Source organism: Schistocerca serialis, chromosome 5 (assembly GCF_023864345.2).
Source record: "Schistocerca serialis cubense isolate TAMUIC-IGC-003099 chromosome 5, iqSchSeri2.2, whole genome shotgun sequence".
Taxonomy (NCBI): domain Eukaryota; kingdom Metazoa; phylum Arthropoda; class Insecta; order Orthoptera; family Acrididae; genus Schistocerca; species Schistocerca serialis.
In genome coordinates this window covers 193,153,930-194,307,362 of record NC_064642.1, presented here as the reverse complement: position 1 = coordinate 194,307,362, position 1,153,433 = coordinate 193,153,930, and the positions used below count along the sequence as shown (strand labels likewise).

Genomic DNA, 1,153,433 nt, shown 5'->3' with positions numbered 1-1,153,433 from the left:
TAAAATGAAAGGTAAGGAAAATATATATGTAAGTTATCAGGTTCACTGCATAGACAACCAGTACTAAGGGCCACCGAGTAAGCTTATGTGTTCACGTTGAAATAATCTTCTTTTGATCAGTCACATTAATATTCTTAGCAATAAAGGCACAAGGCGTACAACATTGTACACGCTAAAGACTGGCAGATCAGACACACAGTCAAAAGCGAGTCCAGACAGGAAAGCTGCAAGGCACAAATAGCTCAATTCCCTTTCTTTCTTCCACTAGACGGAAAGTAAGTTAAATTATTTTATTCTACGCGGGAAGGTTATCTTCCAAACACATTAAGTTAAATAATTTCTTTTATTTATTCGACGGGGAGGTTTCAACATACAGAAAAATTGGAGCAAGTCAATAAGCGTTGGTCCACCTCCGGCACTTATGCAAGCAGAGGTTTGACATCGACTGGCACAGTTGTTCGATGTCCTCCTGAAGGATATAATGCCACTTTCTGTCCAACTGATGCGTTAGATCGTCAGAATCCCTAAATGGTTGGAGGGCCCTCCCCATAACGCCACAAATATTCCGAATTGGGGAGAGACCCACCGACCTTGCTGGCCACGATAGGGTTTGGAAAGCACGAAACAAGCAATTGAAACTCTCGCCGTACGCAGACGGGCATTATCTTCTTGTAATGCAAGCCCAGGATGGCTTGCCATAAAAGGCAACAAAAGGGGGTGCAGAATAGAATCGACATACCGTTGTGCTGTGAGATTATCGCAGATGACCAACGAAGAAGTGTCTGGAGACTCCTCAGACAGCAGTGGGTTACAAATCTGACAGTCGCCAGCCATACTGCCCAACAACCACGGTGATGGTCTGGGCTGCCATTTGCTTTTTATAGCTGTGAAAGGTGGCAAGAACTATGCCCCTTATATGAAGTCATTAAAGATCACCGAACTCACATTGAGCTAACAGTAGGGCTGAACAAAAAGGACTGACAAGGCACAATGCATCTTGTAGTGGATATAGTATGGACGTATTGGAATAATTACTGGTTTTAAAGTAACTCACGCGACATGAAAACTTTGTGGAAATGCGTCGATATACTGGACGCTAGTTTATCCCAGGGAAGCATTCAGAGTTGACTGGGGCCCTGATCTCGCACGGCTGGGGAGCGGCGAACGGAAGTGACAATAGGCAGCTTGGGGCGCAGCCTCCAGCTGCCTTAAGATGAGTGACAGTGAGGGAGTGGATGACCCCATGCTGGTGTACCGGGAAGCAGGCGGAGAACTTGTACGCCTGTTGATAAATGTCCGTCGTCCCGTTTTCAATTAAACATGTGAGAAAGCTGCGCAAAGCTACGGTGGAGCGGTCAACAGAGGCCGAAATGTGCGTGTTCCTGACTACAGCAACTTCACCCTGAATTCATGGTCCTCAGAGTCTGAAGTAAATCAGGTGAAGAGCAACTGAATGAAATTGCTGGGAACATAGGACCAAGGAATTTGAAGTACTCTCGTGGGAGTCAGAATATCGGAAAAATTGGTATTTTATGCAGATGCTAACCTTGATGGGTGGCCTAGGAGGAGCTAAATGGCAGAAGTTGAGAGGAAGGGAAATTTTGTGGGAATTTGTTCACTTCCCAGAGCAGGCATTAGTTGCCACTGGGAAGCGATGCATAATTAACGCGACTTGCGCTGCAATTGGAGTAAGTGATTTTGCTGGAGGGGAAACAGAGGCAAAGAGCAGACTGGCAGAAGTCTCCGTAGAGTTTTGTCTTCCGTTCCCAGCTTGCCTAGAGTGCGGACATGGCATTCTTAGCTTGCCTGAGAGAGAGTAAGCATCTCTGCTTAGCAAAAAAATTGGTTCACATGCCTCTGAGTACTATGGACTTAACTTCTGAGGTCATCAGTCCCATAGAACTTAGAACTACTTAAACCTAACTAACCTAAGAACATCACACACATCCATGCCCGGGGCAGGATTCGAACCTGCGACCATAGCGGTCGCGCGGTTCCAGACTGAAGCGCCTAGAACCACTCGGCCACTCCGGCCGGCTTATGACTTAGCAAACGGAACGATTGAGCTTGGAGAGAGAAAGTTTTCATTCAACTATGTACTAAGCAAGATAGCTAGGAGTGAATAGACGAGCGCAGCCTTGCAGCACCACGAGGTCGGCCGACGACCGCACAACGTCGCCGCCCTCGACGCTAAATTTGGTGACATTGCGCCTGCTCCGGCTTGAGTTAGGCCACTGATTAATTTGTTGGATCATGCCGGCAAAGTTTCCACGAGGGTTTGATAGACCGTGTATTGTAGAATTCTTCTCACACTTCGCATTACGCCTGGGTGAGTCGATAGGAATTAATTTTGATTTATCCCGTTTTACTCCACGTAAACGCGATTTATTCCCACTGCCTGTTAGGAGAGTCATGTAATGTGATGACTGAAGGTCGTGAGTTCAAATAAATTTGCGCTAATCGACTGCATCTGTTTTCAATCAAGTAGTTGGAATCCCAAGTCATTTTCTCAATTAATTTTATCTCAACATTTGCATCTGGTGTTCAATAGCTGAATATAACATCAATGTGCACCCCTTTTTAATTAGAAGGGATCAATTCTGAATCAATTAATGGCAGCACTGCCACCACAGTTCAATCAGGAGTCACAGGGCCTTATTACTTTCTTTGCATTATCCGATATTGCAGCAGTTTTGCACTCTCTGTTGATCTGTTAGTCAATTAGCTGGGGAGAACACACGCCAAAACCAGACAAGTGACGGGTGGGGTGTTACAGCTGGATCCCTCTGGTTGCCTTCTGAGGCACCTTCACACCACAGCGGGACGTCGATGTTATACTACACCCCGCTTAGTTGCCCTTCACAGCACACCATTTCAGCAAGATAACGCCCGCCCACACACGGCGACAGTTTTTATAGTGCTTGTCCGCGTGCTTGAAAAGCCCTGCCTTGGCAGTTAAGTCGCCGGATATGTCCCTAGGTGAGAGTGTTATTGGCGCAGACATAGAGCCGACTCAGGATTTTGACGATCTGTCGCACCAATTGGACACAATTTGGCACGATATCGCTCAGGAGGACATCCAGCAACAGTTTCACTCATTGCCGAGCCGAATAACTGCGTGCGTAAGGGCCAGATGTGGGCTAGTGCATGACTGACTTGATCAGTCTATGAATATCTTTTTCTTGAATAAGTCATCCAATTTTTCTGAAATCTACCTATTTCAGTCCTGTTCGGTTTAATATCTTCGTGGCCAGTCAGTCTGAATCTAACGTTGTGGCTTAAACACCGGCAAGTCTGAGTCTCATTCCAGAATCCATTGTATTTAACGTGAAGATGGGCCTCGGCTGCTAAGATGAAACGAATGCGTATTTCTGCTATGCCCTACTTTGTACGAGATACGTACAGAGTCATCTACGGTTGTTACAAATGGAAATATATTCTGACTTATAGTGTATCAGAAAGAGCGTAGAAAATTATGTGAAACGCACTCATATCTTAGAGTGCAGTTTTTGTCGAAACTGGTAAAAAGCCGAAAGTATGAATACAAAGGCTGAGTCTGGCCTCGAGAGTCTCACTTGGCGGCTCCAGACGATTCAGACCGCCTTGTCTTTCAGTTCTAGCACAGTTCTCACAAATTTTGTCAAACGCTTCAATGCCAGGACTAATGTGGGTATGTAACACTGTACTCGTGTTTTCAAGAGCGTTCGAATGGCGGTAAAACTCTAAAACACTTAATTTAAAAACTTGTTTCAACATCTCGGATGAAAAGAGCGTTAAGGGTATCATCAACAAAACAAAATTACTGCCTCCTGTGCCTACTATCATTTGCCAAAAAGGGAAGGGAGAGCTTTTCCCCTCCTGGTATATTGATAGAGGCTTTTTGTTTAATACAGTACAGTATTTTCTTGAATTTCTAGCTATGATTGCTTGCTACCCCTGTTAAACTGCAGATTGCAGAAACGTTCTCTTCTCTCTATGAACCGAGACCTACCCGAACTTCATTGGCTGCAGCCGAGTCCCACAAGTAGTCCAGCGGATTTTGCAGTCCAGATGGCACGGCTTCACGGTAATGTGGCCAACTTCAGACGAAGACTGTTGAAGGTCAGGTCTACCGGCCCATTTGAGGGTGATTTTGAGAGATTTCCCTGGGTAATCTAGTCACATACTGGTCTAACGCCGGATTTTACCTCATCAACTCGAATACTATAGCTTCCTAAATAAATTTTCTTGAACTTTAACTTCGGCAGATTATTTTTTTAAAAATGGAAAGCATGAAAGATGTGAAATAAATCGATTAACGTGATCAAATGAGAAATTTGTATGCAAACAAAGTGTAGCAGATGCCACAGAAGTTGAATAAGCTTTTTATATATGAGCTGTGGAGCCATTGATTTAGTAGACTGCTCTGTCTGTCGCCACTGGCTCAGGTGTAGTACTGACTATCCCTCTTGCAGCTCCATTGCCAATATCTATGAGGAAGAGTTGGTATCCGTGGGTTGGTCCTTAGAAGGTCTTTGCTTGCCGATATACATATAGGGTTCGCTGGCCTGAGAAAGTCCATACTTACCCGACGCTTCCACCAGCATCTCTGCCAGCACCGCCTCCTTCCCGCTACCCAGTGTGGCTTTCGACCATCCTTCTCTGCCGATGACCTTCTCCTTCACCTCACTCACCTCCTCTCCAAACAGCTCAACTCCCGTCGCTCCGCCATCTTCCTCTCCATCGACCTTGAACGTGCTTACGACCGTGTATGGCATTCTGGTCTCCTTCTTTTTTTTTTTTTTTTTTAATATAGTTGGAGCCCCTCCACGCCCACACCGGCATGATGGCCAACATAAAAGGTCTACTGCGATCTCTGCATAAGGGTTAGTATTCATTAAAGTGAGGTGTCTCAGGATCTGGGTACTGCGATGTTTGCGTACGTGTGATTAGGGTTAACCATTAATACGCGCTCTTCTGGAGATAGATTGGTCGAAATCGGACGAAGGGTAGTGGTTTGAAGGGCAGAGGAAAAAAAGTGCCAAGACAAGAGCCAAGGGAAAAAAACCTCTGCGATAGTTAGGTCGGGTGGTAAGAGCAGTAGCGGCTGTCTTGCTGCCTGCGATAGGTCGTGCAAGGATAGGCTTTGTTAGTAGTGGGTATCATGCGTGTCGATACCTTGACGTTGTGCGTTTGTGCTGCTCGGCGGCTGGCGCTGGGTGCTGGTACAGAGTCCCCGTTCAGCGTCAGCAACCTGCAACAGTTAGGTTTGTTATCGATCTTGTGTCCGATAGGTCATATACCGGAAGCACAGTGTGGGGGAATGTTGGCAGCTTGTTTGTGCGTCTGTGGGCGAGCTCGTCGGTGTCCCTGCTGTGGCCTGTTGGTCGGTTCCAATAGCAGCTGGTAGTTGCCAGTTGGTGTTGCTGATATGCAGGGGCTTACCGACGTTTGTCGCTGCTTGCGTATGTTAGTTTACCATAGGTGGCTATGCCCTAGGTAGCAGTGTCTTTGCCCGCTTGTGCTTCCAGCTGTGGTTGTGATCGTAGTTTCCCAGAGTGAGGATGAAAGGATTGTTCGAGTGTCTCGAGTTCCTGTGTAGTCGAGTGGCGTGTTTTTTGAATACTTCCTTGAGGGTATCAAGGCGGTATTCTGGTGAAGATCCACGGTGCGTGTGTAGCGTGGAGCGTTGCTAATGATTCGTAGCACCTTGTTCTGTATGATCTGCAGGCGGCGCAGTCGTGTAGGAGCTGCATATCCCCAGACGGGAGCTGCGTACGTCATCAGACGTCTAATCAGTGTCATGTATATGGACCTCGACACCCTCCTATTCAGTGTGCTTTCCCTGTTGAGCATTAGGTAGAGCTGTTTGAGCCTCGCGTGCGCTCGGTTGGCAACGTATCGATGTGGTCCCCCCATGTAAGTTTCCGGGCCAGCCAGACACCAAGGTATCTGACTTTCTCTCGGAAACGTATTGGGCGTGTATGTAGTGTTATTGGTCTACAGTGTTGATGTTTGTGCAGTAGTTTCGGTCTGCGTGTGAACAGAACTGCTTCGCATTGTCGACGTTTACTTTAATACGCCATCGCTCCAACCAAGGCTCAGCTGTTCCGAGTGCTGTCTGTATTCGTGAATTGATGTTCGACGGTTTCCAATCTTGCGCAAGGATGGCGGTGTCATCCGCGTAGACGGCTAACGTCGTGTTTTGTGTTGCTGGGAAGTCATTAATGCACAGGTTAAACAAGATGGGCCCTAGGATGCTTCCTTGGGGTACTCCAGCTTGGATACCGTGTTGTGTTGATTGTTTATCCTGCACGTTAGTGTTGAAACATCTGTTCGTGAGATATGAGTGTATGAGACGTACGAGTCCGTCCGGGAAACCAGCTTCGCTTAGTTTGCGTATGAGTCCGTTGTGCCAGAGATGGTCGAAAGCCTTTTCGATGTCCAGGAACACGGCCCCTGTGGCTTTGTTCATGTTGTAGCCGTGTGTTATATGTTCGACTACGCGGAGGAGTTGTTGTGTTGTCGAGTGGTGATTCCTAAAGCCGAATTGCTCCGGTCTTAGGGTGTCGCTGGCGATGCAATGCCTATTGATACGTTTTAGTATTACCTTCTCAACAATCTTGCTGAGCGAACACAGCAGACTGATGGGTCGGTAATTTTGTGGGAGGGAGTGGTCTTTCCCTGGCTTCCTGAACATCAGGACCTTGGCCGCCTTCCAAAAGTCAGGGAAGTGTTGGTGTGTCAGGATGGCATTCGTTAAGTGTGTGAGGTATTCTACCGCTTTATCCGTGAACTCCTGGAGGACACGGTTTTGAATGCCATCAGGCCCAGGGGCTTTTCTAGCGTTGGTGTGCTTGATAGCCCATGTGATTTCATTTGTGCTAGTACGTCTAATTTCGTTGCGCGAGAGCTGGGCTACAAGTCGTGTAACCTCCTGGTCCCTTTCAAGTGTGAATACTGGGTCTGAAGGAACCAGATTCGCATGAAAGACGCTGCAAGTGTTGTGGCCATAAGCTCTGCCTTCTCCGTCGCGGAGTAGGCTGGGCCGTCTGGTCCTTGTAACGTGGGAACGTAATGTTTCTCCCTGGTGAAGTGTCTGGCCAGCTGCCACACGCCAGGACGTGTGGTATCCAGCCCAGCGAGTTTCTGTCCCCATTGCTCGTTTCTGGATGTTTGTATTTTATCCCGTGTTATGCCCTGGAGTCTGTTGACGTGCAGTTTATAGAACGGGCGCCTGGTACGCTGCCAGTATCTCCTGAGGCGATTCCTCATTGCGATAAGGCCCAGGATCTCCTGGGGCAGGGCCGTTGAGTGTTGTCTTGGAGTTGTAAATGGAATGGCGTCAGTCATTGCGTCTTGGACGGCAGTTGTGAGAGCCTCCACACCCTCGTCGATTTGCTGTGTGTTGTTAATTTCGTGGGTGTCAGGAATGCGACTGTCAAGCGTTTCCTTGAACAGTGTCCAATTCGCGCGCTTGTAGCTAAGCATCCTGCGTGGTTCGATGTCCTGCAGTGTTTCTTCCATGTGCAGTATTACAGGCATGTGGTCTGAGGCCAGATCGTTTTCAACCGTAAGGTTGAGTGTGCATGTGATGCCCCTTATGAGGGCTTTGTCTAACACGTCTGGCCTGTATCGAGCCTGTGTAGGCACGAACGTGGGAACGTCCGGCCCAAGTATAATGTAGTTTCGGCCTAGTGCGTGTTCGTACAGTTTCTTGACGTTGGAGGTTCGTATTCGTGAGTTCCAATCAGGGTGTTTTGCGTTTAGGTCTCCAGCGGCGATTACCCGCGGTGCTATGTTGAGTACTGTGCTGATATCGCGTGTTACTATGTTTTTAGGAGGATTGTATATCGATACCAGTGTGGTGTTGTGGTGTTGGCTCCGTTTAACTTGACCCTGACGGCCGTGGCCTCTAGTCTTTCAATCGCTGGGAGCTCGATGTTCGTGTGTTCTATGTCTCTGTGTATGATGATTGCCGTGCCACCTCCCCTCCTGCCATCCGCTCGGTCGGTACGATAGACACAATACCCTGGGATGTTTAGTTGTTTGCGAGGCGTAAGCAGTGTTTCGTTCACAAGAGCGATTCGGATACCCTTTCGCTCCATGAACGCAGCCATTTCAGCTTTTTTGCTTGCGATCCCGTTGGCATTCCAAAACAGGATCTGTGAGTTTGTGTTATCGTTTGCGTTTCGGGGCTGGTGTGGTGTATTATCCATGTAGTAGTGTAAAAAGTGGTGTGATAGTGGCTTGGAAGCTAGTCCAGTTGAGCGTGCTCGACATGAACTGCATGAAGAGTTGTGAGACACACCCCATAATCTTCGTGACTATTTCGGTGGTCGTGCGTCCGGGGAATAATGTTTCCATTATTCTCTGGAATGTTGTCATAATTTTGGTCATGTCGGCCTGCGTGTTGTTGGTCGTGTTAGCGGCCGCTTGTTCCTGTGTTGGCGTCTGGTGAGGGCTGGCCTGTGTGTCGGCTGTTCGTGTGACAGTTGTGGGGGCCTGTGTAATCTCTGTGGTGAGTGGGTGTGTTATGTGGGTTGTTGAGTTGGTGTCCGGGTTGTGTTCGTGAGTGTGGGTGTTCTGTTGTCTGTGTACTTGTTGAAGTGCGGCCGTGTACCTCCTGCTGTGGCTGTTTCTCCTTCTCCTCCTCTGGCGCTGTGTTCGTCCCTGTGTTGGTGCGTTTTCTGTAGCCTGTGGTGGGCTGAAGTCCGCGATCTCAGGGGGTAAGTGTGGTGTTGTTGCTGGTGTCGTGTGGTGTGCCCGGTGCGGGTGTTGTGTCAGGTGTTGTGTTTGTCAGTAGTGTGTCTGTTGCTGGGGGTGTTTTTTGTGCGTGTCCTGAGCTCTGGGGCTCCTCTGACCGTCCCGCGCTGCTGGGGCTGCCAGCGACCACTCCAGCGAAGGATACTCCACTTCTTACTGGGTACGGGGGCGGTTTCGGAACTGTGATGGCGGTAGGTTTAGCGTGTTTGGCTATTTTGCATCTCAGAGCTGCTTTGTAAGCAATGCACTCTCTGTAGTTTGCCAGATGGGCAGCACCACAGTTGGCGCACTGGCAAGGTGCTGTATGCGGGAGTTTGCAGCTTTGGGTCGTGTGACCGCCAGCGCAAATGCGGCAGCGGGGTGCGAGACCGCACCTGATACCCGCGTGCGCAAAGCGCTGGCAGTTATGGCATTGTTCAGGGGGTTCCAAACCATCGCCCTTCCTATCGACTACGTCCGTCTGATCGGGTCTCTTCTTTCCCAACGTCCTTACTATGTCACCATCCGTAACACGGATTCCTACACCTTCTACCCCTCCACCTGTGTGCCTCAAGGCTCCGTCCTCTCCCCTCTTCCCTACCTTCTGTATACAGCAGACATGCCGCAGCCTTCACCCCCGTCCACCTTCTCCACTACCACCTTCCTTGCCCTCGCCCCCACCCTGCAACGCTCCCAACACCTTCTCCAATCCCATCTCGACCGGTTCACCACTTGGTGTAACCAGTGCTTGCTTAAGGTCAATCCTTTCAAGACCCAAGCGATCATTGTAGGCAAAACCACCCCTTCCTTCCGTCTCCTCGGCTTCTATATCACCATTTATGGCTGTCCTATCACCCTCACCCCCACCCTTAAGTACCTTGGCATCACCCTTGATCGTCGCCTCTCCTGGACCCGATCCCCCCCCTCCCCCCATCTCCGGAAAATCCAAGCCAAGGTGCACTCCCGATCCATTTCCTCAAGCTCCTTTCTGGCTGCACATAGGGTCTGGACCCCTCCACCATCCTCCAAACTTATAAATCCCTCATCCACCCTATCCTCTGCTACGCCCACCCCACCTGGTTCTCCGCCCTCCCACCTTCTACAAATCCCTTCATATCCCAGAATGCCATGCGCTTCGCCTTGCCTCTTGCATCCGCCTCACCCTCCCCCACGCGGATGCTGTATGACCTCATTCATATCCCGCACCTCCTCCTTTTCCTCGAACAGATACGAATGCTCTACACCTTCCATAAACTTGATCCCCCCTACCCGCTTGTGTCTCCTGTTCTCTCCCACCCCCATCCACTGCTGCGCCTATATTCCCATGTCCCACCTGCTCTCCATCTCTCCACTCTCCATACCCTCGCCCAAGGTGACTTCTGGCAACTCCCCCTCCCTGATGATGTCCTCATCCCCTCTAACTACCCCTCCTACCAAGTTTGATCCCTTCCACCTCTTTGTCTTTTCCCAAGGGCACCCTCTTTCCCTTCTCTCCCACCTCCCTTCCTCCCTCCCTCATCTCCGCTGGGCTTCCCCTACCCTCTACCTTCTTTCCTCCCCCTCTCATCTCCTCTGCCACTGGCATCTACACCCTCCCCTCTCCCTCCTCCCCTACCTTTTTCCCTTTGGCAGGTCCTCAGACTCGTACACGTACAGTGAACATTCGCGCGTCGGAGATCATCGCCAGTGTTTGTGTGTGCTGTCGTGTTAGTGATTCAGTGTTTCGTCGTTTCTGCTCCATCATCCACGTGTGTCATTTCCATCGTCTCTGTTAGTGTCCGAGTGTTGAAGGTTTTTTATTTTTGGACACTGAACCTGTGAATGGCTTCATGTATTTTAATTTTGTGTGTCTACTGTTGTTTATCGGCTGTGTTTGTTTCGTTTTTTGATGTCTTCTCTTGTACTGAATGTATTATCTATGGCCGAAGAGCGGCGTAGTTTTGCCGCTGCCGGCCTACCTTGTATGAGGCGTCAAAATGACAATAAAGAAAAAAAACAGCCCCAGAGAGGGGTTACGAAGTTTGGGGGTAGGCGGTAGTATCGCGACAAGACGTGGTCACGAGGTCCGAGCTTCCGAAACCACAAGATGCGCAAGAAGGGCCTGCGCAGAGCGAAGATACCGGGGTCAGCGTCGATTCCAAGCAGCAGGTCGACATCCCGTCGGTTAGTTGACCACAGTCGTGTCGGACGACCGACAGTGACTTGGCTGCCCTCTTCTACCTGGCTTTCATTGGCAACACTGAGTAACCGCTGCGACGCACCGTCGCTCAATGGAACTGCTTGCTGTAATCCTCGTGGTGATTTGGTTCATTGCCTACCTGTCCTCCTTATTGTTTTCTGGTTTGTATCCGGCACTCAGAGTTTTACTCGGTCGGCTCTTTGGTCATAAATATAGGCAGTGGTATTTTACTATGACAGTAGTTGTCGTTTGAAAATACGTCCCTCTATTATATTGCCTTTCCTTTGTGGTTTGTACCCGATCATTAATGTTCTAATTAATCAGCAATTGTACTAAGGCACAGGTTGCCGTTAAAAAAAAGAGGGACCTTGTGGTTAGATTTAGTTGTTAACCGGTTCAATCCTTTGATTGTAATTACATTTGTCAGCCATCAGTTATAATCTGAACAACCTGTTGTACTAAGCCGATCGTTCTGTGTTTGAAAGACCGAGTATTTCAGCTGAATCTTGTGGTTCCGCCGAGGAGTCCTCTTGTAACAGGTGTTCACAAGTAATATTTTAAGACGTTCCTTCAGAGCAGTGTTAATAACTGACAATCAGTTTAACCTTGAAAATATTAACAGCCAATTGTCACCAAAGCTTTAGTCAAAATAAAATTGTCAGAAGAGACGGGTTGGAATCCAGTCAAACCTTGGTTGCTGATTGAAATTAAGAGGTTGGTTGCTTTGAAGGAAGCCTTATCATTGTCATATTCTTTTGCTGATCTGTTTACCCTTTAAGCACAGTTGCGTATCTTAACCTCGAACTTTTCGATATACAGCTTTCACATTAAAGGACATCTGTTTTATTGAATCACTCTTGTCATCAATGGTGCTTAAATAGTTTTCATATGTTGCAGAAAGGCATTTAGTAAGACAGACTGTGTCCAGCGTGGTAGTAAACACCGTTGTTTCACCCTATAAAGAGCGGGTTGCAGGTCAAAAGAATTTAGCAGATTTGTTCATTTTGTTAAAGAAAATTGTATGGTTCAATGCTGCGATTATCTGGAACCCACAGTTAATTTTTGTTAAATAAATAGGTTGTGTGGAAAAAAGTTATATTGGTGGGTCCTCCCTTCCACGTTTTCCTTAATTTCAGTAAGTACCACTTGTCAATATAGTTTATGCTCTGTTTCTCCACTTCGAGGAATATTAGTTTGCTATTTTTTGTTGGTTACTTTTGTTGATATCGAACAGATTTTCCGCAAAAGTTCCGACTTTGTTTCGCTGTAGCAGATTTTTAATTTTCAATTTCCGCGTTATATTATAGAAACTTTAATAATTTTTTGTAGTTGTTTACTAGTTTTATTTCATAGCTCGTTGGATTTATCCCGGGCATAATCATATGACGATGTACTTTCAGACGGTTGGATCAAAAAGGTGACATCCATATTCATACAAGTAATGTAAAAACCTGTAATTTGTAAATACTATTTAACTATGCTTAATCTCTAGGCTTCAAAGCAATTTGCCTTACAATACTCAGTGAACAACTATGAGTCGTTTGAAGTAATAGAAAGTTTTGTTTACTTCCTGTCAAATTTTGTTACTGGAGCCTGACACGTTTACAAACACAGCAACTCATTATATTAAAATAGGCAATTTCAGAATTTTCCCACCTCTTGGAAAAATTTCTGCGGATGCTCATGTCCTGAACCGTTCACGAAATGAAATGATGGCAAGATTTAGACAATTTAACATGAATATTTGCTTCGAAAAACGGCAACGCTAACAAACTTGTTAACAGATTTAACCTGCATAACACTGTCATGAACCACATGCACCACACTGTATAGTCCATAGATGTATAAACTTGTGAACAGCTTATCTCAATATGAATTACCTGTATCAAATGGTTCAAATGTCTCTGAGCACTATGGGACTTAACATCTGAGGTCATCAGTCTCCTGGAACTTAGAACTACGTAAACCTAACTAACCTAAGGACATCACACACATCCATGCCCGAAGCAGGATTCGAACCTGCGACCGTAGCGGTCGCGCGGTTCCAGACTGTAGCGCCTAGAACCACTCGACCACTTCGGCCGGCAATTACCTGTATCCATGTTGTTATATCTAACATACTTACTCGACTGAGAGAGAAATTTATTGCATTGGTAGAAGGGTAAATAAGGAAAGTAAATAAACTGACACCACAGATATACAAGTGAGAAGTAACATTCGCCTCCTAGAAGTATTCCGTTGCTAAAGAATTACATTTGCACACCGCTGTAACAATAGTTTATCATAGGACCAGTTTTAGTCATTAACAGACCATCCTTATTTGTCTACAACAACGAAAAACCAGAAAAGGCGCAATGAGACAATACAAAAAACGATTGTTACATCGTATTCAGCATTTATAACTTAATGGGCATTTACGTTGTGGAATCGTAATCAGATGTGGGAAAACTTAATCACTATTCACCATCATGGCACAAGCCAAACTTGTCGTTTAACTATAAATCAGAAGCTAAATAACGTTCACGCCACATAATTCTATTGCGAAACACTTCACAAAACCGACGAACATGTGATCCTTAGTGATGAATACATCGTCAAAAATGTTAGACTTTCTAGGAACAAATGCTAAACAGAACCACAGAGTGCTCTTTAATTTTAAACCACAAGTTCTACTCGATCTAAGGTACAGTAATAATTCGACTCAATAACTACACTCCTGGAAATTGAAATAAGAACACCGTGAATTCATTGTCCCAGGAAGGGGAAACTTTATTGACACATTCCTGGGGTCAGATACATCACATGATCACACTGACAGAACCACAGGCACATAGACACAGGCAACAGAGCATGCACAATGTTGGCACTAGTACAGTGTATATCCACCTTTCGCAGCAATGCAGGCTGCTATTCTCCCATGGAGACGATCGTAGAGATGCTGGATGTAGTCCTGTGGAACGGCTTGCCATGCCATTTCCACCTGGCGCCTCAGTTGGACCAGCGTTCGTGCTGGACGTGCAGACCGCGTGAGACGACGCTTCATCCAGTCCCAAACATGCTCAATGGGGGACAGATCCGGAGATCTTGCTGGCCAGGGTAGTTGACTTACACCTTCTAGAGCACGTTGGGTGGCACGGAATACATGCGGACGTGCATTGTCCTGTTGGAACAGCAAGTTCCCTTGCCGGTCTAGGAGTGGTAGAACGATGGGTTCGATGACGGTTTGGATGTACCGTGCACTATTCAGTGTCCCCTCGACGATCACCAGTGGTGTACGGCCAGTGTAGGAGATCGCTCCCCACACCATGACGCCGGGTGTTTGCCCTGTGTGCCTCGGTCGTATGCAGTCCTGATGTGGCGCTCACCTGCACGGCGCCAAACACGCATACGACCATCATTGGCACCAAGGCAGAAGCGACTCTCATCGCTGAAGACGACACGTCTCCATTCGTCCCTCCATTCACGCCTGTCGCGACACCACTGGAGGCGGGCTGCACGATGTTGGGGCGTGAGCGGAAGACGGCCTAACGGTGTGCGGGACCGTAGCCCAGCTTCATGGAGACGGTTGCGAATGGTCCTCGCCGATACCCCAGGAGCAACAGTGTCCCTAATTTGCTGGGAAGTGGCGGTGCGGTCCCCTACGGCACTGCGTAGGATCCTACGGTCTTGGCGTGCATCCGTGCGTCGCTGCGGTCCGGTCCCAGGTCGACGGGCACGTGCACCTTCCGCCGACCACTGGCGACAACATCGATGTACTGTGGAGACCTCACGCCCCACGTGTTGAGCAATTCGGCGGTACGTCCACCCGGCCTCCCGCATGCCCACTATACGCCCTCGCTCAAAGTCCGTCAACTGCACATACGGTTCACGTCCACGCTGTCGCGGCATGCTACCAGTGTTAAAGACTGCGATGGAGCTCCGTATGCCACGGCAAACTGGCTGACACTGACGGCGGCGGTGCACAAATGCTGCGCAGCTAGCGCCATTCGACGGCCAACACCGCGGTTCCTGGTGTGTCCGCTGTGCCGTGCGTGTGATCATTGCTTGTACAGCCCTCTCGCAGTGTCCGGAGCAAGTATGGTGGGTCTGACACACCGGTGTCAATGTGTTCTTTTTTCCATTTCCAGGAGTGTAAATACATAGCAGACATGAAAAACATGAAGACATAGACTGTTCTTCATATGACCACAAGTCTTAGTAGATTACGACATTGCATAACATGAAAAATGAACACACCTTAAAGACAACGAACTAACAAAATTTTTGCAAATTTACAAAGCCGCATGGTATCGTTCGTTGTCATACATACATATTTAGAAAAGGGGTAAAGGGAAAGAGGAAGATTTCATTATATCAACATAATGGTTCAATATTCCCATTCAATTGAAAATACATCCTCTGTTGTTTGCCACTTGCTGTGGAATCAAACGTGTAGCCAACTCGTTGACACACCTCCTTGCAAATTTACAAAGCCGCATGGTATCGTTCGTTGTCATACATACATATTTAGAAAAGGGGTAAAGGGAAACAAGAAGATTTCATTATATCAACATAATGGTTCAATATTCACATTCAGTTGAAAATACATCCTCTGTTGTTTGCCACTTGCTGTGGAATTAAACGTGTAGCCAACTCGTTGACACACCTCCTTCAAATAGCGTAATGGCGGGGGAATCGGAGCGCTGGCTAGATTTTCATCGCTTCGCCAAGCCTGACTTAAAACACGCCGACTATTCCGTAAGTGGAATTTATCTTCTTCTGTAACGACACATGAAGCGTTTCGTTCAGTGGAAAACTGTATGGTGAGAGACTAAACGAGAAGAAACTTGAAATTTATGGACTGGGTATTGGAACTTGGAATGGGGGAACGATGAATGAGAAAGGTAAACTAGAAACTGTGTGGAAGGAAATGAAGATACATAACATCAGCGTTTTAGGACTCTATGAAACGCGTTGGACAAAAGAAGGATAGATGGTTTCTGGAGTGTATAAATTGATTTACAAGGGAGGAGACAGCACAGAATGTGGAGTAGGCTAACTTTACAAGAAGAATCTGGACAAGAACATAGGCAAGACAATTCCTGTGAGTGACAGTGATATTGAGTGACCCTGTACATACCTTATTTGCCAGCCGTGGTGGCCACGCGGTTAAAAGCGCTACAGTCTGGAACCGCGCGGCCGCTACGGTCGCAGGTTCGAATCCTGCCTCGGGCATGGATGTGTGTGATGTCCTTAGGTTTGTTAGGTTTAATTAGTTCTAAGTTCTAGGCGACTAATGACCTTAGAAGTTAAGTCGCATAGTGCTCAGAGCCATTTGAACATACCTTATTTGGTCAAGTGTAATGCCTACATCGGAAGCAAATAAAGAAGAAATGGACCAGATATATGAACAAGTAGAAGAAATGATTAAAGAAAATAGGAAAGGTCAAATAAGAAGAGTGACGATGGGAGATTGGAACACCGTGGTGGGGAGAACCAACGATGGAAACGTTGCTGGACATTATGGACTAGGACAACAGAATGAAAGAGGAGATAAACTGAAAGGGTTTTGTGAGAGTTTTGTTTTTTGGATTGTAAACACATGATTAAGACTTCATAAACGTAGAGTGTACACATTGAAAAAGGCCTGATGATAAGGCCCTGTGTCAGACAGTTTGCATTTTATCAAATCAAAGATTTAAAAACAGCATCAGGATGTCTAAAGCTTTCCCTGGAGTAGAAGCAAATACTGAGCACAGCTTTCTTGCTGGAACATATTAAAAATAAAGAAATTGTACAGAACCTGTCAGAACTGAAAAATGAAGATATGAATTCTTTACAAACACACTACTGGCCATTACAATTGCTACACCAAGAACAAATGCAGATGATAAACGGGTATTCATTGAACAAATATACTATACTAGAACTGACATGTGATTACATTTTCACGCAGTTTGGGTGCATTGATCCTGAGAAATCAGTACCCAGAACAACCACCTCTGGCCGTAATAACGGCCTTGATACGCCTGGGCATTGAGTCAAACAGAGCTTGGATGGCGTGTAAAGACACAGCTGCCCATGCAGCTTCAACACGATACCACAGTTCATCAAGAGTAGTGACTGGCGTATTGTGACGAACTAGTTGCTCGGCCACCAATTACCAGACGTTTTCAATTGGTGAGAGATCTGGAGAATGTGCTGGTCAGAGCAGCAGTCGAACATTTTCTGTATCCAGAAACGCCCGTAGAAGGCCTGCAACATGCGGTCGTGCATTATCCTACTGAAATGTAGGGTTTCGCAGGGATCGAATGAAGGGTAGAGCCACGGGTCGTAACACATCTGAAATGGAACGTCCACTGTTCCAAGTGCCGTCAATGCGAACAAGACGTGTAACCAATGGCGCCCCATACCGTTACGCTGGGTGATACGCCAGTATGGCGATGACGAATACATGCTTCCAATGTGCGTTCACCGCGATGTCGCCAAACACGGATGCGACCATCATGATGCTGTAAGCAGAAGCTCGATTCATCAGAAAAAATCACGTTTTGCCATTCGTGCACCCAAGTTCGTCGTTGAGTACACCATCGCAGGCGCTCCTGTCTGTGATGCAGCTTCAAGGGTAACCGCAGCCATGTTCTCCGAGCTGATAGTCCATGCTGCTGCAAACGTAGTCGAACTGTTCAAGCAGATGTTTGTTGTCTTGCAAACGTCCCCATCTGTTGACTCAGTGATCGAGACATGGCTGCACGATCCGTTACAGCCATGCGGACAAGATGTCTGTCATCTCGACTGCTAGTGATACGAGGCCGTTGGGATCCAGCACGGCGTTCCATATTACCCATCTGAACCCACCGATTCCATATTCTGCTAACAGTTATTGGATCTCGACCAACGCGAGCAGCAATGTCGCGATACGATAAACCGCATTCGCGATAGGCTACAATCCGACCTTTATCAAAGTCGGGAACGTGATGGTACGCATTTCTCGTCCTTACACGGGGCGACACAACAACGTTTCACCAGGCAACGCCGGTCAGCTGCTGTTTGTGCTTGAGAAATCAGTTGGAAACTTTCCTCATGTCAGCACGTTGTAGGTGCCGCCACTGGTGCCAACCTTGTGTGAATCCGCTGAAAAGCTAATCATTTGCATATCACAGAATCTTCTTCCTGTCAGTTAAATTTCACGTCTGTAGCACGTCATCTTCGTGGTGTAGCAATATTAACGGCCAGTAGTGTAGTGTGGTAGAAGACTTGGGAAAGAAGAGTCTGATTTAGGATATATCAGAATAACGGGTTAGCATCAGAGATCAGTACCAGAAGATTTGGAAAAAGAAGTCGGAAAAGTGGAAAAAAGAAAGAGGAAATAGGAATGTATTACCCAAAATTTGTTACATAAAATGGATGAGCGACGAAAATAGAGATATGACTCTAGAAGAAAGAAAAATGAACAAAGCATTAAGGAGGAGGATTACTGACAAAGAAGATTCCATGAAAAAGTAAAGTGATAAAATAGAAATGTCAGAGAGACAGAGAAAAACTGATGAAATATAGAGAGGTACAGAGGTGCAAAGTGTATAACAACGAAAGAACCGCGAAAAATTAGCGGGCAAGGAACACTAAACAGGGAGAGAAAAGTAACAACGAGTACTGAAGGAAACAAAGATTTATGGAAGGCATACACAGAAGAGCTGTATGATGGAACGCCGGAGCATGAATGCCTAGTCTTAGAGGATGAACAAGAATCACGAAATAACCAATAACAGAAAAATGGGGAATGGAGTAAGCGATCGAGGATCATAAGGAAATGAAAGCGATAGGCTGTGATCAAATACTGTATGAGGCACTTAAAGCCTTAGGGAATGATACTATAACTAGAATTTGAATGTGATCAACAGAATATATGAGACATGTGTCTGGCCTGAAGATCTCCTTAAGATTGTAATGATTTCCTTACCAAACAAATATAATGCTAGCCACGGTAAGGTCTGTACGTCAGCTAGTTTTATATGCCGTGTTACCAAGGCTGTGAGCATAATAGTGCTGAGAAAAACAGAGGAGAAGGTCATTTCGAATATACAAAAGGAAGAGGGACCAGAGATGGATTTGTGTGTCAGAGGAGGATGGCCGAAAGTTTTTGTCTAGTGGAAATAAACATTTGACGGAACTGACTGATCTATTCTGTTGAAGATTCTGTAAGATATTGGTACAGATTGGAAGGATATAAGGTTAATAAAGTAAGTCTATGTGGGACAGAAAGTGATAGTTCGAGTAGAAGACAATGAAACTGAAGAGGTGGGCACTGGCAGAGGTGTGAGACATGGTTGCTAGCCGAAACGGAGGAGTTCCAGGTATTGGTAGAGAATATTGTAAGCTTGAGTAAAGAGATTGGAATCAAACTGAACATTGGCAAAAGAATCGTAAAAGAAGACGATACGATTAATATATCACTAGAGAACAGAATAAAAGGAATTGTCTGCTAGACAGATTCATGGAACTGGCCGGGGTGGCCGAGCGGTTCTAGGCGCTACAGTCTGGAACCGCGTGACCGCTGCGGTCGCAGGTTCGAATCCTGCCTCAGGCATGGATGCGTGTGATTTCCTTAGGTTAGTTAGGTTTAAGTAGTTCTAAGTTCTAGGAGACTGATGGCCTCAGCAATTAAGTCCCATAGTGCTCAGAGCCATTTGAACCATTTGAACCAGAATCATGGAGGAAAAAGTAGAAGGAAAAAGAGGGAGCGGAAGAAGATGGTTTGAAATGCTAACAGATGTGGGGAGAGGGAGAAATTACAAGCAAATGAAGGTGGGGACTCAGAACACAGAGATACGGAGAACGTCCAGTTGATACCTGTCTGAGGACAGATTTACCGAAAAAAGAAGAAGACAATGACACAATAAGTTCCACATGATGTACCGACTTCTAACGGCAAATTCTGATCAGGAAATGGAAATCTGAGGAGTGGCACACGCCGGCGAGGATATGCGGACCTGCGATATACATCTGTCTGCACGTAGGACGTGCAGGCACAGATGGGGTGTCCGACAAATGACACGATGCGAGCGGGCCCACGGAATTATTCAAATGAGAGGCGCCGGCGGAAGGCCCGCGGTTACGCACGATCTATGAATATTATAATTTTATTTCGGTTCGTAAAGTATTGGACTGACGTCTGGGAAATTATATTCATTTGCGGTGACAGGTATTTAAGCAGCGCGGCAGTCGACGCCCGGCCATTATGCAGCGAGAGCGGCCGTATAAATAACAGCGGCCGTTAGCTGGTGGCGCGTCCGTCCTCGGGCCTAAATCAGCCAGGGCGTGCCGCAGCTCGGCCCCGTGGCCGTCGCCACCCGTCGCCTTGCCGCCGGGACGACTCGCTCACCAGCAGCCACCGGGCTCACAGCCATCCAGGCTGAGTCTGAGGACTCGCACCACTTCATTGTTTCGCCTCTGAGAGACACACTTCTACTGTCAAAGAGCTCAGTTTTACACTCGTGCTCATAAATTAAGGATAATGCTGATACTTGGTGAAACAACGCTCTTGTGGGAGATTTGCTGCTTTAAATTACCTCGGGGTATGTCCATGCGGTGCATTTGACATGCGGACGTCGCACGGTGGCACTGGCAGCAGTCGACATACGCAGAAGTGTTGAAAGTGGCTCTGAGCACTGTGGGACTTAACATCTATGGTCATCGGTCCCCTAGAACTTAGAACTACTTAAACCTAACTAACCTAAGGACATCACACAACACGCAGAGGTATGTTGGTGCATGTCAGAGTACCGTGCAGCGAGTAAATGTGCAGACGTTTTCAGACGTGCTGATGGTGACTGCGTGTTGAAAATGGCTGAAAGAACACATACTGATGACGTTATGAGGGGTAGAATAGTAGGGCGACTGGAGGCTGGTCAAACACAGCAGGTCGACGCACGGACTCAACGTGCGCCACAAAGTGTGATCTCAAGATTGTGGCAACGATTCCAGAAAACGGGAAACGTGTGCATGCGCTACAGTACGGGACGTCTAACGTGTACACCACCGCAGGAAGACCGATATCTCACCATCATTGCCCGCAGACGGTCATAGAGTACTGCAGGTAGCCTTGCTCGGGACCTTGCCGCAGCCACTGGAACAGTTGTCTCCAGACACACAGTCGACAGACGACTGAACAAACATGGTTTATTCGCCCGGAGACCTGCAAAGTTCATTTCACTGACCCCTGGTCACAGGAGAGCCCGTGAAGGCTGGTGTCAAGAACACAGTACATGTTCATTGCAACAGTGGTCCCAGGTTATGTTCACGGACGAGTCCAGGTATAGTCTGACAGTGATTCTGGCCGGGTTTTCACCTGGTGTGAACCAGAAACCAATGCCAACCCCTTAATGTCCTTGATAGGGACCTGTATGGAGGTCCTGGTTGGATGGTGTGGGTTGGGATTATGATTGGTGCAAGTACAACCTTGCATGTCTTTGACAGAGGAACTGTAACAGGTCAGGTGTATCGGGACATCATTTTGCACCAGTATGTCCGCCTTTTCAGGGGTGCAGTGGGTTCCACCTTCCTCATGATGGATGACAATGCACGGCCCCACTGAGCTGCCATCGTGGAAGAGTACCTTGTAACAGAAGATATTAGGCGAATGGAGTGGCCTGCCTGTTCTCCAGACCTAAAGCCCACCGAGCACGTCTGGGATGCTCTCGGTCGACGTATAGCTGCACGTCTTCACACCTCTAGGACACTTCAGGAGCTCCGACAGGCACTGGCGCAGGAGTGGGAGGCTATACCCCAGCAGCTGCTCGACCACCTGATCCAGAGTATGCCAACCCGTTGTGCGGCCCGTGTACGTGTGCGTGGTGATCATACACTCCTGGAAATGGAAAAAAGAACACATTGACACCGGTGTGTCAGACCCACCATACTTGCTCCGGACACTGCGAGAGGGCTGTACAAGCAATGATCACACGCACGGCACAGCGGACACACCAGGAACCGCGGTGTTGACCGTCGAATGGCGCTAGCTGTGCAGCATTTGTGCACCGCCGCCGTCAGTGTCAGCCAGTTTGCCGTGGCATACGGAGCTCCATCGCAGTCTTTAACACTGGTAGCATGCCGCGACAGCGTGGACGTGAACCGTATGTGCAGTTGACGGACTTTGAGCGAGGGCGTATAGTGGGCATGCGGGAGGCCGGGTGGACGTACCGCCGAATTGCTCAACACGTGGGGCGTGAGATCTCCACAGTACATCGATGTTGTCGCCAGTGGTCGGCGGAAGGTGCACGTGCCCGTCGATCTGGGACCGGACCGCAGCGACGCACGGATGCACGCCAAGACCGTAGGATCCTACGCAGTGCCGTAGGGGACCGCACCGCCACTTCCCAGCAAATTAGGGACACTGTTGCTCCTGGGGTATCGGCGAGGACCATTCGCAACCGTCTCCATGAAGCTGGGCTACGGTCCCGCACACCGTTAGGCCGTCTTCCGCTCACGCCCCAACATCGTGCAGCCCGCCTCCAGTGGTGTCGCGACAGGCGTGAATGGAGGGACGAATGGAGACGTGTCGTCTTCAGCGATGAGAGTCGCTTCTGCCTTGGTGCCAATGATGGTCGTATGCGTGTTTGGCGCCGTGCAGGTGAGCGCCACAATCAGGACTGCATACGACCGAGGCACACAGGGCCAACACCCGGCATCATGGTGTGGGGAGCGATCTCCTACACTGGCCGTACACCACTGGTGATCGTCGAGGGGACACTGAATAGTGCACGGTACATCCAAACCGTCATCGAACCCATCGTTCTACCATTCCTAGACCGGAAAGGGAACTTGCTGTTCCAACAGGACAATGCACGTCCGCATGTATCCCGTGCCACCCAACGTGCTCTAGAAGGTGTAAGTCAACTACCCTGGCCAGCAAGATCTCCGGATCTGTCCCCCATTGAGCATGTTTGGGACTGGATGAAGCGTCGTCTCACGCGGTCTGCACGTCCAGCACGAACGCTGGTCCAACTGAGGCGCCAGGTGGAAATGGCATGGCAAGCCGTTCCACAGGACTACATCCAGCATCTCTACGATCGTCTCCATGGGAGAATAGCAGCCTGCATTGCTGCGAAAGGTGGATATACACTGTACTAGTGCCGACATTGTGCATGCTCTGTTGCCTGTGTCTATGTGCCTGTGGTTCTGTCAGTATGATCATGTGATGTATCTGACCCCAGGAATGTGTCAATAAAGTTTCCCCTTCCTGGGACAATGAATTCACGGTGTTCTTATTTCAATTTCCAGGAGTGTATTCCGTATTGATGTCGGGGTACATGCGCGGGAAACAGTGGCGTTTTATAGCACATGTGTTTCGGGGCGGTTTTCTCAACTTATCACCAATACCGTGGACTTACAGGTCTTTGTTGTGTGTGTTCCCTATGTGCCTGTGCTATTAGCGCTAGTTTTGAGTACTGCCACGTTGTGTGACACCACATTCTGCAATTATCCTTAATTTATGAGCATGAGTGTATTTAACAGTCCTCCTTCCATTCAGATAAATTTTATTAAGAGTTTGATATTATGCATATTTTAGGGCTCTTTACCTCGTTATCGGTAACTGACAATCAGAACTGAATAGAATCAACAATGGCATAACAAGGTTAACTTTATTTGGAAACATCCGATGGACTTGTTAGTGGAGGCTTCGTTCTGAGCATGTTAGTGGCTTTCGGCCGCGGTGGCTGGTGGCGGCCGGACTCTCACCTCTCACACTGTAGATGTTTGTGCTCTGCGGTCCTGTTGTAAAACCCGGAGAAGCAGGAAGTGCAGACGGCTTTCGAAGAATTCTGGGCTCTAGGGTGACTGTGGACACTTTTTTTTTTTTTTTTTTTTTTTTTTTTTTTCACTAGCTGCTTATATTTTATGACCCACCGTCTAATTTCTTATGGTGGGTCGTATGTTGCCACTTAGCCGCTGTGACTGGGTCCGGGGTCCGCAGTGACTTAAAGTAACACCACACCGGCTCCCGTCCCCACTCACACCGTTGCCCGTGTCCCGCCACGTGGAGGCGGCCTCTGTTTAGATCCATTTGTTATCTTTTTTTTTTTTTTTGTGCAGCATTAGAAAAACTTATAACTAATACAAAATCAAGTAAGATATTAATAAACAAAACGAAATTAAATATTTAGAAAGAAGGAAGGAAGAGAACTGAATAGAGAAGTTATAGGTATAATATGGCCCGTCACCTGGTTGTGGGCGGCGGCTGTGACTGTGACGGCGGCGGTGACTGTGGACAGTAGCCGAGGCACGGATTCGCCAGGTATGGCGTCTAGCAGACGCAGCAGAGGCCGGCCAACTTCAAATGTACCCTCTGGTCTCGAGCCATATCCTGGAACCCACTTGCTAAATAGCGGCCGGTGTAGCTGTGGGAACAATAGTGGTAGAAGCTTTTGATGTTGACTCTGCGGCGCTCAGTGCACACGAGTATTCTCCAACTTTTATTTTTGTCAGGTGAGGCTTCGGGCTAGTTTTGGTGGAGTTTACACTTGGACGGACGCCTTGTGACGTCAGAGTACATTTCCCGACCCTGGAACGGACGGCGATGCTATTGGCTCGGGCGGATTACAGACATGTTGGTAGGAGCTTGCGTCATGAGGCGAATTTTGTCACTGGTGCCGCCTTAGCCGCCCTTTTTTTAGGATTGGATACATTTTGTTTCTGTCGTGAAGACAGAAGTATCGTGGGCGGAGAGAGGCACTCACCGCTCTGAGCAGGACATTCGGGCGGCGACCACTATAGAGAGAAGTTTGATTCAGGCAGCGATATCAGAAGTTCGAGGTTCTAGTTCCGGACAGCACGCGCCGTTCCGGTAGTTAGATTCAGGCGGTGTCCTCCGCAGTGAGAGGTTCGACTTGGTGGATTGGGCAGAGGGCCGTCTTGCTGTGTGGCAGCCGGGCCTGCCATTGCAGATTCGTCTCGCGGTGCTCACACACCATCTCGACCCAACAGTGGTCCTGTTGCCTGCCAGCTCCAGACTACAGTTTTTGGTGAGGTAACTTGGCGCTTTTGTGGTTAGGAAATCGGGAGTAGTAACTCGCTGCAGATTTTCTGTAGGATTCCGTTTCATCCAGATTGCTCAGTTTAGCACAATGTTGCGTTTGTCTAAGATGGTGTTTAACCTTGAGTGATAGAAGTCAGATTTATTTTTCTTGATATGTGTTCGTAGTTTTGAGGGGTGCATTAGGCATTTCTTGTCCTTTTTCCTTGACTCGGTAACTTTATATACGGAGAGGCTGTTCAGTTTCAACTGTATCGTGGAATATGATCACCAGAGCCGTAAGACATATAGGTAATAGAATAAAATGTTAGTCTTCAAATGAACGTACTGGTGCTTCGGAGCGCTGAAGATAGTATAGAACTTGTACTGGGCGCTCATATGGTGCTACACCACTGGCTTAAGTCATGGAGATGAAGGGGTGTGTAGGTGCCAGAAAGTTGAATGGCATCAGTGCAGTAAAATGATTCGATGTGCAGACGTAACAGGATGGTAGAAAGGAACTATAGTGTTTGTAACTGCACGTGACCACACCTGAAAGAATTTGCCAGATTTGTTGGTGTTCCAAAGCGAACTATACAACGCGTCTACAACGAATTCACAGCCACGTACCACGGCGTAAGAAGAGTGATCGTAAAAACACCGGAGTCAAATTTCACGCTTAGTCAGTGACAGTCGGTTTCTAACCGTCTGAAACTTCTGCTGGCAATGAATGCAAGCTCAAATCAACAAGCTTCATGGAGGAAATTGTGCCAGGAACTGAATGCAATGGACGTTTGGCTCAAAATGGTTCAAATGGCTCTGAGCACTATTGGACTTAACATCTGAGGTCATCAGTCCCCTAGAACTTAGAACTACTTAAACCTAACTAACCTAAGGACATCACACACACCCATGCCCGAGGCAGGATTCGAACCTGCGAGCGTAGTGGTCGCGCGGTTCCAGACTGAAGCCCCTAGAACCGCTCGGCCACACCAGCCGGCGGACGTTTGGTGTCCAGTATGTAGTAAAAGGACATTTTCAAAGTGGAACGTAAAACTTCACGTCTCGAATGGACCGAACAACACTAAAACTGCACAGCAGATGGCTGGAACATGTAGTGTGGTCCAACGATTAGCGAGTTTGCGTTTTTTCAAATGATGCAGGCCCTAGTCTCCATCGGCGATTTGGAGATGTTTTTCGTACCATGGTTTTGCAAGCATACGTTCCTTGTTTGACGAACACGCAGACACCCTATGGTATATCGTCTGGCCCGCTAAACTATCCAATCTGCAACATCAAGAGGTTGACTTCAGCTGAAAACGTTATACCGTTGTCAGTTAACCCTAGATCTAGCGCTGAGAGTGCTGACGCCTCTCTCTCACCATATTTTCAAGGCAGTAGTTCATTCTTCTATCTCCTTGTAATCATCAGATCTGCTAGTCTCTATACCTATACCACCTTGATGAGCTAGGCTGAAACTGCAACATACGGAATAACAGTAGTTAAAATCTCAGACTTTCCACAGACAGTTCAGTTACCTATAAAGAAACTCAGCAGAAAAAATTCCAGCTATGTCCATTTAGATTTCGAGACAAATACCAATCTATTAATGTACAAAAATGTGAAGTTGTGCTTCGCGACACGTTAAAGCGGGTAACCTTTGTCAGGCTGTTTGATGAGTCACGACTAGAGATAGCCATGTCACACAAATACCTGAGAGTAAAAATGTGTAGAGAGATGAAGAGGAACTACGGCACAGACACAGATGTTGGTACAGAAAATGAGTTCACAGAAGACAATGCACGCAAACCACTTGTACAGTCCATGACAGAATACTGCTCCGGTGGTCGGAACACATTTCAGGACAGCTAACAGGAGACAGCGTGCGCATGCAAATATCGGGAATGCGAAACGTCACGTGTTTTCAGAATGAGGTTTTCACTCTGCAGCGGAGTGTGCGCTGATATGAAATTTCCTGGCAGTTCGCAGGAGAGCTTCTGTAAAGTTTGGAAGGTAGGAGACGAGATACCGGCAGAAGTAAAGCTGTGAGGACGGGGCGTCAGTCGCACTTGGGTAGCTCAGATGGTAGAGCACTTGCCCGCGAAAGGCATAGGTCCAGAAATCGAGTCTCGGTCCGACACACAGTTTTAATCTGCCAGGAAGTTTCGTCACGTGTTTCTTTGAAATTTAAGGTACTATCTTACAGAGAAGAAACTAAGAATACTTTTCCACCCCTTGTGTACACGTCTCGTAGAAATCGATTGGAAAAAGTAGACAAACAGGCGTTGCATCGCTCTGTACAACCCGTCATTCTTCCACTGCCCCATCTGTGAGTGGCATCGAAAAAAACATCCTTACCGTGTGGCACAATGCAAGTACTCTCCGTCACTCACTTCGTACTTATACGCAAAGTGTAGATGTACGTATTAGATTGTGGGTTAATTAAATGTTCCGTAGATCGCTTTGCCCAATACACGGTATTGTCGTGAAATGAGTCAGTCTGAAAAGTATTAACTTAATTAGTACCTAAATATGGGAGCATGTTGACCATTTACAGATAGATTCACGTAACAGAAAACAACATTTTGTTTGATAACACAACTAAATGTGGAGCACGTTTACGTTGAATAAGCTACAAGAATCAAAAAAAGCTTCTTCTGTGGAACAGGAGGAGTTACCCAGGAGGAACATTTTAAGCTTTTTTCTGAGCTTAGGTTAATTTTAATGAAGAAAAATGAAGTAATTATTTTCTTCTCGTATTACAACTGCAGGTAGCGTTATCCCTTTCGAACTTTAAATGGATTATTTACAAACAATTTCACCAAAGGAAACACGTTGTGTGTTGCTCAAATATGATTGAGAATTACAGATTGTTGAGGGTAAACACCACATATTATTGTTATGAAACAATTTTCTGAAGTGTACTTTCTCTCTTAAAAATGAATCACCTCAGAACACGACGCCATATGCCATAACTAATTTAAAGTAAGAAAATATGTTACCCCCTTCAATGTTTGCAATTACATTAATGGATTATACCTCAAATTTATCACTGATTTTGTATCATTTGTTGTGCAGAATAGCACATGTTCCATTTTCTGAAAATCAGTCAAGTATTCTTCCAAATATTTTATTTAGTATTTCCTCTCTTGCTATATGCCTATTGAAACCGATTGTAATGGTTACGTCATTTGCAAAAACAACTGATTCTAGTTAATGTGAACTGAGTGGAAGATAAGTAACATACATGGAAAACAACAGAGGGCCCAAAACTTCGTCAAATTCCATTAATGATGTCCTCCACAGCCAGAAAAATTTCTCCTGTCTATAGTGGATGAATTACAAAATACGAATTTCTGCATTTTTTCGTTAAGCGTAATGATAATCGTCTGTTAACTATGCCACTAATTCCATAAAGTCCCGAATTTCGTAAATAAATGTTGTGATCTTCACACTCAGATGCTGTGCAGAGGTGTCACAGGTTAGAGAGACTTTTGCTGTTTTGTTATACAGCCAGTGTAAAAGTTCTGTCGTGACTATTTAACATACGTTGTACAGATACTATTATCAGTTGAAAAACGCTTCAGAAATACAGATTGTGATTTTCAAGGTATACTTTTGTAACCAAGATGGGACACTATTCTAAAATACCCTCGTATCAGTTATTCAGACATTTTAGGAGATGACATTAGCAGCGAAACAGGTCAGCAATTATTAACACCACAGAAATTACCTCTCTTGTAAATAGATTAAATAATTGCATACTTTAATATCTGTTGACAAATAAATTGCCTTAGTGATACGTAACACATCTGAGAGAGGATGATATTTATTCTGTACATTAACTCTGAACAAGCTTTTATTTTTAAGAGTGTTTGTGTCTTTCTTAATTTCAGATGGGTAAGTGTGTCAGAGTACTATATCACTTAATTTTGTGGGATTTGCTTTGTCGATATGCTTCCCTGACTTTACTGTTGAGTTCCTTGATCGTATTGTCTCTACTACACACGTGAAATGGTTATTAAAAATACTTGCTACCTGTGTTTTATAACTTACAACCTTTCTGTCCAGACCAATAAATATGTCTGACTGTTCTGCACCATGTTTCAGTACGTTCCTTAGAGATTTAATTTTGTTACTCGAATTATTAATTTCAGACATAATGTGCATATTTCTAGACTTTTTAATAACTTTTTTAAAACATGGAGTAATTATTGTAGCACTAAACTACGAAATGTTCTTTAATCGTTCTTCTTCCATTTCTCTTGTCCGTTTTAAAAGTACTCCAAAACTGTTAATGAAGTACGGACGTCCCCGGTGCATTTTAATGTCCTGAAATAGCGTATTGCATAACAGGCGGATCTTATATCGAGTACTTCCATGTTTTGCTTGCACCAGGATCAATAATCAGCACAAAATGTCCTGATGACATCATTATATCGATGTTGTTGTTGTTGTGGTCTTCAGTCCACAGACTGGTTTGATGCAGCTCTCCATGCTACTATATCCTGTGCAAGCTTCTTCATCTCCCAGTACCTACTGCAACCTACATCCTTCTGAATCTGTTTAATGTTTGATTTTGTATTTATAACCCTGTATTCACCTGACCAGAAGTATTATTCCTCCTGCCACCGAACTTCACTAATTCCCACTATATCTAACTTTAACCTATCCATTTCCCCTCTTAAATTTTCTAACCTACCTGCGCGATTGAGGGATCTGCGGAATATTTTACCCAAGACGACGCCATCATCATTTAACCATACAGTAAAGCTGCATGCCCTAGGGAAAAATTATGGCTGTGGTTTCCCCTTGCTTTCAGCCGTTCGCAGTACCAGCACAGCAAGGCCGTTTTGGTTAGTGTTACAAGGCCAGATCAGTCAATCATCCAGACTGTTGCCCCTGCAACTGCTGAAAAGGCTGCTTCCCCTCTTCAGGAACCACACGTTTTTCTGGCCTCTCAACAGATACCCCTCCATTGTCGTTGCACCTACCGTACGGCTATCTGTATCGCTGGGGCACGCAAGCCTCCCCACCAACGGCAAGGTCCATGGTTCGTGGGGGGATTATATCGATGGCATCATTATATCGCAATGGTTGTGATCTGAATTGAAACCACGCTATTGTTTGTGATAGCCAGAAATGTTGCCAACCTTGTACAGTTGCACTTCAGGTTAGGCAGTTTGACGAGTTGTTATAATTTTGATCCACGTATGGCCATTTTGAATGATGGTACTTCCGGAAAAAATTAAAAATGTTTTTGCAACTGGAAATGAACAGTTTGTTGATTGGTTGATTTGGGAGAGGGGACCAAGGAAAGATGAGGAAGGAAGTCGGCAGTGCCGTTTCAAAGGAACCATACCTGCGTTTGCCTGAAGCGATTTAGGGAAATCACGGAAAACCTAAATCAGGATGGCCGGAAGCGGGTTTGAACTATCGTCCTCCCGAATACCAGTCCAGTGTGCTAAACATTGCGCCACCTCGCTCGGTGAAATGAACAGTAATTGAAACAGTGTGGAGAAATTGATACCATTCAAACAACGTTTGTAAATCCTTAGCATATAGCCATAGCAACATATGAATGTGTAATACGAATGTAAAATGACTGTGAGACCTGAGTTTTTCCTGGCGTATACAACTTTCAAATAATTTCCGGGAATTCAGCCAGGTAACACATACAGCGACCGCCGATATTTCGGTGGGAGAACACCCCGCCATTTTCAAGACAAACTGCAACGGACTGGCGACGTACATGCAAATTTAAAACCTCGGTTCTCGGACAGCAGCAGGAAAGATAACACACACTAAATACTAGTGCCACCAAAGATGACCAAAGTCAGAGCTAGCGATAGTGAGACTATGAATTCGCAGTGAGGTAGCATTGACTCTGTCCCTCTGTTTTTTGACAAGGGAGAGAGCCGGATTGCAAACAGAGTTTAAACAGAAACGAGGTTGCTCGCTAATTTAATCTCAACTGCCTCCTTAATAACACTGTCCCAATATCTGGACGTGCATGCCAATATCTCGGTGTTATTATATAACTAGGGGTGACAAGTATCTAAGCAATGTTCGGCAATAGCAGATCTACTTGGCTGCTGTAATCGTGTGTGCCGTTTATACACAGTACATCGGTCCCCCAAAGTCCTGATGGTTTGACCAATATATGCCAAGCCGCACGTACGAGGAATACGATATACACCCGCCTTACGCAGACCGAGATCATCCTTAACAGAACTCAAAAGCGCTCTAATTTTAGATGGAGGTCGGAAAACACATTTCACATCGTATTTCCGTAAAATACGACCGATCTTGTTGGAAGTGTTTCCTACGTAAGGCAAGAAGGCAGTAGACTTAGGTGTCGACTCAGAATTGCCATCAATCACCCGATGTACAGTTGGTCGATAGCGCAACGCACGTTCTACCTGTCTATCAATATAACCATTTTGACGAAATGTAACTTCAAGATGGGACAGCTCAGCTGGCAAAGTCTCAGCGTCAGAATCGACGTGTGCCCTGTGTACCAAGGTACGAAGTACCCCTTCACGCTGAGCCCGATGGTGACAACTATTTGCCTGTAAGTACAAGTCGGTGTGAGTACGTTTCCTGTAGACTGCATGTCCCAATGATCCGTCATTGTCGCCTGTCCGTTGCAGTTTGCCTTGAAAATGGCGGAAAGTTCTCCCACGGAAATATCGGCGGTCGCTGAAAGTGTTACCTGGCTGAATTCCCGGAAGTTATTTGTAAAATGACTGGTCAAGCAGTTTTACAGGTAATGGTAGTAATAATCCATGGAACTTAAAAAGACCTACGTAACTTAAAACTGAATGAAAGTCTGAAGCCTATTAAAATTATTTGGGGAGCCATCTGACCGGTGCTGTCCTCTCTGGACGGCCGAGAAAAGCGACCGGCAGCACAAAGTAACACTGAAACTTAGTCGGGCATTCTTCCTCGACAAGTACTGGCAACCGCTGGCTAACGAAGCTGTGCTCCGCTGTGAGGCGGAAGTTGGTTTGTAGCGGCGCGCAGCCACCTCACCGCGAATCCCGCCTCGTTGTGGACAGCGCGGAGAAGTATGGCGGGCCAGCAAGTTTCCAGCGTCTCCGCCGTATTACAGGATTAAAAGCCCGGAGCGAAAAGTCAAACACTTAAACTTAATTTGAGGAGCCGGAGGCGCGGCGGCGGCCACGGGGGGCGAGAACAGCGAGTGAGGAAGGGTCGGAAGGAGGGAAGGAGGGAGGGAGGTGCAGGAGATGAGAGGTGAGGGAAGACAGGGGGCGACGCCTGCCCCGGCCTCGATATCGATTCTCGCCGGCTCCGAGCCGCCGTGTGCGGCCTGGCGGTCGTTTAGCGGCGGCGGCTGCGCAGCCGGCCAGGAAATGTTGCCGCATTGCACGCAATGGCCCGGAAAACCACTTTAGAAGATCAACAACGGCGCGAGGGCCGACACGCGCTCCTGCCGGGCAGCGCGCGGTGCGGGCACCGCTAAGTGTGCGGCCGCCGCATTAAGTCACTGGGCAAGGTGCCCCACAAAGGCAGCGTATCTGATTACAAGATTGCTGCTGAACATCTTGAGCACGTCACATCGCACAAGTAACGGCAAGGGATAGTACTAGGACGCGATATGAAATGGAATCATTACGTAATACCAGTAGCACGGAAGGCGAATAAGCCGGCCGGGGTAGCCGAGCGGTTCTAGGCGCTACAGTCTGGAACCGCGCGACCGCTACGGAGCAGGTTCGAATCCTGCCTCGGGCATGGATGTGTGTGATGTCCTTAGGTTAGTTAGGTTTAAGTAGTTCTAAGTTCTAGGGGACTGATTACCTCAGAAGTTAAGTCCCATAGTGCTCAGAGCCATATGAACCATTTAGAAGCCGAATAGAAGTTTTAGGTTCGTTGGAAGGGCACTGGAAAACTGCAATGTACGGGGGTGGGAAGGATATAGAAAAACGGGAATCACACAACACCACCGTGCCTAATACGATGTAGGCAAATTGTTGGTATTCAAAACAGCTTCCACACGTCTCGGAATGGGTAAATGCAGGGCCTGTTCAGTTTTCAAGGGAATTTTATACCATTCTCCCTGCAAAATAGGGTAATTTCAGGTGAAGATGATGGTTGTGGACAGCGATCACAAAGGTTCAGTAATATTATCTGGTGACGGAGGTGGCCAGGGGAGATGAAATTGGTCCCGGCGGAGGTTCGAGTCCTCCCTCGGGCATGGGCGTGTGTGTTTGTCCTTACGATAATTTAGGTTAAGTCATGCGTAAGCTTAGGGACTGATGACCTTAGCAGTTAAGTCCCATAAGATTCCACACATATTTGAACATTTTTGGAGATGAAATCACCCTCGTGCTCACAAAATCAGCCCTGCACGATGCGAGCTCTGTGAACTGGGCCGAGCGGGTAGCCGTGCGGTCTATGGCGCCTTGCCACGGTACGCGCGGCTACCCCGTCAGAGTTTCGAGTCTTCCCTCAGGCATGGGTGTGTATGTTGTCCTTAGCCTAAGTTAGTTTAAGTTACTACTTAAGTGTGTAACCCTAGGGACCGATGACCTTAGCAAAAATTCAAATGGCTCTGAGCACTATGGGACTTAACATCTGAGGTCATTAGTCCCCTAGAACTTAGAACTACTTAATCCTAACTAACCTAAGGACATCACACACATCCATGCCCGCGGCAGGATTCGAATCTGCGAGCGTAGCAGTCGCGCGGTTCCAGACTGAAGCGCCTAGAACCGCTCGGCCACATCGGCCGGCTGACCTTAGCAGTTTGGTCCCACAGCAACTTACCACAAATTTCCAATTTTCTGTGAACTAGGCCTTGTCGTCTTCGATTAGGCAATCAACTTTGTACCATGGGATGGACTTGATCAACCAAAATGATCACATAATCCTTGGCTGTAATGCGAAGTTGCAGAGTGAATGTTGGGAAGGTCCATGGCATATATGACAGGCCAAACCATCACCGAACACCCGCCAGGTTTCAGTCTTGGCCGCAAGCGGTCTGCATCGTAGGCTTAGGACGCCGTACGTCTAAATGACCTCCTTTCATTGTTCCCTTGTCCAGGCTTTCTTCGCTTCGGCACCATGTTTTCCTTTTACGGACACTTGCATCACTGATGTGTGGCATTGCAATTCCAGCTCGCCCTGCAGTTCTTTGCTTCTGGAGATTAGTTCGTGTGGTTTTGCCGCTGACACGGTTCACGAGTGCGACAGTTACACTACTGGCCATTACAATTGCTACACCAAGAACAAATGCAGATGATAAACGGGTATTCATTGGACAAATATATTATACTGGAACTGACAAGTGATTACATTTTCACGCAATTTGGGTGCATAGATCCTGAGAAATCAGTACCCAGAACAACCACCTCTGCCCGTAATAACGGCCTTGATACGCCTGGGCATTGAGTCAGACAGAGCTTGGATGGCGTGCACAGGTAGAGCTGCCCATGCAGCTTCAACACGATACCACAGTTCATCAAGGGTAGTGACTGGCGTATTGTGACGAGCCAGTTGCTCGGCCACCATTGACCAGACGCTTTCAATTGGTGAGAGATGTGGAGAATGTGCTGGCCAGAGCAGCAGTCGAATATTTTCTGTATCCAAAAGGTCCGTAAAGAACCTGCAACATTCGGTCGTGCATTATCCTGCTGAAATGTAGGGTTTCGCAGGGATCGAATGAAGGGTAGAGCCACGGGTCTAACACATCTGAAATGTAACGTCCACTGTTCAAAGTGCCGTCAATGCGAACAAGAGGTGACCGAGACGTGTAACCAATGGCAACCCATACCATCACGCCGGGTGACACGCCAAACACGGATGCGACCATTATGATGCTGTAAACCGAACCTCGATTCAGCCGAAAAAATGACGTTTTGCCATTCGTGCACCCAGGTTCGTCGGTGAGCACACCATCGCAGGCGCTCCTGTCTGTAATGCAGCGTCAAGGGTAACCGAAGCCATGGTCTCCGAGCTGCTCGTCCATGCTGCTGTAAACGTCGTCGAACTGTTCGTGCAGATGTTTGTTGTCTTGCAAACGCCCCCATCTGTTGACCCAGGGATCGAGTCGTGGCTGCACGATCCGTTACAGCCATGCGGATAAGATGCCTGTCATCTCGACTGCTAATGATACGAGGCCGTTGGGATCCAGCACGGCGTTCCGTATTACCCTTCTGAACCCACCGATTCCATATTCTGCTAACAGTCATTGGATCTCGACCAACGCGAGCAGCAATGTCGCGAGACGATAAACCGAAATCGCGATAGGCTACAATCCGACCTTTATCAAAGTCGGAAACGTGACGGTACGCATTTCTCCTCCTTACACGAGGCTTTACAACAACGTTTCACCAGGCAACGTCGGCCAATTGCTGTTTGTGTATGAAAAATCGATTGGAAGCTTTCCTCATGTCAGCACGTTGCAGGTGTCGCCGCCGGAGCCAACCTTGTGTGAATGCTCTGAAAAGCTAAGCATCTTCTTCCTGTCGGTTAAATTTCGCGTCTGTAGCACGTCATTTTCGTGGTGTAGCAATTTTAATGGCCAGTAGTGTAGTTCTGCAGTGACTTCTGCAGCTGTCGTCCTCTTAGTTTTCGTCACAATCCTCTTCAATAACCGGCTCTCACGATCACTAATACACACTTTCGTCCCCGTTGTGACTTAGCTGACGATGTTGTCCGCTTTTCCTGCATGTGATATGAATTTTCTGTAGGTGCCTCTTGAAACACCAAACACTTCGGCTACCTTGAATACGGAAGCACCCATCATAAGAGCAACAACACTCTGCTCACATTCGAATTTACTTAGCTCCGATATAATACACTCACAACTACACAGAACACTGTCCTGATCACGACTGACATCTACAAAGTATTGAGGGCAAAACACAGATGCTGTTCGTGGTCAAATACAGCAGTGCCACCTGCAGGCGTAGCTAGTATCCGCATTTCTCGAGGTCTTTCCATATTTTTTCCAGTCACTGTGTCCATAAACGAAACACACGAAAACGCGTATTGAAAGAATTAGGAGACGCACCTCTAAGAAAATAAACGCGTTGGTGTAGCCCACACGCAAGTTCAATAGAAATACTCAGGGAAATTAAACGGGTTTCTTTGGAATAAAGGCGACAGAGTTTCCTCCAAATCATGTTGGCCAAATTTAGAGGTCCGTTATCGATCTCCGTAAACCACTGTGAAACACCGGCACATTGGCCTTCCAATTGCAGCACGTGTCCGGCTTTCAATTGTTCAATTTGTAAGTAGGCTGTTTAGGTTTTTATGTTGGTAACGCCACGTAGCGCTGTGTATGAAAATCACTGACTGTACTGTGTGCAATCTGTGGCTGGTTTGCATTGTTGGAATATTTGCTATTGTAGTGTTGGGCAGTTGGATGTGAACAGCAAGTAGTGTTGCGCAGTTGGAGGTGAGCCGCCAGCAGTGGCGGATGTGGGGGAGAGAGATGGCAGAGTTTTGAGAGGGGACGATCTGGACGTGTGCCCGTCAGAAAAAGGAAATTTGTAAGACTGGATGTCATGAACTGCTACATATATTACGCCTTTTGAACACTATTAAGGTAAATACATTGCTTGTTCTCTACCAAATCTTTCATTTGATAAGTATGCCTATCAGTAGTTAGTGCCTTCAGTAGTTAGAATCTGTTATTTAGCTGGCAGTATTGGCGCTCGCTGCATTGCAGTAGTTCGAGTAACGAAGATTTTTGTACAGTACGTGATTCATGAAAGGTATGGGCTACTGTTAGTCAAGGGGATTATTGAAAGTCAGATTACGTTGCGCTAAAAATATTATGTGTCAGTTTAGTGATGATCATAATAAGTAAAGAGAGAAATGTCTGAGTACGTTCAGTTTTGCTCAGCTGTTTGAAAATCAAATAACATAACAGGTTTTCCAACACTGTCATTCATAAATTCCTAAGGAACCATACTGCTGAGGTCATCGGCCCCTAGACTTACACACTACTTAAACTAACACTAACTACTTAAACTAACATATGCTAAGAACAACACACACACCCACGCCCGAGGCAGGACTCGAACCGTGGGCGGGAGACGCCGCGCAATCCGTGACATGGCGACTCCAAGCGCGCGGCCACTGCGCGCGGCCATGTTTAGCTTTCTTCCCGATCTATTCGCTGTTGGATCTCGCGATGATTGATTGTTTAAACACCTCTGTGCGTGCTGTAATCAATGCAGTCTTGATATCTGGAGCGAAGCGGAAGGGTTGTCGTATATTCCTAGATTCACAATTTAAAACTAGTTCTTGAAATTCTTTGAGAAGACTTTCCCGGGACTGTTTCCTTCCATCTTCCAAGCATCTGTCAGTTCAGTTTCTTCAGCATCTCCGTGACACTCTCTATGGATCAAGCAAACATATTTCTTTATATACGTTCAAGATAGGATCTGTATGGAGTATGTGTAAGGGCTTCCCAGTGAAAATTCTGCTCTGTAGCCGGAAAGACCTTGGCAACACTTGGATGGTCCCACGTTTAGAACAAGAGGGTTCTGCTGCTATGCAGCAGGAATGGGCGCGGTGGAAGCACACAGTCGCAGGGGACTTCAGGCAAGGTGCACCATGTCACCAGTGTTTTTAAACTAGGTGCTGGTCTCAGTGAGGTGAGAAAAGACTCAGGGGATTTGTGTAAGGATGAGGGAGTGATAGAAGGAGTGGTGGCTGCGAATAGTCTCGGTATGGACTGGGCCTTTCGTGGACAGCGTTGATACTCAAACTCGAACAATTAATATTAACTGCGTGCAGCTACTCCGGCGTTACAATCAACCCCATTTTCATAGTGCTGTGCGGCGAGCTAATGTGGGATTTGAGAGTACGATGATGGTTGCTCAGAAGGCCCACATTTCAGTGGTGCCACTACGCACAGCTACACCTGAATAGGATTAGTAATGCGTGGTTGGTGAGGATTATAATAGTGACAGTATTATAAGTGGATCTGGGCTTACTCAAGGGCAAATTCCGGCAATAATGTATGGAGGGACCAGACTCCTTTTAGGATGAAGTCAGATGAGAGGTATCCCTGCTTGAGAAAAGTTCCTTTAACGTGCGAAGTCACTTCAATAAAGCATATTTATCGGAATATTAGGTAAATTAAGAAGAAAGTAAATGAACTGCCATTACATATTGACACTGATATTATTTGTATCCCACAGCTTCTTTTACATGGCGATGAAAGGATACCTGTGGAAGGTTACATGTTATCTCATTCCTACGCTAGAAGTTGGTTGCGTAACGGAGGAGTGGCCATGTATGACAACTGTAATGCCTCATTCAGAAGAACTGATATTTCAGATCATTGTAACGACCAAATCTTTGAAGGTTATGGAGGAGAGTTCGAATTTTCAATGGAAAAACTTGTTATTATGGGCCGATCCGGATTTCTCAGTTCAAACTGCAGTGTTTCTCTCTAGATCTGACGCTGGGCTAGGATCGGTTCTTAAGAAACACATGACAGTGGTTTTGCGTGGAGGTTTCAATGCAAACTTCCTGACTCAGTCTGCTGAGAAAAGACTGTTGAAAGATTTACCTGAATCTTACAACCTGGTGCAGCGTTATACATACCAAATAGAGATCACGGAAACAGTAACACGATCATAGACAATATCTTCCTAGATACTTCTCTAGTTGATGATTAGGGGCACATTGTGAGTAAAGTTGGTAACAGACTGTTGGACCATTATGTAAAGACAGTAATACTGAAAGGAATCAAGAGTCATAATCCAAAGTGATACACAAAAAAATTTAGGGGCAGAGTCCACTTGCAGTATATACATTTAAAACCAATCTCGATGGACTAACTCTTCTCTAATGACCTGAATGTCGATAGGGCACTATCTCCCGAGCCAGGTGAGCCTTGGTTTTTTGCGAAGTTGTTGCTCCTCCCCCTACTTATTCCTGATCACTTACATGATCAAAATGGCTCTGAGCACAATGGGACTTAACTTCTAAGGTCATAAGTCCCCTAGAACTTAGAACTAATTAAACCTAACTAACCTAAGGACATCACACACATCCATGCCCGAGGCAGGATTCGAACCTGCGACCGCAGCGGTCTCGCGGTTCCAGACTGTAGCGCCTAGAACCACTCGGTAACCCCTACCGGCACTTGCATGATAATTCCCTAGGCTTGGGTCAGGCGTAGCGAAGACGTCTGTCCTTCACATTACGATACAGCTCACGTTTCTTCCTACATGATATTTTAATCTAATTAATTATCCAGACTGGTTGCTTGTTGATACTGCATATTTGACTTAAGTTTTAAGCTAAAGGTCTTAAGGTCTGACGAAATCTATTATACTTGTTCTTCAACCCGTCTGTATTGCAGAATTCTTGTCAAATTAGCTCTTCGAAGAAAGAGAGAGAATGTTCAAAAATAATTTAAAGAAGTACACACCACCAAGATTACAGTTTATAGATCCAAAACACAAAACACTGTATATAATAACACAGAGAACTGCAGAATACTTGTGGACTACTTCATAAATCTACACAGCTGTGAGCCACCAAAAGAAGACTTTCATTTTGATAATGGAATCCAAATACAACCAGACTCAAAGCCAGCAACAGTAGAGGAAATCAGATAAATCATCAAACAACTTAAAAATAAGAAAGCATCAGGGGAGGACACTATAGTTGGAATCACTCTAGTGACAACGTTATTCTATGTCTAAGAGAAGCCATTAACGAACTTTGGACAACAGACAGCTTACTATCAAATGGACATATGCATTAATACAGCGACCATACAAAAAGGGGAAGAAAATTAATCCCAACAATTACAGCGTGATTTCCCTTTTGCCAGTGACAAATAAGATCTTGTCTATGCCACTTTTAAAGAGAGCTGAAGGAATACTCGACGCGCAACTAGGAGAGTATCAAGCAGGATTTAGGAAGGTCTTGTGCACAGCAAATATTAAATCTAAAGAACATCACAGATATGAGGAAAACCAGTAACTTGATTTATAACTGTAATAGATTTTAAAAAGGCATATGACTCAATTGATACAAATGCACTAACCAACATTTTAAAGGAATCTGGACTTCACATTAAAATAACAGAAATAATTAAAGAAACTTCAACAAACACGACATCAAAAGTAAAATTTATGGGAAACCTGGCAAAATCTTATAAAATCAGGAGAAAGACGGATATGGTTTACCACGCTTACTTTTTAACTGCGCATTAGAGAAGGCAGTGAGAGAAAGGAGAAAATCCATCAATACTAAGGTTGTTCAACCCTGTAGAAACCCAGATACAATCACCATAGAATGTCTAGGTTTTGCAGAAGACATGGTATTAATTACCGACTTGCTAGATAGTGCTGAAGAGCAAGTCACACAACTACAGAAATAAGCAAACAAGCAGACGAAAAATAACATTTGAAAAACAACATTTCATGACAATTAAAATAATGGCCATTGAAATATTAAAATTCATAACAACACTATACGTAAACAAACTGTTTTAAATATCTAGTATAATGAACAACAAGCAACACAAAAGAAAAGATAGCCATAGGAAAGAGACTACATGAAATAGAAAGGGCATCCCAAACAACAACATATAACAAAAAACTTTGTCCTGGAACATAAAAATATGACACTATCAATCATGGTAAGGCCTGAAACTGCATTATATGCAGTAGAAAGATTTTAACTAACAAGATTTGGGAATCTCGAAGAACTGGAAAAAGTTGAAAGAAGTATTATAAGGAAATTTCTGGAACGTAGAAGTAATAATAATGTTGAATACAAATTAAGATCAATCAGAGAGCTCTGTCTGAAAATGGAAACGCTAACTTACGTAATGAGGAAAAGATGGCTACAGTTTTATAGCCACACATATCGAATGGGTAATAACAGACTAACCAAGTGGATATTCAACTTAACAAACAGCTACAAGTCCAAACCACCATGCTTCACCATAACTGACGAAGATAGAAAAAGAAACAGAAATTAGAATTGACATAATACTCGTAGATAACAGAATACCTTTTAGCGAAGCAACAGAAAAGGCAGAATTTCAAGAAAGAAAGAGCTGTGCAAGGGAAGAAAGTGGACACGGGGACAAAAGGAACGACTCTATCAGAGGATGAAAGAAGTATCCGAGCAACGAAAGTTAAATACAAAGGGGCAGAACCAAAGTTGCTTTATTGTACCCTACAAAAGGGTCATTGGAATAAGTAAATAAATAAATAAAGGACTCTCAAGAATGGCAACAGTATTTTGCTACAGCGAAGTGCTGAGGAATGTCATCGAACAGGCAAAAACAATGATTTAGACAAAGACAAAGAAAACTCCCAGAACAAATTAAAACTATATTGTCAGTTAAGAGGTATCAAGATGTTGAATATATTACACCTCTCTTAGGTGAGAATTAAATTGTTAGTGCTCCGCCAGAGTTGTGCAGAATATTTAATAATGAATCACATCTTTCAACAGTGAGCAAGTTAAATAAAAATTTTAATAGTATAGGTAAACATGTATAACTCTTGAAAGCTGATGTCCCGAGACAATTGCATCACATGCAGCAGCTGCAGGAAACAAGCAAAGATGAAATGGGTATTGTCTAAGAATGATTGCCTATCGAAGTCGCAGAGGACCACACGATACATATCGAACGTGCGATTGTAAATCGATCATGCGACTGGCGGCGGGCGTTATGATTAGTTTTTTTTTTTTTATTTTTTTTTTTTTGTTTTTTTTTTTAAATGTCGTGTGGCTAGGGCCTCCCGTCGGGTAGACCGTTCGCCTGGTGCAGGTCTTTCGATTTGACGCCAATTCGGCGACCTGCGCGTCGATGGTGATGAAATGATGATGATTAGGACAACACAACACCCAGTCCCTGAGCGGAGAAAATCTCCGACCCAGCCGGGAATCGAACCCGGGCCCTTAGGAGTGACAGTCTGTCACGCTGACCACTCAGCTACCGGGGGCGGACTGTTATGATTAATTATCTGTGATCGTCATTTTCATCTGTTTTCCGTCGTTCCCTTAGTTGCTCTAAGTTACATACCTCCACGAATTATTTGCGAATCGCTAGGGAAACCCAGACGATTTATGTCATTAGTGAGGGGGATGTCTGGTGTTCTTGACGTTTCTTAGGTGGATTGCCTCACATGGAAAAATCTAATTCCACGCTTATTCAGCGTAGAGAATTGTTTCACATTTTATCGCAAATATGGTGTACTACCGGACGAGGAAAGGAGGGACCGCGTAGACTTTGGTGGTTCGAAGTATGTAAAACTTTGTAAGAAAAGAAGAGTTTGTTGAAGTGGACGAATCTCACATAGCAAGAAGGAAGAAGCGGAGAGGACGACCTTCAAAGAATGAAATCGATCATATTTGGGTATTCAGTGGAATACAACGAGAGTCCCGGAAGTGTTTCGTTGTCAGAGTATAGTCCAGAGACAAGGTCACTTTAGTGCGTCCACCGAGCGAGGTGACGCAGTGGCTAGCACACTGGACTCGCATTTGGGAGGACGGCGGTTCAATCCCGCGTCCGGCCATTCTGATTTAGGTTTTCCGTGATTTCCCTAAATCGTTCCAGGCAAATGCCGGGATGGTTCCTTTGAAAGGGCACGGCCGACTTCCTTCCCCGTCTCTCCTTAATCAGATGAGACCGATGACCTCGCTGTCTGGTCTCCTCCCCAAAGAATCCAATCCAATAAATTCTTAGTGCGTCTGATAATGCACTTCATATTCCCTGGTAGTAAAGTCACTACAGACGGGTTTCAGCCTGCAAGACACTCATAGCTGAAGGATTCGACCACGAGTTCGTCAACCACTCTGTAGCGTTCGTGTCTTCAGATGACCGCAGTGTGCACACGCAGAACATCGAGCGGCTATGGAAGTCTGTGAAGTCTTCCATTAAAAGGGAAGGGCGTCCAGGACAGAGAGACGAACTACACTTGTTTCAGAACTTCTATTTCCACAAGTTGCTTTTGCAGGGAAAAGTTAATGCAATTGACACTTTACCCATATTTTTGCGTGATATTAGCAGAGATTATCCAGGCTACGGCAAAAAGGGAATTGTTTCCGTAGCGTACACATCACATTGACTTTCACATGACGACAACACAGACGTCGAGTAAGGTAAGTCGTCTTCTTTATAATTACAAGTATTTTTTAACGCTCTTCTTTTGTCGTTGCTGTAGTGACCACCGCAAACATACTCATAACGGCCGCTACCAGAGTCGCATGATCGATTTATACTCGCGCGTTCGATATGCATCGTTTGGACCCCTGTGACTTCGATAGGCAATCATTCTTGGAAATTACTGATGAACTGAATCAATTATTATATCATTGAAGAGTAGGAACTTCCATGGGTGTGATTACACTTCGAGTTGGATTATGAAGCGCAGTCCACCATACATTAGTTTTGTATTCAGTCAGCTGTGCAGTACGTCTTTCAGATTTGGTCAATTTCCTGGCGGACTAAATCACTAATTACTGAAATAAAGTGTGAAAGATATATTAAATGCAATCACCGGCCAATTTTTTGCCAGTAATGTTTTTAAAACGTTTTTATAAAGCAGTGTCTATGAGAGTCGTGGCACGCGTCGGTACATACAGTTTGCTGTCAGACTCTGCATTTGGGTTGAAGAAAGGAATATACAAGCAAATTGCCCTTTATTCTTTCATATGTGAAGCACTAGCAAGTCTAGACGATAGATCGAGGAATGTAAGTGTTTTATTTGGTTGTACAAAAGCATTTAATTGTGTGGACCACGCAATAATTTTGCGTAAGTGGACCATTATCGACAATGATTTACTTATGTATGGAAAGTGGGAAGCATAAGTTTGGCCCCCAGTGTCAAAAAACAGAGGAGAGGTCTGAATGTGACTAGGATCACGCAAAGTGGGGAGTGTCACACGGCTCTTTTCTGTGTCAGTTGCATTTCTTGATACACAACCAGTGATCTGTCACTAAACATGATTCCTGTACACTCCATCCGAACAGGTCTCGGAAGACCAAGCTGTACGGACCGACCGTCGTGTCATCCACGGCTTATAGGAGTCACTGGATGCGGATATGGAGGAGCGTGATGTCAACACACCGCTCTCTCGCCGTTGTCAGTTTTAGCGATCGGAGCCGCGCTTACCAGCTGCGCTCGGCAGATCGGGCGGTCACCCACCCATGTGTTAGCCAAGCCCAACAGTGCTTAACGTCAGTGATCTGACGGGAATCGGTGGTACCACTGCGGCAAGGTCGTTAGCACTAAACGTGACAGGTGACACAAGATTTTTTCTTACAGACGGGACGACGCTATTGCGAAAGAGGTGCAAATTGGGTAATCAATAACATCAACACGTGACTTTAAGAAAACACCCCAACGTTGAACTGCAACGAAACTTAGTGCATACAGTTTATAGTTTCTGACATGGAACGCCAGTGAATGTGGAATTTTATTACCTGAATCTGGTCAAACAGGCAGTGAAGCCGATCAGTTCCAATTCTTAGGCCACAGGGTAGATGGAAGGCTTTCTTGCAGGTATCACGTTCAAGATTTCGTGCAGCAACTGAATGATTTGCCTTCACCATAAGAATGATTTCCACTATGTCTCACATTGAGACATCAAGACTTCTTTACTTCGCTTACAATCGCTCAATTATTTTGCATGGTGCTGTATTTTGGAGTATTCTGTGCACTCACCAAGAATATTCTTAGCCCTGAAAAGGGCGGTCCGACTGTTCTGTGGTGTCATTTCGGGGACTTTGTGTGGGCTGCTGTTCAGAATCTCGGATCTTTAAATCTTGGGATTTGTTGTTGACAATTTCCACTTATTCAGAAGCAACTGCAATGAACACCAGACAGAAAAACGATTTGTAGTAGTGTAACACTTACTGAAGTATTGTACACAAGTACACTAAGTGATCAAACGTATCCGGACACTCCCACAAACATATTTTTCATATTAGGCGCATTGTCCTGCCACCTACTGCCAGTTACTCCATATCAGCGACCTCAGTAGTCATTAGACATCGTGAGAGAGCAGAATGGGGGCGCTCCGCGGACTTTGAACGTGGTCAGGTGATTGGATGGCAGTTGTGTCATACGTCTGTACGCGAGATTCACATACTTCTAAACATCCCTAGGTCCACTGTTTCCGATGTGACAGTGAAGTGGAAACGTGAAGGGACACGTACAGCGCAAAAGCGTACAGGCCGACCTCGACTGTTAACTGACAGAGAGCGAAGACAATTGGAGAGGGTCGTAATGTGTAATAGGCAGACATCTATCCAGACCATCACACAAGAATTCCAAACTGCGTCAGGATCCACTGCAAGTACTATGACAGTTAGGAGAGAGATGAGAAAACTTGGATTTCATGGTGGAGCGGCCGCTCAAAGTCCACATCACGCCGGTAAATGCCAAACGGCGCCTCGCTTGGTGTAAGTAGCGTAAACATTGTACTATTGAACAGCGGAAAAACGTTGTGTGGACTGATGATTCACGGTACACAATGTGGCGATCCGATGGCAGTGTGCGGGTATGGCGAATGCCCGGTGAACGTCATCTGCCAGCGTATGTAGTGCCAACAGCAAAAATTGGAGGCGGTGGTGTTATGGTGTGGTCGTGTTTCTCATGGAGAGGGCTTGCACCCCTTGTTGTTTTGCGTGGCACTATCACAGCACAGGCGTACATTGATGTTTTAAGCACCTTCTTGCTTCCCACTGTTGAAGAGCTATTCGGGGATGGCGACCGCATCTTTCAACACGATCGAGCACCTGTTCATAATGTACGGCTTGTGGTGGAGTGGTTACACGATAATAACGTTCTGTAATGGACTGGCCTGCACAGAATCCTGACCTGAATCCTACAGAACACCTCTGGGATGTTTTGGAACGCCAAATTCGTGCCAGGACTCACCGACCAACATCGATACCTCTCCTCCGTGCAGCCCTCCGTGAAGAAAGGGCTGCCATTCCCCAAGAAACCTTCCAGCACCTGATTGAATGTATGCCTGTGAGAGCAGAGGCTGTCATCAAGGCTGAGGGTGGGCCAACACCATATTGAAATCCAGCACTACCGATGGAGGGCGCCACACACTTGTAAGTCATTTTCAGCCAGGTGTCCGGATACTTTTGATCACACTCAGTAGGTTCATTTTCAGTAGGCTTTCAGAAGAACGGAAAGCACTGAGTGATAAACACCTAGTCTTCAAACCTAAGCTGAAAGGGTTTCCTTGTGGCCCACTCCTATTCTCTGCAAGAATTCCTCACAGGATTTGAGAATTTTTCTATATTGTGGCATTAAAAGCATATAGCTCGCAAAAGTTCTGGTAATGTTTGAAAGGGGCCTGTTTCAGCCCCCGTTCACATAAATACCTTTTATCATAATTTGTTTCCTTTGTAATCAGCTTAACAACTTAAATTTCCGCTATGCTTCATTTGCAGGAGTTACTCGCAGGATCTGAGAATTTTTCTTTATAGTGTTGAGACATTAAGAGCACCTAGGTCGCCAAAATTCTGGTAGTGCTAGAAAGGAGTTTATTTCAACCACCGTTGATATTAATATCGTTTCTTATACTTTGTTTCCTTTGTAATCAGATTAGCAGCTTAGTTTTCTTTATGTTTTATTACGTTTGGGACAGAATTCATAGAGACAGTTTTCGTTTCATTCGTGTCTCACATCTGCGACCTTTTAGACTACCTTAATCCACAACATGAGTACTCTCTGTAGTGTATGGATGTGTGAGTAATTGAGCATTCATATGAGCTAGTAGAACAGCAGATTCTTCCTTTCCCGTGCAAAGCAGTGGAAATTTTCGTTGATACGTGTACAAATATGTCCCGTAACCTGACCTTGTGTAGAGCCATCAGCCTCCTGCTTTTTTTAACAATTTAGATTGGTCCAGCACTTCTCCACCCGATAAAGGCAGAACCTGGAGCTCACGGCCGACTGTTCATTTTCTGTTCGCCCTCACCCTGGGGATGCCGTCGAGAGTATTCGCGCTACTCAGAGCATACTTCATCCTCAATTTCAAATTACTCCTGACTAGTTAAATGTTAGTTTATGACGTACATAACTATCGCGCTTTACTCGAATTAACTGTAAAAAGTTTTATTCAGGAAGGACTTCATTTTTATTGTAAAAGTTTCTCATAATAATGTGGATTTCGGTGTTAGTGCTTTGTTCTATCTCTGATGCTGAACACGTACTTTCAGCACGTCCGGTACTTAAACTCAGAACTTCCTTCTGTGTTTATTAATTAACTGGCACCCACTTGTGTTGCGAAAAGAAAAAAAAGAGTAAATCTTCCATCTTTTCGTGAACCATGGTTGCGGCCTCCGTTCTGGTTTACGATTGCGTTAATTTCTAAGTCCTTCAATTTATTGATTCCTTTCAGCGAATTATCTGTGACTTCTACTTACAATTTTAATTATTCTAATCGTGATTCAGATTAGCTAGTGAGCGTTCAGGTTGAACTTGTATTTTTTCCGATAACAAGCACCACCTGAGTTTGAGTAGCAGACTCACACTAGAAGACGGGTTAATGGAATAGTTCTAAATTCACTGGGTAGAATCAATAAATATACAGGGTGTTACAAAAAGGTACGGCCAAACTTTCAGGAAACATTCCTCACACACAAATAAAGAAAAGATATTATGTGGACATGTGTCCGGAAACGCTTAATTTCCATGTTAGAGCTCATTTTAGTTTCGTCAGTATGTACTGTACTTCCTCGATTCACAGCCAGTTGGCCCAATCGAAGGAAGGTAATGTTAACTTCGGTGCTTGTGTTGACATGCGACTCATTCCTCTACAGTACTACCATCAAGCACATCAGTATGTAGCATCAACAGGTTACTGTTCATCACGAACGTGGTTTTGCAGTCAGTGCAATGTTTACAAATGCGTAGTTGGCAGATGCCTATTTGATGCATGGATTAGCACGGGGCAATAGCCGTGGCGCGGTACGTTTGTATCGAGACAGATTCCCAGAACGAAGGTGTCCCGACAGGAAGACGTTCGAAGCAATTGATCGGCGTCTTAGGGAGCACGGAACATTCCAGCCTAGAACGACGAGGACAGCTGCCATGGACGCAATCCTTCGTTCAGTTGACGATAACCCTAATGTCAGCGTCAGAGAAGTTGCTGCTGTACAAGGTAACGTTGACCACGTCACTGTTGGAGAGCGCTACGGGACAACCAGTTCTTTCCGTACCATGTACAGCGTGTGCAGGCACTATCAGGAGCTGATTGGCCTCCACGGGTACACTTCTGCGAATGGTTCATCCAACAATGTGTCAATCCTCGTTTCAGTGCAAATGTTCTCTTTACGGATGAGGCTTCATTGCAACGTGATCAAATTGTAAATTTTCACAATCAACATGTGTGGGCTGACGAGAATCCGCACGCAATTGTGCAATCACGTCATCAACACAGATTTTCTGTGAACGTTTGGGCAGGCATTGTTGGTGATGTCTTGATTGGGCCCCATGTTCTTCCACCTACGCTCAATGGAGCACGTTATCATGATTTCATACGGGATACTCTACCTGTACTGCTAGAGCATGTGCCTTTACAAGTACGACACAACATGTGGTTCATGCACGATGGAGCTCCTGCACACTTCAGTCGAAGTATTCGTACGCAAGACCGCTACGGTCGCAGGTTCGAATCCTGCCTCGGGCATGGATGTTTGTGATGTCCTTAGGTTAGTTAGGTTTAACTAGTTCTAAGTTCTAGGGGACTAATGACCTCAACAGTTGAGTCCCATAGTGCTCAGAGCCATTTGAGCCATATTCGTACGCTTCTCAACAACAGATTCGGTGACCGATGGATTGGTAGAGGCGGACCAATTCCATGGCCTCCACGCTCTCCTGACCTCAACCCTCTTGACTTTCATTTATGGGGGCATTTGAAAGCTCTTGTCTACGCAACCCCGGTACCAAATGTAGAGACTCTTCGTGCTTGTATTGTGGACGGCTGTGATACAATACGCCATTCTCCAGGGCTGCATCAACGCATCAGGGATTCCATGCGACGGAGGGTGGATGTATGTATCCTCGCTAACGGAGGACATTTTGAACATTTCCTGTAACAAAGTGTTTGAAGTCACACTGGTACGTTCTCTTGCTGTGTGTTTCCAATCCATGATTAATGTGATTTGAAGAGAAGTAATAAAATGAGCTCTAATATGGAAAGGAAGCGTTTCCGGACACATGTCCACATAACATATTTTCTTTCTTTGTGTGTGAGGAATGTTTCCTGAAAGTTTGGCCGTACCTTTTTGTAACACCCTGTATACATATATGTGTACTCAAATTTGTCTGCGATGGACTTTACCGTTTGTACTGCAGCCTGGGCTGAATCTACTGTCCAACCACAGCAAGGCCACCTAATTACATCGCCCTCAACTCCTCGAGGAGAATAACTACCTTTACGGCTGCGACTGTTACAACAGACTGGGACTGATTAAAATTATTGAGTTTTATCAAATATAGTGGACTTGGCTTTCTGTCCTTTGAAACCTCTTTCTGTGATCATAGTGCCTGCTGATATCAATACATCGTGTAATGTCTACAGTAGTTTTCTGTTGCATGGATGTACGTGTGTTGCTAGACTCAGATTTTGTAGTTCCTAATGTGTACACACTCCCTATCTCTTCCCGCCAGGTTCACATGCTAATGTTAAAAACAAAGATCGTTGATATTAAATCATGATGCTTCATAATAAACAAAGTTAAATAACCATTTTTCTTGGTGCACGATGTGTGCTGAGAGAGTGAAGGTGTAAGTTATCAAATTTTTTCGTTACAATTTCACTTTTCGATGCGCTTTTTTTTCTATGAATGGAAGTTCGTAATTAAGTGTATTAATGTTTGTATGATGTTTTCTCAGAGTAAAGTTAAATAAATGTTAATTGTAACCTAGTTATGAATAGAAACGCTGGCTTAGACAGGGCGATGTGATATTGTCAGAGAGTATAGTGAACTGGCAGTTGCATTATTGTTGGGCACGCAGGAGCGCCAGCGGTTGAGGACACCGCAGAGCAGAAAGTAGGAGAAAGACAGCCGAGCTGAGTCGCGCAACGACTGTTTGGTTGAGAAATGCTTGTCAAGCAGTGGTGCTAAAATATGTAATGGCTTGGCGTACATTTGGCGTGAACGGGCGGTGTCTATGACAGTAAGTGGGCACAGTATAAATGCCGCAAGAGGATGCAGATCTACTTGAAGAGAGTTATGGGAGCAATTTCACTTGCCACGGAGCACAAGCAGAAGATCCTGTGCCACACACTGCCTTACACTGCCCCGACGAAATCTCAACCTGAAGTAAGATCCAACTAATCACTTGGTGAGACTAGCCAGCATAGTAGTTGATTTTGTGTCTGAATAATACCGAGTTGTACCAAAGTGATTACCTTCATTTTTACCTAGGGCAAAGTATCTAGAAAGACCCATCCAGTCCATTATTGATGATCCGAGACAGTCCTGATGACTGAGAAACTGTTACAGTGTTTGTATTAAAGAAGTAATAGCAATTAAGTGCTTCAGTCTGGTGAACAGTAATTTGAAAGACAGTGCTTAACAAAGCAAAATCCAGAAAAGATATTTTTTGTTTTACTTTTTCATTGATAAATAAGATTTCATTTTACTCAACTGCAATGAGTAATAAGTGTGTGCTAACGTCTTGATCCAATGATAGAAGTAATTGCATAAAGTGATTAGCGGTAGTTGTTAATGAATATTAATAACAAATGAAATTACAAGACACCAATGAGTCTGTAAAATCATATCGCTAAATTTGTCCTTCTTTTACAATCGAAATTTTGACTTTGCAAATTACATAACTGTAACTCACAGGAAGGTGATTACTGAAAGACATTACATCGTTACGATAAATTTTAAGCTAACTGACAGCATTCAGTAATGAATAAACATAAATAACTGTTTGAGTAAAGTTAAAGACATTAAGCATTACAGTGAGAGGCCTCACGAACTTCTGCAGTTACATTACTGCCTACTAGTGATGAGATTTCGTTGTTCATTTATTATTATTAATTCACGTCCATGAGCTGCTATCTAACTGAAAGGTATTCGTTCACTGTGATATACCCATTTGAAAGGACGCTAGAGCAATATTTACCAATTTCTTGTTGTTTCCGCCTCGCAACAAAACCAAGCATCCTTACAAGAGCTTTTCATCATTAATACTCAGTGATAATAAAGAAAGTAATTTTGTCCACGTACTGAGCTGGTGACCGCTAATTTTCTTTAATTCGTTATGTAAACCTAAAACATTTTCCAAATATAACTAACTACTGTTATTTCCTCCAGATAGTCTTATATTCGTTTAATTTTAACCGAGTTTTTACTTCTTGTCGTCATTATTTCGAGTACAGAGCATTGGGGATTCGGTTATAACTGAACCTACAATTCACGGATTTCATTTATTTCTTGGAGTAGATACCTTTCCCAAGCAACAAGGAGCTTTAGGTACACGGTCCATTTAATTCCTAATTGGTCAGAAGTGTAGTGGATGGTTAGAAAGGGATTTCTCTGTAATAAGTGTCCAGTTTGTAGAATAAGAGCCACTTTTGCTCTCCACACAACTCGTGATCCGCCGCTTCCCTGCAGCCTTGTAAAGTCAATAACAGAAGCAACACACAATTAGGAAATGTTTGGAATAAGTATAAAGAACCATAGTCCCTGCATCACCGTGTCGAAACCGTAGCAGTAGTGCCCCTGTGCATTAAATGATCTACAGGGTCATAAAGCAAATTTTTGTGGGGCTTCGCATCATTCCACACAGATTGGGACTGAAGCAATGTCACTTCCCTCAAATTCCAGGAGTCATAAATCTCTTCTAGTTCATGATATGTGGCGAAAGAGGCGTTCCGGGCAGTAAAAAAGGGGACGTCTTTCACAATGAGTATTTAATTGTGCGGCTGGCTGATGCTAACCTGAGAGTGGACAAGTGCAAACTACGGGGAACTGAGTGTGAACGGTCAGTGGGAAAATTCCGAGTCAGGGAATAAGACAAAGTGCTTGCCAAGTACGGAAAAATAGTGGCTCCAGTTGCTTAAAATATGAAGATTTCATGAAATATTTATAGCAAATGTGAAAAGTTCCTTACAAAAAGGCTATGAGAAAGCTAAATACAGCACCTGCACCGTGGCAATGAGAGGAGCACATTGCGCATCAGCCACTGTTTGTAAGCACATTACTTAAAAAGTTACTTATATGTATAATTATTGCAGCTTATTGGTATTAAAAATTATAACAACTGAAACTATCATACAGTTTGCAATTAATGCGTCATATGTGCAAGCTTCCTTCTTTCTTTTGTAATTAGGACTTTAATAAAAATGACAAGGTAATGTTAATCAGAACACAGGGAGGAGTTGTGATCTAAAAAACAATATATTTATTCGGTCTTAACATCACAAGACAATTAAAATGGCTAAAGAAACTTCACACAAACGTTTTTATTTGACAATCGCTTTCACTAATATGGGATCTATGGTGGACAAAGTAATCACCTGGGGATCGACACACGACACTAACCAGAACACTAATCGCTTTATCTGACTTCATAAACGTAAATCAGGGGTATGGCACAAAAACTACACCTCCATCAAGCAGCTATACTCTACTATTCCAAAAAGAAAAATATAGTTTGAAAGAACAGTTGAAACACGTATGTAACGCAGCAGCGATGGCGAGGCATTGTAGCATCTGTGACCAGAGTGTATGCGCTTGACCGCGCGAGTGTTGCGAGCGGTTCTCAGTCAGTAGTAGTCTTTGCGAGTTAGTTGTCGCTATGCAGAGTAGCAGTCAGTCTGTCGTTGCGAGTCGGTCAGTTCAGTCGTTGCGAGTCTGTAGCTCTGTCTAGTTGAGAGCAGTACTCAGTCTGTAGTCGTCATGCAGAGCGGTCGGTCAGTAGTAGCAGCCCAGTGCGGTTGTGTGATGTAGGCGGTCGGCAACAATGGTCAAGATGAGGAATAAGGTATACTGTTAATTAATATAATCATTAGATAATGAAAAATTTTATTTATTGTAATTATTCTCCAACAAGTCTCCCAATAATAATTTTTTATTTCAAAAGCATTTTCTCAAAAGTTTAATTTTTTTTTGAACTAAAGATCTCGTTGCACTTCCCATTCCATTCCACTTCTTTTTGAAGAAAAAATTTCACTAGAATTACAAAAAAAAAAAAGAGAATATTATTATTTGCAATGCAGTTCCTCCAAGCGGTGCGCAACAACAAGAGCAGATATGTGACATCCATTTATTCTGAGGTAAGACTTTAATTCTGATTGTTTTTACACAGGGCCAAAGACCGATATTTCGGTTCAATTGTAATTTCTTGTCACTGAACGGACTTTACATTTTGTGAAGAATTTATATTTGAGTCAGATTGCGTATTTTCACATTTTTGTTGCCATTGTCAGTACATTTGATTGTAGGCAGGTTACGCATAGAGCCATGTCCATCAGCATTTCTAATTAGTATCGTTATTTTCTTTTAAAATTTTTGTAGGGAGGTTACACTTGGCTCCACATTTCTATTAAGTATTGCTATATTTTCTTTTAAAAAATTGCGGTGGGGAGGTTACACTTGGCGACACCCAGTCCAGGATCGTATTTCGTTGAGAGTCTTTTGAGCGACAGTCAGATATCTGCTCTTGTTTGCTTAGATATAATTAGGATTTAGCGCAACGCTTTTAATAATATTGTGACTTTCTCTCTACAGGTCAACGGCAATTTGTTGCTTTGTTGTATTTGTGTGTTGCTTTTGCATTGTGTTGATTTGTTTTGTGAAAAATTTTGACTATTGTAAAAATGCCGCGAAAGACTGTGAATAGTGTATCGCGAGGTATTACGAACGAAACTACCGATTTAAACAATTTTACCGATAGGACATGTGACACGCAGTGTAATCATGACATTCCTGCGTTCACTAACAATCAATGCATTACAACCACTAATGATGACTTTTACCTTGATAATGAACAAACGAACTCAATTGTCTCGTCTGTTAACTTGACGACAATTGATGACGCGGGACGCTCTATTGTAATGAGCGCTGTCGAGCTTAACACACCCGATTCAGAAAATCCAAGTAATGTACAGACAAATTTGTCTAATGAAAATGAACAGGATACACAAAGTACGACGGATTTATTTAATTCCGAAATAATGTCTGACCGTGTACATCCGACTGACAAACCTTTTTCTAAATTACAGAATGACCAAATGGTCACGGAAAGCGAGAGAGTTCTAGATCCACCACTAAACAGCACAGAGAATATAAACGCTAATTTTGACTTGGTACGAATTATGACAAGTTTGATACAACAGCAAAGTGAGAAAATGGAGAACAATTTCAAACAACAGAACGAAAAACAAGACAAACTTAGTGAACAGGTCAGACAACAGAGTGAAGATTTTAAACAACTTAGGGAACAGAACAAACAAGATAACGAAAATCTTAAACAACAACTCAATGAACAGGTTAAACAACTTAGGGAAGATAACAAACACTTAAATGAAAAACTTGACAATAATGACGAAAATTTCAAACAACTTAGTGAACAAATTACAGCCGTTGCCGCGCAGTGCCATGACACTAAGGAACAATTGCGCGTGGAAATTGAGGCTTGTTCTCAAAAAAATAGCGAAGAAATTAAGTCTGTTGCGCAAGAATTAAGAGAAATGCAAACAGCCGCAACAGAAACACTCAGAGACGAAATTAGCGGAGTCGCTAAACAATGCTCTGAAAAAGCTGCACAATTACGGGACGAGTTTAAAGCAATGACGGTAGAACTTTCGCGCACTATGGACGCAAGGATAGACGCGAAATTCGAACAGCAGAACACTCAGATTAACGAGCGCTTTAGTCAGCACATACAGAACAGTGATACGCGTTTCCGCAGATTTATTCAAGATCAAAACAAAGTAAAACGACAAGTCATGGAAACAATTACTGCACAGAGACAAGAGGACAAACGTAAAATATTCGCGAAAGCGAAGACGTATGTAGACAATAATATTACTACAGTGTCCGACAAAATTAATACCATAGAACAATTGAACGCGGAATTACGGGATGAAATTTCTGATCTTAAAGCAAAAACAGATACACACACAGTAAATATTCAAACAGTGACAGATAGATTCGAACAACTAGATCTAACACAAGGTTGCGATGTCATCAAAGCTGATGTTAAAAAACTGAGCGAAACTACGCGCAAGTTGCAAAAACAGATTAATGCGTCTGATTCTAAAACCGATGATCAGGTTAAAATACTGACTGAAAAATGTGATGAATTGGCCAGTCGTATTGATGTTATCGAAAATACTAATGACAGTAAATCAGACGATACTGCACCGGTTTCATTTATCCAAACGCCTGAATTTCAAAATTTACAGCAGACAATTAATGAGATCGATTCATCTAACAACACGTTACGTCGGAAGTTATCAAATTTACAACAAGAAGTAACAGAGATGAAAAACACGTCAGTTAATAACATACCACAACAGACGCCACTTTATGAACATGTGTCAGAGTCACGCAGCGTGTATAATGTGAGCAATTTACAGCAACTACGCGACTTAAAATCCGAAAAGCCACGCGACTTAAAATCTGAAAAGCTACGCAACTTGAAATCCGAAATGACACAGACGAACAGATTCACACACAAACCTGAACGTGTTATCAAACTGAGTGACGAGAACGTAGATTTCGAGCAATTTGCATTTGTAAGCAAATGTAAAGAATTTAATAATGACAGCGTACAGGTACACGCTTTGCACTGTATACGACAATTTATCTTTGTACATTCACCGCTATTACCTGTAATGCAGAAGCTAGCTTTGAACCAGATGCGACAATTTATTTTTGTATTTACAACAGCATTGCCTGTAATGAAGAAATATGAATTAGCACGAATACAACAATTTGCCTTTGAAATTTTACCGCCATTGCCTATAACACAAAAGCTGAAATTTATTCTCAGTGCGTAATTGACCTCAGGGGATTCATTACGCTTTAATGAATATGTGCCGTAGCGAGCATAGGGCCCCGAGCTGTAGTAGTGCTATTTCATCTTTAGTTTTCTGCACTGCTGCCTTTTCTTCTACTATCCTTTATATCTATCAAAACTGCTCTTTAACTATTGCTCTACCTAGTATTAAGAAACATGTAATGAAAACCGGATATGACAAATCTTTTACCGAATGTGACAATTTTCAGTAGGCACTCCCGTAATGACAACTACCGCCGTAATTTTAATTACAGATAAAAATCGTAATCATCAGTATGTGTAAAATTAACAGCAAACGCATTTTTTGGTAACAATAGACGTTTTCCACCACAATAGCATGAAAGTCAACCGCTTAGCATACCTAACCAACAATGAAGTCTACAAGGTCAACCAGGCTTTAATGTTTCGCCGCGTGCACGTATAGTCCCCGCTCCAACAAATAGTAACGCATGGCAGCAAAGAAATGACTACGTACAGACAACACACTATTTCAATTCCTATCGCAATGCAACGTATAGAAATGACTATCATGACCAACGTAAAAATGATGAGCACAATTTTCAGCGTAGATTTAATAACAGTCGATCTTTTCAGCAGTAAGAACATCAGCAACAACACATTATCATGAATGATCCAGACAATAGGTGTCATCGATAGCGTAATACGTCAGTAAGAAATAAAAGAACAGTTCATATAGTGGATATGCCACAACATTCTCCCGTAAATAATAACACGTACGATAGATTTTAACCAGATACAGCACAGATTGCATATTACAGAAACGCAAACATTACTTTTGACACGCAGAATTTTGTTCACGAGAATGTTATTTGAAACATGCTTTGTTGAATGCACCACTATTATCGCACCCAGATCTTACTAGAAATTTTTCCATTGCCACCGACAGTTCCAACACCGCTTTAGGCGTACACATTTTCCAGGAAATAGAAGAAGATGGTTCAATAGTAATTAAAAACATCGCATTTGCAAGCCGCATTTTGTCACCTGCTGATTGAAATTACTCCGTTACAGAATTGGAAACATTATGTGTTGTATGGGCTTTCACGAGATTTAGGCACTTTCTTTATGGCAGACACACCACCGTCTACACAGACCACAGAGCGATACAATTTTTGCTTTCAGCTAAATTTACTCACGATAGATTAAGCAGATGGAAACTTTATTTGCAAGAATTTAATTTTACGATTGTTCACATTCCCGGCACGCAAAATGTTATAGCAGACGCACTATCGCGTTCTCTCAGTAACAATCAGCAAGACGTAGCAACCAACTTCTGCAAAGCAAATTTCAGTGTCATGTACATTCAGCAGGTTGCATTTGAAAATTTTATTTCATCGTCATTACAGGACATAGCACAAGAACAAAATAAGGACAATGTGTGGAAAGAAATTAAACACCTTTGGCAAGATAGGAAAAATGTTACGATTAGGAACCACTACACTGTACGCAATGACATTCTGTTTCGCCGCTCTCATCCTGACAGCAACATTTGGTTATTATGCATTCCTGACGAACTGGTTAACAAACTAATTTGGTACACTCATTTAAGTTACGCACATTACGGAGCACGAAAATGTTTTCTTATACTGAGACAGAACTGTTATTTTACCAACATGGAAAAACGTATACGACGAGTTTTAGCGTCTTGTAAAATTTGCCAGAAAGCTAAATCAGACACCACTTCACATATTCCTCCTTTATATCCCATTATACCTGTGAAATTAAGACACATGGCCGCAGTAGATATTTTTGGTCCGATTCCGAGAACTAACAGAGGTTTTTGCTACATTTTTGTCGCTGTTGAGCTCACTTCAAAATTTGTTACTTTCACTCCGTTACGCAAAGCTACTGCTAAAACTGTTTCGAAAGCATTTGTAAAACATTTTCTATTTCATGTAGGGCATGTAATGAAAGTAATTTCTGATAATGGATCTCAATTTCGTAGTAGTGTATGGACACGCATGTTACGAGCTAGAAACATTTCTCCGATCTATATATCCAAGTACCACGCTTCTTCGAACCCTTGTGAAAGATTAATGAAGGAAATTGGTAAGCTGTGCAGAATATACTGCCACAAAAGACATATTGATTGGGATACACACATACTCTCATTCCAAGATGTAATTAATTCCATTCCAAATGAATCCACTATGCTATCTCCGACTGTTATACTGAAAAACGTTGAACCACCGAACAAAATTAAAGAATTAATAGAATTCCCCAAAAATCGTCGCCTACGACACCACGAAATAATTGACATTGCGCTGAACAACATCAAACGTGCCGCAGAGCGCCGGAGAAGACAGCAAAAACAGGTTTGTACACGCCGCGACTTTCACGTTGGACAGAAGATATTAGTACGTACACACTATTTATCCAGCAAATTAAAAGGTAAGTGCAGTAAATTTGAACTTCTATACGCAGGTCCGTATCGGATTCGCAGCGTCCCTCACCCCAATGTTGTACACGTCGAAACTTTGAGAACCAGAAAATCGAAAGGCAATCACCATATCTCAAACATTAAACCGTTTATTGAGTGAAACCACTGTATGATTCAACACACTATGATGCCATTTACCAATGCAATTAATTCACCTGACTAATTATTGATGATTATCGTATTTTTTTTTTGGCAAGTGCCCGGCAAGGTAAGGTTAGCAGGTCGCTTTTCTTGTCGTTACACATCAGACCGTGCACATTTTCCATTTTTTTGTGTATATGACTGTACTCCAGTTTTGTTTGTATGCACTATGAAATAGTTAAGATATAACACACACCAGTCGACTTTGACATTTTTTTTTTGCCTTATGACATCTCAACATCGTGACTGTTTCACATTTTTTTTGCTACTGCATTGTATTATTCTGTGTACATTTTTTCGCATCCGAACACTGTCAATGTCTTGGACATATTACGTTTTCTGTCATGTTATGCTGTATGGTTAATTGTGTCACCATAAACCAGTCATTATTTAGTGGGTATAGGATTTAAATGCAAGACATTAATCTTTGTTCATCAATTTCAGAAAGGAATGATGATTCTAAGAAATAAATTTAACATAAATGGGAATTTCACCTACGGAATAAACGAAAGGAGATGCAATAACTTTATGAGGAAGAGTAAATGGATCAGGATTAACAAACATTAACAAGAATATACTATACTCATCGAAGAATAGCAGTCTTAACTAATTTTTTCTTTCAGAATACAAGGTGATTGATGCAGGCTGTCAGAGAGAACTACACATCTTAGTTTTAGTGATGAAATATGCTAGAGATAAGGAATAGTTATGTAATGAGTAATGAAGTGATTTTTTGCAGATGATAGTGAATACTGATGAATAATGATGAAGGAAATGGTATTATGAATAATGAAGTTTTTCTTTACAGGTGATGATAATGGTGAAGTTATGATGATATGGATAATGAAGTTTTTTTTTCTTTACAGATGAGGATAATGTTGAAGTAATGTATTTATGCTACGTAGTTATTTAAGTATTTGTTGCAGTTTGCTTTGACAGCAGGTGTTACATTGCATAGTAGGATGACGGAAAGTTTTGGAAAGGACAGCTATGGAACACATTTTATACACATTTTACTACTTGTTAATTCGAAGTTCACTACTTTTCAGCGTAGTGTGCGTTTCTTCTTTCAGGTCAATAATCCGTTTTTGTATTTTTTCCAGGAGAAGTTTTTCATGACACTTACTAAACCTGTTACTTATTATACCTGTTCTAGTACTTGCATTTTTATATTTTTTACCCATTTGTGTTTATCATTTATAAATGTGATCACATGTACTGCCTTGTTACATAATCTTGCTACAGCTGACTCATGACGAATGACGTTACCTATCCTCATTTGCAGCAATAGGTCAAAAGCAAAAAGTATTATGCCTCAGCAATTAATTATCGATCCCAACGCAATGCATTGCTACCAAAAAAATGTATTACCAGTCCCACATAATGTCACTAGTTTATGATAATTCTGAATAATACTGATCAACTCTGAATAGCATGTCACTCGAGTAATGACCTCTTAATGAGACTATATTCAAAATAATGCTTTGTCACTAGCTAATAACTGCCACTGTTTATTGTAATGCCTGTGATTACTAATGATTTGACTGTAATTAACTGATTTTTAATAATGACTTTGTAATGATCTGAATAATACTGAATGATGAACTATGTTTTATTCTATTCAATACTTGATGGCCACTGAGTGCCAATAATTAATGTCAATCAACGAAATTGTTATTAATTATGCCATTAATTAACTCTTGTTTTCAATGTTGATACTTTGTTGTTGGAAATGAATGTGACTGTTTCATAATGCTTTGTAATTAGGAAAAGACTAATGATTCTTAATAGATTGGAATGACACATAATTAATTAACTATGGTACTGTTTAATAATGCTTTGTAATTAATTAAGGCTAATAATTCTTAGTATATTGAAATGACAAATGATTAATTAATTAACTGTAATTAGACAAATGATTAATTAACGACAAATGGTTAATTAACTGTAATTATACAAATGATTAATTAACTGTAATTAGACAAATGATTAATTAATGACAAATGATTAATTAACTGTAATTAGGAGAAGGTTAATGATTCTCAATTATACTCTGTAACTGAAAAGAATGCGATTATTTCATAATATTTTGTAACCAGGAAAAGAAGGCTACTGATTCTATGTAAAACAATTAATGAACATTTTTCTGTAATACTACATACTTGGTACAGAAATGTTCAATAACTGGGCTATGAATGCCACGAACTATCAATGAAGACTGTAATTGTCAATATTATGTGACTTGATGTCCTTCACCTCATAAGCTGACTACCCTGAATTACTGCAATGTCCATTTGTCCTGTTTATCCCAGTGATCATGGAGCACTATATTTGGTTTTGCACTAATTCTACGTTGGTGTGCCTTGTAAGAGTGTGGTGTTGACACGACATGCTGTCCACCACCATGAGCGATGAAGACATTATTATGGTCCCACTGTTTGGTGTACCTAATGTACTGCCAAAATGAAAACATGGAACATTACTACGACAGTTCAGTGTCTTGGCTACACTGATAAATTCTGATGGGAAAAGAACTTCAAGTTGTGTCACTTGGTGTTGTACTACTGTGGAAAGATATGGACTTTCAGAGCAGCTGTGTGCAATCTAAAGTGCTACAACCATGATGCAATCCTTCCCTTTCCTATCCTGATTCTTGTCACATAAAGAAAAAATTTTTTTGGTAACATCATTTATGTTCATAGGTTATACATTTTTCGATTCGCTAAACTCCAGTGTGAGTACACTTATGTCACTGGTCGACATGATGTTTGCCATTATGTTTATTTGTTGTGAAAATACTAAAGACATTTTTCAGTGCATGTGCACTTTGGACATGAATTTTTTTTTTTGCCATTATGTTTATTTGTTGTGAAAATGCTAAAGACATTTTTCAGTGCATGTACACTTGTCAACATAATATTTTTTGCCAGTCTGTTTATTTGTTCTGAATATGCTAAAGAATTTTTTCAGTGCCTGTGCACTTTGTTATCTGTCAAATAATTTGTATATACTTTTCTGATTTGCTACTATGTTTTGTACTCACATTTTGTCTTTGTCTGATATATTTTGTACTTAGTGCGTGTGCACAACATTTACTTTATGTACTACATCTAATTATTCTTGCCAGTCTGTTTATTTGTTCTGAATATGCTAAAGAATTTTTTCAGTGCCTGTGCACTTTATCTGTCAAAAAGTTTGTATATCCTTTTTTCTGATTTGCTACTATGTTTAGTATTCACATTTTGTCCTTGTCTGATATATTTTGTACTTAGTGCGTGTGCACAACATTTAAATATTCTGTAAGTTGTAGGATTTTGTTTATTAAAGAAAAATTTTGCCGCGCTTGGCAAGTCCAAATGACTCACCATCGCTGCCAAATTTTTGCCCCCCGAGTGGAGGGTTATGAAACACGTATGTAACGCAGCAGCGATGGCGAGGCATTGTAGCATCTGTGACCAGAGTGTATGCACTTGACCGCGCGAGTGTTGCGAGCGGTTCTCAGTCAGTAGTAGTCTTTGCGAGTTAGTTGTCGCTATGCAGAGTAGCAGTCAGTCTGTCGTTGCGAGTCGGTCAGTTCAGTCGTTGCGAGTCTGTAGCTCTGTCTAGTTGAGAGCAGTACTCAGTCTGTAGTCGTCATGCAGAGCGGTCGGTCAGTAGTAGCAGCCCAGTGCGGTTGTGTGATGTAGGCGGTCGGCAACAATGGTCAAGATGAGGAATAAGGTATACTGTTAATTAATATAATCATTAGATAATGAAAAATTTTATTTATTGTAATTATTCTCCAACAAGTCTCCCAATAATAATTTTTTATTTCAAAAGCATTTTCTCAAAAGTTTAATTTTTTTTGAACTAAAGATCTCGTTGCACTTCCCATTCCATTCCACTTCTTTTTGAAGAAAAAATTTCACTAGAATTACAAAAAAAAAAAGAGAATATTATTATTTGCAATGCAGTTCCTCCAAGCGGTGCGCAACAACAAGAGCAGATATGTGACATCCATTTATTCTGAGGTAAGACTTTAATTCTGATTGTTTTTACACAGGGCCAAAGACCGATATTTCGGTTCAATTGTAATTTCTTGTCACTGAACGGACTTTACATTTTGTGAAGAATTTATATTTGAGTCAGATTGCGTATTTTCACATTTTTGTTGCCATTGTCAGTACATTTGATTGTAGGCAGGTTACGCATAGAGCCATGTCCATCAGCATTTCTAATTAGTATCGTTATTTTCTTTTAAAATTTTTGTAGGGAGGTTACACTTGGCTCCACATTTCTATTAAGTATTGCTATATTTTCTTTTAAAAAATTGCGGTGGGGAGGTTACACAGTGCGCTGAGAAACATATATTGAAGCCCTACGCCGAAGCAGCGAATACTTTACCCTTCCCCTGGTCAGGGCAGTCTGTTACTAATGGCGCGCGCCCAAAAAATGCAAGTACACGGTCTCGCATTTGGCTAATTCGGAACACAGGTACTTCCCTAACAGCCTCTGAAACCCTGGTGGATTCCAGTGTGCAGGTGGACCCGTTTGCTGGTCTGCCAAACCAATCTGACTCTGTCCCACGACTGTGCGTGACAGAATACGTCAGATGTTTAGACGGCCGACTCAAGATAAATAAATACACCCACGCATCACTCGTTGTGTGCGTGATGCTAGAAGAAGTACCTCTGACGGTTCAGGAGGTGACTGGCACAGGCTCTAAGTGGCACACTAGCAAAAGACACAAGTCTCACCGCTTAGGTGAAGACCTGCCGCTCTTCACTAGCGAAGCGCCAGAAAAAGAGTGTCCACATCTCTTTTTCTCCGTTTTCCTCGCCAGCTCAGTAGCAAAGCACATTTACATCTTAGACTACTTCCACTTTAGCATAAGCCAATCACGAGCTGGAGTACCATATTCGAAGATGGGAGACTGCCCCTTGCCTTGGATACATAGATTTGACCAATCAGAGACTTTTAAGGTAATTGGAAGAAAAGGAAAAAAAAGATTCAGCTTTGCGGCCTCTTTCCCACATGTTTCCGCCATTTCGTTTGCTAACAACATGGCCAGGATGGAACCACAGCCCTTCGTAAAAAGATTGTTATCTCCCCTGTTCTGTCCACTTAGAACTTTCCAAAGAACAGCCATAAACTAGCTAAAAGCCTCTTGCCTTCACAAATTTATTTTGTGACAGAGTCTGGACATCTGGTCGCCAGTGACCTGTTCTACAGAAATTCGCAGAAAGCTCGCAGTTGCCTCGTCGGCTTCCTGCCTAACAAGGGCCCATCCTCCGCTTTATTGCCGGTCTTCAATGCTCTGCCCATTGCAACGGCGTCTCCTCAGCGCTAATCAGCCTACCTGGATGAGACCTGCGACCGAACAGCGCCATCCAACATGTCTGCACAATGAGACTGCAGAACTCGGCAGTCCGCAAATTTTTTCACCCAGGTTCCTCAGAAAAAACGCTCCCCTCGTCCCTCGGTAGCCGTATGCTTTTACTGCAGTCATTTAAATCAGCAACCTATTCCTTTTAACGCACGTAAAGCTTACCGTTATTCCTTCACTAGCACACACAAGCAAGAGCGTTAACTACTGCCCACCACTTCATCCTGATGTCTGAAGTCAGATCGTAATAAAGACCATCTTCCCTAAGAACATTAAGTGGCATGACACCAGATCGGAAGTGAGAGTACCCTGCATCTCTCACAACCTCCCCGTTCCTCTCAAATTTATTCTTGGGGGGTGTCACACTTTAAAAGGTTAGTGTGGCTGGGCACAGAATAAATTGTGACACTTCAGTTGTGTCATTATCAAAGAAATAAACATGAATCAATCTTTGTTCACCATAAACCCCAGCACAATGTTATACCCTACCTTTACCACATTCAACCAGGGGTCATCCACACACTCTCTGCTGCATGCCTACAAAATTAAAGTGGGAAATAAAAATGTGATGGGCATACCATTTGGACATAGTCTTGGAAGCCCACACTTAACTGACAATTACTAAATGCTTACAGGGTCATGCAGACATTTATCTACTCATTCATCTAGAAATTTGGGGCCAGAGAAGGTTATTCACTAATCAGGATATAATATTGCTGTCTTGAGGAGTCTCTGCCCGTCGAAAAGTACTACCCCTGCTCCATTATACACATGGCTGCATTTATTCCTTGATGGACAATCGATCATAAATGCTCTCACATTCACCCAATATAAAAGATTCCTTGTTTTCACTTTGCATGTGTCATATGTTCTGCTTACTGCCCTAAAATGTGTCAGTCTGTTTCTTAAGTACAAAGATATAAGTGTCAACACAATAAAAGAACATGTGATTGACGTAAAACAAGTGATATCTTCACACAAAACGACAAAAATAATACATGAGTTCATTAGGTGAAAATAAAACTTGATGAGAAAACACGGAAAATACATGTGATCCTGTAAAAATGAAAACAGACAGGCGTATATAAAACATGTGTAAAACAAACAGACATAAAACAAATTAATGACAACAACAAATCTACAGCTCCCTTCTCAAAGGTCTTTAGGGAGTCCGATTTTTACATTTACAATTGTCACACGAATAAACACCGCACTACACATGTCATGTAACAGGTCAGATGTGACAGCTATGTGGGATGAGTTTGCCAAGATAGATTACACCTTTTTCTCAGCATGTACAGTACATGCAGCACCCTCAGGGTGGCAGGACCTTGTCTGCCAGCAGCAAACACTGGCATCTTGATTGCTGACCATCTTGGATGATGTGGTAGTCGGCAATGCATTGCCCCTCTCGAAGACGATCATGCGATGACCCGGGCAGCATATGGACACAGGAGGTGTCTATGGATTCATTGCAGATGGTACAGACAAGGCGTCGTGTGAATTACTTTTGAACACATTCTCCGAAAACTGTCTTGAGAAGCTAAATCGACAGCCAACGTGTAATGAAAATATTTTAGATCTGGTAGCCCCGAACAGACCAGACCTCATCGACGGTGTCAATGTTGAGACAGGGATTAGTGATCATGACGTTGTCATTACGACTATGGTTAGGAAAGTTAAAAAGTCGGTCAAGAAGGCTAGGAGAGTATTCTTACTAGAAAGAGCAGATAAGCAGTTGTTAGCATCCCACTTAGTAAATGAATCGATTTCATTTACTTCCAGTACGATGGACGTGGAAGAACTATCGGCAAATTTTAAACACATTGTAAATCACGCATTGGACAAGTGTGTGCCGAAAAAGTGGGTTACGGACGGAAAAGACCCACCATGGTTTAACAGCGCAATTCAGAGAATGCTCAGGAAGCAAAGGCAGTTGCACTCGCGGTACAAGAAAGATCGGGAGAATGGGGACAGGCAAAAGTTAGTAGAGATTCGTGCTGCTGTAAAAAGAGCGATGCGCGAAGCATTCAATCACTACCACTGTCATACCTTAGCAAAAGATCTTGCTGAAAACCCAAGGAAATTCTGGTCTTACGTAAAATCGGTAAGCGGGTCGAAGACTTCCATCCAGTCATTCACTGATCAGTCTGGCCTGGCAACGGAAGACAGCAAAACGAGAGCTGAAATTTTAAATTTAGCATTTGAGAAATCTTTCACGCAGGAGGATCGTACAAACATACCGCCGTTTGAGTCTCGTACAGATTCCCGTATGGAGGACATAGTGATAGACATCCCTGGGGTTGTGAAGCAGCTGAATGGGTTGAAAATAAATAAATCGCCGGGTCCTGATGGGATTCCAATTCGGGTTTACAGAGAGTACTCTACTGCATTGGCTCCTTACTTAGCTTGCATTTATCGGGAATCTCTTGTCCAACGTAAAGTCCCGAGCGACTGGAAAAAAACGCAGGTGACGCCTGTATATAAGAAGGGTGGAAGGACGGATCCTCAAAATTACAGACCAATATCCTTAATATCGGTTTTTTGCAGGATTCTCGAACATATTCTCAGTTCGAATATAATGAATTTCCTTGAGACAGAGAAGTTGCTGTCCATGCATCAGCACGGCTTTAGAAAGCATCGCTCCTGCGAAACGCAACTCGCCCTTTTTTCACATGATATCTTGCGAACCATGGATGAAGGGTATCAGACGGATGCCATATTCCTTGACTTCCGGAATGCGTTTGACTCGGTGCCCCACTGCAGACTCCTAACGATGATACGAGTATATAGGATTGGTTCCCAAGTATGTGAGTGGCTCGAAGACTTCTTAAGTGATAGAACCCAGTACGTTGTCCTCGATGGTGAGTGTTCATCGGAGGTGAGGGTATCATCTGGAGTGCCCCAGGGAAGTGTGGTAGGTCCGCTGTTGTTTTCTATCTACATAAATGATCTTTTGGATAGGGTGGATAGCAATGTGAGGCTGTTTGCTGATGATTCTGTGGTGTACGGGAAGGTGTCGTCGTTGAGTGACTGTAGGAGGATACAAGATGACTTGGACAGGGTTTGTGATTGGTGTAAAGAGTGGCAGCTAACTCTAAATATAGATAAATGTAAATTAATGCAGAAAAAGAATCCTGTAATGTTTGAATACTCCATTAGTAGTGTAGCGCTTGACACAGTCACGTCGATTAAATATTTGGGCGTAACATTGCAGAGCGATATGAAGTGGGACAAGCATGTAATGGCAGTTATGGGGAAGGCGGATAGGCGTCTTCGGTTCATTCGTAGAATTTTGGGAAGATGTGGTTCATCTGTAACGGAGACCGCTTACAAAACACTAATACGACCTATTCTTGAGTACTGCTCGAGCGTTTGGGATCCCTATCAGGTCGGATTGAGGGAGGACATAGAAGCAATTCAGAGGCTTGCTACTAGATTTGTTACTGGTAGTTTTGATCATCACGCGAGTGTTACGGAAATGCATCTGGAACTTTGGTGGGAGTCTCTGGAGGAAACGAGGCGTTCTTTTCGTGGATCGCTACTCAGGAAGTTTAGAGACCAGCATTTGAGGCCGACTGCAGTACAATTTTACTGCCGCCAACTTACATTTCGCGGAAAGACCACAAAGATAAGATAAGAGAGATTAGGGCTCGTACAGAGGCATATAGGCAGTCATTCTTCCCTCGTTCTGTTTAGGAGTGGAACAGAGAGAGAAGATGCTAGTTGTGGTACAAGGTACCCTCCGCCACGCAACGTATGGTGGATTGCGCAGTATGTATGTAGATGTAGATGTAAGTCGGAATTGAGCAGAAGACGGAGAGAGTATATCCACCATCTTCTGAACCCTGTGCAGAAACAGAGTGACCTGAGTCAGTGCGGCAGAACCACGTTTTGACCATTTGGTGGAATTGGGAACGTGCAGTAGCTCCGCCAACAAGGTGACCTTTTCGATCATTACATGATCATCTTCAGACCAAGCTGTAATATAATACAGGATATATATGACAGGGATCCTTTAAAATAACATAAAATTAGCTAAAAATTTACGAAACGTATATTGAGCAGGAACCTCGAAATGACGGTAGTCAGCTGTTGGAGAGAGCAGTACAGCTATTTCTTAATACTGCAGGCTCCGCCTACAGCACAGAGTATGACGTCAGCGTTAGCCAGTCAGATGTAAGTCGAGATAGTTATGTACAGAAAGACGTATTTATTAGTAGATAAAACCCTCATAATTACGTAGAATAATTTTATAATAATGAAGATACAACTTGTTAACACAGCTACTGTAAAATAAATATACTAAAAGCTTTCAAAAGGAATCAAACAAATATCGCGTTCGCTGGCCATAGATTGTTCTCTAGGGGCACTTTGCAAAATAATAACGAAGTTGTTGGTTTATGTGGAAATGATCGACGCCGTGGCGTCTGGGCGATTTCCAAAGAGATGGCTGTGAATATCGATAGGTGATGTCCAGCAGACGGCCTTCTATAGATGTACGAAGCAGTTGGTTACTGTGGAGATGGAAAACGCTGGTCTTCGGCGGTTTCCATTCAGGCAGCCACAAACATCTGTAAATGAAGTAGATAACGCTCCATACTCCATACATGCAACCTCAGAGTATAAATAAGCAGTTTCCACTAACTTACGTATCAATCTACAGTAACTGCTGTAAATCGTAATATTCCAGTAAGCAGTAACAAATTGGTATGAGAGACTAGCAGTGTTAAAGGGAAATACCTAGCTATCTTTCTAAAACAAACCGGTAAAATTAAGTAATGTTGAACATAAATAAAGACTGACATAAAATAAACTTACGGATAACAAGGCCTTTGTCAAAAATAGGCGACACACACACACACACACACACAGAGACACTCCCGCAAACGCAATTCACACACATACATGACCACAGTATCTGGCTGCTGAAGCCAACTGGCTGCTAAAGCCAGACTACCTGGCTTCGGCTGCCAGAAACTGTGGTCATGTATGTACGAGTCGCGTTTGCATGAGTGTGTCTGTGTGTCTGCCCCCTATTTTGGACAAAGCTCATTTTATGGCAGTCTTTTTGTTGTATCTACCGACGACTCAATATCTCCGCTATATGGTGAGTAGCAAATACCCTTTTCATAATATTGTTGGCCTCCATTCCGGATTTTCCATTGTTAGACATAAATTGAAATGATATCATGAAACATAAGTATAAATTAAATATGTAGTGCTGTGGCTGACCTAGAATGTCAGTTACACTACTGGCCATGAAAATTGCTACACCACGACGATGACGTGCTACAGACGTGAAATTTAACCGACAGGAAGAAGATGCTGTGATATGCAAATGATTAGATTTTCAGAGCATTCACACAAGGTTGGTGCCGGTGGCGACACCCACAACGTGCTGACATGAGGAAAGTTTCCAACCGATTTCTCACACACAAACAGAAGTTGACCGGCGTTGCCTGGTGAAAAGTTGTTGTGATGCCTCGTGTAAGGAGGAGAAGCGCGTACCATCACGTTTCCGACTTTGATAAAGGTCGGATTGTAGCCTATCGCGATTGCGGTTTATCGTATCGCGACATTGCTGCTCGCGTTGGTCGAGATCCAATGACTGTTAGCAGAATATGGAATCGGTGGGTTCAGGAGGGTAATACGGAACGCAGTGCTGGATCCCAACGGCCTCGTTTCACTAGCAGTCGAGATGACAGGCATCTTATCCGAATGGCTGTACCGGATCGTGCAGCGACGTCTAGATCCCTGAGTCAACAGATGGGGACGTTTGCAAGACAACAACCATCTGCACGAACAGTTCGACGATGTTTGCAGCAGCATGGACGAGCACTCGGAGACCATGGCTGCGGTTACCCTTGACGCTGCATCAAGACGGGAACGCTTGCGATGGTGTACTCAACGACGAACCTGGGTGCACGAATGGCAAAACGTCATTTTTTTGGATGAATCGACGTTCAGTTTACAGCATCATGATGGTCGCATCCGTGTTTGGCGACATTGCGGTGAACGCACGTTGGAAGCGTATATTCGTCATCGCCATACTGGCGTATCACCCGGCGTGATGGTGTGGGGTGCCATTAGTTACACGTCTCGGTCACCTCTTGTTCGCACTGACGGCGCTTTGAACAGTGGACGTTACATTTCAGATGTGTTACAACCCGTGGTTCTACCCTTCATTCGATCCCTGCGAAACCCTACATTTCAGCAGGGTAATGCACGACCGCATGTTGCAGGTCCTGTGCGGGCCTTTCTGGATACAGAAAATCTTCGACTGCTGCCCTGGCTAGCACATTCTCCAGATCTCTCCCCAATTGAAAACGTGTGGTCAATGGTGGCCAAGCAACTGGCTCGTCGCAATATGCCAGTCACTGCTCTTGATGAACTGTGGTATCGTGTTGGGTCTGCATGGGCATCTGTACCTATACACGCCTTCCAAGCTCTGTCTGACTCAATGCCCAGGCGTATCAAGGCCGTTATGAAGGCCAGAGGTGGTTGTTCTGGGTACTGATTTCTCAGGATCTATGCACCCAAATTGCGTGAAAATGTAATCACGTGCTGGGTGTTGTGTGCTGTCCTTAGGTTAGTTAGGTTTAATTAGTTCTAAGTTCTAGGCGACTAATGATCTCAGCAGTTGAGTCGCATAGTGCTCAGAGCCATTTGAACCATTTTTTTGTAATCACATATCAGTTCTAGTATAATATATTTGTCCAATGAATACCCGTTGATGATCTGCATTTCGTCTTGGTGTAGCAGTTTTAATGGCCAGTAGTGTATTTGTAAAAGTAAGAACATTGTGCAAGGATGTAAGACAACAATTTGAAATAGCAAAGAACCACAATAATATGGACCGGCCAGTGTGGCCGAGCGGTTGTAGGCGCTCCAGTCTGAAACCGCGCGACCACTACGATCGCTGGTTCGAATCCTGCCTCGGGAATGGATGCGTGTGATGTCCTTAGGTTAGCTAGGTTTAAGTAGTTCTAAGTTTTATGGGACTGATGACGCCAGATGTTAAGTCCCATAGTGCTCAGAGCCATTTGAACAATAATATGGGTCACAAAAAGAGTATGGAGAAGAGTGTAAAATATATTTTTACAATTCTAAAATCAGTATAAAATCAAACCTATTCACAGATTATAGTTGGATCGCCAAGACCTCCAATAATGTTTTCGAAAATAATTATCGTGAGATGTTATGGTTTCTGTTCCCATTTAATAAAGGACTAAAGCTCATCATTCGCCTTGGAACTCAGTGGTTTAGCTGTTGCAAAATTTGTTACTGAACAGGACGTTCCAGGGTGGATAGCCGGTGGCCGCGTCCAATTTGTTCGAAGCGGAATTGTCTGGATAGGGATCCACTCAGTTTCATAAGGCCTGACCAAACGAGCAGTGAAATTGACCTGCAAGCAGTCGAAATTGCGCCACATTGAATCGGCTGTGGGTCTTGTGTTATATTAACGCTCTTTCTATTTCGTCACAGACTTTTAAAATTTGGAAACAGCGTGCTAAAGGACTGCGGACGCTCAGTGTCCCACATGACGGATGCATGTTTAATAGCTTATTTTTCCGGCTTTCGTGCCGCCCAGAGGGACAGAGCTTCACAATAAAATTCCGATAATTGCGTATAGAATTCGCCATAAAACATCTAATATCAATTACGTCCGCCGTAATACGCACAAACGCCGGCGAACAATGCGTAATGCCGTGCTCTGCCGGCGCGGCCGCCCGTTCCATCTAAAACAATAATTCCAGTTAATTACAAAACACTGGAATAAAAACGTTTCCGCAGCTAATTTATTACACTCGAATCACTGGAGCGATCAAACTCTATTAACGCTTTTTCCATTTTGCCACTTTTTATAATTTTCGCGCCATTGAAGCTGCCCGCAATCTAGATAGTTAGAGTTCACATAATTAATTCCCATTCGCGTTCGGCATTATCTGTACCCGATGCGCCAGCCGCGTGAAATATTGATACGAACCTAATATGCGCGTGACAATCTGCGCCGAATACATTACTCCGAGCGGCCGTGTTAAAAAGGCTCCAATCAATGCTCGTCCGTTTGCGTCCCACCATCCTTTGCCACCACGTCATAAAGCTAGATTAACAATAAAAGGGTGGATATTGCGCGAACAGCGGACATCAAACCGAACAGCCTTCCAAAAATCGGACAAATTAACAGCGCCGCTTATTGTCCCAATTCTGGACCGGTTGTTGCGTCCGCAGGTTATTGTTTACGTTACCGGCGAACAGCGTTTATCGCTTAGGCCGCTTTCGAATGGATAGTATCAACCCGCTAAACACCTTCTGCTCTGCAGTCGTTTCCGGCAGCCGATAAAGATACACAAGATTTTTAATAAAGGGCAATAAATTAATTTCTAGTGCTCGGCCACTGTGAAGAAATTTAGACAGCTTCTGCTATTAATCAAACATAAAAAACTATTCAAATGTTTTATAATCACTTAATTAAGCTTACGGCGTGCGAACCCTAGTGGTTGTCAGCTGCAGTGTTAAATTTTCATAGCTGTGGGGCTAAATTAGTCTGCCCCTAAGTGTATATGTTCGTCAAAGGGCAGCGTTTGTGAATTTTTAGTCATGTAATTCAATGTTCCAGAAGTAACGATAACCGACCTTAAAAAATTATTTCATTTCTTTAAATTAGAAAAGTACGGTATTCTTTGTTCTTCTGTTAGAAACTCAAAAAAGTGTACACTGTAACACTAAGAGGTTCTTGAACAATGGGTTCTACGCAAGATTATTGCTTGGACCTTACTAGTGCCATATTGCAAGACAAAACATTCAGAAGTGTACATTTATAGGTTTCCACAATGCAGCTTTCAGATCCCTGGTTTTACAGCAGACAGAGGAAGAACATGACGCGGCTCTAGATTGTCGTTCATAATTACGTAAGCAATATTATTCATAACAAGTCAAAAATTAGCTACAGATATTGTTGTGAAATTGTAGTATCCGCGTTGTAACCACAGACTCAAACTACGACATAAGCCTTTAACGCCGTTAAATGATGTAAAATGAAATGGCAAAGGGCATGCAGTAATGCTCGAATACTTATCGTATTTGCAGGTACGGTATGGTATGGAATCGGTATTCTGAGCGTTAACACAATTTAAAACAATATCGTGCTCGCTACACAGGCGATCGCACACACAAAACTATTAAAAACATTTCGCGTTGAGCATCGGGCCACTCTGGGCCGGTAGCAGTATTGATCACTCTGTTCATATAGGTTACCCAGGTACATGTCCAAATACAGATTCGTTATTCGTCATACCTCACCACTTAAAATATTTGTCCATTTCTTGCTGACAACAAAATGGTTCAAATGGCTCTGAGCACTATGGGACTTAACATCTATGGTCATTAGTCCCCTAGAAGTTAGAACTACTTAAACCTAACTAACCTAAGGACATCACACAACACCTTTTTTTTAACGTATATAAACTTTTATTTACAATTTTTAACAATTACAAATCTTTACATTAAATGGTGTACTCGATTATTGAACGGTGATATTCATTGTCTAGGTTTCTGTTCTGATTGTTTTTTTGGTAGTTCTTGGTCGAGTTACAACACGTTTATTCACTGAGTGTCCTTCAGATAGATTTTCCTGTCTGATTTTTTTTATGTCTTTTAATTACAAAACTTGCGTTACTTCGACATTTTTTCTTAATTTAAATGAGAAGGGAAAAAAATACAAATGTGCCTCTATGCTATTTGAAATGCACCTATTTTGGCATGTTTGCTATATGTTTCCCAAAGGCGAAATGGGGAATATAGAGCAGAAACATCTATGTGATTAAATTCGTAAATGCCGGGGAATGTTTGTCGCAGAGAGGCATGCTACGTTTGGCACATGATGGGCCGAAATTTACAACACAACAAAAACAGTAAACAAAACACACAAAAAAATCAAATCAAAAAGCAAAAGAACTAATAACATAAGAGAAAGGAAAAACGTACCTTGAGTGGAGAGAGCGTGAGTGAGTGAGAGAACACATTAATTACATGCAATACACTGTTTGACATTTTGTTGTCTTTCTTGGAGCACTTGGTATCCTTTTCACTAAATTTATATCTCAACATTTCCTTTGCCTGCTTTTATTTGGCTATTGGACACTGTATCACTACAATTGGCACACGTCACTCTCACTTTCCCACTGCTACACATATAAACTTTCGCTTTGTGCACATTTTCGTAAAACGCTTTCCTCCCCCAGTCATCACGAGGCAGAGAAAATCCCTGACCCCGCCGGGAATCGAACCCGGGAACCCGGGCGCGGGAAGCGATAACGCTACCGCGCGACCACGAGCTGCGGACTGTTGACAACAGTTTAGTCTCTGTTTGGTATAGAGAAACAATCTAAAATTTGTACCAATCGGTTCTCGAACCGAGATTTTTTCCTTATCGCGATTAGTCGCCGTACCCACTTCTTTCTTCTTTTACTGTAGTCTATGGCACCACTGGCGACGGAATCTCTTCGCGGTGTTCTCTGTGGGTGCCGAAATGAAAGTACTCTTCTGCAAAATCTCCAGTAAAACAACGCTCGTAATAGTACGTTGACTCCTATTAAGAACTTGTCCACCTTTCGGAAGTGAAATGTCCGTTGCACACCTACTGCTGCTGGAGTTACTCGGCTGTCTTTCAGTCTGACATCATATTTAAATGGAGCTACTTATAATACAAAAGTCACACATTCTCTTCTGTTGTTCGTGGAAGAGGACAGTGGATTCGGGGAAGCAGACCAGGATGGGAGGCATGTTTGGCGGCGCCGCCGTCTGTTACGAGGAGAGCCTGAAAACTAATGGTGGCCAAGCCAGAGAGCGATGGAGAACATACTGACCATCGTTTCCAATCCGCAAGTCCACATTCTTGTCCAGTCAGCTGAAAGAAATATTTCTACTCTCTATTTACTCAGCGGGATGATGGTGATTATAACTGAAGATTTAGAGATCTAATTAAAAGATATATTTCACAAATTTTCACACGCACAACATCGTAATATTCATTATGTTCATACTTATAACAAATATGTCTAATCTAAACAGCACGATGAGCAGTTCAGAGGGGACCTCGAAGGTAAGTTCCCATTAAATGGTCTTTCGCCCTGACTTCTGATCATCAAAATAATTGCTCGCCACAAAAGTGGAAAATAATTGTCACCACTTGCCACGCGGATTTGTTAACATTACGGGCGGCACAGTAACAGTTACTTCCGCGAAATCTAAGCGATCCAGGACGGTGTACAGTCCTCGCGAGTTCACATTCTACTATCACTAAAAACATGAGTTTAGTTGCAGTCTGGCTGTGACGTTATCTGAGGCAGCACGTACTCCGGCGTTTGACTAACGTGGACCATACAGTCACTGGGTGCGAAGTGAAGTGATTACTGCCTCTCCGGCCGTATTTATATACATACATATGGCCGACAGAAACACCTTCCGTCATTCGCTCTGAACACAAGTAGCGGCAACCAAATGGCCGCTTTCTGGGACACACAATATTTTATAACAATGTCATGAATCAATTTAGAATCTTCGTAATTTCTGTATGAATGTAGCTGAGTTGGTTAAAATCACTGAAACAGTTTTAGCTCGCCTAAATATCAACTTTGCCGCCTAAAATTTTTAGAACGGAACGACAGTAGAACATGACTTCTGACCTACAAGTTTAAGAGACCTTGTATTGGTTGTTATTAACATCAAGATCTTGAAACTTCCAGAATGAGATTTTCACCCTGCGGCGGAGTGTGGGCTGATATGAAGCTTCCTGGCAGATTAAAACTGTGTGCCGGACCGAGACTTGAACTCGGGACCTTTGCCTTTCGCGGGCAAGTGCTTGGGTAGCTCAGTTGGTAGAGCACTTGCCCGCTAAAGGCAAATGTCCCGAGTTCGAGTCTCGGTCCGGCACACAGTTTTAATCTGCCAGGAAGTTTCATCTTGAAACTTGTTATAGCTCTATTATTTAATAGGTTTCATCACGTGCTGTATTCAGAATTTTCCAGCATTAATATAACAGATAATCTACCACAAATAAGGACGTTGTTGTTCCAAATTTAGTTTTCAGTAAATTACTCGGAAACTATTTGATGTAGCTTAATGGGGTCACGTAGTTACTATTTTTATGTTGAACTGAAGCTTCATACAAATTTTTGGCTTTCTAGCTTTATTATTTAGCGCCAATTATTTTTCGTAAAAATGCGGATTCTGACTAAAACTTTGTTCCGATCAAGTTGAACCAGTAAGCAGTTAAGTTTGGCATACATCTACACATTATGACCGATTTTTGGCTTCCTAGCTTTGTTATTTAGCGCGACTTGTTTTTTTCTTAAAACCATGTATTTATTGAAAGATATTAATCTAATCAGTCTGAGATTTGACAGTTTAAACATCAATATACTAAAGCACATGCTGACAACTTTTGGAAAGGCAACTTTAACTTTTAATTTCATTCTTAAATTACTGTGCAGTACTCCTGTGCTACGCACAGACGCGTTATGGTGACGTGGTGCTAGTAGCAGTGAACTGGGTTAAGTCCGACACTCTCTGTAGCCTCTGTGTCACTCAAATGATATATCGCTTGTTTCGCCACATCACCCTATTTAGTCTTATGAAAAATTTATTGTTAAACAAAATTAAATATTGGAAACAAGGGATGTTATTATAGCGGACCTCCTTTGAATCAAACAGATTTTTAGCAAATTACCTTAATGCTACACTTACAACATAACCGTACATATATACAGAGAAAAAAATGACATAATGGACTTTTACAAACTATGTACACAAATTACATAGAAACATGAAATAAAACTTCTGATTATTGGAAAATTATTTTTTTATTAAATGCTTTTTTTAGTCTTTACCTGAAAAAGGAAAACACGAAGTTTTTCACTTTTCAGTACTCACATATTTAAGCACAATCGTAGGCACCAATGTGAGAGTCCGTACGACACTTTCACTAAATCATTAGAAGTAGGGGGTGGGATTTTCTTTCTTCATTGTATTTTATTACAAGAAGGAAATATCGCGTTGTTCTCACTTCCTTCTCCACTACAGCTTGTAGGGTGCCTTTCATGGAGATGTCCCTGAGAAACAGATAACATAGCCTAAGCTTCTGTTCTCAATTTACGTCAAAGGTAAGACAAACACATTTTATATTCAACTATTCTTTAATAGTTCCAACAGCTGAGGAGTTACCAGAAAGAATTTCTTTTCCCTTCTGTTTTTATTTAGAAAATTGTTATTAACTTTTAAAAAATGATAACTAGCGGTAGATTACATCATAAAATCGTAATATTTCTAAGCAGCGTGCGTCTCGCGTTGAGCCGTTCATGTCCCTAGTTTGAGTTGCCATCCTGTTAGGTGAGTATAACTCTTGGCTGCCTGTGTCATCTTACCTTATGTTTGAGCTACCTACCCAGGCCAACCCTTGGAACACTTGCTGAAAACCGCTAGTCCTGATTCCTTAGATTGTGATGTTTGTTTTAAGGATATCTTCTGGTAAACCTTCCGGGATGTAAGGTCGTGGTCCATAAAACTCTTCAGCTCCTAACGTTTCGTCCAGAGCTGCGCTGGACATCTTCAGAGACCCTGTTTCTCCTCCGGTGAGTCTTGCTGGTGACTCACCGGAGGAGAAACACCCCTCTGAAGATGTCCAGCGCAGCTCTGGACGAAACGTTAGAAGCTGAAGAGTTTCATGGACCACGACCTTACATCCCGGAAGGTTTACCAGAAGATATGTCATCCGGTCGTGAAAGCCTTCATACTATGTTTTAAGGATATTTGTAATTTTCTAATTATTGTTGGAGTGGCCTTCAACTGAGCAATAATTTCACTTCCTTGGTGATAAGGCTTTCAGCCGTGTTACAGTAAGTTTTTTATGCAAACGTGTTTTAAAAGCAAGAGATTTATCTTAAAAGTACTATTTGGAATGTTTTCCTGACTTCTAATTCAGGCCTTCAACCGCTTGTTATTTGAAATTGTTTGTGGCCTTCAGCCGAGTAATAATTTCACTTCTTTTATATGTAATGCACTCCGTCTTCAGGCCACGAGTGGCCTACCGGGACCATCCGACCGCCGTGTCATCCTCGGTGGAGAATGCAGATAGGAGGGGTGTGGGGTCAGCACACCGCTCTCCCGGTCGTAATATGGTATTCTTGACCGAAGCCGCTACTATTCGGTCGAGTAGCTCCTCAATTGTCATCACGAGGCTGAGTGCACCCCGAAAAATGGCAACAGCGCATGGCGGCCTTGATGGTCACCCATCCAAGTGCCGACCACGCCCGACAGCGCTTAGCTTCGATGATCTCACGGGAACCGGTGCATCCACTGCGGCAAGGCCGTTGCCCTATCTTAAAATGTGCTATTTGGAATTGTTCTTCAGACTTCTATTTCAGACCTTCAGCCGTTTTTTGATTGAGGTTATTGTTGGTGGCCTTCGGCTCTAAAATTGTGGATTTTTTTTTCTGTGGTAAGGCCTTCAGCCATCATACAGTCAATTGTGTTTTTGTAAGAGATCGTTTTAAAATTTTAATTTCTTTAAATAAAGTTTACATATTTGTTGTGCAACTGAGAGTAACTGATTACGGCCCCATCCACAATCGTAGCCTTATCCTGCCCCATCCTGAGAATACAGCTCTCAATTTCACTGCATTATTAAGCCTGAATCACAAACTTTGCAGTTCTCTTTTCTTTTATACATGAACCGTACCTATTTTGTACTGAAGTTAAATTTATGTTCTTAAATAGTGACATTTTGGTCTAATTTTCAATTTATTTTATTACTTTAGATGTTGCTTTACTTAGAAAACTGAGTAACCTTTGTGTGTTTTTCCTTCCTTTGGCTCAATTATTGTATGGATTAGTATGCTAAAGAAATCATTTGTTGGGCAGCAGTTACTTTGCTTTCTGACACAGATAATTCGAAAGCTGTTTTTATGGTACCATATCCATACTTTACGATCTGCATTTATTAACACTTTCGTTTATTTGTAATTTGTTGTCTACATTTATCTGTTAACTGACCATCTGCCTTAGGCAAGATTAAATGTTTCTCAAACATTTTTACGAGACATGTGGGAATTACTCATCAACTTTTCACCTTTTCACCATATATGTTAGCCTACCGACTTCATTTCTCTGTTTTACCCCATTTTTCAATTATACATATTTTTCGACGCTTCTTTCTCGGTTTTCTCTTCGTCAGCCTATTGACCTCGTTATTATCTATACATTTGATGTGATCCTCACACCAACACATCTCCTTCAATTAATATTAAAACGCTTTGCCTTGCCTCTAATGGCACAACATTATTACTCTCTTTCACCTTCAGACAACCTTACTCCCAACTAAAAATTATTAATTAATGCAGAGTCTATTGGTTCAGATTTTAGGAAATTCCAGCTTTAATAACTTCTCTTGATGCAAAGTGTTCCGTGTTTCATAGTTACTAACAGTTTTACGTATCTTATTAATTACTTATTTACTTTACCCGTGCTTTTCCTCTTATTGGTGCTCAAAAGTTACCCATTCTTATTTTAACCTTTATAATTTACTCCTGCAAACTACCTGTCACATTCTTTTGTGAGTCATCATTTGGATATAGTCATGTATGGGAATAATTCTTATTCACTAGGAGGACATTACGAGCTAATAGCATATATACAGCATGAAGACATATATTTCTTACTTACTATGATAGGACAGAAGAAGGGAATGAAACTTGAAAGGGAAATAAAGTTTCATTCAGCTGGGACCGTACACTATGCCAAACCATGTATCCCCCAAACAGTGGCAGACTCCCTACAGAAACTAGTTGCTGTCCTTTTTAAAACGCTTTGTTATCATCATGTAGTTTTGACTAAGACCAGTTTACAAATGCTAAAACTAGTGAGGAAAGCTTTTGCACTATGCCTTCTATTTCTGTTCAGAACCCTTTTATCACAAATCTGATTTTTTGGGCGTACCTTAGGATCTGTCTCTTTTAGTATATAGTTGTCTTGGGCATTAGCATCTTACACCTTATTACTGAATTCAGCATCTTCCTGTACGTATCCTTTATTCCTGATCACCCTAATAGACAGTTCCTAGGTTTCATTATTACTACCTATATAACTTCCTATAAAAGGCTCTTTTACTGCCTGAGAGTCAGATAAGGTTAAAGCTAAGTTGTTCTGTTCAAAATCAAACGCGTTAATAAATCTGGCCTATTAATATCTCAACACTTAAACCGAACACATTAAACGAGGATGATCCATTATCACGTCACCTATACCAGTTGGTATCAAAGCTTCGTGCTGTACTGGTCTAGAAACTTTTCCAGCAGTACCTATTGTTTTCAAACCACTTAATTTCATGACGGCTAATTCACTCTTATTAGGAGCAGAATCAAAAAATGCTTGCGACAAAGTCATTGCTTCACTGCCACTGTCAAGAAGACAACGCACTGTTACTCCTGAGATGGTAGTTTTTGTACTAGGGTGAGTTATTTTACACTGAACAGGCTTCTCATAAACGTCTTCTAATAAGTCCTTCTCAATTTGTTTCCAGCTAAAGTAGTTTTGTTCAGTTGCAAGTACATTCACAGTTAGATTCAGGGTTCATCAATCTCTACGTTTTTAGCTGCCTTTTCCAACCTATCCACCAATTTTAAAGCATTTGACGACGCCCTCTACTTCTGTTTGCTGCACATCAGCTTAACTATTCCCTGCCTCTGACAAGGGAACCTCCCCATCGCACCCCCCTCAGATTTAGTTATAAGTTGCCACAGTGGATAGACCCTGAAAAACTGAACACAGATCAATCGAGAAAACAGGAAGAAGTTGTGTGGAACTATGAAAAAATAAGCAAAAAATACAAACTGATTAGTCCATGTGCAAGATATGCTCCATCAAGGAGAGACAGAACTCAGGAGCGCCGTGGTCCCGTGGTTAGCGTGAGCAGCTATAGAACGGGAGGTCCTTGGTTCAAGGCTTCCTTCGAGCGAAAATTTTAATTTTTTATTTTCAGACAATTATCAAAGTTCAGGCACTCACACATAAATCAACTTCGCTCTCCAAAATTCCAGGGCATGTTCAGATTTGCTTGGACATATGCAGGATTTGGCGGTCTACACACGGAAAAATTTGAGAAAGTTAAAAAGATATGTTTTGACAGAGCACAGGGAAAAGTGTGCGACTGTGAGACTTTTGGATTCATTTGTTGCAGTTTATGTGACAAACTCTGATGTTTTCATCACTTTTTGGGAGTAATTATCACCTCCACAAGAAACCCTAAATCGGGCAACGTAGATGAATCTTTTTACCCATTCGCCAAGTGTACAAGTTAGGTGGGTCGACAACATATTCCTATCATGTGACGCACATGCCGTCACCAGTGTCGTATAGAATATATCAGACGTGTTTTCCTGTCGAGGAATCGGTTGACCTATGACATTGCGATCAAATGTTTTCGGTTCCCATTGGAGAGGCGCGTCCTTTCGTCTACTAATCGCACGGTTTTGCGGTGCAGTCGCAAAACACATACACTAAACTTATTACAGTGAACAGAGACGTCAATGAACGAACGGACAGATCACAACTTTGCAAAGAAAAATTTTTCGCTCGAGGGGAGACTTGGACCAAGGACCTCTCGTTCCGTCGCTGCTCACGCTAACCACGGGACCACGGTGTTCCTCAATCGCGTCCCTCCTTGATGGAGTATATCTTGCACGTGGACTACTCAGTTTGTATATTTTGCTTATTTTTTCATAGTTCCACACAACTTTTTCCTGTTTTCTCGATTGATCTGTGTTCAGTTTTTCAAGGCCTATCCACTGTGCCAACTTATAACTAAATCCGAGTGGGGTGCGATGGGGAGGTTCCCTTGTGAGCAACTGCGTGCCTGCGCAACACTGCTGTTCACAACACTATCGTCGGCTGTTACAGTTAGTGGCAAGTCAATACAGTTAACAGCTTCCTTGACATCATTATTACTGCTACCCCTTCATCCATCAAATCCTCCTCTTTAAAACCTGGCAAAACTGACTCTACTTCCTTACCCTTCAGATTGCCATTACTGTCGAAGATGTAAGCCTTTACCTCATCTTTGTCCATATCGGATTCAAACCAGTTAATTTCTTCCTCCCTATTATCTATAACGTTTTCCTGCTCTTCTTTGACCCATTTTTCGAAAGTATCCAAAATGCTGTCAAGTATATTATGAGAGCGGTTTAAGTCAACATTGGTACAGTCTGTTCCTTTTTCATCATCCCTGTTTTCTGTTCGCATGTGCTGACTGACTGTGGTCTGTGTTTTTGTTACTGGCTGTGTTACTTTTTCCGCCCTGTGAGCGCCAGTTTCCTCGTAGACGGGATCTAGTTTCCCACATGCGGCCTGTTGGGATCATTTGATACATAATCAGATAGGGCAGTATTTTGCTCACCGTCTTGTCTCACCGGCACATTATTTACATTTCCGCTTTCATTATGGCTGTCTACCCCCTCTTCCTCCACCTCGTCCTTGACTACGATAATTAGATATTGTATTTCCCACTAGCATTATCTCTGTTGTTCACGTGATTGTGAGAACACCTGTTATTATTTTTCATCTGCTCTTCAGCAGCAGCTACTCTTTCTGCTCGCTCTCAATATTCAGTGAACCTATCGACATTTTCCGTAAGTGTGGACATGATTCTCTTCTGCCAGACCAAGGCAGCTTACCTTCTAGTTCCACGATGATCATTACCGGTTTCATCTTTTCTGTCAGATGCAACAGCCGTGAAACCCACTGTCGAGAAAATTCTTTTACGGACTCAGGGCCTGGAGCAAATTTTTTCTCACTTCAAAACTTTCTTAAAACATCGTTTTGTTTGCTGTGTGAGCAGTATTCGTTGGGAAATACATTTTTACATTCAGAAAGAGTTTTGCATCTTGTCATTACGTCAGCTGACCACCGCAAAGCATCTCCTGGCAAATGACTTCTTATGAAAGAAATTTTTCTCCCTCTGACCATGCATCAGGCCAAAATCATTCCAGAACTCTAATGGATGAATTTTTTTGTCTGGAACAAAACATAAAAACTGACGACATCCGATGAAAGCGGCGTCAACTGAAGCCACATGCTGTACAATAGTATTACTAGAACTACCAGAGGTTACCCTATTTTCTATGTTAGTATTATTAGTATTTAGTTCTTCAACTTGTAATTCTACTGCTTCCACCACAAGGTATGTTTGGTCGTGGGCCAAGGTGTGAATATCAAAACACGAATGAAACTTCGAAACGGAGCTTCATTGGACACCAGTGATGACTTGCAGGGTGAGCAGTGTAGTTTCACTGTGAGGGTTGTACCGTTCGTAAGTCATTGTACACGAAGAGCCCAATAGACGAAACCTAATTGCGTTTTTTGGTGTTCAGCAGAAAAATAAACTGCAGTTGGAAACCCGTGTCCGAAACAGTCGTCCACCGAGACCACAGAGCATCGGATTAATAGGAGACAAGGCCTTTCTACGCATCAGCTAACTCCATCTACTCGTGGAAATCAGTTGAGATCACTGAATAACAAACAATGTTGCGATACGTTCCACCTAAGGTCCGTCAACGTACAGTCACGTTTGCTGCGAAGGAGTCGTCCAGTGGTAGCTGCCGGTGCTTATAACTTCGGCGCTCTGTAACGTCAGTGGACGATGCGGATTCGTATTCTCGATTCGTTCCTCAAGACACCCACTACAACCGCTTGAACTTTTTCGCAATGTTTCTACTCCACGGGGCGTTTGTTTAAACTTAATACAACTAAATATCTCGAAAACGACGCAGCGTGAGAAAACAATCTTCTAGGTGAAAAATTAATACTAGTGAAGGGAGTAAAAGGGACACCTGTTGCGAGGTGCCGAGGTGAAGAAGAGTATTTACCTTTTTAATTCTGACGAATTTTGCATGAGAACGAGACGTTCACTCGACCCCCTCCTTACCTACCACATAACCACATAATTAATTTTTCGCACGACGGTAACGGAGGGAAATGATGGTGGACCCTACTAGTTGGTAAAATAAGGAGCGCACACTCACAATAATTTAATAAAAATCGTAATCTACTCACGGAAAAAAGGAGAGTTTTATCACAATAAACAACAGGAAATGGGATTCTGCATATATCTAAGAAATTATATGCGGCTTAAATATTACAGTGAGATATATTATACATCAGAACATAAAGGCACATGATTATCGACACAAGCAGTAGGCTAAAGGATAGGCTATTCTAAACTATTATGCGAATAAGAGTTGGCTCGAGAACAAGGGCTCCTACTCTCTGTGATGCAATAGCTTGACTATAATGACTGGAGGTCCTAATCAATCAAATATTAAACTTCCTTGACTATAATGACTGGAGATCCTAATCAATCAAATATTAAACTTCCTGGCAGATTAAAACTGTGTGCCGGACCGAGACTCGAACTCGGGATCTTTGCCTTTCGCGGGCAAGTGCTCTACCAACAGAGCTACCCGAGCCCGACTCACGCCCCGGCCTCACAGATTTACTTCTGCCAGTACCTCGTCTCCTACCTACGAGGTACTGCAAGAAGTAAAGCTGTGAGGCTGGGGCGTGAGTCGTGCTCGGGTAGCTCAGTTGGTAGAGCACTTGCCCGCGAAAGGCAAAGGTCCCGAGTTCGAGTCTCGGTCCGGCACACAGTTTTAATCTGCCAGGAAGTTTCATATCAGCGCACACTCCGCTGCAGAGTGAAAATCTCATTCTGGAATCAAATACCACTCTCTCGACTATACTGCAGTGTCGCGATTAGTAGTGGGAGCTTACATGGAATCACATGGAGAAACAAGCAAGGTGAACTTGTGGCAAAGCGAGCGCACGTGCTGCTGAGGACTTCAGTATAGAATTGATGGGTCCTACATTGCCGGAGCCGCAAAATACTTCGCACCAATCCTGAAATTTGTTGCAGGTAGTCGGTAGGCAGCTTTCTGATGATGTACGCGCCGACTTCAGGTGTGCAGCAACTCTGTTTCAACACCTGGCCTTGAAGGCTGTCCGAGAATTCTAAGTTCTGCCGAAAAAAGGTGCGACTAAGTCGTAAGACCGTCCGACTCCGACAAAGATCAGTTCCCGAATCCCTGCACCCACAGAATACAAAAGCGAAGCCAACATTGCTCAACTGCTTACTACCCTCGAAAAACCGCGATCAGCATTCAGTTCTGATTCCAAAATTCCCCCCACTGTCTCAGAACATCATTCACGCCAATAGCGACCGTTCTCTCCAATTTCGAGCACGGTTTCATGACGTCAATTATCCTCAGTGTAAGTTGACCAATCATGCCTCTGCTATTCAGCTGAGGGCACTGAACTTGCCGTTTGACCTGCTATGAAAACAACATGCTTAGACCACCGGCCATCCGATGCTAGACAGTTGCACCCAGCAGGGCACGGTCCACTAATATTCTGAGCATCAAGAGGACAATGCAGTCAGTCAGTGCCAGGAGTCCTCGTTCCGGACGCGCCAGAATGGTAAACACATAAACTGCGGCGACACTCAGACGTCTCGCAGGTCGTTTCACCCTGCATACAATAGGCCAAACTCGACCGACGTCAGTCGTCCCGCCAGGCGCTTAAGCCTACTGTACGAAACCCTCAGAATTCGGGGAGATGCAGCCCCCAACCGTAAATGCAGTGTGCCGCGTCCTCTGATGCTCGCCTCACTCAGGCCACCCACGGAAGTAACCAAACATGCATAGGAATCAAGTGAAAAGTATTTTTGAGCTCTCAGTACAAATACTCTCATTACAGTACCCTTATTCAGTCTGTTACCACCGTGCAACGACATAGAACATTAATAAAATTAATGAAAATGAGAGGTGACATGCAAAAGAGGGGATGGAACCTCTCACTGTCTGTGCTACAACTGGCCACCTAACCACCCCTCATGGGTGGGCGGGGCTAGCTTTGAATTTTCAAATGGGAAACCCTCATCTTTATTGTATATTCGGTTTATAGACCAAAAGTAGGTTCGGTTTAGTCAAGCCATTATTTTCCATTCCCGGTATATGGCACTGTAATGGACAGATATAAAGTGTGTTGTTTTTGCAATTTAGAAACCGAGGAATTTGATTATTACATTTAATTTACGATGTAAATGTAAACCTTTGTGTTCTAACGATTGATATTGATGTTCAAACGTCACTCGAGTGTTGCAACTGTGCTTCTATAGTACAAATACCGCCATGTTTGAAAAAAAAGCAGAACACCGTGAACGACTACAGATAGGACATTCATATTTACAGGACAAGTACATTACTATGTTCTGTAGAAATTATTAGCGTTTGAACCATGTCGGCCCGCGGGTTCACGGTCAACACTGATACCGGTGAACACCACCTACCGGTAAAATGTTCCTGCGGCACTCACGGTCGCTATAAACCGAAGATAATGGATCAGTGTGGCTTAGCAGACGTGCGGGATGCCCCGCATTCGAACGCGCGAACCGTACCGTGAAAATAGTGAGTGTTCATTATTGGCATGACAGAACGTGATGCATTCGTCCAGGAAATTGCTGCTCGTATGAGAAGAAGTGTTTCGGCAATGCAAGGTGTCTGTGCAGATTGGTTCATGGAAGGCCTTAGGAAACAACGAGACCATTCCCCCCCTCCCTGAGAAGATCGACACATCATCCGAATGGCATTGCAGGACATATATGCATCCACCTCGGCTCAGGGGCAACAGTTGAACAATGTAACACATAGTGCACTATCCCGGGTGACAGTCGGTCGCCGTTTATTACAGCTTGAGCTACGTGCGCGTTGTCCACTTCTCTGCCATCCTTTGACGAATCTGCAAAAACATGCTAGATGGCAGTGGCGTATGGTATGACATCACTGGAGACTTAAATAACAACAGGCAGTGTTTTTGAACGAATCCAGGTTGTGTTTATGTGAAAATGATGACCAGATTTTGGTTCGCCGCAGACAGGGGTAGCGGCATTCGCACAGGACATACAGTACCAACCCAAGGCGTTATGGTGTAGGGTGCTATTGGATACAACCACAAATCACAGTTGGTGCGTGTCCTGGGCACTGTGAACAGTGATGACCACGTGTTGGCTTGAAGGAAGCCGGTCGACGGCCTGTAACCAACATGTCTGTGTGCTAGACACCCTGGTCCTATAATTGGTTCGAATCCTGCCTCGGGCATGGATGTGTCTGATGTCCTTAGGCTAGTTAGGTTTAAGTAGTTGTAAGTTCTAGGGGACTGATGACCTCAGATGTTAAGTCCCATAGTGCTTAGAGCAATTTGAACCTATAATTGGAGTTACCGTCTGAGATGTGATTTCCTATGACAACATCCTGGCTGCAAATTTGTACGTTAATCTGGTGATTCGACCTGTTGTTCTGCCATTCATGAAGAACATTGCAGGTGTATCCCAACAAGATAACCCTCGCCCACATAACGCTGCTGTAAGCCAACATGCTCTGCAAAGCATAAACAAATTTGCATTGGAAAAAGCTGGAGTGTATAGGATCCCATGCAGCTGTGATGATGTTTATGTGGGTACCACTAAAAGAACTGTTTCTAAACGTTTGGAAGAGCACAAGGGAAATTGTAGAAGAGGAGAAACGGAACGATTAGCTGTTGCGGAGCACGCGTTCCAGCCAGGGAACCACAATATTCGTTTCTAGGAGACGCAAGTACTAGCAGCCACAAGCGGATATTAAGAAAGGCTCTACAGGGAGACAATCGAAATCGCTAAACACCCAAATAATTTCAACCGAAAGGAGGAGGGCGTGAAATTAAACGGTATATGGATGCCGGTGCTAAAGAAGATGTGTACCACCCGTCCACTACTGGGTGATGGCAACGGCGATCGACGGCGACGGACAGCGGCCAATTGCACTGACGTTTTCAAAACACGTAACGTCACGCCGCGGCGTGGGAGCGCGCGGACACGGAATTTAGCGGCAGTCAGTAGCGAGCCAGCGGGTGTGTTGGACCTTCCATCGAGCTACGGACCCCCCTGAAGATGTCTCCCGCAGTCGGAGACGAAACGTTGGGAATCGACACAGAATTCTTCAACCGACCACGGCATAACAGCCCGGATAATTATAATGGACACGATAGACGGTTAGTCAGTGGAATCAGTCTCAATCTTCAAGTACCTACCGGTTTCTGTCCATATCGATTTCAAATAGAACGGCCACAGAAATTTAGTTGTACGTAAGGCACATACCAAATAGAGCGGAAGTTTACTGGAAGAATCCTGAGCAAGTGTTATTTACGCACAAAAGAGGCTGCTTACAATAGCTTCGTTGTAAAAAATTCTTGAATATTGTTCGTCAGTCTGGGACCCTTACCAACCTGTATTAACAGAAGAGATTGAAAGAAGACCTGAACGACTCACCATGTGTCTGTTTTGTAAGGATTAGTCTCCGAACTGCTCTGTAAAATGCAGAGGGGGATATTACAAGAAAGACGATGAGCTTACTAACGAGATTCTGATCACCCAATTAATGATCATTAATTGGGTGATCAGATAAATTGTTGGCGATACGGAGGGTTACCGACGGACCTAATACCGTCAAGCCATTTGTGAATGAGTGTGGGGAATGAGACTTGTACGCGACGTTCTCTCTTGCCCTTTGGTTTGTGCATTACGGGTGCAATCGAGTCCCCTTCAGTAGTTTCTTAAATCCACAGCTACCGTGGATTAGCCTGTTGTTTGTCCAGGATTGTAGATCTGCTGTTTCGTATGATATCTGAGAAGATCTTATACGTTTGAATAACAAACATATACTTTAGGTAATGGTTATTCATTTATTATTATTATTATTCACGTTTGGGCCCTACTGGACCACGCGAAGTACAATCACGGGGCATTCAGTTATTTTCTTTTAGACTTTCTCTCTGCCCAAATTGTTTTCATTCTATCGGAATGAGCTCTTTTCCTTTCATCAGACCATGTGGTTCCAGTTTTCTTTGGTTTTTCAGTTTGACCAACTACCCAGTCATGAATTTTTTGCCTAAATAATTTTCTGTCTTGAATTTCATCTTGTTTTATATCTGCCTCTTTCATGTCCTCTTTTATAGCAGCAATCCATTTTATTGTCTCAAATTTAGCTTTACTTCGATTTTCGTAGAATTCCACTACTTGTTTAGTTAGTCTGGTAGCATCCATTCTTTTAATATGCCCATAAAATTTTAATCTGCGTTTTTTCATATCCGAATATATGCTGGTGTATTGTTGAATTTCACTATTTGCTCTTAGCCTGTATGTTCCTTCTTCAGTATATTTTGGACCTAGAATTTTTCTGATTACTTTTCTTTCTCTTTTTTGGATTTCTTGAATGTCCTTTTTTCTGTTTAAAATTAGCGTTTCAGCCCCATAAAGGCACTCTGGTTTTATGACCGTGTTGTAATGTCTCAATTTAGAGTACCTCGAGAGACATTTTTTGTTGTAGATGTCTTTTGTAAGTCTAAAAGCTGTCTCCATCTTTTGACAACGAATTTCATTTCCAATTTTTTCTAGACCAGTCTCTGAGATTGTTTCACCTAAATATTTGAATTGCGAAACTCTTTTGATTTTTCCATACTTAGTTTCCAAAAGTTTGGGTGCCAGTTTGTTGCTAGTCATATACTGTGTTTTTTCAAATGAGATTTGGAGACCTACTCTTTCTGCTGTTTCTTTAAGAATTTCTATTTGTTTCTGAGCAATTTGGATGTCCTGCGTTAGAATAACCAAGTCGTCTGCAAAGGCCAAACAGTCTATTCGAATATTTGTTCGTCCTAATTTCACTGGTTGGTCAATTTTGAACTCCAATTTTCGTTCGCGCCACTCTTGTATTACTTTTTCTAGAACGCAGTTAAATAGCAACGGAGAGAGTCCATCACCTTGCCTCACGCCTGTTTTTATTTAAAAGGATTCTGAAATTTCTCCTCTGAACTTTACTTTTGATTTTGTACCAGTTAGCGTGTCTCTGATAATTGCCGTGGTTTTAGGATCCAGGCCTTGTTCTTTCACAATTTGGAAAAGAGATTCACGATCCACTGAGTCATAAGCCTTTCTAAAATCTACAAAGGTACAAACTAGTTTTTTATTGTAAATTTTTTGATGTCTGAGAATTAGTTTGAGGACTAAAATCTGTTCTGGGCAAGATCTATTTGGCCTGAAACCTGCTTGATATTCGCCAATTTTCTATTCAAGTTGTTGTTGTGCTCGGTTCAGAAGACATTGAGAGAGGATTTTGTATGTGGCTGGAAGAAGAGAAATTCCTCTGTAATTATTAACATCAGTTTTGTCTCCCTTCTTATGAAGTGGGTTATTATTATTTATTATTATTATTATTGTTATTTTTATTAATATTAGCCTCCAGAAGAAACGAAAACAAGTATTCGGTTTTTTTCTGTAGGACTGCAGTCTGTGTTTCCACCATACTATTATTCATAAACGAGAATACAGTTCCACCTGAACCTGTGAGAACGAACCATCCTATGCGGCGCCCGTCACTCTGCTAGCAATAGCCTCCCTTAGCTGAGGCATCTATTTTTATTAATTAAAGATGTTACAACATTCTTATAGCGTGAACCATGTCATAAAGCAGAAATTATCAGGTTTTTTTAAAAATCAAATCTACATTTATGCAATTTCAAATAACGCTGAAAACCAGTTGCATGCAAGATTAAAGGATCCAAAGAGAGTTCGAAGAGCCTCCAGAGAGTTCTCGTTCTGTTTGCACTCTCATTGCGCTTATGATAGACAGAGTGTAACAGGAGGAATGGTCAGTACCTAAGAACATGGCAGTAACAGCCATTCGAAGCACAAAAGTCTAGTAAACATGGGCTCTAAAATGCATATCTTAAGAGCTATGAGCACTAGTTCAGTAGAAGAGATGTGTTTTAGCGTAGCGAAGATGAACAAATGCTCATAGCTCTTAATGTATGGACTTTACAGCTCATGTTTACTGGACATTTTTTTCTGCTTTTGGTGCATACTACCACCTGTCGAGAAATGAAAAGCAAACAAATTGCAGTAGAAGAGATATGTTACATTGTGTGGAAGATGATGAAGTGTTCATTGCTCTGAAGGTACGCATTTTAGAGACCATGTTTATAAGACTGTTTTGCTTAGAATGATCGTTCCTGCATGTCGCCAAATATTGACCATTGCTCTTGGGACACACTGTACTGACTGAACTGGGTTGGCATGGGGATCGAAGGGCTAAAAAATGCACAAAAACGAAAAGCAACAAAAGAATGCCAAAGTAAAAACTGAACTGTTTAAAAAGTAATGTTGGTATGTACATAAAAACTGTATATGACTAGTAGATAACAAATCTACAATCGGATATTCTCAATGAAAATTATCTTGAATGTTATGGAATCATTTTATAGATATTGCAGCATCACCATCATTTAAGACAGAGAAAAGTCAGATTCAGTGCAATATTTCTGAGAGCACAAGTTACAGCCAGGCGAGGGCCTGTTGACAGTAACTTACGCTGACCATCAGTTGCGAAGTGGAATGGAGGTGACATGGCCGTGGAACTGCTCAAAAGAGTAAACGCAGCAGTTTGCATGGCGCAAGTTACATGCAGAAGGGGCCACTTGCCCAACTTAGGTGTTACGAGTACATGACTCAGAGTTAGCAAAACAGTGGTACACAGCCGAGTATAAATAGGTGCCGGTTTTCTAACGAAGGGGATTCAAGCGTGGCAGCTCTCCTGGACGGCGGAGCATGTCACACCACCGGCTGCATGCAGCAGCAGATGGGGCGCCAGCATTCCAGTCCATGGCGGGTCGCTGGTTCGACCCTCTAAGTCCAACACGGGGTCCGTAGCCAGCCAGTGGTGGGCCATTCGACGGTTCGCTACTGCAGGCAGTCTTGCTGGCTCCCAACACACGCCAGAGGCATCCCAAGGCGAGGGCCTTAGATTCGGCTGTCGGATCGCAGGCACCTGTTGTCACCCGCGATCTTAACCACGACGGCGAAGAAGCACGCAGCGGGCCGCCGTGCAGCCCCCAGCGAACGGCGCTGAAGCAACGGGAACCAAGGCCATTGAGTCGGCTGCCAGCGCATCCTGACGCCGTCGAAACACCGCAGCTGTACACGGTACGCTGCAGTACGTTGCAGGGGTCGCTGAGGTAGCCAATCCGCACCTAGTTGTTTTGCAGACAGCTAAGTGGTGTCCTCGGCATCGCGGGACCCTGTGACGTAGACAGAGAGGAATGCGGCACTGTAGCTGGGAATAATAAAACACTTGAAGATCATAGTTTTTTAAGGGGCTCCGAAAAGGCTCAAAATCATGAAAAGTTCAATTTTTACTTTTTTGCGTTTTCTGAATCTGCAGACTATTACCTTTTAATAGATATATAATTTATTCAATTCCGAAGACTACAACTATTTTTAAATTTTTTTTGAAATGTGTTCTACATGGGCGTGACCCACTGTGGCGCTGTTAAACTGCTGTCAAATGGTGTTATTATTAACGTCCATGTTCATCAGGTACATTTTAGTGATGTGAGATAAAGTATGTGTTGTGGCTAACCTGTGATGGTTCAATATATATCGCTGGTGTCATTGTCGATTGTTTCATGTTTATTTACTCTGTCGTTATCTCGAAAATATTCGTAATTAATTCTGTTTCTTGAGTCTCTGTTTTGTTGAAGTATAATAATGAGTAAAAGTAAAGTTATTAGAAATCCTCTGAAGGCTTTTAAGAAAAGGAGAAATGTTGGAAAGCCAAAGGTATGTGTTATTACTGTAAACAATAAAGACGATAACCAAGTGAGTGAACCTAACCTCTCAAGTACACCTGCCCATAGCAGTCAAAGTGGGAAAGAAAATACTTCACAGAAGAAGCTTGGTTCAATGAGTGAAAACTATGAATGTTTTATGGGCGAATCGGATGTGAATGAAATATTTGATATGTCGGTTCTCAAAGGAATTTTTTCAAACTGTGTAAGATGTATTCATTGTAGAGAAGTTGGTCTGGAACTCTCCATAATAAAGCACGTAGGACTTGCTAGTGAAATACAACTGAAATGTGATAAGTGTTCATACATGACCACCTTTTGGAACAGTGTTGCAGTAACTGCAACTGAAGAAAATCTACGAACACAACATTAGATTTGTTTATTCCTTGCGTTCAGTTGGTAAGGGTGCTACTGCAGGTGCAATTTTCTGTGGCATCATGAATCTTCCAAATCCCCCAACCAAGTTTACGACCTATAATAAATTAATAGGGTCTAAAGTAGAAGATGTCTGTATAGAATCTATGAAGAACGCTGTGGAAGAGGCAGTAATGGAAAATAATCGTAACAGAGATTTGACTGCAGCGTTCGATGGTACCTGGCATAAACGGGGACACACATCTCTTCATGCTGTAGTATCTGCCACCAGTATGTATACAGGGAAAGTTTTGGATGTAGCAGTAATATCAAAGTATTGTAGATGTCCACAAAAATATAAAGGTACACATGAAAATAATTGCAAAGCTATCTATAGTGGCAGTAGTGGAGGAATGGAAGTGGCTGGTGTTGCCAGTATATTCCAGCGTTCTGAGGCGTGTGGTAAAGTGCGATATGTTAATTACCTTGGTGACGGTGATTCTAAAAGTTTCAAACATGTTCAAGGACTGAAGCCCTATGGTGATGATGTTGTAGTGCAGAAATTTGAGTGTATTGGACACGTACAGAAGCGAATGGGAACAAGACTTCGGCGACTGAAAGCTTCGTACAAAAAACAAAAACTCAGTGATGGTAAAGGGTTGGATGGGAAGGGAAGGTTAACACAGTGTAATTGACAAAATACAGAACTATTACGGAATGGCTATTAGGCAAAATACACAAAGTGTCGACGAAATGAAGAAGGCTGTTTGGGCTCTTTTTTCTTTCATACTTCTTCAACCGATGAAAATCCCCAACATAGCTTGTGTCCCAAAGAAGAAGACAGTTGGTGTAAATATAACAAAGGATTGCTAACTGGTGAAGTGTACACTCATAAGCATAGTCTGCCTCATGCAATAATGGAGGTGATACAACCTATTTTCAGAGACTTAGCAGCACCTGAACTGTTGAAAAAGTGTGTTCACGGAAAAACTCAAAACCCCAATGAAAGTGTAAATAGTGTTATATGGTCGAGAATCCCCAAGACTGTATTTGTTGGAATAGAAACACTTCACTTTGGTGTGTATGATGCTGTTGCGACTTTCAATGATGGCAACATTATAAGGTGCAAGGTATTTAGAAATATGGGAATGAAGATAGGTTCTAACATGGTACGAGCGATGCTTGCTTTAGACAAGGAACGCCTTCGGGCTGCAGACAGGGCTGTAAAGAGTCTAGAAATACAAGCAAGAGTAAACAGGAGGAGGAACAAGAGGAAGCTGGAGGAGGAGTTTGCAGAGGATGAAGATAATCCATCCTACGGACCTGGAATGCACTAAAAAGTTGATCCAATCTTTGTCGCTCGATTCCCAAAACTTTTATTTTCTCATACTAATTACATGTTTTCTAAGGATCTTCCAAACATATTTGTTTCAAACTTTCAGTAAATGTTACACAGTACCTTCTGCATAATTTAACACAGCCTTTTTCCAAAAAACTGTATATTTTTGAATATATAAATAAAAAATTGCAAAAAAAGTTGTGAATTTTCATTACAATTGAAAAAAAAGCATCTTTAATAACTGAATTAAAATTTTGTAAAATCCCTGTGTTAAGTTGTAGCCCATATTCCAATAAATAATCTGTAAAAAGTTCAACTTCCTACCTCAAATACTTTGTGAGGAAAGATGTAATTTATAAGCGTTATTTTAACATTGCAAGTATAGGGCGTTCCGGAGCCCCTTAATACGGCGCATCCTGACAGTTTCCATCCACGTCCTACATTCCTCCACCGCAGGCCAACATCTACATTTGGCAGCGACAGCTACAATATTTTAATAATTACTTGTAAATAAACATCTTCTTTGAGATGAAGTATTTAGCTGCCTAGACGTCTTCTGATATCGTCCTTCAACTGATATATCTGAAATGCTCCAAAATTCTTTTTAAAGAAGAGTTAAAAAATAAATTTTTAGTGCCCTCGTGTCAACATCGGTAAGGCTACTTCATGGAAACCATCCCCAGCAAAACATGATACACGACTGCGAATAAGCATGGTTCTCACTTTTGAAACATGTTTGTTGTGTTGGGCATCATTTCTAATAAGGAACCCAGTAGCCAAAACTTGAATCACATGGCGAGAGTTGATAAACTAAATATAAGTGAAAAGGCCAACGCGAAAACAGAGAAAAAATTTCAAGCGGTTTTACAGTGTACCCGAAAAAGTCTGTAACGTTACGTCAGAATCGACTTATTTTGTTACACACTGTAGACATAAGGCTTCCGTCTGATGCACTCGATTATATGCAGATCGAGTGCTTAAAACAGATCTCGTATTGACTAAAAAAGCGGAGAATTGAACAGAATTAGTCATAGCATGTAGATGCACAACTGAAAGTTGCACTGCATAGAAAAGTCTGGAGGACGCCATTAACTACCTGTCGATGTCAAACGTACTAAATTGGCGACTTCTAAGCAACATACCACCATACGGAATATCTTGGCAAATTCGTGTTTGGCTGGACGAATATTTAATCTTCATTAACTTGCACACCACAGCTGATTCGTGCTATTATTAAGAACAACCACCACAGCTGCAGCAAGGTACATTTAGTGCGTCATAGACGTACTAAATGAAAGTGAAAGTCTCTGAGTTATTAGAGAAGATCAAAAAAAATACTTTTTCTGTGTGACATAAATGTCACGGGGGTACCGTTTCCACTCGCGTTGAAGGATCTGACGCCGGAATTCTTTTAAGCCAAGGTTCAAAGTTGTTTTGATAGCTTCGTACGCAACACTTTGACACTGGAATCTGATTTGCAACACAATTACACCTTACTGCTAGGAAGGGTAAGTTTTCATTACTGCTAGCAGTGGGCGTGTCCCTGGATAAACAATTATTTTATTATTAATCATGTTATTTTGTGTTTACACGTAAACTTGTCTAATGTTTAGAGGTTCTTGCTGTGTCACTAGACTCTGACTAAGTTAGCTGACACGCAAGTTGTTTATGGACAGGCAGAGTGCAACAGTCGAACAGTAAGGCATGTGCATGCAGAGCGATTTCCAGGGAGCATATTGCCAAATCACGTCACTTTTCAAAGACTTGAAGGCCGTCTTCGTGAAACAGGATACTTCAGACCATACCGACGGGAAACTGGTTAACCTCGCAATTCGCGAACTGCTCAGTTTGAGGAAGTTATGTTACAGTGCTCCAGCCCAAGATCCGTGGCCCGAGACAAAACAGCTGCAGCACTAATGTGTGGAACATCCAGCTCGAGACGGCATGCATCCGTTCAAGTGTCAGAAGGGACACGTCTTGTGAACTGATGAATTTCCCCGGTACGTGGAATTATGAAGGTGGTATCTACACTAAATTATAAACATCTCTAACTAACGCATGTGTTTTTCTTTTTTGAAGAGAATGTCTTCTCTAAGGAAGGGGTAATCAATATCCACAATAGCCACGTATGGTAGTTCGAAAATCCCAAGATAACGCGTTTGTTCACCGTCAACAGACATTCACTGCAAACGTGTGGGCTGGTGTTGCCCACAACCACCTGACAGGGCCGTATCTTCTGCCTAATTCGCCATGTGGAGAAAAGTGCAGTATCTTTCTCCGTTAATTACTACCGAAAATATTGTAGAATTCCCACTAGTAGTCAGGCAGCGATTATAGTTTCAGCATAATTGGGTCGCAGAACACTTTGCCATTGATTTCAGTGACCATTTAGACAGTGTTAGTGTTACCGCAAACTGTTGCACTGGATTGGGGGGGAGGGGGGGAGGGGGCAGTACCATGGCAACCACATTCTCCTGACCTCACTCCTACAGATATCTTTTTGTGAGGAGAAATGAATTTTGTTTTGATGTAAGAGACACCGACAGACACTTCAGAATCTCTAGTTGCCTATTTGGCTGAAGCTCTAGCCAATATTCATGAAACAATTGGTTGTTTTGAGTACGTTAGACTATCATTAACACGCAGATACTAGCTGTGCATTAATGTAAATGGACGATATTTTCAGTAACGTGTGTATAAATATATTCGCCACCCGGCAGTTTCAACATTTTTTTTTCTTTATTGTGATTTTGAAACCTGTACAAACAAGAGGTAGGCTGGCAGCAGCATTCTACGCCACTCTTCGGCCTTAGAGTAGACAATGAGAAAAACAGAAAGAATACTCAGAATTGACATAATGGCGGGTAAAAAACAGTAGACATAGAATAGAAAACATGGAGCCATTCACACTTGACGATAATCCACACTACAAATTGTTGACACGACGCACAAACACTGATGATATCGATGACACATGTGAACGATGGAGCGTGACGGTGAACACTAAACACAAAACACGACGGCACACACGAGAAACGGATGGCGATGATCTTCAGCGCGCGAATGTCCAAGTAACGTGTGTGGGTCCGCGGAGCTGCCAAGAGGGGGAGGGACAGGGGAGAGCAAAGACGCCAATGGCAGAGGAGATGGGAGGAGGAGTGGAGGGATGGGCGTAGGGGAAGCCCAGGGAAGGAGTGGGGAGAAAGGAAGGAGGGAGGGAAGGGGGAGAGAAGGGAGAGAGGAACAAACACAGGAAGAGAGAGGGAGGATCAAAGTTGGTAGGAGGGGTAGATGGAGGGGAGGAGGGCATCATTAGGGAGGGGGAGCTGGCGGAAGCCACCTTGGGAGAGGGTGTGAAGAGTGGAGAGATGGAGAGCAGGTGGGACATGGAAGTACAGGCACGGCAGCAGACGGGGGCGGGAGAGGATGGGAGAGACCTGCGGGTGAAGAGGATCGAGTTTGCAGGAGGTATAGAGGATCTGTATCTGTTCAAGGAAAAGGAGGAGGTGGGGGATGGAAATTAGGTTGTACTGGATCCACGTGGGGGAGGGGAGACGGATGCAATAGACGAGGCGAAGAGCATGGCGTTCTAGGATCTGAAGGGATTTGTAGAAGGTAGGGGGAGTGGAGATCCAGACATAGTGAGCGTAGCAAAGTATAGGGCGAATAAGGGATTTATAGGTATGGAGGGTGGTGGAGGGGTCCGGACCCCAAATTCGGCCGGAAAGGAGTTTGAGGAGACAGAGGCAGGAGTGTGCCTTGGCTTGGATCATCCGGAGGTGGGGGGTGGAGGAGAGGTGACGGTCAAGGGTGACACCAAGGTACTTGAGGGTGGGGGTGAGGGCGATAGGATGGCCATAGATGATGATGTAGAAATCAAGGAGGTGGAAGGAAGGGGTGGTTTTGCCTACGATGATCGCCTGGGTTTTGGAAGGATTGAACTTAAGCAACCACTGGTTGCACCAAGTGGTGAACCGGTGAAGATGGGATTGGAGAAGGTGTTGGGAGCGCTGCAGGGTGGGGGCAAGGACAAGGAAGGCAGTGTCATTGGCATACTGGAGAAGGTGAAGGGGGGTGATGGCAGCGGCATGTCCGCCATATACACGAGGTACAGAAGAGGGGAGAGGACGGAACCCTGGGGCACACCGGCTGAGGGAAAGAAGGTGTAGGAATCCTTGTTGTGGAAGGTGATGTAGGAAGGACGTTTGGAAAAAAAGGAGCCGATCAGACGGACACAGTTAATAGGAAAGGCGAAGGTTTGGAGCTTGAAGAGGAGACCGGAATGCCACACGCGGTCATAGGCTCGTGCAGGGTCAAGGGAGATGAAGATAGCGGAACAAAGGAAATTAAGCTGTTTGGAGAGGAGATGAGTGAGATGAAGGAGAAGGTCATCGGAAGAGAAGGACGGCCAAAAGCCACACTGGGAACGAGACGGTGCTGGCGGAGATGCTGGTGGATGCGTCAGGTGAGGATGGATTCCAGGACCTTGTTGAAGACCGAGGTAAGGCTGATGGGGCAGTAGGAGGAGACAGCAGATGGCGGTTTACCGGGTTTAAGGAACATCAGGATACGGGAGGTTTTCCATAGGTGGGGGTAGAAGCCGGTGGACAGGACTACATTGTAGAGCCTGGCCAGGGTGGAGAGGAAAGAGGCAGGAGCTTTGCGGAGGTGGCGATAGGTGACATGATCGTGACAGGAGCGGTGTTGCGTTTCGTGTAGAGTGTAGCGATGAGATCCTGTGTAGTGATAGGGGCATTGAGTTCTGTATGTGCAATGTTGTCCAAGTACTGGAAACCAGGAGCGAGGGGAGGGACAGAGGTGTCAGTTCGATCGAGGACATCTGGGAAGAGGGAGTAATCGAACTGGGGATCATCAGGGATGGTAAAGACATTGGAGAGGGAGGAGGCAAAGTGATTGACCTTACTAAGATTGTCAGGGAAGGGTTGGTTGTCATGAAGGAGAGGATAGTAGGGGGGGTTTAGATCTGGTAAGTCGACGGAAGGCTGACCAGTACTTGGACGAGTTGATAGGAAGGGTAGCGTTTAAACGGGTGCATGTCTGTCGCCAGTCCCGGCGTTTCTTAGCCATGAGCAACTTACGGATGTGTATCTGGAGTTGCCGGTGGCGTCATAGTGTGTCCGGGTCACGTGTGCAGAGGAATGCATGGGAGAGACGGCGGGATTCACGGAGGAGCAGGATGGCCTGTGGGGGTAAGGTAGGATGGTGGGGGTGGAGGGCGACAGAAGGGACGTGGGCCTCCACGGCCTCAGACAAGATCTGCTGGAGTAAGGAGGAAGCATGCGTAATATCATCAGGGTGGCGGTAGGTGAAGGGGTGGCCATTGACCTGGGTGGATAGGGTATCCCGGTAGGCATTCCAGTCGGCATGGGAATAATTATGGACGTACTTCAGGGCAGGGTTATGACAGGGGTTGGGGCGGGGGCGACGACCGTCTGATATGGTGAGGAGGACAGGGACATGGACACTACTAATGGGGTCCAGGACATCCACTGTTATGTGGCCAAGGAGGTTAGGGGAGGATAGGATGACATCAGGAGTGGAGCTGGATTCGTGGCGGGTGTGCTGGGGAATGGAGATGAGGTCGCCTTGGAGGGAGGAAAGGAACCGATGCCACCGCCATAACTGGGTGGCGGAATGACTATGGATGTTGAGGTCGGCGGCGATCACGTAGGAGGAGAAGGTACAGTCAATGTGGGAGAGGAAATCAAAAGGAATAGGGATGTTGGGGTGGACATAGATGGTGGCGCAAGTGATGGTAAAGTCCCAGGTGTTCAGTGGAGTCAGGAAGGAGAGGTTGGAGCCGAACTGGGATCTGGCGGTGGTGACCAATGGCAACGCCGCCACGCGCTATCAGGAAGGGATTGTCGGAGTTGTGAAGGAGGTACGGCGAAGTGTGGAGGGTGTGGTGGGGCTGAAGAAAGGTTTCATTGAGAAGGAAGGCATCCATGCGATGGGTGGCAAGCGTGTGCATGAAGAGGTTCTTGTTGGCAGGAAGGGAACAGATATTGGTGAACAGGATAAGGTGCTGTCGCGCCATGACAGGGATTTAGATGAGTGTGTCGAGACAGGAGATGGTGAAATGGGCCTGGTTGTGGGAGTAGGTGGCATACATTTTTAGGTGGAAGACAGAATGGGCGGCGAGGGATATCCGTTGGAGGGTGTGAGGGCACTGGAAAGGGTGGACATTTTGCAGAACAATGGTGAGGAACCTGATGATGTCCTCAGCAGTGGGGGGGCACAAAGGGAATTGCCAGGAGGGTGGGGGTGTCCAGAGGGTGGACAGGGATGGTGAGTTCAGGAGTGGTCAGAGGGGGTCGGACTTGACATTTTTGGGAGTAGGTGGGATGCGGGAGATTGCAGGTATTACAGGAGGGAGGGGACTGAAGGTTAGGGCACTGCCAGAGGAAGTGCGCTTGCTTACAGTGTGGGCAGGTGGGGGCCTAACGGCACTCAGCTGTTGTGTGTGCATTGTAGCACTGACACCTCTGGCAGCAGAGGGATTGAGGAGGGTAATGGGAGGGGTCGACCTTGTATCTCTGGTTGAAGAGGAGGGCACCCTCCTTCAGGAGGCGGTCAATGGAGGGGGCGTCCTCTGAGAAAACCCGCATAAGGTGGGTGGGGCCAGCAGAGTTAAAAGTATGGCGGACCACCCGCACCTCCAGCGAGGGATGCGCCTTGAGCTCCGCCAACACCTCCTCCTCTGTGATTGTCAGACTAAGCCGAGTGATCACGGCAGTGAGGGTGGGCAGACTATGCGGGGGTTGGGGTTGGCAGGTAGGAGATGAGGAAGGAGCAGGGGTGAGGGAGACGTTCGGGCCAAACCGGGTGATGGGGATACGGGAGAGGATGTCAGTATGGAGGGTGGGGCTGTGGGAGGAGATGAGGACTGAGTCTCTCCTGGGAGTGAAGGGGGAGATGGGTGCTCCAGGAAAGTGTTGGCGGAGAAGGAGTGAGAGGTTCTGGGCCTCGAGGAGGGAAGTATCAGGATGAGAGAGGAGGTATTTGTAGGAAGAGGGGGGAGGAGGAAGAGGAGGTGGAGGGAGGAGGACCAGGCAGGGAGACATCCATGGCATCCTGGGGGGGGGGAAGGAGGATGGGGCGGGGCCTTTTTGGGTGCAGAGGAGGTGGTGGTGCCACTGGGGCATTTAAGGGCAGCTGAAGGGTGAGTGGTGACATGAGGGACAGGAGGTACAGGGAGGTGGCGGGAAGTGGCAGGTCCAGCGTGGATGCAGTAGTTGGCGCCAGAGATGGCGATGGTGAAGGCGACAGTGATGGTGATGACGGTGATGGCGAAAGCGATGGGGACAGCTGGGCATGGGCAGTGGCCCATCTGGCCACCACCCTAGCTGGAGCTGCAGTGACAGGCTGGGGGAGTGGGAGGAAAGGATCAGAGGTGGAGGAGCAGGAGGAAGAAGCTGGGGTGGGGGCGACAAAGAGCGAGGGCGAAGGGAGAGTTAGAAGAGGAGGGATGGAAAGAGGGGGGGCGACTGGGCACACCATGTAATGATCATGGTGGTGGCGGACGGGGAGGTATAAACTATTGCAGTGGTGGGGGTAGTGGTAGTGGTGGTGGGGGCGAATGATGACAAGTGGGAACTAAGACAGTACAGGGCGAAAACGAGAGAGTAAAACCGGGGATGGACGGACGGCGACGGACAAAGACGAGGACCAAAGTCCCACGCTGCTGGCAGGAACGCTGCAGCTGCTGCGCCGCGGACGGAACCAGAGCCACTGCTGCTGCTGCTACTGCTGCTGCTGCTACCGCTGCTGCTGGCTGGACTACTGCTGCTGGTGGGACCGCTGCTGTTGCCTAAAGCGCTGCTGCTGGCTGGCTGTACCGCTGCTGTTGGCTGGCCGGACCACTGCTGCTGGCTGGCTGGCTGGCTGGCTGGCTGGCTGGCTGGACTGCTGCTGCTGGCTGGCTGGACCGCTGCTGTTGGCTGGCCGGACCACTGCTACTGTCTGTCTGTCTGGCTGGCTGGCTGGCTGGCTGGCTGGCTGGCTGGACCGCTGCTGCTGGCTGGCTGGACCACTGCTGTTGGCTGGCCGGACAACTGCTGCTGGCTGGCTGGCTGGCTGGCTGGCTGGCTGGACCACTGCTGCTGGCTGGCTGGACCGCTGCTGTTGGCTGGCCAGACCACTGCTACTGTCTGGCTGGCTGGCTGGCTGGCTGGCTGGCTGGCTGGCTGGCTGGACCGCTGCTGCTGGCTGGTTGGACCGCTGCTGTTGGCTGGCTGGACAACTGCTGCTGGCTGGCTGGCTGCCTGGCTGCCTGGCTGGCTGGGCTGCTGGTGCTGGCTGGCTGGATCGCTGCTGTTAGCTGGCCGGACCTCTGCTGCTGGCTGGCTGGCTGGCTGGCTGGCCGGCTGGCTGGCTGGCTGGCTGGCTGGACCGCTGCTGCCGGCTGGCTGGACCGCTGCTGCTGCTGCTGCTGCTCGGCTGGACCGCTGCTGGCCGGCTGGACTGCTGCTGGCTGGCTGGCTGGCTGGCTGGCACCTGCAACCCTAACACTTCGATTAGTGACAGGCACGAATCGATGGGCGGTACTCATTGCGACGTACCGCCAGAGATGGCAGTTTCAACAGTGAAAGCTCGACATATACCTAGCCTTACTTGATGATTTATGTTGAGAACAGTAGGCATTTGCCTTACTTCCATACATTAATCGCACTAATCCTGTAACTGATTATGTCCTACCTATTCACTGAATGTAAAACCATACTATATAAGTTTATTTATTGACTGTTAGTATGTTGTTTAAATGTTTTCAGTGGGAGACATATCACGTTGTATGTAAAGTCCTCTAATGGTTAAGTTCTTAAGATCGGTGCACGCCTAAATAACATCCTGGCGGCCGACCCAACAGAGGGCGCTGATCATTGATCTGTCCTTTTTTCAGCTGTCATACAGACATTTTATCTCTCATAAGCAATTTATAGCTTGCTACAGGCAATGTAATACGTATATTAATTGTTGACCGTACATTCACCATAAAAAGGATTGCTCGTATTCAACAATGGTTCAAATGGCTCTGAGCACTATGGGACTTAACATCTGAAGTCATCAGTCCCCTAGAACCCAGAACTACTTAAACCTAACTAACCTAAGGACATCACACACATCCATGTCCGAGGCATGATTCGAACCTGCGACCGTAGCGGTCGCGCGGTTCAAGACTGAAGCACCTAGAACCGCTCGGCTACTCCGGCCGGCTCGGTCGTATTCCATTCATATATTTCCTTTTAACAATTTTATATGGGTAACTGTGTTCGTCTGTTAATGTATCACAATCTAGTTTCTACGATAGTTATCAATTTTAAAAGTTTGCGGCATGTATTTTACATAATGTGATTTTACCAGATTGTGTTTTTTGCGTAAATGATGACTACATCCAAGCCGACAGTAGCGACATCTAGGGATGATGTAGGCAAACAAATTTCTGGTAGCTAGTGTACTTCAGTAGCCAGTTGCAATATTGACTGTGTGGACGATGCAGCCTGTTCTACACCTTATTTTAGATCTATATGACGATGCTATGCTGATTATATTTATATGTTTTGACGATGCCATTATGGCCTTATCACTTTAGGTCATCGTGTTAAAAAGGTACGTTTTACCGTATTTTCTTTACATCTCCCTGATCGTATGATGAGAGGCACCCGCATGCCTTGCTCGTACTATCAAGCAGTCCGGCCTGCAAGATGAGTGGTCTGCCAAGCGAGTGGATTTATTCATATTTCTCAATGACTGATTATGAGCTCTAGTACCCATAGTTAAACTACAAATTATTCTCCTGTTTGAATATTACGCAATGGAAACGGATAACGCACATCTGAGTATTAGTAATTTACACAACTCTGATTGTTCACTATGCTCTGGCAATACCACATTTTCTTTCTTACCCAACGGCTTTGACCAACACGTGGCCATCGCACTGAATATAAATGGCACACACATTATAAATTCTGCGTGTCATGACTACATACTAGTCGAAGAACAAGGCCACCAATCTTATTCTTTTCACTATCCTTTTTATTCCGATAAGTTATATTATGATTCAAAGATTAAACACAGCATTACATTTTATACAACAATTACACACGAGAAACTCCGCCCAGTGGGCATGGCTTTACATTGATGATTCTCTATCTTACGGTCTCGTAATTATTTAACGCTACAGTGCACTTTCTGGATAGGATGGTGGATCTTTTGCTATATCTCACACTTCGACTCTCACACCCATCATCACGAAAACTTCCTCCAGACCGAGCGGTACAAAAAGGAACATGCATGACCCACTGCCTCTGAACCTGTCTTGCTACTCTCCCATGCAAACCACACATACTTAAATTACATGAAATACATCATACTGGCAACATAGATCACAAAGAATAGTCACAACGTTAGAATCACTTCACTTTCAGCTCTCCCACTTCAACTAGTATTCATCCCAGTTTCACACGACACTGCCCCACTTCGTAACTTTTCTTTCCTATTACGAACTCTGGAGGATATATGCACGTCTTCAAATGGCTCTGAGCACTATGGGACTCAACATCTTAGGTCATAAGTCCCCTAGAACTTAGAACTACTTAAACCTAACTGACCTAAGGACATCACACACACCCATGCCCGAGGCAGGATTCGAACCTGCGACCGTAGCAGTCCCGCGGTTCCGGACTGCAGCGCCAGAACAGCACGGCCACCGCGGCCGGCGTGCACGTCTTCCTGTGCAATGCAAGCCAAGTGGCGGTGCTGGATAGACGGCTGACCTACCTTGCTTCTCTCTCAGAGTATTAGAGTTTGAATCCAGCGTCACACGGAAACATAACACGCAAAGTAATATTAAGCACATATTCGTCACACTCGCGAGTCCTCAACTGATATCATCCTTTGTCTCGTACACAGATTGAGACTCACACAGTACTCACCACGTGGAAGTACTAGTCTGTAATTTCAAGTCCTGCACACGCCATTTCTTAAATATTTGCAACTTATAGTACACACCCCAATAATTCAGCTTAACTTTAGCATTTTGCACTCGCTAGTATTTCAACTTATTGCTACACGTGGTTTCACTGTGACCGTTGGTCACTTCCACAGATTACTACGATCCCCTTAATATTACCTGCCTGTCATTTAATTCTCACCCCCCCCCCCCCCCAAAAAAAAAAAGTTCCTGAAATAGAGAAATAATTATTCCAAAGTATTTCACATGCATACCATCTTCTCCACTCTTTTGTATTTACGGAGCACACCTAAGACAGGTCTTACCAACACAAGATCCAGCGCCAGAGTGCTGAAACATGGCCGTTCTTCAGGTCAGCTCGCACCGCCGTCGAGGTGGGGCAACACCTTGCTATCGTATTGGTCAGCCACATTTCAGGCGCTCAAAGCTCAGGTAACCGTCTCAAAGATGATCATACACTCCTGGAAATTGAAATAAGAACACCGTGAATTCATTGTCCCAGGAAGGGGAAACTTTATTGACACATTACTGGGGTCAGATACATCACATGATCACACTGACAGAACCACAGGCACATAGACACAGGCAACAGAGCATGCACAATGTCGGCACTAGTACAGTGTATATCCACCTTTCGCAGCAATGCAGGCTGCTATTCTCCCATGGAGACGATCGTAGAGATGCTGGATGTAGTCCTGTGGAACGGCTTGCCATGCCATTTCCACCTGGCGCCTCAGTTGGACCAGCGTTCGTGCTGGACGTGCAGACCGCGTGAGACGACGCTTCATCCAGTCCCAAACATGCTCAATGGGGGACAGATCCGGAGATCTTGCTGGCCAGGGTAGTTGACTTACACCTTCTAGAGCACGTTGGGTGGCACGGGATACATGCGGACGTGCATTGTCCTGTTGGAACAGCAAGTTCCCTTGCCGGTCTAGGAATGGTAGAACGATGGGTTCGATGACGGTTTGGATGTACCGTGCACTATTCAGTGTCCCCTCGACGATCACCAGTGGTGTACGGCCAGTGTACGAGATCGCTCCCCACACCATGATGCCGGGTGTTGGCCCTGTGTGCCTCGGTCGTATGCAGTCCTGATTGTGGCGCTCACCTGCACGGCGCCAAACACGCATACGACCATCATTGGCACCAAGGCAGAAGCGACTCTCATCGCTGAAGGCGACACGTCTCCATTCGTCCCTCCATTCACGCCTGTCGCGACACCACTGGAGGCGGGCTGCACGATGTTGGGGCGTGAGCGGAAGACGGCCTAACGGTGTGCGGGACCGTAGCCCAGCTTCATGGAGACGGTTGCGAATGGTCCTCGCCGATACCCCAGGAGCAACAGTGTCCCTAATTTGCTGGGAAGTGGCGGTGCGGTCCCCTACGGCACTGCGTAGGATCCTACGGTCTTGGCGTGCATCCGTGCGTCGCTGCGGTCCGGTCCCAGGTCGACGGGCACGTGCACCTTCCGCCGACCACTGGCGACAACATCGATGTACTGTGGAGACCTCACGCCCCACGTGTTGAGCAATTCGGCGGTACGTCCACCCGGCCTCCCGCATGCCCACTATACGCCCTCGCTCAAAGTCCGTCAACTGCACATACGGTTCACGTCCACGCTGTCGCGGAATGCTACCAGTGTTAAAGACTGCGATGGAGCTCCGTATGACACGGCAAACTGGCTGACACTGACGGCGGCGGTGCACAAACGCTGCGCAGCTAGCGCCATTCGACGGCCAACACCGCGGTTCCTGGTGTGTCCGCTGTGCCGTGCTTGTGATCATTGCTTGTACAGCCCTCTCGCAGTGTCCGGAGCAAGTATGGTGGGTCTGACACACCGGTGTCAATGTGTTCTTTTTTCCATTTCCAGGAGTGTATATTATACATTCACTATCTCCGGTTAGCAGACGACTATACAGTCGTTCATTTCGCAGATCTCACCAAATTGGATATAGGGATTTATTTTGTGGGAGTGCACATGTGATCAATTAAATAAATAAATTGTCCTTCTTTCCTACACTGGTATCCGGCTTCGGTGTATTAAGTGAAATTGAGTTATTATTACAAAAAATATGTTGTTCTGACAAGAATAACGAAGAATGTTGTACCTATTTTCAATGTCGGGCGGTACTGTACCCTTTCAATGATAGTATATTGTGATATGTATTGCTATATTATGTTGAAAGACACACTGCTCAGTAGGTGTATATATTTCTATATTATAGAGCTGAGGATGGTCATTATGAACTGAAACCGGTCATCGTCTAAAGAATTCATATTGTGATCAAAGACTGGAATAAAAAACATTACACGGTATTGGATCACTGTTTGTATATGTGACCATGTCGCAGTTGGTGAAGATGATTTCGTGTGTTGAGCTTCTAGAACACTTTCGGTAAGGAAACGGTGTTGGTACAGAACGCTACTTGACCCAGTCCCCAGGCAAAAACCGGGGTCGCTGAGTGGCCGTGGGGCGGTGCCAGCAGGTACTGCGGCGCCCACGCGCTGTGTCACGGGCAGGGGCAGCGGCAGCGGCACTTGCCCGGCGTTGCGAAGATTACGGCCCCTGTGGGAGGATGATGCGCCCATTGTGTGTCGCCGCCTCATTGTGTGCGCGCCGTGTGGGAGGAAGGAGCAACGGCACTGACTCAGCCGGACGCCCGTCTGCTGTCTGCCGTTGTTCCGCCTAAACAGACCTCTGTAAACCACCGAACCCGGCCTGCGAGCCCGCTGCTCCACTACCAACCGCTGTGCCACGGCAATAACGCGACGCTCCCTCTACAGGGTGAAAAGTATTTAAACCGACTAACTCTGGGAAGTTGTAGGGGACATCAAAACAAATATTTTTCCCTACTGTCATTTTTTCCTATGAGGAGTATTTAAACCGGTAGAAGAAGATTTCTCTGGCGGCAAATTAATTAAACCAACAAACACTTTTTCATTTTTTTATGACCAAGAGACAACACATCAACACAACCCAACTTGAATTACAGTAGATTTTCAAAAATTCCTCCATTGACACGTAAACAAAGGTCACACCGTCGGATCATGTTCTGTCTGACACGAGCAAAAACCCCAGGAGTATCCTGAATTGTTCCTGCTGCTGCTACTATCCGGGCAATCAGATCCTCTTCTGATGCAACAGGAGTTGCGTAAACAAGGTTGTGCATCTCTCCCCACACAAAAAAAAAGTCAAGAGGGGACATATCTGGGGACCGAGCAGGCCATGGTACAGGACCACCTCTGCTAATCCACGTTTCTGGGAACCGTCGGTCGAGGAATCGACGCACACGACGACTGAAATGTGCCGGCGCCCCGTCATGCTGGAACCACATGCGTTGTCTTGTAGGGAGCGGGACGTCTCCCAGCAATTCTGGCAATGCTCTGGCGATAAAATTGTAATAGTGCCGGCCATTTAATGGCCTAGCTAGTAGATACGGCCCAATTAAACAGTCCCTAACAAAACCGACCCACACATTAACGAAGAACCGCACTTGATGAGCGCTAGTAACTGTGTCATGTGGGTTATCCTCACTCCAAACATGCGAATTGTGCATGTTGAAGACTCCATCACGCCCGAACGTTGCTTCATTGGTGAACAACACAGAGGATGGAAATTTAGGATGCATTTCACACTGTTCCAGGTACCACTGCGAAAACTGTGCTCTGGGTGGATAACCAACTGGAACCAGGTTGTGGACACGCTGTAAGTGAAATGGACGTAACAATTGCTCTCGAAGGACTGTTCTTACATTCGTCTGATTCGTCCCCATGTGACGTGCAATTGCACAAATGCTGATTGGATGATCCCACTCCACATGCTGCAAGACAGCTTCCTCAAATTGTAGCTTTCTTACCGTGCGACGGCATCCCTGTCCAGGAAATCTGCTAAATGACCTGGTCTCACGCAGACGTTCGGACACAGCATCAAAGGTCGTATGATGCGGGATACGGCGATTAGGATATTGTTGTTGACAAACGAGCTGTGCAGCTCGTCGGTTGTGGTGCGCTATTAGTACGCACCAACCATATCAGTGTACTCACTCCGGGTGTATCGCTCCATTAAACAGAGACAATGCACTACTACACTGGTGGACAGCAGTTGCCTACAACTGAAGAGCATAATACGCTCTCTAACTACTGAAGATCGTAATACGGCCTCTATCAACTGAAGAGCGTACGGCCTCCAACGGTTTAAATAATCCTCGTAGGAAAAAATGACAGTAGGGAAAAATATTTGTTTTGATGACCCCTACAACCTCCCAGAGTTTCTCGGTTTAAATACTTTTCACCATGTATATGCATGGGCCGCTTACTTATCACCGAGACTAGTGACCCATTCGAGAGGGCTTTCCTGGTCCACTACGCCAAAGATGTATAATTCTCAAATTACGTGTAGTACTTCCCATTCAAAATACAAGCAGCTCCTTGCTAAATTTCAACCATACATGAAAAGCTGGCGACAGATCGAAATTACTAAAACTAGCTGCAGACCATACCGTACCATCCTATACACGTATTATTTGCGAAACCATTACCACCCGCCAACCCTATTTTTCGATACCGTAGATTAATGAATATTTTTCTACGTAATGTCTCATATTTTTCACTCTATTCAAATTTGGTTACATTTTTATACGTTTGTACGTCGATATATTGAGATGTTGAAATCAATATAATTTCTAGTGTGAATATCTTTGTACTTATTTTTATCTTTGATGCTGGCTTGTGATTTTTGGCGCGGAAGCGTACAGAGCAGTCACGTTTTTGTGTTGAATATGAACAGTCTTGACTGTGTTGGGAATGAAAAGATGAGTCTGAGTTGTGGACAATGGAAAATATTGTGAGTTTTATTAAGAGCAGTAACGGCTGCGAAATTGTATGATGAAGTAATGTTTTGAACATGCGAAACTATAAAAAAGTTTAATAATTGTGAATTTTTGTGAAAAGTGAGTGTCAACAATTATTTTCAAGTGACCATTGTTTAAAAAAGAATGAAGCACATTGCAATGAAAAACATAAATCATCAGATTAATCCTGAAAGATGGTCTTCGTAAGTTCTTCAAGTCGGCGTAATTAGCATCCGAGTGCCTTTCGCACCAACAGCGACAGTCGTGCTACCTAGTCAACATTTTTAATTAAGATCGAAAGCCAGAGCGAGATCGTCGTTGTATTGCAAATACAAGGTAAGTGATAGTATTGTTAATTTTCTTCAGTGACTGTAATCTATTGATGTAGCAATACCTGCCACATTAAAGACCTCTTAGTTGCGCAATAAGAAGTTCATACTTTGAGTGCGCGACGTGATAATTTTTGAACTACTTAACTGTTACTGGAGGTATTGTTATAGTCTCCACTCAACAAACTTTTCCCACTCCAACGCAAGTTGTGAAACAACATCTCTAATGACGACGTCGTCGTCGGGGTGTTACAGCCTAATCCTCTCCTCTTACGTACGCTCCACCAGGCCTTCCATTTCCATTCTTCTTCTCTTACAGACATTCTGTACCAGCCGATGTATTTCCCCCCTCTCTCAAATTTCTCGAACACGTCCAAAAATTCAAAACCCGTCGTCTCCTCTTACCTCCCCACTTCTGCCGCGCCTACACCCTCCGTCCGCCTACCACACATGTTGTCTGCCCATATATAGCGTGTCCCACCTAACAATGCCGCCTCATATATTTCCGAAACGAAACAAAATGAGAAAAGTGCAACTAGCCACGGATGCACCTATGTACAGGGCTCACACAATGGGCAGGAAAGAGAAACAAATATCACTTTCAACACAAAGTTACGCTTTTTTAAATAGCTCATGTATGTTTTTTCTACGGAAATTAAAAATAGAGATACGGTGACTTGTTTCCACTGTTGTAAACCTCGTACCTTCTGAAACACGTATACTTTAAAGGTTAGCGCCGATAGTTTCTGGCGTAATGCACAGAGTGTGGGTTGCCTGTACGGCATTCAGCGTGCTCTAAATTCGGGCGACAGTTTCTGGTGTAATACACAGAGCGTGGGTTGCCTATACGGCATTCAGCCTACTCTAAATTCGGGCGACAGTTTCTGGTGTAATACACAGAGCGTGGGTTGCCTGTACGGCATTCAGCGTGCTCTAAATTCGGGCTACTATATGTGGTATAAATATAATCCACAACATGAATTTGTCCATTTTGGCAATGTGGCTAACGTGAGCCGTTTTCATTCTAGAATGACAAGAACGAAGCCAAAATATATTCCACAGGGAAAAAGGAAGGAATGGAACGAAATAAACATGACCAAGGCTATTCGTGCAGTCAGAAATAAATTTAATAATTCGTATTTCCTAAAGTACCACTACCAAGTCAAAACCTCTCTCATACTTTTAGCTATATTTCACTTACAATAATTTATGGTCTACAGCGTAGTTATCGGTAAGCTATACGCTGTCATGCTTTTCCTGCACGAGATTTGTAAGCCAAATGCACATGCATGACAAAATGCATCATTTCACAATGATGGTCATGAATTGTGAAAAGGTAAATATATTCTTAGAAGCTAAAATTTCACACTATCACACGAGAAAAAACGTTATGGAACTGCAAAATCGCGTAAAATGAAAATTTGCCGTTTCCTTTTGAAAGGGTACAGTACCGCCCGACATTGAAAATAGGTACAACATACTTCATTATTTTTGTCAAAACAACACATTTTTTTTGTAAAACAACTCAATTTCAATTAATACAGCGAAGCCGGATACCAGTGTGGGAAAGAACGACAATTTATTTATTTAATTGATCACATGTGCACTCCCACAAAATAAATCCCTACATCCAGTTTGGTGAGATCTGTGAAATGAATTAAGGTCTGGTCGTCTGCTAACCACAGATAGTGAATGTGAATATATGATCATCTTTGAGACGATCCTTTGGGCACCTTTGGTGGGACCAAAGAGATGAAATTTACCTGAGCTTTGAGCGCCTGAAATGTGGCTGACCAATACGGTAGCATGGTCTTCCCCCACCTCGACAGAGGTGTGAGACGACCTGAAGAACGGCCATGTTTCAGCACTCTGCCGCTGGACCTTGTGCTGTTAAGACCTGTCTTGGGTGTGCTCCGTAAAGACAAAAGAGTGGAGACATGGTATGCATGTGGAATATTTAAGAGTAGTTTGAAATAATAATTTCTCTATTTCAAGAACTTTTGTGGGGAGAATTAAATGTCAGGTAGGTAATGTTAATGGGATCGTAGTAATCTTCGGAAGTGACCAACGGTCACAATGAAACCACGTGTAGCAATAAGTTGAAATACTTCCGTGTGCTTAAGTTAAGCTGAATTTGTAGCGTGAGTACAATAAGCTGAAATATTTAAGAAATAGCGTGTGTACCATAAGCTGAAATATTTAAGAAATGGCGTGTGCAGGACTTGAAATTAGAGATGAGTACTTCCACGTGGTGAGTACTGTGTGAGTCTCAATCTGTGTATGAGGCAAAGGATAAAGAGAAGTACTCGTCCATGGTATCAGTTGAGGTCTTGCGTGTTTGATGAATATGTTCTTATTATTGCTTTGTGTGATATGATTCCGTGTGACGCTGGATTCAAACTCTGAGAGAGAAGCAAGGTGAGTCCGCCGTCTATCCAGCAACGCCACTTGGCTTGCATTGCACAGGAAGACGTGCATATATCTCCAGAGTTCATAGTAGGAAAGTAGAATTACAAAGTGGGGCAGTGTCGTGTGAAACTGCAATAAATACTAATTGAAGTGGGAAAGCTGAAAGTGATAGTGTTGTGACTATTCATTGTATTGTATTCCATGTCGTAGTGTGGTGTATGTCATGTGATTTTGGTATGTGTCGTTTGCATGGGAGTGTAGCAAGGTAGTTTCAAAAGATTAGTGGGTTATGCTTGTTCCTTCGGTACCGCTTGGTCTGGAGGAAAGTTTCGTGATGATGATTGTGAGAGTCGAAGTGTGAGAAATAATAAAAGATCCACCATCCTATCCAGAACGTGCACTGTAGCGTTAAATAATTACGAGACCATAATATAGAGATTCAACAATGTAAAGCCATGCCCACTGGGCGGAATTTCTCAGGTGTTATTGTTGTAGGTTATAGAATTTGTGTGTTTAGGTTACAGAATTTATCGGAATAAATAAGATAGTGAAAAGAAATATATTGGTGGACTTTTCCTTTGAATTGTATGTTGTCATGATGTCCCGAATTTATAATGTGTGCGCCATTCATATTCAGTGTGGTGGCCACGTGTTGACAACAGCCATTAAATAAAAGACAAAAAGAAAATGTGGTATTGCCAGTGCACAGTGAACAGTCAGAGTTCTGTAAATTACTGATAGTCAGAGATGCGTTTCCGTTGCGTATTAATCATACAGGAGGATAATTTGTAACTTAATTGAGAGTACGAGAGTTCATATTACTCGATAAATAAGAATGAATCCACTCGCTTGGCAGACCACTCATCTTGCAGGCCTGACTGCTTGATGCCACAGTATGAGCAAGGCATGTGGGTGCCTCTCATAATTTCGACCCTGCCAGGATATTTTGCTGTTAGGGTTTGCTGTTAAGATTTTTTTTATTTTGATGGAATATATTGTGATAGCGCTAAGAAGTAAAACTTTTTTTGTTTGCAATTTCTTTCTGGATTGGTAAGGATCTTTTATTTCTTATGTAATTAATTGCTATATCGTCCACGGCTGGAAGATCGTTGTATAATTTTTTTTTGCGTAATGTCCACAGTAACTAGGTCGCAGTCGAAAAGTGTAGTCACCATGGAGAATAGCGATTCTGGGGTGAACGTAGCAGTGCAGCAGGAAGTAGGTGTCGACAATGGGCTAATGAGCGGGAACGGCAAACACTCGGAAGGGGCTGAATTGTTCAGTGGACCGCTACTAGGTGATCCTTTGAGCGGCGGGCTTTGTTCACAATCGGGGGCTTTTCCCGACGATGCGGGCGAGCCAGGACTAGGTCAGGTATGCAGTGAAAGTGCAGCTACCCTTAGCAAAGCTACAGTTTCTCAGGCGAACGAGGTGTGCGCACCGAAAGTAGCAAATGACAATGTGCTACTGCAGTTTTTAAAGAAGATGGATAAAGATAATAAGGAAAGATTAGAAGCGATGAATAGAGATAATAAGGAGAGAAATAGGGAGAATAAGGTAAGATGGGAAGCAAATAAGGATACATTGGAAGCGATGGATAGAGATAACAAGGAGAGAGATAGGGAGACTAAGGAAAGATTGGAAGCAAATAAGGAAAGATTGGAGGCAATGGATAAGGGAAATAAAGAGGCAATGAGGAAGCTACGCACAATTATCGATGAGCGTCTGTCCGCAGTTAATAATCGGTTAGATGAGGGGGAGAAGAATCTGGATGCGTTGAAGCAAGTATGTGATGCCGTGAAAGAAAGAGCCAGTAATTTGGAGGTACGAATAAGTGCAGTAGAGAGTGATACTACAGAACGTAGGGACGTGTTGCTGGATGAGAGAATCAAAGAGATAGCGGAGGACTTACTTGCAGATAAACAAGGGGCATTAGACAGCGTGGAAGCTCAAGTCACCCAGCAGGAAGTGGCGCTAAATAAACATAGGGATCAAGTTGCGGAGGTAGTGGTCAGAATGAATACAATTAGCGCAGATGTAGAAAAGATCAGTATAAGAGGCGAAACAGGCTCTGACAGTACGCAGCGAGAGGTTTATGCCGACCAGGAGGAGATACAACCACTATTACAGTTTAAAGAGGCACAATTAGAAACAAATAGGAAACATAGGGAAGAACTAGCACAGTTGCAATTAGCGTGCAGAACCGAAGGTGAAACACCACCAGGTAGATTGCAGAGGGAGAGTGAGATAAATTCAAAAAACAAAAATAGGCAGAATGAGGAAGACGAACTCAGAGAGTTAGAAGAACGGTTGTGTCGGATAAAACAGGTGGCAAACCCAACTGGGTATAGTCCAAGGTCGGAAAACATAAATGCAGAAGAAGAATGTAGGAGGCACTTCGTGTCGGTACAAACGTACACTTGTTTTCCGGATCCTGATAATTACCAACATCCATGCCTGTGGCTGTCTCAATTTCAAGATTCATTACCTTCATCGTGGGGACCGCTCCTCAAAATGAAGTTTGTGTGTAACCATTTGAGGGACGAGGCTAGAGCGAAAATGCAGGAAGTTATTGAAGACTGTAGTAGCTACAAGAATTTTGGTGACAAGTTTTTAAATGAATTCTGGTCAAAAAGTAAGCAGGACCAGGTTAAGCAAAGCATATTGATGATGCCAAATTGTAACGAAGGTGGTATAAGGGATCCAGTGTCGTGCTATCAGGAAATGCTGAGACGAAATAGGTATTTGGATGTGCCATATTGAACTGGGGAGCTCATTAGGATCTGTATAACGAAGTTGCCAGTGAGATTGCGCAGAGATATAGTGATAGCAGGCAGAGGCTTAGACGATTCCGCGTCATTTCAGCACTTGTTACAGGAACTGGGTAATGAGAGCAACATCGTGAACGGAGACGCGACTCATAGTTCAGACAGTGTCGAGGATAGGAACGGCAGAAACTATCAGAATGACAGGAGAGCATGGAATCAGAGGAATGACGCAAATGGAAGATGGCGAGGAAATAGGGGGCAGAATTCATGGGGATATCGACCGGCAAACCGGGAAAATAGAAGATGGGACAGAGATGGAAGAAGAAGGGAAAATGGAAATGATGGGCGAAGAGAGGATAGGCAGTCATTGGGTTCACGACAGGACAATCACTGTCACAATGACGGAGGGACAAGAAGGTGACTACTTGATAGACGGGTACAAACCAGGACTATTAATGATGTAAATATTAGGTATATCGATTACGGAAAACTAAGGGAGAATCTGTTAGAGGAGGTAGGAGATGTGGGGAGTGAAGTCCACCCAATAATTAGCGTAGAAATAAATAATATAATCGTACCTTGTGTCATCGACACAGGCAGTGTAATGAGTGTTTTGAGGGAAGATGTGTTTAAGTGTTGTAGTCTTACAAAACCATGGCCAACGTTGCCATTGCAAAGGACAACAGTGAGAGGGGCAGTTACAGGAAAGGGAATTGAGGTGAAGTTACAAGGGCAGGTAGACTTTGTGTGCCAGGCGAAGAGGTTTAGTACAGTGTTCATGATTGTGTCATCTCTAACTGTTGAAGGGATATTAGGCGTTAATTTTTTGAACCAATATAAAGCAGTCGTTTACATGAGAAATGGTTCGATGGAGTTGAAACGAGATTCGGAGGAAATTACATTAAGATTCGACGATTGCTTATATGCTAAAGATAACGCACACTTAGCATTATGTCTGGCGGTAAAGTCCGGTAGACAGGCACAGAATACGGGGTTCGAACAAGAGAAGAAGGAAATTCATAAATGTTTGGAGGAGGAGATCAGGGAGAAAATCTGGCATTTACGAGGGACCACGGTCTACGGGGAATTGCAGAAAATTTTGTACGACAATAGAAAGGTATTTAAACATGCTGCGGGTACAATAAGAAATTTTGTGTATAGATTCAAGGTCAAGCCTCATAAACAGTTTAGGGCCCAAGTATACCCGATACCTGTTGTGTACAAAGAAAGAGTGGAAGCTGAGATCGAAAGCATGCTACAACAAGGGATTATCGAACCAGCATCCAGTCCGTACAACAGCCCTTTAGTTTGTGTTGAAAAAAAGGATGGGTCAATTAGATTAGTTTTGGACGCAAGAAGGATTAATAAGATAATAGAGCCAGAGACAGATCGGCCGCTGACACTTGACGAATTGCTACAAAAGTTCCACGGGATCAGAGTTCTCAGCTCAGTTGATTTGAGAATGAGTTTCTGGTAGGTGGAGTTAGATAGGGGGTGTAGAAAACACATTGCTTTCTTGTGCTACGGGAAATCGTATCAATTCTGGAAACTACCATTTGGGTTAAATGTATCATCCGCGGCATTTATCAGAGCGCTAAATACTGTCATTCCTAATGAAATAAAAGATAAGGTAACACAGTACGTGGATGATGTCCTGATAGCCGAAAAAAACTGGGAAGACCACAATAGAACGTTAAGCATATTGCTCGGTGCATTGGAGAGACATGGGGTAACCGTGAATTTGGCAAAGTCAGAATTTGGACGAAAAGAAATCGAGTTTCTAGGTCACATTGTGACACCAGAGGGAATAAGACCAAATCCAGACAAACTCGAAGCAATCAGAGATTTCCCCGTGCCAAGAACAAAACATCAGCTATAGGGTTATTTAGGATTAATCAATTTTTACAGGAGGTTCATTAAGATTGGGGGTGCAGCGACACCCAGACTGTGTCAGCTGACTGGAAAGAAAACGGTATGGAATTGGGACCCTGTCGCACAGGAAGAGTATGAGGCGTTAAAGAAGGCACTGCTATCGGCACCTCTTCTCGGACATCCAGACCTAGGGAAAGAGTTTTGTATGGCCACGGACAGTTCCCGTAGTGGACTTGGGGTAACATTTTTCCAAGAGCAAGAGCAAGGAGGAGAAGTAATACAACAACCTATTGCATTAGCGAGCCGAGTGCTTAGCATAGCTGAGAGAAATTACACGGTAACTGAGCTTGAAGCTTTGGCAATAGTATGGGGTTTTAGTAAGTTTAGATACTATTTGTATGGGAGGCATACTAAAATCTATACTGACCACAAGTCACTACAGTTTCTGATGTCGGCCAAACTTAACCATAGACGACTCTCTAGGTGGGCACTCTGTTTACAGGAGTTTCAGTTTTCGGTCATGTATATTCCTGGGCCACAGAATATAGTGGCAGATGCGTTGTCAAGGAACCCAGTAGGTCATGGTCAATGCTTTGATGAGGAGGTAAACGAGAACAGATATGATATATTGTATATACAGGGCGTGCCGTTCGAGAAATACATAGGGGCGGTACTCACAAACATCGCGAAAGAGCAGGATAAAGACGCGTCATGGAGAATGGTGAAGGACAGAGTTAGAGCGAACTTAGATGCCAATATAGCACGCTTTTATACAATTCAGAACGGGGTCCTTTTCTACCGTAGAAAACCGAACACACAGGACTGGGTGTTGTATATACCAAATGAAATAGTCAACAAGCTGATCTGGTACACGCACCTAAGTTACAGGCATTACGGGGCAAGGAAATGCTGTAAGAAGTTAAGGGAATCAGTTTATTTCATTAGTATGGAGACGAGGATCAAGATCGTGCTTGGTAGTTGCAAATTGTGCCAGAAGGCAAAATCGTTAACTATCTCATGCAAAGCACCGCTTTTTCCGAGAGTGCTAGGTAGATTGAGGGAATTCGGAGCAACAGATTTGTTTGGCCCACTACCTAAGTCAGTGCAGGGATATAGATATGTTTTAGTAGCAGTGGAATTGGTGTCAAAGTATGTTACTTTTACCGCATTGAAACGTGCGACGGGAAGGACAGTAGCAGCAGCCATCGTTAAAAACTTTTTGCGAGAAGTAGGAATTGTAGAAAAGTTCGTAGCTGACAATGGACCACAATATAGATCCAGACAATGGCTAACCACACTGAAGAGAAGAAGGATAAAACCGGTGTTCATATCCCGATACCATGCTGCAAGTAACCCCAGTGCAAGAGTGGTAAAAGAACTGGGAAAGTTGTGTAAGATCTATTGCCATAGGCAACATAGAAGTTGGAGTATTTTTCTCAAAGATTTTCAGGACATCCTCAATGAGCTACCACATGGAGCAACTGGCTTATCACCAATTACGATACTAAAGAATGAACCACCACCAGATCGAGTCAGGGAGCTGGTAGATTTTCCGCGATCAGGAAAGCAGAGGCACACAGAAATTGTCAAGGTTGCGATAGAGCGTATTAAGAAAGCAGCTAAGGATAGGCAGGAGAAGCAGAAAGGAAAGATCCGTAAGATCGAATTGGCAGTAGGAGACAAGGTTCTAATTAAAACTCATCGATTATCAAAGAAGCACAGATTCCTAACTAGCAAATTCTTTACGGTGTATAGTGGACCATTCAGAGTGAGGCGGATTGTCCATGAAAATGCTGTACTAATTGAGACGATCAAGGGAAAACAATCTCGTGGGCTTCATCACATTTCTAACATCAATTTATGGAAAAGTTAAGGATAGATCGAAAGTAGGCAATTTATGGTAGATAGTCAGTGTATTTATTTGTGGTGTATAACGTTGTGCAGGGGCAAATCGAACATAAGAATTTTCAGGCGGGATGTCAGGAAGTATGACGGAATAGACTGGGCGAATGAGTCATGAACAGGAGTCGACAGAGTGGTGTATGTACGTATTTTTTGTCATATGAATAAAGATCAAGCAGAAACGACGTGATGATTAATGAGTGGATAAAGATGGTAGATAGAGAAGCGACGTGATAAATAGTAGTGGATAAAGGTGATATTTAAGGAGAGAAGCGACGTGAAGCAGTGTGATTAATAAAGAGAGATTCGACGTGATGAAACAGTGCTAAATAAAGGTGAGTAGGACTAATAATGTGGAGATGTCTTAGAGGTATGTTACAGAGAGGCCTGTGTATGCTGCAATCGAGATTGATGCGAATGGCGAAGGAAGACCAGGAAATGATGGCGTAATCGACGGAGAGCCGAAATACGAATGAAGAGATTGAGGACAACTGCACAACGTGAAAGGACATAAAGGGAGTATGAGAGCCAGATGGTGAACGTTGTGGAATACTGACGTAAGATGTAATGTAAGTGTAAATCTAATTCTTACCATAACGTTTGCTATATGAAAAAAATTATTTTTGTTGTTGCTGTTGTTGAAGCCTGGTACCAGTATAACTAATCAAAACGGTACCAAGAATGTGTACAGTTATTTTGCAGGATGAATAATTTGTGTATTTTTTGTTCTTAGATGAAATGTCGCAACTCTAAGTTTATATTTAGCAGGATGAATAATCGGTAAAGTGAATGCAGAGGTAAGCTGATGGAGAGAGGTGCCAGAGTGAAAGGACGGATTCGGAGACTGCAAAGATATCTCCGAAACAGCTTCATGTGTTATGTGGATGAGTATAAGGGAGCAAAGATATGGTATGTTGTCGTGAGTGTGGTGGTGTTAGGGTTAGCAGACTTCTAGACCTATTCTGTTAGTGTATTAATGGGTTGAATGAGAAGGAAAATGTGATGTCTGGTGAGTGAGAGTCGTAGAGTAGTGTGATCAATGCGCACACTCCTGTAAAGGGGATGCTACCGATCCATAACTAAAACATTATTGTGTTTTATTGTTTGATTGGGATGAACCTCGACGTCAGGTCAGGATCTGACATGTGGATGGTACATATGTGTCCTAGAAATGTTGTTATATATAATAAAATGTAAAATGTATAAAGAGATACTAATTTCAGTCTGTCACAAGCACAAAGGTGCATTGTATGTTGTAGATTTAGAGTCATCAGTTTCTAAAATGTTTATGGTGTTAGGGTGTTAAAGTAGTTTACTATTTAATAACATGTGGTGGGTAATTGTGAGCTGTGTAGATTATTTCTTATTTTTTTGTTAGAAAACTTTATAGGGGTATTAATTTCAGTCTGTCACAAGCACAAAGGTTCACTGTATATTGTAGTTTTAGAATAAACATTTTCTAATATTTTCACTGTGATAGGATGGCAAAGTAGTCTACTATCTGATATTGTAATTATGAGCTGTGTAGATTGTTTCTTATTCCCTTTTTTTTAACACTTTCATGTTTTGTATGAGGGACGACGGGTACAATCAGTAGCACAAGTATGGACTGTATATAGAAAAGGGGTAAATGTTGATGTTGTATGTGTAGAAAACTAGGGTGTATAATATTATTTTGTTTAGAACAAAGATTCTTTTATTACCAATGTATCTAATACACTCCTGGAAATGGAAAAAAGAACACATTGACACCGGTGTGTCAGACCCACCATACTTGCTCCGGACACTGCGAGAGGGCTGTACAAGCAATGATCACACGCACGGCACAGCGGACACACCAGGAACCGCGGTGTTGGCCGTCGAATGGCGCTAGCTGCGCAGCATTTGTGCACCGCCGCCGTCAGTGTCAGCCAGTTTGCCGTGGCATACGGAGCTCCATCGCAGTCTTTAACACTGGTAGCATGCCGCGACAGCGTGGACGTGAACCGTATGTGCAGTTGACGGACTTTGAGCGAGGGCGTATAGTGGGCATGCGGGAGGCCGGGTGGACGTACCGCCGAATTGCTCAACACGTGGGGCGTGAGGTCTCCACAGTACATCGATGTTGTCGCCAGTGGTCGGCGGAAGGTGCACGTGCCCGTCGACCTGGGACCGGACAGCAGCGACGCACGGATGCACGCCAAGACCGTAGGATCCTACACAGTAACGTAGGGGACCGCACCGCCACTTCCCAGCAAATTAGGGACACTGTTGCTCCTGGGGTATCGGCGAGGACCATTCGCAACCGTCTCCATGAAGCTGGGCTACGGTCCCGCACACCGTTAGGCCGTCTTCCGCTCACGCCCCAACATCGTGGAGCCCGCCTCCAGTGGTGTCGCGACAGGCGTGAATGGAGGGACGAATGGAGACGTGTCGTCTTCAGCGATGAGAGTCGCTTCTGCCTTGGTGCCAATGATGGTCGTATGCGTGTTTGGCGCCGTGCAGGTGAGCGCCACAATCAGGACTGCATACGACCGAGGCACACAGGGCCAACACCCGGCATCATGGTGTGGGGAGCGATCTCCTACACTGGCCGTACACCACTGGTGATCGTCGAGGGGACACTGAATAGTGCACGGTACATCCAAACCGTCATCGAACCCATCGTTCTACCATTCCTAGACCGGCAAGGGAACTTGCTGTTCCAACAGGACAATGCACGTCCGCATGTATCCCGTGCCACCCAACGTGCTCTAGAAGGTGTAAGTCAACTACCCTGGCCAGCAAGATCTCCAGATCTGTCCCCCATTGAGCATGTATGGGACTGGATGAAGCGTCGTCTCACACGGTCTGCACGTCCAGCACGAACGCTGGTCCAACTGAGGCGCCAGGTGGAAATGGCACGGCAAGCCGTTCCACAGGACTACATCCAGCATCTCTACGATCGTCTCCATGGGAGAATAGCAGCCTGCATTGCTGCGAAAGGTGGATATACACTTTACTAGTGCCGACATTGTGCATGCTCTGTTGCCTGTGTCTATGTGCCTGTGGTTCTGTCAGTGTGATCATGTGATGTATCTGACCCCAGTAATGTGTCAATAAAGTTTCCCCTTCCTGGGACAATGAATTCACGGTGTTCTTATTTCAATTTCCAGGAGTGTAGATCATACATGTAATCAATGAGTATTTAAATAATGTAAGAATATCCTTTTGTCTGTAATGTTGCGAGATGCACGGAAGGGTCTGACTGATTGGGTGTCGTAGCATTGAGGGGCTACACAGAACACGCCCGTACCACATAAGCCAAGCAGACGTCGGCAACAGAACCGCGGCACTCCCCACTCCACTGCCGGTCGGGGTACACTCCACACGCCCGCTACAGCAGGTCAACAGCCAGTTGCGACACGCACGTACCACTGGCCATTCATAAGTTCCGCCACCCTTACGACTGGGGAAAGTATCCCGCGAAGGCAACAGCGGGTGGTTTCTTCTGCTCAACGGCGCGCGGCGGTACCACGGCAGAATGAACGACGTGCGGCGGAATCTGACGGGCATTTTGTAACAGCAGCTATTAACTAGTAGTGGACTGTGGAGCCGTGAAACAAGATGACTGCTCGTATGTCTCCATAAGATGGAAAGTGAAGGACTGGTGTTTCCGCGTTGTGAGTGGTGAAAAAGATTTTGTCTTTAGCAGACAGGACGATTGTTTTGTTTTGTCTTGACCACTGAACGGTGGGATCCATAAACTTTTGGCAGTGACTTGTTAAGTGTGTGTTGTGAATTGCATGTGGGACGCTTGGTATTCTTGAAAAGGACAGTTGTCGTTTGGGGACTAATTATTGGATGAACGCAAGAAACTAAAGTGGGACATTGACATTTGCATTTGTAATAGGAGACATTTCTTTAATTGGTGCGGGAATAAGTGCTGTTTGTTGGAACTTACGACTTTTAATTACACCATGAACTGAAAGGACAGAACCGTGGGTAATAGTAGTTGTAGGGCCATTTCTGGACGACCAGATTCGTGTGGATGGTACGCTGAGAGTGACGATGACATTTGTGTTTAATGTGAGATACAGTTTACTGTTCAGTGCGTGTTGAAAATGCCGATTTGAGTGACTTAAAGACTTTCGTCCGGGTAACCATGGGAGAGCTTTGACACCGAGACAGTGTTTCTAGGGAACCTGCCAGCAACTTTTTTGACCCCAAGAAAATCACAGAATGAAATGATTCCGTGTGACTCGCAAGATAGGGAATAATGTATTTGTACTTGTAATTGTGTAAATTTTTTTTATATGTTTCATTCCTGAAGGGACAGCAAGTGTAATTGTATTTCATTAACATTTGTGTTTAGAATAGTTAGTGTTTTTGTTTTTGTTTGTTCTGGGTTACCAGTTCACGTAGCATGTTTATTAGAATATTTGGTACAATGATGCTTTAATTATTAGCCAGTGGCGTAATAGTAACGTAGCGGCTCTTGTTGCATTGGTCAATAAGGTTGCCACAGGGGACAAGACTTTGCATTGCACAACAAATATCGGAATTAACTGATGCATTTTGATGTCATGGGCAGTAATGATCTTGTTAGTGTGTTGACTGAATCCACTTATTTTCATTATCACAGTGGAGATATTTCACATTAAAATGTAACGAAGGCTAGTCGAAATGCAAGTTCTTGTCATCTAAATGTGTAACAACAGAGAAATGAGCAGTAGAGTAAGATACGAGAGCTACTGGTGCATTCAAGCACTTATTGCTAAACTATTTACTGCGTGTATTGATCAAAGTTGATGGACTGACTGGCTCAGCAGCAGGTATTTGTACTGGTGGACAAGGATAAGGTTAAACTCACAGTCGAGTAGTGGTGGCAACTGCTTAAGTGATGATAGTTAATGAGGTATGACATGATGTCATTGACTGACTATATTTCGTAACCAGTATGTAACTTGTGGTATACTACATTGTTTTTCTCCTCAGTTTTATTTCTCTGTAGGTTTGATGTATATTTTAGAGTACTGATATGGAGCCTGACTTCTACATGCAACTAGTGTACGCAATTTTTTTCTTTTGTTGATTTTGTTTTGTATTCAGACATTGCCGTGTAAAGATTATTACAACGCAATTTATGAATGTCAGATTACTTGTTCTGTGTTTGGACGGTGAGCTATTTAAAATTTTATGAGTACAATTAGTATTTTTTTTATTTGTCATAGAATTAGTGAAGTTTGGATTACTCATAAAAATAACGAAGATCCCAGTAACGAAGCAAATTTTAATCTCAACATTATTTTTTATTTCTGTGATGTAATGTTTTATTTGACATGTGGATTGTTGTAAATTTGTATGTGTACGTTACTCCGGATTGTGGAGAGTACAATAATGAAACAACTGTGTCAATAATTTGGTAAAGTAACAGCATTTGGTCGTCTATTTGAGGTCACCAGGGGCTAAGGTCTCCTCCTGGTTATTTAGATGACTTGCTACATTTGTTCTAATACAGCTTTCTTAAAAAAAATGTTCAGAACTACCCTCGCATTGCAAGGATAGTACCATGCCATTTTTTTCTGCATGGGTAGCCGGTGTTGAAAGGGTACAGTACCGCCCGACATTGAAAATAGGTACAACATACTTCATTATTTTTGTCAGAACAACACATTTTTTTGTAAAATAACTCAATTTCAATTAATACAGCGAAGCTGGATACCAGTGTGGGAAAGAATGACAATTTATTTATTTAATTGATCACATGTGCACTCCCACAAAATAAATCCCTACATCCAGTTTGGTGAGATCTGTGAAATGAATGAAGGTATGGTCGTCTGCTAACCGCAGATAGTGAATGTGAATATATGATCATCTTTGAGACGATCCTTTGGGCACCTTTGGTGGGACCAAAGAGATGAAATTTACCTGAGCTTTGAGCGCCTGAAATGTGGTTGACCAATACGGTAGCATGGTCTTCCCCCACCTCGACAGAGGTGCGAGATGACCTGAAGAACGGCCACGTTTCAGCGCTCTGCCGCTGGATCTTGTGCTGTTAAGACCCGTCTTGGGTGTGATCCGTAAAGACAAAAGAGTGGAGACATGGTACGCATGTGGAATATTTAAGAGTAGTTTGAAATAATAATTTCTCTATTTCAGGAACTTTTGTGGGGAGAATTAAATGTCAGGCAGGTAATATTAATGGGATCGTAGTAATCTTTGGAAGTGACCAACGGTCACAATGAAACCACGTGTAGCAATAAGTTGAAATACTTCCGTGTGCTTAAGTTAAGCTGAATTTCTAGCGTGTGTACAAGAAGTCGAAATATTTAAGAAATAGCGTGTGTACCATAAGTTGAAATATTTAAGAAATGGCGTGTGCAGGACATGAAATTAGAGATGAGTACTTCCACATGGTGAGTACTGTGTGAGTCTCAATCTGTGTATGAGACAAAGGATAAAGAGAAGTACTCGTCCATGGTATCAGTTGAGGACTCGCGTGTTTGATGAATATGTTCTTAATATTACTTTGCGTGATATGATTCCGTGTGACGCTAGATTCAAACTCTGAGAGAGAAGCAAGGTGAGTCGGCCGTCTATCCAGCAACGCCACTTGGCTTGCATTGCACAGGAAGACGTGCATATATCTCCAGAGTTCATAGTAGGAAAGTAGAATTACAAAGTGGGGCAGTGTCGTGTGAAACTGCGATAAATACTAATTGAAGTGGGAAAGCTGAAAGTGATAGTGTTGTGACTATTCATTGTATTGTATTCCATGTCGTAGTGTGGTGTATGTCATGTGATTTTGGTATGTGTGGTTTGCATGGGAGAGTAGCAAGGTAGTTTCAAAAGATTAGTGGGTTATGCTTGTTCCTTCGGTACCGCTCGGTCTGGAGGAAAGTTTCGTGATGATGATTGTGAGAGTCGAAGTGTGAGAAATAATAAAAGATCCACCATCCTATCCAGAAAGTGCACTGTAGCGTTAAATAATTACGAGACCATAATATAGAGATTCACCAATGTAAAGCCATGCCCACTGGGCGGAATTTCTCAGGTGTTATTGTTGTGGGTTATAGAATTTGTGTGTTTAGGTTATAGAATGTATCGGAATAAATAAGATAGTGAAAAGAAAAATATTGGTGGACTTTTCCTTCGAATTGTATGTTGTCATGATGTCCCGAATTTATAATGTGTGCGCCATTCATATTCAGTGCGGTGGCCACGTGTTGATAACAGCCGTTAAATAAAAGACAAAAAGAAAATGAGGTATTGCCAGTGCGCAGTGAACAGTCAGAGTTCTGTAAATTACTGTCAGATGTGCGTTTCCGTTGCTTATTATTCATACAGGAGGATAATTTGTAACTTAATTGAGAGTACGAGAGTTCATATTACTCGATAAATAAGAATGAATCCACTCGCTTGGCAGACCACTCATCTTGCAGGCCTGACTGCTTGATGCCACAGTATGAGCAAGGCATGTGGGTGCCTCTCTCTTTCTTCATGAGAAACTAAAGCTTTTGATGAAAAAATTAATTGATGAATTATTGTCACATAGTCTCATATATCTTCCAGTGTTATTATAGCATGAAAATCGATGAAGTGTGTTTTACCCCTTTTCCAGAATGAGCAGTCGTGCAATTCGAGCATGGGAAGCTCGAACGAGCGTGAGGGAAGTGGAACGCAGTTGCTCCTTGCGTACAAAGAGACTACAGTGACATCTGCCGGACCTGAAAGGAACTAAGTGCATAGAACATTTCTAGAGAGGTTAAACGCCAGATACAGATCTGTACTCGGCACGCATTGCCTGAAACAGTCAACAAAGCTCTGGCGACATTGCGTCAATTCAAATGACTAACGCGGGCTGCTACTTAAATGTGCAAATACTAAGTTGAGATGACAGTATGCTCATGTTACCTCAGTTTTCTTCGGTTAGAATTTCTCCATAGGCACCTTCATTTTATGTGAGAAGTTTAATATAAGAAATAAATTATCAGCAAAATCGGTAGTGCATAACATTACCAGTAACGATCCTATTGTTGTCTTCTGGGGAATAACAAATATTTCCATCGCTATCAATGTTGCTGCCATAATGGTATTACTTTCGTAAAAAAGAAAATAAACCACCTTCTATTTCAATACACGGTACGCTTCGATAAGCGAGGGTTGGGGTCATTATCAGGTACTTGATTTTAAATTAAGGTTACTACTGGTCTTGTTAGGAGCATTAGGTATATTACAAGGTGGCTCATTGTGACTACAGTTTTTACAAAAATAAGCCAAAACCGGGAAGTTAATTACTGTTTCCAGCAGTGGTTACATAGTTTTCAGCCACAGTATGAGTAGACATATTTACATGCATTGACGCACCATTCATCTCTCAGCACATTTGTTAACAAACTTCCAATCAGTCAAAGAATATCTAACCGTACATATGGTTAGCCATTCATCATTTATCAAAATTGTCGAACCTGAAATGGTCAGTGTGTTCTTTGGGTCGTGTATGGAAAGCTGTTCCTGTTTTTCCAACGTAGAATGCGGAGCAACTGTTACATTGTAATTTATATATTCCGCTGTGTTCTGTTATGCGGGGTTTTATGCTTACTCAGTGAGGCAATTGGTGGCTAGCTTTGTTTTTCTTTGGAGAAAGATGCTTTCATATTGGTGCTTCTAAATAAGCAGCTTTTTTGTGATGTGCGTAAGTAGGGAATGCCTGTGAAGATTTGTGTTGGTTGTGTCACATGTTTTTCTCTGTAGTGTTTCTATTACTAATGATCGGCTCTATGTTTTTGCACAGCTTTTCTAGTAATTTTAGTGACAAGGAACCCCTTGAGTGTGGGGTCGCAAAAGGGCAAGGATGTTTACGGTATTCAACGCTCAGCATACTGTCTAATATGCAACTACAATATTGACTGCTAATAGCAACAGGGGCGAGACTGAATGGATCCGATGGTGAGCACATGAGGCTTCGGAGCGTGGTTGAACTGCTTAGTTGACGAATAACTTACAACATTTCTATAGTGCTGGTGGTATTAATGCAAATCAGAGCAACGGTAACGATAAACAAAGACAACGTTGCATTACATCTACAGCAACAGCTGCTGAAATTGACATTTCGTCAGAAAGGAACTCAGGTAATTTGGCACAGAGAGGAAGAAGTGCCAGATGAAATATTAATGTTTCTGTAATATGAGTCAGTGGAATGTGTGGTGTGCTATACGCTCGACGTGTGTTCAACGTACGTGAGGAGTTCAATGTTGACGATACGTGCTTAACAAGTGAAAGTGATACCGAAGCAGATGACGAGTCGTGTAGTTCATTGTCCATGTCGAACAGGGCGCCACAAATCCCGTTTCCAGTAAAACACAGTAAAGGACAATCGTTGGCCAAGGAGCGGTTACTAAACATACACACACCAAAAAAAGTTTTGCATCATCCCGTTTCCCAGAACTCCTGAAGGTAGACATTGACTGTCGACATTGTGTCAGAGACACAGTCCCTTTGGCTGTTCAGAGACTAAACCCGCCCAAAGATGTAAACAAACATGCATGAACAGCGTCTATCAGACGGAGGGAATCCGACAGCCGATCAGTTCCAGGCATTCTACCAGGAAGGAGGTACACGGCTCGTGTTGTCTATAGTTCAACCATGCCTAGACGGTCAATACCGACGTTTGATAGCGTCATCATTGTTACATCTACATCTACATCTACATCTACATTTATACTCCGCAAGCCACCCAACGGTGTGTGGCGGAGGGCACTTTACGTACCACTGTCATTACCTCCCTTTCCTGTTCCAGTCGCGTATGGTTCGCGGTAAGAACGACTGTCTGAAAGCCTCCGTGCGCGCTCGAATCTCTCTAATTTTACATTCGTGATCTCCTCGGGAGGTATAAGTAGGGGGAAGCAATATATTCGATACCTCATCCAGAAACGCACCCTCTCGAAACCTGGCGAGCAAGCTACACCGCGATGCAGAGCGCCTCTCTTGCAGAGTCTGCCACTTGAGTTTATTAAACATCTCCGTAACGCTATCACGGTTACCAAATAACCCTGTGACAAAACGCGCCGCTCTTCTTTGGATCTTCTCTATCTCCTCCGTCAAACCGATCTGGTACGGATCCCACACTGATGAGTAATACTCAAGTATAGGTCGAACGAGTATTTTGTAAGCCACTTCCTTTGTTGATGGACTACATTTTCTAATCACTCTCCCAATGAATCTCAACCTGGTACCCGCCTTACCAACAATTAATTTTATATGATCATTCCACTTCAAATCGTTCCGCACGCATACTCCCAGATATTTTACAGAAGTAACTGCTACCAGTGTTTGTTCCGCTATCATATAATCATGCAATAAAGGATCCTTTTTTCTATGTATTCGCAATACATTACATTTGTCTATGTTAAGGGTCAGTTGCCACTCCCTGCACCAAGTGCCTATCCGCTGCAGATCTTCCTGCATTTCGCTACAATTTTCTAATGCTGCAACTTCTCTGTATACTACAGCATCACCCGCGAAAAGCCGCATGGAACTTCCGACACTATCTACTAGGTGCCACGAAGGGCTCTCAACAAGGGAAGTGTCCAGGCGTCTCGGAGTGAACCAAAGTGATTTTTTTCGGACATGGAGGAGATAAGAGAGAGAGAGAGACAGGAATTGTCGATGACATGCCTCGCTCAGGCCGCCCAAAGGCTACTACTGCAGTGGATCATCGCTACCTACGGATTATGGCTCGGAGGAACCTCACAGCAACGATACCATGATGCATAATAGTTTTTGTGCAGCCACAGGACTCAAAATGTGCGCAATAGGCAGCATCATGAGCAATTTCACTCCCGACGTCCATGGCGAGATCCATCTTTGCAACCACGACACCGTGCAGTGCGGAACAGATGAGCCGAATGGACCGCTCAGCATTTTCATTACGTTCTCTTCACCGATGAGTGTCGCATACGCCTTCAACCAGACAATCGTGAGACGTGTTTGGAGGCAACCCTGTCAGGCTGAACGCCTTAGACACACTGTCCAGCGAGTGCAGCAAGATGGAGGTTCCCTGCTGTTTTGGGTGGCATTATGTGGGGCCGACTTACGCCACTGGTGGTCATGGAAGGCGCCGTAACGGCTGTACGATACGTGAATGCCATCCTCCGACCGACAGTGCAACCATATCGGTGGAATATTGGCGAGGCATTCGTCTTCATGGACGAAAATTCGCGCCATCATCGTGCACATCTTGTGAACGACTTCTTTCAGGATAACGACATCGCTCGACTAGAGTGGCCAGCATGTTCTCTAGACACTAACCCTATCGAATATGCCTCGGATGGACTGAAATAGGCTGCTTATGGACGACGTGACCCACCACTAAAACTGAGGGATCTACGCTGAATCGCCGTTGAGAAGTGGGACAATCTGGACCAACAGTGCCTTGATGGACTTGTGGATAGTATGCACGACGAAAACAGGGATGCATCAATGCAAGAGGACGTGCAACTGGGTATTAGAGGTACCGGTGTGTAGAGCATTCTGGACCGCCACCTCTGAAGGTCTCGCTGTATCGTGATGCAACATGCAATGTGTGGTTTTCATGAGCAACAAAAAGGATTGAAATGATGCTTATGTTGATCTCCATTCCAGTTTTCTGTACAGGTTCCTTACTCTCGGAACCGAGGTGATGCAGAACTTTTTTCATGTGTGTAATTATACGCATGCAAGATCATCATCAGCAGACTAAAAAACATTTATGAACAGATTTCAAATATGTCCACAGCAATATGACCATGTACTACACAAGAAAAATTACAAATATTTGAGGGAGGACAAAGCGCACTTCTTACAAAGACTGATGTTTGCTCGTTTCAAGGATGTTCGATATAATTTACAGGGTGTGCGTGATAGTGACCTACTACGTGATGCACATCAAACTGCGAGCAACAAAGATTACAGTGATTTCAACCATAACTTCAAACAGTGCTACAGAATTGGAAGACGTAAGATAACGAAATTTCAAAGAAAGCGTTAACTTGACGATGCACAGTGCACTGCGGAATCTCGGTCCGAAAATTTGATTATGAGATAAAGAAACTCATCCCATCGTTCAATTAAGGAATTTCTTCTCAACTACGGCCAATAGGCTTTTGAGAGGGAATTATAGGTCCAAGAGGTTTGTATCTAGATCAACTAACATCAGTGCCTTAACGTATTCGTGTACAATTATGCCGACTGTTAATGTGGATGGTAAATTTGCTCAAAGTTATTAATTGTGCTACGAGACGTTGGAGACGCTCTGCCTCCTACGATTCTTTCTCGTCTGCTGAAGGGCAGTATGTGTCATTTATGTCACAGCAAGTAAGAGTGGGAAAATGGGAGTAAGAGAACTATAACTATGGTATGAGCACTGCTTTTGGCCAATAGCTGGTCAAAATAACTTCCTTTTGCTTGAGTACTAGCATGCGTATAAAAATCATAGTCCAATAAATTAATTCTATATTCGGATCACTGTTCGATTCGCGACCTTGTCGCAGCTTTTGAAATCATAGTCATTTAGAACGAACGAATGCTCCTGAGAAGTGTCTTATATTACAATTACTCATTGCTCTACAGTACTAGCATAAAGCACATCAGCACGTAGCATCAACAGGTTAGTGTTCCTCATGAATGTGATTTTGCAGTCAGTGCAATGTTTACAAATACGGAGTTGGCAGATGCCCATTTGATGTATGGATTAGCACGGGGCAATAGCCGTGGCGCGGTACGTTTGTATCGAGACAGATTTCCAGAACGAAGGTGTCCCGACAGGAAGATGTTCGAAGCAATTGATCGGCGTCTTAGGGAGCACGGAACATTCCAGCCTATGACTCGCGACTGGGGAAGACCTAGAACGACGAGGACACCTGCAATGGAAGTGGCAATTCTTCGTGCAGTTGACGATAACTCTAATGTGAGTGTCAGAGAAGTTGCTGCTGTACAAGGTAACGATGACCACGTCACTGTATGGAGAGTGCTACGGGAGAACCAGTTGTTTCCGTACCATGTATAGCGTGTGCAGGCACTATCAGCAGCTGATTGGCCTCCACGGGTACACTTCTGCGAATGGTTCATCCAACAATGTGTCAATCCTCATTTCAGTGCAAATGTTCTCTTTACGGATGGGGCTTCATTCCAACGTGATCAAATTGTAAATTTTCACAATCAACATGTGTGGGCTGACGAGAATCCGCACGCAATTGTGCAATCACGTCATCAACACAGATTTTCTGTGAACCTTTGGGCAGGCATTGTTGGTGATGTCTTGATTGGGCCCCATGTTCTTCCACCTACGCTCAGTGGAGCACGTTATCATGATTTCATACGGGATACTCTACCTGTGCTGCTAGAACATGTGCCTTTACAAGTACGACACAACATGTGGTTCATGCACGATGGAGCTCCTGCACATTTCAGTCGAAGTATTCGTACGCTTCTCAACAACAGATTCGGTGACCGATGGATTGGTAGAGGCGGACCAATTCCATGGCCTCCACGCTCTCCTGACCTCAACCCTCTTGACTTTCATTTATGGGGGCATTTGAAAACTCTTGTCTACGCAACCCCGGTACCAAATGTAGAGACTCTTCGTGCTCGTATTGTGGACGGCTGTGATACAATACACTATTCTCCAGGGCTGCATCAGCGCATCAGGGATTCCATGCGACGGAGGGTGGATGCATGTATCCTCGCTAACGGAGGACATTTTGAACATTTCTTGTAACAAAGTGTTTGAAGTCACGCTGGTACGTTCTGTTGCTGTGTGTCTCCATTCCATAATTATTGTGATTTAAAGAGAAGTAATAAAATGAACTCTAACACGGAAAGTAAGCGTTTCCGGACACATGTCCACATAATAGATTTTCTTTCTTTGTGTGTGAGGAATGTTTCCTGAAAGTTTGGCCGTACCTTCTTGAAGAGTGGATATGTAGCTGAACGTTTTTCACCGTGTGTAACTCCCATGGAATTCGCCTTCGATTTTGATGGTACGAACCTTTGTCATCACTGTGGCGCGCCATTTTTCATTCGGAGTTCATCGTGGAAGTTAATGTTTTTTTTTAACATTTCTTGAATATCGACGACACCCATTTTGCGAAGTTTGATGAGTACGTACAATATAAGGTTGATCTCTCTATCTCCCGGACTCTCTTTTTCTTTCGCCCTCCTGATAGACATGGTGAGTCATTAGCAGCTAAATTTCTCCTAACTGTTAACAAAACACTTTCAAATGAGCCTTAAGCCCGTCTCACACGGAGCAAGATTCGCTGTAAGTTTCCTTGCTGGCTCGCGCGGCGGCTACCTTGCGGGCTCCGTCGTCTGCTAGCGGGCTACCTTGCTGGGAACCTTGTAAGATTTCCAGGATAGGTCCAGCGCTATTTTTCTTGCAAGGTTCCCTGCGTGCTACCTGCGTTGGCCAATCATGAGACGTTTCGTTTGTGACGTCAGACAAGGAAAGCTTGGGCGGAAAGCCTTTGTTGAAAGTCGCTTTTCTGCTGTTGTGAGGTGCGGTAGGAAGTTCTTATAATTATTAAATAATGGCACCGCGGTGGTCCAAGGAAGCGATTGAAGCATTGATATGTACTTATAAGGAAGAGCAGTGTCTGTACGTCGTGAAAAGCGCAAACTCTTAGAGTAAACACTTGCGTGCAGAAGCACTGGAAAGAGTTGCAAGTGCCGGGTGTCTCGTTCGACCATATACGACGAGCAGGGATGAACGACGTAAGCACAAAACTATGAATTTTGTGTTGAATGTAGAAACCTACCACTTGCAAAAAACGGACACATTTAAGACAATTTCCTAGAAATATCGCACTGAATATTCACCCGATTTTTGAAAGCACATAATCATGAATGGTAATGGATTACGTCATTATTGGTATATTTATAAAGTCAAACAGTAAGGAAATGGTGATACCTTTCAAACAAAAGTAGGTGTTATGCGAACTAACCTCAACTCTTTATGAAGCATGGAGAGCACACCTTTTCCAGCGTTTCTCCTCTTAATCCAGTTTTTCGTCTATTCTTTCTTTCTTCTTCTCTCATTAGCTTGCATTTCTGCATCGTTTAGCACAAAAACAGCTAATAACGCCAGTTTGCTCTGAACATCTGTACCTGAGCAGCCATCTTCGTTCGATACACATGCAGCCGATCACAACACAACTAGCTGCTGATCTTGCAACGTGGGAGAGCTTCGGCATGGAAGATAACCGGCTCCTTTCCCTGCAAGCCGGCAGGCATGCACGCCATTTCGCAAACTTGCGGCGAACTTTGCTCCGTGTGAGACGGGCTTTACTAAAGTCTGCACTGGCGACCTCGCACTCGAGGGGTTCCTTGTGAGTGCTTATTAATCACTGCAATTGCTTCGATGGTATCAATTTCTTGTTTAGTGTTTTCTGTGTTTAAAGGTAACCTTCCATTATGGTTTTTTGCCTTTCAGGTCTGCAGTGTTTGTCAAAGCTTCGGGATATCGGAAGAAGGTGTGATACCCTCGCTGCCCGTAACATACAGTAGCTGCAGGCAGCCAGCCTGCAGGGGCCTCGGGCCGAGACTGAGAGCCGTGGCTGGTGGCTGCGGCCGCCTGCTGGAGGAGCGCGAAATGGCGGAGTTTCCGGCGTGTCGGGTTGCGAGAGCTGCCCACCCCAACCCCACCCCCACCCCCGCCGACACCGGGGCGCTGTTATCTCAGGCGCCGCCGGCTTCCTGTCGCCGCCGATATAATGCACCCCCAGGCCCACAGGGAACCCTGCCTCCTATCTCACTACAAGGTCCCAACTTAAGAAACTGCTTGTTAAGGTGTACTCACGATTTGATCTAGTAGGCGGCAGACTTCGTTCCGTTCGTGGAATACAGTTTACAGAGGAGACTGCTTACAAAATACTAGTGAGGACCATCCTAGGACATTGCTCAAGAATGTGGGATCTGTACTAAGTATGACGAACAAGGGATACTGAACGTATACAAAGAAGGGCAGCACGAATGGTCGCACGTTTGTTTGAGTCACGGCAGGGCGTCACGCAAATCCTGATAACTTGATCTGGCAGATCCTTGAAGACAGAAGTCAACTACTGGACGAAAGACTCCTTACAGAGTTCATAGAACATGTAGTGCGAGGGGCGTTCAATAAGTAATGGAACACATTTTTCTCTCGGCCATTCTAGGCTGAAAAAATGTCGAATTCGCTGAGGGACATCACTTATTACCGCTTCAGCCGCTGCAGTTTCATGAAGTTCCTGGCGGCGCTATACGTAGCCCGCAAAATGGCGTCTACAGCGGGAGTGCGTTCTAAGCAGAGAGCTGCAGGAAAGCCAGAGCATAGCAGGTATTCATAAGTGCTTGCAGTATGTCCTGGGGAACCTGCCGGAGAACAAAAGCACGGGGAGTCGCTGGGCGAGGTGCCTGCTATCATCTTCGCAACCAGGTTGCGCAAACTTCCTGGCAGATTAAAACTGTGTGCCGGAGCGAGACTCGAACTCGGGACCTTTGCCTTTCGCGGGCAAGTGCTCTAAAGCTGTGAGGACGGGCCGTGAGTCGTGCTTGGGTAGCTCAGTTGGTAGAGCACTTGCCTGCGAAAGGCCAAGGTCCCGAGTTCGAGTCTCGGTCCGCCACACAGTTTTAATCTGCCAGGAAGTTTCATATCAGCGCCGCTGCAGAGTGAAAATCTCATTCTGGAAGGTTTCGCAAACCTCATCGGTCTCTCACATGCCGTTTTTTCAGAAGGTGAACTCAGTATTGGACAATGAATTAGGATTTACACAAGCATTATTTTTTTATACTTCGCGCAATTTTTTCATATATAGAAATGGTTTAAGACCGTGGCTGTTATGTAATAATTTGTCGAAGGTGTACAGCAACCAGACACAAATTGGTTTTAGGTTGCTTTATTCAAAAATTACCGTTACCGGTTTCGAATTTTTCACTATTCATCACCAGACTGTTTTTCATGCTTTCATCAATATGGTTTCCTGTGAGATGCCCTAGGATGAACAATAATTTACAAATTACAAACGTGTAACTAAAATGGTTGCGCTACATATTGGTGTTGGTCCGCAGCTCGTGGTCTAGTGGCTAGCGTTGCTTCCTCTGGATCACGGGGTCCCGGGTTCGATTTCCGGCCGGGTTGGGGATTTTCTCTGCATGGGGACTGGGTGTTTGAGTTGTCCTCGTCATTTCATCGTCATAATCATTCGTGGACTGTGATAAGCTTGGACTGCATGAAAATAGGGACTTTGTACGGGTGCTGATGACCTCGCAGTTGAGTGCTCCACAAACCAAACATCATCATCATATTGGTGGTGGAATGCGACTTACGTGAAATGTTCATCTGGCGCATTTTTACTATCAGTTTTCTTAGAATGAAATACATTTTCAAGGATGTTTGTATGCCGGCCGGAGTGGCCGTGCGGTTCTAGGCACTGCAGTCTGGAGCCGAGCGACCGCTACGGTCGGAGATTCGAATCCTGCCTCGGGCATGAATGTGTGTGATGTACTTAGGTTAGTTAGGTTTAATTAGTTCTAAGTTCTAGGCGACTGCCGGCCGAAGTGGCCGTGCGGTTAAAGGCGCTGCAGTCTGGAACCGCAAGACCGCTACGGTCGCAGGTTCGAATCCTGCCTCGGGCATGGATGTTTGTGATGTCCTTAGGTTAGTTAGGTTTAACTAGTTCTAAGTTCTAGGCGACTGATGACCTCAGAAGTTAAGTCGCATAGTGCTCAGAGCCATTTTGATGTTTGTATTTTCACAGTCACAAACGTTGCATTGCATTGTAAACCACTTTCGTTCGTTTTGTGACCGAATCAGTTGTGTGTGCAGAGAAAAACAGCTGTCCTATCACACTTCCCTGTAGCACTCCTGACGATACTTTTGTCTCTGATGAACGCTCCCCATCGAGGACAACATACTGCATTCTATTACTTAAGAAGTCTTCAAGCCACTCACTTATCTTTGAACTTATTCCAGTTCGCAGTATATCATGTGAGAAAAGAGCAAGCTGAGTTTCGCACGAGCGAGGCTTTCTAAAACCATGCTGATTCGTGGACATAAGCTTCTCTAGAAAGTTTATTATATTCGAACCGAAATATATTCAAGGCTTCTGCTGCAAACATAAGTTAGTTTTGTAGGTCCGTTCTTTTATCCTTCTTATATACTGGAGCCTCCTGCGCTTTTTTCCAGCCGCTTGAAACTTTGTGATGGGTGAGAGATTCACGATAAATACAGACTAGGTAAGCGTCTAACCCCGCAGAGTACTCTTTGTAAAACCTAACTGGGATTCCATCCGGACCTGGTAATTTATTTGTTTTCAAATCTATGTCGTCCATACGGCAGTCTGTCCGATGGTCAAATGAAGGTATGCTTGTACGATCTCCTGTGTGAACGATTTCTTGAACTTGAAATTTACAACTTAAGCTTTAGTTTTGCTATATTGATCTGTCACACCATACTGGTCAACAAGGGACAGAATGAAAGCCTTAGACCCGCTTAGAGATTTTACTTAGGACCTATGTAGCCCATAAAGTCGATAAACAAAGCAACCAGAAAGCTGAAAAACCCACAAACATTTCAAAAGTCGCAAATAACATTAGAAGATTAAAACCTTGCCGTCCTTTCTACCAAATATATGGAAAGAGTTTCTATTAGCAGCAGACTTTAATCAGGATAAAATAGCATATTTTTGCGAAAGATACAGTCAACAAATACATTGTGTCGATCTGTAGCAGAGATAATCTCTGCAATTATCACGCAGCACGTTCACCACTTACCAAAATTTAATCTGTTTCATACTGTACCACGGTTTGAAGAATAGAACCTCATCTCTTCATAGAACTGACAATTACACTACAACTGCATGTGGACATGCTTAAAATAAACCCAAACCGTTGCTAGAGTATGGCAGTATGAATCACATCTGTTAATATTATGGCACTATACTCCACTTCCATCTGAACGTTCAGGAATTCTTCAAAATGACAGGGCGAGGCGGATGGATCGGGCGGGTCTGGCACAGTAGTCAGGAATTCCTACCATGACTTCCACGTTCACGCAACTTAATTCCATGCCTTTGTTTTTTATGAGGTTACTTTTTATGATACCTTTACCAGCAGAGGTACCTGGTTCGTAGATTGAGCGATGCACGTATTTAAGGACACGACTTTTGCAGAACCGCTAAGAAGGAGCACACTGAGCACTTCTACCAAAACTCTTACTGATTTTTCTGAATGACTGCAAAGGACCGGAACGTTCTCGAAAAACAAGTGAAAGTAGGAGTGGGGGGGGGGGGGGGGGGAAGGGGGGAGACTACATTAATTAAATCGATTCATACGTTTATAGTAACTAGTACTTCCAGTGGTCGAAATTCATGTATCATAAAATATCATATACCATGTACTGAAAACATTGAATCAAGGCAGTCAAGCAGATTCTGTATTTCTTGATTTCGAAAAGCATTTGTCTTGGTGGTATAAAAACGCTTATTGTCAAAAGTACGATCATACGGGGAATCAAGTGAAATTTGTGATTGGATTGAGGGCTTTTTGTTAGGAAGGACGCAACATTTTATCTTGGATGGAGAATCATCGTCAGATGTAGAAGTAACTTCGACTTTACCCCAGGGAAATGTGATGGGACCCTTTCTGTTCATGTTATATATTAATGACCCAAGAGACAAAATTAATAGTAAAATCAGGCTTTTTGCAGGTGATGCAGTCATCTACAAGGGAGTACTATCTGAAAGAAGCTGTATAAATATTCAGCCAGCTATAAATATTCAGTCAGATCTTGATAATATTTCAAAGTGGTGCGGAGATTGGTAACTTGCTTTAAATATTCAGAAATGTAAAATTTAACACTTCACAAAACGAAAAAGCGTAGTATCCTAAGATTATAATGCCAATAAGTTTAACTACCACAAATACCTATGTGTAACACTTTATAGGGATATGGTCACACAGGTTCAGTCGTAGGTAAAGCAGGTGGAAGATTCGTTTTATTGGTAGAATATTGGAGAAGTGCAGTCGGTCTACAAAGGAGATGCTTATAAGTCACTCTTTCGATCGGGTCTAGAATATTGCTCAAATGTGTGGGGCCCGTTCCAGATAGGACTAACAGGGCTACTAACGTATAGAGAGAAGGGCAGCACGTATGGTCATAGGTTTGTTTAATCCGTGGTAGAGTGTCACAGAGATACTGAAGGAATTGAAGACTCTTGGAGACAGAAGTAAACTACGTTGATTAGCAATTTTTCAAGAACCGATTTTAAATGGTTACTCTAGGAATACACTAGAACCCCCTACGTATCTCTCACGTGGGGATCGTGAGGATAAGATAGAAAAATTACTACACGCACAAACAATCATTCTTCCCGCACACCATACGTGAATGGAACAGGAAGGAACCCTAATAACTGGTACGGTGGGACATATCCTCTGCCATGCACCTTACCGTAGTTTGCAGAGTGTATCTGCAGTTGTAGATCATGTTAAAGTGATACACTCCATGTAAAACTGTGTGAGAAATTCTGGCCGCCGAACTGACCCACGGCAAATACAGTATTGTAGCTACGAGTATTCTTGAAATAATTCTTAGATTTCTCTTTAGTTGTTCGATTATTTGAAGCGAATCCTTGATACAGTTGAAAAATAAGTATGACAACACAACGTCAATGCCGCTGTGTCACGTAAAGTAACCTTAGATGCGAAATGATTTGCATTAGAAATCTGCACTGTAAATTCATCAAACCGCAGTTATAACTCTCAAAATTATTTGGAGTTACGTTCAGTGGAAATTTAAATGTACGTTTCAAAACAACAATAAAATTATCGTTGTCAGCGTCCACATTATTCCTATTACTTTGTCTACGCAAAAAATGTGTCTTTGTCTTTCAGACCATCCCCTTAGCGCAGAAAAGTAAGCGAAATAACGATGCCTGTATACAACGTTATTTACAGACTCCGATACTACGGTATTTTGTTTTCCACTGCTGACAACACTATCGAGCTAGCAGTTGTCGCGTGCTAGCTGCCCGATATTCGTGTGTTGCTGCAAATGAACCATGTGAAAGTGAGCGCCCGTAGAATGTAGTTTCACGGAACGTTGTTACTTTCGTGTGTTATTTCTACCATAGCACCTGATCGGTACGCAGGGCAGAACTTGGCAGCACATCAGTTTTCGGTGTCCACGTATTGGAGATTTTAATGCGTGATAGAGAAGACTTCATCAGAGTTATCCATATGATAGCATCTACTTCTTTTACCACACTTATCGGGGCCTCCTTGTATAAGTAATATTAAACATCGCTACTTCGCAAGACCTTAATCTTACGTTGAGGTGGCACAGTGGCAAAAAAAAAAAAAAAAAAGAAAAAAGAAAAAAAAAGAAAAAACAAAAAACAAAACAAAAAAAGGATTCGCATTCGGGAGGAGGATGGTTCAGCAATCCTGATTTAGGTTTGCCGTTATTAGCAGAATGTAGGAACTGTTCCTTTCAGGACGATTCGCCCGTTTTCCTTTTCCAGTCTTCCCCAATACGAACTTGTGCTGCTTCTCTAACGACGAAGTCCTCGACGGGAAGTTCAATCCTAATCTCCCTTCTCATTTGTGAGACCACATATTCAGTTCGGAACTATGACGCCCTTCATCGCTGTTAACACGTAGACTGGCAGTGCCTTACAGAGTATGGATATGGAATGGAGAGGAGCGGCGGTGATGGCGCTGGGGTCACCCGGCGAGCAGACCGACCCGCCTTAAGCGGTGCTTCGCCGGCGGGGGCGGCCGGGACGGCGGGGGTGGAGGGGGCGGGAGAGAGGGAAGCGGAGGCGGCCGGGCTTAACGGAATTAGCTGCCAACAGCTGCGCCGCGGAAGACGGCCGGCTAATACTGCTGGGGCCGAGGCTCAGTCCTGATTGCCGGCGCTTCCTACGGGCCGTCGCGGAGGAGGGCGAGATGACGTCACACCCAGTCGCTGTCGGATGTGTGACCGGATATGACCGACCTTCTGCGTTCATCTTCCGTACATTTTTTTCCCTCTCGCATGCTATACCGACTGAACAGTCACCCTGTTTCATTAAGTTGGTTAGTTCTATGATACCCATCCGGGTAACTACACATAACTGACTATTAAAACTGTAACAGTAGAAAGTTTAACAAATTATGAAATTGTAATTATTGTATAGAGTATGTCACTATTTCGTACGTGATTTGTGGGTATACAGGTTGGCAAATTCAGCAGCCGGAACCGCCACCTCCGGCAGCAACAATGCTTGTAACTCGGCTGGACATCGACTTGATGGATGACAGAAAGGTCATTCTATTCTGCTTCAAGTCTACGACAGTCGTGGTAGCTGGGGAGTCGAGGCGTGCCAGTCTAAATGGGAAGAAGATCTGGACAAAGTGCTGGCCAGGTCATCCGTTAAACATACTCAATATAAAGGGTACGGACGGCACGAAGTCTTGTTGTTGTTGTTGTTGTTGTTGTGGTATTCAGTCCTGAGACTGGTTTGATGCAGCTCTCCATGCTACTCTATCCTGTGCAAGCTTCTTCATCTCCCAGTACCTACTGCAACCTACATCCTTCTGAATCTGCTTAGTGTATTCATCTTTTGGTCTCCCTCTACGATATTTACCCTCCATGCTACCCTCCAATGCTAAATTTGTGATCACTTGATGCCTCAAAACATGTCCTACCAACCGATCCCTTCTTCTAGTCAAGTTGTGCCACAAACTTCTCTTCTCCCCAATCCTATTCAATACCTCCTCATTAGTTACGTGATCTACACACCTTATGTTCAGCATTCTTCTGTAGCACCACATTTCGAAAGCTTCTATTCTCTTCTTGTCCAAACTAGTTATCGTCCATGTTTCACTTCCATACATGGCTACACTCCATACAAATACTTTCAGAAACGTCTTCCTGACACTTAAATCTATACTCGATGTTAACAAATTTCTCTTCTTCAGAAACGTTTTCCTTGCCATTGCCAGTCTACATTTTATATCCTCTCTACTTCGACCATCATCAGTTATTTTACCTCCTAAATAGCAAAACTCCTTTACTACTTTAAGTGTCTCATTTCCTAATCTAATTCCCTCAGCATCACCCGATTTAATTTGACTTCATTCCATTATCCTCGTTTTGCTTTTGTTGATGTTAATCTTATATCCTCCTTTCAAGACACTGTCCATTCCGTTCAACTGCTCTTCCAAGTCCTTTGCTGTCTCTGACAGAATTACAATGTCATCGGCGAACCTCAAAGTTTTTACTTCTTCTCCATGAATTTTAATACCTAATCCGAATTTTTCTTTTGTTTCCTTTACTGCTTGCTCAATATACAGATTGAATAACATCGGGGAGCGGCTGCAACCCTGTCTCACTCCTTTCCCAACCACTGCTTCCCTTTCATGCCCCTCGACTCTTATAACTGCCATCTGATTCCTGTACAAATTGTAAATAGCCTGTCGCTCCCTGTATTTTATACCTGCCACCTTCAGAATTTGAAAGAGAGTATTCCAGTTAACATTGTCAAAAGCTTTCTCTAAGTCTACAAATGCTAGAAACGTAGGTTTGCCTTTTCTTAATCTTTCTTCTAAGATAAGTCGTAAGGTTAGTATTCCCTCACGTGTTCCAAACTGATCTTCCCCGAGGTCCGTTTTTACCAGTTTTTCCATTCGTCTGTAAAGAATTCGCGTTAGTATTTTGCAGCTGTGACTTATTAAACTGATAGTTCGGTAATTTTCACACCTGTCAACACCTGCTTTCTTTGGGATTGGAATTATTATATTCTTCTTGAAGTCTGAGGGTATTTCGCCTGTCTCATATATCTTGCTCACCAGATGGTAGAGTTTTGTCATGATTGGCTCTCCCAAGGCCATCAGTAGTTCTAATGGAATGTTGTCTACTCCCGGGGCCTTGTTTCGACTCAGGTCTTTCAGTGCTCTGTCAAACTCCTCACGCAGTATCGTATATCCCATTTCGTCTTCATCTACATCCTCTTCCATTTCCATAATATTGTCCTCAAGTACATCGCCCTTGTACAAACCCTCTGTATACTCCTTCCACCTTTCTGCCTTCTCTTCTTTGCTTAGAACTGGGTTGCCATCTGAGCTCTTGATATCCATACAAGTGGTTCTCTTCTCTCCAAATGTCTCTTTAATTTTCCTGTAGGCAGTATCTATCTTACCCCTATTGAGACAAGCCTCTACATCCTTATATTTGTCCTCTAGCCATCCCTGCTTAGCCATTTTGCACTTCCTGTCGATCTCATTTTTGAGACGTTTGTATTCCTTTTTGCCTGCTTCATTTACTGCATTTTTATATTTTCTCCTTTCATCAATTAAATTCAATATTTCTTCTGTTACCCAAGGATTTCTATTAGCCCTCGCCTTTTTACCCACTTGATCGTCTGCTGCCTTCACTACTTCATCTCTCAGAGCTACCCATTCTTTTTCTACTGTATTTCTTTCCCCCATTACTGTCAATTGTTCCCTTATGCTCTCCCTGAAACTCTCTACAACCTCTGGTTCATTCAGTTTATCCAGGTCCCATCTCCTTAGATTCCCCCTTTTTGGAGTTTCTTCAGTTTCAATCTGCAGTTCATAACCAATAGATTGTGGTCAGAATCCACATCTGCCCCTGGAAATGTCTTACAATTTAAAACCTGGTTCCTAAATCTCTGTCTTACCATTATATAATCTATCTGATACCTTTTAGTATCTCCAGGATTCTTCCAGGTATACAACCTTCTTTTATGATTCTTGAACCAAGTGTTAGCTATGATTAAGTTATGCTCTGTGCAAAATTCTACAAAGCGGCTTCCTCTTTCATTTCTTCCCCCAAATCCATATTCACCTACTATGTTTCCTTCTCTCCCTTTTCCTACTGACGAATTCCAGTCACCCATGACTATTAAATTTTCGTCTCCCTTCACTACCTGAATAATTTCTTTTATCTCGTCATACATTTCATCTATTTCTTCATCATCTGCAGAGCTAGTTGGCATATAAACTTGTACTACTGTAGTAGGCATGGGCTTTGTGTCTATCTTGGCCACAATAATGCGTTCACTATGCTGTTTGTAGTAGCTAACCCGCACTCCTATTTTTTTATTCATTATTAAACTACTCCTGCATTACCCCTATTTGATTTTGTATTTATAACCCTGTAACCACCTGACCAAAAGTCTTGTTCCTCCTGCCACCGAACTTCACTAATTTCCACTATATCTAACATTAACCTATCCATTTCCCTTTTTAAATTTTCTAACCTACCTGCCCGATTAAGGGATCTGACATTCCACGCTCCGATCCGTAGAACGCCAGTTTTCTTTCTCCTGATAACGACGTCCTCTTGAGTAGTCCCCGCCCGGAGATCCGAATGGGGGACTATTTTACCTCAGGAATATTTTACCCAAGAGGACGCCATCATCATTTAATCATACAGTAAAGCTGCATGTCCACGGGAAAAATTACGGCTGTAGTTTCCCCTTGCTTTCAGCCGTTCGCAGTACCAGCACAGCAAGGCCGTTTTGGTTAATGTTACAAGGCCAGATCAGTCAATCATCCAGACTGGTGCCCCTGCAACTACTGAAAAGGCTGCTGCCCCTCTTCAGGAACCACATGTTTGTCTGGCCTCTCAACAGATACCCCTCCGTTGTGGTTGCACCTACGGTACGGCCATCTGTATCGCTGAGGCACGCAAGCCTCCCCACCAACGGCAAGGTCCATGGTTCATCGGGGGGCACGAAGTCTTACGATAGGAAAAATAGTAGCTGCTAACGACTCACCATGTACAGCAGGAGGGCGGCGGGCAGTGGGTCTCCGGAAGATGCAGAGATCGACCTTCTATCGGATGTACCGGCTGACCAAAAAGTCAGTATAAACTTGAAAACTTAATAAACCACGGAATAATGTAGATAGAGTGGTAAAAATTGACGCACATGCTTGTTGGAATGACATGGGGTTTTATTAGAACCAAAAAAAAAAAAAAAAACACCCCATATTGCTAGATGCGTGAAAGATCTCTTGCGCGCGTCGTTTGGTGATGATCGTGTCCTCAGCAGCCACTTTCGTCATGCTTGGACTCCCAGGTCCCCAGACCTCAGTCCGTGCGATTATTGGCTTTGGGGTTACCTGAAGTCGCAAGTGTATCGTGATCGACCGACATCTCTACGGATGCTAGACAACATCCGATGCCAATGCCTCACCATAACTCTGGACATGCTTTACAGTGCTGTTCACAACATTATTCCTAGACTACAGCTATTGTTGAGGAATGTGGTGGACATATTGAGCATTTCCTGTAAAGAACATCATCTTTGCTTTGTCTTACTTTGTTATGCTAATTATTGCTATTCTGATCAGATGAAGCGCCTACTGTCGGACATTTTTTGAACGTTTGTATTTTTTTGGTTCTAAAAAAATCCCATGTCATTCCAAGCATGTGTGTCAATGTGTACCTCTCTATCTACATTATTCCGTGATTTATTCAGTTTTCAAATTTATACTGAGTTTTTGATCACCCGGTATGTACTACACTTCACAAAATGGACATTATCGACATTCAAGATAAGTTCAAAAGAAACCAGTAGCTTGCACCATGAAAACCGAATGGGAAATGGTGCGCCACGATGATGACAAAGGTTAGCACCATCAAGACCGAAGACGAACTCCTTGGGAGATACAAACGGTACAGGATGTTCAGCTAGGTATTCATTCTTAAAGAATGCTTATAGAACCATGTTGGTGTAACGGGGTGAAAAGAATTGATGGAATGGTATGGCATGCAATCTAATGCGAAAAAGTCTGTCGTCGAACTTACCGTTAAACTGGCTATCCTTTAAGGCGAAGCTGCAGATAGTGCGATAATATATCATAGGCGCGAAAAAACAAATATCCAGAGATTCAGTTTGTCCATTTGTTCCAGTGACACGAACTGTAATGTCACACACTTTTCATGATGGATACTTTGCTCTAAAGTAGTAGGATTTCTGTACACAGACCCAGGAATCAAGTAAAAGCAAGTTATTTTGACCATCTATTGGCCAAAACCAGCGCTCATACCATATTTATTGTTCTATTACGCGCATTTTCATACCCTTGCTTGCTGTGACGTAGATATTCCTACTGTCCCTGGAAGATCAACATACAAGAAAGAACCTTAGGAAGCAGAGCACCTCCAACTTCTCGCAGCACAAGAAATTAGTTTGAGCCAATTTATCATCCACATTAAATTAGGCATAATTGTATACGACGAACGCGTTAGGGAATTGATGTTAGTTGATCTTGATACACCATTCTCTAATTTCCAGGGTTCCTTTCCCATAAATTTCCTCTTCAAATGCTGACTGGTCGGAGGTGAAAAGAAATTTCTTATTGAACAATGTATATTTATCTCGTCTGCGAATTTTCGGACCGATTCCGCAGTGTGTTGTGCATCGTTAATTTCACGCTTTCTTTGACATTTCGTTATCTTACGTCTTTCAGTTCTGTAGCCTGTCTCAAGTTATGTTTGAAGTCACTGTAATCTGTGTCGCGCGGAAGTTTGATGTGCATAAAGTAGTAGGTCACTATATCGCACACCGTGTAAATTTTATCCAGGATCCTTGAAACGCGCAAGCACCAGTTTTTGTAACAAGTGCGCCTTGTCCTCCATCGAATATCCGTAGTTTCTCTTGTACATTACACGGTCATATTGCTGTGGACGTATTTGAAATCTGTTCATAAATGTTTTTTTACTATGCTGCGGATGATGTTGCATGCACAAAATTATGGTTATTAATCGCTTGTGACTATTCACAGATGGATACGTCCTTCGTTATGCTGTATGCTGAATTAGTAACCGCATAAAAAAGGACGTGGTGCGCCCCTGCGTCTAATCTTGCCGTTGTGTGCACCACTGCCAGCGTTCCTCACCATGGAGCCGCGTCTAGGGAAGCCACGAGAAAGGTGGCCGTGCTGACTGTCCTTGGTGTTCCGTACGTCATCGCATAGTTGGCGTCAATGCCCATTTTGCTGCAGACAAGTTTGTTTCCTGACGCAATGTACGTCACGTGGCTGTACAATGTTGTACAGCTGAACAAGTCGCGCGGGACCGTTTGCATCGAGTATTGCCAACCATAACACATCGATTCGATGCCCGCTTGAGCCGGCCGCAGTGGCCGAGCGGTTCTAGGCGCTACAGTTTGGAACCGCGCGACCGCTACGGTCGCAGGTTCGAATCCTGCCTCGGGCATGGATGTGTGTGATGTCCTTAGGTTAGTTAGGTTTAAGTAGTTCTAAGTTCTAGGGGGATGATGACCTCAGCAGTTAAGTCCCATAGTGCTCAGAGCCATTTGAACCATTTTGCTCGCTTGAAAATTCTCGGATCCCAAACAACACGAGGAGCAACCTCACTGTCGTGTCCGGCCCACTCGTCTACTATTGGGTGCCTAGGAAGCTGTCTTCTCGGATTACTAGACAACAATTCAAGCAAATCATATTAATGGAGTTTATTACAGTAAATTGAATTGACAATACTTAGCGGATTTACAATGAGGTGTCGCAAGCAAATGGCGACATGCAAATAATCAGTGTTCTTCGACATATGCAACTTCCAAGCAAGCAAATAGTATTATTCACAAGTCACAGCTCGCCTTCTTGTGGGGCCGCGGCTAGCGCGGAGCGGCGCTTATATTGTCTTCGCATACGGGCCACTCCTGTCGTGGTGCGGTCCTAGTCAGCGTACTGTTGGCTGAACTTGTTTCACAGCCTTCTCAGCTGTATACGTTTCAGGCCGACGAGCCGGCGCTTGACGTTACGCCGACACACTTAACAACACTCCCCTTGCGTTTGCAAAACCAGCACCAGTCTCTATTTGTGCTAGAGCAACTTTTCACATCGAGGTCATCAATGGAGATATGCAGGCCCGTCACATTCGCGGTTGTTGATCTGAAATCCACTAAAAAGCTTCTTTCAGATGATGTCCCTTTCGATGCTGTGGGAGTGACGGTCGTAGACTCGTCGAATGTGGGGGTACGGAGGTACAGGCGCAAATGGCGAATGGTGAAAGCAATTCTCGGCTACCCGTTTAGTTAGTGAAGAGCCAATTGCAGGTGGTGGCTCATGTCTGCACTAATGATGTTTGTCGCTATGAATCGGAAAAGATTCTCTCTGGTTTCCGGCGGCTATCTGAGTTGGTGAAGACTGCCAGTCTTGCTAGCGAGATGAAGGCAGAGCTCACCATCTGCAGCATCGTCGACAGGACCGATTGCGGAGCCGAGTGGAGGGTCTGAATCAGAGGCCTAGATGGTTCTGCGACCGTGTACGCTGCAGATTCCTCGACTTGCGCCATAGGGTGGTGGGGTTTCGGGTTCCGCTAAATAGGTCGGGTGTCCACTACACACAGGAGGCGGCTACACGGGTAGCTGGGGCTGTGTGGCGTGAACTGGGCGGTTTTTTAGGTTACACAGTTTTGGGAAAGATCAAAAAGGGCTCCAATCTCAAAGGGTACAGGGCAAAGAAACGACGAGAATCGACCAAGCAACAGTCGGTATTGTAGTTGTAAATTGTGGCAGCTACGTTGGAAAAGTACTAGAGCTTCAAGCGCTGATAGGAAGCACTGAAGCTGAAATCGTTATAGGAACAGAACTCTCGATAAAGCCGGAGATAAATTCTGCCGAAATTTTTACAGAGGCGCAAACCGTGTTCAGAAAGGATAGATTAAATAAAGTAGGTGGTGGTGTGTTTGTGTCTGTTGGTAGTAGTTTATCTTGTAGTGAAGTTGAAATGCAAAGTTCCTGCGAATTGCTATGAGTAGAGGTTATACTCAACAGCCGTACAAAAAAATAATAATTGGCTCCTTCGACCGACCCCCGATTCAGATCATATAATAGCTCAACGCTTCAAAGAAAACTTTAATCTCATTACATATAAGTACCCCCCCCCCTCTACATTTATAATTGGTGGAAACTTCAATCTACCCTCGATTTGTTGGCGAAAATACATGTTCAAAGCCGGTGGTAGACAGAAAACATCTTCCAAAATTTTACTAAACGCTTTCTCTGAGAATTACTTTGAACAATTAGTTCATGAGCCCACACGAAATGTAAATGTGTGCAAAAACACACTTGACCTCTTAGGCACAAATAGTCATGATGTAACAGAGAGCGTCACGACGGATACAGGGAGTAGTGAACAACATTGTAGCGAGGCTCAAAGCCATATCAACCAAAACCACTAAAAGTAAAAGCAACATATATCTATTTAAAACAGCAGATTAAAATTCTCTTGATGCCTTCCTAAGAGAGAGTCTCTATTCCTTCCAAGCTAATTATGTAAGTGTAGACCAGATATGGCTCAAATTCAGAGTTACAGTATCGACAGCAATAGATAGATTGATACCGCATAAGTTAATAAGAGACCGAACTGATCCACCATCGTATACAAAACACGTCAGAACACTGTTGCAGAAGCAACGAAAAAACCATGCCAAATTCAGAAGAACGCAATATCTCCAAGACTGGCTAAGTTTCACAGAAGCTCGCCGGCCGCGTTGGCCGTGCGGTTCTAGGCGCTGCAGTCCGGAACCGCGGTACTGATACGGTCGCAGGTTCGCATGCCTCGGGCATGGATGTGTGTAATGTCCTTAGGTTAGTTAGGTTTAAGTTGTTAAGTTCCAGGGGACTGATGACTTAAGATGTTAAGTCCCATAGTGCTCAGAGCCATTTGAACCAGCCACAGAAGCTCGAAATTTAGTGCGGACGTCAAAGCGAGATGCTTTTAATAGTTTCCACAATTAAATATTGTCTCAAAATATGGTAGAAAACCCAAAGAGATTCTGGTCGAATGTAAAGTACACCCGTGGCAATAAATAGTCAATACCGTCACTGCGCGATAGTGATGGAAATGTTACCGATGATGATGCCACTAAAGCGGAGTTATTAAATACAGTTTTCCGTAATTCCTTCACGAAAGAGGACGAATATTCCAGAATTCTAGACCAGAACAGCTGTTAGCATGAGTGACATAAAAGTAGATATCTTAGGTGTTGCGAAACAACTCAAATTACTTAAGAAAGGCAAGTCTTCCAGTCCAGGTGGTATACCAATTAGGTTCCTTTCAGAGTATTCAGTCACAATAGCGCCTTTCTTAGCAATCATATACAACCGCTCACTTGACGAAACCGCTCACTGTTCCTAAAGACTGGAAAGTAGCACAGGTCACACCAATATTGAAGAAAGGAAATAGGAGTAACCCATTGAATTACAGACCCATATCACTGACCTCAATTTGCATTAGGATTTTGGAGCATATACTGTCCTCGAACATGATGAATCACCTTGAAGAAAATGACTTATTGATACATAACCAACACGGATTCAGAAAATATCGTTCTTGTGCAACACAGCTAGCTCTTATTCCCATGAAGTAATGACTGCTGTCGACAAGGGATCTCAGATCGATTCTATATTCCTAGATTTCCAGAAGGCTTTTGATACCGTTCCTCACAAGCGACTGTTAATCAAATTGAAAGCATATGGAGTTTCGTCTCAGTTGTGTCACTGGATTCGTGATTTCCTCTCCGAGAGGTCACAGTTCGTAGTGATAGACGGTAAATCATCGAGTAGAACAGAAGCGATATCTGGCGTTCGACAAGGTACTGTCATAGGCCCTCTGTTGTTCCTGATCTAGGTGATAATCTGAGCAGCTCCCTTAGATTTTTTGCAGATGACGCTGAATTTACCGCCTCGTAAAATCATTAGATGATCAATTCCAATTACAAAATGATCTGCAGAGAATTTCTGTATGGTGCGAAAAGTGGCAATTAGCACTAAACAAAGAAAAGTGCGAGGTTATCCACATGGGTACTAAGAGAAATCCGATAAATTTTGGGTATACGATAAATCGCACAAATCTAAGGGCTGTCAATTCGACTAAATACGAGCAACTGAAATTGGGAAGATCGCATAGATAATACTGTTGGGAAGGCGAAACAAAGACTGCGCTTTGTTGGCAGAACACTTAACAGATGCGACAAACCCACTAAAGAGACAGCCTACATTACACTTGTCCGTCCTATGCTGGAATATTGCTGCGCGGTATGGGATCCTTACCATGTAGGATTGACGGAGGACATCGAAAAGGTGCAAAGAAGGGCAGCTCGTTTCGTGTTATCGCGCAATAGGGGTGAGAGTGTCACTGATATGATACGCGAGTTGGGATGGCGGTCACTGAAACAAAGGCGGTTTTCTTTGAAGCGAGATCTATTTACGAAATTTTAATCACCAACTTTCTCTTCCGAATGCGAAAATATTTTATTGACACCCACCTACGTAGGTTGAAACGATCATCATAATAAAATAAGAGAAATCAGAGCTCGAACGGAAAGATTTAGGTGTTCCTTTTCCCCACGCGCAGTTCGAGAGTGGAATGGTAGAGAAGTAGTATGAAAATGGTTCGATAGATCCTCTGCCAGGCACATAAGTGTGAATTGCAGAGTAACCAAGCAAATGTAGATGTAGAGTGTACACATTTTAAAAATGGATGTCACGTAATTCTATGTATCTTCGTGGTGTCGACAGATGCACTTCATTACACAGTTACACTGACGGAAAAAAATCGCAACGCCAAACATAATTAATGTAGAATAACTATAGGTAACTCGTTTAAGTGATTGGCATTGCGAGAACACCAGTTAATGTAAGTGCGAGCTAAGCAACTGCAAATGTGAAATGCTGTTATATTAATTACCGGTGTAGCTGCCAGAATGTTGAATGCAAGCATACAAACGTGATGCATTGTGCTGTACAGGTGCTATATATCAGTTTGTGGGAATGAGTTTCATGCCTGTTGCACGTGGTCGGTCAATAAAAGGATGGTTAATGCTGATTGTGAATGGCGCTGGAGTTGTCACCAGATAATGTAACATATGTGCTACACTGGAGACAGATCTGGTGATCGAGCATGTTAAGACAACATGCCAACACTCTGTAGAGCATGTTGGGTTACAGAAGCGGTATATGGGTGAGCGTTATCCTGTTGGAAAACATCCCCCAGAATGCTGTTCATGAGCGGTGGCACGACAAGTCAAATCACCAGAATGACGAACAGATTTGCAGTCAGGTGCTTGGGATAACCATGAGGGTGCTCCTGCTGTCGTACGAATTATCACCTCAGACCATAACTCCAGGTGTAGGTCCAATGCGTCTAGCATGCACACAGCTTGGGTGCATGTCCTCAATTGCTCTCCTTCTAATCGAAACATGGCCATCACTGCACCGAGGCCGGCCGGGGTGGCCGAGCAGTTCTAGGCGCTAGAGTCTGGAACCGCACGACCGCTACGGTCGCAAGTTAGAATCCTGCCCCGGGCATGGATGTGTGTGATGTCCTTAGGTTAGTTATATTTAAGTAGTTCTAAGTTCTAGGAGACTGACAACCTCAGACGTTAAGTCCCATAGTGCTCAGAGTCATTTGAACCATTTTGAACTACATCGAGGGGGCAGAAGTAGCTTTCATCAGAAAACACAACAGACCTCTACCCTGCCCTCCAATGAACTCTCGCTTGATACAGCTGAAGTCGCAAATGGTTATGGTTTGGGGTCAGTGGAATGCACGCTACAGGGCTTCTGGCTCGGAGCTGTCCTTTGAGAAGTTACAAGCCTATTCTGGCCTGACCCCTCTAATTTTCCTTAAATTTTTTAATTGATACCTCTGATTTTTATTTTTGATATTTTAACTTGTGTTAGGACATTGCCTGCTGTTCTATACTTCTTGTGTGGATGAGTTGCGGCTGGATGAGGACCGCGCACGGTCAGCGTGGCAGAAAAACGTGAGGACTATTCTGCAACTACGAGAGTGAGTGGACAGTAGCGTGTGTCGGGTGCTGATGGAGGCCGAGCTGCTAAGCTTCCTGACCATTGTATTAGACATGTAGCGACGGCGAGTGCGACTCTGGAGCCAGCGTTAGACATTTTATGGGTGTCTGCCGTCTCGGTTTCTCTTGGCCGATGCCAGGTGTTAGTATTGTTTTTAGTGTTTCTCGGAATTGGAGGTCTGAAGCCACGGGACGCCTAACGCATCGGCACCTAAAGTCCGGGCGATATTTTATTCATTTTTGGCGAGAGTTTTCACGGCTGCTTTTGCGCGTCCCACGAAATGCACAGAGCTGATTAAACAATTCAAGAAGACACGATGTAAGGTCACAGAGCTCTACAGGAAATTGGCGGCAACGACTACGACTAAGATTGGTATAAAAATTTTACTAGCCAGCTTTGTGAGATTATAAGAGTGCGCTGAATACACATTATTGGCGCATCTTCCCGCGGCCTCCTACGATTGGAAACATTTGAGTGTGGTAGGGTCGCGAGGCACAAGTTTTCGGTGCTGATCATGATGATGATGTTTGGTTTGTGGGACCCTCAACTGCACGGTTATCAGCGCTCGTACAAATTCCCAACCTTTGCTCAGCTCAATCTCGCCACCGTCATAAATGATGGGGGACAACACAAATACCCAGTTATCTCGAGGCAGGTGAAAATCTCTGACCCCGCCGAGAATCGAACCCGGGACCCGGTGCTCGGGAAGCGAGAACACTACCGCGAGACCACGAGCTGTGGACTTCGTTGCCGATGCACTGTGCACGAAATGCAGAGAGTCTCCTCTGGACCGCCAGGGAGAATACGTGTACTGATATTGTCTCCTCCTGGAGATACTCTTGCGCAGACTTAGGAGTAAAACTGTCTTGGAGATCTGGACCGAGGTTTAGATTCTTTCAGGAATTTATCTCGTCGTGTTTTGTCCACCGTTATCTTTCATCAGAGAGCCCAACAGTATAGAGGTAGTCGGCTGCACCATCCACCTGCTGTCTGCCTATCTACACGCTGCCCGAGATCTTGGTGGTAAGGTATTCGCAGCATCGGTGTAATAGGGGCCTCATTCTGATGCTATAGTATCCACGATTTTGCATGTGAATTTTTCACGGAGTTCTCATTTCAGATCGGAATTCTGTCGCACAGTCGAGTTTATCATTATGTCTGTTCATTGAGATTAAAGTATTCAATATTTCAGAGTAGGTGCTCGTATAAAAAACCTGCCAACTACTCATTCTCAACACCACTGTTTTGTGCCCTCGTTCTATTAAAACTGTTCGGTGAATCGCTTATTTACATGTGTATTCGATAAAATAAATTCTTTTTGTGATACTTAATTTGGTTATCATGTAGCAGTCAGATGATAAATTTCATTTCCTGCTCATTATTATAGCTACTGAGCATAGAGATTGATTAGTATCTTTATTAAATTAGAGAGTGTATGCAACCCTTCTTACTACTCATCCGTAAAAAACTAAAAACTTCGCCCGAACAGGCCATGAAGGCCCAACGGTACCGACAGGCCGCCGTGTCATCCTCACTCAGTCGACAGGCTTCAATGGAGGCGGATATGGAGGGGCATGTGGTCAGCACATCGCTCTCCCAGTCGTATGTCAGTTTACGAGGCCAGAGCCGCTACTTCTCAATAAATTAGCTGTTCAGTTGGCCGCAAAGGGCTGAGTGCACTCTCCTTGAGAACAGCGCTCAGCAGATCAGATGGTCATCCATCCAAGTGCTAGTCCAGCCCGACAGCGGTTAACTTCTGCGATCTGACGGGAACCGGTGTTACCAGTGCGACAAGGCAGCTGGTACTAGTCATCTATAGGGTTATTTTATTGATTCTCTTAGCTTTCGTTGTAAGTAAGCTGTTTATGTTTTCTCTATGTAAGTAGGCTGTTTATGTTTTCTTATTGGCAACGTTACGTAGCGCTCAATATGAAAATCACTGGCTGTGCTGTGTGCAGTCTGTGGCTGGTTTGCATTGTTGTCTGCCATTGTAGTGTTGGGCAGCGGCAGCTGGATGTGAACAGCGCGTAGCGTTGCGCAGTTGGAGGTGAGCCGCCAGCAGTGGTGGATGTGGGGAGAGAGATGGCGGAGATTTGTAATTTGTCATCAACTGCTATATTTATATATGATGATATCAAGGTAAATACATTGTTTGTTCTCTATTAATATCTTTCATTTGCTAACTATCCCTATCAGTAGTTAGTGCTTTCCATAGTTTGAATCTTTTATTTAGCTGGCAGTAGTGGCGCTCGCTGTATTGCAGTAGCTTGAGCAGCGAAGATTTTTGTGAGGTAAGTGATTTGTGAAAGGTATAGTTTAATGTTAGTCAGGGCCATTCTTTTGTAGGGAATTTTGAAAGTCAGATTGCGTTGCGCTAACAAAATATTGTGTGTCAGGTTAAGCACAGTCTTGTATAATTGTTCAAAGGGGACGTTTCATATGTCGACCCTTAGCCGAGGATACCTCACTGGAATCTTCTGATTTTTTCTTGTAGTTTGTGTAATTAGTGTAGATTTTGTTTATTGCTAGCGCGTAATTATAGAGAGAATTTCCTTTGTAGTTGTAGTTTTTCATTGTTGTACAGTAAAACAGTTGTGGCATGCATGTAGATTTGCAGCAAGTTTTTCGCAGCTGCGCTTGCAATTAACTAAATATTATTTTCAGTGCTATGTTAATGTGTTCTCTTATATTTGCTCTTCAAATTGTGCTTTTCTGCGTTGTCGTGTGAAATATTGTGACAATAATGGCGTGTGAAAAACGTAATACTAGGCTCCAAAGTAAACTGAGAAATGACAGTGAAGACGAAAGCAGTGTGATAGCGCCGCAGAGTAATGAATTAACAGACATTCAAAGTAGTAAATTGGTAACTGTTCATAGGGAAATGGAGCAGGCGGCAAACAATGGCGTGGACAGTGAAACAATTAGTGAAGAGGGACGCATTATCGATCGATCGGTCGGCAACAGCTTGCCTCAGGAATCGGGAATGACAGGACACAATTTTGCGAATACTGTAGACTCAGGTTTTGGGTTCTCGCCGTTTTCTCAAATAAGTCAAGACACATTTTCTGCATGTCGAAATGTCAATGTTGCCGGTGCAAATTCACTGCCGAAAAGCACTGAGGAACATGTTTCAGACACCAGTGCATTGTTATTACAGTTAATGCAACAAATGGGACAAAAGCTACAAAAGTTAGACACAACACTTGAACAAAATCAGAAACAAATGGGACAAAATCTTAAAAAGTTAGACACGGTGGAACAAAATCTTAAAAAGTTAGACACAATGGAACAACACCAGAGACAAACACAGCAACAGTTAGACACAATGGAACAAAATCTTCAAAAGTTAGACACCACACTTGAACAAACACGTGAAGATTTAACTACTGAGTTACATAAAATCGAATCGAAATGTCAAAAAGTCTGTAACGACGTAAAAACACAAATTTGTGAGCATTTTCAACCTATTTTTTCGCGGCATGAAAATGCATTACAGAATCACGAAGCAGCCATAAAAGAACTGCAAATTATTGTTCATGAAAATCATGAGACCTTGCAAGCTAAAATTGACTCAGTTGCATCTACCGATTCGGTTACGCAACTTGCAAAAACTCAGGAAAACTTAAAGGACACATGGAGGAAATTAGTTCATTATCAGAGAAAGTAGTTGAACTTTCGGATCAGCTAAATAATTTATCTACGAAGGTAGATGATAATCTGAATGACACAAAACCGGTAGTCTTTAATAACACAGAAGAGAGCGAACAAATTAGGAAACTGAAACAAAATCTGAATCAAATTGATACGCAACACCAAAGAGAAATCCGGGAAGTACAAGATCAGCTAACACAGGTAGTACAAGAATTACGTATTTCAGAGGACACTCGCGCTCCAATACGGGAAGAGGGACATAGAAATACGGAACAGCCACAAAATAATAACACAGCGCATTTCGGAAGTTATGAAAGAAATCGGCAATGTGCACCGAATTTTGAGTTAGAACCGCCGAAGCGACGTAACAATGACCGACATGCGACTCGCCGACATGATGATTTTGACTATAAGCTGTTCATTACTACACGTAAATTCAAAACATTTAAGAATTCTGGCAACGACATTCACCCACAAGCATGGCTCCATCAATTCTCTCATTGTTTTCCTCCCAACTGGTCGTTGGAACACAGATTAGAATTTATGTGTGGCTACTTAGAGAATGAACCAGCTGTAAGAATGCGATCGGTAATTCACGATTGCCACAGTGAGGGAGAATTTTACCATGCCTTCCTCTCAGCATATTGGTCTCAAGCCACACAAGACCGTGTAAAACATAGCATCATGATGGTGAAACACTTCGAACAATCTGAATTTTCCAGTCTTGTGAAATATTTTGAAGACATGTTGCACAAGAATCAATACCTGTCAAACCCATACAGCCCCTCAGAACTCATCCGCATTTGCTTACTCAAATTGCCTGAACATTTACGACATATTATTTTAGCAGGACGTTGCAAAGATGACATTGAAGCATTTCAGGGTCTGTTACAAGAATTGGAAATTGACACTGACAATCGGGGAACGCGGAAACAGGAGCACAACAATTACAGGTCACATCTGTCACAATTCCACGATGAAAGAAATAATAACTGGACACGACAAGGCTATTCTCACAACACATATCGTGACCAAAACAGACACCACCCGTATGACAACCGTTGGCAGAGTAGTAATAATTACAGGGAAAGATCGCATTTCCGTAGTAATGACTATCACAGAGACAATCAGAGAAACAGACAATATGGGAACCAAAACAAATACTATCAAGGGAGACAGAATAACTTTAGACGCAACGGACCAGCGCGCTGTTACGATTCAGGGAGAAATTCTCCACCACTTAACCGACAAGAAAGAAACTACAGGAACTATCGACATGACGACAGACGATATGATCGTAACGACAGACCTGAGTTGCATCAGAACTGGCGGGATTCAAACAGAGCAGGGCCCTCTCGTCACGGTAAATTCGTAGAAGTTAGGTCTCCAAATCCCAATAACGACGCGCGCCAACAAAGGAACAGACAATGACTCGCACAGCAGGCAGCCGCGTGCGCCCGCTGGCTCCGAGAAAAATAACATAAGACGCTAACCTTGAGAAATATTCCAGTATTCTTTACCGACGTATACCGCACGATAACTGGGTTGATGTTGAAACTCTGAGTACTATGAAGAGTAAAAGATTGTACCACATTTCAAATGTAAAACCGTTTATTGAAAGATAATCTGCTTTTTAACTTTGTCTTTGCCATAAAACGTTTCACTTCACGTTACTAGTATGCTTTAGAAACTGTTACCATGCAACAATGTTTGAAGTTAAATATCCAGCCAAGAACCAAGAGAAATTATTTAAACAGAAATTACGAATGCATTGTTATTGCGAACAGACGACACAGTGTAATTGTGTGTGTACATTCTTGCTTGTTAGTTGCACGAGTAGAACATTTACCAGTACTGCTAATGAGATTTTAATGCAACATTTTGGTTTACTTGAAAATACATTCCGGATTTAAAGTACTTTCTGTGAGATACCAGATGAGACAATAGTTAGTTTATGTGACAGCTACACGATTTTATCACGACGCTACTAATGAGTGACAATTTACAATGTTGATTTTGCGGTGTTTCTGTTTTATATCTGCACAGTTTTTCTGTATTATTCTGGAAAGTAAAACATGTTTTAGTAGTAACTTTTATGGTATAGCTACAAGGAGACAGCCTTTTCTGTAGCACAACAATACGTTACAGCACAGTACTTTCTTCATCACGGCAATAAGTATGATATCTATACGCAAAGCATTTCACTTTGTTTATCATGAGGTCAGTACATTGACTTCTGCAGAACTTAGCTTTGGGGGACGATAACTACGACACTTCCACAGAGATTATCTTACAGCAAGACGCATGTTCAGCGCTACAGGACACGTATTTGAGTGATCAATTCTGTACTAAAAACATTTATTTTCAAAGATATTTGAAATACAATGATACAAAGTTTTTCCGTGATACATTTCATTCCATTGCAATAATCTGTAGCACCTGAGGGTATAATTACATTAATCCTCAGGGGGGTACACGCTTACTTTGTGTACCATGTGTTTGGCAAGCACAAGGAGCCCTAGCTAATATGGTATTTGCTTATACAACTTTACACATCGGTACCATATTTTTCTAACACTCAAATTACACAGCTATCTGATCATGTAACTGAGAGATAAACTTTTTATTACATCAGTGACATATGTTTACGCAATTACAGAGTTGGATTACTTCACACTTACGAAATTGTATTTTGTCTGTACTGTGTGAACTCTTCATATTTTTTCGGAACCATTGTGATACTATGAGAGCTTTGAATGATGTATTTGGTAAAGGGATTATGATTTTTAAAGTACGTTTGAGGCAGATGACACTTTTGACATGAGCAGAGAATTTTTTTAATTATTGGAGGAAGCTACGACGATTTTGAGATTTGACTGAGGTGTTATGATGTTATTTTTACGACGACGATGTGTATTATGCTGCTGAGGTATGTTTACGATTAATAGGCTGAGGCTATATGAGTTATTTGATTATGCTTCATATTTATAATGACGAAATATTGAAGAAGTGTCGACGAATATGTATATGTATAATGAGGTAAGGAATAATGAGTAGTGTTTAGGGACTCTGATTTATGAAAAGGATGTTGGAAACCAAGAAACGTACTTTAAGAGTTATGAAATGTGTGTGTATATTCGTGAATGTATTACAATGCAGACGAAAATTTTTTTGGACACTGTTATATCAATAGCATTTTGTTTCTACAGATTTGTAACGCAAATTCTTGACCTGTGAAATATTTTTATATGCGACTGTCACTGTAGCGGAAACTGCTGTCGTAAATATTTCCGTAAGAAAGTTAACGGACCACCTACACATAATGCGTCGTGGGCACCCAGCTGTGTCAGACGCCTGGAGAAAAAGTCATTAGCGCGTGCCTTTCAGAGCACAGGAAGAAAAAAAAAGGGACGCCATTAACCTCGCTTCTGACATTCCTTTGTAGAAAGCATCGCAAAAACGACACGGTCGAACTTGAAAACATGATTTTTGTAATGCGTTGTGGGCACACAGCTGTGTCAAGCACCTGGAGAACAAGCCATTAGGGTGTGCCTTTCATCGCTAATGCGACACCCTCGTTACTTGAAAACATATGATTACTCGCACTTTGTGCTAATTACTGAAATGCTTATGAATTGGTGGGAAATATTCGTACATCTGCACACCTGATTACGACAAGCGTCTTTCTACGAGAGTTGAGAGAATTTCTACTAACTTATGAAATGTCACATGACTATTGAATGATATTTTTATGCTTTGGTTTGCGTAATTGCTTATTTCATTTGATACCTGTTTTTCAGCTGTGTTGCAGCATTGCTTTTATAAAATGAAATGCATTTGCTAATGTGAACACTTTCTGTCAACAGATCTATTAAATAATTATTTTATGATCCACATTCTTTAAAAAAAGGAGCACTTGGAAAGGAAAGAACAATAAGAAGGAACTAGTAACAGTAACACATAATTTTCTTTTCAAGTACTTGGTAATTTCTTTTGCAGAATAAATTGTGATGCATCACTCTAATGTTAAGATGTGACATAGGTATTAGACATGGCCATTTTAGTGTAATATTTTTTCTGCTTGCGCTATGTCATGTTTAGGTATAAGTTGCTGCTGTTTACCAGGCATAGTGTTATTGAATTTGACTTTTGCTCATTTATGCTGCTAGCTTTGCCAATTTGCATTTTTTGCATTGATGTTTGTGTTGATTTGTTATGTGATGCTGCATTGCCTCGTCCCTTAGTTTAGCATCTGAGCTCAGTAGATTTAAGTTAGCTTAAGAGGGGGTAGCCTCTAAGAGAATGAGTTGCGATGAATTGGAAGAAATGCATTGAGAATCTATACGAAAAAACGTACAGAAAGCAGGTATAGGTAGGATTTTCTTGGAAATAAATGTTGAGGTAAGAAATGTGTGAACATATAAATACAGAAAGCATGCTTAGATAGAATTTTTTTGGTGGAAACAAAGGATGAAATAAGAGGAAAGATATATGAAGTTTTGGGTTGGACTGCAGTACCAAATGTTACACTGAAAACGAACTCTGTCCTTTCCTATTGGTGTTATCCCACTATGAGTTTGTGTACCCTTGTGTATTTGTTTTCTTCCTGTCTCTGTGTAGTTTCATAGAATTTTTTCTTCTTTTAATATTAAGCTACATTCACTATGATGAGGAATACTGTTATCCTCGAATATAATTGGCATTAATAATATGTTATTTACTTTGTAAAGATGTTAGACATTATTAATTCCGTTCTGTTTAATGCTCATGTGTGAAGTTGATGTTTCGAAAGTTATTCTGATCTTTTATGTATGTACTCATGTCATAATTCCTGTAACACTGACGTATATGTCTATTTCTATTCTTTTGTAACGCCTGTTTTACTACAAATGTTATCTGTATTATTATGTTTTTAATGATGTTTTCTGTATCTTTGTAATTGTATTCTCATGTTATAAAATTGTAATTGTCACCATTCATCATATTATTAACTTGTAAGTTACATTTCACTGCACACGTTTCTGTTGGTCATAGTATATGGACAATATGTGAGAAGTAGGGACTGTTAGTGTTTGCACGTGTGTTAATAATTCAGCAAGGGACTGGATAACAGCATTGCTGGTTCTAAGGACAATTCCAAAAACTTTGTGAGTGCACAAGTGGTGGTTTATGGACTTGCTATATTCTCCGCAAGACTCTTCGATGGTGAATGTGCACCTGCACAATCGCAACAGATGGCTGCTGGCTATCTCTACAAGGACTACAGTGGGTCTGCACCTCTGGTGGCCCACCAATACCGTAATCTCTACCAGGACTACAGTGGGTCTGCTCTGTGATGACCTACCAATATTCTTCAAAACGTCGACTGACTCTGCTGTGGGTTTGCTCTGTTGTGGCCCATTACCTGTATGCATGTCAAGAGTCAGCACTGTCTTTCCGTTGGAAGGACAACACTACTTCTTCAAGACTGCATGGAAATCCACTACTTCTGTGTGCATTTTCTTCTACTGCTCAGACTTTGAGAAAAACACTATATTTTACCGTAATGAATGATCAGGACTGTCTTTATGGACTGTGAGAAAATTTAAGCTTTTGACCAACATTGTATCAATAAGTGTGTGCATTTGATTTCTTTGTTATTGTAATTATGAAAAATTTTATCAAATCATTATTGGCCACTGCCCAAAAAAAATTTGTAAAATTTTTTGTGGGGAGCATGGGGGCTATGTAAGTAAGCTGTTTATGTTTTCTCTATGTAAGTAGGCTGTTTATGTTTTCTTATTGGCAACGTTACGTAGCGCTCAATATGAAAATCACTGGCTGTGCTGTGTGCAGTCTGTGGCTGGTTTGCATTGTTGTCTGCCATTGTAGTGTTGGGCAGCGGCAGCTGGATGTGAACAGCGCGTAGCGTTGCGCAGTTGGAGGTGAGCCGCCAGCAGTGGTGGATGTGGGGAGAGAGATGGCGGAGATTTGTAATTTGTCATCAACTGCTATATTTATATATGATGATATCAAGGTAAATACATTGTTTGTTCTCTATTAATATCTTTCATTTGCTAACTATCCCTATCAGTAGTTAGTGCTTTCCATAGTTTGAATCTTTTATTTAGCTGGCAGTAGTGGCGCTCGCTGTATTGCAGTAGCTTGAGCAGCGAAGATTTTTGTGAGGTAAGTGATTTGTGAAAGGTATAGTTTAATGTTAGTCAGGGCCATTCTTTTGTAGGGAATTTTGAAAGTCAGATTGCGTTGCGCTAACAAAATATTGTGTGTCAGGTTAAGCACAGTCTTGTATAATTGTTCAAAGGGGACGTTTCATAACGTTTCATCGTATCTCCAGTGTACGTAAGTCAGAAGGTGGTAATAAAAAGGAGAACGGATTGAGTGTATGCTCACCTTTCATGCAAATTTAATTGAATCCAAGTTATAAACACACTTCTCCAACTTGGCACCTCGCAGAGTACTCAATTTTAAACGGTTCGTTGTGTCACTATGGCGACAATTCCTGCTCTGATTGCTGTTGGAGATGCAGTAAGGTGTGCCAGAGCCATACGCGGAATACAATATCTTCCCTCGGTAGTGCAACATGGCCGTCTGGAGCCCGGCCTTCTTGCTACCGTAGATACTCGAGAGCATCACCGCCAGAAGTCATGTATATTGACTTTATGCCTGCTAAGTCTTTCTACTGTATGGTAGAAGAAACACCCAGCTTCTCGTACCCCTACTATTACAACCTCGGTCAACCTTAGTGAGGTGCTGACCTAGGCGTCTTTGTCGTCTTAAAGGCATTCTTGACTAACATCAGCTCACCACGTCCAATCTCAAAGGTAACTAACCATCACGACCATTGTAGCATGTATTTAAAGCAAAACTGATTTGCGTCCTCAAAGTAGCGTTACTAGTGCGACTCGTATGCGACTGGTGCGAAACTTGAACACACATAATCTTTCAGATGTAGTAATACACCTACCAACTCTCGTTTATGTCGCACAAGTTCTTCTTTGTTTTGTTATTTTTTTTCCATCAGCTTAAATTCAACGTGCAACAGCAGGCAGATTATCCAGAATGCGCCGGTATGATGCACGTACGCGATACCACATTCATGGACCGCGATTATGCAGTGTGAGCAGTAAACTAAATTGTAATCAGTGGAAACTACCTTCAATATGTTGGCTAAGGAGGCCGCTGATGATCATTCTGTCTTCAATTAGAGCTTACAGGATTAACGTAATGAGGGGGAACTCTTCAAAATGGTTCAAATGGCTCTGAGCACTATGGGACTTAACATCTATGGTCATCATAACTTAGAACTACCTAAACCTAACTAACATAAGGACAGCACACAACACCCAGTCATCACGTAGCAGAGAAAATCACTGACCCCGCCGAGAATCGAACCCGGGAACCCGGGCGCGGGAAGCGAGAACGCTACCACACGACCACGAGCTGTGGACAGCGGGAACTCTGCCGACATATGTACACTCACGGTGACCACCCCGTGACTGCCTCTCCAGGTCGCCGCTGCCTTGTGTTTCAGCCAATCAACGACGTGGAAATGTTGTCTGATACCACAACATTACCAGATGTCAAGTTCGTTTTGTTTGCCGATGATACAAACATTGCAATAAATAGCAAATCAAGCGTAGTCTTAGAAAGATCAGCTAATAAAATATTTGTGGATATTAATCACTGGTTCCTAGCCAATTCTTTGTCACTAAACTTTGAAAAAACACACTAAATGCAGTTCAGAACTTGTAAGGGTGTCCCACGAGCATATGTCTAACATACGATGACAAGAAGATAGAAGAAGTGGTCAGCGTTAAATTCTTAGGATTACAGCATGATAATAAATTCAACTGGGAGGAGCACACTACAGAACTGCTGAGGTGTCTTAACAAATCTCTGTTTGCAATGCGAATTTTGTCAGACATAGGGGATATAAAAATGAAAAAGCTGGCATACTATGCTTACTTTCATTCCATAATGTCATATGGGATTATTTTTTGGGGTAATTCATCAAGCCAAGCTAAAGTTTTCCGGGCACAAAAACGTGCAGTAAGAGTTATATGTGGTGTGAACTCAAGAACATCCTGCAGAAGCCTGTTTAGGGAACTAGGGATACTAACTACTGCTTCCCAATATATTTATTCCTTAATGAAATTTTTCATTAAAAATATATCAATTTTTCAAACCAACAGCTCAATTCATCGAATCAGTACTAGAAATAAGAATACTCTTCACAAGGATTTAAAGTCACTTAGTCTTGTACAAAAAGGTGTGCATTATTCAGGAACACACATTTTCAATAACTTGCCAGCAGCCAGAAAAAGCTTAACAACCAATGAAATTCAGTTTAATAGAAGCCTAAAGGATTTATTGGTGGTCAACTCCTTCTACTCCATTGATGGATTTCTCAGTAAAACCAACTGATATATATATATATATATATATATATATATATATATATATATATATATATATAACTTCTGCGCAATTTCAGTGCAGTAATGTCTTCATTGCAAATGTGTGTGTGTGTGTGTGTGTGTGTGTGTGTGTGTGTGTGTGTGTGTGTGTGCGCATATGTCTGTGTGTATGTGTGTGTGTGTGTGTGTGTGTGTGTGTAAGTACAGTCTAACTTCTGCACCATTCCAGTGCAGTAATGTGTTCATTGTAAATAAGTATTATAGTAGTTGTATTACATGTTTATTACCTTATAAATAAATTAAAAATATTTTATTTTAAATTCAGTGCATTAGTATTTGTAAAATGACTTTCATATAGTGTTCATTAAAAAATGACGATCATTCCACTTGGGACCTGTGGAATGGTACATTAGCTTATTTGTTTTAGTTGTAAATATTTGTCATATATCGTTGTTTTTCTGACATGTTCCACATCCTGGAGGACATTCTCACTACGGATCAATTGGAATGAAAGTAAATGTAATCTAATCTAACACATTACAGCCTAGTCCGGCAAATGGCGTTCTCTTATGTGGCTGACGCCAAGCGACATCACCTTGGTGCCGGCGCTGTAAGTTCCAGTCATTGGAAACTGTCTTCCCTTGCTCTCTCACAATAGGCTGGCAACATCATGAAATACTAGGTACCAATTATTTGACATAAATGTTATAAACTGTAGGCCCGACAGGCAGTGATATCTGGGAGTAGGCATTAGGAGTGATTTAAAATGGAATGACCATATAAAATTGATCGTCGGTAAAGCAGATACCAGACTGAGATTCATTGGAAGAATCCTAAGGAAATGGAATCCGAAAACAAAGAAAGAAGGTTATAGTACACTACTTGAATATTGCTCACCAGTGTGGAATCCGTAACAGATAGGGTTGATAGAGGAGAAAGAGAAGATCCAACGGAGAGCAGCGCGCTTCGTTACAGGATCATTTAGTAATCGTGAAAGCGTTACGGAGATGATAGATAAACTCCAGTAGAAGACTTTGCAGGAGAGACGCTCAGTAGCTCGATATGGGATTTTGTTGAAGTTTCGAGAACATACCTTCACTGAGGAGTCAAGCAGTATATTGCTTCCTCCTACGTATATCTCGCGAAGAGACCATGAGGATAAAATCAGAGAGATTAGAGCCCACACAGAGGCATATCGACATTCTTTCTTTCCACGGACAATAGGACAATACGAGACTGGAATAGGAGGGAGAACCGATAGAGCTACTCAAAGTACCCTCCACCACACACCGTCAAGTGGCTTGCGGAGTATGGATGTAGATGTAGATGCTGTCGTACCCGACACTCAGTGTTAAACGATTCTTCTTCTTTTACGAGGAGTATCATAATCTTCTCTGCCAGCCGCTGTGGCCAAGCGGTTCTAGGCGCTTCAATCCGGAACTGCGCTGCTGCTACGGTCGCAGGTTCGAATCCTGCCTCGGGCATGGATGTGTGTGACGTCCTTAGATTAGTTAGGTTTAAGGAGTCCTAAGTCTCGGGGACTGATGACCTCAGATGTACTTAGATCCATTTGAACCATTTTTTTAATCTTCTCGCAAACAACAAATATTCAAATGAGATTCTGAACGAGAAACGCGTTGCGTAACTTTTTCTCAAATACAAAATGTAGACGGCATTACTCCTACTTACTCCGTGTGGTTGCGTTTAAAAGATAATCGTATGCATACCGATGCATGTAATACATTTCATGACTTCATGTTCATTGTATGCGGCCTTCTTGATGCTCCAGATTTAATTCTTATCAGTGTATATACAGTGGCGTGACGAAAGTCATTCGATACCTCCTAATATGATGTCGGATTGCTGATCGCTATCTGAAGTCAAATCCATCTGGTAATTCTCGGTTAAAAGGAAAACAGCTACCAACTCAAAACTACATGTCATGCCTTTAGCCGTGTCACTGATGTGTTCCATGTGTAGTGTAACAGCTACTGAGGAGCACAGATTTATTTACAAAAACACCCAAGAAATATGGAACTGTGGCAGACAAAAAGTCACCTGTATCAGCAGAACGTCAAACGTCCCCAAACGCTGTAAATACGTCCGATTTCCTAAATCCACAGGAGACGCCACTTCCAAACGCAAAAATTAATGCAACTAACTACACGAAAGGACACGCGACTTATTTTATGATGAAAGAGATAAACAAAACCAAAAAAAATTACTGGAATACCTCACTGGGCAATACCGTACGTTGGCGAAGACCGAAAGATGCGAAGGAAAACATGCACATTTCCTAAAGATAACATTCAGGTGAAAAGTTCAGAGATTATGTAGAAAGTGCTGCTCCGAGACACTGAACTTAGGTCACAAGTAATCTGTTACTGTTTTACGGTTTATTATTTTTTTTAATATATTAGTCGACTGCATATTTTTTCTTTATACACTGAGGTGACAAAAGTCATGCGATACATTCTACGTGGCATGGACTCAACAAGAAATATTGAGCCATCCCGCCTCTATAACAGCCCATAATTGCGAAAGTGTTGCCGATGCAGGATATTGTGCACGAACTGACCTCTCAATTATATGCCGTTAATGTTAGATGGCGTTCATTTCTGGCCGTCTGGGTGGCCAAATCATTCGCTAGAATTGTTCAGAATGTTCTTCAAACCAATCGCGAACAATTATGGCCCGGTTACATGGTGCACTGTCATGAAAAAATGTTCAAATGTGTGTCAAATCTTATGGGACTTAACTGCTCGGGTCATCAGTCCCTAAGCGTACACACTACTTAACCTAAATTATCCTAAGGACAAACACACACACCCATGCCCGAGGGATGACTCGAACCTCCGCCGGGACCAGCCGCACTGTCATCCATAAAAATTCCTTCGTAGTTTGGGAGCATGAAGTCTATGAATGGCTGCCTGCAAATGATCACCAAATAGCCGAACATAACCATCTCCAGACAATGATCAGTTCAGTTGGACCAGAGAATCCATCCATTTCATGTGAACACAGCCACACCATTATGGAGCTACCACCAGTCTGCACGGTGCCTTGTTGACAATGTGGGTGCACGGTCTGCGTCATACTCAAACCCTTCCCTCAGCTCGTACCTACTGACATCAGGTCTCATCTGACCAGGTCAAGGTTTTTCAGTCGTCTAGAGTCCAACCCATATGGTCTCGAGCCCAGGAGAGGATCTGCAGACCACGTCGTGCTGTCGTGTAAAGGGAATCGCGTCGGTCGCCTGCTGCCATGCCCCACATACCTCAGTAACGCCAGATTTCACCACACAGTCCTAACGGATACGTTCCTCGCACCTCCCACATTAATTTCTGTGATTATTTCACGCTGGCCTGCTTGTTCTGTTAGCACAGACAGCGCCACTCACACGCCGCTGCTCTCGGTCGTTGAGTGAAGGTCGTCGGCCACTGCGTTGTCTGTGGTGAAAAGTAACGCTCGAAATCGAAATTTGGTACTCTAGGCGCACTCTTGACGACACTGTGGATTTCAATACAATAATTTCCCTAATCATTTCTCTAATGGAGTGTGCTATGTGTCGAGATGGATTTCAATACAATAATTTCCCTAATCATTTCTCGTTCAAAGTCTGTTAACTGCCGTCGTGCGGCCATAATCATGTCGGAAACCTTTTCACATAAATCACCTGAGTTCATGTGACAGACCGGCCAATGAAATGCTCTTATATGCTGTGTACGCAATAGTACCACCATCTGCATATCTGCTTATCATTATCCCATTACTTTTCTCTCCTCAGTGTATGTCACGTAGTGCTTGATTTATTCGCCAAGAAGAAAGGCATTCTCCCATTATCTTTCTTTTAAACTTTTAGCCAGTATAAAAGTAGTCCCTCTCTGTAACTGAGGAGCAGAGCATTTCAATTTATTTTCTGTGATACATTCACTTCCCAGCTAAGTGAAGATTCTCTTTGAATTACTTTACCCTTCTAGTTACGAAGGACCAAAAGGAAGAGCAAATCTCCAAGGTCATGGAACGTGTCAGTACACGAAATTACATCATAAAAGTAATTACACACAAATTAAAATGTTTATGAACCCAAAAAAAGACGAGACAGAAGTTTATGTAAGCTCAATCAAGAATATAACACAAGAATCAGCTTAATTTTTCAAGGAACTCCTAGACGGAATTGAAGGAGTGACCCATGAGAAAACTCTGGAGTTTCGATTTGAAAACGTGTGGATTACTGCTAAGATTTCTGAATTTTGTGGTAGCTTATTAAAAAAGGTTGCAGCAGTATACCGCACACCTTTCCACACCTTTCTGCATAAGAGTCTAGGAAGTCCGATCCAAATGCAGATTGGATTAACTGTATCAAAACTGCTATTTCTTGGGAATAAGTTGATGTTGTGAACACGAAACGACAGCATTATATATTGTGAGGCCAATGTCAGAACACGCAGACTAATGAACAGGGGTCGACAAGAGATTCGCGAACTTACACTACTTATTACCCAAACCGTCTTTGAGAATTGGAAGAATTACCTCAAAATATAATCCCATACGTCAGAAGCGAATGAAAATAAGCAAAGAAGATTACTTTTCTTGTCGAACTATCACTTACTTTAGATACCGTTCGAACTGACAGCATTAAGTCTTTGAACAAGATCCTGAACATGGGATTTTCACGACAGCTTACTGTCTATCTGTGAAATTAAAACTGCGGGTTTTGTTGAACTTTGTCTTAGAAACTATAAAAACTGAGTCTTTTTAGTTTATTTTCTACAAGCCATGAACTGCACTATTTGAAACAGTGCCATTGTTGCACACAACATCCTTTACTACGAAGCCAGTGTCATCAGTAAACAGAAATATTTTAGAATCACCTGTAATACTAGAGGACACATTATTTATATAAAAGAGGAACAGGAGTGGCCTCAGCCCTGATCCCTGTGCCACCCCCCGTTTAACCACGCCCCACTCAGACCCTACATCACAGCCATTCTCAACACTGTGGATAATGACCTTTTGCCGTCTGTTGTTAAAGGTGAACCAATTGTGAGCTACTCCCCTAATCCATAATGGTCCAACTTCTGGAACAATATTTTGTGATCAACACAATCAAACACCTTAGCAAATTCAAAAAAGATGCCTAGCGTTCGAAACCTTTTATTTGATCCATCCAGTACCTCACAGAGAAAAGAGAATATAGCATTTTCAGCTGTTAAACCACTCATTAAAAAAAAAACTGTATATTTTATAGCAAATTATGTGTAATAAAATGATCAATTATTCTTACATACATAGCCTTTTCAATAAATTTAGCAAATACTGACGGCATAGAAATAGTTCTAAAATTGTCTACATTATCCCATTCTCTCTTTTTATAAAATGGCTCTGAGCACTATGGGACTTAACATCCATGGTCATCAGTCCCCTAGAACTTAGAACTACTCAAACCTAACTAACCTAAGGACATCACACAACACCCAGTCATCACGAGGCAGAGAAAATCCCTGACCCCGCCGGGAATCGAACCCGGGAACCCGGGCGCGGGAAGCGAGAACGCTACCGCACGACCACGAGCTGCGGACTCTCTTTTTATAAACCTGCTTTTCTACTGAGTACTTTAATCGTTCAGAAAGTTGACCATTCTTTAAGGAAAAAATGAAAATATGACTAGGTACAGGGCTAACACGTGCAGCACAGTACTTTAATATCCTGCTAGGTTCTCCATCATGAGAGTCCTTAATCTTTAGTGATTTAATTATTGACTCAGTTTCCCCCTTGTCAGCATCACACAGGAGTACTTCAGATGTCAGTCTCGGAAAAGCATTTTCCAAGAGAGTTATATGATTTCCTGCAGAAACTAAGTTTTTGTTTAATTCACCAGCAAAGCTCAGAAAGTGATTGTTAAATACTGTACACATATATGACTTATCAGTAACAGAAATATTTTTACTAAGAACTGATTTTATATGGTCGACCTTGTGCTGATGACCAGACGCTTCCTTTACGACTGACCATATGGTTTTAATTTTATCCTGTGAACTGCTCGTTAGACTGTGGGTCCCCTTTCCCTCGTTGGGCAAATGGGGTAGATTAGGAACACGCAAGTCGCCGAAGTGGCGTCAAAATAAGTCTTGCCTCTGAGCGACACGAAATTATTATTTGATTTCCTTCATGTCTAAACGATGAATTAGTGTTCGAGCACTTTCTCAAAATTTATGTACACACTTGAAGCAGAGCCATTAAGGAAAAGGATAAACAATGCCATTGCAGACATCCTTTCGTCTCACAGACTGCTAATAGAAGGGCCTGTCGAGGTACCCCTGTTTGTTATAATATCGTTTCCGTGGAGAAAGCCGGTTGCAGATGCTGGGCCTAAAGAACAACGTGGGCCGGGCGGCTAACGAGCAGAAACAAACAACGTGCGGGGGCGGGCCGTAATGAAAGCTAGCACTTCTGCCAGATTATGGGGGACATCTTAAAAAGTTTTAATTGCCACCCGGAGAACTTGTCGCCTATCGGCGAATCTTCTCCGAAATAATTAAGAGTAACTGGAAAATAATAATTAAAAGGCGCGAGTTCAGCGGAACTCTGCGTGGCTCGGCTGCCGACTGGGAAATGGGCGCCCGCGGCTAAGGGGATGACGTGGCAGCTCGAGGACGAAGGACCGCCCCAGCGCGCTGGCCTGGTGTGGAGTAGAGCGCCCCCTGTGTCACTATGGTGCTGAGATCGCCAGCCTACATTGGGTAACTGTCTTTGGATCCCAAAGTTTTAAAGGTGGTCAGTCGACTGAGCGGGGTAGCGCAGTGGCTAGCAAATTGCACTCGCATTCACGAGGACAATGGTTCAAACCCGAGTCCGGCCATCTTGCTTTAGGTTTTCAGTAACTTCCCTAAATCACCTAAAGCAAATGCCGGAATGGTTCCTTCGAAAGGGACATGTCACTCTCCTCTCCGCCCCTCCGTAATCCGAGTTTGTGCTCCATCTGCAATGACTTTGTTATCGACGGGACGATAAACACTAATCTCCTCCTCCCTCCCTATCCTTCAGCAGTAACAAACGTTCCTCGTTTGTGCCGCCATATTGTCCGTAGCTGCTTTAAAATGCCTGAGGGTATTTTCTTTCTGGCGTTACAACTAAGCCGGCCGGTGTGGCTGTGCGGTTAAGGCGCTTCAGTCTGGAACCGCGTGACCGCTACGGTCGCAGGTTCGAATCCTGCCTCGGGCATGGATGTGTGTGATGTCCTTAGGTTGGTTAGGTTTAAGTAGTTCTAAGTTCTAGGGGACTGATGACCATAGATGTTAAGTCCCATAGTGCTCAGAGCCATTTGAACCATCGTTACAACTAAAGGAGAAATGCCACAGACCAAACAAAATTGAAAACATATGAACATCTTAAGAATTAGTAAAGACAGACACCTCCTGCCTTTCGCAGAACGTTTCCACTTACACATAGCTTCAGCACAAAATGATCAATTGCTCAATGACCAAATAAATACTGGGAACCAACACTATAGAAAATAACAACCGAAAAAAACGTGCGGAAAAGAAAAGAGCCTTTTCCATCCTTCACCCTCTTCCACCATACACTAACCCACCGTCCGTTTCCTCTCTCCCTCCCCCCCCCCCCTCACATTTCACTTCTTGGTCTTCGCCTTTTCCTTCAACTCACTCTCCGCCACACTACTACGCACTTGTATCCACTCATCGTGCCTTCTCCCTCTTCCAACCAACACACAAAAAAACCACTCGATCACAATTCTTTATTACTCCTACCGATTATGTAAACACACAGAAACTTAATTAAATAGAATATCACACATGTAATTAACTTAAAAAAGTAGGTCAAAGACAAACTTGTGACAATATTGACAAACTACAAAACACATTACACACTCAGAAGTATAAAAATAAAGAGCAAGGAGTGGTGTACGAAAAAGAGTGCTGTGTAATAGGTAACAAATGTACACTCCTGCAAAGTAGCGAAAATTCACTACAACAATCAGTGTCTAAGAAAGAAAGAAACCAAAGACGTGCTAACAGATGGCATTCCTGATGTAGGCGAGAAACCAAGCAGAAACTACCTTAAGTAAAAACCAAAAAATTGTTAACGATCTGTTTTTTGATCTTAAAACCAAATCAGACTGTAAATATCTTCAATTACAAACCACTGATGAGGCTTTAATTCAATAAAGCGGAAGCACCTGCTTAAGAAAACCCTCATTTCCTTGTATCTGTGCCGGCCGGAATGGCCGACCGGTTCTCGGCGCTAGAGTCTGGAACTGCGCGACCGCTACGGTCGCAGGTTCGAATCCTGCCTTTGGAATGGATGTGTGTGATGTCCTTAGGTTAGTTAGGTTTAAGTAGTTCTAAGTACTAGGGGACTGATGACCTCAGCTGTTGAGTCCCATAGTGCTCATAGCCATTTGAACCATTTTGAACCTTGTAATTGTAACGATGGAACGAAAATACCTTCAGGAACAACTAATCGGTATTCCAGTTTAATCATTCTCATTAAATTCTCTGTAGTTTCCCAGAACTTACTCTAGCGACTGACAGAATATAATTCGTTAGTGGAAATGGCTTCAGGATATTTAAAATTATACAGACATCGCATACGCTAAATTTCGTGTTTTCTTCAAACAGGATTAGAAAATTGAGGGTGTATCAAAATGAGCATACGGGTTATAAGGCTCTCAAGCATTAATTACAACTGTAAATAAAAAATCAAATGCAAGAGCAACTAGACAGTTTTCTTTCTGTACGTATGAGCAGAAGGAAGAGCTCTTTCATGCATAGCCCCAAGAATTCACTTCGGAAGGCAATTCGTGAATTAACAGTTCTAGTCTGAATGGAGACTTTTAAGAAAGCGCTTTCAATTACGTTCTTATCGTTTGAAGTTGTTACAAGCTCTAAAGCCTACAAACTGCGGTTTACTTGCCAACTTTGCAAACGTAATGTTGCGGCATGACGACGAAAATTTTCCAGACTGTGTCGTCTTCAGTGATGGTTCGACGTTTCACCTAAGTGGAAATATGGTTCAAAATGGTTCAAATGACTCTGAGCACTATGGGACTTAACATCTGTGGTCATCAGTCCGCTAGAACTTAGAACTACTTAAACCTAACTAACCTAAGGACATCACACACATCCATGCCCGAGGCAGGATTCGAACCTGCGACCGTAGCAGTCGCGCTAAGTGGAAATATGAACACACATAATGTGCGCATATGGGATTCAGCAAATCCTCACGAGAGGGTGCAGCTGCAATGAGACTCCCCTGAACTGAGAGTTTTTTGTGTCGTATCCCGGCGGAAAGTTTATGGGCCTCCCTTTTCCGCTGAAGCAAATGTGTCTGGTGTTTCTTATCTAGACGCGATAGAACTATGGTTCTTTCCTCAATTGGAAGAAGCTGAAGAGCAGAACTTTATTTGGCAGAAAGATGGTGCGTTAAGTCAGTGCACGAGCGTTTAAACGACGTTGTTCCCGACTGCCGGATTGCCGACAAGGGACTGGAGGAAAGAGCTTGTTTCACATGACCTCCACGTTCATACACAATCTGACGCCATGCGATTTTTACCTTTGGAAGTTCGTAAACGATCGTGTATGTGTGCTTCCGCTACCAGCTGATCTACCCGACTTCACAAACAGCATTTTCGCAAAAATTACTCCAGACTTAGTGATCAAGGTTTCAAAAGAACTCACCTCTCGACTCGATGTGTGACGAATGGTGTACACATTGAACACTTGTAAGAAAAACCGTCCGAGCTACTCTTTCGATTTTATGTGTTATTGATAGTTGAAAGTTGAATGTTATAGATGCTATAAAGCCTTAAAACCAGTATATTCATTTTGAAACACCCTTAGGTACATGGGCGCTTCAGACACTAAGTACACATGCCGTCCCACGCAAAAACAGTTGTACTACCAGAGTCGTGCGTTGTCATAATAAAGTGCATAATCCGAGTTTCCCGCAGACACAGTTCTACTGCAGTGCAGATAACAGATACCTTGCAGTGTGCGACTAAAATGGCACGGAAACTAGATACGTACAGCAAAGTTGATGTACGCGACATAAGTTCCAAATTTCTCACAGATTCACGGTGACATTCTGGCAATATGTGGACCAAATGCAATGTCGCCTCCAGCCGTAGCGAAATGGTGCCACGATTTTGACCAAGGTCACACGGACCGGGTGATACCGGTAAGTCCAGATGTTGCAGCGTGCGATTTCCATCTTTTCGGCTAGGTGAAACAACATTTTTGAGAAAGAGATTTTCCAACGATCAGGACCTTCACACAGCGGTTCTCAAATGACTCCGTGTGCAAGGAGTGGATTTCTGTCGTTGAGAAACTAAACGACTGGTAGAACGTAGCGATGTTGTTCACAGAGACTCGTTGTTGACTATGTTGAATATTAATGTAATATATCTCTGTCATTTTGAAGTGCAGTGCAGCATTCAATAAGATATCTGGCCTGCCATAACAATATGTAACTTACTTTTTGAAGTTCTTTCGTATTTGCCATTCAAAATAATCATCACAGATATTAACACACCCGTTACGTTACGCATGAACATACTTGTTACAATGATGTAAAAGGTTCCCGTTATTCCCTCAGGCACCCTGTGGCGCCTTTTGAGTCTCAACTTGGTCTGAGAAATTCCTTCAAAAAAAATGGTTCAAATGGCTCTGAGCACTATGGGACTTAACATCTGTGGTCATCAGTCCCCTAGAACTTAGAACTACTTAAACCTAACTAACCTAAGGACATCACACACATCCATGCCCGAGGCAGGATTCGAACCTGCGGCCGTAGCAGTCGCGCGGTTCCGGACTGAGCGCCTAGAACCGCTAGACCACCGCGGCCGGCAGAAATTCCTTTCAGACGGTTATTTTTTCCATATGTCTGAACCAGCATTGCGACAGTTCCTGTGTGCAAGCATACCAGATGTGAAATAGCAGTCCCACAGTAAACAAAGCTCAAGCGACAGCATTCCTTGTCACTCGCTTTGAATAACCTGAAGCTTTTGTTGTTACATCTCATACCGGACATCAGCAGTGATAGTATGTTCTGGAAGAAAATACGCTTGTCTCTCAATAAAACGATGTTCCGTCCCAAGAACATGATTTGTTCCTGACTTCGAGCCTGTTACTGGCGTTTTAATCATTCTGTAATGGAATACGTTTCTGACAAGATCCCTATCACACACCTACACCCTCCTGATATTAGACATTACGCAATTATCTACAAATGCCTGGGAAAAGTTGTAGACAGTCTTGTCCTACAAGCCCTTGCCAAATTTCTAAATAACGGCGCATTAATAATTTCTGAATAGGAAATCTACCTTTCAGAACACTGTTTAATACAACAAAAAGGTTGGGAGACTGGTAAAGCCTCCTTATGTCAATGAAGTGCTCCGAAACATTTCAGGGGCTCAAATTTGACAATTTCCTGCTTTAATTTGTGGTCGGCTTCCACCCGCATGCGGGGTGACTCAGGCACGTGGATGAATGTAAAAGACTGAACAGCAGATTCTAGCATGGTACGTCACTGAGAGACAATTCCAGACGTGTCGTGAGCGCCTGTAATCATCTCCCACGCCACAATAAATTCACCGGCTTCCAGAACAGTGCGAATATCCCAACCTTGGTGTTCCGTGGCTTTCTGTGAGCAGAAATACGCATGTTTGGTGGTGATTCTGGCTGGTATGGTAACTCACGAGTTACTGTAGTCCAGAATTGAACTGGCGAGTAATTTCCAACACTGTACCCCGTATATCTGCTGTTAAAATCCCCGGTGGTCGATGGCGAATCCTATCAGACACACGCTGTTGCCAACAGTAACTCATTCCGAGGCGACGACGTGTTCAGGACCGAGGTACTCGACTCGGTGGCACTTGAAAAGTCCAGTGTCTGCACTACCTCTGACAAGCAACGAAGGGCCTCCCTCGATACTGCCGCCGTGAAGTGCGCTGGGACACCACCTCTTTCCATGGTGCACTCAGGTGCCACGTCTATTGCAGTGTACATTGTAAAGGTCTGAATACTCAAAACCTGCCCTCCTTTAGTTACCTTTAACCTGAGAGACCATATGAGATTATGATCCCGGTTACATTCTCTGAACTGTTACACCTTCATATTAAATCTACCGCACATGTCAGTAAAACCAGTCTGTCTGTGATGTCTAAAGTTTTGGGATAGCAAGGGCTTTCGCAAAACTCAACACAAGAAAGAGGTGTTAACCGGAGTTAATAAACACGAAAGTGGAATTAGAATTCTCACTGTGAATGTTAATAAATTGTGTGAACACTGTGGAGGTGCAGAGCACGTGTAAAAATATGTAAAATACCAGGGAGGCGAATAATAAATTCCCAACTGAAATGAAATGTAATGTAATTATCAACGTTCATATACAGGATGACATACTTCTTGGAAAACTTCAGTTCCAAAGGTCGTGTGTTTTTACATCCAAACCGTACACGATAGACAAAATAAAACTACAAAATATTATTATTAGCATCTTTAACCTTGTCTTACAAGTGTAAAAACGTTGAGAAAAGTTACTTGAAACTTTGGATGATTAAATTAGAAGTGAATACTATTTACTAAGTATTCTAATGAAGGTGAAAACGCTTGCAAAGACTTTACATTCCCCAAGTCCAATATGACTGTGAAATTCATCGTTTAAAGAAACCTGATTCTCCATTATCTGAAAGGACATGTAATGTACAATCAGGTAAATGCGGCACAAATGTGCAAAACAGCAAGAATCTCACCATAATCCAGAACGAACTTGGTTGAATCGCTTCGCTATCACAAGATAAAGTGCCTATTCTGTGAGGCAAATCGGCAAATCGAGTCGTCAGGGCAGCGAGATAGGAAAAAAGAGGGTCCCTTTGTGCTGTGGGTACGACGCTTCCAAACTTACATTTACCGCCCAACGTTCTGAGTGACCGAAGCCTGTCAGAGATCTCTCGTCCCATCAAGGTATTCCTCGCACTTCGTGCCTAGAGATGCACCGCGCTAGCACACAGATAAGTGGCTGAAGATCTTTGAAGCTGCAAAATGACTGTCGTAGAGTGGATAGGAAGTTTTCTAACAGAGAGCAGTATGTCGACCTGAACAGGGCAACTTCAACAGAAACAAGCGTAACTTCAGGTGTCCCCAGAGCAGCGTAATAGGTCCGCTGCTTTTAACGATTTACATAAACGATCTGGTTGACGGTATTGACAGCGGCATTAGACTGTTTGCCGATGATGCTGTAGTCTACAGGAAAGTAGTATCACACTAAAGTTGTGAACAAATCAATGAGGATTTGCAGAAAATAAATGCGTGGTGTAATGACTGGCAGTTATCTCTCAATATTAGTAAGTGTAACCTACTACGTATACAAGACGAAAATGCCTATTAATCTACGAGTACAAAATAAATGCCCAGTCTTTGGAATCGGTAACATCCGTCAAGTATCTGGGTGTGACTATTCGAAATGATCTCAAATGGAATGATGAGATTACACTAGTAACGGTTAAGGCAAACTCTAGATTGCGCTTTATTGGTAGAATCCTGAAACGATGCAGTCCTTCAACAAAGTAAATAGCTTACAATGCGTTAGTTCGTCCATTCGTAGACTATTGTTCATCTGTATGGAACCCTTACCAGTTGGGTCTGATTCAAGAGATTGAGAAGGTCCAAAGAAGAGCGGCAAGATTCGTGACTGGTACATTTAGCCATCGCGAGAGCGTTACTAATCTCATAGAAAGTTTGAAGTGTGACGCACTTGCAGAGAGACGGCGCGCTAAACGGAAGGGGCTGCTCACTAAATTCCGAAATCCGATCTTCACTTAGGATGTAGAGCATATATTATTACCACCAACTTTCAAATTTCGCAATGATCACCATTCAAAGATAAGGGAAATTAGAGCTCGTGCTGAGGCGTTCAGACAGTCGTTTTTCCCTCGCTTGATCCGCGAATGGGACAGAGGGGGGGGGGGGGGGGGGTACCCTCCGCCACACACTGCTTGGTGCCTAGCAGCGTATATATGTAGATGTATGTGTAGATGTAGATATGTAGATGTAGAAGTAAGCCGCTGGTCCAGGAAGAGCATCAGAGACGAAAGTGTTAGGGGTAGACATGGATTAGAATATTCAAAAGAGATTACCGAATCTTCTGAGAGGTGAAAGATTAGCGAAGGACAGGAAGAGATGGAGCACTATATCGAACCAATCGAGAGATTATTTTAAAACCAAACGTCCTCGAACTCCTAATTGCGACTTGAACCCCTCTCGACTGGATTGCGAGTGACTTCTGCAGAGCGGCACGTCGCTCTTTCCCGAAATGTCTGTTTTTCGATGAGACTAGTTAAGGTAAGCGGAAGACGATTAATTTAGAACCTCACCCCGCCTACTCGCCCGACCGTGATCACACAGCTGAAGACAGCGCTAAATAATCCCACCCACGAAGGCACGGCCGGAAAATCGCTTCCTCCTTTCCGCACGGTAGCAGCGCTCGGAATAGTTACCGCTCGTAAGAAGTAGAAGAGGGCGATAAACGAAGTATTTTCACGGACGTTCTCTCAGATAATCCCTTTCATATTCACGGCCCCGGTGGACGGAGGCGGAGGACGAGAAAAAGCGAGTCGGAGAGGAAAGAGGGCCGAGAGCGGAGCGGCGCGGCGCGGCAAGGCACGACTCGACCCCGCGCTGGAATTTATTATCTCCGGCGGAGAAAACACTTTGCTCCGGGGCGGGCCGTTATTAATATAAAGCGGCCAGCGCTTGTTTCTGGTCCTAATGGCAATTCCAGACGACTGCGAACCCCTCCGCTGCCTCGCCGAATTTGGCTCCGCTCTGTTTAAAAGGAAGCGCTCTTCCGCAAAGAGCTGCGCGTTGCGCAGGTGCACCGATGAAGCCACACGAATGCCAACGTCAGCACTAGACCGGAACGCGTTACCAGCGCCTCGTATCGTATGTGACGGCCAGCAGTAGTATGTAACAAACACTGATAATACACTACTGGTCATTAAGATTGCTACACCACGAAGATGACGTGCTACAGACACGAAATTTAAGGAAGAAGATGCTGTCATATGCAAATGATTAACTTTTCACACAAAGTTGGCGCCGGTGGCGACACCTACAACGTGCTGACATGAGGAGAGTTTCCAGCCGCTTTCTCATACACAAACAGCAGTTGACCGTCGTTGCCTGGTGAAACGTTGTTGTGAGGCCTCGTGTAAGGAGGCGAAATGCATACCATCACGTTTGATAAAAGTCGGATTGTAGCCTATCGCGATCGTGGTTTATCGTATCGCGACATTACTGGTCGAGATCCAACGACTGTTAGCAGAATATGGAATCGGTGGGCTCAGGAGGGTATTACGGAACGCCGTGCTGGATCCCAACGGCCTCGTATCACTAGCAGTCGACAGGCATCTTATCCGCATGGCTGTAACGGATCGTGCAGCCACGTCTCTATCCCTGAGTCAACGGATGGGGAAGTTTGCAAGAAAACAACCATCTGCACGAACAGTTTGACGATGTTTGCAGCAGCATGAACTATCAGTTCGGAGACCATGGCTGTGGTTACCCTTGACGCTGCATCACATACAGGAGCGCCTGCGATGGTGTACTCAACGACGAACCTGGGTGCACGAATGGCAAAACGTCATTTTTTTTCGGATGAATCCAGGTTCTGTTTACAGCATCATGATGGTCGCATCCGTGTTTGGCGACATCGCGATGAACGCACATTGGAAGTGTGTATTTGTCATCGCCAAACTGGCGTATCACCCGGCGTGATGGTATGAGGTGCCATTGGTTAGCCGCCCGGTGTGGCCGAGCGGTTCTAGGCGCTACCGTCTGGAACCGCGTCACCACTACGAATCCTGCCTCGGGCATGGATGTGTCTGATGTGCTTAGGTTAGTTAGGTTTCAGTAGTTCTAAGTTCTAGGTGACTGATGACCTCAAAAATTCAAGTCCCATAGTGCTCAGAGCCATTGGTTACACGTCTCGGTCACCTCTCGTGCGCATTGACGGCACTTTGAACAGTGGACGTTACATTTCAGATGTGCTACGACCCGTGGCTCTACCCTTCATTCGATCCCTGCGAAACCCTACATTTCAGCAGGATAATGCACGACCGCAATTGAAAACTTCTGGTCATTGGTGGCCGAGCAACTGGCTCGTCACAATACGTCAGTCACTACTCTTGATGAACTGTGGTATCGTGTTGAAGCTGCATGGGCAGCTGTACCTGTACACGCCATCCAAGCTCTGTTTGACTCAACGCCCAGGCGTATCAAGGCCGTTATTACGGCCAGAGGTGGTTGTTCTGGGTACTGTTTTCTCAAGATCTATGCACCCAAACTGCGTGAAAATGTAATCACATGTCAGTTCTAGTATAATATATTTGTCCAATGAATACCCGTTTATCATCTGCATTTCTTCTTGGTGGAGCAATTTTAATGGCCAGTAGTTTATGTAATTAAGGTGATGACTGCCAACGATCATTTCAATGGAAATACACACCATGCTCGAACTCTTATGGGAATCTGGGAGACGCCGTGACTAATGAGCTAAATGAGCAGGGGCACAGCACCAGTAGTGTGTTGTGTAAGTCGAGAATTTCGATCTGGCGGGAAGTGTGCTTGGATAGTATGTGGTTCGGTGGTGACTGCTGAGCCTGGATGGTGTCGTCGTCAGCGGAACTGCCTAGTAAGCAGAAGACCTGGGTTCGAATCCCGGTCAGGTACAAATTATCAAATAGCCCTGTTTATATAAATCAGTGCCCACTTGCAGCCACTGTCTTTAATTCCTCTGTGTTTTGAAACAGAGATAAGGCAAAACATTATGATCAACTGCTGTAACGTATATGCCACTAATATGTGTGTAGCTACAACAAATATGGCTCTGTTCGTCAGTGAAAATGGACTCGATAAGTAAGCTGAGCTATCAGTAAAAGGAATCTAACCTGGATAACACCGTGTGCGTGTTGTGTGAGTCTCAGTTTCACTGTCCTTTAAGCCCTCAACAGACCGTTACATGAAAAATTTAATACTAACATTTGGATAAGCTGTCTGACTGCATATTTGAATGTGAAAACTACAGGAACAATGAGTAACTAAGCTATCTGACTGCGTTTTTGAATAAGAATTTACAAGTGACACAGAATCTGATTTTTGCAAGGAGATTTACTGGATTAGAGTACATGACATGTTGTGGTGTCTCAGCGTCTCTGTTTTGGCCCTAAGTTTTGCATTCATGTCTTTAGATAACTGCCTTTTCCCATGCGATTTACAGCTATTCGCAGCAGCATGCAGCAGCAGCTGCTAAAGCTTATTGTTACTAAGAATGAATTTAATAAAAATAAGTTTGTTTTGGTCCTGTTAATCACTAATTAACTTATGAGAAGGGATTCCATAATTAAGTCTATTAAATACTTCAGAAATCATCATGACCAAGTATTGTTGTTGTTGTGGTCTTCAGTCCTGAGACTGGTTTGATGCAGCTCCCCATGCTATTCTATCCTGTGCAAGCCTCTTCATCTCCCAGTACCTACTGCAACCTACATCCTTCTGAATCTCCTTAGTGTGTTAATCTCTTGATCTTCCTCTACGATTTTTAACCTCCATGCTGCCCTCCAATACTAAATTGGTGATCCCTTGATGCCTCAGAACATGTCCTACCAACCGACCCCTTCTTCTAGTCAAGTTGTGCCCCAAACTCTTCTTCTCCCCAATTCTATTCAGTACCTCCTCATTAGTTATGTGATCTAGCCATCTAATCTTCTGTAGCACCACATTTCGAAAGCTTCTATTCTCTTCTTGTCCAAACTATTTATCGTCCATGTTTCACTTTCATACATGGCTACACTACATACAAATACTTTCAGAAACGACTTCCTGACACTCAAATCTATACTCGATGTTAACAAATTTCTCTTCTTCAGAAGCGCTTTCATTGCCATTGCCAGTCTACATTTTATATCCTCTCTACTTCGACCATCATCAGCTATTTTGCTCCCCAAATAGCAAAACTCCCTTTTAAATTTTCTAACCTGCCTGCCCGATTAAGGGATCTGACAATAAATAATGGCGAAATGCCTCACTATGACCGTATAAGTATCAATAATGTCTAAGTGACAGATTAACAAATTTTTTCAATTTCAGAGTTATGTTAACATTTAATAACCACAGCATATATATATTAATTAGATGTGGATAATAATCACTATTATTTGGAGGACAAGGAGGCTTCTTTAGCTGACAAGAAAAACATGTGATTATTGTAAACTCGAACTAACAATCACGAGCCTAACCCTGCAATTGGTTTTGCAAAAAATGGTTCAAATGGCTCTGAGCACTATGGGACTCAACTGCTGTCGTCATCAGTCCCCTAGAACTTAGAACTAATTAAACCTAACTAACCTAAAGACATCACACACATCCATGCCCGAGGCAGGATTCGAACCTGCGACCGTAGCAGCAGCGCGGCTCCGGACGGGAGCGCCTAGAACCGCACGAGCACCGCGGCCGGCTTGGTTTTGCACTATGGTTGCGAATTTTACCTTGAATTTCATCTTCAGGCGTAGTTAATCCAACTAAATGTCACGTGGCTGTATAAATGGAATCGGGCCTTGAGTTTGGTAAGCTCTGCCATCGCCGACGTGAGGGCAGCGTGGCACGTCTTCTGTGTCCGAGCTCTTGACCGACCCTACTACTTCCACTCTCGCTGACAGATCTCTTCTCACAATAACGCTTAGAATCGCGCTCCCATGTTTCGCCCTCAGATTTTTACCATCGATATCTGAGTGGTTACACAATGCAGAGAATAACGTTAAGTTGGCTATTGTTTTCAATGTAATGGAGAGTTCTGCCACACTCCTGATGGCGAGTTGGTCCATCTTTACAACGCAGTACAGCAGCGATACTTCTTGACATGATTTTGACAAGCCCGCTGCAGTTTTCCAGAAGTACATGGCACAAGATGTGGAGGCACAGATCACGTAATTCCGGTAAATTACCGGCTGGTGTTTTGTGGGTGCCGAGCTGGCAACAGGTAGCTTCCCAAATGGGTTCCATATCGTCGAGATCAAGCGAATTTGGTGGCCAAAATATAAACGTAATATATTTGTGTAGGCTTCCGCGGTCAGAGTCAGTCGACATAAAAGTTTTCTAGGTATGGTACCGCGTCATATTGTCTAGACCCAGAACAAAGGCACTGCAACTATGACAATAGTTTTATACAATACGACGCTGTTCCATACCCAGAAATCTTTTATGTCGATATAAACGTAAGTTCACTAGCACGCTCTTCAATCAACTGTTCCAGGTTTCTGCCCTTCTGATACGCACAGTTATCTATGAGCCTGAAGCGAGCGAAACATCCTCTTCACCTTCAGAAACTTCGGATCCGTCGAAGTGTCCCTGCAGCGCAACAGGAAGGTGAGGGTACACAGTTGTTGTGCTTTCTTCTTGCGCATTCCTTCAAATCATCGAACCGATGCTGACATATCCTCCCCATGAAGGTGTTTGATCATACAACGTAAGCTTTCACGACCGGTATTGTCTTCACTTAAAACTTCCGGGCTGATAGGCCGTGGTCGAAGTATAAAACTCACCCCTGACGTTTCGTCTCAGTCTGCGGGAGACATCCTCGGAGGTACAGCGGCGAACTGCGAAGAGAACTCGAGGAAGCGCTGATTATACAGGCAGTACAGAGGGCGCCACTGTCGATCACGTGGCGTCGGCTATGAGATTGTCTCTGGTAATGCCAACATTCTCGATTGAAAGTAATCGATCGTCACGCTAGCGGTGCAACGCTGACATCCAAATTTTATCCAGTTTAACACCTTCGTCTTTCCTATTAAAATTATTACGGGGTTTATGAATCTCGATAGCCTCTCTATACATTCGTGCATAATAATGCGAGGTTTTTGATATGAAGCTCGTCTCACTGAATTTTATTTCATGATCACCTTCCTGGTAAACATGTTCCGCTACAGCCGATTTATCCGTGTAACACAGGCGGCAATTCCTCTTATGTTCAACAACACGGGAGTTCACACTTCTCTTTGTGGTACCGATATCTAGCTGGAAGATGCAGTCGTCGTCAGGTGGTCCGTAACAATCTTCTCGTAGTCCAAAGCTCTTATGGTGCTCCCATTACTACCACAGGTTCCATGGGAGCCCAGGTGAATGTTCTCCACCGCATTATACTGCCCCCACTGGCTTGCGTCCGTGGCCCAGTGTATGTATTGAGCAGCAGGTCGTCTGGATGGCGGAGTATCCGGACACGACCATCGGCCTGGTGTAACAAGAAGCATGATTCATCCGACCACGTGCCACATTTCCACTCGTCCACGGACAAATCTCGATGATCCAATGCTCATTTCAGTCGTAATTGACGACGCCGTGCGTCTGTACGGCGACACGCAGGAATCGTCTGCTGCGAAGCTCAAATAGCTCTGAGCGCTATGGGACTTAACTTCTGAGGTCATCAGTCCCCTAGAACTTAGAACTACTTAAACCTAACAAAACTAAGGACATCAAATACATCCATGCCCGAGGCAGGATCCGAATCTGCGACGTAGCGGTCGCGTGGTTCCAGACTGTAGCGCCTAGAACCGCTCGTCCGCACCGGCCGGCTTTGCTGCGAAGCCCCGCTTTAACAATGTTCACTGAACTGTGTGCTTCGCAATCCTTGTGACTGCGCCTGCATTGTGTTCTGTCGTCAGAGCTGCCGCAGATCGCCGCCTATGCTCCTTTATAGAGCGAATAAGGCTCCGACCTCTAAACTTAGCAGATAGCGACCAGCTGACCAGTTCCCGCGATGTTCGTTCCAGGACCAGCGACAACACTATCTGCCCTATTGTAAAAGTCGTTTTTTTCTTAATAGATTATGCCCATTCTCTGTCAGTATCGTTGCTAGAATGGTACACCATTCGTCTCTGCTCCGCTTATGTTCTTTTCTTACCACAATATGTGCCTGCTTCCCCACCAGATGGTATTCAATATCTTGCGGTGGACAGTGGTCGTAATACATGTCTCACCGGCGTATATATCCTGGGCACTTACTGCACGTCCATCCGTTTTGGGTCATATAGATTCTGATGCAGTAACATCAATGTCAGTCTCTGAAGCGTTTTGCTTGAAAGATGTAAGTAGGCTGTTTAGATTTTTATGTTGGTAATGCCATGTAGCGTTCTATATGAAAATCACTGACTGTGCTGTGTGCAGTCTGTGGCTGGTTTGCATTGTTGGAATTTGCTATTGTAGTGTTGGGCAGTTGGAGGTGAGCCGCCAGGAGTGGTGGATGTGGGGAGAGAAATGGCGGAGTTTTGAGAGCGGATGATCTGGATGTGTGTCCATCAGAGACAGTAAATTTGTAAGACTGGATGTCATAAACTGCTATATATATTATGACTTTTGAACGCTATTAAGGTAAATACATTGTTTGTTCCCTAACAAAATCTTTCATTTGCTAAGTATGCCTATCAGTAGTTAGTGCCTTCAGTAGTTCGAATCTTTTATTTAGCTGGCAGTAGTGGCGCTCGCTGTATTGCAGTAGTTCGAGTAACGAAGATTTTTGTGAGGTAAGTGATTTGTGAAAGGTACAGGTTAATGTTAGTCAGGGCCATTGTTTTGTACGGATTATTGAAAGTCAGATAGCGTTACGCTAAAAATATTGTGTGTCAGTTTAGTGTTTATCAGAATAGGTAAAGAGCGAAATGTCTGAGTACGTTCAGTTCTGCTCAGCTGTTTGAAAATCAAATAATGTAAGAGGTTCATCAGCACAGTAATTCATTAATTTTTCTAAGGGGACGTTTCAAAGAGTACGAGCAGAAATACCACTTTTGACGTACTCATATATCTGTAGCTTCGTCGCCGTCATTATTTGAATTTTTTATTTAATTCATTTTTGTTATTTCATGCCATGCTGTCAGCATTATATCAAATTACTAAGGCATTTGACAACTGCAACAACGTACAGGGTGTCCATAAATTATCTTTACAACTTAAGACTTCAATACCCTTGAATCTACAGGATGGTCCATTGATCGTGACTGGGCCAAATATCTCACGAAATAAACGTCAAACGAAAAAACTACAAAGAACGAAACTTGTCTAACTTCAAGGGGGAAACCAGATGGCGCTATGTTTGGCCCGCTAGATGGCGCTGCCATAGGTCAAACGGACATCAACTGCGTTTTTTAAATAGTAACCCCCATTTTTTATTACATATTCGTGTACTACGTAAAGAAATATGAATGTTTTAATTGGACCACTTTTTTCGCTTTGTGATAGATGGCGCTGTAATAGTCACAAACATATGGCCCACAATTTTAGACGAACAGTTGGTAACAGGTAGGTTTTTTAAATTAAAATACAGAACGTAGGTACGTTCGAACATTTTATTTCGGTTGTTCCAATGTGATACATGTACCTTTGTGAACTTATCATTTCTGAGAACGCATGCTGTTACAGCGTTAGTGGAGGTTCCTATTTTAAAAAACGCAGTTGATATCCGTTCGAGTTATGGCAGCGCCATCTAGCGGGCCAACCATAGCGCCATCTGGTTTCCCCCTTCAAGCTAGACGAGTTTCGTTGTTTGTAGTTTTTTTTCGTTTCATGCTTATTTCGTGAGATATTTCGCCCGGTCACTATCAATGGACCACCCTCTATACTAGACATTGACAATTGGAGTTCAAAGTGTGATAGAATAAGTCATAAAGTGTGTGCACCGTTCGTGGCACGGATTACAGCTAGTCGAAATTCCTTTCTTCTCCTCGTACGACTGAAGATCGCCAAGCAGACATGTTCAAATGCATTGCGAATGCGTGCCTTCGAGCACTGGTTCGCTACATCACAGGAAGAAGCCTTGTGGTGTGAGGTCAGGGGATCGCGTCACCCATGAAACTGGACCATCTCGTCCAATCCAGTTATCCGGAAACTTTTCATCTAGAAACTGAAGAACATTTTTGGGCCGGCCGGAGTGGTCGAGCGGTTCTAGGCGCTACAGTCTGGAACTGCGCTACCGCTACGGTCGCAGGTTCGAATCGTGCCTTGGGCATGGATGTGTGTGATGTCCTTATGTTAGTTAGGTTTAAGTAGTTCTAAGTTCTAGGGGACTGATGACCTTAGAAGTTAAATCCCATAGCGCTCAGAGCCATTTGAACCACTTGAACATTTAGGGACCAGTGGGGTGGTGCCTCATCCTGATGGAATATGACATCAGGTTGCAAGTGTTCCAACTGTGGCACGGAAACTCTTGTAACATGTCCAGGTAAACAACGCAATTGAAGCCAGAATCAATGAAAAACAGTGGACCAATGATGCAAGTGTACATCACGCCACACCAGACATTGACCTTGGGGCTGTCTCTCTATATTTCACGTTTAAGATGAAGATGCTGCGAACCCTGTATACGAGCGTTATGACGATTCAGTTTGCCGGGCACTTAAAATGTTGCATCTTCAGAGAAACAAATCTTCTCCAAAAAGTCATTGTTTGCGTCAATGTTGCCTATCCAGTGAAAATCCAGTGCAGACTGTCAGCGTTGAGGTTTGTTCGTACGCTTTAATGACTTAACAGCTGTACCTCGTAGGCATATAGCACTAACTTTTTACGCAATACATTGTGCACTGTTGATCGTCTCATTTCCAGCTCTTTAGCCGCCGTACGCACCGTTTTTGTCGTACTCCTTGCAAACGCCTGCCCATACCTTGCCCACGTTGGTGCCTGAACAGAAGGGCGACTCCCTCACTGTCTATGGAGAACACTTCCTGTTGCCATAAATGACGTACACCAAGTCCGAATAGTTGGTCGGGAGAGTGGTTGCCTTCCACACTGTGTTTGAAAATTTCGCTGCACAGACGTCGTCTGTACAAACCGGGCCTCACACTGTGCTTTCTCCTGCGGCATCCGCATTTTATCAGGCTTCCGAGTTAAATTAACGTAAAAATCGTCTCACCTGGAAGGTAAAAAGACTTTGAGGTATCACATGTAAAGCCATTTGTTAATGCCTAGCATAGCTTTAAAGTTACTAAAGTCTCACTACTTAACCTAAATTATCCTAAGGACAAACACACACACACCGATGCCCGAGGGAGGACTCGAATCTTCGCCGAGACCAGCCGCACAGTCCATGACTGCAGCGCCCTAGACCGCTCTACTAATCCCGCGCGGCGTGAGTCTGCTATTATCAAGATCTTGTCCATATTAAGTGGTCTTACGAACACAAATGTTTGCATGATATCCACTTCCTCTTCAGTAAATGCTAATGTTTTCTGAGTTAGGCAGTATGCCATTTCACCTAGACAGTCTAGAAAAAAAAAGGCACTTCCCGTATATAGTGATCAGTTATTCTCATCCCGCAAGGGAATAGATTAATCACACCTGGTCACTGCATTTCACAGTTGTGTTGAATATAATGTCAAAGTGAGATGTTTCATTTTAGGAGAGCAGATAGACGTTTCATGAACTGAGGTGACGAGAAAATCCTATTTCGTAAAGCTGATTAGACGGATGAGTTGGACGGTACGGAGGTTTCCCTTTTAATAGTTACTATTCACTAGCAAGCTTTTAGATATAGGAGACAAATAATATTTGGCACCAAGAAGCTACTGTACCATAGCCAGTTTTTGTGCCATGGGCCTCGATGTATTGGATGCTTTGCAACATAAATTTACATCTTGTCAGGGAGATGAGCTTCAATCACGTCCCTTCAGTCGCCAGAATCGATGGATTAATGATACATATCGTATATAGCGAGCTTTCTTTGTTAGGTGCTACTGCCGATGCGATCCATTGGAGAATTTTGAGTTCGACACCGTGACCCCAGGGGCAACACCGCTGTGCCTCTCCAAAACATGGAAAGAATGGTAAGTCGCCGTCATACTCACCGATGGTGGCCATAGCTGGCAGTGGAGAACTGTGATTCATCACTGAACAAAATGCATCGCCTTTCATCAGTAGTCCAGGATACTCAGTAACCGTTTGTGTTGTGGAGTTAACGTCAGCCTGTACACAGGAGGGAAATTCCCCAGTGCGGCTGCTGCGAGTACCCGACCACTGGTGCAAGAAGACACTGAATATGGCAGGGAATCGATTAGCTGTTCTACACTACTGGCCATTAAAATTGCTACACCACGAAGATGACGTGCAACAGACGCGAAATTTAACCGACAGGAAAAAGATGCTGTGATACGCAAATGACTAGCTTTTCAGAGCATTCACACAAGGTTGGCGCCGGTGGCGACACCTACAACGTACTGACACGAGGAAAGTTTCCAACCGATTTCTCCTACACAAACAGCAGTTGACCGGCGTTACCTGGTGAAACGTTGTTGTGATGCCTCGTGTAAGGAGGAAAAATTCGTACCATCATGTTTCCGTCCTTGATAAAGGTCGAATTGTAGCCTATCGCGATTGCGGTTTATCGTATCGCGACATGGCTGCTCGCGTTGGTCGAGATCCAATGACTGTTAGCAGAATATGGAAGCGGTGGGTTCAGGAGGGTAATAAGGAACGCCGTGTTGGACCCCAACGGCCTCGTATAACTAGCAGTCGAGATGACAGACATCTTATCCGCATGGCTTTAACGGATCGTGCAGTCACGTCTCGATCCCTGAGTCAACAGATGGGGACGTTTGCAAGACAACAACCATCTGCACGAACAGTTCGACGACGTTTGCAGCAGCATCGACTATCAGCTCGGAGACCATGGCTGCGGTTACCCTTGACGCTGCATCACAGACAGGAGCGGCTGCAATGGTGTACTCAACGTCGAACATGGGTGCACGAATGGCAAAACGTAATTTTGTCGGATGAATCCAGGTTCTGTCTACAGCATCATGATGGTGGCATCCGTGTTTGGCGACATCGCGGTGAACGCACATTGGAAGCGTGTATTCGTCATCACCATACTGGCGTGTCAGCTGGCGTGATGGTATGTGGTGCCATTGGTTACATGTCTCGGTCAGTTCTTGTTAGCACTGACGGCACTCTGAACAGTGGACGTTACATTTCAGATGTGTTACGACCTGTGGCTCTACCCTTCATTCGATCCCTACGAAACCCTATATTTCAGCAGGATAATGCACGACCGCATGTTGCAGGTCCTGTACGGGCCTTTCTGGATACAGAAAATGTTCGACTGCTGCCCTGGCCAGCACATTCTCCAGATCTCTCACCAAATGAAAACTTCTGGTCAATGTTGGCCGAGCAACTGGCTCGTCACAATACGCCAGTCACTACTCTTGACGAACTGTGGTATCGTGTTGAAGCTACATGGGCATCTGCACCTATACACACCATCCAAGCTCTGTTTGATTCAATGCCCAGGCGTATCAAGGCCGTTATTACGACCAGAGGTGGTTGTTCTGGGTTCTGATTTCTCAGGATCTACGCACGCAAATTGCGTGAAAATGTAATCACATGTCGGTTCCAGTATAATATATTTGTCCAATGAATACCGTTTATCATCTGAATTTCTTCTTGGTGTAGCAATTTTAATGGCCAGTAGTGTAGGATGACAGGCGCGCAGGTGAAGGCGCTTTAGTGTGGTTGGTGCACAGTACTGCGTTCCTCATTAATTGGTCTAGGGGCAAGACGACCACCGGTTCCACTGTGGTCCAGCGTCCGATATCTGGACACTTGCGCGGCGTATTTTGGCCTTTCTTACATGCCAAACCCCCGCTCAGATAGGCATCCACACACTTTTATTCCCGGAGGGGTTTTTTACCTCACCACCAAAATTTACTTTGTGACTTGCCACGCGATCCGTCATCTTTTTAATTCTGGCCGTAAGTCAGAGATATTGTATTGGAATTATCTCAACGAAAGACACTGCGTCCTAACACGCAAGCCACGCTATCAGTAATACTCCTCCAATTTCTGAGGGAGCACCTTTAATGATCCGCCTTGCACCTGGAACGTCCAAGCCTTTAGAAGCTGAAAACTGATCGGAACCTACCCGGATCGAACAGAACCGAAGACGGATTCTACGCCCATTTAACGAGTAGACGCGCTTGGACATGCTGGTCGGTGCAGGACCCGCTGCTCAAGGCGCTTACATACGAAACATAAAAACAAAAAATAAATAAAAATAAGTTAATAAAAAATAAATAACTAAATAAATAAAAATAATATAAAAAAGCCAAAAACGAATTATGTTTATTTTTCATGACTCTCCTGTGGTTTCCTTTCTTTAATACTTTTTGCCCCCTCATAGCTCTAGATTAGTCGTACTGGAAGCAGGCTTAGATAGGGGTCAAAGCCTGTAGTGGTGGTTTGTTTTTTTATTTGGGGCATAAGCGGCGGTGGCATGTTTCCTTCCTTATTTCTGATTCACTTTCTACTCCCCAGGGGCGAAAAAAAGGGGTAGACCATTTGATCAGTAATCAAACGTTCTCAGTCCCGAGTTCGAAACCCGCCATTGCTTAAATTTTGATTAATTACCAGCACTGTTGGCCGAAGGCTCCCAGCATAAGAAGTCACCCTTATTCTGCCAACAGCCTTGCCAAAGAGGGCGGAGGAGCGGACAAAGGTTAAGGGCACTCTCTTGTCCTGGGGATGGGAAACTGCCCCTAAACGCGAAAGCATCAGCAATGATCAATGGCATGAGGATGCAGAAGGCAATGGAAAACACACAATATTTATCCAAAGGACATGTGGCCTATATCTCAAAAAGTTTCATGGTGATCTCTCCATTGGCAAAAGATTCCGGAACAGTGCAACATTCGGATCTCTGGGAGGGGACTGCCAAAGAGGAGGTGACCATGAGAATAACCACCGAATGGATGACGTTCTACGAGTCAGGGGGTGGAATGTCAGAAGCGTGAACGTGGTAGATAAGGCAGAAAATCTGAAAAGGGAAATGCAAAAGCTCAATCTAGATATAGTAGGTGTCAGTGAAATGAAATAGAAAGAGGACAAAGATTTCTGGTCAGATGAGTATAAGGTAATACCAACAGCAGCAGAAAATGTTATAACGGGAGTAGGATTCGTTATGAATAGGAAGGTAGGGCAGAGTGTGTGTTAGGCGAACAGTACAGTATCAGAACTGACAGCAAACCTACATCGACAACGATAGTCCAGGTATGCATGCCGACATCGCAAGCTGAAGATGAAGAGATAGAGAAAGTATATGAGGATATTGAAAGGGAGATGAAAATCTAATGGTCGAGGGGGACTGGAATGCAGTTGTAGGGGCAGCAGTAGAAGAAAAGGTTACAGGAGAAGATGGGTTTGGGACAGAAAATGAGAGAGGAGAAAGACTAACTGAGTTCTGTAATAAATTTCAGCTAATAATAGTGAATAATCTGTTAAAGAATCACAAGTAGACCAGGTATATTAAGAAGACGCCGGCTGATCCAGGATGATTTCAGTAACAATACATCATGATCATGCAGAGATTTCGAAATCAGATACTGAATTGTGAGGCGTACCTAGGAGCAGATATAGCCTCTGATCAAAATGCAGTAGTGATGAAGAGTAGGCTGAAGTTAAGAGATTAGTCAAGAAGAATCAATACACAAAGAAGTGGAATACGCAAGTACTGAGTAATGTCGAGATACGCTTGAAGTTCTCTAAGGCTATAGATACAGCAATCAGAGATAGCTCAGTACGCAGTACAGTTGAAGAGGAATGGGTATCTCTAGAAAGGGCAATCACGGAAGTTGAAAAGAAAAACATAGGTACAAAGAAGGTAGCTGCAAAGAAGACAAGGTTAACGGAAGAAATACTTTAATTGATCGATGGAAAAAGGAAATTCAGGAATACAGTAATACAAATCGCTGAGGAAAGAATAGGAAGTGCAGTGAAGCTTAGACGAAATCTCTGCATGAAAAATGTGCATAAATAGAAAAGGAAATGATTGTCGGAAGGACTGACTCAGTATATAGGAAAGTGAGAATACCCTACGGTGAAATTAAAAGTGAGGGTGGTAACATTAAGAGTGCAACCGTAATTCCACTATTAAATGCAGAGGAGAGACCGGATAGGTGGAAAGTGGACATAGAAGATCTCTATGAGGGGGGAAGATTTGCCTGATGTGATAGAAGAAGAAACAGGAGCCGATTTAAAAGAGATAGGGGATCCAGTATTAGAATTATAATTTAAGAGAGCTTTGGAGGACTTAAGATCAAAGTTGGAGGGAGTAGATAACATTCCACCAAAATTTCTGAACTCATTGCTGGAAGTGGCAACAAAACGACTGTTCACGTTTGTGTGTACAATGTATGAGTCTGGCGACATACCGTCCGACTTTCGGAAAAATATCATCTACACAGTTCCGAAGACTGGAAGAGCTGACAAGTGCGAAAATTATCGCACAATTAGCTTAACATCTCATGCATCCACGTTGCTGAAAAGAGTGATGTACAGAAGAATGGAAAAGTCAATTTAGGATTTGTTAGGTAACGATCAGTTTGGCTTTAGGAATGTTAAAGACTCCAGAGAGGCCATTCTCACGTTGCAGTTGATAATGGAAGCAAGACGATAGAAAAATTAAGACACGTTCATAGGATTTGTTGCCATGGAAAAAGCGTTCGACAGTATAAAATGGTGCAAGATGTCCGAAATTCTGAGAAATGTAAGTGTAGGCTATAGGGAGAACCGGGTAATATACAATATGTACAAGAGCCAAGAGGCAACAAAAAGAGTGGACGTCCAAGAGAGAAGTACTCGTATTGAAAAAGGTGTAAGACGAGGATGTAGTCTTTCGCCCCTACTATTCAATCAGTACATGGAAGATGCAATGATGGAAATTAAAGAATGGTTCGAAAGTGGGATTAAAATTCAAGGTGAAAGGGTATCAATGATACGATTTACTGATGACATTGCTGGTCGTTGTGACCGTGCGGTTCTAGGCGGTTCAGTCTGGAACCGCGTGACCACTACGGTCGCAGGTTCGAATCCTGCCTCGGGCATGGATGTGTGTGATTTCCTTAGGTTAGTTAGGTTTAAGTAGTTCTAAGTTCTAGGGGACTAATGACCACAGATGTTAAGTCCCATAGTGCTCGGAGCCATTTGAACAATGATGACATTGCTATCCGCAGTGAAAGTGAAGCTGAATTACATGATCTGCTGAATGAATTGAACAGTCTAATGAGTACAGAATACGGATCGAGAGAAAATCGAAGAAAGACTAAAGTAATGAGAAGTAGCAGAAATGAGAATAGCAGGAAACTTAACATGAGGATTGATGAAGTTAATGAATTGTAATACCTATGCTACAAAATAACTAATGACGGACGGAGCAAGGAGGACATGGAAGTAGACTAGCACGGGTAAAAAGGCGTTCCTGGCCAAGAGAAGTCTATTAGTATCAAATATAGGACTTACGAGGAAGAAATTTCCGAGAATGTACGTTTGGAGCGTAGAAATGTATGGCCGTAAGACATGGACTGAGAGAAAACAGCAACAGAAGAGATTCGAAGCATTTGAGATACGGTACAATAGACTAATGTTGAAAATTAGGTGAACTGATAAGATAACGATTGAGTAGGTTCTGCGCAGAGTAGGAGAGCAATGTAATATGTGGAAAACACTGACAAGGAGAAGGAGCAGGATGATAGAACGCCTGTTAAGGCATCAGGGAATGACTTCCGTGGTACTATAGGGATCTGTAGAGGGAAAAACTGTTGAGGAAGACAGAGATTGGAACACGTACAGCAAATAACTGAAGGCGTAGTTTTCAAGTGCTACTCTCGGATGAAGAGGAGAGCACAGGAGAGGAATTCGTGGCGGGCCGCATCAAACCAGTCAGAAGACTGATGACTCAAAAAAAAAAAAAAAACTAGACGACGGGTACGCCAGCCATCACGTTCTAATGAAGTCCAGCAGCGGGCTACTGTGACACCCGAACACCTAAAACTGAGGATACTGAACGTTTCGAACAGTCGCCTAGTTGAACACCAACGATGAAGTCCCTTTGACACTCTGCCTTGTGCTCATAATGCTCTCTCAGACGTGCCTTGTGCTCATAACGCTCTCGCAGACGATTACACGGCTTCTTTGTGTCTTTCAGTCATCACTCAACATCCGATACCGTTGTGCCCGTTATAGACCTTACCAAGCCTGGTAACAACACTGAACCCGAAGAACCCTAGTGCACTATGGTGGCCGTCCTCTGTCGCAGAAAATTGTGTGATGTGTACGAAGTTACATTGACCTACGACCATTTCTTCTGGGCATTTAGCTTTTTTGTCATGCAGTGTATCAAAGCTAAGACAAGCATGCTTACGTCATCAGTTAGGTGATTATTCTGAGCCACAGTATTGTAGGAAATGTGCTACGAACTTGGCAGATGAGTTGTGTGCTGTACGGTGTTCCATCTCCTGTGGGACTGAAATACTGGTTTTGGACGATGGGAGCTATTGAAAATTGCGACAGTAGATACAAATGTTGAGAATATCTCTGGTTGATGTGTCACTGTGGAGATGTCATTTTCGCACCTACTCCTTAGTCGACTCACGACATTGTCATACGGCTCGTGGCGCTCCGAAAGACGTGATCCGCAGTCATTGTTACTAACGTCGTAAGTACGGCGCGAGAGATTCTGTTTTCCGCTGACTGTCTTAATGAGAGTACTGTTGACGACTTGCAACTGCCGTAATGTAACGTATATTTGCGTAATGACCACGAAGATAAGAGAACTTAGGACTCATAGTTCAAGTTCAAGAGAACTTAGGAGGCATATTGACAGTCGCTTATTCCTCGTTCTGTTTGCGAGTGGAATAGGAAAGGAAGTGGTTAGTAGTTGTACGGGGTATCCTTCACCACGCACCGTACAGTGGCTTGAGAAGTATGTATGGAAATGAAGATATAGACTAAGACTTGAATGAAGTAGACCTTGTTGCGAACAGATTTTGTGAATTACGCTCAATTCATGGCCCATTCTCCTTTCATAACATGGTGTACAGTATCTGACGTCAGAAGATGTCTTGAAGAAAGACTAACCTATAGATATAGCACTTGTAGATTTAGAAATCTGTTCTGGTAATTTTATTGCTATTCGCCCAGAAATTCTAGTTAAATGGGCTAAAATATAGGGAGCGGAAGATGGTCTGCGGCTTGTACAGAAATTATAGCATGGAGGGAAGCCTCGAAGGCCGTGAAAAGCAGGCAGTAACAGAGATATTAACACAGTCTATAGCGCTGCTAAGATATAAACAGGCTACTTACACAACGGTTACACAGAGGAAGCACCAAAGTAAATCACAGATACGTTTGGAAAATTGATAACGGTTCAGAGAGAGCAAATGCTTGTAAAAACCTTAACTCTTCCCAGTAACATTGTGGTTCTGGCAGAGACGGCAAATAACGCGGAAATGGGTCTGAGCACTATGGGACTTAACATCAGAGGTTATCAGTCCCCTAGAACTTAGAACCACTTAAACCTAACTAACCTAAGGACATCACACACATCCATGCCCGAGGAAGGATTCGAACCCGCGGCCGTAGCGGTCGCCCGGTTCCCGACTGTATTGCCTAGAACCGCTCGGCTAACAGCGGCCGGAAAAAAACATGATAGATCAGCTGAAAAGTATTGATAGCGTCTTGAAAATAGGTTGGGAAATGAGCATCAACAAAAGCAAAACAAAGAGTAATGGAGTGTAGGAGAATTAAATGAGGTGATTATGGTGAAATTACATCCGGTAATGAGACTAAGAGTATGTTATATTAGAGCTTATACTCAGGCCCAAGACGCATACTTTAGATGGCTTCTGACATAAAATTCCACAGTACTGATACAACGGAACACAACGTACCATTTGGAATTATTGTTAAGTGATTGTTTGATAACCCTTCAGTTGCAGTGTGTGAATTTACAACTGTTCCCGCCAATTGAGAGAGCCAGGGAAGTCGCTAACGTTATCACTGTAATCGGGTCGCTGTAAGAAGGTCCTTGACTGCTCCAATGGGCTGTGTACAGGTGCTTCACGTGCCTGCTGCAACCAATCATATTATGCGATATTGTACACGTTTCTATAGCAACGTCTCAATGTTGCCGGAGCTCTATAACGGCTATTGTTTTCACCTGCAGCCGTTTGCACTTCATAGTTGAAAGCTGGTAACAGGGCTGCCACTGTCAGGGATCAACTTACGTCAACTCAAAGAGGGATCGAATTTCAAATGGACTGTAACGATTATTAAATAGCAGCTTAATCAGTATCCTTGCTGAATGTTACAGTTGAAACTAAGTCTTTAATTTTTTATCTTTTAAACACTGACATACAGAAATTTCCCTGACAAAGACAACTCAGGCTTACCCTATTCATTTATTACCCACGATATACAAGCCCAACGCAATCTGACTGCTATACAGTGACAACATGACTTCCAATAATTAACACAAAAAATGGCCCTAAATTGCAAGAAATCTTAACAATAATAAAATTTTAAAAATGAAATTAAAGGAATATGAAACTACATCCAACTCTTCTATTTGCTTAAACTCATTTTAATCACGAATCCCATTTTTTTTTTTTTTTTTTTTTTTTTTTTTTTTTGTAAGTCACATACCTCACAGAAAATCTACATAACACGGACTACAGCAATTACAGAAAGCAACAACTACAGCCAGCTAAATAAAAAGATTCTAACTACTATAGACTCTAACTAATAGGAGGCATACTGTTGCAAAAGAAAGATTTTGTTGAAGAGTAAACAATGTATTTAGAAAATTTTAACTTATTCATGTGACATCCAGTTCTAAAAATTATATAGTGGTCAATAATTCTACTACTCAAACATTACCAAAAACACCCATCCTCATTTTACAACGCATGTCCTACCAAAAAAGAGTCTCCGCTAAGAAAATCATGTCTTCTCTACCCACTCGCTAACTGCTTGTCCGCCCAACAACAGAATCTCTTGCCGAGGACACAGAGTGCTGTCAGCGATATTAACACAGTCTATAGCTCTGCCAGCATACAAACAGGCTACTTACACAACGGTTATTTCAATAGAAACTGAGTTCTTATCCGTGTTCCGAGGACGGATTCACTACTGAGAGACGTCTCGGCTCGTAGAACGGTGCCGGCCCTGTCAGTCCAATCACTTCTCCAGGGAGAACGTTTACTGATACCCGTAATCAGGGTGGCAACGAAACTCAGCGCCCATTCCACTGCTCGAATACTACCAGCATTTACGGTTGTTCCTTTTTTTTTATTGTAACTTTGCTGGCCCTCAGTGTCCCCAAGTTTTGAAGTATGTATCTGAAATAATGACGCCTGCCACTCAGAAATGCATGCATCTACGGTCTTATTAGTTTCCTTCCAACATTCAGACTCCGACAAAAGACAGATCGTCATATCGAACAGCCGTAGGTTCAGAATTTCCGTAAATATTAAAACTGGTGCTCAATGTTAAGTTGAAGAACAGCCAATACTCAAGGGTCGCATTACAACAAGTTGACTATTTTTGTTATTTGGGCAGCAAAAGATGTTGTAAACTGCAGACTGGTCACAGCACGAACAAACTTTCTGAAAAAGATGAAAATGTTACCATCAGATAACAATTTAGACGATAGTAGGTCTTTTGTGGTAGTATATGACGGGAGCTTAGGCTTATATGGAAGTGAAACGTGTGTGTTATACGGTGCACGCAAGAAGAGCATAGAAGCTTCCAAAATCCACTGCTAGAGGAGACTCATGAACATTAGACAGGTAGATCGAATAACTAATGAGTGCCTATTGAATGTACTCAAGTAGAAAACAATGGCCCAACTTGGCTAAAAGAAGGAATTCTTTGAGATGAAATGTCCTGAGGCATCCAGAAATAGTCAGTTTGGTAATGGAGAAATGGAGGGAAGAGTGGATGGTGAAAATTGGTAAAGGACGTAGCCTTCACTTCAGTAATCAGCTTCAAAAGGTTGCAGGTTGCAGTAGTCAGACAGAGATGAAAAGTCTTGCAGAGGTTTGACTAGCGTGGTGAGCTGCCTCAAACCAGTCTTCAGACTGAAAAATACAAAATCAAAGTGCATCTTTCATCTAGAATGACTTCATCGCCGCTGCACTTGGCACATTTAACGGAATGGGTATTGCACGACCGAATGTTTAGAACAAATGGATCGGTTCTCGCATTGCTTGCTGGTGTATCCGAAGCGGAGGCAATGGAAGCACTGTGTCTGCATCGGAGAAATGTGTTATTACGTGGCATCGTACCCAGTGAATAACAACTCGAGTTGGTAGTAGTCGACCACAATATGATTTCAACCGAGGGTGATGGAGCTTCTGTCGGCTTATCATGAGTTTTTATCGTGATATTTCACGAGGACACGGTGAACCACTTGATGATAGACGCAGAACTATCCTGATGCATTTTATCCACAGTACTTTTTTTACTGCAACGCCACCCCATATTTCCCGTAATTGTCATAGGACACCAAGTGCAATAATATCGCGGTCCGGTAGTAAATCTTCAGAACAGAGTATCAGCACGGATGTCTGAAGTTCAGTGATACACAATTAGTTCTGTGGCTTGGTTCTAAAAGGGCCAACCTCAGTATTTGTTAAAACTGTTTTTATTGGTGTACGCCAGATAGTTTCACGTGCTCCTCATAATGTAAAAACGGGCAATGTCTAAGCTACATAGGATGAGAGGTACTAGGGTTTTAAGATGTAAGCCCCAAAGTGTTTTATCAAGTTTCCAATCAGCATAAAAGGGCCAATCTTGAAATTGGCCCTCCCTCTTATTTTACATTTGTTGTAAGAAGTGCCAATGTCGACATTGGCCTTTTTTGCTGGTTTGCTGGTTTGCTGGTTTCAACGATTGAAACAGTGCAGTGACGTTGGACTTAAATCTGGCGGGAATACACAATAATAAGTGTTGTTCCTTTAACAATTCCCCTAACCATTCGGCGTATTGATAGTGAGGAGTCTAGACAGTCTTGGTGGGCGGAAACATCATGTTTCACAGAGGCGATAAGCAAGAGCCTGCGGAATAAGTTGAGCCTGAAATATCACGGCTGAAGTCGTCAGTTTGCCTTGAAGGTACGTTTACTAAAATAAACTGGTATCAGAAGCATTTTTCCCTAATTTTTCCAACACAAGACCATCAATTGACTGGTATCTCTACTAAATGCCAATCTAAAATATTATCAGCCGCCTATTAAATTTATTTCATTTTTATTTTCTTTAAGGTCATCCCAGTATCAGTACAGAAGGAAATGCAGGTTCGTCTTCATTGGCAGTCGTGATTTCAAGTTCTGATGAAGATGTATTTGAAGATTCTGATGAATATGTTCCAAGTGGTGGCGAAAGTAGTGATGAAAGCAATGACAGAGGGAATACAGCTGTACGAAAGACAGTTAAAAGATCTTCAAGGATTGAAGAAATCGATCTAATTCAACAGTAACCTGGCAATGGAACGACGAAGTTCAGTGGAAGGTGGAGAAAGAAATGTGATCCACGGGATTCATCCAGATAAAGAAAGTGAAACGAAAAATTACGGGAGAAAGATCGGAGGCAAGAACTGAAAACTGCAGGAAAGGAATATGTGACGTCGAAAGAAAAAGTTATACCTGCTAAAGTTCTGATATCATCGTGCAAGTGCAGCAAAAATTGCGGAAGAAAAGTGAATGACGATGAGTGAGAGAAAATATTCATAGAATATTAAAAATTGTTCCCAGAAGTTCAAAATCAGTTCACAGCTAACCATGTGTCTGAGGAAAAGAAACATGTGGAGCGTTTAAGGAACAAACCTGAAGGAACTGCAAGCTGGCGAAAATATTCCAGGAAGTACTTTCTTTACAGACCTTACTTGCAGACTAAGATAGAAGTATGTCAGAATATGTTCCTTAGTACATTTTCTTTAACACAAAAGAAGGATAAGAATAATTGCGGAGAAAAGACGGGGCTCTGAAGGAGGAGTGTGTTCTGAAGATGGACGTGGTAAACATTCTAATCATCCGAAAGTTCCATCTGACGACATTGATTTAATAAAGGTACACATTAACATGTTTCCTTCCAACGGAAGCCATTATTCTCGATCTCATTCTTCTAAAAAATATTTATCACCCGACTTAAGTATTTCAGCAATGTACTGGCTCTATGAAGAATTTTTCCAAATTTTGTATGAAGCCAAGAAGTGAAGCATGTTATCGAAGAGTTTCTGTGACCTGTTTCAATCTTAGCTTCCACAAACCGAAGACTGACACTTGTGCAAAATGTGACAAATATGTTACTCAAGAATTGTACTGATGATGCTGAACGGTGTAAGGTTGAAGTGAACCGACAGCAACATTTGGATTTAGCCCAGGCTGCTTACGATCAGACAGACAGTGATAAAAAGAAAGCTGAGCAGAATTACATGTAGTAACCCTGACCTTTGATTTGCAGAAATGTGTACCCACTCCTTTTCTACGCTGTGGTGTGGCATTTTGCAAAAGACAAATTCGGGCCTTCGCTTAACCATCTATGTAAAGAGACATAAAGAATGTTCTCCATTATGTTACATTTGGAATGAAACAGTGGCAGGAAGAAACCTCTTGTCTATATGATTATTTGATGAAACTGGCCGACGAAATTGTTGAGCTACACCTGTACAGTAATTCGTGTACCGGAAAAAATAGAATTTTTTTTATTGCCATCATATTTCTGAGAGTAGCGGAAGAATTCATGACTCAGGGAAGACGCTTGGAAATCAACCACAGGTTTCTTGAAGTTGGACATACTTACTTGGAAGCTGACTCAGTTCACGCAGCCATTGAAAAGACAAAGAAAATAACAACTTTTGAAGTAGAACTGCCAAGAGACTGGGCTAAATTAATACGCATGGTTCCCACCATAACTGCAATAGAGCTGAAACAAAAGGACTCCTACAACTTTAAAGACTTGATGAGAAGTCCTTACCTGCACAAGAAAATTAACGCAGAAGGGAATCCTATTGTTCGGAACAAGATAAAATGAATGAAGTATCACACAGGTATGCCAGGAACTCTCTCCTACAAACACAGTTACTCCTCAGAAGAACCATTCAAGATAATAGATCTGAACAGAAAGAAAACTCGACGCTTGTCTATGCCAAAACTTGCACCTATTTCTTATGCCATCATATCCATTTCAGAAAGGAAATTAAAGGGCTTAAGAGATCTGCATCCGTACGTCAGTGTAAGGTGTCGTCCATTCTACATGCAGTTCATCAATAACCTTAGAGCCAATACACAGTCAGGTGAAAGAGATAAACAGATATCTTACGAAGGGGAGGATAAGGATGGTGATGATGACGGAAACGAGTGATACATTTTTCCTCTCCCCATTCACAGCATCAACCATGTTGTTGTTGTTGTGGTCTTCAGTCCTGAGACTGCTTTGATGCAGCTCTCCATGCTACTCTATCTTGTGCAAGCTTCTTCACCTCCCAATACCTACTGCAACCTACATCCTTCTGAATCTGCTTAGTGTCTTCATCTCGTGGCCTCCCTCTACGAGTTTTACCCTCCACCCTGCCCTCCAATGCTAAATTTGTGATCCCTTGATGCCTCAGAACATGTCCTACCAACCGGTCCCTTCTTCTTGTCAAGTTGTACTACAAACTTCTCTTCTCCCCAATTCTGTTCAATACCTCCTCATTAGTTATGTGATCTACCCATCTAATCTTCACCATTCTTCTGTAGCACCACATTTCGAAAGCTTCTATTCTCTTTTCTAAACTATTTATCGCCCACGTTTCACTTCCATATATGGCTACACTCCATACAAATACTTTCAGAAACGATTTCCTGACACTTAAATCTATACTCGATGTTAACAAATTTCTCTTCTTCAGACACGCTTTCCTTGCCATTGCCAGTCTACATTTTAAATCCTCTCTACTTCGACCATCATTGGTTATTGTGCTCCCCAAATAGCAAAACTCCTTTACTACTTTAAGTGTCTCATTTCCTAATCTAATTCCCTCAGCATCACCCGACTTAATTCGACTTCATTCCATTATCCTTGTTTTGATTTTCTTGATGTTCTCTTATATCCTCATTTCAAGACACTGTCCATCAACATCAACCATAGTGTATGCAAATTATTTGTCTGATATTAAGAAATGTGAATAAATAGCTTCCCCTCTAATTATGTGACTAAACAATGTTTTCATGATTGACAGTGATAAAACGTGATTTTTGGAACATGTAACAGTTGCTATCGTTACTTAAATTCTTGAGGAATGAATAAAGTGATTTAATTAATGAGTACAAGGAAATATTTATCTTAAAATTACCTATTTCCGGTTATTCAGGGTACCTGACCCTGATGTCCAAAGGGCCAATGTCAAATAAATTAAGAGTTCATTATGTTAAAAAGGGCTAATGTTCTCTTAAGTTCTTTACTTTTGAAGTTAAAAATTCTAGAAATTTATTATTTAAAAATAAGCTTTAGTTAAGTTGATTTATTATAATGATAGTAACAAATAGCCCCAAATATATATTGCTCATAGTTGTCAGAAAATGATAGAAAATATTCAGAAGCTTATAACTTTAAACTAAGATTCGTGACATTGGTCCTTTTAGAACCAAGCCACAGAGTTATCTAGCATCACTTACCTGGTAAATATTTTGATTCTGACAGCGAGTGCATGCAAATGCACAACAGATTTCATAAAGCAGTTACAATTTTTGTCGATATTCCTCATCGCTCGCTGCTTGTAAACCAGATGAAGAGAAATACTGTCACTTTGAAACCACGATGAAGTCCAAATCCGAACAGCGTCGTCAATGAAGAACAACACTTTGAACTGAAAGCATATTTAGCACTGGCACCAAAGTACAGCCAGAAAAGAACTAAACTCCTGGACGGAGAGAACAGCTGTTTATACAAATATCGAAGACTCTAGAATGCTGGTATTTGTACAAACACAGAATATTCCAGAATATACGCTATTGGCCATTGAAATTGCTACAACTCGAAGATGACGTGCTACAGACGCGAAATTTAACCGACAGGAAGAAGATGCTGTGATATGCAAATGATTAGCTTTTCAGAGCATTCACACAAGGTTGGTGCCGCCGGCGACACCTACAACGTGCTGACATGAGGAAAGTTCCCAACCGATTTCTCATAAACAAACAGCAGTTGACCGGCGTTGCCCGGTGAAACGTTGTTGTAATGTCTCGTGTACGGAGGAGAAATGCGTACCATCACGTTTCCGACTTGGACAAAAGTCGGATTGTAGCCTATCGCGATTGTGGTTTATCGTATCGGGACATTGCTGCTCGCGTTGGTCGAGATCCAATGACTGTTAGCAGAATATGGAATCGGTGGGTTCAGGAGGGTAATACGGAACGCCGTGCTGGATCCCAACGGCCTCGTATCACTAGCAGTCGAGATGACAGGCATCTTATCCGCGTGGCTGTAACAGTTCGTGCAGCCACGTCTCGATCCCTGAGTCAACAGATGTGGACGTTTGCAAGACAACAACAATCTGCACGAACAGTTCGACGACGTTTGCAGCAGCATGGACTATCACCTCGGAGACCATGGCTGCGGTTACCCTAGACGCTGCATCACAGACAGGAGCGCCTGCGATGGTGTACTCAACGAAGAACCTGGGTGCACGAATGGCAAAACGTAATTTTTCGGATGAATCTAGGTTCTGTTTACAGCATAATGATGGTCACACCCGTGTTTGGCGACTTCGCGGTGAACGCACATTGGAAGCGTGTATTCGTCATTGCCATACTGGCGTATCACCTAACGTGATGGTATGAGGTGCCATTGGTTACACGTCTTGGTCACCTCTTGTTCGCATTACCGGCACTTTGAACAGTGGACGTCACATTTCAGATGTGCTACGACCCGTGGCTCTACCCTTGATTCGATCCTTGCGAAACCCTACATTTCAGCAGGATAAAGCACGACCGCATGTTGCAAGTCCTGTACGGACCTTTCTGGATACAGAAAATGTTCGACTGCTGCCCCGGCCAGCACATTCTCCAGATCTCTCACCAACTGAAAACGTCTGGTCAATGGTGGGAGAGCAACTGGCTCGTCACAATACCCCAGTCACTACTCTTGATGAACTGTGGTATCGTGTTGAAGCTGCATGGGCATCTGCAAATATACGCGCCATCCAAGCTCTGTATGACTCAATGCCCAGGCATATCAAGGCCGTTATTACGGCCAGAGGTGGTTGTTCTGGGTACTGATTTCTCAGGATCTATACACCCAAATTGCGTGAAAATGTAATCACATGTCAGTTCTAGTATAATATATTTGTCCAATGAATACCCATTTATCATCTGCATTTCTTCTCGGTGTAGCAATTTTAATGGCCAGTAGTGTACAAACATTACAAACATAAGATATTTCGTTAATGTGGGAGAAATGATAAATCCCAAATAACAAATAATTGGTGGTGTTCAGGTCTGATCCGGTGACCCTTGTCATTACAGATAGTGACACAAACCACTACATCGGACTGCGTGTGCCATAGCTCGTGCAATGTTCGTTAACATGGCCATTACAGCTAATTTCATTTTTTGTTTAAATACTGTCCTCCCAAGTGTATAATATCTCAATGACATTTCATTCATTTGTTAATAATATTGTCCGTGAACAGCGACTTTCAACTCAAAGTAATCTCTCGATAATTACATGATGAAATTTGCCAACGTTCTCTGTCCTGACTTCTATGGAAAGCTAAAATGGATTTCTGCAAGTGACTCTGCACATGCGCTTCTGGAACCCTTTGACATTATTATCACCTGCTTTGGGTCATGGTTCACTAGCTACCAAGCGTCCTGGTTTTTTCGTAGGGTATTGCTGCAAATAATTCGTGATTCCTTCCTTCCCCCTTAGTTCTTTGATTTCACGCTGCGTTGTTCGCCAACAGTCATCGTTTTGTCGTTTTCGAAGCTGATATTGTGGATCCTGTCGGTCTTCGCGACATCTATGATATCCCAAGGCGTGGCAGTGTTTGGCATTCAGGAGGTGATGCCGACTCCTGTTGCGCTGCTGTGAGCTTGTTAGCTGAGGTTTGCACACCGGCTCAAGTTCTTACCTCTCTCACAGTTCCCGCCAAGCACAGCTGATTAGGAACACAATTAGCCGGCCGGTGTGGCCGTGCGGTTAAAGGCGCTTCAGTCTGGAACCGCGTGACCGCTACGGACGCAGGTTCGAATCCTGCCTCGGGCGTGGATGTGTGTGATGTCCTTAGGTCAGTTACGTTTAAGTAGTTCAAAGTTCTAGGGGACTGATGACCACAGCAGTTAAGTCCCATAGTGCTCAGAGCCCTTTGAACCGTTTTTAGGAACCCAATCCTGCTTATTGAGTGCCAACCACACACTTCCTGAGTCTCGAAATGTGCCGGCTAACGGAACCTGGCCGTGAACGATGCACACTTGAACATTTGTCGTGTTAATCAGAATAAATCGGGGAAATTAGAGCAGCGAACTTACATAGCAACTTCTATAGAGTTTCTGTTGTTAGGAAACTGCTTATTGTTGAGCTATGAATAAAGACGGTGCTATCAGTAATGAAATCAAACTTCAAGAGAACTGGTTGTCGTCTACAAAAGTTTTGTTGCATATGAGCCAGAAGAGTTGATGTGGAGGAAAACATACTAGCGTAAAGGTTCGTACGTCGCGCAGGTGGGGTAAGGAGCAACTGGCTTAACTGTTATATCGGGTATTTAAAGGAAAATTCGTCTTAAGGATACAAAAACATACGAAAATGGCAGAAAAATTCAGTAGCCTAGAAGCAAGATGGACAACGGAAGAATGTCTTTTCAGGAATGAACTGAGGTTGTCGTGGTCTTCAGCTCTAAGACTAGTATGATGCTGCTCTCCACAACAGTAAGTTCTATGCAAACATTTTCATCTCTGCGTGTTATACTGCAACCTACAACCATTTGAACCCGCTTACCGTAGCCAAACTTTGGTCTCCCTGCAACTTCACTAGCTACATCCTGGACGCCGGCCGCGGTGGTCTCGCGGTTCTTAGCGCGCAGACCGAAACCGTGCGACTGCTACGGTCGCTGGTTCGAATCATGCCTCGGGCATGGATGTGTGTGATGTCCTTAGGTCAGTTCGGTTTAAGTAGTTCTAAGTTCTAGGGGACTGATGACCACAGCTGTTAAGTCCTATAGTGCTCAGAGCCATTTTTTACATCCTGTACGAGACCAAATCAACAGCAGCTTCACTGGGACTCGGCAACAATATCGAAAAGTTATTTGGCAATTCAGCATCAATTACTTGCTACCTAACGATCAGAGAGGGACTACTCGGCCTTAGATCTGAACATGGATCATGTGATCAAAAGGGATTCAAGCACGGATCATTCATGAAGCACCTTGAAATCACAATCAGAACAGATATAATTAAAGAAATCAGCATATGGATTGTAATTATCTAGAAGAAACCAAGAAAAATTACTAAAACTGCAGCGAAATCTCGAACAGCTGTATACAAGTCCCTATATAGTAACAAATTCGCCATGGCTGAAACATTCAATAACCGTTAGCAGGACTAGCACTCAGAGTTCCACAACATTTGCAAGTCCGAATCTGGTGATAATCGAAACGGTTCTAAGACCGAATAACTCTTAAACCTAAGAGGTTCTCTGGCCGCACAAAAGCTTACGGAAACTAACCTTAACGACCACAAGGTAAAGACGAAAAGACGCTCAACTCTGCTCGGCGTGCCTGTTTAGAAAGTAGGTCATATGACCCACTACCTTATTCAGTACAGCAACTTACAATTTGACCACCACTATACGGTTAAGACATATTATCACATTTACACATTTTAAACATATATAGAAAATACCCGTGGTTGATGTACCAACTTCATACCACATTATTCAGTTTTAAACATAGCAAAATCACTACAGTTATTCAATTTTATAAGCCACAAATGGAACTTCTACGTTAGTCGAGTGACAATCATACATACATTAAGTTACCGAAATCTTGTTAAATAAACATAAGGACTGATAGGATAGTAGAATAACTCTCATGCTGACGATAATCGTTTGTGTACATGTGGAGAAATCTTAGTTTTGGCATCCTTACGCATATTGATCAATAAACAATTTATATCTGTGTATCTGTTTAACAATGCTATAAACGGGGATATTTCCTAGCTGATATCAAGACATACATAACAGTGTCTCACACATATATATTGTATATATGTATCACTTGTTACTGATTTCATAAATAATTTTAGTGTAAATGTTAATAACCTTGTTAATAATAATTTTATAAACACGGTAATAATTATAGTGAACTCATCTCACTACTCCAAATTCGACACTGTCTTTAAATTTTTCGTAGTTAAATCTGGAACGAGTTTTGTTGTTATCAGTGAATATATTAGATTCCAGTAGTAGCCCAGTTAGCGCGTGGTCACCCTGCCTCGCTTCCTAAAGCACGCGGTGGCACTCTCTCCCTCTACCACTATGGGGTTTCCAAGTCACTGAGCCGCTGTGACCAGCCGACCGATCCCCGCGTTCTCCCGGAGCTCAGTGCAATAGCCCATCCGTTCTGCGCAACGCAGGTCTGATTTACTTGGCTCAGCCAGAAATCACTCAGCTTTTACTCCTACGTACAATTCTTAGAAGACATGCTGCTTGTAACGTCACATCCCTTTACAAATTTTTTACCCAGTGCACTTCTCTCCGTTACAAAATTAATCACCTTTCATCTGTTAAGAAATTACCTATCAACCGATATTTTTTCTCACACAAATTTTGCCGTAATTTTTTTAAATCCCGAGTTGACTAAGAATCACCTCGTTAGTTAACCGAACTACCCATCTAAACTTCAGCATCCTTCTGTCGCACCACATTCCAAAAGCTTTCATTCTGCACGTGTCTGACCTGCTTATCGTTTACATTTCGCTTCCGTCCAAGACTGCACTGAAGACAAAAATTGAAGAAAAACTACCTAATACCTCAACTTACATCAAATCTTTAATATATTTCCTTTTCAGAAATTCATTTCTTGCTCCTGGCAGCCTGCATTTTTCATCTCTACTTATGCCATCTTTAGTTATTTAGTTATCCAAACATCACAACTCTTCTATTACATGTACTTTTAGTGTCTCATTTCCTAAACTGATTGCCTCATCATCATCTGATCTAATTCGACTAAAATTCACTACCCTTGTTTTACTTTTGTTGATGTTCAACTTACAACTTCTTTTCATCACACTGTCATTTTCGTTCAACTACTCTTCGAAGTCCTTAGCCGGCTATGATAGAAGTACAATGCCATTGGCAAACCTCGAAAGCTTTCATTTCCTCTCCCTGAATTTTAATTCAATTTCAAATCTCTCTTTGATTTTCTTTACTGCTTGCGCAGTGTACAGACCAAACAGCATCTGGGATAAGCTGCAACCCTGTCTCTCGTGTGATATGTATTTCAGAAAAAGGTTCAGTTCCGTACTTTAGAGCACATTTAACTAGAACTATGGAAAATCCAGAGGAGAATCAAAAAGCCTCTGCAGTGAAATGCTAAAGAAACCAGGTTACAGACTTAAAGTACTAGTTATAGAGAGAAACAGGATTATGATCAAGACTTGTAGAAATGGTAGTGCTAAGTGCAGTAAAATGTGTAATGAACGAAAAACACGGAAGGTTACGATTTTAAGGTCTCGAGGACGACGAGGCCATTAGCGACGGAATAGGAGCTTCGACTGACTGTGGATGGAGCAGAAAGTCAGTAGGGACAGTCTGAAGCGATTCAGGGAAACGGTGGTAACGTAAACCAGGGCGCTCAGACGTGGACTTTAACTCCGTTCCTCAAAAACTCGATCCAATGTGCGACTCACTGGGCCACCTCTTTCGGTAAAGTGCGGACTGAAGAGGTTTTAAACGGGCAGGCGAGAAAATGTGTTACCGAAATCCCCTACCAGAAGAAACGAATAAATTAGCACCACAGGAGTTCTGGAATTCATAAGCAGTAGCAGGGACAGTGGACTGAAAATGTCGTAAGCGAAGAGAAAGACTGGAATATGCAGTGTGTTAGGAGTATAAGTGCAGATATTATGACCGTTGGTACTTTAATGTGTAGTCACTTCAAAGTGTTAGTTTTTTTTTTTTTTTTTTTTTTTTTTTTTTTTTTTTTTTTTTTTTTTTTCCTCTGCATCTATCTTCCCGTAAACACGTCACATAATTTAATACCTGATGTTTTCTGCACAGTCGTAACTGCACCACAATTTCAGTATAGACGTACCGTTTTATGTCTCTGCGTCCACGCTTGAATAACAGGCCTGTTGATCAGTGGAAAATAAGCATTAACGGCTTGCTCTTGCCACTTGTCCTTGAAGGTACTAACCAATCTAAAAACATACTACTACCAAGAGCTGTAATTATTTATCTGCAAATGAAGTAAGTATTGATGTAATGCTGTCCAGTACACTGTCCTCAGTCATCAGTAAAAGTATCTGCGCTTATACCCTCGAACAACCTGTATAGCGCAAAAGAAGAGGACGCAACAGATGTAAGGAAGAGAGACTGGTGGAGGCATAAATAGTTTGGCTAATGCATAAAAGTAGTCGAAACGTTGTTTATTGTTAAACAGTTGCACTGTACTAATCGCAGCTTTTTAGAAAGAAATAGTTATAAGGTTGAATCGGCATACGAAATTGATACCACTATTGTGTTCGACAACTGTATCTGACCAACTCGAAGGAATAATCAACGGACACGGGTTTGATCTTAGCACCTTCTAGATAGAAATATGGAGCTGCCTATTTTGGCCTGAGATTAAACTCTCTTTCATTTATTAGTGGACAGAGGACTGGAAAGTCATCGTCCTTCTATTCGTTTCATATGCTTCATAATATTACCACTTCCGTAGCTTTTACTTCCGTAACTGATCACCGACTGATATACTTGCACACATTCATTATTTTGTAAATATTAGGAGATACACACAACGAAGAACCCATGTTCTGCTACAAAGTTTACAATTACTATGTACTAGCAGTAAGAATACGTTTGTTACTGTCAAAATTTCTAAGAAACGGAGACTGATGAAAAATAGATCGATCATATTTGTGTCATGTCTTTGCAATCGCGTTTCTAGTTGGCATCAGAACACGAGATGAATTTATTTGGGGTTTTTTTCTCCAACTTTAGTTATCTATTCATTACAACAGAATAGATTAAAAAACTGTTCTTTGAAGAATTTGTGTTAAGACATTTACAAAATGACAAGTAACTCGCAGAGATATTGTGAAAGAAAAGTTTCTCCAGAAAAGAGATTGCATTTCGAACATTTATAAGGTCAATATGTAAATATTGCTTGAGTGTGTGGGATGAACTAGCAAGAAAAGTCTAGCACATGCATAAACTGGTGGAGTGAATGGTCACAGACTGGTCTGACTGTTGACAGATAAATATTGAAAAATCCTAACCTGCAAACACTGAACAATGACGCCTTATAGCTCGCAAGGAACTTCTTAGTAATGTCAACAACTGTCGTTCAGGATATAAACTGAGAATATTTTTAACCTCCCCGCCAACTGGTTCTGTAGTGACTGTGCAGTAAAAATTATTCAAACCTCAGATCACACAAAAATGTACGAGAACTCACTATTGGGAAGCTCCACCTGAGAAGTTAAAAGGTACTATGCAAAATACACTCTATCATACACTTCAAAGTAATTGGGAGAGTATAAACGTAGAACTGTGACGGAAAGAAACGCCATTTGTAACTGACAGTGAGTTCCTTCGTGAAATAAATGACAGGATTTTTTAAAATATGGTAATTCTCTCTATTAGATGGAAGCCTAGAAATAAAGTTGCCATCCAGCTACAGTTTCTGAACGAAAGCGATCTAACAGTCTAATTTAGATATGCATAGTAACAATGCACTGCCATTATTTACATTAAATACACAGTTGCAGTATAGAGGCTCTGAAAATGGGAGTTACATGCTACCTTGATATCGTGACAAAGTGACTTGAAATCCGTCCAATTCATTCCTTTCACCATCAGCATTAATGTTGTACACTTGTACTCTTCATCTCTCTGACTTACATAGCTACCTGTGATGGTCGTGGAAAATCTCTGACCAGCCAGCAGCCCCTGTGACAAGTTTGCCTTTGACCTTTCTGCTAGAACCACACACAGGCGCGCAGGTCTCGGGGCCGTTTCATGATGTAAGTTGTAGAGTGCAGTTTGGCTTACAGTCACCGGTACGGACTTTGAACGCAAGTGTGCTGTGTTCAGTCAGCTATTAGGATGAAACTTCCTGGCAGATTAAAACTGTGTGCCCGACCGAGACTCGAACTCGGGACCTTTGCCTTTCGCGGGCAGAGTGAAAATCTCATTCTGGAAACATCCCCCAGGCTGTGGCTAAGCCATGTCTCCGCAGTATCCTTTCTTTCGGGAATGCTAGTTCTGCAAGGATCGCAGGAGAGCTTCTGTAAAGTTTGGAAGGTGGGAGACGAGATACTGGCAGAAGTAAAGCTGTGAGTACCGGGCGTGAGTTGTGCTTCGGTAGCTCAGTTGGACACAGTCTGCCTTCGGCGGTACTACGGCACGGACGTCTGTTTGCGTCCCTGCCGGAGAAGTTCGCGCTCGCGCAGTTGTTTACCTCTTCGGCGTACTCGTGCGTTTAGACGACTCGATATAGAATGGCACATGCATACCGAAAGTCGACTCTCAAGATTAGTTTTTCGAATGAATATGCGAGACCGAAAGCCTACGAAATAGAAAGGTTCCTACGAGACGAAGTTAAACTTGACTACAACGAACTTATCGGAATCCACCTCTCCATAGTGAGCAGTGTCGCTTACGTCAAGCTGATTAACGATGCAGTATGTGACAGAATGATCCGAGATACTAAACATGGACTCAAATTTCGTCACTCTGATGGACATGTTGGAGACGTAACTATTGATCACGCAGGACTGGGCTTACGAAACATACGTATTTTCGAACTTCCCTTCGAGGTTCCGTCTGACTTGGTCGTTGACGCCTTACGCCCATATGGAAGAGTGCTTAGCCAAGTTGAGGAAAAATGGTCCAAATTCACGACTTACCCCGTTCTCAATGGGGTGCGTCAAATCAGAATAGAACTGACACAACATGTAACCTCGTACTTGTTCATCGGCGGATGCAGAGCTATAGTCATATACGATGGACAACCCAAAACATGCTCAGGCTGCGGGAAAGAGGGCCACGTCCGTTCCGAATGTATGCAGCGGAGGATAGTGCAAGTTCCAAACGGCGAACCCGTACCTCCGTCCACGTTGACGCCGCTGCCACTAACGTATGCGGACGCGTTTCGAACGGATCCCATCCCGAAGAATGACCAGCTACAGAATCCTGACAGTTTACGGCAACCGACTGCGGCAGAGACCGCCTCCAGTAACGAAACGACGCACACCTCTGCCGCTCCGGCGCCGACGACGCACTTAACCGAGCGGAAAGGATCGGTAGGAGAAATGGAAATTGATCCTGCTGTTGTGCCGACAGCTGCTTTCGTCCCTGAGCACCGGGAGTCACTTCCGCACTCGGATACGGAGGCGCACACGCGCAAACAACGATCGCCGAAGCGCCACAAGAAACGACGGCTAGCGCCGTCGGATACCTGCTTACTGCAGTCCACGGCAGACGAACTTGGGTGTAACGTCGATACAGTGCATCCGGATGCGCAACGGGAGGTTCTACCTCCCACACAGCAGTACGACGCGAATCGTGCCACACAGGGGTTAAATACAGACACACCGGACGGAAAGCCGACGGAAGGAGTCCCTCCACCCAATGCAGCAACGCCACAGCCTTCGGTCAGCCCGGCCCGAGAGACACGACGGGAGCTGGACCTCCAGCACAGGAACTGGGCCGACGAATCCGATACTGACCCCCACACCGACGACGCACCCGCCATGGCGAGTGCTGCGTCCACCGGATGTTAACCGCGCGGAAGATGCAGACTGACGCACGGACAGCATGTCACCGGGCAGCAGCACACAAATTAACATAAGCGTTCATGTGCGCTTTACGCACTGAGGAACAGCGGCAGGCATATCGAACAGCCTCTATTAATATTAATACGATCAGAACACCTGTCAAATTGCAATTATTACGAGACATGTTGCATGCATCAGACCTCGACATCGTTCTGCTGCAGGAAGTATGTGTTGAGAGCTTCCCCGACCTCTATGAGTACGATACGTACATTACACCTACTACCGACGGCGGTAGCGGAACAGCGATACTTCTACGTAGCGGCATAGTAGCCGAGGACGTGGTGTACCTGCCGTCAGCGCGAGGACTGGCGCTCACAGTGCTGGGAGTACGGGTAGTTAACATTTACGCACCGTCGGGGTCAGACAGACGGCGCGACCGATCCCGATTTTACGCAGAGGAGATTGCAACACTATTCTTAGGTCGATATGAACATGTCTTATTTGGAGGCGACTTTAACTGCGTGCTCGCACCAAAAGATCAACACCCACGTTATACTTCGTGCCCGGAGCTGCGGCAACTCATACAGGACATGAATCTCATTGATACATGCGAGAAGATACATGGCGACAGACGTGGATACACCTACGTCACGAGTCACTCTGCAAGTCGTCTCGATCGCATTTACGTAACACATCGTCTCGAACCTGCGATCCTCTACATTTACATCTACATCTATACTCCGCGAACCACCTTACGGTGTGTGGCGGAGGGTACTTATTGTACCACTATCTGATCCCCCCTTCCCTGTTCCATTCACGAATTGTGCGTGGGAAGAACGACTGCTTGTAAGTCTCCGTATTTGCTCTAATTTCTCGGATCTTTTCGTTGTGATCATTACGCGAGATATATGTGGGCGGTAGTAATATGTTGCCCATCTCTTCCCGGAATGTGCTCTCTCGTAATTTCGATAATAAACCTCTCCGTATTGCGTAACGCCTTTCTTGAAGTGTCCGCCACTGGAGCTTGTTCAGCATCTCCGTAACGCTCTCGCGCTGACTAAATATCCCCATGACGAATCGCGCTGCTTTTCGCAGGATCATGTCTATCTCTTCTATTAATCCAACCTGGTAAGGGTCCCATACTGATGAGCAATAATCAAGAATCGGACGAACAAGCGTTTTGTAAGCTACTTCTTTCGTCGATGAGTCACATTTTCTTAGAATTCTTCCTATGAATCTCAACCTGGCGCCTGCTTTTCCCACTATTTGTTTTATGTGATCATTCCACTTCAGATCGCTCCGGATAGTAACTCCTAAGTATTTTACGGTCGTTACCGCTTCCAATGATTTACCACCTATGGCATAATCGTACTGGAATGGATTTCTGCCCCTATGTATGCGCATTATATTACATTTATCTACGTTTAGGGAAAGCTGCCAGCCGTCGCACCATGCATTAATCCTCTGCAGGTCCTCCTGGAGTACGTACGAGTCTTTTGATGTTGCTACTTTCTTGTAGACAACCGTGTCATCTGCAAATAGCCTCACGGAGCTACCGATGTTGTCAACTAAGTCATTTATGTATATTGTAAACAATAAAGGTCCTATCACGCTTCCCTGCGGTACTCCCGAAATTACCTCTACATCTGCAGATTTTGAACCGTTAAGAATGACATGTTGTGTTCTTTCTTCTAGGAAATCCTGAATCCAATCACAAACCTGGTCCGATATTCCGTAAGCTCGTATTTTTTTCACTAAACGTAAGTGCGGAACCGTATCAAATGCCTTCCTGAAGTCCAGGAATACGGCATCAATCTGCTCGCCAGTGTCTACGGCACTGTGAATTTCTTGGGCAAATAGGGCGAGCTGAGTTTCACATGACCTCTGTTTGCGGAATCCATGTTGGTTATGATGAAGGAGATTTGTATTATCTAAGAACGTCATAATACGAGAACACAAAACATGTTCCATTATTCTACAACAGATTGACGTAAGCGAAATAGGCCTATAATTATTCGCATCTGATTTATGACCCTTCTTGAAAATGGGAACGACCTGCGCTTTCTTCCAGTCGCTAGGTACTTTACGTTCTTCCAGCGATCTACGATAAATTGCTGATAGAAAGGGGGCAAGTTCTTTAGCATAATCACTGTAGAATCTTAAGGGTATCTCGTCTGGTCCGGATGCTTTTCCGCTACTAAGTGATAGCAGTTGTTTTTCAATTCCGATATCGTTTATTTCAATATTTTCCATTTTGGCGTCCGTGCGACGGCTGAAGTCAGGGACCGTGTTACGATTTTCCGCAGTGAAACAGTTTCGGAACACTGAATTCAGTATTTCTGCCTTTCTTCGGTCGTCCTCTGTTTCGGTGCCATCGTGGTCAACGAGTGACTGAATAGGGGATTTAGATCCGCTTACCGATTTTACATATGACCAAAACTTTTTAGGGTTCTTGTTTAGATTGTTTGCCAATGTTTTATGTTCGAATTCGTTGAATGCTTCTCTCATTGCTCTCTTTACGCTCTTTTTCGCTTCGTTCAGCTTTTCCTTATCAGCTATGATTCGACTACTCTTAAACCTATGATGAAGCTTTCTTTGTTTCCGTAGTACCTTTCGTACATGATTGTTATACCACGGTGGATCCTCCCCCCGCTTTGGACCTTAGTCGGTACGAACTTTTTTCCATTTTTGTTCCACATCCTCTTCCTCAGAAATGAACGTTTGATAGTGGTCACTCAGATATTCTGCGATTTGTGCCATATCACTCTTGTTAAGCAAATATATTTTCCTTCCTTTCTTGGCATTTCTTATTACACTTGTAGTCATTGATGCAACCACTGACTTATGATCACTGATACCCTCTTCTACATTCACGGAGTCGAAAAGTTCTGGTCTTTTTGTTGCTATGAGGTCTAAAACGTTAGCTTCACGAGTTGGTTCTCTAACTATCTGCTCGAAGTAATTCTCGGACAAGGCAGTCAGGATAATGTCACAAGCGTCTCTGTCCCATTCTATACCTGGTAGATTGAAGTCTCCCCCTATTACAATAGTATGATCACGAAACTTCTTCACGACGTTCTGCAGGTTCTCTCTGAGGCGCTCAACTACTACGGTTGCTGATGCAGGTGGTCTATAGAAGCATCCGACTATCATATCTGACCCACCTTTGATACTTAACTTAACCCAGATTATTTCACATTAGCATTCGCTAATAACTTCACTGGATATTATTGAATTCTTTACTGCTATAAATACTCCTCCACCATTGGCGTTTATCCTATCCTTGCGGTATATATTCCATTCTGTGTCTAGGATTTCGTTACTGTTCACTTCCGGTTTTAACCAACTTTCCGTTCCTAATACTATATGCGCACTATTTCCTTCAATAAGAGATACTAATTCAGGAACCTTGCCCTGGATACTCCTGCAGTTTACCAATATTACGTTAACTTTTCCTGTTTTTGGTCTCTGAGGACGGACGTTCTTTATCAACGATGATAATGTCCTCTCTGGTAAGCCGTCAGGTATTTTATCGTTTCGCCCAAGGGGGGGTCCCTCTAACCTAAAAAACCCCCGTGTGCACGCCACACGTACTCTGCTACCCTAGTAGCTGCTTCCGGTGTGTAGTGCACGCCTGACCTGTCTAGGGGGGCCCTACAGTTCTCCACCCAATAACGGAGGTCGATGAATTTGCAACCATTATAGTCGCAGAGTCGTCTGAGCCTCTGGTTTAGACCCTCCACACGGCTCCAAACCAGAGGACCGCGATCGACTCTGGGCACTATGCTGCAGATATTAAGCTCAGCTTGCACTCCGCGTGCGATGCTGGTTGTCTTCACCAAATCAGCCAGCCGCCGGAAGGAACCAAGGATGGCCTCAGAACCCAAGCGGCAGGCGTCATTCGTTCCGACATGTGCTACTATCTGCAGCCGGTCACACCCAGTGCGTTCAATAGCTGCCGGAAGGGCCTCCTCCACATTACGGACGAGACCCCCCGGCAAGCACACCGAGTGCACACTGGCATTCTTCCCCGACCTACCCGCTATTTTCCTGAGGGGCTCCATAACCCGCCTAACGTTGGAGCTCCCTATAACTAATAGGCCCGCCCTCTGTGACTGTCGGGACCTTGCCGGAGAATCGGCCACTGGCCCAACAGGCGAGGCATCCTGTGGTGGCTCGGAAACGATGTCATCACCACTAGGAAGCACCCCGTACCTGTTGGAAAGGGGTAAGGCAGCTGCCACGCGGCCAGATCCCACCTTCGCCTTTCGGCCAGGCACGCGCGAGCCCACCACTGTCCGCCATTCACCCTGGAGTGATGGCTGACCGGTAAGATGCTCACTGCCGGAAGACGCAGCGACATCAAGGGTTCCACGTGATTCCAAGGCCACCGAAGTAGGCATAGGTCTCACCACAGTTGCCCCAACGCCACTACGAGCCGACGCCTGCACCTCGAGCTCGATGAGCCTAACAGACAAAGCCTCCACCTGCCCCCGAAGAGTGGCCAATTCTCCTTGCGTCCGCTCACAACAACCACAGTCCCTACACATGACTATGTTTACCCTACTCTATACGGTGACAAATTCCCAAGATAATCTTCTGATGAGCTACTCTGATAATCAAGAAACACTCACTGAAATACGAGACGCGAAAACTACGCTAGGTTTTCCCAGAAAAACTATTTAAGAGCTAAGCGCAGCAAATAAGTACAAAAACTCCTCCATGCGGAATTGTGGCCTGTCGCCTTTTCAGATCACATAGCATATATATGCACGGTCTCCCTGAGTCGTCAACAAGTGTGGAGGAGTCGCAGTGTTTGGAAACTGAATACAGCACACCTTAGGGAACCTGAGTGCAGACGCTTAGTCGAAGACACTTGGCACGTGTGTGAACGACGCCTCCCGACATATCCGACGACGTTGCAGTGGTGGCTGGAATGCGTTAAGCATGCATTGCGCCGAGCGTTAAATGCATACGGAAGAGAGCAGATGATGTGGAGGCGATACACGACGGAATTTTATTTCACGATGCTTCGCGAACTTTCTGTACAAGCACCTTCACAGGAGCGTCGTGCCGGTATAAAACGAGCACAGGCCCAAATAATTTCCATAACGCGCCGCCGACTGGAGGGTGTCGCAATCCGTGCAAGGGCCTTTGAACGAGTCCGTGGAGAATCCCCGTCGATGTATCACGTTATCAGAGAAAAACAACGTAGCCGCAGAACCTTAATACAGACGGTCGTACAGCCGGATGGTCGCCGCATGACAACGCAAAAAGACATTGCCAACGCTTTCGTGGAACACTACGGACATCTCTATCAAGAAGCGGAACACGATCAGGCAGCCTTTCATGAGGTCCGACGAACGCTCTCCGCGTGTCTCGACGAGTCGGCCAACCTGGAGTTAACAGGTGAAATCACAGTTGACGACGTAATGGAAGCGATTGATAAGGGAGCGTCGCACAAATCGCCGGGGCCCGACGGGTTTCCGTTAGAGTTCTATCGTACATTTAAAGATCTCATGATTCCACGATGGACTGCCATGTACTGCGAATTGATGTCTCCCAACGTGACTCTTCCACCCTCCTTCGTGGAAGGAATGATCATCCCCATCCACAAACCATCTGGCGGCACAGGGATACAGGCCTACCGGCCACTGACCCTTCTTAATTGCGACTACAAGATCTACGCCAGGATACTTGCAGCACGCTTTAAACGCGTGATACGCCAAGTGATTTCACTCGACCAAACCCAGCTAGGAGGAGCTAGGAATATACAAACGGCACTCAGCGACTACCGCGATGTTATCGCACTGGCTTCAACATGTCGTCTCCGGGGTGTATTGGTCTCGATAGACTTCGATCGCGCATTTGACAGGCTGAGTCACGCTTATCTCACGGACGTGATGACGGAAATGAAGTTTCCGGAAAGTTTTGTCACCGTCGTCATGAGACTACTCCACGGAGCCGCATCCAAAGTGCTCATCAATGGACGCTTGGTGGGGCCCACCACCATCTCACGATCGGTCAGACAAGGGTGTCCGCTGTCAACGATATTGTATGCCATCGCTGTCGAGCCGCTGCTTTGCGGGCTCCGGAATCGACTCCAAGGAATGACGATAAGGCACAACACGTTTATATGCCGAACATACGCAGATGAGCTAGTGTTTTTAGCACGGTCAGGTGACGAGGCAAGAGTGGCATTGCATTGGATTAATTTGTATTGTATGGCTACGGGAAGTCGCCTGAACATGGCGAAGTCAGGAGCGATGAACATCGGGAGAGGACTCTCGACAGGAAGTGTAGCACCATTACAGCCGATCAACAAGATGAAATGCCTAGGAATTATCTTCACTACAGACGTTCGACGCACGGCGGCACTGAGTTACAGTCATATTCTGCAAACAATTCGTGCGAGTGTCCGAAGTCACAGGTTAAGGGCACTGGATATGATACAACGGGTCACCTTTGCCAACACTTATCTAGCCTCTCGCATCCCCCACCTGGCACAAGTTCTTCCTATGCCGGTGGTCTTGGCCCGCCGAACCCTGGCGGCACTAGGATATTTTGTGAGCACAGGTCTGCTTTTTAAGGTAGGATACGAAACCCTCACCCTTCCTCGTAGTCGTGGAGGTCTTGGACTAGTCCACGTACGCGACCGAGCAGTGGCTATTTATGTAACCACAATGATAAAGCTGTGGACACGACACCAGACAAGTCTGACGGGCAGCTTGATAGACGAACTCGCTCCACCTACTCTTTCGGCTCCGGTAGCGGTGGCTCACATCTCACCATCGCTTGCCCATATGCGAACCTTATTTGTGGAACACAGTTATGTACATATGGAACTACCGACTACCAGGACGGCGACGGCACGTGATATATATCACATCTTGACTCGACGACGGCCGAATAATGCCGTAGAGTGCCGCCAACCAACAGTTACGTGGTCAGTGGTATGGCGTACAGTGCACCACCCACACCTTGATACGGGAACGCGCGCACTGTGGTATCAGGTGGTAAATGAGAAATACGTGACTCGTTCCAGGTTGCATACAATTCATATGGCGGACGAGCCACTGTGTCCGCAGTGCAATGTTATAGATACTGAGGAGCATCGCCTGATATGCGGTCCTTCGGCGGACGTATGGTGTCTGGTCAAAAAAATGATCGCCTTCCTCCTTCGAGTGGGGCCGCAAACAATAGAACCACGCACACTACTTCTCCTAGATAGGACATATTATCCCCGAACGAAGACAAACGCAGTGACTTGGATTCGAGGTTTGACTGTGCGTTATCTTTTCCGAGACGGCAGTAAGAATGTGCTTGACTTTTGGGCCTTACTACAGGAACATCACTCACAGCTTATGAGACATCCGCGATATCGAACATATTACGCAAATTTTTTAGGGAGTGCCTTGCTTGATCCCCCACCCAGTTGGGGTGTCCCGGGTAGGAGAATGTAATTATTGTCTATAAGTATCAGAACAAGAACGGACCAGGACAGTGGAGAGGATCCACAAACACACGTGAAGACGTACCCGACACCAACGCGAGGTATGACGGGATTAGGGAGGTACGCGCCTAAAAGAGGAACGTAGAACGTTATTGTTTTGTACTGACAGTAGCAGGATATTTTTTTTTCTTTTTTTCACTATTATGTAAAAAAAAAGTCCACTTATTTACGTTTCCCAGAAGAATTTTATTTTATAAAGTCATTGTCTTATATATTTAAAAAAAATGCTAGAAGCAGTTTATGTTTGTTACTGTTACACCGAAAAAAAAAAAAATGGTAGAGCACTTGCCCCCGAAAGGCAAAGGTCCCGAGTTCGAGTCTCAGTTTTAATCTGCCAGGAAGTTTCATATCAGCGCACACTCCACTGCAGAGTGAAAATCTCATTTTGGAGCTATTAGGATGTTTCTTCTTTTTGCGAATTTATTCAGATTCCACCACGCCCTGTACTGTGGCCTGTGGAGTCTGTATATACTCTTAAATTCAAATTCTTAATCGCATATGTATGTGAACCAACTGGTAATATTTGGTATATTTGAGAGTGGGTCTCATTTTTGACACAGCTCAGGATTAAATCTGCTGTGCTTGATAATTTTTTGTGGTGCAGGTTAATTACTATTCGCTTAACTCGTCATACAGCACCCAGCGCGCCTGACCGCCATGTAACTATGGTTTCTGGCCTCGTTCCACGTGAGCTGCAGAAGCGACCGACTGGGCACACCACAGCCCAGGCGGCCAAACACGACCACAGGTACTACAGTTGAGGTAGCGCCCTACATGATCGACTTCCGTGAAGCTGTCGCTCTATGTTACAATGAAAAACGTTGGAAATCAGAATTGATTCAGTCTTGCCTCTATAACACGTTCAACGGTCATTGTGAAGAAAGCTTTCAGCTTGTGCAGTATTGAAATTTTTGTGCGATAGACCTACTTAGTAAGATTTATCGTGGAAAGTCCTACGCGGATATGCCTATAAATGTACCCAATGCAAACTACGCCAACTATGATTAAAATCAACCAGTTATTAAGGAACCCAGAGAAAAGTGCGATGCTAATTAGGTTACTAACAAATTGGATTTTTACATATGCGGTACAACATTTATTTATAGATTAATAAAAGGTGTATACGAATGTGATTAGCTGGCAGCTCCAGTTGCACAAAATGTATTTTTCATTCCACGACTGGTTTCGGCTACGAAGCCAATATCAAATGCTCAGTTGTTATCCGCAACAAGTGTGACGAATAATTTCACTCGTCGAGGTAAACACTTGTTATGAAATTTGATGTACCATTTATGAAACTAATGCCATGAAATGAGTAGAATTAGCTTGCAGCAACGTTCAGCTTCTCTCTGTGTTCGTTTCCTATTGAAAGTTTGTGGTCTTAAAGAAACAAGGCTCTGTAAGCAGTTTATCAGAGTGTAGAGTGCATCGGTAGCTATCGTCACGTACTGGAAGAATTTAAACGGTGGTGTTTCATAGTGAAGGTGCCTTTCTTAGTATATTTCGTGTATAGCGCTCCTCTTCCCTGCGTTTTCCCTAACTAAGACTAATTTCGTCGTTCTATTCTCCAGGAGAAACATTTGTCGGTTTCTCGGTGTCATTAACTGTCAGCTACTGGCTCAAGTCGTAGCAGGAAATTTATGGAAGTTGAGCTCGACTAAAATGTTGACATCGGCTGGATAACAGGTTTATTTGAAATGTACTGTTCAGGAAATGGCGCTTCATACTTATTTTCAGCGGCTTAGTGGCTTAATGTGACGTTTCAGTGCATACAGTTCTAACATTCTGCGTGGTGTCTGTTTGTTCTAAGTCGTGTCTCCCTACCACTTTCGCGCAACGACGATCTGAGCGTGTTTTTTAGGGAATTGACTAGTTTGAACCTGGGACCTGTTGCTGGTAAGGAGATGCCAGACCACACATGACATGTAGAGTTCAGAAGAGTTCAGTGAGACTAGCGATGATATAACCAAATACTTAATGATTTCAGCGTCAGCTCCACTGCACTCCCTGTAAAAGAAACTTAATACTAACTAAATTTAGTGGAAAGGGTTCAAGGCTTTCCTGTTTTTAGTTAGCTGGTAAAATAACGTCGAAAAAGCAGTTAAGTTTACCATTGGAAATTTTATTCTACTCACAAAACATTGATTATAAATTGCACTATTGATAAAAGGAAATATTTTAATAGAGGATGATAAAAACCAACTGCGTTCAACAAAAATATGAACGAATATTCCCTGAGTCGGTTTCCAAGTTCTACAATGGATAGAAGGATGACCTATGCCGTATCACATCTATAATCTAGGTTTAAATTAAGTTTCACAAAAGAGAAAACTATCAAAATGGTCTACAGTCACCCTCAATTATCTTTAATTACTTATCTAACTTGTCGTAAATTACAGTGGCTGATGTGGCTTCTCAGTAATGATATAACAGAAAAATCATCGCGTTTCAGATTTTAACTTACGTAGCAAATGTGAATACCATGAGCTTCAATTGACGATCAACACTAGTATTACGCAAAAAAGGGATGTAACAGATGAGACTTCTGCAGTTCTGAGTGACGCCTTATGTGCTCAAAAATGCGGCATCGCGTGCGTTCATTATCTTGTCGGTGTTCGTCAGGGGGCGGCGGCCGGCGAGCTCCATCCAGCTCGCCGTCTCGGAAGCAACTCCTTTCTAACTTCTCTTTACTACCATTTACCGAAGTTGGTTTAGAAAAAAACTATCTGTCTGTGTTTTCATCTGACCAATCAGGGTCTCAATGTTAATGTTAAGCTCCGCCTACAAAATTCTGTCTATCCAATGAGAAACGTTATACTTTTCATGGTGGGGCAATGTTTTTAAAGTTTACAACGTAACAGAGATGCGACAAAGTCTCACGCTAAAACTTGCAGCTGGTGTAGCCCTTTTTGTGTTATCGTAAGATCTATACTGTTCTTCTGGAGGGCTGTAGCTTTTAACATGGGCTGGGGGTGGTCCTGTTGGTTAGCTGGCGACGTGGGTGTCCATCCCTTATCGTAGAGCCTTCTAGCTTAACACGGTACTGCTCTCGGCTTCTGTTCTCATTTCTCCCCTCGGGACTGCGTCTGTCTCATGGTGGGAAGGTATGACATGCATTTAGGCATTCTTGTGTCAGTCTGTGGTATTCCATTTGCTCACTCATTACTCGTATTGCTTTGGTTAATTTAATGTCACGATTTATTCAGAGCTATGTGACATACTACTGGATTTGCTTATCATGTCATGGTTTTCATGGAAGGTGTTGGATTTGCCTGACACCTTACATATCACCACCCTTCGAACTTAATTTTTGCACTGAAGTTAGGCAATGATTGAATCGTTGTCTAAGTCAGTCAAAAATTATTCCTTTATCTAAATTTTGTTGCCTACTGTTCAGCCACATTATTCTGGTTCTATGCTAGTTTGTATTTCTAATTTATATTTTTATATTCTTCCACATTACTCTCAAAAATATGTTCATATTGACAAGAGAAGAATATTTTTATGCTATTACTATTATTGTTATTTATTTTTAATTATTTTCTTTCTTTATTTAAGTGTGAAGTTTGTTTTTTAAGAAGTTTGTTTTCGAAAGTGAGGAGTCTTTCACATCGATTTTCTTAGAAATATGTTTTTAGAAATGTGTAATTAAGTAAAATCTATTCCTAAGACATTTTCTAAATATCATGTACAAGTAAAATGTTTTTGATTCTGGACACTCATTTCAACATTGTTACGCTAACAAATAAGAATTATTTCCAAGAATTGCTTTGACAAAGAAATATACATACACAAGTTATGAGATATTATCCTAACAAATGATACAAATGTTAAAAAAAGGGAAAACATCAAACAAGATAATTTTTTATTCTTTTTTTTATAAGGAGAAAATAAGAAAAACATAGTTATTCTTTTATTTTTATGAGGAGAAAATAAGTGGCATATAGTTTTAGTGTTTATTATGCCTTACTTTTGTTCTTTATATACTGTCCATTTTAGAACTAATGACTTATTTTTATCGATAGTCTATTTTTTACTTAAGTCCATTGTCAATGACTGTTATTTTGTAGTTTATTAGCTGTCTGGTGTGCTTAACTTATTTAGTTTTTCACATGTTTCTTTTGCACAATTCCTACATCACATAATTTGATTTCACACATTCACACAATCCTATGAATGTTTAAGCATGAGGTTGGCGAATGTTTTTGCATGAAGGTGATGGACTTGAGCGAGATGGATGTGGGCAAGTATTTGATGTACAGCTTCGTTCGTCATTCCTTGTTGGCTTTGCAAGTGTGTGTTGCTGTTGTAGAGGTCCCATAATGGAATGGAGCTGTGAGTGCAGAATCTCGTGGTTTACTGGCTTTGTACGCGTGAAAGTCATCGTTATGTGTCGCTGAAACCGGTGGTTTTTCGTTGTAATACTTCACAGACGACTAGTTTACAATAGGATAGGGATTTGGGAAGGTATGTCGTCTATTCTTCACCCATCTTCTTTCTAGGTCTCAATCTTGCAAATCTTCAACTTCTGTTCTTCCTGCTTTTTCTCTGCTTCTTACTTGCTTCTTGGTTCTTCTCTGGGCAGGATATGGGAATATTTATTGTTAACTAGTCGCTTTGAAGTTCTCCTCTTAGTAACAGTTTGATAAATTGTGTGGACATGTCATTTCTACTTTGTGGACATTTTCTTCAGTTTCGTGCATCAGTGTGCTGTTTAATAGCGGTAGTGTGTCTTATACACGTATTTTTTGCCAGTGATGGCTTGCCCAAGCCGTCTTCTCGTCGGGCCGTTTTTTATTGCTCACTCTGCTGAGTCAGGGCGTCGCAAGACCCTCTTGGCTTTCCGTGTTCTGTTACAGCAGGGTTTCGCTTAGCGGGCAGATTTACTGCCCACTTCCGCTACAAGAGCCCTCTGTTGGTCTCGCTGTCCTTTCCCTTCTCTTGACGCTTCTACCTTGTAGGAATCGTGTCTTACTAATTACATCCTTTTCTTTCTTAATACTTCTCACATTGCAAGTTGTGGGTCGTTGCATCTGGTCTTTGCTGGAGTTTTTACAATGGTTCTTACAAAAAGTTTTACTTGTAATCATCTAACATATGTCTAGTACCTACATTGTTTTACACCTTCTTAAAAAGCTTTACGAATTTTGGCGCCCTGTCCATGTTACAATTCTAAGATATTTTGAGTCTTAATTTCTACAAGAATCCTCAAATTCGTTTTTTTATTTTTTGTGTAGTGTCATGGTGTATAGCATTTTAGTATTTCATGCTGATAGACTATCTATGCTTTATCCCTTCACCTTAATCTATGGTACTATTGGTGTTACTTTTGTTTTTGTTTTTATTGAAACTACTTTCTTTTTCCCACCTTCCTCTCTCTTCATTCTTCCTTCTCCTGACGATCTTGCCTGCAACATAATCTTGAAATGTTGTGCTGATTATTTACCAGTAATAAAAATTAATCCTCAAACTTTTTGATATGGCTCACATGGTGAAGTCCTAAGGTTTTGCCTGTTTTACTTCAAACTTGTACTGAAAGTGTTTAATACTGCCAGTCTTAGGTAAAAATACCTCTGCTTTATCTCGTAAAATACCCTCTAATTCTCTTTTACTGTGTTCCGAAATACCTTGAACTTCTTGCAATTTTTCGTCGATTTCTTTATGGACTTCTAACATGAGTTGAGGCGATTCCCCCTTTTGTATATACCATTCTAATTCTTCATCCTCTCTATCTCGCATCATTCTTAATTGATTGTTTATAACTGGTATTTCTTCTAATTTTAACTTTTGCTCAAAGAGAAGTGTGACATTCCCGAATGTTACGCTTCCTTTCCCCACATCTATTATCGCTTGTCTCTCATTTAAAAAATCTGCACCTATAATCAAATCTACAGTTAGTTTAGGTATAATCACAAAGTTGGCTTTGATCTTTTGACCTTGACACGAAAGAGTTAACCTTGTTTGTCTCATAACTTCCGCAGCATTGTTTCTAATAGGACCTCTTACTTTAATCTTACGTGTTTTCAGAACTGGCAATTCCTCATTGGCATTACACTGCATGAATAAATTTTCTGAGATCGCAGTCAGTTCACTTCCGCTATCAATTAGAATATTGACTGGGATATGCTTTACCATGGCCTTCACAATTGGTTGAATTTGAAAGGGTTGGTTCTGTTCTCCTTCTTCTTCTTGCATCAACGAATCCTCCACTGAATCATACATGAGTCTTTTCAGGAATTTCCCTTGTGAATTCGAACTTTCTGTAGGATAAGCTTCGACTGCTACTTCTCTCTCTTTTATTTCCTCTTCTCTATTTCTTCCTTCATTTATGCTTTCTTCAACATCCTCTACTTTTTCCTCATCCTCGTCTATCTTCTCCTTCTTCGTCGCTACTTCCACATAATCGCATCTAAATGCTCTAATTATCGCTTCATAACTTCCTTCATTATATACGTTGGGTTGTGTGCCCGCTAGAAACTAATTTTCAATTTCTGTTGACTGCGCATTATCCTCGTTGAATTCGCTTTCCCTGGTTTCCATCTCAAATAGCTCTGCAATACTCATTACTTCGTCCTTTCCTCCTAAATTCGTTGTGCATGCCTCTGGTAATTCATCTTCCTCGTCAGTATTCTCCCAATTAATTTCGTCCCAACACGATATTGTTATTTTCCTATCTTCGTTTTCATCTGGTCCCTGCGGATTTGTTTCTTCCTTCTTCTCTTCTCGTGATAAGGTATTTACTTCTCTGTTCAAGGTGCTGCAATTGTCCTGGCTCGGTGCGTCATTCTCTTTGGCATGGGCGCTTAGCTGTCAATTCGAACGTTTATCGGGGTTTGGTGGTCTTACCTCCACCTCTTCTATCTGTATTCTCATTTCTTGCTCCGCTTGTTGATATTGGTTTCTTTGTTGATAATTCGTCGGTCTATTGGCGCTCCAATACCCGTTCCGGTTGTCGTTATTCCCTCTGTAATAGTTGTTGCCGTTCCTGGGTGAATTATAGTTATTGCCATATTCTCTTCTAAATCCATAACCGGTTCTTTGTTGAAATCTATTGTCGTTTCTTGGTGCGAAGTTATCACGTGGTTCGTAATTATTGTTTCTTCGTACTGCGTCTTGTGGATTCCACTGCTTTTTGCTTTCGTTTTCACGTGCGCTTCGTCTTTTTCTTGCACCATCTTCCGAAAATATGAACTCTAGTTCCCTTAGAATACCTTTAAATGCTTCGACGTCATTGCCTCCGTGACCTACTAATGATTGCTGTTATTTCAATGGTAACTTCATTGCGCATAATTTAATCAACTCTCCGTCACTGTATGGTACATCTAAGCATTGATTATTCTTTGCCATTAATTCGAAAAATTTCACGGGACTCTTCTCTCCTGAATTTTCAAAATATGGGTTCTGTAATAATTCGTACTTCACTCTGTTCTGTGCTTCACTGGACCAATATCGTGAGAGAAACTTCTCTCTGAAATCTTCGTACAATCGGCATGTCGCTGCAACATTTTGCATGGCTTCTGCGACTGTTCCTGACATGTGTGCACATATAAAGTCTAATTTGTGTGCTAACATCCAGTGTTCTGGTAATCCTACTCGGAAGTGATCAATAAAAGTTCGTAGATGTAATGAGTTTCCTTCTCGAAAGTGTTGAAATTTTCTGACTGTGAGGAAATGATCTTTGTCGTACTTCGTCATAGTTCCATATGAAATTCGCGATTCTTCGCGACTTTTGTTTCTGATCATTTCTCCCGTCGTTCTTTCCGGTTGTGGTAGATCCATTGGATATTGTCCACTGTAACTTTCGCCCAGCTTTGCGTAGTATCGTTGGAGTGGTACGCAATAATTTTCTTCCACCGGTTGTGAACGTGTAGCTGAATGCATTGCACTGTACTTTTCGCGACCTGGCTTTCCATTGTCAGGTATTGGTTCGGTATCTTGTTCGGCTAACCTTGCCGCTTCATTGCACGATCCAAACTGTCTTGACACATACATTTGTGGTTCCGCATGTGTTTGTGATCCCGTTTGTTCATCAAGAATTTCGAAACGTGTTTGTTGCGGTGCAGGCTGTCTGATTTCACGTGTTATTTTCCGCCTGTGATTGGAATCGAAAACGCGTAATATCTTCGTTAATTGCTTGTTTTTCCGGTGCTGTTACAGATACGGATGTGGTTGCAGACTCTGTGCATGTTCGATCCTCTTCACTACGCTCTTCAATGGTTTGCAACAACTCTGTTCGCAATTTCTGAAATTGTTGCTTCGTTTGCGCTTCTATTTTGACTATGCGGTTATCATATCTTTTCAGCGCTGCTTTTGTGAAACGTTTGCGTAACACACTGTTTTCAACAATTTCACGCTCTGTACCTGCTGCTTGTCTAGTAATTACGTCTATCTGTTTCTCTAGTCTCTTGATTTCTCCCCGGGTGTTGTTACGTAATGTTTTGATCTCGTCCTGAATGTCATTACGCAATGTTTGTACGTCCGCTTGTACCTTGTCAATGTCTGTTCTCAATTGATTGTGACCTGTTACTAAGTTTCCTATCACTTCTCGAGATTCTTTTGCCTCGTCTTCAATATGACTTAGGTGTAACTGAATTTTTTTGTTTTGTTCTTTAATCTCACGCATTTGTCTCGTGGTTTCTGCAATTTGTTTCGTCGTTTTGCATTATGAATTTTAATTTGGTTCGAAATTTCTTTATTTTTTCTTGTCATGGTTTCCGTCATTATTTGTAATAATTCCGCCAGATTGGTGGGTCCTATTGCGTTTTCTTCCGACGTCCTACGCTCTGTGTTTTCACCCAAGTGTTGGTTTGCAAACGATTGCATTGAACTGTGCGGTGACACATTTCTGCTCGAATTCCTTGTACTCTATGGTGAGGGAGCTCTGATTACTTGTACAGGGTTATTACAAATGATTGAAGCGATTTCACAGCTCTACAATAACTTTATTATTTGAGATATTTTCACAATGCTTTGCACACACATACAAAAACTCAAAAAGTTTTTTTAGGCATTCACAAATGTTCGATATGTGCCCCTTTAGTGATTCGGCAGGCATCAAGCCGATAATCAAGTTCCTCCCACACTCGGCGCAGCATGTCCCCATCAATGAGTTCGAAAGCATCGTTGATGCGAGCTCGCAGTTCTGGCACGCTTCTTGGTAGAGGAGGTTTAAACACTGAATCTTTCACATAACCCCACAGAAAGTAATCGCATGGGGTTAAGTCGTGAGAGCGTGGAGGCCATGACATGAATTGCTGATCATGATCTCCACCACGACCGATCCATCGCTTTTTCCAATCTCCTGTTTAAGAACTGCCGAACATCATGATGGAAGTGCGGTGGAGCACCATCCTGTTGAAAGATGAAGTCGGCGCTGTCGGTCTCCAGTTGTGGCATGAGCCAATTTTCCAGCATGTCGAGATACACGTGTCCTGTAACGTTTTTTTCGCAGAAGAAAAAGGGGCCGTAAACTTTAAACCGTGAGATTGCACAAAACACATTAACTTTTGGTGAATTGCGAATTTGCTGCACGAATGTGTGAGGATTCTCTACCACCCAGATTCGCACATTGTGTCTTTTCACTTCACCATTAAGAAAAAATGTTGCTTCATCACTGAAAACAAGTATCGCACTGAACGCATCCTCTTCCATGAGCTGTTGCAATCGCGCCGAAAATTCAAAGCGTTTGACTTTGTCATCGGGTGCCAGGGCTTGTAGCAATTGTAAACGGTAAGGATTCTGCTTTAGCCTTTTCCGTAAGATTTTCCAAACCGTCGGCTGTGGTACGTTTAGCTCCCTGCTTGCTTTATTCGTCGACTTCCGCGAGCTACGCGTGAAACTTGCCCGCACGTGTTCAACCGTTTCTTCGCTCACTGCAGGCCGACCCGTTGATTTCCCCTTACAGAGGCATCCAGAAGCTTTAAACTGCGCATACCATCGCCGAATGGAGTAAGCAGTTGGTGGATCTTTGTTGAACTTCGTCCTGAAGTGTCGTTGCACAGTTATGACTGACTGGTGTGAGTGCATTTCAAGCACAACATACGCTTTCTCGGCTCCTGTCGCCATTTTGTCTCACTGCTCTCTCGAGCGCTCTGACGGCAGAAACCTGAAGTGCGGCTTCAGCCGAACAAAACTTTATGAGTTTTTCTACGTATCTGTAGTGTATCGTGACCATGTGTCAATGAATGGAGCTACAGTGAATTTATGAAATCGCTTCAATCATTTGTAATAGCCCTATACTATGGCTTCTACGTATTCAAGACGCAAGTTATAATCCTCATCTGCTGTCTCTCTACTTTCCTGCTCCTCTGTCGTATGCTGACCTAGGTTTTCTGTGACTTGGCGTACATTATCCTCGTTATGGTGCGTTATCTGTCCTACACTCCTGGAAATTGAAATAAGAACACCGTGAATTCATTGCCCCAGGAAGGGGAAACTTTATTGACACATTCCTGGGGTCAGATACATCACATGATCACACTGACAGAACCACAGGCACATAGACACAGGCAACAGAGCATGCACAATGTCGGCACTAGTACAGTGTATATCCACCTTTCGAAGCAATGCAGGCTGCTATTCTCCCATGGAGACGATCGTAGAGATGCTGGATGTAGTCCTGTGGAACGGCTTGCCATGCCATTTCCACCTGGCGCCTCAGTTGGACCAGCGTTCGTGCTGGACGTGCAGACCGCGTGAGACGACGCTTCATCCAGTCCCAAACATGCTCAATGGGGGACAGATCCGGAGATCTTGCTGGCCAGGGTAGTTGACTTACACCTTCTAGAGCACGTTGGGTGGCACGGGATACATGCGGACGTGCATTGTCCTGTTGGAACAGCAAGTTCCCTTGCCGGTCTAGGAATGGTAGAACGATGGGTTCGATGACGGTTTGGATGTACCGTGCACTATTCAGTGTCCCCTCGACGATCACCAGTGGTGTACGGCCAGTGTAGGAGATCGCTCCCCACACCATGATGCCGGGTGTTGGCCCTGTGTGCCTCGGTCGTATGCAGTCCTGATTGTGGCGCTCACCTGCACGGCGCCAAACACGCATACGACCATCATTGGCACCAAGGCAGAAGCGACTCTCATCGCTGAAGACGACACGTCTCCATTCGTCCCTCCATTCACGCCTGTCGCGACACCACTGGAGGCGGGCTGCACGATGTTGGGGCGTGAGCGGAAGACGGCCTAACGGTGTGCGGGACCGTAGCCCAGCTTCATGGAGACGGTTGCGAATGGTCCTCGCCGATACCCCAGGAGCAACAGTCTCCCTAATTTGCTGGGAAGTGGCGGTGCGGTCCCCTACGGCACTGCGTAGGATCCTACGGTCTTGGCGTGCATCCGTGCGTCGCTGCGGTCCGGTCCCAGGTCGACGGGCACGTGCACCTTCCGCCGACCACTGGCGACAACATCGATGTACTGTGGAGACCTCACGCCCCACGTGTTGAGCAATTCGGCGGTACGTCCACCCGGCCTCCCCCATGCCCACTTTACGCCCTCGCTCAAAGTCCGTCAACTGCACATACGGTTCACGTCCACGCTGTCGCGGCATGCTACCAGTGTTAAAGACTGCGATGGAGCTCCGTATGCCACGGCAAACTGGCTGACACTGACGGCGGCGGTGCACAAATGCTGCGCAGATAGCGCCATTCGACGGCCAACACCGCGGTTCCTGGTGTGTCCGCTGTGCCGTGCGTGTGATCATTGCTTGTACAGCCCTCTCGCAGTGTCCGGAGCAAGTATGGTGGGTCTTACACACCGGTGTCAATGTGTTCTTTTTTCCATTTCCAGGAGTGTATTTCTCGCGATACTGCATCATCTGTTGTACTGTCCTCTATTCTCTGTCCATCTTCATGTTGGGTCTCTACCTCAATTCGGTAAAGATCTCGATCTGCCATTGTTAATCTTTCCGAATCCCTTATTTTCTGTTTTAAAACCAATTAACGCGCCCTACTTCGCGTCAACATACGCTCATACGATCTCACGCGTTTCATAAACTTTTTGCACACACCAGTTGACAATCCATTCACTTACTAGTTGGGTCAGAACCAGCTTGTCAACGATGTATCCGCCACCTGTGCGCTTGCATTGGAGAGAAAATTTAATTCTAACAATATTACAATTCATAACTTAATTATGTGTCTCCCTACCACTTTCGCGCAACGACGCTCTGAGCGTGTTTTTTAGGGAATTGACTAGTTTGAACCTAGGACCTGTTGCTGGTAAGGAGACGCCAAACCACACATGACATGTAGAGTTCAGAAGAGTTCAGTGAGACTAGAGATGATATAACCAAATACTTAATGATTTCAGCGTCAGCTCCACTGCACTCCCTGTAAAAGAATCTTAATACTAACTAAATTTAGTGGAAAGGGTTCAAGGCTTTCCTATTTTTAGTTAGCCGGTAAAATAACGTCGAAAAAGCAGTTAAGTTTACCATTGGAAATTTTATTCTACTCACAAAACATTGTTTATAAATTGCACTATTGATAAAAGGAAATATTTTAATACAGGATGATAAAAACCAACTGCGTTCAACAAAAATATGAACGAATATTCCCTGAGTGGTTTTCAAGTTCTACAATGGATCGAAGGATGACCTATGCCATATCACATCTATAATCTAGGTTTAAATTAAGTTTCACAAAAGAGAAAACTATCAAAATGGTCTACAGTGACCCTCAATTATTTTTAATTACTTATCTAACTTGTCGTAAATTACAGTGGCTGATGTGGCCTCTCAATAATGATATAACAGAAAAATCATCGCGTTTTAGATTTTAACTTACGTAGCAAATGTGAATACCATGAGCTTCAATTGACGATCGACACTAGTGTTACGTAAAAAGGGGATGTAACAGATGAGACTTCTGCAGTTCTGAGTGAAGCCTTATGAGCTCAAAAATGCGGCATCGTGTGCGTTCATTAGCTTGTCGGTGTTCGTCAGGGGGCGGCGGCCGGCGCAGCTCCATCCAGCTCGCCGTCTTGGAAGCAACTCTTTTCTAACTTCTCCTTACTACCATTTACCAAAGTTGGTTTAAAATAAAACTATCTGGCTGTGTTTTCATCTGACCGATCAGGGTCTCAATGTTAACGTTAAACTCCGCCTACAAAAAATTCTGTCTATCCAATGAGAAACGTTATACTTTTCGTGGTGGGGCAATGTTTTTAACGTTTGAAACGTAACAGAGACGAGAAAAAGTCTCACGCTAAAACTTGCAGCTGGTGTGGCCCTTGTTGTGTTATCGTAATATCAATACTGTTCTTCTGGAGGGCTCTAGCTTTTAACATGGGATGGGGGGTGGTCCTAGAGGTTACTTTTCGTGGTGGGGCAATGTTTTTTTAGGTTTGCAACGTAACAGAGACGGGGAAATGTCTCACGCTAAAACTTGCGGCTGGTGTGGCCCTTTTAGTGTTATCGTAAGATCTATACTGTTCTTCTGGAGGGCTCTAGCTTTTAACATGGGCGAGGGGGGGTGGTCTTGGTGGTTAGCTGGCGACGTAGGTGTCCGTCCCTTATCGTAGGGCCTTCTAGCTTAACACGGGTCGGCTCTCGGCTTCTGTTCTCATTTCTCTCCTCGGAACTGCGTCTGTCTCATGGTGGGAAGGTATGACATGCATTTAGGCATTCTTATGTCAGTCTGTGGTATTCCATTTGCTCACTCGTTACTCGTATTACTTTGGTTAATTTAATGTCACGATTTATTCGGAGCTGTGTGACATACTACTGGATTTGCTTATCATGTCAGGGTTTTCATGGAAGGTGCAGGATTTGCCTGACACCTTACACAGTGTACAATGGAACATTTTTTGGTTTCATAGACAGCATGCTTAAGGTCTCGTACCTTAATCGTTTAGACACACAAGCAATTACGAATGTATTAACTACAGTCAGTCTCATGCACGTATACAGGGTGGAGAAAAAATACTTGTTTATATTGTCACAAAAGGGTATGGGGCGTCGAACCAGGCAATACTTTCCACCTAACCACGTGTTGGAAATGCACCTTCGTGGAGCATAAAACGACAGCCAGTCAGCGACGAGCGCGCCCAAGTATGTGCCTTTAAACTTGCTCCAGCTAATATCTGTTATGCTGAAGAGCGCAGATGCTAAGTAAATTAAATGAAGACGTCGGAGAAGTTGGAGGTGAGGACTAGAGTGTGGATAGGAATCTGCCTCTCACACTAGAAAGAGCACACAGAAAAGTAACTATCCTAGACATGAATTAGCTGGGTAGAAGGATCAATAACCTGACCTATTCGGATGATGCAGTTTTAGCAGCACAGAATGACCAAGATCTGGTTCAGATTAAGAGAGAATGAGAGCAGGCTTGATGGATAAGACCAGATATCTCGCAGTCAGCAGAGAGAACGATGACAGGCTTTAGGTGTGGATGGTAAAATCTTTTCAAAGGTAAAAGAGTTCAAAAAACATGGGGCAGCAGCAAGTGAAACGAATTAAGTAGATCAAGAAAAGCTGGAAAAAGGTCAAGAATTGCACTCTCTAAGCTGTCCAGGTCCCGCCTTTTGTCGAGATCCAGAAAAATTAAGATCTACACGTCTGTAATACGACCTGTGGTCCTATACCGATCAGAGACCTGAGCTCTCACCCAAAAGACAGGTTGAAAACTCCTGAGATTAAAGAATTCTGTTATTAGGCAGATTTTGGGGCCCGTGAAGGATGGAGGCGTCTGGACATACAGGAACGGGAAGTTGTACACATCACTGGGCATAGTGGCGTCTTCTAATGAAATTGGGTCCCTATGGATTACCGCCTCAGTTGTATGACTGGATTCGTGATTTCTTGTAAGAAAGGTTACAGCTAGTAGCAAATGACGGAAAGTCATTGAGTAAAACAGAAGTAATATCTGGCGTTCCCCAAGGAAGTATTATAGGTCCCCTGCTGTTTCAGATTTACATGAACGACACAGCAGAAAATCTGAACACTGTTTGCAGATAATGCAGTAATTTACAGTATGTAAAGCCACCAGATGAACAAAACCAATTGCAACATGATTTAGACAAGATATTTGTATAGTGCTAAGAGTGGCGATTCACTCTTAATCATGAAAAGTGTGAAGTAATCCACATGAGTACTAAAAGAAATCCGCTAAATTTCGGTTGCACGATAAATCACACAAATCTAAAGCCTGTAAACTTAACTACATACTTAAACAAAGTCCGTGATGATTTATTTGTGAAACACTCAGATCTACTAAAGAAACTACTTACACTACGCATGTCCGCGCTCATCTGGACCACTGCTGTGCAATTTGGGATCCGTATCAGGTAGGATTGACGGAGGACATCGAAAAAGTTCAAAGAGGGGCAGATCGTTTTGTATTATCGTGAAATAGGGGAGTAAGTGCCACGGACACGTTACATGAACTGGGGCGGCAATCACTAAAACAAATGCGTTTTACCTTACAGCAGGATTTTCTCGTGAAATTTCAAACTTTCTCCTTCGATTGCGAAAATACTTTGTTGGCACCCACCCAGATAGGAAAAAATAATCATCATGATAAAATAAGAGAAATTAGAGATCGCACAGAAAGATTTAAGAGCTCGTATTTCCAGCACGTCTTTCCAGAGTAGAGAGACAGCTTGAAGGTGGTTCATTGAAACCTCTGCGAGGTTGTGATCTGAACAGTAGTCATACAGCTGTGGATGTAGATGACTAGAGAGAGGACACTGAAGTGGTACTGGCATGTAATGCGTCAAGAAGGTTCGATCACCATGCCGGTGGTGGAAGACATCACAAATAACGGGCCAAGAGGAAGACCACGGCTGAGTTGGACTGACGGGATCAGAGAGGACATGAGTACCAAGGGAACAGGTGGAGAAAAATACATGGACTGAAGAAGATGGAGGAGGCCTACTGGTCAGACCAAAGACCGACTGCGGATTCTGTGGACAACCTAGTATGTAAGTAAGCAACAGTGAAATCTAGGCAAACATTAAATACCTATCTATAGCCGGTCACGTTAGACTTGAATTTTCCGTATTTAAGAAGCAAAGCTTGACCATTAAGTCTGCTACTTTAAAAATGCCGTAATGCAGCTAATTTGATAAGATAATAAACGGTATTGCAGAAGCAGCACGGAGGTGAGACTGTAGACATGTGGCACTGTAAGGAGCAATTTTTCTAATAATGCAATATAAAGGCCACAAAGTTCATTTTAATTTTTGCTAGTATACAGAAAGCATTAATGGACTAGTATTTTAAACAAATATGGTAGATCAGTAAGCGTGAAATTAGTCAGTGCTGAAAAAGAAAACAAAATTAAACTGTAGGCACCACTTTTTTCTTAAATCAAATATTTTACGACAAATGCTCGATATTCCTGCCTCCAGCATGGCTACAAAAGTTGATATCGCGGGAAAAATGTTTGGCGCTCCCTGTAGAAAATTCCTGGCGTGTTGCGAACGATTGTCATAGCACCAAAAAATACGTGCTCTTACCAGACAAATTTCGGGTTGCTCGTCATTAATTCGTTCTGGTCTTATGGAAGTAGTTCCGGAACAGTCATTTCGGAAGTGTAGTATCTGTAAAATTTGTCTAGATTCAACGTCCTCTAACCTTATTATCAAGTTGTTTTTTTTTCTATTCGGTGGTATGTGTCTCATATCATTAAAACAACACTTCAAAAAGCTGTGACTCTTATGATGGGCTTGAGGCGCGATACCGTACTGGCATACCAAACTGTAAATAGTCCCTACTATGCAGCTGACGTCGACATTTAAGTCACCATCATGTCGACAGTACGCAGGACAACGAAGTACGGAGTTCGACGCTGCTACTTACAGCCGTAAAGTCGAGGTGGTCACAGACTGTACATCGCTGCTGTATCTCACGCAGGACGTACCTTGCTGAAAAGTTCACGAAACGGAGCCAGCTGCGATCGGGTGGAGCTACTCCTGGCCGTTAGACTGGCCGCGACGCACGCGCAGTTCCTCTACCCGTGGCCTGGGCGCTTTATTGCCCACTTAGAGGCGCTGCCGGGGTCAGGGGCCATACAGCTTATAACGGCACAGATTGCGACGCGGCCGCTAGGTGCGCTGTCGGCGCCGTAATTGCGTCGCGGAAAGTGAAAAAGTCGCAGGGACGACGGTGGTCAGCCCAGCCCCCACTTGTTAAGAGCTATGGCGGCCGCCGATTTACGACACCATTATGTTTATCGCCGTGATGGAAGGGCGGTGGGGTGGGAGCCGCCTAATGGCTTAGTGGTGTAAGCCCCACACTCGCGCCACACGGAATCCGCCTCTCTATGGGGCCATAATGGTGAAGTAACTAAAGCCAAAACGTGCCCTCTACACTCGTAATCTCAACAGCTGCGGCGGAGAATCATGATCTCTAGTGCAGCTCTCCATTCAGCACCATATCTTGGACCGAATGGTGTGCTGCGTAATCAAAAGTCCTTCTATAGTCAGTCAGTAGCAGATGAATCCATCTGCTTACAATTTATTCCTGTTTTTCTTAACTCTTGTCCGTGAAATCTGAGTGTTGTTTGGTACTACTAACTGCCTCGGAGCAGTCACCTGCTTGTAGCTGACGCTCTTCCGTTGCTACTCTCAGCCGTGGGATGGAGGAGTTGCACCCCGCCGTTACAACCAGTTGGAAGTAGTGGACTGAGAGGTTTTAATATATCCATAACTCAAGGCGCAGCCAGCTACTTTCACGTCTTACTGCAGGAAGATTTGTAGAAACAAAGTATCATGATTCACAAAGACACGCCATGGATGCTTACAATTGAAGGTAGGCTACTGGGACAGAAAGCGAAAGTAAATAACGTCGATTGGATTTCATTGGAATATCAAAGGTACGAAACAAGGAAATGGATCAGATATAGACACTGACAGAAAATGTCTTAACTGTAGAGGCAAATACCAATGTGGGTACATTGGAGTAGAGTTTATCGTTAACAAAAAGATACAGATTGCATTCTTGATATTCAAGGCACCTCAACAACAACATTAGGTGTAACATCAAAATTAAATATTCAATGGAAGTAAAACAAATTTTCGCTAGAACGATCTCACACTCTAGTGAGAAAGTTTAAAATCATTCTAAGCAGCTACAAAAGCTGTCCGAGAAAAGTTATTCATATCATTGCGTAATTATCAGCGGCGGTAATGCGAAAGTTACTAAATGACTTCTGTGTGGTACTGTAACATGCACGAGATAAATTTTAGCTACAGTGCGACGACAGGAAATTATGCCTGTAACAGTTATAAACATTATCTATTCGACATATGAAAAAATAGTGAAAACGATGGTAAATATTAATTATTTATATAATATTCTATGATGTAATTGGACATATCGATGTGTATCATACAAAGACAATGATAATTGTAAATTCCTTTTATGATCTGCGTTTGTCTTCCTTTGTTTTTACCTTTCGTTGGTTGGCTTTTGTAGGTTGCGGACACATATCAAATTGAGGTCTGTTAAGTTATTGTAATTATTTGTTAATTATTACTTGAGAAGAATAGAGTTAATTATTACTATAAATATGAGTAAATAATTATTTGTAACTTTAATTCCTCTCTCAGTAAGCATTATCTGTGTTAATTATTTCTTTCCGCTGCAACGAGTGCAGCCATTGATGATAGCGATTTGTATCTCGTTTTTGTCTGTGTTTTCCTTAGAAACAAATCAAATATTTGCGTGATGAAGTCTAAATAGTGCACAATACGAAAGTACAGTTTACAGAGTTTAATAAGTATTTCAAATACTTACTTATTTGGTCTAACAATAGAAAGTCTCTATCAATTTTCTGCCGCCATCTTAACAATTATCTCACTGGCAAATTCAAATTACGAAACTCTGCAGACATAAATGGCGAAGGTAATACAAAAACAGTGCTCATAGCACGATCGTTATAACAAACTTTTCCAGCTGATGTATGGAACCGAAATTAATTACGCACGAGTTGCGAAGAATATTGTTTCAGGTAACATATGTCAGTGTTGTGCGCTGCTTATATTCGGTGGTTTTAATGATCATTTTGCTGAAGATAACTGCTTCAGTCATAATCAATAGTTGTATAGAATCTGTTGTATGAACTGTGATTTAGTGACACTTACACAACTTACAGACAACACTTTAACACGACGTTAACTAGGAGTTCTTTAGCAGCTTGACCAAATCTTTAGCTGGGAGAAAAATTATTTAGTAATTACTCAGTGTAATAAAATAAGATTATTATTTTCATTTACAAATTAGTTAAATACCAAACCACTGAATAGCACAGTGAACGCCACAGTACTTCGTATTCGATATCAGGAATGACACACGAAACGTGCTAGTAGAATTAAGTAATAAGAATGGAACACACACCCTGAACACTCTTTCCAACAAAATCTGAGGCATAAAATGAAAATAATGCTGAAAAAATTTAATTAGGAATGGTATTGAATACATGGTGTCAAACAACAAAGAAACTGAGCTTATGTATTGGTCCAAAGGCAGTTGCGGGTCTCTAGTGACCACATGCTAATAACATCCAGAATAAATCTGGACACTAGCTCAGAAATAATGAAACTCATTAAGGGCAAATATAGTTCATTCATACAAAAAAAATAAAAGATGAAGAATGTCAATTAAAAGTAACAAAAAGTTTACCCCTCCAGGGGATGAAGACACTGTAGACTTAAATAATATCAGAAATGAGAGGTAACAAATACTCTGGAAACAGATACAGATATTGCAAGAGCGAAGAGAACAAGTGAAATTCAAAGGACATAAGACAGCTGATGCAGAGAAAAAAGAAAATGACAATAGAAGTCAGACAGAATTAGCTCAACTGAGGAAATTTCTTAAGAAACATGTACAAGAAAGTATAATAAGCCCTTAAGGGAGACAATCGAAAACTGATGTATGATCAATGTGAATTGGCACTTGTGCTGGATATCACTTCAGTCAGGATGTCAAGTGTGATGGTTACCATGAACCGAAAGATAGTAGCAAATGTTCTATCAATTTTCGGTAGTACAACCAGGATACGATTAACTCTTTAAGCGCTTGAAAAATCTCGCAAGCGACTTACCTTAAAAATAACTGAAAGGTTGTCAGCCGAAATATCGGTAATAGCGTTAATGATATCCCGGATGCATTTCTGGAAAACTATCGAAAATTCGATCCGCCAGAAATACTTAAAGAAGAACATACCAAAAGTGTTTGCAAGGTTTCTTCAAAAACCTGTTCAGGGTACCTAATTTACAGTTAGATAACATATTGTGAGATGAATGCATTCGGCAACCTCTACTACAGGAAACAGCGTCATCATTTCAGGATGCGGAAGAACAGAAACCACTGGGAGTGACGTGATGACACTAGAAACGATGGAAGGAGGGGGAGAAGTGGTGAAAAGTAAAACTTCCACGGCTGTTCACACAAAGTTCACTTGAAAAGATGGTACCATATAGTGAGAATTGTATTATAATTATTATCCGCAAGAAAGGGAGAACAGAAGATATGAAGAACTTCAGGGTTCATTAGTTGTCAATAGTACCGAGCTTTTTATAAGAATCCTTATTGATTACCTAACCAGGGGAAAGGAACAAGCTGGCCATAGCTAGTGGGTTTAGCACCATGTTCGACCTACAGGTTGTGAACAAAGCTACAGAAAGAAGCAATGAATATCAGATACCACATTTGAATCTGCCACAATAAAATCCGTGAACACCAAGGGGCAGAATCTACACTCGTCAGTACGTTGAATAATATTTACATCAAGGCTGCTGTTCATTCGATTACATCAAGAGAGGAAAAGAAAGACAAGGTTCCGACTTCTAGTCCTGGTGCAGCGTACAGTAGTACGGCAGGAAGTCTGGAAACAACCCACACTGTTGCAGACTGAATGTTTCGTTCTAGATAAGCTTGGGGTGCTATCTTAGGATGCAAGTTGTTTGTGTCTAAAATATATTAAATATTCATCTGCAACTATTTACTCTTCAACTAAAATTGTTTATTTTACAATCTTGTACCATGTGTATAATTTTCAGACTAAAGGTTTTGGTAACCCTGTTAAAGCATTTCCCTCATTTACCAGCTAGGGTGACAGTACTTAATCTGCTAACCTCTGTTGACTGTTGCTGTGGTAAGTGAAATGGTGATGATGGTGAGCACACACTCAGGTTTTTTATTGTGTATAGTTTGTTGTTGTCAAAGTTGCTGTATTCTCTGAACTGCAGTTTTCTGGAAGCTATGGGTGAAAGGGTACAGTACCGCCCGACGTTGAAAATAGGTACAACATACTTCATTATTCTTGTCAGAACAACATATTTTTTGTAAAAATTGCTCAGTTTCAATTAATACAGCGAAGCCGGATACCAGTGTGGGAAAGAATGACAATTTATTTATTTAATTGATCACATGTGCACTCCACAAAATAAATCCTTACATCCAGTTTGGTGAGATCCGTGAAATGAATGAATGTATGGTCGTCTGCTAACCGCAGATAGTGAATGTGAATATATGATCATCTTTGAGACGGTACTTGGGTCACCTTTGGTAGAACCAAAGAGATAAAATTTACTGGAGCTTTGAGCGCCTGAAATGTGGCTGACCAATACGGTAGCAAGGTACTCCCCTACTTCGGCAGAGGTGCGAGAGGACCTGAAGAACGGCCATGTTTCAGCACTCTGCCGCTGAATCTAGTATTGGTAAGACCTGTCTTAGGCGTGCTCCGTAAGGACAAAAGAGTGGAGACATGGTATGCATGTGAAATACTTAAGAGTAGTTTAGAATAATAATTTCTCTATTTCAGGAACTTTTGTGGGGAGAATTAAATGTCAGGCAGGTAATATTAATGGGATCGTAGTAATTTTCAGAAGTGACCAACGGTCACAATGAAACCATGTGTAGCAATAAGTTGAAATACTTCCGAGTGCTTAAGTTAAGCTGAATTACTAGCGTGTGTACTATAAGTTGGAAATATTTAAGAAATGGCGTGTGCAGGACTTGAAATTAGAGACGAGTACTTCCACGTGGTGAATACTGTGTGAGTTTCAATCTGTGTATGAGACAAAGGGTAAAGAGGTGTACTCGTCCATGGTATCAATTGAGGACTCGCGTGTGTAATGAATATGTTCTTAATATTACTTTGTGTGTTATGTTTCCGTGTGACGCTTGATTCAAACTATAATACTCTGAGAGAGAAGCAAGGTGAGTCAGCCATCTATCCAGCAACGCCACTTGACTTGCATTGCACAGGAAGACGTGCATGTAACGTCCAGAGTTCGTAGTAGGAAAGAAAAGTTACGAAGTGGGGCAGTGTCGTGTGGAACTGGGATGAATACTAATTGAAATGGGAAAGGTGAAAGTGATGTGATTATAATGTTGTGACTATTCCTTATGTTGTATTCCATGTTGCAGTGTGGTGTATGTCATGTAATTTACGTATGTGTGGTTTGCATGGGAGAGTAGCAAGGTAGTTTCAGAGGTAGTGGGTTATGCATGTTCCTTTTGTACCGCTCGGTCTGGAGGAAAGTTTCGTGATGATGGCTGTGAGAGTCGAAGTGTGAGATATAGTAAAAGATCCACCATCCTATCCAGAAAGTTCACTGTAGCGTTAAAGAATTACGAAACCATAAGATAGAGAATCACCAATGGGCGGAATTTCTCATGTGTTATTGTTGTAGGTTATAGAATTTGTGTGTATAGGTTATAGAATTTATCGGAATAAATAAGATAGTGAAAAGAAAAAGATTGGTGGCCTTTTCCTTCGAATTGTATGTCGCCATGATATCCAGAATTTATAATGTGTGCGCCATTCATATTCAGTGCAACGGCCACATGTTGATCAAAGCCGTTAAATAAAACAGAAAATGTGGTATTGCCAGTGTGTAGTGAACAGTCAGAGTTTTGTAAATTACTAATAGTCAGATGTGCGTTTCCGTTGCGTAATATTCATACAGAAGAATAATTTGTAACTTAATTGTGAGTACTAGAGTTCATGTTACTCGATAAATAAGAATGAATCCACTCGCTTGGCAGACCACTCATCTTGCGGGCCTGGCTGCTTGATGCCACAGTATGAGCAAGGCATGTGGGTGCCTCTCATAATTTCGACCCTGCCAGGATTTTGCTGTTACGGTTTGCTGTTAAGATTTTTTTTTTTGATGGAATATATTGTGATAGTGCTAAGAAGTAAAATTTTTTTGTTTGCAATTTCTTCCTGGATTGGTGAGGATCTTTTATTTTTTTATGTAATTAATTGCTATATCGTCCAAGGCTGGAAGATTGTTGTATAAATTTTTTTTGCGTACTGTCCGTAGTAACTAGGTCGCAGTCGAAAAGTGTAGTTCAATGGAGGACAGTGATTCTGGGGTAAACGTAGCAGTGGAACAGGAAGTAGGTGTCAACCTTGGGTTAATGAGCGATAACGGCAAACACTCGGAAGGGGCTAAATTGGTCAGCGGACCGTGGCTAGGTGATCCTTTACACGACGGGCTTTGTTCACAAACGAGGGCTTTTCCCGACGACGCGGACGAGCCGGGACTAGGTCAGGTATGCAGTGAAAGTGTAGCTACCCTTAGCGAAGCTACTGCTTCTCAGGCGAATGAGGTGAGCACGTCGAAAGTAGCAAATGACAATGTGCTACTGCAGTTTTTACAGAGGATGGATAGAGATAATAAGGAAAGATTGGAAGCCTTGGATAGAGATAATAAGGAAAGATTGGAAGCGATGGATAAAGATAATAAGGGAAGAGATAGGGAGGCTAAGGAAAGATTGGAAGCGATGGATAAAGATAGTAAGGAAAGATTGGAAGCGATGGATAAAGATAATAAGGAAAGATTGGAGGCAATGGATAAGGGAAATAAAGAGGCAATGAGGAAGCTACACACAGTTATCGATGAGCGTCTGTCCACAGCTACTAATCGGTTAGATGAGGGAAAAAAAATCTAGATGCGTTGAAGCAAGTATGTGATGCCATGAAAGAAAAAGCCAATAATTTGGAGGTACGAATAAGTGCAATAGAGAGTGATATTACAGAACGTAGCGATGTGATGCCGGATGAGAGAATCAAAGAGATAGTGGAGGACTTACTTGCAGATAAACAAGGGGCATTAGAAAGCGTGGAAGCTCAAGTCACCCGGCAGGAAGTGGCGCTAAATAAACACAGGGATGAAGTTGTGGAGGTAGTTGTCAGAATGAATACGATTAGCGCAGACGTAGAAAAGATCAGTATAAGAGGTGAAACGGGCTCAGACAGTACGCAGCGAGAGGTTTATGCCGACCAGGAGGAGAAACAATCACTATTACGGTTTAAAGAGGCACAATTAGAAATAAATAGGAAACATAGGGAAGAACTAGCACAGTTGAAATTAGCGTGCAGTAGCGAAGGTGAAACACCACCAGGTAGATTGCAGAGGGAGAGTGAGATAAATTCAAAAAAAGAAAATTGACAGAAAGAGGAAGACGAACTCAGAGAGTTAGAAGAACGGTTGTGTCGGATAAAACAGGTGGCAAACCCAACTGGGTATAGTCCAAGGTCGGAAAACATAAATGCGGAAGAAGAATGTAGGAGGCACTTCGTGTCGGTACAAACATACACTTGTTTTCCGGATTCAGATAACTACCAACATCCATGCCTGTGGCTGTCTCAATTTCAAGATTCATTACCTTCATCGTGGGGACCGCTCCTCAAAATGAAGTTTGTGTGTAACCATTTGAGGGACGAGGCTAGAGCGAAAATGTAGTAGCTACAAGATATTTTGTGACAAGTTTTTAAATGAATTCTGGTCGAAAAGTAGGCAGGACCGGGTTAAGCAAAGCATATTGATGATGCCAAATTGTAACGAAGGTGGTATAAGAGATCCAGTGGCGTGCTATCAGGAAATGCTGAGACGAAATAGGTATTTGGATGTGCCATACGAAACTGGGGAGCTCATTAGGATCTGTATAACGAAGTTGCCAGTGAGATTGCGCAGAGATATAGCGATAGCAGGCAGAGGCTTAGACGATTCCGCGTCATTTCAGCACTTGTTACAGGCACTGGGTAATGAGAGCAACATCGTGAACGGAGACACGACTCGTAGGTCAGACAGAGTCGAGGATAGGGACGGAAGAAACTATCAGAATGACAGGAGAGCATGGAATCCTGGCATTTCTTTCTTGTCGTAATAGATTGATGGATAGGAGAAACTAATGCAACATATCAGCCCTTAGCATGTTGTCCTAAAACACTTGCCGCTGGCACTGAAAATTGTCTATGTAGCAGACATACCCTACTGTTATGTAGGAATGCAAATACCATACTTCTGATCAGAGAATAAAACACCAATAATGGCATCTGTTAGGCTGGTCTCTCAGAGCAAAATTTGCAAATTTTTATTTCGAACACTAAAGTAAAAGGACTGTTTCCTCAAAACAAACCAGTTGCTAAAAATAAAGGTTATGTAATAATGCCAATGAGTTCAGTTTAATTAGTGCGATCTGACTATTGCAGGTACTTAATACGTAATGTAAAAAGTCAACATTGTGATCGAAGTTTTTAAATTAGATGCCATCTGATCTATAGTATGTCATTGTCGTGGTGACAGTTATAATGAAGTGCTGCGTATGGTCGTTCGGAATCTGGTGTTAGGGAAAGAGGCCACTAGCACCAGAGTTTCTAACACTTGTGCTGTACCTTTCTCCCAGCTTGCATATTCTCCGCACACATTTAATTTTCATGTAAGCACAGATTCCTAACTAGCAAATTATTTACTGTATACAGTGAACCATTTAGAGTGAGGCGTATTGTCCATGAAAATGCTGTACTGATTGAGGCGATCAAGGGAAAACAATTGCGTGGGCTTCATCACGTTTCTAACATCAAATTATGGAAAAGTTAAGGATAGATCGAAAGTAGGCAAGTTATGGTAGATAGTCAGCGTATTTATTTGTGGTGTGTAACGTTGTGCAGAGTCAAATCGAACATAAGAATTTTCAGGCGGGGTGTCAGGAGGTATGACGGAATAGTATGGTCGAATGAGTCATGAACAGGAGTCGACGGAGTGGTGTATGTACGTATCTTTTGTCATATGAATAAGGATCAAGCAGTAACGACGCGATGAGTAATGAGGGGATAAAGATGGTAGATAGTGAGAGAAGTGACGTGATAAATAGTAGTTGATAAAGGTGATATTTAAGGAGAGAAGCGACGTGAAGCAGTGTGATTAATAAAGAGAAATTCGACGTGACGAAACAGTGGTAAATAAAGGTGAGTAGAATTGAATAATGTGGAGATGTCTTAGATGTATGTTACAGAGAGGCCTGTGTATGCTGCAATCGAGTGATGCGAATGGCGAAGGAAGACCAGGAAATGATGGAGTAATGGACGGACGGAGAGCCGAAATACGAATGAAGGGATGAGGACAACTGCACAAGGTGAAAGGACATAAAGGGAGTATGAGATCCAGATGGTGAGCGTTGTGGAATACTGACGTAAGATGTAATATAAGTGTGAATCTAATTCTTACCATAACATTTGCAATATGGCAAAAATAATTTTTGTTGTTGTTGTTGAAGCCTGGCACCAGTATAACTAATCAAAACGGTACCAAGAATGTGTACAGTTATTTTGCAGGATGAATAATTTGTGTATTTTTGGTTCTTAGATGAAATGTCGCAATTCTAAGTTGATATTTAGCAGGATGAATAATCGGTAAAGTGAATGCAGAGGTAAGCCGATGGAGAGAGGTGCCAGAGTGAAAGGACGAATTTGGAGACTGGAATGCTATCTCCTAAACAACTTCATGTGTTTTGTGGTTGAGTATAAGAGAGCAAAGGTATGGTATGTTGTCGTGAGTGTGGTGGTGTTAAGGTTAGCTGACTTCTAGACCTATTCTGTTAGTGTATTAATGATTTGAATGAGAAGGAAAATGTGGTGTCTGGTGTGTGAGAGTCGTAGAGTAGTGTGATGAATGTGCACACTCTGGTAAAGGGGATACTACCGATCCATAACTAAAACATTATTGTGCTTTATTGTTTGATTTGGATGAACCTCGATGGCAGGTCAGGACCTGACATCATGTCGATGGTACATACATGTCCTAGAAATGTTGTTATATGTAATAAAAAGGTAAAATATATAAAGAGATACTAATTTCAGTCTGTCACAAGCACAAAGGTGCATTGTATGTTGTAGATTTAGAGTCATCAGTTTCTAAAATATTTATTGTGTTAGGATGTTAGAGTAGTTTACTATTTAACAACATGTGGTAGGTAATTGTGAGCTCTGTAGATTATTTCTTATTTATTTGTTAGAATACTTTTAAGGGGTATTACTTTCAGTCTGTCACAAGCACAAAGGTTCATTGTATATTGTAGTTTTAGAATCAACAGTTTCTAATATTTTTCACTGTGATAGGATGTTAGAGTAGTCTACTATTTGATATTGTAATTATGAGCTGTTCAGATTGTTTCTTATTCCTTTTTTTTTTTTTTGACACTTTCATGTTTTGTATGAGGGACGTCAGGTACAATCAATATGACAAGTGTGGGCTGTATATAGAAAAGAGATAAATGTTGATGTTGTATGTGTAGGAAACTAGAATTTATGATTTTGTGTTTTTTAGAACAAAGATTCTTTTATTACCAATGTATCTAGTAGATCATACATGTAATCAATGAGTATTTAAATGCTGTAAGAATATCCTTTTGTCTGTAATGTTGCGAGATGCACGGAAGGGTCTGACTGATTGGGTGTTGTAGCACTGGGGTGCTACGCAGAACGCGACCATTCCGCTAGCGGGAGGGCAAGCTGACGTCGCCATGGGAGAGGTGACAAAGCAGCTGTGTTCCCCACTCCACGACTGGAGACAGTATCCCGCGGAGGCAACAGCGGGTGGTTTCTTCGGCTCAACAGCTCGTGCAGTGGCGGAGCGACGGCAGAATGAACGACGTGCGGCAGAGTCCGTCTGGCATTTTTTACCAGCAGCTATTAACTAGTACTGGACTATGGAGCCATGAAACAAGAAGACTGCTCGTTATGTCTCCATAAGGTGGAAAGTGAAGGACTGGTCTTTCCACATTGTGACTGGTGGAAAAGATTTTGTCTTTAGCAAACAGGACGATTGTTTTGTTTTGTCTTGACCACTGAACGGTGGGATCCATAAACTTTTGGCAGTGACTTGTAAAGTGTGCTTTGTAAATTGCATGTGGGACACTCGTTATACTTAAAGAGGACAGTTGTCGTATGGTGACTAATTACTGTCTGAACGCAAGAAACTAAAGTGGGACATTGACATTAGCATTTGTAGTAGCAGACATTTCTTAAATTGGTGCGGGAATAAGTGCTGTTTGTTGGAACTTTTAATTACACCATGAACTGAAAGGGCAGGACCGTGGATAATAATAGTTGCAGGGCCATTTCTGGACGACCAGATTCGTGTGGATGGTACTCTGAGATTGACCATGACATTTGTGTTTAATGTGAGATACACTTTACTGTTTAGTGCGTGTTCAAAAGCTGATTTGAGTGACTTAAAGACTTTCGTCTGGGTAACCATGGGAGAGCTTTGACACCGAGACAGTGTTTCTAGGAAAACTATCAGCAACTTTTTGACCCCAAGAAGATCACAGAACGAAATGATTCCGTGTGACTCGCAAGATAGGGAATAATGTATTTGTACTTGTGATTGTGCAATTTTTTTATATGTTTCATTCCTGAAGGGACAGCAATTGTAATTGTATTTCATTAACACTTGTGTTTAGAATAGTTAGTTTTTTTTTTTGTTTGTTCTGGGTTATCAAGTTCACATAGCATGTTTATTAGAATATTTGGTACAAGGGTGCTTTAGTTATTAGCCAGTGTCGTAATACTAACGTAGCAGCTCTTCTTGCATTAGTCAGTAGGGTGTTCACAGGGGACAAGAGTTTGCATTGTACAACAAATATCGGAATTAGCTGATGCATTTTGACGTCATGGACAGTAATGATCTTGTTCGTGTGTTGAATGAAGCCGCTTATTTGCATTATCACCGTGGTGATATTTCACATTAAAGTGTAACGAAGGCTAGTTGAAATGCAAGTTCTTGTCGTCTAAAATGTGTAACAACAGAGAAATGAGCAGTAGAGTGAGATACGAGAGCTACTGGTCGATTCAAGCACTTATTGCTAACTATTTACTGCGTGTATTGATCAAAGTTGATGGACTGACCAGCCCAGCAGCTGGTATTTGTACTGGTGGACAAGGATAGACTCACAGTCGAGTAGTGGTGGCATTTGCTTAAGTCATGATAGTTAATGAGGTATGACATGATGTCTTAGATGAACTATATTACGTAACCAGTATGTAACTTGTGGTATATTTCATTGTTTTTCTTCTCAGTTTTATCTCTCTTAGGTTTGATATATATTTTAGAGTAATGGTATGACATTCTACATGTAACTAGTGTATGCAATGTCTTTCTTTTGTTAACTTTGTTTATTATTTAGGCTTTGCTGTGTAAAGGTTTTTATCCCACAATTTATGAATGTCAGATTACTTGCTCTGTGTTTGGACGGTGAGCTATTTAAAATTTCATGAGTACATTTAGTTTTTTTTTTATTTGTTATAGAATTAGTGAAGTTTGGATTACTCATAAAAATAACGAAGATCCCAGTAACTAAGCAAATTTTTATCTCAACATTATTTTTTATTTGTATGAGGTTATGTTTTATTTGTCATGTGGATTGTTGTAAATTTTTATGTGTTTTTTACTCTGGATTGTGGAGAGTACAATAATGCAACAACTGTGTCAATAATTTGGTAAAGTAACAGCATTTGGTCGTCTATTTGAGGTCACCAGGGGCTAAGGTGTCCTCCTGGTTATTATGATGAATTGCTACGTTTGTTCTAATACACCTTTCTTAAGAAAATGTTCGGTACTACCCCTGCATTGCAAGGATAGTACCGTGCCATTTTTTCTGCATGGGTAGCCGGTGGTGAAAGGGTACAGTACCGCCCGACATTGAAAATTGGTACAACATACTTCATTATTCTTGTCAGAACAACATATTTTTTGTAAAAATAACTCAATTTCAATTAATCCAGCGAAGCCGGATACCAATGTGGGAAAGAATGACAACTTATTTATTTAATTGATAACATGAGCACTCCACAAAATAAATCCCTACATCCAGTTTGGTAAGATCTGTGAAATGAATGAGTGTATGGTCATCTGCTAACCACAGATAGTGAATGTGAATATATGATCATCTTTGAGACGGTACTTGGGTCATCTTTGGTAGAACCAAGGAGATAAAATTTACCGGAGCTTTGAGCGCCTGAAATGTGGCTGACCAATACGGTAGCAAGGTACTCCCCCACTTCGGCAGAGGTGCGAGAGGACCTGAAGAATGGCCATGTTTCAGCACTCTGCCGCTGGATCTAGTGTTGGTAAGACCTGTCTTAGGCGTGCTCCGTAAGGACAAAAGAGTGGAGACATGGTATGCATGTGAAATACTTAAGAGTAGTTTAGAATAATAATTTCTCTATTTCAGGAACTTTTGTGGAGAGAATTAAATGTCAGGCAGGTAACATTAATGGGATCGTAGCAATCTTCGGAAGTGACCAACGGTCACAACGAAACCACGTGCAGCAATAAGTTGAAATACTTCCGAGTGCTTAAGTTAAGCTGAATTACTAGCGTGTGTACTATAAGTTGGAAATATTTAAGAAATGGCGTGTGCAGGACTTGAAATTAGAGACGAGTATTTCCACGTGGTGAATACTGTGTGAGTTTCAATCTGTGTATGAGACAAAGGATAAAGAGAAGTACTCGTCCATGGTATCAGTTGAGGACTCGCGTGTGTGTTGAATATGTTCTAAATATTACTTTGTGTGTTATGTTTCCGTGTGACGCTTGATTCAAACTATAATACTCTGAGAGAGAAGCAAGGTGAGTCAGCCGTCTATCCAGCAACGCCACTTGGCTTGCATTGCACAGGAAGACGTGCATATAACGTCCAGAGATCGTAGTAGGAAAGAAAATTTACGAAGTGGGGCAGTGTCGTGTGGAACTGGGATGAGTATTAATTGAAGTGGGAAAGCTGAAAGTGATGTGATTATAATGTTGTGACTATTCCTTATGTTGTATTCCATGTTGCAGTGTGGTGTATGTCATGTAATTTACGTATGTGTGGTTTGCATGGGAGAGTAGCAAGGTAGTTTCAGAGGTAGTGGGTTATGCATGTTCCTTTTGTACCGCTCAGTCTGGAGGAAAGTTTCGTGATGATGGTTGTGAGAGTCGAAGTGTGAGATATAGCAAAAGATCCACCATCCTATCCAGAAAGTGCACTGTAGCATTAAAGGATTACGAAACCATAAGATAGAGAATCACCAATGGGCGGAATTTCTCATGTGTTATTGTTGTAGGTTATAGAATTTGTGTGTATAGGTTATAGAATTTATCGGAATAAATAAGATAGTGAAAAGAAAAAGATTGGTGGCCTTTTCCTTCGAATTGTATGTCGCCATGATATCCAGAATTTATAATGTGTGCGCCATTCGTATTCAGTGCGATGGCCACGTGTTGATCAAAGCCGTTAAATAAAAAAGAAAATGTGGTATTGCCAGTGCGTAGTGAACAGTCAGAGTTGTGTAAACTACTAATAGTCAGATGTGCGTTTCCGTTGCGTAATATTCATACAGAAGAATAATTTGTAACTTAATTGTGAGTACTAGAGTTCATGTTACTCGATAAATAAGAATGAATCCACTCGCTTGGCAGACCACTCATCTTGCAGGCCTGACTGCTTGATGCCACAGTATGAGCAAGGCATGTGGTGCCTCTCATGGTAGATCGAAGCAGTACGCACAGATTATTTTATAAAAGAAAACATTGTAACCTCCCCACAAAATAAAATAAATAATATCCTCATTTAGTGTAACCTCAAAACAGAAAAATTGCTAAACCTCTCAACGGTAAAAATATAATTATGTCGTTCACATTCAGTGTAACGTCACAACAAAAAATAAATTCAGTAACCTGGTAATAATACAGTGTAACTAAACTCTCAATTAAATTGTCGCTCACTTATAATTTTTCAGTAATTGACTGTGAATTTAATCTGGTAAATTTTGGACATCTGCAGTGCTGCGTCATGGCCCTGAAAGATCATTCTGAATAAAAAAAGAGAAATTCTTACCTCAATGAAGTCGCCGGATAACGCATATATATCTGCTCTTACAATAATTTTTTCTGGCACAGCCCTGTGCAATGCTGACCGATAGATTTGTCATTTATGAAAGGAAACAACTGATTTTTCTTTTGCAATAGTCGGGATGATCATGGATTGGAGAAATTTGTAAATTCTTTAAATTGAAATGAATGGTTGTTAAAAGTTATTTTTTTATGAGAAAGATTATTAGGACATTTTAAATACATTTACATGGGACTTGAGATAACAATACTACTTATGCGCGAGGCTGCTTTTTTACCTTATACAATAATACTCAGGCTCCGGCATCGTTGCACCACGACCGGCCCAGCCAACACGATACACCAGACTAGACTGCTCACTAGTAACAACTTACTGCTGCAGCTACACAGTTCCTACCGCAGTCAACACTGCTCTCTGGTCTGAGATTCTCTTATACCTTACATATCACAGGCAGCACGTGAGCAATACATCGAAATTACATCTGCTCGGACCTCTTACATAACCCTCCACTGGGGGGGCAAAAATTTGGCAGCGATGGTGAGTGAACTGGACTTGCCATGAGCAACAAATTTTTCTAAAATCTATTTAGTTACTAAGTCTACAGTCACAGAGTGTATACATTATTGATAAGTGCAGAACATATTAAGTAATGAAATAGAGTGCACATGCACTGAGTACAGAATATATCAAGAAATGGCAAAAAGTATACACAATGAGTACAAAAGATATTAAGAAATAACAAAGTGCACACACACTGTATATGTCTTTAGCATTTTTACATAACATATCATGAAGTGAAATAAAGTGCACACACACTGAATACAAAATATATTAACAAATGACATAAAGTGCACATGCACTGTATAAGTCTTTAGTATTTCTAGGACAACTGATCTTATTAACAAATGAAAAAAATGCACACGCACTGTAAAACTCTTTAGCATTTTACAAGAACTGACTACCCTAAAAATGAAATAAAGTGCACACGCACTGTAGAAGTCTTTAGCATATTTCAAGTACTAGGAAAGGAATTGGAAGGATTGCATCATGGTTGTAGCACAGTACGTTGCACGTAACTGCACTGAAAGTCCATATCATTCTACAGAAGCACAACACCAAGTGAGACAATCTGAAGTTCTCTTCTCTGAAGTATTTATCAGTGTGGCCAAGACACTGAAATGTTGTATTAATATTCAATGTTATCAATTTGGTAGTACATTTGGTACACCAAACAGTAGGACCATAATAACATCTCCATCGTTCAAGGTGGTGGACAGCATGATGTGTCAACACCACATTCTTGTAGAATCCATACTCTCACATCAACGCAGAATTAGTGCAAAAACCAAATATACTGTTCCATGATCATGAGGATGGACAGGACAAACGGATATTGCAGTAATTTCTGGTAATTAGGTCAGAAGGTGAAGGACATTAAGTCTTATGCTAGTCATTATTGGGAATTACACTAGTCTATCAACCGATTTGAGTAATCATTGGCATTCATTGGCTATTTACACATCATTTAAGTAGTATGTATGGAATATTACAGAACATTATTCATAAGTCATCTCAATATAGTAATTATTGGCACTCATTGGCCAGTTACAAAGCATTATTCAGAAGTCATCATTCAAAATGAGTTAATTATTGGCATAGCATTTATAGAGTATAACAAAAATATTATTTATAGAAATTATTAGCATAGCATTTATGCATTATTACAAAACATCATTCGGTATTGCTCAGAACTCATCATTCAAGTGACATAGCACATATTTAAAATGTAACACACTGTAAGTATTACTCAAGGTTTGTGGTCGACTAATTCATAGACACAATGGAATCAATACATCAGAAAAATTTGTATTATATTTAGGACTAGAAATATATCTTAAACTGGTAGCATTATTTGGTTGTCTACTGGTAATAGCTGGGACTGGTAATAATTTTTTTTTTTTTTTTTTTTTTTTTTTGCTAGCAATGCATTGCGTTGGGATCGATAATTAATTGCTGGGGCATGAAAATATTTGCTTTTGACTTATTGCTGGAAATAAGGATTAATAAAGTCATTCATTATGAGTCAGCTGTAGCAAGGTTATGAAACAAGTAGAGTATATGTGATCACATTCATGAATGATACACACAAATGGGTAAAAAAAATGCAAGTACTAGAACAGGTTTAATGACTAACTGCTTATAGCACATTAATTTCATGAATAACTTCTCCTGGAAAAAATACGAAATGGATTATTGAGCTGAAAGAAGAAATGCATATTATGCTGAAAAGTAGCGAACTTCGAATTAACAGGTAAAGAAACGTGTACTCAATATGTACGTAGTCTAACTATCCTTTCCAAAACATTCAGTCATTATACCATGCGACATCAGACATACTGTCAAAACGAACTGCAACAAATACTTAAATAACTACATAGCATCTCTTAACTAATATAAATATATAAACTTCATCATTATTTTCATCTGTAAAGAAAAACTTCATTATTCATATTACCATAGCTTCATCACTATCATCACCTGCAAAAAAAAACTTCATTATTAATATTGTCATATTCTTCATATAATTATTCATCATCATTTATTATCATCTGCAAAAAAGGACACTTCGTTATTCATTATTCATATTACCATTTACTTCATACAACTATTCATACTACAGAGTTTCTTATTTCTAGCACATTTCATCACTAAAACTAAGATGTGTAGTTCTGTCTGACAGCTTGTTCAATCACCTCATATTCTGAAAGAAAAATAATTAGTCAAGACTGCTATCATATGATGTGTATAGTGTATTCTGGTTAATGCTTGTTAATTCTGATCCATTTGCTCTTCATGACAAGATATTGCATTTTCTTTCGTTCATTTCACAGTCCATTTCACAGTAAACCACTGTGGTTTGTTTAATTTATTTCTTGTACACATTATTGCTTTCTGAAAATGATGAATAAGGATTAATATCTTGCATTTAAATCATATACCCATTAGATAAAAACTTGTTTATAGTGGTATAGTTAAGCATACAGCATAGCATGACAGCAAACGTATTAGGTCAAAAACATAGACACTTTTCAAGTGCAAAAAATGTACACACAGTATCACAACGTAGTGGCAAAAAGTGTAGAATGATCAAGATATTGAGATATCAAAAGAAAAAAATGTCAAAGTCAACTGGTGTTTGTTATATCTTAAAGATTACATAGTGCATAAAGACAAAAATTCTACTTTCGATAGGAAAACAATCATACATACACAAAAAATGGAAATGTGCACGGTCTGATATAATGACAAGAAAAGCGACCGGCTAACCTTATCTTGCCGGGCACTTGCCCAGAAAAAAATATGATAATCATCAGTAAGTAGTCACATAGATAGAATTGCATAAGTGGTCATAAAATATGTAAGTTTATCCAGAAAAATGTGCACGGTCTGATGTGTAACGACAAGAAAAGCGACCTGCTAACCTCACCTTGCCGGGCACTTGCCAGGAAAAAATATGATAATCATCAGTAAGTGTTCATATAAATATCTGCAAATGGCATTACAGTGTGATAAATCATAAAGTATATTCATTCAATAAAGGGTTTAATATTGGAGACATGGTGATTGCCCTTGCTTTTTCTGGTTCTCAAAGTTTCGACGTGTACTACATTGGGGTGAGGAATGCTGCGAATTCGATATGGACCTGCGTATAGAAGCTCAAATTTACTGCACCTATTCTTTCCTCTGTTGGATAAATAGTGTGTATGTACTAATAACTTCTGTCCAACGTGGAAGTCACGGCGTGTACAAACCTGTTTTTGCTGTCGTCTCCGGCGCTCTGCGGCACGTTTGATGTTGTTGAGTGCAATGTCAATTATTTCATGGTGGCGTAGTCGACGAGATGTAGGAAAAGATACTAGTTCTTTAATTTTGTTGGGTGGTTCAACATTTTTCAGTATAACAGTCGGAGGTAGCATAGTAGATTCATTTGGTATGGAGTTAATTACATCCTGGAATGACAGTATGAGTGTATCCCAATCAATACGTTTTTTATGGCAGTATATTCTACATGGTTTACCAATTTCTTTCATCAGTCGTTCACAAGGGTTCGAAGAAGCGTGATACTTGGATATATAGATCGGAGAAATGTTTCGTGTTCGTAACATATGTGTCCATATAGCAGATCGAAATTGTGGTCCATTGTCGGAAATTACTTTCAATACATGTCCTACATGAAATAAAAAATGTTTTACAAATGCATTCGAAATTGATTTAGCAGTAGCTTTGCGTAACGGAGTGACGGTAACAAATTTCGAATTGAGTTCAACAGCGACAAAGATGTACCAAAAACCTCTATTAGTTCTGGGAATCGGACCAAAAATGTCTACAGCGGCCATGTGTCTCAATTTAACAGGTATAATGGGATGTAACGGAGGAATATGTGAAGTCGTGTCTGATTTAGCTTTCTGGCAGATTTTACATGACGTTAAAACTCGTCGAATACGTTTCTCCATGTTCGCAAAGTAACAGTTCTGTCTCAGTATAAGAAAACATTTTCTGGTTCCGTAATGTGCGTAACTTAAATGACTATACCAAATTAATTTGTTAACAAGCTCGTCAGGAATGCATAGTAACCAATTGTTGCTGTCAGGGTGAGAGCGGCGAAACGGAATGTTATTGCGCACAGTGTAATGGTTTCTGATGGTAACATTATTCCTATCTTGCCACAGGTGTTTAATTTCATTCCACACGTTGTCTTTGCTCTGCTCTTGTGCTATGTCTCGTAATGACGACGAAATGAAATTTTCAAATGCGACTTGTTGAATATACATGACGCTAGAATTTGCTTGGCAGAAGTTGGTTGCGATGTCTTGCTGATTGTTGCTGAGAGAACGGGATAGTGCGTCTGCTACAATGTTTTGTGTACCGGGAGTGTGAACAATTGTAAAATTAAATTCCTGTAAATAAAGTTTCCATCTGCTTAACCTGTCATGTGTAAATTTAGCGGGAAGTAAAAACTGTATAGCTCTATGATCTGTGTAAACAGTAGTATGTCTTCCATAAAGAAAATGCCTAAATCTCGTAAATGCCCATACAACACATAATGTTTCAAGTTCTGTAACAGAATAATTGCGTTCAGCAGGTGACAGAATGCGACTCGCAAAGGCGATGTTTTTAATTACTGTAGTACCGTCTTCTTCAATTTCCTGAAAAATGTGTACGCCTAAAGCGGTGTTAGAACCGTCGGAGGCCATGGAAAAATTTCTAGCAAGATCTGAGTGTGATAAAAGTGGTGCATTCAACAAAGCTTGTTTCAAATAACATTTTCGTGAACAAGATTCTGTGTATCAAAAGTATTGCTTACGTTGCCGGAGGTTGCAACCTGTACTGTATCTAGTAAAATCCTTTCTGACGTGCTGTTATTTGCGGGAGAATGCTGTGGCATCTCGACTATTTGTACTGTTCTGTTATTTCGTCCTGACATATCACGTTCGGGATGATATCTACTGTCTGGTTCATTCATGATAATCTGTTGTTGCGGATGATTCTGCTGCTGGTAAGACCGACTGTTACGCTGAAAACTATGCTCATTACATTTACGTCTGTCATAATAATCATTGCTATACAGCGCGTTGCGATAGGAGTTAAAATGATGTGTTTTCTGTACGTAGTTATTTCCTTGTTGCTGTGCGTTACTATTTGGCGGAGCCGACGTTATACGTGTAAGCGGCGAAACATTAAAGCTTGGTTGACCTTGCACATTACATTGTTGGTTTTGTTGCTGTTGTTGGGAAAAACCTCTATTGTTACCAAAATGTGGCTCCTGTTGCTGATTATTTTGACGATACTGATAATTAAAATTTTGTCTGTTATTGAAGTTCTGGTGATTGTCGTTCCTGGAGCGTCTATTACCTTTGCTATTGAAATAGCGTGGCTGATCGTAATTACTGTATGTTGGTTGGCCTTGGTTATGATGAGAAAAATTTTTGTTTATGAACGAATAATCTGATTGCTGAACTTCCAAAAGCTGTAACAGATCTCTGAATGCCGAAATATTTTCTTTCTGCTGACCTGTTAAAAGTGATACTCTTAACGATCGTGGTAATTTAGAAATACATAATTGAATAAGTGCAGATTCACTGTATGGTTCACTTAAGAACTGGTTTTGTTGGACCATGTGTTCAAAAAATTGAGTGACAGTGGAAAAATTTGAGTTCTCATAATTCGGTAAACTAATTAATTGATCCTTGATTCCACGCTATGTCGTCTTCCACCAATACGCTGACAGAAAAGCATTCTGAAATTCTTCTACCGAATAGCTTTGTCTCGCGATCGGTCTCATACGAGTTGCCGGTTCCAAAAAACTGCAAATAAATTCAAGTTTGTGTGTTACGGGCCAAGTTGGTGGAAAAGCAAAGCTAAATTGTTGTATCCAATCCGAGGGGTGAATCTGTGTTCTGTCATTTTTAAATACCTTAAATTTTCTCACGGATATAAAGTGCTTGTAATCAAAATTATCGTCTCTGTATGTCTGAACAGGTTCAGGATTGTATGATAATCTGTTTGTCTGTGACTGTTCGGAATCCAACTCACGTACTCTCTGTAAATTACCTAAATTATATTGGCTGTGTGAGTCTGACAAATGTTCGGAGAGTGCCGTATGCTGTGATGTGTTAAAGGCTGAAATATTTTTCATCTCCGTCACTTCTTGCTGTAAAGATGACAATTTTCTACGTAATGTAGTACTGGCCGAACCTATCTCACTGATCGTCTGCTGTACATTTTGGAATTCGGGTGTTTGATTAAACGAAACTGGTGAAGTATCGTCTGATTTGGTGTCATTATTAATTCCGATAACATCAATACGACTGGCCAATTCATCATATTTTTCAGTCAGTGCTTTTACCTGATCATCGTTTTTAGTATCACAAGCAGTAATTTGTTTTTGTATTTTACGTGTGGTTTTGGTCAATTTCTTAACGTCTGCTTTGATGGCATCGGGATCCTGTATTAGTTCCAACTTTTCAAGTTGGTCATTGTCTGAAAGTCTAACGTGTGTGTGTCTGTTTTTGTTTTAAGATCGGAGATTTCATCATGCAATTCGGTGTTCAATTGTTTGATTTCGTCTGATACTGTAGCAATATTGTTGTCTACGTACGTTTTTGTTTTCGTAAACAATTTACGCTTATCTTCCTGTCTTTGTGCAGTAATTGTTTCCATGACTTGTTGCTTTACTTTATTCTGTTCCTGTATAAATTTACTGTAACGCGTTTCACTGTTTTGTAGGTGGCGATTAAAACGTTCGTCAATTTGGCATCCAGTGTGCGTGAAAGTTCTGCTGACATTAATTTAAACTCGACGTGTAACTGTGTTGCGTTTTCAGAACATTGTTTAGCGACTGCACTAATTTCATCTCTAAGTAATTTAGTTGTGGCTACATGTGTATTACTTAATTCTTGTGCCACAGATCTAATTTCTTCACTACTGTTCCTAGCACAAGTCTTCATTTCCTCACGTAATTGTTCTTTAGTATCATGACATTGCGCGGCAACGGCTGTAATCTGTTCACTAAGTTGTTTGAAATTGTTGTCTTGTTTATCATTCGACTGTTTGGAATTGCTGTCTAGTTTTTCATTAAGTTGTTTGTCCGAGTCATTAAGGTTATCGTATTTTTCATTCAATTGTTTGGAATTGTTGTCTAGTTTTTCATTACGTTGTTGTTTGAGATTTTCATTATTTTCATTAACTTGTTGTTTGAGATTCTGATTAAGTTGTAGCATTAATGCTATAACTCGATCCATGCCAAAATTAGCTGCTGTATTCTCTGTGCTGTGTGATGATGTATCCGTATGTGTCACGTTTTGTATAACCATTTGGTCATTCTGTGATTCTTAAAAAGGTTTGCCAATCGGATGTGCACTGTTGGCCACTACATCGGAATCAAATAAATCTGACGTATTCTGACTACATTATTCATCTTCGTGGCAAAAATTTATCTGTTCACAATGCAAATTTTGCAAACCGGGTGTGTCAAACTGGGCAGCGTTCATTGTATCAGAATGTGCCGCGTCATCAATTGTTACATTTACTGTGGACATAATTGAATTTGTTTGCTCATCATCAGAATTAAAATCATTACTAGTGGTCAGTACGCACTGATTATCAGTAATTAGAGGATTATCGCTATTACACTGAGTGTTGCAAGTATTATCGGTCAAATTATTCGAGTCGGCTATTTCACTCATTGCACATCGCGATGCACTGTTAACAGTTTTTCGCGGCATTTTTCACAAATCAAAATTAAGCACAAAATGGACAAAGACGAAGCAAAAATGGAACAAACACAATTACAACAAAGAGCAATAAATTGCCGGTGATCTGTGAAAGAAAGGGTGACAAATTAGTAAATGCGTTGCGCCAGATGCAAACTACATTTAAGTAAATAAGAGCAGATATATGATTACTTCTCAGAAATTCACAAAGAAAATACGATCTTGGCCGGTTGTCGACAAGTGTAACCTCCCCACAAAATAAAATAAATAATATAAATAATATTCTCATTTAGTGTAACCTCAAAACAGAAAAATTGCTAAACCTCTCAACAGTAAAAATATAATTATGTCGTTCACATTCAGTGTAACGTCCCAACAAAAAATAAATTCAGTAACCTGGTAATAATACAATGTAACTAACCTCTCAATTAAATTGTCGCTCACTTATAATTTTTCAGTAATTGACTGTGAATTTAATCTGGTAAATTTTGGACGTCAGCAGTGCTGCGTCATGGCCCTGAAAGATCATTCTGAATAAAAAAAGAAAAATTCTTACCTCAATGAAGTCGCCGGAAAACGCATATATATCTGCTCTTACAATAATTTTTTCTGGCACAGCCCTGTGCAATGCTGACCGATAGATTTGTCATTTATGAAAGGAAACAACTGATTTTTCTTTTGCAATAATCGGGATGATCATGGATTGGAGAAATTTGTAAATTCTTTAAATTGAAATGAATGGTTGTTAAAAGTTATTTTTTTTTATAAGAAAGATTATTATTAGGACATTTTTAAAACATTTCCATGGGACTTGAGATAACAATACTACTTATGCGCGAGGCTGCTTTTTTACCTTATACAATAATGCTCAGGCTCCGGGATCGCTGCACCACGACCGGCCCAGCCAACACGATACTCCAGACTAGACTGCTCGCTAGCAACAACTTACTGCTACAGCTACACAGTTCCTACTGCAGTCAACACTGCTCTCTGGTCTGAGATTCTCTTTTACCTTACATATCGCAGGCAGTGCATGAGCATTACATCGAAATTACATCTGCTAGGACCTCTTACAACATGGGCCGTTCTACTTTTGCCTCCGTCTAGTTATGTCACACGCAGAATGTGTGTAGTTCTGAAATGCATCATAAATCTCGTCGAAGTGTAAGGATGACAAAATCCTATTCACTTTCATATGTGCCGAGTACAGATTACGATTTACCTTGGCTTTCTGTTCATATTTATCCTGTAGTCCGTATTTGATCTAATGTTTTTCAGTAAAGGTATTCATGCGTATAGCTGGCTTTGATTTGCACTTTATTTTTACATTTACGTGCCTCGGTGTAAGCTTCTTTAGCAGACATTTCGTGCTGAGCCGTGTGGATTCATTCAACTTAAGCATCTTCATCCAAATACATTGGCATCTAATTAAATTATACCATGCTGTACCAGGCAAAGTCATTAACATTTTGATTCTGTGATGATCCACTGTGTCTAAATGGATTATAAAAGAAAATACGGTCCGTCGTAGGCTGCAAGGTAAGTGTTCTTAATTTAAACCATACGATTTGTCATTTTCAAGCGCCTGAAATAAACCAGCGAAGAAGAGCCTCGGATTGTCTGCATACTTCTATATGTATAAATCATAAAAACATAACAGTGCAATAATTCTACTTACGTGCGTGATATCACGTATTACATAGTGTTATTATCAGATTTTTTTACATTACGCGTGCAAAACCAGATGTCATATTCCATAATTACAATAGAACTGAATCCTCAAAAACATCTGGCGACTGTACTCTAAGTACTGCAGCTTAATAAATAAAAACAGTTGTTATGATGTCGAAGATACATTTACATTCAAACACTGCGGCACCATTGATATCTACGTGAAAGGCACATTCCATATAAGGCAGGCGTGCCAAACTTAGTTGATGTTTTGTAGATCAGGTAATCAGCGGCCAAAGACAGCTTAAGGGCATACAAACAAATGTAATTACATATTTTATAGAGTACATTAAAAGTAATATACGAAATAACGACAAATTTCATAAATTATTTACAGAAGGAACACTCTATTGATTGCTGGTGTGCCAGAGTTAACGAATCCATTTACTGTATTTAACATCACCGCCTGTTAACTGGGATTTAATATTTTACTTGCAATTGATATGGAGGGCAATTTCGGGTTGCGAACTATTTTTATATCAAAATGACAAGCAGTGGCGGCAACGTTAAAAGAAATTGGGACTACTTTCATTAAATGACTGACTTAAATTTGAACTTTTACGGAAGTTAATTCAATTTCTTCTAAAAGTAGCAACAGTCCACAGTTTTGGCTTCGAGAGAAAATCTTTTGGTAAAATTTGTTACTGAGCGTGAATTTAAATATATTTCTTATCGAACTTCGTAATATTAAAATGTTTGCAGATCCTACAGATCCACATAAAAAGACTACGGCACATGAAATGGCGCACTTAAACTATAATAACCAAAAGACATGCTTCCGCATTTAAGAAAACACACATAATTATGAATCTGTAAAAGAAGGACAGAGTTGTAAATGAAATATGGTTAAGCTTTAACAGTATATTTTAAAGAAATAGAAGTCAACTTACACTATTCCTCAGAGCAAGCATTTCAAGCATAATACTTAAAAGAAAGGATCTTCTACATGAAACGCGCGATAGTCAAATGCACACACTTGATATTCTGATTTCTAATAACAGTTCCAGTGGCAACATGTGCATTTTCAACTTCCCGCGGCGTAATGAACAGTCCTTTAAATTTTGGCTGCATCCCCGGAATCTAATGGACAATTAAGCAACAGCCCAAGAAATATCTTTTATGACCATTTTATCAAATCCGCAGAATTAACTGCATAACATGAATCAAGCTAACCAAGAGAGACAAGAACAAAGGCAAGAGAGTAAACAGCAAATAGAAAAGAGCAAAAGAGCGGAGCAAAAAGAGTGCGGTGCGCTTGTTTCACTGCTATTTATACTAATTACACATTATGATCTTTATATGATTATCGATATATTATCCAGAGGTGTCTGGCATCGTTACATTACTTTGGGTAAATTTCCTGTAAAAGTTGGAGACTTTTCATGTAGGTCTTCGCTGACTCAAGGCTGCGTATAGACACGCAGAGACCAAACGGTTAACATTTTATGCAGAACAGTAATCCGTAATTTTAAGACTATATTACCCATGACGAAACAGCAAAATCCTCATACAGAGTATAATTTGTTACACACAAATATGTATCTATGTGTCCGCCTTGATTTCACCAAAATGGGTTAGTAGTGACAGTATGCAGCAAAAAGAGAAATACTGCGAATATAATCAACATTCACTGCAGAATACATCACATTAATTGAAGAAAACTGCATGGCAAACAAGTACCCAAGTTAGAAAACAGGGAAAAAATTATTGACTTTGCCTAGTATGGCATGGAATTTTGTAATTAAATACCAAAGCATTTTGATAAAAATTCTGGAGTTGAATGAGTGTACACAGTTCATTAAGGAGTGTTTCCGAAAGAAGTTGATACTATATTGTTACTTTTATTGTATTTTATGGTTTGATAGACAAGATTAGCATATACTCTTGGTTTTAAATGGTGTATTGAAATGTCCATTGAAACAAAACTCGCTTTGCGTGTGTTTTGTCGTGTGGCAATATGTTGGTAAAGAGCTGTGGCAGATTTCTTATTGCGTGCTCTTAAGTCCGTTGAAAGTCGCAGTGTTTACCGTATTTGCAGCTTCGTTCGCCAATCTCTCCAGCGTCTCACCAACCGCATGTCGACTTAGCGTAGCTAAAACTTTCTATAGTAATTAGGATGACTATAAAGAATAATATTTAAGTTCGAATCTCATCTAATTATTAATCAGAGATGAGTACTCGTTTATTTCTTTCTTGAATATAACTTTTACTGAAACTTCCTGGCAGATTAAAACTGTGTGCCGGACCGAAACTCGAACTCGGGACCTTTGCCTTTTGCGGGCAAGTGCTCTACCAACTAAGCTACCCAAGCATGACTCACGCGCCGTCCTAACAGCTTTACTTCTGCCAGTACCTCGTCTCCTACCTTCCAAACCTTACAGAAGCTCTCCTGTAAACCTTGCAGAACCAGCACTCCTGAAAGAAAGGATATTGCGGAGACATGGCTTTGCCACAGCCTCGGGGATGTTTCCAGAATGATAACTTTTATTGTTGAGTTGTAATACGTAATATTCACACTTACAATTTCCCTTCGTCTTTATCAGAGCAATAACAAAGTCGGAGTCATTAACATTACATTCAACAACAGAGATAATTAGAATCAGAGATAATCCAATGATAGTGTTCGCTTTTCTTATGCAAGGAGTAGCGTCTTTGGTTCATACATATAGCACAGTATATGACACAGTTATTTCCGTAATAACATATGATATTAAAATGGCCCCCCAAGGACTACAACACAATGAGTTACGAAGCGATGCTGAACTCGTACAACAAACAGTTCAAAGTTCACATTTGAAACATATTTGTGTGTTATAAATTGTCCTCTGTGAGAGGATTTTTCTGTTTCTTCATGGATCGTATAGTTTTTAAATATTCAAGTAATTTGTACTTTTATGGATTCTGCTTCTGTATGTAGTCTTCAGTCTCCGGTGACCTACAATATAATGCATTCATTAAATCTGTTACGCAAACAATTAATAAAATGTTTCTTCTTTAAATATTTTATGAAATTTTTACTAATTTCATAAATTACTTTTAACGTATTCCATGAAATATTTTATTATGTTTTTTGTCTACACTTTGGTGGTATTCGGTAGCTGATTACCTGATCCACAATGCATCAAGTAAGTCTGGAACATCAGCAATATACGTCATGTGCCTTTTACGTTGCTGTCGAGAGGTCTGCAATGTTTGGGTGTAAGAGTATCTTTGACATTAAAACAGCTGTTGTTAGTTGTCAAGCTGCAGTTAGAGTACAGGTGCCAACTTGTGACATGTGATGTAACGTTTTTTTGTGGATTGAGCCCCAACGTAGTTATGGAATATGACATCTGGTTTTGTATGTCTAAGGAAAAAAATCTGATAATTATACTATGTAATACGTGATATCACGCATGTAAGTGGAATTATGTATACATGGCGATGGACAATGTGATGCTCTTCCACGGTGATTTATTCAGGTACTTGAAAATAACTGATGGTCGAAATTAGCTAACTGCAAGGTTTAAATAAATAACGTTTACGCTACAGCCGACAATAGACCATGTTTTCTTTCATAAAGTACTACCACTCATTTCATTTCTTGTTCCACTTGGAAATAGCCCTAGTTTTTCTTATCGTATTTTCGTGTCCTTTCGCTAAATCTACGATGTTGGCAGTGAAATCGTTCTGCCGGTTTTCTAAATTTTCTCAATAATGTTCCTCGAAAAGAACGTCGCCTTACCTCCAGGGATTTCCATTTGAGTCTCCGAAACATCTCCGCAAAACTTGCGTATTGTTCGAACCTAACGTTAACAAACCTAGCAGCCCGCGTCTGAATTGCTACCATGTCTTCCTTTAACCCGAACTGGTGCAGATCCAAAACACTCCAGCAGTAGTCAAGAATCAGTTGTACTAGTGTCCTGTACGCACTCTCCTTTACAGACGAGCCACACTTTCCTAAAATTTCCCCAATAAATCAGAGTCGACCATTCGTCTCCCTTCTTACATGCTGGTTCCATTTCATATCGCTTCGCAACGTTACTCCAGATTTTTAAACAACATGGCTGTGCCAAGCAGTACACTACCATTGCTGTATTCGAATATTACGGGCCTCTTTTTCCTACTCATCTGCTTTAAGTTACACTTTTGTGCATTTAGAGCTAGGTACTATTTGTTACACCAGTTAGTGATTTTGTCTAAGTCATCTTGTATCCCCGAACAGTCACTCAACGACACCCGTACACAGCATCATCATCATCAAACAGCTGCAGGCTGCTGCTCACCCTGACCGTCAGATCATTTATCCATACATAAAATAACAGCGGTCTTATCACATTTCAGTGGGGCACTCCTTTGTCCCTGATGAACACTGGCCGTCGACGACATTGTACTGGGTGCAGTTACTTAGAGAAGTCTTCTAGCGGCTCGCACATCTGGGAACCTATTTCTTATGCTCGTACGTTTGTTAAGTCTGCAGTGCGGCACAATGTGAAATTATTTCCGAAAATCTAGGATTATGGAATCTGCCTGTTGTCCTTCATCGTAGTTCACAGGATATCATGTGAGGAAACTGCAAGCTGAGTTTCGCACCAGCGATACTTTCTTAAACCGCGCTGATTCGTGGACATGAGTATCTCCGTCTCAAGAAAATTTACTGTATTCGGAGAATATGTTGAAGAATCCTGCAGCAAATCGATTTTAAATATATTTTGCGAGTCTGTTCATTTACCTGCGATTTTTTCCACTTGCTTGGGACTTTGTGTTGGGCGAGGGATTTGCGGTGAATGCAACCTAAGTTGGTGGCCATTGGTGTAGAGTACCGTTAGTAAAATCGAACTGGAATTTCATCCGGAGCAAACGACTTATTTGTTTTCAACTCTTTCAGTTGTTTTTCTACACTTGGGATACATATTACTGTCCTCCACAGGGGAGTCTGTACGATGGTCAAACTACAGTATGTTTTGCGTGGTTGTCCTGCGTCAAAGATTTCTTAAACACGAAAGTTCAAACTTCGGCTTTCCTTTTGTTATCTTCTACTGCCACATCAGACTGGTCAACGATTGACAGGGTAGAAGCCTTAGAACCACTTAGCGATTATACGTAGGGCCAGTATTTTCTCGAGTTCTTCGCGAGGTATTTTGCTAAGGTATGACGCTGCGGTGGTAGTTGTAAGCTTCGTGCATCAATGTTTTCACAGTCTCATAGATTTCTATTAACTTTAGCGTGTTATCATTTGCGCTTCCTGCTTTGAATCGAGAGTACAACAGCCTTTGCGTTTGGGGGACAAATCGGTCATTTCGGTTTACAGTGTGCTATTACTGCAGCACCAAAAGACTGGAGATAAAGTCGGCACTTAACATCTCTCTCCAATGTTATCTACCATTTGACTCGGACTGAATCTGCAGTGGCGCCTCACAGAAGAGACCAAGGTTCTTTCAGGCCGTTCTGCGAACGCGGAGCCTGTGACACGTTAGGAACATGGCCGACTAAGTGGCGTCTTAAGTTTAACGCTTGTAAGTGAGTCGCTTTCACTTGTGTGGTGAGTCGCTTTTACTTGTGTGTGTGTGTTATCGCAAATATAAAGCTGGGAATGTGAACTGATAACCTAAATGTGCTACTGAGCTCAAAGCCATATAACTTACATGAAATTGAAAAGAATCCTGTGTGCGTGGAAACCGATCTCATTCATAAGCAAATAAATAAGCAAACCAATAGTTTCACGCTCAGTAGACTTGGTCAGTATGAACTGTTTGAAAAAAATCGTAATTGTATAAAAAAAATCAAACTCTAATGTCGACCCGTATAAGAATATAACCTGAAAGACACGAAAATTCTTGCACTTGTATATGGCGCCGGTAAAATAGACAAACTGACAGAACCTATAGTGCGCAAAGGAAACGAAACAATCACGTATTACGAACCTCACCTGAAAACTGAAGCACTGGCAAGAAGACCAACACAGCAAGATTCCGCAATAGGTAAAAAAATACTGCTAAAAACTAACAACAACTGTCCCAGGGAAATTGAATTCATAATCTTGACACAGAATGCTAAGAAACGCATGACTCAAACTTTATACGAAAATTCATTTAATCTAATAACTTTCGTGGCACAATAAACTACCTCACAAGATCAATCGGCCGTGACGAGGCTGAAGTGGACCAATAATACAAGTCTGCAAATATAAAAATAAACTTTGTACTTCATCAAATAATACCTTGTTCTTCATTTCAAAACCTTTATTATGTCAGTATGCTATCCAGCCATTGTTCTGAGTCATCATTCCTCCTCATAATACATCTGCCACTCACATACTTCCAAAAGTAAGTCCACGAATAACACTGTACACTCAACGAAACTCGCCTGCAGCACACCACAGCTTTCCACTACAGACTATAGAAGATTCTACGACTCCACATTGCTTCCATTGCAGACACAGACACTGCTGCCTAACAGCTGTTTCTCTGACCACAGTTCTTCACATATATCATTTTCCTTTATTAATATTAACACATCCAATAACATCCCAAAAAATAACGATGTTCCACGCTGGTAAAAGCTATTTGCTGATTACAAAATGGCCTAGAGCGCCTGTGGATCTTAAGCCAGTGTGGACCATGGGTGGCCCCCATCCCATGACTCTGCACAGCAAACTACCTTGTCGTAGTCCTTGATAAGCATCTGACGCGGAAGCCACACAATAAACAGGCCAGAGGGAAATCGCGAGGTCGCCTGAAGGCACCGTATCCTTTTATAAATCCTACATGGGTTCTTTCCTCACACTGCGGCGTAATGCTGTCCAACCACAGCTAGAATATACGACCGTAGTGCTGAGAAAAGTCGCCAACCGTCATATACATCGGTTACAAGGGCTGTAAGGCAGGATCCTCAGACATTACATGCGCCTACCAAGATACTTCCAACGAGCGCGTTGCATGAACGGACGGGAATTCCGTACTTACGCGATCAAATCAAACAGACTGCCCGACTTTTCTATGAAACGTCGAAGCAGTCTGAAAATAGGTCATAGCCTCATTGGGAAACCAGCAACACTGTCGCCGGACCACAAGGTGGCTAGACCTGCTCCGAGAATTAACCTTCCATGAGTTACAGAGGCAGTAGAACAGTACGCAAACATGGACACATGAAAGTACACTACTGGCCATTCAAATTGCTACACCAATAAGAAATGCAGATGATAAACGGGTATTCATTGGACAAATATATTATACTAGAACTGACATATGATTACATTTTCACGCAATTTGGGCGTATAGATCCTGAGAAATCAGTACCCAGAACAACCACCTCTGGCCGTAATAACGGCCTTGTTACGCCTGCGCATTGAGTGAAACAAAGCTTGGATGGGGTGCAAGGGGACAGCTGCCCATGCAGCTTCAACACGATATCACAGTTCATCAAGAACAGTGACTGGCGTATTGTGACGAGTCAGTTGCTCGGCCACCATTGACCAGACGTTCTCAATTGGTGAGAGATCTGGAGAATGTGCTTGCCAGGGCAGCAGTCGAACATTTTCTGTATCCAGGAAGGCCCGTACAGGACCTGCAACATGCGGCCGTACATTATCCTGCTGAAATGTAGGGTTTCACAGGGATCGAATGAAGGGTAGGGCCATGGATCGTAACACATCTGAAATGGAACGTCCACTGTTCAATGTGCCGTCAATGCGAACAAGAGCTGACCGAGACGTGTAACCAATGGCACCGAATACCATCACGCCGGGTGATACGCCAGTATGGCGATGACGAATACACGCTTCCAATGTGCGTTCACTGCGATGTCGCCAGACACGGATGCGACCATCATGACGCTGTAAACAGAACCTGGATTCATCCGAAAAAATGACGTTTTGCCATTCGTGCACCCAGGTTCGTCGTTGAGTACACCACCGCAGGCGCTCCTGTCTGTGACGCAGTGTCAAGGCTAACCGAAGCCATGGTCTCCGAGCTGACAGTCCATGCTGCTGCAAACGTCGTCGAACTGTTCGTGCAGATCGTTGTTGTCTTGCAAACGTCCCCATCTGTTGACTCAGGCATCGAGACGTGGCTGCACGATCCGTTACAGCCATCAGGATAATATGCCTGTCATCCCGACTGCTAGTGATACGAGGCCGTTGGGATCCACCACTGCGTTCCGTATTACACTCCTGAACGCACCGATTTCATGTTCTGCTAACAGTCATTGGATCTCGACCAACGTGAGCAGCAATGTCGCGATACGATAAACCGCAATCGCGATAGGCTACAATCCGACCTTTATCAAAGTCGGAAACGTGATGGTACGCATTTCTCCACCTTAGACGAGGCATCACAACAACTTTTCACCAGCCAATTCCGGTCAACTGTTGTTTGTGTATGAGAAATGGGTTGGAAACTTTCCTCATGTCAGCACGTTGTAGGTGTCACCACTGGCGCCAAACTTGTGTGAATGATCTGAAAAGCTAATCATTTGCATATCACAGAATCTTCTTCCTGTCGGTTAAATTTCGCGTCTGTAGCACGTCAGCTTCGTGGTATATCAATTTTAACGGCCAGTAGTTTAGTAAGGGTACACAAAAATAGAGAGCCAAAGTAAACAACATTAGAGAATGCAGGAACAATGCAAAGAGCTTAATCTGAGGAACAACATGACAGTTAGGGCTGTCAGCTAATTATTTTATTTATCGTATCCAAGACATCGCTTTTCCAAATATTTGAGGTTACAATAAAGATAAAACACAAAACATAAAGCAATACAATACATGGTGAATAGAGAAGTGAAGATTAAATGAAATAAAACAAAGAAAACAATGTTCATTTAAAAGAGCTGGTATGATTCTGTCTGGGATTACAATCTTTATATACCATGACAAGCCCAGTACGTTGGAGTTTGTACGGCCTTGTCATTTGTTGTTAGTAGATCCTGTATCGTGCAAGGTTCGTCCCATTTCCTGCAGACTAATAGGTGTTGTGGGTTTTCCATATTCGCAGAGCTCGTCTGTATTGATATAGCCTCATTTCTTCAGGTTTATTTTGCATCGTGATACACCCTATCTTAATCTGTTCAAGGCTTTCCAGATCGTATATGGAAGTTCGAAGCCGGCTGTAGGTTCTTCCCTGGAGCTATTCCCTGGTCTTCCTGGTTCCGAGTTTCGTCACACTTCTTCTCGTGGTGCTTTAGGCGGTAAAGGGATTGGATCAGTTGTCTGTAGAAAACACTTCCTTGATTTAAGTCTTTTAGTTTGGAGGTAGTGTCCAAACGCTGGTTGCCTGGGATGCCCAGAGGAGTGACTTGTGGCAGTTGGGCGGAGACGGCCTGTTATCATGCGCCCTGTATCATGCGGAGCTATGTTTAGTTGCTTTGCATGGGTGAATTTTTAGCATACAGGTGCCGAGTACTCCGCAGCGGAGGAACATAACGCTAGAGACGACGTACGGAGAACTGTGTGTTGCGTTCCCCACCTACTATTCTTATGCTTGCGGAAGATGTTGTTCCTGGCACTCATTTTCATCTTTGTGTCCAAACAGTGATCCTTGAAGGTGAGAGCGCGGTCGAGACCGATTCCAAGATATTTTGGTGTGTCACAACAAGAGAGGCGTTTTCCCCTCCAGGTTATGTTGAGTTTTCTCCTGGCCTCTGTACTGCGCAGGTGAGAAGCACAAACGTGGGTTTTTGCTGGGTTTGGTTTGAGGTGGTTATCGTCATAGTAGTGAGCTGGATTCTCAACCACTGTTTTCAGTTTTCTTTCCACCTCTTCAAATGTTTTGCGCTGAGCAGCAATGACTGTATCAGCAGCGTAGATGAAGGAGCGAGCATCATTGGTGTAGAATTTGCACATCAGTGGGGCAAGGACGCTACCTTGGAGTAGTCCACTTTTTTGGGTCCGCCATCAGCTCTTCTTTGTCTGCAGCGTAACAAAGTAGCATCTGTTCTGCAGCAGGCACTGGATGAACTGCGCCAGTCGGTAATCCTTCGTGGTGTTATATATTTTTGATATTAACATATTATGGTTAATGGTGTCACACGCGTCTGTAAGGTCGATAAAAGCTGTACCTGTGATTTGTTTTTTTCCGTTCGTAGCCATCTTCTACGTGCGGCGTCAGGCTCAGAAGTTGTACACATCATGACCTCCCAGGGCGGAACCCTGCTTGCTCTTTAATAATATTCTGGCCTACATGTGCGAGATGCGGTTGAGGATCATTCTTCCCATGATTTTATAGAGCCGTCAGAGAAGGGAGATAGGCCGAAAATTTTTGGGATCTGTGAGGCTCTTTCCAGATTTGCCTTCCGCCAGATCTTGGGGATCTTCATTTTAAGGGCACATTTGTTGATCATAGCTAATAACCACTGTCTGGTAGCAGGTCCGAACATTTTTATTTGCTTTGGGCGTAGATCATCTACTCCAGCAGCTTTGCTATTCTTCATTAGAGAGATGGAGTCTTCCAATTCTTCCAGGGTAGATGGTCTTCTTCTTAAGTGAATCTCTGATGCTTCTTTCTTGCATGTTTGTTGTTGGTTTTGCCAGTGAGTAGGAGCTGATATGCTACTTGATTTGGTGTGACCTTATATGAATTTTGAGTGTTATTTGGAGTGTCATTACTGATGTTTTTAAGAAATTGCCAGGCCTTTTGGCTATTCTGTTTCATGTCTAGGCTTGTGATTAGGTTACACCATTTGGCTCGTCTTGAGTCCGGTTGAAATTTGTCATGAACTGCTATATTTATATATGATGATATCAAGGTAAATACATTGTTTGTTCTCTATTAATATCTTTCATTTGCTAACTATCCCTATCAGTAGTTAGTGCCTTCAGTAGTTTGAATCTTTTATTTAGCTGGCAGTAGTGGCGCTCGCTGTATTGCAGTAGCTTGAGCAGCGAAGATTTTTGTGAGGTAAGTGATTTGTGAAAGGTATAGTTTAATGTTAGTCAGGGCCATTCTTTTGTAGGGAATTTTGAAAGTCAGATTGCGTTGCGCTAACAAAATATTGTGTGTCAGGCTAAGCACAGTCATGTATAATTGTTGAAAGGGGACGTTTCACGGTATAGCCTGGAGGAGTTCTTCTCCCATCGCATTTGCTTCTTCTGGAAACGGGTTTCCCTCAAAGAGTTGTTGGTAGTGTTCCAGGAGAACCTTTGAGTTTCCGTTGAGCCCAGATGTTACGTAGATTTACAACCTCAGTGGATGTTTTTGCGTGAAACAGTTCTAATTTAATAAATATGTCATTTTTTTCGGGGCTCGCGTGTAGATTCTGTCCCCCTCTGTCACATTCTTCGATGAATTTGTCCCACTGGGCATGTTTAAAATGAAAGCGTCTTTTGAAGCGTCTGGCTTAACAACTGCTTCTACCAGACATATTACGGCTCGATGTTATGTACGTTTGAGGAGTTCCCCCACACCCTTCCTGGTTTGATGTGTAATATGTTCGCTGACGAAGACGTCACCAGCATTGCATCCAAGGTTCCACCTGCTGCTTTTAAGCGACGATCGACGTTTGGGACAATGTATTAAATTCAGCCCAGTTGAGGATTGCGTCCAAGGCTCCACCTGCTACTTTCAAAGGAGGATAGAAGTTTGGGACCGTGTATTAAATTCAGCCCAGTTGAGTCTGGCCAGGTTTTGAAGTCCTCTCCCAATGTTCAAATGTGTGTGAAATCGTTGGGAATTAACTGCTATGATAATCAGTCCCTTACACACTACTTAACCTAAATTATCCTAAGGACTAACACACACACCCATGCCCAAGGGAGGACTCGAACCTCCGCCGGGACCAGCCCCACAGCCCATGACAGCAGCGGCTAAGACCGCTCGGCTAATCCCGCTCGGCTGAGGTCCTCTCCGCTTTTGTCTCTTCCTGTACTCGCAGGCTGAGCTACGGCATTTGAAATAGCTCATTACTAGTTTCATTGGTCGTAACCCGAAGTTGGATAGTTCACTGAATCTGAATTCGCTGTTCCGTGGCTTCAAGATAGATGTCACTGTACAGGATTGTATCTCTGCAGCCACGATTTCGATGTCGTCTTGAGATGTCAGTTCTGCAGATATAACCTCTAAGTCGTTTTTGGTGAAGACTACACTGCTTGTGTGGTCTTTCGATTACTAATTTCACTGCGTGTATGGCTCTGAGCACTATGGGACTTAACTACTGTGGTCATCAGTCCCCTAGAACTCAGAATTACTTAAACCTAACTAACCTAAGGACATCACACACGTCCATGCCCGAGGCAGGATTCGAACCTGCGACCGTAGCAGTCGCGCGGTTCCGGACTGCGCGCCTAGAACCGCTAGACCACCGCGGCCGGCCATTGCGTGTATCTTTACACTAAGACACCACCAGCCGAGGAGAGTTCAAGTGGCTCAAGTAGATCTATGCACTATGGGACTCAACATCTGAGGTAATCAGTCCCCTAGAACTTGGAACTACATAAACCTAACTAACCTAAGGACATCACACACATCCACGCCCGAGGCAGGATTCGAACCTGCGACCGTAGCGGTCGCACGGTTCCAGACTGAAGCGCCTAGAACGGCTCGGCCACAGCGGCCGGCAGACGAGGAGAAGGAGGAGGAAGAGGAGGAGGAGGGAGCCGGGCAGACGGCGCGAGCGACGCTATTAGAGAGAGAGCAGCTGGCGCTGCAGATGCAGACGGCGCGATTGCCCTAACAGAATAAACACGGCCGGCGCTGGGGGTGTTTTGGCAGGTCGTTCGGCGTCACGGCAGCGATGCTATCTGGCCGGCCATTACGACCCGCGCCCACGGCCGGCCTTCCTCTAACAACCCGGCCGCGCGCCCGGGGCGGTCCGGCGGCCGCGCTCGCGATAAATTCTGACCCCGGCGCTGTGAATAAGGAACAGCCCCAGCTGGGAAACTGCCAGCCGCCCTGCGCTCCTCCATTCCCACGAGCTTCGGCTCTCTGTAAGCCACCGACTGTGCTGCCGCCGACACGACTCCTCGTACTGTGCTTGCACTTTCCTCGTTCGCTGCTCCTCTTCCACAAAACCATTCTCCACCAACGGCAAGTGCTCTGTGTGTGTGTGTGTGTGCGTGTGTGTGTGTGTGTGTGTATACACCGCCGGGTCCAGATTACGGTCCGTCCGTTGCCTCCACCTATGTACATCACTGTCCCATAAAACTGCAGCCAACAACAACAGCAAGAATCACAAAGTTACATATTGTGTACTTTTGTGAAATAAGGACGTGGTTGGAGATCGTGGCTGTTATATAAAATAAATTATTGATGGTGTACAGGAAGGAGCCTCAAATTGGTTTTACGTTACTTTATTCAAAAAGTTCCTTTACCGGTTTCGAATTTTTCACAATTCATCATCAGACGGTTTTACATTCTTTTATCAAAACAAATGATGGTGTTTGTGAGTTGCACTAGCATAAACAATTACTCACAATTACAAACATGTAACCAAAGTGGTTACGCTACAGATTTGTGTTGGAATGCAACTTACATGAAATGGCCATCTGGCGTATCTGTTTTTTGAATGGTCTCCCAATGAAATATATTCTCAAGGATGCTCATATGTTCGCTATTACATACGTTGGTTTGGATTGCAGAACACTTTGGTTTGGTCGCCCCCAGAAAAATGGCATGTCACCTCTCCTGTGTCCAGTGTTGTCCGTGCACCATTGTATGCCCGCTCTCTCTGTTGCCGCATCGAAGAAAGCTGCAACAATGGTAGGCATACTGGCAGTCCGTGGTGCACCAGACGCCGTCACTACTGTCCGTGTGCACACCTTGCTTGATCCAAACAAGCCCATTTCCTGATTCCATCTACGTCGCTGAACGGCCGGGCAGACTGTATCTCTGTCCTCTCAGGCGCTAGACGCATGGGGACGTTGAGATCCTCCGTGGCGTTGAGAAAGGTCTCCTTAATTCATCGCTTCCGTATTCGCATGACAGTCACGTGATCTCAAGAAAAGCAAGCAGCAGTATCGCTGTAAACTACGGTCTCGATGGACCACGATGCTGCCACCTTCGAATTCTGACACGTGATGACACAAGTCTCTCTCTCTCTCTCTCTCTCTCTTTTACACGGAAGATAACACGGACTTCCATGAACAATCAACATTCAAATAAGATTTCTGAATGGGAACCCTCTACGTAAACTTTCGTTATAAAAAGAATAAAGATGGCTTTTCTCATGTGTGCTTGGTGGTTTCGTGCTAAAAAGCTATGCTTGCATATCCAAAGCCGGCCGGTGTGGCCGAGCGGTTCTAGGTGCTTCAGTCTGGAACCGCGCGATCGCTACGGTCTCAGGTTCGAATCCTGCCAAGGGCATGGATGTGTGTGCTGTCCTTAGGTTAGTTAGGTTTAAGTAGTTCTAAGTTCTAGGGGACTGATGACCTCAGATGTTAAGTCCCATAGTGCTCAGAGCCATTTGAACGATTTGAACCATATCCAAGCATGTAACACACCTCATGATAATTTCGCATTTGCTACATGTAGGCTTCATAGTGTGCCAATTTTTTATTGTTCAGGAATGCAGATACCTCTTTGTTGGAATTTGTAATCTCAGGAATGTTGATACGGTACTAAGAATACAAAAGTGTGGACTATTTTACCTACCGAAAAAGGCGGAACTCTCAGTCTTTGAAAAAGTGCTAAAATACTCTAATCGTATCGTAATACAGAAAACGCGAGTTGCAATCTGCTGTTTTTGTATTTTAATTGCGAAGAAGCGGTGGATATGTGTCATTTTTGTGGATCAGTGGACATGCTGGGATTGTCTGGAAAGAGGCCAACCAACTGACAAAGAAGGCAGCAAAGGCGGAAATACGTGGAAAATGAATTCTGGATGTTTATCTAATTGCTGTAACCAATGACACAGTCGGAAGTGGATGTAACAAGGAATGATAAATTGGCGTTCTGTGCAAAGATATGTGGTACAAATGGTTCAAATGGTTCTGAGCACTATGGGACTCAACTGCTGAGGTCATTAGTCCCCGAGAACTTAGAACTAGTTAAACCTAACTAACCTAAGGACATCACAAACATCCATGCCCCAGGCAGGACTCGAACCTGCGACCGTAGCGGTCTTGCGGTTCCAGACTGCAGCGCCTTTAACCGCACGGCCACTTCGGCCGGCTCTATGTGGTACAACCAAATCCTGTTACTTTTATTAAAGGCACAGTAATACCCTGAGAATTGTGGTATGAAATATAACTCCACTGGCAAAGGGTGTAAGAGGCGTTTCAAAATGACCATTACCAGATCGAAACTAGCCACGGTTGCTGCCAATACCTCCATAGAGTTCACGTCATATCATCACCACCTGCGAATGCGGAGAGATCAGGACGTCACTCACATATACTTGCTCTGTACACAAAAATGAATCAGAATGACTACTTACGGTGCTTCTCTCGAAGGTGCTGATACTCTTGCCAACAGCGAATATAAAAATCTGTAAACTACTCGTGTAATTCTTGTTTTATGTTGGTATGAAATTACAATCGACTAGTTTGTGTATAGGAAATGTGAAAATGCAAGGATCTCTTTTACGTACAGTGGCTTTCCCCTGTCCTTTCCTTTTTTGATTATATCAACGTCTTAGCAACAAACCCCTCCAAGCAGGTGTAAAAGACAAACGCCTAGGTGGTCCAGGGACACAATATCAGCAGGTCAGTGACTCACCCAGGGAGAAGGTGTTAGGTCGCCCTTCATTTTCTTAACCTCAGTCGCCACTGACGAGACACTCCGCTACAAGGAAGTGATAAAAACTCCAGTCCCTGCCTGTGGATAGCAGAATTTCAGTTCCTCTCTTTGTCTGCCCTATTTTCACTTTCTTTGTAGGTCCTGCACCCTGCGCGACCTGGAATTTAGCCCAAGTTTCTGAGATGCGACCATTCCCCAAGTTGCTGCCTTTACATTTGTGATATACAGTATTCTGCTTTCTCAAAGGATCTATACAATGCAGTCTACTCTTTTGTTCCCTTGAATATTTTTGTTGTGATGAATGAGAAATAAACCATAAAGAAAGCCCGTATAGCTGAGGCCGGCGAATTTCCGTTTGTAACCAGTCAGGTTTTAACGATTATTATATATACTTTTGTAAGATTTTCTTCCCCTATTCTGATCGTCATCTACGGCCCACAAACAAAAGTCGTTGCCTTTCACTTTGCTGACTCCTAGCAGATAACAAAATGTTTAGAGATATCAGCAAGGAACTTCGGAATCGGTGCAGTGTACAAACAAAAGCAGGTCGAGTCTCTTACCTCTTACAGCCTGGACAAAGTGACGACTTACATTGCAATAGCTTCATCGGGCAAAAACTAGTCACGCTGTTAGAAAGAGTGCAGTGATTCAGAATGAGATTTTCACTCTGCAGCGGAGTGTGCGCTGATATGAAACTTCCTGGCAGATCAAAACTGTGTGCCAGACCGAGACTCGAACTCGTGACCTTTGCCTTTCGCGGGCAAGTGCTCTACCATCTGAGCTACCCAAGCACGACTCACGCCCCATCCCGAGTTCGAGTCTCGGTCCGGCACAAAGTTTTGATCTGCCAGGAAGTTTCAGTGCAGTGATTGCTTCTGAGGGTGCAGGGCTGCTACCAGGCGGACGTGTGTCCCTTCACCAGCACTGAAGCTGTGTGTAGGAGGTACACTCAAATGAAAACGGAACATCCGCCGCAATGGGACCATGGAATGGTCCATTTAAAATTAATCACCAAACGCATTAAGACGTTATCCCGCTCGTAGACAAGACGATCAGTTCCTGTTTCGTAGAACGCGGTCCCCCGTTGACGGATCTAGAACCCCTCCCCCTCTTGCACTACCTCGCCCGACTGAAATCGATGTCCGCACATGTCTTTCTTCAGGTAGCCAAAGATGTGAAAATCGTACAGTGAAAGATTCGGTCTGTACGGAGGCTGTTGCTGTGATCACCAACCAAATCGCCGAAGTGTAGCCTTCGTCCGATTGGCAGTGTGGGAGCGGACGTTATCGTGCTACACGGAGATTCCGTCCGATGACATTTCTGGCTATTTTGACTTTACGGCTTTTCGCAGTTTCTATGAAGTGTCTCCATAGCGCTGCGCATTGATTGTAGTTTCATGCTCGAGGAACTCGTACTAGCAGAGGCAGCATCCTGTTGCACAATAACGCCCATTCCACCCACGAGGAAGTGCAAGAGAGGATGTGGTTGTGGATCCGTCGGCGGCCGACTGCATTCCATGAAACAAGACTTGATCCTTTCGCCTCCCACTGGGACAATTGTCTTAACGCGTGTGGTGATTATTTTTGAATGGAACCATTCCGTGGTTCCGTTGTGACGGGTGTTCGGTTTTCATTTGTCTGTCCTTTATACATGTCACCCGGGTGTATGGAATCAGTCTAGTTACAAGGAGGTATCAATTTTGTACGTGCCGATGACCACAGTGTTAATGAAGTTTCCCAGGTAGTTGACATCGAGTGTCAAACTTGTCTGCAAGGAATACCGTAATACTCGCATCCGTGTAATACGGATAAGAAGTGATGCCTCGCGGGATTAGCCGAGCGGCCTTAGGCGCTGCAGTCATGGACTGTGCGGCTGGTCCCGGCGGAGGTTCGAGTCCTCCCTCAGGCATGGGTGTGTGTTTATCCTTAGGATAATTTAGGTTAAGTAGTGTGTAAGCTTAGGGACTGATGACCTTAGCAGTTAAGTCCCATAAGATTTCACACACATTTGAACATTTGAACAGTGATGGTGTAATGATTCGAACAGACAGCGACCTAATATGAGTGTCACACGTTGCCAGTAGCAGCTGGTTTCAAACTAGGCTGGAACTGCTGCTATCGGTGAGTAATGGTCCACCTGGAACCATTTCTGAGCGAACATTACGAAGAGAAGTGATTGTAGTGGACATTTTGAGTGAATTACCACACAAAAGGTCGTGACTCGAAGAGGCGCATTGAGCTACACGTCTTCGGTGGACCAAAAAATGCAGAAAATGGACAGAGGCTGACAACGATCCCACGAGTCTCTTTCAGAATGATGCAAGGAGTCGAGTGGACTGACGGCCCAGAGAGGCGTTTAATCCGCAGAATATGTAGGGTGCAGTTCAGCCCGAAGGGGATCTGTGACGGTGGTTTTCGTTCCATGGTCTGTGCGCACTGACACATATTACCGTGAACATAAAACAGGGACTTCACATAATAGTTTCGTGCGTATGGTACTGGTCATATTGCACAAAATTATTACTGATGACCCAACATCTCGGCCGCTGTTACAGTGGTCTTATTCTGGATCTGCTACTGTATTCTTTCTGTTCAGAGTCACCTATATTTTTCTGACAAAATAAAACGCCTACAGCCGTCTTTATGATTTATTTATTTTGTTGCAACCGGTTTCGTCGCTTCAGTAAGCCATCTTCAGGGTGTGACTGATGCGGAAGGAGTTGACACGATCGCTATGTATAGCGCATCAATGCCCAGCATAACTAGATACACAGATTATCTGAAAACTTAGATGTTAGCACTCCAGTTATGCTGGCCGCTGATGCGATATATATATATATATATATATATATATATATATATATATATATATATATATATATATATATATATATATATATATATATATATAAGGATTGTGTCAACCCCTTCCGCATCTACTACAGCATGAAGATGGCACCTTGAAGTTCCGAAACTGTTTGCAACAAAATAAATAAAATCGTGAGGAGAGCTGCAGGCGTTTTATTTTCTCACAATAGTAAACGGCCGTCGTCCAAAAGACCTCCTGTCAAAAGGATGGACATACAAAAATCACCTACATTTTGTCATGACTGCTCTACTGAGAACGACATTAATATTTTGAAGAACTTTGATATGGTTGTTCTTTTATGGCGGAAGGAATGGGAAATATTATTGTGATGGAATTCTGTGACGGGTAGATAGCTATGTACTGTTGTCTATTGTTTCTTACAGTGTGTGCCACCACGGCTATTCACCTGAAAATGGGGTGGGGACTATTGTTGTCCTCGTGCTGGACGTACTCGCTGGTAACGTTCGTGTCTCGCGTTGTTGGTGCGGCCTGTTCGGGTCTGATGGCTGGCAAGCCTAAGTCCATCCTGTCTATTCATATTGTTGGAGCATGGCCTCTCTGATCTTGTGTTTCACCATTCCCAGTTGCTTGGCAAGTACGTGATTTCCTTCAATTTAATTCCTTGACTCAGTCTTTCTGGCGTTCGGCCACTGCAGATCTGTTCTTTTGCCCAAGTTGAAAATTTGTTCGTTGCCACTGGCTGCCGGATTCGCCAATGTACACTTCTCCACACGCACATCCACACTGTACACGTCTGCAGTGCGCAGAGTACCTCCCCTTTCGTTGGTGGAGCCGAGCACATCCTCGATCTTGCAGCTGCTGCCAACCATGGCCAAAACGTTGGTTCATAAGGGATAGTTTTTTATAATGTGACGCGGCAGTATATTCAAAAAAGTATTGCCCTCTGACTGTGGCTGAGGAAGCCTACGCTTTTATATGTGAATCAGTAGGTTTCCTTCCACATTCTCGGTGCCCAAGTGCTGCCCTTTCTTCTAGATCTTCATGACGAATAAGCTACGGACATTGAAAATCAAACGACAATAATCATTACTTAAAACACGTTTACTTTTCACAGACCATGGCACAAATAAATAGAAGCACGACTGGGCAATGAAAATAATTGTATTTTGGATAATAGTTGGACATGAATGCCTAGAAGCGGACCGCATATGTACCTAGAATGACTGAAATTCCTACACCAAACTAGCTCTGCCTTACTCACCCTGAGGAATACGTAGTCCGAGGTTGAGATGGGCTTCTGAGCCAAAGAGGAGAGAAGACTTCATCCAACAACCTGGCTATGTTGAAAGAAATTCTTCTTAGTGTGTGCTCTATTACACTGTTCTCGCCATCAGTTACTCCGTGTCCTATTGTTGTTCATTCTTCGAAGAGATCAGAACGAATAAAATGAAGTTAACTGTATTCGTAGGGTTGTACGTGTACATTCCCAGCCTGAAGAGCACTCAGGCACGCTATCGCTTCTCGACTGACCTGCTAAACCACCCGATCTTAAACTCAAAGGAAATGTCTGGGACTATTTGAAACAGCTGCTGAAACACAACAGTCAACATCCCTTCGTTGTAGTAGCTAAGTGGGATATGACCGGCTCTAGGTGGATATGGCATACCCGAAGAACCTTGTAGAACCTCATCCTCGCTGAATTGAGGTCATTATCAACACTATGGGTGGTATTATTAAGTCCGATCTGCTTGTATGTATGAAATGGAAATGAAGAACACACTTCGTTTGTCGTGATTGCAGTGTAGACACTATTATTCAGGCGTGGCTAAGGTATTGGTTCATGAGCCATACCCGGGCTCAAGTGCCAAAGCGCTCGGTCTCGCTTCACCTGTCCACCACCTGTCTGAACACTAGGAGGGGGAGAAGGGAAAGCAGAGAACGCGCCACATTTAAATGGCAGTTCAGTGGTACTACGTATGTCTTTGTTATATACACTGCTGGCCACCGTAAATGCAACACCAAGAAAGACAAGAGGTAGCACAACAAAATTTATTTTGTAGATAACATGTTGACCAAGTATCAAATGATTATGTTTACAGACGTCTGTGACATGTGGTTCCTGCCAGAATCAGTAGCCAGAGTAGCCGCCATTGTTGGAGATCACCGCTGCCGCACGTCTCGGCATTGAGTCAAAGAGACGTTGGATGTGTTCCTGGCGTACAGCAGCCCAAGCAGCTTCCACACGTTGCCAAAGATCATCTGGTGTGGCAGCTGGGTATGTAATCTGGGTCACTCGTTGAGCAACCATGGACCACATGTTTTCTATCGGCGAAAGATCCGGAGAGCGAGCCGGCCAGGGAAGCAATTCAATCTGGTTATTGACGAAGAACCTTTGGACAATGCGTGCCACGTGTGGTCGCGCATTATCCTGTTGAAATGTGGCTGTGGCCGAGCCCTGAAGGTAAGGAAGGACAACTGGCTCCAGCACCTCGGATATGTAGCGCCGGCAATGCGTACTAGAGGCGTCCGAGAGTAATATCGAATACCGCCCCATACCATAATACCCGGTGCAAGACCAGTGTGGCGGTGCGTAATGCAGCTGTCCAGCATCCTCTCTCCACGGTGTCTCCACACTCGAATCCGACCATCGTTGTGCTGCAGACAGAAGCGTGCCTCGTCAGTAAAGACAACGTCATTCCATTCTGCCGTCCACATCCGTCTGTCATCACACCATTGGCGACGGAGACGTCTGTGGTTCTGCGTCAATGGTAGACGAAGCAATGGACGTCTTGCGGACAGACCACTCTGCTGTAAACGGCGTCGAATGGTACGCGCAGACACTGGATGATGCGTTACAGACGCAATGTGCTGTGCTATGGTTCGGGATGTCACTGAGCGATCCGTCACTGCCATGTGCACAATTTGCCTATCAGCACGTGCAGTGGTGCACCGAGGTGAATGCGATCGACCACGTCGGTCCGTCGTACCCTCCTGCATCCAACGGTCACATATCCGCATTACAGTTGTTTGGTTTCGTCCAACACGACTAGCGATTTCTCTGCATGATAATCCACAATCTCGGTAAGCCACTATCCTTCCTCTGTCGAACTCGGATACTTGATCAAACGATGTTCGCTGTTGTCTACGAGGCATAACTGATCGTCTTGTGAAACAACCACAAGGTAAACACATGTGCCGAACGTACACTCGTCGAAATCGCCAAGCCTTAAATGGCGCTATGAGGTGGCGCCACAGGCGCGCGTGATGTGCGTCTGCGCTGAAATTCTAATCAGTTGCATATCTCATCGCTGCAAACCCATGGTGTAAATTTCACTTGATTCGGATGCTTCCTTCAGGGTGTTGCATTTACGGTGGCCAGCAGTGTATTTCACATTTCTCAACAACATAGATCGCAAACAAAACAAGTTTTTGGTATTAATTAATTATTTTTGGCACGCTGAAGACATAATTTTTATCTTGTACAAACTGCCGGCATACGCACAGGCGCAGACAATTGCACAGAGTTTCGCACTCGAGTTGCCACGTATTCGTGACTTATTTAGTTTCATAAACGAAGAAAGGTCTTTCACACAAACATTCGATCGAAATATTGTAGCATTTTTGAGAACTCATTCTGAAGAAATGGAAAGTCTACCTGAGGAAAACAATGTAGACATCCTGCACAGTTTTAACGTGAAAAGCTTTGTAATTAAAACAGGAATTACCTTGCAGTTCAGTCAGTTACATCTGCATATGTACAGGTGCCCTTTCAACTGAAACGGCAAGCGGTCTCGAAAACATCTGGAAAGAAGGTGTAAGGTTTGCAATGTCCTCAAAGCCTTTATAAAACTATCGTTGTAATTGTTGCAAGGCCACAATGAATTCTTCGACTGTCATGCTTTCTGGAATGCCAATGGGTTTATGGAGCTGGATTGTCTTCGTCAGAACGTGTCACTTCTACGAGAAGATTTTCTTTTTAAATGCTTCCTCACCAAATCAGAATGAAGTTACCTTGCAGTGTCTTACTATGGGCAGTGTGAAGTCAAGGCAACTTAAAATGCGACGTCTGCAATTCATTTCGGATGTTCTAATTTTCGTTCCTGCGCTCCTTTTACCTTCATTAATTCAACAATAGCTACACTTAAATCGAAAAATCGCTCCAGACATGCCCCTTGGCTCACATTCCAGTAAAATATGAAGTCTCTAAATTCTTCGTTCATTTCCATTGAAAACTGTTGCAACCGAAAATGGAATAATGGTTGTGATTTCAGAAATTTTACTATTCCTACCACCAATTTCTTCAAGTGCTCCAGGCCTGCAAATTTAGCACAAAGTTCTTCTTCATGTACAGAAAATCTATCCTGTCTGTCGATCGTTGTAACTTTTTCTCTTTCATTGTCATCTAAAAGTTTAAATTCTTTCTGCATAGTACTATAACGTCGTTCTGCAGCAAATAAGCAGTATCCGTAGCTTATGTGAATTCAGGATTCTTATCCCTCTCTTCTGTCATTCCAATTCATTTTAAAGGATTGTGACGATGTATCACAAGACTCACTCTTTCCGTGTAAACAGCCACCGGACCTGTGAACGTTCTTGGCCGAGCGGTTCTAAGCGCTTCAGTCCTGAACCGCGCGACTGCTGCGGTCGCAGGTTCGAATCCTGCCTCGGGCATGGATGTGTGTGCCATCTTTAGGTTAGTTAGGTTTAAGTAGTTCTAAGTTCTAGGGGACTGATGACCTCAGATGTTAAGTCCCATAGTGCTCAGAGCCATTTTTGTGAACGTTCTTCATACCATGAACAAACATCGAAGGTTAAACAGCGCTGACACCACGATTCTGACGAACGCAGAGAGTTGTGCCGACCGCAAAATGAAGCACCGAATGCTAAATCAAATTTAGCGCTATTCCGTGTACATCCTTGAAGGTCCCAACAAAGCCGAATGAGACGCCGTGCCTTAGCCTGCCCGCAGCCCGCACATGCTGCACGCGCGAAAATTTGCACGTCGTTTAACACCCTTCTTTTATTGTTCCAAGATGACTGGTTTCAACAGTCTTACGAGGATTGTGAGAGGAAAATGAAAGACCAAGCCATGAAATCTCTAAATCAGATTGGAGAGCACTGAAAGCCCATGTTGAACTTCAAGAGCAGGAGAACTCCAAGTGGACAGAGAAACCGACTACTTCTATCTCTTCATTTGCTGCTGTTGCAGCTTCGCAAAAACCAAAGCTAAGTACAACAGCTAAGACACAGAAATCGGCAAACATAAAAACCAGTACACTCTTTCTTAGATCCACTGATAAGAAGGACACCAAAGATGTAAAGAAGAAACTTTCTGATTCAATAAATCCGAGGACAGACAAGTTTAGGATCAAATCTATCCGGACAGCCAATAGCGTTGTCCTAGTGGAAACAGAAATGACCGTACGGCATCTATGGTCGGGAGGCCCCGTCCGGGGAAGTTCGGCCGCTTTCAAGGGAGGCGAGCATGTTGCCTCCCAGCTAAGCAGGAGGACAATGGAAACAGAGAAAATGATGACTACATAAAGCTTCAAGAAAATGCACATAAGATACACTGCATCAAATGTGAACCATCGAAAACGAAGAGATCTCTGCTGATTATGTACATTGTGCTCAAGGTAGTGGACGCCAATGAACCTCTCGAAGATATCTAAGAGCTTAACTTGTTTCAGCGTATGCAAAAGGGAGAATCTGAAGAGGAGGTACGACTGAGATTCCAAACCGGACCCTAAGAGAAAACCTACACTACTGGCCATTAAAACAGCTACACCACGAAGATGACATGCAACAGACGCGAAATTTAACCGACAGGAAGAAGATGCTGTGATATGAAAATAATTAGCTTTTCAGAGCATTCACACAAGGTTGGCGCCGGTAACCACACCTACAACGTGTTGACATGAGGAAAGGCTCAAAAATGGTTCAAATGGCTCTGAGCACTATGGGACTTAACATCTGTGGTCATCAGTCCCCTAGAACTTAGAACTACTTAAACCTAACTAACATTAGGACACCACAGACATCCATGCTCGAGGCAGGATTCGAACCTGCGCCCGTAGCGGTCGCGCGGTTCCAAACTGTAGCGCCTAGAACCGCTCGGCCACACCAGCCGGCTGACATGAGGAAAGTTTCCAACCGATTTCTCATACACAAACAGCAGTTGACCGGCGTTGCCTCGTGAAATGTTGTTGTGATGCCTCGTGTAAGGAGGAGAAATGCGTACAATCACGTTTCCGGCTTTGGTAAAGGTCGGATTGTAGCCTATCGCGATTGCGGTTTATCGTTTCGTAACAATGCTGCTCGCGTTGGTCGAGATCCAATGACTGTTAGCAGAATATGGAATCGGTGGGATCAGGAGGGTAATACGGCACGCCGTGCTGGATCCCAACGGCCTCGTATCGCTAGCAGTCGGAATGACAGGCATCTTATCTGCATGGCTGTATCGGATCGTGCAGCCACGTCTCGATCCCTGAGTCAACAGATGGAGACGTTTGCAAGACAACAACCATCTGCACGAACAGTTGGACGACGTTTGCAGCAGCATGGACTATCAGCTCGGAGACCATGGCTGCCTACATTTCAACAGGATAATGCACGACCGCGTGTTGCAGGTCCTGTACGGGCCTTTCTGGATACAGAAAATGTTCGACTGCTGCCCTGGCCAGGACATTCTCCAGATCTCTCACGAATTGAAAACGTCTCGTGGCCGAGCAACTGGTTCGTCATAATACGCCAGTCACAACTCTTGATGAAGTGTGGTATCGTGTTGGAGCTGCATCGGCAGCTGAACCTCTACAAGTCATCTAAGCTCTGTTTGACTCAATGCCCATGCGTATCAAGGCCGTTATTACGGTTAGAGGTGGTTGTTCTGGGTACTGATTTCTCAGGATCTATGCACCCAAATTGCGTGAAAATGTAATCACATGTCAGTTCTAGTATAATATATTTGTCCAATAAATACCCGTTTATCATCTGCATTTCTTCTTGGTGTAGCAATTTTAATGGCCAGTAGTGTATATTAGTCACGTTATAGAAGTCACTCCTTGTGTTCGTAAGCTACTGTGGAAAAAAGAAAAAGTATGTTTCGGTTTCCGTGCTCTAGAAATGAATGATTACGTGGATGTGCCAAAATGTTACGAATATTGTAGCAGGTCACACCAAGATTTGTAAGTTTAATGAGCGGTATATGCTCCCACTGTAAAGCATCGTGCCACCAGAAAAGTGCGTGTACAGTAATCAAAGAGAAACCTGTTTGCATCCATTGTCCCAACAGGAACAAGATATGTGACTCTCCCGGCAAAGACTAGGCAACTTACGCAATGCTGTTAGAACGTGAAATAGCTAGAACAAACTATGTATCCATCTAAACTACAAGCAAACGTAGTGTGGTCAATTCCATACCAAATCTATGAAAGGCGGGTAATAGAAGAAAACAGAAGCACAAGTTGCCATGGACAGTAGCCAGAAACTGGCGTCATGCCATGGCCTGGCGTCAGAAACTTGGGATTATACTGCCATGGAGAGCAGAGCCACTTCATGAGGCAATTCCGGTGCAAATCACTACATAGTTTATTGAGAAGTAGCATATTGGCTTTATGCACTTCATAGATGGCACGATACAACAGTAGAGATTAGAGACAGCAGTTGCAAAGGAACTTAGAAGACAGTCTGTTAAATAGTAATAATGCAGCCAAAGATGTGTTGAATGATAAACGAACTTGAGTTGCAGCAATTTTGTGTAAGTGAAGCTAAACACTCAGGAAGCTTAAACACAGACATTAGGACTCATTACGACCACTCCATAAAACAAGAAAGAATTTTGTCATCACGTGCAAAATCTCATAAGATGAAGTTCATGAGCTTCGTTCAAGGAGAGACTATTTGGGGAACACCTGCATCAGTCCAAACTGTGGAGGCTGCTGTCAGAAGAAATGTTCCTGGTACAGTACCTTCTGCAACGGAAGGCTTTCCGGCTTGTCAGCTGCCCGAGCCAATACCATATCTACAACGATCTCCTGCCAAAAGATATGATAAAGATGGTGATTATCATAATGACATCGACACTGCAGCAGCAGTAAGAGTAGATACCCACGCAGCTTCGAAATCGTCTTCCGATCCTCCTCCTTTTCCTGTTGGAGCATGGCGGCAGTTGGTACTACTGATGAGTATAAGAACTGCAAAAGAGTGAAGTGCAGTGAAAATCAGATCTTTCTCTGAAATAAAAAAAATGAAATATTTTTAATTTTTCGAGCCCTACTAAAAATGATACACATTTGCACACAAACAAAATTTATAATAATTTAGAAGTGAATTTCGAGTTAAGTCATTTGGAGGATACCAGTGTACTGCGGGTTGCTCTTACACATATTGTTGGGCCCCAAAGGGAAACCTTTTATCTATTCTACATCTGGGTCATTTGGCAGGACTTTTTTTAGATTAAATAACTTGCCAACAGAGTTTAAACCACTATGATACCTCCTTCAGCATTCATTCACGAGAAGAAATGAACCATTCGACGCTGAGCATTTATACACGGGTTTTGTAAAAGTATATGGATGCGTTTTCTTTGACCAAGCCCTCCCCTCTCTGAAATGTTTTGTTTACTCTCGAAACACATGAAAGGATGAAGATACTACAGATAAATTCTGCATGAAGTAAACTGGGTGTGATTGAAATACGAAGATTAGCTGACGAGCTGAATGTTGATATAATCCATTTGCAAGAACCATACTGTAGAAACAGTAGGTTTCCACATTTATCAACGGATATGTTGTAAGGGTTTCCTACCATTACAATGTACCCTCAGCTCACAAAAAAGTTTATTATTCAAATGGACAGGATGAATAGGGTACTGAAATGAAATATTGCTCTTTCCAGGGTTAGTTTATTATAAATCCAACACGTGCATTCCCAGAATTAGTATACAGATCAAATTAAAAAAAAAAAAAAAACAAAAGACACGGTGACAGATTATGTTGATGGCTGGCAAAGTTATTAAAGGTGAAGGGAGTCAAGCTAAAACGATGTTTCCCTCTAGGTAACAACAACAACGCTTTCTGACTATATGTGAGGTACTGACCGAGATTGTGAACCGGTAGCTGAACGTTAGTGCGACATCAGTTGATTTAAATACAGAGGTGCAGGTCAGATGGGCTCGCCGCAGTGAAGACTAACTCCTTAGACAAAGATTGTTAATAGGCGCCGGCCGGAGTCGCCGAGCGGTTCTAGGCGCTACAGTCTGGAACCGCGTGACCGCTACGGTCGCAGGTTCGAATCATGCCTCGGGCATGGATGTGTGTGATGTCCTTAGGTTAGTTACGTTTAATTAGTTCTAAGTTCTAGGCGACTGATGACCTCAGAAGTTAAGTCGCATAGTGCTCAGAGCCACACCCGTTGTGGACAATACGCCTCCGGAATGCAGACCGCTGGTCATTGTCCAGCTGCCGGCCGGAGTGGCCGAGTGGTTCTAGGCGCTTCAGTCTGGAACCGCGTGACCGCTACGGTCGCAGGTTCGAATCCTGCCTCGGGCATGGATGTGTGTGATGTCCTTAGGTTAGTCAGGTTTAAGTAGTTCTAAGTTCTAGGGGACTGATGACCTCAGATGTTAAGTCCCATAGTGCTCAGAGCCATTTGAACCAATGTCCAGCTGAAGATAGGGTCGCCCACATTGTGGGCACACTTTATGGCGAAAGGCCACCGTCTACGCTCACAAGCAAAACAGTTACGAATTTGCAGAAGCCCGGATACTTCCTAGAAGAGCCTAAGGTTTCGTTCACTTCTACGCCCTGGTCACGTATCCCTGCCGTTCTCACAGACACAGAAAAAAATCTAGTACCGCAACTACACTGAATCGCCAAAGAAACTGGTATAAGCATGCGTATTCAAATACAGAGATATGTAAACAGGCAGAATACTGAAACGCCTATATAAGACAACAGGTGTCAGGCACAATTGTTAGATCGGTTATTGCTGCTGCAACGGCAGGTTATCACGATTTAAGTGAGTTTGAATGCAGTGTTACAGTCGGCGCACTAGCGATAGAACACAGTATCTCCGAGGTAGCGATGAAGTGGGGATTTTCCCGTGCGACCATACCAGGAGTGTACCGTGAATATCCAGAATCTGGTAGAACATCAAATCTCCGACATCCCTGCAGCCCGAAAAAGATCCTGTAAGAACGTGACCATCGGCTACTGAAGAGAATTCTTCAGTGTGGCAGAAATGCAACCTTCCGCAGATTTCAATGCTGGGACACCAATAAGAGTCAGCGTGCCAACCATTCAACGAAATATAATCGATATAGGCTTTGGGAGCCGAAGATGCACTCATCTATCCTTGATGACTGCTCGACACAAATCTATAAGCCTCGTCTGGATCCGTCAACATCGACATTGAACTGTTGATGACTGGAAACATGTTCCCTAGTCGGACGAATCTCGTTTCAAATTGCATCGGGCGGATGGACGTATACGGGTACGGGGACAAGCTCATGAACCCATGGACCCTGCTTGTCAGCAGGGAACCGTTCAAGCTGGTGGAGGCTCTGTAATGGTGTGGGGCGTGTGTAGTTGGAATGATATGGGACCTCTGGCACATCTAGATACGACTCTGACAAGTGACACCTAGGTAAGCATCCTGTCTGATCACCTGCATCCACTCATGTCCATTGTGCATTTCGGCGGACTTGGCCAATTCCAGCAGGACAATGAGATACTACAGACATACAGAATTGCTACAGAGTGGCTCTTCTAAGTTTAAACATTGCCGCTGGCCATCAGACTCCCCAGGCATGGACATTATTGAGCATATATGGGATACCTTGCAACGTATTGTTCAGAAGAGATCCCCACACCCTCGTACTCTTACGGATTTATGGACAGCCTTGCAGGATGCATGACAGCTCCCTCCAGCACTACTTCAGACATTACTCGAGTCCATGTCACGTCGTGTTGCGGCTCTTCTGTCCGCTCGCGGGGACACTACACGGGAAAAGGCAGGTGTACCAGTTCCTTTGGCTCTTCAGTGTATTGTTGCTGGCAACTAACAAACTCTGTCAGTACCTGTCATACCTGTAATTACTCGTCCCGATGGCTTGCTGCATAGCTAAGATGGCTGAAATGCCTCTGCAGCGACTACGTAATTAACAAGGGGTGAAAGATGACATGCCCAAAGAGTTACCATCTTCCAATGATGAGGCAATTTTTTGTATGTCCGTCCTTTTGACTGGAGGCCATGGGGACTACGGCCTTTCACTATTGTAAGAAAGTGAAACGCTTACAGCCGTCCTCATGATCTTATTTTTTGTGTAGTTACCAGTTCCGGCATTTCAATGCCCATCTTCAGGCCGTAGTTGATGCTGAAGGGGTTATCACGATCATTATACGCTGCATCAGTGGCCGACATCACTGGTTTACGCAGACTATCTGTAAGTGTGGCCAAGTCAGCAACCATCATCTGCCAACTAACTGGAGAAACATTCAAAACATTAATATTCCCCCAGTCAGTTGACAGTTAATGGTTGGAGTACTGGCATCACAGTTACAGATAGTCTGCATAAACAAGTTGCGTTGGCCACTGATGCAGCCTATAATGATCGTGATAATCCCTTCAGCATGAACTAAGGCGTGAAGATGGCGCACTGAAGCGAAGAAACTGGTAGCTAAACAATAAATAATATCGTAAGAACGGGTGTAGGTGTTTCACTTTCTTAGAACGATGCCACTGTTGTTTCAAGTAGGAAATTCACTGTGACTCAAGTGGCTCAGCTGTGTGACAAGTATATGGTCACAGCAGAGGTGAAGGATGCGCAGATAAAGTAGGCTGTAGTAAACATATACATCCAGTATTCTCAACCCATTATGTAGATAACCTCGCGATGGTAGCCCTATATGGACAAAGTGCATGTCTGCTCGTGGCAACAGATGCAAATGTAAAATCCTCTCTGTGGCACAGCAGGGAAACTGACAAACGATGTGAGATACTAGAGGACGCAGTACAAGCCACTAAAATAGATGTCACTTTAGGAAACCACATGACAGCAGCTAAGATTAATAGTCGGTAAGTGATAAAGTAAATAATATCCACTGACCATCGAAGGGAAAAGTGGCAAGAATAGAGTGACACAAGCTAAGGAAAGCATTATTGAGTTAAGACATCGGAAAAGGGATGGGGAGGGCTTAATTGCCTGCACTGCAGCATTTCCAGAGGAATCGCTTCCGATATATCTAGACTTGGGTGCGCAGCTACTAACTGAACTCCTGCAAAGAGCACAGTAAATTTATATCCCTAAGAAAATCATAAGATGCCAGGCTACAGTCCCTTGGAATCCCGAACTTTCCACGCTGAGGCGAAGGGTAAGATCAACAAGAAGAGCTTAACAACGTGCTTTAGAGCAGTTAGAGCGCACTGCGAGGCTCTACGAACACAGAATAATTAAAATTCCCTGAAAAACATTGCTTCAGGAAACTGATGGAATACACTAGGAGAAGTTTCTAAGAAGGAAACTGCAATTTGAAATATGAGGCAGTCATATAAGCTATTGACTGAAACGATTAAGGAACCTATTGTCATGTCCACAATACGTAGAGAGGATGGCTCAGTGACAGCTGGATGGACGGAGTAAGCACACCACCTGCTAGCCATCCTACGTCCGGATAATAACACTAACATAGAAGTGAACTGGATAACGCATACGACAATCAGATGTTGCTGATACCTTTCGCTCAACAATAAGTCGCTATCGCAATTTCCTAGCTCAAAACTGTACAGACACCTGATCTGGATGGCGTCTACCCTAAGGTTGTGCCGATGGTAGTTCCATTAATAGTGCAATATTCGAAAGCATTACTACAGGGTACGATATGGGAAACAGTTAGAGCAGTAGTGGTTGAAAACGCACAGGATAGAGACCCGGAAATCCCGAAAAGCTATAGACCTACTTGCTTATTTAACGTCTTGGCCGAAGTTCAGGAACTGCACGGGCCGCAGACGCACAGGAAGCTCTTGGTTCCAAACCAGTGTCAGTATGGATTCAGAAAAGGGACGTGTATAAACAATGCGGTTTACTGGGCTCTTCATATTGTAGAAAATTCGATAGCCAAGCACGCAATGGTACTCATGATTGACATCGCAGGTCCTTTAGATTGCCGGCGGCTGTGACCGAGCGGTTCTAGGAGTTCAGTCCGAACCGCGTTGCTGCTACGGTCACAGATTCGAATCCTGCCTCGGGCATAGATGCGTGTGATGTCCTTAGATTAGTTAGATTTATGTAATTCTAAGTCTAGGGGACTGATGACCTCAGATGTTAAGTCCCATAGTGCTCAGAGCCATTTTAACAATTTTTTTTTTTTTTTTTTTTTTGCATTCGATTATCTTTGGTGGCCTGACATGTTTGCACCACTCCAATTTCTCGATGTCCCCAAATATCAGTACAACAGCTTTATATATTATTGTAGCGGACGTAGAGTCCAGTGGTTCGCGGGGCAGAGAAAGGTAATCAAGAATGTTACCAAGGGCTGTCCTCATGGCTCCGTAAGTGGTCCACTGTTGTGGGTTCTAAGTATTGAACCCCTGTTACATCTGTTAGAAGGGGTAGATGCTATTGAAGGTGTTGTGCATACGCAGACGATATCCTGGTAGTTGTGTCGACAGACGCCAGGGCGAGGCTTGAGGAAAAGACGAATTGTGTGCTCGCTCAGATGCAGCATTCGTGCAAGGGCAGCAGACTGACTACAGCTATTCGTAAAACAACATACTTAATGCTGAAGGAAAGACTTTCTCTTGCCAGAAATCCCTCACATGACGGAATCGCTGTGAAATGTAGCACTGTATGTAGATCTTCAGGCAATTTTCTAGACGAGAAAAGAAACTTTCTAGAACATGTAAAATTTATTACTCAGAAAGTCGCTAAAATTATACATAAGACTGCCCATGCCGGCAATTACCGTCGCATGTGGTGAGGTCATATCACGAAGCTATCTTCAACCCCATAATGGGCTTCCCTCCCAGCGTCTCGGAACATCACCTTGGACGAGACAGCTACAAAACAAGATTACAGGAACTCATATTACTGATAAAAGACATTTACGAGTCCGGAAGTCAGGTGAACGGCAGTCCGACTGGGACACTAGAAGCACTGCAAGGCGGGTTTACAATACATTCCCAAGCATCAGCAACAGACTCAATCTGTGCGACATCGCCCCTACTCGAGGTGTGGTTCACCTATTAACACGTCACGGTCATTATCCCGAACATTTGCATCGAGTAGGGTGTAGTACCACACCAATCTGTAAATGTCGAGAGGAAGGCTTCGCTGATCATGTCGTTTTCAGTTGTCCCCTTTTTCAGATAGAGAGAGACGACAGACAGTTTGACTGCGATCTGCAAACAATTGTAAGCGACCAAAGCTTGTGAACTACAGTAAATATGATTGCACATGGAATATCAGAAAGGCAGCTGCTTAACTTTCAGTCTGTAAGATAACGTGGACATCAGAACAACGTCAGCAAATCACAAGAAGTGTTTCCTCCATACTAAATAATGATAGGCACATGTAAATTTAATTAAGAAAAACTTTAACATACAGATACACACAAATAAATATGGAATATTTTTAAAAAGGAAGAAAAGAAAGAAAGAATGCTTCGGCACCCACATAGGTCTGCGTAGAATCGAGGATTGCCGAGGCATGAACATACCAGTGTGGGCATATGTGGAATAGTGTAGCAACAACAGGTTTAGTAGGTATAGTTATCGTTTTTCAACAAACCTCCAGTTATTCCGAGGCTGCCTGTAACATATCAGGTATTACAGGCTGGTAATTATTCGCCTGGAACTTGCGTTAATTCCTTTGACTTTTATGTCTTTTTAGTTGATTCTTATTTTAAATTTTATGTTTTATTTCTACAGCAATATTACGAATGGTTGCTTTTAATGTAATTTACTACCATATACAAATATAACGCAGCATATATCACCCTAATTTTTGGATATGTAAGACCTGTTTAGAGATTCCAACAAACAGGTCAAAAATTCGTGGCAATATCATCGTCGTCATCATCATCATCATCATCATCATCATTTAAGACTGATTGTGCCTTTCAGCGTTTAGTCTGGAGCACAGTCCCTCTTATAAAATTCCTCCATGATCCCCTATTCAGTGCTAACATTGGTGCCTCTTCTGATGTTAAGCCTATTACTTCAAAATCATTCTTAACCGAATCCAGGTACCTTCTCCTTGGTCTACTCCGACTTCTACTACCCTCTACTGTTGAACCCATGAGTCTCTTGCGTAACCTTGCTACTCCCATGCGTGTAACATGACCCCACCATCTAAGCCTGTTCGCCCTGACTGTTACATCTATAGAGTTCATTCCTAGTTTTTCTTTGATTTCCTCATTGTGGACACCCTCCTGTCATTGTTCCCATCTACTAGTATCTGCAATCATCCTAGCTACTTTCATATCCGTAACCTCAACCTTATTGATAAGGTAAGCTGAATCCACCCAGCTTTCGCTTTCATACAACAAAGTTGGTCGAAAGATTGAACGGTGCACAGATAACTTATTCTTGGTACTGACTTCCTTCTTGCAGAAGAGAGTAGATCGTAGCTGAGCGCTCACTGCATTAGCGTTGCTACACCTCGCTTCCAGTTCTTTCACTATGTTGCCATCCTGTGAGAATATGCACCCTAAGTACTTGAAACCGTCCACCTGTTCTAGCTTTGTTCCTCCTATTTGGCACTCGATCCGTTTATATCTCTTTTCCACTGGCATTACTTTCGTCTTGGAGATGCTAATCTTCATACCATAGTCCTTACATTTCTGATCTAGTTCTGAAGTATTACTTCGCAAACTTTCAATAGAATCTGCTATCACAACTAAGTCATCCGCATATGCGAGACTGCTTATTTTGTGTTCACATATCTTAATCTCACCCAGCCAGTCTAATGTTTTCAACATATGATCCATAAATAATATGAACAACAGTGGAGACAGGTTGCAGCCTTGTCTTACCCCTCAAACTACTCTGAACCATGAACTCAATTTACCGTCAACTCTAACTGCTGCCTGACTATCTATGTAAAGACCTTTAATTGCTTGCAAAAGTTTGCCTCATATTCCATAATCTCGTAGAACAGACTATAACTTCCTCCTAGGAACCCGACCATATGCCTTTTCTAGATCTATAAAGCATAGACACAATTCCCTGTTCCATTCGTAACACTTCTCCATTATTTACCGTAAGCTAAAGATCTGGTCCTGAAAACCTCTAAGAGGCCTAAAACCACACTGATTTTCATCCAATTTGTCCTCAACTAATACTCGCACTTTCCTTTCAACAATACCTGAGAAGATTTTACGCACAACGCTGATTAAAGAGATACCTCTGTAGTTGTTACAATCTTTTCTGTTTCCATGTTTAAAGATTGGTGTGATTACTGCTTTCGTCCAGTCTGACGGAACCTGTCCCGACTCCCACGCCATTTCAGTTATCCTGTGTAGCCATTTAAGACCTGACATTCCACTGTATTTGTTGAGTTCCGACTTAATTTCATCCACCCCAGCCGCTTTATTGCACTGCAATCTATTGACCATTTTCTCCACTTCCTCAAATGTGATCCTATTTCCATCATCATTCCTATCCCACTGTACATCGAAATCTGAACATTACTGATCGTATTTTCACCTACATTGAGCAACTCTTCAAAATATTCCCTCCATCTGCCCAACTTCCTTCCTTCCAACAGGATTCACTAGCAGTTTTCCTGACCTGTCCAAAATACTTGTCATTTCCTTCTTACCTCCCTTTCGAAGACTGCTAATTACACTCGAGAATGGTTTTCCAGCAGCTTGACCCAAAGTCTCCAACCTGTTTCCAAAGTCTTCCCAAGATTTCTCTTCGTGGCAATAAATTATATTAAAAAAAGGCTTGTGTTGCCATCATCTAATCTTACAGAACTTGTCATAAAGTTGCCGTATTACATGACATGGCAATTGCGAAGCAAGTACCATTAGATCAGATGATGGCAGCGTAAGGCTGTTGGAATCGGTCATCTTGGAGCAATGAAAGTCTGCACTCAATCGCAGCGTACGAAGTCTATTCTCAACTTACAGTCATACTGATCGTCCCACAGCACAGCATTTGCACGATACAATGCATGACATTTTGCTGCAGGTAGAGCATTCCTTGAGGGCGTTTAAGCACTCGTGAGGGAATATGTAACATGCATAAGAGTGTTTCTGGCAACAGCACGCCTGACCGGGAGGGAGGAGAGACGGGTAGTTTTAAACTGCGGCTGACCCGCGCCTGCCAGGGGTGGGTGGGCGGTTTAATTAAAAAGCGAGCCCTCCCACCGCCACATGGCCGGCCGGAACACTGTGCGGGCCCCGGGCCCAGGAACAGGCCGTCTTGTGCAGAAGCAAAATTTATTCTTTCTAACCTCTTCGAAGAACGAACGAGAATAGGGTACAGATTAACGGACGGTGCGAATCGTGTAATGGAACACGCAATGAGAGGAGCGTCTAAGTCTTCAACATCTTCACATTCTTGGATGAAACCCTCTGTCCTCTTCGGCTTGCAAGCCTACCTCCACCTCAGACTACGTATTCCTCAGGGTGAGTAACGTACAGATAGGATTTGTATACGAAGGTAATTCATTCCGGGAACATACTCGTCCATTCCAAGGAATTCATATCCACCTATCATGCAAAACATTATTGTGCTTATTGCCCAAGCATGTTTCTACATACACTACTGGCCATTAAAATTGTTACACCGCGAAGGTGACGTGCTACAGACGCGAAATTTAACCGACAGGAAGAAGATGCTGTGATATGCAAATGATTAGCTTTTCAAAACATTCACACAAGGTTGGCGCCGGTGGTGACACCTACAACGTGCTGACATGAGGATAGTTTCAAACCGATTTCTCATACACAAACAGCAGTTGACCGGCGTTGCCTGGTGAAACGTTGTTGTGAAGCCTCGTGTAACGAGGAGAAATGCGTACCATCACGTTTCCGACTTTGATAAAGGCCGGATTGTAGCCTATCGCGATTGCGGTTTAACATATCGCGACATTGCTGCTCGATATGGTCGAGATCCAATGACTTCTAGCAGAATATGGAATCGGTGGGTTCAGGAGGGTAATACGGAACGCCGTGCTGGATCCCAACGGCCTTGTATCACTAGCAGTCGAGATGACAGGCATCTTATCCGAATGGCTGTAACGGATTGTGCAGCCACATTACGATCCCTGAGTTAACAAAAGGGAACGTTTGCAAGACAACAACCATTTGCACGAACAGTTCGACGACGTTTGCAGCAGCATGGACTATCAGCTCGGAGACCATGGCTGCGGTTACCCTTGACACTTGACAGGAGCGCCTGCGATGGTGTACTCGACGACGAACCTGGGTGCACGAATCGCAAAACGTCATTTAGTCGGATGAATCCAGGTTCTGTTTACAGCATTATGATGGTCGCATCCGTGTTCGGCGACATCGCGGTAAACGCACATTGGAAGCGTGTATTCGTCATCGCCATACTGGCGTATCAACCGGCGTGATGGTACGGGGTGCCATTGGATACAGGTCACGGTCACCTCTTGTTCACATTGACGGCACTTTGAACAGTGGACGTTCCATTTCAGCTGTGTTACGACCCGTGGCTCTACCCTTCATTCGATCCCTGCGAAACCCTACATTTCAGCAGGATAATGCACGGCCGCATGTTGCAGGTCCTGTACGGGCCTTTCTGGATACAGAAAATGTTCGACTGTTGCCCTGGCTAGCACATTCTCCAGATCTCTAAAATGGTTCAAATGGCTCTGAGCACTATGGGACTTAACATCTATGGCCATCAGTCCCCTAGAACTTAGAACTACTTAAACCTAACTAACCTAAGGACATCACACAACACCCAGTCATCACGAGGCAGAGAAAATCCCTGCCCCGCCGGGAATCGAACCCAGGAACCCGGGCGTGGGAAGCGAGAACCCTACCGCACGACCACGAGCTGCGGACTCCAGATCTCTCACCAATTGAAAACGTCTGGTCAATGTTGGCCGAGCAACTGGCTCGTCACAATACGCCAGTCACTACTCCTGATGAACTGTGGTATCGTGTTGAAGCTGCATGGGCAGCTGTACCTGTACACGCCATCTAAGCTCTGTTTGACTCAATGCCCAGGCGTATCAATGCCGTTATTACGGCCCGAGGTGGTTGTTCTGGGTACTGTTTTCTCAGGATCTATGCACCCAGATTGCGTGAAAATTAATCACACGTCAGTTATTGTATAATATATTTGTCTAATGAACACCCGTTTATCATACGCATTTCTTCTTGGTGTAGCAATTTTAATGGCCAGTAGTGTATTTGCGCCTACTTCAATGGGTACTTTTATTCTGTTGCGTGAAATGGAACTTGTTTTCAATTATAATTTTGATTTTGGGCAATAAATTTGCGTAATTTATGCTCAGGCACCGAACTGTAGTGGCCTAAAGTTGATTTTTTTGTTGATAAGCTGTTATTGGATAGTGAATTCATTTGTTTTGTTGATGGCAATTATTCACTTCATCCATTTCGAAACTAATAATTTCATTTTTAGGTGTGCAAGTGGCGGTCCGCTTACCGGAAAATGGACTACATAAAGTGATCCATGACGAAACCAGGTTGCAAAATCGCTAGTACTACTGTAAGCATAAAATACGACAGTTCCTTTGTGCATCAGAAATGAAGCTCATGTGAGTTTAATACCATTAATAAAACGTCTAAATCGATTACCCAGTAACAGTCTACTAGCAAGAATACTTGTTAGCGTAACAGACGGACCTAAATTCCCAAAACTGTGTCTCGGCACACAACTACCATTACAAATTTAAAACCAAAAGATGGATACTGATCTATTTGCTTTGATGTTCACAATTCTTTTACTTATCTAATAGATGTCTGATTATTTTTCAAGTTCTTCGTTTCTTGCATTACCTGTTGTAGAGTAACTTTTTAATGCACGTAGGTATTTTGTTTCAGCTGCTTGAATCTACACTCCTGGAAATGGAAAAAAGAACACATTGACACCGGTGTGTCAGACCCACCATACTTGCTCCGGACACTGCGAGAGGGCTGTACAAGCAATGATCACACGCACGGCACAGCGGACACACCAGGAACCGCGGTGTTGGCCGTCGAATGGCGCTAGCTGCGCAGCATTTGTGCACCGCCGCCGTCAGTGTCAACCAGTTTGCCGTGGCATACGGAGCTCCATCGCAGTCTTTAACACTGGTAGCATGCCGCGACAGCGTAGACGTGAACCGTATGTGCAGTTGACGGACTTTGAGCGAGGGCGTATAGTGGGCATGCGGGAGGCCGGGTGGACGTACCGCCCAATTGCTCAACACGTGGGGCGTGAGGTCTCCACAGTACATCGATGTTGTCGCCAGTGGTCGGCGGAAGGTGCACGTTCCCGTCGACCTGGGACCGGACCGCAGTGACGCACGGATGCACGCCAAGACCGTAGGATCCTACGCAGTGCCGTAGGGGACCGCACCGCCACTTCCCAGCAAATTAGGGACACTGTTGCTCCTGGGGTATCGGCGAGGACCATTCGCAACCGTCTCCATGAAGCTGGGCTACGGTCCCGCACACCGTTAGGCCGTCTTCCGCTCACGCCCCAACATCGTGCAGCCCGCCTCCAGTGGTGTCGCGACAGGCGTGAATGGAGGGACGAATGGAGACGTGTCGTCTTCAGCGGTGAGAGTCGCTTCTGCCTTGGTGCCAATGATGGTCGTATGCGTGTTTGGCGCCGTGCAGGTGAGCGCCACAATCAGGACTGCATACGACCGAGGCACACAGGGCCAACACCTGGCATCATGGTGTGGGGAGCGATCTCCTACACTGGCCGTACACCACTGGTGATCGTCGAGGGGACACTGAATAGTGCACGGTACATCCAAACCGTCATCGAACCCATCGTTCTACCATTCCTAGACTGGCAAGGGAACTTGCTGTTCCAACAGGACAATGCACGTCCGCATGTATCCCGTGCCACCCAACGTGCTCTAGACGGTGTAAGTCAACTACCCTGGCCAGCAAGATCTCCGGATCTGTCCCCCATTGAGCATGTTTGGGACTGGATGAAGCGTCGTCTCACGCGGTCTGCACGTCCAGCACGAACGCTGGTCCAACTGAGGCGCCAGGTGGAAATGGCATGGCAAGCCGTTCCACAGGACTACATCCAGCATCTCTACGATCGTCTCCATGGGAGAATAGCAGCCTGCATTGCTGCGAAAGGTGGATATACACTGTACTAGTGCCGACATTGTGCATGCTCTGTTGCCTGTGTCTATGTGCCTGTGGTTCTGTCAGTGTGATCATGTGATGTATCTGACCCCAGGAATGTGTCAATAAAGTTTCCCCTTCCTGGGACAATGAATTCACGGTGTTCTTATTTCAATTTCCAGGAGTGTATAATCATTTCTGCGCTATTACAACTTATTTTGAAAAAGAAATTTCTGAGAATGAACTTACGGTGTACAACATTGTGTGGAAGTGAATGACTGACTGTGGGGAAACCGGAAAAGAAGAGAGCCGAAGCTTTTCAGGTACTTATGAAGGTAGCGAAAATAAGTTGGGCTGGTAAAGTTAAAAATTAAGTTCTTCGCAGAATCAGCGAGGAAATTAATATGTAGGAAACGAATCTGAAGACAGGATAGGATGATATCACACGAGTGATAGTGTCAAGGAGAAACCGCCATGGTACAGGAGGTGAACGCAAAGGCGAACACTGTAAGGTAAGACAGAGATTGCAATACTGTATATTCAGCAAATAACTGAGGACGATGAGTGTAAGTACTTGTTCACCCAGTCAGAGGACAGATGACACCAAAAAGGGAGGTAGGAACCACTAATACGTTAATCCTCATATGATATTTAATACTGTAAGGGAAACCTCGGTAATCTCGTGATGTGAAATGTAAAACTTTCAAGGTAAGTTGGTCACATAAATACCATTATTGTAAAGTAGGCCTATAAGTGAATTAATGAAGTTTATTGGAGTCAGTAAGCTCATCCTAGTAAGAGCTTCACAAACTGGACGACGCTTAAACTGGTCACGTCTTATCACGCGGGCTAATGAATCATAATAAATGAATCAGTGCGTGGAAAAACGGTCCAACTCCACAATCCTTGTTTTGAGATAAACACAAAAATGTGTTTTAGGTGAAAAGTGTACATTTTACAGCAACCAAGTGAACAGAGAAGTTGTAAGGAGTTGTAAGGAATTACTGCCACTACAAGACATTGCCAAGAAAGTTCCATTAAGTGCATTCTGAGAAGTCGTGCAGCCAGAAACAAAACTTAGATTTAAACCGTTTTTCCAGGCATAAAATTATAAACCCTAACAAAAAGTAACTCATTTTAATAAGAATCCCTTTATTACTGATTTTTTACATGATATGATGGCCTCGAACTGTAATGATTGCATTCTGACTGCTGCTGTCTGTCAAGACGTAAGACGATGGTAAAATTCCAAGAATTAGCCACGCGTATACTTCAAGGCTTCTTTATATCACTGATCTTCTTCGCATTGATTGGTAATCTACAGCTACGTCTAGATAAATACTGCACAAGCCACTGCACGGTGAGTGGTGGAGGGTGCCCTGAACCACTAATTGTCATGATTTCCTGTAGGTTGGTTCGTTTAGAAAAGTTGGAGTGACATTAAGTTCGAGCAGTTTAAAAGTGTTTTAATTTAGTCCTCGGATAACACGACTAGTGGAAATACAACCCGGTGTAGAACAGCCGTAGACTAACTGATTATAGGTTGAAACTGAGAAGGACAGCTGATTTGCAGGTTTTTTTGTAATAGCTTGGCCACCAACTTTTGATGTCTGTTACATCATTATATTTCATTACTGATACAGTAAATGGCTTTGATTTGTGACTGCTTGCAATAGTCTGCTTATAGTCTTTTGGTATATTGGCTGTAGTTACATCTGTATATTTCATTACTGATACTGTAAATGGCTCTAGTTTGTGACTGCTTGCAATTATCTGCTGATAGTCTTTTGGTATATAAATTCGATCATGTCTTCTTATAACTCGTTTGAAATTTCCAAAGGCTCTGTCGCATGGTAGGAAGGAATGTCCACGAAAAGGAAAATTCTAAAAAATTGTACGAAAACGCGTGCTTTGTGCAACATATAAGAGAAATCTCAAAATAGTATGATTACTATTCTGCCCCGAATAACCGTCCAGAAAAATATGAAGTTCCTGTATCTCAGAAGACAGTTTTTATATAATCGTAAATAAATCTACAAGCTTCATTCCACCTTTCAAAGCTTTTCCTTCATGATACGTGGTGAAATGTCCAGTATCACTTTTCAAGTCACGAATCTCGCATCTGTAGAGGCTTAGCTGTCGGCAGTGAAACATTTTCTGAACAGATATCATCAAAAAAAGTGGCGTATTCTGAATGTAATCAGAAACTATAGCACCAACAGCTTCTTGTTCCTGTCATAAAGCTTTAATTTCCTTGAGTTTGTCATAAAACTTATTAGTTCTTCGTTTGTGTACCATAGTTTCTATTGCAACAATTCCCTTCGCATTATCATTGAGACTGTAATCTTTCAGTTTCGTAATGAGTTGTTCACAGTTACTTCAGACATCAAACTGCTTCCTGCCGAACCTCAAAGCAAATTTTTCTTTGAAAAACGTCATATTTAATTTTCTCCCCATGTTCTGGTATTTCTTCGTGATAAGGCGATACATAATCCTCACATTGAGAGAGGCGCCAAGGTAGTATACTCCTTTGGCACTATAATGAGAAACATTTTGGTGAATGACTCTGTGTGAGTTTTTATTTCGGTAATTATGTCAGGCGACAATACATGTGGCCTATTGTCATACTTGCCACGCAAATCTTCGGGATTCTGTTCAAAAATCAATAATTGATTCAGTCGCTGAAGATGTGAATTTGCTTTTTTTGAAAATACATTCAATAATTTGTAACCTTCCCGTATAAATAAAAAAATATATAATAATGATGTGTAACCTTCTCAAACAGAAAATAAAAAATAAAAATAATTAAATTTGGATAATTGTATTCTGACGTATGAAAACTAATAAATCTTAACTCATGAAAAACTAATAAATTTTGAAGTAAGCAGAGCTACGCGATGGCCCTGTGAAATCAATCTGAATCTGTCCGTGAGAAATAAACTGAAAAATTCTTATCTCGTGATGATGTCACCGATAACGCTGTCTTTATATCTGCTCGTAAATGGCACAGCTCAGTGCAATGCTGGCCTGTCTATTAATACTGGATAACATTATTCTGAGATCTGAATTACTAGAAAAACTGACTTTAGGTAGTGACACAGCTGCACAGCTGGTCGTGTACAGAGCACATGACTATGACCTGACAAAATTTCTGGAATATTTTAATTTAGATAAATGACTGGATCGGGACTGGCATTGACTTAAGGGGAAATTATACTTTTGTAGTTGACTGGTAAAAACAATTATATTCTGAAATTTTTTTACATTATTGACAAAGATCTACAGTCTACTACGTGGGAAATTTAAGTATATTAAAAGTCTGGGTCAACTGGTGCGGACAAATCACAAAAGAAAAGATTGAAACAAATTCATATTAACATCTCAGACAAGTGACTTAACTACGTGCATGTCAATAAATATAATAAAATTTACCTTATAGTAGATGGTTGACTTAAATACACTGTTGACTTTTCATTATATTAACAATTATTCATTTTTCATCATCATCTCATTCCATGGTATCATTTAGCTCTGCGGCTGAAATAATAAAATTTTACAATTTGTTCAGTACTGTGACTAACAACTACTAACTATAAACTGCGCTCTACCAGCGACAGACTACAACTACACTGCGGCAGAGACTTCTCTGACCTGCGACTCCATTGCAGGTCTCTTTTGACAGGGGCAAAGATATTACATGTCTCAGGCAGCGCCTATGAATTGTCGTTCTAGCAAGTGAGCAATACATCGAGATTACACTTGCTCCAGCAGGGTGGTGAACCCCTTACAAACTGTTTCATGAAAAGTCTCTCTGTGCCAAAATGTCCTGGCGAGCATGGTCACGCACCCACTCTTCGTGGATTGCCAACACACTGACATGTCAGCACCCAGAAAGAGATTTTCACTCTGCAGCGGAGTGTGCGCTGATATGAAACTTCCTGGCAGATTAAAACTGTGTGCCGGACCTTTGCCTTTCGCGGGCAAGTGCTCTACCAAATGAGCTACCCAATCATGACTCACGCCCCGTCCTCACAGCTTTACTTCTGCCAGTATCTCGTCTCCTACCTTCCAAACTTTACAGAAGCTCTCCTGCGAACCCTGCAGAACTAGCATTCCTGAAATAAAGGATATAGCGGAGACATGGCTTAGCCACAGCCGGGAGGATGGTTCCAGAATGAGCTTTTCACTCTGCAGTGGAGTGTGCGCTGATATGAAATTTCTTGGCAGATTAAAACTGTGTGCCAGACCGAGACTCGAACTCGGGACCTTTGCCTTTCTCGGGCAAGTGCTCTACCAAATGAGCTACCCAAGCACGACTCACGCCCCGTCCTCACAGCTTTACTTCTGCCAGTATCTCGTCTCCTACCTTCCAAACTTTACAGAAGCTCTCCTACGAACCCTGCAGAACTAACACTCCTGAAAGAAAGGATATAGCGGAGACGTGTCTTAGCCACAGCCTGGGGGATGTTTCATTGTGGAAACGCATCGGAGTTTCTGTAGTGGTGAAGAAATGGGGTGAAATCATTCCAATTACTTGCCATGGTTAATGTTAAGGGACTGCTTAGGTTCTTTCGGGAGTGTATTTTAAATTTTCGCACAGTTTATTCGTGACGAGCGGTATCCATCCGCATGGTGAAAAGGAACCTCGTAGGTTGCTCAGTTTTTGGGTAAATGTAAGCTTATTGTAGAAATGTATATTAGTTTTTCAATCAGTGGCGCTGTATATTCAAGGTTATCATACTCTCCTGAACTGTAAAAGAGTCATTACCTTGCTTGAAGTTGTGTACCGAGAACTTAGTCATCCGATTACAGTCTGAAATTCACCTTTGTGTTTATTGCTCCGGTGACCCATGTGGGCTTGCAAATTAACTGTATTCTTTTGTTAACAATATACAGTATCCATATGCTCATCAGATTATTTCTAAATTATTTCCACCACCCAAGTCATTTGCTATGTTACTGGCACGAGATGCAACGGCACGCTGCAACGCCACCATATTGATATTACTTACTGATGCCAGCTACAGCACATAAATATTCTGATACATCAGAGGCAGTCCACTGGGTTAAACATTCAGCTGCAAAACATTAGCAATAAGTACTTTCAATTAGCATGATATCAAGTCGCACCAATAAGACAAAGCATGTCTTTCTCCCAAATCAAGCAGAACTCTAACCAGAACAGGACACAGAATAGAGGACGTACGTTCAATCAAGATACACCTCTTGGCTTGTAACCTCTTTAACCTTCCTACTGACCAAACCGATTTCGAAAATATGCGAAAATGCCTGAGTGGGCATACAAAGAATTGCTCAAACAGTTTACCTCGATCAATCGAAGCTGAGTATTGCATAGACGCGCTAAGTACAGCACAGATGATATCACGATTTATGAATAGCAAAATATTGTGGATGAAATGTAATTGCCAAATTAACAAGCAATTTAAAAGAGATGTTACGTTAGAGAACACGTACTGAGTAATTGCTGGAAAACGTCATTAGGTGAACAGACCACAATAAGCCTTCTATTGTTGACAATAATTACAGTTCAGGAATATTTATTAGAATACGTTTTGTGTAACCGTGACAAATACGGTTGTTTGTTATATGTTAATTAATGTGGGGCATAAAAGTCGGATTACTGGAATAGTATTCAATTTAGCGCCTGTAACAATATATAGAAAGATTATACCTGTGCCTGGATAGTCACTGAAATTGAAAGCGTTCCTGTACCTGATGGGGTTCACGGTATGTAGAAGTCATTTCCGACAAGAGTTCGTGAATAAAAAGACTGCATCAGTAATCTCACTCCACTGGGAGAAAAAGACAATTGACAAGTTGCAATGCGTCAGTCAGTAAAGGCACAGCCATTTCCTTGATGCAATATATTTGTCAGTCAAAAGTGTATAAGATCATGCCCACTATTGAATTGTCAGAGAACACGTTTAGTAAACACGCGAAGAAACCTATCAGAGGCGTGACATAGGAGGGCTAAAAAAGAATAAACACTCTTTCCTGCCTTTAATCACGTTCAGATTTCGTCGAATGGTTTTGACTGGTCCATAGTGGTTCCAGCCTGTATAATACTGTGGTCGCACTGCACTCCAGAAAGATGAGATCTCGGTCAGTGGGGTTCCTGCCCCACGACGTCCTTAGAGAAAGGCTGAATCATCAGGGTCAAAGGTTGTTAAGAATGTCTTCCCGTTGCCTATCACACTGTAAACTGTCGTTATCGACCGCGAAATGTGTGGGTATTGGCCCAAGGAAGGGATGGTTCCATCGACGTTCTTTATGCCAACCCATACGACTTTTTCATGTCGATTCTGAGCGGAGGTATGTCTAAAATGTTATTCTCTGCCACCCATAAGAAAAAAAAGCTGGGCGTCACGACCCTGACCTCCGTGCAGAAGCGCCAAAGGTAGGGGTGTAATATGAGTAACGGTGGCTGTGACGACCTTCCCGTCTGAGATGTCCACGGCAGCAGAACTGTGGTGAAATTTGGTGCCCATAGAACATCACTAATCCACCTTTCACCTCTCTTAATCTTCGGAACTCTGGCTGGCCTTTTTTTCTTTTTATCATCTGTCGACACCTTGTGTCGCCCAGCCCGACGATGTAGTTCAGAAATGGTTCAAATGGCTCTGAGCACTATGGGACTTAATTTCTGAGGTCATCAGTCCCCTAGAACTTACAACTACTTAAACCTAACTAACCTAACGACATCACACACATCCATGCCCGAGCAGGATGCGAACCTGCGACAGTAGCGGTCGCACGGTTCCAGACTGTAACGCCTAGAAACGCTCGGCCACTCCAGCCGGCGACGTTGTAGTGCTCCACGCTTTTGCACCATTACAGAGAAAGGTCGTGAGCACTTTTCATCCAAATTTCAGAAGCATGCGCCGTAGTGGGACACAGTTACAGGGTTTCGAAAAAGTGATTCTATAACTGTGTTGCAAAATAGAAGTTTAACTTCAATAAGTGACGACATAAGGTGTCAGGTTCTTGGAACTCCGCCAAGATGAAAGATATTATCGAACCATAGTGTGTGAGGAACGTAAAAATCTAACAGAAAGTCACCTGAGTGACACGTTGACAGGAATGTATTGTTCCAAAAAGATTCATCCGGTTCACACCCGCTTCCCACGCCCAGGTCCCCGGGTTCGATTCCCGGCAGGGTCAGGGCTATTCTCTGCCTCGTGATGACTGGGTGTTGTGTGCTGTCCTTAGGTTAGTTAGGTTTAAGTAGTTCTAAGTTCTAGGGGACTGATGACCATGGTTGTTAAGTCCCATAGTGCTCAGAGCCATCCGGTTCACAAGACTATACCTTCAACCAGAAAAGGAACATCAGATTTTAGAATTGTATATACCTTTTTCATGCATGCACGAACAACATTCGTTTTCTTTTTTCCAAAGATACATTTCACAAATGTTCCAAGCGTCCTAAACTGCGCGTATCAGAATCAAATGATAATGAAACTAATCGCATACTTTTGCGAATAAATATGAAGTTACTCTTTCTCTGCAGTTGCTGCAAGCCGTCGTAGTTCATTGAAAGTTGTCGGAAGGACAGCAACAATGGCGGGGTCTTTCAGAAGCCCTCACAAAACAAGAACCACATACCGTGACAGCAGGAGACTGCAGGCCAAAACTGCAATTCTAAACCCACATGGCCTTCACGGCAGATCCGTCGTTGAGGCAGCGCTTTATTAAAAAATATTATAATATACAGGTGGCGGTGTAGTGGTGCTTCGTCCTGTTCTGAAATGGTGTTTTCCTCATGGTTTCGCAACAGTAATCAAAGAGCGAGCTGCACCACAAAGAACCTCTATCAGCGACCATACGAACCGACAACATACATCTGCCACAGTCAAACTACACTCCTGGAAATTGAAATAAGAACACCGTGAATTCATTGTCCCAGGAAGGGGAAACTTTATTGACACATTCCTGGGGTCAGATACATCACATGATCACACTGACAGAACCACAGGCACATAGACACAGGCAACAGAGCATGCACAATTTCGGCACTAGTACAGTGTATATCCACCTTTCGCAGCAATGCAGGCTGCTATTCTCCCATGGAGACGATCGTAGAGATGCTGGATGTAGTCCTGTGGAACGGCTTGCCATGCCATTTCCACCTGGCGCCTCAGTTGGACCAGCGTTCGTGCTGGACGTGCAGACCGCGTGAGACGACGCTTCATCCAGTCCCAAACATGCTCAATGGGGGACAGATCCGGAGATCTTGCTGGCCAGGGTAGTTGACGTACACCTTTTAGAGCACGTTGGGTGGCACGGGATACATGCGGACGTGCATTGTCCTGTTGGAACAGCAAGTTCCCTTGCCGGTCTAGGAATGGTAGAACGATGGGTTCGATGACGGTTTGGATGTACCGTGCACTATTCAGTGTCCCCTCGACGATCACCAGTGGTGTACGGCCAGTGTAGGAGATCGCTCCCCACACCATGATGCCGGGTGTTGACCCTGTGTGCCTCGGTCGTATGCAGTCCTGATTGTGGCGCTCACCTGCACGGCGCCAAACACGCATACGACCATCATTGGCACCAAGGCAGAAGCGACTCTCATCGCTGAAGACGACACGTCTCCATTCGTCTCTCCATTCACGCCTGTCGCGACACCACTGGAGGCGGGCTGCACGATGTTGGGGCGTGAGCGGAAGACGGCCTAACGGTGTGCGGGACCGTAGCCCAGCTTCATGGAGACGGTTGCGAATGGTCCTCGCCGATACCCCAGGAGCAACAGTGTCCCTAATTTGCTGGGAAGTGGCGGTGCGGTCCCCTACGGCACTGCGTAGGATCCTACGGTCTTGGCGTGCATCCGTGCGTCGCTGCGGTCCGGTCCCAGGTCGACGGGCACGTGCACCTTCCGCCGACCACTGGCGACAACATCGATGTACTGTGGAGACCTCACGCCCCACGTGTTGAGCAATTCGGCGGTACGTCCGCCCGGTCTCCCGCATGCCCACTATACGCCCTCGCTCAAAGTCCGTCAACTGCACATACGGTTCACGTCCACGCTGTCGCGGCATGCTACCAGTGTTAAAGACTGCGATGGAGCTCCGTATGGCACGTCAAACTGGCTAACACTGACGGCGGCGGTGCACAAATGCTGCGCAGCTAGCGCCATTCGACGGCCAACACCGCGGTTCCTGGTGTGTCCGCTGTGCCGTGCGTGTGATCATTGCTTGTACAGCCCTCTCGCAGTGTCCGGAGCAAGTATGGTGGGTCTGACACACCGGTGTCAATGTGTTCTTTTTTCCATTTCCAGGAGTGTATTAATTTCGCCGCGTAAGTTAAAAATTACCTCATCTTCCTTCCTGAAGAGGATAACAGTTTTGTTAAACAGAATGAATTTTCTCGAAAACCTTACATTTTCGTAACAATATCGCTCCATTTTATTATCAACTATCAGTACCTACAGGATGATGGTACTCACCAAATGTGAGACTGATCAGTGGGACTTAATAACTGCACTTCCTCGGGAAAGCGCAGGAGAATATTTTTCATAAGTGAAAACGACACTGTATTTCGACAATGTACAACCCCCGGAGTCACCAGAAGACACCTGGAAAATATGCCAGGATAGAGGTCGAAACAACGAGTTTGGAGATGTCTAGTCACAGGACATTTATACTTTCAGAAATTAAACTGCTGAACAATGTTTGTTATCCAACATTTTCAAAAGTATCGTGCAGAATTGTATGCATCGGTATATTCCGCTACAATTGGAGTATGTACTTGGCAACGTGGTGGGTGGTGGTGGGATCCGGACGGTGGTAGCGTCCGATGATGACGTGAGGAGGGGACACCGCGGCGCGGCGACATACCTGGCGCTAATTAGGCGGCGGCCCGGCCCGGCCGCTATGCCCGGCATTGTCTCGCGGCCGGCGCTCCTGGCGGCGCCGCCACGCCACGAGGCGCCGTGCAGGCCGCAGGCGCGCCGCCGCCCTCCTGCCTGCCGCTACCGCTGCCGCGTGCTCGGCGGGCAGCCGACCCCGCAGGGGCCGGCCCACACGACTCGCCATGACGCGGAGCCCAAGACTGCATTTCTTAACCGGTTACAGTGCTTGTTTGCAACTAAAACGTACTACATTGAGACAGTTTACTATGCACAGCGTAACGTTGGATTCATGTTCACTTGAACCAGCTTTACAACTGGATTCTGCATCTCTGGCATAGAGCACTTCGTGTATCATTGTCATCCCCCCCCTCCCTCCCCCCCCCCCCCCCCGTTTCCCGTTCCAGTCTTAAAATGGTGCGACAGAAGAAAAACGGTTGTTGGTAAGCCTTCACATACTGATACCGACTGGCAGGCAAGATTCGACGACAACTAGATACTGCGTTCTTAGACAAAAAGGCAGATCTTAGACAATATCGTCAACGTTGTTTCAAGGAAGGCTCGGGTACTGCGTTACCGTTTTGATCAAGACCCGTCCGCTGCACTACAGGTGATCGCGACGGAAGATCGAGCAGCAATGCAGCAAGGATACCTGTGGTTACAGTTGTAGCACACGAACAGCTAGCAGCATATGCACGATGACTGGAAGAGAAGCCGTGGGCCGAGTCTCGCCACCCAAGGAACTGCTACTAGTGTGACGTCGACTGCCATACAGCTGCGTTCTTCGCCGGCAGCAACGATGCCCCCGTGGTACAGGGGAGCCGTTCCTTTCAACCAGGTAGCCAGTAGTCATAGGAAGAGGGCCGGCCGGTGTGGCCGAGCGGTTCTAGGCGCTTCAGTCTGGAACCGCGCCACCGCTACGGTCGCAGGTTCGAATCCTGCCTCGGGCATGGATGTGTGTGGTGTCCTTAGGTTAGTTAGGTTTAAGTAGTTCTAAGCTCTAGGGGACTGATGACCTTAGCTGTTAAGTCCCATAGTGCTCAGAACCATTTGAACCATTTTTGAAGTCATAGGAAGAGGAAGATCTCACGTCCTCCACAGCGGCAAGAAAGCGGCAGAGAGTGATGGAGTTCCTTGTGGAATGTGGCAGAAAAAACTGTTGTCAGAATCTATTTGAATTACATATAGTGTATACACTGATCAGCCAGAACATTATGATCCTCGACCTACTATCCATATAAACCCGTCCAGGCGATAGCCGAGTCACCTGACGAAGAATAACTGCTAGTCAGACACACGCACGGTGCGTGTAGTATCAGTTAGAGTGCTGTCAGTGAGTATAATGGGGAAGGCGCGCTTTATCTCAGTTTGACGAAGGGCAGATTGTGATGGCCCAGAGGTGTGGTCCCGAGCATTTCGCAAACTACATGATTTTTCAGGTGTTCGAGGAGTGCTGTGGTGAGTGTCTCTAACACGTGGCGAAACCAAGGTGAAACCACGCCCAGATGTCGTGGAGTTGAGCGGCCATCTCTCATTACAGATGTCGAACGTTGTAGGCTTCGTAGACTGGTAAAAGAGGTCAGGCGACGAACTGTGGCGGAATTAACATCAGACTTTAATGCTGGGCAGAGTGCAAGTGTGTCTAATATACAGTGCACCGAACACTCCTAACTATGGGCCCCACAGTATGCATGTACCAATGTTAAAAGCACGACAACCAGGACTGAAATGGGCACGTGACCATCGGGATTGCAAATTGGCAGTGGCAGGGCGTTGCATGGTCTGATGAATCCCGATTCCTTCTTCATCATGCAGATGGGAGGGCGCGGATCTGTCGTCTTCCAGGAGAACAGCTCCTTCCCACCTGTACTGCGGGGCGGAGACAAGTAGGCGGCAGCTCGATTTTGTAACTTGGGGAATATTCTCGTGGGCATCCATGGGTCCAGTGGAGCTCGTGCAAGGCACCATGACAGCCAAAGAGTATCGTACAATTGTTGCAGACCACGCACATCCCTTCATGACGATCACGTTCTCGACGGCAGTGGCATTGTTCATCAAGACAATGCGCCATGTCATAAGGCCAGGAATGGAGTGGTTCAAGGCACACAGTGGACAGTTCCAATTGATGTGCTGGTACCCACCTCGACAGATCTGAACCCGATCGAACACATCTGTGATGTGGCTGAACATATCGTCAAAGTTCATCGCCCCACTCCCTCCTCCCCGGAATTTACTTGGGAGTGCAGATGTGGTGCCATTTCCCTCCTGCGATCTACCATGGCCTCATTGCTTCCGTGCCGTGAAGTGTCGCCGCTGTTATCTGTGCCAAAGGTGGACATAATGTTCTGGCTGATCAGTGTACTAGTGACAGAGAGAATCAAACAAAGAGTAGGATAATATTAGTGGTATATATAGTTGCGTATGTCAATAGGTATAGCCTTCATTAACAGTAGAAAGAATTACGGTGCTGGGAAGTATTATTGTGTCACCTTTAAAACTGAACAGTATTTTGTGTCATGAGATGCCGATGTAAAGGAGAAAAAACTGACTCTTGATAGTAATGATTCGAGTATCAATGTATATCTTTTAAACTGTGGGAAACACGCTACAGTTTAATTATAAAATAACTAAAACGCGTCTATGTCAGCTCGAATCTCTACTTTTACCTCCACTACCTTTCCATGGAACTAATGTAAGAGACAGCAGTATACTGGTTTCCTCTGCCAGGAACATACGTTCATGAAATTTGAAGAGCAGACCCCAAAGTGATGAGCATCTCCGTGAGGCTTACTAAATTAACCTTTGACTTGACGTGTCACTCTTTGGATAACCACCACTTAAATGGCTACCCATGAATTCTGATTTCCGCCACACCAGCCATGAATTTGATAAGCTGCTCTAAACTAGCCATCCATAATTACACGGGTAGATTCCTGCCTATCGTGTAAGACTGAAATATTCTCAGAGAAAAAAAGTGATTTCCGTCAAACATGTTATCATTTTCGGACATTTACCCCGATGTTCCACTTGTTTGTCTAACTTCACACTTTTCAGAAAAGGACCAGGGTGCACCATTAGATTGGTAATTTTCGCCTGCATTAGTCTCTTTCTCGTTCCTTATTGTACTGTCAACTGGTAACAATAAGCGCCCCGCCATTCGCGGGCACACCACCTCCTTCCTCAATATACCTACTTTGTTTTTGAGCAAGATGAACACTTCTGTCATTGTAAATTGTACAGATTCGGTGTTGTCTGATACTGATCGGTCCCCGAGTTTCTGTACTCTCTACAAAAGAGATTTTTAACGGCTTCAAAATTTTGCATCCTTTTTAAAAGAAAGGTACTGATTTCCTCTACGTTTTCCATATAAGCTTCGGCCTGTGCCATCCTGGACTCACCGACTTTTGTCGTTTACGAAACTTCTACTTCTCGTCGATCGACTCAGATTTAGAGTTTACCTTTCTTACTGAATCTCCCATTTTTGATCAGAATCGCTTTCTTTCCATCCTCGCTCCTTTCCTATCTTCTTCCACTTTTCTGTTTCTTTTCTCAACTTTTCTTTCTCTTTCCTCAGCTTCTTTACTATCATTTTTTGCATTTTCTCGTATTTTGTTCGACTTTATTCCCATGGTTTTTTTCTGTATTGTTAGGCTTTTTTCCTGTTTTGTTCGGCTTTTTCCTTATGTGTGTGTGTGTGTGTGTGTGTGTGTGTGTGTGTGTATGTGTGTGTGTGGACATACCACTAAGCCATCAGGACACAGTGGTCATTGTAACTGCAGAGACTACCCTAGCACGCCTCCCATCAGACCGAAATTGTTGTCAACATATCCACACACTACTAGTGTAGCGCCCCTTGCCAATTACTTGCGGCATTTCGCCGATTCCCGTGAGAGTTCGATCCTGTTGTGCATCTACACTGAATATACATGCACGCAGTGTCTGTTCTTTTGGACATGTTGCAAGTGACGGACACAAGGCAACTGCAACAATTTTCAGTATTCTTTGAAATAGCACCGACTAGAGACTGTCTATCTCTGTCTCAAAGAATTAAGTTAGACGAATTTCAGAGAACAGCAGGGGATAGGACCCGTGGTTCAGAAATCCGTCCGCTTTTAGCAGCGGTGAGGTGAAGACATCTGCTGCGTCCCACCAGCGGGGCCACACAGGAGTAGTTCATGTATATTTCCTCGTTGTTATTTTGATTTCACGTTCAGCACACTATCCTATAGGCAGGATATGATAAACATCACTTTTCAACTGGCCCACGGCAGACCACCTGCTTACCCACGAGCAGTACCCTTGTGACCAATTCAGACTGCATTCATTACTCACTGGGAGCATACATTTTTCCATCATGGCCAGTATCGTTTATGTAAAGATGATATCTGTGACGCGTGCACTGACATGGCCAATAAGAACGCTGATGCCCCAAAGTTCAAACACTCCAGCGGTCTTATTGGAGCCGTCATGGCGGACCATGCGGGACTTGGCCGAGGACACTGCGAGTATTTGAGCTTTCTTTTGAGGTGCCAGAAGATGTTGTCAAGGCAGTTTTTCGACCGTATGGGTTTGGCAGCCACCGACATGTAATACCTGCCGAATGCAAGGAGCATGCCCATTATGGTCAACGCCGTGCAGCTCGTTAACATCTGAGTCGTGACGACAGAGAGAACGCTCTCGTCTCTACACGGAGGATATGCAACTCTGCCAGGGCAGAATGGATGACCAAACTGCTGCCACGCCATTCACCTTGCACATAACTTGAAACCCTTATATGGAACCTTCATCTAGTAGACACGTGGAAATCAGATTAACTTGGATCCATTCGACAGTACAATATTAATATTACTTTTACAGAAGACGTTGTTTCAAACAAACGATATCTCTTAAAAAATTCATTACAGTATGACTGTAGGTGCTTGATGCTGTCAAACTTGGAACGTTCCTGGAATGGCTTGTATTTACAACGTAACCGAAATGTAGAATCAAATGCATTGGTTGCTAATTGTAAAAAACAAGCACACTTAAAATTTGTCGATTACAGCGCCATCTACCACGAATGGAAAACCATGGCTGTAGTATACCTTTCGTATTTTTTGGCGTAGAATACGAATAAGCAATAAAAATCGAGGTTGATTTCCAATTGGAAACGGAATGTTGATCCCGCCAATGGTAGCAGGGTTGGTTAGGAGGTGGCCAGTTGTAGCACAGACAGATGTCCCCTTTACTAATATTAACTTTTCACCTAGAGCATTTTCTTTTTCTTTTCTTTTTCTTTATTGTACGATGCGTCGGTTACTTGTCTCAAGTAAAAATAGACACCCTGTATATGGGATGAAGCAACATATGAGTCTGCACTTGTAAGTGATTAGTCTGCGGGCGGTGCAGTGTGTGGCTGGTCCCGGCGGAGGTTCGAGTCCTCCCTCGGGCATGGCTGTGTGTGTTTGTCCTTAGGATAATTTAGGTTAAGTACTGTGTAAGCTTAGGGACTGATGACCTTAGCAGTTAAATCCGATAAGAATTCACACACATTTGAACATTTGATTACTCTCCAGGTATGTGAATAATAAACTAAGCCGTGGTGTACAATGCCTCTATTATGGCGTCTGCCACTGGAGTTGGATTAGCATCTCCATGAGGCATTCATCCTTTATAAACGTACCCCGTGTGGAAACGAGCTTCTCTTGTTTGTCAAAATTTTAAACATGGTTGAAGTAGCAACTGTTGAAAATCTTCACGGTAAGTGATTCATCCAAACAGTCCTACCTCGTATGTGTCTCAGACTGAGGTGCTACACTTAAAGACAAAAAATAACGCCCCACGAAGGAGTTTTGCAAATTGTTCACAAACAGATATTCATTCGGGTATCTATGGAAAATGCAAAATTGTAAACTTTGGTGACCGTCGGGAGAATGTGCGACGGTGCAGCGCAGTTTCACCGTGCAGCTGGCGAAAGCAGTATGCAGGGTACTTGTCGATACCACGGCATAAAGTATTGCGAATTTCATTCCGTGCAGACAGGTGCATGAGAAATATAGCAGACGTCAGCATTGAGGAGTATAGTTGGGCTCCAAGAAACCGGTTGGAGTAATTTGAATAGGAGTGATCCCACTATTCGACGATACTGGATGAAATGGGTTCACCATGGCCGACCAGAGCATCAAGAAGCAAGCGGTCGGCGTAGAGAGACGAAAGAACATGAGGACCGTCAGAGAGGTACACAGGGCCCAGATTCGTCGTTACTATTGATGCAACTGGTGCTTCAGTGACCACAACGACCATTAATAGGAGGGATGAGCTAACGGCACCCCTTGCACCGACTAACATAGACGTCTGTACGCCAACAGTCACGTCTGCAGTGGTGTCGGGTACAGTCAGCTTGAATTTCCATTGACTGGAGTAGAATTCTCTTCAATGGTGCGTCCTGCTTGTAACTGAACCCTGATAACGAGTGTAGACGTGTCTGGACATAGCCTGGACAACGGTGGGATACCACCGTGGCGGTCGCCCCCCCCCCCTCCAAATGGCTCTGAGCACTATGGGACTTAACATCTATGGTCATCAGTCTCCTAGAACTTAGTAAACCTAACTAACCTAAGGACAGCACACAACACCCAGTCATCACGAGGCAGAGAAAATCCCTGACCCCGCCGGGAATCGAACCCGGGACCCCGGGTGTGGGAAGCGAGAACGCTACCGCACGACCACGAGCTGCGGACTCCCCCCCCCCCTTCCCCTTAAGGCCCGACAGCCAGGAGTGATGGTCTGGGATGCTACTTTTTTTTTCCACAGCAGAGCCCCTTCGATTGTCATCCGCGGCAGCCTTAGAGCACAGCGGTACGTCAACAATATTCTACGCCCCATTTTGTTCCCTTAAAGGCAAGTCACCCTGGGCTTCCATTTCAGCACGATAATGCCCACCTGCACACGGCGAGAGTTTCTCTGCTTGTCTTCGTGCTTGCCAAACCCTGCCTTGGCCAGCTAGGTCCCAGGATCTCTCCCATCTGAGAGCGTCTGGAGCATTATGGCCAAGGCATTCCAACCACCTCGGGATTTTGACGATCTAACACCCTAACGGGACGGAAATTGGCACGATATTGCTCAGGAGGACATCCAAAACTATTAATCATTGCTAAGTCGAATACCTGCCTCCATAGAGCGAGAGGTGGACCAATGCGTTATTGACTTGCTCAATTTGTGAAGCTCTTTCTCTTGAATAAATCATCCAGTTTTTCTGAAACTGTAGTAATTTATTTGTCTATACATGTACATTTATCGATTTCCCTCCCATTCGGATAATTCATTCGTGATGTGTCTATTTTTGTCTCAGAGCGTATATTCAAATACCAGTCGAACGTCAGCTTTGTAAGCCGCCTTTTTCATGGATGAACTTCACCTCCTGAGAAATTTCCCAATGACTCGCAGTAAGGCAACTGCCTTTCCTACGATTAGGTTCATTTTTAACAAGTTTCTCTGTCTGTTTCTCTTTCCTAGTATTTATCGCGTCGTTCATGGCCCAGTTTTTTTATGATTCGTCAAATTTATTTTTATTTCACCTTTGTTGTGGGTTGCCCTTCCCGTCGTCACAGTCATCAGTCATCAGTCATCAGTTAATCTGTGCAAGAGAACTCACGTGGGCGATCTGTGTCTCTGCACGTAACCGTAGTTTACCTGCCTGTGTACCGTATTTTCAGAGGTGGAGGTCAGGGAGCAGTGTAACCTTTGCGAAACGCCTGAAAGATGCTCAGATTGACCGCTATACCAGAAAAATATCGTTAATCCATCACGTGGGTTCGATTCGGGTCTGGCTCAGCTCATAGTCTCGCAGACTAGTGAACCGCATGTTAAACTATAATAGCGTACATTCATCTTGAGGTTAAAAGATCGCTTTTTGTGTCCCTGTTTGTTTTAAAATAAATATGATTTGAAAAAGAATTTTGCCTTTAACAAGCACGATTTTTTTTACTGACTGTCAGATACATATAAAACGTTCACCCGGCGATTACCACCGGTGACTCACGCTCGATCCTCCGATCGGGGGCGTGCATCGGAAGTGGTTCACGCTGTACTAACTGTGAACGCACTCGATTCTACCAATTATGCTACCAGCAATACACTACCGTATAATGTATTGCCTATTAAGTAGGCATAACAAACACCTGCGAATGCAACTTTGTGTGACCCTACAACGAGACAGCTTTGAACAAATGAAATTTGTGATAAATATGGTGTAAACTTATTTTCTCTAGTTGTCTTAAAAGAATGGACTTATGCCACGTTCAAAATAAAAGGTCAACATGTAAAATAGTGGCCTAGGCCATTCGAATGTGACCACTGCCCCACTGCGAGAAACAAGAAAATCAGTGCCGTCAGACGGAAGAAATGTGAATACGTGCGCAACCCCTCCGTCAGAAGCACAATCCTCAGTGCTTGCGTGAACTTGTTGATTGAAATTTTACTATCACCTATGGTTCCCTTTGTTTTTTAATAGTACATATTGTTGTCATGTAGCTGTCTGTCGTCTTTAGTACATCTGATATTTGGTACTGTCTGGCGAGTTACAACATGCATTTATGGAACAGAACAAACAAAAATGATGATGACAGTAAAGAAGTATAGGAAGGAATCCCGAAGAGAAGACTACATGGAGAGGAAAGAAAACCTGCATCTTCGTCGACATCTACAGAAATACTCCGCGTGCCAACTTACGGAGGTTTTTGTGGTTTCAGGAGTGTCATAACTCTGTGAAACTGTTCCGTAATGTGGGGTGATTTGGAACTACTGGGTTGAATTGGAACACCGTGTCCATTTCAGCCACTCATCTTTTCTGTGGAGGGATACTTTGCTGCAACTAATGGAAACTATCTTCCGCAGTCACCAGATGTATAAGTCGTTACAGTGGTACAGAAACTGTGTGTGTCAGAGATGTGATATTAAAAAATAATATATTTAAGCGTAAAATTTTTCTAAAAACAAACTACTGCACAGCTTCTCTGCTAATAGTAATACAGTTCTCTGGCATTGGAATGTGGAGGACAACTATCAGTCACGATGTATGAGAAGTTAGGATATGTTTGGTTATGTTATTCGTTAGTTACAGACGTAAATATGCAAAATAATATTTTTTCAGGTTGAATTGAAACATGCCGCGAGTGTACAAAAAGAAGCTTGCGCCAGCTGGCTATCATAGATACAGCGAGACTAACTCTCAGAGAGTTGTTACTGATGCCAGGGCACATAAAGTATCTCTTAGCAATGCATCCAAAAGATATGGAACACTTGCTAGTACACTCTCAGGGAAGTTAAACAACAACAATCCTTTACATATAGGTGGACAAATTGTGTTAATGGCAGAAATAAGTGGGTTATTTAAATGTACACAATGCTGTCAACCAATTACTGAGGTTAGGGATACTGCATAGTGCTACTGGGTCCGAAGTGGAGGATTAGAAAAGAAGTTTTAAGACAACAAGCCTGCACATAAGTGGGCGAAAAATCTGCTGTCATGTAACAAGAATCTTTCTGAACAATTCAATAAAAATGTAAAGCTCAAGTGAACACAGAAGTTTTAGCACACTGCTCCAAAAATTGGGAGGAGACTATATAAGTGTTCCACCCAATCACATAGTCACCTACGATGAGACCAACTTCTCCAATGATCTTGGTGCTGTCAGAGTGTTGATCCACACAGGTCCATACACTCATCAAAAACATGTAAGTTTGTGATGAAGGTAAAAGGAGCTGATTTTGTATGAACAAGAGTAATATTTGAAACTGTTGAAAGCAATGACATCTTGTAAACTAATGTGTGGTATTAAGTAATGAATGTTGAGGTGTGTTCTGTGAAACGTCATTGTCTTAATAAGTAAGCTCAGAAGGTGAATATTTAATAAAGCCTGTTGATAATACAAAAAAATAGTAATTGGCTGGATGTAACATAAATGGATTTTTCTTCATAAAATGCAGATGTGTTTAATGTGTTCTAATTCACCTTCTCACGTGTTTTAAATGTAATTATTGTTAAAAATATTCTGTGTTCCAAATCACCCCATGTCTTGTGGTGATATGGAAAACAGTTTAGATTAAAATTCAGTGAAGGGTTCCGGTACAGAATTTTCATCCTTGTGCCAGAGCTAGAGATGCTATATTTAAGATTTCAAAGCTGTAGTGCAATATTCAGATATCACTTTTCGCTAAACACTTCTTTTTCTGTTCCAGTTCAGCCCAAGTTACGGTACTCGAAAACACACACAGTCAGGTAAGTTTGTGCAAGTACAAGAGCAAGGAGGAAGAACATAAAGAGACATGGTATGGAAATATGATGAATAAGAGGGGTATAAGAAGACGAAAAACGTGTACGTAAAGAAGAAGAAGATGATGATGATGATCAAAAGAAAGAGGAAGAATAGGATGATAAAGAGATGCTATATTGAAGGTTTCAAAGTTGTACTGCAATATTTAGACAGAAATTTTCATTAAACACTTCTTTTTCTGTTCCAGTTCACACCAAGGTACGATATTCGAAAACACAAACAATCAGGTCACAATCAATAAAACTGTTCTGGGTTTAAGGCCGCATTGTCGTCTGTAAAATTCCGACGTTTCGGCGACTGTTGCAAGGCGCCTTTCTCAGGATGTATTGCTAACTGCTGAATGAGCACACTAGTTTGGATACTTATATACTGTGGAGGAGTGCTGTCATTGGATGCGAGGGTGAGGAGGAATGGTACTAGGAATTCATTTTATTGGTCTCTGCATTGCGTGTTGTCATTGGCGGAAATGGGCGTTTGCCATTGGAGTTTCCTTTACTGCTTGCCATTGGTGGAACTCGGCGAATAGAAGACTAAGCGGCGACTACAGCGTAGCGTTGTTTACGAACTGCTAACTAGGCCGCGTCAGCGCTGTGTACCCTCCACCGCTGTAGCCTACCGCGCGCCTGTTGCTCTGCGAGATCTGTCCTACTGCAAAGCTGTCACAGCTGGCAGCCAAGACGCTGGAAGTTGGTACCCGTCTTCTCTATTCATACTGTCGAGTCGTTTGGCTGTTTCTATAGCCTCTCTAATCTTCCTCCTCAAACTAAACGGCTGTTTCGGCAGTACGCGGGCCTCTCGAAATTCGACAATTGAGAAGTTTCATGCCACCGTAGTTTACGAAATCAAGTGCGAATGTGGACTGGTGTATGTAGGTGAGACTGGGCGTCCAATAAGCACAAGGTTGACTGAACACGAGAGATATATCCGACTCAAACAATGCAAGAAATCAGCGGTTGCAGAGCATCAGGGATAGTGCAGGATGAAGATCCAATTTCGAGAGGCCCGCGTACTGGCGAAACAGCCGTTTAGTTTGAGGAGGAAGATTAGAGAGGCTATAGAAATAGCCAAGCGACCCGACAATATGAATAGAGAAGACGGGTACCGACTTCAGCGTCTTGGCTGCCAGCTGCGTCAGCTTTGCGGAAGGACATCTCTCGCAGAGCAACAGGCTCACGGTAGGCCACAGCAGTGGAGGGTACACAGAGCGCTGACGCGGCCTAGTCGATACTAGGCAGTTAGTAAACAACACTACGCTGTAGTCGCCGCTCAGTCTCCTATTTGCCGATTTCCACCAATGGCAAGCAGTAAAGGAAACTCCAATGGAAAACGCCCATTTTCGCCAATGACAACACGCAATGCAGAGACCAATAAAATGAATTTCTAATACCATTCCTCCTCACCCTCGCATCCAATGACAGCACTCCAAGCATCCAAACTAGTTCTCATTCAACAGTTAGCAATACGCCCTGAGGAATGCGCCTTGCAACAGTCGCCGAAACGTCGGAATTTTACAGACGACAATGCGGCATCAAACCCAGAAGAATTTTATTGACTGTGACAACGGCCGCGGAAGCCTACGTATACACAGTCAGGTCAGTTTATCCTAGTATAAGAACAAGAAGGAGGAGAGTAAAGAGGTATGGTAGAGGCACATGATAAGGGAGATAGAAGACGAAAAAGATAAGCGAAGGAAGAAGATGATGATGATGATGATGATGATCATGAAGAAGAAGAGGAAGAGGAAGAGGAAGAGGAAGAGGAAGAGGAAGGGGAAGGGAAAGAGGAAGGGGAAGATGATGACGACATTAAGTTTCATTAAACCATTCTTTTTCTTTTACAGATTACCCCAAGTTACGCTACTCGAAAATAAACACTGCCAGGTCAGTTTTTGCGTGTAGAAGAGTAATAAGGAGGAAAGTAAAGAGGCATGATAGGGGAATATGAGTAAGGAAAATAGAAAAAGAGGACGAAAAAGTTACAATTACAATGAAATGAACACCCTTAGCTGCTTACAGACGTTGACATACGTCAACGGGGATAGATGAAAATGTGTGCCATGACCGGGACTCGAACCCTGGATCTCCTGCTTACATGGCAGACGCGCTCTCCATCTTTTTTTAAATTTTTTTAATCGTTGTGTTTGGTCGTTGCGGGCGCCACATGACATCCGTTAAGGTTCGTTTGTCGATCGTTACACTCAGTTTTTTTATTACAGAGACCAACCAGCTCTCTAACCGAACACGCTGAGCTACCGTGCCGGCTGTGCCAGAGATAAATTCCTGCAGTCGCACTATCCTCTGTGTCCTCGGTGGCTCAGATGGATAGAGCGCCTGCCATGTAAGCAAGAGATCCCGGGTTCGAGACATTTTCATCTGTCCCCGTTCACTTATGTCAACGCCTGTAAGCAGCTAAGGGTGTTCATTTCATTGTAATGTCGTTCTAACGAGCTGCATGGTCACCGATGGTATCTGTTATTTCGGACATGTCCGAAAGAACAGATACCATGTTAATATATGAAAAAGTTAAATTACAGAAGACAAAGAAGAAGTGGAAGAGGAAGGTGCTAATGATGTTGAGGAGGACGATGAGCATGGTAAAAGAGATTAAAATCAGGGAAATGAGCATTGTGACAAGCTGGGAGTTAGATACTGAGTCGACATCGACGTTAAGGGAGCACTGGAGTGCGACCGCGGTCCACTCGGCCGGCCCCCCCACTAAGCGGCGCATCGCGCCACTTGGCGGCGCTGTCAGCTGGCCGTTACACGCCATTGCGACAGTAAAAGCGCCGGCGCCGTGTCGGGCACGCCGAACTGCGGCAACTGTAAAATAAAGTAGTGCGTCCCGGCGTTATCTGGGGGCAGTCAAACAGTCGGAAAACGAGTCGCCACCCCGGCGCCATAAATTCGGCGCGCGAGGGCGCGGCGCGCTGTAAAAGTGAGTCCCCCGGCCGCGGCTGGGCGGGGGAGGCCGGCCCTAAATCTTATTTGGGCGTCCCGTTAAATTAGATGAGGCCACCGCGGTGCTTCTCCGCTCGATTGACGTCGCGGCCGCCTCTCGACTCGCCTCCATAAATGCGCGCCGAGTGTTTACGCCGCCAACGTGCATTTTAAAGGGCTGCCGTCTCCTCCGCGAAGGCGAAATATTCACCCGCGCTGAGCCAGGAGCTCGCTACTAAGTGGTCGAATAGCGCTCCTCTGCTACGTGACGCGACAATCGTTCCACACCTCACACTACAGACACATCTCTCGGCAATTGTGTAGTCTTCCTTTCCTTTTTTCCTCCTATTCCTCTATTTTAGGGTGTCCTTTTTTTTTCGAAAATGTCCCACTGTCCCGGAAGTCTTTTTCGGGAAGCTCAAATGTATTTTACTCTCCTAGATGTGTGATTTGCAACGCAATGCTCATTGCGTAAGTGTTTTCGCTAGGAAGCGCCATATATATTTTCGCTAGGAAGCGCCACATGTACAACTTGCTTCACAATTTTTGTTTATTTACAGTTCGTGTTTTGTACAGTTGGTTGTACAGAGTCATGTTCACTGTTTCATCAGGCCAAAACTGAAGGGTAATTTTAACAGAAATATAAAAAGTGATTTTGTTTTTACCACTGGCAGAGGAGAAACTGTAGCATGTACGTTGTGCAGATCAAACTTTGCTATTAGACATAGTGGAGGGTCTGACACTTTGAATCTTGTTAAGATGAAGAAACATCGCATGAGTGTTCAAATGGAAATGCACATTTCAATGAAGTGCGGTGATAGTACAGCTGAATAATTGTAGAACGTCATTTTGGGTCATCCGAGTCAGTAATGCAAAGCTAAATTGCTATACGATATTGCAGTGCCTGTGTTGTTCAGAAGTGCAATGGAATATTCCTTCGAACGTGAGTGCATGTCCGAAAGAACAGGCGCTGCTGCGACTACAGACGTTATGAAATACATGAGATGTACTCGCAGTTCCGAATATGGGTAACCATCAACTATACAGTGCAATGACGACAGTGAAAATTTGTGCCGGACCGGGACTCGACACCGGATTTCACGCTTACAGCGATCGGTCGCCTTAGCATTAGGCTATCCAGCCAGACCCAAACTTCCATAGGTCGTCAACCATGTGTCTACAACCTGCACTCGTACGTTAAAAAAATGACGCCCTGTACGGCAACATATATAATGGATGTACCAGTTGAGACGTGGTAAAAATTGTTGTTTTGAAGAGCTCGCCGCAGCGCGTTGTGTGAAGCAGTCGCCCTCCGTTTCTGGCGGTGACTCCGCTGTGGCAATCGCAGCTTGGTGTCTCCCTCTGGCGGGGAAAGGGGAAGGTTACCTGTTCACGTGCATTTAAGGGGAGCTATAAGCTCGCCGAGTGGTCAGTCTGGGTGAGTCTGGAGTCAGTCTGGGGTCAGTCTCTCGTCAGTCTCTCGTCCCCAGCTTGCTAGTCTGTCTCTCGCCCGAATTTGTGGCGCAGTGAGAGAACTCAACGAGTGGTCGCCCGGTCGGAGGCTTAGTTGCTGCATTTGAGTCTGCGCGTTAGGCCGCCAGTCTGCTCGAGTTGCTCAGGCAACGGTCATTGACGGTTGGATCGATCGGTTGGTCGGTCGCGCACTGAGGCACAAGATGACTTGTCCACCTTGAGCGTCGGCTATGTGAGGTCGCCACGTGAATCCAGTGGGCCGCGCCGTATAGCGAGGGATAGTGGCTTCGCGGCCGACACGAGAGTAACAGGAGTCAACTCACGACATCGGTCTGGCCGGTGCGTGGTGCGACGCCGTGAGACGGGAGATCGGAGCGTGTTCCTGCGTCCGTTGAAGCGGCTGGCAGCAGACGGTTCGGGAGAGCGATTTGGGGGTGCTGCGCCAGGTCTTCGCCAGAAATCGCAGTTTATTAGAAGTTAAGTGATTGGTGATATGTTGTTTCATTTACTTGTTAAATTCTACATGTTTTCTTGGTGAGGTCACCAGCTGCTTTGTTTTGGGGTCGTCCCACCATTCTTCTCTGTTTACCCTCCCGCGGGAAGGTGGTTATTTGTGAATTGGGTGGTCCGTTTTTCCCTTGTGGAGTAGGTTCGGGTTAGAGCAACCTGCGGTTCGGGTCGTTCGGTAACCTCCCTATCAATCTACCGTACGTTAATAGCTGCCTGTGTCATGTTTGTCGGATTCGGTGTGTTAGTAAATTTATTGCTTGAAGTGTAACGGCCTAATTCCTGAAATATGTTCTTATCTTGCCTATCATCTTGAGAGGCGGAATATGTGTACTGTAGAGCATCTTTGGCCAACCTTGTATATTTTTATGTAAGACTGCATTTCATGAGCTTTTATTTAAATGGTCATTTTAGTATATAAAGTTGCCATCCTTCCAACGTAAGACTTTTCTTAGAAGTTAAAATCAAGTTGCACCGTCGGTGACAAGTTAATCTTTCAATTTTAGTGTTTTGTACCATTTCCATCCCTCCTACGCGGTGCATAGTTTGTGTGCTTGTGTGAATTGTTAAAACTCTTACTTAAGGTAATCTGGTGTGTTGCAGATTTGCACCTGAGCAGTCTTTCAGAAGGTGTTGTGAGCGGTCGTGACTACGGCCGTGTCAAAAGGGAGCGGCAAGGTTCTCAGCCCGAAAGCTCATATACTCAAAAATTTGTTTCTTTCTGCCTCTGAATAGATCGTAACTTGATATTTAGACGGTGCTTTCTGCTTATAATTTTAAATCTGTTTCTAAAAAAAAAAAAAAAAAAAAAAAAACTTTTAAGAATAAAACTCAAAACTCCCATTTGTTAAAAGCAATTTCATTTTGATTTCATCAGTTACTCCCTGGAAACTACTTCCACACTCACATAGTGTGATTAAATGTGTTAATGTTCTTGATGAATCGCTAGTAAATAAATTCTTAAGAAAAAATTTTGAAAGTAAATTCACGGTTCACCAGTGCAAGTTGCAGACATGGAAGTGTGAATCTGGCTGTGAGCCGCACTCAGATAGACTAGCGGTAAAGCGACCGCTCGCGGTAAGCGGGAAATCCATGTTCGAGTCCCGATGCGGTACGAATTTTCATTGTCGTCGTTCCATTATATAGCTGATGTCCATATTCGCAACTTCGAGTACGTTTCATTTAACTTCTATGTTCATAAATTTAGTCAACACAATTTGTGTCCCGTTTGTTCCTTTGACAGTCGCAGGCTTTTTTCTAAACTTTTTAAAATGCCCCGTTTCTAATAAAAATTAAATGGATACCCTACTCTAGTTTCCCATTCTCCCTTTACTTCGAAGAAAAAAAAAGAAAGAGAAACCGAACTGGGTCTCCATCTCTTCCCACACCGCCTGAGTGTTCTTGTCTGCGGATCTTCTGTATTGAACACAAACACACACACACACACACACACACACACACAGGAATAGCTTCCCTGTCGCTTACACTGACGCAAAAGCAATGTGCTACACCATGAAGCGCCAGTCCCATATTTATCAAACATAAACTTTTTATTTCTTAAGTAGTTGAACCTTTGACTAGACGTCTCCTTCCACAGCGATCTTCATTATACAACAGGTACTAAATGATTAACCTTCCATCAACCTCAGTATTATATGTGCCCGACGGGCAAGAACAGACATTTGTATCCGTTGTGCCATGGAACCAAATGGCCTACGAATGTCATCTTGAGATATCGTATTTCTTCCCATGCTGTGTCAGCCATCAAGATTGCTGGAGGGTTGACGGTGTGAAAGAATACATCTTTCCACAGCATCCAAGACATACTACACTCCTGGAAATGGAAAAAAGAACACATTGACACCGGTGTGTCAGACCCACCATACTTGCTCCGGACACTGCGAGAGGGCTGTACAAGCAATGATCACACGCACGGCACAGCGGACACACCAGGAACCGCGGTGTTGGCCGTCGAATGGCGCTAGCTGCACAGCATTTGCTCACCGCCGTCGTCAGTGTCAGCCAGTTTGCCGTGGCATACGGAGCTCCATCGCAGTCTTTAACACTGGTAGCATGCCGCGACAGCGTGGACGTGAACCGTATGTCCAGTTGACGGACTTTGAGCGAGGGCGTATAGTGGGCATGCGGGAGGCCGGGTGGACGTACCGCCGAATTGCTCAACACGTGGGGCGTGAGGTCTCCACAGTACATCGATGTTGTCGCCAGTGGTCGGCGGAAGGTGCACGTGCCCGTCGACCTGGGACCGGACCGCAGCGACGCACGGATGCACGCCAAGACCGTAGGACCCTACGCAGTGCCGTAGGGGACCGCACCGCCACTTCCCAGCAAATTAGGGACACTGTTGCTCCTGGGGTATCGGCGAGGACCATTCGCAACCGTCTCCATGAAGCTGGGCTACGGTCCCGCACACCGTTAGGCCGTCTTCCGCTCACGCCCCAACATCGTGCAGCCCGCCTCCAGTGGTGTCGCGACAGGCGTGAATGGAGGGACGAATGGAGACGTGTCGTCTTCAGCGATGAGAGTCGCTTCTGCCTTGGTGCTAATGATGGTCGTATGCGTGTTTGGCGCCGTCCAGGTGAGCGCCACAATCAGGACTGCATACGACCGAGGCACACAGGGCCAACACCCGGCATCACGGTGTGGGGAGCGATCTCCTACACTGGCCGTACACCACTGGTGATCGTCGAGGGGACACTGAATAGTACACGGTACATCCAAACCGTCATCGAACCCATCGTTCTACCATTCCTAGACCGGCAAGGGAACTTGCTGTTCCAACAGGACAATGCACGTCCGCATGTATCCCGTGCCACCCAACGTGCTCTAGAAGGTGTAAGTCAACTACCCTGGCCAGCAAGATCTCCGGATCTGTCCCCCATTGAGCATGTTTGGGACTGGATGAAGCGTCGTCTCACGCGGTCTGCACGTCCAGCACGAACGCTGGTCCAACTGAGGCGCCAGGTGGAAATGGCATGGCAAGCCGTTCCACAGGACTACATCCAGCATCTCTACGATCGTCTCCATGGGAGAATAGCAGCCTGCATTGCTGCGAAAGGTGGATATACACTGTACTAGTGCCGACATTGTGCATGCTCTGTTGCCTGTGTCTATGTGCCTGTGGTTCTGTCAGTGTGATCATGTGATGTATCTTACCCCAGGAATGTGGCAATAAAGTTTCCCCTTCCTGGGACAATGAATTCACGGTGTTCTTATTTCAATTTCCAGGAGTGTATATGGGTGCCAAGTTATCGGGCCGATCAGCAGATTCCTCGAAGTGTTTGTGGGTTGAACCGCCGTATGGCATATTGCATTATTCTGCACCAATATGCCATTTGGTAGCCTCGTCACTTACTGTCGAGCATTCAACCCCATTCAGCAGTTACCGAACCAGTATTATTAGATTAGATTAGATACAAGTCTCGTTCCAATTGATCCATAGCAAGGTCACATACTGTCGAACATTCAGCCCCATTCAACAGTTACCGAATCAGCACTGTAAGATTAGATTAGATCTAGGTCTCGTTCCAGTTGATTCACAGTGAGGAGATCCTCAAGGATGTAGAAATTGTAGTAGAACAAGAATACACAAAAATAGTGATGAAGAAAAATATATTGTAATATTGATGCTTTAATTTGTTCTGATTGCGGTGCTGATATTCAAGATAATAAAAGCGGGTTAAAAGCCGTGAGCTATCTGGGGAAGTTATCTTTGCATTACTGAGAAACTGTTTCACCAGGTATTCAGTCTAGCTTACCAAATTGCCAACCAGACTAACATTAATTATAAACTTTCAATAGTCATCTTAATACAACCGGATATATATATACATAAAAAGAGAATTTAAACAAAAAGAAATAAATCAGTTTAAATTTGGACATTTATTTTAGCTTTGATCGTTGTTCCGTTAAAATTTCAGCATATTAAACTTGATTCATAACTAAACTAGTGCCTTATTTAGGATTGTGGAAATGTGAGTTGGTAAACTTATGGAACACATCAAATATAGAGCCAAAATTGGGAGACTGCATATAACACTGCATTCATAAAATAACACACAAAGAACGTTGAAACATATGCAAGAGGAAATTAACCACAACCAACCGATTCAATTTTCACCCAAAGAAGTTACGTTCGTTGCGCAATCCTGTCCGTCATGAAATTACTACACACTGGTATACTAAATTCACACTAACCCTCTGTGAAATCTTCCCGAAAAGAATAGTTGAGGGCTACTTTGATGATTGCACTACAGGCTTCACGTGGTCAACTTGGTTTGCACAAAGAGTGTAACTCCACAATAATTTTGATAATTCAAATAAATCACATCGAAACACAAATTACAAAAGAAAAACCTCGAACTGGTTACTATCGTCTTACTATTAACCTGATGGGTCAAACAATTGTATAAGCACGTGGTACTGGTCTCACAAAGTACACCCCACGTGGGTTGAACATAAAGAAAAGTTGCTATATTGAAAAATATTGTCAAGACGAGACGTTATAATCTCACGCACATTCGCATTTAAGATTGATGATCTTAGTTAGAGTTACAGATCATCCACATGTGGTTCCACTTTACTCACAAAGTAGTGACAAAGTAACTACTGGAAGATATTCTGAACTTCACACTCGAATTACACTGCGTTCCAGTTTAAGATAACATTAGATATTTTAGATCTAAACCTGAAATAAAGGTGATTAAATTTTCAGTTAGGCTGAACTTAAGAAATCCATTGTCCTACGGACTTAGCAGAGACGCGCTTAGCCGGAGATCTTACCACTTCAGACGCTCGCCACAGACAGACTGATCTGGGCCCCTACCGAGCGTGCTTAACAGATACAAACAGAAGTGACCGGAGAGGCAGCTTCCTATACCAACATGACAAGGGACGGACAGGATCATACTAAGAATAGAAACCTCTCTGCTTTTAGAAAGCGTAGCTACCTGTTCCGATGTTGGTCCTACTGTTCTCTAGCAGACAGGCTTTTCTGCTACCATCAAGCATGCAACTAGAAATACATTTGCTCATTCATCCTCTCACACAGAAGGGAAGGGGGATGACAGTATCTCATCATATACAGCATACAAAAGAAAGCGGATGTAGGTTCCACATGAGACTGTGTGACATGAATTACATATAAACTGTGTTTCAAAGTGTACTAGTGTGACAGATCGTTCTTGTTTATGTGTAAAAGTAACACGTTCCATTGATCAGTCTCCTCCCAGATAGAAACACCACAGTAAATTTAGAAGTGGAATGTATGCCGTAAATGAAAACAGTTTTAAAAAATTAACATGAAAGGAATCCAACAGAGACCTTTCAATATGCTAATGTACCTTCACATATCCTCATTCATGTGTAATAAGTTAAAAAACCTGAAACATATTTCCATATTTTTAAAAGGTGATAACAAATTTTTCATGCAAAACATGCAAATGTACAGTAAATTGATGTGCGTATGATGAATCTTAGGCAATCGTCCAAGAGAAAAATCCCTTTACAACACGAAATTACGTGGATCACATTACATAACAGAAAATGTATAGAAATCATATTTTACTTCACAGTCACATTTTCTGATCATATTATCTGATGTTGTTAATAACGCACACACATCAGTCGGATCAACTAGGAAATTCATCGATAGATTAGAAGGAGTTAGTCGTTGGGTTCTCTTAAACGGAACGTTATTAGTAGTTGAACTTTTTATGCCTTATAGAATGTCACTGAAAATGTGTGTACTTGAATAATGTATACCTTTGTGCTCATTAAATCCTTAGAAAAGTTATTTGTATTTCTAGTGTTGATTACGAAAATAGAGCTGTTCTTTTGAAGAAGAGATATCTTTGACAAATTTAATCAAGGAGTAATAATGTGGTAAAGCCGGCTGGTGTGGCCGTGCGGTTAAAGGCACTTCAGTCTGGAATCGCGTGACCGCTCCGGTCGCAGGTTCGAATCCTGCCTCGGGCATGGATGTGTGTGATGTCCTTAGGTTAGTTAGGTTTAAGTAGTTCTAAGTTCTCGGGGACTGATGACCACAGATGTTAAGTCCCATAGTGCTCAGAGCCATTTGAACCAATAATGTGGTAAGCAGTAGTTAGTATTTCTAGTTCCTTGAAGAGGCCTGTGCCGGACGTCCTCGAATTCAAGTGAGAAGTAGTTCGTATTACACGTATTTAAAATTGGAAAACTTTAGCTTAACCTGAATAGTTACCCCAAACAATTATCCCACATGACATCATGGAATGAAAATAACAGAAGTATGCTAGCTTTCATATTTTTATATCACCTATGCCTGACAACATCCATACTGCAAATAAAAATTTGTTTCATCATTTCAGCAGTTCAGTGGTCTGCTCCACCTAGCTGAATTTATTATAAGTTGTAATCCCAAGAAATTTATTCTGTCAACCTCTATTACCAGGTTGTCATCATATTTTGGCAAATAAACGGGGAGGGGGAGGGCGACAGGGGGACCTCTTACAGGTCCTGAACTACATGTAGTGTATGTTTCTTCATATACTGTATGTTCATATAGTGAATAGTGTATTGCCTGGGATCATTTATTAATTGTCCATGAAAATTTCATCAACTGATCTTTCTATATTTGATTTTCTACTTGTTGCAAATTTTGCATCACCTGCAAGCAGAACAAACTTGTAATTTGGTAATGTTATTGATGAAATGCCATTGACACACACAAGAATATGTGAGGGTGCTAAGATTGAGCCCTATGGGACACCACATGTAATTAGTTCCCAGTTGGATGATACCTCACAGCTGAACAATTCTCTTTCCTATTGATAACCTTCGATTCGTGTTAGAGACACAGGGTTTTGTCCTTCTTCAGCATTTCCTGTTACACTCTAGTTTTCTAATAATCCGAAAATTATTCACTGAAAGGATACTGATTTGTACACAGTGAAATGCATTCGACGGAACATGGAATGATCCAGTAGCCTATAATATTAATTAAGTATATTCTCACTGTGTGTTCTCAGTATCGGAACCACTCAGAAATTCAAACTGGAGCTTCGACGATATATTATTTGAAATCAGATGGTCAAGGAGTCGCTTATATATTACATTTTCTAAAATGTTGAAGAACGCTGTCAAAAGTGAAATTCGATGGAAATTTTACGGTATTTCGTTATCTCGATTCTTTTACAGAGGCTTAACTTCAGCGTATTTCAGCCAATGAGGAAGTGTTCCAGTGATAAGAGACTGGTTACACAAATAATTTAATATACCACTAAACTCAAAAGAACACTCTTTAATTAAATTTGTTGATACAGAGCGTAGCCACTAGAATTTTTTTAATTTAAAGGAATATTGGTGTTTACTACTATGAGACATTTCAGGCTGCAACGATTGTGTCTTTTCACTTTTATTATCGTCCTTCCTTCCTTGATCATAAATAAACTCAGTTTGATTTTCTTTTCTCTGCTTAAGTGATGCTAGATTTTATATTCATATTGGGACACAAATGGTTGCAGGGTCATAACTTCCTTCTGATTACATAGTATCGACTAATCCTGTACTGGTTCCGCATGTTGTACTAGGCATGTAAACTGAGAGTTTTAGCGAGCTTTCGCAGCATCAGGATGTCGTGTTGACCAGAAGGTGCAGCCCAAGAAGATATATAATCAACGTAGAGAGACCATCTATGCGTTAACAGCGCTCTGGGTGGCATTAGTAAGCAACACTGGCGGTCGTATTTTGTAACCTCAACACGCTCAGCATATTTACTAGGAAGATTCAACACAACGCCCTCTGTAAACGTTATATACCTGTTTGATGCAACAGGAGCTTACTTTTGTGATCGTAATCTAGCTTAAAAGTACTTTTCCTGAATCATAATCCGTGCGCAGTGTATATTTAAGATGACAAAAACGGTATTAAGGAATCATCAAACATCACTAATGGAGAATAATTTTTTCTTCAGTTTCTGTCTCGATCCATTCAGAATGTTTGGACATGGATCAAGTTTATTTCCTCGGTCTGATCACCCAATGGATTCCTCTGAATTTGGAGCGAAATGTCTTTAGTGTATTTTGATAAAGCTGTTGTTAAACTGTTACTTCATTTGCAGGATACCTCATTTGTGCAACACTGAATCAATGCACGACACACGAAAACAGATCAGAGAAATGTACAGAAAGTTAATAACGTTTAAAGGGCCTTACTTGTAAACTGGCCTACTTAATGCAGAAACATAGTCTCAGCTAGATTTTAATCTCGAATAACTACGCAGAGCACTATTAATTGTTATGCTTACCAATTACTGCATGCTAAAAATTTATTTCATTTAATTTCTATTTATTCCTATTAGCTTTACAACGGATATATTAAATTATCAGTAGGGATTTTTTTAGTTCAGTGTAGAATGCACAAAAATATGATCCAGTTTTATTTTATCCATTATCAAATGATCCTTGAAAGCCTGCCACTGTAAACTGTAAACGCAATGGTATTGCTTGCTTTTATATAATGACAGCAGCAGGTTAACATCAGGTATATGGTGTCCTGTAGGATGTTGAATCGTGCAGCAAGTTACACAACTGTGTGAATATTCAACATAAAGGCTTTGATCACAGGGGATCTCGTAACTGCTTTGCTCCGAGGAACAAATATCCTAACACAATATGACGTAAAACATGACAGTCGTGGCTTTCATTACAACTGCTCAAAGCCACACAAAAACAACATAAGGCTACAGCAACAAAAAATCCTGCCTACATATGTGTAATTCTCCTCAACAACAACGATGATTAAGCATTCTGAGCACGTTTTTAAATCTTTGTTTACTAATCATTTGCTTTTACTATAAATACCGGTACCAACGATCAGTTGAAAGTACCCTGGTAAATACGCAAGGGAATCCTTCCAAGAGTGAGATGTCATTCGAGTCAGAAGTAGAATAAGCAGTAAACGATTTCGCCTATACCTGTATGGAAAGGCACATCGATAGTTGCAAAAATATGCTTGCTTACACTGTAGTAAAGTCAACAAAACAATGCGGCAGCTCGAAAATCGCAAATATGACGCTTAAGATGACAATGTACGTGACAAATGCACTTCATTACCGGGACCATTTCCTGAAACGCGTCGATTCTGTGACAAAGCAGATGTCGCTGTAAGACAGAAACAAACATATGATCCCGTGCTAGCAGACGATTGTTGTTTCCCAATGTGGCATTGCAAAACATGGCAGCTACGTTTCCAGCTGGCTTCAAATATGGCAGCACCTTGGCCAGTTTATGTTGTTTGTGTAGGTCGTTGGTGCAACCCTCCTGGAGCATTACTTTCACGAGTTGTAAGAGCTTTCCCACTGCAGCGGGCGGCTCCACCACCCACTGCGCCAGGGACAGCAGCCATTCACCGGTCCGCTGAGTCTTGTGTGCAGGCTGCTGCTTTAGCGACGAGGGCAGGCTTTTTTGCAGAAACTGAGAGGCGTCTGAAAGATTGTCCGCACAAAACAGCGCACAGCAGTGTGGAATAAAGGGATTGTCAGAACTTCGGGGGACCTATGGATTTCTTTACGGTCTGTTCTATTCATCCAAATTGCCACCTGTAGGACTTGCTACGCTAGGCATAAAAGAACAGACTCCGAGTGACCGACTCACGGGATAACAACGCCAGGTCCATGGGAGTGTTAAATGTTTACCCTGCTTTGTGAGGAATGCAGCCTCGTCTTTCAGTCGCCAGTACTCAGAGGTTGTTCAATCGTCTCATGTCATACTGAGCGGGAGACTTTGTGATTGGCTGATGTCTAAAAAAGTAGACAGAGTGGGAGGCATGCGCTTTCTGTCCAGGAAACCTAAATGTGGGATTGCGCGCATTGGCCTGAGCTGCAACACTTTTTCAGAGCAGAGGTCTGTGCCATATAATTAATATTTTCTTTAAACATGCGAAATTCAGAGGTTGACTAGCAGATAAATAAACTTTTCGGAGGAGTGATGGGAAGATTTGTTACGCAGTATCCCACTGGGAGGTCGCCTACCAGTGCAGATTGCCAAATAGACAGTTCCTGGTGGCTTCTCCGCTTGGAGCTCTTATGAGCGTCATTCTTGGTTTCATTCTCGTTCTGGTCGCTCTTCTGCAGACTCTTTCTTTGAAACTTCTGCGACACTTCTTCTGAAACACTTCGAGTGCAAATAACTTCGGCCTCTGCAGCTATTTAGGTTGCAGACTAGCTTTTTGTGCCGCAGCATCGTCGTAACTTCATTCTGACAGTGTGATTGCTAGCTAATATTTTCGAGTCACTGTTAGGTGGGTTGTTCTAAAGTTGAGAAAACCTTGCAACGAATTACATTTTGTGCGATGGCTCGATAATGAGTCAGCTGCTTGGTTTCCTGCATTTGTTTCCTTTTAGCCAACAATTATTGATGCAATCATCATGTCCAATTCGGCAGCGTGTGTTTCAATATTTCCAGTACCAGACGCTTCCCCCTTCCGCTTTTCCGTGGACTTCGTTACTCAGTGGGTTCTTACGTTAGTGGAATAAGTTATATGGACTCTGTTGTCCAGATTCCTCTCGTCTTTTGGTCTGAAGAAGCCATTATTTGGTTCATGAGTAATGTTTTGTTTTCCTTTCGTATTTTGTAGTAATGTTGCTCATACTGGGCCCATCTTTGATTTCTGTACGTAGAAGAGCCCCTTAATTACTTTAATTATTAGCAGTTTTGGCAAGGACCATACTCACATGACTCATTTGTCAGGGCCATTAATTTTCTAATCGTCTCCAATGCGGAAAGTTTGTCCCATCACGTGTTGCCAAGACTCTTTCGAGTACGCTGCTATAGTTTCAGTGGGAAGCACTAACACATCCCTCACACAATCCCAATCCCTCCTCTAGCTATTTCCACAGTTTTGGAGTCCTGGAGAAAGACATTCATGGCTGTCAATTTCCTTTGGATGAAGAGTGCACGCCTGGGTACAACCGTGGCTTCGTTGTATGACATCCTCCTTTCTAGTCTTGAATAAACAATCAGACAAATAAACTTCAAGCAAACGCACTTTTTTAACATCCCTAATTATGTGCACCTAATAATTAGCCGAGAACGAAAAGTCGCTCAATATCTATTTCTTGCTATTCCTTGAATTTTTTGCTCGTAAAACATTGTGCGTTGTTGAAAATAGCAACGTTCGTGTCTAGCAGGTGTTGTAAGGTTGAATAATACAATTTGGAATCTTTTCCAGCAAAAAGCAAACGAATTCACGGTCCAGCAGCTCAAGCCATAACCCGCCAATTCCACTCGCTACTCCATAACTGATTGTTCGCAGCTCGTGGTCTTGCGGTAGCGTTCCCGCTTGCCGCGCACGGGGTCCCATGTTCGATTCCCGGCGGGGTCAGGGATATTCTCTGCCTCGAGATGACTGGGTGTTGGGTGTTCTTCACCATCATTTCATCATCATTGACTAGCAAGGACTTGCAATATGGCAGCCGAACTTTCCCGCATGGGGCCTCCCGGCCAACAATGCCATACGATCATTTCGTTTCATAACTGATTGACTCTATTGTCGATGATTACAAAGATACGAAAATTTTACACACAAAGATACATATGTAGAGTGATATAATCGATGTTTTAACGAAGGGGACACAGTGAATTTAATTTCATCTATTTGAATAAATACGAAAAACCTTAAATATGATCGTAACGCTTGGTCTGGATATTCTTAACTTGACAAATTGACAAAACTCTGAAGTATCTTAGAAATGTAAAAATAAACATGTTTATCATAAAACAGTTGATTTTATATTATCATTAAGGTACAAAAACATACATTCAGTCACGATCCTATTAAATTATACAGTTTGTGGTTTCGATCTCTTTCATCGTCACTTAAATCGTATTCATCGATACTTTACCAAATAGGAGGTGTGTTGACCAGTTCCATTACAGTAGGCAATTGCAAACATTTACGTATCTTGATATCCATGTTTTTGATATCCATGAAGTCCCTGACCATCTTGTCTCACAGTGGGATAAATGTATTTATAGTTATGACGAGTACTTTTGAAATAATAAAGAGTTTACTTGTTTTTTTTCCAACTGTCTCATTTTCATTTGACTGTCCCTTCTTTCTATCTCATTCAGTTCAATGTTTGTTAGGTTAGCTACCCTGTCAACAAAGCAGTACTACTTTTTACAATATTCACATTCTGAGGTTCGATCAATTTATCTAACTTTAGTTACGCATCTTTTCGATTTCTTCAACATTATTCCTATTACAAATCTCTTGCCACGCAAACTGAAACTGGCTACCAGAAAGTTCGTTACATAGTTGCAATGTAACTTGAAGGCTTTGATATTTAACAAGTCTTTAAGTGTATACGATTCATATAATGGGCCTTAATTCAATTCATCTCTTTTGATTGTAATTGATAAAGAAGGGCTGAACGCTGTTTAAATTTCACTTTTTCAGAGTTTCGTTGACGCCTGCTGCAAGATACTGCATACTGAACTAACTATTCATTACTTCGATACATTCGTTGCTTCGGTTTACAGGGAATTTTCACTTTGTCGGAAGTCAGACATGATACTAGTTTCACAAAATGCGACATAGCCGCGAATAAAACAATGATCCAGAAAATTTAGAATAAATTTACTTTAAGTCCGTCTACGATAGCAAAATTTTTGGTCCTTAGACAAAAGGTTTCGGTCAGAGATGACCGTCTTCAGATCTGCAGCAAGGCATGGGAAATGGAAATAGAACTAGTGGGTAGTCCACACTTAAAATAATAAACTATGTGATTATAAAAAGTATCAATTTGACACATGTGGAAACATACACTTAAAACATGTCGTAATACCATGAAGCCGTGAAACTTCATGTAAAACGTAAGAGAATTGATGACTATAGTGGACTGATTGTAATAACTGTGATACGTATTATTTTGGTTAAGCTGTCCGCTCTTATAATGTATGGTTTAAGGAGCATTTATAGGCCAAGTAACAAAACTGCCTTGAGGTTGCATTTACCAGAGACCGACTACATCGAATATTGGACTTCATGGAACATTGAGAACAGTATGCACATCCTACACGGGGTACAAAACGACTGCGCTCTGAGTTGCTGGAGGGTAAAAGACAGGAAACAACGAGAGTGCTCAGTGGGCACCCAGTACCTACTTTGCCTTGTTTGACATTGTTTCACATTAATCATCGAACACCTCTCTTTTGTACATCTTGCCTTGTTGTTACCTAATTAGAGTGTACTACATATTTACCACATTTCCTTACATTGATAGCATTACCCTCGTGTTTGAACACTGACCGTATTATCCTCGTGTTTGATTGTCCCTTCTGTATTTATATAATTTATTAATTGACTATGTGATCTTAGTAATTGGCTGGTACAATGTTTTACGATCCTTTTCTTCATAAGACGTGTTGCGGAGTACGAGAGGCCCTCTGGCAGTTAAGTTGCCCCCTTCTCACCTATGCTGCGTCCTGATGGCTAAGCCTAAAAAAGGATGATAATTACTTGCTTCAGTCTCTTGTTTCATCCATTTTGCTTCTTTCCCTACTAATTTTTTCATTCTTATGCCATCTTGTTGGCTACTTAAGCTTGATCTTCTCTACATTATTATTTTTTTATCTTAAATCGCATACAGCCAAGTCTTTTCCCAGCGATTAAAATGAACAGTCCTAACATTATGTAACCACCATCTTGCACGTGTTCAAAACTCGAACGATGTGAATTTTTCTCCACGTTCAAAAATATTCGATTATTTATAAAAGCTGTTTAAAAGCGTTGACAGTAACGGTCAAACACGACGCTAGTGATCTAGCTTACAGATTAAAGAGCACTTGTCAATGAGAATGTTAGAGAAACTAATAACTGTCTGTATTGTTATCGAAACGCTACTGATGTAACTTACAAACAGTTGCTCTATACATTGCTATTTTACAGAATAAACTGTGACAGGTTTCGCCATACATCAGCATCATTCCATAAAATTTTTCCCCATGTCACGATCTTTGTACCACACTTGGTGTTATGCACATTGGAGATCCATATAAAACATTTCCGTATCCAAATTCTGTGTAAGTACACACACACACACACACACACACACACACACACACACGCGCGCACACGCACACACGCACTGTTATTTTCAAGTCTAAAATAAATTTTAAAAATTCGTTAAAGGTGTAACTTATAGCATTTCTGGATCTGTATTATTCATCAAAAATATATAAGCTTCAACAGCAACACAATGATAATAGCAATTATCATATCGTTATTTTCATGCTTAAATGTCTGCCAAAATACGAAAAGGGTACACTTTACAATACTTCCACCCTTAAATTGTTCCGTAAAAGTATAAAGTATATGTGCTCTGTTAAAATAACATGAACACACGCAGTTGGCAGTTTCTACGAGGACTAAATGAGACTTTGTTACTGGTACTACAAAAACGATGTACAGGGCTATTACAAATGATTGAAGCGATTTCATAAATTCACTGTAGCTCCATTCATTGACATATGGTCACGTCACACTACAGATACGTAGAAAAACTCATAAAGTTTTGTTCGGATCAATCCGCACTTCAGGTTTCTGCCGCCAGAGCGCTCGAGAGCGCAGTGAGGCAAAATGGCGACAGGAGCCGAGAAAGCGTATGTCGTGCTTGAAATGCACTCACATCAGTCAGTAATAACAGTGCAACGACACTTCAGGACGATGTTCAACAAAGATCCACCAACGGCTAACTCCACTCGGCGATAGTATGCGCAGTTTAAAGCTTCTGGATGCCTCTGTAAGGGGAAATCAACGGGTCGGCATGCAGTGAGCGAGGAAACGGTTGAACGCATGCGGGCAAGTTTCACGCGTAGCCCGCGGAAGTCGACGAATAAAGCAAGCAGGGAGCTAAACGTACCACAGCCGACGGTTTGGAAAATCTTACGGAAAAGGCTAAAGCAGAAGCCTTACAGTTTACAATTGCTACAAGCCCTGACACCCGATGACAAAGTCAAACGCTTTGAATTCTCGGCGCGGTTGCAACAGCTCATGGAAGAGGATGCGTTCAGAGGGAAACTTGTTTTCAGTGATGAAGCAACATTTTTTCTTAATGGTGAAGTGTTTAAACCTCCTCTACCAAGAAACGTGCCAGAACTGCGAGCTCGCATCAACGATGCTTTCGAACTCATTGATGGGGACATGCTACGCCGAGTGTGGGAGGAACTTGATTATCGGCTTGATGTCTGCCGAATCACTAAAGGGGCACATATCGAACATTTGTGAATGCCTAAAAAAACTTTATGAGTTTTTGTATGTGAATGCAAAGCATTGTGCAAATATCTCAAATAATAAAGTTATTGTAGAGCAGTGAAATCGCTTCAATCATTTGTATGTAATAACCTTGTATTACTTATTACAATCGGTAAGAACGCAAAAGTAATAAATCAATATTATTCCCATCTCTTAATTGTTCTAGAAAGCTCATGTTTAACTAAAATAACGTGTCTGGTAATGGAAAAGTTCAGTTATTGTGTAACTTACACTTGATGCCTGAAACAAGACTGTGGACTCTCAAATTAAGTGTCCCAATTACATTTGCACACCTAAACATGTCTTTATTATTGTTATATAAAAGGATAAAACTAACGTGTTTCAGTAATAGATCAAAATTCATCTTTGGCCTAAACGAGGCTACCCATGAAAAGGAACCTGACCAAGGATCATTTTAGGGGAGAAAAGGCATTGGATTAAGAAAATATAAATATCATCATTGACTGGCTAATAAAGATCTTCATTTTTATTACTTTTGATCGAGGACATACCTGTGGTAGCATGTTTATCCACTGACTTTACATTTTCCGCCGCTTAATCACAACACACCATACTAAATATAATGTTATTGCATGAGATTTTTAATCCATTGTATCTCTTAAACGGAATATTTCCGTAATACACAAATATAATTTCATAATACTCCAAACACGAAATATAAACACATCAGGGTCAAATACAATGATCGAACAAGGTTTCGCATACTGAAGAAAGTTACATGTCTCCAAAATATGATCTTCGCACCAAAATAAAATTATTTATCAAAATACGTAATGGTTTCGAGGGCAAAAAGCACACCGTTTCATTAACCTAATATGCAAGTATAGCTACAGAGCTCTGATCACAAACGACTTTTCAATCTTTCCATCCAAATAAAATTGTCTATATTATTTAACAAAATACATAAAGGCTTCGAGCACAAAATACATTTGGCACTACTGCCGTAACTTAGCTGATCTGTGCACACTAGGCGTACGAGACCTAAGAAATACAAATACTGATGTCAGTGCAAGATGAACTACAGAATGTTATAACGCAGTGTCAATAGATGGTGCATGAGTACACTTAGTAACAAAAATACGATCTTATTACATAAAGACAAAATGCAATAAGCGAATAAAATATGGAAGACTTATATAATCATATTTTTGCTACTATGTATATTCTTATGCATATATGGCACTTTGCCTTTCCTTATGGTGAGCACACTTAGACTTTAGTTTATATAAGTCTCCCATGGGGCGACATACAGTCATACTGTACTGTTAACAATTTACAAATGGTATAAATAATACTGTATACCAACATCATCTTGTAATGGGATTTTACTTTACGTATTCACGCAAGGGTTATTGTATTTTGTATTCTATGTTGTACTGACATCACTCTTTACAATTTTAGGTCTTGCTCACCTAATATTTTAACCACGTGGTATATGCCGTTACTTTATTTGTGTTCCGTTTCTTGTTTCAGATATTACTCTGATCCAGATGTTGCGGGTTTGTCTTAAGTTACGAATACACACCACACACGCTCGGTATGTAATTGACGTTTGTTCATTGTATAAAACTTTTGATTAATTGCTTTTAGTGACTGTCCTTAGTGCAATTTTCTATTATCATTTCATATCTGAAGATGACTGATAATCACATGAAACTAGTAATCACTTAAACTTATGTAATTGCAGTCTTGATTATAAAAAGATTTTGTTAATTTTTTTATCTCTACAAAAACTTTTTAGACCGCTTGCCTTCTCCCTGGATACGTCAGGAATACACAGACAATTTTTAATTTCTTTAAAGCGCAGTGAATAGATCAAACCATTCTCATCGACCTGCACTATAAAGTTTTACGTTAGAGCAGCAGTACAGCCATGGACAGGATGATAGGGCAGCGATACGGTCATAAATAGGATCACAGAACACGTATTAAGGTGTCAGGGAATAACTTCCATGGTACCACAGGGAGTTGTGCGGGGTACAAATTGTAGAGAAAAGCAGATATTGGTATACATCCAGCAAATAACAGAGGACACAGGTTGCAAGTGCTACTCTGATACGAAGATGTTGGCACGGGAGAGGAATTCATAAAGATCTGCATCAACCAATCAGAAAAAAATGGCTCTGAGCACTATGGAACTTAACTGTTGAGGTCATCAGTCCCCTAGAATTTAGAACTACTTAAACCTAAAGAACCTAAGGACATCACACACATCCATGCCTGAGGCAGGATTCGAACCTGCGACCGTAGCGGTCGCGCGGTTCCAGACTGTAGCGCCTAGAACCGCTCGGCCACTCGGGCCGGTTCAACCGATCAGAAGATTGATACTAAATAAAAAAATAAAATAAAAAACAGCCATCCGTGTGTCTAATGTTACCCAATAAATCATTACGTGTTTTGTTAAATAATACAGACAGTTTTTTATTTCTTTAAAGAGAGGTAGAGAAATCGATCTTAACGCATCGAGTACCGCACCGTACCCTTTAATTTATATCGGTAGTGCTGATATAGCCAGCCTTGTTCACATCTTTAATGTTACAGAACTACTAAGTGATGACAGCGCCACATGTATTTTGTACTTGGAGTCTTTAGGTATTTTAATAAATAATTCAGACAGCTTTATTTTGGTGCAAAGGTCGTACTTTCGAGATATCGAACTTTCCTCACTGTGCGAAGCCTTGTTCTTTTATTGCCTATGATGCAGTTGGTTTTCATTTCGCGTTTGGAGCATTATGAAGTTATATTTGTGGGTAACAGTTTAAGCCATATAACGCATTAAAGATATCACCAAATCACGTTGTATTCAGTACGGTGTGATGTGCTCAAATGTCGGAAAATGTAACGTCAGTGGATAAGCGTGGTACCCAGGATATTTCCACGATCAAAAGTAATAAAAATAGTTCTTCATTGGCCAATCACAACGTTATTTATATATTCTTAAAGCGATATCTTCTTCCTCCTAAAATGGTACTTGGTCAGGTTCTGCTTTAAGCATAGCCTCATCTAGGCCTAAGATGAGCAGTCAACTATTACTGCAATACCTTAGTTTAGCCATTTGTATTTTATACTGCTGTTGTTGTTGTGGTCTTCAGTCCTGAGACTGCTTTGATGCCGCTCTCCATGCTACTCTATCCTGTGCAAGCTTCTTCATCTCGCAGTATGTACTGCAGCCTACACTCTTCTGAATCTGCTTAGTGTATTCATCTCTCGGTCTCCCTCTACGATTTTTGCCCTCCACGCTGCCCTCCAATACTAAATTGGTGATCCCTCGATATCGCAGAACATGTCCTACCAACCGATCCCTTCTTCTAGTCAAGTTGTGCCACAAACTCCTCTTCTCCCCAACCCTATTCAGTACCTCCTCATTAGTTATGTGATCTATCCATCTAATCTTCAGCATTCTTCTGTAGCACCACATTTCGAAAGCTTCTATTCTCTTCTTGTCTAAAGTATTTATCGTACATGTTTCACTTCCATACATGGCTACACTCCATACAAATACTTTCAGAAACGACTCCCTGACACTTAAAGCTATACTCGATGTTAACAAATTTCTCTTCTTCAGAAACGCTTTCCTTGCCATTGCCAGTCTACATTTTGTATCCTCTCTATTTCGACCGTCATCAGTTATTTTGCTCCCCAAATAGCAAAACTCCTTTACTACTGTAAGTGTCTCATTTCCTAATCTAATTCCCTCAGCATCACCCGAATTAATTCGACTACATTCCATTATCCTCGTTTTGCTTTTGTTGATGTTCATCTTATATCCTCCTTTCAAGATACTGTCCATTCCGTTCAACTGCTCTTCTAAGTCCTTTGCTGTCTCTGACAGAATTACAATGTCATCGGCGAACCTCAAAGTTATTATTTCTTCTCCATGGATTTTAATATCTACTCCGAATTTTTTTTTGTTTCTTTTACTGCTTGCTCAATATAAAGATTGAATAACATCGGGGAGACGCTACAACCCTGTCTCACGCCCTTCCCAACTGCAGCTTCCCTTTCATGTCCCTCGAATCTTATAACTGCCATCTGGTTTCTGTACAGATTGTTAATACCTTTCGCTCCCTGTATTTTACACCTGCCACCATCAGAATTTTAAAGAGAGTAATCCAGTCAACATTGTCAAATGCTTCCTCTAAGTCTACAAATGCTAGAAATGTAGGTTTGCCTTTTCTTAATCTAGCTTCTAAAATAAATCGTATGGTCAGTATTGCCTCACGTATTCCCATATTTCTACGGAATCCAAACTGATCCTCCCCGAGGTCGGCTTCGACCAGTTTTTCCATTCGTCTGTAAAGAATTCGCATTAGTATTTTGCAGCCGTGATTTATTAAACTGATAGTTCGGTAATTTTCACATCTGCCAACGCCTGCTTTCTTTGGGATTGGAATTATTATAATCCTCTTGAAGTCTGAGGGTATTTCGCCTGTCTCATACATTTTGCTCACCAGATGGTAGAGTTTTGTCAGGACTGGCTCTCCCAAGGCTGTCAGTAGTTCTAATGGAGTGTTGTCTACTCCCGCAGCTTTGTTTCGACGCAGATCTTTCATTGCTCTATCAAACTCTTCACGCAGTATCATATCTCCCGTTTCATCTTCATCTACATCCTCTTCCATTTCTGCAACATTGCCCTCAAGTACATCGCCCTTGTATAGGCCCTCTATATACTCCTTCCACCTTTCTGCTTTCCCTTCTTTGCTTAGAACTGGGTTTCCATCTGAGCTCTTGATATTCATACAAGTGGTTCTCTTTTCTCCAAAGGTCTCTTTAATTTTCCTGTAGGCAGTATCTATCTTATCCCTAGTGAGATAAGCCTCTACATCCTTACATTTGTCCTCTAGCCATGCCTACTTAGCCATTTTGCAGTTCCTGTCAATCTCATTTTTGAGACGTTTGTATTCCTTTTTGCCTGCTTCATTACAATCATATTTTAGGCATCAAGTCTAACACAATAACCACACTCTTAGAGTATCTAACAGATTATTTCAGCTATATATGACATTTCTAGAATAATTTACGGATGGTAATAACGGTGTAATCACTGTATGTGTGTGTGTGTGTGATGCGCGTGCTTACATGTATTAGATAACCAATTCAAAATGTTTTTTTGCTACCTGTGGTAACAATCAGTGATCTCAACGTCAAGTGACGAACAGATTTATTTGCACAGAACGTATGTATCGTGGAAGTTACAAAACGTCTGTCATTCACAAAGCAGGACATGATACTATGCAGGAACGTCGTTTAGTGACTCCCTACATCTTCCTGACTCTGGACTACCTCCGGAGGTAGAACCAGCTGGACAGGCCTGATGAGGTGTCTTCCATCAGCAGTTACAAGGCTGGCTGCGGTGGGACTCCATCTCTGCCTTTTTTCATCTCCTGCACTCTTGCCTTCCTTCCCGTATGCCTTGGGAAAACTTCTCCTTGCAGAATGGCGACGTCACCGACTCGGATCCTCGGCTTCGAGTACAGGGCAGCTTTAGTATTCACGAGCACATTTAGTAGCCCTGCTTCGATCACACAGGAACATATGAGCACTTTTTAGAGACGTATGTTGGTTGAAACGGCCATTCTCACCCAGAATCCTCCGCATCAAATTGTACATTGAACTATATACTTTCAAGTTATGCCTTTTGGATGAGGTCTAGAGGTAGTGTCTTTGATTTGTAATCAAAACGTCCTCGGTTCCGGGCTCGAAACTCACCACCGCTTAAATTTTGATTAATAAAAAACACTGATGGCCAAAGACTTTCGGCAGAAGAAGTCACCCTCATTCTGGCAACGGCCTTGTCGAAGAGGGCAGGAGAGCGAACAGTGGTTCAGGGCCCTCTCTTGTCCCTGGGGTGGGAAACTGCCCCCCTGCCCCTAAAGGGGGAAGAATCACCAATGACCAACGCCATGAGGATGCAAAAGGCAATGGAAACCACTGCATTAAAGACACATACCGTGTGTCCACCGGACATGAGGCCTGCAGTAGAAAAAGTGTCACGAACATCTCTTCATTGGCAAAAGATTCCGGAATAGTCCCCCATTCGGATCTCCGGGAGGGGACTGTCAAGGTGGAGATGACCATGATTAAAAGATTGAGTAATCAACGAAAGGACAGCGTTCTACGAGTCAGGGCGTAGATTGTCAGAAGCTTGAACGTGGTAGGGAAGCTAGAAAATATGGAAAGGGAAATGCAAAGGCTCAGTCTAGATACAGTAGGTGTCAGTTAAGTGAAATGGAAAGAAGACAAGAATTTATGATCAGATGACTAAAGGGTAATATCAAAAACAGCAGAAAATGGTCTAACGGTAATAGGATTCATTATGAATAGGGAGGCAGGGCAGAGAGTGTGTTACTGTGAGTAGTTCAGAACCGACAGCAAACTAACACCGACAACGATAGTTCAGGTATACATGCTGATGTCGTAAGCTGAAGATGAAAAGATAGGGAAAGTATACGAGCGTATTGAAAGTTTATTACAGTACGTGGAGAGACATGAAAATCTAGTAGTTATGGGGGACTGGAAGGCAACTGTATGGGAAAGAGTAGAAGAAAAGGTTAGATGCGACTACGGGCCTGGGACAAGAAATGAGAGAGGAGAAAGACTAAAGGGATTCTGTAACAAATTTAAGCCAATAATAGCGAATATTCTGTTCATGAATCACAAGAGGAGGTATACTTGGAAAAGGCTGTGTGATGCAGGAAGATTTCAGCCAGATTACATCATGGTCAGACAGAGATTCCGAAATCAGATACTGGATTGTAAGGTTTGCCCAGGAGCAGATACAGACTCAGATCTCAATTTATTAATGATAAGGAATAGGCTGCAGCTTAAGAGATTAGTAAGGAAGACTCAATACGCATAGAAGTAGACTACGGAAATACTAAGGAATGACGAGGTACGCTTGAAGTTGTCTAAGTCTATAGATATAACAATAAGGAATAGCTCAGTAGGCAATACAGTTGAAGAGGAATGAACTTCTCTAAAAAGAGCAATCACAGAAGTTGGAAAACAAAACATAGGTTCAATTAAGGTATCTGCAAAGAAACCAAGGCTAACGGAAGAAATGCTTCAGCTGATAGATGAAAGAAGAAAGTACAAAAATGTTAAGGAACTTCAGGAATACAGAATTACAAGTCGCTGAGGAATGAAATAAACAGGGAGTGCAGGGAAGCTAAGACGAAGTGGCGGTATGGAAGATGCGAAGAAATCGAAAAAGAAATTACTGTCGGAAGGACATAGGAAAATCAAAACAACATTAGGTGAAATTAAAAGCAGGGGTGGTAATATTAACAGTGCAACAAGAATTCCACCGTTAAGGGCCAAGGAGAGAATGAACAGGTGGAAAGAGTACACTGAAGGTCTCTATGAGGGGGAAGATTTGTCCGATGAGACAGTAGAAGAAACAGGAGTGGATTTAGAAGAGATAGGGGATCCAATATTAGAATCATAATTTAAGAAAGTTTTGGAGGACTTATGATCAAATAAGGCAGAAGGGATCGATAATATTCCATCAGAATTGCTAAAATCATTAGGAGAAGTAGCAACAAAACGACTGTTCAAGTTGGTGTATAGAGTGCATGAGTACGGCGACATACCATCTGACTTTCGGAAAAATATCATCCACGCAATTCTGAAGACTGCAAGAGCTGATAAAAGCGAGAACTGTCGCACAATCCCCTAAAAAGCTCATGCATCCAAGTTGGTCACAAGAAGAATATACAGGAGAGTGGAAAAGAAAATTGAGGATGTATTGGGTGACGACCAGTTTGGCCTTAGGAAAGGTAAAACCACCAGAGGGGAAATTCTGACGATACGGTTGATAATGAAGGCAAGGCTAAAGAAAAATTAAGACATGTTCATAGGATTTTTCGACCTGGAAAAAGCGTTACACAATGTAAAATGTGCAAGTTGTTCGAAATTCCGAGAAGAATAGTGGTAAGCTACAGACGGGTAATATACAATATGCACAGACGGCCGGTGTGGCCGAGAGGTCTAGGGGCTTCAGTCTGGAACCGCGCGACCTGCCTCGGGCATGGATGTGTGTGATGTACTTAGGTTAGGTAGGTTTAAGTAGTTCTAAGTTCTAGGAGACTGATGACCTCAGATGTTAAGTCTCATAGTGCTCAGAGCCATTTGAACAATATGCACAAGAGCCAAGAGGGAACAATAAGAGTGGTCGACAAAGAACGAAGTGCTCGGATTAAAAAGGAAGTAAGACAGGGATGCAATTTTTCGCTCCTACAGTTCGGTCTGCACATCGAAGAATCAATTATGGAAATAAAAGAAAGGTTCAGGAGCGGTATTAAAGTTCAAGGTGAAAGGATATCAATGATAAGATTCGCTGATGGCATTCCTGAGTGAAAGTGAAAAAGACTTACATGATGTGTTGAATGAAATGAACAGTCTAATGAATGTAGAATAAGGAGTGAGAGTAAATCGAAGAAAAAACGAAAGTTATGAGAAGTAACAGAAATGAGAACAACGTGAAACTTAACATCAGGATTCATGTTCAAGCAGTAGATGAAGTTAAGGAATTCTGGTACCTAGGTAGCAAAATAACCAATGATGGACGGAGCAAGGACGACATGAAAAGCAGACTAGCACTGACAAAAAGGGCATTCCTAGCCAAGAGAAGTCTACTGGTATCAAATATAGGTCTTAATCTGAGGAAGAAATACACAGTGTTGGATGGTAGTGAAACATTAACTGTGAGAAAACAGGAACAGAAGAGAATCGAAGCATTTGAGATGTGGTGCTATAAACGGCTTTTGAAAATGAGGTGACTGATAAGGTGAGGAATTAGGAGGTTCTGCACAGAATCGGAGAGGAGAGATATATGTGGGAAACACTGATAAGGAGAAGGGACAGGATGATAGGACATTTGTTAAGACATCAGGGAATGACTTCCATGGTATTAGAGGGAGCTGCAGAAGGCAAAGACTGTAGAGGAAGTCAGAGCTTGTAATACATCCACCAAATAACTGAGGACGCAGGTTGCAAGGGCCACTCTGAGATGAAGAGGTTGGCGCAGGATAGGAATTAGTGGCGGGCTGCATCAAACCAGTCAGAAGACTGATGACTCAAAAAAAAAAAAAAAAAAACTGGTGGATCTTATCAGCAGAGACGGCTGACCGCAGGATTGTTATTTCATTCTTGGCTGCGTGTAACGTTTGGTCATGGTCACTGTGTATGGTGTGTTGCTTTGTGTTGCTTGCCGCGTCTGCCCACAAATCTTTGTAGAAGATTGATCCGTAGACGCATTGTAAAGGAACTCTAGGTGAGCGTCTCTAGTCACAGCATAGGCAAAATGTACAATATCGCATTTATTCGTGATACTTCTTACTTTTGTGTACAGCGACCTGCAAAATCAGGGCAACTGACTTGGATGGGTCTGTGTGATGTTACACTGTCAGCTGGTGGTGGAGCTTCTATTTCTTGACCGTCGGCATTGCCCGTTTTATCACATGGGAGGCAGCGATGAATAACCTTCTTCATCTCGCGTCAGGCGTGTTGTATGTAGGAGGAAGAAGGATGGTATCTATGTCGAGGAACGAAGCTGTGAAAGCGAAATTCTAACTCCAAGATGAAGTTAACGGATGTAAGTGTGTAGAGTTAAAAGCTTAGTGAAGTGACGGTTTCAGCCCAGGATAAGTGGATGTCATTCGTTTGTTGTTAATTTGGCATATGCAGACGACCACCTGTGCGCAACAAACCCACATTCAAAGAGAGTTGAGACACTTTATTGGCGATCCATTGGGCAGTGGCGCGTTTGCTTCAGAGACTTGAGTTCTTGAGAAAAAGCCTAGTTACTGTACGGCCTCGATCCAATAACATCGATCTGCTGCCGTTCCTTTCGCCGTAAATTCATTTCTTTTCTGTTAGAAAACGCGGGAACTGACTCCTAGCAGTTTCCAGTAGGAAGTAAATCTTCAATAGAATGGTTAGGATGTCTCCGGAAGTAGGACCTGTGGATCAGAGAGTTAGTTTCTAGTTTCTGGAAAGGAAGCAGGTGAGAGATATTAACTTGGCCAGCGACAGGGGTGTTGTGTAAGCCAAGGCGGGTCGTGCCATCATATGACCATTGTATGTAAGGTTTAAGGCACCCTTCCTCTAAACAGATGATACACAGGATTGTCTCTATGTACGTAATGCCTCCACTGGGATGGCCAGGTGCACCTTTAAATTTCTGTGACCCTATTGCACAGAAAAGCTTCCAGCATTGGATTTACCTTTCAACCAAGAAACTGTCACCATGGAGCCAGTTCAAAGACCCATTCTACCAATTCTAGACTTGTCTGAGGTGGTAGCCTTGCAGTACTGATGTAGAGGTCTCAGCCCCATTATCGCTGCCAGCAGTTCCAGTGCTGGCAGCATGACCCTCTTCACGAGCGCTACTCTGCTTTTGCTACAGATCAGTTGGACGAGGGACTCACTACTTATAGCGCACTTGACATACAGGACGGCACCATCTGATATTCTGAAGAATCACAAAAAACGTTTCTGCAGGTGCTTACCTCTTCGAAATTCTTAACCCATCTTGGTAAGTAGTTCTTTTTCGCTTGCTGCTTGCTGCTTGCTTCATCTGGTACGGTCGCTATACCAGGAAAACCTTCTTAGGTCTCTTTTGCCTCAATGGAGAACGAACTGCAAAAGATGTGGGTAATCTCTGCGAAGACGGCTAACTGTTGCATTCGAAAACGCACAGGTACCGCAGTTACTTCGGGATGAACGTCAGGCCCTGTTTTCGAGACATCATTAAGTGAGAGAGAGTCCCTTTCGTGCGAGGGTGCGTCAAATACGGTTCGCCACTCCAAGCTCCCATGTCTCTTTCTCATCGCTATTTGATGGGGAAAATAAAATCTGTTGGCTTAATTTTACATTGGAACCAGTTCGGCGACTCCATTTCCGGCGTAATTTGACATCTGTTTCTTAAATGTGGCACGGAGGACATCGTTCTTCTCTAGGCGCCTCTGCAAAGTGAGCATTGCAGAGGTTATTTGGAAGAACAGCTGCCAGTTTTTGTGGCTGACGCGCCGATTTTTGCTGATTCTCGATAGTAAAGCAAGCGTGAAATTCGTGTAGAAGTTCTGAATCTTTCGCACCCATTTATCGGTCCTGATCGTCATATAAATCTGTCGTTTCTAAGTTCCAGAAGCTTCGGACTGCGTTCTCAAATGCTAGATTCAACGTCAGGGTGATGTGGTTAACGCTGGCTTGATTTACAGAAATCTTTCGGTGGCTTCCGCCAAGGTTCCAGACGAATTTCAAACACAGTAAAGCCAGTGTTGGATATACGCGTATTTGTGCAGTTTCATTAATAATTTTCCGCTCCAATAAACAGCTTACTGGGAATATCATGGTATTCTTCTGTAGGATCGGCCAGTTGTTATTAGTTTGTGGACTTTAAAACTCATTTAAACTTATGGAAGTCTCGAAAATGAATGAAAATTCATCAATGCAGTAACTGTAATATGGGCATTGTTCCATGTGCTTCTCAAAGTCAGGCGGACAAGACGACGACAATGTGACGTGGTGAATGAAGACTCAAAGGCACTGACTGCCAGTGGGAGATTGGTAACAACCCCCAGTTTCAAATCGTCGACCAGTGACCTGCTAATGAAGCAAGATTGACTGCCACTACTGAAATCCGGTATAAGTGTACTTGCAGCGGTGGATCCTGTCAGATCCACACGGGCCCTCTGAAGAAAAGTGAACTCTTAACATCCGTTATTCACATTACCGGCTGAAGGGTGTTCTGCAGGAGTAACTGATGAAGCAAAATAATCCTAACTGGTACTGACTGACTTGTGATGGCTTTCTTGCAAAAGAGAGAAAATGCCTTTCCTTTCTTTCAACTGTTTTTCACTATGTGACCCTGCTTGAGGCAAAGAAAACACCTATTGTTAGATCTCAAAATCTTGAGGCGGTTATGATCCTTTACCTACTCGCAGCCTCGCACCCAGCGACCGCACTCTTCACGAAACGCGCAGTATGCTTCTACCTCCCGTACAGGTTTGCTTGTTGAACGTCCTGAATTACATTAGATGTTGTGGACTAGTGCAGATGTATAATGTTAATTAACCTGCAAGTTTCCCAACGAATCTTTTGAGCTGCCAGTGCTCCATCTACCTCTTCTGACAAGAAGAGTTCCTCGATGTTTCCTTCTGACAATTGTACCCTCTTCGTATGAATTGTAGGGGTCGCCCACTCCCGGGCTGGCAACTCCTACTGTTTCGTCAGAACGCAGGCCGAGGGACCTATGTGGCGCCGTCAGATGCAACAAAACAAGACGAAATATTACTTCTTTTATTCCTCAGATTACATCTTGCCAGCCGACCGCTGTGGCCGAGCGGTTCTAGGCGCTTCAGTCCGGACCACGCTGCTGCTACGGTCTCAGGTTGTGTGTGATGTCCTTAGGTTAGTTAGGTTTACGTAGTTCTAAGACTAGGGGATTGATGATCTCAGATGTTAAGTCCCATAGTGCTCAGAGCCATTTTAACATCTTGCCAACCTGTCTTACATGGCAGCTGAAGGCTTTGTATGCCGAGTAGAATCTACTGATTCCAGAGGCAGACTCAACGTGGCCGAAGTTAGCAGCATCAGGCCAGTGCCTCTGAGTGTGCCGACTGCCCGCCTAGTCGTTCGGAAGGCGCTTTTCGTCGGCTGGTCTCCTAAAGATAAGGAAGCGACCACAGCGCGCATGTGTCTGGCTCACATGTCGTCCTGAGAGTATTCGGTTTCTGTCGGCTCACTGCCCGTGTTGTCCCGTCAGATGGACCGCGATGTCGCGTTGAATGCTGATCCTCGTCTGCTGGTTCATTAGGCAATCTGACCCGAACGACGCTGAAGTTTGAGAGCGCTTGGCGTGCTGAACTGGAAAGATGCTGATAGACTCGTGGACTGCCTACCAGTGGCGAGTTCAGTACAGGATACTAGTTCGTAGTCATACGCGGCTACGCATCGGTAGTCATCACATCAGGCAACAAGTGTATGACCAATACTGAAACAGCCTCACACAGGATGTTACAATATAACAGAGTACTGAATGCGAAAAATATGATCTCCATCGATCATACTGATCGATTGCTTCTAATCTAGTGGCGTTGTGGACTATTATGGTGGTGGGGACTAGTTTTGTTGCACGATGTCATTTCTAATGATCGAATGTGATTCGCTCATTACGATACGTAGGCGGTCTTCAGTTTTGCCATACTGGCTTAATCAATTTGTTTCAGTATCGTAACTACTTCACCAAACTCCTGTTTTGGGTTGTATCGTCCTACCAACTCTTCTTACGTAATGTTTCGAGAGTAAGGGAGGCAGGTTATCTGCACTTGTCTTACACTTTCCCTCTGAGCTCGCTCGCACTCACATAAAGAAGTGTTGAGGTTGCACTCGTGACGTAGTAACCGTGTCGAAATTTTTACACATAACGGCTGGCTCTAGTTGATGCTTGAGCAATGTCGTTCCCTTACTATCTTGAAGCGTAACAGAACTACCCAGCGCCGACATGTCTTCCAGGAAAGCTGGTTGGTTGATTCCTGGGAGGGGACCAAACAGCGAGGTCATCGGTCCGATCGGAGTACGGAAGGATGTGGAAGGAAGTCGGCCGTGCCCTTTCAAAGGAACTATCTCGGCATTTGCCCGAAGAGATTCAGAGAAATCATGGGAAACCTATATCAGGATGGCCGGACGCACGTTTTAACCGTCGTTCTCCCGATCCAGGAAAGCTTGAGGTATCTTTTGAACCAAAACTCGACCATAAGCTTCTATGTTCTCCACTAGTGCCTGCCGAGCTCGGAAGCGCTTATTGCATTCAATAAATGTTGAGAGATTCTGGGGAGTCTGGTGTTGCAGGTGTGATGTCTTCCAGTTAGTCGAGATGAGTCTGGATAATTCTGTCACCATAATGAGTACCAAAAATTTCCTTGGTGCATTAATGAGCACCCGCAGTTACGGTAATGCCGTGTACCGAACCTTTGGGTCCCCCCTCCATTTAGCCTCGAAGAAATACATTTTTGTTGATAGTTGACAAGTTCAGATCTGCATCGATAGAGGATTCGAACTGTCCCAAAAGCGAGTCCACTGCTCTAATTCACCGTAAAATTGCTCTAATTTGATCTGTGATAGGCGAACACTGTGACTGCATGAATGTGTAGAAACCCCAAATCGTCCTGTTGGCAGTGGCATCTAAAAGTCTTCCCTTAGTACTGTATTTTGCCTTCAGGATCGCCTGCTTCCTAGTGTTTGTAAAACCTTCACATGCTAAGCGTCGGCTTTGTATTCCAAGTCATCAAGTTAGTCTTGGATAGCGTCGTCCAAGGTCATTAAACTAGCCAAAGTTTCCTGCAGTTGACTGCAAACGTATTTTATCTAATTTTTGTGCATGAAGTCGTCAAACTGATTTATTTGACTGATGAAGCTCGTAGCGTTGCAACACTGCGTTCCTCGTTTTCTCAACAGTCGGATGTTCTAGTATTTGTGCTTATAACGGAATTTTCCCTCCGCAACGGAGTATGTGCTAATATGAAAATTTTAGTAGATTATACCTGTGTGACGGACCGAGCCTCGGAATCGGGACCTTTGCCTTTCACGGGCAAGTGCTCTACCCAAGCGCGACTCACGACCTGTCCTAACAGCTGTACTTCTGCCAATACTTTATCTCCTGCCTTCCAAACTTCACTTGCAGGACTTCTGGAAGAAAGGGTATCTGCGGGGATATGGCCTAGCCACAGCCTGATGGAGTTCCCAGAATGAAATTTTCACTCTGCAGCGGAGTGTGCGTTGATATGAAACTTCCCAGCAGATTGAAACTGTGCCCAGACCGAGACTCGAACTCAGTAACTTTGCCTTTTGCGGGAAAGTGCTTGGAGGGTAGGAGATGAGGTACTGGCGGAACTGAAGCAGCGAGGATGGGTCGTCAGTCGTACTTGGATAGCTTTGTCGGTAGAGCATCTGTCCGTTGATGGCAAATACCCCGATTTCGAGTCTCGGTCAGCAACGCAGCTTTAATCTACCAGAGAGTTTCATCTGTGCTCATGTTTAGTCGTAACTGTAGCCGCGTTAACTGGTGGCAGCACTTGACAAGCGTTAATATTAAACTTTTTCGTTAGAGATCGACTATGCGCTTGTTATGTAATCCAATTATTCTTCCACGCCACGAGGGTGAAACTTGCATAGCGACTTTCGCTAACACAATCTTGGTTAGCTGCTAGGTCACTTTGGGCGCTGCAAATTTATCAGTCCATCATTTCGGTTCCTTAGTGGGTGACTTAAAGTTTCCCATATTTGTTTTGGCTTCGTTCAAAACATGCTTTTTTCATATCGTTGTGGTCCTGATTACGACTTTGTGTGTGTCATACTCATTGAACTGCATTGTAAATATGTTACTCGTATTCTGCTATATTTTTGGTCACATCTGTAATATTTGGTAGAATAAATGATTCCATATTTGCTTTTGTTTCGTATAAGACAGAAGTTAATTTTTTCACATGGTGTTTTGTGGACTCTCACGTATATGTTACTGCTTACGAACCCGTGTGTGAACTGCTCGATCTAACTGCATTGTAATTAAATTGTTTGTATTCTAGTTTAGTTTTATTTGCATCCTTTTTTTTTTAGTTTCTAGCATTTGATGGAGAACTCCATATTACGAGCTTTTGAGAGAATTAGTATTAAACTTTATTACATCTTTTAACAGAATGTATACGTAATTTTGAAGCCCCTCGTGTTGCTTCTTGCCTCTGAGAACGCTTTGTAGTCATGAAGACGGAATACGTAGCTATTATGCTAGGTTGGCTAGTACTAAGCAGCAAAAATATGCTACAATTCATCGAAGTGCATATCTGTACTTCCGTTGCACTGAATATAACTACATTTAGTAAACATTAGCTACACAGAAGTCATTAATTCATCAGCTGATGAAATCATGAGAGTGTGTATTATATGCTTTTGATTTTCATTAGAGCTGGAGGATGAGTCTACTCCACTGATTTTTGCTAAAATTTATTGTTTGTAGTACCTGTTAATGACATGTCAACGCTTTTGCTTAACTACTGTATTATTTTTAGCATTTGTAAAAAAATCCTATACTCACTATGACTACAAACATACTAGATGGTAAGAAGTAAAATCATTCAAAGCAAACTTAAATACTCACTTCTTGACAAGATAAAATAAGGTTGAATAACAATTCTGTCCCACCATGGACCTTGCCGTTGGTGGGGAGGCTTGCGTGCCTCAGCGATACAGATAGCCGTACCGTAGGTGCATCCACAACGGAGGGGTATCAGTTGAGAGGCCAGACAAACATGTGGTTCATGAAGAGGGGCAGCAGCCTTTTCAGTAGTTGCAGGGGCAACAGTCTGGATGATCGACTGATCTGGCCTTGTAACACTAACGAAAACGGCCTTGCTGTGCTGGTACTGCGAACGGCTGAAAGCAAGGGGAAACTACAGCCCTATTTTTTCCCGAGGGCATGCAGCTTTACCGTATGGTTGAATGATGATGGCGTCCTCTTGGGTAAAACATTCCGGAGGTAAAATAGTCCCCCATTCGGATCTCCGGGCGGGGACTACTCAAGAGGATGTCGTTATCAGGAGAAAGAAAACTGGCATTCTACGGATCGGAGCGTGGAATGTCAGATCCCTTAATCGTGCAGGTAGGTTAGAAAATTTAAAAAGGGAAATGGATAGGTTAAAGTTAGATATAGTAGGAATTAGTGAAGTTCGGTGGCAGGAGGAACAAAACTTCTGGTCAGGTGACTACAGTGTTATAAACACAAAATCAAATAGGGGTAATACAGGAGTAGGTCTAATAATGAATAGGAAAATAGGAATGCGGGTAAGCTACTACAAATAGCATAGTGAACGCATTATTGTGGCCAAGATAGATACGAAGCCCACACCTACCACAGTAGTACAAGTTTATATGCCTGCTAGCTCTGCAGATGACGAAGAAACTGAAGAAATGTATGATGAAATAAAAGAAATTATTCAGATAGTGAAGGGAGACGAAAATTTAATAGTCATGGGTGACTGGAATTCATCAGTAGGAAGAGGGAGAGAAGGAAATGTAGTAGGTGAGTATGGATTGGGGGGTAAGAAACGGAAGAGGAAGCCGCCTGGTAGAATTTTGCACAGAGCACAACTTAATCAAAGCTAACACTTGGTTCACGAATCATAAAAGTAGATTGTATACATGGAAGAAGCCTGGAGATACTGACAGGTTTCAGATAGATTATATAATAATAAGATAGAGATTTAGGAGTCAGGTTATAAATTGTAACACATTTCCAGGGGCAGATGTGGACTCTGACCACAATCTATTGGTTATGAACTGTAGATTAAAACTGAAGAAACTGCAGAAAGGTGGGAATTTAAGGAGATGGGACCTGGATAAACTGACTAAACCAGAGGTTGTACAGAGTTTCAGGGAGAGCATAAGGGAACAATTGAAGAGAAGGGGGAAAGAAATACGGTGGAAGAAGAATGGGTAACTTTGAGGGATGAAGTAGTGAAGGCAGCAGAGGATCAAGTAGGTAAAAAGACGAGGGCTAGTAGAAATCCTTGGGTAACAGAAGAAATATTGAATTTAATTGATGAAAGGAGAAAATATAAAAATGCAGTAAATGAAGCAGACAAAAAGGAATACAAACGTCTCAAAAATGAGATCGAAAGGAAGTGCAAAACGGCTAAGCAGGGATGGCTAGGGGACAAATGTAAGGATGTAGAGGCTTATCTCACTAGGGGTAAGATAGATACTGTCTACAGGAAAATTAAAGAGACCTTTGGAGAAAAGAGAATCACTTGTATGGATATCAAGAGCTCAGATGGAAACCCAGTTCTAAGCAAAGAAGGGAAAGCAGAAAGGTGGAAGGAGTATATAGAGGGACTATACAAGGTCGATGTACTTGAGGACAATATTATGGAAATGGAAGAGGATGTAGATGAAGATGAAATGGGAGATATGATACTGCGTAAAGAGTTTGACAGAGCAATGAAAGATCTGAGTCGAAACAAAGCTGCGGGAGTAGACAACATTCCATTAGAACTACTGACAGCCTTGGGAGAGCCAGTCCTGACAAAACTGTACCATCTGGTGAGCAAGATGTATGAGAAAGGCGAAATACCCTCAGGCTTCAAGAAGAATATAATAATTCCAATCCCAAAGAAAACAGGTGTTGACGGATGTGAAAATTACCGAACTATTAGTTTAATAAGTCACGGCTGCAAAATACTAACGCGAATTCTTTACAGACGAATGGAAAAACTAGTAGAAGCCGACCTCAGAGAAGATCAGTTTGGATTCCGTAGAAATATCGGAACACGTGAGGCAATACTGACCCTACGACTTATCTTAGAAGCTAGATTAAGGAAAGACAAACCTACGTTTCTAGCATTTGTAGACTTACAGAAAGCTTTTGACAATGGGGTAAAACACAGGGAGCGAAAAGCTATTTACAATTTGTACAGAATCCAGATACCAGTTATAAGAGTCGAGGGACATCAAAGGGAAGCAGTGGTTGGGAAGAAAGTGAGACAGGGTTGTATTCTCTCCCCGATGTTATTCAATCTCTATATTGAGGAAGCAGTGAAGAAAACAAAAGAAAAAGTCGGAGTAGGTATTACAATCCATGGAGAAGAAATAAAAACTTTGAGGTTTGCTGATGACATTGTAATTCTGTCAGAGACAGCAAAGGACTTGGAAGAGCAGTTGAACGGAATGGATAGTGCCTTGAAAGGAGGATATAAGATGAACATCAACAAAAGCAAAACAAGGATAATGGAATGTAGTCGAATTAAATCGGGTAATACTGAGGGAATTAGATTAGGAAATGAGACACTTGAAGTAGTAAAGGAGTTTTGCTATTTGGGGAGCAAAATAACTAATGATGGTCGAAGTAGAGAGGATATAAAATGTAGACTGGCCATGGCAAGGAAAGCGTTTCTGAAGAAGAGAAATTTGTTAACATCGAGTATAGATTGAAGTGTCAGGAAGTCATTTCTGAAAGTATTTGTATGGAGTGTAGCCATGTATGGAAGTGAAACATGGACGATAAATAGTTTGGACAAGAAGAGAATAGAAGCTTTCGAAATGTGGTGCTACAGAAGAATGCTGAAGATTAGATGGGTAGATCACATAACTAATGAGGAAGTATTGAATAGGATTGGGGTGAAGAGAAGTTTGTAGCACAACATGACTAGAATAAGGGATCGGTTGGTAGGACACGTTCTGAGGCATCAAGGGATGACCAGTTTAGAATTGGAGGGCAGCGTGGAGGGTAAAAATCGTTGAGAGAGACCAAGAGATGAATACACTAAGCAGATTCAGAAGGATGTACGTTGCAGTAGGTACTGAGAGATGAAGAAGCTTGCACAGGATAGAGTAGCATGTAGAGCTGCATCAAAGCAGTCTCAGGACTGAAGACCACAACAACAACAATTCTGTAAAAAGCGACTGACATGGAACTCTCCATTAAATGTTAGAAAGTACGGGGAAACGGTTGTGAGTGAAAACAGAGTACAAGAAATAATAGTACATGCAATTAAGTCGAGCATTTCCACATACAGACTCTTATGCAGTAACAACTATACGTGAGTCCACAGAACACAGTGCGCCAAAACCAGTTTGTTTTATGTCAGACAAAACAAATATGGAATCATTTACTCCCCCGTCCAGTATTATGGATGGGAGCAAAAAAGCAGCAGAATAGGAGGAACATATTTACAATGCAATTCAAAGAGTACAACAGAAGCAAGAAGTAGTATCAGGAACACAACGTGGTGAAACCAGCTTCTGCGCCATGCCATATCAGATCGTTTTGAGGTCCTCATATGTGCTAAAGCGCAGTTATTTCCCCTTGATAACGACCACTTCGTCGAAACTGCAATACTGCATTTTACAAACAAATAATTTTGCACTCAACAGGTGACCGCGGTCTTATTTACAATATTTTGCTTGACTGTGAACCCTAGCTACGAAAAGTTACTCATAGATTTCTCTAACATATTACTTTGCAAGGTCACAAACACCTTTCAGTTTCCAGGTACGCCCTTTATACTAGACTACGAGGCCTAGACATAAGGAATAAATAAAAACATGAGCTTCTAAATCTCATATTTCGAATTAAAAATACATATTTTCTCGCCATATTTGTCGTATTCAGAGCTCCCGCTAAGACCACCTGAACTGACCCTTTTCCGCGTCGTAACGAGGACCTTGCATGTCAATATTTATGTGTTCTGTGTTCTACGCTCTACTCAAAACTTATTCCAACACCTAGTGTAGAGCCAGTACGCTGATACTTTTCGGTAATGAATGCAAATAAGCTAAAAGCCACAATGTGTAAATGACTTCGCTGAGAGCGTACATTGTGTGAAGAAAATGACTCAATAGTGTAATTAAATTAAGCTATGACATGCTGTATTACCTAGACATGTCACAAACTGAGCCATATGTGAAGAATGCGGTGCTCAGATATCTATTCGTGTATGTTTTAATGTGAATTTTGATCATTTAAAATCAAAAAAGCCTGTTTTACTTGCAAACTTAACGAAGATAACCACATCAAAGTTTGGCAACAAACGCCAAATGAACATAAAACACGACAACTGTCGTAAATAAAAGAATTCGTAAATATTTAAGGAAATGGCTATAATTTTGTTCAGCTATGAGAACCAAATAAATTCGCACGTGATCATGAGTACGTCGTAATGTCTAATTGAATGTAAGCACAGTTCACGTATCTATCGGCTCCCATTACTGCGTATCTTGCACCAATAGCGGACGAACTACCTGACTGTGTTTGGTCGGCGGCCAGAATTTAATGGCGGACACCACAACTTATTCTAGCTGGCACATACCACAAAAAAACACGTACATTCGCCTGATGGAAACACTGCTCTTCTTCATAAAAACGCACCACTGCAAAAGAATGTGTAAAACACATGCAATACCAACTAAGATAAAATAAATGTATGAGACAGAGAAAATAAGCATTGATAACTAATATTAAGGATGGACTCAACATTGTCAACACAGAGTGAGAACACACTTTACAGGAGCTGCTTTTCTTTATAAAGTAAGAAAATGTTGAGAAAGGCTTGTAACAACACAGAAAGGAATTAAAACTAAAACTACAAGAAATTCTATGAGTCTCTTTAGTTCGGTCTACACTCAGGTAACAAAAGTCTTGAGATACCTCTTTATATCGTGTCGCACTTCCTTTTTGCGGGCGTAGTGCAGGAACTCGACGTGACACGGACTCAGCAAGTCGTCGAATGCCCCTGCAGAAATATTGAACCATGCTGCCTCTATAGCCGGCCATAGTTGCGGAAGTGTTGCCATCGCAGGATTCTGTGCGTGAACTGACCTCTCGATTGTGTTCCACAGATTTTCGATGGGATTCATGCTGGACGATTGGCACCAAGGCAGAAGCGACTCTCATCGCTGAAGACGACACGTCTCCATTCGTCCCTCCATTCACGCCTGTTGCGACACCACTGGAGGCGGGCTGCACGATGTTGGGGCGTGAGCGGAAGACGGCCTAACGGTGTGCGGGACCGTAGCCCAGCTTCATGGAGACGGTTGCGAATGGTCCTCGCCGATACCCCAGGAGCAACAGTGTCCCTAATTTGCTGGGAAGTGGCGGTGCGATCCCCTACGGCACTGCGTAGGATCCTACGGTCTTGGCGTGCATCCGTGCGTCGCTGCGGTCCGGTCCCAGGTCGACGGGCACGTGCACCTTCCGCCGACCACTGGCGACAACATCGATGTACTGTGGAGACCTCACGCCCCACGTGTTGAGCAATTCGGCGGTACGTCCACCCGGCCTCCCGCATGCCCACTATACGTCCTCGCTCAAAGTCCGTCAACTGCACATACGGTTCACGTCCACGATGTCGCGGCATGCTGCCAGTGTTAAAGACTGCGATGGAGCTCCGCATGCCACGGCAAACTGGCTGACACTGACGGCGGCGGTGCACATACGCTGCGCAGCTAGCGCCATTCGACGGCCAACACCGCGTTTCCTGGTGTGTCCGCTGTGCCGTGCGTGTGATCATTGCTTGTACAGCCCTCTCGGAGTGTCCGGAGCAAGTATGGTGGGTCTGACACACCGGTGTCAATGTGTTCTTTTTTCCATTTCCAGGAGTGTATTCGTGACCATGTCGTAGCTTGTGGAATTCTTTGAGCCTTTACAGAGAGAGAGGGCTTGGCGTTTATCTTTTTCTAGACGATGCGTTGTGGTGTCAGCAGCGCCTCGGTGATGCTGGCAACGTAATTATTGTATTTCCATCAGCCATGAAATTGCAATGGATACGTCGTCTTCCTCACCATATGATTCTCCAGACGATGATATTATCTTCCGTTGCATTCTTTTTGTCATAATCCAGTTAAATGTAGTTGTTGCCGTATAATTCCACATTGGTATGTGTACGGTTAAAACGTTCTTTACACAAACGTTTCTGTTTCTAACGTTCCGCACCAAGTCTTAAAACAGAATAATGTCGACTTCTATTCGCCGATCGCGAAATTATAGTCCGCTTTTACCAGTCACGATCGCGACGGCGAAAACATTACCAAGCGTCATAAACAGTTTAAAAGTCTCCTCCGTCACAGTTTTGTTTTAAAGTACGCGGCAGCTCACTAAGCTGCACACAAAGATAATAAATTAAAAGTACATTAGTTAGTGCAACACGACAATAACAGTCCATCCCAGTAATCATTGTCGCTGCCGTTTATAGTACTCCATGAAGCTCACAGTAGGCACGGTCTAACGTTTTGCTTCACAACGACCACGTCGAAATACGAGTATGGGTTATACGCGGCCATACATTTTCATGTGCTTCTTCTAGCATGATTACATAACAACCGCGCGTACGCCACGACGCTGCACATCCACTGCATGTCATTGTCCGACTGTCCACTATCGACATCGCTCTCGCATCACAGTTCATACAACACTGTTCCATACTACATTTGCTTTTACACAGCGCATTTCACAAAAGCATTACACAGAAGATAAAATATATATTGACACTTTTGCATATTCAACTACAAGAGATTCATATAGCAATATTCATAAAGCAATAAACAGTTACAGTTCATACTGTAGAAGAAAATAATAAAGATTCTAAACCATCTGTAGGGAAGCAGCCTACTCACACCTTATAAAATTCACATCAGTCTTTCCATTGTGTGCCAGCCTAGTCCGCTGTAACTAGCTCTGACGTCATAAATGTTGCGCAATACTTTAAAAATCAAGTAAATAACCTGAAACGTTTCTAGCATGTCAGGAGCAATACTAAATCAATGTGTGTTGAATATCAGTTCAATAACTTTAACCATTTTCGAAATTTGGATGTTTTTCTGTAAAAATCATGGGCGCAACAGAAAAGAGCTAGAAACTTAAAAATTTATGTTTAGATTCCTTTTGCATAAGAATTTAGTAGAAACAGTATTCTGGATCTCAAAAATTAAAATTTTAGTTGAAATTCATGATTTTCTGGTTTTTGTCTTAAAAAATTAAGGAAGCAAGATAGATGAAGTAGGCGAATAAATAAAGCTAGGATGTTTAAATTTAAGTAGAAGGGAGATCCGCTATAATCATAAAGATGTGAGAAGTTTCAACAGAACAACTAGAAAACTATAGCTATAGCGTATCTCCAAAGAGCAAGTTCAGAGCTCGTCTACTGCATGTAGTGTAATTAAATTAATTCTCTCGCCCAAAATATTTGACTTAGCCACGTCAGACTTTTATTATGATTACTTACCTGTGTGCTGATTGCACATTTAAATTGAGAGCTTCATCGGCCATCAGCAAAGGAAGCAATGATTTATTCGATAACTTAAAGTGGTGCATTACTAGCCCAGCAGCTAGTTGGGAGAGCGGATTTGATCAGGGGATCCCTTAGCCGTCCGCACCGCGGCTTTATATATAAGAACGCTGCGCGAGAGAAAAAGGCCCCAGTTCTCTCCAGACGCTGATTAGTGCACCACCTGTGCCGGGAGTCGCGTCGCGTCGGTTATCATTGCTATGAACAGCCTCCGATGTGGTAATAAGTTACTCGGGATACGTGTAACCATGAAATCGTTTTCGAGTGAAGTGTTAATTCTGGGATGACTTTAATGATCTATCTTCAGTTTGCGTAGTCGTATTTTCACGTGCCGCCGCGGGACAGACATTCTACCATTATTTAGCGTGGCGTTTCATGAACATGATCATCAAATTATGGAGAGCATTCACTTAAACATTTAATTTGAACAGTTATAGTTGCATCAGCGCATTAGACTCTGAACTGCTCTGGTAGTTGGATTGTGTGGATTCTTTTTGGTCTGTGACTTTCAGAATATAGTGAACATTATAGAGAGAATCGTTTTTGATTATGAATCCCAGACAATCTCCTAACTCCTCAGAGCTATAAGCTGTAGCTATAAATGTATTTCTCAGATGAAGTGGGCACTAGGAATTCTAATTACAGGCTTCACATTTTGCTAATCACTTTCTGGTTGCCAATATTGTAGTTAGAGCGCCAGTGTTGAGAACGGCAAACAACAGCATTAAATAAATAATAGGAACATTTTATATAACAATTACTCCACCCGCCGCCCCACATATGTTGCTAATCGACCAGGAAATAAATACAAAACATATATATAACAATTAATTCCACCCGCCGCCCCACACATCAAAGATACGTGAACAGAGTAAATGAAGCAAAAGAAAGAAAGAAAAGAAAAATTTCTCATAATTAGTAGTACTGTAACACCACACCCGTCACTTATCTGGTTTTGGCGTGTGTTCACCCCAGCTAATTGACTAACAAATCAACAGAGAGTGCAAAACTGCCGCAGTGTCGGATAACGCAAAGAAAGTAATAAAGCCCTGTGACTCCTGATTGAACTGCAGTGGCAGTGTAGACATTAATTGATTCAGAATTGATCACTTTTAATTAAAAAGGGGTGCACATTGATGTTATATTCAGCTATTGAACACCAGATGCAAATGTTGAACATAAAATTAATTAAGAAAGTGACTTGGGACTCCAACTACTTGATTGAAAACAGATGCAGTCGATTATCACAAATTTATTTTAACTCACAACCTTCTATCATCACATTACATGACTCTCCTACCAGGCAGTGGTAGTAAATTGCGTATGCATGGAGTAAAGCTGGATAACTCAAAAGTAATTCCTATCGACTGACCCAGGCGTAATGCGAAGTGCGAGAAGAATTCTACAGTACACGGCCCATGAAACCCTTGTGGAAACTTTGCTGATGTGACCCAACAAATTAATCAGTGGCCAGAGCAGGCTCAATATCACCGAATATAGCGTGGCAGAGTGGCGTCGTTGTGTGGACGTCGGCCAACCTCGTGGTGCTGCAAGGCTGCGCTCGTCTATTCACTCCTAGCTATCTTGCTCAGTACATAGCTGAACCAAAACTTTCTATCTCCAAGCTCAGTCGTTCCATTTGCTAAGTCCTAAACTGCAGAGATGCTCACTCTTTCTCAGGCAAGCTGAGTAAAGAACGCCACGTCCGCACTCTAGGCAAGCTGGAAATGGAAGACTTCTACTGAGACTTCTGGCAGTCCGCTCTTCGCCTCGGTTTCCCCTCCAGGAAAATCACTTACGCCAATTGCAGTGCAAGTCGCGTTAATTATGCGTCACTTCCCAGCGCCGACCAATGCCTGCTCTGGGAAGTGAACAAATTCCCACAAAATTTCCCTTCCTCTCAACTTCTGCTATTTAGCTCCTCCCAGGCCACCCATCAAGGTTAGCGCCTGCACAAAACACCAATTTTTCCGTAATTCTGACTCCCAAGAGAGTACTTCAAATTCCTTGGTCCTACGTTCCCATCAGAGGCCGGCGTATTTCATGCTGTCGTTCTTCACCTGATTTACTTCAGGCTCTGCGGACCGTGAATTCAGCGTGAAGTTGCTATAGTCACGAACACGCATATTTTGGCCTCTGTTGACTGCTCCACTGTAGCTTGCGCGGCTTTGTCGCATGTTTCACAGAAAATAGGACGACGGATATTTATCAACAGGCGTACAAGTTCTCCGTCTGTTTACCGGTACACCAGCATGGAGTCAGGGTCAATAACCCACTCACTGTCACTCATCTTAAGGCGGCCGGAGGCCACGCTCCCGTACAGCTTTCTCCGAGCTTGAGCCGCCCTATGCTGCCTATTGTCGCTTCCCTTAGCAGCTCCCCTGGCCGACCACGGTCAAATATTTCCCTGAGGTAAACTAGCGTCCAGTAAAGCGACTTGTTTCCACAATGTTTTCATGTCGTGTGAATTACTTTAAAACCATCACCCGGCATTAATTATTCCGCTAGGTCCATACTATACCTTCTACAAGATGCATTGTACCTTGTCAGTCATTTTGTTCAGCCCTACTGTTCGCTCAAAGTGAGTTAGGTGATCTTTAATGACTTCATGTAAGGTGCATAGTTCTTGCCATCTTACATAGCCCCTCTCTTCAAATCAATTTTGTAGTACAGGTGATGACTCCTATGGTGTTACCACCTGTGGTACAAAATTAATATCTCCATAACTGGTATTTTTAATCCGTTCTCTTGAGTAGTTACGAGCGACTGATTACCACTGCCTCCTCTCTGATGCAAACTCCCACTCATTCCTAGGGTACCTGCTTTCAAGGACTGGATTTACTGTTAAAGATGTGGTCATTATTTAGCCTAATTTTACTTTAATCTCTGCCGATTCCTGAGACAATTATTGGTCAGAGTACTCAAAAGAAAACTACAATTATATTACAAGGACACACGTCGCAAAGGGCAAATACACATGTTTAAGCACCTCTGTGCTTGTCATTTGAATGGCAAGACCCACAATTATAACTTAAGGTCCATTCACTCTCAGTTATCCATCCCCACTCGACTTAAATTACTAAAAACATGCATGAACAATATTCGTGTAACACTTTGTGAAGTTGATAGTAGTTGCTCTCATTAAATTATATGTGAATCCCCCTTTGACATTTTATAAATACAGTTTTTTTTGTGTCTGTCTCTGGACGTTTATATTGTGCATGGTGTAAGTGTCATCTTCACACAATTCAACAAGGTCTGGCTCAGTCCAGTGTCTGGATTGTGTACACACATGTGTATATATATATATATATATATATATATATATATATATATATATATATATAAGCAAAATGACAAGAATCATTGCATATTGAGCTACCACTGTTGTGTATTTGTAACAAGGTATAAGTATGAAATCTTATTCTAACACAAACAGATGTGGCATGACAAATATATGACGTTTTAACAAATGGCACATTTATAAAATCATAACCTTCTTATAACATAATTCATAAACAGAACAAATGAGTACGTTCATTGAACCGCATGTTATTCATTTGAATCTACACTGACACACTCACACACACGGCACAAGTTTCTTACAGGAACGGAAGTGACATTAGTTCTGATTAGCAAGTTGAGGGATGGCTAACGGCTGAGAAGAGAGCAACGTCGATTACGGAGATGGCGCCACAGGCACCCGCATCTTCTTGAGGCTAAGAGCTCGTTGTTGACATCCTGTCCGACAGGCCCAAGATACCATCGGTGCATCTATGATCGGTGAACTCTCGCGGCTCAGCCACAGGTCATTGCTTCTTCTATAGACGCTTTAGGGCAAGGGAGGGATCGTGATCAGACGAGAGCCTAATTTTTGCTCACGCCCTAAAAGTTGGTGTCATTAGGCACAAAAGGTCAGCTGGGCTGTCGCTCCACCTGACGTGGCGAGCAACAAATATAGAAACCTTCTTGTATCTCTTCATTGCTGCCCCCGATCCGCACAGTGTACAGAGACCAGGACCGACCTCTTTGTCGTACACAGAGGTGCTGGATGTCACCTCTCCTTGGCTGCTCAGTTGACCACCGTCCCCGTCGATTCAGGGCGTGGTCTGCATGCCATCACCATCGTCAGCTGTGTGCTCCCCTCCTTGCTGTCGTTCTCGTTCCTTGTCAGCTCGTGTGTGGTGTGCCAGGTGTTGTAGCTTCAACTCCCTCTTGCTCAGTTACGCCACCTTAACACACTAAGACAACTAATTTTAGTACATGGAAAGTGCTCATGTTTGATCATCAGTATCATACTTTTTTTATACATAAACATAAAAAATGTACAAGACAACTTGCTTCACAGTCGTTTACACAAACACGCAATCAAGGGATAGGGAATCAATATTATCTGGACAGGATCCCATCACAATTTCTAACTACCAATTCCTACAACTAACACGATGTTGGCCAACCCGACTACATATCTACTATTTACTACTTTTTATCTCTAATCTTGTTTTTTCTTCTGAATTCCCTATGTGGCAGACGTCCCTCTTATTGTGCCTGCGAACATGTATAAAACACAACAAACTTAGACATGTGTCGGTCTTACCAAGATTTTTTGTTGGAAGTTTGGATAGCGCCCTTTATCGTGTTCTATTGCGACACTTCTTCTCTCCTCTATTTTCTTCCCGTTTTCTCCTTTTGTCACGAATGGTTTTATAATGCCTGTGAGCATGTTTCGGATTAGCAACGTCATAATGGCACAACACAAATATAGCTCACTGCTCACACTCGCAGTTGTTACACTATCTTGGTATCAACAAGTATTTCTGGCGTATCACTGCTGCTGTTCGCTCTGTAGATGATTACATCCGGTTCATTTTAACATAGACTGGGTGCGCTAATTCATGCAACTGCGCAAAGCTGTCCACCTCTTACGTTGTCAGGGATATACGAGATGCGTCGGCGCGTTCTCGTAACGACCTACGAGACTGGCCATCTTAAATATGTTCTACAATGACGGAGATACAATTACGGGGAACTTTTCTGTAATTTACAGAGTTCCTAATCAATCCTTCTCTAGGGGTACGCCCAGAAATACTTGTATTCCATTCTTTAATCATGTGTTTTTACAAAATAATCTAGTGCTTCACTTTCACAGCATCGAGAGGCGAGATATCATTATTAATAATAAAACACAAAATATAGGCACATATAAACGAGACACACTACCACAAGATCAGTATATACACAAACAAACAAGACACTTTAACAAAAATCCTAATTCTAAGCCTATATTTACTACAATTCCATGTACAAAATCTGCAGTTCATCATTCCAAAAATGCCTTTACATGTGCTATCGGATGCACTCCCAGTGATTTTCCTGTTTTTATGGATTCTACTTCCAATGCGTTGGCATGCGCTATTCTCCGCACGCACACAGGCTCACTATACGCGGCGAAGAATTTGTGGCACAACTTCCTTTGCTTGTTTGACAGCCGATGTGTCTTAATGAGTACCTTTTCCCAACCACAAATTGTCGTACTCGCGCCCCTTTATCCGCTCGTGCTTTGCGCTTCTCGCCTGCACGTCGGATATTTTGTAGGGCTTCCTCCACGACGGCCCCATGTCGCTGACGTGTTCTTGGAGGAAACTCCACTAACTGACGGAGCCTGTCCGGCGGGTCCCGGTTCTTTAGTACCGTAATTGGAGCTAACAGTGTGGAAATCTTTGATGAGGATGTCCCACGTGGCGTGCTTCTTACTGCAGTACAATCTGCAAAGGTTTCGTAAATCCTTCATTGTTCTTTCAGAGGGATTAGAACTGGGGTGGAAGCGGGATATGAAAACTGGTTTAATTCCATGACATTCAAGTGTTCTCTTCCATACCTCCGACCTGTACTGTGGCCCATTGTCTGACAAAATATACTCTACTGGCCCTACCTGTGCCAGGAAATCTTTACGTAGCGCCCTGCTCACCGTTGTCCCGGTTGCTCTTTTCAATGGTGTCAGGGTGACGTACTTAGACGTTAACTCTGAAACCACCATGATGTATCTGTAACCCCTTTGTGTGGTTGGTAACGGACCCATCAGGTCCGTCGCCGCTGTTTGTCTTAATTTCTCCGGAATGATGGGGTACAAAGGCGGCTGCATGGCTACAGTACTTGTTTTCGCCTTCTGACACTTCTTACATACCGCGAGAACATTGCGTATTCGTCTCACCATGTTTTTGAAGTGACAGACGCTTTTTAGTTTCAAGAAGCACTTCCTGGGTCCGAAGTGAGCATAACTGAGATGTGTATACCAGATGAGCTTGTTTATTACGTCCTCTGACACACACACAACCTGCAACGTCTCGCCCGGATTTCTTCTGTAAAACAGGACCCCCTTTCTCAACAGATAATGCTGCCTAAAACTGGCTTGCGCTCTATCTTTCCACTTTTCTTTTATTCCTCTCAGCACGGGATCTTTGTCTTGTTCTCGCCCAATATCACGCATTGTCACTGTGATATAATTTTCAAATGCCACTTTTCGTAGATAGAACAAGGAGAAATGTCCTTGTTCCAGATATTCAGCCTGATAATCGCTTATCCCCAGAGGGGAACGGGATAGTGCATCCGCTATTACATTTGTGGGTCCCGGCACGTAGACTATTGTGAAATTGAATTCCTGGAGGACAGCAACCCATCTCGCAAGCCTCCCATGCGTTAATTTGGCCGTAAGTAAGAACTCCAGAGCTCTATGATCGGTATAGAAATGTGTCTTACGTCCGAATAAAAAGTACTGGAACTTCTCGAACCCCCACACTATCGCGAGGGCCTCCAGTTCGGTTACTGAGTGGTTCCTTTCGCTTTTACTCAGCAACCAACTTCCGAACGCGATCGTTTTGTGTATCTTTACTCCATCTTCTTCATATTCTTGGAAGACCATTACGCTTAGCCCGGTTTTCGTGCTATCCGTGGCCATACAGAATTCATGCGCCAGATCAGGATGTGACAGAATCGGAGCCTTTACCAGAGCTGATTTTAGCATACTGAATTCGCTTTCTGCATCATTGTCCCATACCCACGCCGCATTCTTTCCGGTTAATTGACTCAGTCGTGGTGTCGCCAATGCCTCTATATATATGATTTTTTTGTAAAAATTCACGACACCGAGAAAGCCTCTCAGCTGTTTCCTTGTGGTAGGCGTTGCAAATTCTGCGATTGCCCTCATCTGCTCTGGGTCTGGCATAATGCCTTCCCCTGAGATGACATGACACAAAAAATGTACTTGTCTTCCTCCAAAACAGGACTTTTTTATATTTACCGTCACCCCATGTTTTCTTAATTTGGAGATCACTTCTCCTAGAAGATTGTTGTGAGATTCCCATGTCTTTTTCGCAATGAGGATATCATGAACGTAACATGTTATTCTCTCCCTTAACCCCTCATCCAAAATTGTTCCTAATCCTCTTATAAATGCTGCAGACGAAATATTCAGGCCAAAGCGGAGTCTCTTAAATTGATAGCATCTACCAAATGCGATGAACGCCGTGTACCTTCTACATTCTGGATCCAACTCGATTTGCCAGAAGCTGGATTTCAAAACCAGAGAGGAAAACACTGAAACTCCATGGAATTCTGCAGCAACTCATCGAGCCTCTCGGGTCTGTCGGTTTCCGGAACTATGATCGTATTGATCTGCCGGTAATCTAACACAAGTCGAATTTCCCCGTTCCTTTTGTCTACGATCCTGATGGGGCTGTTGTATTGTGACTTAGCTGGCTCTATCACATCCTCCTTCTGCATCCGCTGGAGTTCGATAAAAACACGGTCTCGGTACGACCACGGAATCGGGTACGGCGGTACTCGAAACGGTTTATGCCTCTTTACGTCAAATTTATATTGACAGCCCTTTATGGAGCCCGTCTTGGAGAGAAAAACTTCAATATTCCTTCTTAGCACATTGTCTAACCCTTCTTTGTCTGCGTCTCTTATGACCTTTATGCCCTGCAATTTCTCGCTTATTTCCTTATGTATTTCTACTACCTGTGCTTGTTTCGAAGTACTATCTCGATTGCCCTGTCCGCCGTCGGCTCCACCTGTTGACTCCTCCTGGTTTGGAAACTGTAGTCTGAGACAGCTCTTTTGTACCTGCCCTGGGATTGCCTGTTCATCGAAACGAAGATGGATTTTGTCACCCTCTCCTAATGTGACTTCTCCTCGACCCAAATCGATTATGGCTTTGTTCGTTGATAGGAAATGCATACCAATGATAATATCAGTGGACAGTTTAGGACTGAAAAAAAGATTAGCAGTCAACTGATGTACTTGACATTCGAATTATAAACGTGTCTGTTGAGATATTTCTATACTCTTTCCAAATAATGCACCCCTGACCTTCGTCTTTTGTGTGGCAAGAGTCGGTGGGTTCAGCACATTCCTACATGTCTTAAATACCTCTTCTGAGATCGCTGAAAGCTGGCTTCCACCATCAATTATAGCGGCTACCGTTAAGTCACCTATTTTGATTTTGACTACTGGGTATATTTCTTTATTTTATTGCCCTTCCTTTTCTTAGAGGAGTAACTCGGGGACATCCTTGTATTCGATAATGTTTATGTTATTGACTAGTTCCGAGGTTACGGACGTTTTGCAACTCCTGTCCGCGCTCTGGTCTAGTCATTCGTAATCCTGCCCGTTAAGGTGGGATGTACCAGGCTTCGGAGGGCGGACTTCGACCTCTTCCTGGTTGTTATTTTGGTAACCATAATTCCTGTTCCTTACCGATTGCTGATTACCGCCCCAGGTCCTTTGTAATTTGCTATGTTGCACCGGAGAGTGTCGCTCTTCTTCCGTGTACCTTCTTTTCGAGTTGTCATTACTTTTATTTTGATTGTGGCCGCTGTAGTTCGGTGCTGGCCTACTATCCCACTGGGGTCCATTATTGCGACGGTTGCTATTTTTTTCACGCTGTCGGCGTTTCTCCCGCTCCTGTTCTTCTAGAAATGCGAATTCCAGTTCGCGCAAAATGCCCTTAAATACCTCAGTATCGCTACCACAACGACCGGCAAGTGATTGTTGATACGAGATGGGGAGTATCATGTAGCGTAATCTGATTATTTCCGCACCGCTACATGGGTTGTCTAGGTACTTGTTCCTTTTTGTCATATTTTCAAAAATTTGACCGGACTCCGGTACCCTGCCCCTTCCATATCTCTGGACATCATAATTTCTTGTTTGATCCTTTCTTGGGTTTCTTTAGACGAGTACTTGCCCAAGAAGGCATTTTTGAATTCTTCGAACGAGACGCTCGTCTTCGCTACATTTCTCATGTACTCAGCGGTCGCGCCCTCCATATGGGAGCGCACAAAATCCTGCTGGTACATCAATGGCCAGCGTGGAGGCAAAGATAACTCGAATTGTCCCATAAAAGTTTTTGGATGCAAGCTATTACCTTCGACCTTGTAATGATGGAACTTTCGGACTGATACAAAATGTTTGTAGTCAAACCGGTCATCATTCCAGTTATCATTTCGACCGTTCTTACGATTCTTATGAACTTCGGGACGTGGACTAAATCGTTCCGACACGCTATCGTCATCTCTCCCCCTCTGTATATTCGACAGTTGTTCGGTACATCTAATCAGCTGACAGCAATTGTGCTCACTGGACTGCTGCGCGCTGTCCGTGTTTACCTCGGTCGTTGCCTCAGAGCTGTGAATGAAGGCGTGGCTCCTGTTGCTTATAGTGTCAACTTTGTCACACCGTGAAGCGGTTATCTGTGTTCCGCCAAGAGACAGTTCAGTTCACGCAGTAATTACACCCTTCTCCTTTCCTGATGTCTCTGTAATGAGACGTTTTACCTCGTCCTCTAAATTTCTTTTTAATATCGCCACCTCCTCTTTCAACATCTCGTTAGGCCCTATGTCCGGTTGCTCCTGTTGCTTTTCTTCAACACGTTTTATCCGGCTTTGTAGCCTTGATAACATGACCTTTCCTACTTTTGCCGTGCTTTGCGTGGGGTCCCGAGTTTGTCTCGCTATTTCCCTGGCACCTTTCGCAATTAATTTGGCTTCAATTGCCGTTCGTTTGATGATGGCAATCTCTTTCTCTATTTTGACGCCGAGATTCTTTACCTCCTCTTTTACTTCCCTATGAACTTCTGTGAGCCTATAGTTCAGCTCCGAATTCACCTTTTTAATTTCGGCATTAAGGTTGTCTTTCAGCTCCGAATTCGCCTTTTGAATTTCGGCATTAAGGTTGGCGCTCTGCTCTAAGTTCACCGTTTGCATCTGTTGCAACAGGTCCGTAATATTTTTGAGAGTAGCCGCATTTTGAACCTCGTCGTTTTGTGGTTGAAAATGCGACTCTTCTCCTCTGTTCTGAGGAACCCTTCGATATCTAGACAAGTACCGTCTCCGCGCCCCCGTCGGATCACTTGTGAATGAATCGTTTGATAATCGTCGGACACCGTTTTGTTCCAACACACTCTGGCATCTTAGGCTGGATCTTCCATACTTATGGATTAATTCTGTACTCCCTGCGTCCCCCGAGCCCTCAGTATCACTGCCTGAATCTACGTCCTTGCTATTCAGTGGATTAAACCAGTCATGAGACGCAGTTTCAGGAAGTTGCAACTCGCGTTCGTCACGCTCATCGGTAGAGCTTTCCCTAATATCACCCATGTTCTGCCGAGTAGCAGTCTGATTATATTCTGCCGTTGTCTTGGCTTTTCCCCTCGTTATCATTTGCACTTTTATGTTACACGAAAACTCAAAACCCAGGTACCCCTTACACTCAATAATTAGATAACACAAAACATATATCAGGACACAAATTGATACACTGGGTGTGAGCAATGATCCAACAAACAGTTCATAAAGAATTCCCCCAAAAAGGCTAGTACCAATGATTGTGTTCTGTGTGCTCAGCATCGGCTGATTACGGCATTGCACATCATAAGTACTCCAACAACTCACAAATACAATGCACAGGCATCTATAAATGTCAATTTGAAAGGGCAGCACATGAAGAAGATACTGTAACTTATTGTAACTAATGCTACCTGTGTTTCAATTGAAATGGCTAAGCAAATGTATCACGTGAAAAAATTCCCTTTTTTAAGACTGCTTCCTGGCAAATCCCGAAGTATTATATCCTGGCAGGGTCGCCATATGTAACACCCCACCCATGACTTATCTGGTTTTGGCGTGTGTTCACCCCAGCTAATTGACTAACAGATCAACAGAGAGTGCAAAACTGCCGCAATACCGGATAACGCAAAGAAAGTAATAAGGCCCTGTGACTCCTGATTGAACTGCGGTGGCAGTGTTGACATTAATTGATTCATAATTGTCACATTTAATTAATAAGGGGTACACATTGATGTTATATGCAGCTATTGAACACCAGATGCAAATGTTGAACATAAAATTAATTAAGAAAGTGACTTGGTATTTCAGCTACTTGATTGAAAACAGATGCAGTCGATTATCACAAATTTATTTTAACTCACAACCTTCAATCATCACATTACATGACTCTCCTACCAGGCAGTGGTAATAAATTGCGTTTGCATGGAGTAAAGCTCGATAGCTCAAACGTAATTCCTATCGACTGACTCAGGCGTAATGCGAAGTGCGAGAAGAATTCTACAGTACATGGCCCATGAAACCCTCGTGGAAACTTTGCCGACGTGATCCAACAAATTAATCAGTGGCCGGAGCGGGTGCAATATCACCGAATACAGTGTGGTGGAGCAGCGTCGTTGTGTGGATGTCGGCCAACCTCGTGGTGCTGCAAGGCTAAGCTCATTTATTCACTCCTAGCTATCTTGCTCAGTACATAGCTGAACCAAAACTTTCTGTCTCCAAGCTTAGCCATTCCATTTGCTAAGTTCTAAACTACAGAGATGCTCACTTTTTCTCAGGCAAGCTGAGTAAAGAACGCCACGTCCGCACTCTAGGCAAGCTGGGAATGAAAGATTCTACTGAGACTTCTGCCAGTCCGCTCTTCGCCTCGGTTTCCCCTCCACCAAAATCACTTACGCCAATTGCAGTGCAAGTCGCGTTAATTATGCGTCACTTCCCAGCGCCGACCAATGCCTGCTCTGGGAAGTGAACAAATTCCCACAAAATTTCCCTTCCTCTCAACTTCTGCTATTTAGCTCCTCCCAGGCCACCCATCAAGGTTAGCGCCTGCACAAAACACCAATTTTTCCGTAATTCTGACTCCCAGGAGAGTACTTCAGATTCCTTGGTCCTACGTTCTCATCGGAGGCTGGCGTATTTCATGCTGTCGCTCTTCACCTGATTTACTTCAGGCTCTGCGGACCGTGAATTCAGCGTGAAGTTGCTATATTCACAAACACGCATATTTTGACCTCTGTTGACCGCTCCACTGTAACTTGCGCGGCTTTGTCGCATGTTTCACAGAAAACGGGATGACGGATATTTATCAACAGGCATACAAGTTCTTCATTTGTTTACCGGTACACCAGCATGGAGTCGGGGTCAACAACCCACTCACTGTCACTCATCTTAAGGCGTCTGGAGGCCGCACACTGTTACCACTTTCTCAGAGCTTGGGCCATCCTAAGCTGTCTATTGTCGCTTCCCTTAGCAGCTCCCCTGGCCAGCCACGGTCAAATACTTCCCTGGGGTAAACTAGCGTCCAGTAAAGCGACTCATTTCCACAAAGTTTTCATGTCGTGTGAATTACTTTAAATCCATCACCTGACATTAATTATTCCACTACGTCCATACTATACCCTCTACAAGATGCATTGTGCCTTGTCAGTCATTTTGTTCAGCTCTACTGTTCGCTCAACGTGAGTTAGGTGATCTTTAATTACTTCATGTAAGGGGCATAGTTCTTGCCATCTTACAGTACCTCCAAAGTTGTACATCGCGTCTGAAGTAGTATTGCTGTGTAGTAGCCCGGAATCGAGTGTAGGTCCATTCAAAGTATCGTGGATATCCCAGAGATTCCAAAAGTTCCAGTCCGTGTATCTTTTTCCCGGGTTTCACACCAAAAAATATATGGAAACAATTACGAGGGGCGTTCAATAAGTAATGCAACACTTTTTTTGTCGGCCAGTTTCGGTTGAAAAGATGCGGAATTTGTTGTGCGACATCGTGAAATATTCCTGCTTCAGTTCCGACAGTTTCACGAAGTTCCGATAGATGGTAGCGCTATTCGTATCCTTCAGAATGACGTCTGTAACGTAGCTGCGTGTCAAACAGAGGTTTCTTTTGGCGGGAAACCAGAGCATCGCAGATATTCTGAGGCGCTTGCAGAATGCCTACGGAGATCTGGCACTGAACAAAAGCATGATGAGTCGTTGGAAGAAGCGTCTGACATCGTCGCAACAAGGTCGGGCAAACCTGTCCTATCTCTGGCGTGCTGGCCGATCGCACACAGCCGTGATTCAAGCAATGTTGGATCGTGTGGACACTCATTCGGGGTGATCAACGGAACACAAACACATCGCTGTACAACTGGACGTTTCTATTGGCAGTGCTGATACACCCGTCCACCAGTTGGGGTACGCAGAGCTGTGTTCCCACTGATTTCCTCGCCACCAAACAAAAGAGCTTAACGGTCAACGAAGGACCATCCGTGCGGAACTGCTGGCTCGTTACAAGGCTGATCGTGAAAATTTTTTGTCGAACATTGCCATAGGACGCCAACGGCCTTGCGGCAGTGGTAACATCGGTTCCCGTCAGATCATCGAAGTTAAGCGCTGTCGGGCTGGCCTAGCACTTGGATGGATGACCATCCGGTCTGTCGAGCGCTATTGGCAAGTGGGGTGCACTCATCCTTTCGGAGGCAAACTGAGGAGCTACTTGATTGAGAAGTAGTGGCTCCGGTCTCGTAAAGTGACATATGGCCGGGAGAGCGGTGTGCTGACCACATGCCCCAACATATTTGCATCCAGTTACACCTGTTGTCTGAAGATGACACGGCGGCCGGTCGGTGCCGATGGGTCTTCCAAGACCTCTTCGGACGGAGTTTAGATTAGTTGTATTGTCACAGGTGGTGAAACATGGATTCATCGCTGCGAAAGGGAACCAAAACGGCAGTCCACAGAGAGTCGCCACACCACCTCTCCTCTGGAGAAAAAGTTTAAAGCCACGCCCTTAGGGGGCAAAATTGTGGCGACGGTCTTCTGGGACTCTCAGGGGTTATTCCGTTTGATGTCCTCCCACATAGTGCAACGATGAAATCTGAAATGTATTGTGCGATCCTCACGAACTTGAAGAAATGACTTCAGTGTGTTCGTCGCCACAAAACACAAACGATCATCTCCATGTCCATGACGACGAAAGGCCTCACACAAGTTTGCGCACCCGAGAGGAGCCCACAAAAGTTCACTTCCTCGTCCACCTTACGGCCCAGATCTCGCACCTTCCGACTTCCATGTGTGTAGCCCAGTGAAGGATGCATTCGGCGGCAAGTAGCACGTGGATGATGGAGAGGTTATTGATGCACCAAGACGGTTACAACGCCGAGCAGCAGAGTGGTAGCATACGGGCATACATATCCTCGCAGTATAAAGTGGCGTCGCACTTAACGAAGATTATTTTCAAAAAGAGGTTTTGTAGCCAAAGGAGTGGGGAATAATATGATGTATTGGAATCATGAATTAAACCAACCTGATTTCAGAAAAAACATGTGTCGTCTTACTTAATTGAATCGCCCTCGGAGAAAGTGATTTTAACGTCAAGTAACGCACAACTTCATTTGCACAGAACATATGTATCATGGAAGATACACAACATCTGTCGTTAGCAAAGCAGAGATACAGCACAATTCAGAAACGTCGTGTACTGCCTCCCCTCATAACAGACTGTCAGCTGCCTGCTTAGCACGCAACTTTAGCAGAGCACATGTTATTTTTATACTCGTAGAATAATTTCGATAATGAGGTACTATAATTTATGCGCTTTTTGTATTTCGATGGGCGTTTCAGATGTGAAAGTAATATTCTGACACTTGACATGAAAAATGTGTTGCTGATGAAGCTTACATATATTTGATACAAAAAATGGTTCAAATGGCTCTGAGCACTATGGGACTCAACTGCTGAGGTCATTAGTCCCCTAGAACTTAGAGCTAGTTAAACCTAACTAACCTAAGGACATCACAAACATCCATGCCCGAGGCAGGATTCGAACCTGCGACCGTAGCGGTCTTGCGGTTCCAGACTGCAGCGCCTTTAACCGCACGGCCACTTCGGCCGGCTATATTTGATACACATTATAGATGTGAAATTATTGTAAGTTGCTCATTTCACGTATTTTGACCTACAAGTGCCGACCTTCAGGATTCGCGTCTTGGAGCGCAACACTACTTTTTTCTCATGAAGACCTAATAGGTCTGTTTGTTAAGGTGGCCATACTCTGAAGGAAAGTCGTGAAGCCTTTATTCGAGAGATTAGCAGCTAACGTAAATAAGCACAGACCTAGGTAAGCTTTGATTGTCAGATTCATGACTGAACTTCCTGTAGTGGTAATTTGACCAACCTGTTCGAATTTGGGAGACAGCTGTGCAGCCTGTCATCAAGCGATTGTGAACTGTTTGATAGTATTATCACGAACGAGCACTGAACAGAGTGTGTAACAAATCCACTTAATACGGGAAAACTACCACTGTACCGGAAGGAAAACAGACATGGTAATCCTGTGCAAAAATACGTTGTGACACTCGGCATAAATATTGTGTTGCTGATGAAAGTTATGTACTTTTGATAAATGATGCAGATACGAATATACTGTAAGTCATACCGTTTACATATCTTTGACGTATGTTTTAGAGGTGGAATAACACTGCGTATGTGAGTGTGGGGGGTGGGGGGTATTTATGTATTTTTATACAAATAGTATAAGCAATTTGGTTATGGATATATTTAATTTGGACCTCCATTGAGCCGTATACCATGGTTGACACAGAGATCGAACGAAGTTCATTGGCCAGCGCTGCTTAAACTGTACGTTAGATTGGTAGTGCCAAGTTACACCAGTATGTCGATATCTTTAAATATCTTTCATAAGTAACGGAATACTTTTGAACATGGCACAAAATTCAGATCATTCGGATGCTTCTGAACATTGTCAACAGCAGCTAAATAATGATCGGTCAGTTTCAATTTAATGGTCGATAAAATACTGGGATTCTGACGGGCAGATCTAAATATGGATATGTTGCCTCAAAATCTCTCTGATCGGTCCATTTCCAAGAAAATGGACTTGGCATGCTCATACCATAGCAAGAGGGGAATCGTAGAAACAGAGTTTGGGTTGTGAAGTAATGTCCCGTGCCTCAGGACAACCTCGTTGATTTTCTGCTTTGTTGTTTCCCACATGTTGTACAGAATGTTTGTAGTACCAGATAACTTACCTCGGAGTGTAACACTAGTTCTGTGGGCATGTGAGCAGTAAGGAAGAGCTATACCACTTCTCAAGTAAGTGACTTTTGCAGATGTGCAGACAAGACTTACAATCGCAAGAAGAGTTATCTCTAGCTTTAAAAAAAATGACGAAGACAGACCAGAGCAGCTCTTTCAAAGTCGCAGTCCCCCTGGGCTTTGCCGGCAACGTGAATGTGGCTTGCTTCAGTTGTATTTGTCTGCCGCATTTTGTCAACCCGAACTAGGATGCCTTCGCCCGCATCTCGTGGTCGTGCGGTAGCGTTCTCGCTTCCCACGCCCGGGTTCCCGGGTTCGATTCCCGGCGGGGTTAGGGATTTTCTCTGCCTCGTGATGGCTGGGTGTTGTGTGCTGTCCTTAGGTTAGTTAGGTTTAAGTAGTTCTAAGTTCTAGGGGACTTATGACCACAGCAGTTGAGTCCCATAGTGCTCAGAGCCATTTGAACCATTTTTTCTAGGATGCCTTCCGCGGGGCTGCTTGAACTGAGGCCGGCACACGGCTGCCTGCTACGGCCGCCAGTAGATTCCAGAGTTCGGTCCCACAAGCAGAAAACATTAATGTTAATTATTGACTATATCGTTCTCCAAAAAAATAATGGAAAATGAAAATTATATTTTTTGCTGACGTCGTTACTGTATACACCGAGAATTCACCTTGTACAATGTGGTAGGTTTGGTATTATTAAGATTAGTGGTCTTCTGCTTCTGTTTTGATCATTAAGTACATTTTCTTTTCTCTTTACGACCCTCTATTGAATTTTTTTTTCTGGAGAGTGAGTCAGGCCCTTTTTTGCAGGGTTACCATGTCTGTTTTTATTCCAGTACAATGGTAGTTTTCCCGTGTTAAGTGGATTTGTTACACACACTGTTCAGTGCTCGTTTGTGATAATAGTATCAAACAGTTCACAATCGCTTGATGACAGGCTGTACAGCTGTCTCCCACATTCGAACAGGATTGTCAAATTACCACTACAGGAAGTTCAGTTATGGTACGAGGTGCCGGTGCTAGCAGTGTATTTAACACTAAATTCGTCTAGAATCTTCATATATAAATGATGCTCTAAGCCCCCCTCCGACTTTTGCTGTTGCACATGGATTAAAAAGAAATGCGAACTGACTGTAATCGACCCTGCAAGTGGAGTAGAAAAGATTTTGGAACCTGCAATAACTTAATTTGATAAATAAGTTAAATAAAGGAAAGTTTCATTAACGTAGTGAGAAATGAAAGGGTTGCTCTACCAATTAACAGAATGAAAGTTCTGTCGAAAATAACAACGTGATTTATTATGACTAAAATCAAAATAATAAACAAAACACATGAAACATTTACAATACATCAAATTCGCTCAAATTGGATACTCAAATAAATGCTATGAAGGTGAAGTTCTCCCTAAACTAGATTGTGAAATTTATGACGAAGTGGTATGTGGAGCCAATTCCTTGCAACTCAAATCTTAAGAGAAAACACACAGCCAATCCAACATTAATTGCTGCTACCCAAGACAGAACAAAGTTAGAAAAAGACGAACAGTCGCGCTCTGCTGAGCTCTGATGATCACCATGGAAAATCCCTATCTGCCGGTGCTGCGGACGTACATTGCCAAACTGTCTTCTTAACTGCCAGAACACGATCTGGCGTACCGGAGGCGATGGCTGGTTGCTTCGACGTCCCGTCGTGGTGATGATAATGTCGCGAGTATAGCCCGAAACAAATTATCCTGGTCTGGTTGTTCCAGACTAAAGACTTCCTAGCAATACAAAAGCGCCTCTGAGGGAGACGAAGAAGGCTCCCCACACAATCACTGATGGTACAGTGATTGATTTTAACAAGCGAAGTCACACAGTAACTCCGATACAGTCACCTTTAGCCAAAACTGCTCAAGACAGACAACATAGGCCGCTTGTACGCAGAACGCTCAATTGCCAACTGTACTCGGAAAGTTATGTTGAAGTCGAAACTTCAGCAACTTCGTCAAACAGTTACAATTAAATAAAAGTACGTTAGACAGCCAATGGAAGGCAGGCCTTCCAAAGCAACGAGAGCTCAGTCTTGTAACCTACTCCGACCGAAAGGTGAGAGACGACTCCTACAAGAGCACCCGTACAAACCGAACACAGAACATTCCCGCCCCCACGACAGTGGCCGTGGTTAAACGTTCCAATCAACAACTCGAAAACCGGCGGAAAATTCCACTCTATTGCCGTAGCACTACCATTCCACCAATGGAGATTCTTGGCGCCAATTTCTGCGCCGATTTTGCTACGTCACAGAGCTATGCCTTGAGCAAGCCAATCACAGTTACGATTTTGCAGAAAACGCGGGAATTTGCCGCCAAGACTGCCTGGGTACATAAGTCATTCCCACGCCTCGCTGGTAGCCCCCCAGAAAGTGTTTTCGCTAAGTTTCTGCGAAGTAACGGAATCTCTAGCCCAGCCGCTCCATCAGGCCCTTGCGGGTGTGTCTCCGCCACTCTTATGACAATGTCGGCGTCTGGAAAGCATTCACTCGACTCCCTCACACCCGTCGGCTTAACCCTCTCAAGATCAGCAGATCAAGCCTGTCACCGGACCACCCGGGTGACGAGAGACGCTGCGTGGGAAGTCTGCGTGTGAAGGAATAGCAACTTTTCACTGCATGCAACTAGAGAGGAAAACCGAATTACTCAGAGTAAGATAGAAATATGAGAGGGGGCTTCTGCCACCTCTCAATGAGTCTGACAACCATAGGTTACCTAGGTCTGTGCTTATTTAAGATAGCTGCTAATCTTTTGGATAAATGCTTCATCACTTTCCTCCAGAGTATGGCCACCTTAATAAACACCCTTAGACCTAAAAAGTCTCCATGAGAAAAAAGTAGTGAAGGTCGGCATTTGTGGCGGTGTTCTGATTAATGTGTTAAGCACCGCGGTCTGGCTGAAGAGAACCAGTCAACATTTAGCTCTTCCAAAAGTTGTTACCTTTTCTATTTTTTTTAAATTTTAATATTAATAATCAACAACCTCAGTTGTACTGTTTACCTAGAATTTACCTAGGTTTCAGTCGGGATAACCCAACCTTCTTCAGAATAACGGTAACTACCGTTTGTCAAGCTAAAACTACAAATCCATAAATTATCGTCAGACTATAAAAATTACCTGGAACTGCCTCGGCCCCACCTCGCGACCGCGATGCGGCAGCCACGAGTGCTTCCAGCACAGCACTTGTGGCTGCCGCATCGCGGTCGGGAGGTGGGGCCGAGGCAGTTCCAGATAATTTTTATAGTCTGTCGATAATTTATGGATTTGTAATTTTAGCTTGACGATGTCCACTATGGGCAAACGGTAGTTACTGTTATTCGCAGCCGGCCGGGGTGGCCGAGTGGTTCTAGGCGCTACAGTCTGGAACCACGGGACCGCTAGGGTCGCAGGTTCGAATCCTACCTCGGGCATGGATATGTGTGATGTCCTTAGGTTAGTTAGGTTTAAGTAGTTCAAAGTTCTGACGGCGTCAGAAGTTAAGTCCCATAGTGCTCAGAGCCATTTGAACCATTTTGTTATTCTGAAGATGGTTAAGTTATCCTGACTGAAACCTAGGTAAATACTAGGTAAACGGTACAACTGAGGCTGTTGATTATTAAAATTAATATTAATACAGTTGCTGACAGGGCCACGAAATGTTGAAGATATTTAACCTTTTCTATTCATCTTGGGGTTTTTAGATCAAAAAGTTATGCATGAGAGCCCTGGTGAGATTTAGAAAACGAAAAGAGGTGCGGTCAGTGCAGTAGTTACGTCCCTCAAGAGAGAGTAGACAGTAGTGAGCTTAGACACACACACACACACACACACACACACACACACACACACATATATATATATATATATATATATATATATATATATATATATATATATAGTTCCACGTAGTCAGTGCGTACACAACTTTCCCACTAGAGCGCACCCCGCTGAGCACAACAGCGCAGGCGCAGCTCTCGTCCGTCTCCGCACTACGAGATGGCGCTGCCATAGAGAAGGACGAAATTCTGCTTCCTCCAATCTGCGTATTAATATGTAACACAGCCAATGAGATTGCTGCTGACGTAGAACCTTTTCTCCTCGCGGATCACACTCGTGCAGTGATACATGAATGCGCAAGGTATTATAAGGAGTGTACAGACCTCTGATTAGTCAGTCTGCATTTGTCTACACCAGGCTGTACCAGTCTGCATTAGTCTGTACCAGTCTGTACGAGTTCTACAATTGTCTGTACCAGTCTATAGTCAAGATTCAGTCTGCGCCTAATAAGATTACCATATTCCTGTACATAGCCATGAAGATAAATGTATACACTTTTGTCATGTATCAGAGACATATGTGAGAATAAGATTAACGTACCAATACCAGAGGAACTTCAGATTGTCAATTGTAAATAGCATCCAGAACCAAGTTAAGTAATTTTTGTGCTTGTTATTATTTTAATAAATGTGTGTGAAAAATAATCAAGTTCTGTTTAAAGTTGGTCACCGTTAATCTGCTACTCTAAGCGTGCGAGTGGCATTTCTATCGCCTGACCTAACGGCAGAAGATAAACACGCCACGATAAGACCACGCGACAGATTGCTGACGCTTGCCTACTTCGTTAGAGCGACAAGTCAAATAATCTGACGGTGTGTGTACTCAAGGTCTTACAGTACGCACACCACATATACATGGTGTTTCAAAAATGACCGGTATATTTGAAACGGCAATAAAAACTAAACGAGCAGCGATAGAAATACACCGTTTGTTGCAATATGCTTGGGACAACAGTACATTTTCAGGCGGACAAACTTTCGAAATTACAGTCGTTACAATTTTCAACAACAGATGGCGCTGCAAGTGATGTGAAAGATATAGAAGACAACGCAGTCTGTGGGTGCGCCATTCTGTACGTCGTCTTTCTGCTGTAAGGGTGTGCTGTTCACAACGTGCAAGTGTGCTGTAGACAACATGGTTTATTCCTTAGAACAGAGGATTTTTCTGGTGTTGGAATTCCACCGCCTAGAACACAGTGTTGTTGCAACAAGACGAAGTTTTCAATGGAGGTTTAATGTAACCAAAGGACCGAAAAGCGATACAATAAAGGATCTGTTTGAAAAATTTCAACGGACTGGGAACGTGACGGATGAACGTGCTGGAAAGGTAGGGCGACCGCGTACGGCAACTACAGAGGGCAACGCGCAGCTAGTGCAGCAGGTGATCCAACAGCGGCCTCGGGTTTCCGTTCGCCGTGTTGCAGCTGCGGTCCAAATGACGCCAACGTCCACATATCGTCTCATGCGCCAGAGTTTACACCTCTATCCATACAAAATTCAAACGCGGCAACCCCTCAGCGCCGCTACCATTGCTGCACGAGAGACATTCGCTAACGATATAGTGCACAGGATTGATGACGGCGATATGCATGTGGGCAGCATTTGGTTTACTGAGGAAGCTTATTTTTACCTGGACGGCTTCGTCAATAAACAGAACTGGCGCATATGGGGAACCGAAAAGCCCCATGTTGCAGTCCCATCGTCCCTGCATCCTCAAAAAGTACTGGTCTGGGCCGCCATTTCTTCCAAAGGAATCATTGGCCCATTTTTCAGATCCGAAACGATTACTGCATCACGCTATCTGGACATTCTTCGTGAATTTGTGGCGGTACAAACTGCCTTAGACGACACTGCGAACACCTCGTGGTTTATGCAAGATGGTGCCCGGCCACATCGCACGGCCGACGTCTTTAATTTCCTGAATGAATATTTCGATGATCGTGTGATTGCTTTGGGCCATCCGAAACATACAGGAGGCGGCGTGGATTGGCCTCCCTATTCGCCAGACATGAACCCCTGTGACTTCTTTCTGTGGGGACACTTGCAAGACCAGGTGTACCGCCAGAATCCAGAAACAATTGAACAGCTGAAGCAGTACATCTCATCTGCATGTGAAGCCATTCCGCCAGACACGTTGTCAAAGGTTTCGGGTAATTTCATTCAGAGACTACGCCATATTATTGCTACGCATGGTGGATATGTGGAAAATATCGTACTATAGAGTTTCCCAGACCGCAGCGCCATCTGTTGTTGAAAATTGTAACTACTGTAATTTCGAAAGTTTGTCTGCCTGAAAATGTACTGTTGTCCCAAGCATATTGCAACAAACGGTGTATTTCTATAGCTGCTCGTTTAGTTTTTATTGCCGTTTCAAATATACCGGTCATTTTTTGAAACACCCTGTATATATGTACGTTTGACGCATCGTTCTTGACAAGCGAGAGGTTTGCTTCGATTGCTGTTTCCACCTGAGGAAGAAAGACGGAAGAGATAGTAAGAACCAGTATGATCTGTGAGCAATGGCTACATAAAAGCACCTATTACCGTTCATCGATATTTATTTTCAAGACAGCAGAAAGGGTGCAAAGCAAATTATGGGAATTCAAGTCCCCCTTTTATGCAAACAACTAAGATTTATTCTGTCTGAATATAATTCGGCACATTTGAGCCGTCATCAGTAAGTATTTTTAACCAGTTCTGTAAAATGCAAACATGTGATAACTAATGATAATCTAAAAGAAAATTATTTTATTTTTGTATGTTTTTATGCACAACAAAATGAAGGTTAAAAATAGTGATTTGTCGGCGTGGCATTTAATCTTACAAAAAACGTCTTCTCGTTGCAGTTGTCAAACTGTATAATCACATAAAGAAGTTCCTACAGAAATTAACGTGCTAAAGAGCAAGGTAATAATCACAACAGCCACTATTGCTTTTCAGGTGTAAAATCCTTCCAGTTATTATTATTGATAACATGTTTGTTCAGTTTCAACAATAAAGCCAAAGTAACGTCCAAGAACCTTTCAAGCTACATGTTTGTACTTGAAACTTCTGCGTGGAAGTATCCTCAAATGATAGCGAAAATGAGTCGAAACTTGTTTAAGCAATAAAAACATTAGATGTTCGCATCATAGGCGACCCTGAGTTGCATTAATTTAGTAATAGTGGGAATAAACCAGATTTTACAGTGCTGTGATTATTTCTTATGTTATCTGGGATATACTGAAGGGGCTAAAAACCAGTGATCCACGGTTCCCTTTAGTTCTGAACAACTATTGAGCTAATTATTGCAGTGCAAGACAATATTTCACTGCCTCAGCCGTGTACTCCACTGCCATTTTCATTATATGCGTAAGGGGAAGGAGAGGGGAAGGTATGGTAAACAGAAAGCAAGGGCCGAGAGAGCTGGGAACGTGGAAGGAGAAGAGAAAGAGAAGCGAGAGGGTTGGGAGGAGGGTGGGGGCTTGCGGAGGAAGAGGAAGGAGGGCAGAGGGAGGAAGGTCGTAACAGCGCGAGTGACTCGCGTCCCTGGCAGTCGGCCCCTTCGAGTTGAGGTTCACAGAAGCAGGTGTTCAGTTTCCGTCGAGTCGGGCGGATAATTGCGAGCTGATATCGCCCGAACCGCTAGTAGCGGCGCCACGGCGCTGCGCTGCGGAGGGGGCGTCGCCATGGAGACGGGCGCCCCTCCACCCCCGCGCCTCATCGCGGCGCTATCCCTGCCGCGTCGCTGGCACACAGCTTGTCACTCGACTCTTTACCGGCGGACGCGGAAGGGCCACGAGGGAGAGAGGGTGGGGGTGGCGCGGCAGGCGGTGGGAGAGGAGGGGAGGGATGAGCGAGTAGGAGAAGGGTAGGGGGGAGGGAGAGGAAGCAGCGGCTCAGCCCGACCGGGTGGCACTTCCATGACGGGCGGCGGCGCGCGGCCAGGCCACACTCCACTTGGCGAACAAAAAAGAGACAATCTCTCCTCCTTTCATCTCCACGCCATTCGCCGAAGAAGAAGAAGACTACGCGCCCTGGCTTTGCCGGTATGGGCTGAGGCGCGCTTGGAAGCGGTGCTCTGCTCGTGAGGCCTTATTCCGCAAGAAACGATAAAAGTTTCCCCGTGCGTAATACCAGCTACAAATGCGTTTAAAAGCACGCGCCCTGAATGCAAGTTAGCGGAGCATTCTGTGCTCCCGCGGGACCTGTGTTCTCTTACTCCTCATCGTGCCGTTGAAGCAGTGAACAAAAATTAGGAAAAAAATGAACTATTGTAAACGTCATTTCAAGTTAACGGTTGCAGTAAAGACGGAAGAATGAAATTAAAGGCCTAGTAACCAGATCTGATGTTAGATAACGTTTCGAGAAGTAATTGTGCTCTGTACTCTGGAAGAGGTGGTGGAGATGGGGGGGGGGGGCGGAATTAGACACCCTCCCGCCCAACGAAATCTGTTTTCCGTGTTTCCCATACACACGCTAAGTCGACCGCCGGGATGTATCCCTAAGAAAAGGCGCAGCTGATTTTCTTCCTGGCCGGCCCCCGCGACCGAGCGGTTCTAGGCGCTTCAGTCCGGAATCGAGCTGCTGCTACGGTCGCAGGTTCGAATCCTACCTCGGGCATGGATGTGTGTGATGTCCTTAGGTTAGTTCGGTTTAAGTAGGTCTAAGTCTAGGGGACTGATGATCTCAGATGTTAAGTCCCATTGTGCTTAGAGCCATTTGAACCATTTTTGATTTTCTTCCATCTCTAAAGGTGTCGTCGTCGTTGGGATATTAAACTCCAATCTGCTGTTTCCTGCTTCTTCAGAGCATTAGTAACAATTTTGCACCATTCGAAGGGAATTTTGAATTATTTTTTTTATTTTTTTATTTTTTTGTAGAGAAACCAACGTAGTATCTCCCCCCTACCTCCATACAGCCACGTAAAAATAATTAGAAACACGGAAATTCCACATTCCATGGCCCACATTATTTTTTGCCACACTGGGTAATAAGTTAATTGGAAATACAGTATAATAATACAATAATACAAAAAACTTCGATGCATGAATACTATCTTCCCCCTTAAGAAAAAAGAGATTCTTCAGTATCTTGGCTGTTACGATCTTGGCCATATACTGGCCCCATACAATATTATCATTCGTCGAAAATCTTATGTCAATATCCCGATCTGTTTGTAAAATATTTGACTTGTACGCGTACCACGAGACACATAATGTAAATTCTTTACGTCGGCGTTAGTTTGTGAATAGCAGTAAGAAACACATCAATATAAGGAATTATCAATTCACGTCTGCAGTTTTTACGAAATACGAAGGTATCTGAACGTATAGAAAACTGCGATCAGTCGTTCTTGAAATACAGTCTAACACTAAAGGAGGACACGCCATGAAGGAATTGTACGAATGGGGCGGAAATCTGTGAATGTGATGTGCATATACAAAAAAAGAAATAATTACAATTTCAGAAAAAATAGAAGATTCATTCAAGAGAAATTGCAAATTCAGTAACGCTTTGGTCCACCTCAGGCCCTTACGCAACCAATTATTCGGCTTGGTCGTCCTTCTGAGGAATATCGTGCCAAATTATGTCCAATTGGGGCGTTAGATTGTCAAAACCCAGAGCTAGTGGAGGGCCCTGCCCATAACGCTCCGAACATTCTCAGTTGGGGAGAGATGTGGCGACCTAGTCGGCCAAGATAGGGTTTAGCAGTCACGAAGACAGGAAGAGCGGCCATTATCTTGCTGAAATGTAATCCCAGAATGGCCGTGAAGGACGCATAACGAGGCGTAGAATGGCGTCGACGTAGAGCTCTGCTGTTAAGAATGTTTCGGATGACAATCAAAGAATTCCTGCCATGAAAACAAGTGGCACCCCAGATCATCACTCGTGATTGTCGGGCCGTATGGCGAGCGACAGGAAGGTCGGTATCTGACCGCTGTCCTGGGGGTCTTCAGACACGTCTTCGGCCTGGAAACTCATTGACTGAAGTAGAATTCTCTTCAGTGATGAACCCCGTTTCGAACTGAGCCCCGACGAGCAGTGAAGTTTCTATGTGGTGGGATACTAACCCGACTCTCGCCCGCCATACGACAAGCGGGACTGGCGGTCTGGGATGTGATTTCTTTTCATAGCAGGACCCCTTCTGTTGTCATCCGCTGTACCCTTGCAGCACAGCGGCACGTAAACGATATTCTACGTCCCATGTCGTCCCCTTCACTGCAGGACATCCTGGCCTTGCATTTCAGCACGATAACGCCCATCCGCACACGGCGAGAGTTTCTACTGCTTGTGTTCGTGCTTACAAAAACCTACCTTGGCCAACAAGATCGCCGGATCTCTCCCTAACTGAGAAGGCTTAGAGCATTAGGGGCAGCGCCCTCCAACCTGCTCGGGATCTGACGATCTAACGCGCCAATTGGACAAATCTGGCCCGATATCCCTCACGAGGATCAATGATTGCAAGCCAAATACCTGTTTGCGTAAGGGCCAGAGATGGACCAACGTGTTATTGACTTGCTCAATACGTGACGCTCTTTCTCTTGAAAGAATCATCCAATTTTCCTAAAAATTGTATCATTTGTTTGTCAGCACATGTGCATCAACCGGTTTCTGTCCCATTCGGATAATTCCTTCAGGGTGCGTCTCTTTCCTTCTTTTTTTCCCCCTTAGAGTTTGTTTTCGTTCACATCGCTATGCGGGTATTGCCTCCACTAGAAGAGGGTAGGAAACAAAAATGTCGTACCTTCCTGCGACGGTATGACCAGCGTCCTCTGGTAGCCCGCTATGGAAACGTCAAGGTGCTCCCGGCGGGCAGCGCGTCCGTGTGTAGGGGCCATTACTTGTACCTGGCTGTTTCCCTTCCTCGTTTTTGTTTCTTTTTCCGCCCTCCTCGGTTCCGTGCGTGGCGGCGGCAAACCGCCGCTCTAATGGCGGAATAATTGCCGAGCTTAAAAGGGGAAGCTTAATGCGGCGCACGGGCCCTTTGAGGACGCGTCCTCCGCTTTCATTACGAGATCAATGTACTGTTTCCAAAAACAGTCTCTCGCTGCGCGGCACACACGACCCCGCCGCCTGAGTATTTTCTCGGTTATATCACCTGGCAGTCGCTGTAAGGTCAGACAGGCATTTAGTCACAAAGTCCTGCTGTGCTGAGCTAGCTGTATGCAGGCCACGCAGAACAAAAGTGCAATCTCGGTGCTACGAAATGTGTAGAATAAAATTAAAAACAGCAAGATATAGTTGTGTGTTAAAATTTCTTGAAAACTTGATCGCAAGAATAAATTAAGATACAATCTGGTAATAGTCGGTTCCGGTTGACTGATAACCACCAGCGGATCAAATTTGCAAAAGACTCATTTTCTATGTTCAGCCGGCCGTGGTGGCTGAGCGGTTCTAGGCGCCGCGATCTGGAACCACGCGACTGCTACGGTCGCAGGTTCGTATCCTGCCTCGGGCATGGATGTGTGTGATGTCCTCAGGTTACATAGGTTTCAGAAGTTCTAAGTTCTAGGGGACTGGTGACCTCAGATGTTAAGCCCCATAGTGCTCAGAGCCATTTAAACCATTTTTCTATGTTCAATGCTGGCCGCAACATGATCGTTAACGGAGTTCAACTAAGAATCGAGCACACTACGGAATCTGTGCCTATGTACAATGTTGGCCATAACAACATCGTTACTGAGTGTAACATACCAATAATAAAGAAGTTGATCGAAACATAGCTGCTAACGTTTAAAACGATCAGCTGACGGTTTGAAACGTTAAGTCATTTTTTTAAAATTATTGCTGACGTGCTACGCTCACTAACGATGATACAGGCAACATTGTACTCAGGTGCAGATTCCTTGGCATGCGTGATTCAGAGTAACGGCGCTGTTAGTGGCGGTGTTGGTAGTCAACAGTACACTTACGTACTGATTCTTTAGTAACCACGCTCTGATTTACAATTCGTGACAATGATGTTGTTGCCGACATTGTACACACACACTGCGTCTTTTGTAAGCTTGGTCTTCAGATGGTTTCGAATCAACTGGAAACGATTATCAACAAATCGTCATTTTATGTTTTATTTCGTTGAAAACTATTAAAAAAATTTAACAAATAAATCAGGCCTCTGCATCTCCGACACTCGACGATGTCGGGTGTCGCAAGTACATGTGCGTGTGACAGTTGCGAAATTACACAAAACGGAGTGTTTCAAAATTACTTACCCGATTTCATCGAACTATATCTTCTACACGAATGAAGATAGAAACTTGGGCTGAATTCTAACTTACGCGCAGGACTACAAAGTTTTAATCTCAAAAGCACCATCCGATTTTACGAGGGTACTTATTTCACGTGTGCCAACGACTTCGCAGCAGTGGGGCTTGGCTAGCACTTCGATGGGGCACCGTCCGGGTCTGTTGAGTGCTGTAGGGAAGCGGAGTGCACTCAGCCCTTGCGAAGCCAATTGAGGAGCTGCTTGATTCAGAAGTAGAGGCACCGGTCAGAACAACTGATAATGGCTGGGAGAGCAGTGTGCTGACAATAAGGCCCTCCGTATCCTACGGGCTGAGGAAGACACAGCGGCCGGTCGGTGCCGTTGGGCCTTCATGTTCTGTTCAGACGATGTTATTATTATTATTATTATTATTATTTTTATTATCATTATGTATACACATACAACCTTGAGGTATTTCCTACAATTAGGTAGATGTTAATCAAAATTGTCCCTTACATTTGCGAGCAGGTCTGCAGTTACGGCGTTCCGGCTGTTGTTAAGCGACAAGGCAGTTCACACAAAGCTTTTGCACGGAGAAACACACAGACGGAGTCTGTCAAAAAAAAAAAAAAAAAAAAAAAAAAAAAAAAAAAAAAAAAAAAAAAAAAAATCACACACTGTGAGACCAGGATACTTGGAGACCAATGGTGCAGTGCGAGGTACTCCACTTACAGCCTACCAGTTGTTAACAGTTCATGCTTAAGAAATGCTCTTAGAGGCAGGTGCTCGTGTAGTAGTGAACCGATCTGTTGAACAAAGAAATTTTCGGCATTTTTTTTACAACTGTGTTTTGCGCGAGAGAACGAACGAAATAACTGCAGTAGGGAAATCACTACGATTCGGGAAGTGCAACTGCCGCCAGGATGAACTTTCAGTTTCGAAGAGTAAGTTCAAATTTACCCAAGATGCTGTCTTCTTTCATGTAAAAGATATAGCCTTGTGAAATCGAATCTCGTTGAAACATCCTGTATTTGAAAGTACAGAACAACATCTGGAAAATAGGAACAAAAAATTAATTCCATAGCTTAATTTTTTCTATCCCTTTTGATCCTTTGTGGCACAGAGACAGCGACCGGTCAAATATTTGCCAAGGAAAATCGCCAAACAGCCGTGTGTTTTGAGAAGTTATTTTATTTACACAGCCAGTTTTGGCATATTAATAATGCCATCTACAGGTCTTTATGTTCTCCATTGTACAAGCAATTAGATGTATGGATACTTGCATACTTGAACCATCAATATCTGGGTTCGGTGATTTCACTTTTGCAGTGTTGAGTTGTTGTCAAATCTTCGAAGTAAACATTCCAAAAACGAATTCACGGAATCCAGACATTAATGGGTCCAGTACACACAGCATCTGATTTACATGGAGTGCACAGCGACCTGAAGATGACATTGTTGAGATGCCGAAACTGATCATCTGAATAAAATAACTTCATAAAACATGGGGCTGTTTGACGATTTTTCTTGATAAAAATTATTTTTTCGAGATGATAAATGAAATTTGATGAGTGTCCCTCGAACAATCGGCACAGTATACATGTCACTGACTGACATGCGACTTGGTCGGTCGCTGATTTACTCGCAGTCCCGCACAGCGCACTCACCGCGAGGAGTCGATTTTGACCAGAAAGTCTCGCGTAAAGCGGGCGCCAGGGAACAATGCCGGTAAGTGGTAACGTAATTAGGCGCGGAGCAGAGCTCAGCAGTTGGTTGGTAACAGCGTGCGAGCGCAGCGACGGAAGCGAGATGCGGAGCGCCCGACGGAGGGTCCGCCCGGCACCGGCAGAGAGAGAGATAAACTGCCCCCGCAAGCCAGCCAGCCCTTTATCCTTCCGCGCAGGCGGGTCGGCCAGCCATCCGGCAACGCTCGCCGTTATCCCTTTAGCCGCGACCCGATGTTTTTGGAGCGGACGCTACAGTAATAGCGACAAAGTGCGCGGCGCCACGTAATTTAGGGCGGCGAACGAGCGCGGGGGTATCCCTATTATACAGAGGGAGCGCCCAGCGCGGCGCGCGCGCGCAAGCTGCGGTGGTGGGGCGCCGCGGTGGAGCGGGAGGCGGGAGGAGGGGAAAGCGGGCCGGCTATCAACAAGCAAAGCTAGCAAGTAGGGGGATGATGATGTGTTTGACGCCACTACTGCTACCGGCGGTCGTTTACAGAAACACTGGCGCTGCTGTGTGCGCTGGCGCGAGTTAGCGGGAGAGCTAGACAGCAGCGGTGAAGCGGGCCGCGGGGAGGGGGGAGCGTCGCCGGCGGTGGGGGAGAGGGGGGACGCGGCGGCGCTCGGCGTTCAGTAACGCGCGGGCTGCCGACGGGGCAACATCTCAGCGCGCACGGCGCCCGCTCTGTCGCCGCCAGTCAGCCGCAACGGGCGCGCGCGCTCGCAGTGTCTCTGTCTCCCTCCCACGCTCGCCGAACAGCTGAGTGCCACCGCCTCGTCTGGACGCTAAAGTGCGCAGCACTGCCTCACGGCCACCGTACGAGGTAGTACACGACGCCGACAGAAGCTGGTCGTCTCTTCCTGGAGTGAGTGCGTAGACGACAGCTGTGCTGTTCGGCCCGAAGGGGAGCTTATTATCTAATCTCGAGTGACATTTGAAGGCAGGTGTGATCGCCGAAGTACAGTGCAACTCGCCGCAGTAGGGAGCTCCGACATACTGTTACAGCTGTAATGTACGTGCGACATACGTCGTTTGTTTACATTGCGTAATTGCCTCCGGAAGCACCTCGTACGGTAGTACAGGTGAACTGCCCCTTCTGTGACTGTGACAATAATGGATAGTACAGTGTCGTTGCTCCACTACAGTGAAACAGTAGAGCTTTGCGGGTGATACAGCAGTTACTCGTCATACGAAAAACACCTTGTGTACGAGTGTGCATTTGTTTTTTTCTTTTCTCGTGTGCTTTCGTCAGACAGAGATTCGAGACCGTTATCTGGCACGTGGAGCGCGAAATTACTCCGCGCCTGTGACACATTAATTAACAGCGAGTAGAGCCGCTACGGTTGTTACAGGTCTCCATCTGTGTGCCTGGCTACCCCCCACGGGAGCCGCGTACACGAGTGCTCGCACTCTCGGCGTGTTCTTCGAGTAGTGACAGCGGCGAGCCTGTGTGCGTGTGCGGTAGTGCGAGCTCCTCTCTCTGTTTTTTTGCCGATACGACTGGTGTGCGCGTGCGGTAATAAATCGCCGTGTGAGAAACGGCAGTGCCGTGTAGAGCGTTAAAAAGGAGCAAAGGGAGACGAAAAACAACAACAAACGGGAGCGCAATAACCATGCATCATCTTTCTGAAAGCGACGTGTGCTCGTAGACGAGAGAGAGCATCCGGCTGCATTGAGAGTCCGGACAGCGGTCGCCGGGGCAGTTAGCGTTTGATGTGCGCTGTAATCGTCGAGGCCGGAGGGAAGCGCGTCCAGCAGCGAGCCGCGGCAGTCGGTAGGCCGGCGACTGCGCAGTCTGGGCTGCGAGAGCGGCGCCGGCCAGCGGACAGCGGCGCCGCCCCCGGCCCGCATGCAGTGACGGCCGCCGACCTGCGACAGCGGGACCAGCATGCAGCAGCCGCACCAGCCGCCCGCCAAACAGATGCCGCTGCCGCTGCAGCACCACCCCAGGGACGCCGCCGTCGTCCTCGCCAACCACGCCGCCAACAACGCCGTCGTCAAGGGCAAGTCGCTGGGTCACCACCAGCACCTGCACCACCACCACCACCACATCCACAACAATAACAACAACAATAACAACACCAGCGGTATCGGCGGCGGCACGCTCAGCCTGAGCGAGAGCAGCTGTAGCGGCAGTCCGGGCAGCCCGGGAGAGGCGTCTCTGAGCGCGTCCATGGCGGCCGCGACGTTGGAGCTGTCGCAGCCGGTGGCGGTGTCTGCGGCGGGCGCCGCCGCCGTGGCCGAGGCACCGGTGGCGACGCCGCGGTCGCAGCCCCAGCCGCCTCCGCCACCCCCGACGCCCTCGCCGGCGTCGCCCGTCGTGACGCAGCAGCAGCAACAACAACACCTGCTACAGCACTTGCACCAGCCGCCGCAGCAGCTGCTCCACCACCACCAGCAGCAGCAGCACCACCACCACCAACAACAACAACAACAGCAGCAGCAGCAGCCTGCCGCCGACAACACCGTCTTCGTCAACTCGTGGCACCCGCACGTGTACGGCAAGCCGCCGAGGACGCCGACGCCGCACCTCATATCGGACATCCTGGGCTGGGGGCGGAGACCGTCGCCGCCGCAGCAGCCGCCGCCGCCGCTGCCGCCCCCGCCGCTCCCGCACCAGCAGCAGCAGCAGCAGGCGGCTACCCAGCTGGCACCGCCGCCACCGGCCGCCACGCACAGGCCGACTCTAGTGGCCCCGACGCCCATCCGCGCCACGCCATCCCCGTGCGTGACCGCCATGCACAACCTGACCCTGCTGCAGCCGCCCCCGCAGCAGCCGTCGCCGGCGCTCTGCAACCCCCTGGCGCCCGTCGCCGCCCCCGCCGACGAGGAGCTCAGCAACGAACCGCTCAACCTGACGACCAAAAGCCGCGACGCGTCGCCCACCTCTTCCGTGGGCTCCATCCGCACGCTGACGCCGCCCGTGGTGCCGCCGCCCGCCCCGGGGAAGCTCCTCCTGCCCAACCACCGGCTACCGCCTTTCCGCGAGCCTCCGGTCAACGGCGTGGAGGCGGTCGTCACCATCCCCACGGTCCGCGGACCCCCCGGCGCCGCCGTCAACGGGAGACCCGGCGCCGACGTCGGCGTCGTGACGCCTTCCGTCCCCAAGGGATCTGCGCACCGTGCCGCCCCCAAAGGTAAGATGCCGCCACGGTACACTTCACCCCACCCACTATATCCGCAGACAGCGTGCTCAGTTTAAAAGCGAATGATGAAGCGTGTTGACGGTGGTGTCGATAGGTGCTTGAAACGTGTTTTGCCAGGGCAATGAGTATCTGAAAACGCCAGCGTCTGACTAGCGAAACAAGACGAAAGAAATTGATGAATACATTACCGGTGGCAGTGTTCTAATGCATTCATCGCAAGGATCGCAGTGCCGTGTGTAGGCGATATCTTCGTTTGCTTAGTGATATGGGGCATGGAATATCATGATACAGTATGTGGACCAAGAGTCTCATCGCTTCTAACATTTCCTAATTGCGTCCAGATAGCGAATTAATGTTTTGCCAAATGAAGCTAAGCAAATGGGCAACTACATTGTTGTAGAGTTCAGACTTGAAACTACTTTTACCACCGATACTTGTAAGCAGCTACAGCATTTTTTTTTTTTTTTCAAAAGAAAACTTCACTTTCTTTTAGTACAAGTGGTATTTCATGAAATGTAGAGCGCAGTGACGTAAGAAATATCTGCGTTTACAGCAATACCTTGAAGACTGAAAACGTTCTGACGCTGGAGATTACTGTCAGACTGGAGGTTCGCGTCTTGTGCCAATTAAACGTAGCCAACAGTGCTGTCATGACAGATTTCGCCTTCACATGAAGCGAACACTCCAGTTTTAACTGTGAAACACGTCTTCCTGACGAGTGACATGTTGCACATCATCGTATCAATACGTTTACGAGTAGTCGAATTCCGTCTGGAAAAGTACCTCGCTGCGTTACAAAGCGTGGTTGCTTCAGTATATCAGTACATATTAACCGTAAAGAGGATTTTAAACCGTTACTTAAAATTATTTGCGGAAATCCTTTTCTGATACATTGAACCGATTATGGAATATTAAAAGTGAGAACCTCGTGAAAAATGTACGTGATCACTGTTTGATGCTAATATAGTCATCTTAACTTTTAATAGAAGCATCTTCACGTGCGTGAGATATCGATACAGCGCGACATCATTTAGTTATACGACCGCCAGTTATCAAGCGCAAAAAAGTGTATTAACGAATAAACAGGCAACATTCAGAGAAAAGGCGCGTGATAGGTTTCCGATTTGTTTATTTTGTGCAAGAGCGTCGCGAAAATGCACGACGCAGTGCGATTGGTGAGAGTTACACTGTAAAATTTCCAGTTAAATTTCTAGAGCGTAAGTTCCAAAACAAATTAAGAAATATATTAACGATGTAGGAAAAGATATATTGCTACTTACCGTGAAGATAACACTTTCAAGTTGCAGACACACACACGGCTGACTACAGCCTAAAGTGTAATCCTTACCTAAGTAGCAACCTTATCGTTTCTATCGTAGTTGATGTCCCTACCTGGAGTTTCTGTTATAAAAAGTATAGGACGTTCACACACATAATCTCGAGTATTTTTCATTACGGGCGAGGAGAGGAGAAACAGAGAAAATCGTTGCGGCACATACCATAGGTAGTTTCTTGGTCTACAGTTTGTCTGCTGCTGTTGAGCACATGGCCAGATGCTCTTGGAGTGCTATGTTGACTTGGTGTGGAAATTCGCACTGCTAAATTTTTATTTTCGCCAAGCGCCCTACCTCATACACAGCAATGGATCGTCAGAGGCAAATTGCTTTCAATATTTTTTCTCTTATATCGCAATTTCCGTAATGTATACCTACAAAAAATCTTTCTTTTTATAAAGAGAAATAAAATGTTGTCATTGTTGAGTATTCCACTGGTTTTGGAGAAATGCTGTGCTTGTTTTGAGTGTTAATTTGTTTCGCGTGTCTGAGTGTACCGTCGTAAACGAAGCGGTGTGTGATATGCATTGTTTGTATTTTGGTGTTTTTTTAACGAACTGGTAATACCTGATAAAAATAAAGATAAGGAGATTTAGCTGTTGATGGTTTTAAGGACAAAGCGCAGAAGCCACCGTAGTATCTTTTTCAGCTCAGGTGGAAAGTGGATTAAGGAAATTCCTGTCTGGATTGTTCGAAATAAGAGACGACGTAGACGACAAACTGATGGAAATAATGAGTAGATGACGTCAACAAAGAGGCAGCCATGGAGGTCAGAAGATGACGGCTATAAAACGGGGAGAAATCTTTATCGAACAGTGGATGAAACATCTCGTGATACGTGGAATACTGGTTATAAATTGTGAGTGTCTGATTTCATTTAATTGCCCGCTTCTTTCTTTATCGATACGACAAGCACTAAAGCAGAATTTCATGCATTTAAGAAGTTAACTTCTATATGTATATTTCCAGGTCGTTTGCGGTCTAATAAGAAACGGTTTTTATGTGTAGTGGCTGGATGTTTGCAATACTTTTATTTAATCTAAGTGGGTGTCTTCATCGTGGAAAAGGTAGAAATAGGAAGAAGATATTTTTCTTGTTTTACCAGAGTAACTGGTTTAACGATGTGCTAAATAGACACATTATCCGTTCTAAGGATGACATAGCGTACTAGTCGACGTATTTGAATCGTAGTTGAGTTTCAGGAACGGGAGTACTTTATATACGTGATCCCGTAACATGTGTCAGACAAATTCAATTCGCAGTTCAGAAGCCGTGGCTGTTCTCTTCTGCATAATGCAGATTGTGTTCTTCATGAAACTGCAAAGAAAATCTTTCTTGCTACGGAAACGCGGCCAGCGAATTCCTTTGAAACTAATGGGCGAAAAAATGTGACTGTTGTACTGCACAACTGTGTGTGCTCCAGTATGAGGCCATACGTAGGAACACTGTGTGGAAGCGAGCCGCAGCTCTGCGTTCGCAACTTTGTGCAAGTTCCCTGACTCGTATTGATGAGTAGTGCTGTGTTTACTTCGGAAGGTGACAGTGTTTTTAGTTTTTATTGCCTTTTTATTTATTCTGTGTAATCATGTCTCCAGCGTACTAATAAAATGACACCGATCTAGAAGGTAAATTTCTAAATACGTTTACTTCATATGGATATGCTGCGCTGCAATTAAACGAGCTCGTGTGTGTAAATTTAGGGAACAATATACCAAATTTTAAACAAATGCGCGCTAAGTGTTAGAAGCAACTAGATGCCTATCGACCTCAGAGTTATATTTGTGCTGCGTCAACGTGAGCCGATATAAGCTTATTGTGCAGTGAAATGTCAAATAGTATAGTACCTAAACAATCTCAAATTCTGCTGTGAGACTCCTTTATGAGTCAGTTTTGGGAAATTTTATGAAACGACAAATTTTGAAATTTCCTTTTCTCCATGAGACAGCTACAAGGAGCTACGTCTCAGAAACCCTCTACAGCATGGGTAGCCAACCCGCAGGCCGCATGTGGCCTTAAACAAGTGCCACTGCGACCCAAGAAGCGAGCGATCAGGGGAAAAAAGTTTATGCAAAGTTACTATAAACTGAATACTTTCTATTTGAAACTCCCGCCACGCGATGGCATTCGCTCATTGGTGCACCCCGTTCTTTTTTTCTCAGTGGTTATTTTTATTACTCAGTTATGTGCGGCTCAAAAATACTCGTCTTCTACCAGTGTGGCCCAGGCAAGATAAACGGTTGTGCACCCCCGCTCTACAGTATCGTTATACCAAAGTTGAACTATAAATGCACCATACACGTGAATGTTCCCGTAGGTACTTCAAATCTCCGGTACCTCGAGGAAATACAACCAATTGCTACGAAGGCAAAGGTGTCCGACATGCGATAAACACACTCCAGAATGATAAATCGAAAGTGTTATCCCAAGTGACGGAGAGACCAACTACTATGATATTGTCGAATAAAACTTGTTGACCTGTTGCATTCAAGATGTCGCCTGTTCTACACTTTCCTTCGTTAATCGATAGACACTATCAGTCATAAGACTTGATGAAAAACAACTGTTTACAGGATGACAGATCACGACCTAATAACCCGTTTCTGTGACACATTCAAGTTTTATTTACTTAGTGTGTATATTTTAAAGGACAGTATTTTGAAAGCGAAAGACCTTACCTTCGAAAATCACACACATCAGCTGAATAGTTTTTAGGTCAAAGCTGAAAATTATCAGTTTATTAATTAGATCGCTTTGTGAAAGGAGAGTTTTTGAGAGATAATGGTTCACATGGCTCTGAGCACTATGGGACTTAACATCTATGGTCATCAGTCCCCTAGAAATTAGAACTACTTAAACCTAACTAACCTAAGGACATCACACAACACACAGCCATCACGAGGCAGAGAAAATCCCTGACCCCGCCGGGAATCGAACCCGGGAACCCGGGCGTGGGAAGCGAGAACGCTACCGCACGACCACGAGATGCGGCCTGAGAGATAATAGTTTGGTATTCTCGAAATAGTGATTGTTGACTTTTGAAACCGGACTGTTCTCACACACCGAAAGCAACAGTTTCTGCAACATCAGGTTTCTCTACTGTAAAATTCCTGATGTAATAACGATTCTCCGGTGGTATAATAGGTACAATCAGTTATAAATGACAGAAAAAATAAAAAAAAAATTTTATCGTGTTAAGTGTTCTGCATACTTCGTTTGCTCGAACGAGCTTCCAACGTAGATTACTCGCACTGTCGCTAACAATTGGTATCTTCTCTCCATAAATTCAGGTGGTTATCATTATGTGCTTTGAGACGAGTTAGTGACGCGTGCAGTAAAAATATTTTTGTGTCCTGTGCGAACCTGAATGAGAAAAGGGAGGAATGTCTAATTGTTTGAATACGGTGACCATGCGTTGGAAAATTAACACGTGTGTTCACTATTGTAATAACAGAAGTAGAGTTCAACAAAAAATATATCGGAAAATCTGTAATATGTTTTAGTTCCTGATTTGACGACATATGTCGGTGCAGCTGCATCTCCTCCATCAGTATGATTAAACGAATGCCAGTAATTAGTGGAAGAATATTTTGTGCACGGCCCTTGGTGGCTCTATCATTGTACTACATCAGTCCCCTCGTGTTGCAGAGTGGGGAAGGAATATTGCACGAGTTTGTATGCCTGTGTTTGTAGGCTCTGGAGAGAAATACAGTGGAGTTACTGCAGTGACACCACAAATAGTGTTACTTACAATTACTAACTTAGATAAATTCTATATATTTGTTACTATATCGTTCGAACCGTCTCGAGGGAATGGAATTATTTGGATGATAATTAAAGTTTGTGATTTTTCGCTATGGTTTGCAAAGCAATTCCCTTACAATAACTGCGTGTATGGCGTTATAAGCAGAAACTCTTTTTAGCTTGGGACATTAGAGCAAGTGTTACTGTGTTTACCGTACCTCACGCTAGTGTTTGGTATTTGCAATAATAATAGGAGACACGAGAGACATCCGCATTGCTAATACGTGTGTGCATATGTGTGACTTCATGCTCCACTGCCTCTAATGAGTTATTTTCGCCTTTCTTGGCCCACTGAAAATATACTGTTTAAGAACCTATAGGACAAGTTTCGCCCTGGTCGCGATCGGTATTTATTTTTATTTTCTTCTTAGGATATATTTGCCTAGTGTCGGAGAGCTATTTTCAGTGACAGAAACTCTCATCCAGCACCCATACCGACATGGCGGCTCTGCCTGTGCGTAAAATTCTGATATACCACACTATTGTACGTCAACGTCGGTGGTTCGACTGGGAACTGTCGGTTCTAAGTAATAAGCTGTATTATTTTGTTTGAAAACCTGGGAAAAACTAAATTCAATTGCTTCGAAAAACTTGGAAACATCTGACTGTTGGCTATAAAAATGTCAATTTTCACACCATTAAATCGCAATTTAAAGCAATAATTTCAGCAGTGCGTATCGCAAATGTCTCTTACATCTTCCGATTTCGTGTTTATCGTTGCTGTGCTATTGCGTGATTTGAGAAAAAAAATACCATACGGAGGTAGGTAAATAACGTAACTATGTTTGACACCTGGATCTATCAGTCGGAATTTAATACAGTCACGAGTTTCTATTTATAGGCGAAAATATAGACGATAGCATCGCTGAAATCCTTCACTCTCGCAATATTTCTCGTAAAAAATAATGTTATTTGACATTTGCCTCAAGAGAAGCTACTGAACCTTGAGATGCATAGTACCGACTTACGACATCACATTATGTTGGCTTAAGTGTCACTTTCTGACTCACCCACAATAGATCTAACCTCAAAAATTTCTGTTGCGCATCTCTGGCCATTCAGTCTGAAAAGCTATACTGTTTCCCTGTGTTGTCCTTTGTATTCATAGTTATTTGCGTAATCCTGAGAATGGAACTGTTTCGCGTATAATAACAGAAAAGTATTTCAGCTTATAAAAGGATACTAGTTTTCTTTTTTTCCCTTTTTACTTAATACGTTGTTACACACACGTTTCGGCACCTAAGTGCTATATTGAGTGTTTCCGTAGCATGTTCGGATAGTAACAGGTTCAAAAGAAAACGCCTTGATGGGAAACTGTGCCTGTTACTGAAATTTTCGAGTCGACATGGGTATTAATTGAAATAAATATGTGAATAAACTTTTAATCGTGTGGCAGACAGAGATAGTTTCTAATGGCTCATGATTGCGAATAAACGCCATAGGCTATTTATTTTATTGACCAGAAAATGATTACAAAAGACGCAGATAATGGTTATTATGAGATTCATAACCCACAGAGTTGCAGCTTATTTTTGTACGTGGTCATCACTACCGTCCAGGCTCATTTAGCGACGTGGAAGAACTGTGTTCAGAATGTTAATAACTATAACATTTCTTAGAGTGCAGGGAGAGGTGACGTAAAACTTTGTCCTAAATCGGGACAAATCTGTCCGGAACGAATTTATTAGAAGTTCTTTTCTACGCAAATTTAGCTAATTTTATAAATTTCCAAGTAAGTTTAATAAAATGAAGTGTTACTTAAATTAACCATATTACTGTAAACTACTACACGCGACAAGTTAAACGGGCCGTAGTAGGGGATAAAGGTAAAGACGAACTCTCTACTTTATTGTTTGTGGCAGCTGCCGGTACTGTGTATTAGCTCTATATTATTAAATGGCTAATCGAGTAGCATGATGCACGGCAACAGTTGCAGAGTACTTCTGTAGCAGCTTCCAAGGAGCAACAAAAATTTTATTTCCAATATTTCGTATAATTACTGACAGAATTTAAAATTTTAAACGATCTCGTACTCATTAAAAGGCGAAAATCCTATGTTAAAGATTTAACACTGTAAGGCAAGTATTACAGTTAGAGGCCGGCCGCGGTGGTCTAGCGGTTCTAGGCGCTCAGTCCGGAACCGCGCGACTGCTACGGTCGCAGGTTCGAATCCTGCCTCGGACATGGAGGTGTGTGATGTCCTTAGGTTAGTTAGGTTTAATTAGTTCTAAGTTCTAGGCGACTGATGACCTCAGAAGTTAAGTCGCATAGTGCTCAGAGCCATTTGAACCATAAGAAAAAGAAGCGGGATTGTAATTAATGGCAGAGAAAATATCCCTTTCCAGGAACTGTGTTTTTATTATAATGTTGCTTTGCATTTCATTGCTTTGCTGCAAACTCATAGATCAATATGTCACAGAAGCCAAGTGAAGCAGCTGAATCGTATCCGTGAATAAGGCAGCTAGATTTGACGTCTGCTATACTCGATCTTGAGTAGTTTCTTATCATCTTTAATTTGCTGAAACTGCTTTCCCCAGTTGCTACAGTCCCTGGCACCATCGCAAACTACCATAAAGCTATTCCGATGTTAGGGTAAGAATCTCTTAGCCTACAAGTTGAGAAACAAAATAAAATAAAAATTTCAAATGAGTAGCTATATCAAGGGTCTTCATCACCTCTTTCACCTGCAACTTGATACCAGTTATTTGGCTAACTAGCTCGTCTGTGCTGTATCCCTGCTATATTTGGTACCGAGGTCAGCTGCATATTTTTCAAGATGAGGTACAGAGCTTTAATACGAGGTGTTTCTTCACAGGAAGGTGAAGTCAGGTGAAATGATGCGGTATATGTGCAACCAGTTTACTATTTCACTTGTCAAATACTTTGAAACACTCTAGCTCAAACAATCGCGCTACTGTTCGCAGTTTGGCAGAAATGAAAAAAATCTGAAGCTTTCGTTCGAGGAGCATATTTGCTTTAGCACCCGCTCGACAGCATTTGAGATCGTACAATACCGTTTGAAGCAGCAACAAGAATTGCATTGTTGAACATGAGCGAGTTATGCAGGCAGCAGATGTGCCACATAAACAATGCTGACGATAAAAGTCTATCCGGTAGTAGTATAGCCATCGCAAGAGGGTTCTTTTTGGGGGGAGGGGCACTGCCCTCCCCCCCCCCCCCCCCCCACCACACACACACACCACCATCACCACCACAGGAATTGGAGTGCAGAGTTTTTATTCGTTACAGAATTCTATTGAGATAACTTGCCTGTGAACGCCAGTAAAAATGCTAAGAATTTTCATAATTTTCCACGGCTCCACTTAAAAATATGAACTGTTAGTAGGTTGAAAATTGTAGGTCAATACTAGTGTTTCTTGCTGAACAATTTGATATACAACTAATCACATTACTTCTCACCCTCGCCGGCCAATGTGGCCGAGCGGTTCTAGGCGCTTCAGCCTGGAACCGCGCGACCGCTGCGGTCGCAGGTTCGAATCCTGCCTCGGGCATGGATGTGTGTGATGTCCTTAGGTTAGTTAGGTTTAAGTAGTTCTAAGTTCTAGGGGACTGACGACCTCACACGTTAAGTCCCATAGTGCTCAGAGCCATTTGAACCATTTTTTTCTCACGTTCTGGTAATTACATCTTCTTTGTGAAGATCAATAAATTATTTTTTTATATGCCGGTCCAGGCACTGGTTAAAATCTTACTTAGATGCCTGATAATTTAACTACGCATTAGCACTATGTCTGTCTAAGAAGTAGACAACAATTATGCCATTTCTGCACAAGTTTTTGTTCTAGAAATTTACTATCCGATGATCAAAATTAAGGTTATTTTTTACACTCAATCGGTATGTATTTTCTTTCCTGTTGATAGCACATTAGCGTCTGTAGTCTTCTTTCCTCCAAATAGTACTCCGAAACATCTCGAAAAATTTCAGACCTCTAGTTGAAATAGATTTTTTGTGCATAAAATAAACATGCCAGAAAATTTATTTTTCGCGGAATTCAGTTCAAAGGTATATTTGATTTATGTCTCAGTTTTGTTGTTCCTAATATACTCCAGTTGCGTAATCTTCGTGGTTTACCTGTTCATCTTCTGTCGTCCTTTTCGCATTTCTCCTTGTTATCCCCGGCGTCTTTAGTTGCCTCAGCATTCACTTTTCAGTTTTGGCCACTTTCAATCAATTGTTAACAGTGTTGGTGTCGTATTCCACTAAGATAATATTCCTATTAACTGTAGAATTTCACGTTTGCGAACTGCCCCGCAAATTGTAGGCATGATAATTTTCCAGAATCACAAAATAGCAGCAATTCAAGCTACAGAGAAGTTTATACAAGGGAAACATAAGAGTATCGCACAGGGCTGTGTCAACTTGAAAAACAGTTGCGTAGTACTTGTTTCTCGAGTAGCTGTTTAAGACAACACAGACGCTTGAAAGTAGCGGAAACATTGGCGTGCATGCACACTGAGAGATCTTTGAGTTGATTTTTAAATTGCTTCCTGATATCCAATTTAGTCTTCTTAACCACCATTTTGTTCGAAAAACTGTAAACATGGACTGAAGATGAAAAACAGAAAATCAATCCCTTTTTTTTTTAAAAAAAAAAAAGATGATTCACAGGCACGTTTGTTTAAGTGATGCCCCGTGATTCCGTTAAACCTCTCTTTTAGCAATTTTCAACCATTTTTGTGCCACTATAAGGTCGATACACGTCCCGATACTGAGCAACTCATTTGTATGAAAAATGGCAATTTTATGTTTTAGTATGATGATAGATGGACGAAATAACGCTCTAGTAATAACACTAGGACAGTAGCCACCGATCCAGTGGCAAGCCGAGGGCTTCTTCAGATAGGCAGCAGATAAGAACGCTATTAGGATGACTCATGTACCTCTCCCGGCTAATTCCTAGGCCTTCTTGTTTCTGGCCTGCTTTTGCTCCCTGTGCATTCGCCATCGGTGTGATCCTGTTTTTCCACTCCTTTTTCGATCATTTAGTTTTTTTCCTCATAAATTGGTTTAATATTCCGCTATGCGTCTCTTGAAATTGTATGGCAAGGTGCGTAACTGTGAAATTACCAATTTCCAACACTTTCATTCACACCCCTGTCAGAAAATCTTTTACTCACCTCCCCACCATGCAACACTTGTACGAGCTTCCTGAATGCACAACACTATACCTTATTTTTGTCTGTGACGGTGAAATGGAGCGCCAGCGCACACTGTTTTATAAAATTTCATTTTTATTCGAGGCATGAGCGCTTTAGGACCCATAAGACCGCCAGCTCAAGAAACCGCAGTAAAGTGTTTTCCGGAACAAACGTTCAACAGAATGTGGCTTCAGCGACATGGCACCATTTCTCATAGTTTTGTGAGTAAAGCCTTCTTTGCTCGATTAAGAACTGATATAATTCCGATATCGGATCGAGGTCAATAATTAAAATTAAATTATACATTCATATAAAATACACAGATACACGTTATACATAATTATCACAACACAAAAAATACATAGTGTAAAGAGAAACAATGCAAAACTGATGAAAATTTTGAAAAAAATGTATATATAGGCACACAGAAAACCCAGGTTAAATTGGCATGTTAGAGTACCTGTTGGTTATTGAAGCTAGTATTTTTAGTCACTTCATAAGCCTTGAGTGTGGTGAGAAAGCTGTGACAGTATAAGGTTTTAATTTCTTGTGGGCGGGCATCGCAGCCTGGATAAATTTGGAGAAAGACACCGTTCCATCAGACTGTATTTTTAAATTGCAGCCTACTTGTTTAACCACTACTAGTTCGATCGAGGCTCATTTTCAAGTGCATCCAAATACGTAACAACAGTGGATACATCGTCCCCGTTAAATATACTTCGCATTCCATTCCTCAGTGTGCGTGGTATGGTCGTCAATGTGCACGATCTAAAATATAAAATGCATGGAGTGATAGTGGTTGCGGAAACTACAGTATTAACGCACAATCAGACAGCCGCAGTAACCACTAACAACGAGAAACCAAACCTCGGGATGCACTACCACAAACTTCACCTGTGCACGGGTGTTCAGGTTACTGGCAAATGTGAACAAGTGTGCGCGGGTAAAAATAACGCTCAGTCAAAGAGGGTACAGGTAACTTAAAGTACTATCGACAATAAAAAAAAATGTTTCAAATGTCTCTGAGCATTATGGGACTCAACTGCTGAGGTCATAAGTCCCCTAGAACTTAGAACTACTTAAACCTAACTAACCTAAGGACAACACACACATCCATGCCCGAGGCAGGATTCGAACCTGTACCGTAGCGGTCACGCGGTTCCAGGCTGAAGCGCCTAGAACCGCACGACCACTCTGGCCGGCTATCGGCAATAAATTTCAAGTACATCACTCGTTCATATAATAACAGTTACATTGAAGGCGAGAGGGCATATTGCATCAATATTTACGAAATGGTGTCAAACGTAGGCATGTTTTTAGATGCTCTTATTTTTAGATGCACTTAAGAACTGACCACGCTGGAACCTAGTTGTGCTCAAGTAAGACCAGTTTTAAAATACAGCCCGTTGGAATGACGTCTTTCTTCGAAAATGAACAGAGTATTTTTGCGTACCGCTCTAAGCAAATTAGTGTACATAAACATTATATTCGAAATGCGTATTATGTTACCTTACTATAATCGCGTCTGTTATCCTCGAGCTTATTTCGTTCCTTCACTCAGAAGCATCACATTCCTTGGCTGTTGAATCCAGTTAAAATTTCGTTCAGTCGCCTGGCAACAAGTTTCGCGGGTCGAAGAACAGAAGGGCTACCGGAAGGGTTTGTAGGGAAGGAGCTTTTAACGGGAGCCGGCGCGCACTTAACGAAACCGCCAACTAGCCTGCTGGTTTATCGCCCCTAATGAACTAATCTGGCTGCGGGGCGCGCGTCTTGGCGATCGATGGCGGCTGCGCTGAGGAGGGGAGGGGGAGGGAGGGTTAGCCCTCTCCCCTCTCCCCTCTGCCCCAGTACCCGCCCTGCTGCAGCGCTAATGAAGCCGGCCCACATCACCATTATATGTAAATACCGCGCGCGCGTGCGTGAGCCGCGTCTGCTCTTAGACACCTGTTGGTCCGGCCCCTAGCGTGGGCGACGCTTCCGCCCTTTTTCTGGCCACCGGCAGCAGTCGCCACCCTGCCGTCTGCCAAATGTGTGTCTGCCCGCAGAGAGACTGGAAGTTGGATATTGGGAACTGCAGCTGTAAATTGTTTTGTTGTGGAGCACAAAGGCTATTTTTATACTGATTTTCCACTCAGCCATGTTCGTTGTATACTTTATTTGCACTCAGCCTCTAAGTTTTTGATGGCTTCATCTGCAGGAACTTAAGCACAGCTACGGAAATCACACACACTCACACACAAGTACATCGTAACGAAGTATCTGCTGATGTTGTAAATGCCGTAAAAGCAGCCTTATATTGATTGGTTTAGAAGGTACTGCAGCAATATATAGTCATTTCAATAACACTGCCTAAGTGCGTGTAGATGAAGACATAAAAGGCTTCGAAATCTATTGCAAGTAAAGTATACAACGAATACAGCTGAGTGGGAAATTAGTACGGAAAAGGTTTTGCGCTCCATAACAGTACGAAGGCTATAGTTTAATGGCCTATCCTTGTGGAGGTATTAGATGAATTGTTGCTGCTTTACTTCCGTTTCTTGATGTAGTTTGTGGCAGCTCTATATCTTCGCACATCGAGAGTGTTTACTATTCTTTATGGCTCTCTTCTTGCGTTTATTTTCTACGTGTGGCTACATATGGAGTCGTAAACTGCCAGTAGACATACAGAAATAGTAGATTAAACTTTATCCAGCAGAAAAAATAGCGCTGATAAACGAGCTGCAAAAGTTCTATTTTGTGAAAAATAGACATCGTGAGTCAGTGTCCGTGTAAAAATACAGGTTAATTCTTATAAGAAAATAAAAACAGCAGTGACTGTTACTTACCATACTTATGTAGTAAGAATGAATAGCGGCGTTACCGGTTCCGAACAGACATGTTCATCACCAGATAGTTTTTCACGTATAGAATTACATTTAATTTATGCCATGCCTGAAATATCTTTTTCGTTGCTATAGAAATTTATTGGGGTAGTGATGTGGCAGCGAAGGACGAAGTAAGAAAAGGGCCACTTTAGTGTAACTGGACCTAACAATGAACTGAATCACCGTAAGGATTTTTTAAAGATAATACTGTGATAAATTTTCAGGAACTGTTATCCATAGCTGTTATATATTTGAAGAATGTAATATTATAGCCTTAAACTGCTGGTAAAATTCTTCATTTATACAATTAGTTTCAGAGGTCTTACCATCATCAGGGTCATAAAGGTATTCACAGCATCATGTTTGACGAAATAAAAGCATTAACGTCGGATGATAAAACATCAACTAAACACTGTTATAATATCGTACGATAGGTCCCATGTCAATCTATAAAAACTGTGCTAGGTAGTGAACTCAGTTATAGCACAATAAAACCATGAACTACGTACTGTCATCATATCGTAGCATAAATTACGTCATCAATCTATAAAAATTTTTCTAGGTGTTGAACTCATTCATTTGTAAAATGAACGAGTTCACTACCATGCACAGCTTTTATAGACTGACGATACAGTGTATAATTCACAATTTTATCCACAGACGGCAAGGATTTTATATTTCGCCAAACATGGTGGTGTGATTACTTTCATGAACCTGATGATAGACGATCGAAACTGGTTATGTACACAAAGACTTTTACCAGCAACTCAAGACAGTAATATGACATATTTCAGTTTTGTGATGCTTATAAAGAAAATCCTGCGCCTTGTGCTTCACAAATAAATTTGCTGAACGTTTTCTCTTGAAGATCTGGGTGATAACCACGGTATCACCGTCTATGAAATGCAACAGTGTTGGCTGACTACTGCCAAAAGCTTCAGCGCGATATGCGAAATGTTCAGCGCAAACGAAATTGTACAATCAAGGAATTCAAACCAAACACACCTTAAACTTAGGGTGTTTTCCCCAGGAGTATGTACTTATTTTCTATGAGTTTTAAACCTGAAGAAATTTGCGTTAGTTCTCTGTGTAGTTATAAATGCTCTAGTGAAAGTAATGCCTTGTGTGTCATTTTTCCTTGACAGAAAGTTTCTCATAATATGCCCATAAAGGGTTGGTATTAAGAGACAAATAGTATGCATATTGCGAATCAGCGCGTTTCACATCTCTTGAAAAGAGTACTGGAAACCAAAATATCCTCAGAAAATTTTTGTTTGTTTATCAGCGTAAGCTTTGCCCAACGGTGATGTATTATGAATTATCGTTGCTATTCGCACAGTGCGCGCCAGACGTAATATTAACTCCCACAAAGCTGTTCGGCAGCACTCGGGTGATTCAGAGGCGTTGTGTGTGAGTTTCGGGATATAGAAAACATAACTGCAATCCTCTCGAGATAATGGCCAACGCGTTTAAAGTATACCTGAATTTTCAGCGTGAAGCAGTTGACTAATTAGGCCTATTGCAGGTTACGGAACTTTTCTGAATCAGTGTCACTGGACTCCATTTCCATATTCGAGAACAATTTTAACAATAAATTTGTGATACGTTATTATTTGTTCTAAATTACAGCTTTCATCGTCTGGATCAAAATCCACTCCCTAGTGCACTCGTAAATCGTAATTGGACTACATGAGCCGATTAAATATGTTATTCCACTTCAATTGGCCGATTGGGGAAGAAAAAGCGGGTGTGTTACGAGTTCCCTTGTAAGTGCATCTTTCTCTACGTTCTTGGAAGACGTGAGGCTGTTTTTGACTAGCAACAAAGCTTTGTTCACGATAAGTTGATTTCGCCCACTTCGGCATTAACCACCATCACACAACGATATAGTTACTGGCTTTTTGTGGTTGACATAGCAGTTGTGACCGTACGAGCACACATAACACATTCAGCCGGCCGCTGTGGCCGAGCTGTTCTAGGCGCTTCCGTCCGGAACCGCGCTTATGCTACTCTCGCAGGTTCGAATCCTGCCTCGGGCTTGGATGTTTGTGATGTCCTTAGATTAGTTAGGTTTAAGTAGTTCTCAGTGTAGGAGACTGATGACCTCAGATGTTAAGTCCCATAGAGCTTGGAACCTCTTTTTGAACTCATTCACTAAGATCAGGAAATGCCTTGAAATAAAAATGCATTTTGTGTGGTGAACGTTTTTAAACCAAATATGGGTTGTACATTTTCGTTCTGGATATAGAACGCCATATCTGTAATTGTACTATATTGGTCATTCGACGCCATTATGCTCTGCAGGTGATGTTGACAAATGGAACCATGTAACCCAAATTTTCGCGTGATGTCAAATGATGAAGCCCATGGTAGCGATGTTAGCTGATAAACAACTAGATAAGGGTTCATTTCAAATAAAAAAAAGTTTTGTGGAATAATATTAAGTATTTCTACTAATTTAAAGTGTTTATGTACTCTGCCATAAAGAAGAATATTGCCCCAACGTTTCCTCAGGGACAGTTTCTGACCCAGAAGAGAGACTGTCTGGGGCCTGCAAAACACCCATTTACGATTACTATGACTTCTTTCATAGGGCACAAAACTTCTTCCAAGCCACAAAAAGACCTTAGATGTAGGAACTATGGATGTATGGGGACGCCAAGTCTTGTGATTAGGGCAGATGTTCGAAAAATTTGTTTCCGTTGTTTGAACAACGCGCTCACGACTACTTTAAAAATTCGTATAATCGAAATTATTCCACAGATCAAGTTGACATTATTTTCTGCATGGTTAATGTTCATCCAGTAACCAATAATTGGTCACCCCTGCAAAAATTATTGAACTTCCAGCATGCTGTATGCGCTGTAACATTTAGTTTGCACATTTTTGACAGTTTTTTGCATTTTCGCAAAAAACCAATTTTGACTATGGTACGATGATTTGAAAATGTACCAGGCCCGAAACTAGTCTTCGAGTGAATACAAAAACTGAACTTTTTAAGTTTGGACTGGTTTTATCGTTGTAGTGAAAATTATTTGTGACTAATCTTCCCGTGATTCTTATTTCGACTGGCCGTCACAGTTCTCTAGTATTTCAAGTGTATTTGCGTGGCCATCCATCGCAGCAAGCACAGAAATACTCGTACTTGTTTTGTAAATAAAACCGCCTCGTCTTTCTGCAACTTACTTTTCCCAGATACGTTTCGCCTTTTTCTTGCTCCAAGGCATCTTCAGTGGGGTCTATAACGATACAGTTTTGTTATTTTACACATAATGAAGGTACAATATTTACGTTGTTAAGAGCACAGTGTTCGAACAAATAGCTATATCTAGTGGTAAAAGAATAATAACACACCACAAAAAAGAACAGCGTGAAAAAGTTCGGAATACAAAATTGTGCTTATGTGTTGGAAATAAATGTGCTAGTGCGACCTCCAGACCAGACGACAGGAAACACAGATCACAGAAAACTTAAGTAATTACTTAATTACATAAAAAAGGCAAAGTGAACGTTTGATAATCTAAAAATAACAAAACTGTATCTTTATAGATCCCACTGAAGATACCTTAGAGCAAGAAAAAGACGACAAATAAATTAAGTCGCAGCAAAACAAGTATCTCTAGCATTTCGCACTAACTGATTGGAAACACAGAGCATCTTTCAGTAGTGGCAACTGATATTGCAACATTTTATTCACTTTCACTTGCTTTGACCGTTTATGTTCCACTCAGCTGGAATACTTCGTGTGTATCTCAAAGCATCCAAATCGTTTTCTTATTCATTTTATGGAAATTTTTCCATGACATTTCATACATTCAGCAACTATTACCAGATTTCTTTATTTGAATTATAGTTATTGATTATAGACGTAATAGACAATCAGTTATTGTTCCATAGAAGCGCACACATTTTGTGGAACGCTTTGACATCTAAATATTAAACCGTCGTTATTGTAATTGAGTTTTGAGACTGAAATTGCAAAGATAATAATTATTTCTGCGTGCTGAGATAACCAACACCTGGGGATGTTCACCAGCTGTGTAAGAAAACCAGCAGGATTAACCCACGTGGTCTGGCAACCACAGAATGCTCTGCCCATGATTGTCCAATCACTCTCGTTATTTAGTCTTCAGATGATTCTCTCTATACTTGTGGTGTAAGCGCAACAGATGTTATAATGAGGCACATTATATTTTTCCAAATGTGTGCAGTAACTCGACAGAGAAATGTCAATTCAATGGGTATGACAGGTTTTAAGGGTGTACCAAAAGTCGATTTTCACTTAAATAAGGTACGCAAAGCTTTATAACAACTGAAAAAATTACATTTATTAATTTCAACAAGCTGGTAGGCGATTTTTGTTGTCGTTGGCATGCCAACACTGCAGAATTTTTAGTATAAAATTACTTGCGGTTTATTAATACTAAATGCTACTGCTTGCGTCAGAAAACAATCGTTCGTTCAGATCATAGAAGTTAAGCGCTGTCGGGCTGGGTTAGCACTTGGATGGGTAACCATCCGGTCTACCGGGCGCTGTTGACAAGCGGTGTGAACTCAGCCCTTATGAGACAAACTGAGGAGCTACTTGATTGAGAAGTAGCGGCTCCGGTCTCGTAAACACATACGGCCGGGAGAGCGGCGGGATGACCACATCCGCATCCAGTGACGCCTGTGGGGTGAGGATGACACGGCGGCCGGTCGGTACCGTTGGGCTTTCCAAGGCCTGTTCGGACGGAATTTAATATTTTAGTCAGAGCCAGTCGAACAATCCTACGAGCTTATCGTGATGCAGTTCTTCCGGAAGAACCCTTGCATGAGCTTCATACCACACACACATTCTGCTGTCATTGCCGTAGAGCAGTGGTGTCGAACTTGGACCCACAAGTGGCAGCAATGAAGCCGTCGTGCGGCGCTCAGTTCTCAGCTGCATGTTGTAACACTAGGCATCTAGCTCAGCAACATACAAAAATACTTACAGTGGCGGTAATAAGATGTGCTTAATGTGAGGTTAACATTGGTGAATTCGGACGTGAGCTAAGTAAAGTTGGCCGCTTACCTCGGAAGCAGATGGTTAAGCAGTGCAGCCACAGCGGGGTTGGGAGATTTTAGAGGGGGATGATTTATTCTTTGTCTTCTAGTACTGACAACACAGGGCTGTGCGACTCGTACCGATCAGCTGCTGTGGTATAAATTTTGACACAGAAATAACCTAGATACGTGAATCCGCGTTTTAGAGACGGTTATCTTCAAATGTTGTACACAGGCCTATTTTTAGGAAGGAATCCGAAATTACATTAAGGGGGGTAGGACGTCAAACGGGCCGTCTTGGAGCAGGAGAGACAGCACAGGACATTTTAATTTCCACTGTCTATACTTTTACGAATAAATCCATAAAACTTCGTCAGCATGACCGGGAAGGATTCAGAATTCACAATCACAGCAGTGGAAGTTCAAAAAAATAACAAAATACATTTTTTTACATGTGGAAGTTCATCATTTTTTCACTTCTATTGGCTGCGTTTGTTGCTATAGGTACACGTTTCTTCATAAGTAAGAGAGATTCTTCGATGAATTTTGCACAGCATACAAACAAGTGTATGAAACTTCAGAAATTATTTAATTTATGGAAACATGAATGTGCTGTTACATTTTAAACTTCATGTTTGGAAATAACTCAAATTTTATAGTTAATTATCTCAATTTTTACCACAGTTTATAATAGATTTGGAAAATTCTAGTTTCACACACCTGTAAGTATGGTTTGTATGCTGTGCAAAATTCATCAAAGAATCTCCTTTACTTATGAAGAAAAGTGTACCTACAGCAACGAATGCAGCCAATCGTAAGTAAAAAAACGGTGAAATACAAATGTAAAAATATAAATTATTTTCTTATATTTTTGAACTTCCACCACTATATGTGTAAATCCTGGATCCTTTCTGGTCATTCTGACAAAGTTTTATGAATTTATTTTTAAAATTATAGACAGTGGAAATTAAAAATTCCTGTGGTGTCTCCTGTTCCAAGTCGTCCCATTTGACTTTCTACCCCCCCTTAAGGCTACTGTAATACAAATCAATTAAAAGCAGGAAAATGACATTCAAACATTTACTAACAATTTGTGATCTTGTCTCATATTGCAAAAAGCATTTACGCAGAAGTACGATTACTGTTATTAATCGACCAATCATCCGCTTACGCAAACGATGGAACAGAACTTCGCCAGGCTCTTGCAGTGTCACAGTTTTGGGGTCGCTGAGGGTGGCAGCAGTCTGAAACAGAGAAGCGTCGACACAGAGTGTTCCGAATGATGTAGACTTCAAAGGATCAGTACTTGGCGTCTGGCGGCGAGCTTACTATAGCTAGTCTAACTGGCGCTCATTTAAAATACTAACTTGTAAAGGTTATTCAATTAATGATAATATTGGTATATATGCTGCCCGAGGTGCTGCTCCACAACGTCGGTACTGGTCCTTGAGCAAAAACGTTTGACGTCTACTATCCTTACTGTCTCTGTGATCTGTCGGTGTGTGCTAACATGTCTCTTATGCCAATGATTCGAACTTTCTCAAAGTCCGAAAGGTGGCAGTCAGCTGCTCGTGTGGATGCCGTGTTGCGGTCTCCATCTGTGAAGTTCCATTAGCGTAAGCCGTCGGCACACGGACCGTGCTGTCGAACGTTAACGTTGAGTGTGCCAAGTTCAACGTGCTGCTGAACGCTCAGGAACGATGCGACTCGTGCATACGGTACCTGGGCCCCAACGTGGTATACGCGATCGCAAACGGACTCCAGCGGCAGTTGAGGGATGTTTCTATTTCGTAAATCACACTGTTTACTCAACGGGCGCGAGTAAAATTCCAACATTAGCTCTATTAAAACGCACATTTCCTCCATCGTCCACGAAAAGGAAAGTACCATGTCCAATCAATAAGGACACAGGCTTATAAAAGGTGCATTGCAAACAGCGCGGCACAAATTTGGAATACTTCTCCGCATAAGATAAACATTATTCCATCATTCCCACATTTTAGCGAAACCCCAAGGTCAGTCTTACTTGATCCCTGTTTCTACCCAGTAGCAGAATCTTTGCAACATGTGAATTAGGCAGCGTAAAAGAAAAAGGAGCGAAATATCTTTATACAAGTTGCGCAAGCTGCCCTGTAGATTACGCCAATCGAACAAAGTCACCCCTCAAAAGTGGTGAACTTATATTTACATAACATCAAGTATTATAGCATATACTTATATTAAACTAATAATAAAGTATCGGAACCTAATAAAAACGCGAATGTTACGGGTAAAAATGTGGAAGTGTTAATACGCGAACGCGAAAAACTGATATCCGGTCAGAGACGCTACTCATTACGCTGAACCAACAACACCCTTCGTAAACTTGATCATATTATGTTACCCCATGCTAAAAACGTTAATTGTAGGTAATTATGTAACTAATTGAAATCTAATTATAACAAATTGTACCAAGGACAATGCGTTTTTGGTGCATCTTCAGTGCGCCGCTGCCTTCAAATAGCCTACTCTCATAATACGCAAGTTACAATAATTCTTTTGCCACGAATATGATGTTTCTCATTATTTTATTGGAACGAATCAAACAACCAACAACGGGTTTTCCAGTGATTCTCAATTTGCTTGTGCTCAGAAACGGCATACATACATATAGGCTTGAAATGAATGCCAATATGGCGCCTCACAACTCTGTACTGAAGGGATACGGCGTGTGACATAGGTGGCGTTGTGCCTTCTCATTGGTCAACGCTCAGACGCACGCTCACAATATCTGACATGCCAGATATTGCTCTGCACGTTCGGAAAGACTCCCGAACGTACTATTCCACGCTATGACGTCAGAAACTCGGCACGCTCAACGTTCGGATGCACGGACCGTGTGCCGACGGCCTTAGGCACACCTAGTAGCCGTCATGTATTCACACCATTCTGTAAGAATTCCCGTTTTTCTGTATTGAAAGTAAGCTCGCATAAGGACAAAATTTTAATCAACACGTCCCTCAGGCCTGGAAATACTTCGTTACCGATTTGGTACCGGTCAACCAAAGTGTAGATGGAGTAACACTTTGCGTGTCCGTCAGTGCACTTCCGGTTCGGCCGTCGATGTTCGTGCGGCAGCAGCGTACGGCAGACGGATGGCGACAAAACACAGCTGGGAAGGCGTCGCTGTGTAATTCCAGGTACTTAGGGGCGGCGTGAGAGAGTGCCTTTCATCAGCCACGCCTGCCGCTATCTCCGGTGCCCCTCCCCTCCCTCTCCCCCTACCCCTCCCCCTTCTTTTTAATTAAGTCGGTGACTAGTGGAGAGCAATAATTAATTCGTAGCGAGAGAGAAGAGTCGGGCTGCGGCGGTCGCACATTTAGCCCTGGCAATTATCAGATAGGTATCATCCATCAAACGGTCAATTAAGAACGGCTGGTCGGGTCTGCGCCCGCGCTGACACACACACACACACACACACACACACACACACACACACACACACACAAGGGTCGACATCCTGGGAGAGCAACCACAACTCGACCTTTTTTTTTTTCTTTCTTCCTCAGTTCCAGTTCCTGGGAAAAAGATGCGAGTTATCCACAATCGATCATTGTCAGGCGATTTCTGAGATCAGACAAGAGCTAATTTTCAGGAAATATAACTCGCAGCTAACCGTAAAAACTAAGGTTCCTCGCTGCTACTCCGTAATCTGGAACCTGATACTTGGCAATTAAAGAAAATAGCGGACGACCTAGCCAGTACACTCTTCGCCAAGAAGCTTCGCCGGTATTTGAGAAGAGCGAGTTGTGATATTTATTCCGTCTGCGTCAGTTCCTTTTTTTACTATTAAGTCGCTCTAACCAACTGCTTGAGTGTTTACTTCTTCATCAATGGAGAAATTCCTGCTAGACACTTCCTGTTTTTCTGCCACAGGCGATGTTGCTACAAGTTCTTGGTCGGGTCAGATGATTCATGTGTTCCCACTATAGTCGTAACTATTCTCTTGTTTCAATCCCAAAGAAAGTAGGTGTTGACAGATGTGAAAAGTACCGAACTATCAGTTTAATAATTCACAGCTGCAAAATACTAACGCGAATTCCTTACAGACGAATGGAAAAACTGGTAGAAGCCGACCTCGGGGAAGATCAGTTTGGATTTCGCAGAAATGTTGGAACACGTAAGGCAATACTGACCCTACGACTTATCTTAGAAAAAAGATGAAGGCAATCATACGTCTCTAGCATTTGTAGACTTAGAGAAAGCTTTTGACAATGTTGACTGGAATACTCTCTTTCAAATTCTGACGGTGGCAGGGATAAAATACAGGGAGCGAAAGGCTATTTACAATTTGTACAGAAAGCAGATGGCAGTTATAAGAGTCGAGGGACATGAAAGGGAAGCAGTGGTTGGGAAGGGAGTGAGACAGGTTTGTAGCCTCTCCCCGATGCTATTCAATCTGTCTATTGAGCAAGCCGTAAAAGAAACAAAGGAAAAGTTCGGAGTAGATATTAAAATCCATGGAGAAGAAATAATAACTTTAAGGTTCGCCGATGACATTGTAATTCTGTCAGAGACAAGAAAGGAAATGGAAGAGCAGTTGAACGGAATGGACAGTGTCTTGAAAGGAGGGTATAAGATGAACATCAACAAAAGGAAAACGGGGATAATGGAATGTAGTCGAATTAAGTCGGGTGATGCTGAGGGAATTAGATTAGGAAATGAGACACCTAAAGTAGTAAAGGAGTTTTGCTATTTGGGGAGCAAAATAACTGATGATGGTCGAAGTAGAGAGAATATCAAATGTAGACCGGCAATGGCGAGGAAAGCGTTTGTGAAGAAGAGAAATTTGTTAACATCGAGTATTGATTTAAGAGTCAGGAAGCCGTTTCTGAAAGTATTTGTATGGAGTGTAGCCATGTATGGAAGTGAAACATGGACGATAAATAATTTAGACAAGAAGGGAATAGAAGCTTTCGAAATGTGGTGCTACAGAAGAATGCTGAAAATTAAATGGGTAGATCACGTAACTAATGAGGAGGTATTGAATAGAATTGGGGAGAAGAGGAGTTTGTGGTACAACTTGACTAGAAAAAAATGGCTCTGAGCACTATGCGACTTAACTTCTGAGGTCATCAGTCGCCCAGAACTTAGAACTAATTAAACCTAACTAACCTAAGGACATCACACACATCCATGCCCGAGGCAGGATTCGAACCTGCGACCGGAGCGGTCGCTCGGCTCCAGACTGTAGCGCCTAGAACCGCACGGCCACTCCGGCCGGCGAACTTGACTAGAAGAAGGGATCGGTTGTAGGACAGGTTCTGAGGTATCAAGGGATCACAATTTGGTATTGGAGGGCAGCGTGGAGGGTAAAAATCGCAGAGGGAGACCAAGAGATGAATACACTAAGCAGATTCAGAAGGATGTAGGCTGCAGTAGGTACTGGGAGATGAAGAAGCTTGCACAGGATAGAGTAGCATTGAGAGCTGCATCAAACCAGTCGCAGGACTGAAGACCACGACAACAACAACATTCTCTTGTTATATTTCCATTACGCGTTTGTGTATTTCTCCGTTATTTATTACGTAGTCTGGCGTAGCGTATCAAATTGTTTGTTTCAGTAACATTGGGATCTCCTACAGGTGAATATACACCATGTCATTATGCAGTGTGTTTCAAAATCAATATACTGGTTTTAAGGCTTTTTAGCATATATTACATTCAACTTAAAATTTTCAATAGTACATCAAGTTGAAGAGTGACTCTAAGAGTTTCGTTTGTGTACCTTTGCGCAAAAGGAAGAGTATGAAACGGCAAGGAGTGATTGAAGAAGGTGCTGAACGAGTGTATGTCTTCCACGCGTAGTTCCAAGAAATCAGTTCGGTAGTGAATTAGTATTTCCAGTGAAGTCTGTGTGGAGACTTCGAAGGAGCACTTACAGTTACTACGTTCTTATTTCCAGAAATAAAGTCTATAGAGTACAGTTCATGTGCCAACGTTGCAAACGGAATGCTGCTGCATGAACATGATGACTTTGTGGATCTAGTCGTCTACAGTGATGAATCGACACGTAATGCACGCACCTGGGGATCACTAAATCCCGACGAGTTAGTACAGTTGCAAAAAGGCTCCCCTCAAGCGAATGTTTCTTGTGCCAAATCACGGCGGCAAATTTACGGGCCGTTCTTATTCCGTGAAGGAACTATAACTGTTGTGTCTTATGTTGATGCACTAGAACTGTGGCACTTACCCCAGTTGGAAGAAGTTGAATCATACAACTTTACTTGGCAGCAAGATGGTGCGCCGCCTCATTGCCATAACTCACGGCTGTACGCCACGACGTTGTACCAGACCCCTGAATTGCCCTCGTGGGGAAGGACGACAGAGATTGATTTGCATGGCCTCCTCGTTCACACACGATCTCACGCCATGTGATCTCTGCCTTTGGGGGTTCATAAAGTATCATGTGTATATGCCTCAGCTAGCAGATGATCTACCTGACTTTAGAAACAGCGTTGTTGCAGCAGTAGCTCCAGATACTGTGGTCAAGGTTGGGAAGGACTCGTCCATCGGCAGATTGTGTGACGAATGGTGCTCAGATTGAACACTTGTAAGGAAAACTGAATTTCTCTTTCCTATGATGTATTATTCATAACTGTAAGCTGGATGTAGTAAATGCTACAAAGCCTCAAAAGCCGTTTATTCATTTAGAAACACACTGTACTTTGAAATAAAGTCTACAGAGATTTCGACCCCCTCCCCACTGTTACCGTTTATTGATAGAACGTAGTAGAGCTTAATGCTATTAAATATTCATGCTACTTAAACTGTTAGTAGGAAGATATAAAATTCTGTTTTTGCTAACTCTTGTTGACTGCCAATGCAGTTGATGTTTTGACTAAGTTACACAGTACAAGGTGTACCGGTATGAAATGAGGGTTAAGATACAATTGTGTCGATAGGGAACATTTGTTGTGAACGAGCCTTAATTTTTTTTGTTTGGTTGGTATGACATCTGTCAAAGATATTTAGGGTACATCAAGTCATGGAACAAACAACATCATATGTTTTCATCGTGTTAACAATGTCGAATTTTGTACCAGAAAGTGACGATTTGCGGAAAGCATTAATTTTTTTGTTTTAATTTGAAAAAAAAAAGTGGTGCAGAGTCGCATCGAATGCTTGTCGAGGAATATGGTGATCATTCTCTATCAGAAGCAACATGCAAAAGATAGTTTCAACGGTTCAGAAATAATGATTTTGATGTAAGAAATAAAGAACGTGGAAGACCACCAAAAAAGTTCGAAGACACCGAATTGCAAGCAATGTTGGATGAAGATGATACTTTTGAGTCAGAAGCAAACGGCAGCAATGCTAAATATTGCACAACAAACAATTTCTGACCGTTCGAAAGCTTTGGGAAAGATCCAAAAGTGTGGAAAATGGGTGCCACATGAATTGAATGAAAGACATGGAAAACCGAAAAACCATTTGTCAAATTTTGATTCAAAGACGTGAAAGAAGATAAATTTTGCATCGAATTGTCACTGGCGATGAAAAAGGATTTATTTCAAGAATCCTAAACGGGAAAAATCATGGGTTAATCCGGGACAACCATCAACATTGACTGCAAAACCAGATCGATTCGGCAAGAAGACAATGCCCTGTGTTTGGTGGGATCAGAAAGGTGTGGTGTATCATGAGCTTCCAAAACCCGGTGAAGCTGTGAATACTAATCGCTACAGACAACAAATGATCAATTTGAACTATGCATTGATCTAAAAAAGACCAGAATGGGCGAGAAGACATGGCAAAGTAACTTTTTTTCGCAACAATGCACCTGCACACAAAGCAAAACTGGTTCAGGATACAATAAAAACACTCGGCTGAGAGCTGCTACCCCACCCGCCGTATTCACCAGACTTGGCCCCTTCCGACTATCATTTGTTTTCATCAATGGGACACGCATCGGCTGAGGAACACTTCGATTCCTACGAAGAAGTCGAAAATTGGGTATCCGATTGGTTTGCTTCAAAAGACGAACATTTCTATTGGCGTGGTGTCCACAAATTTCCAGAAAGTTGGTCAAAATGGATAGAAAGCAATGGTCAGTACTTTGAATAAAATATTTTTACTTTCCTATTCAAAATTAGTGTTTCAATTTCACAAAAAACGCTCATTTCATACCGGTATACCTGGTAGATCGACGAGAGATTTTTTTCCGTTTTAGTTTAGTTTAGGTTGAAAAATAATGAGCTTCACTGTTTTCTGATACAGTTACTGATACGACTGTAAACGAAATTACCATGATGGAGTACTGTCTGTGACAATCGATTCTCGAACAATGCTCGTCGGTCTCACGGAGATGCTCATCAACCACCGTACAACAAAAGGACTCAGCATCTCGGAGAGGTTTACTGTTAAAATTCCACGAGCAAACGCCCCAAGTAGAGTTAGACAACACATACGGCTTACTAAATAACCACGATGGGAAAATCAAAGAAACTCGAGCGCGATCGTCGTTTTTCGGCGCACTATTCGCGTAAGATATGGAAAAGGAAGAGGGAAAAATGATACTTTCTCCACTACACTCCGTAAGGTAGCTTGCGGAACATCGATTTAAGTGACTTTGAATGTGAAAAATCTAAATGACAGGTCTTACGGGGAAGTAACATAATTTTTTATTATTGCCTTGGCAAAAATCATTAATAATTGTCAGTTATAAAAAAAAGCCTGTACTTCTTTCGCAGTTAAAATTATATGTGAATAACGTTTTTATGCAGTCTTTGCGAAATTAAATCTCTACTTTGACTGCCTATAAAGGGACAGATCTTGCAAACAGTTGAGACGTAATCATGACTGTCGCAGCATTTCGGGAAATTCGTCAGACCTTAGAATGAGGCATTCAAAACTGTTAGACTGTGTAATTAACCTAAACACCAAGGAAGAAACTGTAGAAACTCTTCTATTAATTGGAATATCTAGTAGGTATTAAAACATTAAAGAAACCGTAAGTAGCGATGTTTTGTTAATTTCTGGCGCAAACAGAACTTGAATTGTTTAGTGTTGCCAGCTTAGAGAAACTGTATTTGAAAGGTGTCAGGAGCAACACGACTCAAATTCGAGAACTCCATCCAGCGAAACAGTCATCGTTTTGTCCTCAGTTTCGGGAGGTGTTTCGAGATTTAATGCAAGTTGCAAATCAGAAAAAGAAGTGAAGGAAGAAAAAGTATACAGGACGCGAAGCTTGCGAACAGTGAACAGATTTGAAATTTCTTCATGCATGACAAAAAATCCTCAGGAAGTTGAACTTTATGAACGCTGATCTCTGGAAGTTGAATAACGAATTATTATTTCTGTAAAACTTTGTGTTGGACATAATTTTCTAGAAACTTTTTCTAGTTGGATTCAAGAATGCTCCTAACAGTTAACGCCGTACAGCTCTTGGCAAACGTAGGCTATTGTCCTATGTGTGGATGTCTGAGTGCGTTTATAAACACGGCTTTTAGTGCAGACCCATTAACGATAAGGAATGCAGTCAGGAGAGATGGCTCTCATGTTACTGATTAATTATTTGCGCATGACTGTAATTGTAAATAATTGAAATACATATTTCTCTTAGTCTGCAGAGTACATTTCCATAGTTTTCCCCACTAATATAGTCTCATCACAATAGATTCTGTAGTTGGTATTAACTAACTGGATTTTTTAAGTGAGCGCAACATCCTGTTTTCGCATTACATCAATTATTAGGACGTTTCGGTTTTCGTAACACAAACAGTGTTTCCATCCCGTGAAGTATTAATGTATTACAGATAATCATCATGCATTTGATTGTCGAACATCATCCTTAAATTCGTCCTCGTTTTATTATGGCGAAGATTTGACAGTTTTGTAAATATTTCCTACGAAACTGTTGCATGTGTGTTTCTCTTCCACCACTAAACACTTTCGTCAATGAAACTCTGCATTTTGCCCACTTTCTAATATTGAATACATGCTTATGAGACAAACTACGTGCATTCTCTCACTGGAAAGTAAACTGGATGTTACCACGTACATCAGACAATACGGTTCAACTGAATTTAGTATCACCGTTTGTGCAACTTCCAAAGTGGCACTTTTCTCTCCCAGTGACAGGCAGATTATGCAGTGATTGATGACTATCGACAATTCAAAGAGCGTAAGCAAATATATTCACTTTCAGGAACTCCTCAGCATCGTTCCTATTGCAAAATTCAGTTACGTAGCGACGAGGTTAATTCAGGGGTAACAGAAGAAGGCATGTATTGATGATTGTCTTCACAAAGGTCAGGACAGTCTATTGAAAGATTTTAACAGGGCACCTGACGTGCAGAACTGTTGGTTGTGGCATTCATATTCCTTATCGATGACGGAAGGAAAATAGCTGTCATTTCTCAAGTTTTTGTCAAATCTCAACTGACGCGCTGCAAAATGATTGACACGTTTTTTCATTCTGAGTTACAGATAACAGTGTTTATTATAAAAGCTTCCAAGCTGCACTGTTCCGAACAAGGGGGAAGAATTTGACTGTCAGATTGTTCTTGAGTGTTAGCTTGCATCATCAGACAAAAGACATTCGTATAAAATTTTCTACTTGTATGTGCGATACTTGTTACGATTAAAAATGTATCCTACGAAACTGTGAACATATTTCTTAAACACGATCGCTTGAAACAAGGAGAGGAGTGCTTCCACGACCTGCAATCAACCACGAAAGCCTGTTCACATACGAGTGTATAATTTCATCATCTAAGGACAAAATTTTTAGCTTCAGTTTCCAAGTACAGTAATAAAGGAATGTCGCCCTTGACCAGTTGTTCGCAACTTGGGGTAATTACCCCCTGAGTGGTAAAATGTATTTCAGTCATAAAACTGAATTATTTTTAATAGATCGTTACTAGTATCACTATTTCGTAAGACTGTAATGCTGATTATAAAATTAATAACATCTCTTCTCTCTCTCTCTCTCTCTCTCTCTTTTTTTTTTTTTTATAAATACCAATACTAGCGTTAAGCGTGACACAGTGTGATGGGGGATACAGTTTGTGTAACAAATGTATGAACAACATATTCATCACGTAGTACACTCTCTACGAACACACTTACTTTTTACCATGCATCTATCAGTAGTATTGAGATATATACATCACATATACTTAAATATCTCATGAAAATGCCTTCTCCAAGTTGTACATAGTTTCCAGAGTATATGAGATTTCGCTTCATTATTTATTTCGCAAAAATAAACGAACTAATTGACGGGACAACACAGCAGCAAGTTTGCAATAGGTACTGCACCGCTGTAGGGCCTGCGCAGTATTATTATTATTATTATTATTATTATTGGTAGTAGTAGTAGTAGTAGTAGTAGTAGTAGTAGTACCAATGAACAGACACGAAGCATTGGCAGCCGAAAGTCTTCGAGTTTCTGCCAGTTCAGAAGTAAGGAGTCCAGCGATCAAGTGATTTTCAGGCAGTAGGCCTAATTACTGCGCACCTATTTTAATTTGGTTGATTTTATATGGGGTGAATAGCGTGGATGAAAGATATGTCGGTAGGGAGAGAAGTGGTGTATTGGTACAAGTGCCCATCCATAGTGGGATAACTTTCTTTTTTGTGATGTTCTATATATCACTCGTGAGGCATCGAGAATTCCATCATCATTCCATAAAAAAAAGATTATTAGAAATAAATAGTGCCAACTGTCTCAATAACTCATAAGTTCGTGATTTAGTAAGACAACTACAAATACTAAGTACCATTTATCTTTCGTAATTTTAAAAATGAAAATGTTGAAACAAAATTATTTTCCATTCTGGAGGTTATTTATAATGATAGGAGTCAGGGTATGGCGGGGCAGGGGGGGGGGGGGGGGGAGGGGCAGGGGAGAAAGGTACTGACCAACATGTGATTACATTCGGCGGTGATGATCTGAGAAAGGTTGGGAAGTACTGCCCTAGACAAATTAAATTCCGACATAAGCTTTCTTTGTAGGAGGCGGCACAAAACTTTTGAAAAGATATCATTGGTGTCACTGACTGTTGAAGTAATTTTCAATCTGTGGTCCCATTTTAACTGATGCTACTATCTGAGATTGGAAACTCCAGTTGTCCGGGTCTTTAGAGAGTCCAGCAAAATTTTAGCTATATGCGCACCCATTGGAGATGGACCACCTAATTATGATATAAATACTCGCACATGTCTGATATTGTAATGTTTCACATGTGCAGCCATCCTATGTTTAAAACGAATAAACAACTTTTAAAGTCGAAGGCGACAATAATATTTTTTAAAACGATAAGAAGATATTTACTTGCAGTGTTTGATCATTCGTTCTTCGTCACTTCAATCAGGGATGCACGTACATTTAACGATTTAGAAAACGCGTTTTCAACAAAAAATTCACAAAGAGCATCTAAGAGTATCGCTACGAAGCAAAATGAAGCGGACCGAGCACACAAAATCATTTCCAGCAACGTGAAGCTAAAATTTAATTTGGGTAAAGACTGATGTAATGTACCCTTGAATATTGCAAGTGAAGCCATTCCGAAGGCAAACGTCAAAGGAACTCCGGTAAGTGCTTCGTCAGATGTAAAGTTCCGATTAGAAAATCCTTAAAGAGGTTCAGTAAACTAAAATGGGTATATGTGGACAAATAACACGCTCACCTCGTGAAAGTAGAATAATAGATGCATTCCTGAGAAACTGTACGGACTTCTTCATATGATTTTTTGGTTATGGAGCATGACAACAACATGCAAGGTATTTCACGGATACATGCAGATTTTCAATTCTTTATCGCATTCGCCAATAGACCAGGATAGGGAAGTTGGCAATTACACCAAGTACCGTCCACTACGCACTATGCAGTGAGACACATATTTAAGTTAATTAGCAGCTTACTACGACAAAACGGATAAATGCAGAGAATGTAATTTTACCGTAGTTGCCGTTGCGAGTTTTGCTTGCATATCTTCAGAAAACTGAACCGTTAGTTTCTTTCTTTCGTATTGTCTAAATGATCGATATAAATCCCACTTCTCCCATTAAAAACATCTAAAAATTAATGACGCGAAAAGCACATATTAGAGGGCTATTGCAAGAGACGTTTTGAGCCAGCATTTGCCTGCGACATTCAGTTTCTATAATCTGTACAAATCTTTCGCACGAACGCAAAGTAAGATCTAGCAGTCGTAGTTGCACTTATATAGTTTAATCATATCTTTGTCTGGACGGGAGATAGTTTATTAATTTCCTGACGAGTTTCAGCCACTGGCCATTTTCAAAAAGACATAATTGATAGAATGTATCTCGTCGATGTTGTTGGGACAAGCAGTGATGCACGTTGCAATGATTCACGAGAGTCTGTGTATAAATCTACTTCGCGTCCTTTTGAAGATAGCTAGGACTGGAAGGCGACAGGAAACAAGTAAAAGTTTGGTGGGCGAGACAAACATAATTACATTAAATTCTGCCAAGCTCGAAGGTTTTGTATATTTCGCATCATTAGGTAATTGAGACATTCAGGAAAGAAAAGGAGAGGAAGAATTCGTCCTCCGTCTGTAGTGACCTCGTTGTGATGGCACGTTAAACCCTAATTAATTCTCCCTTCCTTTTCCCAGCAGTGCAATACACGACTAGACGGCTCATTCTCGGATGCGCGTGTAGCCACTAAGGGATGAACCGGGAATTCACCGACAAAATTTCGTTGGTTGTTCAAAGATACTTTGAGTGTTTTGATATCACGGGCCGTGGTCTCCGCCGGCTCGTTACAGTATAATAATGTAATAATCATTTCTTCGGTTTTATCCCCTCCCCACCCCACACCACCCTCAAAAAAAAACACGTTTATTTTTGTGAAAACTACAAAGATTTTCGAAGCCTTTAATAGGCGTACACAATATCCGGAACCGACAACAATACGTAACATATTCAAATGCATGCAGCTGTGTATGTAAGTCGGTATGAGTCTGCAGTTTATTGCTTGCTCTTTTGGTATTCCCACTTCCAACTCGCTTTTTAAACATCATGTTATGATAATTTTAAAGGGAATCGAAACCGATGCTGACACATTTTTTGTGGTTCGAGACTACAAAAAATTGAACAAAAGTGGTTTGATTCGAACGCGCTTCGTGAAAAGTACACACATACTGCGAGGAAGTCATCGATGATAGTAATATACACACTTATAGATACACATGCATTTGCAGTACGTCTCCATATTTTTGTATGGAGCGTGTCGTTCCATATACGTCCGAGAACAAAATAAATAAATAAGTAATATTGCTCCAATCGGTTGTTATCATGGTTTTTTTCGGGAAGATTCTCTTGGTCGTAAGGCAAATGCTGCTGAAAGTAGTAAACTATACTCAATCAAATCTTCCCATACTGGGAAGCACTCTGTCCCACTATTAGCTCGCAGCGATTTGGCTGCAAACGAGCCGGATTTCAAACAACCCATCTTATTAGATATTAAAAAGTAAAAATTTGAAGGACCGTCGGGATTTCTGCAGTCTTTTGTGAGGCTGTTAAGTATTTTGCAGAAAATACTATACACTTAAATGACTACGTGTTGCAAAGATTATGTAGACAGCCTCAAGCACAGATACCTCTTCCCCGCTTTTGTAGCGTCTTTGGAGTGGATTCGGAATTACGCTTTCAGCACCGAAACCAAGAATATGTTTCGATACAATACAGCGGGATTACTGTGCCACATTAGAAACCTACGCCGATTTTTATGAGTTTATTGACGTATTAATTTACTCTTATAAAGTGAAACAGGGAGGTGGACAGTAAATTCTTGGGAGTTCATTTTTCTATGTATGACTGTCGCTCGATCTGTCTTATTACTTCATTTTATGAATTATTATCAGAGAAAAAGTAATTGAAAATTGAAAAAGTATACTCTTCGTTACTACTCATAATTACCCCTATATATAAAGAGAGTAAACAGATTTTCTGCAGAAGAGAAACACTTACCTACCTAATTTATTTGTAAGAGTAATGGCCTGGCAGTAGTACCGATTTCCTCAAACTAAAGTACTGCCTTTCATACTGGTTCTGCACATCCGACTGTCCTTTTGCCAGGGGACATACGTTACTCGTCTACTTTTAACATGCTTCGGAAATGAACATGTGCAAAATGCCTTGTACCGAATCAACAGTAATGCCATGTTCTAAATTAACATTAATCCCAAGTTCCGAATCAACATTGAACTGCGTACCCGTCCACAACAGCCTGGGCACAGTCAGTTTAATGCTTAGAGGAAGGCAAGGCACACCATTTCCAGTTACTGAACCATGCCCATTAAAGTGGCGTGGTGTTCATCCCGGCCTTTCGGCTGAGGACTGCGTAACTTTTCAGTAACGTCTTAACGACTTGTTTGCTCACATTATTCGCGAAAATGCAACATCTAACATTTGATGGTTGTTTACCTTTAATGAATCAGCAGCCCATCGAGGTAAGGCGTTTTTTTCTCATTGGTCCAGTGTTTTTCACTATAGCAAATCCAGAGAACAATAATTATGTCATTGTAGCAGACGATTGTATATGTCATGAAAGTACACTACTTCTGTTTCGATATTACCGGCGTAAATTACAGTATTTTAATTAATATGAGAGGTATCGGATCACAAAAACAATGGCTCTGATCACTATGGGACTTAACATCTGAGGTCATCAGTCCCATAGAACTTAGAACTACTTAAACCTAACTAACCTAAGGACATCACACACATCCATGCCTGAGGCAGGATTCGAACTTGCTACCGTAGCGGTCGCGCGGTTCCAGACTGAAGCGCCTAGAACCGCTCGGCCACACTGGCCGGCTATCGTATCACATTCGAAGTTTCTTAGTTACGAGACAGAATACCGGGAAATCAGTTGTTTGACTAACAATGCGGGTCGTCGTCAGGCCTATTCGTACATAACTTCATTTACTTAAACTCGTTATGTGAATCGTGAACACTTGCGTAATAAATTCTCAACAGCACAACATGTAATGCGACTACCTGGGAAACGTGTTGACATGCGCCGTGGTGGGAAACAAAGTCGACGTAATTTATACAAGTGTTTCTGCTCGCTTTCTCAACACAATAGCTAGTGTTTTCACTTCACTTTGCTCGTCGAGAAACATTTAAGCTTGAATAGCTGGGCGTATCGCTTCGCAGGCAGCTACATGTGTGAACGGGGCGCGTTCTAGCCGCACCTATGAACCTCCACAATACGGTCCGTTACGTTATGCAGTGTGAGAGTGGGCTGTTATTCATTGTGTCTGACAAAGAAATATACCTGATACCGCTCACAGAGACGGTCGGTGTAACAGTCTGAGAGGCAGACATTGTAGAAACATCTTGAATCACATATCAGCCGTTTGACGTTCATTACTGGACAAAAGACTTTCAGAAAATTGCTTCCTTCACTTACACGCATCCATGTCATCCTACGTGTTTTCTATTGCCATTTACCAATCTTGCATTAGATTGTCATGTTATTGGGATCCAGCAAGGAACTCGTAACATATTTTCCTAGCCACCTGTGTATCCTAGCCCAGCATCGACTAGTCCTGTGGTAAAGCAGGACGTTCCTTCGAGTAACGACCAGGTCCAGCTCGAATTACGAGAATGCGTTCGTTGGACATTCACCCATTTTCAGTAAGTCATGACTTGCCGGAAGTTGTTAGAGTACGCCGGCCGGATGGCCGAGCCGGCACGGTAGCTCAGCGTGTTCGGTCAGAGGGTTAGCAGCCCTCTGTAATAAAAAAAACTGAGCTAATCGATCAACAACGAACTTCAACGGATGTCTTACGACGTCCGCCCCGAGCAGATGCAACGAACAAAAGCGAACAAAATGAGATTTAAAAAAAAAAAAAAAAAAAAAAAAAAACAAAGAGCGGTTCTAAGCGCTACAGTCTGGAACCGCGCGACCGCTACGGACGCAGGTTCGAATCCTGCCTCGGGCATGGATGTGTGTGGTGTCCTTAGGTTAGTTAGCTTTAAGTAGTTCTAAGTTCTAGTGGACTGATGACCTCAGAAGCTAAGTCCCATAGTGCTCAGAGCCATTTGAACCATTTTGTTAGAGTACTGGCCGGTGTATGGTCAAGACTAGTCTCGACTGGTTACGGAAATTCTTTGATTCCAAAGCGTTTAAATCCTTGCTCTAAAGAGGAAAACCCTCGCATGTGCATAGCTTTTTGTGTTCAGTTTGGTAGCTTTTTGTGTTCAGTTTGGTAGCTTTGTTTTGTTTAAGGGTGGTGGCGGAGCGGTTCTAGGCGCTTCAGTCTGGAACAGAGCGACCACTACGGTCGCAGGTTCGATTCCTGCTTCGGGCATGGATGTGTGTGAGGTTCTTAGATAGTTAGGTGTAAGTAGTTCTAAGTTCTAGGGGACTGATGACCTCACATGTTAAATCCCATAGTGCTCAGAGCCATTTGAACCATTTTTTGTTTAAGGTACCCTCACACGTTAAATAATTTTGTCAAACCGTTAATATATTTACCGTCTGAGGGCGCGTATTGACATATTGTCAGTACTAGAAATATGGACGAGCCCTACTGACAGCTCCAAACATATTCTATGTATTGTCAATAAATACTGAACGTGTGAGGTAGGGTATTGACGGTTTGACAATACTCTCCATTCAGATGCTGCAGAGCTTCATGAGTCAGACGCATGGAGTTAGTGTGCATTGTTTATGTTTTGAATTCGTTTTTGTGCATATCATATTCAATTTTTCAAATACTGATAGTCTCTCAAAACAAAACAGTTTCAATAGGTCTGTGCAGAGGTTTTCATTCTATATACCACTTTATGATGGTCAATGGTGTATCGTGCTTACTTCATTATTTTGATAACAGCTTGGTGAATTATGCGATACTGTGGAAATATGCTTGAGCTTCAAAAAGTACGACACATTTGTGCAATGACTAGTAAGAAGTCTGCGAAATGCATGTCAAAATCAAAAATGGCTCTGAGCACTATGGGACTTAACATATATGGTCATCAGTCCCCTAGAACTTAGAACTACTTAAATCTAACTAACCTAAGGACATCACACAACACCCAGCCATCACGAGGCAGAGAAAATCCCTGACCCCGCCGGGAATCGAACCCGGGAACGCGGGCGTGGGAATCGAGAACGCTACCACACGACCACGAGATGCGGCCGAAATGCATGTCAGTCTCACTAAAACATAAAAAATGTTTTACGTTAATTACCTGAATGTATCCTTCCCCCGACAGATATAACTGTTATGCAGATTTATATAACAATTTTACTAACTGCATTTGATGGTACTACGGAACTACGCTTCAAGTATTCAAATGACCTCCCTGTTGCAGAAATCTCAAATTACTTCTAATCCCTCGCCGACACCAACTGACACCTCATTAGCGTATTTTCTTCTGTGTTTTATGCCGTATCAATATTAAAAATTCTCGTGCGATGCCGGACCCCTTCGAAGGTAGTTGATCAGGTCTTTCGGGAACATGATCCTGGTTTCAGTCAGTAAACTAACATGCAACAAGTCGTTCTCTTTTTCAACTATTCTCTGACCCATTCGTTGTGTTTTTTGTTTCTTGCCACCTGATCACAAATCTGAATACTTCGTACTATGAGATGAATGGGGTAGTTGAACAAATGTTCAAATGTGTGTGAAGTCCTAAGGGATCAAACTGCTGCGGTTATCGGTCCCTAGTCTTACACACTACTTAAACTAACTTACGCTAAGAACAACACACCCACCCACACAGACCCATGCCCGAGGGAGGACTCGAACCTCCGGTAGGAGGGTCCGCACAGCCTGTGACACGGCGCCTCAAACCGCGCGGCTTGAACCAATGATCTCTGACCACAGAGCACTAGTTATGGAACATCATAGATAAAGAGTTAATAAGCAACCAGATGTTTCCTGGCACTCTAATTATGTATTCACGAAAAGGGTCATAAATAAGGAAACATTAAGTGCTTTTCAAATAGCACTACCCACAGTAGACCGACAACCAGAATTACAGGAAATGACAGCAAATTACGCATTTATGGAGTTCTTCCAGACCATAAAAATCAAATTTAACTATATCTATCCACAAAGGACCAAAAACCTGCTGATATTTGATTTATGGGCATAAGGCCGTGGTTCAAGACATAATTCTTTAACGTTTCGTCTTCCCCTATTGAAGACTTCATCAGAGGCTTTAACGACACAAAGCTGTTACAGACAAAAACAAAAAAAAAAAAAGAAAAATAAGTTCAGCAAGCTGAATAGTTTATATGTAACCGCGCAACGTTCGGTTTGTGATGTCATGAGATCCGTGCCTAAGTTTGCGCATCACGTCGACGTATGCTGTGGGCTTGAATGTGGGAAGAGTTGGTGTTGTATGTTTTATTTAGCACTATGGTCCACAACTTGTCCAGTTTTAGTTCTTCCTTTCTCTTCAAATTATTTTTGTGATTCTGAGTTTCTATGGTCTCTCTGCACATTCAAGCGTAACAGTTATTGTATCTTGCTAAAACCACAGTGCCAGAGAAACGAATTTGGTAGTTTCCTATTGCGTGATCTTTAACTGCTTATTATGCTTATTTTGGTTGTTCCCGTGTACACTACTTGGCCACAAGTTCACAAAATTTTATATGCTGCTGATGTGGTATCGGAAAGTACGCAGAACACACGATATTGATACAGTGTTTAAAATTTTGGAAATTTGTGGTAAGGTCTTATGGGACGAAATTGCTGAGGTCATCGGTCCCTAAGCTTACACACTACCTAACCTAACGTAAACGAACTTACGCTAAGGACGACACACATACCTGTGCCCGAGCGAGGACTCGAACCTCCGACGAGGGGAGCCGCACGGACCGTGACAAGACGTCCCAGACCGCGCGGCTACCCTGCGCGGCCAGTGTTTAAACCAATAAGAGAAGTGCACGAATATTTGACGATGGTAAAGGACATAAGCCCGCCACCTGCCACAGCAGGAATATATAAAATCCCATCCACTTGCGGCCGAGTGTACGTAGGAACTACAGAAAGAATCATTAACTCCCACCTCATAGAACACAAGACAAATTGCCGCCTGTGCAAGACGCATAAAGGAGCAGTAGCAGATCACGCCCTAGGACCGGGGAACTACCAAATTCGTTTCTCTAACACTGTGGCTTTAACAAGATCTAATAAACATGACGCTAGGATGCACAGAATGGCCATAGAAATTCGAAAGCACAATAAAAATTTGATCAGAAAAGAAGGACTGAAATTGGACTTGTTGTGGGCGATAGTGCTAAATAAAACAAACAGCGCCAACTGTACCCTCTACCAGCTCCTATGCATATGTCGACTCGACACCGCGATCTTACACAGGGGACTGCTGCGTCACGAACCAGGATACTATAAACGGATACTATAAAGGGTTCGGCTTGCTGAATTTATTTGATTCTGTAACGGCTTCGAGTCATTAAAGACCCTGATGAAGACTGCAGTAGTGGAAGACGAGATAATAGACAGAGAATTATACCTTGGACCACGACTCCCGTAAATCAAATATCAGCAGTATCGCAAAAACCGGCTGTGGGAGCCTGCATTGTCAGATTAAAAAAATGTTGTGCGAGCATATCAACACATACAAATAACTGCAGTGAAAGAAAAAGCATCGTGTACTAACGAACTGGAAAAATTAAAAAGTATTTTACTGCTGGTACGTGATGGCTCGTTACTTGATGGCTTCAGAGCAGCGACTCACCACAGTCGCCATTGCTCACGGTGTTAGGTGATCGCTTCAGGAAGTGCCGACCACAAATGGGAGGCAGAAACGCCTCTTTGTTCTGTAACCTTTCGAAGAGGCGGCACGCATCGAAAATACCGCCAAACCTAAGTGCGTAGTGTCATTCGTTTTCTGAATGGACAAAACTTTCGGCCTATCAAGTTTTATGGGCAGATGAAGAATGTCGTGACTGCGCAGTGAATGGGTCTTCATTGAGGAAATGGTGCATTATGTTTAGCAAGGGCGGATTAAAGGAGGTGGTGGGGGGGGGGGGCAGAGGGGCAATCGCACCTCCCGAGAGTTGAAACTAAATTGAAATCAAATGGTAATTTTTGTAATCTGCGCCTAAGTGAAGTACGCAAATTTAGAGTCTTGACCAGTGGATTTACCCATTTAATTCAGTATTCCCCAAGTCACCTTACTTTGTGTGCCAGACAGAATGTACTACCTGTAACAGTGACTTGTCTTGTGCCCCCCTCCTTTTCGAATTGGGGCGCCAAATATTAGCAGAGCTTGCCGATATGCGACAGCAGCACGCGCCTCTTGTTTCCCTTAGGGCACTATCTGCTTTGCCCCCACTTTTGTCATTGCTACTATTGTAGATTGCTTGCCGAAAATTCAGGAGCATAGCCAACCTGTTTGGGAGCCTTCAAGTGACACCACCGAGAAGTGCTTCTTAGCAGCGCACGAGCATTCACATAGCGCGGCGCCATACGTCGCCATTCAGAACAGTTGCTGCTGTTGCGGTCAGCTTAAGATGCTACCGGAAGCAGCTTAGTTGTTGCCGTTGCCGGCCGGTGTGGCCGAGCGGTTCTAGGCGCTTCAGTCCGAAACCGCGCTGCTGCTACGGTCGCAGGTCCGAATCCTGCCTCGGGCGTGGATATGGGTAACGTCCTTAGGTTAGTTAGATTTAAGTAGTTCTTAGTCTAGGGGTCTGTTGACCTCAGATGTTAAGTCCCATAGTGCTTGGAGCCATTTGAATTTTTGCTGCCGTTAGTGCTACTTTTATTTATTTATTTATTTACACGTCAAGTTCCGTAGGACCAAATTGAGGACCAAATCTCCAAGGTCATGGAACGTGTCAGTACATGAACTTACAACACAAAAGAAGTAACACATAAAAATAAATGTTCATGAACCTGAAAAACAGTCTGTCCATAACTTTAAGTAAACGCTATCAGCATTACAAAAGAATCAGCTTAATTTTTCAAGGAACTCCTCGACAGAATAGAAGGAGTGACCCATGAGGAAACGCTTCAGTTTCGATTTGAAAGCGCGTGGATTACTGCTAAGATTTTTGAATTCGAGCTGCAGCTTATTGAAAATGGATGCAGCAGTATACTGTATACCTCTCTGTACTAGAGTTACGGAAGTCCGATCCAAATGGAGGTTTGATTTCTGCCGAGAATTAACCGAGTGAAATCTGCTTATTCTTGGGAATAAACTAATATTGGTAACAAGAAAAGACAATAAGGAATATACATATTGAGAGGCCAATGTCAAAATACCCAGACTCGTGAACAGAGGTTGACAAGAGGTTCGTGAACTCACACTCACAACTACGTTAACGTCACGTGCTGACTTTTCATAGGCGGCGATCCGAGGCTTGGCCGGCCAAATACGCCACAGAGTGGCGTCATTTGAAGGCCGCTATTGGAGAAAATGTTCCGCCAGCTGTACCTCAGTGTGAAGAGATCGTTCGTCTTGACAGTGCGGAGTTTTTCAGTTCTGTGCGACATGAAACGACTTTCAAGAATAACATCTTTCTTCTCTAAGAAATAGAAGACAACATATAACTGACTCCTCGTGTATTATGTTGACCAGTGCTTTTCGTCCTTATATTACTTAATTTCGGAATTAATGTTAATAAAGTAACATTATTTGACATTACTCACAAACTTTTATACATAATCGTCCACATTTCAAGAAATTTAAATCTTTTTCGTTTAAAATAAAATTGTTTCATATTTTTAAGTAGATTTTGAAGGGACTTTTCCTTAACTTTCAAGGGGAGGACTTCTCGGTCTTCTTTCTCTTCTAGGCAACCGTCCCCACCCATAAACTTTATGAATCCGCCCCTAATGATACTCAAGGAACAACTACTGCGCACGACAAACATTTGAGTGGAGGCCAACAGTCATTACGGCGTCAAAACGAACACAGCACGAACTTCAATGTCTTACGTGTCACCAAGTGATTTTCACTTATTCGCGATACTAAAGGATTGTTTGCTTGGAAAACAGTTTGCAAACAATGAAGGCCTCAAACAAGCAGTGACGTCCCTACCCAAATCTTTGGTGGTAGAGGAGTACAACAAGAGAATTGAAAAGTCGGTCTCACGTTGCAATGAATGCCATGACAGCTATGGCGACAATACTGAAAAATAGCGTAAGATGCTGTAAGTTTGTAAAGTTTTGTGTTGACATATTTTGTTTTATTTAGTTATGGTAAAATGTTCTTTAGCTTCTGGATGAGCCTCGTAATTTCGTGGGGCCGCTTGGAGCTCGACAGAGTGCAGGAGTCGGCCGCCAACCCTCGTGTGGTATGGAAGTCGTGAGTCCTTTGGAACGGAGCTGGAGTTTCCACTGTGTATATCAGAAGTCGGGAGTAGGTGATCCTTCGTGTCCAAGCAAGTTGCGTGGTTCAGTGCGGAAGACTGAGAGAAGCCGAAGTGCGTTCGCGGGTGCGGACGTGGAATTCTACTTAGCCACTTCCCTGTTTTCGCGACCAGAGTAGCGGATCAGTGACAGTGGGCTTGATCGCTAAAGAGAATGACCTCAGAGCAGGACATAGAGCGTTAGGCAGCTGGAGGTGGTGATAGATAAAAGTGACGGACCCGATTACATTGATGCTAATAAATCTGATTTCCTGCAGTGCGGAAATTTCAGAGTGATGTTTTTGTCTGTTGACTTTGGAGTCCTGTTTCATTATTGAGGTGACTTGGCGAGAGGTGCTAGCGGCCTGTGGAGGCGGTGTAGGCCGGCCGGAGTGGCCGAGCGGTTCTAGGCGCTACAGTCTGGAACCGCGCGACCGCTACGGTCGCAGGTTCGAATCCTGCCTCGGCCATGGATGTGTGTGATGTTGTTAGGTTAGTTAGGTTTAAGTAATTCTAAGTTCTAGGGGACTGATGACCTCTGAAGTTAAGTCCCATAGTGCTCAGAGCCATTTTTTGAGGCGGTGTAAACATTCCAGTCTAGTGGCCGGACCAGGGATGGGAAAAACTGATCTGTTAAAACCGATACCTGCATTTTAGTTTTGCATAATCCGTATTTTTCGGTATTTGTCTCGCCTCGGTCATGAAAGGTGTCTTTATTTTTTACTAACAACCAGGAAAAAACCGAAATATCAGTCAGCCATAGCGGCAATACTAAAATATTTCGTTTTTAAATAAACTCTTTTTAAAGAACGAGTCATATTTAGTCTTAAAATTTGCATTGCTTTGAAATATTGTATTGTTACCGAAATTAGAGAAAGCTGTCTGAGCTATTGTAATAACAGTACCGGCAGAGTCGAGGAACAAACACGTGGCATAAGAACTGATACAGCAATGCTGAGACAATAACATAGCTGTTAACATGTGGCTTGGCCTATTAAACTGTACGGCTGTACACACTCAAATCACGGACAAGCATACATTTTCAGTATGACGTTATGCATTTGGTCGTTTACTATTCGATATTTATGATTATTACACTATGTGTGATAATAAAAATTAGTAGAGTGCCAAATAACATTGTAACTTTAATAAAATTTCCTCCGATTACAAGTATTATCCCCATTATATCAATTGTAATATAAATAATAAAGAAAATGACTGTGTTGAAAATAAAAATAAAAACTGACTAACGGAACTTGATCCAGCGATACAGCAGCTTGAACGCTAAACACTTAAAAAAAAACATTTTGTTCTATATTGTTCGTTGAATTTCTTCAGGGCGGACGTCCGATGACACACATTCAGTTTGTTCGATGATCCGTTCGCTCAGTTTTTTTTTATTATAAAGTGTAACTAACGCTCTGACCGAACACACTTTTTTTTAATCTCATTTTGTTCGCGTTTGTCCGTTGCATCGTCTCGGGGAGGACGTCGTAAGACATCCGTTTAAGTTCGTTGTTAATCGATTAACTCAGTTTTTTTTATTACAGAGAGCAGTTAAACCCTCTGACCGAACACGCTGAGCTAACGTGCCGTTACCACTCGTTTGCAGCCGCTTCACGGTTAAAATGGCCACGTACAGATATATATTCGACTACCGAAATTATGTTGCGATTTTCTCAATAACGCTTGAGAAGTACGCGCTACGGCTTACAAAAAATGGTTCAAATGGCTCTGAGCACTATGGGACTCAACTGCTGAGGTCATTAGTCCCCTAGAACTTAGAACTAGTTAAACCTAACTAACCTAAGGACATCACACACATCCATGCCCGAGGCAGAATTCAAACCTGCGACCGTAGCGGTCTCGCAGTTCCAGACTGCAGCGCCAGAACCGCGCGGCCACTGCGGCCGGCTACGGCTTATACATTTTGTTGTCCTAATGGAGTACTACGATTGTACGAAGTTAACAGTAAATCCGCGTTCCAAACGTCGTGGCCTACCCTTGTAAGTTTAGGGGACCGATGACCTGAGATGTTAAGTACCATAGTGCTCAGAGCCATTTGAACCATTTTTTTTTTTCTAGAATCCTTCCAACGAACATTACTTTCGCTTTCACTAACACTGATTTTACGTGAGCGTCCCATTTCATGTCGCAACGGCCTGCCACCTCGCTCGTTCTTTAATTATTGGTGTTGCAGAATGCATAAAAATCCCAAATTAGTGTCATTACCAAGTTCGCATCACGTGACTGGCTTGTTTACGGCCTACAGCAGGAGTGTTGCACGCGGTGTTTGCGGGGCGTCGGATAGCGAACCCTCACCGCATGACCCGGTGTCGAAATCGGACGCTGTGGAGCGCGCGTGTGCGGAAGACGCAGGCAGCTGCCGCAGAGACGCGGCTTCGCGCCGCCGCCAGCCACTTTGCAGCGGACGCGAAACACGGCACTGCGCTAATTGTCGCCCGCCTGGCGGCTAATGCAGTACGCGCCCTGTTTGCGTTTCACTCCAATTCTTGTGTGCCCGTCCACCCGCTGGCCGCGTCCGCAGACCACTGTGCGTGCGTGGACGCGCGCGCTGCCGTGTGTTTTGTGCCGGGGTCGATTGCGGATTGTGTTGCTAGCGCGCCGCTGCTGTGGGCCACCGGCTTCTCACTTTCACCCCCTGTCTGCCGTTGCGCTTCCACGTACGTTCTCTCTCTCTCTCTCTCTCTCTCTCTCTCTCTCTCTCTCTCTCTCTCTCCCTCTCCCCCTCCCTCCCTCTGTTCTGCTATGCTTGTTATGGCAACGGTAATTCGGACGCCACAAATGCTGGTGCGGCTGCCGGCGAGCCATTAGATTACCGGCGCAAGTAATGCGCGGTAGCGGGGTATCAGTCTGCAGGACGCAATACCGCTGTTCAGTACGCACTCCAGACATCTGTTTTCGCAGAGATACACGCTAATAGATGAGGCGCCCGGTGACGCGTGGAGGTTATGCTTTCAGAGGCTGTAAAACCGAGGAACCTCACTGAAGACGCGATGTCTTGGTAAACTATAGCCAGTGTTGGTACAGTAAAACGAAACTTTGCCTGAATCACTAGAAAATTTACAAAAATATTACCACGTTCTTACCGTAGATAAAATTGGTCAAAACTAGAAAAAAGTCAAATGAAACAAGTTTATGTTGCCAATTTATATCGACAACGCGTTTCAAAGATTTAGTCCCTGTAATGGTGCATGAATTACGTAACCATTACGGCACCTCACCTCAACCTCTCGATACCAGCAATATTCTACTGCCGGCCGCGGTGGTCTAGCGGTTCTAGGCGCTCAGTCCGGAGCCGCGCGACTGCTACGGTCGCAGGTTCGAATCCTGCCTCGGGTATGGATGTGTGTGATGTCCTTAGGTTAGTTAGGTTTAAGTAGTTCTAAGTTCTAGGGGACTGATGACCATAGATGTTAAGTCCCATAGTGCTCAGAGCCATTTGAACCATTTGAATATTATACTGTGTTTCAGTAAAATAATTAACATGTTTCTGTGACAACATTCAGATTTGATTTCATTAATGTAGAGGTACTTTGATACATCGATATGTGTATATTGCAATGATATTATTCTTATGTGTATTCTTTCCTTCGTCACTACGATCTTTGTCGTAGCTGTAATTCTGATTTTTGGTCGCGTAAACTGTAATTGGAGAGTCAAGTCTTGGTCGTCATGTTAAAAAGACGCAAATTGTAGTCAGTTTATGAAATGTGAACTTTAACAGTGAGGAACATATTTTCAAGTATGTTTTATATTGTGAAGTGATGGTGCAACAAAAGTAATAAAAAAGAAGTGTAACTTAAATTCGGAGTGTCGATTACTTTTTTACATCATCATTGTGCTAACTTGCAAAAGTTTGATCGTCAAGAACGGTTTATGAAACACATCTATAAAACTTTTGAATATCGCAGAATAACTCCTAGGCCTCTTTCCATCCGAGCTTGGAATCATCACCACCTAGATTTTCGACGATTGAGCCATGAGTTCTCAACGAGACCAGCGTGGGAAACACGAAAAGATGAGTGCCTAGTTTATCCATTATTTCATGAAATGACTTTATTAACTGTGCTCTAATGACAGCTGCCACATAAAATAACTTTGTTGTTGCCCGAAAATGCAGTATTTAGCAGCGTGAGCAACACTACAATCATAATTAATTTTTTACCTTTGTTGTGGTAGGGTTGTTAGACCCTCCATCCAAAGATCTCCACAACGCTTTAAAACTTACTCTGAAATAGTAGTGTTGCTCCACTATAGGTTGTCTGTACCTGAAAATAATGTTTTAATCTTTGGTATGTGATCTTTATACCTAGTGCTTTCCAGACACCATACTTGTTTACAAAATGTAACAGTTTATAGTTGATGCTTTGCAACAGACAAGGAGCCTATGACCACTGGAGGTATTCTATGTTTACATTTACCTTTAGTTCTTAGTTAAAAACCTCCCCAAAACCATGTTCTGAAATAGTGTTTCGTTTCTCCACTAGACAGTGCTACAGGTTACCGCAAAGTCGTAAGAAAACACACACGTCGTTTAAACCTTTGAAACGCTTGGTGGATATAAACAAACAGTGCGGGTAACAATAAACGTATTGCTTCATTCGATATCAATAAAAGTCAGAGTTAAGCCTAATGTAAAATGTTTGCCTTTCTAGAAGAAAAGCTACACACATATGCCCAGAATCAAATTATTGTTGAGCTATTGGCCATTTTCTTGTGTGGATGATCGGTCAGTACTCAGCAGTGTTAGCTGTTTTGTTGTTGACATTCACTGCTCACTTCTTTTTGTTTGTGTTTGGACTTGATGCTCTTAACTGTGAGCCTGCAGGTAAACTGTCTGCCACGTTAGCCATTCCGTATGAACCGTTTTGAGGCCGGGAGTGTGGGCAACGTAAACACTCAGATGTTGTCCTACTTTCCCATGCGGGACATGACACAATTGTTTCACCAACGGCGGTAATCGGAAACCCACGTCCCGACGAACGACATTCTGGATGGCTCGCAACACAGTACTTACCATACACGTTTAGTGAGCGATAGATTGGTCGATGTGGTGTTTATCTATTATTTTATTATGATGATCATTCCTCTCTACACAGATGGGCACCAACAAAATATTTTCACACACAGAAATTTCATGAGAAGATCCTGCCGCAACGAAAAAAATGGTTCAAATGGCTCTGAGCACTATGGGACTTAACTTCTGAGGTCATAAGTCCCCTAGAACTTAGAACTAATTAAACCTAATTAACCTAAGAACATCACACACATCCATACCCGAGGCAGGATTCGAACCTGCGACCGTAGCGGTCGCGCGGTTAAAAACTGTAGCGCCGAGAACCGCTCGGCCACCTCGGCTGGCCAGGCCGCAACGAAAAACGCCTTTGTTTTACTGATTGACATCTCAATTCAGGTATCATTTAATTCAAATGCATTATTTTCCGCATCCATCGACAACGTGCGCACATTACAGGAGCGTGTGTCTCATGCACGCGACAAAATCCGAGTGCAGGCAAGTGTGTTCAGACGAGTTCGCGATTATTTTAGAATTGCCGTACGAAGTATTAGAATGAATGGAAACTATACTGTACACACTCTGTAGTGCCAAAAGATAGATGGTTACAGTAGGACACTATAGCCCCTCTCTCAACAAGTATTTATTTCTGGATATACGTTTATAGTACTTTCTTTCTGGTTTCAGCAAGTGCTATCTCTTGTAACAATATGGGACACCCTGTCTTTATTGTATTAATTACCTGTTTCGATCAGCTGAAAGATAATTTTCTAATCTAAAACTAGTGCTGCAAAGCGCAGTAGGTCCAAAAAGCGTGAGGCTGTAATAATACTGTATGCCGAACTTAGTTTCGACCCCGGCACCTTGCCTTTGTGGGCAGTGCTCTTACCCTCTGAGGTATCCAGAAACGACCGACCCCTTGGTTGTGACTAAAAAACTTCTGCGAATTCTTGTTCAACAGTAAGGCTTGTAAGAGAGAGTGTGTACATTTTGGGAAACTGGAGACAGAGGTTCAAATGGCTCTGAGCACTATGGGACTCAACTGCTGTGGTCATTAGTCCCCTAGAACTTAGAACTACTTAAACCTAACTAACCTAAGGACATCACACACACCCATGCCCGAGGCAGGATTCGAACCTGCGACCGTAGCAGCAGCGCTGCTCCGGACTGGAGCGCCTAGAACCGCACGGCCACCGCGGCCGGCGAGACAGAGGTACTGGCAATTTCTAAATAAATGATTTACAACAATATCAGAGGTGTAGACCTTGCGATGCTGTATCACTGTGCTACCGGTGTGCCACGTAACCAATGTTAATTGCAGTAAACTACAGTCATGTTCTTAAATGGCTCTGAACACTATAGGACTTAACTTCTGAGGCCAGCCATGTTCTTAAGTTGCTCGGTCATAGTAACCATAGTTCATTATCGTTCCGTATAGTATCAGCCGTGTAGTTACAGTAGAACCGCCGGCCGGAATGGCAGAGCGATTCTAGGCGCTTCATTCCGGAACCGCGCGACCGCCGCGGTCGCAGGTTCGAATCCTGCCTCGGGCATGGATTTGTGTGATGTCCTTAGGTTAGTTAGGTTTAAGAAGTTCTAAGTTCTAGGGGACAGATGTCCTCACCTGTTAAGTCTCATAGTGCTCAGAGCCATTTTTTTTTTTTTTTTTTTTTGTTAACAGTGGAACCGAATATGACGTACTGTGTGTAGATGCAAAAATGCGTTTCTTCACTACCACACACTTTTGGATTAATATGCTAAAACATGTTCAAAAAATGGTTCAAATGGCTCTGAGCACTATGGGACTTAACATCTATGGTCATCAGTCCCCTAGAACTTAGAACTACTTAAACCTAACTAACCTAAGGACAGCACACAACACCCAGCCATCACGAGGCAGAGAAAATCCCTGACCCCGCCGGGAATCGAACCACGGAACCCGGGCGTGGGAAGCGAGAACGCTACCGCACGATCACGAGATGCGGGCTTAAAACATGTTCAGTGGTCTGAAGATTACACATTCTTCAAAATTATTTTTCTTGGAAATCGACAAGTAGTTAATTTAAGAAGCTACTAAAATGAGATCCATTCACTGTTAGCGAGGAAAGAACGAGGACATGAATCTGGTCAATGAATATATCAGCAGCTTACTAAACGTAGTGTTCCTAGATCTTCTGCGAAACAAACTGTGAAAGATTCGATTTTTCAGACCATTGACGCTTTCTGGACAAAATATAACAAGATGCGTATGTTAAACAGAGAGGGGGAAGAACATACTTATGTAGCCGCTTTGACGGTTCCACTACAAAAGAAGTGTGACAAGTTGTTTCTATTTTTTTTAACTTGTTGGCAGCGCTAGTAAATATCAAATTACAAATCCACATGCCTTAATCATACCCAGGAGATGCTTCGACGTCACATTGCGGTGTGATCGCTGGGCCGGCCGTCCGTGGTAGCTTTAACACGTCCATCAGACGGGGAGAACCCGATGTCTTCTACCCATTAATATGATACCTGTCTCACCCGTTATTCCATCCATTTGATTGTTGTTGGTAGGAAGTACGATTCTCCTTTATCTCCATGGACAAGACAACGAAACAAGATGGTAAATACCTAAACAGATCGACCAACTTCATGAGGCAAAGAGCCCTTCAGAAGAAAGAGCAGCATTTTTTGCTCGTTTAATATTGCCGAGTTTAGACACAGGAGGCAACGAACAAAAAAATGTGAACAAGGCATATCAGGTAGATTGTTGCGGCGATCTGTGAGCCACGCAACCGGTTTCCGAGGAAGAGCAAATTGCTGATGGATCCGTCCCTTAAAAGCCGTAATGGAGACCATTACCACACGGGTGCTCCGGAACCGGCTTCCGCGGTTACGTTCAAGTGAGTTCCTGCTGACGGAGACTCTACGTTATCGTTGCTTAGCAGCTGCACATATTAATTACGGCCAAGAATGTCAAAGATTCTTTAAAAAATTAAATTTCTGTGTAAATGTCTACATCGTAAATAATACACATACTTGAATGCAATCTTCTTAAACATGATTTTGGGTTAGCCTTTTATCGTGTTGGTATAGCCAGCATTTCACTGACGTTGTCTCTTAAACCTATATGAGCATTATCAAGTTAGACGGACGATGCAATCCACCGGTATTCTGTACACTGGCATAATACTTACGATGACGGATCTGAAAATGTAGCATAACAATCGAAACTAGTTATCACATTTTAATATTTATAAACGTAGGCTTCCGCGACCATTGTCACAGTCAATAAAATTTTTCTGGGTTTGTGACCGCATTGTCAATGTGCAAAACTACCGACGTTTCGGTCACTGTTGCAAGTGACCTTCTTCAGGATGTTTTTGTGTACTGTCACTGTTGCAGGTGACCGAAACGTCGGTAGTTTTACATATTGAGAATGCTGTCAAAACGCAGATAAAATTTTATTGGCATTTTAATATTGTATATTATTTGCGATCTACACACTTATTTAAAAAATCAATTTTTTAAACAATCTGTAAGACCGCTTTCCTCCATTCCTCATAACGCCAAGTATTACTAATGCAACGATGCTTGGTACAACTGTAGAACACTGCTACTGAATTTTTCGAATAATGAAAACCACATCAGCTGCGTCAAAATGATCTATTGATCACGACTGCTTTCGTGACATTGTAGCCACATCTTACCTGAAGATGTGACTATAATGTTACGAAACTAGTCGTGATCAATAATTCATTTTGACGCAGCTGTTGAGGTTTTCCTCGGTCGAAATGTATAGTCACAGCTGCGTTTTCCCTTCATACCAAGTGATCTGATGATTATTTTAGTCAATGATTATTTTAGTCAATGTAGATCGCACGAAGGAATACAAAGTCTGGCTGCCTACGCAGTTGAAACTGTATATGCCAGCGCGCCGTTTGAATTTGTTGAAAGGCAGGTGAAACTGACTGACTAGTGCTACGAAATTAAACATCGATCCAGAATTCGTTGTGCATTTTTCCTTACTTAGTTTCTAATAATTGCGTGAAGTGCAGTAAGGTGAAACGTAGGGGCGAGAACGAACTGTTCCTAGAACAATCTTTGCAGCTGACGCGGCACATCTTGCGGTAAAAGAATGAGAGTAGTCTCAGGCAGACAGTGTTTTAGACTGGTGGCAAAATATTAGTTTCTTTTTTTTTTTAAGTGTAGTGTCCAGTGCCAAAAAGTACCGCGATATGTGGAGCAGTAATAATTGGAAAATGTACTAGCGTCTGCTATTTAAAATCATCATCAGCAGTCTGACACCCGTTACTCGACAAAAGCCTCCTCCTCTACTCACCGTCCATTTAGTTGTCTACGTCTTTTATTTACCTGCGATAAATAACTCCAAATGGAGCCTTGTGGCCAAAAGCGCCATACGATCATTCACACCATTCTTCCAGCTGTGGTGGACGTTGTGATGGAAACATTGAAAACCTGATACGTTTCAAGATAGCAAGACAAAAAATGAAAGGTAAAATCACAGTTTTTCAAGAAATTCCTAAATCTCAATATTTTTACATTGCAAACATGGTATTTTCCACTCCATATTAATAAATTCGTATAATAACGATATTTCAGCTCTGAAAGATTATATCTTTCATTTTATTTCCGACCAGTATCGTGGAATAAAAACAGAATTGTGTGGGTGCTGTTCATGTAAGCGCCTAGACTCCCGCTGTCAGTCAGTAAACATAAAAGTTTTCTGGGTGTAAACCCACGTCATGTTATGAAATAACTGTGACGGGATGAATAAAACTGAATTTTCGGTCACGGTTGCAGTGGCGAGAACGTCGGTTTTATTCATCAAGTGACAATTATTTTATAACATGACGCGGCTTTACACCCAGAAAACTTTTATGTTATTTAGCGACTGCTGTTCGGAACTTACACGAATGTAATAAAGCGAAGCATCCCTGCGACTATTCGTAGATTACGTCGGTGTATTTAATTTGTCAATGCCCACACGGTATGTATGAGCATCCACTTCATGTAGTTTGTGTAAGGCATTAACCTAGTGGTTAGATAATAAATGATGTTAATCAAAGGAATTTATTCTCTAAGTCAAAAGTCATTTTAAAGGTATCGACCTCGACTGTTGTTGAGAAGTACTCTATTAAAGGAAACACGATTGTCCGATTTCGTCATTATAAGGCATTTTCAAGAGCAGTAAGTGTCAATATGAAAATATCCTGAAAGGCCGAAATTGGACAGTCGTGTCGGCTTCAGTGAAGTGAATACATGTCAGCAACAGCCGAGGTGGAAACGTTTAAAATGTCTGTGACATTCGACACGAAGAGAAATATTATTCCCTAAGTATTTCTAAAATCAAACTAGCAGCTTGGAAGTGATGTTTCGTATTTCAAGTGGAAAACCTTGTCTGAAAAGTGTAGTTATTGCAAGATGAAAGATTGCCAATTTATGTTTTCATAGGAAACTAATCCTTTTACTGAATATTTCACCGAAGCAAAAGTGTACCAGGTTAAGGGAGAACCTCAGGTTAACACCACAACCATTTTTGTCATTTGTTCGTGGCATCCCAAAGCTTTCTGTGGCTTCTGTAAACATTTGTTTTTAGAATCACGTCCGTTAAATATGTCTTCTGGGAGAATTCAGTTGTATTACACCACAGCAGTCTTCGAACATTTCTTGATTACCGTCTGATTCATATCAAAACTTAATTATATTTTTAGATAATGGTTACATCCTTCGAATGGTGTTGACATTTAACTGTTTCCCTGCGAAAATTAATCTCTCGTTACAGGTCACCGATGTCAATTCTGTGGTTCACTGTACAGTAACACATTCGGAAAATGCCCATTAACAACAAGTTGACAGGTATTTTCAAACCCTAGATCATTGTCTCCATAGCACTGATGCAACAGCGTTCACTGAATTATCCCATTGAGATAATTTGCATTTTATGCCTGTCAAACATATAGCGCTAAATTTAGTTATATGCTCTGGGTCGGAAGGATTCAGTTTTCCAGTAAGACAAATCCACGTTTAACACCACTCCAAGAATGTAATGGCGCATGAAAAAATATCAGTATTTAAGTGTCACAAATAAACCTGGACACTTATAATCTGTAATGATGTAATAAAATGTAGTTCCACAATAACATGTGAATGATTTCAGCGATCTTTTAAAACGTTTCGCCTTTTAATAAACGTTGGAAGTACTGAAAACTGTTAACGAAAGTCTTGTTCTGAAACATGAAGTCTACATGAAACGGACAAATTAGTATTAAGAGTACCTCCAGGGACCGGTCCAAAGTGGAAAAATGTGGAATATCTTTCACAATTAGCCTAAGTTATCGTGACACTTAGCGGAACAAGAATCACATCAACAGATTATTTCCATCGTCAGTTCGATAATTCTACACATGAGTGTTATTGCAACGAAGCATGAGTTTTTCTGTGAGCAGCTTCAAGTGCATTCTCTCGAAGCCTTGCCTGGGGTCAGTGCTTCGGTGTGCGTTTAGAACATGGCGCAACATTGATTCCAGTGAAAGAGGTAGCAACGATTTACTGTTAGCGGTCGTGGAAGCGGGTTATTCATAAAATAAGAACCTGTCATAACAAAGGCATTCCAGGAATGTACTTGGAACTGCGTGACTAGACATCAATATTGCTCGTTGACAGGACTCTTTGTGGAACTGGAATACCAGACGCTAGGTAACAGACCTTTCTGCACACACACATACACACACACACACACACACACACACACACACACACACACGAACACGGGAGTGCAAGGGGGGGGGGGGGCGGAGAGAGAGAGAGAGAGAGAGAGAGATTTGAAGAGCACTGGACTTGGACTTGCTTGCATACTGGGTAGCACGCAAAAATTCCGAAACGAATCTTCCCACAAGCAAAGGAGAGCAAGACAAAAGAGAGGAAGGTAGGCTTAGTGTGTACAAACAATAATTAGATGAGGAACACGAAAACAGTAGACTGTTAAATTACCGATATCAAAGCAGCCATTAACATTTTAGTAAATAGGAAATTGTGACTAAAAAGAGATAAATAAGCCTGACAACGACTTTTTTGGAAACACAGAGTCTTAGGTTGTCATGTTAGAAATTGGAAATTTGTGGGACCAAACTGCTGAGGACATCGGTCCCTAAGCGTACACACTATTTAATCTAGCTCAAACCAACTTACGCTCACGACGACACCGCACTCTCATGTCCGAGGGAGGACTCGAACCTTCGACGGGCGGAGCCGCGCGGACCGTGACAAGACGCCCAAGACCGCGCGGTTACCCCGCGCGGCTCATGTTAGAAGAAACCAGCCACGTGGCGTAATGATTCCGTTATTGGGCTTTGAATCGACAGGATTGTGGTTCAGATATTCCCATCATATCATCATAAATGAGCTTCTCCGTCTAAATAGTAGATTTAAGCTGAGCAATCTTTCACAGGTGATTCTCGTAAGGAGAAAAAGTGACGAAGATTGTATTAACGTACGACTGCAAATGTATATGATCGCAGTAGCGTTATTCAAAACATTGTGACACTCCTTCACAAACGTAACATCGTTCATATCATCTGCATTCTGCTTGCCGTATGCTTTATTCACATTGCAGATCTGTTTCAAAGTGGGCGTCTGTTGTAAAGCGTCGTAGGAGCGGCCTGTTGTTTATGCGTCTGAAGGAAACAAGGATGATATTCAAGTGTAGACTTAATGGACATAGACACAAGGCACCACGGATTACCAACAAATGTGCACTCACATACAGCAACAGCATCGTAAAACGTTTGCAGTCGTGGGGGACTATTGGGCCGGGGGGGGGGGGGGGGGGAGAGGGGGCGGCGGCGGCTTCTTCAGAAATAATTTGAGACCGGAGTACGTGCGCTTCACGTTCGTAGGTGGTTTTCTTCCTTCCAGTTCTACGTGTTGCTCCAGTGTGAGCTAAAGCAAGTACCCACCAGCGTGATGTATACGAAGGCTTACATTATCCAAGAAACCAACATTTTGAGTTTCTCTGTCCGTGTTTTCATATGATTCATGCTTATTCCTGACGTCACCAACACATTTAAACTGCACTTAACCAAAAAAGTCAGCTATATTTTGCTGCACATTAGTTTTGCAGGAGAAGACACGTTGTAAGTGATGTGAGCACTTAACAAATGTCCTGAATTCCACAGTTGCGACAAAAGACAAGGAATTATTGAGTGTTTGTTGACATGAGCCATTTCTTACTTTGTTTGTCATTTATCAAATCCAGAAGTTAATACTGATACACTAAACTGACTTCGCATATAAAACGATGATATCGGCGGCAAGTACCGTGAGCAAAGATCATTTTCGTTGAAAAGTCATGAATCTTCCTTCCCACGCGTCCTTTCAGAATTATGTATTTAACAGCCGGTCGGGGTGGTCGAGCGGTTGTAGGCGCTTCACTCTGGAACCGCGCGACCGCTACGGTCGCAGGTTCGAATCATGCCTCGGGCATGGATGTGTGTGATGTCCTTAGGTTAGTTAGGTTTAAGTAGTTCTAAGTTCTAGGGGACTGATGACCTCAGAAGTTAAGTCCCATAGGGCTCAGAGCCATTAGAGCCATTTTTTGTACTTTACAGCTTATGCCTAAAAGTATGCGTACTCATTTTAGAGACGCGCCCTCTGATCTTCCGTTCTTCTTATTTGTATTTTCATAATGTGCTTGTTAACACGCATGAGGAAATTAACTTTCAAGTATCGCATATTCGCAACAATGTTAACTCAATTAATGGTATTCGGTCCTGGGCAGAAACTTTTGTAACTGATTTTGTTTTTATTGGTTACTTGTATTACAATTGCGATTTTCTATTGTTATTTGTACCCTAAAGTCCAAGTAAGCGTTCTCTTCGCCTGAATTCTAGATGTGAGACGCTGATTAGACATAATCAAAATCACGTTATCAAACAAAGCACACGCAAAATAACTAACAAATTGGTTAGAAGAATACAGAAGAATTATGCAAAGAAAAGGACATTAAAATGTATGTTATCATACCATTTTCAGACGCAAATGACAAAAAAACTGCTAACGTGTTTAAGAAAACAATATAAGAGTTTCATGCTTTGTTACCGTAATAATAAGCTGGTCCATATACAGTATTAGCCTAAGATGCACAAACAAACAACTGGTGACAGTCGGGTGTATGCAATATTTTACCCAAGCTACACTGACAATTATACCGGAAAAACTATCTAACCATCTGTCAGAAGTTAACCAAGTACAGTTGAAATAGATGGTAAATTTCTTTGGATAAAATCTTTAAAGAAAATTCAGTGCTGCAGAAAAGTTGATAGACATAAAAGACATTACTAACTACGTACGAAATAATCTTACGGTAATACAAACTCTACCTAGTGGGAAGAGCCTAGATCTGCTGGACCAAATATACTTCTATAAAACCAGGAAATCGAGAATCACAGTAAGTGAGCAAATAGAATTTTGTATCATCAGCTATATTTAACTCGGATAATTAACTCAATTTTTATACAAGTATTATTACCGAATAAGAACCTTCATCTCTAGGAGACTCTCCGGTCACCATCTGTACAAACATCTGTGGCTGCTACAAAATAGTGATGTGCACTGCCGTAAGTTGGTTTTTAAGACTGCATCATCAACAGGTCCTCATATTTGCTGTGTTACTTTCTAAAGTTTTGTTCATTTGAGTGAAAGCGATGTATATTACATATCCTATGTGCTCAACACACTGACGCCTGCCGTTGTGAATAATGATTAACTGTTCCTGTATTTACCGCTAGGGACTCACACATTTTCCTAAGCTTTGGATTCAGTTTCAAAAAAATCGTCCTGCAGACAATGCCACGGCTTGCGTTACACTTTATCAGGATAGTGGTAAATTCAAAGCCGGAACAGGAATCCGGGAAGTAGATTCCACACCACCAAATCTTTTCCCAGCATCTGTAAATTAAGTCTTATATCCCTAAGTCGGAACATACAGGGTGTTACAAAAAGGTACGGCGAAACTTTCAGGAAACATTCCTCACACACAAATAAAGAAAAGATGTTAGTCCGGAAACTTTTAATTTCCATGTTAGAGCTCATTTTAGTTATGTCAGTATGTACTGTACTTCCTCGATTCACCGCCAGTTGGCCCAATTGGAGGAAGGTAATGTTGACTTCGGTGCTTGTGTTGACATGCGACTCATTGCTCTACAGCACTAGCATCAAGCACATCAGTACGTAGCATCAACAGGTTATTGTTCATCACGAACGTGGTTTTGCAGTCAGTACAATGTTTACAAATGCGTAGTTGGCAGATGCACATTTGATGTATGGATTAGCACGGGGCAATAGCCGTGGCGCGGTACGTTTGTATCGAGACAGATTTCCAGAACGAAGATGTCCCGACAGGAAGACGTTCGAAGCAATTGATCGGCGTCTTAGGGAGCACGGAACTTTCCAGCCTATGACTCGCGACTGGGGAAGACCTAGAACGACGAGGACACCTGCCATGGACGAGGCCATTCTTCGTGCAGTTAACGATAACCCTAATGTCAGCGTCAGAGAAGTTGCTGCTATACAAGGTAACGTTGACCACGTCACTGTATGGAGATTGCTACGGGAGAACCAGTTGTTTCCGTACCATGTACAGCGTGTGCAGGCACTATCAGCAACTGATTGGCCTCCACGGGTACACTTCTGCGAATGGTTCATCCAACAATGTGTCAATCTTCATTTCAGTGCAAATGTTCTCTTTACGGATGAGGCTTCATTCCAACGTGATCAAATTGTAAATTTTCACAATCAACATGTGTGGGCTGACGAGAATCCGCACGCAATTGTGCAATCACGTCATCAACACAGATTTTCTGTGAACGTTTGGGCAGGCATTTTTGGTGATGTCTTGATTGGGCCCCATGTTCTTCCACCTACGCTCAATGGAGCACGTTATCATGATTTCATACGGGATACTCTACCTGTGCTGCTAGAACATGTGCCTTTACAAGTACGACACAACATGTGGTTCATGCACGATGGAGCTCCTGTACATTTCAGTCGAAGTATTCGAACGCTTCTCAACAACAGATTCGGTGACCGATGGATTGGTAGAGGCGGACCAATTCCATGGCCTCCACGCTCTCCTGACCTCAACCCTCTTGACTTTCATTTATGGGAGCATTTGAAAGCTCTTGTCTACGCAACCCCGGTACCAAATGTAGAGCTCTTCGTGCTCGTATTGTGGACGGCTGTGATACAATACGCCATTCTCCAGGGCTGCATCAGCGCATCAGGGATTCCATGCGACGGAGGGTGGATGCATGTATCCTCGCTAACGGAGGACATTTTGAACATTTCCTGTAACAAAGTGTTTGAAGTCACGCTGGTACGTTCTGTTGCTGTGTGTTTCCATTCCATCATTAATGTGATTTGAAGAGAAGTAATAAAATGAGCTCTAACATGGAAAGTAAGCGTTTCCGGACACATGTCCACATAACATATTTTCTTTCTTTGCGTGTGAGGAATGTTTCCTGAAAGTTTGGCCGTACCTTTTTGTAACACCCTGTAGAGATAAGATACATGCTAATGGAACATACTTACAGCACCTTTTCTTTTCTAAAAGACAGTGTACTCTTTACCTCAAGTTCAACAAGCGGTTGAAAAGCTTAGTTGGGCAAGTTTGAAAGCAGACCTGAAATATAAATTTATAAGACTAAAATAATACGCAATCAACAGATTGAAAAGAAAATTGCACAAATTAACACTGAGATATAGTGACTAGCTTAATTTTTGTATTTAGAGCAAGTGAAGGAAATGAGTCGTTGAGCACCACAAAAAATAATAGGAGGTTTAAAACTGAAGTCTACAGTATTGATGTTCCACAACAAAATTTATTTTATATTTCGTTATGAGCCTGCTTTCGGCTTTCTAGGGCATCCCGGTCTGACAACTGAAGACTAAGTAGATAGTCGACTGCAACAGTGAATGGTCATAGCTGTACAAAGAATGTTTCTCCAAAGATATGTGATCTGTTACGACAATATACCTATACAAAAACATAACGAAAGTCACAAAGAAGCTATAAAGAAGTAAATCTCATATTAAATAGGTCTGAGCACTATAGGACTTAACTTCTGAGGTCATCAGTCCCCTAGAACTTAGAACTACTTAAACCTAACTAACCTAAGGACATCACACACGTCCATGCCCGAGGCAGGATTCGAACCTGCGACCGTAGCGGTCGCGCGGTTCCAGACTGTAGTGCCTAAAACCGCTCGGCCACCCTGGCCGGCAATCTCATATTACTTTACTCTCAAAGATGAAAAGTGTAAGAATTACAGGCTGAAAACGGTACACAAGTGAGAACTGGCAGAGACTACTATATTGTACAGACAAAGTACTGGTGAATATAATGAACCAAAAAAAGGGGAGAGTTGGGGAAGGGGAGGGGGCTGCAGAGGGAAGGAAGAAATCAGTGGAATGTAATTGGGGAACAGTTATATTATTTACAACAAGCATATTACATCTGAAGGTCTTGAAATAAGTAATGGTGAGATATTGAGAATTAGTAGGAAAGACATGAAAATAAATTCGGGGATCAGACTGGAGTTGATGCTGGAGTTATGTCTGTAATGTAAATGAAACTGAGATAGGTAGGACGTGTAACCAGGTGATAGCACGGTGGATAGGTCAAGGAATTTGGTGGATTTCAAGAGATACGAAAGGATGAAGACGACAACTGAATAGAAGGTCTGAAGAAGAGGTTAGAGAACATCCAAGGGTAACACGGAAGCATATAGATCAGATCGTAATGAGTGAAAATCCTGGAGGACGTTTGGTTGCTCAAACGGCAGCTGCAGCTGGTGACAGCGATGACGGCGTTTTCCGTTTGTTACTGTCGAAAACAGTAGTTTGGGAATCCCTGTTTATATGGGAGCTATTATCAGAGTTTGGGAAAACAACAAACTCTCTTTGACCACCAAAATTCTTGTATATCAAGCTTGCGTCCTCAGCATCCTTTTGTATGCATCGGAAAAATGGACTACCTATCCCAAACAAGAACGTCGCCTTAATGATTTCCACATGCGTTGCCTGAGATCCATCCTCGGAGTAACGTGGAAGGACCGAGTGACCAACGAAGCAGTGGTATCTAAAACTGCAACAGTATTTCAGCTATCTTGAAGCAGAGACGACTCCGTTGGCTGGGACACGTCCACCGTATGGATCCTGACAGATTACGACGTGAGGTGATGCTTGGGGAGATCTCTATAGCCAAAAGACCTGTAGGACGTCCTGTATTGAGGTTCAAGGATTCCTGTAAACGAGATATGGAGAGCTTTGGAATCGACACAGATTCGAGGCACGGGCTGGCATGAGACCAGAGTGGCGTGATGATATATCATCTGGAATGTCGAAACATGATGAAGGCTTGTTAGACAGATTAAGACAGAAAAAGCTTCGCAATGCTACCACTGTTCCTGCCTCGGCTGCCAGATACACTTGTGACAATTGCGGCAAGAGATGCCGTGCTGCCATTGGCTTGACAAGTCATATGAAAAAATGCAACCCATAAACACACAGACACTGCAACAATCATCTACCAAGATGTCGTGGCCAATAAAAATTACCTGAGTATGACTTAACAGTGCGGTATATTGGAGCAGGTTCATTCGCGATAGGCGCTGTGTCAGGAAACAACCTCTCGCGCTACACCAGGCGCAGAAGGCAATAAAAGTTTTAACGGCTGGTGGCCAGGAAGTGCGAGACTGCGCACACTCTCACATGGCGCTGAGCCGGCGGCCGAACCAGCTGAACGCCGCACTGTTCATTCACCACCGCGTGCAGCTCCCTGCTGATCGGGGACGCTGCGGAACAGTCATTCAGCACATTCGCGGGACTCTTTGTCTGGCGCTACCCACGTTTGTAGGTCGAATTACCGCTGCTTACATACGCCGTGAAGATGCGTACTGGCCCGGTGAAAGTCCGGCACGCGGACGAGATGAGGTAATGTAAATTTTCCTCTGTCCGAGGTGTGGTTTCAGCACCCCAGTCCTATTGGATGTGGCATGCCAGTGCCTTCTTCCGGCCTCCGAACTGACTTAGACAGCCAATAGTTGTGCGACCTACATTGTAACATGGATTCTGGACAACATTGAAACTTGGCTTCTTTGAAACGACCAAATCATTTGCTAGTGATGAAAGAAGATTCCTGGATTAAGTGAGGATGTAACTCGGGACCTTTATATTCGTTGTCTGGCACAGATCCCACTCTGTGAATAAAACGCTACGTCCAAATGCCATCCTATACAGCGTGTTAGGAAGTTCCCTTTACAAACTTCTAGGACATGTAGATGAGACTGAGTCGATAATATTTTGAATTGAAAGCTATGAACCATTTGAAAACATATTGGTAATGCGGCCACTTTTACAAGAAATTTCATGCGGAACATACCAGACGATACTGGGAGCAACGTCCATTGCACGCGCAGTTGCCTAAGTACTAGTTGACGGGTTGTTTTTGACGTGATGCAGTAGGGCTTCTTCCAGTTCGGATGTGCAGCGTCTTCTTGGAGCACCACAGTCACCCTGCTGACGGTGAAGGTACTCCATTCTCTAAGCTGCTGCGTAATTGTGGCGAAAAGAGTATTCGATGGAGTCGGACGTTGTGGATAAGGAGCTTTGCGGATTGATAAAAGCAACGAACAGCTCTTCCATCACCGTGGCCGTGCAGAAGAATTCTATCGCTTGCGCCTTGTCCCGCGGTTACACAGGGTCGGCCATGGTTAATCGGATTTGCCATGTTAAGTTTAAGGGGTGGCTGGATGCCCTTCCACCCGCCACCCCGTACCCCCAAGGACGGAATTAGTGTACTGCAGCTGTCTGTGTCGAGTGTAAATCGTGAAATAGTGCGAACGTGTTTCAAATGTCTGCAGCGCGTGTAACTGAGGCGGAACGTGGGGACCAGCACGGTATTCACCTAGTGGGATGTGGAAAACCGCCTAAAAACCACATCCAGGCTGGCCGGGCCACCGGCCCTCGTCGTAAATCCGCCGGGCGGATTCGATCCGGGGCCGGCGCGCCAACCCGAGTCCAGGAAGCAGCACGTTAGCGCGCTCAGCTACCCTGGCGGGTTGCTGTACAGAAGAATCATATCTGTATATTCTGCAAACGTGTACTCAACCATGTTTCTCTAACACTCACAGACACTCGAATGAGGCTCGGACCAGGTTAGAGAGGTAGAATGGACTTCAAATGACATCAGCCGATCCGAGGTAAGAGCCTCTCACCATGACCTACCTACCTAGAAAAAATGTTTTCAAACGGTTGTAGCACGGATACGGTACGTTTCCGGACATGGGTTCCAATTCTAAACATTGTGTACCCAATCCCCTTTATAAGTCCTAGGAACTTGTAACGGGGATTTCCGAACACCCTTCATATTTTAAAAGGATTGGATAATTTGTCAAGGGTGGCCACTGCGGCCGAGCGGTTCTAGGCGCTTCAGTCCGGAACCGCGCTGCTTGCGACTTCCGTGTTAGGATTCCAGCATTACGTGAAGATACGTAACACTAAACACTTCATCTATATAAATACCCTTAGTGTCCGATGTTTTCCTTGAAGAAGTTTCAGTATGACCGCTCCAGCACTGAAACAACAATCCAGTATCACTCTTACTTCGTAAAGTTCTTTGAATGCTACAAAAATATTTTTCGGTACACAAATTTAAAAATCTGTGAACCGTCCTCGTCGAACGGATTGGCAAAGTGGGAAAACAGCTTTGCGCCATTAAAGCATATCGTAGTTCGGCACTGCGTCACTGGGAGTAATGGAATATTATCTGGTCTTTCGATCCGACTAGGAAAATAATGGGAAGCATGTTGCTGTATCCGCGTTCACTTAGTTGGCGAATTTTATCAAAATATCTAAAATATTTTAAAATTTGAGACATATTCAGTACTCACACTTGCACCGTGTACAGTATGTATGTAAGCATTTCTTTGCGTTATCAAACGTCTCCCAAGGGATTTAGCTTCCTTAGAGCAGCAGTAAATCAACTCCTGGTAAGTGCTTTCCGATCTAATAGTACCACTTTCCAGTTGTTGATAGTGGTCACAATACACCCCCTTGAACGCAAATTTCTTCTTCTACTTCTTCTTCTTCTTCTTCTTCTTCTTCTTCTTCACTCGTTTCCTCATCGTAGAGGTATTATTGCTCTATCTGCTCCTTTAATTTCCTCATTCATTATTAAAACAACCTCCTAGTTTTATTTCCTTTAGCCTAAATATAACCTAATTTTGATCAGGCACATTCTGATTCCGAAAGTTCATCTACATTTTTCATTAAGTCTTTTTTTACATTTTCTTAAAATGTAGTAACAAAATTCAGAAATGTAACTTAATTTATCCTCTGTTTCTATTCATTTCGACAAAATGTATTACTAAAACCACTAGCGTTGCTGATTTAGGCACCTTTGAGCAAAATTTCAAAATTATGTGTCGCAGTGGAACACAAGTACGTGGCACTGAAAAAAGTGATCCTTTACTTGTGTTGCGCAGTGTAGTTTATAAATCAAGCCAACTTATATACACAATTATACATGCAGGATACCTTACATAGTTCCTCGTGAACTGAGCAGGTCTGGAAAGACGCTTGCAACGTGAACATAGGTATCCGCGATCCAAATTTTGGAACTGAGATCGAAGTGAATTGGCCAGGACTCGCACGGCCTTGTTTTGTGGTGTCCACGTGTGGTGGATTTACTTCTGTGTTAGTTCTCCGCTGCCGTGCCCCCGCCAGATCACTGCTGTACTTTTTATTTCCCATATATTTCCGTACGTCATTTTCTTTTGGTCTCCCAGAACCGTTCGGCTGCCGGTTTCGGCGCAGAGCTGAAGAATTCCGATTGAGTTGCGCCCCGGAAGAATTCATATCAGAGCGGTGCGTTTTCCGGAACTCGACCGACCGCACTACGTTCTATTCTACCTGCTGCGGACGGCGTTTATTGCCGCGTCTCGCATCGCGCCCCAGTAATAAACCCAGGGCACTCTCACAATAAATGCTTAGAAAGGAATTATCGGGAAATTTATTTTCTTTCTTTCCACCTCATCCTCTTCTTCTTCTGCCCAGTCCGCTCGTACCGTCCCGCTGAACATTCTGTCTCTCTCTTTCTCTCTCTCTCTCTCTCTCTCTCTCTCTCTCTCTCTTTCTCACTCGCATAACACTACTCTTCTGTTCAGATTTTAATTACCTCCTGCCGCTACAGGCTGTGTTACGTGCCGGTAGGAGGGAGAAAAAGTCGGGAAAAGCGATAGCAATGGGTTGTATCGCAGTGGAAATTAAAATATTTGCTCGCGAGAATAAAACGGAAATACACATATTTTCGGCTAAAGTGGGGGAAAAAAGGAGAAACGGGAGAGCAGCCGCGGCCAAAAGTAATATTCGGAGGGGCCTTCGGCAGCTAGCTCCCTCCATCTTGCCTCGGGCGCAGGGTTTTATTTAAAGTGCGCACCCGTTATCGCAGTGTGCGAACCGTTCTTGCTGTGGTGTTCTGAGCTGCTTTAGGTCCCGCGTTAAGCTATAAGCGATTTAAAGCATTTTTTATGTCCCGGCGCGTTTTTGCGGATGTAGATGTAAGTGTCCAGTTTTCTGCTTCCAACAGCAGGACTTTCATAATAATGTTCCACGATACGCAGTTAAATTACGGGTATACCTCGTGGTATTAAAATGTTCCGTTAAAGTACCCAAATACTTCCATGCGTTGCTCTTTTATTTGGCAGGGAAAAAAATCCATCAGTGGAAGTCGTCGACAAGGGTAAAAGTTTCTGACAAACCAAGGAAAGGGAATTAGAATACAGGTTTGCCGACGGCATCGAGTTTGTACCAGGGACGGAAAAGGACTTGGACGATCAGTTGAACGAAACGGAAGGTGTCTTGAAATGATATTATAACATTAAAATTAACAAAAATGAAACAGGGTAATTGAGAGTAGCCGAATCACATCAGGCGGTACTGAAGGAATCAGACTACAGTAGGTAATAAGTTACTAGAAGTAGTTGAACTGGTTATTTATGCTGCAAGACAACTGACGATGCCTAAGTACAGGATATAAAATGTAGGTTAACAATAGCAAGTAAAGGATTTCTAAAGAAGACAAATCTGTTGGTGAAAGATGAGCGCCCGTTTGTTTCTTTGTTTGTAATTCATACAGCTCTACACCTTTATTCCGATCTTGACGAAATGTTGCAGACTTTAACTTCAAGGCAAGAGAAAGGTAGATGTCTACATAACATTTCGTAATCTGACTTGAAAAATGCGTGTATTATAATATAGAAAGGGGAAAGGTTGATACCAAAAACCTCGGAAAGTTCTTGGCCGATTTACTTCAAATTTCTACACTATCCCCTAGTGAACAAGCACTTGACAGATTTACTTCAAATTTCATGACCGATTTACTTTAGACTTTTACATTCAGATGAAACATTGTAGAAAATTAATGAAAAATTAAATGGCTAACAAACGAAGTATTTCGTGGTAAACAGACTGTAATTCCTATCGCGAGATAAAAAAAAATGTTCAAATGGCTCTGAGCACTATGGGACTCAACTGCTGAGGTCATTAGTCCCCTAGAACTTAGAACTAGTTAAACCTAACTAACCTAAGGACATCACAAACATCCATGCCGGAGGCAGGATTCGAACCTGCGACCGTAGCGGTTTTGCGGTTCCAGACTGCAGCGCCTTTAACCGCACGGCCACTTCGGCCGGCTATCGCGAGATAAATTACAGTGGCAGTATCCGTCTTGGAATTACTACCATCAGACGCCACTAGAACGCGAGACAGGTGAAAGCTCGACAATTTGACAGAAACATGATTGCAAAGTCTTATTTGTTGGTTAGTTGCCCCTGTTGCATATGACATAAACCCTAGAAGAAATTTTATTTCGTGTTTTGCACTTATTCTTATTATTAAAATCCACAGTATCCAGAATGAGATTTTCACTCTGCAGCGTAGTGTGCGCTGATATGAAACTTCCTGGCAGATTAAAACTGTGTGCCGGACCGAGACTCGAACTCGGGACCTTTGCCTTTCGCGGGCAAGTGCTCTACCAACTGAGATACCCAAGCACGACTCACGCCCCGTCCTCACAGCTTTACTTCTGCCAGTACCTCGCCTCCTACCTTCCAAACTTTACAGAAGCTCTTCTGCGAACCTTGCAGAACTAGCACTCCTGAAAGAAAGTTTCAAAATCCACAGTGCCATACAAACGCTAAGTCGGGCCGTGAATATAGTACTAAGAAAAGCCATTAGATCGCGGTCTGATCAAAGTATCAAATAGAACCCGAGATTTCCCGAAATGTGACGTAAACCGTTCGAACAGTTCGTGACGTGGTCAAATACACCACTTCTTTTAGATAGTGAAAACTGAGCTGAAACAATAGAAGACGAATTTTCCAAAATCACAGTGAGATACTTATCGCAAAATGTAACGACAGATGGCGCAACTGATCATTTTTTCATACAGGTAAAATACAAAATTCGCGAAAGTTTGCTTGAAGAAATGAATTAAGAATGCTAATAGAAAATCATTTAACTACTGTCGAAGTTTAACTGAAATATCGAAGTTCTGTTTATCGAGTATCCGTAAGGTACATGACTAATCGCTTTGCGTGGCAGATGTTAAACACCCTGGGTAACGTCGGCACTGCAGCTAGTCTAATTTAAAATTAAAGACATTTTCTGCAAAAGAAGAGTATATGGGCTTTTCAGATGCGGTGCGACAGAAGAATCCTGAAGATCAAGAGTGATTAGACCGAGTAACAAATAAAGAGGCACTAATAGAATTGGAGAGAAAAGAAATTCGTGCTACAACCTGAAGAAGAGTGTGGTTGACGGGACAAGTCCTAAGGCAGGAGAGAGTACAGACTTGGTGGTACGCGGACCGCAGACCCCTTATAGCGATGGAGTAAAGACCGCAAGATCAAAGATATCGTGCTTTGAGACCAGTTATTATTCCGATTTGGGAGTCCTCTGCCTCAATGCCACCTAGACTGGGCTCAAAAGAACCAGGTTCTACAATGGCCCGCTCTCTCCATTTCGGGAGGGAACGAAAGATGCGTATAAAAACGAAAAAGATACAATAACGAACGGTGAGGGGCGGATCGCCATTAGATGAATGGCGTGCCCAGTCTGGGTATCCCTGTCCTGAGGAATCAGTGAATTGTGCGTTTGGTAAGGGTGGGAACTATGAGGAACAGAAGTTGTAGAGGGAGAATAAGGACTGGTTACAGTAAGCGGTTTCAAATGGATGCAGCTTGCAGCAGTTACGCAGCGCTGAAGTAACTCTCACAGAAAACAGCTGCACCAAACCAGTCTTCGGACCGTGACACAGTAACAACAACAACTTGTTGAAATAGTTCTTGGCGCTGTCCGTGTTCCATATCGAGATCGTTGTTCTTCGGACACCAGTGACAGCGTTTTTTGAGAATGCTTCGTTTCCTTCCTTATGTCAGTGAAGGCTATGTAAGTTACCTTCCTGTGTCAGTCCTAGTGTTAGGACGGAGCCAGCTGACACAGTGAAGCCTCTGCTCTCGCATTCGGGAGATTCAGCTTTCACGCGCCTCTCCGGTCTTCATGTCTTCCGAGGTTTTCCCAAATAGATTAATGCGAAAGATACTGGAGAGAGGGCTGTAAGATAGTGGTGCCAGACACAGTTCTGCGAACTGATATACAGGGCTATTACAAATGATTGAAGCGATTTCATAACTTCACTGTAGCTCCGTTCATTGACATATGGTCACGACACACTACAGATACGTAGAAAAACTCATAAAGTTTTGTTCGGCTGAAGCCGCACTTCAGGTTTCTGCCGCCAGAGCGCTCGAGAGCGCAGTGAGACAAAATGGCGACAGGAGCCGAGAAAGCGTATGTCGTGCTTGAAATGCACTCACATCAGTCAGTCATAACCGTGCAACGACACTTCAGGACGAAGTCCAACAAAGATCCACCAACTGCTAACTCCATTCGGCGATGGTATGCGCAGTTTAAAGCTTCTGGATGCCTCTGTAAGGGGAAATCAACTGGTCGGCCTGCAATGAGCGAAGAAACGGTTGAACGCGTGCGAGCAAGTTTCACGCGTAGCCCGCGGAAGTCGACGAATAAAGCAAGCAGGGAGCTAAACGTACCACAGCCGACGGTTTGGAAAATCTTACGGAAAAGGCTAAAGCAGAAGCCTTACCGTTTACAATTGCTACAAGCCCTGACACCCGATGAGAAAGTCAAACGCTTTGAATTTTCGGCGCGGTTGCAACAGCTCATGGAAGAGGATGCGTTCAGTGCGAAACTTGTTTTCAGTGATGAAGCAACATTTTTTCTTAATGGTGAAGTGAACAGACACAATGTGCGAATCTGGGCGGTAGAGAATCCTCACGCATTCGTGCAGCAAATTCGCAATTCGCCAAAAGTTAACGTGTTTTGTGCAATCTCACAGTTTAAAGTTTACGGCCCCTTTTTCTTCTGCGAAAAAAAACGTTACAGCACACGTGTATCTGGACATGCTGGAAAATTGGCTCATGCCACAACTGGAGACCGACAGCGCCGACTTCATCTTTCAACAGGATGGTGCTCCACCGCACTTCCATCATGATATTCGGCATTTCTTAAACAGGAGATTGGAAAAGAGATGGATCGGTCGTGGTGGAGATCATGATCAGCAATTCATATCATGGCCTCCACGCTCTCCCGACTTAACCCCATGCGATTTCTTTCTGTGGGGTTATGTGTTTAAACCTCCTCTACCAAGAAACGTGCCAGAACTGCGAGCTCGCATCAACGATGCTTTCGAACTCATTGATGGGGACATGCTGCACCGAGTGTGGGAGGAACTTGATTATCGGCTTGATGTCTGCCGAATCACTAAAGGGGCACATATCGAACATTTGTGAATGCCTAAAAAAACTTTGAGTTTTTGTATGTCTGTGCAAAGCATTGCGAAAATATCTCAAATAATAAAGTTATTGTAGAGCTGTGAAATCGCTTGAATCATTTGTAATAACCCTGTAGAAGGTAAAGCTGGCAAATAGGTGCTAGGTTGGCTGAGGCTACTGAGGAAACTATGAATACTTTGAGATACTCAATCTTGCTTGGCGAAATAAAGAAAAAAAATCGTGCCACGGGGCATAGGCTTTCGAATAAAACCGGCATTGCGACGCAGCCCAGCCTGATAACATCAAACGGTTATCACACCCATGCTCAAGCACATTCATCACAAACTTTGTTGTACTTCATGACTTGTGCAGACTGTTTTTATTGGAGGAAAAGCTTTTATTGGACGAAAATCTTTTCCGTAGAATCAGCTTAGAAGAGAATTTGAGTGACTTGATGTAAAACTTCTTTTAAAGCGATATCACCACCACTACTTTTTCACAACTGCTTGCGACGTGGGTTGGATTCATTTTAATTGCCTAAATTTCCTTATCACCTTAGTTACCGTTAGCCATGTTTGATGTTTTATTGTCAAATTTGGCTTTTCACCCGCGACAGCTAATCTCAGTCCAGCAGAGAGGCATCTTTCTCGGCCTGTAACGACCGAAGAGAGTAGCTAGGGCACTGAACTCCTCTCCAGAGGGAGAAGGTTTCCAGTTCCCGCCACGGATCACGGGTTAAGGATTACTATGATTTCCCCAAATCTCTGCGGACGGAATGTGGACTAGTTCGATTTTTCCCTAATTATCTGGGTAAATCAGTTGAAAAGTTGCAGAAAGGCAACAGAATTATTCCTATTACAGCATTGTCGGATTGAGAAGAAATTGACTTTCGTGTTCTCAAATACTCTACTGCAGTTCCTTTGTCCTAACGACCGAATGATGATAAGCTCTGCCCATTCTCCCTTTCAAGTCGTATCTGAAACATAAATTACGTTTTCCTTGACAGGGAGCGCTCCCTCTCGCTGTATTCGGAAGCTGCTGTGTTGCTGGGAGTGGTTCGCTGCTTAGTTTCTCCGCACTCTGCAAAAAAAAAACCATTCGCTGGAAGCGTTCCGTTGGCGATCAAGAAAAGAGTAGGCGAAGCGAGGAAATTTCTGGCTGACAAACGGTCGCATTGTGCCAAGTATCCGACATTTCACGGGAGAGACATTTTTTGTAAGGTCACTCGACACGGCCTTTAAAACGTGCGCCTCTCGACGACTTGGAAAAAAAGAGGGAATAGCGGAGTCGCTTCTACTTCTATGGTGAGTTGTTGCTACCGTCAGAGGCTGACATTCTGTCTTGGTGCGCCACAGCTCACTCTGCTGTAGTGATTTCGCGTTCCCGTAATCTAAACGACTAAGAGCATGGTAGCACCCATGCAAAAATTGGACACGCGCATGCAAAAGTGATGATCGGTGCCTAAAATTGACATTCGTTGCGAAGACAGTCCGTCATCCAATATTTTATGCCATAGGACTGTTTCTCGCAGAGGTCGTGAACGTCTAGAAACATTTTTACTTCAGGAATTTCTAACAGTAAATGAACCGTTTACTGGTGATGATTTTGTACCATATATCTTTTTTTAAAAAGGAAATGAAGCCGTTACGACCTTCAGATCAGGGAGCAGAACACATTTTCAAAGTTTCTTATCCGTTGTATAAAATGTTGCCACTTGGATATTGGTTAATATCGACCCCCTGAGGTTCGGAGAGAGACAGCTGTGTTTTCTCGAAAGAAATACAGCGTGTGTTAGAAATACTTTTATAAGCTTTTAGTGCCGTCCAGAGCAAAACAATAATATTTCTAGTTAAATATTTTCCCCAGAATCGTTCGTCTGTAGTAATTTATAAAATTAAATGTTCAAAGCACGATAGACTATTCATTTCGTGGGCAAGCAAACACATTTAAGTACGGTCGCTGCACTGATAGTGGGATTGTGGTTGCATTTCTGTGACAAAATGCGTTTTCTGACGGAAGGCAAATGAGCCATCCATCTTCAGCTGATGATTTTCGTCGCGTTGTTGATGCAGGACCAGCAGCACCACAAATGGAGAATCGACGTACATCAAGAATCGCCCGTACTCCTGGCCGGGGACATTGGGTTCTCGAAGCTGTCAGCACAAGACACGTCGCCCTACAACGTGGTACGTCTGATAATAGTGCTGGAGAGTAGACCAGACATTTCAGATAGCCGTGTACAAACTGACAGTCGGTTATTTATGTCTTCAGTCTTCTTTACAGATGAGGAAACATTTGGAAGAAAAGAAACAGCAAATTTTCTCAACTAACTTTTGTGGGAGAATGACACGTCCAATCGTACAATTGGAACTAGACACAAGGAGCGGTTTGATACGAATATTTCGGGTATCCGCTAGAGCCATACGCTCTCCCATCAGGTCTACAAATTATTTTTAACAATTCTGCTAAAACGTCAGGGCTGAGAGGCCATGGTGGATGTGTAAAACTGTCTGCAAACATTTCGTCCCCATCTGTGGGGGGACACCTCGAGACATGAAACTGACAACTGCATCGAAAACTCAAGGGACTGTGAATTCATAAAGGCATTATGAGCTGCATGGCGGCACTAACATTCGCCAAGTGATACCGAATGCATATGATGATACCCGACAGGTGGAATCATTTTCAGCTAAAACTGACCGGTCGTTAGAGTTAATCCCTTGGTCCAAAGGCGACATCACTATTTTATTTTATTAAACTCCGTGTACTATTTATTTTTCAGTCTCAGGTCACACAAACATCTTAACTAATAATAATCATTAGGTGCCATTCGTAGTTTTAGTTTGAGCATCAGACAATTGTATGAAATATGTCACACACTAGATGAAACGGCTGGCGGGAACACAACTATTTATTTCGTTTACAAGGCGATCACTGTGCTCCAGTGAGGTAGTATGCCGAGTCCATAACTTCCTCGCCGCTTTCTTTTAAAATTATTGTGGTATTGATAAATTTATATTACCTCTCTATAAAAGTGCTATTTATTATGCGTTGCCTTTGCTAAAATTTTATTTAGAGATCTGTATGTTGGAAGACATGACCCGATGCGCACTATGTCCAAAGCGAAAGGTCCTGTTATGTAATGCGGAAAGAGTATTAACAATTGTTCTTGTTATTCAAATAAATACTAGGCCACAACTGCGCGAAATCTTATGAACACCAGCTTGTGCTAGCCGATGACGTAGATATCTTGCAGTCCCGGGAAATTTGTTTACTTTCGTGGAGTGCTTAAAATCGTTTGAACACCATGCTCGGCCACGCCAAAACGTTTCCGCTGCGGTCAGTAATCTTATTAATAACATTCTCTGACGTTTACTGCTTTACGTGCCGCTGCAAATAAGAGAAAACGCGTAGTTGGTGCACGATAGCGCTCCAGCAGACATTGAGTGAGGAGAGCTGTGCGACGTCTCTAACGACAGACTGGTAGATAGGGGGGAACTAGTTTAGTGGCAGTGCACTTTTCCCGACGTCAGCCATTTGCACTGTTACCTGTGGGATCACCTAAAACAACCTGTCCAGCTCACACTCGTGATCCAGAGTCATCGGAGCATACGCCGTCATTCGATACCCTGCATGAGTATGTGAAAGAATGTAACGGTTCATGATACGACGAGTGCACCTGTGTTCGCCTAGAAGCAAAATGTTTCGCTAATAGCTCAGAAAACAGACTCTCGGAAGAGTTTATATGAACTTTGTTTGTTGTTTTACTGTGTGCAAGATGTCCCGAAAATTTGTGAAATAATTTGAGACATATCGAGCAGAGTAAATAATGACTAATTTTGTTCCTACTCTCATTGAGCATATAGCTTTATTTTTTCACACCTGCGGTCTAATATCGTCAATTTCATACTAAGTAACATCGAGACCTTTTGCTGCTTCCCAAATAAGAAATTTAACAAACGGACTGTTGAAACTTGAAACTTCCTGGCAGGTTAAAACTGTGTGCCGGACCGAGACTCGAACTCGAGACCTTTGCCTTTCGCGGGCAAGCGCTCTACCAGCTGAGCTACCCCACGACTCACGACCCGTCCCCACAGCTTCAATTCTGCCAGTACCTCGTCTCCTACTTTCCAAACTTCACACAAGCTCTTCTGGAAACGGATTGTTCTTCAAATATTACCCTGGGTTCTTTGACTTAAAATATATTTGCAGTACTTTTCATGTACAGAACGTTTTTCAGGCAGATATTTGCTTCGCGAATTAACGACTGCAGTATGAAGCAAAGGTTTTAAACTGTAGTACAGGATAACATGTTTAGAAATGATACTTGATTCATGCTACACTGAAGTGTGTAATGATATTTCTGTGGCTGAATAAGACTGGTTAAGACATATTTGTAGTCGTGGTACGCAAAGCTGTGAGTAAATAAACCAGTTTTATGTTTCACATGCAACTTACTAATAATCGCAGTTCCTCGTAAGAATCGCCAAATGCCCAATTAAAAGTGAGGTACTATCTGCCACTGGTTTAAGTTTGCAGAGTTTGAGTAACTTGCCTGCTTATTCGCGGTATGCGAATGTTCCTACATCCATCCGCTCATGTTCCGAGGGAAGCGTCCGAAGCGAGTGAAATATTCTTGCGCGCGTATCTCTGTAGTGTGCTGGAAGCTGCCGCAGCGGCGGGCGAGATCGCAGCAGAGCCGGTGTCCGTATCGATTCCAATCAAATGTAACGCCAGCGGCGTTCGGCTTAACTGAGCAAAAAGCTGTTAGCTGAAAGCCAAATTACAAAGCAACTGTTTGTTTCTAGTTAAATTAGATGCTCCAATTACAAGCCGTGAGTTGATTACTCAGTTCCCATTTGCCTGGAGCCCTGGACTTTGTTACGCATAAATGAAAGACGAGCCGCGGCCGATTGTGTTTAAAGCGCGTTTCCTGTTTGCGTGATAGGCGCGAGCGCTCAGGTGCCCCGTGATGCTGACGTCACACGTGTAGCGGCGGGGCGGTGGAGGCTGGCTGAGGTGACTTGGTGGCAACACAAGTGTTCTCATACCGCTGTCAGTGCGTCCATGCTCGTTATTAGCAGCTAGACGTAAGCTCTGTTGGTACTCATCATCTTCTATGTGTGTGTTGTGGCACTGTAAGTACAGCCAACAGCCATGTGGTAACAACTGTTCCCCTCATATCTCAAAAGTTAAGCGCTGTCGGGCTTGGCTAGCACTTGGATGGGTGACCGTCCGGATGTGCCGAGCGTAGATGGCAAGCGGGATGAACTCAGCTCTTGTCAGGCCAGTTGAGGAGTTACGAGATCGAGAAGTAGCGTCTCCAGTCACGAAAACACAACGGCCGGGAGAGCAGTGCGCTGACCACGTGCGCCTCGATAGCCCCATCCAGTGACGCCTTCGTCTCCCTAGAATAAAGATCCACTTTGGTATGGCATATGCTATGATCCATGCAGGAAATCTCTGAATTTGTCTCATCTCTGCTACATGTCAACATGATGAGGATTCCAAAACGTCTGGACAATGCTCTAGAACTGGTCATACTTATAACTTGTTTATGGATTCGTCTGTTCGTGTATTACACTTTCCCAGATCATTAACTAATTTTACTTGTTTATTTCATTTCATATTGCTTCTGATTTCGTTCGTCAGTGAATCATACATGTAGATTTGTCTCATTTAATTGAAAAGAAGAGAGAAAAGAAGATTAATGTTTAAGGTCCCGTCGACAACGAGGTCTTAGAGGCGGATCACATGCTCGAATTGTTTCAAGGATGGGGGAGAAAATCGGCGGGCCCATTGAAAGGAACCATCTCGGAATTTGCGTGGAGTTGTTTAAGGAAATCACGGAAAATTCGAATCTGGTTGACCGGACGTGGGTTTAACCGTCGTTCACCCAACTGATTGTCCAGTGTGCTAACCACTGCGCCATCTCGCACGGTTTCTTATATAATGAGGGGGTCTGAAACTTCGTGTTCGTACTTATGTATAGTATTATAAGAATACCCGTCAACAGAGCTGAAGAGGTTCGCCTTGATCAATTGGTTCAAATGGCTCTGAGCACAATGGGACATTGGTCATCAGTCCCCTAGTTTTTAGAACTACTTAAACCTAACTAGCCTAAAGACATCACACACATCCATGCCCGAGGCAGGATTCGAACCTGCGACCGTAGCAGTCGCGCGGTTCCAGACTGTAGCGCCTAGAACCGCTCGGCCACCTCGGCCGGCTCGTCTTGGTCCAGAAGCGATAGGATGAAATTATTTCATCTATCAAAGGAAGATGCCACAGCATTGCGTACGCTGTACGTGAGATTAGTAATGCAGTAGCTTTAAGTACAGTAAATAGTTAACACACTTTCTCTTGTGCGTAAAATGTTAATGAGGACAATCAAGAAAGTTACTTACACAAGAATATTACTTCTAAGGATATTCCCTATTTCTGAAAGTGTCAGTAATGCCTTTCTTGCTTCTCCTTCAGCCAGTCAGAAGGAACTAACTGCTTCGTCTACTACATACTGCAGTAGTTAAGATAACCGACGGTAGATTGTTATAAATTAGGTCTCCGCGTAATCGCTCGATGCTCCCTCAAATTTTTATGGTCTTTATTTCGCAGACAAGGCGATGGCCTGAAGTTCGTGACTTCATGCCAGCGACCTCTGCACAGTGTTGGGTCGCGTAGGGATGTGACAGGGGCAATGGTGATCCGTTGGTCGGATGGGAACGCTAAACATACTCTATGCTATGAACCGGAACCAGGTTTCAACCCCCCCATCTTCCCATTATTATGAACAACGCAAAGGCGACATTACACGATGGATATACTCTCTACGCAGTTTCACCGTTGCCACACAGAACGCCAAAATGGCTTCCAGTAAAAAGTTTCCACGAGGAAATGAGCTACAAGAGAAGTAAACAACCAATGTGGATCTCCATTCCGGAACTAAAATTATTAACACCATTTTTACATATAGCGTTAACCACATCATCGTATCATATTTAGACTGATGCGTTTCGGAAAAACAAACTTACATCTTGTGACTCAAAGCATTACAAGAATAAGGCAGAACATCAGTGACTAAAAACACAAATCAGTTCGTAAAAGTATTGTAAATTTTTCAGATTTGTCATTTGCTACTAACTGAGTTATGCTTTTGCTGGTTGAAGTCGTAATTCATGAAGCTGAGTCTGAAGATTGACGCATGTGCTTCCGAAAGGTTTGGTGACTAACGTTAGTAACGAGACTGAGCACAATAATTCCCTTAAATGAATCAGAGCTGCGACCTGGTATCCATCGAACTATGGAAAACATTAACACCTCTGACCACAGTTTCCCGAAAAATGTAACATTATGGAAGGATAGTTGGTGACCGGATACACGAACGAGACATTGCAAAGAATTCCGCAAACGTTCACGTGTTGTTATTCTACGTTTCTGTAAGTGTAATGGCGGTATTTCATTGTGAATGAGTCATAAATTCAGAACGCTGTACGCACTTCATTCCTCAATGTCTAGCCCGTACAGCAGAGAGATCACATCTGAAGTCGCGCGGCACAGGCTCCTGTACCTCCCCCATCCCACCCAACCCCGTCCTTCCCACCTCCACTCCTCCCGCAGGGTAATTGTTTCTCGAAAACTCGGCAGCGCTTAACAACTTCATAAAGCGTTTCTGAGAATTAGCGTGGCCAGCTCGCAAAGTAGCCGCTCCGGGGCACGCGGGCGGGCGGGCAGCGGGCGAGGTTCATTTTTACGGCTGTTTCCTCCCGCTCCCCCATCCTCACGCAATAAAATTTCAGCTGGAGCCGCCGAGATAAAAACGGCCGGCGAGCCCGCGCTAACGGTCCGGTCCATTGGAGGCGGAAACGCCCGGAGCCTCTTCTTCCCCGCCCCGGCCGCTGCTCTTCTGTTCTCTCCGCCTCCCCCTCCCCCTCCCCCTCGCTCTTCTTTCTCTCCGTCTCCAGAGCGCGCGCCCGCCGGACCGCGCGGGCCAGACCAGCCCCTCTAGTAGCTTTTTCTGCGACCGTCCAGAACTGATGGTTCGGCGCGGCCCGATCGCCGCCCGACAATCAACCGGGACTCGGATTTGTGCCCGGCCGCGGTATCTGCCCCAGTCCGTCCTTCTCGTGGAGATAAAAAAAAAAGGGAAAAGAAAAAAAGCGAAGGAGCGCTGATTCCCCGCGCAGGCCGCGGCGCTGTCGTGTGGGGCGCGTCGCCGGCGCCGGCACGATCATTAACATCTGTCCGCCTATTGCTTCCGCCCCCACCGCCGGTCCGCGCTTTTTGTGCGGTTCGCGTGACTAACAGCCGTCCGAGCCGTGAACAAAGGCGTCTTCAGCGAGTGTTTTCGGTGAAACGGCGGCGCCGCGCTGCGTCGGGAGACGTGTTTTCTAGCCGCCGATACTTCTTTCCTCGCTATAATCTGATTCCGAATCGCCTTTCTCGCAGACCAGTAGCTCCGTGTTTTACTCACTCAGCCACTCGGTGTTTCTCCGTGGCCTGCTCTCTTCATTCCCCACGAGATGTCAGACATTTACCAAAGAAAATCGCCGAACACCCGTATGTTTTCAGAAATAATTTTATTTAGACGACCAGTTTCGTTGTCTCATTGACGCCATCCTCAGACCCCTGTTCACGCCATGTATAGACTATCAGATATATCGATACTTGAATAACTGGAGTCGTCAGTATTAGGATTCGGAGACTTGACGTAAATACTCCAAAAACGAATTCCCGGAATTTAAATATCGATGGCTCCTGCCGGCCGGTGTGGCCGAGCGGTTCTAAGTGCTTCAGTCTGGAACCGCGCGACCACTACGGTCGTGGGTTCGAACCCTACCTCGGACATTGGTGTGTGTGTGATGTCCTCACGTTAGTTAGGTTTACGTAGTTCTAAGTTCTACGGGACTGATGACCTCAGAAGTTAAGTCCCATAGTACTCATAGCCATTTGAACCATTTTTGTGGCTCCAGTTGCGCAAGTATCAATATACATTGAAGAGCCAAAGAAATAAAGAAATTGGTGCACCTGCTTAATATCGTGTAGGGCCCCCGCGAGCATGCATGGGTGCTGCAACAAGACGTGGCATGGACTCCACTAATGTCTGAAGTAGTGATGGAGGGAATTGACACCATGACCTGCAGGGCCTTTCATAAATCCGTAAGAGTACGAGGGGGTGGAGATCTCTTCTGGACAGTACGTAACAAGGCATCCAAGTTATGTTCAATAATGTTCATGTCTGGGGCGTTTCCGGTCTTTATATCCGAGAGGTTCTAGGCGCTTCAGTCTGGAACCGCGCGATCGCTACGGTCGCAGGTTCGAATCCTGCCTCGGGCATGGGTGTGTGTGATGTCCTTAGGTTAGTCAGGTTTGAGTAGTTCTAAGTTCTAGGGGACTGATGATCTCAGAGCCATTTGAACTATTTCTGGGGCGTTTGGTAGCTAGCGGAAGTGTTTAAACTCAGAACAGTGTTCATGGAGCCATTCTGTCGCATTTCTGGACGTGCGGGGTGTCGCACTATCCCGCTGGAATTGCCCAAGTCCATTGGAATGCACAATGGACATGAATGCAGATGCCCAGACAGGATGCTTACGTACGTGTCACCTGTCAGAGTCGCATCTAGGCTTATCAGTGGTACCATGTCACTCCAACCGCACACGCCCCACACCATTACAGAGCCCCCACCAGTTTGAACAGTCCCCTGCTGACATTCAGAGTTCATGGATTCATGAGGCTGTCTCCATACTCATACACGTCCATCCGTTCGATAGAATTTGAAACGAGACCCGTCCGACCAGGCAACATGTTTCCAAACATCAACAGTCCACCACGGTGTTGACGGACTCAGGCGAGGCGTAAAGTTTTGTGTCGTGCAGTTATCGAGGGTACACAAGTGGGCCTTCGGCCCCTAAAGCCCATATCGATTAAGTTTCATTGAATGGTTCGCACCGGTGACACTTGTTGATGGCCCAGCATTGAAATTGCAGAAATTTGCGGAAGGGTTACAATTCTGTCACGTAGGGTCTTTTGCCGGCCGCAGCGATGTCGGAGATTTGATGTTTTACCAGATTCCTGATATTCATGGTACACTTGTGAAATGGTCGTACGGGAGTACCCCACTTCATCAGTACCTCGGGGGTGCTGTGTCCCATCGCTGGTGCGCCGACTATAACAACACATTCAAACTCACTTAAACCTTGTAGCAGCAGTAACCGATCTAACAACAGCGGCAGACAGGTGTTGCCGAACGCAGCGCCATATTCTGCTTCTTTATATATCTCCGTATTTGTATACTCATGGCTATACCAGTTTCTTTGGCGCTTCTGTGTATCTGATTACCTGTACATGGAGCGCACAGGGATCTAAAGATGACATTAATGAGATGCCGAAACGGATCGTATAAACAAAATAAATATTTTTGCAGTGACTGTATATTTGTGTTTCTATAAACCAATACAAGCAAGCTGCAGCTGTAAGTAACCCATTACCTACCAGAAAAGTCTACGCATTTTCTTAAAAAAAAAAAAAAAAAAAAAGAACGTCATTGTCCATGTCAACTGTTGGAATTATATTTTTACTAGCGAACCCAGCAGTGCTTCGCAATTGCTAAACATGTATGAGAATTGGAAATACATCCCAAGCTTCTTCCCCTCCCACCCTCTATCAATATGTTCCTCCCGCTCGAGGCAGTAAACATTTGTCACGACTAAAGGCTGGACTAATTTTTGTTTAATTTCAGATGAAAATACTTTTTTCTAAAGTTTTGAATTGCGTGTAGGCAGCCACGTAAATAAAACAAACCTGCCGGAACCCCTACGAAAATGCGCCTTACGATAGATATACAGCTATTACTGTCATTATCAACAGCGTTATCATCATAGTCATCACTGATTCTGTCACTGCGAGCATCAACGTCGACTTCACTATCGAAGTTGTCAATGTAATTTTGTGACCGGCAGCAGTGAAACGCCGATTTGATTTGAACACACCTTCGTGGGTTCCTATTTCATTACGCAGGAATCGAATTGTGGTGCACACCCTCAAATCTCAAACGTCTAAAAAGTTCCATCCACTTCCACATCACTAAACGTCTCCGTTGAACATGGTGTACTACATTATTTGGTCTTGTTCTGATCTGATAATAATCGTACGTGTACTATATTATTTGGCCTTGTTCAGATCTGATAATAACCGGACGTGTACTACAAGGGTGAGTCAAATGAAAACCTTACATTTGTAATAACAGATCGAAATTTCGCACCGTTATACTGTATGTTGGTAAGCGTGCTACAAACAGCGTGCAGAATGGCCTGTAGGTGGCAGCATAGTGCAGATGCACACATACCGTCGCAGTATCAGTATAAAGATGGCCGCCCCACTTGCGACTTGCACCAGGGAAGAACAGCGTTCTGTTATTCGGTTTTTGCGTAGTGAAGGTGTGAAACCTATTGAAATTCATCGACGAATGAAGGTTCAGTACGGTGATACATGTTTGTCACAGCAGCAAGTCTACGAATGGAGAAGGAATTTCGCAAATAGTGTGACTTCAGTGGAAGATGCTCCTCGTCCAGGTCAGGCACAACGAGTTGTGACTCCACAGAACACTGCAGCAGTTGAAGCCATATTGAAGGAAAACCGCCGAGTGACACTGAATGACATTGCAGCATGTTTACAGATTAGTCATGGGTCAGTACACCACATTGTGCATGATGTGCTTCAGTTTAACAAAGTGTCTGCAAGATGGATGCCACGTCAACTGACTCCTGAAATGAGAGAACGACGTGTTGATGCTTGTAAAGAACTTCTTCGGGGTTTTGAACGAGAAGGTGATGGCTTCCTTGCAAGAATCGTTACTTACATGCCTAGAGGGACCACTGTCACCAGTGCATCATACACAGATCTCCTAAAAAGTCATCTGCAGCCTGCAATCAAATCAAAGCGATGTGGATTGCTGTCAGCAGGTGTCCTTTTGCGACATGGCAGTGCAAGGCCCCATACTGCCCGTACAACAGTAGAAACATTCACAGACATGCATTTTGAGTGTCTTCCTCATCTACCATACTCACCAGACCTTGTCCTAAGTGATTTCCATATGTTTGGACCACTCGAAGACGCAATGGGAGGAAAGAAGTTCCGTTCTTATGAAGAGGTACGCCACGAGGTGCATGAGTGGTTGCGCGGACTACCAAAATAATTTTTTGTAAAGGAATTTATGCACTTTGTCAGCCTGGAGGACTTGCATTGAGCGTGGGGGAGATTATGTTGAAAAGGGATACAGCTTTGTACCACTTATGCACAATAAACAATATTTTAAAAAAATTAAGGTTTTCATTTGACTCACTCTCGTATATTATTTGGCCTTGTTCTGACCTGATAATAATCGTACGTTTGAGGCAAGTGACATGTTCACAGGTTCTGAGGTAGACTTTTGCGGCGTACACTACTGATGAAGAGCTGCCAACAGGGTGGCAGTGTTAAGAGGTACAGCGACGTTTCGACAGGTGTGGTGCTCATCACCTTTTCATCGAACCCTGACTAGTCCCCGCTTTTAGACAATTTGGTAATTAGGCTGGAGTGACGAGATGCTGCCCCTAGAAGGGGCTGTAGCCAGTCTTCAAAGCTCTCGCCGTGGGCGAGTTCCGGCGGGCGGTTTCTTTTGTGACGTGTTTACCGGCAGAGCAGCGCCGGCCGCAATCGATCTCGCCAATGGCGCCTTTTGTCAGCTGTCCGGGCGGGGTCTGCGTATCTGCCGAAAGCAGAGCCACGATCCACGGCGATAATGCGCCACCGACCGTGTCATCAGTTACCGCCGGCACCCTGCGGGCCCCACCATCTGACAGAGAGCAGATTAAGGCGTCGTGTAGCAGAAGTAGTAGTAGTAGTAGTATTAGTAGTAGTAGTAATAGTAATAGTATTTATCCGTAGATACCTTTTTCAAGTTCATTGAGCATGCTTTCGAATTACAATTTAAGGACAGTGAGAATAAAGCAATTCACATATACAGTCATTTACAGACTTACAGGTCTAGAATGACAAGGATGGGAGAGTTAGTCGACCGTGGCCTTATAGTAAGAACAATCCCGGCATTTATCTGAAATACTTCGGGGAAACCACGTAAAACTAAATCAGGATAACTGGATGGAGACTGGATCCTCCACTCTCCCCGATAAAAGGCCTCTCTGTTGAAAACAGTGCTACATCGTTCGGTTTACCCTTAGTGTACAATACTGTTTCACAAATAAATCGTATAATAGTGATAAAAGGCTAATGCTGCATCGTTCATTCATTTTTCACTCACGATACACACGTTTTTCGCCGGCCGCTGTGGCAGAGCGGTTCTAGGCGCTTCAGTCCCGAACCACGCGGCTGCTACGGTCCCAGGTTCGAATCCTACCTCGGGCATGGATGTGTGTGATGTCCTTAGGTTAGTTAGGCTTAAGTAGTTCTAAGTCTAGGGGAATGATGACCTTAGATGTTAAGTCCCATACTGCTTAGAGCCATTTGACCCATTTGAACACGTTTTTCCGTGTTGCGCTTCAGTCCCGAACCACGCGGCTGCTACGGTCGCAGGTTCGAATCCTACCTCGGGCATGGATGTGTGTAATGTCCTTAGGTTAGTTAGGCTTAAGTAGTTCTAAGTCTAGGGGAATGATGACCTTAGATGTTAAGTCCCATACTGCTTAGAGCCATTTGACCCATTTGAACACGTTTTTCCGTAACACTATACACTCTGTCACCTGATGTCAGGAACATTTTCGTTTATCGCAACTTCCCGTTCGCTAGCCTGAATAACTCAGTCGGAATCCCTCTCTGACGAGTGGGATGCTAGCTCAGAAAGAGGATAATGTGTTGGTATTATACAATCACAGCTCCGAGAGTAAGGTTTTCCAGAAAAGGAAAAAAAAACATGAAGGAAAAATACAGCGTGAAACTTTTAAGCAGAATGTTACAGCCGGCCGCGGTGGCCGAGCGGTTCTAGGCGCTTCAGTCCGGAACCGCGCGACTGCTACGGTCGCAGGTTCGAGTCCTGCCTCGGCCGTGGATGTGTGTGATGTCCTTAGGTTAGTTAGGTTTAAGTAGTTCTAAGTTCTAGGGGACTGATGACCTAAGATGTTAAGTCCCATAGTGCTCAGAGCCATTTGAACCATTTTTTGAACCAGAATGTTACAAATTTCATTATTGTTGTTCTTATTATTATTTGCGTTACATTTTTTACCTAAATCCTATTCTGTCCTATATAAGTAATCCTTCAACGTATTCAATTCTGTGGGTTAGGAGATACTTTGTAACTGTGTTTTTAAATTTTTGTTTCATCAATTTCTTTATATCCGTTGGTAATTTATTGTACAGTTTTACTCCTTGGTAAAAAATGCTGGTCTGACTTTTATGTTTATTCTTTATTGGTAATGTAAGTTCAGCGTAGATTTTGTTCCATGGTAATGGATAGAGCTGCTTGTGCGGTAATTACCAATGTTATTTTTGGTAGATTTATTCTCACGTCGCGTTTAAAACCCCAGTGTTTTGAAAAGATCGTGACGAAGAGCTCGACTAGTATTTTTCATTTTTATTCTCATGGCCTTCTCTATATTATTTTATATATTTTGTACTATGATCCCCAGAAAAGAATGTCATAGCTGAGAATTGAGGGTACATATGAACAGCAAATGACTAAATGACACCGTCTGTTGCACACTGATCACAGGACTCTAATGGCCCACCACATCCGCATCCAGTGACGTCTGTGGGCCGAGGATGACACGGCGGCCGGTCGGTACCGTTGGATCTTCATGGCATGTTCGGAGGAGTTTAGTTTTTAGATGCCGCGGGACTGATCCCTGCGTCAGACGGAAACTTGCAGTTCCGTTATCAACAGTGACGCCTCCGGGTGGTATCGATACGTAATAATATTGGTCCTAAAATTCTATTCTGAGGAATTTTTGTATTAATATATTTTGGCTCTGATAAGTTTCTAGTAAAAGTTTAGACTTAAAAATTTGAGATATGTGTTATCTCTACTCTTGTATGCTGTCTCGTAGGGTTGATCAGATCCAGTCACTAGCTACACCTCTTATTCCTAGTGCATCCAGCTGATTTAGTACAGCCTTACGGTCAACAGCCTTAGAAAGATACAAAAATACGCCTGTGATGAACTCATCTTTGTCATGTGATTTCCCCAGTTTAAGCAGCGCACCAGTATAAGCATCTCGCTGCAACAGCTTCTTTCCTGTAACCCACCCATGTATTTTACATTCCCTTGTACTCTGTTACATAAAAATGGAAAAGCTGTCATCAACCTGAAGGCTGATCTGAACACCGCAGTCTTTGCTGGGCATAGTCCTGTTAGAGATGCATTGCCATTGCCCTCATCCTATCTTTGAACCGTCTTAACCAGACAGTTAAACGCTTATGAGCTAAAACATTATAACAACTTGCTTAACAGCGTGTTGGCCCACATGTAGAGTGCGACACAGCAGAGATCCACTGAGCAGATCACGCAGTTTCCCTAAATTATGGGCCAGTAGTTTGTGGGCGCAGAGATTGCTCCCGGTAAAATTCTAGATGTGTTCCGACGGCTTCATATCAGCGAATTTGGCGACCATGCCATACACATGAGTTCACTATAAAGCTCCTCAAACACTGTCTCACTATTCTAGGCTAGTGAAGCGGACAGTTACAATGCTGGAATGTGTCGGGGAAGAAAATGGCTCGGAGCACTATGGGACTTAACTTCTGAGGTCATCAGTCCCCTAGAACTTAGAACTACTTAAACCTAACTAACCTAAGGACATCACACATATCCATTCTCGAGGCAGGAGTCGAACCTGCGACCGTAGCGGTCGCGCGGTTCCAGACTGTAGCGCCTAGAACCGCTCGGCCACTCCGGCCGGCTCTGGGACTACCTGTTCGTTCAGGTGTAATGAATATGCAGCAACAGTTGAGAATGTCTCAATCGGCACTTGAAACCACACTTCCTGACTTTAGGGAGCGCTCCGCTTAACTCTTAGGCTACCAGAGCACGCCTCAAGGAATGACTCAAATTCAGATCTCCACCCAACATTTTGCCCGAGTGGTGCTGTTCCCACATGCCTTGTGGAAGAACCTGTTATACTAGTGTTCTGAAATTACGAGAGGAAACACCTGTGACGCGGCAAGTTTGAGTTACGTCTGGAGTGACGCATCCCCATTTAAAACCAAACACGCCCTTTGGCTGCGGACGTGCGCTTTTACATGAAACTTTACATCGAAACTTTCTTGGTACTGTTGGCTGCGTTGGCTCCTAGTTTGGGAGATTTCTTAATAAACACTTCATGAAATATCAAAAAGGTTGCTGGTGCTGTGTTAACAAAATTATGAAACTGAAAAATTTAGTTCATTTCACCTCTTGATGTGTTCTGTGAAACTAACATTTGTTTGATCTCATTTACGTGTCTGTCTGCCGTCAAAAACGTAACTTGGAAACTTGAAGGAGCGGTAACAACATTCAATAGTTTCCTAGTCGTATCTGTGGCTACAGGGTCTCCCAAACCTTTTATGTCTAAATTGCAAAGTCGCGGAGGATACTAAATGTACTTCAAGATACGAAACCAGTCATCAGAAATGAAGATTTCAGGTGGTGTTAGTACTCGAATGACGAATGCGTGAGAGGCTGCTTATGTTGCGTAAAAACAACTGCTTTCCCCATCGACATTGATCTCCCCACCACGGAAGCCAACACGCTGCTGTCAGTGATGTGTTCACTTTGGAGACTACTCACTGGCCACAGCTGATACGTGTGCCTTAATGTGTAACAGTTTGTGCACGTTACTTAATTATGACGTCATAAAAAGTAAATGTACGGTTGTCAACAACCCGGACGCTGATCTGAACACCACAGAGCTTTACTAGGCATGGTCATGTTTGGAGTTGATAAGCTATTACCTCCCTCTGAACTCTGAACTGACTTTCTCGTCCAGTTACACGGGGTCATACAGTTTAGCGCGGGCTGCGGATCGCGGTAGAACTCGACATTTTTCACATTAACAAACACTGCCAAAAGTGAAGAAGTGATAATAAGTAAGATACTCTCGTGGTACTAAACCTTTATAGGTATTTCTCGGTCTACCTGCGAGTCCGCAGAAACTACTTACAGCATAACTTGCCGTTCCTTGGCACTTGAGACTGAAAAAGTTATTTCAACACTTTCCTGGATCATCTTAGTGAATCAACCCTTACCTGTTCTGCGTATTGCTCTTGCCTACCTAGTCCCCTGGAGCAGTTCTTGTAGTATACTAGATTAGTTTGGATATGCAAACGGCCTGCCTGTGTGGCTATAAGTAGAAATGCGGGGAGCTAACCTATTACGAATAAATTCTGGGCTGCCCTTACAGTTTATTAAAAACAAATAGTTCAAAAATGGCTCCAAGCACTATGGGACTTAACATCTGAGGTCATCAGTCCCCTAGACTTAAACCTAACGAACCTAAGAACATCACACACATTCATGCCCGAGGCAGGATTCGAACCTGCGACCGTAGCAGCACGTGGTTCCGGACTGAAGCGCCTAGATCGCTCGACCACAGGGGCCGGCAAAACAAATAGTGTAAAGTAATTCACTGTGGTACAGTTTGATACGTAAAATTCAGAAAGTACGGAAAATGAAGACACTGTCGACACAGAGAGCAGGTCTGGATTGCATTCTAACGCCGACTGACGAAATTGGTGCGCAACACAAATCCTTAGTACACTTCGTATAACATTGGAAATACTCATACGTTGTCGGCAGAGTAATTATTGTCATTTGTTTCCTGACTAAACAGTTTAGTGCAGAGTGCCACATTTTTAATGCTTCAGTGACACTTAGACTCCCTCTAGCATTTAGTATGTCAAAAGCTGACTATCATAGTTAATATTTGATACAAAAAAGTCTTAGTTTCGCGATTAAGTGTTGGTGGGTCCCCGTCGTTCAGAATCGCCGAGTAGCATCCACCCTCACGGGTTACTGATAGTTCCTCACTCCAGTGACGCACTTTAGTACAATATTTATGGCGCAGCCAGTCTCGCTGCCTGTGTTTCAAACGTGGGTAGCCGTTCTTACTACTCCGTATAGTATTCTACACTACTGCTCAAGAAATTCGAGTTGTTCGTGTTAACAGCAGCGTCCCAATATAGTGTTAAAGTCGGCATAGAAAATGTTGTCCAAAAGAAGAGGAAAGTCACAAAATGGCCTACAAAAATCCTACGATGACTGAGGAACGAACATGTGATCTACGATAATGATCGAAGCAGAAGGAATGAATTAAAATTTGTGCCACGGCCGGGACTTGAACCCGTGATGTGATCCATGGAACAGTAAACAGACAGCATCGAGTAGAGTTGTAAAACTACCTTAGGCTACCGTTGACTACCACACGTAAACGGAGACTGCATTACTTTCCCTAGCAGTTAAAGTGGTACACACATTACCTGTATTTTGGGTGTGTGGGATACCAGTCGGGAATTACCTGATAACTATCGCTATCTGTACATAAAAGAACAATATCTTACTAGATTACCCAAAAAACGAAAGGCGGTGATGAACCGTCTAGAAAATGAGTGAAGATAAAAATGGCAGGGTAACCACGGAACATTTTTTCCCTACATACCTATCCTCCTCAAGAATAAACAGTATTTTGCAACAAAACTGAAATTGTCAATGTTTAATTCACGTTTTATTCGAAATCTATTGATTAGTAATGTGAGACAGAGGGATTCTGTGTAATAAAACAATAGAGATTTGTCATATAGCGCTGGGAAACGGAATCTCCTCAACAAATAGGTCAACTAAAAAAAACGCAAAGCAAAAAATATATAAAACATCGCTTCAGTACTTCGTCAGAGTTAAAACAACGTGTTTCTCTTATTCATAAACAACTTTCGCATTTATGAATAATTACAGTAAACCCTCGCCTTTTATCGTTGATGAACGTTCTACTGAGAATAAAATATATATTTTATGTTTTTGCAAGTAAACTGTACTTGCATCAAAAGAAGTTGCTTTGGTTACATAAAAGTTCTGAAGTTACGCGATCAGCTAGTTTTTATTACTTACAAAATGCAACTTCTTTTGAAATACACAATAGAGTAACGCTGAATGATGTGCGGTTCTGATTATGTGCAAAACAAACAACTAAACAAATAAAAAAGAAAGAGAAGTCGTTCGCTCTCAGTTTCTCTCTTACACATTCATTTGTGTTTCTTTCGTTACCAATTCGACTAATACCAGCGGCTATCCTATTATTTACTACGTCACTTATCTGATGCACCGAACCGTATTTTTGGTAGAACTCAAGTCTACCACTGACACCTCGATGCATATAGAACAAAATTTACGGATACGCGCTACTGGTGCGTTTGAAAACGCAATAAAGGTCCTTCGATAAGCAGCTGAAGCACCGATCATGCAGCTGTTCTTCGAAATGCACACAGGCGAAGCAAAAACACTGTTGAAAAGAGGGATGGTTCCTAGAATTTCACTAATATCAGCACCTCATCTGTGCCAGAAGAAGTACTTTCCGCATTGCCTTCGTATTCTAGCCCAACTGGACAATCGTCATGTGGGAAAACTGCGATTAATATTTAGCAGACCGAGAGCTGAAGCCGCTTCTTCACGAGAATGCATCCGCCGCGCTGACCGCTTCACCGTTTCCTCGATAACGGTGGTTGAGTCGTGTCGCAGTGCGATGAGCTGTCGATGACAATGCGACTCCCAACGAAATAAACCTTAAATATTCCATTTTCGCATCAGTGATTTTGCAGCGCTCGAAATATCTTTTTTTTTTTTCCTGGATCGTTGAGCGCTTCCACGCGGATGGCTGTTACGCGGCGCAAAACAGCGTCCGTAATTACCAGACCGCTGAAAAAGAGTCCCTCGACGCAACAGCGAAATTGGCCGACGCGGAGACAAGTACGACCGCGGGAGAGAGCGGAGAGCGGCTGTGATCCCGTGTGAGGATACACAGGTGTGCGGAGGCCCAGCCGCGGTGATGTGCGCTCCGGTCAGATACCGGCTCAAGTGGGGCGAGAGCGGAAAAAGGGCAGATAGGGGCAGAAATATTTGCGGCATTATGTGCGTGAGCGCGCCCACGTTGCTTAAACTGGAAGGAGGGCAGGACCCGGCGGTGGTGGCGCGATGCATATGCAGAGTGGCCGGTCCGCTTTTATTCGTTGCCGTGTGCGCTCGACCTGGCAGCGAGAGGGAGGGGGAGGGAATGACAGAAATCTGTCGTGTCGCGCGCGCTCCCTATTTGCATTCGCCAGTTCAATTCGTTTATACCTCACTCGTTCACTGGTCGCCTCTGTGTGTGTGTGTGTGTGTGTGTGTGTGCGCGCGCGTGCTGAAAGTCCCCAAACACGGCCCGTGCACGCCTGCGATAAAAACAGCGGTGAGTTGCGGGTGTGGAGGAGGGGGGGGGGCAGTTAGAGGGGTGCAAAAAAGCTTAAAAAAAGAAGGCGAGTACTTTCAGAGCGATCATTTCACAAACGCATGCATAATTGAAATATATGAAGCCACAAGCCCATCTTTATCCTATCCCGGCATTAATTAAACATTTGTAAATGTTAACTTGAACGGATTTTTTCGGTTATGAATATTTACAAGTTTTGCAATTATTCAAAGAGCGCAGCGGATGGGCGACCGGCCTCTCGCGTCCCCCCGCCCCCCCCCCCTCCGCCCTGCCGTGCTTCCCCCATCCCAGTGCTGCCAACACTCGTCGCGCCGTCAATTTGGGAAGCAACACCGGCCGTTAGTTATTGGCATCCGGTGCGCGCGGTCCTTGCCAGCGGGCGGTGTTTTCATTATTAATGCGCTGGATGGCAGCGCTGTTTTCCGTTTTCTGCTCCGCTTGCCACCCGCTACCTGTCCGCCCGCGGGAAACACTCCGCATATTTTCGTGTCCCCCCCCCCCCCCCCCCCCGTCCTTCGCGTCACAGCCTCGCAACACTGTTCATTTGCGTCATCTCGCACATCGTATTCATCCACACAACCCAGCGAAGTGAATTCTGGACGGTATGGGTTCATTCCTCCTAGTCCACCCTTTCTTATTGAAGTACGTCCTGGTTTAGTTTATTTGTTTAACCGATGGTGCTTTGCGAGAGTCTCCAGTCGTGGTATTACCTCTGGATACTTGTGAGACGTCTTCAGGTGAGCCATCGAAGACGTCAACTACTTACGTAAATGTGTTAATTGTGCGTTGGCCGATTGACGGAGGCCATCGCGGGGAGCTGAGAACGCAAGGCCTCACATGGACGCATATCTTGCAGAAATAGCAACCCTGAAAGCAAGGTCCAAGTTTCGAGTGCTGGTCTGTAATGTACCAGAAAGTTTCAGTGACTCAGTGCCTACTTCAGCAGGTGCTGTCAACTACGTAGTTCCAATTAAAAACAAAATTATTACCATCCGAAGCCTTCCAACTTCCACCGATTGACGTACAAAATGAAGTGAAACACATGCAGCCGTCGTTTTGATCTTATTTTATTATACTGCAACCAGTTTCGGTGGCTCAGTACATCATATTCAGGCCTAAGTTGATGCTGAGGGGATGAACTCTGATGGTATACACGATCTCATCACTGGTAGCTGATGGCTGCAGACACAAGGTCGCTGTTAGAGTATACTACGGAAGCCAGTTCATCGATGTTGACCACTGATGGGAGCGTGTATCCCAGCCCCCTCAATGTCAGCTAAGGCCTGACGAAACTGTTTACAATCTGATAAAATAACATCAAAACCACGGCTGCAGGTGTTTTTCATTCTATTACGTGAGTGAACGGTCGAAGTCCCACAAATCGTCGATCACAAGGATGGAAAAATGCCAATTCAGGTCTAGTGAGCTGATAGGCCAAGTTATAGTTAACACACTGTACTTATTTAATGTTATATCATCAAGGTTTGGTGTCTTGAATTTCTGTTGCAGGTCTTTGACACACTTGTGGCACTACATTGCAATTCATTATTGTCCTAATTACAATCAAAAAGTTATTTACAGCTAAACAAGATGACACCATAACATAGTAAGTGCACTGAAATGAAAAGACATGAAATGAAATTTCTTAAAACCAACCCCGAACTAAGCGAGTAAAGTCTAAACCACCATCTATGTACAACTGTTATATTTGTTCAAGGCTTGTCTCGGAAAAATATCGAGTCTTGCCAATCCCTTGTTTCCGCAAATCGTTGGAACAGCAGACTTTTTCGATGGCACTCATGATTTACCAGTTTTTGTCACCAGCTCGTGATCTTACGGTAAGCGTTCCCTGCTCGCAGTCATTTGTTTCCTCGGGACTATGTGTGTGTGATGTCCCTACCATCATTTAATTATCATAATTATTATCATCATCATCATCGATGCGCAAGTTGACGAAATGCAGTGAAATAAAATGGCGTGCACCAAGCGGCCGAACGCCCTGGAAGAGGTTTGCCGGCCAAAGATGCCATACGCACATACTTTCAAGTTTCTGTGTTGGCCGCCAAGGAAATGTCGTCATTATCCTTCGCCGATATTTTGAAAACTTCCTGGCTGTCTTTTGTCACTTTAGAACAGATTTCTACTTCCATTCTTTTGTGTAGTATAACAGCAATAGATAGATGGTGACTCTAACTCGCGACGAGTTAAAATCATAGTAGTACATATGATGTTCTTGGATGAGCTACAGCTAATTACCACAGGATAGGAAGTAATCACCTGAAAATAAGTAGAGCCGAAATTGCGATGTCGTCCAAACGGAAGTAAAAGGAAGAAACAACATTTCTGTTGTTCTAGAGATACCAGTGATCGTTTAAATGTTTTATTTTCCGGCATAATCTCACATAATTCCAACTTTTTGTCGTTCAGTTTTCGATTCTCGATCTTTAACATCGAATAGCTGCAGAATCCTTGAACGTATTCTAAGTTCGAATATAATAAATTTCCTTGAGAGGGAAAAGCTTCTATCCGCAAGTCAGCACGGTGTAAAGTACACAGCAAAGTCTACTTCACCTGCAAGATTCTTGTAATGTAGAGATTGTCGAATGGGAAGATATGCGATGTGTTGTGTTAAAATCTGTGGACAAGAAATCTTAGGTCAAGATCACTAAAATTCATTTTTTGATAGATAGTGTCGACTCGTTGAGGAGCCACTTTCAGATCAATAAAACTTTTATTACTTCATTCCGTGTATACCAGCCACTGGGCATTACACATTGTCATAATCTTTTCAGCTGAATCAGTCTTACTGTCTTGTACAAACTAAAGCTGCCGCCATGGTTACGTACAGTCCGTCACTAGCTTTGTGTATCACTCGTAATGTTACTTCCTTGTTACTGTAGCATTATGAATGACGCACATGGCTAGTGGTAAATTAGTTTGTACAAGACAGTAAAACTGATTCAGCTGAACATACACTACTCGCCATTAAAATTGCTACACCACGAAGATGACGTCGTACAAACGCGAAATTTAACCGACAGGAAGAAGATGCTGTGATATGCAAATGATTAGCTTTTCAGAGCATTCACACAAGGTTGGCGCCGGTGGCGACACCAACCGATTTGTCACACACAAACAGCAGTTGACCGGCGTTGCCTGGTGAAACGTTGTTGTGATGCCTCGTGTAAGGAGGGGAAATGCGTACCATCAGGTTTCCGACTTTGATAAAGGTCGGATTGTAGCCTATCGCGATTGCGGTTTATCGTATCGCGACAGTGCTGCTCGCGTTGGTCGAGATCCAAAGACTGTTAGCAGACTATGGAATCGGTGGGTTCAGGTGGGTAATACGGAACGCCATGCTGGATCCCAACGGCCTCGTACCAACTAGCAGTCGAGATGACAGGCGTCTTATTCGCATGGCTGTAACGGATCGTGCAGCCACGTCTCGATCCCTGAGTAAAGGGATGGGGATGTTTGCAAGACTACAACCATCTGCACGAACATTTCGACGACGTTTGCAGCACCATGGACTATCAGCTCGGAGACCATGGCTGCGGTTACCCTTGACGCTGCATCAGAGACAGGAGCGCCTGCGATGCTGTACTCAATGACGAACCTGGGTGCAGGAATGGCAAAAACGTCATTTTTTCGGATGAATCCAGGTTCTGTTTACAGCATCATGATGGTCGCATCCGTGTTTGGCGACTTCGCGGTGAACGCGCATTGTAAGCATGTATTCATCATCGCCATACTGGCGTATCACCCGGCATGATGGTATTGGGTGCCATTGGTTACACGTCTCGGTCACCTCTTGTTCGCATTGACGGTACTTTGAACAGTGGACGTTACATTTCAGATGTGGTTCTACCCTTCATCCGATCCCTGCGAAACCCTACATTTCAGCAGGATAATGCACGACCGCATGTTGCAGGCTGAACGGGCTTTTCTGGATACAGAAAATGTTCGACTGCTGCCCAGGCCAGCACATTCTCCAGATCTCTCACCAACTGAAAACGTCTGGTCAATGGTGGGCGAGCAACTGGCTCGTCACAATATGCCAGCCACTACTCTTGATGAACTGTGGTATCGTGTTGAAGCTGCATGGGCAGCTGTACCTGTACACGCCATCCAAGCTCTGTCTTGACTCAATACCCAGGCGTATCAAGGCCGTTGTTACGGCCAGAGGTAGTTGTTCAGGGTACTGATTTCTCAGGATCTATACACGCAAATTGCGTGAAAATGTAATCACATGTCAGTTCTAGTATAATATATTTGTCTAATGACTACCCGTTTATCATCTGCATTTCTTCTTGGTGTAGCAATTTTAATCGTCAGTAGTGTATTATGACGATGTGTAATGCCTGGTGGCTGGTTTACACGGAATCAAGTAATAAAAGTTTGATTGATCTGAAGGTGGCTCGTCAGTGAACCGAAACTAGTTACCAAATAAAGAAATTTTTAGCAATCTTGACCTAGGATTATGTTTCCACATATTATAGAGCGCAAACTAAAAAATGATGGATCTATGCTGAACTGTTACGCCGCGGCGTCTTTGTGTTCTTGTCTTCTGGGGACGTTCAGTGGGAGTACAGAGGTGGACAGCAGGTTACCGCGCCGCCTGCGCGACCACGGAACGGCTGCTGCTAATATTGATGAGTCGAGTACGACGAGACCGCCACCTCCTGGCGCTCCCCCCCCCCCCCTCCCCTCCGGCGGTTTAGTAGCGAATTAAACCCGCTGGCTCCGCTTTCGCGATTGATCGATTTGTTCAGTTCTGCGGTGCGTGAGCGGGGGCGGGCGCGGGTATCAAAGGGAGATTGATGGAGGGAGGACAAGGGAACGCCCGGTAATGGTGTGGCAGCAGGGTTAGCTGCGAGGGGTTGGGGGAGGGGGCGCCGGGTCTGCCCGAGGGTGGCGTCCGCCTCGCAGAAGAGCAAGCGGCGGCCCAGAGAGGGCCATTTGTTAGCACCCTAACTGCGGGCAATTCTTAAGGGGGCGAGTGCTGCGTTCAGAACACAAGAGGGCGAAGTACGACAGTAGAAAGTAGATCGTGGCATGCTTCCCGAGGAATTCTGAACATCTGTTGTGAGTTCACAGGGCATTATTTCTCAGCCTAACCGTGGCCTTCACAAATACTCTGTCATTTATCACAGGTCACCGACGCTTCCAGATAATCCCCCCTCTTTCTTCCGTGTTGCCAGGAGATACAGGGACATCTACTGCTCAATCATAACGAAAGACCGCTCTCTTTTCCTTGAGTTGTATTTACTGATTTTATTGATAAATCAGTATAGTTCAGGGTTTTATTTAACTTTTATTGGCAGTTTGCAGTTTCGACAAAAATATGCCATCTTCATATCTGAAACCAATGTACACGAGGATTGTGGCTACTACCCTCGTCAGCTCGTAACTGAGCTCCGTTATTAACTACACACACCAGCTCACGCCAATGCTACTACCTCCTCTATGTGAATTATTCATTGGCGTATATTTTGCAACCTATCATTTCGCAGACAGATAGCTTCGTCATCAGCCGCCATCCTAGAACGGCTGAATGCTCGAGATCCGGTAAGGTGTTCTGTCTCATAAAGACCTGGGATATACACTCCCAAACTGTATGTACGAAAGCTGCGTGTATATCGATGTAATTACAGATCTGCTGGACAGCTACTTGACCGGAGCGATGCAACGTGAACGCTTTCATGCTTCACTTCTTATCTGAGATGAGCATGTATTGCTTGACAATCATTAGAGACTTTTTAGAAGACCACAATTCCTTTACTGCGTAAGACGTAAAGGGTTCTCTATTGGATTAGAAGTATGAACAGATAAAGGGATCATATACGGAGATTCTACTGGGTACCCACGACGAACAATGGATTTGTGTGTGTGTGTGTGTGTGTGTGTGTGTGTGTGTGTTTTTAGGTGTCTCAACAGCAAGAAAGTTAAGGCATTTGCTGACATATGTGTTCTCATTTCAATGCTCCAGTCAGACCGAACGTACAAGTAATAGGTCTACCAGGACCACACGGTATGATCTAAAGCCTGCCAAAAACTTCTGTGGAATATCGAATAATCGCTAGAAAAAGATTTCAGAAAAGTGGAACTGCCTGATTAGTTAGAAAAAAGATAAATAGAGAACTGAATTCATGACACAGGCCCCAATTCCTAGAAACATAAAAATCTTACCGTATTCTTCCATTTGTGCGTTGAACTAGAGATTCAATTATCAAAAAAATAGATGCTACCGTCTTGTCTAAAATACAATAATTTACAATACGGTGTAGCGAAACTTGTGCACACTAAGCATAGGTCTTCTCGTCGGCAGACTGTCTTGCATTTGCACGCCAGTGACAAGGATTCCAATCGTTCGTATTGAACAAATTCATGTTATACCTGCATAATATTACTATTACGACGCAATACTAACTTTTTAACGTCAGCAGAAGCCGTCCAGCGACTGATAAACAAATGTACTATTACCATTGCTTCAGCTAAGATAGGATTTGGTTTACAGTGATACAATGTTTTCTGTGACAGAAATACGTACCGTAAGAAGTGGTCTATGCTACTATCAGGTGTTGAGACAAGGTTTCCTCTCTAGCATTTTTTTTATAAGTCAGGATCGATTTGGCTGTGTTATTGCCATCAACTAAATTGAAATATTCACAAAAAAAGGGAAAAAATATTTCTCTCGAAGTTATAGAAACTAGTTCTGTATTCCGCTGAGTTAATCATTATTATGGAGTGAAATGTTCTTACACTTTGCTGAAACTGTATGTTTGTCGACAATGATGACTATAGATTTACATTCTATAGCTTTGGATGAAACTTGTTTTTAAATATATACAACCTCTTTTGATGACAATAGAATGCCAAAACCGGTAATGTAAATTTTTTATAATAATTAGTCATCCTGATTTAATAGAAAAGGGGTCTAGATATAACAAGCTATCAGACGATCAGTGGACAACTGATACGCGTTCTGAGAGTGGACTTCGTTATTATAAGAAAAATAAAACCACTACCACTGTGTTCAGGGTGCCGATGACACCGCCGGAATTTTCTTTCCTGTTTGTAAAAAATTGATTTCAGCGCCGTCTGTTGTAGATTTTTAAATGATTCTCACAGTTCTGCGTATTTGTGACACCAGTATCAACTAGAAATGTAACGCCATAAGGACCGGTTCATTGAAATATGGAACAATTGTTGGCTCATGGTTAAGAAGTTGTCAACTGTACTTTAGGAGAGGAGAAAGAGGAGCTGCCAGGAGATACGCGGGCACAATGGTAATACCAACTGCAGCACTAGTGGCGATGTGTCAGCTAGCTGGTAGTGGGCCGTAAATTTGATTCACGTCGGGAATCTACAACGGGAACCATAAATATCTGAGTTATCGATTGCAGTCTTCAATTCAGGGACTTCTCTGAAACTTGGACTAGTTAGTACATCAAATCAGGGTTCTGACGCATAGTCACAATCACTAAGCCACGACGATGATGTCCTCACGCATATCGATAACCACAGTCGCCAAGTCACAGCGATGAGTAAGAGCGCAAACGGGTACGGGGATTCGTATCGAAACTGTTCACTGCTCTCCGCTCCGCATAATCCTTTAATTCCGATAGGACTACAGACTGTAGCTGACGACGCCGGTATTCGTATGAAACGTTCCTGCATTTTAGGAGTAGTGTCTGTCCTGCATCTGTAAAACAAAAGTACTGTAGGAGAAATGTAATAAACCAGTAATTCTGAAAAGCGGTGCGTTGTAGTATTTGCAAGTACCCAGTTTAGGATAATCAACCCCCTGCATTTTTTTTTGTACGTTTCTATGGTACCAAACTGCTGAGGTCATCTGTCCCTAGTCTTACGCACTACTTAACCTAACGTAAACTAACTTACGCTAAGGACAACACACACACCCACGCCCGAGGGAGGACTCGAACCTCAGACGGGGGGAGCCGCGCAGACCGTGACAAGGCGCCTCAAACCACACGGGGTACCTGCACAAACAATTAAATCAACAGTGGTAAGTTGCGCTGCTCGTAGGCATACAACACCTTAGCAGGGAGTCTAATAGACCCTTGGACCCTTCCTCCTCCTTGAATGTTTTGGAACACAATAAAACCGCAGAATCAAATCCCAGCGAAAACGTATCGGTACTCGTAAACACGAACTGCCGTTGTTATAATAGGGATAAATCGAATTACTGTTCTTCAATTATCGTATTTCAATTAAACGTCTTCTAAGAAAGAGGTGGTCTCCGTCGCTGGTCTTGAACGCTGACTGGTCCTACTGCTCAAGGTAAAACGAAATTGTAGCTCTTATGCAGAAACTTTTTTAACGAGCGATTTGTAGGCAGCTAAAGTAGTTAGATTGTTGGCTTACAGATGTTCTTTTGTCGTGTTAACGCGCTGCGTTGAAAGAGCGGCATTTCACCAAATAATTTTTCTGGACCCCTTCTCGAGTGATATGTATCCTTCCACGCTGGTAGATTGCCACTGCGATTGGTATTGCGATTCTTTTCTTAACTCTCTCTATATTTAATACCTTTTAACTATTATTTAATTGATCTTCGTACCTATTTTTCCTCAGCTACTGGTACAATGCTGTTTATCTTACGGGTAAGAATAAATGTTATTTGTCAGTTGCAACTGATGTTTTAAAAACTGTTTTATCGAATTATAGTAGGCGACATCAGTGGGTTTTATCTCTGGTATTTTTTGTGCGCTCGCATTTACTCTTCTCTCAGCAGTTCTAGACTGAAATCTCGTTCTATAAAAGCGCTGGTATGCAAGTTACTCTTCCAGCTGGTAAAAAAGTCGACAAGGAGGTCATTAGAAACAGAGTACAAGCTCGAAATGTTCCAAGGATGAGGAAGGAAATCGGCCGCGCTCTTCCAAACGAACCATCTCGTCATTAACCTCGGACGGTTTAGGGAAATTACGAAAAACTTGAATCTGGATGACTGGACGTGGATTTCAACCGTTAACCTCCCGAATGCAAGGACAGCAGGTCAAGTGCAGTGGTAGAGAAATAGTGGAAAGAAGTTTGGCTCTAGAAGTCAGGAGCTAAAAAAAATGGTTCAAATGGCTCTGAGCACTATGGGACTTAACATCTTTGGTCATCAGTCCCCTAGAACTTAGAACTACTTAAACCTAACTAACCTAAGGACATTACACACATCCATGCCCGAGGCAGGATTCGAACCTGCGACCGTAGCAGTCGCGCAGTTCCGGACTGAGCGCCTAGAACCGCTAGACCACCGCGGCCGGCTCATGAGCTAATGGCAATACATAAAAAACTGGATAGGTGAAGACATTGAAGATGGGCGAAACATATCTAGTTAAAAACAAAAACTGCAAAATTCTTTCGCAACAGACGCGTAATGATTACTTTCACGTAAAAGATAAACGGCACGAACTTATTCCATTGTGCTACAGCTTTGTAAGGTTCTTTTTTGTTTCAACTTTCGTATGGTGCTCGCGAATTTATGTTGATGACTAAAATCGAAGACGGTTGTGATTTTGTGGTTATTTCCGTGCGTAAAATGCAATTTAAGTTTTTCTATAATTACATATTCTGCCATTGAACGTAAGAGATCCAAAGAAGAGCAGCGCGTTTCGTTGTAGTATTATTTAATGAACACGAAAGCGTCACGAAAATACTTAATCAATCCCAGTTGCAGACTCTACAAGAGAGACGTTCTGTAGCTCACTGTGGTTGACAATTAAAATGGAATTTTTTTCAGTTGCACACAGACGTAGCCTCAGGACCGCGTTTGTAAATTCAGAGACTTCTTTCCTTGTTAAACTAAAATCAGCTAAAAAGATAAAAAAATCCTTACGTAAGTCGGCTATTGTGTAGTCTAGTTGCGGCATGGAAAATTTCAAAATCATTTTCAAACGAACAAAAGTTCTGACCAAGCTTCTGAGCTGAGAGATGATACGCGTCTATAACTATTTAGTACCACTTTGTCCTCATCTGCGGCAGATATCTTCAGAGATACAGTTGCGTCGGAAGCCTAAGATGCGCACGAAATAAAATATCGTGATGCTAGTGTTTTAGTCAAGATAACACATTACGTTGGTGCTTGTTTGGAGAGCAATAGAAATTTGTCACAATATAATGATTTTAACATCTTTTTTTTACCTTTTCAGTCTCCACTCCTCGGAGTGAAGCGGGATTTTTGAGAAAAGGTCCATTAACTGTCGTGGTTCTATTCAGCCAATTATCAGACTAGCTGATAGTGAGACAAAAGGGTGATCCCAGTTGAGAAGAGATGGGAGGGTCATACCAGTTCCGGCACCGCCTTGAAACCAGGGGAAACCTCCCGAAAACCTTGGACGATAGTTCTAATGGCTCTGAGCACTATGGTACTTAACATCTGAGGCCATCAGTCCCCTAGAACTCAGAACTACTTAAACCTAACCTAATGACATCACACACATCCATGCCCGAGGCAGGATTCGAACCTGCGACCGTAGCAGTCGCGCGGTTCCGGACTGAAGCGCCTAGAACCGAAAACCTTGGACGGAACTGGGGGATGGGAACCATATTAATTTATTTCTGGGACACCATCATTCGTTGAGTACGGTCTCCCAGCCATAAACTAAACTGTTGTGTATGTGTGAGGTGTGTAAAAGTTGTATGTCAGTGTGTATGTGTTACTGAACAGTGACCTGACTTCGATTTCATATAAACAGAACGAAAATGAGAGTTAAATGAAATAAAATATGGTATTGGACAGCAAGAGAGTAACTCCAAAGATCGATTACTTTTAATCTAGAATGATGTCACCTGCCGGAGACAACCATGCATTTGGTATCATAATACGCATATACATCTGGGGCCCTTTAGCTGTTACTACAGCTGTCTGTTTTACCTCTGAAAATGTCTCCCAGAGATGGGAATGAAACGCTGTAAATAGTTTCATACATGGAGCACGGTCTCTCAGCCCTGAAATTTTAGCAGGAGTAAACACAAGCCGTGAAAGCTTACATGCTGTTATCGAACAATATTTGTTCTCAGCGAAGAAACTATTCAACAGGTTACGAAATTAACAGGCAGTGAGAGCGGTGGTAAGTTTTTAGTGTGGGTAGAGGATGGTTAGCCGCCCAGCTCGCTACTCGGCGTATAAAGTGCACGTGGCGGCGGAATACGGATTCACAGAAAGAGTCGCAAACCGCTCGCCCCATCCATCTTGTCGCGGAGAGCTTCATTTTATTAATGTGGCGCCGGATACGCAGTAATTAAAATCTGATTTAGAATTGCAGCCTCATTAGGAGAACAAATTGCGCCCCGAGTGAAGAATAAACCGTGGCGGGTTCTCTAATTAACCGCGGCTTCTTTCCCCCCCGCCCGATGTTGTTTAGCAGAAATCCTCGCCCCGTGATCTGTTTATATCGAGCTGCCGCCTGTTTTAAAAGCCATTACAAGTGTTTACTGTGGTGGTTGTGGGACCCATTTACCGAGACTCGCCGTACTGATTGAGGTTAATTCCTGCGCTCCAATTTGCTAAATATACTGCCAGCGAGCCGCCGGATCGCTCCGCGCTCTTTCGCTTTTATTTTTTTTTCTCTCTCTCTCTCTCTCTCTCTCCGAGGGTTGTTTTCGCCTCCGCTCTCTGACAATCGGTACGTTATGAGGCGTAGTGGGCCGCTGCTGCCGCCGCCGTTGCTGCGAGTGGCTTCTTCGCGGGCGGCTGGTTTACGTAACTCGCTCAGCTGTGGCAGATCCTCAAAGAAGTCGGCGGAGTGCGCCGTTTCCCGATCGCAGAACGTGTTGTGTTTGTGGAACAAAGCTGCTTCAAGTAGGTGAGATGTCTAGTGTGTGGCTGTCCACTTCAACAGAGGATGGTGGAAATAAATCTGATGATCAGTTGGAGTGTTAGGGTAGTGGTTCGTGTCATTTTCTAGAAGTAAGTGTTTGGAAAACTGGTCTCTCCATCTTAACTGAGTTATTCCGACTTTAACAGCCTCCGCCCCCTTTTTTCCCAATTGTTATCCACAGCTTACGAAATAACGTACGTGATCTCAATTTCTGGTCGTTAACAATGCAAATGTGAGCATATGTGAATACCTCTCAAGTGTGTTTTATTACATGGAACGGGAGACATTTCATGGTATCATATTTCTGTTACTGGTACACTCTCAGCTGATGGAGTTACGGGAAAAAACATTGTTTAAGTGCCATCACATGCGCTGCCGTAACATATTTTAAAGTAATGTGCAGGCTGCAGGATGATTTTTCCCAACGCTTTCATGCATTTAGAATATATTAGCTGTTGCTACACTAGGGCCAAACCGTGTCACGATAAGTCATTCAGGTTTCTACGCAGAAATTATGTAATCCGTAAATAAAAAATAGTTTTGCTGTGATTCTGAGTAATTAGAAAAATAGCTGAATGAAATGGATTCTAACGTAGAGACAAATATTTTGCGACTGTTTTTTCTCCCTTCCTTCACGGTAAATTGATCATTTTCGTATCTGAATTGATTCAAAGTTTCTCAGTTACGACTGGAAGACACTAAAAAAAAATATATATTCAATTGGCTCTCAGCACTATGGAACTTAACATCGGAAGTCATCAGTCCCCTAGACTTAGAACTATATAACCCTAACTAACCTAAGGACATCACACACATCAATGCCCGAGGCAGGATTCGAACCTGCGACCGTAGCAGCAGCGAGGTTCGGGACTGAAGCGCCTAGAACCGCTCGGCCGCACCGGCCGGCTGTAAGATACTGGATCAGTTAAAGGTTGTTTCAGTGGAAAAAAACGTCGCCATTAGATACAGGATCTACGTATTCAAAAGTTTTACGTTACGAAAATTTTCTGTTCTGGTTCAGGCTATTCCATCATTAGGCAGAGGTAATAGTATAGATCATAGTATAGTAGAGTAACTGATCGAACTAGAACTTTCATGTCATAACATTACACAAGATGTTTCATCAATTTAAAATTAAAATGAAAGTGAAAGCCCATATGACCGCATTAACTATTTACTGTAGCCCATTCAAAGACGCACAGTAGATTGGTTACGCTGTATGTGATTCGCGAACGTAGTAAAATTCGCTCGAACTTTTACATACGATTCTAGATGAAATTGTCAGAGGGTGCTGTTGTTGATTACATCGGCTTCTCGCCATTCTTGCCGGCCGCGGTGGCCGTGCGGTTCTAGGCGCTCCAGTCCGGAGCCGCGCTGCTGCTACGGTCGCAGGTTCGAATCCTGCCTCGGGCATGGGTGTGTGTGATGTCCTTGGTTAGTTAGGTTTAAGTAGTTCTAAGTTCTAGGGGACTGATGACCACAGCAGTTGAGTCCCATAGTGCTCAGAGCCATCTCGCCATTCTTTTATAAACATGAAACCATTTGAGGACTCTGAAATGGTAGTAAGGGGAAGTAGCTGCAATTCTACTGTTTTCTATTAATTGTTCTTTGTAGTAATGGCTAGATAATTTCTCGGATGAGCTTTTTGTGTTTTATTATTTTTTATGTTTTTATGATCCCAGACTTAAAAGTGACTAGCTTACATGTCATATTTCGTTGGCTTTCAAAATTATTTCATTACATAAGAAGATGATACCTTAAGATTGTAGCCGCGCGGTCTGAGGCGCATTGTCACGGTCCGTGCGGCTCACCCCGTAGGAGGTTCGAGTCGTCCCTCGGGCATGGGTGTGTGTTTTGTCCATAGTGTAAGTTTAAGTTAGATTAAGTAGTGTGTATGCTTAGGGACCGATGACCTCTGCTGTTTGCTCCCATAAGACCTTACCACAAATTTCTAAATTTCTTAAGATAATTTTGTGATAATTAAATTGGTGTCATGACTCTGATGCCCGTCAAAATAACTGCCAGTAGAATTACCTTGTCAAAGAGGGCGGAGGAGCGGATAGAGATTCAGGGCACTCTCTTGTCCTAGGGGTGGGAAATTGCCTCTAAAGGCGGAAGAATCAGCAATGATCAACGACATGAGGATGCAGAAGGCAATGGAAACCACTGCATTAAAGACACGTAACGTGTATCCACAGGGCATGTGGCCTGTAATTGAAGAAGTGTCATGATGACCTCTCCATTGGCAAAAGATTCCGGAATAGTCCCCCATTCGGATCTCCGGGAGGGGACTGCCAAGGGGGAGGTTACCATGAGAAAAAGATTGAATAATCAACGAAAGGATAACGTTCTACGAGTCGGGACGTGGAATGTCAGAAGCTTGAACGTGGTAGGGAAACTAGAAAATCTGAAAAGGGAAATGCAAAGGCTCAATCTAGATATAGTAGGGGTCAGTGAAGTGAAGTGGAAGGAAGACAAGGATTTCTGGTCACATGAGTATCGGGTAATATCAACAGCAGCAGAAAATGGTATAACAGGTGTAGGATTCGTTATGAATAGGAAGGTAGGGCAGAGGGTGTGTTACTGTGAACAGTTCAGTGACCGGGTTGTTCTAATCAGAATCGACAGCAGACCAACACCGACAACGATAGTTCAGGTATACATGCCGACGTCGCAAGCTGAAGATGAACAGATAGAGAAAGTGTATGAGGATATTGAAAGGGTAATGCAGTATGTAAATGGCGACGAAAATCTAATAGTCATGGGCGACTGCAATGCAGTTGTAGGGGAAGGAGTAGAACAAAAGGTTACAGGAGAATTGGGCTTGGGACAAGGAATGAAAGAGGAGAAAGACTAATTGAGTTCTGTAACAAGTTTCAGCTAGTAATAGCGAATACCCTGTTCAAGAATCACAAGAGGACGAGGTATACTTGGGAAAGGCCGGGAGATACGGGAAGATTTCAATTAGATTACATCATGGTCAGACAGAGATTCCGAAATCAGATACTGGATTGTAAGGCGTACCCAGGAGCAGATATAGACTCAGATCACAATATAGTAGTGATGAAGAGTAGGCTGAAGCTCAAGACATTAGTCAGGAAGAATCAATACGCAAAGAAGTGGGATACGGAAGTACTAAGGAATGACGAGAAATGTTTGAAGTTCTCTAACGCTATAGATACAGCAATAAGAAATAGCGCAGTAGGCAGTACAGTTGAAGAGGAATGGACATCTCTAAAAAGGGCCATCACAGAAGTTGGGAAGGAAAACATAGGTACAAAGAAGGTAGCTGAGAAGAAACCATGGGTAACAGAAGAAATACTTCAGTTGATTGATGAAAGGAGGGAGTACAAACATGTTCCGGGAAAATCAGGAATACAGAAATACAAGTCGCTGAGGAATGAAATAAATAGGAAGTGCAGGGAAGCTAAGACGAAATGGCTGCAGGAAAAATGTGAAGACATTGAAAAAGATATGATTGTCGGAAGGACAGACTCAGCATACAGGAAAGTCAAAACAACCTTTGGTGACATTAAAAGCAACGGTGGTAACATTAAGAGTGCAACGGGAATTCCACTGTTAAATGTAGAGGAGAGAGCGGATAGGTGGAAAGAATACATTGAAAGCCTCTATGAGGGTGAAGATTTGTCTGATGTGATAGAAGAAGAAACAGGAGTCGATTTAGAAGAGATAGGGGATCCAGTATTAGAATCGGGATTTAAAAGAGCTTTGGAGGACTTACGGTCAAATAAGGCAGAAGGGATAGATAACATTCCATCAGAATTTCTAAAATCATTGGGGGAAGTGGCAACAAAACGACTATTCACGTTGGTGTGTAGAATATATGAGTCTGGCGACATACCATCTGACTTTCGGAAAAGCATCATCCACACAATTCCGAAGACGGCAAGAGCTGACAAGTGCGAGAATTATCGCACAATCAGCTTAACAGCTCATGCATCGAAGCTGCTTACAAGAATAATATACAGAAGAATGGAAAAGAAAATTGAGAATGCGCTAAGTGACGATCAGTTTGGCTTTAGGAAAAGTAAAGGGACGAGAGAGGCAATTCTGACGTTACGGCTAATAATGGAAGCAAGGCTAAAGAAAAATCAAGACACTTTCATAGGATTTGTCGACCTGGAAAAAGCGTTCGACAATATAAAATCGTGCAAGCTGTTCGAGATTCTGAAAAAAGTAGGGGTAAGCTATAGGGAGAGACGGGTCATATACAATATGTACAACAACCAAGAGGGAATAATAAGAGTGGACGATCAAGAACGAAGTGCTCGTATTAAGAAGGGTGTAAGACAAGGCTGTAGCCTTTCGCCCCTACTCTTCAATCTGTACATCGAGGAAGCAATGATGGAAATAAAAGAAAGGTTCAGGAGTGGAATTAAAATACAAGGTGAAAGGATATCAATGATACGGTTCGCTGATGACATTGCTATCCTGAGTGAAAGTGAAGAAGAATTAAATGATCTGCTGAACGCAATGAAGAGTCTAATGAGTACACAGTATGGTTTGAGAGTAAATCGGAGAAAGACGAAGGTAATGAGAAGTAGTAGGAATGAGAACAGCGAGAAACTTAACATCAGGATTGATGGTCACGAAGTCAATGAAGTTAAGGAATTCTGCTACTTAGGCAGTAAAATAACCAATGACGGACGGAGCAAGGAGGACATCAAAAGCAGACTCGCTATGGCAAAAAAGGCATTTCTGGCCAAGAGAAGTCTACTAATATCAAATACCGGCCTTAATTTGAGGAAGAAATTTCTGAGGATGTACGTCTGGAGTACAGCATTGTATGGTAGTGAAACATGGACTGTGGGAAAACCGGAACAGAAGAGAATCGAAGCATTTGAGATGTGGTGCTATAGACGAATGTTGAAAATTAGATGTACTGATAAGGTAAGGAATGAGTAGGTTCTACGCAGAATCGGAGAGGAAAGGAATATGTGGAAAACACTACTAAGGAGAAGGGACAGGATGATAGGACATCGGCTAAGACATGAGGGAATGACTTCCATGGTACTAGAGGGAGCTGTAGAGGGCAAAAACTGTAGAGGAAGACAGAGATTGGAATACGTCAAGCAAATAATTGAGGACGTAGGTTGCAAGTGCTACTCTGAGATGAAGAGGTTAGCACAGGAAAGGAATTCGTGGCGGGCCGCATCAAACCAGTCAGTAGACTGATGACAAAAAAAAGAGAGATACAGGCTTTTTGTTGTTTCCAAAGTAGGACTTATTACTATTTTTGGGATAAACGGTACGACAAGGCCTAGGGCACATTGTCGTCCGCCTGAGCTGCAGCACTCAGGTTCTGGTGACATAACATCGTCGGGAGCGAGATGTCGGACGTGTAGCGTTGCTTCCAACAGTGAAACCAGTTTGACGGCCCGATCACAGAGTGTGGCAGCCGGGCGGCGCGTGTTGGAGAGCTGGGCGCTGCCTCGCTTGGGAATGGCCGGCGTGCTGCGCAGGCGACACTTCCGGCGTTGAGTTCAGCTGCTGCGACGTCGAAACTGGAAGACGGAGACTCCAGTTCGCTCGGCGGCGACCTTCCGCGCCGGCGACCTCGCCTCTTGCAGCCGACCTTTAGAAGTCGCCTGGCGACCACCCACTCACTGCAACTGGCCACTAGTCCAGTCAGTGAATGCATCGAATATGCGAGAATTTTTGACCGCAGGACTTCGTTAGGAATAGCAGATAAGCATACTAAAAGTCCCCAACCGTAGGAGGTGAGCTGAAGGCGGAGGGAGGTGGAAAGGTCCCATTTTTTCGTTATTTCCTTACATCTCGGAAACGGTGCACTGTAGAAAAAAAAGTGTTCCGAATAAAAATGAAAGCTAATTGAATTTCCTATACAACTGCATCTGTACATATTTGTCTAATTCCCAACGGTTTCCGAGAGATACGCTATTGAAAATCGATGATCTCCCAAAAAACTATATTTACCTCACCCCTTTTTGTCAAACATTTGCTTCTAGTGCTCCTCACGATCGTTTCTCAGAAAAATTGTCAAAGATGAAGTTGTAGAGCATTAAATTTCATTCAATTTACTATTGCTACTTTATGTTCAACAATCAGAAGTTACAGAATTACTACGATGTACGCACAATTTCGATGTTCCTCTAGAAGTGAGTATGTTGAAAGCCTGTGGAATTTTTGCTGCTGCAACTTGCTATCATGATGAATAACAACAGTTTAACAATGGAAATAAAGTACTTAGAATTGAAACAGAACGCACAGATGTGAGGGTTTTCCTGCGCACCTGAACTGCTGTAAGCGAATGGTTAGCCTATTTTCACACTGCTGAACACTTCGTATGCCAAGTCTTGCCACTTTCTACTTTATTGATACCAGAGGAGTACGAGAACTCTGTGAACAAATATTTTGACAATATTTCTGAGAAGCGATCGTGAGAGGTACTAGAAGCAAATGTTTGACCAAAAAAAATAAATATTTTTTCGGAAGTCATCGATTTTCCGGAACACACATCACGAAAACTGTTGGGAATTTAACAAATGTGTATAGAGACAATTTTATGAGAAGTTTCATTAGTTTTCATTTCTATGTGGAATATTTATTCTACTGTGCACCGTTTCCGAGATACAAGAAAAAAATGGGACCTTTCCAAACCCTTCCCGCCTGTAGCTCACCTTGCACAGTTAGGGACTTTTAGTATTGTTAGATCAAAATTATTCCTAACAAAACGTTGAAGTTACAAATTATCGCATATATCATTCACTCTACACCCCTCCCCCTTTTGAGCACTTCTTGACTGGAGTACACCGCGTGCTAAGATTTCTGAGCACGGTCGTTTTGTACCAAGGTAACTCGTGCCAGTCCTACTTCAGATAGGAAAAAATGTGAAACCTCTGTCTATAACTAAAAATCTGTTTACATCTCACCTTAATATCTCCATCTCCACTCCTAACGACGCAAGTGATCTACTGCACACACCCCTGCACCTCTACCACACAGCATTTTTCGTGGATGCCAACCCATTTGTACACTAAGTTTGTTTGAAATTTCTTCAAGCGTTGCAGCCTTACGCTCAGGGGAATGTGGGGTAAAGTGAAACTGAATTTTCTCCAAACCATAGTTGTTGATAGAAGCTCTCCACTTACTCAGTTTGAATCTACGTGTTATAATTTATCACATTAAACATTTCTGAGTGAAAAAATAGTAATACATAGGAACTGCAGTATATGCATTTTTGTGAAGGCTTGCACAGTGGTTATTTTCCCCTACCCAGCAGAGGTAATGTGGCCGGTGCCACCGCAACAGTACCCCATATTTGTTGTTCTAATTATAGGACATGTACTCTAGGCACCTTGATGTCCTACTATCGGAAACAGTACCAACTACCTGGGGCAGACCGTTTGCAACACAATTTTTGTATTAGGCCAAATACAACAGAAAAGAGACAGTTTTACAATTAATTGAAAATCATCAACTGGATGGAATAACGGATGATAGCTTTCTGTATAAAACGGCCTACAGATCAATCTGATCCGTAGTATTATGCGTGAATATTGAAGTAATTAAACCTTGTTTGAGAAACGCCGTGACTACTTTTCCCAATGAGTAGCGTGGGCACCCTTCCCGATCGGACACAATGTGATCATTAGTGGTTTACAGATGAAATTCTCTAACCGAAAGAAACAACAATCAACTACATTTGTAGGCCAAAAGACGTTAGACAGCGATACGAAAGAAAAGTATTATTCTACGTGTAAGCGATGTAACAAAAGTAATATAAGTGACTCGTCTTACTTGAAATTGCTGAAGGTCAGAAAAGTTTTAACTAAAAATAACCGAACAAGCTTCCTCTGTCAAACTCACTGACAACAGTGGCAGTGTCTGCCGGAACAAGTTTGACCACTTATTGGCAGGCAGCAGCACTGTTCAAGAAAAAAAAATGCCGTGAGCACTTCTGCCGACTTTCCTCTGCATTTTACTGCATTTCAGCCATATCTCTTCCCTACCCCCGATTCTATAACTAAAAAATGTAAATATCGTGTGACTAGCCGGCCGTTGTGGCCGAGTGGTTATAGGCGCTTCAGTCCGGAGCAGCGCTGCTGCTGCGGTCGCAGGTTCGAATCCTGCCTCGGGCATGTATGTATGTGTTATCCTTAGGTTAGTTAGGTTTAAGTAGTGTAGGGGACTGATGGACCTCAGATGTTATGTCCCATAGTGCTCAGAGCCATTCGAACCATTTTTCGTGTGACTAGGGCCTCTCGTCGGGTAGACCGTTCGCCGGGTACAAGTCTTTCAATTTGACGCCACTTCGGCGACTTGCGCGCCGATGGGGATGAAATGATGATGATTAGGATAACTCAACACCCAGTCTCTGAGCGGAGAAAATCTCCGACCCAGCCGGGAATCGAACCCGAGCCCTTAAGATTGACATTCTGTTGCACTGACCACTCAGCTACCGGGGACGGACGATTCTATAACTAAGAATCTTAAATGCTGGGAAATTGGATGTCTGGCAACGGTAGTGGTACCAAAGTGGTAAAGGACGTAAGGTGTAGATCTTTTTCGCAGATGAATGATACCACTTCTGGCCGTGGTATTTGCTGGCTGGTCATGGTCCATAACCAAGGCTCCTATAGCGCCTCTCAAGTTGTGCCAACGGCAGCTGCCCACGCGGTCTCGGTCTCTCACCATGCGATTTCCATATTTTGGAGCCCTTAAGAAGATATTCGTGGCCGTCGATTTGCTACGGACGAAAGGGTACACGGGTGGGTAAGCAAACGCAGACATGTTTCCATGAAGGCACTGGCCGTCTTCCCTGACAATGGGATAAATGTACTACGGCGACTATTTTTGAAACTATAAACAGTTTACTTACTTTTTTTTCATTCTCTCGTTTTGATTTGAGTGCCCCTTACGTGTATGATGATGACGTTGATGTGTCCACGTCTACAGTGCAATGAAAACTAGAATGCACTCGAAATTATCCAGTAGTGCTTAGTAGAATAATAACTTATAACAAAAGCATGTTGGGAACGACATCGTTCTTCAAATTTTTTGAGGCTGTGGTACCCCCCCCCCCCCCCCAGAAAAATGTCATTACTGAAAGAATCTTGAGGAGAGAACGAAAGAGATTACATTGTGATTAATAGTCGAAGACATAATAATAAAATTTTGAGATCCATACAACCATGGTAGCTACCTTGAACCAAACAAGATTTTCTACGTGCCACTACATCAGACTTTTTCATATAGTGTAACGTACCGTGAGATACGAACCGATACAGGGAGTAAACCAGAGCCTGATCGGGCCGACACGCAAGTCTACGATTTTCAGAGGCTGCTCTTCGCTGTTGTGTCAGAGCGTTCGACAAAGTATTAGGTGGTGTCTTACTTTACTAATTGTCCCAGTTACACGTTGCAGGACACATTATCAGCATGACTGGCAGGGAGGCAGTAGTCTGTAAGGTGTGGCAGTCAGGAATGCCGTGACGGGAGTCCTGCAGGGGTCTGTTCTGGGTCTGGTCTCTGTACCAACGGTGTGCCAAAATTGGCGGGTGATCAAGCTGCCCTGTACGTAGACGGCACTGCGGTGTATGAAAGCAGCAGCAACCATAACTTCATACTCCGAGAGGTTGAACAACATCTCGACGCTTTCACACAGTGGCATAATGTCTGTAAAGTGAAAAGAAACCCAGGAAAAAAATGTCGCAGTCGTGTTGACGAAGAAGATTACTCCCTCTGACAGACGAATGTCTGGTGCTGGCAGACTGTTGGAATGGAGCGACTCGCCGCGCGGGATTAGCCGAGCGGTCTAGGGGTGCTGCAGTCACGGACTGGGCGGCTGGTCCCGGCGGAGGTTCGAGTCTTCCCTCGGACGTGGGTGTGTATGTTTGTCCTTAGGATAAATTAGGTTAAGTAGTGTGTAAGCTTAGGGACTGATGACCTTAGCAGTTAACTCCCATAAGATTTAACACACATTTGAACATTTTTTTGGAGCGACTCGGCCATGTATCTGGGCTAAAGCTTGACTGGCACGTGACCAGGGGTTCCCAAAGTTTTTGAGAAACCTAACACTTTGATGGAACACCTTGTCTATTGTGGATGCTAATAAATTTTTTTTAAAAATTAGAGAAATGTACTTTATTCAGTGATTACTTCAGTTTTAAATCATAACGAATAAGACAGAACTCAAAATAAAAATTAATTAGTATCATTAAAATAACGAAAAAACGCCATAATAGTAACAGTTTTTCGCACTTCTTCCCGCCGAACAGCAGTGTTCCGCGGAGCACACTTTACGCTAGACAGATTAACAGGGTGAGAAGCAAGGGTTGCGTTGCTTTTTATCAATTGTATCCGCACCTTCGAAGGGTGGGTGGGGGCGGATTATCGATATACACCAAGTCAAGGTACAGGAGTGTCATTTTCGCAACCTTCCTGCACGGATCTGAGGTATGGTCCATGACAGCTACGAAAAGGCTTCCACTTCCTCCCACCATCTCCTCCCCTGACACTTTCGATGAGAGATATATATCCACAATCAACAGACAATTTAGACTTCAACAGACTGCAGGTAAGTCATACATGGACACAGTGACTAGCCGGCCAGTGTGGCCGTGCGGTTCTAGGCGGTTCAGTTTGGAACCGCGGGGCCGCTACGGTCGCAGGTTCGAATCCTGCCTCGGGCATAGATGTTTGTGATGTCCTTATGTTAGTTAGGTTTAAGTAGTTCTAAGTTCTCGGGGACTGATGACCTCAGATGTTAAGTCCCATAGTGCTCAGAGCCATTTGAACCATTTTGACACAGTGATTCAGATATACAGGGTGAAAAGTATTTAAACCGACAAACTCTGGTAGGTTGTAGGGGACATCAAAACAAATATTTTTCCCTAATGTCAATTTTTCCTATGAGGATTATTTAAACCGGTAGAGGCCGTATTACGCTCTTCAGTTGTTAGAGGGCGTATTACGCTCTTCAGTTGTAGGCAACTGCTGTCCACCAGTGTAGTAGTGCATTGTCTCTGTTTACTAATGGAGCGATACACCTGGAGTGAGTACACTGATATGGTTGGTGCGTACTACATAGCGCACCACAACGGGCGAGCTGTACAGCGGGTTTATCAACAACAATATCCTAATCGCCGTATCCGGCATCATACGACCTTTACTGGTATGTACCAACGTCTGCGTGAGACCTGGTCATTTAGCAGATTACCTGGACAGGGACGCCGTTGCACGGTAAGAACGCTGCAATTTGAGGAAGCTGTCTTGCAGCATGTGGCACGGGATCCTACAATCAGTGCAGTTCTTCGTTAGTGTGTGTGTCGGTGTTGTTGCGGACTGTTTAATTGGGCTGTATCTGCTACCTAGGCAATTAAATGGCAGGCACTATTACAATTTTCTCGCCAGAGCATTGCCAGAATTGCTGGAAGGCATACCGCTCGCTACAAGACAACGCATGTGGTTCCAACATGACGGGGCGCTGGCACATTTCGGTCGTCGTGTGCGTCGATTCCTGGACCGACGGTTCCCAGAAACGTGGATTGGCAGAGGTGGTCCTGTACCATGGCCTGGTCGATCCCCAGATATGTCCCCTCTGGACATTTTTGTGCGGGGCTAGATGCGCAATCCTGTTTACGCAACTCCTGTTGCATCAGAAGAGGATCTGGTTGCCAGGATAGTAGCAGAAGCAGGAACAATTCAGGATACACCTGTGGTTTTTGCCCGTGTCGGACAGAACATAATGAGACAGTGTAACCTTTGTTTACGTGTCAATGGAGGCATTTTTGAAAATCTAATGTCATTGAAATTGGGTTGTTATAATGTGTTGTCTCTTGGTCATAAAAAAATGGAAAAGTGTTTGTTAGTTAAATTAATTTGCGACCAGAGAAATCTTCCTCTACCGGTTTAAATACTCCTCGTAGGAAAAAATGACATTAGGGAAAAATATTTGTTTTGATGTCCCCTACAACCTCCCCTGTATAAACACGCTCATTTTTCCTTAATCATTAAAGCCAAGCTGGAAATTAAGACGGGCATAGCCCTGTGATGCTTCCAACGGGCTAAACGCAGACAATGAGGCTTTAGGGGTTTAGTAGGTGTGATTCTCTAGCGGAAAGTATGTACTTGTACTGTTGTGGCGGCAAACCTGTGTGTCTTGCTTCTTTCTGCTGACAGTTTGCTGGCGGTGTCATTCATAAAGCTCCACTTAATTTGTCCAATCATATGCTCTTCAATACGCGATTATGGTATCGTAGGATTTGTCCGACAACAGATGGGGTGCGCTGTGATGCACGCTTTGTGTGTGTGTGTGTGTGTGTGTGTGTGTGTGTGTGTGTGAGTGTGAGTATGAGTGTGAGCGTGAGCTTCATGGGCGTTATGTTTCTGTGTCAAACTGTTGCCATATTTGAGTTTGATGGGGAAACAAGGTTCCAGTGCATCTTCCGCTGAAATAAGCGTGGGAAACAGCCAGAAAGTACCCCCAGGTGTTTGTTTCCACGGTGCCAGTCCATTGGATAGGGAACAAAAGTGCTGATCGTGCCTGCTTCTGGCTTACGTCTCTCTGGAACGGAAGCGCGTAGTATATTGCTCTACCTGATCAAGACGTACTGCGTGGTACTTACCGGAATATTTAGCCCTGTCCGACACTTTCAGAGGAAGATGTATAGGCGCCGGAAATCGCAGTGTATCCTGCCGAGCTGAATCGATGGCCTCGCGTGTTTCTTTCTGCTGCCGGAAGCGGATTCCGGATTGGCAGAGACAGATCCTCGCGGCAGCGTCGCGGAAACATCCAGCCAGTCAGCCGTAATGGATTTCCCGTAAATATTTGCGCCGTTGGGCGTCGTTAGGGCGCCGGTCTTCCTACAGATGGCGCGCCCGTGCGAGCTATCGCCGGGGACCGCCGAGCTGCTGGGAATCCCGAATCGCGCGCGGCTAAGTGTATTACTCTGCGGCCGCCCCCCACGGCGCACTTGGCGGAGAAATAACTGGAAGAAAGCGCTTTGATAAATGTGGGTCGGGGAGGGTGGGGGCGCGCGGGCGCAGCCAAAAAATTCCGCCCCAGAGGAGAAGAGGAGGTGCCTCGCTCTCTTTATGCAGCTAGCGTTGTGATTGTTGCTGCTAAAGTCCCGCCCTCTGCACATTACTATAGTTTGTCTTAAACAACCCTACTGCGGACTACAAATCCAAACGATCCTTACATAGAGTACTAGTCCTTACTTAGTACTAGTCCCAACAACAGTGTGTTCATTTTGTTCTAGGGCTTAAAAAGAACTAGGGTCATACGCGCCCATGTCAAAACTGTAGATCACGAAGAGAGTAGTTAAAAACGACTACACGTTAATCCAAATTGACGGAAGAGAAGACAGCTAAACACAGGTACGTGGAGAAAGGTCTAGAAAATACGCCATAGAGAACTAAAAGTTAAATGGCTTTCGCCATATTGCTACGTCGGAAATAAAAGTAAAACGCAGTCGTCAGCCGGCAAGTTGTTCGCTAAAATGGCCGATAACTCAGACGGTTAACACAGACTTGAGCGTAAGTGGTTAAAAAAGGGCATTCCGTCATGAAACGGCGGCAGTAATTGGTGTTCACCGTAATCGTCTGAAGCCGGCCGGTGTGGCCGAGCAGTTCTAGGCGCTTCAGTCGGAATCCGCGCGACGGTCGCAGTTTCGAATCCTCCCTCGGGCATGGATGTGGGTGTTTGTCCTTAGGATAATTTAGGTTAAGTAGTGTGTAAGCTTAGGGACTGATGACCTTAGCAGTGAAGTCCCATAAGATTTCATACACATTTGAACATTTAAACATTTGTTCATCGATTCTGAAACATCCCTCCAATCCGCGTTTTCACAGCCAGCAAACTGTTTCATCAGTTCTGCCAACGGTAGGCCATCTTCGTCTGTACTGTAGATATAAGTTTCATTCCACAAAATCTAGTTCCAATACTTTTTTAGTGTCTCCGCCTTTATTTCAGACCATGAATCGGCTTCTAGTAAACTATTCCTTTTATCGTAGTTTTTTTTTAAATTCTTTGATGGCACCTCCACTTTCTGTTGTTTGTAGAAGCACGTGAAGCAAATGACAACGATACCTTCTTTTCAAGCATTTCTTACGATCAGCTCGAATTGCACGGAACCTCGAAATACCGAGTCTCGACTACCGGGGGCTCTGCTGTACTAGTAAGTATATTTAAGAGAAATGGTGAGAGATTTACGGAGTTCATGCCACACACTATTTACGTCGTATGTGAAACACAAAACGAAATCACAGCTTGGAGCGAGTGTTCGAAACGATGAAGTATCCTAGAGTAGCCATCACGTCGTTGGTGGAGATTTCGGTGACAGAGTTAAGTGACAGCTGTTAATACTAACGAAGTAGGAGAGACTGAGGCTGCTGCTGGTAAGACGGAAACAAGACGCAAGTGTGGTATATTGTGCGGAAAAACAGGAAGAAGGGCGTGTCGGCATCTTAAGCCCTTGCAGGTATCAACAACGCGTCTACCGTCCCACAGAACACAGTGCTTTCTAGTTAACAAAGTGACATTCCTATCTCTATCCGGAGCACTTAAACCGCAAGGGACCGACTAACGATAAAATATGCGTTTGCGAGGAAACTGGGACACCTGAACACGTCACACTGCCATGCAACACGCTAGCACAAGTGAGACCCATACAGAACGACAGTCACATCGCCAGAATAATACGTAATCACGATGATTGGCACACAATAAATAGCGTAGCCTATATTGTATCGAACACACTGCATGAAGAATACAAGCGTCAAAACTCATATGGAAGGAGGTGTAGACAACCACAAACAACATGACAAACCACACTGGAGGATTCAAGGACGACCACAGATTCTGAATCCGAGGACAGAACATGACTCAGAAGGGATCAACACGTAAGGGACCCAAACCAACAATGCATGACACTACGTGCCACAAAATAGTCACAAACAACACAACAGGCAGGAACAATCATAAAACAAACAAACACCGACAGCACATACTAAGACTCTAGTAAGAAAGTAACGTCACCTGGGAATATAAGGCACCAAGAAATTTTATACCGAGGCTCCTCCTCCCCAACGACATATTGCACAGTTCAAAAATGGTTCAAATGGCTCTGAGCACTATGGGACTTAACTTCTGAGGTCATCAGTCCCCTAGAACTTAGAACTACTTAAACCTAACTGACCTAAGGACATCACACACATCCATGCCCGAGGCAGGATTCGAACCTGTGACCGTAGCGGTCGCGCGGGTCCAGACTGTAGCGCCTAGAACCGCTCGGCCACTATTGCACAGTGTTTAAAGTAAACTACCCACAAGCAGTAATGTATTGTTCGTTTTATTATGTGTAGGCAGAAGTATATTCTCTTCTCTGTGTAAAGATACCATCAATGAATTTTATATATCAAATGTATTTTCTGTATAAAGTATGTATAAAACTAAAAATGTAATGTATTAAATTATTTAAGGAATAATGCATTCAAGTAGCAATGAACTACATCCTATTTCTACTAACAAATTTACAAACTGAAACGTCCCCTTAGAAAAATTTAGCAATTACTGTACTGGTTAACTCGTTACGTTATTTGTCTTTCAAACAGCTGAGCAAAACTGAACGTACTCAGACATTTCTCTCTTTACTTATTATGATCATCACTAAACTGACACCCAATTTTTTTAATTTTTACTTTATTTTTTATTTTTAGCGAAACGCAATCTGACTTTCAATAATCCCTACAAAAGAGTGACCCTGAGTAACAATAACCTATACCTTTCATGAATCACTTACCTCACAAAAATCTTCATTACTCAAACTACTGCAATAGAGCGAGCGCCAATAATGCCAGCTAATTAAAAATTCTAACTACTGAAGGCACTAACTACTGATAGGCATAGTTAGCAAATGAAAGATTTTGATGGAGAACAAACAATGTATTTACCTTAATAATGTTCAAAAGTCATCATATATGTATCAGTTTATGATATCCACTATTACAAATTTACTCTTTCTGATGGACACACGTCCAGATCGTCCGCTCTCAAAATTCTGCCATCTCTCTCCCCACATCCACCACTGCTGGCGGCTCACCTCCAATTGCGCAACGCTACGTGCTGTTAACATCCAACTGCCCAACACTATAATAGCGAATATTCCAACAGTGCAAACCAGACACAGACTTCACACAGCACAGTCAGTGATTTTCATATAGAGCGCTACGTGGCGCTACCAACATAAAAACCTAAACAGCCTACTTACAAAACATAAGCATTTTAATCTGCCAGGCGCGCAGTCCGGAACCGTGCGACTGCTACGGTCGCAGGTTCGAATCCTGCCTTGGGCATGGATGTGTGTGATGTCCTTAGGTTAGTTAGGTTTAAGTAGTTCTAAGTTCTAGGGGACTGATGACCACAGCAGTTGAGTCCCATAGTGCTCAGAGCCATTTGAACCATTTTAATCTGCCAGGAAGTTACATATCAGCGCACACTCCGCTGCAGAGTGAAAATCTCATTCTGGCATAAGCATATTTCTCATGTAAAGTTAAAATTCGTGCATTCCATGTATCAAATTCTCAATCAGTATTTAATCTGTATAATACCAGGTGTATGTATTTAAGGTATCACACAGAATATATCGCAACTACCAATAATAGGACAAACAAACAACTGCTGAATATCATGTAGTGTCCTGACTTGCAACACTCCCAGTAATATACCAATACACTCAAACAAACATAAGCACAAACCATTTCAGATGAGAAAAGTTCGAGGTTCTACCGAGATTTTCTCACCTGAAATAGGTAGAAATAGGCTATCATCAACCAACATGACAAAAAATAATAACTCCTATCTCTAATGGGCAGTAGTAGTGACGTCCAACAATGATAGTTCTTGCTGTCGATAGTACGTAACTCAGACGAAAGTCAGTTTATAGACACTGTCCTTAAACTCTCAACCTCAAAGCAGTTATTTTTTCAGATGTTCACGTCGACATGAGCTTCTGTCCACAACGTAATTCCTACTGCAGGTGTCCACTTCCGCGTTATCCTGGTACCGTTTGCGAGAACAGCCGAATTCCGCGTTAAACTGCGCTTCCCTCCCCTCCCCCCCCCCACCCAATACCAACTCTCCACCCCTTCCTTGTACACGCAATGGCAGTGAGTGAATCGTTGCTCGCGCCGAAGAGCAGCCAACCAGTGAGGCAACCTGCAGGTCCTGGCTGTTCCAGCAGTGTTATATCCTTAAGAGTGTTGTACTGATATCTTTAATGTTCTTGGTCTGTCTACCTCAGTTGCTAGCAACATTATATTAACTTTTTTTAGAATGTTTCTGTTCATGGGGTACTTAAAAATTACACCTTTTGTTTTTCCAGACGCGATTCACCCTTTTTTTTATTGACACATCTTCACTTACGTGAAATTCATATCAATTTTCAGTTGAACATGTAAGTAATTGGTTCAATATGTGAATGAAAAATGCTGACGTACTGGCAGAAGTAAAGCTGTGAGGACGGAGCGTGAGTCGTGCTTGGATAGCTCAGATGAAATGACTTTGCGTTTGGACGGTTATGAATCAAATGACAGAACTGTCATTCTAGTTAAGACAGTCAATTATATATATGTTTGTGTTTTGGTTCTATGTCTCTGTCTGGACTGAAGAGACTATTGTCAGTTTATTATTTTGTTCTATTTTGTAAGCTTACAAATGTCACTATATTGAAATGTGTTCTTCAGTCTATTGTAGGATACAATTCGTGTTGAAACAGTTCCACCAGTTCAATATTTTGTTTTTGTGCTTATGTACATATATGGTTGTTTAAAAAAAATGGTAGAGCACGTGGCTGCGAAAGGCAAAGGTTCCGAGTTCGAGTCTCGGTCCGGCACACACTTTTAATCTGCCAGGAAGTTTCAGGATAAACTTTGCCAGATGCCCGTTTGTTTTGTTTTCTGCAAGCAGTGAAGCAAATAAAAGAAAGTTCACAAACGGGATGAAATTTCATGGTGAAATGACATCAATGATAAGATTCACTCTAGAAATTTACGTTCACTGTGAAAGCGGGGAAAATTACTGGACCTGCTGAGTGGAATGAACACCCTACTGCGCACAGAATGTGAACTAAGAGGAAACCTAAGAAAAAAATAAATGGTGATAAATTGGAAAATTGAGATTAGTGAGAAACCTATCATCAAAATGGAGAACGGTGAAGTAGACGAACTGAATGATTTCTCTTAACTTGGGAGCAAAGTAAGGCGTAATGGACAAAGGAGGGAATACATAAGAAGCAGACTAGCACAGGCAATAAGGGCATTGCTTGCCAAAAGAATTCTAGTGTTATCAAATATATGTGTCTTCATTAGAGGAAGACATTTCTGAGAACCAACATCCGGAGTACAGCTCTGTACAAAAGTGTACCATGAATAGCAGGAAATCCAGAAAAGAAACTCAACGGATCAAAAATTTAATGTTGTAGAAACATGCCCTAAATTAGGTGGACTGAGAAGAAATGAGAAAGTCCACCACAGAATCAGCGGGAAAGAAGTATGTGGGAAACACAAGGTAGAATAATGGACAGGATCATATGAAATGTGTTAAGACGTCGGGGAGTAAGTTACGTGGCACCGAAGGCAGCCGCTCAGGGAGAAATTTGTTGGAAAATGGAGAGATTTGAATATAATTTTACAACAAGGAAAGTAGGAATTTGTGCTATTACTGTGAGATGCCAGAAGACCGATGAAAAATTTTCTCTGTAAAGAAAACCAAATTTAGGACTAAAATAGAAAATTGACAATATTTTACTGTCAGATATTAGTCAAGTAGAAAAGATCAACACATTCAAGAATTAGAAAAGAGAATTCAGTAAACACGTTACAGATGTTGCCGTAAATGAGAGAATACAGAAAATGGAAAGAATATATGTATTTTAAAGAAGTATTTACAAAGAACAGTGCCCATCAAGAAATGCGGAAATAATGAATTACGGTACGATAGTGAAACGAAAATGCCTCTACGGAAGTGAATGCCTAGCACTAAATTATAAATTACAGACACCACAAATACTAGAGTGAAGATCACGCGGAAAAATTTAGGTCCAATACGAAACAAAGAAGCCTAGAAATTAAGAAGTAATGAAGAAATATATCAAATATTAGAAAAACAACATAAGCATTAAGAAAGAAGACTGTAATTTTTTGGACAGGGTGAATGGCAACTGTCTCAGAACGATCAGCTGAATCGGAGAGGTTAAAACACATTCACAAATACTTATTCTAAAAGTAGAAGAAGCAGCAGAAAGAGATATTTTCAGAAGCAAAGATTCCAAGGCAGAAACATGAAGAGAACATCTTTGAACTGCTCGGGAAAGGTAGGAAAAAGGTAAGGCGAAAAGAGAAAAACGTATTGCAGGAAAAGAAAAGAGAAAATGAGAAGCAACTAAAACTATGACGTGGTCTCTAGTTGGCTGTAATTTTAGGGCGGGGCAGATGTTAAATACGAAACGTGTCCTGCTCGGTATCAGCACGACGCATAGCAGTTTGCATTTCCCCTAGACGTCGGGACATTTCTAGTCACGCAGTTAACAGCGGTAGACGAGAGGAGAGTACAAATTGCAAAGCAGCGTGTCGCAGCGCTCGGACACTTGGCAGCCACGTGCTTCGCCACGCCGTCGTGTTAGGGGGAGGGGTGGGGGACGGCGGCCACGTGACACGGCAGGCGCTGGCCACACCTCTCCGGCGTGCGCAGGCGCACTGGCTCCCCGCTCGGCTCCCCGTTACGGCACATGCGAGGCAATACGTGATCCGTAACTGAGCGCAAGCTCCGCTCGCTTCTGTAACAAAGGCGCAAGCCAGCCAGCCAGCGGGTGCAGGATTACCGTAACACTGTCGGCCGCACCACGTCGCGTGGAGCTTACAAGAACTCGTTAGAATACGCACCGTTCCTGCGCAGTATCTTCAACCACATTCGCCAATGCCCGGATCTAAAGCGCCACACAGTTCGCTAAGTTTCTCCTCGTCTGCCGCATTTAATCTTTCCCATCCTTTGCCTCACTTCTTACTATGATCCGTTCGTCATAAGAATAAACCTGATGTAAACAAACACAAACGCGATGATTGGTCAGAAGACGTAGCAAACGTACACTGGTGTTGTTACGCTCTTGGAAGTAGGTCCTACTCATGTATTTAGATATCTTAGTACTAAGTTACGTTAAAAGAAACTTTAAGATATTTAAATATATTAACAGCCATCAACGTTTTTCTTAATCACGCTTTAGCTACGTAGTTTTTATTTCAACAATCGTGTGCAGTCACAGGCTGTGTAACGTTGTGCTCTGATTGTCGCGCTGTAAATGAGCGGAATGAAAATGGGTAGGCTGCTTTCTGTTCCGTAGCGAAACAAGCGCGTGGAACACGGTTAAAAGTGCCGAGAAATAGGTTGTACTTATTATTTTTCATAAATTTACGGAGATAATCGGCTTTGAAGTTTTCCCAGCGTTGTATATACTGCAGTTATTAACCAAATCCACATCGAACCCGTAGCGCAGTCGGTAGCGTAATGAAATACGAATCGAATGTATTCGTGGGTTGGATCATGTCTCCCCAACATCATTTTTTTCCTCGTTCAATTTCAAATACCTACATCTCGTAATTATAAAGCTCATCATAATTTTTTTTATGAATAATGCACGTCTTCTTGTTTCTAATTACAAATAGGATGCGAAATTCCTGTTTCCATTTCAAATACAAATTCTCGATTATCGATGTTTTATGAAAGACTGACCATAAAAGTTTTTTAAATTAAGAAAACATAACAACTTCATTTTTAAGGCAAAAATGAAAAAACCAAATCGTCTTTATTTGGACACGTGCTGGACGTTTTATAAACGTGTTTTGGGTGAGCATTAAGTACACCCCTTGGTAATGAGAGATGCAGAACACGCGTTGGCATTGCTAAGATTAAACTACGATCGGAACAACGAAGTGACTTGGAACTTTTTCACTTTCACAGAAGGAAAAGTACCAGATAAGGAAAAAGAATACAAGGGCGAACAAGGGAAATGGCTCTGAGCACTATGCGACTTAACTTCTGAGGTCATCAGTCGCCTAGAACTTAGAACTAATTAAACCTAACTAACCTAAGGACATCACACACATCCATGCCCGAAGCAGGATTCGAACCTGCGACCGTAGCGGTCGCTCGGTTCCAGACTGTAGCGCCTAGAACCGCACGGCCACTCCGGCCGGCTGGCGAACAAGGGACCGAAGTCTAACATTCGACTTGTAGAAACTTCATGTATGATTAAACAGGGACTTCAACTCGCAGCAGATATCTTCAAAAATAGATTTATGGATGATACAGAGGAAGACGCCATAGATCTCACGAGAACAAGTTTAAAAAACTTAAGAAAGCATATTTCAGAACAGAGGCTACTCACTGCTATCCCGTCGAGATCGTGTAAATAAAACGAGGCAGATGACCTCGCATAGAAGCGTTTAGGCAGCACACTCCATCAGTGAATAGGACTGGAAGAAGCTTTTATGCACGTTGCCATAAAATGCACTTGGTACTAATTTATAGACTATGAATGTACACTGCCTAACAAAAATAATACATCGTCCAGAAGGCCAGAACCAAACGAAATGGAACTTCACGGGCTGAAAGGGTATGCAGTGTTACTTCAGCGATTACGAATTATAGCCTCTTACAAAGAACTTGGCAGTATGACAATGCACCGGCTCTGGCTTGGATGAATAACTGATTCGGTTACAGATTGTATCATAAAGCCGTTGTATTCTCTCCTTACGCCAGCTGGCCCTCTGTGATTTGGTACCCCGGATACCATGACTAGGACGGGGTTGACATCCGAACTGGCTCCACACATGTTCTATCGGGGATGTGGGAGTACTTCAACGTGACGCAGAAAGTTCTTAGTGACACGTGCAACGTGTGGAGGAGCACTATCTCTCCAAAACAAGTTGCTAGTATCTAACCAGTGATGCAGGATGACACACAATGGTGAGTCCATTACCTGCCATCAGATGTCAGGTGCATATGTGAAGGGGTTGTGATGTGGTTGGCGCACAATACGGCTATCCTCCATTCTGGTGGGCAGATGTGCTAGACCGGAACCTTGACGACAAGTGTGTCTGCTCTCAACATGGGGGCATTGTCACATCAGAATGCTCCATAAATTTGGACTTCGCACGATTCGACCAGACGACCAAACTGCGACCCCACAATGGCGCCCCTTCCAAACTCTGTCAGATCGTGATAACGATCCGTACTCCTCATAGTAATCACTCAGCGTCTGACGCTGTTCACCACCGTTACGTATCTTACAAGGGCCTGGTAACAACATTAAACACGAACAACACCGATGCACTCTGGTGGCCGTTCTACCTGTACAGAGAATTCCAACTCCAATATTTACATACCTGTTTAAGTGTACGAAGTTACATTGACATCCAACGACGTTCTTTGGGTGCTTCACTTTTTTTTTTGTTAGGGGTCGTAGAACCATGCTTCTGTCGCGGGCAGTGCCCTTGCAGACTGAGCTGCCCAGGCACGGCTAACAAACAGCCCTGGCAGCTTCAATTCTGCCAGTACTTGTCCCCTACTTTCCACACGCTGAAAAAGATCTCCTTCATACATTTCGCGACCAGCAAGAACAGATACGCCGGAAATTTGGCTTAGCCATAGCCTATGAATTATCTTCAGAATGAAACTTTCCTTCAGTAGAGGAATTTGTGCTGTTTTAGATCTTTCTGACATATTTAACCCATATGTCGTAGCGGGATTCGAACCCGGAACCTTCTGGGCCGCCTCGCGTGTAAGGAATGTAAGATTTTAAACCTTCCATGACGGCAGGTCGCTAGAAGGAGTGCACAAACTCGGATTTGGTAAGGTTGTCTGTGTCCTATTCAAAAGAACCGCCCCGGCATTTGTCGTAAACGATATGGGAATCTAGATGGCCGGGAAGGGGTTTGAACCACTGTCTTCTCGAATACTATGTCAGTGTCCCAGCCTCTCTGACACCACGATATGTACGAAAAATACAGGATGACCCAGAAGGCCGTTAACATTTGAAAATTGAGTATTTCGGGGAATAATGCAGGTAGAGAAGTAAAAACTGATACACATGCTTGAAATGAGTTGGGGATTTATTGAAACTAAAAAACGTGAGCAAAATGACCAACATATGGCGCTTCATATGATAGAAAATCAGTAATTATCATAACAATTGACTGTTAGGAAAGACTATGTACTCTACAAGAAATGCTGAACATGTCGGCCGTCATTCATCAACAATACCTATAGCCGAGAGACAACGTGAACAGCACTGTACATAATATAGGTAGGTATGGTGAGATATTGCCGTCAGATGTTTTTTAGCGTCCGTAATAAGGTCGGACGATAACCCCACAATCAAGAATCGCACGGACTACGGTCTGGGGACCTGTAAGGCGAGGCATGACGGACGTGGCGGCAAAACGCGATCCTCACCAAACGGCGTGCGCAGTGTGTGTAGCAACATGGGCTGGAGCGCCGCCCTGCATAAGAGCCGAACCTTCCAGCAGGAAATTATCAGACAGGCTAGGGATGGTCTGACTCCCTCTCAAACTATAGATTTTATATACGATTTTCATGCGGTGTCACTGACCTGTTGCTGTCCAGCGCCATCTGTTGGCTAGTTTCTGCAATCGTTTTCGGTTTCAGTAGAAGCCTACGTCATTTTAGACATGTGTGTCAAGGTTTACATCTCTAGCTACATTACTATGTGAATTAGTGCATTTTCAAACGGACTTTTAGGTCACCCTGCATTAACAGAAACGTATAAGATTAAACCAAGTGAACATTTAAGAGAGTTTCTTAATGTCAGAGTTACATCAGAGCTATGTGCTCCAAGTTCTTTATGAAGTCGTTGTACTCCCCTTGAAATCTTCTTCTCGGGCATTCATTAAAGAGTTCCACTTATGAAACGTCCCTTTTAAACAATTATACATGACTGTGCTTAAACTGAAACACAATATTTTTTTTAGCGCAACGCAATCTGACTTTCAATAATCCCTACAAAAGAATGGCCCTGACTAACATTAACCAATACCTTTCACAAATCACTTACCTCACAAAAATCTTCGTTACTCGAACTACTGCAATACAGCGAGCGCCACTACTGCCAGCTAAAAAAAAGATTCAAACTACGGAAGGCATTAACTACTGATAGGCATAGTTAACAAATGAAAGATTTTAATAGAGAACAAACCTTAATAGTCATAATATATATAGCAGTTCATGACATCCAGCCTTACTTATTTCACAACTCCGCCATCTCTCTCCCCACATCCACCACTGCTGGCGGCTCACCTCCAACTGCCCAAAGCTACGTGCTTTTCGCATCCAGCCGCCCAACACTACAATGGCAGACAACAATGCAAACTAGCCACAGACTGCACACAGCACATCCAGTGATTTTCGTACATAGCGCTACGTAACGTTGCCAATAAGAAAACATAAACAGCCTACTTACACACTGTCAGATCCTTTGTGATCTACACCATCCGTAAACTTGACTCCAACAATCATGCTGTTCCCCCTCCCCTTTGCAATCCTAGTCCACTGCCGCACCTCTTTGTTGTGGCGTAACAAGACAGCTACGCCACACTGAAGTAGCCGAAAGGCACGCGTTAATCTAGAGAGAGGTCTGAAACGGGATACGTAAGGAATGGTAGCAAGAAAAGTACGTAGCTGCTATTCTACTTAACTTTTAATCCTTGTTGTATACATCGTTCTTGATGAGACATTTCTTGATGATACAAGTGAGACTCTATCTTAAAATGGTTAATGGCGCCTTGCTAGGTCGTAGCCATGGACTTAGCTGGAGGCTATTCTAACTGTCTCTCGGCAAATGAGAGAAAGGCTTCGTCAGTGTAGTCGCTAGCAAAGTCGTAGTACAACTGGGGCGAGTGCTATTCCGTATCTCGAGACCTGCCTTGTGGTGGCGCTCGGTCTGCGATCACACAGTGGCGACACGCGGGTCCGACATGTACTAAATGGACCGCGGCCGATTTAAAGCTACCACCTAGCAAGTGTGGTGTCTGGCGGTGACACCACACTCTTATTCCACCAACGCTCCACCTGCACACTCTCCACCTCTTCTCCCTAAAGAAATTTCAACCATCTCCCTCTTCCAGACCACGAACCCCGCCCCTACATATACCAGTCCTACTAACTCTGAATCCACCTGACCTTGTCCGCTCCACCCCATAGAGGCTCCATCCTCCTCTCCCCATACGACGTCTTCTCCTTATCACCTTCCCTGTCGCCCTCACCCCATTTCCTCTGCAATCTATAGATCGCAATACCAGTTACCCCTCTCTTCTTGTAGCCCATGGCCACCCCTGTGTCATCACCGCATCTTACCAGTCCTAAGTCTCATCATTATCATTCTCCTATCTCCCTCCATACCCGCCCTTTTTTTAATCTACAATCTGCTGCTTCAGGGCAGGTCCTTTTCCAATTTTAGTGAGAATTTCTTTCTTTTGCTACTGCCTTTATCCCGCATTGTGCACAGGGTCGGCAGGGTTTAACACGGATTTGGCAGGGTTAAGTTAAGGGGTGGCCCGATGTCCTTCCTGCCGCCACCCCATACCCCCCGGGACGGAATTAGTGTACCCCAGCTGTCTGCGTCTAGTGTTAATCGTGAAATAGTGTGAATGTGTTTCAAATGTCTGCGAGTCGTGTAACTGAGGCGGAACTTGGGGACCAGCCCGGTATTCACCTAGTAGGATGTGGGAAACAGCCTAAAAACCAGCCGGCAGGTGTGGCCGAGCGGTTCTAGGCGCGTCAGTCTGGAACCGCGTGACCACTACGGTCGCAGGTTCGAATCCTGCCTCGGGCATGGATGTGTGTGATGTCGTTAGATTAGTTAAGTTTAAGTAGTTCTAGGGGACTAATGACCACAGATGTTAAGTCCCATAGTGCTCAGAGCCATTTGAACCTAAAAACCACATCCAGGCTGGCCGGCACGCCGGCCGTCGTCGGTAATCCGCCGGGCGGATTCGATCCAAGACGGCGCGCCTGCCCGAGTCCAGGAAGCAGCGCGTTAGCGCTCTCGACTATCCAGGCGGGTAGTGTACCTTCCGTCAGTGTTCGGCGATTTTCAAGTGTTCTGAATAGTATTTGGTGCTGTTCATGTGTTTCTGAAGTGTATTTAATTGTGCTGTCTGTCCACATTTTATCACCGTTTTTAAAGAATCCGTGAAGACAGCCTTATATTAAACTTCCTCGCAGATTGAAACTGTGTGCCAGACCGAGACTCGAACTCGGGACCTTTGCCTTTCGCGGGCAAGTGCTCTACCAGCTGAGCTACCGAAGCACGACTCACGCCCGGTACTCACAGCTTTACTTCTGCCAGTATCTCGTCTCCTACCTCCCAAACTTTACAGAAGGGCAAAGGTCCCGAGTTCGAGTCTCGGTCGGGCACACAGTTTTAATCTACCAGGAAGTTTGATATCAGCGCACACTCCGCTGCAGAGTGAAAATCTCATTCTGCACTCTTATATTATTTACATTTCGGTCATTCACGTTCTCTTTTCAAGTAAATTCAAATTCATAACACATATATACGTATGTCTTCTTTTTTTTAGTATATAAGTTACAGGTAAGTTCTACTGGCTCAAGAGCGGGTTTATTGTACCGCCGCCAGTCCCCCCCCACTCCCCTCCCTCTCCCCCTCTCCATGGGACGAGAGGGAGGATGAAATAACAATAAAGAAAAAATAAAGTATCTTCTCTGCACAGTCGCATGATGTGCTGTACAATATACACTTCTGTGTTAGATGGTGCAGGAGAACTGCGCAAAAGCTAAACATTTGAACGCCGTTCGTCTCGGAAGCGAGTCGAGTGCGCCAAACGCCGCGCGCCCCCTCGCTCCCTTATTCATTTGCTGCGCGTCGCGTTGATACAGCAGGCGCGCGGACTCTTCCCCCCGCCACGGGAGCGCGGCACGGCTCTCGCTGCGAGGCTCTTTAATTGTCGGAGACTGGCCACCCACAGTTTGAATAACAACGGCGAAGGAGAGAGGGGAAAAGAAAGAACAGGACCGGCAAGACACAACAGCGCGCCCACGATGAAGACGTCCAGGCGGCCAGCCGCAGCCTATTATTAAAGTCGACGCGGTGGGTAAGACAACGAGCAGAGAGACAGAGAGGGGGGGGGGGGGGGGTGGCGGAGGAGGAGGGAGGAAGGGTTGCGACAAGCGGCGCGGGGCTGAAACCAGGGCGCAGGGCGGCGCTGGATTATTCATGACTCTGCGCTGGCGATGCGACCACCCAGACGGCGCTGGCAGGCTTTGGCACCCGCCCCACTTCCTGCCCGCCGCTTTGCCGGGATAACTTTTCCTCGCTTCCTCTCTCTCTCTCTTTCTCGTCCCCGGACCTCTGCCCCCATCGCCTCCTCCCTCCCCTCCCCCTTGCGCCCCGTGCAGCGGTGATTCATCGTTCAGCCCATCGCGGCCGTGTCCGGCCACGGCCTCCCTCGTCAAACAAAAAGCTCAGCCTGTACTCGATCGCTGACGCAGCTGGCCGCGTGGAAAATGCCTCGCCTTGTCCCGCGGGGCACTGCGCGCTGCCTGATTGAGCAGGGGTCGCCCGAGGGGCTGGGCCCCGGGGTGTGGGAGGGCTATTTTATGCATAAAGATTGATGCTGCATGATACGGGCCTGAGTGAAAAAGGGAGGCTGTCCGTCCGGCGCCGGCGCCGTCAATACGAGGAGAGCGGCCCTGCTCGGGGGGTTCAGTGGCGCCAGCACTGCCCAGGGTATCGCGTTCCCACTGCTCCCCTGTAAAACCGGTCGCCTTGCTCCAGCTGACAGCGCCAGTACGAATAGGGTTGCAGCGAAAGTCATCGCCTGACGCTGTACGTCTTGCTCATACCAAGTGCGTAAAAAACAGTTGAAGAAACTCGTTCCTGGACGGAAAGCATCTTCTTACTGCTTGGTAACATCGTTCACAGAAGCTTTTGTAATGCTGTGTTACAGAACAATGCAGTGTGTTAGACACGTAGATTAGACAGCTTATAAGGAAATACTGCATTGAACTGGGGAGGCAAGAAATACTAAGGGATCGACTGACAGAACACATGCTGAGGCGTCAAGAAATCGCCAAATTTTTTCAATGCAGGATGTGTGGAATCTGAAAACTGTAGAGGGACAAAAAAGTGTGATAAAAGTGAGTATAGGTTACAGTAGTTATAAAGAGATGAACACAGGTCTGCACATAATTGATTAACGTGGAGACTTCGGAGCAGTTTGAGATCACGATGCTTGTCCATACAGACACATACCTCTGAGAAGCAAGTCAACGTTTGTAACTGTGTAGTGTGTGAAACTGGTAAGTGGATAACCGCAAAACAAATGAAAAAAGCTTGATTATTTCGGCAACAGATAACATCTGGAGGCTGACCATAACTGTTGTCATCATAGGCTACGGCGACAATTTTTTTCCCGATAGACACATGTAAAAGTAGAAAACTTATCATAATTTTCGGAGCTGTCACTTCCATCGCCGGGAAGATTCAAAGTATGCGATAGGGACGGTTTCAAAAGAGAATTTGGTCACTCAGACTACGGATTGAGAGGGATGATGGGAGACAAAATGAAAGACCACTCGTCAGAACGAGTAACAGCTCAAAGGTAGTAGTTAGTAACTGCTGTGCCAGCTTTTCAGATATAGAACTCTGACAGACTGAGAAGTGAAGTTGAATTAAGGGGAAGAGAAATGAATAGTGCGATTAAGAATTGATAGGAAAACTGAGAAGGAGACAGGGAAAAGCGAAAAGAGAAACAGTGTCTGTGTGTGTGTGTGTGTGTGTGTGTGTGTGTGTGTGTGTGTGTGTGTCAGAGAGAGAGAGAGAGAGAGACAGAGACAGAGAGAGAGAGAGAGAGACAGAGAAGGGGGAATAGAAATGGAGTATAGATAAAATAATGATTTCATGCGGCTCAAACGCCTGGTGCAAAACTTTCAGTTGTTCGCCACTTCGGTGACTTGAATGTCCCAACCTACCACAGCAACGCTTCCGGGAAAGGAGACCTACAGTTCAACATGGAATGCGAACCACACGTAATTCCTGGTGAATTTACGTATCGTTGAGAGGTGAAGGTTGGGCCCTTCTGAAATTCGATCCCATTCGGTTTCCAGGTTTTCGGCAAGAGCACCAGACTCGACAGTTGAAATAATGAAGTAATACCATAAACAAAGAAAGCTGGCGTCTTAGCGACCTACAACTCCTTCCTCGCCCTTTCCAGTGTACTCCTGACTTAGGAAGAAACCAACCAGCAGTTCCGCAAGCTAGGATAGTTTTGATATTAAAAGTTATTGAGCTATGATACCGCGTCATTCGCTTCGAAGACCTCATCGAGAAAGCCGAAACGTCGGTTCCGAAGATTGTATAAAGAATGACGCAGTGCCAAACCACAAGAACTTTTAATATAATCGACAACGGCTCTGAAAGCCTACGTCCTTGTATCATAGCTTTTGTATTTTTGTTTCTCTCGACAGTACTCGGAATTTCTGCTCCAGAAGGTTAAGTACGTGGGGGTCGCAAGAGTCCTTCCATCATTTCGAAAAATCGCAGCTTGGAACTATTAGAGATAGAGCATCGCGGTTTGTTGTGAAACATGTGGCAACTTTCAAAGTTTTTTCTTTTATGCTGCAATTTCAGTGTTTGCCTCATTCGTTGCTCGTAGAACATGAAGACGATGTACGGGCCAGCACTGCAGCAACAACAGTTCCGGCTGCATCATTGATTCGTTCAGGAGGAAAAAAAGTGTAACGATGTGACATGGGGAGAGCGCGAGGGTCATGCAATGGGGCCATCAAGAACCATCCACGTCTCAGGAAATAGAATGTCAAATCAAACACCTTTCATCCGCGTAAGTTCCCAAGTTGTGATTTTATTGGGCTATCAGTTTCGGCGATATATTACGCCATCTTGAGGTTCCCTAACCAATTTGTGGGGAGATTTTCCCCTCTGATCCAGTCAAAACGGGGACCGACTGAGTCAGCAGGTGGTGTTCGAAGTGATCACTGTCTTAGATATCTAGGAATACCAGTTACTGAATGCTAGTCCCTATTTTGATTGAATCAGAGGTGGAAATCTTTTTACACGTCGGTCAGGGTGCCTAAAGATGACGTAATATATCGCCGAAACTGATAGCCCAATAAAATAACATTTGGGAAACTCAGATGGCTGAATGATGTTTGATTTGACATTTTGTACTGAACAGCCGAGGACCCGCAACCATCTGCGAAAAGATGGACTGACAGAGACTGTTAGGAAATTCGTTATTCAGCACTTCCCCGCACGTTCAAACTTCAATGTGTGGATGCGCCATCATTCTGGAAGATGATGGACAGCAGCATCTCCTCGACTTGTGGTAGCAGGAACTGTTCGATCATGTCCAGTGAACGTTTCTGTGGGGAGAAAAATCGTCCTATCACGCCTTAGTCCACACCATAATTAAGATTCGGGCTATCGCAGATGTACTTAGGTGTGTTGTATACGTTTTAGAAGCCCCGAATTCTAATGACGTGGCGATTCACTCGTCCATAAATGTGGAACGTTGCTTCATCTGGAAACATTGCCAGCATATGTGGACGCCAGTATGGAACATGCGAATGGATACCGCAGGTGACTAACGTTTGTCTGCAATGCTCGGACCTCTTGTACTTCGTACGCAAAAACGCCAATAAAGTAGCACCCTATGATCTGTGGCCGATGATGCACAGCGAATCGACTTCTGGAGGCTGCATTGCAGTGCTGCTTCCATTCTCTCAAGAAGTGCTTGAGACACAGGATATCTTTGTCACTGACTGCCTCTTTAAAGCTTTTGAAGCTGGCCGCTGTGGCCGAGCGGTTCTAGGCGCTTCAGTCTGGAACCGCGCTGCTGCTACGGTCGCAGGTTCGATTCCTGCCTCGGGCATGGATGTGTGTGATGTCCTTAGGTTAGTTAGGTTTAAGTAGTTCTAAGTTCTAGGGGACTGATGACCTCATATGTTAAGTCCCATAGTGCTCAGAGCCATTTGAACCAAGCCAAGTTCTGTGAGCTCCTCTCAGGCACACTGACTTGTGTAGGCTTTGCGTTGTCACGGATAAGGACTAATTCGTTCACAGTTTTTTGGCGACAAACACGCTGAATTCGTTTCTTCAGCTTCAGAGTTGATCGTTGCACCACAAGGGAGACTAACCCCTTCAGAGTTCAAGAAGAGGGTCGCCATGACAACCGGCTCAGGGTGCAGCTTTGAACTTTTTCTTCGGAGGAGAAGTGGTATAGCGGCACTCCGTGGATTGCTGTTTTGTTTCCGGTTCTAAGTTATGAACCCATGTTTCATGGTATGTGACGATATTCGACAGAAAATTCGCACGATCATCTTCGTAACGCGCAGACATGTTCTTCGTTGGCTCTTTACGGTCTTCTTTTAGGCGGCGAGGAACCCAGTGGTACACACCTTTGAGTACATGACCTGGTGGACGTGTGTCAGCACTACCAACAGAAACGTGCAGATGATTGCGCAGCATATCGTTCTCAATGGGGAGAAGCCTTCCGAAGTCAAAGTGATTTCAGGTGTGCCGCAGGGGAGTGTCGTAGGACCGTTGCTATTCACAAAATATATAAATGACCTTGTGGATAACATCGGAACTTCACTGAGGCTTTTTGCGGATGATGCTGTAGTATATCGAGAGGTTGTAACAATGGAAAATTGTACTGAAATGAAGGAGGATCTCCAACGAATTGACGCATGGTGCAGGGAATGGCAATTGAATCCCAATGTAGACAAGTGTAATGTGCTGCGAATACGTAGAATGAAAAATCCTTTATCATTTAGCTACAATATAGCAGGGCAGCAACTGGAAGCAGTTAATTCCATAAATTACCTGGGAGTAGGCATTAGGAGTGATTTAAAATGGAATTACCATATAAAATTAATCGTCGGTAAAGCAGATGCCAGACTGAGATTCATTGGAAGAATCCTAAGTAAATGCAATCCGAAAACAAAGGAAGTAGGTTACAGTACACTTGTTCGCCCACTGCTTAAATACTGCTCACCGGTGTGGGATCCGTACCAGATATGGTTGATAGAAGAGATAGAGAAGGTCCAACGGAGAGCAGCGCGCTTCGTTACATGATCATTTAGTAACTGCGAAAGCGTTACGGAGATGATAGATAAACTCCAGTGTAAGACTGCAAGAGAGACGCTCAGTAGCTCGGTACGGGCTTTTGTTGAAGTTTCGAGAACATACCTTCACCGAGGAGTCAAGCAGTATATTGCTCCCTTCTACGTATATGTCGCGAAGAGACCATGAGGATAAAATCAGAGAGATTAGAGCCCACACAGAGGTATACCGACAATCTTTCTTTCCACGAACAATACGAGACTGGAATAGAAGGGAGAGCCGATAGAGGTACTCAAGGTACACTCACACTGCGGAGTATGGATGTAGATGTAGTTGAGTAGCAGGGTGTTTGGCCGTTATCCGTCGATCGTCTCAATGAAAGTGTCCACACGTTTGAACGTTGCAGGAATCACAACTGTGTGCAGTAATCCGGCACGCCGGAGATCGGGCACGTTTGCCTGAGCTAGTTGTGATGGTGGCAGCAGCCTCGCCACCGTCTCCCCCTTCTTTTGTTCACTGCCAGGTCTCCATAGACATTATGCAAGCCCCTACAAATTCTGCGATTCTGTGGTTTTCCTCCGAAAGAAACTCAATGACTCCCTGCTTGGAATGCAACTCCGTTACAAATGACGACTCCCTGCTTGGAATGCATCTCCGTTACAGGCGCCATTTTGAAGGCTACGTTTTGGAATATTTCACGATGCACTACTCCTACCGCTGGGCCCAGGCTCCTTGCCGCTAACGAAGTGATTGCTTTTGTTGACATCATTTGCAGTAGCGACTGCGCGAATTGATGGTACGGAAAGAAAGAGTAGCTGATGATACTGAGGACTCGGCCGCGAGCATTTCCGACGTCTTCTTGGGCTCTTATTCGCGATGGGATTCAGACAGTGAAGGGTGCTGGCGATTGTTGCATACGAATGCGAAATATCTGCGTTGCCTGCATTGTGCGTTTCCGCAAAGTGATTTTTACGCCATAATGGCGATCGTCCTACAAGTTGTACCAGCGCGGAGCGTAGCAGTTTCCGTGGTGTACCGGTTATACGTCTGCCCAACATGCAGGTTTTTAAATGACAGCCCGCATCTCGTGGTCGTGCGGTAGCGTTCTTGCTTCCCACGCCCGGGTTCCCGGGTTCGATTCCCGGCGGGGTCAGGGATTTTCTCTGCCTCGTGATGGCTGGGTGTTGTGTGCTGTCCTTAGGTTAGTTAGGTTTAAGTAGTTCTAAGTTCTAGGGGACTTATGACCACAGCAGTTGAGTCCCATAGTGCTCAGAGCCATTTGAACCATTTTAAATGACAGCAGGACTTTTCGGATACACTATATTTGCCATTCATTTCGGCCCATTGTAATTTTTGTAGTAGTACAAAGTAAATTAAAGGACTCCCGCAAATTTAGGTCCCCTGAATAGGGATGTGAGTCACGCTTCTCTAGAATAGGAGTCTTGCGCCTCAGCCACTGTGTTGCCTCGCTCGGTACTTGGGTCAGGAGCTTTCAGGGAATAGCAGTGCGAGGTTTCTACACTGCGAAGTGTGGAGACCACGCACGACCCCCCAGCATGTAACGCCTCGCGTTTCCATTCCGGGGACGGCGTGCGCGCCTCGGAGACGGCGCGGTGTTGGAAGACGCCTCGCCTGCGCGCTTTTTCCGCCGCAGCCAATAAAGCCGTTTATGGGCGCGACGCGGCGCCGCCGCCTTTGGCGTTGAAGATGAGCCGCACTGTGATGCGCGCTATGCGACGACTTCCCTTGCCCGATTAGAGACTAATTTGAGGGAGACGTGCGCAGAAAGCGCGACGCGAGCCCCTCCGGCATCGGTGACGACCGCCGCGACAAATCGGGCTGCGGATTTATGGGCAGGATGAGCGCCGCCCCGTTAGCGGAGCCAGGGAAAGCCGGACGAATGATGTCCTCGTCTGAGCCGGGGCGGTGCCTCCGCGGGCCCGAACACGATCTTTCTGCCGGCGTCGTGGGAGCGGCGCACCAGTAGCGGTTTCTCGCCACTCCAACATGGCTCGCACACGATTGTCGGCCATCAGTCGGGACACCATTGTGAAAGTACTTACTGGGAAAGTGTGAAAGTACTGTACGTTTAAAGCCCAGGTCGCACGTGATAGTGCTTGAATGCTCCGACCATTTCGAGCTCAATATATAAATAAAAAACACTTGTTGCCCTCAATAGTCGATCGGTTTACATCGTTCCCAAATTATGGAATGTTTCTGTGTATGAGCCTTTTATTTTTTGATCGGTCTTCGGACGAAGGTTCAAATCCGCGTCCGGCCGTCCCGAATTAGGTTTTCCATAATTTCCCTAAACTGCTGGTGGTAAATGCCGGGATGATACCTGTGAAGCCGGCCGAAGTGGCCGTGCGGTTAAAGGCGCTGCAGTCTGGAACCGCAAGACCGCTACGGTCGCAGGTTCGAATCCTGCCTCGGGCATGGATGTTTGTGATGTCCTTAGGTTAGTTAGGTTTAACTAGTTCTAAGTTCTAGGGGACTAATGACCTCAGCAGTTGAGTCCCATAGTGCTCAGAGCCAATTTGATACCTGTGAAAGGGCGCGGCCGATTTCCTTCCCCATCCTTCCCTAATCCGACGGGACCGATGACCTCGCCGTTTGGTCCCCTCCCCTGAATCAGTCAGTCAATCGCTCTTCATACATACATGCACATGCTTCCGCAGCCACTCTTAGCTTCAATCAAATCATTTTGGGGGCCCGTTTTACAACGGGCTTTTTGAGGACGACTGAACAGGAGCGCTGCAAAGGTGGTCGAAGCGTCAGTTCTGTTCTATGCAGTAGCTGTTTCAGTGTTACAAGTTGACGCTACCAAATACGTAAAAGGATTTTATTCAAACTGACACTGGCTGTTGAAGCCAAAGGTCATATGTCAGTTTGAAGACTGATTACAAGAAAAAAATTTCCACTTCTTTTTCTTCTCCTATTCTTCAAAAGTTAGGTATTCGCCTGTTGTGTTACTCAATTGTTCCTCAATCTTCGGTGACTTCCCCACCTATCTTATGATTTATGGAGGTAATCCTTAACTCATCCTGTTTCTTTTTCTTCCGTTATCGAGGATTTTATTTGCCAGTTTATAGATGTCCACTTCATACCTATGGCATCACTCTTAATTCTGGCTAGTCTGTTATGTCAGTTTACTGATTTGAGGTATCTCATGTCTGCTACCTGAATTTCACTCTCTTGCTCTTTCTGTGTCATCCATGACTTATTTTCGTGTAGTTAAGTTGAAACAGCCTTGATCTTATAAAATTTCAGCTGTACCTGTTTCCGTGTTTCGTTTATCAGGCACTCACTGAAAAATATTTTGTCATACACGAAAATGCCATAATTCAGGGAAGATGAAGCCGATCGATTGTTCCGTTAGTCGTTTCCTGGACTTTGTGATACGCGATGGATGTGTTGTGTGCCAAGGCTAGCCGTACAGACGTTGTGAGAACTCAACGAATGGTAGCTACGTCACCCTGAATAGGGCCGCTGCAAAGACGGCTGAAACATCAGTTTTCATGGCTGCTGCAGTGTTATAAAATGACGCGGCCTGATGCCGGTATGGATGTAAGTCATCTGACCAGTTTCATGCGATACACCACTATTTCCTCACCTGTGCCAACCTATTCGTCTCAAACTACACTTACACAAACGATCTTGGGTTCTTCATTGTATGCATTCTAACAGGTGACAGACGCCACAGTCTTCGCCCTCTGTCGCATCCGCAGCTTATTCCCTGATGTATTAACACGCGCCGTATCCTCCTGTCCCTTTCCTAGTTATTGTTTTCAATAAATTCCCCTTCTCTCCTCTTATACAGAGAACATCCTCATTTGTTATCGGTCCACTGAACTACCAGCAACCTTCTGTGACAGCACTTCTCAAAAGCTTTGGTTCTTTTCTTTTGTATTACAATGCTATGATGCAGACATTTACTCTCGGAAATTTATGTATCGAGTTGGGCGAGAAATATTCTCTTTGGCTGAGTAGGTCTGCTCCTTAAGTTCTCCCTACTTCGACCACCAAACGCCGCCCATCGTCGCATCTTCTCTGTCTCTTTTGTGAATTCTGCCTCGTAAGGCCCTAGACGGATGAGCGACACACAAGAATCGGTCGAAGAAACGTTAAGCCGCTTCTTTCGTGAATGAATTACAGTTCCTTAAAAATCTTGCAATCGATTTCAGCTAGGTATCTGCTTTTCCTACACTTTTATGTGGTAATTCCACATTGGGTCCCACTGTTACCGCAAGGCATTTTACGGTTTTTACTGTTTGCAGTGGTATACCAGTAATGATGTAATCGAACAGTGAGCAGTTTGCCTGGTTACGCGCAATGCGTTACCTTTACCTTCTTTCATGGTCGAGTTGTCGACAATCGGCAGATCACTGCAGTGTTACGCCGTTGCAACCTTGCTACGGATAACAGCATCGCTTGCAAACATCCTCACTGGATTTTTGACGTTTCCCTCATGATCTTTTACATGCGTTGTAAACAATAACGGCCGTATAACACTCCCTCGAGATACTACCGAAAATTGCATGTACATATTTCGATTCGTACCATTAAGAACAACATGCTAACTTCTGTCTGCTAGGAAGTCCGGAATCCAGTCACAAATCTAGACCGATACTCGGTAAGCTCGTAGTTTATTATCTAAACGAGAGTGCGATGCTCTATCGAATGCCCCCGAGAAATTAAGATAGACGTCAAAGCACCTGGCTCCGTTGTCTGCAGTAGTGTGACCCTCTCGGACTAGGAGAGTGAGCTGAGTTTCACATTATCTCTGTTATTTTTATTTATATAACCTGTAATTGTGTGTCAGGGTCACATCACTGATTGTGTCCATGACATAATGAAAGCCATCATAAAGGCGAAAGATGAACGCATCCCATACTAGCGTCCGCTGAAAGACACCCGGATACGGTCGTTCATGTATAGCTTCCGCCACACAGCGTTGACGGCTTGCTGAGTGCTGACGTACTTGTCATGTTTCGGATCCCAAACCTTTACATAGTTTTAACATGTCACGCCTAATGAAAACGGCGTGTAATCAGAAGAATTCTTTCTAAAACGCACGTTTTGGAGCAGTTGTCTCGGTAGGTAGGTGCTTTAGAGTTGCGTATCTGTATCTCTCCAAATCACTGTGATGTGTGTACATGTCATCGGATTCGGAATATGAGCTGAATTAGCCCTAATTAAAATAACAAAAAAATGGTTCAAATGGCTCTGAGCACTATGGGACTTAACATCTGTGGTTCAAATGGCTCTGAGCACTATGGGACTTAACTGCTGTGGTCATCAGTCCCCTAGAACTTAGAACTACTTAAACCTAACTAACCTAAGGACATCACACACATCCATGCCCGAGGCAGGATTCGAACCTGCGACCGTAGCGGTCGCGCGGGTCCAGACTGTAGCGCCTAGAACCGCTCGGTCACTTCGGCCGGCTTAAAATAACAGTCTCAGCATTTTGCGAGTCAGAGGAACCACAGATACAGTGGCACAGTTCGATTATCTAAACAGATACTTAAACTAGCGTGCTCGGTGAACCGTTTGGCGGGCGCTTAGCCGTGTGGCCCTCCTGGGCGGGACGGGGCCTCCACCTGCGCGCGTGCCCTTCTCATCGACCCTCTGACTCAATTTCCATAACTGATGCGTCCGGTCGCAGCACTCAGCGGCGTAGCGTCCGCCCGGTGGCGCCACGGCGCTCTCCACCCAGCATCAGTATGGCTAATAACAGTGCTGCCATCTGTCTTTGACTCGCTTCATCGGAACTACAGTCGTGACGCAAGTAAGCACTACAGTCGTCGAATCACTACCGATATCTGACTGCGTGTCCTTGAAGCGTAATGGGAAGTGTGCTCAAATTACAAACGTGGATCTGTGTCTATGACTTCTTCACGACGAGCATACTTCGTACGGCGGTCCGCACTTTCCGATTTAGGTTTTCGCGGTTTCTCTAAAACCCCGAAACCTTTGTGTCAGTATGCATATTTTGATTAGGCCGCTGCTGATTTCTTACCTACTTTCTCTTCTCCCCTCCTCCCACAGTCCCTACGACTGAAGTACCATCATGCCAAAAGTGACCTCTATGCTGACACTCCGCGCACTCCAGACTGACAACAAGGAGCCGTGACATACACACATCGCCATTAGTCGTGTGCCGCTCCAGAAATGTGTCCCTGTATAATATCAACAGCACGCCTCAGACTCCCTTTTCTGATCTACTTACTTAACATGCCAAATAACCAACAAGCAAACATGCCAAATAAGCAACAGTCAAACTCGCATGAACTGAAACAATGAATGAACATTAGCGTTAAGTCCAACAGAGTCGGTGGTTTAGCGGATTTCGCGACGAAAGAAAAAAAAGTATCGTCCGTTGAGAACATGTCCCAGAACTCACCTGACCTTTAGTTACGGTTTTAGTAGTTTTCGGAATGATATCAATATTTTCGGGTGTAAAGAAATTATCATGTTCTTTGCAGTAGGAGAATGCAGAAAGCTTTTTTTTCATCTCGCGTAATGTTCGTGTAGTGAAACATTTCACTTATTATTTGTTTTGTTGTTTCAGTTTGCTATCTTTAATGTATATAATTCTAAATTTTTTCAAGGGGTCCATGGTTTCACACCAACTTCTACTTCAATTTTCACTTCCGAATACATTTCACAATAATTGCCCTTCGCTCTTAGATCCTTTTCCTTTTATCGGGAAATGCAGTCCTCACGTAATTGAAGTCTGTGATTACTTTTGTGGTCGCCTGTTATGACCAATGAATGGTTAGTTATTGGTCCCCCTACGATACTGTGACGTTATGTGGCGAAAAATCGTGTCGGTGTCTGCGGGTGCTGTGCATAGTCTCACAAATAAACGTACATGTAATGTGTGATGAAATAAAGACGTTTGTTCCACGTATCTTCCTACTGGGATTTCGTGATGACACAGACCGTAGATATTAGTGAATGCAACAATAGCTTTAACTGAGATACAGCCTATGATCTTTGTGGTCTCGTCAAATATTACTAAAATCCCCTTTTTGTGAAACAAGGAAGAAACATAGAAGTGGCTTTCAATTTTTTTTCAGAAGTATAACAAGTGTTCTGTGATGACATATCGCACGGCGTCAAGAAAAGTGACACAAGTCAAAAACAGCAGTTTTTAGTTTATGTCATTGAAAAATTCGTGTGACGTGTCCCAACATCCAGGAAAAAAGTCACGTCTCTATCTTGCAATTTGTCCATGTCAGACGAGCTGTGTCAGTTTATTTGTAGGGTACTTTAAGTTTCGTCACGGTAAGAAGAGTGTCGTTTCAGCGTTGCTACTTGCGGTAGCAAAATGGGCTTGGGTCATTCAAGAAGAGCGGCACATTCTGAGTTTTGACACTCCTCATGTTTAAGATAAGCTGAATAATTTTTAAAGTCGCTGATCATTACAGTGTCGGTGTTTATACTACGTCTGTATCTTAAATTTCAGTGCCATTCAGACATGTCTGGAAGAACAGACACTGTTTTGACGATTACAGCTGTTGTAAATAATACGAAGTTTAGTGCGTTACAGTGTACAAGGGAAAAAATGGATATTTCCTCTGTAAAGAAAGTTCATTCTGAATCCATTTTCTTGGCGAAAAGTATTCCTACATTATATAAGGCCATTTATGATTCTATGTTTTCGTGAACTGTGTTCCTTAAATTGGACCTAATTGGTGATCCGTATTAAACTGAATGAATTTTCATAAATTATAATTTTGCATTTTTCTGATAAAACGACTCAACTTGTTTTTCACTTCTTATTCTAATTGAAATACTAATTTTGTCTGATGGAGGTTAGAGTACAGTATTATATTACAGTAAGTTAAAAGAATATATTATTTTGGGTGGAAAAGTGGTAAAAGCATTACTTTTTAGAAAATTGACACAGCTCGAAGAAGTAATTAATACCTCACATTCGACGAAAACAGAACTGCATGATCATATTATTATTGTTGTATAGAATATAATGGAATTTACTGCTAAAAGTACTTGAAATTTAGAGGTAGCTTATACTGTTTCAGTACGTGTTCGGACTGTGTCCCTGGTCTTGTCTGGGTACGATATAAGAATGGGAGCTGAACACTCTAAACTGGCTATGTCTTACCATAAATGATATAATTGTGGCTGTTTAGAGACATTTGATGTAAAATTTTCAAGATTAACAGCAAATTCCGGAAGGTCAGAGTGTCTAAATTTTTCTGTCGAAACTTTACTGCACTCGTCGTTGATGTCTGTTGCGAAGAAGGAGAACCAAACGGGGTAGCGCAGCGGTAAGACACTGGACTCCGATTCGAAGAGACAGGAGTTCTAATCCCTATTCGCCCATCCAGATTTAGATTTTCTGTGGTAACCCTGCATCTTTAGGGTAAAAGTCAGGATAGTTTCCTTAAAAGGGCACCGCAGATTTCCTTACCCGTTCTACCTCCATCTGAGATTGTGTTCATCATATCGAGCGAGGTGGCGCGGTGGTTAGCACGCCGGACTCGCATTCGGGAGGACGATGGTTCTAACTCGCGTGCGGCCATCCTGAATTATGTTTTTCGTGATTTCCCTAAACCGCTTCAGGCCAATGCGAGTATGGTTCCTGTGAAACGGCACGGCAGACTTCCTTCCCCATCATTCTCGAAAACCGATGGGACCGATGACCTCGATGTTTGATCCCTTCCTTCATCAACCAACCTTCCCTAATTATGTCATCGTCAACGGGGTGCTAACTTTATTTATTTATTTCAAAAGAGAAAGAATCAGATAAATTCATAGGGTTACCTCCTGGATCAGTAACCACAGAGAAGGTAAAAGGACTCACAAAACAACGATCAACCGAATTTCTGTATCCTCTGGGGTCTCAAATGTATGTTCGTGGAGCAATATCGTCGCTCTGAACTCGGAGCAACTGCAGGAGGCTGGCAAAGGGACTCGGACGCCCACTTTCGTTATCTACGCTTTATAATAAAAATAAAATTGGTTGTTAATCAGTAGCACCAATTATAAATATTATGCGGGGGAAGCTACTGTTAATGGTCGAGGTGGGGAGGCGACGCTAACTGGCGAGCTCGTGATTACAGGGGGGACAGTCATTTAATATTATCAGCGGTGGAGGCGTACAGCGCTAAATAAATAACGCCGCAGCCGGCTAGCGGGCTGCAAATTGTCACAGGCCGGTAAATATTGCAGCGTCATAATGTAATTGCTTCCAGTGCACATCAATATTAAATCAGCGCCGAGAGCCCGCCAACCCGGGAGCTGTCAGAGCGCGTTATATTTCATAATACACGTCACTTACAGCTTAAACCGTCGCTGACAGGCTGGAGCACGCGGGGAAAAAAAAAAGTACGCGAGAGAGAACATGTTCGGAAATTTCCAATAAATGTTATTTATTGCCAGTTTTATCATCATCACAATTTTTTTAATATATATTTTTTTCAACGATCGCCCGTAACCCCTCGTCGTCGCTATGATACGGTTTCGACACTGTGTAGCCGAAGCTTTCAGCGCAGAACTTGTTCAATTAACGAAGTGAGCAAAAATTAAACGGTTGCCACTTTAGCTCGAAATCCTACAGTTTTAACGACTGAATTTATAGGTTTTTTAGAGACCTGCTATCCATTTCCGCGGTGTGTTACCAGTAATGTACGTGTGTTCTCGATTTTCGCAGCAGATAGTCGTGCTTGTTTCCCACTGCGTATGTCAAGATCGCTTATATTGTTGATATTAGAGGGTTCAGATGGCTCTAAACACTATGAGACATCTGAAGTCATCAGTCCCCTAGACTTAGAACTACTTAAACCTAACTAACCTGAGGACATCACACACATCCATGCCCGAGGCAGGATTGGAACCTGCGACCGTAGCAGAAGCCCGGTTCCGGACTGAAGCGCCTAGAACCGCTCGGCCACAGCGGCCGGTTGTTGATATTATTGGACGATATCATGGGGCAGTTGATTTCATACAACAGCCTCAATGTACGAGAGGGGTTGAATAAGTAATGCAGACATTATATTTCTCGGTCAGTTTCTATAGGAAAAATATAGGGAATTCCTTGTGAGATGTCGTGCAATATTTCCGCTTCAACTCCTTTCGTTCCATAAAGTTACACTTGGTGGCGCTGCTATACATACCCTTCAAAATTGCGTCTGTAACGGAGGGTCATTCGAAACAGAGAACTATCATTGAGTTTCTTTTGGCGGAAAACCAGAACATCGCAGATATTCACACGCGCTTGCACAATGTGTACAGAGATCTGGCATTGAAAAAAAGCGCGATGAGTCGTTGGGCGAGGCATCTGTCATCATCGCAACAAGATCGCACAAACCTATCTTATATCGTGCGTGTAGGTCGGCCGGACACAGCCGCGACTGCTGCAACGTGTGGACACTCTCATTCGAGTTGATCGACGGATCCCAATCAAACACCTCACTGCCGGCCGAAGTGGCCGTGCGGTTAAAGGCGCTGCAGTCTGGAACCGCAAGACCGCTACGGTCGCAGGTTCGAATCCTGCCTCGGGCATGGATGTTTGTGATGTCCTTAGGTTAGTTAGGTTTAACTAGTTCTAAGTTCTAGGGGACTAATGACCTCAGCAGTTGAGTCCCATAGTGCTCAGAGCCATTTGAACCATTTGAAACACCTCACTGCAAAACTTGATGGCCTCCCCCAAGGTTCAACGATCAACTCGGAAGTGTATTGCACTATCCTCAGGAAATTAAAGAAACGACCTCAGCGTGTACATCGCCACAGAAATGCGAACGAACCTCTCCTTCGCCAAGACAACACTAGACTTCACCCAAGAGGAGCTCACAAAACTTCATTGGAGTGTTTTCCCTCATCCAGCTAAAGCTCGGATCTCACACCTTCAGACTTCCATCCGTTTGGCCCATTGAACGATATACTCTGCGGGAAGCAGTACGTGGATTATGGAGAAGCTATTGATGCAGAAATACTTTGGCTCGAACATCGACCAGTACAGTGGAACCGTAGGGGCATACAGACCCTCACAATAAGGAGGCACTATGCTGAAAAATAAGGTTTAGTAGCCAAAACAGAGGGGAATAATACGATGTCTTGGAATCATGAACAAAACCAACATACTTTCAGGAAAAAATGTCTTGCATTACGTATTGAATGCCTCTTATGTTCCAAGAAAAAACGGCATTTCCACAAAGACTATTCAATTGGAATTAATACTTCTGAAATGATTTAAATTCGCTGAAATGACATGATTGGCTCTACAGCGATTACATTAGGTAAGATGTGAAGACATAAAGTTTTACCAGTGAAAATGGATAAGATATACATCGTTAACTCCAGCTCCACTGACAACATTTGTGAGGTCTTTCGGGGCTATATTCTGAATATGTTGGTATACGCGACCCATGGTCTGTGGTCGCTCGTTACATAGTTATATTATAGTTACGATTTATTCGGTTTGGTACACGTTACCTGTGTTTCCGTGAAAATACTTTCATAGCAGTAAAAAAGTCTTACAGCATAAAACACAGAGTGATGCAGAATCTCTTTGGCGGATTCAAAGATAGTGTGATGCGATTGCTGCCGCCGTGGGAGGGGGGGGGGGGGAGGAATAACTCAGCATAGTGTATCCTTGTCCCGCTCTTCCGTTGTATTCAGTGAAAAGATGCACTGCACGAGGTACATATGTGGAACAGTATCACTGTCAACGTTCAACTAACGCGGCCGAGAAATAAAAAACTAGAGAGTACTGAACACAAGCATGAGGAGGAGGAGTTAAATGGGTGTTGCTGGTGTCAACAGCACGTGCCGTGAGTGAATGGAATAAGTTTGTTCCCAAACAAGACTAAAGCGCATAAGGTCGACTTTGGCACTGGTGTGCATCTATTGTCAATGCAATACAGATGCTAAGTTAAAGAGGGGCATGAAAGCGAACGAAACGCCATACTCTGTAACCAGCCGCCGGAGATCATGCGCCCCCTGTAGCAAAATACTGAAAAATGCCCCTGAAGAACCTTTGAAATTTTGTCGGTGGACTTCGGCTTCTTTCTGAACATCTGTTGTTACGGTTGTGGTTTTCAGACAGCTTTGATGCAGGTCTCTAACCCGTGGAAGCCTCTGCACAACTACCGCAACCTACAGCCATTTGATTGGTTGGTTGGCTGATTTGAGGGAGGAGATCAAACAGCTAGGTCATCGGGCCTATCGGATTTGGCAAGGATGAGGAAGGAAGTCGGCCGCGCGTCCTTTCAAAGCAACCGTCCCGGCATTTGCCTGAAGCGATTTAGGGAAATCACGAAAAACCTAAATCAGAGCCGGCCGAAGTGGCCGAGCGGTTCTAGGCGCTACAGTCTGGAACCGCGCGACCGCTACGGTCGCAGGTTCGAATCCTGCCTCGGGCATGGATGTGTGTGATGTCCTTAGGCTGGATAGGTTTAAGTAGTTCTAAGTTATAGGGGACTGATGACCTCAGATGTTAAGTCCCACGGTGCTCAGAGCCATTTTTTTGGAACCTAAATCAGAGTGGCCGGACACGGCTTTGAACCTTCATCGTACCGAATGCGAGTCCACCTCGCACGGTTGTCCATTTGAAACCGCTGTATATCCCTTATGGCAGGGTAGTCCATGGTCCTCCACCGACTCCGTTTCCCAAGCAGTGCTGTTCCTACTTACTCCTTAGGACATCGTCTGGTGGTAGTTTTGGGAAACGATAGGTTTGAGCATCAGTCGCAACGAAATTTTCATGCAGGCCTGTAGGCCTCCTCTGATAGTGTAATCGTTAAGGCGGCAGACAACATAGTAATTATAAATCTTTTCATTTTATTCTACAGTACGAACGGATTTTGGTATTTGCGCCATTGTCAGGTGCATCTGTAACAACAGTCTCAAGATACAACACAATTTAAATAGACGGCGGTGCCACTTAGGATTATTGGGGCTACAATGTATCAAAGCATCACATCGCACTCGCAGTAAGGTAAGGATGCTCACGTCAAATGTCAGTTACTGGAAATTCAAAATTTGTGTTAAGTTCCTATGGGACCAAACTGCTGAGGTCATCGGTTCGTAGGCTTACACGCTACTTAATCTAATTTAAGCTCAGGACACCGCACACAGCCCTGTCCGAGGGAGGACTCGAACCTCCAACGGGGGAGCCGCGAGAACCGTGGCAAGGAGCCTTAAACCGCGCGGCTACCCCGCGCGGCGTGTCAGTTATGAGTGGATGCTTGTGCGAGCAACAGAAGTGGTAATAACAAAAACTATATACTTGGGACATATCTGAGTTGTAAATTCTAGAAGTGCCTAAGTGATTAACAGTGACATAAGCTAAAAGTTTGTTCAGTAATTCATTAAAGTTCTTCTCTCACAATATCTTTCGTAGAGTTTTTTAAATAATTGTTATTGTGTGTAAAAGAGAGACTTTGTTACGTTATTGGGCATTCACTAATATAAAACGTTTCCGGTGCACTAAGGGAAAGTAGAATACATCGTGTTTTTCCTGATCAGGTACCAGATCTGTGTGTGAAGCGAAGACATGAGTTCATTTAATATAAAAGGATACCATACAGCCAGTGCACTGCAAAGTGCTTAAGAAATAGGTATTGTGGGTGTTTTGAAGTATAACCATTTAGACTGCATTGGACAACAGTGTAAGATGATTAGCTAACGTTATCAAAAGTGGAAGTCGTAACATGTTTCTAGCAGTGAGTTCTCCAAAGTGTGTTGGTCTGTTCACAAGTTATGTTAGAGCTTCTTTACTCGTGAGACACGAAATAACAATCGTTACACAAAATGTAGCACTGGTTGTGGTAGTTTATTGATTATATTCAGTTGTATAACAGATGCAGGTATTGATTATGTTCAGTTGTAGAACAGGTGTACAAGACGAGACTGTGGTTTAGTGATCCAAATAAACTGATGCATTGATTGAAACGCTGTATTATTGCGTTTTTAGTGATTCTTATGTTATTTCCGCATTAAGTCGCATTTATCCCGACTGGTGTTATTGTTCATATGGCAGAAATTAAGCTGCTCTTTTTTATATTGTATTTATAAACACAATGTAAGTGTTTACAAAATCACTTTCACTACTTGGATTTAATGAGTGGTTTTAATGTCAAGGCTGCACACTCCACAGTTTATGCAAATAACTTTTAATTAACTCACCGACAATAATCGCGACACCAAGAAGGCATTGTGCGACATTAACGAAAGTTTGGTAGGCTTGTTCCTACATCTGAAAGAAGACGAAGTTCAAATTTCGCACCAGTCGCGTAAGAACGGCGCTAGTAGCGCAAGGATGCAAATCAGATTTGCTTTAAGTACACGCTGTAACGGTCGTGATCGTTAGTTGCCTTTGAGGTTGGACATTGTCAGTTGATGTTGGTTCAGAATGCCTTTAAGCCGACAAAGACGCCATTATCAACACCCCGCTGAGTTTGAAAGAGGTCGTCTAACAGGGCGACGAGAAGTTGGATGTTCCTTCTGCGATACTGCAGACAGACTTGGCAGTAATTCAGCCACTGTATGTGATTGCTGGAAGCGGTGGTCGCAAGAAGACCGGGAACCGGACGGCCACGTGGTACTACCGAGAGGGAAGATCAAGGTGTTCAGCCCATAAATTAGGCGTATCGTACTGCATCTGCAGCATTACTTTGAACATCTGTTGGCACCACAGTGACACAAATAACTGTTGCAAATCCGTTCCTTCAAGGACAGATCCGAGCCAAACATCCTGTAGCGTTCATTCTACTGACTCCAAACCACTGCCACTTTCGGCTTCCGTGGTATCAAGAGAGAGGTCGTTGGAGCGCTGGATGGAGATCTGTTGTATTTTCTGATAAAAGCTCGTTCTGCCTCGGTGTTAGTGATGGCCCTGTGGTTGGTTAGAGGGAGGCCGGATGAGGGCCTGTAACCAACCTGTCTTCGTGCTACACTTACACCTGGAGTTAATGGTCTGGGGTGCGCTTCTGTGACAGCAGGAGCTCTCTCGTGGTGGTCCCATGCACCCTGACTGCATATTTGTATTTTTGTCTGCTGATTCGACCTGTTGTGCTGCCGTTCATGAACGTCATTCCAGGCGGTGTTCTCCAACAGGATAACGCTGTTGTAACCCAGTATGGTTACACAGTGTCGACATGTTGCCTTGGCCTGCTCGATCACCAGATCTGTCTCCAGTAGAGCACATCTGGGACATCATCGGACTACAGCTCCAATGCCATTCCCAAACAGCATTCACTGTCCCTGTAGCGACCAGCCAAGTGCAACAGGCATAGAACTCATTCTGACGTACGGCACCTGTACAACACGAGGCATGCGCGTTTGAATGCTTGCTTTCTACATTCTGCCGGTTGCACCGGATCTTAATGTACGAGCATTTCACATTTGCAGTGGCATACCTCACGGTTACATCAGCCTGTGAGCTTGCAATGTTAGTCGCTTAATTGTGTTACATAGATAAATGTGTACTCTACAGTAATTATATTTTGGTGTTGCGATTTATTTTCTGTCAGTGTATTTCATTACAGCAGTGTGTAGCAAAGTAACATCATGGCCCAGTCGTAGTTCGATGCCTTAATGTTTAAACGGATCACTTTATCTATTTAGATTATCATAATAATTCCAGGGCAACATTTACTTATTTCCAAATTTTGTATCGTGATTTAGGATAGAAACTGAGCGGTATTATTATAGGGCCGAGGGGTGGATGTCGGGGGAAGAGGAGGGGAAGTTGCGAACTACAATCTCGTAATGATGCAAGAGTTAAAGCGGTTGCATCAGTTGAGCGAATGTATTCACAGTACGGTGATGGACGCAGCCGTAGAACTCCCTGTCTCAGATACACACACACACACACACACACACACACACACACACACACACACGCACAGCTGTCTGAGATGAGGTGGCGTGGCTACTGTTGCCCGTTTAGACGGTAGCACTTCATCCTGAGCGACAGGTCCTGTTTGTCTCTAACGACGCACAGCCCCTCCGTTGTCGGACGTCTACGTGGGAGTGAAGACAGCATTCTCTCTGTCTCTCTCTCTTCCGTCTTTCCTTCCTACTAATTACCGCTTCCCCCAGTTTTAGCCTAGCGTCCTCCTCCTCTCCGTGTCCTCGTGCGAGGAAGCGCATAAATTACCAGTGATACGCCGCATGGCCCCGGTGTGTGGGTGCGTGGACTATGAGGAATGGTGGGGACGCGGGGCCGGTCGCCGCTCGCATTTAAAATTCAAATGCGCCGCCAGCCGCCCCATTCACAGTCGCGCCTCTTCCCAATCTCGCGCGACGCCCATCGATGCTGTCAACTGTATTACGGGCGGTCGGCGCATAATGGCTCTCGCCCAGTCTGCCGCTTCCCGCTGTCACTGGAGAAGGCGCCCGGCCAACGCTCTGTTCTGGCCACCTGTTTCGTCACGCGCGCTTCTGCCCCTATCGTCCCCCATCCCGGAATCTGATTTGCCGCATTAAGCAGTAATTATCACTTACTATGTAACTGAAGGTGAAATGGGGGGACAAAGGTAAGGAAAAGGGAGGAAATATTAACGTCAGCTGTCTCGGGACTTTCTGCGAAATTGGTGGCAACCAGTGAAAATGTGTGCCGGACCGAGTTTCGAACACTTGACGTCCTGCTTACTAGACAGTAGCATTAACGACTATGCCACCCGGATTTTTTATTTACCGCAGTTTTGTAGCACTCCCGTCTTCAGGCCACGAGTGGCCTACCGGGACCATCCGACCGCCGTGTCATCCTCACTGGAGGATGCGGATAGGAGGGGCGTGGGGTCAGCACACCGCTCCCCCGGTCGTTGTGATGGTATTCTTGATCGAAGCCGCTACTATTCGGTCGAGTGGCATCACGAGGCTGAGTGCACCCCGAAAAATGGCAACAGCGCATGGCGGCCTGAATGGTCATCCATCCAAGTGCCGACCACGCCCGACAGCGCTGAACTTCGGTGATCTCACGGGAACTGGTGTATCCACTGTTATTTACCGCAGTTGCGCGGACTATTTAGGTACGCCTCCCGGCCGACCCACACTCCCATCTAGCGCCACCTATCCATAGTCTCGGGCCATGTCCTCGATCCTCGCTACTTTGAGGTTCCCGCAGTAATTGTGCTTCCGCCCTGAATGTGGTTGATTCATTGCCCATCACATACGAGGGCGAGGTGTAAAGTTTTCGGCCGGTCCGCGAATAACTGTGCTTTGAGGTAAAAAAACGTACTTATTTTTTTACGTATACCTGCATCGGAATAAAAAAGAGATTGACAAGCAGAATCGACGTCGTGAAACCGTGCGGCTTAAAGAGGCGCGGCTCAGTTCCCTCGATTCGGTGGTGCCCCTCCACGCCCGCACTTGCGTCGTCATCACCAAAAAAGTCTTCTACTGTCAACATTCCGAAAAGATTACTTCGCTATTTTAGATTCACAGGATACGGGTCTGGGACGTCGCCCACACGTCCTTTTTTTTTTTTTTTTTTTTTTTTTTTTTTTTTTTTTTTTTTTTTTTTAATGCTTGTGAAATCTTATGGGACTTAACTGCTAAGGTCATCAGTCCCTAAGCTTACACGCTACTTAACCTAAATTATTCTAAGGACAAACACACACACCCATGCCTGAGGGAGGACTCGAACCTCCGCCGGGTTCAAATGGTTCAAATGGCTCTGAGCACTATGGGACTTAACATCTATGGTCATCAGTCCCCTAGAACTTAGAACTACTTAAACCTAACTAACCTAAGGACATCACACAACACCCAGTCATCACGAGGCAGAGAAAATCCCTGACCCCGCCGGGAATCGAACCCGGGAACCCGGGCGCGGGAAGCGAGCCTCCGGCGGGACCTGCGCCCTAGACCGCTCGGCTAATCCCGCGCGCAAAACGTCTCGTTGCGATCACTAGTACGCAAAAAAAAAAAAAAAAAAAAAAAAAAAAATGGAGAATAATGAAATTTCGGGAATACATTTGCCTAGGTGACATATTTAAGTCATTAACGTTGGAAGATGGTGGGTTAATGTAAGCGTTAGACAAACCATTGTAAATGTGAAATGCTGATGTATTATGAACCTGTGGATCTGCCAGAATGTTGAATGCAAGCATGCAAACGGGTATTGCACATTCACAATTAATAAAAGTCGGTTTGTGGGATGAAGTTCCATGCCTGTTGCACTTGGTCGGTCAGTACAGGGACGCTTAATGCTGCTTGTTGATGCCGCTGGAGTTGTCGTCCAACGATGTCGCAGACGTGATTTTCTTAAATTATACGAAACGAACAGTGGCGTAGTTCCTTCATAAGAACTACAGGCGATTACGTCCACCTATCATAGGGCAGAAAAACCTTTCTTGATCTTTAATGACACGGATGTCAACAGGCCACTGACCTCTGACCCCGTAGCCCCTCCAGAGCAGGTGAATGAACAGCCGACAGCACGCTAAACACGCTGCACTGTCTGCAGCGGCAGGCGTGCAGCATCGGAAAGCAATTTGACGGGACGCGGCTTCTTGCAAAATGAGCAATCTGCTCACAAGATAGCGGCAGCAGGGAACACGTCTCATCCCAGGCCAGAGCTTCGCTGTCTGATTCCCGCGGCGATAGTTCCCGTATCCAGCCGAGACTCCGCGCTGTAACGAGATGGCTCGCCATAAGGGTCTTCAATTTATCGGCCTTCATCTTCATTACACGGTACTTGCTGCATAAGTCACGGGAGCCGTGAAGTGGGACGTAACTCATCTACCCGCATGGTGTTGGCGAAAGCACATATCGCCTACAGGCTGCATCCTCGTCTCAAAAGCGAGTAGGTCAGTTAGACTCCTACTCAGTGTACAGGCTTTCTCTCTCTATTGAAGTTGCTCCATCTACCGTATAACATCCTCTAGAGACGGCGTCACGAAGAAAACTAGGCAGTCTGATTTACCGTACATTTTTGTCTCATACTGTGTTCAAGATGGTGATGATAAGCAAACTTCGGATTAGACGTCAGTAGCGATCGTTTAGAATCGGAAATTCCATTTGTCCCAATTTGTAGAACTGTGGCCGTTCGAATGCTCTTAGACCTAGAACACAGCTGGACAGCTCTTTTCAGCCTACTGGCAAGTATCCAAATGTTCTGTCTTTGATCGAAATCGAATGTCGCGTATCTCTGACTCCCATTAGGTTCAAATGGTTCAAATGGCTCTGAGCACTATGGGACTCAACATCTTAGGTCATAAGTCCCCTAGAACTTAGAACTACTTAAACCTAACTAACCTAAGGACATCACACACACCCATGCCCGAGGCAGGATTCGAACCTGCGACCGTAGCAGTCCCGCGGTTCCGGACTGCAGCGCCAGAACCGCTAGACCACCGCGGCCGGCCTGACTCCCATTAGGTCACTACCGTACTAAAGATATATAAGGGTTAGCGTATCGATTGCCGATGGGTCTAGGCATATTTTTCTAGCTCGGAATCTGGTCGTTTCTTGTGCTGAGCAATGCTTGTGTGCTTAGAATTCAGTGTTAGACCAAGTCTTTCTCATTAGTACCTTGACTGATGTTTTAAAACGTTTGAGCTCGAAGTGTGTCGTCTACAAGAGTGTAGTGATAGAGCATTTGATAAAATTTTAGGCAAAAATTATCGGGGAGAAATGTAAGTAAAGGTCGAAATAAAACTGCCCTAAAGAGTGTTTCAGGAATTTCATAATTAACAATGTAATTTAAACAGCAAAGAGGTCGTAACGGTGGCCATTTCCAGCATCGTCTGTAAAGAGTATTGCTCTTATTTATTGCCGGCCGGAGTGGCTGAGCGGTTGTCGCAGGTTCGAATCCTGCCCCGGGCATGCATGTGTGTGGTGTCCTTAGGTTAGTTAGGTTTAACTAGTTCTAAGTGCTAGGGGACTGATGACCTCAGAAGTTAAGTCCCATAGTGCTCAGAGCCATTTGAACCATTTTTGATCTTATTCATTAGCTGAGGTAGCTTGTTTCTTGTCATACCTGTAGATACTTAATAGGTCATAAGTTAGTGCCAAAACTACATTTGGTGCAACAACGCTAAACAAATGAAAATACAAGTTTATTATCAAAACAGAAATGCACGTAGAGTTCAACGAATGTACAAAAATGCTCAAAGCGGTTTACATATTGTTCTAAGCATGCATTGCATATCTTCACCATTAATTTACAGATTTTGTTGCAAATCTTCTGTAGCTCTAAGTTCCCAAATTCTGATTGGATTCGTTCATTCAGATGCTCGAAGTCGCGAGTCTTGACGGAATAAACTTCATTTTCCTACTATACTCGAGACTGAAAAATGTATCTGGGAATCGTAGAGGCCCTTCAGTAGTGCGCCGTCTTTCGTAACAACTCTATAATGCAGGGGTGCTCCATCTTTTTACCATATTAACGTATCATTAAGCAGCTCCAAATATGCAGAAAGTGTTGGGCTATATTCCAATTGTAACAGCACTTCCTGAAGCATTCCTAGGTAGTTTACGGAAGTGGTAGTTCTGTTAAAATTAAGGGCCAATTAGTTCATCGCTGAAAATAGCTACGCTGGCATTGACGCCAGGAAAGTTTATCTCCATCTCCGTGCCAGTACACACAGCTGTGTTAGTTCACTCTGCCATTTACCTTAAAAAGCTGCTTCGTCGGTCCAGAGAATGCTTTTGCGGAAATCTGGATCGGCTTCTTGTCGGATTATGTACAACTCGCAAGATTGCATATGCCTGTCCAGATCATCTTAAATCAGGCATTGAAGTAAAGTACGTCAATATGATGGAGATTTCAGCTTTTTCTAAAACTGTCGTCGATTTGACTTGGTACTGCATAAACCGTGGATTCTTTTCTTTGAAATTTAGTCGGTTACTGCACAAAGCAATGCGGGAAAACATTGAGATTCTCTTCCGTAATAGCAGACTTTTGCCTATCTGAACGACGAAGCTCAACCATCAACCCTTCTCTTCAAACGTTAGATTTAATTTGCGAATACCTTGTCGAGATGGAGGTTGGGCGTTTAGAAAACATTCCACAAACGAATTACAAACTTTCCATTCATTGTTTCTCAGATAACAACAAACAATATAACTTGTAACCCTAGTCAAATTCACAAAAGACTGCTACTACGGTAGGCAAAACAAAGTCTAGGATTGATACTGACAACTGGCGTTTACGGCCTCCCTCGTAATTTCTAGGCCAGCTTGGACGGCATTAGTCAAACGAATAATACGGCTTAAAGTTCCGATGACAAGGCTGTTACAGACGTACAAACGGCCTTGATCAGAGACGGGTCTCAGGTCGGGATTGGGAAAGTCTGGAGAAGGAAATCGAAAGTCCTCTTTCAAAGGAAACATCCCGACATTTGCTTAAATGTATTTAAGGAAATCTTAGCGTGCCGTTTTTACATGGTGTCCAGCAGGCTGAGCCCTCTTTAACTTTCACTGCAATGCCTGTGTCTCAGTTTAAGCGATGAGACTAATTTTTCTTATTTCATACTTGTGTTTTTTTTAACAAATGTTGTGCAGCCGTAACAAGTAGACGTAACGGCAAACCACCATACTTTAAAAGCTCATTATTTATGCATGTTGCCTGTTTTTTTAACGCTTTCATGATGTTTGTCAACTCTCCCACATCGAGATCGTCCACTGCGTTTATGTTACCTTCATCTATTTCATTTTTATCCTCAAACCACTGATTCTTGTAGAGAATTGCCCATTTATTTTCTCCTACAATGAAGAGCCAAAGAAACAACTGGTACACTTGCTAATATCGTGTAGAGCGCCCGCGAGCACGCAGAAATGCCGAAACACGACGTGTAATGGACTCGACTAATTTCTGAAGTAGTGCTGGACGGAATTGAGACCACGAATCCTGCAGGGCTGTCCATAAATCTGTAAGAGTACGTATGTTCTGAACAGCACGTCGCAAGGCATCCGAGAAATGCTCAATAATTTTTATGTCTGGGGAGTTTGGTGGCTAGCGAAAGTGTTTAAACTCAAAAGAGTGTTCCTGGAGCCACTCTATAACAATTCTGGACGTGTGGGGCGTCGCATTGTCCTGCTGGAATTTCCCAAACCCATCAGAATGCACAGTGGACATGTCCGCAGCTCGTGGTCGTGCGGTAGCGTTCTCGCTTCCCACGCCCGGGTTCCCGGGTTCGATTCACGGCGGGGTCAGGGATTTTCTCTGCCTCGTGATGACTGATTGTTGTGTGATGTCCTTAGGTTAGTTAGATTTAAGTAGTTCTTAGTTCTAGGGGACTGATGACCATAGATGTTAAGTCCCATAGTGCTCAGAGCCATTTGAACCATTTTGAACCACAGTGGACATGAATGGATGCAGGTGATCAGACAGGGTACTTACATACGTGTCGTCTGTCAGAGTCGTATCTAGACGTATCAGGGGTCCCATATCACTCCAACTGCACCACACCATTACAGAGCATCCACCAGCTTGAACAGTCCCCTGCTGACAAGCAGGGTCAATGGATTCTTGAGGTTGTCTCCATATCCGTGCACTTCCATCCGCTCGATACAATCTGAAACGATGCTCGTCCGATCAGGCAACACGTTTCCAGTCATCAACATCCAATGTCAGTGTTGAGGAGCTAGGCGAGACATAAAGCTTTGTGTCGTGCAGTCATCAAGGGTACACGAATGGGCCTTCGGCTCCGAAAGCCCACATCAATGATGTTTCATTGAATAGTTCGCACTCTGACACTTGATGGCTTAGCATTGAAATCTGCAGCAATATGCGGATGGATTGCACTTCTCTTAGGTTGAATGATTCTTTTCAGTCTTCGTTGGTCTCGTTCCTGCAGGATGTTTCTCGGGCCGCAGCGATGTCGGAGATCTGATGTTTTACAGGATTCCGGATATTCACGGTACACTCCGGAATTGGTCGTACGGGAAAATCCCCACTTCATCGCTACCTCGGAGATGCTATGACCTATCGCTCGTGTGCCGACTATAACACCATGTTCCAACTAACTTAAATCCTGACAACTTGTCATTGTAGCAGCAGCAACCGATCTAACTGCGCCAGACACTTGTCTTACATAGGCGTTGCCGACCGGAGCGACGTATTCTACCTGTTTACATATATATGTATTTGAATACGCATGCCTGTACCAGTTTCTTTGGCGCTTCATTGTATATTATTTGTAAGAGTAGGAGTTTGTTACGTCGTAACTTTGTGTCCGAGCAGAGTAATCCACTAGGTGCAGGACGGAGTGTGAGTGGCTCACACTCGCTAGCAGCACTGCGACGCGGCCGCCCATCGGAGTACGAGTCGGCACAGTGGAGCGGAGCGTCCGGCGCTAAATATTTATCGGCGCGTCGTGGCGCGGCTGGGCGCTAAATACAACCGGACTCCCGTCATCACCGTAATTACACGTGGGAAATGGAGAAGCGACCCGCGCCCCTCGGCCGGCGGCGAGCCAACCGAATTAAGTGATTACGATAATTCGATAATGCGTCGGCAGCTGCGGCCTCGCGGACGCACATAATCGCTACCGGGCGACCGGCCGAGCAAGCAGGCCGCTGCCGCCACAGCCCGACCCTGCCCCGCATGCGTGTGCTCGCACGTATGTGCGCGACGCACGCTCTCCGCCGACTGCCGGGCCGTCCCGCTCATCTTACGCGCATTAAAGATGGCCGGCCGGGCCCCAAATTGCCGCCGTAATCCGGGTACCAGCCGCTGATTGCGTGGCGACCAACCAGTTACTCTGGGCTCCCAGCGGAGCCCGCTCGACCGCCGAAACGGTAGCCGCTGCCGCCACTTCGCACCGAGGTGCGACGGAATGACGAAGCAGCACTCGGATAAATCGCCTCCACGGCCAGTGTCAGCCTGAATACAGCTGCTTGCGTATTAGGCCACGTTACTCGGTAACAGCAAATGAAAGGAAATACGAAACAAAAACCGTCGTTTCGACTCACTTTGGAGCTGTTATCTTCAGGGCAGCAGTGCCTAATATCCAAAAGCATTTAATCAATAGCAGTCCCCTCTTTGCTGACTGCTCATAACTCTGCTGACTGTGCCTTCCTTGGTTCAAATGGTTCAAATGGCTCTGAGCACTATGGGACTTAACATCTGAGGTCATCAGTCCCCTAGTCTTACAACTACTTAAACCTAACTGACCTAAGGACATCACACATATCCATCCCCGAGGCAGGATTCGAACCCGCGACCGTAGCAGTCGCGCGGTTCCAGACTGAAGCGCCTAGAACAGCTCGACCACCGCGGCCGGCGTTCTCTAGGTGTTATATTATAGTTTCACGTAACCGGTTGAAAAGGCTGATAAATTATTGTCGAGATGGTTGATGTCTATTGGGATATCTTGCCGCATACACCGTACAAGAACGAAGTGCATTCTTCGTACACGCTCCATCCACCATGAGCATGTCAGCTTTTTCTGCATTGGTAAATCCCATCTCCCACCCACGACCTGATGCTTGGACTGTAACACACTAACGGACTAGCCCTTATAACTCATGCCGAAGACCTCAGAATTTTCGTTATTTAGAGTCAAATGCCACATTTCGCACCATACAGATATCTTGCCTAAATTATTTTGCATTTGGTTTTGATCTTCTGATTACTTTACTAGACGGCAAATAACTTGCAAAGAATGTAAGTTGGCTGCTCAGATTATCTCCTAAATGATTTATATAGATTAGGAGCAGCAGAGGGCCTATAACAGTTCCTTGGGGAAAGACTGATATCACTGCTGTTTTACTCATTGTCTTACCGTCGGTTATTACGGACTGTAATTAGAAGAGGTATAGTAGGTAAAATGCGTTGCGTTATTGTGCCGTGTCATGTTCATCTTTAAACTACTTCTTCGGTATTCGATGTTTCTCCCCTCTGCTAGAATCTTCTTCGGGAGACTACTTGTGTCCACTTTGCTATTAAGTCTTTATAAGGGGCTCCATGAGTCGCCTGAAGAAGTTGGCTGCATAGATGTTCTTCAGTCGGTGGGAGACACCGGAAGACTTCTAAAGAAGATTTCAGCATAGGTGTCGTCCAGCCAATCGATGACGTCAAAAAGCTCCTGAAGAAGATTCGAGCAGAGGTGTCGAAACGTCGGATGTTGAAGTAGAAGTTTGAAGAGGAACATGGCCTCTTCTAAGATCGTAGACGATTTTACCTTCATCAGAAATGTCCACGAAAGCCTGCAGGCAACGTATAGCGACCCACTCGTTCCCAAGCCGCAGGCTTCATAGCGCGCAGCTATAGGGAGTACGAGGAGACTGGAAGCGAAGTGTGTCGGCCGCACGGCGCAGGTGTGTGCCTTGGTGCCCTTATAGTCTGGCGGCGTGCGACGTGACGCGGGGACATACGACGCCCGTTTCGGCGCGCCGTTGCAATGCGGAGCGAGTCGTCGAGAGTGCGCTGAACTCTGCGAGGCGAGAGATAGCCATCGCTACTATGTGTGACTCGGCGGGCGCGTTTCCACATCGCCAGAGATGTTTTCGGTAAAAGGCAGCACGTCGCCGCACGCGTGGCCTGCTGATTTCTGCTGCCAGCTGCACCTTCGTTACAGCACACTAGTTTATAGACTGTAGACTAGGAGTGTCCACCCCGCGGCCCGCGGGTCTCATGCGGCCAAAAGCAAGTATCTTTGCGGCCCAAGAAGTGAGCGTCTTTCACTGGACCGCTGAAAAAAGTTACCATAAATTGAATATATTCAAACTGTAACTCCCGCCCACGATACCGTTCTCTCATTGGTCCATACCGTTTTTTTCGCCGTTTATTTTTTGTAGTGTTACGTATGTTATGTGCGGCCCCAAAAATACCCGGTTTCTTCCAGTGTGGCCCAGTTAAGCTAAGAGGTTGGTGACCCCTGCAGGCCGACCGGTGTGGCCGAGCGGTTCTAAGCGCTTCAGTCTGGAACCGCGCGACCGCGGCGGTCGCAGGTTCGAATCCTGCCTCGGGCATGGATGTGTTTGATGTCCTTAGGTTAGTTAGGTTTAAGTAGTTCTAAGTTCTAGGGGACTGATGACCTAAGATGTTAAGTCCCATAGTGCTCAGAGCCATTTGAACCATTTTTTTCGTTAAATAGCTGAATAAATTGTAATTAGGAAAATCAGGGATTTTCTCTGCCTCGTGATGACTGGGTGTTGTGTGATGTCCTTAGGTTAGTTAGGTTTAAGTAGATCTAAGTTCTAGGGGACTGATGACCTCAGATGCTACGTCCCATAGTGCTCGGAGCCATTTCTTTCACCCCTGCTCTAGATGTGATCTAATATCATCACACTGGAATACTCACTTTCAAATTCTGAAGGTGGCAGGGGTAAAATACAGGGAGCGAAAGGCTGTTTACAATTTGTACAAAAACCAGGTGGCAGTTATAAGAGTCGAGGGACATGAAAGGGAAGCAGTGGTTGGGAAGGGAGTGAGACAGGGTTGTAGCCTCTCCCCGATGTTATTCAATCTGTATATTGAGCAAGCAGTGAAGGAAACAAAAGAAAAATTCGGAGTAGGTATTAAAATCCATGGAGAAGAAATTTAAACTTTAAGGTTCGCCGATGACATTGTAATTCTGTCAGAGACAGCAAAGGACTTGGAAGAGCAGTTGAAGGGAATGGACAGTGTCTTGAATGGAGGATATAAGATGAACATCAACAAAAGCAAAACGAGGATAATGGAATGTAGTCGAGTTAACTCGGGTGATGCTGAGAGAATTAGATTAGGGAATGAGACAGTTAAGGTAGTAAAGGAGTTTTGCTATTTGGGGAGCAAAATAACTGATGGTCGATGTAGAGAGCATATAAAATGTAGACTGGCACTGGCAAGGAAAGCGCTTCTGAAGAAGAGAAATTTGTTAACATCGAGTATAGATTTGTGAGGTAGTCGTTTCTCAAAGTATTTGTATGGAGTGAAACATGGACGATAAATAGTTCGGACAAGAAGAGAATAGAAGCTTTCGAAATATGGTGCTACAGAAGAATGCTGAAGATTAGATAGGTAGATCAGATAACTAATGAGGAGGTATTGAACAGAATTGGGGAGAAGAGGAGTTTATTGCACAACTTGACTAGAAGAAGGGATCGGTTGGTAGGACATGTTCTGAGGCATCAAGGGATCACCAATTTAGTATTGGAGGGCAGCGTGGAGGGTATACATCGTAGAGGGAGACCAAGAGATGAATACACTAAGCAAATTTAGAAGAATGTAGGTTTCAGTAGGTACTGGGAGATGAAAAAGCTTGCACAGGATAGAGTAGCATAGAGAGCTGCATCAAACCAGTCTCAGGACTGAAGACCACAACAACAACAATATCATCAGTCCTGGGTTAAGACGCGACGTTTCGAGGGCTACTTCAGGAGATTTCATCAGCGCTACAGCTCTATACTGTCACTAGTGTATCTGGTTGTTGTAATAACCACTAAAGGCAACAAACGGCAACAGCGTATAAGAAGAAGTTCACTATATAGCAAGGAAAGCCAGTCAGGAAATGTTCCCCGTATAGATTTAGTAGGTTGTAATTGTTTTCTTTTCTTTTGCTTCAACAACGTTGCTGAAACGCCTCATTTAACACCCAATAAGTCGTGATTCGCATTCAAGAATGAAAAAAAAAAGCAACAGATTTGTCTGTTAGGCCTTCCGCACTTAGATTAAGTTGACATCGTGTTGTCATCTTACTACTGCGGAGAGGCTATGTCTATGATCCAAAGGACCATCTCTGAAAGGAGGGATCAGTATCCTTTAATAAGATGACGACCGGTTTAGTACACTCAGCTCTGTACACTGAACTTGCTTCATTTAACTACAGCTAGACTCACAGTGAAACGAGAACCCTTAGGCTTCATAGTGGAAGATAAGCAAAACTGTCGCGTTACATTCGTGAACTGAATGACATGCAGCGAAATTTAATATACAGTCAAACTTATTGGAACAATAGTGTTCTTAGAAGTATTATTTCTTGCGGGCTCTGCGTGTAGCGGTCCCCTGAATTGGCGTGTGATGCAAGTAGAGAGGAAGACGGCGGCTGGCACGGGCGTAACGACTGCAGAGAGACGGCGTCGCCGCGGTGGGTGACAGCGACTGAGCGGCGTTTCGTCACAACAGGATACAAGTCGCGCTCTCCCAAACAAAACACCTCGAAATAGCGCCACCCGCTGTCGTCAACCTGTCGCTCGTATACACACCACTTGGCGACACCCCCAAGTGGCCGTCTCTAAATCTACTCGGCCGCTAGCGTTTTGCGGTGATTTTCCTCGCTCGTCCAACCCATTACTCTACTCAGATAGTTCTCTAGGTCAAGTTTTACCGCCAACAGACCACGCCCGGCCCACGTACATTATTCTCGTCGTTCGTCTGGACTAATACACCGTGCATCCATTGAATTTTCCGTAAGTATTAGACATCCGCGAGTAATTAAGTGACACCTTTACTAAGCAGCTCAGAAGAATGCCGCGATGGTAAAGGCGCGGTGCGAGGAAACAGTCTCTCTCGACCCGTTCCGACCCTCAGCAAACGATGGTGTGTGTTTTTCGACGTTCCAAAAATATTGCCCTACAAATAAGCGTCATTGTAAGCCTTGTTATGTGTCATTCTTCACTGCATGTGGTCTTCCACTTTCGTTCATTTTTAATGTACAGCACCAGCGAGAGGCCGCCGTGGCCGAGCGGTTCTAGGCGCTTCAGTCCGGAACTGGGCTGCTGCTACGGTCGCAGGTTCGAATCGTGCCTCGGGAATGGATGTGTGTGATGTCCTTAGGTTAGTTAGGTTTAAGTAGTTCTAAGTCTAGGGGATGATGACCTCAGATGTTAAGTCCCATAGTGCTCAGAGCCATCTGAACCATTTTGAATTTAAAACTCAGTTGGCAATGAAAGAGCAAAAGATTTCAACAGTCGACAGTCGGGATTTGTTGTTCTGTTTATCAAGAAATACTTTGTGTTATATTTACAGGCATGAAGCTGGTAAAGACATTAGTGGTACGAAGGGTAAAATTTCGGAAGTCACACGCATTATCCCACTGTCAGCCGCAGAAAGTTTCTAAAGGAAGTGAACGAAGAGTTTGGAGACTTCATATATTACTGAAAAGTACGTTGGCTAAGTCAAGGGGCATGCCTGGAACTATTTTTCGATTTAAAACTCTATGTTATTGAATGTATAAAGGAGAAAGGAGGGCAGGAACCAAAATTAGAACATCAGGAATGGATTGCAGACTTCGTATTTTAAGTGGAGTGGACTGCATACTACCGACAGTAACAGACCGAAAGGTAACTTCTGCCCGATTTGATAGGGATGCATTTAAAAAGAAAATCGCATTGTAGGTGGGACACATAGTGACAGTGACAGTCCAGTTCCCTAAGTTCACTGACGTTAACGAAAACGCGAGGTATGAAGAATTCATTGAAAGAATTACGAGGATAGTGTTATAAAGGTTTTAAGGACACTGTCAGCGGTACGTCTGTTTTCGAACTGTTTCCGACACCGTTTGCCGTTTCAACTGAAAGCGCCCCTGTGCATGTTCAGATGTAACTTACTGACCTGCAAGGCAGTTTCAGTTATAACGACAAATCTTTTTTGCTTTAAAACTATCCAGGAGATCTACATTGCTTTCCTCGGGTAGAGTTTTGAAGTTTCCATAATCAGGTTGCAGAAGTGTTACAATATTTCGAACGACATGTTTGTGTGGAAGACCTTTTTTTGGTTACGAAAGTAAACAAGTCATCATTACTTGGCAAGTTAAGTGCAAAACTATGTGAAATGGTCTGCATCTGACTGTGTGCTAATAGTTTGTACCAGATAAAAGTTACCTTACGTCATCAGCACGTCATTAAGAATTAAATAATACTGAAAATTTGTTTTGTTAGTGACCTATGTTGTTGAGAAATGTGAAATAGGAAACCAAGTGGTATGCAGTGCGGTTGCTCTGCCATTTGAACATGGTGCGTTCACCGTTTCCACTCTTCCCCCTCCTCGTGCTCAGACAGCTTGCCGTTGCGGTGGGGGGACGTGTGCAGCGAGGCTGAGCACCTTGGCACTCGGACCCGGACACGGCCCACGAGCCGAAAACTTGACCGCCCCTGTGTTATGCTGAAGGAAAGAGGAAAGTTAGAGAGTTCAGAAGCCCGTCGATGATGAAGTGGCCGGCCGCAGTGACCGAGCAGTTCTAGGCGCTTCAGTCTGGAACCGCGCGACCGCTACGGTCGCAGGTTCGAATCCTGCCTCGGGCATGGATGTGTGTGATGTCCTTAGGTTAGTTAGGTTTAAGTAGTTCTAAGTTCTAGGGGGCTGATGACCTCAGATGTTAAATCCCATAGTGCTCAGAGCCATTTGAACCATTTCATTTTAATGATGAAGTCATTAGAAAAGACCACAATCTCGGATTGTGGACGGGTGGGAAGGGGAGTCTGTGCTGCCCTGTTCAAAGAGTCTGATCCGGCACGTGCCTTAAGTGATTTGGGGAACGATATATGCATCAAAACAATCTACACCTGTACTCTGCAAGCCAAAGTACGGCGTGTGGGGATGCGTACTTTGTGTCTACACTACACCCGTACTTGGGAAACAAGAGTTTGGGGCACATGCAGGTTCTAGTGGAGGTTCTTATGAAGTGTCTGAAGTGAAATGATTGTGTTTGTGTCGTTATAGATGAGAATGAAGCCCGTACCAGCACACAGCCTGCACCGCTCGAATAGCACAACGGACGGCCAATAGGCTTAAGCTTGGGCAACAGAGCTTGACTTTTCAATCTTCTGGCAAACCTGCCTACACTGAATATATGTGTTTCTTCTTCTTCCTGTCTTCTTAGGCTAAAGCTTGTTTCCTCCAGTACGCCTCCGTCTACTCTGAGGTTGTTACTCCATCTTTTCTCTGGACGGCAAATATTTCTTTTACCAGCTAGCGATTTATTTCTTACGATTTATCCAATCTTCCTTTCATCCACCCTGTCCATGCGTTCGTTACATTCACACTTCCTCTTTTGTATCCGCTCATTAATGGAGTCCACTTTACATGCTTCACTAATGCTTTCACTTCTCTCTCTATCTCTCAGTGTCTTCCCTGTAATCCTTCCGTGATTTTCAAAAGTCTCTTTCTTTTTGATGTTGTCTCAGCTGCGTATGTCATAACTGGTCTCGCTATTGTTTTGTATATTCTTCCCTTTACATTTTTCCCTATACGCTTGTTTTTCCATATAGTATCATTTAAATACCCTGCAGTTTAGCATGCCGTCTCTACAGCAGACACTGCCGAACGATTTCGAATTTAATCCAGGACTTTGGCGCAATGTTCACGATCGCAAACTGTACGCCACCACCTCTCCGCCATTGTCGGCCAAACACTGGCGATGAAAATTTCTTCCTTTGGCAGGGTTTGAACCGGATACCTCCGAGTATAGCGCCGCAGCTGCGTTACAGACCTCAGCTATTGAGGCGGATACGGTACACAGTGCATCCGCATCATATTTCCTTGTTCCTCAACACGAGAAGTCGGCCTGTCACTTATGCAGAAGCCGTATTTATGTAATTTCAGTCTTGGGGCTGGAGACTATTATAATGCACGTACAAATTGGCGGAAGTCTAATTGTGAACCAGGAAAACCGACCTCCTTTACCTTCGCTGGCGCGCCACCGCTGTAACCTCAAACAGGAAGGAGTGCAGCGGATAGCACGGAGCTATTGTCGCCGTGGCTGCGCTGCTGTGGACTCTTGGCGCCGCTCTAGAGCGGACGGCGTGCAATGCGGGCCAATTGCGAAGTGTCCGGCGCCGCCCACGGGCCCCAGAGGCGCTCGCCGCTTAATTGGCGGCGGGGCGGCGCCCGCGCAGAGTGGGCCGCGCAGCCCTCGGGATTCCGGGCTTCGGCTCTTGTTTCCACTTCCGCCTTCCTCGCAGCCGAGTGGCGCTGGCTGTCGGCGGCGCTGGACTGTCGTGGCACGGCTTGCAAAGCACAATGCCGAAACGATCCGCAGCAAGTTTTTCGTAAATTGTCTTCGTCAGCTGTAATTTAAAAAGAGAAGCGCCTTCATGGACGACCACTGAATAATCTATTTTAATAATAATGTGTTCTGCAAGTAGTATCATTCGTAAGACCATCTTCTGGCAAAAAAATGGCTCTGAGCACTATGGGGCTTAACTTCTGAGGTCATCAGTCCTCTAGAGCTTAGAACTACTTAAACCCAACTAACCTAAGGACATCACATAGCCGGCCGGAGTGGCCGTGCGGTTCTAGGCGCTACAGTCTGGAACCGCGAGACCGCTACGGTCGAAGGTTCGAACCCTGTCTCGAGCATGGATGTGTGTGATGTCCTTAGGTTAGTTAGGTTGAAGTAGTTCTAAGTTCTAGGGGACTAATGACCTCAGAAGTTGAGTCCCTTAGTGCTCAGAGCCATTTGACATCACTCACATCCATGCCCGAGGCAGGATTAGAACCTGCGACCGTAACGGTCGCGCGGTTCCAGACTGTAGCACCTAGAACCGATCGGCCACCCCGGCCGGCTCTTCTGGCAAACCTGCCTACACTGAATATATGTGTTTCTTCTTCTTCCTGTCTTCTTAGGCTAAAGCTTGTTTCCTCCAGTACGCCTCCGTCTACTCTGAGGTTGTTACTCCATCTTTTCTCTGGACGGCAAATATTTCTTTTACCAGCTAGCGATTTATTTCTTACGATTTATCCAATCTTCCTTTCATCCACCCTGTCCATGCGTTCGTTACATTCACACTTCCTCTTTTGTATCCGCTCATTAATGGAGTCCACTTTACATGCTTCACTAATGCTTTCACTTCTCTCTCTATCTCTCAGTGTCTTCCCTGTAATCCTTCCGTGATTTTCAAAAGTCTCTTTCTTTTTGATGTTGTCTCAGCTGCGTATGTCATAACTGGTCTCGCTATTGTTTTGTATATTCTTCCCTTTACATTTTTCCCTATACGCTTGTTTTTCCATATAGTATCATTTAAATACCCTGCAGTTTAGCATGCCGTCTCTACAGCAGACACTGCCGAACGATTTCGAATTTAATCCAGGACTTTGGCGCAATGTTCACGATCGCAAACTGTACGCCACCACCTCTCCGCCATTGTCGGCCAAACACTGGCGATGAAAATTTCTTCCTTTGGCAGGGTTTGAACCGGATACCTCCGAGTATAGCGCCGCAGCTGCGTTACAGACCTCAGCTATTGAGGCGGATACGGTACACAGTGCATCCGCATCATATTTCCTTGTTCCTCAACACGAGAAGTCGGCCTGTCACTTATGCAGAAGCCGTATTTATGTAATTTCAGTCTTGGGGCTGGAGACTATTATAATGCACGTACAAATTGGCGGAAGTCTAATTGTGAACCAGGAAAACCGACCTCCTTTACCTTCGCTGGCGCGCCACCGCTGTAACCTCAAACAGGAAGGAGTGCAGCGGATAGCACGGAGCTATTGTCGCCGTGGCTGCGCTGCTGTGGACTCTTGGCGCCGCTCTAGAGCGGACGGCGTGCAATGCGGGCCAATTGCGAAGTGTCCGGCGCCGCCCACGGGCCCCAGAGGCGCTCGCCGCTTAATTGGCGGCGGGGCGGCGCCCGCGCAGAGTGGGCCGCGCAGCCCTCGGGATTCCGGGCTTCGGCTCTTGTTTCCACTTCCGCCTTCCTCGCAGCCGAGTGGCGCTGGCTGTCGGCGGCGCTGGACTGTCGTGGCACGGCTTGCAAAGCACAATGCCGAAACGATCCGCAGCAAGTTTTTCGTAAATTGTCTTCGTCAGCTGTAATTTAAAAAGAGAAGCGCCTTCATGGACGACCACTGAATAATCTATTTTAATAATAATGTGTTCTGCAAGTAGTATCATTCGTAAGACCATCTTCTGGCAAAAAAATGGCTCTGAGCACTATGGGGCTTAACTTCTGAGGTCATCAGTCCTCTAGAGCTTAGAACTACTTAAACCCAACTAACCTAAGGACATCACATAGCCGGCCGGAGTGGCCGTGCGGTTCTAGGCGCTACAGTCTGGAACCGCGAGACCGCTACGGTCGAAGGTTCGAACCCTGTCTCGAGCATGGATGTGTGTGATGTCCTTAGGTTAGTTAGGTTGAAGTAGTTCTAAGTTCTAGGGGACTAATGACCTCAGAAGTTGAGTCCCTTAGTGCTCAGAGCCATTTGACATCACTCACATCCATGCCCGAGGCAGGATTAGAACCTGCGACCGTAACGGTCGCGCGGTTCCAGACTGTAGCACCTAGAACCGATCGGCCACCCCGGCCGGCTCTTCTGGCAAACCTGCCTACACTGAATATATGTGTTTCTTCTTCTTCCTGTCTTCTTAGGCTAAAGCTTGTTTCCTCCAGAACGCCTCCGTCTACTCTGAGGTTGTTACTCCATCTTTTCTCTGGACGGCAAATATTTCTTTTACCAGCTAGCGATTTATTTCTTACGATTTATCCAATCTTCCTTTCATCCACCCTGTCCATGCGTTCGTTACATTCACACTTCCTCTTTTGTATCCGCTCATTAATGGAGTCCACTTTACATGCTTCACTAATGCTTTCACTTCTCTCTCTATCTCTCAGTGTCTTCCCTGTAATCCTTCCGTGATTTTCAAAAGTCTCTTTCTTTTTGATGTTGTCTCAGCTGCGTATGTCATAACTGGTCTCGCTATTGTTTTGTATATTCTTCCCTTTACATTTTTCCCTATACGCTTGTTTTTCCATATAGTATCATTTAAATACCCTGCAGGTTGTTTGCTTTTGCTACTTGTTCTCTAACTTTCTTTTCGAAATTACCACTGCTGGACAATTCAATACCCAGATATTTAAATATCATTAGTTGTTGAATAATTTTTCCATCCACTTTCAGTTTGCATCCAGATGGTTCCACAGATGTCATGAATGTGGTTTTTTGAGTGGATATGACGATATTCAGGTTTCTTTACTGCCATGTTAAATATATGTTAAAGTTTCTGCAGGCTATCTTCACCATTACAAATGGTTTTTATTTCTTCGTCCTCCATTTTGTAACCACTACAGACAATACTTATCACCTCGTCCATGAGAATATTAAGAACTAGCGGGCTCAGGGAGCCACCTTGTCGAATACCACTATTAACTGCTAAGCATCTAGTTAACCTGGAACCATATGCTATTTTGTCTTAAACTGACATGGTGAGACCGTGACTGTGTACAATTAATGTAGGTTAATTCTTACAAAGAAGAAGACAACAACCAGCCACTATTAATAGTGCTATTTATTTAGGTAAATAGTGCCGTTACCGGTTTCAAAGTAGCAAATTCATCATCAGACGACTGTTCACATGATTTGCAAGATACACTTTACATTATCGTTAGTTTTCGATTTTTATTCTTCCACTGGGGCGAAATATTTTTGGTGTGTTGGTGCCGTCGAAAATTCCGCGCGATTTTGTTGCGAAGTTGCAGGACTGTATTTTTCGAATATTCCAGAATTTATCCAGCAGTTATGTAATCTGTACATCACCATATTGTGCAAAGCACCACCACACATATACACACACACACACACACACACACACACACACACACACACACACACAAACAAACAATCAAAAAACAATTTGCCACATGTGAAGTTATCACAAAGATTGCAGATCTATGTGATAACTTCATACGTGGCAAATTCTTTTTGGTGTGTGTGTGTGGTGCTTTGCACAATATGGTAATTTACAAATTAAATTTTAATGGGTTCTTTGTACTAATCCTGTGGATGACCTCACACTTTTCATTATTTAAGGTCAGCTGCCTGTTTTCACACCTTAGAGTTATCTTGCTTAAATCTTTTTGCAATTCGTTTTGATCTTCTGATGAGACTAGACGGTAAACGACAGTATCATCTGGAAAAAAACTAAGCACACCGCTCAGATTGTCTTCCAAATCGTTTATATAGATCAGGAACAGCAAGAAGTATGCAACAATTTCTTAGGAAAAGCCAGATATCACTTCAGTTTAACTCGCTGACTTTTCGTCAGTTGCTACGAATTGTGTGACCTTTACGACAGGAACTCACAAACCTAGTCGTCAACTGCGCTGATACCCCACAGTCACGCAGAGTGATGAGAAACCGCCTGTAGGGAACGGTATCGAAATCCTTCTGGAAACCAAGAAATTCCAGATTCAATTTGAGCTCCCCTGCCGGTAGCATAGAATTACTTCGTTTGAATAAAGAGCCAGTTGCGTTGGACAGTTTGAACGAATTCGTGCGGACTATGTGTCGTTTCTTTCTCGGTATCTCATAATGTTGGAACACAGGTTATGTGTTGCAACCAGTTGTGGCGCTCGTACAGGACTGACAAGAGACTTCTGCACATCGCGCTTAAAAGACGGCAACTGCATTGACAGCTGTCAGCGATGTTCTTTCGCCATACGGAGGAAGAATGGATATCTATTACAAAAACCGCTTTATTGGTATATTTAATGAGTGGTTAATACTGTTTTACAGTAGTTCTGAGTTTTATTTGTGCTTCGCTTCGTTAACTCCCTCCTCTTATCAAGAATCATAGCGTTCTCGATTCCCTCTTCTCCCCTTCCAAATGGTTCAAATGGCTCTGAGCACTATGGGACTCAACTGCTGAGGTCATTAGTCCCCTAGAACTTAGAACTAGTTAAACCTAACTAACCTAAGGACATCACAAACATCCATGCCCGAGGCAGGATTCAAACCTGCGACCGTAGCGGTCTTGCGGTTCCAGACTGCAGCGCCTTTAACCGCACGGCCACTTCGGCCGGCTCTCCCCTTCCATCAAACCCACAAACCCACCTTAGCTCCTGGGTAGTCTCTTGCACTTCTAGCTTCCAAATATATAAATGAACTAACTGAAGATGCTCCTTCACAGCACATCATGTGCACGGCGTATAAATGAAATTTGAAAGTGATGATGAAAGTTGGTGACAGATGCTTCGTCGAAGAAAAGCAAAGAGAAATGCCATAACCACAACTGCAGCGGACCACTCTCGTCTACACCTGCATCTACATCTACATCTACACACATACTCCGCAATACACCGTACGGTGCGTGACGGAGGGTACCCAGTGCCACAACTAGTCATTTCCTTTCCTCTTCACTCGCAAATAGAGTGACGGAAAAACGACTGTCTATATAATTCCGTATGAGTCCTAATTTCTGATACCTTCGCGGTCCTTACGCGCAGTATAATGTTGGCGGCAGTAGAATCGTTCGACAGTCATGTTCAAGCGCCGGTTCTCAAAATTTTCTCAGCAGTGTTTCTCAAAAAGAGCGTCGCCTTCCCTCCATGGATTCCTATTGGGGTTCCCGAAGCATCTCCGTAACACTTATGCATTGTTCGAACATACCGATAACAAATCTAGCTGCCCCCCTCTGAATTGCTCGTTGCCTTCCACCACTCCGCCCTTGTACGGATCCCAAACACTCGAGCAATACCTCAAGAACAGGTCGCACCAGCCTCTAAATGCGCTCTTCTTTACAGGTGAACCACACATCCCTAAAATTCTCCCAATAAACCGAAGTCTATCATTCTCCTTCCCTAACACATCTCTCACATGCTTCTTCCATTTCATATCGCTTTGCAAGGTTACGCCCAGATATTTAAACGACTTCACTATGTCAAGCAGGACATTACTAATACTGTATCCGAACATTAGAGGTTTGTTCTTCCATCTCATTCACATTAACTTACATTTTTCCACATTTTGAGCTAGCTGCCATTCATCACACCAGTATAAATAAATGACCTAGTAGATAGTGTCGGAAGTTCCATGCGGCTTTTCGCGGATGATGCTGTAGCATACAGAGAAGTTACAGCATTAGAAAATTGCAGCGAAATGCAGGAAGATGTGCAGCGGATAGGCACTTGATGCAGGGAGTGGCAACTGACCCCTAACATAGACAAATGTAATGTATTGCGAATACATAGAAAAAAGCATCATTTATTATATGATAATATGATAGCAGAACAAACACTGGTAGGAGTTACTTCTGTTCAATATCTGGGAGTGTGCGAACGGAACGATTTGAAGTGGAATGATCATATAAAATTAATTGTTGGTAAGGCAGGTTCCAGGTTTAGATTCATTGGGAGAGTCCTTAGAAAATGTAGTCCATCAACAAAGGAGATGGCTTACAAAACACTCGTTCGACCTATACTTGAGTATTGCTCATCAGTGTGGGATCCGTACCAGATCGGGTTGACGGAGGAGATAGAGAAGATCCAAAGAAGAGCGGCGCGTTTCGTCACAGGGTTGTTTGGTAACCGTGATAGCGTTACGAAGATGTTTAGCAAACTCAAGTGGCAGACTCTGCAAGAGAGGCGCTCTGCATCGCGGTGTAGCTTGCTGTCCAGGTTTCGAGAGGGTGCGTTTTTGGATGAGGTACCGAATATATTGCTTCCCCATACTTATACCTTCCGAGGAGATCACGAATGTAAAATTAGTGAGATTCGAGCGCGCACGGAGGCTTTCCGGCAGTCGTTCTTCCCGCGAACCATACGCGACTGGGAAGGAAAGGGAGGTAACGACGCCGGCCGAAGTAGCCGAGGAGCTCTAGGCGCTACAATCTGGAACCGCGCGACCGCTACGGTCGCAGGTTCGAATCCTGCCTCGGGCATGGATGTGTGTGATGTCCTTAGGTTAGTTAGGTTTAAGTAGTTCTAAGTTCTAGGGGACTGATGACCTCAGCAGTTAAGTCCCATAGTGCTCAGAGCCATTTTGAACCATTTTTTTTTTTTTTTTGAGGTAACGACAGTGGCATGTAAAGTGCCCTTCGTCACACACCGTTGGGTGGCTTGCGAAGTATAAATGTAGAAGTAGAAATTTTGTGTAAGTCGTCTTGTATCTCCCTACAGTCCCTCAACTTCGACACGTTACGGTACACCACACCATCGTCAGCAAACAACCGCAGATTGCTGCCCATCCTGTCTACGAAATTATTTATGTATAGATAGAACAACAGCGCTCCTATCACACTTTCCTGGGCACTCTTGACGATACGCTTGTCCCTGATGAAGCCCGAAGTAAACTCTACACCAAATGACGAGAATCGCTTTTCTGGATCCCTCTAATTACTGTGCTTATTGCAGGAGATCGACTTCTAGTGGGGATTGCTGGCCGTGACCCAAATATTCCGGCTGGCTGTCGTGGACTTTTGATGAAGTGACGCCAGCAGAGTGCTCTTAAATAAGGAAGCGGTCACGTTAGCGCGGCTGTCGCCAGCGGACGCCTGCTCGGTGACGGCACTGGCTGGTCACGCAGCCGCCTGTTTGGAGCTGGACAGCCGGGAGGAAGTCGCGTGCGCCGACAATCGACCGATGGCTCCGGAAGCGTCTTACACAATCTTGAGGTCGGCCGCGCCACGTCGTGACTACACCCTCGAGACGGGTATTTTTTCTCCGGCCTCCTCTCGTCCCCTATCCGTTTTGTGTTGTTGTACTATTCATTCCCTGTACGTAGCTTCAGCCAGACGTGTGTCTCTTGAATGATGCACTTCACTAGCGAATGAGCAACGTTATCGATATCGGCGAAGCTTTCTCCGTTACTGAGTCACGCAATACGTCCAGCGCGCTAGATATTTCGGAGGAGTCATTACTCCCATTTCCATTCGAGGCAGTTAGTGACGCGGGGAGTGACCTGCTTCCCAGCCTTCGCAGGGTACCGTGCTCTGTCCCGGAAAAATTTGATATACGCAGTGTGTCTCACGAAACGGTGTCACCCGCCCTGTCTCATAAACAGTTCAGGATAACGAAACCGGATTTTCGAAAAATGGAACGTGTTGCTCTCTTGTAGTGGTAATTACGTTTTGTGGTTCAAATGGCTCTGAGCACTATGGGACTTAACATCTGAGGTCATCAGTCCCCTAGAACTTAGAACTACTTAAACCTAACTAACCTAAGGACATCACACAATCCTAGGCAGGATTCGAACCTGCGACCGTAGCAGTTGCCCGGTTCCAGACTGAAGCGCCTAGAACCGACGGCCACTCCGGCCGGCATTATGTTTTGTCTACTAAGATACAGAATTAACTTCAATAGTCTCCGAGTAACCTGCAACGACTTCGGCAAAGAAAAATATTGCATTAAGGATTTAAAGGAACGACAGTCAAATACTTGTAATCAAACAGTGTACTGGGGCCTAAGCCCAAGGGGTATGCACTGGATATACACCACAGTGGTTACACTTAGGATTTCCTATGGGGCCGTAGTGTGGTGGAAGAAGGTAGAACAGCGGGTTGCTGCTAAAGAGCTTGCTAAGGTGCAGAGATTGGCCTGCTTAGCCATAACGGGCGGAATTAGCAGCACACCAACTGCTGGAATGGAAGCCACGCAGGATACGCCTCCACCTTTGGGTTAAGATGGAGGCAGCAGCTGGGGCATACAGACTTAAAACTGGGTCTCATTCGGATATCCAGAATGACACACTAACATAGTGAGTGAGGTAAATATAGGTACGGCTGGGGAAATGCCCTCAGACTATATAACAACTCCGGACTGCTTCGACAAGCCTTACAACATGCCGGCCGGTGTGGCCGCGTGGTTCTAGGCGCTTCAGTCTGGAACCGCGTGACCGCTACGGTCGCAGGTTCGAATCCTGCCTCGGGCATGGATGTGTGTGATGTCCTTAGGTTAGTTAAGTTTAAGTAGTTCTAAGTTCTAGGGGACTGATGACCACAGATGTTAAGTCCCATAGTGCTCAGAGCCATTTGAACCATTTTGAACCTTACAACATTATAATTGGAAGTAGGGAGCAGTGGGAGAAAACAGTTCGACACCGTACGGTGGACATCGTTTGGTTCACCGATGGGTCGAAAACAGATCAAGGCGTTGGGGCAGGGTTGTACGGGGTTCAGCAAAGACTGGAGAGCAGCATATCTCTAGGGAAACGCCTCTGGATTCCAAGCCGAAATTACTGCAATCAGGGCATGTGTGGAGGAGAATATGAGTAGGTGCTACAATGACCGTAGCATCTACATCTATTCAGACAGCTAGGCAGCCCTTAAATCATTGGCAGCTCCTGCAACAAGATCTAAGATTGTTGCAGATTGCCACAGGGCTCTGGTGGAGCTAGGGGGAAGCAGTAGGGTGTACCTAGTCCGGGTCCCTGGCCTCTCAGGGATCTGTGGCAATGAACAAGCCGATAGATTGGCTAAGATGGGGGCAACAACTCCATTTATTGGACCGGAATCTGTCTTGACAATCACCAAGGCTATGATCAAATTAGAACTACGGAATTGGCTTAGGAAACAGCACATAGGATATTGGACCAAGGTCCATAAACAAAAACATAGTAAGGTAATGATGCTCAAGCAATGTATTAAAAGAAGCTCTGTAATCCTGGGATTGAACAGGAAAGAGATCAAACTCATGACTGGACTGATGACCAGCCATGGGAACTTCAAAAAACAGCTACACACAGTGGGTATAATGGAAGAGGACCCTAAATGTAGGATCTGTGATGAGGGTGATGAAACTGCATCACACCTAATCTTTGAATGCATGGCATTGGACAGTAAAAGATACAGTATCTTCGGGACAACTAGGCCTGAAGAAATTGTGTCTAACGAAAACCTGGGAGAGGGACTCCTTGCACTATTTAAGGGCAATGGTTGGCTTTACTAGATATACAGAGAGCGATACCGCACAATAAACCTAGTTTCGGTGCGGGCAGTGGCGGGTTAGACCTAAGCTGTTTTAGTTCTCCTGCTAAAATCAATCAATCAATCAAACAGTGTAGAATACATGTGAACTACGATGTTTATTAGGACTTTAACGAATCTCGCCAAGTGTATTTCTTGTTTCATTTGAGACTCCGTAGTTCATCAAGGCGTTTCTGGAGCCTTTGAATACAGGGGCGTGGTGATGCCAACGTTGTTATAGCTTCCTATAAAACTAATTGTACATGTAGGCCTGAGTCCAGCGAAATATTAAGATTAAGGCTGCCGGCGGAAAGAAGTTTCATTTGCTCTTTCGTATTAACTTCAATTAAGAGGGCGAAAATTCCACTCTTTGTCTTATATTCAACATATTTAGCCTCTTATTGTAGATAATCTCAATGCTCACTTTCACAGCTTGTATTTCACTACACTCTTCTCGAGCTCTTGAATAGTGTAACGTAATGTTTATCCGTAGATTAAAAACAACACACAGTAACTTCATCTTCTCTACAGAAAAATATTTACAAACATGAACCACACGGCAAAATATTCGCCCCAGTGCATGTTATTATTCTCGTTTCGATATCTTTATTCGTTTCCGTAATATTAAGGGATGCACATTGCGAGGAACACTGTTTTATGTTTCACCTTCTTCTCTAGGTCGCTGGAGACGTAATAGTAATGCCATATGTATTGTAATCTAAAAGCCGCTCTCCACTGCACGGGAGAGGATACTTGATATCAATATTAACCACTCCGCGACCGTTACCAGCATAGTATAGAACGAGGACTAAATGGCTGCGTCCTTCTGTACGCTCTCTGTTCATCTCGTATTTTCATGCTCCATGTGCGGAATATGCGGATCAAGGTATTCCGTACATTTTACTACAATTACCACTAGTTTGATTTGTTTCTAACAGTGATCCCTTCCATCCAGACTTTGTCATGTAGTTTCCTTGGGCATCTGTGTTACATCTTGGTGTAGACTGTGTCGACCTCTTAAGATGTTAGCAGCGCTACTCTGAATTCGTCTGGTGTGTATGGTACTTCATGAGCTCTCAGTGAAGGAACACTCTATAATAGAAACACTGGCGCCTTGTACGCAGTTATCCCAACAGATGCGTTCTACTTTCACAGAATCCTCCAACAAGCATTCCGAGGCCCTTCCAATTTGACGCTGACGAGGAGAAGACGCCAGGTGATAACCTGATTTCCCAGAAACTTCGCTGAGTGGAAAAGGGGGCAAGATGAGCGAACATATGTCTCGGCTTATTCGTAGATACAAGACCGTTTCTCAGAAAGCGATCGTCAAATTTCTCGATATAATTTAGATGCCTTCTAACGTGCAATAAGGTCAATCAACTAGTGGCGCAGTGGCTAGTCCCACGGAATTTCAGTTCTGCGTCCCATGTTCGAATCTCGATCTTTGCTTTTTTTTTTGTTTTCATTTATCTATGTCCGTAGAGAGTTGGTACATGAATGTTTCTTATCGAGTCAAGGGATAGGAGGGCGTTTTATTTATTACAAAATTTCAGTTGCGTGTCTGGTATTTTCAGTGGGTACAATCTTTTTAAATTTCATATTCTTATATTTCATTGTTATATCAGTTCTTACTTCTTATATTTTATTCTTGTGTTTATTCCTCAGGAAGATTTGATGCATTTCCTTGGGGTAAGAGCGATCGCGTAAATATTCGAAACATGGAAACTGCGAACAACACGAGCATCGCGCGAAGGCCGGTCTCAAATGGTTCAAATGACTCTCAGTGCTATGGGACGTAACTTCTGAGGTCATCAGTCCCCTAGAACTTAGAACTACTTAAACCTAACTAACCTAAGGACATAACACACATCCATGCCCGAGGCCGGATTCGAACCTGTGACCGTAGCGGTCACGCGGTTCCAAACCTTAGCGCCTAGAACCGCTCGGCCACCCCGACCGGCGAAGGCCGGTTTGCCGAAGCAAAATTTCTTTTTATGAATCTCACTCGGGAAAGAAACATCGTTACCATTGCTGTAGATTTCACATGCTGGCAGTAACTTAAAACTGGAGCTTGCAGTTGATTATGAATTGCGATACACTACAGGAATTTCACAAAAAAAAAAAAAATCTTTTTTCCACTCATTCATTACTTTTTTTCCTTAATTCATTCACCAGACATGCAGTTAGTAGACGAATAAAGTCGATGTTATTTTAATATACATTGGAAAACATTTGTGTAATAATCTTGTACGAACATGGGTAGATAAATGAGAAACGAAAATAAAATTTATGATCGGATATCGAACACGGGACACAAAATTAGGAAGCCGCGGCGTTGGCCCTGTGCCATCGCTTAAGTTCAACTGTTTTATCCTTAAAAGGCACATACCATACTTCGAAAACTTTGACCGTCGTTTTCTCGGAAACGCTCGAGTATCTAAGCCACGACAGGTGTTGGCTTATTTTGAACCCTCTTCGACTAAGCGAAGTTTCTGAGAAGACGGGTTATGGTATCTGCCGTGTTCTCCTCGTGAGTTAGGCCAATGAGCGAGCGAGGTGGCGCAGTGGTTAGCACACTGGGCTCGCATTCGGGAGGACGACGGTTCAATCCCGCGTCCGGCCATCCTGATCTAGGTTTTCCGTGATTTCCTTACATTTCTTCAGATAAATGCCGGGATTGTTCCTTTGGAAGGGCACAGTCGACTTCCTTCCCCATCCTTCCCTAATCCGATAAGTCCGATGACCTCGCTGTTTAGTCTCTTCCACTAAATCAACCCAACCAAACCTGGAGAAAGAGCCTACTGTTAGGCCAAAGAGGAAATTGGCCGACACTGTGTCAAAGGAACCACCCTTACATTAAGTTAACTGTAAGTCGTTTAGGCACACCAAAAGTAAATTAGATCAGTAGTGCCGTAAAGGCCTTGGAACTTGCTCCGTACGAGTCTGTGTATTGAATCCAGTTTTACAGAATTAGTACCCTCGCTCTCAGAAGCGTCACCTCTCAGCACAGTAACGGGTTGCATCTTCCATAAGACTGAAGTCGGGAATTTCCTCGATTAGTCGTAGCATTTGTTGCCAGGCGGCCGGAAGAAAGAAGCATTTGAACTGTGTTTGTACTCCGCAGAGTCACGTCCAACGTTGACGACCGCTACTGGACATTAAGGACTCTTAAAACACATTTTTGTGCTGTTCTTGCAGCCACAACACGGTTAGGATACCGCAGAGTGCTGTGGATTCTTTTTGTGAATTGGAAGAGGTGAAAGGCAATTGCTCGCGCTAAACTGTAGTACAGATAGCCACGCCTGGTGTAGCGCGCGGCCCCTTGCGGTAGCGGCCGAGTGCAAAATATCCCCGGCTGCCGTTATCCGGCTTCTCATCTGCGAGGCTGTCCGCCAGACGGCGTAATGCTCACCGCCGCCGCTCTTGCAGCCGGTAATTAGCGAATTACGCAAACGGATCGTTGCCCAACAACCGACCCGAAAATAGCGGCTTGCAGGCGAGAGCGTTTAAGCGACACCCGGTTGCGTACAATGCACACGCCCAAGTGACAACATCTTATGTCACCAGCGCTGATTTACGCACGCTTGTATTTCGAAACGAGGAGAAGAAATTCGTGGTAGTACAGTCCGCACTTCGCTTTAACGTTTAGCGACACTTTTCTATTTGACGGTGTTCCTCCCTTTCTCCCTGGCGTTATCCCGTTTTGTCAGCCTCTTTAGCTGAGTAATGCCGGCGCGGTAGCTCAGCGTGTTCGGTCAGAGGGCTGTTCGTCCTCTGTAATAAAAAACGGAGTAAAGGAATCGACGATCAATTTGAACGGGTGTCTTTGACGTGCGCCCAGACCAAACGCAACGAACAATACCGAAAAAAAAATGGTCAGTATAGATGCCGGGCATGCGGAGGACACGGGTTCGACTCCAGATACTGCCAAGGATTTTTTCTAGTGAGCCCCTTGATGACAGTTGAGGAGCAGTAGTTTCAATGCTCCAGAAAATTAGTAACTGACGTATATGTATAGAGATGCCGACAACGTGACATACGGAATTTTAGGTCGGTCCAAGAGGATTGCGCGGATAGGCTAAGTGTTTTAGGCGACCACTCGCGATATGGGGGAAACCCTGGTGCGACCCCCGGTCTGGCACGAATTTTCACGTGTTACTAACACATAGCTGTCGCCTAACACGGCTGATGTCAATATATTCAGCGTCAGGGACTTTATTTCGATTTAATTTCGAACGTCTGTCAGTTATTAATGTCTGTTGAACCAGATATGCTAGTAAATAAAAAAAATAACGAAAAGATTAGCGAAGTGTTTTGCATGGAGTGTTGTTGTGTATATTGCGCAGATCTGGACATTGCGACGTAGAAAGGAGAAACGTTTAGAGTCTTTTGTGAAGTCAGTTTGGAGAAGTATGGAAGGCGTGAAGTGGACAGATAAAGTGAAGAAAGAGGTTGGGTTCCACAGGATGAATGAGAAAAGACAAACTGTGGAAACAGTTAAGAGGAAGAACTGAAATTGGCTGGGACGCAGGATGAGATGAGACTGAATAACAAAAGATGCTCTGGAAGGGATGGCGTCTGGGAAGAGGGCCAGAGGAAAAAGAAAATACCGGCTAATTGACGACATCAAGATAAGTGTGTCGTACACAACTGCGATAAGGATGACGGAAAATTAGTAGGAGAGGAGAATGTGAACTTGAATGTGTGGATCTACCTAATGGGAAGAATATTACAAGTTTGGTTCATAATTCTGATGGCTACTTTTCTTGATACACACTCGGCTGATTTTTTCATACACCCCAGTTATACGTGAGTTACGTGATACTCATACTTTAGGGTTAAATCTTTCGCTGAATACGTCGAAGGCATGCTGCCTCTGCAATCTAGATTTGAAGTAGAGGATCTCGTAACTCGAAAGGGAATATTGTGTACTGATATTTATCTATATATTTTTTTTTTCTCTACAAAAGTAGCGCCGCTGAGCAATTTTCTGAGGGTTCCCCCGCAGATTGATGGCCCCGTAGTGCACAAGTAGGGGCGATCTATATATAGCGGCCTCGTCAGAAAGGCGGGCGGTCCAGGGGGTCAACTGGCGGCGCTGGTGGCTGGAGAATCGGCCGCCTGTGCGTGACGTCATGCGGGCCCAGCCCACAAAAACATAGCCGGCGCGTGATTTGTCGCTTTTTCTGCCCGCCGGACGAATTGCTTGGCGTGACGCATCTAATTGCATGCTACAGACGTTGCGGAAGAAGTTGGCCGCGGTTACGACCGAGGTGACGCCGACGCCGCAATCTTTGTTTTGGGAAAACCGACATCCAGTTATTGACCCGGCCAGTGAAGGCGTCCCCGCCAATTGTTTGGTTGAGCGGTAGACAGTTTCTTAGTCTGCTGTCCATTTCAAAGGAAATGGAAATCTACCAGGCGCCCATGGTCGCACGTACGAATCCTGCCTCGGGCATGGATGTGTGTGATGTCCTTAGGTTAGTTAGGTTTAAATAGTTCTAAGTCTAGGGAACTGGTGGCCTCAGAAATTACGTCTCATAGTGCTCAGAGCCATTTGAACCATTTCCACCAGGCGCAAGCTGCAATGTGGGATTTGCAGCATCAAATCGTCTACTTCGTTTTAGTTTCAAATCACATCACCTGCCACTTTAGGTTACATGATCGTCTCCCTTTTCCAAACTATGCGAACTGGAGTCTAAAACTGACTTTCAGTTCACATCCTCCATTTAACAGTCAAGATTGGAAAAGTTGGCGCGAATCCAGTCGTCTCTAATGACGACGTACTTTCAGACGTGTCAAGTACAAGAGTTCTGAATCACTGAATCTATTGGTGGTATACAAGAAAAAACTTATTTTACAGTGTAGTGTGTGCACAGTACTGTGTGGCTTTGGATGTTTCATTAGACCATTCGATACTCTTAAATGCACTATGCGGTTACAGTCTATTTATGTCTTAGGTTACTCAAATAATACTCAGTAAATATCCTGAGAACATGTCAGAACTTGCTTAACAGATACCTCCCCTCCTTCCAACAGTGATTGTTCTCCCCATACTGCATTCATCTCTTTCGGGAAAAGATGTGTGACATTTTACGGTAATGAGCACATTTAGTGATTATCAAGTTTCAGATTGTGTGCAGACAAGCAGCTGTGCAGGCAAGAGTAGTGTTGTACCAGAGTCTCGGATATTGAATAACCTACCTATTTTCGAAATGGAGCAATGAGTTTAGCTCCAACTGAATGTATCTAACCTAGAGTGTATCCTTTTTTTCGAAAGTATCATTGATAAGATTGTTCTAAATTAATTATTCACCAAACCTGCATCTGACTGCGTCTGCGAACTTGGTTTCTTGCACTCCTCCATTTTGCCAGAAATGCAACATGTATTTGACTCAGCAATCAAGTTTAAGAGAATAATGCCGTTTGTGCAATGGCATTAAGATGGTACTGGAAAATTATCTTTTGGCCCTGACGTTTACTTGATTCTTTCATTGGTTGGTAACTTTACCTTACTAATCATTTTCATATTCAATATAAGCAAAGGATGTGGATTATGATTCAGGCTGTTAGATTGAAACACAATGTTTCTTTCTCTCTTTCTCTCTCTCTCTCTCTCTCTCTCTCTCTCTCTCTATATATATATATATATATATATATATATATATATATATATATATATACTGTTAAAATTTTAAGTCATACACAAAACCGACCATTTCCAACATTTTTGTAGCACGAAAGACTCTTACGAAAAATTTTACCAAACGCTTACTGTGTCAAACTATGGACATACAAATCCTAAGTCTGAACATTATCTAACAAAACTAGTTTGAAATCATTATATATCTTCTCTCATTTACGTGCTAAACTTTGGTCAGGAGCAGCGAGCGCGACCTACCTTACAGCTGTCACCACACGTCTGCTTCCGCCGGGCACCTAGCTGAGACTCCTTTTTTTTTTTTTTTTACTGCGCGCGCCCAGCTTTCTTAACCATCAAAGATCCGCCTACTCAAAGGTATTATACTCGTTCCACCTTGCGGTTGGCAACTACCGAATATTTTCTGGAGCTACCCTGATCAGACCTTAGCACATACCTTCCACAACAACCAGTCCGCGTTCAAAGTCTCTTAATTCCCGACGTGCGTCAATAATCACGTCGGAAACATTTTCACATGAATCACCAGAGTACAAATGAGAGGAGCGCCAACGCACTGTCCTTTTCTACCCTGCGTACCCAATGTTATCGCCACCTGTATATGTTCATATCGCTAAACCCCACGACCCCTCTCTTTTTTTTTTCACCTCAGTGTAAAAATCCAACGGAAACAACGTCCGCTTTTGTCATGTGACCTACGACTGACCATATTTCTCTTATAGTTATTGTGAAGTTTTTTTTTCACTAGCTGCTTATTTTTTTATGACCCACCGTCTAATTTCTTATGGTGGCTCGTATGTTGCCACTTAGCCGCTGTGACTGGGTCCGGGGTCCGGAGTGACTGAAAGTAACACCACACCAGCTCCCGTCCCCGCTCACACCATTGCCCGTGTCCCGCCACGTATGGCGGGCTCTATTTGTTTACATCCATTTGTGTAACCTCCACCCATCGCACAAACGAAAAAATGGCTGACATCGAAATAAGTGTCCAAGGAATAGAAAAGCAACTGGAATCACTCAACAGAGGAAAGTCCACTGGACCTGACGGGATACCAATTCGATTCTACACAGAGTACGCGAAAGAACTTGCCCCCCTTCTAACAGCCGTGTACCGCAAGTCTCTACAGGAACGGAAGGTTCCAAATGATTGGAAAAGAGCACAGGTAGTCCCAGTCTTCAAGAAGGGTCGTCGAGCAGATGTGCAAAACTATAGACCTATATCTCTGACGTCGATCTGCTGTAGAATTTTAGAACATGTTTTTTGCTCGCGTATCATGTCGTTTTTGGAAACCCAGAATCTACTCTGTAGGAATCAACATGGATTCCGGAAACAGCGATCGTGTGAAACCCAACTCGCCTTATTTGTTCACGAGACCCAGAAAATATTAGATACAGGCTCCCAGGTAGATGCTATTTTCCTTGACTTCCGGAAGGCGTTCGATACAGTTCCGCACTGTCGCCTGATAAACAAAGTAAGAGCCTACGGAATATCAGACCAGCTGTGTGGCTGGATTGAAGAATTTTTAGCAAATAGAACACAGCATGTTGTTATCAATGGGAGACGTCTACAGACGTTAAAGTAACCTCTAGCGTGCCACAGGGGAGTGTTATGGGACCATTGCTTTTTACAATATATATAAATGACCTAGTAGATAGTGTCGGAAGTTCCATGCGGCTTTTCGCGGATGATGCTGTAGTATACAGAGAAGTTGCAGCATTAGAAAATTGTAGCGAAATGCAGGAAGATCTGCAGCGGATAGGCACTTGGTGCAGGGAGTGGCAACAGACCCTTAACATAGACAAATACATAGAAAGAAGGATCCTTTATTGTATGATTATATGATAGCGGAACAAACACTGGAAGCAGTTACTTCTGTAAAATATCTGGGAGTATGCGTGCGGAACGATTTGAAGTGGAATGATCATATAAAATTAATTGTTGGTAAGGCGGGTGCCAGGTTGAGATTCATTTGGGGAGTCCTTAGAAAATGTAGTCCATCAACAAAGGAGGTGGCTTACAAAACACTTGAGTATTGCTCATCAGTGTGGCATCCGTACCTGATCGGGTTGACGGAGGAGATACAGAAGATCCAAAGAAGAGCGGCGCGTTTCGTCACAAGGTTGTTTGGTGAGCGTGATAGCGTTACGGAGATGATTAGCAAACTCAAGTGGCAGACTCTGCAAGAGAGGCGCTCTGCATCGCGGTGTAGCTTGCTCGCCAGGTTTCGAGAGGGTGCGTTTCTGGATGAGGTACCGAATATATTGCTTCCCCCTACTTATACCTACCGAGGAGATCACGAATGTAGAATTAGAGAGATTCGAGCGCGTACGGAGGCTTTCAGACAGTCGTTCTTCCCGCGAACCATACGCGACTGGAGCAGAAAAGGGAGGTAATGACCGTGGCACGTAAAGTGCCCTCCGCCACACACCGTTGGGTGGCTTGCGGAGTATAAATGTAGATGTAGATGTAGATATCTTTTTTTTTGTGCAGCAATAGAAAAAGTTATAACTAATACAAAATCAAGTGAGATATTAATAAACAAAACGAAATTAAATATTTAGAAAGAAGGAAGGAAGAGAATTGAATAGAGGAGAGATAGATATGATATTGCCCGTCACCTGGTTGTGGGCGGCGGCCCGTGTCTGGGAAATGACCCTCAAGACGCTGGCCGTCGCTCACCATGCCTTTAACATCTACCATCCTAAAAACTAACTTAACTAGAAGAGATTAGGGTACGTTAAAGCTAGAAACTAAGACTAAGACCTCCATGTCCAGCCTGATAAACTATTTACGATATACAATAGAGAGGTAACTGATTTTGTGCTTGGCTCGAAGTTGCTAATGAAAGGGTACTTGCGGTAAAAGTAATAAAAGTAATGACGCTAACGGTTTGTGTTGAGCCTACAAGGCTCCTAGTGGAGTACATCAGGCGCAAGCACCTCCCGGCCCCGCCGACAACACGATCTGAACGGTGGTTTTCCCCGATCTATTGTGAAGTACCTAAGGCCGCGACACACGCACGCAGCGCATTCCGCTTTTCAAGAGACAGGCAGCTCCGTTCGCCACTGACAGCTCGAGACTCGGCCGCTGAATCGAGCCTCCTGCAGGGTGGGCTGTTTTGCGGGCCGCTGTTGCGGTCCGGCTTGCAGCGGGCCGGCACGCGCTGAGGCGCGACGCGACGGCTGGTCATTGACCACCGGCCTCACTGAGGCCCTGGCGCTGCCGCTGCTCGCCGCTCGCTAGTTGGAGATGCCGCGGGCAGAGGCTGCGCAGCGCCGTGTGCTGGGCGTTTATCTCACTGCGCGAGCAGCGCCCGCGGCACGTGCCCGGCCCAGGTCGCACGCGTGCTCCAGCCGAGGCGAAGGAAGGTCCGCACTGTTAAACTGACAAGGAGGCGGGTTTTGATTTGTACAGCGACCTGACCTGAGTACCAGGCTAACGGCTTTTCATACGACGGCTCCTAGTTTCCGAGAAAATCGATGTCGAAGTTTTGTGCGTACTTTCTACACCTAAGCGCCAAAGAAACTGGTATAGGCATGCGTATTGCCGGCCGGTGTGACCGAGCGGTTCTAGGCGCTTCAGTTTGGAACCGCGCGACCGCTACGGTCGCAGGTTCGAATCCTGCCTCGGGCATGGATGTGTGTAATGTCCTTAGGTTAGTTAGGTTTAAGTAGCTCTGAGTTCTAACGGACTGATCATCTCAGATGTTAAGTCCCATAGTGCTCAGAGCCACTTGAAACATTTTTTTTTTTTTTAGGCATACGTATTCAAATACAGAGATATATAAACAGGCAAAATACGGCGCTGCTGTCGGCAACGCCTATATCAGATGACAAGTGTCTGACGTAGTTGTTAGATAGGAAGCTGGAAATTTATAAGTTCCTATGACACCAAACTGCTAAGGTCATCGGTGCCTGGGCTTACACACTGCTTAAACTAACTTAACGATAAGGACAACACACCCACCGACACCCATTCTCGCATTCTCGAGGGAGGACTCAAACTTCCGACAGGCGGGGCGGGGGGGGGGGGGGGGGGGGGACAGCCGTGCGAACCGTGCAAGCCACCCCAGGCCGCGTGGCGTTAGATCGGTTACCGCTGCTACAATGGCAGCTTATTAAGATTTAAGTGAAACTTCCTGGCAGATTAAAACTGTGTGGCCCGACCGAGACTCGATATTCTTTCTTTCAGGAGTGCTAGTTCTGCAAGGTTCGCAGGAGAGCTTCTGTAAAGTTTGGAAGGTAGGAGACGAGGTACTGGCAGAAGTAAGGCTGTGAGTACCGGGCGTGAGACGTGCTTCGGTAGCTCAGTTGGTAGAGCACTTGCCCGCAAAAGGCAAAGGTCCCGAGTTCGAGTCTCGGTCGGGCCACACAGTTGTAATCTGCCAGGAAGTTTCATAACAGCGCACACTCCGCTGCAGAGTGAAAATCTCATTCTGGGAAGATTTAAGTGAGTTTGAGCGTGGTGTTATAGTCGGCGCACGAGCCATGGAACACAACATCTCTGAGATAGCGATGAAGTGGAGATTTTCCCGTACGACCATTTCACGAGTGTACCGTGAATATCAGGAATCCCGTAAAACATCAAATCTCCGAAATCACTGCGGCTGGAAAAAGATCCTGCAAGAACGGGACCTACGATGACTGTAGAGAATCGTTCAACGTGATGGAAGTGCAATCCTTCCGCAGATTGCTGCAGATTTCAGTGCTGGGCCATCAACAAGTGTCAGCATGCGAATCATTCAACGAAGCATCATCGATACGTATTTTCGCAGCCGAAGGTCCACTCGTGTACCCTTGATGCTGGACGACACAAGGCTTTACGCCTCACCTAGGGATGGACGTGTACAGGTATGGAGACAACATCGTGAATCCATTGTCCCTGCGTGTCAACAGGGGACCGTTCAAGCTGGTGGACGCTCTGTAATGGTGTGGGGCGTGTGCAGTTGGAGTGATATGGGACCCCTGATACGTTTAGATACGACTCTGACAGGTGACACGTTCGTAAGCATCCTGTCTGATCACCAGCATCCATTCATCTCCATCTTGCATTCCGACGGACTTGGGCAATTCCAGCAGGACAATGTGACACCCCACATGCCCATAATTGCTACAGAGTGGTTCCAGGAACGCTGTTCTGAGTTTAAACACTTCCGCTGCCAAAAAAAACTCCCCAGACATGAACATTATTGAGCAAATCTAGAATGCCTTGCAACGTACTGTTCAGAAGAGATCTTCACCCCCTCGTACTCGCATGGATTTATGTACAGCCTGCGGGATTCGTGTGTCAGTTGATCCAGCACTGCTTCAGACATTAGTCGATTCCGTGCCGCGTCGTGTTGCGGTTCTTCTGAGTGCTCGCTGTGGCCCTACACGATATCAGACAGGTGAACCAGTTTCTTTGCTTTTCAGTTTACATCCGTAACGTGCTTCTTTTGAGGAACCGAGTATGGGGCAGCGGCTGAGGTTCATCGCTAGAACGCCGAGGGTACGGGTTTGAATTGTAGCCGTGTTCTTTTTTCAGTTCCATAGTACAGAATTACCGAATATCATTAAATATATTTTTCATGATTAAAAAATCACTCATTACAACAAATATTTTTCAATTTTTTTTCTCGAAATGTGTATTTCTGTTTTTACTGAATGAAAATACAGACTAGTCTTAGTGGCTCTCTCTTGCGTCACCTTCATTGCTCTAACATAACTCCGGATGGTATTCATCGTAGAACGAACCAAAACACCAATTCGTAGAGCACGAAGCACATTTAGTGAAAGCTTCTGCCTCGGACACTCATTTTTCAGAAGCGACACCGGAAGAATGTTCTTTCTTGTACCAACTTCGATGTGAGTCACGAATACTCGATCATTCCTGTGAAAGCAAGTGCACTAAAAGGATGCAGAATAAAAAAGATATACTTTCATGAAATCTTCCCTCGAAGCGATTTCTCTGTCACTCGGAAACTTTTTAAATTTTTTCGTGAAAATTTCAACTTGCCTGTACAAATAAACATCACAGCGCTGGCAGAGTTGAATATTTTTACTGTGAGTGTGCATGTTTTTCTTTCGTCTACAGAGATTTGATTCTAAACTCTCCGATCAGTCTGCTGTTCCCACGAATCTACAATTTGAAGAAAAGTGCGCGGGTAGGATTTGAACCAGTAACACGAGCGCGGTAGTCATGCACGTTAGCCGCTGCACTACCCTCGCTCGGTCGGAACATGACTAACGTACGGATATAGGAGCTACACATAAAACGTCAACACCAGTTTCTTCGGAAACTAGGTGCCGTCGCTTGAAAAGCACTTCACGAACCAGGTGCTCAGCACAGGTCCCTGTACAACGTACCTAAGATGCTTCAAAATCTGTGGTTAACAGATCTGACGGTCCCCTTGTGAGCCCGGCGTGTGTGCTTCCCACGTCTAACACTATCAATTGCGTAACTTGCTTTTGATTACGTTTCTACGGCAACGCCTCGGTCGTGCCGCATTTGTAGACGACTGTGGCGTTCAGGCTGCACTGTCTTTCACACCTCACATCTGAAATATGCCTACAGCGATGCGAGCTGCCAGGGACTTCTTTCGTCGTATAGATACAGGTAGGTATTACAAAGCGGTAGCGGTATCAGTATGTATGGTCACTGGTAACACAAAGTAAATCGTTCATCGGTGCACATTTTGAAACCTTCCTGTACACAAAATCTACAGTTGCAAAGCGCAGCCTGATGGTACTCTTAAATCTGGGACCCTAGATGGATATTAAAACAGAATTTTTTTCGCAACACATGTTCTCCATGTAAGCTTGAAGAATACGGGAGCGGCATTACTACTATTTATTTCTACTTGCCTTATCCTAAAGGCTTTCTCACATATCAGAGAGGTAGTCTTGGACGCGACATATGAGTAGGAGCGATGCGTTTTCGTTGCACAGAAAACATGTTGTCTCAGATTCGTACAGTGCCATTTTATTTTATACTGTTATTACAAGCTACAGCTTCCCACGCCCGGGTTCCCGGGTTCGATTCCCGGCGGGGTCAGGGATTTTCTCTGCCTCGTGATGGCTGGGTGTTGTGTGCTGTCCTTAGGATAGTTAGGTTTAAGTAGTTCTAAGTTCTAGGGGACTGATGACCATAGCTGTTAAGTCCCATAGTGCTCAGAGCCACTTGAACTACAAGCTACAAAATTTTCTGTGCAGCTCCGACGAGAAGCACGCGTGCTTCAAACAGCATCTACACCGCCTTGACGCCGCTGGTTATGAATGTGGAATCAGGGGGGATGTGAACAACTTGTTCTTTTCATGCGAGAATCGAAGACAATAATCTGCAACATTGACTCTGCGTCTGGTTGCGATAAAATATTCTCTTCCGATACCTGTGCTGAAGCTAATGGCGAAAAGAGACTGTTTCTCTTCCAATGGGCAGTAAAAATAAATATGTACTATATAGATATATTAAAAAGGATGAGTCAGTGTTAAACTGCGATAAAAGAAACTTGAAAATCTAAATTTGCTTGTTAATTTATACGAATTAATCAGTTAACTGTCAGCTGACTCTTCTAGTAACTATCTAGCAAGTTTAGGGTTGTCATAATTAAACTTTCGCTGGTTGAACAAGTGTACATGGAAAACTGTTTACCGTATGGGTGCCTAACTTTATGGAAATCATCTTCGGACCGTGCGCTGCATTATTTGAGTTTTAATTTCTGTGCTGCTCTTCCAGTCGGTTTCTTTCCTGCTTCCGAGGTTTTTAAAGCTTTGCACATCTTCTAATACCAGTCCATTCACCATTATCTTTACGTTTTCATTTCCTCCTAGTGCTATTACTTTTGTTTTCTTTGTATTTATTTTCATTCCATAAATCTTTCCTTTAATTTCAACTACGTTCTTTACTTTCTTTTGACCTGTTGCTAAGAGGACCATGTCGTTCGTAAATCTCAAAAACCAGATTCTTCTTCCTCCAGTTTTTACCCCCCTTGTTATTACGTGGGCAGCGAGTAGGCATATCTTATACGTATATATTGAAAAGGGTAGGAGAAAGACAGCAGCCTTGCCTTATTTTCTCATCTCACTTTTACTTCGTTTGATTCTCCACTCTACTCTCTTTTGCCTCACTATGGGTGCAAGCTTATCCCAAGCAACATTATCCAAGGCCTTTCCCAGATCCATAAAACACATCTATATTTCTCTTCCGTTTCACTAAACCTCTCTCCCAAAATTCGCGACTCCCATCGCATGTCTTGTGCCTGTATTCCGTCTAAAACGAAACTTTTCGTCAGCGAAATTCTTCTTTATTATCTTTTCCAGTCTTTTATTAACAGAGGTTGCGTTAGTTATGCAGAGATGAGGCTTGCACAGGATAGACTATGGCCATGAGAGTTGCAGTGGACTTGACACAGCTGCTTCACGTGCCAGCCTCAACCAATCATGTGACGCGATTTTCAATGCGTGTCTCTGGCAAGGCCTGAGGGTTGTCGCAGCTCTGTAGATGACTTTTGGTTTCAACTGATAGCGTTTGTAGTTCGCAACTGAAAGCTGACAAGGGCGCCGCCGGCTGTTCAAGTGGTTCAAATGGCTCTAAGCGCTATGGGGCTTAACTTCTGAGGTCATCAGTCCCCTAGAACTTAGAACTACTTAAACCTAACTAACCTAAAGACATCACACACATCCACGCCCAAGGCAGGATTCGAACCTGCGACCGTAGCGGTCGCGCGGTTCCAGACTGTAGCGCCTAGAACCGCTCGGCCACTCCGGCCGCCGCCGGCTGTCTGTGATCTTCTTTAGTGCAGCGTGGAGAGTTGCATTAAACCAGTGTTCAGATGGAAGACTATAACAACGACCAGATTCGAGGACGAGTCGTAAAAATTCCTATTGCAAACTTGTCAACTTATTTTAATCAGATCCGATGTATGTAATATTATATAAGAGATTATTTTGCAAACGATTTCAACACCTTTTGGCAGTACGACAGTTCTGTTATGACGATGATACTTATATGAATGACTAAAAGCAGTGAGCTATGAAATCCCCTTCTAATTCTTTTCTGGTCTCGGCAGTTCATCTAGTTTCAAATGATATGTGTGTCTCATACAGTAACTGTGACTTACGTCGCTGGAGAAACAAGGTTTATTTCCTTTTTTTTCGCCGCGACTATTCGATAGCATGTGAGCGCGTTCCTATTCCAAACGCCGTTTTTCTTGCGACAAGCAAATCGCATGGCGGAAAATATCACTGCGCTACTGCACTTGATTCTGTGTGCTTGGTCATGTGTTTGAAACTTGAGAGAACAAAAGTAAACATCAGCAACTTATAATTATTTCTCCCATAATGGACTGCATTACAGGGATTATGACTGATAATTACATACAAGTGCAACCAGTCGATAATTACGTAATACTTGCGGTTAGCGAGGAACAAAAAAGATGTTCTGTTGCTGCATGCCAAGTGACTAACAAGTGACCATGTCATCTTGTGCAAGTGGTGGAAACCTTTCACCACAAACAGCACTAATGAATATGGAAATTGTAACTGAGCTAAACTAATGTGTACTCACACAGAAAGAAGAACAACAAAGATGATGCATACTGCTAGTGTATGCATGCATTTACCACCGTACTTCAGATGCTAAATGAAGGACAGCGCAAGATTACACGTACAGTGACTTGTCCGGCTGCTGAAAACAGTCATTTGTCCTTCTTACAAACCGCAAATTGGCAAATTGAGTGTGATTTTCATAATTCTAGCCTTCAAATGAGAAAACGAGCCCGCAAAACACATCTTTGAGTAACAGTTAAGCGACGGAGATAGAAAACTGCTTCATTTGTATCCCCCACATAGCTATATCCGTGTCCCTATCTCCCACGCTTGTACGTCCTCTTTTAGAATACTTCTGCATGGTGTGGGATCCTTACGAGATACGATTGACGGAATACATCGAAAAAGTTCAAAGAAGGGCTGCACGTTATGTATTGTCGCGAAATAGGGGAGAGAGTGTCACTGAAGTGGTACAGATTTTGGGATGGACGTCCTAAAAACAAAGGCGTTCCTGAAACTTCCTGGCAGATTAAAACTGTGTGCCGGACCGAGACTGTGAGGACAGGGCGTGAGTCGTGCTTGGGTAGCTCAGTTGGTAGAGCACTTGCCCGCGAAAGGCAAAGGTCCCGAGTTTGAGTCTCGGTCCGGCACACAGTTTTAATCTTCCAGGAAGTTTCATATCAGCGCACACTCCGCTGCAGACTGAAAATCTCATTCTAACGGTGTTTCTCGTTGCGGCCGAATCTCCTCATGAAATTTCAATCACCAGCTTTCTCCTCCGAATGCGAAAATATTTTGTTGACGAGGACCTGCATACGGAGAAACGATCATCAAAGTAAAATAAAGGAAATTAGAGCTCTCAAGGAAAGGTATAGGATTTCGTTTTTTCCGCGTGCTATACGAGATTTGAATAAGAGAGAATTGTGAAGGTGGTGGGGTCAAGGATTTTCTCTGCCTCGTGATGGCTGGGTGTTGTGTGCTGTCCTTAGGTTAGTTAGGTTTACGTAGTTCTAAGTTCTAGGGGACTGATGACCATAGATGTTAAGTCCCATAGTGCTCAGAGCCATTTGAACCATTTGTGAAGGTGGTTCGATGGACCCTCGGGCCAAGCTCTTAAATGTTGATTTGTAGAGTATGCATGTAGATGTAGAAAGGAAGGTCCTCTCGAATATCGGAGCCGCCTGCCCTGAACACAGAGGTCGTCACGGGGCAAGGTGGCGCAGTTTTTAAGACACATTTTTTTTTAAATTTTAGTGCGGAAGCAAGTCATGAAATAGACAGTAGCCTATCTTAAGGGCCACCCAAACTCTTCTTCCAAGAAATTCGGTAAAATACTTTAAGGATCTCTCATAAATTTAAGTGTCAGCATTAATTCCATTGGTACTGTATAGGAAACAAAAGGTACGAACCCCATGAGTGACGTACAGGGAGTGGACAAAAGTATGGAAACAGCAAAAACTCAACACACTGCCGTGCCTAATGCGATTAGGAAACCGTTGCCATTCTAAACAGCTTCAAGTAGTCAAGGAAGGTCAAATACACGTCCTGCTTGGTTCCCAAGAGAATCTTGTATCACTATTTCTGCGAAATTGTGGCAAGTTCAGATAACGATGACAAAGTACACCACAGTGGCTCAGTAGTTGTAATATCTGGTGACAGTGGTGGCCAGGTGAGATATGAGAATTCATCCTGGTGCTCACAAAACCAGTGCTGGGCGATGCGAGCTTTATGAACAGGAGCCTTGCCTTGGAACACGGATCTCCATAGCGGAACAAACATTGTACCACGGGATGGACCTGGTAAGCCAAGCTGGTCACATGATGAAACTTCCTGGCAGATTAAAACTGTGTGCCGGACCGAGACTCGAGCTCGGGACCTTTGCCTTTCGCGGGCAAATGCTCTACCAACTGAGCTACCCAACCACGACTCTCGCCGCGTCCTCACAGCTTTACTTCCGCCAGTACCTCGTCTCCTACCTTCCAAACTTTACAGAAGCTCTCCCGCGAACCTTGTGGTCACATGATCTTTGGCAGTAATAAATTATTTTCTTGCATTGCTCCGTATTTCAGGTTTTATAGCTTCGGCATCACGTCTACCTGTTACGTGTATTTGCATCGCTAATGAATGGTTTTGGAATTGCAGGTCGTTCCTGCAATACCCTCCCAATAGAGCTCCCTTCGTTTTGTTTTGGTGCTGACAAGGGTTCGTGAGTGCGACATTCAGTTCTACTGCGACTTTTGCAGCTTTCATCCTATTATTTTTCGTCACGATCCTCTTCGGCGATCGTCTGTCATGGATACTCAACATAAACTTTTGTCCGCGATGTGACTTAGCGGATGATGTTTTTCGCGTTTCGCTGTATATGGTATAAATCTTCGACAGAGTGCCTCTTTAAACCCTTCGGCTATCTCGGTTACGGTATCACCCACCATCGGAGCACTGACAATTTGCCCACGTTCGAATTCACTCAGCGTCATTATAACACACTCACAACCACACAGGACACTGTTCTTACCACACATGGCACTTGCAACGTATTGAGGACATCCCACAGGTGCTGTTCGTGGTCAAATACAATAGCGCAATTTGCAGGCTTGGCGTTTATGTTGAAGCTTGGATAAAAAGGATGTTATTTATATGTATTTGACGATGCTGATGCTGATTCCGCAGTTAACACTTGACGATGCCTCTATGGCTGCAGTACATTAGGACTTCGTTTTTATGAAACAGATCTGATGATGGTCATTAAAGATCGAAACCGCTAATCTGTTAAGAAAAAGTTTGTGACCATAGACGTAAATTAAAGGAAACTTATCACATACACGGGTCACTGTTTCTTCGCGACGATGTCGCAGCTTGTGAAACACAAAATTGCGGGAAAAATGGGCGGATGCCACTGCCGGCCGTTGTAGCATTGCCTGTATTGCATTGTGCGTACATATCCATGCTGCAAGTACACAACAATACCAAAGTATTCGTAACGTTCCCAGAAGCTAGCTGTCGCAGGTGGCGAAGGTGATGTAGTTGTTCTGTTGCAGAGGATGCCAGAAGCTGCAGTCAACAAAAAACCTCTCACTGGTTTCACCATGACTAACAGTTACAGCAGTTCTTATGACAACATTCTCTTCTACCTCGCTGGTTGTCTCATACACGTCTGCTTCGCATCCTATGTGACCAAATTTCTCCAGGTGTTACAGAGAATGCGCTTTGTGACGTAATAACATGCGTCTGATGGCGCAATCCATCAACGTCAAATTCGTGTCAACAGAGAGCCTGCTGTTAGCAATGGTGTTGTGTAATTTCTCACTTTTTTCCGGCTCTGATGTGCGTGATGCTTTCTCGAGTGTTCATTTGGACACTTATCTGAGTGCCACAATATTAGAACTAAATAATTCGTCGTTATCAGGTTCTTACCGATGTCATTCAGACATAGGACATACATTAAACATAATCATCAAAATTGTAGGTCTGAGAAAATTCATTCTCGATTTCAGAGCTCTGTTGGGTGTGAAAAATTTCGTATTCTGAAAGCAAACGACTCACAGAAAAAGATCGATATCCGGAAACCATATTTTACCTCCATTCTGTTATTCGCAAACAGCTGTTACTTCATTGTCAAGTTTGAGCGTTACGATTTCGGGTTTAATAGTGGAAATGAGGCGTTAAAATTTTTGACGTAGTCGGTAAACCACATGCCGAACATCTGTCCGGCTTACCTTCGTCGAAAAACGGTTCTCTACAAGTATTTCCAGCAAGCTTCTAAAAATGAATCAGTCACTCTCCACGAAGGTTTATTCACGTTGCCTTGGATGCAGAAGACGAGTATACGTAGAAGGCTCTAAATGCTCTCCCCTGGGTTCAGCAGGGACGGCGAATGGAAACGTGAGTGGGAGGCCGCCGAAACACAGAACCACGAACTCATTGACAATCCAACGCAGGTTCCAGCGGTTCTTTTGAAAGGGCACGGCTGACTTCCTTTCCCATTCTTTCCTAATCCGATGGGACCGATGACCTTGATGGTTGCCCCCTCCCCTCACTCCAGCCCCCCAAACCAACCAGCCTAGCTCCAGCCTTGCTTCGTCCTAGGAAGATGTGAGTTTGGCACATCAGATACCTGACTGGAGGAAGTATGTGTGAATACAACGAAAACTGCAGTGAGACTTTTGTACTGACACTACGTGCGACAGTGATAATATTCGGCGAAAGAGCCGATCTGTCAAGAAGTGCCCTAACGGAAGTTTCACTGGTGGTATCAAGAACCTGCATGAAGCGTCCGACGTGAAGCTACACTGCATCGATTGTAGGCCTGTTGCGTTGAGGGTGGCCTGTAGTATGTTTATAATGTAAACAGTTGGATATTTGCATTTTTTCTTTAAATTTGATGGATCTGTTGCTGCAGTTTATTCATTAGAAAATAACGATATAAATTTTACGTGAATTAAATTGCTAGAGGTGTATTCGTTTACAGTACTACTAACAAGGGAAACTAACAATCGCAACCCCCCCCAGATTTAGTGGTAAGATAGCCCAGACCGTCGAAAACTGAACTCAGATCAAGCATGAAAGCAGGAAGAAGGTGTACTGAACTGTGAAAAAAAAAAATCGATGTAGAAACAGTGAAGGGCCCAAGAACAAGAAGTGCAATAAAGAGCAGGCTCAATGAGCAATGGCGTCGTTGGTAAGTGGTCGTGCTGCTGAACTGCCGTGTGATTGAGCTATTTTTTTCTTTTAACAACATTATGAACTGTCCGTCCGGTGATTGAAATGTTTGTTCTCTTTCTGTAGTCTTGGCAGTTATCATACTATACATTGATTATAGAATATGAGTCATGTGGCAAGAATACGTTACCGTCGCAAGTAAATGTGATGAATAGTGAGGGCAGGCGAGATGCCACATAGGCGTCTCACAGAAATGAAAACAACAAATAAACGGGCGTTAACTGTGTTAAAAGAAAGGGATTCACGAGTCAAGACTCCAGAACGGAACGCAACTTCGAAAACGTTTAAAACCTGTTTTTTGACAGAGCACAAAGAAACTTTAAACTGTAGCGTTCGTTTGTTGCGGCTTATGCAACAAAAAGTATTATGTTTTAATCATTTCCTTGGGAGCGACCACATTCACATTCATACGAACACGTATATCGGGTAAGCAGGCATATCTCACTCATTTACCAGTCGTACAAATTAGGTGCGTCGATAAGAGATTTCTGGCATATGACACACGTACTGTCGGACCACTACAACACAGACACAAATTTGAATAAAGCGAACAGCGGAAAATAAAAAAAGAAAATAGCACGAGAGAGGTTTGAACAAGGCTCGCCCGCTTATCAATCCAACACCGTAACCACTTAACCACGACGCCATTTTTATTCACTGCTGCTGTATATTGCACTTCCTGTTATTGGACTGTTCACTGTTTCCAGTTTTGCTTTATTTCACTGTTCAATATACCTCCTTCCTGTCTTCATGCTTGATCTGTGTTCAGTTTTTGACGGGCTGTCCATTGGGCCCTCTCACCACGAAATCTATGGGGACTGCGATGGTGAGTTTCCAAAGTGATCGCTACAATGGGTTCTAAATCGGTATGTTTGGAGCTCAAAACCAGTTCCATCCACTCTTGTTTTCCACTAAAGGTTTCGTTCAAATGGTTCAAATGGCTCTGAGCACTGTGGGACTTAACATGTGTGGTCATCAGTCCCCTAGAACTTAGAACTACTTAAACCTAACTAACCTAAGGACATCACACACATCCATGCCCGAGGCAGGATTCGAACCTGCGACCGCAGCGGTCTCGCGGTTCCACACTGAAGCGCCTAGAACCGCACACGATATCGACAATGGGTGGATTCGGTGGCTTAGTGGCTGAGCACCAGACAGCTAAGTAAAGTTCATGGTTCAGTCCACAGCCAATACTACTGATTTTTGATGAGTTATCGCTACTTTCACTTCTGGAAATGATTTGGTAATGTCAAAAATGCCAAGTTATGCCGTTGTTCGGAATTCACATCAAATCGTAAGCCGTTTAGTAATTGGCAGAGTAAGTCAGTTCAAGGGTCAGAGGTAGGCAAGGACATAGCATCTCCAGTAGGACGGACTGTGTCTAGTAAAGCACAGTGGTATTTAAGCCAAACTTCGGGTTGACGATATCTTTAGTTTACTATTGACAGTGTTGAATCCTAGCGTAAGCAAACTTACCACAGCAGTACAATACGGGTGACCATAGTCTGTTATCGTAAGACATGTTGATTAAAAGTTAACTTTTGGCAGAAGGTAGTTAAAATAACTGGGTCACCTGTGGAGTGAGTGACACAGGTGACGGCGTAGCTTTCTCGGAAGAGAACGACCTGCGGATGCGTGGCGAGGCCTGGCGACTGTATGCAGCGCACGCGGCCCCGAGGCGGCCACCAGTACCTGGAACCTGTACAGAGGGGCGTGGCCGGCGCCGCCTAACGACCAATCAATCGGAGGCGCGCCGCCTCCGCCCCCTCCCCTGCCCCCTCATCCATTAGTCAGGCTCAGCTGACAGACACCTCACCTCGCTCCTCGCGGGCTGACGTGCTGACAGCTCGCGGGCCAAAGAACTTACGCCGCAGACACCAGCCGAGTGCGCTCTGCTTCGGCCTCCTACTGCCTGTACGCGCGGCGACAAGGGAGGACTCGGGATTAGGAGCACACAGCATTTTACTGAAAGCGTTTATATTTTCATACGGTATAAAACTTTCTATAGCCAAGATCGCACAAAAAACTTCTTTATTTCTCGACAGCCCTGTTGTAGGAGACATTGCTGTCATCTTCTGGTCTTCAAAAAATTTGTTACAATACGTCCTCGTTGTGAGTTGGTACCTCATGTCAGATTGTCGTATTGGTCTATAAAATGTAGCATATTACACAAACGTTTGTTAAAAATAAAACATTTACAATAAAAAGCACTTTGTGCATATGGCCATGTCCGTATATGTAGCGCTCACAGATGATTAATCTTAAAATTATGATAGACTATGAAATGCACTTTAGCACCTCTGAACTCTGTATTGTATTTTTAAGATTTAACAATCATCTATGAGCGCTACGTATGCAGATATGGCAATATGCACAATGTCCTTTTTGATTATAAATGTTTAATTTCTGACAAACATTTGTATAATATGACAGCTTGGCCTGAGGTTCCAAATCACAGTGAACGCATTTTGTAACAAAATTTTTGAAGACCAGAAAATCACAGCAAAATCCGTCAAAATGTACTGTCGAAAATAAAGAAGTACTTATTCCATCTTGGCTATAGAAAGTTTTTTACCAAGTAAAACTCTCCGCTTCGTCTCATTTTCCAACATGAGAAAATACAGTCACTATTCTTACATACACCTATTCCGAAATTTTTCGGCCACCTTTCGGAAAATAAAGTGAAATGAAACCTCAGAGTCTCAAAGATGGCGAAGAATTGTATGTTAAACACGGGATACTTTCCAGTTGCTTGCGCGAGAGCTTCCTCGTATGGGCTTGCGGCCTGAGCTGCAGGTAACTATTCACGGGCTGCCAGCGACAAAACCCACACATTTAGCGAGTTCACAGGTAGTGCTAGCAAACCATACAAAGCCTAGAGCCGGCCGTTGTGACCGAGCAGTTCTAGGCGCTTCAAATCCTGCCTCGGGCATGGATGTGTGTGATGTCCTTAGGTTAGTTAGGTTTAAGTAGTTCTAAGTTCTAGGGGACTGATGGCCTCAGATGTTAAGTCCCACAGTGCTCAGAGCCATTTGAACCAAAGCCTAGAAAGGCAACACAGCTCATGACTCGAGAAACTTGTGCCGCAGGTACCTGACACCACGCAAGTGAGCAACGCGTTAGCCGCCTTCTCTTGCCTATAGTAAGAAAAAAAAGTAATACAGATTGCCTTTCTCTGGCGAAAGTAGGGGAAACGGCTGAAACAGATAGCACACCCCACTCTGTGTATAGTGTAAATTGTTACATTCTAAAAATAGCGAGGACTTTTTGTATATGGTGTTCGGAAACTCCCGTCACAGACTTCTAGGACTTGTACAGGTGAGTGAGTACATAATATTGTGAATAGGAACCCATGTCGGAAACGTAGCTTTCCATTCTAGGACGATTTCAGTTCAGAAGTGTAACGCGTCCACGCCTGCTGAGGGAAAGAGGAAAGTGTCAAGAGTCTCTTGTTCTGGCATGCAATAGGGCAGGCAGGTGGATATACACTGCGTCAAATGATCACCCGATGTTACTTAATATCTGCCCTGCTGCCCTAGAGACAGAGGAACACCTGCTATCACGCAATCAGACCGCTGCATTCCAGGTGGGGTGGAGTGTGAGTACCAGAACATGCTTCGTAGGTACAAAGTCTGTGACGACGTCGGTGGTCGTAACATCGAGTAGATGTTGCAATGGATCAGTACCATTCTGTACGTACAGTAGTCTGAGTTCTTTTTTGATTTGGAATAATCTAAATATGTAATGCTAAAGTGGTGATACAAACAAATGTTCTTAAGTGATAAATGGATGCTTCGTTGTGTTTTCTTTCGTATTGTTATCTAGGAATTGTACTCCGTCATGCCTAATGCAGTTCCTGAAGCATAAGTGGTTGAGTTAAACATCTGAAACGAAACAGTCTTAGAAAGAAGCGGTACGTTTCCGGACATGGGTTCCTATTCAGATCAAATAATTCAAATGGCTCTGAACACTGTAGGACTTAAAATTTGAGGCCTTCAGTCCCCTAGACTTAGAACTACTTAAACTTAACTAACTTAAGGACATCACACACATCCATGTCCGAGGCAGGATTCGAACCTGCGACCGCAGTAGCAGAGCGGCTCCGCACCGAAGCGACTAGAGCCGCTCGGCCACAGCGGCCGGCGGTTCCTATTCAGAATGTTGTGTACTCACTCCCCTCTACAAGTCCTAGAAGTTGGTAACGGGAATTTGTGAACACCCTGTATGATTGTCCTTAAATCCGTTGCATGTACCTCCCAAATTTTCTGACAGATACTTTTGAAGTTGTATATTTGTTTGATATGCAATTGTTTGGAAGCTATGCTGAAGCGATGTACTGAGATATAATGTAAACAAATTTGTTGCTATATTTTTTTTATTATTGCATTAGAATCAATAGCACCTGCAGCACGTTAAAACGTCGGAGGGGGGGGGGGGGGGGTTACGAAAGTGAAAGTTATATTTGGGAAAAGGAAGGTGGAGACGGTGACAAGCGGTAACCAGTACAAAATTCAGAAACGCGATGCAAAATCAAATCGTGATTACTTTATAACCAAAACAGGAACATAATGAAATTTTTAAAAATTAATATTTGTGCACTTTTTTTTCATGAATAAGATAGCTGACTTGTTTTATTCGAATAAAAACTTTTCCATAAACTACAAATTAAGAAACCATTTACGAGATAAATACAAAGCACTGAAATAATTAAAGATCCCATTCCGCAAAGGATAATGAAAGTGTAAGTACAGATTCAGATTTGATTGTTCGAAGAACTTCGAACTAATTGCCTGATAAGTAATTCAACAGCATAGTGGTTTCTCCTTTTTTTATATGTATATTTTACATAGCTCCATAAAAACTTAGGACGGCATTTGCAACTGTAGAGTAACGGTAATTTGGAGAGAATATTAGAGTAAACATGTGTATTGCTTTGTTCTTAGCCATGTGGTCTGCTCTCTTCCGAATATGGAGTCAGAAGTTTGCCACTGTGACACCTAATTCGGTTCCCTTAAAGAAGTGGACAGCTAAATCCTAACAGGCCAGATGACCTGACCATTGAATATGATAATGATGATAAAGAATTTAAAAAATAATGAATGGATTCAACTAAAAAATATGCCAGGTGCGAGTAGGACTCCCACACTAAAGGTCCGCCCAAACTTAATTATAAAAACATTTTTGGAAGGTGACTGTCAACAGCTGTTAAGCAATGAATAAAATGCATATTTGAACCATCTGCTGCTTTTATTTTAAATCCAAACATCAAGCGGATAAGAGTTAAAATGGTTTATGCCACCACATTACATTAGTCATTGCTTAAAATGTCTAATATAATGTGGTGGCTTAAACCATTTTAAGCCTTATCCGTGAACATGGTCCAAGACTGAAACCGATTGGTGTTTGGATTTAAAATAAAAGCAGCTGATGATTCAAATATGCGTTTTATTCAAAACTTAATTACGTTTATAAACAGTCCATCCATTCCGGGAATGGAGAGCCGGCCAGAGTGGCCGAGCTGTTCTAGACGCTACAGTATGGAACCGTGAGACCGCTACGGTCGCAGGTTCGAATCCTGCCTCGGGCATGGATGTGTGTGTTGTCCTTAGGTTAGTTAGGTTTAAGTAGTTCTAAGTTCTAGGGGACTGATGACCTCAGATGGTAAGTCCCATAGTGCTCAGAGCCATTTGAACCGGGGACGATTTTTGACTGTTATCGACACTGATACAGGCAAGATATCGCCCCAGGGTTTCCAAGGCTTTCGAGGATGTTTTGATTTCAAATTTGAAGTCGGATAACAAATGACAAAAGAAATATTTTTTGTGTGATATAATTGAAAATGAACAATTTTCTGATTTTTCCCTTTACTTGTACTATTAAACCTCTCTTCTCGCCAAATTTCATGATTATAAGTCAAGGGGAAATCCTCACAAATTTTTTACCAGTGTCTTTGTGAGGTTAAAAGGATGTGAGTGAGATAATAGCCTTATCTTTAGACTGCCTTGATTTAGAAGCTAACGTTTACTGTATCACCAAAAGACCATGAATCTTGGAATGTGACTCAAATTTCAACTTTATGCGGCTACTTGTTTCAGAGAAAAATCTTAACAGACGGACGGACAGAGAGAGTTGGATAATAAATGCCAAAAATTTTTTTCGTGTGATATAGTTACTAATTAACAATTTTCGGATATTTTTTTCCTTTGGTTGTGCAGCGAAACCTTGCTTGTTGGCATATTCCATGATTCTAGGTCGACGGGAAATACCCTCTAGGCTTTAATGAGTCAGTTTGCTTGTATCAAAATATTTGACATAAATGGCCATACCTTTTGATTGCGTTGACTTAGAGAAGTTTCACAATTCTACATCGCCAAGGGAACGTAATAAGTGACAAATTGCTGCTTGATAGAGAAAAAGGGTTTTGTAACGTCGGACAGGGAGGCGGCTAACAAAGTGATCTTGTAAGAGTTCCGTTTCCACCGAGTGAGTTGCAGAAGCCAAAAACTGCAGTAAGTGAAGAGAGAGAATAGAAGAGGATGTGTGTGAGATTTAAGATTCTAGGCGCCACAGTCTGGAACCGCGCGACCGCTACGGACGCAGGTTCGAATCCTGCCGCGGGCATGGATGTGTGTGATGTCCTTAGGTTAGTTAGGTTTAAGTAGTTCTGAGTTCTAGGGGACTGATGACCTCAGATGTTAAGTCCCATAGTGCTCAGAGCCATTTGAGATTTAAGAGAAACCACGATGTCTCGAATGAGACTTAGTGGCAGCGGGTGCATGGGGGCTTAACTATATAAATATGAATGCAATGCAAATACTTTTAATTTTTAGTAGCTGTATGTCCGATTACGAAGTCTCGTAAACGGTTGGCCCTGACTAGTTTTAGTACGCAATCTGACTGCATAGAATAACAACAAAGAATGAAAGAAAATTTGCGTTAACACAATTAATTAATTAAGTCCGCAGCAACTATAAAACCTACGAAACCAAAACACAAGTGTAACTGTTCTGTGTGTGGAAGTGTGATTCAACGTACACATCTGGCACGGTTCTTCTTCAACAAGACAAGAAATTTTAAATACCATTTATACTGAAGTAATTAAAAAAATAGAAATACTATAGTTGCGCAAGAAAACCAGAATTACACTCTAATACAAGAACACAAGCCAGATGCTTTGTTGACTGAACCTGTAGTGACGCATTATTTAAGACACTGAAATAATTTAAAAAAACAGGGAATATTTTACCTTCATATATATTGACGAAAAGTACTCTGGTCATTACAATATCTCCATTCGAATAACATCTGCTGTCTAGCCCATCAAACAACTGCATGAAACATGGAACAAGCACTCTCCACTACGACTTCTCGACAAGAACTTTTCACTACGACACCTCAGCAAGCACTCCCTACGAGTTCTCGACAAGCACTGCCAGTGGAGGCGGCGGAATAATACTCTTTGGCGCAATCTCTGGCGTTGTGGCTCAGTGTAGCCACCTTTCACGGGTTCGGACCACATTCGTCGCGAACAAGAGTTCAGCGTTTTAACCGCTGCGCCGCTTCTTTCGCGAACACCTCTAACAAAGCAGTAGTGCGCTGCTGTGCTCGTTGTCAGAGACGATCAGCGCTTTCCACTGCCAGAGACTGCTGTAATAAAGCGCGCTGGAAGTGATTTTCGTTTTTAAGTAGACTCTGTCTGGATGCGGCATCGGAATTCGTTTCCGCGAATGCATTACGAGGTTTGGTCGGGAAGCAGCGCCACGTGTCGCAGTTGATTGGCGCGGGCGCGGCCGGGGCTGGCCTCTAACGCTAACGCTCGTAATGAGTTTGTGTTAGCCCCAGTTCGCGCACTGTCAACGGGCTAATGGCCGCTGAATGCCCCGACAAATGGGCCCCGGATTGGAGTGGCAGTCGGCGCGCGACCGCGGCCGGGTAAAGCCTTTCTCCTGGAACCCAGCCGCGCCGGCTGACTGGTTTTACTGCGCAGCATACATACAACACGAACACCGAGGACGCGTTCCCTTCATTAACGACATCTCCTGATAGTGACGTGACCCGGTGCAAGGAAGGTGACTGCGTACATCCATTTGCGCAGTAAGCGGTCGCGTCACCCACCACTGCGGCCGCGCTCTGGTTTCCAGACGGTAATTCTAAGCTCTCGCACCGGCTGGACGACCTGAAAGCTACATAATTACGTGCTGACTGATCTCTGCAGCTATCGGAGGACATCCAATTACCATGTTTGAGCCTGCTTTAACCGTGACCATCACCCAAATTATTTCAAGTTTCGGATCTCCGTCAATTTCCTTCGATACTATTGTACTTTTTATCGCTATAAACACGCCTCCCCTTTCACTGTCCAGCCTGTCTCTGCGGTATACATTCCAATCTGAGTTTAGAATTTCATTACTGTTTACATCTGGTTTCAGCCAACTTTCCGTCCCTAGTACTATATGGGCATTGTGACCGTTTATTAATGAGGGCTGTTCTTGGACCTTTCTATAGACGCTCCTGCAGCTTACTATTACCACATTAATATTGTCATTCCCTGTTGCGTTTTGCCTACTGCTACCTTGTCGCATCTCAGGAGGCGTCTTGTTGGGCCTAGGGAGGGAATTCTCTAACCTAAAAAACCAACATGTGCACTCCACACGTACTCCGCTAACCTTGTAGCCGCTTCCTGCGTGTCGTGCGCGCCTAACCTATTCAGGCGGATTCTGTTTAATTTGACTCACAGTTCCTGTCTACTTCGACACCAACAGAATCACTGTTTACATTTCTCGAACCATTCCCGTTCTTGGTAATTTCCTTGTTCCAGGTATCTCTTACTTTGGTGCTATTTGCTGTCGGATGTTCAGCGTACAATAGTGGCGGGTGTCTCGAACGAAGCCTATTTCTTGGTAAGACAGGCAGGTCGTGATGAGTGCGTAGTTCCTTATTCTCTTGTATAGTATGGTAATCTCTAAGCAGGGTCTCAGTTCTGCGAATCTGTGACAGGTGGATATTGCTTATAAGGGAATCCAGTAGCCAGGAATTTGTCTGATTGTACCAGCAATCAGGTGCATCGTGCTGTTCAGCTGCGCATCGATGAGACAGGTATGACAGCTATTACTCCATACTGACGCACAAGATTTTAGTACTGTCAACATTGCAGCCCAGTCAGCAATCGTCATAATCTACTACATACAGCCCAGTCAGCAATCGTCATAATCTACTACATAAGAAACTATCGGCCTCGATTGCGGTAATGAAACCAACCTTTACCTAGGTTTCAGTCTACATAATTGAGCCTTCTTCAAAAGATATACCTGAATCTAGAATTTGTCTAAGAGGGCATGGTCTAGAAATAAAACTTGAAACAGAGCTTAAGTTAAGTCTTGGTGTTGATTTAGTACTTATGTACGCATATTCAGGCTGTTTTAGTTTTATTTATAGACCATGCCCTTTTATACAAATAGGTTTTCAGGTATACCTTCTGAAGAAGGCTCAATTATTTGGGCTGAAACCTAGGTAAAGGTTGGGTTCATTACCGCAATCGGGGCTGATAGTTTCTTGTATATTGATCCACAATACTTTGCGGCCAGGAAAGGCAGTGCAAGAACCGATGTACGCAAATTCTCCATTGAATCCCCCCCCTTCCCTGCCCCCTATAGGTTGTGCCACAGTACCTCCGAAGGATTGTCGAGAGTATTTATGTTGGCCAATGTTTTTCCATGTTATTTTATAAGATAGAGTGCGGTCGAGTGTGATGCCAAGGTTTACGGGGTAATTCTGACTTAGAATACCGCAGTCAAATTGTATCTTGAGCTTAGTGTTAGCTTGTTTGTTGTTTAGATAACACGCAAATCCCTTACTCTTACTAGCACTGGTCTTCATTTTTTGAAATATCAGCTAAGGGCTGCTAAACCTTGTGTTAGTGTTCCCTCTGAATCACCACGCTCTTTTGATTGACACGCCAAAGCGATATCATCTGCGTAGCATAATGTCCTTGAAAATCTTTTTGGAAAATCAGAAATATAAAGGCTGAACAGGAGAGGCCCGAGAACAGAGCCCTGTGGCAGGCCATTATTTAGTTTCCTTATTGAGCTTTTATTTTCAGCTAAGCAGACCTGAAAGTATGGATTACTTATCATGATATTAATAAGAGATGCTGTTTTCCGGTACTGAATTATTTTCAGTAATTTGTAAATCATCCCTCAATACAGTATAAATATGATGCCGTAAGGTCGATAAAGGCCACAGATGTTTTTAGTTTCTCCTGGAAACCGGCCTTTATGAAAGTTGTCAGAACTAGTACCTGGTCGTTGCAGCTTCGGTGAGGCCTGAATCTCGTTTGTTCTAGTGGAATGTGTTCTAAAATACACCCACTAATTATATTGTAAATGAGTCTCTGGAAGAAAGACTTACAACGAAGCAGAGATACTGGTCGGAAGTTCTCGGGGAGATACGATGATTTGTTAGGTTTTAAGACTGCCACAATTTTTGTACTTTTAAATTCCTTAGGAAGTGTTCATGGCTTAGAAATAATATAAAAGGCTCGAGTCATCCAGCGCTTGGCATTTTCCCCAAGCTGGAGAAAAAAATCTGGATGTATATTATCAAACCCCTTAACCTTATAACTTTTAACCTCTGCTAAACCTACCTCTGTTTCATCTAGGGTGGGTGGTAAAAAGAATTTTGAATGGCTTGGAGATTGAGCTTTTAGATTTGTTAAACCTTTTTTGATCCAGGTGGTATGCCGTTTATCCTTGGGCGATCTGGACGTTTTCACTAAATGGTTAGCAATGTGATTGGCCGAAATATCAGGCTCCTGATCAGATTTATTGAAGGAGCCACCCAATTTACAGAACAAGGCTCAAGCTTTCCTATTTGAATGTTTGAAATTCAAGTTCTCTAGCGTCTCTGACAAGCGCACTTTCCTTACATTATCAAGAGTATGAAGAAGTTCATCTGCAATATCACTACTGTCTTCACTTCTGTTAAGTTCTTCACATAGATGGTCATATCTCTCATATACTCTTTCCTATATCCAAGAGGAATATGTTTCTTAGCAAATGCAAGAACAGCTCCTACAAAACGGCTGTAGCTCTGGGCTTCTGGTGGAGTGAACGATGTATTTTTTCAGGTGGTCTGAGAAACCCAGCTAGTTTGCATTTTTAAAACTCCATCTTGGTTGTGACACTGACTTAATCAGTGGGATGGATAAACCAATATTGAGAATAACAGATCTTTGTGGGAAATCTGGCACGACTTTTCTTGATTTAGGAACTGAATGGTCTTCACGATCATAGAAGGCAAAACATAGGTCTGGGTATCCATATTCTTGGCGTCAGTTCACAGAATAAACACGATGGTGCACGGGTTACCGCTTATGTTCATTTGGGATGGTATTCTGGAAATTTAGAGGCCTTTAAGCTTTTGATTGAGCTCATTCAGTAATTTTGGACACTTCCATCCGCCTTTGGAACTGTATTATGTTACAAGCAATGCCGCCACATATTGCTTCTGCGTAGGATTTACAGTACATTGACAATGAGCTTTGCCGGCCGATGTGGTCGAGTGGTTCTAGGCGCTTCAGTCTGGAATCGCGCGACCGCTACGGTCACAGGTTCGAATCCTGCCTCGGGCATGGATGTGTGTGATGTCCTTAGGTTAGTTAGGTTTAAGTAGTTCTAAGTTCTAGGGGACTGATGACCTCAGCTGTTGAGTCCCATAGTGTTCAGAGCCATTTGAACCATTTTTGACAATGAGCTTTATTTCAGAAACTGTAAGTTTTCATCCCATGTGACGTGATAATAATGTAGTAAATAAAAAGTCAAGTGATCCTTACGCCATTATTCGATTGATTTCCTGTATTGATAGGGAGTGCTTTATTAATGTGATTGTTTTTCGTGGCTGTCTAGCATCAGTTGATTGATTGGTTGTTAACTATACCATCAGTCACTATCGATCATAATAACGTTAGGTTGTAGGGAGTGAGTCACAAGGAACGCCCCTTTTCGGTCGTTTATTGCGAATGCGGGTGCGCGCGCAGAAAGTCAGTGCCAGTTAGCGGCGCACTTTCTCGTGTTTTTTTACATCGCTTTCTTCGTGGCTTACACAGTTCCATTCTTTGATCTTCAGTAATAGTCCTATCATTTTTTCCACTTGATTCTCATTTTTTTTAAATCTAGGGCGCAGGACAGGAAAGTAAAATGGTGAGTTTCATGAAACAAATTTTACTGATAATGTTCATTCGGTATTAAAGACTGTGTTGGCAACAGTATGGGAATTTTTACGTCTGTCTATGATGGGGACGTCGTTTATATGCGTGTGTGTGCTTTCTGTTCTGTGTCCTGGATCAGATCTCTCAGAGCGTTCTCTTGTGAGACCTGGGAACCAGCTACATGCCGTCCAACAAACTTGTAGATGACAAGATGTACGCAGAGAAAAAACGACAACAGAATAAGCACAGAAAATATGCCTCAAACAGCGAGAGCAATTCCTAAAAAGCATGCCATCACATACAATAAATAAAATTTAAAGAATCCACTGGTGATCGCGATGTTTTATCGCCAAAACTAGTTTGGGGAATAAATAAGTTGAAACGACCCCTTACAAAAAATTATGAAAGACTGTGATGGTAAACTTCTACGTTACTTGATACAAAGACAGCTGAGTAAAACTGAAGGTACTCAGACAGTTCTCTCTTTACTTATTCTGGTTATCACTGAACTGAAACACAATATTTTTTTAGCGCAACTCAATCTGACTTTCAATAATCCCTACAAAAGAATGGCCCTGACTAACAATAATCTGTTCCTTTCATGAATCACTTACCTCACAAAAATCTTCGTTACTCAAATTACTGCAATACAGCGACCGCCAATACTGCCAGCTAAGTAAAATATTCTAACTACCGAAGGCACTAACTGCTGATAGGCGTAGTTAGCAAATGAAATATTTTGATAGAGAACAAGCAATACATTTACTTTAATAACGTTCAAAAGTCATCTATATATCTATCAATTCATGACAACCATCTTTGCAAATTTCCTCCTTGTGGCAGACACACGTCCAGGTCGTCCGCTTGTAGTAACCTCTCAAAACTCTGGCATCTCTCTCTCTACATACACCACTGCTGGCGGCTGACCTCCAACTGCTCAACGCTACGCTCTGTTTACATCCCACTGCCCAACACTACAATAGCAAATATTCCAACAACGCAAATCCGCCACAGACTGCACACAGCACAGTCAGTGATTTTCATACACAGCCCTACGTGGCGTTACCGACAGAAAAATCTAAACAGCCTACTTACAAAGTAAACAAATAACAAAGTGTTTTGCATCAATAGGGACTCACAATTCCGATATTGATTTTCTAGGCAAACACGGACCAAATGGAAGAGTTTTAAGATAAAGTTATTGTGACTGTGTTGGCACCACGGAATTGCGTTTTCCAAGGAGATAATGGCCATAGTCGTAAGATCTTATGCTTCACTCGTCGACAATACGTCCAGCAACAGAGTCAACGGTTTACCTGGGAAGTGTTCGTCCAGGAATTCAACATACTGACGAGCTGCCAGCTCCGGCCTCTGAAAAGGGAAGAATGTTATAAGTAGCATTGTGATGTAGTGACGTAGTCTCACCTGCATCGCCTGCCATGTGTTACACGACTGACCAAAATGATACTATAGAGTGCAGTTGGCAAAGAAAGGTAATCCTCCGGCAAAGGAAGGTAATCCTCCGAAACCAACAGTATAAATGAACTTAACTGGTTGTGGCCATTGGAAGAAACGCTCTATCCAATCTGGTTCTAATGACTCTGAGCACTGTGGGACTTAATATCTGAAGTCATCAGTCCCCTAGAACTTAGAACTACTTAAACCTAACTAACCTAAGGGCATCACACACATCCATGCCCGAGGCAGGATTCGAACCTGCGACCGTAGCAGTCCCGCGGTTCCGGACTGAAGCGCCTAGAACAGCTCGGCCACCGCGTCCGGCTATCCAATCTGTAACTAAATGAAATTAAAATAAAAAATTGGTTCTATAATTACTTCTTAAATATTTTGGGTGGTGGGAGAATGTAAGTATTTCATTTACTTATTTCAGTTTCCTGTGTGGAGCACAAAGCTGTTTTAGGCATAACTAAGATATCTGAACATTTTAAAAATCGATGGAGTAAAATTTTTTCTCATGTGCGAGTATCATTAAACGCTTTCACACTATACATTCTTACATTGCATTATGAAAGTTAATGTCTGTTGTGCCTAACGGTCCGCAGCTCGTGGTCGTGTGGTAGCGTTCTCGCTTCCCGCGCCCGGGTTCCCGGGTTCGATTCCCGGCGGGGTCAGGGATTTTCTCTGCCTCGTGATGACTGGGTGTTGTGTGATGTCCTTAGGTTAGTTAGGTTTAAGTAGTTCTAAGTTCTAGGGGACTGATGACCATCGATGTTAAGTCCCATAGTGCTCAGAGCCATTTGAACCATTTGTGCCTAACAGGTCCACTTTAAGCCAAAGTTCGAGTAGCGTCAGATTATGGGATTCCTTTGCAATTGCGAAGTGAGTAATTACCATGTCGCCTATGGAAAAAAATCGGACTTCTTTAATGTAGTTTGGAAAAGGTGCAGATTCCGTTTTGCAGATAAATGTGACTCATTATTTGTCGGTGAAATCGACCCAAAATATCTCTCACGATAGCTTCGGGTATTACAATGCTAAAGGCCACTTTTACTAATTATTTGAAAATGGGATACGATTCAGGATATTTAAATAATGTTCGAGACTCTAAGTAATACTTTTCTCTGAAATTTTATTTTCAACTTGAATACACGTACATGAATCAACAACTACAAATAGGAACAGCATTCTCTGATGGGAGCGCTAGAGAAGTGAAGGATTTTACTCTGTTTCATCACATTTATACTTTTACAAAAGAAACAATTTATCCGGTTATGACGTATTTTGCATCATGTTTATTAGACACGCTGCCTCTTTATTAACTACAGTTTATTACTCATAGGAAAGGAAATATGAGTAAACATACGAAAAATAACGTAAACATGGAAAAGAGGCGCCACATATCCGCGTTCAAGGATAATTTGATGACCATGAGAAGGAAAACCTTCTTCTCTGATCTCCAGAATTTCTAGATTTGGATGATATCTGGCGGCTGTAGGCAGAGGTATACACATTCTGCTTTTAACCTGCCCGTGCATGCCTGTTTGCCAGGCAGGCAAAGTGCTGCACGTTACCAGTTGAACGGGCAGGTTGCTTTACTTTCATCCAAGCCAAGCTATGCCCAATCGAAGCAAGCTAAGTGAGTCCTGCGTGCTGCCCATCCTCCCTCTGTGCCACTTTACGAAGCAGTATATTCTGTACACTTTCATTGTGAGCAGCGTTCGAGAGTTGATGAAAAATCTTTTTGCACCTGAGTACCACAAGACGAGGCTCAATGAATTATGTATTCATTTTGGGTCATTGTAGGCTAGAAAACTGTGGATTTTATTTGTCCTTTTCTTTATTTTTCGGCGTGTTTCGGTCTTATTTATTTATTTCGTTATGAACGGTTTTCTCTCCAACTTCATCCTCTTTCGACTAGTACTGGGCTGTTCTCAATTTGAGCCATTATCAGGTCCCCTCAAATACATGCCTTCTGTCGTAAGAAGAACCATCTCTGAAAGTTAACATCCTTTGCATCTAAGAACCTTAAGATGTCCATTACACCAGAACGCCAACTGAAGTAAGGTTTTGGAAGTTTACTTTCTGTAACATCAAATATGTTCCCAATTATACCAATTTTCATTACGCTTTTCGAAGATGTGTGTTGCGGGTTCGTTGAATTCATTCTAAGTGGCGAAAATAGTTCATTCTAAATTCCCCGATTGTATATTAGTTAAGATGAAGATCGTTTTCTGATATTGTGTTAATCATAAAAGTACCAAGAATTTAATTTTTTATATACACTGAGCTATATTTTTCCTATTTCGAACAATCTTTGCCCTGAATTTAGGAAGCCTATATATTGCTAAATGGACTCAAGCACTTAGCACACATCTATACACACTAAAATGTCAAATCAAAACACCTTCAGCCGTCTAAATTTCCAGTTTTATTTTGTTTTTGCTCCCAGTTTCAACATTAACACTACGCCATCCTCAGGCTCCGTGATCGACGTATAGGAAGAATCCCACGTCTTGTACAATCAAAATAGGGGCCAGAATAGAGCCACTCGGTCCCTGGACTACTTTTTTACAAAGCAATCCGCAAACTCTGCAAGCGTTGATCGAACAGATCACTTTGTTAAAAAGAAGTCTACGGATACCAGTGACTCTATGCTGGCTCGTGTTTTGATGTTACAAGAGGTGGGATTCTACCCACATGTCGATCACGGGGCCTGAAGCCACGTCGTGTTACGCTGGAAGTGGGAGTAAAAGTAAAATAAAACTGGAAATGGTGTTTTGATTTGGCGTTTTATGTTGAATAGCCGAGGTCCGGCAACCATCCAGCGTAAAGATTGACTTAAAGAGTTTCCACACAGTTGTCAACTACCAAGTCTGTCCTCTTTCAAAATATTTGTGGAGTGAATAAACTGCTGTTCAGATGTAATTGACTTTTTTTTCGTGACTGCTGTATACCCCAGTTCTTAATAATTTTTCCTCGATCTCCTTTAACTGTGGTTTGCTCAGTTTGCCAAAATAAATAACCTGCAGTGAAACTACCTACGCAAATATGAACCTGGCTAGTTACGTTGGATTGATACCGCAACCTGTTGTGGGTTGAAGGAGGCTGAAAGGGTCCCGTGAAGTTTTCCAGGCTTGCGGATACCCAAGTTGGCCTGCTTTAACCACTGTGCTTCACTACACAGGTATTCTCGTGTCTCCGTGGCGGTAGGTTGAACTGCTTTAATGACTGGGGTGGAGATATGGGCTGGTAGGCTTGAAGGAGAATTTGTACACCTCCGAGTGTGGAATGTACGCTTAATGGCCCCCCTTATCTTCGTCCGTTACCACGTGAGTATTTGGGACAGTTTCTTTGCGAGGAGTGGTTTGAAATCCTATCGATTAGTGTTGAGAGTAAATATGCGTGAAATTCCAGGAGGCGTTGGGTAGTTGTAGCCCTCCAGCGTAGGGGGTTGTCCAGCTGTAGCCGGCTGAGCAGAGCGAGTGCTGCAAGGGCCCCTGGAGATGAATATGAATGCGGTGGCCGGCGCCGACAGGCTGCAGCCTCCGGCCTTCAGGCTGCAGCCTCCAGTCTGGACTCCAGCCCACAGCGGCTGCTGTTAATTGTATTCCGGCCCGCCCCACGCCTCGCCATCCGTCTTGCTCCAGCCCGGGCCGGGCCGCGCTGTCCCGGGCAGTGGCGCGGCAATTACTATCACTCAGCGAGCAGCTGCCGCCGCCACAGCCTGTGTCGTTGGCGAGGCGCGGACGCGACGCCAGCCAGTTTATGTCTCACTGGTACACTGCCGCACCTGAGCCTCTACTAGTCTTAATTCCTCTCCACCTACATCAGAGTCAGTGCAGGCGGGAATGCCCGGATGGTTGGTTCGAGATGGCAACGACCACTTCCTTCCCCATCATTGGTCAAATGAACTGGCGCTCTTTATGTCCTCAGGACAGACCTAAGACGTGTAGCGTTTCGATCCTCTTCAGAAAAAATGGGCCAAATGTGAGTAGGAGCCGCGCCCTGAGGGTTAATTATGTAGAAGGTGCGTGAAAGAAGTAATGAGACCGATGGCACTGCGAGCGATCTGACAACGCTGTGTTCTTCTACTTGTGTAGACCGGTGTGTTCATCCCTTCAAGGTGCTCAGTCAGAGTTTCAGCTCCTTACAACCATCACTTAATTTTTGAAAGCGCTATCAGTGAAGTTGTGTTTTTGTTGTGTGGTACGAAACAGCGTAATTTAGAGCAACGTTATGCCATCGAGTTGGGTTGGGTTGTTTGGGGGAAGAGACCGAACAGCGAGGTCATCGGTCTCTTCGGATTAGGGAAGGGCGAGGAAGGAAGTCGGCCGTGCCCTTTCAAAGGAACCATCCCGGCATTTGCCTGGAGGCATTTAGGGAAATCATGGGAAACCTGAATGGGGATGGCCGGACGCGGAATTGAACCGTCGTCCTCCCGAATGCGAATCCAGTGTGCTAACCACTGCGCCACCTCGCTCGGTGCCATCAAGTTTCGTATGAAACTTGGGGAACCAGCAAGTGTGACCTTAGAGAAGTTGGAAGGGGCCTATGTCGAACATTCCTTATCAAGAGCACAAGTTTTACGCTGGCACAAATCAGTTTTGGAACGCTGAGAACACGTTGATAATGAACCTCGCTCAGGGAGATCTTCAGTGTCAGAAGTCGACGAAAACGCTAACCGTGTGCACGGTCTTATGAGATCAGACCGACGTTTAACAATACGAACCAAGTGTTTTATAAAGAAGTCGCTGAAAGGTTACTGGATACTGCATCATGACAACGTCCCATGCGACACGCCCTCTCGCCTGACCTGAGTCCTTTCGACTTTCTTCTTTTCGCAAAATTGAAAAAGTCTTAGAAGCATGTCATTTTGGGACTCAGTAGAACGTTCAAAATAATGTGACGAACGTGGTAAAGACCCTACCCGTTGAAGCCTTTCAGCGCTGCTGGCAAGACTAAGAGCAACTACTGGCTCTGAGCACTATGGGACTTAACTTCTGAGGTCATCAGTCCCCTAGAACATAGAACTATTTAAACCTAACTAACCTAAGGACATCACACACATCCATGCCCGAGGCAGAATTCGAACCAGCGACCGTAGCAGCCTGACCACAATGTTGGTAAGCAGTTCTTGTGGTAGGTCGTTCCACTGCTCCACCTGCTCAGTTAACAGCTGCTGGACGGTCGTCGTGCGTGTGGACGTGGTGCAATTTGTGTCCCCGAAGCACCCCACACGTCTTCGATGGGGTTCAATTCGGGGGTAACGGGAAGGCCAGTCCATTCACCCAATATGCTGTCATTCGAAGAACTCCTCCACATGCGCCCTGTCATTCATAAAAATGAAGCCAGTGCCGAATGCAACCCTGACAAGACGCACAGGGGAAGGGGTGGAGTGTCACAATAGAGCTGACCAGTGAGTGTTCCGTGTTCAAAGATATGGAGGCCAGAACCCCCATGCGACCATGCAACATTATGCCTCCCGACACCACAACGCCTTTTGGACAATGTTCCTGGGTACACTGCTCGTTCCCACATTTCACCGTATCAGGGTACGTCCAGCATTGTCGAACATTATTGTCTTGGTCGTCCAGGTGTTATGGACGTACTGACCTCCAAATCTTTAACACGCAACTTTCACCAATAAACGTTATTGTGGTACTGTAGTCCTTCCCCATGTGCCATCTTTGCTGGGATGCATTCGGTCCAAAGTTCATTTTCATGGATGACAACGTGCGACTGCAAGTATCTGCGCAGGTAAATGAGCTGTTGGAACGGAAAGATGGTCGGCAAATGGATTGGCCCGCCTGTTCCCCTAACCTATAACCAATTGAGCACGTGTGGGATGGCTCGGGGAGACGTGTTGCAACAGGTCCACATGCACTAACGACAGTCCAACAATTTTCAACTGCGATGGTGAGGGAATGAAACAACCTAGCGCAACAACTCCTTAGCAACCGTGTGGCCAGCATGGGAGAGCGTTGCAGTGCACTGTCGTCCGTGGTATCACACACACTATTGAGAACCATTTCCGCGTCTTTTAATGTCCAGGGGACCCTCGTAAATTGAGGTGACTTCCGTGTAATTATTGTCTTGTTGCAGGTATTTCTAAGTATGGTGCAAGATTCATCGAGTTGTGCTACATGGCAGTGACTCATGATGCGAAATTTAGTTTTCTCCTTAAGTTTTGCACATTAGTGTATTCATTTTTTAGCCTGAAAAAGTGTAATAGGTCTCTCATCAATATAAGTGTACTACAGTCCTAAATTTGCATGTCCCTATGACAAAAAAGAATCTACATGTATACAAAATGGCTCTGAGCACTATGGGACTCAACTGCTGTGGTCATCAGTCCCCTAGAACTTAGAACTACTTAAACCTAACTAACCTAAGGACATCACATACACCCATGCCCGAAGCAGGATCCGAACCTGCGACCGTAGCAGCAGCGCGGCTCCGGACTGGAGCGCCTAGAACCGCACAGCCACCGCGGCCGGCAGCCTACATGTATACCTTCACAAATCAATTTCACTACCTGGAAACGCAATAAAACTCTGAAACCAGGTTCTTTTTTTTTTTTTTAATGTATAGTTAACTATCAGTAATGAGAAGCGTCATGTGCTCATTAGTCGTTGTGCCGGAGGTAAGTGGAAATACTACCTTCGTATGCCCATGTCTATTTAAACCACCGTCGGAAATGATCCCTGTTAACTGTGCATAGTGGTGAGTGGTGGGGTAAAGTTGCGTTTCGTTTGTTTCCGTAATACACGGTCGTTTTGCAGGCAGTCTGTTCCTGCTGCTTTGACACGTCTTCCGCCGTGTCTGGCTTTTGCAAACGAGGAGTCGCTCTGAGGGGAGGTCTGATGTTTACGTCTTATTTCAGAGATAATTCCAGTCTGGAACTTGAAGCGCTCACGATACTGCAGCGGCGGGCTCACGATTGAGCAGTTTCAAAGGATGGCCCCTTGAGCCATTAAGTTAATTATTACACCGGGAAATGTTTCCTGCGTCCCGGTAATTGATAAGTCTGCTTTAAAGCGCTCGTAAATACGAGCAGACGACGAGAACAGAGCCGCGTAATAAATTCTTTTGAGGTCGTACAGTGCTGCCTTTAGCTATGTCAACGTGCGTGACTGAGAGTGAGTGAGTGTGTGTGTGTGTGTGTGTGTGTGTGTGTGTGTGTGTGTGTGTGTCTTTGCCCGCTATAAATACCGCTCCATTTTTGAAGCATTGTTGATTACATGGCCACACTGGGTAGTGCGTTTCTTATTTCTTCTTTCGAGAATATTCTTCACAGATCTTTGGATTATACATAATTTGGTAACATAGTAGGACAGGTGTGAATCATTTTATAAAGAACAGCAAATTAGAGCAATATAGCGATCGCTCAACAAGGCGTCGCAGCTACAGTTAAAGTCGGAGACCAAGCGGTGTGAAATGGTACGATTACGTGAAACTAGTGTTAGGGAAGGCGAATGGAAGACTTAATTTTGGGGGGAGGGGGTCTGGGAAAATGCAGTGAATCTGGACAGAAAATCTTGTACAAAATGCTACTGCGACCAGTTCATATAACTCGTGAGAATAAAATACGACACATTTGGCAGTGTAAAGTGCAGTTAAGATAGGCATTCTTTACGCGAAAAGAAATACGACAGAACATCCGTAATATGTAAAGACGTGGTGACTGTCAATCGACTGTGACTGTGTCAAATACATAAAACGCTTTTCCAGACAATTGACTGACAGTAGACTGTGAAAAACCTTTTCATTGAGAATATTGATTCGGTTTGTGTGTGTGTGTTCCACATTTCTTCCCACACCAATGGAACTACTTTAACCAAATTTGGTACACATACAGCTTATTGTCTGGAAAGAAGTACTGTGGGGGTAAGAACCATGTAGATCTCTTAGAGGTGAGTCTGGGGATGAAGTGGATTGCCAATGTCTGACATCTAGGCCGCCCTGCACGACTGGCATGTCATCCAGTTAACATCAGAATACGTTCCAGGTGGTGTATGTGCGGATGGGCACGGCTGAGAAGGGAGAATGGGAACAAGAAGATGGAAGGAGACAGGGGGAAGAAGGAGATGGTAGGAGAGGAGGAGGAGGAAGAATGGCCAGAGAAATGGCGGGAGGAAATATGTGCAATATATGTGCTGGTAAGTGTACATGGGCGAATCTTATAGAGGGTGTAACAGGTATACGTGCATATATTTCTATATGTGGTAGCTTAATGTGCACACAAACATCAGTGTGTTGGTTGCTTTTCCTTTGCCTTCCACAAACATCTCACAAACTTTACTACTTGATGTTTTCTGCACAGTCGTAGTCCACCACTAAGTGGACCACACATGTCAGTATAGACTACCCGTTTTGCGTCCACTACTCCACACTTCAAAACCTGATATGGTCCGAAGGGCAAAATAAGCATTAATGGCTTGCTCTTGCCACATGTAGTTCGAGTTACTAACAAACCCAAAAATCATATGACTTGGAATGGCTATAATTATTAGTCTGCGAATGACGTAAATACTGAGGTAATGTTGTTCAGTACACTGTCCTCAGTCACCAATAGAAATATGTGCACATACACCCTGTTTGCCTGGGGGAGGGGGGGGGGGGGTAAAGTAAGGGCTGCAAACGTGGGTGGAAGATAAGGAAAACAAAAACAAAATGGGATAGAAGAATTAAAATTTATAAAAAGGAAAACTAAAAATAAAATACATAAACACAAAAGGAAGAAAAGCACGGAGTTTTTTTCTTTTCTTTTAATCGAATTTTTATGTTGTTCACAAATTGCGACACCTTCTAAGAATTTCACCGTAATTAAGGCAATAGAAGCATGGTCGTTTCCGAATGTACTTCTGACCAAAAAAACGATTCTGGTAGCTGGAGTCCACAGTTTTTGTTAATTATGTCTTTGGCGTTCTTGTGGAGATATTTCCATAGCAACTTTCATCCCCTAACAAATATTTCTTTATATCTAACCAAGAAGTTAAATACCAATTTTCATAATTTAGCTTAAAAATTCTTTCAGTATAACGAAACATTTTCTTAAAAAATTTCATCCTCTAACTCACTCCCTTAGGGATTGAATTTTCTAAAACATTGAACTTTTTTTATTTCTAACCGAGAAGTCAAATACCCGTTTTCACAGATGTAGCTTTAATAACGCTGTAGTAGTCTTTAGTAATGATTTACTTTCAAAAAAACTATTTTAGTCCCACTATTTACTCCCTTAGTGGTTGAATTTACAAAAATGCTGAAACGTATTTTTTATTTCTGACTGAGAAACGAAATACTAGCTGACGTAGTTCTAACTTCAAAATTGCCTTATTAGAGACGTGCTTTTAAAATGCCTTCCATCCCCTATTTCACCCGCGTAGGTGTGGTTCGGACAATCCCTTCCAAAACAAAGTTTACAGCACAAGATCCACACCTTCTCCAAACTTCAAGATTCTATCCTTAGCGGTTTCGGCTGGGCGATGATGAGTCAGTCAGTGCGTCAGTCGGGACGTTGCCTTTTATATATACAAATGAATAAATGATAAAAATCAAGGTTAACAGAAAGAAAATGAAGAAGTGCTATATTTCAAATCAAACCGTTTGGCGTTCGAACCTCAACCGGCCCCAGGAGTTTTTCAGTCTCTTATCGCTTCTTTCACCTCTGACAATTATTTGATAACATGAAAGAGAGCAAGCTGCATCTTTCTTCAGAGTACACATTACACTGTAGGTGCGCTTAAACCTGGCTGTTTAACTCAGTTTAAATGTCGGGCGAAGGCAAGGGCGTAACACCTCCAGTAAGACATGGCTAGTAATGCAGTGTGTTGCCCAAACCAACCTTCGATTAAGGACTGTTTTGCTCCTTACATTCAGTAGCTTTCAAACTGAAGGAGTATTAGCTTCAGATCAGGTTTTCTTTCTCATGGCAGGTAAATTTAAAAAAGAAAGAGCACTTCCGGAATCTGCTAGGAAGTTTCATATCAGAGCATGCTCCGCTGCAGAGTGAAAATTTTATTCTGAAAAACTCCCCCGGGCTGTGGCTAAACCATGTCTTTGCAGTATTCTTTTTTCCAGGAATGCTAGTACTGCAAGGCTTGCAGGAGAGCTTCTGTGAAGTTTGGAAGGTAGGAGACGAGGTACTGGCGAAATTAAAGGTGTGAGAACAGGCTATGAGTCGCGCTTGAGTAGCTCAGTTGGTAGAGCACTTGCCCGCGAAAGGCAAAGACTGCGAGTTCGAGTCTGGGTGCGGCACACAGTTTTAATCTGCCAGGAAGTTTCAAAGAGCACATTTTCGCTGAAATTGTAGACACTGTGTAGTTTAAGCCGTATTATGCGATGGTAGAGTGCTCATAAATGTGAAACTGCCCCTGGAAACTTTTCGCGGCGAAAATACGCAAGTTTTATTTGAACTCATCGCTGCTGTTAATGAAATCACATGATTCCGTCCATTATGTATCAGAAGAACAAAACAGAGTCGTATGCTCTGATGCCCATAATATAATCAGGAACGATTTCCTTCCTTCCCCCCCCCCCCCCCCCCCCCCCCGCTCATTATAGCTCCTTTCCTCGCTGTGTGTGACAGTTGCGTCTGAAGTGTATCTTTTGAGTGTAGGTTACTAGCGTGTGTGTGTGTGTGTGTGTGTGTGTGTGTGTGTGTGTGTGTGTGTGTGTGTGTGTTCGTGTAGTGTGGGGTCAAGTATGTGTTGTATGAGGATGAGAGAAGGGAGAGGGTGTAGCAGGTGCTGGCAGATAACCTACTCCTCTCGATTAGCACCATACGACAGACGGATCACCGTCAACAGTGTAGCGAGCCTTCGCTCCGTGAGGTATTTCGGCGAGGTTTGGAATGTAATCCAGGACATTAGCGCAAAGACTAGTGACCACGAACTACATGGCACGTTTTATCTTCTCATCGGTCAAATAACTGCAGTGAGAATTTCTTCAATAAATGGTTCAAATGGCTCTGAGCGCTATGGGACTTAACTTCTTTGGTCATCAGTCCCCTAGAACTTAGAACTACTTAAACCTAACTAACCTAAGGACATCACACACATCCATGCCCGAGGCAGGATTCGAACCTGCGACCGTAGCGGTCGCGCAGTTCCACACTGTAGTGCCTAGAACCGCTCGGCCACTTCGGGCGGCAGAATTTCTTCCGCCACTAAAATTCGAACTAGCTACCTCCAAGGCGGGCGCAACAGTACAGGTATGCATTTGCAACCTCAGATACAGAGACGGGTATTGTAGTATCAATACATGCTGTATAAAAACGTTAACAACAGTAACAACACAGGTAATTACATAATTGTCAATAAGAACTTGAATAATGATAGAAACCACAATGCATTCTAATTCCTCAAAAACTTTGTTTTGGTACCTTGAGCAGGTTTATGATGCGTTACGAATACCCTCGTTGCATTCGTTTACATTTTTTACGAATAATTTTGAAGTAAATGAAATGGGTACTATTGTAAGTGATGGAAAATCTGATACCACTGTGACTCAGCTCTACAACTGACTAGCAGAGAGCGCTGCGGTCGTAGACCGCATCGATAAACTCGTCACTTGTGATTGTTTCCAGACTCGCCATCCACGACAGTAACCAGTTCGTCGAGGGCGTTCGTATTCACGTCTCGCGGTTTGTTAGTTTGACGTTCGGAACCGTACGACACTTGTTTATTTACTTAGGGTCGTGTCGTTTTATATTCGGTGGCGCCATTTACGCGAATTTCGCTCCCCGTACGTGGGCCGAGCACCTGGCGAACGGGAGCGTTTCGTGCATACTGGGACAGGCGTCATCAGGGGCTCCAAATTGCGGCGCCATTGTGGGCTAATGGCCGTCTTGGCCCGGCGTGTCGCGTCGATCGCGCCGGATAATTACGGGGGCGCCCACGCAGCCATTGTCTGACGCCGCACGGCCGCCCCGTCATAAATAATTCGCCTGTCGGCCCGCGGGCTCGGCGGCCGCCGTTCCCTGCGACCAGCACGCACCAACCAACTACTCGAAATTCTGCGCTGGGTCACTGGCATCGTTTCCCGAGAGTGCGTGCGCGTTTTACACTGCTTAGTTACTTCCGCAGGCATTCATCATCGTCGTACGCTCTGTTAAACGAGTTCACAAACTGAGGATGCGTTCGTGCAGCGCCATTTGATCCGTGTGATTGATCCCGAGCGTATCATCTACATCTACATCTACATTTATACTCCGCAAGCCACCCAACGGTGTGTGGCGGAGGGCACTTTACGTGCCACTATCATTACCTGCCTTTCCTGTTCCAATCGCGTATGGTTCGCGGGAAGAACGACTGTCTGAAAGCCTCCGTGCGCGCTCTAATCTCTCTAATTTTACATTCGTGATCTCCTCGGGAGGTATAAGTAGGGGGAAGCAATATATTCGATACCTCATCCAGAAACGCACCCTCTCGAAACGTGGACAGCAAGCTACACCGCGATGCATAGCGCCTCTCTTTCAGAGTCTGCCATTTGAGTTTGCTAAACATCTCCGTAACGCTATCACGCTTACCAAATAACCCTGTGACGAAACGCGCCGCTCTTCTTTGGATCTTCTCTATCTCCTCTGTCAACCCGACCTGGTATCGATCCCACATTGATGAGCAATACTCAAGTATAGGTCGAAAGAGCGTTTTGTAAGCCACCTCCTTTGTTGATGGACTACATTTTCTAAGGACTCTCCCAATGAATCTCAACCTGGTTCAAATGGCTCTCAGCATTATGGGACTTAACATCTATGGTCATCAGTCCCCTAGAACTTAGAACTACTTAAACCTAACTAACCTAAGGACATCACACAACACCCAGTCATCACGAGGCAGAGAAAATCCCTGACCCCGCTGGAATCGAACCCGTAAACCTGGACGTGGGAAGCGAGAACGCTACCGCACGACCACGAGCTGCGGACAATCTCAACCTGGCACCAGCCTTACCAACAATTAATTTTATATGATCATTCCACTTCAAATCGTTCCGTACGCATACTCCCAGATATTTTACAGAACTAACTGCTACCAGTGTTTGTTCTGCTATCATATAATCATACAATAAAGGATCCTTTTTTCTATGTATTCGTAATACATTACATTTGTCTATGTTAAGGGTCAGTTGCCACTCCATGCAGCAAGTGCCTATCCGCTGCAGATCTTCCTGCATTCCGCTGCGATTTTCTATTGCTGCAACATCTCTGTGTACTACAGCATCATCCGCGAAAAGCTGCATGGAACTTCCGACACTATCTACTACGTCTTTTATATATATTGTGAAAAGCAATGGTCCCATAACACTCCACTGTGGCACGCCAGATGTTACTTTAACGTCTGTAGACGTCTCTCCATTGAGAACAACATGCTGTGTTCTGTTTGCTAAAAACTCTTCAATCCAGCCACACAGCTGGTCTGGTTTACCGTAGGCTCTTACTTTGTTTATCAGGCGACAGTGCGGAACTGTATCGAACGCCTTCCGGAAGTCAAGGAAAATGGCAACTACCTGGGAGCCAGTACTAATATTTTCTGGGTCTCATGAACAAATAAAGCGAGTTGGGTCTCACACGATCGCTGTATCCGGAATCCATGTTGGTTCCTACAGAGTAGATTCTGGGTTTCCACAAATGACATGATACGCGAGCAAAAACCATGTTCTAAAATTCTACAACAGATCGATGTCAGAGATATAGGCCTATAGTTTTGCGCATCTGCTCGACGGCCCATCTTGAAAACTGGAACTACCTGTTCTCTTTCCCAGTCATTTGGAACTTTCCGTTCCTCCAGAGACTTGCAGTACACGGCTGTTAGAAGGGGGACAAGTCCTTTTAGGTTTTATCTTTCTTGATTGGCGTGTATAAACCATGGCTTCAGTCTTTAGAAGTATTGTAGTGTACTGAGAATATTTTACATATTCGCTATACTTTCAATACATTACAGAGTCTCATCATCGGCATTTTATTTCACCTTCCAGAAGCAAACAACATTAATTTGTCCGTAGGTGAAACATAAAAATTGCAAATTTCAAGTAATCCATAACGGTTAGACGTGGCCCACAGAAACAGGGAGAGATGTATTTTATGAATAAAAACCCGAATTTCAGTTTTTCAGTTTTTTATTTCCGACTCTTATTTAGCAACGAAAGTCTTCCATAGATTCCCTTGTGCCTTTTTATCAGGAAATGGCAAATCAATCGCACGTGAGGAATGTCATGTTGTGTAAACAGAAAAACACAAGAGTGCCAGTAAAATACTAACTGCATCGCCATAAAATACATACATATTTCGAGAACCTGCTTAAGTGGTGGTCCATAGTCAGATTCCAGTAAGTTGTTCGGTTTTCATTTCATATATACCGTTAACGAAAATAAACATCCCATACGACTTAATAAACTCGTTTAAAGCAGTTTTATTCTCTGTTAAGAAAATTTCATCTTATATTCTTCTGTTTCCTCAAAAATGAATTGCTCACACAAATTTGTTAAAAAAACTCTGTGGCTCTTTTCATAATTTCCATACTACTTAGAAAATTATAGTCTCTGACTTTGTAGGAAGAAACTCGTAGGCATTTGCAACAATTTTGTTCCTCCGGTGCATCATATAGAGTATAACTACTTCAGACGGATGCATTTTGTCACATAGGATGTTTGTTTTGGATGTTTCCATACTTACGTTTGCTGGCGTTATATTTTCAATGAAAATCAATCAGCTTAGAGGAATTTCGCCAAGGATCAGCACTTCTCGTTTTATGCAAGTACTTTATAGCGCTTAGTCAGGTTTTTGCTAGCACTCTTATATTTTACCGTTTAAAAGGGTAAGTAAGCAGATATGAGAGGCTATTCTTTGGTAGACTAACTTGCTTGGCTGCGTCAAACAAGTCTTAGGGCTGATGACCACAACAGCAACTGTAATAACCACGAATTGACTGCAACATCGTCACAGCCAGACTGAATGCTCATGAAGCTGAAACTGAATTCTGAAACAGCAAAATTCATATCCGCGTCTCTCCACCGTGATTTGGATCCCCTCTGGTTTCCCTACAGATCGAAGGACAGAAATGTTTCTCCATCTAGACCAAATTCAGGTTATTTTCCCATCCTTATCGTAATGGTTTAAGAACTTCGTCGCTAATGACCTCGACGTCAGCGGAGCCTTACGGTCAGTCTTCCTTTATGTTGTCGTGAAATAGGGGCAGCTGATGAAGCTTGATTATGACTAATGTTTCGTAAAAACTGGAAAGAAAGTTTAAGAGGCGAAGAAGAATTAATTTCCAGTTGCAGGCTAGAGGCATAATCGTTATGTTTAAGACTATCGTGTTAAGACGTAGGCTATAAAAATAAATGAGTAATAGTGAAAAAAGTTCGGTATGAGTTAATTTATGAGGGCGTTTCCGGGAGGTGGTCACTGTATTAGAATTACAAATGATGTTTACCAAGCAGTAAGACGGCAGATCGGCCTAATAAAAATTTATTGGCGCCCGCATAGTCGTTTGCTGTAGTGGCATCTATCAGTGGGTGTCGGTTCGCATTTCGTGCTTTCTTCGTAATAGGAGCTTCATTAGTGAACGTATGCTGAGAGCAGTAATTGCTATGAAACTGAATACAGTTAGAGGGGCAGTTGTCTCGTTGCCGACCTCCACTTCCCAATGTTGGCCTTCCTTTTTTCCAGATTTCACGTTCAATAGGCGTTTCTTTCTAACGACTGGGCTGACTTCACTTTGATACAGTACACTCTACTGCTGTCGTTTTATACAACCTGCAATATTATAGCTGGCCTTCATTAACCATGCGCGACGTTTTCATATTCTCTTGCTCGATACGCGCAAACTATTAGACCTGCAGAAAAAATGAAAAGGACCTTTAGGAAATTTAATGTAGTTATATTTTGTACTGTGACCCTCAAACGCACCTCCATCCTACATTTACCCCTCGCCAGTCAGGATTTCTAGTATGTTATTCGTGGGACTCCCTCCTATGACTGTACAAAAATTTCCGACTACACTATTTCCGATATTCCACCTTCTTTTGTCTCTATTGACCGGGATGGTACACCACCAACATAGTCGATTACTCCATGAACGTTATTAATTTAAACATACCCTTGAGGGTAATGAACGAAAAACTACTTTTCTAAACATTACGCTACAGCTAATTACACTGACAATTCGATCCAAACTTAACCCTTACAAGCACAGCAGTTTCGTATTCAGAAGACCTAACAAACACAATGATTTTATTGTTTATTTTATGCTGTTAAAATTCACAACATTTTCAGATAAAATTTACACAAACGTCAAATGTGTGTGAATTCCAAAGGGACCAAACTGGTGAGGTCATCGATCCCTAGACTTACACACTACTTAAGGGGAGCCGGAGGTGGTCAAATCCAAAAAATTACTTTTTTTTTTTTTTTGCTACCGAAAATTAATTGGAACATTCCTATTTAATGTAAACTTTGAATTATTGTTCTACTCGTCCTAGAAGTGGAGTTATTACCATTTTCCCCCACGCCTGCAGAGGAAATGGGCGACCGCTGAATGAATCTAACACCCTCTCGTGACTTCCTGGCGAACTGCTTGGGATTTTTTCGGCCTGTTACGCATACAGCGCCTTATGTTACGCATACAGCGAGTGTGCAAGGGTTGGCTACATTGTTTTCTGTGACAAATGAAGCGCTAAGAGCGCGGAACATCGTCTCTTTGCTGTTTACCGTTTCGAATTAGTTCAGTGTTGCGCCTGTTGTTGTAAAGCGTTGTTCTGGTTACGATGCCACGTTTTAGTAACCGTGTATATAAGAAGAGGAAGAACGTAGGGAAAAGAAAATTAATACCAAGTTGCGATACTACAATTACTGAAACAGTGCGTTCTTCTGCTAAGCAACACATGGCCGGCCCTAGCCCTGTGACAATAGGAGGGAGAGGCAGGTTTACTGATGAGGTGATTGAACGTCTACAGAGATGCTATGGGTATGCTATAAGGCAAAATACTAGTAATGTTAGTGACAAGCGAAAAGCAATGTGGACATTGTTCCTTCATACTGCCTCTTCCAGTGAATACCCTCAACACAGCCTGTGCCCAAAAGATTCCTGGTGCAAATATAATGCAAAAAAGGGCTATGATCACTAACATGGTTTGCCAGCAGCTGTGATAAATGCAATAAAACCAATTTTTCATGACTTAGCACAGCCAGAATTGTCACACAAATGTCTACACGGAAAGACGCAGAATCCTAATGAGAGCGTAAACAATTTGATTTGGAAAGTGATTCCTAAAAGGGTGTTTGTAAGCATAAAAACACTGCACTTCGGTATTTATGATGCAATAGCAACCTACAACCAAGGGAACAGTGTGAAGTGTGAAGTTCTGAAGGCATTAGGATTTACAGCTGGGGTGAACGCTGTACGAGCACTAAGAAATATTGACAGAGAAAGGATAAGAGGAGCAGAAAGAAGAGAAAGGCATATGAAGTATGATGGAACAACAGGCCAGAAAAGAAGACAGAAGAGGAAGCTTTTGGAGGATGAAGAAGAAGACCCTGATACTCCATCCTATAGTGCACGGATGTATTGAGAAACTTTGATAGCCATTTCCCGTAAATTAGAATTTTTCGAATATAAGGAACATTTTCTCAAAATCCACTCAACGTAGAGAGATGAAGTTTTTATACAGCGCTCCTAGTGGTCAAACTTACATTGTAACACAGCCATTTGGCAATATGTTCAGTAGTTTCATTTCAGTTTAATTATAAAGCAATTATTTGTAAAAAAATTTGGGTCATTAATAAAAAAAATAATCGGACGGAAACTAGGAAAGATACTCCAAAATCCCTCAGTCATAACTGCAATACTAAACCACTCTACATGTAAAAAAAAATTCAAATTTTTCTATTTGGTAGTTTATTCATAAATGTTCTTCAAACTTAGTGATTTTAACATGGGCAGCATAGGCACCTCCGGCTCCCCTTAAACTAACTGAAACAAACTGATGCTAAGAACAACAAACACACCCATGCCCGAGGGAAAACTCGAACCTCCGGTGGGAGGGCCCGCGCAACACAAACGTCCGTTTTGCAATTTTTAAGTGCTCGAATAAGCCGGTGGCGTAATAAGGCCAGTCAATTAAGACCAAAGAAGGTCGAATGTGGGAAATAATTCGTGCATTCGCAAATATCTGTATTGTGGTAGGAGGGAGTGCCATGAACGGTATACTAGAAATCCTCAGCAGTGTGGGAGTGGGGTATGCGTTTGAAGGTCACTTTCGTGCATTTATCTGGAATAACTCGAAAACTACGGCCTCTAGTGAAAAACTATCCCAGTATAAAATTTAACTGCACTGCACTTCCTACAAAAGGTCCTGTTCATTTTTTCCTGTAGAACTAGTTTGCGCATAGCGAGAGAGAGAATATGAAGGCCAGAAATGACATTGCTGGTTGCATAAAACAACAGCGGTAGGGACAGATGACTCACCCTGTTTACAGTCATTGGGATTCATGTTGCGGGTTTCTTCGTCTTTGACCATGACGTTCTCTAATTATTTTTTTTTTTTTTTTTTTTTAATTTCGTTTATCGCTAGAGGAAACCGTTCAAGAAAATTCGATGAAATGGTATTGTGATACGAATTTAATGTTCGTGTTTAAAACTGAACTTTTGTTAGTGATTGTGCTATTTCTTAGGTGCGATACAGTGAAATGATTCAACATTACTAAGTTAAAATTACGTCTTTGACTTATTTCAATATCCATGGAATACGACTAAGGTAGCGTCGACAAAAGACACTGGATTTTAGACATTTTTATGACCTGTACTTGAATATTGGTCGAATGTACAGAACACGTATCACCTCGAACTAATGGGGAACACTAGTGTTACTGGTCAAAGGCTCGTGTGACTGGCGAGATGACGTAACAGAATCATTGATAAATCCTCACTGGGAGACACTCGAAGAAAGATTGCTCGCGAAAACCTGCTTACCAAACGAAGAAACGTCATTCGCGGCGGGAATCACTGCTACTGTTCGGATCACTACTCATCCATCCTGTAGTGATAGCGCAGATAAAAGTTAGTGACTAACAGTTGACTCATACAAGTAGGAACAGTCAATTTCTCCCACGCTCCATGTGCCTGAATGGGAGGGGGAGAAAGCTAAATATTTCGTACAATGAAAAGTACTCTGTGCCACACACTTAACAGCATACAGACGCAGGTGTGGATGTAGAACCATAGTATGTAACATCATTTGGGAAAAGCATCAACTAGAGTTATTTAACGTAATTCAAATCCGTCTTCACAGCTACTAATAATTCCACATCCGTTTTACGACACATTTTTCGTTATATTCATTCAAAAACATTTATTCAAGAGAATGCTCGTATTTGTTGTAGGTGCAATATTTCGTCGTGTTTTACGCCAAGAAATGTGTAGCGCTACAAGTTAATGTGAAATTGGGGCAGAAACATCAGGGCTGAACACAGGTATACCCGGAAAATTGCTTGCGGAAGACATTTCCAGGTGTAAGCGGTAATTAGACAAAACTGCAAACACTGACGATGTCATAAAAGAATAAAAAGAAACGCATACGGCTCAGTTGTTGCAAAGACTGGTTTGTAACACTGTCACGCTAATGGGTATTATTATGTAGTTAAAAAAACCGTTTTCCCAGTTAAATATTAATTTTGTTTTCAACCAGACATTAAGCTTCTGTAAAGTTTGGAAGGTAGGAGACGAGGTACTGGCAGAAGTACAACTGTGAGTACCGGGCGTGAGTCGTGCTTCGGTAGCTCAGTTGGTAGAGCACTTGCCCGCGAAAGGCAAAGGTCCCGAGTTCGAGTCTCGGTCGGGCACACAATTTTAATCTGCCAGGAAGTTTCATTAGGTCACTTATTCGCATGAAGCATCATCACTGATCTGTAAAATAAAGGCAATTAATTAACTACACACATTTTATTACGAGATATTTACTGTTTTCTGTTAGCACACTATAACTGCCCACTTCGTGTTGTGCCGACTCCACTTAGCTTGAATGGATTTTTAAGTTTGTTTTATATGCCCGACTTCTAATTTCACCACACAAGTCTCCAGGATTGAGTAGTTATTGCCCAATGACGACACGCAATACAGTTTGTTAAAGCGGAGTTCGCCGTTATTAATTATGTTTTTAGATTTAATTTTACTACTCGTACAGAGACTCAACGTTCCTTTGTTTAACAGCGCGTCGTCAAAATGAGTATGAAATGCTAATGTCTTTGCAATACATAATGTCGACTATTCAGTTAAAGTTCGTACCTATTTTGCCATCTTAGAGAAGAGAAACCTTAAGCGCTTCTGCTTCTATAGTCTCAGTATCAAATGTTCACTAATTTCAATTTACTTTCTATCTCAGTTCAGTATTTAACACAAATTATATATCAATATTACGTCGGTTCCAAACTAACGGAATAACACGTAATTGTCATTTAACATTACTTAATCCTTTTTCTTATGGCGTAAATGTTAATGAATTATCACTATCTAGGAGGAAAGAGGAATTGATCCTAATCATGAGATAATAGCTTTTAATGAGCCCGCAATCGTTAATTAAATAAAAAGTCACGTTCAGGGATGATATGCGAACAACTTTCGTTACGTCCGTTTTCACGTATCTGTCAAAATTAATCCTGTCGTCCACAGTTCAATTTAACACTGACGTTAACCCTTCTGTCGGAACATCGAATCGTAACTATTATGTGAAAGTTTATTCTAGTCCCCGAATTAATTCCTTTCAGATACGTGTACGACCGAACAGCAGAACGGAACACAAACGACTTGTTTTAACAACCGAACAACGCAATGACGTTACACTACGACAATGTCCGCCCAATGAACATCTCTTTGACTTTATCTTCTCTGTCCGCAGCTCGTGGTCGTGGGGTAGCGTCCTCGCTTCCCGCGCCCGGGTTCCCGGGTTCGATTCCCGGCGGGATCGGGGATTTTCTCTGCCTCGTGATGACTGCGTGTTGTGTGATGTCCTTAGGTTAGTTAGGTTTAAGTAGTTCTAAATTCTAGGGGACTGATGACCGTAGATGTTAAGTCCCATAGTGCTCAGAGCCATTTGAACCATTTATCTTCTCTACTCTGCTTAATTAAATTATTCCTAATTGCAATTTATTCAGCTATTTAACGAAAAAAATGGTTCAAATGGCTCTGAGCACTATGGGACTTAACATCTGTGGTCATCAGTCCCCTAGACTTAGGACTACTGAAACCTAACTAACCTAAGGACATCACACACAACCACGCCCGAGGCAGGATTCGAACCTGCGACCGTAGCAGTCCCGCGGTTCCGGACTGCAGCGCCTAGAACCGCACGGCCACCGCGGCCGGTTTTAAGGAAAACATCTAACAAAAAATAAAATAGATTTATCTCAACGTAAAAGATCCGTTATAACACTCAGGTTATTTTACCGTTTACAACCACAGGACTAAGATTTATCACTTACTTTTATGTTCCCTGTACTTTTTGCGTGCCCATTGGCTCTTCTGTCGGCATTGAATGAGCAAATACAAGTTCACTGGTCAGAACATCGCTTTTTGTACACTTCACTCGACCCCTTTGATCGAAAACAAAATAAACAGTTCATTTGCAAAATACGGGAAAGAAGTTTTTTGTTGTTCTAATTAATTGTTAATCTAATAAATATAATTCAAGTAGTAAATGAGGAAGAATGGTTGCAAAAATTAACGGAACAAAGAATACGTTTAAGCACTTTGCACTTTTTGCTGAAGATGTGTAGTGACTGATATCCAGAGATTAAGAGAATTAGCGTCGACAAGACTTACAAAAGGTCGCACAGCTTGGTATGATTTGCGCCTGAGAAATGCAGTAGTGAACTAGAAAAACTACTCGTGTAGTTACCGGCGTGTAGGACAAGCTGAGTGAGTGCGGTATCTCCGGTAATCTGGTGGGTGAGGCGAGTATTTCAGCGGTCAGCGTACGGCAGGCGAATGGTAGAAGCTCGTTAGCAGAGGCTACGCGAGGCGGCGGCCACACCTCAAACAGCGCGCTAGCCGCTCATCAGCCGCGCGATGCCAATTTGCGATAACGTACTGCTTGTGCGAGTCTAACTGAGCGCCGCTCCTGCGGAACCTCCCCACCAGAGAAACGCCGGCCGTTGACGCTCGCTTTCTCTCCACTCGTGGCTCTGCTTGCGGTGTGACACCGAACTCCTTATCACTGCTGCCGCAGCCTTGCCCTGCCTTGCTGTAATGCGAACGTTGTTACGTGCTACCTACGCTAATAAACATGCGGCCTCTCTACGATGAAGGTTTGCGTGCGACCTATGGCATTAATCGCCCGTTGTCCGTGGTGCTGTCTCGTACGTTCAGTGAAGCTGAAATTGCACGGACAAGCATCACTTCAGCAGTTTCCAAGTACCTCGCGTCATACATAAAATGACCACCATCTCATAAATGCCGGACACAATCCGATCTACCATACGATCTTCTGTAAATAAAAAGAGGAATGACACAGCGAGGCGACGGGAAGATGAGGTCTTAGTCCCTCTCCATGCTGCTATCGTCTTTCGGAGCCAGTTTTCCTCACATGATACAGAATCACATGCACTCGGGAGGATGTTGACTGACTTTGTGACGTCCCCTTAGAAAAATTAATGAATTACTGTGCTGATAAACATCTTATGTTATTTGATTTTCAAACAGCTGAGCAAAACTGAACGTACTCAAGACATTCACTAAAGTGACACACAATATTTTTAGCGCAACGCAATCTTTCAGTAATCCCTACAAAAGAATGGCCCTGACTAACAATAACCTATACCTTCCATGAATTCTTACTTCACAAAAATCTTCGTTACTCGAACTACTGCAATACAGCGAGCGCCAATACTGCCAGCTAAATAGAAGATTCTAACTACTGAAGGCACTAACTACTGATAGGCATACTAAGCAAATGAAAGATTTTGATGGAGAACAAACAATGTATTTACCTTAATAGTGTTCAAAAGTCATTATATATATATATATATATATATATATATCAAAACTCCGCCATCTCACTCCCCACATCCACCACTGCTGGCGGCTCACCTCCAACTGCGCAACGCTACGCGCTGTTAACATCCAGCTGCCCAACACAACAATAGCAAACAACAATGCAAACCAGCCACAGACTGCACACAGCACAGCCAGTGATTTTCATACAGAGCGCTACGTGGCGTTACCAATAAAAAACCCTAAACAGCCTACACATAACTTCTCTCATAATCGCAGTAAATTCGTCACAGTAATAGTGAAAAGTATTTTTATCACACACCCTAGAAAACGAAACCCACCTCTTCTGTTTCGTAGCTATTTGCCCCCCCCCCCCCCCGTCTTCACACACACACACACATATATATATATATATATATATATATATATATATATATATATATATATATATATATATATATAACACTGAACGAGATGGCTTAGTGAAAAGACACTAGGTTTCACGTTCGAGAGAACTAGGGTTCTGTCTTCTAACCGAGCATCGAGATTTAGGTTTTCGGGGGTGTCCGTAAATCGATTCTGTAATGACTTCGTCGTCGTATTTAAAAGCAGTGTATCTCTTTTTCTGTACTGCTCACCTCATCTCTACTATAAAAAATGTGACAAAGTAGAAAATAAAAACGTGTTAAAAAAGTTCTAGGTGTCATGCAAGTAAATGACTGTTTCTAACTGCCATTAAGAAAGTTATTCTTTTAGATACCATTAATACCGAGGCACTAGGTTTTGTTTGTTATAATACAAGAACAGTGATAAAGCAGCAACGTTTTAACAAGTAGAACTGTAGTCAAGACAAATCATTTGTCGCATTGTTTCAAATTTTATACGAGAGAAGAATAAAACTGAAGTAAAATAAAAAAAATTGCTCTATCGACCCTTGTGCCGTGTATGCGACGTTTGATGGCTCTGAGCACTATGCGACTTAACTTCTGAGGTCATCAGTCGCCTAGAACTTAGAACTAATTAAACCTAACTAACCTAAGGACATCACACACACCCATGCCCGAGGCAGGATTCGAACCTGCGACCGTAGCGGTCGCTCGGTTCCGGACTGTAGCGCCCAGAACCGCACGGCCACTGCGGCCGGCTCGACGTTTGATTTCAGTGATTTGCAGTTAACCGAATAAATAAGTTCCTTGCTCATTTTGAGCTTCCAGGGAAGCGGCATATCACTGAATTTGTATCTGCACTTGCAGGAAGCCTAAAAGAGCAATATAAACTATGCTGTAGAGATTGCTCCCAGGTAATTCACAATGATAAATGAATTCGAACATGAAATTTGAGATCAAGATCACTACTTTCAATATATTAGCTGAGGTTGTGTTCCAAAAATGAACAGCTTAGAGACAGAAGCGATAACACTTTCTGCAGGACCTGATCATCATTTTGCAGGACAATGCTCAAGCACGTACAGTGCAAGCTGTTACTGATTTGTTTGACTGATGGGGCTGCTAAGTGCTATACCACCTACTGCACTCCCCTGAATTCAGCCCTCGTGAGTTCAACTCGATTTCTAAACTGAAGGAAACACTTAACGGCATTCGCTTCAGAACTGCTACAAATTCCTCGGGCAAGAGATCGCGCCGCTCGAACTGTCAACACAACTGGCACTGCTGAGAGTATCCTACGACTTCCACATCGCTAGCAACGGGTTAAACACAATGCTGGTGACTACTTTGAAGGTCAGTAAAACCTAGAAACACCTATCTGTTTTGTACGAGCTGTAAATAAATAGTTGCCACTACTAAAGTTCCAACCCTCGTAAATACTAAATGACCTATTCTACCCCATATGCTAACCATACCAGATCGTCGGAAGCCGTGAATTACTACCAACTGCAGTGGTAAGTTTCACGAGGGGTTTTTAATCTAGGGTTAACTGTCCCAGTTTGTTTCTAATTGTTTAAAAATATTCCGTTTTTAATAGAAATACAATGGACACCTTGACCTAGATACACTTTCCGTGCCTTTGATAGTGAAGTCCGGTGATAGAACCTACTTCCTAGTTTTACGATATCATTTCTCCTGATGAGTTCTTGGAGTCTGAACCAAGAATAGCCATTTTGATGAGTTGTACTTGCGCATGCATTTGAAATTGACTTCACAGACGAAAGTATACACTTATGGAAAAATAAGAGGATGATTTAATTCATCCGATGGCAACCAGGGCGCTGAAATATCATCCAGACGACTATGGCAAACTGTTGGCCATACCTGACAATGTCAAAGCATTATGTCTGCAAAAGAACTGAATTTGCTTAGAATTGAATTTATTTTCAGGAAAAAGCTTGCCGCTAACAGACGATAATTGTGAGACGAAGTTAGATAGCAAAAACAATCACATAGCAGACAAATACAAGGCCAGAATAGTTTTATAACACACAACTCAGATTGCTCCTGTAAGGGTAGGGTATGTGACAAGAATAACATCTTAATGTCTTGGCATGGCAGGTTATTGCTCCTTCGTTTCACATGCACTAGAAATTACACTTGACATAGACTCCATACTGTAACCGAGAGATGCGTCTAATGGACGCGAGCAGAACGTGATTAAAGAAAGCTCTTTAACTATAACCGCTTCAATAATTACATTATGACTTTCCACTATGTTAGAAATGATGAGTAAATCGTAAATCAAGCTGACACGTGTTTGCTGTCGCCGAACGACTCGAGAGATCGATGATACTTGACTGAGATGCAAGGAATGTTAAGATTGTGGATTGTTCCAAAGACACTGCACGCGACAGTTCGTTTTAATATGAAATGTATCAGTAATGTTTCATTGTGTCCGTCATTGGTCTGCATCTGGAGGAAAAAGGGGAGGGGAGATTGAGAGGCGCAAATCGCATGTTTTCCGTGATGTAAAATATTGGAGAGACAGCCATTTGTAGCCATTTTTATAAGGTGTATGTTTCATTCTTATTGCAAGACACAAATGATAATGTCTAACGTCGGCAGATCTGCAAGATCTAGGACAGAATTTTCAAGAAACTAGTTGAGATAAGTGCTGTAAGTTAATATGCCAGTCGAGATCGGTTTAACATACTTAACAGAAACCATATGAACTTTATTAATATTAAACCAATTCTTTTGTTTGGTGTTACGAAAATATGCTTGCGTGTAACCACTGCAAATCTGAAACTGATTTCACTCTCATTTTTCGTCATGCCAGAATAGCTACGTAAATTTACGTAAATGTGCAAATGTGCTAAATATTAGGCTAAGTTTTTTGTGGGATTAGCTGACATTATTAACAAGACAGTTTCGCTGGCGTTGATACATCCACAGAGAAGCAAAAATGTTCCGATGGCAGTAACGGCACGAAAGCGCCACGCAGTCGTTGTTGTGATTATGATGAGAAGAGATTTCCAGGACCACGTAAGTAGTGAAACGGCTTTGTGCGTTATGGGCGACTTTGTGCATTATGGGACGCTGTTTTAGCACTCGACAATGTAAGCAGAGTATGCTTAGTGCCGATAATTCACTTTCTACGGGCACCGTAGAGGTAGGTAATTTTTACAGATTGGTGAAAACTAAAATATTCAGTATCAAGAGCTTCGGGTCCCAATCCCGGTCGGGATTCATTAGAATACGACATATTAATTAATATGCGCGTTCAGCATTTCTGAGCGAATTTCTTTGATGTTTCACTGATTACTTCACCACTGATTCCATTAATTTTGTCTTAGTGAAATCAGTTCAAATGATTTAAGTTTTTTCTTTGATTCTTTGGTCGCAGCAAACGATTAATATATAAGCGAACGGAATTTTACAAACGAAGGCGACATTTTTTTCACTCAGGTTTTAATATTTATCAATATTTATCAATATTTAATAAATCACAGAACTATTTTCGGCGAGCGAAGCCATTTTTGAATGTTTACTCAAAGCAAGGTGCTGCAGAGTTGAAACTGGCAGCTGACTCATCGGATGTGGTACTGCTTGCCATGGTTTACAAAAAGCACCTTGCTTGGGGCAAACACTCGAAAATAGTTGTACAAGCCGAAACTAGCTGCCTAACTAAGAAGAGATACTATTAAAATATTACAGCCTGAATAAAAAATGCCGCCATCGATCAACAAATTTACGGCTGTGATGACCACTATGAAGAAGAATTTCAGGAGTAGTCAAAAAACGTAACATGCAGCGTTCTGGCTTTTGTTGATGTAATGAATACTAAAATGCTTTACTCTGTGGATTTAGAAGGATCGTATCTCTTACGAAAGTATGCTGAGTGAGAAACATTGGCCGGCCGGAGTGGCCGTGCGATTCTGGGCGCTACAGTCTGGAGCCGAGCGACCGCTACGGTCGCAGGTTTGAATCCTGCCTCGGGCATGGCTGTGTGTGAAGTCCTTAGGTTAGGTTAGGTGTAATTAGTTCTAAGTTCTAGGCGACTGATGACGTCAGAAGTTAAGTCGCATAGTGCTCAGAGCCATTTGAGAAACATTTCTGCGTGTTTTGTATCAGAAATTAAATCACGCATTCAAGTAACTTACGCTGCTACATGGATAAACAATTTCTACCTAAGAACGGACATCTGTAGTTACGTGGCTAGAATTCTCTTTTGTTTAGGAACCCATTTTCGTCTTAGCGAAAGTATCCTAGTCTGGTTTTGCTTGGACGACTGAAAGCTGTATTTTGTGGTTTGGTATTTTACGTGTATTTGAGGATAAATGAATTGTACATGCTTTGAACTCCACGGAATATCGGTTGAGACATTTCCTTAGCACCAGATTCTATGTGTACGTTTTTGTATCTAAAAAAAAGTTGCAGCATTTCCCACTATCAACACCAGACCTTAAACGGAAATTTATATAGTTTCGCGAGTGATCAAATCATGCACATTTTTACCTTCAGAACATGCTGTAAGAACCATTTAGAAGAAAGAAGGTAACGTTATAGTCCAATAGGCTCCATGTCTTTAGGTACGAAGGAAATACATGCTTTTGACAAACATAAGAAAAAGAAAGAGTCTCTAAACTTGTCTGAGGGAGCAAAATGACATTCGCCTCCACTGGTTCGGGGAAAATTTTAGCCGAGTAAGATTTCTAAGCTTTTTCTTCTAAAAGCGCAAATGGATGTGATTTTTTTATCCGTCTAGAGGAGTATTTTAGGTGCTTTTGTTTTACAGTTTAACAGGCCTCGCGGGTCTTCAATAATTCCTTGAGAGAAGGCTGCTGGAAATAAATAGAGGCATAAGATGAATGCCGGCATTGTGTCTATTCGAATCGGCGGAAGTTTCTTCCTCGTTAGGAATTATCGATTGGACATTTGGAGGGGCTGCTCGTGCAGGGAAGTCGTTTGTGCGTCTCGCATTTCGTAATTCAGATGTACTGCCCGTAATGGGAACTGTGTTTAGCGGCTGTCATTCCATACGCATAAGGTAGCCGCCGCTTTATTGTTTTCCAGTTTTTCTCTTCTACCACAAATGTTAACGATATTCAAAAACTAGCTGACCCGGCGAACTCTGTTCGCCTTAAAGCCAATAAATAATCAGATTTTGGACGTTAAATTCAATTTTTTTATTAGTAAATACAAATAAAAAGATTAAGTGTTTTAATGATTCTTTATTCTTAGTCCACAGCTTCCACTCTTCAATTAAGTACCTTGTGATACACGACATTTTTTATTATCAGGCGCAAGAACAAACAACGCAGATGGTCTTCCGACCCGTCAACATACCGCATATAACTGACGATGTGAAAAACATGGATAATCCAGATTTAAACCACAAACTTTCAAGGATTGGCCTTGTAATTTGTTAATGGTCATGGCGAATGCAAGACGGATCGGAAATTGAAGCCTTTTAAACTCAAACGGCATATCGGTTGGGATCATCGGGATCCTCGGAATGAGAGCTTCCTCATCTTCGAATTTTCCTTTGAGTATCGTCGCGTAAATAACACTGTTCATCAATTTACTTACTATGAAACGCGTACCGCTGCACAGTTTTGGTGGGTGTATGTTTCGAAGCATGAGTACTACGGAGCCAACTTTTAGGCGTAAGCAGGGCACATCCAAGAAGTTTAAAAATTCAATTGGATAGTTGGTGGTTTCATCTTCATTTGTTACACAGTCAATAAACTTGAATGAATGCATTTTACCAATGATCTCATTCTGAATTATGTAAGTCATCTACATCTTTATTCTTAGCCACTAAAACTGCTCGCTCACTCAACCATTCATTACTTTTGTAGTTAGTAATGATGTTTGGGAATACTTTGTTGATAAGTTCGTCTTTCTATGAGACAAAGTAACACAAATTATGAGGAAATGAAGTCAATCCGCTCTATTCTTGGACAGATACTCGACCATTACCGATAGTCAGCAATTCCTCAGAGAAATCTTCAACAGATGTATCAATTAGCAATGCAGCTCTCATTTTTGTTGTCAGCTGAAGTTTCTTCACATAGCGCCATAGATTCCATGGTTTGAGGCAAGCATTTATTTCGTCTGCAGCCGTTGATCTTGGAAGTACTGGCAGTGTTTGTCGACAAATATTCGATCGTCTTGGTCATTTGCGTATTTTTATTCCATGTCAGATGCGTTTTTGTTATACCACGTTTTATAGTGACGTTTAGCTGACATTTGCGTTTTGTTATTCCATGCCAGATGCGTTTTTGTTATACCACGTTTTATAGCGGTCGAGCGGGATAAAAAGTATCCTGTGTTCGTCTCCTGGTTCTAAGCTACCTCTCCACCAATTTTCAGCCAAATCGGTCCAGCCGTTCTGAGTTATAAATAGTGTAACTAACACGACTTTCTTTTATATATATAGAAGATATGCTGTTAGCAGTAGTTATTGTATGCGCCCATCGTACAATTAAGAGAATGTAATCCCGATGGTAGCTTTTTGGAGCACCCAAAATTCAAGTCCATAAGATAGTGCAAGAACTGCCATTTTTTTTTTGTAGAAATTCGTCCTTGTTTGTAGGTTTTGCTTTTTTAAAGTCTCTGTTTGTTATTGCATAAATATTTCCCAAAGTTTCTAGGTTTTAGTCGAAGTGCTTCAATAATTTTTGCATCAGTGTCTTGGCATATAAAAAACTCTCTCATTCCGTCTATTTATTGTGTTGTACGTAGTCAATTATTTTCCATGATTTGGCAGATTTATTTAATATTATTACTGAATGTCTTCTCTGTCACCACGGCCGTCATTAAACCTAAGGACACGTTGTCGTTTGCTCCCTCTGTCTGTGGATCGCGTAATCTCTGGTACGTGTGCTATCGCACGTTTTTAACTGTTTGCGTATTGCGTTTCTGATACGGTGATTGGGTACCAACCCAGGCATTACGCGAACGAGCGTGAGAAGCAACCAAAAAACCACAGACAGGCTCTTGCACCAGACAAACCGTCTGCGGAATTTATCTGAGACTCGCTCACCTCTACGCCTCGCAAGCTAGCGCGTTGTGCATTAAGCAACACCAACAGGTTTTGGAGAGTGTTAGCCATATTGCCATATTACAAAATTCTCGCGTACTCTCATTCGTTGCAAATCTTGTTTGATATCTCGGTTTTCGTGTGTGAAATATTTGGTATGTTTCCGAAATGTGGGTGTCGAAGTTCTGGGTTCGAATCCCGGCCGTACGCTTAGTTTTTGCCAGCGCGGAAGGCAGAGGGGTGGACGCGCACCCTGTACCAAGCGCAGGTGGCCAGGTTGCTTGTATACGGATGCAACGCTGCGCGCCTCTGTCTGCGGCAGCACCGGAGGTGCGACCACAGAGCACAGAGCCGCTCATTAACATTTATATTAGTGGTTTAGAAGCGCGGTTCCCCAGGGCCCGTGTCCGCTCCAGCCAGACTGAGCGCAAATAGCGCCATCTGGTGTTCCGACACGTGCGTCTACTGCTCGCAGAACCGGAAGTTGTCGCGAGTATGTTCTAATCTTTAGATAGATCATATCTTATGGCGGTATGTGACCGTAGCACTGTTGCCGTCAGCACTGCTGCAGTGTGGATGTAATGCATGACAGTGCTGCCCTATGGCCCGGTAATATTGCTCGCGGAACAAGCTGTTGCAGGTAGCTGCCGAGGTGTGGCCGAGTAGTTGCCGGTGCTTTCCGCCTGGGTGGAGAATGTTTCCTATAATCGGGTCATATGTGTCTCTGTACATTGTTCCTTCTTACTACCAACGTAGCTTCCTCTTTCACCCGCGGAAAGCACAGCGATGCCTAGTTGGATAATCTGAACGGTGGAACCATATGTTTTCCCTGGAGTTCGGAAGTTTACACACGTCGGGACTCTATTTGTTTGCTGTCTACAATAATGGAGAAGTGGACAAACTACACACACCTTGAATATCCTTAACTTAACAGTTGCTACTCATTAGAGTCATCTTCAGACCCTACACAGTACAAATTACAAGACATCGTACAATTGCATAATAAGATGTCAGACAATATTATATTAACAAAACAAAGGAAATCCGTAATTTAATACACTCAGGGTACAATCAAGGATACACTATGAAAACGTAACATAATTTGCACACATAGTGCAAGGCACAAGTCACCTATCACCTATCAGAAATAACTCTTAAAATCCGAAGTGTAATTCCAATGCAAACATTGATCCTATACGTTCATTGTCCAAAAATATGTAAGGATATAGGCGACAAGGACTAGTTACCTGATGCTATTCCTAATGCTTTAACGAGGAATAGCATCAGATAGCTAATGTGAAATTGTAAGAAACGATAAAAGTATAAAAACAACGTAATATAATGTTCCGATTGGAAAAATGACTATGCTAATTACCTGACAAATGTCGTGAGGCAATGGTGTCAGTGTTATGCAATACGAATAATTCAGTAAAACTGGCATTAGTGTCATTAACCAACATAGTAGTGTCAGAATAAGGAAGTATAAGAAAAGTGACCCATTATTCCATTATTCATATATAATAGGGTCCTTGTCGCCTATATCCTTATATATTTTTGGACGATGAAGTATAGGATTACTGTCTGCATTGCAATAACACTACTCTTTATATGAGTTATTACTGATAGGTGACTTGTCTCCTGCGCTATGTGTGGAAACTAATTTATGTGTCCATAGTATATCCTTGATTGTACTCTGAATGCATTACATTACTGATTTCCTTTTACTCTTTATATAATACTATGTACGACATCTTAGTATGTATTTTTGCGATGTCTTGTAATTTTTACTGTACAGGGCCTGAAGATGACTCTATCGAGGAGTCAAAATGGTAACCAAAATAAAAATCTATAAAAAATAACGGCTGTTGGAATTTCGCAAGTGCGATACGCCTCCGACCAGAACTGTTGGACGTGAAAAGTAATATAGGCCTGTGCAAAGACAGTATATTTTTTATAAAAAGGCCATTGTTATTGCTGCTGTCCATATAATAAGAGGATCTGCAGCAGTGAACCAGAATTACATTCTAAGTGGATTTTAAGACGTCTAAACAGTTTGTAAGCACCATCACACGTGTCTCCGTGCTCATGGCTAGCTAATTCCCAACAGTCCTGTTTTTTGATTCCCACCTCCCATAATTCTGGCCATATATGTATTGCGTTTATGAAATTAAATATTCTTTTACGTGCTACTAAACTGTGATAAAATATTAATGAACACAAACATTTGACTGCTATCTGGAACATACCTTAATGAATTCCTAGATTTGTGCTACTGTAGCGTTGCAAACTTACCGTACCAAGAGGCATATCGATGGAAAGTGAACTCTGAAGTGCATTAAAGCTATATATGAATCACTAGTAGGGAGAAACTGAATAGATATGAAGCTAGATGACTCATACATGCCGGATAGGCAGACTCAGACGTGCATTATTATTTGAAAACTGCTGCGAAATTCGGATATAAATCATTGATTCATCTTTGAAACATGATAAAAAATGCGTATACAAATACATAATCATAGTATATAAACCATCTGTTTAATTATGTAAAAATTGCTGTATAAATTGCTTTCTTTTGCCTGTTGTGAAAGACGTGGTTAAAATTCGGTAGAAACGGTTTTTGAAATATTATGTATACTGTTATGAGGACTGAAAATTACACAATCAAATAAAATGTGTGTGTGTGTGTGTGTGTGTGTGTTTTTGCGCTCGAATTATATGCAGAACCGAACAGTGCATTAACTAGTAATTTCAGAAACAAACGTTGGCCAAAGGGTCCGAGACAGAAACCAAAAATCAATATGCCAGTTTCAGGAAAAAACTAATACTAAAAAGAACTTTAGCTATTAACAATGTTAGGCTTTACATGTTACATGATGAAAAATTAACCTTCCTTATTATATTTCTTTAAAAGAGTAGTATATTCATTACACGATATTCTAATAGTTCTATTCCTTTGCAGGTAAGGAAGCTGACAGCAATCTGATGATGGTATAAAATTTTCGCCGATACTTACCTGCTATTTGAGCCCAAGAAACGAACCGTCTAAAGGTAAGTAAAACAATGCTAAAGTCGTAGATAATTTAGAATTTTCTCTCCAACATTTTTGCCTCCCTAGACGCGGATTTCTTGGTTGCCTGAGATGTAAATTTTTTTCGTTCTGTTGCCTCGTACAACAGTGACTTGTCATTGGGCGCCGATTGTGATATCGCTGGTGAGTTACTTTGAATCGTTGGTAGAGTAGGTAGTCTTTTCTGTATGCAGCTTCACCATGACCGCTGATCTCGCATGGACTAATGCAGAGTATTCAAATCTCTCTCTCTCTCTCTTCTATTTTTTTTTTTTTTTTTTTTTGCACTCCATGGCAATGAAAGAGTGAAAGTAAAAAAACAAATAACGCAAATTTCTTAATATCCTTGTTTAACTGTCCTATTCCATAGTATGTATATCAGACAGCGCCGTCACTCCCAGTCCTGGGGCGGAAAGGTGACGATATTGCGAGTTTTAATTCACACTGTTCCTCTCCGATAAGTGATTCTAAGCAAAGTACAGCCATTTAGTCTGATTTTTCTGATTTCATACCGGATTGTCCGCACGTGATTTTAGTTATTGGCTACATCTTGCGATGAAATTTGAGTTCAATGCGTAAGAGAGCATCACTAAAATTTCAGCAAGCTGCAGTTCTCTTTTCATGTTATCTGCTGTTTGCTTGCTATCACGAGTGAACCATAGCATTTAGATAGATAAGTAGACAGACATTAGTTATCGTCATCTTTTACTTATATAGGGTAGCTGACTTTTTCCCGATCTCATTTGTGCTTCATGTAATCATCTTGCGCGGTTTACCTGTAACCGATACAAACATGTGGCGAAATTCGATTAACTGTCTTTGAGTCTTTGACTGAATATACTTGGTAGGGTTCCTAGATAGGTTTAACGAAATGTAGAGCATGGAGATGTAACATGTTTGACTATTAATACTGTAGAAGATGAAATGCCGTAAGCAAAAATTCGACATTACATTATTTTCTCAATTTAAGCTCGGGTATCTTGCTTGTATAGCGTACCTTACGTAGTATACCTACAATATCAATAATTTTTTTGGAGTTTGATGGCCATATTTATCTGAGAAACTGGCCTTATTCATTATTTCTGTTTGCTTTGAAATACACTCATAAATTTCTAAGCAAGTTACCTCCATGTTAGCTGATTCTTCCGCCGGTTCTTGGTAGTTCAACATTATATAAATGAAAAGCACTATACTGCTTATATTCTATAGGATTGATTTATTGAGTTGAACAGTATTCGACTTACAAGGCCACCATCAGACTTTAACCGACTATCGCCGCCAAGGAAGTTACAATGTTTGTAAACAGAACTGGAAAAGATGTTACACATCTACACTGATTCACAAACACACGGTAAATGTTGTCATTGACAGTGTGATGGTAATGCAATTTAAAAGGTAAAGAGTTGAACAATAAATGAATATAAAAGGAGCAAACAATAAAAACGTTAACACTAAGCTGAAAACCGAGCATACGTAACAGTTTACGTTAATAAACAAATCCAATAAAATACTTGACAAGAATTCTTCATGAGGTATTAAACATGGAAAGTGATACAGAAACCTGTTAAAAAAAAAGAATTACCGATTGTAACAACAGAATAAACGGAGTACATAGGCAAACTCTGTAAGATAACAAGAAATAAGTAAACACAAGAAAATGGAGGAATATGAGTATAAGGGAACATACTGTAAATGTCACCTCTTGACAGTGCAGTGATAAAGCAGTTTAAAAGGTAAGAAGTTAAACAATTAACTCAATAAATAATCCTGTAGAACATAACCAATATAGCAATTTTTATTTATTGTAAGATACATTCTTGAAATTCAGTTCATGTAAGATAACGCCCTTCGCTGAGTCCACATTTCATCTGTTTCTTTCATTTATATTCTGGGGCAAAATAAATGAAAAAATATTTTCAGCTCTGAATATGCATTACACGCTGGACTAGTGAAAAAATGCTCAACTACTTTCAGCAATTCTGAACGGCTAGTTTCATGCTCAATGTCACTAAAATGTCTAATCTGCTTTTCATTAGAGTCTAAATTTGGAAAGGATGGAGGATTTTTTTCGGGCAATTGATTTATCCTTGTATTTCAAAAACTAAATAATGTACATTGTTGAACATGATTAAATTAAAATCACTCATCAAAATACCTGAAACTTAAATGCGATACTGGAAGACATGTAATTAGTCCTTACACGTGCATATACTGAGACGGCTTTTTTTAAAAAAATTAGGAGTCAGTGTTTCTCTCTGGACTCGGTAGCTCAGTTATGCGCGATTTTTATTCGTGTTAAGGATATCGTGCTTGCAGCAACAGGAAGCAATGAGAATTACTCATCAAGCCACAGATTCCGGAGGCACATGAACAGCTAAATCGACAGTGCCTACGGGAGCTTGTGGAATGCGCGTGCCGAATGATCGTGAGTGAATCGATGTTGAAATCGCATAGCACTGCTCGGCCCTTGTTTTGCAACACGACACTCTTAAAAGAGGAACATGCGTGGGGGGTCAGCCGACTGCTCGGTTCTATGAGTTGGAAGCTGCTCCACGAAATGATTTAAAATGTTCTGACGTTTGTGACCTTCCCTCAAAACCTCAGCGGAATCTGCGTACGCTGTCACGTTCATCACTGCAGACTCCTTTATTCCCAAGAAAACCACGGGCCACGATATATTTAGCTCTGTTCTAGATGATCTCGTAGAAGTCGAAACTGTGTAGTTCGTATCTACAGGTTCGAAGTAGCAGCTGTGCGGAAATTTTACATAGTGGATTTTGTGAAATTATCGAACCAAATTAAGAAAAGTAATCTTCAAAATTTGTTTGTGCTTTTGACTCCCCTTATGTACCATACATGTTAAAATTGAAACGTAGGCGCTAAAGTTGAGCAATACCTTGACACAAATAGAAATTACGTAATGCATTTTCCCATAGCTTACCTGACCAGAGACACCCAAGTTTTTCCGTGCCAAAAGCGACGCACCTTACCAGAGTCAACACAGTTTTACATATAGTCTTATTTCTGAAGGTCACTGACAATTTTTCAAATGTAGAGTAAATATTAAACGTATGTTGTTATTTAATTTAATATATCCATTTGCGTATAATGATCACATTAATGTATATATAAATACAATTTAGCATTCCTATTTCCATTACTCCAAGTAATTTGATCGTAGTGGTAGATGTTGATACTCTTAAGGACGCCATTATAATTTAATGCTATCTTTTTTCTGAACATGACACTTCAGCTTTTAAGCATTGCTTTAGTGTTACAAAAGCTCAAACGTGACGTTAATATCAATGTTTGTGTGAATTAGGAATGTTTCTAAAATTCGATTTTAGGCGAAATTTACATCATTAACTGTAGAATTTTAACCCCAGCTTAACGGTTTTGACATAATCTAAAATGCATTGTGTTTACTCTGTCCTCTATGTTTTTCACTGGGATGTAAATTATCGGGAGGAAATAACTTTTTATAAATATGTAGGTTTTGAAGCTAAGTACTTTTCCAGATTATGGGTGACTTCTTGTTTTTTTAGTACAAGATTTGGTCACTAAGTAAATGGAGTCTGGCCACAGTTAAACTGTCCCTCAAAATATTGTATTTAGATGTGTAAATGTTCACAAACGTAGTTTCTTTTACTGTGCGTCAGAAACTTTTCTTCCCATTATCGACAGCGAGAATATAAAGTGAGCATCATAGAATTCCATGAGCATACATGTCGACTATAGTAATCTGACGTATTTGTCTTCACGTACAGGTTTTGTTTGCCTACTTTTGAACATACAAACTGGTACTGTAGTATCGGATACACGGCCTATTGCGTTACACCTTTCAGCCAATTGTCCTCAGCAGCAAAATGCTAGCACTTTCATTGACCATTTCCTGCCTACGCTGACAGCACTCCCCTGCAAAGTGGTCGACTGTCCCTGGATTTTTCAGAAACTTATTTCCAACCGGCGATTAAAAACACCTGCCTTCGTGGGAAACTTACTTGGTGTTAAGCCATCGTTGTAGCTTTTGACCACAATCCGCTTTACAGAAAGTACGACACATCATCTGCACCCTGAACAAATCCCACTTCCTCTAGATACCATCTCTGGCATCCTCAGTGACCAAGAGAATGGGACTGCGGGTGTGGCTACGAATGAGAGGTCCCGTTCGTCGTTCTTCACTAATTAACAATGCAGGGAACCGGTGCATTAAATTTTCCAAAAACAGAAATGCTTCTTCCCCAATCGGCACCACCTGAAGACCTACCAGGTACTTCAGTATAGTATTGAGTTTTGCGAAACGTTCATATCGTTATCGAACCAATCACTTTCTGTAAATATCTGGTCATCTGACCGCTTACCATAATCTCCAATGTCTATAGTATTACTAATCGTTGGCTGCGGGAAGTATGCAATATAGGTATGTATAACATTGTAGTACACTGTCCCGTAGTGTATGGGGCGCTGGTCCCATCGTGCATATCGATAAAGGTCCCATATGCAATTCCTTTATGATGGATTAGCCTTAATTCTCCACAGCGTGACGTAAAATTCGAACGTAGTTGTCGCTGCGATTTTTAGTTTGCTTAAATGCCAAAATAAGGGTTCCGCAACTAAACTTTTACGCACGCTCTCATTATAATAAAATGGAACTACATGGTTCTAGAAACTTTCTCAAGTCTCAGACATCTATGTTGTATGTTTGCAGATTGAATTGACGAATGAAAATTTGTACCAGGGCTCGGATTTAACCCGGGTATTATGCTCACTAAGCAGGTGGGCTAACCACTACTCCACCTTACTGTTCGAGTTTAGGGAGAATACCGGATGGGCTGAGGGGTGAATGGGAACTTGGACTGAGGAAAGAGGCGTGCTCGGGTAGTCCGTGCAGTTGTACAAAGCCATTGTGCCCGGGTGGGGTAGTGGTTAGCTCATCCGCCTAGTGAGCAGGAGCACCAGGTTTGAATACCAGCGTTGGTACAAATTTTCATTCGTCGCTCTCGCTGTACGTCGTACACTCGACTCTCAAACTGAGGTCTGTAGACTTCGAACTTGAAAAATGCGTGACTAGAATCCAACGTTATAAGACTCGAAGCTTTTTTAGACAGTTGATGTTTATTAGGTGTTGGCTTCTGCAGGTGAAGACTGTTGTGCGGTCGGCGACCCAGGGCGGATGTGTTTGAGGACAAGTGTCGTAAATCATTGGCACATCCACACAGCAGCTGGGGAATCTGGAAAGAGGCGCGGTGCTAGCGAGTAGCGGCGCATGCCGGTGAAGGAACGCCCGACCTTTTCCGGATGCAGGCGTGACATTTCGCCACGTGTGTTGCCGCCCATAATGACGAGGCCCAACCTTTCCTAGGGCCTCTGGCGTTTTCTTTCAACTAACGTCGCTTCCTTGGGCCTAACGCCGGCAGAAAGCAGCCACATGTTCCTACTGTTTGTTCCTACTGTTTAGTTTCACCTTGCGCGAACGTAAAAGTCAGTGTTCTAGAAAACTTCACTTTTCACCAAATGGTCGCTTTCACGCAGCTGAGAAGCGAAACAGAATTGTTGAGATTTGTGTTTAAGGCTGAAAGACGGACTGTGTTCTTATAGTTCCTGCAAGTAAAGCATTTACTATGTATTTAACACAACTAACGACAGTAGACTATGCTATTTTATAGAATCACCGGTTTTGAACCATACAACTCTTCATTAAATAGCATGCATTTCAGCACTATGGCACTTAATATCTTAGGTCATCAGTCTCCTAGACTTAGAACTACTTAAACCTAAGGACGTCACACACACCCATGCCCGAGGCGGAATTCGAACCTGCGACCGTAGCAGTCGCGCGGTTCCGGACTGAAGCGCCTAGAACCGCTCGGCCACAGCGGACAGCCGTGCCGTACTCGTTAAGCTACTAGCTGTGGGCCGTCAGCATAGGCGACAGCGAAATATTTTACAGATAATCGGGATTTATAATGTGATAGGTACAGATTACGTCGAGAGAATCGCTGAACACTCTGAAATTGTGGAGGAACATGTTTAATTTACTAGTTTCTGCATTTCGGCTCCTTATGTCTCACGACGCTAAATTAACATACTTTGATTCCCATCACACACGTGGTAATATTTTCTCTGTCTCTTGGTTCATTGTCCTGCAGTAACTCTTCTTATATTAATGTCAGTGGCGTACATTAGCATTACATCTATAACTAATCATTCGAATCATAAATCTTACGCCGGCTGGAGTGGCCGAGCGGTTCTAGGGGCTACAGTCTGGAACTGCGCGACCGCTACGGTCGCAGGTTCGAATCCTGCCTCGGGCATGGATGTGTATGATGTCCTTAGGTTAGTTAGGTTTAAGTAGTTTTAAGTTCTAGGAGACTCATGACCTCAGAAGTTAAGTCCCATAGTGCTCAGAACCATAAATCTTACGATCAGTTCCGCAGCTATGCAGAGGTTCCTGTTAGAAAACTATATTTACACGCGTTTTCGAGATACAGTACTGTATGTCCAGAGTTCATCCTTTGGAAAAGGCCATTTAAAGATCTCGTTTAGGCCACTAAGCTTGTAGCGAACTGCAGGAAGACCTGCAGGTGGTTGACGGTTGTAACGTATTTCGCTTAAATAGACAGAAAGACGCGTTGTTATTTAACTATACCGATACGGTTACTGGACAGCCACAATCATGTCTATTAAACATCTAGAATTATGAGTACTGTGTTATTTGAACTGGAACAAAAAAATATGTAAAGCTAATCGTATGAAAGGAAAATGTCAGACAAGTTCATTCGAAAAATCCCCAGGAAGCCCAGTTTACTTAAGAAGGGGATAGCTTACAAAACATCCTTTTGACTGCTCCTCTTGCCTGCTATCCGTAATAGGTTACATTCATAGAAGAATCAGAGAAGATCTAAAAGAGAACAGCTAATTTCGTCACAGGTTTATTTGGCAAGCCCTAAAGAATCACTGAGATGTTCAACCAACTCCAGCAATAGGTTCTGCAATAGGAGCGTAGTGAGCGACTGTTAAAATTCCGATAGCTTACGGTGCAAGAAGAGTGCTTCCACATACTTCTCACGAAATGACTGCGGCGATGAATCGAGAAATTAGAGCTGATATGATCCTAGAAGAGTCAGCCTGTGTTCCTTTCATATATTTCGCGAAAAGCCTTAGAAGATTGCCTGCAATTAGAATCGAACTCATATGAAGGATGGTTGTGTGAGTTCACAGATTGGAGGAAAGTGATGGCGCAATACTTCCTGTAGCACGATGCCTAGTAAAGCACAGTGGTGTTCAAACAATTCTTCGAACTGATAATAGCTTTACTTTTTAGGGTTCCGTATCTCCATCAGTATGAAAGGAAAGCTTATAGGATCCCTCTGTCAGCCGGCCGGGGTGGCCGAGCGGTTGTAGGCGCTACAGTCTGGAACCGCGCGACCGCTACGTCGCAGGTTCGAATCCTGCCTCGGGCATGGATGTGTGCGATGTCCTTAGGTTAGTTAGGTTTGAGTAGTTCTTACGTTCTAGGGGACTGATGACCTCAGATGTTAAGTCCCATAGTGCTCAGAGCCATTTAAACCATTTTGATCCCTCTGCCGTCCGTGCGTCTGTCCATCTGTTAAGACCCCCTCTTCTCAGGAACGCCTAGAGGTATCAAGTTAAAATTAGTGCCAAATGCTAAGGTCTACGGTAGCTAGGCTTCTAAGCCAATGCAGTCAAAAGACACCGTCATTTATGTCACACACAGAGATTCTCGCAAATTCGCTCATCAAATCCTGAGATGTACATAATTAAGCCCTACTCGCACGTGTCCGGTTTTTTTTTTCTTTTTTTTTTTTTAAGCGAGACTCGTCAACAGTAGTTATTCCGCACACCATTCCCGACCGGAACAGGAAACCGACTCGTGGAGATAACATCTTGGACCTACTGATAACAAACTGACCTGAACTTTTCGACTCTGTAAGTGCAGAACAGGGAATCAGCGATCATAAGGCCGTTGCAGCATCCCTGAATATGGAAGTTAATAGGAATATAAAAAAAGGGAGGAAGGTTTATCTGTTTAGCAAGAGTAATAGAAGGCAGATTTCAGACTACCTAACAGATCAAAACGAAAATTTCTGTTCCGACACTGACAATGTTGAGTGTTTATGGAAAAAGTTCAAGGCAATCGTAAAATGCTTTTTAGACAGGTACGTGCCGAGTAAAACTGTGAGGGACGGGAAAAACCCACCGTGGTACAACAACAAAGTTAGGAAACTACTGCGAAAGCAAAGAGAGCTTCACTCCAAGTTTAAACGTAGCCAAAACCTCTCAGACAAACAGAAGCTAAACGATGTCAAAGTTAGCGTAAGGAGGGCTATGCGTGAAGCGTTCAGTGAATTCGAAAGTAAAATTCTATGTACCGACTTGACAGAAAATCCTAGGAAGTTCTGGTTTTACGTTAAATCAGTAAGTGGCTCGAAACAGCATATCCAGACACTCCGGGATGATGATGGCACTGAAACAGAGGATGACACGCGTAAAGCTGAAATACTAAACACATTTTTCCAAAGCTGTTTCACAGAGGAAGACCGCATTGCAGGTCCTTCTCTAAATCCTCGCACAAACGAAAAAATGGCTGACATCGAAATAAGTGTCCAAGGAATAGAAAAGCAACTGGAATCACTCAACAGAGGAAAGTCCACTGGACCTGACGGGATACCAATTCGATTCTACACAGAGTACACGAAAGAACTTGCCCCCCTTCTAACAGCCGTGTACCGCAAGTCTCTACAGGAACGTAAGGTTCCAAATGATTGGAAAAGAGCACAGGTAGTCCCAGTCTTCAAGAAGGGTCGTCGAGCAGATGCGCAAAACTATAGACTTATATCTCTGACGTCGATCTGTTGTAGAATTTTAGAACATGGTTTTTGCTAGAGTATCATGTCGTTTTTGGAAACCCAGTATCTACTATGTAGGAATCAACATGGATTCCAGAAACAGCGATCGTGTGAGACCCAACTCGCTTTATTTGTTTATGAGACCCAGCAAATATTAGATACAGGCTCCCAGGTAAATGCTATTTTTCTTGACTTCCGGAAGGCGTTCGATACAGTTCCGCACTGTCGCCTGATAAACAAAATAAGAGCCTACGGAATATCAGACCAGCTGTGTGGCTGGATTGAAGAGTTTTTAGCAAACAGAGCACAGCATGTTGTTATCAATGGAGAGACATCTACAGACGTTAAAGTAACCTCTGGCGTGCCACAGTGGAGTGTTATGGGACCATTGCTTTTCACAATATATATAAATGACCTAGTAGACAGTGTCGGAAGTTCCATGCGGCTTTTCACGGATGATGCTGTAGTATACAGAGAAGTTGCAGCATTAGAAATTTGTAGCGAAATGCAGGAAGATCTGCAGCGGATAGGCACTTGGTGCAGGGAGTGGCAACTGACCCTTAACATAGACAAATGTAATGTATTGCGAATACATAGAAAGAAGGATCCTTTATTGCATGATTATATGATAGCGGAACAAACACTGGTAGCAGTTACTTCTGTAAAATATCTGGGAGTATGCGTGCGGAACGATTTGAAGTGGAATGATCATATAAAATTAATTGTTGGTAAGGCGGGTACCAGGTTGAGATTCATTGGGAGAGTCCTTAGAAAATGTAGTCCATCAACAAAGGTGGTGGCTTACAAAACACTCGTTCGACATATACTTGAGTATTGCTCATCAGTGTGGGATCCGTGCCAGATCGGGTTGACGGAGGAGATAGAGAAGATCCAAAGAAGAGCGGCGCGTTTCGTCACAGGGTTATTTAGTAACCGTGATGGCGTTACGGAGATGTTTAACAAACTCAAGTGTCAGACTCTGCAAGAGAGGCGCTCTGCATCGCGGTGTAGCTTGCTCGCCAGGTTTCGAGAGGGTGCGTTTCTGGATGAGGTATCGAATATATTGCTTCTCCCTACTTATACCTCCCGAGGAGATCACGAATGTAGAATTAGAGAGATTAGAGCGCGCACGGAGGCTTTCAGACAGTCGTTCTTCCCGCGAACCATACGCGACTGCACCAGGAAAGGGAGGTAATGACAGTGGCACGTAAAGTGCGCTCCGCCACACACCGTTGGGTGGCTTGCGGAGTATAAATGTAGATGTAGATGTAGAAAGGAGGAAAGTGACAGTAATACACGAAGCACCCTCCGCGCCGCAGCGTAAGGTGGCTTGCGCAGTGTAGATGTAGATGTAAACATCCTTCGGGAGAGAGTTGGCAAGTCGATGGCCGTGGCCTGCCAGCACGCGCAGACAACTTGTGATGAAGAGTCTGAGGTGCGCGTGCGATTGGCGGAGCAACTTGTCGCCGTCGTCCGCCAGGTGAATCCGTCATGAGGGGCTGCGGTGGGAACCGGCGGCGGCCGGACCCCCGGCAGAGTGGCTGGCCGTGTAATCAGGCTTTCTGTGCGCGGGCGCGCACTTCCAGCCGCGTAATGACGAGCCCGTAACGGCCCGCTGCCTCCGCCGTCATAAATGTTGCATGAGCTTATGGCGTCCGCGACTCATCGGCGCGGCTTCGCCATTTCCCACGTCTCCGCTGTGATGTGTCCTTGCCCCTGCAGACTGGCAACCAGTCCTCATTCGAATGTAGCTGCCTGCTCGACGGGCAAACATGATGAGCATTCCGATGCTGCAGTTGTTGATAGCGGTGTTCTCAGCGAGGGCGGATAATCCGATATTCACACTTCCCACTGCTCTGAGTACGGGCAACCAGAGGAGGCAGACAGAGAGAGAGAGGGGGGGGGGGGGGAATATGTAGAGGTGAAAGACTGAGTTTTCTGTCTCTCTGTTTGAAATAAAGAACGTGATAGAGTGTCATTGGACAGTGGTTGCAGAACGTGCGTTGCTGCCGCTACTGAGTCACGACAGACGGCAGCTCCACTGCCTTCCCCGACTGTTGGCGGGAATCGCTGATAACGACAGCTGCACACCCTCACTGGGCAAATAGCAGAGGTTACCGAGGATCCGGGATCCGCTGCTGATAAACGAGACGCATTGACGGTACACTACCTTTTCGAACCGCAACCAGACATCTCCGTTTCGTGTTCCTTCTCCTCCACTATGGGACTGCGAGAGAGTATCAGTTCTCCCGCATATAAGCGTTAAAGCCTCTTTGTCTCACAGGTGTGAATCTGACTATATTTCGATGTCGGACGCTGAGGAAACGTAGAAATACGCTTTCCTTACCAAGTCAGACAAATGCTGGGATGGTTTCCCAACTGCCAGCCACCTCCTTCATTCTTAATGCTTCACTCAACCCCTGGCTCAAAAATTATAAGGCCTATTCCTTTGTCCCATTATTGTCTGTGCAAGCTGGTGTTTCCAATGACATTGCTATCAAAGAATCCATGAACTCAGATCATTCTGTCATTTTAAGAGCGTAAAATTTTGTAAGGCGACAGTGCACAGCCTACGCAGGTACCAAGCACAGCTGTTTCGATTCGTACAGCACGAAAGAGGATAATATATCAGCTGGCTCTTAACGCTACATGACTTTCTTTTACAACCTTGCTTAACGAAACGTGATATGCTGTGAAGTTCCCAAACCAGTTCTTGGATTGAGGATTCGGAAACTTTACGACTTCGTACAAGTTTATCACCACTATCACCTTCAAGAACGTATCGCAGCCTTTAACGTACGTGACCTTGGGACAACACATTCGTGAATAACGAAACAATCGTGCAATAACCGTACTTTCCTTTGGGTAAGTGAAGTAAGTGACGTACCGAAAGGGGTGCAGTGCCTCCCTACGGACTACACAGCTTAATAACGGAACTTTCGAGATAAATTCTGAGGGCAACGTGCTGCTACGTTTGTAGTTACTTTGGTCAAAAATTCAGTTATTTTCCTAAATCATCGAACGCTAATGCTGGGGCAGCCTCCTCAGTAAGAAAGTTCGTCAACAAATTTCAGTTTAGTCGACCGACGCATTAGTTACGGGACTAACAGCATATTCGGAAGGGAGTGCAGTTAAAATCTGCGTTGGCCACACAGATTTAAGTTTTCGTGATGTTTTCTCAAATTGCTTAGGCGATTTCCTTCCCCATACTTGTGCAGCCCGAGCTTTTTCTCCACCTCCAGTGGTCTCATGGTTGACGAATCTTCCTGTCCGAATGTAGACTTTCGCGGTGTATGCGAAGAATTAAAAGCTGTAAGAGTTTCCTGCCGCGTGGTACTGTTGGAACACCGTGATATTTCGACAAGTGACAAACTCGTTATCTTCAGACCGGAAGATGATGTGGACAATACTCGTTCAAAATGTCGCTGTGTCTCTTCGCTGCCAAACGGCAGGAAACATGAGAGATTTTCGCCACTAATATTTTTACTACTTAACGACCTGATGCCATATAATTTATAATATCTCTATCCCATTTTCTCCACTATTGCATGTAACAACAAAGTAATAGAAATTGAAATTGATTTTGTTTACATTTTGCATTTTTTTCTTGACATGCGTCAGTATGTGCGAAACATTGTTTGTAAGCGTGATATTTGAGTGCTTAAACGTCACATTAGTTCATCAGTTAGTGGGTCTGTAGAAAGATCAATAAGCACGAAGGGAATTGGAACAATAAATATCCTGTAAAATTTTGGAAATTTGTGGTAAGGTCTTATGGGACCAAACTGCTGAGGTCATCGGTCCCTAAGCTTACGCACTACTTAATCTAACTTACGCTAAGGACAACACACACCCATGCACGAGGGAGGACTCGAACCTTGTGTGGGAGGGGCCGCCGCACAGGCACTGACAAGGCGCCTCTGATCGCGCGGCAGTATCATGAAATTTTGTAGAGGTGTTGGAAACTCGTCTGTATGGCATTAGCTTCTTACCCATCAAGTAATACGGTAATATTGCTTTCCAGGACCTAACATGTTCCGGTCGAGACCTTCAGAGAGAGGGAGAGAGAGAGAGAGAGAGAGAGAGAGAGAGAGAGAGAGAGAGATAGATGGGTTGGGGGGGGGGGGCGAGGGGGAAATAACGCACAGCATGGTATGGGATATGGAGCTGATTCACGGTATTTTGTAAGATTCCCTTTCGCGGTTTTACTTTCTCTGTTATTTATTGACCAGATCGATTTTGCTATAGTCCTTAAAAGTATGTATAAAAGGACAGAGGATAAAGATAATTTGGAAAGAAATAAATCTACGCCGAAATCAATTGTTGGAGCTAGAGCGAAGCTCTTATGTGGGAAACAAGCAAATAAAAAGGCAAAAAAAAAAAAAAGTTCAAATGGCTCTGAGCACTATGGGACTTAACATCTCAGGTCATCAATCCCCTAGAACTTAGAACTACCTAAACCTAACTAACCTAAGGACATCACACACATCCATGCCCGAGGCAGGATTCGAACCTGTGACCGTAGTGTCGCGCGGTTCCAGACTGAAGCGCCTACAACCGCTCGGCCACCATCGGACGGCCAAAGAGGCAAAAACAACAGAAATTTATACAAGTGTGTTTAATGTGGTTATACCTACCGATAGGAAGTTCTCTCATACTCGCAGTAACTCACAAATTTGAAAACAAATCTTAATGATAATCGTGAATGTAAATGTCGTGTGACTAGGGCCTCCCGTCGGGTAGACCGTTCGCCGTGTGCAAGTCTTTCGATTTGACGCCACTTCAGCGACTTGCGCGTCGATTGGCTTGAAATGATGATGTTTAGGACAACCAACACCCAGTCCCTGAGCGGAGAAAATCTGCGACCCAGTCGGGAATCCAACCCGGGCCCTTATGATTGACATTTTGTCGCGCTGACCACTCAGCTACCGGGGGCGGACATGATAATAATAAAAATAATAGTAATAAAGGTGTTCTGATTTGCACCGTCGAGCGTCGGTCTACATACTACAGTCGGCTCTTCGAGTGACAAACAGTTCGGACGATGCCTAGAATGTCGCCAACGATCGCACTGGTAACGGAAATTTTTTCGGGATTACACTTCAAAAAGTTCACTTGTGTGTGAATTCCTAAGGGACGAAACTGCTGAGGTCATCCCTAGACTTAGACACTACTTAAACTAACTTATGCTAAGAACAACACACACACCCATGCCCAAGGGAGGACGAACCTCCTGCGGTAGAGGCCGCGCAGTTCGTGACACGGCGCCTCAAATCGTGCGGCGATCCTTCAGACTTCCTGTACGTTATATATCTGAGCGTGCATTCAACTGAGTTCTCCACAAAGAAAAATGTTATCTTTCGCGATTAATAAGGCGTGGATGTACTGTATGTTCGACTTCTGGGTAACGTGTGGCACTCTTCCATTGGCTACAACTTCCTTTTCCTGTATCACTTTTAAACCAAATCACTTCTATAGAAGCGCCACACGTTGCCCAAGAGGCACACATTCCTTCGTGTCTTATTGTTTGACAAAAATCCATCTGATGATGGAGACTTAACCGTCCGAAACGCTCAGTATGAAGTATAATGTAATAACGTAATAAATGTGATTGGCTGCAGTAATTTGTAGTTTCAGTTGATATTTCGAGATATTTAATGCGTCTCGAGAGGAATAAATGAACACAGTTCAGGGGAGGATATTAAGATACTATATAGCGGATGAACCTCCAGTCAGCCGGCCGCTGTGGGCGAGCGCTTCTTGGCTATTCAGTTCGGAACCGCGCTGCTGCTACGATCTCAGGTTCGAATCCTGCCTCGGGCATGGATGTGTGTGATGTCCTTAGGTTAGCTCGGTTTAAGTAGTTCTAAGTCTAGGGGACTGATGACCTCAGATGTTGAGTCCCATAGCGCTCAGAGCCATTTGAACCTCCAGTCACTCCATTTGTTGCCAAGTCTATCTGATTATACCCCTGATGAATTTCGATGGGGGGACATACTTTCTTTCTTGGAGAAACTATAACTTATACTTCTAGAGAAAAAAATTAGTAATGCTGTCTCTTGTTACGAGTAGTCTTTTGTGGACGAGAACGCCGCACCAGACTTCTGATGCCTACTTTTGCGAAGAACTGACTTCAGGGGAAATGTCTGTTTTGAATGTGACGTCTTGTTGATGTTCACTGTATCCAAACTCGAACACTGTTCAAAATGGCTCTGAGCACTAAGGGACTTAACATCGGAGGTGATCAGTCCCCTACAACGTAGCACTACTTAAACCTAACTAACCTAAGGACATCACACACATCCATGCCCGAGGTAGGATTAGAACCAGCGACCGTAGCGGTCGCGCGGTACCAGACTGTAGCGCCTAGAACCGCTCGGCCATCCCGGCCGGCTCAAATACTATAGTACGCACACTTTTGCGCTGTCGCACGCTTTTTCAAATGTTAGTTCAGCGGCGGTATTGGTGCAGGCTCAGAAGCGGGCGATCGTCGCGGCGGGCGGGCGTCTGGCCGGGTAATCGGCTTGCGGGGCGGAGCGGCCGTTTAGGCAGGCGGCGCTTGCCCGGCTTCCGACGCCCTGCAAATGGCCGCGACACGGCGGCGAGGCCTCTGCTCGCATCACCTGCCACCGCCGTTTACCACCGGCGGCGGGTCACGTCCTCGCGCAGATAAATTAAGCGGCCAGAATAACTTCCGACGTACTTTCCACGATACTCAGTTCCCATTTCAGGTTTCTAGGGGCTGTTGAGGGGTTTCGAAAAGGAACCCTTGTCGGGAAATGTACTGTTTGGATATTAAATGCGTTTGATGATCGGATTACTTTCCAGTGCCCCGCTTCACGGCATGCACGCTACGGAGACAATGATCACTGACATGTTTACTCTTCAGGAGCTCCTGGCATGGGCAGTGCCTCGGGTATTCGTCTTGGCGTTGTCTTCTGTTTGGCGAAACACAGGGAACTGTTATTCGCCATTACTTTCCACGATATTCTGTGTTACTCAGTTCCTATTGCAGGCTTCTAGGGGCTGTAGAGGGGACTTAATAGAAAAGGTTTTCAAAAGGAGCCCTTGTCGGGAAATGTACTGTTTGGATATTAAATACGTTTGATGATCGGATTACTTTCCAGTGTCTCGCTTCACGGCATGCACGCTACGGAGACAACGATCACTGACATGTGTATTTTACAGGAGCTCCTGGCATGGGCGGTGTCTTGGGTATTCGTCGTGGGGTTCTCTTCTGCTTGGCGAAACATTTCCTCTTCAAAGATGATAGTGCAGCGCGTCCGTGGAGCACCACAGTCAACATTCTCACTTGCAAACTTAACGGACCACGCGGGGTAGCCGAGCAGTCTAAGGCGCCTTGTCACGGTCCGCGCGGTTCCCGTCGTCGGAGGTTCGAATCCTCCCTCGGGCAATGGTGTGTGTCCTTAGCGTAAGTTAGATTAAGTTGTGCGTAAGCTTAGGGACAGATGACCTCTGCAGTTTGGTCTCATAAGACTTCTATCGCTTGCACCTTGTCCCGCAGTTACGCAGGGGCGGCCATGGTTGATCGGATTTGGCATGTTTGGATGTCCTTCCTGCTGCCACCCTGTACCCCCCAGGACGGAATTAGTGGACCCCAACTGTCTGTGTCTAGTGGAATCCATGAAATAGTGTGAATGTGTTCAGATGTCTGCGAGCTGTGTAACTGAGGCGGAACGTGGCGACCAGCCCGGTATTCACCTCGTGGGATGTGAAAAACCGCCTAAAAACCACATCCAGGCTGGCCGGCACACTGGTCCTCGTCGTTAATCCGCCGGATGGATTCGATCCGTGGCCGGCGCGCCTACACGAGTCCAGGAAGCAGCGCGTTAGAGCTCTCGGCTACCCTCGCGGGTCAGTTTAGTCCCATAAGACCTTACCACATATTTTAAAAGAAATTTCAAACTTAACGGTTTCTCACAGCCGTTGTTGTAAATGGCATGCATTGAGGTGAGAAAAAGCATGGAATACCTCCTTATATCGTATCGGACCTCCTTTTTCCCGGCGTAGTGCAGCAGCAGCTCGACGTGACATGGACTCAACAAGCTATTGGAAGTCCCCTGCAGAAATATTGAGCAATGTTGCATCTATAGCCATCCGTAACTGCGATAGTGTCGCCGGTGCAGGATTATGTGTACGAACTGACCTCTCGATTATTGCCCACAGATATTTGATGGAATTCGTGTTGGAGCGTCTGGATGACCAAATCATTCGCTGGAATAGTCGAGAATGTTCTTCAAACCAATCGCGAACGATAGTGAGCGGGTGACACAAAAAAGCTGTTCGCGAATAAGTTCATGAATGGCTGGAAATGGTCTCCAAGTAGTCGAACATAACCGTTTCCAGTCAATGATTGGTTTAGTTGGACCAGAAGACCCAGTCCATTCCATGTAAACACGGCCCACACCATTATTCAGTCACCGACAGCTTGTACAGTGCCCTGTTGACAACTTGCGTTCATGTCTTCGTGAGGTCTGTGCCACACTCGAACCCTACCATCAGCTCTTAGCAACTGAAATCGGGATTCATGTGACCAGTCCGCGGTTTTCGAGTCGTCTAAGATCCAACCGAAATGGTCACGAGCCCTTTGGAGAGGCGCTTGAGGCGACGTCGTGCTGTTAGCAAAGGCACTCGCGTCGGTCGTCTACTGCCATAGCCCCTTAAGGCCAGCTTTCGCGCCACTGTCCTAAGGGACACGTTAGTCTTACGTTCCACGTAGATTTCTGTAGTTATTCCACGCAGTGTTGCTTGTCTGTTAGCACTGACAACTCTACGCAAACGCCACTGCTCTCGGTCATTAAGTGAAGGCGTTGTCCGCGGTCAGAGGTAATGCCTGAAATTCGGTATTCTCGGCACACTCTCGACAGTGCGGATCTCAGAATTTTGAATACCCAAGCGAATTCCGAAATGGAATGTCGCATGCGTCTAGCTCCAACTACCACTCCGCGTTCAAAGACTGTTAATTCCTGTCGAGCGGCCATGTTACGTCGGAAACGTTTTCACATGAATCGCCTGAATACAAATGACTGCTCCGCCAGTACCTTTGGTACGCGATACTACCACCATATGTATACATGCATATCGCTATCCCATGACTTTCGTCACCTCAGCAGGCGAAATGGTGTGATATGAAACGAGAAGGTGCTCGGCAAGATCGACGAAGAGAGGAACGTGTGAAAAACAGTGACAAGAACAACGGACAGCTTGATAGGAAACGTGTTAACATATTGGGGAATAACTTCCCTGGCACTAGACGGAGCTGCACAGAGTAAGAACAATAGGGGAGGATAGAGATTGGAATACATCCAACAAACAAGAGAGAACTAAGGTTAGGAGAGCTACTCCGAGATAAAAGAGACTGCCACAGGAGTGTGCCGTATCCAAGGAGTCAGGAGACTAGCGAAAAAAAAAGGATACTTACGAGGACCACCGTCAACGGTGAACTTGTGAATGAGCACACGCTCGAAGCTGCTTGTAGTGAAGTACTAACATAAAGTAAGAGCCCACTATAAATGACGTCATTCTTTAATTTTAAAACAAACAGAACTCCAAACCAGTTGCGAAATGACTGTACGCTGTACAGGGTGTGTTTCCTACAGGTCGTCAGGCACATTTTCTATGGCCTTTCGGCACATATTTGCAGTTCAGTTTTTGTAACGTGCAGCTGGAATTAGATCAAACAAGTGGTGTTTATCACGTCTTTCATGCAACGCTCAATGCGGACGGAAAGCGTCGGTTTGTTTCCTGGCACGAACAAAATGACTTTTAAGGCGGAATTTTGCGTGCTTATTCGATAGAGCGACTCCTAATTAATCTAGTGCGATATTCGTTTACTCGAAATGTATTAACAGGGACAGCAAACACGAAGAATAACTGGTATTCTCGCAGCGTTTAAACAGCGCTGCGTGTTTGTCGGTAGCGGTCAGTGGGAATCAAGGCGCTGCTGGAGCACTCGTCGTCTTTAGCGTTTTACTGTCCCTCTTAATACATATCGATAAAACGAATATCGCAATAGATTAATTAGGAGTCGCTCTATCGAATAAGCACGTAAAATTCCGCTTTAAAAATCATTTTGTTCGTACCGGGAAACAAACCGACGCTTTCCGTCGGCACTGGCGGATGTGGAGGAGCACATTAGTGTTTAACGTCTCATCGACAACGGGGCCGTTAGAGACGGAGCACAAGCTCGGATTAGGGAAGGATGGAGAAGGGAAGCGGCTTTGCCCTTGCGAAGGAACCATCCCGGTATTTCCCTTAATCGATTTAAGGAAATCACTTAAAACCTGAATCAGGATGGCCGGACGCCGGCTTGAACCGACGTCCTCCAGAATGCGAATCCAGTATGATAACAACTGTGCTACCTCTCGCGGTGAAAGCACTGGGCGTCGCATGAAAGATCTGACGAGCAGTATTTCTTTGAGCTAACTCCAGCCACACTTTAGAAAAACTAAATTGCCAATATCTCCCGAAATGACAGAGAAAATGCGCCTGACGAATCTTTGCAGAGCCACTGTTTATACACTATTGGCCATTAAAATTGCTACACCAAGAAGAAATGCACATGATGAACGGGTATTCATTGGACAAATATATTATACTAGAACTGACATGTCATAACATTTTCACGCAATTTGGGGCATAGATCCTGAGAAATCAGTACCCAGTACAACCACCTCTGGCCGTAATAACGGCCTTGATACGCCTGAGCATTGAGTCAAACAGGGCTTGGATGGCGTGTACAGGTACAGCTGCCCATGCAGCTTCAACACGATACCACAGTTCATCAAGAGTAGTGACTGGCGTATTGTGACGAGCCAGTTGCTCAGCCACCATTGACCAGACGTTTTCAGTTGGTGAAAGATCTGGAGAATGTGCTGGCCAGGGCAGCAGTCGAACATTTTCTGTATCCAGAAATGCCCGTACAGGACCTGCAACATGCGGTCGTGCATTGTCCTGCTGAAACGTAGGATTTCACAGGGATCGAATGAAGGGTAGAGCCACGGGTCGTAACACATCTGAAATGTAACGTCCACTGTTCAAAGTGCCGTCAATGCGAACAAGAGGTGACCGAGACGTGTAACCAATGGCACCCCATACCATCACGCCGGGTGATACGCCAGTATGGCGATGACGAATACTCGGTTCCAATGTGCGTTCACCGCGATGTCGCCAAACACGGATGCGACTATCATGATGCTGTAAACAAACCTGGATTCATCCGAAAAAACGACGTTTTGCCATTCGTGCACCCAGGTTCGTCGTTGAGTACACCATACCAGGCGCTCCTGTCTGTCATGCAGCGTCAAGGGTAACCGTAGCCATGGTTTCCGAGCTGATAGTCCCTGCTGCTGCAAACGTCGTCGAACTGTTCGTGCAGATGGTTGTTGTCTTGCAGCAAACGTCCCCATCTGGTGACTCAGGGATCGAGACGTGGCTGCATGATCCGTTACAGCCATGCGGATAAGATGCCTGTCATCTCGACTGGTAGTGATACGAGGCCGTTGGGATCCAGCACGGCGTTCCGTATTACCCTCCTGAACCCACCGATTCCATATTCTGCTAACAGTCATTGGATCTCGATCAACGCGAGCCCCAATGTCGCGATACGATATACTGCAGTCGCGATAGGCTACAATCCGACCTTTATCAAAGTCGGAAACGTGATGGGTCGCTTTTCTCCTCCTTACACGAGGCATCACAACAACGTTTCACCAGGCAACGCCGGTCAACTGCTGTTTGTGTATGAGAAATCGGTTGGAAACTTTCCTCATGTCAGCACGTAGTAGGTGTCGCCACCGGCGACAACCTTGTGTGAATGCTCTGAAAAGCTAATCAATTGCATATCACAGCATCTTCTTGCTGTCGGTTAAATTTCGCGCCTGTAGCACGTCATCTTCGTACTGTAACTTGCTGAGAAATGGAGAGAACCGTGGCCAGAAGAGTCACGATAGCGAAGATTGGGCTTGTAATTTTTTAGTATTCTGAAAATTTTGCGGCCATTATGTGGGATTAATAGCGCGACTTATCGGTACGGCGGCGGCGGGGAGACGACGCGGCTCCTACGGCGGCAAGAGCTCGCGTGACCTCCAAGCCCAGAGTGACTTAACCCTTGGCTGAGTCGACGGCGGCAGCTGGCGCCGTTCCTAATGGCCGAGCGAACCGCGCCGAACATAATCCGCTGCCAGGCAGTCTCCACAGAATCTGCCTGGACGTCATCGGCCCACGCCGCTTCGATCGGCGACCGTTTTAGGACTAAAGTGGGCGACCCAGTACTCTTCCCCTTGGTCGACCTCTCTAAATAAAGGTCTCGAGCACAGACAGAGTATACAAGATCGATTGCGTCGGAGTTAATTATTCGTGGCGCCCTGCGCGCTCTGTAATCCTAACTAAATGTGGACTGGACGCCATTAGTGCTAGCGTGACAGCCCCGGAAGAGAGAAGCCGTTCCGGATACAGCTGGGAGCCTCGGTTCTTGTAGCCGTTTGTGGACGAGGTCAATAGCGGCTTGTCGGGAATACACTGCAGATGGGTCGGCGGAGCCGTGGAACAGCTGGGGCTGGGGAATGCCGAGCCAGCATTCAGATCCGTCTTGTTACACGATTCTTTTGGACAGTGGTGTCATCTGAGGTGTCGACTCATACAAAGCACCACAAAAAAACTGTTAACGTAGGAAACGTTTATGGGCTGCTCTTTTTTCTCATTTCGAGCTCGTTGCCAATACGCTAATTCTATGGCTATGGAAATTTTCTTATCAGTGCTACTGGTTCCGGAATACGTCACCCATCTTCAAGCGTATACGCAGAATTGTGTTAGATGTTAACCCAAACAGAAAGCTTAATAGTCATACAAATGCGTTTGGGAAAATGTCTAACACAATTGTTTGTAGCTGGAATAAGGTATTTCGAAACCGATTGTGTTGGTACAGAAGTTTGAACAGCTGCAGAGGTGATAAATCGACAGTATATTACAAGCGATAAACTACTATTACCGCGGCAATAACTCCTCGGTATTAAGGGAATACAATTTTTTTTCTTTTTCAAAATTCTAGCATAACGAGACATGCTCGTTTCTCCCTTTCATTAGCAATTCTCGCTACCACTGCGACCAGCTGTACTAAATACACGTTTCAATACATTATTTTTTGTGTGCTGTTTTTCGATCATTCACGGTGCATCATACAGAGATACATTATTTATCAAGCGCAGAAAGCTTTGCGCAGTAATCACTAACCCAAATTAAATGTTAGCTTATAAGATAGTTTTGTTGCAAGGCTGTTCGTGACATTTTTATTTTAACTTTTCTCGTTGCTAGGAATACAGTAAATCTCGTCTTAACTGACATACTATTTCGTAACTATTTCGATAGTGTTACTTATACCTGCATAGGAAGGAAGTAATATTCGTAATACAGAAATACCTGTACACCAAACCGATTTTATTAAACAACAAGAGTTTTAATTTACCACTTGTAATGCGTGAATAAGGCCACTTACTGTTTAAAAAACAATACAAAGACGAGAGTGTGTCAGAATAATTTAGTGTGAATTGATAATCTAGAAGTAAGTGCTGAAAACAAAGTAAAGATGTCCCCAACCAACAGATTGGTTTGAACACGGCAGTGCTTTGCTTTTAATGGTCCGTCAAGCGACATGCTGCAGTTGTGAAACACTGGACATAACTTCGGGAGGTCAGCTCTACAAGTCCCTGTCCGACCACCCAGATTTAGATTTTCCGTGATTTCCGTAAATCTTATAAGGTGAATGCCGAGGGATTCCTTCCGAAAGGCCTCCACCGTTTGGTTTCCATGCCGAGATTCTGCTCCGTCTTTAATGACCTCGTCGTCGACTGTACATGAAGGTCTAATCTCCCTCCCTTTGGCATCATCGTATTGGAAATAGTATGCCCTTTCCTTCCTATTAATTTTGATGTGACTTCTCCAGGTAGTTACAAGGGGACCAGCAGTTTAATGAGGACTCCCAATCAAGGTGCAACTATTTTGTTTCACACATACATATCATTGCTGGAGATAAGTGACACAAAATTTTTAGACCCACCAGGGGGGCATAAATTAGCAATACGCTTAGTAAATCTAACTCCAACCTGGGTTCAGGAGCCTGGGACAGCGGCTGGTCGATGAAATGTGACAGTACTATACCAACAGCTGTTATATTCATATTGTTTTATTAGGCAGTTGGTTTCGTCGTCCCAATCACGTCATCTTCAAGCGCATGAATGACATCAAGTATCACTTGTGCATGTATAAAACAAGACACCAATACTGGTATCTGTTTCTGTAGATATCTGAACTTCATGAGCATGTTTGCTGTTCACATGTGACTGGAACGTCGAAACTGATTGCCTAATAGAACAATATCAATATAACGGCTGTTAGTGTAGTGTTATTACATTTCTTTGGATTTGCAGTCTGACGCTCACGCAAGGCAGATATAAAACTTGTTCTGAAGTTAACATCGAGGTCATTAGAGGCGAAGTACCAGTTCCGTTGAACAACGGCTGGCAATCCCGGGCTTAAAGTGCGTTATAGACGTTACGGAAAAACATGCTTAGAATGAGACGACGGGGTTCGAATTACGCTTGCTTCAAAATACAGTGACGTATTACGCCACTTTCCACGGATATGATCCCATTAATGTTTCACTTGCGTGCTTTCCTGATCCAGCACTATGATCTGCAGCCCGTCGTTGTATTGAATCATAAAGTAGTGAGTCATAAACGCGGCTGCAGCTCCACAGTGCTTTTCTAGGAACGATCCCATTGTATGGCGGTATGGCTAAACCTTCCTCAGACAAGTGTGATATCTCACTCAGTATGGACCTAATGGCACGGTGAAGTGTTGATATTATTCGCATGCGCCAAGTCTTGCCTGTGCTAAATCGCATTAAGTCGCATAACGGGTTCTTGGATCAACCATATGTCTTAACTACTGTTTTCGATTGCTAGAAACGTCAACACAAGTTTGATCTACCGAATAACACGGCAGCTCGTGTTATTCAGCAGTTCCTCCCCTTCGTTTACCCGATCTCCCAGTTTGCGTGTGTGCCGAACTGTGAAATCAATGCTAAGCAGAGTTTGTTTTTTTCACGTTTGGATTTTCCCCCCTCTTACTTGTACGTGACTACCGCGGTTGACAGCAAATAAACGTTTACGCGACACTGAATAAATGATACATTTCAAACGTTTTACTTTATTTCCATAATATTTGCCCGATTGCGTTTGCGTGACATCTCGTTTCTGGTTATTCGATACTACAGAAACTGGTTTACATTTCGATACGTCTGCGCCTCTCTCTGTATGCTCATTCACGTGTGTGTGTGTGTGTGTGTGAGAGAGAGAGAGAGAGAGAGAGAGAGAGAGAGGGGCAAATGACTTTTCAGACGACAAAGGGAAAGAAAGGGAATGGGAAAGGATGGGAGATGAAATCAGAGTGGCTGATCGGTGATTGAGCGATGCAGAACTGCCTTTTTTCTGTGGGTAGGCTGTTAGTTAATCACACATTATTCCAAGACGGCTGTGAGAATCAGTTGACTGTGGAAATAAATGTTTCGAGAAAAGCAAGTAGCTAGAAATGAATTGCAATCCTCTGTAACTGGAACAGAGTTACTCTTTAAAATTCACAGATCGTTATCGCCATGAGTGCATGCTGTGATGTTAAAAACAATAATTGCAATAGACAATAAAAAATGAAGCTCAGAGAACTGTTTGCAGGTACTCCAGAGTAAATGAACTGTGGTTGCCAGTGGAGACAGCATAAATTATCGAATTACGGTTCTTTTGCACGGGGGGAGAGGGGGGGGGGGGATACCGTGTCCACTTGTCGCCCATCCTATCTTCTACAGCACCCGCTCGTTAATGAGTTATTATCACTGCAATAGTGAAGTTTCCCCTGTCTTCTATTAGTGACATTACGAAAGCTCCTTCCAAAAATACATAGATACATGCAGTCAGGCTAGTGACTGGTTTAGTGATCATCCTGAAATACACCATGACTGGCTGTAATGTAACGGAACTATCGCGGTAAAACATTTTATTACAAAAACATACATATTTATTTATTGACACCCTCTGTATACTCTCCTCCTCTATCCCTAAAACGCTCCATGCGAATTTTCCAGTGATGGCAACAGTGCTGGTCTTCCTCTGTGAGCACCGTGAGGCCGCGTGCAGCTTTTTGGTTTCAAATGGCTCTGAGCACTATGGGACTTATCTTCTGAGGTCATCAGTCCCCTAGAACTTAGAACTACTTAAACCTAACTAACCTAAGGACATCACACACATCCATGCCCGAGGCAGGATTCGAACCTGCGACCGTAGCGGTCGTGCGGTTCCAGACTGTAGCGACTAGAACCGCTCGGCCACTCCGGCAGGCGTGCAGCTTTATCTTTCACTGCTTCAACGGATTGAAATCTTGTTCCTTTTAATGGAGATTTAAACTTGGGGAATAGATGAAAATCACATAGTGCTATGTCAGGCGAATAAGGTGGGTCATCTAACACTGGGATGCTTTGGTCCGCTAGAAACTTCTTTACGGACAACGCGGTATGACCCGGTGCGTTGTCTTGATGCAGAACCCCTGATTTGTTCATCCACAATTCGAGTCGTTTTTTCTTAGTTTCTCACGCAACTGAGGAAGAAGCTCAAATTAGTAATGTTGAATAATAGTTTGACCTTGAGGAACCCAGTGAAGATATACAATTACATGAATATCTAAAAAAACAATCATCATCGTTTTGAATCTCGATTTGCTCATAAGAGCTGAAGTTTTGCTCTTCCAGTACATGGACTGGCCCTTACTTTCTGGATCATAAGCGAAAAACGGGGATTCGTCACATTTTATTACTCATTTTAGTAGATTAGGATCATTTTCAGTGGTATTTAAAGAGTCAATAAAAAAATGTTCGCCAGTTCGTTTCGTTCGATCGTGCGAATTTTCGGGGCCAGTTTTGCACAAATTTTTCATGTTAAATTGACTATGTAAAATTCCGTGCATTACGCATTCCTTGTGAATTCCTAAAGTTCCACATGTCGATCAAATACTCAGCCGACGGTCAGATCACCCACCTTTTCGATATTTTCATCCGCTTCTGAAGGGCGTCCCAGGTGTGTCATCCAAGACGTTTTCTCCGCCTTCTTAGAAACACTCGAACCACACAGAAACTTGCGTGCGTGATAAACAGTCTTTGCCATACACTTCTTTTGATAAAAGATAAGTTTCACTAGCAATTTTTACAAGCTTCGTGTGGAGCTACACGACATTCATTGCTGTATTATTATGTTTTTCATTTTTCCAGCAAAAAAGTAACAACTGCTTCACAAAAGATTGCCACAGGCACAGTTGTCTGCAGACACCAAAGATGCAGCATTCGACTGAAAAGGCTTTCGCGCTTCGCAGCTGTTGGTGATAGCATATCCCTTTATTTTATAGCTACATCTCTTACAGCTAGTCACATTTAAATACAGTTCTCTTCAAGTACTTCTTTATTTAACAGTTGGTACTTTCACCCACATGAACAGTCGGTGATGTACCAGACATTTTAAAAAGGACTGCATGCAATGTGCGCGCGTTTGCGTTCTTGAGTTTGCCCTGGATCGGAAAGGAATAAAGAAGAATCTTAGTCTCAGATATTGAAATAAACAACTTTTTTGTTTTGTTCAGAATTACCAGAAGGTACAGTGCAGTTCCGCAGCTTTAAACGTTTACAAAAATGAAGTGGCAACTCCAGTAATACTGTATTCTGTACATACATATGTCTTTCGGACATGTCAGAAAGAACAGACACCATTTTGATCCAGTAATGCCCGCTTACAGTTAATGCATGTAATTTCTTTGTGTCTTCTATTCTATACATTTTGGAACTAAACTAAGGAAGATAAGTACAACTGGTGGTGCTGCTTCATTATTATTATTATTATTATTGTGTTAGAAAAGGAAATTTTGTGGAATGTATAGCGAATTTCCTCCGAAAGATGTGTATTAGAGCGTTTTGAGTTACTAATGATAAATTGTAATTCAGTGAAATAGTACTTTACCATTTTCATCAAAATTGTGAAGTTCAGCAATCATTTCTCTGGAACTGTGAGTCAAAATTAGACAGTGTTTCCGTTTCCCATTTTCTTTACCTTGACGATGACGCCAAAGGAAAATAAAAACGTGTGAAGCTTTTCTCAACATGAAGTCTGTTTCGAACACTACAGAGCTTTACTAGGCACGGTCGTATTATTGGAGGTGGTATGCCCTCGCCTTCTTCCGAGCTTTGGACTGCCACCCAGCCATTTGTAGGCGGGCCTGTAGTTTGACGCGGACTTGTAACCACGGTGCATTTTCACGTCAACAAACACTGCCAGACGCAAAAGTAGTGGTAAGTGACAGATAAAAATTCTAGCTCTATTAAAATATCTATTCAACAAGAAGAACTACACGCTGTGTACATTTTAGTATTATCAGTCTTTATGATTATTTATGTTGTCATTAATTTCTTTCTGTATAGTGCCGAACTTCATCATCGATTTTTCCCATCCAAAAGCCGTCAGAAAAGTTTGTTCTTTATTCTGTTTGCCGTCTCCTACAACTTTTCCTCGTTACTATTTCCTTTACCAATCCAACATATTGTGAAACCTGTTTTTACGACCCGATCCTCACTGTGGTAAGGTTTTTCCATGCACTTCTTTCTTCACATTTTCTTTCTACAGGTGTTCATTTCATATCTGTGATATCTGTTGCAGGAAATATCTGGTTGTTTTTTTTTTCTGATATTTTCCAGCTACCGACGTGGTTCAGACGTGCAGTTCCTCCTTTATCAGTTCCTGCGCAGAGGCCAGCGGTAATTGTCTTCTTGTCAGAGACTTCCTTTCCTTGTGTCGTCATAATCTTTGTCTTAAAAAAAAAAAAAAAAAATGGCTCTGAGCACTATGGGACTCAACTTCTGAGGTCATTAGTCCCCTACAACTTAGAACTAGTTAAACCTAACTAACCTAAGGACATCACACACATCCATGCCCGAGGCAGGATTCGAACCTGCGACCGTAGCGGTCTCGCGGTTCTAGACTGCAGCGCCTAGAATCGCACGGCCACATCGGCCGGCCTTTGTCTTCATTTCGTGCTACATTACTCCTGAGGTATCCGATGTCTTACAGTATTTCTACTGCACTTTCACGCAGTTATCGTGCCCAGTGGGTCGAATCCTTGTTCTGCTATATTTAATTTTCGCTTCTGCAGCTAGACAAAAGTTATGTAGAGACTGCTAGAATGTTTTTACTTTGTAGCTGGGGGAAAGAGATATTCCGATGTGCTCCTAAAACCATACTATCTGAGAGCAAGCCTGCGTATAAATTTTGCATTTTTACTACGTAGATAGTATTATTTAAGCTTTGTAACTTTAATCAAGTAGACCTACGGTAGTGGGAAATTAGAGTTCAAAATAAATATCGTTCTGACATATATCTTCCATAGTATATTAATTGTCGTTACTAGTTAAACTACCAAGACGACAGAACTGTTTTCATATTATAACATTCAATAGTTTTAACAGAAAATTTCTGTTACTTAAAATCTCTCTACAGTTTTAAATTAACTCCCGCTTTCTCACAACAAAACGTAACGTTAAAGTTTGCCTCTGTGGCTCGTATATGATGCTGCCATGCATTCACTTAAAAGACCTCTGTAACGTACAGATGTCGTTCCTACAAGAAGATGAAAGTTTGGTTTGTGTCTGTTTGAACAAGTGGAAATTATATTCTTTCCACGACGACACTTATGAATTATATGTAAAGCGTTTCAGTCTGTGTCACAAGGAACGGTCAAGTTCAGCACATTCTGCGACGACTTTAACATTTTTTCCGCTTTAGGTTGCTGGTAATTTCCGTGGACAGTTTCAAATTTCTCCTAGCACACGTTTATTTTCGCTTTCCTACTGACCCACAGTTAATCAGTATAATGTCTATGTCTACAACATTTACCAGTACTATAGTATTTGTAATCTCTGCTAAAGAAAAACTCCGTACTGGTTGCAAGCATTATTCCCTCCCATTGGTCGCTCGTAGCGTAGCGTGGTGGCAAGCCCTCGTTCACGTGAGCCAGCTGCTGCTATTTGCGTAATGGGCGCCGTGTGGACCTGCGCAAATTAATATGGCAGCGGTCATGCTATCTGCCACGTGCCTCTCATATGGAAATAACCCAGATTACTTCCTAACAAGCGGCGTCAGCCGTAGCTAATTCACAGCTTAACTGGTGGAGCCTGTAAGTGGAGGTTTGCCATTTTGATTCGCTTTCCTAGTGCCTAGTTAGCTGTTGTTGTTGCTGTCTGTAACACGGAGACTGGTTTTAAGCATGTTTCCACGGTAGTCCAGCCTGTACAAGTCTCTTCATCTCTACGGAAATACTGCAAAATGGTTCAAATGGCTCTGAGCACTATGGGACTCAACTGCTGAGGTCATTAGTCCCCTAGAACTTAGAACTAGTTAAACCTAACTAACCTAAGGACATCACAAACATCCATGCCCGAGGCAGGATTCGAACCTGCGACCGTAGCGGTCGTGCGGTTCCAGACTGCAGCGCCTTTAACCACGCAGCCACTTCGGCCGGCGAAATACTGCAACCTTCATTTGTTTTTTGAACCTGCTTACTCGGAGTATCTCCCGTCAACCTACGTCTGATTTAGCCAACTAGTGCCACAAACCACCCGATTCGATTCAGTACCTCTCCATCAGTTATCCAATCTACCCATATGATCTTCAGCATACTCCTGTAACACTGTATTTCAAAAATTTATACTCTCTTTCTGTCTCTATTGTATAATGTCCACATTTCAAGTCCATGCAAGACTACACCCAGGGCAGCGAAGACTTCGTAAAAGTTTAATTTTTGTCTCATGTTACGAGGTTTTCCTTTTTCAGAAACTCCTTTCTTGATATTTACAGTCGGTGTTTTACATCCTCTACACTTGTTCTTACGTCAGTTATTTTTCTGTCCAAATACACTTCTTTGAGACTTTCATTTTTTAATCTAATTTCCCCAACATCATATGATTTATTTCTTCCGTCGTTTTATTTTTATAGATGTTCCTCTTATGACTTCGTTTCAGGACACTGTCCATTTCGTTCAACTAATCTTTTAAATATCGTTTTCTGTCCCCTACACAATTATAATCGTATGTCATTTGAAAAACTTAAATTTTTTTTTTCCAAATGTTTCCTTGACTTCCTTTACTGTTTCTGTTCATACAGATTGAAAAAGTGGTCGTTTGGGTGGTGGTGGGAGGGCGGTGGGGGGGGGGGGGAATAGACTACAGCCCTCTCTCTCCCTCTCTTAATTGAACACCAAGCATGAAAGGAAATTATCTTCCACCCACACGCCGGTAATGAATTTACAAAACTCGACATGTTGTTGCCAATCGTCGATGTGAAAGGCCTGAACAAATTGAATCCTGTACGGCTAGAAAAACAAACATAGTCACAAAACACAACAGACAGAGACTCGATGGATGTCTAACTCTTAGCCTGTAACTTCGTCCAAAACACTGTTGAATACACTGTACGTCTTCCACGAACATACCGTGGCGACGTGGAGTTTTCCCCTGACGTAAACGAACATTATCTTAAAACTGCAGGTGCCATCGTAGAATGCTTCGAGCTGTAAGGGGCGCATCAGCTGTGCTCTGGACGAAAATGACGCTGCACAGTGGTAACTGAATTGCGCCTCTTCAAACAAAGAACGTAAAACACCTTTGGCTGCTTTTACCGCCAACTGGACTCGACGCATATTGGATGATGAAGGAGTGGGTGTAGATTCTGCGTCTGGTTTGGTTTGAGGCTGTAGGTTTATGCGACGGAAATGAGATATATTGCCTGTCGCAGTGTCCCTATCAGCAGATAAAAACAACCTCACCTTCAAATCTTCTGTTGCTTGGACCATGGAGACATCAGCATTCATCACCTACTGCAGGGCATTCTTTTGTCTGGATAAATCACTTAATGAACGAAAGAGACAGGGGAAAACTGCATACCAGCAACAGACAGTGATTTGAAATTAAATCAGATATGTTCAGATTATAAACTCACAAATGCAAGGCAGTTTGTCACAAAGAATGGAATTTAGCCAATCCGTAATTTTGGACTATTGACGAACTGCCGCTTTCTGTAGGACAACATAAATGTACAAGAAGAATAATAAGAATCAGATGAGAAACAACAATAACTCATATAGTCCCTACAGAGAGTAATAGCCGGAAAAACTTAAATTAGTTTTGGGAATTGAGAATCACTAAAATAAGTAGTTATCCATGAGGAGTAAAGTTATAGGAACACACAGACAGGGCAAAAGCGTCAAGCTTACCACCTTAACATCGATGGAACCATTTGCTGGTTCCTCGCGGTGCAAATAGCGTATTTACGTCCTCATCACGGCCGAAGTTGCCATGAGTGTTCTGCTGCGAAACATCTTGACTACAGCTGACTGAAAATATACGTAGTTTCTTCCAAAGTACTGGAAGCCAACAAACCAACAATAAAACGGCAACCCCTACACTACTACTAATAATAAAGTGAAGCCGACCAAGAACTGCAACGAAATAGGGCTCCGAGAACGTCTATCCGTACTTTTGAAATCTCAGATGCAGCGTAGCAGCGAGTCTCCTTAGACAGGAAACGCTTCGTATAGTTAACTTGACCGATGGTGGCAATATAAATGGTTCCTGCTTCTCTCGGGTGGAGGGAAATTCGAATGGGGGTGGGCCTAATATTTTTATGTGTCGTCGTGGCTGAAGCTTGAATTTGAATGTAACGATCCTGAACGTCTATAGAGTCCACCATGTTGTGAATTTTCTCACTTAGTTGATTGGCGAACAAGAAAAATGATACGCACACACCATTTGATGGTCCTCTACACGGGCAAGGTATCGGTGGTTTCAGATGGGCGGGAAAAATTGATTTTGATCCTTAAGTCGAATGATCAGTTTCATCGGTCTTTTAATTAATTTATTTCTAGTCCCTTGACGATTGTCATTGAACTCGAGACTACCTAAGCTATACGAACCGGCATTTGGAAACGTGATTTTAATTTAATTCAGCGCTCTCTGAAGGGGACTGTTTTGGACAGCTGTTGATTGTGCTTCACGTGCTCTGTACATCTCAGAGGTTACACTGGATGGCCAGTAACGGAGATTGTCGCCTTGCTAAACTTCCAGTTTCAATGCGTGAGTTTAAATGTACTCCAAGCCTTTACCTTGCATGCTGCTTTTCCTTCAACATATACAGGGCACATCGGGTATAAGTGCAGATATTTTTGCATGTGGTACCTTGATATGTATACACATCATTGTGTTGGTGTTTCTTCTCAGCATCGAACGGTTTTCCTACCAATGCGTCACAAATTTTACATGATGTTTTCTGCCTGGCTGTACAAAGTGGACGACACCTGGCAGACTATCCACCTAGTGTCCTCGCGTCCACATTTCAATACCTAACACTTTGCTCGGGGGAAAATTAACATTAATGGCTCGCTTGTGGCACGAGTACTTGAAGGTACCTGAAACATACAGTTATAGGCTGCAAAAGACGTAAATACTGATGTAATATTGTTTTGGTCACCGTCGTCAGTCACCAGTAGATACCTCTGCAGGTATAACCTATTTTCAGTTATGTAGTCTACGCACGTTACGTTTGTTTGGTGCCTGAATCGTCTAGAAAGGCGAGCGCACGTCTCTATTTGCGTCCTCACTACAAGACTGCCACAGAAAAAGCTAGAGCAAATTCATCCTCCGTTGGCGACTGGTGAAAATGACTCGGCATCAAACACATATTTTATCACATTGAGAACCTAATCGATTACAAAAGATGCGAAACAGAAAATTATCCCTTAAAATACTGCATACTGTGCCTAAAAGTAGAATCATGAATATTCTAGAAGAAACAGAGATTTACTATTGTATTAAAATCGTCCCAATGACCTACTTAATGATCAAACTAATTTAAAAAATAAAAGACTTTTAGATAATTTCCAGTCCGTTTTATGTACAAATGATAGATTGTAAAATGGCTTACAGGCGCAATACCTTGACATCTGATGGGAGCTTACCACCCTGACATTTTGTATAGACATGCGCGTAAACGAGGTATTTAAAAATAAAATAAAAAATTGGTAGATATTTCAAAATTATATTACTAACTGTACATTACTTACATTCTGTCAGAATATAAAACTATATACAGCCTTTTGACTGTGAGAGTCCCACAAGATCCGATGAGTACGACACTTATTACATCGTAATATGTTGTTAAATGATTGTTTCATTATGTATATACACCGTGTGCTTCACTTTTGTATTTAGGTAACTTTTGCAGTGTTACTTGAAAATGGCCATAAGACCGAATTTGCAATCGTAATAATAAATATTTTATACAGTCAACGGTGACAATTATGTCTTTTAAGAAATATTATATGACTGTGAATCCCAACCATGAGAAGTTAATCAAGAAAATTATGTGCAGCGCCACTGAATCAAAGAAACTGAACGCATTTCGTTACATCCCAGCGGGACAGCGCTCAGATAGGTTCTGTTGCGAGGTGATAATTTTGCTCTGAAGATCCTGCAGCTGCAGCTCGGAAAGGAAATACGGGGAAGAGCCGTTGCGTCCCGGCCGGCCGGACCCTGTGCTCATATTTAGCGTCGCGGTGACTCACCTGTGCGGCGCTAATTGCCGGCGACGTACGGCGGCGCGGGATTTGTGCGCGGGGCGGGAGAGTAATCCCCCAGACCGGCGCAGGCGCTTCCCACATCCGCTTATTTGGCCGCTCGCCGTGGGACCTCCTCCCGTCTGCCAAGCCGGCGTCTACTACTGCTTATAATGCCTTATGCGGCTCTCGGAGGCGCGCCTGCCACTTGCCCGCAACTGCAGCTATTACCTCTCCTCAAGCCAACGTTGCTTCTGTCCTCTCGTCCATTCATTTAATGTACCTCGGCGGTAGTGTAAATCTGCAGCAAACGCGAACCCCCTTTTGTTTCCTTACTTGGCTTTCATCGTAATAGCGTCGGCCGTTTGATACACACAGGCTCTCCTCGCGACACGGTCTCCAGCGACACGCGTTCGTGCTGCTCCCACATACCTTCTTACAACATCTGTCCACTGGGCGGGATTTACCCATAGGTCAGATACATCTGGGCATAGTGTGCCGAGAGCCATAGACTGGCATATGTATTTTCGATAGACTTAGTGTCAAGAGAGGGCAAAAAAAAAAAAAAAAACCTTGCAATTCCGTTTGGTGGAATTGGAGATATGAAACGTCCCCTTAGAAAAATTATTGAATTACTGTGCTGGTAAACCCCTTACGTTATTTGATTTTCAAACAGCTGAGCAGAACTGAACGTACTCAGACATTTCGCTCTTTACTTATTCTGATCAACACTAAACTGACACACAATATTTTTAGCGCAACGCAATCTGACTTTCAATAATCCCTACAAAAGAATGGCCCTGACTAACATTAACCTATACCTTTCACAAATCACTTACCTCATAAAAATCTTCGCTCCACTACCGTCATGTTGCAAATTCGGAATAAAGTGTTGGACGCGTTCGATGTTAGCGGCTTTTCTCCAGACATATTGTCTGCGATTATCGGGGTAAAAACAGAGCCGAGTTTCATCGTTTAAAAACACCCGCTGCCATTCCTGGGGCGTCCGTTCTGAATGATTTCCATTGTGTCGTGGTGTTCGCCATGGTCGACGGGAACGGAAATTCACTTCAGGCAATCGTCTTCTAACAGTCTGATGCGATACATGATGTCCTGTAGCCTATTCGAATGCCGATTTCAGTTCTGGACCATTCGGCCCACAGTTCCTTTGACTTAGAAATCGTAAATATCGATCATCATATGCAGCTGTCGAACGTTGAAGGTCTGTGCGGCATAGATCGTCAACACTATCTAACAATTGAAGCCGATTCCATGTACGCACCACGCTACTTCGATTGCGGTGTACACGATGAGCAGCTTCTCTGGCAAGCGTTGTGCGCGTGCTGTGATGATGCGAATGCCAACATTGGTCGCGACTGGCCTCCGTGACATGATAAATGTTCACTCTGCTGTTCCACAGAAGTCTCTAGTGCGGCCTACTCGTGCTTCCGTTTCAGCTAAAATGTTGTTGTTGTGGTGGTCTTCACTCCTGAGACTGTATTGATGCAGCTCTCCATGCTACTCTATCCTGTGCAAGCTTCATCATCTCCCAGTACTTACGGCAACCTACATCCTTCTGAATCTGCTTAGTGTATTCATCTTTTGGTCTCCCTCTACGATTTTTACCCTCTACGCTGCCCTCCTACGCTAAATTTGTCATCCCTTGATGCCTCAGAACATGCCCTACCAACCGGTCTCTTCTTCTTGTCAAGTTGTGCCACAAACTCCTCTTCTCCCCAATTCTATTCAATACCTCGTCATTCGTTATGTGATCTACCCATCTAATCTTCAGCATTCTTCTGTAGCACCACATTTCAAAAGCTTATATTCTCTTCTTGTCCAAACTATTGATCGTCCATGTTTCACTTCCATACATGGCTACACTCCATACAAATACTTTCAGAAACGAATTCCTGACACTTAATTCTATACTTGATGTTAACAAATTTCTCTTCCTTAGAAACTCTTTCCTTGCCATTGCCAGTCTACATTTTATATCCTCTCTACTTCGACCATTATCAGTTATTTTGTTCCCCAAATAGCAAAACTCCTTTACTGCTTTAAGTGTATCACTTCCTAATCTAATTCCCTCAGTATCACCCGACTTAATTCGACTACATTCCATTATCCTCGTTTTGCTTTTGTTGATTTTCATCTTATACCCTCCTTTCATGACACTGTCCATTCCGTTCAACTGCTCTTCCAAGTCCTTTGCTGTCTCTGACAGAATTACAATGTCATCGGCGAACCTCAAAGTTTTTACTTCTTCTCCATGCATTTTAATACCTACTCCGAATTTTTCTTTTGTTTCCTTTACTGCTTGCTCAATATACAGATTGAATAGCATCGGGGAGAGGCTACAATCCTTTCTCACTCCCTTCCCAACCGCTGCTTCCCTTTCATGCCCCTCGACTCTTATAACTGCCATCTGGTTTCTGTACAAATTGTAAATAGCCTTTCGCTCCCTGTATTTTACCCCTGCCACCTACAGAATTTGAAAGAGAGTATTCCAGCCAACATTGTCAAAAGCTTTCTCTAAGTCTACAAATGCTAGAAACGTAGGTTTGCCTTTCCTTAATATATTTTCTAAGATAAGTCATAGGGTCAGTATTGCCTCACGTCTTCCAACATTTCTACGGAATCCAAACTGATCTTTCCCGAGGTCGGCTTCTACCAGTTTTTCCATTCGTCTGTAAAGAATTCGCGTTAGTATTTTGCAGCTGTGGCTTATTAAACTGATAGCTAAAATACTGCAATCCATTCGAGTGCGGCGTTCTATCCGTAGGCATCACCCGTTCTAACTGTTACTAATACAAACGTCAGGGGTGTGACGTTTCGACCGGTACAGTAACAATCAACTGCACGACATGTCGTGGCTACGCAAAAGTCTTGATCGTCTGTGTATACACTGACGGAAAAAATCGATGCACAAAGAAGGAGTTGTGCGACATAAACGAAAGTTGATTGGCAAGTTTCTACATCTGAAAGATGATGTCTATTCAAATTCCGCGCCAGTCGCATAAAGCTGGAGCTAGTAGCGCCACTGTGAGAATGCAAATCAGTTTTGCTTTAAATACGTGCTTTAACTATTGTAAGCGTTAGTTCAAAAAATGGTTCAAATGGCTCTGAGCACTATGGGGCTTAACATTTGAGGTCATCAGACGCCTAGACTTAGATCTAGTTAAACCTAAATAACCTAAGGACATCATACACCTCCATGCCCGAGGCAGGATTCGAACCTGCAACCGTAGCAGCAGCGCGGTTCCGGACTGAAGCGCCTAGAAACAGCTCGGCCACAACGGCCGGCTGAGCGTTAGTTACCTTTGCGATTGGATGTAGTGAGTAGTAAAGAATGCCTTTAAGGCGAGAAAGACTTCATTATCAACACCTCACTGACTTTGAACGAGGTCGTGGAACAGGGCTACGAGAAAGTGGATGTTCCTTCTTCGATACTGAAGAAGACTCGGCAGGTTTGTAGCCATTGTAGATTATTACTGCCAGTGGGGCTCACGAGAACGTACGGTGACAAGAAGACCGGGTTCCTGACGGTCACATGGCACTATCGAGAGTGAAAACTATCGTGTTCGTCGTATGGCTCTGTCGCATTGTACTGCACCTGCAGCAGTAATTTGAGCAGCAGTTGGGATGGCAGGGACACAACCAACTGTTACAAATCGGTTACTTCAAGGGCAGCTGCGAGGAAGACGCCCTGTAACGTGCATTCCACTGGCCACAAACCACCGTCAATGGCGACTTTAGTGGTTTGAAGTGGGATCTCATTGGATGGCAGGCTGGAGGTTTGTTGTATCTTGTGATGAATGCTGGTTCTTCCTCTGTGCCAGTAATGACCATGTGTTGGCTGGGAGGAGGCCAATTGAGGAACTACACCCAATCTGTCTCCGTGATAGACACACAAACCTAAACCTGAAGTAATGGTCTGGGGTGCACTTTCGTATGACAGGAAGAGCACTCTCATGGTTATCCCACGCGCCCTGACTGTAAGTCGGTCTGGTGATTCAGCTGTTGAGCTGCCATTCATGAACAACATTCCGAGGGGTGTTTTCCAACAGGATAACGCTCGCCCCCCATACTCTGCAGAGTGTCGACATGTTGCCTTGGTTTGCTCGATAGCCAGATCTGTCTCCAGTCGAGCACATATGGGACAACTCCGGCTTCATCCACCGTCCGTGTATTGACCGACCAAGTGAAACAGGCACGGAACTGATATCCAGCACCTGTGCAACACAATGCATAAACGTTTGCATGCTTGCGATCAACATTGTGGCCGTTACGCTGGTTATTAATGTACCAGCATTTCACATTTAGAATGGCTTATCTCGCGCTTACATAACCTGTGGACTTGCAAGGTCAATACGTAAATATGTTACCTAGCCAAATGTATTCCCGAAATTTCATTACTCTACATTAGTTATGTTTGTTGTTGAGCTTTTTTCCCGTCAATGTATATGCCTAGTTTTAAAGTTTGCCACGGCGAATCTGTCCTGTTTTAAGAATAATGTGGCTGTCAATATACTTGTGATCTGTGGATTGCGCGATCGAGGTGGAAAGTGTTGGGAACTATTGGAGCAGGTTAGCAGGAGGTGAAATTTCAGAGGTGGATGGTATGTGAATGGGAAGCGAGGCGATGGCGCTTCATTTATGCAAGGAATGTGGGAGGAAAGGGCTATACTTGGTAGGAAGCGCGTATTCGGGGTAGAGAGAACACGCAGAGTCGGCGCGTGGTATTTATAGCCGGCTGTCCAGTGTCCATCGAGCAGGTGGCTTCTACTGGCCGCTGATGGAAGGCCAGCTAGTCGCCTGTCACCCGCGCCGCACTCGTCGCCCGCTGTTTACGTGTGTGGCCCTCCTGCTCCCAGCGTCTGGCTTTCATTTCTGGTAGGAAAAGAACTGCGGCGTCGCTGGCGGCGTCAAGCACAAGGCACCCTCCGAGCCTACCAGCCGCCTTTCCTGTCCAAGCGGAACGATTTACTTGCTGGATACAGTCATTTTTTCGCAGTTCGTGCCATTAACGTACGCTTAGTTGATGCTATTAAACCAGTTGTTGGTTAGAATCCTGGTGAAAGGGGAAATGTTTATTGTCGGAGAGGAACAACGGCCTGCATCTATATAAATACTCCGCAAAACATTGGTAATTGCTTGGAGCCGGTACCACGTATCAGGGTTTGTTCCCGTTCCATTCGCGTACTGACGCACACTTCCGGCCATTAAAATTGCTACACCAAGAAGAAATGCACATGACAAACTGGTGTTCATTGGACGAATATATTATACTAGAGCTGACATGTGATAACATTTTCACGCAATTTCGGTGCATAGATCCTCAGAAATCAGTACCCAGAACAACCACCTCTGCCCGTAATAACGGCCTTGATACGCCTGGGCATTGAGTCAAACAGAGCTTGGATGGCGTGTACAGGTACAGCTGCCATTGCAGCTTCAACACGATACCACAGTTCATCAAGAGTAGTGACTGGCGTAGTGTGACGAGCCAGTTGCTCGGCCACCATTGACCAGACGTTTTCAATTGGTGAGAGATGTGGAGAATGTGCTGGCCAGGGCAGCAGTCGAATATTTTCTGTATCCAAAAGGTCCGTAAAGGACCTGCAACATGCGGTCGTGCATTATCCTGTCGAAATTTAGGGTTTCACAGGGATCGAATGAAGGGTAGAGCCACGGGTCGTAACACATCTGAAATGTAACGTCCACTGTTCAAAATGCCGTCAATGCGAACAAGAGGTGACCGAGTCGTGTAACCAATGGCAACCCATACCATCACGCCGGGTGATACGCCAATATGGCGATGACGAATACACGCTTCCAATGTGCGTTCACCGCGATGTCACCAAACACGGATGCGACCATCGTGATGCTATAAACAGAAACTGGATTCATCCGAAAAACTGACGTTTTGCCATTCGTGAACCCAGGTTCGTCGTTGAGTACACCATCGCAGGCACTCCTGTCTCCGATGCAGCGTCAAGGGTAACCGCAGCCATGGTCTCCGAGCTGATAGTCGATGCTGCTGCAAACGGCGTCGAACTGTTCGTGCAGATGGTTGTTGTCTTGCAAACGTCCCCATCTGTTGACTCAGGGATCGAGACGTGGCTGCACGATCCGTTACAGCTATGCGGATAAGATGCCTGTCATCTCGACTGCTAGTGATACGAGGCCGTTGGGATCCAGCACGGCGTTCCGTATTACCCTCCTGAACCCACCGATTCCATATTCTGCTAACAGTCATTTGATTTCGAGCAGCAATGTCGCGATACGATAAACCGCAATCGCGATAGGCTACAATCCGACCTTTATCAAAGTCGGAAACGTGATGGGTCGCTTTTCTCCTCCTTACACTAGGCATCACCAGGCAACGCCGGTCAACTCCTGTTTGTGTATGCGAAATTGGTTGGAAACTTCCCTCATGCAGCACGTTGTTGGTGTCGCCACCGACGCCAATTTTGTGTGAACGATCTGAGAAGCTAATCATTTGCATATCACAGCATCTTCTTCCTGTCGGTTAAATTTCGCGTCTGTAGCACGTTATCTTCGTGGTGTAGCATTTTTAATGGCCAGTAGTGTATGAAGAAAGAGTGTTTACGTGCTTCTGTACACGCTGTAATTAGTCTAATCGCAAGTAAGCTTCGTGGGACAACTGGCATTTATCTTCAAGCGTATGCCAGTTCAGGTTGTTCAACATTTCTGTGAAGCTCTCTTGCGGGTCAAGCAGACATGTGCTTCTTCGTGAACGTTCACTGTGCCCTGTTGGCCCCGTTCATCTGAATCCCACACATTTGAGCAGCAGTGCTATGATGGGCCACACGGATGTTTTGTAAGGAACCTCCTTTGTAGACAGATCAGATTTTCTCATTATCCTACCAATGAATCTAAGTGTGCTACCTGACTTACTTACGACAGAGTCTACTGATCATTCCATTCAATGTCTCCACAAATCGTACGAGATGACTGATTCCACCTGTGATTTACTGACCTTGTAGCCGTTGCCTACAATGTTTCTGCGTTTTTGAAGTGCACAATTTCACATTTATGAATGTGTCAGGCAGATCGACAATCATTGCACCACTTTAAAAACCCACAAACATTTCTGTAGATATTTCTGAAGTTTTTTTTTTTTTTTCAATTAGAGCTTCATTATAGATAACTGCAACTCAAATTCCAGTGCATGGGAGGGAAGACGCAAGATTTCCGTATCGGAAGTCGTGACTAGATCATAGTGGAAATGGTTTCTCGTTACCTTCATCCGATGTGTTATGAAGCGTCAAATGCGTGTTTGTGTCGTCTCGATCACTGTGTTAAGTGCTCCTGCAGTGCGGTGTTGGATTTGTATTGTTAAAGATGAAAGGAAGGGAGAAAGTCGGTGGCGGAACACGGCCTATTTCTCCAGAATCCGATGGAAAGATCATCGTCCACAGTGTCAGAGGCACTCACTTTATGAGACACTATGGAGAGATTGGGAATTTACCCCAGGACATTGCCTCAGAAACTAGTGATCAGGAGCATTACGTCATCACCTCTCCTCCCCTTCCTGGTCCCTGTCAGTAAAAATTTTCCACGACCAGTATCCACTGTGCGGCTGGTCCCGGCGGAGGTTCGAGTCCTCCCTCGGGCATGAGTGTGTGTGTTTGTCCTTAGGATAAATTAGGTTAAGTAGTGTGTAAGCTTAGGGACTGACGAAATGGTTCAAATCGCTCTGAGCACTATGGGACTTAACATCTGTGGTCATCAGTCCCGTAGAACTTAGAACTACTTAAACCTAACTAACCTAAGGACATCACACACATCCATGCCCGAGACAGGATTCGAACCTGCGACCGTAGCGGTCACGCGGTTCCAGACTGAAGCGCCTAGAACCGCACGGCCACACCGGCCGGCAGGGACTGATGACCTTAGCAGTTAAGTCCCATAAGATTTCACACACATTTGAACCAGTATCCGAATAAGCTTACCTCGGAGTCGAACGCCCCCTCACAAGCGTCCGTCAGCGGCCTCGGCTACGGAGACTGGATAATGCAGTTGCATCGCCAGCAAAGTTCTGACGTCATGATTAATGCTGTCTGTCAGATCATATACAGCATTATGACAAGGGTGCCAACAAACTTCGCTGGGGTGCGCTTGAAGTTACTTTTACGTCTGTGGGTAACTTCGACCAATGGAACATGGAGTATCCTATCTACCAAGAAGTAATGCTGTCACAAATGTCGTTTGACATAACCGATGGTCGTACTTTAGCTAACAGTTTTTTGTGTGGTGCTGAGGCAAATACGTCTGGAAAGTGATGTATAGAAACTTGCGCAAAAAAAGCTAGAAAACTGCATGCAGGTCTCGTTGATGAGATAACGGTGCTGCAGCCGTCTAATGGGGCCGTTGAGCTCTGTCACGCCAACAGCACATATGACACCTCATTTTATCCCAAATCTTTGGCAGCTGACGAGCAAATCCATGACGGCTGGCGCAGGCAGCCTGGGTGTCCTCTGATTCAATTTGGGGCCCCGCTGGGTCCGCGTCGTCTCTGCGCCGCTGACGGCCAGGGTAAACAACGCCGCAGCTGCCCGGGTGGGGCGCCACTAAATTACCTCACCGCCGCGCCCACTCTTACCCCCTGATGCCGTGCCACCCCGCCGCGTCATGCAAATATTAATTGCGCTCGCTTTATTACAATCATCTGCGCCTCCTCCCTCACAGGCAGCGACAGTTCCCGCTCTCCTCTTTTCCATCACCTTCCCCTCCCCTCGCTGTCGCTCCCCTCCCTCACATTCCTACCACCCCTCCCCCTCGCGCCAGCCGGCCCTCGTTAGAAGAGCCCCCGGCGAGGGGCAGCGTTAAACACTTCCACCCTGCCGTGCCATTTTGAAATTCCAGCCTAGGGGCGCTTTTGTGTAGTGCTCCCAACTATCGATCTGCGAGCTGCAATGTATAGGATGACCACGAAAATGCTAACTGACACGTCAGCTCGTCCCTCATTAAGAAATTCCGCTGCTCTGCGAGTAATATGCCTGTACCTGCCACGCCCGACTGTCACGTTTATTCTTGTCAAAAAGGCCTGCAAGCATGTTAATGTCTGTATACATGAATTATGTTTTGTTTTTTAAACAGTAATACAATGTCATATCCAATATCCTTCTAAAAATGATCCACTAATGAGTACAGCTGTACTACTACTATACCTCACTGATGGACGCGGGCCGGCCGCTGTGGCCGAGCGGTTCTAGGCGCTTCAGTCCGGAACCGTGCTGCTGCTACGGTCGCAGGTTCCAATCCTGCCTCGGGCATGGATGTGTGTGATGTCCTTAGGTTAGTTAGGTGTGAGTAGTTCTAAGTCTAGAGGACTGGTGACCTTGGATGTTAAGTCCCATAGAGCTATTTGAACAATTTGATGGAGGCGGCGAAGTGATTAGCATATTGGACTCGTATCGAGAGACCCATGCTTCAAATCCCTGTCGGGGTACCAACATTTAGGTTTTTCGTGATTTCCCTAAATTGCTCCAGAAAAATACTGGAATGCTTCCTTCGAAAGAGCACGGCCGATTTCCTTACCCGTTCTCCAAACAAACCGAGCTTCCCCTCCTTCTCTAATGACCTCGTTGTCTACGAGATGCTAAATCCTAATCTCCCTACATGTTTTTTCTGCTGTGTTCAGTTGTAGGTTTCGAATCTTTCAGACTTGCAAGAAATGTCCAGGTTTTTAACATTGCTGTAACTTGGTGGCAACGGTCGGTCAAACTGGAAACTCGAACATTCTGACGTCTTGGTAGAACAGATTAGTTTTCTAAATCTGTTTCATCTGTCACTTCAGTAGAGTATGAGTTGCATGAGTAGGGAGTAAGTGATGTTTTCCGTAATGGACTCGGTGTGAGCGAGGGGAAAGACTAGGACCAGAGTTTATTACTGGGAACTGAAGAGAACATGTCTTGGTCACACCATGACTTAATGTAAGAAGCGAAACAGGAAAGGGGTCACAATATTTACAATTTTGGTTCCCGGGTTCGATTCCCGGCGGGGTCAGGGATTTTCTCTGCCGCGTGATGACTAGGTGTTGTGTGATGTCCTTAGGTTAGTTAGGTTTAAGTAGTTCTATGTTCTAGGGAACTTATGACCATAGATGTTAAGTCCCATAGTGCTCAGAGCCATTTGAACCATTTTTATTTACAATTTTCATAAACAATATTGCGATGCACACGGCGCTTTCATTATACGCCCAGCATCTTTTTACTGCTGTCAAAACAGTGAACGAAGGTACCTGTAATTGCGAGCGAAGGATGACCCAGTTTAGTCAGAACTTTGATGTCATTTGGAAACAGCCACTAACGGGATGTATAGAGAGTAAGCCTGTGAACTCATCTAGGGACGGCCGGAGATGGACGAGAGGCTAAGATTCCACGCCCCGAAGTAAGTAAGTCAGTCAGTCAGCGCTAAGGGATCGGAGAAGGCACTCATCCATGACAATTTCCTACAACTAAACATCTATAACCATGTCAATAACGAGCAAAGTAAGCATCAGTTTTGTTATTCATTTGTTTATTTTTATTTTACATCGTAGATTGCGAGCAAATTGTTTTTTCTTTCTTCCTTTCTTTTTTCTCAGTGTATTGGACTATTATTCTCTTATCCAACTTACATATATATTAACTGAATAGTCGGCGTTGCGCAAGCATGTATTTATTACAGTCTACCATTACATCTCTTCATTAGTCCCTTCTCTGTACATCTTCTCTTTCCTTTCTCTGTTCATCTGCTCCTTTCCCTCTGTCCCCCTGATCCTTTTCCCTCTGTCCATCCCTTCCTCCCCCTCTCTAGTCTCCTCAGCTTATCTGAGTCCATCTCCCCCCTTGCCCCTCTCTACACCTCCTCTTCTTTCCTTTGTCTGTCCATCTGATATGGCAGTTTTGCTGTATGAACAGCGAAAACGTAGTAAGCGGGGGATGTCATCGAGAAAAGGTTTCGTAAATATTTAAAATTATGTGTAGAGTTTGTTGCAAGTCACCCTCATTCTGAAATAATGGATGAGTAAGGTATGAGTATTCGCACATCGTCGGCTTCACTTTTTACCTCTCCCCGCCCCCTTCTCATAGATGGCTGATTCTAACCCCACACTGACTATTTCCAGAGAGAAAGTGATACGTTTACCAAGTTTGGTTGAAATCCGTCCATTAGTTAAGGAGGGGATGTCGAATATAAATAGACACATACCTACATACAGATGACAATTATTGAACTCTATAAAAATGAAATCGTCATAACTTCTGAACGAGTTGCGCTAGGACGTTCAAACTGCACGGTTGGCCGCAGGGCATGATGGGAATTAGAATGCGCATGCACTTTAGTTCAGCGACCAAGCCCACTTTCATTTGGATGGGTTCATCAGTAAGCAAAATTGGCGCATTTGGGGGACTGAGAATCCTCATTTCGCGATCGAGAAGTCTCTTCACCCTAAACGGATGACTATATGGTGGGCAATGTCCAGCGACGGAATGATCGGTGCGACATCCCTTGATGGCACGGTGACTAGTACGTGAAGATTTTGGAACGCGATTTCATCCCCACTCTCTAAAGTGACTCTGATTTCGACAAGATGCCGTTCGTGCGAGACGGAGCTCGACCCCATCGAAGCAGAAGAGTGTTTGATGTCCTGGAGGAGCACTTTGGGGACCGCATTCTGTTTCTGGGGTACTCAGAGGCCATTGGCAGTGGCCGTGATTGGCCTCCGTATTCTCCGGATCTGAATACATCTGCATCTACATGGATACTCTGCAAATCACATTTAAGTGCCTGGTAGAGGGTTCATCGAACCACCTTCACAATTCTGTTATTCCAATCTCGTATAGCGCGCGGAAAGAATGAACACCTATATCTTTCCGTACGAGCTCTGATTTCCCTTATTTTATCGTGGTGATCGTTCCGCCCTATGTAGCTCGATCTCAACAACATATTTTCGCATTCGGAGGAGAAAGTTGGTGATTGGAATTTCGCGAGAAGTATCCGTCGCAACGAAAATCCCTTTCTTCTAATGATTTCCTGTCCAAATCCTGTATCATTTCTGTGATACTCTCTCCCATCTTTCGTGATAATACAAAACGTGATGCCTTTCTTTGAACTTTTTCGATGTACTGCGTCAGTCCTACCTGGTAAGGATCCCACACCGCGCAGCAGTATTCTAAAAGAGGACGGACAAGCGTAGTGTAGGCAGTCTCCTTAGTAAGTCGTACATTTTCTGAGTGTCCTGCCAATAAAACGCAGCCTTTGGTTAGCCTTCCCCACAACATTTTCTATGTGTTCTTTCCTTTCAAATGGTTCAAATGGCTCTGAACACTATGGGACTTAACATCTGAGGTCATCAGTCCCCTAGAACGTAGAACTACTTAAACCTAACTAACCTAAGGACATCACACACATCCTTGCCCGAGGCAGGATTCAAACCTGCGACCATAGCGGTCGGGCGGTTCCAGACTGAAGCACCTAGAACCGCTCGGCCACACGGGCCGGCTTCTTTCCTTTCCTTCCGTGCTATTCCTTTTTGTGGGGCTATGTTAAAGACAAGGTCTACAGCAGTAACCCCAAAACCATTGTTGAGCTGAAAACAGGCAGTCAGCAGGTCATCGACAGCATCTATGTTCCGACACTTTAGCGAGTCATGCAGAATTTCGCTATTCGTTGGCGCCACATCATCGCCAGTGATGACAGGCATATCGAACATGTCATAACGTAAATCCTAATATCTGTAGTGTCATGTACATGTTGAATAAAGCGATTGCACGTCGTAGTTGGTAACTAATTTGCGGTTCTTTTATTTATAGTTGAATAAGTGTCACCCTGTGTGTACATTCATTTTTATATGTATGGAAATTTTTCCATACTTTCCAATGGATGTCGCTTCTAATGCCGATCAAATGGATTGTAATTATACGTTTTCACGTGCGCAGTTGCAAGAAATACTTAGTCACCCAGTTTCGTTAGACTTAGCTCATAACGATCAACTGTTGAGCGAGTCCCCTTCATCACGGCCGGCGCCCTAGATACTGATGTCAGCGGTCGATTTCGCAGGCGATCGCCGCCTAAGTTAGGAGCGAGCGTGGGGCCGCTAATGGCCGCGGCTACTCCCAAACTAAACGACGCAGCCATTACGCGCGGCGCGGGCCTCCGCTTGTAAAGGCGCTGTTAGCTGCTGGCTACGTCCCGAGATATCCGCCGGCCGCATTCCGCCGTCTCCCGTTACCGTCTAACTGATCGCCTGCCACACTTTCCTACCCCGTTTCCCGTTCCGTCATTAAGCAAATGCCAATAAAATGCATCATCCAGTTAACTCAGTGTGTTTCCTTCCACTAGTCAGTCAGACGGGTGAATCACGCGGAATTTGTGGCTACGTAAAGCTGCGCAAGTTGATTGTCAGTATACGTTTCCTCGTTTAGAAATTTTTGTTTTGTACCGCTACCGGTGGGAATTACCTCGTAAGGTCGACGTAGCTACTGCCACCGATGCAGCCAGAGTCTATGGAGTACGTGGACTCATGCTGACTCCTGAAACAACGTGGTACAAGGGGCGGCCCAGAAGAAAGCAGAACTCCTTCCCTACGGACGGCGGAGCAGCTGTGACGCTTTTGCTGCTAGGTGCCTTCGTGGCGCTCTGTACTGAATCAGTCATCTACTCGGGAGACCCATTTAGTTTGCAGTGATTGTTTTGGATAATGTTGTTCACAGCTATGGCAATTTTTGTCTCACCTTTTCCGCGTTCTGGCACCCTTCCGTCTTAGATCGTTTATCATTCTGGAAAACAGATGGCTTTTTACTTGACAGTTTGACACCACCTCAGCGACTTTTGCAATACGCACATCCAGTTTCTGAGCAAAGAAGTTCTTCGACCAGTCCGGGAACCGAACCTGGGATCCCGCAATCCAGAGAGAGCAACGCTAATCTCTTTTTGTTTCTATTCCTTCTTTTTTTCGATCTGATCCTTCTGTTGTAGTTCCGTGTGGATGTCGTTTGGTATCTCCCATATTTAGTCGATGAGAACATTTTTTTTCTTTTTTTCTCAGAGGAAGGACAATTTCCTGGCGGAACAGACTGAGCTCCGTGCCAGACCACGAGTTGTGGACACGACTGCTATGCAGCTCTCTTTCGTATCAGTTTGTGTACGAGCTGCCCTTTCTTTGATTGTCGGTTGTCATCATTGCGCGTGTTAACTTCCTTTCTCCAGGGTTGTGATGCTGCCTTTCTGGGGTTAATGTTTATATTAGTGGTTTTACGTTATACATGATTTTACGTTATACATTTACATCTTTTCTTTCCGTGAATAAGTTGCATTGGTCTGATTGATTTCCTTGTAATTTTAAGTTGAAAATCATTATTACGTTTCACTTACGAGTACATCCTTCCCAACAAATGCGACAGAATGTAGGTCGAGATTCTTCGTTACCTTTCTCCTGTACAGATTTCCATTTCAGAGCAGAAAGCTAACCGTAATCAGAAAGATTAATTTTAATTTTGAGTTCCATCATAAGTTTCTTTAAAAGTGATTTCATTATTGGTTGCCCTTTTTGTAATATGGAATCTTAATTTTGAAAAAAAGAAAAAAAGAGCACAACGTTAAAACCGGTAGGGTTGCCTGTAAATTTAGGCATAGGTCCAGTCCTCTCTACATGTGACTTTGATTTACATATTTAAGAAAAATACAGAACTTGTGTTAAATAATCGAAAAGTTTTTCTCTTCTTTCATCATGTGAGAATGTAATAAAAATCGTGCACGATTGAGAATGCCGAATATGAACGTGGGGCACTGAACAGTGTTGATAGAGAGCTTGTAATGTATCGTTTCTTACCGGCAGAATAAAATCCTGAAAAAATATCTAGCAACTATCAAAATGTATACGATGCATTTGAGAAATGTTTGCCACGGGAAAGACACGCCACAAGTGCGATGACACGATGCGGCCATTAGTTCAACACACATCACAGAATATACGTATACAATTATTTTTAGATATCTCATGCACTTTCTTGTCGTATTTGTGCCATCGCAGTTTTGGTGTCCTCTCGATGTAACAGGCCCTGGTGGCTATTGTACATCGTCGTTGTTTGAAAGCATTGGCCGTCAAAATACTGTTATACTAACTTCCACACACAAGTTGGCAAAAAAGTGTGAATTCGGAGTTCGTAGATAAATAACGCAAGGGCTCGACTTTGTAGATAGATAATGGTGGAACGACGGGATAAGCTATCGGCCGTTTTGCTTCCAAACAATGTGTGTATTATTCAGGTCTGGTATATTAAAGCTCGTAAACCAGATTAGCGTATGTGATCGTAAGAGTTTCTACAAATGACTGCAGATACATTTATAAGAAAATTAACTTATTATTCAGTAATAATTTACACAGAGCAATTACACACACGTTAATGAAACTTCGTTAATGAAACACAAGAAGAAGTGAAGTGAACGTCAGAAGAGAAAGATGTCGCTTTCCTACTTTTGTTTTAAAAATTGAGTGACATTTAGACATAATCTTCGATGGTTTTTGCTATATACAATGTGTAACATTACATTCATCTTTTACGACACGGCTCTGACATAGAATGATCATTTCATCAGAACATAGACATTAAATGAAATTTAGTACATTTTTTTGTATTTACAAGCGAGAGTTTAACGGCACTGACAGCATTGTAGCTGCTGCTCATACCGTTAGTCTGCTGGCAGAATGAACGGCCATACCTTCTGCATGTGTCTCCCCGTACCCGCTACCGCTTTTAGACTGAGTAGGCTATCAAATATAATCGAGATAAACGTAACGCTGTGTAAACAGCAGTCCGTTCCCAACTGTAGGTTTCTGCGAACTGGAGTATGATGTAGCGCAGAGCTGGAACTCGGGGTAACCTGCGTCAGACCAGCAGACACGGCGCTTCCGGGCCGAAAGGCGGAGAACAAGGGGAAAGTTGAGCGCGCACTTCTCCACCTCTTTCCCTCTCCGTTCTCGCCGGATACGCGGGGCCGCAGCCCTAATGTCTGCGCCGCTGCTGTCCTTTCGGCAGACTAAATGCCCGCAGGAGTTAGCAGGGTGAGGTGGGGGTGGGGGTTGGGGGGCGGTCGGGTCGGTAATTGCGTGATGCGCCGGCCGAGGCAACCCTCACAATGGGCTGGCGCGCGAGCGCAGCGCCGCGCGGCGGCCGCCGCCGGAACTCGGTGCTGCAATTTAGCGGCGGCTGCCATCTTAATGGGCGTCGTTAGGCTGCGCTGGATTGCCTGTTTACAGGAGTTTGGCGGCGCCACGGCTCTAACGACGCCGTGCAGATGCGCGCGCGCCCGCCGTATCGCCCCGGACGGACGCCGGAGCTTTTAAGAGCGCGGGGCAATAATCTCTGCCAAAGCAAGCGTTATTCTGGACGCGGAGCTCGCATGTTGTTTGCCCCTCTCTCTCTCCCTCGACTTCCCACTCGTCATTCTGTCCTGCCCGCGACGCTGCGGTGTATCTCCTTGCAATTCAGCGGTGGAATTTCTGTTTCGGTTTTAAGACCGTGCCGTCTGGATCTTTTCTAGCGTGTAGAGCCAAATCGTTCATACTTACGTGTATGTGAAGCATGATAAAAACACAAGAGCACAGCGTTGCTGGAGGCAGCATGTTCCGTACAACATACACGTAGATTGTCTTCCGTCTTAAAGGTCACATATTTCAGCCATCAGTTGCGGGGGTGGGAACTTACTATCTCATATTTACATTAAATATAGTTCCCATCCTCCAGTTCAGAGAGCGAGGCTAGATTACTTTGCCGAACTTATGGATCTGATGTTTCTGTGGAATTGTCGTTATATTTCCCAGGCAAATAGCATATTGAGAGGTGGCAGCAATGTTGAGGCATATTAATCTTCATCACGCGTCCCTTGGTCTGCTGCGAGACCTTAGCTTTCACTGTCGGCGTCTTATGTGCCTGGTTACTGTCACCATTTTTTAGTGAATGACAATACATGATTGACCGTTTAGCTGTAGTGTTGTATTTTGATAACGACGAGGGACAACTTGGGAATAACGTGCCTTATTGATAAACGCTGAATTCCCCATTTTTAGATATTTTAACGTGGAGAGTTAAAACTACCACCAGCTCTTACCACCTTAAAACTGGACTCATCTTACCAGGCCATAGTTTTCCAGTCTTCTAAGATCCAGCCTATATGGTCACGAGCCGAGGAGAAGAGCTGCTGGCAATGTCTCACTGTCAGCAAAGACACTCGAGTCTGTCGTCTGCTGCCATAGCCCATTAACACCTGATTTCACCGCAAACATTTTGACCACTGTCCATCGCGTCGTTGGATCCGCCTGGTGGCGTTGTGGGAACGTGACGCGGTAAGAAAATTATGTAAGCGGAATAGACATGGGCGGGTAATCACTCTAGCGAAGATGTTGTTGTTGTTGTTGTTGTTGTGGTGGTCTTCAGTCCTGAGACTGGTTTGATACAGTCTCCATGCTACTCTATCCTGTGCAACCTTCTTCATCTCTCAGTACCTACTGCAACCTACATCCTTCTGAATCTGCTTAGTGTATTCATCTCTTGGTCTCCCTCTACGATTTTTACCCTCCACGCTGCCCTCCAATACTAAATTGGTGATCCCTTGATGCCTCAGAACATGTCCTACCAACCGATCCCTTCTTCTAGTCAAGATGTGCCACAAACTTCTCCCCAATCCTATTCAATACTTCGTCATTAGTTATGTGATCTACCCATCTAATCTTCGGCATTCTTCTGTAGCACCACATTTCGAAAGATTCTGTTCTCTTCTTGTCCAAACTGTTTACCGTCCATGTTTCACTTCCATACATGGCTACACTCCATACAAATACTTTCAGAAACGAATTCCTGACACTTAAATCTATACTCGATGTTAACAAATTCCTCTTCTTCAGAAACGCTTTCCTCGCCATTGCCAGTCTACATTTTATATCCTCTCTACTTCGACCATCATCAGTTATTTTGTTCCCCAAATAGCAAAATTCCTTTACTACTTAAAGTGTCTCATTTCCTAATCTAATTCCCTCAGCATCACCCGAATTAATTCGACTACATTCCATTATCCTCGTTTTGCTTTTGTTGATGTTCATCTTATACCCTCCTTCCAAGACACTATCCATTCCATTCAACTGCTCTTCCAAGTCCTTTGCTGTCTCTGACAGAATTACAATGTCATCGGCGAACCTCAAACTTTTTATTTCTTCTCCATGAATGTTAATACCTACTCCGAATTTTTCTTTTGTTTCCTTCACTGCTTGCTCAATATACGGTTTGAATAACATCGGTGAGAGGCTACAAACCTGTCTCACTCCCTTCCCAACCACTGCTTCCCTTTCATGCCCCTCGTCTTTTATAACTGCCATCTGGTTTCTGTACAAACTGTAAATAGCCTTTCGCTCCCTGTATTTTACCCCGGCCACCTACAGAATTTGAAAGAGAGTATTCCAGTCAACATTGCCAAAAGCTTTCTCTAAGTCTACAATGCTAGAAACGTAGGTTTGCCTTTCCTTAATATAGCTTCTAAGATAAGTCGTAGGGTCAGTATTGCCTCACGTGTTCCAACATTTCTACGGAATCCAAACTGATCTTCCCCGTGGTCGGCTTCTACTAGTTTTTCCATTCGTCTGTAAAGAAGCCGCGTTAGTATTTTGCAGCCATGACTTATTAAACTGATAGTTCGGTAATTTTCCCATTTGTCAACACCTGCTTTCTTTGGGATTGGAATTATTATATTCTTCTTGAAGTCTGAGCATATTTCGCATGTTTCATACATCTTGCTCGCCAGATGGTAGATTTTCGTCAGGACTGGCTCTCCCAAGGTTGTCAGTAGTTCAAATGGAATGTTGTCTACTCCCGGGGCCTTGTTTCGACTCAGGTCTTTCAGTGCTCTGTCATACTCTTCACGCAGTGTTATATCTCCCATTTCATCTTCATCTACATCCTCTTCCATTTCCATAATATTATCCTCAAGTATATCGCCCTTGTATAGACCCTCTATATACTCTTTCCACCTTTCTGCTTTTCCTTCTTTGCTTAGAACTGGGTTTCCGTCTGAGCTTTTGATATTCATACAAGTTGTTCTCTTTTCTCTGAAGGTCTCTTTAATTTTCCTGTAGGCTGTATCTATCTTACCCCTAGTGAGATAAGCCTGTACATCGTTACATTTGTCCTCTAGCCATGCCTGCTTAGCCAATTTACACTTCCTGTCGATCTCATTTTTGAGACGTTTGTATTCCTTTTTGCCTGCTTCATTTATTGCGTTTTTATATTTTCTCCTTTCATCAATTAAATTCAGTATTTCTTCTGTCACCCCAGGATTTCTACTAGCCTTCGTCTTTTTACCTGCTTGATTCTCTGCTGCCTTCACTACTTCATCCCTCAAAGCAACCCATTCTTCTTCTACTGTATTTCTTTCCCCCATTCCTCTCAATTGTTTCCTTATGCTCTCCCTGAAACTCTGTACAACCTCCGGTTTAGTCAGTTTATCCAGGTCCCATCTCCTTAAATTCCCACCTTTTTGCAGTTTCTTCAGTTTTGATCTACAGGTAATAACCAATAGATTGTGGCCAGAATCCACATCTGCCCCTGGAAATGTCTTACAATTTAAAATCTGGTTCCTAAATCTCTGTCTTACCATTATATAATGTATCTGAAACCTGTCAGTATCTCCAGGCTTCTTCCATGTATACAACCTTCTTTCATGATTCTTGAACCAAGTGTTAGCTATGATTAAGTTGTGCTCTGTGCAAAATTCTACCAGGCGGCTTCCTCTTTCATTTCTTAGCCCCAATCCATATTCACCTACTACGTTTCCTTCTCTCACTTTTACTACTGCAGAATTCCAGTCACCCATGACTATTAAATTTTCGTCTCCCTTCACAATCTGAATAGTTTCTTTTATTTTATCATACATTTCTTCAATTTCTTCGTCATCTGCAGAGCTAGTTGGCATATAAACTTGTACTACTGTAGTAGGCATGGGCTTCGTATTTATCTTGGCCACAATAATGCGTTCACTATGCTGTTTGTAGTAGCTTACCCGCATTCCTATTTTCCTATTCAGTATTAAACCTACTCCTGCATTACCCCTATTTGATTTTGTGTTTATAACCCTGTAGTCACCTGACCAAAAGTCTTGTTCCTCCTGCCACCGAACTTCACTAATTCCCACTATATCTAACTTCAACCTATCCATTTCCCTTTTTAAATTTTCTAACCTACCTGCCCGATTAAGGGATCTGACATTCCACGCTCCGATCCGTAGGACGCCAGTTTTCTTTCTCCTGATAACGACATCTTCTTGAGTAGTCCCCGCCCGGAGATCCGAATGGGGGACTATTTTACCTCCGGAATATTTTACCCAAGGGGACGCCATCATCATTTAACCATACAGTAAAGCTGCATGCCCTCGGGAAAAATTACAGCCGTAGTTTCCCCTTGCTTTCAGCCGTTCGCAGTACCAGCACAGCAAGGCTGTTTTGGTTAATTTTACAAGGCCAGATCAGTCAATCGTCCAGACTGTTGCCCCTGCAACTACTGAAAAGGCTGCTGCTCCTGTTCAGGAACCACACGTTTTTCTGGCCTCTCAACTGATACCCCTCTGTTGTCGTTGCACCTACGGTACGGCTATCTGTATCGCTGAGGCACGCAAGCCTCCCCACCTACGGCAAGGTCCATGGTTCGTGGGGGGGCTAGCGAAGATATGGGCTGCAAATTGGGAAATCCATTGAGATAAGCGACTTTGACAAAGGGCAGATTATTATTACGCAGACCTGTGAACGAGTATCTCGAAAACGGCGAAGCTGGTCGAATGTTCACGTGCTGCTGTCGTGAACACCCACGGACAGAGGTAGAAGAACAGTGAAACTACCAGGCGCTAAATGGTTGCACGTCTACGACTCTTCCCAGAACGTGGGGTTCGGAGGCTTGTCTTCTCTGTAAAGTAGGATAGATGGTGATCTGTGTCATCTCTGCCGAAAGAGCACAATACTGGTGCCTTTTATTTACACGAATTACAAAACCTGTGCGTAGACATCTAATGTCACAAACCTATCAACAAACTATCGGATCTCCGATAAGCAGAGTCAGTGATGTATTTAGTTTCAAAGATGGACAAACAAGCTATTAAGGAGGTAGTCATGTTTTGACTCATCAGTGTACGTTCGTCGTACGTTCCAACTTGATTTTTGCTGTTATTTCGCGCAGTGCTGCTCTGTTTGCTCTGACAACACTACGCAAGCGCCGCTGCTCTGGGTCGTTAAGCGAAGGCCGTCAGTGAGAGGTGAGAGGTAATGGCTGAAGTTTGGTATTCTCGGCACACTCTTGACAATGTGGGTCTCTGAATACTGAATTGCCTAACGGTTTCCGAAACTGGCCCCTGTCATCTAGCTCTAAAACCATTGCTCGTTCAGAAACTGCTACTTCCCGTCGTGCGGTCATAATCACCATGGACACATCACCATGGAGACTTCGCCAGATGATGATGAGTATGTCACTCGTCGAAACGTCGCAGTTTGAAGACACCGCCACCCGGCTGGAAGCCCGAGAACTCTTCGCCAGCTGTATACGCCGGGAAAGCATACATTCACATTTACCATGGACACAATTTCACACGAATCATCTGAGTGCGAATGACAGTTCCACCATCGCTATCTCTTCATGTGCATATCGCTAACCCATTACTTTCGTCTCCTCATTGTGTCTTGCCCATCTGTTTGTGAGTCGCGAGCGACCCACAGACCGCGTGTCATGTTTGTGTCGACAGATGCCGTCTGGGACGAGCGTACGGCCGCCACAGAATGCCTGAGGCGGGCGGGATAGCGCTAGCGGAGCGCGGACGTGACTGTGGACGTCTTGGCTGTGTCATTAGCGGCCGCGGCAATTAGCGTCTCGCTATTAGCGGGCCGCCAGCGTCGTCGTAACGATACTTTAATAAGCGAATACACCGGAGAGACGCCTAATTGGCCCCGTTAATTGCCCTCACTGTGTCGTGTCGCGCCGAGACCTGGATAACGGAACACAGGCGTGGTGGCGTGCCGTGTTTTACGGCCAAAGAACGGAACCTCTATTTGAGATACAATTACGCAGGGTTCGCACACGGCTCCGCATCTAAATTTGAATGCAACCACGACGCTTCCTTCATTTGGCCTGGCACTCGTACTCTCATATTCCGACAGTAGGAATGATAATGCTCCGGTAGACAGTCTATTCTGATTCAAGTTGTCAACGTATTGCGTTACGATATAACCCGGTAGGTAGCACGCTATAGGCCACTGGACGCGACAGTAAATATTTCATCACACAAAAGTCGCACGTCGCTCGTTGGCTGGCTGTGGAAACGACTGTGAGAACGTAGAAACCGACCGCATAATGCCCCAAACCTACTGAGCAGTGGAAGATGACAACGTCATCAGAGATGGCGCACACGCGCCTACTAAAGAACGATGGGAAGATACATCCGGGCATTTGCCTTGAGCGAATTACGGAAGAAACGGGAATTAAAATATAAATGGGCAGATGGGAAAATGAACTGGCGTCTTCCCAAATATGAGACCTGTTGAGTGTTACCGCTGAGCCACCTCGCTCGATAAACCAACTGACATATGGCAGTCGAATAAGGTCATACACAGCAAGATGTTGCCAATCGGTTACAGGCCACTCAAAGTGCTGTGTCTAACGTGTGGAGAACTAGGAAACTACAGAGAGACGGGAAACATGAACGACAGACCCCGCATTGGTTGTCCTCGTATGACAACACCAATACTGGATCGTTTCCTCCAACTGTCGGCTCGCAGGGTGCAACATCTGCTGCCAGAAATATGGCATTGCATCAGGGTGGTCTTCATTCCAGAAAACCAGGAGAGTTTTTGCACGAAACTAACGAAACCCACGCAGTTGAAGGACCGGGGCTCTTGCACATGAACATTGAACCGTTGCAGGATGGAGTATTGTCATGTTTGCGGACCAGGGTTGGTTTGCGACCGGAGACTCGACTTGTTAGGGACGAAATCAGGAACGCCGATACTTGGAAGTGTGTGTGTGAATTGCTAAGGGACCAAATTGCTTAGGTCATCGGTCCCTATACTTAAACACTACTTAAACTGGTCCCCGATGCCTCCAAAAAAATAAGTGTGTGTGAAATCTTATGGGACTTAACTGCTAAGGTCATCAGTCTCTAAGCTTATACACCACTTAACCTAAAGTATCCTAAGGACAAACACACACACCCATGCCCGAGGGAGGACTCGAACCTCCGCCGGGACCAGCCGCACAGTCCATGACTGCAGCGTCCTAAACCGCTCGGCTAATCCCGCGCGGCTACCGATGCCTCCAAGAGGTCCTATAAACGAAAGGTCGGTAACAACTTCATCTCAGTAGATGAAAATGCAAGACCGGACGGTATTCTAGCAGTGTCTCGGTATCTTCAAAGATGCAACACCAACCGAATGCATTGTGTATTTTGTTAATAAGGTATTGTACAAACCGCAATGGGTGTAGCGTAAGAAGTCATAGTAGTACACTCTTACTATATTCCAAACTTTTGTTGTTAGAGAGAGAGAGAGAGAGAGAGAGAGAGACAGAGAGAGAGAGAGAAGGAGAGAGAGAGAGGGGGGGAATCAAAATAACATTAATTTAGACATAAAATTTTGGTCGGTGTCCTGCCCCGCCACACGCGCTTGGTTACGCGCTTGTTCTATCTCTCTCTCTCTCTCTCTCTCCCTCCCTCCCTCCCTCCCTCCCTTCCTCCCCCTCTCTCTCTCTCTCTCTCTCTCTCTCTCTCTCTCTCTCTTTCTTTCTCTCTCTCTCTCTCTCTCTCTCTCTCTCAGCATGGAAGGAGGTGAGGAGTGTTGTGTTGTCAGTACAGAAGGAACACCTCATAATGAGTGTCCCCAGGACCGTTTAAGCCATCGAAAAGGCGAAGATTGGAAATATACCATTATTAGCGTGCACTAACAGGTGTCTGAAAACTTTTCATCAAATAGTGTATGTGCATTTCTGCACAACTTCCACAAACTAAATTAATCTGAACCTGCTTGCTCTCTTCGAGGCGCCGGCCGGTGTGGCCGTGCGGTTCTAGGCGCTACAGTCTGGAACCGAGCGACCGCTACGGGGCTCGGGCATGGATGTGTGTGATGTCCTTCGGTTAGTTAGGTTTAATTAGTTCTAAGTTCTAGGCGACTGATGACCTCAGAGGTTAAGTCATATAGTGCTCAGAGCCATTTGAACCATTTGTATTCGAGGCGTGGTCTTCCTGCACAATTTTTGCCCACCACACTTTCCTCCGTTAACAAACTGACGATTCTTCGCTGCCTGAGGACGTGTCCTACAAACCGATAACTACCTATGGTCGAATTACACCACACATTCCTTGTCTCCCCATTTCAATTTATTTCGATTTATTTCCTCCTCATTAGTAATCCTGTCTAACCATCTAATCTTCGGCTTTTTTCTGTAACACCAACTCTCAGTAGCTTCTGTGCTCTGCGACACACACACACACACACACACACACACACACACACACACACACACACACGTATGTAAACAGAGCATGGTAGAGAGAGGGAGAGATAGACTGGCTGCGTGTACTGTCGACTTTTCACTATCTTACCGGGCGTTTGCCTCCAGCCAGTACTCACATGCTGATCACTTCCCGGGCCCAGAACAGAGGGCTTTACCGAGTCAGCGCCTCTTTGCTCGCAGCGCGGAGCCGCAGGCGGGCCCTGCGAGGCATCACGCGTGCCTCCCGCGCGCGGACGGCGAATACAAACAGGCGGCCGAAACGCGTGCCGTGATAGTGCGCCGCGATTTCTGGGAGCGAGAGCCGGCGTGCCGAGGCGGTGGCCGGCCGGATCGCCTCGCTTCCAGGAACCTGGCTAGCGCCCCACCTGTGCGCGGCTGCGTACACCACGCCGAAATCCCGTTGCGTTCGGCAGCAGAGGAACGCCTTAAACGATTTTGTTATACGACACACAAGCTACCTTCGTACTAATTTTCCACTCTGCTGTGTGTCTAGTTTACGTTCTTTACAGGCGATTTCGAAGCCGTTTATTCGCAGGGACCTCGTTACTGTCGAAATACACCGGTCAGTGTATCTTGTTACTGCACCATAGCATCCTCTAATGTAGTAAATATAACACTACGTTACACTTAACTATATTAATAATGCTGTGGCTACAGCAACGGGATACACTGAAGGGCGTATTTCATTTCGATAACTTTGCCTTCACTGCTTACCATAAAGAGCTCCGAAATCGCATGCAAATAAAGTGAACTATGAAAATAGCTGAGCGCTAAATTACTATGAAAACAACGTGTTTGCTCGAAAACAAAATACACTGGTGTCCAAAATGAAAGCAACTAACGGAGCCGGCCAGTGTGGTCGAGCGGTTCAAGGCGCTTCAGTCTGCAACCACGCGACCGCCACGGTCGCAGGTTCGAATCCTCCCTCGGGCATGGATGGGTGTGATGTCCTTAGGTTAGTTAGGTTTAAGTAGTTCTAAGTTCTAGGGGACTGATGACCTCAGATGTTAAGTTCCATAGTGCTCAGAGCCATTTGAACCAACTAACGGAAATTTTGCAAAGTTGCGTTTATTTTGCAAACAACCACAACATGCATAACGGTAGACAAAAATGTTTTTTCCAGCTCAACGGATTTGCACACACATTCTGGCAACTGGTTAATGTGCTCAGTATGGGGTGTGACGACCTCTGGCAGCAATACAGGCCTGACAACGCCGGGGCGTGCTGTGAATGATATCATCGGTCTCATGTTGAGGCAATAACACCCATTCTTCCCACAGAGCTGCTCGCAGTCTCGGTGAGTGGTCGGTGGATGCCGACCTGATGCAAGCCGTCTCCCTAGTGCATTCCAGACATGTTCCATCGGATTCAAATCGGGAGAGCAAGAATGCCACGCCATGCGTCTAATATCTTCCGTTTCCAAGGAAACATCAACCACACGTGCTCTATGAGGTCGAGAATCATCGTACATTAATACGAAGTCTGGCCTCACAGCACCTCGGAACAACCGCAAATGAGGGCGCAAGATCTCGTCACGATACCTGATAGCAGTTAAACCTTGCCGATTCACCCGTACAATTACATGAAGAGGGGTTCGAGCGGTAAACCTAATCTGCCCACAACTTTAGGGACGCTCCTCGATATCCGTCTCTTTCCACAATGTTTGGGACCCGAAATCGTGTTACACGTTCACTCCAGATGCGAATCCATTGAGAATCACTCACCAGACCAAGTCGGGACTCATCTGTGAAAACAACTATGGTGTACTGTTCGACCAATCGGGGCTCATCTGTGAAAACAACTTTGGCCCACTCTTCTACCTTCCAGGTGGCATGTTGATGACTCCACTCTAGACATTCCCTTCTCTCACGATGCGTCAGAGGTAAACATATAGCAAGTTGCCGACGAAAGGCCACTCTGCCGAAGCCTTTTGCACGTCGTTTGCCTCGATACAATACTTCCAGTGGATGCTGCGAGCTCACATGCCAGCTGCAGTGCTAAGGCGGTACTGTCGTGCCCTTACAGCCAAATAATGGTCCTCTCTTTTCAAGTCAAACGTGGTCGGCCCTGCCCTGGTCTTCGGGATACAGTTTCGGTCTCTATAAACTGTCGCCACATCTGAGAAACAAAAAGACGATTCACATTAAGCCATGGGCCCACATCAGTTTCCGACTGCCCTGCTTCCTTTCTTTCCATGGCCCTCCACTGCAGAGAGCCTGGTAGACATCTTCTCTGTGCCACACTGCATCGTTTGTGACTCTATACAGTGACTGTGGATTTTTATAGGAGCCCTGACGTCATCGTCCGCATAGTTACCCGTCGACGGGATGCCATCTTCCGTGCAGAGTACGATCATACGACATCTGGTTGTTAGATTGTATGATATGTCGTGAATTAGACACAGGACGGGTAAATAACGGTTTGTTGCTTTAATGCTTGACACCAGTGTAGTTTACGGCTGAAGTCTCAATTATCCAGCGTTATGGAGGTGTCGAGAGGGTGTCATAAACTCATCCCGATGGACATTCGGCTATTAAACTTTACGAAGTGCCTAGCAGGTCGTGGAAATACGAAAGAGAGACTAATTTTCGTAGACGTCAGTCAAGTTTACTGAGATGATAAATCTTTTCGTTGTTTAGCATACTGCGTCTAGTGAATTGCTGCGTATTGTAGAGTAGTGCTGTTATCAATATCTACGAAAAATAAGGGACAAGAGACGATGACATCTGGTGCCGACACTTGGTCTAATATTTTAAAATGCGCCAACGGCCGAGCGGCACGTTTTGCTGCAGCTCCACTGCTGGAACACTGCAGTCGGTTAGTTGAGTACGTTACTTTCCTTGAAGAGCGATCTGAATCAACTAGTCACAGGTCAAGTTAAGGGCATGCCAGTGAGCGATATGCGAGAAGCGAGGCTGTAGCAACAGCAAGGCCCATCTGACACTTAATACTTGCCTCTATGAACGGTGACAGTTGCGCTTGATCGACTCTTGTGAGGCGGCCGGGGCGTTTAGGTAATTTCTCCCTACAGAGGCACACAGTGAAGTTACCATGAACTATACACAATCATCTCTCTTCCTCTTGCGGAAGAAATATGAACAATGAAAACTGTTTTCAATCCTTTGATTCCAGCCAGATAATTCTGGCTCAAGTGTTATACAACAGTTGTCAAGCGGCGGACTAAAGTATGGAAATTGTTAAATGGATCAGTGCACGAATGTAAATAATACAGACAAAATTTGCGCCACCCACATGACATACATGGTTCAAATGGCTCTGAGCACTATGGGACTTAACATCTGAGGTCATCAGTCCCCTACAAAATGGTTCAGATGGCTCTGAGCACTATGAGACTTAACATCCTGGGGGACTGATCACCTTAGCTGTTTAGTCCCCCCTTAAACATCCCAACAACCACCACCACCACCACTTAACATCTGAGGTCATCAGTTTAGAACTTAGAACTACTTAAACCTAACCAACCTAAGGACACCACACACATCCATGCCCGAGGCAGGATTCGAACCTGGGTCCGTAGCGGTCGCGCGGTTCCAGACTGTAACGCCTAGAACCGCTCGGCCACTCCGACCGCCTAGTTTATGTCGCGCGCAAAGGTATCGTAACAGTGTGCCACATTTTTATCGGGTGTGGTTAAGACGCTATTTTTTTCTTCTCGATGGTGTGAGTGCTGTGACAGCAGCTTTTCACTAGCATTATACTATCAACAGACCATCCCTGCCGCAACTGAAATCTCTTTATTAACACAAATGGTTCAGAATATGCTATTGAGTTGTCAGGCTTGTGTTTACTACCGTGTCGGACGATTGCCCGAACACACAATGCAGTCTGCACACGTTAAGTCGAAAACCGTTCGTCAGCAGTGAGATAAGCGGTAGAAAAACTGTACGGTATAGGCGTGGTTCTATTAGAGGTGGAATGTGCTTGTTTTTATTCTGTCGTTAGAACTGACTACCCAGCTAGGTCTAGGGAGATCTACAGTAGACAACACTAAAACTTTGAAATGTCCACATTAACGAATCATTGTCGGAGTTGGAAGAAGCGATGAGTGATAGGAAAACATCCTGTAACCGACCGGTGATGACTTTTGGATTGGCAGCCTGCCACTTATCCTATTTTAATTATCACTTCGATTAAATGTTTCTTTATTACTTCGACTTCACTTACTAGGGTAGTTTCAGGTATTAGTATAATTAAAATGATTGCAAACTTAGTCAAATGTTCAAATGTGTGTGAAATCTTATGGGACTTAACTGCTAAGGTCATCAGTCCCTTAGCTTACACACTACTTAAATTATCCTAACGACAAACACACACACCCATGCCCGAGGGAGGACTCGAACCTCCGCCGGGACCAGCCGCAAACTTAGTCAAATAATTCAAAGACCATGTCATCAACACATGACTCACTTCTCCGTTTTTCCTAGTGTAGCGGTAGATGCAGCATAGCATCCAGGTGCAGCTACGCCACAAGAGCAACACCACCACCAACTGGAACTGATACCAGGCACTCATCGGCAGCAGACTGTCAATGTTTGACCCACTACGTTCACTGACAACTTTGTTCATTTTTTCGTCATCTGTTTCGATATCGACAGGAATGAGAATCTTCTCAATATCTGTAAGATTTTCTTTCCCGCCAGGGTTGACAAGGAGGTAAGCGGCAACATAACCACTGTTTAGGTCTTTCGATACGCAAAGTGTGTCAACGGCGTGACGTCACTATGGCGTCATGTCGGTCACTGAACCAGCGAGCCACAATGAGTTACTTTCATATACAGTACAGCAAAGATTAAATATTCATGTAACGCTTCTCATAGAACTGACAAAGCCTTACCTGATCGCTGCCCGCTGGCGTGCCAAAATCGTCGGTCGCCAAGCCATTCTATTCCTGTAATCTGTCACACAGTGAGAAAATAAAACATAACTCGGCCGCAAAAGACGGCGCCGCGGTGGAAGCATTCGGCGGCGGCAGCAGGCCACAGGGGCCGGCCCGTCACGCCCTGACAGCCCGACCGGGGAACAAGCGATGGCGTCGGCGTCGGCGTTCATTACGACGAATTAACCGGCCATTATACTTGAAAGCTAAACCGTGCTCGCCATAATTGAGAATAAAAGTGCGGCGGGAGGGGCGGGAGAGCCCGCTGATCGATAGTCCGTGTTTACAAGCAGCGGTTTGGCGCTGAACTGTGAAACCGGGTTTGGAGGCTGCAGAGGGCCGGCCGGGGGCTGCGCGGCGGCCGACACCGCGGATTAGGGCGTCGCAGCGCAGCGGGCGGCGGGCCGCTCCCGTCGCGGTCGCCACTCCGTCACGCGTCGCTGGCTGCGTAGTCGGGGCTGCCAGCTCCGGTTGCGTTTCATACAGAGCGTCAACAAGCATTTCGCGTGTCTCTTCTTTCACCTTTCAACAACACTTAATAAAGCCCAAGCGTGGGTTAGTGAACGGGGACTGCGATATGTAGGTAACCAATACCATAAAGCGCCAAAAAATTAACTCCACACAAGAAGCTGTTACACTAAATAAAAACTTAATAGCCGGCCGCGGATGGTCTCGCGGTTCTAGGCGCTCAGTCCGGAGCCGCGCGACTGCTACGGTCGCAGGTTCGAATCCTGCCTCGGGAATGGATGTGTGTGATGTCCTTAGGTTAGTTAGGTTTAAGTAGTTCTAGGTTCTAGGGGACTGATGACCGCAGATGTTAAGTCCCATAGTGCTCAGAGCCATTTGAACCATTTTGAAAAACTTAATAAATGGTGTAATAAATGTATAGAATAATGTCTTGACCAAGCTACCCATCGAAAGTACTGAAAAAATCAGTAACGTATTACTATCTTTACGACGTTTCTTATCGACCCATATACGTTATCTCGCATTTTTAGCTGCTTCTTTCACACAAATAATGATAAAAATTCAGAAATTCAGGGTCGCCACCAGCCCAGGCCCTTCCTAACCATTTAGAAAAAAAACGGAGCTGGAAAATTATTAGTTTAATTACTTTAATAATTTAATTACAATTATGCAGCCCGCCGCGGTGGCCGAGCGGTTCTAGGCGCTACAGTCTGGAACCGCGCGACGCTACGGTCGCTGCTTCGAATCCTACCTCGGGCATGGATGTGTGTGATGTCCTTAGGTTAGTTAGGTTTAAGTAGTTCTAGGTTCTAGGGGACTGATGACCTCAGATGTTAAGTCCCATAGTGCTCAGAGCCATTTGAACCATTTTTGGAATGTCAAATCTAGATGGTTCGCTATCCAAAAATTTCGAGAGTAGTTGCATAGGAATTCCTTCGAAATGTCCGCCTGGTTAGCTGAGTTGCGCCGGCACAGTAGCTCAGCGTGTTCAGGGAGGGAGCTGGCTGCTCTCTGTAATAAAGGAAACTGAGTGAAGGGATCAACAACGAACTTTAACCGATGTCATGTGACGTCCGCTACGACCAGACACAACGAACGAAAAAAAAAAAAAAAATGGTTACGTACTTGCCTACCATGCAGCGGGCCCGGGTTCGATTCCCGGCCGAGTTGGAGATTTTCTCCGCTCGTCGACTGGGTGTTGTATTGTCCTCATCATCATTTCATCCTCGTCGTCGGCACGCGAGTCGCCCAATGTGGCGTCCACTGCAATAAGACTCGCACTCGGTGGACTATCTTTCCCGGATGGGGCCTCCCGGCCGGCAATGCTATACGATCATTTCATTTTTTCCTTGAAAATACTGCTAGCCAAATCCGTGGCTTGCATTCACACGCGACTTAGATGGCAAACGCCAAGAACAATGTTACTTTTGTAGTGTCCTTTTCATATACCAGTCGCACTAGTTCTAAAATATATTGGCCTCTGTATCGACCGGAAGCTTACTTGGGCCACGCATGTGAAGTGCACTCTACAAAAAACTGAAAAGATAATTGATACTGTGCATTCAGTTACGGAAGGTTGGTAGGGTGCCGGCCCAATACGGTGTATGACTTTATATCGTACGCTAATCCGGCCATATATGGACTACGGTTGCCTCTGCTATGGTTCGGCCACTGATTCTGCCCTAGAAAACGGTTGACAGATGCTAGTGCATAGCCATTTAGTATTGATGGGGTGCTCTGCGGTCAACACCTACGATTGGTCTTCGTTTCGAAGCTAACCAGCCTCTGCTCGAATACAGAAGACAGTGCGCTGGATCTAAATACCTACTCAGACACGCACAATTTGCACAAGATCCTTTGTTTACGAAAATTCGGTTGCTGGGAGAGAAATGCTTTACTGTTAGACATCGGTTCATAAAAAATCTTCCGCCACCAGCATAGATCTTTTTGGGATACTTGACCACTGTGTCACCTAATCTCAAAAGTTTCGCGCAATCCACGTTTCATGACGGACTACATGAACCCGATAACACATTTGAACATTGGAACGGGTACACCACACATGGCTGCAACTGTTGAAGGCCTTTTTAAGAGGTTGGAAACGAGCGCACAGTCTCTACACAGATTGGCAACTTACTGAAGATGGCTTTGGAAGCGCTTATTATGATGAAGCCCATATTGGTGATGTTTCGTTGAACGGTCCGTATGGTGACGCTTGTTGATGGGGCAGCATTGAAATCTGCAGCAATTTGCGAAAGGGCTGCATTCCTGTCACGTTGAACGTTCTCTTCAGTCGTCTTTGGCCTTGTTCTTGCAGCATCTTTTTCCGGCCGCAGCGATGTCGGAAATTTGATGTTTTACCGGAATCGGCATATTCACGGTAAACTCGTGAAATGGTCGTACGGGAAAATCTCCACTTCATCGCTACCTCGGAGATGCTCTGTCCCACGGCTCGTGCGTCAACTAGAACACCACGTTCAAACTCAGTTAAACCTTGATAACGTCCCATTGTAGCAGCAGTAACCGATCTAACAACTGCGTCAGACACATGTTGTCTTATATAGGCGCTGCCGACCGCAGCAACGTATTCTACCTTTTTACATATCTCTGTTTTTGAATACGCATGCCTACACCAGTTTCTTTGTCGCTTCAGTGTATCACTTTCTGCCAGCCGAACACATCATGATTTAACTGTTCTGTACAAACCAATGTAAATATTTTATATGAGTCTTGGCTATATATGTGTGACTGGAATGTATCTTCTAAATTATAACATATGAAGTATTGTAGGCTGGCTGAGTGAATAATGTCCGAAGGCCACAATAATGAAAAAAAAAACCTTTCCAGATAAATGGAAGGTTGCATCGTCGCAGAATATCAGCTTGGAAGCGAAATGTTCATCCTCATTTAGTGTGTCTTGCATTGTGATGTAAAATTAAAGGCATTGGCCATAATCTTCCGGTTTTGATTGTTCCACGAGCTGCAGACAGTACGATGTGGAATGTAAGCGCCATCGCAGAGCCTTCCACGCAGTCTGTTGAGGTATTCAAAGTTCATAGCTTGCACGGACCGTTGATTTTTTTGGACAGCGTGCGGAACTTGCTCTTATTCTCTCCTCGGTTGCATCTGCACACTTGTTGACCGATATATCTGTGTTTACAGGGACAACCAGTCTCCCTAATACCAACGGACAGTGCAGTTCTTTTCCATAATTCCTTCTGAATGCACGCTGCACTGTTGCAACGGATAAACATCTCGCATATTCGAGTACAAAAATCCTGTTTTTGCTTTGTCGCCATTTTGTCAAGTACGCCTTCTGGTGGGCGCAGTCTGGATTCGGTGAGTTTCCGGTTCTGTTCATGCATCAATAATATTTGTACGTTGGAAAAAATGGTTCAAATGGCTCTGAGCACCATGCGACTTAACTTCTGAGGTCATCAGTCCCCTAGAACTTAGAACTACTTAAACCTAACTAACCTAAGGACATCACACACATCCATGCCCGAGGCAGGATTCGAACCTGCGACCGTAGCGGTCGCTCGGTTCCAGACTGTAGCGCCTAGAACCGCGCGGCCACTTCGGCCGGCGTACGTTGGAAAATATAGACTCTGAAAACAATTGAGTAGTCTATAGTAGAACAGTGCTTTATCGTCCTCATTGTTTTCATATTTCCTCCAGAACAAAGAAGAAGAAGTGGTGAGCTCGATCGAATTGTCGAAGATCCAGTATTTTAATAATAAACTTGAATTGGCTTAATGTATAAATGATGGCAGACGAATTGGTACAGTACTGAATACTTCTCCGGCGCTTTACTCTTCCCCTGTATTCCGAGAACTTCCGTAATTAAAATCGTATACTTTATCATCGCCTGTAATATGTGATATCATATTGGTAGGGGAAGGGGGGATGAGACGTACGGAGTCTTAACAGGAAAGCACGAATCGCATGTATCAATTTAAGAGAGAGCGGAGTGTCGTGTTCTTGAAAAATAGAGAAAATATAAGTGATTCTTTGAAGAAATGTAACTGATGGGATGATAAAGTTTTTATTTTATATTACGTAACGTCAAGGCATCTGAGTCATTCTGTGAAGCAGACAGCGGTTTCAGACTAGCTAAGAGATAATTACGTATCGTTCACACGATAAGCTACGCAACTGATTGGAATGAGTGGCTGTCAACAGCATATGAAATGTAACAGGAAAAAGACACACAAATATGATCTGTTTTGCTACCAGCTGACAACACGTATTTTTGTTAGTTTCGGCCGCGTGGGGTAGCCGAGCGGTCTAGGGCGCCTTGCCACGGTTCGCGCCCCTTCCCCCCGTCGGAGGTTTGAGTCCTCCCTCGGGCATGGGTGTGTGTGTTGTTATTAGCGTAAGTTAGTTTAAGTTAGATTAAGTAGTGTGTAAGCCTAGGGACCAATGAGCTCAGCAGTTTGGGCACATATGAACTTAACACAAATTAAAAAAAAAAATTGTTACTTTCCTCGTACTCTAACCGTGCGTGATTTATGCGCGACATGAGCCGCAGGAATCAATTGCAGCTTGACGCGATACATGTGGAACAGTGAACAAGAAAAGGTGGTTTTGACATTCCTACAGATGCGAATGTAGCTACCAAGTAACATAATCAATGTAAATTCACTTAGGAATGTCTTACAGAGGAATGTACTGCGCCATGTTGAAAAGTTACTTTTCAACCAGCCAATATGTGGTTCTGAAGTAAGCGGCAATGCTTTAGCATTTCTGTTCGTAAGAGCGCTGACACTGCCCACCTCCGTGGCTCAGTGGTTACCTTCGCTGACAGCTAGGATGACACCCGTAATCGATTTTTCGGTAGTCGCCCTTAGGCCAAAAAGCGAGTTGCTGTCGTAAATAAGCAGTGAATTGATGGGCTAGCAAACAAAATAACGACAGGTTGGAAAGCACAGATTGGTCGAGGAGACATGCACTATCTTTATTCAGAGCTGATTCGCGTGTTCCGACTAGAAGACAGATTAAAACACACATACAATAGTTTTCTCGGGTTTACCACAATAAAAAGCGGAATTAGCCAAGCGGTCTAAGGCGCTGCAGTCGTGGACTGTGGGGCTGGTCCCGGCGGAGGTTCGAGTCCTCCCTCGGGCATGGGTGTGTGTGTTTGTCCTTAGGATAATTTAGGTTAAGTAGTGTGTAAGCTTAGGGACTGATGACCTTAGCAGTGAAGTCCCATAAGATTTCACACTAAATCATTGCCAGAGTAGAAACAAGCGCTAACTGACAGAGGAAAGGCCTTGAGCCGACTGGCTATTCAACCTTCCCCCATGGATTTGTAGTTTGGCACTTACCACACCACAATAGCTCAAAATCCACCGATATCTTGAACATTTGTTAGCACTGCGTTTAGATTCAGGCTTTGTGTTGTTTGTGTCATGCGGGATTTTCCCCATCTACAGGACAAACATACCCTGCCCACTCCAAACGCGAGGAACTTCTGCAGACGTAAGATACGGTTTATACTATCTTTTTCTCACAGGTATTCACCAAGCATCCAGCTTTATTTTGTTCTAGGAATGTTTAGAGCCTGTGGATCTAAAGATGCGTTAGCGATATTTCCGGAAAGCTCCCTGATAAGGCGTGCGGTTAAAGGTTTTGAAACGGAGCCCTCCCAGGCAGGAAGCGCAGCGTCGCTTCCACAGCTCCCAGCGTAGACTGATCAGCAATTCCATCACAAAAAATAGTGAACCTCTCATGTGACCACGGATATTAAAATTTGCTTGCAGTATATAATGGAAAATTGTAAATGAAAAACGTATTCATGTAACTATGTCACCAGCCAAATACCTGGACAGCCAGACCTCAAATAACAATAATAATAATAATAACAAAAAATACTAACGTTGCTATATCTTCCGTATCAAGGATTCATGTGTCTCCTTTTTTCCTACCTAGTTCGTGCTGACATAGACTGCGCCTTGAAGAAACCCAATGGATATATCTGGTGCAGATGTTACCCCAGGAGGGGGGGGGGGGGGGTAGCATTCGGAAAAACAGTGGTTCTAGTCTTGGTGAGTCTACTTCCAATGTACACTCTGGGAATTTCCACTGTAAAACTCCATGTGATGAACAACACATCTCTTGCAGCGTATTCCACAGGAGCTTGGTGAACCTGTACGTGACACCCTAGTGTACGGGAAACGATCCTGTTTCAAAATACGTTATTCTTCGTTCGACGTTTCATCAATCGTGGCTACTGCGAGTCCCAGACTGATGTACAGTACTCAAGAATCGTACATACGATTGTTCTCGCAAATGAATTACATTTTCCTAAGATTCTGTCAGTTAATCTCAGCGTGACATCTTGTATTTCTAGAACTAGCTGTTTGACGTCATTCCACTTTATACCGCTCCGGAGGACTACTCTTGTGTATTATTGTTAACAACGTTTTCTCGGTAAAAACGCCTAAAGGCAGCAATGGATTTGTGCATGATACATTACATTAATGCACATTCAGGTAAACTTCCAATCCGGGCACCAACAGTCGATCCTGCACAGGTCATCTTGCGATGAAACTTTCCCGTAGCCCACAGCGTCCATCGCCCCGCGAGCAACATCACAGGGCTTCCGCCGTTCTTCACCAGACCAGCGTTTCTTAATATTTTCGATAAGTGGACCCCTTTCTAACGATCACTTTGTCGTGAAATTCGTGGCTTGGGCTACAGTTTGTTCTAAGTGCAACATTTTGTAAATGGATTGTTTGCAACAAAAATGACGATTACTTTAAAAACAGTAAATTCAAAATCAACCCAAAAGTAACTCGAATCTAAAATAACATTATGAAGCAGGCCTTTCAAATTTAAACTGTTATGACTTGAGTGGAACTGGTTCTTGTTTTCGCAGACATTCTTAATATTAGGTTGCACGGAAGGAAGTTGAATTCTTATGGTAGTTTCGACATCAAGTCTGTTGCGATATTTATTTTTGGTCAGCACATGAACCGAGCAGCCTGTTTCACCTGCATGTGTAGTTGCGAATGGTGATAGTACCAGCACGGTCATTTAGAACAATTGAGGATATTCGTCTGTTGACAGTTTAATAAAAGACGTCGTATTCGCGGCTGACATGGTCGAAGCTTGTGCGTTCACAATAAACCTACTTTTAATCAACAATTCATTTTCATATTTAAATTTCTACTCATTTGGAAAACACTTATTAAAAACTATATTTAGACCTTTAAGTTTCTGTATAACTTCTTTAGCAAATGCATCTCCTATTTCAACTCTCCTCTTTTCTATAAAGCATTTTATTTTTGGGGAAGTAACCTCATCGGAAAGCATTCAGTTTGTCCAAAATTTTATCTTGTTCGTGAAAGCGAGGATTTTTCTGTGAGCAATAAAAATATTTCCTTGTTTGTCTTGAAGGGTTAAATTAAGTTAATTCACTGTCGTTCAGATGTCTTTTAAATAGGCACTTGGAAGCATTCAATGTCTGTCTATAACTGACCTTTAAATTCGAAATTGTGTCCTAAAAACAAATCACCCATTTCGTTCACCAGTTCTGAAATACGGGTTATTATCTTTGCTCCATATAGTTCAAAATGGCTCTGAGCACTATGGGACTTAACATCTGAGGTCATCAGTCCCCTAGAACCTAGAACTACTTAAACCTAACTAACCTAAGGACATCACACACATCCATACCCGAGGCACGATTCGAACCTGCGACCGTAGCGGTCGCGCGGTTCCAGGCTGAAGCGCCTAGAACCGCTCAGCCACATCCGCCGGCTCGAGATAGTAATCTGACTTCTTTACGCAAATGAAGAGATGTTTGTACACTAGCCATGTCTTCTCACAGAATTTTGTGCAGTCGCATCCTCAGACTTCAGTTGGCTGTCAGCAAGACTGTCGTCTGCCCCCTGATAAATACAGTTTTATTCTCTGTCGCTGTTTCATTCATGCCAGCTATTCAAATTTGTAAGTGGAATCGAAGGTTAGCTCTTTTCTTCTACATTTCGTAGAGGCGTCAGTTTATATTGTTTTTCTGTTTTTCTTTCTTTAAATGTTGTAAAAATTGGTTGATTGCTTGATTTTGGGGAGGGGAGCAAACAGTGAAGGATGGGGAAGAAAGTCGCCCGTGCCCTTTCAAAGGAACAATCCCGGCATTTGCCTGATGCCATTTAGAGAAATCACGGGAAACCTAAATCAGGATGGCCGGATGCGGGTTTGAACCATCGTCCTCCCGAATGCGCCACTTCGCTCGGTGAATGTTGTGAAAAAGGGCACATAAATTTCGCGGAACCTTTGAGTGATCTCCGCATAACCCCAGGGTTCGTCGGACAACTGTTCAAGAAAAGCTGCACTATACCACATTTTATGCGTGTAAACATAATGGCTCTTACAACAGTCCCATGGGGTGCCCCCAAAATTACATTTTCAGCGGGGAAACAGGTTCTTAATGTTTGTAGAGGAGAAATAATTGACGCATGGAGGATAACAACCGGTGTGTAAAGTGAGAAGCGAAGTGGCTTTGGCGAGCGCCCGCTTAAGCCGTCGGTGGGCAGTGGGTAGTGCGCAGTGGGGCAGCCATTGTGACGTCCTGGAGAGGGCCGGCGGAGAAGTCCGTTGTCTTGTCCCCGCGATAAGGATAAGGATAAGGAGGGCCAGGAAGTGGCGCAGGACGTCCGCCCGGCGCCGTCTGCCACCACCGTCCTCTGTCCCATTCCGACCACCTTAGCTCCGCCCGTAGGCCTACTGGTCAACGTAACACCAGCGCGAGGCCATTCGGTTATTCGGGGAAAAATCACATTTTCTTGCAGGAGGTAGTATTGGTCAAAACTGGAATAGAAGTTCGAGTCATGTCTGGAAACCAATAGCTATTGAGATATGGACCAATCCGTCCTCTCCCATCTGTCTGTCACAGGGAAGTAGACACGATAGGCACTGCTGTAAGTGGTTAACACTCATCCTGACACAGCCATCAGCCCTACTCCGTGGTGAATCACGCATGAACTCTTCCAAATACATCTGGCTCCTTTCGGAATGCATCACAAGCATTGGTCCATGCTCCAGTTCAAATGGTTCAAATGGCTCTGAGCACTATGGGACTTAACATCTATGGTCATCAGTCCCCTAGAACTTAGACCTACTTAAACCTAACTAACCTAAGGACATCACACAACACCCAGCCATCACGAGGAAGAGAAAATTCCTGACCCCGCCGGGAATCGAACCCGGGAACCCGGGCGTGGGATGCTCCAGTAACGCCCACATATTGTCGATGGGTTGGATATACAGGAATGCCTCTAAATGACCCTATAGCCAGAAATCGAACGGATTCAGGTTCGGTGAAAGGGGAAACCATGCTACCGGACGTCCTCGACCAATTCATCAGCTAAGAAACGTTACTGGGAAGTCCTTTCGCACGATCCGTAGAAAATGGTGTGATGCCCCCTCGTGCATACACCACAGCCGTTGTCTTTCTGTGCCGGCCGGAGTGACCGAGCGGTTCTAGGCGCTACAGTCTGGAACCGCGCGACCGCTACGGTCGCAGGTTCGAATCCTGCCTCGGGCATGGCTGTGTGTGATGTCCTTAGGTTAGTTAGGTTTAAGTAGTTCTACGTTCTAGGGGACTGATGACCTCAGATGTTTAAGTTCCATAGTACTCAGAGCCATTTGAACCATTTTTTGTCTTTCTGTAGGGGTAACGTTTTCTAGCAGCGCTGGTAATTCATGGAGCAAAAATCGGTGATAAACGGCGCTTGTTAATCTGTGTAGTAAAATGTATGGGCCCCATTCCTTTCCATACAATGACACTGAAACAGTCCTGATGCTTGACCTCCATGAATGCTCAAGGATTTGCATCTTCCCAGATGGGAGTATTGTGGAAATTTACTATGCCAACTCTTGTGAATCCTGCGTCGTCTGTAAATAAAATGCAGGAAGGAACTTTTCTTCTAGTTTCTGTAGGAAAATGTGAGACTTATTTTTAAACATCTTCCATATCAGTCTGCGTTAAAATCAGTCCACTGAGGATGACACTGGCGCTGAAGACTTTGCTGGCGTGCGCCCACACCACCATATCGTCATCATCACCGAAGCTGTTCGTAGCACCCATTCTGCTGTGTAATTTTAGTTGTGTTCTTCATTTGAACATTAAGAAGTGACGTGGCGCAGTGGGTTTGCGACAGTTCGCATCAGCATCCAGTCATTCCATGTTTACCGTGGTTTCTTTAATTCGCTCGATGAAAATGCCACTGTGGTTCAGCCATATTTAGGTTTTCCGTGAACCGCTTATGGCGAATGCGGAGATGCTTCATTTTAAAGTGCACGGCCGACATTTTCCCCCAGTATTTCCCAATTCAGGCTTGTAGCCTATCGCTAACGACCTTCTCGTCGATGGAACGGTAATCTCTGTGTTATTATGGTCTACAGTTCGAAGACTGGTTTGATGAGACAGGCATATAACCCAAGCAACATCCCCCCCCCCCCCCCCCCGCCCATTCATCCCCTCACATTCCGCTCTCTCCCCCTTCAAACACACACAAACACTTGTTGCTCTTTCTGTTTACAGTCGCAAGACTGGTTAGATGCACCTCTCCATACTAGGCTACCCTGTGCAAGTCTCTTCATCCCTGCAACCTACTGTATCGACAGTTTTCACCCCTCACATTTCCACCTATAACCAAACGCTATTTTTTGATTCCTCAAGATGTGTTCTATCGACCCATCATTCCTTTCAGTCAACTTGTTCCTTGAAGTTCATTTTTACTCAGTTCAGTTCAGTACCTCCCCATTATTTATTCGACCCACCCATTTAATAAAAAAAATGGCTCTGAGCACTATGGGACTCAACTGCTGAGGTCATTAGTCCCCTAGAACTTAGAACTAGTTAAACCTAACTAACCTAAGGATATCACAAACATCCATGCCCGAGGCAGGATTCGAACCTGCGACCGTTGCGGTCTCGCGGTTCCAGAGTGCAGCGCCTTTAACCGCACGGCCACTTCGGCCGGCCCCATTTAATCTTTGTCTTGTCTGAACAGTTTGTCGTCTACATTTTGCTTCCCTACAAATCTGCGCTCTAAACAAATTTGTGTTTGTTAATGAACTTCTCTTTTACAGAAACGCGATTCTTGCTGTTCCCAGTCTCTATTTTATATCCTCTCTATTTCTGATATCGTCAATCATTTTGCTCCTCAAATACCAAAACTCATCTACTACTTTTAGTATCTAAATTCCCAATCAAATAAGCCTCAGTATCGTTTGAAATAACTCGACTACACTCCAGTACCCTTGTTTTACGGTTGACGTTGGTCTTTTTATAACCCTAAACCATGTAGAAAAGAACGGAAGAAAATAGTGAAACGCCAGAAATGGTTGTGGCTGAATATTTGGTGACGCTGTAATAGTTCCACTCTGCGCGGACGTCTGTACTTGTGTGTGCGGGGGCGTCGCGCCAGCGAGATGTGATAGGCGGACGGCGGTCCCTTGCTGCAGCCCGCCGTCCCGAGAGACAGCGCACACCGGGAGCAAACAGCGAAACAAAACACGCTGCCACTCTGGGGCGCAGCGCCTCCCTAATGATATTACCATCGGCTGCCCACAACAGAGACAGCTAATGCTCATCTGTTGTCCGAGCTACGTCCGCAATTGCATCGTATCGTACTGGGAACCTCGCTTCGAAGAACAGCCGCGCCTCAAATGTCAGAAATATTACGAGGCTGTTCACGAAGTTTCAGTTATCTCTTCGAAAAACTGAAACTACGATCATGAAACTCAATGATTGTCTTAGTCATTCCCTGATTGTTCTCTCGTCAGTGCGACACACTTTTCCCCACGATGGATGACTCGGTGGAGATCTTAGTTGTAGAAGTGCGTAGTTTGACTGTTCACGCAATGTTCTACCTCGAAAATCACATAGTAGTCGTTCTGGAAGTGCCTGCAACGTAGCCGTTCTTTCATCCGAGGAAAGAAGAAGACATTGGGAGCCACGTCACCAGAATAAGAGGGTGAGGGGCAAAATTCGATAGTTAAAGGAAGCAGCTTGTCTGACTGTGAGCTGCACGGAATGATCTGGGGCCATGATTTATTACATAGTATATAACTGCTTACGCTGGTGCAGCTACGCGAGCCGGTAGGAACGAGAGGCTACCCACGCCTCAAGTTACAGGTCGATACACCACATAGACTGGAGTTTGGGAATGCTCTGAGAGTAGCACGCTTTGTCCATCGTTAAATTTGGCACCATGATGTTTAAATGATTTAGAAACTATTCCGACAAAATACTGAAGACTTTATCCACAATGATGTTATATAACTACAATTCCAGTTATTCAAAACTGAGGTGTAAAGATAACTGAAGATTTGATGCAATGTTACGAGTGATTCGCGGACTTGAGCGACCAATAGCGTACGGGACCTCGGCGCGGGGATTTCAGTCTGTACTGTATACTTTCAAACAAATAAAAAGTTAAGTAACTTATTTCAAGAGGACAGTTGGAACTTTATACGACCACACTTCCCACATAAATACACACGACAAATCCAAGGATATTCTCTTACCATTCAGCATACCTGTAACCTATACCACATCTTAGTCTCCAGTTACGTGGTGTTTGTTCTAATCAGAGTCAAAATAGCTGTCGCATCTAACGCTGTAGGACAAATATTTTGTCTGGCTAGGTTTGTTTCAAACGTAAGTTAGACGAGTGATAACGTAAACAAAAAAATGGCTCTGAGCACTACGGGATTGAACATCTGAGGTCATCAGTCCCCTAGAACTTAGAACTACTTAAACCTAACTAACCTAAGGACATCACACACATCCATGCCCGAGGCAGGATTCGAACCTGCGACCGTAGCGGTCGCACGGTTCGATAACGTAAACAAGTGGGCAGTTTTTTTCTTTAAGGTGTTTTCGTGACATTAGAATTAAAGCTTCTTCATCTGCATTTATAGGATAGTCAGAAACAGAAAAGCTTGTGAGGGTGTTGCAGGTGAGGTTGTGCTTGGAAATAACGCTGAAGAAAAAACATTCAATAGGTTGCGCCGTGTCGGAGTTATTTAGCATTGAAGGTAGCCAATCTTGTAGCTGTGCGCCAAGTTCAAGCAGCCTACCAGAGGCGGTGTCCTCAAAGGGTTTCTTAGTTTCCTCCAAGAGAACAAACGTAGCTTTTGCTCACCTGGCTTAAATATATCACGTTAGAAAAACGCACATTGTAACTGCTAATGAGCATTCCAACAAGTGCTAACTAACAAATCCACAAATGTCTGTGCATTATCGCATTTTAGCGCGTGTAAGTGTTTGGATTTTGGCGTGCAACGACCTGATTGGCTGACTTCAATGCTAAAAATCTCGGGAATGGCGCAATGTACCGATTTTGTTTTGCTTCTCTGCACACATTCCCATGCATCACTCTTATTGGCTTTTCAAACAGTTTCTTTACATTACGAAAGACATTATATAGTGGCTAGTATTAGCCACCCCATTCTGTTCGCGAATCGAGCGAGAGGAACAGGATTGTCTGGCAGCCTCCGTAAGCACCCTAATATATTTTATTTTCATCTCTCCTACACTATCTGTGCGATGAAGACTGTACTCCCTGGAAATTCGCTTCTCTAAATCCACCCTATAACGTTTCGCAACATTCATGTCACCACTTTCTGTAGAATTCCATTTATCTAGTCAAGCATCCTACAAAAAGGACTGCTGTCTTGTCTGATTCTGAGAAATACTTTTGATGTTCAGTGTTCTTTACAGCAGCGATTCTGCTAGTGCTCGTGACTCTGTAACATACCCCTGTTTGAAATTATACTTTCGGGAAACTGACTTTGGAGATGGGACGCTTACAGCAAATACGTCTCTCTGGCAATTATAATTATTTCCAAACTTGTCGCCGTTCACAATGTGTCCCGACACATGGTTTCAGAACAGTAATTGACTTTTGAATGATGGGGAGTGATACTGAATCACGAAAAGTTTGTATAAAGTCAGTTACCTTTCATTGCCATCCCGAAGGTTTTCTGGACCTCCCTCACACAACAGATAATGACTTACATACTTTCGGAATGTACCATCGCGAAATATTTCTAGAACTATATTTATTGAAATGTATTTAAAAGTTCGCTGTAGCTGTAAATTAGAATTAAAGATCTTGTCAGTAATCGCAGACAAGTAAAGAAATTCTGAATAACATGTCTCTGCTTGAATAAATCTTGATTTTCTTAACCCAGCAGTTCACTGTTTTGACTCACATTTCCCTTTCTGGCGGCGGGTGGATTTTCTACCGAAATTAACTTTATTAATCTAATTCGCAGTTTTCTTAGCGCTACCGAACACCGTGTTGTCTATAGCAGCACGATAATACCACCGAATGCGAAACTTCAGAGAACTTAGTTACGTGTGCATCACAACACCTCAGCATTATGCGGAGAATGGAAGTACTTGCCACACGAAAACGTAAGTAAAAACGAATATAGGCGTGAAAACATCGCGAAAAACTGAATTACAGTCTATAAGATATGTTAGCTCCCAGCAAAAATAAATAAATAAATAAATTAATTAATTTAAAAAAAATTTAAAAAAATCTCTTCAACTTCGTTGGTTGCAGATGACAAGCTACCTGTAGTAATTAACACACAAGTGATCCACAAAATTCATGCACACCAAATGTAAACGTATTTACAAAAAGAAACGATCTGCTGTTTGAACTAAAAATGCACATAATTTTATAATCACTTAACAAAAATGTTCACATTGCAGAATAAATAGAAACGAAAACCTACTGATGATGGCACAGTGGCGCCGAAACATGTTTGGGTACTGAGATACATGGTGTTTTGCATAACTGGCGAACCTCACATTCAACAATTTTAACTGCAAACACGACAAATACAAGGAGCTGCAAATCAAAATGATGAATATGGATATGTATGTAATGCATACCAGTACCCTTAAACTGCATGAACCATTTCTTTCTTTGTTGTAACTGCTACAGTAAACCGGCTTCTAAACTGTTCTCGTGCGTCATTTATAGCGTCAGTTACCTAACAACTGCTTATAAACGTTTGGTTATAAGTTCTGAACAAAATTCAGTGAGTTACTCTCTATATTATTTGTTGAATATTTGGTCCAGTTCAGTAACCATTGTAGCTTTTCTTACCGCTACACAGTGTGCGTGCGTGGTTGTTGGGGTCGCAACAGCGAGTCCTCACTGCAGGGAGTGGGAACCGACAATCAGATGGCTTACTGTGTACTGTGAGGACATAGTGGCGGGGCCATGGTCACCCCTGGCGGCGGCCGCATCTCCATATGAATGCGCCTGATTTGCGGACGCTGCGGCGCACTTAGCGGGGTGCCGTAAGTCGCGGCTGAATGACACCCTGACGCTTCCTCTGAGCAGAGTTTTTCGGCCGCCCTGGGGAGGGCGCACGACGAACAGTGAATAGTGGCGTGAAACCCGAGACGTGTGCAGCCTGCAGCCTGCCGGGAAGCGACGCCCCGCGCCACTCGCCTGCTGCCGCCAGGGGACCCACAGCGATATCGCAGACACACACACTCACGCACTCCTGAGCTGTTCAGCTGCCTGCTCTGGGGACCATTAGCGCGTAACAGCGGTGCCGCCACCGACATGTGGACACGTGATTGAGATACCACATCATGTTGGAGTCCGAGTGTTCATCAGAACAGCAATAGCGTCGTATGTGCCCAAAGGGGGAGGCACAGGACTGTTCGAATTCTCAATTCTGGGAGTCCCAACATGGCTTTGTTTTAGTAGATTCTCGCAAAGTCATATCAAAGCTATGTTCTACTTAGCCGTATGAACGCGACTGCACAGCACAACACAACTTTCTTGTCTTTTGCCTTTCGTTTGTGCCATCTAGTACGGGCCAGATTTTTCCAGGCTAGGTCCGCTAGACTTAGAACTACTTAAACCTAACCAACCTAAGGACAGCATGCATATCGATGCCCGAGGCAGGATTCGAACCTGCGACCGTAGCAGCAGCGCGGTTTCGGACTGAAGCGCCTAGAACCGCTCGGCCACAGTGGCCGGCGGTGTAGAACGATGTGTTCTTCTCTTCAAGGTGCTTAATCCGAGTTTCAGCTCCGTACAGCCATCACCTGATTTTTGAAAGCGCCATCAGTGAAGTTTTGTCTTTGTTGTATGGCACTAAACTGGAACAGCAGAATTTTGAGCAACGTTATGCCATCAAGTTCCGTGTTAAACTTGGGGAATCGGCGAGTGTCATCTTTGAAAAGTTGAAACCGACCTAAGGGGAACATTCCTTATAAAGAACACAAATTTTTCGCCGGTACAAATCATTTCTGGAAGGCCGAATCACTTTGATAATGAACCTCGCTTGGGGAAACACTCAACTTCAAAAACTGACGAAAACGTCGAACGTGTGCATGCTCTTGTGAAATGAGACCGACATTTAACAACACAGATTCAGGGTGACCTGTTAAACACTTTCACCGTACATCACATTTTGACCGAAGTTTTACACTTGCGAAACGTTAGCGCCAAAATGGTGGCGGAAAGCCTCAGAACTGAACAGAAGGTAAAAAAATGGCTCTGACCACTATGGGACTAAACATATGAGGTCATTAGTCCCCTAGAACTTAGAACTACTTAAACGTAACTAACCTGAGGACATCATACACATCCATGCCAGAGGCAGTATTCGAACCTGCGAACGTAGCGGTCGCGCGGTTCCAGACTGAAGCGCCTAGGACCGCACGGCCACATCGGCCGGCGAACAGAAGGTCAATCGAAGAAACTTGTAAGTTGTGTGATCACAGGTGATGAATCCTATATTTCTGAGTACGATCTTGAGACAAAGTGGTGAAGTGAGGAGTGGCACACTTAGACATCTCCTAGACCGAAAAAAGCTCGAATGAGCAAATCAATGATCAAAACAATGCTAATTTGCTTTTTTGATAGTATATTTATCGTGCTTAAACAATTTAATGATCCAGGACAAACTGTCAGCCAAGTGTTTCAAAAAGATGTTCTTGAAAGGTCCAGGAAAAGAGTGAATCGAGCGAGGCCGGGCGATCCAGACAAGTGGGTACTGCACCATGACAACGCCCCATATCACGAGTTCACATCCATCACGGAAATTTTTACCTTGAAAATCAAAATGGTTCAAATGGCTCTGAGCACTATGGAACTCAATATCTGAGGTCATCAGTCCCCTAGAACTTAGAACTACTTAAACCTAACTAACCTAGGGACAACACACACATCCATGCACGAGGCAGGATTCGAACCTGCGACCGTAGCGGTCGCGCGGTTCCAGACTGTAGCGCCTATGACCGCTCGGCCACCCCGGCCATCTCCTTGAAAATCATTTCTGTTGTTCCACAGCCCTCTGTTCAACCGATCTGAGTCCTTGTGACTTTTTTCTTTTCCCAAAATTGAAAAATATCTTAGGACGATGTTATTTTGGGACTCTGGAGAACACTCAAAAGAATGTGGCCGACATGCTAACGGAAGATTTTAAGCGTTGCTACGAAGACTGGAAACAACGACTCCGCCGGTGTGTAGCTGCCGAAGGGGACTACTTTGAAGGTGACAGTATTATTGTTTGGAAAAGAATAATAAAAACTTTGGTAGAGATAATATCAGTCTCATTACTTTTGTCACACGCCTCGTACTTCTCAGCTGCCGTGTATTGAGAGGTTATGGTGCTCTCGTGGACGGGAGGCGTGCCGGGCGTTGAACCCGAGCCTAGGTAGCGGCGTGGCAGCCACCTCCGCCCCCGCACGTGGGTGGCGTGAGAGGCGGCGGCCGCCCCGACGACAGACGCCAGCCGCCGGCGACGGCTGGCGACGAGCGACGCCCCACGGCGACGGGACGCGACGCGACGCGACGCGACCAGACGGCTCGAGCTGTTTACCGGGGTCCTCCACTGACGGCCTGTTTGTGTCTGGGCCGCCTGTATCAACAAACCGACAGCCGCTAATAAAACTTAACGCCTCACTCCTCCAGGGGGGCGACTACTATTTAGTTATGACCTGACGCGTTGTCTGCCTGCGGTAGCGCAGAAGTGTCTGCCCTCGTATTCGACTGCTCGAGTTCTGGAAATCTTTTTGCCGAACAGGCGTTTATGGCCTGGTCGGACTGTAATTGTGATTCTTATTATTCCATTACTGCTTGACGCAGGTGCTCAGTACAGAGCCAAACGAACCACGAACGCTCATTCAGAGACCTAGATTGCCGGCCGGTGTGGCCGTGCGGTTCTAGGCGCTACACTCTGGAACCGCGCGACCGCTATGGATGCAGGTTCGAATCCTGCCTCGGGCATGGATGTGTGTGATGTCCTTAGATTAGTTAGGTTTAAGTAGTTCTAAGTTCTAGGGGACTGATCACCTCAGAAGTTAAGTCCTACAGTGCTAAGTGCCATTTGAACCAAGAGGCCTAGATCGAAGTCTCGATGAAAAATTCAATCGAACCCATCACCGCTCTCTGTTGTTTGTACGCTATCTAAGGAATTTTGAAGTAAGGCTACGATTAGAAATCGTAGTGGCAGACATCGAGGGGAAAAAAGATCACGAAGCAAAATAATTGCGACATTTAATAGATGAGTACACTGCCTGACAAAAAAGTGTAAACACAGAATGGGAGGAGGAAACAGAATGAAACTTGATGGTTTGAGAGGATATGTGATGTCATTTCAGTGATTACAAAATCGAGCGACATTTACTAAGAACTTGGCATAATGAGCCCACGCATTAGTACGAAGCTGCGCCCCCTCTGGCTGGATGCATTAACTCGTTTCGGACCGGTATCATGGCCATTGTATGTTCTTCATAGCCAAGCTGGCTCACAGCTGATGTAGCTGCTCCTTGATAACCTGGATACTTCCACTGGGACAGAACTGACGTGCAAGATGATCTGTCACATGTTCTAAAGGGGTCAGATATGGGCATATTGCCGACCACGGGAAACCACTTAGTTCATAGATACAAGTTCCACGTGTGAATGAGCAGTGTCCTGTTAAAAAAAATGGACCCGCGATATTGTGGCACGAAAGGTAAGACACGAGGTCGCTTGATGCCACTGTCATACCCAATAGCTCTCAACACCATGACACCAGGGGTAACACCGCTGTGTCTCCAAAACATTCCAACAGTAGCAGAATGGGACTTCTCCTCAGGTCGACGCCGTAACTGTCGACGACGGTCACCCGTGTTGGCTAGAACCGCGAATCATAGGTGAATATAAGGGCGACGTCTTTCACTAGCAGTCCATTCTTCCCGCCGCGTGGTCTTGGACGCCTTGTCACGGTCCGTGCGGCTCCCCCCGTCGCAGGTTCGAGTCCTTCCTCGAGCATGGGTCTGTATGTTGTCCATAGCGTAAGTTAGTTTAAGTTAGACTAAGTAATGTGTAGGCTTAGGGATCGATGACCCCAGCAGTTTGGTCCCATAAGACGTTACCGCAAATCCTCAAATTTTCCATGCTTCCCATTCACGACATTACTCCAAACGCACCAGTTTGTGTTGCGGTGTTAACGTCAAGCTTACACGTAGTACGATAGTTCCCAAGTCCGACTGCTGCTGGTCTCCGACTAATGGTGTGGGATGACACAGGAGTCCATTACTTGTTCTCGGATGGCAGGGGCAGATGTGGTGGCCAGACATGGTTGACAGAATTTTGACGTCAAGTGTGCCTGCCTTCATGTCCCCATGCGGTCCAGCATCAGTCACTATCACACCAGAATGCCTCACAAATTTGGATATTGTACGATTCCACCAGCCGGCCAAATGGAGACAACGAGGCCACTTTCAAACACTGTCAGGTGCTGACAGCGCGATCGTAGAGGAGTACGCGCCTTCTCCGTGTTCATCTACATCTACATCCACACTCCGCAAGCCACCTGACGGTGTGTGGCGGAGGGTACCTTGAGTACCTCTATCGGTTCTCCCTTCTATTCCACTCTCGTACTGTTCGTGGAAAGAAAGATTGTCGGTATGCCTCTGTGTGGGCTCTAATTTCTCTGATTTTATCCTCATGGTCTCTTCGCGAGATATACGTAGGAGGGAGCAATATACTGCTTGACTCCTCGGTGAAGGTATGTTCTCAAATGGTTCAAATGGCTCTGAGCACTATGGGACTCAACATCCTAGGTCATCAGTCCCCTAGAACTTAGAACTACTTAAACCTAACTACCCTAAGGACATCACACACATCCATGCCCGAGGCAGGATTCGAACCTGCGACCGTAGCAGCCTCGCGGCTCCGGACTGCAGCGCTAGAACCGCTCGGCCACCGCGGCCGGCTGAAGGTATGTTCTCGAAACTTCAACAAAAGCCCGTACCGAGCTACTGAGCGTCTCTCTTGCAGAGTCTTCCAGTGGAGTTTATCTATCATCTCCGTAACGCTTTCGCGATTACTAAATGATCCTGTAACGAAGCGCACTGGTCCTCGTTGGATCTTCTCTAACTTTCTGTCAACACTATCTGATACGGATCCCATACCGGTGAGCAGTATTCAAGCAGTGGGCGAACAAGTGTACTGTAACCTACTTCCTTTGTTTTCGGACTGCATTTGCTTAGGATTCTTCCAATGAATCTCAGTCTGGCATCTGCTTTACCGACGTTTAATTTTATATGATCATTCCATTTTAATCACTCGTAATGCCTACTCCCAAATAATTTATGGAATTAACTGCTTCCAGTTGCTGACCTGCTATATTGTAGCTAAATGATAAAGGATCTTTCTTTCTGTGTATTCGTAGCACATTACACTTGTCAACATTGAGATTCAATTGGCATTCCCTGCACCATGCGTCAGTTCGTTGCAGATTCTCCTGAATTTCAGTACAATTTTCCATTGTTACAACCTCTCGATATACTACAGCATCATCCGCAAAAAGCCTCAGTGAACTTACGATGTTATCCTCAATATCATTTATATATATTGTGAAAAGTAACGGTCCTACGACACTCCCCTGAAATCGCTCTTTGCCCTGTCAACATCTGACGCTTTTCGCGTCCCTTATATACCCTACCAGGGCTGGTAATAACACTAAATAAGAGTAACAGTAATAAACTATGGTGGCCACTCAACCTGTCGAAGAGATTGCAAACCCGAACCATATACACATCGGCCGACGGTGTATGCGTGTAAAAACTACATGACATCCGACCGTGTCTTCTGGGTCCTTAACTTTTGTTTTGTATAAGATAGTGTACTGCAGTTTCAGCGAGGCGGGTTGTACGGCCCACCTGTCAGCCAATCGTATTTTCTTCTCGAGCGCCACGTGCGCACTGTATTGGCTGTTTTGTAGGTGCACGCAGAGTCTTTCCAAGCTTAGTTGGCTGCACGCCGGCAACTCTGCCCCCTACACTGCGATCTGTCAATCGCAAAGTTATTTAAAGTATAGGCTAGTCCTCACGTGTGTGACAGCTTCCTGTTTACCGTAATCTGGCCCTTGCATACCATTTGCCGATCTCAGAAAACATACGTGGCTGTGTGGCGACAGTGTAACGTACACTAGCTCTATAGTGACAGCTGTTTCTCCTGTTATTACCGAGCGAGGTAGCGCCTTGATAAGATACTGGACTCGCACTCGAGAAGATGGTGATTCAAATCCCCGACAGGCCACCCAGATTTACCTTACCGGTGGATTGCCTAAATCACTTTAGGCATATGCTCGGATGATTCCTTTGGTATGACTTGCCAAGTCATCCTTCCCTAATTCGAGCTTGTGCTTTTCTCTAATAACCCCGTAGCGTATGGGATGCTAAACCATAATCTTATTTGCCTTCACTATTCTTTACTTTCGGATATGCGTCTGCTACATTACATTCATTTGTCACTCTACCCAGCTGTAAGTTTTTAATCTTCACTAAGATGGCATTTCAGTCAGATCAGACAACCTTTAAATACACGAAGTTAACATTTCTAGCGTGAGTTAGGTGTTCATGCTTAATTTTAAAACGCCTAACAGCTTGCACAACGCCATCCCAAGGTCTTTCACGCCTAGGAGATGGCAGGCCAGTATTGTACAGAAGCTTCTCTTTGGTCTTGAGACTCTGCAACTAACTCTGTGATGTTACTGTCGCGCCTGTCAGCCGTCTCCACTGCAAGACACTTGGTCAGTTACTATATGGAAGGAGAAAAGAGAAAGACGAGGCCGATGATAGCTCCATCTCACTCAATATCACTCGGAATTACCCAGGCATTAGGTGTATTTCGCGTGATTTGTGCATCCTTGTGCCACACAAACGGCGAAGAATTGTTTCCTTTATGACTACAGTAAGCTCATCGCGCGTAATTAAAAAGAAACTTAATGTAGCAGTTAAAAAAGTTTGGATTAATTTTAGAATACTAGAGCTAGTGAAGTTAGTAAATTTATCAAATTCTGGAGGGTAGCTATTTTACATGATGCTGTGAGTGAATTTCGGGAGGGTCAGAATAGGCTGCTCGGGTGCCTTTCCGAAAGGGATAGTCTTAGAGTGCGACTTCATAATAACAATAAACTGGAGTATGGTTTCAGCAGTGAGTTTGGTTTGTTTTGCCAAACTATGTGCATAAATTGCATATACATGAACTAACGCATTAACTGGCACTGCCAGGTGGTGAAGCACTGTATATTAACCAGTATTAACGTTTATAAGACTACGGAATGTGCATTTGAGCTATGTATTTTTATAGCGACAATTTGTTATAAGTATGTATATCGTTGGGAGCAAGTACTTTGACTCAGTCATACACCAACGCTTATTAATGAGAGTACGAAAATATGGGGTAGCAAATGAAATTTGTTTCCGGATTGAGGGTTTGTTGGTAGAGAGGACATGACGCAGCAAGTTATCTCGGAAAGAGAGCCATCGACAAAATGCAGAAGTAACTTTAGGCTTGTCACAGGGCACCGTGGTAGAACCTTGTTGTTAATGCTGTATATTATTGCCGTAGCAGACAATGGGAAAAAACTGCAGAAGTATTCAGTTAGATTTTCATAAGGTTTGAAAGTGGTGCAAAGATAGGGAACTCAATTTAAATGCTTAAAAATGCAGAATTGTGATCTTCGCGAAAACCGTAGTATCCTGACTACGAAGTCAGCGGGTCGTAATTGGAAAACGGTCAACTCAAAGAAGTGCCTGATCCTAACACTCTGTAGGCATATGAAAAGAAATTATCTCATAACCTCAACCGTTAAGTTCAGCTGATCTTGTCAGGCAAATGGTATCAATCTGCAGGGGAGATTGCTTGCACACGTGTACGACCCATCCTACCGGACATGTCCAACAGATGATGTTCAAAATATATATAGAAGAGCAGCACGAATGTTCGAAGATTTGATTGTCTGTTCGGGGAGCATTCCGAGATACTGAAAACCTGATCGGACGCCAAATGTGCAGCGAAATCCTACTTCCGAAGTTCCAAGAACCAGTGTGAAGTGAAGAATGTAAGAATGTGTCACAACTCCATAAGCATCGCCAGACATACAGGCAGTGGTGCAGCATGCAAAACGAGCGCCCGGGTGATTTAGATTAAAGTAAAAGCCGGCGGAGGGAGCGACAGGCAGCGGTGAGTCAGCCCTGCGCGGCCCTAGCCGGCCCTTTGTGCCGCCCAGAGGAGGCCGCGTAATTGCTTGGCTCCCGCTGCACGCTCTTCAGTCGCCCCGCGCGCCAACAGGGGTCATTTGCGGCAAGTTGCTCGCGCCGGCCGCCGGCGCCGCAGGCACAGCCCCGGCTGTCCCGCGTCGCTTCGCTCGCCTCTTCCTAGCTACAAACACCGCATAGATCACGTGCGCGAAATACTGCTACAGTTCGTAACAGTTTTAAACACCCTCTTAATTATACAGTGTGATCCGGCCGCCCATACCTATAGGATTTAAGCAACCCGCAACGCCCTCAAAAAACACGAGCAAAATTTTCATATTCTCTCGCTCGCTATGCGCAAACTATTAGTGCTACAGAAAAAAATGAACAGAACCTTTTTGTAGGAAATTTAATGTAGTTGAATGTCGTTCTGCGATACGTTTTCGCCGGAACCACGGTTTTCGATTTACTCTATAAAAACTCTTTTAAAATCACTTTCTGAATAGCGAAAACGTATCCAAGTACAAAATTGAACTACATAAAATCTCCTGCAAAAAGTTACTGTTCATTTTTCTCTATAGGACAAACAGTTTGTGCGTAATGAGGGAGAAAATATGAAGATCTTGCGTGAGGTATTTAAAGGCGTTGCGGGTTGCATAGAACTCTAGGGTAGGGACAGCTGAATAACCTTGTGTAGTGATAGCCTTGAGTTGGGAGAAAATTCGCTGCTAGGAGTAGGTAAAACGTACCCTACGTGAGTCCATCGGCGCTCATGGAGGAGGTAGCCCGTTTGAAGCATTCAACAGTTGTGCCTTACCAGCAAAGAGAGAGGGGAGGGAGTGAATTGTGCTTCCTCGTGATCATCGTACACTACCCCAAAGTCTTTAGTTACATCTCAAACTTCACCACATGTTTGATGGACTTTGAGGACTTACGACTCGGTTCGTGGTTGTCAGTCAACCGAATGTTTAGCTCTGTGGTGGTGACCTTATTCAGAGGGTTGAGCTGTCTGCCGACTGGGGATTTCACCATATTCGTAACTTTCATTCCCGTAATCATCCATACCTATATTTCATTAAGCACAGTATGTCACACTCAGACTACAGCAAAACGAATATAAAGGTGTACAACGCGAGGAAAATTCAACACCTCTGAATGTACCATACTAACTCAAGGGTAGACTTGGAAAAACTTCTGATATTTGAGAGAATAATTGTGAAAATCTTGAAGATCTTTGCTCCAGGACGAAATACTCGTACATTTGGCGAGGATGGTAACGGCCTGGTAGAAACCCGAAAGTGATAGATGGACACGAAATTGTGAACTGCGATAGCTAGGGGTTTAAGGGAAGTGACTACTGAAATTTCAAGTGCAGAATTCCTGGAGTTGGACGTCAGGACAGCGTATGATCTTCGAGGCTGGTTAGCGACAAAATGTAAATTAAGTAATTAATAAGACAAATGTAACACCGTAATGCATTCTACCTCATCGTCGTTATCGATACGGTATTGATACTCATTTGACACAATGTACTGTGGAATGAAGTCGTTAGAGAAAATCTGAGATCCACTTACAAGAGTTACAAAGATCCAGTAACCACTAAAGTTGAGTCTACTCTTACGGTCATCTCGAGAAATAGACGTATAAGTTTGATAGGAAAAAAAAAATTAAAGATTCATCCAAAACGACAAAACAACCAATGTAACCAATAGAACCGATCAAGCAGTCAACTAGAACAACAAACCAAACATGTGAAACAAGATCAAACAGTCCAGAAAAGAATCAACCAATACAACAAATCAGCTCGACCAACCTACCAAAACCAGTCGGTACTCCAGGGAGTGCTGTATTGAAGAATGATGATGTGATATTAAAGATCAATAGATACAGCTGAACAACTTAGCAACATCATCTACATGCTTTCCGAGGATACAACAAGATTGAACAAGCGATTTCTTCTGAGTCTGCTTGGAGGCACACATCAAATCGTTCAAATGGCTCTGAGCACTATGGGATTTAACATCTAAGGTCATCAGTCCCCTAGAACTTAGAACTACTTAAACCTAACTAACCTAAGGACATCACACACATCCATGACAGAGGCAGGATTCGAACCTGCGACCGCAGCGGTCGCGCGGTTACAGACTGAAGCGCCTAGAACCGCTCGCCACACCGGCCGGCAGCCGCACATCACTCTGAGTAAAATAGTCAAACTGTTTCTGGTCCGTGGTGCAGGAACTGCAGGTGCTTTCCAAATGGCGGGACTGACTCTAAAATGTGACGGACGCCTACCAGATAGAGGTCTGCGGCGGCGCCCGGCACACCCTGGCTGCGGCGCCTCGTCCCCCCTCGAGGCAGCGCAGACTCTGGCCCCGCCCAGGCCGTGTTTTGCGGAGGGACGCCGTAATTGGTTGGGGCCAGGCGGAGGCAGCAGCCACGAGGGTCTCCCCAGCTGCGCCGACTGCTGCCCGCGGTAAGAACATCCTCGAGCGCGGCCGGCCCCGGGCGCCGGAGATTTTGTTTTGGCGAGGGAATTCCTACCCCTCCACCGCTCCCGTTCATTACGCACCGAGATTATACCTCCTCAAACGCCGGCGGTCGTGAGTCGTTGTAAGGGCAGCTCAGGGTGTCGGTGTTGGTATATGCGGGAGGCGCCCGCCCGACAGCTCCGCGATTATGTACGGGCCGGACGGAGAATTTCATAACTGCCTCACTGCCCGAGCTCAGGAAAAGTCTAAGACGCAGCTGCCCAACTAGGGTCTGTAACTGATGATGGAGACAGCATGCTGCAGAAACACGTCGCACCAATAAGTGTTGGAGAAAAAAAATTATTGAACGCGAGAAACACTACCGTGTTTTAAAGAACTCATAGAACAGAGTTCACACGATTGACAAGCACGTGGCACATACAGTTTTCCTCTGCTAGTTTAACTGACGACCGTGGCGACAGGATAGATAACCAGTTACAAAACTAAAATAAAATAAAATTTAAAAATTATGAAAACAACGGGCCCCAAACGACAGGATAAGCGGTAGGAAAGGGAGAGATATACACGCCCAAGTTCGACGTCAGCGTGAAACAGACGGCAGGTGGCAGCACTAGCAGTGGAGTGTATATAATGCGTGTCGGTACGATGGGTATTTGGAAAACATTGTAGTCGTTGTAAAACGAAACGGGACGATTTTTCTCAATTTCAAATGCCATGATCACTGCCTTTCGGACCAACAGTCGAAGCATTTCCGCAACCGATAAGTTTGTAAAAGGTTCGCGTGCCGGCGTTTTTAAACTGTACTGTGCATGGCAAAATGGCGGTAATCAAAACCGGCCCCGAGGTAAATATGTTGTACCGCGTGCAGAGACGAACGTTGGCGAATATACATGCAACTGTTGAGCAGCTGAGCGCTCAGATAAGCCATGGAGACACCAACAGTCTCTCCTCAACGATCGGTCAGCGAACGTTGCTGCGTATGGACCTCCACAGCAGGTGCCTCGTCCGTGCACCAATGCTGACTGCTGTTCATCGGCAGCGAAGGCTGGAATTAGCACACCAGTGCCGCAACTGTATGTCACCTGAGCGGCGAAAGGTGGCCTTTTCAAATGAATCACGTTTTATGTTTCATCGGACAGGTGGCCGTTGGCGTGTACGGCATGAAACCTCTGAAAGCAAACACCCTGCGCCGGCCGGAGTGGCCGAGCGGTTCTAGGCGCTACAGTCTGGAACCACGCGACCGCTACGGTCGCAGGTTCGAATCCTGCCTCGGGCATGGATGTGTGTGATGTCCTTAGGTTAGTTAGGTTTAAGTAGTTCTAAGTTCTAGGGGACTGATGACCTCAGATGTTAAGTCTCATAATGCTCAGAGCCATTTGAACCATTTGAATTTGAAAACACTCTGCAGCAGAATGATCCAGGCCGGAGAACACAGCGTTATTGTCTGAGAATGTTTTCGTGGCATTCACTGGGTCATTTCGTCATTCTGGAACAATACAAGTATGCTTTATCCTTGAGGGCCACGTCCACTCCTACATGCAGTAGGTTTTTCTTCGGCAGGACGGCATCTACCAACAGCACAATGCAATGTGTCACATAGCTCGAAGAGCATCGTGATAAGTTTACGGTACTTCCCTGGTCACCAACCTCTCAGGATTTGAATTGAATCGAGTATTTGCGGGACCACCTCGATCGGGCTGTACACGTCATGCATCCTCAGTCGAGAAACCTACCGTATCTGGCCACAGCACTGGAGTCGACATGGCTTCATATCCTTGTCGGTACCTTCCAAAACCTCATAGACTCTCTTCCTGGATGTCCCACATAGGTCTCCACTGCAAAAGCTGGTTATTCAAGCTTTTGACAGGTGGTCGCATTAATGTTACTGGAGAGTGTATGTGTTGATTGTAAATTCACTGCCTGTGACGACAGGCTTTCTCGGAGTATTCCAATGATAATACCTTCTCGGGAGAAGATTTTGAAACGTCCCCTTAAAAAATTATAAAAGACAGTGCTTAAACTAACACACGATATTTTTAGCGCAACGCAATCTGATTTTCAGAAATCCCTAAAAGAATGGCCCTGACTAACAAGAACCTTTACCTTTCATGAATCACTTACCTCACAAAAATCTTCGTTTCTCAAACTACTGCAATACAGCGTGCGCCAATACTGCCAGCTGAATAAAAGATTCTAACTACTGAAGTCACTAACTACTGATAGGCATAGTTAGCTAATAAAACATTTTGATAGAGAACAAAAAATGTATTTACCTTAATAGTGTTCAAAAGTCATAATATATATATCAGTTCATGACACCCAGTCTTACAAATTTACTGTCTCTGATGGACACACGTCCAGATCATCCGCTCTCAAAACTCCGCCATCTCTCTCCCCATATCCACCACTGCTGGCGGCTCACCTCCAACTGCGCAACGCTACGCGCTGTTAACAGCCAACTGCCCAACACTACAATAGCAAATTCCAACAATGCAAACCAGCCACAGACTGCACACAGCACAGTCAGTGATTTTCATATAGAGCGCTACATAGCGTTACAAACATAAAAACCTAAACAGCCTACTTACAATTTCATCAACAAACTGTCTCACAGAAAAGCAGGCACCTAGAAGGGGACGAGGGAACAAAACGAAACTTCAGGGCTGAGAGGGTATGCGATGTTATTTCAATGATTACAAATTCGAATCAAATTTACATAGAACTTGACAATGTGAGTCCACTTATCAGTGTGATGTTTCACCTCCTTTGGGCTGGTTCCAGGCACTGATTCGGGTAAGAGGGATGTCGTAAAGCAGTAGCAGCCCACGCTCGCCCACAGCTGTTGTAAGTGCGTCATTGATATACTGGATACTGGAATTGTGTCGGATCTGATGTCCGAGATGGTCCCACGTACGTTCTAATCAGGGACAGAAAAAAATGTTAAAATGTGTTTGAAACATTATGGGACTTAACTACTAAGGTCATCAGTCCCTAAGCTTGCACACTACTTAACCTAAATTATCCTAAGGACAAACACACACACCCATGCCCGAGGGAGGACTCGAACCTTCGCCGGGACCAGCCGCGCACTCCATGACTGCAGCACCTGAGACCGTCAGGGACAGAGGTGGATGTCCGTGATGTACCGTTGCGCCATGAGACTTCCGTCACTTCATCCGTGACCTGAAATGGTTCAAAAGGCTCTGAGCACTATGGGACTTAACATCTGAGGTCATCAGTCCCTTAGAACTTAGAACTACTGAAACCTAACTAACCTAAGGACATCACACATATCCATTCCCGGGGTAGGACTGGAACCTGCGACCGTAGCAGCTGCGCGGTTCCGGACTGAAGCGCCTTGAACCGCTCGGCCACTGTGGCGCCGTGATCTGAAGTCATACCCGATGGCTGCCGGTAACACCACGCCAGGAATAAAACCGCTGTGCCACTTCAAAATATTGGAAGAATGTGACCTCTCCAGAAGTCGCAGCCATTCTCCCCGACGTTCGTCATTCGGTGCGCCGCGGGGGGTAGCCGTGCCTTGCCACGTTTCGCGCGGCTCCCCCCGTCGGAGGCTCGAGTCCTCCCTGAGACATGAGTGGGTGTTTGTCGTTAGTGTTAGTTAGTTTAAGTTAGATTAAGTAGTGTGTGAGCCTAGGTAGCGATGACCTTAGCAGTTTGGTCCTATAGGAACTTACCACGAATTTCCAATTTCATTCGGGTAGTCCAGAACCACGATTCGGTGCTGAACACGATGTGGCGTGATTCATCTGCAGTCCCTGCTTCCCTATCACGGCACCACTCCAAAGGTAGCCGTCTGCGTTGTCTACGCGTGGGTCAGAAATTCCTAGTCCGCTGCTGCTTGTCTCCGACCAGTGATGCATGATGGCATTGTTGCAGTAAGTCCATTACTTCGTCTCGGATCGCAGGCACGTATGTGAAGGACTTACAGTGTTCCCTTGGTTGTCGGACGTGGTCGACGAATATGCCTGCCTTCAAGTTTCTGTGCCATTCAACGTCGGGCCACTCGCACCCGAATGGACAACAAATCTGGCTGTTGCACCATTCGACCAACCAGACGAATGGAGACCCACAACGAGGCTCATTTCATACTTTGTCAGGTTCTGATAACGCTCTCTCAGTCGACTATGGTGCTCCTTTTTGTCCATCATACTGATCACACGACATCTGATGCTGCACACGTCCGTGACGTAGTCTACCGCGTTTGGTAACAACAATGCTGCACTCTTGTGGCCGTTCTACATGTCACAGCCCTCATCGTTTACGTCCGCCAATTGTGTGAACGTGGTCGAAGCTACACTGATTTTCGACCATGTCTTCTGGGTACTTCACTTTTTTTGTCAGGCGGTATATATACTGCGATTAGAAAAAGTTAAGACAATGCCTAGTAATGCACTGTATTGTTCCAGTCAACCTGCACGTTGAAGACAGCTTTTCTATGATTTCATAACTATTTAATGTTACACAACTCTCTGAAAGTGGCAGGCCTGAAGATCAGCGGAAGCGGTTGTGCAGGCAATGCTAATGCAGGTGCCTTATGAAAAGCAATAATAGCAGCGAGTCTGAGGGACCAACCCAAGCATTGCTGTTGTCCTGCTCAGCAACAATCATTGCGCGGTGAACGCACCGGCATAAGGACTCTACAAGGTTTACGACTCTCTAGGACACGGGGGCTGCAAATTCCTAGGTTGAATATTTTTGGTAAGTGTGTGCGCGCTTCAGCGTGGAAAAAGAGCGTGTTACTTAACAGTCACTAAAATAGCGAATAAATAATTGGGTTGGTGATCCAAAGCCGCGCGGAGTGGCTGCGCGGTTAGAGGCGCCATGTGACGGATTGCGCGGCCCCTCCCGCCGGAGGTTCGAGTCCTCTCTGGGGCACGGGTATGTGTGTTGTTCTCAGCGTAAGTTAGTTTCAGTAGTGTGTAAGTCGAGGGTCCGATGACCTCAGCAGTTTGGTCCCTCAGGAATTCACGCACATTTTAACACTTTTGGTGCTCCATAGGAACTGAGGTGATGAATCAAAAGTGATGAAACAGCAAGGGTGAACTGTGCGCAATCTTAGGTGGGAGAGAGATGCGCTTACTGTTGGACTTGGAATTTTATCTTCCCTCTTCCTCCCTTCCTTTTCTCAGTCGAACATGGCTGTGCGACAACGTCCAGCCGCCCGGAAATTCTGCCGTCTCACAAGCGCCATATTATTCGTTGCTAGCTCGCACTGTGCGACTGGTCCCGGCGGAGGTTCGAGTCCTCCCTCGGGCATGGGTGTGTGTGTTTGTCCTTAGGATAAATTAGGTTAAGTAGTGTGTAATCTTAGGGACTGATGACCTTAGCAGTTAAGTCCATAAGATTTCACACACATTTGAACTTTTTGCTAGCTCGCCGTTCAAACACCACCTGATAGTTTAATGTATTAACACACCCAAGTAAAAGTGTGCCTGCCAGTGTTGTGTTAGCTCAAAACATTAACTAACGCCCAAGAAAGTGATCGTGAGATAATTATCATGCAGCAGTAAAATGAAATATATCAACAATAGCAACGTAATTCTTACACATTTACGCTCTTAACGTTCATAGGAGTGAAGGAAAATAAAATGAAATTACATAAACATCCGGGCTCTCTTAATTACAAGTACAGTTTTATGCCTACTAAAAGTAATTGAGTCCACAAGCTGTACCGTGTAACGAAGCCGTCGTTAATAATCACTACAGTACTATAAAATAAAGTGACAGGTAACAATGGAAGACAGAAGAGCGGCTCTCGAGTGTGGCGAGACGGCTAGCTTGTGCCTGCTTGGCGAGTATCCGGCAGCTGCTGCGCTGGTCCCTTGACCTCTGCGGCCGCAACAGCTACCCGATGGGTGGTCGGCAGCCGCAGAGACTAACCCGCCAGGCTGGCCGGCGCACCCTTCCGACAGTCGCCGAGATTTTCTTTGAATTAAGAGGTAAAACCCGGCCGCAATTACGGCCCGTAAGCCCCGGAGTCCAGGCCGGGGTGGTGGCTTACCGTGGAATCCCATCGCGCCGCCGGCTTAATACCGGCAGGGGAGGCCGTACGGCTGCTGCGGGCAATTTTGCCTAACTGCTGCCGTCGCTGCCACGTCTCAGTGTGGTCGGTACTGTACCACTAAAAAAAGAAGATAAAAATAACCGGGGCTAACCGTCTATGGAATAAAATGCTAAATTATAGGTAAAATTAAATACAATAACACCCAGTAAATATGTAGTAGTGTCCTTCCAAAGCGACTTAAACTACAACGACCACATAAACTACTTTCAGGGAGACAAAAATTCTGGCTGCCATTGATTGAAAGAGCTCTGCAGAAATGTAAACACACGATAGAGGTCTGCATATACGTTTAACCTAAGCATCCCACCTTACCGATGGTAAATAATACTCTCTGATGCCTTCGAAAATCCTCCGGTTCGTAAGTATTAGTTTTTGCACCTTGTTTTGAGGGTGTCAGTCTGGGTCGCTGACCAGGTGAGACTGATAAAGGAAAAGAAGAGCGGTGTGTTTCACCACCAATTCGCTTAGCAAACGAGAAGAGTTTCGCGAAGATTCTCTGTGGCAGACGTTACAAATGAGGCGTTGTGAAACGGAGACAGGTTTCTGTTAAAACTCCGAGAACGTACGTTTAAGAAAAGGACAGACACCATGTTACTTCCTCCCACATGCATCTCGCAAAATGACCAGGACGGGAAAATTAGAAAAGTATAATATTTCGACGCTCTTAACGATCACGTTGCCCCCGACGCGAGATATAGCAAGCTGATATAAGACCAGCATCACCGTCGTGAGCATCGAAATTTGACCCTCAGCTTTAAAATGGTTCAAATTGGTCTGTGCAATGGGACTTAACATCTGAGGTCATCAGTCCACTAGAACTTAGAACTACTCAAACCTAACCAACCTAAGGACACCACACACATGCATGCCCGAGGCAGGATTCGAACCTGCGACCGTAGCGGTTGCACGGTTCCAGACTGAAGCGCGTAGAACCGCTTGGCCACTGCGGCCGGCGCCCTCAACTTTCTTCTGCAGCTTATTCTTACGATTTATTCCCCTGAAAGAGGTCTGATTTCTTGCTTCTTACACAGTTAGCAATGTGATCCTCTCTAAGTACAGTTAGCAGTATGTTTACTGTATTCCACTCGGATTTTCGCCCACACGCCGCTACGTGGTTCCTGTGGCTCAGTCGACTATTTCTCAAAATCTTCAAAATAGGGAGAAAGCCCTACTTATACATGGTGATTACGTGGTGATTTTATAAATTTTCGGGGACGCTTATGCTGGAGAAGCGTAAATGTAACAATTTCAGGTAAGGGACTCTCCCACTTGAAGCGCCCACATATGTGTTGCCACGGACATGTAGCGCCCCGCAAAGCAAAAAATTAAAAAAATAAATACGTAACATTGCTAACTGTAAAACCCTAAGCCGCATACACGGTGATTCCTTGATGGTGTTACAAACTTTCGAGGAATATGGAAAACCGTAAACACAGCAATTTGAGGTAAGGAACCCTGGCCCGGAAACGACCGAGTCGGAAGTTACAAGCGACAAACTGTCTGACATCTCCCAGGTCTTTGGTTACCGTATTTTGGGAGGAGGTACTATGGACCCAAAGAAGAAAAAACTGCCCATTAAATATGAGCCCTAGAATCCATACCTTAAGAGCTGTGAGCATTTACTCACTAAAAGAGATGTATTTAACAGTAGCAAAGCTGAAAAAGTTCTCGTAACTCTTATTATGCATTTTGGCTCCTATGTTTACTAGGCTATTTTTTCTTGGACCAGACTACCTCCTCCCAAAATATGGAAAGCAAAGAGTCTACATTAGAAGAGTTCTACTGTCAGAGGCGTAAAAGCGATTTTCGCTTATAAATTTCGACTCGGTCGGTGCCGGACCAAGATCCTTTACTTCAAATTGATACATTTACGCTTCTCCGTCGTTCCAGAAAGGCTGCATGGTCATCACAGAATCACTCTGTGTCCTGCTTACTCTTTTGTAGTTACCAATGTTACGTACCAAATTGCTTTCTGATTTGCGCGCTGGTACGTATGCATGGCGACAAATTATTTGTGTGTTTCAATTGTAACCATTTACTAAGGTAGATGTGAAACCAGTTTTTTGATCATTCATAAGTAGCGAACTCTCCTACAGTTCCTGTTACGTCCGTGGGACCTGCACACTCTCAACTTCAAGACTCAATTTTCGGCTGCACTACTGGAACTGAATACTTGGTGTTAAGCGAGCACAACGGAGTATCAATCTACATGTACTCTGGATGCTCTGAAAATCAATTTGAAGTGCTTCGCAGGGGTTCATCGAGCCTTATTCACAATAGTTCTCTATTATTCCAGTCTCGGACAGCGTGCGGAAAGAACATACATGTACATCCTTCTGTGCGAGCTCTGATTTCCCCTCTTTTAATATGATAGTCGTTTCTCCCTATGTCGGTCGGTGTCAACAAAATATTTTCGCATTCAGAGGAGAAAGTGGCAGACTGATCTTTACAGGGCAGTAATGGAACACTGTAGCCCCAGGGGAGTTCATTTAAAAAACAAAACGTTATCGTTTCCGAAACGATCTACGGCACAATAGCCTAGCAACGAAGAAGTGGAGAAACAAAACTGACGGCGACTGCCGACACGGCGACAGCGAAAGCGCTTGTTATCTCCCGCATTTCCCAGGAGACCTCCTCGGCCGACACCTTGCATTCCCGGTAGCCGGTTTCCTCCTAAAGGCGCGCCACAATGCGCTCTCTTTCCGCTATCTCTCCCAAGGTTTATCGGTGGCCTGTAGTTTCCGCGAAGTCGCGGGTATCAGCCCGCTGCTGCTTTTAGTCGCGATACGGAAAACCGGTTAAAGCTTCGATCATGGGAATACTTCGACCTTTATCTTGGCCTCGAATTGTGATCAGGAGCATCATCCTCAGAGTTCCTGTAACCGTAGTGGATTTTTCGTATATGCACTACTCTTCGGAATAGTTGTTGTGTCAGAGTGCATTCTGATCACCTGTCAATCAGTTTCAGCCTTTAGGTCAGCTGTCAGTCACGATAAACACACGGGAGCGTAATGTGCCAGCGTATCACATGAAACTATTTCTTCAAAATGGCTCTGAGCACTATGGCACTTAACATCTGAGGGTCGGCCGCGGTAGCCGAGCGGTTCTAGGCGCTTCAGTCCGTAACCGCGCTGCTGCTACGGTCGCAGGTTCGAATCCTGCCTCGGGCATGGATGTGTGTGATGTCTTTAGGTTAGTTAGGTTTAAATAGTTCTAAGTTCTAGGGGACTGCGGACCTCAGATGTTAAGTCCCATTGTGCTCAGAGCCATTTGAACCATTTGAACATCTGAGGTCATCAGTCCCCTAGAACTTAGAACTACTTAAACCTAACTAACCTGAAGACATCACACACATCCATGCCCGAGGCAGGATTCGAACCTGCGACCGGAGTGGTCGCGCGGTTCCAGACTGAAGCGCCTAGAACCGCTCGGCCACACCAGCCGGCAAACTATTTCTTCCGTCTTTGCTGTGGACTTCAGTGCCAAGGATGGTTTGATGTGGCTCTCCACTCTAGTCTGTCCTGTGGAAATGTCTTCGTTTCTGTATAACTTCTGTAACCTCCAACCATTTGAGCCTGCTTACTGTAATCGATCCCTTGTCTCCATCTACAATTTTTATCCGCCCTCCTCCCCACTACACTCTACATTACCAAACGGACGATTTGTAATGACTCAAGATGTGCCCAGTCAACCAATCCCTTCTTTTCGTTCAGGTTGTGCCATAAATTTCTCTTTATTCCATTTAGATTCAGTATCTCTGCTTTAGTAGCGGGATCTGCCCACCTACATTTATCATTGCTGTGGAGCAGCGCATGTCGAAAGCTTCTGTTCTCTTCTTTCGTGAACTGTTTATCGTCCACCAGTCCACGTTTCACTTCCGTGCAAGGTTACACTCCAAATACCTTCAGAAAAGGCTTCAAAACATTTAAATTTTTATACGATCTTAACAAATATCTGATTTCAAAAATTCTTTTCATGCTATTGCCAGTCTGCATGTTACATTCTCTCTACTTCGGCCGTTATTCGTTATTTTGATGTCCATACAGCAAAACTTATCTACTACGCTAAGTATCTCATTTCCTAATCTAATTCTTTCAGCTTCGCCCGATTTATTTCGATTAAATTCCATTACCTGTTTCACTTTTGTTGATGTTCGTTTTATGATCTTTTTTCAAGAGACTATACACTACGTGATCGAAAGTATCCGGACACAAAATGACTTACAAGTTCGTGGCGCCCTCCATCGGTAATGCTGGAATTCAGTATGTTGTTGGCCCACCCTTAGCCTTGATGACAGCTTCCACTCTCGCAGGCATACGTGTTGGAAGGTTTCTTGGGGAATAGCAGTCCATTCATCACAGAATGCTGCACTGAGGAGAGGTATCGATGTCGGTCAGTGAGGTCTGGCACGAAGTTAGCGTTCCAAAAGTATTCTATAGGATTCCGGTCAGGATTCTGTGCAGGCCAGTCCATTAAAGGGATTTTATTGTCGTGTAACCACTCCGTCACAGGCCGTGTATTATGAACAGATGCTTGATCGTGTTGAAAGATGCAATCACCATCCCCGAATTGCTCTTCAATAGTGGGAAGCAAGAAGGTGCTTCAAACATCAATGCAGGTCTGTGCTGTGATAGTGCCATGTAAAACAACAATGGGTGCAAGCCTCCTCCATGAGAAACACGACCACACCAGAACACCACCGCCTGCGAAATTTACTGTTGACACTACACTCTGGCAGATGACGTTCACCGGGCATTCGCCATATCCACATCCTGCCATCGGATCGCCACATCGTGTACTGTGATTCACCACCCCACACAACGTTTTTCCACTGTTCAATTTTTACGCTCCTTACACCAAGTGAGGCATCGTTTGGCGTTTACCGGCGTGATGTGTGGCTTATGGGCAGCCTCTCGACCATGAAATCCTAGTTTTCTCACCTCCTGTCTAACTGTCTGGTACTTGCAGCGGATCCTGATGCAGTTTGGAATTCCTGTGTGATGTTCTGGATAGACGTCTTCCTATTACGCATTACGACCCTCTTCAAGTGTCGGCGGTCTGTCTGTCACCAGATGAGGTCGGCCTGTACGCTTTTGTGCTGTACGTGTCCCTTCACGTTTCCACTTCACTATCACATCGGAAACTGTGGACCTATTGATATTTAGGAGTGTGGAAATCTCGCGTACAGACGTATGACACAAGTGACAGCCAATCCCCTGACCACGTTCGAAGCCTGTGAGTTCCACGGAGCGCCCCATTCTGCTCTCTCACGATGTCTAATAACTACTGAGGACGGAGTATCTGACCACGAGGTGGCAGCACAATGCACTTAATATGAAAAACGTATGTTTTATGGGGTGTCCGGATGCTTTTGATCACATGTGTATATTTCGTTCAGCTATACTACCACGTCTATTGCCGTCTCTGACAGAATTACAATGTCATCAAAAATCATATAATTTTTCTTCTCCCTGAACTTTAATACCCATTCCAAATTTTTCCTTGGTTCGCACATTGCACAAATTGAATAACGTCGGGTACAGGTTACAACTGTCTCTCACTCCCTTAAAAGTTGAAAATGCGCCCTTAAAAGTTGAAAATGCGCCCTTTGGGATTACGTTTTGTTATGTTGTAATTTTTAAGTTCAGGTTCTGTGACACGTGAATTGATTCCATGTCGTACACATTCTCCAGACCTAAGCCCATTGTACATACACTGAAGTGCAAAAGAAACTGGTATAAGCATGCGTATTCGTATACAGAAATGTGTAAACAGCCAGAATACGGCGCTGCGGTACGCTTCTCCTATGTAAGACAAGTGTCCGGTGCAGTTATTATATCGGTTACTGCTGCTACAATAGGAGTTTATCAAGATTTAAGTGAGTTTGAACGTGGTGTTATAGTCGGCGCACGAGCGATGGGACACAGCATCTCCAAGGTAGCGACGAAGTCGGGAATCTCCCGTACGACCATTTCACGAGTGCGCCTTGAATATCAGGAATCCGGTAAAACATCAACTCTCCGACATCGCTGCCGCCGGAAAAAGATCCTGGAAGAGCGGGACGACTGAAGAGAATCGTTTAATGTGACAGGAGGGCAACCCTTCCGCAAATTGCTGATTTCAGTGGTGGACCATCAACAAGTGTCAGCATGCGAACCATTCAACGAAACATCATCGATATACGCTTTCGGAGGCGAAGCCCCATGTATCCTTGATGACTACACGACACAAAGCTTCACGCCTCACTTGGGCCCGTCAACATCGACATTAGACTGTTGATGACTGGAAACATGTTGCCTGGTCGGACGAGTCTCGTTTCAAATTGTATCAAGTGGTTAGACATGTACGGTTATGGAGATACCTCATGACTCCATGGACCCTGAATGTCAGCAGGGGACTGTTCAAGGTGGTAGAGACTCTGTAATGGTGTGGGGCGTGTGCAGTTGGAGTGATATGGACCCCTGTTAAGTCTAGATACGGCTCTGACAGGTGACATGTACGTAAGCATCCTGTCTGATCACCTGCATCCATTCATGTCCATTGTGCATTCCGACGGACTTGGGCAATTCCAGCAGGACAGTGCTACATCCCATACGTCCAAAAACGCTACAGAGTGGATCCAGGAATACTCTTCAGAGTTCAAACACTTCCGCTGGCCACCAGACTCCCCAGACATGAACATTATTGAGCGTATCTGGGATGCCTTGCAACGTGCTGTTCAGAAGAGGTCTGCACCCCCTCGTGCTCATACGGATTTATGGACAGCCCTGCAGGAGTCATGGTGTCGATTCCCTTCAGCTCTACTTCAGGCATTATCCGCGCTCATGCCACGCTGTGCTGCGGCACTTGCGCAATCTCGCGCGGGCCCTACACAATATTAGGCGGGCGTATCAGTTTCTAAGGCTCTTCAGTGTACAGCCGTGGTACAAAATGCAGAGTATCTTAGCACATGTATTGCGCAGGACTGTGAAACTGTACACGATTCTCCAGAGATATATCTGTGTTTCCCGTGGTTACTGTTTTATCTTATTATTTTATTGGTATTGCTTGCTTTCTTTTTTGTGACTGCTGAGTTTTAGATGAATATCGTTCTGTTCATAATTTGTTTGTGATCTTCTAGTGAACGATTTGTGATCGTCTTGACAGTAAAAAAAAAAAAAAAAAATGCAGGTGAAAGTACGAGATGGTACGTCACAAATAGGGACGCTCCACTGCGAGAATCGACACTATATTTCATATCAATGCCAGTATCTGAAAATGGTTAGAGGTTTTAAAGGTTTCCACCTCAGCTGTTGTTGAGAAGTATTCACTACGTTAAAGGTCGCGTGACTGGCCAATTTTGGCCTTACAGGCCATTTTCAAGTGCAGTCTACAGAAAAACAGAACAGTGTTACGGCAAGCATATGTTTGACTTATTGACATATAAAAATATTTTACAACTGGCAGCCTAAAACTGTACTCGCAGTTGTCAATATATTTTAATGCTACGCGATTGTTAAACGGCGGGCGTAGCAGATACGAGAGCTAGAACGTAACGTGCAAGCGTCAGAATTAAAACCAAAATGTGAAATCCAGGAAAAGGAGAAAGGAAGAGCTTTTTGCATTTTGAACGTAAAGTAATTAGCCAGACGGTACATAATTTTGAAACATAAACCACATATATATGACAAACAAAGTTTACATTAGCTAGAAGGCGACATTTTAGGACTGAAGATAGCGTGCATTCGTATTCTGAGTAGCCATTGTAATACACGGCTCTGCCAGATGGCACATAATTATGAAAAGTTACATAACAAATGACAAAAATGAAGATTTATGTACGTAAAGTGACAAGAATTGTTTATGTAGCAAAGGAATGGCATGTTGTAGAAAAAAAGCACAATATGCCGTGATACGATAATCAGCTTATAATCTAGCACACATGGACCTAAGATCATTTTACGTAAAAAGTTCTACTAGAAGCTATAAAATGGTAGATGATGCATCAAGTAAAAATTTACATAATGGCATAAAACATAAGTTTATCAGTTTTTTAAGGACATCATATTCACCGTTGAATGCAGATATTATTTATTTCACAACTGCAATTTTGGTCTTTAGGCCATTTTCAAGTGGTACTGCAAAATATTTTGCGTCAGCACACGTTGACCTTAGTTTGCATGTTAACACTGTGCTAGAACATTCATTTGTAGTGATTTACGCGACTGACGTTAATATTCTGAAAAGACCTATTTCTGACGATGACATGCATACATGTCGGAGGTTTTTAAAGCCTGACATATGCTGAAACAAAAATCTTTTGCAGTACCACTTGAAAATGGTTCAAACGCCGAAACAGCAAATCTTTAACAAATAATTTCTAGTCAATGGCGTCTATGATGTTCTTCAAAACATTTTACGTGACCGTGAACACCGACCGGGAGAAGTTTAAAAGGCTGTTTCCTACAGCAAAAATAATTATTATAATATATTGTCACCTATAAGTACATTTTAGCGTGTCCGTTGTAAAATATTTTTGTCTGTCAGTAAGCAAAGCATATACTTGCTGTACCTGCGTTTAAAAAAATGAATAAATAGAAAACAAGATATAAAAGACTGCACTTGAAAATTGCCTGTAAGGTCGAAATTGACAGTTAAGCCAAATGTGTATTGTTACTTTTTAGGAGCAGTAGTAGTAGCAGCAGTTCTATTCATCCGTATATCACTTTTACAAAGATATTGGTCACATCGATAATATCGGAACAAACGCATCAATACCGATAGTCTAGCAAGATATTGATTTTGATGTTAATTATGTTTAAGCACTTCTGTTACGCAAAAAGGCTAATTTAAGAATACAAGGCGATATGTAGAATTTATATTGCGTCTGCATGGGCAGTATTGAGATTGCAGTGGATAATGTGCATCTAAACGTGCAACTACATGCTGAGACCATTTGCAGTTGACGCCGTGGCTTTGCCTTGAAGCTTATAAGTCTCTTTGCACTCCAGAATTAAACTATAGCTGACACAAAACTCTTCACATGCAATGATAAAAGAATGAATTCACTTGTGCTCTCTCCAGTGGGTGCTATCGAAATGCTGGATCTACCCCTGAGCTGAGTTGCCGTTTGACTGCTCGTGAAGAAGCGATTTTATGTCCTTTAGAAACTAAAAAACAGGAAAACAGGAAACCATTTCCTGAAAAAGTAGTTGTATTAAGTTATTAACGCATTTCAGCACGTGCATTTACTTCATGTTTCAGCACCGGAACCATTTTTCTACGATAGTCGGTGCATGCATATTAAGTATTACTGGCGTTACATTGCTGCAGTCTGACATTACAGATTGTGCATGGTGGGTGGTTTTTACTACTACGCTGTAGACTGCTGTATAGTACATACATTTCAGTTTTCAATAAAATGCTATAGTGGCCGTGCGAGGTTGTGCATTGATGAGACAGTGGACCCATATTCAAGACCCCTGTAAGATTTCGGTTTTGTGTGATTTCCGTAAGTCGCTTCATTTACACCTACATCTCTATACGTACTCCGTAAGCCACCGTATGGTGCACTGCAGAGGGTACCTTTTACCACTATTAGTCGTTTGCCTTCCCGTACCACTCGCAAACAGAGCGAGGGAAAAACGACCGCCTATATGCCTTCGTACGAACCTTAATTTCTCTTATCGTATCTTCGTGGAACTCACGCGAAATGTACGGTGTGTGGCAGTGTAATCGTTCTGCAGTCGATTTCAAATGCCGGTTCTCCACATTTTCTCTCTGAACGCAGTGTGTCCCACCTGAGTTCCTGAAGCATCTACAGTACTCACATGTTGTTCTAAACTACCGGTAACAAATCTAGCAGTCCGCCTCTGCATCGCTTCGATGTCTTCCCGTAATCCGACAATGTGGGGATCCCAAACATTCGAGCAGTACTTAAAAATGATTCACAGAAGTGTTCTGTGCGCGGTCTCCATAACAGGTGCATCACATTTTCCTAAAACTTCCCCAACAAAACTGAACCTACTATTCGTCTTCTGCACTTTAATGATTACATGCTCGTTTCATTTCATATTGCTTTACAACGTTACACCTAGATATGTAATCGGTCTGACTGTGCGAAGCAGCACGCTGCTAATGCTGTATTTGAACATTACGACATTGTTTGTCGTACTCATCTACTTTAATTTTCATTTTTCTACATTTACAGCATGCTCACACAGTCGCTGAACGATGAAAATTTCCCGTACATCACGACGTCATCAACAAACAATCGCAGATCGCTGCTCACCCTCTCGGTTAGATTATTTACGAGTGCAAAGAATGAGAGCTGCCCTATCACTCTTTCCTGGGGCACTCCTAACATTATTGTTTTCAGTGTTGAGCACTCGCCGCCGAGGACAACTTACTAGGTTCTATTACTTAAAAAGTCTTCGAGCGACTCACATGTCTGGGACCTAAAACGTATGCTGGGACCTTAGTTAACTGTTTGCAGTATGGTATCGCGTCAAACGCTTTTCGTAAATTAGGACTATGGAATCTGTCTGTTGCCTTCATCCATGGTTCGCATGTGGCGTGAGAAAAAGGCAACCCGAATTCCACCCGTGCGTCGCATTCTAAATCGGTACTGATTTGTTGACAGAAGCCTTTCTGTCTCAAGGAAATTTATTATATAGCGTACCCCAAGAGGAACGTTCAATATTCAGGGATATGGGAGGAGAAATGACTCGAACAAAAAGGTCTAGTAAACATGAACTCTAAAATGCAGACCTGAAGAGATACGAGCACTGCTTCGTCTTCGACACCATGAAACAAATCTATTCTGTCGCAACGTTCTTGCTTTCCATATTTTGGGAAGATGTAGTATGGCTTAAAACAAGAAAATATTGTCTAGTAACGATGGACTCCATAATGCATACGTAAGAGCTATGAGCACTTGTTCAGTAGAGGAGATACATTTCACAGTAGTGAATATGAACTCTTAAGGTATGCATTTTAGAGCCTATGTTTGATGGACAACTTTTGCTTGTTTTGGTCCATACTGCCTCCTCCAAAAACATGGAAAACAAAGAGCTTGCAGTAGAAGAGAGAACTCTTAAGGCGTGCATTTTAGATACCATTTGCTTTCGAATGATCATTCAAGTCTTATCCTTGAATAATTTCCATTCCTCGTGGAACACCATGTATTCTGACTAAGAGTGTGTTCAAGAATTCTGCACCAAACCTAAGTTAAATACATTTGCTGGTCTACTCTTTTACCCTTTTTGTTTACTGGAGTCATCTGTCTATTTTTCTAATCGCTTGGTATTTTGCGCTGGCCGAGAGATTCCCAATAAATAAGTGGCGAATACCGTAGAGTATTCAATGTAAAACCGAATCCCATCATTCAGACCTGGTGACTTATTTGAACTCTTTCAGTTGCTTCTCTACTCCACGGGTACCTATTACTATGTCCTCCATAAGGGGACCTGTGCGACCGTCAGACAATGGTATGTTTGTACGATCCCGCTGCGTGAACAATTTCTTAAACGCGAAATTTAAAATTTCAGCTTCGCTTTTGCTGTATTCCATTGCCCCGCCAGACTAGTCTAAGAGTGATTGAATAGAAGTCTCCGACCAACTTAGTGATTTTACGTAGGACTAGAATTTTCTCGGGTTCGCGGCAAGATCTTTTGCTAGTGTACGACGGTGGTAGTTAAGCTACACGCATCGCTCTTTTTACGTACGCTCGAATTTCTAACCTTTTCCTGTCGTCATTTGCGCGTTCTTTCTTGAACCGAGGGTGTAGCAGTCTCTGCTTCCGCAACATTTTTTCGAATTTTGTTATTAAATCACTTTTCCGCTGTTAATCCACTTACTCGGCACGTACTTCACCAGAAAGTGATTTACCATCAGCATACATTTTGCCCATAATTACTCTAGGTCCGTCGCGTTGGTACTACATTATGTCCATTTGTTGTGTAAGTAGGATGCTAACGGCTGGTCTTCCGCTCTTTCAGCAAAAATACTCTCCAAGCCTTCTTGATCGGTTTATTAACTTTAGCATTCATCGTCGCTATGACGACAACATGATCAACACCCCCTGCCGGTAAGGACAGTTAACACGCTGCCTGCCACGAAGTAGCCGCCGACCATAGCACAGCCTCACCGCCTGGCGCCGCGTGTCCGCCGACGGCCACAGTAGGACATCCGTGACGCTGTGGCCAGGCTTGCCCGTGAAATATCCATCGCAATGGGTGCGGCAGCCAGCGTTTTAAGGCAAATTCCGGGATGGTTCCTTCGAAAGCGCACGGCCGATTTCGTTCCTTCCTTCTTTCCATAAGCCCAAATCGTGCTCCATCTCTAATACACTAATCTGCCTTTCCTTTAAATTCGTAGTTACAGGTTATGATTTTCCTCGCACTATTCGATTGTATCGACGCCGATACTCTAATAGTTCTTTCGAGACTGTAAAATACTTGGAGTCGATACTGATACCACATACATCGAAACAAAAGTATCGACAGTTACTCGTGCCACCAATGTCGAAACTTCCCTAATCACAACACGCCCTCCAGCAACCGTTCACTTCAGTATCTGACATCAACACCGAGCGAACTGGCGCGGCGCTTAAAGCATTTGGCTCGAATTCTGAAGGAACTGGGTTCGTGTCGCTGTCCGGTCATTCGTACTTAGGTAGTTTCCACATGTCTCTGCAGCGAAATGCAAGGAAGGTTCTTGTAAAATGGCGTGTTTCGTTTCATTTCCTATCTTTCTTCTGCCTGAGATCGTCCTGGTCCTCCTGTAACTTCATCATAGAAGGGACGTTGGACCCTAATCTTCCTTTACTTCACCTTTATTGAAACAAAAAGCTCCATTCGTCAGTTATGTTGTATTTTTCTTCTCAGAAAAGGTTTCGAATCAGTTACTGTACTTTTTTTACGTGGCAACAATGTGTGTAGTCCGCACTTGCATGTTCTGTTATGTCACCGTGCTGTTTGCAGCACAAAAGATTAATGCACTTCAGAATTACTCGTAAGTAATTCGAAACATGTTGTATGAGAAAAACTCCAACGTAATTGGCAACTGGAGCGTTTGATTTCAGCAAACGTACCTTTAAAAATCGTGGAATGATTCTGGCACTTCGAGAAGAGGCATCATGCCTTCCATTTTCGCTGTTCACTATTGTTTCCTTTTGTGGTTCAATGTCGATAGTACGGTTTTAGTACCTGAGACCAACACAAATGGCATGAAGACACAAATAGAAGTTTTGCGCCACAGTTACTGCGCAAAATAATAAATTTGTGCTTTACTGCGAACACTTGGCAAATTTACTCTTAGTGTAGCAATCTTTTCGCCATAATGGATTTGTTATCTAGTCTGATCATGTGCATGTGATGAAACAGAGTTTATATAGAGATATCGAAATGTTGAGTTTTCAAAAGAAGCAAACAAAAATAGATGCCGTTTTGAGATTCCACCTGTACTATATGAAATAATAGCAGAGCGAACCTTCATGAATTTTGATGTATTAGCTTTTTTATCGTAATATATAGCACATAAAACATTCAGTTATCGATCAAGAAGTATTGTGGTCTCTTTTCTTCTTATAACTGAACACTGTTTGATCAGTTTTCTATAATTTTATAATTGTGTCCAGATAGTCCTGAGAAGGATTGAAAGTTGTACGTCGTGGCGACTTTGATAATGTAAGTGTGGTGTCGGAACGAAATCGCCGTCCTTCCTCTCTGTCATTGACTCTAGCCTCACTCGGCTGATGTGTGTCGCAATTTACCACAGGTTTCCTTTAACTGGCTTGAGAAATCGCGGTTTTCCTATCGAAGGCAACCGTCCATTCCGTCCTGTTAACCGCGTGCTTAGGAAACGCTCACCGACAAGTGGTCTTCCTCGAATATTTAGAAACGACTTGACGTATTTCTCCTTCCCAGTGACCAGATGCTTCCTGCTATTACTTCCTCTCTCGAGATTACTTAGGACACACGATACTCTAACTGATTTGGTTCGTCTCGTAGATTTCCAATATGGTGTGTGTGCTCGCCAGGTGACGCGTCTCGAAATGCGGGCAGGAATGTACCATATTTTGCTTCGGAGGGAAACATGTCGATTTATCAGTATAATTGGAGCAAATGAACAGTAGAACACTGTTTATAACATCTTAATTCTTGTCTCATACTGCACTCAAAGAAAAGTCTGGGCGTACTAGAAAGTCCAGAATTCAGCATTACGCTTACGGGTACACAATCCTTCTGTCTCCTTATCAAGTAGCTTCGTATATATTGAAGGCTTTCGCTGCGTTTCGTGAAAGGAGGTAAGTGTTCCGTTCTATGCTCTGTATCTCGGATAGTACACAATATATGAAAACGATAGTTACCTGTGTAGTGATTGCCGTTGTAGGAAGTGAGCTTAATCATACAGCCTCGTTCGAGTGCGGCTGTTATTTCACAGGATTACCACACGGTAATAGAAAAAGCGCTCACTGGATGCTGTGCCATGACTTACTGTTGATGTTTATAAATTAATTGGTAACAGGAAGAATAAGAGCGAGTGCTGGTGAAAGAAGCGGCGGAATGCACTTTGAAGACAAAGTATTATAAGTGGACAATTTGTAAAGTACGGAGCAGGAGGTAGCCCGTGGTAGCAAACTGAGTGCACCTTTCCTGTAGAGGGACAGGGAGACGAAAAGAGCTTACTTAAAAAGTTTTCTATGGATGTAGAGCATCGTTCTCCAAAATGGGGAACAAAAGAAAGAGAACGCGTTGACGGATCATGTCCGAACCACTTTCGTTCTGCTGAAGACATTGTACCGTTGTTTGCCTCTAATGCTTCTGATTGAATATTAAAACCTTTCAAATGCCGAGTGAGGGTTGCACAGGGAGAAATGGACAGAGAAATGTTGAGATTTATTGGGAGAGACAGGGAAATAAACAAACTGGTCAGAGAACATGCGGGAGAGGAAGTTGTAATAGTGATTGTGGATATGGACGGGGCATGTAGCAAGGCGAGTGTATGGTAGATGGACGAAGCAAGTTCTTTGCTCCGTCGCAAGAGCCAGGAGCAATCTCTCTGGTAGAATATCGTGATACTTAGAGAAGAATGATCTAGTACTGTACCGACTACGAATTACATGCTGCATTAAAAGAAGTCTGTGTGTTTCTGCATAAATTGTGCGAGTGATTTAAAACACGTGGGACGTTTCGGCAACTAGTGATGTTGCCCAACAGATGTGGTTAATAACATAGACCTCTGCGTGTGACTGCATACTTCCAGAAAAGTGTCTACGTCTTTCGGTGGGAAAACACACGGAAACAATATTCCAGGGGGACATCTCATAGGAACACATCTGTAAAGTAGCGTACCGTGTGTTTTACACATAAAATAAGGCCAAATGTGTAAATATGAGCTTTGTAAATTCCAAACCAGTGATGGTGTTTATATTATTATTTAGTGAATTAAAACTAAACTGAAGCTTGTTGCTCCTGTATATTATAAATGTTCTATCTAGCAGAGCAGCCAGGATTTTCCAGAATTGTTGATATTCGTCAAAACAGCGTATTGCATTACAGTTCGACTCTGAGAAAAAAGTGGCAGTGTGGACGTTGCAGGTGATTAGTACAAAAAACCTAACTAACCTAAGGACATCACTCACATCCATGCCCGAGGCAGGATTCGAACCTGCGACCGTAGCGGTCGCGCGGTTCCAGACTGAAGCGCCTACAACCGCTCGGCCACACCGGCCGGCTGGTTAGTACAGCCGAGCGACCGCTGTGCTTCGCAAGTGTAACAGAGGAGGGTCAAGTAGAGCCACCCTGTGGCTACAGTGTGATACGTAATAAAGAGCAAACACTACGACCAGAAGACTCACTGCTTCATATAAGTGTCTTACAGAATGGTCTGACATCTTGCCATTATACTTGCAACTGATCTCTGGATGTTATTTGGAATCTCACTGCTCTTGTTGTTGATAATATACGGCTATGAGCCCAGGCTGGAATTGGCAACTACGTATCCCCATTCGTCTGAAATTCTTCAATACTACACTGAACATTAACGTACCACACTTCAACAAAAACAAAAAGAAAAATTAAGAGTGTGATGCACAACAGATGACGTACTCGATTTTCGTATACGGAGTTGGCAAAGGGAACGTTGTAAGTTGACGATACGTTATTTGCTGCGAGTATGCATCCACATTTGTACTCGCAAACCAGAATGTCGTATGTGGCGGAAGGCTATTCCATTCGCAGATAGTATGTGAGGAGATAGGTCACCTGCACACTTCTGAATGAACCCGAATTTGTCCAAGTTTATCATCATGGTCATTGCGTGGGACAGTTGTGGAAAGTAGTATGTTTCCTAACTGTTTTTGGAACATGGGCTGTGCCATGTTTTTTTGAGTAAGTCTCTCCGCAATACACCACGTCTCGCTCTGCTTTTTGCATTTTATTCACCATTCCTGTAAATATCAGACGCTGGATAAACAAACACTTGAAGAATCTTTTCCTTTTTAGCATATCTTCTGTTAACCCAACTTAGGAAGGGTTGGAAACTGACAAAAAGTATTGAAAATTGTATAAAGAGAGGTTCTGCAAGCCATCTCTTTCGGACGTGAATTTCACTTCCTTCGGATTATTCGAATAAATTTGTGTGGCACCTGCCTTTTCTGCGGCTAGATTCGTGTGTTCTTTATAGTGTTTCGGCTGGAAACTCATTGATATTTGTAGCTTGTGACTGAGTCCAGTGATGGAACGTCGCTTATTTAGTCAACCAGTAGTACATGTTTTCACCTTTTAACGTACATTGCATTTCGTTTTTAAATGTTTAGATTCGCTGCTGACCTTTATATGAGGCACTGATGATCTACAAATATCTCTGTACTTCATGACAAGTTTCTAAAGCTGTAGTATCCTTGCACGCAAAACTGCGCCGCCGTGACTATTCTCATAGGGCTACAGACTTCATGCGCAGTTTGACGTACGCGGCTTGACAAAAAGAGTGAAGCCCCCAAAAGGGAAGGAGGAAACGAAATTAAACTTAACAACTTGGGATGGAATGTGATGTTGTTTCAGTGAGTACAACATCGTGTGAAATTTACTAAGTACTTAGCTGTACAAGTCCACTTATCAATATCACGTCGCACCCACTGTGAGCTGCATACATTGAATGATTCGGCTGGCAAGAGTGTTGTAAGGCCGTTGTATCTTCTCCTGAGACAAGCCCGTCTACAACTGCTGTAACTGCTTGTTAACATCCTGGCCGGCCGGGGTGGCCGAGCGGTTCTAGGCGCTACAGTCTGGAACCGCGCGACCACTACGGCCGCAGGTTCGAATCTTGCCTCGGGCATGGATGTGTGTGATGTCCTTAGGATAGTTAGGTTTAAGTAGTTCTAAGTTCTAGGGGGCTGATGACCTCAGAAGTTAAGTCCCATAGTGCTCAGAGCCATTTGAACTATTTTGTTAACATCCTGACTACTCACACAGGACGGAGTTCACGTTCGATCTGTTCTCATACATGTTCTGTCGGAAAAAGATCTGGGTATCTTTCTGGCCAATGGAGTACCTCAACATAACGCACACAGTTCATACGGACACGTGCCGTGTGTGTACCAGCAGTGTCCTGTTGAAAAATGACGCTAAGATACTCTCGCACACATGAGGGCGCAAGATACCCTTGACATCAGTTACCTGAGTCACAACCAGCCGGGATATAAAATCATACCCGATGGTTCCCCGCACCGAGACGATCACAAGTAACAGCGCTGTGGTCTCCAAAACATTGGACGAATGGGATCTGTTCCCAGGTCACCTACATACTGGCTGACAATGTTTATCCAGGGTAGTGCAGAACCGCAACTCATCGTTCGACGTAACGCGACGACGTTCATCCACAGTCCATGCTTCCTGGACACGGCACCGTTACGAAGACAGCCGATTGGATGCGACGGTAATCTCCTATCCCCACTGCTGCTGGTGTCCGACGAACGTTGTGGAATGGCACAGAATGTTGTAAAAAATACATTACGTGTTCTCGGATAGCAGGAGCTGACGTGAAGATATCACTATGTTCTTGATGCCGAATAAGGTGAGCTTCCTGTCTGGTGGTCTGACGTCGTCGACTGGAACCTTGCCCTCGCGTTCCTATGCAATCGAACATCGGGTCATTTTCACATCCGAATGCCCCACAATCTGGATATTGCACGATTCGATCAACCGGTCAAATGGATATCCATTTTGAGGCCCCTTTGAAACTATGACAGGCGCTGATAAAGCTGTCTCAGAAGAGCACGGTGCATCTTCGTGTCCTTCACACTGACCAATCGACATCTGACGCTGCTCAAGCCACCTTTGTAAAATACCAGGCCTGGTAACAACATTAAACACGAACAATACTAAAGCACTCTGGTACCCGTTCTACATATCACAAAGAATTTGAACGCTATCATCATTTACACTACTGGCCATTAAAATTACTACACCAAGAAGAAATGTAGATGATAAACGGGTATTCATTGGACAGATATATTATACTAGAACTGACATGTGATTACATTTTCACGCAATTTGGGTGCATAGATCCTGAGAAATCAGTACCCAGAACAACCACCTCTGGCCGTAATAACGGCCTTGATACGCCTGGGCATTGAGTTAAACAGAGCTTGGATGGCGTGTACAGCTACAGCTGCCCATGCAGCTTCAACACGATACCACAGTTCATCAAGAGTAGTGACTGGCGTAGTGTGACGAGCCAGTTGCTCAGCCACCATTGACCAGACGTTTTCAGTTAGTGAGAGATCTGGCGAATGTGCTGGCCAGGGCAGCAGCCGAACATTTTCTGTATCCAGAAAGGCCCGTACAGGACCTGCAACATGCAGTCTTGCATTATCCTACTGAAATGTAGGATTTTGCAGGGACCGAATGAACGGTAGGGCCACGGGGCGTAACACATCTGAAATGTAACGTCCACTGTTCAAAGTGCCGTCAATGCGAACAAGAGGTGACCGAGACGTGTAACCAATGGCTCCCCATACTATCACGCCGAATACACGCTTCTAATGTGCGTTGGCCGCGATGTCGCCAAACATGGATGCGACCATCATGATGCTGTAACCAGAACCTGGATTCATCCGAAAAAACGGCGTTTTGCCATTCGTGTACCCAGATTCGTCGTTGAGTACACAATCGCAGGCGCTCCTGTCTGTTCAAAATGGTTCAAATGGCTCTGAGCACTATGGGACTTAACTGCTGTGGTCATCAGTCGCCTAGACTTAGAACTACTTAAACCTAACTCACCTAAGGACATCACACACACCCATGCCCGAGACAGCATTCGAACCTGCGACCGTAGCAGCAGCGCGGCTCCGGACTGGAGCGCCTAGAACCGCTTGGCCACCGCGGCCGGCGCTCCTGTCTGTGATGTAGCGTCAAGGGTAACCGCAACCATGGTCTCCGAGCTGATACTCCATGCTGCTTCAAACGTCGTCGAAATGTTCGTGCAGATGGTTGTTGTCTTGCAAACGTCCCTATCTGTTGTGTCATGGATCGAGACGTGGCTGCAAGATACGTTACAGCCATGCGGATAAGATGCCTGTCATCTCGACTGCTAGTGATACGAGGCCGTTGGGATCCATAACGGCGTTCCGTATTACCCTCCTGAACCCACCGATTCCATATTCTGCTAATAGTCATTGGTTCTCGACCAACGCGAGCAGCAATGTCGCGAAACGATAAACCGGAATCGCGATAGGCTAGAATCCGACGTTTATCAAAGTCGTAAACGTGATGGTACGCATTTCTCCTCCTTACACGAGGCATCACAACAACGTTTCACCAGGCAACGCCGGTCAATTGCTGTTTGTGTATGAGAAATCGGTTGGAAACTTTCCTCATGTCAGCACGTTGTAGGTGTCGCCACCGGCGCCAGCCTTGTGTGAATGCTCTGAAAAGCTTATGATTTGCATATCACAGCATCTTCTTCCTATCGGTTAAATTTCGCGTCTGTAGCACGTCATCTTCGTGGTGTAGCAATTTTAATGGCCAGTAGTGTAGTTACCCGCTGATGGTGTGTACGTGCGTTGACATCCGACCAATATCTTCTGCGTGCTTCACTATGTTTGCATTATGTAGTAAACAAACAAGGCAGCACTCTATAGATATACCCATTACAGTCAGCTGTACTCGTCTTACGCTGGAGAAACGAGTCGTCCTGATATGAGCAGCGATAGAGAGGGAGAGAGAACAGAATTTGCCGAATGTTTCTCGGAAGTGGTCGTATCATTTGTTAAAATTCGGAGCTCCGCTACATTTTGGTTGAAATCAAATAAATAAAATCGAAAGCTATACATAATTTCCTGCTGGTTTCAACAGTAACTGTCGATCGCTGCATCAGGCGGAACCTCCGATCAAGGTCACGTGGCTCCATGTGGTCCGCAACGCGGCCCCTGGTGACTCACGTTTAGGCAAAAGCGGCCGAGATTTATTGGGTATCGGTGCAGGCTGCCCGGCGCGGCGAGGCCCGATAGCGCGTGATAAATTAAGAGCGAGCGGCCGAACAAAGGGCGCGCCGCCAACAATGGCCCAATTACTCCGAAAATCATAAGCGGCCGCGCCGGCGCAGGCGAGTACACACGACACGCGCGGCCGTGTAATTACGGCGAGCGAGCGCCGAGGAGCCGTGGGCGCGGCCGTGCAGACACCTGGCCGCGGCCCACGCAGCGCACCGCCTGCTCCCAGCTACAGCTGCGGCGGCCCTCAGCCACGCAGGACGCCGTGCCGAGCAGGGTTGGGTTGGGTTGGGTTATTTGGAGAAGGAGACCAAACTGAGAGGTCATCGGTCTCATCGGATTAGGGAAGGATGTGGAAGGAAGTCGGCCGTGCCCTTTCGTAGGAACCATCCCGGCATTTGCCTGAAGAGATTTAGGGAACCTAAATCAGGATGGCCGGACGTGGGATTGAACCGTCGTCCACCCAAATGCGAGTCCAGTGTGCTAACCACTGCGCCACCCCGCTCGGTGCCGAGCAGGAACGAGTGCACTCTATTGTAACGGCTCTTGCGAAACGAGTATTAGGTGTGAGGGGGCAGTTGCTACATGCAGTACTAGTACGTTACTTTCTCAACGTGTTGAGACAAATGCTTTCTGGTGCTGTCTTCCTACCATTGGGCGACATCAACTATAGAATCAGATAATAAATCGCTTCAGTTGTTAATAGTTTTAGTGGTTCATTCACGATCTGTTTCCGTCGATTTAAGCCCATCTTCAAGTGAACGACAACTATGAGGCCTGTTGCCGGCGCACACTGGACATCAGGCTGCGGGCAGGTGACAGCCGCACTTGAAGCCGAGATAGGGTGTGCGGCGGCCGCAGGCCTCACGGTTGTCGTTCATCTGAAGATGGGCGTACAGTCGACCGAAACCGGTCGTGTTTGAACCACGAAAACTATTTACAACTGGAGCGATGTATTATCTGATTCCACAGTGCTCAGTTGCTGATGTACTGTTAACCAAATTTTATGCATTAACTGCAGAGCTGCCGGCCTCTGTGACCGAACGGTTCTAGACGCTTTAGTCTGGAACCGCGCGACCGCTACGGTCGCAGGTTCGAATCATGCCTCGGTCATAGATGTGTGTGATGCCCTTAGGTTGCTCTAGGGGACTGATGACCACAGCAGTTAAGTCCCACAGTGCCCAGATCCATTTGAACATTTTTTTTTCTTTTTTTTGCTAAGGTCATCGGTCCATAAGCACCTGCACTACACCGAATGAAATTGGAAATTCTTGGTAAGTTCCTATGGGATCAAACTGCAGAGGTCATCGGTCCCTAGGGTTACACACTACTTAATCTAACCTAAACTAACTTACGCTGAGGACAACAGCGCCTCCATGCCCGAGTGTGGATTTGAACATCCGATAGGGGAAGCTGCGAGAACCGTGGCAAGGCCTCCTCGACCGCACGGTGGACCGAGGATCAGTGGGAAACTGTTGCCTGGTCGGATGAAAAAAAAATGGTTCAAATGGCTCTGAGCACTATGGGACTTAACAGCTGTGGTCATCAGTCCCCTAGAACTTAGAACTACTTAAACCTAACTAACCTAAAGACATCACACACATCCATGCCCGAGGCAGGATTCGAACCTGCGACCGTAGCAGTCGCGCGGTTCCGGACTGCGCGCCTAGAACTGCGAGACCACCGCGGCCGGCTGCCTGGTCGGATGACTCACCTATCGTGTTAGATCACGTCGATGGTCGTGTCCCGATACCCTGTCACACAGGCGAACGGCCGCTCGAGATGTGCACTGGGACAGATCGATGGGGACAGTATTATGCTACGAGGGACATTAACCTCGTCTTCCATGGCTGATACGTTCGCAGCTCGTGGTCTCGCGCTCGCGTTCTCGCTTCCCGAGCACGGGGTCCCGGGTTCGAGTCCCAGCGGAGTCAGGGATTTTCACCTGCCTCGAGATGACTGGGTGTTTGTGCTGTCCTCGTCATTTCATAATGATTCATGAAAGTGGCGAGATTTGATTGAGCAAAGGTTGGGAATTTGTACGGGTGCTAATAACCGCGCAGTTGAGTGCCCCACAAACCAAAAATCATCATCATCATCATCATCATCATGATCCATGGCTGATAGCTGTGGACTACGTGAAGATTATTGCGGACGACTTGCATCGTTTCGTGTTTAATTGCTTCCCCGACAGCGATGGTATCTTCTTGGGGAATAACTGTCTGTGCCACAAGACCAGAAACGTGAGGAGCGTGGTAGTTAACTCGCGCAGAAGTTTTGGCCACCGAATTCGCCAGATCTGAATCCTATTACTTCCAACTGGAACGTAACCGGACGCCAGCTCCGCACCCCCAATCCACCAAGCCCAAAATTTGCGGTAAGTGCGTGACCTATGCATAGACATTTGATGCCACTTCCAAAATCCTATGGTGAAATACACGCTATTACAAAGGTGGTCATAATATTGTGTCTCATCAGTGCGTTTAAAGTCAAAATAGCTACAAAACGTAGATATTTCCTCTTCGGACCTTACCGTGTCGAATTACGCAGGGAACAAACGACCCTCGCGCAGAAGTATAATTCTCTGCGAACACGGCCAGCCGCTGCAGCGTGCGTTTAATCGGCCGGGTCGCCAGCTGTAACTGTCGGCGTGCTCCGGTCGAGCACAAAACAGAACAGGGGCCGGAATGAAATGCAAATGCCTGGCAGGGCGGGCGGGCCGCTAATTGATTGTGCCTGGGGCGGCCCTGGGGGCTTATCTGCGCCCCGTTATCTGGCCCGCGCCGCCTATCGATCGCCAGATTGCTGTCCGAGGAGGAGCCTCACTTCGCAGCCGTCCCACGGCGCCAGGTTTCGCTAATGGAGCTCAGCATCCTTGATCGTCTCCTCTCTGCCTTAGCCGGACTTAACGTTGCTACGAATTTGCATACATCATCGATTCCTGGCTCGGATGCACACTATTCTACCGTTCCCGAGAATGAAGCAACGGATTTTAATAGCAGTAGTTATCCGAGCCGGTGGAGGCGGCTGGAGAGAGCGCCCGCTGCTGGATATACGTTGCTCTGCTTTAAAAGTGTGTACAAGAAATATCTTGCGGTCTTTGGGATCACGTCTTCAGCAGGACTCAGCCGATGGCCTGGATAGGTGTCCGCAGGAGGGGAAAGGCGAGACACTTGCTTCAACCCCCCCCCCCCTCCCCTCCCATGAAATCTGGTTCTGGTGCAAGCCTTTTATTCATTACAGAATTCTCATACATTTCTGGCAATAATTATTAGTAGTTTTGCATTATTCGCTGATTTATAAACGTTATATTTTCGACAGTGTCGCGTTTTGCTTAAAGGAGCTAATGAACCTAGCATATTTTTCTTCTAATATTTTATTATTTTACATCGAAACAAAAAAAAATGGTGACCACTTCAGCACTCGGCCAATCCAAAAAATGGTTCAAATGGCTCTGAGCACTATGGGACTTAACTTCTGAGGTCATCAGTCCCCTAAAACTTGGAACTATTTAAACCTAACTAACCTAAGGACATCACACATATCCATGCCGAGGCAGGATTCGAACCTGCGACAGTAGAGGTCGCGCGGTTCCAGGCTGTAGCGCCCAGAACCGCTCGGCCACCCCGGCCGGCCTCGGTCAATCCACGTGGAAATAAGAAATACAACAGAATTAATCCTTACGGAAATGAAAATAAATGTATTGCAACAAAAATGTTCCAGCCTCATAGAGTGTTGAATTACAGAACGTACTTGTACGAAGTAAAACACGACATTACCTGTGTGATTTTGCATGTGGTACGAGCAAAACTGCCAGTTTCAGCAACCTAGCAGTCGGGATGTGGATGTAAACGAATTGAAAAGGAACTACGTTACTGTCGAATCCATAGTTCTCGGGTTGCTGCGCTGACTGGTGACATTCTGGATGACATTTCGCCCGTGTTCCTGGGAGAGTGCTGGGAAGGAGATGGCATGTAAATAAACTGAGCTAGACAGGCTTCATTCATTTTCGCATGCAGTATGACACTAGAGTAAATAAGCAACTGAGCACTGTCAAGTAATCAGCTTTCTATGTACAAAACTACTTAGGTTTACAGAAGCCGACGTGGTGTGTTTATACTTCCGATTTGGTAGCTGTACTTCTGACATTTAATCGATGTGTACGTTAAAGAGTGTTAGGTGCCAGAACAGAGCCTTGCGGGAACCCATTTCTTTTCACTGCAAACAAAGATTGCCGTAGAGATGGCCGACATGAGGTTAACCTTGGGCTGAGGAGGAACCTTGCTATTGAGTGGGGACAGAGGTAAGCCCGGTGCCGGCAGCTGGATCACGGACAGCGCTGGGCGCGTGTCAGCAGGGGCTGCGGAGGTGCTAGAGGGTTCGTCCTGCCCCCGGCACGCGCGCCGTTCTGGCGGCTGTTCTATGTAGCGGATTGTCTCGGCCGCTAGCTCTCTTGCCCTCAGGCTCCCAAGAGCCTGAGCAACCGGGTTGGATTTGCTCAATTTATGGTCTGCAGCAATGCGGTGCTAGGCTTTACGTTCGCAGTGGAGGTGTAGCAACTTGACTGTCGGAAGCAATCAAGTTTACCTATTAACTTTCTGCAGACCATAAGGGCATTAGAGACGGAACTGTAAAGGAAAGGAGGAAGAAAATTGTCCTTGTCCTTTTCTGCGGATCTATCGCGGCATTATTCTTAAACAACTTAGGTATATCACGGAAATCTAAACTTCTACGGACGGTTGGGGATTTGAACCATCATCATCTCGAATTCAAGTCCAGCATCTTACGACTACGGCGGCTCCTTCCGCACTTCGACATCGGCATAAAGTATGAGGTCGTAATACGCGTGTCCTGCCATATCTTTTCCAGGGACATTGCTTACGAACCTTGATGCTGTGTGTAATACTTTCTGGGCTCGTTCTGTATATGGAAATATAGTAAGTAGTTTTTTTTATAAAAGTGAGAGTTAGATTTGAGAATAGCGTGGTGAAAAATTGTAAGATGCCGCTAACAATACATAGATCTCAACATAGCGTAATGAACATAAATAGACGAAAAGATGGTACACGGTTTCACTACACGGTCGATGAACGGCTGTTACAATTTGTCACAGCCTTGAGATATCTTGTATAATCTGTCTGGGTAGATTTAAGGTGAATCAACCACATATATGCAGGGTTCAGAGTGGACTTATCTGAGCAAACCTTCTTCCTCTTCGTCTTCTTCTGCTCCTTCCGCCAACCCAAGATTAGGCCTTATAGCCTGTTCTGGCCTGCCCACCTCTATCTCGCCCTCCCCACACTCTCCCTTGCAAGACAGTTCCATCGCTATTCATGGTATTGAGTTGCAAGACCCGAAGGTGTCTTTCGTTTTCATTCTCTGCTCTTTTATTTTCAGGAGGAAGGAAGGCCACCTCAGCCTAGGGAATCAAACCCCTAAGGCAAAGCCCGGTCTCCAAGTTGGGGACTATGCGATAAGGCCAGTAACCGATCCACGTAAAAATTTCCATATTCTCAAGCCTCGCATAAAAACCGTATTTTACTCATGATCGTCATCAGTAATGATATTCTGCTCACATCAGTTGCCAAGTACAGTTCGCCGGTCAGGAACGTTTACCGTTGTGACGTTGAAAAATGGCTCTGAGCACTATGGGACTTAACACCTCTGGTCATCAGTCCCCTAGAACTTAGAACTACTTAAACCTAACTAACCTAAGGACATCACACACATCCACGCCCGAGGCAGGATTCAAACCTGCGACCGTAGCGGTCACGCGGTTCCAGACTGAAGCGCCTAGAACCGGACGGCCACACAGGCCGGCTGTGACGCTGAAGCATGGGAATAGAGAATATCCAAAGAAGAACTGTGCCTTTCGTCACTCATTTATTGTTTCAGAAGAGCAGTGTGCAACAAATAAACTCCAGCTGCAGGTGCAAATAGAGAAGTGACGCTATTAAGCATTTTGCTGCACCACCTAAAACTCGCACAATGCTGGAGCGAGTAAAATCGGAGAAATTCCAGTGTATACAGGAGGATCCCACGTATTATCCTCGTTTTTTTTTTCGTGTGTGATTTGTAAATCGATCGGGATCGCGCCAGTGGTGCAATCCGACAACGATTGAGAAGTCACTGGACTGAGCTTCGCGTTGCCGAGTGGCCTAGGTCTGAGACCGTGGACAGGCCCAGGTTAACAGCCAGTGTCGCGGGACGGACGCCTCGCCGGTCGCTGTCTGCTGTCCGGCAGTAATGGAAGCGGACGGCCGCACCGCGCCAGGGGGCCGCGGCGGCGCTTGTTTGCGGCCAAAGTGTTTGTCAAGTCGCGCAGTGGCGCCTGGCGCCGCCAGCAATTAGTGTCAAGTCACACTGCACACAGATTCAATTAGGACGCCGCCCAATCCCGCGAGGCTCGCCGCCACGCCGTAATTACCGTGTGTACACTCGCTGCCGGCCACGTCCCGTGGACCGCTCTTTCTCGCGCTGGCCGAGGAACAGAGATCAGCACGCCGTTAAAAACAAGTGGACGTCGTAAACGGACTGCCACTATATCTCATATAGTTACGGCTATCGAAACATGCAACCCTCTCCCATTTCCTCTACCTGCGAGGGGCGTTCAAGAAGTAATACAGTACTTTTTTTTTTCTAAAAGCAGGTTGGTTTTATTTAGGATTCCAATACACCATATTATTCCCCACTATTCTGGCTACACAGTTCAACGGCCTTACGCAACCTTAGTGGGACACCACTCTGCTTACTGACTTTGGAGCAAAAGTCTTGCTGTATCAATAACCTCCGCGTCATCCTAGTACTGCTTCCCGCGGAGTGCTTCTCTTACTAGGCCAAACTGGAGACCCGGACTGTAGGGCGGACGTCAGCGGGCACACTCCTTCGAGTACTCCAACTGGTAGACGAATGTGTGTGTGTGTGTGTGTGTGTGTGTGTGTGTGTGTGTTCGCCGGATAGTTACGTTATTTTAGGAAACAGGAAGTGTTCAGCCACATGTGAAACGTCAACCATGATGTGCAACAAATGATGATGCCCAAGTAGGTGTTTAAGCTGCTGTCGCGGCTAATCCGCACATCAGTAGCAGACAAATTGTGCGAGAATCAGGAATCTCACAAACGTCGGTGTTGAGAATGCTACATGAACATCGATTGCAGCCGTACCATATTTCTATGCACTAGGAATTGCAAGGGGACGGCTTTGTACGTCGTGTACAGTTCTGCCACTGGGCACAAAAGAAATTACGGGACGATGACAGATTTTTTCTCGCGTTCTATTTAAAGACGAAGCGTCATTCACCAACAGCGGTAACGTAAACCGGCATAATATGCACTATTGGGCAACGGAAAATCCACGATGGCTGCGACAAGTGGAACATCAGCGGCCCTGGCGGGTTAATGTATGTTGCGGCATTATGGGAGGAAGGATAATTGGCCCCCATTTTATCGATGGCAATCTAAATGGTGCAATGTATGCTGAATTCCTACGTAATGTTCTACTGATATCACTACAAGATGTTTCGCTGCATGACAGAATGGCGATGTACTTCCAACGTGATGGATGTGCGGCACATAGCTCGCGTGTGGTTGAAGCGGTATTGAATAGCATATTTCATGACAGGTGGATTGGTCGTCGGAGAACCATACCTTGGTCCGCACGTTCACCGGATCTGACGTCCCCGGATTTCTTTCTGTGGGGAAAGTTGAAGGATATTTGCTATCGTTATCCACCGACAACGCCTGACAACAGGCGTCAGCACATTGTCAAAGCACGTGCGAACATTACGGAAAGCGAACTACTTGATGTTGAGAGGAATCTCGTTGCACGTATTGCCAAATGCATTGAGGTTGACGGACATCATTTGGAGCGTTTTTGCATTAATGTGGTATTTACAGGTAATCACGCTGTAACTGCATTGCGTTCTCAGAAATGATACGTTCACAAAGGTACATGTATCACATTGGAACAACCGAAATAAAACGTTCAAACGTACCTCCGTTCTGTATTTTAATTTAAAAAACCCATCTGTTACCAGCTGTTCGTCTAAAATTGTGAGCCATATGTTTGAGACTATTACAGCGCCATCTATCACAAAGCGAAAAAAGTGGTCCAACTAAAGCTTTCATATTTCTTTACGTACTACACGAATATGTAATAAAAAATGGGTGTTCCTATTTTAAAAAAACGCAGTTGATATCCGTTTGACCTATGGCAGCGCCATCTAGCTGGCCAACCATAGCGCCATCGGGTTTCCCCCTTCAAGCTAGACGAGTTTCGTTCTTTGTAGTTTTTTCGTTTGATGCTTATTTCATGAGATATTTGGCCCGGTCACTATCAGTGGACCACCCTGTGTATTGAAACGAGTAAACAAGGCGAAAATGTAACACAGGATGCATAGAGGTTAATAAGGTATAAATATCCTGCTGAAAACACAATAAGAAATGATTAGTCGCCGTTGGTACACGTTTGGGATATTCCCAATTCATTGCATAGAATGACTGTCTATCTAAATTATCACTAAAATTCTCTTTCGTATGTCCTGTAAGAACTGCTTGGAAAGCTGCGGATAGAGAATTGGTAAGGTTTATACGTACTATTCAGACCATGAGAATTTTATACAAGAAGTGGATTTGGGTATTAAAGCCATGTGTATAGTTACACCAGTATTCAGACACATACGTGTACGAAGTACATAGTGGTATGCATTTATAGGCTGAGCGTTCCGTATCCTACTGTGTAGCACGTGGTTTATAGTCAGTTAACTGTGCTTTGATGTTCGTCTTTCATTGTAATTGCCAAGAGCATTAGATTAGCACCACTGGGAGCTATATCGAGATGCTAAGATTGTTAACGAACTCGTAGAGTATTTTATACGCTGCTATATCGCTGGATGCTAACAAGGTTTGGAGTCTGCTTGGGAGCAGCTGCTCAAGATACCGAGGATTATTTGCATGCAATCGGAATTGACGACGTCGTTGGGTCAACATGGTAACGCATCGGAGTCGTGTGCAGTGGAGCCCCGTGTTCAACAATGTACGCTGCACAGTGTGCCTGCCCCAGCATTGTACTTTGCCATTATATTTGCCACATATCGTACCTATCGTATGCGACAGAGCAGACAAGCCTCCGACTTCTTCTTTTTGTGACGGGACGCGGACGCTTCGCTGTTTTTCTCCCATTTTCCATAGTTGCTGACGACGGCAGCACACGAACAAGCGACCAGCCCCCTGTTCCCGAGATGCTCGTATCCAGATACGGTCCACAAGAGCCTACTCTTTGAAATGGTCACTGATGTCAGTGGATTTCCCCATTTCCGGCCCGTATCGTCGCTAAAATGATTCTCTGTTCATCTCCGCTCCGCTTACAAACTTTCTTGCCCGCAAAGTCATCAGGCGACATTCTGTCTTGTCGTGGGCAGTGTTCTTAATATTGTAGTTCACCCGTGTTTGTACTCCGTACAGTGCGTGGGCGGAGGATACTTCGTACAGATATCAGGGGTTTTCTAGCCCACCCCACTCACTTACAGAGAAGAAGTAAACGTTTCTGTCTGCCTGCCTCTGTAAAATATTTCTCTCTTACCTTATTCTCATTATTCCTATGCAAGATATACGATAGCTGGGAAACAATTTTCAATAGCCACTATCGCATAAATAAGTTTTTGTTAACAAACGGTTCGAGAGCTGTGACTCTCATCATCTGGTCTTCAGAAATTTTTTGTCGTAAAATGTGTTCCGCTACCACTTAATACTTTGTGTTGTATTGTCATTACGGTGGATAAAATACGGCACATTATACTTAGTTTTGTCGGTAGTAGCCGGCCGGTGTGGCCGTGCGGTCTAGGCGCTTCAGTCTGGAACCGCGTGACCGCTCCGGTCGCAGGTTCGAATCCTGCCTCGGGCATGGATGTGTGTGATGTCCTTAGGTTAGTTAGGTTTAAGTAGTTCTAAGTTCTAGGGGACTGATGACCACAGATGTTAAGTCCCATAGTGCTCAGAGCCATTAGAACCATTTTTTTGTCGGTAGTAAAACCATTTGCAGTTAAAAAGCATCTTGTGCACATGAGCATGTTCGTGTACATAGCAATCACACAGGCTTGCAAATTCTTAAAACGCACTGTTACAGTAAAATATACATTAGTACAACTGTTTATATTTGCGTGACATGTTTCACACATCGTGGATCGCCCTTGGACTAATTATTTGCCGCAACGATGGTGACATCGCAAATATTGCACACCTCGAATACAAACTCCCCAAGTTTCACCTAACAGTGTTTCGCAAGAACGACAACTTTCTTCCAGAGATTTCGATGTTACTTTCATGAGCACTTTTGTTACACTGTAGTGGAGGTTACAGCGATGTATCATAATCTTGGCAGCGCTTATCTTAATTCGTTCGATATCTGCTTTGCCCACTCCAAACACCGGACCAACACTGTATAACTAATCACTATAATGTTACATATCCCCTACCATTAAAATGTTCGTAGATGTACGGAAAGTAAATATCCTACTTTGAATAAAGTATGGTAATTTTGTTAACGCTTATACACTTTCATGAGCGTAGAAACATTATATTAGCAGTTAAACGTTACTGAACTTGCTATTGTAGTGTCGTTGTCTTGGGTATCGGTTTCTATTTATGCTTTCCAATTAATAAGTTCAAGGTTTTTTGTTTCAGTAAAAGTCGCTAGAAAACTGTTTGTTGTTTCTTCACACGATCAACATTTATTCAGAAACTCTTGGCACTTTCTACAACACCACTTGTTGAGTAAATGCATTGCCCAACATTTCATCACAACACAAAGAACTTGATAGTTACGTACATAGCTTCCAGATCCTTCTAGAACAGGACGTAATTAAAATGAATTTTATTATAACTGTCTTAATTGAAATTGCTTTTCAAGGATAATTTACAATTAATGTTTCCTGAAAATAATTACTTACATAAAGGCTTTTGCACCTAATAGTTAACAATGAAGGTTGCCAATTTTGACAGTAGGAAAACTAACAGCTTCCTGTCTTTGCATAATTGTCGACTAAATTATCATAAGTAAATTTAGAAAAATAAAAAATGAAAATATAAATTTTGTTTGCATGAAAACTAAAGCATAACAATATTAAGTTCACTGTAAAGTAGATTTTGACTCATTTAAGTTAACAGTTATGATTACTAATTTTCATGGTTCAAGATCGATACTGCTAAATGAATCAATATGAAAAATAAAATTGTATTATCATAAAAATAGTGTTTTGGTGGTGAAATATTCACAACATTGTCTTTAGATATGGAATATATAATATAAATATAAAAATTAACTCATGTCAGGCCGAAATTTACACGGAATCTAACATTTCTATTGGAGTACGAAAGTTCTGATGAGGCAAGATTCATTACAACAAGCAAGCGTATTGCGTGCGCTTTCCTTTACACAAGCTCCGCATTCTCATAGAATCGTTCCACACTCTCACAGAACTGTTCCATCTATTCTTAAGTTTTCTGTTAATATTCACATACACTGATTGTTACCTGCGTGTCGTATTTCGTATCTCTTCTTAGTATTACTCATTAATATTTAAACGGTGCTACACGCTGCAGGCATTCGCCAGGAAGTTTTATCCACGCTTTTTATTGCATGTCCTTGCTTTCATCCAACGACGTTACTTTTCTGCAGACAACACAATTCGCAGCCAACATGGTAACGCTGCTGCTGTCGCCTCCTTGTAAGCCTCTCAAGTTTACTCTGAATGTTAGAGATTGCTATACTGCTTGCATGAAAAGAGTGGCTGGTTTAAACCACTCTCTACCACAGAGTCGCACGAACTGCGTGGGAATTTGGTCACTGATGCACCATTTTCACTAGGACGTATCATGTACTTTGGCTGTTGAATTGCCCCAGGACGAAAACTGCTTTTCTTTACCTGCGCATATTTCAGAAGCTTTATTGCAGTCTGGTGAAGATAGAAGTGCTCATTTCCTTTCGGACGATTTGAAGTGTGATAGCTCAGGGCCAGACTGTATCGTCTGAACGGTTACGGTGGCGATGCTTTTAGCAGCTGTTGGCCTCTGGCGGACTGCATTTCCGCTCAGCTCCGGAGGCCGTTGTATGGTCTCACCCTAATGGGTCTCATTTAAATCCACTTAAAGTAAGTCGGTTAGCCGCTGCTTCGCCCGCCTGCACGTTAGCGCTCGCGTTTAGCGCCGCAGCCGTCAATTACTCGTGTGTCCAAGTCTACAATTGTACAGCTCCCAATCTGCGTGTTGGTTGTATATAGATAGAGCTTCCTGTTATGATGTTAGACGAAGCAGTATACAATTGTACAGCTCCCAATCTGCGTGTTGGTTGTATATAGATAGAGCTTCCTGTTATGATGTTAGACGAAGCAGTATACAATTGTACAGCTCCCAATCTGCGTGTTGGTTGTATATAGATAGAGCTTTCTGTTATGATGTTAGACGAAGCAGTATAGTTCCGTTCGGGGAATAATACATGGTGAGGGTTTAACAGCGGAACTCGAAGCAAAAGCGTACACTGCTAGTCAACGCACTGTAACAGATAATAGATACCGATATTAAAGCTATTTCGTCTTACCGTTGCCGGTGTCATTAATAATACACAGAGAGAATACATTTCTCTGTGTCAGTGGTGCTCACGTTCACCATTAGTTTCATCATTCACAATCATCCACATTCTAACTACAGGGGCTTCGTGTAACGCGCTGCTGACGTAAAGAAGGCGGGCGCATTTCCTGTTCGATACCCCTGCCTTTATTGGAGACACTTGGCTCGGAATAGAACTAATGCATCACGCTTACCCTATATAACACGACAGAGTAAGCGGCTCAGAATTTCTGTCCATTTGTAGTGTTCGAAGGAATAGGCCTACATACTTCTTGTCATCATTCGATCGCTTCCGAACGAGACCCATTTGTCTTCCATCTTTTACCGAACCATATGACGCAGCAAATTGTGTGAACGCAACCACTTGACGTGCAGTCTAAAACTTGTAGCGTGCTGATACTTTTGAAAAGACTGAAATTTGTTGTTAATTTTACAGTTACGGCGGAAAAAAGACTGGGGACCTTGTCAGCGACCATACAAAGAACATATGAATATGATATAATGTTAGAAGACATGTGGAAATAGTTAACTACCTATTGTTTAACGTCTATGATAGCCAGTGGATGTCCTTCTTGGGTATTTCAGGCAGATCGCTAATATAAATATAGATATTACTCATTGTGGCCCGACGTTCGATCCATTTAGTCCTAGGACATCTGTCTGGGTCTTAACGCGAGTGGTAGTGATTTTTTCATGTAAACATCTTCAACTGTTGTTCGGATTCCACAGTGAACTCTGGATATCTTTCTAAGTGGCTGGGTAATACTGTTCTCATGTCATTTGAAGGCGAGACACAGACTCTCTGGTGGAACAATGCCAAGTAAAGAGCTGACGTGGTGAAACGTTTCTTCTGGTTGCCAGTGTATGCTGTTACATGTATTATTTATTTATCGTATAGTATATATTAAGAGTTTTTGAATCACAGGAATAGCTATACATATGCAAGTATTACTAAATTGCTACATATGGGCACTTAAGCACAGCTGTCCAGTGTAATATTGAAAGGGTACAGTACCGCCCGACATTGAAAATAGGTACAACATACTTCATTATTTTTGTCAGAACAACACATTTTTTTGTAAAATAACTCAATTTCAATTAATACAGTGAAGTCGGATACCAGTGTGGGAAAGAATGACAATTTATTTATTTAATTGATCACATGTGCACTCCCACAAAGTAAATCCCTACATCCAGTTTGGTGAGACCTGTGAAATGAATGAATGTATGGTCGTCTGCTAGCCGCAGATAGTGAATGTGAATATATGATCATCTTTGAGTCGATCCTTTGGCCACCTTTGGTGGGACCAAAGAGATGAAATTTACCTGAGCTTTGGGTGCCTGAAATGCGGCTGACCAATACGGTTGCATGGTCTTCCCCCACCTCGACAGAGGTGCGAGATGACCTAGAGAACGGCCATCTTTCAGCACTCTGCCGCTGGACCCTGTGCTGTTAAGACCTGTTTTAGTTGTGCTCCGTAATGACGAAAGAGTGGAGACATGGTATGCATGTGAAATATTTAAGAGTAGTTTGAAATATTAATTTCTCTATTTCAGGAACTTTTGTGGGGAGAATTAAATGTCAGGCAGGTAATATTAATGGTATTGTAGTAATCTTCGGAAGTGACCAATGGTCACAATGAAACCACGTGTAGCAATAAGTTGAAATACTTCCGTGTGCTTAAGTTAAGCTGAATTACTAGCGTGTGTACAGTAAGTTGAAATATTTAAGAAATAGCGTGTGTACCATAAGTTGAAATATTTAAGAAATGGCGTGTGCAGGACTTGAAATTAGAGACGAGTACTTCCACGTGGTGAGTACTGTGTGTGTCTCAAACTGTGTATGAGACAAAAGATAAAGAGAAGTACTCGTCCATGGTATCAGTTGAGGACTCGCGTGTGTGATGAATACGTTCTTAATATTACTTTGCGTGATATGATTCCGTGTGACGGTAGAGTCAAACTCTGAGAGAGAAGCAAGGTGAGTAGGCCGTCTATCCAGTAACGCCACTTGGCTTGCATTGCACAGGAAGACGTGCATATATCTCCAGAGTTCATAGTAGGAAAGAAGAATTACGAAGTGGGGCAGTGTCGTGTGAAACTGGGATAAATATTGATTGAAGTGGGAAAGCTGAAAGTGATAATGTTGTGACTATTCTCTGTGTAGTATTTCATGTTGTAGTGCGGTGTATGTCATGTAATTTGGGTATGTGTGGTTTGCATGGGAGAGTAGCGAGGTAGTTTCAAAAGATTAGTGGGTTATGCTTGTTCCTTCAGTACCGCTCGGTCTGGAGGAAAGTTTAGTGATGATGATTGTGAGAGTCGAAGTGTGAGGTATAATAAAAGATCCACCATCCTATCCAGAAAGTGCACTGTAGTGTTAAAAATAATTACGAGACCATAATATAGAGATTCACCATTGTAAAGCCATGCCCACTGGGCGGAATTTCTCATGTGTTATTGTTGTAGGTTATAGAATTTGTGTGTTTAGGTTAGAGAATTTATCGGAATAAATAAGATAGTGAAAAGAAAAAGATTGGTGGACTTTTCCTTCGAATTGTATGTTGTCATGATGTCCCGAATTTATAATGTGTGCGCCATTCATATTCAGTGCGGTGGCCACGTGTTGACAAAAGCCGTTAAATAAAAAGACAAAAAGAAAATGTGGTATTGCCAGTGCGTAGTGTACGGTCAGAGTTCTGTAAATTACTGATAGATGCGTGTTTCCGTTGCGTATTAATCATATAGGAGGATAACTTGTAACTTAAGTGTGAGTACTAGAGTTCATGTTACTCGATAAGTAAGAATGAATCCACTCGCTTGGCAGACCACTCATCTTGCAGGCCTGACTGCTTGATGCCACAGTATGAGCAAGGCATGTGGGTGGCTCTCAATATAACGGAAATGGCAATAGCCATAAGTTCATTCGGTAGGACGACGGTTCAGACCCGCACCCGGCCATCCAAATTTACGTTTTCTTTGATTTCCCTACATCGCTCCAGGCAAATGCCGGGATGGTTCCTTTGAAAGGCAAGGCCGATTTCCTTCCCCGTCCTTGACACAATTCGAGCTTGTGCTCCGTCTCTAATGACCTCGATGTCGACGAGACGTTAACCCAATCTTCCTTTTCCTCTACAACAGCTATAAGTGAATATCAAGGGGTCTTTTATACATTTTCTCACAGCACTCGTCACTGTCAGGAAATATTCGAAATGACCCGTATAAGGACGTGCGGGACATGTTGATACAACATGATGAACTTTGTGTGGTTTAGCACCGTAGTCACAAGATGGAGGTTAAGACTTCCTCCGTAGTGGAAAGAAAAATTCAATGTCTAAGCTAAATTTCATTCGCACTGTGGTGTAAAATGCACCAAGCGCAAAATCATTGCCACCTATATTTTTGACTGCAATTTTTGTCGAATTTCACGCACGTCTCACTGCAATGAGACTATTACAATAAGTACGACCATTACCGAATTTTTGGGTATTTCACCATGAGGATGACATATGAATCTGTAAGTAACGTGAAAATCATTTTTTTTTTTTTTTTACCGAGTACTTTCTGTCTGAGAAAAGCTATAAGGCGTGCCCCTCGATTCCCGTCAGTGCAGCGCGTCGCCAGAAGGCGCACGGAAAGCGGGAAAAGAATGTGTCGATCATTCCAGCGCGCCGGTCGGCGTTGTGTAGACAACGGGGCGATGTTTCCCGCTCTAAGACAAGCCGCCTCATGCTGCGCCCCCTGCATAGGTTGCCCGCTTTCCTTCTGATCCTGCCCTGAAGCTATTAGCACGGCGCCAGTGCGAAATGTCCAGGACAACGTGAGAGCTCGCCACCTGAACAGAGTCAGCTTAAAGCCAGGACCGGTGGGTTTCGGCGACAGTCACTAGCCCCCTCCGCCTCGATTGCTGAGTGGTCAGCGCGACGGAATACCTTGCAAAGGGGCCCGAGTTCGATTCCCGTCTGGGTCGGAGATTTCCTCCGCTCAGGGACTCGGTGTCGTCTTGTCTTCATCATCCTCATCTCATCCCCATCGACTTGCAAGTCGCTGAAGTGGCGTCACCTGTAAAGACTTCGGCCAGGCGACCGGTCTACCCGACGGGAGGCCCTGGCCACACGACATTCATTCATTCACTAGCCCCGAAGCTAATGACCTCGCCCACCTCCTACTTGCGACTGCGTCGGCCATCGCCGCTCTTATGTGCACAAGGTGCCCGCCGCCAAGGACCGGAAGCGAAAGAGAACAGACAGAGCGTTGGGAAGGAATTTCCAGCATCAAATGGCTCTGAGCACTACGCGACTTAACTTCTGAGGTTATCAGTCGCCTAGAACTTAGAACTACTTAAACCTAACTAACCTAAGGACATCACACACATCCATGCCCGAGGCAGCATTCGAACCTGCGACCGTAGCGGTCGCTCGTCTCCAGACTGTAGCGCCTAGAACCGCACGGCCACTCCGGCCGGCATTTCCAGCATCCCGAGTAATTGTAATCCCACAACATGCCAGTATGAGGAGGTGTTTGCGTACACCCAATCGTTCCACGCAGCGCAGTCGTATTTGGTATTAGTAAAACTGAGATATGGAGGAGGCTGGATGGCCTTCCATCTGGGAATGGACGGACTGAAAGGGTCTGCAATCTCTCAACCGCTTTAGTAGTGCGGTTACGAGAACGCACCATTATCCGGCAATCCGTAAAATCTAGTGTAAGTTTCTGTGGTTTGTCCAAATGAAAGATGAGATCGATTTCCCATCGCATCCCAGCCATTGCTCATTCTGTAACGATGCGAATGAAGAAAGGAAGCAAAGATAAGAAAGATGGGGTTTTACGTACTTTTGACATGGAGATCATTATAGGTTGTGCACGACGTGGGATACAATAAGATGGTGGACAAAAATTGGTAAGAGAACCGTAACTGCGATTGCTGGATAAATCCGGCTAGTATCTAGTATCTCGATTGATGCCAAGTGTCGCGGTGGCCGTGCGGTTCTAGGCGCTACAGTCCGGATCCGCGGGACTGCTACGGTCGCAGTTTCGAATCCTGCCTCGGGCATGGATGTGTGTGATGTCCTTAGGTTAGTTAGGTTTAAGTAGTTCTAAGTTCTAGGGGACTGATGACCTCAGATGTTAAGTCCCATAGTGCTCAGAGCCATTTTGATGCCAAGTGTCCGCCGCTGTATCGCAATAAGCCGCCCTGTTACTAGAAGCTGTAGCGACCCTCCCGCCGAAAAATACTTCCCGTGTGGGCAAGTGGCCGCGGAGCAGGATGGCGGGAGTGAGTTGGCGGCGGCGTCTCCAGACGGCGCGGCACTGCCCAGCACAGTAGCCGGCCGCTGCCCGCTAATCGCTGCCCGGCCGGCAAGTGTCGGCGCGCGCGGCCGCGGGCTCGGCATAATGGGCCGGAAAGCGGCACTTAAGGGGGGCGGGGGGCTGGGGGCGTCGCGTGACTGCCGAGACGCGCTCCGCTTCCTGTGGGCGCCCGGGCCCGGGCCAGGACCCCCTCTACGTGCGGCCGTCTCCAGCCGCTCTTTCCGTTTCACGTCCTTCTGCAGTGCCTCGTTAACACCGCTGGTTTGGGTCTTGCAAAACGTGACACTAGGCACCGACGAAGTGGTCGAGCTTGCGACTACCTTCTTAAAATGTGAGGTCCGTCTCAGCGAGTAAAAAAAGGATCTTTACGTGGCCACATTGCGCATCTCCAGCAGGTCATCGCACTAAACAAATACACATTCGCATGCCGTAAGGCAGGCTCGTCCAAACTGTGCCCCTGGGGCGCTAGCTCCCGCGATCGCCCGCGGCCAGCGCCCCGGGCGAATTTGCGTTGGTGCAGTGGTCGAGCCGTGCCGCTTAGCTGGCCGTGCGGACCGCCCGAACGCCAGCCGATAGATATATTTGTTCGCCAATTTTCCCTTCGGGCAGAGGACGTCTCACAAGTGCTGCAACTAGAGCTGATTGACCTACAGTGCCATATCCGCATGAAGGACCGCTTTCTTATGTGTAAAGCTTTGGACGACTTTTACAGCTGTCTTCCACGAGAGAAATATCCTCTTTTACACAAGCACGCGGCCAAAGTTCTGTCAATTTTTGGTTCCCCGTATATTTGTGAGCGCTTTTTCTCTCTTTTAAAGCTTGCTAAACCTAAGAACCGTTCATTCCTTGGCGATAAAAATTTGACCAATTCTTTGAGGTTAGCAGTCTCACGGAATATTGTACCAAGCCTAGACAAAATCATTTCCTCGAAAAAGAAAAACGTGTAAAATGTTAATTGTCTTCTTTAACAATGTTGCTTGTAAGAATTAAAGAGCTTTATAACATTAATTCTATTTTAATAAGTTTTCAAACTTGGTCAGTTACAATCATTACGTACAAAACAGCAAACTAAGGATCCTATTTCTAAACTCTGAAAAGGGATACAAAAAATTGTAGCACGAAGTATAACAAAAAATACTTACTTGTAACTACTAACAGTAAGAATGAGACTCTATATCCCTTACATAAAATTAATTCTAAAATAGAATATTTTGTTTACGTTAGATCTGACCGCGGGAGAACCCAGCGCAGAGCAGTGCTGTGCGGTGTCACTCGCTCTGCAGCTCTTTCTCTCGCTCCTATGGCGACACTTGCGACACACGGTCGCGGACGGGGCGCTGAACTACCCTGACTTGCGCCGGGCGCAATTCTTGGATGAGCCTGCCGTAAGGCTTAAAATTCTTTCTCGGACATACTCTCCCAGAATTAAGTGAAAATATTTCTCATCCGTCAGTTTGACCAAGGTTTCCGGGAGGTTTCCCTTGCTTGTAAGGCAAATGCCGGAACTGGTTTTATATTCCCAGATATTCCCATTTGGGCCACCCCTTGACCAACTACCAGATCGCCTGGCTCTACAATGGGTAGATTATCGGAACAGCCCGCTCTATTCAAAGAACGAAAAGCATTAAAAATTTAAAAACTGGAGAAGTGCGAGTGGGATTCACCCCTGAGGATTTCGTACAAACTTAATTCAGTATTTAGGCAATAACAGTTATTCAACTGGTGAGAGAGGACCTACAGTTTAACGCGGAATTCGAACCATATGTTGTTTCTGCGACTCCTCACATCGTATAGAGGTGCAGCCTAGGTGAAAATCAAGACTGAAAAATCCCGCAACCTCTCGGTTTTCACGGACGCGCTTTGTCGCTAGACCAACTGGCCCGACATGCATTGAGAGTTCATCTGTATGTTTTCGTGAGTGAGAACGCGAGTATCAAAACGTATGGCATATATGGGCGTATCTTTTGATTCCATTGATTTAGAAGCTTCAGTTTTTTGCACCGGCAAGGGACCGTAGATCTTAGTATGTTACATATATTTCAACTTCATACCTCTACCCGTGCAGGAGAAAAAGGGGTCTTAACAGTCGGACAGACAGACAACAAAGTGATCCTATCGCGCCTGAAAGGACCATCTCAGCGCACAGAGCCCGTCTCGCTAACTACATAAAACTTTGTTTGTTTTATTGTCGTCTTTCCTGTCTTTTATTTCAGTAGCATCATCAGGGGCTGGTAAGATGCATTTTGCTTCTTGCTATACGCATCTGTTTAAGACGTGATAAGATAGTCCTGAACGGTTTCTACGCCGCGCCACGCAATTAAAGTATCACTTTTTTGAAAATCGAAATTGTCTCCCATCGCGACGCAGAAGATTGAAATTTGTAATGGTGGAAAATAGTGGCGGCTTTCGACGTCACACTTGAGATCGATGAGGCTTCTGACAGTAAGGTGTCCACATAGACGAATAAACGGCTAGAGCTTAGAAGTTCATGTGAGTTGTGAGGCGGGCCAGTGACATGAAATTGGCGCAACAGCAACATACAGTCTATTAGATTCGCATAGACTGAACAAATCTTGTTTTCCCTAGGAGTAATGCTCATGCGGATAATACTAACATGGGTAGCACCACACGAGGATGCTGGACTTGAAGTTCAATACCAGCTCCTCTTCCCCAAGTGATGTCTTCTTTTTATTCTCTTCGAATATGCCGTAACTTTATAATTTCCTACTTCAAATTCAGATATTTTCCATTAATACGTGAGTGTAGCTGCAGTAAATAAATAAAATACAATACCAAAGAGCAGGCAAGACAACTCCATGCAGCCACACCTACATGGGTGCTGCATGAACAACAGCGTCCGTGACCTTAGCTGCATGGCACAGTTGTAATTCTTCTGCGCCCTAGGTGCTGGCTAACAGGTCTGTGTGGAACTGGCGCGCATAAAATAATAAGATGGAAGGTTCTTGTAGTCACAATGCAGCTTGCATAATAATAATAATAATAATAAATGCGGCTTGTAACAATAATAATAAATGCAGCTTGCCACATTGGCAACAGATTTTACCATTATTCTGCCAAATGTCAGCGTGGACGTGCCGATGATGGAAACGTCTTTACACGCCCCTCTTACCCACGTTTCACCCCTTCATTTGACGCGTCAGGACCGCGACGCCTAGCGTTAAAGTCACACGAGTTTGTTATGATGGCCGAGGATAACATTTCAAACACACCGCCGCCCAGAATCGACACGAGAAGGTCTCAACAGGTGACATAGCGGGCCTAAATGAAACTTCCTCTTCCATTGTGGCGTGCATTTTTACACATTTCGCGCTAGGAAACGACAGTTTACAGCGCGACGTACTGCAGGATGACGTTCTTGATACATTTTACCACTGCTCACATCTGCCGGACGATTTAACGCTTTCCTAAGGATATCGTGGGACTGCAACTCCATTGAGCATGATCTCACCCCGATCGGAGTGTAGCGTGACCACATATTTTACTTAGGTAAACAGGGTGTAACCACTAGGGATCGTTCAAAATCATTCGACCACCGATGAAGGTGAGCCGAAGCAGATAAAAGTTGTATACACATTTTCAGCCCTCCTGTTTCGCGCCCTCCTTCGGGATGTGACATTGAAACGAACGTAAATAAAAAGGCAAAGGGTCCCTCTAAGGCCCCTTAGTTCGGCAACGCCATCAATGGCGTATGCACACCATTACTGGGCTCTTCAATAATAACCATGTGCAGCTACATCCACCTACTGATCTACCCACCAGCCAGATAGGCAACCCTTTCGACACTCCTCTGGTTTCATATGCGGCCAGCAGGCGCCTGTGTGGAGCCGGTTACTTGCCCCTCCTGCGGATAGGGATAGGTGAATAAGTATCTCTGTACAGGGACGTTTCTAAACTGCCCAACAAAGGTACTTGAGTGGTACCAAGGGTGTTGCTGAAATGGAGGGGGGGGTTTGAGGACTCTTTTGCCATTTCATTCCCGTACGTGCCGGTGTCGCACCCCTCCGTGCTCGCGCGACAGGATGGTGCGAAAAAGTAGGGATGAAAAAGCTGAAATCCTTTCCCTGCTTCGAATCACGTTCAGATTTGGTCGAATGGTTTTGAACAGTCTCTAACGGTTCCACCCCTCATACCAAAGCAAAACTTGGGCTCACCCTACATTGCAAAGAGGTGAGGTCATGTTCAATGCGATTGGAACCCCTTGGTGTACTTAAAAATGCGTTGAATCATGCGAGAGATGTCAGCAGAGCAAAATTTGTCAAGAACGTCGTCCTTTTGTACATCTCACTGCAAACTGCCGTTTTCGAGCGCGAAATCTGTGAACATGAACGCCCCCTAGGGAATGAGTGGTTTAATTGAAATCGTATATGCTCCCTCCTGAGGCCTTTTCGTGTCAGTTCTGAGGTTCAGAATGTGCAATATAATTCTAACAGTGGTTCATGATACAGTCAAAGCACATGGAGTTACGCAGATTGAAATCTGTTAAACTTGAACAATGGGAGCACTTTGACAGTTCCATAAGAGAAAAAGGAATGAACACATGTGTTGAACCAAACACTGAATTAATACGCTCGTCTGTGCGGTCGAGAAGCATTTTATATAGTCTTGTAAATTACTGGATTGGACGAACATGTTGTTGAACCAGGTGGTACACTGTGTGTCTGTCAGATCGAGTTGGAAACAATAAGGGATATCAGCAAGCAAAAACGAAAACGGTCTGGCAAATAAACCGAAACCAGTTTCCAGTCGTTTTAAAGTCTTGGAACCCATGACGAAATGTTTCAATTACTGAAACGTAATCAGTCACGTCTTTTCCACAAATGACTGCCGTACGTTTCTGGGAATATTCCATGTCGTGTACTTGAAGCTGATTTTCTACAGCATTAAAAATTATTCTCCCACTGCACTGCAGACTTAATGACTTCAAATAATCGATTATGTCTACCACAAAGGATTTTTTCACTGCTTAACCCAGTATTTTTTCCGCAGCCAGAAATGCTCTCTCGTTCGTCAGAAGACGAAAATGCATCGTATAGTTTCTGAGGGTGGTGTTATAATTACGCTCCAAATGGTTCAAATGGCTCTGAGCACTATGGGACTTAACGTATATGGTTATCAGTCCCCTAGAACTTAGATCTACTTAAACCTAACTGACCTAAGGACATCACACAACACCCAGTCATGACGAGGCAGAGAAAATCCCTGACCCCGCCGGGAATCGAACCCGGGAACCCGGGCATGGGAAGCGAGAACGCTACCGCACGACCACGAGCTGCGGACAACTACGCTCCCTTGAATGTTTTTCCAGCTGATACTAGTGCGTTGCAACATTAAGCACTTCGCATGGCCTTCAAACGATTCAAAAAGTAAAGTAATTCCCATTCCACTTTGATGTGACTTCTCCACTTTTTCGTTTTTTGGACAAGTGCATAGACTACGGCAAGAAAAAGGAATAAAAGTGAGGTAGCGTTAATAGTTTCATCCTCCTTTACCTCCTCTGCGTTACTGCAGATGACGTGTCACTGAGCACATTTGTACTGTGCATGCAGTACACGTGAGGTGCCTAGTTGTTTCCACTGCCCCGTGTGGAATACATAAGTTCTTGTACACTTCACTAACCTGCTGTCTTCATGATGATGATGATGTCCTCAGCGCAGAAAACAGCACGCAGGTCGTGGATTCTTTTTCTTGAGGCTGAAATTAACTTCGCAAGGAACTGCTGCTACGAATAAACTATAACTCATTTGGGATGCCACTCTCGTTTTTATTGATATAGACACGAGAAACTATTCTTGATCACAACGTATTGAACATATCTTTCTACAGTCATTATATCTGGCTAAAATAACATGAAATACATCCTGCCACAGACAACATGTCTGTCTACTGGAACCGTCAGAACTGGAGAGCCGGACTGCCCGAGACACTTCGCGCGCCAAGCCAGCAAGGCGTGACCCGAACGCCACCGAAGTGCATCGGCAGTAATATCGTCAGTCTTTTGTTCTAGTAATACTTTGATTTTAGTAATTTTGAAATGACTGATTGATAGCTGGCTGTTGAGAGATGTTTATTTAAAAAATGAAGTAATTTGGATGACAGGTTTAATTAATAATAGCAACTAAAGTTTAACGTTTTGGCGCCCTACCGCCGAACACAGCAGCCAATCACTGAGCAGCAGCATCATGCAGGCGGTCTTTCTCACGGGAATGGTACCGAATATAACACCTGTCGCCGGTACCTCATCCCACATTGGTCATCTCTATGCTTCTTGCATCTCCACTGCCCTGGGAATAGCTTCCTGAAGGCTAATGTGATGGTTGAATAAGCCAGAAATATTACAAGACGCCGTAGTATTCCTGATGCAGAACGCAAACGTTCTTTAACACAGCCGGTGTTGCTAGCGAACTGCTCGGTGCGTCACAAGGCGACTGCGTTGCTCTAGCGGCGTCCAGATGCAGCCTCGCTCTCCCTTCCGCTCCTCACCCTTTTGCCCAACTCGCCGCTGCGCTCGAAGCGGCCGGAGCTCTCGCGGAGCGCTGTTTGGCCAGATGTGGTCAAAGTTTTATGGATAAATCAGATTAGTGGAGTCGAAGTCTGAACACAATACACCGAGGCGATGAAATGCGGACCGGTCTCTTCCGACGAGGTCAGAGCGACAGAGTGGCGCCGGCAGGAGAGGCCGGAAGCGATCCGTCAGGGTCATTAATCGGCGGAGCGAAGCAGAGGCAGCGGCACAAACAGCGGCCGCTGACAGGTGATTTTTTCCTTCCTCTGGCGCGGCTCTGCGCGGCGCTGCGGCGAGCCGCCCTGAATTTGTGGCTGCAGACGCCGCCGACGCGAATGCTAAGGAAGTAATTATTTTGTTGGCTGCCGACAAGGGCGCGGGTGACGAGAGGCGAGAGGGAGGAGGAAGGCAGAGCAGGGATAAGAGCCCGCGCAGTCCCTGGGGAAGCGGCGTCATGGCAACCGCACCGACGCTGGGGATGGAGGGGGGGGGGGGGGCGGTTGGAGCCACTGCCGCTGCCGGGACAAGACAAGGGCGGCGGTTCTTTATCTCGTCAGCCTGGGGCCTGGGCGGCACAGAGCGCGACCACAGGTCAGAATTCCCTGCTGCAGATAGCACCACTTAGTGAACATTGTCGTAGTGCAGCGTCTCCGGGAAAGACGTTTTACTTATTTTTGTCACAAAGTTTTGTAGTAAGAGCGCTCCAAACACGAAGTGAAATTTGCTATGTGAAAACTATTCTTGAAACAGCGTAATACAGCTACGATTATGGATAAGAGCTACGAGTCGCCGTGACGTGGGCTCTTCGAGAGTGTGGATGTAAGATTGGGTTGGTTTGAGGGGATTAAAGGGACCAGACTGCTACGGTCATCGGTCCCTGTTTCCAAGTACTAAAAACACCCATAGAGAATAAAAACGATCAACAGAAGAAAGACGACACAGAACAAGAGAAACTTAGACAAAGACCAGACAAGACGAAATAAAATCACACAAAGTGTGACGGTGGTTGGCCGACCATAGAAACAAAAAGGGAAAAGCCAACCACCGAGAAACACATTAAAAAAATCAGACTAAAATCGTAGGCCATAGGCCAGAATCAACACAAAAACACACACACTTACATTAAGCGATAAAACCCCCCTGCCCGGATAAAACGCAAAACTAAGTTCGCTAAGGCAGAGTCGTAAGTTAAAAAGCGCAGGGAGCGTATCAGGCAGTGCAAGTCTGCCTGAGCACAGTTAAAAGGGCGCACTCCAACAGAATACGGACTACCGTCGAGGCCGCCCCACAACGACAAAGAGGTGGGTCCTCACGAGTCAATGTAAGAGATAGTTCAAAGTTTTTTTTTCATTTTATGTAATAAAAAAATGGTTCAAATGGCTCTGAGCACTATGGGACTTAACTTCTGAGGTCATCAGTCCCCTAGAACTTAGAACTACTTAAACCTAACTAAACTAAGTACATCACACACATCCATATTCATGCCCGAGGCAGGATTCGAACCTGCGGCCGTAGCAGTCGCGCGGCTCCAGTCTGTGGCGCCTAGAACCGCTCGGCCACTCCGGCCGGCTTTTATGTAATCGTGTCAGAAACATACACTAAACTTACAGCAGCAGTGCGGGGTAGCGGCACAGCCTGAGGCGCCGCTCCCCCCCCCCCCCCCCCCCCCCCCGCCCCGTCGTAGTTTCGCGGAGTCCTCCCTCGGGCATAGGTATGTGTGTTGTCCTTAGCGTAGCTTAGTTTAAGTTACATTAAGTAGTATGTAAGACTAGGGACAGATGACAGATATGAACTTAGCACTTAGCAGTTTGGTCCCATAGGAACTTACCACCAACCAAATCTTATAGGATATCACAGATATTAACAAAAATACTCCAGACAGAATGGTACTACAAGCGGTATTATTTCAACTAACAGTTACTGCCGTCAGCTAATTATATGCTACACAAATACATGTGAAATTGACTGAGGCGACAAAAATCGTGGGATAGCAATAAGCACGTTTACAGATGACTGTAATGTCGCGTACATAAGGTATAAAAGGGCAGTGCATTGGCGGAGCAGTCAATTGTACTCAGCTGATTCATGGGAAAAGGTTTCCGATATGATCATGGCCGCACCACGGGAATGGACAGACTTTGAACGCGGAATATGGGACATTCCATTTCCAAAATCGTTAGGGAATTAGGTATTCCGAGATCCACAGTGTCAAGAGTGTGCCGAGAATACAAAATCTGTGGCATTACCTCACACCGCAGTCAACGCTGTGGCCGACGGCCTTCACTTAACGACCGAGAGCAGCGACGTTTGCTTAAGAGTTACCAGTGCTAACAGAAAAGCAACACTACGTGAAATAACCGCAGAAATCAATGTGGGACGTATGTCTAACATGTCCGTTAGGGCAGTGCGGCGATATTTGGCGTTAACGGTCTATCGCAGCAGACGACCGACGCGCGTGTCTTTGCTAACAGCACTGCAGCGCCTCTCCTGTGCTCGTGACCATGTTGGTTGGGCGCTAGACGACTGGAACACCGTGGCTTTTTCGGGTGAGTCTCGATTTCAGTTGGTAAGAGCTGATGGTAGGGTTCGAGCGCGACACAGACCCCACGAAGCCGTGGACGCACGTTGTCAAGGCACTGGTGCAGTCTATTTTGGTAGCTCCATAATGGTGTGGGCTGTTTTATATGGAATGGACTGTGTCCCGTGGTCCAGCTGGACCGATCATTGACGGAAATTATTATATTCGGCCACTTGGAAATCATTTGCAGCCGTTCAGGAGCTTCTTCTTCCCAAACAACGACGGAATTTTTTTGGGTGACAACGCTCCGTGTGACTAGGCCACAACTCTTCATGATTACTTTGAAGAACATTCTGGACAGTTCAAGGGATTTGCCGACCCATCGAGCATTTACGGGACGTAACTGAGAAATCAAATCGTGCAAAAATCCTGTACCGCTAACACTTTGACTATTATGGATGGCTACAGACGCAGCATGGCTCGTTATTTCTGCAGAGGACTTCCAACGACTTGTTGAGTCCATACCGCGTCGAGTTGCTGCAATACGCCGGGCGAAAGGCCGTCCGACACGATGTTAGAAACAACGTCGTGACTTCTGCCACCTCAGTGTATGTGCTGCACAAACATATACAAAATATGGTGTGACCAGTATGCAATTTATTCACAAGTTTCCTTGGTGACTTCAATCACGTTTTGGGGAGAGCATGTAGTTGGACACAACTTGCAGACGAGGAGATGGTTCATTGTCTCTCCTACAACACACTCGCATCATGTAGAGTCGCAGGGCAGTCCCAACTTTCTCATGTTGATGTGCGTGAAGATCCGCAGCTTGCGTCCTTCCGTGTTGCAGCGTGTTAACGTCTCCCATGTACACCAACTTTCCTCGTCATCTGATGTGAGGTTTTCGTCCATCCTGTATGGTGGCTGGCTCTGGTACGCAACGAACCTGTTCTGAATTGTGTAGATTGTTCAGTGAGACTTCTTGTTGCATGAAGGAAGCGCTTCCTTTACTTGAATTTTTGGGTTACCTGTTAGATCCTTATATAGTATGAGTGCTTAGATTCAGTACCTTAGATTTCTCCAGTCTGGATGTCCAATTTATTTACTTCTGCTGTAGTTGGAGCAGGCAGTCCAGTTGTATGATTTTGTTGCTTACCAATCCGGGATATCAGTTTGCAGACGAAAGTTGGTCTTGCAATTTTTGTTTGGCCTAAAGTTTAATCAATAATGAACGTCAGAGTTTATTTTTGATAGAAATGCCCTTTGCAAACGACCTGCGGCCAGAACAGGCAGCCGGGTACGTATGTGCCAGCACGAACAAGACGCAGGTTACTTCGTGGTTCACGTTGCCAATATGCGCCGATACCTCAAGACTATGAACCCGTTTCTGCGGCTCTACAAAGCGACAACTTTTTGTGTAAACAATCTGGAAATGCACTTCTGAGTTCTGCATTTCAAAACACTGATAACTCATAATTTATGACAAATTGTTGTTCGATGCCGAATACTGAGTTTTTGCGGCAGTGTAGTGAGGAATAGTTTTTTCATAACATGGCGGGAGAGCATATGTGATGAGTGGAAGGACTACAGGGAGCATACATTTCCCTGGAGTAATTCAGGGAAGTCGTGGAAAATCTAAATCAGGATTATCGGAACCCGGTGCCTCGTGAATATGAAACCGATGTTATGAATACTTAGTCATCTCAACAGGACTGAACTCAACGTAGCGAATATGGAGACAGAGTGAGAAATTTCGCGAGCACTGATTTTAGCACGTTGCATTCATTTGTCGCACGGTAACTCCTCGTAGAGTTTGATGTAGATGATACGTTTTCGCGTTTCTGTCCGTATTGACGCACGAGGATAAACATTGCAAGTAAAATGATTAGGCCCTAAACACAAAATTGTTTTCTCATCTCTCTACGTCAAGAAGTACCTGTACAATTAAATTTCATTAAATCAAGAGATACGATGGTATCTTTTGAACATTCCTGTGCGCCTGCAAAAGGTAGGAGAAAATATGGATGGGACTGCGCGATTTGTACATTTCGTCGTAGTCTTTGTCGGCAGCTGTTTCCGTGACAACGCGTGATTCACAACCTCTTCCGATGTGGTTGTTAGCACTGTACGATGGTTTTTCCCCGTACCGTCCCCGTGCTTGATGATACGAATCAGGACTGCAGTGTTTCTTGTAACACATGTTTTGGTTTTCTCAATGTAACGTAAATGGTTAACTTATTTCTTTATTTTCTAAATAAGATCTCCGTGTGTGAGTACGCGCGCGCGCGCGCGCGCGTGTGTGTGTGTTTTTCAGTGTTCCAGCATAGTCCTATGGCATACCTGAGGCAGTTCGAACAAGACATGGCACAAATGGCCTAGTACCGACATTCAATTACCGTGGGAATTAGACAAACGTAGGACTCCTGTTGTGGCAGTGGTGGCGTGGCAGTGATGATATGCAAGCGCAACGCCGGAACGACTGCAAAATTTCGACCAAATTTGGCAGATATGTCATAATACCTGGAAAAATGTACTTTTGGTGTAGGACAACTCTACCATCTTCACGGATAGCTTAGCGAGGTAGTTATAGATAGTATGTGAAGGAATGACATGAAAATAATCGGAGAAGGAGATTAGTACTTACACTTTTGAAAACATAAGTGATGTTTTTACACTGTAGACAGATGTATTTCCTTTTTCTATCTAGTATAGGATTGTTCTAAATAAATGACGCAGAGTAATCGGCTGAGAGTTTTCAACAGTGGTGTGGAACAATTCTGCATAACACTCGATTAGATTCTTTCTGTGTTACTTGTTTAAGCTGGCAGTTTTTCATGCAAACAATTCGGATCGTTTGTGACTCGCTTTACTGCTACTTTTCTTCACCTTTGGAAGAAGCGTTACACGTAATTTCTGCCCCCTTGTCTGTCGTTCCACTATAGCGTTTGCCGAGTATGATTGGTTACGATGTCGTAATGCATCACGAGATGTCAGGTTTCCTGATTGGATCCGCTACCTAGCCAGAGCCCACGCGGATGAATAATGGCGGTGCGGGAAGGTATCGCGCGATCAGTTAGTGGAATTAATACAGATAGCTCTTATTACGACTGCGTCCAATCTGTGCTCGTCCCCGTGTAATAGGTCCGTTTGACCGGAGGAATTGATACGGGACATACGCGAGTGAGTTGATACTGGTCATTAATCGTGCAGCGCTGGCTGCAAAGAATGCGTTTTGTTCGCGGCCTTTATTTCATCAGGACATCTGTTTCTGAGGATTTCGCGCCATGATCACAAACGACAAAATCAGTGTAAAGAAGGTGAGTCCCAGAACAAATAGTAGAGCTTTTAAAACGAGTCTAAAAGTTAGAAATTCTCTTAACATAGAGCTTATTTGGAAGTGGGCTGGAATTAGAGGTTCATCTATACTGGCAGCTTTATGTAATTCGTGACTGATACGTCACATTATTATTTTTTGGTTATACTCGTAACATTTAATGTTATGACATCGGCCACAAGTCACATTATTGGTCCGATTACAACTCAGATTCCTTTGCTGTCTCACTGTTCCAGTACCACTTGCCTCCTTACAGCCGGTAATCTCTGAGCTCAGCTTAGCGTCTTCTGGAAGTCGTCGTGCGGGATGCCTTCGAAATCCGCACTCGTTATCACTCAAGATGACTCCCACTGCTATCAGATTGGTCATGTTCTTTCACCGTGACCATGCTCCCGTACATCTTTTTCATATAACATAAAATTCCAAGTTTATTCTGCGCCAAACAAAACTCTTATAAGGTTAAAACGCAATGCCTACACCAGAGGCGGATTAGTTTGATTGATTTATCAGCATTACTTCCCTCAGAAGACAAAATGGCTGCAAAAGATCTTCGTCTACTATTGAGGCGAGAAGTTGACAGCGCATTGGAATCGGTAGTGGCGTTATTTAACATTTAATGTAAATTGCTACCAATAATTCAACTACATTTAATCAGTAATCTGATCACTGGGCTATCTCTGTGGTCGCGAGTGTTGGTGCTACTGTTATTTTATGCCAGAGTACCTCCTCACTTGTTGCTTTAGTTACAAATTTGCGCTGACGCTAGGGAGGATCCTATGCTTGATCAGATTACTCGTGCTCAATATCAATTGTATTACCAGCAAATGTGTATTGGGTTAAACGATGAATGTGGCTTAATGGTGCAGTGTTAACGTAATCCACTAAGCATCCCCAGGTCTCTGGTTCGATCCTCGATCAGTGTTGGGATATTTATGTGTTACTTATCACTCCTATGACCTCTGAAAATTGAAAACGATTGTTATTGTGAAAAATGCCGAGTTCATCCGTGGTGTGAGGTCCACGTAAAACTGTAGAACCCCTCGTAACGGGATGGGTAACTCATAGCAAATGTAGGAGGAAGGAAAGGGCGTACAATCTACCAGAGGAGCATTCCTAGTAAAGCACTGTGGTGTTCAGACCAAACTTCCGGTTGATAACAAGTTTAGATATTTACCTTCACGATGAAGCAAGTGTGATAGTGTACGTTTCACTCTATTAAAAACCTTTTAAGTGAATCAACTGTTGCGACATTCCCAGTTTGAAAGTTTGTCGAGTCTTCAAAAAAATAAAGAGAGTTAGAAAGTCGCTTACGAGTAACTTTTGTAACGCTCTGTGTTGTTAATGACTATTAGTAACCGCTGTGGTAATAATAACCGTACGTATGTTTTGACAGATTAAAATAGTGTGCCGGGTAGGGACTCGAACCTTGGACCTTGTCATGCTCTTACCGAGCAAACTATCCAGGAGCGTTTTGCCTACATAACTTTCAGTTCAGGCATCGAGCAATAGTAACAGCAGTGGCAAACATCGACTCAGGAAAAGGCTTTTACGTATGATTCAGTGCAACATACTGTGCCCATTAAACTTGTGGTATAGCTAGAAGAATTATTAGAATTTATTCTAATAAACTTGGAACACTCATGTTTGCCTGCGTATTTCTGTAGGAACGAAGTGATAAACAAGGATCGAAGTGCTAAACAGTCCCACATGCAGTAAACATCCAAAAGGCGACGGAGATCTAAATCTTTTCATAGTGGCATGTACTATATGCTCCACTCCAAAGTAAAGTGTGGGAAATTTTTCACAAATGCAGATTCCTTTGTCAAGAATGCGAAAACCTTGATGAGTCAGCAAAATTTCAGAAACAGCATCTGGACTATCTGCAAGAAGAGACCATAAACCCCTTACTTTGAGATACTGACGTCTGTGAATTTATATGTGCATAAAATGACTGTATACTTCAGATTTAACTGTTCTCTATGTCTGTATTGATTCCAGCAAAATGACAATAGAATTAAACATAAAAACTCACTTTCTTCCAGTATCTCTCTCTACCGCCTGGCGGGACAGGAAGTTAAAAAACAGATGTACACTCTGCTGGAGAGTGAACAGTTCATTGTGGAGTACGAATACTTCGCTACGCAAATCCAGTTCGACAGTGTCATATACGAGGGCGTTCAATATGTAATGCAACACTTTTTTTGTGAAAGCAGGTTAGTTTTATTCTGGATTCAAATACACCATATTATTCCCTACTCTTTTGGCTAGAGTACCCTATTTTTCAACATACTCTTCGATCAATGCGACGGTCTTACGCCGCCATACTGGAAGGGCCTCTATGCCGGCAGGGTACCACTCTACTGGTCGACGTCGGAACCAATGTCTTCCTGCATCAGTAACCTCTCCCTCATCCACCTAATGCATCCTGCGGAGTGCATCCCTCATTGAGCCAAACAGACGGAAGTCGGAAGGTGTGAGATCCGACCCGAAGTGCGGCGACGAACCCAGCGGGCACACAGATTTGTGTACCCTGGCAGGTGGACGGGTTGTGTCAGAGACGTCCTGTACTGCAGCTAAATATTTGACTGTGGTCCGTTGATCACCTCGATTGAGAGTGTCGGCACGGGTGTGTCCGACCGGCCAGGACGTGGGAGATCGGACAGGTTTGCGCGATGTAGTTGCAATGATGACAGAAACCTCGCCCACCGACTCACCGAGCTTTTGTTCAGAGCCAGGTCTCCGTAGATATTCTGCAAGCTCCTATGAATATCAGTGATGCTCTGGTTTTCCGCCAAAAAAACACAATGACAATTCTCTGCTTGGAACATACCAACGTTACAGGCCCCGTTTTGGAGGCTACAATGCCGCCACCTATCAGAACTTAATGAAACTGTAGGGGCTGAAACGGGAATATTCCACGATGTCCCACAACAAATTCTACATTTTTTGAACCGAAACTGCCCGAGAAAAAAAGATGTGTTGCAGTGGTTATTGAACGCCCCTCATAGATAAAGTAACTCCGCGATCAGGTCCAGAGAAGCAAACAATGCCGTCATCCGCAGGCAGATAACGTCATTTGGGTGCGGCACGGAGAGGCCTGGCTTCAGCGCACAGCTGCTTCTCACTCGAGTAGCTCCACAACTGGCCTCACAGAAATGAGTGCTCACCGTTCCAGTCCTCCCACCAGCAGCACCGGGAATTGAAGTCCTCCGCAAGGCACTCTTTCGCGCTGACCGTTGAGCTACAGAGGCGGACACCGAATCGATACGGTTCACTATCCGTAGTTACTTTTACGGTCCGCTTTTGCAGACATTCACCACGTTTGCCGTGGTTCCGCGCCGCAAAGCTGGACGCCAGAGCGCGCGGTACTTGGCGACAGGATGGTCCTCGCATAGATTGGGCGACGCGCTTTGTGAGTTCTGGGAGTAAGAGCGGCCTCCACAGCCCCACCTCCGTCGTCCGCGCTGGCGCTGTGGCCGCGACGCGCGGGTAGCGGAGTCACGCAGGCGGTGTTATCGCCACAGGCCGAGCCGTGCCCACCGTCGGCCTGGCTGACGCCGTCGTGTTACGCGAGGGCGTGTGCGTGTGTGTTTAGCACGTGCTCTACACGTACACGAAATGTGGGCCGATAATGACCGGCGGCCATATGCCGCGCCGCCAAACGAAAGGCGTGGCTCTTGGCACACAGCGGGATACGGTCTCTACGCCGTTAGCGCACATTACCGAGTCGTGACTTTCGGATCCTAATGCTATGACAATTTTTTGCAATTTTAGTCCGGTAAAAGATGGAAATTCTGAGACAAGGTCACTGCACATAGTGTACGTGAGCCGGTGGTGTCCAGGGTGATCGGAAATTCCTATAAAAGACTTCTAGGATTTGTAGAACGGAGTGAGTGCACAGTATGTTCAGTAGGAAGCCATGCCTGGAAACGTAGGCCTACTGTTTCGTGCTACAGCCGTCTGAAAATATGTTTGTTAGGTAGGTTTGCAACACGGTAGTCATTGTGGGGGATGCTTACTTCGGATTGGCTGATGTCATTTGACGTCCATCGTACCTTTCTTTGTTCGAGCCTCTGTGAGTGTTAGAGCAACATGGTTGAATACAGGTTTGCAGAACACGCAGACATGGCGAAGCTCATGGTAATGGAAGAGCTGCTCGTTATGCACAACATCTGACTCTGTCGCATACCATTTTCGCCACAGTTACTCAACGGCTTAGAGGTAGGGGTAACCATCATTGTCAGTAGGCTGTGGTGCCGCAAGGACAGGCCGCGCACCCGATCAGGAAGAGGCCGTACTGCATCATGTTGAACGGAACCTATCAATGAGTACACGAGAAATTGTGCGTGCAATCGATTTTGCTCCCAGCATCGTCTGGTATGTTGTGGATGACCAACAACTACATCCACACCACCTCCAACAGTTCATGCCACCTCTTAACACTCACAGACACGTGACTGAGGCTTGAAACAGGTGGGAGAGGTAGGACAGATGCCAATTCGATGTAAGCACCTCCAACCATGACTACGTTGTATACCTACCTAGCAAACATGTTTTCAGACAGTTGTATCACGGAAACGATAAGTTTCCGGACATGGTTTCGTGATCAAAATATTATGTACGCACTCGTCTCTGAAAATTCTACATCTCAGTAACGAGAATTTCCGAAAAAACTGTATTGGTGCTTCTGTTCAAATGGCTCTGAGCACTATGGGACTTAACATCTGAGGTCATCAGTCCCCCAGAACTTAGAAATAATTAACCCTAACTAACCTAAGGACGTCACACACATTCATGTCCGAGGCAGGATTCGAACCTGCGACCGTAACGGTCGCGCGGTTCCAAACTGAAGCGGCTAGAGCCGCTCGGTCACAACGGTCGGCTCCTTATCAGTAGTGAGACTGTTTCACGATATTATAATAGTCTCAAGCAACTGATTCCATTGTAATCAGGTGTCCATAAAGGAACACTTTTTTCTTATACAAAGTAAATGTGAGACGTTAATAATTAAAACAGTTATATGTGCCAGTCAGTTTAATATTCCCCCACCATGCGTTTCGAGGGTTTACATCCTGACCTTCAGGTGGATCAGTGGATTACATTAAAATTGGTTTAACGTTCAATTCGAAAATCTTCTAGTAAAATGAACACTGAGTGTCGTTATAAATACACACTTATATCACTGGGTGACACACAAATACGAACAGAAACTGTTTCTATTCGTGTTAGTGCGTCATTCAATGATGCGATTAAAGGAATAAATCGAAGCGTTTCAGAAGCGCATTGCTGGGTTTGTTACGGTTAGGTTCGATCAACCCGCAAGTATTGCGGAGATGCTCCGGGAACTCAAAAAGGAATGACTGGAGGGAAGGCGACGTTCTTTTCGAGTAGCACTATCGAGAAAATTTGGAGGACCGGCATTTGAGGCTGACTGCAGCTGCTGCCCCCAACGTACCTTTCGCGCGAGGACCACAAAGGTAAGACAAGAGAAATCACGACTCGTGCGGAAGCATGTAGACAGCCTTTTTTCCTCCCTATGTCTGCAAATGGAACAGTGAAGGAAGTGACCAGTAGTGATAGTAGGTACCCTCCACCAGTCGCTTGCGTAACATGTATGTAGATATACAAATGTATATGTATAACGACTCTCGGCGTTCTTTTTGCTGGAACATCTTCTAAATGACGATTATCAGACACTAATCTAATCCGTTGATCCAACTGAATATCAGGATGCACGCCGTCAAAACACGTCGTGGACGAAAATAAAAATGACTGGCACATACAACTGTTTTAATTTACAAGGGGTGATAAAAATGTTTCCTTTCTTAGGCCACACTAACCCCTTGCCTACACGTCGGTGCTTATACGCCCGCAAGGGAGTGGCGCTGGGTTGCATACGTGCTGCATCAACGCCCTCAAACGGAAAATTCTGATCGCCCCCCTTATAGCGTAAACAGCTGTACTAGTGTGATATACTCCAATAAAACTCGCCTCGCCTTACATAAATCTGTGATCGACTGAGAGCGATCAATCTATTCCAAATCGCCTGCTGCAAATGAAAACTGTTTCGTTCATCATGACCTAATTTCGACGTAATCAAATTAGCTTCTAATGTAACATAACACACACTTTCCAGTACTACAAAAATTTGCTTGAAATTATCCGTCGCTTTTCATATTGATTCCATTACTTATATTTGCTTCATCAGAGTTCTTGGTGTTGTTTAAGTTTTCGTGTGTGGCTTCTGTTTTACAAGTTATCCTCAGATTTACTAATATGTCCTGAAAGTCAGGAGAACTTGGTTTTCGCAGTGACAAATTATGTTTTTGGGCGTGGCTTCCATCGAATACTCTTACAAAGAGAACACTAAAAAATGTGTGTGAAATCTTATGGGACTTAACTGCTAAGGTCATCAGTCCCTAAGCTTACACACTACTTAACACAAATTATCCTAAGGACAAACACACACACACCCATGCCCGAGGGAGGACTCGAACCTCCGCCGGGACCAGCCGCACAGTCCATGACTGCAGCGCCCAGACCGCTCGGCTAATCCAGCGCGGGCTGTCTTTTATTCCTATTATTTCCTGCAATGAACGTAGAAATCGAACGAAGAATGAAAAAATTTTGACTCCCTCACTTCCAAGATACACAGAATCAAAATGTTAAATTAAATAGGCAAATAAAAAAAATCAATCGGCCGTTCGCTGCTTTTCTCAAAAAGTGGTAAGTGGTTGACTACCACAGAAAATCACCGGTATTCTTCTACTGATTCTAATTTTTGAAACTCTGATCAAAAATAATGTTGTAATCGGGGATCATACCACTATTTGGACATTACGAATATTCGGTGCTAAAGGGTGAAAGCTGAGGTTGAGGAACTGTATTTTTCGTGTTAATTTGTTCGTTTTCAGAGGCTACAAGCACAGGCAGCAGATCAGTTGCTTACTGCTTTTATTGTAACTATGAATGAACTGTCAAGTTTACCGGTAATTCAGAACTAAAATGCCGGTATCGGTTTTAACGGGTCAGTTTTTCACATCCCGGCGTAGTAATACTAGGAGTGCAAAGAAAAGTGCGGTAATTGACGTCACGTAGACGGCGGACGCGGGTAGTCGGCGGCGCAACACAGAAGGCATTGTCTGAGTCACACAAAGCGCCGCCGAGGTGTTGCCGGGTGTCTGCTAGACTCTCTATGTGCAGCGCCGCGTCTATTTGCGGAGCGGCGCGCTGGCTGCAGCTCTCAATGGGAGAGGCAGCCCGGCCGCCATTCACACCTGCTCTGTGCCGCGCCTTCTCGCAAGCCCGGCAGATAAACCGGATGGCCGGTTTTGGTGCTGCTGTCGTTGTGGGGAAAGGGGAGCTACAAGGAGAAAAAGTGGTTCAAATGGCTCTGAGCACTATTGGGACTAACATCTGAGGTCATCGGTCCCTTAGACTTAGAACTACGTAAACCTAACTAACCTAAGGACATCACACAACCATGCGCGAGACAGGATTCGAACCTGCCACCGTAGCAGCAGCGCGGTTCCGGACTGCAGCGCCTAGAACCGCTCGGCCACAGCGGCCGGCAGCTACAAGGAGACTTTGGGAAAACACTGACTGTCTTTACCTCGTCAAAAACGGACGTTTTGAGACATGTGGACGCAGCACGATTACACGGATTGTAACCGACAAAAAAAGTGTTATGAAAACTTCATTTACAGCTAGCGTAGCGCCCGCTGCTTCACTCGAGTAAACTCTGTGGTTTTCACAGCTTCTTTTTTTTTTATCGAAGTTTCATGTTGTTCAAAAACTGCAACACCTTCTAAACCTTTCATGCAAGTTAAGGTCATATAAGCATAGTCTTCTCCGAGTGTACTTCTGACCAAAAACCGATTCTGGTAGCTGGAGTCCAAGGTTTTTGTTAATCCTTGTGGTGATAGTTCCGTAGAAACTTTTATCTCATAAACACAAATTTCTTTGCAGCTTACCGAGAAGTGAAACACCAGTATTCATACATAAAGCTCCAAAAAGTTTGTAATATAACGAAATATTTTTTTTTAATGTTTACCCTCTGTTTCACTCCTTAGGGGTGTAATTTCGAAAAACAGTGATACACGTATTTTTTTTAATTTCTAACTAAGAAACAAGATACAAATTATTATAGATTTAACTTCGAAAATGCTTTCACAATGAAATATTTCCGTAGAAACCTTCAGCCCACATTTCACCCCAATGGGGTTGAATTTCCAAAAACAGTGAATTTTTTTTTCCTAACCGAGAGGTCAAACACCAATTTTCCTACATATACCCTTCAAAATGCTCAAGTATTTCTTTAATAATTTATTTAAAAAAACTTTCATCCATGATTTTTTCACCTTAGTAGTCGAATTTCAGAAAATGCTGAAAAACATGTTTATTTCTGATCGAGAAACCAGATAGCAATTTTTGTAGTTCTAGCTTCAAAATTGCCTTAATAGAAATATATTTTCGGAAAATTCTCCATCGACTATTCCACCCCTTTATGGTTGCAATTTCGAAAAGTCCCGTCTTAAACGATGCCTACAGTAATATCAACACTCTCTCCAAATTTTAGGCTTCTGACCTTAGCCTTTTGGGCTGGGCGATGACGAGTAGGTCAGTATACTGCCTTTTACATACATAGATTAACCACTATCGATTTCGTATCTATTAATAATCCATCGGCAGGTGGCTCTTATGCGCTTTCATTCCGAGATCTCGTTTTGTAATCCTTTTTCTTATTCTCTAAGATAAAAACATTTTTGTTTATAATTCAGTAAACACATTGACAAGATTTATAATACGAGGAATCATACAAGAAATGGTCTTGAGAGTAACTATTTGGCGAAAATTACGTGCTGTACGTTCCTGAGTGGCGCAATCGTCGAGTACAGTTGTTCTGGCCCTGGGTCACATGTTTATTCTGACGCCAACGATAATTTCTCGTTTAACGGTGAGCTTCCAACTGTTCTGACGAGTTGCTTGTTCCATTTTATGCTCAGTATATCGACGACCGACCCATCCGTCTGCTTCAAATGCTGCGAGTTGTGCTCTTATGTGCACTCGCTGCCTGGACTATAACGAGAGCAGGCTGGTTGGGGGCGTGTACACGTTAACAGTAAAACTCGCAGCACCTGGAGCAGACGGATGGGTCGGGCGTCGATGTACTGAACATAAAATGGAACAAGCAGCTCGTCACAACAGCCGGCGGCTGGTCCCGGCGGAGGTTCGAGTCCTCCCTCGGGCATGGGTGTGCAACCTTAGGGACTGATGACTTAACAGTTAAGTCCCATAAGATTTCATACACATTTGAACAAAACATCCGGAAGCTCACCGTTAGTCAATCACGCCGAGAAAACCAGGGAGATTAGTTTCGCGTTTCATTGGCAGCTATACTTGTATCACCACAATTACGGCTTCTGGTGTATGGTCGTTCGAATATGGAATATTAAGCGCCTACACACATGTAAAAAGGAAAAAAATCCGCCACTTGAAAATGATCAAAATTTCAATGGTGTTGACTGACACAAGCAAAAAAATTTGCCGTATAAAATAGAAACACAGTTACAGTAAGAAAAGTAACGTTGTCCTCAAGCTGAAACTTCGTTTCAACCGTGCAGTGCTCTACTAGGCATGGTTCTACTGAACATGGTGTGCCCTGTCATCCTGTGACCTTTGAACTGACTTACCCAACTAGTTATAAGGGGGCGCCTACAGTCTAGCGTAGATTCACACACACGGTGGAATTCTGCAGTTCTCATATTTAATAAATCATTGCCAGAGTTGCAATAAGCTGTATGAGACGGAGAAAGGCCTAACAGCGACTTGTAATCGAGCCCGAGCATTTACCCACAAGGCAACCGAGATTACACTTTCGAACTGCCGATGTGATTATGCGTGAAACTGCCACGTAATGCAAACACTACGGTAGTTGTTACTCAGACGTTTGAAAGACGTGTCTTGAACAGGTAGTTTAAAAAGAAAGCAGAGAAGGTTAAGGTTTAACGTTCCGTCGCTGACAAGGTCGTAAGAGTAGGAGCACGGGCTTGGGTGGGGAAAGATAGAAAGGGAATCGGCCGTGTCTTTGCAAAGGATCACCCTGTCATTCGATTTAAGTAGTTTAAGTAAACCACGGCAGACCCAGACTGTGGTTTGAAGCACCGTCCTCTCGCATCCGGCGTTACCCACCGGGCTCGGTGCGCGCCTATGAATGACAGTTCGGCTGTTTCCAACAGCAGTAAAAGTAAATATTTCAAAGTAGTCACGTTTTTCAAACAGTCAGTGTTGGAGACCATAGTCCCAGTAGGAAATGAAACGATAGCAGGTAATTGTTCTTTAGGCAGCTGGCTACATTCCAAAATCTGGATGTCACCGGGGAGGACATTGACGCTCCCCACCGACGGACGAGCCTTCTCCTTCTCCTAGCAACGACCGGCACCTAGGGCGCGTTTATTGCTCCGGTCGCGCCGGATATTTGCAGCCGAGCCGCAGGCCTCGGCAAATACAATACGGTCCCAGAAACCAGCCCCTGCTATTGTCCAGCGGTCCCCGTTACCGTGCTTCGTCTGCTCTGTCTCTCTCTCTCTCTCTCTCTCTCTCTCTCTCTCTGTCTCTCTCTCGCTCTGTTTATTTGTACGCATGCCTTTATGTGTGTCACATGTGAAAAGTCATGAAAAATTGGAATCACTGTCTTGTACATTCTACATGTTAGTGAACTATTTTGTTTATTTTGAAAACGATCTGCATATCGTAAACAAGGGTTGAAATAGGGGGTGACTTCAACTTGCCAGATTGGTAGTGTCATGCTATCAAAACTGGTGCCAGAGGCAGGGATCGTGTGACATTGTTTCAGATGTCTTGTTCGGAAATACGTAGAGAACGAACTAGTGAGGTAACGTCTTAGTCCTCCTGGCAACAAACTGTCCTAAACTTAAGGAATCAGTCACCGTTGGGGAAAGGTATAAGTGATCATAAAGCTATGACAGCATCTATGACAACGGGTCTCACAAAGAATTTAAGAAAGACAGAAAGATATGCAAGAGTGACCAGATACAAATTTCAGAGCATCTAAGAAGTCAGCGTCAAATATTCGGTGTTGACGAAGATGTCGAGAACAAATGGAAAAAAATTCAAAGGCATCGTGCAATATTCCCTAGACAAAAATTTGGCTCTGAGCGCCATGGGACTTAACTTCTGAGGTCATCAGTCCCCTAGAACTTAGAACTACTTAAACCTAACCTAAGGACATCACACACATCCATGCCCGAGGCAGGATTCGAACCTGCGACCGTAGCGGTCGCGCGGTTCCAGACTAGTGCCTAGAACCGCTCGGCCATCCCGGCCGGGCGAATATTTGTGTCACCCTTCCGTGTGGACTATAGCGGTCCATTACCAGAGTAGTTGCGCTGGCTTCTGCCTTTACATTATGCTTGCACGGCAAGCAGGTTTCCAGCCAGGGATGCTTCTTTCCATCGGCGTGTTTTATGCTTTAGGATTTAACAATAGATGAAAGCAAATTTTTAGAAGGTGGGTGCCCGCAGTTCTTATATATTTGAAATAGTGACATACTACCGCCTTGAGTTGCTGGTAAAATACTTTATTTATACAACCAGTTTCAGTCGTCTGGCCATCATCGGCTTCATAAAAGTATTCACATCGTTATGTTTGTTGAAATATAAAATTTGGTGAATAATGCACTGTCAAGATATCGTAATGTAATCCGTTCACAGCGCTAACGACGATTACAGTTTTAACACGAAAGTGTACACTCCCTAGCACAGGTTTTAAAGATTGACGACGTAATTTATGTTCGACATGATGACAGTGTATTATTCATGGCTGTATCACCTGACGATAACGATTTTATATTTCGCCTAGCATGATGCTGCGAATACTTTTATGAACCTGATGATGGACAGACAACTGAAACTGGTTGTCTAAATAAAGAATTTTACCAGCAGCTCAGTGCGGTAATATGACATTTTTGCAAAGGTAAGCCCGCCGGGGTGGCCGAGCGGTTCTAGGCGCTACAGTCTGGAACCGCGCGACCGCTACGGTCGCAGGTTCGAATCCTGCCTCGGGCACGGATGTGTGTGATGTCCTTAGCGTAGTTAGGTTTAAGTAGTCCTAAATTCTAGGGGACTGATGACCTCAGAAGTTAAGTCCCATAGTGCTCAGAGCCATTTGAACCATTTTTTGCAAAGGTGAAAGTAAGTTGTCCTCAAGTCGAAGGCTATCAGCACATCAGAGCTGGACTAGATCCGCTGGGGTTAAGCTCTGCCATAGCGCAATCCGAACCACGAAGCAATTCGTCACTTTTTCACACGTATAAATCATTGCTGCTGGTGGAAGAAGTGAGAAGTGACTGCGAATATACGTAGGGGTACTGGTCTGTAATTCTGCTCACCTGGTAGATTGCTCTGATTTTTCCATTTAAACGAGGCTATTCGCTGACGTAGGAGAGAGGCTAATTTCTCGCAGCCCAGTTCCGTCCCGCTGAACGACTACCAGTTCGCGACGACAAAGCAGCGCGCTCGAGAGCGGCCGCCGCCCCAGCCGGTGACTTTGAACCCAGCGGCGTCGGCGACAGTAGCCGGACGCGACGTGGACGCCGCCGCTGGTAACAATTAGCCCGCGTGGACTTGGCAGTAATTAAAGGACGGCACGCAGGCGGCCGTAATGAATTCTCGATGGCGCCGCTGCGGGCGGCTCCGGCGACGGCCGCATAATTGCTTTTGTTAACTTTAAAACAACACGTATAAATCAGCGCGGATTTTAAGCGCCGCTGCCGAGATAAACCGACTGGACTGCGGCGCGCACTTTGTCGGCCGGTAGCCGGGCTCACTTAATTTGGCCGCCGGGCGACGCCCCTGTGTTCCGGCCCCGGCCGCTCGCCTCTCTCTGTCTCTTTGAAGCTGTTGCCGTACCGGACGTGTTCGCTGCGTGTCTGTACCACCTATTAGATTTTCGAGAGCGAGGTGAAAAGTTTCCAGTCTCTCAGCGAAAAACTGTGTCTTTAGGTCAAAAGTGCACCCAGTCGTTAACATAGACACCGCTGTTGGTTCAGCACTTGACCAGTACGTAAATTCCCCATGGAAGCTCTACAAATACGTAGCTACGGCTGCCACAGCATCCTGACTGAACCCATAATGTCTTTCATCTATAAATTTCATTTGACCATTTATTCTAGGGGAATGCTCGTAACTCTGCGACCCTCTTCAGGTAGGATCAACAGAAAAGATAGAAAAAAGAGCGCCGCATATCATAACAGATTCATTTAGGAAGCACCAGATCGCTACAAGGGCACTGTTTGCAGACAGTGATACGCACCTACATTGTACACCGAAATGACCAAAGTCGTGGGATAGTGATATGCACATATATCGAAACATCCCCTTAGAAAAATTTATGAATGACTGTCCTGAGCCGGCCGGAGTGGCCGTGCGGTTCTAGGCGCTACAGTCTGGAGCCGAGCGACCGCTACGGTCGCAGGTTCGAATCCTGCCTCGGGCATGGATGTGTGTGATGTCCTTAGGTTAGTTAGGTTTAATTAGTTCTAAGTTCTAGGCGACTGATGACCTCAGAAGTTAAGTCGCATAGTGCTCAGAGCCAACTGTCCTGATAAACCCCTTACGTTGTTTGATTTTCAAACAGCTGAGCAGAACTGAACGTACTCAGACATTTCGCTATTTACTTATTTTGACCAACACTAAACTGACAGACAATATTTTTAGCGCAACGCAATCTGACTTTCCCTACAAAAGAATGGCCCTGACTAACAATAACCTATATCTTTCATGAATCAGTTACCTCACAAAAATCTTCGTTATTCGAACTACTGCAATACAGCAAGCGACAATAATGCCAGATAAATAAAAGATCCTAACTACTGAAGGCACTAACTACTGATAGGCATACTTAGCAAATGAAAGATTTTAATAGAGAACAAACAATGTATTTACCTTAATAGTGTTCAAAAGTCAAAATATATATAGCAGTTCATGACATCCAGTCTTACAAGTTTACTGTCTCTGATGGATACACGTCCAGATCATCCGCTCTCAAAACTCCGCCATCTCACTCCGCACATCCACCACTGCTGACGGCTCACCTCCAACGCTGTGCGCTGTTCACATCCAACTGCCCAACACTACAATAGCGAAGATTGTAACAATGCTAACCAGCCACAGACTACACACAGCACAGCCAGTGATTTTCATACAGAGCGCTACGTGACGTTACCAACACAAAAACCTAAACAGCCTACTTACAATATAAATGGCGGTAATATCGCGAACACAAGGCATAAAAGGGCATTACATTGACGGAGCTGACATTTGTACTTAGGTGCTTCATGGGAAAAGGTTTCCAACGTGATTACGGTAATGAACAGACTTTGAACGCACAACGGTAATGGGAGCTAGATGCACGGGGCATCATTTCGGAAACTGTTTGCGAATTCAGTATCGTGAGACCCACATTGTCAAGAGTGTCCCTTGAGTACCAGATTTCAGGCATTACCTTCTATCATGGACAACGCAGTGGCTGACGGCCTTCACTTAATTATCAACAGAGCCGGCGTTCGCGTGGAGTTGTCAGTGGTAACAGCAAAAATCAGTGTGGGATGTCCGCAAATGTATCCGTTCGGACAGTAATGCGACATTTGGCATTAATAGGCTATGACAGAAGACGACCGGCGCGAGTGCCATTTGTAACAGCACGACATCGCCTGCAGCTCCTGTCCTGGGGTCGACACCATATCGGTTGACGACTCGAAAACCGTAATGTGCTCAGATGAGTCCCGACTCCGGTTGGTAAGAGCTGGTGGTAGGGTTCGAGTGTGACTCCATGAAGCGACGGACCCAGGTTGTCAACAAGGTACTGTGCTGGCTGGTGGTGGCTACGCAATGCTGTGTGCTGTGTTTACATGGAAGGGTTAGGGTTCTCAGTTATGTCCGGCTACTTTGAGACCATTTGCAGCCATCCATGGACTTCATGTTCCCAAACAATTATGGAATTTTTGTGGATGAGAATGCGCTGTCACTGGGCCACAATTGTTTGCAACTGGTTTGAAGAACGTTCTGGACAGTTCGAGTGAATGCTGTGGCCACCCAGATCGCCAGACATGAATCCCATCGAACTTTCAGGGCATATAAATGAGAGGTCAGTTCTTGCACAAAATCCTGGAATGGCAACACTTTTGCAATTGTGGACGGCTATAGAGGCAGCATGGCTCAATATTTCTGCAGTGGACTTCCTCCAACGACTTATTCAGTCCATGACACGTCGAGTTACTGCACCGCGCCGGACAAAAGTAGGTCTGATAGGATATTAGGATGTATCTCATGACTTTTCAAATGGTTCAAATGGCTCTGAGCGCTGAGGGACTTAACATCTGAGGTCATCAGTCGCCTAGAACTTAGAACTACTTAAACCTAACTAACGTAGGAACATCACATACATCCATGCCCGAGGCAGGATTCGAACTCGCGACCGTAGCGGTCGCGCGGTTCCAGACTGAAGCCCCTAGAACCGCTCGGCCACATCGGGCAGCCCTTGACTTTTCACCGCAGTGTATTTCAAGCGCGGCGTAATGGTACTATCAACAGCTATCCTAATGAATATTTATTCCCGGACAACTGGTTTCGATCAGGCGGCCATCTTCGAGTCACAAATTATCGCTAGGACCTACATAAATTTTAAGTAACATTCCTTGGTGTCAAATACGTGATTACACAACTAATAAAATGTTCCGGGCTATTATGCCGTGGTCGAATGGATTTCACCTTAACAGCTGAGGTTTCGTCCCCATCTGCGGAGGACATTTTCAAGGGGATCGTAACTTTTTTAAATGACCAATTCACACACTGCTGCGCTACTGACTACAGCAAAATTCCGCTTCCGCGCAGTCGCGTGAAGTCACATGTTTTGAATACGCGAGCACGATCGGCCGTTGTCGACTGCTGTCGTCCGCTGTTTATCCCATGGTGGAAGACTGGTACACATCTTCCTCAGCTCCGGAATCAAAATGTCATTCAATTTCACGCCCTCCTCATTCTTACTGAAATTCCTGAGGTGTTTTATAATCTCTATGGCCTCTGTGTATAGCCTTTCATGGTATCGACTTCTGGCTACCAGTACTTGAGTCCTATCAAAATGAATGTCGTGGTCTCCTGGCTGTAAAGCATGTTCCGCAACAGCTTATCTATCAATCTCCTCTCTTCTGCAATTTCCCTTGGTCTCTTCCAGTCGCTTTTTGATCGTTATTTTTGTAGTACCCATTTACACCTCCCCACAACTACATGGAATCCTATAAATTCCAGCTTTCTCCAGCGGTTGGCGAGCATCCTTGGCCAATTTTAGGTGATCGTATATTTTCTGTGTGGGTGCATAGAGTACCGCGATGTTCCGCCTTTTCAGAATTTTATCTATGCGTCACGTCCTCAATGAATGGCAGGAAAACTTTCGATTTCACCAGCGCTTGAGCATCGCTACGATTTCTACGCGATGGTCATAACGCTCTTTTCACCTTAACGAACAAATAAACATTCTTGAGCAATGCAGTGGTGAATGTTTTAATTCTGCGTCAAGCAGCTCTGGTTCCAAGAGTTTCCTTCCTCAATCTGCTAACGTTTTTATGATGCCTCACTTTTGTTGTGGATGTTGGTTCGAATCCCGGTGTAGGTATCGATCTGTGTGTGTGGGGTTTCGGTAAACTCTGTGGCCCAAGCCACCATCTTCTTTCTTGAAAACCAGCACATGAAGAAAATTTAATCTTCCGCCTGCCTCCTCTTCTGCGGTAAGCTGAATCTTCGGACGGATCTCGTTCAGATGTTTACAGTAGCTTGAGCCACATAGTTTGTAGATTTAAAATCATGCAGTCCCTTCAGACGGATGCTACCGTGAACGAAGTCACGGCTGTTTGCCTGTTTCGGATGATGTATGTTGTTTTGTCAGCCTCATAGCGTTTAAGCAGTTGGACGAAGATGAAGGAGGTTTAGAGGATATATTTTTGGATACGCTTTCGAGTTGTAAATTACATTCTGTGCTATGTAAGAACGAACAGCTAGAATCCAGAGAGCGAGTGCGTTTACGGGCATTTCTCAAAACAACGGACGCATATCATCGTTAGTGATCGAAACGAAGCGCGTAAATCTGACATTGCGGACCAAGCGCAGACATTGAGGAGATATTAACAATGTGGTACATTTTTTCTTCTTTTGTCTGATTTGTGACATTGTGAGTACAGTGGAACCTCGTTTATCTGGTCATCATTAATTCGGATCACCGGTTCATCCGAATTTTTTTTTAAGGACAAGAACTTCACAGTTTTTGATACTCCGTGAATAATAGTGGCAATAGCTTATGACTACAATCACTAACTTAAATTCGGCCAACCACTGTACATGTTTCTTAGCACAGCGTCAGGTAACACGTTCATTTTAATTTGTGAAGTACCGTGTTGTCCCGTTTGTTATGAGTGTAAAAATAGATTAAAGAGAAAAAGGCAAAAAGTTAAAGTCACCACATACGATGGATAAAGGGTAATTGTTTAAAAACATTACTGCAGAATTTGGTGTTTAAACTTCAGCAGTGTCAAATTCGAAGAATAACGAGAAATAAATTGAAGACTTCTAGAAGTTATCGCCATTTGTTCATCTGCAGCCAATATCCTACACAAGTTGGCGCTCATTATAAAGACTTCAAGATCCATTCGGAGGCAACAACGCAGCGGGACAAAATAATCCTTTATTTGGAGTGCCGGTGGAAAAAAAAAGGCCGAACTAATGCTGATGAAACGCCTGCGTGATCGTGTTGTACATGAACGAGGTACTAATATGTCTCAAAAGAAACTCACTGATTATTTCAGCGTATAAAACTCACTGTTTTTTCTTTCTAATACCTCCTCAAAATTTACGTGAAAATAATGAATAATTTGTTTGTCTACGGGAAAATAAACTGGTGTGTTTATGTCATTTAGTCCGAGCCATTCTAATTTCTGAATTTTTTGATTATCCCAATAAACGAGGTTCCACTGCATTACAGTATTAAAATTCTGACGTCACATCGACTGCTATGTATTATAATGGCTTATACTTGCAAGCATGTCTTCCATGTATAGAATACTTTGATCAGAGTGTAATGATAATTATGCTACACTTGTGATTTTATGGTGGGTTAGATGCAGGTACGACTGGTAATAAACTGAAAATGATGCCTGATAGTGGGCCGGCCGGAGTGGCCGTGCGGTTCTAGGCGCTACAGTCTGGAGCCGAGCGACCGGTACGGCCGGAGGTTCGAATCCTGCCTCGGGCATGGATGTGTGTGATGTCCTTAGGTTGGTTAGGTTTAATTAGTTCTAAGTTCTAGGCGACTGATGACCTCAGAAGTTAAGTCGCATAGTGCTCAGAGCCATTTGAACCTGATAGTGGAATAAGGAATTGTCACCGTGAACCGTGGTGAATATACAGTAATTCACGTCAATTATAACGCAATAGCTGTGAAGCACGAAATGTATAAGATATTTTTGGTCAGTCTGAACTATGACCTTATTATCAGTCTTCTCTGCATTTCAGAAGATCCTCTTCAGACAAATAAGTGTATGTGATAAGTGTATGAGATGTTTAGTCAAATTAGAATAAATACGGCAGCTACGACAGTGGAGGGTGATAAAGAAGGGATAAAAAGAAGGTCTAGTTAGATGCACCGTCATAACCATCCACCACCACAACTGATCAGTCATTGTCTATGACCGCTACGAGGAAAAACCCAGTTCGATTCTCCGTGTTACCGGACATTTATCCTTGTTGGATAGTGTGGAACAGGCTAACCACAGCCCCATGAGGCCAGTTATTAGGGGCTGGTCGAATGAGGCGCCGTGACTACAAGATCGGCAACCTTACATCGTTTGGGACAGTGTAGAGCTGACACCAAGCAACTCCATCCCGCATTCGATAACATAGTAACACAGAAGATAACACGGCGGGCGGTAAACAACTGCCAGTCATCAAGGCCTGACTGCCAAGTTAGCGTCATCGTTACTTCGAGTTTATAAGCACTGCATGAAGATTGGTTCAAATGGCTCTGAGCACTATGGAACGTAACATCTGAGGTCATCAGTCCGCTAGAACTTAGAACTACTTAAACCTAACTGACTTAAGGACATCACATACGTCCATACCCGAGGCAGGATTCGAACCTGCGACCGTAGCGGTCTCGCGGTTCCAGATTGAAGCGCCTAGAACCGCTCGGCCACACCGGCCGGCCACTGCATGAAGACTGCAAGCTATGCTTGAACACTGTACTGCTATTCGTTATTGAAATAATTATTCCAATGGTTGCTGGCACAGATCTTGCATATTAAAGGTAGTTACTGTATACGTCAATTCTTTTGCACAGGTGTTCGAGAACCTGTCGTCGAGTGCCGAAAGTCCTAGTATAAACGTTCTTTTGTTTTCAAAATGCATCTTGCCAGTTTAGTTTTGAAACGGTTTTGCTACTGGCAGTGTGATAATCTTCAGTCGCTTTTGTAGACGGGCAGGAGACGACCGTCGTTTTTACGGGCAGCCGCGTCCCCCAGATCGCAGATTCCGGTGACCGGCGTACCGCTCGGCAAACGCCGTCTCTGCAGCCGGCGCCGTTTGTCGCTGGCCGCGACGGTTTGACAGGCCGGAAAACCGGCCCTGAAAAATTAAGATTAACGACCTGCGCGCGCCTACACCGTCGGGCGTTATCCAGCCGCCTGGAAAGCGCTGGACGGAATCCGGCGCTCCCTTCTGGCTCTCTTCGCTGCCCGTCCGCGGCACTTAGCTGCGAGCGAAAAAGTCCTGCTGCTGTAGAGAATCAGGAGCAGCGCCGCAGCGGAGCGAGGAGACGAGACAGAAGATGGCTGGAATAATCCCGCCGAGTATAGAAGCTCTTTCTTTCCCCTTCACAAAGAAATCAGAGCTGTAAAAATAAAAGAAACATACTTACCGTAAGCAAGAAAAATAACTACATACTGTCCAATTAAGACGACGTATCGTTTAAGCACCGAACGATAATGTCAAGAGAACATATGAAATGAATGATAGGGAACGTGAATATAAGACTCAAACTTGATGGCAGGATTGGGGTGGTACAGTGTATCTGTTGCGGATACCACACACAACAAGATGCTACGAAACTGTTGTACAGTTCTGCTTCAGGGTTTGGTGTCCTAATCAAGCAAACGTGAGCCGCCCGAGGTAGTCGGGCGGTCTGATGGCGTCTTGTCACGGTTCGAGCGGCTGCCCCCGTCTCAGGTTCGAGTCCTCCCTCGGGCATGGGTGTATGTGTCTTGCCCTTAGCGTACGTTAGTTTAAGTTAGATGAAGTAGTGTGTAAGCTTAGGGACCGATGAACTAGGCAGGTTGGTCCCATAAGACCTTACCACAAATTTCCAATTTCAAGCAAACGTAACAGCAGACGTCAAAGAAATTCGGAGACTCGCTGTTAGGATCGTAAGAGGTTTATGCAACCGTAACAAGAAATTGTAGACTACTAATTTTTTTCAGTATTATGTATTTACTTACTTTTGTAACCTGCAGTTGGAGGTGCCGCTCGTATGTCAAAGAAATTCCAGAAATAATGAGTTAACCTTTAAATTCATAAGACGAACTGCAGTAAAAGCCCAATATACCGCAGACCCGATACATTGCGGATTCAGATACATTGCCGCGTTAAAATCTTCCTCCAGTCGGCATGTAGCGTTTATCTAGTATCATTTACCCTGCAACCTTCAAGTTCTGAAAACAACAACCGGAAGGGATAGCTTTAACTAAACTCTGCCTTTGGTTTGTCTTATTATCGTTTATCAAGACAGTCGCTGGACAGAAATCTCAATAGACGTCTCACTGTTAACGCTGCGGCGCACTCAACAGATTATTTGATATTTCGTAAGTTTTTAAAATGTTTTACTTCTGATTTTCTTTCAGTGTAAATCCTGTAAAACACATAGTACAGTATAACTCTGGATTATGTGCTTGTCTTAACTATCCATGCATAGGTCATCATTCCACAGCTCAGTCTCGCTATACCGCGGTTACGTAGTTACTCGAGGGTAAGAAATGTCTCCAGACAACTGCTTTACACCGTGCGTCAACTGCTTTACATCGTGCGTCTACTGTCTTACAATTAAATTACTGAACTATGCTGAAAATGAACATTTTCTTAAGTTACAAAGAGAAATGAAAACAACAGAAAAAAGAGGGAAACAATGTAAATTAACGCGTTTCTGTGGTTATGTGCAGTGCGCTATAAATATCAATCAACAGCTACTACTGGTACTAAAACAATTTATTTTGCTGTACCAAAAACAAAATTACATTTGAGAACAGAGGGAGACAAAGGAGAAGTACCACCATCACAGTTAAGTCTAAAGCGTAATTTTTAACCACATGTACGCCAATAGGCCCACAACTTTCTGATGCTCATGTCCACGTGGCATTTTGTATCGAGCCTTAAATTTGTGTTCCTTCTCAGGTAATGAATGTTTATCCACAAATTAAAAGAGAAAAGAAAGGAAACTGTACAGTACGTATTTTTTTCTTTGTTCAGATTCGATGCGATAACTTTGCACTTCACATCGTCGCTGGCATATTATACCCTACCCTAGTATTATAGCGCTTTTAGGAGTACCTATAGCGCCACGCGCACTGTTATGATCAATAACAATAACTACTTTTGCATCTCAGAAAACACTGTTCATAACTTTTGAGATGTGTGAAATTTATTTGTTTTACCGCCAGCCTATTGACTTTCACCCGCGGCTTTCTTTGCCGTTAACGTCTTGGCGTGATGTAGCGTATTCATGTGTGCGACGCACAAACAAATCCACGTACAGAATACAACTCTGTTATGGGCTTAATGATTTCCTGCCATACTCCAGGCTCTGGGTATTTATTTATTTTTATTTTTATAGAAATAAAAAAATTCTATAAAAATAAATAAAATACTTCATTTTTATTTATTTGATTTACAATAAAGAAATAAATAAAATACTCCAGAGCCATTTACTTCCAAAGCACTAAAAAGATGTACAACATATTTTAAAATTATGAACCCGAGGTATGCACCATTTGAAAATTCAAACATCAACGAGATGCCTACATGACCGGGTGGTTATAATTAAAGCGCAGCTACCCAGGAAGGTCCAGTGCGGTTTGTAATTATTGCATGACAGCGAAACTTAGTGGATATGCTAATACGTTAACCCGGAATCGATTTCCGACGAAAAAAACTAGTTCTGCCTCCTGTTGACGTCCCTGGTGATCATATTGAACAAATTGTGTAAGCAGAGGATAACAGTAAAACCAACATTATGCCTTTCTCACTTGTTTGACGTTTCTTGCTCCTGTCCCATTCCAAGTCCATTACATCTACATACGTATTCCGCAGGCTCCCGGATGGTGCGTGGCGGAAGGTACCCTGTGCCACTTACAGCCATTTCCTTCAGTGTTCTGCTCGCAAATAGAGGGAGACATGGGAACATTTCTATGCGTCCTTCTTACATTCACAACGCCAGATTTGCACTTGCGGTCAAAACTGGAAGTAACTTTTTTCCAGCGTAAATCTGTTCCTCATCAACACATTAGAATATCTATCAAGTTTCACCGCCGTATGATAATTACAAACCACTCTCGATCTCTGTGAGTAGCTGCGTGATATTTATAATTGTGCGGAACTCGTTGAAACTTGTTGCCTAAGAATAAAGATTTTTGCAGTTCTTGGGTGGTTATACATAAGAACGTCAACTTATTTCATTATTTTGAGGAACAATAAGCCCTCAAGGACTTGCCCAAGTAGGACACCTTTCTTGGCTTAGGAGTCACTGTATAGTCTTGAAATCGACTGCACATTAAAATAAGTTCTGTGCTGTAGCTATATGGATAAACTATCATTGTTGCCGGCCGGAGTGGCCGAGTGGTTCTAGGCGCTTCAGTCTGGAACTGCGCGACCGCTACGGTCGCAGGTTCGAATCCTGCCTCGGACATGGATGTGTGTGACGTCCTTAGGTTAGTTAGGTTTAAGCAGTTCTAAGTTCTAGGGGACTGATGACCTCAGAAGTTAAGTCCCATAGTGCTCAGAGCCATTTGAACCATTTCTGAACTATCATTGCTACTGGAATAATTTAACACAAACAAAGAATGATATCAGCGTCATGCCTGAGCCGGACAAAGAAATTTTCAGCTTACACATAATGTGTGTTGCACTTGTTGAGCAGCCTGGTCCCAATAGGACTAGACCAGGGGTGTCAAACCCACGGTCCGCTGGCGCTTACGACCCAAGGGGATATTAGTGCGGTCCAAGATTTGAGTACCTATCACGCGATAGAAAGAAATCCGTGTTTGTAACGTTATGATGAACTGAATATTTTCAATTTTCATTAGTCCATCCTGTTCTATCTTTCTCTCTGTCTCTCTCCCTCTGTCTCTCTCCCTCCCTGCCTCTCTCTGTAATTGTTAGTGTTAGGTATATTATGTGCGGCCCAAAAAATAATCGTCTTCTTCCAGTGTAGCCCAGGTAAGCTAAGAAGTCGGACGCTCCTGGACTAGAGGCTACTCAGAAGACAGCAGAGCTGTTCCAACCAGGCAGTAGCAGCAAGTTGTTCTCGTTGGTAGAGGCAGCAGCTAGCAAGCGAGCCGACCGCGGGTTAAGCGGTGTCCTAGCTGGCGTTGGCAGGCGTCTGGTGGTAATAGCGCCGCTCCTGACAAAAGCTACGCGGCGTTTTTGCGGCCCGGCAAGAAGCAACATTAATAACAGCCGCCTTTACGGCGCGCAAAGTGTTTTTCGCCGGGCCCGGAGCCGCCACCGCTTAATTAAGCCGCTGCAGAACGGCCATTTAAAAACCTTTAGCGCTGCCGCTCGCCTCGCCGAGCCTCACCTTGCCTTCTTTCCTCCCCCGCTACGTTAATTGATGATATTTTAATGGCACTAATTAGCATGTCTAAATATGCGGCAGCCAATTAGGCCTGGCCGGCGCCCATTGTCCGCGGGATTACGTGGCGGACAATGCGCCAACATATTTAATTAGTCCGGCCGTTGTGTGCGCCGAAACAATGCGCCGGCACGGTGCTGGGGGCGCCCGCCGCTTCCCGTACCTCCCACCCACCTCCGGCCACCACCCCCCGCAGCCCGTAGATCGCTCTGCAGACACCTGCACCGCCGGCCATCCGACAAGAGCTCCGCTTTGTTGTCTTCACTTTCTTCCTTTCGCTTGCAAACTGCTCCTGTGCTAGTGTTCAGCAGTTCCGCGATCACCGCAAGGCGACACTAGACGCCACTTTCAAATAATATGCTGTCACCGTCCTTGCTTTCTCATGCTGTCTCGATACTGCGACCTCTCGAATCTTTGCTTCTGAAGTTTTCTACTGCAGCCTTTAGTGTTCATCGTATTATTGTTTCATATTTAGGAATCTCTCTCTCTCTCTCTCTCTCTCTCTCTCTCTCTCTCCAGACACTGGGATGATGGTGGCATTGAAACAGAGGATGAACGCGTAAAGCTGAAATACTAAACACCTTTTTTCCAAAGCTGTTTCACAGAGGAAGACCGCACTGCAATTCCTTCTCTAAATCCTCGCACAAACGAAAAAATGGCTGACATCGAAATAAATGTCCAAGGAATAGAAAAGCAACTGAAATCACTTAACAGAGGAAAGTCCACTGGACCTGACGCGATACAAATTCGATTCTACACAGAGTACGTGAAAGAACTTGCCGCCCTTCTAACAGCCGTGTACCGCAAGTCTCTAGAGGAACAGAAGGTTCCAAATGATTGGAAAAGAGCACAAGTAGTCCCAGTCTTCAAGAAGGGTCGTCGAGCAGATGTGCAAAACTATAGACCTATATCTCTGACGTCGATCTGTTGTAGAATTTTAGAACATGTTTTTTGATCGCGTATCATGTCATTTCCGGAAACCCAGAATCTGTTCTGTAGGAATCAACATGGATTCCGGAAACAGCGATCGTGCGAGACTCAACTCGCTTTATTTGTTCATGAGACCCAGAAAATATTTCATACAGGCTCCCAGGTAGATGCCATTTTCCTTGACTTCCGGAAGGCGTTCGATACAGTTCCGCACTGTCGCCTGATAAACAAAGTAAGAGCCTACGGAATATCAGACCAGCTGTGTGACTGGATTGAAGAGTTTTTAGCAAACAGAACACAGCATGTTGTTCTCAATGGAGAGACGTCTACAGACGTTAAAGTAACCTCTGGCGTGCCACGGGGGAGTGTTATGGGACCATTACTTTTCACAATATATATAAATGACCTAGTAGATAGCGTCGGAAATTCCATGTAGCTTTTCGCGGATGATGCTGTAGTGTACAGAGAAGTTGCAGCATTAGAAAATTGTAGCGAAATGGAGGAAGATCTGCAGCGGATAGGCACTTGGTGCAGGGAGTAGCAACTGACCCTTAACATACACAAATGTAATGTATTGCGAATACATAGAAAGAAGGATTCTTTATTGTATGATTATATGAAAGCGGAACAAACACTGGTAACAGTTACTTCTGTAAAATATCTGGGAGTATGCGTGCGGAACGATTTGAAGTGAAATGATCATATAAAATTAATTGAAGGTAAGACGGGTACCAGGTCGAGATTCATTGGGAGAGTCCTTAGAAAATGTAGTCCATCAACAAAGGAGGTGGCTTACAAAACACACGTTCGACCTATACTTGAGTACTGCTCATCAGTGTGGGATCCGCACCAAATGGCTCTGAGCACTATGGGACTTAACATCTATGGTCATCAGTCCCCTAGAACTTAGAACTACTTAAACCTAACTAACCTAAGGACAGGACACAACACCCAGCCATCACGAGGCAGAGAAAATCCCTGACCCCGCCGGGAATCGAACCCGGGAACCCGGGCGCGGGAAGCAAGAACGCTACCGCACGACCACGAGATGCGGATCCGCACCAGATCGGGTTGACGGAGGAGATAGAGAGGATCCAAAGAAGAGCGGCGCGTTTCGTCACCGGGTTATTTGGTAAGCGTGATAGCGTTACGGAGATGTTTAGCAAACTCAAGTGGCAGACTCTGCAAGAGAGAAGAGAGGCGCATCGCGGTGTAGCTTGCTGTCCAGGTTTCGAGAGGGTGTGTTTCTGGATGAGGTATCGAATGTATTGCTTCCCCCTACTTATGCCTCCCGAGGAGATCACGAATGTAAAAGTAGAGGGATTCGAGCGCGCACGGGGGCTTTCCGGCAGTCGTTCTTCCTGCGAACTATACGCGACTGGAACAGGAAGGGGAGGTAATGACAGTGGCACGTAAAGCGCCTTCCGCCACACACCGTTGGGAGACTTGCGGAGTATAAATGTAGATGTAGATGTAGATGAAATTGGTTATTAAAAAGCGTTGCCATAAAATGACGCAGAATTCTCAGTGAAAGTCACAAGTGACTCCTCTCGTATTCTGGAATGTTAGTTCTTTGCTAAGCCCATTAACAATAAACTAGTCCTTCGGCTTAGATGGTCTTTTTGCTGTAGAGCACCCCGACCGCTAGGAATTTTCACCACAACGCAAAATTGCTATCATAATAAGTACCGGATAAGCAAGTTGTTTATAATAATAGTGACTGATTGCTGTCATTTCTCTTCAGTAATTAAGAGCTGTACTGTTACCTCTCAGAAAGGATTAGTTGCCAACCAGGATTTGTAGAATGCGTTCTGCGATGTTGTCCCACACGTCTAGCTGCGTACACTCACTAGCACGGTTCCATTTACCCTGTAGCAGACAGACAGCTATTGGAACTTAGCGATAAGGGCAGAGGCATAAAGAACCAAGAGCCGTGATAAAAGTGCGGACGGGTACCGGTGCATCTGGTGCACTGTTTCCTATTTGTCTGAAACTGTTCGCGCACTGGTGCAGGGGTTTGTCGATGTTCAGGTTGTTCCCTTTGTTGTCGGTTATCAACGATGACCCATTTGCCTAGAACAAGGGTGTCGGTCCTGTAACATGCCAAGACCTTCATCAAAAAGAGTAATGTATGAAGTCTGCCAGTAGTTGATATGTGGGTTCGGTCTTTGTCTCATCACCTTCTCTGTGCCAGACATGTCCGTGCAGTCTAAGTAACTGGCTCCAACAGACAGACAAAGGCTCACCAAATTCTTGTGTACAGAGATCTTAGGTGTGAAACTGTCGTAAGTAGTTTCCTATGAAACAAGTATTTTGGCCTACGAAACAAGTATGTTTTTACCGTAGATGCCTGCTTTAAGAATGCCTGGAGTTACTGTACATTCGTGTGAAACAAATTTCTTGAAAACCTTCACGAAGTGCTTGAGGAGGAATTAGTCGTATAAATGCGCGGTGCTTGTGTGTTAGTGGAGCACTCATTCTGAAAGGTAAATTTGATCTAAGTTTCTCACTCAGTTACAGGACATCTGCAAATTAATGTGGACTCCGAACGGCCGTGCAACTTGGCACTTTTCACATACAAAAATCTTTGGCAGAGGTGAGAGAACAGATAAGTGACAGAATAAATCAGAATCTCCGAATACATAAGAATACGAAAGCAATTTTAAAAAAGTCCGTCCGAAGCAAGAAGAAATAGTGTGAAGAAGGTACACCATCCGATGACCAGCATCCAAGGACATCGAGGACAATTTGAGATACACTTTATATTACAGACTGAATGTTGACTCTACCCATAAACTTTCTGAACTGAAGCAGGGTTGTTTGTCGTTGTTTTGATGCAAGAAGCCCTTGGTATCTAGTGGCTCGTTACAAAGTAATTCGGTTCGCTATCCCATTTATCTTCGCACCGAGAGAGCTGGCGCAATGATTGACACGCTTCGCTTTCCTCACGGACGATGTTCAGAAGGTCGATCACTATTAACAGGCAGTGTTGCACAACAGCGAATCATGGATTTTCTTATGCGCCGAGGAATCTTCAGAGAATGCATACAGTCCTGTGGAATGGAACCTCTTGAATTAGGGTGATTAACAAACAAAAAAGGACATTTTCAGAAGAAACGTGACGAAGAGGATCCTTGGACCAGCTGTGAAGAAGGATGGCGAAGACAACGAATTACGAATATCATGCAACAAAGACAGGCTTAGTGGCCGGTAATGTCACAGCTGCAAAACATTTTTGTTTTTTCCATCATTCTTCTGAATAGTTCGATGTGGACCTTCACGACTTCCTCTCCTGCGCCGATCTCTTGTACGGAGAGGACAGTATCTTGAAAAGAGGTTATAAGATGAGCATCAACAACAGCAAAACGTGGGTAATAGAATGTAGTCGAATTAAATCGAGCGATGCTGAGGGAATTAGGTTAGGAACTGAGACTCTAAAAGTAGTGGAAGAGTTTTGATATTTGGGCAGCAATATAACTTATGATGGACGAAGTAGAAAGGATGTAAAATGCAGACTGGCTATAGCAAGGAAAGCATTTCTGAAAAAGAGGAATTTGACAGCATCTTATTTAAATTTAAGTGTTCGAAGGTGTTCTGAAGTTGTTTGTCTGGAGTGAAGTTTCTTGCGGAAAGGGAATGTGGACGATAAGCAGTTCACACAAGAAAAGAGTAGAAGCTTCCGGAATGTGGTGTTGTAGAAGAAAGCTAGAGCTACCATGGGTAGATTGCGTAACTAATGAGAAGATACTGAATCCAACTGGAGAGAAGAGAATTATCAAATGAAAATATATAGTTCGCAGAACTTTCCAAGTCTCAAATACCTATGATGTATTTATTCAGACGGAAGCGACGAATGTACCAAGACCAAGATCGAATACGGATCTCGTGCTCGCTAGGTCGATGCGCTAACCTCTACGTCACTGTGGCGCAGTGGCTTTCGAGTTTAGAGGGAATACCAAGTGGGTTAAGGCGTGAGTGGGAATTTGGCTTGAGGAGGGATGCTTGCCAGGCTACTACATGTAGTTCAAAGCCACTGTGCCAGGGTGACCAAGTGGTTAGCGCATCTGCGTAATGAGGACGCCGGCACGGTAGCTCAGCGTGTTCGGTCAGAGGGCTAGCTGCCCTTTGTAATAAAAAAACTGAGTTAATGGATCAACAACGAACTAAATCGGGTGTCTTTCGACGTCCGCCCAGAGCAGATACAACGAACGAAAACGAACAAAATGAGACAAAAAAAATGGGTTCGAATCCCGGGCGCGGTACAAATTTTCATTCGTCGCTTCAGCCTGCATATATACATGAAAGAATTTTTTGGCACAAATTGAGTAAGGGAGGGTTCGGTTGATAGGATACATTCTGAAGCATCAAGAAATAGTCATTTTCGTATTGGAGGAAAGTGTGGAGGGTAAAAATTGTAGAAGGAGATTGAGAGATGAATACAGCAAGCAGATTCAAACGGATGTAGATTGCAGTAGTAATTCGGAGATGAATTGGACACGATAGAGTAGCGTAGAGAGCTGGATCGAAGCAGCTTTTGGACTGAAGGTCAAACAATAGCATATTCTAATCTCTTAGAACAGAAAAAACAGTCTTATGATTTTAATCTCTATCTTCCCCTGTCTCAGTCGTCCTACACAGTTATTGCCTTTTACTGCTCCCCCTATCGCCACGGTATTTACTAGCTGATGTCGTAATACATGTATCACAATTTCCCTTCTTCTAGTCAGTATCTTCCATGCATTCCGTTCCTCTACGAGTATGCTGAGGGCCTCATTTCTTTAGTCGACATAATTTTCAGTTTCTTCTGTTAACTCCGCAGCTCAAACGCTTCGTTTGTCTCCCTTTTCCCTACATCCATGATTGATTTCCATAGATCCCTGTGCTACAGATGTACACTCTGACATTTCTTCCTCAAATTGGGGCCTGCATTTGAAGCTAGTAGTCTTTGACAAGCGATGCCCTGTTTGCCTGTGCTAGTCTGTTTCAGTTCCTCCAGTTAGTCTACTAAGTGCTGCAAGTTTTGGTGCTAAGCTTAACGCTAATTACATTGTTGCTACACTTCGTTAATCTCGTATTTCTTTGGTACTGTCTATATTCAGTGCTCAGGAGACTGCAAATTACATACAGCTAGCTAATCACAGAAAATATTACATTCCATTTGCTTTTGATAAGTCATTGTAGACACTATTTAAATTGTATCTTGGCAAGATTTAATATAGGACTAGCAAAGAACTGACTCGATGTATAACAAGATTTACAATCAGAATATACGAAAACAAGTCAACAAAAAGGTAATGGGACACAGGATACACAGTGGTAGCATACTATAAAAATCCAACTGACAACACAATAAGAAATGATAAATCGCGGTCGCGCGGTTCCAGACTGTAGCGCCTAGAACTGCTCGGCCACTCCGGCCGGCTATATGTCTACATTAACAATAAAATGTTCTTTGTATGTCTTGTGAGAATGGTTTCAAAAGCTGCGGATAAAGAATTGGATATTTCTGCAGGTCTGTGAGTATCATCCAGACAGGAAAGTAGAACAGTTTACAAGAACCAGAGTTCTGTAAAACAGCCACACGTATAGATACACGAATATTCAGACAGGTATACATAGGAGACACAGTGACATATATTTAGAGCCTGATATTCTGTAGAGTAGTGCGTGGTGATGTGGTTAGTTAGTTCAGATTTGGTCTTCTCCTGGCATTCTAAGTTCTAGGAGCATTAGATTAGCGGCGTAGGGAGCTATATCTTAATGTTCGCATTGTTGACGAGTTGTTAGAGTAGCTTATACGTCGCTGTGCCGTTGGATGTTAATAAGGTTTGGAGGCTGTTAGGGAAGTGATGACGAAGAGGCACACCGTAGAAATATTTGGTTTCTTCTCCTTATCCGCAAACATATAAAGGGGCGGCGCTTAGACTGAGCCGATAGAGGTGTTTGTTGAACTTCCAATCATTAAATTTCAGCCATGCTATAACTGTCGTGAATATCGTTGATGTTTGTACCGTATTACACCACGGTACTCTTGGAATCGTGGAATGAACTAGTGCATAGTGATTGCCTTTGGTTTCGATGTCAACGACCATTCCTCTTGCCAGTCCGAGGACAACCGCTTTCTGAGCTTGGGTATCATATCTGTGAGAGGGAGTTTATCATATTAATAGCTCCATGCGGAGATCACTGCTTTGCTAGGGCAGCTACTTGTTCATTTCCAGATATCTCGGAGTGGCGTTTCATCCGTACCATCACGATTTCGCGACAATTCCTCTGCACGCGAAACACAACGTCGACGATTGCTGTTACTATGGGGTTACTACAATATACGATGGTTTCTAATCAGTTGTAGAGCTTACATAGTATCAGAGATGATGACTACTGTGTCTGCTGTGGACGAATAGTAGGGCTTCTAAACTGGCGATCAGCGTGCTGTCATAATAGTGAAGCGCAAATCCAGTTTGTATACGTCTCGTTTGCTTCGGGTTACTCGGTGAGCATTACCAGCAACTTCACCAGACCTGGAAACATCTGTGTACAACACGCACGCATCATGATTGTGAGACAGGAATTCTCACTGCCATTACGTTAGTTGCGTCCTGGTTTTGACAAGCTAAACTGGTCCTGGCTTCAGTCTGTAGAGTCGACGTTTCATATAACCTGTTGTAGAGCGGAATGAGAGGACTTTTTCACACCTTTTGCCTTAATGCTTGCATCTCCAGATGTTCAGACGCGACGGGTGGAAGTTGCTAATGTATCCAATATCTTCCGCTCGCACAGTAGGATGTTAATTGCCCGCACACAACTACAATTACACTTTCGAACATTATTTTTATTTTCTTCATTGCTTCTTCATGTACGTGTTGAACAGCGGAGGAAGAACAATGCATCCCTGACTTACGGCCTTCTTGAACTAAGAGCTTATGACTCGGTCTTCCGGTCACATTCGAGGAGTACTATAAAAAACTTATCTTATTGCCAGACAAAGACTTGTTAAGATGAGTTGGCAAACGATCTAAACAAGCTAGGCATCTTGACGTACTAAAAGAAGAGGGCCCTAGATCGAAAGAAAGAGGAAGCAACTCGTTAAGGCAACGCTTCGTCTTCTACGCCAGGAAACGCTGGATGGTAGTCGGTGATGAAAGACAATTAGTTTGTCACGAAGGCGTGACTAGTGCTCTAATAACGTTACGTTCTAGAAAATTATTGCCCAAGTGTTTGATGCTGTTTCCGTACGCGATTTCGTGGGCCTTATTTGTGTCATTCGTTTTTCCGCTCCATTATGTCTGCCTGCTCCATTGTACCTCCGGCGCCCGGAATGCTTTATAAGGGGGGAGTGACTAAACAAAACGAGGTCACAGATTGAGGCCGCTAACAAATTGCTTGTTTCTGCGCCGACAGCAATCAAATAAAAAAGGCGCGAAGCAGATTTCCCTACGCAGTGACAACCCAGTTAGCCGCAGACGGCGGGCCGCGCCACGCCGGGTAATGGATCGAGAGGATTTCCCCCGCCCGCCCCTAATGATGCTCGGCGAGACATTAGGAGCGATAAAAAGCGCGCGAGGCTGGCCGAGGTGTCAGCTAATCTGAATAATCGAGCGCCGGCCGGGGAGATTGGCCCGCGGTAAACAGGCGGCGCCGCGGTGGGACGCCTAATTGCGGACGCCCGTCACGGCGCCCGGCGTCAATTATCGCGGCCCGGCCGGCCCCGGCGTGCGTCGCGACGCCGCGCCACGTGCAAATTTGCCGCGCCGTGATTACCTAGCGGCGAGGTAAACACCGCTCTCTGGCCGCTCTGTCCGCTCCCAGCACCGACGCCATCACCTCGCGTCGCCATCTCCGAGCTGGCCGGCCACCAGCCCCGAGTCCGTGAAATGTATCCGCAGTTCGCATATGGACAAACGTCAGCTGTAGAATGGAATGACGACAATGAAAATTTGTGCCTGACCGGGACTCGAACCAGTATTTCCCGCTTTTCGCGAGCGATCGCCTTACCATTTGGCTACCCGAGCGCAACTCACCGCAGACCCAAACTTCTGTTCATCGTCAAGCATGTGTCGACGTTTAAAATGTCCACCTAAAAATGACGTCACACTGCAATGGAATATTATCGGAAAACGGAGAAAACGTATGGCACAAGAAAAAAAAATAGTGTGAAAATTGATCAATAGATGGCGCTGTGTGTGAGAATACGTAAATGAAAACACCTGTAATGCGCACGACCCATTGAAGTTGGTATAAACACGCCGGGTACGCGGCCTCCCCTCCTTCCGCGTCTGCGACGATCGCTATGACTGTAAATTTGAAATTTGTGGTAAGTTGCTATGGGACCAAACTGCTGAGGTTCAAAAATGTCTCTCAGCACCTTGGGACTTAACATCTGATGTCATCAGTCCCCTAGAATTTTAGAACTGCTGTAACCTAACTAACCTAAGGACATCACACACAACCATGCCCGAGGCAGGATTTGAACCTGCGACCTGCTACGTTCACAGGTACGAATCCTGCCTCGAGCATGGATGTGTGTGATGTCCTTAGGTTAGTTAGGTTTAATTAGTTCTAAGTTCTAAGCAACTGATGACCTCAGGTGTTAAGTCGCACAGTGCTCAGAGCCAACCATGCAACTATCCCTCGCGGCACTATGACTGTCTCAATGCAGCATCGCGCTCTGCTTGTAAAGCTGTATTATAAGAAAGATGACAGTGCACACGTCGCTCTGCAGAAGTTGCGGACACTGAGGGGTGTGAAAAAGCCGTTGGTCCGATGACCGCCGTAGGTCTGGAGAAAATGATTCGGAAATCCGAAAGGACGGGTTCTTTTGGTGTGCAACCTGGTAGAGGGACGAAACGAATTGATTCGACGTCAGTGGAAACAGTCGCCACAGCAATGCAGGAGGAGACGATTGGTGGTGTGCGAACGTGCAGTGCACGGAGAATTGCCCGAACACTGGACATATCAGTGAGCACGGTGAGTAAAACCTTACGAAATCTCCTCCTTTGCTATCCATTCAGAATTACCCATTTGCACGAGTTGCTTCCTGTTGATCTGCCAGCAAGAGAGACTTTTGCTTTAGAATCTATTGCTCGCCCGGAAGTGGACAGTGACTGACTGTGGAAGATTTTGTGGACAGAGGACGCAGCCCGCTTCCATCTGACAGGATATGTCAGTCCACTGAACTGTTGAGTATTGGCAACGGAAAATCCACATCCAAATGAACCACTACCACTTAATCCTGAAAAGGTCACTGTGTGGTGCGAGTTTACGCCATCATTTATCACAGGGCTATAGTTTTTCGAAGAGAGAGATGCTTCCGGTCCTGTTACCTGTACCGTCACTGGTAACCACTATGAGTGTCGTTTGCACAACAATGTCATTCCAGCTCTCCAGCAGCGTGGATGTGTAGATGGGATAATTTTTATGCAAGATGGCGCACATCCGCACATTGCAAATCCATTTAAGCAGGTGCCGAGGCGCCATTTCGGAAATACTAGAATTATCAGCCGCTATTTCCCTACAGCCTGGCCGTCCCGATCACCTGATCTTAATCCGTGCGACTTCTGGCTGTGGGGGTATCTGACACATTTTGTGTTCAGTGTTCCGATTGCAAAGTTAGCTGCATTGAAGGCACGCGCTGCGCAACACATTCTGAACGTGGCCCCGGTAACACTTCGATCAGTTGTGGAACGTGCAGATTCTCGATTTCAGCTTGTTGCAGACAACGGTGGACAGCATATTGAACATGTTTTCCGCCAGTCACACGGAAATTAATAATACGATTTGATTCTGATTGATTCTTTTTATGCGGTTTTTGGCCTCAGCACAATTACAAACCGATATGATTGATGCTTTTTATGCGGTTTTTGGCTTCAGTACAATTAAAAAACAATTTTTCCCATCCGATGTAATATGACCTTTCCTTGCCGGATGGGCTTACGTTACTAACAGTATTACACCTGTACACCCATGCACACAGAGTAGTACGGTTTGTTTAACGTCAAACGTACACGTTAGGCATTGCTGTATAATTCATTTGTCATTTGTAGTCAACCACTATTAAATTACGATACTTATAGCGATATCTATTGCTACATTTTGTAACTATTTCTTTTTCTTCTGCCATGCGTTTTCGCCCTTCTCCGATAATATTCCTTTGCAATTTGACGTCATTGTGACCAGTGGTGTTATCTCTACAGCGGTTTGAAAGTTTAATTATAATCACCCTGTATATAATGGCTGTACGAGTGTAGGCTGTAGACAAGTGATTGACGACATATGGAAGTTTTGGTCTGGCCTTTAGTCAAACTCGGCGACCGCTCTAGAAAAGCGGAAAATACAGGTTCGATTGACGGACCGGCACAAATTTTCATTGTCGTCACTCCATTATACAGCTGACGGTATTCCATATTCGCAACTGCGAATACACTTCGTTTATTTCGTGACGGCTATAGTCGCCGAAGTACCTGCCCCTTCGGATATGCATGCGTTTCCGAAGGAGCATTGCATCGAAAATCGAACTAACACCGGCACCGCACAATCGAGTCTGTCGGCGCAGGGAACTGCACTGGTTCACGCAAATTACGGAATGGTAAAGAAACGTAACCACTATTACCTCTACATCTGCACTACCTGATCAAAAGTATGTTCAAATGTGTGTGAAATCTTATGGGACTTAACTGCTAAGGTCATCAGTCCCTAAGCTTGCACACTACTTAACCTAAATTATCCTAAGGACAAACACACCCACCCATGCCCGCGGGAGGACTCGAACCTCCGCCGGGACCAGCCGCACAGTCCATGACTGCAGCGCCTAAGACCGCTCGGCTAATCCAGCGCGGCGATCAAAAGTATCCAGACGCCCGTATGTAATACGCAATTGACACCTAGATTCAAGAGGTGCAGACCCTTTAGTATAGAAGCAAGTGGGGAGTGTTGTGTTGCCAGTGAGAAGCATTAATAGAAGGTCAGCCAGGAGAATTCAGTGACTAAGAACATGGAGTAGTCAGTGGATGCCAAATGAGTAGAGTTGCAAAACTACCGTAGGCTACCGTAAGTAAGCGTTGACTACGGAACTAATTTTGATCAGTTAAAGTCGTACCTGCGTTACGTGTATGTTAGGTGTTGGATACTTGTCGGGCATTGCCTCATAACGCTTTCTTTCTTTGCATAAACAGTCAACGTCTTACTATAGTCCCCTGAAAACTGGAAGCAGTGAACCGTCTACAAACTGAGTGTATATAAATGACTGGGTAACCTATGGAACGTTTTTGCTCAAAATAGTTATATTCCTCTCTGTTATTGAAAAGTAAACACTATTTGTAGCAAAATTGAAATTTTCTACGTTCGATTCAGGTTTTATTCGAAAATTGTTGCTTTGTAGCGGCAAAAATAGGGATGTTGTAGTAAAACAAAGAAAACAATATGTATTTTATCATTTAGTGCTAGAAAGTGCAATTCCCTCCACTAAGAGGCAAAATTTAAAGAAACGCAAAATAAAAATATATCACAAACATATCTACAATACGTCGTCGAATTTTTAGATTATTTCTGTTATACATAAACAACTTTTGCATTTGTCAACAATAACAGAAAACACTTGCCCTTGATCATACTAAAGAGCGTTTCTGCATGCAAACTGTACTTGCTTCTAAAGTAAATGCTTTGGTTACATAACGCACACCAGTTACGTGATCAACTACTTTTTATTGCCTATAAAATTGAATTTGTATTCTGTAAGGATATAAAATACACAGTGGATTAGGCCGCGCGATTTGAGGCGTCATGTCACGGTCTGCGCCCCTCCCTTCTACTTAGCATAAGTTAGTTTAAGTAGTGTGTAAGTCTATGGACCGATGACCTAAGCAATTTGGTCCCTTAGGAATTCTCACACATTATACATTACACAGTGGATTAGAAGCAAACAAACAATCAAACACAGAGACAAAGAGACATCGTCGGGCCCCAGTTTCTCTGTCACACATTCGTTTACATTTCTTTCCCTACCAATTCCTCCAATATTGCCAGTAATCCTGCTATTTACTACGTCATTTATATATCTTTCCAAATCTACCGAACCAGTAGAGCATATGGCGAAAGTTATTACTCGGCTACATACTACATTAATGACATATAAAATTATTGTCAGAATAGTTGTAAAAGTAAATAGTTCTTTGTTGTTTTTGCATTTCGTATACCTCAAGAACATGCCAACTACCAAGAATAAAGTAATGTACAAAGACCACTGATTGGAAACCCTCTTTATAAGAAAAATCACAACTACAGTATTCTACACTGTCAGGAAAAAATAGTCACTAGATTCGCACAGCAGCGAAGACAGTGAAAAGTGAAACAAATCTGAAAAAAATACATAATCAATTATGACTGAATTAATATTCTAATTATTGAGTTGTATAGAACTGTTAATTAAATGTTGGTTTATTTTCAAATCTGTTGCACAAATCCCAAAACTGACAGCACGTCAAGATAATGGAGCATGTGTAACACCCTGTTACATGAGTGTTAACTGTGCCACTATATTAAGAAGCACAAATCTCAGATTTTTTCACACATTTGTCACCACGCCAATCTTTGCTATTAATTAACATATCAGAATACGGTTCAGGTTAGCACAATGGACTCGCGTTCGGAGGACGACGGTTCAAATCCGCGTCCGAACATCTAGCTGTAGATTTTCCGTGATTCCCGAAACCGCTTCAGGCAAATGTCTGGACGATTTTTTCGAAAGGGCGCGGCTGATTTCCCTCCCCATCCTTGAAATATTCGGAGCTTGTCCTCCATCTCTAATGTCCTCGATGTCGACGGGACGCTAAACCCTAACCTTTCTTCCTTTATTTTTATTTTCGGTCAGCACTTCATGATATTCCTGTCTGGTAATGAAATTGTTAAATAATCAGAATTATCCGTAGAACTCCCCGAGCCTGCCTCTCTATACAAGTAATGAAAATCGCTCTCTTTTATCACATAGGAAAGACGAAAATAGGTCTGAATTAGTGGCGTGCTATAAAATGACTCAAACTCACTTTTCGAGAATGATATTTATTACACAGTTTTCGAATTAAGTTTTGATAGAGCTAAGCTATTAACTTGAAGTACCTTAGACGTTTTTGCAACCGTCTAATGCTTGGTTGGTTTGTTGGTTGGTCGATTGGTTGATTTGGGGTAGGGGAGCAAACGGTGAGGTCATGGGTCACATCGCATTAGGGAAGGATGGGGAAGAAAGTCGGCCGTGCCCTTTCAAAGGAGCCATCCCGGCATTACCCTAAAGCGATTTAGGGAAATCACGGAAAACCTATTGTAAATCAAGATTGCCCGACGCGGGTTTGAACCTCCCGAATGCGAGTCCAGTGTGCTAACCACTGCGCCACTGCGCTCGGTCATCTAACAGTCGAACAGTTTTCAAGTAGAGCATAACTAGCGAATCATACAAAAAACAAAAAAAGACCCTGGGATAAATGTTGATATTACTTCTAAGCTGTTTGGTTAGGGTTTTTGACTGATAGAGCGTTCGGGCGAGATTTATTTAGAAACGACGCCAGAACATAATCGTAGCACATTAAAGATGTTTTGTGCTCTCAGTTGTACAACGTGGCTTCAACAGGATGAGGAAACCTACCACACAGCGCTGTAAACAACGGATGTCTTTCCACACACGTTTCCTGGTCGACTGATTTCATGTGACGGCGACGTGATTTGGCCACCACCATCGTATTGGTGTATCAACACCCCAAAGAGAGGAGTCCCTCCGTGTCATCTCATCTGTATACCAACAAACTGCCATCGGTTTCTGAACTTACAGCCAAGATTTCAGCATATCACACTCACTTGCGTAGAAGCATCGCAGAAAATTTCGTCAAAATTTGAACAACCTGTTAATCAAAATGGCTCTGAGCACTATGCGACTTAACTTCTGAGGTCATCAGTCGCCTAGAACTTAGAACTAATTTAGCCTAACGAACCTAAGGACATCACACACACCCATGCCCGAGGCAGGATTCGAACCTGCGACCGTAGCGGTCGCTCGGCTTCAGATCATAGCGCCTAGAACCGCACGGCCACTTCGGCCGGCACCTGTTAATCACAGCTTTTCACACAGCATAGTAGAATTTATTGAGAATAAAAGCAAGTTACGACAAGATGACATTTTCACATTGCTATGCCCTTTGTTAAATATTTTCGCGAGCTACGCATAATGTATATTTCTACGTTACGTATCATAAAAAGTAATGCAAATAACTTAGCCCTAGGGTTAGAGAACTTCAAAAGCTGTGGCTACAATCCATACTGTGTTTTGATTGAACTCTTTGGTAATTTATTAAAATCTGTTTAACAGAATGACTGGGCGTTTCCTTAGGCTGTGCTGTGGTCATTTCACTCAGTGGCTTTCGTCAGACCTCACAGCAGTCGATACGTTAACGAGGCACACGGAAAGCAAAACGGCTCAGCCTGACGAGTGTTGGCCATAGATAAATGTACTGCCCGCAAAGATGGAAGAGGCTGAACGAGGTTTGATTACGGGACACGATTCCAGTGCAGTTAACCACTGCACCAGCTCGCTGGGTGTATCGACACTGTTTGGACACAGTTTGTCTGTCGACAAGAGGCAAAACTGTATTCTTTTCCTTCAGTTCTACTCGTATATATAAATGTTAGTTTTACGCGCTATCGATTTAGAAGCTGTGTGAGATGCCTTTCTACCAACATTAAGATAAGTTACGTGCATGACAAGCATCGTCTTGGTATTTAATATACAGCAAAATAATTATCTGAGACGTATAAAAATAACGAACACACTCCAACATTAGTCGTGTCTATTTTGGAAAGCTCTGCTACTTATTGAGCGCACAAAAAGAATTCCCAACACTAATCTAAAGCGTTAGAAACACCGTATTTTAGTGTCTGGGACGTAAGGCGTGATAAGACTTTTAAAAGAGTGGAAAAATCGTTTAGGCTGGTTCTGTCCAGTGTCACGTGGAGCTTTCTACATGGGACAAGATATATGCTCGTTATTTTTGTCTAATTTAGGTGACTGTTAGTGTACATCTTTCTACCAAGGTGATGTTTTTGGGTAATGTTTGTGTATAGGCGTCCGAAAACGAAGCCATCCAGCTTCAGAATCAGCAGTGCGTAAAAGTAACACCTATAAATACAACTGAAGGAAAAGAACAAATATTGTGCAGCTGATGGCGCTGTATTTTTCTCTAACATCTGTCTACGATACATAGCAGATGTCCCTAGCATAACTACCGGGTAGCGTTGACTGGGGAATCGAGTATCATAGAAGGACGGCAAGATTCATCATCAGTTTGCCCAGACGGCATGAGAAACTTATAAGAGATGTTGAACACATTGCAGTGAGAGAAACTACAGGAAAGCATTGATGAAACGCGAGAAGTCTTACTCTAATTGCCGGCCGCAGTGGCCGAGCGGTTCTAGGCCCTTCAGTCCGGAACCGCGCGACCGCTACGGTCGCAGGTTCGAATCCTGCCTCCAGCATGGATCTGTGTGATGTCCTTAGGTTAGTTATGTTTAAGTAGTTCTACGTTCTAGGGGACTGGTGACCTCAGATGTTAAGTCCCATAGTGCTCAGAGCCATTTGAACCATTTTTTGCTCTAATTTGTGGGAACCTATCTTGAGAGGAGTCAAAGTGTGGCACAATTATCGCGACAAGCACTTCAGTCAGGGACTGAGCATACGGACGTGCGTCGTATCTGAGGGAAGGTTCAAATGGCTCTAAGCACTATGAGACTTAACATCTGAGGTCAACAGTCCCCTAGACTTAGAACTACTTAAACCTAACTAACCTAAGGACATCACACTCATCCATGCCCGAGGCAGGATTCGAACCTGCGACCGTAGCGGTCGCGCGGTTCCAGACTGTAGCGCCTAGAACCGCTCGGCCACCCCGGCCGGGTACACAGCGGAAAACTCCACCGTGGACGTAAGGTGTTTATGTATTGTTTTCAGTGCGGCGCTAGACAATTGATCGCTCTGAGCCACAAACATTATGCGATAAGTATTCATAAAGTTTTAATTGTCACCTCGAAAAAATTTCGTTGCGTAGTTCATGTTTTGTTTGTCTGCGGGTTCTGGTACACATTAAAATCCCCCCCCCCCCCCTCAGGCCCCTCCCCGCCCCAGGCACAGTTGCATGGCCCGGCCCTGTGGGAGCCAAAAGTTAATGGCGCAGTCCAGTGATAAAGTGGGGTATTGTGCGGAATTTTTTTTTTTTTTTTTTTTTTTTTTTTTTTTTTTTTTTTTTTTTTTTTTTTAACAGACAACAGCGAAATCGTTGTAGCTGTTTCGTGACAATCCACAAGAGTTCCTCAGCGGACTGGATTGGCCTCATACAGCTGATATGCATCATACACGTATTAGTCATTTACATTTCGTCCCTCAGAATATAGCCTCGCGGTCTACGGCGCTGCAGTCATGGGCTGTGCGGCTGGTCCCGGCGGAGGTTCGAGTCCTCCCTCGGGCATGGGTTTGTGTGTTTGTCATAGGATAATTTAGGTTAAGTAGTGTGTAAGCTTGGGGACTGATGACCTTAGCAGTTAAGTCCCGTAAGATTTCACACACATTTGAACGAATATTGACATCCAACGGTTGATTGCTTATCCCAGTCTACTCTGTTCAGGAACCTCTATTAACTGCATGGCACTGTAACGGAGCGGTAAGAGCGACTGAATGCCTTGCAGAGGAATTGTATTCGATTACCAGTACTGCTGGAAAGATGTCCGTGGCGGGAGAATAGCGCTTTGTATTTGGTCTAGTGAGGCTAGTTGAACGGCTATATGAGTGAGATATAGCGACCCAAAGGTCTGGAAAATTGACAGCGGTGTGCTGATCCCATAGCTCTTCTTACCACACCCACATGACGCCGTCTGGCAGAGGGAGACAGGGCGACCTACCTTCACAGTCTGGTTCTCATTGTCTGATGGCACAGGTACGTTGGTTGTGCCCCTGTATAATTCTGGGGCTGTAGGTGATACCGCCGGCCGCGGTGGCCAGGCGATTCTAGGCGCTTCAGTCCGGAACTGCGTGACTGCTACGGTCGCAGGTTCGAATCCTGCCTCGGGCATGGATGTGTGTGATGTCCTTAGGTTAGTTAGGTTTAAGTAGTTCTAAGTTCTAGGGGACTGATGACCTCAGAAGTTAAGTGCCATAGTGCTCAGAGCTATATGAACCTTTTTTGTAGGTGATACTACATGTGGCAGGGGTAAAATGCAGGGAGCGAAAGGCTATTTACAATTTGTACAAAAACCAGGTGGCAGTTATAAGAGTCGAGGGACATGAAAGGGAAGCAGTGGTTGGGAAGGGAGTGAGACAGGGTTGTAGCCTCTCCCCGATGTTATTCAATCTCTATATTGAACAAGCAGTGAAGGAAACAAAAGAAAAATTCGGAGTAGGTATTAAATTCCATGGAGAAGAAATAAAAACTTTGAGGTTCGCCGATGACATTGTAATTCTGTCAGAGACAGCAAAGGAGTTGGAAGAGCAGTTGAACGGAATGAATAGTGTCTTGAAAGGAGGTATATGACGAACATCAACAAAAGCAAAACGTGGATAATGGAATGTAGTCGAATTAAGTCGGGTGATGCTGAGGGTATTAGATTAGGAAATGATACACTTAAAGCAGTAAAGGAGTTTTGCTATTTGGGGGGGGGGGGGGGGCAAAATAACTGATGATGGTCGAAGTAGAGAGGATATAAAATGTAGACTGGCAATGGCAAGGAAAGCATTTCTGAAGAAGAGACATTTGTTAACATCGAGTATAGATTTAAGTGTCAGGAAGTCGTTTCTGAAAGTATTTGTATGGAGTGTAGCCATGTATGGAAGTGAATAGAAGCTTTCGAAATGTGGTGCTACAGAAGAATGCTGAAAATTAGGCGGGTAGATCACATAACTAATGAGGAGGTATTGAATAGGATTGGGGAGAAGAGAAGTTTGTGGCACAACTTGAATAGAAGAAGGGCTCGGTTGGTAGGACATGTTCTGAGGCATCAAGGGATCACCAATTTAGTATTGGAGGGCAGCGTGGAGGGTAAAAATCGTAGAGGGAGACCAAGAGATGAATAAGCAGATTCAAAAGGATGTAGGTTGCAGTAGGTACTGGGAGATGAAGAAGCTTGCACAGGATAGAGTAGCGTGGAGAGCTGCATCAAACCAGTCTCAGGACTGAAGACCACAACAACAACACGACACTACATTGGCAATGTCTGCCACCGCTTTATAACATGTTTATTCTGTACAAAGGGAACGCTAGTTTTGTACTTCTCGTCGAGGTTTGTGAAGCTACGAGAAGTGGTAAATCGGCCTTAACGGCGGAGTTGCTAGCGCGGCGTAGCGCAGCAGGCGAGAGCGCTAACGCTGTTCTGGCTGCAGCTGATACATAATGAGCCAGGGCCGGGCGAGCGTTCGATCACTCGACGGCCGGAAACCTGTGCCGTGGCGGCGCTACAGGCCGGGCCGCCGTAATGAGCACCGGAGGCAAATTTGCTCGCAGACGGGACGCGACAGCGCAGCGCCGGCCCCACGCTGTAATTGACTGGGGGAGGCCCGCGCCGCTTCCCTATTCCAGCCGCGCTCGCACACACACACACACACACACACACACCCAGCCCGCTCTCTGACGCTCATCTCGCCTAATCTGCGCCGCACTGCTCGCATCACTGACAATCAGGCGACCACTTTGCTCCGTGGCAGTTCGTTGACATTACGTGCCAGTCGCGGCCGGTTATCAAAATAGCGAAACACCTGGATGCACACGATTAATCCCCCGTTGGACAGCGCGTAGCCTGTAGTGCGGCTGCTATTTGTCACAGAATGGGTCGGGTGCAGCCAGATCGCCAACTGTTACCTGAGTAATTTGATACCATTCGTCATAAGGTATACCACTTCATTCCGTTACCGATTTTGAAGCACAAAATCCTCATCGGATTATCCTCTCGAAAACCGTGCACAGGTGTTAGACAGTGATAATAATGTCCGTCACCGACGAATTTGTTTTGGAAGAGAATTCTGCCTTGGGCAAATACAGTTGTATTCTTTCTCACCCACAGATGTTTCGGTGGAGTGTTACTATCGTCAGAGGGTTCATTTTAATTTTTTAAACACGCATACTGATGTGCATCCGGCTGTTTGACGTCTGCTGTACAGCTGATATTTTGGTCCCCGTAGTCAACTGCGGTTTTTGTAATTTGGACATTATCGTGACTGTATGAACATCGTTCAGGCAACACACACTGTGTCACTGTTTACGAAATATTCAAGTGTACCGCCAGAACACACAAACCAAGATGACGGGACAGTTGCATATTCCATTAACGGTTATAAAATGTGTGTTTGCCAGAACAGTTTTCATAAAGGCGTGAGGACGTGGGAACTATAAAAATGGCAGATGTGAAACTTTTCAAAATTTCAGCTGTCTGCAGAAGTCAAACAGCTACATGAACTTCAGTATCTATTAGTATAAAATTAAAATTAACAGTATCTATTAGTATAAAATTAAAATTAACGTAATGACGATACTGACACTCAACTGACACATGTATGAGTGAAAGAAAGGACAACTGTGTTCCTTTAAGACAGAAACCTCTTCCAAAATGTACAGGATGTCCATGGGGAAACGTCAGTATTCAGGGATACGACAGGAACCACCATTCGAAGTAAAAATGTCCTGAAACATAGGCTCTGAAATACATACGCGAAGAGGTATGAGCACTTCTTCAGCAGAAGACATGTGTTTCACAGTAGCGAAGATGAACAAGTACTCATCGCTCTTAAGGTATGCACTTTAGAGCCCTATGTTCACTAGGTCTCTTTGCTTCAAATGACCGTCCCTGTTATAAACCTTAATGTTGACCATTCCTCGTGAGACGCCCTGTATTGATTGGAAAACAAACACGAACAAAATGTGAACTTTAACCTCAAATTTGATGGCTGGGCAGGCTTTAGGATATTGTGTAGTCATGTGCGTATTCGTTCAACCGTGCATCAACGGGGTTAGCAATGCGGAGTGTTTTCCTATCGTCTTTAAGAAACGGTATCCATGTTAGCGAACGACTGCAGATGCACTAGGCATCTGAAACATCCGTATAATCTATGGGTCTGTGGGATGGTTCCTTACGTATCCTCAAAACTGAAAATGTCAACAAAACTAAGTATAGATGATAAAAAGGTGTAGTCCCACTGCGGATGGTCTACTCACCTGTGAAATGGTCCACACATGCAGCTACTGAGGTCGCTTTGTAATCAAAAATTGGAAAATAGCGTTTTTCACATTTTCTCCAGAGTATAAAGTCATCTCAGACAATAACAACGAAAACATTAATAATTAGCTAATATATATCTACTGTTTATAAAACTTTGCTACATAAATCTACATGCATTCCGACCTTCAGCTGAATAATGCACGTTGCTCCTGCGTATTTTTTAGCATCATCCGCCTACGTACCGTTCTGACTTTTCTTCTTACCCCTTCGAATCCATCAGAGAGCTCTCGGTTCCTCGACCACCCATTGGCCTGCTACATTTCCTACCCACCTGCATTTCACTTACATTGCAATCATAATTACGTCTGCTCCTCTATTTTCTATCATGATCCATTTCCAGTCCGCTAGCTGAGTCCACACTGTTGCTTGTTGAGCAAACCTCCCACTTCAGTATTTTCGGTGTCTCAGTGCCGTAAGTCAGAATTTGGAATGCACGCAAACTTTAAACTCTCCTTTTGAGACCCATCGGACACTTAATTTTGAAAATTCTGTTTAGCTCATTAATTGCATCGGCTTACTTGGACGTTTTTGCCCGTCCACATAACTTAAGCTACTCAAACATCCATGTAGCTTACTGCTGACTTCACCTGTGAGTGTGGAGAAGTGTGCCCATCGTAGAAACTGGCATCCGCTAGCAACGCGCATTAGGGAGCACGACGACTAATTTCGACTTACGGGAGCGCAAGAGATCGTTGGTGGCCGAACACCAGCAAGACTGCGGCTAGGAAATAAAGTTCAACGAACCTTGCTTCCTTGCAAGTCAGTCAAGGATAGTGAAGCGCACGATAAGTTACATCACTGAAGTATTAAAATATCCTAAATCTATGAGTAGAGTGGATGGCTTTTGACTTCAACCAGCCTGGTTGCCTGCTGTCAGACCTTATACAGATCTCACCCGACTCGATAGCGGCGGTATCAACGCCGCAGACTGCCAACCGAAGGGGCTCATGTTCGATTCCCGGCCGAGTCGGAACGGGGTGTTGTGTTTTCCTTATCTTCGTATCGTCATAACTAACACGAAAATCACTTGCATGGCGTCACATGACAGCTTTAAGCCTGTTAACTTCGTACCAGAGTACGGCTTGTCGCTAATGGATGTTCTAAATAGTCGCAACATACTGTTGTATCGTCCTCCCACTCTTGAGACGGCTGCATGGGCACGTACCGAGGGCCAATAAATAATAATAATAAAAAAAAGTTACAGACCGCACAAACAATGAGACGCGAGCATTACCTGTGAATAACCGCTGCTCCGCAACACGTGTCTCGCAGATGGAAAATAGGAATAGGAAAATAGAATCCTCAACTCGCTGATAGCTGCCTGTCGTGGCCCAAATTGTATGGGACAATAGGCAAGAGCAGATCCCCACTTCTTCCCGTAACGGAAACCAGGTAATATGCTTCCCCCTCCTTTCACCACAGGACTAACCATAGCAACAATTTTTAAAATTACGACTTACTGTAATGCCTACAAGAGTGATCGTGGTGAACAACACTGTACACAGAGAGACCGTGGCAGAACCGTTGGTGGCAATTATTTTTCACGTCATGAAGCACCTCTACACCAGAAAATTTTATTTTAACTGGCTCTGACCGCGAAAGCCTACGCAATTGACCGAGCGGGGTGGCTCAGTGGCTAGCACACTGCACTCGCATTCGGGAGGACCACGGTTCAGTCCCACGTCCGGCCATACTGATTTAGTTTCCCGTTATTTCCCTGAATCGCTTCAGGCAAATGCTGGGATGGTTCCTTTGAAAGGGCACGACCGATTTCCTTCCCCATGCTTCCCTAACCCGATGAGACCGATGACCTCGCTGTTTGGTCTCTTCCATCCAATCAACCCCCCCCCCCCCTCCGCCCCTACGCACTTGCGTACTAAACGTTGCTTTATGGAAAAGACATTAACTGAATTATTTTTCTTTCACCGTAACGTCAACGTAGAACTTTACTAGGACCGGATTATAACTTAAGTAGCCAAGGGTGGGACAGAGAATCGACAGACACCATTTTGAAGGAACCACCCCGACCATTGGCTTAAATGGTTCAGGGAAACTGCGCAAAATCGAACTCAGGATGAAGACAGCCTGGAGCTTAGCCACCTCCTTCCGAGGGCGAGGTTTGTGTGTTATCCACTGCGCCACTTCAACCATCTTGAGAGCACCTTACTTACGGTCATCTCACGACGTATAAAATGGAGGAAACGGAATGATGTAACACAGTGTCACCGAAACATCTTTTCTTAGTTTCCCAACAGAACGATTGCCACCTAAGTTCACTGGCGCGATTCTCCTGGCAGCTGATGCGACGGTGGAAAACACCATGAGCGAGAGTGAGCAAGTAGGCCAGCCTGGATAGGGCTCAACTGTCGGGCCAGGATCGAGCGCGGCCGCGCGCACGATAAATCATTTATCGCGTACACGGCTCCCCCCCTCGCGCCTAATGAAATGGCGCGTATTTACACTGCCGCTGCAGCTGTATTTATGACTGCGCAGCAAAACGCTCAATTTGTTACTTCCGTGACGTATGCGTATCTCCACCACTGGCCTCTCTGGAGCTGAGTTTCCAGTCATTTCAGCTGGGCGGCGAAGCTGTACTCGTGCTGTGGACAGACGGGCTTTGATTTGGTTTATCTTCAATATTTATGGATAAAGAAAAGTAATACATCTGACGGGAAAAGAGGTAACAAAATTTGCTCCTTTTACTGTTGCTCTTAGCGTTCTCTGCTTTCAGTAACTATTGAAGTGTTATATCGCCAGTTGACTATTTTTTTCTCTATTTTGGTAAATATTAGGAATAACGAGAGCGTAGCTGTGAGATAATATAGGCATATGCTTCCTGAAAGTAAAAATCGCCATTACCGGTTTCGAAGTCACAGGTTCAGCCCCACATGGCTCCAAAAACATTCGCCTTTCACACACTGATGGCGCTTTATATCTGTGGTGAAAATGTATTTTAGAGGTATTATAAAAATCCTTTTTTCTTTTAAAGAAAAAAAAAGAACACTGTCGAGCTATACGGATATTATAAAATATCTTTAAGGAGGGACATGTATTTTTTGCGCTTTCCGAATGTCGAAAATTGTACATCGATGTTGAAGAATTGGTCTCTAACATCTGAAGTTCGAGATAGTAACAGAATTTACACTTTTCCTCTGCTGGAGACACATTCAGTGTAAAGGACCGTCAACACGTAAGTACTTGGTTTACATGGACGGCTGTAGACGAATATGATGAATGTCAGTGATAAAATAGTGCAGAACTGTGTTTCTGTGTAAGATGCTATGAACTGGGCCTAAATATTACGATAGGAGTTCGGCAAAACGCTTGTACGTCGATAACGATTTTCGGATTATACGACGATTTTCAGAATTATACCCATCAGAAAGTCAGCAGCTGTATTTGAAGTATAACAACGGCGAGCGTAACAAATGGTTCAAATGGCTCTGAGCGCTATGGGACTTAACATCTGAGGTCATCAGTCCCCTAGAACTTAGAACTACTTAAACCTAACTAACCTAAGGACATCACACACATCCTTGTCTGAGGCAGGATTCGAACCTGCGACCGTAGCGGTCGCGTGGTTCCGGACTGAAGCGCCTACAACCGCTCGGCCACACCGACCGGCACACACACACACACACACACACACACACACACACACACACACACACACACATCCTTGACACTGTGGATTTTCGAAATGGAACGTGCCATGCGCCTAGTTTCAAGTACCATTCAGCTTTCAAAGTCTGTTAGCCCCGTCGTGCTGGCATCATCAAGTCGGAAACCTTTCCACATGAATCAACTGAGTACAAACGACAGTTCCGCCAATGCACTGCCCTTTTATACCTTGTGTACGCGATACTACCGCCACTTGTAAGTGTACATATCGTTATCCCGTGACTTTTGTCACCTACAAAGTTGCGACCTTTTCGCGATGAGAGCTGTCGGCGAGCAGGTGCTACAGCGCTCCGCTCTCTGCGGTGATACAAAACTGATTCAGAGTCTGTAATTTCCACAGTAATAGTGTAAAACTCTGGAATTCAAGAAAGGTTTTGGTGTGTGTAATGTCTTCCATGCACCTTTCTTTCGCCTACTTTCATGGAAGGTATGTGAGTGGCTCGAAGACTTCTTAAGTAATAGAACCCAGTAAGTTGTCCTCGATGGTGAGTGTTCATCGGAGGTGAGGGTATGATATGGAGTGCCCCAGGGAAATGTGGTAGGTCCGCCGTTGGTTTCTATCTACATAAATGATCTTTTGGATAGGGTGGATAGCAATGTGCGGCTGTTTGCTGATGATGCTGTGGTGTACGGGAAGGTGTCGTCGTTGAGTGACTGTAGGAGGACACAAGATGACTTGGACAGGATTTGTGATTGGTGTAAAGAATGGCAGCTAACTCTAAATATAGATAAATGTAAATTAATGCAGATGAAGAGGAAAAAGAATCCTGTAATGTTTGAATACTCCATTAGTAGTGTAGCGCGTGACAGGGTCACGTCGATTAAATATTTGGGCGTAACATTGCAGAACGATATGAAGTGGGACAAGCAATTAATGGCAGTTGTGGGGAAGGCGGATAGTCGTCTTCGGTTCATTGGTAGAATTTTGGGAAGATGTGGTTCATCTGTAAAGTAGACCGCTTATAAAACACTAATACGGCCTATTCTTGAGTACTTCTCGAGCGTTTGGGATCCCTATCAGGTCGGATTGAGGGAGGACATTGAAGCAATTCAGCGGCGGGCTGCTAGATTTGTTACTGGTAGGTTTGATCATCAGGCGAGTGTTACGGAAATTCTTCAGGAACTGGGGTGGAAGTGTCTAGAGGAAAGGAGGCGTTCTTTTCGTGAATCGCTACTGAGGAAATTTTGAGAACCGGCATTTGAGGCTGACTGCAGTACAGTTTTACTGCCGCCAACTTACATTTCGCGGAAAGACCACAAAGATAAGATAAGAGAGATTAGGGCTCGTACAGAGCCATATAGGCAGTCATTTTTCCCTCGTTCTGTTTGGGAGTGGAACAGCGAGAGAAGATGCTAGTTGTGGTACGAGGCACCCTCCGCCACGCACCGTATGGTGGATTGCAGAGTATGTAGATGTAGATGTAGATGTAGATGTAGGTGGTAAGGCACGCATAATAACGATAGACCAATCTCCTATTGCAGTGGCGCACTGAGATGTGGGGTGGCACAGTGTGTTGCGCGTCAGAAGTGGCTGCGCAGTTGGAGCCGACAATGCCTGTACAACTCCCAATGGTACACTGATGGTGGGAACTGGCCAGCGTGCTACCTGTCAAATGCCAACTCGTTTAAATCGGCCTTGAGGTGCAAATCACATTTCAGACTTGCAGCTGGCCAGTGTTTCTGACGTCTGGGAGCTTCTCCCTCGTGTGGTGCGTGGGAAGCACGGGCAGGTGGCGGCAGATGCGTGCGGCCGCTCGGCGTGCTGATACGGCGCCGGTATCGCCGTGCGCGTCGCTCGCGTCAATACGCCGGACACGCAGCGCAGGCGGCTCGCTATCACAGCGCCAATTACCGCCCGCGCTAGCCTTGTCGCGATAAACGCGCGCGTCGCTCCGCCCTCTTTTCTGAGCCGCCGCCCGACAGCCGACAACGTCAGCCTGGCGCGGCGCTAATGAATGGCCACCTGCCCACTCCCCCCCCCCCCCCCCCCTCCAGCCCTCTCTTTCTCTTTAATGCGCGACTCCTCACAACGCTGCGACAAATGTGGGCACTGTTCACATGCAGTACACCCATCGCTGCATCGCAGCTGCCAATACCTGAAACTGAGAGAACGGGAGGGTATGCTGCAGATAACGACAAACAAAATCTTGAAATTTCCTGGCAGATTAAAACTGTGTGCCGGACCGAGACTCGAACTCGGGACCTTTGCCTTTCGCGGGCAAGCGCTCTACCATCCGAGCTACCCAAGCACGACTCACGCCCCGTTCTCACAGCTTTACTTCCGCCAGTACCTTGTCTCCTACCTTCCAAACTTTACAGAAGCTCTTCTGCGAACCTTGCAGGAATAGCACTCCTGAAATAAAGGATATTGCAGAGACATGGCTTAGCCACACCCTGGGGGATGTTTCCAGAATGAGATTTTCACTCTGCAGCGGAGTGTGCGCTGATATCAATATGCAAGGTTCGCAGGAGAGCTTCTGTAAAGTTTGGAAGGTAGGAGACGAGGTACTGGCGGAAGTAAAGCTGTGAGGACGGGGCGTGAGTCGTGCTTCGGTAGCTCAGATGGCAGAGCGCTTGCCCGCGAAAGGCAAATGTCCCGAATTCGAGTCTCAGGCCGGCACACAGTTTTAATCTGCCAGGAAGTTTCATATCAGCGCACACTCCGCTGCAGAGTGAAAATCTAAAAAAAAAATTGCTCCGAGCACTATGGGACTTAACTTCTGAGGTCATCAGTCCCCTAGAACTTAGAACTACTTAAACCTAACTAAACTAAGGACATCACACAGATCCATGGCCGAGGCAGGATTCGAACGTGCGACCGTGGCGGTCACGCGATACCAGACTGCAGCGCCTAGAACCACTCGGCCACTCCGGCCGGCTGAAAATCTCATTCTGGAAACAAGATCTTATTATGTAAACTGAAAGTGGATGAGAGAGAAAGGAAAGGGAAGAAACTGTTGATGTCAGCTGCATCGGCATATTCTCAGGAATCAGCGGCGGCGAGTGAAAATGTGTGCCGAACTGGGATTCGACGCGGGTTCTCCAGCGGCGTCAACCACTGCGCCACCCGGACACAGCGTTTATCGGCACTGCGAGGACTATTTTGGCACGGCTCTCGGCCAACCCACATTCCCACCTAGCGCCACCTATCCGCAGTCCCCCCTTGCTCACTACTTTTGCATTCGCACTGAAGGTCGTGGATTCATAACTCATCGGGGCGAATCAGTTGCAAGAATGCGTGGTGTCTGTTCTTTCGGACATGTCCGGAAGTACAGACGCCATGCATTCATATAAACAGAATCTTCATTTCTAGAACCGGGCAAAGCCAGAGTGAAATGTCGTAAAGACGGCAGAAAGGAATTCTAAGACTGCTACTAAGTAGCATGCGATGCAATTAATTCGAATCCCTGCAGGAAGACGACATCGATATGACCGACATAGATTGTGTTAGGCACTGACGCACTGCGCTGTTTAGTAATACAAAATTGTACACGTCTCAAAACGCAAAAATTTAGTGTCCTATTACTACAACATCAATGAAGCACAGTTGAAATCACTCAACTCATTCAAATAAGTGTGTGTAATAAATTGTGGGCATTTGAAATGGATTGATTACTTACGATAGTTAGGTAAAGCATGTTGACCTTTGCACTGGGGTTGCTAAGATTCAGGGGCAGGGCAATGACGTGATCATCCTTACAGGGGCAAGTGATACCTCCGGGCCCGCTCACTCCTCCTGCTTTCCCCCAGCCGTCCCTTCCCCTCCCTTTCCCTTCCCCTGTCTCCAGACAATCACAGTTGTTGTTAGTGGAAAATTGTGTTGGTGGAAAATTTAAAACCATCTCCTCCTTTCTCTATCTCCAACCAATCACAATGGAGTATCTCCAGCCAGTCATAGCACAGTATTAAAATTCCAAGATGGCAGGAATAGTGCAATTGTGTTAGTAGAATAGTGACAAACCATCTTCAGCGTATCATACCACAGTGTTAAAAATGCAAGATGATGGAAACAGACAAATTGTGTGTTTTATACCCTCTACTCTTTCTAACCAATATGAACGTAGTATCAAAAAATAGCCCAGTTATGGTAAAAGAAAATTATAACCCTCTCTCCCTTCCCTCACCCCTTATCTCCAGCCAATCACAGTGCGGTATTAAAAATTCAAGCTTGGAAACCTAGCCCAATTGTGACAGTGGAAAAGTTAAAACCCCAACCAGTCAGAGCGCAGTGACGCATAAAAATGGTGTCAAATTACATTATTTCTGGCATAAATATCTGTTCAGGCCCCGTCACCAGTCTCCCCCTCCTTGTCTCCAGCTAGTCAAAAACTCCAAGATGATGGAAACAGACAGGTTGTGTGCTTTACACCCAATCCAACGCCCCTTTCCAGTCAGTCACAATCTACTATTAAAATGGTGTGCCAGATATGCACTAAAAATTATGTAACCGGTAGTTTAAAGTGAAAGATATTCGTTATTAATAACTTGAATATTTCCGTGAAAGTCCCATACCTTAAATTAAGCAAAGGTCAAATTTATGCATTATCACCTTACACATACATATCTCTGGCGTAATATTAAAATGATTCCACGGTCAAAGGTATGCGTTATATACGCAAAAATGGGGTCTGTTTTGTCAAATTGTGCACTCCTTAAAAACATGTGTTTTCTCTGTGTTTCGTATAGGTAAGAAACTGACGTAGTAACGCTTTCAGCTACATAGTTTGAAGTACTTTTCAAGGTCAACCAACTACCCACTTCTCCCGTCTTATTTTCCATGATCTACATGTGTGCCTTTTGGATGCAATGCAATTGTAAACACCTAACGCAGTGCAAAGCCAAAGCGCTGGCTGTATTACTGCGATAAGATATTGGGAAAATGCAGTCAGTCTGCCCCATTTAAGAGTATTTCTGAGGTCTGTTGGACCTATACGAAATACGATTAACGAGAGGGTACTGTAAAAGGGCGGTAAAAATGGTTACAGGTTTGCCTAACGCTGTAGCGAACGTCACGAAAATGTTGAAAAACATGAAATGGCTGGCGCTTGAACACATACACGAAATATCCCTCGGAAACTTATTAAAAGAGTTTCTAGGAACAGTATTGAATGATGAATCCAAGAATAACTAACTATTGCCCCATACGAATCGCTCACGTAGGCTCCATGAAGACATGGTTATTCTGACTGCATGGCGCACACAGTTGCTGCTTAAGCAGTCATATATCCTGTGCTTCTGTGCTTCATACGCGAACGGAACTAGAAGGACTCTTAATAAATATTACGATGGCAAGTATTCTCTACCACCGCACTTTACAGTGGTGTGCAGAGTATGGATATAAATTATTGTCTCAGCTGTTCGTGTGGAAGCAGGAGGGGGAGGGGGGGGGGTGAAAATCCGTTAAAACTGAAACACTGATGATCAGTCGAATATAGCATCCCATCACCGTACTCCACACATACAAAACCTTAGTGTGATCTATAATCATGCAATTGTCGCTTTCATTTCGGCTAAACCCAAATACCTGACTCCCAAAACCTCGGCCGAGCGATGTAGCGCAGTGATAAGAGTCTGGAGTCGCATTCGGGAGAACGAAAGTTGGAATCCTGTGTGGCCTGTGTAACTTTCCTAAATTGCTTAACGGAAATGCGCGGATACTTCCGATGAAATTGTACGGCCGATTTCCTGCCCTAGTCCGAGATTGTACTTAGTCCGCAATAATGTCGTCGACGACGGGGCCCTAAACGCAAATATTGTTTCCTTCCAAATCTTCGAATAAAATGCAGTCCGCCCCGTCTTTCCTGTCTGTCTGCCTTTCGCAACTCGAATCCTGTATAAATTTATTAATTATTCCTCCCACCTCTCCCGACCTGTGGACACCTTTGAATTTCCCACACTTCCTACAACCTAAATCCAATGTCACAGTCGTGTCATCGCTGATTAGCAAGCCTCGGACCCTGCAGCCGTTCCACTATCATGTCACACACTTGTAAAATATCCACATCCTATCCAAAGGAAACGTGAGTCCTGCGCCCCCAGGTTAACATGTCACCGATACGGACATCTAGCCATCGTTCTTCGTTGAGCAGAATGCTCATTTCCCTCTCGCTGCCGAGGTCGCTTTTTACTCGTTCTCTTCTCGCCCTTCTCGAGAGCTCGGTAGAACCTCCTCTTCCCTAGCTTATCCATATCACATCGTTCCGGAAACACTCTTTCACATACAACCTCATCACTTATTACGTATTCCTTTCTCAAATGAGCTCTTACATTTGTCTTTATCTCCTCTCCTAACAAACCGGTAGGCCAGGTTATTAATATTAAAGGTCAATCGTTGATGGCGTAGGATGTACCAGTTATGCTTATAAGAAGATGGTGGTGATAAGTCCCTATGGCACCAAACTGCTGAGGTCATCGGTCTCTTGGCTTACACACTACTTAATCTAACTTATACTAACTTACGCTAAGGACAACACATACACTCATGCCCGAGGGAGGACTCGAACCTCCGACGGGGAGAGCCGCGCGAACCGTGGCAAGGTGCCTCGCCGCGCAGCTACCCCGCGCAGCTTTATAAGAATAGCACAGAGGACAGAGTATGGTAATAGACAATTGTATCATGCCAGGCATGCGCTTTGTTGCCTAGTTTTGGGATTTCATTCAGATGGACATGCTTAAAGAGAAATTCAAGGACAATTTAATTCATTCACCTTGTTCTTAATTGCTGAAAATGCAGAATCTAACTTGTGAACAAATCTTTACCGTGAACAGACGGACGGAGTCGCCATGGGTAGTCGCTTATCCCCTCTGGCGGCCAATTTATTTATGGAAGACTTCGAGGAGAAGGCGCTTGAATCTGCTGACTTGAAGCCCATGGTTATCTGGAGGTATGTTGATGGTACCTTTGTAGTTTGGTGCCATGGTGAAGATAACTTGTAAGACTTCTTAAGACACCTGAACTCCCTCCACGTTCCAATAAAGTTCACAGTGGAAATTGAAAAGGAGGGATGCCTTCCATTCTTGGATGTTCTGGTTCGGCGCAGAGAGGATAGCACTTTGGGACATGAAGTGTATCGGAAGCCGACGCACACGAATTTGTATTTACGTGCAAATAGCTGCCACCATCCTGCACAGACGATGAGTGTCCTCCGAACTTTGACCCATAGAGCGCGTATTATTTCTGACGAAAGCAGTCTGCAAGATGAACTTTCCCACTTACATAGAGTGTTTGAAGACAGTGGGTACTCCGAACAGCAAATACAGAAGGCACTGCAAATGAAACCGAAAGAGGCCACAAAGAAAGCAGAAGAAGATGAAGAAACCTTTAAATCGATGGCCTTCCTGCCATATGTGGGTAGCCTCTCATCAAAAATAAGACGGATTCTCAGCAGACACAAAGTGAAAGTGATTTTTTGTGCTCCACCCAAGACAGCTGCACTCGTGGGCTCCGTGAAAGATGATTTGTTGATCCGAAAGTCTGGAGTTTACAAAATTCCATGTGAATGTGGCCTTTCTTACATTAGACAAACAACTGGTACTGTCCAAGAAAGATGTAGAGAACATCAGTGGTCCACACGACTTTTACAGCCTAACAAGTCAGCAGTGGCAGAGCACTGTATTGACACTGGTCACAGTATATTGTGTGACAACGTCGAAATTTTGTCAACTACATCATCTTTTTGGGACTCGATAGTGAAGGAGGCAATTGAGATTCGCTTGACGACGAATTTAATCAATAGAGGTAGTGGTTTCAACCTTGATAAATCATGGAATCCGGCACTTGGTGTAACAAACTCACAAAGACGTCGTCACAGTGCAGCTCACAATGATATATCGACATGCCAACACAGATCGACTGCGGAGTCATAGATGTAACTCGCGCGTTGTGCACGTCTCTGCCGCCGACCAGCGTCTCTGGCGCATTTGCATCCGTGGCCGCATGCGGTACACGAGTATAGAGGGACGAAGCGAGCACTGGACCGGCAGTCTTGCGGCTCACTCTGAAGATGGCTGAACGTTATACAGCCGAAATATTAAGAAGAAGGAGAATTCTTTCGGCTGAACATCCGGAACTTAATGGAACAAACCTTTAACAGTTTTTGATGAATCTACATTTGAGATAAATCGCCCAGACCAAGTTTTATCGTGGTACGGTAGTCCAGTAGGTCTGAGTCAAACGTTCACGACGCAACTGCTTCAGAAATCCACATAAACAAAGAAACACAGGTAAAGTCGACTCTCGATTTATTGTGCAACACTGAACAACGTAATAAAAGCTTAATCTCGTTTATACCACCGCCAAATCCGTGCGAGGCGGACAAATTTTTTCCTTGTCCTAATAATACGGTAACGATAGTTTTTGGACGTCGTTGCGCAGGTGGCTAAACACGTAACCAGCCATTCAGTTGCAAGTAACGCGAAATGTAGGAACGTTACGTTTTTTAAGAAAATTGTGATGTAATATTGGTGGCTGAAGTCCGATGCGGAACCGAAACGACTGATACAGACAAGTGTCGCCAGCAGAGGCGGGGACTGGTAGCTTCTGCGGCCTTGCGAGCAGGCGCGGCCCTGGACCGCGCGGCGCGGCGCGGCGTCAGCACGGGCGAGCGCGCCTGCCGCCTGCTCAATTGAGAGGCGCGCCGCCGCTTTAGCGTTTATTTGTCTTGGTAATGGGGATATAAAAGCGCCCGAGGAGACACTTAACACTGGCGATCCATTGTGCGGCTCGTTTACGACGGCTTTCGGCGCGCTTAACGGCTGCTGCCTCCGCAGAAGCCAGCGCGGACAACTGGCGGCGCCTTAAATGTGTTTATGTAGCCGTTCCGCGGCGATCGGCCGCGAATCGTACAGCGCGACGCCCGCGGCTCTAACGCGGTGCTAAGTGATCACTTCGTGTTTCGTTACACGCGGTTACCGCTTAACGGTCGGCATCGCTGGCGGCACGTTCGTTCAGCACTAGGTCGATAAGAGAGAGGATGCCAGAAGAGATCGACCTTGGACTGTTGAGGGCAGTATCTGAGTACTGTAATATCTTGCACGTTTTAAGAAAAACCAGGTAAACTAGATGAGAATTTGAACTTGAACTTGAACCCTCCATAGAAACTAATCCACTGCACAATCTTGCTCACAATGAGAACAATTACGGACAGGTTCAAGTAAAAATGACGACGTATACAGGAACTCCACGAACAAACTTTCAGCCGGCCGCGGTGGCCGAGCGGTTCTAGGCGCTTCAGACCGGAACCGCGCGACTGCTACGGTCGTAGGTTTGAATCCTGCCTCGGCATGGATGTGTGTGATGTCCTTAGGTTAGTTAGGTTTAAGTAGTTCCAAGTTCTAGGGGACTGATGACCTCAAATGTTAAGTCCCATAGTGCTCAGAGCCATTTGAACCATTTTGAACGAATCAACTTTCAGAAATTGTCCAGGGATACTTTCTGAGTAATTTGGTACAACATATAAGCGACCAACTGTCTCCGGCGGATCTTTACAGCTTTACTGCATTTCGTTCGAATCCCGACGGTGGTACGCTCTGTGCAGACTTACGCTCTACTACAACTACGGTTCGGTAGTTCTGTTACAGTACATAAATGACGTAGTAAATGGTAGAATTAGCAGCAGTATCGTTAGCATTGGTAAGGAAAGAAACGTAAATGAATCTGAGAGAGAGAAGCTGGGTGCCGAAGACTTCTCTATGTTTTGCGCATAGTTAGAACAGCACATCGTCACGTTTTAGTCCGTGGTGCATTTGGTATCGTTAAAAAATATAAATTGCATTTTTCAAGCAATCGAAATTAGTTGAGCGTGTAACGTCTGTGCTTTTATGTAGCCAAAGCAATTACCTTTGATGCAAGTATAGTTTACAAACACAAACATAAAATATCCGTGTAATTAACCAAAATTTTTCAATACGATCAAAGGCGACGGTTGCTTTTATTATCCATAAGTGCGAAAGTTGTTTATGAATAACAGAAGCATGTTTTACGTAACCTGAACTAAGTATTGAAGCTAAGTTCGATATTTTTTTATTTGCATCTCCTTTTCTTTACTTTTACTTTTTTTGAGGCCTTGAGTTTCGTAGTGTATATAATAAACCTTTATTGGTTTTTGCGTTTTACTACAACAACTCTGTTTCACATTACAGATCAACAATTTTCGAATAAAACCAGAACTAAAGTTTGACAGTTTCAATTTTGCTATAAAAACAGTTTATTATAAGTAGTAGGCAGGACGATTAGTGTGCAGAACATAAATGTTTTGTAGGTTACATGACGCTTTACATGCCCTCACTCAGTTTCGAAGGTAATCTTAAGACACTGATTGCATACGCAAACGAAGCGATGAAAATGAAGTAACGCCCACAGTCTGAAACCGCACGACCGCTACGGTCGCAGGTTCGAATCCTGCCTCGGGCATGGATGTGTGTGCTGTCCTTAGGTTAGTTAGGTTTAAGTAGTTCTAAGTTCTAGGGGACTTATGACCACAGCAGTTGAGTCCCATAGTGCTCACAGCCATTTGAACCATGGGTATCTTACACCAAAATTCTTAGAACAATCTCTGAAAGTTTGTCGGTCGAATTCTCATTCGCCCTGTATAGTTACATACATTCTCCGCAAGCATCAGCACAGTGTATCTTGAAGGGTAGTGGCGAATATCTGTCCAAATCCATTTGTGTACTGAGGGGAAAAAATCATTGTCTGTGTTTCTCATTAATCTCCCTTATCTTGTTACTGTGGCACATAACTCGAGTTTCACGATCATAAGTGTGGAAATGCTGCCGAGGCATTTCTCGAATACCGGTTCTCTAAAATTACTCGACAGAGTGTACCGAGAACAAAGTCGGCTTTCTCCAAAGGTTTACATTTACGCTCCCTGAGGAGCGCTATTAGACTTTCCTGTGGACTACATCAAACTTTTACTATCCTACGTGTCCGTCTCCTACTATCATGTCTATTTGATAAGGACCCAAAACACTGGACTAGTGCTCGAAGACTGGTCACACTAACGTCTTCTCTGTCATATTTATGGATTCGTTTTTCGTCCCATTTCATATCTGCCAAAAGACGTGAAATGCTGCAGATGTTCACCACTATCTTGCAACCAGGTGCTAATAACGAAGCTATTGCGAGAATTTAAACGTCTATTTCTAATACAACGCGGATAAGTGATCATAAACGAATTTACATAAGATACAGCTTCATAAAGTAGGATTCATTTCTCTTTTACTATAACTCAGTGATTGATATAACAATTCTTTTTTCTGTTATTTATCCAGACGACATTAGTGACGCATGACTGACTTCGACTGTATGATACATTCATCATCGGATCTGTAAACGATGAAAACGAAGCGCAGGGAAACTAACAAATAAATAGTAAAATCATCGAAAGATTAAAACTGTCGTGCAAAGCCGACCTGTGTAGCCGAGCGGTTCTAGGCGCATCAGTCTGGAACCGCGCGACCGCTGTGATTGCAGGTTCGAATCCTGCCTCGGGCATGGATGTGTGTGATGTCCGTAGGTTACTTAGGTTTAAGTAGTTATGAGTTCTAGGGGACTGATGACCTCAGATGTTAAGTCCCGTAGTGCTCAGAGCCATTTTTTTCATACGAAGTACTGGTCACACATGTGAAACTAGTAGTTCATGAGTATCGAGATGACAGCAGATATTTCGCCATAAATGTGAATGTTTGCCTAAAAAAAAAATACAGCAGAATGAATGGTAGTATCAGCTCTGTGTTTCTCAGTCGTATCTGGACTTGAGTGTGTTCAGAGAGTGGAAAGGACAAAGTGTGGCGTTACACGCATGTGCGGCGACCACGATCGCTTTCGTGACTGCTCTTTCTTTGGTCGTCGTGTTTTATTGGCTCGCGTGATGAAAGAGACCGCGCCAGGCCCGAAGTCATGGTGGCCTTGTCCGTAGCTGCTGCCAACCACACACGTGTTCTGGCGCCCTTGTTCACACACTAGTGACCAGTGATAAATGTATACAGCATTAAGTCCGCATAAAATACTCCTCATCCCTTCCATTTAATACTTTTAGTGGGTACCTGCCCATTGCTTGGCCAACTCATCAAAAGAATCGTCAAATTTGCTTTATGTGTAACAGAAACGAGAATGGAAAGAGACTGGAATCACTGCGTGGGCCCACCTCTCCCAATGTAGATATACCTACACGTAATTAATTACGGGACTGTTCTTCGACAGAGATTGGCCGATTGGTATGTTGATCACGCACAGCTGAGCTTGCAGTTGCGTCTCGGATGAACTGGATGTCGGAAGGACGAACAAAGCATGACTGCAGTGAGTCCAAAAAGTATTAGTCTGGCTGTATTTTAAAAAAAATAACTGTCTGTGGCACTTGACAAGAAGCAAATACAAAATCTGAAGAGCCAATCCCGTGGGAAGTACCTCTGTAACTAATTTTTGTTTAAATGCAAGAAACAAAATACGTTCATAGCAACAACAAGGTTAACAAAATAGAAAGTTTCTTACAAAAGCTACTTTATAAAGTATTCGTCTACCAGCTGAATATGCGTAAAATTCGCGCACCGGGACTAAACTTTAATGCTGACCCACGGCACACCCTATGTGTCAACTGTCCGCAACCACAATCTGTCACCTGATGTGGTGTTCAGCTGCGCCGGGACAGTGGAGCTGGCATCATGGCCCCTAGGGGTATCGAGATAACGCTGACTACAGGAAAACGTATTGTACACTTGCATAATCAGTACAGATCCTCATACGAGAAGTAGATCGATGGTTCGGCCGATAACAGATCGCATTTGCGTAAGCAAAAGATAGAGAAACGAGGCACGGTTGGGACGGCCTCGCTCGTTGCCCGATGAGGACGTGAAGTTTGTCGTGATAGTAATCAAGAAAAATGCTAAAATCAGCGCTGGCTGAGGAGTTAGGATCGAAGGGCAAGAAAGTATGTGCCAACACAGTCCGAAATACCTGCAAGAAGCACGGATATAACGACTGGATGCCTCGCAACAAATTTTGGGTCAGTGAACAAAATCAGAAGAAATGTCTTGATTTTGCCCAGTAACATAGATTCATGACGAAAGACTACTGGAATAGAGTCATAATTTATGATGAAAGTAAATACAACATATTCGTGTCGGATGGCTTTCCAGCCTAGGCACACTTGGTACTCTGCTACCTCCTCTTACTATGGCAACTGTCAACCAACCGTTCCCATGAGAGAAGGTATCGTTTATGTCCAAACTAAAATTAAGAGTACATCCAAGAAACACACATGGTCCATCAACGAGCGCGTTGGCGGCGACTCTCTTCACTGGGATGCGATTTTTCTTGTCTCCTGATGTTGTTGTAAGTTCAATGTTTTCTATATTTTTGTAAACTGTTGTGCGACGACGAGGTCGATATCTCCTGTACGGCATGTTGGCGGCGTTCAATGCAGTTGCCTGTGCAGCAGCAAGACACAGACTGCGCGTAGCGCGAGAGCGCGCTCGCTTATATAGAGTGCGAAAACTTTGACCTTAGATAAGGGACTTGGAGTTTTCGCAGTGGCCAGCGGAACGTTATCCCGGACGCGCACACTGGGTGTTCGAACCTGCGACCGTAGCAGCAGCGCGGAACAAACAAAAAGCAAAGAAAAGTCGTTGGCTCCCAGTTCCTGTGTCACACATTCATTTATGTTTCTGTAACTACGAATACCACTAGTACTACCATTTACTACGACATTTATGTGCGGTGCCGAAACTACAGGAGCGGGTTATAGTAGACACCTACTCTAGGCGTGACTCATTCCATTCACTCTGCTTGTTGCAAGCAACCCGTTGCCAACTCGCAGGCAGTGTAGCGCCGGATGTTTTCTCGTTGCAGACGGTTCTGCGCCGACGAAGTCGACTGGAGCGAAACGGAAGAAGGAGGCGAACCCCAGCGGCGGCGCGGCGGGCGGCGCGGCGACGGGGGCGGCGGGGGCGAGCGGCGGCGGCGTGGCAGGCGCGCCGGGGGCGGCGGCGGGCGTCGCGGCGCCCAAGACGCCGCCGGTGGACATGAGCGGCGCGCTGAGCGACGGCGGCAGCGGCGGCGCGCCCGGCTCCGACAGCGACCGCAAGCGCAAGAAGGCGCGCACCACCTTCACCGGCCGGCAGATCTTCGAGCTGGAGCGCCAGTTCGAGCAGAAGAAGTACCTCTCCTCCTCCGAGCGCGCCGAGATGGCCAAGCTGCTCAACGTCACCGAGACACAGGTGCGTGCCGCGCCGCCTTCCCTCTCCCCACGTCTTCCTCGTCCCACTCAAATGGAGGTCTACCAAAAGTCTTTCCAGCACACCGTCATGTGGTTTGGGTTGGGTTGTTTGGAGGAAGAGACCAAACTGCGAGGTCATCGGTCTCATTGGATTAGGGAAGAACGGGGAAGGAAGTCGGCCGTGCCCTTTCAAAGGAACCATCCCGGCATTTGCCTGGAGCGATTTTAGGGAAATCACGGAAAACCTAAATCGGGATGGCCGGACGCGGGATTGAACCGTCGTCCTCCCGAATGCGAGTCCAGCACCGTCATGTGACAGACCGTTCAGCGCCAAGATGACCACACCTCGTCTGCACTACATGGCATGAGCACAGTGTTATAAATGCCTCTTCCTGGGACTACTTTCCTGACTTACCTGTAACACAATGACAGTGACACTGAAAAGGTTCTCAGCGACCAGTATTTCAGTGCACGTCATACTTTCGTGATGCGGACGTTATCGTGTTGTGCTGGTTTACCGACGTATTGGACGCCACATGCTAGCAGATGGAGCGAACAGTCGTCCCGTCTTAGTTTGTTGTTACGTACGTGATAATATATAAGTCATCTTGGAATGTAGAGTCTCCTCACAGCTTACCTAGTTCGTGTAAGAACATGAGCCGCAAAAGTCGTTGTAGGAGTGGAAACTGAACTTACAGACGGAGATCATTAAAGCTGATTCTCATCGATAAGAAGAACATTGCTACGACAGTGATTGTTGAGCATAAGTTTTGTCTAGACAACACAGTGTGAATCAAAACAATGCACAAAATGGAAATTGCTTTTGCTAGAACTGCTACTTCCGCACGTCTTTTATGACAAATGAATGTGAGAAAGGGGCTACGGTGATGCAAGTATCACTAAAGAGAGCCACTGAACCACCTCTCTCTCTCTCTCTCTCTCTCTCTCTCCCCCTCTTTCTCTTCTCCCCCTCTCTTTCTCTCTCTCTCTCTCACACACACACATACACACACTACAGCTACATATATACTCCGCAAGCCATCGTTTGGTGGGTGGCGGAGAGTAATCTGTACCAGTACTAATGACTTGTTCTTTCCTGCGCCTGCTATACGGCTCCGTATGAGCCCTAATTTCTCGAGCTTCGTGGTCCTTACGCGAATTTCATGTTCCCGGCGATAGAATCGTTCTTCAGTCAGCTTCAAATGCCGGTTCTGTAAAATTTCTCAGTAGTGTTCCGCGAAAAGTAAGTCACCTTTCCTCCAGGGATTACGACTTGAATTCACAAAGCATCCTCCGTAATACTTACGTGTTGTTCGAACCTACCGTTAACAATTCTAGCAGCCCGTCTCCGAATCTTTTCGATGCCTTCCTTTAATGCGAAATAGTGCTGCTCCCAAACAACCGAGCAGTAGTCAAGAACAGTACGCACCATCGTCCTACATGCGGTCTCCTTTACAGATGAACCAGAGTTTCACCGTATTCTCCCAATAAACTGAATCTGACCATTCCCCTTCCTTATGAATCCTCGACAACCGGTGTGGCAGAGCGGTTCTAGGCGCTTCAGTCCGGAGCCGCGCGACCGCTACGGTCGCAGGTTCGAATCCTGTCTCGGGCATGGATGTATGTGATGTCCTTAGGTTAGTTAGGTTTAAGTAGTTCTAAGTTCTAGGGGACTGATGACCTCAAAAGTTGAGTCCCATAGTGCTCAGAGCCATTTCAACCATTTTTATGAATCCTCACATACTCATTCCACTGCATACCGCTTTACAACGTTACGCCAAAATATTTAAACGACGTCCCTGTATCAAGCTTCGTGTTACTAATGCTATATTCGATCATTATGGTTTTGTTCTCATCTGCATTAACATACATTTTTCTAGGTTTACAGATAGATGCTATTCATCACATCAAATAGAAATTTTGTCTAAGACATCTTGTATGATCCTACGGTCACTCAACGAAGACAGCTTGCCGTATACCACAGCATCATCAGCAAACAACCGCAGATTGCTGCCCAACCGAGTCCGCCAGATGATTTACGTATATTGAAAATAATAGCGGTCCTATCATATTTTTTAGGGGTACTCCTGATACCCTTCTCTCCGATGAACACTCGCCTTGGAGGATAACGTACTGAGTGCTGTTAAGATGTCTTCGAGCCACTCACATATCTGTGAACCTGTCCCATACGCTCGTGACTTTGTTTACAGTCTACAGTGGAGCAACGTGGTAAATGCTTTTGGAATTTTGGAAATGTGGAATCTGCCTGTCGTATTTTATCCGTAGTCCGTAGTGTATCATGTGAGAAAAGGGCGACCTGAGTTTCGCATTAGCGGTGATTTCTAAAACGGCGCTGATTCGTGGACAAAAGGTTTTCCGCCTCAAAGACGCCACCCGTAGCGTTTATACCGTAGTACGAGGTCCACTGTTTTCAGGATTTGGCGCATTTATTTTACTGTAACTTTGTGGCCGGATGCCCAGCCTGCCGCAAAATTCGTCAAGTAATCTAAGGTAGGGGAATCGTGCAGGCCCTCTGTCAGTCAGTCGCGTAAACTCTTTTTTTATTTATTCTGTACTACGTTATTGGACTTTAACTGATTGTTTATCGTAATGTCTGATGCGGAGATTAGGGACTGGCCTAGAATTGGTCTAAACTATCGTGGAATGCAGCGTAACAAACACACACACACACACACACACACACACACACACACACACACTGGCCTGTGAGCAGACCGACTTACTAACGTTACTCTGCCGCACGGATCCCATCGGGATCCTATCGTGATCTCAGTCAGCTCCCAGTCCCTTAAGCCAGCACACTGCGCGGTAACTATATCAATTCTGTACGTTAATTCTTACAAAGAAGAAAACCGCAACCAGCCACTATTAATACTGCTATTTAATTAGGTAAATTGCGCCATTAACGGTTTCGAACTGCAAGTTCATCGTCAGACGTCTGTTCATATGATTTTCAAGATACACTTTACATTATCGTCCGTTTTCGATTTTTATTCTTTCTCTGTGGCGAAGTATTTTTGGTGTGTTGTTGTCGTCGAAAATTCCTTCCGCGCGATTCGACGGCAACACACCAAAAATACTTCGCCACAGTGGAAGAATAAAAATCGAAAACGGATGATAATGTAAAGTGTATCTTGAAAATCATGTGAACAGCCGTCTGATGATGAACTTGCCAGTTAGAAACCTAAATAAATAGCTGTATTAATAGTCACTGGTTGCTGTTTTCTTCTTTGTAAGAATTAACCTACATTAATTGCACACAACCACGGTCTCAGCATGTCAGTTTTAGACAAAATAGCATATATCAGTGCTGTTTCTATCCAGCAAGATATTGGAGAAAGTACAGTTTAGGTAAATCGATTCATCAAACCATTCTAAGCTGGTGATTCATCATATGTCAGTTGCGCTGTGCAGACAAACTTGGTCCGTAACGTTGCCTTAGGCTCCGAGTGACTATTTCTTTTTATCATATTATTCGTGACGCGGAATATACCTGTGATAGTTTCTACTCATAGTAGTGCCCGATGAGGGAGTGGTTCTCTTTTGCAAGGACCGAAGCCCAATTTGATGTGAACACACGTTTCCCTGAAAGCCGGGATTAAGGTGTCAGCAGATTTATGCCGAGAACTCGGCGGCAAGTACCAGGTGCGACGCTCTCGGACAGATAAAGTAGGCAGCCAATATCAGGCAGTGCTTTACGACTGCATCCGGAGCGATTAGCGCCGCTCTGGGCGTGGAAGTGGAGTGCGCCGTCTAACGTTGTTTTGCTGCTCGCCTCCACTGAAATTGCGTCTTCGCAACAGTTTAGCTGCAGCCTTGTTTCGCGAGGCGTAATGGGCTTTGCTGGTCGCGGACGTGAATTATTTCTCGGCCTTTCCCTGGCCACAAATCACAACGGGGAAATCGCTGATGTCCGAACACTGGGCGTAGCAGTTGGCGCAGTGAAAGTCGGAGGCACGTCGCTAATTCCCGTTAGAGCAGCTCTTCTTGTTTCAGCGCGGCGTTTCGCACGCGCAGCTCGCTTCCTCCTCGGCGAGGAACGGTCAGTGGAAGAGCGTCCGACAAGATGCCAGCTGCCGCCTACGTTACTCACGTCTGAATGGCTAATTACGGCTCCGCATAAGCAGGACGGAGAACTTACTAACGACGCACATCTCACCATGTGGGATTCAGCTTTCTCCAAAGAGGACGTTGAGGTTTCACCAGAGGGCTTAGCTGGTTCGGAAGGAGACTAACAGTTGACACGATAAATTTTGTTTTCTTGAGGAATGATTAGATAATAATCGAGATGTGGTCGATCCGAAGATTTGTTTGAACACAACAGCGCTTTAATGGGTATGTTTAGAGTTCTTTGGGGACCTAGAGTTTGACGTGGACTCCGAAACGTGGTGCAGTCGGCATTTTCACATCAACAAACATTACCTAAGGGGAAGAAGTGATAAATGTCAGATAAAAATCGTAGGATCTACCAGGAAACGAACACGTGACCTTTGGGTTCATTGCCTGCCGCTTTACTACTTTTTTAGCTTCTTTCTTTCCATCTGTTACTCTACCGTTTTTTCGCCAGTGGTTCTGTGCGGTTGTCGCATGACAACTTTGAAACACACTCGATGACAACTTCACTCAGTTTTTTTTTCATTACAGAGGGAAACCAATCCCTCTGAGCAATCGTGCCAGCTGTTCACTGAGCCACACAGGGAGTGATTCCACGAGAGCATGCTGGAAAGTAATGCATCTGAATTTTTATGTGAAAACTCTTAAAGCTTTTTAAACAAAACAGACGTTATTAACATTCTACGTCTTTATAATTCATATCTACATATTTATTTCCTAACATAGTCAAAAATGGTTCAAATGGCTCTGAGGTCATCAGTCCTCTAGAACTTAGAACTACTTAAACCTAACTAACCTAAGGACATCACACACATCCATACCCGAGGCAGGATTCGAACCTGCGACCGTAGCGGTCGCGCGGTTCCAGACTGTAGCGCCTAGAACCGCTCGGCTTAACATAGTCACCCTGGCGACTAAATACATTTCTGCCAAGAGAGATCAGTGTGTTGATACTGTCACTGTAGAATTTTTCACATTGTTGACGGAGCCACAACATCACCGCTTCATCACTATCAAAATGAAGTCCTCTAAGGCGTTCTTTAAGTTTTGGAAACAGATGAAATCTGGTGGGACCTAGTCGCGACCGTACAGAGTTTCATTGATGACAATGGACCAAGGCGTCGGATTGCTGCAGATGTCGCAGCACTTGGGTATGGTCTGGCATTGAGAGAGCGAAGGAGAGAGTGCTCCATATGTGGGCGGACTTCTCGAATTCGAAATTCGATTACAGCACCGTCATAGTTACGTTACACACTACAATTCGGAGCCCTCTAATGGCAAAGGGCTTCAAATGTGTGTACACGAAGAAGAAAGATGTAGAATCGTTTGTTTTATTTAGAAAATTTTAACACTTTCTCGGAGGCATTACTTTTCAGCACTTCCTCGTACCTAAATAATTGGAGTGGTTGTACGTAACTGAAAAAGCATAGGTATCTTAGCAACATCCGTCTCAAAGCAATGTAAAAGAAGACTCGACAACAATATGTTTTATAAAACTAAGGCAAGCGTTAGTGACAGAAAGGCATTGCTACAAAGTGGCCGTGCTTGTTTACTGATTCCCACGCTGCTTCTGTCAATGAGTTCATCGTTGATAGGTACTGACTGTGGGGTTTGAAGCCTAACGGTTTTTCAGTCGAGTTACTTCAAGGATAGCCTATATACGGGAGGAACAGCATCTGCTGTACTGAGAATAAGAACTGACAGTTCAGTCAGTGTGTATTCCTGCCTTGCTGAAATGCAGTACGCAGCTACAGATATTTTCAGTCATGTACGGATCGCAGAATCATGTAGCGATGGTGGAGAAACACTGAGAGCTATATTCTTGGCAACGTAAGTTATATACACTGAAGCGCTAAAGAAACTGGTATAGGCATGCGTATTCAAATACAGAGATATGTATACAGGCAGAACACGGCGCTGCGGTCGGCAACACTTATGTAAGACAACAAGTGTCTGGCGCAGTTGTTAAATCGGTTACTGCTGCCACAGTGGCAGGTTATCAAGATTTAAGTGAGGTTGGACGTCGTGTTATAGTCGACGCACGAGCGATGGGACACAGCATCCCCGAAGTAGCGATGATGTGGGGATTTTCCCGTACAATCATTTCACGTGTGTGCTGTGAATATCAGGAATTCAGCAAAACATCAAATCTGTGACATCGCTGTGACTGGAAAAAGATCCTGCAAGAACGAAACCAAAGACGACTAAAGAGAATCGCAAATTGCTATAGATTTTAGTGTTGGACCACAACAAGTGTTAGCGTGCGAACCATTCAACAAAACATCATCGATATGCGCTTTCGGAGTCGAAGGCCCCCTCGTGTACCCTTGATGACTGCACGACACAAAGCTTTATGCCTCGCCTGGGCCCGTCAACACCGACATTGGACTGGAAACATGTTACGTGGTTGGACGAGTCTCGTTTCAAATTGTTTCGAGCGGATGGACATGTACGGGTATGTTGACAGCATCACGAATTCCTGGACCCTGCGTGTCAGCTGTGGACTGTTCAAGCTGGTGGAGGCTCTGTAATGGTTTGGGGCGTGAGCAGTTGGAGTGATATGGGACCCCTGATGTGTCTAGATGCGACTCTGACAGGCGACAGCCGGCCGGTGTGGCCGTGTGGTTCTAGGCGCTTCAGTCTGGAACCGCGTGACCGCTACGGTCGCAGGTTCGAATCCTGCCTCGGGTATGGATGTGTGTGATGTCCTTAGGTTACTTAGGTTTAAGTAGTTCTAAGTTCTAGGGGACTGATGACCTCAGAAGTTAAGTCCCATAGTGCTCAGAGCCATTTGAACCATTTTTTGACAGGGGACACGTACGTAAGCATCCTGTCTGATCACCTGCATCCAATCATGTCCATTGTGCATCCCGACGGACTTGGGCAATTCCAGCAGGACAACGCAACACCTCACATGTCCATAATTGCTATAGAGTGGCTCCAGGAACACTCTTCTGAGTTTAAACACTTCCGCTGGCCACCAACTCCCCAGACGTGAACATTATTGGGCGTATCTGGGATGCCTTGCAACGTGCTGTGCAGAAGAGATCTCCACCCTTTCGTACTCATACGGATTGATGGACAGCCCTGCAGGATTCTTGGTGTCAGTTCCCTCTAGCACTACTTCAGACATTAGTCGAGTCCATGCCACGTCGTGTTGCGGCACTTTTGCATTCTCGCTGGGGCCGTATACGATATTAGGCACGTGTATCAGTTTCTTTGGCTTTTCAGTGTATTTGTGACACATTTTAGGAACCTTGAATGTCTCACCCATCCAAACTAAAGGGCATACAAAAAGCAAAATAGAAGTGCGTGTCAGGTAATCGTAAAATCCAACATAGCGCTTACGCAAACAAACATTCAATATTCTGTAAGTTAGTTTTGTCCTTTACAGCCTATCGGTATTTTCTTCCAGTGAAGCAAATAGTCGCTGATAAAAATAGTCGCTGATAACAGCACGACGATAATTTTATTGTACTTATAATATTACTATATTAAACAAGGTCATTGCGAGAGTTTTATAAGGCTTCGGAGTATTCCAAAGTCCATCAAACATTCCTGACTATTTCGAGCCATATTTTTTGTAAACTTCAGGCCCGTCTGCAGACACGTTACCACTCAGTCATCCGTACGGTTCGCAAAAGAAGGGTCTCATGATACGAAATACATAATTTTGGTGCCAAACTGTCCCAATCGAGAGGCTAAAACACTCTCGTTGCGAACGGACGTTACGTGCAGTAAAGAAAAATGTATATCATCGAATACTTTTATTTTGCCTTATCTGACACACTTTTATCGTCATCTGCTGGTCATAGGATTTCTCAGAGACAAAAGTTTGACATAATACGGTTGCTTTCCTGTCTCAGACATTGTCATTGTTATATAATTTCGAAGACTTTCCCGGCAATTTGTGGTCATCTCGTAGAATCGAGTGTACTGCCTGTGGTCCCCGTCTTCCCAATACGATATTTCGACGTCGTAACTCGGCGTCTTCATCAGGGCGCGGACCGAAGAGGGAGCGCCTAGAGATTGATACCACCGCCAGAAATGGCCACAACGGGCGCGGATGGCATAGGGAGCACCACACACCGCTTGGGCATAAATATGGGACGAGGTCAGCTCGTCAACCAGTTTCAGGGAACACCTGATGAAAACGCCGAGTTACGACGTCGAAATATCGTGTTGGGAAGACGAGGACCACCGGCAGTACACCCGACTCTACGAGATGACATTGTCATTGTTATTCTGCGGGCAAAGTGCAAGACATAATTTTATTTCTCTTATGGTGAGGCTGTGTGTCACAATTCCACTGACTGTATGTTTTGATGGACGTACACTATATCATCTATGGTCCATATCACTTCCTTTTTCTTACACATTCCCCTTGATAGAATTTGGAATCAGTAGTCCTGCAGTTTATTCGCACGAAGGTGAGAAGGAAGGTTTGAGCCTGCTGTTCTGCCACCATCAAGGAAATTAGATGTGAATCACGAATGCAGTTGGTTAGGATGGGGAAGGGATCGCATGGGGCTTACTGAAGGAACTACACTGTCATTCAGCTGAAGTATTTCAGGAAAACATCGCAGAATACAAGCAAGAATTCTCAGGCGATGACTTGAACCACTCCTGCTTTGAATGCGGACTCCACGTACACATCTGCAGGGTGATTCCATGATGATGATGATGATGATGATGAAGATGAAGATGAAGATGATGATGATGATGATGATGATGATGATGATACAAACTTTAAGGGGTGATGGAGGAGGGTAACTGTGTCAGTTTGAAGTGAGGGACCCTGTTCCGGAAACGACCGAGTCGAAAGTTAGAAGGGAAAATCGTTCTGATACCTCTAACAGTGGACCTCTTCTGCTGCAGGCTCTTTTCTTTCCATATTTTGGGAGGGGTAGTCTGGACCATGACAAGAAAAAATTGGCTAGTAAACATGGGCTCTAAAATGCATACCTCAAGGCGTATGGAAGAGATTTTTTTTTCACAGTAGGAAAGATGAACAAGTGCTCACAACTTTTAAGTTATGCACTTTAGAGATTACTGGGCATTTTTTTCTTATTTTGGTCCATAGTACCCCTTCTCAAAATGTAGAAACCAAGCGGTTGCGGTTGAATAGGTCCACTGTGAGGTATCAGAACGATTCTCTATTATTATTTTCGACTCGGTCGTTTCCGGACCACGGTCCCTTACCTCAGTTGATAGATCTACCCGTCTACAACATCCCTGAAAGTTTCTGTGATCATCACGGAATTAACCTATGCACACAGCAAGCCACTAACCACCTTCTCACCACCACTCGCTGTGTTCTACTCGTATTTTCAGACACATCACTGTCACAGCTGGTGTTAGTTAATTGTGGCGCGGATTATGCCCACCGTTTCATGCCTGGCTTTGCGTGTGTACCACAACCAATTCTGATTATGTCTCTATGGGCACATTTCAGTGTTGTCACAACTCTGTAGACGACTGTTGTTAACGCCTGCAGCCGTTTGCGCTTCTCGGTTGAAAGGTGGCAACGGCGCAGCCAACTGTCAGAGCCCTGGTTTCGGCGAGCAAAGAATCAGGGGCGATCAAAAAGTTTCAGTCAGAAGGCCGTACATTCCATATTCGGTACGGCAATCAGGCACATTCGCCGTGAGCGTTGTGGCAGTCATCCCACCGACGCACCAGGTCGAAGATACCCGTTTGGTAAAACACCGGCTGGTCCCGGAGGAGGTTCGAGTCCTTCCTCGGGCATGGGTGTGTGTGTTTGTCCTTAGGATAATTTAGGTTAAGTAGTGTGTAAGCTTAGGGACTGATGACCTTAGCAGTTAAGTCCCATAAGATTTCACACACGTTTGAACATATTTTTGGTAAAACACCTCGTCCTGCTGAGTAAGGAAGTCCGTAATTGCCTGATGCACATCCTCGTGCGACAGGAATCGTCGACGCTTCAGGGGCTTTGTTAAGGGACCAAAGGAGTGATAGTCTCATGGGGAGACATCAGGACTGTAGGGCGGCTGCTCGAGTGTCTCCCACTTGAACTGGCGTAACTTCTACATTACGGTAATGAGATTTTCACTCTGCAGCGGAGTGTGCGCTGATACGAAACTTCCTGGCAGATTAAAACTGTGTGCCGGATCGAGACTCGAACTCGGGACCTTTGCCTTTCGTGGGCAAGTGCTCTACCAACTGAGCTACCCAAGCACGACTCACGCCCCGTCCCCAAAGCTTTACTTCTGCCAGTATCACTCGTCTCCTACCTTCCAACCTGAGTCGTGCTTGGGTAGCTCAGTTGGTAGAGCACTTGCCTGCGAAAGGCAAAGGTCCCGAGTTAGAGTCTCGGTCCGGCACACAGTTTCAATCTGCCAGGAAGTTTCTACATCGCGATATTTGCGATATAGGGATGTGTGTTATCATGAAGCAGCAGCATCCAGAACTTTACGAGCCACTTCACAGCGGTGGTTTCCGACAGAAATGCTGCTCCATACCCATTGTTCATTCTCCGATGGATGTCTACCGGTGTTCGTCCTTCGGCGGCCAAGAAGAGAATAACAACACGTGGGTCCTATCTGTTACTGCACGCACTTCTGAAAGACATGCATGCCACACTGATCCGTTGCCTATATGTCGGTGCTTACATACCCGCATCGGAGTCGCGCCAAGTTGCATATATCCTGCAGCAACGCCCTCGAAAGGAAACTTTTTGGCCGCCCCTTACATTAACCTACGAGTTCCTAGATAATCTTCATGCTTTCGTTTGTAAGAAGCCTTTCCATTGCAATACGCATTTTAGATATAAAGATTGTAAGCCTAAGTCTGGATGATTGACTGATCTGGCCTTGTAACATTAACCAAAACGGCCTTGCTGTGCTGGTACTGCGAACGGCTGAAAGCAAGGGGAAACTACAGCCGTAATTTTTCCCGAGGACATGCAGCTTTACTGTATGATTAAATGATGATGGCGTCCTCTTGGGTAAAATATTCCGGAGGTAAAATAGTCCCCCATTCGGATCTCCGGGCGGGGACTACTCAAGAGGACGTCGTTATCAGGAGAAAGAAAACTGGCATTCTACGGATCGGAGCGTGGAATGTCAGATCCCTTAATCGGGCAGGTAGGTTAGAAAATTTAGAAAGGGAAATGGATAGGTTAAAGTTAGATATAGTGGGAATTAGTGAAGTTCGGTGGCAGGAGGAATAAGACTTTTGGTCAGGGGATTACAGGGTTACAAATACAAAATCAAATAGGGGTAATGCAGGAGTAGGTTTAATAATGAATAAAAAAATAGGAGTGCGGGTTAGCTACTACAAACAGCATAGTGAACGCATTATTGTGGCCAAGATAGACACAAAGCCCATGCCTACTACAGTAGTACAAGTTTATATGCCAACTAGCTCTGCAGAAGATGAAGAAATTGATGAAATGTATGACGAGATAAATGAAATTATTCAGGTAGTGAAGGGAGACGAAAGTCATGGGTGACTGGAATACGTCAGTAGGAAAAGGGAGAGAAGGAAACATAGTAGGTGAATATGGATTGGGGGGAAGAAATGAAAGAGGAAGCCCCCTTGTAGAATTTTGCACAGAGCATTACTTAATCATAGCTAACACTTGGTTCAAGAATCATAAAAGGACGTTGTATACCTAGAAGAATCCTGGAGATACTAAAAGGTATCAGATAGATTATATAATGGTAAGACCGAGATTTAGGAACCAGGTTTTAAATTGTAAGACATTTCCAGGGGCAGATGTGGATTCTGACCACAATCTATTGGTTATGAACTGCAGATTAAAACTGAAGAAACTGGAAAAAGGTGGGAATTTAAGGAGATGGGACCTGGATAAACTGAAAGAACCAGAGGTTGTACAGAGTTTCAGGGAGAGCATAGGGGAACAATTGACAGGAATGGGGGAAAGAAATACAGTAGAAGAAGAATGGGTAGCTCTGAGGGATGAAGTAGTGAAGGCAGCAGAGGATCAAGTAGGTAAAAAGACGAGGGCTAATTGAAATCCCTGAGTAACAGAAGAAATATTGAATTTAATTGATGGAAGGAGAAAATATAAAAATGCAGTAAATGAAGCAGGCAAAAAGGAATACAAAAGTCTCAAAAATGAGATCGACAGGAAGTGCAAAATGGCTAAGCAGGGATGGCTAGAGGACAAATGTGAGGATGTAGAGGCTTGTCTCACTAGGGGTAAGATAGATACTGCCTGCAGGAAAATTAAAGAGACCTTTGGAGAGAAGAGAACCACTTGTATGAATATCAAGAGCTCAGATGGCAACCCAGTTCTAAGCAAAAAAGGGAAGGTAGAAAGGTGGAAGGAGTATATAGAGGGTTTATACAAGGGCGATGTACTTGAGGACAATATTATGGAAATGGAAGAGGATGTAGATGAAGATGAAATGGGAGATAAGATACTGCGTGAAGAGTTTGACAGAGCACTGAAAGACCTGAGTCGAAACAAGGCCCCGGGAGTAGACAACATTCCATTAGAACTACTGATGGCCTTGGGAGAGCCAGTCATGACAAAACTCTACCATCTGGTGAGCAAGATGTATGAGACAGGCGAAATACCCACAGACTTCAAGAAGAATATAATAATTCCAATCCCAAAGAAAGCAGGTGTTGACAGATGTGAAAATTACCGAACTATCAGTTTAATAAGTCACAGCTGCAAAATACTAACGCGAATTCTTTACAGACGAATGGAAAAACTGGTAGAAGCGGACCTCGGGGAAGATCAGTTTGGATTCCGTAGAAATGTTGGAACACGTGAGGCAATACTGACCTTACGACTTATCTTAGAAGAAAGATTAAGAAAAGGCAAACCTACGTTTCTAGCATTTGTAGACTTAGAGAAAGCTTTTGACAACGTTAACTGGAATACTCTCTTTCAAATTCTGAAGGTGGCAGGGGTAAAATACAAGGAGTGAAAGGCTATTTACAATTTGTGCAGAAACCAGATGGCAGTTATAAGAGTCGAGGGGCATGAAAGGGAAGGAGTGGTTGGGAAAGGAGTGAGACAGGGTTGTAGCCTCTCCCCGATGTTATTCGATCTGTATATTGAGCAAGCAGTAAAGGAAACAAAAGTAAAACTCGGAGTAGGTATTAAAATTCATGGAGAAGAAGTAAAAACTTTGAGGTTCGCCGATGACATTGTAATTCTGTCAGAGACAGCAAAGGACTTGGAAGAGCAGTTGAACGGAATGGACAGTGTCTTGAAAGGAGGATATAAGATGAACATCAACAAAAGCAAAACGAGGATAATGGAATGTAGTCAAATTAAATCGGGTGATGCTGAGAGGATTAGATTAGGAAATGAGACACTTAAAGTAGTAAAGGAGTTTTGCTATTTAGGGAGTAAAATAACTGATGATGGTCGAAGTAGAGAGGATATAAAATGTAGACTGGCAATGGCAAGGAAATCGTTTCTGAAGAAGAGAAATTTGTTAACATCTAGTATAGATTTAAGTGTCAGGAAGTCGTTTCTGAAAGTATTTGTATGGAGTGTAGCCATGTATGGAAGTGAAACATGGACGATAACCAGTTTGGACAAGAGGAGAATAGAAGCTTTCGAAATGTGGTGCTACAGAAGAATGCTGAAGATTAGATGGGTAGATCACATAACTAATGAGGAGGTACTGAATAGGATTGGGGAGAAGAGGAGGTTGTGGCACAACTTGACTAGAAGATCACAAATTTAGCGTTGGAGGGCAGCGTGGAGGGTAAAAATCGTAGAGGGAGACCAAGAGATGAGTACACTAAGCAGATTCAGAAGGATGTAGGTTGCAGTAGGTACTGGGAAATGAAGAAGCTTGCACAGGATAGAGTAGCATGGAGAGCTGCATCAAACCAGTCTCAGGACTGAAGACCACAACAACAACAAGCCTAAGAAGAAATGCTGTGCATGCGACAAGTTGAGGCGGTGTGACGGCGGGGCGGCAGGCGCGCGCGGCCATTGATGGCTCGTGGCGACAGCTGCTGGACACGCCGCCGCCCGCTGCAGGTCCCCAAACACCGCGGCGCTGACGGCTCCGTAATTATAAGCGCCGAAACGCGCGGACCACACGACGCGGCGCGCGCTCCTGACGACGGCCGACGGAACGCTCTCGGTGGGTGGCTGTGGCGCGTCCGCTTCTAAGCGCTGGCAGGCTCTCCCTCAATGTCACTGCTCCGCATCCCACGCCTCTATTTGCGGCTCTCTTCGCTACTGCTTGTATTCGTTGCACACAGCGCCTTTGTCAAAGCGACGATGCTGAAATAGTTTGTTTTTCTTCCTTTTGTTTGTTGTGGATTCGAAATGCAAGACGCCCGGAGTCACCGACATTATTAAGTATCTTACTGAAGGGAGAGGGACGTGTCTGTGTGTAGGTCTACAGCGTCAAGAAAATGGAACGACCACTGACTGATGAAGTCCATTACTAACAGGGTTATCTCTTAAACGTAATGATTCAGCACCACCAAACTCTGATGATCTCGTCTGGTTCGACAGCAACCTAACCATGTTTGGAAAGACAGTATTGGTCCAAAACGAAGCTGTCCAAAAGCGACTATAACACTGATGAACTCAAAATTGGTTTAGCCATCAAAATACTTTTTAAGCACGTCGCTGCCGGATATCCTTTATCTGAAGAGTGGAAGGCGCCCAGACAAGGAGTTGTTTGTAATGTGATTGGGGAGCTCTTTGGCTTCTTCACATATCCTCACTTCTGTCAGAGGTAAAACTCATTTTAGAATGCTGCAGCACAAGAGGACCTTGCTTCTCACAATCCACTCCCCCGCCTCCAAATATGGCTCTGAGCACTATGGGACTTAACATCTGAGGTCATCAGTCCCCTAGAACTTAGAGCTACTTAAACCTAGCTAACCTAAGGACATCACACACATCCATGCTCGAGGCAGGATTCGAACCTGCGACCGTAGCAGTCGCGCGGTTCCGGACTGAAGCGCCTAGAACCGCTAGGCCACCGCGGTGGGCCCCCCGCCTCCCCCACCCCCCTCACACACACGTATGCTTTCCACCATGGACAGCAGAAAAGTATGAGAGTCACGAACCTGTTACGAATGCGTAACGTTAGCGGCCACTGTCAGTTCATTAGACCACATACTTTCTTTAGAAGTACATAGGATGTATAAAACAGAAACCGGCGTTTGAAAGAACCGAGTGCAACTGGCAGCTACGAAAGAACTGCCGTGTGTCACCAAGTTCAGGAAGTGCTGAGTCGTTCTTTTGTGCCAGTCAGCTGCTAGGATAACAAACAGCCTCCAGTACAAAAACGTCACTATTGGTCTCTTGACCTACGACAATCTAGTGACGTCTCAGAACAGTGAAGTCTGTTGTAACATGACAATCGAAATACGACAGTGTGTAGAGTGTTTCAAAATTCCTATCACATGCTGCTAGGGGTTGTACAGGGGCTTAGTAAATAAAGTTGTTCAAAAATGGTTCAAATGGCTCTGAGCACTATGGGACTTAACTTCTGAGGTCATCAGTCACCTAGAACTTAGAACTTCTTAAACCTAACTAACCTATGACATCACACACATCCATCACCGAGGCAGGATTTGAACCTGCGACCGTAGCGGTCTTGCGGTTCCAGACTGCAGCGCCTTTAGCCGCACGGCCACTTCGGCCGGCCGCGTGGTTCCAGACTGTAGCGCGTAGAACCGCTCGGCCATTCCGACCGGCAGTAAAGTGGTAATAAGGAACCTTTTGTCTAGAAACGTACCTTCTGAAAGTAAAATAAATTTGAAAATCAGATCTCTATCGAATCCCTCGCTTCAGGCTACGCACACAAACTGAAAGGAGGATGCCGTCATCAGCCCCTATTTAACTATGACATCACATACCATTGTCGTCAGACTTCAAAACCGTTGCGAGAAACTTGCACGTTGCAGGGGGGCGCAGACAGCAGTGCGCAGAAAGTAACGCCTTTTCTCAGTTCGCATGATTTCAGAGTGGTAGCAGCCGCGCCAAACAGTTTTTGCTGTATTTGGTGGAGTGCTTTGACTTCTTCCCTCGGAAGTACACAGTCAATAGTGGAAGCTTAACGAATTCGTGAGTGTTACGAATTCTGCTGCAATTGCATAGAGATTTGTTTCGGAACATAAATAGTTAGCGAACTGTGGACAGCGGAATCAACATTGGGTTCGTCAGCTTTATGATTCGTGGTCTCTCCTGTGAAATATTACAGAATGAACTACTGAGTGTGAAAAGTAACTTTTACAATGCCAGGCTGTGCTGGGGCTGTTTTCCCTACAACCAGGACGCAAAGGAAACTGACATAATGCATAACAGTTTCCCGCGTAATGAAACATTACAAAAACTATAGCTGTCCAAATGTCGCAGGAAACACAGTGTAAATGTTGCACATGCAGGAATATGCTCTCGCCAATTCGCAGAAGCAGATTACATGAGGTATTTACAGCCTGAATTGCTCAGTTTGCCCCGAAAAAGAGTGCTCAATCCAGACGCAGTTCCGTCGTGCAATTTACCGTACAATACTCCGATTGTCAATGTGTCACTTGCAACAGAAGACGGAAGCAAAGGGTGTAAGAAACGAGAACTACATAAATGATCTCTCGACACTCCGGAAAATCTGTCACCAAATAAGAAACATCTTAATAGGGCACATTTACAGATGACAATCTTTCTTCTGGCTCAGATAATGGTAGTTTGAAGATTGCTATAGCAGCGTTAGAAAGAAGGTTGGTTGGTTGGTTGTTTGGGGAAGGAGACCAGACAGCGTGGTCATCGGTCTCTTCGGTGTAGGGAAGGATGGGGAAGGAAGTCGGCCGTGCCCTTTCAGAGGAACCTTCCCGGCATTTGCCTGTAGAAAGAAGGAATGTTGCTCTTACAAATAAGTGTGTGCAACCCGAGCGCGTAATAAAGATCTTCGGAATCGGCTGTCAAGAGCACAGCGACTTCTGCGCGAGTAAGAAATTAATAAGGAGGTTCTTGTGTCTAATAAAATTACTCGTGTGTTGGGGAAAATATTTACATTTAATCAAATAAAAAGTTTATTAAACGATTCAAAAAGGGTTCGATGAGGACATTTGTAAAGCGATTACTGTGCGTGCTATATCGCGGATATGTTATAATTTTCTAAGAAGAAGATCGTGTATCTTCTATCGGCAGTGTCAACGTTGAGGGCCTGGATAATCTGCTCTTTTAGTTGCAGTACTGGCATTTCGTAAGATGTTTTAACTACGATGAAAATCCAGGCTAAAACAGGTACCGACAGGGAACATGTTTGCGTTTTGTGCTTTGATGAAATCAACATTTAGAACAGGATTCGTTATGATCAACAAGAGGACACTGCGTTAGGGCCTCACAGTAATGTTGTACTTGTTACGGTGCGTGAGTTTAAGTTGTGGCTTGTGTAGCAGACATGGGAACAAAAAACATTTCCGTTTGGAACGAGCTTGGCGTGACGCACAAAACCGGTATTTCCCTCATCCTAGCGATACACGGAAACGTGTGTGGGTGTTCGCTAGTGTCCCACGCTTGCTGAAGCTGTTACGGAATCATTTGCTGGATGAAGGCATTATTGTAGAAAATCAGGCAGTGACGAAATCCGTGTTCGAGAGACTCTTGGCTTTAGACAGAAGTGAGATGAAAATGTGCCCAACGTTAACTCACCAACACATCACTGTTGGGCAGAGACCGACAGAGTGCATTTAACAACCGAACTGCTGTCTTACACAACTTCTCGGGCCGTTCAGAATTTAATGCCAGAATAAGGACGCTAGTGACTTCATACAGCTAGTCGATGATATTTTAGATGTCCTCGATTCGAGAACCTTCGAAAGTAAGAAACCTCTGGCATGTGGATTCAAACATCTGTTACCTTTTCAGAGAGGATTCACAAAATGTATTCGGTCACTTTTAGGCCTATTTACTGACTTGAGAGAATACAGTGTCAGATACCTACTTACTGCCAGGCTGAATCAGGACTCCCTGGAAAAGTTCTATTCTCTTGTGAAGGGCCTGGGACATTTTTATGACTTAAGAGAATACAACTGCAAATATATACTTACTGCCAGGCTGAATGAGGACTGTCTGGAAAACTTTTCTCTTGCCTGGGACATTTTTATAACCATCCAACTCCAGTAGATGTAAAAAACAGAATAAGGCTATTATTGTTGAGTGCCAATGCTTTCCATATTCCTCTATCTAATGCTTCTTTTGTTGAACCTGATGAAGAAGAAACATTGGTGATCGCAGCAGTGTTCAGCAGCATTCTTCCCGATCTGTCTGAAACACTGTCAGTGGTTGAAGGACAGAAATAAATTGAGGGTACACAAGTGACTGCAGAAAATTATGAAAGTTCCTCAGTATCCGTGGAGGGATTTCGGTACCTTTCCGGATATGTAGCTCATCGGTGCCGGCAGTACGACAGAACATTAGCCACACCTACTAAAGAGCTAGTATCAATCCCAGGAGAAAAAATCTGTCAGCTGGTTGTGCATGATCTTTAGGGGAAGTTTACTTGTGCCTTCAGAAACACAGCTTGGCACACTATGCCAATTCGAGGTGACTTTAGCTCAGCTTCATGGCAGTGACAATTCGTCTAGAGCAAGGGGCATCATTAGCAAGTTGCGTGCGAAACTTGGTGAGCGATTCTCCAATATACACAGAGAGATAATTAGAATTTACGCTAGAAGTCGCACGTTTATTCGTTTGCGCTGGCTTTCATTAAAAGACAGAGTAAGAATAATTGACGGGGCTCATCGGTTGAAAGGGAGAAAATGGCATATGTCAACACAATAATAAGTTCAGTGCGTAGTCTAGCTGTTTTGTAAATAAAAATCGTGTGTATAGATACGTAAATTTTTGACAACCATTTTATATATAAAATGTAAAAAAAGAATGGCTCTGAGCGCCATGGGACTTAACATCTATGGTCATCAGTCCCCTAGAACTTAGAACTACTTAAACTTAACTAACCTAAGGACATCACACAACACCCAGCCATCACGAGGCAGAGAAAATCCCTAACCCCGCCGGGAATCGAACCCGGGAACCCGGGCGCGGGAAGCGAGAACGCTACCGCACGACCACGAGCTGCGGGCTATAAAATGTAGTTGCGTTTGATATTGTGTTTGTAAACATCTCCCGAAATCTTTCAAGGCGTTACAAGACTGATGTTACAGATCTTTTTGCATATTTACAACACTGCTTGGCAGCTTCACTGCACAGGAGAAATGGTAAAAAGACTTGTTTTGTTATTTATATAATCGTAATTTACAGCAATTATGCTCTTACATAAATTTATTTCGGTGCGATAAAATTAATAGTGTCTCACTTATATGAGTCAACATTTCGTATTTCAAGTGTGTGTCGTGTGCTTCTGATATGATATGTCACCGATGTGCAAGGCCTTAAGTTGCGATAAAGTGTAAGTCATCCGTTTTAACTTTAACATTTTAGTAGCAGAATAGCAGTTTAGACATCTAAATTCTGGTATAAACAAAATATTTCGCCAAAAACTTTGACGTAAACGAGCATGCCGTGCCATCTGCTTGTGAGCGCCTGCTTCCACGCTGACGTCACGTCAGCCAGTGGCAGACAAGCGTTCCTATTGGCCAACCTTATTGTTTACTATCCGTGGCACGTTGGCAGCTAGGAGGCGGACTGTGATGCTCCACGGGCACACCGCACGCTTAACGTAGAGGAGGACGTCCTTCGTCACGCAGAAGAGAACCCGACGACGAATGCTCCGAACATTGCCCATGCCCTGGACTCCTGTAAGCACACGGGTCAGAGTTCATTGTCACAGCTGTGGGCATATCGAGAAGCGGTATATTTGAATGTGATCCGATCGTAAGACTCACGTTACATTTCGGGACTTAGTTCCCTTACCAAAACTTCATCTGCTAAGCTGCTAAGTCTCCACTACAGCCCCTAGAAACCTGTAATAGAAACATCATCTGTATCACAAGGTTCGTCTTACACAGATACTCCAAGAAACGATAACACCCATACGCGATTTCCACAGAGACACTGGGAAGGATAAGAGTTCAACGTCCCGTTAACGAATCATCAGATACGTAGCGCAAAGGCTCGGATAGACAGCTACGATAAAAAAAAACCGACCTTGCCTTCTCAAATGAACTGCCTCGACATTTATTTTACTATATAGGCAAACAGCTTAACGTAGATATGAACCCTGCCCTTTCAGGATGCGAATCCAGTGTGCTAACCACTTCCTTACCTCCTTCATTTACAAGGAGAAATGGGCTCCACTGTACAGAAAACAATATTGTTTCCGCAAGAGGATTTTCTGTATCGTGTATAAGAAACTGAGTTTTATAGTGAACAGAAACAAAATTTTAAGCCGAAACTGCGAACTATTGATATGGTTTGCAAGATACATAATTTGTAATAATATCTCTGTTCATGGTGTAGTGCGCTACAAACGAAGAGCGAAACAGAGGAATGAGGGACTCGTATTAAGGATCTTGTGTGGTGTCCTGGTCCTGGTGTCCCAACTTGTCTAAATGCAGTCTTCGTCAGCTAACGACATATTTTCAGGTTTCTGCCTTGGATACAACATAATTTGTTGAGTCAGTGTGTTTATCCAAACGTTCTTGGCGACGTTATATCATCATCGTCAGTAGATTTCACTTCATTCGACTTCGTAGTAGAAGCCATTGTTCATTTTACCGAAAACATATGTATGTACGTTAAACGTCCGTACGCTACAGTTTCTGAACACAGCGGGAAATTTCCGGTCCTAGTCAAAGGTATAACCGCGCCTATACCAGATAGGGTAATTCTGATATATCGACTTTTGTCTCCATGGACTGCAGAAACAATTGGCCAAGATAGTGTGACTGAAAATAATTCTGACTGAAGTATGCTTAACAGAAGACATGAAATGAAACCTGCTTCTGTGTTAAGCTATATTGTACAATCACTCTATTAAAAACGTGGAACTGATAACTCGTGAATATTCATCCTGAGGCGATTATCTTCATGAAGCTCACTGCTTATAATAGCCTGAAGATAAATATTTGTCAGCTTTGTAGAACTTAGTTCAGTAGAGGAGTAGAACGATTATACAATATAGTTGTAATACTAAACCAAGTTTCATTTCATTTTTTTCTGGTTAAGCTGCAACGTGTTGACCAGTTTCTTCTGTATTCCGAGGAGACAAAAGTCGATATATTAAAATTAACGCTGTCTGATATAGTCGGTGTTATATTTTCTCAACTAGCACGGGAGAGATATCGGCAGTGGATCTTTACAACGAATCGCTTCCGAGATACCTTGGTTGTTCACTCGCTGGTAGCAGTCCAACATTGGTTACATTTGTTTCTGTACGGCTGCACCTGATATGTGTGTCTTAGCTTATAAAGGGACGGAGGACATCTCCCTCGTCAAGTACTTCTTGAATTACGATTTGGCATCTTTATCAACAGAGACGGTCCGAGAGCTCCTTATACTGTACCCGAGGAAGGTCAGCTGTCGCTGTTGTCCGTCAGGACAAAATTTCCAATTCAGTATTGCAGAGAGCTGCGCGCAAAACAAAAAGGAAGACACGGCTTGTCGACAGCTGACCACGGTAGAGATACTCTGCTGCAACCGCTCTGATTGCCACGGTCGACCGCAACGTTTCTTATTACTCCGTTCGCTGTTAACGAATGTAAATTTATGTCTAAAGAAGCTCTTTGCCATGTTTGATGTTTTTCTAACAGCTTCTGTCCGTAAATGGGACATGAGGCGCTGTTAGCTGTCAGACAGTTTTAAGACTTGTTCGTTTGTCGCTTCTCTGCAGGAATTGCTTGCAGCGGATAAACTAAGTTGTTCGTCTGGTTTCTTCAAATGTCGAGCCGAGGTCTTGCGTGCCGCTGGCTAGTAGCGACGTGAATCCGTTATAAACGGTCCCTTGCGGCGATACCCACTCTTGAAACGTGCTGAAACGTGCGAATACAACATGAATACAAAATTCTCTGCGACTTCGGCAACTGAGAGTAATTTCCAGTCAAGTCTGTCGTGTAACAAGAAGATGAATAAGCTGTGTCCTGGTTTCATTTAATTTTCCGTAGTTATTTCCAGTTTCCGCTAAGAAGTACACGATGTCTGTCAGAACTTGAGTCGTTACGAACCTCTCAGAAATTCGTAATCGGACTGTCGGAAATCGGAAATTTAGGATGCATCTACCAAACTATCTGATGTACAACTTAGCACCCACGAACACGAAAGGCTCAACGACGGTTACGCAATTACAGTAGAACGCCCTAGACCTGAGGACTGTTACGCAGTAAACACAAGAAACACTGCACACGAACTGTTTGACTTGAAAGTTCAATTTAATTTTTTTTTATTTTCCTTGTATTGAAAATAACTTTTATGGTAATTCCAATGAATGAGTGTTGAAAAATCCGGCTTCAGCGTCACAAAAACAGCTTCTTTTTTTTCATTTGGTGTCAACAGAAACTATGTTACATCTACCGAAGGCATTTGGTGTTGGTTGTACATACTATCGATTTCCTATCCTAGGGAGATTCATCTTATGGCGCCTCCATTGGGCACATGAATCAGTCGAGTTCCACCAACTTGGGATGCCTCATAGAAAACAGCGGTATACACTCCATTTCTACATGTGCCAGCTTTATCTGAAAATGGTTTAAATACGAAACCGCCGGAAAACACTCAGGTGTTGTGGTAACCACAACGCAAAACGAGCTGACGTGACAGTGCTGAAACTGCACTAAGCAAAGAGAAAAGCTCATTTCAGGCACCGGCGAGCGCCCTACAAAAAGCCGTACGGCCAACAATGGCAGACGCTTACTCACTGTCCTACCCTCGCATATGACAGCAGCCATTGCGAATTCTCAAGAGCCAGAAGTACGGAAGAGTGGAGAACGGCTTGGTAACGGCTAGCAGGTTTTGGCACTAGTTGTGAAGTGTCGTGTAACAGCTGGAGGTGAACTTAGGGGGAGCAGTCTGCATTATTGAGGGTCCATGACACACGTTCCATCATTCTCCCCAGAATCATGAAGATGATGATGATGATGATGTTTATTTTGTAAGGCGCTCAACTGCGTGGTCATCAGCGCCCGTACAAAGTCCCATTTGTTACACAGTCCAATTTTTTTCACAGTTCTCTCTAGCCACTGCCACTCCCCAGAATCATGAACGTCATGCACTCTTCTTCGTTTCTCGTGCCCATTTATCTTTCACCATGCAGTTTCGACACATCCTTAAATACTTGTTTTGGAGGACTTCACCAGTCCTAAGTTTCCAGCAAAATCGTCTCCACATTATCCTACGCCCTTTAGAACCCCGGTCTCCTTCCGTGCCTGTACCACCACGTCCCACCTTCCTCACATCTCCACAAACTCCAAGTCAGTTCCCAGGGTAATTTCAGCTGCCTCCCGCTTCCAGACGATGCTTTAACCTACCTTACCTTTTGAAGATCCTTTTCCACTCATACCACCGTTCGTACCCGCCTCCTACGGCCAACATACCGCCATTTGATCCTTCCCATACCTATCCAACATTCTTTCTGATATCCCTTCCTTTCCAGTCCCATCTGCACTAACTCCTGCACGTAATAATTCTTACTAGAAGCCCGCAGTACCATCATGCTCAGCCGGCCGCGGTGGCCGTGCGGTTCTAGCGCTGCAGTCCGGAGCCGCGGGGCTGCTACGGTCGCAGGTTCGAATCCTGCCTCGGGCATGGATGTGTGTGATGTCCTTAGGTTAGTTAGGTTTAAGTAGTTCTAAGTTCTAGGGGACTGATGACCTAGGATGTTGAGTCCCATGGTGCTCAGAGCCACCATCATGCTCACAGATTTAAGACTATATACGTTACACCTCATCTATACTAATAAAAAATCTGTAAAGCTGTCGCGTCTGTATGTCACTCTCTTTCAACACACTTCTCCGAAACTACTTAACAAATTTTTATGAGGTTTTCACAGGTAACTTGAACATGAATTGACGCACAGTATAGGTTTTTAGTTAATGAAAATCGTATTACGAAAAAAATAGTGTGATTTAAAGTGTTAATCGGTCTCCTGTGACTGAACACGGTAATCTCAAAACTACTAGACGAAGTTTAATGGAGTTTCCGCAGATAACATCATTATGACTTGGGACACGATATAGGTTTCGGACTGCGCGCGTAGAACCGCTAGACCACCGCGGCCGGCTAATTGGTTGGTTGGTTGGTTTGGGGGAAGAGACCAAACAGCGAGGTCATCGGTCTCATCGGGTTAGGGAAGGACGGAGAAGGAAGTCGGCCGTGCCCTTTCAAAGGAACCATCCCGGCATTTGCCTGGAGTGATTTAGGGAAATCACGGAAAACCTAAATCAGGATGGCCGGACGCGGGATTGAACCGTCGTCCTCCTGAATGCGGCCGGCTAACAGTACACATGAAAAAGTAATTCCGTCTCTTATGTTTTCAGGACTTACCTGCTGAACCGATTTCGATGAAATTTGGTGTGGAGGTAACTTGAACCCGGAGGAAGAACAGAGCCAACTTTAGAAAGTGTGTAGTACAAAATACTTACTGATTTGAAGAGTATTACTCGGGTTTGGGGAAAATATTTACTCTTTGAAAAAGCTATTTACGCTTTGACTTTTGATCTTCATCGTATTTGTGATAATGTTTTTGTCGGTTGATGTGTGCTACATGATACCCATTCAAAATAAGGAATGCAATGCTTATACAATCTTCATTCTTCCATACTTCCACACTATTCGTTGCATAACGTACACATTGTATAATCAAATGTTTTTTTATTCCAGTCTTTGATCACAATATCAGTTCTTTTGACGATGACCGGTTTCAGTTCGTGATGACCATCCTCAGATCTTTTCTACACCATGTCCTAAAGTGATAAGGCCATAATGGCATCGTCAAAACATATAAATATGACGCTGCCATTATGGTCTTATCACTTTAGGACGTGGTGCAGAAAAGATCTGAGGATGGTCATCACGGGCTGAAACCGGTCATCGTCAAAAGAACTGATATTGTGATCAAAGACTGGAATAAAAAGCATTTGACAGTATTGGATCACTGTTCGTATACGCGACTATGTCGCAGCTGGTGAAACGTTGTATAATGTATAGCTACTTCAGTAGCACGATGCCTAGATGAGCACTCCTGCATATGCCGCTCTGTACGCACTGCTCGGCAGAGTCGTTGCCCAAGCCTACGCATCGTGCGTTGGGACAGCTTAGGAAAAGGGAAAGGAGGGCGCTCATCATGAGCTGCGCCTACCCGAATAGGCAGACACTTTCGGACAGCTGATGCTATTGCACGCACAGAGGCTTTCTTACCCACCATCACTCAAAACAAAACTACTGGTACACGAACACCGCTACGGTTAACAGCTAGTCTAAAATAAGAACACAGGTTTTACTTCTGTAAACGTATTTTCGTGATATTTTAATTTATTTTAGGAGTGGCTGAGCGACACCACGGCCGCTGCCAGCTTCTCTCCCCCTATTTGGAAGAATTTGAACAGCTGACGAGTAAACAAGTGTACTTTGTTGACAGAAATGGGTAGGCCCTGCGCGGTGTGCGGACATTTGCCACGTCGGACATTTGCCAAGATTATACCTGCTCCAAAGGGTTAGGCCCCTTGCTCCCCCACCCCCACCCGTCCTCCTCCTCCTCCTCCTCCTCGTCATCATCATCGCTTACTGAGCCTTTCCGCTGGTTTACTTAACACAGAACCAGAATGTCTTTGGATTTTCCGCCACATTTCTAGAGCGAGTTTCGTTGTGGAAACTATTAAATGCATCTCGCATTGAAATCCGCACCAGATTTCGAGCGTCAGTAAAACTTCGCCAATTTTGGAGATTTTGCTTTCGTCTAAATTATACTTGCCTTTTTCGGAGCTCCTGCAGCAGCATTCTGTTGTGTTTTGTGTACCATAGAGGATCAGTTCCGTCTCTTATTAATTTATTTGGTAGGAATCTCTCGAGTGCTGTTGATACTATTTCTTTGAACTTAAGCCACATATGGTCTTCACGTACATAGTTTGGAAGGGTTGGACACTGTCTCTTAGACAGACGTCAATCGAATTTTTAGCTGCTTTTATAAATAGATATATTTCGCGTTTAGTTTTGGTGAATTTCTTTGTTATGGAATTTTTTTTTGAGCCTCGCTACGACTTTGTGTTCACTAATCCTTGTATGCGTCGTGATGCTCAGAATTATTTGTGGCTAAGAGGTCAAGTGTGTTTTCGTAACCATTTAGAATTTGAATGGCCTCGTGAACTAATTGTTCAAAATAATTTTAAAAAAAAGCATTTAGAACAATTACGAAAGTTTTTTCTATCTACAATAGGGTCTGACAATGTATTTTTGTTAACATACGGAATGTAGATTGAAGTCACTGCCAACTATAATTGTATGAGTAGGGTACCTATTTGTGATGAGACTCAAGTTTTCTTTGAACTGTTCAGCAAATGTTTCATCAGAGACCGGGGGTCGGTAAAAGGAGCCAGTTATTAATTTATTCCGGTTGTTGAATATAACCTCTGCCCATACTAAGTCACAGGAACTATCTGCTTCAACGTCGCTTGTGAGCTGTAACACACATTACTTATTTTTCCTTAAGTTGTGCTTCTTGTTTCTGTTGCAGTGCAGATGATTACAATTACGGCTTTTCCCTGCAAAACCTAGGATGCTTTCTCTGTGCCCCTTTAAATACCAGAGCTAAACAATGTGGAACAACAACGTACATTACAAGCATAGCATTCTGTATTACTTCATTTCCTTATTTCTAACATTTTAAAATTGTACGTCGAGTTTAGATGACATGTCAATCATAGATGTTCTTATCTCTATTTACTGAACGTATTTTCAGTCATGTTTTGAACATTGTCTCGCTACACGTTATTAACTAATGTTTCGCCGCAAAGGATATTGCATTTTAGAGAGTAAATTAATATGGAGTATGTTGTTCTTCTTTTCAAACATTCACATACCCATTTCTTCTTACTTATTGTCTTTTGGCCATGCAGTTGTAGTCATTAAAGTAGGCACAAATTCAGTGATCAAAAAGAAATAATTAGCGTACATTCCCATTCTCTTTACATCGTTTCCTTCTTGTTGCTCCCATGACGATGGACTGTTTCTATCGCAATCAGTAAGCGTGAAAGGAAGCTACCGTACAGACAGAGGGATCTATATTTATACTTAGCAGAACTAATTACACAATGACGTAATCGTCGGTATTGCTTTCATTTCCCAAAAGTTATAAATATTTCGATTTCGGAAAAGAAGCTCTGTATTTGGCCAAGACGTCGAAGAAGACGGTCCCTTACGTACTGGTTGCATCCATTAAGATGTGGAAACGGCGGTTTGAAAGCGGACGGAAGTAGTACGAGGAAGGGCGCCCCTTACCTGAAGGATCGCTATCTGGCGAAGGGCCAAGTGCGGCAAATGTCCGGCGTGGCAAATGTCCGAGTAAACAAGTGTGCTCTGTTGACAGGAATGTGTAGGCCTCGCCCAGTACGGATCCTGTTTGGACATGCAATTTTGCTCTTTCGGTACTGCTATTGTCTGAGAGCTGGGCGCCGTCTAGCGAAAATATTCCATTCAGAAATGTGGACGTCCTTCCCTTGTAAATAATCGACAGTATCATTTTGGCGGGCCTGCCCCTCACTATATCGCCTAACTGTGGCCACGAATCCCCCCGGGGCGGGAGGGGAAGGGAGAGGGCGGTTCTTCGAGGCCGCTCCCGCCCACTTTGGAGAGCCGTGCGATCTGCAGCGCGGGCGGGCGCCGTGATAAACGCCTTGTGACTCACGGCGGGCGCCGCAATCTGCTCCATCGCGGCTCCGGACCCGCGGCGTCGTTAGCGGCTCGGCGCGGCGCGGCCTATCAATTTACAAGTGCGCATGCGCGGCGCGGCCGTAATGAGCGCGGCAATTGAACGCGGTGATTTGCACATGTTTCGGCGCTCCATTGTCGAGTCGGCGGCCGCGGCCTCTTTTGTGGGCTGGGCAGATAGCGGCCGCATTCTTATGGTAATGTGCCGCCCGCCGCCTGCAGCCGTAGTGGCGCACGGTCCGCTTCCGCCGCGCGGTCTTTGCGCATCTCGAGGGCTCCGCCCCTCTAATTACACAGCGTCTGCCTCCCTCTTCGTCACATCCCCTTGTCCTCTGAGGACAGGCATATTTTTACAAACTAAAAAGTAGTTACCCGAACTTTAGTAACAGCAGGCCCTAATCAAAGAAGTTAACTCCAGAGAATGAACCCGGATTACAGTGCGCTACAGAATTGAAGGATCACTTTCTTGAAATCCCGTAATTCGCACCCGTTGCGACGCTTAAGTTTGAAATTTGCCTCAAATGTGCGTACGATCTTCTTCTGCAATGGCGCAAAAGCGTGGCGCCCCGTGACGTTATCGTCGGGCTCGATGATGCTTCAGACAGTAAGGTGTCGACACATGCGTAAAAAAAAGGGCCACAGCTCAGAAGTTCACGTAACGAGTAAGGTCGGTTAATGATTCATATTGCCACCAAATTTCATCCCAGTTCTGACCAGCTCAATGCGGACGGGTCACACGACGGGAAGGTCGTCACAGCCTCTGTTAGCCACATTTCACCCCTTCTTTTGAGGCCTTTGCGGTGGAGGTTAGAATCACGGCGCACAACGTTGAAGTCACGCGGATTTCTTATAAGTGGTCGAGGAAAATATTCCAGACACACAGCTCCTCACAATCGGCACGAGAGCCGGCCGGAGTGGCCGAGCAGTTCTAGGTGCTAGAGTCTGGAAAGGCGCGACCGCTATGGTCGCAGGTTCGAATCCTGCCTCGGGCATGGATGTGTGTGTGATGTCCTTAGGTTAGTTAGGTTTAAGTAGTTCTAAGTTCTATGGGGCTAATGACCACAGCAGTAGAGTCCCATAGTGCTCAGAGCCATTTGAACCATTTTTTGAACCCACAGTCGTCAGAGCCATTTGAACCATTTTTGAATCGGCACGAGAAGGTATCTGCGAGTGGCACAAAGTACGTCAATGAATCCACCGCTTTGGCTGGAGCGGTCATTCTCACACATTTCGCGGTCCAAAGCCACAGTTCGCTGTTCAGAGAGCAACAGAAAGACGTCCTTGAAAACATTTGACACCGCTGACACTGTCGGACGTTTCAACCCTTGTCGAAGGACATCATGGAGCTGCATTCCCATTAAATGTCATCTGAATGAGATTTTCACTCTGCAGCGGAGTGTGCGCTGATATGAAACTTCCTGGCAGATTAAAACTGTGTGCCGGACCGAGACTCGAACTCGAACTCGAGTCTCGGTCCGGCACATAGTTTTAATCTGCCAGGAAGTTTCAAATGTCATCTGACCCGTTTGGAGCGTAGCACGACCGCAATTTCTGCCTTAGAATATAGGTTGGAACCATCAGGGACCGTTCAACACCATTCGGCGAAATCTGAACGTGATCCGAAGCAGAGAATGGCGCTTATGAACTTTCATGTCTCCTATTTTGCGCCCTCGCAAGGCGTGACCACGGGGCCAAAGTGGCATTGACATATGCGTGAATAAAACGCCACCCGCCTTTGTTGAGCACCGTAAGACAGAAACCGTGGCCAGAGTGCCAGGTTACGCCGCTGCCCTTTCGGCGCTACACTCCTGTTCTGGCGCCCGATAGTAGACCATCTGGAACTGCAGTGTCGGAAGGGGTTACCGGTCAGCAAGCGCCTTGGACTTCGCCATTGGCTCTCTCTGTGCAGGCACATTTCCAAAATTCTCAATAAAAGTAGGTGGGTGAACCGAGGGTTTCGCCGAACTGGGGATTCCTACAGGACAAAAAAATGTTCAAATTTGTGGAAATCTTATGGGACTTAACTGCTAAGGTCATCAGTCCCTAAGCTTACACACTGCTTGGGCTGATGATGGGGAGAGAGAGAGAGAGATGCGACTTTGGTAGGTGCGTGAATGTAAGGGCAAAGTGTCCTGTAGGAGCCGCGAGGGATTAGCCGAGCGCTCTAAGGCGGCTGATCCCGGCGGAGGTTCGAGTCCTCCCTCGGGCATGGGTGTGTGTGTTTGTCCTCAGGATAATTTAGGTTAAGTAGTGTATAAAATTAGGGACTGATGACCTTAGCAGTTAAGTCCCATAAGATTTCACACACATTTGATCATCCGAAAAAAAATTGCCAAAAGATATATCAGAATAAGAAGAATCAACCAAGGAGATCCAGAGACCCCACATCTGCCGAAGATTTTGGGAGTTTTTCCTTCGAATTCGTGACAGCCCCTCCAACCTGAAATAATATAAAAGAAATAAAAGGAAAATTAGAAAATTACTACATCCTTTTTTAAGTCAGAAAGAGCCAAAATTGCATGAAGTCCCTTGGTCGAAAAGAAACATGTTCGATAGTAAACCGTCGAGGCCCATAACAAAAGTAAGCAAACTATTTGTGTGGGGTGCATGAAGTTACCGCTAAAAATGTACTGGCTGTACAGCTAAACAGAATATTACAAAAGCTGTCCACTATCGTGGGAAAACGGCAACCGAGACGTCCAGCAAGGTATGCAGGAGAACTAATGGTAAGTTTGGGAAACAGGAGAGAAATACCGACAGAATTGAAGCTGCGACGGCGATAGTGAATCGTGCCTCGACAGCTAAGTTGATAAGAGCTGAGGTTCCAGGTTCGAGTCCTGGTGCAAGGTACAGTTTAATCCATCAAGAAGCCAGCACACAGTTCGCTGCAGAGTGAAAGATTCATTCTGTTAACTCGGCTGCTATCCCGAAAATCCGGAAGTTACTAGTTTCGCTGAGGAAACGTTAGAGATTCAGTGCCATATATTTTTAAAATGATGTACTGGCACGATAATAAGGCATCAGGCTATCTGACACGTTTAGCGCTTTAAGACGATATATTATTAAGTGCTCTCTTTTATGCTTATGTAAGAGAATAAACAACGTCTGCAAAAAGTGTTAGGATTATGAGGTTAATTGAGCACGGGAAATCCGTTAATTAGGCGTACTGGCGTGCTCCCCCGCTGGCGGCGTCGTTAACTCAGGCACGCTAAGGAGATCTCTCCATTATGAGCAATTATCCATCGGCAGCGCCGGCCGATGAAGGCGGCGATGCAAGAGTCCGCCTGCGATGACATTTGCCCCGGGCAGCGGGGCGGCCCCCTTTGTAGTGCTGCTCTCGCTGGGCAAAGAGAGACGCGTGAAACACTGGCCGCAAGCAGACAGCTGTAGTGAGGTTTTTGTGCGCATACTCGCCTAAGTAAGCGGCGAGTATAAAGCAGCCAAGGCCGCGCTGACTTTAAGGGAATGTTTTGATGCCGATCGAGCCTGTTCCGCGTCTCCACATGTGCACCACAAGGCAGGCGAAGGATAGTCAAGAGTCATTACTGCTGTCTCCCTTTTCCCTTTTTCTTTTTTAGAGTGTGGCGGGGACACAGGAATCATTGCGTTCGTTCCTTCGTATGGATTTTGATAATTGTTACCTTCTTCAGTTAAAACTTCCGGGCTGAGAGGCCGTGGTCGATGTATAAAATTTCCACCTAACGTTTCGTCTCCATCTGCGGGAAACATCTTCTGAGGTCGTCCGGCTACTGCCTGAGGCTCCAGGTACTCTCGCATTTATAGAGTGCATAGAGGGCACCACCATTCGTCACGTTATGCCGACGGTATGCCTATCTTTGGAAGGCGTCACATATCGATTGTAATTCTGCTGGCGATTATAATCGATTGTCATTCTGCTGGCGCAACGTCGACATCCATATTTTGTCTAACTTTAAAACATCCTCTTTTCTATTAAAATTGTTATGGTGTTTGTCAATCCTATTGCTTCTCTATACATGCGCGCATAATAATATGATGTTCGTGCTTAAACACTTGTCTCATTAAATTTAATTTCGTGGTTCCCATCTCGAAAAACATGCTCAGCTACGGCCGATTTTTCGATGTGTCCTAAGCGACAATTTCTTTTATGTTCGGCTAAGCGGGTGTTTACACCTCTTTTTGTTGTTCCAATATATACTTGTCCACAACTGCATGGAATTTTGTACACCCCAGGTGTTGCTAGGGGGTGTCGGGCATCTTTTGTAGTTCTTAAATATTCCTTAATCTTCTTGGTGGGTCTGAAGATTGTTTCGATCCCATACTTGGCCAGAAATTTCCCAATACGGTCCGTGACTTTATTAATGAACGGTAGGAAAACTTTTCCAGTAGGTGACCGATGTTGCTCTGGACTTCTGGCTTCTTTTCTTCTTTGATGGAGGGCTCGATCAATGTCCTTGCTGGTATATCCGTTTTTCATGAAGGGTGACCGTAACTGATTTAGTTCATCCCGTAAATAAGAAATTTTATACATCGACCACGGCCTCTCAGCCCGGAAGTTTTAACTGAAGACAACACCGGCCGTGAAAGCCTACAGTGTATGAATTGTTACCTTGTTCGTATGTCCGACAGGTGAAATTTCCAGTGGTGCAAAAAAGTTTCTATCCTATACTGCTTAAAATACTATCTCTGTAACTTTAGCCAACAGTTATCCGATGAACGAGTGCCGTATTTCTACCAATGGTCCTTCTTTAAATGGGCAAGCATCGATGCAACGTTTTCTTGTGGACAAAACTAATCGATGGCAACTCTAGTGTTGTTGCTATTCTTATTGTTGTCGTCTCCAGTGCGAAGACTGGTTCGATGCTGCCCTCCATGCTAGTCTACTCTGTGCAAGTCACATCATCTCTGCATAGCTACTGAGACCTACAGCCAATTGAAACTGTTTACTGTAGTGGGATTTTGGTCTGCGTATACAATTTTTACCCCCCCCCCCCCCCCACACACACATTGCCCTCCAGTACCACATTGACGACTCCTCGACGACTCGCATGTTTCCTATCAACCGGTACGTTCTTTTAATCGGATTGTGGATATAAAATTTTTCTCTCGTTCCATTCAGTACCTTCCCATCAGATATCCAGCCATCTGATCTTCAGCATTTACCTGTAGCATCACTTTTAAAAAGCTTGCCGGCCGCTGTGGCCCAGCGCTTCTAGGCGCTACAGACTGGGACCGCGCGACCGCTACGGTCGCTGCTTTGAATCCTGCCTCGGGCATGGATATGTGTGATGTCCTTAGGTTAGTTATGTTTAAGTAGTTCTAATTTCTAGGGGACTTATGACCTCAGAAGTTAAGTCCCATAGTGCTCAGAGCCATTTGAACCATTTTTTTTAAAAAGCTTATCATAATCACCTGACATGGAGTGGTGATGGCGATCTGTAAACTTGACTGTTGCAGATGTTATTAAAGAAGTTTATTTGGCCAAGACCACGATATAGAGGACACTGATTACTGGATTCAACCGCTTGAATGGCCATCTTTAGATAATATTATAAACATGCGGATAAAAGGAATAAGTAAAACACTTTGTCATTATAATGTTGACATTCGTAAGGAAGTATCACATTCAGTCGTATTTACAATATACACGGTATGTCTGTAATCTGATATGAAGATGATTTCTTAACCAGAAATCAGTGTTTTCTCAATTGCTATCTCGCCAAATAAAGCTTCGTAACAAAAACTGTAACAGTTAAAAAGCTTCTGTTCTGTTCTTGACAGAACTTTATAATGTTCACATTTCATTTCACTACAAGGCTACACTTCAGACAACTACCTTTTGAAAAGACTACGTAGCGGTTAAATTTACATTCGACGTTCAGAAGTTTCTCTTTTTCAGAAATTGTTTTCCTATTGCCAATCTGTGTTTTACATCCTCTCTACTTCGAGCATCATCTGTTATTTTACCAGCCGGCCGAAGTGGCCGTGCGGTTAAAGGCGCTGCAGTCTGGAACCGCAAGACCGCTACGGTCGCAGGTTCGAATCCTGCCTCGGGCATGGATGTTTGTGTTGTCCTTAGGTTAGTTAGGTTTAACTAGTTCTAAGTTCTAGGGGACTAATGACCTCAGCAGTTGAGTCCCATAGTGCTCAGAGCCATTTGAACCATTTTTTTGTTATTTTACTGCCCAAATAGTAAAACTCAACCTGCTACTTTTAGTGTCAAAGTTCCTTAACCAAGTCCCTCACCATTGCCTGATTTGATCCCATTAACTTCGTTTTACTTTTGTTGATGTTCGTCTCACTGCCACCTGTCAAGACTCTACCCAGTCCGTTCAGCTGCTTTTTCAAGTAGTTTGCCGTCTCTGATAGAATTACATTGTCACCAGCGAAGTACAGTGTTTATTTATTTCTTCCCTCCGAACTTAAAATTTCTTTTCCAAATTTGTCCTTGGTTACCTTCACAGCTTTCTCAATGTACAGATTAAACAACAATGGGGACAGGCTGCGACTCTGTTTTACACCTGTCTTAACTACTGCTTCCCTTTCATGTCCTTCGGTTGCTATAACTGCTGTCTGGGTTCAGTTCAGATTATAGATAACTTCAGAGTTATCCGATGAGTGAGCGCGAATGTGTAAGAATACCGAAAACTGAAGTAGAACTCAGTTTTCCCACTATAAAACAAGGGAGTCGGCAGGGAAAGCGAAAGCACGAATCAGTAAAAGTGTATATGTTTGTATAGTACAGTTTTATAACCCCGATTGAGAAACAAAGCAGTCGACTGTGAAATTACTCTATCGAGCTGAGCTAGTGGGGGTTCCGGGAGTGTATCAAGCGACCCACCTCTTGACAGGCGATGAGTTAATAAGTAAATTTAGAAATGTTAATCTCCTTGGAAAACTTTGACGAGACAATCCTGCAGTAAACTGACATTCGCTGACGGATTTCAAAAACTTTGTGTTATTGCGTGCTTATTATTTAGTTCCACACCTCACTAAAGGAGAACGTTGCATAATGCCAGCCGCTGCGCTGGAATACACATCATTTTCATTAGTTTTTAAGGTGGAACAGTATGCCTGCAGGAAACTGTTATGAACCAACTTAACGGTAATTGTGTGTCAACTATACGTTCCAAGTGTAAAATAACAAAAAATTACCCAGCATGGCCACGATCGATTTACGAACTCATTCTTTAGTATTTATTTTGTTGTTAGTATTCCTAAGGAAAGTCTTTTCCTCGAATCACTGTTCAAAATACTACGATCCGTTTTCATTACTACTGTTTATCATATAACGTTACTTACATTCGTAGTTTACTGCCTGTAAATCGGAACAGCCAACATAGCTCTTTTGATCGAAAGTAAGAAAGACAGAATGTTTGAAAAATGAAATGAACAGATTGGTTGGGATATAACTCAGCTCAAAGATAAACAAATCCGAAATTTACGATTAGCAGTTGAGACAAAAATGAATTAGCAAAAAAAAAAAAATGTCGCGACATGTTAGAAGAGTAGAAAGGAATCTGCTGTCTGGGAATTAATAACATGAAATATTGCCTAAATATGAAGATATTTGATGCAGATGTACGCAGAAAGAGAGAGTAAATCTTTTGGATTCAAACACTGAACGGGAACTAAGAAATAAGATCTAATTTTCGAACGCATCAAGTTAAACGCGAAAGACTAGAAGCATTTGAAAGGCGAATATTCAGAAGTGAGCTAAAAAATAAATTTACAGATAGCGCTGCTAGGAAAACACCATTACTTAATGTAGAGAAAACAGCACATGCTGTGCAAAATTTTTCCCAACAGAAGTACTTCTTTATGTGATCGTACGTATCTTTAAGAGCACAAAACACATATTCCGTCAGTTGCGTATTTCTGCGATCAGTTAGTATGTGTTATACCGCTTCAGTTTTCTTCTGTAAAAAACCGGTATATACCATTTTTTGATGCTATCGTTTTGCCATCTACCTTTGGTTCCACCACCACATCTTAATCAAAACTCATTGTTTCGAAACCATCGCCATTAGTCCTCTCTCCACGAAGAAGACATTCAGTAGCATTCAGAATAAGGAAGACATCTGCGAATGGAGTGCACATAATGTCGTTAACAAGTGAACTGTGCGCCGAATTCGACTAGTGGTGGCAGTTAATAAGGCTTCGTCTGGCAGTTTGTAATGGCTTATCTGACCGAGAATCGAACACGAGTCGCATGATCTGTTCAGCCTGGTTTTAATAAATGAGCTGTCGGGACTCCAGTCAGTTGCCGGATCAGTGATTTCGGCCTCGGCTGATAGATAGTGGCAACGCCGGCTTGCAAAATGATCTCCTAGGCGAGCTGGTACCTCATTACTCAGAGAACTTGCGGCCCAAGCGGCAGATCCGGCTCCGACTTAAAACAGGATGCACTGTATTTTTCTCGCGTGAGTGCTTTGAAGCAAATGTGTACAGAATGGTCATCAGACTGCAGGACAGGCTTTGCGACTGAAAGCTTCTCATTTGAAACGTCAGTGTTTGGGCAAAAACGTGTTTTGCCTACAGCAGACCGCTGGGTACGGTGTTAAATGCTCCCAACAGGTTGTGGTGCGTTGGGAAATATTCCATATTGGTAGGAGGCTAACGGGTAGTACGAAATCTGCGAGAAGTGGGGACGATAACAGTGGCAACGAGGAAGATCAATATTCTGAAAACGATTATACAAAAAATACATCATCCGATATCTCACACATAGACAGACAATATAACAAACAAAAAAGATGGTCCTGATTACTCGAACGCAGATTTCTGTAAGATTAAAGAAATTCATAGACTTAAATACCTTGCTGCCCTAATTTGAAAGAAGGAATGACGGAGAACCAGTGAAGTGAGGGATGGAATCATGAAAATGGCCTATCAGCTGACTAGAAACGTGTTCAACAAGAGGTATACTTCCTATCATTGTAAATTACAATATTACATTGACGTAACATAAACGAAACGTTTATATGCACATAAAACTAGCTGTAAGTAAGTAGACGCCAGACGGAGAGGCATAGCAAGAATCCTGGTCAAAGAAGTTTCAGACAGGAACGGGTCGTTACGTCAGGGTCCGTGTTGCAAGCGCGAGAGTGTCATGCAATTGCTCATCAAAATAACGTGGCCCACGCTTTAAAAGACACGTTACTATCAAAGGGAGGTCTGCAATTAAATTTTCGAGATAGTGCCTCCCAAGAAGGCAGCCAACGTACTACTTCCTCGCAAGTATATCTCACGAAACGACCACGGCGGGAAATTTGGGCTCTTAACAAAGATACAAAAAGTAAGCCGGCCGGAGTGGCCGTGCGGTTCTTGGCGCTGCAGTCTGGAGCCGAGCGACCGCTATGGTCGCAGGTTCGAATCCTGCCTCGGGCATGGATGTGTGTGATGTCCTTAGGTTAGTTACGTTTAATTAGTTCTAAGTTCTAGGCGACTGATGACCCCAGAAGTTAAGTCGCATAGTGCTCAGAGCCATTTTGAACAAAAAGTAAGCTCGACGTCAAGCTTCAAGATGTCTTGTGGAGTATACACTGAGGTGTCATAAGCCATGGAATTCTCCTGATACCTGCCAGACCTGCAGCAACTGGACGTGGCACGGACTCAACACGTCGTTGGAATTCCCCGGCAGAAATACTGCGCCACACAGCCACTATGGCCGGCCATAATTGCGAAGGTGTTGCCGGCGCAGGACTTCGTGCACGAACTGACCTCTCGATTATATCCCCTGAATATTCGATGGGATTCATGTCGAGCGATCTGGTTGGGGAAATTATTCACTCGAATTGCAAAACCAGTCGCGAACAACTGTGGCCCGTTGACATGCGGCATTGTCATCTATGACAATTCCATTGTTGTTTGGGAACATGAAGTCTATGAATGGCTGCAAATGGTGTCCAAGTTGCGGAACATAATCATTTGCAGTCAATGATCGGTTCAGCTGCACCAGAAGACCCATCCATTCCACAGTCCACACCATCATGGAACCACCACGAGGTTGCACAGTGTCTATGGCTGCGCCATACTCCAACCCTACCGTCAGCTCTTACCAACTGAAATCGAGACTAACTTGACCAAGCCACGGTTTTCCAGTCGTCTAGTGTCCCACCGTTATGGTCACGAGCCCAGGAGAGGCGCTGGAGGCGATGTCGTGCTGTTAGCAAAGGCACCTGCGTCGGTCGTCTGCAACCATAGCCCATTAATGCCAGATCTCGCCTCACTGTCCTAACAGCTTCGTTTGTCTTACGTCTCACATTGATTTCCGCGCTTATTTCACCATCTATTGCTTGTCTGTTAGCAGTGACATCTTTACGTCAACGCCGCTGCTCTTCGTCGTTAAGCGAACGCTGTCGGCCATTGCGCCGTCCGTGGTGAGAGGTAATGGGTCAAATGGCTCTAAGCACTATGGGACTTAACATCTGAGGTCATCAGTCCCCTAGAACTTAGAACTACTTAAACCTAACTAACCTAAGGACATCACACACATTCATGCCCGAGGCAGGACTCGAACCTGCGACCGTAGCAGCAGCGCGGTTCCGGACTGAAGCGCCTAGAACCGCTCGGCCACAGTGGTCGGCGGTGAGAGGTAATGCTTGAAATTTGGTAATTTCGGCACACTCTTGACACCGTGTATCTCGGATATTCCCTAACGATTTCCGAAATGGAATGTCCTATTCGCCTAGCTCCAACTTCCAATCCGCGTTCAAAGTCTTTTAATTCCCCTCATGTGGCCATAACCACTTGAGATATCTTTTCGCATGATCCCCTGAGTACAAATGGCAGCTCCGCCACTGCACTGCTCTTTCATACCTTGCATACGCTACACTACCGCTGTCTGTATATGTGCATATCCCTGTCGCATGACTCTTGTTACCTCAGTATAGACATCAGAAAGCACAGCAAAGCTCCGCGGGACCGATTGAGTACTGTGCCATCCTCTGCCGTATGGCGTCACGCGCGTGCAGTAAGGAAGGGAATTTGGTAGCTCACAGCTCTCCCTGCCTTTTTCGGAGTTATTGATCTGGGAGCGGGTACTCTTTCTTAAAGTAGCTGCTCAGTCCGCATCACGAGGCTGAGAGAATGCTGTCAGTTCCAGTCCTCCCACCAAGGAAAAGTCCCAGGAATAGCTGCGACACACGCTGATAGTTGAGCTAAGGAGGCTGTCACAGATGTAGGAGTAAATAAATAAACAGTGGGCGACAACGGGGTAGCGCGGATCCCTGCTTGGGTACGATTTATTTATTTATTTATTGCCAAATTATAGACCTGCTACCTGATGTTTAAAACAGGTCGTACATCTTACAATTTTCGTTTTTCATCTTTTTACAGTTTTCATTCTTTTCGTTTTATCTACAACATTTACAAAGAATGATATTTTTCAAAATAACAATAATTTAAGGTTGAAATATAAATAAAATTTTGTTGTTTATTAAGAAGAATATAAAAAGAAGATAGGATAGATGAGAGATTTGTTAGTACCGAGTGTGACTGACGGTGAATACCTCGGAATGGTTTCTTCGAGCCGTTGATCGCCAGTCACACACACACACACACACACACACACACACACACACACACACACACACACAAATGGTTATTAGTAGAGAAATAACGTTGTTTATCCTATTTGTTACTAATTCTATGTATTAACTACTTTAGGTGCCCATCCATGTACAGCATTTGGTGTGTTCTTGGCTAGATTGCCAGTAATTTGCTTATTTACTGTCACATATCAGCTTCCTCCTCCTGTTCCTCCTCATTGTCACTATTTTCGTTGTCACTGTGGGTATCGCTGTCCACTCTCTGGAGATTTCTGTTACGCTGCACATAGGCATGTCTGTGATGTCGTGTCCGCATATACTCTTCATGTGTTGTTTTTGAAATACTGTTTGTCAGTGCCTTTAATTGTGCCCATTGTTCGTCGTCTCTTATTGCTGTGTATATATCTGTGTCTGTATCTGTGTAATCTAAGAGTAGTGTATGTCCATTGTTCGCGTATTGCCCGCAGAAAAAGACAGTTTGTTCTGGGGAACCTTCTTTCCCGCATGTGCATGTCGGTGTCAGCCTCAGACTCACGCGGTTTAAGTGCGTGGGATAAGGTCCGTGCCCGGTTAAGAAATGTACCATACCGCGGCTGGGATCGATATGTCTCATTCTCAACCACAGTCTACGTCCCTTATCACTTACATCCCACTCACCTTGCCATGTATCCAAACGCCAACTTTTAAGGTGACGTATCGTCTCTATGGGCACACCGGTTATTGTGTGTACCTTATCTAGTCTCCCCACCTTTAACCAGTACCTTGCAGCCCTGTATTTGATCGTGATGTCTATGGGGCATATTCCGAGCACCACACACAGTGCATCCGCTGAGGTGGTACCGAAGACTCCAGAAGGCCTAAGTAGGACACTTCTCTGCCCTCGTCTGACGGATGCTTTGTTGGTGACCACGGTCAGTGTATGTGCCCACGTGCTAGCTCCAAAGCTGAGTACTGATTCGAAGAGCGCACAGTGGTGTGTATGTATGACTGGTAGAGGTAGTCTGTACTGTTTTGAATTTAGCCTCACCAGTTGGGTAGGATGTTATCGAGAGTAACTCGGCATCGTCGATTTGTGCCACCGCTGTGCGTATGAGTGTGCATGTATATGCGTGTGTCTGGACGCAGGCCAGCCGCGGACTGTCTGAAAAATAGGCTCTCAGCGCGACCTAAACACCGCATCCGTATCGGTGGCCGGCCAGGTAAAATTAGACGGCGCACAGAATCACGGTTACCAAATAACCCTGTGACGAAACGCGCCGCTCTTCTTTGGATCTTCTCTATCTCCTCCGTCAACCCGATCTGGTACGGATCCCACACTGATGAGCAATACTCAAGTATAGGTCGAACGAGTGTTTTGTAAGCCACCTCCTTTGTTGATGGACTACATTTTCTAAGCACTCTCCCAATGAATCTCAACCTGGTACCCGCCTTACCAACAATCAATTTTATATGATCATTCCACTTCAAATCGTTCCGCACGCATACTCCCAGATATTTTACAGAAGTAACTGCTACCAGTGTTTGTTCCGCTATCATATAATCATACAATAGAGGATCCTTCTTTCTATGTATTCGCAATACATTACATTTGTCTATGTTAAGGGACAGTTGCCACTCCCTGCACCAAGTGCCTATCCGCTGCAGATCTTCCTGCATTTCGCTACAATTTTCTAATGCTGCAACTTCTCTATATACTACAGCATCATCCGCGAAAAGCCGCATGGAACTTCCGATACTCCGGGAACATTATCCAACGACGCTACTGAGCGTCAAAATTATAGGCACCGGGGCTTGTAAATGTATGTATACACGGGGTAATGTCGTAATGGTATTACAGACTTTCAAGGATGATGGAAAAGGATAAATGTATCAGTTTGAGGTAAGGGGCCCTGTACCGGAAACGAACGAGTCGAAAGTTCCAAGCGAAAATCAGTCTGATACCCCTTGGTAGCACTGGTACTGTTGTTGCTAAGAATGTATGGCAGGCAGGCAACTTTCAGAGGAGGTAGTGTGGACCAAAGCAAGAAAAAAATGTCTAGCAAACGTGGGCTTAAAATACGTACTTTAAGATCTATGAGCATTTGTTCAATACACAGATGTGTTTCACAATAAATTAGATAAGCAAGTGCTGATAGCCTTTCAGGTATGCATTTTAGAGCCCATGTTTACTGGATTTTTTTCGTCCATACCCTCTTAGCAAGAACACTACCTGGACATGTATTCTACTGCCTGAGGTATCAGAATGATCTTCGCTTGTAACTTTGCACTGGTTCGTTTCCGAACCAGGAATCCTTACCTTAAAGTAATACGTTTATCCGTGTCCATCATCTTTGAAAGTTTGTAATATCATCGCGGAATCACACTGCAAATGTATACATTTACAGGCGCCTGTAACTTAGACGCTTTGTAACGTCGTTGGATCACGTTTCCATTCTTGGTTTCATACGTGAACTTGAACTAGTAAGTCCCCTCTACAACCTATAGAAGTCTGTAACATGAACTGTGAAACACCTCTATATGAAGGTCGTAAAATTTTAAGTTTTACAGAGACAAATCAAACATGAAATGAATTTGGCAACGGATCCATTCATGGAACTAAGAAAAAATTGATCCACAGTTTTTAAAACAATGTGCAGTATAATAGATACGTGATGATTGTAGTTATCACATGCAGTACATGTACGATGTGCTCTTGAAAGGAACAGGAATTAGGATTTGCTGCTCCAAACCACCAAAATGCCGCCACAGAAGTTAACCTTCGATAATACAACCGACTTAGCCCTGAATGTAAGTTAATCTTTAATGCATTGTCTTTCTTTGGCATCGTAATTTGTTTAAGTAGAAAATATGATGCTTGCTTACTTCAGTTGCGTTTTATTCCTCGCAAGAAAATTAGTGCATCGAAATATATGCTCGAAAATGCTTTATTTTCGAGTTATTAACGAAAAAAACTACTCCAGAACCCCTAGACATTCATATGAAGTGCCCGAAACGTCGTCAGCTCCCACAAATGTATACGCACCCGTGACATTTGTGAGTGGACGAAAAACCTAATGTTACATATCAAGCCAGACACCAGATCTACTTTAAGATTCATGAGTTGGCTGGAATCTTAGATTACTGTGCATGTGTTATACCAATACGTATGTCACAAGTGCTGTCTGAAATGGTTTTCCTCGGAATACTTCCCCATACTTGCTACATGATATGCCTCTGCATATGAGAGAAAGTAAGTCAGATTTACTAGATGAAGTTCCAGTACATGTTAGTCACTTTGTTAACTGTATGATGTCTCCCACTCGAGATGGATTGGTAAAGGGGGACGAGTTTGTGGTCGGCACGTTCCCCCGATCTCAATCCGTCAGAGGCACTTCACCAACGTGTCGTGGGATCCCGTGAAAGCATTTGACAGCGTTTGGGAGCGTTAGGAAGCTGCGAAAGTCCATGATTCTGCAAAATGCTCGCCTTTGTACAAACAAGCGGAGGATATTTTTAACATTTCTTACGTCTTTCTGAGAAGAGAAATTTGGAAAATGATCCGTCTTTAACCGCAGACAAGAAAAATAGACCAAAAAAACTTCTCAGACTTTGTGAACGTCCGGTAGTAACCTTCTCGGCTGATTTTCGTAGTATTTGTACACTGAAGTGACAGAAGTCATGGGATATGTCCTAGTATCGTGTCGAACCTCCTTTTTCCTGGCGTAGTGCACCAGCTCGACACGGCATGGACTCAAAAAGTCGTTGGAAGTCCCTGCAGAAACACTGAGCCATGCTGTGCAGGGTTTTGTGCACGAACTGTCTTCCCGATTATGTCCTATGGGTGGGACTCATATCAGGCGACCTGGGTGGCCAAATCATTCGCTCGAACTGTCCAGAATGTTCTTCAAACCAGTCGCGAACAATTTTGGCCTGGTGACATGGCGTATTGTCAGCCATAAAAATTCTATCGCCGATGGGTGCAAGTAGTCTCCAAGCAGCTCAAAATAACCATTTCCACTCAATACTCCGTTCAGTTGGACCAGAGAACCTAGTCCATTCCATGTAAACACAGCCCACACCATTATGGAGTCACCACCAACTTGCACAGTGCCTATTGACAACTTGGCTCCATGGCTTCGTGGGGTCTACGCCACAATGAAACCCTACCTTCAGGATACATCTGACCAGGCCAATGCTCTCCAGTTGTCTAGGGTCCAACCGCTTAAGTCACAAGCGCAGGAGAGGCGCTGCAGGCGATGTCGTGCTGTTAGCAAAGGAACTCGCGTAAGCCGTTTGCTGCCATGGCCCATTAACGCCAAATTTTGCGGTTCTGCCCTAACGGATACGTTCGCGTACGTCCCACACTCATTTGTACGGTTATTTCACGCAGTGTTGCTTGTTTGTTAGCACTGACAGCTCTGCACTAACGCCCCTGCTCTTGGTCTTTAAGTGGAGGCAGGCTATCAGCCACAGCGTTGTTCGTGGTGAGAGGTAATGCCTGAAATTTAGTATTCTGCGCACACTGTTGACGATATGGATCTCAGTATATTGAATTCCTTAACGATTTTCGAAATGGAATGTCCCTTTCGTGCAGCTCCAACTACCATCCCTCGTTCAGAATCTTTTAATTTCTGTCGTGCGGCCATAAACACGTGAATAACTTGAGTACAAGTGACAGTTCGCCAATGCATACCTTGTGTACTTGATACTACCGCCATCAGTATATGTGCATATCGCTATCCCTTGGCTTTTGTCACCTCTGACTACATTTGTATTTGAATAATTAAAAGTTTAAGGGAAGACATTTTTTCCGCGAAGAACTGAGCATAAAGTAAACCTTTGTGTGGCCCAGTTAGGATAGAAACGATGGTCATCAGACAACAAAACTCTTTTGAGTCGTAAGTCTTCTGTCTGGTTTGATGCGATCTGCCATGGATTCCTTTCCTGTGCCTATCTCTTCATCTCTGGGTTGCACTTGCAACATACGTTCCCCAGTATTTGCTGGATGTATTCCAGTCTGTTTTGCCGTATGGTTTTTACCTTCTGCATTTAACTGTAGTGCCATGGAAGTTATTCCCTGACGTCTGAATCCAAGTCCTACCATCCCGTCCCTCCTTTTTGTGAGTGGTTCCGTACTTTCCTTTCCTCGCCGATTCTGCACGGAACCCTCTCATTCCTTTCCTCATCTGCCCATCCAAGTTTCGACTTTCTTCTATAGCACCATATCTCAAATACTTCGATTCTCTTCTTTCACGGTTTTCCCATAGTCCATGTTTCACTACCATACAATGCTGCCTCCAGACGTCATTCTTAGGGATATCTTCTTCGAATTAAGATCTGTGTTTGATACTAGTAGACTTCTCCTGGCCAGTTTTTTTTTTTCCTCTACTAGCTTTTTATGTCCACCTTGTTCCATTCGTCATGGGTTATTTTGCTGCCTAGGTAGCAGAATTCCTTAAATTCATCTACTTGTTGAGCCCCAGTTTTCATGTTAAGTTTATTGCTGTTCTCGTTTCTGCTGCTTCTCATTAATTTAGTCTTTCTTAGATTTACTCTCAATCCATATTGTGTACTCATCAGACTGTTGACCCCTTCGGCAGATCTTGTAATTCTTTTTCACTTTCACTGAGGATTGAATTGTCATCAGCGAATGTCGTCATTGATATCCTTTCGCCTTGAATTTTAATCCCACTCTTAAACCTTTCTCTTGTTTCCGTGATTGCTTCTTCGCTGTATAGATTGAACTGTAGGTACGAAAGACTACACCCCTGTCTTGCCCCATTTTTAATCTGAACACTTCGTTTCTGGTCTTCCAGTTTTATTGTTTGTTCTTGGTTGTTGTGCATACTATGCTTTACCATCTTCACCTAAAGCTTACCCTTATTTTTCTCAGAATTTTGAACGTATTGAACCAAACTGTCACAAACTGATGGAAAACTGTTATGGCACCTCGTATGCTACCATTCATACAGGAGCGTCAGTAAAGGCACAAATCGCAGTCTCACTGTGCCCCGCTGTCGTCACAGTAAAACGCATTTGTACAGTGGGACAGCCTCATAACGCTGCCCCCTATGGGGGTTGGGAACACAGCTGGTGTCTGGCTGGCTGTGGCGCAGCGCCGGTTTCCGCAACAGGTCTCCGCGGCCGCAGCCGGCGACGGCGTAAATCGTGCGTTTATGGCGCTGCACGCCGTGTTATGCCGGCCGGCGCTACTGTTCACCGTAAACTCGGTTACAGCCCGGCGCTGCGTGCCTCCGCCTAGCGGTCTGCGTTTTAAAAGCCTCTCCTAACTGCTTTCCGACCTGCACTAAATGAGGAACGCCGCGCTCCGAGGTGCAGACTCTGAGTAGCAGGCCGGTGGTGGATGGGCTCGTGCATTCTGGAGCGGTGGCTCAGGACACGCAGGACTTCTCCCTTCAGCTCCTTGTCTCCCGCTGCTGTGGAATGACACACCTGCACTGTTTGTAACTCGACCAGTACCCTATTAATAGCAGGAACGTCACAGATTTAAGTCTTTTCCGCAGTTCACTGCACACTATGGGTGCAGTAATAAGGGGTGTGTCCATTTCCCACCTTTATGACGACTTGAACACTGCTGGGGACACTTTCAGTGAGATGTACGCATATCTGTGCAAGAATGGCAGCCATTTGCCTCGCGAACCGAAACCGAGAAGATAGTGATTTGGACACCGATATCTGGAACGAAGACGACGTTCTGACTCCTCCCAAAGTTGTTCCGTTGGATTCAGGTCCTGACTGCGAGCACACCAGTGTACTTGAGGAATATTGTCAGCACCTCAGAGGTGCTGCTTTGTGACCGGTCCACTGACCTACTGATACGAGTGTGAGTCAAATGAAAACCGGAAATATTTTTTTAAATATTATTTATTGTGCAGAAGTGGCACAAAGCTGTATCACTTTTCAACATAATCTCTCCCACGCTCAATGCACGTCCTGCAGCGCTTACAAAGTGTATAAATTCCTTTAGAAAAAAATTATTTTGGTAGTCCGCGTAACCACTCATGCACCGCGTGGCTTACCTCTTCATCAGAACGGAACTTCTTTCTCGCATTGCGTCTTCGAGTGATCCAAACATATGGAAATCACTTGGGGCAAGGTCTGGTGAGTATGGTGGATGAGGAAGACACTCAAAATGCAGGTCTGTGATTGTTCCACATGTTGTACAGGCAGTGTTCGGCCTTGCATTGTCATGTTGCAAAAGGACACCTGCTGACAGCAATCCTCGTCGCTTTGATTTGATTGCAGGTTGCAGATGATTTTTTTAGGATATCTGTGTATGATGCACTGGTGACAGTGGTTCCTCTAGGCATGTAATGGTCCAAAACAACGCCTTTTTCGTCCCAAAAGAGAGTCAGTATAACCTTCCTTGGTGATGGTTCTGTTCGAAACTTATTTGGTTCTGGTGATGAGGAATGGCACCATTCTTTGCTCGCTCTCTTCGTTCCTGGTTGGTGGAAGTGAACCCAGGTTTCGTCCCCAGTAACGATTATTGTAAGGAAGCCATCACCTTCTCGTTCAAAGCAACGAAGAAGTTCTTCACAAGCATCAACACGTCGTTCTCTCATTTCAGGAGTCAGCTGCCTTGGCACCCATCTTGCAGACACTTTGTGAAACTGGAGCACATCTTGCACAGTGTGGTGTCCTGACCAATGACTAATCTGTAAACATGCTGCAATGTCATTCAGTGTCACTCGACGGTTTTCCTTCACTATGGCTTCAACTGCTGCAGTGTTCTGTGGAGTCACAACTCGTTGTGCCTGACCTGGAAGAGGAGCATCTTCCACTGAAGTCACACCATTTGCGAATTTCCTACTCCATTCGTAGACGTGCTGCTGTGTTTCACACCTTCACTACGCAAAAACCGAGTAACAGAACGCAGTTCTTCCCTGGTGCAAGTCGCACGTGGGGCAGCCATCTTTATGCTGATACTGCGACGGTATGTGTGCATCTGCAGTATGCTGCCACCTACAGGCCATTCTGCACGCTGTTTGTAACACGCTTACCAACTTACCGTATAACGGCGCGAAATTTCAAATGGTTCAAATGGCTCTGAGCACTATGGGACTTAACATCTGAGGTCATCAGTCCCCTAGACTTAGAACTACTTAAACCTAACTAACCTAAGGACATCACATACATCCATGCCCGAGGCAGGATTCGAACCTGCGACCGTAGCAGCAGCGCGGTTCCGGACCGAAGTGCCTAGAACTGCTCGGCCACAACGGCCGGCCGCAAAATTTCGATTTATTATTACAAATTTAAGGTTTTCATTTCATTCACCCTCGTACTATCTATCATAGACTCTGAATTGTTCCTCTACTGTAGACAACGCTATAATATTTGTTATATCCTTCCGCATTTAGCATTTTTAAGCGCAACGAGGAGACTACACACTAACCACGAAAATTAGCTCCATACTGTAACACCGCGTCTTCCATGTGTTTCTGTTGGCACTACACAAGACGCCGAGTAACATTCTCAAGGTGTTCGAGAAATCTAAACCCTTGCCACGGACTGCCACAGGCTAGAGGGTGATTCATCATTCCAAGTCACTCGCTCCCAGTGACGTCGCTCTTTCAACCACAACTGTAGCTTAGCATTGTCTTCAGGACTGTGTGGCTCATGAGGAACTGCTCCACCGTTGTATCCCATTGTTTTAAATTCGCCACTCTTAGTCACTGTGCTAGCTAGCACTGTGGAATTCGCCAGTGATTCCCTCCGTTGATTTCACGCGATTTTTTTACATTCAGTCACCACAGTGCTTGATGGTTCCTCTCTATCAGTATATAAGGCGTGACTGGTCTCGGTTCAGCTGCGGATGTTTCTTAGCGTTTCCAGTTTAGAAACCCATCACCAACAGTGGATTTGGGCAGCCTTAGAAGGTTTGGAAACTCTTTCATGGATTTGTTACCCAGGTAATTTCCAAAGATTAGCCCACATTGGAACTCACTGAGTTCTCCTGGCCGACCGGCGCCATATGGTTGTGGTTTTCAGCCCAAAGACTGTTGCATGGTCTTCCTTTACAATTTCCGCATCCCGCCCCCCTCACACACACACACACACACACACACACACACACATACACACTCTCTCTCTCTCTCCTGAGTTAACAAACTGACTATTCGTTGACGCATCACGACGTGTCCTACCAACGGATCACTTCTTTGAATCGAGTTTTGGCATCAGTTTTGTTTTACCATAACTCCATTCTCCATCTCGCATCAGTTATTCTACCTGTCCACCTCCCCCGGTAGCTGAATGGTCAGCGTGACGGATTGTCAGTCCTCTGGGCGCGGGTTCGATTCCCGGCTGGGTCGCGGAATTTTCTCCTCCCAGGGACTGGATGTGGTGGTGTTCCTATCATCCTCATCGACTGCAGGTCGCCTAAGTGGCGTCAAATTGAATGACCGGCACCCGGCGAACGGCCTGCCCGACGGCGGACCCTAGCCATACGATCAAATAAATAAACCTAATCTCCAGCAGTCTTTCGGGCTACCACTGTTCAAAAGCTTTTATTCTCTTCTTGGCTTAAAATCTCTCTCTCTCTCTCTCTCTCTCTCTCTCTCTCTCTCTCTCTCCCAGGACAATCACGTGGAAAACTGAAATCAGCAATAAAGTATGGATGTCAGTAGTGATTCTAAACAAATTCTTACTTTTAATTGAGGCTGGAGTTGGGATTTTTCTGTTAGGTTGGTGCATAAGTACGTAGCGTTTTCGTTTTCCATGTTGGTATTCCGGTTGTTACGAGTTTATTTAGCTAATCATTAATTAACTCGTAGAACAACGCCGACCATTCCTATCCGGTATCGTTAGCGGTGACGAGAAAGGCTGCCTTTATACTAACGTAAGGATAAGAAAGAAATGGTCGAGTCCAAACAAAGCAGCAACTTCCCGTACGAAGAGCTGCGCGCTTTCACAGAAGCTAATATTATGTATGTGGTGGAACACCGACGGTATGGTATACTACGAACTGCTTGCCCGAGGTGTAACCGTCACTGGTGACATTTATTGCCAACAACTGAGACGTCTTGCAGAGACAGTCCAAGAACAAGTACCATGAAGGCTGCGCGAAGGGTTGCTAGTGCACGTTAACGCCCGCTCGCGTTCTGCTAGACTGACAAAAAACGCCATACAGGAGTTGGGTTGGGATGATATTCCGCACCCACGTTATTCATCTAATCTTGGCCCTCAGATTTTCACCTTTTCCGCTCTCTATTGAAGAGCCTACAAGGAACTTCCTTTCCGGCTGAAAATGCGCTCCGAACAGGCTCGACGAGTAATCGACTCAGCACCATGTGATTCTCGGAATCGAAAAATTACCCCAGCGTTCGTAGACTATTGTAAGTAGTGAAGCAGTAGACAGCGCGATTCACGAGGATTTGCAAATATTTTAGTATGTTACTCTACAAGTAAAACTAAAGAAAAAAAGTTCATACAAACATAGGTCCGCAAATGTTTAGTTACGGCTAGTGAAATATTTTGCCTGAAATTTAACAACTTCGCTAGTATGAAACCATTGCAGAACTGTAAAAGGTTAAAGTAAAGCACGATTTCCATTTATTTTGTTGTTACTGATCGGGTCAATCTAATAAAACATGTCCCAGACGTGTATCTGCAGTAGTTTTCCAGAACATCCAGTGAAGCAAAGAAGTATTTCGTAAATTTTTAAATTTGTTAACTACTAGGCCCAATTTGTTTCTTTAAATTCCAGGCAATTACACACATTTTTCAACAGAAGTTGTAAAGAATTTAATTTTGGAAAAATGATGGTAATAAAGTTAACTGAACCTGTGTGAATGTGTCAGATAATCTGTTTTTATCAATACCATAGTACTAGTGAATTCATGTTAAACCGGAAAAAAGACTTCTTTTTCTTGATTATGAACCTAATAAGTCGCGATTACGGTGCAACCTGAGTGCGAATATTTGTGAAATTGCCTGCGTTTTTCCGTAAGCCGACAGTTTGTATTAGAAAAAATTATATTATCGCATCAGTGCACCTAAAGTAATTAAATAATACTGAAAATTGGTTTTGTTTTTCATCTGTGTTGTTGAGAAATGTGAAACATAAAACCGAGTCGTATGCAGTGCAACTGTACTGCCATACAAATACGGCGCGTTCGCACTCCCCCCCCCCCCCCCTCCCCCTGCTCGCCGTCAGACAGTGTAGCGTAGCGATGGAGGAAATGTTCAGGCAAGTAGAGCACTATGGCACTGATGCCAAGGCACGGCCCACAAGCCGCACCCCTGCATTACAGTGTGGCCCATACAAATAATTACGCAAAGACCAATAATGAACCAAATTAGGCTAAAAAAGCAGAGCATACCCAGGATCTGAGTTGGGGGAGAGGGTTGGGGTTGTTTGGGGGAAGAGACCATACACCGAGGTCATCGGTCTCATCGGATTAGGGAAGGACGGGGGAGGAAGTCGGCCGTGCCCTTTCAAAGGGCCATCCCGGCATTTGCCTGGAGCTATTTATGGAAATCACGGAAAACCTAAATCAGGATGGCCGGACGCGGGATTGAACAGTCGTCCTCCCGAATGCGAGTCCAGTGTGCTAATCACTGGCCACCTCGCTCGGGGGGGGAGGGGGGGGGGGAAGAGGGAATTTGGCGGACATTTTCTGTTGGTTTCGTGGTGAATGACGAAATAATTTTGAGCTTTTAGGATAAATAGCTCTTGGCACACGTGCTACTAGTCGATATCCATTGCATTACCTTCTGTCCTTCATCAAACTGACACTGAACTGATACGCCTGCCTGTTTGGAAGTTCGCAAAGACTTCTTTCCTGGGGATGTGTACGCAGCTACCCATTCCTGCACTCCTTGTGCACGACCTTGGTAAGAAACAGGTGTTCAGTACAGAGTGCCACTAAATGCCTAGTGTAGTGTGCACCCAAACTAAATCGAGATGACAATGCAGGCAGAGAACGAATAGCAATGTCACTGAACGAAATTGCTGGTACCGTGAACAATGCTGCATCCAACCGAGCGGTTCAGAGAACCAGTATTTCTGGTCACCTAATCCAGCGCTCTCATTAATGACGACCGTCTCTAAAGTACCAGTGACATCGTCCCACGCACAATGAATTAATTGTTGCGGTGCAACTGGTTCTCGATTCCGGAAATGCCGCGGCAATGCGGCGCAAAGCGCTATCGGCTGCCGTTTGTCAACCGGCGCTGTTGTTTATTAATTATACAAAGCGTTTTATGGTGGCTGGAGAGTTGTCATTAATTCGTTTGAAATACATAAATTAATTAAGAAGCGACCGCCGGTAATCGATGATTAACGTTCCATATCGCGCCGTCCGACCGATCGGACCGTCTGCGCATGCGCGCGCTGTTCTAATTTACCGCAGCGATCATTGTTTTAATTATCGATAATTACTCGTTGGCATCCGGGCGGTTGACTGCACCACAAATTGCGGCGGGCGCGAGTAGTGCCGTGTGCCCTGCCCTGCCCGTGTCTGTCGCTATGGGTGTAGCAGCACGGCACGCCGACTCTGCACTTGTTGCCTGCCGCTGTCAAATGGGGTAGCTACTCAGGCATTCCAGAGAGAGAGAGAGAGAGAGAGAGAGAGAGAGAGAGAGAGAGAGGGAGGGATAGGGATAGGTATGGTGGCCGGCCGCTGTGGACGAGCGGTTCTAGGCGCTTCAGTGCGGAAGCGCGCGACTGCTAAGGTCGCAGGTTCGAATACTGTCTCGGGCATGGATGTGTGTGATGTCCTTAGGTTAGTTAAAGTAGTTCTAAGTCTAGGGGACTGATGATCTCATAAGTTAAGTCGCATAGTGCTCAGAGCCGTTTTTTTTTTTTTTTTTTTTTTTTTTTTGTTTTGTTTTTAATGACTCTTAGTGGTAAGGCCAGTAGGAAAATCATCGCTAGGAGGACGATCAGATTACTAAAAACATTCTAGAACTTCAGTGATCGAATATTCTAGACGCTAGATTTTCGTACTGAAACTCCAACTTATTAGGCTAATGCGCTGTAGAGATGCTGAGCACATTTTGTGAGTTCCGCTACCATAACACCATATTTCAAAAAATGGTTCAAATGGCTCTAAGCACTATGGGACTTAACATCTATGGTCAGCAGTCCCCTAGAACTTAGAACTACTTAAACCTAACTAACCTAAGGACATCACACAACACCCAGCCATCACGAGGCAGAGAAAATCCCTGACCCCGTCGGGAATCGAACCCGGGAACCCGGGCGCGGGAAGCGAGAACGCTACCGCACGACCACGAGCTGCGGGCACCATATTTCAACTCTTCCTTATTTTCTGTATTAAAATTACTTACTGAAATATTATATTTGTTGTTTTTAATCAAAACATAGCGCAAAAGATAGTTAGAGCCTATTATTATATTTTACTTTAGCAAAATGATTTAGCAAAGCATTTCTATGGTGTCTGAATAAGGTAAAGTGTGAGGTCATCCACATGACTGCTGAAAGAAATACGTTAAATTTCTGTTACACAATAAATCAAACAACTTTAAAGGCTGCATTTCTACTAAATAGCGTGGAATTACAATTGCGAACAACCAAATTTGGAACGATCACATACATAATGTTTTGGAGAAGGCAAGCTAAAGATTACCATATATTGGCGGAGCACTATATTTGCCCGTCATTTGCTAGAGTATTAATGTGCGGTATGGAATCCTTACCAAATACGACTGAAGGACAATACATAAAAAGTCCAAAGAATGGGAGAGAGTGACACGGATATGATTTCCGTTGCGGCGAGATCTTTCCGCGAAATTTCATTCATCAGTTTGGTCATCTAAATGTGAAAATATTTATATTGTAGCCAGCCTGCATAGGGAGAAATGATCATAGTACGAAAATAAGAATCAGAGCTCGTACATAAAGACTTAATTGTTTCTTTTTCCCGCGCGCTGTGAGGGAATGGAATGGCAGAGAAACAGTCTGAAGGTGGTTCGAAGAACCCCCTGCCAGGCACTTAATTGTGAACAACAGAGTAATCATGTGGATGTAGACATATGCAACTGTGCTGGTTTCACACATTTTGGTTACACACGGTGTTTACGCAGAATTTAATTAGAACGTATATTGAGATCTAACTGCACATAAACACACATAAAATTAATTTTAAAATATGTCAAGTTGAGACAGTAATATGGGAAAGAAAGATTTACTACATAAAATCAACAGAATTAATTTTCCATAGGGACTGAACAGTGCATCCAGAGCTCCAATGGCCGGCCGAAGTGGCCGAGAGGGTTCGAATCGCTACAGTCTGGAACCGCGCGACCGCTACGATCGCACGTTCGAATCCTGCCTCGGGCGTGGATGTGTGTGATGTCCTTAGGTTAGTTAGGTTTAAGTAGTTCTAAGTTCTAGGGGACTGGTGACCACAGCAGTTAAGTCGCATAGTGCTCAGAGCCATTTGAACCATTTTTGAGCTCCATTGTGTCCATTGGGATAACGAAGTTAGAAAACAAAACAAAATAAATTTTTCATGTATTATAACACGCTTATCAAGTACTAGTGTAAAACCACAAAATAGTGCAGATTATACGTCAGTATCAGAGACGAAACTTAATAAAGGAAAGAGCAGATTGCTGCACGAACAGGAATTGTGCACAGAAAACGAGTAAGGCTGCCACGAATGAACGCTTGATTCAGAGGTAAGTGGTACCAGTAGATTAGACTCCTAATGTCTGAATTACTGTTACTTCCTCTTACTTAAGCCACATTCGATCTGGAGGAGGTACGTCTCTTCCCAGGTGGCTTAATTTTTATGTCATGTAGCGTACATAAGTATGTCTATCTGCTTACCAACCAAAATATCGAGTACGTTTTGTGAAGTGACGTACCTGATATTGCTTTATTCCAACTTGGCATTTTTGCGCCACATATCCACCCTCTTGTCGGTTAGTGGGTCCTCAGACGTGATCTCTTTCTGGGGTTGTTGCTGCTTACTTAACTTCTGTATTATCAGGCACATATCTGGAACGACGCTTCTCACCTTCAACGCAGCTGTATTGGGCCAGTGGCAATTGGACTTTTGAATGCTTGTATGTATTAGTTCCCGTTCCTAGCTCGATACTATCCAAGGCCGCACAATCCCTAAGTAGTCTGTGGTGAACAGCGGACACATTTAATAGCGGCCAGTGTGGTGAGAAACTTACGCGCGAATTCTCGTCTTGCTTGCGCTTCAGTGTCTTTAAAAATTTATAGTTAAAATAGGCCCTATGGTTCAAATGGCTCTGAGCAGTATGCGACTTAACTTCTGAGGTCATTATTCGCCTAGAACTTGGAACTAATTAAACCTAACTAACGTAAGGACATCACACACATCCATGCCCGAGGCAGGATTCGAACCTGCGACCGGAGCGGTCGCTCGGGTCCAGACTGTAGCGCCTAGAACCGCACGGCCACTCCGGCCGGCCCCAATGGTTCACAAAAATAATTAACTACTGTTGTATATGGTTCTGAAAACGAAAGATAGATCGAACAGCACCATCTTTCAGCCTTCTGTAATTTATATAGTTCGCAAGGAAACAACTTGCCTCCAGATGTTCCGAACATAGAACATGGTTTTCGATCGGTCGGAAACCGTGCCTCCTGGCAGCGTTTAATCATTTTTCTAAAAGCTGTCGTTTTGAAACAGGAAGCCTGCAGTTAAATTATATTATCCCTTTGTAGACACATTTATCAGGCAAGTGCGTTAACATACAAAACATCCAGGAACCTATGAAAGGTAATAGTGGTCCCTTTATCAAATTTATTTGTACAGTTAAACGTTGCGCTATTCTTCACCAGTTTTTTCCCACCACTTAAACTGGTATGTGTAGACAGTACAATTACGACTTATAAATAGAGCATGACGTTCGATCTATGTCCTTAAAATCCACAATACACTTCCCGTTAACACACTCTTACCACCACAATGGCGTCCCGCGACTGCAGCGCAGTCGGGGAGTCTAGTTATTTTTACAAGGTCGTTGATACAATCTGAGCCACGCAGAAATTAGCCACATTTTCAGCATTAATGCACTGGTGAATGATAACGCTGAATCACATTGCAAGATAACACCGGCCTGCGTGAGATCATGTACGTCCTGTATAAAGGAGCTATGACGCGGGATTCTAAGTTTTCACAGGTTCTTTTTCCCCGTTCCTTAATTGCCCACTGCCCGCCCCTCCCGCTCCGGGACAAATGCGTCAACGGACGCAGTAGAGCTTGAAATTAATCTGCATATTTGAGAGAGGACGCGGCTGCTCCGTTTTATTTTCTCGTGGCGCAGCAAAGGGAAAAGAAGTTGTATCAGATAAGCGGCGAGGCGCTGCCGCCACTGTGCGGTGTGCGGGGCCATTTAGTGGGGCCTGGCCGATTCGAGTGCAGCTGCCGCCCGCTGCTCCAGAGGAGTTAATTAAGTTTGGGAGCGAGGCTGCGGCTGAAGGAAGCTCCGCTGTTTACCCAGCCAGATCGCGCGCACGCGGTCCCCCGGGGCAGCCGAGCAGTGCGCGGGGAGGTGAGGGGGGGAGCTAGTAGCTGTGCGCCATCTCTGGCTTCCATTAGCGCTCCCAACTGCCTGCTGGCTGCCGTCGCCCCTCTCGCTTCGCACACGTTGCTTTCTCAAATGTGCACCGCGCTTATAAGAAGCCGTACTTCTGGGACCTAAAGGCCCCTCTAAACGATCAAGCGTCTTTTTCAAATCAGATGGTTCAAATGGCTCTGATCACTATGGGACTTAACTGCTCAAGTCATCAGTCTCCTAGAACTTAGAACTACTTAAACCTAACTAACCTAAGGACATCACACACATCCATTCCCGAGGCAGGATTTGAACCTGCGACCGTAGCGGTCGCGCGGTTCCAGACGCTAGCGCCTAGAACCGCTCGGCCACCTCGGCCGGCGTCTTTTTCAAATTCGCTCTTTCCTGTCCAAGGGTTTATCAAACAAGCGCGCAGATGAACCAACCAAGTTTGTCAAATTTAACCTCACTTCCGAAGCAGCTGTCATGCTGTGAATATCGTGTCGCAAAATGAAACTTCCTGGCAGATTAAAACTGTCTGCCGGACCGAGACTCGAACTCAGGACCTTTGCCTTCGCGGGCAAGTGCTCTACCAACTTTTTTATTTTTTAATCTCATTTTGTTCGCTTTCGTTCGTTGCATCTGCTCGGGGCGGACGTCTAAGACATCCGTTTAAGTTCATTGTTGATCGATTAACTAATTTTTTTTGTTACAGAGAGCTGCTAACCCTCTGACCGAACACGCTGAGCTACCGTGCCGGCAATAAGACAACCGTTTTGGTTCGTTGTTGATCGCTGAACTCAGTTTTTTTGTTACAGAGGGCAGCTAACCCTCTGACCAAACACGCTGATTTTAAATGCAATCACGTCAGGTGTACGTACGAAAAATATATGGCCCCCGGGTACACAACTTAGTTACCCAAGCACGACTCACGCCCCTTACTCATAGCTTTACTTCTGCCAGTACCTCGTCTCCTACCTTCCAAACTTTACAGAAGCTCTCGTGCGAACCTTGCAGAACTAGCACTCCTGAAAGGAAGGATATTGCGGAGACATGGCTTAGCCACAGCGTGGGGGATGTTTCCAAAATGAGATTTTCACTCTGCAGCGGAGTGTGCGCCGGTATGAAACTTCCTGGCAGATTAAAACTGTGTGCCGGTCCGAGAGTCTGCCGATACTGGCAGAAGTGAAGCTGTGAGGACGGGGCGTGAGTCGTGCTTGGGTAGCTGAGTTTGTAGAGCACTTACCCGCGAAAGGCAAAGGTCCCGACTTCGAGTCTGGGCCCGGCACACAGTTTTAATCTGCCAGGAAGTTACACATCAGCGCACACTCCGCTGCAGAGTGAAAATCTCATTGTGCCCCAAAATGTTTGACATTAGTGGGAACCAATGCGGGCAACATTCCTAGCCGTGACATCAGCACTGTGAATAAAAAAGAACAAGAGCTGGTCCAGGGAATGGCTGAAACTGATGATTATACCGATAAACATCTGCTAAAGGAAAAATTATGCTTAGAACGTGGTGATTACATCAACTGTCGCTGAATGGACAGTCAGACTTTAAACAGCTTGTTTGAATTACCTCGCACCCACATTGAAAAAGTAGACACAGCTACGCGAATATTAATGACGTCTCTCCTAAGAGTCGTCAGGCGCATTTTCCCTGGTGTTTCTGGGGACATCTGCAATATTGCCGGCTGGAGTGGCCGAGCGGTTCTAGGCGCTAGAGTCTGTAACCGCGCTACCGCTACGGTCGCAGGTTCGAATCCTGCCTCGGGCATGGATGTGTGTGATGTCCTTAGGTTGGTTAGTTTTAAGTAGTTCTAAGTTCTAGGGGACTGATGACCTCCGATGTTAAGTCCCACAGTGCTCACAGCCATTTGAACCATTTAAAACCAACGTGCTTGAAGAAAAAAAAAAAGTATTGCATTACTTACTGAAGGCACCTCTTACTATGCACAAACAGGTAGACCATACGGATGTAGTTACAGGAGCAAATACTTTTTATTGTCTGGTAGCACCACACAGTAACTGGTAAGAGCGATGTATGATGTATTATCTTCGTCTCTTACAGTGCAGACACACGACGAACGGGCTGTGTAAGACGGAGGATCAAAGTTGGAGCGAACATTTCTGCAGAAGCTGTAGGAAGATGGGAAGGAACGTTGCTGCAGGACTACGGTGCTCTTTATTGAGACTTTGTGGCTCAGCTGTGTGTAACCTGTACTCCTTTTAGGCAGAATCCCATCCCGACAGTCCTGGGTGACACTTCCTGCGGTTTAACTGCATCACTTCCGGCGAATGGCTAAAGTTCCTGTAGTACAACCACCGCTGACTTTCTGATCTTCACTGTCGTAAGCGCGCTTGTATTCCGTCTCATATGACTTCGTAGTTAATGGGGCGTTGTGGTGTGTAACTTGTTCGATGCATTTTTGGGAAGTTAGCTCATATGTTTGTGGACTCTATTACCTTATCCTGTTTGAGAAGCTGATTTATATTATATTATATTTACTAGTTATAAAATGCACAGGAGCACGTTTTTTGCAATTAATATAAAATAAAAGGACAAAATCCGGCTACAGCAATGTAGTTTCAGTACATCATCAGTGACCTTATTTCTACTTTTTAATGCAGCTAAACTAATTGTAGTTACTCTTTACAATTCCAAAAAATTACGTATTCCCATCACATAGCAGCGGATTAATTGAAAAACAATAACATTCACGCTGCGTTAATAATTATCTCTGTGTTCCATCACAAGATAGTTCATTCCGCTACCAGAGGGCTGAAGGGACAGTGAGTTGACATCGAGAGACTGACGTGCGTGTGAAGTGGCAGCGTTTCCAAGTAGCAGCCTAGCTTATTTGAGCCCGGCGTCTGCTATGAATTATCTCACAGGTAGTAGCAGCTTTCACTGGGACCAAAAGAAGTAAGGAGGATATGCCGTGGATAATGAATAACTAAAGACAGATTAAAAGCTCGGATTGGGGAAGAGTAATCTGTAGTGCTATTCCAAGGGGACCATTCCAGCATTTGCCTTAAGCATTTTGAGGGAAAACCTAAATATGAATGATTGCAAGCGGATTTGAAACGCGATCCTTTGGAATCTGAGTCAATAGTCTTGCTACTGCGTCACCTCATTCGGTTACTAATATCAAACTCTTGAGTGGCCCTGCAACAAAATACCAAGAACCTCATCTCGGGCCTAGCAGCGAAGTGTCTTACACTAATGGCACCGCTCCCCACCTCTCTCTCTTGCTCCTCTGCAAAATTTCCCTGGGCGTTTCCGTACATTTCATGAAGCACCTTTGTTAGTAATTTTCGTTACTGTTGCGTAAGTGTCACGTTTCTGACACTAAAAGGAATACACGCTGACCAAAATATATCTTTTCTAAAAGCATTCCTCAGTAATACTTAGTCTCCTGATACGTATCCGTGAACCTGAAATCCCGTGCTTCGTGGAATCATATGGTACCTTGTGGCGTCTCCAGTCCGCAATGTAGCCCTGAACAGTAGACAAAACGAACGAGAGGGCCCTAAAATGTCTAGGACGTGTTGCGACATCGGAGCATTAAAAAACCATATTTAGTTATTTATGATCACCTCGTGATAAAACCCACAGACACGAGCGGTGGAATGTGCTTAGAGCTGTCGGCACATTCCCGCCCTTGTACTTTGCGCTGCTAATTGTAGCTAAGATTCCGCTGCCTCCCTGGCCGCAGCTCCTCTCACTGGCGACGGAAGCGTCCCCTCTGCTCCCTTGTCCTTGGAGGGCCGCTGGCGCGTCTCTCCCTACCCACGCCCTGCCCTGCCACTGTAAGTCTGACTGACGTGTTCCCCGCTTCATATCGCGTGCTCTTGCAGGCAATATCGCCTGCTCTGCACACGCAATTGAATTTCCTCACGAGATGTGACAGCGCCATCTCCTCACCTCCCCTCACACATCACATTGAGGGATATAAATTGCCTCTGCGGTTGGCATTTCGGCAGCGAGAATACCGCAAGCATTAGCGCCCCTTCGCTTTAAATATTGGTGTATATTTTATATAAACGTACTATAGCTGAGAAAAAAATTTGTTATGGAGGTGCTCAGACAAAAATCAGATCTATAGCCATCGGGTAAAGGCTATAGCAGATCGTATCTTTTCGTTATCGAGTAACCGATGATCCACAAAAGGGAAACTACCGTCTTCGTATTTCATTGATTACTTATTTTCTTTCGCGAACATAATACTTGATGCCAGATCTTGGCGCGTGTCACCAGTTTTCGTTTTCTAATTCCTTACTATCAAAGAGAACAGTATATACGCTGAAGAGCCAAAGAAACCGGTATCGTGTACAGCACCCGCGAGCAGGCAGAAGAGCCGCAACACGACGTGGCATGGACTCGACTAATGCCAGAAGTAGTGCTGGAGTGAAATGACACCCTATATCCTGCAGGGCTGTCCATAAATACGTAAGAGTACGAGGGAGTGGACATTTCTTCTGAACAGCAAGTTGCATGGTATCCCAGATGTACTCAATAATTTTCATGTCTGGGGAGTCTGGTGACCAGCGAAAGTGTTTAAACTCAGAAGAGCCGGCCGGTGTGGCCGAGAGGTTCTAGGCGCTACAATCTGTAACCGCGCGACCGCTACGGTCGCTGGTTCGAATCCTGCCTCGGCCATGGATGTGTGTGATGTCCTTAGGTTAGTTAGGTTTAAGTAGTTCTAAGTTCTAGGGGACTGATGAACTCAGATATTAAGTCCCATAGTGCTCAGAGCCATTTGAACCAAACTCAGAGGCACTCTGTAGTAATTCTGGAAGTTAGGGGTGTCGCATTGTCCTGTTGGAATTGTAAGCGTCCGTTGGAATGCACAATGGACGTGAATGGATGCAAGTGATCAGACAGGATGCTTAAGTAAGTGGCACCTGTCACAGTCGTATATTAGACGTATCAGGGGTCCCATATCACTCCAACTGCACACGCCCAACACCATGACAGAGCGTCCACCAGCTTGAACAGTCTCCTCATGACATGCAGGCTCCATGCATTCATGAGGTTGTCTCCATACCCGTACACGTCATCCACTCGATGCAATTTGAAACGAGCCTCGTCCGACCAGGCAACATTTTTCCAATCATAAATAGTCCAATGGCGGTATTGACGGGTCCAGGTGAGGCGTAAAGCTTCGTGTCTTGCAGTCATCAAGGGTACACGAGTGGGCCTTCGGCTCAGAAAGCGCATATCGAAGATGTTTCGTTGAATGGTTCGCACGCTGACACTCGCTGATGACCCAGCATTGAAATCTGCAGCAATCTGCGGAAGGGTTGCACTTCTGTCACGTTCAACGATTGTCTTCAGTCGTCGTTGGTCCCATTTTCGCAGGATCTTTTTTCCAGCTGCAGCGATGTCGGAGATTTGGTGCTCTACCGGATTACTCGTAAAATGGTCGTACGGGAACATCCCCACTTCATCGTTCTCTCGGAGATGCTGTGTCCCATCCCTCGTGCGCCGGTTGTAACACCATGTTTAAACTCACTTAAATCTTGGTAACCTGCGATTGTAGCAGCAGTAACTCATCTAACAACCGCGCGAGACACTTTTTGTCTTATATAGGCGTTCCCGACCGCAGCACAGTTTTCTGCCTGCTTACATATCTCTGTATTTGAATAGCCATACCTATACCAATTTCTTTGGCGCTTCTGTGTGTATACGTACTGCTTAGAAAAGTGTTGTTAGTAGCTTTTACACCTTTCCTTCTTTGCAACGTTCATACCTTTATCGTGATTTAGTGGACGTATTAATTTATCTGTCAGATTTTATGATAATCGCAGTTTTTGGAGCACAAAGGAAATTACTGTGAGGAACGTATACCTAATCACACTCTAATCTCTACATTTACCAAAAGTTATATTGAAGAAGCAAGTACCAAAAGTAGAATGAGGACTTCGCCATACTATCAGGAAGCGCAAAACAGAAATCAAGCATGATGTCCAGTACACGGAAAACAGAACATTACCCTGCCCTATAGCGTCAAGCCAATGAATGCACTGATTTATATCGTTATAAACGAAAATAATAATTAGATACACAGAAACAACACTAAGCACAAAGTCTTTAAAAGGAAATGACTATTTTTAATATTAATACATTATTCTGGTTTTAATTACAAGAAAAATGTTAATAACTGTCTTCGTGTTTCCTCGTATGTTATTTTCCTTGAATTCGCTGACGGGTGATCCAGACTGAACATACATCAGAAATGACAATATGATCACTGGACACATCCTTTTTTGTCAAATAATATAGACCTATTCGCGGCATATATGAAATAACTTTATAAATCGTCTCTCGGACTGTTGTCAGAGATAATAAAATTCACGGACCACAGCCGTCTTTGTCAAATAGTATAGAAGTATAGGCCTATACGCGGGATATATGAAATACCTTTCTAATTCCTCTCTCAAATAGTTACCGCTGACACGAAAGCTATTTACAGTTCATCGCTTTGTGCGTCATCCTGGAAAAGCATAAGAACTAAAACAATCCGAAACGTCGTTGTGGGTGCAGACGCAATGCTGCTGACGAATCCATTATTGTAATTAAAGAAGTTATTCACCTTCATAAATCGGTAATGGCATTAAAATAAACCCTATCAAGAGCGCTTTGTAGCAAAAGCCGTCTTTTCTTGCTGCACTGTATTTTATTTGTCCCAGACGCGTTTCGCATTTTTCACGTTAAGGCATCATCAATAGGATCTATAATGATTGAGTTTCGTTTTGATATGCGTTATTTGTAGATTATAAAACAGCTCACGTTTCGTATTTTATGGGAATAAGTCAGTACTTATATTTCTTCGTTTCTTCGCGTTTTTGGTTGGCTGCTTGCGTTCATCACTGCTAATTCTCTAAGATGAGGCGGTAATTAGAAATCCAAAGAATTATGGTCAGGCGAAACTGCTGGTTCTCCATACATACCCATCTATCTGTGTTGGATGGTTGAGATCGTCTATGCGTCTCGGTCTAAATGAAATGTTCCGTAGACTCATAAAGGATAAATCAAACCATTCGTCTACTTGCTGCTGTACATTCCGTGGAATGCCTCAATAAAAAACCATAAAACAAGCATTTCCAGGCATACCTTTACATAACTCTTACTGCGCTAGGTATGAAAAATAAACAAAGAGCGTTTGTGCCCTAATTTTTGATACACCATTTACATTTCCACTTGGTACTAGGAAAGTTCAGGAGGATAAACCTTTTTATCTCACTTTTTTTAAAATGGTTATTACCATACACAACTGCATCGCTTCATTTCTCGCGGCTACATCTACAGTTTTCATCAGTCTGTTGACATCTGAGCTTGCTCAGCTCGATCCTTTCATTGCCTCAGAATCATCTTTTAACAAACGAGTCACTTTTTGTGAATGAAGAACGTCTTGCGAGACTAGATCAGAGCTGTAGGGATAGTGTTCCACCATTTTTACAAATATAATGGATAAATAGACAGTACATATTTTTAATCAAAGGGCTAGGTTGCTGCACAGATAACGGAATCAACAAACGAGTTTGGATCTTAGAGGCGTGGTGTTAAATGTCTCTGCCTTTTGAGGCAGCTTTATTTAGCTTCTCGCTTTATAATAGCTGTTTATTGAATACAAATTTGAACACTTGCCCTGTTAGGGATCCCTTAAGAGTCTTACACGACGAAGGAGTGTGCATAGGAGTTTATTTCATTGTGCTTAAAGGATATTTTTATACGACAGGGTTAGCTGTCGTACAGATTAGCGAGTTACTTGTATATCTGCGGCATTACACGCGAAGCCGTTGATAAATAATGAACAAGTCGAACAGCTGTCTATTTGAAGTAAAAGTTGTGACAAATACCACGTTTGGAAATATGAACATATTATGAAGTAATTCCCCAAGTGAAATAATAAGTGGGGGAAAAAAGAAATCGAATTTTTCCGTAAAAGAAAAATAGTTCAATTGCAAACAGACGTTGCTAACCATCAGCCAGAAATGTGATGAATGAGATCTTCTATTGGATCCTGCCGTTCTACACCATAGCGCAACAAACCCCTGTCCGACCGGGTCCAGATGGACGCAAGCGCTGACAAGGGAAACACAATGTGCCATTAAGCTCCTCACCTCCTGCTCCTCCTGCTGCCTTTCTTTTTTTTTTTTTCATTCGGTCCTAACTGCTTTAAAGTGTATATGTAAATTGTACTCCCTCCCATCTTTTAGTTTCGACAAAAAAGGGGAGCTAATGGACGCAGCAGGCTCGTCTCGTGTCATTGCTCTGCGTGACGTCACGTTAATTACGGCCTCTTCCTGCCTGCCTTGGGCCGCGTTTTATTTTACTCTTTCCTCGCCGTGTTCCTTTTGTTTCCGGCCCTGCGGGGCGGTAATGCTGCAGACTGTCGGGCGCGGCGCCACGCGACCGCCGACATTCATCTGTTCTCTCGCCGCGCATGCGCATTTGTTCACTACGGATGGCAGACGACTTTCCCTGAATTTTTAACGTTTTTGCTACTACGCATTTCCCGACGCACATTTCAGTTCAGAGTATGAGAGGTGTACGAAGCTAAAATTGAGTTAGTAGTGTCATCATACAGGTCGACACACACTTACTTTCTTGTTGCTCTTTCTTTTTTCGTCGTAAGAATGAACTTGGTCAAGTAAAATGGAAAACTGAATTTCCTTTCCTTTCTCATATGCGTATCTTTGCTTATTTATTTTTTACGTTTAACATTCATTGAGTAGGGCATTTAAAGCGAATATTATTAGCAAAATTAGTCAAAATTGAAGTACTTGCCAAAATTTCGTCTAACGTTGGGAGTACGCGACAGCGGTTTTATTAAGAAATAAGTACCGCTGTTCCCTCCTGCTACTATTTTTCTAACCGTCAGAAACCCTTCCACAGTTCGACTGTTCAGAGATTCGAACACGCTGCCTCCCACACCAAATTCAACGCCCCATAGCTGCCCCGGTTGGAACCTTCTCAGTTTCTTATGTGGCGTTGATCTATCATATAGCCATCTGATGCATTGCATAATGTCACTGTTGTTTACAGTACATATTTGCGAACTTGTCACTTCACTACCACACTATTTCCCACATACACTGATAAGGGAGAAAATTATGACCACCGACATACCATCGGCATAAACCCGTCCAGGCGATAGCAGCGTCACCTGGCGAGGAATAACTGCTAGTCACACACACGCACGGTGCATTTAGTGGCAGGGAGTGTGCTGTCCGTGTGTAGAATGGCAAAGGCGCGAGATCTACCATAGTTTGGCCGAGGGCAGCTTGTGATGGCCCAGAGACTGAGCACGAGCATTTCGGAAGCTGCACGACTAGTTGGGTGTTCGAGGAATGCTATTATGAGTGTCTTCAACACGTGGCGAAACCGAGATGGGTTGGGCGGCCAACTTTCATTATAAATGTCGGACGTCGTAGGCTGGGCAGACTGGTAAAACAGGTCAGGCAGCAAACTGTGGTGGAACTAACATCAGACTTTAATGTTGGACAGAGTTCAAGTGTATGTGAACACACAGTGCACCGAACACTTCTAATGATGGACCTCTGCAGCCAAAGACATATGCATGTGCCAATGTTAATACCTCGACATCAGCAACTATGACTGAAATGGGCAGCTGGCCATCCGTACTAGACATTGGCGCACTGGCACACCGCTGCGTGGTCTGATGAATCCCGACACTTCCTTCATCATGCCTGTGGGAAGGCGCTAATCTGTCATCTTCCAAGAGAACAGCTCCCTGACATCTGTACTGCAGGACAGAGACAAGATGGCAGTGGCTCCATTATGTTCTGGGGAACATTCACGTGGGCATCTGTGGGTCCTGTGGAGCTCGTGCAAGGCACAATGATGGCCAAGTATTAAGTATCATACACTGGTTGTAGAGCACGTACGCCTCTTCATGACCCTCATGTTTCCAGATCGCAGTGACATTTTTCAGTAAGATAATGCGCCTCCTCACAAGACCAGAAGTGCGATGGAGTGGTTCGGGGAACACAGTGGAGAGTTCCAATTGATTTGCTGGCCATGAAACTCGCCAGATCTCAACCTGATCGAACACATCTGGGATGTGTATGAACTTGGCGTCAGAGCTCATCGCCCCCTTGCCTGGAATTTACTGTACTTAGGTAACTGGTGTGTATAGATGTGGTGCCAACTCCCTCCGGCGCCCTGTTGAGGCCTCATTGCTTTCAGGCCATGATGCATCGCCGATGTTATGCATGCCAAAGGTGGACATACCGGCCATTAGGTAGGTGAGCTTAATGTTTTGGCTGATCAGTGTATAATGCTCCCGTAGACATGCACATCACATATTTTTATGTACAGATTACCACAATGATTATTTTTTTTTATTATTTGGTTGAGCCTTCCCCTGCTAAACTTTCGCGCCCTTTGCAGCAGGGAGAAAGTTCGATAGTAGTTTGAAGTCTGTTGATGGTAGTCAGATGGAGAGAATACCGGAAACAATTACAGCGCTTTGATGACTATTGTTTCTGTACTCTTACACAAAGGAGAAAGGGATATTACTATTTCTAAAAAACTTTCTTTCAACGGAGAAAGGATCAAAATTATTGTAATCTATTCGCAGCAATAGCGCACAACAGAAACGGAACCGATGCTGGAACAAGGTTGATGTCATACATTACTATCACACAGATCTTGGCACGAGAAGCCCAATAAATGAAAATTATCGATGCTGAATTACTGGAGCGATCACAAGAAATAAAGACAGGTAAATACTAAAAAGTTATCACGAAACAGACAAAATGAGTGAATTTAGTTTCTCTACATCGAGTGTAACTGGTTAACGTTGTGGGCGTTACTAAACAAGTGTTGGATGCGTGCAACTATGTACACGATGCAACCCGTCTGATTCGCCCACTTGGATACAGTTCTTGGAAGATAAGCGTCAACGGGTGGCAACAGTTGGGTCTCGACACGAAACGATTTTTCGCCGCGATACGCGACACTCATCAAAATTCATACGTAAATTTTCTGTAGACAGGTAGTTCTGCTATTGATGGTAACCAAGTATCACAGTACGTGTCAAGCAACCTCCATTATCACCGCTGCAACTCCTCTGGGACGAGTCCTGTCTTGAAAACAGCAGTGATAACCTTTTTGGGCTTTACCAGCTTCAGTTGGCCACCTCTCTCACAAGGGGCCCAATAATTCGCTCCACGGCTATAACCCCTCTGGTGACCGAGTTTGTTACAGTTGTGCAGAGTGACGACTGGGAGGAAATGGAAAGTGTGGAGATTACTCCAGAGCCCACGACACGCAGGTAATTTTTTACTTTCACATTTGTTGACTTTGGCAACTCACAAAGTGTTACTTTACAACCTAACCTAGACGTCGAGCTAAACTACATACCAGTCCCTCACTAAAACCAGGTTTTTTTGCTTTGGTTCTCCAATTAAGTAAGATGCTACCTCGAAAAGCAACAGCCCCAGGTTCTGTAGAAATGTGTTCCCGCATAAATGATAAATGCTCGAACACGCTGGTGACCCTGTCAAGCAGTCGCACCACCTGAATGGACACATGTGAGCACTAATCTACACTGCTCTAGCTAGCAGTTGCCTTTTGTCGGGCGCCGGCCGTTGTGGCCGAGCGGTTCTAGGCGCGTCAGTCCGGGATCGCCCTGCTGCTACGGTCGCAGGTTCGAATCCTGCCTCGGGCATGGATGTGGGTGCTGTCCTTAGGGTAGTTAGGTGTAAGTAGTTCTAAGTCTAGGGGACAGATGACCTCAGATGTTAAGTCCCATAGTGCTCAGAACAATTTTTAGTGAATGAAACAGTCATATCGTTTCGCTTTTACCCCTCAGAAAACTTCATTTCACGTTTAAGGAATAATTACCCCCAGATTGGGAATCATTCGCCTGGAATAAATGATAGTTGCGAAGTCATCCTGCTTTTCGCTACAACTTCCTATTTTTGCAGTTTTCCTGTGTACTGTGGCACCGTCGACAAACAGCTTCGAGTAGCCTCGGAAGTTGATGTGTCTCGAGTGGCTGGTGTCTCCGGCACGCCACGTAATTAATCATTTGCTAAGTGAGCTTCGTCGCTGTTCCGTGTTAATTACTAAAGGCAATGTCGCAATATATTGCACGCTCGGATAATAAGTTGTGTCGGATCGTGGGAATATCGGGAATGGTGACAGGCTATTTTCCGCGAGAACTGTCCGTCGGCGAGGAGGTGTAAAAAAAAGTCCCGTTGTCGACAATTGCGGGCGGCAGCGACGCCTGCCGTGTGCCGGAACCGCTTAAGGGGCTCTCGGGCGGGCCGATAAATAAAACAGCTCATAAAACCCGCCCCAGGAACGCCAAGTATTTTAATGAGCGCCGAGCCGCGGCAGCCGCCGTAAATGGAGCCGGGATTCCTACCCCCGCGGCCCTTGGCCCTGCGGGGGCCCTAGGCCCTTCTGGGCGCACAAAAAGAGGAAGAGGGCCGCGCTGCGCCAATTACATCAGGTGCGGCCCCACTCTCCCTTCTCCTCTTGTCCTATATAGGACAAGCGATGCGGCTTCTTCCACCACGTGTGCCTCACAAGCGTTACCTCTTCTTCTTCACTTCTTATATTAGCATTTTAAACCTGTTCCATCTTCACAAACTCCTTCCGTCTCTTCTTACACTCTGTACAAAAGTACTCTATGACTGAAACTCGCGCAGGAGCACGCGGAGGCGGAACACAGTTGTCGTATTGCGTTCAGAAAACATGCGTAATCTTAATTATGTACTGAAAATTAAATGTCTTAATGAGGATACAAGATGAACATTTACATCCCTACTCCGCAAGCCACCTGACGGTGTGTGGCGGAGGGTACCTTGAGTACCTCTATCGGTTCTCCCTTCTATTCCAGTCTCGTATTGTTCGTGGAAACAAGGATTGTCGGTATGCCTCTGTGTGGGCTCTAGTCTCTCTGATTTTATCCTCATGGTCTCTTCGCGAGTTATACGTAGGAGGGAGCAATATACTGCTTGACTCCTCGGTGAAGGTATGTTCTCGAAACTTCAACAAAAGCCCGTGCCGAGCTACCGAGCGTCTCTCCTGCAGAGTCTTCCACTGGAGTTTATCTATCATCTCCGTAACGCTTTCGCGATTACTAAATGATCCTGTAACGAAGCGCGCTGCTCTCCGTTGGTTCTTCTCTATCTCTTCTATCAACCCTATCTGGTACGGATCCCACACTGCTGAGCATTATTCAAGCAGTGGGCGAACAAGCGTACTGTAACCTACTTCCTTTGTTTTCGGATTGCATTTCCTTAGGATTCTTCCAATTAATCTCAGTGTAGCATCTGCTTTACCTACGATCAACTTTATATGATCAATCCATTTTAAATCATTCCTAATGCGTACTCCCAGATAATTTATGGAATTAACTGCTTCCATTGTTACAAAACCAAAACGAGGATAATGGAATGTAGTCGAATTAAGGCGGGTGATGCTGAGGGAATTAGATTAGGAAATGAGACACTTAAAGTAGTAAAGGAGTTTTTCTATTTGGGGAGCAAAATAACTGATGATGGTCGAAGTAGAGAGGATGTAAAATGTAGACTGCCAATGGCAAGGAAAACGTTTCTGAAGAAGAGAAATTTGTTAACATCGAGTATAGATTTAAGTGTCAGGAAGTCGTTTCTGAAACTATTTGTATGGAGTGTAGCCATGTATGGAAGTGAAACATGGACGATAAATACAGGGCTATTACAAATGATTGAAGCGATTTCATAAATTCACTGTAGCTCCATTCATTGACGTATGGTCACGACACACTACACATACATAGAAAAACTCATAAAGTTTTGTTCGGCTGAAGCCGCACTTCAGGTTTCCGCCGCCAGAGCGCTCGAGAGCGCAGTGAGACAAAATGGCGACAGGAGCCGAGAAAACGTATGTCGTGCTTGAAATGCACTCACATCAGTCAGTCATAACAGTGCAACGACACTTCAGGAAGAAGTTCAACAAAGATCCATCAACTGCTAACTCCATTCGGCGATGGTATGCGAAGTTTAAAGCTTCTGGATGCCTCTGTAAGGGGAAATCAACGGGTCGGCCTGCAGTGAGCGAAGAAACGGTTGAACGCGTGCGGGCAAGTTTCACGCGTAGCCCGCGGAAGCCGACGAATAAAGCAAGCAGGAAGCTAAACGTACCACAGCCGACGGTTTGGAAAATGTTACGGAAAAGGCTAAAGCAGAAGCCTTACCGTTTACAATTGCTACAAGCCCTGACACCCGATGACAAAGTCAAACGCTTTGAATTTTCGCCGCGGTGGAGATCATGATCAGCAATTCATGTCATGGCCTCCACGCTCTTCCGACTTAACCCCATGCGATTTCTTTCTGTGGGGTTATTTGAAAGATTCAGTGTTTAAACCTCCTCTACCAAGAAACGTGCCAGAACTGCGAGCTCGCATCAACGATGCTTTCGAACTCATTGATGGGGACATGCTGCGCCGAGTGCGGGAGGAACTGGATTATCGGCTTGATGTCTGCCGAATCACTAAAGGGGCACATATCGAACATTTGTGAATGCCTAAAAAAACTTTTTGAGTTTTTGTATGTGTGTGCAAAGCATTGTGAAAATAACTCAAATAATAAAGTTATTGTAGAGCTGTGAAATCGCTTCAATCATTTGTAATAACCCTATAGTTTGGACAAGAAGAGAATAGAAGCTTTCGAAATGTGGTGCTACAGAAGAATGCTGAAGATTAGAACACATAACTAATGAGGAGGAGGTATCAAAATGGTTCAAATGGCTCTGAGCACTATGGGACTCAACTGCTGAGGTTATTAGTCCCCTAGGACTTAGAACTAGTTAAACCTACCTAACCTAAGGACATCACAAACATCCATGCCCGAGGCAGGATTCGAACCTGCGACCGTAGCGGTCTTGCGGTTCCAGACTGCAGCGCCTTTAACCGCACGGCCACTTCGGCCGGCGAGGAGGTATCGAATAGGATTGCGGAGAAGAGAAGTTTGTGGCACAATTTGACTAGAAGAAGGGATCGGTTGGTAGGACATGTTCTGAGGCATCAAGGGATCACCAATTTAGTATTGGAGGGCAGCGTGGAGGGTAAAAATCGTAGAGGGAAACCAAGGGATGAATACACTAAGTAGATTCACCAGGATGTAACTTGCATTAGATACTGGGAGATGAAGAAGCTTGCACAGGATAGAGTGGCATGGAGAGCCGCATCAAATCAGTCTCAGGACTGAAGACCACAACAACAACAACCTTAGGATTAATTGCGGACATTTTTTCAGCAGGAAATCTCTTCAATTCCGCGGTGAACTTCATGAAATTTAAAGTAAAAAACCTGTTTATAATGAAGATCAGTAGTAAGATACAAATACGAAGACGACTGTAACCGCAGACTTCAGTACAGGGCAACAACCGCCATTGGACAGCTCTTATTGGTCAATTGCAGCTTCGTTTGACCCGTAGCGCCTCTAGTGGTGTGGAAGGAACTATGTGGCTTGTTGCCTCTTTTCCCATACAGCTTTCACCCCCGTGCATTGCCAACCTAACACACAGTGACTGCTACTCTGACAAAGTAAAACTAACCTCTGTGACCAAGATCTGTGGTCTCAGGAACAGATTTACGGTTATAACGATGCTATGGAGGTTGAGTACATGTATCAGATTTACAATTTTATTTACATTTATGGCCAAAAGTAACTGAAAATTGTCATGACAAATAAAGCAGCCTCCTTCCACTCTTATAGTATTTGTTCATTTCAACTGAACTGCGTCTACCTTAAATTTTCGCCGTACTGTTTCATTTCTTAAACCTTTTGTCGTTTGACGTTACTGGCCCGTCTAGATTGAATTTTTTTCTTCTACTTCTTTTTCCTTGGCGGTATGATTGGAGCGGGGTTTTGTCAGTCTGGCGATGCCAGCTGAGGAGATATTTGAAACTAAAGTAGCGGCGCCAGCCCGACAACGGCCGGGAAGGCAGTGAACTGACTAACGCCCATACATACTGCAGTCTGATGACACCACTGTTGAAGACACAGCAGTCGGTCTGATTTCGTTGGCCCCCCTGTGGCCAGAACGGCGGTACTTTTCTTGTTCTTGCTGCTATATGAGATGAGTGGAAAGGCCACAGAGTCAAACAATCTTACTGCATTTCCACATGGAGACTGATTGTAGAAGAAAGAGATCCACCAATCAGCTACAGTGTTTAAAAATTTACTAGCATTAAGCTCTGAAATCGGCTGCTAACAAATTTGATAAAACTTTTAGGTATTTTGTTTATTTGTTTCTAACAAAAAAATTTATCGTCCAAATTTGGCCAGCTTTGTTAGTACCATGCCCATTCTGACAGCTCAAAGAGCTGTAAGGTGATACTTCCTCTAATACCACGTTTCTGAACCATTTTTGCTTCGAATTGGATCTTTGTCACGTAACGCTATTACCTTTATTTTAGCTTCAGGAATTTGGAAGACATAATCATAACGTAAGTTATTTTAATGATAAGAATGCAAGCTATATATCGTCCTCTGGTTCTTGAAGTATTAAGGCATCGCAAGTTGTTGTGAAATACTTAAAACTGTATCAACTTGTAGAGGAGAGATATTTATGGTTCAACTCGACTAAAAGGAAACATAAGTTGCTAGATCACATCTTCCGACACCAAGAACTAATTATTTTTGTAATGGTGAGATGTCTTCGAAGGCAGGCTGGGAAAGATAAATATTGCAGAGAGGAATGAAGATTAAATGAGTAAATTTATAAACATGTAAATAATTATAATTACCCAGATATCCAAACAGTTACAGATTAACGTGAAGAGCTGCGTCACACTATTCTTTGGCTGTAAGACAAAAATATGACCTGTCGATCTATCTGTGGAATCACATTAGTTTATCTTTTCCCAGGTGCACTACTTTCAGTGTGTAACTCATGACGCAAGGCAAAAGGTGGCCACAGACGCAATAAGTATACCAGGTAATCCAATCAGATCACATCATCCTTCGTTCTTGTAAAATGATAGCCAGAGCCTTTTCACGTAAAATACCTTGTAAGAAAACGGCGATTACATTCACCAGTATATGTTGAGTGATTTGTCTAGGGAGGACGTAATCTATCATCCGGATAAAGCGTCTTGACATCTGATTAGTTGTACCCGCAAGAAGCAGGACGGATTCATAGTACGCCCAAGGCCTCTGGCCACAAAATTCCTGCATTTTAAACAATTTGAACACATCTGCTTGCTATCCGACACGCAATCTTCAAAAACTGTTTGAAGTAGCGGAGGTGGAACGGCTCCGGGAAATCTACCTAGGCCGGCCGTTGTGGCCGAACGGTTCTAGGCGCTTCAGTTTGGAACTGCGCGACCGCTACGGTCGCAGGTTAGAATCCTGCCTCGGGCATGGATGCGTGTGATGTCCTTAGGTTCGTTAGGATTAAGTAGTTCTAAGTTCAAGGGGACTGATGGCCTCAGATGTTAAGTCCCATAGTGCTCAGAGCCATTTTGAAATCTACCTAGGCCCGTTAGCAGTGGACGATTTAACCCATCTTATTATCCAGATAGCCTTGTGTTCTCTCTCTAGTGATTTCCTTATTTCTGTTTTGCCAACACTGTATTGTATCAGTTCGCATACTCGGTTTTAACAAGTTCGTTAATGTAAGAAACATTCTCTTTAAAGTGAAGTGGAAGTATTAAGACGTTGTTCGCGAAGAAAAACGGTTCACTGTATTGTGTCAAAATCTTTCTTTAGCTTGTCTGACGATTAGATGTTATTTTACACCGTTACATAGTACTCATGTGACAATATTATCCGAAAACGCTCGTTTTTTGAGTTAACTATCATATTAAAGTTATGACTACAGAAAAACATCATCTCTTTTTAATGGCATTGTAGGAACAGTGCAGTTTGCATGTCAGCCTCTCTAAATATTGATCAACAAACTAGGAAGAGTTAACATTTTGTTGCGCAGAAAGTACGCTGTTGAAAGGAGTATAATATTGTTTTTACAATTCGCGTTCATAGGAATCCTGCAGCATTAGCAGAAGCTATTTTTTCTCGCTAAATTACGTCCAGCGCCTACAGTCTGTTTCTCATAGCATGCGGTTTGATTAGTATTATTTAACTTACAGAATCGGACCTTTTTCCAGCTAAATGGATCTTTTCGCGTGCAAAATTTTTCTGCTGTCCATACACAGTCAGGCGGTTGTAAGGAACGATAAGCTATGTAGATCACAGTACTATACCCGCGCTCGGAGAAAATGTAGTAGCTTGTAAAAATGTTATCTGGCGCCTGCGCTACTACCTGAACTACCAACGTTGCCACTTACCACTCTAACAACGAGGAAGCTGACGTTTGTCGCATGGACTTCGCTACTAATGTTGCGCATGCGCACAAGGAACTTTCTGCTTATCATGCCCCTCACCCCTGTGAAAACGGAGGTGTAGCGCGATCATAGTAATTGCAACAAATTACTCTCGTGTGCCTTTTCCTGTACGCACACGCCATCTCTACTAATACACTCTAGTGGCACAGACAGGAACTGAAAACGGCGAGTAACAATCGAGCGCCATGTAAGAACGTTGTAACGCACTATGGATTGTTAAACGATCGCTTCAAAGGGCGTGGTTAACAAGGTTTACGTAAATGATCTTTGATAAACAGCTGAGTCACTACAGTTGTAGTCAGTAATCTCTGGAAAATCATAGAAGGAAGAAATGGAACTACTATTTTTGTTAACAGTAGAGAGCCTTCCGTTGATCTGCAGAGTACATCGTAGCTGTATGTGTTCGTCCGACCTTCAGTTGCTGGTAATTGCTAAATATATTGTACTAAATGTTCTAACGTACTGTTCGTACTCAGACTGTCGCAATACTTATGGTAGGACTGGATTCAGTTGTTTTGTCTGCCTGTTTTACACTGTTACCTTTCAGCGACATAATTTTTGGGTCTGCGCTTTTGTATGCGATTTAGTTTTATTTCCACAAGTGCTTGCGGCTTTAGTCGATGTTCATTCTTCATGCACACATATTTCACGTGAAGGCAGAACTTTTGTGGGATCGGTAAACATAGGAAAAAATCGATCGTACTTAAATGAATTAAGGTGTAGAGATAAGGAAATAGAAGTGAAGACCCACTATATAGCTCTTATAGTACGTGAACTCTCCGTAATGGCGTGAAGTTACACATCTTGCTTCTGTAACGAATCGCTTCTAACAACTTAGTTCCACGTGCTATTCCGCTTTTCCAATTACAAAAGTTGTAGCTCCAGCAGTTTAGCTGTTCTTCAGTGCTTGTGTAGTTATAGCTATAATGTTAACAAAGATCTTGAATTTCCTATGTTATGGCGTCGTGCTAGTGTGTGTGTGTGTGTGTGTGTGTGTGTGTGTGTGTGAGTGTTATAGAGACTTTTTTTTCTAGCAACCGAGATAAATGCACCCTTCTGTGAAATGGAAATTCTTTTGGACTGCGATGTTCACGTCGCTCATGAGGCGTCCACTACGCCATGTCAGCGTACCTTGCCATCTTAGTTTGTGATTCTCAGCTGCAGTAAGCGACCGTTACCTCGTCATGCACTATTTATCGTGTCTGTTGCTGCATATAATTTGCATACGTTCCAAGTCTCTCGAGTCACCGACTCCACTGCCGTTACACAATTATAGACGATGCGCTCATCATGAAATGACCTAACCATTTGGTCTCTCATTTCGTTCGGATAAAAAAGAAGGACCAGGTTTTAATGCTTTGTGCAGCTAGGTCATTAGATAGCAGCTCATTTGAATAAATGCGGGTTGGCAATGGGCACGAAGACAAAGCTCGATGTGAACCGTGCAACTGTCATGGACATGGTTCCTTTTTCAGGGCCATGTTTCCCGACGGCTGACTACACATATGCGACAAAAGATAATGATGTAAATGCGAGATTTTAATGGATAGCTATCATCTCAGTCGTTTCCAGTAGCTCATGGCGAGAAGTTTACAAAGGGTAATTTCATACACTTGACTTTTTCTTGAAGTGTGAACTTGGCTCATTTGAGTCACCCGTTAACATTTCAGAATTGTTCACATTTGTCAATTAAAAAACTGTAACAGTATTTAATAAGCACTGCATAATATTTGTTTAGGCTCTTCTACATAATTCTGACCTAAGCAAGTTAAAATGTCGTAACACTGAGATCATGTACCAGTTTGTAATTTTATTAGAATTTTCTGTCGTATGCCGAACTCAAACTCGGTTTATTTCAATATCGGCTGTTTTGCGAACCTTGGATACTGTGGTGGAATCTGTATGATCGTACTTTTTCTGTCTATTTTTACCCGGTATTTCACACAGTTTAGATGCATCGTTGTATCAGTGTCTTCTCGACCAGCCTGCTTATACATAGGAGAATTAAGGAAACATATGTATTCAATCTGAACTAAAGAAACCACGGAATAGGAGAACAAGAATTCGAAACAGTACTCCTTGCGCTTAATGTTTTAATTCAGCGATCTTTTGTTCAGTGTAACTATGTTTTCCGCACAATCGCTCGCACCATTAGCGTTGATGTATGTATTGTGTTTCTGTGTGAGACGAATAGCCAAAGCACAACAATACATCTAGTGCTTAAATACTTGGAAACTATGCGCTCTGTTTTGGTTGTAGTCTTTCTCTAAAAGATTACTCATTTCTTCACCGAGGCATGTTCCTTGACCCTTTTCCCACTGTAAATGTGTATCGTTTTTATTTACATCTTGGATTTTCAGTTAAAATAATGTTGACAGCGAAGCTACAATGTAAAGTTATTCGAATGCTTCTAGTACTGTTGTAACAAGTTTTTGCGTTGATTCATGGATTGGATGCTTTTTTTGTTTAATGTGTTCGATTAGTGCATCAACAACGGAATTTGAAACTCAGTAGATGCGAAACTAAAGCAATGTCATATGATTATTTATAGTGTTTTCCTGTCAGACATGATTCTGCAACACACAAACAGGAAACCTTCGGTTTCCATTACTTTTCACATTTTTTTACTTTTCATTGCGCACTCTTGCGATAGGCAGTTTTGAGGGTCGCTGCATAAACGGTTCAACATTGCAAAATTAGCCCTGGGATTGAGATGCATCGGGCGAGGGAATACTTTTTCTTTCTAGCCTTAGAACACTAATTGGGGGGGTAAATGTTATTTGTACTATTCTAAGTTGATTCAAATTAAGCCATACGTATAAGTGATGCATTAGTGACTTAGTATTATTAGATACATGTTAAATTAAGTACGAAATATCCTGTTTTATACCTTACTGCAATCGTAAATTTTACGAGGGTTTAGTAATCTAAGGTTAATGGCGTTTACAGACTAACAGGAGCTGCGTAATTTCAATGCACTTATTGACTCTGACACTCCGAAGACACCTCGTGATCAGACATGGTTTCGGGCAACAGAAGTTATGGAAGAATCAGTCCCTTTGTGATGGGTTCTGGCTGATTCGAAAACTGAGTTTTACTCGCTTGGATCACGGCTACTGTGAGTCTTCGTAGTTAGCTACAGAGATGAAAGTACAAGACGTAGTACAATCAAATGCAAACAGGAATGGTCGATCCGGATTTTTACTCGGTTCCTCCAGACTCAGAAGCCAACGAAACTCGCTCTGCCGGTCGGTTATCCTCGTTAAAGGCAAGAAACTGCGTGGCGATGCTGAATAACGAAATCAAACGTGCTCTTCTCTTGCGAGGTTCCATTAATTAAGAGTTCTGTCAGATGATTGGATAAATACCAAAGAAGGAGCAACACTTTTTATTTATTTATTTAGCGGAGCGCACGTTAAAAGTCTGGTCGGTTCAACTTTACGCGGTCTCGGAAAGGCGAAACCTGCTCGACATGCAGGTAGAAAAACAAACAGAGACGGCAGGCCGAAAGAGCAGCCAACACGGCGGCGCGGTCCGTTCCTCATTTCCCATCGCAGGCGGGCGTCGCTCTTTTGTGCGAGCAGCGCCGGCGGATGTTCTCCTGCCAGATGCCGGAAAAAGCCAAAAAGGAGGAAAGAAATTTCGCGAGATTAATTTCAGCGCAAACTTGCCCGACACAACATTTCACTTGTAAATTCCTCTCGGCCCTTGGCGCTCGCTCGAGTTCGCGGGCGCGAACAAGGATTGGTCCGGGCGGCTGCGCTGCGATGCGAAGCGCCACGGTTAAGGGTCGATGGTGGACGGGGAGCGGTAGAGGGGGGGGGGGGGGGGGGAGCGGGTTTTAACGGCGCTTTAAAGCTCTGCCTTGAATACATTATCCGGCCCGTCGGCGGGTCGCGGAGTTTGAAAAATGCGGGAGCCGCCGCCAGAGGGCACGGGGTGGGGAAGAACGCTCCGGCGGTTAGCATCCAGCCTGGCTATACACGCGTAGTAATGAAGCGAGCGGCCCCATACAACCGGTGCATTGCACAGCGCACGCGCGCTTCTGTGTGTGTGTGTGTGTGTGTGTGTGTGTGTGCGCGCGCATCTTGATGTAAGGCAGCAGCGGGGTGGCCGCTTGTACATCCCGCGTGGCTAATTACATTTGAGTTCTACTAACAGCATCAAAATTCATAGAATAGGAATATCTATGAAGTGAGCATCGAGATACGCAGTTCAGAATTTTTGTCGTCATTATAAATTACTTGCCACGTCACGTGACTCTGGTATGACGTAAGGCTTGCACGTAAGCACTCTGCAAGTTTTGAATGTCATCACATAGCTGCTAGAATGGTTCAAATGGCTCAGAGCAATATGGGATCTGATTTCCTTCTGAACAGGTCAGAGGGGATTGGCAATCGTAAGATGTTCATCCAAGCAAGCTCCTAGTGCGCCGTGTTGCCTAGTAAAGCACGAATCTCCTAGGAAATTTTGTGTTTTTAAATATGAACTCTTACTTGCTGAAAGTTGCATGAATATCCGGATTAGAGAGTTCAACAGCCTAGTTTACAATTCCAGAGGTTAAATCAGCATATATTCTAAATTAGTTTTAGCCGCAGACAACACTAGGGGCTGATGGTATAAAGATCGCTAACTGGAGATTAGTTTTGACCTTAGCTCAGAAAACAAATCCGGTTCACGAATTTGCTGTGTGATGTAACACCAAACCGACTAAATTTGCACGAAATACGCTAAACCTACCGATAAACCTTGTAATAGAATAACCTACATCAAGTGCATCCTAAGCGGGGCATCATGGAAACCATGGCGATGTAGATTTCGCTCTGAATTGCGCATCGTAAATAAAAATCTGAGAAACTGAATTACAGTCAACAGGTTTTTATTCATAAAACGTATATTTTAGGTCTCCCGATGTGCCACATGAAACAGTTACCCATTCGAAAATGATACATTGCTAGAAATCGTTTTAGGCAGCATAGTTAAAAACTGATATTTTATCTAAGCCCAACAAAGAAAAGGCATGGAATGTTACCTTGGACTTCAATTTACAAAACAAAGTAACAAATCGTGAATGGGGAAGTTTAAAAAATATTACGACAATATCGAGAAAAGGACTAAGAAAGCAAAGCGCAGCTTTAAGATGCGCTTTGCCACACACAGATTACTCCGCTAGGCAGCTGATAGAACGCGGTCATCTGACGTTGCCCAGCCAGTGAAGTGACCAATTTGACTGCCAGAACAATCTGTAGTTTCTCAATTGTTTGCTCACTAGGCCAACGACGGCCAAGACACTGGATTCGGCCGAACGTTTGTCGCCAATGCATTGATGTTCGGCTTCTCATCCGTACCAAACGAGGGCTTGCGGCCAAGGGATTCGGCCATCTGGTGTCGCAGTTGGTTCTGATAATTTGCCGACATTTCTCCCGTTTCGTTAAAGCGGCATTTTAATTTCAGTTTCACCTGCCGATATTATGAGAGAGGATAAGGATTTGACAGTCACTGTATGCGCAACATTTATTTTGCAGCGAAAAGTTGATCACCAGAAAAAGAACGTGGAACGACGTCGGTACACAACTTCTCTCTTGATAAGTAGGGGAGCAGTGTGGTGGGACAAAAGTAGTGTCTGACGTTAAAGCTGAATTGGAATATAGGTTATTTCATAATTTTTTCCGAACAAAAGGTACAGATTTCGAATTGTTATCAAATTGCGTTCTGTCAGCAGCCTAGTGGAGTAATCTGTGTGTGGCAAAGCGCATCTTAAAGCTGCGCTTTGCTTTCTTAGTCCTTTTCTCGATATTGTCGTAATATATTTTCGGAGAGCTTTTAGGAGACAAGAGTAACTACAGCGCGCACAGAGGCTTTTTAAGCAACCATCCTTCATAGGTTCCAGACACGAATGAAACGGGAAGAAGCCTTAACAATTGGAACAATGAGAAGTATAGTTTTCCACGCGCTTCTTAGTACTTCGCAGAGTATAGCTGCAAAAGTAGAATGTGCTTCATGACGTACGTGCAAAATATGGACGAAAATACGGAAGCACCACGAACATAGCACATTACTCTACCTCATATGGTGTAGAAAACCCGTTGACATCAGCCAAAATGGTCACATAATCCTTGACAATAATGCGACCTTACAAAGTAACCATGGGGCCCATGGAATACCATGATCGGCTGCCAAAATTAACACCGAACCCCTGCCATGTTTCACTCTTGGGACGTAAACTCGGCCAGTAGTTGGAAACAATGTAGAACAAGACTTATCCGACAAATATCATTTTTCTTTTGCTCCGTACTCCAGGTTTTGCGGCTTCGGCTCCACGTGTTCCCGATACGGGAATGTGAACCACTGATAAGTGGTTTCCGAATTCCAGCTCGCCATACAGTACTCTCCTAATGGAGCTTCCTTCGTGCTGTTTTGATGCTGGCAGGGTTCGCGAACGCGACAGCTCTGCAGTAACTTTTGCAGCTGTCGCCGTCTTATTTTTCGTCACAATCCTCTTCAGTGACCGCCTATTACGATCACTCGACACACGCTTTCGTCCGTGTTGTGACTTGCCGGATGATGTTTTTCCACTTCCCCTGTATGCGATATAACTCTTCGATGCAGTGCCGCTGTAAACACTAAATACTTCGTCTCTCTTGGTTCCGGAAGCACACACCGTACGAACACCAGCAATTTGCCGTCATTCGAATTCTCTTACGAGGGTCGTTCAATAAGTAATACTCCATATTTTTTTTTAAAAAAAAAGCCATTAATATACATAGACAAACGTCCTTGTTGGTCTTTCTCATTTGATGTTTGTTCTGTACGCCAGTGAAGTTTGAACCGTTCTGGCAGATGGCAGAGCCGAAGTACAGCGTCAAAATGGCGCCTACCTACGACTCACGTTACAATCAGCGTGCTGTTATTGAATTCTTATGGGCAGAAAAAGAAACCTTGGTGAACATTCATAAACGTTTGTGTGCAGTGTATATGCTGCAGTTGATAGGACTACAGTCGGGCGATGCGTAAAGAAAGTTTCAGCCTCAGGAAATGCAGATACAGAGCTCCATGATCAGCCACGCTCGAGACGTCCTGTCAGTCACTACTCCCGACATGCTGAATCGTGCGGATGCCATTATTCGTGCCGACCGGCGCATCACAACTCGACAAGTGGCTCTACAGTTGTCGGTCAGCATTGGAAGTGCGTCTGCAACGACCGAGACTCTCGGTATTCAAAGAGGTGCTCATGATGGGTTCCACTAATGCTCACAGCGGACCACAAGATTAAAAGAAAGGCCATTTAATTTGAATTGTTGGAGCTTTTTGAGACCGACGGAGAGGCCTTTCTGTCACGGATCGTTACGACAGACGAAAGCTGGGTCACCACTTCGCGCTGAAAACAAAAAGACAGTCCATGGAGTGGCGTCATCTACTTTCACCATAAAAGAAGAAATTCAAGACAACCCCCTCTGCACGAGAAGTCATGGTGACAGTATTCTGGGACTGTGATGGCGTCATTCTCATAGATGTGATGCCAAGGGGGTCAACCATCAATTCAGAGGCATACGTGAAGACTGAATAAACTCGAGAACCTTTTCCGACGTGTTCGATAGGACAAGAATTCAGCAGAAATCTTGCTCAAACACGATAATGCACGCCCACACACAAGTCTGAGACCCCGGGAGCACATCGACTCATTGGGTTGGACATTATTGCCTCATACACCCTACAGCCCAGACCTGGCACCCTCGGACTTCCATCTCTTTGGGTCGCTTAAAGATTATCTACGGGGAACACTCTTTGAAGATGACGAGAGTGTCGGTCATGCAGTGAATACGCCTACAGGACAAGAGCTTTTCCCAGCAGGGAATACATGCTTTCCACAACGCTGGCGTACAGACGTAGTACGTGATGGAGACTATGTAGAAAAATAGGACACGGAGAAGACATGTTGATGTACATTGTCACCAAATTTCGACTCTTAACAATAAATATGTTGTGAGAAAAAAATGTGGGGCATTACTCATAGAATTACCCTCGTATCTCCGACAGAATTCACTCACAACTACACTACTGGCCATTAAAATTGCGATACCAAGAAGAAATGCTGATGATAAACGGGTATTCATTGGACAAATATATTATCCTAGAACTGACATGTGATCACATTTTCACGCAATTTGGGTGCATACATCTTGAGAAATCAGTACCTTGATACGCCTGGGCATTGAGTCAAGCAGAGCTTGGATGGCATATACAGGTACAGCTGCCCATGCAGTTTCAGCACGATACCACAGTTCATCACGAGTAGTGACTGGCGTATTGTGACGAGCCAGTTGGTCGGCCACCATTGACCAGACGTTTTCAATTGGTGAGAGATCTGGAGAATGTGCTGACCAGGGTAGCAGTCGAACATTTTATGTATCCAGAAAGGCCCGTACAGGACGTGCAACATGCGGTCGTGCATTATCCTGCTGAAATGTAGGGTTTCGCAGGGATCGAATGAAGGGTAGAGCCACGGGTCGTAACACATCTGAAATGTAACGTCAATCGTTCAAAGTGCCGTCAATGACCGAGACGTGTAACCAATGGCACCCCATGCTATCACGCCGGGTGATACGCCAGTATGGCGATGACCAATACACGCTTCCAATGTACGTTCACCGCGATGTCGCCAAACACGGATGCGACCATCATGATTCTGTAAACAACACCTGGATTCATCCGAAAAAATGACGTTTTGTCATTCGTGCACACAGGTTCGTCGTTGAGTACACCATCGCAGGCGCTCCTGTCTGTGATGCAGCGCCAAGGATAACCGCAGCCATGTTCTCCGAGCTGATAGTCCATGCTGCTGCAAACGTCGTCGAATTGTTCTGCAGATGGTTGTTGTCTTGCAAACGTCCCCATCTGTTGTGTCATGGATCGAGACGTGGCTGCACGATCCGTTACAGCCATGCAGATAAGATGCCTGTCATCTCGACTGCTAGTGATACGAGGCCGTTGGCATCCAACACGGCGTTCCGTATTACCCTCCTGAACCCACCGATTCCATATTGGTTCAAATGACTCTGAGCGCTATGGGACTTAACTTCTTAGGTCATCAGTCCCCTAGAACTTAGAACTACTTAAACCTAACGAACCGAAGGACATAACACACATCCATGCCCGAGACAGGATTCGAACCTGCGACCGTAGCGGTTGCGCGGTTCCAGATTGTAGCGCCTAGAACCGTATTGGCACTCCGGCCGGCAAGTCCATATTCTGCTAAGAGTCATTGGATCTCGACCAACGCGAGCAGCAATGTCGCGATACGGTAAACCGCAATCGCGATAGGCTACGATCCGACCTTTATCAAAGTCGGAAACGTGATGGTACGCATTTCTCCTCCTTACACGAGACAGCACAACAACGTTCCACCAGGCAACGCCGGTAAACTGCTGTTTGTGTATGAGAAATCGGTTGGAAACTTTCCTCATGTCAGCACGTTGAAGGTGTCGCCACCGGCGCCAACGTTGTGTGAATGCTCTGAAAAGCTAACCAATTGCATACCACAGCATCTTCTTCCTGTCGGTTAAATTTCGCGTCTGTAGCACGTCATCTTCGTGGTGTAGCAATTTTAATGGCCAGTAGTGTACATAGAACACTGTTCTGTCCGCGCCGGCCGCGGTGGCCGAGCGGTTCTAGGCTCTTCAGTCCGGAACTGCGCGATCGCTACGGTCGCAGGTTCGAATCCTGCCTCGGGCGTGGATGTGTGTGATGTCCTTAGGTTAGTAGTTCTAAGTTCTAGGGGACTGATGACCTCAGGTGTTGTCCCATAGTGTTCAGAGCCATTTGAACCATTTGTTCTGGCCGCGACTGACACTTGCAACACACTGATGATATCACACAGGTGCCGTTCTTGGTCAGATACAACAGCGCAAGTTGGAGGCTTGTCTGGTATCTGCATTTATGTTCAAGCATGCTTATCTCGCTGTAAGAACTGTGGCCGCTGTTCGAAGATGTCCGGGAGTCAGGACCGCATGTGGCGCCCAGTTTTATAACCGGCCGTAAATGATCGAGAAAACATGTACTCAGAAAAAGGAAACAAATTCATTCACAGAAGTGTACATGTCGTCACTATTCACCTTATTACCACTTATTTACGGAGTTTATCATGGATTTGTTATGAAATATTTCTTTGTATGATAGTGATTAGCAGTCTGGAAGCATATTTTGCTGAAAGCTGCCATTTCACCGTAAGCTACACATCACCTCGCTTGTCAGTGTCGGAATCAGATAAGACGCAGCGGTTGTTAGCGTAAGTGATTTTAAGGCGACTACAGAGGCCGCCAAGTTGAACTAGACAGCCTGCAGCAACGCACCTGCGTGGGGCAGCACGCACCAGGCAGCAGGTGTGTCGCATCACGCGCCACCCGCATGCTCCGCAACACATTGTTCTGGCTCCCCCGCTCTCCCGATACCGTTACTCCGATTCGCACGGTCCTGTGATGTCTCGTCTCGCTGGCTAAACTCCGCAAAAACATCTCTTGTAATTTACTGGGTTAATGTTAGGTGTCGCTGTAAAATAACGGTCAAAGATGATCGACCAATAGCTGTAAAGCGCGAAGCCTTCTCAATCGATTGCGGCGTCTCTAGTGTCTGTAGGTAAACCAATATGGCCAAAGCCATCGTTTGCGAAGCAGCTGTTATTTTGTTTGCCGTTAAAACGAAATGTAATAATAGAGCAACTAATTGGCAAGTGACACATGAAACTAATGATAAATGTAATAATAGACCAACTAACTGTCAAGTTACAAATGAAACTTGGAAACACTGGTACTGAAACCCATCGTTTACGAAAAGAAGTTTATAGCGAGAACTGTTTATCACGTACGCGAGTTTTTGAGTGGTTCAAGTTTTTCCAAGAGGGAAGAGAAGACGTTAAAGATGACTCACACCCGGTACGCCGTTTATCATCAAAAACGGGCGAAAATATCGAAAAAGTAGGTAATCTGATTCGGTCTGACCATCAGTTCAGTATTCGATCGATTACTAAAATTGTAGGAATTCAGATAGAATGCTTAAGGCAATTTTTACATAACCATTTTAACATGAGAAAAGTTTGTGCGAAACTGGTGGCGAAAATTCTCGCTGCCGAACGAAAAGAACATCGTGAAAATATTTGTACTGGTACTGTGAAAACCGTTGCAGATGAGTCTGATTTCTTGGAAAGAGAGATAACATGTGACGAATCCTGGTTTCTCACTTACTATCCAGAAGCTAAGTGCCAATCCTTGCATTGGAAGGGTCCAACTTACTTCATAGAGAGCGAAAAAAGCTCGAATGAGCAAATCAAGACTCAGAGCGATGATGATTTACATAAATTATTCGCAGTTGCGAATGTGGACAACCAACTGCATAATGGAATGAAGGCAATGAAAATTTGTGCCAGGTCGGGACTCGAACCCGGTCCGGCACATATTTTCATTGTCGTCATTCCATTATACAGCTCGCAACTACGAGTACATTTCAAGTATTTCATAACGGCTGTGGTCGCCGCAGTGCGTGTTCCTTTGGACATGAATACGTGTCGAAGGTACATGGCATCGTACTTGTGAACAACTGCAGTATCGATAACGATCTTTTTTTTCGATGTTCATGCCATTGCGTATCTGCCCTTGGTTCATGAAGGGCAGACTATTAATTAGCCTTACTGTCTTGAGGTTCTTGTTCAACGCCGTGAGAAAATAAGAAAGAAACGGTCCGAACTATGGAAGAACAAATCGTAGGTTTTGTATCAAGACAACACACCGACTCATACCGCACTGCCTGTTAAAAGGTTACTAGCGACGTGCAGCATCCCATTGTGCGACCACCCACCTTATTCGCCTGACCTAGCATCACGTGACTTTTGCCTGTTTCGCGAAGTCAAATAACAAGTTTTCAGTCCGTTGAAGCAGCGGAAGAAAAAGCGGTACGCGTCATCTAGGAGCTCACTGAGGAAGACTTCCAGCGCTGTTTCTGTCGATAGAAAATGCGCGTGGAATGTTGTAGGAGAGAAGATGGGAGTATATTGAAGGTGACAATAGCTGAATGTGTATGTTTCTGAAATAAAATGTTTTACAACAATAGTCTCATTATTTTATATCCACACCGCGTTGTGTCACGTCTCTATTGGTACGTATATTTTGGTACGTTCTTTGTACTTGTTACCGACTAATATACCATCTTCGAGTACTTTAGTGTAAAGAAGCAGTATGCGACATAAATAAACGACTGGCAAAGAAGCGTAGACCACTGGAAGACAGTGCCATAAGGTACCAAAAAGTCAAACATACCATACAGCCATACCTTATTAACAGATATAAATCTGCCAGATGATAGAGGTGTAATCTTCGGAAACGCTTAGTCGAAAGTATAATGTAATTAAAAAAGTGCCCTGTTGTAGCCACAAAATACACTTAGTGTCCAACATGATAGCGCGAGCCGCCCGTTGTGGCCGAGCAGTTCTCGGCGCTTCAGTCTGGAACTGCGCGACCGCTACACTCGCAGGTTCGAATCCTGCCTCGGGCTTGGATATGTGTGATGTCCTTAGGTTAGTTAGGTTTAAGTAGTTCTAACTTCTAGGGGACTGATGGCCTCCAAACTTAAGTCCCATAGTGCACAGAGCCATTTGAACCATTTTTTGATAGCGTGACACGAAGAGAACCCCTTACCAGCGAAAGTAGTTGCTGTTATTTAGGTGGCCTGCTTGCACTTAGAACTACACACCCTTATCACACGGCACGATAGGATTCAGCTACGCGTTTGACAAAATTATGGCAACACAGATTAGCAAAAATTTTCAATAATTTATTTATAGACACTTTACAAACAGTTAACTGTAGAATGATGTGTGGTACTAATTCGGTATTCAATTGCACTGATCCGTCGTTAACTATTGGTCTAGTTCTGAATGCAATGAACGATAACTACGATCACTTTCAGAATGCCCAATTGGCCCGTGTTGGCGGCGAGTATGAGACTGCGAACACGGTCCTGATGTCTCGAGGTATTGTTTATACTGGGCCGTACTACACGAAGCTGCATTGCTTATATCCGCGTTTGGCGAATCCTACGCTGTCTTGAGGTACTGACTACTTGAGGAGAACATGCGTCTGCTCTTATCCGCGTTGGGCATGGATGTGCACTATTTGTGTGATGTGGGCGGAAGTATAAAGTAGCTGCCTTTTGTGCCCTCTATTGGAGGCCAGTCGTAACTCAGATGCACCTGAGTACTAGGCAACACGCCGCTCTGATTTGTATAGCTGTGTTCCGTATCTTCCAGAGGACACACCGTGCTCTTTCTGGTACTCACCTTACGCGATTTACGGAAATCCCGTACCTGAGTAGCATAGTAGGGCGGAGATTTGAATTGCACTCCTCACGGATACGAGTCTTAACATTACGCCGCTCCGCCCGATCTGAACATAGGAGTCACTAAATTAAGAGACATAACAACACGTTCTGTCACAGAGATCGTATTACATTAGGTAAGTCTTGCACGACGTTTGCGTGAAGCCGAATTTTTGAAGGTTGCGTTTCATTTTTGCGACTGGGTTGCCGGAGTCATAAATGTAACAACTCAACGCAGTGTACTGCGTAGCGCAGTGGTTAGTGTATAAATCTGATGTGTAAAACGTCGGCCGGCCGCGGTGGTCTAGCGGTTCTAGGCGCTCAGTCCGGAGCCGCGCGACTGCTGCGGTCGCAGGTTCGAATCCTGCCTCGGGCATGGATGTGTGTGATGTCCTTAGGTTAGTTAGGTTTAAGTAGTTCTAAGTTCTAGGGGACTGATGACCATAGATGTTAAGTCCCATAGTGCTCAGAGCCATTTGAACCATTTGTTTGTAAAACGTCGTGGGCTGCTTTCTCGTTATACGCAGTGTGTTTTTATTTCTAAAGATAATCAAAAGACCTTGGCTATTATTTTTATTCAGTTGATTGGTTTAAATGTGAATCCTCCTTCCGTTCTGAATCTGCCTGTGTTGCCTACAATCAGCAGCAAAGTGCCAACTAGGACTCGTCATCGATTGGTTACGTGGGAGCTCGTGTCACCAGTGTGATGATAGTTTCACGTAAGCAATGATAGCGAGAAATTACCGTTTGCTTTTAGCGCTGAAACTGAAATTATTCTGTTTTGAGTTTGATCGTAGAGATTAGCTTCAAACGCCCTGAACAAGGCGATCGGGACTTTAGTTCTTCCGAAGATTGTTGACATCCGTTTTCTCTGGTACATTGCACATCACGAGGTTGTGGTTAGCTTAGGACAAGAGGTTAAATTCAAGTATACAAAACGCGTCGTCTGCCGCAGTGCAGCTGTAGACAAATCATCTCGCTTTTCCATCGTCCCTCACGGCGGTCGCTTCCAACATGGCTCCGCGTTACACGTTAACAGCATTTGTTAAGTAACGCGCCGTGTTTGTGTGCCGCCTATAACCGAGCATTAACTGGCAGTCGATGTGACAACACAGTAGCGGCAAGTGACAAACGTTAACTGTCAAGTAATTTTAATCGGGCTATAGTCTGAAATAATTCTACTACCGGATATCACGGAACTGATAGACGTAAATTTATCCCATGGATTAAGACCGAACGAAATCCTGTACGTTGATGTTGCAGTTAGGTATCAGCGTTGGAGACACTACATGACAGTACGTCGAGGGACGTCCAAAGAGAGAAGAGACGAAGGCAGATTACGCTATAGACCAGCTGGATCAGTAAGAGAGAAAAACCTCGGAAAGAGGCGAGGAGAATATCCGACAGAAAAAAATGCATTCGTTTTTATGACGATAACTTTCGACGTATGGAGGAGCTGGCTCCGCTGCCAGTTCCGAAGCTGAAAGGGATCGGCTGTCGCCGCTCACCACAATGATCCCCAGCGCTCTTTCATCTCTCCTCACGACAGCAGACGTTTCCCGATCTCAGTGAGCCGATCCTCATTTACAGCGACACAAAGATGTGACGACGAATAAAGAAACGCCCATGTCGGCGGTACTGGAAGTGAAGGGTCTCTTTAAAATAATCTCTAAGCTGCCATTTTAGTTTCAGTGTGGCCCTATTTCGTACGACGAGAAATAATATTCCGAAATCGCATTGGTCATAACTTGACAGAAAACTGTTATGTGTGCTGCGTCGCGAAGACAGATACCTAAATGACTTCGTAATGTTACTGTGTATGGCGAACTGAAAAATTCCCGTAGGCTGCGAAATCCGGGAGACAGATGAGGTGTATCGTGAGCATTTCACGATACAGAAGAAATAGTGAATAATACATTGGACCAACGGCAGCTAGCATAGAGACGCACAGGCTGTCATTGTTCGCATGCTCCATTCATGACTGGGTCGGGATAAGTCTTTAAAGTATTCTTTGTCTATTAACTTTATAGTGCCTGTCAGGGTACAGGATAATGTGCATATTTTTTTTAAAAAATGCATTACTAATTTTATTGTGAGTCTTAAAACACAATCACCCAGAACATTTCTCGCTAAGATCAGTAAATTCATCGATGTGTCTAGGTATACACGCGAAGCACTGTTATTGGAATAAAAGCAGCTTTCTCAAGGCCAAAGTTTCCTTAGCCTTTTCGTACAGAAACGTACAAACAGGACGCTTTTCACGTATACGTGTGTAATATCTCTTTATATTCGATGAATTATTCTGATACAATTCTATCCTTGAATGACGTTTACTAATTTTCTATCTTCATACTCGCAGAATCCATGCGCAAAGTAGTTTCATACAATAGCTATGCCATGAGCGCATAATTATTCTTTGTAGTACTCTCTCTGGTGGTTGTTAGAAAAAAGCCCCCGAGATTGTCTTCGTGCCGATTAGCCTGAGCTTTGTTTGAAGAATTGTAATCTGAATATTGAGATTTATGACAAAAGATAACTGATACGAAATTGTACGATTAAAAGCTCCTTCATACAAAAGATGTGTATTTGATATTTGACAATTAATGATATTCATTGATATATTGCGTAGTTGTTAATCAGAAGGGAAATTCCGAAAGACTGGATACAAACATGCATTTAATAATCCAAGAGCTCCATTACTTCTTCGGAAGGTTAAACTTCATCAAAGCCAAATATCCGCTTCATCTGAGGTTTCCCGACTGATTATACAACGCTCCCAAAAATACGAGGCATTTTATTTGTACAGATTAGCAGACTGCCGCAAAGCACGAGCCTGCAGAGAAGAAGAATCATCGCCTGATTTCATTCTAACAAGTAAAATTTCTGAATCATTTTGAGTGATTGAGTTATGATTGTGTTTCCTATTATGAATGATCGATTGCTCGAACGAATTGAGAACTACATAATTACATAGATAGGAGGAAAAATTACACGTGATAACCAAGAAAACGAGTTAGGTATATCACCGCAATAAACCAGTCACCTTTATTATACAGCATTACAGTTTGCACTCAAGTCGCAGACATGGCAACAGCCCCTCGTTGTCCTCATCGATGAAATATTTTCTCACATCACATGATACTGTTTTGTTCTCCTTTCGTTCTTTGTATCGTATTTGAAGTGTGTTCTTCAGAATCCATCGATTAGTTTATTGTACTCATGTGCCTAGCTATAAAATGTAGCAGTATTATTTTTCGTCAATTGCAAATATTAATTTCTGTAGTGGCTGAATCGTTGTATCTTCTTCTTTCGTTTCACCCTCTTTGGGGTACGCTGGATCAATCATTTCTTTGTGCGTTGTTCTTTTCTTAGGGTCCAGTATTTCTTCATTCTTTCTGATCTTCTTCTCCTCTCTTCTTCCGAGATGAAGGATTTGGACTTTTGTGTGGATTTGTCTTGGAACCTTATGTTTTCATCTTTAGTAATTAATTTAGCAGTTCGATCAATAAGTGAATTTTCTGAAATATTTAATTCCACTAGGTCTTTCTCAGTTTCTTTAAACCAGTTGGGCTTCGTTTTTCGGTTACGGAAGAAGTCAAAGATTTGTTTAGTTAATCTGTTGGAATTCATTCTGAGAAGATGACCATAAAAATTTATTCTCCTTTTTCGCATAGAATCTGAAAGTTTTTCAATTTTCTTGTAGAGAGTTTCATTTTTAATGTATATAATCTTATTGTCTTGAAATTTTGGCCCAATGATTTTTCTTAAAATTTTTCTTTCCTTTATCTCAAGTTTCTCCATTTGACCTTTGAAATTCATGTTAAGTGTTTCTGCTCCATACAGTGCTTCTGGCTTAATCACTGTCTTGTAATGTGTAATTTTGGACCCCCATGAAAGGGATTTTTTGTTGTATGTATTTTTTGTTAGTTGGAAGGCCAATTCAAGTTTATTTTTTCTGGATTCCATTGCTTTGCTTTCCCCAGCATTCCAAGTAATCCATTCTCCGAGATATTTGAATTCTTTTACTATTTCAATCTTCTGTTCTTGAACTTTGAGGTATTTACATGAGTGCTTGATGTTTGTCAATATCTTAGTTTTTTCAGAGGAGATGTGAAGACCAATTTTAGCTGCTTGTTTCTTTAGTTCAAGGATTTGCTCCCGTGCTTCTTCCATTGTTTCAGCAAACAGGGCCATATCATCTGCAAAAGCAATGCAATTTACTTTAAGGTTCTTCTTTTTGCAACCCAGTCTTATACCACTCTTAATATTTGTGTTCCATTCTCTGACTACTTTCTCAAGAGCACAATTGAACAGCAACGGTGAGAACCTATCACCCTGTCGCACTCCCGTTTTTATTTCAAAGGGTTCCGATAGTTCGCCCATAAATTTAACTTTCGAAAATGTATTCGTAAGGGTCGCTTTCATAATATTAGTTGTTTTCTTATCCAAACCCATTTCTTCCAGGACTGATAACAGAGATTCTCTATCAATCGAATCATATGCTTTTTTGAAATCAATGAAGGAGATTACGTATGTCTTTGCCCTTGATTTTTGGTAAGCCATGATGTTTTTGAGGTTTAGTATTTGTTCCGAACATGATCTACCCTTTCTAAAACCTCCCTGGTATTCACCGATTTGCGGATCCAATTGCAGCTCTGCGCTGTTCAAAAGGACTTTAGAAAGAATCTTGTACGTTATATCCAGCAGTGATATTCCTCTGTAATTGTTGGGGGTCTGTCTTCAAACATTTCTTGTGGATAGGGTGGATGAGAGCTGTTCTCCATTCTGCTGGGATCTCTTCTTCTTTCCAGATTTGATCGAAAACACACTTTAGGGATGTAACTGCATTTTTGTCAGCCTTTTTCCATAGTTCGGCCACTATTTGATTTTCTCCGGACGCCTTGTTGTTTTTAAGTTATGAGATGACCTTCTGTAGTTCTTCAGTCGTCGGTGGTTCTGAATCCGGCTTCTCACGGTTGTTTGGAATGGATTCAAATTTTTCAAGGATGGGTTCACAATTCAAGAGTTTTTCAAAGTAGCCTGCTAGTATTTTGCAGTTTTCCGTATTGTTGTGAGCGATGGTCCCATTTACATCTCGAAATTGGAGGGTGGGTGCTTTGTATCTTGATAACCTTTGTTTGAAAGTTCTGTAAAAGCTCCTTGTGTTGTTTTTAGCAAATTCTTCATCAATTTGGAGGAGAGTTTTGTTTTCATGTGTCTTCTTAATCCTTTTTATATTTTTATCTATCAGTTTTCTAACTGTAATGAAATTCAGTCTACTTTCTTCTGTTTTCTGTGATTGCCAATTTTGCCATGCCTGTTTTCTCGTTTCAATGAGGGCATCACATTCCAGCGACCACCAGGCATGTTTTTTACTTTTTTTGTTTGGTGCTATCCGTTCAGCTGTAGTAATGAGGTTTTCCTTGATATCCCCCCAGCTTTGTGTCTGAATGGTTTCTGTTGCTTTTGTGAATTCATCTGATTTTAATATCTTTTCTGTGCTATACTTCCGACCCTTAATTTGTTTCATGCTGCGTTTCCTGTTTGGGATGACTTTGAACTTAATTTTAGAAAGGTAATGGTCTGAATCCAAGTTTGCACCCCTGAATACCCTAACGTTCACGATTTCTTTGCTAGAAATCTTCTTAATTGCCACATGATCAAGTTGAAATTCCCCAAGGCTAGGATTTGGGGATACCCATGTTTTTTGTCTTCGTGATAGTTTTTTGAAAGCTGTGGATTTAAGAATTAAATTGTGTGCTTGGCAAAGTTCTATTAGTCTCACACCATTTCTGCTTGTTCTCTTGTGTGCAGGATAGTTTCCAACTATCGTTGTATATTAATTAGACTTTTGCCTATGCGTTTCGGAGGATTATACCACCAAGAGCCGGATTTAAGAAATAGATGAAAAGTATGTATTATTTATGGGTAAGCTGTGATGCTGTTTTTCAATTGTCGCAGCCTCCTGTTCCAATCGTATTTAGTCACATACACATTCTCTACACTGAAATCAGCAATAATGGCGTATTAGGAGGTAACAAGTGCAAACATCGTACAAAAATCGACACTTCCCCTTGTAACTTACGGCGAGATTAAAAGGATATGGCCGAATTCCTTTCCTGTTCTTCCCAAATCAGAGCTAGCGCGCCGTCTCTTGTGAACTTATTATTTATGAGAGATTACACGCTGATTTTCGTTTCTTTTCATATGTGTTCCATGTGTGCGCGCTATCCTAGTTGACGTGACGTAATCACGGACAACAAATTTTAATGGATGGCAGCAGAACCTGCTCTCCGGCCTTTTCCAGATTTCCAATTTTCCGGAAGCTATCTCCCGTTACCTTTTGTTCCTCCAAATCCTCTGTGGCCTTTATTTTGCTTTCTCTGAGTCGAACGTAGTACACAGCCGCTTGTAATGTCGAAACATAAACAGCCTTCGTCTCTTTCTCTTCGAAGACCACCTCATTTCTCGCTTTGTCGGAGCCAAGAGTATATGAGTGGCAAGAGACATCAGTATCTTCTCCCATCTTATTTCGTCGACGACCTTACCGCGGTAGAAACTCGTGCTGTATCTGTTAGTGTACCGGTTAGACAGTCATTTGGCCGACACGTGAAAACTGCTGGCATTTTTCAGTGGTACTGTAGAATCCACATAGGATCTTGTGTCTCGTCTCAGCCTTAGACACGTGATGTTTAATTTGCTTCAAAAATTCTTGCAGTGAAAATATGTAAAGTGGACGGGGCCTGGTTTTCCTCAAATTCCCACATTGTCTACACTAAGAGAGAGAACTTTTTCTTGCCAAAGCAACTACTGGATGGCAAATTCCAGGTAATCATAGACATAGTTTCGTAACATTAATTATTTTATGACAAATATATTAGATCTACAACTTTGCTTCCGCTATTTTTTCCGCTTTATTGCGGAGAACTTGGCCGTCGCTCGCCACTACTTTATCCCACCTTTTGGGCAGCATACGAATCGCGTTGTGGACGAAAAACTGGTTTAAAACTAGTTTAAGTGAAAACTAGGCGTCGTTTGACAAGATTCATGACTCGGCCAAGTTTTGCAGTTGTTCATGTGACTGGAAGTGCTGGTCGGCCAGGTCGCGTTCCAGTGATCGAAAAGGGTGGTAGTCAGAGAGAGCAATCTCTGGAGAATACGATGGATGGGTAGGGCTTATCATTTCAACATTTACAAGCATGTTTTACGGGTTTTGCAACATGTGATCGAGGATTGTCATGCTGCCAGATCACCTTTCCAAATCTATCGCTGGTTTGTGGCCGTTCGTCTTTCAGTGCTTGGCTCAAACGCATCACTTCGTTTCGGTAACAATCTGCTGTGATTGTTTCCGAGTTTGAGCAGCTTGGAAAGCCTTCTGTCGTCCACTGCCATGCCGGGCGTCGACCTAAAAATCACCATCCATGAAACGATGAAAACATTCCCTACATGTTCTTTCACTAACAGGTACATCTACATCTACATAGATACTCCACAAGCCACCGTACGGTGCGTGGCGGAGGGTTCCCTGTGCCACTATTTGTCATTTCCTTTCCTGTTCCACCCACAAATGGATCGAGGGAAAAATGACTATCTGTACACCTCCGTATGAGCCGTAATTACTCGTATCTTATCTTCGTGGTCCTTAAACGCAGTGTATGTTGGCGGCAATAGAATCGTTCGGCAGTCAGCTTCAGATGCCGGTTCTCTAAATGTTCTCAATAGTGTTTCTCGAAAAGAACGTCGCCTTCCCTCCAGGGATTCTTATTTGAGCTCCCGAAGCATCTCCGTAACACTTGCGTGTTGTTCGAAATTACCGGTAACAAATCTAGCAGCCCGTCACTGAATTGCTTCGATGTTTTCCCTCTATACGACCTGCTACGGATCCCAGACACTCGAACATTACTCCAGAATAGGTCGCACCAGTCTTTCCTAAAATTCTCCCAATAAACCGAAGTCGACCATTCGCCTTCTCTTCCACGGTTCTTGCGTGCTCGTTCCACCTCATATCTCTTTGCAACGTTACGCCTAGATACTTAAACGACTTGACTGTGTCAAGCACTAGTAATTTTGTACCCGAACATTGCAGGTTTCATCTTGCCACTCATCCGTATTAACTTACATTTTTCCACATTTAGGGCTAGCTGCCGTCCATCGCACCAACTGGAAATTTTGTCCAAGTCGTCTTGTATCTTCTACAGTCACTCAACTTCGACGCTTACCGGACACCACGGCGTCATTAGAAAATAACCGCATATTGCTGCCCACCCTGTGTTTCATGTCACTTACGTATACAGACAACAACAGCGGCCCCATCACACTTGCCTGGAGCACTCCTAACGATACCCTTATCCCTGATGAACACTGGCCGTCGATGACCATAGGCCATTTTATGAGCCTCAGCCGCAGATTTCTTCATGTCACAGCGGAAAATTAAAACTTCCTGCAAATGACGAGAATTGGACTCTTAAGCTGACGTGTTCAGTCAGGAATAAGTTTATTATGAAATCACAAATCGATTAATATTTTGATGGCATTATGTTTACCCTTGCCTAAACTTATTGTATGACACGATCTACCAGATGCACAACCACCTATTGCTGCTGCCATCTATTGCAAAACGTCGAAAGCGTAGTTGTAGAAACAATAACAAAACGATTATTTCATAAATGATGTTTTTAATATTAAAAAAATTGGCTCAAATGGCTATGAGCACTATGGGACTTAACATCTGAGGTCATCAGTCCCCTAGAACTTAGAACTAGTTAAACCTAACTATCCTAAGGACATCACACACATCCATGCCCGAGGTAGGATTCAAACCTGCGACCGTAGCGGTCGCGCGGTTCCAAACTGCAGCGCCTAGAACCGCTCGACCACTCCGGCCGGCAATATTAAAAGAGGTTCATAAGAGCGTTCCTCCCAGAAGTTAAAATATAGACATTAGCTATATGAATGGCTCAGGTGGATACATAATGCGACTGGATCTTTGGTACCAGATACGCGCAATTTTTCGCTCCATTCGAGCATTTAGGCACATAGTGCGGAATATTCTCGAACTCAGATCCCTACGCGTGCAGTGAAAGTATTCCTCCATGGGCTACGAGCACATGCAGTGACAAACTGACGTGCTACGTTTATCCTCTGGCAGTCTTCACGTGTCCAACACGACGGCGCAGCAGGCTGCGCTTAAGCGCGTTGCCACACATTATCATAAACAAATGGCCGGCCACAGGCTGGCGGCTCCATTAGACCGCTGCGCAAACAGGCGCCTCGGCTCGCTCATTGTGCGAGTAATGGCCACTTGTGCACGAACTCACTCACAGGCCGTCGGCTTTCAAGTCGCACCGCCAACGAGCTGTACTGGTTAACACTTGGCTTCAGTTTTCCAGTTCAGTCAAAGCTCAAAAAAATCTGGAGAGTATGCCCGTCTGGTAGTGAGAGCAGCATTCTGTCGAGGTGAATTTCACCAGGAAACAGGCGGAGTTATTCTTGTAGTTAAAGTAACTGAAACCTTCAGTCTTAAATATGACTGTCTTTAAGTTCTTGTTATTTTGCTCCCCCAGAAAAATGTTGCTCGTTAAGCACTCCCAAAATGTACCGTTGACCCTTTCCGCCAACCATTAACGGAGTTCTCCATGTAAAATTATCACTATGAGTATCTCTTTATCTTAGGTCGAAATGGAGGCAAAATACCGGCTGAAAGTCTCAAAAGTATCGGTTTGTTCATTAAAAGAAAATGACACGAAATTTGGAGTCTGTAAAGAGATGATAAATGTAGAGGAGGGAGGGCAAAATACTTCAGTTCCAATTAAGATGTCCGTGTTATGGGTTTGCCCCACAGTGTCTGAACATTGTCGAGAAACAGTCCCCAGTGTCCCACGAAGTGGGTGGACGCAAAACGCAAATATTTGCTATTTTCTTCCCTGATTGCGACAACATAGCATCTCCAAACCCGCCAAATCTGTGCTGGCAATACATTAGCGATATGTTTATTTAAGAGCTCAGTCATCTCTTAGTCTGGAGGATTTCTCTCATGCGGTGTGTTTGTCCAGATATTTCCTTCTCCTTTACGTCGTTGGTTCTGAAGTTGCCATTCTTTGCAAACAGTCCTAATCCAGATTTACTCGTCAGCAACTACTTACTTCAGACTACCGTTGATTTACTCACACGACCAGTCCATCGATCTGTCAGGTCTCGATGTAGCTACTCCCGGAAGAGATGGTAGAAAATGAACACCCGTTGAATCAGCAACTAGTAGTTGAATGTGGGTAGTTTAATGTGTGCTGTGACAGGACTCTCTCAAAAAAATAGATCAAATATACATTCTTTACAAACACTGTGAAACAATTTTCTTTTTGGACTGTAACGCCAGATTTCTCGGGTTCACATATTCGAACAGTGTGTCAGTTAACTTCTGTCAGAAATGTAATTTCGCTGCCACATTCGTGAGATAATATCACTTCATAGTTCGTAATTATTGACTGTCGATAAGCTTCGTATATCCAGCTTAAACGTTTCAACCTGCATCGCAGTGTACACTGATATGATACTTCAAGGCGGATTGAAACTGTCCCTATGGCAAACCTGTCCTCGCACGATGCTGGTCGTTTTCGTAATTTCTGTTTCCGGTGCTCCTATGACCGGTATCAACCAAGGAAGTGCACCAAATCATCTTGGAGAAAAAACTTCAGAATAAAATATAAGAAATTGAAACGTCCCCTTAGAAAAATTATAAATGACTATGCTGATAAAAAGCCTCTTACATTATTTGATTTTCAAACAGATGAGCAAAACTGAACGTACTCAGACATTTCTCTCTTTACCTATTCTGATCAACACTAAACTGACACAAAATATTTTTAGCGCAACGCAATCTGACTTTCAATAATCCCTACAAAAGAATGGCCCTGACTAACATTAAACTATACCTTTGACAAATCACTTACCTCACAAAAATCTTCGTTACTCGAACTACTGCAATACAGCGAGCGCCACTACTGCCAGCTAAATAAAAGATTCAAACTACTGAAGGCACTTAACTACTGATAGACATAGTTAGCAAATGAAAGATTTTGATAGAGAACAAACAATGTATTTACCTTAATAGTGTTCAAAACTCATAATATATATAGCAATTCATGACATCCAGTCTTACAAATTTACTGTCTCTGATGGGCACACGTCCAGATCATACGCTCTCAAAACACCGCCATCTCTCTCCCCACATCCACCACTGCTGGCGGCTCACCTCCAACTGCGCATCGCTACGCGCTGTTCGCATCCAACTGCCCAACACTACAATAGCAAATATTCCAACAATGCAAACCAGTCACAGACTGCACACAGCACAGTCGGTGATTTTCATACAGAGCGCTACGTGGCGTTACCAACATAAAAACCTAAACAGCCTACTTTCAAATAAAAAAGAATATAAAAATATGAGCATTTATAAGATTGTAACTCCTCAAAATGCCATACGCTCATATGTTATACGGTTCAAATGGCTTTGAGAACTATGGGACTTAACATCTGAGGTCATCAGTTCCCTAGACTTAGAACTACTTAAACTTAACTAACGAAAGGACATCACACACATCCATGCCCGAGGCAAGATTCGAACCTGCGACCGTAGCAGCAGCGCGGCTCCGGACTGAAGCGCCTAGAACCGCTCAGCCACAGCGGCCGGCTCATATGTTATAAAATAAGTGTATGACACAGTGAAATGCAGCTGTAATTTTACAATTAATACAACCCCTTTGTGTTCCTGAACTTCATAAGAAACATTTGTGTAGTAACCTCCTACGGACATGAGTAGATAAATGAAAAAATTAAAATTAAAATAAATAAAAACAGTAATCGGGTTTCGGCCACGGAGCCCAAAAGTGAGGCTGTGACGGTACCTATTGTGCAACCACATCGGCTGAGATTATTGCGCTCTAAAAAGGATTCTAAGTTATGTCCAGAACTTGGAGACTCGTTTTCCCCGGAACGGTCGAGTATTTACAGATAAGCAGAGACTCGTGTTGGCTTGTTTTGACTCCTCTTCCACTGAGTGAATTTTCTAGAAAATCTGGTTATGGCACTTGTCGTGTTGTCCTCCTGAGTCGGGCATCGGCTGAAAAAAAAAAAGGTTAAAATGTGTGTGAAATCTTATGTGACTTACCAGCAAAGGTCATCAGCCCCTAAGCTTACACACTACTTAACCTAAATTATTCTAAGTACAAACACGAGGGAGGACTCGAACCTCCGCCGAGAGCAGCCACACAGTCTATGACTGCAGCGCCTAAGACCGCTCGGCTAATCCCGCGCGGCGGCATCTGCTGACCTCAGCATTATGTTTATATGACTGTTCCACATTCTCAAGTACTTGAAGGTTGTGACTGAAAACTGATCACGTTGTTGTCACCTTTCGACGACGTCGGCAAGTGTATCCCGAACGCCAAAGTGTCGAGTCGAACCAACATCACCTATTCGGGTATTTTCACGCGTTCACCGACTGCGATCAGCCTGTGACAGGTCAACTTCAAAGTTTGGCCGTAAACAGCATATGCGTCCGGATTCAGAGGCAAGTAATTGAAAATTGAGCGTGCGTTTTCGTGAAGAGTTGATTAATAGCCGGCAGCGAGAAGCCCTTGGAAGGAGGCGGGCGCGCCGGATGTGCAGAAGGCAAGGCGAGGCGAGGCGAGGCGAGGCAAGGCGAGCCCGCCCCGGCGCGGCGGTCGCGTGACGGCCAGCCACATGGCGTGCTTCCTGGACGCCGCACTTGTTTGGCTCAATTACCCTCATCATGCAGCGCGGCCCTTACGTAAACAAAGGCGGCGGCGGCGGCGGCGGGCTGGGTGACATCCACTGCGCGGGGCTTGACGGGAGTCAGATTACAGCGCTCAATCTGAGCATTTTTAAGATCTGTTTTCAGACCGCCGCTTTACGTGAGCAGTGTCGAGCTCAGTCTGGTTGTGGGTGTTGGCGGCAAACTGGGTCCGTACGAACTATTGTTTTCCATTCGTTTGCCCATGGCTTCGTGCCTCACTTAAATCCGTGGTAACATCAGATGGAGGAGCCCTGCCGTAACTTTGATGACAACGAGAGGGCGGGGAGCGCAGTGGGCAGTTTTAATGAATTGGTCGTTTTCTTTCTCATTTTTTTTTACTTGTACGTCTGTGAGAAAAGTGCAGGATCGCTGGGCAGCGACATTTAATAGCACGTTATCCATAAACAGAGGAAAGAATAGTTTTAAAAGTAGATGTGAATTGACAAACTGCCTATTGGCTTCTGTCTCGGGTTCTTCGGCCGACGTTCATCTAATGATTTTTCTGACGTTTCGCCAGCACGAGTGGCTGGCATTGTCAAAGCTTCACCCTCCATTGCCTGGTGGTGAACTGCAGCCGAGTTTTTTTTTTTTTTTTTTTTCGAGGGACTTGCTATATGCCATTTTCAGCTATAGGTTTTAACACTTTATTTTTCAACAATTATTAAATTTCTCTTGCTACATAGTGCAAGTTTTCATTAGGTCATCAACAAAAAAATGGTTCAAATGGCTCTGAGCACTATGGGACTTAACTGCTGCGGTTATCAGTCCCCTAGAACTTAGAACTACTTAAACCTAACTAACCTAAGGACATCAGACACATCCATGCCCGAGGCAGGACTCGAACCTGCGACCGTAGCGGTCGCGCGGTTCCAGACTCTAGCGCCTAGAACCGCTCGGCCACTCCGGCCGGCAGGTCATCAACAATTACAATGGTATAATATTACAATCAGTTTTTTTCCCTTCAAGTATTCTTACAATGCAATTCGTTCTTTTCCATGTATAGTTCGTAATTATAGATATTTTATAATACAGGGTAATTTCTTATGTTACTATACATATACATATATTTTACAGTTTTTTTTATTTTTAATTTTTTAACATTGGAAGCTATGTGGAGAGCATAACGTGGGGAACTGATGTCATCAATAGAAATAGTAATAACAATGATAGTAATAAGAGAATTTTTTTCTCCATTTTGTTAATTAGAGTGCAGAGCGAGGGAGGGGGAGTAGAGGGGGTCGGGATTTTATTTGGTGTCTTTTGGTGGGTCTCCTGTAGACCATGTTCTTGTGTGCATGGTAGTGTTTGTGTTTTATTCGTGTGTTCTTTCGTCTAAGTGTGGGAGGATGGTGGTATTTGTTGTTAGTGGTGATAGGATGGGGGCGAGATCGGGGCGTGTCTTTGCTGTGTTGTGTGTGATTGTGTGGGAGGGTGTTGTGTATTTAAATTTAGGTTTCCTGTGTTCTTTGGTTGACTGTGGTAATGTCTTCCATGTCCGGTCTTTTGTTTAGGATATGGTTTCCGTATCTGGCTCTCATTTTGGCTAATCTGGTTTGTAGTGGCTCCATTCTGGTTGTCTCATAGACTTCGTTGCTGCATGTTATATATGGTAACCTTGCGATACGTCGTAGGAGTCTGCGTTCCGTGCTAACAGCTCGCGGCCACAGACTATATGTACCTGGCGCGCCAACGTCCGAAGGCTTCTCCGCGGTCATTTCCGGTACGGTTCTCCTCTTGCTACCTGCGACGGTCGTTCGCTGCAGTACGGGAAGCCAGGATCCGTTTACCTTAAGACTTTCCTCTTTCTTGTTGAAACTGTTCGCGTGTTTTTGTGCTCTGCCACGGCCGATTTCTCCACTTGCCCCAACCTGCAATGTCGCTTATGCTCTTTGATCCTGGTGTTAATTGATCGTCCAGGCCGATTCTGTCCGTCACTGTGGGAATGTATGGCAGAAAGGCCGTACCCGACGTTTCTTTTTCTGATTCCTTACTTCGCCGAGTGTTTGGCTCTGTTACACTTCTAATATAATTTCTGGGCTACCCATTGCTCCTCAGAACACTTTCCAAGTGTAGCATTTCCCGTCTGAGGCCGAGACAGAAGCCAATAGGCAGTTTGTCAACAAGTGGCCACGAAAGCCTTAAAAATTTTGTAGATGTGAATTATGTCTTCTTTGAATTAAATGTTCTAATGGTGTTATTCAACACGTTTTCACCCATTCCCGTTGGTCAGCGTGTTCTTCGGGTAAATAATCAAAACCTTTCCCACGACATGGTCGCCTAATTTAATTAACCGACAATAACAAATTACCTGTTGGCTTCCGTCTCGGATTCCTCGGCAGACGTCTGACGATTTTTCCGACGTTTCGCCAACAGGAGTGGCGATGCCAAAGTTTCACTCTCCATTGCTGTTGGTGGACTACCACTAGCAATCGGAGGGTGAAGCTTTGGAAATGCCAGCCACTCCTGCTGGGGAAACGTCAGAAAAATTATCGGACAGACGCTGTCCGAAGAACACGAGGCAGAAACCAACATGCAATTTATCAACAAATGGCCACGAAAGCCTTAATAGTTTCGTAATATCGACGCTGTTATTTATTCCTGACTGGTTCATAATTTCACTTACAGCATTAGCCTTTAAGTTCGTAAATTCTGCGTTCATTTTCACATACCTTCATGTAATTCAGAAATGTCTGTCAATTACTGCAAGTCAATTTCAAATGACCTTATTCTCGATCAAACTGCTGTTAATGGTATGAGTTTTTTAAAAAAGGACAGAAAACAGTATAAAGCGCGCAGTGCAGATATATTGGAGCTGCAGCATTCGAGCACCGCCAATCTGCACCGGTTGTTTCCTCTGGCGCGCTGTGGTCGCAGCAACAGATGTTGGGTACGTCCGAGCCTCTTCTGCGAGGACGCGGTCGCGTTGCCCAGTAAACCCACGCATCCTTCAGATGCGCTATTGTTGCATCTGCTCGCAACAGACGGCGTCTTTTCCCAATATGCATCCCTTTGAACCACAGAGTTCCAATAAAAAGTCATGTCCTGTAAATGACCAAAAAAATTTTAGATTGTATAGTCACCGATTTCGACTCTCACGCGTCAAAAAGTGCCATCTGGACCACGATATGCATCAGAAAGTCTCAAATTACATCCAGTGTAACTGTTTTCATTTTATTTCCACCGCAAAATTGCTAGAAACGAACCCTACACTAAAATTCCGTTGTTGCTTGGTTTGTTAACATGACGAATGCCAATGCATACGCCAAAGTTGCTCTGAAGATCAACGAGAATCACACCTGTCGCATTGGTGCACTGTCTCAGCGCAAGACTGTCACCGAATAAAGCTTTATTTGCATATCTCCGCTCCCTCCTCCACATATGTAATGTGGTTTGCTTGTAGGCGTTCTGGGATAGGCTGAAAGAACATCGCTTCATACTCGGTTTCAGAGTGCTTTCAACATAAGAGACTTCTCTTGTCAGTAATCCTATTGCTGACAGTTTTACATTCTTCAACCGGCAAAATCGGACCCAACCAAGAGTAGAGCTCTGTCTTCATATAATGGCTGTACTGAGTGAAACGGCTGCAAATAATGCACTTACTTGGGAGTTTAATGAAGTACTCTCTTAGAAAAGCTAAACAAATATTCAGGCAGATCTCGATAAGATTTGAAAGTCGTGCAAAGATAGGCAAATTGATTACATCAGGGATGTCCAACCTTTTAGCTTACCTAGGCCACAATGGAACAAGACGAGTATTTTTGGGCCGCACATAATATATTAAACACTTCAATGACTGCTTTTAAAAAGAAAAAAAATCGGGGTGGACCAACGAAGCAATAGCATCGTATAGCTGGAGTTTCAATTTGAAAATATTCAACTTACCATAACTTGGAATTTGATGGATTTGTTTTTCCCGATCGTGTTATAGATGCTCACTTCTTGGTGGTCGGCGAGCCGCGGAGTGGACGCCCTTGCTTCAAATGGTCACAACTGTAAAGCTGTGCGCTTCACAATGCTCAAAACCGTAGTAACCTACTGTTGTTTTAATGTCAGTGAGTCATAACTGGAATTAGACCAATGACATAAACCCATGGGTAGAATAAATTGTGGGAATATGAAATGGAAATTTACGTAGGCTTAATCGTAGATAACGTAACCGGTTTACAAGAAATGCAGCCAGCCAACCAAGGAAAATGGCTGTAAGTCACTCTTTCGACGTGGCCAAGAATGTTGCTAAAGTGTGTGGGACCCACACCAAATGGCCGGCCGCTGTGGCCGAGCGGTTCTAGGCGCTTCAGTCCGGAACCTTGCTGCTGCTACGGTCGCAGTTTCGAATCCTGCCTTGGGCGTGGGTGTGTGTGATGTCCTTAGGTTAGTTAGGCTTAGGTAGTTCTAAGTCTAGGGGACTGATGACCTCAGATGTTTAGTCCATTTGGTATTGATTAACGTCTTTATTAATGCGCGCCAGCTACCGATGGCTGGCGCCGTAACAGCGGACACTTAATGCTAGGCCGTGACCCCGGCCGACCGGCCATTAGCCAATTTGAAATTGCTCTAAGCACTATGGGACTTAAGTACACAAACAAGGGCAGCACGGATGGTGACAGATTTATCTGACCCACGGTAGGGTGTTACATTTAGTCGGGACCACGGAGACACGGTCAGACTAAACGACGCGCGCACAAAGGCGTTTAAGAAGCAGTTCTCCCCGCACTCTATGGAATTGGTAGAATCATCCGTCACACACTTCACAGTTGTTTGCAGAATATGGATGTAGATGTAGATCTCCCAACATCAATCGAGTGCAATCTGAACTTTTGTACATTTTAGTTCCTACTTATTTCTTATGTTTTGTGTATTATGCCCGTCCCATTGAACTTGTGTGAGTTACTGAATAACGGTTATTTTTGTGGTTTGTACGATTTACAGAAGTCAGACTGTGTCTATTGGAGCCTTGCTCTTTTTCTACCACAGTGAAACTTTGCTCTCGCGAGGCACAGGATTTTACAGCCGCGTGCCGTCGGACGACGTGGAAGCAAGCGCTGGTCGCCCAGTAGGCAGTAGTAAGCTCGCCTGCTGACGTTATAAGAACGCTAATGGCCGGTCGGCCGGGGTCATGGCCCAGCATTAAGTGTCCGCTGTTACGGCGCCAGCCATCGGTAGCTGGCGCGCATTAATAAAGACGTTAACCAGTCACAAACGCACTTATGTTTCTGTCGCCGAGGTTGTTGATTTTGAATTAGCAGTATAGTATGTGTCCAGTACATGAAATCTAAGTGGAAATTACAAGGAAGGCGCTGAAGAGGGTATTGTTTAACACGTTGAATGTTCGTCGATAGAGTTAGGGGACCCCGTATACCAAGGAAAGTGGTGGTTAAAGAACAGATTTCTGCGGTTCCCTCTCCTCCAGTGCAGGCACTGTGAACTTCTTCGTGCTTCCAGTTTCTAGTTATGGAAGAGTGGATAAATGTAAAATGTAACCTATAAGAAAGAGAAAAGAAACTGGTGGTATCTGATAAGATTAGTGGTAAAAAGTTAGAGTACGTCACATCGGATAAGTATTTAGGACAATGCTTACATCTGAATCTACATCTACGTGATTACTCTGCTATTCACAATAAAGTGACTGGCAGAGGGTTCACTGAACCACCTTCAAGCTGTCTCTCTACCGTTCCACTCTCGAACGGCACGCGGGAAAAACGAGCACTTAAATTTTTCCGTGCGAGCCCTGATTTCTCTTATTTTATCGTGATGATCATTTATCCCTATGTAAGTGGGTGTCAACAGAATGTTTTCGCAATCGGAGGAGAAAACTGGTGATTGAAATTCACGTATCATGTCTATCTATCTTCCCTATTTCGCGATAATACAAAACGAACTGCCTTTTTTTGTACTTTTTCGATTTCATCCGTCAGTCCCACATGATGCGGATCACACACCGCACAGCTATACTCCAGAATTGGGAGGACAAGCGTGGTTTAAGCAGCCTCTTTAGTAGACCTGTTGCACCTTCTAAGTGTTCTGCCTACGAATTGCAGTCTTTGGTTTGCTCTACCCACAATATTATCTATGTGATCGATCCAATTTAGGTTATTTGTAATTGTAATCCCTTTGTATTTAGTTGAATCTACAGCCTCCAGATTTGTGTGACTTACCGTGTAATCGAAATTTAGCCGATTTCTTTTAGTACTCATGTGAATAACTTCGCACTTTTCCTTATTCAGGGCCAACTGCCAGTTTTCGCACCATAGGCATAATATGAAATGGGACGATTACGTGGAGTCAGTATTTGTAAACTCTGTTAGGTAAATTTAGAGAACAAGTATTCTAGGAAGACTTTGCGACACTTACGCTGCCACCATCCAATGTCTCGCTTAGGGATCTTGAGAATAAGATAGATGTTAGGGCCCCTACACAAGCATATATACATTCTTCCCTTGCATGGTACTTAGCTGGAATAGGGTAGCACGTTGACAGCACTGGTACACTGTACCTTCCGCCGTGCACCGTTTAGTGGCTTACGAAGTATATATGTAGTTGTAGACATGTAATTGTCAGTGAGGCATATGCAAATTCCAAAAAACGAGGTAATTGTCAGATTGCACGTACCCAGTGGACGGCAACCTTTATACTGTATCCATCGAATGAGAACAGATCAATGTGCAATACCAATTTGGTGTGTGTGTGTGTGTGTGTGTGTGTGTGTGTGTGTTTTTGTGTGTGTATTTTTGTTTGTTTGTGTGCTGACGTTTTTCCACTTGTGGAAATTAAACAACTACCCGAATTCTGCAAAGTTTCTACGTACGTTGCAGACAATTCCCAGAATTGGAACAAAATTGTAATCAGAAAGGAGAGAGACAGCTGTAGGAAGTTATACGCCTGTCAGCCTCCTTCTGATTGTATGTGATATTCACTAAAATTCTCACCAACAGCAGGTAAAAAAATAGTTTTTAATCAGCCTGGCTTTAAAAGCGGATGCAGCACAAGGGACGGAATAACTGAATGGAACAATGAATATAAATTACCAGTTTACTTGGATCCGTACACTTCGAGAAAGCTTATGACACAGTTTCGACAAAATCTATTCTAGCTGTCCTTCAATAGGCGCTGATTCAAGGCACTGATTCAATCTGTGTGAAACGGAGTAAGTTTGAAATTAGATCTGAAAACTAATTATAGTACGACCAAAATAATGTATCAGCAGTGAATCAAAAACGAAATAATTCGATGTTGAGGTGCTGTACCAATAGAATTGGAGGAGAGCTTCTGCAATGCTCTTCGGGTTCAGGGGAAATACCAAGTGGGCTGTCTTGTGCAAAACCACTGTGCCTGGGTGGATTGTGCATCTGCCTAGTGACTAGGAGACCATGGTGCAAATTTCCATCCATCGATCCAGTCTGCATATATACGTCATACATGTTTGAGACTTTCAAAGGTATGTGGAACAGTACAGTTTCATTTAAAAATGAAATACTACAAATTATCACCGATGAAATAAGAAAGCTAGTAAAAATGGACTGAAGTAGTTTTGGTAAACTAAACACTGTTTTCAGAACCATGCTGCCGATGTATCTTACAAGAAAAGTGTGAATTGACAATTTTAGTTTATGGTAGTGAGACATGAACTTACAATGCTAAACCTTTTCAAAAGTTGAGCGTGGTACAGCAAGTAATGGAGAGATGTAGGGAGGGAAGTTCTACGAGAGACAGGAAAATAAATAAATATATCAGGGAGGAGATTGGAGTGCGAGACGTAATCATGACAGAAAAACAAATGAAATGAAGCGGCTCACGATACGTAGCCAGGAGATAGGACAGTAGACGGATCTGTTCCATTGAAAGAGATTAAGAAAGACCGAGAGGACGATCTAATGAATGGCAGATAGATGAAATTAGAAAACATGTAGGAGCAGCATTGACGCTGTCTCTACATGCAACAAGCTAGAGGCCGATATCCAGCAACGGCTGATGAAGGTGATTGTGATAGTGTGGTCGAAACAACTGAAAACGTTTTCGTTGATATTCCGCGGCGAGTTCTCCCATACAGGAAACAGGAAGTGCCGTACAATATCTAGGAGTAACCATCCGGAGCTAATTAAAGTGGAATGACCACAACAACAAAAGAGCAGAAAAATCTCGCTGAGATTTATTGGAAAAATCTTACGGATAATGTAATTCACCCACGAAAGAAGGGGCCAACAATCCGCTTGCTCGACTTACTCTCGAATTTTTGTCATCAATCTAGAACCCTTACCGAGCTGGAACAATAAAAATAGAAAGATCGAAAGAAGAGCGACGCGGTGCGAGAGCAGTATGGAGAAGCTCGACAAACTCCAATAGTAGATGCTAAAAGAGAGCGTTTGTTTGTGAATCACGGAGAGGTTTTATTGCTGAAATTTCGAGAGCGTACCTTCCAAGAAGAGACGGGAATAGCGTTTCCGTGATTTTTGTCTGACAAGCAAGTACATTTCTGTTAAGCTGACTAAAAATGCACGTAATAGGAAGCAGACAGCGGGACAAACCGGGACGCTTCGCTGCAGCTTAAAAAGTGAATTAATTAATAGGAATATTTTCTCGGCTTTGTGATTACTACTGTCTGCAGCTATACCAAAAGTGATGGACCTCTGAAAGATCATTGCTAAAGCTGATTTCACAGTTGCTGTTGATTTTGTTCTGACCAACTTCATATTTTTTGCTGCTTTGGAATCGTTAAAAAGTCTGCAGCTTAGCCTTGAAGTACAGCCCAGTGATTTCGAATTCATATGATGTTTAACGGTATGACAGCACATTACTTTTCCAGTGTTGTTGCTAATTTGCACTGTTTAAATTAATAAAATATTTCTGTCATTGTCAATGTGTAAAACTACCGACGTTTCGGTCACTGTTGCAAGTGACCTTCTTCATGGTAAACAAAAACACCCTGAAGAAGGTCACTGTATAAATTTTTTTTTTTGGTTTTACGTATTGACAATGCGGTCACAAACCCAGAAAAATTTTATTGACTGTGACAATGGCGGCGGAGGCCTACGTTTATGTTTAATAGAATTTGAAACAGGATAACTGTCCATTTTCTTAATGCTTGTTGAGTACACGTTTGGTCTATGCTTTACGGTAGCTAAATGATCGTTAATACCTGTTCTTCGCTCATCTGCAGTGGAAACATAATACCAATTACACATTCTGCTTCATAGTCACTTCTCCCTCCTTTTATGGAAACTCATTTTTCTGAATACTTTCCTTGGTATGAACACTTCCTCTTCGGCATTTATGAGTTAACTTGAAGCAGTCAAACACTTCAATAAGAAATTAACCGCAGTACCTCTCAGACAGAGAAACGGAAAACTACACCGTTGCGAAGCTTAAACTAAACTGAGATACGGTACAAAATGGAAAGTTAGCAACGTTACTGCGCAATAATACTCCTTAAGGAACTCGGCTGAGATAGTAAAAACTTCCATTACATAGCTGAACAGCTGCAGCTGAAATATAGATCGACGCAAGAATTTGGAGAAAAAGTAGACAGTGTGGGAATATTTCTCTGAAATCCGGTACAAACTACCGTCCCGAAAATATTTTTCAGAACACTGATTTCATTAATCTGAAACCGGAACTGCCCGGAAAGCCGGGACATCCGGCAACCCTAATAGGGAAAGATATTACTTCCCCCAGACATGTCTCTTGAAATGATCACAAAGAGAAAATACGAAAATTTGAGCTGGTCTATCGACAGTCGGTTTCTCCAGGTGCCATTCCAGAATCGAACAGGCAAGGGGGAAAAGAGTGTGGCCCCAGAGGTAGTTTCCGATTGCGGAGAACAGATATGGATTAACAGATCGTCATGCAGAGACAAAACAGCTTTTGTGTGGACGGATAACAAGGACTGGGCGGCAGGCGACCACGAAACAAGGCTAGTCATCACGTAAGTGGACTCGGAAGTAATATCTTTTCGTGGAAGTGGGCGATCGACCGTGGGGCAGCTTGCGTGGACAGCGCACCACAGACGGGTTGGCGCCCCTCGCAATCCTCTCTGCGAAAGCAAATGTAATGGAAAGGGGCAGGGGGGGGGGGGGGGAGAGAGGAGGGTTGTGAGAGGGGTGAAGGGGAGACGCCGTAATTAGGTCACGGATGCAAGGCGCAGATCACGTAATCCGCTCGCTTGTAATTGGAGGCGCAACTGGCTCTCGTTAGATAGCTCGCGTTAAATGGAAAAGAAACAGCCAGGTAATAGCCTGATAATTGCGTGCGATATTATAAAAGTGGCAGCCCGTGAAACGGGGGGCCCTATCATCATCTCGTAGCGGCCGACATTTCGTAACGGCAGCAGGCTGCAGCCGTGAGTGGCGCGTCCGTGACTTTACGACATTTAGAACGCTATTAAAAGGTCCCAGGTTCTACTCTAAAGACGTTACTTAAACTTGTAATTGCGCCCCGTATAAATTGTAAATTACCTGTTTTTTAGATCCAGTGGCGGTCGGCAACTGCTTATTAGCGGTCGCCGTGCGGCGGAGGAAAAATCGTACGAGAGTTTCGCTGCCGCACGGATAGAGTCATCGTCGCGGCGTGGGAAATGACGGGGCACGGCCGCTGTCGCGTCTGAAAGCGTGCGCGGCGTGATTAATGACGGCTCGCGGGAGCGTGTTAAGCGGCGGTCCATTTGTTTCGTGTTATTTGTGGCCCGGTGAGCGGTGACAGATGTTTTTGTTCCGCCGGCGCCTGCGCGCGTATGTAATCAGATCGTAATGCGTTCTTACGGCGCGCATGAATATGGATGTAATTTGAATAACAACATACGGGCCCGTGGGTGTTCATTTTATGGTATTTTAATATTAGTAATAAATGCGAGGTTGTGAAACCGGACTAATTAAGTCGACTGGGCAATAGTTACATTTTGAGAAGCGGTGTCGAGTCATTTATTTTTGTCTGCCTGCATTGTTCACTGTTTGTAGTCAGAAGGCGCTCTTCTTTCTTTTTCTCTTTTGCTTTTAACCTTCCTTTTGTCTTATTTGCTTTTTCTAAATTCAAATAAGCCAGGAAGCAGCTGTCCACGTGAATGTTTCTTGAATCTTTTCCAGCGAGTGGTTTTGTTCAGCAGACGAATTTCTGATAATTTACCGTAACGGATGATCAGCACATGGTGGTTGCACTTCTGCCTGATATTTGCCATGTTGTTGTTGTTGTTGTTGTTGTTGTGGTCTTCAGTCCTGAGACTGGTTTCATGCAGCTCTCCATGCTACTCTATCCTGTGCAAGCTTCTTCATCTCCCAGTACCTACAGCAGCCTACATCCTTCTGAATCTGCTTAGTGTATTCATTTCTTGGTCTCCCTCTACCATTTTTACCCTCCACGAGGGTAAAATACTACCAATACTAAATTGGTGATTGCTCGATATCTCAAAACATGTCCTACCAACCGATCCCTTCTTCTAGTCAACTTGTGCCACAAGCTCCTCTTCTCCCCAATTCTATTCAATACCTCCTCATTAGTTATGTATCTACCCATCTAATCTTCAGCGTTCTTCTGTAGCACCAGATTTCGAAAGCTTCTATTTTCGTCTTGTCTAAACTATTCATCGTCTACGTTTCACTTCCATACATGGCTACACTCCATACAAAGACTTTCAGAAACGACTTCCTGACATTTAAATCTATACTCAATGTTAACAAATTTTTCTTCTTCAGAAATGCTTTCCTTGCCTTTGCCAGTATACATGTTATATCCTCTCTACTTCGACCATCATCAGTTATTTTGCTCCCCAAATAGCAAAACTCCTTTACTACTTTAAGTATCTCATTTCCTAATCTAATTCCCTCAGCATCACCCGACTTAATTCGACTTCATTCCATTATCCTCGTGTTGCTTTTGTTGATGTTCATCTTATACCCTCCTTTCAAGACACTGTCCATTTCGTTCAACTGCTCTTCCAAGTCCTTTGCTGTCTCTGACAGAATTACAATGTCATCGGCGAACCTCAAAGTTATTATTTCTTCTCCATGGATTTTAATACCTAAGCCGAACTTTTCTTTTGTTTCCTTTATTGCTTGCTCAGTATACAGATTGAATAACATCGGGGATAAACTACAATCCTGTCTCACTCCCTTCCCAACCACTGCTTCCCTTTCATGTCCCTCGACTCTTGTTACTGCCATCTGGTTTCTGTACAAATTGTAAATAGCCTTTCGCTCCCTGATTTTACCCCTGCCACCTTTAGAATTTGAAAGAGAGTATTCCAATCAACATTGTCAAAAGCTTTCTCTAAGTCTACAAATGCTAGAAACGTATGTTTGCCTTTCCTTAATCTTTGCTCTAAGGTAAGTCGTAGTGTTCCAACATTTCTACGAAATCCAAACTGATTTTCCCCGAGGTCGGCTTCTATCAGTTTTTCCATTCGTCTGTAAAGAAGTCGCGTTAGTATTTTGCAGCTGTGACTTATTAAACTGATAGTTCGGTAATTTTCACGTCTGTCGACACCTGCTTTCTTTGGGATTGGAATTATTATATCCTTCTTGAAGTCTGAGGGAATTTCGCCTGTCTCATACAACGTGCTCACCAGATGGTAGAGTTTTGTCAGGACTGGGTCTCCCAAGGCTGTCAGTAGTTCTAATGGAATGTTGTCTTCTCCACAAAACATCATGTAATATGCGTAAATAAGTTAAAGGATACGATCGTCTTTTATTACAATTCCGTCCGTCAGCCACAGGAATCCATAGTAATCAACAACAAATACATGGAAATACATTGCGAATAATTTAATGAAAAACGACAGCAAAAATCTAGTCGTAAAGAAAAAGATACCAGTCGTGAGTTTCATCACACTGATGATAATAAGATGTAATTTTACAAGTACTATTTTATCCTGGACTGGACCGGCTTTCGGTTTCGTTTCCCATTGTCGGTTGAAAGCATGTTAGTGATCAAATAAATTCTACAACGGTTTGCTACGCATTGTTTTTCTCCGCCAGTTTCGGTTGAAAAATGCGGAATTTGCTGTGGGACATCGTGGAAAATTCCTGTTCCAGTCTCTATAGTTTCATGATACGTGGTGACGCTATACGTAGAGTTCAAAATGGCGTCTGTGAAGGAGGTGCGTTCCAAGCAGATAGCTGCCATTGACTTTCTTTTGGTGGAAAAACCGGAGCATCGCAGATGTTCACAGCTCGTGCAGAATGTCTACCGAGACCTGGCAGTGAACGAAAGCACGGTGAGTCGTTGCGCGAGGCGTCTTATCATAATCACAACGAGGTCTCGCAAACCTGTCCGATCTCCCGGGTGCCGGCCGGCCGCACACAGCTGTGACTTCTGCAATGTCGGAACGTACGGACACTCTCATTCGAGGTGATCTTTGGATCACCATGAAACACCTAGCTGCACACCTCCACTAGAGGGGATACTCGAAGGTATGTGCCCACTGGCTTCCTTGCCGCCTAACAGACGATCATAAAGAGCAATGAAGGACCGTCTGTGCCGAGTTGCTTGCGCGTTACGAGGCCGATCCTAAGAATTTTTTGTCGAACATCGTCACAGGAGATGAAAAACTGGTTCAGTACTTAGAACTGGAAACAAAACGGAAATCCGTGGAGTGGCGTCGCTCCACTTAACCCTCAAAAGAAAAAGTTCAAAGTCGCACCACCGAACGAGGTCGCGCAATGGTTAGCACACTGGACTCGCATTCGGGAGGACGACGGTTCAATCCCGCGTACGGCCATCCTTTTTTTGGTTTTCCGTGATTTCCCTGAAACGCTCCAGGCAAATGCCGGGATGGTTCCTTTGAAAGGGCACGGCCGACTTCCTTCCTCGTCCTTCCCTAAACCGATGACCTCGCAGTTTGGTCTCTTCCCCCCCCAAAACAACCCAACCCAAAGCCGCACCATGAGCCGATAAAGTCATAGCGACGGTGTGAAGGGGTATTTCTGATTGGTGTTCTCCATCGTCGTCCAACGATCAACGCTGAAGTGTATTTTCCTACCGTCAGGAAATTGAAGAAACGACTTGAGCGTGTTGGTCGCCCCATAAATGCAAACGAACTTCTCATTGTCCACGACAACGCAAGGCCTCACACAAGTTTGCCTACCTGAGAGAAACTCACAAAACGCCACTGGACTGTTCTTCCCCATTCACCATGCAGCCCGGATCCCGCAACTTCCTACTTCCATTTGTTTGGCCCACTGAAGGATGTACTCCGCTGGAAGCTGTACGTGTCTCCGACATCGTCAGTAGGGTGGTAGTCTGCGGGCATACAGAGCCTCTCAGTTAGGTGGCGTAAGGCCCTCGCATTGAAGGGAGATTATGTTGAAAAACTCGGTTTTGTACCAAAAGATTTGGGAATAATATGGTGTATTGGAATCCCGAATAAAACTAAACTGCCTTCAGAAAAAAAAGTGTTGCATCACTTACTGAACGCCCCTCGTATTTGTAGAACACCAGGAAAGTGTTTCCTTGTTAATATTGTTCTGATGTTGCGTGAAACATCAACGAAGAATTTAATTAATATTACGAAATGTACATCGCCTCCATAGCCGAATGATTAGCGTCGTTGCTTTCGGTGCCGAAGCACCCGGGTTCGATTCCCGGTTGAGGAAAGAGTTGTGGAACGGGAACCATCCAGCCTCATGAGGCCAGTTGATGAGCCGCTTGATTAAAGAACTGGTGGCATCGTTATGTTTCATTTACTGGCTATAACAAAATTTTCAAATGTCTGTGAAATTTTATGGGACTTAACTGCTACGGTCATCAGTCCCTAAGCTTACACACTACGTAATCTAAATTATCCGAAGGACAAACACACACACCCATGCCCGAGGGAGGACTCAAACCTCGGCCGGGATCAGCCGCACAGTGGCAATAACAGATGGAGGGATTGGCGACATGGTGATGCGGTGTCCCACATTCATAGATCGCTCTTCGTACTTTCTTTTAGGCAGTCGTCCATTAACAACAGGCCGTATGCCCTTCTAGCTGAGTGGCGTAACTGAAAGACGCCTTTTTCCATCCATATATAAAAAACAGGTTGGCAGATGAAAACAAATAAAAAAAATAAAACAAAAAAAATACAAAAAAATAAAAATAAAATAAGTAAACAGAAAAAAATGAAAAAAAAAAAACAAAAAAGTGGTCAGTGTGACGGAATGTCAATCCTAAAGTCCCGGGTTCGATTCCCGGCTGGTAAAAAAAAAAACAAAAAAAAAGATGGATACAGTGTGTAAAAAAAAATAAAAAAAAAAGTGGTCAGCGCCACGGAATGTCATACCTAACGGCCCGGGTTCGATTCCCGCCTGGGTCGGAGATTTTCTCCACTCAGGAATTAGTTATTTTGTTGTCCTTATCATCATCATTTCATCCCCATCGACACGCTAGTCACCGAAGTGGCGTCATCTCGAAAGACGTGCATTGGGCGAACGGTCTAACCGACGGGAGGCCCTAGCCACACGACATTACATTTATTTTCGTAGCAGTCCTAAGGCCTAATCCGTGAGGGGTGTTTATTATAAAAAGTAATTCATCTACAAAGAAGGTTACTTGTAATTCTTTCGCCCCACTGATTCTCCACTGTCTCGGTGCCTTGCTTTGTCGAGTTACCAGGAAATACTCAGAAAAAAAGACTACTAGAGGAGGAAGCGCATTAGCGTTTAACTTCCAGTCAAGTTCATTAAAGACGGCGTAAACATTCGAACCGGATAAGAGTGATGTAGGAAATAGGTCCTTTCCCTTTTTTTAAGCAACTGTCCCAGGATTCGGCCTGCCTCGGGTATGGATGTGTGTGATGTCCTTAGGTTAGTTAGTTTAAGTAGTTCTAAGTCCTACGGGACTGATGACCTCAGATGTTAAGTCCCATAGTGCTCAGAGCCATTTTTGAACCAACCAGGATTCGGCTTAGGTGACATTAGGAAACCACGGGAAAGCCAAGTCTGAAGTGCCGCTCGAGGATTTCATCCCCGGTTCTTCCAGATAGACGGTGGTCAGTCTGCGCGTTTCGTTGAGGCTCGATACATTGAGTACACATGGTACCGACTAAAAGTCCACTAGACGAGTTATTACACTAAACTATGACTGTACCGGTAATGTGGCTGAGACGGTTTTCTGTACCTTTTTTGTTTTTCAGCGGCCTCTCTGCACAACCGTAACTACTCTTCTCTCAACTACAGTGTTACACAAGGTTTTCCTACTCATATCCCTGTTCCGGTAAAACCCCACTTGTTCTTACCATGCCAAATCCCGACCCACGCAGAACTCTGTGTCCTGTGAATGGAGCCCCCCTCTTCAACTCGCGATCGCAGAGCATCTCCCGCTAAGCCGCGTCACGCGCTCGGCGCCCGTTTCCTTTGTCACGCAGCGTGGGCGGCCGGCGCCATTGTAGCATCCCCGGCCGGCTGGCTACACCTCGCGGGCGATAGATGGCGGTGCGGGCGGCTGGCGTGACAAATGACTCTCGATAAAACATGGCTCGTGACGTGTAGGGCGCGCTCGTTTGTAAACACCCAACAGCTGCGGCCGACAATATTTTAACACGCGCGGAGCGCCGAGTCGCGCATGCGCACTGGCGCGCGTGCTAGATTTGTCGTCAACCCTCATCCGCGGTCGGCCGATAGACACGTTTAAAGCGGCTCGTGCCCGCTTTTATTTGGACCGACTGGCCGGCCGGCGCGTGCGGAAGCAAATTTGCATTTTAAACAGCGCTAATAGAATGCCGCGCACTTTTTATCCCTATTTTTGAAGCTGGTTTGCTAAAGTGTGAGCCTTCGTGGGGAGTGGGGAGAGTTGCGTTACAAACATTTTACAGGCTCCGCTTTAAAACTTTGCGGAATTAATGTCCCACTAAAGGGGACTTCGTCGCATTATTCGCACTGCGTGAAGTTCAGAGCTCCTACGAAGCAAGGTTTTATGATTTGTGTACCGCACGCTGACAGTAATTAATATACACGATTGTAAATGTCCTGGTGAGAGAATGTCTCAAATCTGTTTCGGCATTCACAAATTGCGATCTGTTTCGCTGTATGAGATGTTGTCAATTTCAGAAATGTTTATAACGCTTCTGCGTTTTGACTGCGAACATTTTGGGTCAGACTCACTTGACAGTGACTGTAATGGATAACATTCCAAACATACAAGTGCCATAAATATAACCAGCCACTTTTATATATGTTTCCACTTCGTCCACCAAAAGAGAAAATGAGACGATTTTCCTTTATTTTTCGTTGGATATCAGCCGAAAAAATTGGTCCATGTGTAGAGACATGTTGATGGCAGCTAAAGAAGTTGCCGAAACGTCGCTACATTGCGACCATTTTACTCGACTGAGATCCTGAGAAAAATTCATGAATGTAATTCGTGGAGAGAGTGTTATGTTAACTATTGTAGTAGGATTTCGAAGCTGCAGAGTTCTGTGAACGCTTCGTTTCATACGTAAAGAACAATGTATATACCTTTCAGTGGTAAATGGGGAACACACAAAAAAAATGCCAGCACGGTAGCTCAGCGTGTTCGGTCAGAGAGCCGGTTGGCCTCTGTAATTAAAAAACTGAGTGGAAGGATCAACAAAATGAACTTTAACGGATGTCATATGACGTCCGCAACGACCAAACACAACGATCAACAACGAACAAAATGCAAAATAAATAAATAAAATAAAAAAGGGGATCATATTGTTTCTTAGATATTATTAGTATTCTACATCTACATCTACATTTATACTCCGCAAGCCACCCAACGGTGTGTGGCGGAGGGCACTTTACGTGCCACTGTCATTACCTCCCTTTCCTGTTCCAGTCGCGTACGGTTCGCGGGAAGAACGACTGTCTGAAAGCTTCCGTGCGCGCTCTAATCTCTCTAATTTTACATTCGTGATCTCCTCGGGAGGTATAAGTAGGGGGAAGCAATATATTCGATACCTCATCCAGAAACGCACCCTCTCGAAACCTGGCGAGCAAGCTACACCACGATGCAGACCGCCTCTCTTGCAGAGTCTGCCACTTGAGTTTGTTAAACATCTCCGTAACGCTATCACGGTTACCAAATAACCCTGTGACGAAACGCGCCGCTCTTCTTTGGATCTTCTCTATCTACTCCGTCAACCCGATCTGGTACGGATCCCACACTGATGAGCAATACTCAAGTATAGGTCGAACGAGTGTTTTGTAAGCCACCTCCTTTGTTGATGGACTACATTTTCTAAGGACTCTCCCGATGATTCTCAACCTGTTACCCGCCTTACCAACAATTAATTTTATATGATCATTCCACTTCAAATCGTTCCGCACGCATACTCCCAGATATTTTACAGAAGTAACTGCTACCAGTGTTTGTTCCGCTATCATATAATCATACAGTAAAGGATCCTTCTTTCTATGTATTCGCAATACATTACATTTGTCTATGTTAAGGGTCAGTTGCCACTCCCTGCATCAAGTACGCCGGCCGAAGTGGCCGTGCGGTTAAAGGCGCTGCAGTCTGGAACCGCAAGACCGCTACGGTCGCAGGTTCGAATCCTGCCTTGGGCATGGATGTTTGTGATGTCCTTAGGTTAGTTAGGTTTAACTAGTTCTAAGTTCTAGGGGACTAATGACCTCAGCAGTTGAGTCCCATAGTGCTCAGAGCCATTTGAACCATTTTTTTTGCACCAAGTGCCTATCCGCTGCAGATCTTCCTGCATTTCGCTACAATTTTCTAATGCTGCAACTTCTCTGTATACTACAGCATCATCCGCGAAAAGCCGCATGGAACTTCCGACACTATCTACTAGGTCATTTATATATATTGTGAAAAGCAATGGTCCCATAACACTCCCCTGTGGCACGCCAGAGGTTACTTTAATGTCTGTAGACGTCTCTCCATTGATAACAACATGCTGTGTTCTGTTTGCTAAAAACTCTTCAATCCAGTCACACAGCTGGTCTGATATTCCGTAGGCTCTTACTTTGTTTTATCAGGCGATAGTGCGGAACTGTATCGAACGCCCTCCGGAAGTCAAGAAAAATAGCATCTACCTGGGAGCCTGTATCTAATATTTTCTGGGTCTCATGAACAAATAAAGCGAGTTGGATCTCACACGATCGCTGTTTCCGGAATCCATGTTGATTCCTACATAGTAGATTCTGGGTTTCCAAAAACGGCGTGATACTCGAGCAAAAAACATGTTCTAAAATTCTACAACAGATCGACGTCAGAGATATAGGTCTATAGTTTTGCGCATCTCCTCGACGACCCTTCTTGAAGACTGGGACTACCTGTGCTCTTTTCCAATCATTTGGAACCTTCCGTTCCTCTAGAGACTTGCGGTACACGGCTGTTAGAAGGGGGGCAAGTTCTTTGCGTACTCTGTGTAGAATCGAATTGGTACCCCGTCAGGTCCAGTGGACTTTCCTCTGTTGAGTGATTCCAGTTGCTTTTCTATTCATTGGACACTTATTTCGATGTCAACCATTTCTTCGTTTGTGCGAGGATTTAGAGAAGGAACTGCAGTGCGGTCTTCCTCTGTGAAACAGCTTTGGAAAAAGGTGTTTAGTATTTCAGCTTTACGCGTGTCATCCTCTGTTTCAATGCCATCATCATCCCGGAGTGTCTGGATATGCTGTTTCGAGCCACTTACTGATTTAACGTAAGACCAGAACTTCCTAGGATTTTCTGTCAAGTCGGTACATAGAATTTTACTTTCGAATTCACTGAACGCTTCACGCATAGCCCTCCTTACGTTAACTTTGACATCGTGTAGCTTCTGTTTGTCTGAGAGGTTTTGGCTGCGTTTAAACTTGGAGTGAAGCTCTCTTTGCTTTCGCAGTAGGTTCCTAACTTTGTTGTTGTACCACGGTGGGTTTTTCCCGTCCCTCACAGTTTTACTCGGCACGTACCTGTCTAAAACGCATTTTACGATTGCCTTGAACTTTTTCCATAAACACTCAACATTTTCAGTGTCGGAACAGAAATTTTCGTTTTGATCTGTTAGGTAGTCTGAAATCTGCCTTCTATTACTCTTGCTAAACAGATAAACCTTCCTCCCTTTTTTATATTCCTGTTAACTTCCATATTCAGGGATGCTGCAACGGCCTTATGATCACTGATTCCCTGTTCTGCACTTACAGAGTCGAAAAGTTCGGGTCTGTTTGTTATCAATAGGTCCAAGATGTTATCTCCACGAGTCGGTTCTCTGTTTAATTGCTCGAGGTAATTTTCGGATAGTGCACTCAGTATAATGTCACTCGATGCTCTGTCCCTACCACCCGTCCTAAACATCTGAGTGTCCCAGTCTATATCTGGTAAATTGAAATCTCCACCTAAGACTATAACATGCTGAGAAAATGTATGTGAAATGTATTCCAAATTTTCTCTCAGTTGTTCTGCCACTAATGCTGCTGAGTCGGGAGGTCGGTAAAAGGAGCCAATTATTAACCTAGCTCGGTTGTTGAGTGTAACCTCCACCCATAATAATTCACAGGAACTATCCACTTCTACTTCACTACAGGATAAACTACTACTAACAGCGACGAACACTCCACCACCGGTTGCATGCAATCTATCCTTTCTAAACACCGTCTGTACCTTTGTAAAAATTTCGGCAGAGTTTATCTGTGGCTTCAGCCAGCTTTCTGTACCTATAACGATTTCAGCTTCGGTGCTTTCTATCAGCGCTTGAAGTTCCGGTACTTTACCAACGCAGCTTCGACAGTTTACAATTACAATACCGATTGCTGCTTGGTCCCCGCATGTCCTGACTTTGCCACGCACCCGTTGAGGCTGTTGCCGTTTCTGTACTTGCCCAAGGCCATCTAACCTAAAAAACCGCCCAGCCCACGCCACACAACCCCTGCTACCCGTGTAGCCGCTTGTTGCGTGTAGTGGACTCCTGACCTATCCAGCGGAACCCGAAACCCCACCACCCTATGGCGCAAGTCGAGGAATCTGCAGCCCCACACGGTCGCAGAACCGTCTCAGCCTCTGATTCAGACCCTCCACTCGGCTCTGTACCAAAGGTCCGCAGTCAGTCCTGTCGACGATGCTGCAGATGGTGAGCTCTGCTTTCATCCCGCTAGCGAGACTGGCAGTCTTCACCAAACCAGATGGCCGCCGGAAGCCAGAGAGGATTTCCTCCGATCCATAGCGACACACATCATTGGTGCCGACATGAGCGACCACCTGCAGATGGGTGCATCCTGTACCCTTCATGGCATCCGGAAGGACCCTTTCCACATCTGGAATGACTCCCCCCGGTATGCACACGGAGTGCACATTGGTTTTCTTCCCCTCTCTTGCTGCCATATCCCTAAGGGGCCCCATTATGTGCCTGACGTTGGAGCTCCCAACTACCAGTAAGCCCACCCTCTGCGACCGCCCGGATCTTGCAGACTGAGGGGCAACCTCTGGAACAGGATAAGCAGCCATGTCAGGCTGAAGATCAGTATCAGCCTGAGACAGAGCACGTAAAGTGCCCTCCGCCACACACCGTTGGGTGGCTTGCGGAGTATAAATGTAGATGTAGAACCGGTTCGTCAGACAAACTGGAGAGGCCTTCCGTTCAGCCCTCCGGAATGTCTTTCGCCCCCTGCCACACCTTGAGACGACTTCCCACTCTACCACAGGTGAGGGATCAGCCTCAATGCGGGCAGTATCCCGGGCAACCACAGTCGCAGTCCGATCGGGGGATGCGTGTGACGAGCTGGCCGTACCCGACAAACCTCCATCTGGACCCCCACAGTGATGCCCATTGGCAACAGCCTCAAGCTGTGTGACCGAAGCCAACACTGTCTGAAGCTGGGAGCGAAGGGATGCCAACTCAGCCTGCATCCGAACACAGCAGTTGCAGTATTACGAAGTTAACGAATAATACTCAAGAATCGATGGGGCGAGAGATTTGTAGGCAAGGTCTTACGTAAGTTAACTGCACTTCCGATACGTTGCACTTCCCATTCATTCATTCGTCCGACGAAACTCGTTCTCTGAGTTTTGTTGCTGTTCAGTGTTAAATCTCTCGGAAATTTTACCCTCAATATTTTTACTGCCAGACAATGCTACGGGGAGACCAGAAAATTTGACGAACAGATTGTCCATTTTATGCTGATGTAAGTAAGTCTGTCTGATGACGAAGATATAATACCCCGGAAGACGCCATAGAAACACAGACGAAAAGACTGTTTACTGTTCCTTGAGTATTAGAATCAAAAGACTAGGTTTTCGTATTTCTCATATACTTTGGAAATCACTTAAGGTAAACCTATATCGGATCTGCTTTGAGGTAGACGTGTCAGAAAAATGCACACATGTACTGGCGGACATCTTTAATATGCAGAGATTTACGCAAATTACCTGTTTGATACTGAATTAAATGCCATGACTATTAGAATTCGGAAAAGGTCGCTTGGTAGATATGCTGACAGTAAAAACTAACTTTATCAGTATGTGTTGTAACTGTGTACGTAACTGATGGCATCTCAAGCATTCCTGAAAGGGCTCGTGAAACTTTATGTTGTGTTGTTGTGGTCTTCAGTCCAGAGACTGGTTTGATGCAGCTCTCCAAGCTACTCTATCCTGTGCAAGCCTCTTCATCCCCGAATAACTGCTGCAGCCTATATCCTTCTGAACATGCTTAATGTATTCATCTCTTGGTCTCCCTCTACGACTTTTACCCACCGCGCTTCCCTCCAATACCAAACTGATGCCTCAGAACGTGTCCTACCAACCGATCCCTTCTTCTAGTCAAGCTCTGCCAGAAATTCCTCTTCTCCCCAATTCTAATCAGTACCTCCTCATTAGTTACGTGATCTACCCATCTATTCTTCATGAAATAATATTTATATGAAATAATAAAAGTGACTACGAATGAAAGTTATGTTACTTCATTTAGACCTACTTAAGTTACTTGCATGAAAGTAATTGAATAAAAAAATAAAGAGCGATGTGTAAACTGCACTTATCTTAACCGTAAATGTCGGATTTGTGTTAGCTCTTGATGTCGCCACAGTCCGAATACTCCGGTAGCGAAATAAAAAATCTCAGGTAAAAAACGTTGGGACTGATTGCTACCAGGACGATTAATTAAGAAAATTGAATGGTATCATCCAAATTGACATTGGCTCTTTCTGACTTTTTTTTGCCTATTACGATCTTGTACTTGTAGTTAACGGGAAAGTAGGTGCTGCATTGCTGGCTCTCGTACCGTCAAGAGTGTTGCAGAGTTAGGCTTGATTGGCGACTCCATGGAGTTAGGCTTGGTTCGACAGCTTGTTTTTGCAGCGTGTGGCGCGTTCCTGAATTTCACGCCAGGTGAGCGGGTGACAACCGGCTGGGCAGTGTCGCGCATCGGGCATGCAAAAACTGCCTGCCTCGCTAAAGAGCAGCCACGTTGTGGCTACAGCCGCACGGTGTTGGACGCTCCCTGGCAGAAGGTGCCTCGTTACCAGTCGTATTCCTGGGAGCTGCACGGCGCCTGTTGCAAAGGCTCTACTGATAACATCTTTGAAGGTCTGTCTGGGAATTCAGATCGTAAGTGTTGCAACTTAGCCTCTTAACATGTTGACTTAGACTCAGGCATGGCCAGGTTATGTTCCTGGGAAATTTCCTTCTTCGCGGTTTGTATGCGACTCAGGAGCGGTTGCTGGAGAACCGAGACTAATATGTCACCGTCCAGCCATAGCACAAACACCTGACAGAGGAGTGGCACCCGCAGTGTTTCGAAGGCTCGCATGTTCCACGCCACAAGTATTGACATCCTGGTATTTGGCACTGTGGGTTGACTCTAGGTGAGGTAGATTTTAAAATTTCGCTGCAGAGGTTGCATCGCAGACTACTGTGCAATACGTAGAAGCTAAAAATGCGTATTGTATCCAGTTATTTCACATAAAAAAATTCGGAGGCACAACTTTTCAGCACGCCCTTGTAGCGGAGGGTGCTCTGCCACACTGCGGTGGTCAGAAACGTTTGTGAACTGTCCAGGTAGCCGTCCAAGATTTCGAGGAAACTGTTCGTTGTCTCTGTAGTGAAAGTAGATACAATTGAATATCCTATATTTGAAGAGCATTCCAGCACCAAAATTTGTTTTCTTGTATTACGCATTGCGAAACCATGTTTTGTACAGACTGAGATTTTCACTCTGCAGCGGAGTGTGCGCTGATATGAAACTTCCTGGCAGATTAAAACTGTGTGCCGGACCGAGACTCGAACTCGCAGGAAAGCTTCTGTGAAGTTTGGAAGGTAGGAGGCGAGGTACTGTGCTCTGCCACACTGCGGTGGTCAGAAACGTTTGTGAACTGTCCAGGTAGCCGTCCAAGATTTCGAGGAAACTGTTCGTTGTCTCTGTAGTGAAAGTAGATACAATTGAATATCCTATATTTGAAGAGCATTCCAGCACCAAAATTTGTTTTCTTGTATTACGCATTGCGAAACCATGTTTTGTACAGACTGAGATTTTCACTCTGCAGCGGAGTGTGCGCTGATATGAAACTTCCTGGCAGATTAAAACTGTGTGCCGGACCGAGACTCGAACTCGCAGGAAAGCTTCTGTGAAGTTTGGAAGGTAGGAGGCGAGGTACTGGCGGAAGTGAAGCTGTGAGGACGGGGTGTGAGTCGTGCTTGGGTAGCTCAGATGGTAGAGCACTTGCCCGCGAAAGGCAAAGGTCCAGAGTTCGAGTCTCGGTCCGGCACACAGTTTTAATGTGCCAGGAAGTTTCATCTTCTGTACATTTTTCCTGCTTTCCGGACACTACACTCTGTGCAACATATAAAAAATACATATATCTTCAAGTTCCCGTAACGAGCAATGCAGCATCGCTGATAAACAGTCGTGAACGGTAGAGAGTGGTAAACTCCACAGTGAAACATCACAGACGTATTGAAGGTAGCAATACCAATGTCTTGTCGAGTTTGTAGTGGTTGAGAGAAGTGACATTTGTGCGGAGATGGAATATGTTGACACTATAGCGAAGCCCAATACACTTCAGGTTCCTTTCACATTCGTTGGTTTCGCCAACTCACAACCAGACTATCGCATTCCAGCCTAACCTAGACGTAGGACCTAGCTAGAGATCAGTCCGTCACCACAATCACTGCTTTGCTTTCACGCTCGTTGAGTTCGCAAATTCACAACCAGACTGTCACATTCCAATGTAACCTAGATCTCGGGCTAAGCTGCAGATTACTCAGTCACCACAACCACGTCCTTTGCTTTCAGATTCGTTGGCTTCGCCAACTCACAAACAGAGTACCTGCGGAAAGTTAGCTATTCCAGGAAGGGCCCCACCTTCCGCAAAGAAGTCCCTGCAGAAATTCCCTGTGATTAACTGTTCCACGCTTGCTTGTGTGCAGGCGGTTATTCGCTGCGAAACGTAAGCAGTTCACAACGAGGTGCCTGTCAGGCATTGCTCATTGAAGACCTCGTGCGCCTGCAGTTCTGATTTGTGACCACTTGCTCCTTACCCTAAAATACTCACCTTAGGACAGTGTACAGCGATTGTAATTGTGCCCCTTCAAGTCTGCACTGAGGTGATAGAAGCCATGAGACAGAGACATGCATATATACTGAAGGCGGTAGTATCGCGTACACAGGGTATAAAAGGGCAGTGCGTTGGCGGAACTGTCATTTGTACTCATGTGAAAAGGTGTCCGATGCGATTACGGCCACACGACTGGAATTAAGAGACATAGAACGCGGAATGGTTGTTGGAGCTAAACGCATGAGACATTTCACTTCGGAAATCATTAGAGAATTCATTATTCCTGGATCCACAGTGTTAAGAGTGAGCCGAAAATACGAAATTCCGGGCATTGCCTCTCACCGCGGACAACACGGTGACCGACAACTTTCACTTAACGACCGAGAACAGCGTCGTCTGCGTAGAATTGTCAGTGCTAAGAGACAAGCAACACTGCATGAAATAACCGCATAAATCAGTGTGGGACGTATTCGTTTGGACAGTGCGTCGAAATTTGGCTTTAATGGGCTACAGCAGCAGCCGACCGACGTGAGTACATTTGCTAACAGCGCGACATCGCCTGCACCTCCTCTCCTGGGTCCGGGACCATATCGGATGGATCCTAGACTACTTCGTTTTTCACTAGCTGCTTATTTTTTATGACCCACCGTCTGATTTCTTATGGTGGATCGTATGTTGCCACATAGCCGCTGTGACTGGGTTCGGGGTCCGGTGCGACTGAAAGTAACACCACACCGGCTCCCGTCCCCACTCACACTGTTGCCCGTGTCCCGCCACGTGGAGGCGGGCTCTATTTGTTTACGTCCATTTGATATCTTTTTTTTTGCAGCATTATAAAAACTTATAACTAATACAAAATAATGTGGGATAGTAATAAACAAAACGAAATTAAAGATTTAGAAAGAAGGAAGGAAGAGAATTGAATAGAGAAGAGATAGGTATAATATTGCCCATCACCTGGTTGTGGGCGGCGGCCCGGGTCTTGGAATGATCCTCAAGACTCTGGCCATCGCTCACCATGCCTTTAACATCTACCATCCTAAAAACTAACTTAACTAGAAGAGATTATGGTACGTTAAAGCTAGAAACTAAGACTAAGACCTCTATGTCCAGCCTGCCAAACTTTTTACGATATACAATAGAGAGGTAACTGATTTTGTGCTTGGCTCAAAGTTGCTAATGAAAGGGTACTTGCTGTAAAAGTAATAAAGGTAATGACGCTAACGGTTTGTGCTAAGCCTACAAGGCTACTAGTAGAGTACATCAGGCGCAAACACCTCCCGGCCCCGCCGACAACACGACCTGAACGGTGGTTTTCCCCGATCTACCATAGATATCCGTCGGGTTGGGCTCAAAAGAGAGGAACCACAATTAAGATCCTAGACTACTGCAAAACTGTAGCTGGCCAGAGCAATCTCGATTTTAGTCGGTAACAGCTGATGGTAGGGTTTGGGTATACTGCAGATCACACGTAGCCATGGACCCAGGTTGTCAACAAGGCGCTGTGCAAGCTGGGGGTGACTCCATTATGGTGTGGGCTGTATTTACAGGGATTTGATCGGGTTCTCTGGTCCAACTGAACCGATCATTTACTGGGAATGGCTATATTCGGCTGCTTCGGGCCCATTTGTAGCCATTCATGGACTTCGTGTTCCCAAACAACGATGGAATTTTTATGGATATCAATGCGCCTTTTCACAGGACCACAGTTGTTCGCAGTTGATTTGAAGAACATTCTGGACAATTAGATCGAATGATTTAGCTATCCACATCGTCCGACGTGAATCCCATCCATCATTTATGGGACATAATCGGGGAGGTTAATTCGTGCACAAAATTCTGCACTGGCAACGCTTTCGCAGTTGTGAACGGCTGTAGAGCCATCATGGTTCAGTATTTTTGCAGGGAACCTCGAACGACTTGTGAGTCCATGCCACGTCATGTTGCTGCAGTGCACCGGACAAAGGAGGTCCGACACGATGTTTGGAGGTATCCCAACACTTATGTCACCTCAATGTAAGTCAGCCAGTATAGTTTCTCCGTTGCCTAATTGCCAGAATGTAGTCGATTTATTGCGGCGTTGCAGACAGGGACGGCCAGCCGACAGATAGACACGCACTTCGCGAGTCGCACCTGCTGAAGCCCCGGGATCTTATCTGCGGGTAAGCCGGCGGCAGCAAATATTTGCCTGTTGTAAGGCAGGCGGCAGGCCGCGGGGGCGTGGCGGGGGCGGTATCCGTCACGGGCGGCGGCGGTGGCGGCGAGTGCTTGGCGCTGACAAATGGCGCTGCATTTAGTAATGCAGATTATGCGGGCGCATGTTTCACGCTGTCAGCCGCACGCCGCCCGCCGCCCCATAAACACGGCGCGGCCGTTCGCACCCGCTGCCCTGCCTCCGACAAGCCGCTCCGCTGCTTAATGCCACCTCATTTCGCACGCTGTCTGTTGCACCCACACAAAGGAGCTGGGCATCCGTGTATTACTTGCTGACTACGTGGTACATAGAATAATGGGACTCCTTAAATATCAACATTTTAGGCTCGGCACGACCGCGACCAATATGAAGCCTTATTTATATGGTGCCTTTTGATGTTACTGGCATCTGTTACTTTTTCGCCGTTACTATCACGAATAACTAATATGTGCGGATACTGTGATGTCCTATGGTTAAACATGTGGAAGTGGTTTCGACAGGATACGGTCGTCATCCGGTATCAAGTTTTACAATGAGGTGACAAAGTTCATGGAATAGCTTGTAACATTGTGCCGGACCCCCTTTTGCCCAACTTGGTGCTGCAGCTCGACGTGACATGGACTCAACTAGTCTTTGAAAGTCCCCTTCAGAACTACTGAACCATGCTGCCTCTACAGCCGTTCGTAATCGTATTTTGTGCACTGATCTCTCGATTATGTCCCATAAATGTTCTATAGGACTCATGCTGGGCGATCTGGGTTGGCAAATCATTCGCTCGAATTGCCCAGAATGTTCGTCAAACCAGTTGCGAACACTTGTGGCGATCGTTGTTTGGGCACATAAAGTCCGTGAATGGCTGCAAGTGGTCTCCAGGGAGCCGAACATAGCTATTTTCAGTCAACAATCGGTTCAGTTGGACCAGAGGACCCAGTCAGTTCCAAGTAAACACAGCCCACACCGTTATGGAGCCATCACTAGCTTGCGCAGTGCTCTGTTGACAACTTAAGTCCATGACTTCGTGGGGCCTGCGGCACTCTCGAACCCTACGATCAGCTCTTACCGACTGACAGCAGGTTTCATCTGACCCGCTACAGTTTTCCACTCGTCTAGTATCGAATCGATATGGGTGAGATCCCCTGCTATAGCCGCAGGACAGGACAGATTGTTTAATTTGTGGAAAGGGGCCAAAATGAGTGGCTGTCAGTTGCACTCGAACATACTACTTTATTCATTTGACAAACATTACCGGAGTGAAGAAAACATTAACATCAGAGCAAACCAAACATTAATTTTAGAACTTAATTCCCGGCTAAATGCGCCATTCAGTCTCACGCCTCAAGGGCAAAACAACTTTAATTTAAAACCGGCTGAAGGCCAGTCACTTAAGACTAAAAAACAAGAATTTGAATTTTAACAGGCAGAAGGCCCAAACGATCTCACGCCCTAAGGGCAAAACAACTTTAACTTAAAATCGGCTGAAGGCCAATAACTTAAGGCTCAAAACAGGAATTTGAATTTTAAAAAGCAGAACGTCTTATCCTAATATTTCTTTAAATCAGGCTGAAGGCCCAAACAGTTTCATGCCTTAAGGGCAAAACAACTTTAATTTAAAATCGGCTAGAAGCCATACATAAACAAACGACAAGGACAAATAAGAAAAGGCAGCACATCAAACGGCGCTCAAAAATTTCCAAGGGTCGGCCTGGAATTCAAACACTAACGCTCGCTTAGGTGAGACAGGCAGTCGGCCCAACAAATTCTCAATCCGACGGCAACCCAACCGACACACAGTCAACGGACCAAGTGACAGGATAACTTCCGCTGCAACCGACCAGCACATAACAGGGAGTTCAATGGAATAACGCAGAAGGTATCGGCGCCCACAATGAATTACTCATTCAGCTGTCAAACTACACGCCGTGCTGGACAGCCACAACACGACGATGAAAATACACTGCCTGAATTTACGTCAACGGCCAGGGAAGGTAACCAGAACGTTAACGGCCACAAGGTAGAAGATTCCTCTGGTGCACTTCAATTCAAAATAATCAATTTAAACTCCACAGGAGGGTGGCTAGAATTTCGCAACTTGAAAACGCACGCTGTTGCTCGCAGGAATGTCCCAACAGCCCACAACGAAATTCAAACGACACGATGTGAACAGTTGGGGCTGGGTGGTAGATTAAGTAAAGACTCAAGTTTCGTGTCCGGGATCGGTGAGCCACGGACCTCGTAGCAATGTGAACAGCCCCTCACACTCCGACCGCGCGTGGACGCCGCCAGCGGCCCCTGCCAGAGACGCGCCACGGAGACTTCCTCGCTGCTCCACGCCAACCAACCCACTGCCCGCACACTGCACAGCCGGAAACAATAAGCGCGAGGCCAAAGATAGTACAAGGGTGCGAATATTGATACACACTGCTGCTGCGACTCGTGGAGAGAGGATAACAGCATAATCGCGATAACTGCGGGAGAGTAATCACAGAATAGCAACTAAGGTTTAATGCAAAGCATAACACGAGCCAGCCACGGCTCACTGGGCACGAGCACAGGAGAGGTGTTGCAGGCTATGTCGTGCTTTTAGCAAAGGCACTAGTGTCGGTCTTCTGCTGCCATTAACTCCAGATTTCGACTAACAGATACGTTCGTCCTACATCACACGCTCATTTCTGCGGTTATTTCACGCAGTGTTTCTTGTCTGTTAGCACTGACAACTTTTCGCAAACACCGCTGCTCTCGGTCGTTAAGTGAAGGCTGTCGGCCACTGCGTTGCCAATGTTGAGAGGAAATGCCTGAAATTTGGTATTCTCGGCACTCTCTTGACACTATAGATCTCGGAATATTGAATTTCCTAACGCTTTCCGAGATGGAGTGTCCCATGTGCCTAGCTCGAACTACGATTCCGCGTTCAAATTACGTTACTTGCCGTCGTGCGTCCATAATCACGTCGGAAATCTTTTGACATGAATCATCCGAGTATAAGTGAAATCTCCGCCAATTCACTGTCCTTTTATACGTTGTGTACGCGATACTGCCGCCTTGCCGGCCGTTGTTGCCGACCGGTTCTAGGCACTTCAGTCCGGAACCGCGCTGCTGCAACGGTCGCAGGTTCGAATCCTGCCTCGGGCATGGATGTGTGTGATGTCCTTAAGTTAGTTAGGTTTAAGTAGTTCTAAGGTCTAGGGGACTGATGATCCCAGATGTTAAATCCCATAGTGCTCAGAGCCATTTGAACCATTTGAACTGCCGCCTTATGTGTACGTGCGTATCGCTATCCCACGACTTTCGTCACCTCAGTATGTAAAAGTGTATGAGATGTAAATACGACTGAAGACTGAGGCTGTGCCACAGGTCATCGTTGCCTTACTGATAACCGTTAATCCACGCTTTGATGGAGATGTAATCTTCCGAAACGCGGAGTGGGAAGTATAAAAAATGTACTACTTACAGCAAGTCGTATTTTCAATTGACTGGATAATTGCCTAGTTATTTACGTAACACATGGTGTCCCAAACTCTCAGGGTCAAAAATAAACAGATGACAAAGGATCCTGAACTAGGTATGTTGAGATAAAGAAACAATAGTCAGAAATGAAATTTATTTATGTATTGTAATAACCAATTTATTTTTGTAATAAAGATTTGGGCTCATCGCCGCCAGTGTCAGCGAATGCATTGTAATGAACCTCTAGGGTCGGTATCGTTTGACCCACTACTTGCACGGGTTGCTTATGATAACCGTGTGTTTAATTACCCCTCCACCAGTATCCCACACTTCTTCTAAGTGCGCATTTTACAGGCAGTTTTACGGTTGTTTGTTGAAGAATAATTTCCCACAGCACCTTCTCAAATTGTACTGTGGGAACAATTCTTTGTGAAGTCCGTCGGACTGCTCTCTGTGGCTTCTTCTGTTCAGATTGCGACGGTAAATTTCTTCCAAATTAGGTTGGTGCCTGTTACCAACCTTATCTGTGTACCCCGTTTGGCTTTCCAGATACGGGCCCGACTGCGCAGTCCGTTAAATACTTGTCTCCAAGTTCCTGTAATGAATAATGCCACGTCTTCGACAATAGTCACCAGCTGTAAAAAGTAATGAACTACTAAGTGGACAGACGAGTGTGCGGTAGCGAATATCGTCGACTTAATAATGCGCGCGCTAACTCGTTTTCTATTGGCGAACAAGACAAGACCCCTTATAGATTCATAGTTATATTTGTGGTATAAGTGACAGAGCTGACATCCTTTTTCAGGGAACACCTCTTAATTGTATTAAAAATTTCATCGTTTCGGGCTTAATCCATCATCTCGGAAATTTGTGAATGGTACAGTATACGTTATATAACAGTAGCATTTCGTAGTAGGAACAGCATAATACAAGGCGATTACAGCTCAAAAAGTTTGTCTCTGGAAATCTACCCTCCATTAGTGTCATACATCTACTGTATCACGTTAGCAGACAGTGTCATTCCTCCTCGGCGTAATCCTCAACCTATTCTTTCCACCTATCCGTCTTCTTGCATTCAAGACTCACATGCATCCTTTTTTCCTTTCGCCCCTTACGTGATTGAACAAGGACACAAAACTGGAAACAATGTACGAATTTCCCATCATCTTTCGGAAGTATATCCGACATTTCGGCTGACAACCTTTCGAGAAACACAATGCACGGATTATCCTCCGCCGTACGCTGTACTTTCGTTTGCGATGTACATAGACTGCTCTAAAACATTGTACATCAGTTGCACGTCTGAAAACTTACGTGGGCTAAGATCCGTGGAGAGCAGGGAATGAAAAATAAAGCATTATGAAACTAAAAGAAAGTCTTACCGGTGAAGTAAGAACAAGGCACTAACAAAAATAAAGGAAGTCTCTTCGAAAATGCGAATCTGCGATGTTAAATGTCTGCTGCTGGATAAGACTCTGTGTGATATTGCTCCACTGTGCACTTGTAACGTACTTGAAACCTCCTTGACGTACAGCCCACTAGATGGTCGAGACGTCTACATCTACGTGTACATTACATTAGTACTCCGCAAGCAACCTGACGGTGTGTGGCGGAGGGTGCTACTGATACCACAAACCGACCCCCCTTTACCTGTTCAACGTCGCCGTTCAAGACTATCCCACTCTTCGACGACAGCTCTCCTGCGACCATTCACTGTGCGGGTTCCTGCGACGACGCACAGCAAGTATCAGCTTGCAGCATCTGCTTGTCTCAAGCAAGCGCAATCGGGTTCGCGTCACTATATATACCGCAATCGGGTTCGCGTCACTATATATACCGCATTCGGTTGATTTATGGCTCTTCACGGACGATCTTCACAAGGTGAAGGCTGCGTGCTCCCTGTGTTATTACCTAGGAAGACGAACTCACTGCCGAAATATTGATTAGAAGCGTCTGATAACCTTAGACGATACCATCCCAAAAAAAGACTCACTCACCTTCCTGCGGAGCGTGTGAGACCCCACACCAGACACGTGTACTGGTACATACCCGGCTCCACACTGTTCTCCGACGATCATCAGACATCAGCGACTCTTGTTGTCAGTGAGCACAACCAGAAGCCGTTGATCCATGTTCCATTCCAAATGTTCTCTTACCTTCCTTCTCTGTCTAACACCATGCTCGGCGATTACTCCTGTTGTTCGTGTTGGACATCTAGAGATCAAGGTGATCGAGTGGAGACTGTTGCGTACTGTGTGGGCCGACTCAGCTGTCCCAGTTGCTTCTAACAAGACAGCGCTCATTTCTGTTGCTCTGTGCTCGGGCCATAATTCGTAGGTTCCGGGTATCCTCTTGCTTTGTTGATCATGGGCGACCTTGATGAGACAGATCTTAATAGCGGGTGAATGTTCGAATGACATCGCAGTGGAGTGCGCCAAATTCAGCGTCTTTTTTTTCCGGAGCTGACAATCCTTCTTGCCGTTAAGTGGTAATGCGAGAGTGTTTAAGCTTGAAATGACCCTTCGATCAGAGCGACGAACTGAACATTGTACACAATAAACATTGTCCCTTTTACGGTTCGAGACACAGAATGCTCTATTAAATGCGATGAGAATGTACTTTGAACACAAATCGCGATACGTAACACTTTCCTATGGTCAAAACAACACAGACTACGCAAGTTATGATGATGGTGCAAAACTTTCTTGAGCACTTCATGTAGATAAAGGTGTCAACCAGGCGGACGGTGTGGCCGAGCGGTTCTAGGCGCTTCACTCTGGAACCGCGAGACCGCTACGGTCCCAGGTTCGAATCCAGCCTGGGGCATGGATGTGTGTGATGTCCTTAGGTTTGTTAGGTTTAAGTAGTTCTAAGTCTAGGGACTGATGACCTCACATTTGAAGTCCCATAGTGCTCAGAGACATTTGCACCATTTGAGCCAAAGGTACCAACCATATGAGTAGGTGTGTTCCCCTGAGGTGTAGATGTTGCCACTTCGCTGCCGGTGGTGAGGCGCGGCGGTTTTGACTGCCCAGCTGCCACAGATAGGCGCGGGGATAAGGCCGGCCGGTGCCTCGCAGCGGCCGCGGAGGGCTCGTTTGCGGGTGTCACGAGTCCCGCGCCGCTGGACATTAAAACGTAATTAGCGAAACTCGGCCACCTGGCGGCGACCACTTAGCGCCCGCCTCCAGGCGCTGATTGACAATTAACGGACCAGACCTGCCAATTAGTAGCGGCCGGTGCGTGAGACTGCGTGTGCCTGGACGCGCCGTCCTCTTCTCGCGCGCCTCCTGCCCGCCTAATTGCAGACACCCCGCAGCCGGAGTCGCGGCCGTGACGTCATTAGGCGGCTAACGACGTGAGCAGCGCCCGCCAGAAGTCGTTCTGGCAGCTCCGCCGGGCCGAGCCTCCCGTAACCAGCATTATTAACACTTTCCTTATCTTCAACGCTGCTTTCTTTCCGACACGACACTTTCGTTACTGTTTACCATTCGCAAGGTTACCTGTGTATATGAATTAAAGAAGTTCGCGTCTGGTGTTTAAGTCCAAGGTTTGTAGAACCTTTAATGTTGCCGCTTTCACTAAAATCAGTTCTACACACCAAGTTCCTAGTGATAAGTTCCAGTAGCCAAGCCTTACATTTGGCACGCAGCAACAGTGATGAACTGCTTTACAAAAAAATTCCTATTCCACGGTGTAATAGTAAGAAGATTATGAAACTGATGCCACAAAAGAATGGTGATATTTTTAAATGACACAATGAAGTCACAACCACATACACTACTGGCCATTAAAATTGCTACACCACGAAGATGACGTGCTACAGATGCGAAATGTAACCGACAGGAAGAATATGCTGTGATACGCAAATGATTAGCTTTTCAGAGCATTCACACAAGGTTAGCGCCGGTGGTGACACCTACAACGTACTGACATGAGGAAAGTTTCCAACCGATTTCTCATACACAAACAGCAGTTGACCGGCGTTGCCTGGTGAAACGTTGTTGTGATGCCTCGTGTAAGGAGGAGAAATGCGTACCATCACGTTTCCGACTTTGATAAAGGTCGGATTGTAGCCTATCGCGATTGCGGTTTATCGTATCGCGACACTGCTGCTCGCGTTGGTCGAGATCCAATGACTGTTAGCAGAATGTTGAATCGGTGGGTTCAGGAGGGTAATACGGAACGCCTTGCTCGATCCCAACGGCCTCGTATCACTAGCAGTCGAGATGACAGGCATCTTATCCGCATGGCTGTAACGGATCGTGCAGCCTCGTCTCGATCCCTGAGTCAACAGATGGGGACATTTGCAAGACAACAACCATCTGCACGAACATTTCGAAGACGTTTGCAGCAGCATGTGCTATCAGCTCGGAGACCTTGGCTGCGGTTACCCTTGACGCTGCATCACAGACAGGAGCGCCTGCAATGGTGTACTCAACGACGAACCTGGGTGCACGAATTGCAAACCGTCATTTTTTCGAATGAATCCATGTTCTGTTTACAGCATCGTGATAGTCGCATCCATGTTTGGCGACATCGCGGTGAACGCACATTGGAAGCGTGTATTCGTCATCGCCATACTGGCGTATCACCCGTCGTGATGGTATGGGGTGTCATTGGTTACAAGTCTCGGTCACCTCTTGTTCGCATTGACAGCACTTTGAACAGTGGACGTTACATTTCAGATGTGTTACGACCCGTGGCTCTACCCTTCATTCGATCCGTGCGAAACCCTACATTTCAGCAGGATAAAGCACTACCGCATGTTGCAGGTCCTGTACGGGCCTTTCTGGATACAGAAAATGTTCGACTGCTGCTCTAGCCAGCACATTCTTCAGATCTCTCACCAATTGAAAACGTCTGGTCAATGGTGGCCGAGCAACTGGCTCGTCACAATACGCCAGCCTCTACTCTTGATGAACTGTGGTATTGTGTGGAAGCTGCATGGGCAACAGTACCTGTACACGCCATCCAAGCTCTGTTTGACTCAATGCCCAGGCGTATCAAGGCCGTTATTACGGCTAGAGGTGGTTGTTCTGGGTACTGATTTCTCAGGATCTATGCACCCAAATTGCGTGAAAATGTTATCACATGTCAGTTCTAGTATAATATATTTATCCAATGAATACTCATTTATCATCTGCATTTCTTCTTGGTGTAGCAATTTTAATGGCAAGTAGTGTAGTAATTGTAATTTTTCTTGTCTGTAAAGATTTTGTGGTCTTGTGAGATAGACATGTGTTGCACATTCCACTGATGGAGATTTGTTACGCTCAAGTCAATAATGGCGTTTTGGGAGACTTCTTTAACAATACTGTACAAAACTGCATAGTCTGCTAAATTTGTAGGGGTATCGACACGCTAAACTGTACAACACGTGAAAATATTTCATATACTTTATCGTTCACATTTACAAAAGCCTCACCAGTAAGTAAATATTTTAATTTTTGTACGTACTTACTGATAATTTTCTCATAAACAAGTGCTACATAGGCATAATTCACAATGCAGATTATTAATGACAAATACATCTGACAGGAGGAAACCATATAATTGCAGTAGCATATTTACATGTTCTTTATACAGGGTGAATCACCTAAAACGTACACCGCAAATACTGCGGAAATGGAAAGTGCCGTTGATGTGCGGCTTTCACACAGTGGATTGGTACTCAGAGGCTAATATTGTGAGCCGACAAACAGATTGTAATTATGCTTAGAAAGTGTATTTTTTGTGCAGTCATGCACTTTTTAAAATGGTACAGTGTCTATTGACAAACTAAAAGTAGGGTAAATTACATCGTCAGTGGTGTTTGCTGCGGGATTCTAGTGCTAGTCGTTTACGAGATAGCGTATTTTGAAACTTTCCCACAGCGACGCTTGTACAATACCTATGGCAGCACACAATAAAGAACAACACAAGTGCATGCACTTGTTATAACCAAGTGTTCAAAGTGACCACCGACAGCGGCAATATGCGCTCCCAGTTTGGTAAGGAACGACTGCTGCACATGTGTTAGCATTTCAGCGAAGATGTCCGAACGGGCTACAGTAATAAGTCGTTACATATCATCAGGTGTTGTCTGTATGTCCTTGTAGACAGCGTCTTTCAGCTTTCTCCACAGGAAAGAATTCTATAGGCGTCAAATCCGGGAACGGGCCGGCCAAGGTACAGGTCCACCGCGTCCAGTCCAACGATTTGGAAACAACTCGCGAAGACATTTTGTAGTACTTCGTGCTTTATGGGCTGGACTGCCGCCATGTTGGTACCACAGGTTCCTCATAGTGAGCGGAGGAACTTCTTCTACCATCCGTGGAAGAGGGTCTGTTAGGAGGCTGCAATTTTTGTACGCATTCAGTGTTCCTTCTTTGAAAAACGGTCCTGTGACCGGGTGGGTCACTGTTCTACAATGTGCGTTTACACTCAATGGATGCTATTTTAAATGACGAAGCCAATGGGAATCGTCAACAGATCAATAGTGCATGTTTCGCAGGTTTACCTAGCCAAGATTGGTAAATGTGGCATCATCACTAAATAAGATACATGATACATCTGCAGTATCCTATCTTAATGCCCAGGAGTTAACACGATTCTCGTAATCGTTTCCATGCAGCTCTGGATAGGGATAGAACCTATGTTGATGGAGAATGCTTAGGAAACTTGCATGACTCACGCTACTTCCCTGTGCGATTGCGCGGGAGTCAACGTGCGGATCAAGTGCAACAGCAGCAAGAACTTTAATTTCATCATCTTCTGTCGTCACGTGTTCTTTCTGTTACGTTGTCTACATGTGACACTATCACTTCCACGTAACTGGTTGAAGATGTTGATAAATAATTGCCTAGATGGTTGACTCCTGTTGGGATGTCTTGCTGAACACACCGTACAAAAACGAACTGCATTCTTCCTACACTCTCCATACACCATGAGCACGTTGGCTTTTTCTGCATTGATAAATCCTGTCATCCATTCACGACCTGCTGCTCCGACTGCCACACACTAACTGACTAGCGAGTCGCAACGCACTCAAGGAATACAAGCACGCTGTAAGCAAACGTGACACCATCGTACCTAGCAACTAGGCAGGTTGAATGGCACGAACAAGTATCACTGAGGAAATTTTTCAAAATACGATATCTCGTAAACTACTTGCACTAGAATCCTGCAACAAACACCGCTGACATTCTAATTTACCGTGCTTTTAGTTTGTTAGTCTCGACAGGCGGTGTTTCATTTAAAAACTGTATGTTAGCATAAAAAATACACTTTCTAAGTATTATTATCTTTCGTTTATTGGCTAATAATACGAGCCCCGTACTACCAATCCATTCTTTTAAAGCCACACATGAACAGCATTTTACATTTCCGCAATATTTGCGATGCACGTTTTAGGTGATTCACCCTTTATATCGACTGTTGTCGCATACAGTGACAATTAGCCGACTTAATTCATTTCTATATCAAATTTATTTTTATATTAAAATTTCCTGCAGCTGCTTTGATAAGGTGAGGAGCCATGTTACAATCGTTTTAAAAGAAAGTTTTTGGAAGATATTGCACATGACAATTAAATGTAGACGTACCTGACTTTACGTTGCTTACGTAAAAAAAGTAAAGAGCGACGGAAGTAGGATAAACAGGAACCTCCTTCGGTGACGTATATGTGCGCCATCAGACGGAGAAAAAAACGCTGCCTTGAAGTACGAGTCTTATTTGGTTCCCTATAATGAAATGGCTGTGGCACCGAAGTTCGTTATATCTGTCTCTGGGTTGTCTGCATTCTGACAGATCGTAGCTTGGAATCTCGTTAGAGCGCTCCAGATATGTAACACAGGGCTGGTTGCGAAATAAGACACGAATGAGAGGGGGGGGGGAGATGGTGGAATGAGAACGGCTTGTTAGAAATAGAGGAGAACTTAACATGTATTTATCTATAGGTGGCTGTAAAATGACTATATAGCCCACAAAATGATTCCAGTACAGCAGATTCCTTTACATTTCTGTTATACGCGAAACTATAGAATGAATTACTTTGTAGATAACATTTATTTCAGTAGAGTCATAATTTCCGTAAAATACTGAAGTAATGAACACCAGTGCTGTACGCTGGTACGTTAGTTGTCATGAATTAAAAGTAATTACTTCTCGGTAGGTAGTTACATGTTTTATAGATCATTTAAACCATTCTTTTATCGAAATGATATGGAACTAGTCACTTTACAAGATAAGTGTACATAACGAGTGTATAACTAAACTTAACATAATTTTTTTTAATACTGCCCACCAGATTTTAAATAGTATTTAGTGAAATGGAAGCAATGTCCATGAGAATTGATTTTAAATCAGATCTAAAACTTGCACTACTATTTTTCAGGCACTTCGTGGTAAATGACAAATGATCAAACATTTTTGCTGCATATTGAATCCTCTCTGATCCACTGACAGCTTCAATAATGGGTAATAAAGTTAGCTTTTCCTTCTAGTGTTGTAGATATGGTCATCACTCTTCTTTTCAAATTGTGATGGGTTATTTATGATGACTTTCGTTAGGGAGTGTATGTACGAAGGTTTGGAAGTTTAATAGTGGCAACTATTTATTAATAGCTCGTACAAAATAGATACATGTTTGGCTCGTGCCGCTTTGCAGACAACGGAAACTGGCCAGTGTGTGACCCAAAAATTTCTGCAAACCAGCAGCCCAGCTGGAGGGTCTTAAGCTTTCCCGTGTTCATAGAGCTGAGACCAACCAGGTCTGCACCGCACACACTAGCCCTGCCCCCACGAATAGAACTTAAACAATTATACTACATAAGCCAGTGAATACGTATTTCCCTCTAGCACAATCTCTAGCCAATCTTATATACTATCGCAAAGCGATATGTGCCGGTACTGTCACACCTGTTTACTACCTCTATAATTTTTATTACCTCTCATCCAACACACACACACACACACACACACACACACACACACAATTCTTCCCATTACCAAACAATTCCCTATTCTTCATGATGTGTCCTACCAACCAATTTCTTCCTTTAGTTGAGCTGTCTCATAAATTTGTTTTTCCCCAGTTCGAGTCAGAACCTCCTCAATTGCTGATCTATTTACGCGCATAATCTTCAGCATTCTTCTATAGTATCGCGTTTCAAAAGTTTATATTACCGTCATGTCTGAACCACTTATCATCCACGTTTCACATCCATACGAGGATACACTCAAAATAGATACTTTCAGAAAAGATTTCCTAATACTTCAATCGATATTAGAAGTTAAGAAATTCCTGTTTTTCAGAAATGATCTTTCTGCTATTGGCAGCCTGTATCCTCTGAGCTTTGGTCATCATTAGGTATTATTCTGCCCAAATAGCAAAACTCATCAACTACTTTTAGTGTCTCATTTCCTAATCTAATACCTCAGAATTGCCTTACTTCATTCAAGTGCATTCTGTTACCTTTATTTTACTTTTCTTGATGTTCATTTTACAAACGTTTTTCAGGACACTATCCATTCCGTTCAACTGCTCTTCCAAGTCCTTTGCCTTCTCTGTTAGAATTACACTGTCGCTAGCAAATCTTGAAGTTTTTATTACTTCTCCCTGGTTTATAATTTAGTTTCCAAATTTCTCCTTGGTTCCCTTCGCAGCTTGCCAAATGTGCAGACTGAACAACATCAGGGACAGGTTACAAGCCTGTCTCATTCCTTTCTCAGCTGTTGCTTTCCTTTCATGTCCGTCAAGTCTTATAATTGCAGTCTGGTGTCTGTACAGGTTGTAGATAATCTTTTGCTTTTTATATTTTATTATATTTTATTTCTAATACCTTCAAAATTTCAAAGAGGTGGTCCAGTCGACATTGTCAAAAGCTGTCTCTAAGCCTACAAATGTTATAAACGTGGATTTTCCTTTCTTCACCCTATCTTCTAGGATAAATTGTAGGATCAGTATTGCCTCTCCAGAACCCCAACTGACGTTCCCCAACGTCGGCTTCTACTAGTTTTTCCATTCTTTTGTGTCAGTATCTCCTGCGTTAACCAGGGATTTCTACTTCACCTTGTATTTTTACCCATGTGATTCTACTCTTCGTACCCTATTTAACACCAGTAAAGAACTATGATATACTAGTCCTGCTGCAGGAAGCGAGATTTCAGGAGACTAAAATTTTTCACGTTGAGGATGGTCTAATACGGACGAACTATCCATTCCGTTCAACTGCTCTTCCAAGTCCTTTGCCTTCTCTGTTAGAATTACACTGTCGCTAGCAAATCTTGAAGTTTTTATTACTTCTCCCTGGTTTATAATTTAGTTTCCAAATTTCTCCTTGGTTCCCTTCGCAGCTTGCCAAATGTGCAGACTGAACAACATCAGGGACAGGTTACAAGCCTGTCTCATTCCTTTCTCAGCTGTTGCTTTCCTTTCATGTCCGTCAAGTCTTATAATTGCAGTCTGGTGTCTGTACAGGTTGTAGATAATCTTTTGCTTTTTATATTTTATTATATTTTATTTCTAATACCTTCAAAATTTCAAAGAGGTGGTCCAGTCGACATTGTCAAAAGCTGTCTCTAAGCCTACAAATGTTATAAACGTGGATTTTCCTTTCTTCACCCTATCTTCTAGGATAAATTGTAGGATCAGTATTGCCTCTCCAGAACCCCAACTGACGTTCCCCAACGTCGGCTTCTACTAGTTTTTCCATTCTTTTGTGTCAGTATCTCCTGCGTTAACCAGGGATTTCTACTTCACCTTGTATTTTTACCCATGTGATTCTACTCTTCGTACCCTATTTAACACCAGTAAAGAACTATGATATACTAGTCCTGCTGCAGGAAGCGAGATTTCAGGAGACTAAAATTTTTCACGTTGAGGATGGTCTAATACGGACGAACTGCTAAGATTGGTTTTCATAGGGAAGGGTATACCAAGATCCTTCATCACTGCCATTGAAATGGACTATGAAACTGAATTAATGGTCGTTACGAGATAAAGCGAGGTCAGGGAAGGATGGCCTGGAGCACGCGAAATTCAGGGAGCCCAATAACATCTTCATGTACTGTCGTACTAAACATGTTCACTGAGGAATCATAGTTGCCCTAAATGACTTCAGGGGAGTGGTTCCTTCAATAATGCCACAAATGATTCTATATTATATCTTTTTTCATCTGAGCAGCTTTGTTTTATACTTCAGTGGTAAAGGCTTGATATTTGAAACGATTGCGGTTTTTAAGTTGAAGGATTTGATGAAATTACGAGAAACGAGAATCAGGATGCCTGGACAAGATAAAAATTGTTAGTTCTTATTAAAAGAAATATGTAATAAGGGGCATTAAGCTTCAACATACCGTTGACAATCATTACAAGAACATTGTTTATCCAACATGTTATTTAATTTGGTGAATTACAAACGCAACAGTCAAAACTAAACTTGGTAGTGATTCGTGTCTAACGACTTTAGTATTGACAAACTGCCTATTGGCTTCTGTCTCGGGTTCTTCGGCCGACGTTCATATAATGATTTTTCTGACGTTTCGCCAGCACGAGTGGCTGGCATTGTCAAAGCTTCACCCTCCATTGCCGGCGGTGAAACTTTGACAATGCCAGCAACTCGTGCTGGCGAAACGTCGTCAGAAAAATCATTATATGAACGTCGGCCGAAGAACCCGAGACAGAAACCAATAGGCAGTTTGTCAACAAGTGGCCACGAAAGCCTTAACAATTTTGGACTTTAGTATTGACATGATCTGAAACATAAAGCCTACCAGTATAGTGGTTAACGTACAGACCTCATACTCGTGAGGAGAGAGTTCATATTCTGCGTAGTTATCCACATCTTTTCTGTTTCTATCGTGTCTGTAGAACGCGTAGGGCAGATATGCCGACTGTTCATTTGAAAAGAGAGCTGGCGGTTTACAAAGGAACCACCACTCCTCCCCCACCTCCACCCATGCTCCTCTTCGCCCCTATATTTGGCATTCCACCTTCTTATTATTCGGAAAAAGTAAAATAGATAGTGGTTTTTGGTTAACATCATTAGCTCCCCGCTGGCCGGAGTGGCCAAATGGTTCTAGGCACTACAGTCTGGAACTGCGTGAACGCTACGGTCGCTGGTTCGAATCCTGCCTCGGGTATGGATGTGTGTGATGTCCTTAGGTTAGTTAGGTTTAAGTAGTTCTAAGCTCTAGGGGACTGATGACCTCAGAAGTTAAGTCCCATAGTGCTCAGAGCCATTTGAACCATTAGCTCCCCCTTGACTCCCCGTTCCCCGAACTCTTTAAAACTAGGTACGTTGGTACACGATATACACAGTACGCTTTCAAACCTCCTTTCCCTGTAGGATTTATAGTCCAATGCAGCGCTCCAGTTTGTATCGGTCGGTCGTATTGGTCGAAGTCAGAAGCGGTCAGTAACGCCGCGAGACGTTCTACGTTAACCACAGATTATTCCACAATCAACGGTTCACTGGAGGCTGGACACTAAGCTCCATTGCGACATAAAGCTCTCGTTGCCCGGCATATTTTCGCAGTGTTTTCGCACGACTTAGCAATCTTTAATAGCTATTCAGTATGTTTTGTCACAGTTTCGCGCACCACAGCTGCTTGGATTCAGTAATCAGGAGTCTAATTTAAGTTTGGCCCCATTTATGAAAACTATAATTCGCTATTGTCCACTCAGTAGCTATGGAGTATTTGACTACCCAAACACACTACCGTGACTGCTGAAACATAAATACCACAGTTAACGAATCGCATGTGCTGGGCATGTCTACGTCATAACTGTTGTAATCAGCTTCTACATTAATTCTCTTCTTTCCAAATGGTTTTAGCTGTGCCGAGCACTTCTGGTAACTCTCTGCCAAATTAAAATTTCGTTATGGACTGGGACTCGAACACAGACAGACCGAAGCGTGACACCTGCAATGCTCATATCAGGTGAGCTATCCAGGAAGGACCTATACGACCCGGACTCGTGTTGTGACTTACGTAGTGGCAGCAGCGGCAATACTTTTCCAGTTGGCTGAAGCGGCCCCCAAGCCGTCAGACACTGGGTTTGGACAGCTGCCTCGGTCCGCTGGTGCCGCGTTGTCCGAATAGTGAGGCGCATTGTGTGTGAGCCGCCGCTGCTGCTACGTATCGCCCCGCCATGAGTAGGCCGCTTCCTGCCAGCCGCTGCAACGACAGATAAACGCCTTTCCTGGTAGCCTGCTGCAGTCTTCGTTCCGGGCCGCTGCGATTAATGCGTGACTTGACGCTTGTCACTGCGGCGGGGCCAACTCAGCCGTCCTCTGTCTCGGCATTTGTGTCCCGACGATACGACGATCGTTCCCAAACTCGTATATGTTTAACACGCAATGTCATCGCTATTGAATATGTCATTCGTAATAGCGAGTGCATTTGCCATTCCGTGTTCTCTGTTACCGTAGATGCCATTTAAAGGTCTCTATTTTTACTGGACTTCATGTAGAGGGCCAAGTTGTGTCGAGAAACATCAAGCCAAAGCACGAAAACCTGGCGTCTCAAGTGATGTTATCGTCCCAGAACGTAACTGCTTCCTATCATCTACGGACCTTACTGTTCGGCGCGTAACTAACAAATAACTCAACCGCTTCGTCCGGCGTCATTCGCGGCGAAGACGGTTTCATTAATCAAACATTCTCCAAAAACTGGTACTAAAACGCAGTTTTGATTACGCGTCATAGTATCAAGAACTTCTTCCTTACTATCAACAAAATCCAAGTTACACACTGAGGTAGCTAATGGTTCAAATGGCTCTGAGCACTACGCGACTTAACTTCTGAGGTCATCAGTCGCCTAGAACTTAGAACTACTTAAACCTAACTAACCTAAGGACATAACACACATCCATGCCCGAGGCAGGATTCGAACCTGCGACCGTAGCGGTCGCTTGGTTCCAGACTGTAGCGCCAAGAACCGCACGGCCACTCCGGACGGGCACACTGAGGTGACAAAAGTCATGGCATTGCGATATGTACTTATACAAATGGCGGTAGTGTCGCGTGCAGAAGGTATCAAAGGACACTGCGTTCGCTGAGCTGTCATTTGAACTCAAGTGACTCATGTGAAGAGGTTTCCGACGTGATTATGGCCGCACGACTTGAATTAACAGACTTTGAACGCGGTATGGTAGTTGGAGCTAGACGCATAGGACATTCCATTTCGGAAATCGTTAGGGAATTTAATATTCGAAGATCCACAGTGTCAAGAATGTGGCGAGAATACCGAATTTCTGATACTATCTTTCACTACCGAAAGTGTCCGCTCCCGGTAGCTGAGTGGTCAGCGCGACAGAATGTCAATCCTAAGGGCCCGGGTTCGATTCCCGGCTGGGTCGGAGATTTTCTCCGCTCATGGACTGGGTGTTGTGTCGTCCTAATCATCATCATTTCATCCCAATCGACGCACAAGTCGCCGAAGTGGCGTCAAATCGAAAGACTTGCACCCGGCGAACGGTCTACCCGACTGGAGACCCTAGTCACACGACTACCGACAGCGCAGTGACCGATGCACTTCACTTAACGACCAAGAGCAGCGGCGTTTGCATAGAGTTGTCAAATCTAACACACAAGCAGCACCGCGTGAAATAACCGCAAAAATCGATGTGGGACGTACGACTAACAGTGCGGTGAAATTCGGCATTAACGGGCTATGGCAGCAGATGAAAGATGCTAGTGCCTCTTCTTACAGCACATCACCACTTGCGGCGCATCTCCTGGGCTCGTGACCATGTCGGTTGGTCCCTAGACTACTGCAAAACCGTGGCCTGGTCAGACGAGTCCCGTTTTTAGTTGGTAGCAGATGATGGTAGGGTTCGATTGTGGCGCAGACCCCACGAACTTATGGACCCAAGTTGTCAATAAGCTGGCGGTGGCTCCGTAGTAGTGTGGGCTTTCTTAGTTTACATGAAATGGACCGGGTCCTTTGATCCAACTGAACAGACCATTGACTGACAGTGATTATGTTCAGCTATTTGGAGACCATTTACAGCCATTCATGCACTTCATGTCTCCAAACAACGATAGAATTTTTATGGGTGACTGTGTGCCATGTCACACGACTACAATTGGAGGACATTCTGGACAATTTCAGTGAATGATTTGACCACCCATCGAACATTTATGGAACATAATCGAGAGGTCAATTCGTACACAAAATCCTGCGCCGGTAACACTTTCGCAATTATGGACGCCAATACAGACAGCATGGCTCTGCGGGGCACATTCAGCGACTTGTGAGTCATGCCAAGTCGAGTTGCTTCGCTACGCCGCGCAAATTGGGGTCCGAAACGACATTAGGAGGTATCCAATGAATTTTACCATCTCGTGTTCTTTAGTAATGATTAATGAATGAAAACATGCGTTTGTCGCGCTGGTCCGACGGCAATCCCTCTAACTTCTATCACAGCGGCCAATCAGATTACAACACTATTTGGTTGGCGCAGTTTCTCGCGATAGGCGTACTTGTAGTACCGTATGTTGTTCTCTCCTCACTCCACTTTTTGACGTAATGTGTCATTTACTGCATGTAGTCTCAACAGAGATGTGAAGCGTGCGAATGAAGTATACAACTCCCAGAGCTAGAAATTAGTGTTAAGGTACATGCGGGTCATACGGAGGTTAGTATCGCATTTCGCACTCAGTGGGTGTCTTTTCCGCTCAGAGTCCGAATCGTGTTCCACTGTTCCATTACAGCCAACAGCCAAGCACCCAAGTACAGCACAATGTAAACATACTCACCTCGAAGATATACATTTTAAATATATCGCTGACGTGTTTATCAGTAACCTAATCCTTCAGGTACGTGCAGTGGCATAACTGGAGTAACTGGGGGAAAATATGGCCTAAACATCGGCTTAGCGATAGCTCCCTCCCCCTTCCCGATCCCTCAAGCTCCTCCCCCCCCCCCCCACCACGCACCCGCATCCCCCCTCCCCCCGCCATGCACCCGCCTCCTCCTCAAGTAGTACTTCATGTCTAATGACACTAACGTTGATTTTACATTAACGTATTTCTTTTATTAAAACAGAAAAGCAGGTGGAGATGATCAGACATGGAACTCGTAGGACATGTGTGATACAGTATGTTAAATCTACATCTGCGTCTTCGTATTCACTCGACAAGCGATTGTACAGTTTATGGCAGAATGTATATCATGCTTTTATTATTGATTTCCTGCTCTATGTCATTCGCATATGTAACGAGGGCAAACATCTGTATGCCTCTGTTCGCACAAAAAAGAGTTGTAACTAACGATGTATCTTGTAAATAGATTCGTTCCATATCACATCGACAAAAAATCGTTCGAATGACCTGTGGGACATGTAACGAACAAACTAAAGATCTTACTTTATTCTCATGATACCTATGCGAGATATATGATAATGACAGCATCACTGTCTTTTTCCAACGCAAGTTTTCTAAATTTATCTTTTAGGGCAGTGGTAGTCAATCTGGCCCCTACCGTCCAGTAGTGGGCGTTTGAGCTTTCACGGTGGGTGGCAAGTGGTAGGGGTTTTAAAAGATTTTCATGAGGTGTTAATAGACTTTTGACATAAAGTATTTAGTGAGTAATTATTACTATATATTTTTGTTGCTGTAACTCTGCCTTATAAACCTTATAAAACTACTGCCCCAATTTATAAATCACCATTATTGCATAACCGGTGGACAGCTAGAGAGTTTTGCTGCTAACAGAGATACAAAAGTGGGCGGTAGGTGAAAAAGGTTGACTACCCGTGCTTTAGGGTTTTACGGGAGCAATGTCGTCTCTCTTCCAATACCACCAGTTTAAGTCCCTCTAGCATCCCTGTTATACTTTTGTACTGACTATACTGGCCCGGTTCGTCCCAACCAGCCCTTCTGTGGATTATTTCGTTGTCTTTTGTTGTTCCTGCTTGATAAGGATCCCAAACAGTGGAACAATAATCTACGATTGGCCGATCTAAATGTTTGTGATACTATTCTATGTGCTGGAAAACTGGAAAGGGAACGGGGATGTTTGCCGTTGTTGCGAAGGATATGTCAGAATGTCATGGCTAACGTGTAGGATCGAAAGGTGACTGATCTAACTACACGCTATCCAGAGAGATAGATTTTACGATCAGAACGGCACTATCCACTGGGGATACACTGTGAAATTATGAAGCGTGTCGCGGTCTTCCAACGTGGTCGCATTTTCAGCAACAGCCTCTTCGATTGTGACCTGTGAAGAGGACGTGGGCGGGAGCGATGGCAGGCGGAACGGCCGATAGCCGATTCGGTTCCGGACAGCGCGCGCAGAGGTCTCCAGAGACGGCGCTCGCCCGGTAAATCCCTCATGAAAGTTTCATGCGAAGGACGCGCCGCTCTATCTCGCGCCTCACTCATTATTTTAGCCTCGGAGACAGTGGCAGACGCTAGCTAGATCGGCTCAATTATGTAATGGTAAACACACGGCCGTATTGATTTACGCACGGTCGGCCCGCGAGCCCGTCGCCACACTCTAATGGTCGCTCTCCGAGACCTCCCGGTGCACATGAAAGCGGCCGACGATCGTAAATCCTGCCAATCAGCGCGCCGGCACGCAAAGTGGCAGCGTCGACTTTTTAGTCGCACGGCGCCTCGCCTCGGGTCGGCTCGGCTCGCGTCCGCTCTCGCCGATTTCCCACCGCCGGCGCTGCGCGGCTGTCCGCTGCGGTCCCGTTCAGTGAGCGTTACCTGCCGCTGCCGCCTGACGGCAGTTAGCTCGCTCTACCGAAGCGTCACCCGTGCTGAGTGCATCAAATCCCACACCGCTGACTGCCACCGAGCTAGTGGGAAACGATTACTATTGAAATATTATTTTGAAGCAAACAAAAGTAAATACAGAAGAGGTTCAGTAGGCAAATGGTTCAAATGGCTCTGAGCACTATGGGACTTGACAGCTGAGGTCATCAGTCCCCTAGAACTTAAAACGACTTAAACCTAAGGATACCACACACATCCATGCCCGAGGCAGGATTTGAACCTGCGACCGTAGTGGTCGCGCGGTTCCAGATTGTAGCGCCTAGAACCGCTCGGCTTTCAGTAGGCAGCTCGGAAGAATGCCTGCGAGGGGTGAGGCAGGTACCGGGTAAACAGTGTTCCCCCTTGCGCTCTTCACCCCGCGACTGCCCATGAACTATGTTATTGATACCCAAAAAATACTGCCTCACTTGATAGTGAGCCTTGCGTCTCGTTATTCGCCGATTGTAATCTCAGAGTTTCTTCCATTTTCTGTTTGCAACTCCAATCGCAAAGGCAAAATAGCACAGTTGTTGCTTTTCTGATTGTTAAGAACCATTCAACAGCCAAGATCGCACAAAATATTTCATTATTTAAGACAACCTATTTCAACAGACTATGCTGTCATCTTCAGTTCTTAAAATCTTTTTGTTGTTAAACATGTTCATTTTACGCTGACCTCACGCACAAGATGTCAGAGCACAAGTCACCGTTAAATGAACTTGTTTCACAACAAAAAGTTTTTAAGACCTGAAGATGAAAGCAGTTGAAACCGGTTGTCTTAAATAATGAAATATTTTGTGAGATCTTGGCTGTTGAATAGTTTTTAACAATTAAACAGATCGCTCATCATATCTCACAAAATGGGAAAATTCAATTTTTCTGATTGACTTTAATATTCAAACAGCATTTTTGGTCAATATTCCCACAGAATAGCTCTCATTTTTATATAATTAGCGCTGAAATTTATTAAATTTCAAGATTCAGTGACGTAATCGAAAACGCTCTGTTACTGGGCAAAGTTCTGGTGACGTCACAGGCTAGGAGTGTTACAGCACTGTTAGCCGAAGTTACTAGTGCTTTACCTCTTTTTTTTTTTTTTTTTTTTTTTTTTTTTTTTTTTTTTTTTTTTTTTTTTTACTGTTCTGTTACTTAGTGATTCAAAATAGATTTACAAGTTTTAAGTGACAATGGAAATGAATTTTTTGAGGCTGATAGCGGAAACCTTCCGGAATTTGACGTGTTTATGGTCTCCTCGTTCTTCGAAACAACCCAGGTTTTTGTGTTCCAGAAATAAGAAACGCGAAAACTGCGTTGCATGTTGGCTGCGATGGAAGTATTGCGATACAGCAGTTAGTCGCAGAATTGTTTTTATACTTGTATTAAGAACTGGATTATATGCTCGGACCATGCTGAAAAGGTTTTCCAGTGCAACTTGTGAAAGTATGCACAATAAAACATAATGGAAAATTTTTCATTCAGAAGATAATTGCGATTATTAGTTGCTGTGGTTGTTGCCAGAGATGCTATTGTTTCGAGATACTTCTTTTCTCTGTCTTCAAATTTTCAGATAGCGAAATAACACTCACGGGGAACTGCAGAGCCTCATCGTGTTTGCCTTCAACCGCTTTACACATTGTAGTTTTTCTGTTCCTCCAGGTCGTTAATTTAAACCAACGGAAAATTGTTTCTACAAAATACATAATTCACGCAATAGAACTTTAAAATATCTGTTGTTCTACTGCATACTTAACAGCTGTTGAAACACTATGCTTAAGCAGGATCAACTCTGAGTTACTGTAATAGTCTGCTCATGCTACAGTTCCTCGTAGATTGCAAGCAATATTAAGTTTTTATCTTTCTCAAAATCGTACAGTTGTACAACAGGCTCAATGGAGAAGGTTGGAAGTGGAAAATTACTGTCTTCAGTGACTTGTTTAGGGACAATAATGTGGTCGTAGTTTGTTAAATGGTTTCTTAGATTCTTCCGAATACGAGCTACATCAGGCATTAAACACAGTTTCTTAACAGCACACTTGTGATTCAACTCAAATTGATCAGTTGAAAAATGAAGCTAATAAATGAAAATAGATATTAAACTGTAACATGATACAGAATTTAGAGTTCTTACATAACTGTATTACGAACAAATTAAATTTAATAAGAAGGTTGTATTAAGCTGACATAAGAGAGAGAGAGAGAGAGAGAAATTAAACTTAATAAGAAGATTGTATTAAGCTGAGATAGAGAGAGAGAGAGAGAGAGAGAGAGAGAGAGAGAGAGGGGTGGGGGAGAAGAGAGAGGAAAAGACCTTGTCCCGAATGAGAATCGAACTTACTAGCATTACATTAGAATTCCAGCGTACTACAAGCGATGATATGTTCATGGTGTGTTCGCTTACATCTAAATGAACCTCACGGAAATAAACACATGCAATGACCACAATTTCATTTGGATCACTATGGGCGAGTTGCAACCACTTTTTACCTATCTTCTCAGTCTCTGGAACACCCAAAAACAATTTTTCAGGAACCTCTATAGTTGTGTTTGTACACTGTGGTATTACATATCATCTTTAACCAATTTTCCAACACCTGAAATGCAAAACGAGATATCACTGTGAATCAGCTTTATCACCGTAGGAGCAGCATGCTAGCCAGTGACGTCAAGGGTATCACATGACTCAATGAAGTGCTTTAGCGGGCTTTCCAATTTCTTGAATTTCAGAATGGCTCTAAGCCCTATGGGACTTAACATCTGGGGTCATCAGTCCCCTAGACTTAGAACTACTTAAACGTAACTAACCTGCCCGACGCAGAATTCGAACCCGCGACCGTAGCACCTGCGCGGTTCCGGACTCTTGAATTTCATTTCCGTTTTTTTAATACTAAAGTTCATGAGGAAAAAGCATATTATGAGCATAAAATGACATAATTAATCATTTAAAACATGTGTGGGACCAGAACGTTAAAAAAACAAATCTGCTAAACGAGCCACTACAGTTTCAGCATAATGGCTCGGGCACATAACGTGGTATTATCACATGCTGGCCGTTCAGTTAATCCCAGTAACGATTTAACATGCTGATTCGCACTTATATTCCCGTTGAAGCACGGTTTCACTTGTTGTAATTTTGGTTTTATGTGTGTTTTTCGCTGTAAGTATCTTAGACCGTAGTAATTCAGTTAAGATAGAGAGCGCAGTTTCTCGATTTTTTCTGTATTTCGATATTATATAAATTGTCGAAAACATTGTTGCAAGTTTGTAGAGAGAAATGAAAGTTTGTTTCGTTAAAAGATATCCACAATATTTATCTTATTCCTCCAGTGTAACTTAGAAAAGCGTGGACATATTCATTCATCATGTCAGGGGAATGGAGCTCACCCTCTTCCGAATGCCGGCACATCGTCTCATCGTCTACCTAGTCCACGTTATTCCGTGGATAATGGCCACCAGCAATTGCCTTAGCAAAGGTTGGTATACCTCCTGAGCAAATCGGCAGTGGCTTTTGTTTCGAAAAGTCGTATTCAAGACGACTCTATGACTTCATAAGCTAATCATACTATAGGTGGACTGAACTTTCCCCCTGTATTGTTCTTTCATTTTCTTATATGTCAAGGGCGAAGTTGAGCTGGCAGGGGTAAAATGGAATAAAGTTTGTACCTACACAATTACAGTCCATACACAGCGTCACAATGACTGCAACGGACAGTGATGAATCCTTGCAGATTGACGAGGATAAAAACGATGCTGGTAGTCACGACTACCACCGTGCTACGGTTCTGGAAATTCTGGCCTACTCGTCAGGTATTCCACGGGAGATGAAATTAACTGACAACCGCGACCTGTCGGAACCCGAAACAGCGATGTGGGTTCTTAGTCCCTTCGCCGCTGGCGCTGTTTTTGTTCGTTATTCGCTGCGGCGTGTAGCGTCAAGGAACATCGGAACGCGCGTTAGCCATTTTGAACGGACGAGCGAAAGCGTCCGGACAGGGATTTCCTACAGCCACGACGCTGCTCGGCGGGAACAAAATTGAGTGATGGATGTCTGCGGGAGAGAGCGGTCTTTTTGCACCTAGCGAGCGGCTTTTGTTGCGGCCGCCTAGAGGCCAGCCGATTGGCTTTCCACCCAGAGTGGCCACGCTGCGTTTCGGCTTTCCCACCACCCAACTGGCAAGCCGTTACACCGGCCATTGGGACTGCCCGCTGTTCTGCTCCTGATACGTGGATATATGCGCAACTGAGGGGGCCAAACGAAACTGCCAACACAGCGGTGCACTGTGTGGGCCTTTTTCACCTTGACGAACGTATCTTCTCTACGCTATGTTGAAAGCAGCACTACACCAACGTTTAATATTTGCCATTTTCTACTACAAGAGTGCCGTCCAATTTTAAAGTAGTGTGTCCATTACTTTTTGTCTGTGCGTATATAGCTGCTTGGCTATATCATCTGGAATCACAATTAAGACAAATGACTATCTCCCTTGTCATTTTCATGGCCCACTGCTGACAAGAAGCTTGAAGCGACGAACTAGATAGTTCAGAATCGAAGACATGTTGTTAATTTTCCCTCCTGAGATGTAGGGAACTCACTTGTTTTCTTTGGCACATCGTCCACATCAAATATTTTGACTGGGCGTAAGCGAATTTTGGGTCTTCCGTGTCAGAACAGCAGACAGTGGGGACAGCAAGAAACCGCCAGACACGTGCTTCCGATCCCTCTGTGCATAACTTCTTGCACGAGAGTGATCTCGTGCAAGCCATGTCGAATGACTTATATGTTCTGGACACATGTAGTATGAAGAACGAAGTTACAGTTTTCTGTGCGTCGTTCTTTCCGCCACTAAATGTTAATTCACTGAGCTGTATATGTCTCACAAATTTTTAAAACTCCTACACGAATAAAACGAAAATTGTATGAGAAACTGCAGAGTCGTTTGGAACTGAACCCTAGCACCGCTATTCTCTGCTTTCCCTGAAAACAATTCAAGGATGGATCCTCTGAAAAAGACAAAATCTGTTAGCTTCCTGCCGGCCGGAGTGGCCGAGCGGTTCTAGGCGCTTCAGCCTGGACCGCGAGACAGCTACGGTCGCAGGTTCGAATCCTGCCTCGGGCATGGATGTGTGTGATGTCCTTGGGTTAGTTAGGTTTAAGTAGTTCCAAGTTGTAGGGGACTGATGATCTCAGAAGTTGAGTCCCATAGTGCTCAGGGCCATTTTTGTTTGCTTCCTCAATCTCTAATGACGTCGTCGTCCACGGGATGATAAAAGGTAATCTTCACTTCTTCTTTCTAGATGAACACTAGTAATGATTCCCTTTTTCCTCTATGACCAGGATTTGGAATGAGGCGCAAAACCTACAGCCCTAACATGTGTCAGTGACTACAAAGGCAGGGTGTGCATTCTGTGCTTGGATCGCACAGCGACGAAAATTTGACAACAATTGAAATCACAAACTGCAACAGCTGCGAGTTTTCGTCTGTGTGACTTGTTGTTGGGGTACAGATCCAAAGGTCCCAAGTTAATCCTTAGTCGGAGCTAGAATTTTTTTGTGTCACTTATCGCTTCATTCATCTTTGACAATGATTTGAAAAAATGCCAAACTGTACAGTGGCATGGAGCCCACGTTAAACACAAGGTCCGCTTCCGAGTTGACGGGCAACTGTGTTCAAAGATCGGAGGATGGCAAGAACGTAGCTGCAACAGCAAGGATCACGTTTATATCACAAATAAGAAGGCGGACGCGTCATGCATTCCACGCAGAGAAAGCCGAAGAATGCGTTGCGAGGCTGTGCTTTCTGTGTCTGTGCGGCTTGGCTATTGTGGTAAATGCCAACGCCTCAGTCACCGCCACATTGAGCCACTATCTCAGCTTCTGACTTTCCCCGGAGAAGTATGTGATTTGCAAGCTATTGCTGTTGCTTCTTAATGTGTTTGTTAGGCTAAGTTCCTTTACAGTACCTTAACTAACCAGAAAATAGACGCTAAATCTTCTACGCGCGCCCAGAAGCACAAACTACAGACAGACGCGACACAATGACGCTTCAAGTGACGCATTACGATTCCCCATCGCCCCACCACACACACCTTTTTACGTGCGCACCACTGTAGTAAACCAGTGTGATGTTGAAACCAACATTTAGCTGAGAACAGATGTATCGCAGGTGTGTTTGTTTAATGAGGAGTTCGAAATTCGCCTCGGCGTTTCGGGTACCAGAATTGTCTGGACTGTAATAGGCGCCACTTCTCGTTAGCGTGTCCGTCTCATGTGACGCGCCTGGTCGCGCCGTGTGTCACCGGCGTGTCTGTGCAGGCCTCCGGAGTGATCCGCTATTTGCCGCGGCCGTGACGCAGCTGCGGTTTCACGCCGGAACGAACCCGGCTCTCGCCAAAAGAAGCGTAATTGGCGTAGCGTGGCCAAAGAAGAGCCGGGCAGGACCGCCGTCCCCCCTCCCCTCTTCTCCCCTGGCCGGTAATCGTCAATTACTGGCGGAATGCCGCGCGTCATCCGCTACTCGGCTGTAATTGAATCTCGCCGTCCCCGCCGCAGTCTGCGTCCGCGATTGCAACAGAGACGCTAAGCAGCGCCACTCTGCCATCTGCCGCTACTGTTTCTCCCAGACCCTCCGCCCGCGTGCCATCTTATCGCTCAGCGGCGGATCACGAGGAGCTGATACAGATATAGTTCAGTCCCCGGATAGGAAACAATCTAGTTCGCTGCACTCGCATTTGAGATAACTGGTCGTCGTGAATTACAAGTTTGCGATGCAACATTGCCGTTGGTAGACCAAGAGAGAAATGCGTAAGATAGATAAGTGTGTAGGTCAAAGAAGATATGAGGGACAGTAAAACATCAAATGTGACGTTAAAATTCAGGCTGAAAATATGTCACCTACTGCTGATGATATTGCTATCCTGTCTGAAAACGACGAAGAATTACGGGAATTAAAAGTCTACCGCGCACAAAATATGGATTTGGAGTAAACCAAAGGAAGACACAAAAATATTCAACAGCATCGTAAATTATATTAGCAAAGAGGTTGACATCAAAATGTGAGACCACGTGGAAGATGAAGTGGAGCATTTCTTCTACCTTATAAGCAGGCAGGACATATGCAGATGATGACAGAAAGAGAGCGTTTTCCTCGTGAAAAGATAATATGAAACACTTCTCTGAACTTGGAGAAAACATTTCTGAGACTGTACGCCTGGATAACAGCACTGTACGGAAGTGAGTCATGGACAGGGTCTTTGGTCGAATCAAATAAAAAGTAACACGTAATTACAAGTTCACTCTAATTTATTTAGCTCACTTGTGTATGACAAACTTGCAAAACAGTTTAACAGTCACTCGATTGTCTAGCTATCCAACAAATAATGGTGTCTACCAGCTATCAGATCAGTCTCAGAAAAACCAAATTTAAAAAAAAAAATTAAATTGACTGACATGAAAAAGAAGGAATCGATGAAAATAAATGAGAACACGAAAGTTTATCAGTGAAGTGCATTCAGTCATGCTAAACTACGGAACTGGAACTCGAATCCGGAACTAAAAATATGGTTCAAATGGCTCTGAGCACTATGGGACTTAACATCTGTGGTCATCAGTCCCCTAGAACTTAAAACTACTTAAACCTAACTAACCTAAGGACATCACACACAGCCATGCCCGAGGCAGGATTCGAACCTTCGTCCGTAGCAGCGCCTAGAGCCGCACAGAATCCGGAACTCCTGTTCGCTGTAAGACCTTTACTGTGCAACACAGCGGACCTAAAATGTCGTTTCCATTCACGGTTAAGACATAAAGCTCTTACGCAATAGGCCCCAAATATCAATTGAAATACAAGGACAGTATCAAAACCACGCCGGGAAAGAGTCCAAGTTACATTTAATTTATGCGTGTTGACCTTTTCAGTCAAACCATCTTCAGATCAAAAAAAGTCATGATGACGCGAAAGCCTTGGCAACAATGAAGTAGCAATGCTTTGTACTAGGACCAGTCAACTGCGTAAAGTAAATAACTTGTCCGTCTTAGACTGTCTGAAGATTATTTCATAAATAATTAATAAAATCAGTACGTATTCGAATCATTGCTAATGTTCTGAAGTTGATAAGCTGCTGATGCCCAAAATTGCGAGAAATAAGTTAATATAGTTTCATTTTATTTTAAAATTTACAACACACGTAATATAGCTTAATATTATCTAATGCAAGTAAACATATTCTGTATTCCTTGCATTAAAACGAAAAATTCCAGATCTTCTATACATTTCAATGAAATTATTGACATTTCCTGTTTGTTTGAGTGTAGCTATCATTCGAGATTATTTATAGTATTCTTTTAAGTGAACTTCAAAAATGATGCTTTTAAAATGCGCAGAATTATAGTACAAACAGTGAATAATACAGGATGGAATATGACAATATTATGAAAAGAATAGCCGGCGGGTGTGGCCGAGCGCTTCTAGGCAATACAGTCTGGAACCGCGCGACCGCTGCGGTCGCAGGTTCGAATCCTGCCTCGGGCATGGATGTGTGTGATGTCCATAGGTTAGTTAGGTTTAGGGGACTGATGACCTCAGCAGTTAAGTACCATAGTGCTCAGAACTATTTTTGAAAAGAATAATTGCTACTCATCATATAGCGGATATGCTGAGTCGCAGATAGGCGCAACAAAACGGCTGTCATAAAGTAAGCTTTCGGCCAACAACGCCTTCATCGGAAATAGGAAACATACACACGCACTCATGCAAACGCAACTCTCGCACACACAGGGCAGCAGTGTCTGGCTGCTGAAGCTACACTGTGTTGCCGGCCTGAGTGGCCGTGTGGTTCTAGGCGCTACAGTCTGGAACCGATCGACCGCTACGGTCGCAGGTTCGAATCCTGCCTCGGGCATGGATGTGTGTGATGTCCTTAGTTTAGTTAGGTTTCATTAGTTCTAAGTTCTAGGCGACTGATGACCTCAGAAGTTAAGTCGCATATTGCTAAGAGCCATTTTTGCTACACTGTGTTCCCCTTATGTATCAGTTTTGTGTTGCTCACATTATTATGGTGATTATTTCCACTGTGCTTTCGAGGCTATGTATGCCCTTGCTTTAAGGGGAGGGATGTGCTAATAAGCACTGAAATAGCGGTTAAGCAAGATCCCGTTGCGTCCACGAACTCATTTTGTTGAATGCTTTGCTTTTCTAGTGTCTTTGCAATTCATCTGCCATTTACTGTGGGTTCACAAGATGGATGTCGAAGTATTTTGGAATTTCTGTGGTGTTGAGAATCAAAAGTAGACTTGACCATTATGACAAGGTCAGGATATCTTTCAGTCCCAGTGTCCTGCACCACTGACGGTCAGTTAAGATGACTGTGAACAGTTGAGTCACACCACGGTGATGAGCCACACGTGGCGGGCAGGCAAGGCCGAGGTAGCGAGTGCAGTCCGCGCGGCCGCATGCCTCAGGCACTTGATCCCCAGTCGCAACAGAAACGTCATTGCGCAAAGTCAATCTAATGCGGGCGTTCAGCGGCTGCCGGCGCCGGGGCGCTGCTTTCACATTCCGCGAGCCAGCGCGCACACACAACGGCCTCCGTCCCTGGTTAACTGCGAGCGTGTTGTTGAGTCCTTGTGAAACAACTGGCTGGCTTCCCTCTAGTTTGGAGGGAAACCAGTGTGGAAGGTACACAGCAGGTGCCAGCTAGTAACTACGGTGGTGTTTCCATCTAAATATACTTTGCGTATTTCCATAAAATTTCAAACAGTAAAAATAAATACGTGAGGAGGATCAACTCCTTGACAGCAAGTGTTTTCCCAGAGACTTGGAATCAGGAACTAATCAAACCACTATCCAAGACGGACTCTGCAACAACCGCTCCATTTGCATTCATCGGGCGTCTAAGACCTTAAAATACACAGACCACGACCAGCATGCAGACTACGTAACGACCAACAACCTACTGGACGAATACTAATCAGGCTTCGGTAAACATCGCATCACATCTGCTGTAATAACAGCAATAAATGACAAGAGCCTAGTCATGTGTACAGACAGGTGTTGACTAACAAGAGTTTTTTTAGAATTTAACAAACTTTTTGATGCTCTCAGCATTTTACTTGCCAAACTTAGCAGTCGAAATTTCTCTCAAGTGCAGTGTAACGATATCACCTGTGCCCGACGTCCTCCAGTGTCAAATCTGGGGCTTCTGAAAAAGTGAAACCGCTTTCCAGCAGCGTGGCTTGGAAATGAGCACCCATTACATCTACATCTACATGGATATTATGCAAATCACATTTAAGTGCCTGGCAGAGGGTTTATCGAACGCCACAATTCTGTATTGTTACAATCTTGTATAGCGCGCGGAAAGAACGAACACCTATATCTTTCCGTACGAGCTCTGATTTCCCTTATTTTATCGTGGTGATCGTTACTCCCTATGTAAGTCGGTGTCAACAAAATATTTTCGCATTCGGAGGAGAAAGTTGGTGATTGGAATTTCGTGAGAAGATTCCGCCGCAACGAAAAACGCCTTTGTTTTAAGATGTCCACCCCAAATACTGTATCATTTCGGTGACACTCGTTCCCCCATTTCGCGATAATATAAAACGTTCTGCCCTTCTTTGAACTTTTTCAATGTACTTCGTCAATCCTATCTGGTAAAGATCCCACACCGCGCAGCAAAATTCTAAATGAGGACGGACAAGCGTAGTGTAGGCAGTTTCCTTAGTAGATTTGTTACATTTTCTAAGTGTCTTTCCAATAAAACGCAGTCTTTGGTTAGCCTTCCCCACAACAATTTCTATGTGTTTCTTCTAATTTAAGTTGTTCGTAATAGTAATTAATAGGTATGTAGTTGAGTGAGTTTACGACCTTTAAGATTTAACTGATTTATCGGGTAACCGACGTTTAACGGATTCCTTTGAGCACTCACGTGGATAACCTCACACTTTTCGTTATTTAAGGTCAATTGCCAATTTTCGCACCATACAGATGATTTTATAAATCGTTTTGCAATTTGTTTTTATCATATGATGACTTTATTAGTCGATAAACGACAGCGTCATCTGCAAACAACCAAAGACGGCTGCTCAGATTGTCTCGTTTATATAGATAAGGAACGGCAAAGGGCCTTTAACACTATCTTGGAGAACGCCAGAAATCACTTCTGTTTTACTCGACGACTTTCCGTCAATTACTACGAACTGTGACCTCTCTGACTGGAAATCATGAATCCAGTCACATAACTGAGACGATGTTTCATAAACACGCAATTTCACTACAAGCCGCTTGTGTGGTACAGTGTCAAAAGCCTTCAGGAAATCCAAAAATACGGAATCAATCTGAAATCCCTTGTCAATAGCACTCAACATTTCATGCGAGTAAAGAGCTAGTTGTGTTTCACAATAACGAAGCTTTCTAAATCCATGTTGACTGTGTGTCAATAGACCGTTTTCTTAGAGATAATTCATAATGTTCGAACACAATATATATTCTAAAATTCTGCTTCATATCGACGTTAATGATATCGACCTGTAATTTAGGGGATTACTCCTACTACCTTTCTTGAATATTGGTGTGACCTGTGCAGCTCTCCAGTCTTTGGGTACGGATCTTTCGTCGAGCGAACGGTTGTATATGATTTTTAAGTTTGGAACCTACCTGGTATACAGTCTGGACGAGAAGCCTTGCTTTTATTCAATGATTTAAGTTGCTCCACTACTCCGAGGATATTTACTTCTACATTACTCATGTGTGGCAGCTGTTCTTGATTCGCATACTGGAACATTTACTTCGCCTTCTTTTGTGATGGTATTTTGGAAGGCTATGTTTAGTAGCTCTGCTTTGGGAGCAGATTGTGTCTTGCCGCTAGCATACTTCATATACGACCAAAATCTCTCTGGATTTTCTGCCAGGTTTCGAGACAAAAGTTTCGTTGTTGAACTTTGAAACTTTTATAAGCATTTTCCATTGAAGTCCGTGCTAAATTTGCAGATTCCGTAAAAGATCGCCAATCTTGAGGATTTTGCTTGTGTTTTAATTTGGCGTGTTTGTTTTGTTGTTTCTGCAACAGTGTTCTAACCCGTTCAGTGTACCAAGGAGGATCAGCTCCGCCGTTTGATACTTTATTCGGTATAAATCTCTCAGTTGCTGCTGTTGCTATTCCCTTGAATTCAAGCCACATCTGGCCTACACTTACATTGTTAATTTGGAAGGAGTGGAGATTATCTCTTAGGAAGGCGTCAAGTGAATTTTTAACTGCTTTTTTTGAATAGGTGTATTTATCGTCTAATTTTGGAGGATTTGGGGGTTACAATATTCAGTCTCTCTACGACAGCCCTGTGTTCATTAATCCCTGGTTCCATTTTGATGCACGTTATTAACTCAGGATTTTTTGTTGCCAAGAGGTCAAGTGTGTTTTCACAACCGTTTACTATTCTAGTGGGCTCGTGAACTAACTGCTAGAAATAATTTTCAGAGAACGCGTTTAGCACAATTTAGGATGATGTTTTATGCATACCTCCGGAATTAAACATGTATTTTCGCCAACACATCGAGGGTAAACTAAAGTCACCACTAACTATAATAGTATGAGTCGGGTACGTGTTTGAAGTAAGACCCAAATTTTCTTTGAACCTTTCAGCAATTGTATCATCTGAATTGGGAGGTCGGCAGAAGGATCCAATTATTATTTTATTCCGGTTGCCAACAATGACCTCTGCCGATAGTAACTCACAGGAAGTATCTACTTCAGTTTTGCGACAAGATAAACTACTTCTGACAGCAGCAAACACGCCGCCGCCAATCGTGTTTACACTACTCCCTGTGCTAACAGTGGCTGAAGTATGAGATCAATCTCCTGCCACATGCGTGATTCTTCTCAATCACAGTTAAACTGATCAGGCGTGACGGTGATTAAGGATGGAAGGGACAGCAGCACAACTCTGCTTAAACAGGAATCGGCTACAGGCTCAATTAAATATGTATATTTTGATGAAATATCTACAACTACATTAACAATGAATCTCAAACGATTGAACAAGGTAGGAAGGCAGTGGAACTGCTGGCAAAAGTGCCTGGTTACGAAATAGTTGTTACTGGACCGAGAGACAACTTTTTGTTAACCAAGAAAAAAAAAATGTTCAAATGTGTATGAAATCTCATGGGACTTAACTGCAAAGCTCATCAGTCCCTAAGCTTACACACTACTTAACCTAAATTATCCTAAGGACAAACACACGCCCATGCCCGAGGGAGGACTCGAACCTCCGCCGGCATCAGGCGCACAGTCCATGACTGCAGCGCCGGCACTGCTAATCCCGAACGGCAACCAAGAAAAACCACACGCGTAAGTAATCAGAGAACATGTACAAATGAAAAAATAAAACATGTTAATGAGGACAGTCGAGAGGATACTCTCTAATGAACGCACATTGCAGTAGAATGTGGCTCAACACCTAAGAGGCGGCGTGGACGCGTCGGTGGTCCGGATGCTATCGTAATTACGAGTGGCCGTCGTAATTCTGGATAATTTCACTGCCACAACTAGGGAGCAACAACATCGTTAACTGTTTCTCCGGCTAACTGGCAATGTTTTATCAGTATGCCTGCAGCGCTCAGTTAAACCATCTCACGTGACGCCTAACGTTACGTTTGTTGTTATGATACTTTTATCATACTACATCAGTGACTTGTCATAAGCTCTGTCTCATTATAAATACCACATGTATGCTGGTGACCTCCAGTTATGGTTAAGTGCAAAACCAACTAAGTAGAGAACAGCACTGGTTTAAGAGAATTATCCCAGTGGGCAGATAATATTTGGTTAAAAATCCATCGAAAATCTCATTCTGTTCTACTTGTTTATTCTGGGCACATTGGCATGAAACTTGGAGTATACCTCCCATCTTCAGTCCTAAATGCGAGAAACAAAATGTCTGTCCCCCAAAGTTTAGGAGTAATAACAGATGAAAACCTGAACTGGACTAACACACAGCTATAATTTCCAAGAAGGCATCAGAGTGTCTCTGCCCCTTGCAAAAATATAAAAACTCGAAAAAGTAACTTGTACTAATGTTTGTACTTCCATTAGTTCAAATGGCTCTAAGCACTATGGGACTTAAGATCTGAGGTCATCAGTCCCCTAGACTTCGAACTACGTAAACCTAAATAACCTAAGGACATCACACACATCCATGCGCGAGGCAGGATTCGAACCTGCGACCGTAGCAGCAGCGCGGTTCCGGACTGAAGCGCCTAGAGCCGCTCGGTCACAGCGGCCGGCTTTCCATTAGTTATTTACAGTGATGTTATCAAGCTCAAGGCACTTATAGCCGCTGTTAAAGGCCAGCGTACGACACATCTGTGATGTTCATCACACTTCGAGATTTTATACACAGGTAAGCTACCCTAGCTATGTGCAGATAAATGATATCCTCTTGCGCAAACAACATGACCTGCACTACGTATTTCTCCACGATACTTAAGTTCTTTTCCGACACAGACAGAAGAAACACTCCTTTCTATCACAGCAAACTTCATTATTCTCCACTCCATCACAGCGCCGCCTTTTCTACTTCGGTAGTAGGAATCCGACTTGAAGCTGATTGTCGTTGTTGTGGTCTTCAGTCCTGAGACTGGTTTGATGCAGCTCTCCATGCTACTCTATCTTGTGCAAGCTTCTTCATCTCCCAGTACCTACTGCAACCTACATCCTTCTGAATCTGGTTAGTGTATTCGTCTCTTGGTCTCCCTCTACGATTTTTACCCTCCACGCTGCCCTCCAAAGCTAAATTGGTGATCCCTTGATGCCTCAGAACATGTGCTACCAACCGATCCCTTCTTCTAGTCAAGTTGTGCCACAAACTTCTCTTCTCCCCAATCCTATTCGATACCTCCTCATTAGTTATGTGATCTACCCATCTAATCTTCAGCATTCTTCTGTAGCACCACATTTCGAAAGCTTCTATTCTCTTCTTGTCCAAACTATTTATCGTCCATGTTTCACTTCCATACATGGCTACACTCTATACAAATACTTTCAGAAACGACTTCCTGACGTTTAAATCTATACTCGATGTTAAGAAATTACTCTTCTTCAGAAATGTTTTCCTTGCCATTGCCAGTCTACATTTTATATCCTCTCTACTTCGACCATCATCAGTTATTTTGCTCCCTAAATAGCAAAACCCCTTTACTACTTTAAGTGTCTCATTTCCTAATCTAATTTCCTCCTGATCGCCCGACTTAATTCGACTACATTCCATTATCCTCGTTTTGCTTTTGTTGATGTTCATCTTATATCCTCCTTTCAAGACACTGTCCATTCCGTTCAACTGCTCTTCCAAGTCCTTTGCTGTCTCTGACAGAATTACAATGTCATCGGCGAACCTCGAAGTTGAAGCTGATAACCTTACAATATCAAGGGCTCAATCGCATGTACAACTTCAAAAGGCCGCTGATAACCTGTCTCCTAAATCCACAACCGAGCGAGGTGGCGCAGTGGTTAGCACACTGGACTCGCATTCGGGAGGACGACGGTTCAATCCCGTCTCCGGCCATCCTGATTTAGGTTTTCCGTGATTTCCCTAAATCGTTTCAGGCAAATGCCGGGATGGTTCCTTTGAGAGGACACGGCCGATTTCCTTCCCCATCCTTCCCTCACCTGAGCTTGCGCTCCGTCTCTAATGACCTCGTTGTCGACGGGACGTTAAACACTAATCTCCTCCTCCTCTTAAATCCACAACAACGTCTGCTCTCTTTTTCGTGCTCACGCTTTATCCTTTAACAAATACGTGTACACCTTTCCTACTAGACTTTCTCCTGTCTCGAGGTCCCTAGTCGGGTCAGTTTACCTAGATCTCTCTCTTTCTCTCTCTCTCTCTCTCTCTCTCTCTCTCTCTCTCTCTCTCTCTCTCTCGTAAAACTTCTACGTGATATCTCAGTTTTGACACTTATTATTACTGGTAATATTATTGCTATTAGTAGTTTCCAGCCAGTACTGTATGTAGCTCATCCTTCCACTTCTGCTCACACCGTTATTATTATTTTATATGACATTAAAATTTTATTATTTATTTAACTGAACCTGATGAAAAAATTTTGTATGTCCTAGTCCAGTGAGGTCAGTTGAAATAAATTAATAAGACTTATCTGGAACTTCAAGATAGCATACCAGCTGAGACACTAAAGTAGCACTGGGGAGTCGCCATTGAACTAATCACCGTCTGCCGATCGTGACGGAGGTTTTCTGTGGTTTCTCCATATCCGAAGCTTTCATTCATGGACAGCAAAGATGACACGATATGTCTATATTCAACTTTCCCCTCATTTTTTTATTTTTTCTCCCTAATAAACACAACTGCACTCTAGTTTTTTGATGCTGATATTGTTATTGTGCATTAAAATTATTTAAAAGCTGCAGGTTTCTAACCGTAAGAAACAGCAGTAATAATAAATGAAACACTTAATCCAGCGCACAAGTCATGATTAAATATTGTGGAAACACGACCTGTTCCAGTCACTAGTTGAGAAGTCCAACGCCAATGGCAGCAAATAAGTAAAGTAGGCCACCGTAAGTTAGTCCAACTCAGTGCGGGGAAAATGCCTTCGAAAGTTACGCAGTACTATTCCCTTCCAAATCCTTCCGCAAATAGGCTATTACTAATAATACATCCTTTGTATCTCATGGGGTAACTTGCCTGGGCGTTAGTTACTGCTTTCAGACGAGCAGAACGGTGGTTGACAGACTTTTACTTAGAAGCAGTAACGCATTTCTTTAGAAGACAGGGCACGACCGATAAGCTGACGTGAGACTTGGGGCTTGTGCGCACGAGGTGGCAATAGCATCACTTTATCTGCTCCCTTCCCTAGCGTTCTGCAGAAATTCCTCTGGGCGAATACTCATATCTCACTGGACAGCTCGAATTCTTCATCTCACCAACTTTTGTTCCTGTTGGGTAATATCCTTCTTCCAACCTCTAAAATCGCACACTTGGCAAAATCGGTCTAAAGATGTAACTGACTAATGTTTAGTTCACTGAAAATGCAAAACTTGGTGCCCTTTACAGTAGTAAATCTCGCCACTCGCCTCCACTGTGCAGTTACAACCGAAACTGCAGGCCAGCACACGCTTAATACCGAACCAGTCCGTCCAGTCACTACAATACTGATCGTGATCGCCTGGAGTCTCAATATCTACAGACGCCTTCTCCTGTGTCGATGTAGCTTGAGGTCTCCTCGCCTTGACTCAGTAAAAGATGTAACCACGACATAGACCAATCAGTGAGTGCAAATGAGAAGATAAGACCTCTGGATCCAATTTCTTTTTAATAGAGGAAACGGCGCTCTCGACTCGGTTCCGCGTTATTTACGTCGCGTATAATCCGGGTGCTGGTAAATTGGTGTATTTCCAACCGGACACGCGCACTCAGAGATAAGCGAAACGAGGTGCTATTGGCGCAGTTAGCGCGATACACGGGGGCGGCCTGTCAACACCTCTGTCCAATTTACGGCGCAAGGCGATGGCTATCTGTAGCCGGGCAACAGCGGCCGCGCGTGTCCAGATGGGCCCGCGCTGATAGCGAGCCAGTCCAGTATCCGACCGCGGCGCTGGTGGGACGGCGAGTGAGCGATTGCGTGCGACAGCAGCGGCCGCTTCAAAATAACGCGGTGACGCTGGCCGGCAGATATGCCGCACTTAACAAGCGGCCCGGGATTTGGGCCGTCGCGGCGCTGCGGGAGGCGGCAGCTCCTCTCGGTGTTGCTCCTCCTCCTCCTACTTTTACGTCCTCCGCTTTTTTCTCGGCTTGGGGTCCTGCAGGCAGACAGCGCTATGCAGATGTCTCGGTGACGTCACCCGCGCCGGCGCTGCAGATGGCGCGCGCGTGCTCCCGCCCGCCACGCCGCCTATTCCGCCGCCTTTTTTGCCGTCTTTTTCCAGGAGCCACTTATCCGCGCCGCGCAGCTCTTGCCTGCGATGTCTCCGCGCGCACAGTTAACCGTTTACTCTGGACGTGAGCCGTCTGCGCAAGTACTCCGGCGCGCCGAATGACGGTGGAATCGTGCGCAGACTCGCCCCGAAACGTGTTTCCTAAGCGCTCCATCATATTCCTTCCTGCGCTGCACACCTTGCTGCTCTCTCGTTATCTGAGCACGCAGACGCTCAAGATGTTTTTTTTTATTTACGTACTTATTTTTTGCGCTGTAACACGCTTTTACTGTTATTGTAATGGAACCAGTTGTGTTTTTTGGCTCCATTTGACGTTCTATTGCCAGATTCCAGTCGATTCAAATACAAGATGAAGCCGAACTCCTCAGATAAAGTTTCGGAGATTGTTCAGTATATTTTCTGGGTGTTTTGGACTCTTGGTCTCCGGTGGCTCGTTGCAGAGTACTCTTATTGGAATGAAAAATCTGCATAACAGTGCTCATGTCGAAGGTGTACACTGTATGACTTATTTTAAAACAATCGTGTTCCACTCACTCACCGTGCTTACTGTTGACAACAGACCCAAATTTTACAAATGGTTCAAATGGCTCTGAGCACTATGGGACTCAACTGCTGAGGTCATTAGTCCCCTAGAACTTAGAACTAGTTAAACATAACTAACCTCAGGACATCACAAACAGCCATGCCCGAGGCAGGATTCGAACCTGCGACCGTAGCGGTCTTGCGGTTCCAGACTGCAGCGCCTTTAACCGCACGGCCACTTCGGCCGGCCCCAAATTTTACACCTTGGTACAGTACCGTACACTTATTCCAAATCCAGGAACAGTACTATCAGGTCCTTTACTTTCTCTCAATACTTCTGCCTGAACGGACAAAGGTAAAAAATGAGATCTACGGTTCCCTTGTTGCTTCTGAATTCATGCTGTTGTTCTTCAAGCTTGTATTCAGTACTGCCCGAATTTGTCACGGGTTTGATGGCCGGTGTGGCCGAGCGGTTCTAGGCGCTTCAGTCTGAAACCGCGCGACCGATACGGTCGCAGGTTCGAATCTTGCCTCGGGCATGGATGTGTGTGATGTCCTTAGGTTAGTTAGGTTTAAGTAGTTCTAAGTTCTAGGGGAGACGGCGGTCTACCCCTTTTCAGAAGAGGAGGTAGCAACCCACATAAGATCTCTGCAAAGAGGAAAAGCACCTGGGCCAGACGGCATTGTGGCGGAGGTGGTGCAGTTTCTGGCGCCCCAGCTGACTGCACCACTAACACATCTGTACAATGAATGCCTCAGACAGCGTAAGTTCCCCAAGTTATGGAAAATGGCACATGTAGTCATCATAAAGAAAGGACCTGACAAGGATCCCGCAGAAACGAAATCCTACAGGCCGATTTGCCTGCTGGATATATTTGGCAAATTATTGGAAAAATTGCTGGCTGACAGACTGACAGCACACCGGGTGTTGTGCGGGATGAGTGACAGGCAGTTCGGGTTCAGGCCGGGGCGGTAGGCATCTGATGCAATCGCCCTGGCGGCCGAGGTCTGTGGCTCGACCCTGCACAAATACGTAGTTGGCATCATGGTTGACATCAGTGGCGCCTTCGACAACCTGTGGTGGCCTTCGCTCTTCTCCTGCTTGCGGGAGAAAGAGTGTCCAGGGCCGCTATATGGTTGCCTGAGGAACTATTGTGAGGATCGGGAGGTCTGGCTAACATCCTCTAGCGAAAGAGTTGGCAAGACAATCACCAAAGGATGTCCCCAAGGCTCCGTCTTAGGACCCCTCTTCTGGGACATCCATATGGAGCCTTTGCTAGATAGCTTACAACAGAGTGAAGAGGTGCTAGAGGTGATAGCCTATGCGGATGACCTCCTCCTTTTGGTTGGCGGCCGCAGCCGCGAAGACATAGAACCAAAGATAGAGACAGCACTAGACAAACTCCAACAGTGGTGCCAAGCGACAAAAATGACGATATCGCCCAGCAAATCTACTTACCTCCTGCTAAAAGGACATCTCATTAGAAATCCGACTGTCAGAATAGACGGTTCACCAGTTCTTAGACGACGTGAGACACGCTACTTAGGAGTCATCATTGATGAGAGGTGGAGTTTCGGCAAGCACATTGATACCGTCACCCAGAGAGCCCTTCAGATACTAAACAATCTCATCTCAATAGGGCATAAAAGATTCCATCTTCCGTCACACTTAATTAGACTATACCACAACAGCATCTTAACTTCAGTCGTGGGTTACGGCTCGGGAGTCTGGGCGCACAGGCTCACGAGGGTAGTGCTCGCCATGGCAGTGAGAAGGGTCCAGAGAAGCATGCTACTAAGAGCTGTGGGTGCCTACAGAACATCTCCAGGGGGGGCCCTGTTAGTCATAATGGGGCTCTGCCCCCTGGACATCAAAATAAGGGAACAAGCGGCCTGGTACTGGGCCAAAAGGGAAAATTACGAAAAAATTGTAGATATTATGGATATCAGATTGGGCGACAAAAGAGAAATAAGGATAAGAGGGGAAGAACTCTGGCAGGAGACCTGGGCTGTAGAGGAGGCTGGACGACGAACCTTCCAGTTCCTACCTGATGTGAGGGAACGTCTGGGTATGAAGTACTTCGAGCCTACACGAGGTCTGATCCACTTCCTCACTGGCCATGGACCCTACCCGACATACTTATGTCGATTTGGGAAAAGGGCGACACCAGCGTGCGACTGTGGCGATCCGGAGGGTACACCCGAACATGTTGTTTACGAATGCCCTCTCTTCAATGATGTTGCAAATACACTACGAGACAGACTTCCTAACCATGACACGTATCAACTGCTTAGACGTGAGGAAACCTTTCAGACACTAAACACCTTGGCAAACGAGGTATCTCGAAAAGTCTTAACCGAATATTTAAGAGAGATACAGTAAGAGCAAGGAAATAATTATTACCGATTGTGACCTAGAGCCCTGGTCCCATACCGGCTGTGCGTGCACTGGCTAACTCCACCCGAGTTGGAATCCGCCATGTACAGGACTAGGGGGAGCAGGGACCAACCACCGACTATGACACACCGAATTTGACGTAGGATAAGTTAGTTTGTAGGAATTAGTTATAGGAAATTAGATTAGGTACTGCAGCGATTAATAACGTCGTGGCCTGCCCAGTGCCAGGGGCATGTTCTTCGGGGTTAGCCCGAAGAACAAGGCATATTAAGTAGGTTTATATTCTTACTGGCACACATGTGACGCTGCAGGAAATACATAAATTCAATTAGTTATAGGAATTAGATATAAACAGTAGATATAGATATTAAATGCCCATTGTTGTTAGTGTAACTGTAGCTCACTATTAAATTAAGAGAAAGCTGCACAATTCAATATAAATGTATATTAGTTAGGACCCACTAATGAGTTTTAGGTAGTGGGTCAATTTGTAGAATTATAATAGTTATCAATAAAGATTTAAAAAAAAAAAAAAAGTTCTAGGGGACTGATGACCTCAGATGTTAAGTCCCGTAGTGCTCAGAGCCATTTCTCACGGGCTTATTTATCGTCCAATATTACCTGTACTTCAACAGCGATACACGACGGTATGGATAGGCCTACTGATGAAGAGTTGGCCAACCACCATCATCATAAGTATTTCCTGGCAGCGAGCCGGGTTGGAACTTGGTGAAGGATATGCCCTCATTGATTTCTGTCTCGGTATAGCTTTTCTGTCACCACTGCAGTCCACGTTAACCCTCTCCTCTTGAGATCGCTACTGACTTGGTTATCCATCTCATCCTAGGTTGCCCAATCGGTCTCCGAATACTGACGTGGAGTTGGAGCCGGGTGCATTCGCTTCATATGATCTAACCGCTTCAGTCTCGCAGTGGTCATTCTTTCCCCCATGGTCAAGGTCCATGTTGGTTTCTTACACTGCCTCTCCCGGTGTTTTTATAGAACTGATCTATGGAACTTCATTTGACATGCCTGTATATGACTCTCTTTTCTCTTATCTATGGCACAGACTACACATCTTGATTGGCAAGTTATATACGTGGACTGGTTAGCTCTTAAAGGGACTCCCTTGTCCCACATTAGATTTCGTACTTGGTGCAAGGACTTGGATTCTTTTGCTGCTCTGTTTAAAACTTCTAGTTTGGCACTTACATTATTTGGTATATCACCACCCAGATAAATAAAACTTTTTCACACATTCAGCCTTCTCTCCTTCCAGTGTGATGTTACAAGGAGTTGGTGTCCTGCTCACCTTCATTGCCACTGTTTTGCTCTTACTTACAGTAAACTTGAATTCTTTAAATTTTTTATTCCAGTAATCCAGTCATCCAGTCTCCTCTAAACCACCATTTCCTTTTCTCCACAAATGACGATGTCACCAGAAAAAGAAAAAGCATTGAGATCTTCGTTTTCTACTCCCTTGATTTCTTTTATGATTGTGTCCGCAAGTGTAATGAAGAGTAAGGGGGAAAGCTAACTGCCTTGCTGAACACATCCCTTTCTCTTAAACCATGTTGATCTCCCACCTCCTACCTGTACATTACTTTCACAACCGCCATACAGTATCTGAACTTTTTAACTTAATGGATCAGAAACATTACTTTTTCTCAAGCATTCCCATATGTTACCCCTTGGTGCAGTGTCGTATGCTTTTTCCAAATCCAGGAACACGACCATCAGTCCTTTCCTTTTTTTCAATACTTCTTCATTAACGGTCGGAGGGAAAAAATGATGCCTACCGTTCCCCAGTAACTTCTGAATCCATGCTGTTGTTCCTCAAATAGATGTTGTAGGACTTTCCTCAGTCTCTTTTCTGTGATATTTTCCGTTACCTTTTGGCATGTGATAGCAGTGTGATGCCTCGGTAGTAAGTGCACCTGTTTTTACTTTCTTCCTGAAATAGTAGTATTATAATTCTCATTTTCCAGTCATCCGGCACTTCGGCCGTTGTGCGTCAGAATGCCATAGAAGAGCGGCACAACACTGTGGTGAGCTGTTTCTGCAGGGACAGCAACCATGTCGTAATACATCTGTACATAGGTACCAACAAGAAACCGGATCCGTTCATGCTAGGCCGGCCGGTGTGGCCGTGCGGTTTAGGCGCTTCAGTCTGGAACCGCGTGACCGCTACGGTCGCAGGTTGGAATCCTGCCTCGGCCATGGATGTGTGTGATGTCCTTAGGTTAGTTAGGTTTAAGTAGTTCTAAGTTCTAGGGGACTGATGACCACAGATGTTAAGTCCCATAGTGCTCAGAGCCATTTGAACCATTTGAACCTTTCACGCTGGAATGTATAGTGGTTGCATATTACAGGCTTTTTTTTACATTATTACTCTGTAATGAGTCGCCGAATATCAAGGATCCCTTATACAAAAGTACTCGAAAATATCCTAGACCAAGCTCCGAAATGTTGACTGTGGAATTCGGATTCAGTCCTGTAGATGTCATCTAAAAGGTAACACATGATTTTTGTATATAGAAAGTACCAAGTTTCTCAAATTTCGAATAAGGCTTTCAGAGCTGTGATATTAGCACTGTCGTAGTTCGCTCATTTTTAGATGTACTTCTTGTGCCGCTTTGGGCAGTAGCGTTAGTCAAAAAACAGTTTTGTGTGCATAGTGTTAAATTGCAGTCCAGTGTGAAACTTCCCTAGCAATAGAATGCGTACGCGAGCGAGAATATTCCTGAAGTTGTATGAATGGGGATTACTTTCATGATTCAAAAGAAGACGTATAAATTCGTGGTCCAAGGCACACGGAAAATGGCTGTGATAAAAAATTTTATGTAAATGTTACATCATCCAGAAATCTGTAGCTTTGTTCGTTCGTAAGGGGGAACACTTACAAGGACAATTAATCCCACTACTTGGCGTACATTCTGATTCGTAATTAGGAGAAACTCGTAATCTGTAAAAGAGTTGGGAGCGTACTGGTAACTCAGAAGAGACTGGAGGCTCACGGAACAAGCGATTGGAGCTAAATAGTGTGCTATTCACAGTACAAACAAACAGTCACTTCGTGTAATTACTGTTTGAGAAGCACGTATCGTTTGTTGGAACACATTGTTTACGTGTGCAAACATGTGTACATTGCCCTAGCGAGTTGGCTCAATGAATAAGGCAAAAGGTCTGCCGTTTGAGAGGAATGGAGCTGTAACACCCGTACGCCCACCGAAATTAAAATTTTCCGAAGTTTCTCTGGATCTGTTAACGTGAACGCCGGGATTGTTACTTCGCCTAGGAATCGGCCAGTTTCCTGCTCCATCATTGATGTAATTGTCTCTCGCTGCTTAAGTGAACTACGAGGGTCACTCCAAAAGAAATGCACACTTTTTTTAAATCCATCTTTTATTCTACAGTGTGTAGATACATCCTTTAGGAACAATATTTTCATTTCTCCACATAATTTCCATCCCTCTCAACTGCCTTACGCCATCTTGGAACCTTGGAACCAGCACCTGTATACCCACACGGAAAATTCTGGACCAACCTGTTGGAGCCACTGTTTGGCAGCGTGCACAAGGGAGTCATCATCTTCAAACCTTGGCCGGCCGCGGTGGCCGTGCGGTTCTAGGCACTGCGGTCCGGAACCGCGGGACTGCTACGGTCGCAGGTTCGAATCCTGTCTCGGGCATGGATGTGTGTGATGTCCTTAGGTTAGTTAGGTTTAAGTAGTTGTAAGTTCTAGGGGACTGATGACCTAAGATGTTAAGTCCCATAGTGCTCAGAGCCATTTTTTCAAACCTTGTTCCACGAAGAGAGTCTTTCAGTTTCCCAAAGAGATGATAGTCACTTGGAGCGAGGTCAGGACTGTAAGGCAGGTGTTTCAGTGTTGTCCATCCGAGTTTTCTGATCGCTTCCGTGGTTTTCTGACTGACATGTGGCCGTGCAACAGCAAAACATTCTGCTTTTGCTGATGTGCTCGAACACGACTCAGTCGAGCTTGAAGTTTCTTCAGTGTCGTCATATATGCATCAGAAGTTATGGTGGTTCCACTTGGCATGATGTACACAAGCAAGACTCCTTCGGAATCGAAAAACACCGTAGCCATAACTTTTCTAGCAGAAGGTGTGGTTTTTAATTTTTTTTCTTGGGTGGATTTGCATGATGCCACTACATTGATTGCCTCTTTGTCTCTGGTGAAAAATGATGGAGCCATGTTTCATCACCTGTCACAGTTCTCCCAAGAAACTAATCTCCTCCATTCTCGTACTGTTCCAAAAGTTCACTGCATACCGTTTTTCTTGTTTCTTTGTGAGCCACTGTCAACATCCTGCGAACCCACCTGGCACAAACCTTTTTTAACGCCAACACTTTCAGTATTCTGCAAACATTTTCTTCGCCTATCCCAACGTAGCGTGACAATTCGTTCACTGTGATGCGTCTGTCAGCAGTCACCAATTCGTTAACTGGCTGCACATTGTCTGGAGTGTGTACAGTACGAGGCCTGCCGCTGCGAGGACAATCCTCAATACTGACGTGCCCGCTTTCGTCACGTAACCTGCTTTCCCACCGACTAACTGTACTGCGATCGACAGCAGCATCTCCGTACACCTTTTTCAACCTCTTGTGGATGTTTCCCACTGTCTCGTATTCACAGCACAGGAATTCTATGACAGCACGTTGCTTCTGACGAACGTCAAGTGTAGCAGCCATCTTGAAGACGTGTTGTGATGGTGCCACTCACGGGAACAGGTTGAACTAAGTTTGAAAACAAGCGGGAAGGATGTATCTACATACTGTAAAACTTTCACACATGCAGAATGAAAACTGTATTTTTACAAAAATAGTGTGCAATTCTTTTGGAGTGACCCTCGTACAAATGCAAAGGTTCGAGGATAAATCCCCATTCAGACTGACGGTTTTCCCTGTAACTTATTGTTTCTTTTGCGTATGGCAGTAATTTGTATATGTGAAAATATGAAACTTCACAGTGATTCAGAGTCCACGCCCCCTATGTAGTTGGTTGGCTAATTCATTTCCCAGGTCTAATGAAGGCAAGAGGCTATGACCTCCAGTGAATTCTTGCTTGGTAAAGCACCGTGGTGTCCAAATCAGTGATTGCGTTGCTCACACAACTTTACCCCGACCTAGGCCAGTCAGAATTTGGTCCATGTGTGACGACCCTCTCCGTCGATGGAACAGTAATCCCCAAGCTTCCTTATTTTCTTTGGCAGTTCAACTTTCTGAGAGTGTCTGATTCGACACTCTTTCTCTTTCACATTCCATTGAACAGTCGTAACAAAAATAGCGTTTAACAGAAAGAGTGATAATTTCATAACCCCTTTTAGACATTAAATTATTATCATAATGAATATCACTTCTGTGTTTAACAGAAGCACAGTAATTTTTCGGCTTCGGGTAAAAACAGAAGATCTGAGACATCTGTCACGCTACTATGTACTATTAGCTTCTAAATGGTTCAAATGGCTCTGAGCACTATGGGACTTAACATCTATGGTCATCAGTCCCCTAGAACTTAGAACTACTTAAACCTAACTAACCTAAGGACAGCACACAACACCCAGCCATCACGAGGCAGAGAAAATCCCTGACCCCGCCGGGAATCGAACCCGGGAACCCGGGCGTGGGAAGCGAGAACGCTACCGCACGACCACGAGATGCGGGCTGCTATTAGCTTTTGTTATGTTAGTACACATATTTCCTACAACCGAAGAAGCAAAACAGAATTAATTTGATTTTGTGGACGAGCGTGGCACTATTTATTATATTGTAGGAAATTTGGAAAAAGAAATTCTCTTTCAGCATTTGGTTAAATTCACAGTTAATTATGTATATTGGACAGTTTATTATTGATGACTGGCCTGATCGTTTTAATTGCTTTGTGTATTGTATCGTGTTATAGCAATTTTAGTTTGCACTGATGCATTACTTTAGGGTGGAATTTTTCTTCCTGTTCTAAAAACAAGTAGTTTTAGTTGTCTATTTTTTTTAAGTTTTCTTCTCAAGTCTTCGTTTACATCTTTTATATAATTGTTTGCACAGAAGCTTTCGATTTCTTGTATATATACTTTGTCGTAAACAACAATTACTTCATTTCCTTTGTCAGTTATTGTGACTTATATTTTCTCGCCTTCCATTTTTTTTGTATCTTTTGCATGGTTTTATTTTCTTCTGCTTCTGTTTGTGATAGCTTCTGACCACTTTCGAGGTATCTTTCGTCTTACTTATAGTGGTGCTGAATTGTTTATGTTTTGTGAATTTTCCATTATCACTAGGTACGGTAATTTTAGTGACTGTATCTTCTGCTTTATTGATATCTTGTTTCTTTTTGGGATTGTACTGAAGCCCTTTTTTGAGCGGTTCCCAGACAACGTGTAGAAACAATGTCGTACTTTGTAAAATGGCGCCGCCGATGTGGCCGAGCGCTTCTAGGCGCTTCAGTCTGGAATCGCACGACCGCTACGATCGCAGGTTCGAATCCTGCCTCGGGCATGGATGTGTGTGATGTCCTTAGGTTAGTTAGGTTTAAGTAGTTCTAAGTTCTAGGGGACTGATGACCTCAGATGTTAAGTCCCATAGTGCTCAGAGCCATTTGAACGATTTTTTTGTAAAATGGCGCATCGTAACACAAAGGGAATGCACGCACACTAATGTGTATGAAGGTGAGGTTTCCTCTCTGAGAGATTCTAGTAACGCATTTTTGTAGTGCCACACACGATCTTACTTCTGCTGTTGTAAAATAGTGCAGTGGAAGGACGTTGCAGCCTGACATAGTTAACTGGCCGGGTGCAGCGTTTTCGTGATGTTACCCTGCGGAACTAGGCGCACTGATTCGAAGGCAGAGCTAAACAGCCAGTTACATGTATGCACGCGCCGCTGTAGGAAAGATCAGGGCAAAATCGAGATGCAATTTAGTTGGAAAGTTATATTTCGAAAGTAAATACTGTTGCCTGTCTTTGAGCAAATAACGGTGGGATGGTGTCTTTGGGCAGTGGTATAGGGCGTTAATAGAAAAAGCATGTGTACTTGGCGGACTTACTGACATGCCGGCCGTGGTGGTCGTGCGGTTCTAGGCGCTGCAGTCCGGAACGGCGAGACTGCTACGGTCGCAGGTTCGAATCCTGCCTCGGGCATGGATGTGTGTGATGTCCTTAGGTTAGTTAGGTTTAAGTAGTCCTAAGTTCTAGGGGACTGATGACCTCAGCAGTTAAGTCCCATAGTGCTCAGAGCCATTTGAACCATTTTTGAATACCAGCTTGTTGTGTGGCCCGTAGACCATGTTAAATTGAAGATCCTGCTTTAACAGGTTCGTCAAGTTACTTCGATGGCCCGAGAAAGGCACAGACTGAATTATCGTGAGTGATTTGTATACCAAGTGTGTCGTTTTTCAGATCGCTGTTTTCCGAATAGTTTTGCCGTACAGCTGGTATAGGCTTCATGTAATTATCATACACTCCTGGAAATGGAAAAAAGAACACATTGACACCGGTGTGTCAGACCCACCATACTTGCTCCGGACACTGCGAGAGGGCTGTACAAGCAATGATCACACGCACGGCACAGCGGACACACCAGGAACCGCGGTGTTGGCCGTCGAATGGCGCTAGCTGCGCAGCATTTGTGCACCGCCGCCGTCAGTGTCAGCCAGTTTGCCGTCGCATACGGAGCTCCATCGCAGTCTTTAACACTGGTAGCATGCCGCGACAGCGTGGACGTGAACCGTATGTGCAGTTGACGGACTTTGAGCGAGGGCGTATAGTGGCCATGCGGGAGGCCGGGTGGACGTACCGCCGAATTGCTCAACACGTGGGGCGTGAGGTTTCCATAGTACATCGATGTTGTCGCCAGTGGTCGGCGGAAGGTGCACTTGCCCGTCGACCTGGGACCGGACCGCAGCGACGCACGGATGCACGCCAAGACCGTAGGATCCTACGCAGTGCCGTAGGGGACCGCACCGCCACTTCCCAGCAAATTAGGGACACTGTTGCTCCTGGGGTATCGGCGAGGACCATTCGCAACCGTCTCCATGAAGCTGGGCTACGGTCCCGCACACCGTTAGGCCGTCTTCCGCTCACGCCCCAACATCGTGCAGCCCGCCTCCAGTGGTGTCGCGACAGGCGTGAATGGAGGGACGAATGGAGACGTGTCGTCTTCAGCGATGAGAGTCGCTTCTGCCTTGGTGCCAATGATGGTCGTATGCGTGATTGGCGCCGTGCAGGTGAGCGCCACAATCAGGACTGCATACGACCGAGGCACACAGGGCCAACACCCGGCATCATGGTGTAGGGAGCGATCTCCTACACTGGCCGTACACCACTGGTGATCGTCGAGGGGACACTGAATAGTGCACGGTACATCCAAACCGTCATCGAACCCAACGTTCTACCATTCCTAGACCGGCAAGGGAACTTGCTGTTCCAACAGGACAATGCACGTCCGCATGTATCCCGTGCCACCCAACGTGCTCTAGAAGGTGTAAGTCAACTACCCTGGCCAGCAAGATCTCCGAATCTGTCTCCCATTGAGCATGTTTGGGACTGGATGAAGCGTCGTCTCACGCGGTCTGCACGTCCAGCACGAACGCTGGTCCAACTGAGGCGCCAGGTGGAAATGGCATGGCAAGCCGTTCCACAGGACTACATCCAGCATCTCTACGATCGTCTCCATGGGAGAATAGCAGCCTGCATTGCTGCGAAAGGTGGATATACACTGTACTAGTGCCGACATTGTGCATGCTCTGTTGCCTGTGTCTATGTGCCTGTGGTTCTGTCAGTGTGATCATGTGATGTATCTGACCCCAGGAATGTGTCAATAAAGTTTCCCCTTCCTGGGACAATGAATTCACGGTGTTCTTATTTCAATTTCCAGGAGTGTAATATAGATATGGCATAGCGCTGTATCATGTCCTTACTGTAGTGACTTCCAAACATTACACGCAGCGTAGGCTCTTCCAAACATTTGTCGCAGCATGGAGCGCAGATTTTATGCTGAAAATCTTCAACCAAATATCAGAGCTCTTCGGTTTTGAATGTACTGTGTGTGTGTAATCTTATGGGACTTAACTACTAAGGTCATCAGTCCCTAAGCTTACACACTACTTAACCTAAATTATCCTAAGGACAAACACACACACCCATTCCCGAGGGAGGACCCGAACCTCTGCCGGGACCAGCCGCACAGTCCATGACTGTAGCGCCTCAGACCTCTCGGCTAATGAATGTGCTGACTCACGGGTTTATCACATTAACGTGTCTACGACATTACTGTGAGGATGGATCCTATCATAAGGAAACCTCTAAATGCTGTCTTGGACGCATTGGGAGTGTATATTCTTCCGCGAATTAACCTCTGGTCCTTTTGTTAGTTGTTAATTTTGTTACAAATGTTGCAGTTAGTTATTTTGATCAGATTCCTGTCAGAGGATATGGTTTGACGGAAAAAGATAGGTCCAATAATTCATTTTGCACTAATTGCTCACCTCACTCCTGTTCTGTGCAGAGGCTCTTAATCTAACTGGTGAACAATTTCAGAAGTCCAACGTCGATTGTTCTACCAGTTCGCGTGCCCTTATTAACACAGCCACGCTCCATCAGAAAAAAATTAGCATTTCGACAGCCACTTCTCGTTCATGCATAGAGTGCAGTAGCCAGTTGCAGTATTGCCATCGAGCAACGTTATCTGAAGTGGTCAGACGATCCACTACCGCTACTTTGTAAGGTTTCAAACTGAGTTCCTGCACAACCCTGAGCGCAGATGCTACCTATACAGCAACGTGAAGCGGTAGTGTAACGATTTTCTCAGATTTCTATGGACGGCCGCTCCTAAATCATCTAGTATGGCTAAAACCAATAGACCACCTGCCAAAGTCCGTGGTACTGGCCGGAGCATATGCAGATATCGGAGCCTGACTCTCCGGTATTTGTTCCCGTATAACACCGTACATATCGCTTGCGTCCTGTGGAAAACTCCCTTTTTCAGTTTTATGTGAGTTCTGATTTTCTCATACCATACCAGAAGTGTTGCCCGGAAACTTCTTTTCTTTGCCGATGTTGCCGAGAAAGTTGTGAAGAGCCTGTTGTGAGTTAAAGGAAAGTTGTTAGCATCGTATGTTTGCAGTCCAGCAGTCGGATCTGAACTTTATGTCAGTGCATTCGGATTGCAACAGGGCGGTAATCAGCTCTGCCAGAGTCGTCACTTAGCTCTTTCATTCGTGCAGCGATGCAGTAAATTGATGCAAGTCAGTCGACTAACGAATCCTCCGTCCGCGGCTCGTGGTCTTGCGGTAGCGTTCTCGCTTCCCGCGCACGGGGTCCCGGGTTCGATTCCCAGCGGGGTCAAGGATTTTCTCTGACTCGAGGTGACTGGGTGTTGTGTGTCTTTCATCATAATTTCATCCTCATTCACGCGCCGTAGTGGCGTTAAAGAACTTGTGGAGCGGCGGCCAAACCGCCCCGCGAGGGGTCTCCTAGCCACCAATGCCATACTCTCATTATTATTAACGGATCCTCCATCGACAGTGGACCTGTTGCGTCACGAAGCGAGAAGATCGCGTCTGTAGTGTAGTCATCGTAGTACTGCGAAGAGAGAAAGGAGGCTGTTACACGATTATGAGTCCCACGCGTCCTACGAATACAGTTCAGCTCCCTACATTTGCGCTGATAAATTTAGGGACGGCCAAGAAATGCACTCTGGTGCAGAGCTCCCCCACGGATTTCTCGCCTGACTGCACATTTTTCCCACTGCCATGCCAGCTGAGCAAATATGGGGAAAACACGAAGCGCCGCATTAGATGGCAATGACCGAACAAACTGGTGTAGTGGTTAGCACACAGGACTCGTTTTCGGGAGGACGGCGGTTCAGATCCGCGTACAGTCATCCAGATTTAGGTTTCTGTGTTTTCACTAAATCATTCCAGGCGAATGCTCGAATGGTACATATGAAAGAGCGTGGCCGTTTTTCTTCCCCATCCTTGAAACACTCAGAGCATGTACTCCGACCTCGAGTCGACGGGAGACTAAACCCTAATCTTCGTTCATTCCTTAGATGGCAGTACAGTCATGTCCGCCCTAGTAGCTGACAAGATGCCGGCACGGTAGCTCAGCGTGTTCGGTCACAGGGTTTAGCTACCCTCTGTAATAAAAAAAACTGAGTGAACTGATCAACGAACAGCCTGAACGGCTGTCATCGGACGTCCGCCACGAACAAATTCAACGAACAATATAGAACAAAATGAGATAAAAATAAAGAGGTCAGCGCGACAGAATGTCAATTCTAAGGGCCCGGGTTCGATTACCGGTTGCGTCGGAGATTGTCTCCGCTCAGGGACTGGGTGTTGTGTTGTCCTAATCATCATCATTTCATCCCCATCGAAGCGCAGCTCGCCGAAGTGGCGTCAAATCGAAAGATTTGCACCAGGCGAACGGTCTACCCGACGGTAGGCCCTAGCCACACGACATTTATTTAGTGCAATCATGCGAGAAAAATTACATGGCTTGAATGCGGCTTGGTTTCATATTTCATATTTCTCAACAATGTAGTCACAGAAAACATTTTCACTACCATTTATAATTATTTTTGGAACGCTGAAGTCAGAAGACTGTCGCCTTATGGACAGGCGTAGAAGCGTAGAAAGTTTCGTAGATTTTCGTCATTCGGCTTGCCATGTAATTGCGACTTTTTCAGTTTCATAATCGAGAAAACCATTTCACATACGTATCTTGAGGGAAACATTGATGTCAATTCGTAACATCATTATGGGGAAGTGTTAACTCTCCCTGAGGAAAACTACCTGGAACACCACAACGGGAATTACTCTACCGATCAGTCAGTTTTACCTGAAGATGTACAGGGGTGCTTTCAAATGAAACAGCAAATAGCCTCGAAGACACGTCAAAAACAGTTGTGAAACTGGTTGTGTCCTGAAAACGTTTACGAAACTGTTCACGTAATCCTTTGAACGCCCCAATGAATTATTCAGAATACGCGTTTTCTGTAACGCCATTGATCTTAGGGAAATGGAGGGTGTTCTTTGTCAGAAATTGTCCTTCCCACAATGCCATTTTCGCTTTAAATGCATCCGCCTTCCGAACAAACGAGAAATAGAAATGGCTTCTCACCTTGCAGCGTCTTACTGAGGGACGTGTGTAGTCAAGGCAACTTAAAATGCGAAGTCTGCAATCCATTCCGGGTGTTCTAATTTTGTTTCCTACTTTACATTTTCTATCAGAAATTCCGCAGTAGCGGAGCTTAAATCAAAAAATCGTTCCAGGCATCCCACTGGAAGAAACAAACGTACTTCGAAGTAATATACCGGGTGTCTCCCGTAAGGGCCGTCAGCCGCATTTTCTCTCTTGATTCGGTAGATATTTGCCATTCCGTTTTTGTAACGTGTAGCTAGAGTCAGGCCACACAATACTGCGTGTCACGTCTTTCTTCGACGCCCAATAAAAACAGAAAGTGTTGGTCAGTTTCCCCATTACAAACAAAATTATTTTTAAATCGGAGTTTTCGTGCTCATTGGACAGAGCGCTCCCAAATTAGTCTAGTTTGATATTCGTTTTATCGAAATGTGTTAACATGGACAGTAAAACACGAAGAATCCAGCAGAGACTCAGTAGCGCTGCGTGCTTCGCTGTGAGTACTGGTTATTCTTCGAGTTTCACTGTCCCTGTTAATACGTATCGATAAAACAAGAATTGCACTAGACTAATGTGGAGCCGCTCTATCGGATGGGTACCTAAAATTCCGTTTCAAAAATAATTTTGCTGTTAACGGGAAGCAAACTGGCGGTTTCCCTCGACACTGGTGGTCACACGGAAGACGTGACGAGGACTTATTTGTGTTGGCTGACTCCAGCTATGCAATGCAAAAACGAAGTTGCAAGTATGTGCTGAAACACAAGAGAGAAATGCACCTAAGGACTCTACTGAGAGACACCCTGTATAACGTCTCCTTCCCTTCGTTCCATTCCATCAGAAACTGTTGCAACTGGCGGGTGTATAATAACGCATGAGACTTCCGAAAATTTCACGTTCGTACCACCAGCTTCATCACGTGCTCCACGCCTGCAAACTAATACAAAATAATGAATCCCGTACAAATTATTTGTTGATCATTATAATTTCTTGCCCTTCCATCGTCAACCAAATCTTTAAATTCTTTGTACTTGGTGTCGTAAGGCCATTGTCAGCACATTTGCTATTATACGACTGCGTAATAGATACTGCAAATTATCATCCTTCTTTTCGAAAAACAACTTTCATTCCAATGCATTTTTAAAGGCTCGCGACGATGAATCGCAAGACTTGAAACGTCCCCTTAGAAAAATTATACATGACTGTGCTTAAACTGACACACAATATTCTAGGCGCAACGCAGTCTGACTTTCAAAAATCCCTACAAAAGAGTGGCCCTGACTAACATTAACCTATATGTTTCACAAATCACTTACCTCACAAAAATCTTCGTTACTCGAACTACTGCAATACAGGGAGCGCCACTACTGCCAGCTAAATAAAAGATTCAAACTACTGAAGGCGCTAACTACTGACAGGCATAGTTAGCAAATGAAAGATTTTAATAGAGAACAAACAATGTATTTACCTTAATAGTCATAATATATATAGCAGTTCATGACATCCAGTCTTACAAATTTCAAAACTCCGCCATTTCTCTCCCCACATCCACCACTGCTGGCGGCTCACCTCCAACTGCCTAACGCTACGCGCTGTTAACAGCCAACAGCCCAACACTACAAAAGCTAATATTACAACAATGCCACCCAGCCACAGATTGCCCACAGCACAGCCAGTGATTTTCATACAGAGCGCTACATGGCGTTACCAATATAAAAACCTAAATAGCCTACTTACATAGCCCCCATGCTCCCCACAAAAATTTTTACAAATTGTTTTGGGCAGTGGCCAATAATGATTTGATAAAATTTTTCATGATTGCAATAACAAAGATATCAAATGCACACACTTATTGATACAATGTTAGTCAAAAGCTAAAATTTTCTCACAGTCCATAAAGACAGTCCTGATCATTCATCACAGTAAAATTGCAGTGTTTTTCTCAAAGTCTGAGCAGTAAAAGAAAATGCACACGGAAGTAGTGGATTTCCATGCAGTCTTGAAGAAGTAGTGTTTTCCTTCCAACGGAAAGACAGTGCTGACTCTCGACATGCAGACAGGTAATGGGCCACAACAGAGCAAACCCACAGCAGAGTCATTCGAAGTTTTGAAGAATATTGGTAGGTAGGTCATCACAGAGTAGACCCACTGTAGTCCTGGTAGAGATTACGGTATTGGTGGTCCACCAGAGGTGCAGACCCACTGTAGTCCTGGTAGAGATTGTGATATTGGTGGGCCACCAGAGGTGCAGACCCACTGCAGTCCTTGTAGAGATGGCCAGCAGCCATCTGTTGTGACTGTGCAGGTGCACAATCACCATTGAAGAGTCTTGCGGATAATATAGCAAGTCCATAACCACCACTTGTGCACTCACAAAGTTTTGGGAATTGTCCTTAGAACCAGCAATGCTGTTATCTAGTCCCTTGCTGAATTTTTAACACACGTGCAAACACTAACAGTCTCTACTTCTCACATATTGTCCATATACTATGACCAACAGAAACGTGTGCAGTGAAATGGAACTTGCAAGTTAATAACATGATGAACTAGTGTCAATTACAATTTTATAACATAAGAATACAATTACAAAGGTACAAAATACATCATTAAAGAACATAACAATACAGATAACATTTGTAGTACAGGCTTTACAAAAGAATCGAAATAACATATACATCAGTGTTACAGGAATTATGACATAAGTTCATACATAAAAGATCGGAATAACTTTTGAAACATCAACTTCACACATGAGCATTAAAACAAAACAGAATAAATAATGTCTAAACATCTTTACAAAGAAAATAACATAGTATTTGAAAAATTCTACAACATAAATCTTATTAGCTAAACACATAAAGACAGGAAAAAGACAAATACACAAGGATACATAAACACATAGCGGAATAATACAAAAGGAAAGACAGGGTTCGTTTTCAGGGTAACAACAAAACTTTCTTTACTTCTCGGAGATCTCCCTTCGTTCTTCATTATTTCCAAAAAGTCCTATCTATACCTGCTTTCTGTACTTTTCTCGTATAACCTCTCAGTGCATTTCTTCAAATTCATCGCAACTCATTTTCTTATATAGTCTACCCCCTCGTAAGCTAACTTAAATCTACTGAGCTCAGGTGCTAAACTAAGGGACGAGGCAATGCAGCAGCACAAAACAATTAACACAAACATCATTGACAAAAAATTGAAATTGGCAAAGCAATTGCAATATTACAACTAATATAAGGCACTGTGCAGCAAACAAGAAAAATAAATCTGTAGTAAAACTGGCTTAACAGCGTAATACAAAGTCAAATTCAGTAACATTATGCCTGGCAAACAACAGCAGCAAATGCAATAACTTATATCTAAACATGAGAAAGCTCAAGCAGAAAAAATATTACAGTAAAAATGGCCATGTTTAATACCTATGTCACATCTTAACACTAGAGTGATGCATCACTGTAACTTGCTCTAGCAGACAAGTTACCAAGTCACTGACAAAAATTGTGTATGCAATTCCTGTGAAGTGGAAATGTCTTATTGTGCTCCCTCATTTTTTTGGAGTACATCAGTCATAAAGTTATTTTTTACTGGATCTGTAGGCATAAAATATCTATATTAGTACATCTATAAAATTTTATTTTAACCAATGCTGCAGTGCAGATAGGAACTAGATATTAAACAAAATAGGCAAAGAAAGGAGTGAAACGTCATTCACTAGCCATATGGTATTTCATAATGCAGTAAACAATCTTTCAACTAGCAAGACAATAGACACGAAATGTTTCTCATCATTTCATTTCAGTAAATTTCATAAATTAAGAACTCTACAGTGTAATCATGTTTTCAAGTTTGAGGGTGTCGTATTTACGATGCTTTCTACAAAGGAATGTCAATAGCGAGGATAATGGCCTCTTTTTTTTCCACCTGTGCCTCTGAAAGGCACACACTAATAGCTTTTTTCCAGGCGTCTGTCGTGCAGCTGGGTGCCCACGATGCATTACGTGAAGGTGGTCACTTAACTTTCTTATCGAAATATTTACGACACCAGTTTGCACTACAGTGACAGTCTCATATTAAAAATTTCACAGGTCGAGAATTTGCATTGCAAATGTGTAGAAACAAAATCCTATGAATTTAACAGTGTGCAAAAATTTTTCGCCTGCATTGTGATACATTCACGCATTTACACACACATTTCATAACTCTTAAAGTATGTTTCTTGGTTTCCAACATACTTTTCATAAATCAGAGTCCCTAACCACTACTCCTTATTCCTTATCTTATTATACATATACATATCGTCGACACTTCTACAATATTTCATCATAACAGATATGTAGCATAATCAAATTCCTCATATAGCATCAGCTTATTAATCATAAACATACCTCAGCAGCATAATACACATCGTCGTCGTAATAATAACATCATAACACCTCAGTCAAATCTCAAAAACGTCGTAGCTTTCTGCAATAATTTCAAAACCTAAAGAAAATTCTCTGCTCATTTCAATAATGTCATCTACCTCAAACGTACTTTAAAAATCATGATCTCATACCAAATACATCATTCAAAGCTCTCATAGTATCACAATGGTTCCGAAAAAATATGAACAGTTCACAAAGTACAGACAAAATACAATTTCGTAAGTGTGAAGTAATCCAACTCTGTAATTGCGTAAACATGTGTCACTGACGTAGTAAAAAAAATGTTTATCTCTCAGTTAAATGATCAGATAGCTTTGTAATTTGTGTGTTCGAGAAATATGGTACCGATGTGTAGAGTTGTATAAGCAAATACCATATTAGCTAGGGCTCCTTGTGCTTGCCAAACACATGGTACACAAAGTAAACGTGTACCCCCATGAGGATTAATGTAATTATACCCTCAGGTGTTACAGATTACAGCAATGGAATGAAATGTATCACAGAAAACCTTTGTATCATTGTACTTCAAATATCTTTAAAAATAAATGATTTAAGTGCAAAATTAATCACCCAAATACGTGTACTGTAGCGCTAAACTGTGTGTCATGTTGTAAGATAATCTCTGTGGAAGTCTCGTAGTTATCGTCCTCCAAAAGCTAAGTTCTGCAGAAGTCAATGTACTTACCTCATGATAAACAAAAGTGAAATGCTTTGCGTATAGATATCTTAGTTATTACGCTTATTGTTGTGATGAAGAAAGTACTGTGCTGTAACGTATTGTTGTGCTACGGAAAAGGCTGTCTCCTTGTAGCAATACCACAAAAGTTACTACTAAAACATGTTTTACTTTCCAGAATAATTCAGAAAAACTGTGCAGATATAAAACAGATACACCGCAAAAGCAACATTGTAAATTGTCACTCATTAGTAATGTCATGATATAATCGTGTACCTGTCACATAAACTAACTGCTGTGTCATCTGGTATCTCACAGAAAGTACTTTAAATCCAGAATGTATCTTCAAGTAAACCAAAATGTTGCATTAAAATCTCATTAGCAGTACCAGTGTATGTCCTAAGTATGTAAGCCTGATAGTCGTTACGTAATCGTGCAACTAACAAGCAAGAATGTACAAATACAACACTGTGTCGTCTATTCACTATAACAATGCATTCATAATTTCTGTTTAAAAATGTTCCCTACGTTCTAGACTGGATATTTAACTTCAAACATTGTTGCATGTTAACAGTTTCTTAAGTCTGACAAAGCATACTAGAAATGTGAAGTGAAAAGTTTTATGGTAAAGACAAAGTTAAAAAGCAGATTATCTTTCAATAAACGCTTTTACATGTGAAATGTGGTGCAAGCCTTTACTCTTACTACTATGCAGAGCTCCAGCTTCAACAGAATCATCGTGTGGTATATGTCGGTAAAGAATACTGGAATTTTTCTCAAGGTTAGCATCTATGTTATTTTTCTCTTAGCCAGCTGGCGCACGCGGCTGCCTGCTGTGCGAGTCATTGTCTGTCTCTTTGTTGGCGCGCGTCGTTATTAGGATTAGGAGACCTAACTTCTACAAATTCACATTGTCGAGAGTGCCCTGCTCTGTTTGAATCCCGCCAGTTCTGATGCAATTCAGGTCTGTCGTTACGATCATATTGTCTGTCGTCATGTCGATAGATTCCATAGTTTCTTTCTTGTCGGTCATGTGGTGGAGAATTTCTCCCGGAATCGTAACTGTGCGCTGAACTGTTGCGTCTGAAGTTATTCTGTCTCCCCTGATAATATTTATTTTGGTTCCCATATTGTCTGTTTCTCTGATTGTCTCTGTGATAGTCATTACCGCGGAGAGGTGATCTTTCCGTGTAATAATTACTACTCTGCCAACGGTTGTCATACGGGTGGTGTCTGTTTTGGTCACGATTTGTGTTGTGAGAATGGCCTTGTCACGTCCAGTTATTATTTCTTACATCGCGGAATTGCGACGGATGTGACCTGTAATTGTTGTCTTCCTGTTTTCGTGTTCCGCGATTGTCAGTGTCAATTTCTAATTCTTGTAAGAGTCCCTGAAAAGCTTCAATGTCGTCTTTGCAACATCCTGCCAAAACAATATGCCGTAAATGTTCAGCTAATTTGATTAAGCAAATGCGGATGGTTTCTGAGGGGCTGTATGGGTCTGACAGGTACTGATTCTTGTGCAACATGTCTTCAAAATATTTCACAATACTGGAAAATTCAGATTGTTCGAAATGTTTCATCATTATGATGCCATGTTTTACTCGGTCTTGTGTAGCTTGAGACCAATATGCTGAGAGGAAGGCGTGGTAAAATTCTCCTTCACTGCGACAATCGTGAATGACCGATCGCATTCTTTGAGCTGGTTCATTCTCTAAGTAGCCACACATCAATTCTAATCTGTGTTCTAATGACCAGTTGGGAGGAAAACAATGAGAGAATTGATGGAGCCATGCTTGTGGATGAATGTCGTTGCCGGAATTCTTAAATGTTTAGAATTTACGTGTAGTAATGAACAGCTTATAGTCAAAATCATCATGTCGGCGAGTCGCATGTCGGTCATTGTTACGTAGTTTCGGCGGTTCCATCTCAAAATTCGGTGTACCTTGCCAATTTCTTTCATAATTTCCGAGTGCCCTGTGTTATTATTTTGTGACTTTTCCGTATTTCTATGTCCCTCTTCCCGTATTGGAGCGCGAGTGTCCTCTGAAATACGTAATTCTTATATTACCTGTGTCAGCTGATCTTGTACTTCCCGGATTTCTCTTTGGTGTTGCGTATTAATTTGATTCTGATTTTGTTTGAATTTCCTAATTTGTTCGCACTCTTCTGTGTCATTAAAGACTACCGGTTTTGTGTCATTCAGATTATCATCGCCGGCCGAAGTGGCCGTGCGGTTAAAGGCGCTGCAGTCTGGAACCGCAAGACCGCTCTGGTCGCAGGTTCGAATCCTGCCTCGGGCATGGATGTTTGTGATGTCCTTAGGTTAGTTAGGTTTAACTAGTTCTAAGTTCTAGGGGACTAATGACCTCAGCAGTTGAGTCCCATAGTGCTCAGAGCCAAGATTATCATCTACCTTCCTAGATAAATTATTTAGGTGATCCGAAAGTTCAACTACTTTCACTGATAATGAACTAATTTCCTCCATGTGTCTTTCTGAATCAATTTTCAGAGTATCTACTGTGTCCTTTAAGTTTTCTTGAGTTTTTACAGGTTGCGTAACCGAATCGGTAGATGCAACTGAGTCAATTTTAGCTTGCAAGGTCTCATGATTTTCATGAACAATAGTTTGTAGTTCTTTTATGGCTGCTTCGTGATTCTGTAATGCATTTTCATGCCGCGAAAAAGTAGGTTGAAAATGCTCACAAATCTGTGTTTTTACCTCATTACAGACTTTTTGATATTTCGATTCAATGTTAAGTAACTGAGTAGTTAAATCTTCACGTGTTTGTTCAAGTGTGGTGTCTAACTTTTGAAGCTTTTGCTGTGTTTGTCTCTGATTTTGTTCCATTGTGTCTAATTGTTGCTGTGTTTGTCTCTGATTTTGTTCCATTGCGTCTAACTTTTGAAGCTTTTGCTGTGTTTGTCTCTGATTTTGTCCCATTGTGTCTAACTTTTGAAGATTTTGTTCCATTATGTCTAACTTTTGAAGCTTTTGTCCCATTTGTTGCATTAATTGTAACAACAATGCACTGGTGTCTGAAACATGTTCCTCAGTGCTATTCGGCAATGCATTTGAACCGGCAATGTTCGCTGTTTGAAAAGCAGAAAATGTCTCTTGACTTATTTGAGAAAACAGTGAGGACGCAAAACCTGAATCTACAGTATTTGCAAGATTGTGTCCTGTCATTTCGGATTCCTGAGGCAAGCTGTTGCCGACCGATCGATCGATAATGCTTCCCTGTTCACTAATTGTTTTCACTGCCTACACCATTATTTGCAGCCCGCTCCATTTCCCTATGCACAATTACCAAATTACTACTTTGAACATTAGTTAATTCATTACACGGTGGCGCTAACACACTGCTTTCTTCACTGTCATTTCTCAGTTTACTTTGGAGCCTAGTATTACGTTTTTCACACGCCATTATTGTCACAATATTTCACACGATAACACATAAAAGCACAATTTGAAGAGCAAAAATAAGAGAACACATTAACGTAGCACTGAAAATAATATCTCGTTAATTGCAAGCGCAGCTGCGAAATACTTGCTGCAAATCTACATGCATGCCACAACTGTTTTAATGTACAACAATGAAAAACTACAACTAAAAAGGAAATTCTCTCTATAATTACATGCTAGCAATAAACAAAAGCTACACTAATTACACAAACTACAAGAAAAAATCAGAAGATTCCAGTGAGGTATCCTCGGCTAAGGGTCGACATGTGAAACGTCCCCTTAGAAAAATTATACATGACTGTGTTTAAACTGACACACAATATTTTAGGCGCAACGCAATCTGACTTTCAAAAATCGCTACAAAAGAATGGCCCTGACTAACATTAACCTATACGTTTCACAAATCACTTACCTCACAAAAATCTTCGTTACTCGAACTACTGCAATACAGCGAACGCCACTACTGCCAGCTAAATAAAAGATTCAAACTACTGAAGGCACTAACTACTGACAGGCATAGTTAGCAAATGAGAGATATTAATAGAGAGCAAACAATGTATTTACCTTAATAGTCATAATATATATAGCAGTACATGACATCCTGTCTTACAAATTTCAAAACTCCGCCATTTCTCTCCCCACATCCACCACTGCTAGCGGCTCGCCTCCAACTGCCTAACGCTACGCGCTGTTAACAGCCAACAGCCCAAAACTACAAAAGCTAATATTACAACAATGCCACCCAGCCACAGACTGCCCACAGCAAAGCCAGTGATTTTCATACAGAGCGCTACACGGCGTTACCAATATAAAAACCTAAATAGCCTACTTACAGACTGTCTCTTTTTGTGCAAGCAGCCACTAGATCGACGAACAATTTTTGTATTACGAGCAAATATCGAAGGATACACAGCGCCGATACCACAATTTTGCCAAGCAGGAGAACGTCGTGCCGATCGAAAAATGCCGTACAGATACGGGAAAAAACAGTTACCAGCGTCACATCGCATTGCTAAATGAAATGTTGCGTTGTACCGAGTAGTTCCGTGAAGGACAGAGCAAAGCCGATATGTACCGAATAGCGACGACACAGGTTCAAATGGCTCTGAGCACTATGGGACTTACCTTCTGAGGTCATCAGTCGCCTAGAACTTAGAACTACTTAAACCTATGAAACTTCCTGGCAGATTAAAACTGTGTGCCGGACCGAGACTCGAACTCGGGACCTTTGCCTTTCGCGGGAAAGTGCTCTACCAACTGAGCTTCCCAAGCACGGCTCACGCCCCGTCCTCAGAGCTTTACTTCCGCCAGTACCTCGCCTCCTACCTTCCAAACTTTACAGAAGCCCTCCTGCGAACCTTGCAGAACTAGCACTCCTTAAAGAAAGGATATTGCGGAGACATGGCTTAGCCACAGCCTGGGGGATGTTTCCAGAATGAGATTTTCACTCTGCAGGCTGTGGCTAAGCCATGTCTCCGCAATATCCTATCTTTCAGGAGTGCTAGTTCTGCTAGGTTCGCAGGAGAGCTTCTGTAAAATTTGGAAGGTAGGAGGCGAGGTACTGGCGGAAGTAAAGCTGTGAGGACGGGGCGTGAGTCGTGCTTGGGTAGCTCAGTTGGTAGAGCACTTTCCCGCGAAAGGCAAAGGTCCCGAGTTCGAGTCTCGGTCCGGCACACAGTTTTAATCTGCCAGGAAGTTTCATATCAGCGCACACTCCGCTGCAGAGTGAAAATCTCATTCTATTTAAACCTAACTAACCTAAGGACATCACACACATCCATGCCCGAGGCAGGATTCGAACCTGCGACCGTAGCGGTCGCGTGGTTCCAGACTGTAGCGCCTCGAACCGCTCGGCCACTCCGGCAGGCGACGACACAGGCCGATCCCATGACAGTAAACGCGCAGCACATCGTGCACTCCTAAAGTTCTGCACGCCTTGGCCAATTGTGAAGCTGAAGTATGAAGCAGCATGCGGCACCAGACGACAACGAGACCCTCGAGGAGCGCAGGTTTCGGGTTCCGTGCTTGCGCTGCAAAGCCCCAGCCTTATTACCGCGCGCCGGCCCACCGCTACGCAGATGTTGACTCGTGACGTCACGGGGAGGAGGCCAGATGGCGCCCGACACGACGTTGCGTGCGCGGCTCCGCGGTGGGACCCGTCTTTGTGCGCAAGCACGCACTGCAACCAGTTCCCACAACAAGCAGTCACAAGACAAGGGCAGCTGACTGCCTGCAGCCTCTTTTCATTGATAGACTGTGCCTCTACGCTAAGTGGCGTCTACCGAAGATATTTACGAAGAGAGTTGCGAGGTCGCGCTCGTAGAAGATTCAGCAGCCTATAGACGATATCTGCCAACATTAACCCCTTTGCTTACCTATAGGTAAGAGATCACGGGAAAGGTGGTGTGAATAGCAGCTGTGGAAGATCGAACGAAATTTGAAACGTGGTTGTAAATCTTATTTGGTCACAAATACAGGATGACTCAAAAATCTGTTAACATTTGAAAATTCAGTACTTCACGGAATAATGTAGACAGAGACCACAAATTGACACACATGTTGAAATGACATGGGGTTTCATTGAAACCAAAAAAAGTGCATAAGTGACCAACAGAAGGCACTTCATATATACAAAAGTAATAATTAACATAGAAATTGATTTTTAACGAAGACCATGTTCATTATAACAAATGCTCAACGTGTCGGCCGTCGTTCATCAGTAATGACTGTAGTCGAATGACAATGTTGTTAACAGCTCTGTATAACATATCAGTAGGTATGATAAGAAATTGCCGTCGGTTCTTGTCTTTTTACATTCCCAGTGAGGTTGGACGATCGCAGAAGATTTGCGAATTTAGATAACCCCATAAGTAATAATGACAAGGATTGAGTTCTGGGGACTGGGAAGTGAAGCATGATGAAGTGGCGGCTAAGCACGATGTGCGCAAGAGACCTTTCACACGTGTAGCAATATGGGGTAAAGCGCCATCCTGCATATAAGTCGTACCGTCTAGCAGGTGTTTATCGGGTTAGGGGGGATGCAGTTCTGTAACATATCCGCCGTTCCTCGCCCCTGTCACACTGACAGTTTGAAAAGCAACCCCACATTTCCTCTAAGACAAAGGGTCCGATCACGATTGCTGTAGTAAATCCACACCACGCTGTGACTTTTTTGTCATGCAATGGGATTTCCACAGGAATTATAGGATTTTCGGTAGCCCAAATTCTGCAGTTGTGGTGTTGACAAACCCCCCGAATGTGAAATGATCTTCGTCGGTCCGCAACACATTAGACAACCAACCGTGATCGTCCCCCATATGCTCTCCGTGTCAGAAGGTCGTTGGTTAACAGTTCATGATGACGCTGGATTTTGTACGGATAGCATTGGAAGGCACGCCTTAGTGCTCTCTAACAAGTCGTGCCTGGAATGTCGGTGCGACGTGCAACTTCACGGGCGCTAACTTCACGATGCGGACATGAACCCGCTGTGGTCTCCCTTTCTTCCTGAACTGTCCGAGCAGCAGGAGCTCATGTCTCTGGTAGCCCATTACAGGGCCGATCGTCTAAACAACCTGTGACTCGAACGTAATGATCATTTACTTCACAGCAACGCTTGTCACACGATCTTTCCCCGCTCAAAGTCTCTTCTGATGCCGATAGGTTCGTAAAGCTCCAGTAGCGGGTTCTCCATACTGATAGTAAAGCTTCAATAAGTGTCATTTCTGGTGAAGTGAACAGGCTGGAATTGCTGGCGCGTCTGACACCTTGCCTCACCACAGCTCATTTTACACGCGATTCTCATGCGGCGTCATTGACGTTTTGCTTTCTAGCGCCACCTGTTGGCGGGTTTTTGGTTTCAATAAAGCCCCATGTCGTTTTAGGCATGTGCGTCAAGTTTTACTCTCTACCTACATTACTTCTGTGAATTAGTGCTTTTTTAAATGTTAACGGACTTTTGGGTCACCCTGCACATAATGACGCATGTTGTACGGGTATATATGTAAAACTCTGTTAAATAATTTGTGAAATGATGATGCCAAATTAGTTGGCGATAATTAGTGAATGGCAAGGTGATTGATAATTCTGACACCATAAGTAATTGCACCAGTGTCGGAGATGCTCTAAAAAAAGTCGTTCAGGATCTGAACAGCGCACAAACAGGTTGTTTCAGCCCCGACTATCTAATTAAAACCTCCATTCACTGTCCTTTATTAGAGTACTTTTCCCTGTCATGTCAGAAGTAGCGAAACCATATAGCACCTTTGACACAATTCTTCTTTAAATTGGGAATCGTTTTAGACGTATACTTTTTATAATGATGGGAGACCTTAAGGCCCATCATAAATGTTGTGCAGCGTACCCGTGCAGATGAATTTACGCATTTTGCGACACCGAAACTACGCAGGCAAACGCAAGTGAACTGGCAGCTGGAGATGAACGTAATTTCGATTTTTGTAGTTTGTTTTGTCTTCGCGTCAATACTGAAGAAGTTCGAAAGTTAGTCTGTGCTGGTGTTTTCGTTGTGCTAATCTGTAGGACTCTTATTAGTGTTCTTTGTTTTTGAGATAGTGTGTTTAATTGCTAACTGGCAAATCGTGACAAGAACGCCGGCACTGAGGAACTAATTGAACTTCATAAATAGGGGAAAATAAAAATCAGTGAGTACCACGACAGAGGAAGACGAGATGTTGCCTACACAGAAAGAAAAAGAAACACAGGAAGTAATCATTTTACTAAGGCTAAATATTTTTGTTCGATAGCAGCCATGCTCAAAGCTGAAGTTGAAAATGTCTCAAGTGTACTACTCCAGCAGAGGCAAATCTTTACAGATAAATCTGTACAGCAGCACCTGACAGGTAAACCCGAACGTTTTTGAACCAAACGGCAAAGAAATACTACATGAAAGATGGGAAGTTGAGTGCTGGAGGAGAAGGACGCGGTGCATGGAAAAGGTTGTCAGCAAATTATTGCTCAGTGTATAAAGTGCTGAAACACATTACAACGTCATAGATCCCATTTATATGGATACCAGTTCTTCTCTTTATTCCTAATTCTGGAACTATTTTGGGCTACAAGAAGCGACCAGTATAGTGTCGCCACAAAGGGGGAACATACGTGCTTCACAGGACCCCAAACTATGTTAGCAGCAGTCGCCGCACACGAGCGGGTTGGCCACTCCTGTGGCGCGGTCCCGCAATAGACCAGCGCCAGCAGGAGAGCCGCCGGCCACAATCGCCGTGGGCTCTCTCCACTATGCGGACGGTACCTTTCTACTATTTTTAAAGCCCCGCCGAGTGCGCGCGGAAGCCCAGACTTTTAACATTCCGGTGCCTTTGATCTCGTTCTGTACACATAATGTCGTGCCGGTTACAAGCCAGGCGAACGGGCACTTGTGTAGCGGCTGCCGAGCATCTGCTCACAGCCAGCGCCTCCGGTCAGGCCCCTCGACCTCTCCACTGAGCTACGTCACAAGGAGCATCTACAGGCTGTTATAGAAACTTACACCGGCCTTCCGCAGCGCACATTTGAAATCAATGTCTTCACAGTACTCGGGACATGACTTCAGTGTTTTCGTTTTTTACGTAATTCGGAAATTAGTAATTAATACAACTAACGCAGGAAACGCTCACGAATAGAGTCTACTTACGTCACCGCACGTTGCACTGCACTACCAGGCGGGTAGCTGATTCTTGGTGATCCTATAAGGCAGTTGTAGAATTATTCCGGGGTAGGTCACTCCATCCCACCACGAGCGCTGTTCGCTTTTTAATTGACTGACTGTAACACCCCTTGGAGCAAGTAGTGTTTCCTACCATTGAAAAGACTTGTACTTGACCCATTCAGGGAAGCATTTTTGCTTTCAAAATCTCATCCCGCTGTGTTACGTGTCAGCTTGCAAATCCAAAGGTTTGATTTAGATCTCCGATTCGTCCTAGAGCGGTTTTTCTGTCACTTTTCTCTTCTTTCACACTTGAATATTTATATACTTTAAAAATGTCAAGATGCCCCACGGTTCTGATTTCTCGTTAATTTGTAGGTTTATGTACAACTGCCTGTGTAAGTAATTTGGCAGACAGGCGGGAGGCAAACTTATAAGAAAAGACTGTAATGTGATAATGTGGCCCTCTCCTATTCCCCACGATATCGAAATGCTGCACTTGTTGACATCTGTAATCACAACTGACAATACAGCAACTAGAAGCTAGTAAACTCTCCCGCATATTTCGTTTATGTAAAGCCAACACCGATTCTCGTTGGACAATACTAATCAGTGAAGATGGAATTTACCTATATTTCTATCATTAACTGTATATAAATCCACAACTAAAAAGAACTTAGCACGTATTTTTAACGCTTCAGAGACATCTCGATTTGTTTGCAATATAAATAAATAAGACACGAATGACTTACAAACTCCATCTCCTAGTGGGGTTATTGACCACCTTCACGACATTGATCTGAAAAGCCTAACTCAATGATAAACTAAGCAGAAAAGTGGAAGACATCAGCATGATTACAAAAGTTACCCATCAGCAGAGCGTCACGGAGGAACATACTGCAATTAACACGTGTACAATTAGATACAAGTTTCTCTGCAGAAGATGCGTCACACACACATACCTCACAGACAGTTACGGAGAAACGCTCCTGTCCGAACGAGAACACACGACGAGAGAGTGTTACAAACGAGGCATGGTCAACGTTGTCCTGACAGCGGAGCAATCTGAGTACTACGGTCTCCTCATCGTGGGCTATTGTTTTCATTATGTGCAGCAGCCATCGTAGCGTACAATCACATGTACCGATTACGCGTCTCGCTGTGCTTTAACTTCTGGGACGGGGTTTATTAGTATCGATAATTGTTTCCCGTTCGCTGATAGTCATCATGCCCTTCTAGGACCGCCAAACTTGTTCCCACTCTATTGTAAATTTCGAAGCCTCTGTGGGTTTTGTGGGCATTTCCCCTGTGCAGGGTGAACCCTACCAACAGGTTGCCAGTCCTCCTGTGAACAAAGACGAACAGGCAGTCACTTCTATCGTGTCCTTATCGAGAAAGCAATAAAATAAAATTTCTCCCTCAAAATGTCACAGCAATCCGTGACTAAATGTTAGTCGTGGGACGTAATTTTGTTCCGTCACACAGGTTCGAACTAACTTTCTTTCCTTAAGCACAGAAGTTGTGGTTTAAATAAATTGTCAACAGTTTAAAACAGGTTGTCCTGGGGTATTCGATCAAACCTCGAAAACAAAGACATTCTGCGTACTAGTTTGTTACTCGGCGACAGTGATGCTTCTTAGCAGGACACAGATAGCTGCGGGGAACATACATGCTGGAGACTGCTTTTGGTCGGTCTGCTTAGCAGGCAGAATCGTGTAAACTTTTGACTTCCAGTCTTTAGGGAATCTTTGAAGACATAGTAACAATGTTTTCACCCAGTGATAACACGCATAACAGAGTGTAAATTTACTTCATTTGCAACGCTTTTAGACGGTTAAACCATCATCAGGTGTAATACATCTTTTAGATAGATGTTTTAATAATGCTTTGTCATATAGATAAGAAAAAATTCCGCCCTATGCAACAGAATGTTATATTTGCGTTTACCCGTCGTGTTTTTCCTAGTAATGATAGGTGGTCCATAATATAAAAACTCCTTTCGAACAGGCCTTGGAAGCCCCAACGGTATCGACCGACCGCCATGTCATCCTCAATCGAGAGTTGTCACTAGAGGTGGGTATGTAGGACACGTGGTCAGCACACCCCTCTCTCTCCCGGTCATTTTCAGTTATCGTGTTCGAAGCCGCTATTTCTCAATTAAGTAACGCGTCAGTTGACCTCTAAAGGGCTGAGAGCACCCCTCTTGCCAACAAGGCTCGGCAGCCAGGACGGTCACCAATCCAAGTGCTACACAAGCCCGACACCGACTAACTTTGGAGATCTGACGGAAACGTGTGTTTACACTGTGGCAAGGCTGTTGGCCCATAGTATAAAGAAAATTCGTTAAGTTTTTGGCAGTTCTTTTAAATTATTCAACTACTTACACGTATACTGTTGTAGTTTTACACAATTTTTCCTACTTGCGTTTATTTTTATATACCTTTAGTGTATTCTTGTGTTCTCCCGTGTGCACATTTTGAATTGATAGGTCATATATATACGTTTCACCGTACATAACACTGTAATAAACTAAAAATGGTCTGGGTCACATGCTTTAGGATAATTGAGATATCGTGGGAGGTGAAAAGGATAGCAGTAGAGTGGGTGTTGGCGTGGGGATGGAGGGAGAGTGGGTGGTGGGGAACTGTGTTTATATGTAGTTTTTATTTATGATTTTTATTTTTAACTTTTTTATGGCAAACTTACAACGAATTTAAAAACTGTTCTTACGCTATTGCTCTTTTGGTCGCTGAACATATTTTCATTCTATTAATGGCCTTTTGTATGAAATATTCTTCCTGCAGAGTGAGCATTCTCTTTCTATTGTTGTTATTGCATAAGATGGCCATTTCTGTTTTCATCCCACAATGGTGGTGATTTTTTTTCGTTAGATGTTCCGCATATGTGGAGTAGGTGCTTTCACTCTTCAGTGCATTTTACGTTCTTTGTAACTGATATTATTATTTGTTGCAGTCATTCCAGTATATTTAGAGCTGCTGATATTAAATGTTAGTTCATACATTCATGAATTATTGTATTTATCTTTCTCTTGTGTCACAGCTTTTATTTATTTTGTTTTGTAACGATGTTGTTGTAAGGTTAGACTACTTTTAATTTTGAGGGTGGTATATCCCATACGAACGTGTAACATAATACGCTCGGGAGACTTAAATTGGTTCATATGGTTCCAAGCACTATGGGACTTAACATCTGTGGTCATCAGTCCCCTAGACTTAGGACTACTGAAACCTAACTAACCTAAGGACATCACACACATCCAAGCCTGAGGCAGGATTCGAACCTGCGACCATAGCAGCAGCGCGGTTCCGGACTGAAGCGCCGAGAACCGCTCGGTCACAGCGGCCGACACTTAAATGTGTATCCTCGGAAGAAAGACGACGTAGTTTTCGCGAAATCCTATTGGTCTGATCTGATATCCGAAAAAGACTGTGCGACCATTATATGACCACCATCGTATGACGAGAATAAGACAAGAGAGATTATGGCGCGTACATAGGCGTATAGAACTACAGACGGTCATTCTCGTGTCGGTCTATACTCGAATGGACTGGGACAGAAACTTCAGTGATATTGTTCCCGAGATACCCTCCACCATACTCTGTACCGTGGCTTGTGGAGAATCTGTGAGGATGTAGCTCAAGACAGTCTGAACTTCCACCGACCAGTTCAGCGCGATGTAAACCCATGGTATGTAGCGCCAGTAGTCAGGAACTCTGTCCAGTAGACTGCAGTGTCCCTCACTGAGTGAGTGATTGGGATCATAATAGCCCACAAGTGGGCCGTTGGCCAGGGAGCGCAGAACGGAAGACGGGCGGTTTGCACCGGCTGACGTGGGCCGACAGCGGGACACAAAGGCCGTGGCAGGACAGAGCTATTGGTTTGCGAGCCATTAATCTCGAGATGGCCGCTTTGAGGAGGGCGAGCCGCGCAAACATGCGCCTGGTGCAATTACGGCGAGTGGGCGGCGCCGCCCCGCCGCCGCGCGTATTTATTTTCATAAGGCGACTATTTATACTTCCATCCGGCAGAGTGCCTGCCGCTCTCGCTTCCAAGAAACAACTGCTCCTTTCGCTGACGGCCACACGGACGCTTTGTGCACAGGTTCCCACGCGGCACAATGGCGCCCGCTGATCGTGTCGGCCGCTGCGGACAACGAAAACATGTAAGAGAGCAGAGTGCGTGGCAGGGGGGGACGTAGTCGTGGGTGTGGACGCCGCTCTCCAGAAATACCGCGGTAAGTGCTTGCGATACCTGGTCACAGCGGCGACTCTGTGGCGCTGAAAGACTCGAATGGTGGGAAAACAGTCAGGGACGCGGGCGAGGGCGACAGACAAGTCCAGCACGTTACAAGAAGAGTGTGCAAACTCGCAACCAGCGTCTTACCTGTCGTGTGTGCCGCACAGATACATAACTTCCTGTGTAGGGCAAGCTCGGGTTTGAGGCCACTCCTCGAATCCCCACCCTCACCTTTTGTGGTAAAATCCTCAGTGTGTATGACGTCGTCATATGTGAGAAACTGGACAAATTTCGCCTGCTGCTGTTGCAAAGATTCTTCATTAGCCTACGTCCTTATACTGTTTGATTTCGTCGACCCACCTTGTCTTAGGACCAAGAGCGGATCTAAGGGGGTGAGAGGAAGTCATCGTTGTTGTTATTATCGCTAAAAACGAATAAAAATTAGCCAATACGCTTTTAATTTTACATACATCAATTTCCAAATTTGTCAGCTAATTGCGATAGCATAAAGTAGCATATATCAAACGACTCTCAAAAATGGTCACGAATTATGTAAAATTACAAATTATTGCTAACATTGGGTATTTCTTAAGCTTCTAGTCGACGTTATTGGGCTTGTGTCTTGACCGCCCGCGGACAATATTCGAGCCAGTTAAGGGCGTCCCTTCAAAAGCTGACTGAATCTACTGCTACCAACAAATTTAAAATGGTTCGTGAGTCAGTTGGTAGAGCTGGCAGACAACAGGAAGTTTAGTGAAGCAACGTAGTCGTGGAAAAGAAACTCTACACTAAGAACAAGTGACAGAAAGACCTTCTCAGAAATATGCGGAAATGACGGGGAAAAAAAAGAAAAACAGCATCCCCTTCATGACCGCTCTTACACACCCACATCTGTAAACCTGTGTTTATAATCGCAGTAGTAAGTGAAGCCTCGTGGTGCATACTACCATTCATTACAAAAGGACGTAGTAGCCCAGCTGTACAGCGAACAGCAGTCGTAACGCCATAGATGGTCTCGATATATCGCATATATGCATCTGTAATACTGTGGTCACGAAATACTTCCAGATGAGTGGTAGTAGTCATATGATTTAAGCTACGATTATGTATTGACGATTACCTGAAAGTTCTTGTTACCACGTTATTGTAGTAGTAGTGTCACTAGACCTGTTGTTGTTGTCGATGTCGTTGTTGTTCTTATTGTTGTTGCGGTCTTCACTCCAGGGACTGGTTTGACGCAGCTCTCCATACTACTTTATCCTGTGCAAGCCTGTTCTTCTCCGAATAACTATTGCAGCCTACATCCTCCTGAATCTGCTTAGCGCCGGCCGGAGTGGCCGAGCGGTTCTAGGCGCCACAGTCTGGAACCGCGCGACCGCTACGGTCGCAGGTTCGAATCCTACCTCGGCCATGGATGTGTGTGAGGTCCTTAGGTTAGTTAGGTTTAAGTAGTTCTAAGTTCTAGGGGACTGATGACCTTAGAAGTAAGTCCCATAGTGCTCAGAGCCATTTGAAGCATTTGAACCATTTTATCTCTGCCATCTTCAGAATTTGAAAGAGACTATTCCATTCAACATTTTCAAAAGCTTTCTCTAAGTCTACAAACGCTAGAAATGTAGGTTTGCCTTGCCTTAACCTATATTCTGTGAGAAGTCATAGGGTCACTGTTGCCCCACGTGTTCTAAAATTTCTACGGAATCCAGACTGATCTTCCTCGAGGTCGAGTCTTATCAGTTTTTCCATTCATCTGTAAAGAATTCGTGTTAGTATTTCGCAATCGTGACTTATTAAACTGATAGTTCGGTAATTTGCACACCTGTCAATGTCTGCTTTCTTTGGATTCGATTTATTACATTCATCTGAAGTCCGAGGGTATTTCGCCTGTCACATACATATTGCTCATCAGATGGTAGAGTTTTGTCATGGCTGGCTCTCCCAAGGCTGTCAGTAGTTCTAATGGAATGTTGTCTATTTCCGGAGCCTTTCTTTGACTTAGGTCTTTCAAGTGCTCTGTCAATTTCTTCACGCAGTATCATATCTCCCATTTCATCTTCATCTACGTCCTCTTCCATTTTCGCAATATTGCCCTCAAGTACATCGCCCTTGTATAGATCTTCTGTATACTCCTTCCACCTTTCTGCTTTCCAATGTTTGCTTAAGCCCGGTTTTCCATCTGAGCTCTTGATGTTTATACAGATGGTTCTCTTTTCTCCAAACGTCTCTTTAATTTTCGTGTAGCCGGTATCTATCTTACCCCTAGTGGTATATGCTTCTACATCCTTACATTTGTCCTCTAGCCATCCCTGCTTAGCCATTTTGCACTTCCTGTCGACCAGATTTTTGAGACGTGTGTATTCCTTTTCGGGTGCTTCATTTGCTGTATTTTTTATTTTCTCCTTTCATCTATAAATTCAATATCTCTTCTCTTACAAAAGGATTTCTACTAGCCCTCGTCTTTTTACCTACCTGATCCTCTGCTGCCTTCACTATTTCATCTGGCAAAGGTACCCATTCTTCTTCTACTGTATTTCTTTCTCCTGTTCTTGTCAATCCTTCCATAATGCTCTCTCTGAAACTCTCTATGACCTCTGGTTCTTTCAGTTTACTCAGGCTTCTTCTCCTTAAATTCCGACCGTTTTGCTGTTTCTTCAGTTCTACTCTACATCTAGACCTACTCAAAACTATTTCTCCATGTTGTTTGTTCTGTTATCCAAAGCAGAGCGAAGAATCTTCATTCTAGACCCTTTAACCCCGTAAATGGAAAAGTATGTCTCTCCTGGGGGTCGTCAGCGAATTTTCTTTGGTGTTTCGGTACGTATTTGCAACTTCGTTTTCGTATTTTGCAGCTGGAGTCAGGCCAAAGAAATGCTGCTCGTCAAGTGTTTCATTCGACGCCCAGCACTGACAGAAAGCGCCAGTTTGCTCTCCGCTACGCGCAAAGTGCTTTTAAAGCGGAATTTTACGTCCCCATTCGAGCGAGTTGTCCCAAATTAGTCTAGTGCGATATGTGTTTTATCGACGTGTGCTAACAGATACAGTAGAACACAGAAAACAGGCAGTGCTCGAGTAGCGACAGCACCACCCAGGCCCCCGCTGGCCGTTCCATCATGCAGCAGAGCTGATCAGTAACTGCTTCTGGAGTACTGGTTTATCTTCCTTTTTTTTCGTTCTTGTTAATACATATCGATAAAACTAGACTAATCTGCGTCCAGTCTATCGAATGAGCACGGAAAATTCGTCTTCACAAATCATGTCTGGTCGCAACTGGAAACAAACTGATTCTTTCTGTCGGCACAGTGTGCCGAGCAGTATTTGTTTGGGCTAACTCCAGCTGCACAAGGAGAAAACGAAATTGCAAATAAGTGCCGAAACACTAGAGAAAATGTGCCTGACGTCTCGTAGGAGAGGCACTTGTGTGTATAAAAGATCATTATGTTTGTGACATTTCTCTACCCGAAGATAGAACGGGAGCACCTCCAAATGTCAGGGGTTGGTTCAAATGGCGCTGAGCACTATGCGAGTTAACTTCTGAGGTCATCAGTCGCCTAGAACTTAAAACTAATTAAACCTAACTAACCTAAAGACATCACACACAACCATGCCCGAGGCAGGATTCGAACCTGCGACCGTAGCGGTCGCTCTGTTCCAGACTGTAGCGCCTAGAGCCGCACGGCCACTTCGGCCGGCTGTCAGGGGTAGAAAACTTTCTATGACCTATTGTAATAAGACAGACAATCGGTAAAAATTGTGTATGTAGGCTGTTTAGGTTTTTATATTGGTAACGACACGTCTCGCTCTGTATGAAAATCACTGGCTGTGCGGTGCAGTCTGTAGCTGTTTAGCATTGTTGTAATATTCGCTATTGTAGTGTTGGGCAGTTGGCTGTCAACAGCGCGTAGCATTGCGCAGTTGGAGGTGAGCCGCCAGCAGGGGTGGAGGTGGGGAGAGAAATGGCGGTGTTTTGAGAGCGTATGATGTGGACGTGTGTCCATCAGAGACAGTAAATTTGCAAGACTGGATGTCATGAACTGCTATATATATTATGACTTTTGAACACTATTAAGGTAAATACAGTGTTTGTTCTCTATCAAAATCTTTCATTTGCTAACTATGTCTATCAGTAGTTAAGTGCCTTCAGTAGTTTGAATCTTTTATTTAGCTGGCAGTAGTGGCGCATGCTGTATTGCAGTAGTTCGAGTAACGAAATTTTTGTGAGGTAAGTGATTTGTGAAAGGTATAGTTTAATGTCAGTCAGGGCCATTCTTTTGTAGGGATTATTGAAAGTCAGATTGCGTTGCGCTAAAAATATTTTGTGTCAGTTTAGTGTTGATCAGAATAGGTAAAGAGCGAAATGTCTGCTCAGCTGTTTGAAAATCAAATAATGTTAGAGGTTTTCCAGCACTGTCATTCATAAATTTTTCAAAGGGGACGTTTCAATTGTATCATTATAAGGTTGATGAATGCAGGTGAGGACGGCTGATTAACTCATGCTGGCATCTACATTTAGATATACTACTACCTGAAAATTAGGTAACATGGCATCATGTTCCACTGTAGCTTCTCATTGCTCGCATTTTTCTCTCACTCTCTGTCCTCAGGTGGGTACAATCGTTTTAGATACCACAATACATTAATTTTGTTACCTTTTAAACTGATGACTTTCAATGAATCTTAACAACCAATATCAGTGGAGCCGTTCCCACTGATTTCAGTACAAACTGTTCGATTGAAAGTCAATCTGTGCTGCACAAAATAATTCAGTTATCGAATTAAATATAGGCTTTTCTTGGTGTTGTTATTCATTGCATTGTCCTTCCTCTTCACCTCCCTATGATTAACCTCGATTAATCATTGTAGTAGTTAATTAACTGGTTCATTCACGCCTGTGAGTAGGATCGAGAACGATGTTTCCGTGACTACACGGAACGGAATTTCTTTGTGTCGGGCTTGATAAAGAAGGCTGTGGCAGTTTAGATGTAGGTACGACAACGTACTCTCTCAGCCTTCTGCACTTGCTGCCTCAGACGATGCCACGAGCGTGGAGGTGCATGAACGGTATTGCGAAATAAGTTGCTTCTGTTAGGATAGACTCTTGTGCTCTGCCGTGTGTGGGAAACGGAGCGGCGGTGCGCGCGCACCAGAAGTAATTAGTGCGAGAGCGGGCGACGATTCGCGGGCCCGGTGAAAGTTTAACTTGCGGCGCGTGCAAACAGGGCGGCTGCGACGCTCGACGGGCGTCGCCTTTCCGCCGGATTAAAGGCCGCTGTTTGGTTTCTGCGCCGCGCCGCGCCGCTCTATACACTCATTAGGGAATCCGTTTTGTGGCTGGCAGCAGTGCGTGTCTCGGCTTGCGTAGCCTCCCCGCCTTCATCAGGTGCTCGCAAGCTTCCTTCCAGTTGTCTGACAAAACACTCACGTGTAGACGCCTCACACTTCGCTGCAGAGCCCAGTCCTCACTACATCTGCTCGCTAGTAGTTTCCACTGAGCTCTCGCCTGCCGCGCGGAGTGGTCGCGCGCTCACAGGCGCCATGTCAGTGACTGCGCGGGCACTGCCGGCGGTGGTTCGAGTCCTCCCTCGGACATCGGTGTGTGTGTGTGTGTGTGTGTTGTTCTTAGCGTAATTTAGTTCAACTCAGTTTAAATAGTGTGTAAGTCGAGGAACCAATGACCTCAGCAGTTTGGCCTCTTAGACATTCACACACATTTGAACATTTTTTTGAGCTCCCGTCTAAAGTTAGGTCATCAGTAAATACCGGGTGATCAAAAAGTCAGTATAAATTTGAAAACTTAATAAACCACTTAATAATGTAGATAGAGAGCTACAAATTGACACACATGCTTGGAATGACATGGGTTTTGTTAGAACCAAAAAAAAAAAAAAAGGTATTGCTAGACGCGTGAAAGATCTCTTGCGCGCGTCGTTTGGTGATGATCGTGTGCTCAGCCGCCACTTTCGTCATGCTTGGCTTCCCAGGTCCCCAGACCTCAGTCCGTGCGATTATTGGCTTTGGGGTTACCTGAAGTCGCAAGTGTATCGTGATCGACCGACATCTCTAGGATAGTGAAAGACAACATCCGACGCCAGTGTCTCACCGTAACTCCGGACATGCTTTACAGTGCTGTTCACAACATTATTCCTCGACTACAGCTATTGTTGAGGCATGATGGTGGACATATTGAGCATTTCCTGTAAAGAACATCTTTGCTTTGTCTTACTTTCTTATGCTAATTATTGCTATTCTGATCAGATGAAGCGCCACCTGTCGGACATATTTTGAACGTTTGTATTTTTTTGGTTCTAATAAAACCCCGTGTCACTCCGAGCATGTGTGTCAATTTGTACCTCTCTATCTACATTATCCCATGATTGATTCAGTTTTCAAATTTATACTGACTTTTTGATCACCCGGTATATCCCACCAATAATGGTTGCTATTTGTGGTTCGTAATGCAGGGACAGGTATTCGTGGACTTAAAACTTTTCATATACAGGATAGCCAAAGGTGATTTCCACCATTTCTTAATAATGTAATATAAACAGCAAAGAGATGGACGCTGGCAGGGGCAAAATTGGGCGTAACTGATCTCAGAAGAGCAACTCTTTTATTCATTAACTACGTTACCATATTTATGGGTTCTTCTGTCACTTCTTGGTGGAACAGTTCCCTATTTAAGGCTGTTTCTGTTCTGCTGATTTTTGTTTAGTTTTCCGCTTACTGCGCCATATTCAGGAAACAACTGACTAGTGTCCGCAAGGAACAGTAGTTCTTGGGTAAACATACGTTATTAGTAGCGATACAATACAATTGCACAAAATGCTGTGCACCAAACATGTTTTTTAACTTTGTAAATTACACTTTACGCAATATTTAATATTGTCCACTGCGTAAAGTGTGATTTACAACTTTTTGTGGTTCAAAATGGCTCTGAGCACTATGGGACTTAACTGCTGAGGTCATTAGTCCCCTAGAACTTAGAACTAGTTAAACCTAACGAACCTAAGGACATCACAAACATCCATGCCCGAGGCAGGATTCGAACCTGCGACCGTAGCGGTCGCGCGGTTCCAGACTGCAGCGTCTTTAACCGCACGGCCACTTCGGCCGGCACAACTTTTTGTGCTTGGTGCACAACATAAATGAAGAGTGCTCATTTTCTCATCCAGTTTCTCATCTCACCAACTTTGGCATTATAACCATATAACCTGTAATACTATAATATTATGCTACACGTCAAATAACAAGTCTGGTGCACAACATTTTGTGCTAGTGAATTGTATCTTTACTTGTAATGTTTCTCTACCGAAGAACTAGGACCCCTTGCGGATGCTAGTCAGTTGTTTCCTGAAGCTGTCGCATTTAAGGTGAAAACTAGTTAGAAATAAAGAAAAATCAGTTTAGTTGTTATTCAGTCGTAAATAAATTCACTTAGCCGGCCGGTGTGGCCGTGCGGTTCTAGGCGCTTCAGCCTGGAACCGCGCGACCGCTACGGTCGCAGATTCGAATCCTGCCTCGGGCATGGATGTGTGTGATGTTCTTAGGTTAGTTAGGTTTAAGTAGCTCTAAGTTCTGGGAGACTGATGACCACAGATGTTAAGTCCCATAGTGCTCAGAGCCATATGAACCATTTTTAAATTCACTTACTTCATCTCAAACTTACCCTCCGAGAACGCCGGATATGTTGTGCAGGTAACAGTAAGATAATGAAAAGTCTCTATTCATTGACAGGGTTATGTGGAGCCTGTCACGAATAATGCTGTTTACATTGTGAAGTGTGCTGTATGCTGTGTAAGTTCTGTAATATAAAATGAATCTTCCGCTCTGTAGGAAGATGTGCATTGTTTTGTAACTTAGAAGCATATTAAAACTTAGTGAGTGACTGCAATTCGAGCCCTGAACCTAGGACTCCGCAGGCAATACTGTTACTTCGTGAGTTATCCAAGGACATAGTATAATCTGCAAGCTATGTCACTAGAGTGTTACATACAACTTTTTAATGTTGTTGTCGATGAATATGATGATTACTGTAATATCACTGACATTTTCTTTATATAGTTATACCTATGTATCACCTATATTTCTGAATCCGTGTTTTTCTTCTGTTGCAGGTACGTGTTAATCTGAGAGATGAAGCTTATAGCGGCTATGAGGTACGAAAATTTCTTTCCTTCTGCATTTTTTATGAAAAAATTCTAGAATATCGGATTGTTCTAAAAGCACAGATTTTAAAACCTGATGGGTTTTACTCTCTTAAAAATAAAACAAATATATAATTATTATTCACTGTTCTATGTTGCTGAGCGTAGAAATTCTTCAAGCGGTTCATTTCAATGGATATTCTGCAAAGCCTGTTATGGACAACTCTTTAATCTCATTTGAGAGGTCATGAAATACAGTATTTCGAATTTTCGTGTTTTTTTTAAATTTGTCTGTGTTACTCCTTTGAAGGTCATTCAGTAAGGTCAAGAATCGGCGTTATGTGAACGAAACGCTTCGGTACGTACTATTAAGCCCGCGTCTGCAGAATAGTCTCAAAAGACGACCGTTTGCACTTGTTCGCAGAAATCGTCTTCAGATGTGTTAAAAATTAGTTGTACATAAGTGGTATAAACGTAAAATTATGCGACGTCTCACAGCACGGCACATTTTATGCATAGTTTTCCATACACATGCTTATACAATAATGAGTTGTTCGTAGATGTGAAGACGGTTGCTGCGAGCAAATGAAGACTGTCGTCTTTGATGGCTGTTGTATAAATATGTCGAGTAATAAACAAACGTTCATATAACAGTAACTGTCGGTATACTTCACGTCGAAGTAATGTCATATTTTGAAAAATATACCGCAATGTCCAGACGGAGATGTAAATCGCACTCCGTCGAGCATGAGGCCACAGTCTTGACCACTGCGCTGCATTGTCGGGCGGTTCAGTTTCGACTTGTGTTATCATGAGAGAGCTCATTCATTTGCACTAAAAGCAATCAAAATATGGATTCACTTATGGATTGAAAATTTCGAAACGTTCCTTAAAATCCCGTGAAAAATGCAGTACATTGCGGAAAAAAGTGCAACACAACTGTGTCATGCACGTATAAAGAACGGACCGATACTAGAGAAGAACTCCTTAAATACTCAAAACATATTAGCAATTTCTGGCGTGAACGGTAATAACTTCACAATCCTTATGACTATTTCAGCATTTGTTACAATATGATACTAAATATTTTTTCGAATTTTCTGCAATAAAAGCCTTTGCCATATTTGTGAAAGTATTTCTTACGTTTAAAAACGTTACTTCAAATGATGAGAGCGCGGAAAATAACTGCAAAAATGTAGTTAGGGGAACAGCAGTTCAAAAGTGCCTCTGATTTCCTCACTAGCATGGAGCTGAAACCGCGAATATCGCACCTTATATCTGTTTTACTCATTTTAATAGGACAACTCCAGGTCCTTTTCTGTGTAACGGAGTCATATGTTCTCAGGTGAGCGTCAAAGGAAGTCCTGGTCCTTACCTTCGATTAATTGGTGATACCAAGTTACTGAACGCACGAACTCAGCCGGCTGCTGCGACCGAGCGGCTCTAGGCGCTTCAGTTTGGAACCGCGCTGCTGCCGCAGGTTCGAATCCTGCCTCGGGCATGGATATGTGTGATGTCCTTAGATTATCTAGGTTTAAGTAGTTATAAGTCTAGGGGACTGATGACCTCAGATGTTAAGTCCGATAGTGCTTAGAGCCATTGGAACCATTGTTGAACACAAATGTTCAGAAAAAAACAGAGGAAGAACACCGTGAATGATTAGATAGGAGACGGTTATATTCACAGGACGTGTACCGACAGATTGTGTGTGGTGGGTCGCTTGAATTTACGCGCGCAACGGCCTGAGTGGCCAGTTTAGTGGTAATTAACTCGGAAACGGTGCAACGGATCGAAGTTTTTTCTTAAAAATTGTTTCTCAGCCCAACCTATCCAGTAACATCCTTACAAGTTTTTCAGATTACTTGTCACCATCCTGTATATGTAGATGTGAAAGTGTAATCTGGTGTATACCAGCTGTCTCTGAATCCTTGCTTTGCTGTAATGGTAACCTGGACGATCTAAAATTGCTGTTGGTTCATGGCAAGTAGAATCCGTGTAAAAATGATAAACTATGGAATTGAAGTTATTTATTAGTTCCATTATTGTTGATGACAGAGATATGTGCGCTACACAACCAGTTAAGGCGCATAGGGTAGCTGCTCTCTTTTCGTAAGTGACGCCACTTCTGATAGTATTCACTCACAGGATGAAACAAATGTGGCACTATATGCATTTAATGGTTTTATTAAGAAAAAGAGCATTTAGAACTAAATTTACGCCCTCCAGTAATTAGTGCTTGTGATCGAATACACGTCAAGAACTAACCGGATCATATTCGCATAAAAAATAAAAAAAATTAAAAAAAATACACCGTCAAGCTTAATTTAGTTTGATCGAGGGTTCATCAACAGCTGCTGCAGCTGTCACAGAAGTCAGAGTTTGAGAGCCCAGGAAAAACTCAAGAGCTGTACTGCTCCTTTTTAACTCACCTTCGAACATGTTTCGAACGCTGTCTATTAATTCAGTGCGTTATGAGCAACAGATTCCCTCGACGTTGTTCCTCCTTCATAAAACTCCATTACCGTGTTGTTGTTAACTGCGGTGAGTAATCTCCCTCTGCAGGTAGGAATGTTGGCGCTGTGCTGGTTGTGTCGGGCTCCCTTCATTCCGGTGGCCGGTCCGCTGCGCTCCGCGTATCGCAAACTCCCGCACCGGATTCCACTAATCTGCGCCAATCGAGACGGGCGGCACTCGCCGCGACCGGCAATTGTTCTCCCTCTCTGCCCCTCCCATTGGCCGCGGCCGCGAGCGCGCTCTGTGAATGGCCCACAGAAGTGCGGGTCGTTAAACCGTGTTTTTCCCCGCGGTCCAGCCGGGTTATGGCAGCCGGCAGTTTATTGTGGCCGTTAATGAGGCAATTAGGGCGCGCGAGCGGCTTGACAAATCCCGATCTGCTCGCCAGGTGGCAGCACCGGCCCTCAGCTCGAAGGTCCCGAAATCCACCCATGCCGCCGCTGTAACTCACACCGGGCGTGGCACCCGAATTCCCACCACCAGGCTGGCTTTTTAATAGTCACCCTCGAGTCAGTGAGAGCACTCATTCGGCTCTTATAAATATCGAGAGTCTTCAAGAAATTCCTGCCCTGCTCAGTCTGCGGTTATTAACGAGCCTCTTTTTTCCCCCATTCCTGTTTTAAGATTACAACGCGATGTCAATATATCGATGGCCTTATATCCCAGCTTTCGAGGAAGGCTATCGGAGGCGCTTCTGAAGTAAGGTTTTTTTTCTTTTTTTCCAAATCAAATTCTCAGTCTGAAAATACGTGTTCAAGGGAATTGTTGATTGCTTATCTAGTTATGGTAGTCGTTTGGTCATCCACAGATAATATTTGCTATGACATTATACACTTAAGTTTAAATTAGAGAGAAAGTGTAAGGAAAAATTGACTATTCAGTCAGTAAGGCGTCTAGTGATGAGGGGGTAATCGAGTTTTAACCATCACCATGAAAAAATTTAGGTACGTAATTAGACTGCCCTTTTTTTTTAGCAGGCACGTATTTGCAGTTGTTACAGGCACTGAAATCACCATTTCACAGTTACGCATCACGCCGCTAGCGGAATCAAAATAAAACGGTGCAGCCCATATATTAAGTGTTATGGAATATACAATTAGGCTCTGAGTCCTCTGTCGGTGTGTTGGGAACTGTAACGCAGTGATTTAAATGTATAACAGGACTGTACACCTGCAGTTGCAAACAAAACAAAAATTAATTATACAACTTTATTTTTTTCGAGGTGATAAAGCTTTATGATTACCCCTCGTACTGTAAGTAAGCTGTTTAGGTTTTTATGTTGGTAACGCCACGTAGCGCTCTGTATGAAAATCACTGACTGTGCTGTGTGCAGTCTGTGGCTGGTTGGCATTGTTGGAATATTTGCTATTGTAGTGGGAATATTTGCTATTGTAGTGTTGGGCAGTTGGATGAGAACAGCGCGTAGCGTCGCGCAGTTGGAGGTGAGCCGCCAGCAGTGGTGGATGTGGCGGAGAGAGATGGCAGAGTTTTGAGAGCGGACGATCTGGACGTGTGTCCGTCAGAAAAAGGAAATTTGTAAGACTGGATGTCATGAACTGATATATATATGATGACTTTTGAACATTATTAACGTAAATACATTGTTTGTTCTCTATCAAAATCTTTCATTTGCTAACTATGCCTATCAGTAGTTAGTGCCTTCAGTAGTTAGAATCTTTTATTTAGCTGGCAGTATTGGCGCTCGCTGTATTGCGGTAGTTCGAGTAACGAAGATTTTTGTGAGGTAAGTGATTCGTGAAAGGTATAGGTTATTGTTACTCAGGGCGATTCTTTTGTAGGGATTATTGAAAGTCAGATTGCGTTGCGCTAAAAATATTGTGTGTCAGTTTAGTGATGATCAGAATAAGCAAAGAGAGAAATGTCTGAGTACGTTCAGTTTTACTTAGCTGTCTTTGTATAAAATAACGTAAGCGGTTTACCAGCACAGTCAATACATAATTTTCCAAAGGGGACGTTTCAGTACTTACTGGTCTCATTTGGTAAGTATGTACACCTTGTTCGAAACCCGTTTTGTGTGTATATACTAGGTACACAACATTTTTGCTGACAATACCGAAAAGTAATCTGTATTACTAAGCAACTATTTCCTAACCTGGTACCTGTTGCAGCTTGCCTATACAGGGTGAACATTAATGAAACCGACAAACTGCAGGAACGAATCCCTGTCTGGAAATGGAGGGGGAAAAAAGGCTTTTGAACATGTGTCCGGAAATTGACGGTGTGCATGCAACGACAACAAATCGTTCCGGAACACCAGTACAGAGCTGCATCACATCCACATCACAACAGATGTTCAAAATGGCCTCCATGGGACGCAGTACACGCGTTCACACGTCGCATCATGAATTGCCGCACTCTTGCGCATTCTCAGGCCTCTCTCCGAATAGTGTCACGGGAACTGAAGCAACACAAACAACTCTTTTCAGATGCCCCCAGAGGTAAAAATCCAAAGGTTTTAAGTCTGGTAATCTAGCAGGCCATGCTACAGGGTCTCCGCGTCCTATCCCACGTCCGGGAAAGATGTTGTTGAGGTGGTTGCGAACTGTAATGCGGAAAAGGGGTTGTGATCCGTCAGGCATAAACCACAGAACCTGTCGTATTGTCAAAGGCTTATTCTCAAGCAGCCCATGGAGAGTATTCAAAAAATGGCTCTGAGCACTATGGGATTTAACATCTGTGGTCATCAGTCCCCTAGAACTACTTAAACCAAACTAACCTAAGGATATCACACAACACCCTGTCATCACGAGGCAGAGAAAATCCCTGACCCCGCCGGGAATCGAACCCGGGCGTGGGAAGCGAGAACGCTACCGCACGACCACGAGCTGCGGACCAGAGTATTCTGCAGGAAGTCTAGATACGATCCTCCGTCGAGACGTTGAGGAATAATAACCGGCCCAAGTGTGTGGTCGCCAAGAATTCCTGTCCACACACTGATGCTGAACCGATGCTGATGAGATACCTCAACTAATCCCTGAAGATTGTCTGACGTGTACAGTTGACGATTATGCAGATTGCTGTTGCCAGTTGTGGTAAAGGTTGTTCCGTCGGTAAAGAGAACTGATCACAGAAATCCCATAATTGTAATGGTATGGTCCAAAAACCATAAACAAGATTTTCCGTAGAGGGAAATCCAATGCTGATAATCCTTGCACTCGTTGCAGATGATTGCGATATTAGCGGTTTTCATGCACGATACGCTTAACCGTATTTTGGCTGACTCCATGCTGGCAGGCCACTTACCTGGAGCTTGTACTAGGGCTCGTCTCAATATCTTGTAGAACTCCGTCCTCCAAATCTGTAGTACGCAGAGTCCACCGCCTCCCTGTACTTTCGTGTGTCTGAAAGGACCCAAGATCACACACACGCTCAAAAAGGGCTTGAAATGTTGTGTGATGTGGTTGGTGTATGTGAGGGTACTGGTTCTGGTGCAGCTGTGTTGCATATCGACCGTTTCTATCAGCTTGGCCGTTCACAAACACCATCTCGACTTGTTCCCGACAGGAATACCGGACCATTCTGCTGCTACGTCAGTCACACAGCCTGCAACACACAGGGAACGAACGGGGCGTGGTCAGAGGAACTTCCTATCGTCAGCGCCACCTACCGTGGCAACGAAGCATTTCCGAACAAATGTTCACAGGGCCTTTTTTCCTCCTTTTCCAGTCTGGAAACCGTCCCTGCAGTTTGTCTGTTTTATTAATTTTCACCCTGTGTAAGTGCTTCCAGGGGCAACAAAAATTTTATTTTCATCATTTGGTGTAATTATTGACTGAAATTAAAAATTTAAAATGCTGTCATAATCTACTCGTTAAGAGATACAATCTTATGTTAAAAATTTAACACAATAAAACAAGTACTACGGCTATAAACTGCATGTTTGTGAACAGGCAGCGTAACTCAGGGCGCGCAAGTACCTGTATTTTATTCGTCCAATATTTCAGAATGAGAGCACTTAGCGACTTCCAACAAATTTTACACGTAATTTCAAACTTTTATGAAAATTTTTGCCGCTGTCTTCGCCCACAACACGATGAAAGTAAAACAGTTTATAGATTACTACATTTTCGTTGTTCGTACAGTAAAATGTCAGCATCAGACATGACGTTTTAATGTATTGCTTCTTTATTACCAACTGTGTTCGCAATCAGTTTTCAGACAGTATCCACATATGCTCCTCATTGTACCTGCAAAATTATATTATAGTACGACACATAGTTCAGCAGATATGAGGTCATAAACACTGAGATGCATGAAGAACTGGCTTTGTCTTAAAATGGAGCTCAAATTACCCGGCCTATATTCATCCAGTGTTTCATAATGAAAGCACTTAAAGACATACAACAAAATTTTAGCACGCTTTCAAACCTTTTTCTAAACTTTCTCGTTTACGTGTTTACAAGCTAACTCGTTTGTAAAGTAATCAGACGTTTGAAGCCGATTTATACATTGGAGTTAGATTCTTTAAAGAATGGGGGTTTACTCGTATTACTTTATTCATATTTCACTACTAGTTCCCGCTTAAACACACACACACACACACACACACACGCATGTATGTATTATGGTATTATATGAGAAACTGTAGGTAATTTCATCCGTAGGGGCCTGCTTTACAACTGCCGGAGATTGGTTTGCTACTAATTTGCTGTAGTATTGGTAGAACACGATAGAAAAGTTTCAGCAGATAGGTACCTTGGCAATGCCATCGTTTGTCAATAATAATCATGCGTAATGATACAGTGAGATAAAGCTTTATGCGCGTCAAATCCCTCGTAATTTTCGGAAGCGTAAAATATTCATCGAAGTCGAGAGTTTTAACATACTATACCAACGAAAACAACGTTTCGTATTGTTGGGAAGTGACTGCTTTAAGATATCACTGGTATGATTATATGTTCATAATGAGGATAATAATTTATTAATAGTGGATGGTACGGCTCGTGCAGAACATTTGGAAAGTAAATAACGATTCATGCTACAACGCTACTTATTAGACATCAATTCGATAATTTCTTTTACCTCGACAACAACTGAAGTAGTTTCTCGTCATATACTGGTGACATTAGGTATTTCTATCATTACAGCACAGCATACTAGAATCCCGGAACTTTTCCGGGCATCGATTGCCTGGTTCGCTAATTGTGAAACGTTGATTCTGGTTATTGATGTCCACCTTTCCGGGTGGTGCATTCGTATTGTCGAGGGTCAATTCCGATGACCCTACGTCGTAAATAAGCGCGCAACTGTTTTAAAGAATTAGCCGCCGCAAAGGCTACGAAGGTAGCGGCGTGCCTCTGCGATATGAAATACAGGGGCAAAAACGATTCACGCTTCAGTCGCTCACTTAGAAAGAATTGGTTTTGCAGAAACAGGCAACCCAGTTCATTAATTTGTTGGTCTGCCAACACGCAGGGCAGTTTCTCCCAAACTGTGTCCCACCGAACTAATTTAAAAAAATATTATTATGATTTCCGTGATACTAGTTGTGGTATAACTGTAAAGTAATCGGTAACTAAATCAAGTTTTTCTCGTTTTTAAAATTTGTTTAGCCTTCAAAATAAACAAGGTGTTCCGTCAAAGTACCAGTCTTCTCAAGTGTCCCGTCAGAGGAAAAGTTGGGAACACTAGTATCAAAAGCCACAGAGAGTATTATATCGGTCTTTTTAAAGTAATTAATGTCTGAAAATCAACCACCGTCTCTGTAGCAGCAAAGTATTCACTTTACGAAAGTTGCAGGTGTGTGCGTTACACGAGACGGCAGCAGCGGTGCAACCGAGACAGCTGTCTGCCACAGTAAATAGGCGCTTGCGTTGGCACTGGGCCTTTTTATGTTCCGACCCGGTCCAAAATACCGTGCAGCACTGTTGACGTCAAGCAATAAGGCGTTCCATTTCGACGGTTGCAACAATAGAGGTTCCTCTGCCAAGTCACGTCACGATTGCTGCTATGTCGCCTCGGAGCACAACCCACGCACACACACACACACACACACACACACACACGGAGAGATGATGTAAAAATGAAATTCGTGTCAGTAATCCAGCTCGTTACATTTTTGAGTACAGTAAAATATGGTTGAAATGGCTCTGAGCACTATGTGACTTAACTTCTGAGGTCATCAGTCGCCTAGAACTTAGAACTAATTAAACCTAACTAACCTAAGGACATCACAAACATCCATGCCCGAGGCAGGATTCAAACCTGCGACCGTAGCGGTCGCTCGGTTCCAGAGTGAAGCGCCTAGAACCGCACGGCCACTCCGGCCGGCACAGTAAAATGTTCCCGCATCATTTCTCAGTTATTCCTCGCGCTTTACAAGTTTGTGTCTGTCATTTAACTGAAATGTGTCCCTGGATCTTAACAACATGCCTTGTCAGTACAGTGCGGAGGCAACTATATTGTCAGTCAAGTCGTGCAGTTTCCGCACTTCGTGCTTTGTGCAGAAGACCATTTCTACGTTAAAAGCGGTGATTTGAAGGAAAAAGAAAGATGGTTGCTCAGCACAGCCTCACGAAGAAACACGACTTCCACTAGCGCACATCGCCACGGTACCGAATGATGTGGCGCAATGACCAGAACACTGGACTCGCATTCTGGAGGACGACGCTTCAAATTCGCATTCGGTCATCCTGATTTAGTTTCCTGCGATTTCCTGAAGTCGCTTAAGGATGGTTCCCGTGAAAGGGCACGGCCGGTTTCCTTCCCCGCCTTTATTTAACCCAGGCTTTCTAATGGCCACGTAGGCAGTGGGACGTGAAACACTGATCTCCCTGCTTTCTTTACATCGATACGGTCTCTGGCAGCATGACGTCACGATGACGATGACCGGTCGAAGTCGATTATTCGTTATGTCACACTACCACGCCAGTACCACGCTCCTGACGAAGATGATGATGAGGTCCCATACTCCGAGGAGCGTAGGGAACGATGCGGGAGACCCGCACCGCCGACTAGGCAAGGTCGTAGCGGAGGTGGTTTGCCATTGCCTTCCTCCGACCGTAATGGGGATGAATGATGATGAGGAAGACGACACAACAACACCCAATCATCTCGAGGCAGGGAAAAGCCCTGACCCCGCCGGGAATCGAACCCGGGACCCCGGGCGCGACAAGCGAGAACGCTACCGCAAGACCACGAGCTGTGGACCCTGACAAAGAAGATGGACATTATCGTCGAAATCTGATGGTTTTAATCTAATTTGACGAGTCAGTAAGACCGATAATATTTTGTAAAAGGATGCCCTTGCAATTACTTAGTTCCCTAGTTACTGTCAAGGCTAAAACGTTTATTTCTAGCAGGAGACATAAAATGAGGTTACAGAATTCATGGGATACCTCCTAATTTTCCTGTCGGACTTCCTTTTTCTGGGCGTAGTCCAACAACTCTACGTGGCATGGACTCAAGTCGTTGGATATCCCTTGCAGAAATATTGAGCCATGCTGCCCCACTGCCATTCCCCATTCAGTCTCTTGATTCCCGTCGTGCGTCCCTAATCACACCGGAAACCTGTTCACATGAATCACCAGAGTACAAATGACACCTCCGCCAATGTACTGCCCTTTATTATACCTGTGCCCACTGTATATGTGCCTATCTCTATACCATGAACATGTCGTGGTATAACTGCATGGGGGGTGACATCGCGGATGACCAGAAGCCGGTAATCTAAAGGGCATTAGGAGCTGCTTGAAGTAGATGTTCCTCGCTGCAAGACGCCCGACAGAGCCTGCAGCAGGCAACGCTCTGCAAATTGCGCTGTTCAGCAGTCGCAGTTGGTAACGACGATTAGAGATTCCCATTTTTCAGAGATAACATCTGGATTTACGACTCCAGAGCGTAGGCAACTGAGAGTACTTTTCTTGGTGGCCAGGAGAGAGATTTTTTCGATGATTTCAACTTTTGATTTCCACATTTCCGTTCTTGCTTTGGATGGTGTCACTTACAAGATGTTGGCGGCTTCGTGAAGCTTTTCCTGGATCTCGATCTCAGTACAGTTAGCACAAAATCATGCAGTGGATGGCTTTGCCTGATGAGCAGGCTTTTGTTTCCAACTCAGCACGCGTATCTCCTGCCAGAAGACATATTTTGGCAAATTGTGTAGGTCTAAGACATACAGTAATAAGCTTTCACATCTCATTTGTGTCTGTCAACTCCTTTGATGTGAGCAGAGCTGTACCAGCCAGGGCATGCGTATTCTGCAACGGAGGAGTTGCAGACTGACAGACAGTCACTCTTAAAGTTTTTATCTCTAACACTCGTATCCGTGTAGGAAGAAACTGTAGACACATCAGTGGCGATCAAAATGTTTCCGTTCGAGGGCGTAGCTGCAGCGTATGTGTAACGAGGCACGACTCCGATGCGGGTATACAAGCGCCGACGTGTAGGGATGGGATTAGTGTGACACTCACGTCTTTCTCTACAAGGTGGCAGCCAGTCAAGGAATATTTAGGAAATTGGTTTAAAAAGAAAATTATTTCATATGAACGTGTCAAATCTTCAGACTTTTCTCCCAGAGCAACTTTGGCCGTGTCTACGTGACACAAGCTGCCTGCCTTTCAGGACCTAGGCAGCTCTGTTCAGTTAAAGCTGCTGACGCCTTCGCCGGTCGGAGTGGCCGAGCGGTTCTAGGCGCTACAGTCTGGAACCGCGTGACCGCTACGGTCGCAGGTTCGAATCCTGCCTTGGGCATGGATGTGTGTGATGTCCTTAGTTAGGTTTAAGTAGTTCTAAGTTCTAGGGAACTGATGACCTCAGAAGTTAAGTCCCATAGTGCTCAGAGCCATTTGAACCATTTTTTTGCTGACGCCTTCAGCCCTCTGCTGAAGTTGCTAGCGAATTCATGTCATAGGTTTAGCCAATAGCAGGGAGGCAAGTCACGTCTGTTGACGTTGGAGGTTTCTGCACAGCAGAATACAGTTGCTTCTGTCCCATGTGATCCAGACTTAGAGGAGAACAGACGTCTTTATTGGGAGGCAGACCCTCTGGCTCTGCGCCCCATGACCGGCCACGAACAGATCTCCACATTACCCGTTTCCCCTCCCGTTGCCCACTCACTTTAGTTGTTACACCTCCTAGACCAGGTCGCGCGGGATTAGCCGAGCGGTCTTAGGCGCTACGGTCATGGACTGTGCGGCTGATCCCGGCGGCGGTTCGAGTCCTCCTTCGGGCATGGATGTGTGTGTTTGTTCTTAGGATAATTTAGATTAAGTAGTGTGTAAGTTTAGGGACTGACGACCTTAGCAGTTAAGTCCCATAAGATTTCACACACATTTGACCAATATCCTAGACCGGCCTACAACTGGTAACTTTCTACCCTAGACGTGCTCCTTGCATCCCGTACATTGAAATATATTTTCTCTGTCTGACCTCATTTTCTTTTCTTTCATTTAAAGTCAGCTCTGGACGCCGCCTGATAAGTTCTGACCGTTTGATCACCTGAACATTGTCGCAAGAAGCGGGATGCAAGAAAAATGGTTTAAATGGCTCTGAGCACTATGGGTCTTAACATCTGAGGTCATCAGTCCCCAAGAACTTAGAACTACTTAAACCTAACTAACCCAAGGACATCACACACATCCAAGCCCGAGGCAGGATTCGAACCTGCGACCGTAGCAGTCGCGCGGTTCCGGGCTGAAGCGCCTAGAACCGCTCGGCCACAGCGGCCAGCGGGGATCCAACAGCCTCCCTCTCCTCGCACCTGTACTTTGCCGATGTGCATGCGATAAATACGTAAACATGAACTTTGACGACGTTATTACCAAAGTCGTCGAAACAGGACAAACGCACTGTTATTCTTTCCTTGGCGGCCGAAGGACAAACATTGGTAGACACCTATCGGAGAACGAGGAATGGGTATGGGGCAGGATTTCTGTCGAAAAACGCCATTGTGGAGTGGAGCATTACGTTTTATGCTGCTTCATGATAACGCCATGTCGCCATATCGCAAATGTCGTAACGCAAAATTACGCCAACGCAGGTGGGACATACTCGAGCACCCACCCTATATCCTGAACTCTGCTGATGTGATTATCAGGCCTTCGGTCCCTTAAAAAGTGCCTTAAAGGATCGGTGATTCCAGGCGACGAGGATGTGCAGCAGGCAGTTACGGACTTCTTCACGCAGCAGGAGACAGTGTTTTATCAAACGGGTATCTTCAACCTTATGGGTCGGTTGGATGATTGCCTTAATGCTCACGGCGATTTTGCCTGACTAGCATTCCGATTCTGGACTGTACAGCCCTCGAACGGAAACTTTTCGATCGCCCCTTATAAATGAAAGAACGAGAGTCACGATGATTTAAAGTATGGTCTAAAAGATGCTCTGGCAGCACTGACACGCGGCACGGTGATAGGAATGAAAGATGTTGCAGTAAATCTGCCGTAGGAGTGCTGGACACTTAACGATGTGTGTTGCGCGTCCGCCCGTGGTATTCAGAAGTCGGTGTGACTCGTGACGCCCTCGCATGACAGTATGGCAGTGCAGAATCTACGAAGGCTTCCGATATTGTGGATCTGGCAGTCCTCGACGCGTTGTGGCAGCGCCTGCCATTGCTTGTCAGGCGGCTCTTGTAGCTGCCATGTTTCGGCCCAGTACGTGTTCATTCATATTTAAGTCCCGAGAGCGCGCTACCCACCCCAGACCCGCGATGTCCTCACGTTGTAGGTGCTCGTGAGTCAGTAGGAACCCACCTCCGTATCGAGCACGAAAAAGATTACAACTGTTGGAAGATGCTATCCCAGTCCAACGCCATCGTTTCATGCCTCCGGGAAACACATGCATTGATATGTACCTCTTTCTGTAGGAGCGGTACCCATAAATTCCTCAAATCGTTTAAGGCAAAGACACTGGAAAAAATTCCTTGTAGAGGTGCGCGAGCTTTTTTTTTCCCTAGCTATCAGCGGCTCTGGATCGCTTGTTCACTTCAAAAGAGTAACTTGTCAAAAAATCCTGAATACGTAAGCTGTATGGGTACCGAGAGCCAACAAACGAAAGTTATGCATTCCACGATACACGGAGCCACTCGGCTCTCAGTCTCTATAAACATCACATATTGACGAAGTTTCGTGAAATGAGTTTTCCGAATAGATGAACTTTCTCCAACTGTCAGATTTTATGGTTGTAAGTACTTTCAAACGTTATGTATTCTTCCATTTTCTGTTTTCTCTTTATGGTAAATACACTGCTGTTTCACGTCCTTGGTTTAAAGCACATAATCTGAAACGTGTTATGTGTAAGAAGCAAATAAATAAAAAAGGTATGATGAAGACTTTCCTGCGCGCGTAAGCCGAACGCCGCTAAATTTCCTATGAGAAAGCCGCGACCTACGTGCTGTCACATCCTGCCACAGTCTACCAAGAGCGTTGGCGCAGTGGACGATACATTTTTACTGCTTTCGGAAAGACGGCGGTTCGAATTCACCGTCCACCCATCCAGATGTATATTTTTTGTGATGTTCCTTAATCGCTCATGGCAGGTTCCGGCATGTTTCGTTCGTATAAGATACCGTCTAGTTTCTTCATCGTGCTTCCACTAATCTTCATCTTGCTTCCACTAATCGGAGCTCGTGCTCCCTTTCGTCTACAGGACGTGAAGTCTTAATGTTCCTTCTTCCTCAAGTCTGAGTCAGGTCTCTGTCTTAAAAAATATAATCATTCGGTGCCCTAAACCCTGAATTAACGACAATTCTTCCTTTCACGTCTATACGTGCACAGATGCAGCTTTTGTGGCTCCTTTTCTTCCTGGTATTCTCCATAAATGTTCAGTTTCATATGTGTAAAGAATGATAGACCGAATTTCATTTGTCTCTAATCGTTCTGTAAAAACGAAAAGTTTTCGAGTCTCTTTCAGAGCGCCGAAATGTGCTATACACGTTTCTGTATAGGACTCCGACACCGATATTCGTAGAGCTTCTGGGAAGAGGATTATGTGTGTGTGTGTGTATGTGTGTGTGTGTGTGTGGGTGTGTGTGTGTGTGTGTGTGTGTGTGTGTGTGTGTGTGTGTGTGTTCCGTTTTTCACATATATCTGGAAAGCTACCATAATAACAAACCACATATTTGCGTGTGTTAAAAATGTATATAGTAATTATTAGTACCTGATACTTAACCCTGCATTGCTACAGGTGGGTCTGCCGGACCCTGACTTGTGTGAGCGATTCGTTTTCGTTATATTAACAACACTGGACACGAGCAGCGTTCCTTGTAGCTTCCTACCTGACACAGCTATGCTATTTGCTCGTCAAGTGAGGGCGGAAGTCCATTGTCTAGGAGTGCTTGTAGATTGTTTGGGTCTGCCAGACCGACCACGGCAAGTAGGTACGTACTTGTTGGGGCTATAACACCCAGAGTAGTAATGATGGTATCGTTTGTCCCAACACATATACGTTTCTAGCATACATTCATTTTGCTGAATCAGCCTATTTATTTCAGACGAGGGCTATAATGGATGTAACAGAAGATCTGTGTAACGATGCACTGCGAAATGAAATCGTTAGTGAGGAATCAGGTGACGAAGGTTGAGACGTAGACATCGAACTACGAGGGGCGTTCAGAAAGTAAGCTCCGATCGGTCGCGAAATGGAAACGACTATGAAAATCCGATAAAGCTTTGCACAGATGTGTTGGGTAGTGTCTCTAGTATAACCTTAGTAAGCATCACGTCGCTCTTCTCATTTCTGAGCTCGCAGTGAGTGCGTAAAGATGTCTAGAAAATAGTGTCTGCCGCCAAGTACGAGGGCCTGGTGAGAAATTTCGCCTGAAGCTATGCAGTTAACATTACATAACTGTCGTGCTGTTTCTTCTTCAAGACAATTCTCAGCCGCATTCTGCAGGGGCAATGAAGATGCTCCTGCATCGTTTTCAAATGGAAATGTGAGATTACCCACAATACAGTCCGCAATTGTCTCCCCCTGAGTTTCATCTCTGGTTACATGAACCGCTGTCTTTGAAGACAACATTTTGACACAGACAACGAGGTGTAGGCCAGCGTGGAGAATTGGCGGAAAGCACTGGCGGCTGCCTTCTATGATGAGGCTATTGAAAAGTTGCTACAACGCTATGACAAAAGTCTAAGTCAGAACGGCGACTACGTAGAGAAGTAGCTGAAAGGTGTAGCTAATTGTTACAAGTAAAACATTTCTGATGTTCACTGTGGTTTCAATTTGGCAATCAATCGGAGCTTACTTTCTGAACAGGCCTCGTATATTGTGAACACGATACGGAAAGCGACGAAAGTTGGGATGACAGTGATGGATATCAGAGCAATAAGAAATATTTTGTTCGTAAGGACAAGCATACCAAATGGATGAAAGACATGCTTACTCCTCGTATCAGAACGAGGTCACATAATATTGTGTCACATATTCCAGGTGCGAGGGGAATGGCAAAGAATAAAAGGACAGATGTAGGAATATGGAAGCTTTTTCTCACGGATGAAATAATGGATGAAGTAGTGATACATACTAACCAATGTATCGAATCCGCCAAGTCGAGATACTGTTGGACTCAGCCCTTCATTCATGAGACAGGTAAAGGTGAGATTAAAGCATTTCTTGGTCTTTTGTGTTTGGGTGAAATCTACAAGGTTGGTAGGGTTAATTTAGAAGAACTCTGGGACAGAGATGGAACAGAATTGGAATTATTCTTCTCTACAGTGACCCTATAGAGATTGAGGTTTCTGGCATAGGGTCTGAGATTTGACGATAAGTCAGCGAGGTCCGACAGGCGAAAAGAGTATAAATTGGCTCCTATACGAAATATATTTGATTTATTCACCAGGAACTGCATAGCACACTATATTCTTGGAGAATGTGTCGCTGTAGATGAAATGTACAAAAATGTTCAAATGTGTGTGAAATCTTATGGGACCTAACTGCTAAGGTCATCAGTCCCTAAGCTTACACACTACTTATCCAAAATTATCCTAAGGACAAACACACACACACATGCCCGAGGGAGGACTCGAACCTCCGCCGGGACCAGCCGCACAGTCCATGACCGTAGCGCCTAGACCGCTCGGCTAATCCCGCGCGGCATAGATGAAATGCTTGTCAAATTTCGAGGACGATGTAGTTTTCGAATGTACATTCCTTCCAAACCTGGCAAATATGGAATAAAAGTGTTCAATCTAGCCGATGCAAGAACGGCGTACACGTCAAATTTGGAAGTTTATGTAGGTGAGCAGGCAGATGGACCATATAAGTTGTGTAATCGTGCAGTTGATGTCGTCAAAAGGTTGTGTAATCATATTCCCAAAATATCAAGGAACATAACGATGGATAACTGGTTTATGAGCTAATGGGTACTATGCACCATGACAACAAAATAGATGCAACAACTGGGGAAGAAATGAAGCCGCAGATGATAACTCTTTTAATGCTACTAAGAGTGGGTGGGGTACATTCAGTAGATCAGATGTGTGCCACCTATGATGTAGCAAGAACAACTAAAAGGTAGCCGTTGGCCTTATTCTTTTGCTTACTGAATGTAGCAGGCATAAATAGACTCGTCATGTTCAGAGCTAACAACCAGGGGGAGACCACGAGGAGAGACTTTCTGAAATAGCTTAGGAAGGCTTTTGTCAGAGGCCAATTACTACACAGGGCAGGCAGTAAGCATATCAACCGACCTCTCAAAAAGTCTGTCAACCGAGTGGCGGGAGTCCAACAGCAAGACGATGCGAGTGTGAGCCAGAGGACGGTGCCTAAGAGAGGACGGTGCTATGGGTGTGAAGATAGCAAAACGCAATATGTTTGTTTCTGATGTTCTAACTTTGTGTGTCTCAAAAACACTTGGGTAAGTTTAATTTGTAAAGACTGCGTGTAGTGGCCTTGTGTGGTAAAACGGCACGTGGAAACAGTACGTTCAAAAGACATTGTGGATACTCTCTGCTTACTTATAACGTTTTCGTACATGCTTTCTACTTATCTGTCCATCCCTGAGTTTGGATTTCGTAGCTTTCATTGTTCTACTTTGTGTGCTGTGACACACGACAGTCACATGTGTAACCATTTTTGTCCTGTACGGTATGTTAATGTTAGAATCACTGTCTAATTTGCTTACGTAGTAATAAAGGACAATAATTTACTCAAACCCAAAGCAAAACGTGTTTGTTTACTTCATCTAGACAATATACGTGAATGTGAAGCCCTTTTGTGCTCCCTATCCTTAACAAATCTGACTGATATGCAGGTCGGATCTGTGGGACCCACATAGCAACGGTGGTACAAACGATCACAGTAGTAACGCAGGGTTAACAAATGTTACACAAAGAAAATGTAATCCTACAACTACTAGAAAGAAAAGAAAAGAAGGAACTAGACAAGTTCGACTAGAAGTCGCGCTCTAAGGCTTCCAAAATGGTTCAAATGGCTCTGAGCACTATGGGACTTAACAGCTATAGTCATCAGTCCCCTAGAACTTAGAACTACTTAAACCTAACTAACCTAAGGACATCACACAACACCCAGGCATCACGAGGCAGAGAAAATCCCTGACCCCGCCGGGAATCGAACCCGGGCGCGAGAAGCGAGAACGCTACCGCACGACCACGAGCTGCGGCCTCTGAGGTTTCCATACAAGCTCAATTATGTGAACAAATACTTCATCTGTAGGATTGATTAATGAGTTCGCGAATATCAAAATTTGTGACATGAATGGCCGATCTTCTCTTCGCATTGATTTAGCAGCTTAAATTATTTACACTGTCAAGCAACCGTAGATCCTAGTATTTGACATAAATATCAACTTGATATCTCTACCCGTTTCTGAGAGAAAGAGTTTTTAACATATGGAGAGAGAGACAGACGCACAACAAATGGCAAAAAATAATTTTATGTCATTAAAAATTAACAGTTGCCGAATTTTTTGTACGTGTACTGTGAAACCTTGCTTTCTTACAAAATTTTATGACTATATCTCAATGGGAAGTACCCTACAGGTTTTGATAAGGGGGATAGTGAGCAGCAGAATATGTGACGTAACTGGCATTATAATTTGATTGCCTTGACGTAGAAGCTTTAAGTTTTTACATCGCCACGGGACCGTAGACCTCAGTGTGTGATACAGAATTTCAACTGGATATGCCTACCCATTCTTGAGAGAAGGGGTTCTTAACTGTCGGACAGACAGACAGACGGACTACAAAGTGATCCTATAAGTTTCTCTTCACGGGACGTCCACAGCTACTATTCATTGTCAGTAATAAAATACGCTAAAGCTGTAAAAATTATTTATTTCTAAAGGTGGAATCACTACCCGGTTTCAGGACAAATGTCCGATCTTCAGCTGCATATTAAAATGTGACTCCAAAAAAGATGGATAACTAAAGTTAAAATAGTGCACCCCTGGTATATATGACATGCTAGAGAGTATACTATTCAGTTCAGTTCCAGGTCTAACAGCGGCGACGCATAGTAGCATGGAAGCAATCAGGCCTCGATAGGTCGCTGCCACCACAACTGCACACACTAGTCATCTAATTTCCATAGATTCTAGCAAGGGAACGATGAGGTCTGCCGCCACGTTCTATCACGTCCCAGATATATTCGATCTGGTTCAGATCTGTCGAGTTTGGGGACCAGCGCATCAACTGGAACTCGCCACTGCGTTCCTCGAACCACTCCGTCACATTCATGGCATTGTTGATAAATTCCACTGCCGTCGGGAAACATGATGGTCATTAAGGTACGTAAGTGGTCTGCAATCACTGTACGATACTCCTTGGCCGTCATGGTGCCTTGTACGAGTTTCACTGGATGCATGGATACCCACGTGAATATTCCCCAGAGCATTATGAAACCGCCGCCAGCTCGTCTCCGTCCGCAGTACAGGTGTGGAGGAGATGGTTCAAATGGCTCTGAGCACTGTGGGACTTAAGGGGCTCCGGAACGCCCTATACTTGCAATGTTAAAATAACGCTTATAAATTATATCTTTCTTCACAAAGTATTTGAGGTAGGAAGTTGAACTTTTTACAGATTATTTATTGGAATATGGGCTACAACTTAACACAGGGATTTTACAAAATTTTAGTTCAGTTATTAAAGATGATTTTTTCCAATTGTAATGAAAATTCACAACATTTTTTTGCAATTTTTTATTTATATATTCAAAAATATACAGTTTTTTGGAAAAAGGCTGTGTTAAATTATGCAGAAGGTACTGTGTAACATTTACTGAAAGTTTGAAACAAATATGTTTGAAAGATCCTTAGAAAACATGTAATTAGTATGAGAAAATAAAAGTTTTGGGAATCGAGCGACAAAGATTGGATTAACTTTTTAGTGCATTCCAGGTCCATAGGATGGATTATCTTCATCCTCTGCAAACTCCTCCTCCAGCTTCCTCTTGTTCCTCCTCCTGTTTACTCTTGCTTGTATTTCTAGACTCTTTACAGCCCTGTCTGCAGTCCGAAGGCGTTCCTTGTCTAAAGCAAGCATCGCTCGCTGTTGTGTTCGTAGATTTTGCTACCATTTTCTTCAGTTGCAGTTACTGCAACACTGTTCCAAAAGGTGGTCATGTATGAACACTTATCACATTTCAGTTGTATTTCACTAGCAAGTCCTACGTGCTTTATTATGGAGAGTTCCAGACCAACTTCACTACAATGAATACATCTTACACAGTTTGAAAAAATTCCTTTGAGAACCGACATATCAAATATTTCATTCACATCCGATTCGCTCATAAAACATTCATAGTTTTCACTCATTGAACCAAGCTTCTTCTGTGAAGTATTTTCTTTCCCACTTTGACTGCTATGGGCAGGTGTACTTGAGAGGTTAGGTTCACTCACTTGGTTATCGTCTTCATTGTTTACAGTAATAACACATACCTTTGGCTTTCCAACATTTCTCCTTTTCTTAAAAGCCTTCAGAGGATTTCTAATAACTTTACTTTTACTCATTATTATACTTCAACAAAACAGAGACTCAAGAAACAGAATTAATTACGAATATTTTCGAGATGACGACAGAGTAAATAAACATGAAACAATCGACAATCACACCAGCGATATATACTGAACCATCACAGGTTAGCCACAACACATACTTTATCTCACATCACTAAAATGTACCTGATGAACACGGACGTTAATAATAACACCATTTGACAGCAGTTTAACAGCGCCACTGTGGGTCACGCCCATGTAGAACACATTTTAAAAAAATTTAAAAATAGTTGTAGTCTTCGGAATTGAATAAATTATATATCCATTAAAAGGTAATAGTCCGCAGATTCAGAAAACGCAAAAAAGTAAAAATTGAACTTTTCGTGATTTTGAGCCTTTCCGGAGCCCCTTAACTTCTGAGGTCATCAGTCCCCTAGACACTATGGGACTTAACAGCTATGGTCATCAGTCCCCTAGAACTTAGAACTACTTAAACCTAACTAACCTAAGAACATCACACACATCCATGCCCGAAGCAGGATTCGAACCTGCGACCGTAGCTGTAGCGCGGTTCCAGACTGTAGCGCCTAAAACCGCTCGGCTACCGCGGCCGGCTGTGAAGGAGATGTTCACCTGGAAGACGACGGATTCGCGCCCTCCCATCGGGATTCATCGGACTATGCAACGCTCTGCCACTGCGCCAACGTCCAGGGCCGATGGTCACATAGAGCGGGGTAGCTCAGTGGCTAGCACACTGGACTCCCATTCGAGAGGACAACGATTCATACCTGCGTCCGGCCATTCTGGTTTAGGTTTCCCGTGATTTCTCTAAATCGCTTAAGGCAAATGCCGGGATGGTTCCACCGAAAGAGCACGGCCGCTTTCCTTCCCCGTCCTTCCCTAATCGGAGCTTCTGCCCCGTCTCTAATAACGTTAAACACTAGTCTCCTCCTCTTCCTCCGGTGCTCACGTGCCCATTTCACTCGTAGCTGCGATGTCGTGATGTTAACATCGGCACATGCCTGGGTCGTCGGTTGCGGAGGCCCATCGATAGGAGTGTACGGTGCACCGTGTGTTCAGATACACTTGTACTCTGCCCAGTGTTAAAGTCTGATGTTAGTTCAGCACAGTTCGCTGCTTGTCCTTCTTTACCTGATGCCCAGGTAACGACGTCCGACATCCGTAATGAGGGGTGGCCGTCCAACCCCACAACGTCTGGACGTGGTTTCACCTTGGTTTCGCCATGTGTTGAAGGCAACACAGCACTCCTCGAACACCCGACAAGTCGTGCCGTTTCCGAAATGCTCGTGCCGAGCCTCCGGGCCATCACAACTGCCCTCGGTCAAACTCAGGTAGATCGCGCGCCTTACCCATTGTACACACGGACAGCACGCTCACGGCAGCGTGCGAGTGTCTGACTAGCAGTCACTCCTCGCCAGGTGATGCAACTATCGTCTGGACGGGTTTATATCTACAGTAGGTCGGTGGTTATAATGTTCTGGCTGATCAGTGTATGTAATTTGTTTCCACTGCTGGATCTGCCGCCAAACTAAGCTGGTCAGCAGCAATTGTCAGCTGGATTCCTGTTGCATAAGGCAGGACGCGGCTTCACGAGTCATTGTAACTTCTTTCTAATCCACATTTTCGTAATCACTGGCACTAATGCGATTAAGAGGCTAGATGACGGTTTGCTTCCGTGGCTGACAGTCTCAGCAGTCATGTGTACGGAATGCCAACATTCAGGGATGGCAGCTTGGTGACGCACGGTGTAAGGAGGAAGTGCGTATTGTAAGAGACGAGCAGCATATGGGGCGGCGGCAGGCAAGCAGGTTGGCAGCGCGCCCCGCGTTATGGCTAGGATTACGCACGGGCCGGTGGGCAGTGAACTTGAAGAGCTGAGCGCCGTCCAAAGCAAATTCCGACGCGGCCGGATTGAGGCGCGGGGAATGCGATCGCCGGCGGCCGGCTATTAGACGCGTGGCGACGCGCCAGCCGCCGCCACACCGCCGGCCGCCATCCGTCTCAATAACATGCGCCTAATAATGACGGATGGCGCAGGTATATCCGGCCGCGCCGCGCAGCGAAGCGCCGAGACCGGCGATTATATTTACCCCGGCCGGATTTGTGGCCGGGTATTTGTCAGCGGCGGCAGTTGGCGGCACATTAATTGGCCGTTGTCACGGCACGCGCTCTTTGGCCCTTGCCTTTGCCGTCCGCGAAAGCCGCCGACCGTTCCGGTTTATTTATACGCCGAGGGCCCGGACATTGAGTGTGCCGCTGGTATTTCTTGTGGCGAGTATTTTCGTGAGCCGCCGCGGGCCAACCGCTACACAGCAACTGCTCCACGGAGAGAGCGGGAAGGGTGGCGGGGGGAGGGGGGCGGTTTGCTCCTCAAACGAACAACTCTGTGTAGCGTGGACCCACCTGGCGAGACCGTTTAGCGCAAGTCCTGCAGGCCGCAGCCCATAGCAAAGGAACGGTCAGTCATTGAGAGGCCTAAAAAAGCTACACAAACTACCGCATTTTTTATGTAGCAACTGCAAGGTGTATCAGAAATATTTTTCAGTAATTGGAGCAGATTCTTCGCGTCAAAACATAGAACATACTGCACAAACGCACACTTTTGGAAACCCTATATCTTTCAGATCTTAAGGAAAGTTCTTAAGTTAGGAAGTCGCAAAAATTTTCGGAATGTCCTCTGTTTGCGTCTAGAAACTCCATATTCCATCCAGTGCAACTCGAACACCGTGTTTGAAGTGTACTGGAGACTCTTTATACAAACGACATAGTTCCTCTTATTTGCGTGGACGTATGTTGTTACAAGTAGCTGTGAGTGTTCTTAAGAAAGTCTTCGTAGACAGCACCTGTAGGGTGAGCTGGGAAGAGTTTTTACGGTTTTATAAACGACAAGGAGAAGGCTCTATTGAGATGTGACATTACTGTTGGTTTAAATTTTGTCATTTCTCATCATTAAAATAATGACGCCTCATAATGTAGATGTGTAGTTGGTTCAGTCAGCGTGTGAAGAAATATTAAAAACAGAAATTCCACTTGAAGGTTTTCACTGAATGATTTTTCACGTTTTAGCATGGGCCTAACTGAACAACGTTTCGCCGAATAGCTTCGTTCAACTTTTGCTAATCTTGACAAAAGACTGTTTGCGATTGGTTTGCAGAATTTCATGGCGGTCCTGCTTCCATTAACGATAGATTTTGTACAGGTTCACCAAAAACTGTTGTGATTCCAAAAAACACAGACGATGAGTGTAAAATGTTTGAAGAGTATCATCATGGGACAAACGATGAGATGTAAGCATTCTAGAACTTTACGAAGATACGACTATGTTAGTTTCTTTGTGAACATTTATCTGTGACGGTGATCTGTACTCAGTAGATTCCGATTCGTTTCACAGCGTCTCAGACCTTGTCGGTTGGTGGAAAAAATACCTGACCAGGGAAACGCAAATTCATGTACAACATCGAAACAGGGATCCATCCATATTCAGTCGGAAACTAATCAGCAATCACGTGCTTATTTGTTCTAAGTCGAGCCGAAAACAACGAAAGTGGTTCATCCACAAAGCACTTCCGACAGAACGATCGCTTATTTCTTTTCCCACACTGAACAGCTGAAGCTTACTAGCATATAGCAATTTATTTGCCACAGTCATCCATGAAATCAGGAAGAACAATCAAGCCCATTGAACCATTCTTCATCATGACAAAGCCACCTATCACACAGCACGCCAAACAATCTGTTATTTAACCGAGAAAAACAGAATGAATGCCTTATCGTCTGCGTTCATATGGTTAACGTAACGCTTAGCGACTTATTTTGTTCCCTTGTGTCAAACGAAAATTACTTGGACAGCGTTTTTCATTGCCACAAGTAGCTGCTGAATCCTTCCAAAGTCCTATTTTTGAGAGCAGTTAGATTTCTACAGGCATTAATAAATGGCTTTGGAAGAGTAACAATTTTATCTTTACCTTGCGGGTGACTTCAGGACTGGTGATACTATTTAGGCTGATTTTGTAGGTGTAGCAATACAGAGAACTAATCCGGATCCGCCGACAAAAGTTTCCTAGTTAATCTCCGGTGCAATACGCCACAGAAACGACCGTAGGGGCTTAGTGCGCGTGCATTCCGCGACCGCGAGTGAGAGTTGAACATTAGCGAATTCTGTTCTCGTGAAATCCAGACCTTTGTAGCTGCTTATAGGTGTTGATAAATATCAATGGGGACAGTTGAAAATGTGTGCCCCGACCGGGACTCGAACCTGGGGTGATTTCGAACTTATTGTCCACACACTACATTTGTAGTGCCCCTGCTCACTATACTCATTACTCGCGGCAGTTAATCTACCGAATACCATAAGAATTTGAGCGGGAAGCCTCATCTACATGAATATGGTGTTCGAAAGATCCGACATCATTGGTGATCTTGCAGCTCTCGAAGAATGAAATTATAGTGAAATCCAGACCTTTGTATCTGTTTACACGCGTTGATAAATATCTGCGGGGACAGTTGAAAATATGTGCCCCGACCGGGACTTGAACCTGGGGTCATTTCGAACTTATTGTCCACACATTACATTTGTAGTGCCCTTGCTCACTATACTGATTACTCGCGGCAGTTAATCTACCGAGTCCCATAAGAATTTGAGCGGTAAGCCTCATCTTTATGAATGTGGTGTCCGAAAGAACCGACACCATTGGTGATCTTGCAGCTCTCGAAGAATGAAATTACAGTTAAAACCAGACCTTTGCATCTGCTTACACGCGTTGATAAATATCAGCGGGGACAGCTGAAAATGTGTGCCCCGACCGGGACCCGGACCCGGACCCGGGATCCACAACCTCGCCCACTTTTGAAACACTTCTTCCGACTGAAGCCTACGTCCAGGTTTGTCTTTCTTCAGGTCGCCAACGATGTGAAAATCACACGTTGAACAATCGGGGCTGTACGGAGGCTGTTGCAGTATTTCCCAACCAAATCGCGGTGCTCCGATTGCCAGTGTGGCGGCAGGCGTTATTGTGCAGCAGGATGATTCCGACGGACAGCATTCCTGGGCGTTTCCATGTAATGGTACGTCGCAGTTTCTGCTAAGTATCTTCATAATGCTGCGCATTGATTGTGGATCTACGCTCGACGAACCCTACGAGCAGAAGGCCCCTGCAGTCGAAGTTGCACCGTAGCTTCCGCCCCCGTAGTGCCAATCGGACGAAGACTACGCTTCAGCGACTCGGTTGAGAAGCACTGCAACATCTTCCGTACAGCTCAGGTCGTTCACTGTGTGATTTTCACATCTTTGGTGACATGAAGAAAGATTTGGGCAGACGTCGTTTTCAGATGGACGAGGTAGTGCAGGAGTGGGTGCGGTTATGGATCCGTCAGCGGCCGATCGTGTTCTAGGCAACAGGAAGTTATCATCTCGTCTCCCAGAGGCATAAATGACTTAAAGTGTGTAGTAATTACATTTGAATGGAACCATTTCACGGTCCCGTTGAGGTGGGTGTTCGCTTTTCATCTGACTGCCCCTCATAGTAGGAGATAGCAGGCATGTCAGCTGGTATATGGGCCACAGCCTGAACTACCATCGATGTCCACTTCTCACACAAACAATAACACGGCGGACTATGATGTTCGTGTTGCGCACGCATACAGGGCACTTTCCTCTCCCCGTGCCCCTCCCCTCACACCTGTAACGGCGTTCCCTTACATCTCGTGACGCTAATATGGTAGATGTAAATGGGAACATCTCTCGTTCACTGTACATCAACCGATCTGTGTCATTTGTGAAGAATGTATGGCAGGTCATTAGACACCCGACGCACCAGGTTCAGCAGCATTGCGGAATATGTTTAGACGACGTCTGAGGGACGCCGCTTTACCTGCTACTGTGCGCTGATGACCGGGAAGCAACTCGAGCACGGCAACAGGACTCGTTCACATGGAGGACCAAAGTGTCTCGGCGGGACGTGGACGTTCTGTTCGCTCCGATAATAGTTGGCCCACATTGCCAAGGGCTTCTCCGGCTCATTAAAAGCTCAGCAGAAGCAGCGCTACAAATCTCTCGGCGCGGCAATTTCGCCGTTTGCGTTTCACTCCGTCGCGGCCTCATATTTCTGCCGCAGAGCAAACGAACCGGTTGCAGTGTAATGCCGGGCGCGCCGATGATGTACGAATTTTGCGTGTACCCGCGACAGCCACGGGGCGGCTGCAGCGCCACGTACACGGGCGATAAGATATGTATGGCTGCTGCGTCTGGCGTGTGATTACCGCGACCGCTGAAAACTGTCTCTCCTGGCGTCGCTTCGTTGGCTCGCCTGCAAGTACCCGCGTACGTACACTCCGGATGAATTATATGTCGCTGTCGAGCCTCCACTGTAACTGCAAATAAAATGCAGTTCCCTGCTAAATTCACACCGTTCTTGTTGGCGTAATGTCTGGTCGTTGCACGATATTATTTTTGTTTTGTTTCTTTTCGTCTTCTGTTTATTTGAATTATGTGAGCGGGGCGTAATTCTTTTGCTCTACATTTTACACCTACAGGGTAAGTCTAAGTTCAAAATGGTTCAAATAGCTCTAAGCACTATGGGACTTAATATCTGAGGCCATCAGTCTCCTAGAACTTAGAACTACTTAAAACTAACCAACCTAAGGACGTCACACACATCCATGCCCGAGGCAGGATTCGAACCTGCTACCGTAGCGGTCGCGCGGTTCCAGACAGTAGCGCCTAGAACCGCTCGACCACCCCGGCCGGCGACACCGAGCAGTAACGGCGTTTTGGCAGCTATGGCGGACAGCTAAGGTCGGTGTGAACCAGCAAGCAGGGCCCGTCTAAAAGTGGCTGTTTATCCGGGTGACAGCGCCGTGGCAAATATCGCCGACGTGGAAACAGACATTACTGGGAAGCCGTTGGCGTTTCTTCGCTTGCTTCATGTCTCCTGGCACCGGGATCTGCGGAGGCTGGCTTCGTCGAACAAGCAAGAGGGTAAGGGTCTTCCTTGTCCTTTAAATTGTGGTCGGAATCCACTACTGGGTTCTGGCGGTTGAGTGTATTTTCTTGGGCGGCCGTCGCTACTCCTACTGAGTGTGGTCTTCAATGTGTTGATTTTAATTGTTTAATACGTAATGTTTTAAGATGTATGTGGTGTGATCATTAACATTTACGAGAGCCTGGAGTGCTGAGACATTCCGTTGCAGATCCCTAATGTCAAGGTTCAACCGCCATTGAAAACAGTTTGCTGGTCCTTGTTTAAGTACCGCCGGGTTATTGTATTTTCGTCTCACCACGGAGTTAAGATGGGCAGTCGCTATATATATATATATATATATATATATATATATATATATATATATCTGAATTGTAATAACATTACTGTTACGTTTCTGTTTGAACTAATAGTGTGTCTGAGTGACACATGTATAATTTTGAAATCAGTAGTTTCCTAAATTCTTACCAGTTTTTGAGAGGCCAGTTATTATTGTGTGTTTAATAGCCTGAAACGGATTCTATTGATGGTAGTACAAGAATTCCTTCGATGACAGTAGGTCGATATTGTAATTAATTTCATATATTAATTTTACTGATGATGTGTTGTAATGAATTATTTTGTTTCTAATTATTTAAGGCAGATGTCAGTCTGTTCTAGATACCCACTAGTTCTGGGATTTTCTCGTGCCCATTCGTGATCGTTGCAGCTCACGTCTGGGGGTCCATGTCGAGCCTGTATTGGAAACAGCTGAACGGGCGGACCGGCCGCGGTAACCGAGCGGTTCTAGGAGCTTCAGTCCGGAACCGCGCGACTGCTACGGTAGCAGGTTCGAATCCTGCCTCGGGCATGGATGTGTGTGATGTCCTTAGGTTAGTTGGGTTTAAGTAGTTCTAAGTTCTAGGGGACCGATGACCTCAGATCTTAAGTCCCATGGTGCTCAGAGCCATTTGAATTTGAACGGGCCGGCGTCCGTTTTATGAGCGTAGTTGTTGAATCTCATGAGCTTGTTTGCTCATATGAAATTTTATTTTTTTATGCTGAATTGTGTGCTGCGTACCATTTAAGTAACCTGTTGTGTGCCATGGTATCTGATTGTTGCCTGAACTCTGAATTATTTTGGTAATTAGTCACTGTCGTAATGAAAGAGTACATTAGTTAGATTTTAGTAGATTGTACCACAGCTTGATTACAATTTAGAGTATATAAAATTTTAACTCATTTCAGTGAATATGTAATAGGCCAAAGTGCCGCGTTTTTATGAATTTTTAAAATTGAAGTAATTTATTTTCACCTGAATAGTAATTTTAAAGATATGTGGTAATTTTAAACATGTGGTGGTTATATTTGTCAATTTCTCTTGTTTAAAGGTACCAAATAAAAAGTTCTGTGCAACTGTCGATGGTGATTGCCTGATGTGTTACTTTAGTCCAGTCCTACCACCAGCATATTGTGCTGAGTTTGTGTCGTTGCGTTAAAAGTGGAATTACATGTTGCCTCGACACGTCGTAGGATTCAGGTCAGTATTCTGTGCAGGCCAGTCCATTACGGGGATGTTATTACCGTGTAACCATTCCGCCACAGGCCGTGCATTATGAACAGGTGCTCTATCTTGTTGAAAGATGCAATCGTCATCCCCGAATTGTTCTTCAACAGTGGGAAACAAGAAGGAACTTAAAAATCATTGTAGGCCTGTGCTGTGATAGTGCCATGCAAAACATCAAGATGTACACGCCCTCTCCATGAAAAACACGACCACACCATAACACCACCGTCTCCGAATTTTAATTGGCCGGCCGGTGTGGCCGAGCGGTTCTAGGTGCTTCAGTCTGGAACCTTCCTCGGGTATGGATGTGTGTGATGTCCTTAGATTAGTTAGGTTTAAGTAGTTCTAAATTCTAGGGGACTGATGACCTCAGATGTAAAGTCCCATAGTGCGCCGAGCCATTTAAACCATCTGAACCCATTTAATTTTACTTTTGGCACTACACACTCTGGCAGATGACGTTTACCGGGCATTCGCCATACCCACACCCTGCCATCGGATAGCCACATTGTGTACCGTGCTTAGTCACTCCACGCAACGTTTTTCCACTGTCAAAAGGGTTCAAATGGCTCTGAGCACTATGGGACTTAACATCTATGGTCATCAGTCCCCTAGAACTTAGAACTACTTAAACCTAACTAACCTAAGGACAGCACACAACACCCAGCCATCACGAGGCAGAGAAAATCCCTGACCCCGCCGGGAATCGAACCCGGGAACCCGCGCGTGGGAAGCGAGAACGCTACCGCACGACCACGAGATGCGGGCTTTTCCACTGTCCAATCGTCCAATGTTTACTCGCATTACACCAAGCAAGGCGTCGTTGGCATTTACCGGTGTGATGTGTGGCTTATGAGCAGCCGCTCGATCATGGAATCCAAGTTTTCTCACCTCCCGCCTAATTGTCATAGCACTTGCAGTGGATTCTGATGCAGTTTGGAATTCCTGTGTGATGGTCTGGATAGATGTCTACCTATTACACATAACGATCCTCTTCAACTGTTGGCGGTCTCTGTCAGTAAACAGACGAGGTCGAAAAAATGTCTCTGAGCACTATGGGACTTAACGTCTGAGGTGTTCAGCCCCCTAGAACTTAGAACTACTTAAACCTAACCAACGTAAGGACATCACACACATCCATGCCCAAGGCAGGATTCGAATGCGACCGTAGCAGTCGCGCGGTTCCGGACTGCAGAGCCTAGAATCGCTCCGCCACCGCCAACGGCAGACGAGGGCGACCTGTACACTTTCTTGCTGTACGTGTCCCTTCACGTTTCCACTTCACTATCACATCGCAAACAGTGGACCTAGGAATGTTTAGGAGTGTGTAAATCTCGCGTACACACGAATGACAAGGGTGATACCCAGTCACCTGACCACGTTCGTAGTCAGTGAGTTCCGCGGAGCGCTCCGTTCTATTTTCTCACGATGTCTAATGACTACTGAGGTCGGTGATATGGATTTCCTGGCAGTAGGTGGCAGCACCATGCACCTAATATGAAAAAGCATGTTTTTGGGGGTGTCCGGATACTTTTGACCACAAAGTTTATGTAGCCACTTTCTCGACCTTGAGAAAAACTTACCGTGAAATGTGTGCTGGGGAGTGTTCAATCGAGTTGTAAAGCTAGTCAGATACCCGAAAAGCACGTAACTTGTTCTTTAGGTGACAAAGACGAACCTTTTCTTCCTCTGTGTAATAAATGACGTCACTGTCGATCATCTGCGATTATTGATTTGTGGGTGAGTCTGTTCTGCAGATATGGTGTTACGTCTTATTTAAGGATACCAAAGTTCTGTGGCGGTCACTGAGCCCTAGATGCGAGCTTTCGCATGATTTAATATGCCATTTACGAAGTAGGAAGAATAAAAAATAAACTGATGGGAGAGACTGCTTTACTTAACTATAATGGCTGGAGAAAGATAGGATCTGGTGGGTGTGAGAGATTGAGACGTTATACAGCGGGACGCTGATGCTGACGCGATAATCCACGGCGGTCGCAGCTGTCGCCGCATCGGAATTTACGACGGACTGGGCGAGAAACATTTTCCGCATTACTCTCTGGGGAGCGCGGCTCGGCTCCGTGTACACACGCACCACAAACAGCGCAGCGCGCCGTCTTTTAGCGGGCATAGCATTCGGTTATTCCAAGCGCGGGTCATTAAGCGAGCGGCGCGGCAAGGCGGCTGCGCCATAACTTCGGCGGGCGATTAGTCGGCAGCATTGAGAGGCGCTTTACGGCCGCGTCAGGCGCACTCCAGAATTACGCTTCTATTTCGGAGGAGTAGCCGCGCCACTCTTAATGGCGTTTTTATAGCGCCGGCGAAACAAGTCCGTCTTTCCGCGTTTGCCGAGTGAAATTTTACTGTGCGCATGTATCTCCCAGTCATTAGGTCAGCTGGGGCCTTCGAGGCGAAACACGACTCGACGCATTAAAGCCCTGTTCGTGACCGAACTCTTGATGAGTCTATCGAGCATATTGGTTCCGGATCCCTCGGCCACGCCGTAAAAACGGGTAATTTTTATTCTCGTTATCTCTGTCTCGAAAAGAATTTCGAAACGTTGCCTTTTTATCTATATGAGAGAGAGGTAAATATAAACAGGAACGATGAGTGAAATACGTGGTTGAGTTTCTACTTTATCTATGTTGTTCATACGTGAGACTTCAGATTGAGAAACGATTCTAAAGGGGAAAGTTTATAAACAAGGAATGTGTTCTGCTTTTGATTGACCTGTTCGTATAGCTTAAAGCGCAGGGAGGTGCGCCGTATTAACGACCATCGGTCCACTGGTCAATACGAGTTTGGTTTTTAGGCTGTTTTTCACGTTAGTTTCAGTAAAAGCTTTGCTAAAACCCAATAGCCGACACATATATCACAGTTGATATCATTTTCCAAAATTTTTTCGAAGGTGATGTATTCTAGAATAGCATTGTACCTGAGAAATAATACTATCCACAGTAAATCACAGTTTGGAGTTGCTCAACTGAAAAGGCCATTTATACGTCGTCTCACCAAATTTTACAGCCATTAAAAAACAAAATAGCGCGATTGGTATTTCCTGTGACCTATCTGAGACATGTGACTGTGTGTGAATCACATTATTCTCCTAGATAAACTGAGATTTTGTAGAACTGATGACCTTTAACTCTGCATATCCCAAAGACAGTTTTCCATTCCAGCTTGTGCTCATTGGTCTACGCTTCAGGACATGTGGCGCTAGGCGGGGAGGCGTGCCGAGATAGCCCGCACAACTGCCATAAACACTATGTCTGGGTAGCAGAGTGGTTAACGCAACTGCCTAGTAAGACAGTCCGCCTTTCGCCGCGGAGCAGCTCGGACTTGTTTACGTCTCGGCTGCGAACGGTCGCGGAAGAAGCGGTGTTTATACCGTCGTCACTCGCGTGTGTTACTGTTTGAATCGAACGCAATGGCACACAGTTTCCGAAAAACCACGATACAGTTCACGTTCTGTAACGAGTATGCAAGACCGAAGGCTTTCGAAATCGAACGTTTCTTGAGGGACGAAGTGCTTCTTAATTACACAGAGATTATTGGAATTCATTTATCAATCGTAGCAGCACTCTTTACGTAAAGATGATTGACGACGCAGCATGCGATAGGATCATTAAAGCCGCCAAACGAGGATTCCAGTTCCGACACTCCGATGGTCATATTGGCGAAGTTTTAGTCGCTCATTCGGGCCTGGGCGTGCGTACGATTCGAATCTTCGAGCTGCCTTTCGAGGTACCCGAATCATTGGTCACTGAATCACTCCAGCCATATGGCAGAGTTATTAGTCATACGGCCGAACGCTGGGCAAGTTTTAGCACGTATCCAGTGCTCAATGGTGTCCGACAGGTGCGAATTGCCCTTACGAAACATGTGCCATCGTACATAAAGATCGGCGGCTGTAGAGCTATTGTCATCTATGATGGACAGCCCCGGACATGCTCCGGGTGTGGTGGTGAAGGACATCTTCGATCAGCGTGTATGCAGAGGAGACTCGTGCTACTCCCCAGCGGAGACTTCCAGAATCCGACTACACCAACGTCACTGCCGATGACTTACGTGACGGCACTTCGCGGGGAGGTGACGCCGAGGTCGGAGCGCACCATCGAACCGACGCCGCAGTTGATTGAGGCGCCTTCGGACACCACTGAAGAAGGAATGGCTCCGACCAACCTCCAATCTCAGACACTACAGGTGGCGCAGAAAGAGGATGACAGCATCCCAGTAGAAATGGAAGCTGAAGTGGAACGGCCCCAGGGCATTGTGGCGGCGGCGGGAACGCAGGAAATGCAAGATGCGCCAACACCAGAGGCCGAGGTTAGGACCCGCAAACAAAGCTCGCCAAAGCGGCGCAAGAAGCGCCGACTAAACTCTGCGGAGACGCTCCCTTCTCTTCTAGGGAGCCCAGACGAGTCTAACACTATGGACCTGTCTGACATGGAACCACAAGCTTCGGATGTTGCAGATCATATGAATTCGGACAGTGAAATGATGTCATATCGTTCAGACGACGTATCCGCTCAGGGGCCTGCTACCCCTACGGCGGTGGAGTCTACAGCTGCGAAAGAACAACAGGTGTCACACATCAATGCCGCACAGGAAAATTTGGAGCACACCAATAGTATCAGTTGGTATGAGCAGGAAAACGACATCACCGATGCGGACCATTCTGTTGGTGGGGCCTTGCATCCGTCCGCATCTCAAGAAACCTAATGCCGCAGGGACACGTTCTTCGGACGACCCTCGGCGGATGTGCAAAGGGACTATCGACACGGTGAAACTTTGTCATTTTAACATCATGTGGAGATGACAGCTACTCGACCCCAGGCATACAGAATAGGGGCAGTGAATGTAAATACCATTAGATCGCCCGTGAAACAGCAGTTGTTTATGGACATGATATACGCGTCGGATGTGGATATACTGATGGTGCAGGAAATTTACATTCCTGAGTTCCAGGAAGTACATGGATACATCTCCTACACCTCGCCGCACTCGAACAACGACAGTGGAACGGCGATATTGGTCCGGGACGGGATTCCGGTCCGAGACCTGGCTTATCTACCTTCGGCACGAGGACTGGCGATAACTGGTAATGGAATTCGTATTCTCAATGTTTATGCCCCTTCCGGCACAGACAACAGACGGGCGCGTGCGAGATTTTATTCGGAAGAGATTGTGCCCTTATTTACCGGCAGATTCGATCATTTCATTATAGGTGGTGACTTCAATTGTGTTTTAGCCCAAAAAGACCAGACACCACATTACAATACCTGTCGTGAATTGCATGTGCTATGCCGGGATCTGGAGTTAAGCGACACCTGGGACATGATTCATAGGAACCGTGAGGGATATACTTTTTTTACCAGTCACTCGGCGAGCAGACTCGATCGAATATATGTTTCGGTTGGCCTACAGGATAAGGTGGTCGACGCGGAACGATGGCCTGCGGCATTTACTGATCATCTGGCTTTCATTTGTACCATGTCAATCCCTAGGCAAAGTGTGTGGAGAAGCCGCGGGACATGGAAGCTCAATTCGTCCCTTTTGGCGGACGCAGAATGTCGTCAGAGAGTCGAGGAGGTATGGGCCACATGTCAACGCCGTCTACCAACATATACCTCCGTGCTTCAATGGTGGCTCGAATGTACTAAGCCGGCAATAAGAAGAACTCTCATACAGTATGGTCGGGATAAGACGAGATGGCAAAGAGACACTCTTGATTATTATTACACCATGCTTCGTGAGCTGTCCTTCCAGGTGCCGTCTGCAGAACATCATGCGGAAGTTGATCGTGTCAAGGCACAAATCCTATCGATCACGCGACGACGACTAGGTGGCATCCCAATACGGGCGAGATGTCTTGACACCATCACTGGGGAACGTACCTCGATGCACCATGTGTCGCGGGAACATAAGCGTTACCGCCGGGCATTGGTAACAGTGCTACACGGTTTAGATGGCCGTCAACTGACAACACAACAGGACATTGCAAATGAATTTTTAGAGCATTTCCGCCATCTCTATGCCGGTACACCGACGGACCGTCTGGTGGGGGAAGAGATACTGCAACATCTGCAAACGACACTGACAGAGACGGATAAGGCAGCGCTTATGGAGCCACTCACAGAAGACGATATAAAGGTGGCACTCACAAAAGGAGCGGCCCATAAATCACCGGGGCCAGATGGGATTACGCTAGAGTTTTATCGAGAATTCGTGGACATGATGATGCCACAGTTGGTGTCGATGTTCAATGAGGCGAACATGCGCCTACCGTCGGATTTTGTGACGGGCTTTCTTCTTCCCATCCCGAAGATGGCGGGGAGTCTCACTATGCTAAACACCGATTATAAAATTTTTGCACGGCTACTAGCGTCTCGTCTCAAGCTGGCGATATCCAGGACAATATCCCCTGATCAGGCTTGCCTAGGGGTGCGAAGCAACATCTCCTCGGCGTTAAGTGAATACCGTGACGTTATCGCCCTTGCGGAAACTTGTAAAATGCGAGCGGCGATGATATCTGTGGACTTCGATCGTGCGTTCGACAGGATAAACCATGACTTCTTGGCGTCAGTCATGAGCCGAATGGAGATTCCACCTGTTTTCATCTCCATCATTATGAGGCTAATACGAGGGGCTACATCGAAGGTGATTGTAAACGGTCGGGAAGCGGGCTCGGTTCATATTAATAGCTCCGTCCGACAAGGGTGCCCACTCTCCATGATGCTGTTTGCGATAGCGCTTGAGCCGCTGATGTGTGTTATGAGGCGCTCACTTACTGGGATAGCGCTTAATGAGAACTCTTTCGTTTGTCGCGCATATGCGGACGACCTGATCCTTCTTGTCAGATCAGGTCATGAAGTGCATCAGGCTGTTGAATATCTAGACTCTTACGGGACGGCAGCAGGCAGTGTCATTAACATGACGAAATCCAAAATTATGCACATTGGACGGGGTCTGGAAGACATACCGGGACCGTTTCAGACTGTGGAATCGCTGAGATGTCTGGGGATCACATTTACCCGTTCACTACGGCGGTCAGCGGCGGCGAGTTCTCGGCGGCTTCTGCAAAATGTTCGTCTGGCGATACGGAACAACTCACTGAGAGCCTTTGACATGATCCAGCGTGTGGCATACACTAACGCTCACATAGCGTCACGACTGCCCCATTTAGCGCAGATCCTACCAATACCGAAGGGTATTGCAGACCGCCTTTGGTTACTATGTTAGTACTGGGATGTTGTTTAAGATCACATATGACACGTTAACGCTACAATTCCGGAATGGTGGCCTCAACCTCACAAACGTGCGAAACAAAGCTCTGGCGCTTTACATGCGAGCGATGATACGAAATTGGCAACAACGAAAGCACACCATAACGTCAGCTCTGATAGAAGTACTTGTTCCGCCTTCGTACGAACCCCCTATTGCGCTGGGCAATATTTCGCCTTCTCTTGCACACATTGCCTCATTTCTTGTTGATTACAGTTATGTTCGTCTGAAAGTACCTTCGACGAGAATACCCACGACTCGGGAGATCTATAGGTGCTTGATGGATCACCATGCCCGCAACGTAATGGAATTCAAATACCCGTCGAGAACGTGGAACCACATTTGGTGTGCAGTGCATACTCCATTACTGTCAACAGCAGCGAGATCGATGTGGTACATTCTTATAAACCGTAAACTTGTGACCAGGAGTCGATTACATACAATTCATATGGTCGATTCTCCTCTTTGCACAAACTGTGGCCTGTTAGCAACGGAAGAACATGGTTTAGTGTGTGGCGCAGCGAGGGACGTCTGGATGCTGACGCGTCGAATATTGGCCTTCCTTCGGCGCACTAACTACACAGAAATCACATCGGATGTACTTTTTCTACCGGACAAGACCTTTTTTCCCAAACAAAAGACGTATGCGGTCAATTGGATCGCTGGACATGCGACGAAATATTTGTATTCGTACGATATTAAGTCCGTGATGGATTATTGGATGTATTTACAAGAACAACACGAGCTCATACGGAGTCATACGAAATACAGGACTTACTTTTCCAATTTTTTAGGAAGTGTTTTTCACAATCCGCCCGACAGCTGGGGTGTCCCAGAACTGAGAAGACTCCTGCAGCAGAACGACTAGAGACAGTACTGCGCGGTTCAGTTATATTGGCATACAGCACACTGAGAAGAAAACTGGCCCCTACATGGTCGACGCAGGAGAAATACATAAATATATGCCGCCCATGCCGCCCACAAAGGCAGAAATGGTCAAGATTATATGGCTGTCTGCCAGATTTATGATGCGACACCGCGTGCTGCAGGGATTGTGATGCAGATGATAACTTCATTTTCACTCCCGCCCGTGACTAGGATTGTCATTTACTTTATTGATGTTCCACAAAAAAAAAGGGCGGCCTTTACGTTGATTTTCTGGTTTCCAAATTGTTTTTGCTTTGTTTTTGCTGTCTCGATCCTTTTCTTATCCCTAAGATAGTACAATTGTACGAATAAAGAATGTTTTTTTACCCTGCCTTCCTGCTCCCAAAAAAAAGATTAAAAAAATCCGCTTGGAATACGAAAAAAAAAAAAAAAGTAAGCAGGAGATCCCAGATTCGGATCCCGGTCGGGCACACATTTTCACTCGTCGCCACTTATGCCGGACATTTAAGTCCTGATGCAGGTGATATCAACGATATCAACAGTCCCTCCCGTTTCCTTTTCTCCCCCCCCCCCCCCCCCCACCCCTCCTTCTTCGATTTACGTAGAATGAATCACACATATTTTGTCCATTTTAATATTTTCTGCTACGTGGTCGATAATAGCTTTTGCCTTATCATGTGTTCTATGCCCTACGCTTGTGCCAGAACTCGAAATTCTTTTGATAACTTTATCGGATTTTTTGTGAAATATTTTATCTGGTATAATCAAAGAACCAGGAGTAATCAGAGTTGCAACTACGGAATAAGGCGATGTATTTTTTTTTTAGTTAGCAACGCTAACTCACACTATGTTTTCAGTGCCATCTTTGTTGATTTTGTAAAATTGTGTTACGTTTGAACTTTTCCTAAATGTTATGCTTTGCGCCTGAAAAATTCTACTGAATTGTTTTTATAATCACCAAGATTCGCTATCAAGTGCCAATGAATTAGGAATGATTTCATAGAATTATTCAGCAGAATTTGGTTGTAAATAATGCGGGGATGTAGGAGTGGCTGACACATCCTTGACACGAATCCATGTTTAACGTAAGATTCACCGATTATCTGTACTTTACATTTCTTGGGTCTTTCGCCTTGCTCGTAGATGACTCAACTTCAACACTATTTTCACCGATGACCAGCGGTGGAACAAGTGTTGTTACGCTTTTCATTAGCAGTGTTTCAAAACTATCGCCACTGTCACTTGTTTCATTGATTTTACTTTTTCCACTTATAACGAATCTATCCATCTTACAACAAAAGCCAAATATGTAGCCAGATACCCAAATACCACAATAATAAAAAGAAATTCAACGGCGATAATCTGAAAATCAGTCCCCAAATATAAAGAAAAAAATGTGAGACAGAGTGAATAAAAAGTCCCTGCATATAACAGTCTCGAAAATATAATGAGTACTGAAAGATTATAAATGAGGCGGTAAAGTTCATTCGCGGACACTGTTATCGTTGTCAGCGTCTGAAACAAACAATACTAATGATTAGCGAGCACAGCTGGAAGATGGTATTTATGGGTAGACCTTGAGAGCAATCAGAATGGATTCTTGGATAGAGGGAAATTCAAATTTCTCCGGCTGAAATATTTTTCGTTATTTATGAACAGTCAGGAAAAATATTATACTGACTATGTATGTATTATAAATTTTACGTACCCCCTGAGAAGTCTTCAGGTACCCCTGAGGATACGTCTGCCCCAGGTTGAATATCATTGGTAATGCCAACCAATGAATTTAACCGAAAGAATGCTGAAAATTGTACCAAATAAATCAGCGAATGTAAGTAGCGGAGAGTATTCTGACCGGGGAGAAATCACTTATGGGATTCCACAAGGTTCAGTCTTAGTTCCACTATGTTTTCTCATACATGTAAACGAGCTTCCATCTAATATATAACAAATAGAACTAGTTGTTTTTCGGATGACACTTGTAGTACAATCAGTCAAAATATACATACAACGACAGAAGAAATGATAAATTTTTTTAAAAAATGTATTATATTTTCTGTGAATGATCTGTCTCTCTCAATTTCAAAAAGACACAGCATATTCATTTCAGTACCTTTAGAGGTATTACACCAATTACATTTGTAACATACGATGAAGAAATAACAACCAGCGTGGAAACTTCAGAATTTTTCGGTGTACATGTCGAGGAAAATTTATACTGAAAAAAACCATTGCAGATTCTGGGGAGAGACAAATCAATAATAAGACATATTTTGCGAATTTACATTCAGTAACGTCAAATGGCATTAATGATCTGGAGGAACTCGTCTTTGAGGAACGAAATCTTCATTGCTCAAACGTGTGTGCTGTTAGAGTAATATATGGTGTTCACTCAAGATCGTCCTGTAGCCATTTGTTTAAGGTATTAGGCAATTTGACTTCTGATTCACAATGTGTTTATTCCATCCTGATGTTTGTTACAAATAATCGTCTGTAGCTGAAAAGGAATAATGATGTACATATTTACAATACCATGCATAAAAATGACATTCTTTGTCTTTAGCAGAAAAATGGATGCACAGTGCTACCATCAAAATTTTTGGTCATTTCCCCGACAGTACAAAAGGTCTGACGGACAACAAAATCGAATTTGAAAACAAACTGAAAAAGTTCCTCCTTGGAAACTCATCGTATTGTTGTAATCAGTGAAAGATGATGGATAGGAATTAGGACTATTGGTGTTTTTAAAAATACCATGACTCCAATACATCGATATTTAAAAAATATGAATTTCGGCTCTCGATGAATCGAAAAATTTGTCGATATATCATCTGAAGTAATATCGACGTAGTTGCCTATAAAGAATCGACTGCACACTGTAAATATACTATAAGTTTTTGAGCTGTATATTTAAGTATTGATTTATTATTAGATGCTCTGTACAAGCTAGCAGCCTGCCTGTCCCCCTTAGAGCAAGAACTGAAAGGAAAACAATGCACATTCACGCTTGGCGATAACCACTTATGCTGACACTGGTAACTGCTTATAAGTGGCACAGTAGAAGGTGTCCGATGGGTCCGTCGTTCGGCTTCGTCGCATATTGGATTTGTCCTTAACACTTCATGTCGACATCCCTGTTTCTTGATTCCTGTCAACGCCAGCGACCTAGCAATTGTAGTGTCAAATTTGCGTTGTGAAGATAAACGATACAGTTTCTATTGGTAACGCCGAGCACCGATTACGTCAGCGTTTTCCCTCATACGTCTCCGCCCACCGTAAAGAGCAATCTTGTTATTTAGATATTTGTCCATCATTTTCAGCAACTGTTTTTGAAGAATGCCACACTGGTGACATAATTCTTCATACCGGAAATCTTGTAATTCCATTCACACTGCCACTCCTCCAGTGCAATCGGACTTCTTCTTTTGTGCCACCCATACTTGCTTCACACAGTCAAAGAGAAATATTGGACGTGATGGAAGCTCAACAAGTGGTAAGACTTCCTCATGCAGTTAAAGTAAAATTATTTTATACTATAATTTCAAAAGAACAACTTCAAATATTAGCCGAAAATTGTGAAAAAATGTAACATAAAAAAAATCGGCACTCGATATTGCCATTTTGATAATGATATATTGGTGGAAGAAATATGGCCAATGTATATCGATGTTTTTTGGAAAAATATCGATGTATCTATATTTTATCAGCAGCCCTACTAGAAATTACTAACTCTCACATGTATTTAAAAATGGTGGTAAATATTCAGCTTGTAGCCAGCCATATTTACATATGGATGTGTAATTTGAAATGTGAATGTGTATTGTGGCACTTTCAAATAGCACGTCTACTCATTGGTCAAGAGGAAAGTGAGCCTACTGTTCGTTTGTACTTAGTAAGTCTCAATCAATTAAATTTGTAAGTTGAAGAATAATTAGATCAGTTAAGATTAAAATTTCTCCCTGAATTACAGTCAAAAATAAAAACTCTTATATTAACACATCAAATAAAATATTAAAAATCAAATAGTCACTAATAATCAGATGGCTCTGAAGAAGCCAGACTGAAAAGTTGGATGGTTTGCACTAAGTAACGTTAAGATCACAATTGGGATACCGTTGAACATTTATTTGCGGATTAAATTACGCAGCAACGTCAGTTAAAAATCATAATCGCAAGGCATTGCTTGATATCGTTATACAGTACAGTATTCACTTCATAAACCGCATCTTAACATGTGGGAAGAATGTAGGATAAGTAGAAGGGAAGGATTCGTCGGATTACATACGCACGCACATGCACGCTTGTACCACCATCTACGCACAAGAAGAAGAAACCATGAGGATAATTCTGTACACCAAACTTACACTTTATGGGCCAGGGAGTAACGAGCTTTACCGGTCTACAGGTCGACAACATGGTCAGAGCATCGCACTGAAATCCTCCACTTTGGCACTACACAAAAGTACGGAAATGTTTGGAATAAAAGCAAACTGACACACGATTTGGAATTCAGGTTGAACAAAGAATATATTTTTTAAAAAAAGATTTTATTGATACAACGCAACATATTAATACAATTGAAAACATGTGTTATGATACAAGTGATTCATGAACAACATTATATTATACACACTAACCCACTACCTTATTTAATTAGTGGGTCATATTATTATATGTAAAGAGCAGCTAATACTATATGGTTAGTGGCACTTGCTATGGACAGTGTTAATCTAACTATTTGTCTACACTGGGTGATTCTAAGACTAGCTACCCTGCAGCGTTAAAGGTGTGCCAGATGATGTACAAACCTACTATTAAGGCCTGCTCAGTGAGCGTGCCCCTGGTAAATTTTTGTTGAGCTGAGGGCTCACCGTATCTGTGAACTCGTCTGATTCAGTTTACTAACATAATGTAAAATTCAGTATTCGCGGAAGATATTCGGATATAATTAAAAAAAAACACTGTCACGGAAAGTTATTAACAGAAGTCACAGCAAGTGAAGATGAATTAGCAGAGCTGAAGGCTCTGTCTACTACGTGAGAAGCACGTGATTGCTATCACCATCTCACATACCACAAGAAACCCGGAACGCGCGAAATGAAAGAAAATTGAACCACGGGAAGAGAAAACTAACATGAACGTAAAGAAAACGCACAACGCTTTAATAAATAAGAGATTTACAGTAACTGCTATATAGATTTGTCAAAGCACTCTTTCATCGCTAAGCTGTGGTAGGACAAAGAATCGAGTTACGGAAATGAAAGATCAATAAGCATGATAACCTACAACCCCCCCCCCCCCCCACACTAAAGTAAATTCTTTAGCAGGATATAACCATGGCTACACCTGGAAAAAAGAAACACGCTTCAGCGTCTCAAACTAAACCAAGCCTTACACAATCCAGCTTCCTAACATGTATTACCAGGTATGACATGAGCAGACATTCTCAGGCCGGCCGAAGTGGCCGTGCGGTTAAAGGCGCTGCAGTCTGGAACCGCAAGGCCGCTACGGTCGCAGGTTCGAATCCTGCCTCGGGCATGGATGTTTGTGATGTCCTTAGGTTAGTTAGGTTTAACTAGTTCTAAGTTCTAGGGGACTAATGATCTCAGCAGTTGAGTCCCATAGTGCTCAGAGCCATTTGAACCATTTTGAAGACATTCTCACGTACCGAAGTCACAGAGTATTGTGCCGCTCCATGCTACCGGACCGACGTCCATAGGCAGCAGCGGAAACCGGCAGAGAAAATAAGTCCCGGCTACGTGTATCAACCCGTAAAATAGATGCTGACCGTGTCCACTGATGTCTCTTTGACGCAGCGGAATTGTACTTAATCTATACACAAATTTGGCTAAAATGCGATACCCGTTCATTTGCTTGTGAATCAAAGTATAGGAAAATATTACTCACGGACACCCTCACACTCTGTAGCAGATGATATAAGGACTAGGAAAAGGAATACGGAAATATAGCGTGGTACACAGAAATATAGCGTGGATGCGTAATGAACATGTTTATAGAAGTACATATACACTTAATATATTTATAGATGTGTAAAATGTTAAATATGAATTGAGGAATCACTCTGTGTGAATATTAAAGTACCACTGTGGCTTTCTAATGAAATGGTCTGCTGTTCATCTTTCTCCCAGAATCAAAAGCACCACCAAAAGCATGACCAAATAGAGGCGCCCAGAAGTATAGAAAAGCTCAAGTCCGTGGAATAGCTCACAAAGAGACGTTTCAAAATTACTCGTTCCCCATCGTTATGATTAATTGTGTGACTTATTCGTGGAACATGAAGCTAACTACCTAAAAACATTATTACTGCTCTACACCTATCCCTAATAGTTTTAAATAGCCATATGTGCTAATCTTTGTGAATTGAGTATTTGTTTATAACCATTTCTATCTTCTCTTTAAAGTGCCCCTTATTGTCAATGCTTGTCCATTTCCTACCGTACTCATTCGCAGACATTTTATTTGACGAGTCAAAGATGAAGAGTCGCAAGTATGCCGTGCTACATGTCAACTTTCCGTTCTTACACGCTCGTACGGACATAGGCGACAAAGTAATTCCTATTTATTTTTGTTGGAACAGTATTTTCCCAGCAATAAAATAGAAGACATCCATCATTATGGAAAACGTTTTCGGGAGATCCACGTTTGATTATAATAAAATGATATCAGAACTGTTCAACATCTCCCACATATTTCTAATCGAAGCTCTGTTTAACACAGTCCAACTTCAATATAATGTTTACTACAAATTTTAAGCACAATGCATCTTTACATTTTTGACACACATACAGCATTTCTATAGATATTGTGGCAGAAGAAGCTGAGTAGCACCGTGATGTAATGGTTATGAAACTAAACTGTTGCATGGAGGGTCGTGAGTTCAAAACTCACCTGGACTGTACAATGTTAAGTTCTGTATTCAGTTCGAGTACGTTCTAGAAGTATCTACAAATGTCAAGAATCATTGTACTGGAATTTTCTGTAGCTGTATATATACTGTATGTGTTCTGGCCGGAGGCAGTTCGCTCCGCGCTCTTGTATGTGAAAGTGCTGAAAAGACCTTCGTTAAGTGAAGTTAGTGTTCGCCATTCATCTACTTACACCTTCTTCTACGTGACAATATGATTTTATGCCCTTCGCACCATAACTGATCGAATGTTGACAATGATTCCATGGATAGAGTTTGGTGGCTATAAAATTTGTCTGAGATGGAAACATATTTTACTGATACATTTCTTCTCAAAATATGAGTATCACAGATACTGTAAGTGTCTTATAATTTCACGTCTGCGTTTGATATTTGCTTTCGTATCGTCCCGTTTCATTCATGAAGTTTCACAAATTTTTAGAACATGTCCGTCTTTTGTATCGGTGAGTTTGCCAGTTCAGGTTACTCAAAATTTTCTTCTGTAGCGAGTTGAAGAGTCAGGTGACCACCTTTTTTGCCCTATCCTGTAAACTTTCGTCGTTTCTTATCAGTACGAAGTTGTTCTGAACCAGATGACTTGAGAGCTGCTGAACATAAGACGTGAGGGGCTTTAGGTCGCCAGCCGCAGCCTCCCGCTACCGTGTCAGCCAGCCGAAGCGCCACACTTGCAGCAACTGCGATTACGAGTAGTGTACATTCCGTTCCCGCTCACGGTTTCTCCTCGCTACTTTTACGACCTGAGTGGTTTCAGCTGTAAAGCTAATGGCTATCTGTCATGTACTATCTTACTATGCGCCATGTATACGTGCACGTTTCATTAACTTTATTGTCTCTGAGATCAAATGAACTTTACGTACCCATAAGTCATTCTTGCAAAGTGGATACTGTTCGAGTACCGTCGTAACAGCCAGGCACTTTCTAAACGTCATCTAGGCCCTTGTATACTCCCGCATCTTGACCTTACATGTTTGTGGGTTCACGTGCTATTCTCAGCGAGGTCGTTGGAGATGGAGCATTAACTCTGCTTTGAAGGGGACTTGAAAGGACGAAGACTGTAGTAGTTCACCCGCAGGAACAACAACCGAGGAAAGTGTAGAATCGTTGTTCTTTTCCTCTCTGTGTTCATTAAGTGCCTTTGTCGTGGTGGGTACCGGCATTTTTGCAAGCCGCACTGCTCCAGCGTTGACACTGACAAGACGCAGTACGTATAGTTCAGCACATCTCGGACAACTCCAGAAGCTATAAATATAGGTTTCTCAGCAACGAAATTCGAGAAGTAGAAAGTGTTCAATGTTTAAGGCTTCAGATAGATCACAAGCTGAACTGGAAATCTCACTATCTGCAGTTAATGAAGCACCTTAGTCTAGCTATGTTTGCAAAGTGCATAGTTACTGTTATAGATAGTTTAAAAGGAAGAAACTAGCTTAATCTGCATATTTTCACCCACTAATATATATATTCATTAATGTCCTTTGTCATCAGCAAGATTTCTTTTTCCGAAAAATAGTGAAAAACGGTAATGTAACACTGAACTAACGTGTAGTCAACAACCTATTGTTGTTGTTGTGGTCTTCAGTCCTGAGACTGTTTCGATGCAGCTCTCCATGCCACTCTATCCTGTGCAAGCTTCTTCATCTCCCAATAAGTACTGCAGCCTACATCCTTCTGAATCTGTTTAGTGTATTCATCTCTTGGTCCCCCTCTACGATTTTTACCCTCCACGCTGCCCTCCAAAACTAAATTGGTGATCCCTTTATGCCTCAGAACATGTCCTACCAACCGATCGCTTCTTCTTGTCAAGTTGTGCCACAAACTCCTCTTCTCCCCAATCCTATTCAATACTTCCTCATTAGTTACGTGATCTACCCATCTAATCTTCAGCATTCTTCTGTAGCACCACATTTCAAAGGCTTCTATTCTCTTCTTGTCCAAACTATTTATCGTCCATGTTCCACTTCCATACATTGCTACACTCCATACAAATACTTTCAGAAACGACTTCCTGACATTTAAATCTATACTCGATGTTAACAAAGTTCTCTTCTTCAGAAACGCTTTCCTTGCCATTGCCAGGCTACATTTTATATCCTCTCTACTTCGACCATCATCAGTTACTTTGTTCCACAAATAGCAAAACTCATTTACTACTTTAAGTGCCTCATTTCCTAATCTAATTCCCTCAGAATCGCCCGACTTAATTTGACTACATTCCATTATCCTCGTTTTGCTTTTGTTGATGAACAACCTATTAGAGTACATTAAATGGCATGTCGATATGTAGTGGACCTTAAGATCGAATTTATAGTTTTTCTCTCTGGCAAGTCCCTCTATTCCTTTGAAGAGTATCTTCACAGAAACGCTTAAATTTCACGTTCTAAGTTAGTTTATAATTAAATTCGCATTATAACATAGTAATGTAATGTCATTTCACTGTATTGCACATATATTAAATTTACATCTTTGACTTCTCTTCACATCCGAGAGCCACTCTCCGTGCGATCCGTGGAATGCGACGAATGTAATGCACTGCCTCGCAGACTCACTATTATACACCATAAAATGGTTGAAATGGCTCTAAGCACTATGGGACTTAACATCTGAGGTCATCAGTCTCCTAGAACTTAGAACTACTTAAACCTAACTAACCTAAGGCACTCACGCACATCCATGCCCGAGGCAGGAATCGAACCTACGACCGTAGCGGTCGCGCGGTTCCAGACTGGAGCGCCTAGAACCACTCGGCTACACCGACCGGTTATACACCGTCATGAAGACCACTTTCAGTAGTGGCTGAAACGACGTTACGTTTTACGACATGATGCTGCCTAAAACCGGGAAGAATTGTACTGAAATTTACTATAATTCGTCTGTTCGTACTTGTTGTCATCATGTTCTTTTATTACGTCCTTGTTGTTACAGTTAATTTTGCATTTTAGTTTTTTTACTGTTGTCAGTGTGGTAGTTGCACTTATTTTTTAACTGTATGATGTATCTAAGAGCCACTCTTCCTTTGGGAGGACCGAATTATTCGCTGAGTCACTTCTCTCCCAAGTCATAGTCTAATATTATAACTATTAGTTTTAAAATAGTACAGAAGTTCTAAACTGAAAAACCAAGAAATAACACACAGTTCCTGTTATAACTACCTTGTAGTTTAAGGGATGTGATTAAAGTAGTTAATCTATGTTGATAGAGGTCTTTAAATACTGTGAAAAGGGGTGAAACAGGTTCTCTGTTCAGATAAATTAAAATGCTTCTGAGACTGCCAATTCTACAGTTTATTTGAATATCAGCGTCTCCGTTCTCCTTCAAAAGTGTTATCAACCTCATTTCATTTTTAGTGAGAGTCTTATACTTGCTGTCAGTAGTTCTCACTTGATACGGTCGTTCCTTTTAATTTATTTTCGTAATATTCTTACTAGGGCGGACTGAAAGTTTCTCCCACTAACTTTTTAGAATATTTTTATCACGCAGAATTTTTCTTCACAAAAACACATTTCTACATTTGAATGAATAATCTGAACAAACGTCTGTTCACTTTTCTGTATTTTATTGGCCTCCCTAATTGTGAAGACATTCTTCAACTCATGTGTCACAACTCCCGCAAGCTGTCTCTTCAGGGGAGACTGTGTCCCATTCGTCTTAGCATGTGCAACAAGCTTGTCTGTGTTGGGTGGGCAACGTTCTTTGAACAGTGCGTCCGGTAGTCTGGCCCACAGATGCCATATAGGGTACACGTATGAACTGTCTGCAGGCCAGTCATCCTAAACAACAGGAACAATTCTTTTCCGATACTAAACCCTATTGACGGTCCTTTCTGTATCAGCCACATGCATTTCGGTTTTTCCATAGCCACAGGTACCACGAGCGAGCATTATCTCCAATCCTTGGTTTGGTGTGTTGACTGGGGAAATTTTCTCTGGTTCATTTGTATGGTTTCAGGCAAAAGTTTGTAGGGCTTTGGGTAAAGCGCTACCGGAGACACGTCTGTAAACAAAATATACAGTGTTTTCCTCTTTTCTTCAGGATGGGCATCGCAGACACCCTCAGACATCATCTTTCCACAAAAGGACTAACGATGAACAAGACTTTTTTTTGACAGCATGCGTTTTATTCGTTGGGCACAAGCATGTTTTCCCAAGGGATGTCTACGAAAGAAGTCTTTTTCAGTTGTCCTACTGACGGTGTGCTGTCTTTGCTTGTAGTCTTCTGACAAGGGAACATCCCCATCGCACCCCCCTCAGATTTAGTTATAAGTTGGCACAGTGGATAGGCCTTGAAAAACTGAACACAGATCAATCGAGAAAACAGGAAGAAGTTGTGTGGAACTATGAAAAAATAAGCAAAATATACAAACTGGGTCGTCCATGCGTAAGATAGGCAACATTAAGGGCAATATCAGGCGAGGAGTGCCGTGGTCCCGTGGTTAGCGCGAACAGCTGCGGAACGAGAGGTCCTTGGTTCGAATCTGCCCTCGACGGAAAATTTTGCTTTCTTTATTTTCGCAAAGTTATGATCTGTCCGTTCGTTCATTGACGTCTCTGTTCACTGTAATAAGTTTAGTGTCTGTGTTTTGCGACAGCACCGCAAAACCGTGTGATTAGCTGACGAAAGGACGTGCCTCTCCAATGGGAACCGAAAACATTTGATCGCAAGGTCATAGGTCAACCGATTCCTCCACAGGAAAACACGTCTGATATTTTGTATACGACACTGGTGACAGCATGTGCGTCACATGACAGGAATATGTTGTCGACCCACCTAACTAGTACACTTGGCGAATGGTTGAAAAGATTCTTCTACCTTGCCCGATTTAGGTTTTCTTGTGGATGTAATAATCACTCCAAAAAAAGTGATGAAAACATAAAGAGTTTTTCACATAAACTGAAAATAAAAAGTAAAAATTTTCAGTCGAGAGCAGATTTGAACCAAGGACCTCTCAGGACCTCTCGTTCCGCAGCTGTTCACGCTAACCACGGGACCTTTTTTTTTTTTTTAAAATATATATATATTTGAATTACAAAAAACAAATACTAAAAAAAAAGGTTACATGGCGCGAGAGTCGATCCGGCGACCTTCGGATTACGAACCCGAGCGCTTACCTTTTTTTTTTTTTTTTTTTTTTTTTTTTTTTTTTTTTTTTTTAAGACGCTACCCCTTTGTTTGTTTTTGTTTTATTTTACTGGAATATAGATATTTGCAAGGACAACGATGTCACCTTGCTGTTCATGTAAAAATAGCGGTGTCGTAAATAATGGTGAGTACCATAATCGCCTCATTATTTTAATCTCATAAATTCAGTGCATAGCAAACTTTTATAAACAATATGCGTTTAAAGCTATACATGAAATGTACTCGCAGTTACGAATAAGAACAACCATTAGCTGTATAAGGGAATGACGGCAGTGCCCACGCTTTACGCGAGCGCTCGCCTTAACCGCCTTTTTTTAATTTTTACTTTTTTATATATTATTTTTATTTTTTTGTATTTTTTTGTTTTATTTTTTTATTTTTTTTCCCTCTGCCAACCTTTTTTTTTATATATGGATGGAAAAAGGCGTCTTTCAGTTACGACAAACAAAATTAGAATGTACATCCGTAGCAACAACAGAACAAGAGTTTCTTCTAAACTATGAAAGAGAATTTGAAACCAATAGTGTGGTGATAGATAATAAAGAAAGAAAAAACGTAACCAAATCCCGCACGCCATTCCATGTGCATGGCCCATCTGCGTACAGATTCCATGTTCCAAATTGGTACAACATTTCGCAGCGTTTGGAGCTCCATGACGGCGGTCATCCTCTGCCCGGTACTCCCCAACTGTGAGGGGGGTTATCGAAGACACTGCGTAAGTAGTTGGCAAATAGTTGTCGGTATCGGGGTGTACACTCAAGTATGCTATGACTGTCCTGGAGAAATTGCCAGTAATCAAGCACCATCTTCTCATCATCTCGAAAGAGGTAGTGTATGGACATGCCTTTAAACCATGTGAGAGCATGAGTCTTCGCAGGTGGGAAATAAGTGTCCTCTGGACAAAGGAGGAGCCGTGGCTCAATTGTGCGAGGCGCGATACGTAGGTAGCAGGCGAGGATCTTCTGCACTAGCAGCCATACCTCTAACGCCGATCCACATGTTAAACGGTGGTCGTCAGTATCCACGAGGTGGCAATTTGGACAAAGGGGGGAATCCGTCATCCCAATAGCGTGCAGCCTTTGTCGTGTTACAACCTTCCCGTTCACCACCTGGTACCACGCGGCTCGTACCCGCGTGGGGAGGAACGGCTTCTGGACAGCTCTCCACACTGCAGGCCATAGTGTCGTGGGGCTCTTCCTCTCAATCACATTGCGAGGGATGGACCTTAGCAGCAGTCTGTAAAAGTCTCTCGCCTTGGGAGGGCGAGTGTTGGGAAGGTCTGGGTGCACGTAACTATACTCAAGAATAAATGCCGAGAGGTGCGAGAGTGAGGGTGTAATGTGCGCAACCGTGACAGGTGGCAGAAGAGACGCCGGCAGCAATTCCTCTAACAGACGACCCGTAAGGGAAGCATCTTTGTGGGTCCACAATTTCATCATTATGCACAAGTATAATGCTGTAGCCCTCGCTCGTACATTTATAAGTCCCAGTCCACCATCAAGCGGAGGGAGGGTGAGTGTTTCGTAGCGGACTTTGAATAGGTGTCCGGCGGTAAGGTAATATCCAAACGCTGCTTGCAGTCTGTGTGCCATCGCTGTCGGTATCGGTAGGACCTGGGCCATGTGGATCATCTTAGTTGCCACGTGAAGGTTGAGGTATTCCACACGCTGTAGGAGGTCCATCCGTCGAAGTAAGTTCCGGCGAACTTCTGTGCGTATTGCCTGTAGTAATCGTGCATAGTTCATGGCAGCCGTGCGGCGCACATCCTGTGTAAATGTTATGCCCAAGAACCGGATCTTGTTAACTAGTGGGAGCGGGGCTAAAGCGTCCTCCTGTAGACCTCTCCCAATGGGCATCGCTGCCGATTTGGCCACATTCATGAGGCTGCCCGCTGCCAAACAATAGCGATTGATCCATTGTATCACCGAGCGTACCTCGTCACCAGATCGGACAAGTAATAGAAGGTCATCAGCATATATCCTGCAGTGAAAGGTGTGATCCCTCAATGACATGCCCGAGAGCCTGTTTTTCAACCCTCCGACAAGTGGTTCGAGTGCGATCGCGTAAAGGATCATGGAGAGAGGGCATCCTTGGCGAACTGACCGTCGGATCGGAAAGGGACCCGCAATCCGTCCATCCACCAATACACGGGATGCAGCTCCACGGAAAAGGCGCTGAAAGATGTCGAGAAAGTCAGGCGGGAAGCCCATGCGGGCCATAACGGACAGAAGGAACTTGTGGTGAACTCTATCGAAGGCGTGGTCGAAATCAATGGAGATCAGAGCAGCTCGAAGGCGACAGGATGTGGCGATGGCTATTAAATCCCTGCATTCACTGGTTGCCGTTTGCATGTTGGTCACTCCGCCCTGTGTCGTTTGCTCCATTGAGAGGAGGAGGGGCAGAACCGTCTTCATGCGGCTGGCGAGTAGTCGGGCGAAGATTTTATAGTCCGAGTTGCGCATTGTAATGGGCCTGTAGTCCTCGACCGTCCGACCTCTGGAAGGCTTGTGTATCGGTATTAGGAGACCTTCCACGAATGCAGGTGGCACGTGAGAACCGGGGGTCATCAGTTCTTGGTACATGATGATCCATCGGGGCATCATGAGATCGCGGAAAGTACGATAAAACTCGAGCGGCAGTCCGTCTGGCCCGGGAGATTTGTTGAGTGCTCCCTTGTTAAACGCGTCCTCGATGTCGTCTCGTGTAATCCCACCTAACAGCGTCGCCGCTGCTGCATTGTCGAGGGTGTGCGACACGTGCTGCAGTATGTCCTGATCGTCCGCTCCCTCGTCCTCTGTATTCACCTCGTCGTAAAACCGGCGATAGTGATCTGCGAAGGCTTCTGTAACTGCCGCCTGAGTCATTACGACCCTACCACCTGGCAATACGAGGTCCGTGATCAGCTGCTGTCGGCGTCGGCGGCTGTCGAGAACGATGTGATGCATAGACGGGTTTTCTCCTTCCACTCGGTCTTGACGTCGCGATCGCACTACGACCCCCTCCAAACGTTTCCTCGTAAGAGACAATATTTTACCTTTAATTCGGCGGCTTTCCATTTGTCGGTTTGGAGATGGTGGTTGGCTGTCGAGTTCGCGAATCATCGTGTAATAAAAGTCCAATGTGTGACGATGCCAAGCTGCGATATCTTTTCCGAATTGCATTAGCACACGCCGAAAAGCTGGTTTTGCACAGTCCACCCACCATGCTAGAGTCGATGGGTATCGGGGAAGACCACGTTCGCAATCCAGCCATGTGTTGGCGATAATCTGACGGCATTCCGGGGCTTGAAGATGTGCCACATTCAGCTTCCAGGGTCCTCGGCTGCGCCATATCCGCTGCTGTTGTAGAGTGAGTGTGCATATGAAAGCGCTATGATCGGAGAAGGCAAGCGGCCAACGTTCGGCGTCCAATACTCCCGGCGCTAGAGCTCGTGATACATAAATGCGGTCTAGGCGACTGGCTGAGTGACTAGTAAGGTATGTCGGCCCGGGACGGTCACCGTGCACTGTCTCCCACGTGTCGGTGAGAAGCAGATCTCGAACCAGGAGCCGAAGTTCTTGACAAGTCGAGAAATGTGGGACTTGGTCTTTGGGGTGGAGCACACAGTTAAAATCGCCCCCGAAGATATATTGCTCGAAGCGGCTGATAAAGAGGGGGGCGATATCCTCCGAGTAGAACAGCGATCGTTCGCGGCGTTGGTCAGTTCCTGATGGAGCGTAAATGTTAATGATGCGCGTTCCCAGTGCTGTGATCGCCAGCCCCCTTCCTGACGGAAGGTAAGTCACTTCGTCGATGGCAATTCCGTCGCGCACTAGTATTGCCGTACCGCTGCCATTCCGGTCCGTCGGTGACACATATGTCACATAACCGTATAAAACGGGGAGGGCCGCTATATATACTTCTTGCAACAGGGGAATGTCAACATCCGAAGAACGAAGCATCTCACGCAGCAACTGGATCTTCACTGCCGTTCGTATCGTGTTGAGGTTAAGCGTGGCGATACGATAAGCTTGTTGCCGAACCGCAGGTGTTAAGTTATCCAGTAAGACTGGAATTACCTATGACGCTTCTGACTGTATTGACACCTCCGCATCCCCCCAAACCTCACCGGCAGTCCTTGCTAGAGAGCCGGCGCCAATGGCGTGGGCCCTGTAGGCGTAACTGGCATGGTTCCGTTGTCGTCGTGGTCATCCGCCCACGTCGGGGAACTGAAAGTAAGATCGGCCTCCCTAGCTTCCTCAAGACACGGCATGGGTGCTTGCATTCCAGAAGGTGGTGGGCAGCGTCTGTCCTGCAGCTCGGCATCCGGTTTTGCCACTGTAGATATATGTGGTTTGTCCTCAGTTTCGTTCGATGGTGCCACACTGCAGCAAATGGCGGCTGCCTCTGTGGGAGCGTCGTCATTGAAGGTGGAATCGTCATCCTCTGGAGGCTGTGTCGCATCCCGTTCGGAAGTTGCTCTACGCCTCCGCTTCCGTCGCTTCGGAGAGCGTTGCTTCCTGGTGTGTCCTTCTGTGTCAGACGATGGCAAAGATTCACGACGTTCCGGCACAAAGGCAGCCGTAGGCACAATAAGCGAGTCTACGGCCATGCTATCGTCATGTATGTTGTTATCAGTCGACGGGGCGGCGGCATCGGAGTTGAATCCGTATCTTGTGGAACGGGTGTGTCATCATCGCCCTGTATTGGAGCATGGAGCCGCGACCCAACAGTGGATGTCGGCTGTCGTGGTGAAGTAGTAGCTTTCGTGAGGGCTGCTGCATAAGTCACAGGAAGCAGCGTCGGCTGCGATGGCGGGTCCGCTTCAGCCGGCGGCAGTTGAGTGATGCGACGTTGCATACATTCTGATCTGAGGTGTCCCTCCTTCCCACAACCAGAGCAGGTCTTCGGTTGCCCATCGTAGATGACGATGGCACGGCAGCCACCGATATTCAGATATGAAGGTACATGTCTTTTAAGTTCTATTCGAACCTGGCGGACGCCGTTCAGCACAGGATATGTCTGGAATTGCGTCCATTTTTCCGCAATATGATCATGGACCGTGCCGTAGGGGCGCAGCGCTGTCACGATGTCCTCCGCCGGTAGTTCGAAAGGAAGTTCGAAAATTCTGATCGTGCGAAGTCCCATGCCAGAATAATCGACGTGCACAGTCCCCACATTGCCATCAGCATGGCAGAAACGGAGGCCCTGTTTCGTGTCCCGAAGGATCCGTTCACATGTTGCGTCGTTGATGATCTTGACATATACGATACTACTCGCAATGGACAAGTGAATTCCGAGAATGTCGGTCGCCGGGATTTTAACTTCTTCTCGTAGAAATCGTTCGACTTCGAGTGCTTTGGGCCGTGCAAATTCGCTGCGGAACGTAAATTTGAGCGTCGATTTTCTGTATTGGTGCGCCATAGTGATCTATATGCTGAGTACGGCACGCGCGAAACGGCCGAGTACGATGTAAACAACACGAGCGCTCGCTCCGCGGCAGGAACACAAACAGCGCGTCCTCACCGCAGCACAGCCAAAGGCCAACTGACCTCGGCGCTCCTCGCCTAACATTGCCCTTAATATTGCCTATCTTACGCATGGACGACCCAGTTTGTATATTTTGCTTATTTTTTCATAGTTCCACACAACTTCTTTCTGTTTTCTCGATTGATCTGTGTTCAGTTTTTCAAGGTCTATCCACTATGCCAACTTATAACTAAATCTGAGGGGGGTGCGATGGGGATGTTCCCTTGTGAGAAATTCAGACATTTGCCAGTTCCCGAGTACCGACACCAATTTCACGCTTTACGAAATGTCTGATTTTGTTTTTAGTGTTTGGTGTGAGTTTTGTTGGTCGTCCGAGTCTGTTGCTCTCATTAACATTAGCATCACGTCTACTAACGCAAAGTGTAACGGTTTTTGGATCAATACCCAATTTCTGAACAAATTTGGGTTAGACGTTCCACTGGCATGTAGGCCTTGCATCTGGGAGCAAACATGTTGACTTTTTGGTCCCTTTCTTTTTATCGAAGCTCTTCAAAAAGACGAAACTCGCAAATAACCACAGAGCAGCATACAGACAAAGTTAAACATAAATTTGAGTAAGCGATGTGTAAATCAGTTAAATTGAAGAAGATTATACTTCTATAACACTGTCTTATTTAATTTCCCTAATTAAAATGTAGAGATTACATTAATTCTTTTTATATCTTTCATTAGGGGAAAACACAAGAATACGTAAGAAATCACTGAATGGCAAAATTTTCATTAATTTACGGACTACAGGTGTGTTAAATTTGTGAAAATGATCTGCTTGGAAGAAGAAGGGCAGCATCATAACACGTCTTGCGACCAGCAGATAAACATTTGTGGGAACGTGTTCATTATGATACAACAGGTAATGCAGACTAGCTTAAAGTTCATACAGCAAACATCATCTGTTGGTGTAAAGTGATACTACACCCAAAGCATGAAACATTGCCGTCTCTGTTAATAAAAAAGGGAGAAACCAAATATAATGTGAACCACGACAGCAGACATTTACCTACAAGCGAAAAATTTTTTTCTTACATAACTTTTATCTTCCGAGGTGTTAATTAAAGCTTCATGACTATACCAAGGCATACTGTTCGGTTGTTTCTCTAGATGGGCTTTTCCAGTGTGTCGATGCCTGACATTACACTAAGTGGTAAGGTGTCAACGTTGTTTGCGTTTTCCTATACTCATAGAACCATTTCCCAGTGCACAACAATGTTGTAAGTAAACAATTTTAGAGAGCGACTTATTATGTGTGATAATTGACTTACGTATATTGAAACGTCAGTTGAAACTTTATCGGTCTTATTAGGCTTCTACGGGACACGCGGAATATTACTTTCACATTCACTAGGTATTCATTCTGCAGAATGGTGTACGGTGTTCAGCTAGAGATGTTTCGAACCAGCCACAGAACTGAGATGAAGGTCCATACGATTGTATCTTGTTTGTAAGTCATTGTGGTTCAGTGGGGATCATCCCTCTGAAGTCCACGAAAGCAGCTAGCAACCGTGGCTACGCATTTTAATCATTTCGGTCCACGTGCTTCCAGTGACTGAAAGCCACGAATACCGTGACACAGCTGACAAGTGAGACTGTAGCGGTAACAGTAGCGGAGGTAGCGGGATGAGTTTCGGGCGCGGCGCCGGTGTAGAAATAGCGTTTATTACGCGTCGCAGCCGCTGCGCCTCTCTTCGACCCCCTCTCGACGCGAATTTAACGCTGACGGCGGCACTGTTAACGACGGTGTCGGCGGCGGCTGTGTGGCCGCTAAGCTCCCTCATTACGGCGCATTTGCATGGGAACACGGCGCGGGGGAGACGGACCGCTTTAATTGTGTGCCGTCTTCTGCTCGCCGCGGTCCTGCTGGCGCCACGCCTTTTGTACCGAAAATACTTCTCCTGAGCGGCTGCCGCATTAAATTGTTTATCACTGTGCGGCTTTCACAACTGAATGATCCTGCATCAGCAGAGAAGCCAGACTGACTGCTCAGGATCGTGACTCTTGTGGTCTCCACTGCGAAGCCTGCTTTGATGCAACTGTTCACGCTGGTGTAGCCTTTGCAATGCTCTTCATTTCTGCGTAGCTATTGAAACCCACATTCAGCTGAACCTGGTTTCTGCTGTCAAGTTTTGGTCTTTCTCTAGAATTTTTACCTCCCCCCCCCCCCCTCCCACACTTCCTGCTGCTCACAAATTGACGATTCCTTGATGCCACGGGATGTATACACTCAACCGACCTCGTTTTTTAGTCAAGTTGTGCCATAAATTTGTTTTCTCTCCATGGCGGTTCAGTACTTCCTCACAACTTAGCCGATCAACCCACTGAATGTTTTAGCGCTACTGTGTAGCACCACATATAGAGAACTTCTATTCCCTTCTTTTTCACTGTCCGCGTTTCACATCCAAGCAAGGCCTGCACTTCATACAGATACTTTCAGAAAAGAATTATTAACAGTTAACATTACATTGGATGTTAACAAATTTCTCTTTTCCAGTAACGCTTTTAGTGCTATTGGTGGTCTGTTTTATACCCTCTCTTCTTCACCCATCGTCAGTTATTATTCTAACCATATAGCAAAACTCGTATGTTACTCGTAGTGTCACCGTCCATAGTCTGATTCTCTCACAAGGGAACCTCCCCATCACACCCCCCTCAGATTTAGCTATAAGTTGGCACAGTGGATAGGCTTTAAAAAACTGAACACAGATCAATCGAGAAAACAGGAAGAAGTTGTGTGGAACTATGAAAAAAAAATAAGCAAAATATACAAACTAAGTAGTCCATGTGCAAGTTAGGCAACATCATGGATAGTGTGAGCTCAAAAGCGCCGTGGTCCCGTGGTTAGCGTGAGCAGCTGCGGAACGAGAGGTCCTTGGTTGAAGTCTTCCCTCGAGTGAAAAGTTTAATTTTTTATTTTCAGACAATTATTATCTGTCCGCCCGTTATGTTTTCATCACTTTTTTGGGAGTGATTATCACATCCACAAGAAAACCTAAATCGGACAAGGTAGAAGAATCTTTTTACCCATTCGCCAAGTGTACAAGTTAGGTGGGTCGACAACATATTCCTGTCATGTGACACACATGCCGTCACCATTGTCGTATAGAATATATCAGACGTGTTTTCCTGTGGAGGAATCGGTTGACCTATGACCTTGCGATCGCCGGCCGGAGTGGCCGAGCGGTTCTAGGCGCTTCAGTCCGGAACCGCGCGGCTGCAACGGTCGCAGGTTCGAATCCTGCCTCGGGCATGGATATGTGTGATGTCCTTAGGTTAGTTAGGTTTAAGTAGTTCTAAGTTCTAGGGGACTGATTACCTCAGCAGTTAAGTCCCATAGTGCTCAGAGCCATTTGAACCATTTTTTGAACCTTGCGATCAAATGTTTTCGGTTCCCATCGGAGAGGCACGTCCTTTCGCCTACTAATGGCACGGTTTTGAGGTGCGGTCGCAAAACACAGACACTAAACTTATTACGGTGAACAGAGACGTCATTGAACGAACGGCCAGATCATAACTTTGCGAAAATAAAGAAAGTAAACTTTTCACTCGAGGGAAGACTTCAACCAAGGACCTCTAGTTCCGCAGCTGCTCACGCTAACCACGGGACCACGACGCTCCTGAGGTCACATTGTCCTTGATGTTGCCTATCTCGCGCATGGACTACTCAGTTTGTATGTTTTGCTTATTTTTTTCATAGTTCCACATCACTTCTTCCTGTATTCTCGATTCATCTGTGTTCAGTTTTTCAAGGCCTATTCACTGTGCCAACTTATAACTAAATCTGAGGGGGGTGAGATGAGGAGGTTCCCTTGTCAGCATCGCCTGATTTAATCCAAGTGCATTCCGTAATTCTTGATTTGTTTATCTCGATATTCATCTTCTAACTATCCATTCCGTTCAATTTATCGTAAGCCCTTTACCATCTCTCACAGAATTACATTGTCATCAGCAAACCTGGACTTTAATTTCTTATTCCTTAACTTTAATTTCCTTTCTTGTTTACTCTTGGTGTGCTTCACTGCTTGCTCATGATCCTGACTACAGGGAGGAAATCACAAAATTTCAGGAAAGCTGTACCTTTTTAAGATAATCTTCTAACTTCTGTGTTGTGGAGATCGTGGGAATGTTTCAGTTATTAACAGACACGTAAGAGATGCAACTTGTTTCTACGAGAATAGCGTAGCTGCTACGTGCACCACACCGTCAGCGGAGTGTATTCGTGAAGTTCTCGTTGTTTTGTTACAGTCTGTTCTTGTATATCGCGTGCCTGCGACCATAATGTCGGTTTTCATGTCACCTGTTGCGCCTCTAAATAAAGTAAAAATGAAGCAAAGCTACATTCGTTTCTGCACAAAAATCTTGTTTCTTTCGGTATTCAGTATTTCTCATAGTATTTCGAAAATATATTCCGTAAAAAGAATCATTATTTCGCTATTATATAACATCTTGTGAATAAACTGCCAATTTTTGTTCCTGGATATAGTTAAGGCGCTCCAAAATTAATTAACCCATCGCAAACTGACACGATTTCACGTCCCAGGACCGAGAACTCGTACAATAACAAAAACTAATATCTGTTCTCGATTCGGCCACAAAGTCTTGCCGACTTTAGCCGATACGCAGCGTGCAGTGGGAGGTCTTGTTTTCGAATTCAGTATTCGAACACTCCATGTGAGAACCCGGTAACGCCAAAAACAAGTCGGAATGGAGAACTTAACACTTGTCAGTTCTAGATTTCCGGATGCTACATAGGAGAGACCATTTTCAGCCCTCCAACAGCCTCAATATATTCTTCCAGATATGTGCACCTTTGTTTCTCTGGCGAAGGATCGACCGTTATAGAAGCTTTAAACCATGTCACATAGAGTGTGTCACCTCGCCGACATCTTCGTATACGTGTATACTTCGTAAAGGCACTGTTCAGTGCATAACGCAGGATACTTCGTATCGTTAATAGCGATTTTCCGTCCCTTTCCATACGCCAATCGAGCGACTGAAAATGGATGCGGTGTTATCTCCATTTGCCCCTATACGCATCCTAACCTCTGTTACCTTATCGTCATTGTCCCTATGCGAGTTTAAGCATATGTGACAGCTAGTGGTTACCACAGCTCTTGTTGTACAACTTATTTTTTAAAACGTGTTTATAATGTTTAGTCATTTTCTAAATATTTGCTTTGCACGCTGTTGTAAGCCGAATATCTTGTAAGTGATTTCTTGTTCTACACTGACGAGCCAAAGAAATGGTACACCTGCCTAATATCGTGTAGAGACCCCGCGAGCACACAGAAGTGCCGCAACACAACGTGGCATGGATCGGACTAATGTCTGCAGTAGTGCTGGAGGGAATCGACACTATGAATCCTGCGGAGCTGTCCATAAATCCTTAAGAGTACGAGGGGATGCAGATCTCTTCTGAACAGCACGTTGCAAGGCATCCCAGAAATGCTCAATAGTGTTCATGTCTGGGGAGTTTGGTGGTCAGCGGAAGTGTTTAAACTCAGAAGAGGATTCCTGGAGCCACTCTAGCAATTCCGCAGCCGACTTTTGTGGCCGAGCGGCTCTAGGAGCTTCAGTACGGAACCGCGTTGCTGCTGCGGTCGCATGTTCGAATCCTGCCTCGGGCGTGGATGTGTGTGATGTCCTTAGGTTTAAGTAGTTCTAAGTCTAGGGGACTCGTGACCTCAGATGTTAAGTCCCATAGTTCTTAGAGCCATTTGAACAATTTTTAGCAATTCTGCATGTGTGGGGTGTCGCACTGTCCGTTGGAATCCACAAAGGATATGAATGGATGCAGGTGATTATACAGGAAGCTTACGTACGTGTCACTTTTCAGACTCGTATCTAGACGTATCAGGGGTCCCATGTCACTCCAGCTGCACACGCACCGCACCAGGACAGACCCACCACATGTTGAACAGTCCCCTTCTGACATGCAGGGTCCATGGATTCATGAGGTTGTCCGCAAACCCGTACACGTCTATCCGCTCGATACAGTTTGAAACGAGACTCGTCCGTCCAGGCAATATGTTTCCAGTTATCAACAGTCCGATGTCGATGTTGACGGGCCCAGGCGTAAAGCTTTGTGTCGTGCAGTCAAGGGTAAACAAGTCGGCCTTGCGCATCGGAAGCCCATATCGATGATGTTCCGTTGAATGGTTCCCATACTGACACTTGTTGATGGGCCAGCATTGAAATCTGCACCAATTTGCGGAAGGGTTGCACTTCTGTCACATTGAACGATTCTCTCCAGTCGTCGTTGGTCCCGTTTTTGCAGGATCTTTTTCCGGCCGCAACGATGTCGGAATCTGATGATTTATCAGATTCCTGCTATTCAAGGTACACTCGTGAAATGGTCGTACGGGAAAATTACCACTTCATCGCTGCCTCGGAGATGCCGTGTCCCATCGCTCGTGCGCCAACTACAACACCACGTTCAAACTCACTTAAATGTTGATAACCTGCCATTGTAGCAGCAGTAACCGATCTAACAACTGCGCCAGACACTTGTTTCGTATATGGGCACATTCTGCTTGTTTGCATATCGCTGTATTTGAATACGCATGGCTATACCAGTTTCTTTCGCGCTTCAGTGTATAAACCTCCCGTTTCTAGATTATGCTTACGTACCGAACACTAGACGGTGCATTGCGCTTGATGAGGCAGGTGTTGCCCGCGGAGATGTGCGAGTGTCTGTGACGGCCGGCGTCTTCATTACCTGGGCGCCCCACTCGACGCCGGCGTGCGACCTGCCCAAACAGGCGCTTGTTTGCACAGGCAGGCGCTGCCATCGCAGCAGCCCGCGACGCCCCTGTCACCAGAGGGGCTGTCAGCCGCCCGCCGCAAAATTAAAACTGGCCGTTTTCGGCTCACCTCCTCCTGTTGCGACCCACCACCGAAGGAATTCCCACCTCTGATTTGCGGCTGCGTATTACCATCCGTTTACCGTGAAGTAATAGCTCCCCGAGTACATTAGTTCTCTTCGATCGCGAACTTTATATACTGTTTCTGTCTTCATATCAGTCGGCCGGAGTGGCCGAGCGGTTCTAGGCGCTACAGTCTGGAACCGTGCGACCGCTACGGTCGCAGGTTCGAATCCTACCTCGGGCATGGATGTGTATGACGTCCTTAGGCTAGTTAGGTTTAACTAGTTCTAAGTTCTAGGGGACTGATGACCTCAGATGTTAAGTCCCATAGTGCTCAGAGCCATTTGAACCATTTTTTTTTTCTTCACATCAGACTATAAATTGTTATTAGATAGCCCTCATCGCTGCGAATTCTTTATGAAGGAGGTTGCAATTAAGCGATGTAACTCCATTCTCATGTGAGCACGGAGAACAGGTTTGATACATTCACTGGAGAAGCCACGGAGATTGGTTTTACCTCCTGAATACACAGATGGTCACACCGTTACCGATATATCGTTAATGTACAACGAATTACTCTCGACTAATAAACACTTGTGCCAGACCAGGACTCGAATTCCGATTTCCTGCTCATCGTAAACAGCCGCATTAACTGTTAGGCTACATGAAAGCGCCTCCCGGGTTGACTCAAAACTTCGTTTGTCATTAATGTTTGCTCCTACGAAAGTGCAAGTTTGTGAGTACTGCATATACACTGAAGCGCCACTCTGGTATAGACATGCGTATTCAAATTCAGAGATATGTGAACAGGCAGAATACTGCGCTGCAATCGGCAACGCCTACATAAGACAACAAGTGTCTGGCGCAGTCATTAGATCGGTTACTGCTGCTACGATGGCAGGTTATCAAGATTTAAGTGAGTTTGAACGTGGTGTTATAGTCGGCGCACAAGCGATGGGACACACCATTTCCGAGGTAGCGATGAAGTGGGGACTCTACCGTACGACCATTTCACAAGTGGACCGTGAATATCAGAAATCTGGCAAAACATCAAAACTCCGACATCGCTGCGCCCGGAAAAAGATCCTACAAGAAAGGACCAAAGACGAGTGAAGAGAAACGTTCAACTTGACAGAAGTGCAACCCTTCCATAAATTGGTGCAGATTTCAATGCTGGGCCATCAACAAGTGTCAGTACGCGAACCATTCAACGAAACATCGTCTATATGGGCTTTCGGAGCCGATGGCCGACTCGGATACCTCTAATGACTGCACGACGCAAAGCTTTACGTCTCGCCTGGGACCGTCAACACCGAAATCGGACTGTTGATAACTGGAAACATGTTGCCTGGTCAGACGAGGCCCGTTTCAAATTGTATCGAGCGGATAGGCTTGTGCGGGTTTGGAGACAACCTCATAAATCTATGGACCCTGCATGTCAGCAGGGGACAGTTCAAGGTGGTGGATGCTCTGTAATGGTATGACACGTACGTAAGTAAGCATCCTGTCTGATTACCAGAGGCCGGCCAGTGTGGCCGAGCGGTTCTACTCGCTACAGTCTGGAACCGCGCGACCGCTACGGTCGCAGGTTCGAATCCTGCCTCGGGCATGGGTGTGTGTGATGTCATTAGATTAGTTAGGTTTAAGTAGTTCTAAGTTCTAGGGGACTGATAACCTCAGCAGTTTAGTCCCAAGTGCTCAGAGCCCATTACCAGCATCCATTCGTGTCCATTGTACACCCCGACGGACTTGGACGATTCCAGGAAGACAATGTGACACCCCAACGTCCAGAATTGCTCCAAGCACACTCTTCTTGCTACGTGCTGTTCAGAAGAGATCTATACCTCCGCGTACTCTAACGGATTTATGGGCATCCCTGCAGGATTCATACTTTCATAGTGTCAGTTCCCTCCAGCAATACTTCAGACATTAGTCGAGTCCATTACACGTCGTGTTGTGGCACTCTGCGTGGTCGCGGAGGCTTACACGATAGTAGGCATGTGTACCAGTTTCTCTGGCTCTGTGTACTTACGACACGCTCTGCCAATGGCTTTTGTTGTCTATGTAACTGAAATACATTTAATTTCCGTACAGGCATGTTTCCGATGTGGTGTAATAAATTTACGTTTTGGGTAATTACTGTGAACATGGCTATGTTGTTGTGGCAATATTGAATGTATCCGACGCATAGTAACCACCTGTTGTGCCATCTGCGGCTCTTAGCAGAATAAAGGGGCTATAGGCGTATACATCTAGGCCAACGAACAAAAGTGAAACGCTTGGTTGGTCGAGTTTTATGTAGTGAGTACGAGCGGCAAATTGAAGCCAATGAAGCGGTTAGCCTTGGTTACGGTTCGTTCAGCTGGCGGTAATATCAAAGCGTTAGCGGTTGGTTGGTGTTGGGGCACCTCTCCTAGTTTGGACGCCGTGCTGAATGTTCACTGGTTCAGTTGCGATTTGTTGTGTTTTAGAACCAGTGTGTCTTTTGTCAATATAGCCACAATTCGCACTTAGTGTGTTTTATTGACGAGTTTCGTTCATCTTCAGAAATCTGAAATTTACAGATTAGACTACAGTAGTTGGCTGCTAAATTAAAGTGCGAAACCAGTCAATAAAACATACAAGTACATCTTGCGGCTGTGCTGAAAAACTCAAATTTAGCAGTCGCTGTTTGCCCTGCAGGCAGTGCCTGCCCTCGCAAAATGTTTATTTGTTCTGTTTAAAAATACTGGTGTATAGAATAGAATACGGAGAGAGCACTAAAACTGATAGCGTTTCATCGTTAACGGGAATGTTCATGGGCCGCTACGAACTGTGATTATAAAAACAAACTGAAGAGACTGGAGTTTGGAGGGAAATAACCCAGCTATTAGAAAGATATATGCACGATTTAAAAAATAAAATGGTGTCGTTATTAACATCTTTTTGCTGTGAACGACGAAGATAAACAAAACTCGGAGTGGCTATTAACTTTCTGTTGCAGGTGCAACCCTCCTAAATGATGTGTTATTTTTTGAAATGCTAGGCCCTACGCGATTAAAAAAAATTCGATCTCGCTAGCCTTCATCAGCGAAAAAATTATAAAATATCCCATATTCCGATTCAGTTTAAAAGTAGACATTAATTTTGCCCCACTACACTGCTCCCTAGTTTTTAAAATAGAGGTCGTCCACCAGCGTCGTTTTTTCTTTTCTTTTTATGATGATTAGCATCTTTCCGTAAAATAAATGCTGCACATGCGACAGCTGCTAAATCCTCTTCTTCCCTCATAATATCGACCTTTGACATTGTAATTAAAACGCTACTTTATAACAGTGACTATAACAATCTTCGCCTTTGGAATGACGGCTCAGTGACTAGCGCTATTTCCCGTTCCTGTTGGCGAGAAGTGGTATTTTAGGCCTCATCGGATCATCTTCGTTTTCATTTTCGACGGGAAGAACAGTGGCTGGAGGGAGAGTGGGGATTGGGGGCTGGGACGAGAAGGAGAGAGGATGGGGTTAGAGAGAGAAAAGTGGGAGCAAAGTTCGTAAGTTATCAGAGACAACTGCAATTCATCATGGACGGATCCCTTGGCTCCAAGCCCTTCGTGTGGTGCAGATGAGAAGCCGAATGCCAATACATTGGCGACCAGTGTTCGGCCGAATACAGTCTCTGTCGTTCATTGATCTTCGCTGGCCGAGTGTGTACGCGTCTTTCGCAGAAGGTGCTTTCTTAGGATGGAGATGAGTAAGCCCCAGGACGAAGGATCATAGAACGGTATGCCCGCAGTCAGTGCATCAAAATGCCAAATATCTCGGATATAAGCAGCACTAGCAACATTATAAGTGTGGATATATTTCTGAGCCGGACGAAGTGGCCGTGCGGTTCTAGGCGCTGCAGTCTGGAACCGCGAGACCACTACGGTCGCAGGTTCGAATCCTGCCTCGGGTGTGGATGTGTGTGATGTCCTTAGGTTAGTTAGGTTTAACTAGTTCTAAGTTCTAGGGGACTACTGACCTCAGAAGTTGAGTCCCATAGTGCTCAGAGCCATTTGAACCATTGTATTTCTGTGTGTCAGATTTTAAATGTTTTTCTTCTTCAATTAAACACAAACGCTTTGAATGTAAACTTCTGTGAGGACAATAGGGAGCCATCTCATTCTGTTTGAAGCAACCACGCTGGCAGTGAAACCGGAAGAAGCCCGAGAATCCGGCAAAAACGGCGCAAAATTTTCGCCTCAGGAATGACAGCTCCATGCCTAGAGCTATTTCTCGTTTCTTTTGGCAAGAAGTGGCGTTTTAGGCCTCATCAGACCGTCTTTGTTTTGGTTTTCCATGGAAAGAATAGTGGTTGTAGAGAGAGAGAGGGGGGTTGGGGGTGGGGAGAAGAAGGAGAGAGGGAGGGGTTAGAGAGAGAAAAGTGGTGGTGTAGGTTCCCAGAGCACCGCGCTTAGTCGTCAGCAGGTTGTTGTGTGTACGACGAACTTTTTGCTGTGGCCTCTGGGTGCTTGTCTTCGGAAGCTGCGATGAGTGACGGCGGAGCGGAGCTGGCAGTCACCGCCGCGTCATCACAGCCGGCAGGTGGCCAGCAAGATGCGAGACCATCCTATGGCCGCGTGACCAGCCCGGCCCACCCGCCGGCTATTATTAAGGCGACGCGACGAGAGGGAAAGCGCCAGGGCAGAAGTATTCATTCGCATTACGCGCCGGAATTATCCGCCTAATGGCCCAGAGCACAGCCCGCCACTACTTATGTAAGGGCTGCTGGTTGCTGGGCTCTAGCCAACGAAACCTTCCACGACGGGCAGGTCAGCTCCCAGCTTCAAGTACACAGCTCCGAAAAGCCATATTGCTTTTTCTGCTCTTATTCTCCTGCACGCTTTAATTTACCGGGATTTGTTTTTGTGCAGAAGCCGTCTTTGCTTATGTATACAGGATATACCAGGAGGGATGACCAATTTTCAGGGATACGACACGAACGATAATTCTAAGAAAAAAATGTCTAATAAATATGGGTTCTAAAATGCGCACCTTAAGAGCTATGAGCACTTAGATACCGTGAAACAAATCTCTTCTACTGCATGCTGCGGCGCGGTTCTTTCCTTCCCTTTATGACGGACCTGCACCTACCTGTGAACATTGTATCAGCAGATCATCAGTATGAAAGCCGAGTGAAACCTACTGTACTTCGACGTGAACCAGGCTGCAATTAAAGTCACTAATCTACGTTTCGGGAAAAACACCTAATGAGAGGTTGGAAATTTTGTCCTCAATTAATATATTCTGAAACTTAGGTGAACAAGTATCACTGCCAAGTCCGTGCTAGTCTTAACACACTCACTCACAATCCCTTTCACTCACGTTAGCAAGTTTATGGTGTTGCATTTCCCGAAAACATAACAGCTACAAAAAATACTGATTGTTTTAGATCGATAATGCTCGCCAAATATTAAGTCTGTCGGTACCAAATGCAGTCACAGTTTTTAGCCACCGACCTGCTCAATACGCCACGCGTGTTATATGTCTTATCTCGTCACAAAATTCACTTAAAAATTCCGAAATTTCTGCACACACATCGGAATAATTATGCCATCACTTTCCAACACTTTTGATGTATGAAACACTGCTAGATCCGGCAACTTATCATTTCCATCGGAACTACTACTGCACACGTCCGATTTCTTTCATGGCTAAGCTTGGACTCCTCTCTAGAATACTTTAAGTCTTCTCTACCAGCCGAGAAAAGCGCGCGAAGAATATTGCTTTACCATTTGTCAGTTTACTCAACAGCCAATAGCAAAACAACATTCTCCCGCGTCAGTCCGCGCTTTTCATCAATAACCAATGGCAAAATAGTAAACCTAACGACTGCACCTTTTACCGACGTAATTATCTAATATGCTGAAGTTTTGTTTATGCATAAAGTTATTTACTATTGTTATTTATACCTGAATTAACTTTCCCTTTACCATAAACTTACTTTACAAAACTGTTCTACAAAAATCCCCTTTGCCCAAATCCTACTACACAACTCGTTAAACAATTATCTTCATATAAACCTTAAACCACACTCACGCATCATTCATACTGCTAAAACACGTTTATAACATTTTACATACACAAAAAGACATAATAACACTTTATGAAAATACTAGCACAGTTTATGAAAAACATTCTAGTACTTTTAGTGCACTCAAGTGGGCACAATCGAAACTAAAATCACAGTCCCCCTATCCAATATTGTCTTCTATCGGCTGATGCATAAACTACGTGAGCGTCCAGTCTCGTGTCACCATCTGTCAGTATCCAGCTCTGAGACATATCTCCCACTTAACCGCCTCCAAGGCAGGATCGTTATGTGGCGCTACGCCTCATGCAGGCTCTTTACTTTCCATACTTTGGGAGGAGGTAGTATCGGCCAGAATAAGAAAAAAGTGTTCAGTAAACATGGACTCGAAAATGCATCCCTTAAGAGCTAGAAGAACTGTTAAGTAGAAGAGACGTGCTTCACAGTAGCAAAGACGAAGATGCGCCCATAGCTCTTAAGGTAACATTTTATGCCCATATTTACTAGACATTTTTGCTTCGAGTGATTGTTCCTGTCATATCCATTTATATTGGCCATTCCTCCTGGGAGACCCTGCGTAAGGAGCTTTTAACACTAGAGGGACACTTTTGGAAGTTTCTCAGCGAGCTGTGATATACGACTGGAATTGATGTAGGGTAACGGCTGCCAGCATGGGCCACTTATGCCTGAATTAGTATAACGATTTTGTTGTTGTCTTCAAATAAGGTATAACTGTATGAAGTCTTTCTTGGACATTTGTTTTGGTGCAAATCGTGAAAAAGTTTTCCAACCGGAATGACACACAGCAAGAAACGATTTTCCAAGAGTTACAATTCGCGGTGTTAAGAAAACTATAGTGTTCTATGGGCCACATAAAAAATAAAGATTTTTAAGTAAGAAAGGAGTGTTTGTGATTCACGAAGAAATTATATATCAAAAGTACAGAATAATAACAAAACAGTTTTTTAAAAAGTCCTTCAACTTGTGGTAGATTGAACGTAACATAATGCATTATATTTGTGGAATGACGTTTTTTGTAAGACGTCTCTGCTTTTTTTCTCATACAGTTCTGATAGAAATCTACACTCCTGGAAATTGAAATAAGAACACCGTGAATTCATTGTCCCAGGAAGGGGAAACTTTATTGACACATTCCTGGGGTCAGATACATCACATGATCACACTGACAGAACCACAGGCACATAGACACAGGCAACAGAGCATGCACAATGTCGGCACTAGTACAGTGTATATCCACCTTTCGCAGCAATGCAGGCTGCTATTCTCCCATGGAGACGATCGTAGAGATGCTGGATGTAGTCCTGTGGAACGGCTTGCCATGCCATTTCCACCTGGCGCCTCAGTTGGACCAGCGTTCGTGCTGGACGTGCAGACCGCGTGAGACGACGCTTCATCCAGTCCCAAACATGCTCAATGGGGGACAGATCCGGAGATCTTGCTGGCCAGGGTAGTTGACTTACACCTTCTAGAGCACGTTGGGTGGCACGGGATACATGCGGACGTGCATTGTCCTGTTGGAACAGCAAGTTCCCTTGCCGGTCTAGGAATGGTAGAACGATGGGTTCGATGACGGTTTGGATGTACCGTGCACTATTCAGTGTCCCCTCGACGATCACCAGTGGTGTACGGCCAGTGTAGGAGATCGCTCCCCACACCATGATGCCGGGTGTTGGCCCTGTGTGCCTCGGTCGTATGCAGTCCTGATTGTGGCGCTCACCTGCACGGCGCCAAACACGCATACGACCATCATTGGCACCAAGGCAGAAGCGACTCTCATCGCTGAAGACGACACGTCTCCATTCGTCCCTCCATTCACGCCTGTCGCGACACCACTGGAGGCGGGCTGCACGATGTTGGGGCGTGAGCGGAAGACGGCCTAACGGTGTGCGGGACCGTAGCCCAGCTTCATGGAGACGGTTGCGAATGGTCCTCGCCGATACCCCAGGAGCAACAGTGTCCCTAATTTACTGGGAAGTGGCGGTGCGGTCCCCTACGGCACTGCGTAGGATCCTACGGTCTTGGCGTGCATCCGTGCGTCGCTGCGGTCCGGTCCCAGGTCGACGGGCACGTGCACCTTCCGCCGACCACTGGCGACAACATCGATGTACTGTGGAGACCTCACGCCCCACGTGTTGAGCAATTCGGCGGTACGTCCACCCGGCCTCCCGCATGCCCACTATACGCCCTCGCTCAAAGTCCGTCAACTGCACATACGGTTCACGTCCACGCTGTCGCGGCATGCTACCAGTGTTAAAGACTGCGATGGAGCTCCGTATGCCACGGCAAACTGGCTGACACTGACTGCGGCGGTGCACAAATGCTGCGCAGCTAGCGCCATTCGACGGCCAACACCGCGGTTCCTGGTGTGTCCGCTGTGCCGTGCGTGTGATCATTGCTTGTACAGCCCTCTCGCAGTGTCCGGAGCAAGTATGGTGGGTCTGACACACCGGTGTCAATGTGTTCTTTTTTCCATTTCCAGGAGTGTATATTTACCGCTTTCTTTTCGTTGAGGGAGTTTTCAATTGACTGCCAAATTGTAAGCCAGTTTTGGAACTCAGTCATGGATAGCGGCGTTAACCAGGAATCCGAATCTCTCATGCGCGCTACAAACATTTCTTCTTAATTTTCTTCAAACGTTGCTTTGAAAACCCCATATGAGGTGAAATATATGTCTGCTGATTACCTACAACTTATTTTAATCTCGCTTGCAGCGGGGTTCTAGAAACATAAAATAATGTGCAGCAGTCCTTTCGGCCATTTCGCCTTCCAAAACACGTGAAAGCGCTTGCTGCACTGCAGACTCGGCCCCCTCCTCGACACTCGCCGGCAGGGTGCTACTCCAGCCTTGGCATCAAGAAGTAAAAACAAACAAAGTAAATTCATATATGTCCCTTACCACCCGACTTTGGTATCGCTCGTGCTATCCGACTGGCATCGCATATTAAAACACGGCGGCTAAAAAAACCGGCTCGAGTGAACGGAATTTCATTATTGCGAAACAGTCTACATAAGATCGCTTTTGAATATTAATAGTAGTACAGTAATGTTGTTTCTTACTTTTAAAAGTGTAAAATGATGCTGAAAATTATACCGTTCACCATTTTCGACGCTTAGAAACTAATGAAATTTACTTGTGACTGAAACTCAACAGCCCCAGCATTCACACTAGCAAATGTTGGAATGATGTACGCACTTAAGAAGAGCATGGGTCCGTTGTTCTGTGGCGAATCAAGTTGCTCATAGTACCTACCTGCCTGTCCATACTAATTTCCATTCCCGTACTCAGTACTTAAACCCAACACACAACTTTTTTTACGTTTTAGTTTTGGCGTCTATGTATCTTTTTAGAAGGTGAAAAAAATCTGTCGCGCACGGTTTCCAGATTTTCGTAAATACTTGATCAGTTAATAACTCTGAACAGCAACTCAGCTGTCAATACGACCATTTTACACTGAAGTGCAAAGGAAACTGTTACAGGCAGGCGTATTCGAATACAGAGATACATAAACAGGCAGAATAGGGCACAGCGGTCGGCAACGCCTATATAAGACAACAAGTGTCTGGCGCAGTTGCTAGATCGCTTACTGCTGCTACAATGGCAGGTTACCAAGATTTCATTGAGTTTGAATGTGGTGTTGTAGTCGGCGCACGAGCGATGGAACACAGGATCTCCGAGGTAGCGATGAAGCAGGATTTTCCCGTACGACCATTTCACGAGTGTACATTGAATAGCAGGAATCCGGTATAACATCAAAACTCCGACATCGTTGCGGCCGGAAAAAAATCCTGCAAACACGGGACCAACCACGACTGAAGAGAATCGTTCGACGTGACAGAAATGCAACCCTTCCGCAAATTGGTGCAGATTTCATTGCTGGGCCATCAACAAGTGTCAGTATGCGAACCATTCAACGGAATATCATCGATATGGGATTTTGGTGCCGAAGGCCGACTCGTTTACCCTTGGTGACTGCTCGACACAAAGCTTTACGCCTCGCCTGGGCCCGTCAACACCGCAATCGGACTGTTGATAACTGGAATCATATTGGCTGCACGGACGAGTCTCGTTTCAAATTGTATCGAGCGGATAGACGTGTACGGGTTTAGAGACAACCACATGAATCCATGGACCCTGCATGTAAGCAGGGAACGGTTCGAGGTGGTGGATGCTCTGTAATGGTGTTGTGCGTTTGCAGTTGGAGTGATATGGGACCCCTGGATACGTCTTCACATGACTCTGACAGGTGACACGTACGTAAGCATCCTGTCTGATCACCTGCATCCATTCGTGTCCATTGTGCACTACGACGGACTTGGACAATTCCAGGAAGACAATGTGACACCCGAACGTCCAGAATTGCTCCAAGAACACTCTTCTGAGTTTAAACACTTCTGCTGGCAACCATACTCCCCAGACATGAACATTATTGAGCGTATCTGGGATACCTTGCAACATGCTATTCAGAAGAGGTCTGCACCCCTTCGTACTCCTACGGATTTATGGACAGCCCTGCAGGATTCCATTGTGTCAGTTCCCTCCAGCTCTACTTCAGTCGTTATTCGAGTCCTTGTCACGTCGTTTTGCGGGACTTCTCTGTGCTCACGGGGTCCCTACACGGTATTAGGCAGGTGTACCAGATTCTTTGGCTCTTCAGTGTAACACAGTTGTGTTAGTGTGGTGGTTTTGAATAAGCCCTCGTATCATTCGGGGCGCTGATGACCTCGATGTTGAGCGCCCATAAACCCCAACGCACTCGTATCATTCGTACTCGCTTGAAGTTCGGAAAAGCAGGTATATTTATTCCTGTGCGCATATTTGGATTTATGATTTTTGCTTGAAAATGAGGAATACTCGAAATTACAAACACAGTTGATAGAATCTTGGCAGCCGTAAGCGCAAATTACCGTTTTTAATGAAAATGCTATGCTCGTTTCAGGTCTTAATTCGTCCCTGATTTAGTTGCAGCGAGAATCTCGAAAAGACAACTAGTACTACAGTTACTAAACGGTTGTATAATCTGTTCAAGTTTGTAATGCTACGCCGACCCATCAACTTAGTCTTACTAATACTCTATTCAGATTTTTCGTTTATCGGTTCATACTGCAACTGGTACTGTATCCGCAGTTGCTTCTGGACATTGCAATTCGCTGTTACTGGCGATACATTTTCAGTTACAAGGCTCCCATTTGACGTAATACCGCTGTCACTGAATTTGATTCGTAAATTAAGTAATCCGGGAAAGTAATTTTGATTTTCTATAATTTTACGTCAACTCTACATGGGTATCTTCGTTCCTTCTGTGGCTACCGCCGGCCGCTGTGGCCGAGCGGTTCTATGCGCTTCAGTCCGGAACCGCGCTGCTGCTACGGTTGCAGGTTCGAATCTTGCCTCGGGCATGGATGTGTGTGCTGTCCTTACGTTAGTTAGGTTTAAGTAGTTCTAAGTCTAGGGGACTGATGATCTCAGATGTTAAGTTCTGTAATGCTTACAGCCATTTGAACCCTTTTTTTTTTTTTTTTTTTTTTTTTTTTTTTTTTTTTTTTTTTTTTTTTTTTTTTTGTACCGAATCATCGGTGCTGCTTTGCGTGCTAATCATCAGCTCGGATATTCTCGACTATTTTGAGCGTGGGGTGTAGTTGATTTCCTCTGTTAATTGCGATCAGGGAAGCGTCCCTACGATGTCCTAGTAACACACTCGCTATTAGCATTATTTTACAAAGCGCTTGGACTCGTATAAACTTCACGCTCTATAGGGCATACACCTGAAGGTTGACCACAACACTTTACAGTAAACTCTTTCTATTCTTATTTGGTTATGGCGTCTGCTGTTACGTCTGTGCTTTTCCAACGGTCAGTGACGTTTCTGTTCGTGCGTTAGCTGTCGGCAGATATGACTCCTGAGGACAAGAAGGTCTGGGGCTCTGACCTCACCAAAGTAGCCTCTCCGCTGCAATGGCAATCGCAACAACTGAGCGAAATGGAGTGTAAATGATGTTGCTGTTTTAATACCGTTTAACTCTGTTAGCTATAGGGTAGAGAGGAATGTTCTAGATCAGACTCATCGTAGAACCAAGTTCTCTTCAACCAGACAGCAGACCAGATGGTAGTGGGAAAGAGGGGGATCCCGATTGGGAATATTTGACGGGGAGTTTCCAGTTCTCCTATTGGTCCTAAAGCCAATAAAAATCTCTCGGAATCCTTGCAATAGAAAGCCTGATAGGGATCATGCTTTCCTTCATAAAATTTACAGAGGCTGTGACGCTACACAGAAGCAAAATTATATATATTTTAATGTGTTTCAGGGACACTAAGGAGGAAAAGAATACTGCCTCAGACTAAGACAGGGAAAGAGACAGTGAAAAAATGAAGGAAAACTGAAAAAAGCGGAAAGAACAACAAAAGATAAAGAACTTAAATAGGAACTTGGTCCGTAGAAGATCTTAATGTACGAGGAAAAAAATGGCTCTGAGCACTATGCGACTTAACTTCTGAGGTCATCAGTCGCCTAGAACTTAGAACTAATTAAATCTAACTAACCTAAGGACATTACACACATCCATTCCCGAGGCAGGATTCGAACCTGCGACCGTAGCGGTCGCTCGGCTCCAGACTGCAGCGCCTAGAACCGCACAGCCACTCCGCCCGGCAGTAAGAGGAAGAAACCGTAGAGTGTTGTATGTGTACTTGTTCAGGAGCCTAAGAGAGTAAAGATGGATAACATACTTGACTTTCTACAAGTATTTGCAAATATTACTCTGTAAGCTACTATCTTATGCCGATTCGGCTTCAAGAGAGATTCCGCACAGCGTCTATAGGAGCTAGTGCCTCGACACCCATTCGTCTCAGCCGGACCCCCGGGCCCTTGCACAGGTCTGCGCCAGGATATATCTGTCCACTAGAATGGCGGCCCGTTCTGTGTCACCCCCAGCCTCCGTGCTAATTTAGGGTGAGCGTGCCTCCTCCAGCCGACAGCGTTCCACCCTTTCCAAGTCCGCAGGCAGCCGCTGCGCACTCGCGTGTCACAAAGACTGTCAGAGGCGAGGCGTCGACTGCTGAGAGAGGCCATCAGCCTCCCCCGCCCCCCTCACCCTACAGCCGCGGAACTGATAATGACGCCTCCGCCGCCCCCCTGCCGACACATCCGCGCCGCCAGATTGGAAGCGGACAGCGGCGCTGCGTCCCAGCCGCCGGCCGTCGACCGAGAGCCGCGCATGATTAATGGCGTTTCAGTCCGGATGACGCGTCTTCAGGAGCCGCGGGGCTCTTGCGCCGCCGTCGACGTGGCTGGATCCTCCGCCGCCGTATTGAATTCCGATGCGGCGAAACGTGGCCGCAAATATTGCCTTCCGCCGCGACTGCCGCGCGCGGTTCGTCTGAGACGCGGCCGCTACTGTGTGCCGCACACACACATACACACACACACACACACACACACACACACACACGAGATATATAAATCGAGCCCCCGGAGAGGAGAGCAGAGTCCTGATATTTCTCGTGGGCCGGCTTTACGGTTTCTGGCGCTATTGCTTCGTCTCCCGGGCGGTCAGCAGGGCGGCCCTCGCTGAGATTTGTTACTGCGCTGTATCGGCCCGAGGCGGCGTGCTGCCTCTGGGCTCCCTGTATTAAATCTTTCGGGGGAGTGGACCGGCCATACAGGTTCTTCCACGACTCTCTATAAAGGTCGCCTATCTGTGTCTCGGGCAAATGTTTAGGTCTGCACCCATACCACATCCTTCTTACTTTGATCTCCAGACGGGAAACTATTGCAACCCTCCGCAAGCTGAAAGGAGACACCTGGCACAAGGTACAAGGCGTGTTTTTTATGTTTACCCTAGCTGAGTACCGGCCGTTGTCAGGTTACGCATTTATTCCTGTCTTCTGTTAGTCCATCTTCTCCTTCCCGCTAACTCTGTCCATCTCCTCTTTCCCCCATGGTGGAATATTTACTTCGTCTTCTTTGGTGTATAAATTTCGGAAGGCTGAGTTTAATAATTCTGCTTTGGCATCACTGTCATCGATATTATTATCATTGCTATCGCGCAGAGATGGCACTGACTGTGTCTTGCCGCTAGCATACACACGACCAAAATCTCTTTAGATTTTCTGCCAGGTTTGGAGACGAAGTGTCGTTGTAGAAACTATTACAAGCATCTCACATTGAAGTCTGCGCTAAATTTAAAGCTCTTGGAGATTTTGCGTTCGTTTGAATTTGGAAGATTTTTGTTGTTGTTTCTGTAACAGTGTTCTGACCCGATTTGTGTACCAAGGGCGATCAGCTCCGTCTTCTGTTAATTTATTTGGTATAAATCTCTCAACTGTTGTCGATACTATTTCTTTGAATTCAAGCCACATCTGGTCTACACTTAACTTACATTGTTAATTTGGAAGGAGTCGAGATTGTCTCTCAAAAAGGCGTCAAGTGAATTTTTATATGCTTTTTTGATTGGGTATATTTTCGTTTATTTTTGGAAGATTCTGGAGTCACAGTATTCAGTCTCGCTACGACAACCCTGTATTCACTAATCCCTGTATCCGTTTTGATGCTCGTTACTGGGTCAGGATTATTTGCTGCTAAGAGGTGAAGTGTGTTTTCGTAACCATTTACTACTCGAGTGTGCTCTTGAACTAATTGCGCGAAATAATTTTCTGAGAATGCGTTTAGCACAATTTGGGATGATTTTTAATGCGTACCTCCGGATTTAAACATGTATTTCCGCCAACATATACAGAGTAAATTAAAGTCACCACCAACTGTAATTACCTCTGCCAGGCACTTAAATGTGATTTGCAGAGTATCCATGTGGATGTAGATGTAGATATATGAGTCGGGTACGTGTTTGAAATTAGACTCAAGTTTTCTTTGAACCTGAGTTGGAGGTCGGTAAAAGGATTCAATTATTATTTTATCCCTGATGTCCAGAATGACCTCTACCCACATTAACTGACAGAAATACCTACTTCAGTTTCGCTACAGGATAAATTATTTCTATCAGCAACAAACATCCACCGCCAACTGTATTTAGCATACCCTTTCTGAACTTGTTAGGTCCTTCGCGAAAATGTCGGCTGAACTTATCTCCGGATTTAGCCAGCCTTCAGTGCCTGTAACAATTTGAGCATCAGTACTTTCTCTTAGCGCTTGGAGCTGTGGTACTTTCCCAATACAGCTACGACAATTTACAACTGTTATACCGATGGCATCCGGACCTACGTTCTTCCTGTGTTCGAACTGCACCCTTTGAGACAAACGTTTTTTGTGATTCTCCGAGACCTTCTATCCTAGAAAACCGTCCAGTCCACTCTACACAAACCTTGTTACCGATGTAGCTGCCTCCTGCGTGTAGTTAACTCCTGACATATTTAGAGGAACTCAAAATCCAAACACCCCATAGCACAAGTCGAGGAATCTGCAGCCTACACGGTCGCGCAATCGTTTGAGCCTCTGATTTAGACCCTCGACTCGACTCTGTACCAGAGGTCCGCAATCGGTTAAGTCCTGTCGACTGTGCTGCAAATGGTGAGCTTTCATATCGCAAGCATGAATGACAACCTCTACCACTTCTGATAGCCGCTCGAAACCAGAGAGAATCTCTTCAAAATGGTTCAAAAGGCTCTGAGCCCTATGGGACTTCTGAGGTTATCAGTCCCCTAGAACTTAGAACTACTTAAACGTAACTAACGTAAGGACATCACACACATCCATGCCCAAGGCAGGATTCGAACCTGCGACCGTAGCGGTGGCGTGGTTCCAGTCTGTAGCGCCTAGAACCGATCGGCCACTCCGGCCGGCTGAGAATCTCTTCCGATCCAAAACGAAACACGTACCGACGTGAGCCACCACCCTGTGCCCTTCATTGCATCCAGAATGACCCGTTCCATGTCTGGAATGACTCCACTCGCTATTCACACGGAATGCACATTGACTTTCTTCCCCTCCTTGGCAGCCGTGTCCCTAAGGAACCCCACAACGCACGTAACATTGGAGCTCACAAATGCCAATAATACCACCCTCTGTGAGTGCGCGGAATTTGTATTTACAGGAAAATACTTTGTATCATCTAAGGGTACCACATATGAAAATTCTCTGGACCAAGAACAGCGACTGCTTCTGGCTGAGGAACAATGCCAGCCATAGACAGCACGTAGACATATACTGGAGAGAATCCTCTTTCAGGACCCGAACTGCATATAGTGTTGTTGCTGTGATCCTCTGTGCGAAAACTGGTTTGATGCAGCTCTCCATACTACTCTATCCTGGGCAAGCTTCTTCAGCTCCAAATAACTGCTGCAACGTACATCCTGTTGAATCTGCTTACTGTATTCATCTGTTGCTCTCCCTTAACGATTTTTTCTCCCCACACTTCCCTCCAGTTCTAAACTGGTGATGTATCTGCCGTAGCTATAGTAATCAGTTAAAAGCGACTATTCTTTAACAATTTTATTATTACATGAAAGCGTCTCTTCTTATTTTTCCTAGCCTTTATTCAATGTCTTCAAGGTTTTGGTGGCCGGATGCCCTTCCTGTGGCTACCCCTTCCACATGCACAATCTGAGTATCCCAGAGATGCGCGGCTTTCTATGTCATACCTCCAGTGTGCTAGAAATGGATGCATACTCCTAAAATGCAAATGACATTTTATAACCTAATCTGTCTGGAATAACGTCCCGCCCTCACTGGCGATACAATGGTGGCATAGTTCTTCCGTGATTCTGAACAGACGATGGCGGCCGGTGCCCACGCATAACTTCCGCCAGGGAGACCATTGTGTATCTGCATGAGTCCCTCGGCAAGCGAGTCACGCTGCGAAGACACGCCTGACGTCGCTTGCCTTTCTGATGAACGCTGACGGTCCAGGGTGACATAAGGGCCCGACATGCAGGAAATCCTTGATCTGATCGCGAATACAAGAGTACTGCACACATGAGAATGCCATGCCTTTTCTCTAAGTTTAGTCACCGAGTGGAGTGGTGCAGCTGTTAACGCGCTGAACTTTCATTCGAGAGCCCAACGATGCAGGTAGCCGTCCGATTATCCATTTTCAGGTTTTTCCTAAATCGCGGAGGGTAAATACCGTTAAGGTTCCCTTGAAAGGATCATGATCAGTTTCCTTTCCCATCTTTCCCCATTTCGTACGTGGCATATGGGATGGTAGCATCTGAATTATAGGACAGTCTTTCATTCTCGAATATCATTTCACTAAATTTACCCGACAGGTCTTTTCGAGAATAACGTTCCACTTATTCCAAAGATTCGCATACAAGAATGAGATTTTCACTCCCGAGCGGAGTGTGCGCTGATATAAAACTTCCTGGCAGATTAAAACTGTGTGCCGGACGGAGACTCGAACTCGGGGCCTTTGCCTTTCGCGGGTAGCTCAGTTGGTAGAGCACTTGCCCGCGAAAGGCAAAGGCCCCGAGTTCGAGTCTCAGTTCGGCACACAGTTTTAATCTGCCAAGAAGTTTCATTCGCATACAAGTTCCCCTAGCATCTCAGCTACACTTTTTTATGGATTATACCGACGAGTTGCGATTCTACTCTGCGCCACACAATTAAAGGGGCGCTTTTTCGAAGCCCAGTAATTGTTTCCCATTGCGAGGCAAAAGATTGAAGTTTGGCTCCAATATGCCAAGAACCTTCCTCTGTAACGGTGCAAAAGCCTCTGTGATGGAGGTCAGAACCGCGACAGTAAGCGCTGAAACCATGCGGTTTTCTTTTTGGTGGAAACGATTTCAGGCACAGCTCTCCGCAGCCACACAGAATAGGGCTCGGGAGTTGGGGTAAATGGTGTCAAAGAAACCACCCTTTCTCTTGGGGCGTTGACTGCCACACATTTTACGGTCGAAAACGACAGTTCACAGTGCGATGAGCAGTACGACGATTTTCTTGACAACCTTCGACTCTGCTGACACTCCCTCAGTCGATTCAACTCTTCTCTAAGGACAGTGTGGACCTGCAACCCCAATGAACGTAATCGAATTCCTTTAGAGCATAGCGCGACCACAATTTTTGGTCTGGAACACAGGGTGGAACCACCAAGGACCTTTAAAAACGTTTTGATAATTTGAACGTCATGCTAACGACCCCTTCCTCCCCCCCCCCCCCCCCTCCTCTGAGATCGGCAACACCCTCCGTGCAATCTGTGGTCTTTTGTTGAGCACTTTAAAAATATAGGTGTACAGAGATAGCCAGGCACTGATAACTAGACGCTGGCGTGTAAGGCATCCCGTTCGACACTCTTAGTTTTTGCGTGGGCCAGCAGGTGTTGGCTCAGGAACAGAGTGCCACTGAGTTCAGGAATTCATTCACCGAATACCTGATCGCCTGCACGATCTCACGACTTGGACTCACGAGGTGACAGGAGATCCTTGTCTTCCAAGACCACGTCCAATGATGACTTAATGGCGTGTGTTACGGCTAGGGTGGATGCTGCAGGACCAGGGATTGGTTATCACGTATATAGGAACATGGTATGAGGGAACCTATATGTGCTGATGGTCGTAACATCGAGTCCTACTTGTAAGTGGACTCAAACGACAAGCAGGATTCCGAGAGCAACGTTTGTTGTGATGTTTTGCGAATAGTGCGAAAATCGTACATTTCGGGACTCGTGCTCCTTCACCGTCTTGCTCTCAGTGATAAGTTCCTGAAGGTCTGTAAATGGAATTTCGTTACACCCCTTATACGCTACTGGCCATTAAAATTGCTACACCAAGAAGAAATGCACATGATAAACGGGTATTCATTGGACAAATATATTATACTAGAACTGACATGTGATTACATTTTCACGCAGTTTGGGTGCATAGATCCTGAGAAATCAGTACACAGAACAACCACCTCGGGCCGTAATAACGGCCTTGATACGCCTGGGCATTGAGTCAAACAGAGCTTGGATGGCGTGTACAGGTACAGCTGCCCATGCAGCTTCAACACAATACCACAGTTCATCAACAGTAGTGACTGGCGTATTGTGACGAGCGTGTTGCTCGGCCACCATTGACCAGTTGGTGAGAGATCTGGAGAATGTGCCGGCCAGGGCAGCAGTCGAACATTTTCTGTATCCAGGAAGGCCCGTACAGGACCTGCAACATGCGGTCGTGCATTATCCTACTGAAATGTAGGGTTTCGCAGGGATCGAATGAAGGGTAGAGCCACGGGTCGTAACACATCGGAAATGTAACGTCCACTGTTCGAAGTGCCGTCAATGCGAACAAGAGGTGACCGAGACGTGTAACCAATGGCACCCCATACCATCACGCCGGGTGATACGCCAGTATGGCGATGACGAATACACGCTTCCAATGTGCGTTCACCGCGATGTCGCCAAACACGGATGCGACCATCATGATGCTGTAAACAGAACCTGGATTCATTCGAAAAAATTACGTTTAGCCATTCGTGCACCCAGGTTCGTCGTTGAGTGCACCATCGCAGGAGCTCCTGTCTGTGATGCAGCGTCAAGGGTAACCGCAGCCATGGTCTCCGAGCTGATAGCCCATGCTGCTGAAAAACGTCATCGAAATGTTCGTGCAGATGGTTGTTGTCTTGCAAACGTCCCCATCTGTTGACTCAGGGATCGAGACGTGGCTGCACGATCCGTTAGAGCCTTGCGGATAAGATGCCTGTCATCTCGACTGCTAGTGATACGAGGCCGTTGGGATCCAGCACGGCGTTCCGTATTACCCTTCTGAACCGACCGATTGCATATTCTACTAACAGTCCTTGGATCTCGACCAACGCGAGCAGCAGTGTCGCGATACGATAAATCGCAATCTCGATAGGCTACAATCCGAGCTTCACGAAAGTCGGAAACGTGATGGTACACGTTTCTCCTCCTTACACGAGACAACCTCATGTCAGTACATTGCAGGTGTCGCCACCGGCGTCAACCTTGTGTGAATGCTCTGAAAAGCTAATCATTTGCATACGACAGTATCTTCTTCCTGTCGGTTAAATTTCGCGTCTGTAGCACGTCCTCTTTGTGGTGTAGCAATTTTAATGGCCAGTAGTGTAGAAGTCTTATTGCTCCTTCTTGGGGCACGCTCTATGTCCCGTTCTTCCCTGTTGAACATTTACTGTTCAGTGTAACGTACTGAGTTCTACTAGCCACGAATTTATCGAGCCGTCACATACCAGTGAAGACACTACTTATAGTCATATCTCGATTGTTGGTTGACGATGCGGTACCGTGTGGATCGCCTTGCGGAAATGTAGGAAGACGAAACGTACGTATTCACTCGCAGCGGCTGCTGAAGCTGTTCTCCGATAATTCGCAGTCACCCCGTGCGTATAAGAGACGGCGGGGTGCCTTAACGGAAGACGGCGGCCCGAAGTCGTGTGCAAGGGGCGCGCCGGCAGAGACGGAAGTGTGGGTGGCGGCGGCACCTGTGGGAATCGTCATTCAGTGGCTGCCGCTGCCTCTGTGACAGTGTCCAGGCCGGCGGGCGGCGCGCTGTCAGCGCCCGAGACGTCGCCGCCGAGTGACGGCCCGGCCTCGGAGGCGGCGGCGGCGGCCGTGGGAGGCGGCTCGGCCCGGCCCGGCCTGGCCCGCGAGACACCCGACACCTCAACGCCTTCTTCTCCCCGCAGCCTCGATTGCCGCCGCCCGACGTCATAATTGGGAGCCCATCTATTTCGAGTGACAGCCCTTACTCTCGTCTGCCCGAGGGCGCTTCTCATGTAACGCACTCGTCAGCGCTGGCGGAACACCGCCCACAGTTCATTAGCGAGTACGAGGCTCCTCTCAAAGGAAATACACCAACTGAACGCCGGACGGACAACACGATATTTTTCTCCACTCGAACAACCGCAGGAGAAATGGTTAGTGTCCACCTCACAATGTTGCCACTATGTTCAACTGACTTCCTTTTTCTGTATACTTTTAATTTCCTTGTTCGATGTTACTTTCGGGGTCGCAGCTACATTTTCAAGCTCTCATTCTACTTCGAAACAGCCGACCTGACACGCTGCGACTTAATATCATCACTGCCCGCAGGTAGACTACGATTACAAACGAGCAGTGCATGAAAATGAGCGCTTGAGAATGGAGCTGCGAACCCTTTACTATTAACGATTGAAGAAATTTAAGAGATACTTAGGATAAAGTAGTAGTGAAATTCGTATTTCCAGCAAAATCCTTTGTATCATCTAGGGGTACCACATACAAAAATTCTCGCTATAACATAATGTAGAAAACTCCTACGTCCTAACAGGCTTCGGAAGGCCTAACGGTACCGACCGACCGCCGCGTCATCCTCAGACGACTGGCGTTACGGAGTGGCAGAGCGGTTCTAGGCGCTACAGTCTGGAACCGCGCGACCGCTACGGTCGCAGGTTCGAATCCTGCCTCGGGCGTTGATGTGTGTGATGTCCTTAGGTTAGTTAGGTTTAACTAGTTCTAAGTTCTGGGGGACTGATGACCTCAGAAGTTAACTCGCATAGTGCTCAGAGCCATTTGAACCATTCAAATAGCAGGCGCTGAGTGCACCCGCTTAACAACACAGCTCGGCAGACCCGGATGGTCACCCATCCCAGAGGCAGCCGAGCCCGACAGCACTTAACGTCGGTAATATGACGGGAATCGGTGTTACCACTGCGGTAAATAATGAAAAATTTAACTGAGGTGCCTGCCTGGTGTTGCAGTTCAGATGATACCAAATAAATACATTCCATCATGTGTGATGAATTTTTTACCGCCTTCTTATTGCTTCCGACACTTTGTACCAATTTTTGTATGTATTTATAACAGAGGCTCCAATGAAAAATATTATCCTTGAAAAAGTGTCCCTAATTTCCCATACAAGTCACATTACAACGTTTTCTACTGATTGCCTGTAGAGGTATACCTTTAAAATAAATAGATCGTACAGCGTTTACTTTATTTACACTAACCATCCCACCCAAACAGCGTTCCTTGTGGAATAAAAATATGTAATTTACAGCATCTCGTCACCCCAAGAAATGCACGTCAATCTCATTTCACAAACAAACTGATGGGGGTAGTAGGTATTGCAGAAATTCATCAATATTAGGGTCGTTAGGCTCCCTTTACAGCATGTTCAATCCGTAAACCACGATGCTGGTGGTCCTGGCGCCCTCTGCACCATCGTGGTTCTTCCCACCCTGTTTCCACGCTTTATACGGTCTCGATTTAATTCTTTCACGGTTAAAATTTAATTTGCGTATATTTAAAAAAAAGGAGATCAAAAACTGTGCTCCTTTGTGCTGAATAATACTCTTTCACGACCGAAGATTTTTAAGCTGACCTATTTTGAAAATACATGAAGTGGTTCCATGTTTTCATGTGAACATAGGATCTTCAGAGTCGAATTTTTAATTTTAAAATGATATTATAAGGGTAGAAAACATGCAAAAAAGTATAAAAATGAGTATCAAAACTCTTTAATTCTCATGATAATGAAAAACTTCAATATAGCACACAAGTTTTCAACATCGTATTTGAAGATGGCTTTGACATACCACTCACCAGCGTTTTATACATTCTTTGTAGTTTTGTTGGGCGTATACGGCCCCTTACGTACAAATTATGTACAAACCAGCAGAGTTACTGAGGTTTGTAGTAATATTTCTAAAGCCCGTCCGGTTAGCCGCGCGGTGTAATGCACTGCTTTCCGGGCGGGAAGGCATGCCGCTCCCCGGCACGAATCCGCCCAGGCGATTACTGTCGAGGTCCGGTGTGCTGGCCAGTCCGTGGATGGTTTAGTAAGGCGATTTTCCATCTGCCTCGGCAAATGCGGGCTGGTTCCCCTTATTCCGCCTCAGTTACACTATGTCGGCGACTGCTGCGGAAACACTTTCTCCACGTACGCATACACCATAATTACTCTACTACGCAAACATTGGGGTTACACTCGTCTGGTGTGAGACGTTCCAGGGGGGAGGTTGGGGTGGTCCGAACCCTACAATAACCCTGGGTTCGGTATGGGGCGGCGGTGGGGCGAGTGAACTCTGTAGCGCATTGTGGGGTTGTGAACCACTGAGGGCAGGGACGAAGCCTCTCAGTCGTTTGTAGGTCCCTAGTTCCATACAATACAATACAATATTTCAAAACAATGTCTGTTATGTGTAAGAAAACGCAGTTAGATACTTCAGACGTTCTTGAATGGAGAAGATGGTGATTCGATCTGATTTTCGTGAAACAGACGCAGTGCCACCTATAAACACATATTCCCCCATTTGATCGCTCACAGCCTTCCACATATCCATCCTGTGGTCCGTAGTATTTTTCTCCAAGTTCCGAAAATTCAAATGGCTCTGAGCACTATGGAACTTAACATCTTCCGGGCTACAAATTGTCATATTTAGTTAACACGCCTAGGACGGCGCCATCGAACAGTTGGTTACTTAGTACGACTTGATGCCGTTAGCGCTCTCGTTGCTGGTTCGTGGATCGGCCGTACTCGGTCCTCGTGGTGAGCGCAGGCACTTGGTCGTTCCGGAGTGACCGCCCGCCGCGCCGAGAGCTGAAGACCGCGACTCAAGCACCGTCCGGCAGCTTTGTGCGTCCCATTGTACCTAATTCATTTGGCGGCCCATTCACGTCCACTGGTAATTTTAACGAGCAGCTCCATTAAATTGCTGTCATTAGCGCAGTAATTACGGAACCATTATGCTCACCCCCCAAAAGACGCCAATGGCCAAGACGTCGGCGTTGCGGTCGTCAGCTGTTCGTCCCACTTCGACGATTGTCTGAAGGCTTTGTTATCCAGAAGTGGTGTGTGACCGAGACGTCTCTGGCAAACGCTGTGTAATGTTTGCGGAGGCGTACATGCCTCACTCCGGGGATCTATAGAGTCGTCAGCACGACAGAACAGCTTCAGTATGTGAAGTGTTCCAAGCAGATAGAAATTTACCGTTGTTTTAAATGTAGGGAATTTATGATTACTGCGTATTAAGGAGAGAGCGTCCTAACTCATTGTATGCCACGTTTATTTCATTTTCTTGAAATCTCCGGACAGCATTAAAATTCATTGTTTGATGAGTCTGTGTGTATTTGTGGGAAAGGGAGAACGGCGGCTAAAAGCATAATTTACTAAATTTTATGGAGTTATAGTTATTTACCTCAGTTATTAGCTTGCAAAGGGTTTCATTTACACGACTAGACGCCTTTAAAAGCGGATGAAAAATAGGAGAGAGAGAGAGAGAGAGAGAGAGAGAGAGAGAGTTGAAATTTTAAATTTCAGCCCGGTCATTATGTGAACGTGAATAGTGTTGTCGGTGGAACTCCAGCCGGCCGGACTGGCCGTGCGGTTCTAGGCGCTACAGTCTGGAGCCGAGCGACCGCTACGGTCGCAGGTTCGAATCCTGCCTCGGGCATGGATGTGTGTGATGTCCTTAGGTTAGTTAGGTTTAATTAGTTCTAAGTTCTAAGCGATTGATGACCTCAGAAGTTAAGTCGCATAGCGCTCAGAGCCATTTGAACCATTTTTGAACCATTTGGTGGAACTCCAGTATCTGGGTTTTAGTTCCGTTTCAGGACGCAGTTTCAATCTGTCAACGAATTTCCTTGCGATATACACGCTGCTGGAAACTTGCTCGTGGTTAGTGGTACGAAATCCACTATATAAATAACAAAAATTTAAAAATCTCATCGAAGCCCTGCAAGTCTGTGAAATGTCGAGCATTTCCTTTTCGTTGTGGTAGCCACTATACCAAATGTGGTGGAAGCTACATATAATATTCTAATGCATATTGTCGTTGTCAATGACAGAAAATTGAAAAAAAAAGAATTGACAAAGAAAAGCTTGAAATAATTTTTTATTTTAAGTTTGAATCATCTCATTTTCAAATGCAGTTGCAGCTCAATCATTGTGTAAAGTGCGGAAAGAAGTTTTTCAGGGTTCTCTTGCTTTCCCTTTAGCGAGTGTACATCCTCTAAACATCTTCAGTTACCATTATTACACAAACTTTGTCCAAATCTCTGTCAGAGAAAGAAGTATGAATCTAAAACTATGCATAGCCAGCTGTTGTGGCCGAGCGGTTCTAGGCGCTTCAGTCTGGAACCACGCGACGGCTACGGTCGAAGGTTGTGATACTGCTACGGGCATGGATGTGTGTGATGTCCTTAGGTTAGTTAGGTTTAAGCAGTTCTACGTTCTAGGGGACTGATGACCTTAGATGTTAAGTCCCATAGTGCTCAGAGCTATTTGAACCAATATAAAACTATGGATAACCTTGGCCTCCTTTGTCACCTGCCTCCTTTCTTTTCTGTCCAACGCTTTTCTTTTTTTTTCATGCATTACTATAGGTCTTAACGTAGTAAAGCATGTTTGTGTTTTTCTGTTCCTACTAGCATTTCCGAACTTGAATATATTCTGCAAGGAGTAAGAGCGTCGGTTTTCACTTGCTACGCTTTCTTGAATTTCTGCTGCTGTCCTAGTGTCTTCTGTTGTTATCGAAACTAGATGTTTAAACTTTTCCACTCTTTGGTCCTCTTCCCCATTCCTTTTTATTGAGATGTATTTTTCATCCCCACCAGGGTCTCCCTTTACCTATACTGACTTCCCGTCCTAACTTCCGCGCTGCTCTTTCCAATGCAGCGTAATTATCATTCAAAACTCTATTCCATGCAATTAACGTTACATTATCAGCTTATGCCACGATCTGGGCCTCACGGTTAAATATTGTTCTCCCTGGGTTTGTTGGCATTTGCCGAATGACCTTCTAGCGATATTTAGTTAAAAAGGGATCGAGGCGCTGTGATGAAGGAGATCTCTCACAGCCCGCTATATCACTTGGAATAGGAAATGGAAAGAAATGGTATGTTAAAACTGCAAACCTACATATACATGCAGTCCTTCTCTACCTCGATCTGATATTGTTTGAGAGATTTCTCGTACGCTCTGAGGTAACCGGAGAGGTCTAACACGCGCTATGTTGTAAGTATCTGAGAGAGAAAATTCGTTGGAATCGGGTAAGGAAACACCCGAAAATTAATCAAGCATGTTCTTTCCAATTGCCTCAACGATGGTTACAGGAAATAAGTAAGAGATGCTGCCATCCACAAACTTCCGTTTGATAGAGACGAGTGTCCTACTGTTGAGGCACTTATTAAAAAGTTAGCGGCCACTTAATTTCGTGGACCCCTTATCGAGGCCCCTACAGTGCACGGTGACGGCATATTCAGTCGACATCTAGCAGAACAGTTGCGTTAACCACGGCTACCCCGCAGACGTGAAGGCCTAAGATTACAGCAATTCCTGTCGTAACTGGAATGCCACGGGCCCGCTGTTGCTCAGTAAAAACGGTTTCGTTAACGGCGAGAGCGTGATTGACTTGCTTCCTTTCTTTGCTGCAGGGATCAGTATGCGACTTTCTTGGCACGTCGCTGGGATAAAAACGCGATCGCGCCCTTTTTAGACTGGACTGGTTCAGGGCTTCCATTCTCGGCAGACCAGTGACGACGTGTGTGGCCCAGGTGTTTGGCGGCAGCGGGAGTGCGAGGAAGGCAGGTGGGTACGGAAGAAGGGTCGCGGAACTGGGGCAGGTGGGAGGGAATCGGGTTGGGGAATAGCTTGTATACTGTACAGCTAGCCACGAGTTAAAAATTCAGCGGTTTTAAATCTTCGGTCTTTCAGAGGAAAGCGTTTATATTTTCCAAGCCTCGAACAGAAACGAAAGGAGACAGGAGTGTCAAATGGTACCTACGTATCAATTGGACATTTGCTACAAAAAAATCTGTGTTGTTTCAACTTTTTCCAAGTGATGTACGTCCTGTTTTATTATATTATTATGAAAATGTAATGTTTCTCCTGGAAGGAGGTTTCTTATCTCGTCATCAGTGAAGAAACTTACTGTGTGGTAGTTCCATCCGTTGTAAAAAAATAAAGAAAAAGAAAGGATGAATCTGCACGCCATATGGCAGGTAACAGAAGACGTTGAAGTCTAGACCTCCTCAGACGACTCATTTAATTGTGCGAAGTGAAGACGAGTCCAACAAATTTTGCTGTTATTCTTCGTCCCTTCCATTTCGTTTACTGAAGAATCTGTGCCTGCAGACGTTCATTCTCTCTCTCTCTCTCTCTCTCTCTCTCTCTCTCTCTCTCTCTGTGTGTGTGTGTGTGTGTGTGTGTGTGTGTGTGTGTGTGTGTGTGTGTGCATGAGTGTGTGTGTGTGTGTGTGTGTGTGTGTGTGTGTGTGTGCGTGTGTAAAACTTTCGTATCGGGACTAAGAATTGATACAGTACGATAACTACTTACAGTAGATGCGACTGAGTGAACTCCCTGGTAATAACAACGTAAATCGTTGACTATCGATCTTGTAGGTAACACTTATTGTTACAAATCGCTTGTAATTCCATTATGTAGATAGAAAGATGTCGTTTTTACGAATGTTATTCCGAACCCAAAAAAAGTGGGCAGGGCAGGCAGTTACAAAACTCTAGGTTTTATTCACATAAAAGTGTGCACTAGGGTACGAAGTGTAAAGCTTATTGTTCGTGTTTGGCAGAGGACTGCCAGCTTCGTCATTCGCGTTACAAACAAGGAAAACTTCCCGAAACATCGGTCAAACCGAGGAGCTGGAACTACTTTTAATTTCTCTGTGGGACAATGCTCTCTCCAACAAAAATTTAGAAGAAGTATCTAGTTTTAGAATGTGATTTTGAGTGTGTGTGTGTGTGTGTGTGAGAGAGAGAGAGAGAGAGAGAGAGAGAGAGAGAGAGAGAGAGAGGCTCTCCGTAAATGGTGTGTAAGGTGCGCTTGATTTTTTTCTTTTGTTTTCATATTCGTAAGTGGGGTTGGCAGTTGTAGACCTAGGGGCAGTGTTTTATAGTGAGGTGCACAGATGGCAGTTGTCGTTTGTAGACTCAGTCACATGCAAAGCGTCGTCTTAATGCAATCCAAGTTGCAAGGACTGTCTGAGCCAAAAAAGCTGGGAGTTCGGATGTGTTGCTGCAGATTTCCCTAAGCTTACACACTACTTAAACTAACTTACGCTAAGGATAACTCACACCCACCCATGCCCGGACTCAAACCTCCGACCGGTAGGGGGGGGGGGGGGGGGGGGGGCTGCCACGCGGACCTTGGTAAGGAACTTAGACCGCGCGGCGCCAACATCTGTCCACATGTCATATGGACACTCTCATGAGGACATGTTATTACCCAAGGCAAGTTGGGCAAGGTCGCCGAGGCATAATAAACCCATGTGAAGACAGATATCTGTGGATCAGAGGATCAGACGGAGGTCACCGGTGCCGCTGTGTGCGATCAGACTGTAATGAGCAGTTTACGAGGAAGGACCTTACGATACAGAGTCCTGTTCGAGTATGCCGCTTGACACGGCAACATCTTGCAGTTCGCATTCACTTCTGATGCTCCGATGTCAACCGGCAACTTTGTCATTGGCGAAACATATTATTCACAGACGAGTCCATATATCCTAAGACGCAAAGTAATGTCCGTGTTTGTGTGCGGAGCCCATGGTGAGCGGTATCTGCTAAATATTGTCCAGAAAACTGTCGGATTCCCAAGGTTCTATGACGTTATGGGAAGGTTTCAGTGTTGACAGCCATTCGGATCCTGTCGTTGTCGATTGTCGCCTTACCGCCAGGCGGGACATCGAACTGATTCTGTTGGTCCATGTGTTGGCTGCTGCATACAGCGATGGCCCTGATACCT

General features: G+C 44.1%; 1 protein-coding gene, 2 non-coding genes and 1 pseudogene across 3 annotated transcripts; 3 read left to right on the top strand and 1 right to left on the bottom strand.

Annotated features, from left to right (window-relative positions):
- Positions 1-78,153: 78,153 nt before the first annotated feature.
- On the bottom strand, positions 78,154-78,271 carry LOC126482851 (5S ribosomal RNA; annotated as a pseudogene).
- Positions 78,272-84,515: 6,244 nt separating this feature from the next.
- On the top strand, positions 84,516-84,590 carry Trnas-cga (transfer RNA serine (anticodon CGA)). The gene has a single exon. It is a non-coding gene; the product is annotated as a tRNA-Ser (tRNA).
- A 316,366-nt stretch (positions 84,591-400,956) lies between these two features.
- On the top strand, positions 400,957-982,253 carry LOC126481846 (homeobox protein abdominal-B-like). The gene is made up of 6 exons (XM_050105805.1): positions 400,957-401,071; positions 401,360-402,205; positions 853,788-853,855; positions 853,964-854,315; positions 977,923-978,141; positions 982,174-982,253. Exons 1-6 carry the CDS (start codon positions 400,957-400,959, stop codon positions 982,251-982,253), a joined length of 1,680 nt encoding a protein of 559 aa, XP_049961762.1.
- On the top strand, positions 587,602-587,675 carry Trnal-caa (transfer RNA leucine (anticodon CAA)). The gene has a single exon. It is a non-coding gene; the product is annotated as a tRNA-Leu (tRNA).
- Positions 982,254-1,153,433: the final 171,180 nt, after the last annotated feature.

What these genes read in the sequence shown, in the direction of transcription:
- LOC126481846 (XM_050105805.1), top strand. Translation starts at nt 400,957, where the DNA reads ATGCAGCAGCCGCACCAGCCGCCCGCCAAACAGATGCCGCTGCCGCTG. An exon ending in CAACAACGCCGTCGTCAAGG is followed by an intron (nt 401,072 to 401,359) that starts GCAAGTCGCTGG and finishes CGCCTCCGCCAC; the next exon opens with CCCCGACGCCCTCGCCGGCG. An exon ending in TCTGTCTGGGAATTCAGATC is followed by an intron (nt 978,142 to 982,173) that starts GTAAGTGTTGCA and finishes GCGGCGTTGCAG; the next exon opens with ACAGGGACGGCCAGCCGACA.